Below are 955890 nucleotides of genomic sequence, written 5' to 3' on the forward strand. Positions count from 1 at the left end.
AACGTTTTTTAAGCAGTGCCTGGAAATCTTAAAAACATAAACATAAAAACATTAACTAACATAAAACCTGTAAATTTAAATTTAAGAATGCAAATTTTTAAATAGAAATATTCGGCATTTCGGCAACTATCTCATATCTGCTACTCCCATAAACATAAACTTATCCTTTCCGGTGTTCTGACCTTTTATGATGACGACTATAAACTATAATGCTTTGTACGTGACTATTGAAATATTTGAAAGGTTTGAGAATTGCAATTTTGCGAATTTTAGAACAATAATTTTCTAGATCTAGAAATGCGTTTTCTGTTTACGTTTAGTATTTCGATACGATATTCGGCAGTAGTATTATATCCTTACATTGTTTGGTTGTTTGAATTTTGTGTTATTTGTGTTTTTTTTACGGTTTAGTTGCATCAATTTGGTACTCACTTATTTATCAATTATTGATGACTTGTGTTCTCTCAACAGATAAACGATAATCTCTCAACAGATAAGCGGTAAGATAAGGAAATTATAACACTTACACATGTAATAACGTTCTTATTTTAAATGAGACAGAATGAGTTCTAAGAGGGAATATAAAAGTGGTTCAGAAAAGCGAAAGCTACGTGCTCAAAAATCCGAACAAAAACAAAAATTACCAAAAATTTCTTCATTTTTTGTGACAACTGGTGAATTAAAACAGCAGCCTATTGAAGCTGGTGAAGCATCAATGTATTCAGTTGGTCTTAGTCAGGAAACAATAATTACTAATCCTACTTAAAATGAAAATGACAACCCAGAAGTAGAATTGGACGTCGAGCAGATTAATTACGCTTATTGTAGTTCCAAGTAACGTTTCATTTTTATTTGGGTAGATAAACTAATAATTAAAAAAATGCTTTTAGTTCCCATGAAGTTTATTACTGTTCCGAGAAGGGGTTGTATAATGACAATATTGAAGATTTTGCTATAAAAAAAAACAAATACTAAAGCAGGGGCCATCTAAACCAAAAGACGCCAATAACCGTTCTTTTTCGGAAAACTTTTATTGCTTTAAATCTCCTGCTGGAACTGAATTACCGCATTACTGGTTGTGCTACTCGCAAAAAACCAATGTTGCATATTGCGAGCCTTGCTGGCTTTTTGCCGATAGAACAGCACAGTCATATAATTCCGCATGGAGTGAAGGATTGGCAAGGTCTTTAAAAAAAATAAAGTTTATGAAAAATCTTTAATTCACCTCCACGCCTCGGTTTTTTATGACATGAACAAAAATAACAAATCTTTAGAGTATTGTACGGAGAGTGAATTTAGAAGAAAAAAATCTTTTTGGAGAAACGTTTTAATTAGGATAATAGATATAATTTTAAATTTAGTGCTCATGAATATACCATTCAGAGGACATAGGGAACTAGTTAGTGATGCAAATAGTGCCAATTTTCTAGGAATAAAAACCAAAATATCAAACAAGATATTTAAGTCAAAAAATTCAAAATGAATTGTTAACTTTATTTTTATGAATTATTATCTTATAATTAATATTCAAAAAAGCTTATTTTTTTCTATATTATTAGATACACCACAGGACATTTCTAAAACAGACCAATTATCATAATTAGGTACTTTTCTATTGAAAGAGATCCAATTACTGATGTTCCTAGTAATATAAAAATTAATTAATCATTCTTAGGTTTCTGTGATATACATAGCCAAACTGGAGAAGATATTTCAAATTTAATTTTATCTTTCTTAAAAGAACGTAGTATATCAGTTGCAAAGTGTCGCGGACAGGGTTATGACGGTGCAGCAAATATGAGTGGTCATTACTCCGGAGTACAAAAGAAAATTAAAGCCGTCTAACCGCAAGCTGCATACATCCATTGTGCATCTCATAATTTAAATTTGGTGTTGCAGGACGCAAGTACCAATATATTAGAAGTCCGCGATTATTACGATACCATACAAAGTACTTATAATTTATTCGCAAAAGTATTAAAAGATGGGATCATTTGCTAACAATGCAGAAAAATTTCCAACCAAAATCGCTTACTCGCTACTAATTGTGGCTTGCCCTGTACTTTTAAAATCAAAAGGTTTGATAGAGTTAAGAAGCATTTCGATGAATTATTACCAGATTAATGCATCTCAAACCCTGAAGATATAGAATAGGCGTGTTTTTCGGAAATCTGGATGTAGTCATTAGGAAGCTAGGTTTTTAAGTATGTACAAAGTAAACGACGACTTTAAAGTCTTAGATCCTAGAAGTAGATATCTTAGAATTTTTTGCCGAAACCAGTAAATTAGTTACTGCGTACCCGTCAGATTTAAGTAATGAGTTTTTGGAGCCACTGCAATTTGTTAGAAAATCAATAAGGACACAGTTGAAATCGGCAAACTCTATTTATGATGCAGCCAAAATTATTCTCATAGATTTTCATTGCACTAGTGCTTGCATACCAGAAGTGTGTCATGCGAACATCTTATTTTTAACTTTACCCGTCACGACCGCTAGTTCAGAGAGATCTTTTTCTAAACTTAAATTAATAAAATCATATCTTCGTAGTACAATGTCAGAAGCACGGTTATCTTCTCTAGCGCTTATAAGTATCGAAAATAAGGTTGCCCATCAGATAGATATTAATAAAATTGTAGATATGTTCGCTGATAGTAGTGCACGAAGAAAGTTGTTCATCTCATAGAATAATATTATGTAATAATGTAATCATTTATTAATTTTTGTTCTATTTTATTCTATACTAATAAAGATGAAAAATATTAGTTGTTATAAACAGTGTGTCAATACACTAACACATAATTATAAGTTTTTGTTACACAAGTCGCATTTAGGAATTTTTTAAAGGGGGCCCCATTTATAATTTTGCGGGGAGGTCCTGACGGAGTTTGTTACGCCACTGTTCTTGTCTATCTGTCTTGTATAATTTCTCGTGCCAAAAATAGCAAGTAACCTTAGAATCAATGGGGGATACAAATGGTAAATTATAAGTGTTTAACTCTTTTAAAGATGAAATACGTATAAGAGAATTGTAGAGGCACTATATGTCAAATAAAATCTTAACTGTATTTTCTATATCTTTATTTACTTGTATTTTGAGTATAAGAAAACAGTTCAGGAAAGGTTCTTGCATAGATGAACCTATAGGTCGTGCAATGCAATTTTATGTTCCTAGTAATTTAGATAGTCGTTTCATTCATCGTCTGCTTGATTTAGAAATTGTAAATTTTACAAGGCACAGATTTGGGCAAAAATCTGAATTTTGGTGTCGAATACCTAGAAATCTTCAGATTTCTATTTTTTGTTTTATATACATGTCAACTTGTATCTTTATTTTTAAATACTTTTTAGGTAGCCAAAAGTGGGGAAATTGTATGGCCAAAACATGGAAAATCTAGTAACAGATGGCCATAAGCAGCGAGTTTTGTGGTACAAAACATAAAGCGATATAAAATTTTTTATTATGGATTGAATCTTTATAATGAGTTAATCTCCTAGTAGAACTGATTGATTCGACAGTAAAAATAGCATCAAGCCAAAATATTTTATTGGAATTTTGCAAGTTTCTCGATGGAAAAATAATAAAACAGTTTTTAAAGTGACCATAAGTGGTGCCTCCACCCTATTTTGGACAGACGCGTCAGTATTTACAGATCAATTAAGAAATATGATAATGAGTCTCTGTTTAAAACTATCTATAATGCTTATTAAAGAAAGATTATTTTAAATACCCAATTATACAAATTTTGAGTCTTAATATTTTATTGATCAATAATTAAAGAGATTTGGAAGCCTATATGGTAATATAATTTCCTTCCCCGTTGACCCCTTTAGCTGCCGACCTACGGCAATGCCTTAATCCAAAACATCACACTGTGAACCGTGAATTCTCAATGTCACGGTGGTTATCATAATTTTATCAGTAACAAAATTAATAAGTGATGCTACGCCGAACTTTATCTAGCACGTGCTCGAGTTCTAACACACTATTTTCAAACACAGTGAAAGTGTTCAAAAGAGTTATGTCCAACGATACAGTTCTTCGTGATATTTTTATTAAATCCGTGCAGTCGGTACAACCGCAATATTTGATACAAAATGAGGTGAATGTGCATCAGCGCACTCTAACGGTGAGAGGTGAAAGTTACAACTTAAAGAAACATTGCTATGTGGTAGGATTCGGTAAAGCTGTGTATGGAATGGCTTCTGAATTAGAGCTCATTTTGGGAAGTAATCTACAGAGGGGGATCGTGAATGTGCCAGTAGGAATATTTGAAAAATTTGAAAGGTAGGAAATTTTACATTAAATTTAACAAAATCAAAAAAGTTATTGGTAAGTAGTACAGTTTTAAAACAAAAATGATTTGTTGTGGAAGTGGCATTAAACCCATTCCGCTAGATAAAAAGTGCAATGATATTTGTTAAAACAGCTGATTATCGACTTAGGTATTTTTTTGTCACTGTGGTCGCCGATATTTAACAGTTTTTTCGTCGAATTCACGTGAACGCTCAGCCTAGTATTTATTTTGGATGTTTTAAATTTTAATTTGAGTTTTTCAGTCAAATGATAAATCTATTTGTGACTACTGTTGGTTTATTTTTCTTATGTGTTGGAGTTACAAATCGAGGGCTAAGAACCATAGGGTTCCAGCGACATTTACAAAAATGTCCAGGAAACGAATTTTAAAGTTTGCTGTCAAATAAAACGAGTCTGATAAAATTATACTTTGCCAGATATGTTATATATTATTGCTTGATTGATTTAGTAATACAGTAATTCATAAAACAATGCTGTCGTCGTGGTATAAAATGCAAATTTCATGGTTTTTTTAAAATGTTACACTAGTACTTGGAACCTTATGGCTCTGTAACCGCTTTACTTAGAACTTTGTGTCCCTATAAATAGTAATAAATTTGAAGTTTTTAAAGTATGTCATCATTGTAGACTTTATTGCCTTTGTAGCACTGATAATAATAATAGCCTATACAATGATGGGAGAATTTTTAAAAACATAGGAATAAGAAAATTGACGAAGAGTAGAAAATTGACAAAGTCACACTACTAGACAAAAAGACCAACGTTGGAACGCCATAATACAACATTGGAGACCTGACAAAGGTAGACAATCAAGAAAAATACCACAAATAAGATGAATAGATGACATAAAAAGAATAGCCGAAAGAAATTGGAAGTATGTTGCTCAGGATAGGGACCGATGGAAGTACTTAAGAGAAGGTTGAAGGTTAAGAAGAAGAGGATGTCAGTGGTCAAAACAAGACAATTCATCACACATGCAATTTTTTTTAGTACAATTGATTTAGCAATATCCTATTGGAACTTGGAAGATAAGGCATAGCAACTGGTTCGAGAAATTTTTGGTATGGGAAAAATAGTCATGAGCATTTATGTTTCTTCACTTTTTTACTTTTTACCGCATGTGTAATGAACACTTCTTTGTTTACCATGAGCCAATAGACATATGGAGAAAAAAGAGTCTACGTAATTGTTGTCTTTGCTTTATGGTTCAGTAATTCTAAACTTTGAGTACCATGGATACACTTCCGAAGTCTATTTGTCAATTTTTCAAAACGAAATTAGACTTAATAATAATTTATGATTAATATTTGTTGTGTCCTTCCTTTACTGTTCCTCCCTTATCTCCCAAACACACTGTATAATGAAAATATACAGTATAATGAAATACTTCTAACTACTACTGAAATTGTGAAATACCACTACTATAGATTTTTCCTTAAAAATTATTCATAAATAACGTATGATAACGTACAACAAAATGTAGAAAGCAAAATCTTTACAAACAATTCGACTGGAGCCTCATTAAAATATATTCATTTCAGAGCAAGAGAGTCGAAGATTGAGTATGTTGAGGGTGCCAAGGATAATCTACCTGACGAAATGGCCTTAAAGGGCGCCGAGATGATTAAGGAATTGGCCGAGAAGTTGAACGAAGATGATTTATTGATTGTACTCATATCAGGTGAGTTGGCAGACGTGGAATTATGACGATTCGACCTAGTTTACGGAGTTAGCAACATGATTTATTGGCTTTATTAAAATCGTATTTAGATTTCAATCATTTTTCATTTTCACCTTAAGTATTTATATAGGAGGAACGATTTGATAATGCAGGCGACACGGCTCTTGTTAGACGTTATGGAAAATCTGCTAAGGCTCACAATCCGTAACTGAAGTTATTTTATAAGTAGTAATGCATCTGGTGAGTTGCATTTTTTGTAATATTTTTTTGTACTGTTTATCTGAAATAGTTTGGTAGTTTAACAATTGATTCCATCCTGAAAAAATCCTTTCAATAAATCATTTTTCACTTTTTCCATTAAATTTCGAGTTTGTATCACTTTTACAATCATTCACAATGAACAAATTGTTTTTCTGGAGTAACATAATTGAAATTATTAGTGTTATTATTAGTTATTTACATAAAACGTAAAGACTCAATTGTTGAGCATAAAAAGCATTATTGGTTTTCATGGAAGGGGCTGCACTTGCTGCATAACAAAGCAAAAGGTGATTGAATTCGGTGGCACTTACAGAAATACAGAAATACGAAGTGTTAAAAACCACGTACATTCGATTTCAAAGTCGCTACAGTCAACAAGAGAACATGAATAAAGTTTACCAAGACCATAACATGGGTATAACCAGTCTCTATTAGAATTGATATGTCCCTTGGTATAAGGAGCATACTTTCCGTAAGATATTCTGTACCGAGTAGAATATTCAATTCAAGTTGCCAAAATCAGACACTTGCAAGACATGTGACGAAATTAATATCCAAATAGAGTCAGCTAAATCAGAAAAAAAAAGATTATAGCGAATTAACAACAATACTTAACTTGCACAAGTGTAAGGCTCAGGCAATGCAACAATTACTGAAAAGCGAAACAGCCCGGTCCAAAATTGATGAGAAGACATGTGTTATATTGTTTGACTTGCAGCAAGCGTTACCGATTCCCAAATTAACCACTGGTCCTGCATTTTATTGCAGGAAAATATGAATGCATAATCTAGGAATCCATGATTGTACGGAAGACGCTAGCCATACGTGTGTCTGGACAGAAATCGTTGCAAAAAGAGGAAGTGATGATATTGCATCAGTCCTCATAAAATTTCTGAGCTCAAAGATAGGTGAAGTAGAACATCTCGATTTCTTCATGGATAATTATCCCGGGCAAAATAAAAACTGGCTTTTAATGTCTTTATGGTTCCGGCTAGTGAAGGAACAAAAAATTAAGTCTATTACACACCATTTTTTAGTCAGCGGACACTTTCACCTTAACTCTGATAGAGATTTTGCTCTTATAGACAAACGACAGAAAGTATGCTCCGCTTGTACTCTCCTGAGATATTTCATAAAAGAATCTAATAAAAAGAGGCCCTTCAACTTAACTGTTATGAAGCAGGAAGATTTCCTCAATGTACAACCACTCTTAGAGAACATTAAAAAGAGTACTCACACTGATGACCAGCAATCTTTGAATTTTTCCAATGTTTTGTCCTATTTATTCGAGAACGATAACAGAAAAGCATTTTACGTTAAGCATTCTGTGAATGGTACCTAAAACCCCGTTACTGTTGTCAAGAAGGGACGTCCAAATGTGGTTTCTGTATCTGATTTACAACAGAAGTATATTGAGCCCATTCGGATTGCAAAAAAAACTCAAAAATGTGAGACTATTCTTACCCTACATATCTTCAGTGTATCATCCCTTCTACAATAGTTTACGAGAGGATGTCAGCCCTGATGTTGGTGATGAGGTCATAAGATTTTGGGTATTTATTATTAATGTAATAATGTAACAAGCCGCATTTTTTTAATAAACACTTTTTTTTCTGAAGTTTGAAGTGATTTTATTAATATTGTTGTAACTATAGTTCCATAGGGCATGGTAGGGCATCGAAATATCTAAACTAAAACAACAAAAGTTTTTACTGGATTTTATAATATTATTTTTAACATTCAAAGTCAAAAATCTCACTTTTACCTTTTTGAGGCTTGTCATTGTCACATTAAGCCCTTTAATTATTGCGTGATTAGTAAACTAAAACTATCTAGTTTGCTTATTAACAAAGATTATAAAAAAAATGTTACTCTTTGCTAAAAATTAAACAATAGACAGAAGAACTGTCCGATGTAGTCTATTCAGAGCTTGTTTTAAAGATTAGTTATTAAATACTGACTGAAAAATACATTTTTTGCCATATAACGTTTTAACTTTATATAGTAATCAACGAAACGGCAGAATTCTGCGAAAAAGCTTTTGATCCCTTTTTACACCCAAATGGAACGATTCCTAAAATAAAAATACTGTTTCGATTTAAATCTCATTCGCTTCAATAATTCCATATTTGATTTTAGGTGGCGGTTCTGCTCTTCTGCCTCTTCCTGTTCCTCCAATAACTCTGAAACAAAAACAAAATCTAGTTAAGGACTTGGCGAAAAGAGGTATGATTGAATATTCTCTGCTTTGTATTTTATATTTACATAAGAATATGTTCAAATAAAATATGGGGTGGAAGTGAGTGTCACGAAATAAAATATTTATTTTATTTGAAAGATTCATATTTAGAATAAAGTTGTTTTGCAAAAAGCGAAGTATTCATACTTTTGCTTACATGTATTTTAATGTATTTATAAAAAAGAGAATAAAAGAGTTTTCAGATCGTAAATAGTACAAAATATTAGATGGTACATGATATGTACCAAAAATAAAGGCGACAGAAAAGATTGTAAGAACTACCGAGGGCTTAGTGTAACTAACTCAATCTGTAGAGTCTACGGGAAGATAATTAAAAGCCGAATTGAAGATTGCTGGGAAGAGGCTGAAGATCAGAGTGGCTTTCGTACTGGTCGTTCTTGTATAGACAATGTGTTCTGCCTAAAACAAACAATAGAAAAGCGTTTGGAACATAATATGGAGACACACATGGTATTTATTGATCTTCAAAAAGCGTATGACAGTGTCTAATTAGCCAAGCTATGGCAGGTGCTAGAAGACAAGAATATTCCACCGATTTACATTAATGCTGTAAGGGAGTTGTACGATGATATGACGAGTGTAATAAAGATTGGACAAAAAGTGACAAAAAAGATAAAAGTGACCAAAGGACTTCGCCAAGGCTACTGCATTACACCTACACTCTTTAAGATTTATTTGGAGGGGGTTTTGGATATTTGAAAAAGAAAATGTGAACCTATGGGTGTTAAAATTGGAGACCATACACTGTACAGCTTGCATTTTGCTGATGACCAAGTAATACTTGCAGAAGATCAAGATGATATCCACTACATGTTACGAAAAATAGATAAAGAATATACTAAGTGGGGCTTATCAATTAATCCATCAAAAACAGAGTACGTAATAGTGGGAGGTGAAGGAAAGCACCTAGAACTAGGAAGCAAACAAATTCAAAATACTGATAGCTATAAATATCTCGGTGTAAACATTACAAACAATGGTCGGAATACAAAAGAAATAGCTACTAGAATTGGTCAAGAAAATTCAGCAATACGTCAACTGAATAGTATACTTTGGAATAACCACATCACCCGAAACACAAAAATTAGGATATACAAAAGTATCATAGAAAGCATTGCTACATATGGTTCAGAGCTCTGGGTAATAAATAAAAATGACGCATCCAAAATAAAAGCAATGGAAATGAATTATTGGAGAAGATGTTGCCAACTCACTAGAAGAGATAGAGTAAGGAATACTGAAATCAGAGAGCGTATGGGCATAGACATTGACGTCCTGGAAACTATAGAATGCAAAAGGCTGAAATGGTATGGCCATGTAGAAAGGATGAATGATCAACGATGGTCAAAGAGAATGTTACAGTGGATCTCCACCAACCGCAGGAAAAAGGGAAGACCAAGAAGATCGTGGAGACAAGAAGTAAAAGGTGCAATGGAAGATAGGGGTCTACAAGTAGATGACTGGAACGATCGCAAGCGTTGGAAGCTAGGTTGCGAGAAACGGCGGCAGCTGTAATAAACTCGTTATATATATATATATATATATATATATATATATATATATATATATATATATATATATTTTAATATTCTAATTTCATTTAACCAGCGGCCTCTAAGTTTTACACAAAACATACATGGGTTCATTATAAGGAGTTCATATCATGTATATATATATATATATATATATATATATATATATATATATATATATATATATATATATGAAAGTAAAAGATTGCATTTCATTTCAATCGGAACTCCACCATTGCTCTACACGTGTTTCGAGTTATTCAACTCATCATCAGGAACACTTGTGGAAGTTCAACTGAAATGAAATGCAGTCTAGTATTTGGTCATTATAACCAAAATAACAGCCAGGTACGCTAGCAGCGACATCTATACAAAGTAACAAGAAGTCCAGAGACCTCTCTCTGATAGTAAATTAGGTGAACCGCAAATTCAAAGCCTCTTACTAGAGACTTTTAACGACGCTAGAAGTATCCTTTTACTTCGACATGCATCTACGATTCACCTTTAAAAATTACTATCTTTTTCGCTCTTTACGTAGAGAAAGACGTTTAAATGAAAGTAAAAGATTGCATTTCATTTCAATCGGAACTCCACCATTGCTCTACACGTGTTTCGAGTTATTCAACTCATCATCAGGAACACTTGTGGAAGTTCAACTGAAATGAAATGCAGTCTAGTATTTGGTCATTATAACCAAAATAACAGCCAGGTACGCTAGCAGCGACATCTATACAAAGTAACAAGAAGTCCAGAGACCTCTCTCTGATAGTAAATTAGGTGAACCGCAAATTCAAAGCCTCTTACTAGAGACTTTTAACGACGCTAGAAGTATCCTTTTACTTCGACATGCATCTACGATTCACCTTTAAAAATTACTATCTTTTTCGCTCTTTACGTAGAGAAAGACGTTTAAATGAAAGTAAAAGATTGCATTTCATTTCAATCGGAACTCCACCATTGCTCTACACGCGATTGAAATGAAATGCAATCTTTTACTTTCATTTAAACGTCTTTCTCTACGTAAAGAGCGAAAAAGATAGTAATTTTTAAAGGTGAATCGTAGATGCATGTCGAAGTAAAAGGATACTTCTAGCGTCGTTAAAAGTCTCTAGTAAGAGGCTTTGAATTTGCGGTTCACCTAATTTACTATCAGAGAGAGGTCTCTGGACTTCTTGTTACTTTGTATAGATGTCGCTGCTAGCGTACCTGGCTGTTATTTTGGTTATAATGACCAAATACTAGACTGCATTTCATTTCAGTTGAACTTCCACAAGTGTTCCTGATGATGAGTTGAATAACTCGAAACACGTGTAGAGCAATGGTGGAGTTCCGATTGAAATGAAATGCAATCTTTTACTTTCATTTAAACGTCTTTCTCTACGTAAAGAGCGAAAAAGATAGTAATTTTTAAAGGTGAATCGTAGATGCATGTCGAAGTAAAAGGATACTTCTAGCGTCGTTAAAAGTCTCTAGTAAGAGGCTTTGAATTTGCGGTTCACCTAATTTACTATCAGAGAGAGGTCTCTGGACTTCTTGCTACTTTGTATATATATATATATATATATACATGATATGTACTCCTTATAATGAACCCATGTATGTTTTGTGTAAAACTTAGAGGCCGCTGGTTAAATGAAATTAGAAATCGAAGAAAAAATGCAATATTCTGATAATTAGCTTAGATTATTCGGATAAATAATCTGAATAAATTAGCGAAAATTAGCTGGCATTACTCATTGCTGTTATCCTTACAAAGAAAAGAACTTACCTTTGAAATATTGGTGTATTAATCGTAGCAAGCAGTATAATAGTAGAGTTGTGTCTGGCCGTCGAAAAATGGGACGTTACCAATAAACTGGATGCGTTTCGTTCGCTGTCTGGACATAAAATGTTGTTTCCTTGGTATAAAATAGTCAGAAACTCTCTGGCCACATTTCTAGGTTGTCCGTAGGGTAAGTGCATACCAATAAATCAACTTTATTGTATTGGGATTTTGAATGGCAATAATTTTCACTAAATGGTCACTGAAATATATTTTGTAACGTTTTCCATGGTTTGCAAGGACCTGACCAAAATAACAAAGAGAAGTCAATATCTTTGAACTTAAAAACAGACATGTGCTAGCCAGTTTGACAATGAGATTTTACTGCATATCAGAAAATAATATCTTTTAAAGCAAATAAGTAGTTAAGATCATATTTTAGTACAGTAATAAAAGTATAAAAAAATTTAAATATGAAAATAAATAGTAAATACTTTCCCAAACATTTAGAGTAAAGATCTTTTGCAAAAAGCGAAGTATTCATACTTTTGCTTACATTTATTTTAATGTATTTATAAAAAGGAGAATAAAACAGTTTTCAGATGTTCAGATCATAAATAGTATAAAATATGAGATGATACATGATATGTAGTCCTTATAATGAACCCAGGTACTTTACTTAGGTAAAAGTGGTTTCAGTTAAATTGACTGACACTTTGCGGAATGGTTGCTTAGCTTAGAATAGAATAGAATAGAAATATGCTTTATTTTTACGGCTCGTGTTTAAATTTCTCAGTATAACTTTTTTTCTTTTGATTGAGACTGGCTAAATGGCAACTGTCCAAGCAAAAAAAAAGTTTTTTTCCTGTACATTTAGGTATTTACATTATAAAACAAAAAGAAAGCTTATTTTCTAACATGGATTAATTTCAATATCACTGTCAATGCTTACAAAAAGTCAGAAAATAGCAATAACAATTAAAATTTACTAAAATTACATGAATTGTCATTATCACAAAATAAAACATATCTAATAAAATAAACAATCTATTGCAAAATTTAAATAAATTGCAAATTGCATAATAAAAAAATATAAAAAACAAAATTGAATCTACTGTTTAAATTTTTATAATTCTCGTTTTCAAGAAATTTCATGTAATACAATTATTATTTTTAAAGAAATTATTTAGTGTATATAACTATTAAATTAACTATCAAATGATATATATTTATATTTTATTATAATTCCGTACCTCAGAACAAAACTGTATTAAGTCCAAAATTTGCAGTATATTGAAGTGCAGGTTTAAAGGATTAAGTCCACAACCTTTTAAAATTTGTTACGTCTGGCCCTAACAAGTGAAAAAGTTTAAGTATCTAGGCTGTTGGATACATGAAACCTTAGACCAATAACAAGAGGTTAAATGTAGAATAGAACAGGTAAGAAACCCCTTCTTAAAGATGTGACAGTTACTCATTACCCGTAATCTTGATTTGTCCCTACGATACCGCATGATAAAGTGTTATGTATATAGTGTACTATTACACGGCGTGGAAGCTTGGACGTTAACAGTCAGCTCGTTACGACGTTTAGAGAGCTTTGAGATGTGGGTATTTCGTCGTATGCTGAAAATTCCATGGAACGACCGCGTTAGAAATGAAGAAGTTTTAAGGCGTATCAATAGAGAACGTGAACTCACAGAAATTGTCAAGAAGCGTAAAACGTCTTATCTTGGACACATATTTAGACAGGACAAGTATAACTTTCTTCAGCTTATTATAGAAGGGAAAATAGAAGGCAGACACGGCCTGGGTAGACGACAAATGACCTGGCTGCGCAACATCAAAGATTGGACAGGTTTAGACTTTCAAAGTTTAATAAGGAAAGCCCAAAATAGGGAAGACTTTGAAGAGGTCATCGCCAACCTTCGCTAAGAAGACGGCACCTAAAGAAGAAGAAGAAGTCTGGGCTTGTTGAGGTGTCAGTTACATAGTACAATACATGCGTTTGTTCAGTTCGCTGTTTGCAGTGTATTGAAGCGCATTCTCTCTTCGCTTTTAAACCCGCTGTCAAATTTTTTGTTTAAGTTGTGCATGTTAATTTAAATAAGCTAGCCAAAAATGGAAGATAAAGCCCACAGAGTTCTTTAGCTTCCGCCGAACAGTAAAGACAACGTAAATAATGGATCTGCATGAGCGGAAAATGTTTTTAGTAAACGGAAGTATTTCGAATGGTAAATAATAAGTTTAACTACATTTTTAAGACACCAGTTTTGAATTTGCAAAGACGATCTTTAACATTCGTACGCCATTTAATAAAAAAGTTAAAAGTTTTTAAAATAAAAAAAAAAACATAAATTATTTTGTTCTTGTTATATAAGATACGCAGTCACTTATAACAACTTATATTATTGTTTTAGAAAAGTAAAAGAAATAAATCTCAAAGCTTTTGTCAATATATTTCTCTTTTTCGTCTGTACATTTTTATTTTTATTGTTTTAGACTACCTTGAGAGTTAGAATTCGTACGAGGCTATGGTTGTAAGGACCACATTATCGTCTTTATTAGATATATTTTACAACTTTGTTAACTTGCAGGAGCATACAGCTGAAATGCTGCTGTTGTGTTAGATGTACCTCAAGACATCCCTTCTTTAAGTAGCAACGTGCTTATTAACGAGATTAAGCAACCATCACTGGAGTTCAATCCGTCTACAAGTACCATACACCAAGACGAGGAAGATCCATTTGAATATTCAGAAGTTCATTTGTTCCTAGCATTAACTTGAGTACTGACAATGATTTTGAAATCACAAATGAGAGTAAAGATGAAAATGAAAAAGAGTTCATGGAAGCCGATCATCAAAGCAAAGAAAAAAACGTTTAAGGAACGAAACTACGTGGCAACGAACGAAATAAAAAAGAAGAGGATGCTAGGCCAACAATATAAATCTTCCAAGACTAAAAAGACTATAAATGAAAGGAAGGTGCGAGAACCTTGTAGAAACTGCTATTTAATAAAAACATCTTAGGTTATCAGAAAGTACAAATTCACCGACAATTTTGGAATCATCAGACAACCAGAGATCAAGGAAGACATGTTTTTGTCTTGAAAAAAAGTGTATCAAAAGAAAAAGAGAATGACGAGGTGCTCAAGCTGAAAAACGCCATTGTAACTGGAAATATTTTTTACTATTGAAGAAAAGAGGTTTCAAGTCTGCAGTAAGTTCTTTTTGCGTACTCTAGATATTTATCAATCTTTTGTTTTGTGCACTTGAAAACATGCAAACAAGTGGAGTTGTAGAATGTGACAAAAGAGGAAAGCAACCATCTATAAATAAAGTGAAGAATGAGGTAAAGGATAGGATTAGTGAGCATATAATGACCTATCCATGTGAAGAATCACATTATAGTCGAAGAAGGATGGCGAAAAAATATTTAGGAGTCACTTAAATATTTCTACAATGTTGAGGATGTTTAAGAAGGAAGAATGTGATTTGAAAAAACATTCCTTCGGACAAAGTAGGCAAAGAATTGCTTTACAATCACATTTTTAATACAAAATTTAATTTACCTTTCGCTGTTCCTTCAAAAGACCTTGTGATAAGTGTAATGAATTTCTAATCAATCTAAGACAGCTAAAGTCTGAAGATGAGTGAAAAACATTACAAGTGCAGTATAACGCTCACTTGTTACAGGCCGATAGACGGACAACTTGAAACAGATAGACGGAGGATAGATGAAGGAGATGTCCATCAATAACCCTGAACAAAAAGTTTTAATGAAAGATTTACAAAAAGTCTTCCTTGAATAAAGCTAAGCAATTCTCAAAGTTTTGACAGTCTAAAACTCTTGTGATTTAATTATACAATTTATGATTCAACGGAAAAATAGGCAAACTGTCTAATGTGGGATAAACCAATTGCTGGCCGAGGTAGAAACGAAATCGCCTCATGCTTGGTCAAATACATTCATTCATTACCTCAAAGCACAACTTCGGTTGTTATTTGGTCCGATAATTGCCCATCTCAGAACCGAAACTTACAAATGATTATGTGCTACTTTTTTCTACTTTCGAGATATTTACATATAAAAGAAATCACCCACAAATTCCTTATGCGAAAGGATACGCATATGGAGGTGGACAGTATACACTAAGCTATAGAACGAGAGGCTACAAGATGTCCTAATTTTCAACTTATTACTCCATGGGATTGGTTACAGTTGGCAAGAATTTCCGGAAAAAAACAAAGATTTCAAAGTGGATGAAATAATAACTTTTAATTTTGTGTGTGTGTGAGAGAGAGAGAGAGATGGCATTAGACAAAAAATCTTTTTGCCACAGAAAATTGTTATAAGGATGTTTAAATTTTTATTTTAGAATCATTTATAAACTTGATTAGAATATTATATATAAATTTGTCAGAATAAGATCAGGATGATCTCCGACAGATTTACCATCACAAGGATAGAAAGGAGTTTCATAGATTCCAATCCTATGCAGATGCTCTGGAAAGAGGCCATGGTTAAGTTTTCACCGGGTTATTAACGAAGAATGTACTTTATTATAGTTAAAATTAAAATGGGGAATATTTTTTGGTAAGCATGGATGAATAGAAAAGTAATGGTTTCTTGAAGTCTTCTGAACCTCTTTATATTTTGACATCCATCTTTCCCTGCCAATACTCCTGATAATAGAAAAAAGATCTTTAAAGTAATAAAAATTTGTAATTTCGGATATCTCAGATGTATTTTTTGCCATACCATCCACTAATTTGTTTCCAATTACTCCATTGTGTCCTTTAACCTAGACTTAACTTTCAATTTTAAAGACTTTAATAAACTGTATAATTCTTGTGCTTAACCTTTTCAAAACAAAAAAGAAAGCTGAGAATAATAAAAAAAATTTAATTTCACAAACAGTATGTATGAAATTCAGACAAGAAAATCCTGGGATACTGTACTTTAAAACAGACTTCGATTTTGAATTTCAGAGTGTAGACTTAAACCGAAGAGTTGGTAGAGAAATCATCTATCCTAATCCTAATTAGTATCCCCATTATCCCCATCCTAATTAATATTAGGTCACAGTCAAAATATTATTTTTCAGAGCAAAAAAGAGTCCATTTTTTCCAGAAATCCACATTTATAAGAATTTGTTAAATAAAATTTAATGTATTAAGTGGAAAATGTTACAAAATACTAAAAAGACTTTTATTTTCGCTCTCCTGTAAAATTTATATTTTGTGACTTCTAAGAATCTTGTTCTGGGTCTTCCTCTTCTTCTTTGACCAATAGGTCTATCAAGGAGCGTTTTTCTAGCTGGGTCGGTTTGCTCCATCCGCATTACATGGCCTACCCACCTCAGACGTCCTATCTTAATGTGCTTTACGATATCTGGTTCCTGGTATATTCTATAGAGTTCGAAGTTATATCGTCTTCTCCAGACACCATTTTCATTTACCGCTCCATAGATTCGCCTTAGTAGTTTTCTTTCGAATTCTAAATCCGAAAACCCCAATCCTAACATGTTTTCATTGCTTTTTGTTAAAGTCCAGGTTTCTGAACCATATGTGAGGACTGGGCGTATTATTGTTTTGTAGAGTTTTACTTTTGTATTTCTTGATATAACTGTAGATTTAAAAAGGAGATTAAGCCCAAAATAGCATCTGTTAGCCTTGCAAATTCTGCGGTTTATCTCTGCGATAGTGTCATTTTCAGTATTGACGAGCGTTCCCAGGTATACAAATTCGTTAACTGCTTCGATGACGTCGTTTCCTATAACAAGTGGCCGTAGTATTTGTGGTTGCGTACTTATTTTCATGTATTTTGTTTTATTGGTGTTTATTATTAAACCCATTTTTGTAACCGCTTCCTTTAGTACTACGTATGCCTCTCGTGCTGCGTTTTCCGTTCTCCCAACAATATTGATATCATCAGCATATGCTAGGATTTGCCCAGATTTGTTATATATTGAACCGGTAGTTGTGATTTGTGACGTACGTATTACTTTTTCCAGAGCTAGATTGAATAGTATACAGAAGTGTGGGTCTCCCTGACGTAGCCCGTTATTTGTTTTAAAAGGTTCAGAGAGTTCTCCCTGGATTCGTACTTTGCATTCAACTTTTTCAAGGGTTAGTTTGGTTAGACTTACCAACTGATTTGTTACTCCTAGGTCTATCATTGCTCTAAACAATTCTCTTCTATTTACAGAGTCGTAGGCTGCCTTGTAGTCTATAAATATGTGGTGCGTGTCTACACCGTATTCCAGTGTTTTCTCTAGAATTTGTCTCAGGGTTGAAATCTGATGAATTTTACCACCTCTGAAACCAGCCTGGTATTGTCCTATTATTCGCTCTGCATATGGTGCCATACGATGGCATAGTATATTGGAGAATATTTTATACGCTGCATTTAAGAGCGTAATTCCTCGATGGTTAGAGCATTCAAAGATATCTCCCTTTTTGTGTATGGTGCAAAGTATTCCAATATTCCAATCATTGAGAAGGGACTTCTGTATCCATATTTCTTTTATAAGCTGCTGTAGCGCTATTATGATATCGTGGCCACCTTCTTTACATAATTCCGCTGGGAGATTATCTATTCCGGGTGATTTGTTTCTGGCTAGTTTGTTTACAGCATCTTTAACTTCCAGGATCGTTGGTGGATTCTCCTCCCTTTCGTCTTCCGGGTTTTCTTCTTCCTCTATATTAGGTATCTGGTTAAAATATTTCGTCCATCGGTTTAGTACGTCTGTTCGTGTTGTTAATAGATCGCCATTTAAACTTTTACATTGATTTGTGTTTGCCTTGAATTCTTTTCTGTTGATGTTAACTTTCTTATAGAATGTTCTAAATTCTTTCGCTCTGTTGAAGTTTTCTATATATTGAAGTTCCTTTTTTAAGTGGTTTCGTTTCTTCATTCTGTGTATTTTCTTTTCTTCTCTTCTCTTTGTCTGGTAATTCTCTATACTTGTTCTAGTTCGGCGGGTAAGCATTTTTGCATAGGCTTCATTTTTTTTTCTGTGTTGCGTCTTTGCATTCATCGTCAAACCAGTGATTTTTTCGGGTACAAGTTTCTGTGCTTTTCTGTTTCTCATTTCATCTTGTGCTGCTGACTCAATATCTTCTGCGGTATCCTAAAATTAAGATACCGCAATTAAAATACTAGAAAAGCTGTAGAAAAGTAGTTTGAGAATAAAGAGGTGGTGAAAACAATTTTAAAAATTACAATGAAAGTACAATACAAGTTTAAAAATTATGATTTGAAAAACTGACATTATGTTTCGGACAACCAGTATATTCATGTGTTTAAACAAGAACAAAATCTTTAGGAAAACCGACTATCTACAAAAATACGTTTTTGTTCTTTAATAATGGCAGTTTTTGTCTCTCGCAGGTCGTTGATGACATCAACACAAAAACAACTTCAACGTGGGAGGTTGACAAAAATAAAGGAAAATAAATGTAGTTTTAGGTCAAAGGAAACGTATTTTGTTGTATCTCAACTTCTCGACTAATATTCTTTTACTTTGATCTTATTGAACGTGAAAGAACGAATTGTTGTATACTTGAAGTAGGTATACAGAATAAACGATGTTTGGGTCTCCATGCATCAATTTTTAATTTTAACGGTTTCGGCAAAAGTAAATATAATCATTATAAATTTGAGCGGATAATTTAGTGCACTTTAGAAAGGAATAACAACTTTAAAGTGGTTTTATTGTTTTGTATGGTCAGTGGACTTCCAAATATAAAAAACCGCTAAGTGCTATTAGTCCATTTTTCAGTTTTTTAACTCAAATTCTATTCACTTTTCGTACACATACATATATAAAAAATTGTTCAAAATTCAATTTACTATTAAAATGTTATCTTTTAAAGTAAAAACTAAGTTTTTCTGACAACAATGTATTCAAAAAACGAAGCAAAAGTTACAAAAAACACGAATATTTTTGACCCTCAACTTTTTTCAAAAGCATATCAAAGTAAGATTATTCATTTTCATTACTTTTAATAAATTTCAAATAACGAATACTTTTTTTATAAGCAATATGTTACAACTGAGAAAAATTGGAGAAGAAAAAATTTTTTTCTGCTCGGCTGTGTAGATTTTTTTTTATTTAATAAAACCTCACCAGGAATCTTATGATTATTGCTATCTGATCATTCACTATTATCAATAAGCAAGTTAGTTCTATATACAAAATATTACAAAAAACTTATCTAAGGTTACATTTAGCAATATTTCTTAGGCTCTAATACATTATAGTACTACTAGCTAACATGTACACTTTAGCCGCACTTTGCTCTGCTTTTTCACTTTCACTCACTTATAGCACTAACTCAAACGGCTTCGTTCTCTTAAGTCTTCTTATCTGGTTGGCATTGTCTAAGAGTTTGATGGCCTCCACATTCACGTGGTTGGAGAGCCTTTGTTCATGACTCTCGGCAAACTTATTTATTGTCTGGATAACCGTATCCATCTGGAGGTCTCGATGAAGATCATAGTTTCTGAAGTACCATGGAACGTTAACGATGTTCCTTAATAATTTATTCTGATATCGTTGTATAATTTAGATGTTACTTTCTTTTGTGCAGCCCCATAGCTGTATCCCATATGTCCATATCGATTTAAGGACTTGCTTATACAATAACAATTTGTTATAAACAGACAGAGTGGATTTTTTTCCCATCAACCAGTACATCTTTCTGAACTTAATTTCTAACTCCTCTTTTTTTTTCTTAATATGTGCTTTCCAATGTAGCTGGGAATCTAATGTCATACCCAAAAATTTTGCCGTATTTGCATAAGGTATTTGGTTTCTATTTATACTAACTGGGATATGTTGTTCTCTTTTGTTAGTAAAATTGACATGAACAGATTTTGTTTCATTTCATCCTCGTGGTTTTCTCCGACTGCTAGAATGCATGTGTCATCTGCAAACGTCGCAATTGTGTTAAGTTCTAATGATGGAATATCGCTGGTATAGCGCAGGTATATCACTGGCCTCAGGACACTTCCTTGTGGAACTCAAGCTTTAACTTCTCTTAATTCTGAATATGCTTCCTCATATTTAACTCGAAAGTATCTGTCGGATATATATGATTTTAGTAGTTCAGAATATTGTTTTGGTAAGTGGCATCTCATTTTATGATATAATCCGTCATGCCACACTTTTTCAAAAGCCTGCGCTACATTGAGGAAAATGAAGAAACAGACTTTTCCTTCTTCTACAGCTTTTTCTACTATATCTGTTATTCTATGCACCTGTGTCGTTGAGTGGCTTGCTCCACTTGCTTTGGCTAAATCCAAACTGATGATTAGGAATTAGACTTTTTTCCTCTATAATCGATTTTAGTCTCTTCAAGAGTAATTTTTCGTATAATTTAGATATGACAGGTAACAGTGAAATAGGCCTATATGAAGAAGCTCTTTATGGAGGTTTTCCTGGTTTTGGTGTCATTATAATTTCTGCCACCTTCCATATCTTTGGTACGTACCTCAGCCTAAAGGAAGCGTTTATAAGATATGTTAATTTTATTATAGCTTTCCTTGGAAGTTGCTTTAACACTTCCGCAGTAATAAGACCAAATTCAGAAGCTTTCTTTGGATTTATATTTTCTTTTATTTCCAAATATACTTCTTTGGAGTTACAGGGCTAATCTCGATTTCATCTTCATCAGGGAGCTCCCAGTTAATTATTTTTTGTTCTTTATTTGGCTGAAAAGTACTTTCTAGGTGGTCATCAAACCTGTTAGCCTTTTGTATATTGCTTCTTGCCTAGCTACCATTAGTATTTCTAATTGTGGGATTCTGTAAGATTGGCCTTTTTAATCGTTTGGTAGCCTTCCACAATGAGTAATCAGTAGCGCTATCATTTGATAGTTCACTTAGGTAGATGCTAACCGATTCGTTTTTAATTTTTTGAATTTGTTTTTTAATTTTTGTGTGGCATTATTTACTCTAGTTTTATGAGCTGGTGCTCTAGACTGATGCCACTTGCGTCTCAGTTTTCTTTTTTCGGTTATAATTTCTCTGATTTCTTTCGGGTAGTTATTTCCTTTTATTCTTTCGACACCGTTCGTGCTGTTGTTCCAAGCAGCTTGTACATTTTTATTGAGTAATTATACTTCTGCCTCTAGATGATCAACGGTTATTAATGGAACTGAGAGGTTAATCTTCTCTTCAAGGTATATCTGGAAACTTTTCCAGTCAGTATTTTTGTTAACAAGTCTAGGGGGGCTTTCTTTTTTGATAACGGTGTCACTTAATGTGAGAATAATTGGAGAATGGTCCGAGTTCATATCCAATACCTCTTCTATCTCTATGTAATTTGTTGAAATATTTCTGACTACAAAGAAGTCGATAAGGTCTGGGATTTTATTTGTGTCAGTAGGCCAGTATGTTGGCTTTCCCGTTGATATTGCGTCGCAATTTATATATTTTGGTTGCACTACCTCCTTTGGTTGCATTATCAGGGTGAGTAGTATGATAAGCCTAAATCTAATATATGACTCATTCGTAAAATGGGTTTCAGAAATGAGGCATATGTCTATTATTTCTATATCTAGTAGGTATCGCTTGTAGTTCTTGCTGATATTTCAAGATGCCATTTGCATTCCATTCTACTATTCGTAAACTACCCGCCATTACCAAGTCCTTTAGGTATAGCTCCTTTGGTGCTATATTCTATTCTGGTTATAAGCTCGTCCAGGTTAGTTAATCTCTCTAATATTTTCTGTAATGTTTGTTCTATTGTTAGATCTTTTTGACTACTATAGTTTTCTTCGTTACTTTTACCAGCTGCTACCATGCTATAAGTTCTTGTTTTGTTTTCTTCTTGTTTTGGATTTTCTACAGGTTTTGGATGCATTCTTTGTGGTTTTCTGGGCAAGGTCTGTTTCTTGTTATATTGATCTTTTATTTTTTGTATTTACTTTGTCACGGTACATCCTCTATAGTTAGCCGGAGACCCTTCTCCACAGTGGACACATTTAGGTTTTGCGTCCTTGGGTTTCTCACATTTGGCTATAAGATGTTTTCTGTGCAGCGGACACATCTTGGTTCTTTGTGTGTGTCCATATGCCTGACATCTCTTACATTGAGGTACCAATTTTGATTTTCTTAGCGGAAGTATTTGTACTTTTACGCTCATCATATCTGAGATCTCATAGATTCTATTGATATTTTCGTCATTTCTGAATACCAACATAAACATATTTAGTGGTTGCTTTGTTTTGTATTTTAATTTCGGTATGAGATCTATTATCTTGAATCCTTTATTATTTAAATCGTTCATGATCGAATCTTTACTGGCTAAATGATGTAACTTATTCACCATAACTTTAATGAGTCGGCTTTGCTTATTTTCATACATATGCCATGGATAATTTATTTCACTCAACTTTTTCGTTAATTTTATGAAGTCTTCTTCACTATCGACATTAATTTTAGCGCTCTTGTCTTATGTCTTATATGACTCTTTTAGTGGTGGGGTCAATAATGTATCCATTTTACGTTTTTTAAAGTTTTTGACACGTATCCACTCTGACTCCTCAGCTAATTGCTCCTCGTCAGTATGAAATTCCTCATTCTTAGGTTCTTTGGACAAGTTTTTCTCTAGATCTGCAAATTGTAATTGCAAGCTTTCATTTAATTTTGTAAGTTATCTAACTGGAGTTGAAGCTGATTTACTCTATCCGTAGCGTAAATCTTCTACATTTCCGTCTGTTTCCATGACGTGTACAGCATCTGTTCATTCTGGGACCTTGCTTAATTTTCCTGAAAGAGGGTACTATTTTGTTGTATTAACAGTACCTCGTTAGGTGTGTGCGGACCCGCATTTTGTTGGATCATTTTAGCGAGAACCAATAATCATAGCAGCCACTAGGTGCCCTTCATTATTTCTAACCAAGCACCAGGACTATAAACAATTTAAAAGTAATTTGGATTTATATTACCAGTTTTTGTCACTTATCTATTTTCGACTTAATTATCAAATGATAATTAGCAGACACGGAAACACACAACCTTTATGATACGAGGTTTAATGAATACTCCGGCTTTTTAGAATGAATATGTTTTTTCGATACGTCGTTGATCAAACAATGTAATAATATGTATTCAAGGAATGCTCCTTTACTGGTTTTTGAATTTGACTGTACTACCATTACACAATTTCAGATAAAGGACAGAAACATCACATAACATATGTTATAAAATGTGCAGACAATAATAGTAATAAGTGTATAGAATCTTATATTGCTTTCTCTCTTATAAATTACTGTATATTGGATGTAAGATGATAGATGCTATCGATTTACAGGAGCCGATATCAACGAACTGAACTGCGTCCGCAAAAAAATCTCTATTGTGAAAGGAGGAGGCTTGGCGGAATTGGCCTATCCATGTCGTGTTATTTGTTTCGTGCTATCCGATATTATTGGGGACCCATTAGATTTTATAGCCAGCGGCCCAACAATGCCGAACACGGATCCGTCAGAGATGGCTGCCACCATTCTCAAGAAATACCGGCTAGATGGCGAAATTCCAACGTCGATAAAAAGTGTGATCGAAACAACCGAGAAAAGAGACGAGAAAAGATGTCCGGTAACAAATGGCGAATACGAGCACGTCAGGACGTACGTGATAGGTAAGTGGTGAAAGATTTCGCAGATTATCATCTTTAAATTGTATTAGAAAATTCTGATCCTTAGTATAAAGTTCAATGGACTGGATTATTTTATAATATTTAGTACAGGAACTGTTTTTCAAATACTAAACTTAATATTTGCTAGATTGTCCAATCATAATCTCTCTATATAAATGACTAATAGAATGATATTTATATAAGAATCGATCACGATGGAAGAAATAATAAATTGTCAAGGAGGAGTCTTATCTGTTAAGAGTAAATAGTGGTTAACGATCTTGTAAAAAAGCTTAAAAGAGAAAAGTTTTGTACTCTGGGCTATGTAGATGATCTACTTATAGTGGTTAGAGGTAAACCAATCGCACACAATAAGCCTTAAACCTAGTAACTTTCTGGTGTTCTAAAGAAGGACATTCCGGAAATCCTAATTTAACGACACTTCTTTCATTTTTCGTTAGAAGAATATAAACAATTCAGTCAATGAGCATAAATGCACCAACACTTGACTTTAAGGACGCCAAGACCTTACAGGCGGCAGAGCTCGAGCAGCATGGAATAGAGGGAACGCTGTGAATTCTATGAGCTTTGATGACGTACTGACTGACATGACTTGGGATCAAATTTTCTTTATACACTAAGTTCTGGGCTTCTTTGCGGAGTTTGCGGAATTTTAAGTCAAATACTATAATATTATATTTTTAAATTTTCAAGTGCTCATTGGTTAGCGACTATACTTGCAGTAAAAACAAGTACAGACAGTGTACTCTAAAACATTTTACATCTTGTTGCTGGTGATTTTGTATCTTCACTCCAATTACAACTATGGGTGGGGCAGTTTTTAATCAGTAAGTATGGAAAAAACCGATGGTGTGTGATAAGTTTGAGGGACAGGTCTACCTAAGAAATACCTACGAGCAAAGCGAAGGATTCATCTCATGGCGGCCAATAAATAGAAAGAAAATTTGTATAGGCGACTGTGGAAGATCATATAATCAAATACCACATATACCTCGTGCATCTTTACTTGGGGTACAAGACCAATATGATACAAAACAAATAAGGAAATGGATATGAAGTCCAGTGTCTCAAACAGGTGTTTGAGAATTTGAGGTTTAGAATAGAAAAATAGAAAAAGAAAAGCAGGAAAAAAAGTATCGAGATTTTTTACAGTTTTCTTTAGCCAGGAGTTTCGTCTTCTTCCTATGGACCTTTTTCCTGCTATTTTCCCTTGCATAATTATTCGAAGCAGTTCATATCTTTCGCCTCTTGTAATGTATCCCAAGGGTTGCAGTTTTCGTTTTTTGATCGTAAATATGAGTTCCTTTTCTTTATTCATTCTTCTCAAGACCTCGACATTTGTGACTCTCTCGGTCCATGATATTCTCAGGATTCTGCGATACATCCACAGTTCAAATACCTCTAATTTTTTGGTATCAATCTTTTTCAACGTCCATGACTCCATTCCGTAGAACAGCACAGAAAGTACGTAACATCTCATCAGGCGAAGTTTCATTTCAAGGCTCAAATCTCTTCCGCAGAACACTCTCTTCATTTTAGTGAATATGAATCTGGCTTTTTCTATTCTTATTTTGTTTTCTGCTGAGCTATCGTTGTCTTCATTTATAAAAGTGCCTAAATATTTGTATTTGCTAACTCGATCGATAATTTCATTGTGTAAATATAGATTTTGGACATTTTGTGTTGATTTCGATATTACCATAAATTTAGTTTTCTTTATGTTCAAAGATAGTCCATATTCTTCGCTGCAGTCTGCTATCTTATTCACCAATGTCTGTAGCTCTTCAAATGTTTCTGCGATCAGAACGGTGTCGTCGGCAAATCTCAGATTGTTTAATCTAACACCATTTATTTTAATACCTATGGATTGCTCAGAGAGTGTTCTATTCATTACGTCTTCGGAATAGAGATTAAACAGGGTTGGTGACAGTATACACCCTTGTCTCACACCTCGCTTTATTTCAATTTCTTCAGTGGTATTATTCTCTACTCTCACTACTGCTTTCTGATTGTAGTACATATTTGCTATTAGTCGGATGCCTCGTTTATCTAAATTCTTTTCTGTCAGGAGTCTGATTAAGTGATCATGCCGCACTTTATCAAAGGCCTTGTTGTAATCTATGAAACACATGAATACATCTTGATTTATGTCAAGACATCTTTGAGACATAACGTTCAGTGCAAACAACGCCTCTCTTGTTCCAAGTCCATTTCGGAATCCAAACTGGGTATTATTGATGTCCATTTCCAGTTTTCTGTGTACTCTAGAGTGTATAATTTTCAGGAATATTTTCAGTACATGGCTCATCAGACTGATTGTACGGTAATCACTACATTGTTTGGCATTTATCTTTTTTGGTATAATAATAAAGGTGGATAAAAGCCATTCTTGTGGTATTTTTCCTGATGTATAAATGCTATTGAAAAGTTCAACTAAAATGTGAATCGAGTCTTTTTCTATTAGTTTAAGGATTTCCGTTGGTATTTCATCTAGACCTGGGGCTTTACTCTTTTTCATTCTTTTTAGTGCGTACATTACTTCTTCTTTCGTTATTTCTAGACCTTCGTCTCCTTGTATGTTACTTAGCTCAGATTGTTGTCTATCATCTGCAAAGAGTTCTTCAATATAGTTTTTCTATGTCTTCAACTGTTCTTCTAGTTCTGTTATTATGTTTCCGTTGACATTATACAGGGTATTTGGCTGCTTACGTTTTTGTGTACCTGCAAGTTCTTTCACTTTTTTATGTACATTAAAAATATCATGTTTTGCCTGCAATTGCTCTATTTCTTCACATTTTCTTTTATAAAAATCTTCTTTTGCTATTCTGATTTCTATTTTGATTTCTTTCTGTATTTGTTTATACCTTTGTTCGTTTTTTCCTTTCATTATTCTCTGATTGTCCATGAGAAGAAGGATCTTATCAGTCATCCACCTTTGCTTTATTTTTGGTTTTTCTTTAGTCAGAATTTTCTTCGCAGGACCTGTTATCGCCATTTTTACGTTTTGCCATTTTTTATCTATGTTGTTCGTTGGCTGAGATGTTTCTTTTTCATGAAGTATTTTCAAATTATTATTAATACATTTTTGCAGTTTCTCCTTTACCTCCAGGTTACATAAATGACTGACGTCTATCTGATTTGCTCTTCTTTTCTGCTCTAATCTTTTTAGTTTAATACTCATTTGCGCTATTAGAGGGTTATTGTCTGAAAAGACATCTGCGCCTAGGTCAGATCAATTCCTTGTGTACAGTCGTTTAATAATATTGTTAAAAATTTTGAGAGATGTTATTGCCTTAAAAATTGTAGAAAATGTCACGTTGAAGAAGTGTCCCCAGCAAAAGATGAGGAAAGAAAACATCAGGATACCCAAATTTGTGCAACAATCGAAGTAGATTCAACATGTTCAAGTAGAAGCGTTGCTAGGAAGTTAGATGTTAGCAATGTAACTGTAACGAAAGTGTGGAAAAAGCACGGTTACAAGAATTTTAAATATTCAAAATCGCAGTAGCTTTATCCAGACGACTACTTTCGAAGAATGGAGTTTTGTGAAACTCTAGTAACGGGTTCTAATGATGAACCCAATTTTATTAAAAACATTTTATTTAATGATGAATCTTCTGTTTTGTTAGTAGGGAGATATAATTCTTCCATAACGAGGTATTGGGCGCGGGAAAACCAGCACAAAAGTGTTGTTTACCGAACTTAACATTCCAAAAATAGGTCCATTTTTTATTGAGGGCAACTTGAGTAGTAGAGTATACCTCGAATTGTTACAGAATCATGTTCTTCCCGTTATTCTCAATCCTCCTTATGTAAATCTGTAAAATGTTTGGTTCCATCAAGACGGCTGTTCAGTTCACAATACTCAAATAATAAGGGATTACTTAAACAATACTTTCCCGAATCGAGTTAACAGTGGAAAAGGCGATATTAAGTAGCCTGCGCTATCTCCAGATCTTACACCCATGGACTTCTTTTTTTTGAGGACATTTAAAAAGCATCATCTACGATCATTCTGAGGCTAGAGCCCAAAATTTGGATGCGAAACCGAATAAAAGAAGTTTTTAAAATTCTATTACAGGAGAAATTTTTACATCTCTCCGCAAAAGTTTTTATGACAAACATTTGAATCTTTTTTGAAGGGCACAAAGACTTATTTCTTATTTTATTAGGAATTATTTTTTATTTTAAATAAGAGTATATCTTTTTAAAGAAAGCGCTTTTATTTTTAATTCAACCACAAGAAATTGTTCACATTAAAAACCGACACAAATGCACAGCCTTATAATGGTCAGTGTATTTGTATCAAGTTTATGTTATAAGAAATGAACCGGGTGTACGTAAGCAAAACAAAAATCGACGGACGGAGTTGCATATCTCTTGCGTTGTTATGTCTTACTAAATGGTTTTCTCGTTTTCTGTCTAGGTGTCGGAGCGGAGGAGATCGGAGAATTAAAATTACTTCGTACGAGGCAATGTTGCCGATTTTAGCGCTTTATGTATTTGCAATATCCAATCCAAAACTTAAAGCACTGTATTTGTAAAATGAATAATTGTACATAGACTTAGTTTAGTTAACGGGAAAACAAATTTTACATATGCTAAACATTAAACTACAATAAATCATGATTTTAAAATAATGTAAAAAAAAATGGTAAAAAATTAGACTATCGCCTTTAGTTTCTCTACAATATGGATATTGCACAATTACTAGCAAGATGGTCAGTCCAGCAACATCAGTCGACGCATTCATTTGCAAGGCAAATTTGTTATTTTGAAGCTGTGCAACCGATTATTGTTCTATGTATTCTGCGAGATCTCTAATTTAGTGCGAAACTGTATCGTTTAAAAGTGACAATGTAGAAAGATGGTTTGCAGATTTTTATTCAAGCATACATTGTGTACCATACATCTTTTTATTAACTTTTAAGCGATAATGTGCACTTTTCGTGTAGAGTCCATGTCCCATAAACCATAGTTTTTTTATACCAATCCTCCTGTAAAAAGTGTCTTGAACAATTTGTAATTCTATAAAGCTGATGTATATTTCTCAATTATTAGACAAATAAATATTATAATTACTATTAGATCGAAAAAAAACTTTATGAAAAGAGAGTGACAAAGTGTGTTTGAAAGGGAAATCGAGATTTATCCGACATAAGCTGTCATGGAGGTGGCGAATGGAGAGTAGGAGCACGTCAAGGCCTACGTGATAGGTACGAAGCCATCAGGAGGTTTGATACGGGTTAAAAGGGATTTAAATAAATGGGGTCTCTACGGATGATTTCGGGAACAGCAATAGGGAATTTCCAGTGTTCTCTGTAGATCGAATAAAATATACTGGGTTCAAATGTTGTCAATAACTTATGGTTTTATATTAAAACTTTCAAATATGTATATTTTTAGGTTTGATACGGCATCGATATATATTTATCTATATCTAAATCTCCGTATAATACATTACATTACAACAATTTTATAGCTCAGGTATTAAAGGTATGGTGAGAGTTTTCCGAACAAATGACTACTGCCTACAGAACAGAATATTTTTATTAAAAACGCGTTAATGACTGTGGTACCAATTTTTGTGGTGTATGTTTCCGACGATGATTCTGCCAAAATATTCTTAAGCTGAATAAACCAACCAAATATCTGTTTCTTAAGAAAAAAGTCTTTAATTTTTCTTAATTAAATCTGTATAGCCACGTTTCCGTTTCTAAGTAAGTAAATAATTAATTTTGATTTTAAATATTACCTGAATATTTAAACATTTATTTACCAGCAGTAATTATGTAATTATGAACTAGAGGCCTAAGCGATACAATAAGTCAGCCAACAAAGCACATACAGATACGGAAAAAAGTTATAGTCAGTATTACAAAATTAAGCGATATTCTTTTCTATACAGAATATAACAGATTAAATAAACGAAAATAAAACTCAAATAGACTGTTACATCAGATCGAGTTGCAAGCAGTACTAGACATTGAGAAAATTGATCTTTGTCTCGTTTCTGAAACACATTTCACTAAACAGTCATATATAAAATTTAGAGGGTATAGAGTATATTTTACTGTACACCCAGATAACTCAGCTAAAGGAGGAAGCGCTATCATAATCAAAGATAACATCTTTGAAACAACATTAAAATATGCTACTGAGCACATACAAGCTACAGCAGTATGTGTCAAGACAAAAATACATACCGTAAATATAAGTTCAATATATTATTGTCCTAGACACTCCATTAAAAAAGAACAATATAAAGAGTATATGAACACTTTAGGAAAAAGATGCATCATCGGTGGCGACTCTAATGCAAAGAATACCCAATGGGCTCTAGGCTAACTACAACTAAAGAAAAAGAACTATTGTCAGCTGTTCAAGAAAAAAAGAGTGAAGTAATATTTACTGGTAGATCAACATACTGGCCTATATAGCGATAGAAACCAAATTCCAGAACGATAGATTTCTTTATTTACAAAAATATCTCAGCTAACTATCTGGATATCAATGACGGCTGGAACATGAATTCTGATCACTCACCGATAATTTTAACTATGAGTGATCAAAAAAGCGTTCAATCCAATATTGACTAATAAAAAAACTGACTGAGAAAGCTTCAAAATAAACCTTGAACACAAAATTAATCTTGCTGTTCCATTGAGAAACACGAGGCAACTTGATGCAAATTAGAAGTTTTTATAAAAAATATCCAATACGTAGCTTGGGAAAATACTCCCTTAATAACTTCTAGAACAAAAGGGAACAACTATCAAAAAAAAATCGGAGAACTCATAGTAGAAAAAAAGGAGTTAAGAAAAAAATGGCAGCAATACGAGACAAAACTAGTCTAAATAATGCTACACAAAAACTACAGCAGACACAGAATATAAAGAATTTAACAATTGATTCCTTTTTAAGTAATTTAACGGCTAACCAGAACACAGATTATTCGTTATGGAAGGTAACAAAAATAATGAAGAGACCAATTATTCATTCTACTCCTATCAAGTTAGAAAACGGCAACTGGGCTAGAAGTAACAAACAGAAGGCAGAACGATTTGCAGATCATTTAGAAACCACGTTTAAACCCGACAAACGACAATGATGTTAACGAACTGATATGGAAAGAACCATTCCAAACCGAAGAAATAATAACTTTAACATCATTTAGAGAGGTATCAATAGAGATAAAAGAGTATATAAATCCTAAGAAAGCACCAGGATATGATCTCATAACAGGAGAGCTATTAAAAAATCTACCAAGGAAAGTCATAGTTAAGCTGACACACCTAATAAATGCTGCTTTTAGATTGAGATATATTCCCAGACTCTGGAAAGTAGCCTAAGCCATTATCAAATCAGGTAAACCTCCTAATGAAGTGTCATCCTATCGACCAATATTACTCCTTCCGGTTAAAGTTTATTGACATTTCAATTTCCACTTCGGAAATCGATCTCAAAATACAAACATTAGTAAATTTACTAAACAGAAACGATGTTTCTGCCAAACATCGTTTCCGACGATGATTCTGCCAAAATATTCTCAAGCTGAGTGAACTAAATACATATATTTGCTTCCCAAGAAGAAAGTCATTAGTTTTTCTTAATTAAATCTTTATAGCCACTTTTCCGTTACTAAGTAGGTAAATAATTAATTTTGATTTTAAATATTACCTTAATATTTAAACATTTATTTACCAGCAGTAATTATGAATTAGAGACCTAAGCGATACATCAATTCAGCCAACAAAGAACATACAGATACGGAAAAAAAGTTATATTAGTATTACAAAATTAACCGATATTCTTTTCTATACAGAGAAAATCTTGGTTAAAAAAATATGTCCATGAATTATTAAATTTTAAGGAAGAGGAGTGTATTTCTGAATATTTTCTATTACTAATAAAAAGAGCTTTGTTTATCTTTATTAGACAACACCCTAATATGGGTTTATTATTTCAGCATTTATTTAACCTTGTATCGAGACCTAAAGATGCTTTGCATATTGTAGAAAGCGAAACCGGTCGTCTGGATAGTTAAATTAAATTGATTGTGAGTAAATCTAATTTATTATTTCTTTTACCTTTTGTAAAATATTTGTTTATACTCAAAAGTTTATGATAGGTCTCCCTAAAATCCGCTAATACACATTCTGCCCCCTTTCCAGATCGTCTTCGTCTAAATCGTTTCTTTTGACCTGAATGAAATTAAGGTGCAAAAACTGCCGAAATAGTAGCATCCTCTTGCATCAGGAAAATACCAGCAATGCAAATAATATCGATTTGTTGGGCCATCCCGCGTATAGTCCTGACTTGGCACCGTGTGATTTCTTTGCCTTTTTGAGAATCAAAAACAAACTACGAAGTAAAGATTTTAGACGAAAGATAAGGCGGTCGAAGCATACAAAAATCTTCGACGAAATCAAAAATAAATGCTTCGACGATTGGTTTGTTCGAATCGAAATGCGTACTATGATAACTTTAAAACTCGAATTTTGTAAGTGTTTTTCTTGTATGCTAGAAATAAATAAGTTAATAGAGAAATGTAAGATTTATTCCAGTGTACTTTATATTGATTTTTTGTCTATTTACTGTGAGTCGTTAGATATTTTGATAATATTTTAGTTTAATTTTTTTCAACACCAGTTAAAAACTAACATTTTACCGATTTATTTGTTAAAATTGAATTTCAATTCGAGTTATATACATGACCAAAGGCGCATGAGGAGGAGTTTATATTTGCAAATATACTCACCGCATTTCGATTCGTTTTGATGCCTATACAACTTGACAGGAAAATAAAATGTTAGCAGAAACTGTATATGGTTTATAGGAGAGGAAAAGCGAGTGGAACTTTACAAAACACCAGAACTTTTATACCTGCAAGCTAAAATGTAAAACTTCGGAAGTTGACCCTTGATCTCCATTTATTTCTTTTTTAAAAAGTGGATTTTAGATCCTGTGAGAATTGAGTGCTGTCTTGGATGTTGGGGGAAAATAGCAAGATAAAATTATTTATTATTTATATATAAAATAATTATATAAATAGGTATAGATATATAAAAATTCTCTTTGCATTTTATAGGTTCAGAAGAAGGTGTAACGAGTCCGTCACTTCAATAATTCTTTAATCACTTTTAAATAAAATTTTTTAATCAATATTCCATTAATATTCCTAATTTTTAATTTCTAAGTTGGTATTAAACAGCGACTCCAAGCGGCAATTTTGGAAGACATGCTTATCCGGCTAGCATTTAGCTCTCACTCTGATTTGAATTTTTGGAAAGATTCTACTAAAGAAGTTAAACAGAGTCAAGGATTCCTTATTTTTAAAATCCACAAGGAAAATAATTCCTGTAGCTGGCTGTATACCACGTATAACAAAAGAGGTTAGTCTTTGTATGTGGGTATATTTTATTTTATAAAAACCCTTAAAAGGGCAACATTACAAGCACGAACGTTTTCGGAACAACTGTTCCATCATCAGGTTAAAATACCTAAAATAAGTATAATCCATTTAATTACAGCAAACGTGGTTTAAAATTTTGACTAAGGTTAAAAACAATAAAATGGTTATACTTACAGGTTACCATGCCTGAGCCACCAAAATATTTGGGTAAAAACCCTTTAAAATGAAAAATGTTACCAAAGATTGTACATGATGTTGATAATATTATATGATGTTTAATATTTTAATTAGATTTTACTTCAGGTAACATACACCCATGCTTAAGTGAGTTCCAGTGTCCGGAGAGTAAACCTCTTCAAACGGACTACGGTTGGCAACTGATTGATGAAATACCCATGAATGGTGTCAAAAACAAAATGTCAATGAACCATGAAACAGTGTTAGTTAAACATTAATTTTAGTTAAAAATTAATGTTTAACTAACACTGTTTCATGGTTCATTGACATTTTGTTTTTGACACCATTCATGGGTATTTCATCAATCAGTTGCTAACCGTAGTCCGTTTGAAGAGGTTTACTCTCCGGACACTGGAACTCACTTAAGCATGGGTGTATGTTACCTGAAGTAAAATCTAATTAAAATATTAAACATCATATAATATTATCAACATCATGTACAATCTTTGGTAACATTTTTCATTTTAAAGGGTTTTTACCCAAATATTTTGGTGGCTCAGGCATGGTAACCTGTAAGTATAACCATTTTATTGTTTTTAACCTTAGTCAAAATTTTAAACCACGTTTGCTGTAATTAAATGGATTATACTTATTTTAGGTATTTTAACCTGATGATGGAACAGTTGTTCCGAAAACGTTCGTGCTTGTAATGTTGCCCTTTTAAGGGTTTTTATAAAATAAAATATACCCACATACAAAGACTAACCTCTTTCCTTATTTTTAATTTTTTTTGGTTCATTGGAAGAAAAAAAGAATTAAGTTTTGGATTTTCACCTTTGCCCGTCACACTTAGCTGTTCCTTCGGAGGTCCAGATCTCTTTAATTCTATTCCTGGACAACTTTAGGGAACCAGCTAGAAAGACCTCCCTCATTTAGAGTGTGGAACACTGTTTATTTGTTTTATTTATCAATTTTAATAATCTTTGTATAATATTTTTTTTTTAACTTTAAATCAACTATTTCATCTAGTAATAAAGACCCGTCATTTTTTTCAAATAATACTAAATACCTAACATTTAAGGACTAATTGTCAACTAAAGGTGAGGTTTTAAATCCACCCGTTCAACTCTGTTGTACGGTTTTATGTGAACACATTTATTCAGAGAGTTCGTTATTAATATTTTATTATTGTATATTTAAACCTTGGACATCCATCCCGTCAGGATAGTGTCCTTATTACTTAATTAGGATATTTAATTGAAAGCCGAAGTACAGAGTTACATCTCTAGTAGGCAAGTAAATTACCTTTTTAGGTAAAGTCATTCAATTTGTCTTATATTTTATTATTTGTAAATTCAGATCATCAGGAATCAATTGTGTATAACCAGGGAATTTTTTTTGTATATAAGTAACTAGATTAACTGTACATAAATGGTGGTGGGTAGCTATAAAGAATTAGACTGTATATATTTGGTTAGGTATTAAATTTGTGGTGAAGAATAAATATTTCAATCAGTACCTGTTTTCCTTTTTATTTCAGCAAATAGCTATTCATATATATATATATATATATATATATATATATATATATATATATATATATATAGATATATATATATATATATATATGTATATGTATATATATATATATATATTTATATATATATATATATATATATATATATATATATATATATATATATATATATATATATATATATATATTATTACCTTGTTATTCATTTTCTCATTTTACGGTCTCTGTAAGGCATGCAAATTGGTCGAATTCTCTTTTTTGTGTCAAGTAGTCACTTTGCGACTTCTTCCGCTAGCCAGCCTTAATTTATTTGTTTTTTTTTTGTTACATTGTCGCTCTGTTGTAATTTGTTACATTAACCCAAATACTTTTATTACATTACACATACACATTTTGTTACATTGGCGTCCAACACCCCCATTCATACCTTTTTGTTAGAAAGGTTCTAGAGGCCAGAACGCCTCTAGAATGTTGGTGGCTTTTTTTTACAAATGCAATGATGGAAGTTGTCTATGAAAATACAAACCTCTATATATCTAAGCTAGCCCAATATTAGCAGGCTAAAAGGTGCTAGGCTAAATAGTAAGATTTATGAGACAAAAGCAATGTTGGAATTAAACGGTTTTGGTTGGTTATGTATCAAAACAGATTTCTTTTTTGTGCTTTGTTGTTTGAGATTTAACTGCTTGGAAACTAGGGTAGAGGGACGGCAATTTGACAAATTAGCGCCAATAAGAATGTTATTTGACATGTTTATTAGCAACTGTAAGAAAGCATATACAGTAGGAGTTAATACACCAATTGACGAGAAACTGGAGGCTTTTAGAGGAATATGTGCTTTCAAACAATACATTTCCAGCAAATCAAAAAGTATGGATTAAAAATATTTACATGGGTTGATTTGACAATAACATATGTTTTAAATTTAGAGATATATATTGAAAAACATTTACCAGGTCCATATGAACTACCTAACAATCCATTTAGTGTCGTTGTATGACTGATAGAGCTAATATCAGGAACGAAGAGAAATCTAACATGTTACTATTGGTTTACTAGTATAATCTTGGTGAACACTTTATTTAAAAACCATTAAATTACATAAGGTGGTACCATACAATGAAAATACAAATAGATGCGAAAACCAAAGCTATATCAATCAACAGAGGAGTTCGCCAGGGAGATGTTATATCACCAAAGCTATTCACACTTGGACTGGAAGATGTGTTCAAAGATATTAACTGGGCAGATAAAGGAATAAATGTTAATGGAAGAAAACTGAGTCAATTGAGATACGCTGATGACATTGTAATATTCGCTACAAGTTTCGAAAATCTACAGACCAGGATATGCAACTTTTTTCATGCTTCGGAAAAAGTAGGTCTTAAGATGAACTTAAGACAAGGACACTTAAGGAAAAAACAAAAATAATGACAAAACACCTGGAGCGACGTTTCCTTAAAAAAAATCTGCTACAAAGACGACAGGTGCCAGAAACGCAAACGACTGCAGAAACACCAAAGAGAATAATTGTAGAAATTCTACCTGGAACTAAAAAACGATGTTATTTTTGCAAGCTTGGTATCTACCATGCTTCACTAATACAAAAAACTAATGAAAATTCATTTTTGTTATAATATTTCCTTAAGTTTACAAAGAAATAAGTTTTTGTTTTGTTTGGACGTTTAATACAAGGTCACTCGGAGTGTCTCATAAGTTTTTTTCAACCTCGTGTGAAATCGCAACATTTCTTTTATTTTTTTTTGTAACAATACGAAAAATGTTCGTAAAGGATAAAAAAATATGTAACAAAAGCTAAAACTTACAAAAAGTCAAACAGCCTAAATTAAAAATATATGACAGCAATAAAACATTCTCCTTTAACTTAAATATTTCATACCTGAAGCAATCCAAAAGTGTCAATACTTGTCTAAAATATGAGATTCTTTGCATTTTTAAACGTGGATTTTGCACAAAGAACGGGAATAAGAAATGACCATAGCCGGATGGAGCCTGAATATTCGGGATATTTTATATCGTTGAAAAGGATTTATGAATCGTTTAGGCATCGATATTTACTCATAAAATACAAACTGTGTAACGGGGTAGCAAAAAATTTATTGGAAGGGATTTAATGCCAAAAATATAAGTGTCCTATTCGGGCTTAGTTTTTTATATGCCACAAAATAAATTCTCGTCAAAATTATACATTTCTTATAAAAAAGATGCAAAATAAAATGTATAATATAAAAAATAACAAAGATATGTAAAAGAAAACGAACAAAGTTATTCCACAAGAAGTGAGTCTTCGTGATTTCACATAAATTAATTAACTCTTTGTTGGAAAAAATAATTATACATTGACACAAACATCGGAAAAGTCGTAGAGATGGTTTTTTTAAAGAAATTTCTTCTTTTAAAGAAATAAAGCGGCTTGTAAATGTTACTCATATATGGAGTAATTCCTCTTTGGAGCATGTCCCGTACATGCTCGATAAGATTCAGGTCGGGGGATTATGCTGGCCAAGACAACACATCAATACCTTCGTTGGCAAGTGAGTCTGTCACTAGGCGTGCGACATTTGGACGAGCATTATTATGTATGAGGTGAAAGTTTTGATCAACAGCACCAGTAAACGGATGAAGAAAAGGCTAAAGAGTGTTGTTGGAGTACTGCTGAGCTGTAGGAAAGTAGTTTAGAAAAACGATGTCACCGATGATTACTCACCCCATAAAATTACTCTATCACCTCTATAAGTGTAAACTTCGTGGACATGTCTTAAGCGTTTTACATTTTCAGATTGTCTTCACACTCTTACTCGACGAGAATCTAGATGAAATCCAAATCTAGATGCGATGGAGAATAAAACTGTAGCCCAATCATTTGCATACCAGTTATGATATTGTTGACACCACTCTAATCTTGCAGTGTGATTGCCTCTGGAGATAGATGGTCATCTCAATGGCCTTCAACTGGGGAGATTGGCTTCATAAGACGATTTCTTACAGTATCATGGCCTATGGTTACCAGGTGTGCCTGCTGTAAGTCGCTAACCAATTGAGGTGCTGTAATTATTGGTTGTATTCTGGCGCTTAACACTAAAAATCGGTCTTAAACTACAGTTGTAGCTTCACGTCTTGGATGACGTTCAGCTGGACTTCCAGTGTCACAAAAATGCCGCCACAATCGACTTATGCTACTTTCTATGTGTGTGGGAGACTCCCATGTGCTCAGCTACCTTGAAGTTAGTTTGCCGCATGCTACCTTGAAGGAAGGCTACAGCTCTATTCCTCTTATCCAAAGTTAAATGACGTCTTTCCATGATGAAAAACAATATTTTGAATACACTAACTAAACAAGAACTTTATAATTCGAACAAAATTGAAACTACCAGAATATTAAGTGCAGTAAAAAAACTACATTTTTCCCTCTTTTGGGGATTGACTAAATACAATCATTATTCTTAAGAAAAACCCTGACTTAAGTATAAGAAAATCGGAAGGCGATTCCTTAATGGGATGTCGAAGAAAGTTATTCTAGAAAATGCGTTGATCCAAATCAAAATATGTAGCATCCGTAACTTCTTTCTTAGAAGTGGAAACAATTACGTGTATCACCTGTTGCAATGCTGAGGGTAAATTTCTTTTCCGGATCTGCATATTCAAAGGCAAAAATAAAAAACAAGAATTCGAAGATGGCATGCCCCCAGGGTCAAAGGTTTACATGAATGAAAATTACGCTTACATGAACACAGACATATTTATTGATTGGTTAACACATCACTTTGTTCCTAGAATGCCTTCTGTAAAATTCCTACTAGTTTTCGATGGCCATGTTATTGCAACTCGTTTCAAATGTTAGAGTATACAGACGAAAATGAGATCTACTTTGTTTACCGAGCCACACCACACAGTAATTGCAACCATTAGATCGTTTATTTTTTAAGTCGCTGAAGTCACATTATTACAATGCTTGCAATTCATTTATTAAAATGATTCCTACAAAGAAGATTGCTTGCAGTTCAGTAAGTTATTAAAGAAGGCTTATACAAAACCTGCCTCAGTACAAAATGCCGTATCTAGTTTTCGCTTATGTGGTTTTTATCCCATCGACCGGAATGCAATACCAAAGTACACGTTTTTTGAGAGTTCAATAACACAAATTACTGAAATAGATAAACCTACCATCCTACGTCTAAACCTACCACCTACAAGCAGTTTGACGAAGTCACCATTAAAACTACCATCCACACCTGGTAATAAGCCAACCTATAAAAAATAAATCACTCCTGGAAAAATTTATTTTAGATAATATCTCTCCAGTACTTTCTACATCAGGTATTTCACAAGTAAGGACACGGGGTAGACAATTGGTTGCACTACTTACTAGCCCAGCGAATTTGGCGATACGCAAAGATTTAGATGTTAAAAAGAAAGAAAAGGAATGCAAAAACTAATAAAAGTCCTCTGAAAAACAAAGTTAAGAAACCCAAGAACCACAAGAAGATGTTATGTGATCTTCTGAAGACTCATTTCTGACGATCATATGGAAATTACTACAGACTCTAGTGATGAGAGTGCGAATGGTGAGAAATTGTGAATGTGCTGGCTGGGGGGAAATATATTCAACCAAATCGAAACAAGAAGAATGGGTACAGTGCATTAACGGTGGGTACGGTGCAAAACTGCTTAAATACGTTAATTTATGTGATATATGTGAAAAAGTATTGGCAAAAAACGTACAAAATATAAAGTTTATAATCAAGTAATATCACTTTTATTGTCCAAGTCATCTTATTCTGACCCATCGGGTGAGTTTCACTTTTACAGTTTTTTATATTTTGACGTTTACTGTTTTTGTCTGTGAGTATTTGGCTTAACCAACTCTGTACGCTTTCTTCTAAATAATATTTTAATATAAATATATAGATGTTTCAGAGTGTAGAGTTTTTGTGCTGAGATTCAGACAGTCAAAAAAATGTGAGCAATCTCACCCGGACTTTCTCTCGGACTTTCTCCCGAATAAGGTTTTAGATCGGGAAGATCATGCACTGACGCTATATCCATAATGAGGCAAGTTCAAAAGAAATCACTAAAATCAACAAACCAGCATATTTATTTTTCGTTATTGTACGCAAGAGAGATACATACCGCCAGTGTAACTGCTCAAAAAAAAGGAAAGAGGAGCATTCAATTAAAAATGAAAACCTACTGGCAGATGAGTAAAACTCAGTCATGAGAAACATGAAAAAATCTACGTGGTACTTAGTATTATCTATGAAAAACTTCATATGCATGTAATTTGACTTTATTTTAGAAATTATTATTTTTTTTGACTATTTTCGGTTCCAACATAGTTTACTAATGAATTACTTAAAGAAAACAGCGTTTTTGTCCGTCAAAATTTATTAAAATTAATAAACAATTTTCCCTTGATATATCAATTTTTTAAATTTAATGTAAATTTAAAAACTTTTGTAGCAAGTATTCCCTTATTGCCAACGACGCATGTAATAACTGACTTTCCAACAAATGGAAGTCTCTCGGCAACACATGCTTGAACACATCTCTCGCCTGGATGTCGCCACACTTTAACACGTTTGTCTGAGGTGTGAAAGTGTGGCGAAAATTCAATCTGGCAATTCGGTGTTCACGGGAAAGTGGCGGTCTAGCTACTCTAGTTCGAGAAAATGAACCAGCAGCATGAAGTCCCCTCCTAACTGTCCATGTAAGTACTTACGTTTACATTTCTCACTTCTTGCAGATAATTTCGAAAGAAAACTGTCTTAAACCGTTCGGTTTCTTAAAGCAGTAGAAACGATAAAGCGGCCATCTCTACCTGTTGTGATTTTGCCTCGACCTGAACCATGTCTTCGAGTAAGCAGACCGGTCTCTTCGTACCGTCGCCATATTCGTTGCCGTCGCAACAGAATTTATGTTCAATGAAATACACTAACAGTCATAACGCTACAGAAACAAGTTACAAATAACTTTAAAACCACAGAAACAAAACCTAAGCTGATAATGGTTTTTAGGAATGCTTATCGAAACAGCAACAAAAACAATTTTGTTCAAGCAATCCATTAGTAAACTATGTTATAATCAAAAATAGTGGACGATTTTCACATTTGGTCCCATTGAAGATAGCTACAAAGGAGCTGTGAATTAAATTCACAAAACAAATTTTTGACGTTTGACTGTGTCATGTCTTTATAATGCATATGTTGTAGGCTTCAATTACAAATAGAGAAGCTTTCAAAAATACATTTTTATTATATTATTATATGAATTATGCACTTTTTTTATTTTTTTATATACAACACGAACGCATAAATACTCGTTTCTTCTCATATAAATTGCAGTTAATTATTACAACATTTTTTTGGCATTTGCCTTTGATAATAAGCTAATAGATTTGGCAATCCTCAAACCACTAGTTGCCAGATTGTTACAGATGGTCACCAGATATCTGTGGAAAGTACCTGAATACTATTCTTATTATTTTTTGAAAGAATTTCTTTTTTACTGTTAGTTTGTTAACGTTCTATTGGATTTTTATTAATTATAAATCACATGCTATTTTCCGATTTATTAAACAAACATGGCAACACAGTCAAGAACCAACATTTCGTTCTATGAACTTTATTTGACAGCTCAATTATAGCTATCTTCAATGGGACCAAAAATGTGAAAATCGTCCAAAATAGTTAAAGAAGAATAATGATTTCTAAAATAAATTCAAAGAACAAGGTTAAAGTGACCCTAATTTTATGCTCGGCAGTGTATAATATAAAAATCTTTTAAGCCAAAGTATTCAAACGTGCATATTTTTACTTAATGTATTTTGTCTGTAACCCGTCGATAAAATGTCTTTTTAAGAAAAAAATCATAGTAACAGATTTTGTAGCACTTAATCTTAAGTAGTAAAATTGTTTTTAGTCATTCTCCATAATTTTCTAAGTATAAATAAGTTAAACCTCTTGGAAGGCACGTTCCTTTTTTATTGGTTTAGCGTTTCATCAAATAATATTTCAGGTTTACTCACACAGCCACAAAAAACAATACATTCAGCAGCTATTCGTTAGTATACGACTAAAGTAACAACACGGTCGTACCCAAACTTATTGATTAACCAATAAAAATGTAAGACCGTAAAACTAGTTTTACTGATAAGGCGAGTGAAAAACCTGTCCCAAATTAATTTGACTAATAGAAAGTTTTGGGTGTTGTGTTTGTGCACGAATCACATTGGCAGTTACTTATTTTGGAATAATTTTACTTTAAGTAACAAATTGAAATTTTTTGTCAATTATTTAGAGGGTCAATGTCATATTAAAATAAAACTAAACAACATAATGTTTAAATAATAAATTAGTTGCACGTGTGAGTCCATTTCAAACAAGGTTGTAGAAATAAATAACAGACTTACTCACAATCTATTTATTTAGTTAGCGATGACCAATTTCGACCACTACACTTTTCTCATCATCAGGACACCGGTAAAGTACAATCTTTAAAATGCTGAAAAAGTTACGTATTGTAATCCTGCCAATTTGAACAAACCTTACATGAGGGGATTTTTTTATTTATTTGATAAATTTAAAGGTGAAATTAGTATAAAATAACCTAAGCAGTAGGGTAAGGAACGGTATATTGTTGATAGAAATGAAAAATACTAATAACAGATATACGAATTCGAGAACTATGCAAGAAGTCAGTTTTACTTTATTATTGATTACTATTTAAATGGGAATAAGCCACAATTACTTGTTCTAACGAAAATTCATTCTTGGAGGAAAAACATTTGTTAACATCTGTTTTATTAAAAAATGATTATCCTTTATCGTTTATAAATAAGGAATTTTCAACAAGCGATCGAATAGAACAAAACAACTTAGAACGAGATCCTACAGCATATACAAGGAATAATACGAGGAAAATAACAATACCATACATAAAAGGATTATCGGAAAAGCTTAAAAGGATAGGAAATAAATTCAACATTTCAACAACATTCAAAACAACAAACACGTTGAGATCTATTCTGTCCAAAACCAAACCTAACAATGAACAAGAAAGGACAAAGAATTGCATTTATAAAATACCTTGTGAATGCGATCAGTTTTATTTGGGTGAAACATCAAGACCATTAAAGGTTAGAATAAGTGAACATCAATCCTATATTAAAAATAGAGAATTTGATAAATCTCAAATATGTAAACACGCATGGGATAATGAACATAGGGTTCAATGGAATGATTCAAATATAGTCCTAAAAGAAATGGATGGTAAAAAGAGAAAAATCAAAGAAGCGGCTCTAATTATGCTAAATGAGACCAATTGTGTCGCGAATTCCTCGGCAGAATGTAGTAGGATCTGGTTACCCATATTGAAAGACGAAGTTATTAAAAGGAAAATACCAGTATTGGTAAGTCAGTAACATATAGAGAATACATCATTTATGTTTTTTAAATAACAAACATATAAAATCGGAATTTGGTGTTTATTGAAGGTAAACTAAATGCACGATCAAATACTTACCATGTCGGGATAGTATTATGAGGTTTTTTCCTGGTTTTTCCCTCATAATTTACTATGGAATCACTAACAGGAGAATTTTACTGTCATCATGGCATGTATTTGTCTTTTTAAAGACGAATTACATGTTATGATCTTTCCTGACGGATATTCTCAGGTTAAAGTTGATTTCATGTAATCGAATGAACTATCTTATAAGTAAAGTCGTCCCAGGAACTGGAACATTGGCAATATCATTTTAAAGTCGTCTACTTTAAAATGTATAATGTATGTCTGAATTCTCAATATAGATGAGTCAGATAAAATTAAATTATTAGAAGAATTTTTCACTAAGTAACAAAAAACAAAATTTGTTTAATTTACTAATGTTTGTATTTTGAGAACGATTTCCGAAGTGGAAATTGAAACGTCAATAAACGTATTTTAACCTTTAATTGTGGCTTATTCCCATTTAAATAGTAATTAATTTAAAATGCCACAAGAAAATAGCTTCAGAACAATACTTTATTATGTTACTTATTATTTGTAGTAAATATTTCTTCTTCTTATGGTGCCCTATCGAATTAATGGATGTTATCGATAATTCTGGCATACTCCTCTCGGTCTTGTGTGGCTCTAAAGAGTGCATAGGCATCGAGGTTTGTCCAATCCCTTATGTTTTTAAGCTAAGAATCGCTTGTTCTTGATCTCTCTGGAGGTTTTAAAGCTTTTAGTGTTTTTAAAGTATGACCGACATAGAGTTCAGGATTTAAAGAAAAAGTTTCAGGTGCTGCATAAGTTAAAACTGAAGAAGCAGGAGCTTTGTCAGTTAAATATGAAGACCGTAATGCTTCTTATGAAATAATATCTTCGTTTAAAGGACATATGCCTGTTTTTTAAGCATTTTCAATGTTCATCTTAGTAAAGGCGCTTATGTAAGCTGGATTCAAAATTGAATGAAAGTTGTTACGATTTGGAGCATCAGTAAGGTTATTGCTTATAAAATGATTCATGCTGTCGCGCCAGTCAGTCTAAAGTGGTTTGGATAGTCACACGTCACGTGGTTGCAATAGATGAATGCAATGAGCTGGGAAAGTAAATAAATAAACTTAATTATATTTTGCAACTTTTAAAAGTTCTGCCTCAATGTGTGCAAAATGCACACATGTGACCCCGTAGTCTTGTCTATCAACAAGACCACAGGGCGTTCAAAACATTTAACCATTCCAAAAACAATTCAGAATTGATCCATCTTTTAGGAGATAGTTTTATTAATGCGTTGGTAAGGGCATTATTTTTAAGCATATTGTTGAATCTAACACCTCTAAATATTACCATAGGAGGAATTCTCTAAATACGTACCTTAAAGGAATGTACTTAGGTATATTCAGAGAATCTCTGAACTTATGGTTGTGAACTATTTTTATTTTGTTTCGGTTGAATTTGCAAGTGTGTGCAAATTATTCAGTTTGCCATCCTATTCTTTATTTTTAATCTCAGTTTACTCTTCTGGCCTATTATGGATGAAAGTTGACTTCTAATTATTTTAGCTTTTTTTTTTATTTAGAAAATCGCATCGACCAAATGGCCATTAGCGAAAAATTAGTGGATTACATTAGGTACAATTACTTCAATACAATTTGGTTTATTAAATATTGTGGTACGTATTAATGTCTTTCAAGAAATTCAGAGTATTGTTAAAGTTACAGTCTGCACCTAGAGCTTCTATAAGTGTTCCTGGTATCTTGTTATTGCTTCGTTGTTGATTGTAGATGGGACATTCACATAGTAGGTGCATTATTGTTAGTGTCGTATTACACGTTTCACATCGCGGCGGTTCGCACTTTTTAATTAAGTAATCATGCGTTAACCTAGTATGTCCGAGTCTGAGGCGCGTTACTATTATTTCTTGGCTTCTTGACTTAGGTAACACATTCCATGCCTCTATGCTAGGTTTCACTTGTTTTAATTTAGAATTCGACACATTCCATTTATTTTTCCACGCACTTAAGATTTATTTTTTTATATAAGCTTTTATATACGTTGATACTGATGTGTTTACGATCTCGGAAACGTCACTCACTATCGCGCCTTTCGCACTATGGTTAGCAGTTTCGTTGCCTTTTATTCCTATATGGGATGGGATCCAGATGAAATTTATCTCATTATGATTGATATAAGCCTGAAGAAGGACTGTTTTAATTTTTTTTAAAAGCGGGTTTTTTGGATACAGTTGTCGGATGCTTTGTATGGTACTAAGTGAGTCTGTTAAGATAATACATTTGGAGTTTGTTGTCAGATTGATTAGTTTTATGGCGCGATAGAGAGCATACAGTTCAGCTGTATAGATAGTACTAACATTAGATAGTTTGAATTTAAGGACCTTCTCTGGAGTTACTACAGACGCTCCCACACCTTTGGATGATTTTGAACCATCAGTGTATATCTGGGTATGATTTTTATAACGACTAATGATTTTTCTAAAATGAGAAATAATTAGATCAGGATTAGTGGAGTTTTTATCAAATGACGTAAGTTCAAAGTTATATGATGGTATGTTTTGAATCCAAGGTGGATTATGATCATATGTGTATGGAAGACATTTAGGTATGACAATATCAAACAGATGCAAATGGTCTTTTATTCTTTTATAGAAAGGTTTATTAGAACGGTGATTTGCATTAAGGTTTGGGTAATTATCAGTAAAAGTATTTCTATAGACAGGATTTTTTGCATTATTTTTAATTTTTGTTGCATATGTTAGACTAAGGTATGCTCTTCTATCATTTAACGACAATTCATTTGCTTCGCAAAGTAAACTTTCAATCGGTGTTGTACAAAAGGCTCCCAGGCATATTATGAGTGCTGTGTTATGAATAGTATCGAGCTTTTTAAGTACTGATTTCGATGCTGAGTCGTAAGCTATAGCCGCGTAGTCTAGCTGTGATCGTATAATAGTATATAGTTATTTTAGCTTTCTTGACCGTTTGTTTCACGTGTTCTGTGGAGGTCAGCTTTTTGTCCAACGTTAGGCCTAGATATTTGGCTTAATTTGACTATTCAATTTGCGTATCGAATAGGGATAGAACCTTATTTGGCTCTCCTTTTTTTTGGTACATGACGGCCTATGTTTTGTCAGGGTTGACAGCTATCTTCCACTGTCCACACCAATCTTGTAGTTCGTTAAATGCCCTTTATAGGTGTATTGTTGTTAGATCTGGGTTGATACTGCTAGCAGCTATCGCTGTATCGTCTGCATATAGACTTGGTAACGATTTGGATTCGGATTTGGATTTGGGGTGTCTGCTGTATATATAGTGTATAGATATGGCGACAACACCGCTCCCTGTGGCACACCAGCCTCTATAAAAATATTAAAAAGACTTACTCTAAATTGGTTTGTATTTACTACGGTTATCGTAGTTAAAATAAAAACCAATTGTAACTCTTTTTTATTTTTTCTTTTCACATATGTTAATACAGTTAAATCTATGACACATTTTCGATTACGAATTTATAGAGATACATTCTCACGTAGTAAACTAACAAAGTGGAAAATTCAACTAACTTTTAGACGTATAATAGTTCCCATATCGTACAAATTTATCGTTTTTGTTGAGCAAATTGACGTAAATTTCATTCATCCACTTTCAGGTAATAACAAAATAGCAGCCGAAGCCGCGAAACGTGAAGCAATAAACAAGGGCTTTCAATCAGCCATCATTTCGACACAAATCGAGGGAGATGTGGGGCAAATTAGCAAGATTTATGCCGAATTCGCACGCAACATCGCTTCCGTAATTAGCGATCTCGGTAACAAGGACAATCTCGAAGTTTTTCTACAAACTTTTTCAAAGGGTTTGCGTGCTGAACAAGGATTCATCCAGGAAGTTCTAGATATGGATTATACCAAAGGAGTTTGTTTTGTGTTTGCAGGTATGATTTATAAGCATTTCTATTTCTAGTTTTAGCCAAGAAATTTATTTCGAAAGTTTGTAGTGTACATTAAGAAATATTTTGCTAGAAAGACGGATGTTTATGATGATATCTGTTTATTTATTAATATTTTTAATATTATTTAAGAAAATTCGTAACAAAATGTAGGCTGCATAGAAGAAACTTTCTAGGAATTAAAATAAAATGATATATAGACCTTCTTTTTATTATAATATATGGAGATTTTTCAGTTTTGTAGTATTTCAAAGTATAATGAAACTGATTTTACGATACATTTCACATAAAAAAGCGTACAAGGTTATGTAATTGTATTTTAAAATAGAATTTAGTGATGGAAAACAAAATATAAATCCTTTAAATTTTTTTAAATAATGCAAACTATTTGAAACATTAGTCGTGTGCATTGAATCTGCAGTTACATTATCCAAATTATTATAGCCGTGAACGTGTATGTTTGACACATTTAGACGAGTGATCATACTTTGCAGTCATAGCAATTAATCGAATTTTTCATAAGACTGTATTTACTGTTATCGCAATTGCTTAAAACTTTATATTCACCTACGGAAGATGGACAAAGTAAATAATCAGTTTATGTGTTAATGTTTGCCATAATCAAAAAATGATGAAGAAGATTGACAAATAAATATTATACCATGGTTTTCTTGAACCACGTTAATCACGAACTCACACTTAATTAAAAATGTATAAAATACTGAACTCAATGACTTTAAAAAATTAATTAATTTGACAAACCACCACTCTCAACCGACCTCGCGTACATTCTATATAAAATGTCATCCTATGACACTTCTGGTTTAAGGATGATTCCAAATATCAACAGCTGACACTCGATTATCAGTCGTATCATTGCCCCCGTCCTTTATACTGGCGACCCTACCAGTCCACTGTCTCCTCGAAACGGGGCCAACCGATGTAGCTGTAAGATCTTTGTTCTCGGTCGTTTGTTTCGGTAGACATCATTGATTCAGTCTACCACGAATACGTACCTTCCTTTGACTTCTGTTGCTTTAGACAGTGTCTCTTATAATGTACTGGATTATATCACCACACCAAATCTCCTTCCATAAACTAAGTAGAGTTAGCTCGTCTGTCATATCGAGCTTCCATTCTATCGCTGTCCATTCTCAAATGTTTTTGAACCTTCACATGAACATCGTCAATTCTTTCAGATAAGTTTTGAGTGTAGCTATCGTTATATTTTTCACGGAGCTCAGGAGTTCCAAATAATAGATCAGAAGGAAGCTACAACTCTTGGGGTTGAGGAGAAGTGGAGGAATATCCTGAGTGTCAGATAGGTACCACTACAATAGCGAAGTGTGACCAGTTTGATCTTCGGACGTGTGGATGCCACAGTACAATGGTTCCTAGGGGAAGAGCTGATCACTGTGTGTGTATGCACAAGTTGCCAAAATAAAGTCTGGGTAAACAAGAATTATTTTTCAATTAGTTTCGTCACAAATTTTGTGTCTGAATTTAAATATTTTTGAAAATTGCGAAATTTACCATAAACTTCTTCTCCTCAACAATCCGCCAAGGCATGGTTTATATGGTTAATTAAAATCTAGTAGTCGATGGATAAAAACAATTTTTTTGAGTATAATAATACCATTTTTAAACCCATTATATAGAAACAACTCTATCTTCCGCCACCCTTAATGCCAATGTCATCTGATCCAGGATCTTTCTAGTATTAAATACTTATTCGATATCATTCTTTCTGAATTTTGCAAATAATTTTATTTTGAACGTTTTTTTTTGCTACTTTAAAATTTTTCTCTTTCGGAAACTGCAAATTACTTCTTTGAATTTATTCACTTCCAACTAAGTAACGCTCAAACGCCCGCTTATAGAAAGTGGCACATTATTAACATTTGTGCATGAAAAATCGCCATCAAAGTAAATTCAAATCGGCTTACTACTTCCAAAGTTAACTTCAAGAATTTTCCAATCTTCTTAGGATTTTATATTTGCGAATAGAGAGTTAAAAAGTTCGTCTCGTACCTGCAAGATCAAACAAATCCCACCCCAGTAATCCATATCGGAAACTTCGAGAAAGAAGTCCCGTTTAACACGCAAATTCTTGGAAAAACTTTCGAGAAAAACTTTTAAATTGTTCTTTTTACTAGAATTAATAATTAAGCAAAGTTATATTGCATGCCGATTTACCCAAATCTTGACAGCTTTTATATTTCTTTATGGCCAGTGTTATTTCGGGAAAACTTGGAAATAAGTTAAGGTAAATTGTGTATTTGTTTTATAAAACTTTTATTAAGTTTTATGATGCTCTTTATTTATTTTTTTTTAAGCGAAGAATGACTTTGGCAATAACTTAGAGCATTGCCCAAAAAGAATAATTACTACATAGAGTATTCCAAACCTCTAATAAAAAAACAAACCTGAAATACAAATAGATAATAGAAAAGTATTAGCAAAGCTAAAGAACGACAAGGTAACTGGAGAAGATGGAATCATGCAGAAGGATGTAAATGGGATGATAGTAAATTTACAAAAAACCTTAAGATAATAATTATTTATAAATGCTCCGCAAGTGAAATAACCCCATAGTAGTGCTCTTACGTCAAAAAACGCAAACGCTGGAATCCGATTCTCACGGTTCAGACGTGCAGGTTGTTACATGTCACCCCCACTATCTTCACTGTTAGCAACGAATAGGCCTACTGTCTATTTTCAATGACATTAGTGCACTGTTTTTATACACAAGCAGTTCAGTTTTTCTTTGTTCTGTGCGTAAGTGCTGTGTGTTGACTTATTTTAAAGTCCTGCAGTGTTTTGTGATTTTGTTTGAAATGAAGGAATTATTTTACACCAAATTGGAAGACCTGATGTCCAAAAAGGATGGTCTCACAAGTCTAAATTTTATTATCAAGGAGCCACTCTATGAAAAAATTATCAACGAAGTAAACGAGGCAAAAGAGAATAGGAAAAATGGTCAGTCTTTGATGTCTAAGGATTATCGCCGGTTCAATCGGTTTAATGTCATAAACATTGGCGATAAAGAAATGTTAATTGAAAAACCAACTGAAGAAATGACAGATATAAAATATTTTTATCGCATTGGTCAAATGTTTGACATAATTCATTCAGCTCATTTACTAGTTTTATCGTAAAATTTGAATGGAAATTAGAATTTAATTTTTAAATACTTGATAACTATTGTGTATCTTTATCTAAGAAATGAATTACCATGAGCCGATCTATGTATTTTTATTGTGTTTTAGTTGGATCTAATTGATATGCAATTAGAACCTGACGGCGAATATAAGTTTATCCTTAATATTTTCAAGATCATCTCACCAAGTTTGTTGTTCTGCGTCCTTAAAAACTAAAACTGTTGACGAAGTATCCGACATCCTTTTTGCATATATTTAGCTTATTTGGAGCTTCATATATACTTCATAACCGGGCAAGTGGTAAAAACAAATTACTGTAGAAAAAATTTAAAGATCCACTGACCGTGGCCGGTATATGAAACAGCTCATGAAAATTTCCTGTCTTTTGATTTTCTGAGACCAAGTCACATCGCATTTCGAGCCGCTCCAATATGAGCCTTTTAAAGAGTGCTAAAATTGTTAAAATTTATTATTTTTTGTAATTAAGCAATAGTACGGTTTTCAGGTTATCGAGAACCTATCCAGTAAATTGAGTGCCATAAAACTGGTACATGGAAAACCAAAACACTCGCAGAGCCAAGGGTCTGTCGAACGGGCCAATAAAGACGTTCTAGATAGTCGTGTGGCTTGGATGCCTGATAACAACACCTCAGGATGGGAAAATAGTTTTAGGATCATTCAGAATACTAAGAACAGTAGTTATCTCAGTGGGATCAAGAGAACCCCTTATGAGGTACCTAATGTTTGATTCCCTTTTGACAGCCGACGTCGTAAAAATATAAATACTGAAGAAGAACTAAAAGGAGAGTTCTCTAAGCTTAAAAGAAGTTTTGATGAAAAAGATAACGAAGAAATAAATTCTGTGGATGAAGATATTTCGGAGATTTTGACAAGAGCTGTAGACAACAATAAACACGTAGAAAAAGAAACTATGTTAAGCGATAATTTAACACTCTGTGAGATTGATTATGACAAAGCAAACAGCTGTTTTAAATGTGGTCAGCACATCTCTGATGAAGTTTTAAATAACGAAGACTTAGACTTACCTTAGACCGTATTTGAGATGTGGCTTTATAGAAGAATGCTGAGAATATCATGGACAGCAAGGATCACGAACAAGGAAGTTCTAGAAAAAATGAAGAAGGAACCAGAGATTGTGTTTACGATCAAACGCATAAAATTGCAGTATCTGGGACACGTTATGAGAAATCAGCACCGTTACTCCCTGCTGCAGTCTATATTGCAAGGTAAAGTCAAAGGTTAGTGAGGACCCGGTAGAAGGAGAATATCATGGCTGCGGAATTTAAGAACATGGTTTAAGAAAACCTCAACGGAGCTGTTTCGAGCCGCAGCGAGCAAGGTCATTTGCCAATATGATTTCCAACATCCGAAACGGATAGGAACCAGAAGAAGAAGAACACTTACCTTTGTGTACTCTTTGCTCAAGAAAATCTGCCATAGACACAATACGAGAAACCTGTGTAACTGCATTAAAAAGTCAAGCAGCCAAAATGTTAAAGCTTACTGAAAGAAAATTAACCCCAGTTTCAGTCGCCGATAACGTTTTGGTAAACATTCCTGATGTTGACCGGGGCGGACTAGCTCCAAGAAATGTAATGGCTGTTGTAATAAATAAGAACAATGATTCTTATACCCTTGGTATAAAGCATGAAGTTCTTGACAAACAGTTTTCTAGAAACCAGTTCCAGGTAGCTCCTAATAAATTTATTAATAACATAAATGTACCTGATGAACAGTTCAATCTCCGTATAGAAGCAATAATGTAATCCGGGTCCAAACAAGGTTTCATCAGATATGGATGCAAGAAGAACTATTCGGGAAACTCTTGTAAAAAAAAATGTAAAATCAAACATAAAATACAATTCTAAATGTCATGGTAGCACTTCTTGTGCTAACAAGTACAGTGAAGATTTTTTGAAAAGAACTTTAATAAACATGGAAAGTGGTACACGTAACCATACGTATAATCAACCAATTAAATGTGACACCAAGCTCCGCTTGGTACTTGTCCCCCGTACTATATTATTCCAAAGCGACCTCACTAAATTATAAATATTTTAGTAGCCATTCCATTCTATATAAGCCGATACAAATTTTTATTCGCTCTCTTTTTTCAATCACATCACTACAATCATTCTTCAATGAAACTTTAGTCACACAAATTGGTTAGTGCCTCAGCCGTATACACTGCCACTACAGTGGGGAGCAAGCAATAGTCAACCACACTACCTTGGGAAAACAATCAGCAACCACCCATACTACCTTAAATCCACTGATGCATCTGAATATAATTTGAAACCCATTTACCAACATGGAGACAAAAATGATTGCTATAATCTAGACCAACAATCCCCCTTAGCCTAACCAACACTCACCGACAGCGGCTAACTTCCACAAAGATCGAAACCCTTCCTGGACAACTGAACGACTTCTTCAGAACGAACTAAAGCTGAGTACTTTTTTATACTAATTAAAAATTTATTTTTGGTTTCACATTCATAATAATATGAGTTCTGTTTATTATTATTTAATAAATATAATTATATGCCTTTACTATGACTTCGTTAGTTTTTTTTATTTCCTGTACCTTTCTGGGATTGGTGTGGGGAGAGAATGAACAGGGAACGAACCCAGGGCTGAGCGGTCGGGCAGAGCACCATTCTAATGATATTATAAGAATATCTCCCCTCGTTTCTTCCAGCAGTGTGGTGTTGCTTAACGCTCTGGTCTTAATACGAATAGACGTTACAGTATAAAAATGTTTAATAATTTTGTTTCTATTAGCAATAATAAGATACTTATATTTTACTGTTTAGTTTTTTTTTTTTTAATTAAAATAAATGGAAATTCAAGGAAAATTTATTTTACTTGTTATTATGGAATTAGTATAGGGTATGATTGTGTTTGGAGGCTTTTCGGCGTTTGCGCAAATTACAAAATAGATCGCTAAAAATAGAAAACACGGGTTTTCAGACAAACCATAATACCCATAACCCAACAAGATCGGGTTATGGGTATTATGGTTTTAATCAATCTCCGGCAAACGTGTTTAGTTCGGCAATTGAGTAATTTTGTTTACTCACAACGTGTTCTGGATATTTCGCTTTGGCCAATGTCCGAATAAAATGCTCACTCCGCTACGTAGGTAATTCCCGTTATCTACATCGCGAAGTGTGAAAATTTCGGAGATTGTCCGAATTTGGAGTTTGAGTGTAACATATATACGTACTTATATTTTGTTCATATCACCTGTGGCGACTATATGTAGCGGTAAATTGTCCCGACAAAACCATAATAAAAGAGAGGGAGGCTTCACCAAGAAGATGGACAAACTACTGAAAAGAAGTTATAACATATCTCCACTTTACTTTTTTTGAAATATATATATATATATATATATATATATATATATATATATATATATATATATATATATATATTGAAAAACGACACCATACATCAGACAGTAAATAAAGAATTAAACAAAAATTTAGGAAATATCGACCACAATAGAATTAGCGAGTACGATGACATAAACGTTCTGTGGAAAACTATTAAAGAACAAATGAACAATGTAACGGAAAAACATCTAAAAGTAACACCTAGAAATAACAAACAGGAATGGATGACAGAGGAGATTTTATAATTAATGAACAAACGAAGAGAATCTAAATCTAAAAATGACAAGGACGGAGAATACAAAAGACTAAATAGAATAATTCGAAAAAAAAATAACCGAAGCAAAAGAGAAATGGCTGGAAACAAAATGCGTGGAAATAGAAGAACTACAACAAAGGCACGATTTTTTTAATTTACATAAAAAGGTAAAAGAGTTTACATCGACTACCAAGAGAACGACTTTTCACACCATGCTGAACACGGATGGCAAATTGCTAGAATCAACGGAAGATAAACTGAAAGAATGGGAAAACTATATTAAAATTCTTTTTCACGACATACGAGAAGAACCAAGATTGGAAAATAACAACGAAGGGCCAACAATTCTGAAATCTGAAATCATAAATGCAATTAATCATCTTAAAATAAATAAAAGCCCAGGTCCAGACGGAATATACCCAGAAACGTTAAAATTAATCAGCGAAGAAAATATCGAAATATTTGTCCTTTTATTCAATCGCATTTATGATACAGGTAAAATACCTCAAGATTGGCTGGAGTCATTATTCATCCCACTACCAAAAAAAGCCAAAACCACAACACTGTAATGAGTTCCGTCTGATAAGCCTTATGAGTCATGCAGTAAAAGTCCTACTAAAAATCGTACATAATCGTATCTATAGAAAGTGCGAAAGAATCATCGGAGACGATCAGTTTGGATTCAGAGCCGACATGGGAACGAGAGAGGCCCTGTTCAGTTTACTAGTTCTCGCCCAAAAATGCTACGACCAACAGAAAGATATATTTATATGCTTTATAGACTTCGAAAAAGCATTTGATAGAGTAAGACACGACCTACTATTAGAACGTTTGCAAGAAGTCGGTTTAGATGGAAAAGACATCAAATTCTTAAAAAACTTGTACTGGAACCAAAACGCCAGAGTTAGGATCAAAGGTTCCACATCCGCAGAAGTAGAAATTAGGAAGGGAGTTAGACAGGGATGTGTTCTGTCGCCTCTGCTGTTTAATCTTTACTCCGAGTTTCTATTTAAAAAAGCATTGGAGGATTCCAAGGATGGAGTCAATGTGAATGGCGTAAATATCAACAGTATCAGATACGCCGATGATACAGTGTTAATTGCGGATTCCGACTTAGACCTACAACGACTCATCGACAAGGCCAACTCGACCTGTGAGTAATTTGGTATGAAAATAAACATTAAAAAAACCAAAGTGATGTCAATCCGAAAAAACCAAAAAGTACCTCAACCTTGCACAATAAATGGGCACATTTTAGAACAGGTCAATAGATTTAAGTACCTGCGATGTTGGATCGATGGCAGCCTAAATCCTGATCTAGAAATAAGATCGAGAATAGAACAGGCCAGAAAATCTTTCGAAAAAATAAAAAAACTGCTTTGTGATTCTCGAATAAAACTCGAAATTCGACTACGTTTATCAAAATGCTACGCCTGGTCAACTCTTCTATATGCAGTTGAAACGTGGACCCTTAAAACATCAACCGTAAATAAATTTTAGGCCTTTGAAATGTGGATCTACCGGAGAATACTCAAAATTTCATGGACATCGCATACCTCAAACGAAGAAGTGCTGCATAGAATAGGCAAGGAAAGAGAACTTTTTAACACAGTAAAAGTTAGAAAAACATCATACCTAGGCCACATACTGAGAAATAATAAGTACCAATATGCCCAACTTATAGTGAAAGGAAAAATCGAGGGAAAGAGAGGCCTAGAAAGGAAAAGACTATCGTGGCTCAGAAACATCCGACAATGGACAGGGCTAAATTTTGAACAGCTAATAAGAACAGCTGAAGATAGAGAAGAGTTTAAAATTGTAGTAGCCAACCTCCATTGAGGAGAGGGCACTTTAAGAAGAAGAAGAATATATATATATATATCAGTGGCGCACCGAGGGAGGGGTTTTGGGGGTTAAACCCCCCCCCCCCCAGGACCCTATTCTGACACTGTTACTTACACATTTTAAGGGCTCAAAATGGAGGTAACATTATAAAAAAAATTTTGGTGACCAACCAAAACCCCCCCAGAGGCAAATTCTAGGTGCGCTACTGATATATATATATATATATATATATATATATATATATATATATATATATATGTATATTAGACTACTTAACTCTAATATTGTTTTATTTGGATAAATGCCACCAAATTTTTTAACAAAAGAAGGGTCATGTAGGTAGATGGAAGCAGTCATTTTCTGTATTAATTCTTCCTAACAGATCACCTTTAAAGTAATAATCAGCGTGCTTTTAAAAATTCCAAGCAATCTTACATACACGTTATTTAATTACAACAACAAAAAAACAACTATTTGTAACCATCGACTTTCTAATTCAATTATCTCAACCTATAAAATTTGACAAATTTGACAAATTTGATTAAAAAGCTCTATTCTTATTCAATATTCCATGTTTATATTGTGTTGAAGTCTTTTCAATAGCGCGTATAATATCAAAATTGTTTTTCTTACATATTTTATAAAAGATAAATTTAATATAATTAGAAAAGTCGCGTACCCGATCGTCTTTGCCTTGTATTTCAAAGAAAGTTTTCTCAGAAAATATTTTAAAAATGTATTTTCTGTAGATATAATGCAAAGGATCGGCTCATTTCCTTGTGAATGCGTAAAGACGAAGATAAACCAAAAAATAAGAGAAACCAGTGTCTGGAAAGTCCAGATATGCTATCTGGAATGACCATTATATCCAGTAAACCCCTGGAATAACAGATTTTCCATTTGTAGTCGACTACCGGCAAAATGACATTGTCGTAACGGACAAGGACGGAAATTCAGAAGGGAATAATTAGCCGAGACTGAGACCAAAAATGTTTTTAAGGAAGCTGTCTGTTTTTTTAAGCAATTACATTATTCGTATAAAAAAAAGTAATAAAATGATACGTTTCACTTCTTTTAGTAATGATTTTGTAGTATATTATGAGATGATTTTGATGAGAAAACATATTAAATTTATAATGATGAAATAAATTTTAGACTTACTCACAATCAGTTTATTATACGTTATATGAACAGTTTCTGAAAACATCTAAAAAATAACAAAGCACCAGGCACAGATGGAATAAATGCTGGACATGCGCTATGGAGGCGTATCCATAAACTAATCGACCGCATATGGACACTAGAAGTCATCCCAGAAGATTGGAAAGTAGGAATCATACTTCCTATGTACAAAGGGGGAGACAAACGACTCTGCAAAAATTATAGGGGCATAACAGTTTTAAATGTCATCTACAAGATATTATCAGGAATGATATACAGCCACCTGGAATCGTTTTCGGAGGAGATTATTGGTGAATACCAATGTGGCTTCAGACCAAAGAGGTCAACTATAGACCAAATACATATGTTAAGAGGTATACATGAAAAATGTGTTGAATATAACATACCTATTTACAACTTGTATATCGATTTCAAACAGGCGTTTGATGGAGTAGATCGACAAAAGATGTTAAAGCAACTATCTATGTTAGGGATACCCAATAAGTTGGTTAAGCTTATACGAATGACTCTGGAGGGTTCCAAAGCTATGGTAAGAATAGATGGAGATATGACGCAGGCCTTTGATATTGAAAATGGAGTTAGACAAGGGGATGCCTTATCAACAACACTTTTTAATCTAACTTTAGAAACTGTTGTTAGAAAACTTGATATAAACGGCTGTATTAATACAAGATCTATTCAAATATGCGCATATGCGGATGATGTTGCCATAATAAGCCGCAACAAAAGGGTATTAAGCGAAAAAGTTATAGAACTGAAACGAGAAGCTGCTACGTTTGGTCTATATATAAATGAAAGCAAAACAAAATATATGGAGTGCACAAAATCGAATGAACGTGAGAATCTGAAGGTAGACAACCACACCTACAAATATGCCTCCACTTTTCCCTACCTAGGCTCAATAATAAATGACAACAACAACATCTGTCAAGAAATACAAGCACGGATTCTTAGCGGTAATAAGTACTTTTATGCATACAAAGACTTAATGAAAAGTAAGTTACTGAATCGTGAGTCTAAGCTGAGAATCTACAAAACAGTAATTAGACCAGTGGTCACATATGGATATGAAACGTGGACCCTCTCAACCACTGATGAAAATTAACTGAGAATATTTGAGCGCAAAATACTAAGGAATATATTTGGACCAACCCAATGCAGCGATGGTTCGTGAAAAATTAAAATGAACCACGAGCTGGATGAACTAATGCAGAGCGCAGATATTGTCAGATTTGTAAAGGCACAAAGACTAAACTGGCTTGGTTACCTAGAAAGAATGCCAGATAATTGAGCTGTAAAAGTAGTCCAGAGATGGAAGCCCCAAGGAAACAGAACAAGAGGAATGTCCCGTAAAAGATGGATAGACGACGTAGAGAGGGATCTTAAAACCATTAACATCAGGCAGTGACAAAGGAAAGTATCCGACAGGGCTGAATGGAAGAACATTGTTAAGCAGGCCAAGACTCACAAAGGGTTGTAGCGCCATTAGAAGAAGAAGAAGAAGATATAAACAGTTTCCACCTCTAAACTTTTCTGTTGATATTTAAATCTCCGGAAAGGTTACTAAAATGCTTAAAATACAAATTGCTACTATTAGGATTCTGTCAGGTACACTAAGTTATGACAATATTATATGTATGCATAGTTTTAAAGAGTATATAATTCAAGGAATGTAGTTATACAGAAGCATAATTAAATCTAAATTGTGCTAGGTTGCTGTATAAGAGTCATCAGCTTCATGATTGTTTGTCAAACTGGAAATCACCTGACAACGAAACCGTAAATCAGATAGATCACATCCTAATAGATGCAAGGCATTCTTTCGACCTCATGGATGTCAGAAGCTACCGATGTTCAAACATAGATAGTGACTACTTTCTTGTAATGGCAAAAATCAGAGGAAAAAGTTCAAACCTAAAGAAGGATAAGCATATGAAACAAGACGTTGCGAGAGAGTATAGGAGACAAATTGATGAGGAAAGATGAGAGCTTGGAAGCGGGGAAATGTGGAGGAATTGTGGACAAAATGTAGAAACATAATTGCTGAGAAGGCATCGGAAATATTGATGAAATCCAAACCAGTCAGACAAAACGAACGGTTTGACGAGAAGAGGCCAAGAAGCAACAGATAACAAAAATAGAGCTTACCTAAAGACAAATCAAGCTAGATGCATAAGAAGAGCAAAGTAGGAATAGCGAACCCTAAGAAGGGAAGAAAAAGAAAAGAGATTATATATAAGAAAAAGAAGGCAATTTGAAGAAAAACAGAAAACATAGAAAGGCTAAGAAATCAAAACAAAACTTGAAAGTTCTACAGAAATGTAAACAAAATGAGTAAAGAGTTTATGCCAAGAATAGGGAGCTGTCAGGATGGGGAGGGAAATATCCCAAGTGATATGGCCCCAATCTTGAACCAATAGGTTGAGTTTTTCGACGCAAAATTTAACGGCCAATATATCAAAGAAGCAGACAACACAGATCAGCTCCAGCTCGACAACGATAGAGGTATAACCCTGTTAACAAGTGCTTACAAAATACTAGCAAATATTCTCTACGAAAGGCTACAAGTTAACACAGTTGGCTTAATTGGAAAATACCAGGCTGGACTTACTCCACAAAAATCAACAACTTACCAGATTCATTCAATAAGACAAAAAAACTTATTTTAACGAGAATGACAATGTCTAACTTAAAAACCAGCGTTAAGATACTGCAAAATTCTGGTTTTGCAAATTAATACCAATGAGTCTTGATTGATTATCATAACTTGAATAGTAGCTCTGTTTCTGATGACTTTCTCAGTAAAAATCAAGACTTTAATCACATACTCATGACTTGAGTTCCGCTACATGATCTTTTTGTCGTGTTTAAGTTCTAAATTGACTTTATCATTGACTTTAAACAAATATTCCCAGCATGATTTTTTGATAAACTAACCCTTTTGGTTTTTTTTTCATTATCTTAAAACTCTCACAAACTGCTGCTTGTTTTTTAAAAGTAACCCTTTTGTTGTACAATGCGTCAAATCTTTGCTTTAAAAAAAATCCAGACAAAGTTTTATAAGTGTAAAATAAAGTTATATACAATATTCGTTGATGTTAAACAAGCATACGATACAGTTAATAGGAAAATTTTTTTTGAAGAAATGAGCCAACTGGGTTATTTAAGTAAGTTATTAGAGCTAACAAAGCTGACGTTAAGCAGAAAAAAAATTAAGTTATGTGGAATAAGTTAAGATCAAAGACGTTTAAAGTTGAAAGAAGATCAAGGCAAGCAGACCTACTATCAAGAACTTTGCATTTTTAGCATGTAGCAACAATGCCTAGCTTTTGTAGATGACTTATTGCTCTGGTTAGGACAAAGACACAAATAATCAGATTATGGGGAGCAACTAAGATGAAAGGGAAGAAAATTTGAAGATAAAAACAGAAATAAACCTAATAAAGTTTATGAATTTTATATGATCAATGAGTTCACTTATTTAGGAGTAATTTTAAAAGAGAGCGACTGTAAGAAGATCGAGATAAGAGCAAGAGTCTCATTGACAGAAATCTGTCATTTAAAGTCTATTAAAGTCTAAGTTTTATCTAGGAAAATAAAGCTGAGAATATACCGGCTACTGGTAAGACTATCTACAACATATGAATGTAAGACATGGGTGCTAATAAAGTTGAACAGAAGCAGCTAAAAATAAGGAGAGGTAAAATACTAAGAAGCATTTTCCTCTTCTTGTTCTTTTTCGTCTTTATAAGCAATTCTGCTTGTCCATTGGAGGGATAATATCTTTATGGAAGGTTGTCACTCCATCTTTTGCGCGGTCGTCCGATACTTCTTCTGCCGATTGGTGACTTATCTCTTGCTATTTTAATGACATGGGTCCCCAAAAATTCTGCTTATGTGGTTATTCCATTCTTTTTTTCTATTTTGTGTTCATTCATTTATACACTGTACGTTACATTTTCTTCTAATGTCTTTACTTCTCTTTCGATCTCTCAGCGTATTTCCTGTAATTCTTCTCATTTCTGCAGTTTCCAGTGGCCTTTGCGTTGTGGCTGTGTCGTGTCTTGTTTCTGAGGCATATGTCATTATTCGTCTTACACTGGCTTTATAAATTCTTGATTTCATCTCAGAGTTAATGTGTATGTTTCGCCATATAGTGTTAATAAGGCATATTGCCAGTCTATTTGCTTTTTGTTCTTGATCTCTCACTTCTTTGTCCAGGTCTCCATAGCTAGACAGTGTAATTCAAAGGTATTTTATTTCCATTACTTGTTCAATACTGATGCCATCAATTTCTATGTTACATCTTGTTGGTTCTTTGCTGACAACTATTGTTGTAGTTTTCTGAGATGAGACTGTCATATTACATTTTTTTGTTCTTATATTAAATCTGTGGACCAGTCTTTGCAGACTATCTTCATCTTGGCCTATCAATATTGCGTCGTCTGCGTAACAGAGTATTTTGATTTGTTTGTTTCCCATTCTGTATCCTCTTGTCTTATTCGGCTACCAATTTCTATAGGTTCTCTAAGCTGTCCATCTATTCTGACTTCCATTTTGTTGTTTTGGTAGATGTTTTCGATAATTTTTATAATATTTAGGGGAGCTTCTCTATTATACAGAAGATGGATTATATCTTTGAGTCTTACTCTATCAAACGCTTTCTTTAGGTCAATCAGACACAGAAATGCTGGTCTATTATAATTTAGTGATTTCTCAGTAATTTGCTTTATAACGAATATTGCATCTGTACATTGCATCTGAGAAGCATTTTGGGAGGAATAAATAGTGAAAAAAAAAAGAAGAAGAACCCATCACGAAGTATCTGAGCACTACAAAAAGCCTAAAATTACGACATATTTCAAGGCACACAAAATGAGATGGCTAGGCTATACTCAAACAATGACAGTGAGAAGAATGCCAAAGATAATCCTACGTACGAGGCCCATAGGAAGGACAAAAAAAGCAACAAGGGCAAAATGGATAGAAAAGATTGAAAGTAACTTAAAGGAAATATGACAAACTGGAGAAAAGAATCGGAAGGCAGAAAGAAATGGAAAGTTTTTTTAAGAACTTTAGTAGTAAAAATAACGCCAAGTATTTTAAATGTAACTTTTGGCCCTAGGCCTACAATGCCTTTTGTACACTGTTAACCTTCCAACCGGAAAATCTGCAATAGTGCATATTTTCATAGATTATTTTAGTTTCTAGTTAATCTTTCTATAATAATGACGAATATGAAATTCCCATAAAGATTTCTCCATTGAACTAGACGTCCAAGAGGTCCCCAAGGACGACATAATAGTTTAAGTTAAATAAAACAAAGGATATTTCGTTTTTTTGTTCGAAAAAACAAAGCATTTTTATTGGAACAATATAACAGACGAGGAAAGTACATTATTTGTGATAATAATCGTAGAAACAGTTTTTTATCCTACACTAGAGCAACACAAATGTAGGTCGCAGTTTAGGCAAACACATTGGGTTACCAAATCTTTGCAATATTTACATTTCTTTCTTCCTCCTGATTTACTTAGCCATATTGGAAAATGGGCGTAGTTGTTGTATCTGAAATCGGCGACAGGATGTTTAGATTTCTGACCAACACTACCAATACCAGGTTATCCAGACTGAGAAGATGATCGACCAACAGCACGTCTTTGTTTAAAAACCACAAGATCCGCAGCTACCTGCTCGCGAAATTGAGGTAATTCGTATAATTTATCCTTTGCTTCATCACAATTAGGAAATTTATCAGCATGGACTCGACATTAGATTCCTAATCTTGAGTCTAATGTGATAACGACCGACCCATCAGTTCATCTATCAAGTCTACGCCACCCATGTGAATATTATGTTCTTGTATTATTTGTGGACATCCTACTTCAATAGACTTTTTTTCTTTACGATCATATCATGATATTTTAACTGGTTGAGTCTCTACTGGACGGTATCTAGCAACCGATTCAATCACAACGTATGTTGAGGCTAGTATCATGTTTTTTTTTATTTTTCCTTCCCACCTCAATAAATAAGACTCTTTCTAAGACAGAGCGAGGAAATTTCGAATGTATTTTTATCTTGTATTTTTTTAACACCAACTCTATAGAAACATGTTTTTTCTTTTGACACGTTTTCTCGAATTTCAAACTTACAAACCTCAGGAAGATCTTTAGTCTTAGAATGTGGTATAGGTTTATATTATGCGACTTCTACTTTTACTACTGTGTCTGTTTTTTTAAACTGACTTAAGTTTTGTCTTACTAATACACAATGCATCACATAAACGTATATGTATGGATTTAACTAGTTGCAAGGGACGTCCATTGGCTGTTTCAGCTGTAAAATAAGCATGGAAATTAAATGTTACTTCATTTATATGTAAAAATATCTACTTCCAATTACAAGTACTACTCTTACAAACTTATTAGGGTAGATTTAATTTGCAACCTGTTTGGGAGAATCCAAAATAATCACAAATTCGTGAAATATACTTTAATAATAAAATAAATTTTTAGACCATCAGTGAGAGGTGCTTAAGAGTAAAATAGCCGATTTTTGTTCACAAATAGCTACAAATTTTAAAATATATCAACTCTTATAAAATCTCATTTTAAAAGAAATAATGTTATTTCGATTTTGTTTTAGGAGAACCGACAGTCGTAGTAAAGGGAACGGGAAAAGGAGGAAGAAACCAACAATTAGCCCTGGCCTTCTCGATGGAAGTTAATAAGCTGGATATAAAAGGGGCTGATATTTCATTTCTAAGTTGCGGAACAGATGGTATAGATGGTCCGACAGATGCCGCCGGAGCCATAGCAATTAGTGATTTTATGAAACACACGCAGAATATTAAACCGGAGTTATATTTGGAAAATAATGACGCTTACGGCTTTTACGAGACATATAATGGTGGTCAGAACTTGGTAAAAATAGGCCATACCGGAACTAACGTTATGGATATTCATCTTATGATTATTAAGCCGAAAATATAGGGATTCTAAAAACATACAGAAATATAATAGATTTTTAATAAAGATATATTTTGTATTTTCTTATAACCTAAACATACCCCTAAAAATCATACGAACAAGCTGAATTTCGCATAGAATATTAATTTTGAGACTCCAAATAAGATGCAAAAAAGTTTACCACTTTTACCCCCGGGCTTCCCCCTAAAACCTCCTTACAGGGGAGTAAAAAAGCAAACAAAGAATCTGTATGTTCCGTGGTTAGTGTGAATGCGTATGTTAAACTTCCACGGAAACAAAATAAAAATAATATTGAATAAAACGTGGAAAAAACTGTTAATATATTTATTTTCGTAAAGAGTAATTTATTCTCGAAGGAAAGGTATTTTTTGTATATGTATTACGGAGCGATGCAAATTGTGTCTCCTTGATTACTAAACTCAAACTAAAAACATTCTTTGCTTTTAAAAGCCAGACGATAAACTTTTATTATCGGGCTGGTCTCTTGTGATGTCATTGCTTATTTCGTATTATATTCCGTTTCCCATAAATGAAAAAATGCAACGTACTCAAAATGTATAATTAAAGTGTCCAGCATATCTGTAGTATATTAAATAAACATATTGAGAAGCACATTTCAATTTTTATTTGTCGTTTTATTTATTCGTTTTATTTAATTTTTAAATACAAAACTTTAATTATTCGTAATTAACTTGTCGCTACATGTACGCCGTAGAAAAAAATGTTTCAAATAAAAAATGTAGCTAAGATAATTTTAAACAAAAATGTTTATTAGCACTTTTTGTGTAGGATGAACCGTTCTCTCAGAAACAACGCTTTAACCCTCCTTCCCACGGGTGGGGTCCATCAGGACAGCTATAAATCAAATTGCTTAATTTTTTCAATTTTTTTTTGTATTTTTTTCCTACACTCGGTGTACCTTTTAATGGCAATGAATAGTATTAGCATAATTTGGTGAAACTGTATGAATTCCTTCAATTGCTACCTGTAAAAGTGTCCTGACAGACCCCACCCGTGAGTGGGCGTTTCTTGTTTTTGTGCTATGGCTTGGCTAACATTGCAGCTATAAATGCATTTCTTACATACTAAGATTCAATAATACGAATGCAGAATTTCGGTCTTCTCGTCAATTGTTTCTGAAGTCTTTAGTAATTGCGGTAGTCCAGAAAACAATGAAAATACGAGCACCAAATATGCGTATACCGAGAACAACACGGTTACTTGCTGCAAAATTTTCTGGAATTGAGCAAACGACGAGGGATGACCCAGTCCCAGGAAAACGGGGATGTGTAAGTATTGTAAAAAAAGAAAAACTAGATATTTTTGCCAATTGTGTAAAAACTGGTTTTGTATGGAACATATATCAGCGTGTTGTGCTGATTGTGTAGAAACAAAATTAACATTATTTAACCCCCTCTATTTTCTGTTTCAAATTTTAATTTTGGATATTTAGTTTTTACTTGTATTACTGTAAGTATATAGAGTAATAATGTTGTCTTTTTTTATATTTTTCTTTTGTATTTTGCCGTTCATAATTTTTTTAATAAACTCTTGTAAAAAAATAATGGTGTTAGTTATTTCGCAGTAAACTATACCAATACATATTGATACACATATTATATGTACATTTAGGTAGTACAATGTTATATCAGTAAGTTTTCTTAAAGATATTTAAAAAAAAATTTTTTTTAATGAGAAATAGGATATTTAAAATTTGGTCCTGAAGACCCCACCCGTGGATTTGTGTCACAAGAAAGTCACCCGTGGAAAGGAGGGTTAAGCGTCCGTCGATTTTGAATGTTAGTTACGCGCGCGAAATCAATGTTCAACAATATTTGTATTAGCTCGACGGTAAAAATTCGATATTTTTTTATCCAACTGTCCTATTTACAAAAATCAATGTGCGTTTTAAATATTGAGTGCAGCTTTCGTATGCAGTTTTTGTATTTTGTCACGAATAAACTTAGTTTTTATACAGGTGTAAAATAAATGAACGTGGGGCGATTTTTACCATTTTTTACGATTCTCGTGAGATTCTCGATCCGAACAAAAACCGATTCTGAGCAACGCGGCCTCGTTCATTTTGTGTGCTTCAAACATCTACAACGTTTGTGTTGCTACAGCTAAACCAAAAATAAAGAATAAAGATCTTAATTTTTCTTCTTCTCATGGCGCCGTCTCCTTTCGAAGGTTGGCGATCCAAATGGCAATTGTAGTTTTGGAAACTGCTGCGCGAAAGATTTCTGCGGATGAGCGGTCGATCCATCTCCTTAGGTCTTTCAGCCACGAGTTCTGGCGTCTTTCTACTGATCTTTTGCCCTGTACTTTTCCTTCCAGTATAACTTGAAGTAATTCATATCTTTCGCCTCTCAACACATGACCCAAGTATTGCATTTTCCTCTCTTTGATTATTCTTAGTAATTATTTTTGTTTACACATGCGACGAAGTACCTCAACATTAGTAACTCTTTGTACCCATGGAATTCTCAACATTCGTCTGTATATGTACATCTCAAAGGCATCTATTCTTTTTTCTATTTCAGAGTCCATTCTCCAATTTTCACAGCCATACAGTAAGATCGAATAAAAAACGTAACATGTTTTTAAAAAATGTTTTTATGCTCATAAATGTTTTCCTTGCTTGTTCGATTCTTGATGAGATTTCTTTTTTTTGATTACACTGACTATTGATATTTGGTACCAAATATTTTATGGAATTTACCTGTTCTATTATTTGACCCTTGGCATACACCTGTACGTTTATTGGTGTCTTTGAAAATACTAAAGTTTTAGTTTTGGAAACGTTTAGATGTAAACTGAACATTTCGATGTGGTGAACTACCGCATTTATTATATTTTGTAGTTCTTGTGCGTTGCTTGCTATTAAGACGGTATCATCAGCATATCTGATGTTGTCTATGCTGATTCCGTTAATCTTAATTCCGCCTGAGACCTCGTCTAATGCTTCTCTGAATATAGACTCCGAATACAAATTAAACAGTAGCGGTGATAAGACGCATCCCTGTCTCACTCCTCGTCGGATTCTTAATTAAAAGACGTAATTTTTCGCCAATTTTAATCCTAACTAAGTACATTATTCTGTAAATTATAAGCCTATAATAATATTAAAATTCATTTTACTTACAGAACCTACAAAACGAATTTGATTGGTGGCCTTACCAACCAAACGAATGTGAGACGTGATGATGATGCGACGCTGCCATTTAATATTGTTCTGAAGCTGTTTTCTTGTAGCATCTTAATACAGTTAATATAATACTATTTTTATTGAGAATAAGCCACAATTTAACCATAAAGTTGCTCTCTACATTAACATACCAAGATTTATAGAACTTAAGTTTACTTTTCAGATCTCTCAAAATTTCGTGTCTTAAATGTTTATAAAAAAAATAGTTTAGTGGACAGTACTGTAGACTAGCGCGAAGCTTGATATTAATCAACAAAATTGATTGATTGATTGATTTTTTTCATAATATTATAATATCATTTCATAATATTTTCAATCAAGTTTCTATCCAGCGCAGTTTTTGTAGGTTTATCTTTTTCAAGCTTTTTTATGCTTTTCAAACAGGTTGACTGCCACATAAAAATGTTTAAAAAAGTCCATGGTGCCAAGTTGAAAAAAGTGCATCTGGCAACCAACTGAAATACTTCCGTTACTACTAATATTTCACCAATTTCATTTATTAGTCCAAATTTTTGAAAAAATATGTCAGCGGTCGACTACGACCGCCGGGGCGTAGGTGACATAGTTATTCCCGTGGGGCCAAGCGGTCAGTCGGGCGGCCGTTCTGTTCATGATGAGACTTTCGTCAAGTATTATTCTGCTGATTGTTGTTTTGACCAATATTTTATCAGTAGAGGTTTGATTGTTAGTAAGACAAGTAAGTTGATCGTGCTCGTGTTATTTTTAGAGTTAGATAATAGTAAAAACGATTATTATTTGGGGAGCCAAGTTGACCATACCGGATTTTAATTTATTTACCTTTTATAAAGGATTTTAACAAAAATTTTTTGATTATTATTTCTTGAAATAAAATGGGAAGTCGCGATAAAATGATGGTTGGTATGGTTTTGGAAAGCAAAGAACGTTCAGGTAAAATATAATTTTCATATTTTCATATCATATTTTCAGATAAATAATTGCATAGGATTACTGTTTGAAGTATGTGCCTACACAATAAGCAAGATAATATTCTGAAAAATACACTTTTATTTATAAGTAGAATAGAATAGAAATATTCTTTATTGTCATTGAAAGATATATAAATAATATAGATATCGAAAGATTTATAGGCAAAGTTTACAAAGAATCAGAAAAAAACAATAACTAATAGAATTTACTAAAATTATACAAATCGTCAATATAAATAAAAAATAATGAAGTAAAACAAAACCAATCTATTGCAAAATTTAAATGAATTGCAAATTGTATAATTTTTGTTTTTTTTTTTGACAGTTTCACGGTTACAAAAATGTTTTTTTTTCAGAGGACGAACTTAATGATTTTTCCTTTGATTCTGACCCTCTATTCTTACCGTCCAGCGATGAAGGAATTGCATATAGCTCCCATGGGTCAGAAGCGAAAGAAGAAACACATTTGAAAAATAACGTAGAAAGCTAAACACTCTTGTTGGGAAATTGGTAATGAGCCATGCTATTCTAAGTCACTTTCCAGCCGGGATAACATTCCCAAAGAAATACACTCTTTGGGTGGAAATTCAAAAAATATTGTCCAACTACAGCCTTTGGAATGAACAGTGCTATTTCCTCGGAAAAAATAGATGACTTTTTTCAAGTTACAATCGATCAACAAAACCAACAAAACATATTATCATCTGAGCAAAACGAAGATCACCAAAGCCAGGAAAATTCTGCTGATGGATACGAACAACTCTCATGGAAAAAACCTATTGGCAATCACAAGATTTTCAACTTTTCTGCGAAAGCTGGATTACAGGCAAATTACGCTATTATAAAAAATTTGTTCCCCTATAATTGTTTTCGAATTTTCGTGGGAGATGAAGTTATAGATGAGATGGTTAATCAAACTAACTTGTATGTCACCCAGATTTTGTGCGATACTGATGATATCAGTAACGAATCTAGACTACATCGATGAGTTCCAACTAGCAGAAAAGAATTGATACAATTTATTGGCCTTGTGGGTTATATGGGACTTGTGAGGCTGCCTTCTATTGACAAATACTGGAGCACTGACAATTTCTACAAAAATTGTATGGTTCGGAAAATTATGACTAGAAACCGATTTCAGCTCCTTCTAAGAATGTGGCACTTATCCGATAATACCACGTGTCCAGTTGACCGCCTCAACCTGTTAATACTGTTATTAATATTATTTACATGCTCAACTCGTCCGATACCAGTGTATTTTACACGGAATTTCAATTAAATTTAGAATAAGAATTTTTTAATAGTAATATGTACCTATATATTTTTTTGCTGAATTTAATTGCTGAATCCTATTTAATGATGTGCCACACATGGTCTATTTCCTATTTAAAATTAAGGTTGTAGTATTGGAAGGAAGGGCTTTGACAAATGATAGATCTATATATCGTTAAATGATGACTAATTTGAAATAAAATCGATCTGATTAAGAATTTTAACAACATTCAATTAATATCCAAGGAATTAGAGGTTAATTAGAGTTATGCCAAATCTGAAATATACGGATGGTGTGTAGAAAGAATGCTAGGAAAATTGTTGCCACAACTAATAAGATCGTATAAAGTCTTAAGAATATCCAAGCTTAAATTCAGGACTGTAAAACCAGTGATACTGATTAAAAGATCGATCTGTCAAAACTTTAAACATTTACCAAACATTCAAAGATATTTATTCAAACTCTTTTTTTTGGTACGCCGTGTATGCTCTGTCAGTTTTTTTTAACCCCGTTTATAAATATATTAGAACCTAATTGTGCAACACATTTACCTTTTAAATAAAATTCAAAACCACAAATGGAAATATTAAAATTTTCACAAACATAATTCGGAAAACCGATGCCGGAATTTACTGGTTATTAAATATTTTGCCCAAAACCACAAACTCATCGTGTTATACCAAAATACTAATTGGAAACATTAAAAATTAATTATAACTGGAATATATTAGGGGATATTTTTCGATAATGCTTTATGTCAAAAATGTCTCTAGGGTAAATAAAATAAGCTGAATTAACAGGTACATAAATGGTATTTTAGTGAAAAATCTTATATTTAACTGTTAACCCTTCAGTTAGCGACAGTTTTATAAAATGCAAGGTCGTGCGCGGACTCTAAGTCCGTAGTTATTTATGGCCTTATTTTATTCAAACTAAAAATAATTACCTGAAAAAATATCGTGTTTCTTTTATTTAAAATTATAGAAAATGAGTCAACAACAGAAACGAAACAGGAAAGATATATTTCATATAAAAAAATTAACAAACTTTTAACACACGTAAATTTTAACAAAAAAATTTCTACAAAACAGTAATTTCTACAAAAAATAACTGAAAACAACTTCTTTTCTATAGCTGTCATTGCATAATATAAAATTGGCATGTCCCAATCAAATAAATTTGTTGCATCTTTTACAAAGACTCTTAGTTTCAAAGTTGTTGGTAATGAGATTATTGAAGCCCTTGTGCAAATGATCTTGAAGTAACGCAAAACCTAGATTTCGTAAACATGTCCGTCTTACGATTACATTACGTCTTTCGTCTTTACTTCCGTATTATTTGCATAATTAACAACTTGACTGTTGATTCCAGCAACATTCAGACAAGCATAAAAAATGACCATTGGCCACCTTCTTGTAGTTCTTGCGCAATTATATGTTGCACATAACCTGTCGACAACATAGACGCCGCCATTGGTCTGATTATATGTTATCAATATTTCAGGTTTGTGGGAATCTCCGGTTTCAGCATCTATTGTGTAGTCAAAATGTATAGTTAAAGCCAGAAGCACAACTTTCTTCTTCTTTATACAATGAAAACAAGAGTACAATTTTTTCTAAAAGCAAAATACTTGATTTTTCAGGTCAACTTCTTTGTACAAATAAAGAAGGCAATCCTCTTTTATTCTTACGTAGAGTTACCAAAACGATTAATCTATGATTTTCCAATAGCTTTTCCACTAAGGTTATACTCATGAACTAATTATCTAGCGTAATATCTCTTCCTAAATTTAAAATTGGTTGAATAAGTCGCCCAACAACAGAAGAAGCTGAAGTATCTCATCTACAAAAACAGCCCTTCTGGTTGACGCCCAACGTAAACTTCTAAATTCGCAGTATAAAACATAATGGCAGCGCTCAAAGCAAAAATTTTATTGCCATGTTTGTTTGGCTTGCTCGGTATATATTGTCGAAAAGAACATCCCCCCTAAAGGCTTCTAATTTTTCGTCAATAGTTACGAATTCGGACAGTCTATACTCAGCTTTGCAATTGTCAACAAACGACTCAAAAAAGAGTCGAATTGCTGCTAGTTTATCTAACTTTTTTCTCTGCTCACGGTTATTTTTTTATCAAACCTGATACATCTAAGAAGAAACTTGATCAGTTTTAGAGACATTGTAAGCCGAAATATCTCAGTTCCTCCACCGCTGCTTTTCCACAAGTCTTTCAATTGGTCTTCCAAGAGGCCAATAACAGCTCGAATTTCATCTGTATTAGTAGGTTTAATATCTCTACCGCGAGCATAGTGACTGGCCAAATATTGCATATACATATTTCTGCTTGTCACTATAATATACAGCATATTGTCATTTATAAAAAAACTCCAAATATCGTTAGTACTTTTTAAGTTTTTAGTACATCTTTTTGGCCCAGGCAGCCGTTTGACAAGATTTCCCTTGGTAACTCTCATACTTGTATTTTAGCGGGGAAACTTATTCCACTTCGTACTGTCCCTTCCCATATAAACTAACTCACGTCTATTCTCCAGAGAATTTTCTGCGAATTCCGTTAATCGTTTAGTGGTGTAAGTTGGTTGAAAGTACTGTACAATTCCTGTTAGGTTCTTGTAGATATTTATTAAGAAAAAGATTGGGCGACCGGTTTCGCTATTTACAAGTTATACAGCATCATCATGCCCTAAAGAAACTAAAGACTAAAATATATTATATATGTAAGCCAATATGTATACAACCAAAAAACCAGAAAAGCTTAGCTTGACCGTTGTGCCCGACTTTCCCCTATTTGTTGTGTGCTATATTTGTAATATTTTAACAAATATTTCTATATACAGGGTGGTCCTTAAGTAATTGTAAAAACAGAAACCGTAGGTTCTGCACTTTAAAATATTACGATGTAAGCCAACTTGCTTTAATAAAATGTTGATATTAAGAAAGATACAGGGTGTTAAAGTGGAAATTTAAAATTTTATTTTTCACTATAACTTTTACGTTTGTAAATATTTTTGGACAAAAATTTACAGTTGGATGCTTTTGAGTAGGATAAATTATAATTTTATACTTAATTTAATGTAACTAATAGAGGGCGCCACATATGCCACATGTGTGGCATAAAATTGCACTTAACTTTTTTGCTCTTTAAGTTAGCTCTATTTATGTTAAAAAATATTAAAGATACATTATTTTTACAAAGAAAAGATATACTTGTTAGTAACCTGAAAATTTAACCGTTTTCGAGATAAATGTATTTTATAAGTCAGCTGCACAATAATTATTAGTTTGATATTTGTGCGGTAAAGCACTGAATACCTGTAGATAAGCATTATTCATAGTTTATTCTTATTAAAACAACTCAAAGATGATAATGTAACATCACAAAATGCTTTGTTATGGGTGCTAAATGTCTTAATGAAGAAAAGATATTTGATGTTCTTCTTTAGGTGCCGTGTCCGTATTCAGATGTTCGCCGTCATTATGTTAACAATTTCCCTTTGCTATCGCTTCTTAAGTTTCTATAATGGCGTTGTATTACTTTTTCTCTATTGTAAAATGCTAAAAACTCAAAATATGTGGTTTATGCAAGATGGTACACCACCACATTCTAGAGAGAAGGCAGTTAGAACATACTTAAATACAACTTTTCTGAACGTTGGATTGGTCGTGGTAGTCATATTCCTTGACAATGTGGTAAGATATTGATATAATTCATAAAAAATCCGAAAAGAGTACTTATTGTTCATTACGTAAATTGTTTACCCATTTTTATTAGGACAAATAGAAACTAGAGCACAGGTATTAAATAACACATATATGTCCTATTTCATAATACTTTTGTACAAATCTATCGTGAAAGACTCAGCATTTTTACAAAAACCTCATAGTTGTCCTAATAACCGATATTGTTATAAATATAGTAAACACACAGGCAATTTAGTTCAGCATAATATTAGTTCGCTAGTAAATCATAATATTCCATTTGTTCGAGATGTAATTATAGTTACTCGTAAGCTGTAACGTAATCCTATAAATAAGTAATGTCATCGATAGGTTATTCCGTGTGTATATAAGTAACCAATGAACGAGATACATCACATTTAATACATTATTTAACTTTTGCGACAAATAAGATGTAGTTCCATAATATACCATAAGATTTGGATATGTATCCAAAATAATATATTCATCCATTATACATTATAGCCACCACGTAGCCCCGAATTTAATCCGCTTGATTTTGGTGTATGGGGCGCATTAAAACAACGTGTCTATAAGAATCCCATAAACATTCGCAACCAATTATGGGAAGAAATAAATACTGCAGCAGTTTCTTTAGAACCAATGATGCTATTTAATATGAAACGATCTTTTATGGAATATATTGACAACTGAATTAAAGAAAATGGTGGACATATCGAACACTTACTTTGACAAAAAGTTATGTTATTTAGTTTAACTATTTATTAATTTAGTTTGTAAACAAAATGTTTTTATTATGACTTTAATTTAACATAAAACGTAAAATGTTTGATGTAAAATCCTATTATTCTGTTATTTTATCAAATCCTATTATTAATTATCCTGCTGATATATTTATTTTATTTAATATTTCGTTACCTATTAACTTTAGTTAAAGGTATTTTATACCAAAATTCAGAAGTATTAATGTTTTTGTCTATTGTTTCTTCGTTGCCTGGAGTAATTGCCTTAGATCAGAATTATGCAGCTGATTTTTAAAATGCGAATATCTCGAAAACTGTTGAGTTTTGAAGTTATTAATAAGTATATCTTTTTTTGGTTAAAATAATGTATCTTTAATATTTTTTATCCCAAATACAAGAAACTTCAAGAGCAAAAAGTTAAGTATAAATTTATACCACATATGTGGCATAAGTGGCGCCCTCTATCAGTTACATCAAAGTGTGCATCAAATTATAATTTCTCATATTTAAAAGTACCCAGTTGTAAATTTTTATACATAAATGTTTACAAACATGAAAGTTATAGCGAAAAATAAAATTTTAATTTTGCACTTTAACACCCTGTATCTTTCTTAATATTAACATTTTATTAAAGCAATTTGGCTTAAATCGTAATATTATAAATTGTAGAATCTACTGTTTCTTTTTGTACAATTACTTATGGACCACCCTGTATAGACAATATTTTACAATAATATAATACAGCTTCTATTATTATTAGATATACGCTAGTAGGTTATTATTTCAAATATATATCTATAAAAAATTGAAATAACCACATATTCAATAAGACGTTTTCTATGTAACTTCACTTCTACTGCAGCCAATAAATCTTTTAATGCCTCATAAACCACCAAAATCATGAAATTCCTGGAAATAGAAATTTGCAGGCAGAACGTAGAAAGCCAAACTAGAGAACATTAACATTTTGGACCAAACCACATTGCCGTTATTTGGACAGGTAAAATCTATTAAATATGAATGGACTGAGTTGCATAATTTGATTTACTTAGACATTGCTACATATGCGAGACGACCGGCCCTGAATTTTTAAACAGAGTGAGGTCTGTATTCTTTTACAATTTTTTTTGTATTAAAAGATTCACAAACATTAAAATTTATTTTCAAAAACACTTTGAATGATATAGTTTGTAGAACACTGAACCAAAATAAAACATTTTTTTAGGAATACTCTATAATTAGGAATATTCTTTTTCTAGTTTTAATTTTCAGCTCAAAAATCGTAATTTTTTTATGAAAGTCATCTATTGTAAACCATTTGAAGTAATAAAGTAGTATGAAAGACGTATCTTAAAAATACTAAGATAAAAACAGTGATAGAAAAATGTTAGATTAATATTAAGTATGAAAATAATCTACTGCAATATATAATTGTTTTAAATAGAAAACTAGGGCATACGTATTCGATAAAATGCGTATATTATTTTAAAATAATTTCGCTACACTTCAAGTTTAACCTTATAGATTCAGCAGTTTTATAAACCTGTTTGGCCCAGTAACGAGTTGATTTGTAATATAATTATAATGTTATATAAAGGTAGTGGAAGGCAAGATTGAAGGTAGAAGAGGTTTGGGCAGAAGGAAGAAATCCTAGCTGCGAAACTTGAGAGAATGGATTTAAAAGTAACATAACACATGCGGCACAAAACAGTGAAACCTATCGTTTGATGGTAGCCCACCTTCGGTAGAAGACGGGACATAAAGAAGAAGACATAAAGGTAAACAGAGAGCAATCTTAATAGTCGTAATTAATTTGTAGTCGGTATTTGTAATTTTAGATGTAAACACATAATTAACTAAATAAGTCATAATGTCATCCAGCATAAGTTATCCCATCATTGTGAATAGTAGTGAATAAATACAATGCATTATTTATTACATATTAAGTTATATATATATATATATATATATATATATATATATATATATATATATATATATATATATCGTATGTAAGAAATATGGCCAATTTATTTAGGCATTAAGATATATCCAATACCTTTTATTTATATAATATACAGGCATACAGCAACTGGCTTATTAACAACCTTCGATTCCTTTATAACACCCGACAGGTCTAGTACAGTCTTGCAGTCATTTAAAATATGACTGACAGGTTCAGGTTCTTTGCTACAAAGTCTATAACCAAGTTTTCATAAACAGCACCATTACATGCAGGTGTCCCTTGACTCGCGCATGCCCAGAAAGGAAAGATGTTATACCTGTGAGCTGATTCCTGCTTGTTCTCCGTAGTACTATAAATTTTGCCGTGTGTATGACCGACTATATTTTGCCAGTCAGATTTATGGTGCCTTCGAGTCGCAAGCTTTATTCTGGTCGCTTTTTGGTACTCCCATGGCCGGTTCTGGACAAAAGTATTTAGTAGGTGATGGTCTTCTGACAAGTTAAAGTATTGTGTTGGTGTGCTGATAGAAGTTAACGAATAAGGATTTGGCAAAAATCTTCAACAGTAGAGTGCTGAAGGAGTTTAAGGAAAAAGATACAGTAAATAACTGGTAGTAACACAACAGCGAAGTTGTGGCACGAGTGGGAGAGGAAGTTCTAGGAAAAACAGCTAGTAAAGATCTCCTAGGGACAGAGAAATTTGGTGATGAAGTGCAACAGAAGGATAGGAAGAAGAAAGAGGTATCAGAGGTCTAAAAGAGGGGAAGATAAGGATACCTACAAGGTAGCAAAGAGGAAAGCAAAGCGTGCTGTAGCTACTGCTAAGCAACGATCATCTGAAGAGTGGGAAACCCCCAAGGGGATGAACAGGTTATACAGCATTGCTAAAGAAAGGGACAAGTCATCACCGGACTTGAAACACGAACGAGAAGACGAGAGGAGAGACAGAGAACGACGGACCCCAAATAAGCATGTAATACCGGTAAATGAGGACTATAGAATCTGGCGAGGAAAATTAAATAGTAGTTTTAAATGATAGGACACCAAGGTAGATCATGAGGGAGGATTTACTTTTGTAGGTACTTCTGATAACTCTGTAAAAAATTTGGCTTGCTTTTCAAGGGAACTAGTGCAGATATTGTGGGAATTCTCAGTAGATTTGTAATACTTTTCAGACCATCAGGAAATAATCCCGGAGCTTAAGATGGTGAGGGATCAGGGGCAGGTGCATAATGATGACATTTTACCGTTAATACCTAAACTTAAGTGGACAAAACAAGATAAAAGAAATTTTCAAAATAATATAAAGGAACGAATTCAGGTGCTAGACGTGAACATTCTGAGGCCAGAAAGTTTTGTAAAAGAATTGCAAAGAATCATTAAGGAGATCGCCGAGATAGAAGAAGTAGGCGAACAGAGAGGTAAGAGAGGCGGTAATAGAAAAAGTGGACAAGTAAGGTTTGATCAAGAATGTGGGACTTTGAGAAAGCAGCAGGCTAGAAAGTTTCCTAAAAATATTTGAGGATTATGTGTGGGATATGTATCAGACATGTAAAGGCAAAAAGGGACATATACCATGAGAGTGGAAGAGAATCTAAGTAGGGCACTTGACTCTAAAGAGTTTTGGTCTTTAATGGGAGTTTTTAAAATTAAAGATAGTTCGAGATATGCATCAATTTCGTTAGAGACATTTCGTCTGCACTTTTTAGGTTTTCTAAATCCAGCACTTAACTCGGACCAACAAGTTATGAGAAGCCTTATATTAACGATGAAAGTATGGATGGGAGTTTTGATATGACGGAATTAGATGTAGCGCTCACAAGCCTAAAGAATAATAAAGCACCCGGCATCGATAGGATACCGGCCGAGTTTTATAAAAATCTTTTTGTTACTAGCAAAGCAAAGTTATTGAATATTTTTAACGCAATGTTTATTTGAACATCAGTTCCGGATGACGACAGAGCGGTACCTTAGCGAGGTTCTTAAACCACAGGTTGTCCCATTTGCTAAAAATATTAATCCAGAATTTATCCTTCAGAAAGATAATTCGAGACCATACGTGGCCAGAATAGTGCAAAATTATTTGTCTACCCATAATATTCAATGTCGCCATAACCTACTCAGTTTTCTAAGAGGGTGTATCGGGCAATATATTACCACTCGCAAAGGTGAGGTTTGAGATTTGAATAGAAAAGGCTGTTTGTATAGTACAGTTCATTTTAACATAATAGATGCATGTAGTAGAGTTAAACTAGGATAGATGCTAACGGGCTGAATGTTGTGACAGCAAGATTCCAATATAACTAAAGGATAAATTGTATGAACCTATCATAAGACCAGCTACTATGTACCACATTTTGAACAGTTAAAACCAGTGGCGAATCTAGACATTTGCCTTGGGAGAGAAACTTTCAGGGAGACTTCCAATGAAACACCAACCAAAAGACATAACAAAGATAAACCCCAACTACATAAAAGACATAAATAATGGGTTTTCTTTAATTTTGATCTCAACATCTCAACAACCAACTTGCGCATGTAAAACTGAATGTTTCTTGGGAGAGACAACGCTTGAAACATACTGATAGGCCCAAATATCTTGAAGTAATACTAAATCGGTCACTAACGTATAAATTCCACTGTCAGAGCACAAGACAAAAGGTTTCTACGAGAAACAACCTTCGCCGGAAACTTGTAGGGAGCAAGTGGGGTGCAAACTCCCAGGTCTTGAAAACAACAGCTGAGGCCTTACGTTTCCCAACAGGGGAATATGCTTGTCTCGCCTGGGGTAGATCTAGACACGCACAACAAGTCACCACGGCGTTAAATAAAACATGTAGAATAATTGCCGGTTGTATGAAGCCTACCCCTCTACCCCTACGGTACCGGGTAGCTGGAATCATATCACCAGACGACCGTAGATGCGCCTCACAATATGTGGAGAAGTTCAGACAAACTTTCGATGAAAGGCACCAATTATACGGGTTTGACGAACCGCCAGGAATCAGCCGACTTAAATCAAAGAAAAGGTTTATGAGAAATGTCAGCGTCGAACTACCCGAACTGTTCCCCCTACATCCAGAACGACCTAATAGAATGAACCTGGACTGGATAACCTGGCGGGAACTCAATCGCATACGCACAGGTGGTGCCCCTGTAAAACAGAATCTCATTAAATGGGGCATCAAGACAGACAGCGACGCACTTTGTGAATGTGGGGAAATACAGAACGTGGAGCACGTGAGAGTATGCAGACTTTGTCCATCACAGTGCACCCTCGATGATTTATGGCTCACAAATACAAAGGGTGTAGACGTAGCCCAATATTGGGCAGAAAAACTGTAGTCGGATCCAGACACGAAAAAGTAGAAAGTAAGCTTAATTTTGAATCTTTCATTTTGAAATTTTCTTATTTCTCCCCGTGTGTCCGCCACTGGTTAAAACGAAAGAACGAAATATATCTAGCGTAACAAAAGGATAAAATTAATAATTAATATATTAGGCCATTCAACATCTAAAGTTGTTTTAAAATTCAGATTAAATTCTGACAGAAAATAATAATGATTATTAGAATTTTTGGAAGTCTCTAAACTTAAATCCACAAGTATAGATCAGGATATGTAAATTATCACTATCCCAAACCAATTAAAATCTAATCTAATAATATTCCAATAACACCCCCGAACGCCGCCTTTGGAATCAATATAGACAGAAATCCACATGTTGGAGATCTTGCGCAGACTACACCCGCTACGAGCGAACGCGTGTTGAGTTGCCTATCCGCCGTAGAGCTTGACGCATTGTCTGTGGCTCTCGTTTCGCCGAAATGACGGTTCGAGTTTGATAAATGTCAAAACAATTCAGAAAAACAACGAAAATGTGCCGGAAAATAGTCTTTTTAACGTTTGCGAACTTTTTCGTGCTGTGGATAGGTGTAATGGTGGATTTTACCGACACTCAGCTGGTAATCAATGTCAGGAATCAGGTGAGTGAGTGAAAACATGTGTCCTAACCTAATTTTTTTTGTGGTATTCGGTTTGTTTTTGTTGTTGTATTTGTTATTATTTAGCACTTACGTAAGAACCTAATAACTATCAGTGTCAATAATAGATACATATTTATCTAAATAACACTTTTATATAAAAATAAACAAAATACAAACATTTATCTATACTTTTTCGTTTCTCTATAGCACTTGTTTGTTTTAGTAGTTATTCAAATATTTAGAAACTACTTATATTAATAGTATATAAAGGAATTTGAGCTTTGAATACAGATCTTGACTGGAGTTCTTTTTAAATTTAATATTTATGTACCTTTTGTTACTCGTGGATGAATAAATGTTATTATGGATTTTATCTTATTTCATTTTTATGAAATCGTATTTAGTAGATATCAAAATATTGTGATTTAATATGTCTTTTCTCTAAGGGATCACACGCGAAATATTTTTTACGATGTCTTTATCGTTCATCATTTGTGACTTCTTTTGTGTCTCGTCTTCTTGTTCCTTAACCTTGTGGTCTCCAAATAATATAAATAACTTTCGTTGTTGTCCTGCACGAATCGTTATTATCGTTTTTTTTTTCAGCATAGCATTGATTATTTAATCTGATAACATTCAACAGTCTGCTTTAATTTTTTTTTGTAATATCCTAACTCTGTTGCTCTATTCCATTAAACTGTTTCATACTATTCTTAATGTTCATTTGATTTTCGTTGGTTCTTTAATATTTTAATCTCGGAATACACATTTTCCCATTTCACCAGATTATGTGTCATGTATACTTTTGCAGACTTTTGCCAAAACAATCTGACTCTATTTAAAGATGTATTTAAAGATACAGCTGGAACCGTTGATCTTTATCCGTGAGTCAAGAATTTTTTTATTTACATTTAAGTACTTATTTAACATTCTTAAACCCGAGCGAGGTGCAGTTGAACCCAGATATCAATTTTTGGCGATATTTTCAAAAATATTTTTTGAAGCGAAATTTTTGATTTTTTTATTTCTGTATTGGAGTATTATTTTTTTTCTCTATAGTAAAATGCTGAAGCGAGCGTCACGGAACTAGCACCACAAGATGACTTCGTCACGGGTAGTGTCATAGAATAGCGGTTCTTGACATCAATTCACCACTCGCGATCAATTCGTTTCTAGTTATCGTATATTTACTATAAGCATCATCTGTTTAATTTTTATAATAATTTTCGTATTAAAACAATTTCATACAAATACAATTATTATTTTTAAACATATTTAGTTTATATAATAATTAAATTTACTATCAAATGATATTTGTTTATATTTTATTATTAATATTTGGTCTGAATTTACTTATGACAGATTTATCTGTCAATAAGTAATCAATCAGTAAATTATATTGAAAATCAAACGTCTACGTCTAAAGATGGTACTTAGTGTGTGGGAAAAAGTTCCACTCTCTACGAGGATAAATAGAAGAAAATGTAATTTACAAAATATTACAACAGGTTTGACTAGATGCAGTTCTTAATTTTCCACTATAAAAGAAGCTTTTGAATTATTTTTTTCGCAAGATATTATTAATGTGTCGTATTGCCATATATACATGGCGCTCACCAGCAGATAAACCGAAAAAAGTGAACAGTAAGAAACCAAATCTATTATATAATGATTAAAGAGAAATATCATAACACCATCAAATCAATTAAAACATATCCAGGAGCAGGTGCCACTATCAGACCATAACCCACTAATCGGTAATCTCACGCTTAAGCTTAAACATATTAGAAAACCCCAAAGAACTCCAAAATTAGATGTTAGAAAACTGAAAGAAACTGATATAAAAACAAACTCCAACAGAAAATATACGAAAACTTTGATACATTAGATATTAACACCTACGAGATAAACCAACAATGGGAAACACATTAAAAAACTGCCTCCTCGTTCCTCGCAAGGAGATATTAAAGCACCGATAAGAAAAGAGACAACTAGATGACCGACGAAATACTGGGCAGGATGAACCAAAGACGACAAGCCAAGAACAAAGACAGTCATAATTACAAAATCATTAACAATGAAATTAGAAAAATGATAAGATAGGCAAAACAAACTTACTACGAGGAAAAATGTAAAGAGATAGATATCTTCAGAACAAATACGACCTATTCAATCATAAAAAGGTTAAAGAAATGGCAGGGCTGCAAAAAAGAAACCACAACACAACTCTTTTAGATAACAATGGAAATACTATGACAATGACTGGCGAAAAGCTAAAACGATGGAAAGAATATATTTTTTTTTTTTTTTTTATTAAATTTGTAAATTTACAATCTGCTATTACAAGCTATTAGTAAATGTGAGTATTGCAAATACATGAGAGGAGAAATTATCCACTGATAACACTCCCAATACTAACACTAACAAATAAAATCAGTGTAGGATTATAATTTGAAACTAGAATTGAAATGGAAATTAAAATTAAAGTTAAAATTAGTGAATAAAGTCTGTTGGCCACTGTCTCTTCAATCTTCGTCTGACTTCTGGTTGTAGGTGTAGTTGTCTTGCTTCCTCGTTGGGGTGGGCTGGCAGATGTTCTAAATAATTTCTTGTTAGTCTGCTGATTTCGTCTTCAACGAACGGTATTCCAGAGTCATCATGTAGTGTTTTATTACTAACGTACCACGGCGCATTGAAAATCATTCTGAGTATTTTGGATTGGATCCTCTGAATGATTTTGGTATTAGAAGGCTTTGCACAGCCCCATAGTTGCACCCCATATGTCCATATAGGCTTTATTATGCACTTATACAAGAGAAGTTTATTATCTGTGGATAACTGTGATTTTCGGCCTATTAACCAATTCATTTGACGTATTTTCATGTTGATTTGGATTTTTTTTGCCAAGATGTGTGCTTTCCAAGTGAGCTTTTGATCAAGTGTCATTCCCAGGTATTTGACTTCTGTTTTTACTGGTAGTAATGTGTTGTTCAGTCTAATTCTTGGACATATGATGTTCCTGTTGGTGAATGTAATTTGATTAGACTTAGTATGGTTAACTTTGATTTTCCATCTATTCATCCAGTCTTGTAGTAGGTTCATGTGTATTTGAAGGTTTCCTGATGCTACTTGGGGGTCATCATCGATGGATATTATGGCGGTGTCATCTGCGAACATGGCTACTGTGGTCGTATTTGTTGTTGGAATATCAGCAGTGTATATGAGGTACAGGAGGGGACCCAGGACACTTCCTTGAGGGACACCGGATTTTATGGGATAGTAATGAGAGGTTTCTGTAAGGAATCTGACTTGAAAGTGACGTTCTGTGAGGTATGATTTTAAGAGTAGATAGTGAGGAGTGGGAAAGGATGACTTAAGTTTATACAGGAGACCATCATGCCAAACACGGTCGAAGGCTTGTTCTATATCCAGGAAGGCAGCAGTGCAAATTTTTTTCTCTTCGAGGCTTACATTAATGTTTTTAACAATCCTATGACACTGTTGTAGAGTTGAATGGGCTTCGCGGAAACCAAACTGGTGTGTGGGGATCACTGAATTAATTCCGATGTCTTCTGAGAATCTTTGGAGCAGAAGTCTTTCTAAGATTTTTGACATTATTGGAAGTAAGCTGATTGGTCTATATGAAGTAGTAATATTTGGTGGTTTATTTGGTTTACTAATCATAATTATTTGTGCGAACTTCCAATTAATCGGGTAGTAGGCTAATCTTATGATACTATTATATATCATTGTTAGTAGGACAATTGCTTTTCTCGGTAATTTTTTTAATATTAGCCCAGTGATCATGTCAAAGCCTGGTGCTTTGTAGTTATTGCATCTAGAAATTTGTTCTTTGACATTATTAGGAGTAAAGTATTTGATTGGTAGCATCATTGGGCATGGAGCGTCTAAGAAGTTTTTAACTTGTTCTTCGTTATTATTGTTATTAAGTTCAGGTGCACCAAAAACGTGTGAGAGATGTTCAGCAAATATTGATGCCTTTTCTTGTTCAGTTTTTCCCCAGCTTCCATCGGCTTTCCTTAGAGGTGGTATGTGCTGTATAGGTCTCTTGAATGATTTCGTTGCTTTCCAGATGCTGTGGTCTTCTTTTGACAGGCTGTTGATGAATAGTTCAAATGTATCATTCCTCGCGTCTTGTAGAGCAGTTTTAAGTTGCCGTGTTAATCTATTGTATTCATTTTTATCTATAGGATTGCGACTTCTTTGCCATATGCGCCTGGCTCTTCTTTTTTGTGCAACAAGACGTTTTATATATACGGGTATGTTGGTGTCACTTGGTTCTTTGTCATTCTGAGGGGGTGTAGCTATTTCAGCGGCTGCATGTATAGTTTGGGTGAGAAGAAGCACAGCATTATCGATATCGTCTGGTTGCTTTAATCTTATATTTAAATTTAAATTTTCATTTATGTAAGACTCGAATATATTCCAGTTGGTTTTTGATGTTGTCAACTTAGGGATATTCGGACGTTTTATAATTTGCGTAGATAGTGTCACAATTATGGGAGTATGGTCGGTGGACAGATCCCAGGATGCTTGTATGTCAAAATAATTTAAGGCCATGTTATGGAGGATAAAGAAGTCGAGTAGATCTGGGATTTTGTTTGGATCTGATGGCCAGTAGGTGGGTTGCCCTGTAGATAAGTAAGAGCTGTTTGTGTTAGCTATGGCTTGTCTGAGATTTTTTCCCTTTGTCGTACATAGTCTTGATCCCCAGTCTGTATGCTTGGCATTCCAGTCACCTCCAATTACGAATTTGTTTGATAGATGTTTGAAGAAGTCTTCATATTCTGCTGTGGTGATATTATGCCTTGGAGGGCTGTACATTGCCGCAATGTCAAAAGACCATGATTGAGAACTGATACAGATTATTGCAGCTTGTATTTTTTCCGTCTGATACATTATTTCCTCATAGTGTGGTATAGTGTTACGTACAATAATAGCAGCGCCACCGTGTGCTGTTCCATCAGGATGGTTGGTGTTGTAAATAGAATAATGAGGGATCTTGAACATCGTTCTGTCAGTGAAATGGGTTTCCGATATGAGTAGAACATCAATTTTGTTATGTTTAAGAAAGTTAGTAACTTCTGTGTTATGGTTACCTAGGCCGTTGGCATTCCATTGTGCAATTCGTAGTGACTTAAGTTCCATTACTAATTTTATTTATTACTGTGGAAAGCATGTTTAAGATCACGCTATTTTGATTAATTAGTTGTGAAAACATAGCTTTGAATTCGTTAAGGAAACTCTTCATCATCCCTCCAATGTCACTGTTTGTATTACTTACATGTGTTCCACTTGTTATTTGAGCGTAAGTTGCATGATTCTGGTTGTATGAGTTCGTATTTTTATGGACATTATTTACATTTATTCCACCCGCTGCTTGTGTGTAAGTCGCGTGATTTTGATTGTTTAAGTGCGGATTATACTGTACTGTATTTCTGTTATATTGTAGTTGATTGTTCGCTGGAGTGTGCGATGATACTCCTCTTGCTCTGTTTCTACTGCTAATTAACTCTTTATATACCATGCATCCTTTGTAATTTGCGGTGTGTGCTCCATTGCAGAGAGCACATATGGCGGGTGTGTCTCTAGGTTTTTTACAATCAGCTGACATATGGTTGCCTCCACATTTTACACAGTGATAAGGTCTATTACAGTATGTCTTAGAGTGTCCATACAATTGGCATCTGGTACACTGGACAATGTTATTCTTTTTATACGGTGGCTCAATAACTATTTTCGCATTGTTTATAAATTGAATTTCATATATTTTTTTATTATTTCGATTAGGTTCTATATCGACGTAGAACATCATTAGAGGGTCCTTACTTACTCTGTGTTTTATATTTACAATATTGCGTACTAAATGCCCATGTTTTTCTATTTCGCTTTTTATTATATTAATGGGCACTGTATGATGTAGATTACGAATTACAACTCTGTATGCTCTATCCTCTTTCATTTGGTACGTATGATGCACAATTTTTTTGCTGTTTAAATGTCTTACCAGTTTTCGGTATGTTTCTGAGTCACGGGAATTTATTTTTATTGTGTTGTTCTTTAATGCTGTACAATAGAATGTCTCTGTTTGTGTTACTTCCGATAGGCTATTAACCATTTTATTGTATTCAGTAACACCATATATAAAAATTGGTGGGGGTTTAGAGGTTGCTGGAGTTTCGTTGGTATTTTCTGTACTGTTATTGTTGTCGTTTTCGTTTTCATTTTGTAGAATCTGAAATTTATTGCTAGTTACTACTGTGTCTTCGTTTTCTGTTGGTGTCGGAGGATTAATTTTGCGTTTTTTGTTACTATGTTGTATAGTTTGCCATTCGTGGATGTCCGATGACTCAATGTCGCTGATTTCCCCTGAAGATTCTTCACTTTGTAATGTACGTGTCATCTCAATCGAATCGTAAGCTCCATTTTGAGGTGAAGATAATGTGGGATTTATTTTAGGATTGTATTGACAGTTTGAGGAAGATTGTGATAGTACTTGGTTAGGAACATAATATATTGTTGTTGGTGGGTTATTTAAAATTTGTGCTGAATTTGGTTGTAAATTTTGTGGAAAAAGGACATTTGGGCATTCTGGTTGAATTTGCTGTTGCTGATATTGAGTATTTATTATTTGACCATTAACAGTAGCAGTATAAAAAAGAACACTCACCGATAAATCTGGTGGAGCACTCATTTTAATTGTTAAAACTGTATATTTTAATTTTTAAATAGTTTATAAATAGTATATCCACTTGAACGATAATGACGGTAAAAACGCGGCCGGAGCCCGTTTTTAATCACCACTATAAACTTTCGCCTAATTCGTATCGATGTTTACAGGTCGAGAGTCAAATGAATACTGGAAAGAATATATGGAAGAGCTCTTCGACGACGAAAGAGGAAACCTACAAGACATATCTTTCGAGGACAGAGAAACAAGTATAGAAATTACAAAGGAAGAAATATTGTATGCACTAAAGAACACCAGAAACGGAAAAAGCCTGGGGGTTAGATCAACTGTCTTGCCCTGGGCATTGATATCCTTAAAATAATAGAAAATGAGTACATGGATGTCCTCTTAAAGCTCTTTAATGAAATTTATCAGTCCGTATTCAGATATTGAAGAAACCCAATTTGGATTCCGTAGAGGCGTAGGTACCCGTGAAGCTCTCTTTGCATTCAAGGTACCAATCTACGATGAGTCTAGTTTTTATGTTAAGTTCTACTAGAATTGAGTTATTTATACGATGGGCCGTCCATGGAATGCGCAACATTATACAGTAGATCCACATTTCAAATGCCATTATACGCTTTGAATCGGCGTTGTTTATTGTCCAAGCTTCTGAGGCATAGGTGGCGATAGGAAATATCAATGCTCGAACAAGGCGTAATTTTGTGTTTTTTGTGATGTCAGTGTTCTTCCAAATTTTTGTGAGTTTGGCTGTTGCCGATCTGGCCATTGTGATGCGTCGGCCGATCTCGTCTTCGCATCTTTCACTGTTAGTAATAACGGAGCCTAAGTAATTAAATTGCCTGACCACTTCGTAACCTGCCATGTTTCTTCTATATCTATCATATATAGAAGAACTATACGTGAAATAAAATCTTAACTGTCTTTTAAAAATAAAAATTAATGGGAAAATCCCAGTAGTTGGCTGTATACCATCGTTTAAAAAAACATACAGAAGTTAAAACACTTCACCATTGTATTTAGGTATATAAAAACATATAGTTAAAACTTTTACAAGTGTCGTCAAAATTTATACAGTAGCATAACGTTTTCGATCTAATCAGATCATCTTCAGTGCCTTATGTAGTTGAAGCTAACAATGAATTTGTGGCTATGACATCCACATATGAGTTTACATCTCTCCAAAATTAAATTATATGGTGACTCTAGGTCGATGACATTGGATAAAATTTAATACTTGAGGAGCTACATGTCTCCCTGCTCGGTTTTTAACACGTGGTTCTTGTCAGTTAAAACGACACCGACCAACTTGAGACCAGCTTGATAGTTGGTCTGTGTCAGATCAGTAGGCCGACCGAGAAAAAGATGGAAGGATGATGTTGAAGCCGATTTATCTAGAATTGGGGTACAACAATGGGAAATAGAAGCGCAAGATCGTAGAGGATGGAGGACGATAGTGGATGCGACGAAGACTCACCCCGAGTTGTAAAGCCAGTGAAGAGAAAGAAGAAGAAGAAAAAATTGGTTTGCGTATTATTTTTGGAGCCTGGCACGCTGCTAAAGAGCCAATAAGTGTATTATGGGGCCAAGATCGAACTTAATGTCGTCCTGTAGTATGATCTACCATGTCTCGCAACAGATTATGTGCTTCCTAAGATTCGACAATTTTGAAACAAGAGAAGAAAAAAAAACGCACTGCTAAATTTGCCCTAAGCAAATTTAACTTTTTTTACCTCCTGCATTGTCGTTTGGAAATTTAACAAGTTCACTTTGTAATTCACTTCGAGTTTTATTTATATATCATTGGTTTGCTTACACCTGTAATATGACTTGACTTTTTAACAGCATCGTCAACAGAAACCGAATGATATTCCATTCTTAAGAAATTATAAACTTATTACTTATGATTACTTTCTGCACATTTTTTTAAACTAGTTATAAATTGTGAACAACACTGCATTTTTTATATATAATCACAATTAAATATTTCCTATTATAATAAGTATAACATTTATCAAAATTCTCAAGAAGGAATTAATTCTTACTGATCAAAATACCTTATAATCCTGCACCATTGTTGTTATCCTTGTTCTTACCAATTAACTATACCCTAACATTAGTGATTTCTAAGGAATTAATAATACCTAACAATTATCCTTAGATTATATATACATCGACACATCAACTGACCTAATTAGGGTCATTAGTGACCTTGTTTGAATTAAATGTATAATGTTGACAAAAAACGTTTTATTTATTCATGTTTTGTAGCAACTATTATAAACATTTTGGTCGTCAAAGTTAAACTTTTATCTTCAGGGGTAATGCGTTTCAGACATTTGCTGTTTTGCACCTCATTTAAATAACATTCTGTGTATTCTTTCATATCCTCTTCGGAAACAGTCGCCATAGCTGAATTTACAGAAATGCATAAATCTGAAACAAATACCAAAATTGTATTAGAAAATAAGCGCTAAATTATTATTTTGCTTTTTTTTGGCTTTCTCTCTACGAGGGGTAGGCTTTCCTCATTACTATTCTGTAAGTGTTTATCTTAGGAATGCTATCTTGTAGTGTCCCTGCATTTGATCCAGCACCAATTAGTATAAATAAACACTAAGCACTGAATCTTCATATACCTAATCCTACTTTCACATGAAATTTATCAGTCTCTGTGACAACAAAAGACACTGAAACCAAAAGACTGAATATTTCTTTTCGTACATTCTTTGTACAATATTTTAAACCTTTGTTTAGAGAAACCCACTTGTATCAGTTAATCACGGTAAAGCAGTATGATTTGAAAAATGACAGTTTTTATAAAATGGCCGATAAAATTTTTAATTTCAAAAATAAATTTTTCTGTAGAATAATTAAGAGATATGATTTGGGTATTAGCAGAAAGTACAAATTACCGTCTTGCATCCAGAATATATCAACAGCGTCATCCATATCCAGAATATGTTCTATACGGAGGAAGCCAAACGTAAAAGCTTTTGAAAAATTAATGAATCGTTTTGTTCGCACTGGGTTGGTTTCGTATAAAAAAAAAATGAGAGAACCAAAACTGTTATAAGCGAAGAAAAGGAATATGGCACTACTGAGGATTTCCACGTTAGTACTCGTAAAATTTCACATCAGCATGACGTTGACAGTCGATGATTATCATCGAGGATTAGTTTCTTGTCAACGGCCTCAGAAGTACGTGCATAGCGACTTTTTTCGATTAATATGCTTTTGGAGATGAGTGAAACTACATCTCATAAAAATGAAACAGTGAATCGGCATAATTTTCATAGTATGCAGCATGCAATCCCTGCTTTATTAACAGTCATGTCAATTCGGTCTATTAAGGTTTTGAGTGGTATTGTTGGGGACTGTGTGATTAGCCCCCATTTTTTTGACGGTCGTGTAAATTGTTTTATATATAACAAATAATTACGGACACTGCTTCACCTTCACTCCCATAAGCAGGTAGATAGAAATGTTAAGGACGCCATAATAGGTTTCTCAAAAATTAAATTCACAAAAACTTTTTTTTGAAACTATAATTTCTAGCGGGAGATAGAAGAAAAAAAGTTTGACTTGACTCTCAGGTGGGTAAAACAGGAATTGATGGTGCTCGGATAATCCCAGCACCTGGCGAAGCGCCTTCAAGATCTCAACCGCGAATAATCATATTTTTCACACATCACCGCAATCTTAGCAGTAAACATTCTCCGGGGATAGACTGTTCCAGTTAGCCTTGAATAGCTTAATTGTCGCGCTATATTTTGATTGAAAATTCTATAATTCCTTTTAAAATTACTATGGGTGAAACCGAAAACGAGAAAGACAGTAACTATTTTGGTAGAAGCATCTGGCAATGTAAACAGCAATAATTATTGTGGAATTACAGAGAAAATATTTAAAAAGGAGGATGAGGTAGCTTTTATTCGATGCAATTTAAACTGCACAAACAAACACTCAATGCGTGTTTTTTCGTTTGGAATTCAAATGTTTCTCTTTCGAATATTTATAAGGCCTAAATTAAAACCTTATACAGCATGGTAAAAAAAAACTGCTACAATTCAATGCAAATTCCTTTCATCACTTTTTATCGGTCTCTTTATTAAGCACCCGTGAAAACGAGGTCTAACATGCTGAGCTTTATTGAAAAGGCCCATGACACAAGCAATTTACCGGGTATTCCGATATATACGATAGGATAACTTTTTAATAAACTAATCGATCGATATGAAACAGTAAATTAGAAGCATTAAATAACTTCATAAAGTCGAATTGCGAAACTCTTCACTGTAGTTTTCTAGGTACACAAATAGCTATAAATACCATCTTCTTCGATCCCTAGGGACTTGTTGTCGAAACTTTATTTCACCAGAATAAAACTTTTCGTTCAATTACTATCAACTGTAATAAACGCAACTTAAGTTTTAAGATATATACTTTCGGTCGATCGTTTTTACTACAACTTAAAATAGAAACTTGTGAGTTCGTTGTAAGCTCAAAACCCTCTATTTTTTATATTCAATTTTAAAACTCTCCTAACTTGAAAGTGTTGAAACAAATACGGAAATTTAATCCTTGCTGTCATGACTTGAATATAAAATCACAAGAATACTGTACGGGTTCTATTAAAATAAATACAGGGGTGGGCATAAGTCAGCTGGCGTCCTCGAAAACGACACATGATCGAATTCCACCTTGACTCTTTCTCTCTCTTGACTTCCGTGTGCATTACCTAGCAACCCGACCGGCTGGGTATAAATGATCCTAAATGACCAATGAGAATGTCACGTGGTCGATAAACCCGGCCCATTAGAAAGAAATGCAGGGACTGCTTTGCGTCAGTTTTCACTGTCGCACTGGGGGAATGGGCTGGTATTACAACGATCAGTCTATCTTGTTTTATATGTCTATGGGTGTACTGGTAAAATATATAAAAGATACAAAAATACATCTAAGTACTAGTTACGTTAACTTCAAACAATATAACAGTTATGCTTCTTAATAACGATCACCATTCTGCCGTCCTAACATGAAAGGTCCTATCTGCAAAATTTGGTAAAATGACTTTATTGGCTCATGGCATGCGTAAACATATTATCTATGAATGTACAAAATGAAATTGTCCTATAAGCGTCTTAAGTGCCTTATTATATACCTAAATGGTTTGTCCTAACTGACTAAAAAGCAATGTTTACTAACATAAATTGTCCTATCTCACATATGCTAAGAAAAATTGTCCGTTTTAACTTTAGAAATGCAGTTAGGACTGTTTAAGGTAGCATTTTATACTGAACGGCATCAGTTAGGACAATTTTGCGTAGTACGACAAAAGCATGTTTGTAAAATAACTTGAAATAATTAATTATAAAAGGTATTTGTTATTATCAGACATTGGGTGTACGCTCATGTTTTTTCTATTTTAAGTAAATATATTGTGAGAAGTGGATGAAGGGTAAGTTTAATATTGTTACCTTATGTATAAGCAATAACTGATTGTAATTAGTGTTTGTAGTAGTAGCAAAAAATATAGACGCATATGCGTCTATATTCATTGGTAGTAGCAATGTAGCGTTACTTAGCCGGAACAGCGATAGATGTAAACTTATGGTATTTAGCCAAAATAGAAAATGCTCCAGATTATATACCTGGGCCGTCCAATAAATATCCGATATATTATATAACCAGAAGAAAACGAATTTAACTTCGTTCAGGATTTAATTCGAGATATTCATTTTCCAGCTCACAATAATTATAAACAACACAGTTGATAAAGCTAAGAGTAAACTGTATACAAAAGCTGGGAAAATAAGAAAAAGAAAACAAATTGAGGAGCCATTTGTCGAAAGAAAGAAACAAAAAAGAAAGAGTTACATAAGAGCTTATAAAGTTAAAAAGTCACGTAAATTCAAATTCAATTGCGCTGAAAAAATTTCGTTTACTAGGCAAAAAGACATTAACACACAATACTGGCTATTGGAAAAGAATACCAAAAACAGTTTTTTTTGAGCTGCGTAAAATAAAAATAGAAAAAAAGAAGTACATCTCAGAATCAAACATTGCCAAGAGTGTATTCCTACAAATACTATCTAACATCAAAGAAAGCCAAAGAGGTGTGTATTTGTACAATGAAAAGCGTGAAAAGATATTTCTTTTGGCGACATTTGGCTATGAAAAAGACAATGATAGAATCATTGCTGTAGACAATATAATAATCAAATTTTTTGAGCCAGGTCATACTTTTATGGCAGCAGATTCATTTCATCGCCAAGTTGAGTTTGCCCCCAAAAGAAAAAAAAAGTATACGATTTTGACGATTTTTTCGAAACGGTAAAACAAGCCAATTCATCAAAAGTTAATTTAATAAAAATGCTACTTTTTAACTTCACTGACTGTACCTCCACATATAAGTTACACAAGCTGATTTCTAGCGTTTACTTAAAAGATATATTTTGTCTTCATTTTAAAAGAAGAAATTATTACAAAACAGAATTTGAAAACAATTTTATTGATTTAAAATTTAAAATTATTATAAAATTAAAAGTGTTCAGTTCATTGGAATTTCAGTTTCATTTAGGACAATTTCAGTATGTAATGCAAAAAAACCTACTTCATATACACTAAGTTAAATTGTCCTAAGTGACAATATAATCAAAAATCGACTAACCTGGAAAGAATAAATCAAAATTATGACCAGCAACTAAATTCTATTCTCCGACATAATATACAAAATAAAACATAAAAAGTTTCTTAAATTACCAAGCGTTATACAATGAAAAGAAACAAAAACTGGATTTTCTCAAAACCTAAATTTTGCAGATAGGACCTTTCATGTTAGGACGGCAGCATTTATCTCATCTGATTAAAGCAATATTTACAAAATTATAGCCCAAAAAGACAGACGTGCTTAATTATCAAACTCTTGAAGCAATTGACAGTGTATGTCGTAGATGAGAGAGAAAACGACAATGTACGTATTGTACTCTACGATTCACGGAATCTTAAAGACATACAATGTCATTGTTACTCTCTATAACGTCCAGGACGTGCTCGAAGTAGATTTATGAAACGTACCTTTGAGTTGGTGGTTTATGGCAGGTCGATAAAACCAATCACAGCACAAACTCTTAACATTTCATTGACTTCCGGATGAGAAAATGGAAGATTTCCATTACAATCCTCATAACAATGTCATATAATGATAGAGAAATTGATTATTATGATCTAATCATGTGTCAATAGCTCAACAAGTCACTTACTATTTTACTATGATAGATGCGTGGAACCAATGGTTCTAACAATAGCTTATGGTTAATGAGACAAGTGTATGGTAGGATCTTTGATCCACATCCCATGCATAAGTCTTATGTGACAGTTATAAAATACTTTTGTAGTCATATACGTAACTCCACTACAACTAATGAGACTGTTTTGACTATTTTTGTATTTCGGTAGATCACCCTTTACTTTCAACAGAATTTTTTTAACAGAAAAGGCATAACTCTCAAAGTTAGTACTTTTGGTGTTGTATACAGTGTCTCCTGTCTTGACTTGAATGGGTTTATACATTGGCTAAACCTCAAGAATAATAAAAGATCAAATTGCATCTCATAGAAGTGACTGTGTATGGCATCCAGAACTTTGCACCCTAGCTAACCATATACTGAAAAATATCCATCATATATGCTTTGATGAAGATAAAATATTGAAGAAAAAGACTAACAACAAAAAAAGAAACTTTTGAAAGCCTTTCATTTATCAAGAAGAAAATAACATCAACTGTAAATCAGACAACCCAGTGAAATATTTTCCAACTACTACACTATGAAAAAATGTTAACCCAGATATTACTACCGTCCTTTTAAAAGGCAGTGTAAATTATGCGTAATTTAGGTTAGTACAGCTACCAACTGATAGATGGCTCTAGATGGAGTGTTTTCAAGAGCCAGCATTCGACAAGTTTTGGTTTTGGACTACAAAATGGATGCTTATAATTGGAGGTAAGTCTAGAATTAAAAAAACTGTTATTTCACGGCATTGGCATGTGGATTATTGTATCTTCTTCTTCTTCTTAAGGTGCCATGCATTTCTGCGTAGACGTCCACCGTACATCGTCTTGTCAGGTGAGATGTTAAATATTCTGGATTAAATAATTCTGTTTTTAGCAGCATTGCGAAGCATTTCATAGCTGTGGATTCCTGTCCATTGTCGAATATTGCGCAGCCATGACATTTTTTTACGTCCGAGACCTCTCCTACCCTCTATTTTCCCTTCGAGTATCAGTTGCTGAAAAGTGTATCGTTCTCCTCGTATAATGTGCCCCAAGTATGCAGTCTTCTTACTTTTTACATAATTAAAAAGTTCCCTATCCTGTAAGCCCACTCTTCTGAGTACTTCCTCATTTCTGACCCTGTCCGTCCATGATATTCTGAGCATTCGACGCAGGCACCACATTTCGAACACTTCAAGTTTGTTAATGGAACTGGCCTTTAACGTCCATGCTTCCATTCCGTACAAGAGAACAGGCCACACGTAACACTTAAGCATCTTGTATCGGAGGTTGAAGTCCAATTTGCGATCAGTCAGAAACTTACGAAGCCTCAAAAAAGCATTTCTGGCTTGTTCAACTCTGCTCTTTATTTCATTCTCGGGGTCCCAACCCTCATTCAGCAAACATCCCAAGTATTTGAATTGCCTGACTTGTTCGATTTCTTCTCCAGAGACATATATCTTTGCGTTGGGGTAATCATTTCTACTTATAATCATTGATTTTGTCTTCTTGATATTTATTTTCAAACCCCGAGCTTCACTTGCAAGAGTTAGATCATTCAAAAGGCATTGAAGATCTTCGATGTTATCTGCCACTATGGCTGTATCATCGGCATACCTGATTATTGTATAATAGGGACTTATGTACGTATATTCTTGGCTCGAATAGTTATCACGTTGTTTCAAAGGCTCGCCGCTTGGGATTTCATTTTGTTCTTTTAAAAGGACGGTAGTAATTAGTACTACCAACGTGCGTATTGTTTCAGGAGGCCTCTCAAATTGCATGAGCTATTAGAAGAGCTTGATTCTGATGAAATCCCAGTCCCTCCAGATGGTTTGATCATATTTCCCCCAGAAAATGCCAATGATGATGTCACCGATTGCGACTCCGGCGATGAAGAACTAACTACAATAAATAATTTACCGGATAGTCAGTTGAGAAACGATGTAGAACTTGTTTTTGACAATTACCACAAGATTCTGTGAATTCCAGCCTACCAGAAGAAGATTCGGATGATGACAATATACCATTGGCTTTGTTTCTTTCCAAGGAAAAGCTGCCCCATCAATTAGAGAAGAGAATATCTGCACACTGGATTCAAGGAGACTTGTATCAACACCCTGATTGTACTTACTGGAAAACTCAATTTGGACCGAAAATGACTCAGTCGCCGATGGAAATTTTCAATTTGTTTTTTGATGATGAAGTCATCAATTTGGTTACCGAATACACTAACATCTACGCAGGACAAAGAAATCTTTTGAACGACATTACTCAAAATGAGATTCGATGTTTTATAGGCGTTCTTGTATTGAGTGGTTATGTGGTTGTGCCGAAAAGGTACATGTACTGGGAAAATCGTGACGATTCGCACAACGCAATGGTGGTAGCTGCTATATCTAGGGATAGATTTTCCCACATAATGAAAGTTTTGCATGTCTGCAATAACTTGTCATTAGATAAATTTGATAGATTTGCCAAGATGCGACCCCTGTTCGACGTAATAAACAAAAAATTTATACAATTTTCCCCTTTAGAACAACAACACAGCATAGATGAGGCAATGGTTCCGTATTTTGGTCGCCATCCCACAAAACAATTCATCAGGGGAAAACCAATCCTTTGGGGGTACAAAATGTGGGTAGGAGCCCTTCGTCTGGGATACATAGTTTGGTTTTCTCCTTACCAAGGTAATTCCACTACAATACCTGAACAATATAAAGTCCTTGGATTGGGTGCATCAGTAGTTCTATCTTATGCAGACAGATTGAATGAAGTATGGCCTCAAAGGCGATTCCATCTTATTTTTGATAATTATTTTACTTCTATTCATTTACTGCATGAGATAAAACAAAGAGGCATATTTGGTACAGGCACTGTAAGGGAAAATCGCACCATGAAATGCCCTTTACCCTGTTCATCTATTATGAAAAAAACTGAACGTGGTAAATACGAGTATCGTCTTGATAAAAATACAGGAATAGTGGTTTACCGCTGGCATGATAATAATATCGTTTCTATTGCTTCCAATTTTGTACCAGTAATGCCTTGCTACTCTGTAAAGAGATTTTCACAAGCAGAGAAAAAACATAATATTCAAGTTCCTCAACCAAATATTGTTAGAATATACAATAACTTCATGGGTGGCGTTGATCGCAGTGACCAGAACATCAGTTTATATCGAGTGTCCATAAGAGGAAAGAAATGGTATTTTCCCCTTTTTGCTCATTGCGTTGATATGGCTATTCAAAATGCGTGGCAGATTCACAAAACTCAAGACGGTAAACTGGATCAACTTGAATTTAGAAGATCTATTGCAACTAATATTTTGGAAACTTTTAAAAAAGAAACAAAACGCGGACCTTCTAAGCGGAATTCGAATTCGGTAGCCAATTCAAGATATGACGGTATTAACCACTTGGTTCTTTATCAAGAAAAGCAATCGCGATGTGGATATTGTCACAAAAAAGTCCAGTTTTTGTGTGAAAAGTGCAAAATACCTTTACATCCAAAATTTTGTTTTAAATCCTTTCATTCTTTGTAAATTGATACTAATAAAATATATATGATATCTGGTACCGTATATTACTACCGTCCTTTTAAAAGAACATGTCAAAACTTGACAGGTATCGTCATAAAAAAATATATGATTGTGTTTTTTGGTTCCATATGCTATAATTTCCATGAAAATTCGAAATTAATTCAAAATGTTAACAATAAAAGTTTCAGTAATATCTGGGTTAAACAACCGATATACACAAAATAACTTGATTACATGAAAGGCAATAATATCACGGCGTGTTTAACCTTAGGGGTAATGTAATGAACATTGAGTTAAAAAATTTCTAAAACATCAAACACTGTAAAAAGTGTCATCTATGGATATTCTACAATATATGACTCACACAATATAAATATATATATGTGTGGTTCAATACAACAGTCTGATTAGCTGTAATGGAATTACATATACGATTACAACAGTTTTTAATAACTGTCACATGCATGGGGTGTGCATCAAAGATTCTACCATACACTTGTAATCTCATTAACTATAAGCTCTTGTTAGAACCATTGGTTCCACATATCTATCATAGTAAAGTAGTGAGAGACTTGTTGAGATATTGACATATGACTACATCATGATGATAAATTTCTCTATCTTTATATGACACATTGTTGTGAGGATTGTAATAGCACTCTTCCGTTTTCAAAATAAAAGAAAATTGTACTAGAAGTGAGACATTTTTTTTCATCTGGCAGTCAATGAAATGTTGAGAGTTTGTGCTGTTATTGGTTTTATCGACCTGGCATAACAAACCCACTCAACGTTCCGTTTTAAAAAATCTATTTCAGAAACGTCCTGGACGGAATAGAGATTAGCATTGCTGTTGTATGTCTTTAGGGTTCCGCGAATCGTAGAGTACAATAGATACATTGTCCTTTTTCCTCTCATCTACGACATACACTGTCAATTGCTTCAAGAATGTGACACACTAAAGCTATGGTTTGTTAGAACAGTGAGCAACGCATAACTCACAGTTAGTCGAACGCCGCGCACGTTTGTGAAAATCAAAGGAATGGTTCTGTTCTGTATGATAACGGTTTGTTAGGTCTGCTTAGTTGTGCGCACTTCAGAGCGATAGCAGTGTACGTCGACGGTGTGCGCTGGAATTAATTGCGATTTGATTTGGACGTAAACGTTCAGCTGAGCTCACAGCGTACACATCTATAGCGAAATTATAATTGTATTTTTATATAATGTGATGTCTACCTAATTTTCTCTCGTGAAAGATGAAAACTAGTGAATCTAGTACAAATTGTAAGACAGTTCCAAATAAATCCCTGGAAAGTCTAAAATATTCTCGAAATTTTTCCTCGTTTTGAAACAATCTTTTTTTGACTGTTAATTTAAAAGCACCTTCTGTATTAAAACATAAAAAAATTTCGTTTACATTTTTACTTCTTTTATTTAGATTTGACATTATTAACTCTTCTTCTTCCTCCCGTTCTTGGAGTAATAAAATTATTGCGTTAAGTTTGGAAGAATTCATTTTCTAAATGTACAATCTTTAAGAGAACATACATGAAACTAATTTTTAAAATTGTGTTGAGAGCGACCGAATATATGAATGCGAACTAATCTAACAAACCGACTCATCCAAAACTGTCGAGTACAACAGATTTTGCTGTACCTGTATGCCGTGCGCTGTGCACTGTTCTAACAAACCGAAGCTTAAGCATGTCTGCCTGTTTGGGCTATAGTTTTGTAAATCTTACTTCAATCAGACGAGATAAATGGTGATCATCATTAAGAAGCATAACTCTTATATTGTTTAAAGTTAACATAACTAGTACTTGGATGTATTGTATATGTATGTATATATTTTATTAAGAATGAAAAAGGTACATATGGAAGAAAACCGCAAAGATGCTGAAATTTACGGTTGGCTTTCGCATTTTTTGCCTTTTTTTCATCTTTTTCGCGAGCTACGCCAATACTCTTTTTACCTTAATTTTATAATATTCACCCGCATCAAAAATAATAAAAACTTACTTTTCCATATGGATTCATTTTCATCAAACATATGACTTTCCGTTACAACATCAAATATGTAATCTTTGAATCCAGCTTCTGCTAAATCTTTTTCATATTCACTTTTCGGATCAGCTTTGTAGTAATAAGCCGATGTGTGATCTCCGTACTTTTTCCATTTAAGGTGCACGGCCAATTTGGCGAAAGCCTCATCCACCGGCTTATGGTCGAAACATGATACGAATACTTGACCTCCCGGTTTCAGCATCTTATAGATGTTCTTAAACGCTTGGCTAAAAAAATTATTTAAAAGTTTACACATGTACACAGTTTATTTTGATCGTTTTTTTATTGTTGAACTTGTTCTTTATATTGTAGTTTGATGAATCAATAAATTTGTTGTTTTCTCGAAGAAATATTGTATAGTTTCGTTTTTACTAGAAAATTACTTAATGAGGATCTAATCATCTATAAAATTATTATCACGGAAAAATATTTACAGCATTGTGAAATACCGAAATTTAACATTTATTATATTACCCGTATATAATCAGTTAAGGTTGATCTTCACCCTCGATTAATTTGTTTCTGATCCTAGAGATGGCTCTACTGCGGCATACTGCTGTGGTAATTTTTTTAACTTAATCGTAGATTTCTACATGATGACTCATATAATATTTTCAAACCCTAACATAAATTGCAGTTTTCTATCATTATATCAATTGGCTGAGTTGCCAAGTTGTGTAAACAGTAATTTTATCAAATACCCTATAACTTAATATACTTACTAGTAGACCAAGTAAGCAAAGATATCTTTAAAATCATCTTTATGTATAATACTTTACTGCTCTGCTGTGTCAGTCGGAATATAATAATTATCTAAACAATTTTATCGACAAAGAAATTATTGCTGCTATATCTGTGAATATCATATTACTATTAAATTGGTACATCATATTATATTACATTTTTGTTGATAGTTAAAAATTAAATGATCTGGTATTATGTAATATTTATACTATCTCAGTCTTTATAGATTAATACATTTTACTATGTCTTCCTCTTCATCAAATTAGTTCATAATAGAGATAGCAAGCAATTTTACTTGAATTTTACAATGAATCATTTACTTGAATTTACAGTCCGTAAACAAAAAATCCTTTTTGATTCGCTTTCCGTATCAGTTATTTTTAATGGGACTGATTGTATTTTTATTTTAATTTTGTTTAGGCTTTTTAATACCAAAAACTTCTTGTTTAACGAGATTTTTCATATGTTTAGGAAAAAATATTTAACGTTTTATTGCAAATATTTTCCACTTTTACAGTTTTTTATATTTTATGTTTCTTACCGGTAACTTTATTCTAAGCCGAAACATATTATTTTTTCCTATTGGGACAAAACTGTAAATTCAAAAATTTTCAAAAAATTCATAAGTATTTCTTATAATTATATCTTGATGCTGTAAAAAAATCTATGTTTGGTTTTTCCGCTTTATACTTGGAAAAAATTAGTTTTTTTGAGTTTTTTCAAAAACGAAAACATGAAGTTTGCTTAAAAGTTGTCAAAACACTTCTAGTCATCACATATACCTTCTCAAATTTTTTCAAATTTTTTGAATTTGGAGTTTGTCTTTTGGGGGGTGCAGATCAACCTTAAATTGACATAAACCATGTTAATGCATGTTTCAATACGCGTTTGTTATTTTAAATAATTGTATCAATTAACCATTTTTCAGTTGTCTATTAATTTGCCCTTTGTTACTTAGAATACTTGAAGATACTTACTTAGGATCATGTACGTTATGCATCGCAAAAATTCCAAATATGTGATCGAACCTATTTACAAACTCAGACGGCAATTCCTTATTAGCGATATCTTCAACGACGAATTTTACCCTTGGAATATTAATCTTGGATTGAACAAAATCTATCTTTTGCTTAGAAATATCCAACACCACAAACTCCTTGTAGTCTCCCGGCAAAATCGGCTGCAGACAGTTCGCCGAACACTTTCCGTCTCCAATACTAAACTCCAATATGCACTCACCAACTTTCCATTTTATTAAATCTTTATATTTGTCAAGATGTTTTAGTGTGCTAACGGTCGTCATATCGTTGCTTTCATTATATTGTTCGGGTAAAACCATCGCCATGTTTAAAATGTGTTTTAAACTTTCTGTTCTATATTATCGTCACCTGTTTACTAAACACACGAATAGTACTTATTGGAAGTTTTTTGTGGTTTTCACTTTTATATATAAAACATATTTGATTCACAAGTCGGTACGATAAATGAGTGATTTCCATACAATAAAAATACCATTTGCGATACTGATACAGTGAACAAAAAAATGATCCAATAATTTAGTTTAAATATTGGTTTTATTATTTGGTGTTTTAATAAAATACAGGTTTAGAATTAAATAAATAATTATCTAGATAGTAAGATACATCTTTAAATAAATAACATCGTCAAGAAAAAGAAATAAACAAAGTCAGCTCGTTCTAATAGGAATTTTCTTTTCGTTTTTTTTTAAGTGAAAGAACTATTTTTCCGACAAAAAATTGCATTTACTGAAAATTAAAGTGTATTTTGTAGGACTATGTGGATTTACCGTGGATCATATTTATCTTCAATCTAAACTTTACAAGTGTTAGCTTACCTATAAAAAGCTTTATTACAGTATCAACGGTATTTGACTCAAAAATCTGAAAAAAAGTATAAATCTTTCTTATAATCTTTTTATTTCAAATTTATCAACCATTTTTTTCTTTAACTGGTTACATAGGTCTTGTATTTTCGATTTTCAAAAAATCTATTAGTTTTTTTTGCTGTTAGCTGAGGGTGCTAAAATTTTCCGGAAAAGATCAGGCTACCACAAAGAGCGACAAATGCATATTACTGCATACAATATACTGCATACAAACTCTTATATCGGACCAGAAGATGGTAGAACTGTAGGAAGAGCTGAAAACAATAACATGGGACATCATCGGTCTTAGCGAAATAAGACGAAGGAGAGTAGCCCAAATTACTGTAAAATCAGGACACGTATTTTATTTTAAAAGAGAGGACACTTCAAATGGTAGGATTCATTGTACATAGAAAGCACACACAAAATATAGTTGAAATTATCAGCATAAGCCTAAGGATTGTATAACTCATCTTCAAACTAAATAAAAAATATAACTTTAAGGTAATGCAGACATGTGCTTCAACGACTATTCACTCAGATAAGGAAATTGAAGAGTTTTATAAGGACTTGAAAACAGCCATACATGCTACACCATCATATTACACAATATGGGCTTTAAGCAAGTTTATGCAGAAGAAGCAATAGGTACAATAGGACGATTTACGGACCTTCATGACGATTACGGACTTATAATAGATAAATTACAATCTGGTATTTCTTATAATAGACAAATTACAATCTGGTCACGGAAAAGAGAGGTATTAATCAATAGGCTAAAACAAAGATAAAGTAAAGTCAATTTTTTATTACATACTTAATAATTTTTACCTGACATGTCTTTAACTCCTAGGGAAGCAGGGGTGGCAAGTGAAGGATGGTTGGAGAGTTGTCGGTTCGGTGTGCTGAAGCTAGAGATATGTGGTGAGAAACTGTCTGCTGAACCAGAAATTGTCGAAGTCTTCAAAAAGGCCTTGCACAGCTTACTAGAAAAAGAAGGAATTAGAAAGAACCTGCCGGGATGTGATACAATGAAGGAAGACGATGTTAACAAGTGCTTGAGTGCAGAACGAATTAACAAACGGTGATATATTGAAAAAAACTGCATAATTCAGAAAAAACAATTTTATTAAACTAAAATATTTATTCCTGTTTGTTCATTATAGCAACAAATAATTTCATATCATTCAAATATAGTAATTGTTTTCCATCTTTTTCCATAATCTTAATATCTTTTGCGCCTTCCTTATGGTAATCCTCTAAGTATTCATCCCTCTGTTCTTCAGGTACCCTGTACTGCACGTGATTGAGTGAGGTAAATGCACCTAGAAATCAATAAACAATATTTTTATTGTAATCTTCTCTATGATGAGTGAGTGGTATACCAGTTACTTAAATCAGAGCACATTCCGGTCAGCAATTTTTCAAACATCGGTAAATAAAATACAAAAAATTTTATTTTCTATAATATTACAAAACTTAACTAGATGTAAATGACAAAATTCTATATATTCTCTCATTTATATCATAATTATTAAAAAAAGTAAATTTTTGTGAAGATAAAATATAAAGTTGAAGAGTCGGTGCAACAAGCCTGTCAAATAATTATGATACTGAAAAACAAATTACGTACAGATTATTGTTTTTTGCAATCCCCCAGTTTAAAAAAATATCGAAATAAGTTAATTTTTCACAGAGATATTAATTTATAAGAGCTTCGTAGATTTGAAGGTCCGAACTCAATTTTATTGCGCCTGCGTCAGACTGGTAGAAATTTCCCCTACAACCATGACTTTACCGTCACTGGCGAAAGAGCACAGGAAGTCAACTTTATCATTCATTTTTGATGAAAACAGCAAGTTTTTAAAATAAATATTAAAGATAATAGTTATTTATTGCACAAGATGATAAAATTGTACTTTATCTTCGAGAGCGTTTTTTAGCGTAGAGACGTCAGACAAGACGCTAATTATGCTCGAGAAGATAATGCGATTTTATCGTCGTGTGCAATATAACATTTTTTTCTATAGCAAGACTTCAAGTTCAGGTGAAAAATAGAATTTCAAAGAAAATTGTAATTTTTAGCACAAAAATCGCAATTGTGTTGCTCCGTTGCTAGGGATATGAATTACTCTGTCAACAAATGTCAAACAAATGTTACGTTTTGGTTTTTGCGGAGAATATTGTTGCGTTTTGTGTACAAAGTAAATAAATACGAAATGGACGGAAAAGAATTGACACAAGAAAAGGAAAACCTCCCATCAGATGTAGAAAATGCAGAGTTGGAAGCAGAAAGTTTATTGTTGCCACAAAAATCTAGGATGACATTTCTAAATTCAGCAAGTTAACCACCTTACTAAAAATCCTGAGTGGAGGATACAAAGCTAAAAAGTCCAAAATCCTGGAGTCAGATGACATTATTAAATTTCTGACAGAAGCTCCTGATGACGTCTATTTGTTGATGAAGGCTATTGCTATTTTTGGTGTGCATGGAGCGACTAGGTCCGATGAACTGTACAAGTTAGAAGTGTTTAACATGGACGACAGAAAATCGGTGATAATCGTTTCATTATCTGATACTAAAACCAAGCAGGAAAGGTCGTTTTGTATTACTGACTAGAAAAGTGGCCTGAGTTTCTTGGAAATTGTGAGAAAGTATATTGACTTGCGCCCCAGAAACGTACCTCACAGTAAGTTTTTTGTAAATTACCGACAGCAAATGTGCACTACTCAACCGGTGGGGATTAACACTATATAAATAATATCCCTAAGAAGATTGCAGATTTTTTGAAACTTGCAAATTCAGAAATGTACACGGGGCATTGTTCCAACAGTAGGTTCCAAAAAGCCACTTTTTCTATACATTTACGAAGAAATTGGATAATAATAAACCAATAATAGATTGATTGTCCTTTTACGAGTTCTGAGAACATATAAACATTATTGACCCAGTTCTAGGTAGACACAAAACTTGCTTTTTTCTAATGAATTAGCGCAGCGGTTGGTACTATAAAAAAACATTTATGACCAGTTGTGGTCGTAAAAACGATAACTTTTTGTATTGAGAAGAGGAGAACTGGCGGTAACATAGTATCGAAGTGTGTTTAGATACCAAAAGAGAAAACCTGTTTTAGCAGGCGTCTCAGCGGAAAACGGGCGGACAAAAAACTCGTTTTATTTGAGCTGAGATATATCGAAAATAGATATAATATATTTTCGTGTTCTACTAATAATTGTAGCAAAAATAATGGGAGATTATTGGTAATATGTTAACACTTTACCACCATTGTTTAGCTGTATGTAAATCTTTGTAATCTTACCCCTATTTTTGGGCTAACTTGACCGGGCTGTTGTATCTTCTTCTTCTTCTTTGTATGTCTTATCATTTAAGGACATTGGCGATGATCACGGCCCGTTTTACTCTGTGTGCAGCAGTTCTGAAGAGTTCTATTGTTGTTTTGCCACTCCGCTGCTTTAAATTTTCAACCAGGACGTGTGTCTCCCCGGTCCTCTTTTTCCTTCCACTTTCCCTTGTATAACCAATCGCATCAATTCATATTTTTTATTTCTTATTCTTACCAAAGTAGCTCATTTTTATTTCCTTTATCGTATTAAGTATTTCTTTTTTTTTTTCATCTTTCTTAATATTTCCGTTTGTTACGTGTTGTGTCCATGATATTTTCCACGTTCTTCGATAACATAACCTCAAAGTTGGCAAGTATTTTTTCAGTTTCGTCCGTAATTGTCCAGGCTTCAACTCCATATAAAAGGACAAAGAATACGTGGTTGGCATCTCAACACATTTATCTTATCATTTATCTTATTGAGAGCGCTTCTGGCTATCTCAATGCGTCGTTTTATTTCAAGGCCGCGGTCCCAGTGTTCACTTAGCTCACGTCCCAAGTAATTGTATCTAAGTACTTTCTCTAAACCATGGCTTAATTAGGCAACTAAGATCAGATAACGTCGCAAGAAAAACAAAACGCCAAATATATAAAACCCTAATAAGACCGGAACTCACATACGGCTCAAAAACCTGGACACTCACTAAAAGAGAGAAAACGTTGTTAGCCACATTCGAAAGAAACATCTTGCGACACATATATAAGGGCACAAAAGAAAACGGAATATGGCGAAGAAGATACAACTCTGAACTATACAAAATATACCAGGATCCGGATATTATAAAGTTCATTAAAATAGGACGGCTGCGTTGGATAGGACATGTAGAAAGAATGGAAGAAGGCGAAATACCAAACAAAATATTCAAACAGATGCCAGTAGGAAAAAACACAAGAGGAAGACCGAAGCTGAGATACTTAGAACAAATAGAAAATGATATGGCAACCTTAAAAATAAAAAACTGGAGAAAAAAAGCACGAAACAGATCAGAATGGAGAAGAATCCTGGAACAGGCCAAGACCCCAAAAAGGGTTGTCGAGCCAGTGATGATGATGAATTTCTCTAAAGCTTTTCCTTTGTCATCTTTGTTTCCAAACGTGATATTGTTCTTACTGTCAGTCATGATTTTTGTTTTTTTTTGTATTCAGTACCAATCTATATCTCTTGTAGTACTACGTAGTATGATTAACCAAAATTTGCAGCGTCTTCTTGTATTTGGAAAAGTATATATCTTATTTTGAAAATAAAATTTTCTTCTGAACGTTAGCTTTAAAGGTCTAAATTGTCAAAAATGTAAATCTTAAATGAGATATTTAACAATAAGAAATTTTAAGTGGATTGGTGACTTTATGTGACTGGTTTATGATGTGCTATCAATAATTTTTTAAAGAACTATAGCGGATTTGACTAAAAATATTTACGAGATGAAAATACAATAGAGTAATAAAAAATATACTTAATGCAATGTAAACTATTGTAAAACTTGTTTTATTAGATTGCCGTCCTCGATTTTAATTCATCTTAAAACAAAAATATGTATATTTAAATAATTAGTTTATATTACAGTACAATAACCATCTTATTTAATTTGTTTATTCTTGTTGCAGTTATATCCCATTATATGCATAAGCTTCTTTAAGCCAGGAAGTGTGAATTGCTGTTAAATATTATTTTATTATTTAGAATTATATATAACAGCAACCTTAATATTAGCTGATTTACAAAAAAAAAATATTTACAATAATATAATAATATAATTATACAAACGGGCACACTTATAATTTCTGACAAAATTGCCCCAACCTTTTGATTTTTTTTCGGTTCTTTTTCAAATTTGGCCAGCAGTGAACACAATTTAGCAGAAATACCTAGAGATAGTTTTTAATGGGAAATGTGTTTTAAATTTAAATTTTTCAGATATTTTTTGTGTTTGATACATTATAAATTAGTATTTATTTTAATTAAGTTCTTTTCTTATGATACAGTGTTTGTTATTAGAATGGAACGGATAAAGAGAGCATTGTGTGAGAATGTGTTTCAAACCTCTCCATCTATTACAGTCTGTAGTCATTCTCCTCCACGATCGACTTCCAAGAACATCTCTGGGGTCCTCATCGACATAATCCTCCCATCGCTTTTTCGGTCTTTTGATATGTCATTTCATGTCATTTTAATATGTAATTTTTCATTGTATCCTTGCCAATTTACTATTTTCTATTTAATATTGTAATTATTTTCGATCTTCAAATGGCAAGGAAATATTTTAAAACATATACAGTTGCTAACACAAGATTCATTATTCTAGTTTTTTTTGGCCTTAGCTCTATTTTTCCTTGTCCCCCTTACTCGGAAGGGACCGCCCCTAAATCCATTGGGAATAACCGAATAAAATACTGCAGTAGGTGGTCGCTGCTATGGGAACTTAACATATCTCTAGAGTTTAATACCAATATGAACAACTGGAACTAGCAACCAACAAATACATTCTGAATTCCTGTTTAACTACTTGAAGACAACATCAGAAGCCTTAAGTATCATTTTATATTTTGTAAAGCTATAGGCAAGATTGGCTTTGTTTGATTTTAGTTTAATAATGCAATTTCATTTTTATATTTATTTATTTACAATAAAAATATGATTAGTTAATATTTTGGTTTATTTGTCCCAGCCAAACTCATTTTTCAGATTAACTGCTAAGACAAGATGCTCTTACGCCTGAGAAACTGAGCTAAACGAGACCTTACAATTGGCTCCCAAAGAAAGTTGTGAGTTTTACTGTTTTACATTGGCTCCTAATTTTCGGAGGTAGTTATATAGTTACAATTCAGCTTGGTTAAATCAAAACCATACCAGACAGAAAGTCAGAAAAATATTAACACTATATTAACTGAATTACCTAGCGATGAAGAAAATTCTGAAATATTTTGTAATAAAATCAAAGACATCATTATTTACACTGGTACCCAGTACCTCAATGGAGAAAAACAACATCAAAAAAAAAAGTGGAGAATGGAGAAGGAGATCAAAGCTGCTAAAGAGAAGTAGATAAAAAGTGAAGGTGAAGAACTGTAAGAATTACATAAAAAAATATGACATATTTAACATACAGAAGACGGTTAAAGAAATTAGTGGAATATACAAAAGAATACTTGATGATTGAAGTCGCCGAAGTTCTGACAATTGATGACGAACAACAAGAAATAATTTGAGATAAGGAAAATTAAAAGTGAACTGAACAAAATATATACAAGTTAAATATAAGAAACCGACGGATATATATATATATATATATATATATATATATATATATATATATATATATATATATATATATAATACCCCCAATATTTAAAAACAAGAGTCTTCAACCAATGTATACTTCCTGTTCTCACCTACGGTTCTCAAACTGGACGTTTACAAAGGAAAACATGGAAAAAATAGCAAAGACCCAAAGAGCTATGGAAAGACAAATGCTGAACATCAGGCTATCAGACAAGAAAAGAAATATTTGGATCCGCAACAAAACAAAAGTGACCGATATATTAACGCAGATAGCAAAACTTAAGTGGAAGTTCGCTGGACATACCATAAGACAGAAAGACGACAGATGGAATAAGATGATTATACACTGGAGACCATATAGTTACAAACGAAAAAGAGGAAGGCCACAAATGCGATGGTCAGATGACTTGAAGGAACACGCAGGCCCGAAGTGGATGGATACAAACTGCCTACAATAGAGAGACGTGGAAGAAGGAAGAGGAGGCCTATGTGCAAAATTGAACAGCAAGGGCTGTATAGATAGACAGATATATTTATTTATATATATATATATATATATATATATATATATATATATATATATATATAATGACGGTAACTAGTCTTCAACACTAGATATCATAAGATCTGAAATATTATATCTTCTTCTTCTTCTTTTTCTTCTTGCTTTTACAGCTCGGGTGAGTCTTCGCCGCATCCACTACGGCGTATGGCATCCACTATACATTTTTGTACCCCCATCCTAGATAAATCGGATTCAACATCATCCTTGAATCTCTAAAAAACACTGTCTTTAGCACTCTGTCTTCCTCTGATCTTACCACATGACCTGTTCATTTTATTCTGGTAGCTTTTATGTCTGACAATGTTTTCAGAATCATACAGAGTCACCAATTCAGCACTGCGGTGCCTTTTCCACTCTCCTGTCAATTTATCTATTTGAGATCCATATATTCTTCTAAGATCCTTCCTTTTCACTAATTACTGAGATTCAATTGAGTAGAAGTGATAAATACATAAAAAATTGAATTGAATGACAGAGAAGCAATTCACATTTTAAGTTAGTAAAACGTATCAAGAGGTGCTCGAGTACAAAAATGAAATATGGACAGTTAGCTTTAATGTACAACACAGATTCATATAACGTATGTACTTAACCGATACATCGTTTCTCAATTTTTTTGCAAATAAAATAAGAACGGTTTCACTCTGGCCCAATCTGAAATTATTGAAATCATTCCAATTTGGCACACCCATACGAAGTGTCGTGTTCTAGCGAGTTAAATGTATACTTACTCTTTCTTTCCTCATCGTTTTCAAACCAGATCGGGTAGTCGTTTTCAACATGAAATGAATATGATTCGAACCCAGCAGCATCAATATCTTTTTTATATGATTCTTCAATATTGTCGCTATAATAATGAGCAGACATCATGTATCCGTACCTTGACCATTTCGGATAGTTCCGCAAACGGTGGAAAGCGTTATCCATCGGTCCGCGTTCCAAGAATGATATAAATGCTTGACCGCCTGGCTTAAGCATTTCCTTGACGTTAATGAAACTCTGTCTAAAATAAAAATATACATTAGATTCGCACGTACAATAGAAATATGTCGCGATAATATGTCAAATTATCTAATATATAAAATTTCCCTGTCACGATGTTGTAACGAAATATTTTGCCTACCATAGAAGTATTAATACAAGGGGTAGAAAATTGAGGGAAGAGAACCTATGGGGGTGGAGAAGGGTAAGCAAAATAATCGCTACTTGTGCGAACGGGCACTCAGGCTTTGGTAGGAGAGCTGGGGTCGTGAATAAGTAAAAGACAAGAGGGTTTGGATTGGGGCAACTACAGAAAAATGAAATAAACGGTCATGAATCTCTTGGGACAAACAGAATGAAAATAAACCGAAAACACCTCAAGAAATTTAATATAGGGCGCCACTTGAGGTGCCTAATTATACCTATTACAACCAGCTAGTTGTAACTGGAGATATAATTATCAGAAATACAAAACATTCAAAATCTTTTTCAAATTAAACTCAAAAAAAGGTTAGTAAAAAAATAAACAAAATGTTGAAAAACATAATTTAACATTTATTTTTGTGTCACCACAAACAGTTACAAAATATAGAGAACATCTTCTTCTTAAAGTTCCATCTCCTATCGGAGGTTGGATATCATAACGGCTATGGTCACTTTGTTAGCTGCTGCTCTGAAAAGTTGTAGTGAACTACAGTTAAACCATTCTCTAAGGTTCTTCAGCCAGGAGATGCGTCTTCTTCCTATGCTTCTTCTTCCTTGGATCCTTCCTTGCATAATAATTCTCATCAGCTCATATTTTTCTCCTCTGGTTATGTGACCCAAATATTCTAGTTTTCTTCTTTTTATGCTGTTCATAATTTCTAACTCCTTATTTAGACGTCGTAGTACCTCAGCATTGGTAATCCTTTGAATCCACTGAATTTTTAATATTCTTCTGTAACACCACATTTCGAACGCTTCTATTTTCCTTATGTGTTGTTTCTTCAATGTCCAAGCTTCCATTCCGTATAGTAAGATAGAAAATATGTAACATCTTAGAGCCCTCAATCTGAGATGCAACTGAAGGTCTCTGTTGGTAAGCATTGTCTTCATTTTCACAAATGCTTGCCTTGCAGTTTCAATTCGGACTTTGATTTCTCTGCTTTGGTCATTTTTGTCATCAACCCAGGTTCCCAGATATTTATATGTCTCTACTTTTTCTATTTGGGTTTGCTCTATCATTAATCTTTCATTTCCATGTTGCGTTTTTGAGACAATCATGAATTTAGTTTTTCTCTTATTTATTTTTAGTCCGTATCTAATGCAATAATCGTTAATTCTATTTACCAATTCTTGTAGCGATTCCAGAGTGTCTGCCATTATAACGGTGTCATCAGCGAATCTTATTTTATTTACTATTCTTCCGTTTACGGGGATTCCATCATCCAGATCCGCTATCGCTTCCTGGAATATGGCTTCGCTGTACACGTTAAACAGTAATGGTGACAGAACACAGCCCTGTCTTACTCCTCTCTTTATATCTATATTTTCGGACTTTTGTTCTTCTATCTTTATATTGGCCTTTTGATTCCAATACAGATTGATAATGATTCGTAAGTCTCGTCTGTCTATATCTTTGTTTCTCAGTATTTCTATTAGTTTTTCATGTCGGACCCTGTCGAATGCCTTCTCGAAGTCGATGAAACAGGAATAAATATCTAGGTTCATATCTAAGCACCTTTGAGAGAGGACATTAAAAGCAAACAATGCCTCTCTCGTTCCCAGTCCCTTGCGGAACCCAAACTGAGTATCATCCATATCATCTTCTAGTTTTCTATATAATCTTCCATGAATCACCTTTAGAAATATTTTGAGGGTATGGCTTATTAGTGATATTGTCCTATAGTCTGAACAACCTTTGGCATATACTGTTTTTGGTATTGCTACAAAGGTGGACACCAACCACTCCTGTGGGATTTTTCCAGTTTTATATACTTCATTAAATAGGTCCAGAAGTACAGGTAGAGTTTCATCGTCTAGACATTTCAGTAGTTCCGCAGGTATTTCGTCTGGACCTACAGTTTTTCCATTTTTTGCGTTTCGTATTGCTTGTTCGATTTCCTCTATTATGATCTCTGGCCCCGTTTCGCTGTCGATTTCTTCCGGTTCTCGCCGATTATCCTCAAACATATCTGTTATGTATGTCTTCCATTTTTTTAATTTTTCTTTAATTTCTATAATGATTTTTCCATTTGCGTCTTTCAGAAGGGCATCTTTCTTTTTTCTCAGTGTATTTGTCATTTCCTTTATTTTCTTATGCATGTTAAAGCTATCATACTGTTTAGCATATGCCTCTATTTCACTGCATTGATTAGCAAGCCAAGTGGATTTGGCCTCTTTTATTTTCTTTCCTATCAATCTCTGTAGTTCCTTGTATTTTGCTTTACTCCTGCCTTTATGTTTCCTTCTTTCCTCCATTAGATCTAAGATTTCTGTAGTCATCCATCTCTGTTTTTTTCTTATTTTTGTCTGCAGTAGCTTTTTTCCTGCCTTTATTAAAGTTTCCTGTACCATGTTCCATTTGTCATTAACATCTGTTGTTTTTATCACGTCTTGTTTGATTTTCTTTAAGTTATCATTTATTTCTTGTTTTATTTCTTGTTCTTCATAGAGAACATAAAAACACTATATTAATAGTCACAATTAAAAAAAAATACAGAAAAAACTTACAATTGTTAATGGGCGACAATTTGTAGCAGAAATAAATTATTACAAATCAAATTAAGTGAAACTATGCATAGTGGTTAACCTTCTTTAAAAAACAAAAACAAAATCTCAAATATGATTAGGTATTTACCAAGTGTCAAAAATAGTGCTAACTATCATAGGTTAATACTAAATTTAAAACAAAACTGAACAAATAAAATGACAGCTAAAAGTCAAACCATAAAAATTTACTACTTTAAACATTACAATTTTTTTTGTATGAAAGCAATTATTACGTTTATTTAAAAAAATGTCTGCTTTACTTTTAAAATCTGATCACAAAAAAAAATTACCTGAGTTTCACTGTATAACTTTCAATAACTGGAACAAAAAACTACATCTTCAAACTGTAAAAAAAATATCCCTAAACGGCTGCTTAGGACATTGCGGTTTGAGGTGGAAACTGGCACATTGGACACACCATGTAAACGCTTCTTAAAAACTGGACAATGGAAATGTTGAAATCTTTATAAACACATTACTTGAGTAAAATACCACTTCTCTAACATATTTGTCGGTTTTCTTTTTGACCGACCTCTAAAACGTCTTCATTCTTCCGTTATCTCTGTCAACCTCATCGACTGCACTTAAAACTCAACACTGCTACTATACTGCACATTTTCACTCACACAAGACTTACCTACACAGTTTTCGGCCATCCATGATTATTGTTTATGCATCAAGTGTAGTAGTAACGTTCACAATTATCAATTTTCTATTTCTGTGCAACTCTCATAATAACTATTAATTATTACTATTTTATTCATAATAATAAAATTATTAATTTTAAGTGTATTTGGCACGATTAGATCAGTTAATGAAGTTTTATTTAAACAAGTGATTTACATAACCTTAAAAGTACTCAACACGTGTCACGAGCTCCAACCAACAACGGCTTTTGTGTTGTAAGTATACTTTTTTATATAATTATTTGAATTTTTTACAACTATTGTTTCAAATTTTTTTTCATAAAACTAATATTTTCGCTATAATCCTGGCCGTAATTATAATTATAACGTTTTCCACTATCCATCTCACTAATATATGACGAACAAAGAACCATTTATGACCGCATTTTGCTCGCAGTTTCAGCAGGACAAGGTGGGTTCTTCTTTTTGGATCCACCGGGTGGAACTAGCAAAACATTCCTTATTTCACTAATTCTTGCCGAAATACGATCAAATAATGGCATCGCATTGGCCGTTGCATCATCGGTCATTGCGGCAACTATTTGATGGAGGCAGAACAGCTCATTCAGTATTTAAGCTGCCACTAAATATTTAAAATAACCCTGACGCAGTGTGTAACATTAAAAAACAATCGTCCATGGCTACCGTGCTAAAACAGTGTAAAATTATCATCTGGGATGAATCTACTATGGCACACAAACATTCAATTGAGGCGTTAAACGGGACATTGAAAGATATTAAAAACAACGACAAACTATTTGGCGGCACTCTGTTGGTGCTTTTAGGTGATTTCAGACAAACACTTCCCGTCATTCCACGTTCAACATACGCTGATGAGATCAACGCTTGCTTAAAATCATCTCCATTGTGGCGTAATGTTGAAAAAGTACAGCTGAAAGTAAATATGCGCGTTCAAATGCTTCAAGATCCATCCGCTGAAACATTCTCAAAACAACTCTTAGATATCGGTGATGGAAAAGTTGGTACAGATGAAAATGGATACGTAAAATTACCGACCGATTTCTGTACAATCGCTGATTCGCAAGATACTCTCATTGAACAAATATTTCCTGATGTACACACACAGTACATAAATCATGAGTGGCTTGCGTGAGTGGGATCAGGAATATAAAAATCAACTGGCTCAACTATTAATGTAATTAGATACACGAACGATACAGCAATTCTGTCAAAAAATATTGAAGCTGTCCAAATTCTACTTGATCGTATTCACGAAGTAGGAGAGGAAGTGAGCATTAAAATAAACTCAAACAGAACAAAATTGTTAGTCTTTAGTCGTAATCCACATCTAGATGAAGAGCGTCAGTTAAATTGACGCCAAGTAGAAAAATTTCACAAAATTATACATTTGGGAACTATCATAATGGACCAAGTAAATCCAGACATATAAATAAAACTCAAAGAATGGTTAAGTGCTATATTTGGTCTGTACTTTTGTATGTAACAGAAGTATGGAAGGAGGGTCACCAAAGCTAAAGAATTGCGTAAGACTGATAATCACCTAAAAATGTCCTATCTGGAACATATAGTGAGGAGAAATCGATATAGAATACTACACTTGACCTTTAAAGGTAAAATAGAAGGCCCTAGAGATGTAGAAAGACAACAGGTTTTTTGGTTAAAAAACATTCGTGAATGGACTCAGATATCAAATGCAGGACAGTTATTCTATGTGGCAGAACCGATTACCAGCGTCAGATAATTTTGATATGGCACGTGAAGAAGAAGAACCAGAAGAAGAGAAGGCGTGGAACGAATAATAGTTGAACAACAACTTAGCGGGCAAAAGATACGAAGGAAGATCTCCAGCACGATGGTCGGACCAACAAAATAGCATGACTGGTTTCTCATTCTCCAAAGCAAAATAACATGCACAGAAGAGAGATAATTATATAGACATAGTCAAACAAATCCCATGACGCCACTACATCCGTACGAAGGAGAAAACATAGAGGAGGATATGTAGCATAGACGCACAGGAGATGTGGCACATACAAAGGATAGTTGAAGAGACAAATTGAACAGAATAGACAAAATGGACACCTCTCTCTCTCTCTCTCTCTCTCTCTCTCTCTCTCTCCCTCTCTCTCTCCAATGGCTCTATAGACCTAATCGAGCCTTGGCCTCCTCCAAACTGCCCCTAACAAAGGAGGCATAGGAGTCGAGCAAATTTTGCGCGTCCGCTGCCACTTCATCTTTTCACCTTTTCCGTGACTTTCTTTTTAGTCTGGCGCCCTGAATTTTACTATCTAGTGCTTTTTTGGCAATCTGTCAGTCTCCATTCTCACGACATGAAGTTTCTGAAGTTTAAAGAATTCTGAGATCGGTGCTTCTTTGAACAGTTGGTAAAGTTCATGGTTGTACCTGGATCACCATACTCCATTTTAATTAATAGGTCCAAATATTTTTCTCAGGACTTTTTTTTCAAAAACTTCCAGCTTTTGTTTTGTGCCTTCTGTCATCACCCATGTCTCGCATCCATAACATACTATTGGTCTTATAATAGTTTTGTAGACCCTAATTTTCAATCTCCAGTGTGTGTTTTTGGAGCGGAATACATGGACGAGTGAAAAGTAAGCTTTGTTTGTCTTTACTATTTTTCTTTGAATTTCTCGTTCTTTTGTTCCATCCGTGCTTAATGTAACTCCAATATATGTGAAACTTTTTACAGTTTCAACATCGTCCTCTAATTCAACTCTGTGTCTGTTTCCCCTCGCTCTCGTCTGTGTTAGTTTTTTGTCTTTTGAATATTTACTTCTAGTCCAGTCTCTTCTGCCCTTGTTTTTAATTATGAATATATTTCTGATGCCTCTTCTGTTCTACGAGACATGATGCTAATGTCATCGGCATAGGCGGTAATCTATTAATCCCGATTTTTCAGTCACTAGGGATCTTTTCCTCATTATCTTGTTCATAAGCATATGTATTTGTCTTACTAGGTGTTCGCCACCTAATTTATATAGTTTAGAGGGGACGTTTTCAATCCCTTGGAGCCTTGTTGGACACAAAATGGACACCTGCTGAGAATAAAATGCAGTAGAACAACAAGAAGAGTAGAAGAAACTAATGGTGTCAAGGAAAAAGGCGGAGCGAGAAAGATTCGAAGAAATAAAAGATTCGATTGGGCAGTTAAGATTCGAAGAAATAAAAGAATGTCAGAAAATAAAATTAAAGTGAGAGGCATGGGTAAATAAAACGTAATATAACTTATCAAAATCTGACAACTAAAAGAGTAAAAGAAACGGGGAAAGAAATAAGAAAGCGTTAAACAAAAATTCCAATGCTCAAAAATTGTTAAAAATTGATATCTTTTATATATCCTTTAATTTAAAAAATGCAAAAGAGGGAAACTATTCTTACCTTGGATTCGGCACCATGTGCATTACAAATATACCAAAAATGTGGTCAAACCTGTTTTTCAATTCGTCTTGAAGCCTTACCGTAGCAATATCATGTTGTATGATCTTACTTCTAGGAATATTTAGATTTTTCTTCATATGTTCTACCATATCAGGTGATATATCTGTCAGAACATATTCTTTGTAATCTTTTGGTAAGGCTGGTAGCACCGACTTAACTGAAGTATTTCCATCTGCCGCACCAAACTCGAGAATGTTTTCATTCTTTTTCCATTTTAGTAGATGTCCGTATTTCTGCAATTTTTGTTTCGTTAATATTTGAGTAGCAATATTTCCCTTTATCCATAGATTAGAAGTCATTTTTAAGGTAGAGATAAGTCTAATCAGCGATGCAGAAAGCTGTGAACTGTTGACTCAACCGATGATAAATAGATTTGTAGCTTTTAATTAAAAATACTAAAATTCGTTTATTGTCATTGACGTTGATAATTATCAAGATTTATATAAACCTAATTTATACATAAAGTGCATTTATTATTAACATAAACTTAGATTACTAATAATACTTAAATTTTATTTGCATCAGGAGACGAGATGCAAATTACACTGTTTAACACAAATTCATCTTATTAGTTATGGGTTTAAAAAAATAGTAGGATAGGAAAATTATTTTATTATCTCTATTTTTTTACAATACACTTAGTGCAGTTGTCAGAGATTTGACCCCTAAAAATATCAATTTTGGGACCCCAAAAAAGATGCAAAAAAGTTATCCACTTTTACCCCCGGGTTTCCCTCTAAAACTAACGATTTACCAAGAATCTGTACTCCATAGAAAAAATGTTTCAAATAAAAAATGTAGCCGAGGTAATTTTCAACAAAAATGTTTATTATCACTTTTTGTGTAGAATAAACCGTTTTTCAGAAACAACGCTTGAAGTGACCGTCGATTTTCAATGTCAGTTGCGCGCGCGACATCCATATTAAATAAAATTTGTATCAAATCGACTTTAAAAATTCGATATCTTTTGATCAGAGTGTCTTATCGACAAAAATTCGTTTTAAAGGTGAAGAGTGCTTTTGTATGAAATTTCTGTATTTTGCCACAAATGAAGTCAGTTTCTACAAAATCTGTTCAATTGCTAAATGTTGCGCGATTTTTGCAATTTTTTACGATTCTCGTGGGTGTATAGCACATCCAACAGCTATAGGACTCTTAGAAGCATCTATGTATAAAATTTGGTCAAATCTGTTGTTAGCAATTAATTCTTTAAAGTTTTGCCTTAGAAGTTGTGGATTTGTCTGGTGCTTATCATAATTATTTAACGAGAGATTAAAATCTGCTTTCAATTTATTCCAGGAAGGTTTAGGTGATATTAATATTGCAGAAGTGGCTGAAAAAAACGGAAAAAACGATGTTATTCAGATGTGGTAGAGATACTGTGGCATAGATTGAAGTTTAATAGGAGAAGGAGAGTTCATTACTTACTAATTTATAAGCTGGGTTTTCGGTATTAGCTCAGATTCGAGACGAATATTTTAAAAGGAATATAAGGTTGAATGCTCGAATAAATGAACTTTGATCAAATAAAAGGCATATATCGAGCACAGTTTAATTTAATCTTGCCCAAGTACTTTCGATCACTAGATCATCTTCAGGGGCATTTCGTCAATTGCGGCATATCCGACAAGAACAAAATGTCATAAACATATAATTGTACATCACACTACACTACAAAAGTAGTGTTGAACTAACGGAAAGACAAAATATTGAAAGTGAAGCTAACACTTAAATTTTTAAAAAACCGACGGCAACCAGGCGGCGCAAACAAGTGGATTAAGTAGACTTAAAAATTTGAAAGCCCCTGAAAAACCTGACCCGAACATGGCATTTTTTCAAAGTTTGCTACCCCATTTGAGCAAGTTTAGTGGAGAAGAAATACTTGAGTAACAGATGGCGGTTCTTCAAACCATATCAAATATAAACAACAAAAAAAGGATCACTGGCCATCCTCTACAATCCAATGTAGACACTAACTACTGGCGTTCCCATCCCAGTTACTCTTCCTATTCACAATCATCCTTTCACAACCATTCCTTTTCACAACATCAAGTCCAACAATATTTTCAACCAACAAACACTACACCTCAACCGTATAATCAACACAGAAACTAACATTAATTTTCTCCATTTCCTCCAGTACCATCTAGCACCCTTACAACGAATCAGTCCCTTTTGAACACCCCCTCACAACATGTACCACTCGCTCATTGCTCGACATCCTCTCAGCAACATTCACACACTTCTTTAGCTTCAGATAACGATTATCATGCAAGTTCATAGTGTTTTGGATCTAAAGCTGAAACAACAAGCTCACTGATGTCAACGCCTTCGTCCCCATATAGTGTTGATTTTTCAAAATAAATAAACAAATAATTAGTCTTTCATATATTTTTATATTATAGTTATGTTTTATGTTTATGTTGCATATTATAGTTATGTATTTATTTTCCTTATGGTCATTTCTTTTTTTCATTTATGGTGATTTTTTTGTGCCTTTTATAAGTCCAATAATTTAATAAATAAATAATTAAATAATTTTATTAATTTTCGATATAACTGTTTCATTTTCACATTAAAACCATTGAAACACCACGAATTACAATCAACTTATTCTAAAATATCTAACATTTACCTTTAAGTAACAGCCAACATTTCCACTGGTTGAATACAGTTTCTCATTTTTGTATTTTGACGCTGAATGACTTCTTTCAGTCGACCATGTAGTTCGTCAAATGATGAAATTGACATACGGAAATAATTAAAAAAATTTAATTCATCTTTCTTTAAATCTTCAAATAATGTGACAAATATCCCAACATCGATCTTTTTGCGTTAATAGGATGGATCCAATGAATTTGGTCCATCATTTCTCTTTTTTCGACGATAGAGTAACCACAACGCTATAATTTGATTTCGCTCCATATCTACACTGCACCATTTATTTTACGAAATTATATTTAGTGTTATAAGGTAAACGACTCGGTTAAAACTGAAGTACGGCAGCAGTGACGCCTTGTGTGAAAGCACAATCAATTCTGAACGTGCGTCAAAACTACCGAACGTCAAAACCACCGAACGTTCAAATTCTTAGTGTGTGAAAGGAGCGTGACAGTACCTACTTTTACAATGTCAACTGATTAAATGATAATTGTCATTCCAGGTTAGTATTTTCAGACATTTTACAGTAAAAATTAAATTTTGTATTTATTGTCATAAAAATATTTTAAATATGCCGTATACACCGAGAAAGATATACCGAGATATTACTAAATTATTTTCAATTAGAAAAAGAGGCTGTGACAACTTTATTATCAGTTTTTGCCATTCGTAAAGTAAATTTTAAATTATTCTAAAAAATATTAATAGTATTTTAAAAATACTATACATTTTAGCGTGTTGCCGAGGCGTTAGGAGTTTCGTTACCAACAGTAAGACGATTGGCAAATGAAGGCATTCAAACATATGCTAGCTATTCTGAGGCAATGAGTACTTCAGTATGTGATAATCTAGGACCTTCATTAACCAATAAATATAAACGTGTTAATAGAACTCGTGTATATTAGAACTATTTAAACTATTTCCACTATTTAATGATAAATCTTCACAAAATTAAACTATTGGCTGCCACAGAAACTTATAGCAAACTTACTTATCCGAATATGACCGATTTCAATCAATGCAATTGCCAGTAAAATTTTATATCTCGCAGTCAACACTTAAAAGATTCTAGGAGGAAGCGTTATTTTATATAAACAAACATTCCAATTCCATACATTTCCACTTTCCTTGGAATGTATAGAATAGGATATAATATGACAAAGTGCCGTTCCAATGCGCAATAAAAATTTATATACAGGACGAGACCTCTAATATGTAAATTACAAAAAAATTGAATTGTTAAAGTTTTTATTCTACATTACCTTTTCACATTTAGCCGATTACGATCCTGCAACTGCCAGATTTAACTAAAATGTCATGCAATAATTCTCGATATTCTTAAAATCCTTCAGAATATTCGCTCCGTGCGTGACCATGGTAGGGGTACCTTGAAACGATGCCAGCGTGGGTAGCGGCGAAATATGACAAAATTGGAATCATGGAATCTTTTTACGCAAAAATTTTATCAAAAATGTGTGCAAATACATGTTGCGTATTTAATTGTGCTAATAATAGCAAAAATAGTAAGTGTAGTTTTTATAGGTTCCCAAAGATTGCATATAAATTGGAGAAAAGAAAAAGATGGATCCGTGCTATTAATATGAAAAAGTAAATATCACATATCTCATTTTTATGCAATTGAAATAGGAAATATTTAAATAATTTACCTTAAATGATATTTTATAAGGCTTCAAGCTAACTAAATAGCATAAAATGGAATGAAGTAAAATAAAATAGATTAAAATAAAATTGAATTAAATAAAAAGATTAAAATGGAATAAAATAAAATATAATAAATTCAATCTAAAGTAAATTATATTAAAATTAAATTAAAGTAAATTAAAATAAGTGATGAATTGTTAGATAAAATTAAATAAAATTAGATAAAATAAAATATATTAAATTGCCATAAAAAAGAAAAAGACTAACCAAGAAAGAAATGGATTAAGACTATTCTAAAGATAAATATGGCAGCAAATTCTTGAAGACATGAAGGTAATGGCACAAAAACAAAATAAAATATACACAACATACACATTGGTAAATAAAAAAATAATATAATTTAGCCAAATCTGACACCTAATAGAGCAAAATAAAAGGATACAGAAGAAAGGAAGCGATAGACGAAAATAGCAGTGCTCAAACATTGTTAAAAAGTGATATATCATTTAAGTATCCTTTTTAATTTTGAACATACAAAAAAAGTAAAAGGTCTTACCTGGTATTTGGCACCATGTGCAATACAAATATACCAAAAATGTGGTCAAACTTGTTTTTCAATTCGTCTTGAAGCCTTACGGTAGCAATATCATGCTGTATGATCTTACTTCTAGGTATATTTAGATTCTTTTTCATATGTTCTACCATGTTAGGTGATATATCCGTTATAACATATTCTTTGTAATCTTTTGGTAAGACTGGTAGCACCGAGTTAACTGAAGTATTTCCATCTGCCGCGCCAAACTCGAGAATCGTTTCATTCTTTTTCCATTTCAGTAGATGTCCGTATTTCTGCAATTTTTGTTTCGTTAGTATTTGAGTAGCAATATTTCCCTTTGTCCATAAATCGGGAATCATTTTTGAAGGAGAGCTATGTCTAATTAACCGATGAGTAATATTGTGAATGTTCACTGGTCGGAACGAACTAGCTTTTAAATAAAAATCTTAATATTTGTTAATTTTATTGAAGGTAAATTAATATTAAGATTTATATATTCCTTATAATTTATTATTAACTTATACTTAAATTTTATTTACATTAGGCGACAATATGTAAATAACCGTATTCTACAATTTTTTTAACGTCTCTCTCACTTGGGTTGGAGAAAAAAAATCGAATATGATAGAGAAATTATGTTACCTTTAACCCTACAATGCATACTGTATCATAATTGCCTCAAAACATTCTTCTTCTTTTGGTGCCTATCCTCTGTGGATGTTAGCAATCACGTTGGTCCATACAACTTTGTTGAGAGCTGCTCTAAATAGATGTATGGTAGTCATTCCTACCCACTGTCTGATGTTCTTCAATTACGATATCCTTCTGCACCCTTGAGATCTTTTGCCTTCTATCTTGCCTTATAAAATTAGTTGAATTAGTTGATACTTCTCATTGCGCATCACATGCCCTAAATATGCCGTCTTTCTCATATTCACGATCCGCATAATTTCCAGATCTTTATTCATACGTTGGATCACGGTGTTGTTTGTTACATGATGGATATAGGAAATTCTGAGCATGCGGCGGTAGCACCACATTTCGAAGGCTTCTAATCGTTTGGATGTTGCCTCCGTAAAGGTCCAGGCTTTGACTCCATATAAAAGGGTAGAAAATACATAGCATCTCAAGGCTCGTGTTCTTACATCAATGTTCAGGTGTCCATTACATATAATCTTCCTGAGGCGATTAAAGACAGCTCTCGTCTTTTCTATACGACATCTTATTTCCTGTGAGTGGTCCCATTCCTTATTTAGGCTGCATCCAAGGTATGTAATTTTGTCGATTATTTTCAATGGTTCATTATTAGCTGTGAATCGGTGCTGTATTACGTCGTTTTTACTTACTACAAGAATTTTGGTTTTCTTACAGTTTAATTTCATGCCATATCTGTCACAGGCTTCCACTACACGGTCTATTAATGTTTGCAGATCCTCCGCATTATCAGCAATCAAAACCGTATCGTCCGCATATCTTAAATAGTTTATGATTTCACCATTGATTTTTATACCTTCTCTAAACCATCAATAGCTTCCCTGAACAGCATTTCCGAGTAAGTATTGAACAACGTCGGTGATAAAATACAGCCCTGACGTACTCCCCATTTTATCGTGAATTCTTGTGAGGTTTCGTTGTCTGCTCGTACAGTCGCCCTTTGCTGTAAGTATACATTTTTAATTAGGCGTAAATCTTTGTCATCAATACTAGATTCTTTCAGTATCTGAAATAATTTTTGATGTTGCACCTTGTCAAATGCTTTTTCAAAGTCTATAAAGCATTCGTAGACTTCGCAATTTACGTCTCGAGCCCTTTGTATCAATATTTGTATGGAAAATAGGGTCTCTCGCGTTTCCAGTCCACTTCTAAACCCAAACTGAACACTGCTAATGTTTTCTTCAAGTTTTCTATATATGCGAGAGTGGATAACAGAAAGAAGGATTTTGAGTGCATGGCTCATTAAGCTTATAATTCTGTAATCAGAGCATCTGGTGGTATTTGCCTTTTTGGGGAGAGGGATGAACGTGGAAACTACCCAATCTGTAGGAAGTTCTGCAGTTTCATAGATTTTGTTCACTAGACTCGTTAGGAGTTTGAGTTCGTTGTTTTCAAATAGTTACAATATTTCAGCTCGTATGTTATCAGGTCCAGGTGCTTTGTTGGTTTTTAGTCTTTTTATTGCATATGTTATTTAACTGAGCGTTCTGAACATCCAGAAACACTGACTTCCGTCTCTTGCTCTTCCTTGAATAATTTCTTCCATGTATTGCCTCTATCTCTCAAGTATTCTCTCATTTTCGTAGAGCAGATTGTTGTGCTCGTCTAATATTAAGTTATGACTTCGTGATTTCCTCCTGTTAAGTTTTTGATCTTTTTATGTAGGTTAAAAGTGTCATGCTTCTGTTCTAGGGATTCTATCTTGTAGCCATGATTCTTTTACTTCTTTAATCTTTTACTTAATGATTTTGTTTATTTCTTTTTTTATTTCTGTGTTTTCTTCATTCTTCCATTAGCTCTAATATTTTTTGTCTCATCCATGGCTGTTTCTTTATATTGTTTTCTGGTTTAAGTTTATTATCCACCACTGAATTACAGATATTTTTGATTTTATTCCACATATCATCCACACTTATGTTTTATTGATATATATCTGAGATTACCATGCTGTTTATTTTGTTGTTGATCTCCTCTTTGACTTCTTCTCTTGTGGTTTTATCTTTTAACTTCTGGATGTCCGGACGTTTTTGTGCTTTTCTTTTATGGACTTTTTTCATGTGGAGTTTGAAACGTCCTAGTAAAAGTTTATGATCTGAGGGAACATCTGCTCCCGGATATGTTTTTGCGGATTTTAGGGAATTCTGAAATCGTTTGTTGATGATAATGTAGTCAATCTGGTTTCTAATCATTTTTTTGGACAGTCAGCTGGAGATTTCCAGGTGTAGAGTGTTCGAGGTGGTAATTGGAAAGAGGTGTCCATTATTGCACTATCCGGTTCCTGACAGAATTGTACAAGGCGGTCTCCTGTATCATTTCGCGTTCCTAGTCCAAAGTGTCCCACAGTATTGTCAACAACTCCTTTGCCTACTTTGGCGTTGAAATTTCCTAGCAGGATATTCACTTCTTTTTTTTTGGTATGTTTTAGGGATTCTTTCAATTGTTCATAGAATATCTCTATTTTCTGCTCTGTTCTTTCTGAAGTTGGAGTATATGCTTGAATAATGTTTACGTTAACAGGTTTAGCAATAATTTTGAGTACTGCAACTCTATCTGATATTCCTATAAAACTAAGTACACATTTGTTAACTTCTTTATTTACTATTATAGTCACTCCGTTTTGGTTTCTTGTTGTAGTATCTCCACAGTAGTATATTGTGTGGTTTTCTATTTGGCACTGGCCTAAATTGGGCAATCTAGTTTCACTGCATTCAAGTATGTCAATGTTGAGTCTTCGGATTTTTTAAATTACGTTATTCACTTTTCCGGCCTGGAATAAACTTCGTACATTCCATGTACCAATCTTCTTATCATGCTTAAATCTAAATATTTGTGGCGACCGGGGGATTCTTAGTACCCTCTCCCCACTTAAGGGGTACCTGTGACTAAGGGCCGTTTCTTTATTGACTTGATCCATTGTGATTATACTAAGGAAAGTTAATTGGGGTGGTTTCCTGTTGCCTTCCCCAATGGTTTTTCTTTCGTGTGAGGTTTACTCCTTGAAAATTATTATAAGGTTTGTAATATATCTGAAAATTGCAAATCTCAACGTCATGTCGGAAGTATGCCAGGTAAAAAAAGATTTCCCGCAGAGGAGAAGGATTGGTGACCTTTGTGTGCAGGAAACTCGATAGAAGGATAATAAGTCGAGAGATCTTGGAGATGGATACAGATTAATATATAGTATTTCTAAAAGTCAGAAACATAGGTGAGACAGTAGGTATCTTAAAAGACGTGGGTTATATCCTATATGAAACTTAATGTGTGAGAATCTGTTTCCGCTGTTTAAGCGTAATTCGAACTTACTCCGAAGAAGGTGAAGACTGTCTTATCGGTCGGAAAGGTGATCGCAGTCACTGGGATTCACGAGGTCACATATTCTATTCTATTCTATTATATTCTATACTTTCTTCATCTTCTTTCCAATTGCCTACTAACTATCATTCCTTTCAAAGCAGTAGTTATATATTAACTGCTAGTATACCTCCCAGGATACTAGCTTGTCCAATTCGTTTGTTAATTTTATTTTCATTAGAGCAATTTTTTTAGATTTAGAGATTTAGTAAAAAATTATATGTTTTAATAGTTTAAGAATTATATGATACAACTGTCGAATTAATTGGCCCCTTAGATCGAGGGATTTTGCTCGAATTGATTATTTGATCTGGGAACACCCCTAATTCGTACTTCAAAAATACTAACTCGCTGACCGGCCAATGCTAAATTAGATTTGTATGTTGCATCTGCTTTCAGTACATAATTTCTCGTTGCATTTTAGAAGCCACCTTTCACACTTCACCACACTGTGTAATTTGTTATAAAAAAGTACATAATTCAGAAAAAATAGTTTTAATATATTAAAATATTTATTCCTGTTTGTTCATTATAGCAACAACTAATTTCATATTTAAATATGGTACTTGTTCTCCATATTTTTCCATAATCTTAATATCTTTATCGACTTGGTAATTCTCCAAGTATTCATCCCTCAGTTCTTCAGGTATTCTCGGCAGCACGTCATTGACTGAGGTAAATGCGCCTAGAAAATAAAAACTTAGGTAATAAATTGTAATATTGCAATGTTAATATTATTGGCGAGTGGTATATTCATCACTCGTCGACAGGAAATCGGACTATATTCCGGCCAGCAATCTTTCAAACATCCGTACCTAAATAAAATCCAGAAAATTTTATCTTCTATATTACTAAACACTTAGTTAAGTTATGGATTTGACCGTCACTTGATGGAAATTCATTATATATATACAACAAAAAAACTTCCACAACTTTGTTTTCGAAACTTTCACAAAATTTATTATAAAATCTTATCATTATTTCACAATTTATTTGACTGACCTTTTTGATTTACTCTCTGCGATGTTTCAAGACGGACACTGATTTAGTCTCCGCATTGTGTTCCCGCAAAACTGTCCATTTCTCCAAACACATGAGGCTCTGCTTCCTCCTTTCAAAACTGTTACACAAAATAGCACTCGTTTAGAGTCTCTCCAAAATTAACCTTTTTTTTCGTCTTTATAGAGGGGGGTCTGGAATCTTCAAAATACATCTTAGTCCAGGACGCCTCCTGACTGACCTTAGTGCAGGATTCGTTCTTCGTACTCCCGGCGATAATTCCCGAGGTACTTTAAAATGCCCTCTCGTCTCCAAGTCTACACCGAACGCCTACCTGCTAAACCAGACCCTCCTCTGTCATCCAGCGATCCGGAAGTGGAATGGCCGCTGTAAGGCCGGCATCACTTCCGAAGCAGTACCTTCATTCACTCATTCTTCATTTATTCATACTTCATTCATCAGCAAGGAGGCTCCCTGTCTCGTTCCAGGTAGCGCGTAGAAGACGCACATTCACAGACGGGCATTTACTCCTTTTCTCACAGTCTGACTCACGCATTCTAACTCATACAGTCTGACCCACTTTTCTAGCTTCAACTTTCAGCATCTTTAACTCTTACTTTTGCCATTGGTTCAGCTGTCTTTCTCCCTCTTCTTTTTTTTGATCACTGCATAATTCTCTCAATCATTCCTCTCACTGTAACAAAATTCACACCTGTCTCTCTCTCCATTCTGTTCCTTTCCACTATCCATCTGCTGCAATCTAACATTTTATGTGACACAGTGTCCGTGTGTCCACAGTATAGGCATTCATCTGAGTCAGCCTTTCCGAACCTAGAAAGGTAAGCCCTAAAACACCCGTGTCCTGTGAGTATCCACTCGCCTGTGGCCACAGTCCACTTAATCTCTTATGTTCGGGATCAGCATTTTCGTCCACTGTGCCACATCTTCTGTATTGTCCCATTCTTCTTGCCATCTTTCAATTGACCTTTCGCTTTCCTGTCTTCTCTCGCCCACAGTAAGGTTTTGGTTAATTTATCCAAAATTAACCTACTCGTTTCAAAATAATAATAATGGCACTCTTTCAGCCAAATGGATTTCCCGCTTGGACTGGTTATCTCGTACAAACTTTATATACATTTTCTTTCTTTACTTATAGAGTTAGGAGTCTCTTCGGACACAAGGAGTTTGGGATTCTCGACCTGGTCTCGATTCGCCTTCTGCTATCACCCACTTAACTCACAAACGACAACTTATACTTATTTTTCACACACTGTTCTCAAACTGGACTTCGTTCTGGATGGTAAAAACACAATGATTGAAATCTTCTGGTTCAATTTTCAAATCGACTGTCCTATTCTCCTATCCTCGTTCTTCCTAGCCAATCATACACATAAATTCTTTTTAGCTATCTTCAAAATTTCCTATTTTTAAATTTGAAGAAATCAAGCGTGTTTTACCCACTTAGATTTTTCTCTAAATTAACAGAACATAATACCGACTAACCTTTTTTATGTGTCTACAGGCAAATCCGTATTTGTAAAAAATAACTTTTAATTCATAGCATTACCTTCGAAGGAAAATAATATACAAACCATTGTCTATTAAACATTAAATTGAAATTCTTATCTGATTCAAAACCATGTATAATTATTTATAAGATTTTAAACAATACTCAATACTTTCTAAATAATCCCGAAATGTTTTTCCTATAAAAATTGTTCTTAAAAATGTTTCACTATTGAAGTCCAGTGTTCTTCGAAAAAACTTCGCAATCATAAAATCATAATATATTCAAATAATTTTTAACCTAAACAGGGTCTTGAATATTTATGACCTCATGGTATTTTGCATACAAAAATTTATTTTATTCTTGATCAGTTTTAGAATCATAACAATATATAAATATATATAATATATATATATATATATATATATATATATATATATATATATATATATATATATATATATATATATATATATATAAAGAACTGCCTTTATCAGTAGGTCTGCCTATTTAATGGCAGACCATGTATTTAGGATGGAAAAAACAGGCTTCCAATAAAAGAGAACTATTGGAAGACACACACATGGCTACAGACTGTAACGAATGGAGAGGTTTGCTGATGTAGGCCAGGACTCGAGCCGAGATAAGCTGTAGAGCCATAGGATGGATGGAATGGTAATATTTGAAACCAGAAAATTTCAAATAATTTTGAAATTCTTCGCCACTGGTTTATGTTATTACGTAGGGGATTTGACAAAAAATTTTTACAGTATGAAAATACAAGACAGTAATAAAATGTATATAAAACAATATTAACTTTTATGAGATTTTTTTTATTAGATTCGAATCCTGGATTTGTCCTCACCTAATATTTAGTTTATATTGTAGTATAATAAAACTCTTATATAATTTATTTATTCTTATTGCAGGTATGTTCCATTATATTCATAAGCTCTTTTAAGCCAGAAACTGTGAGTATTCCTGTTAAATATATTTTTTTATTATTTAGAATTGAAGTATCATGTATATAGACCTATTTCTCTAATTTGTGTAATGTGTAAAGTCCTCGAGAAAATCATATCCAACAAACTAATGTGGTTTTTAGAAAATAAAAAATTACTTGCTTGTTTACCTTTGAGGGTATGAATTTTGCATGAAAATTCGTTCTCCTCCCAATAAAAATTGACGTATTTTCTTTCTTAAATTTTGAAGAAACTCTTGGTTCCGAGTTTCTGGGGGGTTCAAATTTTCGTATAATGTATAATGTTCGAAGACTGGTTTTTCACACACTGCATAACTCCTTCGTGTCTTTATGTGTCCTTTTACCGACTCCTTATAGCAGACGTGACACGAACCAGTAGTTTTCTCACTACTGCCACATGGCATGTTTTGGATAACAAAAAAAAAAAAAAAAAAACCTTGGAAGGAGTAAGCTGTACCGAAGATGCTCTCGATAGCAATTAAGTTTGAACAATTTGGAGCCGGGGGGTAAAAGTGGTAAACTTGTTTGCATCTTTTTTGTGGTCCCAAAACTGACATTCTCAGTAGAATTTAGCTTCTTTTTTTTATAAAAAGACGTAATTTTTGTCCATTTTAATCTTAACGGGGTATATTTTCCTGTATATTATTAAGTCCTTAATTCCTCTGTATTAAGTCTAAAGCGATTCTAAAATTAATTTTACTTTTACAGAAACCTACGAAATGGATTCGTTTGGTGGCCCCGCCCACCGATATACTTTACTAATACATGATTGCTCAATTCTTCTTTAATTGAAATAACAACGAAATGATTTAAAGTTGACACAACCATAGAAAGTACGTGTTAAATGAATTCTTCTTCTTCTGGTTCCTATCCGTTTCGGATGTTGGAAATCATATTGGCAATCATGACCTTGCTCGCTGCGGCTCGAAACAGCTCCGTTGAGGTTTTCTTAAACCATGTTCTTAAATTCCGCAGCCATGATATTCTCCTTCTACCGTGTCCTCGCTTACCTTTGACTTTACCTTGCAATATAGACTGCAGCAGGGAGTAACGGTGCTGATTTCTCATAACGTGTCCCAGATATTGCAATTTTATGCGTTTGATCGTAAACACAATCTCTGGTTCCTTCTTCATTTTTTCTAGAACTTCCTAGTTCGTGATCCTTGCTGTCCATGATATTCTCAGCATTCTTCTATAAAGCCACATCTCAAATGCTTCAAGTTTTTTAATAGTGGTGTCTGTAAGCGTCCATGCCTCCGCCCCGTACAACAACACAGAGAAAACATAGCATCTCAAATGTCTCATTTTTGTATCCAGGGATATGTTGTGACTTTTGAAGATGGCGCTCATTTTGTTAAAGACCGTTCTTGCCTTTCCTATGCGGCACTTTATTTCCTGTACATTGCTCCACTGTTCGTTTATAATAGTTCCCAGGTAGCAATACTGTTTTACTCGCTCTATCTGCGTCCCATTAATGTATAGATGAGCCCCATTTATATTCTCCTTGCTGACAATCATTTGTTTGGTTTTGTGGGTATTAATGTTTAGTCCGTACTGTTGACTGTACTCGTTTATTCTGTCCATTAGCCTCTGAAGTCCCTCTAAACTATCTGGTATCACCATGGTGTCGTCGGCATATCTAACATTGTTTACTCTTTCACCATTTAGAAGGATGCCTTCGTCTATTCCGTAAAGAGCCTCGTTAAAAATTTTTTCTGAGTACATATTAAATATCAACGGCGATAGAATACATCCCTGTGTAACTCCGCGTAGTATTTTTATGTGATCTGTTTCTTCTCCGTTAATTTTCATGTATGCGGTCTGATTCCAGTATAGTTCTGAAATTATTCTGAGGTCATTGTCATCCAGGTCTGCTTCTTTTAAAATGTTTATCATCTTTTGATGTTGAACTCTGTCAAATGCCTTTTCATAGTCGATCAAGCACGCGTATACGTCGCAGTTAACGTCCCTGCATCTTTGAATCAGTACCTGTACTCCGAAAAGTGCCTCTCTGGTACCCACTGCGTTAATGAAGCCGAACTGTCTGTCTGATATTTGTTCCTCGCACTTCTTATAAATTCTTCCATGGATGACTCTAAGAAACAGTTTCAACATGTGGCTCATTAGGCTGATTGTTTGATATTCTTCGCACTTTTTAGCCCCCTGTTTTTTAGGTATCGCTATGAATTCTGATTCTAGCCATTTATCAGGGATGATTCCTGTATTGTATATTTTATTGAAGACAGCGGTGATCCAATTTATTCCTTCATCCTCCAAGAGTTTTAAAAATTCAGCTTCGATATTATCAGGCCCTACAGCTTTTCTGCTTTTCATCCGTTTTATTGCTTCTTCTACCTCGGATTTAAGTATGTCCGTTAAATGCATACTTACTCTTTTTATGCTCCTCGTTTTGATACCAAACCGGGTAGTCCTTTTCGACATGAAATGAATAGGATTTAAACCCAGCTGCATCAATATCTTTTTTATACGATTCTTCAATATTATCGCTATAATAATGAGCAGACAGCATTTGTCCGTACCTTGACCATTTCGGATACTCCAGCAAACGGTGATAAGCGTTATCCGGCGGCGAGTGTTCCAAGAACGATACAAATTTCTTGATATTAGTGAAACTTTGCCTAAAATAAAAATATAATTTAGATTCAATCTACAATAAAAATACGTCGCAATATTTAATCGCTGAATTAAAGGGGATGATACACGAAGTAGGTACACAGCTAGAAGTCCATCAACGATCGTGTTATATAATATCGGTAATTTTTATTTTAAGTATACATTTCAACTACAAACCACTAAGTGGACGAGCTTGAGATGAAATATGAACAAAGAAAGGCTCATTTCCAGGGTAACAGATAAGTATATTTTCATGGATATTGAAGACTTTAATAATAAATAAATAAGATTAAAAATAGTGAACATGATGAACAGATACGTAATATTCTCAGCAAAAATGAACTGGCGAAAGAAATCGACGTGGTGGAACATCTCATTGAATTTGGCTTATACAAACCTTATTCTCGCCATCTTTCAACATATTCACCATCAAGCCTATACATCAACCAGATAGATTATACACCAATCAGATATAAACAGTTCTACACAGCTCCAAGAAATTATCGCACCATCTACAAAAACAAAAAGGCGATTCATTGCGATTTACATTTAATTGTGTTAATTTTTGTATTTGGAATGTTTTTATCTGTTTACTTGTTTTGATTTTTGTTTCAACCGGTTCCAAAGAGCACAAAACAAAGGTGCTGTAAATTTGTTAATATCGGTGAGAGGTTAGTATCATTTCTAAGTCGTTGTGTGAACTATTGCTGTTTGTTGCTAACATTTTGCTCTTCTTTTAATAAAATTGCAAATCGAATCGAGAAGTTTAACCTACATCGGCCTCACGAATACGGTACAAAGAGACCGGTAGTCACTCCAGAACATGGTCGACATCGCGTAACAACGCCTGTTCAAGACCGTTTGTTACGATTTCGCGCCTGAGACAACGATTTGTAACTACCAGAAGCTTACAATTCCAACTTGAACATATTCATAATGTTCGAATCAGCTGTAAGGAAGGTAATTTGGTAAATCGTATTACTCGCCAGAGTGCCAGCCTCAACCGTAGATCACCGCAGAGCGCGTTTAGAAATTGCACGAAATCATGTCTATTGGGCGAATCCTGATTGAAATAGAGCACTGTTTATAGATGGGAGTACATTCTCTCTTTATAATTGTGATCTGCGTATTTTCGTGTACCGATTTCATAAGGAACGCTATGCATAATGTAACATGCGAGGCACGATGTTATTCGGTGGAGGGTTGGTTATGGTCTGGGGTGGCGTTTCTTTAACGGGTCTTACAGACTTTGCGGTATTGAATAACGATACCATCAACTCCCACCGATATATCGTTGACGTTCTTTAAGACTATGTTGTGCTATTTGTCCTTGATATTCTTGTTGTTGTGTTGTTCTAATGCACGATAATGTACGACTGCACATTGCAAATATAGCGCAAAATTATCTAGAAGAAGTTGGAATTGACGTTATGGGATGTCCGCTGCAAATGGTGCCGACCCCAATCATAGAGAGAATATTTGGGACTTGCTTGGTAGATATCTGCGGAATTATCCTTATCAACCAAACACTCTGCAGGAACTGAAACAACTTCTTGTCCAAATTTGGAATGAACTGGATGAGAATACTTGAAGACCATTTATTTCAAGTATGAATCGCTGATGCCAAGCTGTCATTCGCTGCAGAGGTGGAAATACATCTTATTGCAAAGTTTTTTTTTTTATGAAACACCTACTGTGTTTATACTATTGGAATCTGGTCAAAGCTGACCATTTATCAATTTTTATCTGTCTTAATTTACTAATGGATGCATTCTAAGAGCTTACCCTATGGTGTCCTCTTATTTTATCTAACAACTATGCACTAATACCTAATATGCAAATTCACAACACAGCACTATGCTCTGCTTTTACACTAATTACACTTTACACTAACTCAAATGGTTTTGTTCCTTTGAGTCTTCTTTCTATCCCAGTATTATCGAGGAGCTGGATGGCCTCGATGATAACGTGTTTATGGAGCCGTTGTTCGTGACTACCTGCCATCTTCTTGATAATTTTATTCTTTCATCTCAAGGTCCTTTGGAGGTCGACATTTCTGTCATGGCTGCGCAACCTGAGAGAGTGGTACGGATGTACATCAAATGAACTTTTCAGAGCAGCCGTCTCAAAAGTCCGAATAGCTATGATGATTGCCGACCTCCGCCGCGGAGATGGCACTTGAAGAAGAAGAAGAATCCAGTCTAGATTTTGTCTTCGTTCGCCGGATGGTCGCGGAAGAGTCTTCAGAAGAGATTGTTTACGATATGCTGAATGCACTTTTAGTTTAGCCCTAGAGTAAGTTTTCAAAGTGGTTCAAATATGGTGTGAGCTGGTATATATCTTCGGAGACATGTAAAGAATTGTACGTTGTCGCTAGAAGGTTCTATGACCGCTGAAAGGTACGTAAATAAGATATTACAATAGTATGTTGTCCCATATGAACCATTTAGTGGAGAAAACTTCACACTGATGCATGACAATGCACGCTCTCATGCAGCACGAATTGTAGATTTAAGTACCTAACGAATTTAATTGTGTTTGATACATTATAAATTAGTATTTATTTAATTTAGTTTTTTTCTTATGATACAGTGTTTGTTATTAGAAATGAACGGATAAAGAGAGCATTCTGTGAGAATGTGTTTCAAACCTCTCCATCTATTACGGTCTGTAGTCATTCTCCTCCACGATTGACTTCCAAGAACATCTCTGGCGTCCTCATCGACATAATCCTCCCATCGCTTTTTCGGTCTTTTGATATGTCATTTCATGTCATTTTAATATGTAATCTTTCATTGTATCCTTGCCAATTTACTATTTTCTGTTTAATATTGTAATTATTTTCAATCTTCAAATGGCAAGGAAATATTTTAAAACATATACAGTTGCTAACACAAGATTCATTATTCTAGTTTTTTTTGGCCTGAGCTCTATTTTTCCTTGTCCCCCTTACTCGGAAGGGACCGCCCCTAAATCCATTGGGAATAACTGAATAAAATACTGCAGTAGGTGGCCGCTGCTATGGGAACTTAACATATCTCTAGAGTTTAATACCATTATGAACAACTGGAACTAGCAACCAACAAATATATGCTGTATTCTTGTTTAACTACTTGAAGACAACATCAGAAGCCTTAAGTATCATTTTATATTTTGTAAAGCTATAGGCAAGATTGGCTCTGTTTAATTTTAGTTTAATAATGCAATTTCATTTTTCTATTTATTTATTTACAATAAAAATATGATTAGTTAATATTTTGGTTTATTTGTCCCAGCCAAACTCATTTTTCAGATTAACTGCTAAGACAAGATGCTCTCACGCCTGAGAAACTGAGCTAAACGAGACCTTACAATTGACTCCCAAAGAAAGTTGTGAGTTTTACTGTTCTACATTGGCTCCTAACTTTCGCAGGTAGTTATATTGTTACAATACAACTTGGTTAAATCAAAACCATACCAGACAGAAAGTCAGAAAGAGATTAACACTATATTAACTGAATTACCTAGCGATGAAGAAAATTCTGAAATATTTTGTAATAAAATCTGCTTCTGCTAAAGAGAAGTAGATAAAAAGAGAAGGTGAAGAACTGTAAGAATTACATAAAAAAATATGACATATTTTACATACGCAAGACGGTTAAAGAAATTAATATAAATAATAATAAATAATTTGAGATAAGGAAAATTAAAAGACAACTGAACAAAATATATACAAGTTAAAGATAAGAAACCGACGGATATATATATATATATATATATATATATATATATATATATATATATATATATATATATATATATATATATATATATATATATATATAATATATATCAGATCCTCTAAATTTTTTTTATAATATATATATATATATATATATATATATATATATATAAATATATATATATATATATATCTACGGCATAAAGTGAACTCCGCCCATGTTAAAATTCAGGTTTAATTGAGCTCCGTGGTCAAGTGGATACCGATATACGGAGCTCACTTGACCATTCCATAATATTGGTTCTGTCGATTCATCAACATGTAGAGTTTCATAATTTATAAAAATTTTTTGGAGCCCGTAAATACCCCTGTATCATAAATGTATATCGTTTAGTTCACGTGTATATATTATAGGGGTCGTTCAGATCTTTTTCATTGTATATTTGAACCATACGTTTATCGGTTTAAGTAAGCTCTGAGAGTTTGGCAACTGTGCGATTATACCGTATATTTTCAACATATACCCTGAACGGTTTATATGGGCTCCTTATTTTTATCTACTATTTGTAGACAGTGTAATGTCATATGCATTACACTGTGTAACAGAGGATATTTTATTACCTGGTATAACTACGTACTAAAAGGTAACTGGTTCTTTAAAAAACAGGTATATAGATACAAAAGGATTTCGGCTTATTATTTAATGAAATGTTCGCTTGCATAGAAAATTTTATTTTTTCTGCATTTTTAGAAATGTTGTTTTTTTTATTTAATATAATTTTATTAGTTCAATGCCGAATTCGTTTTTTTTATTACAGAAATTTCGTAATGTATTTTGTTTACGTGAGTATGTCTTTGTACGTTTTATGTAAGCACCCGATTAATAAAAACTACTTTTATTTCATCTACTCTTCTGCGATATCGTGTATAAAGCTTTTTTATTATTTTAGTTCTGGTCTTATTTGTATACTCATATGATATCTCGATAGAAGGATATCTCAAAATAAATATGGTTAAGTGCTGCAATAGATATTTTTGTGTTTAAATGGGTAGTAGTGTGCACAAAAAGAAAGAATGGTTAATTTGTCTATCAAGGTATATTCGGCAGCAGAAGCATATAGTGCAAGCGTCTATGTTTTAAAGGCGGAAGGACGTACGCTTCGAAAATTGATTCACAGTTTATTTTTATTGTGCAATAATAGGTGTATCGTCTTTATAATATTAGTCCTATTATCTACCGGTATAAGTTGATCGTTTAGATAAATGTTATAAAGTGTAGGTGCTTTTATGCTACCCCAAGCGAGACCGTTTTTCATCTGCTATTCTTAACATTGAGTGATACAAAAAATATTCTCATGTGTAGGCATACGCAAATAATATAAGTGAGTTTGTTATCTAAGGGGATATCATATAGTTTTTCGAGAAATATTTGGTAATTTAAGGTGTCGTAAGCGGCATTTAGATTAAAAAATACCACCCCTGATACCCGATATTTTTCGTACCCGTCTTTGATGTGTTGGGTAAGATTTAGCATTTGTAATCTAAATGATCTTCCCTATCTATAGCCACTTTTGTCTTTTAATTTGAGCTTTTCTTCAAATATCGGTGAAATCATATTAACGATCTTGTGCAAAAGTATTTTAAATAGCTGACAAAATAAAGATATTGGCCGATAGTTTTTGTGGTCGTTGGAGTTTTTGCCAGGTTTAAGCAAGGTAACAACTTTGGCTTGTCTCTAGATTTTGGGTGTTTCCATAATTTGAATACAGTTGTTCATCATCCGGATAAGCCATTGTGGTGTTTTTGGTCCAGATTTCGTAATAGTGCTCAGATCCTCAATGTCGGTAGTTGTATTATTTTTCATTAAATATGTAGATGGTGGATCCAAGCTCAACATCGTTGAAAGGTTCTATGAAAGCTGACTGGTGTTGTCCTTTCTTACTTTGAGTTATTCTTTGCTTTTTTTCCGACAGAGATAGCATGTCTATATCTATAATGTGGTTTTCAGCGATAAGCTTTATACCAAATACCCTACGTTAGGCCCTATATGTGTTTCCTGCACTAGAAATAAGTCAGATTCGTATTTAGCGCATATGTCTGATAAGTTTAAGTAAAGTAAAGTTTCTTGATCTCTAGATATACCCTTAACAGTTATAAACATATGTTATTAGAATAGTTGGTCCTAAAAAGGACCAATTTGACAAAATCATATTGGCCGACTGACGAATTAGCCGATTAATTATTTAATCATTACCCTGGGTATGCCCGATTGTTCTGATCTTCTTAGTACTTAAATTTTCGTAAAGGCTCGTTCTTGAACCCCATAAGTAATGCCTAATATTTTACTTTTTATTGAAAATTTAAATTTTACATGCCCTGTATTACTTTTTGACGATATTTCGAATCAGATTTGTATAGTAATAATTTAAGGTATTAAAGAGCCTGTTTGTGGAAAATAAATAAGTTTGTGATATCGTTCGTAACTCATATATAGATAATAAAAAAATAAACAGTTAAAATAGGTGTAAACAATTTCAACTTCATACATGGCGCCATTGTTCAGGTGATGATGGGTTTATCACAGATATCAAAGGTTACATTTTAATTCAAGGTTCTATTTGCGTATTTTCAATATTAAAAGAGTAGGAAAAGACATGTTTATGCTTTTATTTTTTTTTTAATCTATTCTATTTTCTTTCTAGAGTTCCGTCTTCTTTGAACGACCTGTGGTCTTTTTTCAATTGGGCACTTGTCTAAGGCTATGACAAATACTCTGTCTTCTGCTATTCTACATTAATATGACTGATTCATTTTCTCTTTCTTGCAGCTATTTTATTGTTTATCCTGTCAATCCTGTGTATCTTCTTCTTCTTCTTCTTCTTTTTATATAGACATTACTCTGTCTGTTTTTCAATGTGTCTCCAGTAAGTTGCCGTTCCATGGTTTTCGTGGTCTTCTTGCTGATCGTCTTCCTATTGGGTAACCGTCTCTTGCCGTGTCTACTACTCCATTTGTTGTCATTCGGCTTATATGATCGTTCCATTATACTCTTCTATTTCTTAACCAGTTCTTAATGTTCTTCACCTTGTATCTACATCGTATATCTGTACTTCTAGCTCTGTCACATAGTGTCTTACCATCAATTTTTCTAAGTGTTTTTATCTCTGTTGTTTCTAACATCCTTTTTGTCCTCTCTGTGTCAGGTCTTGTTTCTGCTGCGTATGTCATTATTGGTCTGATAACTGTTTTGTAAATTCTGCCTTTGGTTTCTTTCCCGATATTTTTATTTCTTCATATTGTTTCATTTAGGCAGCCTGCGGCTCTGTTTGCTCTATTCAGTGGATCTTCCACTTAAGTTTCGAGCTTTCCGTAGCTAGATAATGTGATACCTAGATATTTAAACTCCATCACTTGTTCTATTATCTGACCTTCCAGCTCCAATTAACATATTAGTAAACTTGCTGTTGAAACCATGCATTTTGTCTCTTTTGAGGAAATTAACATGTTAAATTTTCTGGCGGTTATATGAAATTGGTGTAGCATACATTGTAAATCATCTTCACTTTGAAAGAATAGTATTGCGTCGTCTGCATAGCAGAATATTTTAATTTGTTTTTCTCTCATTTGGTATCCTCTTTTATTTCTTACTTTTTTATTATTTCATCCATAATCCGGTTGAACAATAGAGGACTCAGGAAATCTCCCTGTCTTATCCCATTACCAGCTTCAATAGGGTCGGTTAGTTCTTCTTCTACTTTTACTTTTATTGTGTTGTTTTGGTATATATTTTCGATTGTTTTGATTATTTAATGAAATTGAGATTAATTTGATAGTTTTCATTTTATTAGTACTGATGGTATATAACTAGCATCTGTTGGTACTATATATCAATTTGAACATGTGGAAGTAAGAGCACTCTCTTGTTAGTAATTTCAGTGTAAATTATGACGAAACCAGAAATAACCCATAATATTATCACACACCTCAAAGGTCTGCCTCGCGGTATCTGGGAGACGCAATAATTCGCTTTTGATAGATAAAAACAAAAACCCACTAAGACGAACACAACATAAATCAAAAAAATCCGTCAACCTGTCAATAGGGACATACAATATTAGATCAATGTCTACGGATGAAAAAGTACATGAATTGGAAGAAGAATTAACAAACATAAAATGAGATATCATAGGCCTATCAGAAACTCGACGAAAAGAAGAAACCCGAATACAGCCTATGTCATACTTAAAATAAGAAGAACATCAATTAAAATTATCCAGGTATATGCCCCCATGACAGCTTATGATGACGAAGATATCGAACTATTTTATGAAGATATATCAAAGGCTATGGAAGAACATAAAAATCGTCTTATACTACTAATTCGAGATTTCAATGCCAAACTGGGTAGAAAACTAAACAAGGAAGAAACTAAAATAAGACATTTCTGATATGGTCAGAGAAATGATAGAGGTGCTACTTTGATGAACTACCTAGAAGAAAAGCATCTATACGCAATGAACTCCTTTTACAAAAAGAAGCCCCAACGAAAGTGGACATGGATCAGCCCTAATGGATCCACAAAAAATGAGATCGACTACATACTGTCCACGGAACGATATATCATTAAAGATGTAACAGTTCTTAACAGATTCACAACAGGTAGCGATCACTGGATGGTCAGAGCAAAAATTAGTGTTGACGGTAACTATGAAATGAAAAGAAAAATAATTAAAACCTGGGATCTAGTAGATAGAAACAAACTAGGGCAATATAAAGAGATATACAAAGACCTATTAAAAGAACAACTTACTTAAAAATTAGACAGTGATGACAAAGATATAGATGAAATAGACAACATACTTACAGCAACGATGATTACATCAGGAAAAGAAATAGCAAAAAAGGATCTAAAAAAGAACAACTATATATCAACAGAAACAAAGAAGCTTATGGATAAAAGAAGGAAGCTATAGAATATGTAAAAATCAATAAAACAATAAGCAGAATGATAAGAGAAAATAAGAGAAAAGAACAAGAAATAAAAATAGAAAAAGTAATACAAAACAACAAAAATATGAAATGCTTAAGACCGAAATTAGGTAAGTGTGAAATAAACAAAATAAAAGATGAAAACGGACTAGAAACAAACATTAAAGATGACATTATAAATATTATCCACCATTTCTACTCAGAACTATATAAAACAAAAAAGGAACCACCAGAAACAATTAAAAACCAACTTAAGGCTAAAGTAAAAAATGTCAACTCAGAGCTACAGCCAGAAATAAGCAAATCAGAAATAAAGAAGGCATTGAAAGAAATGAAAAACAACAAATCGCCTGGAAAAGATGGAATAACTGCAGATGTGCTGAAATATGGTGGAAAAGTGGTAATTAACACTCTACATTCCCTTTTTAACAAGATATTAAAAGAAAAAAGAATCCCAAACAACTGGAAGGAATCCGTAACCATTATCCTACACAAGAAAGGGAATAAAGCAGATATAAAAACTACCGTCCCATAACACTCCTCAATGTAATGTATAAACTCCCAACAAAAATTTTAACCAATAGATTGACGACAAAATTCGATGGAAACCCAACAAGCTGGTTTTAGAAAGGGATTCAGCAAAAGTGACCATTTACTAAGTATGAAAATACTTATAGAACGAGCAAATGAATACCATATTCCTCTATATATAGCGTTCATAGATTTCGAAAAGGCTTTCGACAGTGTCGAACATTGGGCAGTGAAAAGTTCTTTGATTAACAGCAGAATTGACCACAGATATACGGAACTAATAGCCAATATATATAAGGAAGCCAAAACAACAATTAAAGTATATGAATAAACAAAATCAATACAAATAAATAGAGGCGTGAGACAGGGTGACACAATATCACCGAAACTTTTCAATCAGGCTCTGGAAGATATTTTTAAAAGATTAGAATGGGAAGAAAAAGGTATAAAAATTTGTGGACAACGCTTGAACCATCTAATATACGCTGATGACATCGCATTGATAACAGATAAATGAGAAGAATTATTTGAAATGATGAAAGAACTGGACGTAGAAGCTGGAAAGATAGGCCTTATTATGAATTACAGTAAGACCAAAATTATAACAAATACAGATAAGGATCGGACAAGATGAAGTAGAACAAGTTCAGGATTATATATATCTGGGTCAAACTATAAAACGTAACAAAGAAAACCAAACAGCAGAGATAAAAAGACGAGTTAGACTGGCATGGGCGGCATTTGGCAAACTAAGCTACATTCTTAAAAACAAAAGATATCCACAACATCTTAAGACTAAAGTATACAATCAATACGTACTCCCTGTTCTAACTTATGGTTCTCAAACGAGGACATTTACAAAAGCAAACATGGACATAACCATAAAAACCCAAAGAGCAATGGAAAGACAAATGTTGCACATAAGACTAATGGATAAAAAGAGAAACAAGTGGATAAGAGAGAAAACAAAAGTGAGGGATGTTAGACAAGAAGTTGCAAAATTGAATTGGAGATTTGCCGGGCACAATATAAGACAAAAAGAAGACCGATGGAACAAAATTCTTATAAGTTGGAGACCGTGGGAATATAAACGAAGCAGAGGAAGGTCCCAAATGAGATGGGCAGATGATATCAAGAAGCACGTGGGCTCTAGGTGGATAACTATACCGACAGACAGAGAAGAATGAAAAAGGATTGGGAAGGCCTATGTCCAAAGATGGACCGAAAAAGGCTAATTAGATAGAGACAGATTCTCCCCGTGTGATCTTAGTATTTCCGTTGATTGAATAGTATAGGGTATCCAATATTTTAATTAACGGTATGTCAGAGTTTTATAAATTTTATATATATTTGCAAAATGAAGAAGGAAGTTAAGCACAGGCAGTTAAACAGCTGATCTGTCAATTTAGAAATAAGAGCAAGTACCAACTTGCTGAAAAGCATACCATACACAAAAGGGATAATAAAATGTACTACACAAACTATAGCGATATAAGCTATATATAAGCTATATATCTATTAATTATTAGGATATACAATATTTTTTCTAATACACCTGGAACGATTGAGTGAATAATCAATTATTGACTATTAGGCAGTTAATTAGAAATGTTGGGAATACAAAAAAAACATTAAACTAGTTATTTATAGATTTTAAACAAACACTGATATAATCATAAGAATAACACTATGAAATACCATGGCAGAACTAGGCTTACCTAATAAACTAATTAATAAAGTATCTTACTGTCGACTTATTTTCAAATGTACTGCAAAGAGCTTTAAAAAATGTGAACGAATTATTAACAGCTGTTTTGAAAACTAAATATTATGAGACGAATTGGGGATATTATATTACACAAACTAAACCGCTTACCTACAAAAAATATTAGGAAAATATGATACGACGCGAAAGACTAATGACTTTACAGCTAATTGCCACATAAGTATCAATGTAACTATAGCTCGCAAAATGGGTTCAATTACATTCCATTTTTTAAATTTTTCGTGATAAAATGAAGTGATTGATTGTTGTTTTGAAAAGGTAAGTTGTTTTTTATTTTTGTATTCCTATCATCTGATATTGTAATATCAACAACATTTTTCATAATATATTCTGAAATGCGCTTTCTCTTACTGATAACGAACAAAAGTTTTATTAACTTCTCGTTAATATAATTATGTAGGAATTAAGAATTTTATCTTGTTCTTACTATAGTGCTAAAGCACAAATGTAGTCATAGTCTACCGTATTTTTTTCATAGTGGTCATAGTTTTTAATTGTAGTATAGCTTATGTGTTTATAATAACTAGTGCAGAGAAAATAATAAAAAATTTTACCCTGTGCTTTATGTTTATTATCCTTTATTGTATTGGAACATCTAGAAGTATAGCAATACATTTTAATTGTTGAACAAAAGAGAAAATAAAAACACTTTTTGTGGTGTGCCACTTAACCATACACAAAATTGTACACAAATAGTCAAATGGTAGTAAAAGTTTCCGATATAGGCCGCCAGACGGTAGAGGCACCGCCGCGCTCTATGTCTATACTATGAGATGTTTTTCATACAGTTTTCGGATCAGATTTTTTCAAAACATCAAATTACATCTTCTTTTTGCCTTTCTTTATTTAGGCTAACCGCTACTGTTTTTTTCTTCAGCGTTTCTTCTTAATCTACATTAATGTTATTATATTTACAATTCTTTCTGGAACGAGCTATAATTTTTCTCAAATAACCATTTTGTGTGGTTTAGTCGCCTTAAGGTTTAGCATGCTTTGTCAGATGCTCTTTAAAGTCCCTTTTAATATTAATATCGTTTGAGAAATTTTTCCCAGATACTTATATTTCGTTTTGATTTTCAATCTTCTTTTAATGTTAGTTTAAATGGTCCAGTAGTGTGTTCGTACAGTTCAGTTATAAGCAAAATTAGGTGTTGTTGTACACCTAATTCTTTTAGTATCAGTCATAAGTGTATCTATTTGACTCTGTCGAACGCTTTACGATAATCTATAAAACAAATCCATAGTGGGATATTGAATTCCCTAGACTTTTATACTTTTTTTTTTGACTATTATAATAATAACTTTAAAATTAAATGTTTAGTGAAAATCTCTACGCGACTTCAATGCATTAAATATTTTAATTAAAAATCGACATATCTATTGAAATTAGGCAGTAAAAAAGTATGTTATTAAAGATTGATTTATAAATTATTGTAGTTTAAATTCAACTACGCTATAAAACAAACATTGCATGTCATAAACTGCAGTAATCCAAAAATTACAAAGATCTCCCTGTTGTTTGAGTTTTCTTTAATTATATTAATAGGGTAACAAGCATTATAATCCTACCGAAGGGGCTTCTACTTTCATAAACTGTTACACGATTACTCTATCCGATGTACGTACATTTATGAACTAAATGTTTTAGTGATAATGCCTTTTAATAAAAAATACTAATTAATAAAAATGGAAACTTAACTTTTCCACGTTTATAATAGACACTTTGTTATGTTTAAAAATATATAAAACAAGTAATATAAATTACCGCCTTGTTTATTAAAACTAAAAAGTAAAATAAAGTTATGTGTCGGTTAACAATTTATATTTAACTACATTAGCCAAATAATCCTGAAATTCCTCCATGACTAAATTGATGGATATTTAAATAAATTTCAAGTTCCAAAATGTACCAGCTGTAAAATTTGAAAATCTACTACTAATACAATTATTGGCAACATCTCAGGAGATTAGAAGTGTACGCAAAATGGTAAATACGGATCCCACAAATGATTTATCCTGTTGTGGAGTCCACTTAATCCTACATGTTGGTCGGAGTCTAAATAAAGCGCTACTTAGATAATACTATACACGGTGTATATTCTACTGGAGTTAGTATGATACCGTTTTAGAACGGAGCTCAGATTAACCGCTAGATGTATATATATATATATATATATATATATATATATATATATATATTGTCAAACTTTTTCTTTCCCAACCAAAGAAAAATAAATAAAAATATCCATCGGAATAAAATTTTAAAATATCATTATAAACAAAAATGTATATAGTAATTTAAGATAAGATTTAGTGTAGATAAGAATAGAAATTTGTTTGGCAAACGACCTTTTTCCGTTTCAAACAAAATTATCAAAAAACCTTTGTTTAGAATTGGAAGACATTTTACCTGTAAGTTAATCTTTTCATTGTTTGTATAGTCGAGTATTAAATGACCATATTCTAATCTTTTGAAATATGTATAAATGATGTATTGACAAAACCAATTTTAAAATAAGCTATTTCGTATTTCTCTGAAACCGAAATTAGGCTTTTCCAAAATCATGGTAAACACAATTTGAGATTTTGATTGGACGGTCGTTTTTAAAATGGGAATTTGTGAGCCGATGAGGAGACGGGAGAAGTTAGTCATATTTTGGTCATCGAAAGGAAACAGTCATTTTGTCTCAAGATAGGGTGTGGTTCGTGAGTTTGGATACCGGCGTAACGAAAAAAAGTGAATAGTTTGAAGAAGGAGATAACAAGTAGATTAAAAGAGGTCCTTGTATCTGCCGTGGGCATTTTATAAAGTATATGTGAAAGTATTCTTACGGTATCAAGTTGACAAAAGGAGGTCCTGGTGTCATAAATAAGTAGCTGAGTTTGGAGAAGTGAATTAGGGGTTTTTTGTGTAGTCTGCAGGAGGTTTGCAGAGACGAGAAGAAAGAGCCGAGGTGCCAAAGAGGAGAGATCACATCGTTGAGGAGACTGGACTTTTCTGGGTATTTTCCAACATACAACTCAAGAAGAAAATAAGCTGTAAGTGTTTGTACAATTGAATTTTATATCTGTGAAGGATCGTTTCGACATCATGGTCATTAGCATTCAAATTTAAGAACTGAGGTTTTGTTAGGCTAATCAAAAGTATAAAGTTTTGTTGTTTCTTGTTTCAAGTAAGGAAAATTTTAAGTAAAATTGGTTTTTCACGTAATATAAATGTATGTAGTTTTATAATCTTATTATTATAAAAATTTGATTTATTGTCTTGTATGCTGATTGATAAGATAACGACAGAATTTAATAATTGTTTTATTCGTTCATATAAAATAAAGAAACGTAAATCTTTGTAATATAATATATTTGTATTCTTATCCTTTCTTCTCTCCCGATAAAAGACAACTAGAAAATCTTCGTACCATCGTACACAGGTAATATAAGGATTATTTTACTTTTGATAACAAATAAGTTATAATTCTTTTTTATTGGCTCAATAAACTAAGATTAAAGTCAAAATAAACAATCATAACAATATATATATATATATATATATATATATATATATATATATATATATATATATATATATACCCCCAATATTTAAAAACAAGAGTCTTCAACCAATGGTTCTCAAACTGGACGTTTACAAAGGAAAACATGGAAAATTCTGAAATATTTTGTAATAAAATCAAAGACATCATTATTAACACTTGTACCCAGTACCTCAAAAGAAAATGTGAAGAACTGTAAGAATTACATAAAAAATATGACATATTTAACATACACAAGACGGTTAAAGAAATTAGTGACCCAAAAGAATACTTCTGATGATTGAAGTCGACGAAGTTCTGACAATTGATGACGAACAACAAGAAATAATTTGAGATAAGGAAAATTAAAAGTCAACTGAACAAAATATATACAAGTTAAAGATAAGAAACCGACGTATATATATATATATATATATATATATATATATATATATATATATATATATATATATATATTATTATGATTGTTTATTTTGACTTTAATCTTAGTTTATTGAGCCAATAAAAAAGAATTATAACTTATTTGTTATCAAAAGTAAAATAATCTTTATATTACCTGTGTTCCATGGATTCAAAAGATTTTCTAGTTGTCTTTTATCGGGAGGAGAAGAAAGGATAATAATACAAATATATTATATTACAAAGATTTACGTTTCTTTATTTTATATGAACGAATAAAACAATTATTAAATTCTGTCGTTATCTTATCAATCAGCATACAAGAAAATAAATCAAATTTTTATAATAATAAGATTATAAAGCTACATACATTTATATTACGTGAAAACCAATTTTACTTAAAATTTTCTTTACTTGAAACAAGAAACAACAAAACTTTAAACTTTTGATTAGCCTAACAAAACCTTAGTTCTTAAATTTGAATGCTAATGACCATGATGTCAAACCGATCCTTCACAGATATAAAATTCAATTGTACAAACACTTACAGCTTATTTTCTTCTTGAGTTGTATGTTGGAACATACCCAGAAAAGTCCAGTCTCCTCAACGATGTGATCTCTCCTCTTTGGCACCTCGGCTCCTTCTTAACGTCTCTGCAAACCTCCTGCAGACTACACAAAAAATACCTGATTCACTTCTCCAAACTCAGCTACTTATTTATGACACCAGGACCTCCTTTTGTCAACTTGATGCCGTAAGAATACTTTCCCATATAATTTATAAAATGCCCACGGTAGATACAAAGACCTCTTTTAATCCAGTTGTTATCTCCTTCTTCAAACTATTCACTTCTTTTCGTTACGCCGGTATCAAAACTCACGAACCACACCCTATCTTGAGACACACGACTGTTTCTTTTCGATCACCAAAATATAACTAACTTCTCCTCTCTCATGATCGACTCACCAAATTCCCATTTTAAAAACGACCGTCCAATCAAAAAGCTTAAATTGTGTTTATCATGATTTTGGAAAAGCCTAATTTCGGTTTCAGAGAAAACTAAATAGCTTACTTTAAATCTTAAAATTTTATTCCGATGGATATTTTATTTATTTTTCTTTGGTTGGGAAAGAAAAAGTATGACAATATATATATATATATATATATATATATATATATATATATATATATATATATATATATATATATATATATATATAAACTAAGGTACACTCGAAGAGTGGTGGGTTTATCGGTCAAAGTGGAGAAATAAAAGACAAAGAAGGTGGCTACTTCATCTATTTATTGAAGACGTTTCGCTTTCTGCTCAGAAAGCATCATCAGTTCATCTAAAAAGAACAATATAAAACCAAACATCCATAGAGAAGTTACAATAAAAGTGTGTTACCTTACAAAGACATGTAGCAGTCAAAGATGTTAAAAATATGAAAAAGCTTACGAAACTGGACATTTAGAGTAAAGTTGTATAAATCAATTAATTGAAACTTTGTATAGTTTGCAATTTAACAAAATTAGCACAGCAAAAGAACATGTGATAAACATACATGTATATAAAAAAGTTATTATAAAAACTTAAGTAAAGTTTTTTTAAATTTTATTTGCATCAGGAGACGAGATGCAAATTACACTGTTTAACATAAATTCATCTTATTAGTTAAGGGTTTAAAAAAAATGGTAGGATAGGAAAATTATTTTATTAGCTCTATTTTTTTACAATACACTTAGTGCAGTTGTCAGAGATTTGGCCCCTAAAAATATCAATTTGGGACCCCAAAAAGATGCAAAAAAGTTATCCATTTTTACCCCCGGGTTTCCCTCTAAAACTAACGATTTACCAAGAATCTGTACTCCATAGAAAAAATGTTTCAAATAAAAAATGTAGCCGAGGTAATTTTGAACAAAAATGTTTATTAGCTTTTTTTGTGTAGAATAAACCGTTTTTGACATCCATGTTAAAAAAATTTGTATCAAATCGACTTTAAAAATTCGATATCTTTTGATCAGAGTGTCTTATCGACAAAAATTCGTTTTAAAGGTGAAGAGTGCTTTTGTATGCAATTTCTGTATTTTGCCACAAATGAAGTCAGTTTCTACAAAATCTGTTCAATTGTTAAATGTTGTGCGATTTTTGCCATTTTTTACGATTCTCGTGGGTATATCGCACATCCAACAGCTATAGGACTCTTAGAAGCATCTATGTATAAAATTTGGTCAAATCTGTTGTTAGCAATTAATTCTTTAAAGTTTTGCCTTAGAAATTGTGGATTTGTCTGGTGCTTATCATAATTAGTTAACGAGAGACTAAAATCAGCTTTCAATTCATTCCAGGAAGGTTTATGTGATATTAATATTGGAGAAGTGGCTGAAAAAATGATGTCATTCAGATGTGGTAGAGATACTGTGGCATAGATTGAAGTTTAATAGGAGAAGGAAAGTTTAAAAGTTCATTACTTACTAATTTATAAGCTGGGTTTTTGGTATTAGCTGAGATTCGAGGCGAATATTTTAAAAGGAGTTGCCGGCGCCGTAGCCAGAGGGGAAATTCATTAGCTTCTCTGTATAAACTCTCTGCGGGGCTCGACCTGAAGGCTCCATGGCATATTCGGAGTGCAGTCTTAAGTCCTTAAGAGTACAGAATTAAGAACTTTTAAATCTGATGGGCTAGCTGACATATACTTGAAACTGCAGTAGTCTATTTTAGAACGAATAAGACATCTATAAATCTGAAACAAGGAGTCTTCATCTGCACCCCAATGATGATTAGACAGAGTTTTTATTAAGTTAAGATTGGTCATGCACAGATCTTTTAAATGTCATTTCAAAATAAGTTTACTGTCGAATGTGAGTCCTAAAATCCGCATACTCTTTACTGCAGGTAGACAAAAGCAAAAATTCGAATGCCACCTCTCACATCCACCTCAAAACAGATCCGCCCTGGTCTATCTCCCCGATTCAATTTTAATATATGTATAATTTCTTATTCCATTTTTGTTGACACCTTCTAGACTTTATCACACTGTGTAAACTTTTATAGAAAATACATTGGCCAGAAAAAAAAACCCGAAATATTTAACTACTTTATTTATTTTTGTTTGTTCATTATAGCAACAAATAATTTCATATTAAAATATAGTACTTGTTTTCCATCTTTTTCCATAATCTCAAGATCTTTTCCGGCTTCCTTATGGTAATCTTCCAAATATTCATCTTTCAACTCATCAGGTATCCTTGGTAGTACGTGATTAACTGAGGTAAGTGCACCTAGAAAACAATAAAAGTTATTTGTAATATTCTAATGTTTGTTATGCGTAGTGAGTGGTATACTCGTTACTTAAATCAAAAAAGTTATGCATTAAAATAACCGTTGACCTATCCAAAACGGACGCCTATGATGGAGTATTCGCAATTGATGGAGTCGATTTAATTCTGGATGATAAATAATCGTACCAGTTTTTGTTTCTCTAACTAGGAACGTTTTGGTTAGTTTGGTTTTTGGAACTAGTTATTAAAAAAATCTAATTGCAAGGCGCTATCTTCAAAGACCTCTAGCTCCTAGAAGTTATCTTAAAATTATCTGAGGACTCTCCAGTTTTCGTGTGTCAATAGAAAGAAAATATTTAGACATCGACACTCTTTATTAGAGTTAAAATTTTGAAAAGTACTAAAACGTATCAAGAGGTGACCAGAGAACAAATAGAAAATATAATATACAGGGTGTTTTAAAAAAGGTAACCTCGTCTCTAGGGTAGGTAAAAAACTGAAAAATAATTGGGGTTTGCTTAGTAAAAAATTTTTGGCCATCCGTTTTCAAGATACAGGGCGTTGAAGAAAAAAAATTTTACGCATTTTGTACGATTTTGCCGAAACTACTGGCAACATTGTAATGAAATTTTATACGAATATGTTTTGGAAGCTGATACATCCCATGAATTTGTTTTTATATCTGATTCTCATAGAGGGCGCTAGTTACACGGATCCTACTAAGTATTAGTCAATATAACTTTTTTAAGAGTATAATTATTAATCAAAATTTCAAGTAAACTTAAATATCATTCAATTTTACACGAAAAAGGTACTCTTGGTAAAACTCGATACTGTGTACCGTTTTTGGAATATTTTGATTTGAAAATTATGAAGTAATAATTGATGCTGGTAGTAATGATAAAGTTCTAATAGGTATACCTCTATTTTCTCCAAGTGTGCCATGAAAATCTGACATGTATTGATTGTTATGACGATAAATCAACAATAATTAGAGTTTTGAAATCTTATTATTTGTAAAATCGAATCAAAATGTACTAAAATGTTGAATACACTGACATGTTTTTAACCTTAGGCGAATGTTTACGATGTTCTAGTGCAGCTGTGACACGATATGCAGAAAAGTTTTCTAGAAGAAACTTACCAAGTAAAAAAACATTTAGAGCCGTTGAACGACGTTGTCGAGAAACTGGAAATGTGAGACCAAATAAAATAAATTCTGGTAGACCAAGAACAACAAGAACAATTAGTAAAGAAAATAATATTTTAAATTTAGTTGATCAAGATCCAACAGTTAACGTAAGGAATATAGCAAGATAAACAAATACTTCTTCTTCAAGTACTTGGCGAATACTGAAAGAACAGCAATTACATCCTTATCATTACAGACAAGTCTAAGAGCTCTTGCCAGATGATCTACCGGTTAGAGTGGATTTTTGTGAAACATTGCAACAAAGGACAGCCCAGAATCCAAATTTTTGAAGTTATACTTCTATACGCGCGCTCCACGTTGGAAATTTGTATGGGAGTGAATCTGTAAAATCATTACATATGTAAGATAATGAGTAAGAGAGAGACAGAAGATATATTTTCTCTCTCTTCCTCTCTCGAATATAAAAATGTTCCTTTTGTATATATAATTTAATATTATATATATTATATAAAGATATATATACATATAATAAAATATTTATTAATATTATTATTTATGTGATATGTTTTGTATTATTTATTAAATGTTCATAATTATATTATTCTTTTGTATTTTAAAATAATAATCTCAATAAATCACTGTATGATCCAGAACTGTCAATTTTGAAATACACGTGTGTCATGTCCTCGGTAGTGTAGTAGTCAGTATGCCCGCCTGTCACGCGGGAGACCGGGGTTCGATTCACAGTCGGGAGGACTTTTTTATTAATATTATTACATTATTGTCATTTTTAAATGCTTATGGATATTGCATTTTAATTTGTATTGTATTATTATATATGGAATTATGTTGCACTGTATTGTAGTGTACTTTTTTTATGTATATTATTGTCATTTTTAAATACTTATGAATATTGCAGTTTAATTTGTATTGTATTATTATATTAATAACAAAATAAACAATGAATTTTACTCCTTTCATACATATATGAAAATAACAATATACATTATCATTAAAATATTGATTCAATCCTTCATTGTTAGTAAGTTGTTATTAATTCTGTTTCTCTTTCTGCTATGTCGTACCTATAGAATTACATATGTAATGATTGTGCAGATTGACTCCCAAATAAATTTGTAACGGCGAATGCGTGTAGAGAAGTGTAACTTCCACCGGCAGTCCCATTGGACTGCCAAACCCGTTTTTTTTTTAATGCATTCTTTTTACGGACGAGGCCACCTTTACGCGACAAGGTATGTTTAACTCCCATAATGCACACTACTGGTGTGATGAGAATCCACGACTCAAAAGGGTATCACATTTCCAACACTCATTTAAAGTTAATGTTTAGGCAGCAACTTTAGGTAACAAATTAATAGGTTATCATATTCTACCTGGAAATTTAAATGGTGATATGTATCTTGATTTTTTAAACAATTCTTTATTCGAGATATTAGAAGATTTAACGCTAAACAATCTTTATTTTTTATGCACGATGGAGCTCCACCACACTTTGATAGAAGCTGTCGTAATTGGTTGAGTAATCATTTTCCGAATCGATGGATTGGTCGAGGTGCAGAAGCTCCGATTCATTGGCCTCCTCGGTCATGCGATTTGAACCCTTTGGACTACGCAGTTTGGTCGTATATTAAGGAAAAAGTCTATGCTACAGAGGTAAATTCACACCAAGAATTGGAAGAAAGAATTCAATGTCAATTTAATGACATCATAGCTGATCCCCTACCGTTTAGAAGGTTAATGGAATCTTTAGAAAAAATAATAGACTTGTGTATTCGCGAAAACGGAGGGCATTTTGAACACTTACTGGAATTGAATTTTATTTTATGTTCTTAGTCATTAATTTAATTTTCTTCTTGTGAGTTTTGTTTAATAAATAACTATTTTATACCAGCATCAATTATTACTTCATAATTTTCAAATCAAAATATTCCGAAAACGGTACACAGTATCGAGTTTTACTAAGAGTACCTTTTTCGTGTAAAATTGAATGATGTTTAAGTTTACTTGAAATTTTGATTAATAATTATACTCTTAAAAAAGTTATATTGACTAATACCTACTAAGTACGATCCGTGTAATTAGCGCTCTCTATGAGAATCAGATATAAAAACAAATTCATGGGATGTATCAGCTTCCAAAACATACTCGTATAAAATTTCATTACAATGTTGCCAGTAGTTTCGGCATAATCGTAAAAAATGAGTAAACTGTGTACTAGGGTGTTAAATGTATACTTACTTCTTCTTTCTTCATCGGTATCATACCAGATCGGGTAGTTCTCTTCGACATGAAATGAATAGGATTCAAACCCAGCAGCATCAATATCTTTTTTATATGATTCTTCGATATTGTCGCTATAATAATGAGCAGACAGCTGGTGCCCGTACCTTGACCATTTCGGATACTTCAGCAAACGGTGGAAAGCGTTATCCAGCGGTCCGCGCTCCAAGAATGATATAAATGCTTGACCGCCTGGCTTAAGCATTTCCTTGACGTTGGCGAAACTTTGCCTAAATTGAAAAATATAAATTAGATTCATGTACAACAGGAAAATATGTCTTGGGTGTAAAATTATTTTACTATAGCGTTTGATAAATAGCCTGCTATAAGCTTTAATTTGTTTTCAAGAACTATTTGGAAATACTTTCAAAGGAATATTTGTAGTCTTTTTTTTTTAATTTTCTGCGAGCCGTGGGCTTAAAATGTTAACAGAAGGTTATAATACCATCTTTAATTGATACACTATGAAGTTTGGTAAGAGTAGGCAAATTTTTAATTGAGTATCGGTTGCCTTAAAACCGTAATTATGTCATTATTAACGACTTCTTAACGACTCACTAAGGACATGTAAAGAACTAATAAGAAGTACTTCCGAGAATTTGGAAAATTGGAATTTGGAGTCCCTGGATTTCAAACGAGTTCGTAATTTAGTCTCATTATGTTGTCAAGTCTCAACAAGAAAGGTGATACCACGCATATTAGAACTATTTTGTAGAATGGAGATGGTTGTGTAGTACGAGTAAACAGACCAGATTGACACCAGAATCCAAAGGAATAGTTTACAATGTATTTAAATATATATATAAATATTATTACTATCACTATTAAACAAGGTGTGAGCGAAACTACTGGAGTATCTTTACGTACAGTTGAAAGGATCATTTAACAAGCGAATATATTAACAAACGCAGTCACATAATTCACTTGACTTGAGCGAGTATGACAAACAGTTCATTAGAAATACAATTCACCGTTTGTGAACATTTTTAGCAATGTATTTTTTGGAACGCCACTGCTTTGTTAGCTCAGGCTTTACTGTTCCGAGAAATTTTCGCTACTACATTTGAAATATCCTCTATACATTACTCTGCTCATATATATGCATACTTTTTTAGAATATAATGTTAATCAAAATAAAGTGTTTAAAACAAGATAATAATGATAATAAAAAAAATATATAAAATAAAAGTGAAAAAAATCTAAAATTATGTTTAAAATAAAATACAATAAGGCAAAATAATTTAAAATAAGATAATAGAATAAAATAGCATAAAATGGAATGAAGTAAAATAAAAAATTTTGTATGATCGTGTGATAGGTAGGTTTTTAAAATTTAACAAACTGTACTTATGACGTCAATACGTCAGTTTGCTCAAACTAGTTTGATCAAATATTTGACCGTCTGATAAGGACTTAATAGAGTAAAATAAACGGATACAGAAAAAGGAAGCGGTAGACGAAAATAGCAGTGCTCAAACATTGTTAAAAAGTGATATATCATTTAAATATCCTTTTTAATTTTTAACATACAAAAAAAGTAAAAGGTCTTACCTGGGATTTGGCACCATGTGCAATACAAATATACCAAAAATGTGGTCAAACTTGTTTTTCAATTCGTCTTGAAGCCTTACGGTAGCAATATCATGCTGTATGATCTTACTTCTAGGTATATTTAGATTCTTTTTCATATGTTCTACCATGTTAGGTGATATATCCGTTATAACATATTCTTTGTAATCTTTTGGTAAGACTGGTAGCACCGAATTAACTGAAGTATTTCCATCTGCCGCGCCAAACTCGAGAATCGTTTCATTCTTTTTCCATTTCAGTAGATGTCCGTATTTCTGCAATTTTTGTTTCGTTAGTATTTGAGTAACAATATTTCCCTTTGCCCATAAATCGGGAATCATTTTTGAAGGAGAGCTATGTCTAATTAACCGATGAGTAATATTGTGAATGTTCACTGGTCGGAACGAACTAGCTTTTAAATAAAAATCTTAATATTTGTTAATTTAATTTTATTGAAGGTCAATTAATATTAAGATTTATATATACCTTATAATTAATTATTAACATATACTTAAATTTTATTTACATTAGGCTGCAATATATAAATAACCGTGTTCTACAATTTTTTAACGTCTCTCTCACTTGGGTTGGAGAAAAAAAAATCGAATATGATAGAGAAATTATGTTACCTTTAACCCTACAATGCATACTGTATCATAAATGACTCAAAACATTCTTCTTCTTTTGGTGCCTATCCTCTGTGGATGTTAGCAATCACGTTGGTCTATACAACTTTGTTGAGAGCTGCTCTAAATTGATGTATGGTAGTCATTCCTACCCACTGTCTGATGTTCTTTAACCACGATATCCTTCTGCGCCCTTGAGATCTTTTGCCTTCTATCTTGCCTTGTAAAATTAGTTGAATTAGTTAATACTTCTCATTGCGCATCACATGCCCTAAGTATGTCGTCTTTTTCATATTCACGATACGCATAATTTCCAGATCTTTATTCATACGTTGGATCACGGTGTTGTTTGTTACATGATGGATATAGGAAATTCTGAACATGCGGCGGTAGCACCACATTTCGAAGGCTTCTAATCATTTGGATGTTGCCTAAGGCTTTGACTCCATATAAAACGGTAGAAAATACATAGCATCTCAAGGCTCGTGTTCTTACATCGATGTTCAGGTGTCCATTACATATAATCTTTCTGAGGCGATTAAAGACAGCTCTCGTCTTTTCTATACGACATCTTATTTCCTGTGAGTGGTCCCATTCCTTATTTAGGCTGCATCCAAGGTATGTAATTTTGTCGATTATTTTCAATGGTTCATTATTAGCTGTGAATCGGTGCTGTATTACGTCGTTTTTACTTACTACAAAATTTTGGTTTTCTTACAGTTTAATTTCATGCCATATCTGTCACAGGCTTCCACTACACGGTCTATTAATGTTTGCAGATCCTCCGCATTATCAGCAATCAAAACCGTATCGTCCGCATATCTTAAATTGTTTATGATTTCACCATTGATTTTTATACCTTCTCTAAACCATCAATAGCTTCCCTGAACAGCATTTCCGAGTAAGTATTGAACAACGTCGGTGATAAAATACAGCCCTGACGTACTCCCCGTTTTATCGTGAATTCTTGTGAGGTTTCGTTGTCTGCTCGTACAGTCGCCCTTTGCTGTAAGTATACATTTTTAATTAGGCGTAAATCTTTGTCATCAATACTAGATTCTTTCAGTATCTGAAATAATTTTTGATGTTGCACCTTGTCAAATGCTTTTTCAAAGTCTATAAAGCATTCGTAGACTTCGCAATTTACGTCTCGAGCCCTTTGTATCAATATTTGTATGGAAAATAGGGTCTCTCGCGTTTCCAGTCCACTTCTAAACCCAAACTGAACACTGCTAATGTTTTCTTCAAGTTTTCTATATATGCGAGAGTGGATAACAGAAAGAAGGATTTTGAGTGCATGGCTCATTAAGCTTATAATTCTGTAATCAGAGCATCTGGTGGCATTTGCCTTTTTGGGGAGAGGGTTGAACGTGGAAACTAGCCAATCTGTAGGAAGTTCTGCAGTTTCATAGATTTTGTTCACTAGACTCGTTAGGAGTTTGAATTCGTTGTTTTCAGACAGTTACAATATTCCAGCTTGTATGTTATCAGGTCCAGGTACTTTGTTGGTTTTTAGTCTTTTTATTGCATATGTTATTTAACTGAGCGTTATTTCTGGTCCTGAACATCCAGAAACACTGACTTCTGTCTCTTGCTCTTCCTTGAATAATTTCTTCCATGTATTGCCTCCATCTCTCAAGTATTCTCTCATTTTCGTAGAGCAGATTGTTGTGCTCGTCTAGTATTAAGTTATGACTTCGTGATCCGTTTCCTCCTGTTAAGTTTTTGATCTTTTTATGTAGGTTAAAAGTGTCATGGTTCTGTTCTAGGGATTCTATCTTGTAGCCATGATTCTTTTACTTGTTTAATCTTTTACTTAATAATTTTGTTTATTTCTTTGTACCTTTTCTTTTTCTTATTTCTGTGTTTTCTTCATTCTTCCATTAGCTCTAATATTTCTTGTCTCATCCATGGCTGTTTCTTTATATTGTTTTCTGGTTTAAGTTTATTATCTACCACTGAATTACAGATATTTTTGATTTTATTCCAACTATCAACACTTATGTTTTCTTGATATATATCTGAGATTACCATGCCGTTTATTTTATTGTTGATCTCCTCTTTGACTTCTTCTCTTGTGGTATTATCTTTTAACTTCTGGATGTCTGGACGTTTTTGTGCTTTTCTTTTATGGACTTTTTTCATGTGGAGTTTAAAACGTCCTAGTAAAAGTTTATGATCTGAGGGAACATCTGCTCCCGGATATGTTTTTGCGGATTTTAGGGAATTCTGAAATCGTTTGTTGATGATAATGTAGTCAATCTGGTTTCTAATCATTTTTTTTTTGACAGTCAGCTGGAGATTTCCAGGTGTAGAGTGTTCGAGGTGGTAATTGGAAAACGGTGTTCATTATTGCACTATCCGGTTCCTGACAGAATTGTACAAGGCGGTCTCCTGTATCATTTCGCGTTCCTAGTCCAAAGTGTCCCACAGTATTGCCAACAACTCCTTTGCCTACTTTGGCGTTGAAATTTCCTAGCAGGATATTCACTTCTTGTTTTTTGGTATGTTTTAGGGATTCTTTCAATTGTTCATAGAATATCTCTATTTCCTGCTCTGAGCTTTCCGAAGTTGGAGCATATGCTTGAATAATGTTTACGTTAACAGGTTTAGCAATAATTTTGAGTACTGCAACTCTATCTGATATTCCTATAAAACTAAGTACACATTTGTTAACTTCTTTATTTACTATTATAGTCACTCCGTTTTGGTTTCTTGTTGTAGTATCTCCACAGTAGTATATTGTGTGGTTTTCTATTTGGCACTGGCCTAAATTGGGCAATCTAACTTCACTGCATTCAAGTATGTCAATGTTGAGTCTTCGGATTTTTTTAATTACGTTATTCACTTTTCCGGCCTGGAATAAACTTCGTACATTCCATGTACCAATCTTCTTATCATGCTTAAATCTAAATATTTGTGGCAACCGGGGGATTCTTAGAACCCTCTCCCCACTTAAGGGGTACCTGTGACTAAGGGCCGTTTCTATATTGACTTGATCCATTGTGATTATACTAAGGAAAGTTAATTGGGGTGGTTTCCTGTTGCCTTCCCCAATGGTTTTTCTTTCGTGTGAGATTTACTCCTTGAAAATTATTATAAGGTTTGTAATATATCTGACAACTGCAAATCTCAACGTCATGTCGGAAGTATGCCAGGTAAAAAAAGATTTCCCGCAGAGGAGAAGGATTAGTGACCTTTGTGTGCAGGATACTCGATAGAAGGATAATAAGTCGAGAGATCTTGGAGATGGATACAAATTAATATATAGTATTTCTAAAAGTCAAAAACATAGGTGAGACAGTAGGTATCTTAAAAGACGTGGGTTATATCCTATATGAAATTTTATGTGTGAGAATCTGTTTCCGCTGTTTAAGCGTAATTCGAACTTACTCCGAAGAAGGCGAAGACTGTCCTATCGGTCGGAAAGGTGATCGCAGTCACTGGGATTCACGAGGTCACATATTCTATTCTATTCTATTCTATTCTATACTTTCTTCATCTTCTTTTCAATTGCCTACTAACTATCATTCCTTTCAAAGCAGTAGTTACATATTAACTGCTAGTATACCTCCCAGGATACTAGCTTGTCCAATTCGTTTGTTAATTTTATTTTCATTAGAGCAATTTTTTTAGATTTAGAGATTTAGTAAAAAATTATATGTTTTAATAGTTTAAGAATTATATGATAAAACTGTCGAATTAATTGGCCACTTAGATCGAGGGATTTTCCTCGAATTGATTATTTGATCTGGGAACACCCCTAATTCGTACTTCAAAAATACTAACTCGCTTGCCGGCCAATGCTAAATTAGATTTGTATGTTGCATCTGCTTTCAGTCCTACATAATTTCTCGTTGCATTTTAGAAGCCACCTTTCACACTTCACCACACTGTGTAATTTGTTATAAAAAAGTACATAATTCAGAAAAAATAGTTTTAATATATTAAAATATTTATTCCTGTTTGTTCATTATAGCAACAAATAATTTCATATTTAAATATGGTACTTGTTCTCCATATTTTTCCATAATCTTAATATCTTTATCGACTTCTTTATGGTAATCCTCCAAGTATTCATCCCTCAGTTCTTCAGGTATCCTCGGCAGCACGTCATTGACTGAGGTAAATGCGCCTAGAAAATAAAAACTGAGGTAATAAATTGTAATATTCCAATGTTTGATATTATTAGCCAGTGGTAATCTCGTCACTGGTCGACCAGTACCGTCATTGACTGAAGTAAATGCGCCTAGTAAATAAAAACTTAGGTAATAAAGTGTAATATTGCAATGTTAATATTATTGGCGAATGGTATACTCGTCACCCGTCGACAGGAAATCGGACTATATTCCGGCCAGCAATCTTTCAAACATCGTACCTAAATAAAATCCACAACATTTTATCTTCTATATTACTAAAAACTTAGTTAAGTTATGGATTCAACCGTCACTTGATGGAAATTCATTATATACAACAACAAAACTTCGACAACTTTAACTTTCACAAAATTTATTATAAAATCTTATCATTATTTCACAATTTATTTGACTGACCTTTTTGATTTACTCTCTGCGATGTGTCAAGACGGACACTGATTTAGTCTCCGCATTGTGTTCCCGCAAAACTGTCCAATTCTCCAAACACGTGAGGCTCTGCTTCCTCCTTCCAAAACTGTTACACAAAATAGCACTCGTTTAGATTCTCTCCAAAATTAACCTTTTTTTTCGTCTTTATAGAGGGGGGTCTGGAATCTTCAAATTACATCTTAGTTCAGGACGCCTCCTGACTGACCCTAGTGCAGGACTCGTTCTTCGCACTCCCGGCGATAATTCCCGAGGTATTTTAAAATGCCCTCTCGTCTACAAGTCTACACCGAACGCCTACCTGCTAAACCAGACCCTCCTCTGTCATCCAGCGATCCGGAAGTGGAATGGCCGCTGTAAGGCCGGCATCACTTCCGAAGCAGTACCTTCATTCACTCATTCTTCATTTATTCATACTTCATTCATCAGCAAGGAGGCTCCCTGTCTCGTTCCAGGTAGCGCGTAGAAGACGCACATTCCCAGACGGTCATTTCCTCCTTTTCTCACAGTCTGACTCACGCATTCTAACTCATACAGTCTGACCCACTTTTCTAGCTTCAACTTTCAGCATCTTTAACTCTTACTTTTGCCATTGGTGCAGCTGTCTTTCTCCCTCTTCTTTTTTTTTGATCACTGCACGGATATAGTGGTGTATGTTAGTCCAATCTGATTTATTTTCAATAATTCTCTCAATCATTCCTCTCACTGTAACAAAATTCACACCTGTCTCTCTCTCCTTTCTGTTCCTTTCCACTATCCATCTGCTGCAATCTAACATTGTATGTGACACAGTGTCCGAGTGTCCTAGGCATTCATCTGTGTCAGCCTTTCCGAACCTAGAGAGGTAGGCCTTAAAACACCCGTGTCCTGTGAGTACCTGCGTCAGTCCACTCAATCTCTTATGTTCGGGATCAGCATTTTCGTCCACTGTACCACATCTTCTGTATTGTCCCATTCTTCTTGCCATCTTTCAATTGACCTTTCCCTTTCCTGTCTTCTGTCATCCACAGTAAGGTTTTGGTTAATTTATCCAAAATTAACCTACTCGTTTCAAAATAATAATAATAATGGCACTCTTTCAGCCAAATGGATTTCCCGCTTCGACTGGTTATCTCGTACAAACTTTATATACATTTTCTTTCTTAACTTTAGAGTTAGGAGTCTCTTCGGACACAAGGAGTTTGGGATTCTCGACCTGGTCTCGATTCGCCTTCAACTATTCTGCTATCACTATTCTGCTGTTCAATTTTCAAATCGACTGACCTATTCTCCGATCCTCGTTCTTCCTAGCCAATCATACACAATAATTCTTTCTAGCTATCTTCAAAATTTCCTATTTTTAAATTTGAAGAAATCAAGCGTGTTTTACCCACTTTCTAAATAACCCCGAAGTGTTTTTCCTATAAAAATTGTTCTTAAAAATGTTTCACTATTGAAGTCCAGTGTTCTTCGAAAACACTTCCCAATCATAAAATCATTATATTTTCAAATAATTTTTAACCTATACAGGGTCTTGAATATTTATGATCTCATGGTATTTTGCATACAAAAATTTCTTTTATTCTTGATTTATTTTAGAATCATAACTATATATATATATATATATATATATATATATATATATATATATATATATATATATATATATATATATATATACCGATTCGGCAAATTTTCAACTACCGTATACGTTAATCAGTATGTGGAACAAAGATAACACTTAATTGTTTGAATACGAGTGAGACACAATCCACGCACTTGGAGTAGCGATTTTTAAACAGTGTTGCGAAATTTCTGTAACATAACTCCTTCTAAAACATTAGTCGGATACATGAGTGTAACATAATGTTTAAATCCACTACAGTTCATTGCAGAATGAAAACTAATATTGCCCCAACGAACCTTACATGAAGTAATCATGTAAGTATTATTTTTTAAACGATTATATCATTACTTCATTAATTAACAAAGAATACTGAATTGAGAAATTGAGATGCGAAAACAGCGTGAGCTAAATAAATAACGCACTTCAGTAGACAGACAAATAGTATAAACCATTTGCCCTCTCTACGACTTCCCCTCAAAAGAATAGGCGGTCCTTATCTGTACAGCAGGTTTAAGGTCAATAAGGTAAGGTCTATTTCTTTGATTTTTAGCTGTCGTGGTAAAAGGTTGAAAACAAATAATTAACATGCCAAGCGTATACAGTAGAACCTCGATAAATTAAATTCCAAGGGAAAAACCAAATATTTTAAGTTATAGAGGTTTTAAGTTATCAAGGGTCTATGTTGTGATGGATTAATATAGGTCAGAAGTTCATTAAAATATAGGCATTTATTATACACTACATTACTACATACACTACATTCATTTATTATATTCGTTACAAAAAGTTAAAGCAATAATTAAAGGTATAGTCTACTAAAAAAAGTCTGTGATTTTCTTTTGTGTTAAACAATTCATAGATTCTAAATCGATTTGATTTTGTACAACCAAATCAGCTAAATGCAATGAGACTTGCTTTAATTGATAGATTCGGATTTTGTTTAGCTTAAAATGGTGGTTTGTTTGAACATTTAATTGGTTAGAGATTTTTTAAAAATGCCTTTAATTTTAATTATTTAGAATAATTTTTTTGATTGGTTTTTTTCTTATAAAAATAATATTTATATTTAGTTAATGTTTGTTAAGTTAATTATTGCTTTATTTCCTAGCTACCACAGCTAAAAATCTACAAAAATTACATTTAAAACTCGAATACCTATAAGTGTTTGAGTTTTTCTTAAAGATTTACCAACGGAAAGTTGGCGACGAAATAATTTTATGCAAAGAACTGCACCCCATCAATGTCCGATAATTACTGTCGGTCATCGGTCATCGTTGGGCAGGCGTTGCTTAAAATTTTAAACTCTTCAGGGGAACAATGCTTTGTTGCCACACATAAATTACTTAAATCACTGTTCTTTGTTAACTAATAAAGTAATTGATAAAATCGATTAGAAAATAACAATTACGTGGCTACTTTATTTGAATTTTTTTGCGACAATATTAATTTTTATTCTACAATGAACTGTAGTGGATTTAAATATTATTTTAGACTCATGTATCGGACTAAAATTTTAGAAGAAAAGATGTAACAGAAATAATAGCAACACTGTTTAAAAGTCATACCTACTCCATCGAGATGGTGACTGCCTCTCACTTCTATTCAAACAATTAAGTGTTATCTTTGTTCCACATACTGAATAACGTATTCGGTAGTTGAAAATTTGCCGAATCTATATATATATATATATATATATATATATATATATATTTATATATATAAAGAACTACCTTTAACAGTATGTCCGACTATTTAATGGGCAGACCATGTATTTAGGATGGAAAAAAACAGGCTTCCAATAAAAGAGAACTATTGGAAGACACACACATGGCTACAGACTGTAACGAATGGAGAGGTTTGCTGATGTAGGCCAGGACTCGAGCCGAGATAAGCTGTAGAGCCATAGGATGGATGGAATGGTAATATTTGAAACCAGAAAATTTCAAATAATTTTGAAATTCTTCGTCACTGGTTTATGTTATTACGTTGGGGATTTGATAAAAAATTTTTACAGTATGAAAATACAAGACAGTAATAAAATGTATATAAAACAATATTAACTTTTATGAGATTTTTTTATTAGATTCGAGTCCTGGATTTGATTCACCTAATATTTAGTTTATATTGTAGTATGATAAAAATCTTATATAATTTATTTATTCTTATTGAAAGTATGTTCCATTATATTCATAAGCTCTTCTAAGCCAGAAACTGTGAGTATTGCTGTTAAATATATTTTTTTATTATTTAGAATTGAAGTATCATGTATATAGACCTATATCTATATCCAGCAGATTAATGTGGTTTTTAGAAATTAATAAATTACTTGCCCTGTAACCAAGAGGATTCCGGAGAATTCGTTCAACACTGGATAATCTTTGAGATGATAATGTATCTCAGTATTTCAGTATTTTTTGACATAACTGCAGCATACGATACAGTTTTTAAGGTTCATCCCCATCAACACTTAGTTGATGGGGAATAACTGGTAATATAGCACAATTCATAAAAAAATTTCTAGCTCGTCGAACTTTTAATGTACGAGTTAACGGTACTTTATCCAATACAAAAGGATCCAATCCCAGGATCTGATTTAAGTGTCTCCCTATTTCTTATTGCAATAAATAACGTGAAAGGGATTAATGATTTCCAAATTATCGGTTTGAGTCATTCGAAAATTCCCAACATTAACGAAAGTTGAAAAATACCCTTCTCAGGTATCAATGAAAGAAAAGTCGAAGGTATTTTAAATGTAAACATATCCTCTATATACGTCGAGGGTCAGGGGGGCGATTTCTGAATTTTAAGAAACGATTTACGAGCGTAGAGATTTAAGGGGGTGAGTGGACGAGTAAACAAGTTATCGGCGTCCAAAATACGTTGTTGTAATTGTTTAAATAGACTTGTTAAAACGTTCTTTTCGAAACTTTCATTTGTCCCAGTTTTCTCGGTGGTCCTTCAAAGAATTATACAAAGTGAACCTATTTCCCGAAGGACAGAACTTGTTCCTCAAGGGAAACAAAAAGAAAAAAAATGATCTTTAGCACAGTGGCATGTTGATATCATGCCAGGTTGATTCAAGTCTTGTATTGGAGGTCATTAAGAACATTTAATGGGTTAATTTGGTGAAATTTTATGTATTTCTTGTTAGTACTGATACTCAACCAATAAATTAGTTAAATCCAAAATTATCTTCAAAGTTATTATGTAAATTAAAAAAAAAATAGAGTGTCGTGTAGAGAAAAAAATTAACTTTCAAATGATGTGCCACTTGACCACACTTGCTATAAATAAAAAACTGAGGGTTGGTTCCGGGTAGTAGGGGGTTACCTTTGAGGGTATGAAACCTATGAAAATTCGTTCTCCTCCCAATGAAAATTGACGTATTTTCTTTCTTAAATTTTGAAGAAACTCTTGGTTTCGAGTTTCTGGGGGGTTCAAATTTTCGTATAATGTATAATGTTCGAAGACTGGTTTTTCACACACTGCACAACTCCTTCGTGTCTTTATGCGTCCTTTTACCGACTCCTTATAGCAGACGTGACACGAACCAGTAGTTTTCTCACTACTGCCACATGGCATGTTTTGGAAAGCAAAAACCTTGGAAGGGGTAAGCTGTACCGAAAATGCTTTCAATAGCAATTAAGTTTGAACAATTTGGAGCCGGGAGTAAAAGTGGTAAACTTTTTTGCATCTTTTTTGTGGTCCCAAAACTGACATTCTCAGTAGAATTTAGCTTCTTTTTTTTATAAAAAGACGTTATTTTTGTCCATTTTAATCTTAACAGGGTATATTTTCCTGTATATTATTAAGTCCTTAATTGCTGTGTATTAAGTCTAAAGCGATTCTAAAATTAATTTTACTTTCACAGAAACCTACGAAATGGATTCTTTCGGTGGCCCCGCCCACCGATATACTTCACTAATACATGATTGCTCAATTCTTTTTTAATTGAAATAACAACGAAATGATTTAAAGTTGACACAACCATAGAAAGTACGTGTTAAACGCATACTTACTCTTTTTATCCTCCTCGTTTTGATACCAAACCGGGTAGTCCTTTTCGACATAAAATGAATAGGATTCAAACCCAGCTGCATCAATATCTTTTTTATACGATTCTTCAATATTATCGCTATAATAATGAGCAGACAGCATGTGTCCGTACCTTGACCATTTCGGATACTTCAGCAAACGGTGGTAAGCGTTATCCGGCGGTGAGTGTTCCAAGAACGATACAAATGCTTGACCGCCAGGCTTAAGCATTTCCTTGATATTAGTGAAACTTTGCCTAAAATAAAAATATAATTTAGATTCAATCTACAATGAAAATACGTCGCAATATGTCAAATTCATTTTACTATAACCTTTGATAAATACAAATAAAACTAAAAAAATAACTGAGGTATGGTACCTTTAATCTTTTTCCGAGTATTTATAGGTGTAATAATTGAGTGATTTTGCTAAACTTTACTTTGGTTTTAATCACTTAATTTTTGTATGTATACCATCAATAATAGTATCCTTTGACTAAGAGAAACAATGATATCAGAATAATATGCTTCACAGAGATAATCATATGATTGGCAATATATACAACACAGTGGGGTTTAAATATTTTGTTTACCCAAGAAACAAATTAATATTTGTTTTAAAAATTTCCGTAAATTTAGCTGCTGATAGTGGAACTCACGAAAAATACAAGCTGAATACTTTTACTGAATTAAAGGGGATGATACACGAAGTAGGTACACAGCTAGGAGTCCATCAACGATCGTGTTATATAATATCGGTAATTTCTATTTTAAGTATACATTTCAACTACAAACCACTAAGTGGACGAGCTTGAGGTGAAATATGAACAAATAATGGGTCATCTCCAGGATACCAGATAAGTATATTTTTATGGATATTGAAGACTTTAATAATAAATAAATAAGATAAAAAATACTGAAAATGATGAACAGATGCGTAATATTCTCAGCAAAAATGGACTGGCGAAAGAAATCCACGTGGTAGAACATCTCATTGAATTTTGCTTATACAAACCTTATTCTCGCCATCTTTCAACACATACACCATCAAGCCTATACAACAACCAGATAGATTATACACCAATCACATATAAACAGTTTTACACTGCTCCAAGAGATTATCGCACCATCTACAAAAACAAAAAGGCGGTTCATGGCGATTTACATTTAATTGTGTTAATTTTTGTATTTGGAATGTTTTTATCTGGTTACTTGTTTTGATTTTTGTTTCAACCAGTTCCAAAGAACACAAAACAAAGGTGCTGTAAATTTGTTAATATCGGTGAGAGGTTAGTATCATTTCTAAGTCGTTGTGTGAACTATTGCTGTTTGTTGCTAACATTTTGCTCTTCTTTTAATAAAATTGCAAGTCGAATCGAGAAATTTGACATACATCGGCCTCACGAATGATAAACGGTACAGAGAGACCGGTAGTCACTCTAGAACATATCGTGTAACAACGCCTGTTCAAGACCGTTTGTTACGATTTCGCTCCTAAGACAACGATTTGTTACTAGAAGCTTACAATCCCAACTTGAAGATATTAATAATGTTCGAATCAGCTGTGAAATTGTTCGCCAAGGCCTCAAGGAAGGTAATTTGGTAAATCGTATTACTTGCCAGAGTGCCAGTCTTAACCGTAGATCATCGCAGAGCGCGTTTAGAAATTACACAAATCATGTCTATTGGTTGAAGCCTGATTGAAATACAGCGCTGTTTATAGATGAGAGTACATACTTTCTTTATAATTGTGATAGGCGTATTTGCGTGTACCGATTTCATTAGGAACGCTATGCATATGCATGTAACATGCGAGGAACGACGTTATTCGGTGGAGGGTTGGTTATGGTCTGGGGTGGCGTTTCTTTAACGGGTCTTACAGACTTTGCGGTATTGAATAACGCTACCATCAACTCCCACCGATATATCGTTGACGTTCTTTAAGACTATGTTGTGCTATTTGTCCTTGATATTCTTGTTGTTGTGTTGTTCTAATGCACGATAATGCACGACTGCACATTGCAAATATAGCGCAAAATTATCTAGAAGAAGTTGGAATTGACGTTATGGGATGTCCAGCAAATGGTGCCGACCCCAATCATAGAGAGAATATTTGGGACTTGCTTGGTAGATATCTGCGGAATTATCTTTATCAACCAAACACTCTGCAGGAACTGGAACAACTTCTTATCCAAATTTGGAATGAACTGGATGAGAATACTTGAAGACCATTTATTTCAAGTATGAATCGCCGATGCCAAGCTGTCATTCGCTGCAGAGGTGGAAATACATCTTATTGCAAAGTTTTTTTTTTATGAAACACCTACTGTGTTTATACTATTGGAATCTGGTCAAAGCTGACCATTTATCAATTTTTATCTGTCTTAATTTACTAATGGATGCATTCTAAGAGCTTACCCTATGGTGTCCTCTTATTTTATCTAACAACTATGCACTAATACCTAACATGCAAATTCACAACACAGCACTATGCTTTGCTTTTACACTAATTACACTTTACACTAACTCAAATGGTTTTGTTCGTTTGAGTCTTCTTTCTATCCCAGTATTATCGAGGAGCTGGATGGCCTCGATGATAACGTGTTTATGGAGCCGTTGTTCGTGACTACTTGCCGTCTTCTTGATAATTTTATTCTTTCATCTCAAGGTCCTTTGGAGGTCGACATTTCTGATGTACCAAGGAGCCTCAACGATGTTCCTTAGTACTTTATTCTGGAATCTCTGGATGATCTGGATATTACTTTTATTAGCACAGCCCCAGAGTTGGCAACCATACATCCATACTGGTCTCAGTATTTGCTTGTTATTGCAAAGTAATCCGAAATAAAATGCATTTTATTTCAGTTAATATTTTCAAGGTATATGGTAAGCTATGAGGTGCTTTAATTTCTTGAAGCAGTGTAAAAGCATAATAAATTTTATATTTATAAACATGAGTCTTTATTTGATGTTACAATTTTATTACACCAAGATATCACCAAGGGCTGAGTACGAAGAGAAGAATAGGATGGAACGGTCATAAAAGCCGAACGCTAACAAAGAGAGTAGTAAAGACGGCAAGAAACGATTCCCCAATAGGAAGAAGATCAGTAGGAAAACCACGAAAGGGATGGAACGACTGGTGGCAGATTGGAAAGCAGGCAGTCATTTCTACACAACAAGAAGAAGAAGAAAGAGAAGATATTGCAGGATAAAAAATTCATATACTTATATATATATATATATATATATATATATATATATATATATATATATATATATATATATAAACTGTTTTTGTATTTATATAGTGTAACAGGTTATGATATTTGTATACAGGGTGATTCATTAAGAATATCGAATCTCTGAGTTGTAGATTCTAGACCTCAAAATATATTGATTCTACAAATATGGCTAGTTTACGAGATACAGGGCGTTCAGTTGAAAGTTGAAACACGGATTTTAATTTTCGCAATAACTTTGTATGTTTTTACAATTTCTATTTGAAAATTGACAATTTTACGTTTTATGGCACAAGGATTGCTAATTTAGACTCCAATTTAGCATTGCTTTATTGCTTATAGATGGCGCTAGTTACACTTGGTTGTGTTAGTAAGTTAATCTGGTTGGAAAACTTAAAACAGTGTAGTGTAAAAACAGTAATAGAACTCTTCAGAACTGCTGCAGACAGAGTAAAATGAATGGGCCGTGTTGATCGCCAATGTCCTTAAAGGATGAGGCATACGAAGAACAAGAATCGTCATTTAATAATTTTGAAAACGCAATAAAAGGAAACGTTCTTACCTGGGATTTGGCACCATGTGCATCACAAATATACCAAAAATATGGTCAAACTTGTTTTTGAGTTCGTTTTGAAGTCTTACAGTAGCAATATCATGCTGCATGATCTTACTTCTGGGTATACTTAGATTTTTCTTCATATGTTCTACCATATCAGATGATATATCAGTTAAAACATATTCTTTGTAATCCTTTGGTAATGCTGGTAGCACTGAATTGGCAGAAGTATTTCCATCTGCTGCACCAAACTCGAGAATGGTTTCATTTTTTTTCCATTTTAGAAGATGTCTGTATTTCTCCAACTTTTGTTTCGTTAGTATTTGAGTAATGGAATTCCCCTTTATCCATAAATCAGGAATCATTTTTGAATGAGATGTATATCTAATTTACCGATGCGTTGACCGTTAATAATCTGTGGGGACTACTAAATCTTTTGTTTTTTAATCAAAATCCTAATATTTGTTTGCATTAATTAAGGTAGATTATTATTAAGACTTATGTAAACAAACCTTCTAAGTTATTATTAACTTATATACTTAAATACTACTAATAAATGTTATATATATATCATGTGGCGAAACGCAAATTACACTGCTCTACAACTTTTTTAAATGTTTCCTTCACTTTATGAGCAGAATCTCAATTAATTTTCGATTGAGCAAAATGAATATAATAGAGAAATTATTTTACCATTTCTAGTTTTTATTATATATAATAAGTATGACCAAAAATACATAAATTGCATTTTATTAACTGTAATGAGGATTATGTTTCAAAAGTTTCTAAATTAATGAGAGAATGATTTAGAGGTTTTAGAATCAGATTAGTAAAACTATGCCTAACCAATACCAAAGCAAAAGTAAGAATCCAAAATCAACTGTACAATGTATTTAATATTAACGAAGGTCTAACACAAGGAGATGAGCTATTCACAACACTTTTTATTCACTGAAGGAACAAGTTATCAGGAAAACTCGTATAGATAAAGAAGGTGCAATATTTACACATATTAGCACAGTCGTAACTTATACAGATGATCTAGACAAAATTAGATTGACATTAAAAGACCTAGAAAAAATGGTATATAATATATAGTGTATATTATTGATGTGTTCTAAAAATACCTTTAGTTGTTCTTCTCCATATGTCCAGATTATAAAAGTATCATCCACGTATCTAAGCCAAAGTTTGGGTTTGTGTTCGGCTGTTTCTATTGCTCGCTGTTCTATTTTCTGCATAAACAGAAACAAAATAGAAACGATATTTAATCCCGACAGAAAAATCTCAACCATTTTACCATCCGCCAAAACAAAAATATCGTTAGAAAATCAAGTAGTATACGAGGTAAAAGATATCGGCATATCTCGCAACAAAGAAAAAATATATAATAAAATATGTGTATAAGATGGAAGGCAACCGTATATACGTATTTCTGACTACTGGTCGTCTTCAGTACGGTACAGCTAAGTTAGAAAAGGAGCATATTAACTTGTGAAAGAAATGACAGCAAGAATCACGAACAAGGAAGTTCTAGAAAAAATGAAGAAGGAACCAGAGATTGTGTTTACGATCAAACGCATAAAATTGCAATATCTGGGACACGTTATGAGAAATCAGCACCGTTACTCCCTGCTGCAGTCTATATTGCAAGGTAAAGTTAAAGCTAAGCGAGGACCGGTAGAAGGAGAATATCATGGCTGCGGAATTTAAGAACATGGTTTAAGAAAACCTCAACGGAGCTGTTTCGAGCAGCAGCGAGCAAGGTCATGATTGCCAATATGATTTCCAACATCCGAAACGGATAGGAACCAGAAGAAGAAGAACTTGTGAAAGGATTACTACAAGAGCAATGCGATCAATTTGTGGCAATAATGTTAGAATACTCTGAGTTTTCCAGAGCAACAACCAACACCGTCCACGGAGGAAGCTAAGCTCAGAGTCTTCTAACATTATTGCCACAAATTGGTCGCATTGCTCCTGTAGTGATCCTTTCCCTTGTTAACATGCTCCTTTTCTAACTTTGCTGCACCGTACTGAAGACGACCAATAGTCAGTAATACGTATATACGGTTGCCTTCCATCCTATACACATATTTTATTATATTTTTTTTTCTTTGTTGCGAGCTATGCCGATATCTTTTACCTTTATTTTATTATTAACCCGCATTAACATTTTTAGTATACATATATAGAATATTTAATAGACGGGAAAAAAAAAAATAAGAAGTAAACGACTGAGTTGGTTAGGCTACGTAGAAAGAATTAAACGGGAAGAGACCCAGAGGTAGGTCCAGGAAGATATGGATTGATGCTATTAACCAGGATTAAAAAAAAACTAGAAATACGAGAATGGGAAAAACAAGCAAAGAAAAGAAAAAAAGTTCAAATATAGTCAAGGAAGTAAAATCTACATGACACTAAACTGATCTCCTCAAAGAAAACAAATTAGGAAGTAACGATTTTAGATTTTAAACCTTGGACTTTTGGAGGAGTTATCCGTGTGGCTAGCCTCCAAATCATGAAAAATTTTAGAGCCTAGAAACCATAACTGGCCCCCATGGGCTATCATTAGTCACAGATTGTGATGATGATGATGTTTTAGACGTTACTAGAATTGACGAGAATCATGATTGGCTTTGTTTGATCAAGGTCGTTTAGATTGCCTCTTGTACGTAAGTTCCAAAACATCTCTACACACAAACTAGCGGTAATCTGCAAGCATAGCTTCATCCAAAGCTCGTGGAACCTTTTTTCGAATATTGAAATGTCCTGATAAAATCTTTCTCCATTTTTGTCATTCACAACTCAGAACTAGAGTTAAAAGTTGAGGTGACAATGAAGATAGTGTCTTTTAAGAGACATGTTACAACGGACTATTCAAATTTGTGCAGTAATATCTTCAATAAATAAAGGTAGTTTATCATTTCTTTTGTTGCGTAAAAATCTACGAATAACTCTTCTTTTTGTTTACACTTCAAAGTTTGCAAATGCAAATTCCTAGCTTATTTTTATTTATTCTTCAAAGTACTGTCAAATGCTGGAGCAGGACTGTGTTAGAGAAGAATCCATTGCTGTATACATAAAGCCCTATCTTCTCCCGTGACAAGATCTAGAATGAAGTCGGTCAGTTCTGCTTGGCACAAACTGCGATCTATACTTTTTTCCCGCAAGATCAGAGACAATTCAACATTTGGAAGATTTGTTTGGTTCTTCCTATTCCTTCATATTTTCTTCTTTAAGATTATCAAGAATGTGGAATAGCTCGAATAGCTGATGAAATATACGAATATTGAACTACGTTCTTTTTTGCAATGACAACTTTTTCTTTTTTTTTTCTTTATCGCCAAACTTGGGAATAGCAAAAAGCCAAATTGACACACTTATACTGACACAAGAAATGTCATTACAGCATAAACTATGTCAAATCTTACATAAACTTTTCACTTAACGAGCCACATCCTGATACTGAACAGTACACCACGCTGTAAATCGGTCCTGACTAATCTAGCCATTATTACTAATTAAAAGAAATCAAACCATTTTGACGTTTCCATAGTTTGTTAAAAGTTAAAATGTTAATGCATTTAGCAGTTAACAGTAAAACCTATGAGTACATTTATTTTATTGATAACAGCAAAAAACACTGCAATAAAATTACGAATCGAACAAATATAGGAATTTGCAACTAAACTTTTTGTTGCGAAAACATTAGGCCGCCAGAGATGGCTCCGATCATATGCTCCAAGTTATGTGAATAATATAAAGAAAAATGTGTGACGAGGATTCTGCTGCATTTACCTATTATCTACTTACTATATTATACATCGTGTCCAATGATAAGTAAGAATTGTATGATCTATTGAGAGAATTTCTCATTCCATTTTATATGACACCTTCTACGCTTTACCACACTGTGCAAATATTTATAAAAAACGAAATAATTCAGAAAAAAACACAGTTTTAATAAAATAAAATATTTATTCCTGTTTGTTCATTATAGCAACCAACAATTTCATATCTACATATGGTATTTGTTCTCCATTTTTTTCCATAAATTTAATATGACCATCCCGTTCGATTTCCTTATGGTAATCCTTTAAGTACTCATCCCTCAGTTCTTCAGGTATCCTTGGTAGCACATTATTGACTGCGGTAAGTACACCTAGAAAATAATATTTTTTTGTAATAGTGTAATATTTGCTATGCTCAGTTAATTGTGAGTGGTGCACTGAGCACTTAAACCGAACAAGATTTCGGTCAGAAAATTTTAAAATGTCGTGGAGAAAACATATACAAGAAACTAAAGCTAATTGTTTAAGCAGAATTAACATAACTAACTTCCTTGCTTAGAACCACTGCGAGGCTAAAGAGGAAGTAACACTTGGAATCTATCAAGCTCTTATCAGATCCAAACTAAATTATGGTAGCAACTTTATACATCAGCCTGCAACTGTCTCCTTAACTCACTTAGTGCCATACTTCTGTATTTATCGTGATGCCTATCAGTCTATATATAATTATTTGAAACTCATCTGATCATATGGAGACGAAGACTTTTTCTGAACGACTTCTCTAAAGGTTCCGCCAACCCTGCTGCAAATCTTGTGATCAGACACAAACAATTGCTGCCGGCAGATAAACGTAGATTGGTATCTCCAATTGACCGTATATTATAAAAGATAAATGTAGATCTAGATTTTTCAAGTGTGATATCCATTTACATCCCTTATATCCCCTTAAACCCACAAGCTGTCTACCTTTAACACCAGTCTATGTCACTGCGACAAGAAGAAAACAACCTACCCTTTTGCTTAGACAAGAATTGAATACAATGATAAATAGAGAGCAATTTGACACAGTCCTATACATCGATGCCAGTAAGGGTAAAAATGATACAAGTTGCGCAGTTACTTCAATTAAAATTTTATGGAATACATAAAGTTCTGGAATCTATATCTGGAAGCAGCAAACGTATAGACCTACTTCCTGTCATCGATACGCGCATTAAGAATCTTACGCTCACAACAGCGAATAGTTAAAGAAAAACATAATCACTGTCACCAACTAGCGACTACAGGTGCCTCAGTCTCCATCATATGGGTTCTTTTCCACGTAGGTGTCACTAGTAGTGAAATAACGGATCAAGCAGTGAAAAATCTTGTTCTAATCTACCAGTCAAAAGGATACAGTTACGTCAAGACCTAACATAATCTTTAAGTATTCATTATTGGAAAAATAGCAAGATCAATGGAATAGAAGCTCATCTAATTTACGCCTTTAATCTTCTTATATTCCTATAGAATAGCATCATATTCATGAAAGAAGAAAAAAAAACTAAATTGCGTAGGAACGACGAAGAAAAAATAAATGAGAAATATCAAAGGAATTTTTTCCAATACGAAATAGAGTGGAGCTGGAGAAAATTACCGGCGTTTGAGGTGAAATTATGTGTGATTCCACGTGCTTTCAATCTTCAACTAACTTATACCGCCGGTATTCTTTGGGTTTTTAAGTGGACTGTATTATTTTAATTGTATATGGTACGTAAAGAATACTAGTAACTTAGAACTAACTTTTATTTCTTAACGTATTATAGGTAACACAACCTAGTGAGTACTATATGTGACAATATACGTGGTTACACAAAATTATTAGTTTCACAATCGCGGAGACAAATTTTCTTGTTGCTAAACACTTGAGAGAGACACGCTCTGAGAATCAAATCACAAATTTTGTTATTAAAGCACCATGTTTCTTCCGCGAGAGTTTGTAACAGACAGCCAAGGGTTTTTCTTGGATTCTTGGGACCGTCGGTCGCCGATGTCCGGAACAGGTCATTTTTAACGGGGTTTAGTAAGTACTGTTAGAGTTTATTGATGGAATGAACAGGGCGTCTTGGCAGACAGGGTGGAGTACAGTTAGGAACAAAGGGAAATATACTATTTTGAAAATTACAGGGTTGTAAACAAAATCAGTTTGCAACCATACTGCCCCCCAGAGAATGTCTACTATCTTGTAGCTTTACTTGTACTATAAGACGGAAGAAGGGCCAAAAACATGCGTTGAAGTCTCATCTGGCGGTAAGGGGATCAGTCTAGTGATAGGGCGAATGAACGTTCCACTTTTCGTGCGAACTTGAACTGCTCGAACGTTGTGGTCTTTTCCTTCATAAACTTTGGTCACCCGAGCTAGTGGCCACTGTAAGGGAGGGTAGTCAAGGTTTTTAACCAAAACTAAATCGCCGACTTTAATATTAGGAGTTACGTGAATCCATTTGGGTCGGTTTTGGAGCCGATTTAGGTAATCCGAGGTCCAACGCTTCCAAAAGAGTTGCTGAACTCGAGTACACTGCTGCCAGCGCTTCAGTCGATTATCCGGAGTGCATGAAATATCTACCTCTGGATAAGATAACAGGGGAGCACCTATTAAGAAGTGTCCTGGAGTAAGAGGCTGTAGGTCTAATGGATCAGTAGACAATGGGAATAGAGGGCGAGAGTTAAGAATGGCCTCTACTTGAGCAAGAATAGTGCAGAATTGTTCAAAGGTATATACAGAGTTACCGGTGATTTTAATCAAAAGTGACTTAGCACTTTTAATTGAGGTTTCCCATAATCCACCCCAGTGTGGGGATCTGGGAGGAATAAATTATATTTAAATTGCAACTTTGTGACTCGCACTGTAACAAAATCACAAAATATCATGAGAAGAGTGATAGCTTAATTGATAATTTACGGTTCTATATTACTTTTAAATACATAATTATAATAATGCATATGCCAATCTAGTTTACGATGAAATAAATAAAGACATGCAGAATAAAACAACTAATTCGTAGCTTTTATTATTCTCGTAGCATCACCTGAAACATACAAAAAACATTCCAGACCGGCATAGCTTTCTCAAATTTATACAATCTAAATTATGTTCCAAATTACTATATTCACTTCTGAGTAAACAATCTGCTTATAATTATATGTGTTTAATGCTATCACTGCACTTTGTTTATTAAGGAAAGAGTTTACCTCGATACACTAGGCTTTCGGGGAGGCCTATGTCTACTTGCGTCTGCTTCCTGCGGCTGCTGTGCACCTTCCAACTCGATTGGGCTTCAATTGTAAAGAGCTAATCATGGAGAATCATCCATCCGGTTCGAAGATAGACCATGGAGAAAATTACCGGCGTTTGAGGTGAAATTATGTGTGATTCCACGTGCTTTCAATCTTCAACTAACTTATACCGCCGGTATTCTTTGGGTTTTTAAGTGGACTGTATTATTTTAATTGTATATGGTACGTAAAGAATACTAGTAACTTAGAACTAACTTTTATTTCTTAACGTATTATAGGTAACACAACCTAGTGAGTACTATATGTGACAATATACGTGGTTACACAAAATTATTAGTTTCACAATCGCGGAGACAAATTTTCTTGTTGCTAAACACTTGAGAGAGACACGCTCTGAGAATCAAATCACAAATTTTGTTATTAAACCACCATGTTTCTTCCGCGAGAGTTTGTAACAGACAGCCAAGGGTTTTTCTTGGATTCTTGGGACCGTCGGTCGCCGATGTCCGGAACAGGTCATTTTTAACGGGGTTTAGTAAGTACTGTTAGAGTTTATTGATGGAATGAACAGGGCGTCTTGGCAGACAGGGTGGAGTACAGTTAGGAACAAAGGGAAATATACTATTTTGAAAATTACAGGGTTGTAAACAAAATCAGTTTGCAACCAGGAGCACTCCTCTGTATTTGGCTATACTGGTTTTATCCACTTTCCATTCCACCGTTGATATAGATGAGTCTACTGGAGATAAAAATAAACCTAAGGTCGTGACTTTTTATATGACCAAAGTTGGGGTCGACTTGGTTGACCAGCTTTGTCAACACAATCCCACACTCACTCATCCCACTCCCAACACAAAACCTGAATTGGAAGTTGATCAGACCTCAAGTAAAACGAAGGTCTCAAAAACGGTCAAAACTGCTGCTTGGTATTGAGGAAGATGAGCAGCCAGCCGAAGTTAGAACCGACTCTCGAGGAAGATGTTATGTTTGTGGTAACCATTTGAAAGAAATGTGTATAAACTGCCATCAAAATGAGGTTATGTGAATGTATTATCGTTTACTTGAAAATAAAGTTTTGTTGTAATAATTTTTTGGTTTTATCTTGATAAATACATTGTGCTGATTATGTTTCCAAACAAAATAAACTTAAAGTCCAAAAAAATGGCAAATAAAAAATGGGTGACATTTGTCTCCGACGCCACTAAATATGTCATTCTTAGTCACGCGACTAACGAAGGGTTAAATAAAAAAAGTATAATTCAACAATAGACGAAAAATATATTTTAGAAAACATTGAAGTACAGTTACATACCGAGACAAATGATAACAAATGATAATGTTAAGTAACAGTCTACGATAATTATTGATAAAACATAATTTACTTCGTTTAAAATAGAGCCATATCTTTTCTCTAATATGATCAATATTGACTAAATAAGGAACATTTTTGCGAAAAAGAGTACACTTTGCCATTCAGCTGATTTCACGACAAACTGCGCCACCGTTTTTATTTAAATATGGGTATACAGTGATGAGTGTCTTACCACCCGGCTTTTTAACGTAAGAGATAGAAAACACAGTTACCTTGTGAAATAAAAAGAGATGAAACTCGTAGAGGTGGGAAATAATCGGTAGAAACCTATAATTTACATTACCACTATCGATAGTCTCACACCTTTAGACGTTAGCTTCGAGCTAAATCACCTCGGTCATAATTATTATGTGTAACGTATGTGTGACGTATTTCCATTTTTTAATTTCGCATAAAGTAAAAACTGATTGACCACAATAAAGCAAAAATGTGAGTAAAATAATTTAATTAATAGTAATTATTTAATCTAAAGTTTTAAATTATTAACCAAGAATAATTTCTACTATGATTTGAGGAGTTTCATACACTCTTGTCACGGAATAATCACAATCCTTCGTGGATTAGTGGTACGAATTCGACACTTCGACATAGACGTCGCAGACGATTAGAGTTCAAAACACACATGTGGTTTTCTTTTTTTTTTTTAATAATTTGAAATTATGCAGAGATCGTTTTACTTTGAATCGCTAAACAGTTATGTCAGTTGTTACTAGTATTAGAAGTGTTTAAAGTTAAACATAAATATCTTATTGAAAAAAAAGTATCGTCGTACTTTCGAAAATAAAGTAAAAATTCTTCAAACATAAAAGAACGTTCTAAATAAATTTACTTCCAAAAATATTTAAATAGGTAGAAATTCTATAAAAATAAAAAAAAATTATTCTAATGAAATGTATTTACAATAAATGTTCGAATAAGCCTCCATTAGCAGCAGAACAATAACCCAATCTATTATAAAAGTTTCGTCTAACATTAGTTAATGTTTCTGGACTAATACCTCTCATGGAATCAGAGATCTTTTCTCTTAATTCTTGGAGAGAATTAGGCCTATCGTCTTCAATTCCATATAGCTTGGACTTGATATATCCCCACATAAAAAAATCACAAGGTGCAAGATCAGGTGATCTTGCAGGCCAAAAAATATCTCCGTGGCCACTAATCAATCGATTAGGAAAAGTCGCACTGAGATATTCACTGACGATGCTAGAATTATATGCGGGACAACCATCGTGTTGAAACCATATGGAATCGAAAGGTATTGGTAAATTACGAAGGGCTGGGACAATTTGATTTTGCAGAAGTTCCAAGTATTTCCGCCCAGTCAACATACCGTTTATAAAAAATTGACCAATGACATGATTCCCTATTATGCCTCCCCAAACATTTACTTTTCGAGGACGCTGGGTACGAGCGACATAAATCTGACGAGGATTTCCTCGAGACCAATACCGAGCATTCATTGAATTGTGACGGCCCTGCAATGAAAACGTACATTCATCGGTGAACAAAACGTTCTCTAAAAAATGTTAATCTTGATGTGACATTTCCATTGCAGTTCGACAAAATTCTAAACGTCTATATTGATCCCCAGGGAATTGTTCGTTGGATTTATGAAGTTTATAGGGACGGTATCCATGTCTTTTCAAAATTTTACCTACTCTAAATCTTGAAATTCCATATTGTTCTCCGAGACGAGATGTTGATTGGGTAGGATTTTGCTCAATACTTGCACAAATCAAAGTGTCCCTTAGTTCCAAATCTGGATTTACCTTCCTTCGTCTACGAACTCCTCTTGGAGCGAACACGGATCCATAAGTAAAAAAATTAAGTATAATAGACTGAATTGTTGATCGTGCTGGAGCCGGCCTATTTGAAAACATATTTACAAATTGTTGTCTAATCATGTTGTCTGATAATCCATTCACATGGCAGACAACAATTTGCACTTTTTCCTCGACCGTTAAAACCATTTTCACGAATTGTTTTTTTAATAAAAAGTTTCTGTTTACCGCGCAAAAACACTTCTCGGTATGTTATTATTTGATGGCTTGATGATTTGATTAGCTGTAAAGCAGGCAGCTGTTCGCGCGCATCCATTACAATGTTGTTGTTTTGAAAATCATTACCTGTACAGAGGAATTGATATTAACACTGAGAATTTAGTGATGGATTTGGCATTAAACAGCCTTAACCGGATTATTTTGCAATCACAACTGAAGACTGTAAAACTGAAATTGAATTTAAATTATTTTGTATTTCTATTTTTTAACATTGGGATAAGAATAAATTGTAAATAATGAGTTTTTCGAAAATTTTTTACCTAATACGTATCATATTTTCTATTATTTTTTGATTGAGTAAAACAAAAATTTTATTCTTGGTGTGAATTGAACCTCAATCTTCTTGTCACTAGACCACGTCTCTAACTATTACACCAATTCCACATACAATAATTGTTTTCGGATAGAACATACCTACTTTTAGTTTAATCAAATATTTCAGTTAAGTTATTTTTATTATTAAATAAACTTAAAGATTTATAATTTAAAATCGCTAATAATTAATGTTTTTTACTATAATATATCTTAATTTATTCAATCATTTATTCTAACATCAGAAATTATTAAAATAAAATATTTTCGAGGTCTCGTATCATAATAGCTTTATCTCGTACTATCTCACAACTTAATCTGTCTTCTATCCTTTCCGCTATTTTGCCGGGTGGTAAGACACTCATCACTGTATACAGTACAGTTTAATCCTGATAATCAACCACTCTCCGACAAATTGATTCGTCCAATCAATCAATATTGGTACTTTTTAAAGTAAACATGATTCGATGGTAATATATTTTTTGCGTTGTATGTAGAGATCTCTGTAAATACCAAATGTGAAAGTAGACGAACAGGAACTCATAAAAAATTCAGTGTCGTTTAACGCACAATAGAAAGGGTTAGGTTAAAAATCGATGTAGGGTCAAGTCCAAAAGAACGGATGTTTTAAGAATGCTAGGTTAAATAATAAAGTTTAGTGTAAGATTTATACCTGCAAAAGACTTAACGAGTATTTTTTTGTTTAAAATTATCACATCAAGAAATGAAAGGGTGTTATACTCGATTTTGGAATGCACGAACGCCTAATTTTTGTGGTAGATTACAGCGGTTTTTGTACAGGACTGTTTAAAAATAAAAAAAAATTAAATATAGATATTGAGTACGTTTACCAGATCTCACCAGCTGACTTTAAGCGGAAAGCGGCTTTGTAGTTGTAACTAAGGAGAGCTGTAAGAGGAAGTGGAGGGCATCGTTTGTATACCTACTTTTTAGCTTCTAATTTAACTTTCAGTAATCGCAGCTAGAATTTTATGCATTGTTTTTTGATACTTCTATCACCGTATTCTGATGTTCTCATGTCCCACAAAGTGGGACGGTGTTCTACCTCTTCAATCAATTTATCAACATCTATTTCTGGCATTTTCAGACAAAAATATTAAAAGAGAAAACAAAAAAAAATCTAACAACTATTAGCAAACCACTTTCAGAAAACCGAGACGTGTGGCACGAGAGATGCAATAAAACGCAACTATTACTAGGCAGGCTGTTTTGAAAAACTAGCCGTGGAGTCGTCCCAACCATCAACCGACTCGGTTTCAAAACCGCCAGGCAGCGCAGCGCGCACTGCTCGGTCTGTCACTACCCATTCACTCAACATAGGCAAACTCCCGATTCGATTTTACTTTCGGTAAATGCTTAGGTTAAAACCGTCATGTGTGTCATGGCACTTAAACAGCTGATTCGTTAGCATTGGCCTATGCTTATTTACTTTTGGTTATTCTTTATGTTTCGTTTTACTCAAAAGTTATGAGTCTAATGGTTTTCATTTAGTTTTTAAATCTTTTTATAACATCGTTCGATTTCGGGGGTAATTATGAATTATCTGTTAGTTGCTTTGCTTTTAACAGAATACATTTGATAAATAATAAAGTTAAAGAAGATGTCTGACAATTTAAGTTCTAGTGATGATATTTTTGAGAACTTGCTGGAACTTACTGAAGTTCCTAAAAACGGATCTTTTGAAACCATTATACTACAAATTATATTTCCAACATTTTCGAGCTAAAACTCACCCATTTCATAGGGCATAATATCTAAAAATTTTAATATAATGTAAAGAAAATAAAGCAGACTGTAAACAAGACAAATCAGATTATAAAAGCTAGGTTATGCACTAAAGTGAAGGTTATTCTAAATTCGTTCTCGGTCCAAATCAATCCTGAAGGTGTATAACACGATGTGCATCCGGAAAAATTATGTGTGGATTAGTTTGCTTTCTGGTTAAGGATAGAATCTGTATGTCCTAGGTATGTAGGAGATGTTTTATCAAATGGCCTTTTCTTACCAACCTCTGAGCAGTTAACAGTACCAATTATACAACATAGTTCTTATTCTATGGCCCATTTTACTCGGTATGCAGCAGTTCTTACAACTGAGTATTTGAATATGAATGTGACTTCGACCTTATTGTTTCTATCTGTGAATGAGATAGAGTGGGCAAGAACAGAGAATATAATTCCGAGGTGTACCTACAGATCAAATTTTTTCGGACAGGTAGGATGTTAATTAGAAGGACCGTAGTGACCTATAAGAGGATCTTCATGTCGTTGGAAAAGTCTTTAGGAAGAATGCGTTTTTCTTAGAAAATGGATTTGGCCTGCTGGTGATCAACCGAAAATTCTGATCTTTTTGGACATCGGGCTAACATTGCTGGATGTACTAACGTGTTAAATATATACTTACTTCGTCTATTCTCCCCATTTTCAAACCATACAGGATAGTCCTTTTCGACATGGAAGGAATATGATTCGAACTCTGCAGCCTCAATATCTTTTTTATACGCTTCTTCTATATTGTCGCTGTAGTAATGAGGAGATAGCATGTGTCCGTATCTTGACCATTTGGGATACTTCAGCAAATGGTGGAAAGCATGATCCATTGGTGTGCGTTCGAACATTGATACAAATGCTTGACCGCCTGGCTTAAGCATATCCTTGATGTTAATAAAACCTTGCCTAAAATAAAAATATAAATTAGTAACGCTTGTATATTAGAAATATGTCAAATCATCATCATAATCTTTAGTCGTTTTGCGTCCACTGCTGAATATAGGCCTCCTGTAAATAATTCCATTCTATCCGATCTTAATTATTTTAACTGCGTCAGTAACACCAGTATTTCTCTCTCCACCATCACACCCCCCACCAACTCGTGTACAAGAGCTCTGAAGGTCTTAAAAAAGCTGCCCGGAAGAGCTTGGACGACATAGAGGACTGGAAAGCCAAGTTACCATTAATATTAAGGAATTATTATCTACGGGATATATACAATGTTGGCGAAAGAGCGCTTTATTACCGAGCCAAGCCTTACAACATATTTGCATTAAAAAAATGAAACATGTGCAGGGAAGAAGGTTGCAAAACAACGTTTGACTATTCTGCTTTGTTCAAATATGGAAGGTTCGAAATAAGAACCATTAGAAACTGGAACAATTAAAAATCCCCGCTGTTTTAAGGTTAGTTATATTAACAAATTATACTCAGAATCGGTGTTTAACAAAAAGGCTTGGACGGCAATAGAAATTTTGACTAGATGGCTGCATAAATTTGACAAATAAAACAAAATATGTAAAAAAGTGCTTCTTTTCCTGGAGACTGCCACGTCACATTCTAAAGTTCCATTAGAAAATTTTAAAATAGCCTTCCTGTCACCTTACACCATTTGACATTACACTTAGTGTTGCCCAAATGCAATAACGAAACGTGACTTGGACAGTCTTAGTCTTGGTCTTGGTCTTCGTATTGCGCTTCCGGTCTTGGTCTTGGTCTTGCAGCAAGAGTCAGCAAGTCTCGCAGTTACCCATTAGCCTATTGCTATTTATTAAACGTTACTTTAACATCGTAACAGAGTAGGTACATTTTAAGTTTGAATTAACATAGCCGTAATAAAGACCAACCAGTGATTTTATTCACTGAGTGTAGAGTTTTAAATTCTTTATAAAGGTCATTAAATTTGCGTAGGCTTTCTGTTTTAATTTGTTTTCCCCATAATGTCATGTCAAAAGTCTGAGCCTTATGTTTTGGGTCTAAAATTAAAGAGATACAATAAATCCAGTTGCTCTTCTTATAATGTTTAAGCATTTTGTCTAAAGCTGCTTGAAAACCCAGAATGAGCCTTTTATAAACTTTAGATAGATTAGGTTTCTTATCTAATTTTTTTACGATGGATTGAATTTTATTGGGAAATAGATTGAGACAATGACTTAGAGGTAATGTAACATATTTTTCTTTACCAATTTTCGTTGACAAAAGTTTAAAGTTTATTAGAAACTTATGTATTTTTTTGAGTATTCGCCATTCACTAGCTGTGATTTGAAAATCAATCAGTTCGGAGACAGATGTGCGCAATATGTGTCAAGTGTTCTTTTAATAAATATTTTGATTCGCTATGTATGTTTATGGTAATGTTCGTAATGCGCTTAAGTCCAATTTTCCAAATTTTTGTTTTTTGCTTCTCGTATAGTCTCTAAGCATAAATCCGAATTACTATACTCCCTAAAACGAGACTCAGTCCTTACTGCAAGTCGCAAGAGTCTCGCAGTCTTAGTTTTACTCTTTCTCAAATCTTGCACGGTTAATCTTGGTCTTAGTCTTGCTAAAATTAGGCGGTCTTAGTCTTGCGAAAACGCAAGAACAAAACCAAGACTGCAATAGCAAGACCGATTTTGGCAACACTAATTACACCCTTAGATCAAGGAATAATTTAAAATTTTAAATTGATTTACTGAAATCAATCTGAAATGAAATTTTCATTAAAAGACTAGCCTTTATAGACAGTGGATGTGATTTAGAGAATTGCGAAAAATAAATTTATCTAATGCATTTATCTGGATTACAGCTGGTTGGAAAAAGTATCTCCTGCTAAACTTAAGAAATGTTATTGAAGAAGATCTACATTTGGATGAAGGGGACCATATACCCCTGGCCCATCTCTTCCCTACAGTTCGTAACGAAGTTTTAGATTTGGATAAATTTGCTTCCATTGACAATGATAAATCTACAGAGAGCCCCCTAACTTCAGTATTACGGACATCGTTGAAGAACTGTGCGATAACAATGAAAAAGAAAATTCTGACAATAGTGATATGGACGAATGTAAAACTCCAATATCCAATTTATCTAATATGAGCAAAATGTGTACAAAATCGAGGGACATAGAAAATTATTTATTGTAATGATGAAATTGTTATGGATGTGTCTTGAATTTTACCTTAATGTAAAGTAAAAATGTTTTAAAAAAATTCACAGGGAAAATAACATTCCCGTGGTTGGCTGTACACCATCAGTCGCAAAAGTGTTATTTAAAAATCGTTTATAAAAGGTATATAATTAAAATGACCTTTTCGGGCTACATCAGAACTTGCTGGTACTAAAAAGTCCATCATCAGTGCATTTACTAGGTGCACATGAGTCAAGCCAGCCACTAAATATTTGGGTAAAATCTTAAAAAGGTACCTTGGGTACCAATTAAGAGGCAACAACCTGGAGGTACCAACATGTGGGTAATAATGCACCGTTGCTCATTAAATTACTCGGAGGGGTCGTGGGTCTATATCAAGGGCAGTGTGCAGTAAGTAACTCGAGAGGTTTCGGAAATTTGCAAACCAAACAACAACAAAAATGACAAAAAAAATGTTGGGCGCCACCTACCTGCGTAGGAATTTGTTGGTAAGAGCCGAAAAGGTACGATTATCCAAACTATTGTGAAATTAGCTAGGAGTTACTTGAATTACTGGTATTATTTAAATATATAACTATATACGGTATAAAAAAAGACAATCGTAGATCAGGTGATTGAAAAACTTGGAAAAATATTGATAATAATCATTTATTTTTCGCAAAAAAAAAGAAATATATAAAAAATAGGTCAGTTCTAAGTTGAACACTGAATGCGCACTGGAATTCACTGGTAACTATTCACAACGCAACAACGCACAACGTCGTAAACATGGAAATCATATTGACATAAACATAAAATGGATATACAGTCGTGATATAGACAAGGAATCATAAAACATAATCATAAACATAAAATCTTTGGTACTGAGTAGAACCGGCATCATAACATGTCTACTGGTGCATCAGTCGGGAATCCCCGTAGTGCATCTACTTTTTATCCCAAATTACAAAAACTAAAAAAACTTAAACAGAAAGAAAAATGTCGTCAGTACGTAAGTTTTATGTCGTATGCTAAAATAAAATCTTAATATGAATAATAAAGATAATATAATAAAAATAAAGATAATATTTAACAAAAACAAATTTATTATAGATTTATTTCCTGTCATATTAAAACCTGAATGCTGAGCTCAACAGATCTTTAAAATATTTATTTATTATTTATACTTAATTATCTAAAAAAATTCATACAAGAATTATTTTATAGCTACAGAGCTCAGAATATAATAGCTACAGAAAAGTTCCTCAATGACTTGATCTTTGTCGCATGGATAGAAGTAATAAAGAAAGCTTTTACCTTGGAGAGAAGAAAGGCCCTGGAGTACTAACAATTCCTACGACCTATCATCCAGTAAGACAATATACAATCAGAAGTCGCTTGAAGTAAACCCTAGCATGGTTCATAAAAGAAACAGCTGAAATTAGTAACCTTGAACCAACCAAAGGTTTCTGGCTTGAAAATTTCACAATACCAGTTTCCTATTGCATCATACCTACAATTGCAGTTCCCATAGAAATAGCTGAGCTGTGCAGTAAAACTTTACAAACTCAAAGCAGCCGTTAGCTACCGTGGGAATGCCAAATCATTACTTTTAGCGATACTATAAATAGAGGATCATTAGCATTTTAGGACACTCGTCAAAACCTCGTCAAGCTCGATACAACGTAGTTATTGTTATTTCATTTTTGTACCTTGTCAGTTTAACTTATAAAAAATAATTGTAATAAAACTTTTTTAACAGTGTTTTTTAAAAAGTCAAAGAAGAAATAAGTGATATAACATCTCCAATATTATACACACAAACTAACACAACTCGTGAACTATTCGTCATCACTCAATAAATCTTATAACGAATCACCTCTATCATTCGGTACGGCACATTAATGATTTATTTTCCAATAATCGGCACGGATGGCCAAAATAAAGTCGGAATTTCCTATTTTTGTTTCACCGCCATGTTGTGTGCTTCACCAGCTGTTGGAAAAATCATCACTCTTCCGGAAACATGTCATCGTGCTTCTTTCTGTCAACTCAACGTCGTCATCAGGTGGCAAATATACTTATTACTAGGTATGCAACCAGTTTAACAATTTTCACAATGTAATTATTTTCTATCTTAGGTCGGGGCTGAAAATTGCTACAATAGTGTTATTGATTTGGTGTGATGTTAAAGTTTTTAACTGATTCTCTGCATGGCAATGTAACACTTCCAATTTGGGGGCTGATGACCCTGAGACGATGTCTCTGTATGGGCTCTAGATGGCAACTTGGCAATTCAGTTACCAGTTACTACTTAACCGAGTTTCCATCTAGAGCTCATACAGAAACCCCAAAATTGGGAGTCTTACGTTGCCATGCAGGGAATTTGTTACAGACTTTAACATCACACCAAATTATTAACAAAAATGTAATAAACAACAAATTTTGTACCGTTTTAAGGGTTTTTATCAAAATATTGAGTGGCTTGATTCATGTACACCTGGTAAATGCACTGGCGATGGACTTTTTAGTCCAAAAACATTCTGTTGTGATGTAGCCCGAAAGGGTCTTTGTAATTATATATCTTTTATAAAGGATTTTTAAATAAAACTTTAAAAAAGCTTGTTTTATGTTTTGTATTGGTATACTAAAATACTTTAAGTAGTTTTCCGTTTATGTATAGAGTTATATTTGCTTTAATTAATAAAATAAACAAAGTTCCAAATATCTTTTATATATTTGTGAACTGCAAAATCTGACAGTAGTGGCCACCTTTATGTAACGGCCAATATTTCTTTAATTTTAGTGGGAGCTATTGACAGGTTTTACTGTATATCTTTTAATTTTGAACCTGCAAAAAAAATTAAAAGATCTTACCTTGGATTTGGCACCATGTGCATCACAAATATCCCAAAAATATGATCAAACTTGTTTTTGAGTTCGTCTTGAAGTCTTACCGTAGCAATATCGTGTTGTATGATCTTACTTCTGGGTATATTTAGATTTTTTTTCATATGTTCTACCATATTAGGTGATATGTCAGTGATAACATACTCTTTGTAATCCTTTGGTAATTCTGGTAGCACTGAGTTGACTGAAGTATTTCCATCTGCCGCACCAAACTCGAGAATCGTTTCATTCTTTTTCCATTTTAGTAGATGACCGTATTTCTCAAACTTTCGTTTTGTTAATATTTGAGTAACGCAATTTCCCTTTATCCATAAATCTGGAATCATTTTTGTGGGAGAAAAATGTCTAACTAACCGATGTTGAAAGCTGTGAACTATTGGTACACAAGGGAAAACAACTAAATTGCTATCTTTTAAATAAATATATGTTTTTTGTATTGAAGGTAGTTTATTTTTAAGATGTTTAACTTATCTATTAAGGTATACTTAACTTATATTTTTATCAGACATCTAAACGCAAATTACACTGCTCTACAAAAAAATTATTTAAATATTTCTCTTACGTCATGACTCAAATCTTACTAATTTTGGGATCTGATGATAAGTAAATATGACGTATTTTATTTAAACATAAAAACAACAAAAGACAAAGCCAAATATTTTGTATATGCTAAATTAATAGAGGTAATCGCTATAAGAGAGAATTGAGTTCCGCTAGAATGCTGATCTAGTGGAAACGCCACGGGATCTTTGGGTGTTGACTGGAAATCAACCGTCCGTAGTTCCATCAGAGTGTAGATCTGATTGCGAGGGTAAAAAGATTACTTACTTGGGAACGAAAATCACAGAAAATAACGATTATACATACTGCAGAAATAAAAGTCAGAATTGAAAAAGCACGTGCCAACTTCGTGAAAATAAAAAAGATTTTATGCAGCAAAGATCTGAGATTGGCCCTCAGAATAAGGCTAATTAAATGCTATGTACACAGTGTACACTATGCAGCGGAATCATGGACATTAAAATGGAATACAATAAATCGACATAACGCGTTTGAAATGTGGACATTTAGAAGATTGTTAAGGATTCCAAGGGTAGATAGACTCACGAATACAGAAGTGTTAAGGAGAATAGGCAAAGAGAGGGAAATGGAAAATACAATAAAAGAAAGGAAATTGCAATATCTGGGACATGTGATAAGAGGCGAAAGATGCAATATCTTAAGACTCATAATTCAAGGAAAAGTAGAGAGTAGGAGAAGCGTAGGAAGAAGACGAGTTTCCTGGTTGAAGAACCTGAGAGAGTGGTTTGGTTGCAGCTCAAAGCAATTGTTCAGAGCAGCTACCTCGAAGGTCAGAATAGCCATGAAGATTGCCAACCTTCGTCGCGGAGATGACACTTAAAGAAGAACTAGATCTGAAAACAGCTCCACTGGCCATAAGGTATTGACTGAAGGCCAACGGCTTCTGCTAGAGTCTTGATCTAGTATCTTCGATACCCGCTCTAGGACTATTGATCTGAGGCAGACCTATTCTTTTCCGTGGCTAAGTGTTGACTAGTGACTTTCTACTCCTCGCCGAGCATTGATCGATCCGTTCTATCTCTGTTCTTTTGTCCCATTATTCCTTTCTTCTCTGCGTGTGTATTAACATACCGTAATTGTCGTTTCAATTTTACGGTATTAATTAATGGTATTTTATTTTTCGCAGGTAGTTAACAGTGTGTCGCTGAGAAGAGATATCGCCGTAGGATTGGCGTTTGAATACTATTATCTTGAATATAATGTTATTGTGTTATTTATTTGTTCCAAATATATTTTTATTTTAATTAAAGCTGAGTTTTACTGAATCTGCTGTCTAAAAGATGCTTTGTCCAAAAACGACAGACAATATATACTCAGTAGTATAGATACGTACATCGTGGATATTCCGCCTGGACATCGGAAACCGAATCCGAAAAAAAAATATATAAACTGAATGAGACCCGAATAGAACCCGCATATTATCAGATTAGTTAATAATTGCGACAATCGTTTGCCTAATCACAAAAACACTGGTCTGGTGAATAATATAAAACGAATGAGACCAGAATAGACACCAAACCAGACCTGGGAACGGCAGGTCAGATAAGAATTGCGACAGCCGTTTGCCGAATAACGAAAAATACTAGTCTGGCTATGTTAAAAGGGCACACAGAAATTGAAATATTGGCCAAATTGTCTTAAAATTTAAATAAGGCCAATAAAAGAGATGCCGAAAGCTCGGCGTAATATTAACCGTCGCGGTTCAACCCGGAAGACTCTTAAGTTTAATATTAATTAGATTCCCCATGTCTCTATTAACATCTTTATCAACGTCTGTTATACCTTGCATTTATAGAAGGTTCAGATTAAAGCAGAAATCTGAATTGTGTTTCGAAACTATTTTACGGATTTAATATTAGATGTCGCTATTGCGTCCGTTTCGAAGCCATTTTATCGTTGCTTCCCAAAGACAGAAAAGATCTATTTTTCACGTTGAGAACGCCTATGAATAACTGTTCTGATGAGCTTTATTAAAGCGAAATACGTATAAACAGATACATAGACGATTTGTACGTGAAATGGAATCTTTACTGTCTTTTTCATTTAATATTAATTCTTGTAATAGTATTAACCGCGGAAATCTTTCGTAATATATATATATATATATATATATATATATATATATATATATATATATATATATATATATATATACCTATAATTATCTCGATTTTATTATTTCTTAATATTGTTTCTTGTCTCTTTCTGTGTCTATCTGTCATTTTTTCACTTTTTTATGAACATTAAAGGTGTCGCATCTGTCCTGAAGTTGTTCAATTTCTAGACATTTGGTTGACATTTAGTTTTCTTTAGCTTCTTTGCACTTTTCTAATGATTTTATTGACTCGTTTATATTCTATTGGGTTTGTTTTATGTTTTAGTCTTAAGTCCATGAGGTCCATGATCTCTTGCATTATCCATTCTTGTTTTCTGTTTTTGTTTTTGGTGAACCCGATGTCGTCCTCTTGTATCTTTGTTATTTTCATTTTTAGAGCAGTTCATGTTACTTCAACGTGTGTCTGTACCAAGTTCTCTAGCATTCTCTATTTCTTTCTCAACCTTGGTACTTATTTCACTTTTCTTTTCAGGGTTCTTCAGTTGTGAGATGTCTATTTTTCTTGACACATTTTCTCTTTTAACTTAAAGACACCTTTTTAATCTAAAATCCATTATAACTGAATTGTGATCGCTAGTAATGTCAGCTCCAGGATATGTTTTAGTAGATTTTATGTACTTCTTGAAGTTGTTATCGAGCAAAATGAAGTCAGTTTGATTTCTAATAATTTTATCTTTTCTGTCTGCAGGTGATTTCCAAGTGTATAGCCTTCTAGGATGTTATTTGAAGAAGGTGTTTGTTACCAACAGGTTGTTCTCTACGCAGAATTGTACCAGTCTATCTCCCCTATGTTTGAGGTACCAAGATGGTATGCTCCTATATTGTCTCCTTCCGCACGACCAATTTTGGCGTTAAAGTCACTCATAATCATCGTTATCTCGCCTTTTTTTGTCAGTCGCAATATTTCATCTATATTTACCTGAACTGAATAATATTTACGTTTCTATGAGTTGTTCTTAAATTCAACATTGCTACTCTAATTATGGTTTAATCCCTTATAAACATATTTTCCTAAAAGTTGTTCTGAAGCTTAGTAAGTTAACAGGTTGGTTGCCTTTGATGCTTATAAGAGTCACTGTGTATTCTGCTCGGGTGCCTCCGTCGCTTATAAGCGTTAGTATATGTATTTATATATTTATTTACGTTTCTTAGTCGGAACCGCAGTTGTGTTGCATCTTTCTTAGTAGGCACTCAAGGAAGCATATTTATTACTCATAAATACACGTGGTTCAAGTTTTTCAAATATTTTTATTGTTTTATATCATGCAAAATGAGAACGATGAGGCTGCTCCTTCCACACTTAAAAGGAGTCGTTATCAGTTGGAAAATAGTGATGAGTTTAGGGATTTTGAATTGGAGGAGGAATTTGATCGCGAATGGACAGAAACGGACTCGGAGATTGAGAATGAAAGAGGAGAAAATGACAGCTCAGCCTGTACGTTCTCTCAGAAAATTACTATAACGTGCCTTCGACGATGTTTACCAAATTTATCAAAAAGAAATCGCCTGAAACCGGAAAGAATTAACCGAGAATTAACGAGAATAATAAGTTGGACGGCCCTCGGCGTCTCAGCAACAGGGGTAAAAGGATTAGAAATAATTTAATATATTAACTATAAAAAAAATGTTACAGTATCATAAGTATTTTTGCTGATTTTTCGTCATGATTTACGATGGGACCACTAACAGGAGAATTTTACTGTTATCATTGCATGTGGTTATTTTTTTAAAGACAAATCGCATAATTTTTCTGACGGGTATTCTTACGGTGTTCTGACGGTTAAAGTTGATTTCATTTAATCGGATGAACAATCCTCCAATAAAGTGGTTCCAGGAACGCAACTTAAAATTTTTGACAATGGTATACTAATAATATACTAATGTTTCGCAATTTTTGTAATATATCATAATTTGACTTTTGGAGTCTACGATTTCAATCTTTTGGAAATAGTTTGTAAAGAGTTTTGATATAAAATAATTACGTAAGTTGAAACTCAATATTTTGAATTTTTCATTGCCTTTATTTAATATTGTAATTTAATTTTTATCAGTCTTTATCAAGCACACAAACAATTAAATTCACGTTGACATATGGTATTTGTTGTCCGTCCTTTTCCATAAAGAATATATGACCAGTTCTTTCGATTTCCCTATGGTAATCCCTTAAGTATTCATCCCTCTGTTCTTCAGGTATCCTTGGTAGAACGTTATTAACTGCAGTCATTATAGCTGAAAAAACATTGTTTTAAATAAAAATTTTGTATCAAAAGTTGTGTAAGAACATAATGTTATGTAAAATATGTAGGTATGCTACAATGTTTTGTTTTATTGCTTGATTTTATTAAAGGCTATGAATTACAAAAACCAATTGAGATTTGAGCTAATAATTAACAAGCACATGTGAAGGTAACAAAAAGATTCAATAAAAATTAAAAACTGTCTGTTTTATATTCCCATAATTAGCTAAAATGAATTTTCATCTAGCAACAGGTAATTCTAAAGTTTTAACTTAAAACAGGCAATTTATGTTAATCATTTTATTGTAAAATACTTTTTAAAACATACATACATCAATAAATACAAAACATTGCGTTAGGCTTTCACGGCCATCGTCTAACTTATTAAACTGTTTATTCGGGCTGTTGGGCCGTTGTCTTCTGTTGAGATTTGTTCTCGACGTTTCGCCAACACTAGGGGTTGGCATCTTCTGGAGATGTTGATGCTTCGCTTGTAAGCAGAAACTGACGACGCGTTGTACTACGGAGGCAATATTTATAATTCCCACTCGCCTCCCCTCCACTGGTTTCGGCTTGAGGGGGCGTGTCGTTGTTTATAGTAGCTTTTCTATCTCCGTGTTTGGCGGGAAGGGCGTTTGTGGATTTTAATACTGGTATCCATGTTTTGTTAATTTTTAGTCCTTCTTCTATCCTATTGAAATTGTTTGGGTGCTTGTATATTTCCACCGCTTCCCGATATAACCGTGGGTAGTACTGTGAAGTTTTGTCCAGCATCTGTGTTTCTTCAAATAGTATTCGATGTTCTCCGCTTCCCAAAGCGTGTTCGGCAACGGCAGATTTGTCGATATGTCCTAAACGACAATGGCTTTTATGTTCATTTATCCTGGTGTTGGTGTGTCTTTTTGTGGTTCCCACATATACCATTCCACATGTGCATGGTATTCGGTATACTCCGGCCGTTGCTAATGGGTCGCGTTTGTCTTTTACCGATCTTAAACAATCCTTGATCTTCTTTGTAGGTCTGAAGATGGTCTTTATGTTGGCTTTCTTGAGTATTCGCCCAATTCTGTCCGTTACCCCCGATATATAGGGCAAGAACGCTTTCCCTTTACATTCTGTTTCTTCGTCCCTTCTTCTAGATACGTTGTTCATCGCCTTGTGTATTTCTCTTCTGGTGTACCCATTAGAGGTGAGCGCTTTTTCAATATAAAGAAGTTCACTTTGGAGATGTTGTGGTTCACAAATTCTCTTCGCCCTCTCTGCCAAAGTTTTGATGATACCTTGTTTTTGGCTAGGATGATGATTTGAGTTCCTGTTTAGGTATCTGTCTGTGTGTGTAGGTTTTCGATACACTTTATGTCCTAAGTGACCTTCCTTTCGATTTACTAATACATCCAGGAACGCTAGTTGTTGAGCTTTTTCTGTTTCCATCGTAAATTGAATATTTGGATGTAGTGTATTTATATAAGCCAGGAAATCGTTTAGTTTTTCTGCTCCGTGACCCCAAATCACAAAGGTGTCATCAACGTATCTGAACCATACCCTAGGCTTGTATGCTGAGTCCATTATCTTCTTCTCTAAATGCTCCATGAAAAGGTTGGCTACGACCGGGCTTAGTGGGCTTCCCATTGCTACTCCATCCATCTGTTCATAAATTTGGTCTTCCCATGAAAAGTATGTGGTAGTTAGGCAAATACGGTATAAAGACCGTATATATGGGAAGACATATATATATATATGGGAAGACCAAATTTATGAACAGATGGATGGAGTAGCAATGGGAAGCCCACTAAGCCCGGTCGTAGCCAACCTTTTCATGGAGCATTTAGAGAAGAAGATAATGGACTCAGCATACAAGCCTAGGGTATGGTTCAGATACGTTGATGACACCTTTGTGATTTGGGGTCACGGAGCAGAAAAACTAAACGATTTCCTGGCTTATATAAATACACTACATCCAAATATTCAATTTACGATGGAAACAGAAAAAGCTCAACAACTAGCGTTCCTGGATGTATTAGTAAATCGAAAGGAAGGTCACTTAGGACATAAAGTGTATCGAAAACCTACACACACAGACAGATACCTAAACAGGAACTCAAATCATCATCCTAGCCAAAAACAAGGTATCATCAAAACTTTGGCAGAGAGGGCGAAGAGAATTTGTGAACCACAACATCTCCAAAGTGAACTTCTTTATATTGAAAAAGCGCTCACCTCTAATGGGTACACCAGAAGAGAAATACACAAGGCGATGAACAACGTATCTAGAAGAAGGGACGAAGAAACAGAATGTAAAGGGAAAGCGTTCTTGCCCTATATATCGGGGGTAACGGACAGAATTGGGCGAATACTCAAGAAAGCCAACATAAAGACCATCTTCAGACCTACAAAGAAGATCAAGGATTGTTTAAGATCGGTAAAAGACAAACGCGACCCATTAGCAACGGCCGGAGTATACCGAATACCATGCACATGTGGAATGGTATATGTGGGAACCACAAAAAGACACACCAACACCAGGATAAATGAACATAAAAGCCATTGTCGTTTAGGACATATCGACAAATCTGCCGTTGCCGAACACGCTTTGGGAAGCGGAGAACATCGAATACTATTTGAAGAAACACAGATGCTGGACAAAACTTCACAGTACTACCCACGGTTATATCGGGAAGCGGTGGAAATATACAAGCACCCAAACAATTTCAATAGGATAGAAGAAGGACTAAAAATTAACAAAACATGGATACCAGTATTAAAATCCACAAACGCCCTTCCCGCCAAACACGGAGATAGAAAAGCTACTATAAACAACGACACGCCCCCTCAAGCCGAAACCAGTGGAGGGGAGGCGAGTGGGAATTATAAATATTGCCTCCGTAGTACAACGCGTCGTCAGTTTCTGCTTACAAGCGAAGCATCAACATCTCCAGAAGATGCCAACCCCTAGTGTTGGCGAAACGTCGAGAACAAATCTCAACAGAAGACAACGGCCCAACAGCCCGAATAAACAGTTTAATAAATACAAAACAGTAACAAATTTTTGAAAAAGGAATTAACATTTTATAACTTAAAGTAAAAAAACTAGTTATGTCTCTGCATCGTTGCGTTAACACATTTAAATCACAAAGAGTCTCGTGTTCCCAATTCGTTTCGAAATCCGAATTGAGTGTCACTCATCTGGAACTCACACTTCTTGTAAATTCGTGTATGGATAATTCTGAGAAAAGTTTTAAGGCCATGAGACATCAAGCTTAATATTCGATAATCATCGCATTGTGAAGAATTCAGTTTTTTTTTGGTAATGCTATGAATGTTGATTTTAGCCAGTTTGTTGGTATTTTACCATATTTAAATGGACAGTTCCAGTTAATTTGCAGATTGATTTAAAGAGTTGTGATTCGAATTGTCGACCTTGATCCGTTGTTATACGCTTGGAAGTGCCAAAACGAGCTATCCAACCAAAAAAAAAATGTTCTGGCTACTGTATCTGCTTCTTGATTGGGCATTGGGAAAGCTTCCGGCCAACGCGTGAAATGGTCGACACATGTTACACAGTATCTGTTTTCTTCATAAATCGGCATCACTATAATGTTTAAGTGAACATATTCGAATCGGCTGGAAGGTGGTAGGAAACTTCCAGTCGGTGAAACAATGTGGCGCGATATTTTTGATTTTTGGCACTGTAGACACGCTCGAGTACATTTTCTCACATCTGATTTTATTAAAAGCCAAACATATCGCTCTGTGATCATCTTTCCAGAACTGTTGATTTCAGGATGTGCTAGATTATGCATGGTGCTAAAAATTGCCATTCGGAGTGATTTCGGTACTAATTGTCTGGCTGTAGATGTTGCTACGTCACAGTACAAACTAACGTTTTGCTCCGAAAACCGTATTTTCTTTAATTGCAACGCTGTTTTCTCTCTCAAGTACGTTTTTAGTTCTGGATCTGTTTCTTGTGCGAGAGCTAAGTCTATGATATCTTTTTTGATACTATCGACTCGAGATAGTGCCTCTGCTACAATATTTGTTAATCCAGAGATGTGCTGAATGTTGGTGCAAAACTGTCCTATAAAATCTGAATATCGAAATTGTCTAGGACTGCATTTGTCTAGCTTCTGCGTAAAGGCTAAGGTGATTGGTTTGTGATCAGTGTATATGGTTATGTCTTTGCCTTCGATCATATGTCCAAATGTTTTTTGGACATGTTTGAACGTTTTTTGTTGTAATACAGCTCCAGCACAAAAATCTTAAGCATCACAAGTGATGGAGATATCAACATCGTTTACAGGGTGGCTCAGTAAAGTAGCGTTAGCTAAACTACTTTTGCAGTCCTCAAAGTCTTGGATCCACTGTGGTGTCCATTCAACTGCTGCTTTTACTTTGACATTTCCTTTTAGGGCATCATGTAGTGATGTTCAACATACCTAGAAATCTACGCAGGTTTTTCACTGTTTTAGGATGAGTAAAATTTTGTACAGCTGCTACTTTTTCTTGGGAAGGTTTGAGTCCTGCTGCTGATACTGTATATGCCAAAAATGTAGTCTCGTTTTTGCCGAATTGACACTTTGCTGGATTAATCACAACGCCAAATTGCTTAAGCCTTTTGAAAATTTCTTCTAAATGCGATATGCTGCTCTTCTAATTCTGATATAAGAATGTCATCGATGTTGGCGTACGCGAAAAAACGACCACGTAAAATTTCATCTATGAAACGCTGGAAGGTCTCTCCTGCATTTCTTAAAATAAAAGGCACATATAAATATACTTACAGTCCAAATGGTATGGTAAAGGAAGTTTTTAGTATAGGTTTTTGGAGGTGCACCATCCTCTTGAAACCATAAACTTTTATCAAAACCCACAAGGAATCAAAGTTGCTGTAGTTGGCTGTATACCATATATAACAAAAAATTTTATTAAAAATCCTTTATAAAAGGTATATAATTTAAAAAACCCAATCGGCCTGTATCACAAAACGTTTTCAGAATCCATATTCCATCTTCAGTGCACTAGGTGTCACTATCGGAGCAATGCGACCAATTTTGGGCGTTAGATTTAGAAGACCCTGATGGTTTTCAGGACAACAACTAACAATAACCACAATCACCAGGTAGCTGTAGCTTCCTCCGTGGTTATTGTAGTTGTTGCCCTGGAAATTATCAGGGTCTTCTAACTCTAACGCCACAAATTGGTCGCATTGCTCCTGTAGCGATCATTTCCCAAGTTAACATGCTCCTTTTCTGACTTGGCTGCACCGTACTGAAGACGACCAATAGTCAGAAATACGTATATACGGTTGCCTTCCATCGATATACCTTTTTTGGTTTATAAGGATATAAGGGCCTGCGTAGCGCAAGCGGTAGGATGCTTACCTCGCAAGCCGGTGGTCCGGAGTTCGAATCCCACCGCCGGCAAGAACATCTAGACATTTTAAAAATGTCTATAGGCCCCAGGTCGACTCAGCCTGAATAAAAATGAGTACCTTGGGTAAAACCAGGTAATAATAGACTGCTATACTCCCAAAGCCGCGACAGCGGTATAAAACGGTTGACTATTATTATTATTATTATTATATATATATACATATATATATATATATATATATATATATATATATATATATATATATATATATATATATATATATATATTATGTATTTATTATGCATGTATTAGTGTTGTGAATATATACTTACTTCTTCTATTCTCCTCGCTTTCAAACCATATCTGGTAATCCTTTTCGACATTCAAGATATAGGATTTGAACCCTGCAGCCTTAATATCTTGTTTATACGATTCTTCTACGTTGACACTGTAGTAATGAGGGGTTAACATGTGCCCGTACCTTGACCATTTTGGATAATTGAGCAGGTTATGGAAAGCATGATCCATCGGCAAGCGTTCATCGAATAACATAAAAGCTTGACCGCCTGGCTTGAGCATTTTGTTGATGTTAATGAAAGCTTGTCTAAAATAAAAATATGTTAACACAGACGCAGTCCGCTCTGATATTTTGTCAGTTTTGAGAAATTCTGAAACAGATGGATTTAAATAGGAAATATACCATGTGTGGCACAATATTAGAGATTTACTGTAAAGGCATCCATAATTTTTCTTCTAATCGTTTTTTTCAACAATTGATAAAGGTTGTGTAATCAAAAGAGGAAATTGATCGAAGTATGTTAGTACTAATAAACTTTTTTTTTAATTACTATTACCTAAGGTCTGCGTGAAGCATTTGTTGTGCTTCACGCAGATCTTCGGTAATAAGTACTATATCGTCGGCAAAACGCAGATAATTGAGCATTCCCCGTTAATTTTTGTTCCTCTATTTTCTCGCTTTAGCATTTTAGAAGAGACGTAACACTTTTAATAAATTAATACTTTTTTCCAAAATCAGAGTTGATATGCAGAGAAAAATCGCGGATGACTGAATTATAAATCGAGGTTTCAAATGTAGTGGCGAGCAGTTTCATGAAATATTTTATCGCTTAGACGTAGACAATAGAAACAGCCATACAGTGACGTTACAATATTTGAAACGAGCTGTATCTACTAACGAGCCACACATAGTATATACTTAATTTAAAATTAGGCGGTCGTGGATCGTGGTTGTGGAAGATGATTGACAAATAACAGATACTCGTTAGATTGTATAAAAATTCGAATAAAAGTCTTCGTTACTATAGTGTATTTTTATGTATGAGAGAGTAATAAAACAATAAATTATGTATGCAAATCCCTAAACTGTTGATACGGGTGACTCAATGAAAAACAGATATTTGTCAACAAGTTTACAGAAGTATATAGGAAAACAATTTTAAATTGAGTATGACCACCAGGTATAAAGGTTGGAGCAGAATAGAATACAATAGTTGTGAGAATACTAATCCCTAAATAAGGTTGCCAGTGTCGGAGTGATGGAGGTTAACAGGTATTAATGAATTTGCAAGAAATGTAAGATGTTTATTTTATTGGTTATATATAACCAATAAAAGTTTAATAAGTACCTACCTATTTGCAAAATAAAGTTTAATTCTTTAGATAAAATAAAACGTTTTATTTTATCTGAAATGAGTGCATTCCACGAAGTAAGGGTTTCAACAATCAAACATTTAATTCTTTAATTCCAGGAATCTACGACAGTAATTGACTAGATAATTACCTTCTAAACTTATTCCACAGAAAATGTGATAGTGGGTTTTTCCATTTTGTATATAGGAAGGTCCAAGTGGCGTATTCAAAATTCTTAACAGTTCACTAAAAGTAGGTACTTCAGTTGCAAGATGCAGTTTATTGTGTATACTAGTGTTATGGAAAATTTGGAAGTGCCGTGTAAACGCCGAAAAATTGGTCCTCTAACAGTTAATGAAAAAACATTAATATTTAATTGTTTTAAATCATTTACAGACAAACGTTTATGTGAAAGTGTTGATGAGACCGTTGAGTTAGTTAGCAGTACACTTGGTGTTGGGAAATCTACGATTTACAGAGTTATTAAAGAAGAGAAATGTGGTAGTTTTCAAATGCCACGTAATGCTCCAGGGAAACCAAAATTTCAAATAGAATATCATTTTAAAGAAGGACTTCGACGGAAAGTGCATGAATTCTTCTTTAGACAAGAATTTCCAACATTGGATAAAGTTCTTGTCTCAGTTCGAGATGATAAGGATTACCCAGAAATGAGTCGAAGTACGTTATGGAAACTTTTAAAAGAAATAGGCTTCCGCTGGAAAAAGAATCCCAGAAAGTCTATTTTATTAGAAAGAAGCGATATTGTCATATGGAGAAGACATTTTCTAAGAACCATAAAGGAAATGAGAAACCAAAAAAGAAAAATATTTTATCTTGATGAAACATGGATCAACGAGGGTCATACACCAAATAAATTTTGGCAGGATGAAACTGTTACAAGTCAAAGGCACGCTTTTGTAAATAACTTATCTACTGGTTTAAACCCACCATCAGGAAAGGGACGCAGGCTGATAATAGTACACATTGGCAGTTCAGACGGTTTTGTTGAAGGTGGTTTATTAACTTTTGAATCAACTCGTACCGGTGACTACCATGAAGACATGAACGCTGATGTCTTTCAAGAATGGTTCGAACAAATGATAGATCTTCTTCCTAAGAACTGTGTAATAGTAATGGATAATGCAAGTTATCACTCCAGACTTATAGAACGACTGCCCACAACCAAGTGGTTAAAAAAAGACTTGCAGAATTGGCTGAGTTCAAAAAATATTACGTACCATCCCGGATCTGTAAGAAAGGAACTTTATTCGTTGTGTGCCCTTCATAAAGAAAAATTTAAAAAATACGAAATTGATGAAATTGCCAAAAATCGTGGAATGACAGTACTTAGATCCACACCATATCATTGTGAATTAAACCCGATTGAACTGGTATGGGCACAGATAAAGAGTGAAGTTTCAAGAAAAAATACCACTTTTAAAATTCATGATGTTAAACAGTTGTTTTTGGAGGCCGAAAATAATGTAAAACCTGAAAACTGGGAAAAGGCAGTAAATCACACTACTAAAGAAGAGGAAAAAATGTGGAAGCTGGACAATATTACTGATAAAATGATCGAGCCAGTTATTATAAACCTTGGTTCTGAAAGTTCATCTTCTGAATCTGATTTGGATTTGTAACAAGTAGCTGTAAGTTTTATATTAATATTTTTATTCATCTATTTAACATACCTTAGACGATTTTAAAAACTCTTTTTCTCTTTTGTAATTTTTAAAAATTAAAAAAAATGTGAATTTTTTAAAACCCTTTTTAATGTAGGCGTGTCAGTTCTAATATAGTGTGTGATAAAAGAGGTCACTTTTGTTTACATACGCATAACACTTTATAACACTGAAATAATTCATTTATTTTTTACAATTATTCAAAGTAATTTTTCAATTAATCTTGAGCACGCCCATGGAGTGGTCGGAGCTACCAGTTAAAATTATGCTAATTACTCTCTCGTTCATAAAAATAAACTATAAAATAGGTTACAAATTGGTGTAAAAAAAAAATAGAAGTGCTCGAAAATACAAGGAAATTTATATATCTATAATTTTAAAAACACACGATAAACAAAACATCTCACCTGGGATTTGGCATCATGTGCATCACGTGTATACCAAAAATGTGGTCAAACTTGTTTTTGAATTCATCTTGAAGCCGTTCGGTAGCAATATCATGTTGTATGATTTTACTTCTAGGAATCTTTAGATTCTTTTTCATATGGTTTACCATATCAGGTGAGATGTCGCTGAGAACATACTCTTTGTAATCTTTTGGCAACACTGGTAGCACTGATTTGACTGAAGTATTTCCATGTGCCGCACCAAACTCGAAAATAGTTTCATTCTTTTTCCATTTTAGTAGATGTCTGTATTTGTTTAATGTTTCTTTTGTTAACAATTGTGTCACGCAGTTACCTTTTATCCATAATTCAGTAATCATTTTTGAATAAATGTCAAAAACTCGAATTTGCCAAACAAGCTTCGTAATAAACTAAATTAAGTATCAGGCGGCATCTAATTATTTATAAATTTTAAATTAGTTACAAATGACGTTATTTATTTTTTTTACTTGCAATGATACACATAAATAATGCAAGGTTATTGGCGGAATAATAATTTTTTATGAAGTGCACGGAAATAAATGACTTGTTTATAAATTAAGTCGTTGATTGTCTTTAAAAAACGTTCTCTCGATCAAAAACTAGGACAAATATAAACATTTATAAAAACATCCGTGGGGAAGCATATGACACATATGAAATAATATAATGACTTATAACTGCAAGTCATAATTTTTCAAAATTGATTGTCTTTTCCAATTCACCAGTTACGAATTTCTTTTGGTGCATTCCTTTAAAAAAAAACAGCATATTTCAGAAAATCTAGAATTACCTGCTACTAATTCAACATTTTTTCGTGTTTGGCCATTACAACAACAATTAATTTAACATTTACATATGGTCTTTGTTGTCCATCCCTTTCCATAAACAAAATTTGACCATTACTTTCTATCTCTTTGTGGTAATCTCTTAAGTACGCATCCCTTAGTTCTTCGGGTATCCTTGGTAAGACGTTATTGATTGAAGTAAGTAGAGCTGAAAAATAATAAAGATTATTTATTTGTACTAAGGTAAAAAAACTGGGAAATAATTTAACAGTATTTTTTCTCTGTGTGCGGTGTTAAGAGATTAAACTCCTTTGAGATGTGGTGCTACAGGAGAATCCACAGAATATCGTGGACTGAAAAAGTAACTAATATAGAGGTGCTACAAAGAATGAAGAAAGAATGTGAGGTCATAAAAACTGTTAAAATTCTTTCTATTCTAATGATATATATGTTGTCATTTGTCTGTCTTCCCGGTCTAAATGCCGTTTGTTCTTCTCCCAATACCATTTCTACTTCTTGTCTCAGTCTCTTCTCTATTATTTTCGTATATATTTTAAAGCATACCGATGACAGACATATTGCTCTATAGTTGTCGCAGTTTACATGTTCTCCTTTTTTGTATATTGGCACGATGATATTGTTCTGCCAGTCTTTAGGGATTGTTTGTTTTTTCCCACGCCTCTTTATATATTTTCCATAGCCAGTTGATTCCTTCTCCCATGTATTTTACCATTTCCGGTTCAATTTCATCATCTCCACCTGCCGTGCCTATTTTAATATTTGATAATCCTTCCATTACTTCTTCTCTACTTATTTGCTCTAGCTCTGTGTTTTCTTCGCCTTCATTGATTATATTGTCTTCCTTTATCACTTCAGTATCAAATTTTTTCTTATAATATTCTTTTCATACCCTAGCTACTTGTTCTGGGCTTATTTGTATTTGGTTTGAAGTACCTCTTACTGCGTTTATTTCCTTTCGTTTTCCTTGCCTTATGTGTAGTATTGTCATCCAAAAGTTTCTATTATTTGTTATATATTCTTCCTGAAGTTCTTCTCCAAATTATTTTTATGTTTTTGCTTTTGCTCGTGTGACTGTCTTTTTTACCAAGTCTCTGCCTAAGGTATTTTTCTTTATCTTCATCTAATCCCGTTTCGATGTATTTTTTCCATGCTATTTTCTTCTTTTTTATTTCTGTCTTCACTTCTTTATTCCACAAAGATCAAGTACAAAAAGCAAATAGACTGGCAGGATGACTTAATAACACTATATGGCGAAACAGACAGATTAACACTGAGATGAAGTCAAGAATTTATAAAGCCAATAATGGCATATTCTACCGATTATGATGTAGCCTCACTTACATATTCACTCTTAATATCTGCCCACGATTGTCTAAAATTCGCTTTTCTATGCCATAGTGTACCGGCTTGTTTCCTTATGTCCTATAGATTGTCTCAATGTGACTAGTCTGTACAGGATAAATGCACAACATTGATGCCATACTTCTTTGCAAACTTGTATTAAAAAAAACGTCACTTCTTACTACTTAGCCTAATCCGTCTTTTGTGTTGACGGTAGCTTAAGTACTAATGCCCACTAACGACCTTGCCTGACTTCCTTCTCTCAGTGGTTCTCAAACATAAATAAATAATTACTATTTAAATGGGAATAAGCCACAATTAAAGGTTAAAATACGTTTATTGACGTTTCAATTTCCACTTCGGAAATCGTTCTCAAAATACAAATATAAATAGTATTTCCTACAACATACTTGGGTTAAATTGAAATAAAATAGAAATTAAGAAATGCTTTTTATTTATGTCACACAAGCAGTTTGTTTTTAAAGAAGTCATTGTATTTAATTTCGTGTGTAAGTAATCGTAATTGTATACCATTATATTTAGTTCCTTTTTCTGTCAATCGCTGTCACATTTAGTTTCTGCTTCACTATCATCATCATCATTATTATCGTCACTGGCATCACTATCTCCGTTATTTATATTTATAATAATTGGTTCGATACCATCCAACAAATTTTCAATTTCCCTCATTTTTTTTTGTTGCTATTACGTGGTTTACGTAGTTTTTCCATTTCTCTGGCGTAATGACCTGGTACGCTGCTGTAATTAAATTTCGCATTTCAGCTTCTTTAAAATTCGAGTTGGGTTGAGTTCACAGTGGTAGGGTGACAGAAGCCATTCTTGAATATCTATTTTAGTGTTGAACTGTTGGGAATTTGTTCTGACTTTCTGCTGTGATAGGAGGTATTGTCCATTACCACAACAGTTTTTTCTGGCAAATTTAGCATTAAGTTATTTTCGAACCAATCTTCGAAGGTCGGTCCATCCATTTCGTCGTGGTAGTCCTGAGTATTTTTCTTTGCCAAAAAAGTGAGCTCCGCTCCATAAACAAATCCACTGGTAAATCCTGCGTGCAATAAAACGAACCGTGCACCACGAGCTGATGAAGCTTTTAATCCTGTTGTCAGACCACGAACAAAAGCATCGCGATGAGATGTAATTGTTTTATCAACCCATTCTTTTTTCACACTGTGCCCGATATTTACCCATGATTTATCCAAATACACTATGTTGTATCCTTCTGTACTGTATTTACGAATTGCACGTAAATAACGATGATGCGACGAGGTGATTTCTGGTTTTTTAATCAAAATTGAATTTCTACCACGTTTTATAAACACAAAATCCATATCACTCAGCAAGCGATGTAGCGTGGACCGTGAAAAGTTGGGCAAAGTTTCTCCGACATTTACAACAGCTAATATGGTGTTTATTGTTGGTTGTATGTTGTCACGAAAAAATTGATTACTTAACTATTCTACGAATTTGGCCCCTGACACCTTCATCGTACTCGTTGTCACTAGAATTCATAACCTTTCGCTTCTTGGGCCTGCTCTTTGAAGATTGTAATCCAGGTGATGAATATTCCTGTCGTATGCGAAACAGAGTCTTTTCGCAAACACCACTTATTTCTGACACTTTCCTAATTACACTTGATACAGAATCGCGGTTATTCTGTTTAAGATGATGATTAATAATATCTGCTTCTCTAACAGTTTCGGAGCTTTTCCACGTTTCCATTGAACAATTTCCTCCATTTTGCGGTAAAAATTCTGCGTCAAATATAACAATAGCCAATAACAGAAAATATCAATAGTTGCCAACAGAAAATCACAACAACTGTCACCAACAAATAATAACAATTACAAAACAGAAACAGTACATCCAAGATGGTACAAATAATCGTAACTTGAATATGTTTACGCGCTCCGAAAAACAAATAAAGACTAATTAAGGCCCTGGATGTATCAGCATTTAAACATATTCTGTACAAGAATTACTCTAATTGCTTCTTAATTACTGAATAACTTAGAAGAAAGTATTTGCAGTTGATATCAACCAAAATTACAAATTCCTTACACGTTATGGCAGTAATTAGCACCGCACTGGGACGACGATCAGAAATAGGAAAATGAGGATGGAAGCTAGCATTTTAACGCAAACCTGGAAAACTCGTCTCCTTAAAAAACTGAAACAAGTACAACTGAACATAATGGCAACATGTGGGTATCTTCAAAATTGTTGTAAAACGCCATTTTACAAATCTCTTAAATGAGTTACGGCATATAACAAATATATAACAAAGCATATAACAAAGCACAGTGATTACTCGTTCAGAGTTGACACATTACTTTCAGTAAAAATCACCTTTTTCACAAATTTGCTGGTTCCATCCGATTAAATTAAACACGACCGCTTTCAATGGGCCATCTTCCAAACCTCACTGTAACTACACATGAACTTTACACTGCTACACATTTCCCATGAAAAGGGGCAAAAAACTTGGACAAACGCTGGAAGTAGCTGTCCCTGACAACGCCTCAGCGAGAGTGAGCAATTATCTTTTAAATTCATTCGCTTAACTTGGTATAAACAAAACACTTAGACGGGAACGTGAACGCAAAATATTCTAAAAGCGGCTTGGATCAAAGAAAATACCAAAGAATATGCGTCTGTAAAATACAAACAAACTCTAAAATGGTTAAAAGCAACTCTACGACAAAAAGGTTTGAAAATACTTATACGAGGGGATTTCAATATATATCAAGAAATTTTAAAATGTTACAATATGATCTATGGTACTGAATCCACTACTGAAACCAGCTTATTCTCTCGTCTGTGCAGCATCTAATGCATTTGTTACCCCTAACATTAATGAACAATCATCTGCAACTATAAGTAATCACTTTTCCATTTTTTTTTTTTTAAATCTGAATATTTCAGAAAACATAAAATTGCTACCAATTCAACATTTATTTCTCACCATTCCATTCACCACTTTTATAATTCACCAGTTAAGAATTTCCTATGGTACATTTTAATTTCTTTAAATTTTTATTTAAAAGCCTACGTATTTCAGAAAACGTAGAATTACTATAAATTTAACATTTATTCGTGTTTGGCCATTACAACAACAATTAATTTATTATTTACATATGGTCTGTTTTGCCCATCTTTTTCCATAAACAATATTTGACCAGTACTTTCTATTTCCTTGTGGTAATCCCTTAAGTATTCATCCCTAAGTTCTTCGGGAATCCGCGGCAATACGTTATTGACTGAGGTAAATACACCTAGAATAAACGATATTTAGTAAATAAAAGAAACCTGGAAATAACGTTCGATAAAATTAACATTATTTTGTCGACGTGTGGTATTAAGAGAAGAAAATATAAGATAGAAAAGATGTAATATTATAAAAACGTACTACAGCAAATAAAATAAGCAAAAGATTTATAGCATTACAGAATTTTTGGATATCTGGAGAATCTTTTTACGGAACTTGGCATCGTCGTGAAGGGCATACAAGCTTGTAGAAATTTGGCAATTTATGCCATTCAAGTTAGTAAAAAATAACAATTTTTTCGTCATAACTGTATAGACTGGTTTGGCATTGCTATAGCTTTGTGCCCTCCAAATAAAATTTGGCAGGATCCTGGTCTACCTCGCCTTTCGGCATACGACCGTTAGCGCCTCCACTGCCCCTACGAGTCCGAGACCAAAATGAAGGGGCACAACGCATGCGCATACGTACGCATCGTGGGGCTCCACCTCCACCGTAGTACCTGTGTTGTCTCATCCATCCATTATCCCCTTCCACGGGCGGATAGGTGACGGAGGCAGAGGAATTTCCACCTCGCACGTAGACAGGTCGCCGCCGGGGATCTCTCCTCGACCACTCTTAAATCTCCAGGCGGGTACGTGCCGGGACACCGACACCACAATTGGTGATGTAAAGCCAAAAGAGGTGTGTACGGGCCCAGCTCGTTCAACCTCGCCTGGTTCTCTTGGAGTGAGAATAGAGTGGTCCCCGAGAGTCTCGTCTCGGATACTAGGAATGTAGAACGATGACCGTGACACCTAAAGGTCTCGAGTGCGTTTCTACAAATCCGACACCTTAAGCGACGGCTCTCCACCTCTCTATTCCTACTTATTAGTCGCCTCTTACGACAGGCAGGGCCTTCTTGCCTCGGCCGTATTCTTATCTCCGCGAGCCGAACGGAGGACTGGTTTGGCAGTTGAAATGTGTAGTATGCTTGTATGTGATGTCTTTATGGGAGTAAACCACAATTGTTGGTTGTGATTGTGATAAGACAGACTGAGCGGGGAAGTCCTCAACCCCGACACGGCGCGTCCCATATGTCTGATAGGGGACATCCTGTATATTATACAGGATAAGTAAGGCAAGGAGAAACCAATACAGTAAATATTCTCAGGATTATGAAATAGTATGCACTATATAGTATAGTAAACCACACAGAACTCATAGAAACCCTAACACATGGTATAGACCATAACACAATGCCCTTATTAGAAAATAGACAACCGTATGACAGCAGAAATGTCAATAAAAACAGGAGTTCGCCAGGGCTGTGTACTTTCTCCACTATTGCTTAATATATATTCCGAAAAGATCTTCCATAATGCCTTCGAAAATATTGATGAAGGAAGACAAATCAACGGAGAATATGTGAACTTAAGATACGCAGACAACACCGTCATTTTTGCGGACAGTGCTGAGGGTTTGCAACGACTTTTGAATGCCATAACCAGAAAGGGAGATAGCTTGGAGCTGAATATAAACACAAATAAAACAAAAGTAATGGCCGTTACACATGCACCAAATGCCGACATTTAATATTGATATCTACAACAAATAGATAGAACCCGTACAAAAATTCCAGTATCTTGGTAGCTGTATAACAAACGATATTGACTAAGAAGTTGAAATACGTGCTCGTATAGAGCATGCTAGGTCCGCTTTTCAAAGAATTAAAAAAATCCTAATAAACTCTACTTTATCGTTGGATATCCGATACCAATTTGCAAAAACATTAATTTATTCCATATTGCTATACGAAGTGGAAACATGAACGTGTAGAAGCCTTTGAGATGTGGGCTTTTCGAAGGATGGTGAAGATCTCTTGGACAGAGCACGTGACCAACAACGAGGTGCTGAGAAAAATGGGGACTGAGAGAGAACTCCTAAATATTGAAAAAACCAGAAAAACAAGTTATCTAGGACCTATTTACAGAGCAGAAAAATACAACTTCCTACTACTGATAATGGAAGGAAAAGTGGAAGGAAGAAGAGGTCCAGGAAGAAGAAAATGCTCCTGGTTGAAGAATATAAGAGACTGCACAGGCATGGACACACATTCGATACTAAGAACAGCTCAAGATAGAGAGCAATTTGCTGTAGCCAACCTTCATTAATGGAGACGGCACCTTAAAAAGAAGATTGTGATGAAAATCAAATTTTTAATTATCTAATATTTGATGTTTCGATTTCCACTCCGGTAATTGTTCTCAAAAATGTTTTAATCATAAATTATGCTGGTATTACAACGATCAGTACATCTTGTATATGTCTATATGTGCACATAACCAATAACAAAATCTTTGAATAGTTTTATGTAATTTTTGTAACCGTATTCTCCTCTCTACAAAATTCCAGACATAATTTCCCATTCGTCGTTTGTGCCTTAAGTAATAACGAAATCATCTTAATTTGCTGAACCTTTAGAAGACGCCGTATAGTATGTTAGGTATATACTTACTTCTTCTGCTCTCCTCGCTGTCAAACCAGACCTTGTAATCCTTTTCGACATGGAAAATGTATGATTTGAATCCTGCAGCGTCAATATCTTTTTTATAGGATTCTTCTACGTTGTCACTGTAGTAATGAGGTGATAGCATATCTCCATATCTTGACCATTTTGGATACTTAAGCAGGTTGTGGAAAGCAGGATCCATTGGTGTGCGTTCTGCGAATGATACAAGTGCTTGACCTCCTGGCTTGAGCATTTTGTTAATGTTAATGAAGCCTTGTCTGAAATAAAAATATAAATTAGATACGAATGTATATATAGGTTAAGCTGTTGCGATAGAGCATAACGGAGAGAATTTTTGTTTACAACTTTCTTTACTTCGTCATCCAAGAATCGATACTTTTTGACTTGAAGCTAATAAAATAATTTCATCATCATATTCGTTTTTCTCAATCCAAAATTGGTAAGACTCGGCTAAGGAAGTGAAGAAATCATTGTAGTACAACGAAAATTGTGATACAAACAAAAAAAATTGTAGTACAACATGCGGCCACCGTATTTCCTGTGCTTTTCTATATTGTCTGAAGTTTCTATTGTTACTTGAGTGACAAATATGGATTATAAAAAAATTGAACTTAAATATATGGAATATTTATAATATGACAAGAAAAAAAGAATAAATCTTTAATCATTCTTTCTATGAATAAAAACGGTAAAATAAAAAGCTAGATTATTAAAATTGTAACTACCAGGCACTAATTGAAAATGGCACTACCAGGAGAAATATGATATCTTTTGTTGTAAAAATTTAGTAGAAAGAAAAATCTCACCTTGGATTCGGAACCATGTGCATCACAAATAACCCAAAAATGTTATAAAACTTGTTTTTTAATTCATCTTGAAGGTTAACGGTAGCAATATCATGTTGCATAATTTTACTTCTGGGTATGTTTAGATTTTTCTTCATATATTCTACCATATTAGGTGATACATCAGTGAGAATATACTCTTTGTAATCCTTTGGTAAAGCTGGTAGAACTGACACGACTGAAGTTTTTCCATCTGCCGCACCAAACTCAAGGATACTTTCATTATTTTTCCATTTTAGTAGATGTTTATATTTCTCGAATGTATGTTGTGCTATTCTTTGGCTAAAAGAATTTCCCTTTACCCATAACTCAGGAATCATTTTTTTAAGACAACTGAACTGATGTCCCGTGGAAGACTATTAAATTTTTAGCTTAAACAAAACTACTTATATTTGTTTATTGTTTTGCAGCTCTTTTTTATCAAAATTTATGTATATTAGTGACAAAACCTGAACTCTCTGAACCAAATCACTGATAAACTATTTTGAACGCAAAGGTCAGCATTTAATTACTTATAAATATTGAAAGGTGTGTATAACAATTTTTACAGATATGAGAAAAAAATATGAATTCTCTAAATATGAATATTTAATCTTTGACATTTTTTTCTTTTACAAAAACCCGATTTATCCTAATAAGGTTATTAACGTAGCGGTAACAGCTAATTACGCTTTGTCACTCTCTTCCACTAGTACATGTTTTTTGTAAAGGGTGGACTGCACTTATCACAAATTAAGCGTTCTTCCTTCTTAAATAAATGTTCATGAGAAAACTGGGTATGTCCAGGTCGTAAACGGAAAATAATTATTTGCTTTCATCTGGATACCTTTAATGGTGTGGATTTCCATTTATTGTTTCAGATCCCGAACAGGAGCTTTATGAAGCGTGAGGTTTGGTGTATCTTCGATATGTTTTTTTGAAAATATTATACTTATATTTTTTTTATTAGATCAAAAACTAAAACCGGTGCTTAGTGACCAATTTACTAATTTAAGTGTTTTTTTTAATATTGACGCCATAATGATTAGCGTTCTTGCCTTTTATGTAAAGAATCAGCTTATAAACATATAGTTTTCACTAAACAAGTTATGCAATGATTTTTAGTATATCGTTTATTGCTATTAAAAATAGAATAGGTCTGATAATCGATCTTTGTGTGATTCCATTTTGTTGCTCTCTAGGATGGGATATAGCACCATGGGCTCGAACATGAAATGTTTTCTGAGTTAAAAAATTGTTTGTGTAATACAAAATATTTCCTTGATATTTCAACTTTTTTAGAATGCTCAATATACGCTGTTTCCATACTGTATCAAATGCTTTAGTTATGTAAATCGCCGTACATTATTTTTTGATTAATTATTTTTAAAAACTTCGTGAATAGCGTTTTCCAGATTGATAGATTGTAGATCTACCTGGAAATAGTCAGCTTGTTCCATGGTTATTTGGTTTCTAGGTCTTCCATTATTTTTCCATCAGTTTACACGAAGAACTGAGGGATAACAAGGGCATTTTCCAGATTTTTGGAAATCATTTTTGATTTTTGAGACCAAGTAATGTTAAAAATTTAAAGTGGAATCTCTTTAACAACTATGGAAATGCTTTTAATAAATTGTATTTGTATGACGTCAGAACGTGGTGAAGTCTTTTATGCTATTAAGTGTTTCTTGAAACTCAAACTCAAAAACCGATGATATATTTTGTGCTGCTGTTAATGCTAGATATGTATGAAGGTCAGGCGTATGTATAGGAATAAATGGGAATTAAAACCGGACATGGTGATCAAACCCTCAGCGAAGATGTGGTGGACTAAGACACTTCAAACAGTTACACTTGCATGGCTAGGGGGTAACTGGTACCATGCGTACTACTCTTACAGCAGCTATGGAGGTTTGACTAGACCTGCCTCCGTTGGATTTGATAATACAAGGAGAAATAAGATTGAGAGCCTACAGAATAAAACAATCACTAAAACTTTGTAGTGAAGGTACAGGGCATATGACAGGGCACAAGGACAAAAAATGAGAAATGAAAAAAAAAATGATCACATGAGAAAAAATACAATTTTAAGAATTCATAAAGGGTGTCTATTTCAGACAGTAATATATGAAAAAACAAGGAGCAAAATAACCAACAGTGTAAGATCTGGTATACAAATCAATCCAAAATTACAGGGGATGTGGGGGCAGGAATATACTCCAATAATCCCAAGTATACGTGCAAGAAGTACTCCAAGACGATATCATGCCTTTTGCACCATTCATTCGTGATAACTTCAGACTAATGCATGACAATGCACGTTGCCATACAGCAAGATCTACCCGTGAGTACCTGAATAAGGTCGGGATTCAAGTTCTACCCTGGCCAGCCCACAGTCCCGATCTTAACCCAATTGAGCATATCTAGGACAACATCAAAAGATGGGTAAGAGCAAGAGTACCAGCCCCTGCATCATTTGAAGAGCTGAAGACAGCTGCGGTAGAGGAGTGGCACAATATCCCCCAATCTGATATCCAGATTTTCATGAATGGATTGCCAAACCGGCTCCAAGAAGTCCTAAGGGCTAGAGGCGGCAACACCCATTATTGATACGCAATTTTTTTTTCAATTAGACTTTGATTTCCAAAATATTGATGATTTGAATTTTCTTCGAAGATTTTATTCATTGGATTTTTACTGTAACAAATGACTTTTTTTCAAAAAGATTATTTTTTCTCTTCCGCGAAGATAAAAATTGATAAAAACATGGCTAGTTGTTAAAGCACCTAACTTTTCTATTATCCAACATAAGCGAATCAATCAAAAAACAAAATGTTGAGAAAGCATGAGGCTATAGTTATGATTTAATTTCAATATTCTACAAATGCTAGAATATTCCACAGGTTGATGCAAACTTTAGGAAAAAAAACAGTTTGATTCGTACACCCGGAATACAATGAAAATTTACCAGTTTAGCAACAATATTATTATAAAGATATTGTCAAGGAATAAGGCTATAACATATTAAAAAAATTACTTAAATCGGACATCACGTTTAGGAGATATAAGAAATTAAAAATTGCTCATTTTTAAGATGGTCGGTTAATTTTGGACATCACGTCATCAGTTAATAAATCGGACATCACGTTTAGGAGATATAAGAAATCAAAAATTGCCCATTTTTAAGATGGTCGGTTAATTTTGGCCCAGAGTGTATAAATCAATTATTAATAACACATTAATAATTGGACCTGCCTCAAAATAAATCCCACAATGATAAAAACAGCCATTCATAACACTTTTTTATTGACAAATGCCTAACTGTTCATATGCCACTGACCAATGTGACCAATATTTCAAACTCCGAAAACTATTATTTGAGGCTCGCTCGTTAATTACCCCTGAACACACGTTATTTCCATACCGCTATGTGGGTTTCAATTTATTGCCTCTTTCCTGGCTATGTAGGACAAATCGTTGAGGAATATGTTCCTCCACACCGCGAATATTTTGCCCACAAATTCTAAAAGCATAAATCATGCGGTTATAAATCAGCCATATTGTGGAAAGATAAATAGATACCAGGTTTAAAAAAAAAAGATCGATTGTTTACAGAAACTGTAACCTAAAATTGCCGAAATGCTAAAGAAAATTACAATTATCTTTGAAAGTCAACGTATAGCGGACAAACAACGATTTCGCTAAAACTAATCAGAAGTTATTAGAGGTAGATTTGACCTTAAACAGAAGATACAGTTCCAAATTGAAACAACCGAATGATTGACGTTGAGGTCGGTGGTAACTGATTTAATATTAGTATATAATTAAAAACAAACAACCTTAAGAACAAACAGGATTCATACCTGGACGATTCACCATATATAATTTATTTGCTTTGAAAATCGCCGTAGAAAGAATAGTACAGAGAAATAGAGAAACTCATATAACTTTAATATACTTAAAAAATGCATACGGTAGCGTACCGATTTCAGAGTTGTGGAAAAAAATGACGAATTTGAAAGATAATTTCGTTCTTACTACGTATTCTTAAAAATATTATGAGGAGAGCCCTGCAACAACTAAAGGTTCGAGGCAAGGATGTAATTTACCACCTACCATATTTAAGATTTATCTAGACAGCAGATCCCTATAGAAATGGGTGAGGAAATGCCGAAGCATGGGAATGACGGTGGAAGCTTTTTATACTCTTCTTTGCTGATAACCAAATAATGACCGCGGAAGATGAAAATAATCTGAGCAATACGATAAGGAAGTTAAAAAAAGAATATGGAGCGGCACTGGCATAAAAATTAATATGGTAAAATGTGACTATCTAATAGCGAGCAGAGACGAAACACCTGATTGAGATGTAGAAAATGAAAAAATGAAGGATGTAAAAACCTGCCCTTAACTTGGGTAATTTTAAATAAGAAAGGGAATAATGAGAATGAAATCAAAGCGGAAGTAAATAAGAATAAAATAATGATACGAGCATTAAACCCTTTTCTTTGGCAAAAGTCAATCAAAAAAGAAACAAAAACATATTTATAGAAGTATTGTACAAAGTGTTATATTATACGGTTTAGATGTTTGAGATGGTACCAAAGCTAATAAAAACAAACTTATGATGACAGATATGACTGGTTCACTTTTTATTAACATTCCTGTAGACTAAACCCTTAATATTCTGAAAACTCAATAGAGTATTCATCAATACCACTTATCTCTCTTTAAAAGTTGCATATCCAATAAGTATTTCATCTTCCAAAATTAATTCTACAGACAAATAACTGGTGCCCTAATGCCCTATTTCCACCAATTGCCAATATCTTTATGGAAGACTTCGAGAATCGATCACTTTCCACATCAATGCTCAAACCCACATGTTGGTTACGATGTTGAGCTTGAGCCAGTTAATTTGTTGGGTTTTCACGTTAATGAAATGTTGAAAATGAACGTTTAAACAATTGACTTTAACATTCACTGAGATGGATCCACTGTTAATTGTGTTTTGAAGATGCAAGGTATATTTGGTCGTGAAAAGTAGGGCCTAGTACGCTGAATTTAAGTACTCTTACACGTATCAAATAGCAGGTGCGTTCATCATTGTTAAGTTGAATGTCAAAGATATTAGAAAGATATGATTTCAGTAGATATATTTGACTAGGCATGATATTCTTGATTTTAAATAAATTCCCTTGTGCTACTCTTGTCGAATGCCAGGTGTATATCTAAAATATTGCAGCGCACATTTTTTGTTCTCAAAGTCCTCTTTGATAAACTGTCTTCTGGTATAAACCCCATTATAGAGTTTTCTATAAACTTAAAAATTTAAATTTTACTGATATACCTAACGCAATTTGCCATTAAGTACCTTATTTCTTGTAGCCAAACTGTCAAACAATGAGACAAAACCATAAGAGACATAAAAGTCGTTTCAGCGACATCTTAAATCTCTTAAATAGTCCTCCAGCATCCTCATGATTCGATTTAAAGACAGATACGAGATAAGAAAGTCCAAAATGCTTTTATTTCGAAGAAATCTGTCTGCTCAACAAAAGAGCTGTACTACTATACTAACATGAGAGATCGCTAATTTTTTCATTTGTGCATCATCAATTAAAAGGTTCTATACATTATACGGTGTTTTTTTGGTAGTCTTTTGCAACAGCCTTTAAACCAAGTAGGTGCATTACAATGTTATGACTTTGTATTCTACCATAAGTTGGCGACCTTGATGATTATTGAAAACTATCAATTTATTCATCATCACTACCCAATGCTGAAATGCTGCTGATATCTTAAATGGTCACTGTTTAATCCTTTATTTTCTTCAATATGGTTTTCACCCACAATATCATATTCTGGTGGACTGTCATGATCACTGTCTGTAGTTGGGTCACTAATATCGTCATCATCATTGTTTAGAAAAAGGCCTATGCCTGATCACTTGTATATAGTTTTTTATCATTAAAAATAAATCCATGGTCATAAAAAAATATACGTATCTGGTATCGTCGGATCAGAATGGACACCAGACAGTAGAAAAGACTACTTAAACGACAATTTATCGACTGATATTTAACGGCTTGGCGTTTGTGCATGATTTGGAAAAACTTCCAAAAGATGTCGGTATTTGACACTTATGTGACCAAAATACGAAGAGAAAGGGAACTCCCCGTTGAGATAAGCAAAATGCCTTTACTCCCCGAAATACATCGTTTCGTCTTATTTTATAAATAAAAAAAAAATGCCGCTTAATGATGTAGAAAGGTAAAAAGGTTGTGCAAATTCAGTAAAAACCCCCGAATAATGCTTGAAAACCTGTTTTTTCGCATGAACGATGGTTATATTTACTTCTTTAAGGCCTGAAAATATTATTTATTATATATTTTTTGAATATGAATTGGAGACGTATTGAATCAGGTTGCATCGATCTTAAATAATATGTTTAAACCCGCGAAAATCCTTAAAAAGCTTGAAACCCATGGCTTTTGGCGGTTTTAAGTAGTTTCCCCCAATTTTTGAATGTCCTAAAGGACCCAGTTACTTCAGATTATATATAACCTATAAAAAACCTTGATTTGATATATTTTGAACATAGACATACATACAATACAAATAGACTGAGTGCTACAATAAATTCGCACACTGTGACAGAGAAAACTGATTCAAAGCAGTTCCTGCATCTTTCTGTAATTTGCCAGATTTATTGACCACGGACCTGAATAACCAATAAGAAGGGGCGGCTTTGCGTCAGTTTTCTCGGTCGCACAGGGGGAAGGCGAAGAAATCTATAACACATAAACACAGAAAAAACCGTTGTTTGTCATTTTAAAGGTGATATTTTTTGATTAAATACACAAAATAAAAAAAAGGCATGCAGCCAGCCATCTCAGAAAAAAGTTATACGCTTTAAAAAAAAATAGCATTTTTCTACACGTTTTGTAAAAGCCTCAAGTATGCTTGTGACTTTTTTGAAACTTTTAAATTGTGTATTCCTTACCCAGTTGTGCCCAAAATGACGAAGATATCTGATAAGAGTTAATAATATCCACTGGTATGCTTTTGTTATATATTAGATTTTTACATCTTGTGTTAGTAATGGGTCAAACGCTTTGGTTAAATCGATATGGCACGTAAAAATGACGGTTTATTCTATTCCAAGGATTTCTCTTTTACTTGCCTGGTGGTATATGTGAGCTGATAATATATGAAATACACCATCTACACATTGTTAACCTGTAACGCGTTGTGTATTGTTCAGATTAGCCATATCATGAAATGCGGTATCCTTTCTGGTTGATATATCGACAGTATCCAATAATTATAGTGGAACATATTACTTATTTTCCTTAATTTTCAAATTTTGTATGTTTGGAAAGTTTACGTAATCGGTTGTTTGCATTATACTTACAAGTTTATTATGTATTATAAAGTATATTAGTTTTATTAAATTACAACTTTAATTACCACTTAAGTGTAAACTATAAAATTTTATGCGGAAAGCAAACAAAGCAAAAAAAGTTTGTAAGGAAAAAAAATAAGTGTGTTAATTGGTTGCATTTATCTGTTTTATAAGGTAAACAAATAAACATGATAATGAGAGCAGGAAGTTTAAATAATATAATATATCTAACATAAACAAGGTTATTAGAAAATCCTACAAATAAGGATGTATACTGTAAAACGAGGTTACTTTGCCAACCACCGGATAACTTTTAATATGATAGTTGTTGAAATGACATTAGAGGCTTCTCTCATCAACCGTAAGCCGATATGTTTAATCTTCACAACAATCTTAAATTCTCTGAAAAGAACCCCTTATGTGATAACATAATGTAAGTACAATCCTATTCTCATATATCACGACTGTTTTATCTTCGTATAAATTGAAACAAACCAATTTGAGTAAAATTATTGCAAATCGAATTTTTTATGTGTTCATGCACATTTCATGTTGACATGGAGAAACTTTGCACAATGGTAATTATGCAAATTATGATCCATTTAAGTGGTGCAAAGTATCTTGGTAAATATTTTTATCTTATTTAATTGTTTTAAGATGATGCCAAGAGGGTCAAAGGCTCTTGGAGGTATGGCGACTACACGTAAAAAAACTTAAAATCCAGAAAAACTAGAATTGTACAATATAGCGAACCATTATGAACAAATTCAAGAACAAACGCATAAACAAACCAGGTTATCCTGTTATATTTACAGTTGAAGAAGAAAGGACATTTGTTTCTTGCAGTCATCAAATGAGCGAGTTTGGGATCCCATTGACTGAAATGAAACTTTGTCAAATACCTAGGACATATTTAAATAGGAAGATACATTTAACATTTTATTTCTTTTCAGTAGGTAGATGAGTAACCCATTTTAAAGATAATCTTTCTGGTAAAGACTTAATACAGCGCCATATTGAACTAAGATGTTTAACTAACACTAAAAGAAGGAGAGCAGCTCTTAATGAACAACAAATGAAGGTTTATACAGAAAATTGAAAGCAGTCCTTAGAGAAAATTTCACCACATGTAATCTATAGCTACGATGAAACAAATTTGACTAAAAATCCAGTTCAAGAAAAATGTTTAACCAAACGTATCATAAAATATCCCGAAATGATAGTTAATTAATCAGAAACTTGTATTTTTTAAAATGATCGGAAATGCGGCAAGTGAGATTCTACAACTAGATTTTTGGCCACCTTTTGTGGTCTATAAATCTAAACATTAGTGGGACTCGTGGACAGAGAATGGTCCACTAGTATTCGCTACGCCAACACAGCTTCTGAAAGGTTTGTGCCACAAACTTTTTCTGATTCGTTTTCTCAACTTTTGTAGTATAATTGGTCTGTTTTTGTAATAATAAAACTTAAAATCTTAAATTGTGTTAATTATTTGCTTAACAATATCAAAAATAAAAAAAAATTATATTAAAAGAACGACGATTTCCTAAACTTTACAATGCTGTAAGGTTTCTTTGACCCAGAGAAATTTTACTATAAATAAACTAGACTTAAATGAACAGGCGCAAAGTAAACCCATCATATCGTCGGCTGCATGTAACAGTGGACAGTAATGTACGCTAGACGTTACTTGTGTCACTATGACATGTTGTCGGTTAAGATAAATTGTTTCTTGCAGTACTGGCCCTTTTTAGTTGTGCAGTGGAAGTCGAACCCTGTCGATATCAAGTTTCCATGCAATACCGGCAATTTTGAGTTATTATTATTATTATTATATTACAAATAAGGGCAGAGGAGCGAGCTCCTATTATGCCCAAAAATCAAAAATAAAAAACATCCTTATAAAACTAATACCAATTATAAAGTTAAGCAAACATAAACAATTAAGTATATCATACAAAAGTTGAATGGTGAGACAATAAATAAATGAATAAATAATGCTGTCAAAGAAAAAAAATCCTATAAATAAAATAAACCACTATCCAGTTTATTTTTAAAGATGTTAACACTAGTTGCCGATATGGTGTCTTGATCCAAATTATTCCAGATATTAAAGATTCTATTTGGCAAGAAGTTCACCCTGGACTTTGCTGCAGTAGTTTGTTCCCTTTTCAATTTGTATCGATGGCCTCTTAATCTTTCGTCTTGATTCAAAGTGAATATGGTGCTTAGGTTCCCAAAGTTATGTTTTAAAATACGGAAGGACATAATTAGATCACCTCGAAGACGTCGCTGCTCGAATGTCGTAAGATGAGCCATGGATAATCTATCTTCATAGTTAGGTCTTACACGACCGAATGCCAGTCTTGTAGCTTTACGCTGAACATTTTCAAGTAGGATCTTATCGCGAATGAGATCTGGATTCCACACTGGTCCGGCAAACTCAATAATAGGTCTAACGTATATTGAGTAAAGTTTACTAACAGCAGTTAGATATATACGTGTAAAACATTTACGGATCAAAAACAGTTTCGAGTTTGCACGTCTCCGAGATCATTGTGGGAGGTTACCGAGTTTAAGGGATGTCCATTAATAAAGTACGGTAGTGATGGGTTATTTTTGCCGATATGTAAAACAACGCATTTTTCAATGTTAAGCGGAAGTAACCATTCTGAGGACCATTTGAATATTGCGTCAAGATCTTGTTGAAGAACATGTTGGTTAATAGTTGGATTCACATATAATTTCGTGTCATCAGCGTAAATGGAAACCTTACTGGATACGATGAGCGGAAGATCACTAGTGTAGACACAAAATAGTAGCGGTCCAAGTACTGATCCTTGTGGGACTCCACTCTTGACTGGCTTATCTAGTGAGTGGTCTTCCCCAACACGAACCCTGAAGTATCTATCGGATAGAAAATCTTCAATCCAAATGTTCAACTTTTCGCGGATACCATAGTGATCCAATTTAGCTAGTAATCGACGTTTTGGAACACGGTCAAAAGCTTTGGAGAAGTCTAAGTAGACTACATCGACAGGATTCCGATTGTTTAAAGATAATGACCAATCATTTACACAATGAAGTAAGTTTGTGATCGTTGAACGACCTTTGATAAAGCCATGCTGTTGGTGAGGGATGATATTTTCTTGAAGAAGAAACTCAGACATAGCTTCTGAAATAATCGATTCCATGACCTTGCCGACAATAGGAACCAGGCTGATTGGACGATAGTTATTGCAATCGAGTTTATTTCCTTTCTTGAATATAGGAGTAACCGAAGCCAATTTTCAGGACGAGGGGAGAGAACCTTGATTAAAAAGAAGCATTCATTATAAGAGATATAGGGATGGCTACAGATTCTGCACATTGTTTGAGGAAAAAAGAGGTGAGTCCGTCTAATCCAGGTGATGAATTATTTCGTAGTTTCCTTAAATGATGTTTAATTTCATCCGGTGTGAAAGATATATTGTCAAGAGTTTTAGACAAACGTGGGCACATTATTTGAGGAATGGTATCGTTAGGTTCATCTGTAAAAACCTGAGAAAAGAATAACGATAAACATTCCGAAGATTCGTTATTCGAAGAATATAAAGACCCGTCAGCTTTTTGAAGTAACGGTATGGAGACTTTAGAAGATAAAGATGTACGAATGTACCGATAAACTTTTTTACTATTACCACTAGCAATGATAGATTCTTCAAATTCTGTTCTTAACTTTAGCAAAGATTGTTTGACTCGGTTAGAAAAATTACGGTGGGCGAGAAAATCATCAAGGGATCCAGTAAGTTTATATCTTCGCCAAAGCTTTCGCTTATGTCGAATTAAATGGGTAGCTGAGAGGTTAATCCAAGGTTTTAGTCGGTTTCTGTATAGCTGCCGTTCGGTTGTATAATCAGAAATTGTTGTAATAGCAGTATGAAGAAAAGAGTCCCACATTGACGATGGATCAGAGTGATTAAGAAAAATAGATTGCCAGTTTAACTGGGATAAAACTGAATTTACATTAAAGAAATCAGTAGTGGCATACGTTACGAAATTATTTTTGCAAGGCGGTGTTAAACTAAATTGAATGTGAGCAGTAATAAGTGAGTGGTCAGAAAGACCCACAGGAGAGGACACTTCAAGTGTAGAAATTAGTTGATCATCATTTGTGAAAAATAAGTCTAAAATTGAAGGATTATTGTTCGCTCTAAACCTTGTAGGTTCAGTTATCAGTTGTAATAAATTTGAGTTCATGCCAAAGTTTCTAAACAAATTTTGGGAATTGACAGTATCAGTTTTGGAAATAATGGGCCAGCTTATGTCTGGAAAATTGAAATCTCCAACAACAATAAGATTTTCAAGGGATGATAATTCCTCAAGTTTGTTAATAAGCATATTGTCCTGAGTAAGTACTGTATCCGGAGGTCGGTATATGCAAACTATATTAAATATGAAAGAGTTATTTGTAATAAGTAAGTGGATAATTTCTATACCGGGTACGTCTATTGTTTTATTACTAATGGAAAAAGTATTGGTAATTTCATTTGCTAAATAGATGCATACTCCTCCCCCACGACGAGTACCTCTATCTCTACGAAATATAGTGAAATTATCAATGTTTACAAGAGCGTCGGGAATAGAAGAATTAAGCCACGTTTCTGTTAGAAGAATAATGTGAGGTTTTAAAAGTTGAACAGTACTTATAAATTCATTAAATTTGGACATAAGTGAGTTTAGATTTGTATACATAAGAAGCCAATCCGTAAATTTTGGTGCAGAAGAATTATGAACGAAATTTCATTATCTTTGGACAGCCATTCACATATTTAATCGTAAGGTCATTTTCTCCATTATTTTTATGAGTTTCAAGCTCAGTACGAAGTTCCTTTAAACGAAGTTGCTGCATAGGTGTCTTGTCATCAATAACAGAATAAGTTTCAGTAGATTTGTTTTCCAAAAGTTTATTTTTGTTACGAAGAATTTTTCGAGTATGGTGTTCAGAACTCATTATCACTTTTATCATTCGGGGATAACGTTTATTTTGATCTGGTTTACCGACTCTATAAAATGTAACAGGACTTTCTTGACATCCAATGACTTCTAGGGCTAAATTTATTTTATTCTCATCATGATCTTTTTTATTTTGTACGTCCCCTGTAGGTTCAGGGACGCTTCTAACCAAAAAATTTTTGGAACGAGATATGCGGTCAGCTGCTTCATTGACAATGCTGTCGGTAAATTCTGTTGTTGTAATAGAATCAAGTTGATTTAATTTATTGCTCAATTCAGATAATTTAATATCAAAGTTTTCAATTTTCTTCTTAATGTCCGCTTTAAACTCGACTAGTAAACTCTTGATTTCAGTAATATTCCCAATGTTTGTAGTACATGGATTGCAAAGTATACATATACCACGTACTTTTTGCCTCGTAACTCGATCCTCGACCGACAGATCCGTACAAGAAATGTGTATTGGTTTCTTACAGCCATCACACTGGAGCTTTCTATCGGAGGTAGAAGTTAGCTTTGAGCAATTAGCGCAAAACGATGTATTAGGCATAATTAACTTTGCTAGTTTTAGATATGAATTGTAATTATTTGATTGATAATAAACACCAAATTTATCGTTATCACTTACTTAAATGTCTACAAACAAGTAGTTTATAGTTGTGCCACTATAGCAGACAATTTTAGATATAATCAAACTGAATCAGTGAGAATTTTGGAGTTGTGTCACATTAAATAGAAGGAATAAATTTATTGTTTTAAAAATGTCAGATTTAAAGGGTTATCAGAAAAGAATTAATTCTATCTCGAGCAAGAGTATCAGTATTATTTTAATGTATAATTCCAAAGAATCGATTTAGTAGAAAACTTAAGACGATTTTTTGATTACATCTACCGGTTTAAACAAGAAATAAACCCATTTTAGTTCTGATGCGAACCCTCATTACGTGAATGATGATGATGTATCGTCTACATTTACAGAGGTCTCTGCAAAAAATGTGGAAACTGAAGTACCAGAAGTCTTGACTATTAATAAACCTAAAAGTAGGAAAAGGAAGGCTAGTCCGGACTAATGGAAAAGAAATGTCAGAAATTTTCTTAGAAATTCAGGCCAAAAATACACCAATGTTGACAGTAATCTTGTACAGGCTGGCAGTTTAAGTCCATCTTGCAATCCATGTATACTAAAATGTGATGAAAAATTCACGTTACAATAAAGAACACATGTCTATAATTAAACCAACATATCGATATGCAGATAAAGATAACACATCAAGCCATGATTATAATCATGCATTTTATTTGGAAAACCGTGATCAGAAAAAAAAGAGTGTGCGAAAGACTTTTGATATCCACCATTGGAGTTACTAATAGATGTATTCAATCTGTTATTGGGAAGACGGAAAGTGGCTTTATAAGCAACGATCAAGTAAGATCAAAAACGAAACTATGAACAGGGTTCGTAAACACCTTTCTTCAATTCCGACAATAGAGAGTCCACTATTGCACACACTTAACTTTGCACACACCTAACTCCTGGTTGGCTGGTATCAACCGTTGGACTCTAATGTCCTTTTTCAAGCAGAGATCTATATGTTCCTTTCAGTGAAATCCTATAACATCGACCACGTGACACCACATTTATAATCACTGATGATCTTTTAAAATACTTCACTGATGATGGTCCGATTTTACCGAAAACAATATGTAGTAATTTGTAGTTAGAAAAATCTTTCTTAACCTGTTTTATTTTGTTATTTTACTTTTTAATATTATATTTTTTGGTATAAAACTGTGGATTCGGTAGTTAAAAAGGTATAGTCTTACCGGGACTCATCTATTTAATGGTTTGAAAGTTCATTTATTTAGTTTGCTTTGTCGACCTCGTTGTTTTTTTTATAGCATTTTCAATACTCCCTGTATGTAATATTGTTAGCGCCGCAGAGCCAAAGAGTCACGTCTGTAATTTTATCATTCCTCTACTATCACATTTCAACAGACTCCGGCTTGAAACAGCTGCGGTTAAGTTATCACGTACGAATCTAGATATCCAGTTGTTTCTATCAATTAGTAATGTAACAGAACTTGCAAATTCGGAATAATTAATACGCTAGTATAGATCTTGAGACGAATTAAGCGTAATAAGATCTAACATCTAGTTTTTGCTGTAAATGTTTGAGATGCACACGATGAACATTGTTATTTATGCAAGAAGTGATTAAGGTACAGCAAATGGGAAGAAGGAACGTGCTCAAGTGTTCATTATTATAATATATTCCTTATAATGTAACATCAAACAAAACCTTGTTTTTATTTTATATTAACTTATATTGTATGTTTCGGTGAAACGTAAGCTGCATCTGAAGAGTGAAAATTTTGAATTTTCTTTTTATATATTTATATAATTATTATATATTAATTAATATTAACAGTATATTATTATTAATTAACCACAAATTATATTTTAGTTTGACATTTAAAAAAGTGGCTGTCTCTTCCAAATTAATGATTTTGAGTCCATTCTTTCACGGTTTTTGCTTAGAATTTTAAAGAATTGCTTTGAATGACAAGAAATTAAAAATACGCATAGGGAACATGTCAAAAAAAGAAAATTATATATTACTATTTGTGCTTTTGCCCCAGGGGCGAGTGTCACCTCCTCTCAGCGGTGAAAATATTTAACCTTTGAATGACACCCGAAATCTATAAAGAATTCCAGTTATAGCAAAAAATGTGAATAAAGACTTTTCTCGTTTAGTTAATATTTTTCAAACCTCTTACTTATTCGTACCACTATTATACAAAAACCTGCTGTTTTAACTAAACGCGGTATTTTATCTTTCATGGTCCTTCCTTTTTATCTTAAACCAACGATATATTCCATTGATTCATTTGAACTTCTAAATGAAGTACCTGAATGTATGCAAGTATCTTTTCCCATTACTGAATCGCCAAAAAAATTCTGGAAATCTATACTTTTAAAATTTTCGGAATATTCTAGCCAGCAAAAGGAATCGCTTTAAGTTTTAAAGTGATCCTTAAATTTAAAAACGGGTGTGGCAGTCCAGTGGGACTGCCGGTAGAAGTTACACTTCTATACACGCATTCGCAGTTATAAATTTATTTGGGAGTCAATCTGCACAATCATTACATATGTAATGCTATAGGTAACACATAGCAGAAAGAGAAGCAGAATTAATGACAACTTACTAACAATTAATAAACAACATTTGACCTGTAATAGGAGTATAGTAAATGAAGGATTGAATCAATATTTTGATAAAAATGTATATTTTTATTTTCATATATGTATGAAAGGAGTTGAATGCTAAAATTTTTTTACACATACTCTGCAATAAAATTCATTGTTTCTTTTGTTATTAATATAAAAATACAATACAATACACTGCAACATAATTCAATATAATAATACAATACAAATTAAAATGCAATATTCATAAGTATTTAAAAATGACAGTACTATACATAACTTTTCTACTTACGCATATGTTTAATTTATCATGTAATATTATTAATAAAAAAGTCCTCCCCGACTGGGAATCGAAGCCCGGTCTCCCGCGTGACAGGCAAGGATACTGACTACTATACTACCGAGGACATGACACAAACGGATTTGTGTCATGTCACAATCAGCTGGTGAGATTGAAGGAAAAGTTTTGTAGATGCTGATTGTCAGTTCTGACATTCGAGCTTTCAAATACTTTATTTTGCATGATATGATCATAACAGTCAAGATCCCTAGCCTTGCCGTTGTTAATATAACATTTCAAAATTGACAATTACATTTTTTGATAGATTTTAGAATCAATCAATGTTTTCAAAAGTTAAATTAAAAAAATTAATATAAAATTACTTAAATTGGGAATCTTCCGGCGTTCTGTGTTTCTGTGTTTTTGCTGATTTATTTATTAGATTAATTTTTCATGTTTCTTCACAATGATAACATCTTAATGCTACAGATCTCTTAAAGGTAAGATCATTTGCTTAATTGTTTTTCATATTAGATGTATCGCTAATAACACTCTTTTAGATGAACTGATGATGCCCATTGAACAGTGGGCGAAACGTCTTCAATAAATAGATAAAGTAGCACAACTCTTGTCTTTTTTATCTCCAAATTGACCGAAAATATCCCATTCACTTACGAGTGCACTTTTTTTATATTAAATTAAACGGTCATATTCCTTAAAGATATATATATATATATATATATATATATATATATATATATATATATATATATATATATATATATATATCTATATAATATATAATATTAAATATATATACAAAAGGAACATTTTTATATTCGAGAGAGGAAGAGAGAGAAAATATATCTTCTGTTTCTCTCTTACTCATTATCTTACATATGTAATGATTTCACAGATTCACTCCCATACAAATTTCGCGTATAGAAGTATAACTTCAAAAAGATAAACATTTCTGGCAGTCCTTTAACAGTAGAAGAGCTTCAGAATGCCCATGGTTTTATTATAAGATAGGTCGAATCTTATTCTTTTTCCAAAGAAATCAAACTATTACAGGAGGGAAAATCTACCCCTACTAATTGACTTTCTTATTGAAAATTGTGTTTCAAACTCCAACACGAGTTTTGGAGAAAATAGTTTGTGGATTATTTGCACTGTCTGCAGTATAGACCCAAATGGCAACTACCCCAACAAAACTTGGCAATCAATCAGCTAGTTCTCATACAATCTGAAGATAGCCCTCCTTTAAATTGGCCACTATGTAGAATATTGGAATTATTGACTGAAAGGGATGGAAAAGTTCGCGCTGAACGGGTAAAAACAGCAGAAGGTGAATATGTTCGCCCCATATTAAAATTAGCACCTCTTCCAATTTCTGATTAACCCTTTTCTTAACGGTCGTTTCGATCAATTGCTATTTGTATATAAATTTTTGTATATAAATGTATTCTAAATTTTCCCCGCCCTCAGAATGTAGAAAATTAATTATCTTTTCTACAATAGTTTGTTTAATAAATAAACAATAATAATTAAATTATTCTCACTAATATTAAATTAAAGACTATACGATCAGCATGACATGTCTTCTTCCTGTTGTATCGTATCTTCTGCGCCTGTCACTTTTTCTAAATTTGAACTAAACTAAACTAAACTTTCTAAACTATTCAAAGCTAACTACCCTTACCACACGTCGTCTTTGTCTTTTCAAAGAGAAGCACGCAAGTCAAAACTACTTTTTTATGGTCTCAAATAGAAGCAAGTAAATAGTTCATCTCACGCTTCTCAAATAGAAGCAGATTTCAGGTTAATTTTATTTTATTAAACAGTTAACTTAATTAAATTCAGTGTTAGTGCGCCTAGTATGTAAGTACCTGAAATCATTCTTTAATACAGAAGAAAATCGACAGTTTTGGTGCCAATATTTCGTAAATGCTGGTCCGACAAATTACAGGGTTGAAAAATATTTCTATCGGAATTCTTATTTTAATTATTCTAATTTCAATTTTACTATTTACTACACTATTAATAATCCGCAATTTTGCGACCTATTGGTCGCTGTTCCTTCGAGATTTATATTTATTTTTTATCTTTTAAATGTAGGAAGGTGAGAATATAGTTTTAAATATTTGCTTTTAAATCGTCAAACCAGCTACCTCACCCTTTCCCCTACATAAATGGTTCATAAAAATTTGATATTTTGTAGCGTTTTTTGTGCTTTCGAGGCGATTAACAAATAAGTTAAAGAGTCAATTTCTTTTAACTTAAAAACAGATTACCATGCGTTAGACAGTTTGACAGTGAGAATTTACTGAATAGAAAAAAAATTATAATATGTAACCTTTTAAGTAAATAAGTAGTTAAAATATATCGTTAAACATCATATTATAATACAGTAATAAAAATATTAAATGTAAAATATATAAATAAATACTAAATACTTTCCCAAATAGTATCTAAGATAGATATTTGTTTCGATGACTGCAGTATTTTATATTAAACCAGTGTACAATGTTATCTTTTGAACGTAATTGTCCCACCAAGTTTAATTGTCGTAAAAAATTCCTTGCGAAGCAACATTTCTATCACTACCAAACACAAAATACACGATGTAGCCTTTTGATGTTGCAAAATTAGTCGTGAAATTACTTCATGGAAGCACAACCATTTCAAAAGAGCTTGAGAATGTTATTTATGTCCGTCGAATAATCTATTCGATACAAAACGAGAATTCATTCCATAATGCTTAGTCGACCTCGAACAGAATATCGACTATCAACTCAACTCTCGCCGATCCCGATCAATCTCCTTTTTTTTAATTTTTCAAGCATGATTCCAGTGATGAATTAAGGCTCGATGCAGCGAAGCTATAATTAAACACTACGAAATTGAGACTTTCAATTCAACAGAGTGAGACTAAAAAAAAAAAACAATCAACAAGGAATAAATACTTTCCTTTATTTTTTAATTTAAGTTTAATATAAAAAAGTAGATTTGGGTTTTGCATGGAGTATCGCTTTGCAAACTATTCGTATTATAAAATGTATACGGATTTGTATATATAAACAATTTATATTTTACTTATAAGGGGCTACAAGGGGGACCGAACAATTACTGGGCTTGGAGATAGGGTAAGCAAATAAATTAAAACGTTTGCGAACGGCTACTCGTGTTTTGGTTGGAGAGCTGAGTCGTGGATAAGGATTCGTTTATTTGAGGAGGACTGGGAGGACTAACTACGAAAAAGAAATCAAAAAAATACTTACAGAGATGTCCTGGGCAACACCACACAAGAAGATTCCTAAACTATTTAAAATAGGACGCCGTTTAAACACATTCTCTTGCTGGTTAGAAAGGAAAGGTTTTCTCTTCTAAAAAATGTTTATTAAGAATTTAACAAAACTGCTAGCTTCACTGGCTAATTATTTCTTTTGAAATTATTAAAAAAGTTTGTTACCTTAGATTTGAATAAAAAAATTGTCCCACAGAAACTTCAAACGATCTGAATTCGACCCATTGGAGACACGAAATGGAAGCTGGATAAATCTTATGAGAGGTCAAACATTAAACTGGGCTTCAGGTTATCCTGGATGATAACTATATTATTCATCAAAACTAGACTGTTTATTTTAGACTCAAAATCATATAGGCCCAGTTAGCTCTCAGAAAGGCTGTCATCAAAATCCCTTGACACGGAATACAGCAACAAACCGGAGATTATCCCACTTTACGAAGACTGCCACATAGCATTGTAAGCTTAAATCACTTTTTTTATCAATACGTCTGGAATTAAATGAAAATTTGCCATTTTTTTAAAACTCCGAGAACCATGTTTCCTCGTTCAGAACCCTAAGCTGTTCTTTGACTGCTACACTATCGAATTCCCGATGACAAAATTCTTCATGGCTTCAACAATGAAATCGACTGCTTTCGCGGCTGGTCCATCGGGGAGTAACTGCATCCTCAAAAATCGGTATACACATAAACAGAAAGATTTATTTTCTGAGTAAATATCTAATAGGTGGAATCAAGATCAATCGAAAGAGCAATTACGTTTATTGTAAACAGACTCGAAAATGTTTACATTACCAATCTCAGAGATGCAAAAAGATTAAGAATTTTTTTCGGTGTTATTTAATATACGGGGTGAAACGAAAATGTTACATTGGTACAAAATATTATAGTTTATATTTGTCGTTGCTAGCGGTATCTAGACGTGAGTTTTGCAGATAATGTGTAACATAACAGAGAAACGAACTGGTAGAAAGTAAGCTCAGGACATTAATACGCTTTGTGTTTCGAAGGTATTGTTGCTCAGTTATGGTAGATAATACGCGGGGTTGTTTAGGAAAGTAGGGAACACGTGAATACCAAATCTCATACCCCGCTTGTAGCTTTTTTGGATGGATCGAGTAGCTCGACAGAACTATTGCCCTTTGAGTGCTGAAAGCAGCACTCAAAAAGATAAAAGTGCGTAAAACCACGAATATAGATCAGGTAGCAGCAGAAATGATCCTGACAATAGGTGAAGTGGGAGTAGACATAATTTACATGATTTGCCATATCATATATGGTAAACATGTAAGTGGCGAGATGATTGAACCACCTTAGTTTATATAACAATCCACAAAAAAGGATCCAAAGAAATATAAGACCATTCCGCACCATTGCTTTTTTACCACACGCCAGCAGACATGTCATGTTGCAGATTATCTTCCAAAGACTTAGTCCGTGTTTGCTCCCTGAAATATCACAAGAACAAGAAGGATTTAGACCAGGAAGAGGCAGCAAGAGAACGAATTGTGAACTTAAGACATATTATCGAAAAATCAAGGAATTTAATGCAACCTCACACGTGTATTTTATTGATAGTATGATAGTATGATATAGTAAAACATTTGACTGTGTCAGATGGGACAACATGTGGAAATATCTCTGATAAAAATAGGTGCTCCAAAATACCTATTCATATTACTGAAGAACGTGTATGGAGAAAACTCAACAAGAGTGAGGGTACATTGAGAACTGTCAAAATCTATTAGGATTAGTAAGGATATAGGAAACGCTACGTTATAAGCCCCATCTTGTTTAACATCTATGGAGAAACCATTCTGCTCGAAGCAATATCAGAATGGAAAGGGAGGCATCCATTGGCGATAGAAGAATCAACAACTTAAGCTACGCAGATAATACAACGCTTTTCGCCGAATCCTTGAAATAATTGCCGGATATACTAGAGTGAGTAGAAAGAGTGCGATAAAGAGAGAATGTCTACCAATAAATCAAAAACAAAATAAAGAAAACTATGTACTAAACACACATTTCAGTAGAATATAGCAGGTTCTGGTTACCAATACTGAAAGAAGTTTGCAATAAGAATGTACCACATTAGCGAATTAATAGTAGGCCAGAGACACACCATTTATAATTAACTACATGAGCACAGAAAGTGCAGAATATAATTTCAATCCGAGGGTACAACAATGCATCTCATAGCATGTTTAAATAGTAATTTCATGTCTTTCTTCGTCTTGGACCGCGTTTGCCTGCTATGTTTCCTTGCATAGTCTCTCTTACATGTCCGAAGTATTCCAGCTTTCTCTTCTTGATGCTTTTTATTATCTCGGTGGTCTTGCTGGGACATTCTATTATTGTGGAGTTTCTCTACACCCAACTTTTTAGATTCTTCTATAGCATCACATTTCGTTAAGTAACTGATAATTTTTATTTTAAAGGTTTTTTGAAAACGATTTCTGGATTTTACACTCCGAAAATCTAAACGATTAGTTAAAGGTTCCAAATCAAGGCCAAAAATTAAAAAAATCCAAACTTCAAAACACATTGAAAATGCACTGCTCATTACAATAAATTGTGATTTTACATGCTTTGGCTAACGGTTTACCTCAGGGCTATGTTGTAAGCTCTACCTTGTTTTTATTTAGCGTGAATGACTTTCACTCATACGTAGAACCACCAGTCAGGTACTCGATATATGCTGATGATATGATATTATACTGCTACGGCAAAGTCATAGCTACCACCAGCGCTTTGCTAAAAAATACAATATAAAACATCTGGTCTACGCATGCTGGAGTTGTGTTTTCACCTTCTTAATCCAAAGTACGGACGTAAAAAAATGTCATGGCTGCGCAATATTCGACAATGGACAGGAATCCAGAGCTATGAAATGCTTCGCAATGCTGCTAAAAACAGAATTATTTAATCCTGACTATTTAACATCTCACCTGACAAAACGTGCAAGTGTTTTACTTTGAAAAATGGTATAGATACGTTTCAGCTTAAATAAATAACAAAAATGAAATACCCATTTAATTTTTCTACCAAAGTAAAAATTTCAGACGCTATAAGCAAACGGCTTTCGAAAAAATTTCATTATCTGCGTGTAGAAATAACTCGATTCCAATTATCCGAATATAGATTTGGACTGTCATTAGGGGGATGATTCGGAACGTTAATTAACAGAATTCTTTTATATTTCCCCATTAGTTTGCGAATCCTTCATGCTTGATCAGGAGTGGATTTAATCCTGATGAGGGTGACGTAAATCAGACATGTGCTAACGATTTCTAAAACCAACAAAGGGTAGGGGGTAGGAGGTCAGGCCGACTAATTATTCATATTAAACAGATCATAAAGTTATTCTAGATAAAAATATATTTAAATAAATAACAAAATTAAATTAACTTTTATATAATATGTACAATAAAATAAAAATACGAGTCCTAATGAATAAAATCGACGGCCCTGCAGTTTGCTGTTGATACCTACGAAAAATAATTATTAGCGATACTAGGATGGATGAGGCAAAGGACGATATTTTGGTTAATACCTAAAAACCAGGGAAGACTAATCAATAATTGTTCTAGGTTAGAGATGGCTGATCGATCACAACTCAATATGGACAAGAAATGTGGAACGGATGCGATCGATCAATACTCGATCGCGGACAAAAGGACGGTTAACCTTTGGTCAATAATCAAAGTACCAGGGTAGTGTCATCTCATCGGGAAAAAGGCGGCAAATCGGTTGTTTTTACCTCGTATACTCTGCAAACGACTTCAAGCTCGAAGGCGAAGTATAGGGTGCTTAAGTCTATTTCAGCTAGGGCTGTCGATGAGTTGGTGTAGCTAGCCTTAATAAAGACTAGCTATTTCTTAATATCAAAATAAAAACACCAACTGTAGTCGTAGAAAAAGAGTCGCAGAGTGTTAGGGGAGCAGAGCCCCAGCAGGAGGCCACGCAGAGTGTAGGTGGCTCTAGAAAAGCCCGTAAAGGACTGACTTCGTAACCTTAAAATTATCTATGTTTATACATGAGTGTATAGTGATATTTAGGGATTTCTAGGTTAATTAGCCAATAGGAAGAATTTTAAGGACACACTCACCTCGTTGTCGATATAAAAAGGCATTTTATATCTTTTCCGGTGTTCCGTTAAAAACATTCTCGGTTTATTAAACAAAGAATTTGACAAAAAACCATTTTAAATACGGAGACAGTAACTGCAATGGTCACCAAAATCACAAGGTACCACCAAATATTTTATTATAAAACAATATGACCTATTTTTGTTAATGCCATTGTATTTTAAATTAAATTAGAAAAAATGAAATTTTGATTGTGTTGTAAATTCACATATCCTGTCTTTTCCGATTTATACTAACTACGAGATATGTCCACTATGCACTATTTGAATGGCAATTTTGTTCGTATAAGTAATTACCTCGGCAGTCGTTTATTTTTTTCTTCGTTAAACCATTACTGGCACAATTTGATTCTGAACGAAAATTACCTTTACTCAGCAAATCCTACACTCTTTTTTCTTTCTAAAATGCTGCTATTTCACATCTAGTAGTCGATTTGAAAGCAGCAGAATTGGTTGTGCCTAACGGACCTATTAATGACCTATTGTTTAAAAAGAAGTAGACATAATGAAGTGGAACGACGGATAGCTCGCTTCTTTCCAATAAAAAGCTACTTTTCCAGCAAGCAATTTTCAGATGAATAGTTCCATCGCAATAGGGTAACAATATGAAATTTAAGATTATTAGTTTTTCTGAGATCATTCACTTTACGATCGGTAAAAACATGCACTATTATATCGTATATATTTTTATAATATGTACGTATATATAATATATACGAGGCGTGTTTTTTAAGTAAGTACCGTTTTGGAATTAAAAAAAGACGTGCAAAGATATGGCAATAATTTTATTTTTACATGAAAGCCTGTACCTTAATCTACTTTTCTACATAATTTCCGTGAATATTGAGTCATAACGCGGCACCAGTTTTTGAATACCCTCCTGATAAAATTCTACTGCCTGACTTGTTACCCACTGCATCACAAATGTTTTGACTTCGTTATCGTCTTAAAGACGCTGACCGCCCAGGTGTTTCTTCAAGTGCTGGAACAAATGGTAGTCGCTGGGCGCCAGATCAGGGCTGTATGGAGGATGATCTAGAGTTTCCCATTTAAATGATTTGATGAGATCTTTGGTCTGATTAGACACATGTGGACGGGCATTGTCATGCAGCAAAACGATACCCTTACTCAACTTGCCACGTCTTTTGTTCTGGATTGCACGACGCAGATTTTTCAATGTCTCACAATAAGACGCTGCATTGATTTTCTCATTACGAGGCAGAAACTCCACTAGCAATACTCCTTTTCTGTCCCAAAAAACTGTGCACATGATTTTCCGGGCAGAAATTGTTTGCTTAAACTTCACTCTTTTGGGTGATGATGAATATCGCCATTCCATGGATTGCTGTTTCGATTCTGGTGTGACATAGGCACCTACGTTTCGTCACCAGTAACAATTTGGTCTAAAAAATCTTCACCTTCACTGTGGTACCGCTCAAGGAAAGTCAATGCACTGCCTAAACGTTGGGTTTTGTGCAAATCCGTCAACATTTTTGGAACCCAACGTGAACACAATTTCCGGTAATTCAAGTTCTCAGGAATACTGAGGAAAGCAGTCGGACAATGATGAAATTGTAAAGCGTCTGTTTTCTCTTACCTTTTCGTCCACTTTCTGCACCAAATTTTCATTAACGACCGAAGGACGCCCACTCCGTTCTTCATCATGCACATTTGTGCGGCCATCTTTAAATGCTCTCACCCATTTCCTTACCATTCCATCACTCATAATGTTTTTTCCGTAAACTTCAACGATCTCACGATGAATATCGATCGGTTTTACGCTTTTAGCACTAAGAAATCGTATAACAGCCCGTACTTCACAATCAGCGTGACTCACGATTGTTGGAGGCATCTTAAACACTGGAGTAAACAAGTATACAATGAAGAATCAGACTGTAATGGCGTCAGTGCGTAGACAAGAGATGTAGGTAACCAGCGCTCATGCGCGGAACGCCGACCGTAGCGCTGCGGCGGCGGAATCGCAAAACGGTACTTACGTAAAAAACATGCCTCATATATATATATATATATATATATATATATATATATATATATATATATATATATATATATATATATATATATATATATATATCTTATATTCGAAAATGTAGAAGATTGAGAAATACAGAGAAAAGAAAGGATAAGCGTAATTGATAAAAAATTGTTATTTCATTATGTAGATAAGAATAGAGAAGTAAATTATAATTACTGGAAGAATTAACATAATATAAACGATAACGATGCCTATTGTCTTTCACATTGGGGTCTTATAAACTTCTGGAGATTTTGGTAAAAAAACAATTATAGAGGTCCATTGTTATTTTGTTTATCGAACACAAAATTGGAAAGTACAGACAATTTTTTTCAAGTTAGTAAACCCCCGTACGAAAGGTCGGATATAGAAATTTTAGTTTGGGTAGAGACTTATGGTTCCTGGTTAGTAATCCAATTGCATCGGAATATTGCCGTATAATTGAATACTTTTTATGCTTTCTTGAATTTAAACCCAGCCAGTGTTTGGATAAAACTTGTAAGGGTATAGGTACACATTAATTATACAGCCAAGGTACTAAAATTCGGTGGTGTGTAGATTCGAAAGCTACTCGGATGTCATGAGGATTTTCAAGTACTTAAAGTAAGCTAATTTGATTTATTCTATCTGCAAAATTTTGGGTTTGACTTGTAAAAATATTTTTTTAGTTTTTTATTTTTTATCTAGCACCAAAAATTGTTTTAATTTTACTGTGTAATTATTTTCTTCGTTTTTTAAACTTGTTTCTAGAAACTCGTTGCCTTCGTCTGTAAGGTGTCATTTAGAATAAATTATTCTAATGTGTTTTACACAGTCGGCCCCAGAGCTGAGACCCCTTGGTACTATTGCTGTTAATTCTGTCTCGACATTTTTCTCTATAATGACTTTTCTATTCCGCAGATGTGCCCAGATATCCTTTTTCTTCTTCTTCCTTCTTGTATGTAGGCTTTAAAGTCTATTTCTTCTTCAATATTAGCCTCATAAATTGGGAAAATTTATCCCAATATTTGTCATGCAGTTTGATCACTCTCTTCATCTTTTCTCTTCCTTGATGCAGTATTCAAAGAATTCTTGTTGACTTTACGTATTGGTAATCAACTGCATTAAATATACTGTGAATCTTCCTTTTCTAAAGCCATATTGATGTTCTGAGATAATTTGGCTTTCTTGGAATACTTTCTTCAATCTGTCCTTAACAAGATTTTCACTATAGGAGTTATCTTTAGCTTTGGTGACCTTTGATCTATTGACTGCTTATTAAAAATGGGGCACTTCCTTGGACAAATAAGATTTCTCCTACAATAATTACTGCACAGAGAGACTACGAGACGACTTCAGGTCTCAGGAAAACCCTGCTGAGTTCATTAACTTGATTTAAGAACGTTTTTGAATATTGTATCGATAAAAAGAGCAATTGTTATTTGTGGTAGTCCTAGTACCAAACATGGTATATTACTAAACCATTAATTCAAATGTCTAAAAATAAGTAATAAAACACGCCAGCTATCAGAATATTGTACGCAATTTAGTATAAAACGGGATTGGATAAATTTATTTATCCCAAAAGACTTTTCAACTACACTCCATATTAAAAGGTGGTCGAATTAGGACTTTATTTTTACACGTTGAAAAAACATTATTTCATGGAACGGAAAGTTCGAGAAACTTTTTCCATGAACCGAAATTCGTCTGCAACTGAATTCTGAAGACATGATGTTTATGAAACCTATTTTATGCTTCGTTTCGACATGTGCATTGTTGTAAAATGTCAACCCGGCTGAAAGTTGGATTACCTCATTCATAAAGTTAGTATAATTGTTTGATTAGTATTAAAAGTTGACACAACTGAAAAGTTTGCACGACAATTTATCGAATTTTGTGTCTCTAAACTAACTTTATACGAAGTTATATATATATATTTTTTTTCAAGCCAGTGTAATGTATATAAAAAACGTGTAAATATTTCCAAAATATCACAATTTGTCAGTGCAACTTACTAGTCGTTGAGATTATTTAAAATAAACTTTGACACTCAACATTAAAAAGACAAATTTAAAATATAATATTTGACAACACTTTCTAAAATATGGTCAGGATAGTAAAACTTAGTTTATTTCATGACATATTTTGATGGTATGTTTTAACTCTAATACATAGAGAACAGAAAGAAAAAACAATTTGATTAACGTGTAATTAGTTGTTCTTAATATTGTATTTATTTTTTTTTTTTCAAGAAGCAAGAGGCCCACATTTGGGTAGTTTAGATTTTTAAATATTAATTTGTGTTAATGGTATGCAACCAGTTATGCATACATGAATTTTTAGACATTTACAATTATTTTATTTTTGATGATTTTTCAGTAAATAACAATAAATGTTGCTCAATTTATTTATGTCAGACTTTTTAAGTATTTACATTACATACATTACAGCGTCTTGAAAAAGGAATAAAACCATTTCGAAAGCTCGACAAAAAGTTAAAAGAGTGTTTCTCTAACATCTTGGTCAACCTTCTGACTGCAGCCCTAATAAACTTGTGGTTTTGTTTATATATATATATATATATATATATATATATATATATATATATATATATATATATCTATATATATATATATATATATATATATATATATATATATATATTCCATGATACAACCAGTGAAAGTTGACAATGACTTAATGTGACAGTTTGTATTGTGTTAATTTATAGCTGGACTTTACCTTTATTATTAATCAGATGAATTTCTATATCAGAAACAATAGAAAACCATAAGTTTTAGATTTCTACATCTACAAATTAAAATATACATTATTTTGATGTTTTCTTTTTTTATTGAACTCTTTATCTAAAAACAGAATGTGAGTAAATCTCACTTACGAGCGTAGGCGCAAAATTTCGGGCCAATGCTTTTTAAATGCATTCATTTTTTTTCGAATCCTAAAAAAACAGGGGCGAAAAAAAAGAGGCGAAAGAGAAAATTTGGTGTGATTTTTAATTTCAAATATCTCATTCAAAAAAACTTTTTGTTTATTCTAAGGGACTTTCGACCCTCGGTAATAATGTAATCTTTCATTTTGCGTTTAAATGTTTCAAAAATATTTGTTAGTTTTCTCAGGATTCAAAAAAAATGATTCGAAAAATAATTCTCACCCTGTATGTACATTTTGTTGATAATAATAAAGCCCTTTAAAATGAAGAAACGAGGAATTAAATAATTTGCATTTTTACATCAAAATAATATAGGTGGAACGTGTACATTTATAAATACACTCGGAGTAAGGACCACTAATAACCATAACCACTAAAATATATGAGAAACTATAAGTGAAACAAGATAGGTGACAGAAATAAATTGTTTTTGCAGTGTATCTCCCAGCAACATAATATACTTTTCTTCCCGTCTCTTTTACCGCTGACCCGGATGTCCTTATACTCACTCTTTTTTTAATTCCATTAGGTAAGTCTGCACACGGCTCTAACGAAGGACACTGTGTGCTCTGTTCCTCAAAGATAAGAGACTCCCTTTGTCGCACTAATTGATCATTTGCTTTATTATCGCTGTAGAGTTACTTCGGAGGAGTATTTCAACCATTCTTTTAGTTGCACAAAACCAAGATTGTACATTGGGGAAGTAGTTTTGGACTTTGTAGTATTTAAGATATTTAGATATTTTTGTGTATTAAGATATGTAATATATTTTGTAAAATAATCTTCTCTAACAGGAGGATATGAGTGGAATCAATATAAACTCAATGTCTACATTTTTGAAAACAGAATAGATAAGAAAGAAAAGTATAGGTGACAAGTTATAGATTATTATTATTATAATTACTTATTATAGTTTAGAAAAGGCAGGTCTTGGAATCTTAAAACTATTATAGGTAAGCTTTTAAAGGATCTGCTATCCTATAATAACCAGTTTTTTAGATTGACTACTGTTTAGTACTTTATACGTTAATTTTTTTCACACTGATCACTTTTCTGCCACTCTTAGTCTAAAAAAAGTTCGTAGAACCACAATATTGAACAATTCCACGGAATGATTTATAAACGTGTTCTACTACTTACAACTCTAGAGGTGGTCTTATAAAAATCTTGAATTTACAATTTAGACTAATAAGGGTTATTATATTAAAATATAAACAGCAATTTTTGCCTATAACTTTGCATAAAGATTTTAAAATGATACTTATGACTTCACAGGATAACTTGCTGATGACTTCTGATGTTGGCTTCACAGGATAACTTTCTGATGAGTTGCTTTCAGGTTGGTGGAGATGCCAGGATCGAGCCCGTTGTGGTCCTAAGCAGCTATTAAGTTCTGCATATCAGCTATGCTGCTGCAGTTGTTGTCGCTTGTGTGGTGCACCACAAGCCTTTAGGAAGTTCCACCCAACAACGGGAAACAAGAAAAATTGACTTTATGTCAAAAACCCAAGAAAGATTTAACAATATAAATAGATTTTCAATAGAAGCATGTCTTTTGATAGATAAAAAACAATTTCCCTTTCTAGAGAATTGAAGTACAAATGACATGGCAGCAGTTAAGAGTAGCCAACTGACATATACTTTATCGACTGAAGTGTGACATAGAAATTTATATATGTTCTTATTTATAGAATATGACGGAATATGAATAAAGGAAATATAACTGAATTAAATGAACATTGACAATGAAAAATAAAGATTAAATACGATATTTATTTAATCGAAGAGTTGAGCGCCAACTATTTTTATAATAAAAATAGTAAAATGTAAGAGTGAAGTTAATAAATGAATAAAATCGAAAGAAATTATAGTGATTTTATGTGTAATAATTCGTCTGTAAATACTGTATTACAAAAACAATAAAAAGTTTTCCACACTCTTCCAACTTACTGAGACATACAGTATATGATTAATCAATAAATGAACGGGATCTTTTGTTTTTAGTTTTTAAAGAATTTCACAAAAGCCGTCTAAACAACTTTCCACAAATGCTTTACGTTCGCCGACAAGAACAGCAAACATATATCAAAGTACTCGTCGCTAAAATCTTGTAACCTATTCATGGATAGTAGGTTTCAATCACTCACGATGTCAAGTTCGATTTCGACCGAGGAGCGCGACTCCGAGTTGAATAAACACTTCATGTTCCACTATTCCTCTATGTTTTCCATGTTTCAATTTCTCTGCCGGAATAACTTGATTTTGTCTAGGACATACAGCCATGAGATGACGTCAGTAGCTAGTTATTATGTAAGTAAAATATATATGTATAGGTCGTGTTTTCGTTGAAAAGGTAAAAAAACAAAAATAAATTGGATCCTGGAGGATTTGTCAATATTTGTATAAATTTGTATAATGTTTGTGGGTTTTATTTTTGGTTTTATGGCATAAAGAAAAGGCCAGATACATCATAAATAAAAATAAATTAAGAATCATTGATGGGAAAATATTGATTGTATATATTATGAGAATAGGTCAGTAAAAGACGAAAATTTAAAGAAAAAGATAAAACGGCGAAAAATAAAGAAAACTGGTAATACAGGGATAGTTGGATTATACAAACCAATAATAGAAAACACAGAATTGGTATGGGATAAGGGAAAACTGGAAATAACTTGTTGATATAATTTTCGTTACATCAATTACAATTATTTTTAACCGGCTTAAACATAGCACTTACACGTAGAACTTTTAGGCACAAACTATTAGCACTAACTCAAAAGGTTTTAAACAAACTAAAGAAATGTTTAGTTCTTTTGAAACTGAGTCTAACTATGGTTGGTTTACTGTCCTTGGACTGATTCCATAGATAAATGCAACTTGGGCTGTAGAAGAAGTAGGGTTCACTACCATATCTGAAATTATGTCAATTTTTTTGTCATCACTAATTGTTGGTCGACCAGATCATTTGACATCTTGAACACTACCTGTTTGTTTAAAATTCCGAAGAAGCTTCCTTAAATTAATAAGCTTTCGGTGTAGGACGATCGGGGTACCCCTCATTAAAAAGACATTCCATGGAAGCAATGGACGCTGCATGGAAATTTTTTCCACATTCACCAATTATTAACACAGCTGCTACTTTGTCTGCTACAGTACGTACCATTCAGCTTTTGTAAAAATTTAAACGTCTCGTTAAACAATAATTAAACTAAATATTTAGGAAGAACAACTAACTAAAAACAACTTGACTAAACTTGATTTGACTAAACTAAGCAGAAACAGAAACTAAATATTGAGCTATAAACGCTTTTGCAAACTAAAAACAACTAGAGAATTGACAAACGTCAACTTTTTTGAGAAATAACCAAGGCGAACGTTAGAATTTTTATTAATTAAATGCCAAACTAGAATTTTAGTATTTATTTAGTTTATTCGTCAAAATCATCTTAAATCCAAACAAAATTAGTATACGTGAATTTATTGAAATAATTGTAGTTGACTACAATTCGACTGAAAATCGAAGAAAACGGGCGGCCGGCGCCGAGCTTGTATGATGATTGATACCTGAGACGAGACATCTGGCAACCAGATGATATGTTAGGGTTGGATTTCGATTTCGGTCCTACAAATAGTTCTTTCGCGAACTAGTTCACTGAACTAGTTCATTTTTGTGAAATAGTTCTCTTGAACTAGTTCGTCTAAAAGAACTAATAAGCACACCTCTATTTAGTTACCAACTACGTAATAGTGTACTTTATGCCCGCGCGGGCATAAACATCTATTTAATACCCTTGGTACATAAATAACTATTATGTTATTGAAATTCTTCATGTTTATCGAAGTTAATGTATTAAGTATTTGTTTTTAGTTTATATTAGTTTTATCTAAATGTAAACATTCATTTTTAGATTGTCTTGAGAAAGTAACTAAAATTTCCGAAAGCTTGACTAAGCTCAAAGAATTTTACTTTTATTAGCACAAAATAAATTAACTGTATTCCCCAAGAAAAAAAAACAGTTAAATATACTGAAGAAATTTATACATTTACTTTAGAAATCATATTTTTTTAATTTTTATTGCTAAATAAATAGACGATATTTTTAACGTAGTCGCCTTTATACTAAGTACGTAGCTTGTTTATACTTAAACTAATTAGTTTCATAATCTACTTTCCTTGTGTTTTACCTAACAATTTAGTAACTCATGAATTCCGTTTTTGTAGATCCCGCTCGCAATCCACCCTTTGCAATTACCAGAGATTTGTCCTGTTTTTCTTTATTTATTTATGTTTATTTATCCCGAGTAATCCCGTGTATTCCCCAAATAAGGTAAATTTTATACACCCTTCTCTACGGAGGACATAACAGTCCCGACTTAAACCTGGTTTGTTACGGGAGCTTTACGGCGACCTAAACTTTGGGGGTTCCTTTAAAATAAAGCCGGATTCAAGGACGTAGAAAACGAGGTTATTTTTGGAGTAGTAATATGGAAATAAAATTTGAAATAAGGAGGTTTGGATGCCTGTTATTTACGGTGAGTTTTTTTAGTAGAATGAAATATTGGGGAGAATATAAAGTATCGTTTAGGATGAAGGACAAAAAATATCGCTGGAAAAATTCTATTGGGTAAGTATATCAGTTACGATAAAAATAATGAAACGGATAAAACCGATAAAATCAAAATTATGGGGGATAAGTGGTGGATTTTCTTAATATTGTATTGATTAATCCACCAGCGGCTAGTATTACCGTATGGTAAAATGATTAGAAATCTACTTTTATACCAAGGTTCCAGCATTATCTGATTTCGAGTATTGAAATATTTCTGTTCCTTTTCAACATTTCAGCAGTTCTGTTCAACATTTCAGCAGTTATTTTGTTATAAATGATTTTCTTGATCAAATCGTTTCTTTGATTCTTTAAGTTCCTCTTACCTTATGTTATTTTGTGTGTTGTTTTTTTTCATTCATACTAGTGCTATTTGCTATCTAGAGCTCTTTATTTTTATTCCTGATTTTTCTAATTTCACTTTTATAGAATAACAAGTTGAAAAAGTAACCTTTCCATATTATAATTGCTTGCCTCTTCTATGCCGTTTTAATTTTTCTCCAAACTTTTTTCATGTTTTTCCTTCTGCTAGGTATATCATTTCTGTTTCCTTCAGTGTAGCTATTTTTATTTGTTAAGTACCTTTTGCAAACTTTTCACATACTACCAGTCAACAATACCAGTCGAAAGAACAAGCTGGTTTTAGAAAGGGATTCAGCACAAGTGACCATTTACTAAGTATGAAAATACTTATAGAACGAGCAAATGAATACCACATTCCTCTATATATAGCGTTCATAGATTTCGAAAAGGCTTTCGACAGTGTCGAATATTGGGCAGTGAAAAGTTCTTTGATTAACAGCAGAATTGACCACAGATATACGGAACTAATAGCTAATATATATATATATATATATATATATATATATATATATATATATATATATATAAAGGAAGCCAAAACAACAATTAAAGTATATGAAGGAACAAAATCAATACAAATAAATAGAGACGTGAGACAGGGTGACACAATATCACCGAAACTTTACAATCAGGCTCTGGAAGATATTTTTAAAAGATTAGAATGGGAAGAAAAGATATAAAAATTTGTGGACAACGCTTGAACCATCTAAGGTACGCTGATGACATCGCATTGATAACCGATAAAAAATAAGAATTATCTGAAATGATGAAAGGTCAAACTATAAAACTTAACAAAGAAAGCTGGACAGCAGAGATAAAAAGACGAGTTAGACTGGCATGGGCGGCATTTATCAAACTAAGCTACATTTTTAAAAACAAAAGATATCCACAGAATCTTAAGACCAAAGTATACAATCAATACGTACTCCCTGTTCTCACTTATGGTTCCCAAACGTGGACATTTACAAAAGAAAACATGGACAAAACCATAAAAACCCAAAGAGCAATGGAAAGAGAAATGTTGGATATGAGTGGATAAGAGAGAAAACAAAAGTGAGGGATGTTAGACAAGAAGTTGCAAAATTGAAATGAAAATTTGCAAGACACAATATAAGACAAAAAGAAAACCGATGGAACAAAATTCTTATAAGTTGGAGACCGTGGGAATATAAACGAAGCAGAGAAAGGCCCCAAATGAGATGGGCAAATGATATCAAGAAGCACGTGGGCTTTAGGTGGATGACTGTAGCGACAGGCAGAGAAGAATGGAAAAGCATTGGGGAGGCTTATGTCCAAATATGGACCGAAGAAGGCTAATTAGATAGATAGATATCAGTCTAACAAGATCAAGGATTATTTAGGCTTCCTACAGGATTAAGAAAATAGAATAAAACTGAACATCAGCCCATAAAAAAAAGAACTTGGCCAAGAAGTAGAAAAATTTAACATAGATGCACACCAGGCAGCGTGGGTGAACACTAAGCCAATTAAAATAAGGGCAGAAGGTAATAATTAATTACAGAGCAACTGTGAATAAAACCAAGTTAATTCAAATAACTCAAAATATAATCAAAGAAATTAAAAAAAAATTCATGAACCAATAAACAAATTCTTAAGGGAGCTTAACTATGAAAAAATTGGTACAGTAGGTAGTACAGGCTCATACTAGGGATGGCGGTTTTTGATAAAATACCGGTTTTCGGTTATTCCGTTTTTTTTTGCTTACGGTTTAACCTGGCGGTTATAACCGGCCAACAAAACCGGTTTTTCCAAAAACCGGTTTTCTAATCCCATAGGTTACAAAGTTACATTTACAATGCACTTTAGTTTGCGATACTTTTCCAAAATAATACCTAACCTAATCGTAATTACCGTAAAAACCTAATAACCGGTTTTACTTTAAAAATAAAAACCCGGTTATAACTGCGACAAAAAAATAACCGATAAAACCGGTTATTGCGAAGTAAAAAAACCGGTCTTCGGTTAAAACCGCTAGGTTTTTCCCATCTCTACTTCATATTATGTTCTTCTTTTTTTTAAATTTAAATAAATAGTAATTTTATTATTTGTTTATTATTTTTATAGATTTTAGTAAAATTGAAAAAGTTTACATATTGTATAGAGGAGTTGGATTTCGTTTAAGCCACCTTCGAATCGTGTGGCTGGACATTCTTGGGTAATTTGGTGGACTGTTTGTTCAGTAATATTTTATTTTTCACATAATAACCTTCGGCTTTAATAATCTACTGTTTTTTACTATAGGACAGCGTTGTCATGTTTTATTAAACACTTGAACAAGTCCATTATTTTATTACTATTTAACTGTATGTGAATTAATAATATAAAAGTTGATAGGTTATCTATAATCACAACCCAGCAGCAGTGTTGTCGTTATAACTCAATTATCATTTCTCAGAATTTAGTGCCTAGAATTTTGGTATTATATTATAGACGTCTTTAGTTTTACTGTCAATTTTTCTCCGTGTATAAACATGTAAACATAACACACTGTAGGCATACAAATTAATCCGAATTACAGTGTTATAAAGCCGTTTCCGTTCCTCCTAAAACTTCCAGGTCCGTTAAAGTTGACGGTCTACCTGCTTTATAAACGAACCGTGGAAGAAAACGGGAAAATTAATTCTGCTGGACATGATAAATAACTTCTTTTATGACCTGCGCTCGCTCGTCCCAGGTGGTCAAATGGAATCTTAATAGGCTTCCATTAATATTTATGGGTACTTGATAGGGATCGTCCCGTGCCACATGTGCATCCGACCACGATGTCGAGATTGAAACACAGAGGACAAGGGAGATAAGATACCGCATTTAGGTTTACAGCCGTGGAAGGATTGTAGGAAATAAATTAGATTTAACCAATAAGTACATTAGTTAAATAAAAATAAATTTTAAAATACTGGTGTAAACAGTTGTTTAATTTTAATTTCACACTATATATGTAAGTACAAAAAATATCTTACTTTCTAATGGATTACCAGTCATCGCTCTAGTAACCAAATTCTAGTATCTTCCGCCATATTTTCTATCTATTACGTAAAAGGTATTCTTTTATAATAACACAATGTGGTGACATATCTATTATGGTCGTTCATAGAGGAGACCATCGCATCGTATCCTCGCCTAGAGCGTAGCAGTGACAGTGAACACTCGCATTTAAAATAACGAATTTATTTTACTTGGCGGTCGATAATATGGTACGATCCTATGGTCGGAGCAAGGGTGGGCGCCTCGTTGTGAGCGCCCACTCAGACGTTCTATAAGGCGAGTTGTCTCGTATCGAGACACATTTGAGTTTGCAGTATCTAATTATCAGTAAACTGTTTATAAATTTATCGAATAACGTAGTAGAAAACAATTTAAAAACTATTTTCTAAAATCAGTATTTTCATCATGTACCTTTAACGTATGAATTAAATTTACATTTTTCCGATTTCATAATTCTTTACATTATCTATGCAGCCAATTGACAAGCGGAATTTAATTAAAACGTGCAGGATTGCGTGTGGTTTCAATGTAATGCATTGGTGTGACTTTGAGTCAAAACGGAAGAGAGGGGAACACGTAAAGGCGATAATTGGCAGGGATGCTGTAAGATTGTCCGCATTGTAGCTGAACATGCCTAACATTGGGACCTCAAACCAGAGAGGAGGAAAGCTTTTCATTATGTTATGTAATCCATCGTGCTGTGTGCGTTACCAGTCTGGTGGACGGCAGTCCTAATAAAGTCGTACTGAAGGTACCTTACTAGGTCAGATATGAAAACTCCATTAAGAGTGGCATGTGCATACGGAATAGTGTCTGAGAAGCTCTGAAAGTTATCACGGGGTGTCTGTTTTCTTTCGGAGCTGCATATTTTTTTCTCTGCTGCTTAAATCCGCATAAAACATTAAGCTAATTCTGTTCTGACAGGTTTCTGGGCTTTTTTATTGCTGTTTATTTATTGGTGACCTGGAACCGATACCAGTATGACACTTTTATATTCCGCCAGTCTGACGAGTTTTTTTTTCGGCATTCCCACACTAGCTTAGAGTCCACCTAAGGCATTTTAAGATCCTCCAGAGCAACTTTGTTATCTGTTCATGTATTGATTGGCTAGAGTTCGGAAGTCTTCATGTTGATTTCTCTTGCATAGTTCAAGATCTCATAAATGCCTGCCTGGAATACAGTGGTATATTCTCCTATCGTTACGGAGATGTTTACATTTTCTCCACTACTGAATATTTTTACCCCTGGCCCTTTTAGACTCACCTGGGTACAGTACAACCCAGCAACTTTGGTTGTAATTTCCCCTGACCCATTATTCTCGTAACCAGATATTCTATGATGTGGCCATCTATTCTTGATGTTCTTGATATCCTTATTCCACTTTTATGTTGTACTAATATACTAATCTAACTATTTTCGTCTTTTAAAACACTTAATGTTTTAGTTTTTAATACGTTTAAAGGTAGGTTAAGGATATTTGTTCTATTTGGACTGTTACCGTTTAATACCAGTAGACTTCTGCGCTAACTCGCACTCTTGCTCATCATCCATCCCGTTAACGTAGTCAAGCCTTTCGATATAATATGCGTTTTTTTACATTAATGTCTTTGCATTAAAAAATTGAGATATCAAGGAAATATTTTGGCCTACATTAACAATTTTTTAACTCAAAAAACATTACAAGTATAATACGAGCGAATGGAGCTATATCCTATCTTAGAGAATAACAAAACGGAATTCCACAAGAGTCGATTATCAGTCCTACTCTATATTTATTAGCAATAAACGATATAATCAAAATCATTGCGAAACCTGTTCAGCCAAGACTATATGCTGATGACCTAATTATTTACATCAAAGATAAGAACGTTAATCGTGGTCGTGATCGAAAATTGGTCCCTACATACCGGTTTTAGTTTTTGCTCTACAAAATGTATATTTTCAAAAAGACTTATCGAGGATATACCAAATCTAACTCTTAAATACCAAAATCTTTTCTATTTATTACCTCACGTAGAGACATGTCATTACATGTCAAATTAAAATCTAGTCTTCTATAAGCCCTACATATGCTACTAATTTTTAAAATCTAAATAAGCTTGACGTAAATATGTTTCAAATACATACAAAAACATAAATTTGATGAAAAATACTTTTTAGTACATATTATTTTTTAATTTTTTTTTAAATTTTTTAATAATTCACTTAACGTAAATGATATGCTACTGCGTGTTTAGTGAACGTCTAGTTCAGTGATATAAATATCTCCCCTGAGTGATATATCTCGCTTTAACTTGCGGCTTAAATTATCTACTGTCCTTTTCTACTGGTCAGCGTTGTCATGTTTTATGAGATACTTTAACAAGTCCGTGATTCTATGACTATTTGACTATGTGAATTATTTATGTAGAAGTTGATAAATTATCTATAATCACCATGGCAACATTGTTGTCGTTAAAAACTCAATTATCATTTCTCAGAATTTAGTGTCCACATTTTTAATACTTTACTAAAGTGTATAACTATGTAAAAGAAATTTGCAAAACATTCGAATTTTCGGTACTTTGTGTGTACGTGCAAAAAATAGTAAGTCCGATGACAGTTGTCTGGATGGAATTTACTGGTAGATGTCAAATTTGTTGTACAGAACTGATCGACATAACAATTTTCGAATTTCTGTACGCTTTTTAAGCGAAATAAAAATATAATGTTGTATAATGGTCTATAGTAGTCCTGAACTCATTTCTTTTCCTTTTTATGTAGCAATATCGATTAACTGATGATACTATAACATGATAATAATAACGAAACACTCATCTCGCGTGTGTACGATGTTACCGTTGTTCTTTTATTTAATTATCGTATGCATTCATTGTTTATAAAGTAGGGCATCCTTTACAACGTATTATACTTTAGCATTTCTACTCAGAGCTTTATGTATTTAGGTAGAGAACAATTACAATGTTCACATATTTGGTCTTGGGTGGTTACTAAAAGTTCGCGTGCGCAATATCAGCTTATATATTTAACAACGAAAATTGAGCTATGTGTGTGTCTGGTTATTGTAATTTTTTCTCTTTCAGATAATATAATTTGCTCTAATTAAACATAACTGACAAGTATTATATATTATCTTTTAGAAAAGGTAAACAAGTTACAATCTAATTAGACTTCATATAAAGAATAAATGTAAATATAAACTACGGTTTTGAGAAACGAAGAACACTTTTTTTAATTATCAGTTTTTTAACTTGTTCGCTACCAAAAGGATTATGCGCGGCTTAAATATTTATAAATTGCTAGTGGACCAAATTTGATATGGTAAATGTGATCACTAGAAGCATTTTGACAAAATTTTGAGCAAACTTCATGGTTTCGTTTTCGAAAATAGCGGGAAAATCAGACATACAATTGTGTTAATTTGTGTACAGCATAAAGGTATATTCCTAAGAAATACTTAGGAATTTTTTGAAAATTTTTGAATGCACAGTTTTGCCACAATAGGAAATATAATTTGTTCTGGCTTATAATAAAGCTAGTAAGAAACCGGACAAAACTTTAATAACAAGATATATAAAAGTGGAAAATATTTTTAACAAACGTTGAATATTTTTTCCTAAAGATATGAAAAATCTCGTGAAATAAGAATTATATCTTGAACTGCCGCCATCAAATTGTGTTGTAGAGAGGTGGCTCCATCTGAAATATCGGTAATATTTATCATCGATAGATAGCATTACTGTCGGCTTCGAAACGCTTTAAACAAAACTTCATACTAACTGGGTTGGCATATCAATTACTTTGTATAACACTTTGGCAGATTACACCAATAAAGTTGTTATGCACCTTCTTGTTATCTCTAAACCAAACATTTTTTTTTACTCTCACCAAAGCTGTAGCATTTTTAAATTGTTTGGTATATATTGAAATCTCCTCGTATATGTTAAAACACCGAAGAATATTTTCAATGTATTTCTGTTTCCTATCGTACGTATTAAAATACCGAAATATTTTCACGTCAATCAATCAATATCAATCCTTTTTACGTCGACACATGTATATTTGATCGAGTTGATAATAAACACATTTTTAAAGTTTGTTTATATATCACAGATGCATATTTCCTCGGTATTTTTTGATCGTTAAGCCGCCTAATATTGCGCGTTAAATAAATATTCCTGTTTATATGGTTTATAGTCCGAATTTAGCTTCAAATTCGTATTGGGTTTTCGTTTTTCGCCTTTTTTCATGGGAAAATGTGTAGCAGTTTAAAGTTTTATGTGCAGTTATTGAGGTTTGAAAGATTTGTCATTGAGAACAGACACGGTGTGTTTAGTCGTTTAAAGTTTGTGTCCAGTGCCAACTCTCATCCTCAATTTGTTTGTCCTAAGAAGTCATTTCAGAATATTTTTCGCAGTTTGGAGATGAATTTGTTCGTGTGGCAGAGAGTCCAGTTCCTAACCCCAGAAATTTTAGTGAAATGCAGGTAACTTTTGTGTTTGATTTTTAAAGGAAAAATAAATATTTTCTAATAATAATTGCTTTCATAACAATTTAAGAAATTGTAATAATTGAAATTGTAGATCTTAGGATGAATACCATTTTGTTTATTTCCCTTAACTAACTCTTAACTAGCAGGAAGATTCTTCAAAGCGGCGTCCATTTTAAATAGCTCGGGAACCTTCTTGTGTTTTGTTTGTCCAATAGACTTATGTAAGTACCCCTTTGTTTCATTTTTGTAGTTACCCCAATCCAACCCCTTGTCATTCACTTATCCACGACCCAGTTTTCCAAATAAATCCTTAGTGACTGCTCGCCAACGTTTCGATTTGTTTTTCTTGCCCTATCTCCACCCCAGTAATTTCTGCCCCAATCTTTAACTCCCTATAATGATCCCAATGTGGTCGGCAAAATAATCGTTGCAAAGCAATGTGTGTATTTATTGAAAAATGTAGCAGTGAAAAAGAAAATTTAATCATTTGTGGATACACGTACTAACACAAACTATCGAAAAAAGCTACGAACATGATATAGATCTACACATATTTTTCACGGCATTCGACAGCATTACAGACAACAGTTCTTAAAAGAAATGGAAAAAACAAAGTGGATGCTCATAAATAAAAATGAAGAAGACACTCATAGGAAGACTTTTACTAAATCAAATACTAAATCAATGGAACTTGACAAAAGGGATAAAATTCAGAATTGAGAAGGTTGGGTCAAGTATCATCAAAATGGAGCACATATTTACTAACAGGGAGTTTTTATTTTAACTTATAGACTTTTTTATGACTTTGTCTGTTTTTCAATATGCTTTCAGTAAGTTGTCGTTCCATCGTTTTTGATGGTTAAAATGTTAAATACCTATTTCCGGTTTTACTGTATGGGGTAGAAGCATGGACTATGATAGAATATCTAATGAATCAGAAATCTACCTTTAAAAGTAGTCATACTAGAACTATAACAATCGTCTAAGCTAAGCTACATTTTACAGATTTTTCTAATTTAATTTTATTTTTTTTCGAAAAATTAAAGTCGAAAAACTTTTTAAAAGGTCGTGTTTAAAAAAATTAGGATTATATACTTTTTTAATACGACTGCAAAATTTACACACATGTTAGATACGCAGGCTTGCAGTTAATTTATTGCTTTGGAAGCGAAAAGATTTTATATAAAATTATTTCTCGCCGAGATTTTATCGTATGGAGAATTTCATGCATTCTCTTTGTTTCAGGTAAGCCGGTGTTAAAACCAACTGGGATTTTACTGGTTTTAGTTTCCGAAATAAAAGCAAAATATCTATAAATCCCGTAAGTATTCATATATAGTAATTGGATTAGTATTGTATATATATGCTTAATTTCGTATATGTAAAATTTGTTTGTTTGAACACTCTCTCATCTCTTGAGAATAAACCATATATGCATATCTATACAACCATATATATATATATATATATATATATATATATATATATATATATATATATATATATATATATATATATACTACCTGGTTTATTCTGTGTCCTGATTTATGACTGTATCAACTTATTTGAACGAAAACAACTTTCCGGGAAGAAAATGTTTAACTATCGCAACTTAAGATCATCAACATCTGTATCTTTTGCCGCCAATATTACTGGTTGAATAAGGCAATTATGTTTATTGAAGTGTTTATCTATGTCCAGAAAAACGTGATAAATAAGCTCCTTATTGTACATGTGGGTAATGTGATGAGGAGTCCGGTCAAGTTGTCAAAAGGGACTTTACCATTTCCATTGTCTAACAACTAATTTGAAAACACAATTTTAACTTGATCTTGTAGCAAAGCACTTGCATCTTAGTTGTCAATTGTCTTTAATTGAATCCACAAATTGAATGATGTTAAACATGCGTTTAGCTCATCCGTAACAGTTGATAAACGAATAATTGGAAGTTTCTGACGAAAATCACCTGACAATAGAATAATTGCTGCACCAAAAATATTTTGATTGTCACTAATGTCTTTCAAAGTTATGTTCAGTGCAATAACCTCATGTGAACCATTGTACATTCGTTCCTAACGATTATTTTCCATACCCGTAAAATCTTCTCCATTGCGGTATTCAGAGATCACAGTACTTCTATATAGGCAGAAAGGAAATAAATGACCTATTTGTTTATGGTTAAATTTTAATGGTGCGTTCAAAAATTTTCTTAAAAATACATATCAAGATAGATAAAAAAACTATGTCTTTATAATTAAGAAACTATAATAAACAAATAAAAAAAAGAGTAAATGACAGAAGATTCCGAAGATTAGCCAATCCGAGAAAGAACTTCAGTCAAATCCAAATATAGTCATTCTTTCCGCCGATAAAGACAAAGCCACTGTCATCCTAAACACTTCTTCTTACATTAATAAACTCTCAAATCTCATTAATACAACAAAAAGCCATTATCAATAAAACCTCTCTTCCTGTCGACATAAGACAATCTCTAATTCCTCGTAAAAAGTCTTCCAGAACACGTCTAATATATGGCCTACCCAAAATTCACAAACCCGATATTCCTCTAAGTCCCATTGTCAGTGCACACAACTGCTCTACATAACCTACAACCTCTCGCTGAAAATGCTTCATCCTTAGTAAAAAATTCTTTTTATTTTATCGAACTCTCTAAACAATACCCTATCTCACCGTCAGACATTCTAGTAAGTTTGTATATAGGCCAAACAAATCTTAGAATCTAAAATATGGTTTAGGAACATTTCGTTTATGTTCGCAATTCCGATTCAATTGCAGCTCTAGGTCAACACTATCTTAGCAGCAAATAGGTCACAAAGTTTATTTTGAAAACTCCAGACCCATAGCCCCCATCCTCTTCTATAAGCCAAGAATTATCCAAGAAGCCATAGACATTAAAAGAAGGCAAATTTGTTTCTCAATAAAAGAGATGACGGCATCCGGTTACCTTCGACATGGAGATTTCTCATAAAAAAAATATCATCCACTCTACCCTCCAATAAAAATTCTACCGTCAGAAATGTTCGCGTCAATCACCGCGCTAACCCCCACGCCAACCTCCACCCAAACCACGTTATCATCGACAGTATAAGTTAACCGTCCGCTGTTCTCAGTAGCAGTAATGCATTGGTTAGTAATCAAGGTAGTAGTGTCTGGGGGCTCGGGTGACTGAGACCTCAGAAGTCCTGAAGAAGACATCAGAGAGGATGTGATAATCGACGTTGTTCAACTTAAAGCGCTAAAGACAAAAGAATTACAGGCTATGTTAAATATGACTTAAATCTGGAAGACTTGCTCTGGTTACTTATTTTATTTTAATTTAATTGATTGTTTATAAGATTTAAAATAATAAAGAACGAAAAGTTAAAACAAAAAAGTTTTGACAAAATGACTCGAACTCCGGTCATTCGCTTAACACGTAAAAAACTAAATAGGCGTAAAGATGGCCACAGTTTTAGTGACGTCAATCCAAAGGAGTATATATAACTGTATGTATGTGAAAATAGAATTCTAATTTTTACTATTTTCTTAAACTACAAAGATTTTAAACTACGACTTCTACAAAGATTTTAAAATCAAAATTGGTCAAATCGACTCTGTTATTCTCACGTTAATGATAAAAAAAATACAATAACGTTTGTTAAACTGTGTATAAAATGGTGCTTCTGTAGTTTTATTATTTCTAGAGTATATTTCGAACCACATTCGATTTACCTTTAAATATATTACGCTCTTCTCTTCTGAAACTCGCTCGAAGACTATTGGTCAGCATTGAATATTGACTTATATTGTATACGTAGAATGGTCAATCAGTCGCATTATTGTTTTATTGTGACTCAAAATAGAATTCGGTCGCTGAATGGGCTTCCATCCTGAATGCATTATCAAGCCTCTGCACTAAGGAATAATGCAGGTATTCAAATGTGTGAATTATAGCTGATTACTTCCTGGCTATTAAGGTCCAACTGTGGGCACTAGATATCTTTGTAATAAGCTTATACACAAACTATCGATAGTAGTGGGTTGTTGCTGATATAATACTAGACATAATATGTCGACGTAAATAAAATACTTAAATATATACTATTAAAATCTGTTATGTAAATGGTTGAAATGTATCAAAGGGTTGCATAGTTAATAGAAATTAATTTGGAAATAAACTGAAAATAGTATTTTTTAAATAAATATGTATTTTAAAATTTTATTTGATGTACAAGTACCAATATGATTAATTATCTGTTTATCTTAATTACATGGAAAATAATATAGACCGTCTAGAAATTATCCGGAAAAAAGAAGACAGAATTATAATTTTACGATATTTATTTCTATCACTTTAAATATAAAATTTCAACAAATAATTCATTTCATTTACTTATACAATCTTCATTTAAATCTAAACACTTAACTAAACGTCCAAGTACACCCGAAACAAGGTCAAGGACATAATTTTCGGTAATGGTGTTCCAGGCCTGTAAAACTGACCGAATAAAACCTTCTTTCTCTCGTGGCGCTGCTTGTTCCACTTCAATCTTCATTAGTCCCCATATGTTTTCAATGGGGCTAAGATCTGGAGATGCTGCTGGCCACGGAATTTTTGCCAATTCGTGTTCTTGCATCCAAGCTTGAGTATAAGCAAAAGTATGGCATCTTGCATTATCTTGCTGAAAACGCCACTCCTCTGGACATAAAACATGAGCCGTTTTAAGAAGAAAACCATTTAGGATGTCACAATATTTTGCACTATCAACAGTACCATTAACTATATAGAGAGATATAGCAGTACGCTGAGAACCAAACCATTATTTTAGTGGGAAATTTGGAAATTTGAACGGTAACATTTTCTCTTGATAGGACTTTTAGATGATTTGCACGAAGCTGGAAACAACTTTAATCAGATATAGACACTATTAAAATTATCTTCTCGCAAACGTTGATAAAAATCTGTTCTTCGTTGCCTTTGCAGAGGTGTCATTTTAGGGATTCCTTGTTGTTTCAGTGACATGCTGACAGTTTCTGGGCACACTTTTATTCTTCGTTGATTTTCAAATCTGTTCGCTAATTTTCGAAGTCCTAGGCGCGGATTTTGTCGTCCTAAAGCCACTAAAGCATTTAAATTGTTTCCGCGAATCTTACTCGGTCTACCCGAAACTGTCTATGTCTCATATCTATGCAATTTTTATCCTCTTTATTGTCTCATACACTGCACGTTTTCCGAGTTCAGTCAATTGCACAATTTTTTTACGTTTCGGACACCCTTTCTATACAAATATTCCATCACTTTTCTTTTTTCTACTTGCGACATTATTTCACAAATCTTAAGTCTGTTTACAAACAACAATATTTGACAGAAGGTGTTGCCATGCGATTTTGTCCATAACCTTCTATCGGCACAACCTACTTGATGCACTACTTTTTTTCTTAAAATGTTACAGAACGGAAATCTATTAAAATTAGGAAAAATATAAAACTCCGGATACTTTCTAGACGGACTATATAATGACAGTAAAAATTGCGTGTATGATTAGTTGCTTAATTACTAGGAACATATTTTCAAATAATCCGAGTTTTTTTAACTAAATGTATATTTTGATAGAATAAAAAGGAAGGAATTAAAAGAGACCCTTGAGGAACTGGGAATTAGCAGAAAGTTGCGTAACATGATACATCTTACTTTAGAGAATACAGAAAACAGAGTCAAAGTAAACAATCATGTATCGGACAAATTTATAGTAAACGAAGGATTAAGGCAGGGCGATCCTTTGTCATCATTACTCTTCAATTTATGCCTAGAAAAAATAATGCGAGAAGCGAAAATCAATAGAGAAGGACTCCCATATCATAAAAGACACCAAGTTTTGGCATTTGCGGATGATATAGTGTTGCTGGCAAGAGGAAAAAAAGAGCTACAGGAGATAGTACAGAGAATAGTAAAAGCAGCAAAGAAAATGGGACTTTACATAAATGAAACTAAAACAAAATGTATGCAGTGGACAGATGATCAGTTCAGAAGTTTAAAGAAGAAGTAGAAGCAAGATTATCATACGAATTCGAAATGGTAGAAAGATTTACATACCTAGGTACAATAATATCACGCAAACCTAACATTAAAGAAGAAATACAAGCTAGAACAATGGTAGGCAATAGAAGTGTACATGCTCTTAGTGGAATGTTGAAAAGCAAGTTTTTATCAAGAAAGGCAAAAATACAGTTATACAAAACAACTATACAACCAATAGTAATGTACTGCAGTGAGGCATGGACAATGACAAAAAATGAACAAAATTTACTGGAGATATGGGAAAGGAAAATCCTGAGGAAGATATATGGAGGAATAATAAGGGACGGTTTATGGATAAGAAGATCAAATGATGAGTTAAAGAAATTATATAATCAACCTAACATAATAGGAGTCATAAAGGCACAGAGACTAAGATGGCGAGGTCACCTAGAAAGGATGTCGAACACGAGGACTCCAAAAAGGGTACTGAACTACACTATAACTTTAAAAAAGAGAAAAGGAAGGCCAAAAAATAGACGGAATCAGGAGGTAGAAAAAGATATGGAAGAAATTGGACTAGAAGGCCAGAAAAGAAAAATGAATAATAAGAAAGAATGGAGAAAAATCACATATCGAGCCAGAGAAGATCTCAGTACATAAAGGAAAGCGAAAATGAAGAAAGAACAAACTTTTTAAGCCATGGGTCTCTAAGGCCTTTAGTGCTATGGTATATATATATATATATATATATATATATATATATATATATTTTTTTGAAACTGTATTCTGATATTTTATGAAATTTTTACGAAAAATATGTAATATTTATCAATCAAGGATGAGCTCTCTCCACTTCCAATTTGAAAATTTATGGAAGGAGGATTTTTTTATTTTAATGTACTTACTCCTGTGTTCTATCAAGAGTTATTTGACAACAGAAGAGTTATTTGAAAACAGAAGGCCTGCTGATGTATTATGGTTCCGAAAATGTTTAACTTGTAATCCAATTACAAGATGTTTTGTTTTCTGATGAGTGTACTTTTATGCTTAATGGTTATGCTAATCGAGAAAATCCTCACTGGGATAATTATTTAGCACTTATGTCGTATTGTATTGGATAAACTTATATCCTGGTCCAGCAAAGTCTTAAACTGCAGTATCGCCAGAGCGGCCAATCAGAGCGAAGATTGTCACTCTGGTCGACCAATAACAAACGGTTTTATTAACTACGTCATTATTGGCCTATACGGAATCGAATTAACAGCGCACATCTTCCGATCGGGATCAAGTCGGTCTACATCTTGACTCCAGCTAGATTTTGTTGGTCGAGTGCCTTTTCAACTATTTCTGCGTTTATTATTACCTGCGTGAACATATTAACAAGTTCTCACAGACACTTCGTCTAAGGACTAGCAACCTTCAGTGGAGTCTTACGTTGTCATATAATCTATTCTAGTTGTAATTTAAACATCATAGTTTATAAATTTAAAAAATGTAACTCAAAGTTAGTTTAACAACATTTAAAGGGTTTTTACCTATGTATTTAGTGGCTTCAGCTAGCTAGGATGGGCTAGCAACTCATCCCTTGTCAAAAGAAACAAATGCTAAAAATTTCGACCAAAAACCTCGGAATACAAAGGATGGATCAAAACAAAGACGACTAATGCTACGAAAAAGGAAAATGATATTGGCTACATGGAATGTACAAGGACTTAGAAGCGAACAAGCAGAAGTATTCAAAGAATTAGCGGAATTAGCGGAAAGAAAAATAGATGTATGTATTCTCACCCAGACCAAGAAAAAGGGAAAAGGAAATGAAGAGATAGGAGAATATGTATCTACAGTGGAGTGAGTAAAGATAACAGAGCTAAGAGGGGAGTCTCTATTGCCATTCGAATAAATCTTAAAAATAATAGTAAATCGTGGACCGAAGTAAATGAACAAGTGCTAATACTGGAAATGAAAAAGAATGGGCACAAGATCGTAATTGTTGGAGTGTATGCCCCAGATGAAGATGCAGATCCAGAAAGTAAAGATGATTTCTACAACAAGATGAATGAAATATCTCTGAAGTTAAAAAAAAACTGTGAAATCTTTATACTAGGAGATTTAAACGACAGAGTAGGGAGGGAAGAAAATAACAGAGTCGTAGCAAGATATGGGGAACAAATAACCAATGACAACGGAATGCGTCTTAGAGATTTTTGTGAAACAATGTCTCTCAAAATTATGGATGGCTTTTTTCAACATAGAGACATCCACAAATTTACATGGATACAACCGACTAGGAATCTGCGCTCGATTATCGACTATGTAATCCAACGGTCGGATCAGAATGTGGATCCGACCATCATCGTTTACCTATGGCCAATGTGATAGTTAATTATCGCAAAAACAATAACACTCAGGTACAGAATATAGAAAAGGGACAAGAAGTAACATTCCCTGAATATAACCTAGAAATTTTAAAAGAAGATTCAACGAAATTTATTTACAAATTACGACTGGCCACAAAATTACAAAATGTGGATCGAGAAAATATAAGCATCAGCGGAAGAATTCAAAAATACATTCATGAGACTGCAAGTGAAACTTTGGGATATAAAGACAAACTTGAAACAAAAAATTAAGAATGGTGGTCGGAGAATATGCAAACCTTAGTAAACAAAAAGAAAACTGCTTATCAGAAATGGATGTCAACGAGAAAGGAGGAAGATTACAACATAAATATAAAAAATTAAATCGAGATGTAAAAAGAGAAGTAGTGAAAAGTAAAAATAGGGGATCGAAGATGTGCAGAGGTGGATAGGTATATGGGTGGAACAAGAGTTGGGCAAGCGTGGAAGGTGATAAAGTCTCCCCGGAGGGAAGGAAAGGAAAAATCTAACTTACAGTTAATAGATCTAAAACAGTGGAAACACCATTATAAGGTCTTACTGACAGAGGATAGATGTAAATTCCAAGAGATCGAAATGGAAGAAATATCCGAACATACATACACAAATAATTGAGATAACAACCGGAGAGTTAAGCGATGCCCTTAAAAGATCGAAAAACGGTAAAGCAGCAGGACCTGGAGACATCCCAATTGAGTTAGTAAAGTATGGACCAAAAATATTACATGAGATGTTGGTTCAACTATTTAAAAATGTACTGTATATTTTATAATCAAATAGGACACGTTTTATAATCAAATAGAGTAACGGCATTAATAAAATTCAATAATTATGTTTTTTTTAAATAATAGACTAAAAATTTACTTTCAATTTTAATAATCAAAACTTTTTAGTCAAAACGGAAACAGTAAATAACTGTAAATGATTTTTTTGGCACTTTGCCATTATTGATGTAAAGTCCTAAATTATTCTGCTCGTATTTTCATAGTAGCAACACGGTATTACATAAATATATTCATGATAAATTTGATTAAATATGAAATATTACTATGCATTCAATGTTTCGAATATAATTTTTTTTATAAACGCGTTTGCACTTAATTTGTAATTCAAAAATGAACGTAATTCTTCTCTCTATTAGTACGAAATTTTATGCAGTTTGAATAAACATTGATTGTGTAAAAATGTGTTTGTAGATTATATTTTTTTGAAAAATGTGTTTTTAGTATTTACGAACATCGCAATTTACAGTTTGCTAATGAATGCAATTTAAAGCTGCAGATGCACACTAAATGAAATAAAAGCTATTTATGGCACTTTAAAGTTAATTTTTATTTCAGTGCGAAATTTTAAAATGCATACTTAAATAAATTGTAATGAAAGCATTTAATAGAAGCAATTATTCGATGAAAATATACAATGGCCATTGTATTAAAAACAAGAATATAATCCTGGATTAGACCTTCGAGTTGAGTTTTACAAGACTTTGTTCTCTTCATCTAAGTTTTAAAAATAACTAAAAATTTTTGAACAAATTTTCTTTTGGGTCTTAAAAACTTTTATCTGGTTATCTTACACTTCCATTTTACGATTAAAATTAATAAAAATAAAGTTGAAGATAATTTAATTTGATACAGATAATGTCTAATAAAACTTTTTGTCGGGTTGCTAGTTTACACGATACAGCGCGAAAACCCTTAATGTAACATTTCAATGGACTTAAGACCAATAGAGTAACCTGTATTAACTCAACTGCCAATGTCGTATTTTTAAGACAGGTTTTTAATTTTTAATATTTTAATTGTAGCTTTTTTATTAAAAATAGCTGTTAAAATATTGAGAATATATCGCACTAATAATACAATAGTGTCGTAACTCAAAAAGATGATTTTTCTATTACATTTCCTATTGCAGGTAAAAAAAATGAATGCATAATATGCATAAAAAAATAATGCATTCTAATTAACCCTTTAAGTGCTAACGGTAGCTATACCTACCATTTGGCTTTAAAGTTCCAAATTATACGGCACCCAACCGTTTTTTATTTTAGTAGCTTCCATTGACTGTATCGAGTGTCACTGGATCTCATATTAACCAACAAAATAATATTGGCGCGCATGGCAGGCCGGTTTATGTTTGGCCGGTAAATAGTGCGACCAGTGGTACTCGCCGCCTACTTACTTTTTCGTGTGAAGTGAGTAAATACACGTGTTAGCTGATGCTTGGTTGGATTTGAGTTGTTTACAATAAAGAATTGATAAGTTATAGTATACTTATAGTATACTTATATGGGACATTATATAGCAACCAATCGACTCTAGATATAGTTGAATATCAGCAGAGGAAGGTTCAAAATCAGGGTTCCGAAGATATCCCAGAAATCTCCTTGGACGAAATTTACAAGGCTCTAAAAAAGATGAAAAATAACAAAGCTCCGGGGGAGGACGGTGTCGTCACGGAAGCGATAAAGATAGGAGGCTCAGTACTGATAACCAAAATTCAAAAGCTCTTTAATCTATGTCTATGGAATCAAAATATCCCAACAAAGTGGAATAATTCAATAACTGTACTCTTACACAAGAAGGGAGATATAGCAGACCTGGAAAGATACAGACCAATCAGTCTCCTTAACCATCTTTATAAATTATACACCCGAATAATAACGAACAGATTAGAGACAAAGCTGGATTTTTACCAACCTCGGGAACAAGCCGGTTTCCGCCCTAATTACGGCACAAATGATCACCTGCAGTGCCTAAAAACCCTGATAGAAAAAACTAACGAATATAACCGTCCCTTGGCATTGATATTTGTAGACTTTAAAAAGGCGTTTGATACAGTGGAATTACCGTCCATCTTAAGAGCACTACAAGATTGCAGGGTCGACCACAGATATTGTAATATAGTTAAAAATATATATGAAAATGCCACAACAACCATAAGTCTACATTCAGCAACTAATAAGATAAAGATAAAAAGGGGAGTCAGGCAAGGTGATACCATGTCACCAAAGCTGTTCATTACCGTTCTTGAGTATGCATTTAAAAGAATAACATGGCAACAGAAAGGAATATCCATCGATGGAGAAAGATTAAACCATCTACGTTTTGCGGACGATATCGTGCTTCTGTCAGATAATCTGGGAGAGATCAAAGACATGCTCCAAGAACTGAATTACATACTACAAGAAACTGGGCTGGAGATAAATTTCGAGAAAACCAAAATGATGACCAATATGGTTCCCAGCGAAGAGATACAGATCAATAACAACAAGGTAGAATTAATCGATAAATACACATACTTGGGTCATGAAATCAGAAAAACCAGAGACAACCAAACCTGCGAGCTAAATAGACGAATCACGTTGGGATGGGCGGCATATGGAAGGATGACAGACATTTTTAAAACAAATACTCCAATTCACCTGAAAAGGAAGGCATTTAACCAATGCATCCTACCAGTCTTGACCTACGGAGCAGAGACCCTAACTTTAACGAAAGCTACTGCCGAAAAACTGAGGGTAACACAAAGGCGAATGGAGAGATCAATGCTGGGTCTGACCTTGAAAGATCGCGTGAGAAATGAGGAGATACGCCGACGAAATGGCGTTGACGATATTATACTGCGAATCAATAAACAAAAGTGGAGGTGGGCTGGACATGTTGCTAGAATGGAAGACGGAAGATGGACGAAGAGATTATTGGAGTGGAGACCAAGAGCCGACAAGCGAAGTCGAGGCAGACCACCCACCCGACGACCTAAGGAGAATAGAAACAAACTGGATTGCAGCAGCTAGAGATAGAGAGAACTGAAGACGTTTGGAGGAGGCCTATATCCAACAATGGATGTGAAAACGGGGCTGGATGATGATGATGAGTATATTTAATTCACAAGCATTTGAAGTAGTTTTTATATATATTTGTTTCTTGGTAATCATTTCATCATAATATTCATGCCTCTAGATTGTCATTATAACCTGTACATAATTTAGTAATAAATTTATATTTCTTTATGTTAACGAAAATTAAGTAATAATATTTATTATTTATGGAGAGGATACTCGTATCTTTTGATTATTGTTTATATTTTTGTGTTATACGTTTGCGAAAACTTATTATACGTATTTATCCTAATGTCCATGTGCCTATATTGCGACGGTAACCTAGATGGTTTAGTAATACATTCATTTTCCTTTATTCTAAAATCAAAACTAAATAATGTAATTAATTATTTAGATTATTTGTGTAAAAAATACTCCTAACTTTTAACTAAATATATTTTTGTAATATACACATTTGCAAAAACCTATGGACATCATACTTTGGTGCAGGTAATCATGTCTTTAAACGACAAGGGGCCACTAAACCGGAATGATCTAGAAGCTCTTGTAAACCAGGTAGCAATGGAGCTGGAATTAGATGATGCAGAAAATTACTGTCTGTCTGAATTTTAAGGAGACTCAAATTCTGAGGATTTTCTTTCACTATCAAGTTGTCGTAGCAGCGTTTTGTCATCAAATTTGGTTGAAAACATCAATAACAAAACAACAATAATGTTCCATCAAGCAGTCATTTGAATGATTGTCATTCAGATGATGAAATAGTGAGCACGTTCGATGATTCCGATGCACATCCAACATTCGATCCGTGTTTGGTAAATCAACAGAGGAAAATGACTGATAATTGTGTTCCATCTGAGAGTGAAGATGAAGAAGAAGCTGAATCAAGAAATGATACAGAAAATGTTGCTAATCCTTTACTGTTTAATTTTGTTTAGTCAAAAAGGGAACAGTCCCAATTGTTGTATTCAACTTTTGACTTCAGTGAAAGAGTCCGACATTGTAACCTAAACATAAATGTGGACAATGCTACACCTATAATATATTTAAGTATATTTTTTGATAAATTATTTTGCCAAAACTTAGTTGATGAATCCAATTTATATGCCAGTCAGGCAAATATCTCATTAAATATAGTAAAGATGAGCTTAGTGCATTTTTCGGTATTCTTATTATTATGGGATTCCATTCTTTGCCAAGCATTAAATCCTACTTTTTAAATGATATTAATTTTCATGTAGACAGAATTACCAGCGTTTTTACTTTGAAACGATTTTTAAAAATTTTACGTTATTTTCATGTAAATGATAATACAAAAATGCCTGTTCCTGGATCACAAAATTTTTGATAAGCTGTACAAAGTTCGACCAATTTTACAGCACCTGAAAGATAAATTTGTAACAACCTTCTCTCCATCCAGATACATTTCAATAGATGCGAGTATGATTGGCTTCAAAGGCAGAACGACAATGAAGCAGTATATTCCTATGAAGCCTATAAAACGAGGCTTCAACGTATGGGCAGTAGCGTGCGCAGAAACTGGATTACTACTTAGTTTCCAAATTTATCCGGGCAAATATGAAAGGGACTCAAATACTATGCTAGGAGAAAGCGTTGTTTTAAATTTTGCAAGCCATTTTGAAAGCAAGGGCTATTGCTTTTACTTTGACAGCTTCTTCTCAACAATTCCCATTATTTCAAAAATTACTGGATAAAAAGCATTTTGCGTGTGGAACAATACGACAGACAAGAAAACATTTTCCCAAGGAATATTTATGTCTAGATAAAAGACTCAAAATAAATGAATCTGATTTAGTTTGTTCGGCTGATCTTTCTATATGCAAATGGAAGGATAGAGGTGTCAAATGTGTATCAGTTGTTATTAGTAATATGCATAACTTCCAAGAAAATACAGAGGTACTAAGAACTGACAAGAAGGGAGTTCGACAGAAAGTACCTTGTCCTCTATCGATCTCAGACTATAACAAGTATATGGGTGGTGTAGATTTATTTGACCAGTACTGTTTATCTTATTCCGTTTCATGGAAATCTCGCAGATGGTGGATAAAAATTTTCTTTTATTTGGTAGATGCTTCTATTGTAAACAGTTATTTACTATATAAAGAAAACATTTTAAAATTAAAAGACAAAAATAAAAAACCCATGAGCCATCTGCAGTATCGAAGTGTCTTAGCTAATGAACTAATTTCTTCATTTTCATGTAGAAAACGTTTAGGTTCCCCCTCAAAAAAAAGCGAATGTTCACGATAATATAGGGCACCTTCCTATAAAAGGAACATATCGCCGATGTGTCGGTTGTAGTGCACAAAAAATACAAAAAAGGTCAAATATTATCTGCAAAAAATGCAATGTAGCTCTGTGTAAATCTTGTTTTGAACCATATCACAATAAGTAGAGGTGTATTTTGTTGATTTACTGTTCTCATTTAGGTTTACAATTAAGACTTATATGTTGTTCAATTTTACATAAACACAATATTTAATAAATGCTTATGCTATGCTTACCAGTGATTTCTTTTAGTTCATTGTTGCCCGTAAGTATCCCCGGTAGCTATGTTTACCATTACTTTAAGTAATCTACACAAAGCTAGGGGTTAGTTGGATTTTTTTAAGTATTTTTCTTATACTATTTATATTTATTACAATGGGTTTTAACTATGAAATTAAAAAAAACAAAACACAAAAAAATAGTTCCGCTACTTAAAGGGTTAATATTAAAGGAAGTTTCTGTATACTATTAGTTAAATAAAAATACTGACAGTGAAGTTATTTAAAAATTTTAAGTTAACACTGTATTGCTCTAAGCAAAATGTTCGAAATGAAATATTATTTTTAGTTATGACATTATTTATGAAATATTTTTCCCAATGGTAAATATATCTTGACAATTTTCAAAAGACATTTAAAAAATGTCATTAATATGAACCGCTGGTATTTCTTCTAGTCTTTCTTTCCTAGATCTGGCATCATCAAACCTCAAGCAATTCATCAAAACACTTAATGGTCACTTGTCGCTCATAACAGTCCTAAAAATCTCTCTTTCGGTTCCATATGCAGTAAACATGGCGTTAATATCTTCATCATTAGATTTATAGATCGCGGTATATATTAGTGGGCCGATCAAAACTCGTATTTCAGTACTATCCGTATCTTTTAAATCTGTTCGTGTCTCTACAGCAAGCCCTGTTCGAATTTCTGCAATCTTTATATTTGTATACTGCACTATAATATTTATTATAGCTTCACAGATGATGAAGGTTTCATATATCTTATGGAGTGGCTTCATATCCTAGAGTACGAGTAGGACCTTTTAAATCTGCTAGGGTTATGACTATATTATGTTGTGCAGTTCGTACATTCTTTACAGGTTCATTTACCACTCACTTTTTTCGATCTTTACCATAATAGTACTTTTTTCCAATTTCATTCTCATTCTCTTGGTTCTTTATCAATATTTTCATCATTTGAAAAAGATTGTTCATTATCATGACTTTACTTGAAGGTCAATATTCATGTTCTTCTTCTATATCATATCCAAACAGTACTTTCAAAATTATTGTCTAATCGATTAACTTTTTTTGATGTACTAGGAGCCAAATCCATCTAAGGTTTTTACAGGTTTTTCACAAAAACCTTGAATTTTATAACAATTACAAAACTTACATTAACGGTGAGGTGGAGTCACTGAGACTCTGATTTCTAAATTGAGCGTGTTCTCATGTACTATAGTATACACAGTACTATAGCTGAATACCCACTGAATGAAAATAACTACCAATAGTGACTTGAAGGTACATGAGCTCGCGCAAATTCAAGGTCACCGGAAAAAAGTTAAGTGGAAGTCAAATTTTCGAATACGGTTGATTTATCTCCTCTGAAAAAATTCAATTGATCTAGAGCCACAGAGGGTACTACAATCCCCTGGTATTAGTGATAAAATGAAGATAGCATTCAGATATCAAAATTTACCTACCAGAGACAGTGCAAGACACCACGTCAAACATATCGGACATATTTACGACTTATCAAAAAATATGTCATTTAGCGATATAGAAAATTCAGATATATGTTATTGGACTGGCCAAAGAATTGAAAATGGTCCTTCGAGCCGGATTTTGAGGCTCTTCTCTACTTGTAATCTCTTTCTTAGCACTTTGGTTCAAACCCCCACCAAAATATCTTATATTTTTCTCTACCTTTAGTATTTTCATTTGTTTAGTCTCTTTAAAATCATTTTATAGTTTAGGTATTATTTTCTATATATAAATTGGCAATACATGTCAAAGATGGAGTTAACACAAAGTTTTAAAAATAGGCGCTTGGCAAAAACTAAATTGACAAACTTAAATAAACAAAACTATTTTGCATTTAAAAAAGGCGTATGATTTTTACTGCCAAGCCCAAGATGAAATAGAATCCTCTGAAGCTGAAGATGATGAAGATACAAGCATCATCGATAATATTTATTTAAATATGCTCTCCACGCTTGAGGAAAATTTGCTTAAATTTAGAAAATAGCAGTCCTTTTACTTCTTTTTCTCAAAATAATCCCTCTAGTTTACCCACGCAAAGAAGCATAAAACTTCCGCAAATCCAATTGGAATGTTTTTCTGGCGATTTCAACAAATTTCAAACCTTTCTTCAAATATTTACTAGCACAATAGATGCAGATACATCACTTACTAGTATAGAAAAGTTTATTTATTTGCGTTCTCTGTTAAAAGGAGAGCCCTTCCAGCTAATAGAGAACCTCACACTTATAGAGTCTAATTACAACATTGCACTTTCCACGTTAGTTAATAGGTATTCCAATAATCGTATAGTTATCAAACAGTTATTTGCAAAGATTATTGATACAAAAAGGGTTACCTAATAATGCAACCTTTACCCAGATCAGAGAATTTCACACAATCGTCTCCAATGCATATAAATCTCTTCAGGACCTTAATTTATCGCACGAGAAGTTGTTAAATTTAGTTTTTATACATCTTATCAGCCAGAAATTAGACAATGCTACATTTCGGCAGTTAGAATTTTCTCAAGAACATGAACTTGAGCAATCAGATGTTTCCCAATGTATAAGTGCGATAGAAAATCGAGTCCGCCATATCTAAAGTACTAGAAGCTCACCGATTACGTCTTAAAATAGACCACATGCAGTCAAATAGTATTTATATTCAAATGACCTTGTTTATGAATTTTATCACATTCCTAATAAATATCTCCCCTATGTATATAACAGAAGTAAAAAAGCTCACAAACATGTTTTAGATTACTTTATTATCCTCAATTTTTTATTTTAAAGAACGCAAAAAATTGTAAACGAGATTTAGCCATTCAAAAGAAGGAATGCTTATTCGAAGGCATTCTTTAATTACATTTATTTTCTAGATAGCTCTATATTATACTATTCTAACTATCGATTGTAACTGTAAAACCTTAAACTAAACATAAACCTCTTTGTTCTATTATATAGTGTTGAACAATGTCAAATTTTTTTTGCGAGATACTTGAGTAATATCTTTTTTTTATGAAGAAACCACGTTCTCAAATAAGTCGTTCAACGACTAGAGTTTGTGTTTACACTGAAGTGATACAAAGCCTACTGCTAGAATTTATAGCCTTATATCATACAGCTTAGAAATCTGGAACAAACTTTAACTCAGAAAAATTGGAATTCGAGTTCCTGACCGACGCGCATTCGGTATGTGGAGTATAGCTCGATGACGCCGGTCTTTGCGGCGAGAAAAATTGTAACGAGCGTCGAGACGCCACTCGGCGGCGGGACGTCTGCCGCCGCCACCGCCTTCGCCGACATCGTCGGAATGCAAGGCCGCTTGCGATCGAGATGTTACATTTCGCTTTTTGTTATCTTGTTTACTCCGGCGTTTTGTTGCCCGCCGACGAAATTTAATTTAGAATTTTATTGAATTTACATGCTGGCTTATGTTGTACAACAAACATTGTCTACCGCAAAATGAGAGGAATGCCTGATGTGCAAGACAGTTTTTTTTTTAGTTTTGGTTTTGATATTGCGAGTAATACAAATAGAAAGAAACGATGGACTTAATTAGATAATCTGATTTACGAAAATCAAAATATATGATTTCCAAGTATAATATGATTAAAATTAGGATCATGTTAAATATTACAACTAACTAACCCCTCATTCAATAACCCCCTTATATAACCTTGCAGCGTTACTTATGGTCCTTTCTTATCTTTGATTTACTTAAATATATAAATTCATTTCTTTTCGCTTGTGAAAGGTATCCCAACACACGTCCCTTTATATGCGTGCTCATCTATAACTTAGGATTTCCAATATTGTATCGGAAACCAATACTTATAGGCACTGGACTCATATCGAGATTTGACATCTAATCAATTTTAATATGTAACCTTACAATTGTTCCACGTGCTGTCAGGCATTTCAGCCTAAGATCTTGTAAGAAATTAAGGGGAAGAAAATGAGTTATAGACAAGTTATGGTGATATTTTCTTTTTATGTTAAGAAGATCCTTTATTTGAGAGATTGAAGAAGTTATTTTTAGTTATTTTGGGGAAATAAAAACGTATTCATTTTTACCTTATTTCGCCGGCCAACCCATTACTGGAATCAACTTCAATTTAATTTGGAGATACATTTGGGAAGAATTTTTTATTTGTTTTGGTTTATTATTTTTGTTTGGGGATTTCTACCCTGGGAATCAATCTCAATTCCAGACCGGATGCGCATCATATGTCTCTTTACATGACTACGCGGTGATACAGGAGATTGGACTGGACCATTTGGGAGTTCCTCTTTTTTCACCAACCAAACCCGGAATCGAGAGTCCTACAGAAACACATCACAGGTTTGACTATAACATTTCTATAATATTAATAGCTTGTATTTATTTAACTTAATATTTTAAAACATTTTAAGGCCTTTGTTTTTATACTTTATAATTTCATTGGTCCGTTTATTATTAAATAAGTATCATACTAAATATTAAATATCATATTAAATAAGTATGTCATCAAGGTACTGCCAAATTTCACTGATTTGTATCACTGTAAATAGGGTTCATATTGTTATTATTAAATGGGGTTACACATGTAATAATATTTTATTTTAGTAACCTTTTTTAATCTTTAATAGTGTGATAGACTTATTTTCCACGGAAACAAAATAAAAAATAATTATAAAATCTAATAAAACGTAGAAAAAGCTGTTAATAATATTTATTTTCGTAAAACGTAATTGATTCTCGAAGCGAAGGTATTTTGTATGTATCGCGGACCACAGCCGGAGTGTGACGTCACGGCGGCCATATTATTATTACTTTCCAAACAAAAGTTGAAATGCCCAATCTCAAGACTTTTTAATTTCTATAAAATTAACATTTTGCTTCCTCTGCTGCTTTTTCTTTTAAGTATAGTGTTTTTTACGATAATACCATCATAATTCAGTGTTCTATTTCTATGAAATATAGTTTAAAAGTTTAAATTAAAGGAATTCTAACCTTACTTTATTGATACATGCATTTTATTGCTATTTTGTAAAACAACATGCTTTATTATTTACACAACCTTGTGAAATTGTTGTAGTAACTATTAGAATACTTAGAGATTGCAAAAAGCGGAAAGATTCTTTAAACAAAAATGAAAAAATAACGAAAGATACAAATTATCAACACTAAACAAGGTTTATTTGGAAAGTGAAACTGACAGATAAAGTCAGTTAACAGTCAGATAACAGTCAATAAAATCTACGTGATCACTCCGGTAGTCCATTGTGACTTAATGATTACTAAACTAATTTTTTGTGTTTAAAAGCCAGTCGATAAACTCCAATCTTATCGGCATAGTCTCTTGTGATGTCATTGCTTACACTATAATGTTTCTTTTCCCATACATGAAAATGCAACGTCAACATTCAGTTAAAAAATTTTGAATAAAATCCTTAATAAAAAGGTATATAAAAAACCCAGTTGGGCTATGTTGAATTGACAAAACGTTTTCGGAATAAGTATTCCATCATCAGTGTCTAGTTAATACATGGATGTAGCCACTAAATATGTGGGTAAAAACCCTTTAAAAATTATTAAATAAAATTTAGTTTACATTATGTCTAATTTACAGTTGAGATGTTAAAGTTACCGTTGGATTGGTAACATGGCGACATATGACTCTACATTAAGTTGCAAGTCCTGAGACGGTATGTCTACGAGGACATTGTCAAAGCAACTTCAGTTCCAACGGTAACTTTAACATCTCAATTGTAAATTAGACATAATGTAAACTAAATTTTATTTAATAATTTTTAAAGGGTTTTTACCCACATATTTAGTGGCTACATCCATGTATTAACTAGACACTGATGATCGAATACTTATTCCGAAAACGTTTTGTCAATTCAACATAGCCCAACTGGGTTTTTTATATACCTTTTTATTAAGGATTTTATTCAAAATTTTTTAATATATGGTATACAGCCAAATACAGGAACTTTGTTTCCTTGTGGATTCAGTTTAAGTTAATGTTTGGTCAGCAACTTTAGTTAACAAATTAATAGGTTATCATATTCTACCTGGAAATTTAAATATAAGATCTGTTATTTAATTTTTAAATAGGAAAGTTATAATAGTATTCGTAATTAGCTTCTCGCTACAGATATATAACTAACCAATTAAATAAATTGTTTTCTGTCCTCTGGGCTGTCGAAATGCGCAAATATTAGCAGCTTTCAGCAAAAGCTTGCTATTAATTCCGATATATTCCGATGCAGGCGTGAAAAGTTTAACTAATTTGTGCTTCAATACTATTATATATGGCTTTTATTTCATCAGAGCAATAGCGAGCTTCTAATATGTGTCTTTCTGGCTGCCGTATATGTCACGTCTCTTAGAAAAAGTAATGAAATGGACAATAATTGGAGGTAGCTCGACATCTTTAGCACAGTAGAAGCTTTGAGCACTTGAGCACTTTGCGCTAGAAGCTTGAAAGCAGCTGTAGTAGTAACGTTCACACCTAAGGAGCATCGCACAACGAAAGCTCTGCCAGTATAAGCAATCCACCAAAACGTGGACCATGACCAAATCAAATGAAGAAAAGCTCACACGCTTTGAACGAAAAATACTTAAAAAAATTTTCGGACCTCACCATGACATCACCACAAACCAATATAAGATCAGAACCAATATCGAATTAAAATCACTCTACAATGACGCAGATATTGTCCAAGAAATTAAATCACACAGACTGCATAACGAGAGAGTTGTAAAACTCGTACGGGAGGAGATTCCCACAGGCAAAAGACCACTCGGACGTCCCAGAATGCGATGGAAAGATAACATCCAAGCAGATCTCCGAAAAATGAACATTCCATTTGACCCTAGGTTGCTGGAAGACCGAACAAATTCGTAAAAACTGGTACAGTTAGCCAAGACCCACCCAGGGTTGTAGCGCTACGTTATGATGATGACTAGCTCATTGCGTATGTAAAGAAAAGAGATGGGAAGAGAGGGAGGATTGTAATGGTAGAACCTAGAATAAGATGCAGTGGTGGGGCTATGATAATACTTGATACTATGATGCAACAGGGTGATCGAGTAATTGTCGTCGATTTTTTCAGACCATGCAAATCCGATCCCTAGAAAAAGTAGTTAAAATGGCACCTATTTTAACTGGTGCTGGCGGAAAAGGAGCACCAACGAGCACTGTTTCTAACAGATTAGAAACTTCATAACGAAGTTTTAAAGATTCCAAGCAGTGTACTGATTCATAGTTACTTCATAAAGACTTGAGTTTCAAACAAAATGAGACAAAATGAGTTCATGTTATGAGAATCTTATTTTATCAGAGTGCAAATATGTAGGTGTAGTAAAGAATGTTTGAAGAAGAGGGCTAACTTGGTTTCAAAAGATGGTATATATATATATATATATATATATATATATATATATATATATATATATATATTTATATATAGGTACATATATAAGCCTCTTTTGGCGCAAAAAATTGAAAGTTGTATAAAGATTGTTTCAAAATTTACCAGCAATTTATTCCATTTTAAAAGTTTGACCTCTTTTTGACGTTTAGTTATAAATAAAGCACAAAAAAACTGTTACCGCATATGATTTTAAAGATTTTTCAACAAACTGCCGGTTTCTTTTTTCTTTTTCTTTTTAAAATAAATTATAATATTCACATATTGTTCTTTCTCTCTAATTAAAAACAATTACAGTCATAAAAACAGCGTTATTCGAATAATTTTTGCTGGTTACAACCTAAAAGCAAAAATACATTTTTCCAAAACAATTCAGGGAGAAAAAAAACTAAATTCAATTCCGGCCAAACTTCACATACCTTTGTTTATATACCGAAAAATTAAAATCGTTATCTGCTTGTGGGAAATTGAATATTAAAAATCCAATTTTGAGTTTTGCCTGTGTATAGCGTACTATTACAATGATTATACTAACAAATTGTTTGTACGCGTTGTGCCGAAATAAAACTGTCATATCTGATCAGTCTAAAACATTTCCATTAGAAAAAATGGTTTTTTGCTGTTTTTGATGTATGGTCAAATTTTAATACTTTCCGATTAAATTTAATGGAAAAGCTAGTGTTTTTTATTTTCTAATAATTTGTAATACCTTTATAAAAGGTATAATAATATAAAAGAACCCTTCCGGGCTAAATCACATCACAGAACGTTTTCGGAATCACTATTTCATCATCAGTGTTTATCTAGGTTTACATGTTTGTAGCCACTGTGTAAATTATCTGAGTAAAAAGCGTTTAAATATAGTTAAATTAAATTAAATTTTAAGTTACAGTAGATAATATTCTCAGATGTTTAAGTTATAGATGACATTTACTTCATGGCAACGTAGGACTCGATACTGGGGTTGCTGGCCAGCCAGCAAGTGTGTTGTTATAAGGGCGATATCGTCTGCATATCCTAGGTTGTTTAAGTATTCTCCGTTAATGTTGATTCTATATCCCTCCCATTTCATACAAATTTTCGTTTATTTTATTCATTTATTAACTGGTCTCTTTGATTTTACTATTTTTATTTTAAAAATAATTGGCGCTTAATTCTTTGATCTACTAAATATTCTGTTATAATCCAAATTCCAATTTTCATTTTCACTTAATATTCTAATTCCTTTATTCAGACCCCATTATGTTCTATGCTGTGAAACATAAAATTTTTATGCTCACTTCACTCGACAAAGTATATCTGTCAGTTGGCTCTGACTTCGGTCATGTTGGCTGTACCTCAAAATAGAAATAGAAATATTTTTTATAAATATTTTTCATCTTTAAAAAGTCATTTTTCTATTGACAATTTATTTATATCGTTTACTCTTTTCTGGGTTTTTTGGCCCGATTTATATTTTTCCTATCCACCTTGTCTCGAGAGAGACCTCCCTTAAAACCACATGGTCGACCGTAGGGACTAATATACTGCAGTAGGTGACCGCTGCTATGAAAATTCAACATATCCCTGAAGTATAATTTTAACCAGACAATCTGATTGAAGTATCTGGACCTAGTAACCGCACTAGCTACATTCTACAATCCATCCAACAAGGATTTAAAGTCACAACAACTATCAGAATCCTGTCCATCTATTTCAACACAACAATATTTGCCACAAGTATCATTTTAAGCTGTAAGCAAGATGTGCTCTGATTTTTTTAATTTTACAATAAAATTTTAATTAAATGATAGTTTTTACATAAAATAGGGTTGTTGTTGTTATTATTATTTTTATTTACGAATAAAACAAACGACTTAACTCAACAATACATTAAAGCAAGAATTATAACCAAATCAGAGGCAGCAAAACATTTTAACATAAACAGAATCACAGTTTTTCTATTAATAAAAAATGGAGGGTGCAAGAAACTCTCGAAAGAAAGCGAAGGTCTGGAAGACCAAAACCATGCTAAATTTAGGTATGTAAAAATAAAATTAATATTTTGTAATATCTCCATCAGCACTGATAACAGCTTGTAGTCTTCGGTCCATCTGTGTGAAAGGAACTATGAAAGTAGTACGGTATACAAACCTTTTGTATACCGTGCCACAGTTCTTTAGCATTTTGCAGTATAAAGTTACGCGGATACAAACGTTTTATAATAAACCCACGCACATTCTCGATTGGGTTTAAATCTGGACTGTAGCTGGGCCATGGTAAGGTTTCGAAATTGTTATTCTAGAGCCACTGATTTATTATATTTGCAGTGTAAACAGGACTGAATTATCTTATTGGAGAATAAAACTATTTTCTTCATATAACTGTTCTACACTGGGAAACACGATGTTTTCTAGAATATTCAGATAAGTCTGCCCAACAAAACTGCCATCAATACGCCATACAATTCCCATTCAGTTTTATCAGTTTTTGTAGGAACCAGCTGTACAGTAAATCTTCTTCTTCGTCTTCAGCCTTCATTTAAACATTGTTGGACATAGGCCTCCTCCAATTGCTTCCACGCTTTTCTATCTTTTGCAATTATCATCCACTGTTTTCCAGCTACAGCTGTTATATCGTCTATCCAACTCTTTTTGGGTCTTCCCACTCTTCTTTTTGTTTCTCGAGGTCTCCAGAATGTTACTTTATGAGACCATCTGTTGGTGTCTTGTCTTGCTACATGTGCTATCCATTGCCATCACAATGTCGCCATTTTTTCCATAATGTCGGTTACTTTAGTTCTTCGACGTATTTTGGTGTTAGGAATTTTGTCTCTGAGACTTATATTTAACATGGCCCTCTCCATGGCCCGTTGAGTTACTCTTAATTGTGTACAGTAAATATGATTAGTTATTATCTTGGTTTCTTTATTCCAGCCAAACTCATTTTTCAGATTTACTTCTAAGATTAGGCGTTCTCACACCAGAGAGACTGAACTAAACGAGACCTAACAATTGACTTCCAAAGAAAGTTGTGACTTTTATTGTTCTACATTGACTCCCAACTTTCGGAAGTAGTTATATTGTTATAACATAATAAGAAGAATAAGTCTGAAATGACTTAAACTGACAAAGAACGCCGTCCATCAATAAAAGATCGCTCAAAAAAAAATGAAGAGAGCTATTCTTGGAATTCGAACCCGAGATTCTGTAAGAAATACACACATTCGACAAAGAACGAAAGTACAAGACATAATCAACGAGTTACTTCACTAAAATTGAAGTGGGCAAGTCATGTTGTGAGATTCAAAGACGACAGGAGGTCATTAAGAATAATAAATTGTAGACCTCGGCCAGACAAGAGAAGCAGATGCCGACCTCCAACACGTTGGTGTGACGATATAAAAAGTGTAAAGGGACACTGGATTAGAGCAGTAAATTAGCAGATTAGAGAACAGTGGAGCACTTTAATGGAGGCCTGTGAAGCAGTGGACTCAACACTAGGTGGGACATGAATTAAATCTAATCACACCACAAACCTTGCTCGAGCTAAGATAAAAATGTAAATGTAATGATGCGATATAAAAAGAGTGGATCAACACTGGATTAGAGCAGTGAATTAGCAAATTAGAGAACAGTGGGGCAGTTTAATGGAGGTCTGTGTACAGCAGTAGACTCAACACCAGATGGTAGATGAATCAAATCGAATCACACCACAAACTTTGTTCGAGTTAACAGAAAAATGTAAATGTAATGATAGTAAAGCAACAATAAAAACGAAGCTAAAATGCAATATAGATAAATATAGTTCTAGTGACCAATCATATAATTTCAGGAAATTTTAAAAATACTGATATTAGAAGCACACGTGCAATTCAAATCACTGTTCCGATCCAAATCATATTAATGTTCCCTTTGAGACTTACGTTTAATCCCAAAAACGTACCTAAATATTTTAAAAATGATTCCCTTTTAATCACTTCAACGTATTATCAAAGGCTGAAATAAAGTTGGAAAGTAATTATTCACCGCTTCGCACATTTCGATATTTTCCACAATTCCATCCTCCTGCTTTGTCTCAGTTTCATTCAACAAATGAACAACAGAACGGCTTTATTTTATTTCGAGTCCGACACTTATTAGATTATGTAAACTTTGTAAAATATAAACTGAAAAACTGACAGAGAATAATGGGGTGTAGGTCTTCGGTTTAGCATCGTCGGAGAAAAATCTATCTGGCTGTGTAAGTGATGGAAAAGACGGGTCACTACAAAGATCCGGCATAGGGATTCGGATTAAAGGATCTTAAGATTCAAGAACTCATTCAGATCATAATAATTCAGATATTCGATTATATTGTTAGGGCAGTTTCGTGAGATTTGTCCCACATAGAAGAAGTCCCATGAGGAAAAAGAAGAAGTATTTCCTAGAATATTTAAAATGTCATCTTCTTATGGATAGGGTCGGATAGGTACTGTTGTAAGTCGTTTTTATAAATCTATGAAGGCATTTTGACAATCCGGTGTCCATTCAAATTTAATGTTGTTATCGGTTAGTCGTTAAAGAGGCTTAGCAATGCGTTCAAAATCTTTAATGAATTTTTGGTAATGTGAACAGAGTCAAAAAACTTTCTAACTTCTAACTTCTAACATCTATATTTAATAACTGAAATCTTCTCTGGATCAGTTTTAATTCTCTTCAGTGAAACGATATGTCCTAAATATAAAAACTTCCTTAAATTGGCGTGTCTCAATCTGTCAAATAACTCGCTTAAGTTTTTTAGATGTTCATCAAAGGTTTTGGACATAATCAGTATATCATCAAGACGGTACTAGACATGTTTTTCAGGTAAGTACTTCTAAAACCATCTCCATTCGACGTTCAAATGTAGCTGGAGCATTACAAAGACCAACTGGTAAAACCTAGAACCTGTAGAGACCACGGCCAGTTGAAAAAGCTATTTTGTCTCGATCATCAAGATGTACTTCTACTTGTCAGTAGCTGCTTTTTAAATTTAGGGTCGAAAACCATGTAGCACCTGATAAAGTGTTTAGTGTGTCATCTATTTATGGCAATGGATAACTGTCTTTTTGTGTAACCTGGTTGAATCTTCTACAGTCTACCTAAAAGCGAGTAGATCCATCTTTATTAGTTAGTAAGACTACTGGCGAACACCAGGGACCTAAAGCTTCTTCGATGATATCGGCATTTATGATGACTTGTATTATGTTTTCAACTTCTGTTTATCTAGCAATATAGTTATCTTCGTGGGGCTTAAAGAATTGGTCTTTCATCTCCAGTATAAATTCTATGTTAAACTACAGTGGAACTTGGATATTACGGCCTCGGTAGTTACGTCATCTTGGTTGTTAAAAATAAAGTAACCTTCGTCTATAGCGTTATAAAATTTTACAGTAGGTTGTCGTTTTTTATTTTATGAAGAATAAAGTGCAATGCGTTTCCGGCTTTGCGGCATTGTTCCTTCCAAGAACGTGAGAAAGCCCGATTATCCCTTCTGTGTACAGTTATGTGACCTTGACAGTTCTATGATTTCTCATTTATTACTGCCATCCCAACAGTCAAATTTTTGCGTTTTAGAGCAGTCAGCTTAAGGCATTTTCGCTACCGTTAAATTGTGTTCGGCTCGTTTTGTTTTTAGATTTTAATTTAGTAATTAACGTTTTATTTTTTGATATGGCAAGTTGTAGTACTAAAAGGAAGGCTTTGCCTATTAAAGATAAAGTGCTTGTTATAAGAGCATTTGAAAGTGGTCGAAAAATGGCTGATGTATGTCGGCAATTTGGACTTGTTAATTCGACTGTCGGCTAATTAGCAACTAAAAGCTTCAAATGCAACAATAAATGGAGAAGAATCAGAAATGTTTTGATTGTGAAAAGAAAAATGTTCATTCTTTTTGTATCTAGAACCAAGTCCTAGCACCGACTAACTACGTAGAAAAAGGCTTTCAAAAACAACTAAAAATATCTACAGTTTTCATTTTATTAGCAGTATACTATACTTAGAAGATACGTAGGATTTTAATCCTAAAATAACAAGCAGGATCCGTAATCTCCGTGATCCATCGAAAATATAATATTTTAAATCTAACACCTTTTGGTATCTCAATTTGCTTTAAATATGTATTAGAAATAAGTCCATTTTGGGTATATTTCCACAAAATATAAAAAAACCGCATAAAGCAATTCTGACTTTCGAATCAGTAAATTATTTTCAAAATCACTCTCAGATCCAATCGTCCCATCCCTACACTCCACCTATTATCCTTGGACGCTCAGTCGCTGAAAGCTTCATGTCATTTGTTTTCCATCTCGCTTTTTGCTGGCGAATATTTCCATTTTGGCTGCAAATAGTTCGAGAGATAGCGTTATTTTGGCATTCGATAGATGCTAACTGTGATGTATGTCGCTGATAGATTAAATATATTGACGTACATGACTTGTGGGAATGCGAAAATGCGTAAGCTATGAAGGGGTCAAAAGAGCTTCGCAAAATAAAAAAAATAAAATATATATCATCTCTTTAATCTATCGATACCTGAAAGCAATTCATTTTTAAACTAAAACTTTCATAATATGCTTATGTATTTTCATGAAAATTGTAACATACTTATAAACTTTAAGTAAGCTAATAAATTTTTATCCGGCATTTATTGTTTTGTAGATCTTAAGAAGGCATTTGACCGGGTCAAACTAAAAGATGTTATCCACTTACTGTACCCAAAAGATATACTTCTAGGAATAATCAAAACCATCAAAAATATCTATCAAAGCAACACAATAAAAGTAAAAGTAGAAGAAAAATTAACTGACCCAATTGAACCTGGCATTGGGATAAGACAGGGAGATTCCCTGAGTCCCCTATTGTTCAACCTGATTATAGATGATATAATAAAAAAAGTAAGAACTCAAAAAGGATACCAAATGGGAGAAAAACAACTTTAAATAATCTGCTATGCAGACGACCCCGACAACTGAACCTTGTGCCCGTCATAAATTCTAGGGTCGGCTGGGGACGTCTAAGCGACTGACGGAACTAAAGTAACATCGAAATGGTAGCGTCCATCACTGTCATGCCATTACAAACACACTCACACCGAGCTACCTGTGGCAAACTGCCCCTCGGAAGCTAACGAGGCATGGTTGTTAACGCAAACATCCAATAACAGCATGTTAGTGCAATACAACAGTTCTGAAGTTGGATGTAGACGTAAAAACGGCTTACAGGAACAATAGCAACTAGAAACTCGGTCTTTGTCAGATCTAGTTCAAAACACAAACAGTACACTCTGGAAAGAACATCACATCCAGATAAGCCTCCCACCTCTGATTCAACTGGCGATTCCATCTCAACAGCCTCCAAGATGCTCCACTACACACGCTACTACCACAGTGTATTTTTCGGTGCTGTTCTACTTTACCACAACAATATCTAAAGATAAGCTGAAGAGGATCGCAAGATCTTTAACGTGGACACACATATTCATCCTATCGAAATAAAGAATCCTTACCTATTCCTCTAAATGAGCATTGTAGTAGTAGTTGAATAGACAATAGTTAGACAAGTGTTTTTGTAAGTAATACCCATATTATTGTCGCCGATAAATATTAGTGTATTTATAATAATTATTAATGAGATATTTGTTATTTAGTGAGTTTATTGTGTAGTTGAGTGAATTAAATAGAATTAGTTAAATTGCAAACTTCACTTAATTCCTGAACCCACAGAAAAACGTAACAATACAATAAATTTGTAAACAATTAGTGTTAATAAATTCCCGTTTCACTGGTCTATAATTGAAACCTTATAGTAATCGAGTTTTTGTTTTTGTTGTTGGTATTACAAATGTCCAGTATAATCTGGTTCTCATTTTATTATTTAATAATACCTGTATCGATTACAGGTGTTTGTTTACGTTTAAACTGGATCATTTGATAAATAATGTCGACTGGTCCAACGAAGACTGTAGTAACTCAAATTTTCCACTTTTTGAGTTACGAGCGCAAAACAATAAAACATAATAATATCTTCCCCAGGAAAGAATCGTATCTCAGTAAACGTAGTTATGCAACCAATATTACGTGTAAGAGTTTTATAGTATCTCCGATTTATGAAAAACAACCGTAGAAAATCATCGTATCTTGAGTTACAATAGTCTTCGTTGTTATCTGAGGCGATAGCATAGGTATCGTAACATGAGTTACTACGGTATTCTGCGTTAGTTTAAGGTTATGTTCAAAAGTTTAAATTTGTTATAATTGCCATAATGTGTTCCAGAAATGAGTTAATATTGGAATTAGCTGAGAAAGCGTATAAAAACACTGAAACGGATATTTCTTATCGTTCTTTTGAAGGTAAATTTATAATAAACTTTATTTAAAATAATAACAGCAAAGTAAAAACCTACTTATTTTTTAAGGTAAACATATTGCTGAAAGTATTGTAGAAGAAAGCAAATACAAAAAGACGAATGAGGATCCTGGTGACCACGAGACTGATATTAATCCTGAATGTTTTACAGGTTGGTTTAAATTCCGCATGAAAAAATATTACGTAGGCATTTACCTCATTTTTGTTTAATTTTAGTAAGCTTAGAAGAGAATGAAGCCAATAGGAATGAAAATGAAATAATTGAGAAGGAAAGCGATGAGGAACCATTTCATGCAGACTCTGATACTGACCCAGATTACATTCCGACAGAAGACAAAAACATCCCTGAAGTAATAATTGAACCTAATAAGAATATAACTAAAGCAACCACAAATAGAAAGAGAAGAAGCAGAGGCAATATAGAGAGAGTAAGTAGGAAAAGAATTAGAGACGTTAGTAAGTGGACGGATGAAAAATCTAAAACAAGTCTAAACCTGGGACTTGAACATGAAAATCGAAAAGGTATTCAAATTAAAGGAAGACAGATGGGTGCACCATGCGCAAACACATGTAGACTAAAATGTGCTACCAAAATAGCTAAAGAAGATAGAGACCTTTTTTTCAATATATTTTGGAAGTTGAAAGATCATACGAGAAAGTGGGATTTTATTGCTCGTCATGTGAGACAGGTTGCCAAAAAACAAGTAACTATTACTGCAGAACAACGGTCTCGAAGAAATTACTCTCGAGAATATTACTTCTACATTTGCAATGAAAAACAACGTGTTTGCAAAACTATGTTTTTGGAAACCCTTAACGTTTCAGAAACTTGGATCACTACAGCATTAAGGAAACTGAAAGATGGTGGATCATTAGAGGAAGATAAACGTGGAAAGCACACTAACAGACCACATAAACTATCACCAGAACTTATAGACAACGTAAAAAATCACATAAATCAGTTTCCTGTAGTACCTTCCCATTATACCCGTAAGAATACGATGAAGATGTACCTTGAAGAAGGGCTAACTATCCAGAAAATGTACCGATTGTACAACGAGCATTGCGAAAAAAATAACATTACTACAGCTGCCACGTCACGCCAGTATAGAGATATTTTCAATGAACAGTTCAATATTGGGTTCTTTAAACCAAAAAAGGACCAGTGTACTGTTTGTTCTGTTTTTAATATGGTTAGTGATGCTGAAAAAGCAAAATTGCTCGAACAATATGAGTCCCATATGAAAAACAAACAAGTTATCAGAAACTTAAAAGACATAGACAAACAGCTTGCACTAGATGATAAGAGCTTGTGTGTGGCTTGCTTTGACCTTCAAAAGGTTTTAGCTACCCCTTTGTCTAACGTAAGTGATTTTTACTACAAAAGCAAATACTCTACATATAACTTTACAGTTTATGATGTTGGAAATTATCAGGGTTACTGCTATGTATGGCACGAGCAGGTGGCTAAAAGAGGTCCTAATGAAATTGCCAGTTTCCTCTAGAAATTTTTAGATCTCAAGGCACAACAAAGTGTTAAAACGATAATATTCTACTCAGACGTGGGGGACAAAATAGGAATCGTTTTGTGTTTTCGATGTTTGCTTTTGCTGCTGCTCATTTTCATATTGATATTGTTCACAGATTTCTGGAAAAAGGCCACACTCAGAACGAGGGTGACAGTATGCATGCTGTTATCGAAAATGCAAAGAAAAGGCAATCGGTTGTATATGTGCCAGAACAGTGGGTTATATTAATTAGAATGGCTAAAACTACAGGAAGAGTTTATGATGTTACGGAAATGTCCCAAGATAATTTTTTTTAATTTTAAAAAACTGACTGATACCGAGAATTGGAAACTTGACAACAAAAAGAAATCAATAAAAGTTAGCAAAATACGAGAAATAAAATTTTCGCATGAACACCAAAATTCTATAATGTTTAAATACGAATTCGATGATGGTTTTAGAGGTTGTGACATAAAATTAAATCGAAAATGCAGAGGACGGCCTTCCACTACTATCAAATTTCCACCGAAACTGTATGATGCGCCATTACCAATTGAAGAAAAAAAGCTAAAAGGATTACTGTGGCTGTGTAATACCGGCAAAATACCCACAATGTACCCTGGATTTTATAAAAATCTTAATTCAAAGAGTTATGTACCTCCTAAAGTCGAGCTCGAAGTTGATTCAGTTGAGAGCGAAGAAGTGTCGGATGAGGAAAATTGAATTAAAATATAAAACTGCAAATTATATCAGTAGCTTCTTCAAAATGTAGCATTTTATATAAATAAAGTTAAGAAACAAATAATTCTGGTATTTATTACTTTAAAAATATCTCCATCGAAAACTATAATAACTCATTCAAAAGTCACTTGTGACCATTTCTGTCTTAAATCTGTTTTACCCTTGTAAGATCATTATTAAAAGTATCACTTAATGCTATAAAAACATCCATTTAATAGATTAATGAATTTTGGTAACAGTGTAAATACATTTTTATAATTATCTCAATTACATAAAAAATGAGTTACTACAGTCTTCGTTGGACCAGTCGATGTGTCTAAATATTCTAGTTTTTAATAGTCAACTTATTTCTTGTTCCGGTATTAAATATTTCTATTAGTAATCTGGTTCTCGTTTTATTATTTGGTAAATATTAATACCTGTATCTATTACAGGTGTTTGTTTAGGTTTAAACTGGATCTGGTTCTCATTTTATCATTTGGTAAATAATAGTGTGTCTAAATATTCTAGTTTTTAATAGTAGAGTTAATTAAAGTTTTCTGTTAGTAAAATCTGGTTCCCATTTTATTGTTTGGTAAATATTAATACCTGCATCTACTACAGGTGTTTGTTTATGTTTAAATTGGATCTGGTTATTATTTTTTCATTTGGTAAATAATAATGTGTCTAAATATTCTAGTTTTTAATAGCCGAGGTATTTCTGGTTCCGGTATTAAAAATTTAAATTAAATTAAATTACTAAAAAATTAGTAAAATCTTGTTTTTATTTTATTATTTGGTAAATAATAATTTGTCTAAATATTCCAGTTTTTAATGGTCGAGTTATTTCTGGTTTCGGTATTTTTTTCCCAAGTTAATGGCACTGGCAAAGCCAAAAGGCCAGTCATGTGGTTCCGGCATTAAAAAATTCTATTAGTAAAATTAGATTCTCATTTGATTATTTGGTAAAACCAGCAATATTTTCAGTAGGAGCCCCTATTGATGATGCTCTAAGTTTAACAGGTAATGTTGGTTTGTGTATTTTAGATAATGGGTAATACTTTGTTAAAATTCTTTTATATGAATTAAGTTTTTTCTTAGCATTGTCATCAATATGTTTATTACCAAACAATATCCTTACCAACGTATTACTTTGTCTTTATATAGATTGAGTAAGGCCTGATACTAATGTTAGATACGAATCGCTAAAACCAAAAACTGTCATGGTTCTTTGACAGAGACTTCTGGATCTGACAATTAACAGGCTTCTATCACCTTGAGGTATTTGGTATTTAATTCATTGAACATGTGGTTTTAATAGTGACAACTTTATATGTGTATAAATAATTAATTTTTTAAATTGCCACATTTAATATATAGAGACTTTTTTCTACTTTTTGTTGCAACCTCACACAAGTAAGTAATTTATCTTATTTTGTAAATTATAGAATTTTACCATGTTTAGCTTTGGTCTGAAGATGTTAACTAGAAATCTAACGAAATATAACGAAATCGTTGATAAGAGTACACTTTGACTTTTAATATTCAGCTGCTAACCCAATCTAACACAATGAATATATCATCACCATCATCATTCTCAGCATATTCTACCGTTTATGGTGTAGCCTCTTTTACATATTCATTCTTCATATCTGCCCACGATTGTCTAAAATTCGCTTTTCTGTGCCATGTAATGGATATTCCTTTGTTCTGCCAGTTCATTTTGCTGAATATATTTTCTAGAGTTGAAGTGAAGAGCTTTGGTGATATAGCGTCTCCTTGTCGGATGCCTCTGGTAGTGGGAAATTCTGGAGTGTTTTTATAAATTTTTACCTTGAGCTTTATTGAGTCTGTATTTATTTGGTGAAGTTTCTATGTACGGTTTGTCAATGCCTTGGTTGGTCAAAGCTTCTATTACTGCCTTGGGATATATATAATCGAGAACCTTTTCAATATATATGAAGATTAATGCTAGCGGTATTTTATATTCTTTAGCTCTACTCATAAGTTCTCGAAGTGTATGAATAAGATCTATCGTATTGAATCCACTTCTAAAGCCAGCTGGTTTTCTCGGCTGTGCAGCATCTAATGCGTTTGTTAATTTATTGTTGATAATCTTTGTACATATCTTGTATAGGATTGGTAGTAGACTTGATATGTTTGTAGATTTTGATATCATCTTTGCTACCTTTCTTATGAATGAGAATTATGTTGCTGTATTTCAGTGGTCTGGTATGCATCTCGATCTTAGGCAGTTCTTAAATATGCCTGCTGAGATTTTTCTAGGTTTTATTGCCAGCGTATTTAAGCAGTTACATTGTTATACCATCCCTTCCAGCTGCTTTACTGCTTTTTATTTTTGCAATTGTCGATTCTACTTCTTCCGGAAGGACTTCTGGTACGTTTTCCTGGTTACTGATTTACTTCTTCAAGTGTGTCAGGGGCTCAGGGGTTTTGTATAGATCGCTCTAGAATTTAGTTATGAGTTATATTATTTTATTTCTGTCTATAATTCTGGTGTATTAGTTTGTTAGAGCAACGATTGCTTCTTCCCAATGATTGTTTTCTTATAGTTTTTCCTGTTTTCGATTGCATTTTCTACCAGTCTTTCATTGTATTTTCTTATATCTTCCTTAATACTTTTTCTTATTGTCTTACAAAGTTCTGTGTATTGTATTCTTTGTATGTTGCTGCTTACTTTCATTTCCCTTCTTTGTTTTAGCATTATTTTAATTTTATCAGATAGTTTAGTATGTTGATTTTGTTGTTGCGGTCCTCCGATTTCTTTGGCACTATCAAGGATGATTTCCATTAATTGAGAGCTGTCGATTTGGTCATGTATTCTTTCATCCAATTGTTCTTTGGTAGTGATCTGCGTTTTCTTTTAGATTGTTAATATTTATATCGGTTACTCTTCGCTTTGTTACTTTGGTTATTCTGATCTAATAGTTAGTAAAATTTTATAATTAAAATTGATTCATAGAATCTTTATTAATCTCTGTTCCAAATGTTATGAACCTTGGACTGTTGGAAGTTGAATCAATTTTCACCTGTGGCTGGCTATCCAGCCACAACGTAGACTATTTTTATTATATGATATTTTGGATTGACCTCACTTGTTTGTTCATTGTCTCTCTTAACCAATCACTGGGGGAAAAATGGTGATCTTAACCACGTTTTTCTTTCATTCTTTGGTTTTTACTAACAGGTTTGTCACCCAAATTTATCATATTCTTTAAATTTTCCGCTCTATTGCACTAGAGGTTGGTAATTCGTCTTGCTGTTCTGTCATATCTTGACCTCAAGGCCACTGTCTTTTCTCGTTGTTTGGCGTGGGTTCTACTTCTTGCTTCCATTTAACCGGCAGCAGCTAAGTAGCTAAGAGTGGTAACCTCATTATATTTTTATATATTACTATATTTCAATCTTAATCAATTTAATAATGTTACCTAAAGTTAAAATTAAACTTAACTAATAATATACTGTTGGAAGTGCACCTTATGATCTTGTTAGTTCTCTGTAAATTAATGTTTTTTACTTAAGCTTTTTTACATAATTTTTTTATATACATGTACAATTACCACATGGTCTTTTGCTGTGCTAAGTTTGAGTCAATTTGTAAACTGTATTTAGTTTCAATTAATTGTGTATACAACATAATCTTATAATGTCCATTGTCGTAAGCTTCTTTACATATTTAATATCATTGACTGCTACATGTCTTTTTAAGGTAACACACTTATAATAACTTTTCTATGGATGTTTGGTTTTTCATATTGTTCTTTTTAGATGAACTGATGATGATTTCTGATTAGAAAGCGAAACGTCTTCAATAAATAGATGAAGTAGCCACCTTCTTTGTCTTTTTGCCCTCCACCTTTTGACCGAAAAACCCACCACTCTTCGAGTGATCCTTAATTTATATTCTTCATCTTCTCATTGCGCCGTCTCCTTTCGAAGGTTGGCGATCCAAATGGCAATTGTAGTTTTGGAAGCTGCTGCGCGAAAGATCTCTGCGGATGAGCGGTCGAACCATCTCCTCAGGTCTTTCAGCCACGAGTTCTGGCATCTTCCTACTGATCTTTTGCCCTGTACTTTTCCTTCCAGTATAACTTGAAGTAATTCATATCTTTCGCCTCTCAACACATGACCCAAGTATTGCATTTTCCTCTCTTTGATTATTCTTAGTAATTCTTTTTGTTTACACATGCGACGAAGTATCTCAACATTAGTAACTCTTTGTACCCATGGAATCCTCAACATTCGTCTGTATATATATATCTCAAAGGCATCTATTCTTTTTTCTATTTCGGAGTCCGTTAATTTATATATATATATATATATATATATATATATATATATATATATATATATATATATATATATATATATATATATATATATATATATATATATATATATATATATATATATATATATATATATATATATATATATAATAGGTTGTGTGAGAAGCGTTGAAGTATTTCTTACAATTTTTATTCAAATTTTTAGAGATCATAATAATTCATCTCGTACTTTATTGGATAAAATCGAAATAGCTATTTTATTTTAAACTGATTCGCCATAAAAATCTCCCAAAATATCGCTTTTTTTCGAGTCGATCCAATATGTTAAACGATTCATCATCCTTCGTATATACCCCGACACATTTCAAGTGATACGAAAAAAAAAATGAGTATCATTTCCTTTTTTCATTAACAAAGTGTTGTGTTATCATACACATGTTGGTCTTCAATCATTTTTCGTCATATCCCTAACCTTAGTGGACGTCCATTTTGTTACAAATGAAGGACCTGAAATTTTCCAAGGAGCGCTCTCGGTTGGAGTGCATTTATCGTAACGGCTAAAACGACGAAACCCTCGTCCCCAAGAGTGTCTGATTAATTTATTTTTTTATAATATTGCCACATATTTCAGATTACAAGATTATTTAACACGTAGGTCTTGTAACAATGGAAGACAAATCGACTTCTATACATTACTCACTGAGGTCACTATTGCACTTCTTAGTGAATTCAGTGGAAATTATTGTACTAGTAAGATACGTGCATTTTTTAAACAGTATTTAAACCAAGGAAAAAGTATTATGTCGCTTTAATTTGCCAAATCTTTCTTGTCGAATGTAGTGAGAAAATAAAAAATAATTCTAATACGCTGGTATTGTCGATCTCAAAAATTTAGTAATTTTTAGTCAGACTTCTTTAAATGTTCTTGTCATCTAAGGTCTACGCCGAAAGTTTTTCACCTTACCCTTATTCAGGATGCTGCGTATTATTCTGAGTGACAAGAATTAAACGGAAGATGAAATGCTCTGGAAACGATGCCTTGTCTGCTACGTTCTCGGTTTCTTTCAGACATTGATATTTAATAAATATAATCGATTTTGACACAGAACTGGTGACGTTGCAATTTTCACTGTACTGTTTAAAACATTGATTATAAAATGCAAATACGAAGATACATTAGTCAGATATAAATTTGAGAGTACTTTAATAATTAATTACTAATATGAACTATGACGAAACACAGCAAAATTGGCAAATAAGCTTAACAGTCTTCTGTGTGTACAGGGTCCGGCAGAAAGGATGTACAAAAAATCACAAAATCGGTAACTTTTACTCAAAAACAAAGTTATTGACGTATTCGGGTTCACAATGAAAAAGCATTTATCACGATTAAGTGTGAAAAATAATATCAGTTGTGTGGTAATGTGGTGACCGTTTTGTATGATGCATTGCTAATGGTAATTTGTCTTGCTGTTCTGTCATATCTTGACCTCAAGGCCACTGTCTTTTCTCGTTGTTTGGCGTGGGTTTTACCTGTTGCTTCCATTTAACCGGCAGCAGCTAAGAAGCTAAGGGTGGTAACCTTATTATATTTTTAAATATTACTATATTTCAATCTTAATTAATTTAATAATGTTACCTAAAGTTAAAATTAAACTTAACTAATAATATACTGTTGGAAGTGCACCTTATGATCTTGTTAGTTCTCTGTAAATTAATGTTTTTTACTTAAGCTTCTTTTCATAATTTTTTTATATACATGTACAATTACCACATGGTCTTTTGCTGTGCTAAGTTTGAGTCAATTTTTAAACTATATTTAGTTTTAATTAATTGGGTATATAACATAATCTTATAATGTCCATTGTCGTAAGCTTCTTTACATATTTAATATCATTGTCATTGTCATTCTTTGTCTTTTTGCCCTCCACCTTTTGACCGAAAAACCCACCACTCTTCGAGTGATCCTTAATATATATATATATATATATATATATATATATATATATATATATATATATATATATATATATATAATAGGTTGTGTGAGAAGCGTTGAAGTATTTCTTACAATTTTTATTCAAATTTTTAGAGATCATATTAATTCATCTCGTGCTTTATTGGATAAAATCGAAATAGCCATTTTATTTAAACTGATTCGCCATAAAAATCTTCCAAAATATCGCTTTTTTCGAGTCGATCCAATATGTTAAACGATTCATCATCCTTCGTATATACCCCGACACATTTCAAGTGATACGAAAAAAAAAATGAGTATCATTTCCTTTTTTCATTAACAAAGTTTTGTGTTATCATACACATGTTGGTCTTCAATCATTTTTCGTCATATCCCTAACCTTAGTGGACGTCCATTTTGTGACAAATGAAGGACCTGAAATTTTCCAAGGAGCGCTCTCGGTTGGAGTGCATTTATCGTAACGGCTAAAACGACGAAACCCTCGTCCTCAAGAGTGTCTGTGATTAATTTATTTTTTTATAATATTGCCACATATTTCAGATTACAAGATTATTTAACACGTAGGTCTTGTAACAATGGAAGACAAATCGACTTCTATACATTACTCACTGAGGTCACTATTGCACTTCTTAATGAATTCAGTGGAAATTATTGTACTAGTAAGATACGTGCATTTTTTAAACAGTATTTAAACCAAGGAAAAAGTATTATGTCGCTTTAATTTGCCAAATATTTCTTGTCGAATGTATTGAGAAAATAAAAAATAATTCTAATACGCTGGTATTGTCGATCTCAAAAATTTAGTGATTTTTAGTCAGACTTCTTTAAATGTTCTTGTCATCTAAGGTCTACGCCGAAAGTTTTTCGTCTTACCCTTATTCAGGATGCTGCGTATTATTCTGAATGACAAGAATTAAACGGAAGATGAAATGCTCTGGAAACGATGCCTTGTCTGCTACGTTCTCAGTTTCTTTCAGACATTGATATTTAATAAATATAATCGATTTTGACACAAAACTGCTGACGTTGCAATTTTCCAAGCTACCGGTGTTTAATCTCATTTTTACCTACCAATTCTATAACGACTAACTTTTTACTTTTTTATTGGAAAGAGTTTTTCGCGTTTTTATATTATTTAGATTTTTACGACGTTAATTCCATTGTGAGTGAAATCCGAAACCTGGAATTCTTTGAACGTGATCGAAATTTTCTCAATGTAATACCTGTCTCAGTGTTCACCTTAAATTTTGTGCTATAGGGTTCGCTTTAAAGAAGCTTCCAAAAAATATGGATGATCGGTTATTGATCCTGTTGATCGGTTATTAATCCTTTAACGGTACTGTTTAAAATATTGATTATAAAATTCAAATACGAAGATATATTATTCAGATATAAATGTGAGCGTACTTTAATAATTAGTTACTAATATAAACTTAAGACCCTTACTGAGAAAGACAAAAAGAACATAGATGTATTTGAGATATACTGCTGGAGATGAATGCTGAGAATACCATGGGTGGCCCGAAGAACAAATGAATCCATACTGGACCAGCTAAACATAAAGAAAAGACTAAGAACACAAATATCAGAACAAATAATAAGCTACTTTGGACATGTGCTTCGAAGAAATGGTCTTGAAAAACTTACCATCCAGGGAAAAGTAGAAGGCAACAGAAATAGAGGTAGATCTCCCACACGATACACGGACTATATTGTTGCTACCATTGGCGCTCCATTGTCAGAATGTGCTAGAATGGCAGAACATAGAAAAACGTGGAGGAACATTGGGAAATTTATCTAATAGCTTCATGATATCACGATACCTGCATCAGGTTAACGACTAAGAAGAAGAAGAAGATAAACTTTAGACGAAACACAGCAAAATTGGCAAATGAGCTTAACAGTCTTCTGTGTGTACAGGGTCCGGCAGAAAAGATGTACAAAAAATCACAAAATCGGTAACATTCACTCAAAAACAAAGTTATTGATGTATTCGGGTTCACAATGAAATAGCATTTATCACGATTAAGTGTGAAAAATCATATCAGTTTTGTGGTAATGTGGTGACCGTTTTGTATGATGCATTGCTGGAGACGTTCTTGAAAGTTTGCGTAGACTTCCTCCACCATGGTTCTCTCAACTTAAGCGACTTCCACGTGAATTGTGTCCTTCAAATCGCCCAGAGTTCAGTCTGTGCTCATATACATGAGCCTTGAGGTGTCCTCATAGGAAATAATCGCAGATTGATAAATCTGGGCACCGCGGAGGCCAATGAAAATCACCAAATTTGGAAATAAGGTGAACACGAAAAAAAGGGCGATTAACGTTCATCGTTGCTCTGGTTATTTGGGCAGTCTCCCCATTCTGTTCAAACCGCACACGTTTGAATGGAACAAGTCGTCGTAATTCAAGTGAAAAGTAGTTGGTGATCATTTCGAGCGCTCATTCCTATTGCTCCGAGTTCACGGTAGCAACATTACCATAACCGTTTCCGAAGAAGTAAGATCCAATGCTGCAAGTTTGCGATACAGCGCACCAAACTGTCACTTATGGGGTGCATAGCGATCTTTTATGAAACTGTAGCGGATTTTCATTACTCCAATAAAAGTGGGTGGAAGTGGAGTTTCATATGCAAAATACGCCTTACCGAACAATCACTGAGGCGAAGTTCAGCAGCAGATTGAGTCGGACTGCGGAGGAGGGCTTGTCGAACGCGTTCCATATTTTCAGGGGTTTAAACCGTTTGTGGAGCTCCTATTGGTCTTTTGTTAGTCATTCCACCACGTGTGCGAAGTGCTTTTACCCAAAGAAGAATGGTGTTTCCAGAAGGAACAGCTCGATTCCCATGAATATTAAAGTACCGACGAAACTCACGCTATACAGCCGTTATATTATTACGATCAAAACTTTCGTAAGCGAAAAAGAGGTTGTAACGATAATATTTTGCCTACCTTAGGGTAAGATTATGGGGTTGACAGTTGGGGACAGAAACTATGGGGGCGAAGATAGGGCAAGCAAAATAAACGCTACTTTTGCGAACGAGCACTCAGGGGTTAGTTGGAGAGCTGGGGTCGTGGATAAGTAAAAAAATATCAAAGATTGGGGTAACTACAAAAATGAAAACAAAGGGATACTTACATAAATATCCTGGACAAAAACGAAACAAGATATGGCAGACAAGGTTACCTCTAGCTATTTTAATGCGGACGCCGCTTCGAAGAAAACTTCCTGCTGGAAAAAGAAAGAAAATTTCTTCTTCCCTAAAATCAAGAAACACACACAGGGGTTAGGAGATTTTTCTATACGAAAATAAACAAAATGGTTGGAGAAACAAATCAAACGTTTATTTTTGTCTCAAACAAACAGTTACAAAAATATAGATGGCATAAAAAAATATACTATAATTAAAAGTTGCAAAATACAAAATTTCAAAGAAAAAAACTTACAAAAGGTAAAAGAAATAATAAGTTAGACTTACTCACAATCAATTTAATTTAACTAATCGGACGACCGGTTTCGCTTTCTATAATATGCAAAGCATCTTCAGGTCACGATACAAAGTTAAAATGCTGAAAATAATAATCCCATATTAGGGTGTTGTCTAATAAAGATAAAAACATAGGTAGGTGATATAAATTAAATTATATAAATTACAGTAATTATGCCAATATTACATGTCTGTGGTTTTATAAATGAATAAAATGTTTAAGCAGACAAGGTAAGACCCACAAATTGGTAACATAGTCTATTAAACTGTAATGAATTAATAAATAAACCCATAAATAAACATTACTTACATGCCGGTACTCTATTAATTGATGGTTGAAAGAACATGGTTCAAACTATCTTGGATTGTTGATTGGAGAACTCAGGTCAACTATTGTAATTGTTTAACAGTAAACGGGGAAGTTCTTGAGGAGACAGATTTTATCCAATGAAGTAGAGATAGGTGGAATGTATTGTTTGTTTTATGAAAGTAATGTTCTATACCATTAATTTCTTTAAAGTTATTTAAGTTTATTCTGGAGATATATTTATGAAATGTGTGTTATTTATTGAGATTTTATGTTTTGTTTTGGAAGGTGACAGTTGTAAGACAATGAATAGGAATGGATGTACAGATTGTGTGGGTGTGCAATTGTGTAATCTTGTAGTTATCAAAATTTCTTTGATAAAGTTGTTGCAATATCTGGCAAATTATTGTAAAGTCCAAAGATTTTTATGTTAAAATTAAATTAAGACACTTTTACACACACAGAAACACACAGAAAACACTTAAAAAACGGGGGACGAAACAAACATTTAATTTAAAATAATTTAAAAGGAGAGGATTTCCAAAAGAACTACATTTCTTACTAGGAGACAATGAGTTTTTTATGTGCTGTATATCAGATAAACTTACATGTGTTGTCTGTTTACAATGGGACAATGGGATTGCTACAAAAACTGTCAAAATTGTTATTAGATTATTTATCTCTGTGGTCAATTTAGATTATTGTAATTAAAGACATCTTTATAATTGAAAATATTTTAAAGTTTAACCTTTAAGAAATATGACACTTTAAGAGTTAGCTGTCATATGTCAACATTCAATTCGGATGACAAAGAAACAAAAAATTGACAGCAACCACGCCTAGTTTTACAATATAATTTTAATTATTACAGATTCTTAAATTTAAATAAAAGCAATTATTACTTTTAGCAAAAAAATGTCTGTCTAATTTGGAAAAAATTAATATATGGAATGTTACCTTATTTTCACTTATTTCACTTAAAAAAAAACTTACTACATCTCTGGGATTGAAACTAACTGCACAAATTCTCCACAGGAACAAAGGAAACCATTTCCATACTTCAGGAACGACGATCTAAGACGTAAATAGGGCTGGATCAAGCAGGCAAACGACAACAAAGCTGGTGGGACATCCTATATAACCATTTTCCAAAATTTCTTCAGTTCCGGTGTACTGCACAAATCTTATGATGATCTAGTGGTTACTCTATTCTAATCCGCCATATTACGGAGAGTAATTACCACTTTTTACCGGTCTTGAAACTTAAACCATTACACAAAATTACCGGCTTGGTGATTAAAAATATCACACGTCCTTTCAAACTCAATCTCCTTCCCAACCTAAACTTCCCTCGCCGGTGTTCCAAAACTACACCCAAATCACCTCCCTCCACGCTTCTTACACCCCGTATACGCCAAGGAACTCACACCAATTCCTTACGCCTTGCAAACCTTGAAAATTAACCTTGAATCTCTTCCGGAGTTATTGCGTCTCAGAGAGAAAAAACACAAGACTTGCAATATTTTTTGTAGGAACGTTGAACTTAAAACGCCATAAAATATCGATCGTTTTAAAATTCTTTTGCAAACAGAAAAACGAAAATATTCCACCGACAGGGGCGTACTTACAGAATTTATATTATAATATAGATATTAAATATTATATTATTATATAGATAAAAACAAATTTAAAACTCAAGGTGCTCAACCGTTCACGGTTCTATAATGTCGACTGGTTAAAGAAAGAACCGAAAAAAATATCTTATTTTACTGCAAGGCGTTAGAAAACAACTAATATCATTCCATATTATATAATAAAACGTTTCCATATTTTTCAAAATTTCCCGATGAAAAACATTACAGGATATGAGGTGCTGGAAAGTATAAGATATGTTTATCCAACGGTTCAAAATATAATTGAACATACATTGAATAAAATATACTGGCAGAAGTAAAGTCTTTATGTGAATTTAAAACAAAGTTGTAAAAACAAAAAATTTTTACGACTTAAAACAGATGTTTGAATATATAAACGTATTGGATATAAGCTTTGAGCTAAAAACTTTTCCAGTTCATCGATTGCATTCAATACACTCAAAGAGGATTCAATTGTAAAGTACATCGAGATAGGACTGACAGTGAATAATTACTTTTTATGCTTTATTCGGCGATAATACTTTATTTCACGTGGAGCATGAATAGAGGCGTTTACGTGACAAATGAACTACCAGTTTTTTTAATTAATCAGTTTGATCCGTGTTACAACTTTATTATTAAATGTGTGAGTGTGTACATGTATATGTATGAAAATGTAATGATGCACAGTCAGGTTCATTTGCCTCAGAAAGTTGTATACAGAATCTTTATAATTATAATAAGCAAAGGATTTGGAGGTTATGTGATTTTAAATTTTTACACTTACTTCTCTAATGCAATTATTCAACAAGTTTAGAGTGTTCTTAATGGCGGTTAACAAAATGTTAGCAGATGCTTTATCGCGAATAGAAATTATATAGGAAAAACTAAAGCAACCAAACAAAGACATAGAGCAGAATACATTCGTAACAGCAACATCAAAACAAAGAAGTGACAAGGAATAGACAATTCAGTGGACAAAATAACTTATCAACTAGACTTTGTCGAATTTTTAAAATTCTCGAAAATTTCTATCGAAGTTCGATTATTTTTATCGAATTTAATAAAATGAAAATTGATTCTGCTAAAGTACACATAGAAATGTGTTATCATTATATTATTTATTTTGATTTGAGATACTAGATCAATGTCTAGTCAACTACGAGCGTCATTTGAAAATACAACACATGAAGACTCTCGGTCAATGTCTGTTCTACGAGCGTCGTTGAGAGACTTGATATATATTGTTGTGATCTGCTTTATGATGTCTTATTATTGATTAAGACTAATTTAATTAATCCAATTATTTAATTAATTGGTTCACTAATTTATGCAGAGTCATACAATTCAATTACTATTAAAAATTCTCAGGGTGCCTTTTTAATTTTACTTTAATCAGTTTACTTTATATATCTCTTCTAGTGGATTCAGTATCTCCTAGTTGCTCATAATCGGGATAAAACAGGAAACGGAACTACCATTAAAACAACATAAATATGCACACAAATTATTATTTATTTCAATAAGCAATACGGTGAATGTTAATAAATAATTTTTTGTGGGCAATTATCTTTCCCAACAAACTCCTATACTCTAAATTTAATTTTAATTAACAAACTATCTATTGATCTGCTTTATAATAATATCTACTAAAAAATTTACCATATAAAAAATATAATTTATTCACAAAAAAATAACTCTTTAAAACTTGGAATCTTAGTTCGTATGCTTATATTTAATTTTATCTTTAGAATGTCTTAAAGTTTTCTTTCATTCAAATTATTTGACTGACCTTTAATTTTTTACACCAATGATGTCTCCTCTCGATCAAACCACAGTTCCTTCCTTGATTGATTATGTCCGGCTACCATCAAATCTTTCCAGTTCTCAGCATCGCTCCAAAACCGCATACCAGCAAACTACTCCTCCGAAAACACAAGCCCAAGCCTCTTTTGACCGGTACTCTTTATTCACAAATTATCCTTTCTTTCTCAATTAGATCTCGTGGACTATGCAGACTCAAAAGAGGTATTAATCTTCTCGTTTTTGATCTGCTCTCAGCTTCCACCTTTTTCACTAACAAACGAAAAACACTCCTACTCCGATTGACTACACGAAAAAACACGTCTTCTCTTCTGGTCTCCTTCTCCTTCTCAAACTACCTCATCCCCCATCATTCCTTTTTAAGCATTCATTTTTCCCACTAATTTTCGATTTAGAAAATTTCCAACAGAATATTTAAAACAAATAAACTACTTTCAACTCAAATTGCTTTTCAGAAACCATTAACAATTTTGCCTTTTTCAAAAGAAATAAGCTTCCAAATTCTTGTTATCTCATATCTAAATCTAATTCTTATTTACTTTCGAAAAATGTCCACCGCACAATACAATTACAAAGTTTATTCCTTAAATATATAATTACACGAGTTCCATTGTCCTTTCACTATTCACTTAATCTTTCAAGGAAAAACTAGTCCGTCACGGAAACAATGTCTTTTCTTATTCTAACGATTACAAATAAGTACAGGGTTGTATTTTAACTTATATGCCCGCGGTATATTAAAATAATAAAAAAAACTCTTTATTCTATTTCTGATCGATAAACTGATCCATAACAATATGTCCTTACAAAAAAATAAGTACGGAAGTAGTAGTTATAAAAAATAATAAAAATTAACCAATTATTAATAAATTTGGTAAGGATTCTTGAATGTCAAAGGATCGAGATGTAAAAATATGCATAGTATGTACAAGACAAGCAGAATATAGTAGAACACTGAATAATTTTCATATATTAAAGTATAAGAATGTAAAGAAATACTATTTTTGGAATGCGTTACGAAAATATATTGAGGAATTCGTGAAACTATGTGATGATTGCCAAAGGCACAAGCAATCTATTTTAACGAAGGAGCCCTTAACTATTGTGTTAACTGCCAAAGTTACATTCAACACAATATTTACAGACTTACAGGTTCACTAAAGAATGACGACGAAAGGAATAAATATTTATTAATGCTGCAATGCAAATTGTTCAAATTCATAGAAGGTTATATAACAAGAAAATAAAGAAGGTAATACAGTAGCCATATTATTAACAGAAAACTTTATCTTAAGATATGGAGTACCAAGAAGAACAGTTATCGACCACAGTTTAGAGTGTATGGCAAGAAATCTTAAGCTAACATTCTAATTGTTGCAAATAGAGCAACCAAACTAAACATTTTTCCACCGTAAAACCAATAGGTTATTATAAAATACACAACTGGTTTTCTAAAATTAAAATTTCTACACTTCTTATGCATTCTGTTATTTCAAGAGTAACACCTCCACAGGATACCATGGGACGTTGTCTCCCTGAGCTAGTTGTGTTGCCTTCATATTATTGCGTAAACATTTGATACATTTATACGAGTATACTAAATGGAACCATTATTACTTGGCATTCATTCAGTGTTCATTGCACTACTGTACTGAACTGTGTACAAGTAAACTGATCTGGAGGCTCAAGAAGCTGGGATCCCAGAAGCCAGGTGAATTAGATAACTAAGACTTTGGAAATCCTGGTTCCAGTACCTAGGGACGACTTTCACCGTGAGACCAAATACGAAGAAAGAAACTCGAAGAAGAAATACGAAGAAGAATTATGGCTGGTAATCTTTGCTCTATTCTATAATATTCACTAAAATGAAGAGAGTGTTCTGCGGAAGAGATTTGAGCCTTGAAATGAAACTTGGCCTGATGAGATGTTACGTACTTTCTGTGCTGTTCTACGGAATAGCACGGACGTTGAAAAAGATCGATACCAAAAAATTAGAGGCATTTGAACTGTGGATATATCGCAGAATCCTGAGAATATCATGGACCGAGAGAGTCACAAATGTCGAGGTCTTGAGAAGAATGAATAAAGAAAAGGAAGTCATATTTACGATCAAAAAACGAAAACTGCAATACTTGAGACACATTACAAGAGGCGAAAGATATGAACTGCTTCGAATAATTATGCAAGGGAACATAGCAGAAAAAAAGGTCCATAGGAAGAAGACGAAACTCCTGGCTAAAGAATCTACGGGAATGATTTAGCTGTAGCAGCAACGAATTGTTTCAGAACGAAGATGGCACTTGAAGAAGAAGAATCTTTGCTTTAAACAAGTTATTAAGACGTTAAAACATTTCTAGAAGGACTAAGATCAGAATAAATAAAAGAGTGACACAACAATTCAGCCGTACTTCGTAAGCAACCACAATAACTAATTTTTATCAAATTAACATCCACAATTGGAAAAAAAAAAGCAGTAAAGCAGCAAGTAGGAAAGAATTAAAAAGTATAGTAAACCAAACCATGGACCTTCTAAGCCTGGAGTGCTAGTTGAATTTCAGAGGTTTGATCGGTCAATAATTAGCAAATGAAAGTCGTCAACTACTTCATTAATTTAATAGAATACGTTTCGCTTGTATTCTTTCTTTAAAAGCATCATCAGTTCTCTACAAATAGAAATGATCCTAGAATATAAGTAAAAAACGAACAGGGTTCATACTTACAAAAACAATTTGTAGGTTTTTTTATGATGTTATAAAAACTGTACGATACTTTAACATTAAAACGTAACTTTCTAAATGAGAAACAAAAAACAAAAAAACACAAGAAAAACTGTATAAGAGCACTATTGTTCATTTATTTTATTTTTTGGAGATTTTTTAATTTTAACCGATGGCTTCATTTGGATGTTAGTTAGCTTTTTCAAAAGTCAAACCACACTAGTATATTTTCGGTTGTTTTTCAATCCGTTGTAGAATGTCATAATTTCACATATGGCTTGCTTTCTTACACGTGTTTATTTGGAATGAAGTGAGGTACGATTATCGATGGAATTGGTAAAAGAAAAGGGACCGACCTTTTTTTTAAAAAGAATTTATTTTTTCCCCTTTTTTTATTTAATATATTATAATCAATGGAAAATGGACCAATTTGGAGTATTTATTAAAAAAAAGGGAAGAAGAATAGGGATATGAAGTTCTTGTCCTGTATGGGGTTTTTTATTTGTTCTGTATGATGAGAGAGTGATACATCTGGCTTAGGTTGTCAATGTCGGTTCTTTTAGTTAGGGATGCTGGATGTTTTAGAATTTGGTACATTTCAAGGATGGATCGCTTATGATAATTTTGTTGTTTGCATAGTATTTTGGTATTCGTGAAATCGATACTGTGTTTAGTTGAAATGGTCATTTCATAGGGTAATCAACGCTGTTCAACCCGGAAGACTGTTCCGGGATGTTGTGCTAGGGATGTTTCCTCTCTTTTCTTTCGATGACATTTTGATGTTCTTCTCGTCTAACCTGTATTCTTCGATTGGTCTGTCCGATATACGATTTGTCGCAGTTCTCACAAGAGATCTTTTATACTCCTTGATTTTCCAATGCAATGGTATTCAAGCACACAGCGGTCTAGAAATTCTCGAATATTAGCAAGAAGTAGAAACATCAAAGCAATTAAATCTAGCTTTCTATCCGCTTCGATCACTTTATCTTAGCTTGTAGGTATATCTAATGTCAAAATCCCTACTTGTAATTACATTTTATTCTGTAAAATGTGTTTGTTGTGGAATAAATAAATAAATAATCTAACTTAACAATGCCAAAAATGACCTAGCTGAAACGTACTAGGCCTTCTTCTCCAAATTGTACTTCTTCTCATGACCAGCTCATCTTTTTCCATTATTTTTGCTCTGAATCAACTCTCTCTCTGATTATTTAACATCCAATATTTGATTTTGGTATTGCTCATGACTTCAATGTCCAGTAGCAGCAACTTATGTTGAAGTAAGAAGCCAAATAAAACCAAACTAATCACAAAAAATCAAATGAGAAACAATGTTTATTTAAGTCAAAAATAGTAGAAAAACAGAAAAAATCGCATTATAAATTTCCACATTTCAGGAGACCATTTAAGTGCACTTCTGTGCATCTGATTCTCTCGATCTGCCTGGTTTATTTTTAAACTGCTCTCGTTTCTATAGAAATACGCGCGAGTACACTGAAGTAAGGATTTAAATATTATTCATCCGCTATGCGTATTACATAGAAGAGCATAAGGGAATGGAATATTACTATAAATTCCTAATCCAGATTAAATCCACATTTGCATTCTGCTAGTTCCAACAAACTAGACGAAAATTAAATTGAATAAGAACAGATATTTCTGTAATAACTACGGTGTCCAAACTATTTACGTTAGTTAAAATGCAGAATCAAAATTTATGGAAACGTATTCATACCATTAATAAATGAAGACAGAAATCACGAAATGCAACGTTAAACTGAGGAAAATAGGAAATTCTGGTTTTCGTTTTGAATTATTTTCAACCAGTGCCGTACACAGATTAATGGGAATGGCTAAACTACGACTTCTTTTAACGTTATTAATTATATCGTCAGTATTTATCAATTTTTTCTGGACCAAGGCACACGCAGGGATAACAAATAATATCTTGAAGATAAAATTGCCAAAGAAAGCGTACGTATGGAGGAAATAATTTGTGAATTAGCAATAGAAGGACAAATAATAAGGAAATGGTCCAACTTTTGGCAAAATGACGTTTTTAAAAATTAACCACAATATGCCAGACTAGAAACCAAATTGAAGAAAGAGATATGGTACAAGAAATACGATTAGAATCGCAAAAATATAACCAATTCAAGCAAAATAAAGTCACAAATATTATCCAGCCATTTTATGGACAAGGTAATGAAGCACTAAACCTACCAAGTTTTGCACTTGGATGGATCTCAATGAAACTTATTGCATTAGATTCGTAAGAGTGTTAGGAAGTTTTGTGAACAAAAATGATGATTGAAAGAAAATTTAGTTTCACTCAAAGATTGGAAATGAAATGGCAATGAAAGAAAGGAAGATGGATTTCCATCACTTTAGTTCACAAAATTCCCAGATGTACTTACGAATCGAATGCAACAAGGCATTCATTCGATCAGGCAACAACAATCTAGGTATCTGGTTGCCTGATCTAGTACAATACATATACTGAGGACCTAGCAATAATGTATATGTCATCTGCATATCCGACCACTTGTACAGATTTATTAAAGATGGTGCCCTTCGTATTAATATGGCACTCTCGAATTACTTTTTCTAGTGCAAGGTTAAATAAGAGACACAACAGTCCATCTCCCTGTCTCAGTCCATTTTTACAATGGAAGGGTCTTGAAAAGTCGTTTTGGATTCTGTCTACATCCCACCAATACATCAACAATTAATACATATAAATCATAATAATTTAGTTAGCTGGTTAGTTGGTTTTACATATTATGTCAACACAATAACATTTAATTAACTTTATCCATCCATCTTATGTTCATGAACATATAACTTATACCTCTTATATTTCTCAGGTACCAAATGTTGCTTTTTAACATGTAGGGCCTTTTCTACTTAAGTTATAAGTTAAGTAATCTCCCAACAGTACATTACAAAATGTATTCTATTCATTCTCCTCCTCAGTCCTAATCCCTTTTGGGATGTGGTGACACCATCAGCCGTTTACAGTTTTTTCACGATTTCCCTCCATCCTTCCCTGTCCTGGGCTAGTTGTTCGGCTTCATGTAACCTTTGGTTAAATAATATTTTTGTTTGATCTACCCAACGGCTTGGAGATCTTCCCCTAGGTCTCTTTGCTTCAACTCTACTCTCGACTATCAGTATTTCCATCGTACCTGTTTTTATAGCAATGTGTCCAAAATACTGCAAATATCTCTGTTGTATTTGTTTAAGCAATATATCCTTTACTTTAAGTTGTTCTTATATCGATACGTTAGTGTGATGATCAATCCAGGATATTGTTAACATGTGGCGGTATACCCACATTTCAAAAGCGTCTAGTTTATTTTTATCCGCTTTATGCGGATTGTTATGTCTATTGTTATGCAAGAATTTTTCCAAATTGTTACCAGTGTTATCATAGCTGTTCTAGCAATAGTCAATCTTCTACGTATCTCTCTGTCACAACCTCCGTCATTTGTTATTAGGGATCCCAGGTATATGAAATTATTTACTACTTCAAAGCCCCGAATTTCTTTAATGTGTTGAAGATTATTCCGAGCTCTGTCTACTATCATGATCTTTGTCTTACTCCTATTTAGCTTTAGTCCATATGTTTTGCTTTTCTTATCTAGACATTTCATTATGTCTTCCATTTCTTCTTGATTTGTCGCGATTATTTGAAGTGTCATCAGCATATCTCAAGTTACTGATTTTTTGACCTCTTACTGATATTACACCCTTCCATCCGTCTAGTACCTTTTGCATAATGTGTTCGCTGTAGATATTAAACAGAGTTGGCGAGATTATGCATTCCTGCCTGACACCTGCCTCTGTTCTGAAATGATCGGAATGGGTGTTGTTTATTTTTACTGTGCACTTATTATTTTCACATAGACTTCTAATTAGTTGAATTAAGTGGTGGGGTGTTCCCATTTCCGCTAGTATGGACGGTAGCTGCTGCCATTTGACTTTATCGAAGGCCGTTGTGTAATCCACAAAGTACATAAGCATAGGAGTATTGAATTCTCGAGTTTTTTTTGATTAGCTGGATGGCATTAAGGATGTGTTCTCTTGTGCTTTTCCAGGGACAAATCCCGCTTGTTCTTCTGATATCTGACTCAATAGAAAAGTTTTTAGTCTTTCGTGTATTACATGAAGTAGAACCTCGCTTGCATGGGATATTAGGGTTACCGTTCTGTAGTTGCTGCAATCTAGCGGGTTTCCTTTTTTGAATATAGGGATGAAATTGGATGTTGTCCAGTCGTTGGGCCACTCTCCGGTTTCCCAGATCTTGTTGCAGATCATATGCATAACATTTACTCCAACATCTCCAGTTTCTTTTAAAACTTCTGCGGTGATCTGGTCTGCGCGGGGAGATTTTCTATTTTTTTCATACTCCATATCAATAGCACACTCAAATACTTCAATTAACATTTCACTCTTCAATAATAAAATTTAAAAAAAAACCCAACTTCCTACAAATATCTGCTTTCCATATTCCAGGTACCAAATGTTGAAAAAAACATATAGGGCCTCATATAAAATTCTTTAGTTCAACACCACTGAATTCAGATATCTGTATAGTTGGTTGACTACCTGTACTCACAACTTTTACCAAACTTTAATTCACCTATAATAATAGCCAATTTTATAAATTGCCCAACGTATTTTAGGATAAATCATATTTCTAATTACAACATATTGATGGTTGGTTAATACAATTTTAACATATTTAATTTTAAATATTGCTGGCTACTGTCACATTTAGACATATACCTCCGATTACATTGATTGCTTTCAGTTGCTATCAACAATTCCTTGTGTCCCAAAACTAAAAAATGTAACTCAAAAATAATTTAACAACGTTTAAAGGGTTTTTACCCATGTATTTAGTGGCTCAAAACATGTACATCCGGTAAGTATTAACCACACTTTTGTAATAACCTTGTTCAAAATTTTAACTTTCGTGTTTGATTTAATTAAAGTGGTTATACTTTTAGGATAACACTGATGATGGGATAATAATTCCAAAAACGTTCTGTGATGTAGCCCAATAGGGTGTTTTTAATATATACCTTTTATAAACGAATTTTTAAATAATTTTTTTGTGATACATGGTATACAGCCAGCTACAGGTATTTAGTTTTCTTGTGGATTTCTAGTTTTCATTCGCTATTGACGGCACTATACAAAGATATATAAAATTATAAAGAAATAATATTTGTTGTAAAAATATTATAATATTTAAAATTTGTGATTTAATATCAAGGGATGTTGGTAAAGCAACTGAGATACCACAGAAGAACAATTTGGGATCATTAATTTTGTGGCACGTTAGTTTCCTGTCTATTTAAACCACTAGTCCTAAATCTTGTACTTTTTTCTATTATTTATGAATGCATATTTCTCATAGCTTGCACTATAAGAGATTATGCTACATTTTGTCGGTATTACACCACCATCATTCATAAAACGTGCCGTAAAAAGTTTACTCGGTGATATATATCCAGAGGGCAGGTCCCAAATCTCTCCCTAATGAATAAAATTACTCTGCTAAAATCTTTTTAAATATTTGGCGGAGGCGTGCCGGCTAAACGGTAGTAGTACGAATAAATTTCCGTTGCGGGGAGATGACCCTATCATAAATTTCCATCTTTTCGTGATTAGTCTTTGACCCGGATAGGAAGCCGATGCTTGTGTCGAAAACTTAGAATTTGACTTTTAATTTAAGTTTTGCTTATAATTCGGATATTATTTTTTTACTTAGACAAAAGGAACTTGCGTCAACTTCTAGGTGTTTTTAGTGGAGAATATATTTATACAGACAATAAGATATAGTACAACGTAACATGATAAAAAATTTAATTAAAAAATTATACAGCGTTCTGAAATATGGAATTAGGAAATTATATTGAACCAATTTCGTGGATTCTGATCACATAATAATGATCACGAAATTAAGGAAAACTATCCCAAAGGTCAGAGAACAAGGAATGTCGTATAAAAAATATGACGTCGCTAAACTTAGGAACAAAGATACCACTGACAACTTCTAGGCAGACGTAACAGCAAAACTACTTCAGAGCGAAAACCAAGGTGACATTGAAATGGAGTAAGGAAAAGTAGAAGAAGCTATGAAGAAAGCTCAAAAGTGGTTAGGTCAAGTAAATATTATGAGAGATAAAAATTCCGATTGCAAGAAAAGGCTTAACAAACGAAACGAGGCAATACTAAAGTATATTGACAAACCAAAAGACGAAAATAGAAATGAATATAACGCAGAGAAAAGATAATTGAAAAGGTTACAGAAAGAGACATCGATATGAGAAGAACAGTTTGAGTTTATGCCAGGAAGCAGGACAACGAATGCCTTGTTTGCGTTGAGACAGTTGACAGAGAAATACAGCGAGAAGGAAAGAGAGCTCCATTTGGTATTTATAGATTTTGAGAAGGCGTACGACACAGTTCCTAGACAAGAGCTATGGAGATGTATGAGAAAAAAATGGGTTCCTGAGAAGTACGTAAAACTCGTGAAGGATATATATGAGGGAGTTTACACCCAAGGTAAGAACTGCTGTTGGATTGACCGAAAGTTTTCCAGTGACGGTTGGTTTGCATCAAGGCTCTTCACTGAGTCTTTACCTGTTTAATCTTGTTATGGATATACTGACAGAGAAAGTAAGGGAGAAGGCTCCTCGGTCAATGGTCTTTGCTGATGATATCGTGTTAGTATAGGAGAACAAAGAAATGTTGGAGGAGAAGTTGTAGTGTTGAAGAAGGACTATTGAGGGTTCACATTCAGTGTAGTATTGTTTTTGTACAGTTGGTGAAATAACGTTATCTATATACGTCTATTCTGAAACATATGAAGACGCCCTTAAGGTGTATGGTGAAATCTATGATGGTGATATCAATGAATAATGTTGTTATGGTACTGTTACGTTGGATACGTAAGTTTTTACGTAGTTTCTTTTTTATGTGAATGAGACTGTCCTTCTCGATAGTTGCTGCTCTTCTGCATAATTTGTTTTTCTTCATTATTTCTTTATTATTTATTCCTTGTTCCTGGAGTCAACTATCAATTATTACCATTGTCTAATAAGATATTCGTTATGTTGTATTATTAGGACAATTACATATTTGTTATATAAAGTATTTGGACGCTTAAAGAACTACGTGTTTGTTAAACTTTGAGAAAACTCTATATTGTTGTGTCTAGATGCTCACAACAGAACATGATTGGAACGTGGTTTCGCAGGGGTCCAAACAAAAGTGGCTCTATGTTTTATAACTACAAAAAAAGTTTCAATCTTGCTTGCTTTAGTGGGCCATAATTACCGTTTTACGTATTTATGCGTGGGTGCTGCTAGAAGAGAATCAGATGGTGGAATTTTTGGTCGTTCACGTTTTTAATGTCAATTGAAGAAAACGCTTTGAATATGCCAAATAATTCTACCATTGTAGGGGATGGCGATTTTCCTTAAGATATCTGTTAAAGCCCTATTCACGGAGCAGTGCGCTCATATTTGAGAGAAAGATTTTTAATTATCGTCTAAGCCGAGCTGGCCGCATATTGAAAATGCTTTCGGTATTTTGGTATCGAAATTTAGAATATTTTAAAAACCTATTTCGTTGTCTCCGGACAAACTAGATCAAATTGTACTTACGTGTTGTACTTCGCACAACTGGTTGCGTAAGACATCTTATACTACTTATGTTACTTCCACATTAATATATACCTAAAACTATGAAACTGGCAAAATAATACCAGCTACATGGCGAGAAATACCAACACAAGGACTACCCAGCGTAACAAATGTTGAAAGTCACAATCATGCAAGTGACGTAGGCTAGGGATAGATGTGCTCAGTATTTTGTTGAAACAGGAAGGTTTTCATGGCAACATTGTAGAATTTAAGTTGTAATATGCTAGTATTATATAAAAAAACTATAAAGGCAAAACACTTACCAAAGTACTTTGGATTTATACATAGCATCTGTTGATGTTCGCTTTTATAAGACGGTATAACTGATGTTCCAAGGTATACGCATTTGGAATGCTGCGTATTTTGGATTTTGCAGCAAAGTTTTCTCACAGCGTCCGACATAACCTTATCCATTTTACTTAGTGCTGCATCCCTTTGATTCCTAGCTTTATATGACGGAAATTTGTAGTTCCATATGCAAGGATCTTCTTCGTACACCTCTAAAAACTTTTTTATTTCCTCTGTCAACTATTTTCTTGAAGCTTTTGAGCATTTAACTTTTGACATTGTAGAAGAGATTACAAATACAACGCTTTAAAACCGCGAACTGACGCCAATAAATACAACTGCTTTTTATTTTGCTGGGGCATGAATTCTTGGCGCCATTTTAAATAAACATTATTTTCTCACACAGAAATGCAAGTAAGGAATAATCGAATTTAGTTCATTTCTGCATCAAACGGTAGGTTTTGGGTCAATAAATAATTTCACATATTAAAAAAATGGACGAAATAGCACTTAAGTCCTTTCAGAAATAATCGGTTCAATTCTATGTTCAGCATATGAGAAATAGAATATCAACTAAGACAAATAACGCAGAAACATCTACTTACAAGATAATACAATAAAAATGATTAAACAAAAATGAAAAGAAATGAATTCTTTAAATTTTTTCGCCCAACAGTTTTTTTTTTAATATTAATTGTTTAATTATTACACGCTTTTAATAATAAAAATAATATAATTGAGAATATTTACCAGTATTCTCGAGTTAAATTTTATTTAATAAAACACGCAAATTTGATTTTTCTCAGCTACCAAATTCTCAATTTCTCCAATTATCCCACTTATTTCTTTATTTTGTTGTCGTCATTATTGTCTTTAGTCAAGTATTAATTAACTTACTGAGATAATGCCATCACGATCCAATATTTGTCTTCGGAAAATTCTAAACTGAAATGTAAATTTAAGGCGATAAAAACTTTCTTAATTTTAGTTCCCATTCGAGCCCCATTCTCAGCATCGCATCCCCTAAAACGAAGTCTGCTCGCCAAAACAAAATCAAAATACAATTTACATTTTTTTTAACCCGATGATGGAGGGGTGAAGAAAATGTGCAAACTTGAATTGTGAATTTAATGCTACAACGGAAGGCTGTTCGAGAGAGAAGGCAAATCTTAATTATACATTCAGGAAATTAAAAATATTTGCATGGCAAATTTTCGAAGAAATATAGCTCGGGAAAATTAATGTACTTTTTACAACTTGATAAGACATAGAAATAATTTTATTTGTTGTTTGTACTGTACGACAAGCAAGAAGTGGCTTGTGCCACTTAATCAGATTTTATATTAATTTAGTTCTTGTCTGACCGCCAAGCGGAAGTGTTGTCAAGTATTGAAATATTTCTTCGTCATTTTGGAATTAAAATAAAAGGTTCAGTCAATACAAAATTACATTACATTTGATGGTGTGAGCTAAATTTAGTTTAAATGTTAATTAACAAAGGTCGAGAAATAGAAAATGGTGGTTCAACTTATGATGTGTTGTCTTCTCTGTTAAAAAAAAACTAAGAGTATTCAAACTTAAAATGGATCAATTTGGTAAAGGCCTGTTAAATAGGTCTGTTATAAATATGCTTCCGATAGATAAACGATTACATGTAAAGTTTGTAGAAGAAATGGGTTACACTGGAAGCAGAGAAACTCTCCAAAAAGAGATTCATAATGTAGAATTTCGTTGGGAAAACCAAATATAATCATATCTTTTTAATGGGAATGCAAGAAAGATGCTAATTAATACTAGATTGTCTCGGAAAAAAACAATTTCGTAGGGAAAACCGAACGATTGTTTTTAGAGATGAGGTGTACTTGGATTAGGAGTGTCTAATGAAATAGAATTGTAGCGATGATTGCAGTAGCGGTTTTAAGAAGCCAGTTCCGAAAGGATTCTTCTTCTTCTTAAGGTGCCGTGCATTTCTGCGTAGGCGTCCACCGTACATCGTCTTGTCAGGTGAGATGTTAAATAGTCAGGATTAAATAATTCTGTTTTTAGCAGCATTGTGAAGCATTTCATAGCTGTGGATTCCTGTCCATTGTCGAATATTGCGCAGCCATGACATTGTTTTACGTCCCAGACCTCTCCTACCCTCTATCTTCTCTTCGAGTATCAGTTGCTGAAAAGTATATCTTTCTCCTCGTAATATGTGTCCCAAGTATGCAGTCTTCTTACTTTTTACATAACTAAAAAGTTCCCTATCATGTAAGCCCGCTCTTCTGAGTACTTCCTCATTTCTGACCCTGTCCGTTCATGATATTCTAAGCATTCGACGCAGGCACCACATTTCAAACACTTTAAGTTTGTTAACATTGGAGACTCGCAGTTTGGGTTTCGGAATTCTCTTGGGACAAGAGAAGCACTTTTTAGTCTACAGGTACTCATCCAGAGCTGCAGAGATATGAACAAAGACGTGTACATATGCTTTATAGACTACGCAAAAGCATTCGATAACGTAAAGCACGAAAAGATAATTGAAGTTCTCCATAAGATCGGAGTCGACTACAGAGAAATTCGAACAATAGCGAGTCTCTATTGGGGCCAAACAGCTAAAGTGAAAGTAGGATCTACATTGACCAATAAAATTGAGATCAAGAAAGGGGTACGACAGGGCTGTATCTTGTCTCCTATTATCTTTAATATATACTCAGAAGAAGTATTTAAGACAGCGCTGGAGGAAAGCACAGAAGGCATAAAGATAAATGGAGAAATAATTAATAACATAAGGTATGCTGATGACACTGTGATTCTAGCAAGTAGCATGGAGGAACTGAGTTGCCTAATGAGTAAGATACAAAAAACAAGTGCACAATAGGGACTCAGACAATCAAATATCACAAAAACCAAATGGATGTTAGTAAGCAAAACCCAACAACCACCACAGCAACTGATATTAGACAATGAAAGAATTGAACACGTGGATTCGTACATCTACTTGGGAACAACAGTTAACTCAAATTGGGATCAAGCAAAGGAAATACGTATAAGAGTAGAAAAGGCAAGAGCATCGTTCACTAGCATGAAGCAAATTTTCACCTCTAAAAGCCTCACCCTACCTCTCAAAATTCGACTTCTGAAATGTTATGTATTCCCGGTTTTGTTATATGGAATGGAGGCGTGGCCAATGACCGCAACAATGATGAAAAAAGTAGAGGCCTTCGAAATGTGGGCTTACCGACGTATATTACGTATATCCTGGACTGAGCACGTGACCAACGAAGAGGTACTACGCCGGATAGGTAAAGAGAGAGAGGTAGGAATAAGTATAAAGAAAAGAAAGTTGGAATACTTGGGTCACGTTATGAGACATAATAAATATAGAGTACTACAACTGATCATTCAAGGGAAAATAGACAGCAGAAGAGGTCCAGGGAGGAGAAGACACTCGTGGCTCCAAAACTTGCGGCAATGGTTCGGATTGTCATCTGCTGAACTATTCAGATCTGCCGTAAACAAAGTCAGAATAGCCATGTTGATTGCCAACGTTCGGAACGGACAAGGCACATGAAGAAGAAGTAAGTTTGTTAATGGAACTGGCCTTTAACGTCCATGCTTCTATTCCGTACAAGAGAACAGGCCACACGTAACACTTAAGCATCTTGTATCGGAGGTTGAAGTCCAATTTGCGATCAGTCAGAAACTTACGAAGCCTCAAAAAAGCATTTCTGGCTTGTTCAACTCTGCTCTTTATTTCATTCTCGGGGTTCCAACCCTCGTTCAGCAAACAACCTAAGTATTTAAATTGCCTGACCTGTTCGATTTCTTCTCCAGAGACATATATCTTTGCGTTGGGGTAATTATGTCTACTTATAATCATTATTTTTGTCTTCTTGATCTTTTTTTCAAACTTCGAGCTTCACTTGCAAGAGATCATTTAAAAGGCATTGAAGATCTTCGATGTTATCTGCCACTATGGCTGTATCATCGGCATACCTGATGTTATTAATAAATATGTCGTTAACTTTAATACCCTTATTAGAGTCTGCCACTGCTTCTGCGAAGGCTTTTTCTACGTATAAATTGAACAGCATTGGAGACAGTATACAACCTTGCCTTACTCCTTTTTTAATGGAGAAATCTTCTGTTTCGTTGAAATTTTGAAGACGTACTGTTGCTGTCTGGTTCCAATACAGATTGGCGATAATTTTTATATCCTTGTCATCCAATCTCAACTCTTGTAGGTATTTTATCATCAATTCGTGTTTTACATTATCGAATGCTTTTTCATAATCGATGAAACAGACAAAAATATCCAGACAAAAAAGGATATCCGAAAGGATAAAGGTTAATTATTGTTGTTGCTGTGATGAGAAAGTATTCGTAATTGAGGTAGACATAACAATCTATATCCGGTGATTATCACGCCGATATAATTCGAAAATTACCAGTAAGCATGACCACTATGCACCAGGCACCAGAGAAGCTTTGTTTGGATTGAATGTGCTGACATAAAAATGCATGGATATGAATCATTTTTGTAGATTTTGAAAAGGCATTTGATAAGGTACAACATAAAAACTTGTAGAAATATTAAAAATCAAAAATATTGACAGTCGTGATATGAAAATTATATCTAATCTATATTTGAATCAAATTGCCAAGGTGAGAGTTGACAACCAGAACACCCGAAATATCAAAATACAGAGAGGAGTTCACCACCACTACTCATCAATGTTTACAGTGAAGCAGTATTTAAAGAAGCGCTCTTAGATTCATTAGAAGGTATATCTATCAATAGAGAAATTTTGAATAAAGATTCACCCAAACCAATGCGAATTAATTCGTAGCGGATTCATGACGGAAAAATCGCACCGGAATTCATAGTGGAATCGTGAATGACCCCATACCAAAAACGAATATATTCGCATCACATTAGTCACGTCCAATATCGGGAACGTTGAGTGAAAAAACAAATAACATTATATTCTTGATTATCAATTTTAATTGTTAAAAAATGTATTCCTCATCAGATGAAGAAGCACTCGTAATGTTTGCACTAGAAGACGAAAATTTGAGGTAAAGTAGTTACTAGCTTTTTCTGAAAATGCCGACATTGATCATTTTATAATAAGAACTTTACAGGAAGAAAATTGGTTCACGATATCAACCTAGAAAGAATATGGCGAATTTCATGCGTTAATCCCAGAATTACGAACAGATGAAAAAAGATTCTATATTTATTTTAGAATACCAATAAATTGTTTTGATGAACTTTTGCATCTTATAGAAAATGATATACGAAAATCGGACACAAATTATCGAGAGGCGATTTCCCATGAAGAGCGATTGGTCATTACATTGAGGTGAGAACAAGAAACATAATAAACTATTTTAAATATTAAATGTAATTTAATCAACATATGATAATAAAATTCGATTCACCTCAAAACATTGAGTCATAGCATCTGTCTTTGTATTTAGGAAAAAAATGGATTTATTTGTTGTACGGGTTAAATGAGTGGAGGTAGTTTGAAGCAGAGGATGGATCCTGCAAACGCGCTGATTGGTAGCTAACATAATCTTCCTTGATGGTAGAAGCAGAGGACGAATCCTGCAGTGACGGTGATTGGTAGCTTACATATTTTTCCTTGTTGGTGAGGTTAATAAAACCATTTTCTTCATTTACCTAGGTGAAATTTGTTTCAACGGAAGAGACGTTTGGATAAGTATCCTGTACTTGCAGATCTAGATTGATTTGTAGAACATTCCTCTAATTGAAGCAGCTCCTGTTCCATGATGACTTGTTAAATTTTCATTTTTGTTTCTATTTGTTTGCTAGGAGAGAAAGTTTTTATCGCACATGCGTGAGAAAAAAAAAGTTGATCGATTGCATCACAAGTGACTTTTCTGCATTTAAAATAAGTTCTCATTTCTTTCACAGATGTGGATGGTTCAGAATGGCGTTTTCTGTTTGCTTTTGTGGTAATGGGAGTTTTATGCTCAGAAGTAAATCTAAGACCAACACTTGATCTAGGTGTAACTGCTGAGGGTTGAACGTGAATGATATCGGTGTTCGATGTTCCTGAATTGTTTGATTGAGTGCTTTGTGAACTAGATGATTGTGCCAATGTTATTCTCAAAAGACTATATATCTGGCAAGATATATTTAGCAGAAGTATCTCGCAAATTTCTCCATTTCTTCTTTATCTCATCCCCTAAAAAATTGTTTTTAGATATCTGGTAACCAGCGATTCATTCTATACAATTGACCAAGAAATATAAGAAGAACTGTCACACTTTAACCTACAATAGCTTATCAAATTTACCTCTTTAAAATCTATTAGACAATAAAAAAACTAACGTTTTTGCCAGTTCCTCTCCTAACAAGTGATGTAGTACCATTAAGTGCTCCCGTTTTTAAAGTAATGTTTTGTCTTTTTGATTGTGTTCTGTTTGTTTCTAAGTGTCTTTGATTGTCTTTATTTGTTTTATTTTAATATATTTGACATCACAATTTTCTGACAAAATAGAGACGAAGTCAATTTATTGCAATTTGATAATTACAAGTTGGAGTTATTGCACACCCACAAATTATACATCTACCTTCATTTATTGTCATATAGCTATCCTTTTAATAAAAAATTTAATAAATTAACACACATTTCTAAATAATACCTATTGACTAAATGTAAATAACTTTAAACAATATAAAACATCACTTTTTAATATCTCTCTCCTCAAGAACTTCCCATCTAATTGTCAGACAGTTACAATAGAACCGATGATCACCCATCACCAGCAATCAAGGATAGTTTGAACTATGTTTTACAAATCACTAATTAATAATTCTTGTACGGGCATGTATGTAGTATTTTTAGTTATTTACTATTTTATTTCAATTCATTAGATTATCTTATGCCATTTTGTTGGTTTTAGTTTGTCTGCTTTAATCAATTTTTATTCATATTAATAATCACAGACATGTAATATTGGCATAATTGCTGTAACTGTTCTCTTTATAAGACAACACTCTAATGTGGGTTTTTTGTAATTTCAGCATTTAATTTACCAGGTACCGTTAGACCTGAAGATGCATATCAAATTCTAGTATGCGAAACCGGTCGTTGGTGGTATAATTAAATTGATTGCGAGTAAGTCTTATTTTATTTCTTTTTACCTATTTGAAATGGACTCACACAGGCAACACATTCAAGATTCCAATATGTAGAAATTTGCAATTAACACATTTTTCCAAACCAACTACAGAAATATGGAAAAAATCTTATGAAAGCTTTAGAAATATTTGGCAATTTCCAAATTGTATTGATAGCATCGATGGCAAGCATATTACCAGAAAATGCCCAGACAAAACTGGAGCTAACCATTGGTGTTATTTAAAAAAGCTTTCAATAGTATTATTGGCTATTGTTTGTGCAAATTATAAATTTGTTATGGTTGATATTGGTGGTTTTGGTAAAAATAGTGATAGTGGAATTTTCGAAGTTTCCAACATAGGAAGGAGATTTAAAACAAATTCAATGAATGTGCCTGAGCCAAAAAATCTTCCTGGACGAGATGAACCTTGATGATCCTCATGTCATAATCGGAGACGAAGTATTTGCTCTAAAATCATATTTGTTGAAGCCCTTTCCATACAGCCAAAGTAAAACATATTTTTAAGGAAAATTATAATATACGGCTCTGTAGAGCGATAAGAGTTCTAGAAAAAGCTTTCGGTATGTTAGCACAAAAAAGGCGTATATTCTACAGACCAACAGTATCTTACATAATTTCCTACGAACAAAAAAATGTGATGATGGATTTATCGAACTTTTAGAGCCACAGAATCTGAAGTTAGAGTGTTTTTAGATTTTGATAATGACCCAAGGAGAGCTACGAGACTAGCATTCTCAGGCCGAGACAGATTTGCCACTTTTTTTAATTAGGACTATGAATTAAAATCTTTATATTTTACTATATGTAATAAATTCAATATACATACCATTTTCGTCTATTTCTTCTCCTATTTTACTCCAAACCTTATCCTTTTTTCGAATATTCTTGTCATCTTCATGGAAAAGATCATAAATAATGGGATATTGTCGAACTAATTCAATCAATTTCTCTATTTTATAATAAATTACTACAGCACTACGAATCCGGACACAAACGCAGTCGATGGCGAACTAAAATTTAGAACGAATATTTGCGCAGATAAATCGCTCTTACAACGGTAAAATTCGTGCGAGTCTAAACTTGTCAATTTAGTATAGTTGAAATAATTTGATACGAATCGCATGTGGTGCGATTTTCCGCAACAGGTACGAATAATTTGCGTTGGTTTGGGAGAATCTTAACTTGAGTTCTGCAGACGATACAGTAATAATGACGGATAACAACAATGATTTACAGAACGTAGAACGCAGAACGATTTCAGCTTCAGCAGAGGGCAAAGATACTCATTATTTCAGCTTATTATGCAAGGTAAAATTCGAGGAAAGCGAAATGTAGGAAGACGAAGAATATAGTGGCTTAAGAAGAGGAAATGGTTAGAATCCAGTAGTGCAACAGGGTCCGCATAGCCAAAATGATTTCCAACTTTCGATAGAAGATGGAACTTAAAGAAGAAGATAGCCACTATAGCAGACCTATCTTTTACGTGCGAAAATGTGTACGTCAAAGGGAAAATCCGATGGGAGATTGAGAATGAACACGGCAAACGAGTAAATCACCTTTCACTTTTCAGTCATCGATCAATTTTTTTAAATTGCAGCACTGTTATTTATTACAGTGTGTAAGTATGTCGCAAGTGGTTTAAGGATTGTATATTCCTTTTAATACTTTAGTCGTTTATTAATGGGGGGGGGGGGCGTGAGCCTATTCGAAAAAAACATCAACAACATTGACTAGTTTACTAAAATCAAATCAAAACAAAATTCTTACAAAATAAAAAATAAAATACACATGAACACTGATATAATAGATATAATTATAAAGAGCACTGAACACTAAATTATGAACAAGTTTAATAATAAATCAGTAACTTCCTTGAGCTTGTTTTGTAGAGCAAAGTTTATCGAAATGGGGTGTAATATTAGAAATAGACGTTCTCAGTTCTTTTTCTATATTTAGCTGCGATCTATATTTGGTCTTCAAAGCAGCCACCGCAGAAAATCCTGTTTCGCAAAGGTAGGATGTTGGAAACGTAAATAGTATACGGAACGCTCTGGTTTTCAGTGCAGAAAACTCATCATTTACTCCTGCTCAAAATTCAAAGAGGGAGATATTATTAAACTGTTTCTTGATTTCATCATTTGCCGTGAAGTCAATGAATGTTTCTTCTTCGGCAGTAGAGAGCCCTTCCGGTGTAATTTGGAACCGATTCCTAACCCACTCGTAACTACGTATTAATTTGTCGTCGGCAAAAAAATATCTTTTAAAATTTTTAGTCAGCATCGCTAAATGATTTTCAATGGTTACAAAAACAACTTTCACGTGTTGTTCTTCAACCTTGTAAGTTTTAATACATTCATCCACATTTGCAAACATTTCTAGGTTTTTTGCTTTAAATTTCTGCTCCACAATTCCAATTTTTTACAAAAACCATTAACTTTATCACTCGTATCCAATATATGTATTGGCTCCTTGAAGCTGAATGTTCAAAATATTTAGTTTCTCGAATATGTCAACCAAGTAGCTCAATTTCATCACAAATAAACTATCTCGAAACATCTCGGCTTCCGGTCTATTTTCTTCTTCTAGAAAAATAGCGATTTCATGTCTTAATTCAAAAACACGTTGTAAAAATTTTCCACGTAATAACCATCTTCCGTTACAATAAAATAATAATGCTGAATGTAATACACCCATGTCTTTACAAAGTGCAGAAAAGATTCTGGTTTTCAAAGGTCTAATTTTTATGTAAGTAACTATTGTTACAACCGTTTTTAGCACAATATTCAGGCCAGGAGACATTTCTTTAGAAGCCACAGCTTCTCTGTGGATCATAGAGTGTGTCCATATACACATTGGAGACTTTTGTTTCACAAGCGCTTGTAAACTATGAAATTTTCCGGACATTGCACGAGCACCATCTGTGCATATTCCGATGCAATTCTTCCACTCTATTTTTGCTTCATTTATATAATCGTTTAAGATAGCAAATAATGCGAGCGACGTTGCTTTCAGTTTTATTGGTTTGCAAAAAAGTAGTTCTTCTACTAATGATATTCCATCACAAAATCGAACGTAGGCAATAAAATGAGCATCTTTATTGCTATCTATTGCCTCATCAAGCTAAATCGAAAACAGCTTGTCGCGCAACTTCCCGAGTAGCTGATCCTGTACATCTTCAGCTATATCACAAATTCGACGTGCAACAGTATCATTTGATAGAGGTATAGACTCCAATTTTTTGGCAAAATTATCTCCATAGTTTCTACAATTTGAATTGCAGCTGGCAAAATAAGCTCTTCACCAATAGTGTGAGGCTTTTTACATCTAGCTATTTGATGGGAGGTTTTATAAAAGGCAAGTAAAGCTTTTTCATTCACAGTCAAAGTTTTTTTAAAAATGATTTTTGTTTTTCATGTTATTTTAATTTTAACTCGAAGAATTCTCGGAGTTGATTAATGCTCTCACTATGAAGCGTTTCCAAATGTCTTAAGTTTATTTGGTTTCATGTTGTCGGCTGCTAAAATTTTTGAGCAAATGATACATAGAGGCGGTTCTTCTTCATTTACTTTAGTAAACGTAAACCCAAAATTTAAGTAATCTTGAGAATAATTTCTTGATTTTATTTTTGGAACCACTCTCGCCTATACACTTTTTGATGCTTCACTAGTATCGAATGCTCGCTTACGCCCCGTTAAAAATGTATCCATGATTTTGTATAAATTTAAGTATATTTGCCTACTGCTTGGAGTATTTTAATACCGTGAACTGCAATTTATACACGCAAACTACAACATAAACATTTACAATAAATTTAACAAGTGCAGAAGGACTGACTGGACTGACTAAACTGACTCGGACTCAACTAAGGTCTGGGCACAGTATATCGCTTAAAAAGAATAAATCTTTTTCTTTCTCTAAAAGAAAAGAATCTTTTTAAGCAATATACTGTGGTCTGGGTCTGAGTCTGAGGAGGAGAGAGGAGAACTCGGAACTTCTCGCGAAGAGAGACGATCGGTTCTGGATTGGTGTTGCCACATATCAATAAATTTACTTATTGTCGGTAATTTGGTAATTTATGTTTTACTGTAAGTTTAGTGCAAGAGCGGATCCAGAGAGACTGGCAAAAAAATTTGACAAATAAATATACTTTAATAACGATAAGGTTTGATTGTCTTTATGGCACTCAAGTGTGTGAAAAGTGCCTTAAAAAAATTTCGGTACCACCGAAAAAAGTTCATGTACGTCCACCCCCCCCCCTGAAAATCGGTCCTGGATTCATATATTTTTATTGTATGAGGGGGGGCGCGGTGTAAATAGTTATATACAATTGGGTCGCAACTGGTAAAAGGTTAAGAAACGCTGTTTTAGTTGTTTCAGTCTGTTTTTAAAGATATGTCCAGCTGCTTGGTTAAACGGTTTTGTTTGGTGATATGGTATCTCCTCGACTGACTTCTCGGTTTATTTTAGGCGTCTCAGTTTGTTCTGTGAGGTTGATAAATATTTAGCGGACTCTTCCGTTCTATTATTAATAACTTAAGAATTATTATTTTTTTTGTCTCGTTCGTAAAAAGTTCATTTAATTTAGAAAAAAACTAAGCTTAAGTAGTTTAACTGTACTATATCTTTTAAGAAAAAAGTCGATTGAAGTTTCTTCTCGGTTGGTTAATTAGTAATCGCTTTTTAGTCAATAGTTACTTTTGTCAGATGGAAATTAAATAGCCGCAGCGAAATTAAATAGAAGATAAAAAAACAAAAACCGCATTTATTGCAGTCACTAATAAGGAAGAAATTATAGATAACTTTCCTGCGGTTCTGGAGTTAATTATGCAACAGGGCAACTAAGCTAGAAAAATAGTTTGGCTTGAACAAAACGTAGAGTTGAAATTATCAAACAGGACTACTTCTGTAATGTAATTAACAGGCTATGAAATTTTAACAAGCTTCGAAAAAGTTCTGAATTTCTACTGACCTTAATAGTGGTTCGGAATAACTAATCACGCTCAGAATAAAATTTAGAATTATGTTGCAATGTATAATTAATATTTTGAGTTAACTATTCTCTCAGACCTGGTATAGACACTGTAATGATGATTATGTTTATACATTAGTAAGTGCCTACTCTCCATCAATTCCTTTCTAATCATAACATATTTATTCTAAGCAGGTTTTAATTAAAAACTGCATAAAATTATTTAAATAAAATAAAGACACTGTATATGCAGTGAATAAACAAAAAAAAAATTCGCTAATCGAATTCGGTTCGTAACCTATTTTTGAACGGTCAAAATTTAAAAGTCATACATGGCATTAAATTAATAAAAATATTAAATGATATGTTTAAATATTTATGACTTTTATGTTCAATAATCAATAAGAGAACTATACCAACAACGTCTAGACTAAAAATTAATAGAATTTAGATACGGCAACATCGAAGAAATATACGAGCATATAAAGGCGAGTATAAAACAAGCAGCATTCGAAGCCCTTGGAGAAAAAGAACATATAACAAATAAACAGCACTATTATGAAATAAATGAACCAACCAAAAAAAATAAATGAAGAAAAAAGCAACTATACAGAAAATGGCTGACTACAAACAACGAAGAAATTTATAAAGAATATAGAGAAAAAGATAGAGAAATGAAAAAACAAATAACACAACAAAAGAATGAAGAATGGGAAAGAACCTGCTTAAATATTGAAATATACATAGGAGGTACAAGAACTTAGGAGTCATGGAAAGTACTGAGTGGATTGAAACAAAACTCAAAAGAAAAAATTAAATTGGGAAATATACAGGACAAAGAATGGAAGGACTATTACAAGGAACTGTTAACAGAACAAAAACCACAAATCATTGGAAAAGAAAACAGGCGAAGATGAAGCAGATCCCCACAACAAGAAATAGAGATAACAGATAGGGAAATGAGAACGGCCATAAAAGCAATCAAAAGTAAGAAAGCACCGGGACCTGGAGGCATCTCACCTGAGCTTATAAAATACGGATCAAAAAAATTACACCCGATGATACAATGGATATTTCAGAAAGCCAGATAGAAAACGATGCGAAAACTACAGAGGAATAAGCGTAATATCATCAACAGGAAGATTATATGGGAAGATACTGCGAGAAAAGATAGAGCAAGCGATAAAAGGCAAAATCGGGGAGGATCAGGCAGCCTTCACGGCAGGAAGATCATGATGCATAGACCACATATACACACTGGAACAACTGTTGGAAAAGAAAAAAGTAAAAAATAGAGATATACATTTGGCATTTGTGGACTTGAGAAAGGCGTATGACTCTATACCAAGGTCAGAACTATGGGAGGCAATGTACAAATTAGAAATACAGACGGAACTCATAGAAGCTACAAAAGCTCTGTATAAAGAAAATAAAATGTCCATTAAAATGGGAACAAGAATCATAGGAGACTTCACCACAACAAAAGGGCTCCTGCAGGGTTGTTCCACATCTCCAACCCTATTCAAAATATACTTAGAGAAAAACTTGACTACATGGAAAAGAAAATGCGAAGGCATGGGAGTACCGGTACGGAACTAATACCTATATACGTTAAGCTTTGCAGACCATCAAGTAGTGATTGCACAATACCAAGACGACCTCAGCTCCATAATGAAGAAATTACAAGAAGAATATACCAAGGCTGGTCTAGATATTAACCTTACGAAAACAGAGTACCTATCTACAAGTGAAAAAGACATAGAATATCTACAGATTGATGACAACGTAACAATCAAAGGAAAGGATAAATTCAAGTACTTGGGGTTTATAATCACGAAAAAGGCAACAACAGAGGAAGAAATTACACAAAGATTCGGACAGCAATCCGACAACTTAACTCAGTATGGTGGAATAGACACCTAAATATGAAGACAAAAACACAGATTTATAAAACATTAGTGCGAAGTATTATGACATATGGGGCTGAAAATTGGATCATAAACAAGAAAAACAGCAGTAAGATAGTAGCAAAGGAGATGGAATACCTGCGAAGATGCTGCAGAGTAACAAGAATGGATAGGAGAAGTAATGACGAAATAAAGCGAAGAACATCAATAGAAACAGACATACTAACATACATAGAACAAAAAAGAGTAAAGTGGTATGGACATGTAAGAAGAACTAGTGACAGCAGATGGATAAAAAGAATAACCGAATGGAGCCCCATAGGAAGGAGGAAAAGAGGACGACCCCGAAAATCCTGGAGGAACGAAGTAGACGACGCCATGAGTAAGAGAGGTCTGAACAATCCAAAGACATTAAGACACGTATCAAAATAACACGTTCATCATTCGTTAAACTTAAAAAGTTTCTTTGGTGTTGGGATATAAGGTTAGGAATACGCCTAAGGATACTTTAGTGTGACGTATTTACTACTTTTCTTTATGGCTTAGAAGCATAGACATTAAAACAAGTGCATCTGAAAGAAAGCTTGAGTACTTAGGACATATGATCAGAGGGCAAAAATACTCATTATTGAGTACAAGGCACACTCTCATACAAGACAAGATTCTAAGAAAGCGAAGTGTTGGAAGACGCAGAATATCGTGGCTTAAGAACTTGAGAGAATGGTTTGAATGCAGTAGTACATAACTATTTAGAGTTACAGTCAACAGGGTACGCATAGCCATGATGGTTTCTAACCATCGAGAGGAGATGTAACTTGAAGAAGAAGAAGAAGAAGGCCTGTAGGTCGAAGACAAAACCTTTAAGCTATTATTACTCGTCTGCGTATAGGAGTGACATACAGGATATACGCACTTTTACCTGTTGACCTAAGAAAATTCCTCTAAATGTGAAATTTGTGACGAGACAGTCGTAAATAGTGTAGAACATTTTTTAATTGATTCCACTTTTATAAACGCAACAGGTACGATATACAGAACAATATCAATAAACTTTTAGGTGCATACTAAATATCGCAAATGATCGAAAATGTATTATCGGCATGTGTATAAAATTTAAAGTATTTAAATTGAATACCTACACTGTATTCCCGCTAATCACCTCATGGAGGATGCGGCAAATTTTTCAATAACAAAAAATATACTTTGCTTTAAATATGGACGTTAATTTTTTTTATTATACCCTATTATGCTATAATTTCACTATTTGGGAGAGTTATTCATCGTTTAAACGCTGAATATCCTCAAATTTAAATGTACACAGCGGCCCTCGAAAACTATCCGTTTTCTCCATTGCAATTTGCGTTTTCTCATAAGAAATTATACAATATATAAGTAGTATATTTTTATTTGTGCTTCTCTATAGAAAAATTGACCAGGAGTTATCGTACAGTGTAGAAAATTCTTGTTCACAAGTAGTAATTATGGTCATACAAAACCTGTATTCTTCCACAGAGCGATTATTACCGTCATAAAAATACCAAAAAACATGATTTTTTCAATAGTAAAAATTAAGCACAAAATTGTAATGTTCTTTATTTATACGTTACATATTTAAATTTATAAAATAAAAATCGATATTTTAAAACATTATTTTTCAATCGTTTGGTAACTTTGGAATTAGCGACAAAACTCCGTTTCAATTCCGACCCACAGAAAGCCATAAAACTGGCTTTTGCCGAGCAAGTGCCCATCAACAATTGTTCATTTACATTGGCGTTTCTGAGGGTAGTGCATGTGTTGCATTTTGTGAATATATTTTATGCGATAAGTTTGTGTTATTGAGAAAACGTGCTATTGATAATACGAGTGTTATAGTTTGTCGTTTTATAGTAAATTTTTAGTTATATTCTGTGATTATTTGGTTTGAGTTTTATTGGAGATGGACGAAAAACCGAGTTTATCCAAGAGGACAGCAAAATTCTGATGTTGATTCCAAAAATGAAAAGCCGCAACAAAGACGGAAAATGTTAACGTCCGAAGAGAAGGTAATGATACGAAACGTTTATGAAGGAATTGTCGGCAGAAAAATGGCATTAAATGTTAGCCAAGCGGTCGAGATTTGTAGCAGTTTATCAAAAGTATCTGTTAGCTGTATTTATCGTGTACTTAAAAATACATCGGAAAATAAAAAGCAAGAAAAAGGTAAAACTAGAGATAGGAAAAGTATTGTTTTGGACGACGAGACAAGGAATATTATACGTCGAAAAATTCATTCATTTTATTTTCGGAGTGAAATTCCAACACCGAAAAATATTTCTCAAGAGCTCGAAAACGATGACTTCATACCCAAGATATCTCGTAGAGTCTTAATCAGGACCATGCGCGAAATGAATTTTTGATATGTAAAACTCAACAGAAAAAGTATGCTATTAGAAAAAAATAAAATTATTGTGTGGAGAAGAAAATATTTAGAAGAAATACGCAAAATTCGCAGCACTTGACGCAAAATATGTTATTTGGATGAAACCTGGATTAACGAAGGTCATACAGTTGGAAAAATTTGGCAAGATTTAAATGTCAAAAGTAAACGCGAAGCATTTATAGAAGGCTGGTCTACAGGATTAAAAGCTTCATCAGGAAAGGGACGGCGTTTAATCATCACCCATATAGGAAGTGATACAGGGTTCCTCGATACTGGTTTTCTTCAATTTGAGTTGAAAAAAAAAAAGGTGATTATGAAAGAAATTGAAAGGGAGGATTCAAGAATGGCTTACAGAAAAGGGGATTGTATACGAAGAATCAATGCTCAAAATTAAGCTACTTGACATTGCACGCTTAAGGAAAAGTGAATATCTTAAATTTGCTGTAGATGCAACTGCAAAAGATTATGGTATCAAAGTTCTGCGTCTACCACCTTATCATTGAGAACTTAATCCCATTGAACTTATCTGGGCGCAAGTGAAAGGAGAAGTAGCACGCAATAACAAAACGTTCAAATTACACGAAGTTAAGGAACTTTTGATTCAAGCAATCCTCCATGTAACTCCAGAGAAATGGGCTAAATGTATAGGCAACATAATTAAAGAAGGACATCGTATGTGGGAACTTGACACTCATATCGAAGTTTTACTAGAGCCAATTATAATTACACCAAGTGGTGAAGATAATGATAGCGATAGCAGCACTACATCTTCAGATTTAGACAGCTAATAATCTTTTCTAATAGTTTAATAAGAACATCAGAACAAAAAAAAAACCAAAAATAAAAAAAACGAGAAGAACATAGTAAGTGTGTATAGTGTTTGTGTTTAAATAGAATAGTACAATGTTTTGTTACATCAAACATTATTTTTATTTTGTTTTATAGGATTTTATTTTGTTTTGTTTTATACTGTTTAAGTGTTTTGTTCATTTTATTTAATAAGACAATATGGCTCTTGGCGAACACCCATTTAAAAAAAGTAAGGCGCCACAAGACATACCTCTGGGGTGGTGTGGAAACTGTCTTAAAATTTGTTTTAAAAAAATTTCATTGTGTAACTCTTCAAGGACGGGTCACGTCAAAAGATGTTTTAGCGTAACTTCCGCGACAGCCGGGTGGTATCAGTAAGCTTTCTTCAAAATTACTTGTTTTTTATAGCTTTTTGTTTGTGGCATTCTGTATTTTTAGGGGAATGTAGGGAATGAGCCACAAAATATTTATTCATATGTTTATTTACTGACGTTTCGATCTCTATATCCAGAGTCCGTTTTCAATTATACAAATGAGAGTAATATTTATTTTCTATGGCTTTTTCCTTGTCGTTCTGTATTTTTAGAAATATTGTTGGGAATAAGCCACAATATATTTATTCAAATGTTTAATTTACGGACGTTTTGATCTCTATAAAGAGACCCTTTTCAAACATACAAATGACAGATATATTTATTTTTCTATAGCTTTTTGTTTCTGGCATTCTGTATTTTTAGGGAGAAGGTTTGCGGGAGAAGGTTTAGGGAGAAATAAGCCACAATGTATCTATATACATGTTTAATACACTGACGTTTCGATCTCTATTCCGTTTTTAAAGATAGAAAAAAAAAGAAAATAAATAATATAAGATTATAAAAATATATAATAATAAACAAATAAAATAAATATAACTAGCATTTATATCTTTGAAAACGGTCTTTGGATATAGAGATCGAAACGTCAGTAAAAACTTGTAAATAAATATATTGTGGCCTATTTCGAACATTAATATTTGAAAAATAAAATATAATTAACGTTAAAATAAAAGTGAGTGTACGTCACTGGATATTCATACGTCTTTCCGCATTTCTGTGCCTTTAAACGATGAATCACTCTCCCAAATAGTGAAATTATACCATAGATTCCTGAATTAATCATCCTTTCATGTATATTTTTCGTCTTATTTCTTTTTTATCTTACAAACATTCTAGTCTTTCAAGAAACAAGAAAAAAGCACTAGTTTTTAAAAAAACTACACTTTAAGGATGATGTTGGTGTTAATTTGTATTTGGTTTTTAATTTGTGGGTGACAGATTAAACAAAGGAATATTATCTGCGTATAATGTTAATACCGAATTTTTAACTTCAGTCTCTTTCGCTTTAATACAAAATTATCTTTTTGCACGAACAACGCATTCTTTTAATTTTCTCCATCTTTAATCCCTCGCAGACGCCTTAAGCGGTCGAGGTTTTAAAAGCACTTTTTTTTAATATCCGACGCGGAATTTACGTGGGAGGACCTTGAAAAGAACTTCGGGATGGTGGCGGATATTCACTCTTCCCCAGATTGAAGTTTTTTCGGAACGGTAGATATTTGTTTGCAAAATCTGAAACCATAAAACTGCGTGTGGGCGATAACAAATCTACCCTCACGGATAAAATCACATCCAGCAGTTTTTATTGAAAATCTGCTCGACTGCATTGTGTATTGGTTTATGTTATGCGGACTTAAAATCGAACGATAAAATTGAATATATCGAGGGTCCGCCGCCTCGACATGAAATATAATTTTGGTCCATAATTTCGCACTTAAGCGCTCTGGCGGAGGCGTGGGTTTTTTTTTTGGAAATCTGCTTTAACCATTTTATCGGAGTATGGCCAGAATGAATATTACATAGTTACAAGGTACAATGTAATTTGTTCATGATTTAATGAAATTACTAGAGTATAACAGACCAGCATTTCTATGTCTGATTGACCTAACAAAAGCGTTTGACAGAGTAAGACTCATAGATGTAATCTATCTTCTGTATAATAGAGAAGCTCCCTAAACATTATAAAAACTTTGATATAAGGTTGAATGCTCGAATAAATGAACTTTGATAAAATAAAGGCAGATATCGAGCACAGTTTTATTAATTAAATCTTGCCCAAGTACTTTCGCTCACTAGAGCATCCTCAGGGGCATCTGAAATAAGCCAAGAAACGTTTTTTTTAAATAAAAAAAAATATTCTCGATAAAAACTCGAAGTTGATGATAAAAGTTTTTTTGTGATTAACGTTTTAGACTTACTTCGTCAATTTCGGGCTATCCAACAATCCCAGAATGTCATAAATATAAAATTAAACATAAAGTTGAACATAACACTACACTAAACAAGGACAAACAGTTTAAAATTATTTAAAATAGTCGAAGCTATATTTTTGTCGACAACAGGAGAGAGAATGGCTCCCAGTATTAACGGAAGTGTTAAGGTGACATGTGACATATTACAACTTGGATGGGCAGTCACAATCATGTAGATGTGATCTGCACATTTCAAAATTCTATGTAACTAAGCATTGGTCAAAGGTCCAACTGACACTACTATAGGAAATCATATGTCATATTTCATCAGTTGATTTCATCAATCAAATCAATCAATCAAAAAGAGAAATCAAGTACAAAAAGCAAATAGACTGGCAGGATGCCTTAATAACACAATATGGCGAAACAGACACATTAACATTGAGCTAAAGTCAAGAATTTATAAAGCCAGTGAAAGAACAATAATGACATATGGCTCAGAAACAAGACCCAACACAGCCACAATGCAAAGGCTACTGTAAACGGCAGAGATAAGAATTCTGAAAAGAATTACAGGAAAAAGAAAAAAAGAATGAAATAACTACAAGCAGAATAGAGGAGACCCGTGTCGTCAAAATAGCATTGCAATGCTTTGTGCCCTCCAAAATAAATTTTGGCAGGACCCTGGTCTATCTGGCCTTTCGGCTATACGACCGTTAGCGCCTCCACTGCCCCTACGAGTCCGACACCAAAATGAAGGTGCCACGCCACGTACACAAGGCACGTTTCGTGGGGCTTCACCTTCCCCGTAGTACCTGTGTTGCGATTACCTCACCTACCCGTTATCCCCTCCCACAGGCGGATAGGTGACGCAGGCAGAGTAATTTCCACCTCGTACGTAGACAGGTCGCCGCCGAGAATCTCTCCTCTACCACTCTTAAATCTCCTGGCGGGTACGTGCCGGGACACCAACACCACGATTGGCACAAGGCCAAAAGAGGTGTGTATGGAACCAGCTCGTTCAACCTCGCCTGGTTCTCTTGAAATGAGAGTAGTGGTCTCCGAGAGTCTCGTCTCGCATACTAGGAATGTAGACCGATTACGGTGACGCCTAAGCGTCCGTGTGCGTTTCTACAAACCCGACACCTCAAGCGACGGCTCTCCACCTCTCGATTCCTACCCATAAGTCGCCTCTTACGACAGGCAGGGCTTTCTCGCCTCGGCCGTATTCTTATCTCCGCGAGCCGAACGGAGCCTCAAAATAGCAAGAGATAAGTCACAAATCGGCAAAAGAAGTATCGGACAACCGCGCAAAAGATAGAGGAACAACCTTTCATAGAGGTATTAATCCGCCAATGAACAAACAAAATTGTTTATAAAGAAGAAAAATGAGAAAAAGAATGTAATTTGTAGTTTTTCTTCTTCTTCAGTTGCTCTCTTCTAACGAAGATTGGCAATAAATTATGCAAACTATTTCCTGTCTTCAACTATTCGTATTAGTGACTGCAAGTCTAATTTATCCATTCTTTTTATGTTTCTTAGCCACGTCATATGTTGTCTACCAGGACGTTGTCTGTCCTCAATCTTTCTAGGGCTCAAAATTTTTACGCTCTTAATACTATTTTTACATGTGGTAAGTCATAACTGAGTATATTTGGTTTTTAATGCATCTTTCTGAATCTTGTTGGTGTGATTTATGTATTATTTGAATATCATGAATTCATACAGTCTACAAAGTTTTGTCTGGTTATTGGTACTGAGGTATCTTATGGTACTGAGAATAATAATTCCGTAAGGAGAAGAAATAATAAGTGATTACTAGTGAGGCTTCCTATCGGGAATATACCAGATATTTGTCTTGCGCCAAATTTTAGAAAAGAGTTGGGAATACAACAAACGTATCAATGTTAACAGGGATACACTGTGGAAGGTAATGGTAGAAATGGGAGTATCAGAAAGCTAGTAGGATTAGCCTAAATGTGTGTGCAGGATTCATGTGCACGTATCAGAATTGGCAGCAGTACATCAGATGAGTTTCAAATCGAAACGGGTCTAAGAAAATGTGATCCACTTACCTCTTTGTTATTCAACTATACTTTAGAACACGCAGAAGGTCAGTTGGTCGCAAAAGAAAAAGATGGAAAGATGCATTAACGAAGGATCTACGTAAAACGGGAGTGCAACAATGGGAGATTGCTGCACAAGACCTGCTAAAAGAATCAACGCAAAAGACAATTGAAAGAAACATGCTTGGAGTACTACTATGAGATAAGATTAGGAACAAGCGTGTTAGCATTAACTGGATGCAAGCCTCACAAGACAGAGACAGATGGAAAGAGCTGAGTAAGACCTATGTCCAGCAGTGGACGCAGATAGGTTGATGACGATGATGATGATGAGAGAAAAATAAAAGCAAAATTGAAAGAGACGTACGCTCAGGAGTGGATGGAAAATTGTTGACGAAAGAGAGAGAGAGAGGGACAGAGAGAGAGAGAGAGAGAGAGAGAGTTACTGTAGGCATGTATACATCGACAAAACTAGTCGGTCTCTCAAAACCTGAATTCAAGAGCATCAAAGGTGTACTAAAACTTGATTTTCTTTTCATTCTGAAGTGGTATCACGCCGCTAAGGCATTGGGCATCTCGTTTTCTTGCTGCTTAAAAACCAGATGTTTTGTTGATATTACTTATAATATTTTATTCTATATTTTTAAATAGGCGTTCCAGATGACAATAAGCGTTTTTCTTTTATAATAAAGCCAAACAAGCTTAAACTTTAAGCTAATAAAAATGTCTTACTAAATAATTTAACTCAAATTATGTAAATCGTTTTTTAATCTGATTATTTTTGATCTCTGATTTTCTTTTAATTCAGGATTACAAATTTCATTGTATCATATTAAAGTTTCCATACCCGAATAGCACAACACTAGAGAATTTTTTTTTTAATTTGAACCGAAAATTAGATCCACAACTACGCTGAGAAGTTCATGTTAAGAAAAAAAGGGAAGAACTTGGCATAATATAGAAATAATTCAGAAATTCAAAATAAAGTATTGAGAAATATTGTGAATGTTCCTTGGTATGTGAGGAACAGCGACCTGCATAAGGAGCTGGGTATGGAAACTGTGGCTACAGTTATCAAGAAGACGGCTGAAAATCATGAAAAACGACTCCATTGCCATGTGGATGTTGAATCAATCCATCTCCTTGACAACACAGGGCTAACTAGAAGACTGAAGAGGGCAAAGCCCTTCGAATTAGTTTCTTCTTCTTCTTACGATGCCTATCCGTTCCGGATGTTGGCGATCAACATGGCTATCCTAACTTTGCTTGCTGCTATTCTGAATAGTCCGGTTGTCGATATATTAAACCACTTTCTCAGGTTTTGAAGCCAAGATATTCTTCTTCTCCCTGGTCCTCTCTTTCCAAATACCTTGCCCTGAAGAATGAGTTGCAACAAGCCGTATCTCTGTTCATTCCTTATAACATGGCCAAGATATTCTAGTTTGCGCTCTTTGATGGTGTTAATAATCTCGCATTCCTTGCCTATTCTACGTAGGTTCTCAACATTAGTCACACGATCCGCCCATGAAATTCTTAAAATACGTCAGTAACACCAGATCTCGAATGCCTCGAGTTTTCTTAAAGAAGCTTCGGAAAGTGTCCAGGCCTCTACTCCGTATAATAACGTAGAAAATACATAGCATCTAATGAGAGAGATTTTGATAGCAATTGGTAAATCGTGACTTCTGAAAAGAGACTTTATCATTATGAACGCCGATCTCGCTTTTCCTATGCGTTGTTTTATTTCACTGGAGTGATCCCATTGGCTGTTAATGTTGGTACCAAGGTATGTGTACCTGTCCACTCTGTCAATTGGATGTTGGTTAACCAAAAGCTGTGTATTTAATATTTCGCGCTTACTGACTACCATGTACTTTGTTTTCTTCGTATTAAGATCAAGTCCGTGGTCTCTACTTATATCTGATATACGCGACATTGTTCTTTGCAAACCGTCCAGACTATCTGCAAAAACTACTGCGTCGTCGGCATATCTAATGTTGTTTAGACGCATTCCGTTGACTAATACGCCTTCTTGTAGTTCGTCTAGCGCTTGCTCGAAGATATATTCAGAGTATATATTAAATAACACCGGGGACAGAATGCATCCTTGCCTCACTCCTCTATCTATGGAGACTGCCTCTGTCAATTGATCATCCAATTTAATATTGGCTGTTTGGTTGTAATATAAATTATAGATGATTCTTAAGTCCCTATCATCTAACCCCACTTCTTTCAAGATGTTTATAAGTTTATCATGCTTTACTCTATCAAATGCCTTTTTGTAGTCGATAAAACAAATATACACATCACAGTTAACATCCCTGCATCTTTGCATAAGCACTTGGACAGCGAATAGAGCCTCTCGGGTGCCTAAGGAATCGCGGAATCCAAACTGCGTCCATGATACTTGTTCTTCGCATTTTTTATATATTCTGCCGTGTATCACTTTCAAGAACGTTTTAAGTAACGAATTAGTTTAAAGTATGTAAATATAAAGAAATAAAAAAGAAAGGAAATAGACACAGTAGAGTTAATTAACTATACTCATAGTGGACCGATATTCTTCCTATTACATATGGATAAAATTTTCAGCAAGGTCAAAAATTCATTCCTTTAAGTGATTGCCACTTCGAAATAGTGATAAATATCTAGTAATGTATAAGCAGAAATGTGGGTATTAAAGAAAAATCACACAATACGTCGAACTAGATTCAATCAATACATAAATATCCTCACAAAAAGGACACAAAGTAGGGAAACTTGTGCCGCTTTATATGGAAGTAAAGAGATGTCACTTCAACGAATATTGAAAGCAAAATACCATTTTTATAAATTCAACAGCACATTCAGACATTTGCCGAACGTGAAAATGTAATTCCTTATAAATAGATTCTTGTCTATGTCAACCTTCGACGGTCTAAAGGGGGTTTTAAAATGGTTCTGTTCCGTGTATGTTGACAATAAAAAACACACATGCATATATCGTAAGCATTGCTTGGCGTGTGTAAGAAAAATAACTTTTAATTTATGATCAGAGAAACAAGAGCACTTTTAAAAATGGTTGAAATAGCACTTTTGTTTAAGAGGTAGCAAATTTTTAATTACATATATGTATGACTTTGTCCACTTTCGACTAATTGGGACACCGCTTAGAATACAGGTGCGAATTTGCCTAATATGTACACGTATATTATATTAGTCTGACCGATTTGTGATTTGCTTGTGTTTGTGTAGCTATAACGAGAAACTGATACTTACACAATGATTCAGAATTTAAAAGACCATTTAGAGTAGTATTTCCCCAACATTTGTCATCACAGATCACCCACCAATATTTTTGGTTTCCACCGACCCCTATTGCCATATTTTCGAAATTGATTAGATGTTTTAAGTCTATTCAAGAAAAACATACGTATTAACAACCTTAAAATGTAATTTTCTTAGCTGATACATTGTTTCCCAATGTAATGTTTTATTTATTTATGTTTTTTGTTCTAATTTTGGTGCAGCAATAGTTGAAAACCCAAAACTTACAAGTTTAATCGGTGAGATAATCACTTGGTGACAAATTTTTGATAATATAGACAAGGCAGTTATAAACTTAAGTAGGTATTTTGCCCGTCGCTATGTGACGAGGGATCCAATCAATTGCCATCTGCAGTCACTCCACTAAACTTTTGGTGATTTTTTAACCCTTGAATGCCTAAGCAGGGTACCTCAGGAACCCCGGTAATAAATTTTCTGCGATAACAGTAAGTACGGTGTTTGATGCAATACAAAGATTTCGAAAAACAGGACAATACACCAGAAGGCCAGGTCAAAGTAGACGAAGGACCACAAGTTAAGTTGAAAATCGCTTTCTTAGGTTACAAGCGTTACGCGATCGTACATTATCAGTACCAGTATTTGTTCAACGATTAAATCCTTTCGAAAGTTGGCGATCCAAAAGGCAATTGTAATTTTGGAAACTGCTGTGCGAAATAATTCTGCGGATGAGCGGTCGAAATATCTTCTCAGGTCTTTCAACCACGAGTTCTGGCGCCTTCCTACTGATCTTTTGCCCTGTACTTTTCCCTCGAGTATAACTTGAAGTAATTCGTATCTTTCACCTCTCAACACATGACCCAAGTATTGCATTTTCCTCTCTTTGATTATTCTTAGTAATTCGTTTTGTTTACACATGCGACGAAATACCTCAACATTAGTAACTCTGTGTACCCATGGAATTCTCAACATGCGTCTGTATATATACATCTCAAAGGCATCTATTCTTTTTTCTATTTCAGAGTCCATTGTCCAACTTTCACAGCCATACAGTATGACAGAAAAAAAGTAACATCTGATCATTCGGATTCTAAGCTGCAGACTAAGGTCTGATCTTGTAAAATATGTTTTCATGCTCATGAATGCTTTCCTTGCTTGTTCGATTCTTGATAGGATATCTTCTTTTGGATTACACTGACTATTGATATTTGCTCTCAAATATTTTATGGAATTTACCTGTTCTATTATTTGACCCTTGGCATACAATGTACGTTTATTGGTGTTTTTGAAAATACTGAAGTTTTAGTTTTGGAAACGTTTAGATGAAAACCGAACATTTCGCTGTGGTGAACTACCGCATTTATTATATTTTGTAGTTCTTGTGCGTTGCTTGCTATTAAGACGGTATCATCAGAATATCTCATGTTGTCTATGGTGATTCCGTTAATCTTAATTCCGCCTTGGACCTGACGCAGTCCTGTCTCACTCCTCGTCGGATTTGTATATCTTCGGATGTTGTGTGCTCTATTTCAATTGTTGCCGTTTGGTGCTAGTATAGTTCTGAGATAATTCACAATTTTTGTTCGTCAACTCCAGTTGTTCTCAGAATTTCTATCATCTTTTGATGGTTAACGCAGTCAAATGCTTTTCGATAGTCAATAAAACATGCATATACATCTACATTCATTCTCTGCATCGTGGCGTTAACACATTTAAAGCAAAAAGAGCCTCTCGTGTTCCCAATCCGTTTCGAAATCCAAATTGAGTGTCACTCATCTGGAACTCGCACTTCTTTTAAATTCGTGTATGGATAATTCTGAGAAAAGTTTTAAGGACATGAGACATCAAGCTTAATATTCGATCATCATCGCATTGTGAGGAATTCGATTTATTTGGTAATGCTACGAATGTTGATTTTAGCCAGTCTGTTGGTATTTTACCTGTGTCATATATCTTATTGAATAGTGTTGTTATTAAGTCTAGGCTTTTACTTTCGTTATCTGCAATTAGTTTTAGTATTTCGACATTGATATTGTCTGGACCGATGCCTTTTCTATCTTTCTGAGATTTTACTGCATGGATCACTTCTTCTTTGGTTATTTCAGGGCCTTTTTCATTTATTCGATTATCTGTGGATGGTGAAGACACCCTGGAGAATCCGATGTCTTCTTCTTATATCTTTGTTATTTTTGTTTTTAGAGCAGTCCATGTTACTTCAATGTCTGTTTATACCAAGTTTTCGATCGTTTTTATTTCTTCCTCAAGCTTGATACTTATTTCTTTTTTCTGTACTGTGTTCTTCAGTTGTAATATGTGTATTTTTCTTGTCACTGTTTTCTTTTTGACTTTGAGAAATCTTTTTAATCTAAAATCCATTATAACTGGATTGTGATCGCTATGTATATCAGCTCCAGGGTATGTTTTCGTAGATTGTATTCTTAAAGGTGTTACTGAGCAAAATGAAGTCAATTTGATTTTTAACAATTCTGTCTTTTCTGTCTGTAGGTGATTTCCATGTGTATAGCCTTCTAGGATGTTGTTTGAAGAAGGTATTGGCTATTAACAGATTATTTTCTACGCAGAATTGTACAAGGCTATCTTCTCTATTATTCCTGGTACCTAGACCGTATGCTCCTATGTAGTCTCCTTCAGCATTACGACCAATTTTAGCGTTAAAGTCACCCATGATCATCATTATCTCACCTCTTTTTGTCAGTCGCATTATTTCATCTATGTTGTTACAAAATTTTTCGATTTCTTCGTCTGACTTGTCATTTGTTGGAGCATAGACCTGAATAATCTTTAGTTGTCTGTGAGTTGTTTGTAATTTCAACATTTCTACCAATATCATTTAGAGGGATGAAGTCTGTGACTGATTGAGCAATTTTGTTCGACACTAATATAGCAGTTCCATATTGATGTTCTGGCTCCACCTGAATAGTACATGTATCCATGTTTTGCTTTTTGTACTCCTGATCCAGGCCATCTTACTTCACTCATCCCCAAGATGTCGATTTTCAGTCTTACCATCTCGGCTTCAGTGTTTGCCAGTTTCCCGGACATAAATAAGCTGCATACGTTCCAGGTGGCGATGCGTACTATTTGGTCGTATATTTGTATTCTCTATCCATTTTCTTGGGTAGTTGACGGGGGGATTCTTTGCACCCTCTCCCCATTTAAGGGGTTCCCCCGACTGAGGGCTATTTTCTTTTTCTCGTCAGCCATTTAGATTTGTGGAAAATATAATAATATTGATAGAAGATGCCTTAATGAATATGGATTAAGGTCCAGAATACCTGTCACGGGAGCTCTATTAACAGCAGATCATCGGAGGCAACGCTTACACTTCTCTCGCGAACATCTTAATTGGTGTGTTGACGATTGGAGTGCTGTGCTTTTCACGGATGAATCAAGATTTAACAGATACTCATCAGATGGGCGGCTTAGGATATGGAGAAGAGCTGGTGAACTTTATCAGCAATGTTGTTTTACTCCGAGAGCTCAAATTGGTGGAGGTGGTATAATGGTGTGGGCAGGCATTTCCCTAGAGGCTCATAGAGAACTTGTTACAATTTAAGGAGGCAATTTGAACGCTCAACGGTAAATTCAGCAATATTTGGAAGACCATGTATTGCCATTTGCCCCATTTGTTGGAGAACACTTTAGCCTGATGCACAGCGCAAGAATAACACGGGATTACTTGGATGCAGTTGGGATTCGTTTATTACCATGGCCCCCAAGGAATGCAGACTTAAATCCAATAGAGCATACATGGGATATTCTAGGACGACGTACTCGACGTAACCATGGTGAGTTTGAAACCATGAATGATTTGGAGAAATCAGTTCATGACGAATGGGGGTAAATCCCTAAAGCAGACTTTGCTGCCTTAATCCGAAGTATGCCTGACCGAATGAGAGCCGTAATTAGGGCTGGTGGAGGTAATACACTCTAAATATCGTTTTTCATACAAAAATGTTTATATTAAAAAAAAAATAATGTTTCTTTCTTTGCAGATTTTTAAATTTTTGGAATTATTATTTTTTCTGCGTAACATTCTTGAGTTGTATTATATTTGACTTTTACATTTTGTTTATTATTAAATACTCAATTGAGAACATCTTAAACATTTTTAAACTTCTCGGTTAGTTTTGCATCCCAGTTTACGTTTCAAATTTATAATATTTAATTTTTGAGCTTTTTATCCATTTTGTGTTAGAGATTATTTTTATTATTTTATACTGAAGATTCTTATTTTATTTAATCGATTAAGTTTAAACCGCAATTTAAACGTAAGTTTTTAGTGTCATTAGAAAAACATTTTTTTTTCCTGCAATTTGTGTCACCGTGACGTAGTTAGTTGCTCAGTCAAGAAACCGATATCAATGCAGCCAATTCCTCAACAACAAATTTAACTATTCTCATTTAGAGTAAGTCGACATCTTTGTCGTTGCAAGTAAGGTACCGTTTACTTTCGAACAGCAATTATCCCGCTAAATTGAGACAATGCGAACTTTGTGCTCTTGTTTTGATTATGCAGATAAAATATAAAAGAACTTAACTAAGTCAGAACTTTGTTCGAAACGAGTATAATGAGAAAATAAAAGCGCTTTGCTCTTGTTTTTTACAGTTATTTATACAACCCACCGAGAACTTCTCTACATTTATAGTTGGATGCCATTCCTAATAGGATTTCGCCTTTTATTTGAATAGAATAAACATCTAAATAACATTGAACTTTATTATTTATAACAAATACGTTTATAAAATATTTTCACAAATCACAACAATAACAAACCCAGTAATGAAAATATTAAAAAGATGTATCGCTAAATTAAAATACAGCTTAAATGTATAAAAAATATGTCCATGATTAAAATGGATTAATATGAAGAAAATATAAAAGAGGACTTAAAAACGTGCATATAAACGCATTATACAAGAAACCTCTGCGTGGAGCATTGACATTGATACTCACCTCTTCAGGCTTAGCTATTGTTTATTCTGTAGCTGAATTTTGCGCACCAAATGTCCCAAAAGTGCCCACGTTAAAAAACATTATATCCAGCTAAACAACACCATGAGAATGATCGCTGGAGTAATCAAATCCACGCCAATTCATTGTTTACCAGTGCTGAGCGACATTCCACCACCACACCTTCACCGACTCTTCTCATCAAAGAATATAAAAGTAAGATTTCTGCTTAGTTGAGGAGACATGTCGTGGAATGCAAATTTTAGATTCCCCATGTCTCTTTTAACATCTTTATCAACGTCTGGCTATGTCTTGCAATTTTTAGAAGGCTCCAGATTAAGGCAGTTATCTGAATTGTGTTTCGAAACTATTTTACGGATTTAATATCAGATGTCGCTATTGCGTCCGTTTCGAAGCCATTTTATCGTTGCTTCCCAAAGACAGAAAAGATTAATTTTCACGTTGAGAACGCCTATGAATAACTGTTCTGATGAGCTTTATTAAAGCGAAATACGTATCAACAGATACATAGACGATTTGTACGTGAAATGAAATCTTGACTGTCTTTTTAATTTTATTAATATAAAAAGTATATATAGCAGATGCAAACAAACGTTGACTGCGCTTCAGAAAATATACTATAGAAAACACAGCCATTGGGTTTAACATATAATCAAATGAATTCATGAATGGTTGTAAACTCAACTATATATCCTCCTCCTGGATTTGACCCATCACATAAGACCTAATGCACCCTTAACCTTAATTAGAACTCAACATGGTCGATGTGCGTATATGTTGCACAGGTGTAGTAAGTTACTATCCGCGTCATACAGCTACGGCGAGGTTAAATCCATTAAGAACATAGCAGAGGAGTACCACCAGCGGCCCTACGGCCAGGCAGTCCCCAAGATTTCATGTTTGCGATGCCCGATTCGATTAACTACATGAACAATCTCGATGTTTGCCTATAAATTAGATATGATTAAGTTGTTTATTGTAATCTCATAAGTGTGTCGAAATGCTATACGCTAAATACTAAAAGAAGTACATAATTATTACCAGAATGTCTTGAAATTAATTGCCATACATTACATAAACTAATACTAAACATATGGAATAACAATCAACTATCACAGAAATGGAATATAGAGGTGATTATCGCACTACCAGAAAGTGGGTTAGATGGGCCACACACTTCGGAAAACTAGCTCTTCTATGGCAAAGACTGCCCAAGTAAAAAGAGAAGGAGGTCGCCCAGCATAAAACTTAAACAAGATGAGAGTTCAGAGAAAGTCTTGGAAGGGGATGAAGGCCGTACCGCAACTAGGACTCGATGGCACGTTTCGCCGAAGCTCTGAGCTCCCCTTATGAGTTCAAAAAGTCAGGAACCTTCATGTTAAACTAGATTTTAGAAAAAACTGATAAATTTAATATAGACCATTTTTTCATGGGCCTCTCTCTCTTCAGTCTTAACCTCCTGGGAGAATGCAGTGGTCATTGTGCTGTCGTGTATTGTCTGTCTCCAAAGATCTCTGTCTCTGGTCATTTCTTTTAACTCATGCATAGGTCTTTTGCATATTCCTGTAATTTGGTCGATCCATCTTGTAGGAGATCTTCCTCGTGATATTTGGCCTTCTAGCGTTCCTTGGATAATAAGTATTTCTATTTTTAGTGTGTCTGCGCTCATAAGATATCCAAAGTATTTTAATTTTTGAAGATGTACTTTTCTGAGAGCCGTTGGCTGATCTTTAGTTCATTTTAAATTGAATTATCTCTCCTGTGATTGGTCCACGAAATTTGTAACATTTTTCTTCAACAGAACATTTTAGTGGCGTCTATCTTTCTTCTTTCGGCTTGTCATAGGATCCAAGATTCATATCCGTATATCAGTATTGGGAATATTAAGCAGTTGATCAACTTTTCTACGTACGTACGTACGTACATTTGGAAGAGCTAGTGGTGGTATGATCTGTGGTATAAAGCCAGATTTTGAACCTAAATACATTAAGTTAGAGGAACAGGTAATGGTTAGATTGATATCGACGTAGTACATATATAAAGCTAGTCTACAACTGAAAAAAGGATTTTTGAAACAGAAAGGGTTCTTGTCGATATCTGTGAAGTGTTCACACCTATGATTAGAAATGTTAATCTAAATATAGGAGAATAATCTAGTCTTGATATAAGTATAGAAAAAGGGGAATCCTTTGGCCAATTGGAACAAGAACTTCTAAGGATGAAGCATTAACTGCTCATAGAAAGAGGATTATAAGACTTTGTGAAGAAAATGATCTAGTAGTTTTGAATGGTAGTTGTCCAGGAGACCGAGAGGAAGAATTTAGTTTTGTAGATATTTGCGGTTGCTCTGTTATAGATTTAACATGCTTATTACGAGAGACAGTCCAGAAATTGGAGATATTCTCTGTAGATTGTGAATACTTCTCAGATTATCAGCCAATAATTCTGGAACTTAAGACGGTGAGAGATCAATGGTAGGTGCAGAATGGGGATGAGGCTTGTTGCCGTTACTACCTAGACTTAAGTGAATAAAACTAGATAAAAGAAATTTTAGAAAGGACATAAAAGATCGCCGAAGATAAACATTATAAGGCCAGAAAGCTTTGTAGAGGAACTGGAAAGAACCATTATGCATATCGCCGAAAAGAATTCAGTCAGCGAACAAAAAGGAAATACAAGAAGTATAAGAAAAGGCGATAAGTATGGTTTGATAAAGAATGTTGGAATCTGAGAGAACAGATTGGAAGTTTCCTAAATATATGTAGGAAAACTGGTAAAGCGTATATGCAGGATAAATATTTTCAAAGAAAACAACATGTCAGTAGGACACATGATTCTAATGAGTTTTGGTTCTTGCTGGAAGTTTTTAAAATCAAAAATAGATCGAAGTGTGCTTCAACCTGTTTAGAAAATTAGTAGTAGTCATAAGTTTTTAAAAAATCTTTCAAAAATGAATACCAAACGAAATTTATTGATTCCTATATTTAACGTAATGTTTAGTAAGGGATTGTTTCCGTCATCTTACTGGCTTCGATCATTTTTCTATATGTATAAGAACGGTTGGCTAGATGATGCTATAAGCTAAAGACTGTTTTAAGATTTAATCATTTTGAGCAGTGTTTCGATGTTGTAATTCTGGAGCCACTGGTTTATTATATTTGCAGTGTGAACAGGACAATTATCTTGTTGGAGGTTAAAATTATTTTCTGAATACAACTGTTCGACACTGGGAAACATAATGTTTGCTAGAATATTCAGATAAGTCTGCCCAACAAACCTGTCATCAATACCATGGCCATATCATTCCCATTCCTCTAGATAAAATCCATTCCCATACATTGGCGCTAAAATAACCAGCTGCTCGATATCTATCAACACATACAGGATTAAATCTATTAATATCTGGTCTATACACCCCAATTTTGCACTTTTTAGAACATTGAAAAATTTTCTCATCTGTAAATATTACTCTGTCCCAAAAATTTTGATTTTATAGCTGATGCTTTAAAGCAAATATAAGTCTTGATTGAATCTGTTGTGGTGTAACAGCTGGTTTTTTTGCTGCAGTTGGGTACCTAAGACGCCATGCTTTATTTCTGCGCCAAGTTCTTGTCTTTCTTCCCGGAAACTGTGACATGACAGTTTCATGACAGAAGGATTCTCTTCTAATCTCTCCAAAAGCGTACGATCTTCATGAGCGGTGGATATTTTTGGTCTTCCAGAACCTTGCTTTGTTTCGAGAGTTTTTTTTTTCTCTCCATCTTTTATTCATATGAAAAACTGTTGTTCTGGTTACGTTTAAATGGGTAAAATTTTATAGAAAGTGGGTCAACTGTTCAACAATTGTAATTAAAATAAGAAGGGCAAGGGGTTATAAAAGAAGTTAGGCTTGGTTTGTGGACATTCATAAATACGATTTATCGAAAGCTCTCTACTACAAACTTTGATGTATAAGGCTGTACTCTAAAATGCTAAAGATCACCAAATATCTCTTTACAGGAATATGATGTGTACTTTTGTTAGGGAGTGGTACGTTACGGATGTTTAAATGTGGGATGGGGGTTAGGTAAGTCTTCATTGACAATGAGGACTTCAGTAATGAGGATATTACTTTATGATGATCGTTTGGTGGTTTTAGCAAGTAGTCAAAGAGTTTTAAAAATTATGACGAATCAATTACGTAAGTATTGTATTGAATTTTGGTTTTTAGACAAGGAATCAAGTGGATACAGTTCATGTTTTTGCACGTCACCCGTTTGTCGGATGTTCGTCGTAAGACATAAGTTAATATAATTTAAACTACACATATGTATGTTTTTGAAATTTTGTTGCGTCATCGCTGTTTCGGATAATAAAAATCCGCTTTTTTTCGCTTAAAATAAAATTTCTAGTCTATATTCGATAAGTATATCGAAGTTTATATGTTATAGCTAAAGTAAACACTATTCTATATATTGGATTTTCTGAGATATCTCCAAACAGTGTTAGTATTCTAAATAGAGGTTAAAATATGCGGGAGTTGAAGTTGAAATCGATTTTTCCGCGACACGTACTCCACGTTTTACCGATCATTTCTCCAACTTTCCGATACACACGATTTGTTTGTTAACTTTCCCTTTGCTGGTTGAACGTCAGTTTGTTTTCAATTTCATTAAATAGGACAAGAAAAGCTGCTTGTTTGGAGGAATTCAGTATCTAAAGTTTGTAATGCAGAAAACGAATATCCTATAATGTAATTTTAGCCGACATTTTCGTCCTATAGACATGGATGGCGTTTTAATTACATCAATGTGAAATTAAAAATGAGCGAAAATGAGTGTAGAAACTAATTTTTAGTAATAGGTATAAATAGATTTGAATGTTAAAATTATCCAAAATTTATAGTTGAATTAAAACTTTTGATGGTGGTTTGATTCTATCAACCCCCCGCCAATCCCCACGCTAACTTCCACCCAAACCACCTCACCATCGACGTTATAAATAAGCCATCCTCTATTCCCAGTACCAGTAATGCATTGGTTAATGATCCGTGTAGTATTGTCTGGAGGCTCGGGAGACAGATCTCGGAAGCCCTGAAGAAGACATCGAAGAGGATCGAAAGCTCGGGGCAATAATAATCGACGCGGTTCAACCCGGAAGACTATTGAGTTTAATATTAATCCCTGTAATAGTATTAGTCTTAGCTCTAGGTTTAATTACTAGCTACGAATGTACTAACCGCGGAAACACACAGAATATATATATATATATATATATATATATATATATATATATATATATATATATATATATATATATATATATATATATATATATATATATTCGGATAAGTTTCCGCGGTCAGATAAATGAAAATTACTGAGTTCTCGGGGAGAATCGCGTTGAGAATTTAAAACTCGACGTTTCGGAACCCAGTTTGGAGCCATTATCAAGAGTGATACGGTTCGGTTCGAGTTCGGGGTCTTAATCTGCCTACTCCCCTCACTCGAGACGTACCAGTATCGTGTTCTATATTGCAAGAACTGTCTCTCGGCACTGAGGTCTCAATCTGCCTACTCCTCGACCGGTTGTCGAGTGACAACCGGTCTTACCTTGTGTGACTGCTTTTATACTCGCTGTATGCCCGGGAACGGTATGCGCTGACGTGGTCTGAACTGACGTGGCCTGAGCGGTGTGGGTGGGAGGTCGCTGAAGCAGGGGTCGCCATGTTGCCGGCAATCGTTTCGCGTCATCGCGCGTGTTCAAGCTGTTAGGCCGTTTTTCGATTTCGATAGCTTCACGAATGATTCTCGCTTTTAATGAGCGGATGGGAGCGATGGTTTTTGCTTTTTCGAAATCTATTTTGTGGCCTGTCTGAATATGATGTTGCGCTAGGGCTGAAGTGGTATCGGAATGTTTGACTGATAGAGAATGTTCGTAAATACGGTTATGGATTCGTCGGTTTGTCTGTCCTACGTATGTACGTGGGCAACTGGAACAAGGTATCTCGTAGACACCATGGTCTTCATTGGGGATTTGGTCTTTTACGCATCTGACGAGATTGGACAATTTGGAGTGAGTGGAGAAGATGGTTTTGATATTAAGAGGGATAAGAGTTCTACTGATCTTGTCAGTGACACCTTTAATGAAAGGTAGAAAGATTTTGGATTGATCCGGCGGCAAGGTTTCTTTTTTGGATGGAATGGGGTTTAGAAGTTTTTGAATGCTTCTATTGATTTGGGTTTTGTGGTAGCCGTTTTGTAGGAGTGTTTGTCTTATTGAATTGATTTCGGATGACCTGTGATTGTTGTCGCTAAGTCTTATGGAACGGGAAATAAGAGTGTTGATGACTGAATTAAGTTGGGCGGGGTGATGATGTGACTGGGCGTTGAGATAGCGGTTTGTATGAGTGGGTTTCCGGTACACGGAATAGGAAAAACTGTGAGGTGGATTTTTCTGAATAAGAACATCAAGGAATGGCAAAGACGCTTCAGACTCAACTTCCAACTCAATTTCTACTTTTTTCTCTAGAATTGGTTTCTACGTATTTGGGAGCCTTTAGGCATTATCTCTGGTATTTAAATTTTTTTGATGTTTTTCGATCACTATTGCTTCCCTGATTACACGTTTGGCCTTATTTTCGATGTTGACTAGTATCGTCGTTCCATTTAAGTTTATTTTATGTCCTATATTTATGACATGTGCTAGGGATGACATCTCCCCTTTTTTTCTATGGATTTTGATGTTCTTCTTGTCTATCTTATATTCTTTGATTCGTCTGTCCGATGTACGATTTGTCGCAGTCTTTACATGGAATCCTATTTACCCCTTATTTTTCAATGCAACTTTTATTTTCGCTGATGGTAATATGGTTGCGATTTTCCTGTTTGTGTTACATATAGTCTCTCTAAGTGCTAATTTTGTGTGTCGTACCGTTTATATACGCAGGATAATTTTTCCGATTGGTTTTTCTTCTTTTTCTGGATCTTTACTTTTGTTTCGAGATTTCTGTGCCTTTTCAATCTTAGACGTGACAAAGCCATTTTTCTTAAAGCTGTTTTGATTTTGCGCATTTTCTTGTTCTTTTGGTCCTTATCTATTAGTTTTTCAGATCTAGTGATTAAGATTTTTATTACCGAATTTAATTGTGCAGGATGATGGTGTGAATCTGCGTGTAAATACCTGTCAGTGTGGTTTGGCTTTCGCTATACTGTGTATCCTATGCTTTCATCTTCTTTCTTTATAACCAACACATCTAAGAATGGAAGTTGATGTATCTTCTCAATGTATCCAGATGATAAATGTGTCGTCAACATACCTAAGCCACAGTTTGGAATTAGGCTCTGCTGTTTGTATTAATTTTGATGCCATATCTTGCATAAAAAGGTTCGCTATTACGGGTGACAGTGGTGAAAAGTTGAAGGAGCACCGATGGGTTTTTTTCATAACATAATTCATTGCACTTGTGTGCAATAGAAATAAAAAATCCATTTCAGTTGGTGAACGATTTCATAAATTTTATGAAAAATTATAAATTATTATCATAATAATAATCCAACAAGAATTTGACTAATTCAATACACTATAAAGATCTAAAATAAACAAGACAACAACTGAAAGATCGATAATTTTAGCTTTACTATAAATTCATTTAATGGATCCACCCACTGTATACTACTGGTCTAAATAACTGAGTGTAAAAAGACAAATATTTCAAAGAACTGCCTATAAATTTTCTAATTGGTTGCTGTTACCGGTACTGTCGGAGTCTGTGACTCAGCACCAATAATCGTAATAATATGAATAATTTGTAGGATGGGTAACACCTACCACCTTACTTTACCAGTTTTTTTAGAACTGTATACATAAAATATGAATGAAAGTGTTTTGGTTTAAGTAAATAGAATTTAGTAAATTGAAATATACAGATTAGTTTAAAATTATTCACATTAAAGTTACAAAAATGTGAGATTATATTAAGTAAATAGCAACATTGTCCTTCAGAACTTCAAAAGGTTTTGTCATATGTATTAATTAAAGTTTGGCAGTGAGTACTTGCAAATTGTATCAGATATATGTGATGAACCGATCTATTTAAAAAGAAAAGCTTTTAACCAGTGCGTTCTACCAGTCCTCACATACGGAGCAGAAACCTTAACTCTCACAAAAACATCAGCCGAAAAATTGAGAAGGACACAACGAAAGATGGAGAGGTCAATGCTTGGAAAAAGCTTAAGAAATAGAATAAGAAACGAGGAAGTTCGTAGACGAACCGGAGTGGAAGACATCATTGAACATATTACAAGGCAAAAATGGAGATGGGCAGGACATGTTGCAAGAATGAAAGACGACAGTTGGACAAAAAAATTGCTTGAGTGGAGACCACGGGCTGACAAGCGAAGCCGAGGAAGACCCCCAACGCGATGGACCGACGACCTCAAAAGAATCGTGAACAATTGGATAGCAGAGGCGCAGAACAGAAGCAGATGGAAAAGTCTAGAGGAGGCCTATGTTCAACAATGGACAACTCGGGGCTGATTGATGATGATGATATGTGATGAAGTAATAATTAATGTTTGGAGATTTGTAGGGTATAGGAGATAGTGATAAGTTCCAAGAGAAGGTAGGATTACAACAATGATTAATACTAGATTTTAGATCGTAAACGAACTGGTCTGTTAGTCTCGTACACCATTCCACACTAAGACCTTTTAGACAGGTCACGAAGACAGATCTTTCGTGTATGTCTTACATATACATTTCTGGATGTTGCATAGACTTAACTGCTTGCCGTAAAGCCTACTTTGGGCCAAGGTCTTATTTTAAGAGGTATTTTAATTGTTTTCTCGCTGCGCAGCTTGGGTTCGCTCGCTTGACCTTAATTGTTCCGTGCTGACTTCGCGATGTTTGTTTTTTTTTAACTGGTAAATTCTTGACCTACGAAAAGGTAGGGAATTGATGGCCACCCTACGCAAAGTACAGAATACCTGGAGGAGGCAAATGAAACTTAAGTGTGAGCAAGCTTTCTTTAAATGTTACTCGGTCATGTTCACTTCACAATTAGCAGCCATTATCAAGATATACGAATGCATCATTACAATTAATTTCATGCGAAGTATTAAGGAACGTTTTTGGGAATGAATATAAAATGGAACGATTTTTGAAGACAGAGAGAACTGTCCATTTTTGTTTTGTGTTATTTTAATGTGTACTCCGTTTACGGATCTCATAGATAAAATGGATACCTGGAGATAAAAGTCCGGCATGTCTGGAGAAGGCTAATGAAAAGCGTCGCGTCGGCTGGTACCCGAAGTTAAGCTGTGTCTAGATTTTACTCGAGCTTGCTCACCTCACAGAATTTGATCTACGACCAAGCATAAAGAGCTCCTCCAAATATGCTCATGAAGAAAAAGATCTTAAATTTAGTTTAAATTATACAAAATTATAATAATTACTAGGATCCTATGAATATGGAAACATTATGCAGAAATGCAATCAGGGAAGCTTGTACCTCTTACGGATAACGGTAAAGAGAATTATGTTGACATCTGAAGATCAATTTCATCTTAAAATTGTACTTTTTTATATCAAATAGAAGCAAATGTTCTTAAGTTTTGATTTTCAAACATATTCTTTACTAAAATGCAAAAAAGCTCAACTTAAATTTGTAAGCAACAAAGTGAAAATGAGTTAAATTCTGAAACAAACAACTTATAATGAACCCATTTTTTGCCAAAGAAAGTATAGTGACTATTCAAAGGTCTTTCAAAAGGTCAAACTTCGAAAAGGCTTTGAGGGTAAGAAGTTACAATACAAAAACATCAGATTTTTTGTCCGATAAAGCTCTATAAGCTCTCACTGATTGGATGACACGAGATCCACAGCTAGCAAAGTATCCCGGTCCAATATTTCACCGTCAGAGGAAAAAAATTGTAAAAGCCATATATCAGATAACCGATACGAATTTCCGACACCCTATCAGGATCACAGTAACACAGAGTTCAGATGTCTGTCTTCTTCGTAATGAAACAAAATTAATGTCCTTCAACAAATTACTATAACGGTAGACAAAGGCGTAGAAAATTTTTTTCACTAGGGATAATCATGTAGGAAAGCCTAAAAATCTCGATTTATGGTTATTGTTACTGCTTAAAGATATAAAAAAATCTTTCTTTTTAATTCCTTTAATCATGGATATATGTATAGTGTGTCTATGTAAGTTAGCGGCATATAGGAATATGGGAAACAGTTTTAATATGATTGTTACGAAAAAGATTTATTCTTTATAAAAAGTACTACATAGTCTGAAACCTACAATTCAACCATCAGATATCAAATGTTATTAGTGGTATACGAGGTTTATCAAAAAATATGATTTTTGTTTGGGAATAAAGTATGTAGCGAAAAAAATTGCCAAGGAATTTGCTTGGATGCAGATCAGCTATGATATATCATCAAATAAAATTATGTATCCTCCAATTATTGCTAGTTTCTTTTTATTATTATTAGCACAGTGGAAAACAGATAAACACACAACACGAGAACCAGTACAACTGAGAGATTTATCCGTGAATCTGTAACAACAATGAATTTGTCTAAAGACACATCTGCCTATATTGTAGCATTTCTAAAATTCCTTGATATATATATATATATATATATATATATATATATATATATATATATATATATATATATATATATATATATATATATATATTGAAATCACCTCATATTTTCCAAAGCAACGAAGAATATTTTTAATGTATTTCATTTACTATTCGTATAAGTTGAAAACACCGAATTCTTTCAATTCATTTTAGCGTCACCGAGGTCAAAAACTTCAGTGTTTAGTCCGAATTTTTCATAAATGTCTTTTTTTATTGTTTCCTTGTTATAGTCCAGTTACTGTGGCATTTTCCCTTTAAATTTTTTATAACTGCACCGATTTATCTGAAATTTTTACAGTGGGTAGTAAATTACTCAAAAAACATAAGTTATGCTGCCGATGTGTGCTTCTACCCCTAGGGTGGTTGGCACCCCATCTAGTGGGTTGAACATTTTACACTCAAAATAACCCCGGGAATTGATAGAGAGTCAAATTTTAAACAAAAAATGTCATATAAATTTTTTTCGCTAAATCAATACTTTTTGAGTTATACGCACTTGAAAAAGTAAACTTTTCGCAAAAATAAAACATGTTTTCCAATGATTTTGTACGAATAACTCAAAAACAAAGCATTTTATTGAAAAATCTATAATGAACAAAAATAAAGCTTATAAAAAAACAAAGAGATTATTTTATCATTAAGTTTTATAAGTACAATACTAAGCGATTTATAATTGTTTGAAGATGGCTTTTTATTTTTGGGATACTATACTCGATGCATTTAACATCAAATATCAGAAAATGGACATCTTTTTTGATAAAAACTCATACAACACTTTTTAAAGAGCTAGAAAAAACCTGTAAAATGAGCTGTTAAAAGCCATTTCGATTAAAACAAAGCGAAATACTAAGGAAAGAATTTGAATTACTCTAGCATTTAAAAAAAAAACGAGCAGTATAAGTAACACTATTTCGATCAGAATTGAAATTAAACGTATATCTTCTACAATTCATTTTTTTTTAGTGTTATTTATAAGTTTTAAAGGTTTAGTCTGTTTAAAATGCGTATTTTTTTCAAAAATCATGTTTAAATTAAAAAATCTTTTTTTTTTAATTATCTAAAACTTTACTTTATCTTACATTTTTTCAAAATAAATCTAAAATTATAAGAGATACGCGAAAAATGGTTCCATACCAAAATGTAGTTTTTTTCTTAACAAAAATTTTGATATTTTTATTTTTGTTGTAGCTCGAAAAATAATAGAGATATAGCCAATTGAAGTTTGAGATACAGCGGCTGACACACCTGTAATCAGCACTTTGGTCCTTTACTATTTCAAAAGAAAGAATTTTAACATATTTTATTCTACTTAGTCTTGTAGCTTTTGAAATTGCCTTCAAAATATTTTTTTAATGGACACTGTAGCTTAAAAATTAACGGAGTTATTCTAAAAAAAATTTGAAGCATGTTATTTATATTTTGGAACATCAACTTATTTTCTGTATACAAAGCACGTGGTGTTCGTGTGTATTAAGGTATAAAAAAATTGCTTATTACAAGCTTAAATTTTTATTTTAAGAAGATCTTTTCGGAATTAAATCATTCCATCATCAGTTAACTAAAAGAGAGAGTAAAAATACCAATATTAAAAAACACAAGTTAAAATTTAAATATATAGAAATAACACGTTGGTTTTTTACTACTTACATAAAAAGTTGTTAAAAAAACATTGTATGGCCACTTAAAAAAACTTTCGAAGGACATCCGTATTAAAATATAATCCTCATGGTTTTATCAAGGTAAATGCAATAGACTTAACTTATTGATTATTAAAAAACTGAAAATGGGTGCATCTTACATGACCCCCTGTAGCTGGTGAAGTTTTTTCGACTTACATTACCTCTGATCAGTTCTGGAGTCTTGGGCTAACTGATATAAAGATGGTATGAAAAATCAGTTAGTACCCATCAATGTCAAGTGGAATGATGCAGTAGGAGCAAAAGTCATTGTGCTTAAGTTTGTGAATAGGCAGTTTTTAGTGAAGAATTGTGTTTTGTGTGTAGTAAGATCAATAGCAATTTTTGGTATTTTAAAAAGGTGGTAGAATCACAGGTAGAATGTAAAACAATGAGTGACTGTGATGTAAAATAAATTTGGTATACCAGGGTAAGGCAAAATTTAAGTTGGGTAGTTGAAATTAATAAATCATTTTGAAGGCGGTAAAAAGAATGTTATTACCTAATTGTTTCCTTGTATGAAGTAGATATAGATAAAAGTTGGTTTGAAATTTGTGGAAGATGAATCGAGGAAAAAGAAATAAAAGAAAAAGAAAGAAAAGGAAGTAGGAGATGAATGTAAAGATATAAGCTGGGGATACTGAAACTGATTGTGATAAGAGATTGGTAGATGTAGCGTGAGTATTTATAAGAAAACCTGTGTGATTAGTCAGATGGTAGTTATTGGAGAGGATGGGAAATGGGATATTGGAAAAGGGATGTTAGTGTATTAATGGTGACAAGAATAGAGTTAAGTATGGCGGATTATATAAGGTGATATTAAGCTATGGGAAAATAGAAAGAAATGTAGAAGTACTTCTACATTTATACCTTAATACACACGAACACCACGTGCTTTGTATTCAACAGGTATACTAGCCACTCCTGGATATCTCCACTTCATGGTTTGTTCCAGTTTCACTTTTATTTTCTGTATATTTAAATGCTTTCTTCAAGTATATTCGAAAAACTGGTAACAGACACACTAACACTCACACAAATATGTATATAATACATACATACATACATATATATATATATATATATATATATATATATATATATATATATATATATATATATATGTATATAATATATGTTATGTATATAATATATACATATAGAGGCACCTCTAAACTGAACATCTGCTTCAGAGAACTAACGAACACAGAGAAGCGACACTCCTTTGAAGTTGCGTGGGCAAGCCGCCAATGAGTGCCAATGACAGGAGTACTTCAGATCTCGAAGACATTTTAGAAGCTGGGAGATACTGTACAATTTTGCTGTATGGCCTTGCCAAAGACACCCACATGAACAAAATGAATAAGGTCGAAGGTTATTCATCTTTACTTGAACAAATGCGATACGAATCCTTTACTAAAGCCACAACTAAAAATAGTGCAGTTAAATTATCATCTCTTGTACCAACTGTAAGTGCCCTGGATGAGCATATCAAAAGAGTTTATTTACAAACTCAGATACGGCTTGAAAACAAAGAGATTGATATAACGGTTTGGGGATGGTTCAAGAGTGATGATATTTTACAACCAATAAAAATAAAAGACTAGGTCTATTTTGCAATGCTACGTGTGGAACATGCTCTGGCGACAATTGTCAAAACTGTCCTGCAATAGACGAAGAGGTGGAGTTAGAACACGACGAGAATGACGTTTCAGACAATGAATAATTTGATATATATTGTAAATAGTTTTTATTTTTGTAAATATATTTTGTATACTTTCTAATGTATAGTATTTTCATGCATAATTTTTTACAATAAAAACATCATGAGTACACTTAATTTTTTTATTTAGACATTTACCAAAGGGGAATTTGTTTCGTGAGCATAGAGGTGGTTTTTAAGGGTTGAAAATAAGCAACCAATCAAAAAATATTTTATTGATAAGAAAGGAATTTTTGAATATAAATGTACATTAAAAACTTTTGAAGTTGTTTAAAAAGATTTTTTTTATATATTTTGACATAGGGGGTAGTTTTTAAGGGTTGAAGTGTTGCAATCAACCAAAATTATTTTATATAAGCAGAGAATTACATTAAATAGATGATATAAATGCACTACAAAACCGTTTGAACTTGTTAAACGATTTTTTACAATTGTTTTTATTAAAAGGGGTGGTTTTAAAGATTATTTAAGGGTTGAGAATGTACACAATATCCATTATTATAATTGACAATATTTCAATTACCTAATTTAACACGATTTAAATCCATAAAATGCTTTAATATAAAGTTTTTTCATTATTTTCAATAAGGGGTGATTTCACCCCTTAAAAAAAAGCTCACCTAGCGCATATATAACTTTTGAAGAGGGAGGTAAGATAAGCCTAATTCCAAATTTTTAGCAAAATCGATTCAGTTATAAAAAATTTAGAGGTATTGACCTCTTTTCCTTTACAGTGACTGGAGTATTATGGAAATCTAGTGTTTTGTTAAGTGTAGTAGCAGTTTAATGGTTTAGTTACAGTTTTAAGTGAGGTTTTGAAAGATGTTACACTATAGATATATATGTTATATATATATATATATATATATATATATATATATATATATATATATATATTCTATATATCATATCTTGTGATGGTGGAATTTATGTAATATTAATGTCTTTCATGAAACATCCAAATTATTTATAAAGTTTTTATTTCTTAGATTTTAATCAATTTTAAAACAAATGGTCCAGCCATATTGCAGAGTAATAAATCTTATATAATTTGTTTATTTTTTTTTTCAGGTATGTTCTATGATAACCATAACCACTTTTTAACCAGACACTGTAAGTATTGCTCTTAAATATTTGTTTTTCTTATTTAGAATTTCGGCATAAACTATAAAAGATTATTAGATTTTGCTTATTACTTTGAAAATTTTTATAGAATTTGATTGTGTTTGATAAACAACAATTCAGTTTGTTGGGTTGATCTGGTATAATATTTGTTGTTCTTTCGAAGGAATAGAGGGGGCATTATGTGTGAATGTGTGCTGTACGGTGAGTGGACATTTACAGTAGGAACATTTTCGTGTTTTTTGTTTACTTGTTTGTTCTCTTCTGTTCCCTACTGTTTTTATTTTGACATTAACCCTGATTTTTAGTTCAGGTTGCTGTGAGTTTCACATTTTTTGTGATCAATGTTTTGTGATATAATTTGGAGAGATCTTTTATATTGGTCTTATTAGTGATACAATTTTGTTTTTTTTTTATGTAAATCATCTCCAATATACATCTTTTGTTGTAGCTCTGTTCTTGTTCTAAAATCTGTATATTTTTAAAATCAAAACACCTGCTATTTTCTAGAGAAAATATTTTCCGAATTTTTTTGATGATTTGTGTCCATAACTGATGTTAATTTGTGCCAAAATTATCAGCATTTGTTCGGAGAATTCATTAATGTATGGTGTTTATTTATAAATAATGTTACGTGTTTTATTTATAACAAACCAGACAAACCCAGGAATTAAAATAGATTCTATAATTCACGGTCAGGATATAACAAATAAATTATATATATATATATATATATATATATATATATATATATATATATATATATATATATATATATACATATATATACATATATACATATATATATATATATACATATATATATATATATATATATATATTTATATATATATATACATATATATATATATATATATATATATATATATATATATATATATTGTTATGGATCAGTTTATCGATCAGAAATAGAATAAAGAGTTTTTTTTATTATTTTAATATACCGCGGGCATATAAGTTAAAATACAACCCTGTACTTATTTGTAATAGTTAGAATAAGAGAAAACATTGTTCCGTGTTTTTCCGTACCCTGACGAGTTTTTCCGTGAAAGACTGAGTGAATAGTGAAAGGACAATGGAACCCGTATAATTATAGATTTAGGAATAAACTTGTAATTGTATTTTGCGGTGGGCATTTTTCGAAAGTAAATAAGAATTAGATTTAGATATGAGATAACAAGAATTTGGAAACTTATTTCTGTTGAAAAAGGCAAAATTGTTAATGGTTTCTAAAAAGTAATTTGAGTGAAAGTAGTTTATTTGTTTTAAATATCATGTTGGAAATTTTCTAAATCGAAAATAAGTGGGAAAGATGAATGCTTATGATTGGTTAAAAAGGAATGGTGGGAATGAGAGAGTTGAGAAGGTTGTCTGGGAGAGATTGAAAGAATTATTATGTTACCGGCAGACCAGAAGAGAAGACGTGTTTTCGTGTAGTCAATCTGAGTACCAGTGTTTTCGTTTGTTAGTGAAAAAGGTGGAAGCTGAGAGCAGATCAAAATCGAGAAGGTTAATACCTCTTTTGAGTCTGCATAGTCCACGAGATATAATTGAGAAAGAAAGGAGAATTTGTGAATAAAGAGTACCGGTCAAAAGAGGCTTGGGCTTGTGTTTTCGGAGGAGTAGTTTGCTGGTATGCGGTTTGGATCGATGCTGAGAACGGGAAAGATTTGATGGTAGCCGGACATAATCAATCAAGGAAGGAACTGTGGTTTGATCGAGAGGAGAAATCATTGGTGTAAGAAAATAAAGGTCAGTCAAATAATTTAAATGAAAGAAAATTTTAAGATATTCTAAAGATAAAATCAAATATAAGCATACGAACTAAGATTCCAAGTTTCAAAAAGTTATTTTTTTTTTGTGAATAAATTATATTTTTATATGGTCATTTTTTTTTAGTAGATATTATTATAAAACAGATCAATAGATAGTTTGTAATTAAAATTAAATTTAGAGTATAGGAGTTTGTTGGGAAAGATAATTGCCCACAAAAGTTATTTATTAATATTCATCGTATTGCTTATTGAAAATAAATAATAATTTGTGTGCATATTTATGTTGTTTTAATGTTAGTTCCGTTTCCTGTTCTATCTCAATTATGAGCAACTAGGAGATACTGAACCTACTAGAAGATATATATAAAGTAAACTGATTAAAGTAAAATTAAAAAGGCACCCTGAGAATTTTTAATAGTAATTGATTTGTATGACTCTGCATAAATTAGTGAATTAATTAATTAATTAATTGGATTATTTAAATTAGTGATAATAAAACATCATAAAGCAGATCACAACAATATATATATATATATATATATATATATATATATATATATATATATATATATATATATATATTCATGGAATGAGACAACAAATGTTAGAATTAAAAACGTTGAAACAAAATGTAGATATTAAAAGGATACGTGTTGTCTCCATTGTTATTTAACGTCTACAGCGAAGCTATTTTTAAAGAAATACTAAATAAACCTAAAAATCTGGAGCAACATAGGATTGATTCAGAGTTGCCACTATTATTTTAGCTGACACTCTAGAACTATTATACTTATAAATAGAACAAATCAACGCAGTATTCAATACGGAATGAAAATGAACGTGCAGAAAGCTTACTTTATGCATATTACAAAGCTACATATACTAAGGAGGCCTGCGTTGGTGTACGACAGTTAAGTGTGGCCTATAAAGAAGATTCAGGAAAAGAAGATGGAGGTAACTGAAATGAAAATGTTGCCATGGATGTTGGGAAAGACTAGAAGGGACTTGATCAGGAACGACTTAAAGTGAAGAGCCGGGATGATTACAGTTTCCAAAAATATTCAAGAACAAAGACTAGAAACTAAAACTATGTGGGACGAAGGATAGAGCAGTTAAAAGTTGATGGAAACAGAGTTAGAGGAAAACCGAGGAGAAGATGGAGGTCCTGTGTGGCAGAGAACATAAGAAAGAAAGGTTTAGGTGAAGAAGACACGATGGACATAAAGCAGTGGCGAGGAAGAGCAAAAAACAACGACGATTGAAAAAGGAAAAGTTGAGGAAGAAGAAGAAGATAAACATATCAATAAACTCTTCACGTTGATAAACATACGTTGACATTGAGCAGTCACGAGTATTTTGAGATAGAGTACATAAATTAAAGAAATTAATCAAAGTAGAATATTGTTTCACAACCGGTAGTGCGGGTCAGTATGTTACCTATTGTTTTTATTTACATTTCGTTGACATTCGTTACTATACACAAACCAATAAACTAATGTAGTGAAATTAAATACATTTTATTATAAGTTCATTTACCTAAGGAACAAAAAGCACACCAACATAGCACCAACATCATTTATTATTACATGACGATCATTTATTATTACAAACCTCCGATCGCGAAAGGATCCCAAGAACAAGACTGGTTTCATTGGGAAATATGCCAAGAATTTGTATTTTTCTTCTATGTTGTAAATGTTTTTTAGTAATCCCTTCGTTAAGTCTGGTGATTTAAAAAATACAATATTGTATAGATTTTTAATAAAAGAAATATTTCATAATCTTCCTATATTCATATTCCATATACCGCAACAAAAGATTTTATACATGTTGTGGGTTTTGTAAAATATATAATACATTTTAAATAAAGAAGTGTGTGACGTTCGTTACGGAAAAGAGGGTGAAAATATTGTAATAATAATGTATAAAACGTAACGCAGACAGTGAGAATGTTTTGATATGATTGTAATTGTATAAAAAGTCGCTTAAACCACGAATAACGAGACTGACGCCAAAAGCGAAAGGTCTTTAAAGCGCTTTGAAGTTTGTAATACACGTGTACGCTCAGGACTTTTTTGTAATATTTAAATATGTAAAATATAAAATGAGGTATTTTGAAAGAGTTATGTATAATTCTCATCGTGAAATCTTTAACAGTCAGCACGCGACAGTCGACTGTTATAATATGGTTCACGAAAACCAACGAATAATTTTTGAGAACAAACTATTCAGAAATAAATTTACAATCTTCTTTTATTTCATACCAGGAAACTGCTAGTATATTACTTAACTTATAACTTGAGTAAAAAGGCCCTACATGTTAAAATATTACATTTGGTACCTAAAAAATATTGGGTGTCTGAGTTATAAGTTTATGAATTGGAAATGACAAGAGTTGATTAAAAATGTTGTATATATGTGTTGACAAATTATTGAAAATTAACGAAATTAATGGGTATAGGGTGACTCTATTTGGTTAAATTTATGATTTGTAATGTTTTACTGTTGTAATAGAAAAAATTGAATAAATAAGAGACAGATCTCTGAATGTCTCAAACCATAATCTAAGGAAAGCATGTGTTGATGAGGGAATAGAAGAATGCTTTAAAGGAGAATAAGGGGGTGTCGGTGAATTTTTAGTTACACCAGTTATGTTAAAAAAGTCTGGACATTATTACTAAAGGGTTGTAATTGATAAGAGGAGTTTCTGATGAGTGGCTTCACTTTAGACGGACCATGAAATTAGCTGGGTATGTGAATGTAAGAGGATGTATATGAGTGAGGGATTATAATTATTGTATGATTGAGAATGGTTTATAGAGGGGGAATAGAATTGTCTGATCTGAATCTAATTGTGTAGCAATAGTGGATGAAGAACATTAGGCATAAAGGTCATAGGTGAAGTTTAAAAATACTGGAAAGAAGTGGAGAGTGATGGAAAAGTTAGATGCATTAAGAAAGAGTGGTTTGTAGTGGACTGAGGAAGATGAATAAATAACAAAAGGAGAGAGATTAGTGTAAATTTTGATGTAACAGTAGATGTTGGGGATATAGGTCATGAGAATAGTTGGTAGTGGAGAGGTAGGAAGTCTCGATTGAATGAGACATGGCGATTAATACAATTTGGACTTCTCTGGTTTTCTTTGATAATTTCAAGATATTCATATAAGTCAAGTTTTAGGAAGATCTTTTGGGGAATATCGTGAATAAGAGGTACGTCTTCTGGCATATTGAGAATATGATTATGTTCTTTCAGATGTTGAGAGAAAGTGGAATTGTTTTCTCTTTTTGTGTGCTCTAATCAAAGATTCTGTTATAAAAACACAGAAAGAAATTCTACAAAAGAAAACAGAAAGCCGAAAACCTTGGATGACTCAAGAAATACTGGAAATCATGGAACAAAACAGGAAATATAGAAAAAAACCCAAATAAGTACAGAGAAAGACATAAATTAATAAGGAATAAATTAAAAGAGGCTAACGCAGTGGAAGAATTGCAGAAAAAGCATGATCATTATAATTTACATAAAAAAGTGAAAGAATTATCTGGAAAATCACGAACAAATACAGCTAACCGATTAATTGACAAAAACAATAAACCTATTGATAACCAATTGAAATAAAATAAGTATGGGCTAAATAGATTGAAGATATTTTCATGGACACAATTACGTAACCAACACAAATTAATAACGAGGAAGCTCCAATAATATTAAAATCTGAAGTTCAACATCCTATAAACAACACAAAATCTGGCAGAGCACCTGGGCCAGATGAAGTTCATATCGAGCTGATTAAACTTGACGAATAGACGAAGACAATTTTAAGTGCAATAACTATGCTCGTTAACAAAATATATAAATCTGGTGAGATGCCTACAGAATGGCTGCTATCGACCTTTGTTCCGCTACCAAAAACCAAGAACCCCAAACACTGTAATGACTATAGATTAATCAGCCTAAATGTCACACTTATTAAAAACATTTTTAAAGGTTACACATGCAAGAATATTAAGAAAGTGCCAAGCGGATATGAGTAATAGACAGTTTGGCTTTCGTAACGGCCTCGGAACATTAAAAGCTCTGTATAGTTTTACAACTCTTGCCCAAAAATGATAAGTATGAGCTGTTGCAGCTGATTATGAAGGGTAAAATCGAAGGAAAAAGGGGTCCTGGTAGACGACAAATATCCTGGCTGAAAAACATTCGCGACTGGACCGGGTTAAACACACAGACGCTCTTAAAAAAAGCAGAGTATAGAGACGAATTTGCAATGGTTATAGACAACCTTCTTTAGTGGAGATGGCACTAGAAGAAGAAGAAGTGTGGTCTAAGGAGCGTGAAGACAGTGATCTACAAGTTCTTCCTATATATTGTTCTGAAGCTATTTTCTTGTAGCATTTTAAATTAATTACTATTTAAATGGGAATAAGCCACAATTAAAGGTTAAAATACGAATGTTTGTATTTTGAGAACGATTTCCGAAGTGGAAATTGAAACGTCAATAAACGTATTTTAACCTTTAATTGTGGCTTATTCCCATTTAAATAGTAATTAATTCTTCCTATATAGTTGGCATCACAGTCTGAACATTTGGCTACTTTAAAAGAATCGTGCATGTTTTCAACTGAACGTTTTATGAGATTTTGAATATCTCCAGAAAGACTCTCATGATGATATGGAAGTGAAACCTAATTAGGTTTAGTGGTAAGGTTTTAGTTGTTTTTAAGCTTTGAAATTATGGAGTTGAGAAATAAATCAGCTGATACGTCAGAATGGAATATTCGTACTTTTAATATTATTATTTGTTTCATTTATTGCAATCTTGTTTTACATGGAATATAAATATATGTGAAAAATAAGAAAGTTTTGAGAGCATTAAAGGCACGCTGTATGTCTTTATTTATTATGATATTCAACTATTCTAATAAAAATAAGATTGGCAGCAAATACGGCAATGGCCGAAGTTAACACCGTCTTTTCAAAAGACTGCTAAAACCAATTCCACATCTTGAATCTAAAATCAACCTTGTTATATCTTCCCTCGGACAATGTAATATGTATATATTCTATTCGCAGTTTAGGATGCTGTAATCTCATTTCAGATAAGCTATTTAGTTTCGGACCACCACTGACTCAAGATCGGAAACATCTTCGGTAACGAAGTGACCGAGGCGATAGAAAGGAAAGAACCAATCGACGGAAGCTAGAAAAGCAGGAGATAATTGGAGAGAACGGTCGAGAGCGACAGGAAGGCACATCTTCCTGTCGCTATCCCCAAAATTTAACCCGTTTATTATGGAATCAAATATCACGTTCGTTGCCAGAAACACATAAATCAGGAAACTGATACGCTCGCTTTTAATGTTTTAATTAAATGTCGACTTGTCGTGACACAATGACGAGGATCTAATATGGTGGATGGGAAATAATCACTTTCCGGCTTTTAGATTGTTACTTTTGGATTTGGACGAAAGGGACATATTGTTTTTACGAATATTTTTTTTTCAATTTTATGTACATATTTTTATACAATAAATTAGTGGATTTCGCGGATACTAGATAAAGCTTCATTTTGTCGATAGTACTGTTTGTTTTTCTATCTGTTTTACATAGTTATCAAATTATCAGCCGTGCTGAGTATTATTCTATTATCCTGAATCCAATTGTTCTACATGTTGTTACATATTAGATTAGAGAAACTTCTTTGTGTGTCATGCTTGTTTTCAAGCCTTGGCTATCATAATGTGTGTCGTTCTGTAGCTACCTGAAACAGTTCCTCGACTGTTCGATCTATTCAATATCTAATGTTAAGTATCGATGGCTCCATGACCCACTATTGAATACTTAGCGGGAGGTGACTCATCAACACTTAGTCAATCAATACTCTAGCAGAAGTGGTTGACCTTCGGTCAACACCCTAAGTCCAGTGGAGTTGTTCCCAGATCAACACTCTGATAGAACTCGATTTTCTCGTGCGGGGGCTCTTGTTTTATACCGATGCATGTCTTTTACCTCCGATGTTCATCGATGGAAGTAGAACTTTGCGGTGGTAGTGCTTCTGTACAAAGCGGAGATAAACAGATGGCGATGGTATGAGAGTTGTTTTCGTCTGACACCGAGTTCTAAAATTCTACTGGAAGTCCTGTTAAAATTTGTGTTTCTATTATCTGAAGCTGGCGATGTTTGTCTGGAATTTTTAATTTTTCAATTTGAATCTTATGTTCTGGTATAAAATTTATAGGGACAATTTATAGGGATGTGATATTGTGGATTCTTTTTAACTCTATTCCATATGCTCTGGCGTTCATAGGTTGCAACTCTGTTCTGCTGACAATCATGAGTTTTGTCTTAAAAGTATTAAGCTTTAGTTCAGATTCAACACATCTTTCGGTCACCCTGTTTATAAGTTGTTGCAAATCTTTTTCGTTGGATGCAGTCAATTTCATGTCATCTGCTTATCTGAAATTATTGGCATTAATCCCGTTGATTTTAATGACTGCATCTTCATCTCAGACTTCTTTGAAAACAAATTCGGAGTAGATATTAAAAAGTAGAGGCGATGAAATACACCCTTACCTCACTCCACCTCGTATTTCCACTGCTTTCCTCGTATTTTGACCAATTCGTATGTTTGCACATCGATGCCAATACAAATTTTTGATAATACGGTTGTCTTGGTCATCAATTCTCACCTGTTTTAAGACACCTATCAGTGTTTCGTGGATGACCCGGTCAAAGGCCTTTTCGTACTCGATAGCTTCTCTGGTTCCAAGGTTGTTTCTGAAACCAAACTGTTTTGCTTAGTTGTATTTCTCCAGTCTGTTGGTATATGCCCTGTTTCGTATATTTTATTGAAGAGGTTAGATATATAGAGAATGTTTGTCTTTATCGTCGAGGAGTTTGATTATTTTGCTGGGAATATCATCTGGTCCGGTTGTTCTACTATTCTTTGATAGTTTTATAGCTCTTTCGATTTTATCGGAGGTATGTTTGGACCGATTTATTTACGATCTGTGTTTCTGTTCTTTCGTCATAAAACAGTTCCTTTATATTTCCTTCACCTCTCCAGTTTGTCTTGTTCATTGATTATGATATTTCTTCTAAATGTGTTTATTCTATTTTAATACATTTGCTTCTGTACCATTTTTCTTTTGCATTCCGGCTTTTCCTTCTGATTTCTTTACTGATTTTGTTGTATTCTTCAGTGTTTTTATTTTTCTGATCTCGTCTGTTTTCCATTAGTCTCAATATTTTATCAGTCATCCATTGTTGTTTGCGTTTATTAATAGTTTTATACTTTTTGTTTGTTTCTTGCATGATGATTTTGATCTGGTTCCAGTGGTCTTCGATGTTATGTATTTCTTCCGATTTTTCGACAGAAACTTCTTTTCTATCTCGTATATGATTTCTTCGGTACTATCTCGAATACAGTCAGTATTTATTCGGTTAGTCAGTTTTTGCTGTTTTACTTTTTAAAGTTTCAGTTTGATGTCACTGATTAATAAGGTATGAGGGGATATTTGCTCCAGGTAATCTTTTAGTTGAATTTTAATTGAATTTCGGTATCCTTCAGTAATTGTTATATAATCGATCTGATTTCTTATGATCTTCTCTATAGTATCTGCTCATGACTTCCAAGTGTATAGACGACGCTTGGGTAGTTTGAAGAATGTATTTGTCACACATAAATTGTTCTCTACGCAAAATTCTACAAAGCAGTCTCCTCTGTCATTACTTTGTCTAAGTCCGAAATTGCCTACAATGTTTTCTTGTCTTCATTTTCCTACTTTGGCATTGAAGTCTCCCATTATTATAATAATGCCTTTATTTTTCAGATAACTTATTACTATCTTTATATCATCATAAAAATTTTTTTGTCATCTTCACTACTGCTAGATGTGGGCGCATAAATTTGGACCAGATTAAGATCCACTGGCTTTGAGTTTAATTGCATCATGATGACTCTGTCCGAAATATAACTTACACATTTTATACAACTAGAGACTTCTTTATGTACAATGAATGCTACATCATTCCGGTTATTATTGCCTTCTTCTCCGGAGTAGAATACCTCGTAGTCGTCTATGCTACATTTACCAGTCCCCGGCCAGCGCATCCCAAGAACTGGTATATTAAGCCTTATCATTTTACGTATAGCGTTTTGTGTCTTACCGGGGTAGTAGAGACTTCTCACGTTCCATGTGCTCATTATGATACCTGATTTTATTCTTATTTCTTTTCTATTCTCACATGGATTTCGCTCGATAACGGCCTGGGAAGCCCTGTTTGCTTGTCTTCTCATGCCGGATGTTGGTGTCTGAGGACCATAGTCAGTATACCTTTTCTTATATTTCAGTGCCATTATGAATGAACTAAGGAATAATAATGGAGTTGTTTCCCGTTGCCTTCGCCATCGCAGTCTTCTTCTTCGCGTGCCATATCAGAATTATCCGACGTTGGCGATCACCATTGCGAAGGCTTTTCGATCTTCTGCAATATGGAATAATTGTCCTGCATTTGATATGTGAGTCCAGTCACGAATGTTTTTCAACCAAGAATCTTGTTTTCTTCCTACACCTCTACGGCCCTTTATTTTGCCTTTAAGGATCAGTTGAACAGTTCTCTATCTTTGTTGACGCTCCTTAGTACTTCTTCATTAGTTTTCCTTGCTGTCCAAGGTATCTTCAGCATTCATCTATGAACCCACATTTCCAATGCTTCAATTTTGTTCATGATACTTTCGATACTTTTAGCGATACTCGATACTTTTAGCGTCCACACTTCTGCACCATACAAAAGTACGGACCAAACATAGCACTTAACATATACGAAAATGGTTGCGTTTCGATTTAATTTGAGTTTCTTACCACTCCCTGACACGTGTTTCTGGGTCTTCCCGTCATCAGAGAGAGCTTGTAAGAAAACTCAAACTAAACCAAAACGCACCGACTACTCTAGCAATTATAGAAAAAATAATTACCAGAGTATGCTACTAGAAACATCTAGTGATGAAAGATGAAGTTAAATGTGTCGATAGCAATTAAAGTAAACTGTATACTCACGCTTAATCAAGCCATTAAGAGCGATGCTGGGAATATTTATATTCCACTATGCATCAACAATTTACTTATATAAATTACCATCTTTCTTGTACTCATTGCGTCGAGTAAGAACGATAAATATACGCAACCATTTTCGTATATTTATCGTTCTTACTCGACGCAATGAGTACAAGAAAGATGGTAATTTATATGAGTAAATTGTTGATGCATAGTGGAATATAAATATTCCCAGCATCGCTCTTAATGGCTTGATTAAGCGTGAGTATACAGTTTACTTTAATTGCTATCGACACATTTAACTTCATAGCACTTAACCATTCTTTGTCTTAGTTCTATAACTGAGATGATTATTGCAAAGAAATGACTTTATTTTCATAAAAGTAGTTTTAGTCATTGCGATTCTACGTTTTATTTCTATGTCTGGATCTAGTTGGTCCGTTATCACAGTTTCTAAATATGTAATTTGTGAACTTTCTCAACTTGGACTCCGTTTAATTGAAGCTTTCCATCGGGATGTGGGTCACGACTAAACACTAAAAATTTGGTTTTGTTTGAGTTTATTTTAATGCCCATTTCCTTTTCTACCTCGTGAATACGATCAAGTAGATTTTGGAGACTTTCTATATTATCTGACAGAATTACTGTATCGTCTGCATCTCTAATCACATTAAGTAGTTCCCCGTTGATTTTAATTCCATATGGTTGTCTCTCAAGTGCCGTTTTAAGTAACTGGTCCGAGTAAACATTGAACAATGTGGGCGACAAAATGCAACTTTGTCTGACTCCTCGTTGTGTGGAGATTTCTCACAGTACCACAACCATTCGGACTGCTCTAGTTATGCTTGTGGTAGTCTAGTTTCAAGCCGACCACGATCATTTCCTCTGCGCCTTGAGCTGGTACTGATGATCGCTACTGCCTGTATCAGGGAGGGATAGGAAAAAGGATAAAGGGATGGGACATGTTTTCTCTCAGTGCGAAGTTGAAAGTAAAGTATGGTTCGCGAGGGCAAGGTCGCTCCTTTGAAGTAGACCTATTCTCTATAATATTTGTTGGGATGTTACAATTATTATAACCATATTGCACCACAAATTGTGCTGGCATATCTTCGTTTCTTCTATTGTCTCTTCTAGTTTTGCGTGCTATGTTTGTCTTAACACATATATTCATTTCCACTACTCCAATGTTATCAGTTTCTTATCGTTTTTGTTACTTATGTCATAATATATCTTATAAAAGACTTGCATTATTATATATTATGACATAATATAAACAATAAGTACCTAATAAAATTATTGATTACTTGAATAATGGTTACTAGTTATGTATTAATGCCAGCAGCATTTTAATTTCATTTCTGAATAAGTTCTAAATTTGCAATATTTATAACCTAAGTTGTAAATTTTCCAAAATGTCTATACATTTTAAAGCTATTCGCAATCCTTACTTCATATATATTGTGACAATTCACTGACATTGAATCTGCAAATCACATCAATGCATCATCGGAGTTTGTAGAGCTGAAAACGGATGCATTTTCCGCTTTTTAATAAAAATGCCAACACTACAAAATAGATAACAATTTGCTGACACTTTATTCATCTGCGTCACGCCAATTTAATAAAATGCTAGTGTGTAGCTAGCACGTGAATACGCGAGAATTTTCCAGTAAAATTGACACAAATTTTAATCATTTTAACCCGTTCAATTTTGGACGAAATTGCTTCCAACAACCGTTTCTACGGCGGCGTCAAACTATAAATCAGGAAACTGATACGTGTCCCCGTATAATGTTTTAATTAAACGTCGGCCTGTCGTCACGTCATAACAACGTCCCAAAATGGAGGATGTACCACGTTGGTGTTTACACAGCATTAGATAGCTTCCAGAACTAAGATTCCAAACATAAATATACAGTTAGAGCAAAAGAATGATCATAATTTCACGTAGCAGATTCAGTGACACTAGTTAATAAATATTAAATTAATAAATATGTACGACATTGAGAATTCTACTAGAATGCCGAAATAATTTAATAAATTTTTTATAAATCTCGACAAGCAGGCTCTAAGGCCCTCCCAAAAACCACATTCATAGACAGACGGTGTACACAAAACATTTTTCCTTTAGTCTATACCCTAAGAAGATCTTTTGTGTACACGAAAAGAAAGTTGGGTACCAAATACTCCGTTCATTCACCTCCTTGTCTTCTCCCAATCATTTCTTTTCTCCTTCCATTTTTTTTCTATGCCATATCATTGATAAATTTAAAGGCATCATATTTTCTCAATCTTCTAAAAGGGATTCTTGTAATTGATTTTTTAAAGGGGCAGAAACACGACTTCGTATCCTTCGCCCAAGCATTCCCAAATATGTTTGCGTCTGAACTCAATGCTAGCCAATCCATTACAAGAATGTTTACTTTATTTAAAAACTGTTGAGTGAATCTCTCACTGTGAGGCTTGGCATTATCATGCATTAGAACAAAGTCATTTCCAACGAAACCAGGATGAGGTACAACAAAATCGTGGAGAATTTCATTAATGTACCTGGCAGCTGTTATGGAGCCTCTCGGATCGAGATACAATTCTGTACGTGCTTCTAGAGAAATTCCAGCCCACACCATAATTGAGCCCTAGATAACCTACCATAGAACTGAAAGTACGCTCTTCAAAACGATCATGTTTTGAAGAGCGCCATACTATCTCATGGCCATCTGGAGACCGCAAGGTAAACCTCGGTAAATAAAACGTGCCTCCAAATATTTACAGTAAAATAAACATGGTTTTTGGTAAACTGAAGCCGCGCAACTCGATGGCGCATGAGAAGTTGTAGGCCTGTTGCAGATCTGCGACTGCTTAAGCTAGCAGGTAACTTAAATTAGCTTCTTCAAGCCTTCGTCTAATTGTTCGTTGACTTACGTTAATATTCAGGACGTACCTAAGTTGATTTCGAAATTGTACAGCCGTGGCACGACGATCTCGTAGACTTTGTCAGAGGATAAAGCGATTATCACGGGAACTAGTTCTTCGTTGGGGACCGGTTCCAGGTCGTCTAGTGTAAGCTCCGGTTTTCAAGAAACGTGTAAAAAACGATGCACAGTACTATTGGATATTTAATACTTTTGAGCAACATATTGCTCACTTCTTCCATCATGAAGCAACGCAACAACAGCAACCGCTCTTTAGGGATTTACAACCATAATTCTTGAGATTAAATCAACGCGATTCAACTTCAAATTGTGTTGACACTTAATTCGACTTGACAGTTTACTGACATCAACAAGAACCAAATAATAACAATAGAATACCAACAGCTACCTTTGCACTTTTAAAAGTGATAAGAATGGTGCAATCTTTATTTCTGATTTTTTATGCATTTTTTTCGAATAAACACTTAAGTTTTATTAGAAAAGAACAGTTTGTTTCGTTTGTGTTTACGTTATTTTAATAATAAATGAGGCCATTCCCGGAAAAAGGGTCCATATTTGAGAAAAACGCAATTGAAAATTTAACAAGTATTTTAAAAACAAAGATTAAAACTTTGAACTTCATTGAAAACTAAAATAAAAGTATTGTATTTAAACTAAAGTTACAATCAGATGTTTCAAAGATATAGACACATTTTTATGTAAATATAATTTTTTTACATTAGCTTGTCATGGGCCCTTTTTCCACAGATCATTTGCGAAAGTATGAAATAAGTTTAAGAAAATCTTTATTTGGCAAATGACGTAAAAAATAAACATTAAAACAAGTTATTATTATACAAAGAAAGTTATACAGAAACTTTTTCTAGTATCCAGCATATCCATTGTTCATCTTCTTGGGAGAAAAACGAAAATAGATCTCTCACGTCTTTTTTCTTCGCCGGCTTTATTTCAACCACTGGGATAGTTTGAAGAGCAACGTTTGTGTTTATGTTTCTTCCTTTCTAAATTGTTAATGTTATGTAATTTTTCATGTATGTTTGAGAACAGGCAAATGTTCCGTCTTAGAAAGAGTCCTTACAAACTTTCAATTTTTGATTAGCGTTCTGTCCATGACAACATTAAAAGGAGATGGATTTTTCCGACAAATATGGCTTTGCCGTCCCTATGTATTCCTCCTTTTTTAAAGATGACTTTACCAGCCCAAAATTGCGATCGCACTGGTTAAAGGAATGACCACGAACCGGAAATATATCTCGAATATTGACGTTAAACTTGTGTGCTAGCCACATTCCAAATTTTACAATTGAAATGATCTTATTTTGTCCTCCGCACGCATCCAAAAAAAATACGATTTTAGTGACATCGCCATTAATTTTTTTGCACAAGCAGTCATAGACGAATGAAATAACAGAATCGGCGCCTTTTTTTCCTTGTCCTTCCATAAATGTATACATAAAAGACGACTCATCGTTGTGAATATGTATATTAAAGAGATAACACCAAAGTAGACGTTTATAAAACTGCATTGTTACATTGAGTTTCGGAACTGGTAGATTTTGTCCATAGTCAAATTCAATAACAAGGCAACTACTGTCAGTTTTACTTCTTTCTATCAGATTCCTTCTCATTGCTATATGTCGCTTTAGTTGCATATTGTGACGGCGATAGGAAATTGCACAGGCATCGGTAGGATTAATAGATTGTTTTTGTTTACATTCTGTGCAGAAATCACATACGTCTGTTTTGGGATTGTTGAAACTGTATGAACGCGGTGACTTAAAATACTGAAAGTATGTCTTGTATTTCATCTTTAGATTTGTGCATGTCTTTTCTTTATAGTATTGTACAAAAAGCTCATACAGCTTTTTAATATTTAATTCGGGATTCTCAAAATATTTTAGTTTGGATTTGTGTTGGGAATAATGACTTTTCTTAAACGGAATAGTTTCCAAATGCTCTTTAAGCAAGTCATGAATGTTGGGAGCCAATTTGTGGAATCTGTTGGCATGTGTCCCTCGCTTTTCTCTAAATGAATTCCCCTCAATTACCTTCTTTTGTACTACACGAATGCGCTTCACAGATACTTGAAAAAGTTTTTGGATCATGGTCCGACATGTTTATATTCTGTCACCCTTTTGGATTATTCTTGAGTCGTTTACGGTCCACATTAAGTTTTTTCATACACTGAACCAACAAAGAGTCCTGTTGATGCTTTGCTTATAAATAAAAGTGTTTTTGTTTACATTCTGTGCAGAAATCACATACGTCTGTTTTGGGATTGTTGAAACTGTATGAACGCGGTGACTTAAAATACTGAAAGTATGTCTTGTATTTCATCTTTAGATTTGTGCATGTCTTTTCTTTATAGTATTGTACAAAAAGCTCATACAGCTTTTTAATATTTAATTCCGGATTCTCAAAATATTTTAGTTCGGATTTGTGTTGGGAATAATGACTTTTCTTAAACGGAATAGTTTCCAAATGCTCTTTAAGCAAGTCATGAATGTTGGGAGCCAATTTGTGGGATCTGTTGGCATGTGTCCCTCGCTTTTCTCTAAATGAATTCCCCTCAATTACCTTCTTTTGTACTACACGAATGCGCTTCACAGATACTTGAAAAAGTTTTTGGATCATGGTCCGACATGTTTATATTCTGTCACCCTTTTGGATTATTCTTGAGTCGTTTACGGTCCACATTAAGTTTTTTCATACACTGAACCAACAAAGAGTCCTGTTGATGCTTTGCTTATAAATAAAAGTGTTTTTGTTTACATTCTGTGCAGAAATCACATACGTCTGTTTTGGGATTGTTGAAACTGTATGAACGCGGTGACTTAAAATACTGAAAGTATGTCTTGTATTTCATCTTTAGATTTGTGCATGTCTTTTCTTTATAGTATTGTACAAAAAGCTCATACAGCTTTTTAATATTTAATTCGGGATTCTCAAAATATTTTAGTTTGGATTTGTGTTGGGAATAATGACTTTTCTTAAACGGAATAGTTTCCAAATGCTCTTTAAGCAAGTCATGAATGTTGGGAGCCAATTTGTGGGATCTGTTGGCATGTGTCCCTCGCTTTTCTCTAAATGAATTCCCCTCAATTACCTTCTTTTGTACTACACGAATGCGCTTCACAGATACTTGAAAAAGTTTTTGGATCATGGTCCGACATGTTTATATTCTGTCACCCTTTTGGATTATTCTTGAGTCGTTTACGGTCCACATTAAGTTTTTTCATACACTGAACCAACAAAGAGTCCTGTTGATGCTTTGCTTATAAATAAAAGTGTTTTTGTTTACATTCTGTGCAGAAATCACATACGTCTGTTTTGGGATTGTTGAAACTGTATGAACGCGGTGACTTAAAATACTGAAAGTATGTCTTGTATTTCATCTTTAGATTTGTGCATGTCTTTTCTTTATAGTATTGTACAAAAAGCTCATACAGCTTTTTAATATTTAATTCGGGATTCTCAAAATATTTTAGTTTGGATTTGTGTTGGGAATAATGACTTTTCTTAAACGGAATAGTTTCCAAATGCTCTTTAAGCAAGTCATGAATGTTGGGAGCCAATTTGTGGGATCTGTTGGCATGTGTCCCTCGCTTTTCTCTAAATGAATTCCCCTCAATTACCTTCTTTTGTACTACACGAATGCGCTTCACAGATACTTGAAAAAGTTTTTGGATCATGGTCCGACATGTTTATATTCTGTCACCCTTTTGGATTATTCTTGAGTCGTTTACGGTCCACATTAAGTTTTTTCATACACTGAACCAACAAAGAGTCCTGTTGATGCTTTGCTTATAAATAAAAGTGTTGAAATAAATCATCGACACTTAAACGGATAAAACATTTGTCCAGGCAGCATTTTATGATTGACTGAAATGACTCAGCTGCAACAACGCGACCTGCCGAGGTGACGTATATTTTAAATGATTGCCTTTTAACTTTTCTTTTTTCTCGCGTCACATTAATCTTCTTACATCTTGTCAGTTTTTGCCTAACTACCTCTTCGTCAGAATCCATTTTTAAAGCGCAAACGAACACAACTTTGTTAAAATGGTAGTTAAATGTTTTGTTTATCTAATGACACAGGTTTGAGACATTGTTGCCAGACTCGGCCTAAATGAACTTTACATCATGGCGAATCGATTTAAACGATCTGCGGAAAAACGGCCCATAGCTTATGGGCCCTTTTTCCGGGGATAGCCTCAAATGCTTAATGAAAATTAAAATTTAAGTTTTTATTTTAAAAATGCAAGTGCTTCGTTTTTCGTGCTCTTCAATGTATATTGTTCTAAGTTTCCCTGTAACTCTCTTCCAACAAAATAATTCATATTTATATTAGTTTTATCTAAATAATGTTGTATCACACAAATGTTATTTCCTATCATTTATTTATCACATTGACGTATTACTCGTTACATACCCTTTCATGAAAGGTGCCAGTTTGTTTAGATGAATTTTGTTGATTTAGCAATAAAGCGGAAAGCGACGCTTTCGATCGCAAAGGCCCTTTCGGATTAAAAATCACCATTAAATCGGTTATCGTTAATGGAAGGGTCGCAAGCATCGAGCGATTGTGTCACACATTCTCTCCATTTTCACCGTTTCCGGTCGACACAGGTCCCTACTTCGAACTCCTGGCCTACCTACCGGATGTTGTGTATCATATTGGCGAAATATTCCATAAGCCGAAAATTATGGTAACAATTCCCGGAGGGTAATACGAGGCATAGGAAGAGATGTCTCGACTGTTAACATATTGGTAACATAACATATATTGATGATGGGGATCGAAAGTGGTTAATGTTTCGTTGTGCTTGATGTATAGTTCATTAATGATAATCTCGTGTTTACTTTTATATTTTATAGTCACTGCATGGTTTTTAAAATCAGCATCATTTACTACATCTGTTGAGGTTATTTATTTATTTATTTATTGACGAATAAACCATATTCTACATTATTATGTGTAAACATAAAATTTTTAAGGATTTGTATAACAAATTACACACAATAAGTAAAAATGAAAATTACATTTTAGACTAATATTTGACGTTTCAACTTTCACTCCAGAAATTTCAAACAATATTTAAAAATAGCGCAAAAAGTTTAGCCAACAAGTTTTTAACGCGAGGAAAAATGGCATTAAGAAAGACTGCTCAGGTAAATTTTCCAATCTGTCGTTTTATTGATATTTTGAGGAGATGAAGATGAAGAGACAAGATATAGATTATGGTTTTCCAGATTTTGCTCAATGGATATCTTCTTTAAATCTCAGATCCATTTTTTACACACTGTGTCCCAAAAAATTCTTCTGAAAACGCTCTCTATAATCAACGTTTGCAGTATAATGAGGATTTCTTTTGTTCGAAAACATAACTGTCTGTTTTTCCAGTCTGTTGTCATTCCATCGTTTTTATGGTCTACCTATTGATCATCTCTTCTATTTTTACCCAGTCCTTGATGTTCCTTACCTTGCGTCTCCGTCGTACATCTGTACTTCTAGCTCTGTTCCTCAGTGTCTTACCCTCGATTTTTCTAATGATTTTCACCACATTCTTGCATTTAGGTAACCTGCAGCTTTGATGGCTTTATTTACATGCTCTTTCACTTCTGTTTGGAGCTTTCCGTAGCTAGATAGGATGATGCCTAGATATTTAAACTCCATTACTGTTATCTGACCCTCCAGTTCGAATTTACACCTTAGTAGATGTGCTGATTTAAGGAAAGCGCAGCATAGGTAAAAGAAGAACGTCCTGGCTATGAAACCTCAGAGAACGGTTTGTATGCAGCTCAACTGAACTATTTCGGACTGTATTGTCAAAAGTTAGAATAGCAATGATGATTGCCAACCTTCGTCGCGGAGATGGCACGTAAAGAAGAAGATGTGCTGTTATTACCATGCATTTTCTACTTTTTGGGAAAATTAATATGTATATACAATTTTCTGGTGATAATATTAAATTGGTACAGCGTACGTTGTTAATCATCTTCACTTAGAGGTATTAAAAATTTTTATTTCAAATCCTTAGTAAAAGGTATATAATAAAATACCCAAACGGGCTATATCACAAATACATTACAGAACGTTTTCGGAATACAGATAACATATAATTTACGGATACATAATACATTACAGAACGTTTTCGGAATGTAAATTCCATCATCAGTATAACGAAGTATACATGCTATGAGCCACTAAAATATATGGGTGAAAACCCTTTAAATGTTATTAATTTATAGATATGTTACATTATATGGTGTTATAAATTAGGATGTTTAAGTTACCGTTGGAATTGGTAACATGGCAACGTATGGCTACATCGGTTACATGGTCCTGAGACAAAGTGTCTTCGAGGACCTGTTGATAACTTTCGAGGACCTATCAACAGGTCCTCGTAGTATTTTTGATCTTTGGGCGGCAAATCCGTTTGTCAGTTGTGGTTGAGCTTTCCTTACCGCATGTTCCAATGAAAAATTAAATAGCAGGGGGGCGAGAGGATCTCCTTGTCTAAGCCCGGTGTCAATAAGGAATTCCTCTGACCTGGTGCTGCCAATTCTGATCCGTGCGGAAGCGTTCTCTGTGCTCACCTGTGCTAATCGTACCAGCTTTCCAGGGACTTCCATTTCTACCGTGGTCTTCCACAATGCTTCTCTGCTAACAGAATCGTAAGCTTGTTGAAAGTCCACGAAGATTTGGTGTACATCGCGGTTGAATTCCCAGTTTTTTTCCAACACCTGGCGTAGGACGAATATCTGGTCTATGGTCGACCTTCCCGGTTTGAATCCGCTTTGGTAATCGCCTATTATTTTCTCTTTGTATGGAGTTAGCCTTCTAGACAGTATTATGGATATAATTTTGTACGTTGTATTGATTAACGATATTCCTCTATAGTTCCGACATATTTGTTTGTCTCCCTTCTTGTGGATAGATACTATATAGCTTTCATGCCAGTGTTTCGGTATTTTTTCTTTTTCCCAGACTTCTCTCATAAGATGTTATATCTCAAGGTGGAACTTCTCTCCTTTTTTAGTAGTTCCTCCTGTATGCCGTCTGGGCCTGGGGCTTTATGGTTTCTTAGGGACGAAATTGCGGACTTTACTTTAGCTAGTGTGGGCCCTGGTATTTCAGGTTCGGCTAACTGGTACTGTCTTTGTTGCCCTGTCGTTGTTGGTTTATTTGTATTTAAGAGTTGCTCAAAATACTTTCTCAATTGGCGGTTTATCTCCTCGTCGTCTGTGAGCAATTGTTCTGCATCATTTTTTATAAATCTTGGGCTGTTGGTCGTGTTGCCCTTCATTGTTTTTAGGTCCTTATAAAACTGTCTAGACTGACCGGTTCTATGTTCCTCCTCGAATTGCTGTATTCGCGCCTCTAAGTACTGTTTCTTTTTTCTTCTCAAAAGTCTTCTTTGCACAGATGCACACCTGCTTCTCAATTAAAATATTTCTAAATAACAATAAAAATGTTAGATTTTGTGCTCAAACTGAAGAATAACTATTTAAAATCCATAAACTAATACTGTAACCGTGTTTAATATTTTGGCCTACTTAACTTTTATTTACCATGCATTGTTGCGTTGAATGTGTTAAATAGTCAAGTTCCACTGAAGGCTCTAAAATCTACTTAATTTGAAGTAGTCGCGTTAGAAGATGTTATCGACTCATATAAAAACTTATATGAGTCGATAATATCTTCTAACGCGGCATAAATTAGGTTGTAGAACGTTATAAAGTTATTTATAAATATTTGAACAAATAAAGTTACTTTCCAAACATCTCTCGTATTTGACGTGACGCTGTTCATATTAAACAGACTTATTTAATAAGTTAGTCCGTATTTATTTTTCCATTTCCCGATGCTTTACCATAAATATTTTATTGGGTAGTTTTGAGTAACAGCATCATCATTTTTGCATTAACCCATAATATTTTTGTGTGTTTTTCATTACCCGCGGCACAACATTTTTTACCCATTTCGTAAATATTAGATATGCCACCGTACAATTTTAAATTAAGCAATTTACCCCTGAACAACATCAGCTCGAGGCTTTTCCCATATTCTGTTTTGAACAAATTCTGATCGTAATTTTTAGCCAACGCAGCAGTGGATCCGCTGGGAACTCATTAAGTTCTCTATGTGCAATTATACGGGTTTGGGGGGCTTTGCGATAAAAATTTATAGTGTTTGACTTTGGAGTTATTGGAAAATAAGGATGAAAATTATCGAATTTGAAATTTCAATGTTTGGTAATTAGATCACAATTTTCATGTAAAGATTTTCATGTGTATGTTTCTGGAGTGATGTTTTTTGAGGTTAGTATATATTCCTGAAGTTTATAATGTAGAATATGTTCTGTGAATTACTTCATGGAATGGGTTTCGCTTATAATGCACATTTAAACTATTTCTGACAATAATTAGAATTAAAATCTAACAATAAATTGCACTTCCGCATAAAGTGTGGCTGATCAACAAATCTAAAATATATGAGTAGATTTCTACAACTTTTTTTTATACCTGAATAATCGTCAACTGTATTATTTTTAAAGAAATCATCATCATCACCCAGCCTTCTGCGTCAAAAGTTGAACATAGGCTCCTCTTATTTCTTCCAGTTCTTTCTAGCCCTTTGAGATCACCTGTCCATCGTGTCACCCAGTCCAGGAATTGAAATCAGGAGAGGAGTTAGGCTGGGATGTATTATGTTCCCATTACTATTTAATGTATATAGTGAAGCCATTTTTGAAGAAGCATTACTATCTCAAAGTGAAGGAATAATAATAAACGGAAGATCTATTAACAATATAAGATATGCAGATTACACCGTGATTATGGCAAGCTCTGCTGAACAACTTCAATTACTGCTAAACAAAACAAACAGTTTCTGTGAAAAATATGGACTAAAAATGAATATAAAAAAGACCAAATACATGATAATAACAAAGAAATCAAATATACTAACAAACATACATTTGGGCAACGTACCGATAGAAAGGGTTGATAAATACAAATACCTAGGAACCTGGATTTCAGACAACAATGATCAAACAACCGAAATAAGAGCCAGGATAGAAATAGCAAAAAATGCGTTTGTAAAAATGAAAACAATTCTCTGCAACAAAGATCTTAGATTAGAACAGACAGTAAGAGCACTGAGATACTACGTGTTTTCGATTCTGCAATATGGACTTGAAAGCTGGACATTAAAGCAAGAACACATAAATAAGTTACAGGTTACAGTTACTTTGAAATGTGGTGTTACAGGAGGATGCTTAGAATAGCATGGACACAGAAGAAAACTAACACGGAAGTATTGCGAGAAATGGGCAAAGAATGCGAATAATAAACACAATAAAAATAAGAAACAATATCTGGGACACGTAAAAAGGGGACAGCGATATGAACTGCTAAGGCTAATAATACAGGGAAAGATAAGAGGAGGAAGGGGTATATGTCATGGTTGAAGAATTTAAGAGACTGGTTTAAATGCAAGTCTATAGAACTCTTCAGAGCAGCATTAGATAGAGTAAAGACAGTGATGATGATATCCAACCTCCAATCGGGAGACGGAACTTAAAGAAGAAGAAGTCCATCGTGTAGGTGCTCTACCTCTGTTTCTTCTGTCTGATTGTGGTCGATACGTTGTAATTTTTTGAGTCAACCGCCCGGCCATAGTGTTTCATAGAAAGGGGGTTTAGATCTTTTCTTTTGAAGTTATGGTGTATAAAAACGAGAAGCAAAGACATTGCTGCTGACGGAAGTTTCACTATTTGTTGAAACGTTTACAGCATATGCTAGGCTAATATATTAGTTATTATTCTTAATTCCATAGACATTTCTCTTACTAAACATAGTAAGCTAACTGTGGGTGTGGTACAAAAAGTTCCTAAGGTTATTCTTACAGCAGCATTTTGGGTTGTTTTTAACTCTTTTAAAAGTGGTAGACCCATTAACTATTGAGCCACATTCGACTTTAGATCTAATGAGGCTTTTTCTTCTTTAAGTGCCATCTCCGCGACGAAGGTTGGCAATCATCATGGCTATTCTGACCTTCGAGGCAGCTGCTCTGAACAATTGCCTTGAGCTGCAACCAAACCACTCTCTTAGGTTTTTCAACCAGGAAACGCGTCTTCTTCCTACGCTTCTCCTATGTTCTGCTTTTGCTTGAATTATGAGTCTCAAGATGTTGTATCTTTCGCCTCTCACCACATCGTCCGAGATATTGCAATTTCCTTTCTTTTATTGTATTTTCCATTTCCCTATCTCTGCCTATTCTCCTTAACACTTCTGTATTCGTGACTCTATCTACCCATGGAATTCTTAGCAATCTTCTAAATTTCCATTTCAAATGCGTTAAGTCGATTTATTCTATTCCGGTTTAATGTCCATGATTCCGCTCCATAGTAGAGTACACTGTGTACATGGCATTTAATTAGCCTTATTCTGAGGGCCAATGTCAGATCTTTGCTGCATAAAATCTTTTTCATTTTCACGAAGTTGGCACGTGCTTTTTCAATTGTGACTCTTATTTCTGCAGTATAATCGTTATTTTCTGTGATTATCGTAATGAGGCTTTTATATACTGTCAATAGGATATCTTGATCACATCCCCAATTTTTAGTAGATAGGATTTTCATTATGTTCAAATATTGTTGACTTTTTTAAGATGATAAATATGTTTCTTAAAATTTAAATGTTATTGAAAATTAATTCCAAGGAAATTGATACAATCAACATATTCTATTTTTTATTAAAGATTATAAGTTCTGGAATATTAAAATTATGTTTTCTGGTGAAATGGATACATTTGCTTTTGTTGGAACAAAATTTCATTCCCGATTTCATTGACCATTTTTCTAGTGCAAAAATAGTATCTTGCAAAGTTTGTTAAATTAGTTCTGTGTTTCTTTATTTTCAATAGATGATGAGATCATCTACGTATAGCCTTCTGTTTACTGGTGGAGTAAAATTTTACATAATACTGTTATTAGCCATAAGAAACAGAGTAGCACTAATCGATGATCCTTGAGAGGCAACATTTTCCAGTATTGTTCTATTAAAAATGAAATCGTCACTGGTGGAGTATATTATTTTATAATACTTTTTCTGTATTCTTGTATTAGAAATGAAATCGTCTACTTTTACTAGGAAGCTTCGGTTTTTTAAAAATTCACTGACAAAGGTTAGAATATTTCTTTGGATAACTAATTTATGTAGAGTTTTAATTATTTCATGGCGCCAAACTGTATCAAATGCTCTAGTTATATCAAAAAATGCCGCTATGATTATTTGCTAGGGCTTCATGTATTTCAGACTCGAGGTCAATTAAGTTTTCTAGAGTTGATCTATCTTTACGAAATCCACTTTATTAGATAGAACAGATCTTTGCTCGAGTATGCAAATAAGGTGTGGGTTAATTTAAGGCTAAAGTTAACCTTATGATAAATATTTAAATGCTTCAAGGTACTAATATCTTTTTGTGGGAATATTGCTAGCCAAATGGCTATGCTCTAATTGATGGCTTTTGGACTTTTTAAGCATCATATGTGAGCTAGCCCTTATGTCCGGGATTTTCAGTTTACAAGGTGAGTTTGAGCCATTCTCTTTTAGACGTTATTTCTGTTATTCTTCTTCGGCTTCTTCCCCTTTATAAGCAATTCTGCTTGTTCATTGGCGGATTGACACCTCTATGACGGAAGGTTGTCCCTTTATCTTATCAATATTGCATAGTCTGCATAACAGAGTATTTTTCCTTCTTTGCTTCTCATTATCTATCTTCTTCCTTTGCTGACACTTTAAATGGCTTCGTCTATAATTAAATTGAAGACCATAGAGCTTAATTACTCTTCCTATCTTATTCCGTTGCCCGTACATATAGGTTATGTAAGTTGTCCATCTACTCTGACATTTTTTTGGTTGATTTGATATAAGTTTTCAGTAGTTTTATGATATCTAGGGGATCTTTTTATTATACAAAAAATAGATTACATCTTTCAGTCTTACTTTGTCAAATGCTTCCTTCAAGTCAATTATAAACAAAAATTCTTCAATGACTTCTCGGTGATTTGCTTTGCGGTGAATATTGCATCTCTTTACAATCTTGTAGTACGAAAACCTTTTTATTCATCTGCTAAGCTTATCCTCTACTTTTTTAATTATTTAGTATTGAAAAAATATTTCTGTATAAAACTCGTTTCGAAATATGAAATGCGATTTATGTAATGGAAATATAGCAAGGAAATAAAGAAGGAAAAATTAAGGGACAATTAGCCTAGTAAAGAGAAATAATTATTTAAGAAATTATTACATATTCCAAATTGATTAAGAACAAATAAATTCATAGCTAGTAGGTAACATATTTGCGTAAACATTTTACATTAAACAAAGATTGAAAACTCGACCCAGTTTAAATGTATTACACGAGTCTCAAATATCAGGCCACCAAGGTTGTTTAAATCACGTTTCAAAACATAGACCTCCGCCGAAATACAACACGGGGATCAGTCAGCAAAAAAAAACAATAACGCGACCTTGGTACTACGACTGAAAATTGAGAACACGGGACATGGACTGATAAAAAAGGCGAACAAGGGGGCCAGCGGCGTTAGTGGGAAGTGGCCACGCCAGACGCTCCACGCCATAGTGTGGAGATCGGACGATACGCAGACAGTGGTCGCGTTATTTAACTCGACGGGATAGTGTGACGTATAAGTGTCGGCAACTGGAGATTCGAAGGTTCGCAATCTCAAATCCCTGTAGACTGGAGGCGTATTCCCTAGCTAGAGCCTAGATACGCGAAGGTAACTAAGATCTATATACTAACCCAAGGTATATCTAATAATACGGAATTGTCCGACCTGTAATTCCTTGCTTGTCTCTTCTCGTCTCCCTTCGCGCCTGATCGAACATTTTGGTCCTAACTGATATTTTGTAGTGTACAGTATAGTTAATACATCGTAAACTCGAAATTTGTTTTTGTTATTCCTAGCCGTTACAGGTCGAGACTAGAAGAGATACACATTTCGCTTATGCAGTGCTCCGGCTTCTAACGTAAGCCCATAGCCTCTCACTCTTTGCAGGACCTGAGACCGAGAAGTCCTTAATTCCCTTCCTTTCCAGAAAGATTTCTCTACCCTCTTGTAAATCCGCGAGGGCGGAACCAGTCAGTCCAGACTAGTGGAACCAGTAAGCCTTGCCCCGCTCGCAGGGATAAGTATCTCCTAAAAATTGTAGGGGCATTGATAAGGACATTGAGACAGACGTCTTCTACAATGGTGACAGCCTTTATCAGAGTGGAGACAATTCATTAGAGGGATTTAGTCGATTCATCTACAGCTTCAATCCTAAATTATCACGCTTAACCCCCCCAATGTTATTAGATTTATTTTTAGTAATATTTTAATTCCCTTGATTATTTTTAGCCCCAAATTTACTCTAATATGGAGCTGACGTTGAATATAAATAAAAAATTAGTAAGGCAGTTATCCCCACCCGCTGATTTAGTTAGAGCAAAAGCTATATGAATTTGTTCGCTGTATGCGATGTGAAAGCTGTATGAATCGTGTAGCATTAACTGGAAGTCTATCTCTGGTTTAAGTACACGTTGATCAATAACTAGTTTTTACATTGCATTTTTTTACCATAGTTTATGAAGCATTTAATGCAGATTTTTGAACAGTAAACAGAACCGTATAGTTAAAATGTATAATAAAATTCACATATTTCCCTCCATTAGAAAACCTACAAATATCTGGATCATTCGGTATACAAATTTCCCCTTAGTTCAGAGCATAAAGTAGGTCTAGCGAGCATGTCGATTTTTCAAATGCAATTGAACACATGCGCCACGTGCGTTCTTTTTCCTTTGGTGCAGATGATATCAGTAATTGACTTCGTAAAATATTGCTCCTATATAAAAGATTCGAATGGGTTTAAGACGTGACTAATTTTTGAAAACGAAAAACGTTTGGAGTTGTGCAGTAAAGATAGGACACTGCAATGCAATTTATTTAATATTTAGTTGACGGTTAATTGTAATAAAGTTACAAATGTCAATATATTGCGCAGGTATTAGACAGCTCATTTAAAAATAAATTAGGTGGAAAGAGGGAGGAGAAGTAGAGACTCACAAAAAAAGGGAGGGAGTAAGTGGGAAAACTATTCTATTAGTTGGTCTTACATTTATAAGGTATACTGCTAAGACAATCTACTTTGAGCAACATATATTCGTAGTTTTTCTTCCCTTTTATCCACTCAATATTCGGTGTCCTATAAAATAGCCAGTGTTATAGAATTTTTGTTTTAAGTTTCCCTTTCATCTTTAACTCTATTTGTATACATTTGTACTGTTTTCCCGTTACTCTATAATAGCGATATTTTTCCTTTTAAGTTTTGTAAGCAGTAGTGGCCTAAGCAGGTCGTTGGCGAGTGGATTTGGATTAGATGATAGTGTCTTAAATTAGTTTGTACACTGAAAGTTGCTTATTTAACAGTTCCAACATTCAGGTCATGATGAATAAAATCGTTTGGCACATACCATGACGCACTTCACATCACACAGACATCACACGAAGGATTTGTGATCGGAATGTTTGTAGTATTTGCAAGTGTGTATTACTGGCAGTTCTCCAGATTTAAATCCAGACTTATATCCGGACTATATAAACAATATGATTCGTAAAAAAAGAAAACTAAGAAAGAAATGGCAAAATACTCGAACCCTAATAGACAAAACAAATGTAAACAGAACAACACAACAACTCAAAAAAGCACTAAACGAATACAAGGTTGCAGATATTAAACATTTTTTGGAAAACCTTTCTGTATGTGGTAATAAAGACTACCCACTATGGAAACTAACAAGGAAACTGAACTCCCAACAACAAACTAAGAATCCTTTAAGAAAAAACGATGGTAGCTGGACTCGTAGTAATGAAGACAAAGCAAGCACTTTTGAGGAACATCTTATGTCTGTATTTTCACCTCATCAAAAAGAATGTGTGCTTGCTCCAACCATATATTTACTGTACACAGCTGACATCCCTACCACAAATATTATACGATTGCTACGTATGCAGATGATACCGTCATAATGGCCACTCGTGTTACTGCCACTTCACATTAAAAATAGAGAACTTCCCTCAGGTATCTCTAAAGCGAAAATTACTACCTGCTAGGAACGATGTCAAATCTCATATATAATTCAAATGACTGTAACTGAGCGTGCTTTACAAAAATGTACTGGTTTATGAATCGGAAGTCAGGTTTACTTACCCAAAACAAACTTCTTCTCTATAAGACAATACTACGGCCGGCATGGATCTTAAATTTATTACTTTATTTAAATTTGTGTATCATTTACACTAACGTTGTTATTTTCTTTTAATTCTTCAAGTTACATCATCCTATTTCCTCCTAATTTTATATAAAATTTCCCTTTATCTGAAGGCTTCGCTGGAATTTCTTCCATGTCGATCTTTTTAAAAATTTCACTTCCTTCATACAAAATATACACTTTCCTAAATTAAATGTGAAGAAAAAACCTTTAAAATTAATATTTTTTTGGGAGAGCTTCGAAATATCCGCCTTTTGATTTGATGTTTATTTGACAGTCAAAAACAAAGTATTTAACATTTATAAATTACTCCAAAAATATTTTTTTTTCGCAATGATCTCGGTCAATTGTTTAGGTATTCTTGAAATTTTTTAAAAAATCAAAAAAACTTTTAAGATCTACAACCTTTATTTGAAACGTTTTATAGGCAGAAAATGATTTTTTTTTTTATTTTTTATGATTGTTTAAAAATTACAAAGCAAAATTAGTTGTACGTCTTCAAGGATTTCTGATCAACAATATATATATATATATATATATATATATATATATATATATATATATATATATATATATATATATATATATATATATATATATATATATATATATATATATATATATATATATATATATATATATATATATATATATATATATATATATATATATATATATATATATATATATATATATATGGCTTTAAAATAATTAACATTTTTTAATAAAGACTCATAAATTTCAGTTTTAGTACTTGTTTGGCGCTTTTTGTAGCTGTAGAATGTAGTAGCTTGCGTTATCCATGACGATTACACTACTTTCAGGAATATTTTTCAAAAGAGAATTTTGAAACCAATTTTTAAAAAGTTCTGCACTGGTATCTTGATGATAGTCTAAGCTGAAGTCTTTGATATTCTTTGCAGATAAGAACAAACATTTTAGAACCCACATCTCTTTCGAACTGGAGTGAATTATTGTTATGCGTTTTCCTTTATTTAAAGATGCTTTCGTATGACATTTTTTACTAAAATCGACCTTCTTTTACATACTATATCATGAGTATCAAACCATGTTTTATCCAGATATATGATAGATTTGTTTTCTAACCTATAATTTCAGAGAGATACTTAGTTCTTCAAGTGTTTAAAACTTATTTTAGAAAGGACTGTATGGAGAGTGGTATCTTTATTTGTTTCTTCTTCCTATAACTTTAATTTAATTTATCTAACGTAGGAACTATCTGATTTTCGTAAAGAACAACTTATTCTTCTTCTTATAATATCTTATTGAGTACTGTCCAAATAATGAGACTAAAAATTACTACTTTTTTTCGTCCTGTCAATGGTTCTTCGCTTACAATAGCCTTTGTCGACTATATCGACGTTTTTGTAAGTAAATATATTCTTTTCACAACATTTTGTTTGATTAGGTCCCTATCTATTAAAGTATGACACACATTTTTAACTATTTTTTTGCGTCCAATGACAAATGCTTTTGATTATGTTTAGTAGATCTCGAGCGATTATTTTTCCGTGGACGAAACATATTTGTTACGAACAATCTTCACTAATATACTATACACACAGTAGCAAGTAGAGATTTTTAATCACTGATTACATTAGCCGTACCAGATTCAACCCTGAGCGGTCAGGTAGAAATTTAAAACGTATTTGTCTATTAATAATGGCGATAATACCACTAATCCTTTAACGACGGGAAAGTCAAAACGATATATTTTGAGACAAACTATATTTTCGTATTTTAATATTTTCGTCCCGGTTACATCCAGTCTGATTAAAATCGTTTGCCTTGTTTCCTCTTTGTTGGTATAAAAAAATATGTACCATAAATTGCTATAAGCATTTTTTTTTATTTCTACTTTAATACCAGCTACTTGGAATCCTTGTCGTAGTATCCATGTTCACAAACATTAATATAAAATTTTATCTTAGATATATTTCCCCGATGCCAAATTAAATAAAAATAATAGCTGAAAATCAGCTATATCCGAATGGACCTATATCGAATATCACACTATAAAAACCCCCGTTATATGCCATCAATAACGGTTATGGTCACCCTATAAGAAAAATAAAAATGGAGTCTGGAGATCGAAATTTGTTCGCGGAACGTGTCCACTTGAACGTCAGGAACGGGGGATATCGAAAAATGTATAAATCTTGCTTGAAATCCTCGTTGAACGTTTTTCTGCATTTGACCTGAACCGGCTAGGGTTGGACACACTGCTAGTCCAATAAGTGTGAATATGGTGGCACTATTTTAAAATGAATGTTTTAGAAAGATTTCAATAAAAGCTGTTTAGTATATGGAAAATGCAGAAGCTTTGTGCTATAAAATAAAGCTTTCATTTTGGAGATTTAACTTACATGTTTGACACAATTACTTCTAAGATAGAAGTTCTCTAAAAAGGTCGCTATAATATTGGTTTTGTTAAAATAATTGTAATTTAAACAGAAGCTGTTCAGCTGGTACTGGTATGTATGTTTTTATGAAGCGCTCAAGAGATCTACAAATAAAAATAAGTAGGGTACGGTCACCAATATTGGACCGGCTCCTAAATTGGACCTTTGCTGATTTGAGCGAACCGACAAAAATTGAAGCTGTAAACAACGGTTGAGAAAATATTAGTGTTTTCGTGATTATTTAACTTCAGATAAAAAGATACTACTACTTACCGTTCTACTAAGTAAGTAATCACAACACTTATAATCTCTTTATTTCTCAGGATTCATTAAAGAGGCCATAGTTTAGAGAATATTCTCGTGACCTAACGTCCACATTGGTAAAATCCGTTGTGGATGAAATTTGATATTGTTTAGCTTTAGACCAAGGTTTCCTAAATTGGACCAGCAATTGCCTTGTAAATTGGATCTGTCCAATTTAGGCAACCGTATTGTAAATTAAACCAGTCCCATTGAGTTCTTGATAGATTTATTTTTTATTTCAGAATGTCATCACGTAGTAAATACGGCAAGTGGAGCACGTGGATCAAGGAGATTTAAGCAGTGCTATTTCCGCTTTTCGTAATGGTTCTTATAGGCTTAATGAATTGGCAAGGTTGTTTAAAGTACCTAAAGCTACACTAAAAAAACACCTCAAAAAGAAAAACAAACGGTAAAATAATGTAATTTAAAAAATGGTCAGGTTTACTGTATTTAATGAAGAAGTTGAATTGGCTAAGTATATTTTGATTTTCGAAAAGCGAATGTTCGGGATGTGCATACGAGACGTCCGCAAACTGGCATTTGAATTGGCAACAAGAAACAATTTGAAACACAATTTTAACACAAATAGACGTATGCCAGGCAAGAAGTGGTGTTTTCACGTCAAGACATAAAGAAATATCGCTTATGCAGCCGGAGAAAACATCAATGGCAAAGGCTGCAGAATTTAGCAAAGCACGAGTTGATAAATTCTATGAACTTTTACAAATAACTTGTGAAGAGGAAAAATTGACCGCCACACACATATTCAACGTCGATGAGACAGGCTGCTCAATCGTACAACGGCAATGTCAGAAAATATTAGCCAAGGAGAGAAAACATCTAATTGGGAGCGTTTCTAGTGGAGAGAGGGGGTAAATACTACTGTGGTTTGTTGTGCTAGTGCAGCAGGGCAGTTTGTACCACCCATGATAATTTTTAAAGAGGAACTTTTATTAGATGCTTCGCTGGCAGCAATGTCACTATTAGCGATACTGGATATATCAGTAGTGATCTTTTTGTGGCATGTGTGGCATCATATCATTGAAACAGTTAAGCCAAGCCCTGAGGCTTCTGTTTTTTTATCGTTGGAAGGCCACAGCACCCACAGTTAAAACCTAAAAGCGCTACAAATTGCCGGGGATAATGAAATTAGGTTATTGCAGTTACCAAGTCACACCACACACAGACTTCAATCGTTGGATGTCGGATTCTTCATAGCCTTTCAAAATGTTTATGGACATTGCATTTAAAAATAGTTGCGGAATAACGTGGATTGAACTGTATCAATGTTTCAGGTTTCCGGGATAATTGAAAAGGCTTATGGGCTTGCTGCAACAGTGAGAAATGCTTAGAACGCTTTTCGTGTTAGTAGCATTTGGCCTACAGATGAAAATGTTTTTAAAGAAACTGATTCTGCAGCTTCAGTGATGTTTGACAGTGCATCAAACTCTAACCATGAATCTCAACAGGAAGCATCCTCTTCTGAAGAAGATAATATTTTATTTCAGAACGAACAAAGAGAGCAGCATCAACTTCCCTAAATACTATTTCAGTTCAGGATATTTGGCCGTTACCTATAAAAAAATCAAAATCATCAAAAGTTTGCAGCAACCAGGACGCAATTGAATTGACTAGTTCCCCGTACAAAAACGAACTAAAAGCACGACCTGAGATGTCTAAAGTAAAATCGGTTAAACTACTTTAAAATTATCAAAAATGGGTTGTGAAAAAAAGATAGCAAAATTAGGTGTAGCTAAATCTGACAGCTGGTATTGTGAAATATGCGAGTCTGAATCAGTCGAAAAAATGATCCAATGTTTTTTTTATTTTCAGTTAAGGCGCATCAACCTATGTGGTTATTGGCGCCGCTCGGTATTACAACTTTTTTTACATTTTTGGATACTTAATATATACTGATTGAGACATACATAGATTTTTACATACATAAATGTGAGTTAAACTAAGTACGTTGGTTAATAAAAGCATTGACTATTACACATTACATTTATTTGTACACGCACTGATGTTTATGTTTGGTTGTATATTCCTATTTATTTTAGAAAACTTAAAACTGACGAATAGACACAGTTTTCTTCTAGACACTCGCGTAGCGTTGTCGGTAGGTTACACTTTTTCCTCTCATTTGAATATGCAGGACATTCGATTAAGCAATGTTGGACACTTAAACTCTTAAAATACTCACCGCACATTGGATGAACACTTTCAGTAATATTCCAGGAAGCCACTGTTCATTCAACGTCGAGTTAATCCAGTGATGAAAATCTGAAGATTTGGTGGCAGCATCTACTCTTTCATTACCATGTATACCTATATGTGACGCAATCGCAACTATGGATGAGTTGGGTAAATGGTGCCTAAGCTACTCAAGGAACTTAAGGAATCTGTCATTATTAGGCACCTGTCTAAGTTGTTGTTTAGTGCATATTCTAATGCTTTGTAGATTGCGAATAGTTCTCTTGTATATACTGTGCTAAAATTTGAGATTTTGTATGACCCTCAATATCTTTTGTAAAAGTTTGAGCAACGCTCAATGGGTCAGGTGAACTATACGCGTCTTCAAAAAAGTGTATCGTTTCTTAGTAATTAAGAACACTTTTGTTTGTGTCGTCTTCAAAAAATACTTTTGTTGGCTGCATCCATTTCTGTATATCAATCTATTGTTGGAATAGTTCTCTTCTTTTTTGAACGTGTATCGTTAGCAGGCCGTATAAAGCATTTAGGAGTTTCAGGTGGTGTAACTGTTTCGGAGAAAGCTCTTTTTCTCTGTGTTTGCAGTGTAGGTTCTGTGCTAATTGGTGAGGTAATCAATGATTCATTAGTTTCTGATCCTGTTTCATTAACGTTTATATCTTCATTTGTAAGCAGGTTATCGTTTTTCAGCCTTAATTTATTTACATCTACATCTTTATTTTTGTATTGTTTAGATTGAGTGTCTTGTACCAAATAATTTGGTTATGAATGGATTTGTGCTGAGTGTTGTGTTACGTCGGTTATAATGTCTGCTGTAGTCACTGTGTTATTATTTTTTTGAGGACAGTTTGAGGCGATATGGTCAATCTTTTTACAAATATAACAGGACTGTTGGTCTACAGACATAAAAATTCTATAGCTTGAATTGTCATGACAAATTAACAAGGATTCAGGAAGTGTTAGGTACACTAAAGGTGAAATATATACCTGTCTACGGAAACTTAGTACGTGTTGAAATTCGGGACGAGATGTGCCAATTCGAAGGAATGATAAGGAACCCATAAGTTTAAAACCTAGTTTCTGTAATTCTTATTCTAGAGTTCTGGTGATGTGGAATTGTTGGATATACATTGGATAATATTAGTCGTTCACTAGGAGTAATTGATCTTCTTCCTTGTATTATTTGATTGTTTACAATGATTTTTCCTTGATGAACATTGATAAATTTGTCAACTAATTCTTCCTTAGATAAATTAATACAAATGCTGTTGTTAGCTATACGTGAAGAGAACAATATATCTTTTGAAGAAATAACTGATCCTAGTGATACAAGGTAATCTTCTAATTGTACATTTTCTAATGAACTAAATACAATAGCTTGCTTTCTGGATGGAAAATGAAGAGTACTGGTTACTGATGAGTACGATTTTTTAACTATTGGTGGTGAAATAAAGCTCATTTCCTGACTAATTCGGAAATAATATCATCCATTTAAATAAACTTTGAATCTAGTCATTAGATCTAAATGCGGTCCTGTATCAAAACTATAACAAGGCAATTAAGCCGGTGCAACAACAAAAAAGAAATTCTTGTTTGTATTTTTGAAATATTCGGTGGTTCTTCTTATGTTGTCAAATAGATATTTTTGTTTATTACTAATAATTGATGTAATATAAGCTGACTTATAGAGTCTGATGTTACTCCTACTCAGGAACTTCACCAACTCACTCTTGTAATTTTTCAACGAGTATATTTAAAGAGCCGATATTTTCATACTATACTGGTTAACTTCCAGGTCCGGATTCATGATCCAATGTCTTAAATGTAAAATTTGGTTTCATGCAAAATGTGCCAATGTATCGCTAAGAACTAAGATATTTTATTGTTTAAATTGTAAAACTTAAGATTGAGATTTATAATATTACATGACAATATAGATTTTTTACATTTAGGTTAAGTTTATCAGTTATAAAACGTTGAATATTAGGTTGTTATGTTAATATGTATTTTTTAACACGTTCCACATGTTCAAATATAGATTTTAACATCGGTCCAATTTAGGGCGCTAATGGTCCAATGAAAGATGCAAATATCCCAAATTGGACTTTTGTTTATATTTTTTTCATTTGAAAAATAAAATATTGTATCCATGTAAATAAACCATGTATCTATTATTTGTTATTTTTTGGAATATAAACAGTAGGTATTTACTAATATTTATTAACATAATGTGTAGTATAATAGATATTTGAAAAGTGGTCCAAATTAGGAAACCTTAGTAAAGAATCTTTTTTAATACGAATAGTTATTTATTTCTTTATTTTATATTAATGGAAAATTCCTATTTTTACAAAAATTTTAACAAAAATATGATATCCTAACCATAAAAAATACTAAAAACTAAATGTTAAATAATTATTAAATAATGTAAAACAAATTGCTAACGTAAAAAGGGGTGTAGTTGACCGGGGGGTGAATTTGACTGAAAAATGTTTCCTGTATGTTTCTTATAGTTTTCTTCTATATGTGCCCAAGATTATTAAAAAAACTTTTTGAGAAAATGACGCCGTGTGCTGCAGTTAACGCTAGAAAGGGATTTTATGCTTGTGGTATTTGTCCTTTGTTTCAAGATAAACTTTTAGCAAAAATTCCTAGTGAAAAGCAAACCACTCCTCGAAACAGTACTGATGTATCAGAGGTACTATTAGATTATTTGAAAAACAGAGAAATCCCATAAAACGTGAGTCTACAATAAAACGAAAGAAACTGAATGTTATACCTGGAAGATCAGTTGCGTATGTAGACAGTCGAGAGAAAGAAATTGACGACGACATGCCTTCTACAAGTAAGACACGAATTGTGAAAAAAAAAAAGTTTTTGGAAAGCGATGAAGCAAGTTCCGGAACAGAGAGCGTGAGTGTACATTTTGACCAAGAAGACCATGAAGTTGCAGACATTCAAAGTAATATCGCAACCTCAGTGCAAGACTGCAGTAACTCAAAATTTTATGAAAATGAGGTAATCATGAAATTCGATTGTAACATGCATATTTATATCCTGTAAAACTTTAGTAACTTTCAAATGCTTAACCGGCTAAATATTACAACAACAACAGTTTAACTATTTTGCGTTTTTGTACATAAGTTCCGTGCCAAACTGTTGTAATTCGAACATTTTGCACGGAACATTTCAATGGTTTCGATAACAAACAATGAAAGGCACGAAAAAAGTAAGATATTTGTTATTTTAATATCTATATCTATGGTGTTTAATTTTAATATACAGCGTGTCTACGTAATCGCTTAACGGCCAAGACAATAAACAAAGATTTACGAGACCAATCTATTCATGTAAGTTTTATGTCCTTTTTGTGACATTATATTTTCCATAAAATGTGTGCTATGTCGTTTGACCATTTATTTATTAGATTGGATTAAAAACACATAAATTAATACTAATTATTTACAGCAAAAAAGTATTTTTTCTTATGAAAGGAAAAACAGTTATCTTCAAACTTGTGTATTAACAATACTGACAGGTTAAAAATATCTATTCTCAGAAAACTTGTTCTATAAAAACTAAATCCCAAATTGTATTAAATCTTCATGTAACCTTCCGGGGTGATTGTCTTATCATATTGTTCCCCCGTAATTCCCAACTTTTACTAAGGTCGTGAATTTCAATCCTTTTGTTAATCACTGTACTCAAGGTAGCCTGCTTTGCATGTAGTCCTTTTGTTCTTTATTTAAATAAAAATACAAATAAGTTTTCTACCTTGTTATGACATTGTCATTACAAAGCGAAGGAATTGTGGCTATCAGAAACATGTGCAGAGATAGAACTGTAGTGAAATGTAGCAAAAAAAGTGGTTCATCCTATATAGTCCGGGAAATGAAAACAAAGGACTTCATTGATTTTAAACATATTTCCTTTCTGTTGGGAAACAACTATAAAATTGATCAAAGAAAATTTGATGTGGACAGATATAAAAATTCTGCAATGTAGAAAAGATAGTCCGCACACATTTTTCTTTAAGTAAAACTATGATGACGAACTATGGAATTCTTTTAATCTAAAAAAATCATCACGGACTACACATAATATACGAGAAGTGCTACTTAAACGCCTACAAAGAACAGAAATTCAATTGGCCAAAAAGAAAGATTTGGCATACTTGCCATTCGGGTATGATACCAGAAGCTCACCATAGTTTTTATAAAAATATTTTGGCCCAAGATGATATACGAGAAGAGGACAACAACTAACAGAAAATGTGTCTACACTTTTTACAATTTTCTCTGTGCAAAAGTGTTGTAACTTTAAAATTCTAATACCAAATGTGTAGTGATTAACAATTTTCTCCGTGCAAAAGTGTTGTAACTTTGAAATTCCTAATTATTTTAGCATTAATATTATTTTATTTAAACTTCTATTTTTGGTTAATGTAACATAGGCTGAAAGGAATGCAAAATCATAATTAAATGTTAATTTTTCTTAAAACTTGTGTCTTATTTCACCGATATTATCACGAAAATAAACAAAATCGTCTTTATCTCGAAACTTACTTATTCTGACTTACTGCAGTCTTGCACTGAGGGTGCGATATTGCTGAGGAAACCGAATACTTTCACATTAACGATATATCAAACTAAGAAGAATATTAAATATTTTGCAGGACAGATTTCAGCGATTAAAGATGATAAAGCTAATGTTAAGTTCCTAAAACTCCCAAAATTGGGAAAATTTATATGACCTGATATTCTTGATGAAGACAATGTTCCTCCAAGTAACATAAAAAAAGTATTAATTCCGCCAAAAATTTGCCGAAGACGCCAGCTGTGTTTTGTTTTGGACTTCTTTGCATATAATTTTAAATAAGTAACTTTCTTTTTGTAATAAAAAGTTTCTATTAAAATGTTTATTATAATTTAAAATCATTTTAGTGTGTTTATCTTCACCCCAGTAAACTAAAAATCATTTTTATTAAGTAAAACCATAGGCAGTCAACTTAACCCCATTCTGGGTGAAGTTGACCAAACAAGCAATTTATTTTTCTGAGTTCGGTTTTTTAAAATACCGGATGTTTTTTCTACTAAAATTAAAGTTAATACAAGATTATACAAAAATATATGATACATTTTATTTTGTTCTCTAGGAAATATCTTTAGTTGAAGTTGAAAAACGATCAACTACATCCCATTTACTACGGTACTATAATCCGTTCACAAATTGTTGAGAGCACGAAATGTGCCCCAAAGTCATAAAACGGTCAGAAAATTTGTATCATCATAGGCGTTCCTGAGGTGTTTATTCATTAAAATTAATGCATTTTACATTTATTTTCCTTTCCAAAATGTTTATCAATATTAATAATGTTTTAATACTAATATATTTAGCAAAAAACAATTAAAACTTTCACGGCTAATGTTGATTATTATATTATATTAATAAAAATAAGACTTTAACCATTAACAATTTTGTAAATAAGAATACCTTATCTCTTTGGATATTTCAATACTAATCTTCGCGTTTAATCACTTTACTAGAAAACCTGGAATTCATATCCGAAGGTACTATTCAATTTTTTTTTTAGTACGTTTTTGATCGCATGTAATTTATGGCTCGTCGGTGTTTCCGCGTCTACGGCAGTAATTAGCGTCTCGAATATTTCTTTTGCGAATTATATGCAATGCGTGAGTGATTTTTTATTCCATATACCTACGAACATATACGTACCTTTCGCTCGTGCTCGTTTTGTTGGATTGTTTGTGATGGCTTCATCATCAACATCATCAAGTTTTACATCGGTACTGTTGCGTACAGTCAGTAAGTCTATCTATTCACCTACAGAGAAGACTATTCTCCTGAATGTTCACGGTGCTCTGGTTTCTCAGAATCCCACAAACACTGTTCGCAACATAGTCGAAAGTTGTGCCAACATGACTGGCGTAGAGGAGTCAACTATATATAGGTTCCTATCAGAAAGAAAAAAACACGGTATAGCTAACCCAAATACAAACGAACACTTAAAGAGAGGGAAAAGGCCTATTGAAATTGATGAATTTGCCAAAAATGTTATTCGAAGGAAAATTCATGGATTTTTTTTCAAAAAACAAATACCAAACCTAAACAAAATTTTACAAGAAGTTAGAGACGACCCGGATTTGCCTCATATCGGACGAACTAAATTGTGGCAAGTTTTAAAAGATTTAAATTTCCGGTGGGAGAAATCAGACCGAAAATCACTTTTGATTGACCGGGAGGAGATAATATATTGGAGAAGAAATTATCTAAGATCCATACGAAAATTCCGGGCTGAAGGAAGGCCAATCTTCTACCAGGATGAAACATGGGTAAACTCAGGTCCTATTTTAAAAAAAAATATTGGTCAGATAAAAACATATTAAGCTCCAGGCAAGCCTTTATGGAAGGTTGGTCTACTGGTATCCCCCCACCTTCTGGTAAAGGCAGTAGATTAATAATTTCTCACATTGGCAGTGAAAAAGGATTTGTTAAGCATGGTTTGTTGGAATTTCAGTACAAAAGCACAAAAGACTATCACGAGGAGATGACAGCTGGTGTTTTCGAAGAGTATTTTGAGCAGATGATTGAACACATACCACCAAATTCAATTATAGTATTAGATAATGCACCTTATCATTCACGACTAGTAGAAAGACTTCCAACGACTGCGTGGAAGAAACAGGATATTCTTGACTGGCTGCGGAATAAGTATCTGCCTTACGAAGATAAAATGGTAAAAGCAGAATTTTTAAAAATTGCCCGGCACACAAAGCATAAGTTCAAGAAATACGTAGTTGACAAAATGGTGCATAAATGAAAAGTTATGTGGATAGAAAAAATACGTCATATAAAATACAAGCTGTACGTGAATTGTTATACGAGTCTTTACAACATATTACAGAACAAAACTGGAAAGATGCAGTAAGACATGTAATAGAAGAAGAACAAAAAATGTGGGATCTTGATAACATAATTGATGCGACCGTAGAGACAGAACCGCTAATTATTAACCCTCAAGACGACTCGGATTCCGAAGTTGATCCTATTTATTTTGAATTTGAATAGTTTTCTAATCGTAATTATATAAGGTAAGTAATAGTAGTTGTAATCGTAATGTATGTAAAGGGGAAAGGCGCAAAATGTCGCCTGTCAAAATGTTCAATGTGTTTTACATGTATCCATTTTTTTTTCAAATCCTGAGAAAACTAAAAAGCATTTTTGAAAAATTTAAAGGCAGAATGAAATATTTTTTAGAATAAATAAAAAGTTTCTTTTGCATGCAATATTCTCAATTAAAAATTATACTATATTTTCTCTTTTATTTTCACCCCTGTTACATAAAATATTAAAATAAACTTTGTAAAAGTTTTCAGGGACTTTCTGCCCTCAGTCATAATGTAATCTTTCATTCTGCATTTAAATTTTTTAAAAATATTTATTAGTTTTCTCCGGATTCGAAAATAATGGATACATTTAAAACACATTGAAAATTTTGCCAGGCGACATTTTGCGCCTTTCCCCTTAATTAAATAAATGCATCTTTTACAAATGGCAAGAAACTTTTTATTATTGAATAAAATAAAGAAGTTTTATTAAAACAAAAATACAATTTACATAATTACAATTTAAAAAATATATTTATTTAGTTCAAATAAATATTTCAATCACATACTCTACGACACTGGTCGGTCATCTGTAACCAAAATACCTTCGTAATCGGATTATAAGGTTGACTGCTATATTCTATTCCTTCAGATATAAGGTGGGTTAGTCGAAAACATCTTAAACCGTCAGCTTCAGGTTGGTTTATACTATTATATCGTATTACCTATCCTCTGTGTATTTCAGTTCTCTAATTAGGGTTAAACTTGTAGTGAGCTATCGACAAATTGTGAACCGATTATAAACTGCTACTATTTTTTGTAAAATCAAATAAGACAAATTTCTGTAAATTGAAAATTTATGATTTGTTAGGTATGACACCGCTGATAAACTCAAAATTATAATTCTATGAAGCTTTCTCCAATAGCGACTACCTAGAATAGAATATTATCTTTGATCTTTGCTATATATATTATATTTGTCTTTAATTAAAATGTTTTTAAGTGACACCTGCAACTTTCCAAAGTGTTTTATCGATAACAATTTAACTGGTATACACTTTGAGCATGTTCACGCGTCTTCCCTACAATTTTCTAGTTGAATTGGCAAAAGGCCTTTGCAAAATGTTTGCTAAATTATTACCGATTCGAAAAGGGGCTGAATAATTGCTTTTGTGCGCTGTAAGGTAAAAGGCCTTCATTTGCATATTGGCCAAAGTTCGGCGTTTATTGAGAAAAAAAACGTATAAATCAGTCAACCGATTAATTGGAAAAAAAGTAATTTTTACGTTTTCAAATTCAACGAAGTAAAATCAACAAAAAACTTCGATGGTCTTTATATTTGAGCGATATTATATCTTGTTAATATACTCATGGCATATTAACAGAAATTATTATCAGCTTAAAAAAATTCGTACAATACCTGAGAGCAGTACACCAATTTGATACTAAATGACTGAGTTTCACTACGTAGCATTTAAATTATACAGGGTGGTCCATAAGTAATTATATAAAAAGAAACAGTAGATTCTACACTTTAAAATATTACGATTTCAGTCAACTTTCTTTAATAAAATGTTGATATTAAGAAAGATACATGGTGAAATTGAAAATTTAGTTGAAATTAAAATATTATTTTTCGCTAGAACTTTCACGTTTGTGGACATTTATGTATAAACATTTATAACTGGATTGAAAAAAAAAATGACAAAAAATAGATCAGTACACATGGCATTCATAGATTTAAAAAAGGCATATGACATGGTCTCCAGAAAACAACTATTGAACACGGTGAAGGAAATCGGAATAACTCAGAGGTTAATAGAAGCCGTAAAAAACCTTTACAACAACAAGGTAAGAGTTAAAACCGGTAATAAATACTCAAACGAATTTAAGACCACAAAAGGGTTATTGCAGAGATGCTCTACATCTCCGATACTGTTCAAGATATTCCTCGAACAAATATTAAAACCATGGAAAAGGAAATGTGAAGGGATGGGAATACCAATCCGGGACAACTTCTTGTACACATTAAGCTTTGCAGATGACCAAGTGGTAACGGCGCAAGATGAAGAAGATTTGTGCTATATGCTCCGAAAATTAGAAAGGGAATACACAAAAAATGGACTGGAAATAAATCTAGAAAGGACCGAATATTTAACAACAGAGCAAGAACCAGTGAGAAACTTGGAAATGAACGATAATAGGGAAATTAACGGCACTGACAAATTCAAATATTTAGGATTCATACTCTCAAAAAATGGAACCACCAGCAGATTAGCACAGACAAGAACATGTATTAAACAAATGAACGGGGTACTGTGGGATAGAAAGATTACCAGAAATACAAAGAAGAGAATTTATTACACCTTGGTACGCAGTATAATGACCTATGAAGCAGAGAATTGGGTAATAAATAAACGAAATAGGTCCAAAATCACAGCAACTGAAATGGAGTTCATGAGAAGAAGCTGCAGAGTGACAAAAATGGATCGCATCAGAAATGATGAGATAAAACTAAGAATGGCAGTAGAACAAGACATACTCAGCTACATCGAAGAAAAACGTTTAATTTGGTACGGACATGTGAGAAGAACAGATCATACAAGGTGGAATAGGAAGGAGGAAAAGAGGTAGACCCCGAAGATAATGGAGGGATGAAGTGGACGAGGTCATGGAAAGACGAGACCTTAGAGATGGAGAATGGCAGAACAGAAAGGACTGGAGACGTTGGCTGAAAGAAGGAAGGCGGCGACAGCTGTAAAAATCCTTATATACAAGGTGGTCCAGAATTATGTACATTAATTTCTAGAGCTCATAGTACGTCCAAAAATAAGGGTACTTCTTTATGTACACTTTTCTATAAAACTGAATAATAAGGGAGATAGAACCCTTTAAAGGGGTGAATTGAAATTCTTATTTTTTCAAATATCTTCCAAACGGTTTTGAATACGGAGTTCATATTTTGGGAGTGATTATAAGACATTAGTATTTTCATGTCACCACCTACCACATCCTATATTAATACAGGGTAGTTTTGGAGGGTAAGTGGGGGTTATTGCGTCACATGTTTTTTAATTTTTACATATTTTAAAAAAATATTTTAAAAATTGTTTCCTTAGACTTTTCTACGCAAAAAAGGTGCTCCTGTAATATTTCGATAGATATCACCGTTTTCGATTTATTTAAACTCGAAGGTATGCATGTGTTTTATTGTAATCGTTACATTTATTAATATTCATCAAGTATGCTTTGGAATTGACACTTGTGTTAGCAATAATATTACAAATTAATGGAAAACTTAATTAATACTTAAATTTAATTAATGGCGAAAATAATATTTCACAACAATTGTTCAAAATGTCCTCCATTTTGTTGAATACATAATCTAATTCTTTTATTTAGCGAACGCATTAATCCATTTAATGTTACTGGATCGTTTTGTAAATCGGTAAATACTTGTTAAATTTTGTCTCTTAACTCATTTACTGTATTAATTGGAGTGTTATACACTTTTCATTTCAAATAACTCCATACTGTAAAGTCCATTGGATTAAGATCACAACTACGAGCAGGCCAATGAATCGGTGCATCCGCACCCCGGCCTATCCACCTATCAGGGAAATGTTCATGTAACCACCTTCTACAAATTCTTGTGTAATGTGGTGTAGCTCCATCATGCATGAAAAACATGTTTCTTCGTATTTGTAATGGAATATCTTCCAAAATATCATGTAAAATATTGTCTAGAAAATTGTAATACATGTTACCATTTAAATTTCCGGGAAAGATGTGGTATCCTATGAAACTATTTCCTAAAGTAGCTGCCCAAACGTTTATCTTGAACGTGTGTTGGAAGTGAGTTGCCATTGTAGCCCTTGGATTTTCTTCAGCCCAGAAGTGCATATTTCTAGAATTGAACATACCTTGTCTTGTAAATGTGGCCTCGTCTGTAAACAGAATGTTGCTTCAAAAATTTGCTGCAGTTTGAACTTTATTTTGCAATACTTCACAAAAATCAACTCTAAGTGGCATATCGTCAGGTAACAATTCCTGCACTTGTCGATAGTGGTAAGGAAGTAATTGCTCTTCATGCAGAACTCTTAAAACACTTTGATGGGAAATATTCGTTCTTAATCCTAACCTGCGTGTACTTATTGTGGGGTCATTTATTACAGCATCCAATATTTGCTGTTCAACGCGAACATTTCTTGCTTCTCTACGACGACCAGCATCTGTATTCCTTCTTTCAAGACAACCGGTTTCTCTCAGTCGTCGTTCAGTACTTACAAAAGTCCTGGCATTGGGAATATTTCTGTTAGGATACTTTTCTCTGTAGCGTCTTACAGCGGCAGCAGCATTTCCCGAACATTCCCCTAATACTAAAAGTATGTCTGTCATCTCAGAATTTGAATAGTGTGCAATATTGCGGGCAAACAAATTTAAAAATATAGCAAAAGAGACGTGTTAAACAAATTTCACTGTCGAGTACAATAAAAGTGTAGATAAAATAATTTAATTGTTATTAAACGTCACTGACAATTCATAGATTACTTGAGATTAAAGTGTTGTTGCTAACACAAGTGTCAATTCCAAAGCATACTTGATGAATATTAAGAAATGTAACCATTACAATAAAATACATGTATACCTTCGAGTTTAAGTAAATCGAAAACGGTGATATCTATCGAAATATTACAAGAGCACCTTTTTTGCGTAGAAAAGGCTAAGGAAACAATTTTTAAAATATTTTTTTAAAATATTTAAAAATTAAAATACATGTGACGCAATAACCCCCACTTATCCTCCAAAACTACCCTGTATTAATATAGGATGTGGTAGGTGGTGACATGAAATTAATTATCCTAATGTCTTATAATCACTCCCAAAATATGAACTCCGTATTCAAAACCGTTTGGAAGATATTTGAAAAAATAAGAATTTCAATTCACCCCTTTAAAGGGTTGTATCTCCCTTATTATTCAGTTTTATAAAAAAGTGTACATAAAGAAGTACCCTTATTTTTGGACGTACTATGAGCTCTAGAAATTAATGTACATAATTCTGGACCACCTTGTAGATAGAGATATATTTATAACGTTGAGTATGAGGAATTATAATTTGATGCATACGTTGATTTAGCTGAGCAAAGCCATATATTCATGATAGAGGACGTCACATATGCCACATATATGGCATAAATTTGAGTTTAACCTTATTGCTCTTCGAGTTAATGCTATTTGTGTAAAAAAATAGTAAAGATACATACTTTCGAGATAATCGCATGTTACAAATCAGCTGCATAATAATTCTTAATTGTGATATTTCTGTGTTAAAGCACTGGGTACTTGTGGACAAGCATAATTATTAGTTTATTCTTATAAAAACTTCTCCAAAATATTATGTAACATATCACAATACGTTGTTACGACTGTTAAATGTTTACTTAAAACTAATACTAGAGCGATGAGCTCTAGTATTAGCGTTAAGAGCAGCTGTGGCTGTTATCTCCTTATGGACAGCTATTTATGTAGGAGTGCGATAAAAAAGAGTGGTTGCCTCTGGGGTGCCGATATATTCGTCAAGAAGTTTGTTGGTACCACACGTAGGTACTTAATTGGATCCCTGAATTGGAGTTAGTCGCCCCGCAAGCTGTGTGCGGCACCTGCTAACGTTGAGATGTCTAAAGAGTATGAGCTGTATTTTATTAGGATTAGACGTTCCTCTCGATCTCCAGCACGTATCGTCTGCGTAAAATAGTGTGGGTGTGTTAGTGTTTCTAAGATTAAGGAAGTCGCTGTTGTATATTATGTAGGGTAGAGAAGAATTAAAATCAAACTTACCAAATTCTTTAAATGCAAAAACTTTCGATCAAGACGTCTTGCCGGTACTGGCATATGGAACTGAAACGTCTGCTTTTAACAACAACATGGTCCACAAATTCCAAGTGATTCAGAGAGCTATGGAGCGGAGAATGCTCAACATTAAGCTCAACGATCGCAAAACGAATTATTGAATGGCACCAAGAGCAAACATGGGAAGTAGAGGCATACCTCAAACCAGATGCACTGACGACATCAAGCGAATAGCTGAACATGAATGGGTGCAAAAACAACAAACATAAATGGACCTACTCAAGGGAGGCTTATATCCGACGATGGATGGAATAGCTGTTGATAATAATAGGTACCATATATTATATATAAAGGGCTACATTTGTTCATTTTCTGGATATTTGCATTAATTTTTTGAGAAATATAATGCTAAGCCATAGGGTAAGTACTTCCGCAATCAAATCACAGATGGCAGTACAGGAACCGTATCATGATATTGCACAGTGGTGTTTCTGCTGTGAAATATTTTATACAGATTTTATGCAAAAAATGTTTTTTGTTAAAATATGGATGAACTAGATAGCACAAATACCAACAATGATGGACATAGTGATCCACCATTAGATGCTAGTGATCTAGATCCAAATTATGATCCAGATTTAACGGTAAGTTTATTTTTTTAAGCGTGGATTATCATATTCTACCTTTTAAATATTTTAATAACTATTTTACGAAAACATTTTCCCTTTTTATTGTAAAAATAATAAGAATGGTAACATCCATTATTATAATAAGTTATTATGATTTTTTCTTTGTTAACTTTATCGTATAAAATTAAGTGTGGCTTGTCTTTATATAGTATATTGAAAATAATCTTTTTTTTTTCAGGACGATTGTGAAAATGTTTCGAGTGAGAGTATTTCCAAAGGCAATAATGTAGAAAAGGTAATAGGCGAAAATGCAAAAAAAAATCATCCTGTTGGCGAAAACGAAAATCATCTGAATGCAAACGAAACCAAAGAAAAGTAAAACGTAATAAGGGACAGGAATATTATAGTGAAAGTACAAAGTGATGGAAGTCGAGAAATTGGACTACCTTGCCTTTGTTTAAGGTAATGTGCAACAAAACTTAACGAAAATCGAGAAATTATTTTTCCACAATTTTGGAATCATGGGTTCTTTGATATTCAAAATTCATACCTATTTGGATGCATTAAAATTTGTAGTAAAAAACGACATCCGCAAAAAAACTAAGGGCAGTGTCTGAAAGCAAATACAGTGTAGAATACTATGTCACTGTCAATACAGAAATCATCAAAATATGTAAATGCGAATTTATGTTCGTTCATGGTCTTCACCGATCTAGAGGTAGAATAAATAATATTGTATCGCAATTAGCTTCAGGTACACCTGTGCCCAAAATTGATGGTCGTGGAAAACATAATAATAAACCAAACAGAATAAGCGATGAAGCTATTAAGTATGTTAAAGACCATATTAACCTTATTCCTAAGCATCAGAGTCGCTATAGTCGATCTGATAATCTGGGAAAGACTTATTTAAATAGTGATATGTCAGTAACACGTTTATATAAAGAGTTTTATGTTTTATGGTGTGAACGTAAGAGTATACCATCTGTTTCTGCATCAACATATAGGAAAATCTTTTGTACCGATTATAATATAGGTTTTAAGGTGCCAAAATCCGACACCTGCAAGACATGGGATGAAACGCTGATTAAAATAGAAGCAGCAAAAGTTGAGAGTAATGTCGAATTTTGACGACAAATTTAAATGTTTACAAAGCACGGGCAAAAGCAATGCAGGACTTGCTAAAATTGAAAACTGCTGATGCAAAAACCAATGATAAAAAGTAGTTGTAACATTTAATTTACAACAGGCCCTGCCACCACCGAAACTGACTACAGAAGTAGCTTTTTACTGCAGAAAAGTATGGCTTTATATTGTTGGTATACATGACTATGGTTCGGGAAACGGGCGCATGTTAGTATGGACGAAAGACATAGCTAAAAGAGGTAGTGATGAAATTGGAAGTACTGTTTTAAAGTTTTTATCTAATAAGTCAGGCATTGATGAACTGGGGTTGTTCACTGACAACTGTCCGTTACAAAATAAAAACTGGACGTTAATGGTATTGTGGTTGCAAATGGTTAAGGAAAGGAAATTTTAAACAATTTATCCACCACTTTCTGGTTATCAGCCACACGCACTTACCATCAGATTGGGACTTTGCTCTCAAGAGAAAAACACCAGCGGAAATAGGCTTCATTAATATATTCCCCATCAGATTGGTATGATATTATTAAAAAATCGAATAAAAAAAATCCTTTTGAGGTCATAATAATGGAACAAAATTACTTTAAACAGTATATACTACATGCCTTTGACAGAGTAAAACATGACAAATGAATGACTCTGATGCAAGAAATTGGAATTGACAACAAAGATCTTAGAATTATCAGAAACATTTACTACAATCAAACGACCAAAATCAAAATAGAAGACCAGTTAACTGATAAAATTGCAATAGAACGTGGAGTACGACAGGGCTGTATTTTGTCTCCATTGTTGCTCAATATTTATTCTGAATGGGTATTTAAGGAAGCTTTAGACGGTTGTGCGAAAGGAATACTAATAAACGGTGAATGGTTGAATAACATTAGATATGCAGATGACACTATAGTTTTTGCCGATAATCTGAATGACTTACAGATATTAACAAATCGCATAACAGAAGTCAGCAACAGATACGGACTAGCTCTTAACATAAAGAAAACCAAATTTATGACAATTAGTAAAAAACCAATACTAAACGCTTAACTTACAATCAACCAACAGAATATCGAAAGAGTCGAGCAATATACATATCTAGGCACCAATTTAAATAGTCAATGGGACCACTCAACAGAAATTAAACAGCGAATAATAAAAGCAAAAGCAGCATTCGTTAGAATGAGAACCATTTTCAACAGTCGAGACAAATGCCGTCTATTGAACTGCTACATATTCACAGTTGTGCTCTACGGAATGGAAGCGTGGACACTGACTGTTGCATCTATGAATCGGCTCGAAGCTTTCGAAATGTGGTGTTATAGGCGCATCTTACGTATATCCTGGGTTGACAGAGTTACTAATGTGGAGGTCCTGCGTAGAATGGGGAAAGAATGTGAAATTCTCATGACCGTCAAAACTAAAAAGTTGGAATATCTAGGACATGTAATGAGAAATCAAGAACGTTACGGCCTTCTCCAGCTGATTCTCCAAGGGAAGGTAAATGGTAAGAGAGGACCGGGAAGAAGACGCATTTCCTGGCTTCAAAATTTACGAAAGTGGTATAACACGACTACCACTGAACTGTTCCGCGCTGCAATAAACAAAGTAAAGGTAGCCGTGATGATCGCCAACATCCGGAACGGATAGGCACATTAAGAAGAAGATTGCCAAAAGAGCGATCAAAACTGACGACGGTAACAAACTTGATTTCTCAGGGGTGTTTTTATTTATGTTTGACTTTAATACTCCCAATGCTTGTTTTGTTAAGTACACTGTTAATAGTGCATACCAGGAAGGGTCTGTCAAAATTTCGAAAAAAAAGATAGACAATATAAAAACTATATTGCCATATATACCGCCCCTATATCACTATTATTATGAATCCTTTCGTCTTAACGTGTAAAATGAAGATGGTAAAGGTGAATTGCTGAAGTAACATAATTCTAGTTGGGTTATGTATATCAAAAAGTGTTTTTTTTTCTTTTTGTCATAGTATGACAAGCCTTTGTAGTTTGTATTATAGATTATTACACACCTGTTTCAACAAATGTAGAATAAATATCTTTCTGATTTTATAATTTTTATTTAAACTTTAACACTGATTTACTCCCAATCACCATTTTTTGGTTTATCATTTTATAACACTAAGCATGGTACACAGCCAACCACGGACATTTTCCCTTTTATTATTTAATTTTAACAATATTATCCTTCCGATCATATCGTATAAACGTATTAAATTTTAAGTTACGTGTTAATGATTTCAATTCACATTTCCTATAAAAAACTTCATAGAGTTGTTATCGAAGATTTATCGTCCGACTTTTCAACTGCTTGATTATCCAATTACTCTAAGAGTAGTTTCAGATAGTGCTTTACACCCTTCTCCAGAAAAGGCTTCATCAAAGTTATTTAATACGTCTTTAGAGTTGGATGAACTTTTAAAGTACCATTACAAACTAAAGTTTCAGAAAATAATATTGAAAGCTGCAGTTAAAGTTGCTTCTTCTTTCTAGTTATACCTTGAGGGTAGTCTTGTTTAAATTTTCTGTTTTTCTCAGTTTTAAATTAAGTAAATTTCTACGTATAATGCTTTGGGAAGTAGGTCGTTTCTGTAAAAGTAAGAACAACTGTCAAAATATACGATTTGTATCTACCACGACAGAAAATTTAACGACAGCGAAATATTATTTTATGTTATGGGTTATTAAAAAAGCAAAAGGTAATATATATTTTTTATGATAGATAGATGGTTTATTGGTGATAATAATACAAAAATACTTTTACAGGTCAAATTCAAACGTACATATAAATAAAGAAGTTAATTGTCAATGAATATCTTCTTCTTATAGTGCCGTCTCCATACGGAGATTGGCAATCATAATGTCTATTTTTATTTTTGAATTTGCTGCTCTAAACAAATCAATCGATCTGCATTGATACCAATCACGTAGATTCTTCAACCATTAGTTCTGCCTTCGGCCAACAGATCTTCTTTCTTGAATTTTTCTCTATATTATGAGTCTCAAAATTTCATATTTTGGTCCCCTCATCAGAAATTGCCAGGGCCACCTTCATAAAGATGAGGAAATTCTTCTGCAACAGAGATATAAGCATCCCTCGACGATTAAGAATGCTAAGGGGCTACGTATTTAACACGCTATTATACGGTGTAGAGGTCTGGACTCTCAAACAGAACAACATAAAAAATATTGAAAGTTTCGAGATGTGGTGCTACCGTCGAATGCTGAGGATAAGTTGGGTTGAAAGAGTCACAAACTTTGAAGTAATGCGAAGGATAGGAAAAGAAATTTTGTCAACGGTCAAATGAAGAAAACTCGAATATTTGGGTCACCTGATCAGAGGACATAAATACGCATTACTTCAAAATACAATGCAAAAAAAAATAGAAGGAAAACGGAATCCAGACCGTAGAAGACTGTCATGGTTGCATAATTTGAGAGAGTGGTTTGGCTGTACCACTAATGAACTCTTTAGGTCAGCTGTAAACAAGGTTAGGATATCCTTAATGAATTCCAATCTCCGATAGGAGTGGCACAAGAAGAAGAAGAAGAAGGTCCCCTCATCACGTGGCTTAGGTATTCCAGTTTTCTGGTTTGTATAGTGATGATTAGTTCTGTTTCTTCACCAACCTTTTCCAGTACTTCTTTATTTGTAATTCTATCAGTCCATGTTATTTTTATTTCTCTGCGGTATAACCAGAGTTCGAAAGCCTCGATTCTTTTTAAATTGCATTTTTTTAATGTCGCAAGTCTCAGCTGCATATAATAATATCGAAAATATATAACAGCGAATGGTACGTAGTCTGATCTCCAAATTTAGATTTTTGCACATTAGGAGTGGCTTTATTCGTATAAATGCTGATCTGGCAATCTCTATTCGCCTGTTTATTTCTGCAGTATGATAATTGGTTTCATTGATCAAAGTTCCCAAGTACTAATATTTTTCTACTTATTCTATCACGTTACCATTGATTGTCAATAGGTGATGTATGTTTTGTGGTTTTTTTGTAATTAGCATGTACTTCGTTTTTTTAGCGTTTATAGTAATTCCCATCTCAGCACTATTCATACTTAAGCTTTCGATAAGATGTTGTAGATCTTCTATACTCGTTGCTATGATCACAGGGTCGTCTGCATATCGTAAGTTGTTAATTAATTTTCCGTTAACGGTAACTCCCGCTTTGATATTATTGAGCGTGTTCTGGAAAATTTCTTTAGAATATAAGTTAAACAAAAGTGGCGATAAAACACATCCCTGTCTAACTTTCTACAGATCTTTATTTCTTCTGAGTGTTGCTCATCAATTTGAACTATGGCACTTTGGTTCCAATATAATGTTTGCACTATATTTATGATTTTACTGTCAATGCTCTTGTTCTTAAGTATTGATATTAGTTTTTCATGTCTGACTTTATCGAAAGCTTTTTCGTAGTCAACAAAGCACAAGTGTAGATCAACGTTTACATCCCGACATCGCTGAATCAATATGTTGATGGCAAATTACCTTTCTCGAGTACCCATTCCATTTCGAGACCCGAACTGCGTCTTGCTAATATCCTCCTCTAGCCTTTCGTATATTCTTTTATGTACGACTTTAAGCAGTACTTTTAAAGTATGATTCAGGAGGCTCGGTGTTCGATAATCAGAGCACTCTTTTGCTGCTTGTTTTTTAGGGATGGTTATAAATGCTGACTTTACCACTCTTGTGGTATTATTCCCGTATCGTACACCGTGTTGAATAAATCTGCCAATACTTCCAAATTATCCACTTCCACTAGTTTCATCTAATTTCATCTAATCCAGCTGCCTTTTTTGTCTTTAGAGTTTTTGATAGCATATTTGATTTCGTCTAGCGTGATCTTCTGTCTCTCTAAAGGATTTAATTCTTGTATTTTCTGCATTTCACCTCTTTCATCTTGGAAAAGTTTTCTAACGTACTCCTCCCATCATCTTAATTTCTCTGGTAAATCTATTAGTAGTACTCCTTTTTTGTCTTTTATGTGTCATTGCTGTCTATTTCAACCCATTCCAGTCACATCTCTTATTTTTAGTCAATTTTTTTTACGTCAGCAACTAACGGATTGTGGTCTGAGTTAAAATCTGCTCCAGGATAAGTTTTAACTGATGTTATAGAGTTTTAATATCTTGCTATTTACGAGTATAAAACCAAGTATTGGCAATTACCATATTCTTTTCTTGGCAGAATTCTATGAGCCTTTTCTCCTCTCTCGTTTCTAGTTCTTAATCCGAACTGTCCAACTATATTTTCAACTGTACCTACTCCAATTTTTGCATTAAAGTCTCCTAAAATATAAGTAATATCTCTTGATTTTGTTAACTTGATTGTATTGTGCAATTCTGAATAAAAATTTTCGATCTGTTCTCCGGTCTTATCAGCTGTGGGAGCATAGACTTGGATCATATTAATATTACAGTTCCGTACTTGAATTTTTAGCATTAATATTCTTTCTGAGATTTGAATCACACCTAGCACTGATTTTCTAATAGTGTTGCTTATAATGAAAGCTACTCCGTATCAATGATCAGTTTTGTCTCCTCCAGTGTAATAAATATTGTGGTTATTTATTGATATCTCTCCATTTCCTGACCATTGTACATCGCTAACCCCAAGTATATCTATATTTTGCCTCTCTTTCTCTTTAATAACATTATGTAATTTTCCAGGCTGGTTAAGTATTTTTTTTTGGTTTTTTGTGCAAAGGTTTCGCATGTTGACGACCGAGAAGGCCTTACGTTCTGATGGTTGTCCTCCCCTGCCGGATTTTAAATTTGATGTTATGTCCTACAATATTTTCAACTGCAGCAACCGTACTTCTTCTTTTTCTACTTCTTGGAGATCTTTCGATCTGTTTAATTCTGAAGCTTCCTCTGGTTAATTTCCTGGGAGGTAAATTGCCAACTATCCCTCCATCTTTTAGGTGGTCTTCCTGGAGGTCTTAAACTGGGCGAATTGTTCTCTAGGGCAATTTTTGGGAGTCTATTCTCATCCATTCGTCTTACATGACTGTACCACATCCTTTTACGCTGCCTTCCCATCTTACAATATCTTGAATTTTGCACTGCTCTCTAACGTTTGTATTTCTCACCCTGTCTCTTCTTGTTTTGTCCACTATTGTTCTTAGGGTTTTTATCTCGGCAACCCTTAGCATCTGTTTTGTTTTGTTGGTATCTTCGCGCACTTCTATGCCATATGTCATGATCGGTCGTATGCAAGTTTTGTAGATTCTAATTTTACTGTCTGTGTGCTTATACGGATTTGACCAGACTATCTCCCGCAGACATTCCGACAATGCGGATGCTTTGTTAATCTGACTTCTTAGGTCCTTTACTGAGTCGTGTCTGCTTGATATATCTATGCCCAGATATCTGAATGCACACCTGTTCTATGGGGTTGTTCTCAACCACTAACTTACATCTGAGCGGGTCTTTTGCTATTGTCATACATTTAGTTTTGTTGGTAGAAATGGTCATATTTAGTTGGCGGCTTATTTGAAAGAACTGAAAGAGCTGTCTCTGAAGATCATCTTCTGATTCGGCAATAATTGCTGCATCATCTGCGTAACACACCATACCAATTCTTTTGTTGCCCATGCTGTATCCGAGATTGAAAGATGTTACTTTGTTTATAATGTTGCCCATGAATAGGTTAAACAAGAAGGGGCTTAAACTATCGCCTTGTCTAATTCCTCCCAGTGTTAGAATATTTTCAGTGAATTGGTCTCTTGCTCTAACTTTGGTTACATTGTTGTTATTTAGGTTATGGACTATCTTTGTTATATTGGTCGGCGTTTTATTTTCTATTAATATATTTAGAATGTCTCCCAGGCGGACCCTGTCAAACGCCTTCGTCAGATCAATGAATCAAATATACGCTGGCATGCCGAACTCTATAGCTTTTTCGTTTAATTGTTTTATTATGAATACTGCATCTGTAATAAACCGCCCTCTTGTAAAACCTTGTTGTTCTTCAGCAATAGTGATTTGCCTTTCCAATTTGTCCCTAAGAATATTAGTGAAAAGTTTCATCGTTGTATTTAAGAGGGTTATTCCTCTGTAGTTTTGTGGGCAAGTTTTTTGTCCTTACCGTACTGTACGCAAGTTTTTTGTCCATATCCTACGTTTACGTGTCGCTTTTTGTACTTACAAGCAACCGTACTAAAAGGGCGAAACACCCAGAGGTATTCACATCAAATCACGTCTATTCCATAAGTTAGAGTGGACTGTGTCCGTTCCCGTAATATAAGTCCCTTCATTTTATGATCAGTCTAATAAAACATGATATTCTCCTTACGCGGCCTTAACTCAGATAATTTTATTGTTTATAGCCGGCATTATGGAAACAAGACATAAGACGAGACTTTACGCTTCTTGTCGTCAAAAGTATCGTTAAGATATGATACGATATGAAATAGGATTATATTGTGGTCTGAGGCTGCTTTAATTTGCAGAAGGTTCCCAAAGGAAATACACGCATAAGATGCAACGCCGCAGGGAGAAATTTCGGGAAATTGAGGGTAAAATGTTGGTATTACAGAGCTAATAAATAATTTATTACGTTTAGTGAGTTTAGTACAGTACTTTAGTACATGTTTATGGAAAACATGTAACACATAAAACATCTCTTTATTTATGGACACTTTAATTACAATAATTAATGATCTTGATTATTATTCTGTATAGTAGTTTAAATGATTACTTTAAATAAATAATACGAAATATTAGTCAGATTCATTTAATAACAATTATTGTTTGTATGAACCAAAAATTATTTAATAATATAGTAAATAACACTATAACAATCGTAATGTAGTAGCAATCGCAGCGAAATGTTGCGAATTCTGCTACAAAGATTGGACTAGGTATGCGACTGGGTTCATTATAATCCAAGTTGGCATATGCTTCTACTTCTTCTTTACGTGTTGTCTCCTCTGAGAAGTTTGGTAACAATCATACTGACACGAACGAATCTTCGATTACCCTGCTGTAAACAGTTCTATAGAACTGCACTGCAGTTGGAACAAGTTCTTAGATTATTTAACCAGGGAACGGATCTTTTATCTTGGCTTCTTCGTCCTTGTATTTTTGCCTGCATGATGATCTAGAGCAGTTCGTAGCGTTAACCTCTCATAACATTGCCCAAATAGTGCAACGTTCTAATTTTAATAGTGTTTGGGACTTCTTTTTAGTTTTTCAATATTTCCAATACTACTTCTTCTTCTTTTTATATAGACATTACTCTAGTTTTTTTCTGGTTTTTAATGTGTCTTCGGTAAGTTGTCGTTCCAACCTGGTGATCTTCCTACTGATCGTCTTTCTATTGGGGAACCATCTCTAGCTGTCTTTACTAGTCTATTTGTTGTCATTCGGCTTATACGATCATTCCATTCTACTCTTCTACATCTTACCTAGTCCTTGATCTTCTCCACCTTGCATCTACGTCGTATATCTGTACTTCTATCTCTGTCCCATTGTGTTTTATCTTCAATTTTTCACAATGAAAGTTTTTTCATTTCTGCTGTTTGTAACTCTTTCAACACACCTTATTCTAATTATTCTCAATCATAATCTTTAAGTCCATATTTGGAAAGCCTTCAATTTATCAGTGGTCTTTTTCTTTAACGTCCATGGTTCCTCTCCAAACAGTAACGCAGATAACACGTAATACCCCAAAAACAACTTTTACAGTAGCATTGTAAGTCCTGCTAAATCTACCACCACTTCATATCTTTATACAGGGCGAAGCCAGATCAGTGATGCACAGATTAATCCATAGTCAGCGACATATAAGCCAGATGCATGGTGCTGACAACAGAAAGCTAATCGAGGAGCTAACAGCCGATATTGTGATGGGGCAACCTATCGATGCAACAGCTACGAGATATAGCTTTAGCAATAAGTTCACTATTAAGATATCAGGCAGGAAAGACTGGAATGAAGATGTACCCATACAAGCTGCTGCTACCTGGTGCACGGATGGCTCAAAAACATCGGAGGTTGTGGGAGCTGGTATAGTAGGGACAGATCAAGGGATATATTTCCCGGTAAGTCTATCTAAGGATGTGACAGTTTTAGAGGTGGAAATAACGACAATCCATCAATGCGTAGAAGAAATAGAAAGGCAGGAAAGAACGTTACGTTCAGTTGCCATCTTCACAGATAGTCAGGCAGCGCTTAAGGCACTCAATTCGGTAGAGGTCAATTCTAAGCTAGTACAGGATTGTGTGTGTACCCTAAATAAACTAGAAAACCGAGGCACGAGGGTCATAAGGGCAATGAAAAAGCAGATGAAATGGCCAAAAAAGGCTCATCAATGCCATTCATTTGACCAGAACCCTTCTGCGGCGTTGCAAAGACAGTAACAAGAACAGCTACAAGGAAGTGGTTAGCTCACAAATCTCTGGAATGGTGGAGGAATTCACCAGAACAAAGACAGGCGAAACAGTTCATTACAGAACATTTGCCAAAATTTACGCAGACCTAATAAGCAAAGACAGAAAAACAGTCAAAGCCATAGTAGGTCTTCTAACAGGCACCTGAAGCTGATGGGATTATCAGATGATGACCTGTGCAGATTCTGTCACCTCGAAGAAAAAACAGCAGAGCACATTCTTTGTCAGTGTGACAGTCTGGCAAATGTGCGGTTTTTTACATTAGGAGAAGAAAATCCTCCGGCAAAAATCTCTGACTTTTTAAAAAGGGTCAGGGTAGAGAATGTTACTTAGGTCTAGAAAACCACAATAAATCTGATAAGGTCGCAGTGGAACAGGCCAAAAGGCAACCTCTCTAAATCTATCTATCTATCTACCCCAAAAGTCTAACTCTTAAACCGATCGACAAATATCTGTTACACAAAACATTTTTCATTTTGTTAAATACGAATTTTGTTGTGAATATAAGGAAGAGGTATTGTCCAGGGGGGAGGTGTCTTAATATTAACGGGGAATAAGACTGATGGTAGTTCAATTGATAACGAATGTAGGTACTGTCGAATTCTTTAATTAACATTTTCTTGGTATTATTAGAGTCAGTTTGAGTGACTTTCGTCTTATATTTGGATTTAAGAGATTTTTTTGTCGAAAAAATTTAATTGAGAATTTTTTTATTTAGTTGTTCCTTTTTAGAGTTCTCCTCTATATTTGGATTATAATTTAATGCTAGCGGTTCCTTTATGCTAATAAGAGCATTAACATTTTTTAATGCTTTTAGAGACTGAAAAAATATGTCTTAATTGCTGACAGATTCAATTTTACTTTACTTATTTAACTATTTGGCGTTGCATATTTCTTAAAATACAAATATTTAATTATTAATGTTTGTATTTTGAGAACGATTTCCGAAGTGAAAATAAAACGTCAATAAATTTATTTTAAACTTCAATTGTGACTTGAATTAAAATAGTAGTAACTATAAAGATATAGGTCTACAGTTGTCTGGTTTGTCATTTAATTTACCGGGTTTTACAATGGCTATTTTCTTTGCCTTTTTAAATACATTGAAGAGATTACTGTTATGAAATTTTTTTATAACATATTGAAGCATGTTTAAAATTTCTTTAAATTATTCCCCTTAGAAAATTACTTTCACGCCGCCTATGTCTATATATTTTGTTAAAAGCCTTAAAGATAACCCAACAGCAACGAGCGATTTGTTATGCTTTTTTTAACAATGAAATATTTCATCACCAAATGTTCCCTGTTCTTTTTATCTATCCTTTGCTAAATAGAAATCTTTCCTAGTAATAAAGGAATCAGTGCCTATTGTGAAATACCCGGTCTACCTTCTCAGAAAAGCAGAAGAGTTGGTTTTCGGTGAAACTATAATTCCTGTCGGGAGATAGTGGTTAGGTTACAAAAATGACCACACTAGCCTTGCAATTTAAATATCATTTTTGCGTGGCACTTTTCAGCCAATACTTTCACTCCTTTTTTATCTTTAGCTTGCCTAAGATCAGAATTCGAATTCATTTTCGAGTTGGTTCCTGGTGCAAGCGGTTTGTCTCCATCAAACGGCGGTAAGTGTATTTTCAATTTACCCTTATCTATAAAAAATATCTTCACACAGTAAGTCCTATATTAACTATTTTCTCTTTTGTCAAACAAACGTCTTTCAATTCGAAGGAATGAAGTCACTTCTGTTGGCCGATCATTCATCTCTACCTTCATTTGTCTCTGCTGTTCGACGCCTTCATTCGTCTCCACGATCATTCATCTCTACGTTCTTTCGTCTCTTTCTTTATCTCTACTACTTACTACTACCTGTTCCTATCTGGATGTCTCTCTTTTCGTCTGCCTAAATCAATTTGAGAGATTACGGATTGAAGACAGTAATTCGTTACTGTACCTGCCGTCCCAAGTACCTGTTGCGAGGACAACGTGTCAAGTGTCTTTATTGAGAGCGTTCTATAAACGAACGTTACTACCTGTGTCCACCTGTTGCCTAATGTATTGTGAGTACTTATAATTGTTATTGACTAAAGCTCATCTTCGCTACCTAAATCGTAAGAAGTTGATTTACAACATTCAGTTTAGTGACTTTGCTATTTATGGTTAACTTTCACCGAATGAACTATCACGGGTATAAACTTACTATAGTAAGTTATAATATATACGTATAAATTACGAACCATTTATTTTATATTAATGTAGGTTATATTTATGATAAATTTTATGAATAGATTTGAGGTGATCGCGTTCAAAAAAAAATTTAGTAAATGTTTACGTATTCTCAAGGCATCATAATAATTTATTTGACGAATATTGACAATTATAATATTCCTTGTTTTTTTTTTCTATTCTTGAGAATACTACATTATTCAGATTTATTTTTCAAAAAAGATATTTTTTGTTGTATTCGATAATAAATTGTACAATCACTTATCTCGTGCCATTTAACTGTGCAATAAAAATTGTTATGGTGCATTTTTTTGACTACTATACCTCAATATAACTTTGTTGACGAACTATTTGCCTTTTATTTTTTTGTTATGATATAAATTTATATTTTTGAGCATGGTGTATCTCTTTCAGGCATTTTTAATAATTTATATTATTATTTATTTTATCATATAACTAGTGTATATATGCCGAAATATTAAGTGTGTACCGCACAATCATTATACCTTCTCTCTCACGGTTTACTCTATTTCTCGCGTGATTATCTTAACTGTACCTTACCTTTCTTGTTATCTTATTCTATATGTCTTAAGGTTTCCCTGTTCCTCTAAAAATAGGGTGGTGCCCAAATATTTCCCTTCTCTTATCTTCTAACTTCTCTTCTCTTTATCTTCCAACTTCTCGTCCCTGTATCTTCAGTACTTGTCTAACTGATTCTTTATATTTGAGCTGTAATAAGAGCCCCGACCAAGATACCTTTACCAGACTGAAGCCCGAGCCTAGTACCGTTCTTTGTGTAACCTCTAATCTGTCATTAAAGAGGGTACAATATTAATTAAAAATTTGTTACGTAGTCCATCAAATCCGAGGTATTTTACATGTTTTGAAAGGTTTAAAAAATATTTAAAGTCTAAACCAATAAATCAAGAAAACTCACATCTCACAAGTATATCAAATATATGTTCATTAGTTAGTTTTATTAATTTTTGTTAGTTTTAATGTGTTTTTAAGTAATGAACTTCAAACATGAAGCTTATGCACTCCGAATAACTACACAGATGCCATAAAATTATGCAGGGTTTTTCCAAAACTTGTGCTCATATTTATAAAAATATAAAGTTACCGAGGCAAAATAATATTTCCGCTCGAGATATTCTTAAAAGAAAACTCTTGTTCGTCGGAAAATCTCGTATAATCAACAGCCAGCTAACCTGAAAATTCCAAATGAACATAAGGCCTTTCGTTTGTTTTCTTTCCATTAGTGTTGCTTCGCTCACAAAGAAATGACGTGTGGGTGTGAGAATGTCTGGGGAAATGCTAGTGTCATGAGAGACTAACTCTAAATGTGTTGCCATAAGTCTCAAGGAATTTGACGAGGCAAATTTGAAGTGGGTTATGTATACCCTCTCGAAGTACATCAGGAGAAATGGCGTTAGGTGTGGATAAATACGCGAGAGATTATATATTTTATTTATTATTCAAGATCAAGAAGCCATTTTTAAATTAAAGAAGTGGTTATTAAGAAAATAAATGAGTACTAGCAAGTTAAACATAGTAATCTCTATATAATTTCGAGTTTAAAACATCCAACGACGTCCTCCGATGGCTAGATTAGGTTAGGTTCAATATAAGTGGGTTTTTAGCCACCCTTCCACTCGACCTAAGAGTGTAAATCCCTAGTTTAAAGTTGCCCTTTTAGCTAGCCTTCTTAACAAGTTCTATTATGGTCTTAGGTGACACATCTTTAAAGTCGTAGGGCTCGAGTTAATAATACTCAAATGTATTGAGCGTTATCCTATTCAACCCTGTGCAGATACACAGAAAGTGTTCTTCAGCTTGACTTTCTGTCACTCCGATTTTGTTCATGTGCCCCTTAAGGCAACAGTATCCTGTTATTCCATAATTCTAAGATGAAGATTCTAAGATTTATTTACAGCTAGGAAGAAACATATTAGACTTAATTGGGAAATTGAGTGGTAATTCTTTACTAACAGTAGCAAAAATACATATTGCAGTATATATACAACTGTTCCATCTATTCCCCCAAATGAGAGAAGCTCCATGTCTCAGAAAATTTATACCAGGTACGTTAGATGCCTTTTTGGACATACTACAGTGAACGTGTACCTCTATAAAATAAAACTTTCGGAAACATATACATGTGAATGTGATGGAAGTTTTGATGACTTTAACCACTGGATGTTTCAATGTCGGTACCTCCAAGAAGCGATAAGATGTTTGTTTTAATCCATCTCCAAAAAAAAATCATATTGCTGCAGAATGTTGTTTCTCTTCTCTATTTAAGTTGTCGAAATCCAACCATTAGGTCGATTTTATGGGATTTTTTCACACGTACCAAACGAAAAATTGAAACTGCCTTTTCTAAGCAGTGGCGTGTTGTGTCTGTCTTCCGCCTGTAATTCCTTTTATGTCATTTACCTTTAACTGTTGCACTGTTGAAGTGCACCTTAGCGTGAAGCGTGTGTCCCTGTTCAATCCTTGTTTTACAGTCACCAATAGTGTTTTCAATGGGAAGGAATGGAAATCAAGGTTGGGAAATTGTGTGAATGAACGAAATTGGAAATTGTCTGATATCAATATGAAAGAAGTAAAAAAATGAATTGTTTTTACTCATCAAACCAATTATCTGGCTAAATAGGTCTTGAACCTAAGGCCAAAAAATATAATTCTTCTCAGTACTCTTATCTCTGCTGTTTCCAGTAGCCTTTGCATTATGGCTGTGTCCGGTCTTGTTTCTGAGGCATATGTCATTATTAGTCTTACACTGGCTTTATAAATTCTTGATTTTATCTCAGTGTTAATGTGTCTGTTTCGCCATATAGTCTCATTAAGGCATCCTGCCAGTCTATTTGCTTTTTGTACTTGATCTCTCATTGCTTTGTTCAGGTCTCCATAACTGGATAGTGTAATTCCAAGGTATTTTATTTCCATTACTTGTTCAATACTGATGCCATCAATTTCTATTTTACATCTGGTTGGTTCTTTGCTGACTACTATTGTTTTAGTTTTGTGAGATGAGATTGAAATTCTTTTGCTCTTATGTTAAATCTGTGGCCCAGTTTTTGCAGACTTTCTTCATCTTGGACTATCAATATTGCGTCGTCTTCGTAACAGAGTATTTTTACTTTTTAGTTTCTCATTCTGTATCCTCTTCCTTTGTTAACGCTTTTGATGATTTCATTCATGATTAAATTGAAGAGCATATAGGGCTCAATGAATTCCCTTGTCTTAGTCCGCCGCCTATTTCTATGGGTTCTGTAAGTGATCCATCTATTCTTTTGGTAGCATTATCTGTTCTTGCCATATTTGATGAGATTGTTTGCTGTTTCATCTTGTCAAGGAGCCTTTCTATTTTTCAGTTTCATACGAGTCTATTTCTCTTCTGTTTTTTGTGTTAATTCATTTGATGTTGTTTCCAGTATTTCAAGTATTCTGTCAGTTTTCGTTGTTTGGTTTAGTTGTTTGAGGTATGTTATCCTGTTATATTTGTTAATATGGTTCACGTTTATCAGATCTTTTATTTTCGTTGTTTGCCCTTTCATGAATCTCCACATTCATTTTTGCAATCAAATTTTTTCACTGTTCCATTTTCCGTTGTTTTACTAATAAATGCATCTCAATACGAATTATCGTTTACTTTTTATACCCTGACCTGATATGATTTTATTATTAAGTCATCATATAGCTAGTATATGCTGAATTTTTATGGAGTTACATTTCTTTAGGTTAGTTATAGAGGAACTGATCTGCTGCAACAAATACATTTGTTGTAACAAGCTCATTATTTTTTTCTTAAAAACTTGAAACTCGAAATGTAGGAAAAGAATATGGCGAAATTGTTATGGCTAGAATTCAAAAAGTTAAATATAGACTGTACCTGCAAATAAAACTTTTCATTTCATTTCGTCTACAATTTTCTCAATTTTTCTTTTAGAACTGGACTAAAAATACAATAAAAAATATACCTGGCAAGATTTTGTGTTTATTTTGCACATAAGTGTATAAAATCCGGGTTACGCCTATGAAATAAAAACAGCTTTAAAAATAAAAGACAAAGTATCTGAAAATTTGAAACTTTTATCATCACGTTGAGATATGATTAATATGTCTGAACCCGTACAAGCTCACGCTATTCTGTTATACCTTACTTTTCGAAACTTTATGTATTTTATGAACAACAAAATACATAATACCTGAAAATCCAGAAAGCCATTGAATGTACATCTCTCTAAAACATCCAAAATATGCTTTTAGAACGCGAGCAGTGAGCCGCGTCTTAAATTGTGATCAACCTAACTTACTACTCTTAAAATCTTCCATCTAGCTCTCTATAAGTATACGCCGCTTCGCCGAACCCTCGAGGATCTCCCGAATTGTGTTTTAAAGTGCAAGATATGAGAGAACGAACCTCACGACGACCACCTTGGAGCCTACCATTCTCCCATTCTGCGGGGCCGTTAAATATTCCAAGAAGTTTACTTTAGTTTGTGCGGCATTTGTAGAGATATTAAAGTGGATCCCAGAAGAGCAAATTTAAATCTGTTTAAACGGGTAGTTTTCTAAGGAATTGTGTTTGAGTGTGGATGTATGATATTGGATTTGGATTAAAGTATTTTTAAATATTTGTTTTTGAAGTGATGTGAAACTTAATATGAAATAATTGGATAATGTTTACGGGTACAAATATGTATTATCGTAAGGTGAATTTGTATTTAAATCTTGATTATTGTTATAATATTGATCTTATATCAGAAGAGTCGCTCAGAAGCACAGCTAAGTGTAAAATTGATGTTTTGAGATATTAGCAACTAAAGAATTGAACTAACAATAAAACCAGTTTTTTTTTTATTAACTAGTATTATTCTGTTCACTAACACAAATATTCCTGGAACCTAATACATTATGAGTCGATGAGCAAAAGATTAACAAAAAAATTTTTTTTCTTATACAAAAAAAGTCAGTTAGGCCAGCCACTATATCAAATATTAAGCTTGTACGGAAAAACTTCTCTAGTTTTTCAGTACACTTACAGTTTTCAAAGGTCATTTTAAATACCTGAAATTTATTATTCTTTTTGGAACTGGAAATAACTTTCACCCAATCGTCTGGCAAAAAAATGTCTTTAATATATCGTTTTTGCTTTTCGATCACTCCAAAGTCTCTGTCACATGGCAAACAGGAGTGACCAGAAACTGAAACTTGATGTATGACTGTGGGACTGAAAGTATTAGAGATAGCCATGTATGAACAAATAGATGCCAGTTTAATATTTCGGTGCTGACCTCGGCATTGATCGCTGTACAAGATCAAAACCGGTGTGTTAACAGATGTTTTTACGTAGTGTAAAATGCAAGAACCAATTTCTTGTGGGCCACGTGAAGCTATGCCTTCATGCCATACATACATGTGTATCTGATCACAGACGTTAGATTGTAGATGCCAAAACAATACGTCCGCAGCTGTCTATTGTAAGAAGCCACTTCCGTAGAAATATTAGGAGTAGCTAAAGTTTTCATCAAATCAAATATAATTACTGCTGTAGTACCTTTATCCTTGGCTGCATCTTCCTTCATTCCACTTCGAGCTACTTCTGCCTTCTGTGGGTGTAACTCTTTTTCTGTTTCCATTATGCTTTTTTCTACACCTACACAGCTTTATATTTGTACTAACTATTTGAAAAGATGTATCAACTGGCATATGTCGAAATGCAACTACTCAACTTTTCTGAATTGTTAATAAATTATCAAAAGTTAATTTTATTTAAAAGAAACTAAAATATGACAATTAGCTGATATATCAACTTATATTTATTCATAAACTTTTAAATTGACACGAAAGCAAGTCTTATTGTATTAATGAAGAATGTTTATTTAGAAAAATTTAACAAAACTACTTTGCTTTACTGCTAATTATTTCTTTTTAAATTATTAAAAAAGTTTGTAATCTTACATTTGAATACAAAAACACTGTCGCACACAAACTTCAAACGATCTGGATCCGACCTGTGAGAGACACAAAATGGAGGCTGACAAACACCAAAACTGGGCCTCAGATTAACCTGGATGATACCAATATGTATTCTTTAAACTCGACAGCCTATTTTCGACTTAAAACGGCTTACTTAGCCTTCATAACACTATTATCAAATTCCTTGACAAAGAAAACAGCTTCCAACAAACCGGTGATTAACTAACTTACTATACAAAGACTGTCACATAGCATTTTGAGCTTAAATCACATTTATTTAACCAAAAATTATCGAATGAAGTCAAACTGCTGGTTTTCGAATCTCTACGAGAACGATGTTTCCTCGTTCAGACTCAAATTTGTTCTCCTTACGACTCTCGATCTCAATTGCTACACTAACCTCTCGTTGTCAAACTTGCCTCTCCTTGTACCAGTTTTTACTTCGTAGCCAATCTGAATTTATCCCTAACTACGCTTTGGATTCGATAATGATCTTAAAGCGTCGGACCTTCAAATTTTTGTGAAAACTTATTTAAATTATAACGCAATTAGACCAAGTCCAACTCGGTAGCTACGCAGTTAATATTTTTCGCAGATGACTTCTCAAATACACTTAAGTAAACAAACTTCAGATCACTGTTACGTACCAGCCAGTAGCCAATAGCTACAGACCGCTGTTGTGTCACTTTTTCAAACTATACGAGAGACTCATACTCGCCAGAATAGAAAAAAATGTCGACAAGCACCTCATCCCACAACAAGGAGGATTCAGACCCGGCAAATCTTGCACCGGTCAAGTCCTCGCACTAACAGAACACATTGAAGAGGGCTTTGAAGAAAAACTTATAACAGCGGCTGCTTTCGTAGATTTGACAGCAGCCTATGACATAGTAAGGCACAAAACATTGCTCCGCAAATTATACGACACTCTCAATGACCACCATCTGGGTAAGGTCATATACTCCTTACTGCAAGACAGACGTTTTTTCGTTATGCTGGAGGGTAAAGTAAGTAGGTGGAGAGTTCAAAAAAATGTCCTCCCACAGGGAAGTGTTTGAGCACCAATGCTCTTCAATATATACACAAACGACCAACCTACGCCGATCGAAACCAAGCACTTCCTCTATGCTGACGATCTTGTAATATGTGCTCAAGGAAATAGTTTTGAAGAAGTGGAGAAGAAACTCGAAACTGCCTTAGAAATAATGATAGCGTACTACCTACAGAATTCCCTGAGACCCAATCCCTCTAAAACCCAAGTCTGCGCTTTTCACCTTCGCGCAAAGGAAGCCAAGCGAAAACTCCAAATTGCGTGGAATGGTAATACATTAGAACATACAAACCAACCTATATATCTTAGGTTGGAAAGTAACAACTAGGAACAGCATACTCAGAAAGCTAACGGGAAGTAAATGGGGCGCACGTCCTGGCGTTTTAAGAACAACGGCACAGGCACTGTGTTTCTCAACTGCTGAATATGCGTGCCCCGTTTGGGGCAGATCTGCTTACACCAAACAAGTTGATACTACGCTAAATGAGACATGCAGGATAGTAACGGGGTGCATGAAACCAACGCCACTCTTAAATCTATATAAAGCAGTGGGTTTTGCAGAACATTCAACATGCAGAGGAGTTGCAGAGCACATAGAGAAAATTAAACAGATCGCGGACGAGCGGCATGCCCTATACAAAGCTCGAACACCATGAAAGCGACTAAAATCTAGTAAAAACTCCCTTGGAACAGTGCATGATGAACCGCCTGAGTATTTTCCTCTTCCCCATGTTCAATGGACCGGTCAGTCCCTAGACTTTAAAACGTAGAAAAATATGAATAGGATAAGAACGGAGGTCGCTCCAGTAAAATCAAACATGGCAAAATGGGGAAAAATCGATTAAGATTATGTGAACTGTGACTTTGGAGAAACACAGAATATGGAACATCTTCTTACATGCAGAAACTGTCCTCATCGATGTACCTTCGAAGATTTGTTTCTCGCCAACAAAGATGGAACCGACGTAGCCCGATACTGGGCCGAAATTTTATGAATGACATGTCCGGACACGATAAAATAAAGTAAGCAAATATTTAACTGAGGAAAAAGGTCATGCTACAATAATAGTTAAATTATTAGCTTAGTTTAGTATTTTAACAAGGTTTTTTTTTCATGTTCTTATCACCTTTAGAAACGTAGATGGAGCACATGATGTATCATGACTTACGTTCTACTTATTGAATAACAAAACAAAACAAAAACCAACCAAAGAATATTTTAAAGAGAAAACTACAATTTATTCAAGGAAAATATGAGTTTTCATTTGGTATACAAATTGCTTATTTCAGAGAAGAAAAATACGTTTAACCCAGATACTCCTACTGTCCGTTAAAACATACGCATTACAAATTCGTGTATTATTCGACTTTTACTATTATTCACTAGATGTCACAACGTAGCCTGCTTTTTAAATATGCATCAGTAGTTGTTTGCATTTATCTGCAGTCGATGTTTAGCTAAGTAAGGTGTCGAAAATTTGCAATAAATATTAGTGCACGTGGTATATACAAAATGGATAAAAGGAAGTAAGTATTTTGAGGATACTATGGTATTAGTTTTTCAGAAAGTTTTAACATTTACTTTCTTTTTGGATTATATTTTACTATAGTTATTACTGTTATCAATATTTATTCTATTTTCTGTGAAAAATAATGCTCAATAACGACTGTATGTTGTAACATACGGTAGGATAACATGCTACTCAGTCATAACATTTTGTAACTTTTTGGTTATTGGACGAAACTATGGACTCTCAATGAGTTATTAGATGACATTGAACACTTAGATGATCCATCTTCATTACCTGATGGTATTATTGTTTTCCCTCCATCTAATAAATATGATACCGACGAAGATTCCGGGATAAAAACCACATTGACCTAAATATTCTTCCAGGTAGTTAATTAGGAGTACAAGCTGAAGTTGTTTTTGCTAGTGCAAAGTTTAAGAATGAAAGGCAGAATTAAATTATTACTTCGGGTCCAGAAGATACTACAATTGAAGATTCTGATAGTGACGATAACCTCCTGTTGTCTGTGCGTGTGTCTCGCTTTGGTGTAAGTGCTCCACAACCTAAACTGAAGAAAAAAAGAGAGTATTCCTGGAAAAAAAAATATTGATCCTAATTTTTCCGACTGAAAGCCAGTAAGTGAACCAAAAACTTTTCTCAGGCCTTTACGGTTATTTTACCTTTTCATTGATGGTGAAGTTGTGGACCTAATTACAGGTGAAAAGATATTCGCAGGAAGAAAAGAAAAGTATACTCATCCCACAGCTATTTATGATAAAAAAAATATATTGAAAATATGGGAGGAGTAGACCGTGCAGACCAAAACATAAGCTTATACAGAATAGGTATCAGAAGCAAGAAATGGTACTTTAGTTTATTTTCGCATTGTCTTGATATGGCAGAGAACAATGCATTCACCTAGCATTCAGAAGATGCATAGCTTCAGGATTATTGGAAATGTATAAGAAAACAACTAAACGCGGACCGTCAAAAAAAGTCAACTTACACATTTTGAGTCAAGGTATGATAGATTAGACCATATCGTCATTTATCAAGAAAACCAAATAAGGTGTGGTGTATGTTATAAGCAGGCAGCGTTCAGATGTAACAAGTGCGATGTTGCACTTCACCCTAAATCATGTTTTTTTAATTACCGTAATAAAGAATAACTTTAATTTTTATACTTAGTTTCATTTATTGTATAATGAAATCATTGATCCTTAAGTAGCTTGAATTCCTACTGTTGGTTATAACATACTCCTGGTAACTCAAAAACGGCCAACCTAAATGAAAAATTTTATTTGTAAAACTCGTATATAATTAAAGTAGAAAGCCATTCATAGCAGAATTTATTAAAAAATTTGAGATAAAAGGTTTTAGGAGTATCTGGGTTAATATAATTTTAATATTGATAAAAGCATGAAACGCATTTTCACAAAATGATTGCCTTTTAAAAATTGCATTCTCTGCCTCTTAGAACTTTGTAGATCTTCTAATAAAACAACCGTTGAAAAGTAAAGCACACACTAGAACTAACAAAGCAGCAACAAAAAAATTGAATTAAATTCGCCTGGTTGTTATTTGTTTTGTAATTTATTTTCTGATAAATCAAAACCCGAATCCTGGTAGGGAAATTTAAAGTAGAAATTTATCAAAAGCTTTTATTTAGCGAGTCATCTTGTAAATACGTAATTTCCGTGCAGCGCAACTTTTCTAGTTTGGAATGAGAATACGGAAGTCACATTGTACTACTTACTAGTTTATTTGTTATTTTTAAAAGTTAAGTTTGTAGAGGTATATAGGTAGAATAACTAAAATAAACTAAAAGTTTTCCTCATACATACTCGTATCTTATACAGTGTGGAAACTACTTATGGAATAAAATTGTTTGTGTTCTTATTATAGAAAACAATAAAAAACTCTGGGACACGTTAACTTTTAAATTTAAATGTGCTCTTTTTAAACATAAATTTAAATGTACAGAGTGATCCACGCAAGTCTGGCATAGTCCATAATCCTTATTTTTAATGAAACACCCTGTATATTTTTATGTTTTTAAAAGATTCTTAACAACCTGATTTCAACGAAGTATATCATGTAGGGTCCATAATGAATAATACAAGGTGAAATTTTAAAATTAATAATTTATCACGTGTTATGGTATTATTTTAAATTAGCTAAATACAGACAATACACTTCTACTCTAAGTGTCAGTATATAGGGGAAAATTTCTGTTTAGTAATTTTCTGTCATGAATAGGTAAAAACTGTCTAGATAGTCTGTTAATTAAACTAAATCAGTAAATAATGCGGATTGTTATCAATCAGTTGTTGGTGTGTTGACATTTTACAATAAAATAATAAATTCCTAATTAAAAGCTAATTTCTTGCAGAAATGAAAAATGAAATATTTAACTGAGACCCACCGAATTGAGATTTTAATGATGATCGGTTACGGGGAGAATTGTAGAAGTCAAGTTGGAGTAGCAAACTTATTGAATCAGAGGTATCCTCAGTTGTCTAATATTGCACAAAGTACAGTGTCTAAAATTTATGCACAATTCAGAGAACTTGGACATGTCAAACCATTAAAAAGAAAAACGAACTTCATTGAAGATGAGGTGAAAGTGGATATTTTGTTAAGTGTCGCAGAGAATCCAACGTCAAGTTCACGTCAAATTGCACGTCAAAATAATGTGAGTCACACAACTAAGGTGTCCCAATGAAGAAAAATTTCATCCATATAAATTGACTTTTGCGCAGGAGCTAACAGAAGACAATCCAGATCGTAGAATGGATTTTTGCGAAAGAATGATGAATAAAATTAACACAAATGAAATAGCTCTTGGCACAATTCTTTTTTCTGATGAATCAACATTTACATTGAAGGAAGAGGTAAACCGACAAAACTGTAGATATTAGTCAGCGGAGAATCCTCATTGGATGCGTGAGACTCAGTATCCTCAAAAGTTGAATGTTTGGGCAGGTATTATAAGAGATCATATTATTGGTCCTATATTTGTAGATGGTAATTTGACAGCGGAAAAACAGCTAACAGACAATGCTCTTTCTCAGTTGGCTAACTTATATCCAAATCCAATAGATCCAACCCTACTGCATGAAACTGTCTGGTTCCAGCAGGACGGTGCAACCCCCATTATGCTTTAATGGTAAGAAATTACTTGAATGAAATCTTCTTCAATAAATGGATTGGTACAAAATGGTACTATTGAGTGACCAGCTAGGTCGCCAGATCTTACGCCTTTGGATTTTTTTTCTGTGAGGTTATCTCAAGAACAAAGTATATGCAATACAACCAACTAGCATTGAAGACTTCAAAGGGAGGATACTACAGAAATACGGAATATTTCACCTCAAACTTTAAACAAAGTTCGGGACGAGTTTTATAGGAGACTGTGTTATTACAACAACAAGGTGGAGAACATTTTGAGCATTTATTTTAGTGTAATCCAATCAATTACCTCGGGTATTCTATGAATTAATTGTCTTGAAGAAAATTATATTTAATTTCAAAATTTCACCTTGTATTATTCATAATAGACTCTACATAATATAGCTCGTTAAGATCAGGTTGTTAAGGAGCTTTTAAAAACATAAAACTATACAGGGTGTTCCATTTAAAATACAGATTATGGACTATGCCAGACTTGCGTGGATCACCCTGTACATTTAAATTTATGTTTAAAAAGCGCACATTTAAATTTAAAAGTTAAATTTAAAAGTATCTCAACGTTTTTTATTATTTTCTAAAATAAGGACACAAACAATTTTATTCCATAAGTGGTTTCCACACTATATGTAGCTTCCGTCATATTTTTTGGGTCGTTCAACAGATATAGAAAAAGCTTTGACTTAGAATTAAATAAAATATAAAGTACAAATACAAATTAGCCATTCGTCATTAAATTATATTTTATTTTGTACTAGTAGAATCGTATTGTTACGAAAGTTCGTAAAATTTATTTCTCATAAAAAGTATTTCTCTCAAAGTATTGTAAACAAGTTTGAGTTTGAATAAAGGTAATTTAAAGAAGAGTAACAATGTTATTATTTGGTTTATTATGGTTTCTTCTTAGATTATGGATATTTTTTTATATTTTTAGCGTTATCATTTATTTTTTTCATAACCATATGCAATTTGCACAATGGGCATTTCACCAGAAGCACAATTTTAATTCAGTTAAGAACATTCATACGAATTGCAAGTGCTACGGTTGACAAAATACAGTGGAACTTGGTTATAGCGTCATTGAAAGGCCCAGTAAAAAAATGACGCTTTATCAGAGTGACGTTATAAAAGAGGTAGAAACAAATGAAATTTTAACGAGGCAGAATTTGATTACAGCATTATTTATTATTACAGCTGCATTTAGGGTAAAAAATTAAGAAACAAAGCATATCATGTTTATGAAACTTACCTTTTTTAAGAAAATGTTCCTTATTCTAAAAAAAAGTCAGTGATTTTCTTCTGCACAAATGAAATGGAAATCATGAATACGATTAAGATAAGAAAGTTACAATATCTCGGCCACGTTATGAGAGGGGATACATATGTGTTGCTACTAACCATAATGCAGGGGAAAAATACAGGGAAAACGAAGTATTGGAAGAAGACGCATCTCCTGGCTCAACAATCTGAGAAAGTGGTATAATTGCAGTTCCGTCGACTTTTTCAGAGCTGCAATCTCAAAAGTGAAAATAGCTGTGATGATTACCAACCTCCTTAGAGGAGACGGTACCTAAAGACGAAGAAGCACAACCCTTTTCGACAAATAAAGTTTTTCTCTAGTGTGCTTAATAATCTGAGCTGCTTCTTTGGCAGTTGTGGATGCCTCCATAAACTGGTAAAACCAGGATGTGGCCTCAGATGCTCTCATTGCTTTTTGGATTGTAGGACAATCAATCATCGTCTTCTTCTTTTTCATTATCTTCATCAATATCCATTTCCACATTTTGCACTTGTTCCACAATTTCTTTATTACTTAAAACTTGAAATGTTTCTACCTGATCGTCTACTGAAATGTAGGAGTCAAGATCAGTTCCAAACTCTCTCTGGTTTACATTAAATTTTTGGATCCACTCTGACAAAGGTATTTCGTCATCCTCGTAAACATCCTAAACATTGGGAGAAACTACAGTCAATTTAGCTTGACGAAAGCACTTACAAATTGTCACTGACGTAACCGCATTCCACTAATTGTTTAAAAACTGAACTGCATCATGAATGGTAATGTTTACGGGTTCCCCACAAAAAATCATCCTTTTCAAAAGCTGTTTGCGATAATGGCACTTTAAACTTCGTTATAAGTTTTTGGTCCGTAGGCTACAAGATACTCGTGCAGTTGGCTGGTAAGAAAACTAGGTTGATATTGGTCAAATTAAGCTTGGGATGGGTTGCACAGTTGTCAACTACAACTACACGAGAAGAATTTTTCTTTTTTTTTTGTAGATAGTTCCTTGTCCCACTTTCTCAATTTTTCTTCAAAAATAGCAGAAATCATCCACGCTTTTTTGTTGACTGTGTAGTTTACAGGTAGTGTTTTTATGTTTTTGAACAAAAGCCGTAAATCTTTATTTTAAAAGCTTTCCACCTACATATTTTTGATTTTTGAAATTTAAAGTTTTGTCTGGCGTTAATTTGTTAGACACCAGTTTCATCGCCATTGAAGATATCTTCATCCTTGTATGGTTGTCTTAGTTGTGGCCATGTGTTTTGCAACCAATCACCTATTACGTTCTCATCCACATATTTTGCCACTCCAACAATTTTCGCGAAGGAAATTGAGTGCCGGGCTTTAAACCGATCTAGTCAGCCGTTAGAGCATGTGAAATAATAATAAAGGAGTACAATAGAATTAAAAATCAACACTGTTTTCATTACTTCTTTAATTTGAAATGTGTTTTCAACTATATTTTCAAATGTTAATCAAAACTTGTGTCGTTCATTATAAATGTGGTGTAACTCCATTAAATTGAAATTGTAGATATTATGACATTTGCAAATTGATGTACAGGAAAAAAATAAAAGTCGTTATTGAGTTATTTACATTATTTATTGTTCATTATAAGACCAAGTTTCTAATCATAAGTATGAAACAAAAAAACTAAATTGGATTCTGTGATAAAAGACAATTTTTTTGGGAGATATTTCATTGTTATTGTGAGCTAATCATTCGTAATTTCATCGTTATATGAACGTTCACTAGCATTACCGCTGTTTGATCGTGTTGGAATACCGGTAGGGAGATTTTTATAATACGAGTGATAAATCGATGGAATATAGCGTAAGAGGTCTTTCATATCTTTCGTTTTTGCGCTGGTTATGGAATGTTTTGAGCTATGCAGTGGCATTTATAGAATTATGATGTCTATCCATTGATCTACATATACTGTAAATTTGTTGTTGATGACGACTTGGGGTTTCAATGACTCCAAATTCCCCATTATTGGGAAGATACGAATCTCCTGACACTAGAAGTTTATGGTCTATTGTGTTTATACTGAGATTAGGTGCTTATAAAAGCTTTGAAAAAGAAAGAGCCATTTTGATGTTTCTTTTCTTTTAAACCTAAAAATTCTGTTGTTTTGAGGTTGCAGTAATTACGTATGTTATTTTCTTCTTGATATCTTTTCTACAAAATTCCCCTATATCTATTCCGTATAGTGCAACAGGCGATACGTTTCTTATTTATGTACATCTACAGGGAGCTTTTGTCTTATTCCCTTTTTAGTGTCCCTTGAGTGCTACAATGTTACACTGTACAATGTAGCTTTAGTCTAAGTTGTAGCTTTACAAAAGGTATGTAATTTTGCCATAAACATAATTTCTTGCCATGTAGCAAAAAAAGGTGGTAACTAAGCGGTACAGTAGACTAGCTCGAAGCTTCATACTGTTTCTGTATTTTTAAAATTTAGATTCTGTATTTTATTATTTAGTTGTTATTTATATTTTAAACCAATTTTATTATATTATTAATAAAAGCCGTTCCTCCGTATCCCTGTTTTTCTTCGCCTGCATACTATACTGTATCATTTTCCTTTTCGATTTTTCCATGTTCGCCCCATCTGGTGTCCTGAATTCCTGCAATATCTATCTTGTATTGTTTTAACCGTGTCGCTAGTTCTTTCATTTTTCCTGTTTCCAGCAGTGTCCTGCATCGCTAATGTCACGCTTAAGCTTAAACGTATAAGAAAACCACAAAGAACTCCAAAATTAGATGTTAGAAAACTGAAAGAAGTTGATATAAAAATCAAACTTCAACAGAAAATATACGAAAACATTGATAAATTAGATACTAACCTTTACGAGATAAACGAACAATGGGAAACACTAAAAAACTGCCTCCTCGCTCCATGCAAAGAGATATTAAAAGAACCAACACGAAAGAAAGACAATTGGATGACCGACGAGATACTCGGCATGATGGAACAACGAAGACAAGCCAAGAACAAAGACAGTCACAATTACAAAATCATTAACAACGAAATCAGAAAAAAGATAAGAGAGACAAAACAAACTTACTATGAGGAAAAATGTAAAGAGATAGAGGATCTTCAGAACAAATACGACCTATTCAACATACATAAAAAGGTTAAAGAAATGGCAGGACTGCAAAAAAGAAACCACAATACAACTCTTTTAGATAAAAATGGAAATACTATGATAACGACTGACGAAAAACTAAAACGATGGGAAGAGTATATGGAAGAGCTCTTCGACGACGAAAGAGGAAACCCACAAGACTTGTCTTTTGAGGACAGAGAAACAAGTGCAGAAATTACAAAGGAAGAAATAATGTATGCACTAAAGAACACCAGAAACGGAAAAAGCCCGGGGCCAGATCAACTGCCTATTGATATCCTTAAAATAATAGAAAATGAGTACATTGATGTCCTCTTAAAGCTTTTTAATAAAATTTATCAATCGGGTGACATACCCAACGAATGGTTGACCTCAACATTCATTTGTCTCCCAAAAAAGAAAAATGCTAGAGAATGCACTGACCACCGTACCATAAGCCTGATGTCTCACACACTTAAATTGTTTTTAAAGATCATTCATAAACGCAGTTACAAAACACTTGATATGGATATTGAAGAAACTCAATTTGGATTCCGCAATGGCGTAGGTACCCGTGAAGCTCTATTTGCATTCAACGTACTAATCCAGAGATGCTTGGATGTGAACCAAGATATGTACGTCTGTTTCATAGACTACAACAAAGCTTTCGACAAAGTCCGCCACAAAGAGCTAATGGACATCCTCAAAGCAAAACAAAAACACAATGACCTTCGAATTATAACAAATCTATATTATAAACAGCAGGCACACGTACGCATTAATGAACACACATCAGAAGAGTTCGAAGTTAAAAGAGGAGTGCGACAGGGGTGTGTATTGTCACCACTACTATTCAATGCATACTCTGAAGAAATTATGAAAAGAGCTCTTGAGGGAGAAACAGCAGGAATCAAGGTCAATGGAACACCAATTAACAACATTAGATACGCGGACGATACTATCATAATAACAGACAACCTCCGAGACCTCCAAAAGCTAATGAACAAGATAGTTGAGTATGGAGAGGAATATGGATTATCAATAAACACCAAGAAAACCAAATTTATGAGGATATCAAAAACCCAAAATAATGGTGAAAGCCTGACAATTAACGGTAGTGCTTTAGAACAAGTTGAAAACTACCACTATCTTGGCACAATAATTAATCACACAAACGATTACTCCAAAGAAATCAAAGTTCAAATAGAGAAAGCACGTACAAACTTCAATAAAATGAGAAAGGTACTTTGTGCAAGAGAACTAAAATTGGACTTGAGAGTTAGGCTGGCAAGGTGCTATATTTTCTCGACTCTGCTTTATGGGATAGAAGCATGGACACTTAACGCGTCGACTGCTAAAAAGTTGGAAGCATTTGAAATGTGGGTGTATAGAAGAATCCTGAAGATATCATGGACCGAGCATATAACAAACAACGAAGTCATGAGAAGAATCAACAAAAGAATGGAAGTATTGGAAACCATCAAGACACGAAAGCTGCAATACCTGGGGCATGTTATGCGTAATGAGAGATACAACCTACTTCAATTGATTATACAAGGGAAAATCCAGGGCAAGACAAGTGTAGGAAGAAGAAGAATCTCATGGTTGCGTAACTTGAGGGAATGGTACGGATGCACATCAATTGAACTATTCAGAGCAGCAGCATCTAAGATCAGAATAGCCATGATGATTGCCAACCTCCGTCGCGGAGATGGCACGTGAAGAAGAAGCAGTGTCCTCACGTTACATCTTCCAATATTTTTTTTCATTTTCCTAATTCTCTTTCTCTTTTTCGTATATCTTAATATTCTGAATATACTTTGAGTCATTTTCCTCTTCGTTTGTATTGTCTGTTTCCTTTTCTTCCCGTTAATTTAATTATTATATAAACTAATTAATATGTTTAAAAATAAAATTTGAGTATAGTTTGGGAGAAATTTATTAACAACTAACATTAAAAAGTTAATATAACACCAATATAAATAGTAGTGACCCTTTCGTGTCGTGGCGGATCGTGACGACACGAAATAGATCGTGTTGTAACAATTCGCTTTGCCTTTTACTATAGAGAAACATTAATAAAAAGTCATTATAAAAGCTTTATTAAAAAAAAATTGAAGTCATGTAAATATTTTTATCCGATTAAACAAAATTCACTTTTTCAACAAAACTTCTGACCCATACATTAATATTTTCCCCATTTCCGACTTCTAGTTGCACGTATTTCTCTCCTCACATTTTATATTTTTAAAATTTAATTGACGCGGTAAGATTTATTTCCTTTTTACCTTGTTACCGGCTAATGGAAAATGATTTAGGTAATTGAATTTGTGTTGGGCAAGGACCGACCCCAAAAAGTTAACGCTCGATAAAACTTTCTTGTGCGTTTCGTGTTGGAAAATTTATACGGCGAATCGTGTCGGTAATTTTAATGGAGATTGAAACACTCCGTCCTTACAGGTAGGCCCCATTTCATCTCGAATATTCCGGGAACTCTAGTGGGATATTTTATCTTTTACATGCGATATAGTTTATTATGTTGGATAAACTAGGATTAGGAAATATTACAAAAACAATCATTTAAATAACCTGTAAAGTTACAAATGTGTTTATTATCTTCAGATAGTTATGTTGATTCTACTTTCTTTAGTTTTCAAATTTTCAAATTTTCTTATGAGTAAATTTTATTATGTTTTATTTCTATTTTTCAATAATTCTATTGAATTCTCCTTTACTGATGACTGATGATTCTTGTTATCTTGTCAATTGAGCTGATGCAATTTAAGTTGACCTTGATCTGAAAATGTTTAAATTTCTCTGTTTTCGGGAAATTATTTTATTTTCTAAAAATGTTTATTAAAAAATTCTTTATAAAACGTTTATTTATTTAAAAGAACTCTTACAAGAGAATGTTACAGTGGATCCCCACCAACCGCAGGAAAAAGGGAAGACCAAGAAGATCGTGGAGACAAGAAGTAAAAGGTGCAATGGAAGATAGGGGTCTACAAGTAGATGACTGGAACTATCGCAAGCGTTGGAAGCTAGGTTGCGAGAAACGGCGGCAGCTGTAATAAACTCGTTATATATAAGAACTCTTACAAGCTAAATCACAGAACGCTTTTGGAATAAATATTCCACCTTCAGTGCTGCTACTCGGTATACAAAGCCAATAAATATATGGTATTATATTACATGCTTGCTGATAATTATGTAGAACGTTAAAATTTTAAGTAGATTTAGTAAAGCTTCTTGAAATATCAATTCACTGTAGACGTTGAATAAGAGTGGTGAAAGTATGCACCCTTGTCGAACTCCTCTTAGGAGTATACTTACTTCTATATATACTTAACACTAGAACACTAACCTTAATTTACACTTCCGTAGACACTAACCATTCGTAATATTTACGAATTTTTTTCAATTCCAAAAAAGTAAAACAAAAAATTAAAATGACATTTTATTAAATTTTTTAAATGAACAAAGGAACATTCTTATGCCTAAAATATGAAAAAAAAATTCAAAATTCATTTATGTACGTCACAGGTAACGCAACAACGAGCACGGTGTCCTGCGCAAAATGCTCGTTTGCAGTGACTGCAATAAAGAGACGTCATTCTTCTTTTTTCGAAGGGACAGATGTAGGATGTAGTACATGTTGAGGGATATCTCAGATCTCGCTATGTTATTTTTTGAAGATATTCAAGAACTTCTACCGACTAGATACACTGATTATAGTGAAATAATAAGCAATTAAATATCAATTAGGTAAAGATATGGATCCAGTTGAGTGAGTGATGAATAATTGTAATTTTACAGTTAATTTTCTAAATATTTGTATAATTTTCTCGTCCTAATAAAATACGAACAAAAAATGCTTTACAAATGAGAAATTAATTGAATACCCGCCTCTGACGACGACCTACAATATTCAAAAGCCATTCAAAGCTTTGATAGTACAGATGTATATCCGCGAATAGGATTTGCAAATAATAATCGTTAATAACGAAGTCGATAATAAGAAAACGCCAAGTTGGCAGTTATTAAGCTCTCTCTCTATCCTTGAACTTCTTGTCCGTATTGTTTGTTCTTTCGCTTTTCCAAAACAAACCCTTACAAATCGAATAAGATTCGAGTTAGGGGAACACGCACAAAACTGCCCCGCCTTCGACTTCGAATAATAAACGGTTATGATTACTAATTTAATAGGTTAACATTGAAAATATGTTCCCCTTATTTCATGAACTTGAGTCATAATAAAAAAAAAGGAAACGGAGATCGATATTTAGTACATATAAGTTCTTGATGATAAATGTTAATCCCGTAATGTTTTTTTTTATAAAAATAAAGTATATATTAAAATTATAATTATGAACTAAAATATAAGTCATAAGTAAATTCAACAGGATGTAAACAAATGCACCCTGCGCTGGAAACACACGTTTGTTCAGGGCCGGACTAGTAAATTAAAGATACAATATAAAACAGACAAACTTTGGCAGATACAGATTATAGTACACCAATTTTTTAAATATAAAAATAGTTTACAAGATCGAGAGCTATTAACCACAAAATAAAGTATGTATGCAGACGAAAGAAACTTTATGAAATTACCGTATTTGCGTTATTAACTTTCAGAATCTGATGTACTGCTGTTCACATTTCTGGTTCAACCCACACATTTTTGGCTCTACTTCTTCTTTTAAATTTTTGACGCAGTTTTTTCATTTTTCCATGGTTACAGCAGATATAGCTTCATGGACTAAATTTTTCATGTCAACAAATTTAAATGTTGTGTTATTTACAGCAACATAATTCTTGACTTGTGCCCATACAAGCTCTATTGGATTGAGCTCGCAGTGGCACGGTCGCAACCTTAACACTTCTATTTGTGCTTCTTACCAGTTCATCTACTATGTACTTATTATATTCGCCTTTATGTTGTTAACAATTTCTAAAAGTTGTACTTTTAACAGCGTTTCTTCAAAGGGAATGTTTTTTGAGCGAAGCCAATTTTGAATATCTGCATTTTTTTTTAGTAATAAGGGTAATTTTTTCCAATTTTCTGGAATGGTAAGTGTCCATCACAATTATGGCATTTTTTTCCAGTGTTGGTAAAATCTTTTGGAGCCAACTTTCAAACGACTTCCCATCCATCTCCCATGGTAGTCTCAACTTTTGCTAGATTCAAAAACACACAGTGCATCTGGAACAAAACCATTCTCACTTCCGATGTGACAGATTATCAATATTTTAGTGAATTTAACAATTAAAGATGATAATAAAAAAATTCAAAGTTTATTTTAATTTAAATTACCTGAGGGATTTTTTAAGCACATCGACAGCCCATCCAAAAATGCACATCTTGCATAAGTCACAGAAGCATCCACCCAAACTTTTGATTTTGTATGGCCAGCTTTATCCATGTTTCGTCTAAGAAATAAATTTTTCTATTTGCAGCTTTATGTTGTCTTATCTTTTGCAGATAATCTCTGCGCCATCATCATCATCATCATGGCTTATTCACTCCTGGCGGAGTGTTTGCCGCCCTTTTGGGCTCTCTGATTCATTTATTGCGGAGAATCAGTCCGCTGTTGTTTTTTTTTATTATTATAGCAGCGTGTGTGACTTGGCCCTGTCTACAATTTTCCTCCATTCTTTCCGGTCCTTACAGCGCTCCTTCCAATTGTAGATTCTCAGCTTCTTTATGTCTCCTAAGACTTGATCTCTCCATCTTGTTTCGGGTCTTCTCTTTGGTCTCTTTGTTGTTGGTCTTCACGAACTTGATTATGTCTTCACCCTCGATGATTTCTTTAATTTCTTCATTGGTTAATCTTCTAAATTCGCCTACACTTATCCTCACCGGTCCCATTGTTCGTCGAATTATCTTTCTCTCTAAGATTTCCAACCTCATTTCATCTTTTTGTGTTAGGCACATCGTCTCTGCACCATATGTGATCACTGGCCTGATTGCAGTCTTGTAAATTTTTAATTTGGTTTTCTTACTAATGTGCTTTTCTTTCAGGAATTTTTGGTAGTTCCAGTAGGTTTTATTACCCAGTAGGATGCGTTTATTTATTTCATGCGTTCTATCATTTCTGTCATTCACCATCACTCCCAGGTATTTGAAACGGTGTACTCTTTCAAATGTATATACACCAAGCTTAATTTCTTTCTCTATGTTCGTATTCTCTCTTGAACACTTGAGGTATTTCGTTTTGCTTTGGTTTATTACTAGCCCTCTCTTCTTTGCTTCTTTATCTAGTAATAATATTATGTTCTGCTTTTTTCGACGATTTGCGTTACAATGTGTATTGCATCTATTGTTGACTTACCTTCTCTGAATCCATGTTGGTATTCACCTATTTTTGTTCTAGTTTTTTTTTCTATTCTTTGTCTGATCAAATTAGTTAATATTTTGTACATTGTATTTAATAACGTGATTCCCCTGTAGTTAGTGCATTTTGTCTTGTCGCCTTTTTTAGGGATTGGTGTTATCAGACCACAATGTACAAACGAATGAGGTTATAACGATTTTTTTCTTGACTGGTAGGCAACCAAACATACAGATGCGTAGTATAATGAGTACTAGCTATGATGTAGTCAGAATTTTTCGATGAGTGGTGGATATTAGGCGTACTACAAAACTATAAAAGGTTTCGTATGCGGTAGAGGGTTAATAAGAGCAAAAGAAGAGCGAATAATAAAACATATTTTTTTTAGAGTATAACGAATGAATATTTTTTATCAAAATCATATGCTATATTCATTGTTTTTATATCTTTATAATTTTAGTTTATTTGATGGTAAATGTGTTTGGAAATAAATAACCTAAGTTTAATCAAATGTTGTTTTTTCGAATACATATTTACTACTTTATGAGTTTCAGTAGGTTTACATGATATGATGTTTTCGAAAACAATTTAGTCCATTTGTACGTTGTGAAAACATAATCTAAATATAAAACAACAAACGAAACTACGATCAATACGAAACTTGCTTTTTTCTTTTCAACTTCAAATTTCTCGTAATCAAAAATTATATATTTATGAAGTATTGTTTGGCTTGGAAGAACTTTTGATTAAATTTTATTTTTCCTCTTACGCCCCTGCTGCATTTTATAAGGAAACACATTATAACTCTAAGTACTTGTATAACTCGACCTTTCTCATGTAATATTGGTTGCAAAACCCCAATGCGGATACAGCAGGAGTCTGGGCATATATGAAGTTCTGTTTACCAGTCAAGTGTTAACAAGGAAATTTGTTAACTTTTCAGACAAGGACGTAACAAACAATATTTGATATTAAACGTGTATTTACTTTGTTTAATACTATATTATGGTAAGCATTAACTGCTTCTTAAATTGTCGGACAATTTTGATACATTCAGCCATTTTTAAGAGCAGGTCTAAAAGGTTAGCAAGTTTAAAGGTCAACAGGTCTAATCTTGAGAATAGGTTTGTGTTAAGACATGTTAATAATCAATTTCTGAAACTAAACTACGGCAATCTGCTGCGTAGATGTATTACGGATTTTAGACTAAAAAGATTTCTTAAATTTAAAAGGGTAAGTGTCAAGAAAAATAGACATCTCACAACTGAAGAACTCTAAAAAGAAAAGTGAAATAAGTATCAAGGTTGAGAAAGGAACAGAAACGCTAGAGAACTTGGTACAGACAGACGTTGAAGTAATATGGACTGCTCTAAAAACGTAAATAACAAAGATACAAGAAGACGACATCGGGTTCACGAAAAACAACAGAAAACAAGAATGGATAACGCAAGAGATCATGGACCTCATGGTCGTAAGACCAAAACATAAAACAAACCCAATAGAATACAAATGAGTCAATAAAATCATTAGAAAAAAGTGCAGAGAAGCCTAAAGAAAACTGGCTGTTAACCAAATGCCTAGAAATTGAACAACTTCAGGAAAGATACGACACCTTTAATCTTCATAAAAAACTGAAAGAATTTTCCCTTCTCCTCCACCAATTCTCCCAGTCCAAGGCATGCTCCTCGAAACCTCTCGATTCCATGGCTCTTCTAATTCCTTTATTCCATAAACGTCGAGGTCTACCTCTTTTTCTTCTTCCAGAGGGCTTCCATCTGTGAAGTTTTTGGGGCCAACGTTCGTCAGGCATTCTCACTAGGTGTACAAACCATTTTAAACCTCTTCTTTCTATTCTGTCAATGACCGTTTCTGTATCATTTATGTTATTTCTTATAGATTCGTTGGTCTTCCTTTCCAGCCTTGATGTTCTAGTACTTCTTCTTAAATAATCCATTTCAACTGCAAACAATCCTCTCTTCAGGTCTGCATTAATTGTCCATACTTCAGAGCCATAACAAAGAACTGATTCAACCATGGTTTGTCCTATTCATTTTTTGTTCCTTTTGGAAATGTTGCGATTCTACCACAAGGAGTTCATCGGTTTCTCCCAAGCCGTTCTTATCAATTAGTGCACCTAAATATTTAAATTTTTTCACTTGTTTGATTTCCACGTCCTCGTCTATCAACACTTTAAACATTGCATCTGAATTGATACCTAAATATTATGTTTTCTTCATACTGACTTGTTCCCCCATTTTACATATTCTCTGTAAAGACGCTTTATTATAAATTCTAGATCATAAGAATCTTGAGCTAGGACGACTTGGTCATCCGCAAAATTCAGGGAGAACAGTACGTCATTTCCTATGGGGATTCCCATTCCCTGGCAGTGGTTTTTCCAATTTTGGAGGGCTGCCTCAATATATAAATTAAACAGTAAGGGTGAGATAGGGGCAAGAAGATGTATTAGGATAATTATATCTATCCATCTAATCAGTCCCAAACATATATCTTTGTATATAGACCTCTTCTTTCTTCTTTCGTACCTCTCTATCATAATTAGTTCGCATTCCTTTTACGCCAGAGTATTTTTTTCAACCATATTGAATATTATGTTCATTATGGGTGACTTCAATGCTCGTGTTGGCGATGATGTAGTATAGGGAATAAAACAATTATAGGGAGGATGTCAGAAATGAAAACTGTGTTCCTCTGACGGACTTTGCAGTGCAAACGAATTGCGTATTAATACTATTTTTTCCCTCATAAAAATCAACACAATTGTACTTTTAAAAATACCGGAGGACAAAGATCTATTATCGACTATATTATAATTATCGACACTAACAACGGCAGAGATAGGAAGCGATTAAAAACTAATTGTGCAAAATCCGAATGAAAACACATATCTATCATAAAAATAAAATTACAGAATACACCACAAAGATAAGAGTTAAAAATCTGCAGGACGAAACAACAAAATATTTACACTAAAAAAGATTCGGAGAATGTCGGGCAAAAATTAAAACAAACATCTTAGACTTAGCTAGGGAAGCTCTGGTTGAAAGGAAGATAAATGTTAGCAAGTCCCTCCCAAAGCGAAGAACTCCGTAGTTCTGTACAGAGGTGAAAGAAAAATGCACGAAAAATAAAGCTTACAACGTAGATGACAAACGATGACAACGTAACAATCAAAGGAAAGGATAAATTCAAATACCTGGGGTTTATAATCACGAAAAAGGCAACAACAGAGGAAGAAATTACACAAAGATTAGGACAAACAAGAACAGCAATCCGACAACTTAACTCAGTATGGTGGGATAGACACCTAAATATGAAGACAAAAACGCAGATTTATAAAACATTAGTGCGAAGTATTATGACATATGGGGCTGAAAATTGGATCATAAACAAGAAAACCAGCAGTAAGATAGTAGCAACAGAGATGGAATGCCTGCGAAGATGCTGCAGAGTAACAAGAATGGATAGGAGAAGTAATGACGAAATAAAGCAAAGAACATCAATAGAAACAGACATACTAACATATATAGAACAAAAAAGACTAAAGTGGTATGGACATGTAAGAAGAACTAGCGACAGCAGATGGATAAAGAAAATAACCGAATGGAGCCCCATAGGAAGGAGGAAAAGAGGACGACCCCGAAAATCCTGGAGGAACGAAGTAGACGACGCCATGAGTAAGAGAGGACTGAACGATGGAGAATGGAACAACAGAGAGAGATGGAAACGGTTGAGCGAGGGAAGGCAGTGAATACTGTAGAATCTCTAAATATATATATATATATATATATATATATATATATATATATATATATATATATATAAAGCTTACCTGAAGTACATGTCAAACAAGATACAACAAGCGAACGAAGATTACAAGAGAATAAGAAATTAAACACATGCACATGCCTGACATTTAAAAATACAACTGGTTCAGGCTAGTATATAAAATATCTGGCATTTGATATATCAGCGCATTTATGAACAACTAAATTTATTAAGTTGTAATATGTATTAAACAGATCTTTTATATCGGTCTTATTATTGATACAATTCTGATCTTTTTTTTATGTGAATCATCTCCAATATATATATTTTGTTGTAGTTCTGTTCTACTACCTCTAAACAGAAAAATCTACAGCTACATATATTTATAACAGCATTTATAAAAGCGTTGTATTGATGTATTTCTGTCAGATTTTTAAGAAAATATAAAATAAAAAAAAAGAAGATGATGTTATGGTCGTACAAATAAAAGTTATGAACAGTTGGAGTTTTATGACGAAATGTTTTTTATTCGGTGTTATACGTCATGATTTTTCAACCACAAATAGGGGAAACTCTATGAGCCTTAAAATTAACCAGATTTAAAATAACGACCCGTGTTCACCCAAATAACACGCAATATTCATTACGGACCATTAGTTCTTAATTAACCAAAATTATATTGTGATATTCAACTGCTATTGCACGATATATTTCGATTTTTTAGGTGTTACAGTGGGAATTTTAGATAGGGTAGATTTTATATGTTTGCCATTAATGTGAAGGCAAAATTAAAAACTCTTATTCATTCAAAATTATCTTTTAAATATAAATATTGGCATTATATTTATATTATTGTATTGTTTAGTGAATTTAATATTATAATAACGTGAGTTATGATAAAACAATACTCTCAGTAGGAACCGGTTAAAAAATCTTCTGGATTTCTGATAACTGATTGTATCATCTAATTAAGCATATTATTAAATTCTGGATGGCTGCTTGGGAAATGTTATCTCATTCTAACATAACAATATGCTTCAATTCTTGCATAATCGTTGGAGCAGATATATGATGTTGAACTATTTTTTCAGATAATACTGAAATTAGTCAATTGTATTTAAATCTGTCAATGAACTTTGAATATTCATATTATTTACAGTGCGACAACCGAGACGTGGCTACATTTGCGCGTAAATATAAAAGAAAGTTTCATGATCGAGATATAATAAACTTGTTCCGAAAGCGGTGTTGCCATGTCAAAAATTTAGTTGTGATGTGAACATTTCAATAACAATGTATATTAAATATTATTAGTTTAGACACAAAAGTTGTAATTGATTTTAAATGTAAATTTGTAGTGTGTAAAAGGGCCACAAAGTTAAAACCTTAATGCAAATCGAAAAGTTGTTATTGTTGATCGCTACATGACCACATCAGAGCTATATTTGTCTTCATTGAAATCACTATTTGCTGCGTCGCCGCTCAAGTCAATTATAATTTGATCAAAAACTATTTAAGTAAAGGTTCATAACCTTATTTAATTAGAAGTTGACTTTTCTTGCATATGCCTCCATTGATGACATCAAAGAAGAAGAAAGAGATCTGTTCGAAGTAAATCTATAAGAAATACTAGAAAACCTAAATAGTCTCAAAGAAATTATATTAATGGGAAACCTTAATAGTAAGAACTGGAAAAAAAGGATAGTTACAAAATAGTAGGCCCATATGGAGAAAATATCTTGAATGAGAATGGACTTGAATGAGAATGGCACAGGAGTGCTTGACCTACATGACCAGTATTCGTTAAGAATATGTAATGGTTTTTTAAGACATAACGAGATACACAAATATACATATACAAAACCAGCTTTCAATCAAAAATTCATAATAGATTATGTAATTAGTGTATAGTGTATAGTGGAGCCACCTATGAATTAGATCACTATTTGGTGAGATTAAGAATATATATAAAATGAGGATCAAAACAGTCTAATAAAAATAAAATGTAGTAAGGGTGAAACATAAAATCAAAATGGTATCCTACAGATAAACTAAACAAGCCTCTTTTGTTTACTACGAAATATAAGGTTTAAACTGAAGTTAGGCTTTAATTAAAATGTGAACGCTTTGGCTTATTGCAACTCTGTACAACGAATCTCCAAATTATCGTCACGTGCTAAGACATGCTTATGTTTTGACGAAGCTTACCTTGGAAGCGAATACAATATACATAATATAAAATTTCGTCAACGCACAAGCCATTTTTCGCTTGTGCTGTAGGTAATCTAAAACAGGTTTGTTTTTGTGAAATCTGAAATTATTTCCATAAAAATGAATATATTTTTTATAAATACTACATAGTACATAGTATATAACATACTTTGTATTAAGTTTGTCAGATATAATTCTGAATTTACGTACCTCGCATGAATTGGGACTAGGTCTGTGCGTCCATCAAAGCAAATTTCACGTATAAAACGACTCTCTTTGAGAGATGATCTTCTTTGCAAGTCGCAAGTTGATTTCTTAACTGTTTACTTGCATATTTTTAATTCCTGTTGGTACAGCAAGATGTCATTAATTGATTTGAACTTGAAGCATTATTTTTGCTTTGATCACGTTTCCATAAATCTTCTAGCCATTCGACTAATTGATGGATCAGCAACATCTTACTCATTCTGCATACATAATGCCTACTTCTTCGTTTTTCTAGCAACGTTATATATATATATATATATATATATATATATATATATATATATATATATATATATATATAATGGAAAAGGATAATGCGAGTGAATAATAAAAAGTAACTTTTGACTCTTATTAAAACTTTTTTTAACTTGGCTGCACCGTACTGAAGACGACCAATAGTCAGAAATACGTATATACGGTTGCCTTCCATCGATATACCATTTTTGGTTTTCTGTTTTGCGAGACATGCCATTACTTTTTACTTTTATATATATATTTTCTTTTGATTATTGTATAAGTGACGTGTTTGAATCATGTTTGTATTGATCTTAAGAAGTAACATAGGCTAAAAACAAAAAGATATTTACTTAGAATAACTTTCAAACATAGATTTATGCACCAAACTGAAATGATATAAAAAATTTTTTTTAAATCCTTTATAAAAGGTATATAAATTAAAAAACCCAAACGGGCTATTTCATGAAGACAAAACGTTTTCGGAATCCATATTCCATCATCAGTGTCTATGTGTACATGTTTTGAGCCACTAAATATCTGGGTTTAACATCGTAAAATATAAGACTAAATAATGTAAACTAAATTGTAACATATAACTTTTAACGGGTTTTTACCCAGATATTTAGTGGCTCAAAACATGTACACCTAGACACTGATGATGGAATATGGATTCCGAAAATGTTTTGTCTTCATGACATAGCCCGTTTGGGTTTTTTAATTTATATACATTTTATAAAGGATTTTAACAAAAAATTTTTGTGATACATGGTATACAGCCAGCTACAAAAAAAAATGGGAAATGATATAAGTAAGCTAATTAATTGTTGTTTTTCTCGTAGGTATGTTTCGTTTCCTGGAGCTTGTGATATCAAAATAAGCAGATGTACCGTAAGTGAACAATAAAACTATTATTTTTATATATGTATTATTATTTTTTGACCATATTCGATAAAAGGAGAACTGTAATAAACTATTATAGTTAAGGAAATTAAAGTTAATTTATTTTAATACTGAATTTTTTGGTAATTCAGAACTTTTTTTAATCAAAACTAACTTATGGTTATTATAAAAATTTTTTACATAATAACTTAATGCTAAAAAACCCCACCCCCACCCCTAATTCTTCCATTAGACGCTGGATTGCGTTCATTTCTAATCACAATATAGTAAGTCTTATTCTTAGCCTAAGAGGTGTCTGAATATTTTGTTTAAGGGGTGGGTCAGCTCGTTAAATATGTAGTATGCTCTGTCGTCCACCGTTTTGATTAGTTTTTTCTCTTTGGTATATCTATTATACAGGAATATGTCAGCTACGAAATGGTGTACTTCGTCTACTGCTATTTGGTATTCAGTCTTGTGTCGTTTTAATTTTTTTCTGTTTCTTTTATTGTTAAGTGTGAGCCCACATTATTGACACATATATTAGTGTAGATAAAATAATGTTTGTTAGTCTGAGTTTATTAGTAAGAGGGAGGATAAACACCGATGTGTGCCCTGCTCGATATTAGGAATGCATTCAGTACGCAGCAGTGGAACGAGGTAATGAAGACAATGGAGAACAGAGAATGTCCTGGTTACCTGATGAATTTGGTGGCGAAGCATCTGTCCCAGAGAAGGATTATGGTGGAGAAACGCACGATCATCGACGTGACGGCCGGGTACCCCCAGGCACTGTCTTGGGCCCGACGCTATGGAACCTGGCATATGACGAGTTTATAAAACTGTGAATACGAAGAGGGTACAACCCCCTTCGTATTTGTGGATGACCTCTCTGTGCTAGTAGTAGCGCAAGATGAACCAAATCTCAAATACCGGGTACGAAACGTAGGCGGCGTCGTGAAGAAATGGATGACACAGCACTGACAGAAACTGTCGACAGAGAAAACCGAAGCCATTATTCTGAACTACAATGTGCAAGGGCGGTTAGTCTGTGACTAACGCCCAAGAAGCACGTAAAGTACCTGGGAGTGAAGTTGAACCAGAATGGAAAGGAAGAGCACGTGCGGTAGGTGACCCGGAATTCTGCGAATAATGCGTCTGCGTTGGGGAGGTTGATTCCCAACATTGGGGGACCCAAATACAAAAGAAGGAGAGAATAGCGGGATAGAGGTTATTTTAGGATAGAACTGACGATGGAATAGTTATTCCAAAACGTTCTGTAATGTAGTCATATACGATTTCTATATTAATATACCTTTTATAAAGGAATTTTTTTAAATAAAAATTTTACTTTTACAATAGCCAAAAACTGTGAAACAATTTTATATGATTTTGAAACTTTAGAAACACATTTTATATGATCTCGGAAAAAATAAATAGTCATTATCTTATAAGAACAGATAAGTAGGAAATTTATTAAATTTTTTCTAAAAAAAAACAAAAAAAACAATGCGATTTTGAGTTTCTACGTAAAACTCAATTTCTGGAGTCAATATGAATATTTTCACTAACCTGAAGATCCGCGTAACAGATATTTCAAAAAGTTTACGGGCATATCCAGTTCTCTATACATACTCCTGAAAATTCTTATAGAAGAGACAAGCGGCTTATATTCCTCCAAAGGTTCCATAATAATATCCTCTATCTATATAATTTATAGCTCAATCCATAGCCAGTGAGAAATCGAATAACTTAATCCATGCTATGGTCCACAAAAATGAAATTATTTTTAAATGAATCAAAAGTTAATTCTCAGACAATATGGTCGATTGACCGATGTGTAGTGTTCTCGATTTAATCAACTAAAAAAAGTGACCAAAATGAATTACTTCGAGAATTAACCATAGCAACTTTCACACATTCCACAGAAAACTGAAACTCTTCTAGTGACGCAACTTAAAATTATATGTATGTACTTACATTATACATTTATGTACAGTCGGTCCGCCGGATCTTTGCACAAGTATGACATTATTCACGAATTATTTTTTATGTTACGTCTCTTTCCTACTCACAGAAACTAAAACTATTAACTTAAACCGCCTGTCCATACACAACACCATGCATTGAACAAAGACAGCCATAGAACAATGATCGCTGATTGATTCGTCTACTGACAATTGACATGACAATTGGAAATTTTGTTTTGACAGAGTGTAATATTTTTATAAATTATTTTCGTTTGATTTAAATAATCAATCCTTTTTCATACTTTAAATATACATATTTTTAACAAACAGTTGTTATAACGACTAACCCTTACCTTCGTGTTCAATTTATTAAGGTAAGAATTCATGTATTAGCTAATAACGAATAATAAATTTTTTTAACCTCTAAATTGACATTAATTATTTAAATATAGCTAAAACTACGTCAACGGACAATATGAAATATTTTTAAAGGTTTTTATTTTTAGAGTATGCCTGGCAAGCCTTTAACTTCTCAAGCTTAGCAACTTGTGTTGAATGTGTTGGAGTATTTCGAATTAGAAAAAGTAAATGGAAGGCCTTTGGAGCCATTTTCGTCTGTTCAACAGGTAACATATTGAAATGTATGTTCGTTTATGAAAATCATTAAACAATTCTTTATTTAAGAGAGTAGCTGCTGCATTAAAAATATAACGACGAACAGTATGTACAATTATTAAAAGGAAAGAAAATAATCACATTCTTTTAAAGCCAGGCAAAAGTAGACCTCGTCCGAAAAACAAAACAACTGATCTGTCTGAGGGATCAAAAATGGCAGTGCGTAATACAGTATACGACATGTACCAACAAAGTAAGTAGTTAAAAATTTCTTCAATCTGAATTTGATATACCATAAGATAATGGTATCATGTACCATGATAACCAGAAGGTACTTTTTAATCAATACTTTATATAAATGTATGTTGTAAAAAAGATTGTTGAGAGTAGTTTAAGAAAATTTCTGCTGAATACATTAATGGATATTAAGTCAATTTTCTTGTGAGTTTTTTAATTTGAAATAATTTATAGTTTTATAAAATCAAAGTATTACTTCTTTTTCATTGAACTAGTTATAACAGTGTGGTTTATTCTGTACTTATCTGTTCTTTTTTTTTTAGAGAAACATGTTACTCTGCAAAGTATAAGTAATGAATTAAGGGATAAAGAAGTTGCATTTATTTTCAAAACATCTGTTAGCATGAACTACTAAAAGAACACGGCCATGAAGTGTTGAGACTACCTCCTTATCACTGTGAATTCAACGCTATTGAATTAATTTGGGCAAACTGCAAGTCATATTACAATAAGAATCTTGGTAGAGATGGACATTCTGATAATGCTGTTATAAATATGTGGAAAGAGGCACTAAACCAATGTAACACAGAAATTTGGGAAAAATGTGTGAAACATACTCATGAAATTATTACAAAGTGGTATATCCGAGAAAAAAATATGGTTGACACTAACATTAAACCAATCATAATAGACACTGGTAATATGAGTGGCTCAGATTCTGACAGTGAAGAATTCTTAAATTTATGATTGGCTACATGGCTGTATAGTGTATGAGGATTCAATAAATATTTAAATTATATTATTGTTATAATAAATTCTTTTTTACCCAGCTCTAGCAAGTTTTCTATTTTTTAATTTATTATGCATAGATTTCTTTATTTGAAGTTCGTTGTGTTAATTTTTGTATGACCATTTTTTAAAACAAAGTGATTACTTAAGTCTGAAAACCATATTTAACACTGAATAAACAAAATTATCAAGATGATGGAGCACTGGAGTAGATTTATATTCAGTTTTTTAGATCTTCTTGTAGTGTCTACCCGTTTCGGATATTGGCGACTATCATGACAATTTGTACTTTGCACACTGCTGGTCTGAAAATATTTGTTGTGTTGAACCACATACATAGATTCTTCAGCCAGGAAATCCTTCGCCTTCCTGAGCCTCGTTTTCCATCTACTTTTTCCTGTAAAATTAGTTGCAGCAATTCATATATTTCGTTGTTGCTAATGATGTGACCAAGGTATTCTATTTTGGCTGTTTTTATTGTGGTTATCAGCTGTTTTTCTTTTTCCATTCTTAATAAAACGTCCTGATTAGTAACGTGACCGGTATAAGATATCTTCAGGATTCGACGATAAAGCCACATTTCGAAAGCCTCAATGTTCCTGCAGGTAGTGTCTGTGAAAGTCCACGATTCAACTCCGTACAATAGTATACGAAAGATATAACATGGTAGTAACCTGATTTTTATGGGTGTGAATAAATCATGACATTTGAATAGCTTAGCCATTTTTGAAATGTAGATTTGGCTTTCTCTATCCTACATTTAATTTCTAAGGAATGGTCCCAATTTTTACTCTTTCTGTTCATTAACCTGAATGCTTTATGGTAATCAATGAAGCATGCATATGTATTGCAGTTCACATCTCTACATCGTTGAAATAGCCTTTTTATGCTAAAGAGAGCCTCTCTCGTACCCACTGCATTCCGAAAACTAAACTTTGTACTACGGCTGAATTTTTCTTCGCACAGTCTATATATTCTTTGATGTATTATTTTTAGAAATAACTTTAAAAGATGGTTCATTAAGCTGATGGTCGGCAAATCACTGCAGGATACGGATTTTGTTTTCTTTGGTACAGCAATAAACGTCGGCGTGACTTCAGCCATGTTCTTGGTTCATTAAATATTTTTATTAGGAGTTGAGTACCGTTGGTGTTAAATAGTTTTATGATCAGCATGTGCATTGTCAGGTCCAGGAGCTTTGCCATCTTTTGGTTGTAATATTGCCTTTTCCACTTCATTTGATGTGATTTGTAAGTGGTCATTACATATGTGGGATGGAGGTTGTCGGGATCTACTATCATCAGAGTTCTTTGATAAACTTGGTCCATATGCAAATTTCTTGATTTTTATCTGTGATGATGTTTCTCTGTTGATCTCGCAGTTTGTTAGCTGTATTTAATTTCTAAAGACCAGCTGCTTGTTTATGCATTTTAAACGTATCGTGTTTTTCTTTTAATAAATATATTTCTTCACACTGTGATTTTAACCAATTTTCTTGGGCCTTTCGTATTTGTGTTCTTATTTGTCTGTGAATATTGTTGTACATTCTTGTGTTATTCTTTGATTTTTTTCTTTTTTCCATGAGTTGCAGTATCTTGTCATTCATCTGACTGTTCTTTTTCTCTTTTTTCTATTAGATGTTCTTATCTAATCTTTAAAAACGTCTCTTTTGTTTACTCACATTTTAGTCTTCTCATATCACATTTTTGTTACTATTCTTTTTTGTAACCTTCTTAAATCTAAACCGATATTTACCAACAACAGGAACATCATCTGCCGATATGTCAGTACCATATATTTGCTTATATTCAATAAAAATACTTTAATTTCTTATTACTATGGTTTAAATATTTATTTACTGTAGATGTTATTGGACAACCTATAGGTTTCCAAAAATTGAAAAATCACGTTCATAAATGTATACGTATCCAGTTTTCTAAATGCAATAAATGAAATAAAAGAGAAGTATAAAAACGTCAATTGTAATATTAGCCATTTTCTAATTTTTATAATAATTCTTATAGCCGACATACGTTTGACTCACATGTTTTGATTTATTTCCTATAATAAGAATGATGACGATGTGCAAAGATCCGGCGGATCGACTGTATATACCTTCTTAATGGTATACGTTTTTAATGTAACATTATGGCTGATAATAGACTAATCGTTTCATAATAAAATCAAATGGGCTTTATCAAATGGGCTATTTTCGATAATGACATGTATCTTAACATGGTGGTGATTTTTTCTCCTCTTTTTTATCCTTTGGGACTTGGCCTACTTATTGGCGATTACCAATGCGGCTTTAGGCCTGGAAGATCAACAATCGACCAAATATTTACTATCAGACAAATGCTAGAAAAGTATTGGGAATATAATAAAGAAGTACACCAGATCTTCATAGATTTCAAACAAGCATATGATTCCATAGATCGCTTAAAACTGTGGAGTGCAATGATGGAGTTAGGCGTACCAAAGAAGCTGACCATGATTGCGCGAATGTGTGTTAACAATTCCTTTGCACAAATTAGAATAGGAGGCAAAACTTCAAAGGCTTTCGGCATAAGCACCGGACTCAGACAGGGAGACCCGCTGTCCCCATTACTATTTAACCTAGCATTGGAATATGCAATGCGAAAAATCTATACCAGAGTCAAACCAGACATAACTGCCAGAGGAGCAAAGATTATTCTCGCATTTGCAGATGATGTAGATGCAGTAGCACAGAAAACACTGGAAGTTAAGGATATAGTATCGAACTTTGAAGAAGCAACACTAAGCGTAGGCCTGAAAATAAACGAAGAAAAAACTAAATACATGGTCGTATCAAAAAAGGAACGACAGTGAATAAGACAAAACATTACCATAAACGATCATAATTTTGAGGTGGTCAAAGAATTCAAATACCTAGGAGCAATAATTACCAGTGAAAACACAGGAGAACGGGAGGTTGAAATACGAATACTGGCGGGGAATAAATCATTCTTTGCCATTCAACATCTAATGAGGTCAAAGCTTCTCTCAAGGCGTGCCAAAATCCAAATGTACAAAACCATAATATGACCAGCAGTGACATATGGAAGTGAAACATGGACATTGAGAAAGAAAGAAATCAATAAGCTATTAGTATGGGAACGCAAAATCCTGCGAATTATATATGGTCTTTGCAGGGACAGCGTGACAAATGAATGGAGGAGCAGATACAACAATGAAATAGAGACTCTCTTCGGGAAAGGAAACATGGTAAGATACATAAAAGCCAATAGATTAAGATGGGCAGGCCACGTGGTACGGAGTGATGACGACAGACTGATTAGCAATGTGTTTTGGGAAAGAACAGATGGTAGAAGATCGACAGGAAGGCCTAGAAAAAGGTGGAAAGACGCAGTCAGGGAAGACCTGGAGAAGATGGAAGTAAGGCCATGGGAAATAATAGCACAGGATCGGAATCAATGGAAGGCAATAGTAAACGCGGCAAAAACTCACGAAGAGTTGTAAAAGCCAATGATGATGATGATGACTTGGCCTACTTAGCCAGCAACATTTCTTAAAATAAACTTCTAACTAAACCTACCATACACCAAGACTATCACGAACCTAGTTGAACAATCAAGGATAGGGAAGGGAAAAACCTTTTCACAACCAGGGGTCGTTCAGAGTGACTAACCACACACGAAGTAGACCACGGGATAAGGAGTATTATCAGCAGGGAAAAAATGGTGGTGATTAGTGTTAAATATACTACTGCTTTTATTTAGATATGTTTCAGAGATCTATTATTTACTTGGTATGGTTCTGCTGCCTTTCTTATTGATCGATGATGAAATATTTTGTTGGTCTGTTTCTGGTTGTGTATGCTATTTTTGATTGTTATTGGTTATTAGTCAGTTCTTCGTAAGGTTCTTCTAGTTCATATATGAAGTCTTCATCGTCTTGTTGTAATTTAGCATTAACTTGATTCAATATGTCGACCGCACGCCTGTTTCGAGCAGCTCTAAACAAAGTCAAAATTGCCATGATTATCGCCAATATCCGGAAGTTATAGGCACTACAAGAAGAATAGGAAATTTAGTAATAATTATTAAGCTTTTTTTAGAATTCTGGTTTAGTTTTTAAACTTTGAAACTTCTACAATCGAATTATTTTTTCAGTATATTAATATAATTAATTATCCAAATAAATTCCATTTAATAAAACCTAAAACGCCAAATTATATTTCATAAAATTTTAATGCAAACTAATACGATCATTAATTTTGCATGCTTTATCTACCAATATAAACAGAATATATTAACACGGGGTTTTAACTAAATTAATCGCCAATACGAAATTAAAATTAAATGAAATGTTAATTCGATATATTTTCCAAATATTTACTTGTGGCGTTCACAACAAAATTTCCTACGTTATTAACGGGATTAAACTGGAGCACTAAAACGATACAAAAATTGTTGGCTTTTAGTTAATAAAAATCATTTTTTTTTCTATGTATTTTTAAAAAATATCGGCAAATATATTTTATATTTTACGCGTAAAAAATCCTTTTGAATGATCAAAAAAGTGGAATATTATGTAAATTAATCTTATTCTACATCATCATTTTCTCTTATCAAAGAGAGTACATTGAAGGAAAAATGAGATAATATAGAAACATAATTCAGAGAGATAGAGGAATTAAATCAACCCACAGACCTGATAAAAATCTATCAAAATCTTAACCAAAATATTTTTCTTTAAGTGGTATCTTTGCGTCGAGGTCGGAAATCATCGTAGCTATTCGGATTTTAGAGACCACTGCCTTGAAAAAGGCATTTGATGTACAGTCAACCAGTACTATCCGAGGATGGAGCTCCGGAGGCTGAAGTGCCACAGGGAGTAGTCCTGTTACCCCTACTGTACACAATATACACCGCAGATGTTGCAAGAATACCAGGAGAACACTACTCAACCTTTATGTAGCACAGAAACACAGAAACTTAGAAGTAGCGGTCAACAAGAAGTAGCTGTTAGTGCAAGGTAATTCCATCGAATGGAAAAGAGAAGCGAAATACCTAGGAGTCACTATGGACCAAGGCTTAACCTTCACGCAACACGTGGGTACAACCATTGAAAAAGCAGCAACAGCCGGAGCAGCAATAAGAGGACTCATAGGTACAAAAAGCAAACTGCGCATAAAGACGAAAATGATACTGATAAACAGCATCATACTTCCAATAATCACATATGCATCTCTCGCATGGGAACACATAGGCAATTCAAATAAAAAGAAAATACAAGCAGCCCACAATAACATCCTCAGAGAAGCGGCAAATGTACCCAGATACGTCGCTGAACGCTTTCTATTTAGAGAACTGCAACAAGTAAGGGTAATAGATAAAATGACAGAAAAAGCCAGAATTAGAGAATCATCCAAGCCCGATCCTGCGAGAGATAATAAGATAGGATGCGTTCCATCGATGGAAGCACAAAAGACCAAAACAGCAAATCCTGGTAAAGTCATAAAGTCTATATAATTCGTAGCTCTACCAACAGAAGAAGCCCCAGCACGCAGCACTGGAAATTTTATTAATTGATGTTTATTTGTAGGATAACCTTAAAAAAATAATAATAAAAATAAATAAATAAAGGCTTTGGCCACCAAAAAAATCAAAAAATACTAACAAAAAGGCGACAGCCATTCAAAAAAATTAACAAAACGCCAAAACTTAGGCACGAAGGGCCCACATCCTCAGACACCGAGTCGCCGAACTGGGCGCAGCCCGGAGCGGAAACTCGATGCCTGAGCAAGCAATTTCAGTTCGATAGTACGTCACTAGAAAAAGCAGGAAAAGAGCGCGTCACGCTAGCCTGCATTGATCCTGTTAGGATATCGTGTTGGAGTTCTTGTACCTAGGACTTCCACACGAAATTTGGCTAATAGTTGTGCCCCTATCGCGCATCAGAGTGCTATAGGGGGGAAAGGGATGGCCTGGAGCATTGGATCGCGGTGGAGTGACTCCTGTTTTTAATTCGAGTTAATACACCTCGCTCCAATGAATACACCCAAACGTAATTCTTCGGGGTGAACATGTCTCACAGGCTGTATTTACTTAAATTCCTTTCTTGCTTGTGCAGTCGAACCCGCTTATTAGAATACCGGTTATAGGAATATACCGGTTTAAGGAATAGAAATTTGAGGTCCCCAAACCTTTCAATTTACTACTTAATAAATATATCCTTTTATAGGAATAAGTTTTAATAAAATATTACATTATTACTTTTTATGTACAATTTCTTAAAAATTTAAGTCTGTCAGCTAATAAATACTTTATTACTTTGTTTTTCTATTGCTCACTAACTTCCTTGCCTATTAATAATGTAATTTGGTTTATATATATAGTATATTTTTTTATGGTTTATTATTGACATAAAAGACTTATTGACATAAATGACTAAAACTTACGTAGATTTTTGTACAGATTGAAACATACTTGCTGTGTATCAGCATTAAATGCAGTCAAATCTTCTTTTTTTTTTCAGGAATTACATTCACACCGGCACTGGCACTGTCTACAAAATCAGTATTGTTATTGTACGCAATATTTTCAACTATATTGTCGCACAGATGCAACATTACTATAAAAGATAAATAATTTTCAGTAAACAACACCCTACACTCTACTAACGAACTGCTTCTCAAATAAAACGCTTTGTACACTCATCTGGACGGTTGTAAAAAAGAGGGGATCAAACGTCGCCGCATTTAAAGCGTTCTGCAATATATATTATCGCGGCTATACTTCTTTTTCTTTCGTCTGTACCCTTCGCGACTTTTCGTTCCGTTATGTTACACTAGTGTACCTTAGGTAAAAAAAAAAATGTATCATTGCCGCATTTATTTTAATAACGTCGGTTATTATGTTTTATTATCATTTTTACCATTTAGGTATCTGTAAAAGATTTTAAAGATACGGTCGGTAATCTACCAGTATCGTAGAAGATGCTCTCTGGTCCATATTCTTACCGGCCACTGTAGACTCTTTATCCGTTTAAATTGGCGGGTGGTCAACGATGCCGTCTATGTAATGAGAACGAGAAAACCTCTTCACATGTCCTCTGTAAGTGTCCGACACTGGTCTATCAGAGATGGCAGATCGTGGGTTTGGCCTTTACGCAACTGAGCCAAATGAGAGCGTTGTCCTTAAAGAGACTAGTGGCTTTCTATGAGGTCACAAGGTTACTAAAGGATTAGACGCTCGGAACGACAAAAAGAGCTCAGATATTACTCAGATAGAACGGCAAGAAGACTAGGTCCTATCTATGGGCCTAGTCTGTATGATAGGGGTGATACAATGGAGTTGTCTTAGGAAGTCTAACTGTCTGAAGGGCTAATAAATGGGGCCTGCCTCAATCTTCAATAACCATCAACATAACCTACCAGTCTATATTTTTAAGACGAATATATACAAAAAGTTATTCGCAAGGCAATACTTATAATTGCATTTAATATTTATATATTTCGTTCCATGATTTATAAAGAAAATTTACCAATATCAATGAACAAAACACCAGTGGTAATATTATTAATGATAGCAACATAATTATTATTGTGTTTATAGATATCTCAGGTAGCACATCTAAAAAAACACCTATTCAAATAATTATCAGTGAAATTTAATATATACTTGTTTAATAATATCAAACTATGCAACAACGAAACATACATTACCCTTTATTTTGAAACACTTCCAGGGGAAGCTTTGATGGTTTGGATGTTACGATTTACAATCACAAATGTTTCCATTATTTACCACATTATACTAAACAGAGTTAAATCAGCGAGTGACACAGATTGAATTCGGTCCTGGAATAATGGGAGTCGTATATCGTAGTATACCAATATTATTTAAGTAGATATATAGCGCGCACCATGAGCAATGAGGTTTTTCTTTTTTTTTCCCGCAGTTTTGTACATCCAACTTACCATTTCTCTGTCTGTCTGCGTATTTATACCGCGGTCAAGAAAGACATTCAATGTTACAAAAATTCGCAGAGAGCTAAAAATTTGTCCAAATGTTCGGGACAGGATTATAAATGACATGTGAAAAGTTTTCATGAATCCCACATCTACAAAAAAGTTACTTAAGACCAAAGGTCGTAAATATGGTTTTCTTGTCTTTTCGTTCGTGTGAAAACGCGAAAAGAGGTCGCTGGAAACAAACGGAAACAAGTATCCCAAAGTTTAGAAGACAGAAACGGACACAGAATATTAGACATCAATGAACAGTTAAAAGAATGGGAAAACTACATTTTTGAATTATTTGAAGATGAGAGAGTAGAATACTATACACCGATTGCTATATCAGGTCCATCTATAACAGAAAGTGAGGTTACACGTTCATTAAAAACGGCAAAAAATGGAAAAGCACTTGGCCCCGATGAAGTAAGTGCTGAAATACTAAAGTTTTTGGGAGAAAATGGAATTAAAGAGCTGTGTAATCTCTTTAACAGAATTTATGACACTGGGATATTACTAACTGATTGGTTAAAGTCGACAGTTGTCACAATACCTAAGAAACATCGTTCAAAGACATGCGGTGATTATCGGACAATAAGTCTGATGAGTCACGTTTTGAAGATCTTCCTGCGAGTAATGCACAGCAGAATTTACACCCTGTTAGAGGACAGATTTAGCAATACTTAATTTGGGTTTAGGAGTGGCTTGGGTACAAGAGAAGCCTTGTTTAGTACAGAGATGCAGAGATTTAAATCAAAATGTGTACATTTGTGCAATCGATTTTGAAAAGGCTTTTGGCAAAGTCCGACATAACTAAATGCTAGAAATATTGGAAACAGCTGGATTGGACGATAAAGATCTACGAATAATTACAAATCTATACTGGCATCAAGTGACAAGAATAAAGGTTGAACAAGAACTATCGGATGAAATAAATATAAAAAGAGGAGTGAGACAAGGCTGTATATTGTCGCCTTTACTTTTTAACTTATATTCGGAGGAAATATTTAAGGAAGCCTTAATGGAGACAACCGAAGGTATTATTGTGAATGGAGTAACCGTCAACAATATTAGATATGCCGACGATACCTTAGTGCTTGCTAATTGCTGAGAAGACCTTCAAAATTTAATGAACAAAATAAAACAGACTTGTGATCAGTATGGATTAAAACTCAACGTTAAGAAAACTAAATATATGATAGTTAGCAACAAAATTATATACAGGATGACGGTATAAAAGTCGGAGATAAATTAAAAGCCGAATAGAACAAGCCCGAGCTGCCTTTGTAAAAATGAGAAACGTATTTTGTAGTCACGATCTTAGCATTGACCTTAGAGTTCGAATGACATCTTGCTACATCTTTCCTGTCCTTGCTGTATGGAGTAGAAGCGTGGACTCTAACTGAGGCTATCCTTAGACGCTTGACAGCCTTTGAGATGTGGGTATACAGACGACTACTGAAAATAAGCTGGGTCGACAGAGTTAGAAATGAGGAGGTCCTTAGACGGCTGAACCAAACAACACAACTGGTCAATATAATAAAGAAATGCAAGCTGGAATGCTTCGGTCACATTATGAGACACCCTAAAAAATATGATCTTTTACATCTGATCATTCAGGGAAAGATCCAAGGTAATCGTGGTCCTGGTAGAAGAAGAACATCATAGCTGAAAAATCTAAGGCAATGGTATGGAAAATCAACTACATCGTTATTTAGAGCTGCTGTCAATAAAGTCGCGATAGCGAATATGGTAGCCAACATGATATCCAACGATCGATAACGGTCATGGAACTAGAAGAAGAAGAAGAAAACGCGAAGTGTTGTTGCCGAACAAGAAACGATATATTTTCGAAATAGTTTTTGTCGAAGAGTTTCAATCGTGGAAAAATCTTGGCTACATACATATGCATACATTTTTTATATTGTTGTACTTATAGGTTGAATCAAGTAGCTTTCCATTTTTCAGAACTTGCCACTATCTTTTCCCTATTTTCTTGATGTAGATGATCCTCGTATAATGGCATATACAGTTGATTTTGGCACTTTTGTTAAAAACATTTTCTGTAATGGCCTCAAATTGAGTAAGTTCAGAGCACAGTCCTTCATATACATATTTCATTATACCTTTAGCATTAGATTTCATTAGAGAGATATATAATATTTTTTTTGAGTTCCATATAGTCGACCTGTAAATTTTCTAATTGATAAGCGTCTTCTTCTATCGGTCCTTCAACCTCATGCTGGGAATTATTGTTATCCGATGGACGCCACATTTAAAAATATCTACCCACGTAATGTCTTTAATTAAAGAATTCTCACTACAACAAGCACACGCAACTCAATCTACCACAGACTAAGAATCAAATATACCTGCATAACAATATCTCTTTGAACTGTTTGCAGTGATAAGTAGTAATATAAAAACGTGGTATATCTATGACTCACAAACTTCTGTTTCCAATCCAATTCGCTGTTATCGGTAATATGACTCAGGGATTAAAATCTTAAATAACGTCTTCACATTCTGACCGAATTCCGTTTGTACTATACTTTATCTCTTATCGCTCATATATCTTTTAGAACCTTCAAAAACCTGTATAAGATTTTTTTCAGCTTTTTTTCTTTACTGGTCCAGTTTCCTTTTTATATAATTCATTGGCTATTATCTTTTAAATTCAGTTGTTTCCTTTTTTATTTTCTGATATTTTAAGGCAGTCTTTTTTAAACCATTCCTTCCTTGTCTTAAAAAGGTTTTTTTAATTATTCTCTCTTACGCATAATCCTAAATTTGGTCTATTCTAAATGACACATTGCGGGAAATAAATAAATTTTCTTCTAAAGGGTTGAAATTCCAATTATTTGCGCTATCAAACATACAGAAAGCATCAATATTGACTCGACACAATTCAGTTTTAAATCATTCTCGCTAATAGCATCAGCAAGCGATGGGCTATTAATGTAAGCATCTTGCTATCTCCGGGTTACATAATTTGAATGCAATCCCACTGGTTTAGTGTAAATAAGCCATTACAATCCAATGCACTTTGACGAGAATTAAATTTAGCGATGGGCAAAGTCAATAAATATTCATATGGATGACATACTAGACGAACAAGAGCATGTATTATTTAGATGTAATATTTAAAATATTCAGTAAAAATCTTTAAACACTGTATAATAAATCATTAATTTGAAAAAATACGGAAAAACTCCACATATTCACAACTTCTTCACTAATAAAACAAAAAATTTTGTTGTTTGAATTGAAAATCACACTAGAAAAAATATAGATTAAGTTACGGAATACACATACTTTACAAATCACAAAAATACTTTAACCTTTTCGGTGCGGAAAGCGTTCACGTACGTTCTCCGCATATTTTTTGGAAATCCTAAAAACATGCTGAGAACGAACATGTGCGCAAAAAATTCTAATAAAAATATTATTTTAGCTTACAACGTTGTATTTTAGTGCATTTCCTGAAACATTTAACGCTTTTCTTTAAAAGTGCAACTTCACTTAAGTGTACTACTCTCAAAAGGATTGAGTATCTAAAGACAAAGATATTCAATCAGTGTTTAATACCTGTTCACCCAAACACAAACATTTTCCATGGAGAGTATAGAAAACGTAGCAAAAAATGGAAAAACAAATGCTGAATATTAAACGGTCAGATATAAAAAGAAATAGCTCAATAGTTAAACCAATGTTTTAAGAAAAACTTAACTTCAAAGAATGTAGCTGGACGTATCAAGAGAAAGAAGGAACACGCTGGAATTGTATTTTGGGTAAATACTTACAATTCCTATAGGGATTCCTACAGTTCTGAGGTATTTATTAAGGCATAATTCGATTAGCAGTTATAAATCTTAGTAATCACTTTCATTTACGTTTTTTCAGACAGTAGGATTAAGGCTATGGCTCCACGAGCGACAGATTGTCGCTAGCAGTAGCAGTAAAATTACGGCGGCAGTAAAGCAGTAAAGTCATGGCTCCACGAGCGACAGTTTACAGCGCGCATATCGCCGCGTTTTGGTCTTGTAGTGACTCCATGAGCGTTAATATGACGCAGCTACAATCAGTGGTATCTTGTCCGTTTATATAATGTCCGTGTATATAGCAGATAAAATAAATAAATAAGTAAAATAAATTCATACCGATAATATAATAATATAGTATGGATAATCTATCATTTCAACAAAAAGTTGCTTTAATATTGGCATTGTGCCGTCGACGTAGGGTTAAAAAACAACGGAAATGGTGGATTCACCCTGTTCTAGTGCCTAGACAGACAGAGGGAAAATTTTTTCTTTTACACAACAAATTAAAAGAATATCCTGACAAGTTTTTTAAATATTACAGGATGTCAGTGTCTTCTTTTAATTTTTTATTATGTGAAATAGAAGATGTCATACGAAAACAGGATACATCAATGCGTGATAGCCTAAGCCCAGAAGAAAAATTAGCAATTACCTACCTTAAAGTAAGATTTCAAATTACATATTTTATAATCCTATACATGTATCTACCTAAAAATAAAAAAAAAACAAAATATTTAACTATTTAACTTTAATTAGAATAAAAAGGGGCCGCCACCACTTCTTAACTCTGCGTATTCTGTAATTAGCTACTGAATTATCAAGTAGATCGACGGCTCCCATATGTTTATTATATTCATTTATCATATTGGGTTGATGTAATAAATCTTCCTTTTCCAATATCTAACTTGCTTTTTTATGTTTTAATAATTTTAAAAAATTCTGATGCGACATAAAATCTGCTTTGTTGCATTCTTTTATTTATGAATCACGCCAAGCTATCGAAAACGAAACATTAGTACTGAAGGATAATAAAATTTTACTATAAACAATAATTATTAAAATTTTATTTATATGACATGATTAGACAACCACTTAAATAGAAATTAATCACCAGTTCGAAGAAGGAAATCCAAAAAATAGATTTTCGGGAAATCAATAAAAACTGTTTATTCTCTCTATTCAACTTTTTCTTGTTTAATAATGGCATCTATTATAAAGTACAGTTTGATACGGTTAATTGGGATTGAAAAAAAAAACCATCCATTGATTTTTGTTATCTAGAATACCGATAAAGAAAATATTGGATTTATTTCTTTCTTAGAACTTATAATTTTTTGTTATGATTTGAGACACAAAATTGTATGAAAAAACTTTAAAGTAATTTATAAAAACAAAACAAAGAAACAACTTAACAAACACAGAGAAATAAACAAACAATAACAAAAATATCCGATTAAATGGCAATTACCGCTACAAGCGACAAATTACTGCTAGTGGAGCCACAAACGCGCTGCAAATTACTGCTAAAAAATAGGTCCGGATCTATTCGAACGCGACACGACCTTGATGACGCGTCTCGGTCTCGAAACGAAGCGACAATCTACAGCGCGTGGAGCCACTCAGTATCACTGCTGTTGTTTTCATTTATCAAGCTACATTTTACTGCTACTCCTAGCGACAATCTGTCGCTCGTGGAGCCATAGCCTTAGACTGTAAACAAGTCCATTTAATCCTCTAATTTACTACTTTTCAAGAGCATCATATTTCTGTTTTTTTTTTATTTAAATATTTCAAAATATTAAAAACATCACCTATTTTTATTTTAAACATTGTTTTTTTACTTTCGTTTTTTGTTTTGTTTATATCTTTCGCTTATTCCATACGTGCCTAAACGACCCACCCAATGCTTACGACTGAGCAATGGTGCCATCGAGACACTGTGTATCAGTATCCTGAACCTCGAATAAATTTAAATCTAATATTAAGTGCATTTCGGACTGGATTAACTGTGTAAGCTTATGTATTGACAACGAGTTTAATAGGAACTGTTTATTCAATTCAATATGCAGTCTAGACAAATGTAATATGAGTTGCATATACCTTACATCTTTCCTTTTTTAAAATTATTAAGTATACAGGGTGGTCCTTAAGTAATTGTACAAAAAGAAACAGTAGATTTTACACTTTAAAATATTACGATTTAAGCCAAATTGCTTGAATAAAATGTTGATATTAAGAAAGATACAGGGTGTTAAAGTGCAAATTTAAAATTTTATTTTTCGCTATAACTTTCATGTTTGTAAGCATTTATGTATAAAAATTTACAACTGGGTACTTTTAAATATGAGAAATTATACTTTGATGAACACTTTGATGTAACATAAATTTGCACTTAACCTTTTTGCTCTTCAAGTTACCGGTATTTAGGACAAAAAATATTAAAGATACATTATTTTAACAAAAAAAAGGTATAACTGTTAATAACTTCAAAACTCAACAGTTTTCTAGATAATCGCATTTTACAAATCAGCTGCATAATTCTTATTTAAGGCAATTACTCCAGGCAAAGAAGAAAAAATAGACAAAAACATTAATACTTCTGAATTTTGGTAGAAAATACCTTAAACTAAAGTGAATAGTTAACGAAATAATAAATAAAATAAATATATCAGCAGGATAATTAATAATAGGATTTGACAAAATAAGAGAATAATAGGATTTTACATCAAACATTACGTTTTATGTTGAATTAAAGTCATAATCAAAACATTTTGTTTACAAACCAAATTAAGAAATAGTTAAACTAAATAACATAACTTTTTGTCAAAGTAAGTGTTCGATATGTCCACCATTTTCTTTAATTCATTTATCAATATATTCCATAAAAGATCGTCTCATATTAAATAGCATCATTGGTTCTAAAGAAACTGCTGCAGTATTTATTTCTTCTCATAGTTGGTTGCGAATGATTATGGGATTCTTATAGACACGTTGTTTTAATGCTCCCCATACACCAAAATCAAGAGGATTAAATTCTGGGCTACGTGGTGGCTATAATGTATAATGGATGGCAATACACTAAACTACATAAGAAAACATTTTAATACAAAATTATATATTCTAAATTTTAAACTTACCTCTATAGTCGATTCGCTATTCCCAGTCCAAACTGTCTAGTAAATTTAGTAATTATTCTTTTGCGAAGTTAGTTACTTTTTGACAGACTAGAAGTGGCTGGAAATTACTATACAACCAAGCACACGTACTCATAGCCAATATTAATAGTAAACAAACTAAATAGTAAATAAAGTAGAACTTTTATTACCGACAATCAATATTTATTTATTTGCACCATATAATCAATAGTTTATTATTATAACAACTGAAATATATTTTTTAAATATATATTATCCAAAATTTCATGGGTTTAGTATACACTTCCACTACTTACAATAATTCTTCTTTTATTAATGAAAGAAGTCTGTAATAAAAGTTTATTTAGGCTGTTAATACTGTGAGCTAGGAACTTTTGTGTTGTAGGTTTCCAGCTATGAATCTGTCAAATATGCCCGAGTTGAGCGAATGGACCTTAGTTTTAGGGCTTTACTAGTAAAAACGTCCCGCCATTATTTCTTGTTTAAAATAATCTATCTTATATAAAAGCTTATCAGCTTTCTACAGACTATTTATTTGTTTTGGCATGGCAAAACCACAATACACAACAATAATCGTTTTTAAAGCTGTTAATCTAAATTTAATATGTATTTGTAAGTAAAATTATTAATATATATTATATTATGATCAAATTGTGTAAGAAATCAAAACGTAAATAAAATTCTTACTCTAAAAAAGTGGCAACACTTCAAACAATTTTGCCACACGCCCTCTACTGTCAATAAAATTGGAAGTATTCCCGTATCAGTTGCGTACAATAATTGTCTAATCTATTTAATTAAAATTATTTTTTTGTGGAAAATTAGACTTAAAGAGTTATTTCATAAAATTTATAATATTAATAATAACAAATATTTTTGTTTATTTTATCAATATAATTCTAAAATTCCCAATATAAGGATGATTACATTTTTCTGATTATTATATCATGTTGACGCCTATGAAAGATCGAGCAGTTCCGTATGGGTTTCGTGTTATTAGCTGTGTTAGTAAAATTTGAACTCTAAGGTTGACGTTCTGGAAATTTTAAATATAAGTGACGTCACTTCATATAAACTGTGACGTGCAAGTATTTTTATATGAAAAATGCTATAAATGAAATATGAACTTATATAAACAAAAAATATAAATATAATAAGTATAATAAAATTATTGTTTAGTAAACTCTGGGAACTTTTATTCAGAGAGGCTGCACAAAAACTATCAATAATATCAAATAATAGTAGGAATATGTACTGCACAAGTTTTAAAAATATTTTAAATTATAATTCAGTAATTGAGTCCATTCTCTTGAAGTGTTGTTAACAATTTGATTCTTTAACAATGTAGTTAACAAATAAATAAAATCAAAAGAATTTTGAATAAAATAATTATTTGAAGAATAACAAAGATGCGACATTTACCTATAACGTTACAAAATATTGTTATAAGTATTCAAAGCTCAACTTACGTCAGATATATTTTTTTGAAATTCAAAAAATTACACACGTTTACTAAAAAATTGCCTACTAGCTCTTGGTCTCTAAGCTATGGTAGATGTTATAGAGTATTCACTACAGATCTGGTATATATTCAATTCTTGGACTTGCTTATGTGCATGGATCCAAATGTGCATAAATCTAAACATGCAATCACCATAAGTACACTTCCATGACCTTTTCACCACATTAGATAAACTATTTTGACTACTTCACTGTTTCCAATCGATATTTCGGTATTTTAGTTTAGTAATCTTGTAGGTATTAGATGTTTAGAATAACAGACAATAATTGAAGGGGACTTGGGGATAACCAATACTAGTAGAACTTCAATTTCCGCTATTGTCTGACTTAGGTACTTTGAATAATTTATTAGTCTGTATATCGACCGCAACTACTGAAATGACAAGCTGGAATTCTGATATTGGCACGATTTATACCGGGTATATTTAATTTCTGTATTAAATTTAAATTATTTATTTTAACGTATAAGATTATTTGAATGAAAATCATCCATTTTGTAAAAAAATATTAAAGGATATTGCGATGTGGCGAATTCTGAAAAATTATTGCGAATACTACTAAGAAGTGTATAAATAATTGGAATACAATGCGTTAGTTAGTACACACAGATATTTGATCTCTAAAAACGAGACGAACAAGTCGAAATTTGCTGAGAATGTCAATTTTGGGACCACAAAAAAGATGCAAAACCACTCCTACCCCGGACTTCCCTAAACCCCCCCTCGTAGAGAGGGAAAACGGAAAATATCGGTTTACCAAGAATCTGCAGGCCGCGAAGAAAAAATGTTTCAAAAAAGAAATTTAGCTATAACAACAAGAAAAAGATTAATGCAAGCTTATAGTAAAATATAGGTAGCAGGTATCGGCATAGCTCGCAACAGAGGAAAAATATGGAAGGCAATCTGACTATTGGTCGTCTTCAGTTCGGTGCAGCCAAGTTAGAAAACAAGCATGTTAACTTGGTAAAGGATATTGTGGCAATAATTTACGGTCTTCTAACATTATTGCCACAAATTGGTCGCATTACTTCTATAGTGATCCTTTCCCAAGTTAACATGCTCCTTTTCTAACTTGGCTGCACCGTACTGAAGACGACCAATGCTCAGAAATACGTATATACGGTTGCCTTCCTTCTAACTACCGTGGAATCACGCTGCTGAATGCAGCATACAAAATAATGTCAAACGTCATTTATGAAAGACTTAGACCACACGCTGAAAAAATAGTTGGAAAATACTAAAGTGGCTTCTGTAGACAGAAGTCAACAATAGACTAGATATTTGTTCTGCGACAGTACTCGAAAAAACAAGTGAATATAACATCGACACACATCATCTCTTCATAGACTTTGAAAGCGCATATGACAATATAAACCGAGAATTCTTAATAAAAGCCATGAAAGAATTTAATATACCAATACAACTAATAGAACTGATAAAATAATCTCTAAAAGTAAAAAGTAGAATCCGGATACAAAATGAATTAACGGAAACAATAGATGTGAAAAAGGGACTACGCCAGGGAGACGCTCTATCATGCATCTGGTTCAACATCGTACTCGAGAAAATACTGAGGGACATAACAGTCAATCACATAATCGCAAGAGAAAGAAGAGAAATGATAGAGGCATACAACCAAATAGAACGAGCTGCACAAAATAGTGGTCTTAAAATCAATCAGACCAAAACAAAATATATGCAGGTAAGTAAAAACGCAGACATAAGGCAGCCACAAAATATAACAATAGGAGAATACAACATTGAGGAGGTAAAAAACTTTATATACTTGGGATTCCTAGTCACGTCTGATAATTACGTTGCGGAGGAAGTGAAGACTCAAATATTTATTGCAAATAAATGTTACCATGGCTTAATTAGGCAACTAAGATCAGATAACGTCGCAAGAAAAACAATGTCAAATATATAAAACCCTAATGAGACCGGTACTCACATACGGCTCAGAAACCTGGACACTCACTAAAAGAGAGGAAACGTTGTTAGCCACCTTCGAAAGAAAAATCTTGCGACACATATATAAGGGCACAAAAGAAAACGGAATATGGCGAAGAAGATACAACTCTGAACTATAAAAAATATACCAGGATCCGGATATTATAACATTCAATAAAATAGGACGGCTGCGTTGGATAGGACATGTAGAAACAATGGAAGAAGGCGAAATACCAAACAAAATATTCAAACAGATGCCAGTAGGAAAAAGAACAGGAGGAAGACCGAAGCTGAGATACGTAGAACAAATAGAAAATGATATAACAACCTTAAAAATAAAAAACTGGAGAAAAAAAACACGAAACAGATCAGAATGGAGAAGAATCCTGGAACAGGCTAAGACAAAAAAGGGTTGTCGAGCCAGTGATGATTCTTGTTAAACCGATATTTTCCGTTTTCCCTTTCTACGAGGGGGGTTTTAGAAAGGAGTCCAGGACTAGGAATTGCAAATTTTTTGGCATCTTTTTTGAGGTCCCAAAATTGACATTCTCAGCAAAATTCGACTTGTTCGTCTCGTTTTTAGAGATCAAATATCTAACGACAAACATGTAACGATGTGATATACGATCAAATATCTAACGACCATTGGTTAGAGAAGAAGAGAAAGACCCAAGACCCTTGATGAAGACATGAGAAATATGGAAATATATGCTTGGTTGAGAAAGATGATGGATAGGGACGACTGGAGAGAAATTCTTGAGCAGGCTAGGACCTACGCAGGATTGTAACGCCAGAATGATGATGATATCTGACAACTGAACTAAATTTAGAAATTACTATACATAGATACAAGTAGAATGGACCGTTGGCTGTCGAGTGTCCAAGGATGATCCAAAATAGGCGTAAATTCATGAAATACAGTATATTTTCGTGATTTGAATAAAACGTTGTTACAAAATAATTTATATCCCTCTCATAATTTTCTATGAGTTTTTGTATTAATTATTTACTTACTTATTCATAAATATACATTATTCTGTGACAGTTCAAGTCTTTTCATGCTTCCCGTTGTGAATTGCATTTCATTTGTACCGCTCAGAACAAAATAGAATTCGTCCAAATGACACGGCTTCAACCCCAAGCCCCAAGAAATGTTTGTATGCAATGAATTTGACGAAATTGTTCATGCAGCGAACGTCAGTAAAATGAAACTGCATTCAACATCAGTCGAGGTAGATCGAGAGGTTTCAATTGTTAAACTTTGAATGAATTCAAAATGACAAAGAGCTGTAAATAACAAGGGTTTGTTCCATCCAATCCAGTTGAGGGTTTGTAGCGTGTACACTGTAAATATCCTACAATAAAGTTTGTGGTAGCGTTTTATAGCTATTGATTTAGATGTTCAAACAGAACATTCATTTAAATGTACTTTTGTGTTATCAAAGATAAAGGCGGGAGAATATTCAGGAGTAATATATCGTAGCATAAAATACAAATCATCAAAACTATCAAATAAATTAAATATCCCTCAACTGGCGTGGTGAATATTTTGTGCGTAAACGGCGTTCTGACGTCCCGGGGACCGCGTATGTAACAATTAATAGTTATTTATTGTACAAGACGATACAATTGTACTATCTTCGAGAGCGTTTTTTAGCATCGAGACGTCAGTCGAGACGCTAATTATGCTCGAGAAGATAATGCGATTTTATCGTCGTGTGCAATACATTTTTTTCTATAGCAAGAGTTCAAGTTCAGGTGAAAAATAGAATTAAAAAAAAACTGTAATTTTTAGCACAAAAATCACAATTGTGTTGCTACGTTGCTAGGGATATGAATTATCCCTAGCAACAAATGTCAAACAAATGTTCTTCTTCTTAAAGTGCCTATCCGTTCCGGATGTTGGCGATCATCACGGCTATCTTTACTTTATTTATTGCAGCGCGGAACAGTTCAGTGGTAGTCGTGTTATACCACTTTCGTAAATTTTGAAGCCAGGAAATGCGTCTTCTTCCTGGTCCTCTCTTACCATTTACTTTCCCTTGGAGAATCAGCTGGAGAAGGCCGTAACGTTCTTTATTTCTCATTACATGTCCTAGATATTCCAACTTTTTAGTTTTGACGGTCATGAGAATTTCACATTCTTTCCCCATTCTACGCAGGACCTCCACATTAGTAACTCTGTCAACCCAGGATATACGTAAGATGCGCCTATAACACCACATTTCGAAAGCTTCGAGCCGATTCATAGATGCAACAGTCAGTGTCCATGCTTCCATTCCGTAGAGCAGAACTGTGAATACGTAGCAGTTCAATAGACGGCATTTTGTTTTTAATGATATGTCTCGACTGCTGAAAATGGTTCTCATTCTAACGAATGCTGCTTTTGCTTTTATTATTCGCTGTTTAATTTCTGTTGAGTGGTCCCATTGGCTATTTAAATTGGTGCCTAGATATGTATATTGCTCGACTCTTTCGATATTCTGTTGGTTGATTGTAAGATGAGCGTTTAGTATTGGTTTTTTACTAATTGTCATAAATTTGGTTTTCTTTATGTTAAGAGCTAGTCCGTATCTGTTGCTGACTTCTGTTATGCGATTTGTTAATATCTGTAAGTCATTCAGATTATCGGCAAAAACTATAGTGTCATCTGCATATCTGATGTTATTCAACCATTCACCGTTTATTAGTATTCCTTTCGCACAACCGTCTAAAGCTTCCTTAAATACCCATTCAGAATAAATGTTGAACAACAATGGAGACAAAATACAGCCCTGTCGTACTCCACGTTCTATTGCAATTTTATCAGTTAACTGGTCTTCTATTTTGATTTTGGCCGTTTGATTGTAGTAAATGTTTCTGATAATTCTAAGATCTTTGTGGTCAATTCCAATTTCTTGCATTAGAGTCATTAATTTGTCATGTTTTACTCTGTCAAATGCCTTCTGGTAATCTATAAAGCATACGTATATGTCACAATTCACATCCCTGCATCTCTGAAATAGCACCTGTACAGCAAAAAGGGCCTCCCGTGTTCCCAGAGCATCACGAAATCCGAATTGTGTTCTTGTTAGTTGTTCCTCACATTTTGCGTATATTCTTTTGCGAATGACCTTTAGAAATGTTTTAAGTAAATGGCTCATAAGGCTTATAATTCTATAGTCTTCGCACTTTCTCGCATTGGGTTTTTTTGGAAGATTTAAAAGTTGACACTAACCACTCTTGGGGAACCACGCCCGTATCATATATACTGTTAAATATATTTGTCAACCATTTTATGCCATCATAGTCCATAAGTTTTAAGAATTCTGAGTGAAAATTATCAGGGCCTACTGCTTTACCATCTTTGGTGCTTTTGATGGCATATTTTACTTCTTCGACTGTAAATGGTGGTCCAGATTCGCAATTGGTGTTTGTTGTAATACCAGTGTTACTTCGTATATCTTCAAAAGTTGTTTCTACGTATTTAATCCAAATATCTCTTTTATGTTCTATTTCCAGTACTATGTTTCCCTGATTATCTGTCAGGAATCCAGTGTTCTTGTGTTTATATAAGCCTGCCGCTTCTTTAATCTTTTTATGGAGGTTAAATGAATCATGTTTTTGTTGTAATGACTCTATCTCTGTACACTTCGAGCTAAACCAATTTTCTTTTGCTATTTTAATAGCCCTTTTTATTTCGTTATTTATGTTGTTGTAGTAATTCTTATTATCTTTAGCGTTTCTTCTGTCTTCCATCATACATAGAATCTCCTCCGTCATCCATTCCTTTTTATTTGTTCTTTCAGGTTTTAAGTATTTCTCTGTTATTTCTTGACTTACTTTGTGCAAATTTTCTAGTTCTACATCTGTGTTATCTGTTTCTGTACGGGGCCATGGTTTTTCTGTACGAGCCCACGTTTTTTCTTTTAGGCGTTTTTGTACCTTTTCCTTTACTGTTTTATTTTTCAGTTGGTTAATATCGTACTTCATAATTTTTGGTCTTTGAACTTTCTTTAAACTAAGTTTCATTTTGGCGATAAGTGGATTGTGGTCCGAATTTATGTCGGATCCCGGGTACGCTTTAACAGATGTTATAGAGTTTCTAAATCGTTTGTTAATAAGAATATAGTCTATTTGATTTCGTACTGTGTGATCTGGAGTATCCTGGGGAGATTTCCACGTATATAGTCGTCTTGGAGGAAGATCATAGAAGGTGTTTGTCACTACGAGCTGTTCTTCAGTTGCAAATTCAATCAAACGGTCTCCGCGTTCATTACGTTCCCCTAGACCAAAGGATCCCACTAAATTTCCACTTTGTCCTTTGCCAACTTTGGCATTAAAGTCTCCCATTATTAGTATTATTTCGTTTTTCCGAATCCTTTTGACAATATTAGTAAGGTCATTGTAAAATTCTTCTATGATTTCTTCTGGGGCGTCCGCTGTAGGAGCGTATACTTGAATAATGTTTGTTTTTATGGGAGTTGTGTTTAGCTGAACTAAGAGCATCCTTTCTGATACAGGTACAAAGTGACTGACACAGTTGGCGATTTTATTATTCATAATTAGGCCCACTCCATTTATATGTTCGTTCTTAAGATTTCCTGAGTAGAATATTTTGTGATCTTTGATAACTCGGTATCCCGTATTTGTCCAGCGCATTTCGCTTATTCCCATGATATTAATCGAGAGTCTTTCCATTTCTTGAATGGCATTATAGATTTTTCCCGCCTCGTACATTGTTCTAACGTTCCATGTACCTATCTTTATGGCTGTTCGCAATACTCTTAGAGATCCATCATCTAGATTGTAGTTTGGTTCGTGAGGATTTCTCTTGATAACGACCTGGAAGGCCTCACGGTTTGAGCTAGATTTACCTTCCCTGCCGGATCTTGAATTCCGATTTTCATGATCAGTAGTCGGAATCTTAAAGTTTTTTATCACCATGATAATTATACTAGAGATACTTACAAGAAGTCTTTAATGCAGTGGTTTCTCCTTGCCTTCTGCATCCTTATGCCGTTCACTAAAAGTCTTAGTTCCTCCGCCTTCGAAGCCGATTTCTCAAACTCCAGGACAAAAGAGTGCCCTAAGATCGCAGGATCACAGCCGCTTAACTCATAATGTGAGTGTCGCCTGTGAGTATCTGGAATTAAGCCTACATGATTTTTACTTCCCACAGCCTTAATCCAGTAATGACATTACTGCTGCCTAATGTCATATCCTCAGTTGATCCGCGGGTACTTATTTGGCAATGCCTTATTCGTACCTGTCCTGCATATCTGCAGGAACTTTCCCTATCAGCCATATCGAGGCTGCCGTGAGGACGTGCCGTGTCGAGGTTGAGGATATCCCCCGCCCAGAAAAACATATGTTACGTTTTGGTTTTTGCGGAGAATATTATTGCGTTTTGTGTACAAAGTGAATAAATACGAAATGGACGGAAAGAATTGACACAAGAAAAGGAAAACCTGTCATCAGATGTAGAAAATGCAGCGTTGGAAGCAGAAAGTTTATTGTTGCCACAAAAATCTAGGATGATGTATGAGAAAGAATACCAGTCTTTTAAAAAGTTGAAAAGCATTAAGAATATCAATGGCGTGAGTGAAAAAATACTTCTGGCTTATTTTTCTGAAAAGTCGAAGAAAGCGATGCCATCGTCATTATGGTCGTATTATTCGATGCTGAAGCGTACGTTGTTGGTGAACGAAAATTGTGACATATCTAAATTCAGCAAGTTAACCACCTTACTAAAAAACCTGAGTGGGGGATACAAAGCTAAAAAGTCCAAAATACTGGGATCAGATGACATTCTTAAATTTCTGACAGAAGCTCCTGATGACGTCTATTTGTTGATGAAGGTTATTTTGCTATTTTTGGTGTGCATGGTGCGACTAGGTCCGATGAATTGTACAAGTTAGAAGTGTTTAACGTGGACGACAGAAAATCGGTGGCAATACTTATTTCTAGGTTTTTCACTGAGGATGGTCCGGTAGGACTGAAAACCTTCTCAAATTTTATAAATCCATTTTGTATCATTTTTAAATAACTTTTATAACATTTTACTTAAGAAGTTTCTATATATTCCTAGTAAGTTGATAGTAAGAAAATAGTATTTTTTTACTAATATTTTATACAAACATGGCCCCTTTTTATAAGGCACGTGTTATACGGTTGCAGGGTTCACGCAACTAGTCAAAAACCCATTTAAATTCGCAAATTTTGTTTATTACCGCTTTCAGGCACCGACGGAGTCGTCTGATCCTCTGAGAAGAGACACTCTTCCACGAAAATATTGTATCAACACCTCAACGTGACAAATTGTGTTGTAAACCGTTTCTCTTTATTGTCTTCTACCGAGAGTTTAAATTTTAGTCGAAACAAGACATAAGAAACGTTATATCCTTGGGAGGGATTTGTTAGAATTTAGGTCAGAATTCTGGGATCAGAGCGCTTGATATATAAAACGAAAATGTCAGTTTTTCCTGCGGGATTAGGCATTAAGAGAGAAGCGGATTCAAAACTTGGACGGATCGTTTAATTTAGGATAAGGTTATTTACCGAGTGTTTAAAATGATTAAAATACAGGATACGTTTTGTTTGAAAGTTATTTATACAAGGTATTTTTTAATTTGTAAAACATATGTTAAATTATAAGTTAAATAGTAACAAGTCACAAATATTATATGTAAAACTAATAAAAAAATAAATGCTGTCCCACCAGGAATTAAATTATTGATTTCTTTTCACAAAGTGTTACATATTCTGTTTCTAAAATAACATATCATAAAACAGTTATAAATTATTTCATTTATATATGGGAATAATTTAGAGGAATTTCATCTTTCGGTATTTTATGTTTTTTTTCCAAACCTATAATATTTTCAACAATGATTCTACAATTCTACAAAAAATTGTTTTTGATTCTACAAAAACAAGCAATGGCCCTTGTTATTATTATTTCTTTTTCTGTTAACTGAGCCCCTTTTTTAAATGGAGGTATATTTAAATGTATTCATTTCTTTTTCTAAAAGATCTGCTAAATTCTCCTTCTTCAATAAGTTCTAAAGTTCCGAATTCTACTGTTCATTTTCCACTGAAAGAGCCCTATGAATTTTAATGTATGATTTTGCTATTTGTAATAATTCTTTGCAAATATAATGTTTCTATTTGCTCTTTTTGTTTGTTTGGTGGCAATACTGCTGCACAAAGTCTTCTTCTATACCTATCAGTTCTCCCAGAGTCCCTCACTGGGGTGTCCAACTTTCTTTTTGGTAAATTTAATGAAGGTACTACATCTTTGTTAAGGATCCTTCATTGTCCTAGAAAAACAAGACAATGGCAATGCAAGAAATTAGAATATGTATTTTTTAACTTACCCAAACTTGTATCGGTATAACTTTCATCTGACAAGTGCCTGGAACAGATTTTTGTGTGCTTCCTGAGACTTTTTTTAGACCTAATAGCGATCAACCATCGTTTTTGTAAAGCTTTATCCAAGGGGATATGAAACTTAACATTGTCAGTTTTATTTCAATCTGAATTGCATTGTGGCGCACAACAATTGTAAGGCATACTCTAAAGTTTTAGTAAAAGTGTCCAAACAATTAAAATGTCCTAAATAACTTTTTAAAACTTATCACTCACAAAATTGCAAAACAATTATAGTTTATTTTTATGAACGAGAGAGTAATTAGCATAATTTTAACTGGTAGCTCCGACCACTCCATGGGCGTGCTCAAGATTAATTGAAAAATTACTTTGAATAATTGTAAAAATGTGTATGTAAACAAAAGTGACCTCTTTTATCACACACTATATTAGAACTGACTGGCCTACATTAAAAAGGGTTTTAAAAAATTCACATTTTTTTTAATTTTTAAAAATTACAAAAGAGAAAAAGAGTTTTTAAAACCGTCTAAGGTATGTTAAATAGATGAATAAAAATATTAATATAAAACTTACAGCTACTTGTTACAAATCCAAATCAGATTCAGAAGATGAACTTTCAGAACCAAGATTTATAATAACTGGCTCGATCATTTTATCAGTAATATTGTCCAGCTTCCACATTTTTTCCTCTTCTTTAATAGTGTGATTTACTGCCTTTTCCCAGTTTTCAGGTTTTACATTATTTACGGCCTCCAAAAACAACTGTTTAACATCATGAATTTTAAAAGTGGTATTTTTTCTTGAAACTTCACTCTTTATCTGTGCCCATACCAGTTCAATCGGGTTTAATTCACAATGATATGGTGGGGATCTAAGTACTGTCATTCCACGATTTTTGGCAATTTCATCAATTTCGTATTTTTTAAATTTTTCTTTATGAAGGGCACACAACGAATAAAGTTCCTTTCTTATAGATCCGGGATGGTACGTAATATTTTTTGAACTCGGCCAATTCTGCAAGTCTTTTTTTAATCACTTGGTTGTGGGCAGTCCTTCTATAAGTCTGGAGTGATAACTGGCATTATCCATTACTATTACACAGTTCTTAGGAAGAAGATCTATCATTTGTTCGAACCATTCTTGAAAGACATCAGCGTTCATGTCTTCATGGTAGTCACCGGTACGAGTTGATTCAAAAGTTAATAAACCACCTTCAACAAAACCGTCTGAACTGCCAATGTGTACTATTATCAGCCTGCGTCCCTTTCCTGATGGTGGGTTTAAACCAGTAGATAAGTTATTTACAAAAGCGTGCCTTTGACTTGTAACAGTTTCATCCTGCCAAAATTTATTTGGTGTATGACCCTCGTTGATCCATGTTTCATCAAGATAAAATATTTTTCTTTTTTGGTTTCTCATTTCCTTTATGGTTCTTAGAAAATGTCTTCTCCATATGACAATATCGCTTCTTTCTAATAAAATAGACTTTCTGGGATTCTTTTTCCAGCGGAAGCCTATTTCTTTTAAAAGTTTCCATAACGTACTTCGACTCATTTCTGGGTAATCCTTATCATCTCGAACTGAGACAAGAACTTTATCCAATGTTGGAAATTCTTGTCTAAAGAAGAATTCATGCACTTTCCGTCGAAGTCCTTCTTTAAAATGATATTCTATTTGAAAATTTGGTTTCCCTGAAGCATTACGTGGCATTTGAAAACTACCACATTTCTCTTCTTTAATAACTCTGTAAATCGTAGATTTCCCAACACCAAGTGTACTGCTAACTAACTCAACGGTCTCATCAACACTTTCACATAAACGTTTGTCTGTAAATGATTTAAAACAATTAAATATTAATGTTTTTTCATTAACTGTTAGAGGACCAATTTTTCGGCGTTTACACGGCACTTCCAAATTTTCCATAACACTAGTATACACAATAAACTGCAGCTTGCAACTGAAGTACCTACTTTTAGTGAACTGTTAAGAATTTTGAATACGCCACTTGGACCTTCCTATATACAAAATGGAAAAACCCACTATCACATTTTCTGTGGAATAAGTTTAGAAGGTAATTATCTAGTCAATTACTGTCGTAGATTCCTGGAATTAAAGAATTAAATGTTTGATTGTTGAAACCCTTACTTCGTGGAATGCACTCATTTCAGATAAAATAAAACGTTTTATTTTATCTAAAGAATTAAACTTTATTTTGCAAATAGGCAAAGAATTAAACTTTATTTTGCAAATAGATAAAATAAAACGTTTTATTTTATCTAAAGAATTAAACTTTATTTTGGAAATAGGTAGGTACTTATTAAACTTTTATTGGTTATATATAACCAATAAAATAAACATCTTACATTTCTTGCAAATTCATTAGTACCTGTTAACCTCCATCACTCCGACACTGGCAACCTTATTTAGGGATTAGACCCTCACAACTATTGTATTCTATTCTGCTCCAACCTTTATACCTGGTGGTCATACTCAATTTAAAATTGTTTTCCTATATACTTCTGAAAACTTGTTGACAAATATCTGTTTTTCATTGAGTCACCCGTATCAACAGTTTAGGGATTTGCATACATAATTTATTGTTTTATTACTCTCTCATACATAAAAATACACTATAGGAAACGAATGTAAATAAATGGCAGAACAAAATAAGGTTATGTTTTAATACCAAACCCTGACACCAGCGCCACCTCCATTCATGTGATCTATATTACAGGGGTCACCAAATGGCGGACCGCGGTCCACATCCGGACCGTGAGCTTGTTTTTTGAGGACCGCTGTTAAATTCAAAATATAGTAATAAAATTATAATCAAATCTAAATATATACATATCTTTACATTTTTAAAATGCAGAGTACCAATACCATATAGAAATATTCATAATCTAAACTAAGCTTCCATAAAATTGTTGAACACTATAGTCCTGCTCCTCTAAACTCCTCCCTTAACGAGGTGGCCTAGTTGCCTTGTTTCAACTACGTAACCAGGATGATCACCTCTGAGTTACGGAGGGTTAAAACTACTGGAGGGTGCTCCCCCCCAGGGCAAGTCCTCCCCCCAGTTACGCCACTGCCTGGTTTAGTGCTGAGTGCCCGGACCGCGGAACTGTAGTAGGTTTTTGAAACGGACCCTCAGGGAATATAATTGGTGACCCTTGATCTATAAGGTATAAACTGTGGAAGTCAATTCTTTTCCCAGAGCGTAGAATCTCAACAGTCTGTGGAATCATATTTAAATCACAGAACGCCTGGGTCAAACAGGATGTGAGTTAAATACAACTCACGTGGCGTTTAATGTGTTCTAAGGTACCTGTTACATGTTACCTGATAAATACGGAATTACTGTTGTAGTCTGTTTACTTTATTAACCAATTATATACTGGTAACCCATTAATAACAACTAACGGTAAATTATAAAAAAATATATAAAATAAGTGCTATCAGCTGCAGATTTTAATAGATCTTCTGTTTCCCTTACAACATAAACCCTCTTAGGTCCATTTACAATACGTCATAAACCTTTTATACCCGAAGTAAAGCGCCGACAGAAATCGTTTTTCAGGTCAGGCCCACTAACCCTCTCCCATTGTTTCAAATATATTTACTTGAACCCTCGTATATTAATTCACTTCCACGTTCTCCGAAGTCGAACCGCATCTACCGCAGCCCGAAAATGGAATGAAATGTACCCTTAGGGAAAAAGTGTCGGCCCGATAAAAGAACAAAGTGGTAATAGCAATAAGTCACCAGGTTTGCAGCCCGTTGCGGTCCATTGATCTAACACAATGGCCACCAATCTGGATCAGCATCGGCATCGGCTTTGGCGTGGCGTCGGTTCGTATACGTCAGGCGCCCGCTAAGAAATATACGTGGAAACAACTGGCGATCACATCAATGAGAAGAGAAACTTCAAGGGAATTCATGACTTCTGAGATTAGATTTGAAATTGGTAAAAATATAAAAACTGTAGTTCATTTAATACGGGAAACAATTTAAGAAACCATTTATTCGTAAATTGCGAACGGTTTGATTAAAAAACAAACATTTATTACTATACTTGATTTGTAAATGTAGGAGAGCAAAGTTTTGTTATTGCTGAAGATTACAACTGTTAAAATAGTTGTAAATGGAAAATTCTCAGTGGTAGTCTTTATACGATAGTGTAAAAAAAAACCCACAATGAAGTATCAAACTTTTCGTACAGTTGGTATAATAATTTATAAAATTATAACAATATCTACAAGAATTACAAAAATCCACTTACAAAACGGTACAAAAACCTTTAAATTAAAATAAATAAAATTCCATATAAATTAAATTAATTAAATGCATTTTTTTTTTTTTCGAAAAAAAACGTATTTTTTTTTTTAGATGGGTGCAGGTCTAATTTTTTTTCTATTTTGTGTATTTTTTTTTATTACCTCCAATTAAAATTACAATCTATCCAAAAATAAAGAATAATGAGTAATTTATTTGTTTACATAGCGTGTATTAGCCTCCTCCAGTGAAGAGTTCCTTTTCTTTATTTAGCAACTGTGTATTTAATAAGAAACTATATTCTTGATTTTTTCCAGATTTTTTCGCCAGGTGCGCCACATTCAAAAGCCCAAAAAACTGGTGTTTTATGTTTTTCTTTTTTATTTTCCTCATTTAATAGATTTCAAAATATTATTGATCAAATCAATGTTTTTTATAGGTTTATCAATGTGTTATAATGGGCTGAAACATTTTTAAACCTCCCAAAAAACATGTTTTTTCAAGGTTTTTAAGGGTTTTAGCACATTTTGGTGGGTTTAATCATACATTCTGAAATCGATACAACCTGAATCAATTTTTTCATTTTTTACGTTTTATGTGATTATAAAATAAGAACGCAATTTTACCGTGAGTTATTTTAAAGTTTTTTATAGGTTATATATAATTTGAAGTGGCTGACTCCTTTAGAACATTTAAAAATTGGGCATTGCCCTTTTAATAACTGAGTCTTTTATAGAACGTGAAAAAATGAAAAAAAAAATTGATTTTGTTTACTTAACGGAGTGTACCCTCTGTTTTATTTTTATTAAATATTAATAATTGCGAATATAAACAGTAAAATTGCGGACTTCACTAATCTGTAAGTCATCTTTTATTTTTTGATATAATTGGATGTCCCGACAGTTGCATTTAAATACAATTTATTATTGAAGTTATTCACGTTAGTCCAGGTTGGATCTGTTTTAAATTGCACATTTGGCATAGGAGTCTATTTTTTGCCGGAATTACTTTAGGATGTACCTTGTATTAATAAACACGATATGCGCCAGTAGTAAACCTTGTGCTTAATACAGTATTACTGTATATATTACAATAGCAACATAGTACATATTACTGTATTACAGTAGTACTGTTTAAAAATGTAACGAATAATTTTGCGTACCACATAGGGTATTACTACACTATATAGGGGATTGAAAATTGGGGACAAAAGTTACTGGGGGTGGAGATAGGGCAAGCAAAATAAACGAAACTTATCCGAACGGCGCTCAGGGTTTATTTAAAGAACTAGGTCGTGGATAAGTGAATGGCAAGGGGGTTGGATTGGGGCAACTACAAAAATGAAACAAAAAGACGGTACTTACATGAATCTCCTGGACAAATGCACAAACAAAAACACAAGAAGGTCCTCTAGCTATTTAATATAAGGACGCCGCTTTGAGGGAACTTCCTGCTGGATGAAAGAAAAGATTCTTCCTTCCTAAAAAACACAAGAGAGAGCTTAGGAGACTGTTCTAAAATTAATAAACAAAATGGTTTATGGAAAAAAAATTTAACATTTATTACTGTCTCACCACAAACAGTTACAAATATAGACAATAACAAAAATATTATATTTATAGTTACAAAGATAAATATTACAAAACTAACAATTGTTACTAAGCTATAAATTGTAGCAGAAATAAATTATTACAAATGAGAAAATTATCTTGAAGTGAAATTATTCATAGAGGTTAACCTTCTTTAAAAAACCAAAACAAATTAATCAGTTAATTAATAGTCAAAAAATAAAACTAGCTGTCAGATGTCAATGTTGAATTTTAAAACAAATCAAATAATATGACAGTTAGACCTAGACCACACCCTAGCATCTACAATTTTAATTACTATTTTTTAAATTGTTATGAAAGCAAATTATTATTAACAATGTTTATTCTTCCTTTAAAAGTTCAAACAAAAAAAGTTATCTTTATTGCACTAAGTTACGTTAAATTTTCTGGGGTTAGGAACTGGAATTTAAACTCTCTGCCACTCAAACAAATTCATCTCCATACTATGAAAAGTATTTTAAAACGGCTTCTTAATTAGGACAAATACAAAGTTGAGGTTGAAATTGGCGGCACTGGATACAAACTTTAGACTCGGCTTCTTGTCGAGTCGAGGAAAAACAGGAAAATGGAACATGTGGATATCTTTCAAAGTCGTTGTAGGCGACACAAATCTCTTAACTAAACTATTAACTGACACAATGCACTACATATTTTTCATGAAAAGGGACGAAAAACAAGAAAACATTACAAATTTTACGTAAAATGTGTCGAAAAATAAGAAAACGCCGAAGCAACTGCCCCTGAAAACGGCATCAGCGAGAGTGTCGCAATTATCTTTCCGGAAAAACCTTCTAAGCGATCTGAATGGATGTTTATTTGAAACGCAATATCGAGCGGCTTTCGATCAAAGAAAAATACCAAAGAATATGCGTCTGTGATATATTTAAACAAACTGTAAAATGGTTTATTATCGACCTCGGCGACGCAAAAAGGATTAAAATACTTTTTGGGTATTTTAACATGTACGAGGGGATTTCAATATATATACTCGGTTCGCTATTCCCAGTCCGAACTGTCTAGTGAATTTAGTAATTATATTTTTGCGAAGTTAGTTATTTTTTGACAGACTAAAAGTGACTGGAAATTACTATACAACCAAGCACATGTACTCATATCCAATATTAATAGTAAACAAACTTAATAGTAAATAAAATAGAACTTTGCGAATTACCGACAATCAATATTTATTTATCTGCACCATATAATAAATAGTCATGTTAAATTATAACAACTAAAATATATTTTTTAAATATATACTATGCCAAAATTTGATGGGTTTAGTATACACTTCCACTATTTAGAATAATTCTTCTTTTTTTAAAGAATGAAGTCTGCAATAGTAGGATACTTGAGCTATTAATACTGAGAAGTAGGAATTGTTGTGTTGTAGGTTTCCGACAATGAGTCTGTCAAAATATGCCCGAGCTAAGCGAATGGAGTATATCAAGGAATTTACATATGCTACAAAAATAGCACTAATTGAAAAAAAAAATGCAAAAAATGGAATTTTTTCTTTATTTTTTTTTCGACCCCTAACGCCATTTTGTGGCGCTAGTTCCGTAACGATACTCGTGACGACGCTATCTTGTGGCGGTAGTTCCGTGACGCTCGCCTTAGCATTTCACTATAGAAAAAAAAGATGGAGATATAGTCAATGTCGTAAGCTTGTAATTAAATTTACTATTTTTATAAAGATGAAGTTTTTAATAAGTTAAGTGGTAAGAAGTGAATTCTCCCTTTAAAATCTGATATCAGTTGGGTGACCTCTTTATTTGTCTTTGACTTCGGTTCGCTTTAGAGATTCTCTGATTTTAATGAGATTGTGCCTAACGTGTCCTCTGCATTTCCAAGGGTTTCGAGGTCGATATGAAGTGCGTATACACATTATACAGGATAAAATTTAAAATTAAAAGTTACTAGTAATACAGATACATGCCGTATTCAAATTTATGCTTATGCCGCCTGAAACATAGCATCGTTCTCGTTTAATAGCGTGAAGTATCCTTTAGAGTTAAATATAAATGGCGAGATGTTGTAAAGCGTGTATTTGAATATATTAACGAAGGTGCTAGAGTATGTTATGAATAATACATAACAAGATTCCATAACTTACGAGTAAGCTTCTGTCTCTTTGCAAGTATCTGCACACTGTGATATATGTTCGGATTCTGCGAAATCGTAAACAGATATTATTTATGCCGATATCAGGATACGATTTGCATACTGCATTTGTAGCAAAATATTTAACAATGTATTTTATTTTTCATAACGGTAGAAAGTATTTTTTGTAAAATTCACGTAATAATTATTTTTTACCTTGTTTATTTTAACAGGTTGTTGCCTTTTGCGTCAAACCTCGCTGCATCTTTCAAGGAGCTTCCTACACTTATTCTTTTTTTTTTCGATTTGTAATTAAGGATTTGTATTTATTTACTCGATTAGTATTTATTTACTCAATAGAATATTGTCTACAATCTGATGCAGTCAGATCAGTCGCCAACTAGATATACCGTGAGTGGTGTCGCTTTCAAGTTGTCTGGGGTTTGTCACAGCCCACGTGTTGGACCTTTCAAGTTTATTTTTTTCGTTTTTATTTCGTACTTGGACGTAATTTTCAGAGGTAAGCCATCTTATACATATTATTTATATTGAGTTATTTATAATTTCACTCTCGTAGATTTGAAAATAATGAACGACTAAGAAAAAGAGCAGGCTCCGCTTATGCGTATGTGTGTGAAAATGGAGACGACTTTATTGATCAAGATGATTCAGAGAAAGAAGACAATATTGACACTGTAAGTAACAACAGTGATTATCCCGGTATGAAACAAGAACCCTAAGAAGAGAACGGAAATCAACAAGCTGTTGTAGAAAGTATCAGACAATGTTATTATTATTCCGGAAATAATGGAATGAAATGGAGTAAAGAAACCAATAAACGAAATGTTTGAACAAGAGCAGAAAACTTAATTATACATTTACCTGTAGTCAAAAATCACGCAAAGCATGCCAAAACACCAATTGAGTGCTTCCTGCTATTTATTGATTAACAAATGATTGCTGACTTGGTTAACTATACTAACCAACGAATTGCAGAAAAATCTGAAAGTTGGAAGAACTCTCCATATTATGGGAATACATCTGTGATAGAAATCAAGACTGTGTTGGGGCTTCTTTACCTATCTGGTACATTCAAAAATAGCCATAGTCATTTATATGAATTCTGGAATACTGACGAAACAGGAATGGACGTTTTCCGTTGCACAATGAGCCAACCTCGATTCGAATTTTTAATTTTATGTCTAAGATTCGATAACAAACAAAACCATGAAGAAAGAGTTAATTTAGAAAAACGAGCTCATATCAGAGCTTTCTTTGACAGGTTTGTGGAAAATTGCAAATCTGCATATTCTCCCCCTGAAATTTTGACAATTGACGAGAAGCTTAAATCGTTTAGAGGGAGATGTGCTTTCAGGTAATATATTCCAAATAAACCATCGACATATGAAATCAAGGCTCATGCAGTAATTGACGCAAGTACGAACTACCAACTCAATATGGAGGTGTATGTGGGACAACAGCCAGAAGGTCCATTCCGAGTTAGCAATTCCCCGAATGACATTGTAAGAAGATTGGTTGCTCCCTTGTCTGGAACAAACGCAATAAACTGTTTGATAACTGGTACACTAGTCGTGATCTCTTGGTGAAGTTGCGTGAGACTCATAATTTAACTGCAGTAGGTACTATCAGGAAAATAAGCCTGATTTACCTATAGAATTCCTGCAAGTAAAAGAAAAAGAAGTTTTTTCATGTATATTTGGATTTCAGAAGGAAACACTATTCTTTCATATGTACCAAAGAAAGGAAAAGTTGTTTTACTTATACCTTCTCTCCACTGTGATACAACAGTATTAGATACTCACAATAAGCTGCCTGAAATCATTTCCTTTTATAGTCCGACCAAAGGCGAAGTTGACATAGTAGACAAGCTATCTGCAACGTATAATGCAGCACGCAACAGTCGTCGCTAGCCTTAGACAATTTTTTTCTCTCTAATGAGCACTGCAGGAATCAATAGCCAGATCATTCACAGACAAAACAACGATAGTTCTAACATTGCTAGAAGACGTTTTCTGAAGAAACTGGGTTTCCAATTGATCGAAGAACATTAAAGAGAAAGAATGAGTCAGCTTAGATTATCTAGAGAGTTGAGAAGCAGTATCCGAAAGATTTTAGGTGAAAATTCCGAACCACCTGCAAAGAAGAGGAAACCTAATCAGCAGGGACGATGTTCAAAATGTCCCAGAAATAGAGACAGGAAAACTAGATACTTGTGTGATGTAGTGTAGTTCTATTAACTTGAAAATTTCTGCACCAGTTATGTTAGTTGTCAATGGTATGCAAAAAAGTAGATCCTCTTGAAAAAAGTGCTGATACCGCACAAATTCTATTTAAATTACAGACCCAGCAACATCTGTTGACTCATCTATGTGTAGTGAAAACTTGGTAGACTCTATTCGAGAAAGTAAGGTAACTTTCACATCCTCTGCCAAGTCTCCGATGCGGCACGAGATTGTATTATTTGACAAATGTACCGTGCTTACTAGTTTCTTGGTTTTATTGTCCAGGTGCGTATGTCAAACCACTATTTTAATCTATTTTTTTTTTCTAATGTTTAACCGTTTATTATCGCCATATAGTGGAGCACCTGTAGATGCTTCGCGGAGCACAGTTTGGGAAACGCTGATGTAGAGCATACACAAAAGATCATTCGGGACACAATGTGGAAAAATCTATCAAACTAAACGACTTCTTTGTATCTATTACAGAATGAAGATTTAAACTTCTAGTTTATTAACAGTATTTTTATAATAACAGATACTGTTACAAGTTCGATAAAGACAATTAACGCACTTGGACCACATGATATTCTTGGAGAAGTTTAGAGAGTGCTGGTAGAGACAAAACAGATGTTCTTAACGTTCACTTAATCGATTTTTAATTAACAAAATTATCGTTAATGGAATCTGTAGTAGTCGAAGTGTTGCTAGAAAACAAAAGTGTGACAAACAGTCACTGGTGCGCATTTCAGATTGAACAAATCAACTCTAATTTTCCACCACAATAATTAAAATTTTCATTATACCAAGCAAAGTCAATTACATGTAGAATTAGTCCTGGGAAATTTCAATAAAAGAATTCGTATATGCCTACAAAATCGTAGTATATAGAGATCACATGGTTACTTATTTACATTGTAATGTTCTTCACGAACCCATTAGAAATATAAAATTTTGATTGAATAATCTCCAAAATACACTTTCATCAACATTACTTGGGTTATTTTTGGAACAACCTATAAAACTTCCACGAAAACTCTCGTAAATACTGTTGTTTCCCGTATAAATCACGATCGACAACAATCATGTCCCTTCTTGAATTATGGAGAAAGTATTGATTTCAAAATAAATATTTACTTACGAAATTGAATTATCGTGTATATTGAAAATGATCAGCCCGAAAATCGACACAAATATAATTTTCACGTTTAGACAGAAAATAGCTGGAATAGCTGATTAGTTTTTGTCCTTCGGGATCGAGATTGCTCTTATGTATCTATTGGAAGTTATTCCCAGTTATATTGTCACCGCAATGAAATAAATAAGCATATTTTTTATTATATAAGCAGGATTTAGATACTTAGTTGATTCGACAAACTCTAAAAGAATGTTGAAAAAACTAGTAAGTAGGAAGCAGTACAAATTGGCAAACAAATGTAAAACTCTTAGGGTCTGTTCACACGATGGTCGTCTTGTTCTATTTTTCCCCATAAAATACTTGAGTAATAATAGTGCATAGTTTTTATTAAACACCAATGATAGATTGACTATATTATATTCCCATAAGTTCCATAATTTAAGGACCAGTGGTCCAGCAGGACCGGAAAGGGGTTTTGCTACTGACCAGCGATCGATAAATATAAAACACTAATGGTACGACATGACGCCATCAAATGACGCAAGCTGCGGATAAAGATATTCTATTAGGAACATGGAACGTATTTAGTTGGAATCTCCACGAAAACGATAAAACAACTTCTTCTTCTTCTACGGCACTACAGCCCAAATTGAAGCTTGGCCTCCTTTATTTTTTGCCTCCACGCTTGCTTGTCTGTGGCTGATCTTCTCCATACACGGACTTCTAAAAGGGCTTGTGCGTCGCTGTTTACTGTGTCTTTCCAGCGCTTTCTTGGCTTTCTAACCTGTCTCTTTCCCTGCATTCTAGCATTCAGTCCTCTTTTTGGTAGCCTATCCTCTCCCATTCTTATCACATTTCCGGCCCATTGCCATCTTTGTATTCTAATGAAGTCTGACAGTGGTGCTTCCTTGAGTTGATAAAGCTCGTTGTTGTATCAACTTCTGAAGATTCCGTTTTCCCTCACAGGTCCTAGTATTCTCATCAGTACTTTAATTTCGAATGTGTCGAGTTTGCTTTTGGATGTTTCTTTCAGGACCCATGCTTCACTGCCATAGCGTGCTATTGGCCGAATTAAGGTTTTATAAATTCTCATCTTTATATTTCGGTAAACATTTTTAGACCGAAATATTTGGGAGAGGGCAAAATAAGCTCTGTTTGCCTGCGTTATTCTCTGTCGTATTTCTCCATCTTCTGATCCTTCGGCACATGTTTCTACTCCCAAGTATGTAAACTTTCCAACAGTTTCAATATCATCTTCATGTTAATGTTTTGTGGGACTATATTTCTTTTTGTCTGTATATTTGTTTTTGTTTTTTCTGTGTTAATTTCCAGACATAGCCTTTTTGTTTGTGTTTGTAACTCTGCGTATGTTTCCTGTACTACTGTTGATGTTCTACTTATAATATTAATATCATCGGCATAAGCGGCCAGTTAAACCGTTTGGTTGGTCAGTAGGTTTCCTCGTCCAGTTTGCATTTGCCTATCCGCATACTCCAGTGCCAGGTTAAACAAAGTTGGGGCCAGCCCATCTCCCCGCTTTATTCCCTGCGAAATTTTGAAAAAGGCTGTTCGGTGGTTTTGTATTCGTATACATGCCTGAGTTTCATCCATTGTAGCTTTAATGAGTCCAATTAGTTTGTGTTTGTGGAGTTTGTTCCTTGTGACTGAGTCGTATGGCTAAGTCTACAAACACCTTGTGAACATCAAGGTCATGTTCCCATGATTTACTTAAGATGTGTTTGACTGTAAATATTTGATCCAGTGTCGATCTTCCCCGTCGGAAGCCCGTCTGATACTCTTCAATAATATTTTCTGCTAGTGGTTGGAGCCGCTGGTTTATAATATACGTGAGGACTTTATATGCTGTACATAGTAGAGAAATTCCACGGTAGTTTTTGCACTGGAGTTTGTCTCCTTTTTTATAGATCGAGCATACTATACTTTTTTTCTAACCGTCGGGTATTTTCTCTTCTTGCCATAAGTCTGTGATGAGCCCGTGGATGTGACTTACTAGGTGGTCGCCACCTAATACAATTCTGCTGGTATTACGTCAACTCACGGGGCTTTGTTGTTTTTCTAGACCTTAATAGCTTCGAGAACTTTCCCTCTATGGTTGGAGCTTCTACTCCATTCACTACTTCATTCTCTTCTACGTAGTTCATACCCATTTCATCTTCCATGTCTACTTGTGTACCAAGTAGGGTCTGAAAAAAAATCCTTCCAGGTTTCTGTGACTTTCTGCCACTGATTATTTGCCCACTTTCATCTTTACATAGACTTGTTTAAGGTTTATACCCACGTTTTATCTTTGTTAGATATTCGTAAGCCCCTCTAATTTTGTTGTTTTTGAATTTTTTTTTAATTTTGTTTATTTTTCCATTTTCATAGACTCTTTTTTTATTTCTACATATATTGTCTGCTTTCCGTCTTGCGACTTCAAATGATGTTCGTCTTTCCCGTGTTCTTCTTGTTATATCCTTTTTGTGTGCTTCATTTCTTTCCTCTATTGCTTGTCTGCACTCGTCATCGAACCATGCTCCTCTTCTCGCCTTTTTCTTGTTTCCCAGAGTGTGTCCTTAACTCACTTGCGACTTCTTCTTCGAACTTCTCTTTACATTCCTGAATCTTCAGTTTTTCCAGGTCCAGTTTGTTTGTTTTTTATTGTCTTTCATTTCTTTCTTTGTTAACTCTGCATCTAAATTTTTTTTGGTGTAAAAGATGGTCTGGTCCATAGCATGCTCCTCGTCTTGTTCTCACATCTGAGATACTACTGGCCGCTCTTTTGTCTATCAGCACATTGTCGATTTGATTGGTTGTGGTTCCATCTGGTGAAATCCATGTTATTTTGTGTATGTCTTTATGTGGGAAGTATGTGGAACTTATAATCATGTTTTTACTGGTGGTAAAATTTATCAACAACTCCCCATTCTCGCTTGTTTCATTGTGCAATGGGTGTTTTCCTGTTGTGCCATAGAACTGCGGCTCCTTGCCTATTTTAGCATTTATATCACCCAATATAATCTTGATGTCATTTTTGGGCGCATTGTCATATACTATCTCCAGCTGTTGGTAGAAGCTTTCCTTTGTATGTTCTTGTTCTTCTGTTGGACAGTGAATGTTTACCATTGTTAGGTTGAAGAAGTGGGTGCAAATTCCTAACTTGCATATCCTTTCACTGACTGCCTGGAAGTCTATGATTTTTGACTTAAAATCATTATTCACCACAAATGCAACTTCACATTATTTGTTTCCTTGTTCCTTCCCACTATATAGAATTGTGTGCGTTTTAGTGTCGCTTGCACCTTTCCCCAGCCAACACATAAATAAATATACCTTTTATCCTAAGAGAAGTAAAAGAAACAAATTAATAAATAAACAAATAAACATTCTACACTCAAAGCAAGTGACGGCAAAGGCTTCAAAAAATTTGACTTTTGCATCTGTATGGAAATGAAGTGAATTTAGTAAGTGAAGAAATAACCTCCACTTTGGTGGTTATCCACTCTTTTCAACAAAATTCTTAGTAATCTTTTTGACATCGATTTCCGGAGTGGGAATCGAAACATCTAATTATAGTTAGTCAAAAGTATAATTTTAAGTACAATCAAATGTTGTTTAATCTCATATAAACACAATATTTAATCTGTATAGATAGAATAATTTTTAATCATTTTTTGTAACTTATAAGATAAGCTTTTACTCGACTTATAAGCTTCGTGTGACACACTGTATAGAAGATATTGACTAGTGACAAAATATGCGAAACAAATTCTAATTTTCTGCAGCATTACCTAGTCTTCCCATCATAATTTGTTATGGAATATGCGATAGAACAGACTAAGCCTGAATTATTAACAAGGTATCGATCTTTGATAAACTTTGAAACAAGTATTTACTGTGAATGATCAGAATGTTAAATACTAGACAGTCGGGAATACGATCTAAAATAGATCCTGAATTTCAGAGAACCTTTTAAAACTTTAGTAAATGACGTCCTCGCCCTACGATCGTAGAAATAGAAACTGTAACTAAATAGAATTACGAAGGGATGCGAACTGGATTTTAAAAAGAATGAGCAATTGCAAGTTGAATCGCAGTTTGTTGGTAATCTATTTGATTGATTCTTTTTTGCAGCAGAGAAATTTCGTTCACAATAGGAAGTATTTGTCGGTAATAGAGTAGTGTTCTTGTTGAGATTTACAGAACCCACACATATCTTACATGCGTAATATGGGGTGGCGCGTACAAAATACATATAAAATATAAAACATTTGTATAAAATATGAAGGTAGTAAAAGAGTTTAAGTATGATATCGATTTGATATTAGCATCAAAAACTAGCATATCCGGATTGTGTAGATATATTTTACATGTCCTACAACCACTTGCAAAAAGGTGGAATTAATATGATAGCTGTTTTGCGTAGATGATTAAATTTTATTACTCAGAGGGCAGATCATGGAACTAATGTACAGTAAAAGTAAAAAAAACAAAACAAAACGTGGTATTAGGTGGAGGTGCATAAACACAGCTTGTTTTTCTTCCTCTTCTTTCATTTTTAAAAACCATGCGGGGATCCGAAAGTATCCATTTCTTTAACAAAATAAATTAGTCGATCTTGTATTTGCCATTAACAACTACTAAATAATTCTTTGATCCCACCAATGTTACACTTTTGTGAAATCATTTTAATTAAACACTAACTTGTTTACAATACTTTAACAGACTAACAAGTATAAACTTCAAAATTTGTATTAGAACTGTTACAAACTGTCAATAACATCTGTTTTTATATATTTTCTAACGTTCCAGACTTCACTAGACCTTTCAGGATTCTTCGGTAACATCTCGAAAATTCTAGACTCCTTCATGACTTCTTCTTTTTCACCAAGTAGTTTCTCTATCTGAAATAAATCTCAGGGAACTTTCGTAACAATATATTGTCTATTCTAAACATATAACAGTATATAAGTGAGTACTACTAAGTTTTTTATTAAAAAAACTTTAGATGACGTCAATATAACCGTCTCTTTAAACCAAGCAGTTAGTTTATAGTATCCACCTCGTATAATTGTACACTCATTCCGCCTTCCAAAATAATAACATGCTACATCTATTTAAATTTACTTTGGCAAGATTTATGATAAAGCTCTGGTTTCCATAGAAAGCAGCAGCATGAGATATAATAATGTAACGAATTGTTGGAAATAATTGATATAAAATATCGTATTAGTTGGCTGACTAATTTTGAGCAACATAGCCGCATCTATTTGAACATATAAAATTATTTTAGGAAATACACGGTGTACCACGTTCAAAAACTATTTAAGAACAAATAAATAATATCCACAAGGAAACAAAGTTCCTGTAGCTGGATGTATACTATGTATCACAAAAAATTTAAGTAAAAATCCTTTATAAAAGGTATATAAATTAAAAACCCAACCGGGCTATGTCATGAAAACAAAACGTTTTCGGAAACTATGCTCCATCATCAGTGTCCTAAAAAGGTATATAACCACTTTAATTAAAAAGAACATGAAGTTAAAATTTTGACCAAGGTTAATACAAAACGTGGTTAATACTTACTAGGTGTACATGTTTTGAGCCACTAAATATCAGGGTAAAAACCCGTTAAAATTTGTCTGTTACAATTTGGTTTACATTATTTGGTATTATATTTTAAGATGTTACGAGTTACCAGTAGATATGATAACATGGCGACGTATGACTCCACGTGAAGTTGCTGGTGCTGAGACGAAGTGTCTACGAGGACTTGATGATAGCAACTGATTTGAATGACAAAATTGACATGTTAGGTCGGAAGTTCGAACAGAGCAGTCATTGTAAGTTAATGTCTATGTCTAAATATCACAGAAGCCATCAATATTTAAAAATTTGAATAAGTTAAAGTTAAAATAATTTAACAGTAGCAACTATCAATGTTGTAGTATTAAAATTAAATTGTGAATTTGTCTTGAATTTATGTTAAGAACCTGGAGAAAAGTGTTTTATTGATTGATGTATGTGGAATAAATTGTGGTGAAGAATAGTGTGGGTACTGATAGGCAACCAACTATACATAGGTCCAATCTATTGGTGTGAAATTAGGATTCTAATAAAGGGCCCTTTATGTTTTGCAACATTTAGTACCTGGAAAATGCAGAATAGACATATGTGGGAAGTTGGATGCTTGAGATTTTATTGTTGATAGGTGAAATAGGAAAAATATGTTTTGAAAATGATATTCAGTGAATACAATAAAATACTTTTGTAATGTGGTGTTCATGAGGTATATAACTTATATCTTGAGCATAGAAAACCCTATATGTCAAAAGACAACATTTGGTACCTGGTAAATATAAAAGAATTCTCAAGTTCATGAACATAAATAACTGATTGTGTGTTATTGGATAAAGTTGGTTAGTTGTTTTATGTTAACAACTATATGAGACGACTATAAATTGATGGTTGAAACGTGGTTTTATAATAAGTTGATCAGACGTTACTCGGCTTAAGAAGAAGAAGCCCTATCTGTTACAAAGCAACACTAGGTACATAAAAAATATAAAAGGATAAGCTATAAGTTCATGAGCTTAAAGTGGGTAGATCGAGTTAATAAACTGTTGTTGTATATTGACAAGATATGTAAGAACTGCAAAAGTAGAATGTTTGTAGGTGGCTCTGTTAAATTTAAGTGAAAAAAGGGGGAGAATGAGTAATTTTAAAAAGTTGTTGAGAACAGGAAAGACTCTACAGAAGGCTGGGGTCTCCAGAGATCCGAAAACCAAATCCTGAGGGAGCTGTATGGATAAGTAAAATAATATGAGGATAATCTAATAATAAAATAATATGAGTCTACCAGGATAATCATATTATTTCACTTATCCATACAGCTTAATTTTTCCATACAGCTCAAATTTTTAAATATTGATGGCTTCTGTCATATTTAGACACAGACATTAACTTACAATGACTGCTCTGTTCGAACTTCCGACCTAACATGTCAACTTTGTCATTCAAATCAGTTGCTATCATCAAGTCCTCGTAGACACTTCGTCTCAGGACCAGCAACTTCACGTGGAATCATACGTCGCCATGTTATTATATCCACTGGTAACTCTAACATCTTAAAATATAATACCAAATAATGTAAATCAAATTGTAACAGACAAATTTTAACGGGTTTTTACCCTGATATTTAGTGGCTCAAAACATGTACACCTAGTAAGTATTAACCACATTTTGTATTAACCTTGGTCAAAATTTTAACTTCATGTTCTTTTTAATTAAAGTGGTTATATACTTTTTAGGACACTGATGATGGAACATAGTTTCTGAAAACGTTTTGTTTTCATAACATAGCCCGTTTGGGTTTTTAATTTATATACCTTTTATAAAGGATTTTTACTTAAATTTTAAATAAATAATAAAAGAGAATCCAAAAATAGAACCTACATTATTAAATCTTTGTAAGCTAAAAATATAATTACAAGTAAACATATAACAAAAGAAAAATAAAAAATTACTGTGTGGAATATCCGAGTGTGGAAGCGGCATTTAAAAATCTACAAAAGAAAACATTTTCGGACACGAATTATATTATATAAACCTGTAATTTCTAGAATTTATGACGACCACCTCGTAAATATAAATTTTCCTATAACCAACAACGGCGCTAATAGCACACTTACCAACACATCGACCTCGCCGTCATTATTATAATCAACTCTCTCTATACCATGCACGAAAACTGTATACTATATACTCCTACGGTTAATTTCCACACACACTCTAGATTAGAGCAATATCCAATACGACCATTAAGATTTTATTAGGATAAGCAGTGGAATAACCTATTTGCATTACTGATTCTACCCTTTGGCCTACCAAGAACGTTCTCAGTGCCACCGGGATATAAAAATCCACCGAGATTATATATTAGACACCCTTGGATTTAGTTTTTACATAAATAAATTAAACTCGCGACAACATGTCTTACCAAACGTTCAGAGATAGGAATTTTTCCATTGATAAAAGAACCGTTAAAATTTTGCTATTATCAGGCAGAAGTACGGCTAAAAACAAATAAAGGAAGACAACCGTAATCTAAAATTGAAAGAAGTAAATATTATTGTTCTAAGCCTGCCAGGGTAACGTGTTTCACGACAGTTTATTAGATACTGATTTTAGATGTTAGCATCAATTTTAAGATGTTCTTTGGAGCTTTGACATATGCTACGTAAGACATATAAGTACCGACTTCCGAAACGGCACACTAAACTAATAACTTATCTTCAAATTTCTTTTTTCGTTTTAATTTTACTGGTTCAAAACAGTTTTCTATAAAGTTTGTATAGAAACCATCATTTCCTTTTAATTTTGACCCTTTCTCTTCCTTTCTTTCTCTCTCTCTCTTTTCACTTTGTGTATGTATCTCCTTTAGCTCTCTAGAATTGGACGAATGCCTTCTTCGTGATTCTCCATTTGTCTTAATTGAATTGTAAGAGGATGAATCGATCATCACGGGATTTAGCTCTTCGTTGGGGACCCGCTCGTCGGTCGTTTAGTATAAGCTCCGGTTGCCAAAAAACGTGTAAAAATACGGTGCATAGTACTTTTGATTACTAGCATTTGATACTTTTGAGTAACATATCGCGTTACAAATTTGGCGTCCCACGTTGGGCGCCAAAATTGCAAAGAAATATTTTTGCCTACCGCATAGGATATTGCTATAAGGGGTTGAAAATTGGGGACAAAAGTTACTGGGAGTGGAGATAGAGCAAGCAAAACAAACCGAAACGTTGCGAACTGCCACTCAGGGTTTATTTGGAGAACTGGGTCGTGGATAAGTAAATGACAAGGGGACTAAAATGGGGCAACTACAAAAATGAAACAAAGGGGTACTTACATGAATCTCCTGGAACAAATGGACAAACAAAACAACAAGAAAGACCTGTAGCTATTTAAAATAAGGACGCCGCTTTGAGGTGTCAAATTATAAATGATTACAATAACTAGTTGTAACTATTGAAATAATTATTAGAAATGCAAAATATATCTTTTTAAATGAAACTCAAAAAAGAGAATGTAAACTTTTTTTCTAAATAAATAAAAAAAATGGTTTAGAGAAATAAATCAAACATTTATTGTTGTCTTACCACAAACAGTTACAAAAATAAATAGCACAAATTACTAGATTAATAGTTACAAAAATTTATACCAAAAATAACAAAGAAAACTTACATGTCATTATCCGTTTACAAACTCTGTTACAAGTAAGAATTGCTACAAATCTTGCAAAAAAATTGTTATAAATAAAGAAATATGTTTAAAATGATAGAGCAAACTCAAATAGAAAAAGTAGAGACATACAAATATCTGGGAACCTGGGTTGATGACAAAAATGACCAAAGCAGAGAAATCAAAGTCCGAATTGAAACTGCAAGGCAAGCATTTGTGAAAATGAAGACAATGCTTACCAACAGAGACCTTCAGTTGCATCTCAGATTGAGTGCTCTAAGATGTTACATATTTTCTATCTTACTATACGGAATGGAAGCTTGGACATTGAAGAAACAACACATAAGAAAAATAGAAGCGTTCGAAATGTGGTGTTACAGAAGAATATTAAAGATTCAGTGGGTTTAAAGGATTATTAATGCTGAGGTACTACGAAGTCTAAATAAGGAGTTAGAAATTATGAACAGCGTAAAAGAAGAAAACTAGAGTATTTGGGTCACATAACCAGAGGAGAAGTTTAAAATGAAACTATTTATAGAGAGGTTAACCTTCTTTAAAAAACCAAAACAAATTAATGTCAAAAATAATAAAACGAGCTGTTATATGTCAACATTAAATTTAAAACAGAACAATTAAAATGACAGCTAACCACGTCCTAAGACATGTATTTTTAATTATTACAAATTATTTACAAATCCTTATGAAAGCAATTATTATTATTAAAAAAAAAGTCTATCGTTACTTTAATTGAAATTCAAAACAAAAAAGTTACCTTGATTTCACAAAAAAAAAACACTAAAACTTCTGGGGTTAGAACTGGAATTACTAAAATTTCTGGGGGTAGAACTGGGGTTAAACTCTCTGCCATACGAACTAAAGGACTGCTTCTATGATCTGGAATGACGACCAGGGACAAACAGAACGAGGATGGAAACAACGATTCTTCCAAACCTCACTTAAAACTTTAAACTGTAACTATTAACTTCACACTGCTACACATTTTCCCATGAAAAAAAGACGAAAAACGAAGATATTACAAATTTGAAGAAAAATTTGTACTAAACGCTGGAAGCAGTTGTCTCTGACAACGCCTCAGCGAGAGTGAGTACATTTTTAAAAATCCTTCGGTTAACTTAGTATAAACAAAACGCCAAGCGGGAATATTTATTTAAAACGCAGTATCGAGCATCTTAACAATCAAAGAATACCGAGGAAATAACCATTTGTGAATATTCCACCGATTTACATTAATGCTGTAAGGGAGTTGTACGATGATATGACGAGTGTAATAAAGATTGGACAAAAAGTGACAAAAAAGATAAAAGTGACCAAAGGACTTCGCCAAGGCTGCTGCATTGCACCTACACTCTTTAAGATTTATTTGGAGGGGGTTTTGGATATTTGGAAAAGAAAATGTGAACCTATGGGTGTTAAAATTGGAGACCATACACTGTACAGCTTGCATTTTGCTGATGGCCAAGTAATACTTGCAGAAGATCAAGATGATATCCACTACATGTTACGAAAAATAGATGAAGAATATACTAAGTGGGGCTTATCAATTAATCCATCAAAAACAGAGTACGTAGTAGTGGAAGGTGAAGGTAAGAACTAGTAAGCAAACAAATCCAAAATACTGATAGCTATAAATATCTCGGTGTAAACATTACAAACAATGGTCGGAATACAAAAGAAATAGCTACTAGAATTGGTCAAGAAAATTCAGCAATACGTCAACTGAATAGTATACTTTGGAATAACCACATCACCCGAAACACAAAAATTAGGATATACAAAAGTATCATAGAAAGCATTGCTACATATGGTTCAGAGCTTTGGGTAATAAATAAAAATCACGCATCCAAAATAAAAGCAATGGAAATGAATTATTGGAGAAGATGTTGCCAGCTCACTAGAAGAGATAGAGTAAGGAATACTGAAATCAGAGAGCGTATGGGCATAGACATTGACGTCCTGGAAACTATAGAATGCAAAAGGCTGAAATGGTATGGCCATGTAGAAAGGATGAATGATCAACGATGGCCAAAGAGAATGTTACAGTGGATCCCCACCAACCGCAGGAAAAAGGGAAGACCAAGAAGATCGTGGAGACAAGATGTAAAAGATGCAATGGAAGATAGGGGTCTACAAGTAGATGACTAGAACGATCGCAAGCGTTGGAAGCTAGGTTGCGAGAAACGGCGGCAGCTGTAATATATATATATATATATATATATATATATATATATATATATATATATATATATATATATATATATATATATATATATATATATATAACGAGTTTATTACAGCTGCCGCCGTTTCTCGCAACCTATATATATATATATATATATATATATATATATATATATAAACCATCTGTGAAATAATAAACATACTCTAAAATGGTTTATTTTAACACGGTGACGCTAAGTGGAATTGAAAGAATTCGATGTTTTAATACTTACGAATAGGAAATGAAATACACTAAAAATATTCTTCGGTGTTTTAATACGTATACGAGGGGATTTCAATATATATCAAGGAATTTACAAATCCTACAATAATAATAAAAGTTGAAAGAGAATTAAAATTTTAAGTTTTTATTTTAAAAATGCAAGCGTGCATTCGTGCCGGTGAGTGTAGTATTTAACTTAAGGACCTTTACAATTTTTAGGTTTATGTTCTTAAAAAGTTAAACCCACCACTGCCATTATTTTGCCAAACGTTACTCTTATGCATAAAATAATAGTTTTTACTATTTTGAAATACAGAATTATTATCAATGATAAGACAGATTTTCCTCACCCCTATATATAAAGTTTTAAATGATTAGTATCATCTCTCTTGCTTCCAGCTACTACCACGAAAGTTATGTTTACTTGCAACACACAATAAGACATTTAGCACGTCGAGCAAGGCAGTTATGTCCTCAGTAATCATTTCTAATATCTAGTTTCTTAATAACAAATATATCTCTACCAAACTCTCCAACAACGTTAAGGCAAGCTGATAAACTTTAAAACAGTTGCGGACAGAGTTGGGAACAAATCGTTCCTTTTAAAGAGTCGAATCCTTGGAATTAATTTCATACTTTGAATCCATGATTCTAATTCGTTTATCGTTTTTTTCGCCAATTTGGAGACCACACCGTATATGCCACATTAATATTACTTTAAGCTGTCGGTTTTAGCAGTTATGTTTAAACATTTGTTCTAAACAATTCAACGCCACGCTCAAAGCAGGACATTTGAAATTCTTCTGATGTATTTAAGATTAGCTACTAGTTTAGTTTTTCTATTTACAAAGAAGTCGCGGTTTTTACTGACCTACCAATAATGATACCGTAATGGCTACATGTACTGATGATTATAGCAAGTAACTTTCATTTAAAATTATCTAAAACTGACGCACCTCTACACTTGCGTATAGTTAGATAAGGACTAAACTGAAACCCGCGAAAGGATTGTTACGAATTTGAATTTCTGCTAATAAGTTTTCAGACATTTCGGTGCTGGGAAACTTCTCGCATGAAACGATTAAATGAGAAATTATAGCTCGGAGCGGATTATAATAAGTAGGTAAGTTAATCTTTTAGTAAATTTTCGGTTTATTGAATATTTTGCCAAACTTAACACGATATCAACAAACTAACTTTAAATGAAGTTTAAGGTTGAAGTACATGTGAAGTTTAGGACGAAAAACTTCATTTCACTTAATTAAACAAAACTTATAAAAAATATACATACAAGACGTCCCGTGTAATTATATTCGAATTTTGGATATGCCATATATAATAGGATATGTCATCTACAATATATCTATAGGGTCACTTATAACCGTATGTTCTTATGTGTGGTAATGAATAATTTCTCTGACTACTAACCATTATCTTCGTTTTGGTAGTATTATTATAAGGCTTAATGGACCTTCTTTCTGAATTATCTATTTTGAAAGTTGCTAAAAAGTAGCTCATCTGCATACCGTAGGTTTTTATTTGAGACGTAATTTATTTTGATATCGTTGTCTGTATCTTGTAAAGCCTTATCGAAGGTATACCCTGTGTTCAATTTTTCACATGCGAAAAACCATCATGACTCACTCCCCAATCAGTTCAAACAGATTAAAGAAATAACTAAGTACTCGTTTAGTTCTGCAATTGTTCAAGCTCAGACGCAAGAGCTTCAAAAGCTGACTTAAAAAATCACTTCCAATAAGTTCAGTACTTAAGGTGTAATAGACTAGCCTCTCTTAAAAAATGTGGTACCAGAAAAAACAGTCACCTTTCAAACTACTCCAGAACAAAAAGCGATTACTGAAACTGTAATATTTGCATCGCCTGTGCTTCTTAATATGTCACCCCCACAAATATTGCACGAATCCAATACGTTGGTTCTGCCTACACAAAATGTTTGTGTAGGCAGAACTTCACTAGCTAGCTTCAACACCTTGTGAAGAAGGTGGTATACCTGCCGATTTTTTGAAAATTATCTCTCCTCTGAATAAGTCCATACCTCCTCCACTAGTACACGAAAATCAAATACTCCTCTTACAGCCTTGTATTGCCATGGCTGCCATCACAGTGATCTCAAGACACACTGTTCTTACTCACACTATCCCACAATCTAATTCATAAGATTCAGTTGAACCTGCTTTTTCTTCTCTTACCGTTGCCCTACCGTTCGTAAAGAGCCAAGTAACAACAGCACTTGCAGTACCCAACAATATTCCGGCTTTGATGGCTCAGTCTGTCTTGCCGCCTCCTGATATGATAATCGTTAATGTACCGTGCCCTCCTCTGTTGTTTACTGTCCCCCAGGTTCAAACTTATGCTAACCAAACTACGCACTTGGCGGCCTCTCATACTTTAAAAAATTCTGCAAATATTGACAATATTTTGTCAAACGCCAATAATTTGGAAGGGTTGCACATACTTTATTCTCAACTATACTCACTTCTGAACACTCATGGTTTCCAACTCTAAAATATATTCAAGTTCTCGTGCCTTTTCAAATGAATGTAATATGGTCTTCCCTTCAGATGTCAATCTTGACTTAGTTAATAGCTTCTCTAAGGTCCTAGGTATTGACTGGTCACCTTATCAAGACAATTTTTCTTTTAAGTCGCCTGTTTGTGAAGAGGCGCCTTCTCTAACAAAAAGAAAAGTATTGGCATATGTTTCACGAATGTATGACCCATTAGGATTACTGTCACCCATTATAGTACACTCTAAACGTCTCTGGTCATTGCCCTTAGGCTGGGACAGTGAAATACTGGATGACATATAGTTCTCGGATTGGAAATCATTATTAGATACATTCCAATCAATATATATAATTACATGAAAAAGACAGAAAAGATTTGATTTCACGTTCAAAGCGTCTATGTATCTATTGATACGTATTTCGACTTAATAAGTCTCATCAGAATAGTTATTCATAGCCGTTCTTAACGTGAAAAATAATTTTCTCTGTCTTATTAGAAGCAACAATAACATGGCTTCGTTATGGACGCAATAGCGACATCTGATAGAAAAATCGGTAAGATAGTTTCGAAACAAATTCAGATTTCTGCTTTAATCTGGAGCCTTCTAAAAATTGCAAGACATGACCAGACGATGATAAAGATGTTAAAGAAGACATGGGGAATCTAAAATTTGCATTCCACGACATGTCTATTCATCTAGGCAGAAATCCTAACGAATTTGTTTCTCGTACTCATACAGAGTAGATCCGAATAAAATGAAAAAGACAGAAAAGATTTGATTTCACGTTCAAAGCGTCTATGTATCTATTGATACGTATTTCGACTTAATAAGTCTCATCAGAATAGTTATTCATAGCCGTTCTTAACGTGAAAAATAATTTTCTCTGTCTTATTAGAAGTAACAATAACATGGCTTCGTTATGGACGCAATAGCGACATCTGATAGAAAAATCGGTAAGATAGTTTCGAAACAAATTCAGATTTCTGCTTTAATCTGGAGCCTTCTAAAAATTGCAAGACATGACCAGACGATGATAAAGATGTTAAAGAAGACATGGGGAATCTAAAATTTGCATTCCACGACATGTCTATTCATCTAGGCAGAAATCCTAACGAATTTGTTTCTCGTACTCATACAGAGTAGATCCGAATAAAATGAAAAAGACAGAAAAGATTTGATTTCACGTTCAAAGCGTTAAAAACAATATTACAAGCTTTGGTCTTACCTTTGGAAGTGCGTTTCTTATGTTTCAACCATGGTGTTTTATCTTTGCCATAAAATGTTAGATCACCATTATCTTGGCCGCTTTCTTCCATGGCATCTTCAGGATCATTGGGTAGATCTTGTGTGGACTGCTTAGAATCTGTATTGTGGATACCGTGTTCAGAACGAACATCACTTAAGTCCTTATCGAAACTAGTGGTTGTACATCGCCGTCTATCTCTTCAGACCATTTTAGTAACTGGTTTTCCATTTTCTTGTCCATATTTACCTGCAATAAACCAAAATAGCGCTTATAATAACGGATGTTCAACAATCTATAGGTATTTCACTAAAAATTTTACCTTTTATGATAATATTAGAACTTTTCTTAAGTGATCTCTCTAAAAATCAACACTCGCGTAGTTAGATTTTTTCTATCGCTCCGAAGAACGCGATCGCTCGCGTGTTAGATTTGAACTAACAACAACTGCTGTCGGCTATAAGAGAATAGGTACTCCCACCATTATTTAACATAGTCTTATACAAGTCTTCATAGGAGTATTCCTGGTTGCAGAACTCAAAAGAAGCAATATTTCGAAAATCATGGAGCGAGTGATGGAGGGTTAATAATTTCGCATTATGTACACCCTTTTTTATACACCCTGAATATATATTGTGAATAACTTGGCCTTTAAATAATCGTGACGCTTTACATTTAGAAATATAAAAAATGTAAACAATAGTCAGATATTTGTATAACATACATTCATCGATCATCAATCAGCCAATCGCGTCCACTGCTGGACATAGGCCTCCCTCAGTTCTTTCCAGTGTTCTGTACACTGGACCGCTTGTAGCCAGTTTCCCGCTACACGTTTTATTACATCGGTCCATCTAGTGGGTGGTCGTCCTCGGCTTCTTTTATAGATTTTAGGCGTCCATTCCATAATAAGTCTTGTCCACCGTCCATCTTGTGTTCTGGCTAAGTGCCCTGTCCAATGCCCAGTTCCACTTAAGCGTCGTGGTTCTTTCGATGACGTCTTGAACTTCTGATCTTTACCTGATTTGCTCGTTTGTTATGTGGTTTTGAAGGCTCACTTTCAGCTCTCGTTCAGCAACACACATTAATCTGTCTAATATATATAAAAATCTAAATAATCATTCTCATTTTATCAACTATCGGTAAATATTTAATCCTTTTGATTAACTCTTGTTGTAGAAACCAACCGTGAGGGACATATAGAATGTTTTACCAGCCTTGTACAGCAAAGTTTTTCTTTAATTCCGTTTGTAAATTCTTATGGTAATACATGGCACGAACGACGGTTGGTGATAATTACTTTTACATATTTTTAAAACGTATTTAAAAGTCTCGACGAGACAAAACATTAAGAACAAAAAACCGTTACATATTCAAACCAAAATATTTCCGGCCATTACGTTTTGATTTCTGTTCGCCAACATTCCGCATTGTTCTCGAACCTCGCCATTACCCCGGCATGCTTCTTTTAATTCCGGGCGATACTTCTTTTGTGGTTATAAACAATGTTCGTGACAAGAAAAATCCACGAAGTAGAAACAACTGTAGCGTTTAAAATCGGAAATGAACGCATTTGTATGCTACAATGAAAAAGCAATTATGTTAAAAGGAGGATTCCCGATTTATTAATCCTGATGCATGTGGCGTGTAAAAAAGGATGTCGTCGGATAAACTGCATTCACTACATTGCTGTAGTATATAAGGAGGGATTTTAGAACGATCTTTTTATAAAATATGGACATTATCGATTAAAAACTTTGGCGAATTTGAAATTGTACTGTTTTACTTTGCTTTGCTTGTTATTTTAACTTTCTACTTAAAAAATCGTACGATTTTTATTTTTACCAGGTTAAGTACCATGAGAGGCCGACACGGACTCAACCATAAAAGTTATATACGGGCCGCGTGATGCCGACGTGGACTCACGCGCTAGGTCGTCAGAAAATGCTGAGTAGCCTAACAGCGGCTTCTCGAACTTATTTGAAATACACGGGGACATTTTCAACCCGGCCAGATGGTCTCGAAAGCATACTTAGCCTGTGCTTCTGAGATGTCAACGAAGACTCACATGGCTAATAATATTTATAAGTAACAATCACGTAATTATATATATTTTTGATATATATATATATATATATATATATATATATATATATATATTCATAGTAAGAACACATTTTAGACAGAATCAGGTTTATTTTCATAAAACAACACGTAATAACATTTTACCAAAATTATATCTAAAGTACTAATTTAGTTTTTTGTCACGGAATGTATGACAAAAAAACAGCCAACTCAATAGAATTTTTTACAGCCATCACATGTCAATGAGGTGTTGGTTGATTTCCTTTGTGCTACTTGCCTTCCTTCCTCTTCTACCATTTTGGCGTAACACGTTGTACATAGTCTTCTGCTTGCGCGACCAACATCGCTGAGTTTGTGATTATTTTCCATAATGACTGGTGTGACAATAAAATCTCCTAATAGGCCCCGAATTACCTATTCCGTGAATTTGGTAATCGCCATGCTTTCTTTGGCAATGCTTGGATGCGCGACATAAGCATTTATAAGAAGTGTTGCCCAAATGCAAGAACAAGACGAGACTTAGACAGTCTTGGTCTTGCGCCAATACACCTGGTCTTGGTCTTGGTGTTGGTGTTGCACTCCCGGTCTTGGTCTTGGTCTTGCAGCAAGAGTCTTGCAAGTCTTGCAGTTACCCATTAGCCTATTGCTATTTATTAAACGTTACAAGGGGAGTTTGAAGCCACGATCTAAGCGATCCGTGCCTATGCTCTAACCCAGCTATCTACGATGCCCCACGAAAGTCAATCAAACATGGTTAAAATCAAAATGAAAAGAAACCAAATTAATGACATAAACTTGACTGTATTTTAAAGAACATTTTCTGTCTAGAAAGGTATTGATAGACATCCACCACATATGAAACGGAAATCTTAAAAAAGATTGGTACGTGGCAAAAATACACATACAAGTATCAAGGGCACATATTCTTTAGGTGATAAGATATATATATATATATATATATATATATATATATATATATATATATATATATATATATATATATATATATATATATATATATATAATCGAACACCTCTCTACCCTAAGGTGTGAGGTAAATACAAATACATGTTACAGATATACATTACATTACATCTCAAATCAAAAGTTTTAAACTTTTTCACTTTAGCCTTCCAGACTTGCTTAACGGGTCGGTTGTCGCTCATTCGGCACAGATGACCAAACCATTTTATTTGTTGTGTTTCAATAGCGTGTAGTACAGATTCTATGCCCAGTTCTTCTCTAACATCTTCATTTCTTATTTTGTCTCGTCGTGTTATTCCTTTGACTCGTCTTAGATATTTCATATCAATAGCTTGTATCTTGCTTTTTAATTGCTTTGTTAAAACCCAGCTCTCGCTTCCATATATCAAGATTGGTCGGAATACTGTCTTATAAACTGTCATTTTGGTTCTTCTGCTGATTTCAGGTTTACCTATGAATGCTCTACTAAGATTATGGTACACTTTTGAAGCACTACTTATTCTTTCTGTTATTTCATTCTGCATGGTACCTTCTCTGTCTATTGTAACCCCTAGGTATTTGAATGCATCTACTTGTTCTATGAGTTGTTGGTTAATTTCTATGTTAACATTTCGGTTCGTTTTCGCTATTAACATCACCTTGGTTTTCTTAACATTAATCTTCATGTTTCTAATTGCCAGCTCATTATTCCATCTATCTATATTTTTCTGGAGGTCTCTCTCGTTGGAAGCGCATAACATGAGATCATCTGCGAATGCACACTCAGCTATACCAACCGGTCGTAGTTTACTATATCCGATATGTACTTTGTGTATACTTGCTTTTGTTTCCTTAATTATGTCGTCAATAATCAATATGAACAGTATGGGGCTCATAACACCTCCTTGTCTTAGACCCTCGTTTATTGCAAACATCTCTGATTCCAAGTTATCCTTACGCACATAACTCTTGTTATTTTGATACAGACTTTTGATAGCACCTGTTAGTTGATGGTCAATATTTCTATTTTGCAGACTTTTCCAAACTGCTTCCTGGGACACTCTGTCAAATGCTTTCTCAATATCTAGAAATGCCATATATATAGGTGATAAGATAACAAACTATAATTTCCACGTATTAAAGCAACATAAATGTTATTAATAATCTTAGCTCTACTTTTATATAAAATACTAACTTGAAAAAATAAAGAATGGGTAAGACAGCAATGATAATCAAAAAAAGTTATTTTAAATTAAGGAGATATCTACTTAATAAATACATTAATTTACCAAAATAAAGTAGTAGGAACATTTTTTAGGAACCAGAATTTTGGTTTTTCAGGAAGAAATATTTGTAATTCTTTTTTGTGAAAAGATATTAGATGCTTCCTTAAACGTGAAGTGTTTCTGTTTTTCATTTTCATTTTAACCTTTCCATGTAGGATCAATTTAAACAAAGCAATTTAGGATGCATGAATTATTTCGAAAGACTCATCAAATTTGCTTTTAGGTCTTTTAGATCTATAATTCCAACGCTCACTACTCCGACTAAATCTATTTAAATCTTTGTCCCCCATGTCAAATTGTAAACTTGTCAAATGAAGTTTAGTGATGTCAAAAAAGTAACTATAAATGTCCGTTACTTTCACTACCCTAAGTATCTAATAACAAACCGAGAATTATATATCGTTACTTAGTTATTCTAAATATTTCGGTATTTTGTTTACACGGCAAGCGACATTATCTGTTATTAATAAACTTTTGAATATTAGTCGCGCTCTTTCAGCAAATTTGGTTTAACCGAATGATCTCATCGCACACTCAGCAGAAATAATGCTTAGTCTTAGGCCGATAAGATTTGTATATTTAGATTCCTTCTAACTAAATTATAATGGGAAAAAAATTGAATTATTAAGCGGGTGTCCGTAATAATAAGTGTTATATTTTTTATTAGCTAAGGTGACATATTTTTAAAAAATTTCGATACGATATTACTGTCGGCGTAGCAATACAAGATTATTTTATGATTAGAGGGCGGTGATTCTCAAAATCTCGACAATTAATTTCAGAGCAAAGAAGTCGTATGCTGGAAAAGAATGTACAATATATTTTATTTTTACATTGTAATTATGACCTCTGAGCACGTGTCAAATATGTTGTTTTTAATGAATATTTTGATTGATGATTTTGATGTATGTTTATGGTATTGTTCGTAATGCGCATAAGTCCAGTTTTTCAAATTTTTATTACATATTTTTTTGCGTCTCATAGAGTCTTTAAGCATATACCCGAACTACAATACTCGCTAAAACGACACTCCGTCCTAACTGCAAGACGCAAGAGTCTCGCAGGCTTAGTCTTGTTCTTGCGTAAATCTTGCAGGGTCAGTCTTGGTCTTGGTCTTGCAAAAATTAGGCGGTCTTGGTCTTGGTCTTGCGAATACGCAAGAACAAGACCAAGACTGCAAGACCAAGACCGATTTTGGGCAACACTATTTATAAGTGCTGTGCCAGTCAAGAGCTCCATCGATAATTTTCTGTACCATGTTATTTCTTTACGTAATGGCGAATTATAGCTTTTTATTTGATCTGATATATCAATGAAGCTTTTATATTTATTATATTCGAGAACATTCTTTGGCTTTACAACATCACCACATGTCTTCTGCATTGTCACCATTTTGTCAGTGAATTTGGTACTAATCATCAGCATATATCTCGCTTGTCCCTCCACTTCTGAACAACGATGCCCGAATTACTTTGTCGAGCTACATCTTCGCCTACTTTTAATTTTTTGGAAATGATATTTTTTTGGGATTATACTTGCGGTTTGCACATAGCGTACCAATCATGTAAGTTTTTCGATGTAGGAGTTTCGATAAAAATCTTGGTGGTGGCCGCGAAACTCCAACGTGGACTCACATTTTGAAAAATAAAATTTTAACCAATATTCGCATTTTAGAATGTTAGATTTTGATTTGAAAGTTAAAGAAAGTAATAGAAATAAAAAAAAATGAAAATTGCTTGGATTATTTTCAATTCCTAGTCAGTAGTGCCAATCTTTAGAATATGATTAACGTAGAGATATGAAGAATTAAGCAGTCAGGCTTGTTGTAAAATTTATTGCAAATCCTCAAAAATCGCAACGCTTGTTATATTGAAGTAAAGGGACAACATTTTGAGTATCTGCTGTAACTGCCTTTACTTTATATTATTAAAAGTTTTTTAATTGTTTAACGGGTAAATGTCCACCTTATTTAACACGACACAAATATCTAAAGATTTATCTTCACCTGTTGTTGATTTTCTACGACATGATTAAAAAAAATCTGTCAACAATGTAAATAAATGTATGTAGTATAAACACGATATTTTGTAGGAAAATATGTTCCCCAAAATGTTATTACTACTTTTTGAAAAGGCACACTAGAAATAATAGCATTTCCGTTCCAATATGTCGGTTAAAACAATACGTTCAGAATGGACCCTGCTAAAAAATCGTTTATTATGGAATTTCGATAGAGAACAACAATGTACGAGAACAAAGTAATTCATTTTGAAAACGTATTGTTAAACAGACGAAAATAGGGCTTTGCTTTATTAATTTACAATGTTGTTTACAACGAACAATCATTAGCATGGATCCGACGATATAATTTGGAGAACATAGTAATGTTTTCATTATTTTAGATAATTAAAGGGAAAACTCATGTAGCATAAATTGATTTGCCGTATGTGTAGGCGTATATTTGAAATAGATAAACACAAGAGAATTATTAGGTATTCTACTAGATGTTAAAACTGTAAATTAGGTATGGAATTGGCGGTTACGGTTGGTAATTTACGTTCAATAATAAAATATAAAATACAAAACTATAAAAAAAACTGTTAAAAACATAGGTTAGGGCTAATAATTTTTGAGAACAGAAAAATAATCACAGGATGGAACCCTTTGGAAAATGAAGAAAATATAATAAAAATAGAAGGAAAAATAATTGACGGTCGATCTGAGGTCGGGAAATGGAAGGGTGAGTTTTTAAGGGTAAAAAGGGTTTATCAGGATTTCTGGCAACACTACAAGTTCTGTGGAAAAAAGTTATAAAGCAAAATTGTAGGTTATAAAAAGATCTACAACTTTTGTGTTTATATTTTTTTCACATACCTAACCTCAAAATTTAAGCAAACAACTCAAATAACCTAGTTTTCGGTTTTTTATTTTTCTTCCATAAAAGAAATTATTTTTTACGAAATATGGTGAAAACTTATCATTTTATGTCCCAGATAATGATATTTTTATTTAAAATATTTATTTTTTCCCATTCTTTTGATTTATTATTGAAAAAGCATCATAATACTATTGATTATAGGAACTAACAGAAATTAAAACATTAAAGGACTTTTTTATTCTTTTATATGGTCAATGGACACAGAAATATGAATAAATCGCGAAGTGCTACCATTGAAAAGGGTGAGTTTTTGCCAAAAAGGTGAATTAGTCCCTATGCACTAGGGTGCATTTGGGTGGATTATATACACTTTTAATATATAAGCAGAAACACACGAAATTTTTTTTGCCAAATGTCAAATGCGTTCTTAAGATCCACGAAACATAAATATGATTTTTTTGCTGTATTTTAATAATTTCCTTTGCACTTTCCTCATTATAAATATAGCGTCGGTGCATGATTTTCCCGACCTGAAACCTTGTTGTTCTTTTGCTAGTGCTATAATTTCATTCAGTTTATTTATTATCACTTTGGTTGTTTAATTTAGTGTTTGATTATTCCTAGAGGTATCTCTCTTGTGCACAGTGTTGATAACGTGTTTGAATTTGACCCGGTCAAATGCCTTCGTAAGGTCCACGAAACAGATATGCCTGTTTGTTGTATTCTAATGATTTCTCTTGCACTTGACTCATTATAAATATAGCGTCGGTGTATGATCTTTCCGACCTGAAACCTTGTTGGTCTTCTACTAGTGTTATAATTTCATTCAGTTTATTTATTATCACTTTGGTTGTTAATTTTAGTGTTTGATTATTCCTAGAGGTATCTCTCTTGTGCACAGTGTTGATAACGTGTTTGAATTTGACCCGGTCAAATGCCTTCGTAAGGTCCACGAAACATAGATATGCCTGTTTGTTGTATTCTAATGATTTCTCTTGCACTTGCCTCATTATAAATATAACGTCGGTGCATGATATTCCCGACCTAAAACCTTGTTGTTCTTCTGCTAGTGTTATAATTTCATTCGGTTTATTTGTTATCACTTTGGTTATTAATTTTAGTGTTGTGTTTAATAAATAAATTCCTCTGTAATTTTTCGGGTCCAATTGGTCCCTTTTTTGAAGAGAGGTATTAGGATCCTTGATCTCCATTCTTGAGGAATTCTGTTTATTTTTTCTATTATTTTTTGAATTAGTTTTAGTAGATGTTTGGTTAGATCTGGTCTCTGGTCCTCCGTACTTTAAGTATCCTGTCCTCTCCTGGGGGTTTTCTGTTTTTAAATTTTCTTAATGCTTTATTTATTTCTTCCTCCTCAATATTTATTTTTCGTTTGCCGTTGGTGGTTCATTATCGTCCCCTTCAGCAAATAGGATTCGAATGTAGTCTGCCCATGTTTCCTTCTGAATATGTTTCGTTTTTTTTAGTTCATTCATCTCTTCTCTTTGTCATCTGATCATTCTCCATATTTCTTTCTGTATTCCGTAGAAGTCGTGTTCCATCTGTTTTGAGAAGCTCTGTCAGTGTTCTCTTTTTTGTTTGTCTAACTAAAGTATTCGTTTCATTACTGATTCGATTATAGTGGTTGTATGCCTGTTGTGTTTGTTATGTTCTGTATTGTAAAATGGCTTTCTTCTTTTCTTCACCTTTTGTCTTCACTTCCTCTTTATACCATGGAGTTTTCTTTTTTGATATGTTATTGTTCGTTACTTTCCTCTCTCCAAGTTTTTCCCAGCTTTCCTCGAGGTTATCGTTTTCTAATATTTTATTCTTAGTAATCTTCTCTGATATTCTTTATCCCTCTGATATAATTTGGATTATAGAACTGTAAAATTGAAAAAAATGAACAAAGAATAAGAATGAGAAATAATAAGTCGGTATAAAGTATTTAAAAATCAATAATTAAATTTTTTTTGTGTATAGCTTTGATTATTGTAATTTTCTTCGAACTATTTTCCGAATTTTTATATTTTGTGTATTAAAAGTAATAAAAGTAAAATTCTACTGTAATTACAGGTATTTGGTCTTACATAAAAAGTTTTTAGTTAATAATTTCTTATAATTATATTATGTGCAATACATATTTGCTTACAGATATAATAATATCTAATAACCGTAACATTATTATTAAATTAAAAAAAAAAAAAAAAAGAAAAATCAGTAGAATATTCGAACCCCAAGTAGCTACCTCTCGACTTACATGAAAAATTTAAGTCATATTTAAGTTGCTGCCTCACTTGTGTGTATGGTAGTAAGAAGGTTACGTGGTTAATAAACCCCGCCCATTTGAAAGAGATGCACGGACTACTTTTTTTTGTCGCACTGATGGAACGGGTCTATTCTGCAGCGCTCAGTCTAGGTATTATATGTCTAACAAAAAAAAAATCGGTTTTATTTTGTAATTTTAACGCCCCATAACTATTTCTTGAAGTACTTTTTTATATAGGTAAGTTAGGCCAAATCGATTTATTTTTATCCTTTAAATTCATTGTATAATTTATGTCCAATATTTTCGTGATACCCTGTATAATTATTGAAGCTGAACCTGCAATGGTATAAAGGTAAAGAGAATAATATTGACTTTATTTATGGAATGTGTACTTTGGACTGTCCAATAATTGTTGATAATATAGGATATTTTTGATAAGGGATTTATTTTCGCTGTGAATGCTTACTATTTTTTCTTAACTTTCAGTAGACGCAGTTTGTCTAGGAGACCGGTTCAGTGGACCGTGTGCGTCTAGAGAAGTAATAAAATTTTGTGACTTGTAAGTAATTGTTTTATAATAAAAATTTATTTTTCAGATATTATGGATTATGAAAACGAGTAAAAAAGATGGGCGATAAGTATGATGATGAAGAGGAATCGGGAGAAGAAGATTATGTAGAAGAAAACTTGGAGGGAAGCGATACGGAACAGGAAAATGAAGAGTTAGATGATGAGACAGATTTTGCCATTGGTCCATATTTCTTAGGCAAAGATAATAAAACAAATTGGACTAAGCATATTACCCCTTAGGCTTTCACGTCCATCGTCTAAATTGTTAAACTGTTTGTTCTGCGTGTCTTGTACTGCGGAGGCCATATTTATATTTTCTATTCGCCTCCACTCCACTAGTTTCGGCGTGAGTGGGCGTGTCGTCGTTTGTAGCAGCTTTTCTTTCTTCCTGTTTTACGGGAAGGGTTTTTGTGGATTTTAATATTGGTATCCATGGTTTATTGATTTTTAGTCCTTCTTCTATCCGATTAAAATTATTTGGGTGCTTATATATCTCCACAGCTTCCCGATACAACCGTGGGTAGTACTGTGAGGTTTTATCCAGCAGGGATAAAACATCACAGTATCCAGGGATAAAACATCACAGTACTACCCACGGTTGTATCGGGAAGCGGTGGAGATATATAAGCACCCAAATAATTTTAATCGGATAGAAGAAGGACTAAAAATCCACAAAACATGGATACCAATATTAAAATCCACAAAAACCCTTCCCGCAAAACACGAAGAAAGAAAATCTACTACAAACGACGACACGCCCACTCACGCCGAAACCAGTGGAGGGGAGGCGAGTAGAAAATATAAATATGGCCTCCGCATAACAACACGGCGTCAGTTTCAGCTTACAAGCGAAGCAGTAACATCTCCAGAAGATGCCAACCCCTAGTGTTGGCGAAACTTTGAGAACTAATCTTAGAAGACAACGGCCTGACAGTCGTTTACAAGTTTAACAAGAAAACCGATATGTTAGATATCTGGAATCATCTATTTGATATTGATATGTTGCAAATAATTGTTAATGGGACCAATACAAAAATAGAAGCAGAAGTTCAGTTGCGATCGAGATATATACCCAACAAACATTGTGCCCTTTTAGGTCTCTTTTATCTTGCAGGCGTAAGAAAGGCAAGTCACCTTAATACAACAGACTTGTTTAAAACGGACATCACTGGTATAGAGGTTTTCCGACTCACAATGAACATCATGATGATATCAATACAAGGCATCATAGAGTTAGTTTGAATAAATTAGCACCAATAAGAGATCTTACTACCAAGTGGAACGAAAATCAGAAAAAATGTTTCTCTCGTTCGCAATACGTAACCGTGGATGAACAGTTGGAATCTTTTAGAGGACAGTGCTCGTTCCGCCAGTACATACCAAGCAAACCCAATAGATACGGTATAAAAATATTTGCACTGTCTGATGCGAAGTTATTTTATACCAGTAACATGGAAGTATAAGGTTGGCAAAAACAAAGTGGGTTATCCATACTATCTAGACACTATACTCTGTTTTTTAACCAGGAGGAGTAAACTAAAAAGACAGATTCACACCCAAAAAAGTTACTAGAAAAGTTGTCAAATACATCTTCTTTTTTTGTTGATTATCTCGGCCTTGCGGTAATCCAGTAATCAGTATCGGACACCTTCACACGTTGATTCTAACATAACTTTGATTGTTTATGTTTGAATAATAATTATTCGAATTAACTTCCAATATATATTATTTAGTATTTCTAATTACAATAAAAAAATGTTGGACTGTTATGAAGAAGTTGAAGAATTTTTAGTTTATTTATCACATTGTAGAAGAAAATCGTCCGGAACGTATACGAAAGCGATATATTCGTGATAAAATGATATCTAAAATCCAATGGAATTTTACAATATTACTGTTCCAGTCTGTCATACTATTCCAATACAAGTTAAAGTAATGTGCTAATAAAATTAGCACATTACTTTAGTAAGTCTTGATTTTAACAATAACTATTCTGCAAAACTATCCTGTTGCCTGTTTTATTTTTACTACCGTGGCTGTTATTTTCATTCCAGAATTATCAATTTTGATTTGTTTATATATGGTTATAATGCATTGTTTCTCATTTGAAGATAAATAACCCAAATCTACACGGCGTTTTTTAAGTGGAGAGGAATAATTAACACTAATATATCGCTAAATAGTTCTGAAAAGAACTGTTTTTATATAAATACAAACGAAATATCTAAAAATATAAGGAATAACGCAGAAAACACAAAAAATCGTCGATATAAATTTTGAATTTTAAAATTTCACAAATGTCATTAGTGTCAAAATGTCATAATTTAGTGGAGTAAACTTGCCTGCGGTTGGACCAATTACAAACAAGCATTACGGCGCGGAAAATTTGAATTACTCCTCCTGGTTAAAAAACAGACCATAGTACCATAGTAGTGTCGGAACGGGTACATTTGGGTTTGGTTCAAGAGGAACACTATTGTCATATAAACAAAAAAAAACGTTCTGTTATATTTCACTATTCACCATAGGATGACGTTGATCCTGTAACTGGAAAACTGGAAATAATATTAGCATATAACAGCACAAAAAGTGGTGTTAATACCGTAGGCCCATGTTATGATGTGGCACGTTGTAGTAGAAGATGGCCTATGATTGTTTTGTATAGCCTTTTAAATATTACAGCAATAAATTCATTTGTTATTTACAATTGTAACATACCAAATTCCACAACTATCAAGAATCGAAGAAGCAAGGAAAACATTCATGAGCATGAAAACATTTTTTACAAAATCAGACCTTAGTCTACAGCTTAGAATCCGAATGATCAGATGTTACGTTTTTTCTGTCTTACTGTATGGCTGTGAAAGTTGGACAATGGACTCTGAAATAGAAAAAAGAAGAGATGCCTTTGAGATGTATATATACAGACGAATGTTGAGGATTCCATGGGTACAAAGAGTTACTAATGTTGAGGTACTTCGTCGCATGTGTAAACAAAAAGAATTCCTAAGAATAATCAAAGAGAGGAAAATGCAATACTTGGATCATGTGTTGAGAGGCGAAAGATATGAATTACTTCAAGTTATACTGGAAGGAAAAGTACAAGGCAAAAGATCAGTAGGAAGACGCCAGAACTCGTGGCTGAAAGACCTGAGGAGATGGTTCGACCGCTCATCCGCAGAGATCTTCCGCGCAGCAGTATCCAAAACTACAATTGAAATTTGGATCGCCAACCTTCGAAAGGAGACGGCGCAATGAGAAGAAGAAATTGCACAAAGACCCGACAAGAAGTTTTGACAATTTTAGTATTTAGCCTTTATAACCACCAGAAGAATCGAAGCCAAAATGTCTATATAACCCAGACAATAAGGAGTCGACTAAAGGAGATCTGTCATTTGGATGAAGATGTCGTACCAGTTCTAAGAACTCCGGGAGCAATTAGGAGGTGTGGTGACTGTGGTTGGAAAAAGAATCAAAAAACGCAATATTTTTGTCCGATTTGTAAAAAGTATCTTTGTTTGGAACATGCAAATCCAATTTGTAAGAATATTCCGGCTTAATTTTATTATGTTTTTTGTCATCCCTTATATTTTTATGCTAAGTCTTAAATTAATTGTAATTTGTTTAGTAAAGAAGAGAATAAATCAAACTATTACAAAAATTGTGGACTATTTTTTGTGCTACGTAAATAAACATTTTAGATAAACAAAATATGTTAATAATAATAAATAATGTTAAAAAAACTACAAACAATACATTATTTTATTGAAATTTAAAGAAAATACATCCAGAGGACTATTTTTATGACGGTGTAGTAGACCGTGTGCGACACTGATACACAAAATTAAAATGCGTCTACTGAAAACTTATCCAGTAGATAACTAGAAATCATCGAAGAACTTCGGCACATTTATGTACACTAAAGGAGACAAGGAAGAGAGAAAATGGACAGAAAGACTACAATAATTACATTTTAATCTACCAGCGCGGCGTTGACAAAGAATAATAAATTAGTGACATTCGAAAATAAATTTACCACAATTTATTTACATTTGAGAGTTCAGAATTCCCCATCAATATTCTTTTGTCTAATAAATACCTCATGAGACTTCAAAATTGATTAATGACTTCATAAAATTGTAAGCTTTCAGTTATAGAATTGCTTATTAAAATAAATGATTAAACAAATATTGACAGTTCAATAAAAAATATTTGTTTGTGGCGAGAATGAACGCCATGGCAACATTCGAAGTACATATCTGAAATAATTGTAGTTATGTTAGTTTAGGTCTTAATAGACCTTATATAAATACATAAAGTAAATTACAGTTTGTCAATATTGTTGAAAATTTTGTTTATTTTAGAGAATGGAAAAGTATTTAATGTATTTTCGTGCGTGCTAGTTTAATTTAATGTAATAAATAAATATAATAAATGTTCAAAAACAATTAAAATAGTATTTGTTATAGGGGTTTTAAAATTTAAATTACCTACTGTTCAGAATGACCTATATATTTTTTATCTGGATATAGTCTACATGCATCTACATAATTTAGCTAAATGGATGCACAATATAGTAAGGTCTCTTTTTATGCGCATTATTTTTATGCGATTTTAAAGTTGTGCTGTTTATAGTTCATCCAAAAATGTATCCAGAAAAATTTCTATTATTAACTATTATAATTAAATCTATTCACATCCAGATGTCAGTAAAGTGAGCGTTTGCAGTTCGGGGATTCCCTGAGTACATGATGTCCCTATTCCATCACTGCGAGTTTTACATTGAAAGGTATAACCTGTTATTGTTTTAACCCTTAACTGGTTCGGTACTGTAGCAGTAGCGTAACTGGCCCGGCGTATTCTGCGAAACTACTGTTTTCACGAAAGCAAAACAATACCCAAAAATAATTTTTTTATTAAGAAAAATGTTACAAACATACCCTGATACATTTATATAAAAGTGAATGTATTAGATTTGGGCATTATTTGGGTTAGGAAAAAAATATTAAACTAAAACTGACATCCATACAAATATTTGTGAAAAAGTACATAGTTTTGTAAAGTAATTAAAAAAATATATACAAAACACTATGAAAAACAATGTATTCCTAGGATAAATGTCTAAACTGCACTCTAAACAAAAAACTAGGTAAAATAAAAATCGCTCAAAAATGTTTGTTTCCAGCATCAGTCAAACTTTACCAATTTTATATGCAATTTTTACATAGTGGTTTTGTACATCCCAAACAAACAGGCTTTTTACAACGCAAGCACAGGTATTTTGTCATCCTGCGATTTCTACTCGGACACAAACTGCAAATCTTGCGTTTTTCTAAAATAAGAACATTAGTCTGATTGTTTTCTTGTTCTTTTTGAACTCCAAGTATCTGGCTGATTGTAAGACGTAATTGACGTGGAATGTTCGTCATTGTCATTCGTCTTTTCATGTGATCTTGCACTAACTGCATAGCCAACTCCAAAGCAAAAACACTTTTTTCTTTTATTACTGGATTGTTTTTGTAACACTGATGTAGAATACATGAATTTGCTATAGAAATGTCCAATATGTGGAAAAAAATTGTTAAGGGACATCTTCGGGTTCGACGGCTTGAGGTGCTTTTGGAGCATTTCTCATCTAGGGAATCTACACCTCCCTTATTCTCATTATATCAAGAAATCATTTCTGGATTGTCAGTAGATCGATCACTATAAGGTCTACTATGCATTGAAGATATTAGTACTGTAGACTTTCCCACTTTTCCTACATGAGAAATTAAGGTACATTCTTCCCTAAATCCATAAATTGTTGACCCTTTAGGTCTGTTTCTGTTGGGCAGAAAAGATGGAGGTATTTCAGCCTTATTTTATTTCAGTGTGCCCACATAAGTCAAGTTTTTCGTTCGTAAAATATCCACTAATTGAATAGAAGAGTACCAATTATCAGCTGTGATATTTCGGATGCTACCAAAGAGCGATTCAGCTAAGCATAACGCAGCTTGTATAGGCTTTAGGAATTTTTTGTACTCGTCACGGATACCAAATCCATCACCACTGAGTCTTTTCCGCTGTAGATATAAGCATTATACAAATAACCATTACGTGCATCCGTAAGACACTGTATTTTGAGTCCGTATTTAGTCGGTTTGTTAGGCATGTACCTTTTAAACCACCATTTACCTCGAAAACTTACAAGCATTTCATCAATTGTGGCAGATTGACCAAGTCCGTAAACACTTTGATAATTTTCTATGAAGGTATTGGATATAAATGAAATAGCTGCAGTTGGATCATCTCTTTTGCATTCCTCCCTGTCTTCAGGATTGTCGAATCGGATAGCAAGTAAAAGAACAGCAAATCTTTTTTTGCTCATGACTGCTTTGAAGATTTCTCCTCCAGTTTCATCTGTTGCTAATAAACGGTCTATATTTTCGTGACTGCAGTTGAAAATGGCAGTTAAACAAGGAGTCCCAAAAATGCTCTTAACTCAATAACATCCATTTCTCTAAGATGATGGATAGAACTAGCAGAATATTTCCCACGCATTGATCGTAATTTTTTGTTTGTATTCTGCTCAGTATGTTGTAGAACGTTATCACTAAACAACATATTCCAAACAGACAAGGGTATTGTATGGTATTGTATTTTTTTTTGTTTTTAGAATTGGCACTTTTATGACAATGTTGTGTTTACGTGTTCTAGATGACGGGATAACTTCTGACGTCCCCAGCTGTGTCGATTTTTACCATAAACACAGGTTTTGTCACTATCACTTACTGCTAATTCATCACAATCTGCAGGCTCGTCAGAATCAGAAAATTCCGAACATGTATCGTGTTCAGATTCAATGTTATGGTCTTCCGAAATATCTTCTACATCACTATAGCTATCACATTCCTCATTGTACCACTTTAAAAGAGTTGTCTTATAATCGTCATCGCCGAAACGCACTCGTTTTGATGGCCCGGCCATAATTTCTAAAAATGCACGACACACAAAAAAGTCACACCAACAGTCCGGCGTCGTCTGAGGAACTACTCTCGACTTAATTGTTGCGATAACTTTTTAGGAACTAAGAGAAACTTGGCGCAAATACAACCACTTGTCAAGCTCTAATAGTTTAAGGATTAGATAGAAGGACTTGCCTGTAGGCGGTGCCAATTTCCAATAAAATATAATTAAAAATATGGAATCGTCTGTCAGATGATGCCGGACCAGTTAAGGGTTAAAGGCACCGGTCCACTAGCAAGTTAACTTGCGACATTTCTTGCGAGAGAGACGTGTAGACACGTCTTGGAAGTTCATCCACAAGCGCAAGTTACTTACACAGTCGCTCTTAGCAAATAGCTGGTTAATTATGTATATAAACACCTGTACGATAGTGTCTGGATAGTTATTTTAACTTTCGGTACGCATCCGAAATAATTTGCGAGAGTTTTATAAAGTTAAGATGGCGGATAAAAAGTGTTGGTTGAAACAGGAAACTGTGCACTTAATATCGCAATGGGAATTATTTCCGGATCCCTGGACATAAAAAGTAAAGATTACCGCAATGGAACAAAAAAAACAAAGTGCTTTAAAAAGTTTATCAGTGACATTCAAAACCAGTGAAAGTGAAATTTCTCGTAAACTATACAATGTATGAACACAATTTCATCAAGAACTACGAAATTCTGAACTGAAACCTAGTGGTTCTGCCGCGTTTATTTATTTACAGCTATATAATACCTTTATAAAATCTAAGTTTATTTGCGGCAAAATACCAAAAATGCATACGAAAGCTGAACACTTTACCTTTAAAACGCATCTTAATTTTTTTCGAAAGGACATTTGAATCAAAAGATATTTAATTTTTACCGTCGGCCTGATACAAATTTTATTGAACATTGATTTTGCGCGCGTAACTGACGTTTAAAATCGACGGCCGCTTCAATCGTTGTTTCTGGGAGAACGATTCATTCGACAAAAAAATGTTAATTTACATTTTTATTTAAAATTATCTCAGCTCCAATTTCTATTTGAATTTTTTTTTCTGCGGCTTACAGATTCTTGGTAAATCGATGTTTTTTGCATTTTTACCCCCCACGAGGGAGGTTTTAGAGGGAAGCCTGGGGGTAAAAGTGATGAACTTTTTTGCATCTTTTTTGGTGATTCAAAATTAATATTTTCGCCAAAATTCAGCTTGTTCGTATGATTTTTAGAGGTTCAGTAGCATTTTCGTCTCTGGCAAGTGGAGTAATAAGGATATCATAAGTGTGGCAATCGAGAAATAACGGATTCATATGTCAATCAGAAGAAGGTAAATGTGATCATTGGATGCGCATCTACGTTATGCAATGTTTTTAAAAAGAATTTTTTTTTAACATTTTTAAAAGAATTGTCACATCGTTTCGAAGTTATTATCGTTTCTTATAGATAATTTTGACCTTCCGTAAGGATTAAAACATGTATATACCTAGTTGTATCATTGAAGTTATACTTCTATACGCGCGGTCGACGTTGGAAATTTGCACGGAAGTGAATCGGTGTAATCATTACATATGTAAGATATCAGTAAGAGAGGGACAGAAGATATATCTTCTCTCTCTTGCTCTATCGGGAATAAAAATGTTCCTTTTGTTTGTATATTTAATATTGTATGTATTATATATATATATATATATATATATATATATATATATATATATATATATATATATATATATATATATATATATATATATATATATATATGAATATTACTGAGTTCTCGGGAAGAACCGCGTTGAGAATTTAAAACTCGACGTTTCGGCACCCATTTTGGAGCCATTATCAAGAGTGATACGGTTCGGTTCGAGTTCGGGGTCTCAATCTGCCTACTCCCCTCACTCGAGACGTACCAGTATCGTGTTCTATATTGCAAAAACTGTCTCTCGGCACTGAGCTCTCAATCTGCCTACTCCTCAGTGTCGAGTGACAACCGGTCTTACCCTGTGGCTGCTTTTATACTCGCTGTATGCGCGGAAACGGTATGCGCTGACGTGGTCTGAACTGACGTGGCCTGAGCGGTGTGGGCGGGAGGTCGCTGAAGCAGGGGTCGCCATGTTGCCGGCAATCGTTTCGCGTCATCGCGCGTGTTCAAGCTGTTAGGCCATTTTTCGATTTCGATAGCTTCACGAATGATTCTCGCTTTTAATGAGCGGATGGGAGCGATGGTTTTTGCTTTTTCGAAATCTATTTTGTGGCCTCTCTGAATATGATGCTGGGCTAGGGCTGAAGTGGTATCGGAATGTTTGACTGATAGAGAATGTTCGTAAATACGGTTATGGATTCGTCGGTTTGTCTGTCCTACGTATGTACGTGGGCAACTGGAACAAGGTATCTCGTAGACACCATGGTCTTCATTGGGGATTTGGTCTTTTACGGATCTGACGAGATTGGACAATTTGGAGTGAGTGGTGAAGATGGTTTTGATATTAAGAGGGATAAGAGTTCTACTGATCTTGTCAGTGACACCTTTAATGAAAGGTAGAAAGATTTTGGGTTGAATGCTTCTATTGATTTGGGTTTTGTGGTAGCCGTTTTGTAGGAGTGTTTGTCTTATTGAATTGATTTCGGATGACCTGTGATTGTTGTCGCTAAGTCTTACGGAACGGGAAATAAGAGTGTTGATGACTGAATTAAGTTGGGCTGGGTGATGATGTGACTGGGCATTGAGATAGCGGTTGTATGAGTGAGTTTCCGGTACACGGAATAGGAAAAACTGTGAGGTGGATTTTTCTGAATAAGAACATCAAGGAATGGCAAAGACGCTTCAGACTCAACTTCCATCGTGAATTAAATGCTGGGATGTATTCCATTCAGATGAGAGAGGAAGAGATCTAATGTGTCTTTACCATGGGGCCAAATGACAAAGGTGTCATCAACGTACCGTAACCAGCAGGTGGGTTTGAGATTTGACGAGGACAAGGCCACTGTTTCAAAATGTTCCATGTATATATCTGCTATTACAGGAGAGAGGGTCGATCCCATTGGGGCACCTTTGATTTGACGATAGAAATGATTTTGGAACGTGAAATATGTATTAGACATTTCTTACGTGTTTGGTTTATACGCTGGCATATGTGAGTTCGAATCCCAATATGAATTTCCTTTTTTATTTTTGAAATATTTAAAAACCCCACGTTAGTCTTATTAAATATATGTAATATATGCAAAAATACTAAATTTTAAAATAAAATGAAAATTTACAACATAATCCGAGTTGTTGGTTTATTATTTTTATCTTCTACAAACATTTTTTGAAGTTATACTTCTATACGGGCGTTCGACGTTGGAAATTTGTGTGTATTCGTATGTATTGAGTGAATCGGCAAAATCATTACATATGTAAGATATAGGTAAGAGACTGAAGATATATTTTCTCTCTCTTTCTCTCTCGAGAATAAAAATGTTCCTTTTGTAAACATATTTAATATTTATTAATATTATTATTTTTTTATTAATATTATCATGGTAAATTAAATATATGCGTAAGTTATTGTCATTTTTAAATACTTATGAATATTGCATTTTAATTTGTAATATATTATTACATTGAATTATGTTATAGTGTATTGTACTGTATTTTTATATTAATAACAAAATTAACAATGAATTTTACTGCAGAGTATGTGTAAAATTTTTTGCATTCAACTCCTTTTATACATATATGAAAATAAATATATATATTTTCATTAAAATATTTATTCAATCCTTCGTTTACTTACTATACTCCTATTACAGGTCAAATGTTTATATACAGCAAACGATGCACCATATACCTGTATACCTAATTATTTTTCTCTTTCTGCTCTCTCTTACCTATAGCATTACATATGTAATGATTGTGCAGCTTGACTCCCATATAAATTTGTAACGACGAACGCGTGTATAGAAGTATAACTTCTACCGTCAGTCCCACTGGACTGCCACACCCGGTTTTTTTTATCATTCTTGTTTTAACTGGGCTTCGTTGACAATTATTGTATTGTGTACAAGCTTCTAAGGCAACTAGTGTAAAATTTGTAGATTTATTCTCCTATATTTAGTAACGAATTGAGAAAGTGACAGACACTTTTTAAAGCAGTCCTTGGATCTAATAAAACTGCTCGTTTTTCATTTTTAATTAAATAAACCCTGCCTGTTTAATTAGCAGACGCTTGGTAAAAGATATCTAAATGTATCCCAACTTGCACCCATATAAGAGGAACGCAGAACTTTGCAAAGCTGCTACTTGAGGCTTAAATTGGATAAATTACGTTGTGTATGTATTCGAGTTGGTGAAGATTTTTGTTTGAAATCTGAGATAGCAGCGACGAAGTTGGAAGCCGGAAGGTTTCGTATTTTATTTCAATGGGGATCAAAATTTCAGGGCAACAATTTTTGATAAAAGTAAACTTTTGTACTTTACGTGTGGAGATGTGTACAAGTTTATAAAGGAAACAAAAATGTTTGTTTTAGTTGAAAATTGGGAGTTGTTTTGGTAAAAATAACACACTCTACACGAAAATAAAAGCATTCACTTGTGTATAATTTCTACACTGCTCTGCAAAATTAATCGTTTATTTTAAGCACAATTAAAAGGTATTAGAAAAACTTAAATTGCATTTAATTTTTTTATTGTATGTTTGATAACAAACCAACTTCCAAAAATAAATATTTTTTTTTCGCACGTGCACGTAATGTTGATATAACCAGCATGTTGATATTTTGAGCGACTATAATATCAGGTGAGTCATGAGATGATAAATTTACATCTGTTTGGTCCATTAATGTACCAGCGTTTTTATAAGCTTGATCAGTATCAAATCCAGCTGCTCGAAGTTTATATTGCAAATGAATTATAAAACGATTTTTGTTCATTTCATTCGATAATTTTTTTCTTAAGATACTGTGCACGTCGTTGTAAATTAAAATTCAATATCAGGACAAACTTTTCTAACTTGACGATGACGGCTTTTGTCAGAGTTGTACTTTTGTCAAAGTTGTACTTTTGTCATGGTGTTTGGGATAGCCGACAAAAATAATGTAGCTGTTACGTGAATAATGCTTAATTACGAAGTCACCGTAAGTATTTATAATTATATCGTTTGTTTCTGTGTCCAAACTACTTTATTAAGGAGAAATCCTTAATCAATGACTTGCACGCAATTGAAAGCAGAACGAATCTGCGTTAATTCTTGAAAATTGTCGTACAATTTTGGTTTGCCCGATTTTCGAAGCAGACCATCTTTAAAATTGAAAGAGGATATATGTTGCAAGTTTATATTTTAAGTAGTCTTCAAGATCATTTTGCTTATTATGCATGTCTTTGGAAAATTAGTGCTGGATCAATAATAATTTGTTTAACGTTAAACTTTTTGGAGACCGATGCTTGTTTTAATATGTACAACTCTATTTTTCTTTTTAAAACTTAAGTTCAGCTACATTATTGCTCTCATTACCAGCTATTCCAGTAGTAAGTGCTTTAAAAATGAAAAATGAAACTGCAAAATTAAAAAAAAAAAAGATAGTTTCTGCATGAAATAAATAAAAATTTTCAATTAAACTTTATAAATTATTAAAAGATTGTTTAAATAATTACATAGCTGTCAAATGAGAATTTATGTACCTATATTTTGTACAGACACCACTATTAAAAAACTTGAAGCATTTGAGATGTGGCTTTATAGAAGAATGCTGAGAATATCATGGACAGCAAGGATCACGAACAAGGAAGTTCTAGAAAAAATGAAGAAGGAACCAGAGATTGTGTTTACGATCAAACGCATAAAATTGCAATATCTGGGACACGTTATGAGAAATCAGCACCGTTACTCCCTGCTGCAGTCTATATTGCAAGGTAAAGTCAAAGGTAAGCGAGGACATGGTAGAAGGAGAATATCATGGCTGCGGAATTTAAGAACATGGTTTAAGAAAACCTCAACGGAGCTGTTTCGAGCCGCAGCGAGCAAGGTGATGATTGCCAATATGATTTCCAACATCTGAAACGGATAGGAACCAGAAGAAGAAGAAGAATATTTTGTAGACTTTTTTTTTAAAGTCTACAAAATATAAAAAATCTACCTAACGCAGTGGTTCTCAACCCGGGAAGCGCGCCCCCTGGGGAGGTGTGAGGGTAGAAAGAAAAAAAATAAAAATTAAAAAATATATCCACAAGGAAACTAAGTTCCTGTGTTTGGCTGTATACCATATATTAAAAATTTTGAATAAAATCCTTTATAAAAAGGTATATAAAAAACCCAGTTGGGCTATGTTAAATTGGCAAAACGTTTTCGGAATAAGTATTCCATCATCAGTACCAAGTTAATACATGGATGTAGCCACTAAATATGGGGTTACAAACCCTTTAAAAATTGCTAATTGAAATTTAGTTTACATTATGTCTGTTTTACAATTTAGATGGTAAAGTTACCGTTGGATTGGTAACATGGTGACATATGACTCTGCAATAAGTTGCAAGTCCTGAGACGGTATGTCTACGAGGACTTCAATAAAGCAACTCAGTTGCTTTATTGAAGTCCTCGTAGACATACCGTCTCAGGACTTGCAACTTATTGCAGAGTCATATGTCACCATGTTACCAATCCAACGGTAACTTTACCATCTAAATTGTAAAACAGACATAATGTAAACTAAATTTCAATTAGCAATTTTTAAAGGGTTTGTAACCCCATATTTAGTGGCTACATCCATGTATTAACTTGGTACTGATGATGGAATACTTATTCCGAAAACGTTTTGCCAATTTAACATAGCCCAACTGGGTTTTTTATATACCTTTTTATAAAGGATTTTATTCAAAATTTTTAAAAAATATATATTTTGTTAAAAAACAAAATATTTTGTATTTCGTATTTTTATTTTGTTTAGAAATATTTCTTTATTTAAACGTGATTAAAATCGTTTTACTCAAACACGCCTTGAGTTAAACACGACAGTCTTGTGTATGGCAACATCGGAGGCTCCATCTCACGCGTCAGTCTCAGTCGATAGCGTGTGTGTGCTGTTTGTAGCAATCAGTGTAATCGTTATTTAATAACAGAGTGATTGTTAATTATTTAATAGTATTGTGTAACAGCTTTGAAAATGGCTAAGTCACTTCCAAAGAAAAGATTATATTCAGACGATTATATCAAGTATGGTTTTACCTTTATTGAGAAAAACGGCAGTCATTTACCTCAGTGTGTCAACTGCCATGCTGTTCTTAGTAATGATGCAATGCGCCCGGACGTTTAGAACGGCATCTAATCACAAACCATTTTTCTTTGAAAGATAAAGGCCCAGATTTTTTTATTGCCAAAAATAGCAGCCTAAAACGTATGAAACTTGACTCTACTGCAAATTTTCGTGTTGAAAATGAGAAAGCTGTGGAAGCATTATACAAAATAGCACTTTTGATAGTTAAAGACAAGAAACCACATACTATTGGTGAGTCACTAATTAAACCTTGTTTACTTACTGCTTGTAGTACCGTACTTGGTATAGACAGTTGTAAGAAAGTAGAAAAAATTTCTCTCTCAAACGACACAGTAAAACGTAGAATTGATGACATGGCTCTGGATTTGAAAAATCAACTATTGCAAAAATTAAAAGGTTCACCGTTTTTTTTTTTCGAAACAACTGATATTTCAAAGCATGCACAGTTATTGTTTTACTGTCCATTTATTGACAGAAAACGGTTCCTGGAGGAAATATTGTTTTCAATATCTCTTGAAACAACAACTAAAGCCATTGACATATTTTCTGTTCTTAATGATTTTTTAGTAATCAATGAACTTCCATGGGAGAAAGTAATTAGCATATGTACTGATGGGGCCCAATCCATGACAGGATGTCGATCTGGATTTATGGAATTGGCAAAAAAGAAGAACCCTAGAATAATTGATTCTCACTGCATTATTCACAGACAAGCTTTAGCTAGTCAGACTTTACTTGAACCTCTCAGCGTCACATTAAACTTAGCAATTAAAATAGTTAACCACATCAAATTCAGCGCATTAAACACTAGGCTCTTTCAGGCACTATGTCAAGAACTGAATAGTGATCAGGAAACCCTCCTGTTTCACACAGAAGTCCGGTGGTTATCCAAAGGAAATATTCTTGCAAGATTATTCAATTTAAAGTCAGAAGTTGAAATTTTGTTAATGACTTCAAAACAAAAAGATCTTCACAGAAGATTTATAGATGATAAAAATATCTTTTACTTGGCTTATTTGTCTGACTTTTTTGAGATACTTAATGTCCTGAATCTGAAGCTTCAAGGCCGCAAAAACCTCTTAAACACTTATGATGCAATTAAGGGGTTTATAGAAAAAATATCGCTTTGGCAACGCCGCCTTCACAGTTCCAAGCCAAACTTTTCCTCTTTTCCTAAACTGAACGACCTCCTCGATGATATTCAAACCTTTCCACTACATCTAGTTTCGGATTTGAAAGACGTCATATCACGGCATTTAGAAGAACTGAAAAATCAAATTCAAAAGTACTTTCCAGATGTTAGCTCGGAAAACTGGGAATTTAAGTTGACAAGAGATCCTTTTCATATCGAAGTTGACATTCTTCCAGTTAACCTTCAAGAGCAGGCAATTGACCTAAAATGTGATTCACAAGCAAAAGCAGATTTTGCAAACATGGACTTGGAAGAATTTTGATTAACCTACTTTCCTGTTTACCTAGAAGTGGCTTTAGTATCTGCGATGTTATTAGTCCAGTTTTCATCCACATATCTTTGCGAATCTGGTTTTTCTGCATTGGCGTACATAAAATCAAAAAACCGTTCAAGGCTGGACGTTGAAAGTGACTTGAGTAACTCTGACACAGTTTCAACCGAATATCGAAAAACTTGTCAAGCACAGACAATACCAACCCTCTCATTGAAAGTGCAAAAACACTTATCTAAGTCTTTCAACTTTATACGCGTATTTGATTTTTTGATTATTCTTTTTCTCAAATAAATAAACAATGTTAAGTTTAATGAGACATCAAATAAACTTTCGTATTAAATATATCCGGATTTTTATTTTGCGTCCCAGCTTTTGCTAACGTAGAGTTAGCATCGTCAGTTTCACAATTTCACTGTTCTAACTTAAACAAACCAATTATTAAAAAAAATCCACAAGGAAAATAATTCCTGCAGCTGGCTGTATACCACGTATAACAAAAGTGGTTAGTCTTTATATGTGGGTATATTTTATTTTACAAAAACCCTTAAAAGGGCAACATTAAAAGCACGAACGTTTTCGGAACAACTGTTCCATCATCAGGTTAAAATACCTAAAATAAGTATAAACCATTTAATTACAGCAAACGTGGTTTAAAATTTTGACAAAGGTTAAAAAAACAAAATGGTTATACTTACAGGTTACCATGCCTGAGCCACCAAAATATTTGGGTAAAAACCCTTTAAAATGTAATGTGTTATCAAAGATTGTACATGATGTTAATAATATTATATGATGTTTAATATTTTAATTAAATTTTACTTCAGGTAACATACACCCATGCTTAAGTGAGTTCCAGTGTCCGGAGAGTAAACCTCTTCAAGCGGACTTCAGCTGGTAACTGATTGATAAGAAGATACCCATGAATGGTGTCAAAAACAAAATGTCAATGTACCATGAAACAATATTAGTTAAACATAGTATTACTACAGCCAAAAGATTAAAAAAATTTTGATGATGTTAAAATGATAACAGCAATCCAGGTGTTGGGATTTAAAAATTTTTCTATAATTATTTAATATTGGATATAAAAGATGTAAATTACTGGTGTTGTTGAAGGTCATGTTTAAGAGAATGACGTATGCATTAGGCAGCTTATGTTACTCTTTATCGTATGGAGTGTGGTCTAAAAAGTGTAATTTGTGACGAATTAGCTTAAATATATGGAAATGTCCTTTTATGTTGCTTACATCTAGGACAAGGAAAAATAAATAGTATATATTTGTAGCTAATGTAAGACTTCGTATTTAAATGAGATTGTTTAATACTGCTCGTATCGTAAAAAATTTAATATAAGTGAGTCCAATAGATTGAGAAAAGGGATTAAAAATCTTCCGGCTGAAGGAATTAAAGTTATAATATATGTGATTAAATTTAAGAAATTGACCAATTATTGACTGGAGGGGAGGCGTGAGCTATCTTCAGTGTTCAAAGAGGGCGCCAGTGCTAAAAGGTTAAGAACCGCTGACCTAACGTGTACCTTTTAACGCTAAAATCTACCTAAATAGGAAAAAATATGTAGTTTTATTTTGTTATAAATAAATTAATTTATTTGTAACAAAATTAAAGCATCTTTGTGATTTGGTAATATGTTATTTAGGTTCCTCTCTCTTCGAGTTACATCGGATTAAACTAAAGAGGAGAATTGTTTTATTGGATGCCAAAATACATTTTTTTACATAATATATCGATTTTGATCTTTAAAATGAAATTTTCTTAAACCTAGGTGTTTCGGTATTTTTCACGTGCAAAAAGTTTTTACCGAGGAAGAGCTCCGAAGCAGAAAGAGAAAGGTTCATAGATTACCATCCTGTTGTTTATAACTTCGTAACAAATGCCGGTCAACTTTGACCGGTTGTATCTGAGGAACCACTGCTCGTAATTCAACTCTTTTTTTGTTTAAAGAAGCGTCTTTCCGAGTCTTTTCCAACACCGTTTTCTTGATTTAATGTAAACTAATAGTTACCGACGTATTTTATTTGTTTATAAGTAAAAAATTGTTAGGAATTTAAAAAAATTTCTGATGCCGTCCAAATAATTTGATTTTATTTCAATAAAGTGCATTGGGTAGGTGAAATGTTCTTTTAGATGTAAAAAAATTGTAAACTTCGATATTATTTAGTTTTTGTTTAGCAAGATTTTAAAGATTTTTTTCTATTTAAATTTTTTTAAAAGAATTTAAAATTTGAAAGCGATATCTATTGAATCGATTTTAATTTTTTTTCAATATATTATGAAGATTTTCTGGTTAAATTACAAAGGTCCTAAGTTCAATCTAAGTGGTTAAAAAAAATGAATGAAAACAGGCTTGTTTTCCATCCTTTTTTGTATTTATGGCTATTTTGCAGCAAACGTAATTGGTAATAAATTAAAACATTTTTAAAAAGTAGTATCTTACAGAAAATTCGATTATCGCTATTTTACTTTATTACGATTTTGCTCCAACATAAATCATTTTAAAGTTATAAGCAAAGAAGGTAAAAAAACGATATTTTTAATTATTTTTAAATGTTTAAATTTTTTTATTAATATTCCCGATCTATTCGACGTGAAGTAAATTATTATTATTGAAGTTATCACACAACTTTTTCTGCAAAAATCAGAATACCATCTATCGGCTCCAAACTCATTTTTTTACAGACCCGCCCTGGTCTAAATAAACCATGGTAATAAGACAGAAATATACCCTGTTCGTGACTCTCAAAAAGCCAGGATACTGAAAGATTTTTTTGATGTATAATACGTATATAAACATATTTTTTATCCATTTCCTGCCTTAGATTTTTTGATAATTTTTATTTGCAAAGTTTTAAACAAATTAGTGTGATAAAATGTCCTTTTTGGCGTTCTTATTTTATTGTTGAAAAATGTAAGATTTGGAAAGTTTAATTACTATTTATCTGGGAATAAGCCACAATTAAAGGTTAAAATACGTTTATTGACGTTTCAATTTCCACTTCGGAAATCGTTCTCAAAATACAAACATTAAAAATGTTTGTATTTTGAGAACGATTTCCGAAGTGGAAATTGAAACGTCAATAAACGTATTTTAACCTTTAATTGTGGCTTATTCCCAGATAAATAGTAATTAATTTAAAATGCCACAAGAAAATAGCTTCAGAACAATATTGGAAAGTTTATTCGCGTAACAATCTTTTAGAGGATGCAAAAAGCTTAAAAATAACGATTTGCAAAAACTTATATAGAATTTTTCATATAAAAATGATTGCACGTCATTCAAGATTTACGACGTCAGAACACCACAGCGTTGCCAAAACAGAATAGTTAGTAAGTGAGGAATTTTTAAAATGTCAACTATTTGTCAAACTGTTATATTAACAGTAAATACACTTAGTTTTAAGACTAGTGCAACACACTAAAATACATAAGAAAACATTTTAATACAAAATTATATATTCTGAATTTTAAACTTAGCTCTTTTAGGGCATTAATAGTATAAACGTCTGGCCATTATTTCTTGTTCAAAATAATCCATCTTATATGAAAGCTTATCATCTTTCTACAGACTATTTAGTTGTTTTGGCACAATCACAATACACAACTATAATTAGTTTTTAAAGCTATTAATCTAAATTTAATATGTATTTATAAATACAGTTTATTAATAAATAATATATTATTATCAAATTGTGTAAGAAATCAAAACATAAACAAAATTCTTACTCTAAAAAAGCGGCAACACTTTAAACAATTTCGCCATACGCTGAACTGTCAAAAAATTTGAAGTATTCCCATATCAGTTGCGTACGATTGTCTAATCTATTTAATTATTCACTATTAAATTATTGTTTTGTGGAATATTAATCTAAATAGTTATTTCATAAAATTTATATTATTAATAATAACAAATTTTTTTGGTTATTTAATCAATATAATTCTAAAATTCCCAATATAATGATGATGACAATTTTGCTGGTTATTATACCATGTTGACGCCTATGAAAGATCGAGCAGTTCCGTATGGGTTTCGTATTATTAGCTGTGTTAGGAAAATTTTAACTCCAAAGTTGACATTCTGGAAATTTTAAATATAAGTGACGTCACTTTATATAAATTGTGACGTACAACGTTTTTACTTTGAAAAATGGTATACAACTGTTTTGTGTTTAGATAAACATTAATAATAATACACAAAAGACAAACTGCAAAGACCAAATTATACGCGTATGAAGTATAGTAGAATCTGTATCAAAAACATGTCGTGTAATAAATATGAAGATATTTATGAAACTCGAAATTAGTTCCCGAATAAATCAAGAATAATTGCTAGCATATTTCGCCTGTTTATTATCCTCCCCCAGCCCTTTCCAGTAAAATACGTTTCTCAAAACAACAGAAGCGAAAGCAGCATTTCAAATAGTCGACATTAACATGGCAATTTATTATTTTCAGGGTGGAGACGTCGTCCAGGAAAACATATCGGCGAACGTCAGCGACGACACCGTCACGTTGGAATTCCAGAGATCCGACGGCACGCTCGTCACTCAACTAATTGACTTCAGGAATGTGAGTTTATAACGCTTTATATTTTATTTGTATACAGCGTGATATCTTTTCGGGGATGCATTTAAAATATTAATGTATTTTTTTTAACATATTAACAAAAACCTATTTGAACTATTTTATGGATATACCGGGTAATTAATACATTGTAAGATTTTGTATAATGCTCCTCCTCCTAAGCGTCCTCTCGATTAAGTTGGAGATCAATTTGGCAAATTTATTTCTGTCCTGAACTTAATGAATCAGTTGGTCTTATGTTGTATGGGTCCACTCTGTTATATTATGCTTCCATGATTTTTCTCCCTTACCTCTTTTGTATATATATATGACCCATGAATTTTAAAACCTTTATTTTTGTTCTTAGTGGTATACATAATTGTAAAACTTTAGACTTATGCTATTTTTCTACAAAATCGCGGATTTTCTATCCAAATACTTTTGCAGACGATGCTGCAACTTTTCTATCCCCATGTTTGAGAATTCTACCAACAATCCTTTGAGGAATCGATTAGGTAACCTTTTCCTTCACTTCCTCATCGGTACTGAAGCGTAAGCCACCCAAGTGTTCCTTTATTGGGAATAAGTGATAATCACTTGGTGCTAGGTCCGGACTGTAGGGGGTGGAGCATAACAGTTCAGCCAAAATCTCTCAGCAGTTGTTCAGTTTGATGTGAGACATGAGATTGATCTTTGTCATTGGCCCAAAAGCCAATTGCCAAAAGCCAAAAGTTTGAAGAAAATTTTCTTCAAACAATTTAAACAATAATTTCAAACTTGCAACGACGACTGTTTTAACATGTCGTCCTTCATTTTGTTTTTAATTTTTAACGTATTTATTAGTTTTTAAAGTGTCTTTTTAACAGTAACATTTATAAGTTTAGTTGCAATTTCAGTATTATCATGTTATTTAACGTTGTTGTTTATGCCCCGAATCTTAGATTCGGGTAAGTTTTTTATAGTTTTTTATAGCCTTTTTTGCACCATTCAAATTTGTTATAACATAGTAATTTTCTTTGTAGACCTTGATAAAGGTGGCAAAAAACCACCGAAAGCTTGGATTCAGAATAAATAGTACGCCTTAGCAAAGCTCTATTTTTTATTGACTACCACACCCAAATAGAAAAAAGTATTTACATATATATATATATATATATATATATATATATATATATATATATATATATATATATATATATATATATATATATATATATATATATATATATATATTGTTATGATTGTTTATTTTGAGTTCAAACTTAGTTTATTGAGCCAATAAAAAAGAATTATAACTTATTTGTTATCAAAAGTAAAATAATCCTTATATTACCTGTGTTCGTTGGATTCAAAAGATTTTCTAGTTGTCTTTTATCGGGATAGAGAAGAAAGGATAAGAATACAAATATATTATATTACAAAGATTTACGTTTCTTTATTTTATATGAACGAATAAAACAATTATTAAATTCTGTCGTTATCTTATCAATCAGCATACAAGAAAATAAATCAAATTATTATGATAATAAGATTATAAAGCTACATACATTTATATTACGTGAAAAACCAATTTTACTTAAAATTTTCTTTACTTGAAAAAAGAAACCACAAAACTTTTAACTTTTGATTTGCCTAACAAAACCTCAGTTCTTAAATTTGAATGCTAATGACCATGATGTCGAAACGATCCTTCACAGATATAAAATTCAATTGTACAAACACTTACAGTTTATTTTCTTCTTGAGTTGTATGTTGGAACATACCCAGAAAAGTCCAGTCTCCTCAAAGATGTGATCTCCCCTCTTTGGCACCTCGGCTCCTTCTTAACGTCTCTGCAAACCTCCTGCAGACTACACAAAAAACACCAGATTCACTTCTCCAAACTCCGCTACTTATTTATGACACCAGGACCTCCTTTTGTCAACTTGATGCCGTAAGAATACTTTCACATATACTTTATAAAATGCCCACGGTAGATACAAGGACCTCTTTTACTCTACTTGTTATCTCCTTCTTCAAACTATTCACTTCTTTTCGTTACGCCGGTATCCAAACTCACGAACCACACCCTATCTTGAGACAAACGACTGTTTCCTTTCGATGACCAAAATATGACTGACTTCTCCTGTCTCATGATCGACTCCCAAATTCCCATTTAAAAACGACCGTCCAATCAAAAAGCTCAAATTGTGTTTACCATGATTTTGGAAAAGCCTAATTTCGGTTTCAGAGAAAACTAAATAGCTTACTTTAAAATTGGTTTTTTCAATACATCATTTAGACATATTTCAAAAGATTAGAATATGGTCATTTAATACTCGACTATACAAACAATGAAAAGATTAACTTACAGGTAAAATGTCTTCTAATTCTAAACAAAGGTTTTTTTGATAATTTTGTTTGAAACGGAAAAAGGTCGTTTGCCAAACAAATTTCTATTCTTATCTACACTAAATCTTATCTTAAATTACTATATACAATTTGTTTATATTGATATCATGAAATTTTATTTCGATGGATATTTTTATTTATTTTTCTTTGTTTGGGAAAGAAAAAGTATGACAATATATATATATATATATATATATATATATATATATATATATATATAACGCTTATTCTATCAGTACTGACATATGGATCAGAAACATCTCCACAACAGACGCAATTCGTCAGCTTGTCTTGGAAAGAAAGAAACTAAGAAAAATAATTGTCGCAGTCCATGAGAGTGGTATTTGGATAAGCCGATTTAATTTTGAGCTGTACGAAAAGTATTAAGAAGTAGTCATTGGTAGCAAATTTTACGTTAAAATTAATTTTGATAAAGTGGACAACATATCCAGTGGTTAACGGAGAAAAATTCTTATTCATCCAAAATGTGTTTATTAAATTATTAGAAATAGATCAATACCGCTTTAATCTTTGACAGTAAGTAATCTGCTAATGTAATATAATAAAAAGTTCTGAATGGTTTTCCTCTATTTACTAAATTTTGAAACATGAATAACGTGATCTCGAACACATCTTTAAGAATAGTGTGTACATAATAAAACAAGGAGGAAATAACTGGTAATTTTAACTTTATCAGTAAATTCTCGAATATAAGCAATAAATGTATATTTCTGCTGAAAGAGTGCTTCTGCGAGGAGTTTTATTGAAGCCATAACCTCAAATGTCTGACTCGTAAACGTATAGAGTACTATAAAGTTGGTTGTTAAACAATCTTTATAGCAAATTCAAAGTTTGAATTGGTTTGTCGCATTTTATTTGAATAATTTACATTATTACTTGTTCGGTAAGAAAAATGAAACATCATTTAAATGAACGGTAAGTAAATTCCTAAACAACACTTTTTGTTGAGGGAGTATTCTCATCAGAGAGATTGGAGTTCGCTAAAAAAAACATAGCGGGATCTCACTTAATTTACATGAAATAATAATGATTTCTTTAATCTCCATTTATACAATAATTTGTAGTTTACTGTATAAATACAAACTTTTGTTAACAAATCTTTAAGAACAATCATCGAAATATAATTAAAATAATAATAAATTTGGTTATGTTACAGCTTGGGCATTCACAGATACACTCGTAATATTTAACTTATGTATAAGGACACACGGTCACTAGGTACCTACTCTTTAACTTGGTTTTGATTTTACAGTAAGTTTTGAAGTTGATTATATAGTAGTAAACCATAGACAGTAGATGACTTCCTACTTATTTCTAAATCTCGATAGGGTACTACAGACTGTCTTTCTTTCTTGTGTTGTGTGAGTGAATATCACTGTCACATAAAAAAGTTTTTTGATTCTTATTAATTAGTATCAATAATTCCAAAATGTAAATTCCATACACTTTTAATATATTTAAATCTCTAAATAGGTTTTTACAAGACCAGCCATACGAAATACATGCACTACATCTCACAATATGCTTTTGGGCCTTGAAATCGTTCTTTATACTAGGAGAGCCACCCCAGACAGTTATTCCGTAACTCATTGTCGATTGTACTTCAGCAAAATAAAAAAGACGAAGATGGTGCAGATTAAGTATTCTACCCAAATTTCTCAATTGAAAAACATTTAGATTTGAGTCTTTTACACACATTCCAATAATAAGTCTTAAAAGATAAACGAGAGTCGAAAATCACTCTTAAAAACTTCACTACAATTCAAAATACCCTCACCATTGATGGAAATACTTACATCAGGTTTAGTAGAACTTGCAAGGGATGTAAATGATACAAATTTAGTTTTGTGAACATTGAACAGGAACGATTGATTACTGGACCAGTCAGTGAAGGTCTTCAGTGAATTTGTTATTTTATCTTGTAAAAAATTTATGTCTTTATCGCGATATAGCATTGTTGAGTCATCCGCATAAACTGATACAAATGCGTCAGACATTACATATGGTAGTTCATTCATATACAAAATAAATAATATCGGGCCAATATATGCAGCTGTGCTGATCGAACCAGACATTGAAATTTTATTTTAGAAAAGTTATTTTTTATTTTAACTATTTCGTGCAGGCCTTTCAGATAGGAACCAAACCAACTATGAGCAACTCCACCATATCTGTACATTCTATTGAGGAGTAGAATTGAGATTAAAACTTCCTCATAGAAACTATTATTGGCTGTGGAAGTAGAAAATTTATTTCGAAAACCATGTTGATGATTTGTGATAATTTGGATGATATCTAAAAATGATAAAAGTTGTTTTAGCATTGCATATTCAATAATCTTAGATACCACAGATGGGACAGACAATGGTCGAAAATTTGACATTAATTCAGTATCACCTTGTTTTAATACCGGTGAAATTATAGATGTATTGAAAGAAGCATTTATAATGTGAGCAAATGGTGTCAAAATCTAAGACGCAATTTTCGTAATTAATATACCTGATATTTCATCAAAACCACACGATGCTTTGTTTGGAAAGTAATGGAATGGAAATAGATTGGCCATACTTGAAGGAAAGATTAAAACAACACAGCGGGACAAGTATTTGAATATCAAACAGAAGAAAAATAAAGAGAGGAAGACCAGACAACAGTTGGAAAACGAGGGAACATGAAAAAATTTGACTAATATGGGGTGAAGTCAAAAACAAAGCAAGAAATAGAAGACAATGGAAGGAACTAGTACACATATACGAAAATGGTTGCGTTTCGATTTAATTTAAGTCTCTTACCACTCCCTAACACGTGTTTCTGGGTCTACCCGTCATCAGAGAGAGTTTGTAAGAAGACTCAAACCAAATCAAAACGCACCGACTACTCTGGCAATTATAGAAAAAATAATTACCAGAGTATGCTACTAGAGACATCTAGTGAGGAGGATGAAGTTAAATGTGTTGATAGCAATTAAAGTAAATTGTATACTCACGCTTAATTAAGCCATTAAGAGCGATGCTGGGAATATTTATATTCCACTATGCATCAACTATTTACCCATATAAATTATCATCATTCTTTTACTCATTACGTAAGGACGATAAATATACGAAAATGGAAAATTTTTTCTATAATTGCCAGAGTAGTCGGTGCGTTTTGATTTGGTTTGAGTCTTCTTACAAACTCTCTCTGATGACGGGTAGACCAAGAAACACGTGTTAGGGAGTGGTAAGAGACTCAAATTAAATCGAAACGCAACCATTTTCGTATATTTATCGTCCTTACTCGACACAATGAGTACAAGAATGATGGTAATTTGTATGGGTAAATTGTTGATGCATAGTGGAATATAAATATTCCTAGCATCGCTCTTAATGGCTTGATTAAGCGTGAGTATACAATTTACTTTAATTGCTATCGACACATTTAACTTCAACTAGTACACAGTTTATCCAGAGATTGACAAGTAAAAAGATGCGCTGACCTGTCCAGTTTACATACGAGGCAACAACTTGACCTCAACTAGTTTACGTACCATTTAACATTGATTTAATATTAATCTAAATTGCTTCTTTCTAACCTTATATTAACCTACCTGCTAAATTCATAACTTTGCATATTACCCTTATATTTTCTATCCTGCTATTAACGTAGTTTTTCTCAGTGTACATTTACGTCCTACAGAGAACTTGCTACGCGAGGACAATAAATATGAGGATAATTTGGTAAAAATGAGTATTTTATAACTTCCTTCTCTAGAGAATACATATTTAATTTATTGCCTTTTTTGAGAAAAAGGTCTAGCGGCTGTAAGAAAACACGCCTTTCCGTAATTTATTTAGTAAAGTTAAAGTAAGTTTAATTCGATCCCCCACTCACATAAGAAGACACCGTTCTCTTTCCACTCCAACAACTTCTTCAACTCCAAAAGTTGGTTATGGTACTCGAGAGAGACTTTACAACTACTGGGTTAAGAGATTTACCCTTCGACTTATACGCCAACTCTATCGGAATCGAGAGTTTATATTTTATGAAGAGTAAATATCCGAAACTCTCATCCGAGACTTACGTCAAGTTTTACTAGTGCAGCGTTTGTTCGTAGAAATTACTAATTTCACGTCTAATTCGGAGATCTACTTCTTGTAAAATGCATTAAAATAACGAAGAAAACCTTAATGCGAAATATCACATTTTGCAGATCTAAATATTTAGAAAAATAAAAGAAATGAAATTTGTTGCAGCAGATGATATCCCTGGGGAAGTGTGCAGAGCTTTAGGAGGGAAAGGAACAAGCCTACTTACAGGTTTGTTTAATAAAATCATGGCAGTGCAACAAATTTCCAAGGAATTAATAAGCAGTTTAAATAATGTACTTATAAAAAAATTAAAATGTTCAACAACACCATAGACGGTTATTTGAAGAACTCTAAAGATCCGATAATTAATTTGAATGTATGCAAGACAGACCAGGAACAGTTAAAATGACAGTTAATGCAAAAATATAGTAATAAGAAACAAACTCATAATTTCATTGTTTTCTTTGCTTTTATCTCTATGCGAGATAGGCTTCCCCACTAGATTTGTCACATGGATTACAAATCGTCTCCCTCAGATCTTATTTGGACCTCCTCTTCCAGACTTCTTAATAACTAACGAAGATCAGAAATTCTTCGTGTTATGTGATTATCGTCTTAACGTTAATGACGATCGCACGTCACGGGAAATGTTTCCACGAAGCCGAGTTTGTAGCTGAAGTTGTGTAATTTTGAAAACGCACACCACATTTCTGACAATTTGTATGTGTAAACCCCTTACATTTGGGATATTTACACCCTTGTTTGTTATCTTCTATAGTAGGCTAGTGTCCATATTGGTCCATCCTAAATCTTTGGGGGGAATGTACTGAGCTGCTCCTCTCTTTTTCTTGTCTCGGATGTCCAGCTTCCAATGTACTTGGTCTACCTCTTTTTGCTGTGGTTGTGCTCATCTTGCACAGACACTCTGCAAATTCTGTGCGAAAAGCTGCTTTGTGTTAAAAGCTTTGCCTGTGGGTTCTTAGCAACCTTCGCTCTTTTATAGAGTATTCAGGAATTGGCAACTGTTAAATCAAGTAAGTGATAAAATAGCCAGAGGTACCATTTTCTACTTTTTACAGAAATTATATCTTCCAATATGGCTGTCCATGAAATCAACCATATATCGGTTATATTCTTTAATTACAAAGGGGCAGTCTACTTCGATGAATTTTTTCGCAGTCTTATCAAAGCGTTTTATTTTGTATATAGGAGATATACCTGCAAAAGTGGAAAGCAAGACGATATTTTTAATATCTTTCCATATTGTAGATGAGATATCTACGCCGTCAACTGTTGCAGTATATTTGTGCCTGTCACCACGGGAGCAATTCTTCATATCCGTATATGTTGGTAATTTGCAATATGGTATCCGTTGCCTTTGAACTGTTCCCAACGATATTGTTACGAAAGATTTATCCCACCGAATTTCAAAATTATACGAATATCCGGAAATTCCTGCCAGCACAAACAATTTAAATCCCCATTTATGCGGATTTTTGGCAAGTATTGTTTCATATAATGACCCATTTTGATGAAACACATTTGCTCATAAATGCTTACATGTTGTTCAAGTGTTACACTGGAAAAATTTTTGTTAAGTGTAACTAGTGGCCTTATCTTGTGAAGTCTGTCATGACCAGGTTCAGAAAAACGTATGAGGTTGTTGTTATCATTAAAGTGTGTGTATCGCCTAATTTTCTCGAATCTATTTAGAGACATAGTCTTTTTTACTGATTCAAATGTAAGCTTCTCGCTCCAGAAGGAACGTAGGTTAGACATATCGACCAATGACATATATATATATATATATATATATATATATATATATATATATATATATATATATATATATATATATATATAATTATACCAATGAACTGTCTAATGTCAACAGAAGTAAACACTTCGTTTCTTTCTGGTTTGGTTTGTATGGCATAGAAATTTGTTTCATTGGTAATGCGCAACAACAACTCGTCCGTAAATAAGTAAGTAAAAAATAATTGATACGGCATTTTTAATTCCATCACTTGTTGATTCAGAGTTGTGTTTCCATGAAAGTGGAATTGATCATCATTAAGACAAAGTCCTTTCTTCTTTCAAGTGATGTGTTGTGTAGTAGTCTTCTTTTTATTTATTTTAGATTCTTTTTTTATTTGCGCCTTTACAAAACCTTTTCATTTGTGTTTTCCGTTTGTTTTTATCAGTTACTCGTAGATGTCAAGTTTTCATTTTTCTGGATGATTTTATGTTGTGTCTATCGCCTGTGCCATATCTTTAGCCCCATTGCACGCTTCTTCATCAAATTCGTCGCCATTGTTAGGTTCAAATTCAGGGTCTGCAATATCTGTGTCGGAGAAATCACTTTCATCTTCACTACTCAGGCTAGTGAAATTTGGCCAATATTCCTGCAGATCCTTTTCCGACAAATAATTCTGACGACGCATTCTGTAATAAAAAATCAGATGTAAATATTCTGTGTCAGGGATTCTTGAGTGCGCACTGTAGCAAAACGGCAACAAAGCATGTTTTTTATTTTTCTTATGAATGTAATAAATAAAATTAAAAGGTATATACCTTCCCTACTAACTAGGATATTTTTTTAACAATAAATCACTAATATTCTAACTAGATACGACTCACAAACTTCATCAAATAATACCCGACGTTATAGGTTAGCTGTCAAACAATTCAATGGGTGGAAGTGCATGCTTATACCATCTCTGCAAAAAGTGCCAAACTTTTTTATATTTACACCGTGTAGACTAGAGGCAACGCCATGCAGTTTCATTCAATCGTTTACTTATGTTTCCGAACGACAACACGATGCATTTAAGGGTTAAAAACAAAATTGACATATCTCTCAAATTTTTATTTTTATTTACGATAATGAAAATATTAACCGTGGGAAATTTTCAAACTTCAATCTGAATTTTGGGCACCATTGCACAGTGTTTTATAGATTTTCATTAATTTTTTTTAAATATTACCCAGTGGTAGAATACTGATGACATTTCGTTAATTCGTCGATTAATCGTGCCATAAAGTTTCTCAATATTTTTGTCCCGTACGTTATAAATAAAAGGTGGAAGAACTTTACGGTTTTTATTGACGACAAAATGAATACCCGCGGGACAAAAACACAAAACAAGTGAAAAGTCATTATTAAATTTGTACTTTTACCCAACAAACCTTATTTGTGTCTCACCCGAGAGAGAACCTTCCGTAGTCGATTTATCTTCTTTAGGCGGTCGCGCATCGGCGGCAGAGTAAATAGAGGAACTGACTATTCCACCGACTATCGATGTCACTCAGGTGAAACGATTAGACAGCAGACTTACAAAAGATTTAAAATGGAAATGGTGCAAGAGTAAGATTAAAGGATTTGTTTCCTAATGTGGACCGTACATAGAAGGAAAAAATTATGCAGATATTTTCGATATAGTTCAGGAAGTATACAATATTACGTTAGATATTTGTGACTGCTTTCTAGACAATCTCTTTTATAAGAAGCAATAAGTAAAATTGTTACAAATGAATAAAATAGGAAAATAATATGCTCAAATGAATAATTATTATTCTAATTAAATCATAACAAATTCTACACGAATATAGTCTAGTCACAAGGAGGAAAACAGGTCAATACCTCTAAATTTGTTATATATGTGAAGGTGGGTGGTGAGAGTTGGCATGCAAGTAACGATTGGTATGTGTGGGTTTTCGATAAACAGAGTAATGAAAACCTTGGGATTCGTTTTTCTTTATGAAAACATCTAGAAACGGTAGGGATGAATCAGTTTCCATCTCCATCGTGAACTGTATACTGGGATGTATACCATTCAGATGGGTTTGAACAGACACCAAAGCATCCCTGCCATGGGGCCAAATGACGAATGTATCGTCGACATAAGCCAACATGTGGACTTGAGCATTGATGTGGATAGTGCTCGGGTCTCGAAGTCTTCCATAAAGATATTGGCAATCACTGGAAATAGAGGGGAGCCCATTGGAGCATCATTTATTTGTCTGTAGAATTGATTTTGGAAGATGAAATAGGTGTTGGACATACAATGTTTAATGAGAGATAAGTGGTCTTGTTGGATACTGTATTTAGTTTTCAGAATGTTTATAGTTTCATCTATGGGAATGTTTGTAAAAAGTGAGACAATATCGAAACTTACTAGAATGTCTGACGGAGATATAGGGTATTGTTTAAGAAGTTCGATGAAATGAAAAGAGTTTTTGACGAAAGATGAAGTATTTTCGGCGAAAGGTTGTAGAGTTTTGGCTAAATACTTGGCCAATGATTGTGTAGGGCAGTTGTATGCACTGACAATGGGACGTAGAGGAATATCGGGTTTGTGACTTTTGGGAAGGCCATATATTCGAGGTGTTCTTGAAGACTTTTCACGAGTAATTGGAGATTTTTTGATGTCGACAGGAAGAGAGGTTTTATTGATAATGGCTTTTGTTGTTTTCTCCAGATAGGTTGTTGGATTATTAGGAATTGGTTTGTAGTCTGGAGTATTAACGAGATTTGAAAGTTTATTGATGTAAGAAGAAGTGTTTAGGATGACGGTGGGGTTTCCTTTATCGGCGGGAAGAATGACTATATTTGGATTTGACCGAAGTTCTTTCAGGGCTTTTTTCTCGGAGTGGCTAATGTTCTGAGCAGGAGGCTTTGAGTTTCTAAGAACTCTAGAGATGTCTTGTCTGGTTATTTCAGCATCTTCAGAAGATAAACTGGAGATGGCTTCTTCAGTTTGACAGATGATTGTCTTAGTTGAAATGTGACTTGGGGTAACAGAGTAATTGAAACCTTTTGCCAAAGCTTGAGTGGCAATGGCAGAAATAGGGCTATCAGAAAAGTTATGAACCACTGTAGTGGGTTCCAGCGTTGAGGTTTTTGGAATTTGTTCGGAAATAAGATGCAATAATTTGCGCTTCTGAGTTTCACTCTTAGATTAGAAAGTGTTTAGGGCTGATTGTGTATTGATATGGTCGAAACTGTCCCATAATATAGGATGTACATTGAAAGAATGAATAGAAGACCAGATATAGAAAATATTGCTATTTCCACCTCGGAAATCGTTCTCAAAATACAAACATTAATAAATTAAACATTTTTTTTTTGGTACTTGGTGAAAAATTTATGATGATATAACCAGTATTTCGTTGTCCCTACCTCTTCAGTCGTTCCGATTGATAACAATATCTTTCTTATCCTACCGAATTTAGTCAATAACCTGGTTATTTGTTACAAATAATTTATCAAGCAAGACTTTTCATAAATTTTTAAATGCAAATGTGAAATAAACGGTGATGAGCGATAAAAAATTTATTGCCAAATCTTTGGAACGCTCTGGGAAAATGTCTCTTTTGCATTTATGTCAGTTTAATTTCACAGCGACGATATTATAGTACTATAGAGAGAGTTTTAAGTATGGAACGCCCCAATTTTTTCGGAAATGGCTTGCACGATTTATACAAATATTGGCTTTAAGAGTTATGTAATACTGTCGATCTTATGGTATATACTGTTACGTTCTTATCAGATTTTCTATTTTTCTGGAAATATAATGAACTTTATTTCAAATGAATCACCATGTATTCTTTTTTTTTTTGTTTTGAAATACTTAAAAAAGTAGTGTCTATTTTTCGTGTAATATTTTCCACACCTACCTAAATGTCATAATTTCGAAGTTATAGCTAACTTAATAATATTTTTGCCCAAGTTAAAATTTATTATTAAAAAATCAAACCTATGGACTTCTCGTAGTTATAAGATAGTAGATCTAACCATTTGACTTCTTTTTATTGTCCACTTAATCCACGTTCTATCTTGATTTGTCCATACACGATACACAATCTTTATAAAAAACTGAATATAAAAATTTCTCATCCCAATCCGGTTGTTACTGTTCGATCAGTCACTTGCGATAGAAAGAGAAAAAACCAAAAAAAGTCAATCGCAGGCGCCCAGTGGTGTATGAATGTCACGTAGAGGATTCGACGATGTGTTGTTTTATTTGTTTTCGAATAAGTTTTGTATGCAATGGGAAATGAATCGCAGCAAAAAGGGAACGCTGCACGAATTTCGATTCTTCTATTTTCATAAAATTTCAGCAGCATTATTTACTGTCGAATTTACGATAAAAGCTGAAGTTCATATATTAGGTTCTACGTTGTTTTGCATCGCTGCCAGATGATTTGATCGATTTTAACTCTTTTTTATAGATGGTCAACATTTTATACAATGAAACGGGGATTTATTGGAAAGTGAAGATTATAAAATTCAATGTTTTATTCTCAAGAGTCATTATGTCTATATTGACCTCCCCACCGGAGTCGATTTCGAATTGCAGGGGTCAGTGAAAACGAGGAAAGGAATTGAAGTTCTACGAGAGGGAAGAGGGGCCTACATGAAAGGACCAATATAATTCATTTAGTGACATTCACTGAGTATATCTTACACAAATACTATTACTCCAGTCGTCAGAGACGAAAATGCCATTGAACCTCTAAGAATTTTACGAACAAGCTAAATTTTGCCGACAATGTCAATTTTAGGACGCTAAAAAAGATGCAAAAAAAGTTTACCACATTTACGCCCGGGCTTTCCCCTAAAACCCACCACGTAGAGGGTGAAAAAGGGAAAAAAAATCGATATACCAAGAATCTGTACGCCATAAAAAATTGTTTTAAATAAAAAATGTAGCTAAGATAATTTTGAACAAAAACATTTATTAGCATTTTTTTTGTAGAATGAACCCTTCTCTCAGAAACAACGATTAAAGCTATCGGTGATTTTGAATGTCAGTTACGCGCGCGAAATCAATGCAAATTTGTATCAGTTCAACGGTAAAAATTCAATATCTTTTGATCTGAGTATTCTATCGACAAAACTTAGATGAATTTTAAAGGTAATGAGTACAGCTTTCGTATGCATGTTTTGCATTTTGCCGAAAATGAACTCAGTTTATATAAAGATGCTAAATAAATAAACGTGGCGCGATTTTTGCCATTTTTTACGATTCTCATGAGATCAATACAATGTATCCCTTTCATTGACCAGCTACTATGTAGTTTCCAAAACTAGAACCTAATGTTCACAACCTATAGCAGGAAATTTTAGTTTTGAGTTTTTTCAAGAAGTGTGAGGAATTTGAAATATGCTTAAAAAACGCTGAATATAAACTTTTACATTACAAACGTAAAAATCGCGCAAAATTTATTGCACAGCTTTATAGAAACTGACTTCATTTGCGGCAAAATACAAAAATTGCATACCAAAGCTTCACTCTTCACCTTTAAATGCATCTTGATAGGACACTCTATACCCTGAATTCAATAGGATTGTCAGGGCAGACATTTTGTAGTTCGTTAACACTCGGTTGTAAGCGGCTATATATTTATTTCTTTATTAGCACACAAATCCACTTTTCAATTATCATTTTTGTCGGTTACATCTGTTGGAAGTCCGAACTAGAGTAGGTACACTCGCCTTGTTGCGAAATTTATTATTTAGTACTGCTTGCAGCTTATCAGTGCCATTGAGGTATACCCTGAGTGCCAATAGAGAGATAGGCGGACACCGTTATGTCTTTTCGAAAGTAATATTCTTAATGCAATACGGCAACATTGTGAAAACTCAGCCACAAATAACCATTAAAATCTGGTGCCTGGTAGTATTTTAGATTACGTAGAGGATATCAAGATATGCTTATAGAGGACGTCGCGGCATTGTGTGGAATTTAACGAAAGTATTGGCTCGTACGGTTTTTGGAATAATTCAAGGTAACAAACCTATTCAAAATCCAATTCATAAAGGACGTGCAAAAATTGTATTGGGCGATAGGACGAAAAGTATAATCGGAAGAAAAGTTCATGGATTTTATTTTAGGAACGAACTGGCCACGTTAAAGGCTATTCAACGAGAAGTTAGTGCAGATGCAGATGATACTTTAAATAAAATTTCCATGAGAGTATTACAAAGAACTTTACATGAAATGGACTTTCCGTACGTGAAGAAAAATCGGAAAAGTTTTTTGATCGAGAGAGACGAATTAGTGATATGGCGGAGAAAATATTTGCAAAAAATTCGTGATTTTAGACGACTTGGTAAAAAAAATTATTATACGGGCGAAACGGGGTTGAATGAGGGTCATACGAAATCCAAAGTATGGCAAAACTTGAATATTAAAAGGGCGCGACAGGCTTTCATTGAGGGACTTTCAACCAGTTTAAAAGCACTTTCGGGCAAAGGAAGACGGCTCATTATAGCGCACATTGGAAGTGATTCAGGTTTTTTACCAGGTGGTTTAAATGTGTTTACCTCAATCAAAACGGGCGATTATCATGAGGATATGAATTCGGATGTGTTTTAAAAGTGGTTTTCGTCTATACTGACTTTTGTAGATCCTGGTTCGGTAATTATATTGGACAATGCACCTTATCACAGCCGTCGTATGGAAAAAATACGGACTTCTGCATCTCGAAAGGCAGATATATTAGATTGGTTAAGAAGTAAAACTATATTTTCCATGATAGAATCCATGATAAAAAGGTTCAATTACTTGATATAGTGCTCGAACATAAGAGTTCATACATCAGATTTGCAGTAGACGAAATGGCACGTCAGCATGGCATCACCGTGTTAATAACTCCACCGTATCATTGTAAATTGAATCCCATCGAGCTGATATGGGCACAAATAGAAAATCAGGTAGCGCAAAAGAATACAATTTTTAAATTAAAAGATTATTAACAAAAATTATTATTAGACCAAGCCATACAAAATATAACCGCTTCCAACTGACAGTCATGCATTAAACATATACAGAAAGAAGAAGATAAAATGTGGGACGTAGACACGCCTGTTGATGTTCTTATCGAGCCTATTATTATTACTCCAGGAGAAGACAGTAGTGATAGTGAATTAACAACAGGAAGTGATTCAGAATAAAAATATTTCTTTAAAATAATAACTAATAGGTACAATTCTAGTGATTTTTTGTTGCTACATTCGGAGACTACCTGTGAGATTCTTCGTCCTACCTGGTTATAATTTTCCTAAGTAGATATGTACCTAATAACTTTATTATTAATATTATGGCAAGTTTGTTTTCACAATTGAAGTTTACATTAGGTTGCTGGGTCTAGAATTATTATTTTCTGTAAAGCAGTTGGTATTTATATTTGAATATAAATTTTATTTAAAAAAAAAAATAATGTACATTCTACTTGCTAGAAGTCGATAACAAAGCGAGTAAGTTATTTCGAAACTATTAACTATTTACAAATTCATTCCCATTTACGTAGAAATTATATATATAATTGATGTAGAAATTGATTGTAAATAAAAGTTCAAAAACAAGGTTGTTTCGGGAATTGTATTATTTCGATTTTAATCGTATTTAATTGAAAATTCCCAGGTATTATATTTGTGTTCTTGGAAATTGCTCAATTTGAATGCTACGTCGTGTTTAGTTTAAAACGTATATTATGACTAACGAGGGTTTTTCAAAAGGTTAATCTGACAATTCATCTACAGTTTGATGTTTTAATGGTGGAAAATTTTATAAAAAGCAGTGGAAGATATTCTGTTGGGGAAATGCAAGAAGATACAATAGTTATTAGGTATTCTTACGTTTATTACTAAAAGTTTCGTTTATGTTTTTAAGTTATTTTCTTTCTGTTTGTTATGAATTTAAGATATTTATAAATGATAGGTTTTGTTTATTACAAATTATTACGAACCAGAAGTATATTTGTAACATTTCATTATTATAAGGGAAGAAAGTTTTGGATTTAAGATATAATATAATTTAGCACCTCGACACTATAAGATACAAGAGGACGGCTTAAGTAAGTTAGTAAGTAAGTATAATTTAGCATTTTAGATGTTGTAAAATAAACATGTACATAATTTCTTAAACTAAAAATAATATAAAGAATGAAAATATTGTGTGTACATCTGGCTTAGACAATTAATTGTTAACACGTAATATTTTGAATATAATATTTTTACATAACATTTTAACAAAATATATTTAACATAAATTAACAATTTGACCGTTGACGCAAAAATATTTGTGTGCAAGTTCCCTATTATTTCCCTTATTTTAAAAATATACACGCCACCATTGAACTACACGCGTCTCTCATCTCGGACCCCTTGAGGGTCTATCATTTCTAAGCGATAACCTGACTATTCTATTGCATTCCGACTATAGGCACTTTATAGGTATTAGTAAGTACGATTGAAAGTATTTCTTAAGGGGGAAGGTGATTCTCAGAAGTACCTTAGTTTATAGAGTTTTCCTGTATCTGACATCTTTTAGTTTTTAATAGATATAAAAATAACGTACTAAGGCCTGATGATGGGGTAAATATTGTAAGCCTTGAAACCGGTGGTAGCCCAAAATTCACCAACTTTATTAAATAAAAACTACATAACATTTTGGGCCTTGTTTGACTTTTAAACATGATTATTAAAAGTCACGGTGCCCAGGATAAAAATGGTATAATCGTATTGTTAAGACACTGTAACGTTATACAGTCATGATTTAAGGTCAAACAAGGCTAAAATGTTTACTGGGAGGGCCCGCTTTGCTAAACAACCACGTGATTCTTATTTCCATGGTTACTGCATAACCACAAAACTTGTTTTCAATGTTTTGCAAATTTTATTTTAGTTTAGTACATCACTGCTGCCTATTTTCCCATCCTTAGATAAGGAAAGAGAGGGGACGCGTAATCGTATGGAATTGACTGAAGCCAAACCGGCACCAAAAAGGTGGCTAGGTCATATTTTATTTCTTCAGTAGATTAAGAATAATGGATATATATCAATAAATAGATTTTTTTTCAAAAGTAATATATTTAATTGATTTATTGTTTTAATTTTTAAATATTTTTCTAAAAATATAAGCTAAACAGACTTTTACGTTAAAATGTAAGTTTATGAATAGGACTGTCATTAATTATAAAAAACCTATTTATTTTAATATCCTATTTAATATAGGAGATACTTCAGGAAACAATTGGAGGGATGAGTGGATGAAGGGAGTAAGTGACATTTTTTAAGAAAATGAGTTATCAGCATGTATGAAGGTGGTAAGTGCTAAATTAAATTTTCCGCTTATCCCCAGCCTTCTATGATTTAAAATAACTGAGATAGCCAGCGTATGAAGGAGGTAATTGACCATACTACTTTAAATATCTATTGAATGAAGGAGGTAAGTAACAAGATAAAGTACTTACTTACTTCCTTTATCCATACCAAAGAGAATAAAAATTGTGATATACTTCCTTCATGTATTCGTCAGCTGCCATAATAAAACGGCAACATTAGTGATATCATTTTTTTCTGATTCAAATATAGCCAAAGAACATAAAAACCTACGGGAAGACCTAAGGGATGACCTACATTTCTAAAATAGGCCAAGTAAAACCCGCTAAAACCGTTAACTCTGGGATTTTGTGCAATGAAAATTGCCGCTACAAGTGTTTTGTGTATTGCTACAGTCAATAACTGTAGAAGAAAGAGAATCAATATTCTCTTCCTACTACAAACTAGATGTAAATGCAAAAAACTGCCTTCTTTTTAAGAGCATTAAAAAAAGGGAACCAATGACAAAGAAAACTGGAGCCTTAAAGCATAAAACTGCCACCTACCAATACAATGAAACTTGTAGTGGCCGGCAAACTACCGTATGCAAACGGGCTTTCATTTCCTTGTTTGCAATCAGCTTGAAAAAGGTTGACCTGATTCAAACTTCAATAAAATCAGGGAAAAATGCCCCTGAACCGGACAGAAGGGGAAAACACGCAGTCAGACCTAACAAGACCCCTGCTGAAGTTGCTGCTTACGTCATTGAGCATATTTCCAGTTTCCCAGCAGAAGAGTCGCACTACTCCAGGCATTGTAATATTCACAAAAAATATCTTTCACCGCAACTTTCGATCCCTAGAATGCATAAACTTTAAAGAAGAAATGAAAAATTTAAAATAAAAGAGGCTACATACCGATTCATTTTTAATGATGAATTTAATCTGTCTTTTGGTTATCCCAAAAGCGATACATGTAGCACATGCGATTCTGGCAAAAGTAAAGAAGAGCACGCTGAAAATTACAAATCAGCGTTTGAATCTCAAAAAGCAGATCGAGAATTTGCTAGCAAATCAGAGAACACTGTGTATGTAACATTGGATCTACAGCAAACTATGCTCCTACCTAGGCTTAGTACCTCGAAAGCCTTTTATCTTAGACAAATGTGGTTTTACAACTTAGGAATCCACATAATAACCAAAAATGTGGAAAAAACTGTTTTCTGCACATGGACGGAAAATCAAGCTTCCAGAGGTAGCTCGGAAATTTTTAATTGTTTTCTACGAACAATCGAAGTGGATCCAGCCTTCAAAGGAAAAGATCATCTAATTTTGTGGACGGACTCGTGTGCCGGGCAAAATAAAAATTTTTTGATCGTATATCTGTTTCAGTATCTTGTGGGCAAAAGCATCTTTAAAACGATTGAGCACAAGTTTCCAGAGGTAGGACACTCGTACTTAGACTCGGATAGAGCATTTGGACATATTGAGAAACGACTAAAGAAACATCAAAACATTTACATCTCTGATGAATATCGTGATGCGATTGTTTCTTCAACCAAGAAAAATATGGTGATAGACATGCAACATCACTTTAGAGACACGGAAAATATTATGAAAACCATGAAACTAATGAATAGAAAAAAAGATCTTCTTAATGAAAAGGTTAATTTCAAAACTGGAATCAAGTGGATTCGCGTAGATGTCTTTGGATCATACCTTTTCAAGGAGTCTTACGATTACTACACACCTTTCAAAATGGTATGTATTCTCAAGCAGAAAAATTTCCCATCCCTTCTACCTGAACAATTCAACATTCCAAGACATATCCAAAATACTGGATCCTTAAGCAAAGAAAAGGTAGACAACCTAAAAGAACAGCTTTGCTTCATTCCAGAAAGGGATAAGTGGTATTATGAAGTCATCATAGAGCAACAAACATTTTAAGAAGGTGGTACAATATCCTTAGACTGATTAAAAAGCTGCTTAGAAATTCAGTGTTTGTGATTCCTTTGTAAAACCAAAAATATAAGTGTTTACTTGACATCCATGTTATTTTTTTCCTGATTATAACGCTTATTCAAAAGAAAATGCAAATATTTATCCTAGATAAAGTTCACACATACCCCCTTCATTTTGGCATAGACATAATGTCTAACACAAAAAAGTTTTTGGATAAAAGAGGTAAGTACAAATATATATTTTTCAAATAAGTTTTTAAAGATCGGGGAGATTTTTGTTTTTACAATAAAATTTATACATATCCTACCTGTGAGAATAAAAAAAAATCGGTTTAATAAATCGATTAATAAAAAAGTTCCAGCGATAAAACTTTGAAGTTAAATTTCTCAAAAACTCAGTTTTGTTACTTACTCCCTTCATCCACTCACCCCTTCAATTGTAGTGTGCTTAATCAATGTTTTTTGTCCGTTTAAAATTGACTAAGAAAATCACCCTTTGTTTTAATATCTTGTATATAAAATTTATTAGAGGTGAAAACCAATTAAATTAGGATATTATATTATATTAATTTTAAAGTGGCGAAGCACTACAAGTTTATTTGTTAACTTTTTTATTTATAATTGAACACTGACATAATGATCACTTTTTGAACATGATTTTATCATTACATATTTTTTAGTAGATCGATATAGTGTTTCAGTAAATCAGTAAATTGAAGTTGAAATCAGTAGATCTACTAAAAAATCAGTAGACCTGGTAACCCTGCGAGATGTGGTAGTAATATGCAACGTACAGGCACCAAAACATGGCGGTCAGATCGAAACTGGCTTCACTTTTTGAAGGTTTATTAAATGAGTGTTACCTATCCTAAATTCCCATTTATTAAGTGACAGCCGAACTAATTTCTCGCTACCAAAATGACAACTTGTTACTGTAATGTCAACAAAATTCCTAGTTTGCAGATTTTAATTATAATTTTATCTTTAGGTACAGTTAATTTAAAAATTACGACAGTATGGCTAATCAACGTTTACTTTTTTAGAATTAGGGAATTGTTCGAACGCTAATGAAAACTTATTTGCAATCAAATATTTAATTAAAATCAAATACGTCACATTTTTAGGTTATGTTGACTGATTTATTTTCTTCAGTTTTATTAATTTGCGTTTTAATTTAAAATAAACCATAATTAAACTCTTTCTGATGTTAATTTCATGTTTTAATTTACAAATCAATAATAATAATAAGCAATTTTTAATAATTTTGACAGCTGCTGTGACGTTTTTGATTGTAATTAAATATTTAATTACAATCAAGTTTTGATTAGCGTTCGAACAATCGGCCCTTAATCATTTAACAAAGTTATTTTATACACAAGTTCAAAAATTTTTACACAATACCAAATTTTAGGTAGATTACCAAGTTGAATTCTGGTCCAATGACATGGATTCATTTAAGTACAGTTATGAAAAATTTACTATTTTCTTTGGAAATATTAACTATAGTTTATTTTTATGAACGAGAGAGTAATTAGCATAATTTTAACTGGTAGCTCCGACCACTCCATGGGCGTGCTCAAGATTAATTGAAAAATTACTTTGAATAATTGTAAAAAATAAATGAATTATTTCAGTGTTATAAAGTGTTATGTGTATGTAAACAAAAGTGACCTCTTTTATCACACACTATATTAGAACTGACTGGCCTACATTAAAAAGGGTTTTAAAAAATTCACATTTTTTTTAATTTTTAAAAATTACAAAAGAGAAAAAGAGTTTTTAAAACCGTCTAAGGTATGTTAAATAGATGAATAAAAATATTAATATAAAACTTACAGCTACTTGTTACAAATCCAAATCAGATTCAGAAGATGAACTTTCAGAACCAAGATTTATAATAACTGGCTCGATCATTTTATCAGTAATATTGTCCAGCTTCCACATTTTTTCCTCTTCTTTAATAGTGTGATTTACTGCCTTTTCCCAGTTTTCAGGTTTTACATTATTTACGGCCTCCAAAAACAACTGTTTAACATCATGAATTTTAAAAGTGGTATTTTTTCTTGAAACTTCACTCTTTATCTGTGCCCATACCAGTTCAATCGGGTTTAATTCACAATGATATGGTGGGGATCTAAGTACTGTCATTCCACGATTTTTGGCAATTTCATCAATTTCGTATTTTTTAAATTTTTTTTATGAAGGGCACACAACGAATAAAGTTCCTTTCTTATAGATCCGGGATGGTACGTAATATTTTTTGAACTCAGCCAATTCTGCAAGTCTTTTTTTAACCACTTGGTTGTGGGCAGTCCTTCTATAAGTCTGGAGTGATAACTTGCATTATCCATTACTATTACACAGTTCTTAGGAAGAAGATCTATCATTTGTTCGAACCATTCTTGAAAGACATCAGCGTTCATGTCTTCATGGTAGTCACCGGTACGATTTGATTCAAAAGTTAATAAACCACCTTCAACAAAACCGTCTGAACTGCCAATGTGTACTATTATCAGCCTGCGTCCCTTTCCTGATGGTGGGTTTAAACCAGTAGATAAGTTATTTACAAAAGCGTGCCTTTGACTTGTAACAGTTTCATCCTGCCAAAATTTATTTGGTGTATGACCCTCGTTGATCCATGTTTCATCAAGATAAAATATTTTTCTTTTTTGGTTTCTCATTTCCTTTATGGTTCTTAGAAAATGTCTTCTCCATATGACAATATCGCTTCTTTCTAATAAAATAGACTTTCTGGGATTCTTTTTCCAGCGGAAGCCTATTTCTTTTAAAAGTTTCCATAACGTACTTCGACTCATTTCTGGGTAATCCTTATCATCTCGAACTGAGACAAGAACTTTATCCAATGTTGGAAATTCTTGTCTAAAGAAGAATTCATGCACTTTCCGTCGAAGTCCTTCTTTAAAATGATATTCTATTTGAAATTTTGGTTTCCCTGGAGCATTACGTGGCATTTGAAAACTACCACATTTCTCTTCTTTAATAACTCTGTAAATCGTAGATTTCCCAACACCAAGTGTACTGCTAACTAACTCAACGGTCTCATCAACACTTTCACATAAACGTTTGTCTGTAAATGATTTAAAACAATTAAATATTAATGTTTTTTCATTAACTGTTAGAGGACCAATTTTTCGGCGTTTACACGGCACTTCCAAATTTTCCATAACACTAGTATACACAATAAACTGCACCTTGCAACTGAAGTACCTACTTTTAGTGAACTGTTAAGAATTTTGAATACGCCACTTGGACCTTCCTACAAAATGGAAAAACCCACTATCACATTTTCTGTGGAATAAGTTTAGAAGGTAATTATCTAGTCAATTACTGTCGTAGATTCCTGGAATTAAAGAATTAAATGTTTGATTGTTGAAACCCTTACTTCGTGGAATGCACTCATTTCAGATAAAATAAAACGTTTTATTTTATCTAAAGAATTAAACTTTATTTTGCAAATAGGTAGGTACTTATTAAACTTTTATTGGTTATATATAACCAATAAAATAAACATCTTACATTTCTTGCAAATTCATTAGTACCTGTTAACCTCCATCACTCCGACACTGGCAACCTTATTTAGGGATTAGTAACCCTCACAACTATTGTATTCTTTTCTGCTCCAACCTTTATACCTGGTGGTCATACTCAATTTAAAATTGTTTTCCTATATACTTCTGTAAACTTGTTGACAAATATCTGTTTTTCATTGAGTCACCCGTATCAACAGTTTAGGGATTTGCATACATAATTTATTGTTTTATTACTCTCTCATACATAAAAATACACTATAGATATCTTAAAAAAAATTCACGTACATAATCATAAGTTGAAGATTTATTTTGAAATAGTGACGATAACTGTACCTAAAAAGTATATAAATTTTAACATTGTCACATACTACCTCAAGCCACAATGATCTTTTTCCTGAACCTCGTAATTATTAATAAATAATTATTATAAATTAAGTTTAGAATAAATAACAAATAGTAGAAATTATTTAATGGGTCACCGATTTTAATTTTAATATTTAATATAACTCCGTAATATTGGCTTCACGCTAACGTTAAGTCGAGATCAAAAGTTCAAAATTTGCCTCTTTTATACCTTAAAACAAACAACATAAATCCCTCCTATATTTCCCTTTCAAGAATGACTTCATTTTCTTCCAACTTTGCGCTATAAAAAATTTATTGCCGCCAAAATACAGCGAAGTCGTATTTACAATATGAGATCCCCTCCATTATGATCCTCCTCGTAAAATTTTTAATATTGGCTCTAGATTAAAAAAGTTTGCTTCATTTAGGGGATGCGGTTATAGCTTTGTAATTAAATTTATCGGGAAATGGAAAATGACACGGGCTTTTTGGATGTATTATATAGAAATAGTTAAAAATGTAAGGCGTTAAATAACATTATTTGAGTTTCGAAGAATGAAGGCGTTCATGATCCGTCATATGGAGTAATTAATAATTTTATCCATTTTTGCACCCAAACATTTTTTCACACAATTTGATTGATTAAATGGGTGCATTTTTCTACCATATTTAACGGACTTTATTCAGTTATTTATACAACAAAAAAACACTGCACTGTGTAAGGCCCTTATTTGTGTTTAGTAACCATAACTTATCAACCTAGCAAATCGAAATGATTGGAATCCTTTCAACCCAAACGAAAGACCACCTACCTTCGAAAACGTTGCCCAAGCCATTAAAAAGCTTAAAAATAATAAATAACCAGGAATTGATCAAATTTGCAGTGAGCTCTACAAGAATGGTGGCGATGCCCTACTACAGACACTGCATAAGCTTTTACTTCTTGTCTGGCATAATGAGACCATGCCTTGTGAATGGTCTCAAGGCGTGATATGCCCGTTACATAAAAAAGGTGACCAGCTCCAGTGTGACAACTATAGAGGTATAACCCTGTTAACAACTGCTTACAAAATACTAGAAAATATTCTCTACGAAAGGCTGCAAGTTTACACAGTGGGCATAATTGGTAAATATCAAGCTGGATTCACTCCAGAAAAATCAACAATTGACCAGATTCATTCAATAAGACAGATTCTCGAGAAAACATTAGAATTCAATATTGAAACCCATCACCTATTCGTCGACTTCAAGGCCGCATACGACAGTGTCAAGAGAACAGTGCTATACCAATCAATGCATGAGTTTGGTATACCAGAGAAACTTATCCGACTAACGAGAATGACAATGTCTAACTTAGAAGCCACTGTTAGAATACAGGGAGAGAATTCTAGATCCTTTGAGATAAAGAATGGACTCAGACAAGGGGATGCTCTGGCTTGCCTCCTATTTAATATTGCCTTAGAAAAGGCAGTCCGAGATACACGAATTAGGGACGGCGGTACTATTTACAATAGATCGATACAAGTCTTAGCATATGCTGATGACATTGACATAATAGGGCGTAGCAAGCGAGATGTTGAGCAATATCTCCTAGAATTGGAAACAGCAGCGAAACAGGTCGGTCTAGTCATCAACGAAGACAAAACCAAGTACATGTTGGTTACAAAGGATCCGATAGCAAATAAGGAACGAGAAACAGTCTTTGGAAGTCATACCTTTGGACGTGTTGACAACTTCACATACCTTGGGTCGCTATTGACTGCTACCAATAAAACAAGCGAAGAAATCAAAAGACGAATAAATCTTACAAATAGGGCATACTATGGACTCCAAAAGCATTTCCACTCAAGAAACATTCAAAGAAGAACTAAAATTATTATATACAAAACATTGCTGAGGCCGGTCCTCACATATGGAGCAGAAACATGGACTCTAACGCAGAAAGATGAAAGACTTTTGGGAATATTTGAGCGTAAAATACTCCGCAAAATATTTGGAACTATAAGCGACCAAGGGCAGGGGCGCAGAAGATATAATTTTGAATTGTATCAGCTCTTTGATGAGCCAGATGTCATAACGTTCATTAAAACACAGCGACTCAGATCGGCTGGACACATAATACGAATGCCAGAAAATACGATTGCTAAAAAGCTAACCACAGGAACACCTGTAGGAAGAAGAAGCAAAGGCCGACCGCGAATTAGGTGGTTAGATGGAGTTGAAACCGACTTACGGATATTAAAAATCAGAAGATGGCAACATGTTGCCAGAAACCGAACAGAATGGCGACGAATCTTAGAGCAGGCCAAGATCCACAGAGGATTGTCGAGCCAAAGATGATGATGATGAACCATAACTTATCTATCTACAAAAATCATTTCACATTATTGCAGATTTATGACTTCAGAAAACCACAGCGTTGTCAAAACATCAGAATAGTTAATAAGTAAGCAATTTTTAAAATGTCAACTATTTAAAAATACACTTGTCAACTGGATTTTTAAAATGAAGAAAATATTCACATTTTCAAAATTTATTTTTTTACTTGAATAATAAAAAAAGAATCTATGTTTAATCCATAATATTACAAAAGAAAAAATATATATATTGCAAATTGATACACAAATGAAAAAAACATTAACAGAATTCTTACAATAAGATTGTAAATTATCGTCAACGCTGACGGCATTCTGACCACACACCCAAAAGTCATTTGAGTTCAATTATTACCCATATTGCTGACTTACGATTGTTTAATATGTCAAATTAAAATGAATGTTTTTTGAATGGTTACACTTTGTTGCATAAAATTTATACTATTAATAATAAAAAATGTTTGTGTATGCTTAATCAATATAAATCTAAAATTCCCAATGTAATCCCGAATAAATTTTTCTTATTATAATACCATGTTAACGCCTATGAAAGATCGAGCAGCTCCGTATGGGTTGTGGTATATCAAAATTTAAACTTCATGGTTCATGTTATGGAAATTTTAAATAAAAGTGACGCCAGTTTGTAAAAACCGTGACGTGAAATGATTCTACTGTAAAAAATACTATAGTAGCTCTTATAATATATGCTGTTTGGCTCATCGTAGCGTCTTTTTTTTTTAATAATATAAAGGTTTTATAATCGGCTTTTAAAAAACCTTTTTAGTGAAAGGTCCTAAAATAGAATAACAAAAAATGCAGGTATATATAAAAAGGATTCGGTTTTTTTTGTACTGATAACCTAGTTTTAATGACGCTTTATGTTGGCACCTCAGATATTGTGTAAATAATATATACGGAAGAGAATGATTTATGAATTAATGAAAACTGTAAAAGTCATTTAAAAAAACTCGAATTTTTTGTCATAAAGTAAATATATACAGGGCTGGATTATGTTTTATCAATAAAGAAATATATATATACAACCTTATTAATAAATAAATATGTTTTTTCGATAAAAAAAGAATATGTTTGGACCGTATTATGATATGTTACAGGATTCTAACATCATTAAATCAACCAAAACATTCACTCTAGTGTGTCATTCAACATATTGTCATCGATTGATATATTTTTTTTGAGAGAAGCAGTGCATGATGTCAGCTTTTTACCAGGCAGTTGTTGATGACGGCACCAATTGTCGACTATAGTAAGATGTATTGTCCATAAGAATGATAAATTTTGGTTCGAGGTTTAATAAAATATTTGCAAACCAACCTTTAAATTTTTGCGTGTTAAAATAAGTTGATGCGTGTTAAAATAAGTCTATTTACCTTAATGTTTGCAGTAATACAAGTCGTGACATGTTGAGTATCTTCTTCTTAGGGTATCTCATAGCCAGAATGATCGCCAACGTTCCGAACGTTGTGCGATCCGAACGGTGAGGTCATGGCTCTTGAACACGGAGCTCATAGTCAAGAATGCACATTTTGCCTTTCCGATGCGACATTAATTCTCTTTGGTATTGTCCCACGACTCATTGATTATAGTTCCCAAGTAGTTGTACTGTGAGACACGTTTAATTCTCATTTGATACACATACATATTTGCTCCAGTTATGTTTTCCTTGCTAATGATCATTAACCTGGTTTTGCTGGTGCTTATATCCAGTCCAGTCATTAAGAAGAATGATGCGCATACCTTGGGTGGATAGAGTTCGAAACGATGACGTCCTTAAGAGAGCCGGCGTGGAAAGAGAACTCTTTAAATTAATTAAAAAACGCAAGATTGGTTACCTTGGGCACATATTGAGAGGAGCAAAATATGAAATACCACAGTTAATCCTACAAGGGAAGATCGAAGGTAGGAGAGGAGCCGGCCGCAAACAATTATCCTGGTTAAGGAATATTAAAGAATGGACAGGAATACACAATACAGGCGAGCTGTGTCATGCCGCCAAGAACAGGATTCTAGTAATGAGATAGTCGCCTACGCACTTTGGTGTATGGCATGTTAAGAAGAAGAGATATCCAGTCCCTATGTTCTAGTAGTTTGCGTTATTTTGTTCATTAATTTTTGCAGCCCTTCTATGGCATTGGAAAACAGTATTGTGTCATGTGCATGCTGCAGGTTATTGAGCTTGACTCCATTTATTGAGATGCCTTCATCAATATCTTTTAGAACCTCTTCAAAAATGTACTCCGAGTACAGATTGAATATCAGTGGTAAAATTATGCACCCCTATCCCATTCCCCTTAAGATTTTGACTTGATCTGCATATTCTCCATATATTCGGAGCATTGCTGATTGATTCCAATACAGGTTAGCTATTATTTTTAGGTCTCTTTCATTAATTCCTTTCCTTTTTAGTACTTCCATCATTTCTTCATACCTGACTCTATCGAAAGCCTTCTTGTAGTCAATCAGACATGCAAAAACATCACAGCTGACATCTCTTCATTTCTAAAACAATACCTACATGCTAAATAAAGCTTCCCTCATACCAAAGGCGTTCACAAATCCAAACTGATTGGGCACAATTTGTTCCTCGCATTTCTGGTAAATTCTTTTATGGATGAGTTTTAAAAACAGCTTCAACAGATGGCTCATTAGGCTTATGGTCCTATAGTCTTCACAAACTTTTACTCCTGGTTTTTTGGGCAATGGTACGAACTCCGATTTGAGACACTCTACCGGTATTTTTCCTGCCTTATATATTTCAATAAATATGTCAATTAATATTTTTATTTGTTCTGCATCGAAAAGCTTGAGCAGTTTTGCAGGAATTTCATTAAGTTCCAGTGCCTTTCCATCTCTTATTTGTCTCACGGCTGTCGTTATTTCTTCTGTTAGGATTTCGGGACCTGAATTTTCTTCTTTCCCTTCCATATTTATCAGAACACTATAAAAACGTGTTTACCGCTATAGGCTACCTATAGTACTGGTATATATGAGTGTACTTTAGTAGTGGCAATAACAAAGTCGTATCAACAAACTAGTTGTTGTTAAAAAATGAAATAGACGTTCTCAAACAATTAAAAATTGGACTTTATTAGAATTGGAATTTTAGAGAAGCTCTATAAGACATCTAACAGACATCTAATGTACAAAGTTTTGAGTGTTGATAGAAGCAAAGATCTATTAAGTGACATTAAAGTTTCTAATTTTTAAATTTTAATGACAAATATTGTCCGGATAAGCATTTTGAAATAAATTGTATTTCAGCATATTTAAATAAAAGTCAGTAAATTTTTGGAAGACCAAGAATAACGCTGAATTGTCATCACATCACCATTTCTTGGAATATAGTGGCTACAATTTTGAAACTATACTCTAACGCAAGAGAGAATATTGTTACGAATTTCTTGTTTATAAGTTATTTGTTGAAGATATACGCTTATTAATTTTTTTTAGTATTTACGTAACATCTTTTTTTAAAAAGTTTCGTCTTTTTAAAAAAGAACTCCGTATATTTTGTCGGTACTGCATTAGAATGCATCTATCATAATTTCAGATGTGAATACTTCTATTTAGTCTATATGATTGTGTATTTTAGATGCATCCCTGTGTCGGTGAAATGTTCTTTAATAGAAGCTCACCGTATTAAGTCATGTATCAGCAAGTAAGTCTCTCGTGTTCCTAATTAAATAACGTATTGTTTAAAACGTAATGAATTGCTTAAGTGGAAAACGAGTCTTGGGTTATAATGATGTGCAAATTCAGCAAGGTATATTTGCGTTTACGTAATGGTGGTGAAACAGTTTTAGTTGGACTTTAAACCCTAATTTATTAGTATTACATAGTTAAATCCTTCGTGTTATTCAATCGAGTTGGACACCAAATTTAGGATATAGGTTTTAAATGTCTTTGGATATGCCAAAAATTTGTAAGGTCTATATTTCTACGATATTTTGTACGAAAATGTGTCAAAAAGCAACCGAAGCACAAGGCGGAATGTTTTTTGAGAAAATTGGCAATATGTTTAGTAAAAATATTTTCACGATACTTCAAGTTTGAAATGACTTGCCCACAGAGTAGACGCAACAACTTTCTACAAGTGCCCCAAAGAAATAATAGTCATCTTTTAAGGATAATACTCTTAAATACTGAATTTGTAGGTCAGTAGTAGGCACAACGGACTATTATCTAAAATCAAGGAAATTATTCCTAGTTAGTTAAATGTAATCCTGAAATCATATCTCTTCAATAGATTATTTGACAATTCACTCAATAATGATGAACGCAACTACTACCTGATATGTGCAAAAGTACCACAAAGCAGCGCGCTAGGACCATACTTGTGTCAGTAGTCTGGCAAATAATAAATGAAACTATAAATCACAAATCATGCATCGTAAGTGGTTAAAAGTAGCCGAACTCATGTGTCAATCATGCAATCTCGGAAAATTTGAATTCGATCATTGGCGGCGTATATCGTATATTAGATTATAATACAGAGAAAACAAAACATATTTAATAATGCAACAGTGGAACAGAACCCTACAAGCAGAGGAGGAATATAAATAACTACGCAAGGACGAATTAGACCCACAATGCTATACGCTGCCGAGACATGGACTATGAACAAAACCGTACAGAACACATTGGAAGCATAGGAAAGAAAGATACTTCGCAGAATATTTGGGGGAAAAGTAGTAGAGGGAGAATGGAGAAGACGAACTAATGCAGAAGTGTATCATTTGTATGCTAACCCTACAATAACAAAAGTGGTGAAAAAACGTAGACTAGAATGGCTCGGCCATCTAGAAAGAATGCAAGGTAATAAACTAGTCAAGAATATTGCTTGGAGAGTACCTGAGGGCAAAAAAAGAGAGGAAGACCAAGAAAGAAATGGAGAGATGTAGTGATGGAAGTTGTCAGAGAGATGGGGATCAGAGATTGAAAGCTGTTAGCTAAGAATAGAAAACGATGAAAATTATCCATCCAGCAATGGGCCTAAAAGGCCTGTTAACGGGGTACATACATACATACGCAAGGACGAAAAGAAAATCCATCGCAGAAGGAAGAGAGAAACTATGAACAATGAACTTCAAGAAGTACAAGATCCAAGTAAGCCAATAGAGACGAGAAAATTTACCAGAAACTGAACAAAAGCAAAATGGAATTCAAGCAAAAGAATTAAAGCGATAAGCAGGGTAATATATTGGTAGAACAGCAAGAAAAACTGGGAAGATGAGACCGAAATGAGTCCTGAATGAGACCGAAAATGTTTTAGATTCTATTGATATATTAGATGTTCGTTTGTAATACTTCATTTAACGTTTCTTACAAAAATATTGCTTTCAATTATGTGTTTAATATGCCATATGGTAAATAAAAAATAAATTCTCCGCTATTGATACGCTTCTTGGTAAAACTCATAAAGACAGCTAAATTATACGATTACTTACGATATCACGCATACGACTGATTTCATTATTTATTTGCTGGAGTATAATTTAAACAAAACTATATTGAAATCGGTCTGAATCTACGGCATAGAATTTTGGGGATGTGCAATATATTCCAATACGAAAATCTAACAAACGTATTAGTCCAAAAAGCTGAGAATGATGGCAGAGGCTCCATGGTATAGTTTGTTTCACGAAAAATGGTTGAATGCTTAATGGTTACCTGAGTTGATCCTATTGTGTATACAAGAGTCTCTCAATAAACTACCGAAGTACACAGGGTCGCACTTCAGAAAGTTTGTTATTTAATATATTTCATTGGTAGCTGTGTAATACACGATTATAAAAATTTATTAAATTATTTCATATGGTATTTTCAGGTTGTTCAAGTGAATATACTTGATAATTAAACAATTTTTAACATGAAGAAAGTAGTTTTTTTGTTCTACGTGAATAATTGTAGTATATGGATCTAAATTCAGAAAGGTACTTTCCTTCACACTTTTAACAGGCTTAGGAGTGTCAGCAAAAAACTGGCGTGTTTAAAAGTTTTTGCTCTTCCTAATCGGATATCGTTAAAAATGTACAGTAATAATAGTTCTATTTACAGTATATACATACAAACGAATACATAATGTACAAAAAATAGATGAATTGAAAAAAAATATAGAAAAATGTATACAAGTTAATATTTACAAAAAAAAATACCCAAAATAACCAAAATATATTTATGAATTCCTAATTACCTAATTCTGTTTCGCTGTTGCTATCCTCTTCAAGATTAATAACAATTGGTTTAATTATGTGATTCAAAGTAACATATGAATTTTCTACGTTCATTACATGGCGTACTGAATTTTTCCAACTTTCTGGGGAGATATAATCAACACATTTCCTTATTAATTTGACTACACTACCACTTAAAGTCGGAGAAACATTTTGTGACCTAACATTTGACTTTAGTTGGTGCCACATATGCTCTATGGGATTAAATAAACAATAGTAGGGCGGAAGCCGTAACGCCAGTATGTCTCATGTCCTCGGCCAATGCGTCACAAACATATACTTTTTTAATAGAAAATGATTTTAACACTTCTAACAGTTCATTTTTTAAATAACTTTTTTCAAAATATATATCGTTTTCTAACAGGTAGTTTTGAATTTCAATTTTCGTGTTATTTGCACTTGGAGACTTATGTAATTGACGACTGTGGTAACTTGCATTGTTCATTACTATCACACTATTTTGAGGGAGGTTAGGTATAAGACAATTCTTAAACCATTGCTCAAAAATCTCTGCCGTTGTATCCTCATGGTAGTCCACGCAGGAGTCTTTAATGTTCTTTGCAGAAAGCCATAAGGCATTTGGAACCCAACCATTTTCTGATCCTGCATGTAAAATTGTTATTCTTTTCCCTTTGTTTGATGGAGCTTTTGTTTGACACCTGTTGGAAGAATCGGACCATCCTTTGGATGGTGTTTCATGAGTGTCAAACCATGTCTCGTCCAGATAAATTATTGGTCGATCTTCTGTACGGTACTTTCTTATGGAAGTTATATATTTAGTACGCCACTTTTTAAAACGATGGGACTCTATAAGCACTTGCCTTTTGTCAATTGTACGATATCTGAAGCCCATTTTAGACCAAATCCTCCAAAGACTAATGCGGCTACAGTTAATTTGTGTATCATCATTAGTAAGCCGTTGTTTTAAAGCATCTAATGTAGGTATCCGTTGCTCTTCGTAAATTGTGTAAATTTTTCGTCTTATGAAGTCGTTATCACTTTCATCAATACATTTGGTAGAACCGGCATCCTTACGCTTCCTTCTTGACTTAATGGGATTTGATGTAATTCTTTTCACTGTGGTTAGAGGTATTTTTGTTAAATCAGATATTTCACTGCAGCAGTATTAGCAGTAAGTCCTCTTGTAAGTAAATAACTATATATTGTTTTTACGATTTCTCTAGCGTCAGCAGATAAATGCTTTTTCTTTGCTGGAACACTGGAAGAAGCACCATTAATGTTTTTCCACGGACGCCACATAATGCTGTTTTATAGGTATAAATAGGTATAACACTGGTAATACTTGTGACACTTGCAACTAAAATGTATATTTAAAAATTCATTGGTTTTATATACTTTTACAAATTATACAGAATAGAGGGAACCTGTATAATTATTCCAGGAAATACTTAACGATCAACAAATTTATTGTGGTGATTAAAAGATCAACCATTGATAGTGAAACTCACTGTTAAAATGTTTACAACTTTATGAAATAAAATGTATTCTAATCGTTTTTATAATTTTATACGATTTTTTAATCGTTTTTATATTACCAGGAATTTATTATACAAACAAGATAACGACACTCCACAGTAGCTTCAATTTTACCTGAATACTTACCTGCTCAACTAATGTTGACTACGCTGGGGTACTTGCGGTCGGGTTTTATTGCAATCATTAAGCACTCAACCATTTTTCGTGAAATAAACTATATATACCCAATTAAACTCTACATGAAAACTTGAGAATAACGTTCATAACAGAGACTATACATGAACATGCAGTTAAATACAGAAGTAGAAACTTTAACCAGGATAATAAACGAATCAACTCCCTTATCAATACTTTAGCAATAATTAGAAGACTGACAAAATAGTGGCCAAAAGATGTGGTTATATGACCTGCTAAGTAAAAACGTCTTAACTGACATTATTAGATTTTTAAGAAAAAGCAATATTTGTAGTTAATTCCGTGCCGCCCTCATTTTACTGAGCCAAAAAGACCTATCTTTACAATTTGATGCAGAAAAGACGCTTTAACTAAGTAGTCAGCATATAGGATGATTATTCCAGGCTCAACCGCTGTTAGTTGTAGAAACGACAAACAAATGTATGATTTTGTAGGATTTGAGGTGGCAGAAAGGATTTTCTGACTAAGTAATAAGATGATAAACGTCTAATAGTAGTGGAATATAACCTTATCGAGAAAAAACGAAAATTGCAGATCGGACGTTTTTACTAAGGAGGGCAATCGGCAGAGGCCGGCAACACCCACAAGCCATCAACAAATTTATTTATTACTCAGAATAAAACGAGTAGATTGTAAATAAACAGTCCAATGAAAAAAGATCCTAACATGTAATTTTGAGTTTAACGTTATACTCACAAAGTGTATTTTTAATACATCTTTACCTAACTATTCTACGCTATAAAGATTTTTACATATAAATTGAATTCGGGATTGTTAGCCTATGTCTGACATAATTAGCAAAAACTATGCAGTAGTGTAAAACGGTAAAATAACACACCAGCAGGTCCATTCCCAACGAAATGTTCTATATTCGTTACGTTTAATTCCTTCTAATTGACTAGCTTTAGTGCGTTTTCGTGTTTTCAATCAACCGAGTTTGTCCACGGATGTATTCATTAATGGATAATGGAGAAGAGTTGTTTACTGGACGTTGAAAATCAGGATGAAATAATGTAAAATGACGGTATTTATAATATTCTTACTTAACCCTATTTCTACCGCCAAAAATATGGTCATGGAACTATCATGTAAGTGTATCGGTCCCATAATATAAGTTTATAATATTAGTGCTAGTAAACTTTTGTTATATAACTTTTACTTAGAGTTAAGTTGTTTTAAAAATTTATGAAATTTAACCTATATATCTAAAAAAGTCACACTTGTCTACTGCTAAACGTAGGCCTTCTCAAGTTTTTACCACCCGTCTCTATATTGTGATCTTTTTCCAGGATCTATCAATCCATCTACTGGATAACGTTTGTACGTTTGTACGTTTCGTGATTTGAACACCACTCCACTATCTTTATTGTCCATCGCTCATCCGTCATTCCACTAACGTGCCCAGCCCAATACAATTTTAGATGCCTCCTTTACTTCTTTGAATATCATATCTTGTAAGTTTTCAAAAAAAGATTATTATACAAATTTTGGAAAATACATAACCAGGAAAATACATAGCTCTTACTGACACTTGCTCAACTGTTCAATAAATGTCTGTGCGAAGCGATAACACCAACGCAGTGGAACAACGCGGAAATCATCTTACTTCATAAGAAGGAGATATCAGCGACACTAGAAACTACCGCCCCATTAGCTTGTTGGCACAAGTATATAAGCTATTTACAAGAGTTATTACCAACAGGCTAGGAAGTAAGTTGGATTTCTATCAGCCAAGAGAGCAAGCAGGTTTTAGAGCAGGATATGGCACGAATGATCATTTACAAGTAATTAAGAACTTAATAGAAAAGAGTGTTGAATATAACAAGCCATTAGTCATGATATTTGTTGACTACGAAAAAGCTTTCGACACAATAAGTCATCAAAAGATGTTAAAAGCCTTAACAGAGTGCCGTATAGATCATCGCTATATAAACATGATAAAATACATCCATCAAAATGGGACAGCAAGTGTGAAACTGGCAGATAAGAAGACCAACGTATTTAAAATAAAACGGGGAGTGCGACAGGGAGACACAATTTCGCCAAAATTGTTTACAACATTATTAGAGCATATGTTTAAGAACGCAAATTTGAGTAAAAAAGGAATTTATGTCAATGGAGAAATGCTTAGTCATTTGAGGTTTGCTGACGATATTGTTCTTTTTTCTGACAGAATCGATGATGCAGTATCGCAACTGGAGAAACTATACCTAGCCTCCCTACAAGTAGGATTAAAAATCAACCACACAAAAACACAAATCATGACAAATCTTGTGTTAAGCGAAAAGATTTCAGTAAATGGCATGCATATTGAAGAAACCACCTCATATAAGTACTTAGGACATGAGATACGCATAGGAAGAGATAATGAAACGTGCGAACTAAGCCGCCGCATAGGACTCACTTGGGTGGCATTCTGCCACAGAACTGCATATGTGTCTTAAAAGAAAAGTCTTTAATCAGTGCGTGTTGCCAGTACTTACATATGGTGCAGAGACATTAACATTAACCAAGAAAGTAAGAAATAAAATTTGTGTTACCCAAAGAGCCATGGAACAATCGATGTTAGGCATTTCTCGTAGGGATCGGATCACGAACAAGGAAATAAGACGGAGAACAGGAGTAACAGATGTCATAGAAAGAATTATGACCCTTAAGTGGAACTGGGTGGGACACATAGCTAGAATGTCGGATAACAGATGGACACAGCGAATAATACAGTGGAGACCGAGACAAGAAGCACATCGAAGTAGAGGTCGTCCACCAACAAGATGGTCTGATGACATAAAACGGATCGACAAAAATTGGATGCAAACAGCACAAAACAGAAATACATGGAAAAGACTGAGGGAGACCTATGTCCAGCAGTGGATAGATCCTGGTTGAATGATGATGATGATGATGATAACCAAAGATAAATCTGTCTTTCTAAAATGTTTAATTTCTGTTTGTCTCTGCTTTATAAAACATATCAAAATAAGGTAAAGTTTTTATTGAAAAGGACAAACAAGTTTAAATAAGTACAAAAGTTAAAAAAAGCAATAAAAACACTGCTATTGTGGCATATTTTTGGTTCAAATATTCAATGTTTTGAGTTATTTAAAATTTGCTTTTAACATTTACAAAACGCATAATGTCTGAAAATCCGGACTCTGGTTATAAAATGTGCCTGATAATAAGTTTCATTTTAAAGCTCTGGTTTTTAGAATTCTCCTCAAATAATTGCAACAACGTTAAACTAAACGCTTAGAGTCCATCTCGTAAATTGCATACTTCGAGAAATACTTGGGATTTCTACAGTGAAATCCAGACCTGGATACATAGAGAGATAATGGAAATTCCGATCAAGAACATTTCCTCATTAATCGAATATTTGAGGTAGTGCACACACTGTCAAACGATTAAAGAGGTTAAATGTGTAGTTGACTCGGCGCAAAACGAGGTCTTTTTATCTAGCACTTAGATAATTCCCATTTTATTTGCAATTTAATTCTCAATTCTGTTTAAGTAATTAAAAGGGTATAAATAAAATACAGGTAACCATAAAATTATGTTGATCGTTTTTTTTTATATTATTTTAAATGCTTTTTCTAAGTTCTTGTTTACTCCCAGTCTACAATATTTACGATAAATGCATAGTAAAAATAATGATTCATTTATATACGTATATGCAGAGTTTTTTATTTAATAAACACCAATTAGATACTTATGAACATTACAATCAGTATTGTTAATGAGAATTTTCTTTCTAACCTAAATTATTTCTAAAAACTTAAGACTACGAGCAAACTGTGCGACACAAATATTAACGTTAATAAATCCGATTTGTCAAAAAACACGATGGCCTGAAGCCATGTCTTAATGATGAAGTCATTGTTCTTGAGTCTAGGCAAATTCCGCAAAAGTTTTATTTTTTAGTTGCCTATGGAAAACTTTTTGTTTAACTTCCTTCCGAATTTCTTAAAAGGTTAACATACGAGGGTGTTGCTACTGTTACTGGGAAAAAACCGTATAGTAATTAATCTGAGGTTCACTACACCAATAAAATAAAGGACTGTGTATGTAAAATTCAAAAATGTATTTATTTATTATTCAGTATTTATTTATCCATTTATTTATTATATATTCATTAATTTATTTAATAATTTATTTAAAAAATCACTATTTTATGCAATTTCAAAATTAATCATCAAAAGTGTTAAATCTGTAAGTTGAATCCCAATTACAGTTTTAGTTCTGTTAAATCAAAAAATGATAACTTTGACTTAAATTACTACTGTTAATTCTCTTATTGAGTGCAGTTGGATGTTTAAGTATACAACACATTTCCAAAAACTGTCTCTTATTGCAATTCCTTTAATTATAGAATTTTAGTCTCTTCGAAATTAACTTTATGTTTTGATTAAATAGCATGTTGTGCTTAGGTGCACGAATTTCACTACAATGTTACGTTAATCTACCCCTGAGTGATCGCCTAGTTTGTCCTATATAACATGAGTTACATTCAGCACAAGAAATGTGGTAAACAACATTTATTTGTTCCAGAGGAGAGAAGAGTCTTAATTTTTGGAGAAAAAGATCACTACTAGCTCTTCTCGAGTGCTATTTTCTCCAGAATGAGTTTTCTAGTTTATTCGGGTAATGATTGCATGTAGTTCTATGGATCAGTTCAGGTGAGTTGTTCCATGTAGCTTGATGAATTTGTTTAACAGATGATTTTGTTTCTTCGTCAAGTTTGTCTTTATATTTTATAATGAGAAGGACCACTTCATTGTATCTTCCAAGTAAAGCTGTAACTTCGTCAATATGTAATTCCCTGAGGCGGCTGGTTTAAAATAATATCCCTCTTGGTGGTAATATCCTAAAGGTATACAAAAAAAAACATAATTACACTTTATCAAGGGAAAATATGATGTGCTGATATATGTGATGTGATGTGCGTCAAAAACAAGATGGTACAATCACGTAGAAAACAATCTGCAGCAACTACATCTAAGAGAATGCTGGTGCCGAAACCAGGATCGGGACGATTAGAAGATCATTTTTCTTTCTATACGGAATAATGCTGATATTAGGGTTTGGGCAATTATTGTTTTATCAAAATCTTTCTGTTTCTTCTACTATCTCACTGTTACTGCAACTATTCCATAAATTATTTTTTAATTTGTTAAAATTTAACTTGCTACTGAAGAAACCTCAGTGGCGTGTATCTTGTTCAATAACACTTAGTACTTGGAGATTATCCTAGTTGGTTAATTTGTTTTCCAAGTAATTTATTTGGATTTGCTGCACTGCTACCAAAGAAATGGTCTATATTATTGTTTAACTTTTAAACAGCGAATACGGTTCAACTCTGTTGGTCTTCCGTCTACTATTTAGTAATTTCCAGTGCCATATTTCACCGCCAACAGATCACGCAAGGTTAAAAAGTCTTTATTTATTTGCATATAATTCTATGGTCAACTTTTGTGATTTATTGGAAGATTCTAATGAAATCGTGACCACCTACCAATAAAAGTCAAATGAATAAAACAGAGCAGTACACTAAGTCGTAAAAAAGTCATTTGTCTTGTTTAATGTTTCGTTTTCTATGCGGGAGTTTTCACAAATTACTATTATCAGCGTTTGGAGTCGACGTTTATACATTTCAGATTTTATACGTTTGCCATTAAAGTTACCATATTGTAATAATATTTTCCTATTTTTTAGGTCATTTTTCTATATACTCATGGACAAAACAAAATACAGATACTTTATTTCTTTTGTAATTACATTCAAAAATATAACTGTCTTATTATTGCAGAAAAAGCTTTAAAAGGTAAAACTTTGATATATTTAGTAACAAAAATTAGAACTTTATTGTAAAATATATAAAAACAGAAAAAAAGTCAACAGCATAATATAGCAGTAACCCTCAACTGGCGTCCTGGTTTATTCTGCTCTTAACTGCTTTTTTGAGTTTTTTGTGAAATTAATAAAGGCATAATTCATTATTTCGTTATAATTTATAATCACTTAAGCTGGAATAAAACCCTGTAGCCCATTTTATATTTATTTTTCATTAATACTGACAAATGCTTATTTTCAAGGTTTTCTGGCAGCAAAACATAATTTCTTACAACAGAAATATAAAAAATAAAATCAATATTTCTTTCTTGATTTTATCGTCTTATATAAAGAACCAGAAACTAAAATATACAATCTCTCTAATTAAAATATATTATTATCAACAAAACTGCGAACTATTTTCAAGTAACATTTTTCCAAATGCAATTCCTGCAAACATATGCCCTGCAGTCGCCGCGCATGGGTCGAGAACATTTGCTGCACGATAATGTTGTTTTTTTTTGTCATCCTTTCGATCACAGATACAACATCTCTTTCGTTTCTCCCCTCTGTGCTTCAGGTAAAGCTTTGTTTAGTATTCTACCGATACCCATGCGAAGCTTACTAGGTAATCGAAAATTGTGCAGTCTTATATTGAGATATGGTTCTGCAAGTTGCCTTGCAAGAATTTTGTAAAAGGCTTTTCTCTCTATGGATTGGTTGTTATTATAACATCCATGTAAAATGTGTGCATTGGCACTTGCAATATTCAATATTGTAAAAAAATAGTCATTGGCCATCGCCTAATTCGCCGGTTAGTAGAATATGTGGTACATTTTTGATCTAGTGCATCCACACCTCCTTTTGTTTGATTATAGAAGCAAATGATTTCGGAGTTACCAGATTCTATGTCCTCACATTCGGTATGGTGCAATAATGATATTTATAAAATTTCCTTCTCTTTTTTTTTAACGTAGGAAATTATGGTGTAGTCATTTGTAAAACCATAAATGGAAGATCCCTCAGCTTTGCTCCGACTTGGAAGGATCTGCATAAGTATTTCCTTTTTGTTTCACTTGAGCGTACCAACATAGGTCAGTCCTCGTTTTTTTAATGCATCCATAACTTCTATGGACGAAAAACAATTGTTTGCTATGACATTTCGGTGTGAATTAGCAATTGGATGACATAGTCTCAACACCGCTTTTGTTGGATTCATGAAACATCTCTCCTCATTTGTTTAAGAAAAACCATCACTATCCCAATCACAGTAAATATAGCCATTATAGAAATAGTGGGTACTTGCGTCTGTTAGGGCTATAATTTATAGTCCATATTTCTGAGGTTATCCTATATGAAATCCTATCATCATTTCGTCAATACAACACAATTCTCCCATAGAATAACAGTCTTGGCAATTTTTTACAAAACGCTCAAATAACCAAGACACTTTTGCAGTTCGATCATTAGTTTTACGTTCTTTTCATGCGTTTCTCTCGACATGCGAGCAACACATATACTCTTTTTAAAGTCATAATGGATCTGAATATATCTCATCCCGTTTCAACTATTACAAATATTTCTTGCACGTCTTCATCATTTGACTTCAAAACTACAGAATAATACAAGATAGCGAGAAACGCTCTAAATTTTTCCTTTGTTTATTCTCTTAGTTCTGTTCTATCAAAACAGCTAAATTTATCTTGAAATAACAATATCGTTTCATTTATTTGTAGAATTATTTAGTTTTATATATCCTCTGTGAAAAGAAGGCTCGATATTCGAAGGGATCCAAGACATCACCACATTTTGCAGGTGCTTTCAATCTCGGAAGAACTTTTACCAAATTGTGTTTTCTTGTTCTAAAATTCAAATCCGGATTGGCCGGAACAGCAGACCACTTTTATCGATTCTTACCAAAATAAAACTTTTCATTTGTTATTGCTGGCCTCCCTTCTTCTTCGCCTATAGCCTGACTTTTTTGTGTTTTAGCAATGCCTCCCTGATCTTCCATCTCAGAATCAGAGTTATGGTCACTCTCTAAAGAAATATCTTTGTCGTTGTAGTCCTCATAATAAACTCGCTTTCTAATTCATTATACTACCGCCTTACACTTTTATCATCATTAGGCTATCCGAAATACAGTCTTTTGGAAGAACCTGCCATTTCAGAAAAAAAAACACCATTAGCTTCGTGGTTCCAGACAGACCCCAAATGAACTTTACCGCTGGCTATTTAGGGCAATACTGAATCACAGCTGACATGCGTTTCAGAGTGGCTTACAAGTGCACCAATTTAAAGGTAGATGGCGCAGTCAGGCGTACATGCTAAATTTGCAAGTTTTACATGGATTTAAAAAGTACTGGGGGTCCGTCTGACCTAACAACGCCAGATGAGGGTTAATCTTCCTATAGACAAGAACATCCCAAAAAGGTTTTTATTTTGAAGCCTAGAATTCAAGCCTTGATTTTTATTGTATAAAGTAACGATAGCGTGTAATCCGCGGATTGCCTAACAAAAATCTTTTTAGTAGTGGATGTAATCAAGAGTATAGAGAGGGCCTTACATATAGTTTAATCAAAATCTAGCAAAAATAAAATTGAGACTTGTGAATAATTTTTACCTAAAGTTTTAAACTGCGATTTCCTTTGTCTATATTCCAACTGGCAAACTTCCGTATGAAAGTTCAGATGTAAAAATTCTACTTCGAGTGGGTACATATGGTTCCCGGTTCCAAATACATCGACATTTTGCCTTATAATTTAATACTTTTAAGTATTTTATTATCAATGTAAACCGAACTACTGTTTGGTTTTGCGATTAGTTATGCAAGTACTCCAAAACTTCACTGAAAATGGACTGACTAGTCAGAAAACGTTCTGAACTTTATTTTTAGTGTTTTAAACTTTCAAAACTGTATCAGAAGATCCTCGATAGTTTATTGCAAATACTTTTGTAATTCTCGTAGAAAAGCTAACGTTTATATGAATTTCCTCTACTTTACTTACGTATTCCTTGTAAGTACCGAAATAATTAATACTGTAAAATTGTTCAGAGATATTTTTGAATAAAACTTTATAATCAAATATGTTTATAGGTTTCCCGTCGACATTTTAAACGATTTAGTAATAAATTCCAAGCGCAAACTGCATTTGTTTAGCAAAACCAAAAATAAATAAATCCTACGGACTGCGCCAACTAACACTGTTTTCCACTTAGCGATTCAAAAAGTTGGCGTTCAATTCCAAAACTTTTTATCGCTACTTCGACCAAGTTTAAGGACGAAACATTTTTCGGATCGCACAGGGCAATTAACCTTTTACTGGGTTTCGGGATTAGGGTCCCAATGGCGCGACGATTTTTATTCCCATTTGTACCGGTTGTAGTATGGCGGATTACACATTTTATTTCATATTTTCGCTAAATGCAGTTTCTAGGTTTAGGTGTAGCAATACTTTATAGACGTTATTTAAAAGTTTAAAACGTTAAAGCATTAAGCTGTTATTTATGAAGCAATAAAAATTGTTTCGTGGTATTTTTCTGCAATGTAATAAAAATTCTTTTATGGTAGTTTCGTATAATTTTTAAAAACGTTATACAGGAGCAAAAACAGGTGCCATTAGGAAAAGACAGGAAGACAAATAAGTTTGCACATAAATCATTGTATTGTAGTTGGGGCAAAAACACGCAGTTTCGTTATGTCTCGTCGTCTTTAGAAATTATAATAGTTTAGAACTTTTTCAATGTTATTACAGGAGGGCTTACATATTATTTTTCCATTTTAAGTATCAACAGTAGTTCTATAAGTTCACTAATAAATGAAAAAAAAGCTTTTAAAAAATCTCTGCGTACTCTTGCCCCTACAAATGGGGCAGTAGTAGGTAAGTGCGTATTTTTGCTCCAAAATTAAAATGTATAAAACCCCAAATAAAAGAGATGGTAGGCGTTTAAAAGAAACCAATCTTTACTGAAAAAAACCAAACATAAAATACACAACGTTAATCTAAAAGAACTGTATTTGGCGAGGTCAGAGAATCGTGCTGAATTTGAAAATCTGAAGGAGCTGGTTTTTATCGGATTTGAAAGCTTTAATATAATATCGTCCTTTCGAAAAAAGACATCTTCTGTTGTCTCACGAAAACGAAATGTTGTGGGCAGTCGCTTAAAAAATACGCCGTAATAACCATCATAATTTACTTGGCAGACTTTGGCGAGAAATAATCTGTATGATTTTTTTCCAAAAACTTTCACTACTACAAAGTCATCAGGTAAAATATTTGGTACAACAGCAATGTCTTGCTCTTCATCGTTATCGGAAAAATTAATGTCACACGAATCAATACTTTTTTGATAGGAGAGTGCTACTGATTCATCAGATGATGTTTCGTCGAAAACTGTCCTTTTGGCAGCACGAAGTTTAAAATTTGATCTTTTGATTCTTCAGTAATGACTTCCACTTATTCTCTTTTTCTGCTTCCTTCTTTTCTTCTTGTTCTTCTAAAAGTCGCTCCTTATTAGGTGTCGATGTTAGTAGGGTTGACTTAAAACTTTTCCTGGTTCGTTTCCTTTTTATCTTAATTTTTGGAGAGGGAATAATGTCTGAAGGTGAAATTACTAACAGTTCTGATTTTGATGACTCTTTTGTGCCAGTAAAAGTTTCTTTTTCAATATTTGAAGAACCAGATACAGAAATTCTGACCGATTTTGATGACGGCTGGGACTCTATTTCATCAGTAACAAGTTTTTCTTCTTCTTGATAAAACTGGATAAAAACATGACCTGCATCGTCTAAATCTTCGCCTAAATCTTGCTCTGTTACTTCCGCTGGCATAAAATCTACGTCCGAAAAAATATTTTTATCTAGTAGGTAAATTCCTGTAGACCGAAAGCCCTCTCTTGCTATATCTACAGTATCTGTTTTATAGTGAATATCTAGTCAATAGTAGAACGGCCTGGTCTAAATCTGCATTGATAATTCCTAATGACTTCTGCTGTATACGTTTTGGTTCTTTATAGCAAAATGTTTGCAAAGACTTTGTAAGTAGTATTTAGGTCATTTCTTTTTGTTTCCTTTTTTGTGAATCGGTACAATAACACCTTTTTTCTATTCACCTGGAATTGTTTCTTCTTAAGAAATGCCTTAAATTAGCTTGTAGATAGATCTGTGCAGTGTTTCGTCTTCGTGTTTTAGACACTCTGAGGATATACCATCTGATTAAGTAGAAAGTATTGAAATTAGCTGTTTAATTAATTAAAATAGCAAAACGATAAAATAAAAGATATATATAATTGAAAATAAACAAATTAGATTAGCATGACTTATAAATTGTTCTTAATTCGTAAAAAACTCACTTACCTTCTGAATAATATATGTGACAGGAAGATGAAAAGCAGCGTCTGTCAAAGTTTCTGCGTCGAGCTGCTGTAGCCAGACGATGGCCGTTGTAAATGCGCTAAATGAAGATATTTATGGCGCGAAAGCTTATGTGGTTCTGTCATCGCGTGACGAACTCTTGCTTGAGTGTGTTTTGTCCGTACGGAAGGTATTCATATTTACGAAGCGAAATCATATAGGCTGAATTTTTTTTGTATTAAGAACCTCTACGCACAGTAATAAATTAGGCTATCCGTACTTTAAACTGTCATCTTAAACTTTCTGCACAAAAGTGCGTACACATTTCCTCAGAACTTTGATATTTTAAAAGCCTTCAATCTGAAGTGTTCTGGGATAAAATTAATAGTTCCTCGAAATCATGTAGTATTTAGATGAGTGACTCTTCGATTCAACGAACACATAACCATGCCAATTTTATATAACAATTTAAAGATATGGAATAAGCTTTTTAAATAAATTCATAGGTATGTTAAATAGTAAGAATAATACAACAAAATATTTAAGTAAATACTAAATACTTTTTCAAACACCATCGCTGCCGGGTGCCTTATTATTTAAAGTTTTTGAATTGCCCGGGTTACTTCTTCTTACGTCGAATGTTGATCTCCTATTTCAGCTTTATAAACCTCTATGTTTGATGTATTTCCACTAGATTTGTTGTTTGGCAGTTTAAAGAAGTATTCCTTCTAGGTTTTTAGGATTTTCTTGGCATTACTATTGTCTTCCATTAAGTCAAGGAAAGTACGTACTTGTAGCAAGTACGCAACCAATAGCTGCTCATTGTGCTGTATTTTGCAACAGTCATATCTGTTATCATCCGAATATCCTCACTGCTTTAATTTTGACTTGCATCGTGTTGTGCTGGTTCTGACACTATCAAAGGATATCCATACGATGTAGGATAATTGGTAACCCGTAGCCAATTCTTCTTTATTATATAGGTTATAAAGGGACAAAGTTTTCTTCCAAAGCTGAAGGTAACGCTATTTAGTAGTGGTTTTAATTAAAGTCTTAAACTTATAACAGTTTATTGAGCTTCCCTTCCCTTTTTAAAGTTTCTCCATTTAGTAGCTAAATCTTATTTTTGTTACGTCCTGTTGTGAAGTTGTAGAGTCATTGCTGACATATTTTTAACAGTTTGAACACCATTTGATATGTTTAGTTCTTTCAGAAAGTTGCTCCACCTTTTGGTCCTGAAATTAGATATCGCTTTCTTAAGTTCTTTGCCAAGCTAAATTGTTTCATTGGAGAATGAGTCCCTATCTTACGTTTCCCAATATTGCTAGAGCAAGTCCATAGAGTTTTAACAGCAAAGTTTAACTGAGTAAGGTGTTAAAGGTTTCTAAAAAGTAATAAAATTGAATAACCCTTTGAAAATCGATTAATTCAAAATTCGCCCACATATCACTTTTTGGATTTTTAATCTTTAACAAATTTATTTCTTTCGTTAGAGATTTTTTCCTAATTTTTTTCCATTTTCCCTTTCTATTTCATTCTGACAACGTGGCAATAAAATACGTCATGTAACCTATCGAAGGTTCAAACGTAAGATATGTGTAATAAGGCGACAGTGCTCGATTATTTAGATTACAGAGATTATTGCCGTAACCTAAACCACCGCAACTGATGCAATGGGAGCTTCCAATCGCGAATTATGAGTCACGTTACCACTCCATTACTCACGTTATCGTCCGACAATGTTACTCTTACAATGGGTTACGTTGTGACCATTTCTGAATCATGTTCTTTCTCGCAACGTGCAACGATAGTAACCAATTTTAAAACTACTCTACATTTCTAATATAAGTTCATAAATAAACATGCATTACTAAAACCATAACCAAGTAACAAATACCAAAAAAATAATAGATAAATACACAATTAATGTAGTTAACGATGGACTAAAATAATTGTAAAACATTGACACAGGCAAAAGAAACTCAAAACAACCGTCTACCAGATGCGCTTATCAGACAAAAAATAATTGGGAAACTGTGTAAGCCCTAGGACTAATATTAGAAATGAGTGTCTAAAGTAATGAAGATAAATGTTCTTGCCTTATTTGTTTCGAACGATAAATTTTCTTATAATAAATCTATTTAGCTGGTGGTCACTACCGTTTCGTTATATGTGTCGCTTTCTATCACCGATGTTTCGACTGATTTATTTGTTGTGTTACTGGTTACTTTTTACTTTTAGAAAGGTTTTTTGGTTTTAAGGACAAAAAAGTAGGACTGAACGTTAAAAAAATGTCGTTGTATATTTTTTGCACTAACCCGCAGCACTATAGATATTTGTACACGTTGAGGCACTTTTAATGAAAATTTATTTCTCTTAATCCGGGATCGAAACGGGACGGATTTTGAATAATTGAAAAAGGCGATTGATTATTTTTTTTTGACCGTAAATGAGATTCTGTGAACGGTATACTTCAAAAGACCGATTCACTTTGGGGCTGAAGCTATGGAAAAATGAGGGTAGGGAATACAGGTCGATTAAAAACGAAACAGAAATAATTTAAAGCCTTGTAGGAACATAAATATAAAACGTAACATAGCTATTGCCTTTCGTTTACAGCATGTTGTTTTGTTATTTGTCCTATTTTTTTTAGACTAACTTTAGTTTACAATTTAAATAATCAGAAATATATATCTGAATACGTTAATCAAGATCATTCAATTTATAAGTAATTAATGATAAATAGGTTGCACATGTCAGTCCATTTCAACAATTTTAAAGTATATATATATGACTTAAAATCAATTTATTGTACCTAGGACGACTGGTATCGAACACTAAACTTTGCTGTTTGTCTTGCTGTCTGGTCTTCGAAAAAGTTACTTAAACACTAAAATTATAGATTGTAACTATTATGGTTCGATCAGATATATTATAAATAATGCCATTACTATGTATAGATACATGGTTTAAAACAGTATATAAACTGTACTTATATGCCGATACAAGGCACGTTGTTATATAGGTGCATAATAAAATGCTCAATTATGCTACGCTATTTTCTGTAGGGTCATCTTATCAGCTTTTTCGTTGTGCAATAATTTTGAAGTTATACTTCTATACGCGCGCTCCAAGTGGGAAATTTGTATGGGAGTGAATCTGTGAAACCATTACATATGTAAGATAATGAGTAAGAGAGAGACAGAAGATATATTTTCTCTCACTTCCTCTCTCGAATATAAAAATGTTCCTTTTGTATATATAATTTAATAATATATATTATATAAAGATATATATACATATAATATTATACATATAATAAAATATTTATTAATATTATTATTTATGTGATATGTTTTGTATTATTTATTAAATGTTCATAATTATATTAGTCTTTTGTATTTCAAAATAATAATCTCAATAAATCACTGTATGATCCAGAACTGTCAATTTTGAAATACTTCTGTGTTGTGTCCTCGGTAGTATAGTAGTCAATATCCCTGCCTGTCATGCGGGAGACCGGGGTTTGATTCCCAGTCGGGGAGGACTTTTTTATTAATATTATTACATTATTGTCATTTTTAAATACTTATGGATATTGCATTTTAATTTGTATTGTATTATTATATGGAACTATGTTGCACTGTATTGTAGTGTATTTTTTTATGTATAATATTGTCATTGTTAAATACCTATAAATATTCCAGTTTAATTTCTATTGTATTATTATATTAATAACAAAATAAACAATGAATTTTACTGCAGAGTATGTGTAAAAAAATTTTTGCATTCAACTCCTTTCATATATACATATATACCCGGTATTTAGGCGGCACACGCCCTTCCGGTAGGGATCTATGGAGGAGTATCACCAAGCCGCAAGCCCTTATCTCTTGCCGTACTGCTCCACCATAGAACTCCTTTCATACATATATGAAAATAAAAATATACATTTTCATCAAAATATTGATTCAATCCTTCATTGTTAGTAAGTTGTTATTAATTCTGTTTCTCTTTCTGCTATGTCTTACCTATAGAATTACATATGTAATGATTGTGCAGATTGACTCCCAAATAAATTTGTAACATGCGTGTATAGAAGTGTAACTTCCACCGGCAGTCCCACTGGACTGCCACACCTGTTTTTTTAATTAAAATTTTGTTTTATTTCCGTTAAATAAATGGTAAGTTAAGTAATGACGTCAGTTTTTTTATTATTAATTTGTTATGTGCTTATTTTTATTGAGCACGAAATAACACGAGCTCGAGTCCTAAAATTTTAACAATTCACTGGAATATAACTGAAAAAAAAAGAACGTTATAAATTGAGTTCTGCGATTTAAATTCTCCTGTATCAGATTTTCGTTTTCTTCGTTATTTAAACTTGTCTCGTAAGTGGAACTCATATGTAATTCTAATTCACATTTTTACCTCTTGGATGCGACGTGACATCTCCGACGACGCGGGCGTCTATTTTGTGAGGCTCTATATCGTTTCCATCGGCTCAACTTTACGATTGAGTTGCTTAAGAGACCTCCTGCCTTCATTTCTACATTTTCGAGTATATTTTATTAAAGCTGAGGAATTCTTTAGAGACCTAGGAAGCCATGTAAAGTGCGTGACGTTCTATGTAATATCTCTTCTCGTATTTAGACCAGTATATATATATATATATATATATATATATATATATATATATAGAAATTGAAATTATTATTAACTATGGAGTGTTTTTGTGTCTATTTTTAAGTGTAAACAGTTTAAGTAAAAAAATTGAACGAAAAAAGAGAAAAAGAGTAATTATAAAGACTGTGTCTATCTAAACTGTGTCTACGAGGACTTTATGGAAGCAACTGGAAGTTGCTTCCATAAAGTCCTCGTAGACACACCGTCTCAGGACTTGCAACTTCAACGTGGAGTCATATGTCGCCATGTTACCTAATCCAACGGTAACTTTAACATCCTAATTATTTATAAGATATAATGTCAAACAAATGTAACTAATTATTTGTTAACGGGTTTTTACCCATATATTTAGTGGCTACATTCATGTACTCCTAGACACCGATGATGGAATGATGAATTCCGAAAACGTTTTGTTTAACACAGCCCGTTTGGGTTTTTAAATATATACCTTTTACAAAGGATTTTAATTAATTTTTTAATATATGGTATACAGCCAAATACAGGAACGTAGATTCCTTGTGGATTATAATAAACATGTAATTTTTCTCTTTAAACTAGAAGTTTAGAAAACTATTTCTCTTTTTATTCAGTTCGACCCTGTAATTGGATACTATGTACATCCTTAACATTGATATGAAATCAAAACAAAATATTCCTGAACGGACTTTATTAGAAATCTCCTGTTTTTTATCCCAAACCTTTTTTATTTGTTTTGTTTGATTTGATGTTTACAACGCTAAAGCCAAGACGCAAATCGAACGGTGGATAAAAAATTCCTTTATAAAACATCAATTGCCTGGTCTAACTCTTTACCTCGTTCAATCCCTTTTGAACGTCTCAGAGTTAGGCTTTGAAGGCAGATATTTTAAAATTCTGAATCGATTTCCATTTACAACATTTGGGATTATAATATGGGGGAGTTTTTTGAAGTTGACTTCTGAGGCTGAAATCAATCAAAAAGGGAATACTTTATTAGTCCTTTTGGAGAATTCTGAAGTAATTTGTTCTTAGTAATGAACACGGCAAATAAAGATCTCAAGTTCCTTTTATGTATTGATATCTCGTAATAAATTTGGCTTTTTAGGAATAATGTAACAAAAAACGATTTTTGAAGTAAAATCGAAGTTTTAGTGAGAAACTTATAAAATAATAACTCGTCTGGTAAAAATAATATTCGTAAACCAATAATTTTTGATACTGACATGCGAATTATTGCACGGAACTGAATATAGAGCACTAAAGTAGTCAGTCTTCGAACGTGGTTATGTTTAGTTGGTTTGTTCGGTCGGCTTACTCAATTGTTTTGGAGTATAGTGGATACGTCTTAACTCAGGGGCGGACTAAGGCCTAGGCACGTGCCTAGGGCCAGTAATTTTTGAGGCCCGAAAATTAGGTTTTTAATTTTTTTAAATAATTATGCTGAATCGTTGTTTGGTAAAGTCTACAAGTGTTGACAAGCGTTCCCGTGCTTATACATCCACACTTGCAAGTGTTGATGTCGATATGTGTCAGTACGATAGAGTCTCGCTCCTATCGAGTTTAAAAAGTCAAACGTAGCTATTTAAATTAGTCTCCTGGACCTTACGTAGTGTATCTTGTGTGAGTTTTGAATGAAAATTGTACAATTAATACTTCTAGACTTCGACGTCGGCTCTTATCTTCACGCTATCAAGAAATATATCGCCGCAAATTACAAATTAGATGCGGAAAAAGTTGCACCGTTCATCAAAAAAGATTTAAAAGCTGCAGTTGCTACTGGATCGTTGGTGTAAACAAAGGGAAAAGAAGCGTCAGGATCTTCAAGTTAGGGTATATCTCATCGTGTTCTAGATCTACAAAGCCTAGTTCAGGAGAAAAGAACGGAAGAAAAGAAAAAAAACCGAAACAAACTGCCACCGCCGTCAAAAGTTCTGCTATCAGCGAAAAGGCAAAATCTGTAAAGAAAGTGACTAAGGCTAAAGAAACAGCATCAAAGACAAAGAAAAAGCCGGCCAACGCGAAGAATGTTGAACAGAAGTTAGCTCCTAAAACTGCGTCATCTTCATCCCCAGTTCCGACTTTTGCAGAGACCAAAGTAAAAACACCAACCAAAGCAAAGAAATCAAATAAAAGCAGTCTTACGAAAAAATCAAAGGCACCTAAACCCAAAAACCGCCAAGGCTACCACAAGTTCACCAAAAGGCTAGAAAAGTTGCTGCTCTAAAGAAAAAGTAATTGGACTAATTAATATCTTCGTATTATTAAAACAAATGTAAGTTTTTATAAAAGTATTACATTATTTAATTAAAATAATATATATTATAAAATACCACAAATTGTGATTTTGATATTGTGATATGTTGTAAGTAAAATAAATATTATTGAAGATCATTTTCTTCTTTTTTTTTAGTACGTAGTCTTTAAAATGAGTTTCTATAAAAATTTAAGTGGGTATGAAAAAATAAAACGAAAAGCAGATCAAGATAAAGTGGTAAAACAAATGGAAAGAACGTTGGAAAATTTTTTAACTGTTTTTTTAACTGAAATTTTCGCAAATTTCACCTGTTTAACTCCAGAAACATTATTTGTGTCCGAACCTATTCTGCGAACCTATCATCATCATCAGTTCAGCCCTTCGTGAGCCTTGGCCTGCTTCAAAACATTCTTCCATCCTTCTTTATCGAGTGTCTGTCTTCTCCAGCCCCTCACTTCAATCGCCCTCAGATCTTCCTGTACATCGTCCAGATATCTGAGTTTAGGTCACCCCCTTCTTCTTCTTCCGACCATTTAGCATAGTTATTTTAGTGGGATCACTCTCATCCATCCGCATAACGTGGCGCACCCACCTTAGGCGGTTTATTTTGATGGTCTTCACAATATCTGCATCACCAATAAGTCTATAGAGTTCAAAGTTATATCGCCTTCTCCACGGACCCCGTTCGTTTACTCCGCCATATTATGGTCCTCAATACTTTTCTTTCAAAGACTCGCAGTAACTCTTCATCTCGGGTCGTCATTGCCCATGTTTCCGATCCGTATGTGAGTACTGGGCGTATTATTGTTTTATAAAGTTTGCACTTTGTTGCTATTGACATCCTTCTCGCTCTTAGTTGAGGGCCCAGGCCAAAATAACAGCGGTTAGCCACGCATATTCTTTTTGCGAATTTCTGCGAACCTATTCTAACCTAAAAAAAAAGACTAGCGAAAAAATCAAGCAATTCCTAAGAAATAAAAGAAGAAAATATAAATTTAAAATCATCTAAAGTAATGATGAAACTAAGAGTTTTGTAAACGACATTACATTATGGCCAGATACCTAGAGATGCTATGCGATATCTTCTATTCTATGTAATGAAGGGTCAAAACAAATCACAAGAAAATTAACTATTGCCTCCTTCTTCTGAGCAATGAATGGCGGGGAAAATGTTACATGAGATTGGTTGGATTATACCGAAGTCAACAACTCACTGTACTATTAGGTCTGTAAATTATTTTCCAAGCAAACAACGCTAATTACAAAACGAACGAATGATTGGAAAAATGTACATAAAAAATTGTCAGAACGTGGAATCTTCACTGACCACATTATCTGCTGTGATTAACATTAAATTTAAAACAATTTTCATGATAGTGATTTTATTGACTCTTCAATAGAGGAATAAAAATATTGTGAACAAGATTTAAACCCAGCAGAACTGAAAAATTAAGTATTACAATTTAAGACTTTTATAAGTAAAGAAAATTAGTCCGGTAAAATAAAGATGCAACCTCGGAATGAAAGATAATAAGCTGAAAATTTGCATACGTCTTTATTTTGATGGTATAAAACTTACCTCAAAAGTCTCATATAATCACGTGTCCGCGACTTAAGATATTAAAGGTCAAAGGTCACGAAAATGAGTTTTATGCAAATATCTCATTTCCCTTACACTTTATGACATTTAAGGTGGTAAGAAAAATTGTAGAACGGAAAATTCTCTTCACATTTTGTCTCAAGTACTTTTATGTACCTTCAACCCTTCTTAAGATAGAGCGCAAAGAGTGGGGGACCGCTTACCTGTGTATACGGTAACGCGAAGTCAGCCAGTAGGATTCAATAAATAATAAGTTATATAGTTAATTATTCACTTAAAATACTATTATTATCATTAAATTTTTTTTTATTTATTATTTCATAAACTATATTTATAGATATTAATTATAAAATATATATTTTTTATATAATATTTCTTTTATTTTTAACAAACATACAATATTAAATGAAATATTTCAAATGAACTTTAATGATATTTTTAACAGCTGTATATACGATTAATTAAGATTAAGTGCATAATTCAACAATAATCATTTTTATATTTAATTAAATACTGAAAAAATCAATTTTTTTAGTTTTTTAAATTATATATTTATTTATTAATCCAATAATCGATTTATTAAAGTTACAAATATAATATATATTCTTTTATTATGTATGGTTTATATTTTTGTATTAATTTTCTTCTTCATCGTCTTCTTCTTGTTCTTCTTCTTCCTCTGACTGCTCAATATCGGATTCATCATCATCATTCTCGTTTATTAAAGTATCAGAATAAAAATATTCAAGAATATCATGTGCATATTCACTTTCTTCATTGAAATCATCTGAAGTTGATGAAGCGTTTAGACATGATTGCCCACAAATTAACGTACATTGCAATCCTGATTTCCTGCATCCGCAATTAGAACCACAACCTTTCTTGCAATTGCAAAATATTGTATTCAGCAGTTCTTCTAGTGCTGGCGGTAATAATGTTGTTATTGGTTCCAGAAATTCATTTTGCATTACCCAGCCGAATTTTTGGGGTTCTAAATCATTTATCAACCAAATTTGGGTCTGATAATAGACACGAATGATATGCAGAGATTTGTATTTCGAGATATAATATTCGTAGTAATATGGACGAAAAGTATTTTATTTAATATTGTATGTTTTTTAAAAATAAAATAAATATTATATAAAAAATATATATTTTATAATTAATATCTATAAATATAGTTTATTAAATAATAAATAATAAAAATTTAATGATAATAATAGTATTTTTAGTGAATAAATAACTGTATAACTTATTATTTATTGAATCCTACTGGCTGACTTCGCGTTACCGTGTACACAGGTAAGCGGTCCCCCACTCTTTGCGCTCTATCTTAAGAAGGGTTGAAGGTACATAAAAGTACTTGAGACAAAATTTGAAGAGAATTTTCTATTCTACAATTTTTCTTACCATCTTAAATGTCATAAAGTGTAAGGGAAACGAGATATTTGCAGAAAACTCATTTTCGTGACCTTTGACCTTTAATATCTTAAGTCGCGGACACGTGATTATATGAGACTTTTGAGGTAAGTTTTATACCATTAAAATAAAGACGTATGCAAATTTTCAGCTTATTATCTTTTATTCCGAGGTTTGCCCCCTTTTTTGCCTTATTTTACTGGATTAAATATTCCTTCGCCTGTGTACCTAAATGTGATCATTTATTAAGAAAACTAATAATACCAAAATTTAAACACAATTCTGAGAATTTATTTAACCATTCCAATTTTTTTCTGTCCGATAATTAAATAGAACTACATACTATATGCTATGAAGCCAAACTACCAAACGCAAAATATGTGTCATGACTAAAAAATAGGCTCGGACTTACAGTGTTGCCTAGGGCCTGATTTAGCCTTAGTCCGCCACTGTCTTAACTGGTTGTAAGTTTATACCAGATTTGTTTTATCCCTTCTTTTTTTTTTTGTTTTCTATCATCGACCCAGCTAAATATTGTAAATTTACCCTTCGATCATGACCTACAAATGAGAAAACTGCTTTATAGAATTTGCCGAATGCGACAAATATAGGCCTTAAAAATAATAAAAGATTTAAGAGATTAAAGATAAGATTTTTATGTGACTTGCCAAGTTTAAGATACTTAAATGAAAAAATATCCAATTTATCAAAAAATCAAATACCTTTAGAGAATTTTGAAGCCATAATTCAAGTAACTAAAAAACTTGTTGATAATTTGCCTCTCTTCATTGAGACATACGATTCGTTAACAAAAAATGATGGTTAGCTGGGGTATCTTACACAAAAAATTGACGAGAGGCAAAACAAATAATCTACTGAATCCTGAAAATATTTTGAAATTTTCATTGACAATAAAGATTATTTTTAAAGAAAAAATGGAAACATTTAAAGAGAATGTGTCAAGTGCATGGAGTCGAGGGTGAAATATTTTTATTTCTAACCTTAAGCTCATCAAAAGTGACATTTTTCCATCGCAACTTACTAAGAGAGTAATGCACAACTTGTACTGTAACAGAGTGTATAATATACTGCTGTAAATATACGTCTTAAAAATATTCTTAAATTTCAAACAGTCTGAAAGATCTACTTTGTCATAATTTGGTTCCAGACAAATTAATTGGTTACTTAAGATGTGTTAATATGGTACACAAAATGTGGATGTGGATGCGAATTTAATCTTTCAAAGCAGTGTAAAGAAATGCCAAAAAGTGTGCAGGCTTAATAAAAGGGACTTTATAACAGATAAGTTTGAAGAAACTTATCGGGAAATCGTAAAATCGGGAAATATAATATAAATAAGAATTTAAGAAATTTCTACCTAGAGGTAAACCGGAACATTGAACTGCGTCAAAAAGTACACACACATTATAGGAGCAAAGAGAGACAATTTATAGAAAAAAGTTAGGAAAATATATGTAGATGACAGAAGCATGTTAAAAAACTGCTTAACGATGAATACGAAGTATTTAGAAGCTAATAACCAACTGGTATAAGCCATTTCTAGTCATAAAAGTAATAAATTATATCATACAAAGTATGAAGAACAATAAAATGCAGGAGCCCCAAAGGAGTAATTAAGTATAGAGTAGAAGTACTTAGAAACCGTAGAATATAGTCTTTTGATTAAAATCTAGCAACAAGAAGAAATTCCGGAGGTATGTAGAGAGACAATAATATGCTCATTCCATAAAAATAGGGTGTGAGAATTATAAGGACATTACTCTACTAGATGTAAACTATAAACTACTCACCAGAACCATAAGAAACAGGTTAGACAAATTAATTAATGAACAGGTTGATAAATACCAAGAAGGATTCAAAAAAGGCAGATCGAACATCGACCAAATTTTTGTCTTAAAAATGATGCAGAATATCACGTTCTCACAACAATTAAATTAAAATTCCCAATTATCGACTTCAAATAAGCTTCAAATAAGCAAAGAATTCCAAAAAAAAGTAGTCCGTATGATATTCATAAAGATCAACACAGCACAAAAACGACGTGAACTAAATTGTGAATTGTACAAAATGCACAGACGCAATGAAATAATAATTTTGCTACAAATCATAATAATTTTTATACCGAGACCAACTTAATCTACACTTCTACCAAAGTAATAAAAGTATCAAGACAAATAAAATGTTACATAAAAAGTAGTTTTAATCAGTTAGTTTGAATTTAGAATTTATCTTGTACTACTGCATAAGGCTTCGTCTTGTCTTCTTTCTTCTTCTAATGGCGCTACAACCCTTTGTGAGTCTTGGCCTGCTTAACAATGTTCTTCCATTCTGCCCTGTCGGATACTTTCCTTCGCCACTGACTGATGTTCATGGTTTTAAGATCCCTCTCTACGTCGTCTATCCATCTTTTACGGGGCCTTCCTCTTGTTCTGTTTCCTTGGGGCTTCCATCTCTGAACTACTTTTACAGCTCGATTATCTGGCATTCTTTCTAGGTGACCAAGCCTCGTCTTGTACTATTGCATAATTTCGCCTTCAAATATGATATAACATACATGAAAATTCTGTAAAAGTGAATATAAGAACAACTACAGCATTGGATTTCCGTGACAAATTAAATCCAGTTCCTTTGATGTTTTTCAATCTCACGTTAAATACCGTCTACAGCATGACTCTTCAAAGTTACGACAAAAAGATGTTTTGCTTTAAAATAACCTTGCCATACCCCCTTTCATAAATGAGCAAAAAACATTTATTTGTACGTCGAGAAATCTTCTGCACCTTTTCATTGCTTGTGCTACGCTCTAATACGAGGGCTGCGCCTTAAATTATGAGTAAAGTGTCCTCAAGGAAACCACAATTTATCATCAAAAAACAACTGCAAGTCAGACGAACATACAATGAATTAATCGCGAATAAATTTATTTTTACCTGCAGAATAATGCAGTTGTCCAGTTTGTGGATCTTAAGTACCTAATTTGTCGATATCAGACGTATAGTTGGACCATTATATCTGTGCGGTAGAGTTTTTTCAGAATCCCTAAATCCAAAGAAGATGGTTAGTCAAAGCTTCTTAGATGCTATTCGGCACAAATCAGCAGAGGGAGCTGGTTGAACTTTTATGTAATACAGTGTTTTTACAATATGTAATCTGTTCCTTTCTTATTCATGTGATTTAAATGCCCTATTGAGAAGAAGAGACAACAGTTAGACTGTTAAAAAGTATGGAGAGGCTATTTTAAACTAAAAGGGCGTCACACTTATTGACTCGTGAGAGCTTATCGTTAAAAGTGACACAATAGATTCTACGCTTATAAAAACATGCACATATATACATGAACACAACAAACAAGAGGGCCAAGGTCAGTTATTGATTATGTCATCATGCTTCAACAATTAAATCTAAAAGTTTTAGACGTAAGGGTGTATCGCCTTAACCATGGCAAAGGTGTTTGTACAAACTCAAATTGACTATAAAACTACAAAATATTAGAAAAAATAAACAATACAGTTTGCAGCTTAGAATCCGAATGATCAGATGTTACGTTTTTTCTGTCTTACTGTATCGCTGTGAAAGTTGGACAATGGACTCTAAAATAGAAAAAAGAATAGATGCCTTTGATATGTATACATACAGACGAATGCTGAGAATTCCATGGGTACAAAGAGTTACTAATGTTGAGGTACTTATGTTGAGGTACTTCGTCGCATGTGTAAACAAAAAGAATTACTAAGAACAATCAAAGAGAGGAAAATGCAATACTTGGGTCATGTGTTGAGAGGCGAAAGATACGAATTACTTCAAGTTATACTGGAAGGAAAAGTACAGGGCAAAAGATCAGTATAAAGACGCCAGAACTCGTGGCTGAAAGACCTGAGGAGATGGTTCGACCGCTCATCCGCAGAAATCTTTCGCGCAGCAGTTTCCAAAACTACAATTGCCATTTGGATCGCCAACCTTCGAAAGGAGACGGCGCCATGTGAAGAAGAAGAAATAATACAGTGGAAGAACAATACCGCCAAAACAAGACTGTAGACATAATGAAGTACAAGAGGCTATAGGGTATAAGGAAAATGTGCGAAACCAAGATCCAGAGTGGTGCTCACAAGAAATATGAGAATTGTGAAGAAAGATGGGTGGAACTCAAGTATGGAAGTATATCGGAAACCTCAGGAAAATTTTACAATATTGACAAAAGCGAGACTACATTGCGAAATAAATTATAGAGATTTTAGAAGAGATCCAACAGACGAAGACAAAGTACAACCAATCAGTGTGCACGAGATAAGAGTGTAATAAGTGTTTTTTTTTCGTCTTTATAGAGGGGGGGTCTGGAATCTTCAAAAGACATCTCAGTCCAGGACGCCGCCTGACTAACTTTAGTGCAGGATTCGTTCTTCGTACTCCTGGCGATAGTTCCCGAGGTACTTTAAAATGCCCTCTCGTCGCCGAGTCTACGCCGAACGCCTACCTGCTAAACCAGACCCTCCTCTGTCATCCAGCGATCCGGAAGCGGAATGGCCGCTGTAAGGCCGGCATCACTTCCGAATCAGTACCTTTATTCATTCATTCTCCATTCATACACATCCACACTCTATTCATCGGCAAGGAGGTTCCCTGTCTCATTCCAGGTAGCGCGTAGAAGACACTCATCGCTCCTAGTTCGGCATTATTTCCAGATGGGCATTTGCTCCTTCCCCACAGTCTGACTCACGCATTCCAACTCATACAGTGTGACCCACTTTTCTAGCTTCACCTTTCAGCATCATTCACTCTTACCTTTAGCTTTGGTTTAGCAGTCTTTCTTTCTCTTCCTTTTTCTTGATCACTGCACGGATATAGCTGTGTATGTTAGTCCAAACTAATTTATTTTCAATCATTCTCTCAATCATTTCTCTCACTGTAACAAAATTCACACCTGTCTCTCTCTCCATTCTGTTCCTTTCCACTATCCATCTGCTGCAATCTAACATCGTATGTGTCACAGTGTCCGAGTATCCACAGTATAGGCATTCATCTGTATTAGCCTTTCCGATCCTATAGAGGTAGGCCCTAAAACACCCGTGTCCTGTGAGCACCTGCGTCAGGAAATAGTCCAGTCGCCTGTGGCCACAGTCCACCCAATCTCTTATGTTCGGGATCAGCATTTTCGTCCACTGTGCCACATCTTCCGTGTTGTTCCATTCTCCTTGCCATCTTTCAACTGACCTTTTCCTTTCCTGTCTTTTCTTGGCCACAGTAAGGTTTGGACCTCTTCTCTCATACAGCTCTTTTCTTTCCACCGCCAAAACATACAACGGAACACATCCAATGATGGTCCATAAGGCTGCCGCAGACACAGTCCTGTAGGCGCATGCCACTCGCAACAGACTTGTTCTGTCTACTCGTGTCATGAGACTCCTATAGGCAGTTATCTTTACCGCCAGGCTCCAGACTGGTGCCGCGTAGAGGACGATCGACTGTACAACACCGTGTAAGACCCTCCTCCTTTCGGATTTGGGTCCTCCAATGTTCGGCATCACCCTCCCCATCGCAGCCGTACTATTCGCAGCCTTCCGGACCACCTCCCGCACGTGCTCTCCCCATTTTCCATTCTGGTGCAATGTCACTCCTAGATACTTTACTTGTTTCTTAGGTGTTAGACATGCTCCCGCACATTTTAATTCAATATTTTGCCTGTTCCTTGTCCCCTTCAGAATGATGGCTTCGGTTTTCTCTGTCGCAAGTTTCAGTCCGTGCTGCGTCATCCATTTCTTTACGACGCCGCCAGCGTTAGAATTTTGAAATTTCATTTCAAACCTGAAATGAAATGGAAACCGGGAAAGCCACAGGACCTGGAAACATCTCTATTTCGGACCGTCAGTACTAATAAAATTGTTGGCAAATATCTTTAATAAATGTCTGATCAGAAAAGTTAATGTTCCAGAAGATTGTAACTTGGCGTATATAAGCTTTATCTATAAAAAAAAAGAGGCAAAAAGAAAGTTGTCCCATGACAATTTTGTATTACAAGCGTATATTTTAATTTTAACAAAAATGATTTGTTTTGGGATCTACACAAAAATATGAAAATAACTCTGGTTAGAAATTTTGTTAAAAGATCACTGGTATTATTCGCTTTAGCCTTGTTATAGTTTTCAAGTCGCAGAGCATTTTGAGGAGCAATTGCGATCTCTTCTTTAACAGTCTTGACTTAAAGGTCATGCGTAATGAACTGATTAGGTACATACCTTGGTCCATTTGTAATGAGGCGTAGGACTTTTGATTTAAACTTCTCCAAGATATCTACATAGACCTGGACACTGACCCCTCACAGCTGGATCGCAAAACTCCATACTAGATTTATGACTGATTTATAAACTAATATCTTGTTATGCAGAGATAGTAATGAATTTTTACCAAGTAACCAGTAAAGTCTGCTAAGTTTAAGGCCCAGTTGTTTTCTTTTCATGAATATTATGATTCTTCCATGTTAACCGCTTGTCGAGGTGCGTACCCAGGTATTTGACATAATCTTGTTGTTATAACTCTTGATTATTTGAAGACACTGGTGAGCATGTGTTTTTTCTATTTGTGAATGTTATATGGATTGACTTGCTCTTATTTAATTGTATTCTCCCCTGTCTCAGCCAAATTTGTATTTTGTTAAGATTGGCCTGTAGTAGCTGGGAAGCAATGTTGGGGTTTGGGTGTGAAGCTAAAATTGCTTTGTTCTCTAAGTACGTTACTGTGATGATATCGTTGATCATAGGTAAATCGGCTGTAAATATCAGATAGAGAACAGATCACAGAACCCTACCCTGTTAAACCCCTGCTTTGATTGGATTTAGACTTGTGTACTGATTGTAACACCTTGATACGAAATGGCAATCACTGAGGTAGAAATAAGAAAATAATCTAAGCGTAGGACTACTCTAAGTTTGTAGAGTAGATCTGTGTGCCACACTCTATCAAAGGCTTGAGAAATATCCAAAAGGCTGCTGAACAGTATTTTCTTTTTTCTAAAGCTTCATGAATAAAATGATGTATTTGCCTCTATGTCTTTGCTCAGTGGTGGCATGTTGTCTGAATCTAAACTGGTGGTTAGGTATTGGTTAGCGTTTTGATAGAATTGGTTCTAACCTACCCAACAGTAGTTTTTTAAAAACGTTTGAGATCATTGGCAATAGGCTAATAGGTTTATATGATTTCATATCTTCTGTAGGTTTGCCTAGCTTAGTAATAACAAAATTTGTGCCAATTTCAATGAAATGAGGTGATATCCCGTTCTTAGGATTGCATTAAATATCTGTATCAAGTACAGAATTCCTTTTTTAGAGAGTTCTTTAAGGGTTGTGGCGGTAATCAAGTCGTACCCAGGAGACTTTTTAGGAATCAAGTCTGATTGTATCTTTTGGTAAACTTGTTTGGTAGTAAATTTTTTCAAGGGTCATCATCATCATTCTCTTTGCCTCTATCCATATGCGGGGTCGGCGTTCCTAATTATATTTCTCCAAAAGTGTCTATCTTGGGTCATATCAATATTATTACCCCTTACCGACATGTCCTGCCTACGCGTCTCCTCCCAGGTCTTTTTTGGTCTTCCTCTCCTGCTACTTCCGGGAAACCGCAGATTAGTAATTCTTCTTATTGGGTGATTAACATTTCTACGTTGAACATGTCCAAACCATCTTAACCTATGCTCTTCCAGCTCTCATAATTTTTTCAATGGTAGTTCCAGTTAATACGGTGATTCTAAAAACTCTTGGATCTTGTTTGTTATGTAAAGATTGTCTGGAGAGCTTGGCTGGAACACATTCACCAGATGATCGACAAATTCTTCGGCTTTTTCTTTGTTGCTTCTAGCTTATCTCCCAATACCTATTTGATGGGTGGATAATTTAGGTCGATTTAATTTTTTCATTACTTTCCAAATTGAGTACTCGTTGATTTCCAATATATAACCTAATATTAAAATTTTTTCAGAAAATCCCTCGTAGCAACAACTTTTACTGGAGACGAGTCATATATTTTTCTTTGGGTTTAATATTCGTAATGGCGTCTCCACGCTCAAATTCATGTGCACAACTTCTGGGGATTAAAATATAAAGATCGTCGAGTTTCTGTTGAATAATTTATGTAACTTGAAGAACGAAATACAAAATGCAAGTGGATTTCCGCTATTACATAAAGTTAGGACGCTGCGAGACGAAATATGTGTCGTATTTCATTCGTTTTATAGCTCGCAATGTGCCCTACTCCGTCGAGATCGTAAGTGTGTGAGAAACTCATTTTTGTAAAATGACTGCTTCTTATTATACAAATGATGCATAAAATTCCATATTTCAAACATTGCGCTACAAAGAAACGAATACATTTTTGTGGAAAACTTTAACCTGGCAAAGTTGCGAACAGGTGAACAACAAAATATTATACGTGGTACAAGTTTTCAAAACCTATGCCAGTCGGGAAAAGTTTAATTGGGAATGATGAGGTCTTGAGGAACGCTGATAAAATTGCGTCTAAATCGGAGGAAGGGTGAGTTAATTTCATCATTAATTATTAGTAGTTTTTTGACTATTTCAGAAACAATGGATAAACTATAACCAAATGTATAAAGACCTATAACTAGTGGGGCCTCAAACATTGGCTTTAATATAATTCTTAATAATTCTTAATAATTCTTAATAATTCGTAATAATTGTTAATAATTCTTAATAATTCCTAATAATTCTTAATAATTCTTAATAATTCTTAATAATTCTTAATAATTCTTAATAATTCTTCATAGTTCTTAATAATTCTTAATAATTCTTAATAATTCTTAATAATTCTTAATAATTCTTAATAATTCTTAATAATTCTTAATAATTCTTAATAATTCTTAATAATTCTTAATAATTCTTAATAATTCTTAATAATTCTTAATAATTCTTAATAATTCTTAATAATTCTTAATAGTTCTTAATAATTCTTAATAGTTCTTAATAATTCTTAATAATTCTTAATAATTCTTAATAGTTCTTAATAATTCTTAATAATTCTTAATAATTGTTAATAATTCTTAATAATTCCTAATAATTCTTAATAATTCTTAATAATTCTTAATATTTCTTAATAATTCTTAATAATTCTTAATAATTCTTAATAATTCTTAATAATTCTTAATAATTCTTAATAATTCTTAATAGTTCTTAATAATTCTTAATAATTCTTAATAATTCTTAATAATTCTTAATAATTCTTAATAATTCTTAATAATTCTTAATAATTCTTAATAATTCTTAATAGTTCTTAATAATTCTTAATAATTCTTAATAATTGTTAATAATTCTTAATAATTCCTAATAATTCTTAATAATTCTTAATAATTCTTAATATTTCTTAATAAATCTTAATAATTCTTAATAATTCTTAATAATTCTTAATAATTCTTAATAATTCTTAATAATTCTTAATAATTCTTAATAATTCTTAATAGTTCTTAATAATTCTTAATAATTCTTAATAATTCTTAATAATTCTTAATAATTCTTAATAATTCTTAATAATTCTTAATAATTCTTAATAGTTCTTAATAATTCTTAATAATTCTTAATAATTCTTAATAATTCTTAATAATTCTTAATAATTCTTAATAATTCTTAATAATTCTTAATAATTCTTAATAATTCTTAATAGTTCTTAATAATTCTTAATAGTTCTTAATAATTCTTAATAATTCTTAATAATTCTTAATAGTTCTTAATAATTCTTAATAATTCTTAATAATTGTTAATAATTCTTAATAATTCCTAATAATTCTTAATAATTCTTAATAATTCTTAATATTTCTTAATAATTCTTAATAATTCTTAATAATTCTTAATAATTCTTAATAATTCTTAATAATTCTTAATAGTTCTTAATAATTCTTAATAATTCTTAATAATTCTTAATAATTCTTAATAATTCTTAATAATTCTTAATAATTCTTAATAATTCTTAATAGTTCTTAATAATTCTTAATAATTCTTAATAATTGTTAATAATTCTTAATAATTCCTAATAATTCTTAATAATTCTTAATAATTCTTAATATTTCTTAATAAATCTTAATAATTCTTAATAATTCTTAATAGTTCTTAATAGTTCTTAATAATTCTTAATAGTTCTTAATAATTCTTAATAATTCTTAATAATTCTTAATAATTCTTAATAATTCTTAATAATTCTTAATAATTCTTAATAAATCTTAATTATTCTTAATAATTCTTAATAATTCTTAATAAATCTTAATAATTCTTAATAATTCTTAATAATTCTTAATAATTCTTAATAATTCTTAATAATTCTTAATAGTTCTTAATAATTCTTAATAATTCTTAATAATTCTTAATAATTCTTAATAATTCTTAATAATTCTTAATAATTCTTAATAATTCTTAATAGTTCTTAATAATTCTTAATAATTGTTAATAATTCTTAATAATTCTTAATATTTCTTAATAATTCTTAATAATTCTTAATATTTCTTAATAATTCTTAATAATTCTTAATAATTCTTAATAGTTCTTAATAATTGTTAATAATTCTTAATAATTGTTAATAATTCTTAATAATTCCTAATAATTCTTAATAATTCTTAATAATTCTTAATAATTCTTAATAATTCTTAATAATTCTTAATAATTCTTAATAATTCTTAATAATTCTTAATAGTTCTTAATAATTCTTAATAATTCTTAATAATTCTTAAATAATTATAAATAATTTATTGCACACAATAAAATGTATTAATGAAATTTTAAATATAGTAATCATTCTGTTTACTATACTATACTATGGTAATTGAAAAGTTACATTTTTGAGAAGACGCAATTTTATTTTTTGATGTGTGGGGGTGGTTAGTATAAGCTTAAGTTCAAGATTGTGTGGTCGCCATCCTTGTCCCAGTCGCCATTTTAGAAAAAGGAGGGCAAAGGGTTTTCGAGCTGTATCTCGTAAATTAGCAACCCTACATAAAATTTTATACAACATAATTTGTAGGAAATTAAATTCTCTACAACTATAGTTGTATTACTTTATTCGTAAAATTGAAAATAAAAATGTTATAAACAAAAATAACTAAAAATTTTTGAAAAAATTTTCTTTCGGGCCTTATAACTTGATTATTTGACAATAAACTGGCTTCAGAGGAATATTATAGAGGACTTTTTATAGGGTAATTTTTACTACAAATTTGTTAAATTTTATGAATTTCTCTGGATTTTACAGCGCTCCGAAGTTTACTGGGTTCTTGAATACACGCCATCTTGGAATAAGGGGTTCTAAGGATTTTCACGCTGTATTTCGTAAACTAAGTATCTACAGAAAATTGTATTTTACATTATTTGTAGCAAATTAAATTGTCTACAACTTTATTTTTAATATTTTTTATCGTAAAATGTAAAATAAAAAGTTATTAACAAAAATAATTAAAAATTGTTAAACAAATTTTCTTTTGGACCGTATGATTTTTTTCTGGTCATTTTACAATAAAGAGACGTCAAAGCAATGTTATAAAAGGTTTTCAACGAATAATTTTAAACTACAAATGTGTTCAATTTCATTAATTTCTGTGGGTTTTACAGCACTCCCAAAGTTGACCGGGTTCTTGAATACTCATAAGAATACGATGAAAACAAACTATTAGGCTTAGTTTTTATTACCTCTGTTTTTATTCATATAATGTATTATTGTGTTAACATTCCTATGGTATTATATGTTTATTATTGACCTTTTTCACAACCACCTATGAGGTAGAGTTTGGAGGCGCGTTTTTTAAGTGGTATTCCTATTAGGCCTAATTCACTGACAATATCCAGGCGAGATAATTTTGAGCATAATTATATATTTAAAAAGTTGTTTTGCAGCAATTCTTTTTTCATTTTCTTTGATGGTCCAGGCTGAGGTTCAGGATCTAATTCAGTATCGAAGGTGAATTTTTGCGAAAGAATTGAAGTTAGAATTGGCGCCATTGGGGGTAACATTTTCGAATTCTTCAAATTTGTTGATTAATTTTAATATTTCCATAATGTCACTGCAGGTTTCACCAGAACAATTGAGGTACACTGTAGAGCATTTGAGGTCTACTTGTCTGCAACCACACATACTTTCACAGTTTCACTTTCATCTACAGAATCTACAGATTAATTTCAGAAGTTTCTGGTAGGTAGAGCTACTTAATCCACCCCGCAATCACTGCAGACAGTGTTAGAAAAAAGACAAAATGCATGTTCACAACAGCAAATTTGCTAAGATGTAAATTGGAGATGTAAATTGAAGGTGAGATAATAGAACAAGTGATGGAGTTTAAATATCTAGGCATCATATTATCTATCTACGGAAAGCTCGAAACTGAAGTAGAAGATCAAGAGAATAGAGCCAACAGAGCCGCATGCTGCCTGAATGAAATAATATGAAGAAATAAAAATATCGGAAAAGAAATGAAAGGCAGAAATTACAAAACAGTCATCAGCCCAATAATAACATACGCGGCAGAAACACGACTTGACACAGAGAAGACAAAAAGGATGTTAGAAAAAGCAAAGATGAAAACAGCAGAGAAAAATTGATGGTAAGACACTATGGGACAGAGCTAGAAGTACAGATATATGACGTGGATGCAAGGTGGAGAACATCAAGAACTGGGTAAGAAATAGAAGAGTAAAATGTAATGATCATATGTCGAATGACAACAAATAGAGTAGTAAAGACGGCAAGAGACGGTTCCCCAATAGGAAGACGATCAGTAGAAAGACCACGAAAACGATGGAACGACAACTTACTGGAGTCATGTCTACATAAAAAGAAGAAGAAGAAAAAGAAGATTACGGAGCGAAATAAATCACTTCTCTTTTTCTAGACTAGAGAACGTCTAGCCATCTAATAAAATTCAATATATATCCGAAAACATGTTAGTTACAAGAGAAACATATTCTGGAGCTTTGTATTTTCCAAGAACTTTGTAACAACTTTCTTAAATAAATATCATGCTTCCTTATCTTTGAAAGTCATTATGGATTGAAAGTTATATCATATTAACAAGGAATTCTGTAGAAAGTGTCGTCGCTAAACTCTCCAATAAGTACTTTGAACGTATTTCGCGTACCTTCCCGTTAAGCTACTAAATTTATTTAAAACTTGAACTTTTTCGCGCAGAGGAATTGTTCGGATCGTTAATAAAACGTAGAAACTTACTATTAAATATATTGACTGCTACAGTCTTAGTGACTGCGCCACTTGAATTTCGACACGCACTATTTTTTTTTAATATTTATTTACTAAAAGTTCATTCTTATCATTTCAAATACAAACTGAAGACTAATTAAATAATCTGAAATATAAAATTCTCAAAGTATCCCCATTTGACCTAGACTATGAAACATATATTTTGCAAAAACAGCATTTTCAAATGAGAGATCTGCATGGGACAGTGGCGTGGACTATGTTGACTGTTGTACTTCTCATATATATATATATATATATATATATATATATATATATATATATATATATATAATGCACTAATTTTATACTCGGTACCAACACCGAGTTTGCCTCTCAAAATCTGACACCGAATCCGGCAGCAGTAGCGAGTGGCGAACAACCGCAGTAATAAATTATATGAACGTAGGTAGGTATTTTAGATAGATATAAATAAGGTAATTTACAACGTAACATTAAAAACTTGACAATGAAAAATAATAATCCGACCTCGGCGGCGCATAACTCACAATCCTGTCCAGTTTTCGTCTGCAGCTCCGCACACTAGTTTGCTAAATATGGCCAATTATTCTCCCGTCGGCCAAAACGCACACTCACACTATTTCAACTGAGTTATAGCTTTCGTACGCTAATTAATTACGAGTAATATCTCTGTTGTTGTGTTAAACCGTTTTGAATGGGAAAAGAGATTAATACGACCTAATACAGAGCGACTGAACAAGCCCAAACGCTTCAAACCACTGCTAAATAGGGCTTTGTTCTCTGTGAAAAGTATATTTTACCGATCAGTTTTTATGCCAAAATTACATTTTTCTTTATTTAGGCTTATCCTCTCTTATATGTTCGTCAAGACCCGAATATTTTTCAGGTCGTTCCTTTAATAATATATTTGTTATTATTTTCTAATAACACTGCATAATCTACACAGTCATAATATGCTTTAAATACGTCTAAGCAGATACCCATAGGAATTTTCACCTTTTCAAATGCTAGTCCTCTTTCTCTTTATGTTCAAAAATTGTTGCGCATACTGATTTCCCTTTTTGATAACTCAAAAATGACTATAAAAATTTATTGGTCAGAAATTTTTAAGTTATATAGATAATACTGGCACAGGCAAAAGAAAACTTGGAATATATCGCAAGAAAATTACGAGGGGAATATCAAAAGGCAAGTCTAACAATAAATCTGAATAAAACAAAATATCTTAATATAGGTAAAGAGTCAACAGACCCAATTTTAGGCAAAACGAAAACGGCAGCATAAGAAGATGTCGTAACTATAGTTAATTTGGAGCAAAAATTAGTAAATAATGAACTGACAAGGAGGAAATTAAAGAAAGAATAAACTAACGAAGAAGACCTCTGAATAAATAATATATGGTGGCACAAGAATATCAGCAAAGGAAGGAAAATAAATATCTACAATACGATTATTAATACTAACACATACTCTGATGTAGAAACATGGAGATAGAGATGGCAAAAACTATTGACAGCTATTAAAATGTATGCATAACGTAGATCATGCATAATATCACGAGATATAAATAGAAACGACAAAGAAAAGATACCATTGGTGCCAAAAAGAAAATCTTGGAAGATGTTGAACATTAACAATTAAGATGGTTATTTATAAAGAAAATATAGAATAAGCTGGTTAATTGATTAAAGCTGTAAAAATGGAATGTATATGTTAGTAAACATACGAGCTATCAATTAGTATAACTGAACTCAATTATCAGCACAAATAATTTATTTAAATAACCACTTACTCTTTATTGTTGCAATTGTCGTTGTAGGAACACAATGAATGGCTTTTTGCTGTACCCGTAGTGAAGAACTTGATTTTTCACGTACACTTCGTGGAGATTATTAAAATTTTGGTCTCTCAGTATGGCCACCGTCTTATTTATGGAACGAGTGTTTGCCTCCCTTACGAAGGTTCTAAGCCAAAAGAACGCTTGGTAAATGGACAAAATGTTTTTTTCGCAACAATATCGAAGTAGTAAAAAATCAAATCCACTTGCGAATTTATTGATAAGTTAAAATATATGATTCGGGGTTAAAGTTAATTGTGTTTCCCACGCACAGGTTTAAGGGTATCTTCTAATTTATTGTAGTGACTATAAAACCTTGCATGCTGTTATAAAATATGTAGAAGTTGCCAATCTTAATGTGGGAAATTTAAAGAAGATAATGAATAAAATATGTAATTAAATAATGTTTTATGTCAAAAAAATAAAATATTTAAGAAAGCTCGAAATACCTTTCCAAATAATGATATAGACATGTAATCCGAATGCATGAGTCGCGACTTACGAAACCAGCATGGAATTGGAAACTAGCCGAAAGAATGGAACGTGGATAATCAAAATAAGTCTAGAGAACGGAAAGCGACTTTATGACACCATTTGATTTGTATAACATTTCTCAAACGGAAAATGCAAATGTTAAAGTAAGTATTTTGCAAGATCTAGAAGGACCACATAGAGTTGATTTCGTAGAAAAAGTTGATTATAATAACAATATTTGATAGATAAATGGTGATTTAGTTTCCCATAAGAATCTGTTTCCTCAAGAGGCGTACGCAGCTTTAAATGTCGTACTCCTAGGGAAATTTTTAAGTTGTACATTGACAATGGTTTTATGTCACTACTAGTAACGGAACCTACAAGGCATTCCTGCAAACAGTTTATAAAAATCAAGCCTATAAGATTTAAATACAATATTTGGAGTTTGAGAACTAAAAGTGGTTATCTAATAAATTTTATACCTTATCAAGTTACTGAGTTATACCTTATTATGTTAGAGACGATTATAAAAAGTGTTTGGTAAATGTGACGCGTCATTAGTAACAATGATAAGCGAATTAAAAGACGGTAATAACGATTTTAGGAGTCCGTGTATGGAGAAGATCAACCACAGACAAGCAAGGGTGGAGTCAAAAAATAAAGGAGTCCAAGGCTCAATTTGGGCTCTAGTGCAGTAGAAGAAGAAGAATAATAAGGAAAATTTGATATCCTTTCTTCTTCCATGAAAGCAAACATTACAACAGTAACCCAGAGAAGAATATGTAACAACAGTGAATATAACTTATGGAGCAATATTGATTGGATGAAAATGATAACAATATTGTTACACTACTTGCACCTACTAGGTATGATGTTAATACGGTAAATCATGTAAAAGTTTTCGAAAACTCAAAAAAGAAACACCCTGATACAGAAACTGTTGCTATTGCCTTACGGATATTGTGGAAGAAATTACAAAAATTAAATGGCGCCGGGCAGGTCACGTAGCCCGATATAATGACAACAGATGGACACGGAGAATTCTAGAATGGAGACCAACGACGACAACAAGAAGCATGGGAAGACCGCAAAAAAGATGGGTAGATAACAAAAGAGCAGTGGCAGGCAAACAGTGGATTAGATTGGCGCAAGATACAGAAAGATGGAAGCAACTGGGAGAGACCTACATTCAGGAGTGGGTGGAAAATGGTTGACAAAGGCAGAGCATACAAAAAACATGAATTTTGTGTAAACGTGAAGGTAACAGAGTAACTTTATTGCCGTTTAGGAGAGAAAAAGTTACTGAACTATATATTAATTTATTCCACGTCAAGGAGGTCATTGTTTAACAACTGTGTTGTGATTTGTCTCCTTTCTACAACACAAGTAGCGAGCCAAACATTGGAACTGATCAATTCTGTAGACTTGGTTTAAATAATCCTTCAGCGAAACAATTTTTTAAGTCGAAATGGTAATAATAATGCTTGATGAAGTAAAGAAGGTACGTAGAGCGCATGTAGTCGCGAAGTAAATTGAAATTTTACTGTCCAGCACAGGAATCGAAAGAATGGGCTGGTGCCGCTGGGATGACTATCCCGCGTGAGAACCGAGAGAGGAATCTTAAAAGGCCGGTACTGTCTGGCACGAGAACCAAAAGAGGAGTCTTTGAGAGGCCGGTATGTACCTACAGTCTGTCACGGGAACCGAAAGAGGAGTCTGTGAATGCTGCTGGGATGACCATCCCGCGTGAGAACCAAGAGAGGAGTCTGTGAATGCCACTTAATTTTTATATAATAGACGCTTATACAGCAGAGGTGTACGACAAGGGTGCATACTATCTCCAGACCTGTTCAATTTATATGGAGAATACATAATGAGGAACGCACTCGATGGATGGAGAGGCGGCATCTCCATTGCAGGAAAAAAGATCTCAAACTTAAGATTCGCAGACGATACAACACTGATAGCAACATCTGAAGAGGAGATGTCGAGACTGATAAAGAGAGTAGAAACCGAAAGCAACAAGTGTGGGCTCAAGATTAATAATCAGAAAACAAAAATCATGATTGTGGACCACGCGAATATCCTCCAAACAACAGGCGCCCTAAATCAATTCGAGAAAGTAGACGAGTTCACGTATCTAGGATCTTCCTTAAGCAATGCAGCCTCCTCCCATACGGAAATTCGCAGAAGAATAGGGATGGCCAAGAACGCGATGAGTCGACTGTCAAAAATATGGAAGGACCGCTCTTTATCCAAAAAACTCAAAATGAGACTGGTACGGACACTCATTTTTTCAATCTTCAGTTACGGTGCCGAAACATGGACAATAAAATCAGAGGATAGGAAAAGGTTTGACGCATTCGAAATGTGGTGCTGGAGACGAATGCTACGCGTCTCGTGGACGGAGCACAGATCCAATCAGTCGATTCTCGAAGAGCTAAACATTCAGACCAGACTCTCCTCTCAGTGTCTTGCAAATGTTTTAAAGTTTTTTGGCCACATTGCGAGAAGAGACAATGACAACTTAGAAAGACTAATTGTGTGCGGAAACGTAGAAGGACGTAGAGGCAGAGGACGCTCACCTATCCGATGGTCAGATCAAGTACAGAAAGCCACTGGAGAGACGTTTTCCGAGTCCATGAGAGCAGCCCAAAATCGCAAGAGATGGAGAGAATTGACAGCCCGCATTGTAGGAAATCACGATCCTCAGCAATGAGGAAACGACAAGAGAGAGAGAGACGCTTATAATAAGCTACTTTTTCTATATATTTATGAAGAAACTGCATAATAAAACAATAAAACTAAAAGATTTATTACCCCTTTTCGAGTTCCCAAAAAAAATAAACATTACTGACTTAATTCTTGGTAGACAAAAAACTTGTTTTTTGCCATGAATTAGCTAAACGGTTGGTACTAGGAAAAAACATTCATGGCCAGTTGTGGTAGTAAAAATAATAACTTTCATATGGAGAAGCGTGTTTAGATACCAAAAGAAACAACCTGCTCTAGCAGGCGTCTCAACGTAAAAGGGACAAGACAAAAAACTCGCTTAATTTGAGCTGAGATATATCGAAGATAAATAGAATATATTTTCGGGTTTTATTAGTAATTGGAACAAAAATAATGAGGGATTATTGGTGATATATTAAGACTATAACAAAGAGCATGAAGTTGTTCCTCATCAACAGTTAGTGAGGACATTGTTTATGATAATGCAGGTTTAATTTTAGACCCTATAGCAAATAATAAACGATGGCGATGTGTTGGAGACTTATACAAAAAAATATTCTACAGAACAAAAATAGAAAAGAATAAACCGAAATTCAAATGCCTCAAAACTCAAAACTCAAAACAAATAAGAGTCTAGGTCTAGATGGAATATGGCCAGAAACGTTAAAGAAAAATGCCTTAAGACTGAGTAGAATCAATATTCATCCCCCTATCAAAAAAGACAACACTGCAGCGAGTTCTGTCTCATAAGTCTTATGAATAATGCAGTAAGTCCTATTAAAAGTCGTATATAACCGAATCTATAAAAAGTGAGAAACAATAATCGGAGATGATTAGTTTGGTTCCAGAGCCAGCATGGCAACGAGAGAAGCACTGTTCAGTTTACTAGTTCTGGCTAGTTCAAAACATGCTTCGACCAACAGCAAGACTAGCAATCTCTATACACTTCGAAAAAGCATTTAATGGAGTAGACCTACTATTAGAATGTTTGCAAGTGAGTTGAGGGTAGAAGGAAATCAAACTAAGGGCTAAAAAACTTTTACTGGATCGAAAGTTCATCTTTAGAAGTAGAAATTAAAAAAAAAAGAGTTACACAGGGATGTGTTTTGTAACCCCTGTTATTTAATCTTTTTTCCGAATTTCTATTTAAAGAAGCACTGGAAGATTCCAAGGACGATGATATGTTGTTGATTGCGGATTTCGACTTGGATCTATAACGACCCATCGACAGGACTAACTCGGTCTGTGAGCAATTTGGTATAAAAATAAATATTAAGAAAACCAAAGTGATTGGTTGGAAAGCCAACCTTGCACAATAGACGTCCATATTTTAGAACAGGTCAACAGATTCAAGTACCTGTGATGGTAAATCGATATTGGTCTAAATTCTCATTTAGAAATAAGATTGAGAGCTGTAAGTGCACAGTAAATTTTAGACATTTTGGTTAGTTTAGTTTATTGTGATAGTCCTAAGGACTGGTGTTGCATTTTTGCAACACGTTAGTTCTTGTAAAATAAAAGGAAACTATAATTTTTACTTAAGAATTCTTAATTCTTATGTAGAATAGATTCCGTGTGATTCTTGAAAAACCAACTTCGTCCTTAATGAGTTAAGATTCTTAACAACATTTAACCGCAATTTGTACTTTAATGTAAATTCTACAACCTACTTTAAATGTGGCCTTTTTCGATGACTTAGTATAACTGACAAAACAGTCAAACAAAGATAATTATGTCACATTTTGATTAAAATCCCCAGATACATTTAACGTAATAAAACAACCGAGAAAAATTCTATATAGATTCTAAACATACTTTTATACTTTTATGACTTGTAGTAACCATTATTTCTGCTTTATAAAATTTGATATACGTGCTTTATATATACTTGATGGAATTATTTAGTAACTTAATAAAGTTGTGCTATGTTATAGTTCTTATACCAGGAAATTTAGCGCACAGAACGGATAAAATAGACAATAGCGTATATTAAATGCCGAACACACAATATTTTGGTAATACTGATCCACTGATATATTCCCCGTGGTGTAATAAAAATTAGGATATGGCGCTATTCCATTGCTGCAATGTTATTTTTTAATCTAACTTCCCAAAGGGCCATCCGAAAATGGAAAAATACTTTCCCGCGTATACTAACCAGGAAATTCAATTTCGGATTCGATTCTCTCTTTTGAATTAAATGTGAAATCTCCACTTCAATAAGTCGGAGAATTCCATCAAAAAAGAGAGAAATGGAAAGAAATTCGATATTCGATGACGTGTTCCAAAAATAGAGCTTCACTTCGGCTAAAAAGACATATCTTAACGCTAATCTTCACAATTGTTAGATTATTGCGGCAATCGTTTTGGAAAAATTGACTAAGTGTCAGATAAGTTGAGAAACTCGAACGCTATATCGGAATTGGGTAGAAAATTAATAAGTCAGTTCCTATGTGTTATATCATACGATACTTGGTATTTATGCAATCATCATCATCAACTAGCCTCTAACGTCCACTGCTGAACATAGGCCTCTCGTATGCTTTTCCACTTAGTCCGATTTTGCGCCATCTGAATCCAATTTGTAGTCACTCTTTTTATGTCATCTGTCCATCTCGTTCGGGGTCGACCTCTATTTCTGTTAGCTTGTATTCGGGGTCTCCATTCCAAAATTCTTTTTGTCCACCGGCCATCAACTGATCTTGCTATATGACCTGTCCAGTTCCACTTTAGTGTAGTGTACTGCTCCAATAACGTCTGCTACTTCTGATCTTTTGCGTATAGTAGCATTGGGTATTCTATCACGTAGAGAAATCCCTAACATTATTCTCTCCATTGCCCTTTCCGCAATTTGTAGTTTACTCACTGTTGTTCTTGTGAGTGTTATTGATTCTGCGCAGTAGGTCATCACTGGCAAAATACACTGATTAAATACTTTTCTTTTCAGACACATTGGAATCTTAGACCTAAAAATATCCTTCATCTTTCCAAATGCAGCCCAAGCGAGGTTTATTCTTCTTTTCAGCTCGATTGTTTGGTTGTCTCGACTTATTCTAATCTCATGGCCCAAGTATTTATAGGAGTCAACTGGCTCAATATCTTTGTCTTCTACTGAGATGTTTTGTTGTGGACTAAATTTGTCATAAATTGTGTTTTTGAAAAATTTATTTCAAGACCAACTCTTTTTGTGGCAGTATGGAGTTCTTGGAGCATTATATGTGCCTGATCAAAGCTGTCTGCAATAAGAACAATATCATCTGCTAATTTAAGGTTATTTAAAAATTTTCCACCTACATTGATGCCCTTTTCGTTCTAATCTATTGTTTTACAAGCGTATTCTAGCAAAGTTGTAAATAATTTAGGAGACATGTTGTCTCCTTGGCGAACGCTTCTTTCAATACGAAAGGTACCAGTATCCTCATTAAGTCTTAAACAGGCTGTAGCATGCTGATAGATGTATCTGATGAGGGATATGTATCGGTGATCTATTCTACATTGTGTTAGAGCTTGGAGCATTTCACTTTGATTGACCGTATCAAATGCTTTTTCAAAGTCGACAAAGACAAGTATCAGGGGTCTATTATATTCAATGGTTTTTTCAATCAACGACTTAATGGTTGGCAAATGATCATTTGTTCCGTATCCAGCTATAAATTCTGCTTGCTCGCAAGGTTGATAGAAGTCTAGTTCTGATGTCAACCTATTAGTTATTATCTTCATAAACAACTTATAAACGTGAGATAACAAGCTAATAGATCTATAGTTCTTTAGCTCTGTTATATCTCCCTTTTTGTGCATGACTACTATAACAGCTTTATTCCACTGAGATGGTTGTTGTTCCACTGGAAGTTATATAATTGTGTCAATACTTTCAATACTGTCTTTCCTCCTTCTTTAACTTCCTCAATAACGATTTGGTAATCACCAGCTGCTATTGTTTATTATTTATGCAATCAGATATGATGAATTTGATGAAAAAGTTAATGACGAAATTACAAGAATTGGAAAAGCAAGAGAATTGGTAATTATGGAAGACTTGAATAGCGGAGTATGGCGGAGAGTAAACAATAACGTGGTAGAACCTTCTTCTTCCTTCTTCTTGTACGTAGTATTTAAATGTGTTTTTTCTTCAATATTAGCCCCATAAATTGTTTAAATTATCGCACCATATTTTTCTTGGTCTGCCAATACTTCTTCGTCCATTTGGTGACTTATCTCGTGCTATTCGTACTATCCTATCCTCTACCATCCTACTAATATGTTTGTTCCACTCCTGTTTCCGTTTTGCCAGCCATCCATTTATGTCTTCTATACTGCATGCTCTTCTTACGTTTTCGCTTCTCTCCCTATCCAACAGACTTTTCCCTGATATTCGTCGGAGTATTTTCATCTCTGTTGTTTCTAGTAGTCGTCCCGTTTTAGATGTGTCGTAGTGGGTATTTAGATGTTGCCATACATTTGGTTTTTTCTGCTGATATTATCATATTGTGTTTCTTGACTGTTGTATTGAAGATGTGTGTTAATCTTTGGAGCTCGTCTTCTGTCTCGGCGATTAATATACCTGGACACAAGTTGACGTAGAAATTTAAAGTCAATTATATATTACGTCATAATATTGCAAGTACAAGATACATGAGCATAGAGAGGAATAACATGCGCTTCAGATTATTATACTGTAATTTCAAAGGTAGATTTTCCATTCATTCATAAGACCAAAATATTATTAGTATTATATTACGTATTACGTACCAAAATCAGTAGACAGTTTTTATGGCCCGAACTTCGTATTAGAACACAGTATTTTCAGCAACCTCTGTAATAAATTGTGTCTGGGTTAGAGTATTTATATTTTCCCATAAACACTAGCACATTCCCTTCTTAAACTACTCCACTTGAGAGCGATTTTACATAATTCCTCCCAAGATTTAATTATTTCTTGCGTAATTAAGATAAAAATTAGGGCTTTCTAATAAGAATAAACTGATATCACGAATACAGCTGGTAATTTCTTCCCTCAAGAACTAATAAATACGTTTGTAGCGTCACTTCAAAATCCTAATTAGACTAAAAACACTTATAAAAGCAGGTATTACGACTTATTTCGTTTAGCTTAGTTCTTGGTTTGCCTATGGGGTGGCTAGTAATTTTCAACGGCTAGTCAATTTACAGTTATTTAGTAATGATGAAACCCGTCATTTTTTATTTTTAATTTATTCTATAAAAAGAAGTATTTTTCTTTACTAGGGTTTTTTTTCTAATGCGGATAATGTCGTCAACCTTTTTTGCTATTTGTTTTATTAACAAGTGCAATATACCGGTATTTAACCAGAAACAGTGATAGTGCCACCTGTTCCATTTACATCAGGTAACCACCTGTTTTTGGCTGTATCAGATTTCTTGTTTCTTCAATTTAAGTCGCGTTGTCTTATGTACTGCGCCAACTGCGTGATGTAAACTGCATGTCTCAGCCTGTGTTTGAACATAGGTTCTTAAAATAGCAACCTGTTTATTCACTTGCTCACCTATGTTCATAAGGTTCTTTCCCCTAGATACCGCGGTAATGTTGTTCTCTCTAATGCACTGCGTGGATGATGTCGTTGTGCCTTTGTGAGAAGTCTCCAGCTTTCCTCTCGAGGCTTTCTATATCCGTTTTTGACCACTTTATAATACCAAATGAGTAGCTAAGACCGAAACAAGCCTACGTATTGTATTTAATGCCTTAAACAAATTTTTACTATTAAGATTTGGCCGATTTAGCTATCTTATTCTTCGCACAAACTCAGAACTTACTTTGGTTTTTATTAATTTATGGCCAATTTTTCGCGCCTGCTGTACTGAGATATCGGTACATATCATTTTCACCAATTGCCTCGATTTTTTGGCCATCATGCATATCGAAACCTCTGGGCTGAACCTTTACTCTGACTACATTTAGTATACGGCACTTGTCTACTCCAAAGTGCATATTGATATTTGAGAAAGTTTCTACAGTTTTTAGCACCTGATCTAGGTGGTTTCAAGTGAAAGCTATTAATTTCAAATCATCCATATACAACAGATGATTAAGCTTTGCCACAACAGTATTGTTATTTTTGATGCTAAAACCTAAGTCAGTGAAGTTCAGTAGTTGAGATAGTGGGTTCATCGCTAGACAGAATCAAAGTAAATTCAACGAGTCCCCTTGAAAAACGCCGCGGTTAATTGGGATATCTTCAGTGTCGAGTTCGAGTTAGTTTTCACCAGGTGAATTTTGTCTTCCACTCCGTCATTATATGCTTTTTAAAAGGTCACTATATTATCACCGACTTTATATGTTTCTAATATATCTATAAGCCATTCATGTGGCACTGAATCAAACACTTTCTTGTAGTCAATGAAAGTAGTAAAAAAGTTCCTTTTTTTGATGTATGCCTAGTTAGAAATGACTGAGCCGATCGTAAGTTATTCTTTGCAACTTATGGAGCCCTTAGCGCATCCTTTCTGTTGAGGCTCTATGATATTGTTTAGAGCACAGTATTGGTAGATACTCCGAGTCATACAGGATGTGACCAATTTGTACAAAGTGGGAAGACAAGCAATTGGGTGGTACTTGGTTGGATCTTAGGTGTTATTTTGATCTTTCGGTATTAGATTTCTAAAAAATGATGGTATTTCCTGCGGATTAGAGATAATATAATTGATCAACATTGACAATCATTAACACTCCAAAACTTATTTAGCCAGAAGTTTTTAACTCCGCCTGGTCCAGGAGATTTCCAGTTATGAAGCTATTTGATAGTATTTGAGACTTCTTCAGCGGTCAAAGGTTTGTAAGGAATATCATTGTAATGTTGACAGTTGTTCGTTTTGTCTTTAATCCATTCAGCATTGGTGTTATGAGTAGCTGGCATTGAAAGTTGATTTCCTCAAAACTCATGAATTTCTTTTTGGCTTGGCCATGATTTATTTTTATTTTCCACAGTGGAATTTACTTTCCCATAAAACGCCTTTTCTGCGTACTGAAAAAGTATATTGTCGCATTTTCGGTTGTTGCTAACTTTGTATCACCTTAGACGACCTGACTAAACGGAGAGTTTTTATTTTAATGTGTCCAGGCATTGTTGGCGTGTGTTGTTTTCTGAATCATGTTGTGAGCTTATTAAATTGTTCAGCAATATTTCTTCAGCTCTTTGGATAATTTTTTTACTGCTTATTCTTCAGGTGTATTCCCTTATTTGTCCAATTATTAATATTGTTAGTGCCTTTTCTAGTTTTAGTTCTTGCAACTAATAGTATTTGCGGTAGTTCTTACACATTGTATTTGGTTCGCGCACAACAAAACGTTCGCTAGTCCTTGTCGTGACATAAATATCACAAAAATAAATACAGGTAAGGCTGATGTTGCGTGGAGGTCAATCTTCTGATAAGCTGCTGATTAAAAAAGAAGAATGATGCGACAAGCAATCAATCTTCTTTAAAGAAAGCTAAACAATGACTACTTATATATACTTCTGTATACTGGGTAATAAAATGTATAGTACGTGAGTATAAATGACTCGTCTTAAAATGGATTGAGTACAATTTGCTTGTTTTATCCGTAGAAGAGAATAATGAAAGTTTGGCCTTTAACTTTAACGATGTAAGATAAATTGCAACTGCACAATTTCATCATTCTTTTACAGTAACTTATTCTAATACTCCGAAAAGGCACATATTACAAGCCGACCCAGTTCTGCAAATTCTTTTGTAAAATTTCTATAGCCCTTCGGCATCGTACGTCGTTTTGAGAATAAAATTTAATTCGGTGTTTTGTTTGATAAACTGAAACAGCTCCAAAGAGAATTTATAAAGAATAAATTGAAAAATTCCGTTGCTGAAATATTTATTTTAACAAGCTTAAAATTAAAATTTCACCCTGACGCCCGTTTTCGCCTAATTCAGCCGCGTATCAAAAAAGGGTTGAAGTACACATCGTTAAGGAATAGCGTACATTGATTATGCCAAATTTTAACTGGAAAACGTGAGCAAGAAAATGAGTAATTAGGCGTTGGATCACGGGAAGAAACGGAAACTGTAAAGGAAAGTACTTGGACGGTATCCAGAGGGTTTTTCACCATTAAATTACAAATTTTCAAAGGAAATCTGGGTTTTATCATATATATAAAATACTGAGAAACGGATAGATATAAATAAATTTGAAGGTAACAGTATTCAACAGTTTCATCGTGAAAGTTATAATCTATGGAAACTTATAGGAAAGGAAAATATGGGTGAGAGTAGTTGATAGACAGATAGGTGAAGAAACTGAAATATCCGAAAATCAGTTTGAATTTATGCAAGGCAGATCAAAAACAGATGCAATTTTTATTGTAAGGTATTGATAAAACAGTCATATCGTATTCATTAAAGGTAAAGATAAAGCATATAATAGTTCCTTGGGGCATACTGGTATTTGGTGGACTGTGGTAAATACCAGACCTCTGTAACAAAGTAACAAGAACTGGAACAGTGGAGACAAGCTTTTGAAGAAAAAGGAAAAACAGAGCATCTAGTATGTTAAAAGAAAAGACGTAAAAGAAAAGGACAGTTAAAAAGAAAGAGAAACAACAAATGTATATGACAACTTAGAGAGATGAATGGCGTGATAACATATAATACAATTAAGAATTTATATATTAGGAGAAATCTGAGGGTAGCACCAATTGGTCCTATAATGAGAGATTATAGGTTAACATGGTTATAACATCTCCAAGGTGGAGATAAGAACACCAAATAAGATCTGGTGGGAAATGTATGTACAGGACATATCTGTGTAGGCCGGCTTTGTAGTATGGCAGATGGGTAAGAGAAAGGAATAAACTAGAGAAAGTGTTTGAGTTGGTTACAGACATGGTAGAGAAGATGGTGACAGATGGTGGAACACAATCTACAACTATGTGAGAAAGGTGCTGTCGATAAAAAGGAAGGAGCGAGTATCGAAGAAGTGGAACATATGGGTAGGAAGAATGGCGGCAGGCATGAGAGATCGATAGGGCAAGTGTAATGAGGTGAGTGTCGACTGAGGCGCAGATGAACAACGACAAAAAGCACACGGGATAGCTTATCGTAGTTCTGCCTTCCGCTTGGAGGGAGGGCTGCGATGAGACTAAAACAAAACGACAGTCAAGAGTTATGTATGCGTAGGCAGGAAAGCGAAGGAGAAAACCTGGGGGTGTGGTGGTCGCATGAGTGAGAGACACGAAAGCTGATGTGTGAAGGCAAGCGACAGAGAATCAGAAGAGGAAGAACACCGGGGCGAAGTTATGTCCTAACTAATAGTTTTACCTTAATGCCTTAGTAAGAGAAGGGTGGGGTTTAGCTGGTCTTGGCTAAATTGGAGTTATGGATGGTAGGAAGTTAGGACTCAAGGCCAAGCTGATTGACGTAACTCTGAAGAGGTTTTCTTTTAGTTTAGGAACCCAGACTGTCGAAAATATTTACCTCTGGCGCCTGTTTACAGATTCCCCACCTAGTGATAAAAAAAGGCTAATATGAACCAAGATAGAAACGTAAAGAGAAGGATTTATTATGACCTGTGGAATGAAAAAAATTATAATTACTCTGTTATTAGCTAATATATTAAGGATAAAACAGAATGTTATGGAATGAGCTGTGTAGTAAATTTTCTAAAACAACTTGTATCGAATAATGATATCTGAAAGAGAACGATGGTGGAATTTGTATGCAACTGAAAGTGCACGTATCACAGAAGAGAGAAGACAAAAGAATGAGAGTTGGCTATAAATATTCTTTATTTGACACCGGAAAACATAAAATTAAGATCACATAAATAGTGGTTGCATGAAACTAAAGCGAGATCAAGAGAGAAACAGGCTGATAAAGGAAGAAAAAAAGAAACTGACGGAAAAGCAACCAAGTTTAATATTGACGCGAGGAGAATACGAGTACCTTGCGAGCATTTTATCAGTTTAGAAAATACTTTATATTTACTCTATATTCTGTCGAATAAAGAGTTACACCCCTCTCAAATTTTGGATGTAATTCATCCCAGAATGGGAAACTAACAAATAAAAATACGCGGTTACACAGATTTAACATAAGAGCAAACGAATTTAATATCACAATCTCATCTCAGAACACTAAAACAATAGTTGTCAGCAAAGGACCACCCAGATGTAAAGTAGAAATTGATAGCATCAGTATTGAATAAGTAATGGAAATAAAATACCTTTGAATTACACTGTCCAGCTATGGAGATCTGGACAAAGAAGTGAGAGATCAAGTATAAAAAGCAAATAGACTGGTAGGATTCTTTAATAACACTATATGGCGAAACAGACACATGAACACTGAGATACAGTCACGAATTTATAAAGCCAGTGTAAGACCAATAATGACAGATGCCTCAGAAACAAGACCTAACACAGCCACAACGCAAAGGCTACTGGAAACGGCAGAGATGAGAGTACTGAGAAGAATTACAGGTAATACGCTGAGAGATCGAAAGAGAAGTGAAGACATTAAGAGAAGAGAAGTGAAGACAAAAAGAATGGAATAACCACATAAGCAAAATGGAGGAGACCCGTTTCGTCAAAATAGCAAGAGATCAGCCACCAATGTCACCAATCGGCAAAAGAAGTATCGGACGACCGCGCAAAAGACGAGCGACAACCTTCCCTAGGGGTATTTATCCGCCAATGAACAAACAGAAATGCTTATAAAGGGGAAGAAGAAGAAAAAAAATACTTTTATGCATGAAAATATTCTTAGTCTTATCAATAAATAACTAGTTAAAACATATAAAACATTTCTTAACGCCACTGATATTTTTGAGTAGAATGTTTTTATTTTAGGCAAACAATCTTTCTTACTGCTTTTTTTAAGAACACGAAATTGCTGTAAGATAAACACATCATTTTATCTGCCTGCTTTAAAATATATTTAAAGGCAGATGTAATTAGGTGGGTAACAAGAATATCCTCAAGGAGTCTGTTGTATTTTTTTTCCAGCAATTTAAACGCCTACATACAGACTCATTACAGCTTTGGGCATTCTGTTGTGTACTGTTTTGATGAGGAACCAGTAGCGTAACTTATATCAGGCACATATTAAGAATATATAACAAAGACATTTAAAAAGAACCGGAATATCTGAACTAAATGTTTTTACGGAAATAAGACCAACTTCTCGTAAAATTGTATTCACCATTAATCATTTGAATATTTATAAACCAATTAATGTCCATCGTTTTCGTAACAGTTGACATAGCCTGCTATGGCGCCATCTTTTGGAAAATGACATGACTTATTCGGACAGTCAAAGTTCAGATTTATTTCACAATATTTTCCTATTAGTCCGGTAAAATAAGGATGCAACCTCGGAATGAAAGATAATAAGCTGAAAATTTGCATACGTCTTTATTTTGATGGTATAAAACTTACCTCAAAAGTCTCATATAATCACGTGTCCGCGACTTAAGATATTTAAAGTCAAAGGTCACGAAAATGAGTTTTCTGCAAATATCTCGTTTCCCTTACACTTTATGACATTTAAGGTGGTAAGAAAAATTGTAGAATGGAAAATTCTCTTCAATTTTTGTCTCAAGTACTTTTATGTACCTTCAACCCTTCTTAAGATAGAGCGCAAAGAGTGGGGGACCGCTTACCTGTGTATACGGTAACGCGAAGTCAGCCAGTAGGATTCAATAAATAAGTTATATAGTTAATTATTCACTTAAAATACTATTATTATCATTAAATTTTTATTATTTATTATTTAATAAACTATATTTATAGATATTAATTATAAAACATATATTTTTTATATAATATTTATTTTATTTTTAACAAACATACAATATTAAATGAAATATTTCAAATGACCTTTAATGATATTTTTAACAGCTGTATATATGATAAATTAAGATCAAGTGCAGAATTCAACAATAATCATTTTTATATTTAATTAAATACTGAAAAAATCATATTTATTATTTTTTTAAATTATATATATTTATTTATTAATCCAATAATTGATTTATTAAAGTTACAAATATACCTAATATATATTCTTTTATTATGTATGGTTAATATTTTTGTATTAATTTTCTTCTTCATCGTCTTCTTCTTCTTCTTCTTCTTCTTTCTCTGACTGCCCAATATCGGATTCATCATCATCATTCTCGTTTATTAAAGTATCAGAATAAAAATATTCAAGAATATCAGGTGCATATTCACGTTCTTCATTGAAATCATCTGAAGTTGATGAAGCGTTTAGACATGATTGTCCATTACACTGCCCACAAATTAAAGTACATTGCAATCCTGATTTCCTGCATCCGCAATTAGAACCACTACCTTTCTTGCAATTGCAAAATATTGTATTCAGCAGTTCTTCTGGTGCTGGCGGTAATAATGTTGTTATTGGTTCCAGAAATTCATTTTGCATTACCCAGCCGAATTCTTGGGGTTCTAAATCATTTCCCAACCAAATTTGGGTCTGATAATAGACACGAATGATATGCTGACGAGCTGCTGCACTTGAAGGTGGAAGACTTGATAACTGCACTGGTTTGTTAAGTCTTGTTGATTTGATGAACTGGGTGTATCGAAAAGAGTCTATATCGTCTTCTGATGTTGGAGCATTATACGCTGCTAAGAAAATACGTACTCCATTTTCAAATAATTCTTGTACTGAGCAGTTTTTTTGTTGAAATAGTTGAGGTTACCTCTTCTATAAATCGCAGAAGTCGTATCACATCCACTAAACGCGTGTAAAAATAAGATGTGTTTCTTAGAATGAGGGTATTTATCAAACCTTTTCGATGAATATAATTTTGTCTCCGCATTACCCTTACCAATTTTTTTAAAAAAAATTTCTTGTTGATGTTATTGAGCTCGTCCTATTAAGATAACTAGCAAATCAATATGTTCTCCTACAATGACGGAAGTTTTTCTTACATGTTCAGACTCTGCAATAGCTGTTTCTACAATGAGAACATCAGCATCATCTCTGGCTTGTTTTGTAGTGATATTAACAGCTTTTAATTTGTCGATAAGCATGTCTATAAAGATTTTTTTATTAGATGTGTTCAATAAAAATTGTTCTTGGCTGATAGGCACATTCATTGTTTCATCAAAACGCAGTTCGTAAGATTTTGAAATATCGGCAGTTCTTCTTAGTTGTTCCATTGCTTTAATGTTCTTAGTGTAGTCTGAGTAAAAATAAAATAAATATTATATAAAAAATATATATTTTATAATTAATATCTATAAATATAGTTTATTAAATAATAAATAATAAAAATTTAATGATAATAATAGTATTTTAAGTAAATAATTAACTATATAACTTATTATTTATTGAGATATTTATTTTATATCTTAAGAAGGGTTGAAGGTACATAAAAGTACTTGAGACAAAAATTGAAGAGAATTTTCCATTCTACAATTTTTCTTACCACCTTAAATGTCATAAAGTGTAAGGGAAACGAGATATTTGCAGAAAACTCATTTTCGTGACCTTTGACCTTTAATATCTTAAGTCGCGTACACGTGATTATATAAGACTTTTAAGGTAAGTTTTATACCATCAAAATAAAGACGTATGCAAATTTTCAGCTTATTATCTTTCATTCCGAGGTTTGCCCCTTTTTTTGGCTTATTTTACTGTATTACTATGTATGTTTTATTGAGAATTGGTCACAAAACTTAGGTTTCTATTAACAGATGCCATATTGAAAGTTGTAGGTTAATTATGACTTCCGTGATCACATGTTTTTAGTTAGTAGTAAGTCGTTTGTGTGTAAATTAACTGGATAAAAATTTGGTTTGTGTTAATAACGTATTGTTAAATCATTGAAAAAAATATATCTATCCAGTAAGTGCTATTATTTTACCTGTGCCTTCTGTACACTAGCCCAATTACCAGTTTTTCGTTTTCGCAACACTGGGCACAAGGCATATAATTAGTACATAAAATCTTTTTTGTTCTAGAAGATGTCAAATCAACTTGGCCCGACCAGTTTCGGTACTAGTAATAATATTCGTCCTAAAAAAAATGTCCACATAAGTCACATAAAATTATGTCCACACTAAATGAATCGAGACTTATGAAGTCGGCTTCCAGTGCAGATGTTTTCCTAGCTCCTCCTGACCCCACTGAGTTGACTGATGAAGATAGTGGAGATGAAGACTGTGGGGGAACATTAAGTAACCTAAACAAAATATATTGGATATGGAATCAGAAGCTGTAATTCATCAAGAAGAAGAAAGAAGGATCGACGAAGAAAATATAAATCTATATGAAAAAGAGGCAGATCTTCAAAGTGTGTCACAAGTTTAGTAAGAAGAAGATACGGAAGAGATTGAGATGGAAACAGAAATAGAGACACAAAATGAAGAAATTCAAAATATTCAAGTGGCATCTACTGAGATTCGTGCAAAAAGTGTAACTCTCCTACCACGGAAATGGATTCAGGGAGATTTACCAGAGATAAAAATTCCTTTTATTTGGATATTGAACATAAAAAACCCAATGAAACATACACTCCTTCATTTTATTCACGACCACTCACTCATTTACAGATCTTTGATTTTATTTTTCAATGAAGAGCCTTTGCAACAAATATTGCAAAGGAGACAGTTTGTTATGCTCTTTAAAAAGGTACTACTTTAAAATTTAGAGTAGACAAGTTAAAACCCTTTATAGAAATTTTACTAGTTAGTGGGTACAGCACGAATCCAAGAAGACGCATTTACTGGGAAGAATTTGATGACGCGAAAATATACTGATTTCAAGTAACATGCGTCGTAACCGATTTGAAACCATTATAAGATTGCCCCATTTTAACGATAACCTAAACATAGACCATTCAGACAAAAAATACAATTTCTTCGTACCTTGAAAATCTCCGCAAATCATTTACTGAATACACTGTATGGGAAACCGAATCTAGCGTGGATGAGGCCATAATACCATATTATGGGTGTCATGGTATGAAACAATATATAAAAGGCAAGCCCATACGCTTTGGGTATAAATCGTGGTGTTGGAATCAGAAATCTGGTTACCTCATAGATTTCAATATTTATCAAGGAGCCAAGGGAAAATCCAATGAATACAAAAAGAATTTGGCCTTGGAGGTGAAATATTATTGCAGTTTGCCCAACTTATTCCTAAAATTCAATGCAATAGGATTATGCCACATTGCTTATATGCTGATAAATATTTTCCCTCCATAAAACTACTTGATTTTTTAACATGGAAGGGAATAGGTTAAGTAGGAACCATAAGATCAATAGAACAGAAATAGAACAAGAAAGTTGTCCATTCAGTGAAACGTTTAAAAAATTCATAGGTGGAATAAGGTGCTTTTATGTAGGTGGAATAACAATAGCATAGTTACTTTATCATCTACCATAACACAACGCCATTTAATCAAGCGTACAGATACTCCTTTGCCAAAGCAAAAAAATAAAAAAAAACACAATCAGATCTTATTCGGGCTTATAACGAAAATATGGGAGGAACTGATCAGATGGATCAAAATGTTGCCTATTACAGAACAAATATAAGATCCAAGAAATGGTATTGGCCTCTGTTTATCTGGGGTCTTGATTCCATACAAAAAGCTTGGTTCATTTACCGTAGAATGAGACACATTATCCCTGAAAAACCCGAAATGAATTTGCTGCAGTTTCGTCGAAATATAGCCAAAGCCTTGTTGGCGATGTTCGGAACTCCTCCAAGAAGACCTGGTCCATCTCAATCTTCCATAAACAACCTTACACAAGATGTTCGGTTCGACAACATCGGCCATCTTATTTATACCCAAGAAAAACGAACACGATGCGTCCTTTGTCACTCAGCAATCAATAAAAAATGTATTAAATGTAAGGTTGCCTTACATTGAAAAATGTCTGTTTGTTTAAAACTCTTTTATATGATTTAATAAAACATTCCAAACAAAGTATAATACAAGTATAATAAACAAGTACAATAAAACATTCCAAAGTATTTAAAAATTTTTTTACATAACCTAACTGTTTAGTGTTGCGTTTTCGCAACAGCCAATTATCAAAAAAATGTTTTTTATTTTTTAAATATATATTTTTGTTAATTTTGTTACTTTTAGAGCATACATTTTTCATAAATTAAAAAAATAAGCATAAGTAGTTCTGGGCATGAATGGTTTAAGAATAGTAAATTAACAGTGATGTAGATTTTGTAGATTGTTTAATAAATAAACATACATTTCTCCTTCGTCTTTTTCATTTACAGTTTGTCCATTTTTCTACTTAGACAAGGTGAAAAGCTCGGGTTCGTTCAGAAAAATATTCCCATCAGATTTTTTTTGGATATTCACTTTCATGAGGTACCCCAAAATAAGGTTCAAGAGGTCCCAAGGCGAAAAATTGTTCAATTTTTTTTAAGCAATTTTTTTAAAACAATTTGTAACAATGAATTTTTCGAACCGGACAATTTTTTTTAATTTTTTGGGTTATTCTGAACAAAATAGGGTTCTTGTAATTTTTCTGTAAACTTGATCGTTTTCGAGTTAAAAACTATTTAAAACTGAAAAAAAATGCAAAATTACGATTTTCAAGGCTCAAAAACACAAGTAAAAAATATTATTTTTTAATTCACCAAGCACCTAAATTCAATCACATCAGTTTTCTTTTAAATCCGACTTTTTTTGCTTTCAAAGTGTTAAGACTTGGTATGTACATAATCGGTTTGGTCTAAACAACGTAAATATTTATTTATTTTTACTTTACCATTAGAAAAATATAGTTTTATCGAATTCTGGTAGACTTCAATAACTATTTTCTATTTATATAGATATTGATAGAAGTAAATTTTTCTGAGTAATATATGCCAAACTTGAATCAAGGAAGTATCTTATATTATGAATTTCTCATTTTCAACTTTACCCACAACACCGTACGGTTAACATTCAGACAGAATAACGTATCGAATTCTCGTAACAATATCAAGACGCTAATAATTCAAAACAAACAGTGCAACGTCCAACATTTCAACTTGGAACAGTTGTGATGTATGCCTGAGAATGAAATTTGTACATATAACCGATGCACAAATTGTTGTGTTATGTCATAAAGTTTTACAAACACGGAACGTGAGGAATGTGTTGGTGTTGCATCTTGTTCTTTACGTGCCATCTAAGTTCTGAAGTTTGACTTATAGCTTCTCAACTTTTAAACACAGATGCACGAAGTAATTGATTATGGATTATAATATATGACATATAGGTTTAGAAAAAAAGCTGGCATGCGTATTTAATAAAATAATGAAATGTTATTAATACTTTAAAAGGTCGAATATTACTGTAGAAAGCCATAAAATATCGTAATTAGAGCAGGCCTTGAAAAATTTCTGAATTACCACTATTTTTAGAGTTATCTTCTTCATCTAAATCATCTGATTGAAACTCCAAAGCATCTTCTTACAACTCACTTTAGTCACTTCCACTATCTTGAAGAGGAAGGTTCCTGCTCACTATCATCACCATTCATTATACGCTGTATTTCATCGTTTATTTCATTTGCCGCTAAAGGTTTTCTTGATAACATAGTGCTACAAGTAATTAAAATAATCTTTACTACAAATATAAAAGAGAATTAGATAATGACTTACCAAAAACGTCATCGGTGTCCAAATAAACTTGAGAGAAAAAACTAATGTAGAAAGTGGACTTTCGTAAAATTGACGACGTGTCCTCAAAAAATCTATAATCCGACAATTTTCAATTAAAGGTGACTAATCTACAAATTGAACGAAGTGCTAACGGCGACCATGTAAAATCTCAGAAGTAAATTCTTACCGGGGTCATTTTTATTGTGTATGCTTCGCCCATGTAAATAAGTGAAAAATTAAGATATTTCCATAAAAATTTGCCCCCGTAACAATACAAATTGGTGCGATTCACGCGCCTATAGTTCGACAAGCTTATTAAATAGTTTGAAGCATCGGTAAACTTATCAACATTTCTTTGGTCTATATATATTTACGTTCTTAGAAAGAATGGGAATGAGAGAAATGCGATATTTTAGTTTATTCGTTCCACATTCTATATGTGCATAGGCGTAGTATGTTTTATTTCTTGGGAAAATATTTATTAAATATACTTTATTATTCACTTTAAAATAGTTTTGAGGTAAGTAAAGTAAATTTGAGGCAAGTTTATTCTTTTTATAGTATTAACCCATTAACGGACGATACAATAAATAAAGAGAAGTTTGACAATTAATTTACTACATTGGATTAAAAACACACAAATTAAGACTAATTTACAACCAAAAAGATTTTTTTCTCATTTTCAAGGAAAAACAGTACAATTTTTAATAATGGAACATATTAAATATTATTTTTTTATAATACCTAATTACAGTAGTAATAAAACACACCCACTACCTGTTAAATTAAACTAAAGAAACATGAAACAGATACTAATGAGCATGATACTATGACTAACAAGATAAGATATTGCGCATACTGAAAAGAGGGAAGATTGAAGTCGTGACGTAATTGGAGAGTTGCAAGTTCGTAATGTCCGTTTTTCCTTGATTGGTTTGCGAGTGTTAGCTAAGTTTATTTTATATTTTGTCCATGTAAAAGTGAGATTTACCTTACTAAAAAGTTAAAAATGAGCTGTGCTGTTTTCAATTGTAATAACTATAATCAAAATAAAGGTTTTGCTGGTGAAATGAGATTTTTTCGATTTCCCAAAAATAATGTTTTATGTAAGAAATGGATTTATTTTTTGTCGCCGGTCTGACAAATTCAATGCCAGCAAGTGTAGAAAAACTTTCAAAAAGTATTCAGTACCTTCCCTTTTAAGAAACAGATTTGAGGAACCCTGTAACCATAACTTGTTATCATTGTGTTGGATTTTGTGCTTCTTATATTTTTCTGAATATTTTTAGTGGAAATGAAGAAGGTGAAATTTCCAACTAGTAATTTGTAATCCTAATGCTATTATTGATAATGATGATGGGTAGGTATTTGGGATGCTTTTCTTAGCTTCTATTTACTGTTTATAACTTTTAATAATATTTTTAGAGGAACACTAGAAGGTGAAACGTCGAGAAATAATTCCCTGTTAGTAATTTCTAATACGAATGGTAGTATTAATAATAGTGCTGGGTAGGTGCTTGGGATGTTTTTCGTAGCTTCTAGATAATGAAATGAAATATGTAGGTGCCACTATAATATGTGGTCTAACATCCTGTTTCTGCTATAGCTTGCGGTCTATGGAGGGATGCGGTGTATAACCTGTATTATAGTGCCGGCAATAAAATTTTTACAAACTGAATAAAACGCATAAATTAGAAGAATTATTATTTTAATTGTACAAATTAACACTTTGTCATATCAACTTACTATTTTATTTTACTGGGAATAAGCAACAAAATTGGCTTATTCTACACACTATAATAAATATGCTCAGGTAGACCTCATCCTCGGGGTAGATCGCATACTATACGAGCACCAATATGTATTATACATAATTCCGTTGTTTTTAGAATTTTCAGAAATGTTATGAGGAATGAGGAATTGGAAAGTCCCAAAAATAAATTTCATGAAGTTGAACGAAAGAACAGGTTACTTGAACAGCAAAATAAAGCAATAAAAAATATTTTTAGTAATAAGAAAATTACTAAACTAATGGAACCAAAAAAAAAAGAATTTCTTGGTCTGTAGAAGAGATATCAAAGGGGATCGTAATTCATTAAGCTGGACCAAGAGCGTAGAGACTGTTATTGAAGAAATAATATCCCTTTTCGGCAGTATCAACGGTAAAAAACTGGGTTAAAAAAATTGACTTGAATCCAGAGATTTTAAAAAATATCTTTAACGTTATAAAAAAATTGTTATGCCATGTTTGAAGTTTGAAGTTTAAATTCTTTCGTTTAACGCAATGGAATTGAGAAGAGGTATTTCCTATGATAGACGTAATATTGAAACATTGAAAGCCTTTAATTATGTACAGGTAGTAATAATATGTGGTTTATCTGGAAACCGGAAACAACCAACTTTTTATAATTATGATTGCCGTCTGACCAAAGAATTCTTCTTCTTCATGTGCCTTGTCCGTTCCGAACGTTGGCAATCAACATGGCTATTCTGACTTTGTTTACGGCAGATCTGAATAGTTCAGCAGATGACAATCCGAACCATTGCCGCAAGTTTTGGAGCCACGAGTGTCTTCTCCTCCCTGGACCCCTTCTGCTGTCTATTTTCCCTTGAACGATCAGTTGTAGTACTCTATATTTATTATGTCTCATAACGTGACCCAAGTATTCCAACTTTCTTTTCTTTATACTTATTCCTACCTCTCTCTCTTTACCTATCCGGCGTAGTACCTCTTCGTTGGTCACGTGCTCATTCCAGGATATACGTAATATACGTCGGTAAGCCCACATTTCGAAGGCCTCTACTTTGTTCATCAATGTTGCGGTCATTGTCCACGCCTCCATTCCATATAACAAAACCGGGAATACATAACATTTCAGAAGTCGAATTTTGAGAGGTAGGGTGAGGCTTTTAGAGGTGAAAATTTGCTTCATGCTAGTGAACGATGCTCTTGCCTTTTCTACTCTTATACGTATTTCCTTCGCTTGATCCCAATTTAAGTTAACTGTTGTTCCCAAGTAGATGTACGAATCCACGTGTTCAATTCTTTCATTGTCTAATATCAGTTGCTGTGGTGGTTGTTGGGTTTTGCTTACTAACATCCATTTGGTTTTTGTGATATTTAGTCTGAGTCCGTATTGTGCACTTGTTTTTTGTATCTTACTCATTAGGCAACTCAGTTCCTCCATGCTACTTGCTAGAATCACAGTGTCATCAGCATACCTTATGTTATTAATTATTTCTCCATTTATCTTTATGCCTTCTGTGCTTTCCTCCTGACCAAAGAATTATTGAAAAAAAATAGATTATTAAATTTGCTGAATCATCCGGATTTCCAATTGTTGGTATAGTTTAATTGATATCCGAGGAAACAAACGCTTGCATACAGAACTTATTGCCTATTTAGAAAAACCATAGTTTGAAAACCCTTCGAACGGACAAAAGGTATATGTATTTGCTGATATACCTCATTTATTAAAATTAATCCGAAACAAGTTTATGGACTTTGGATTTAATATTAATGGAAGAGAGATTACAAAATAGATCGTTGAAGAAGTTTTAAAACGAACAAAGAGTTCTGATTTGTCGATAACACACAAAATGACGAAAAGTTTGATGAATGTTCAGGAAATTCAACGATAAAAGATGAAATATGCAATTGATATATGAAATTACCTATTATATTATTTTATTATCTGTAATAAAATAAATTTATTATAACACTAAAATGTTTTCAAATACATTTAAGTTTAATTTGTATATTGCACATATTCGAAAATGTTTATTTTTTGTATGTATCAATCAAAATAATCTTTAATAAATAGTTTTGAGATATCCTTATGTGTACGATCATTGTAATTATTAAAAATTTTAAACTTATTTTCATCTAGTTCCTTTTTACAGTTTTTTTTAATATTATATTTTTCTTGTCTTTTATAAACAAATAACAGACAGAATGCATACAAATCCCATTTAACTTCAACAAGAGTTCAAATTCTACTCTCCAATTACGTCATGCGCGAACACGACCGATTTTGCGCTACAGGAAGATCCTATCTTGTCATTTATAGTATCATTGGTTGCGTTCACCAGACTCATTGGCTTAGAAGATGCTTGCAAGCGGCTTATAATCTATTCTGGTGAACGATGTGCTGATCATGCGCTAACTCCAAGCGGCTGATAAGCGGTCGCCATTTTATTCCGCCTTAAATTTGTTGTGCTTAATCATCGCTGAATAGCTTATTCTAATATAATTAGAATTATAGTTGAATTCCGCCAACATATAAATTTATCAAATAAAAAATGGCAAATTTAATCGAAATAAAATATAAATATAATAACACTATTTATAAAATATAATATATAAATAAATATAATAAATAAATAGGGTAAATGCACCAGTTGTTGGCCATGTGCTACTTATTGGCCTACTAATATGTTTTGATTAGAATTAGGAAAATGTTGGTATTTTGTTAATTCTAACTACTTTTTTTAAGTTTGGCAACATGTCTCCTAGAGTATGACACATCTAGTTTCAAGGTAACCATTAAATTTTAGTCAGTATTCGATGTTAAATGAGACACTGTAATGTGCCGCTAGTTTGCAACCGAAATTTTGTTATTTACCTATAGAAACTTGTGTTGGTCGATAAGTACTATATACTGCAATTTACTTTCTACTTTATATTTTATGTTTTTGTGAGAATATAGTGTATGTCCTGTTCCAAACTGCATAACGAATATAGCGCTATTTATACAAATAACGTAAATTTTAAGGTGGCCAACTACTAATGCATGAAATTTTTAATGTATCAGTTATTGGCCTAGATGGCCAATAACTGAAACATTAGATTTTGTAAGAATCTAGTGATTGACATATGTTAATAACTAGTGTTTTATATGTGGCCAATAACTAATTATTATAAATTGTTTTAGAAAATATGCCAAAACGATCTAAAACTGAAAACAATTATTAAAAAAATTATTCCGAAGACGATGTTAAAAAAGCGTTAGAGTTAATTAAAAATGGTATGAGTGGGCGAGAAGCCTTAAGAATTTTTAATATTCCCAGAGCCACTATAAGTTATCGAAAAAGTGAAAAATTTCATTACAAAATAACCCATGGACCAGATCCATTTCTTTCGAAGGATGAAGAGGAACAACTGAAACTCTGGATTTTTCATAGTCAAAATAGAGGATTTCCTGTTCGTGTTGACGACATTAAGGACTCCGTTAAATCATTTTTAGAGAGTAACCCTAGAGTTAATCCATTTGTTGAAAATAGACCAGGTAGAACATGGCTATCAGCATTTCTAAAGCGCAATCCCAACATTTCGCTAAGGACTTCAGAGGGAGTGACATCAGCAATTTCAAACATTAACCAAAGGGATATTACCAAATAGTTTGACAACATCAAATCTTATCTAAATAAAAAAGGACTTTCAGACGTTCTTCAAGACAAAACAAGAATCTTCAATGGTGACGAGACATGTTTTTATCTACGTCCCAAAAATAAAAAGGTTTTGGCTATGAAGGGTCCCAGAAACGTCTATGAAATTGAACATAACCCAAAGGTTAACTTAACAGTTATGTTCACATTTTCTGCAATAGGCAATATTTTACCTCCTATGATAATTTATCCCCATAAAAGATTGCCAAATGATATACTAAGTGCTGTGCCGAATTCGTGGGGTATTGGTTTAACTGAAAATGGTTGGATGGACAACAAAAACTTTTATGAATATATTGGAAATATATTTAACCCTTATTTAGATCGAAATATTATTACACGTCCGGTGATACTTTTTGTTGATGGGCATAAAACCCATTTAACTGTACAGACAAGTCAACTTTGTACAGATTTAAAAATTATTTTAGTAGCTTTATATCCTAATGCCACGAGATTATTGCAACCAGCGGATGTGGCTGCATTTAAGCCTCTAAAAACTTTTTGTAACAAAGCTGTGCTTCAGTTTAGGAGCGACAACCCCCAAAAAGTGTTAACGAAAGTACAGTTTGCCCCTGTTTTAAAATCTGCTATAGATAGGTTAAATCCAGATGTTATCAGAAGTGGGTTTAGGGCATGCGGTATATTTCCTTTGAATTCTTCTGCTCTTGACTATTCAAAATGTCTTGGAAAAGAATTTGAAACTGAAGATAATCTGGATGAGCACAATGATTTACCAACACTTATTGATCCAAATACAACAATTTCTTATAAAAAAATTTGTGAAATAGTTGGCAATGACAAAATTAAAGAGCTACGTCGAAATAATTGCAAAACTCAATCTGATGATTACCAAATATTGAAACAAATCTTTTCAGCATTTACAGAAAAATCCTCGGTAGAAATTTCTACAAACGACGAACACGAAAATATTTTAGACGAAGAAGTAAAATTTTTAGACACAAGTGAATTAATTTTCGATATAAATGATATACCTATAATAATAGATGATACTGAAATTGTAAACATTCCTGAAATCAAGAACGAAACCTTGCTGGTACCTGAGAATGAAATTTTCAACATGCAAAGAATACAAGAATATACAAATCAAGCTGAATCAAGTTTGACGAAAACGGTTAAAGAAGGTCAAAAAACCCGAGAAATCCCTAAACATTTCTGAAAATATGTCTGTAAATGCTACAAATAAATCTATTGCCACTTACTTAATATGGCCAGATACTCCAGCACGAAAAGGAAAGAAGGAAACTCAAAAGCTTCAATTTTTTTCTAACTTCATCAGATAGAAGAAAAATAGAAAAAGAAAAAATGGAAAAAAAATTAGAAGAAACTTGAAAGAAAAGAAAAACAGTGTATTAAGGAAAATCAAAAGAAAATAAAAAGCTCGAATATTAAAAATCCCAAAAAATTAGCTAAAACTTTTGAGTCCGAAAAGAAAAGTAGACAACCCATAGAAATGACCTCAACAAAATTAAAAAAAGGTGTAAAAGTTCACATTCCTATTGAAAAATATCAAAAAAAGATAAAAAAAGCATTGAAAGTGTTTTCTCCTCTAAACCAGGAAAGTAGAAGTAACAATATTGAGGTTTTTGAGCCACCACTACCTGAATTTGTCAGTTCCTATACCAGAATCTCATTCTCACACAAAATCATCAAGCTCTGTAAATAACCAAGATAATATTGACATTTTCAAGCATTCACCTACACCAGAAGTGAATTTGAGATTATCTCCGCAAATATTTCTCGCCCACACTAAAAGCCCTGAGAAAAAAATTGTACCCAAACGGAAATTATTTGATGATAATACAGATCAGTCCTCAACAAAAATTACAATTCTATCTGATAATTTATTATCAAATATTCCTTTACACTTTGAAAATCGAAACTTGGTATCAAACGTTCTTTCGCGTTTTAAAAATAAAAACTTGGTATCAAACATTCCATCACATTTTAAAAACCAAAAAGTTACTAAACGTGCGTGTTATCTATGTGTACTAAATATTACAGAGTGTAAAGAAGGCATTAGATGCCAAAAGTGTCTTAGAACATATCATGTAACTTGCATAACAAGATTCTATGGGGACACAGATCAAGTATATGTTTGCGAATCTTGCCAAAATAAAAAATAAAAGTTTACTTTGACATGTGTTTTTTTTTGTGTCCACACTCATCACAAAATCCTTGCTTACCCAAACACCTATTTATCTATCTATTTTAACTTACGAATTATTTGGTAAAATATCTCTTTAAAAAATGATGGCCAATCACTAACACATATGGTGTCAATAACTGGAACAGGGTGGCCAATAACTGGTTCATTTGCACGTTTACAAAAGAACACATATAAAATATTTTCACACATGAAATATTAACGTAATAAAATTTTGCAATATGTAGAAATAATAATAAAATTCCATGGTGTTAAAAATAGTTACAATAGGCCACAGTGACAAAACATTTCGTAGATATATCGACGTGCTCTCCTTAAGAGGCCAATAACTGGTGCTCTTACCCTATAATATAATATAAAATATCGTCCCCAAACAAAAATGCTTCAAGAATATTATCCATTTTAGTTGGGTTAATAAAAACAAAAACAAAGCAACACTCACAACTGTCAAACGTCAGTCGTTCACCAAACTTAATTCTTTAGTTCAGCATTAAGCACTGTGCAATCGGATTGAAAGCGGATTAATCTGGCGAACGCAACCAATTTAAGGAGTGTATGGGCATAGGTTACGCGATTGCACCCGAACTGCGACGAAAACCGAGGAGCGGCGTCAAATTTACGATCGTCCACCTTTCTAGGGTTAATTGATTTATTTAAATATTAAGTTTGGTTAACATTTACAATTTGTTGTTTTTTTTCCATGTTATCGTTATCGAATGTATCTCAACTCTCCATGTTTTACATATTTCGAGCAAGGCATTATTGTTTCAAAATTAACTCAACGAAAGTAATTTATCGCAGCTTTAGTTTGTTTAATTATTTAGTTTTCAACATTGAAAAATACACTGATTTATAGCATGCATTCAAATAAATAATTTGTTCAAACATCAGCTTATTTATTAAAACTCAACAGGCTATATAGAATGAAATTGATTTTTTTTATTAAATTAAAAAGATGAAAGGCCTTTTGAAACCCGGTGTTTTACGGCTGATCGATAAAAAGCTGACATAAAAGGCCGTGAAAACATCATGTTTGATTTCAGGCGATCACGCAGACATTTGGTCATTTGAGAAGGATTTCGTCATAAAAGTTTAAAGGATTTTTAGCTTTACTTAGATATCGATTATATTAATACATATTTAACCGGTAACTCTAAGTTTAGCTCTAAATTGAATAAGAAAAATATTTTCAAAAACGGGCTTTTGTGAAATTGAAACAAAAATTTTTTTTACCACCACACTCGAGTGGTGTTTTTTTGGCATCATTCCAAATCGATGCATTAGTATATTCAATTGTCCCTTTTGTCCACTGTACCTGTCGTCGCGAACTCTTTCAGCACTAACATTAATAAAACCCTTGATATTATTTTGTTGTTGTTTAAATATCACAGTAACGCAAGGTGTCAGTATCGGCTTAACCTGAAATTTATATAATTTTTTCGCCTGTCTATTATCATCAACCTTTATGCATCCACTACTGTACATAGGTCTCTCTCAGCTCTTTTCATCTGTCTCTGTCTTATGCGGCTTGCATCCACTTATTGCGGACACGCTTCATGTCGTCAGTTCGTCTTCTTGCTTCTTTTCTTCCATTGCTTCTTGTCTTGGTCTCCACTCGACAATACCTTTTGTCTGATAATTTGGCGACTTGTCCTGTCCAATTCTATTTTAGCGACGCAATTTTTTCGATGACGGCTGTTGTTTTTGTTCTACAACGTATTTGTTCGTTTGTCGACATTTGTTCGAGTCACGCGAATCTTAGTCACTACCTTTTTTGTCAGTGTTAATGCTTTCACTCCATAACTGAGTGCAGGCAACACACATTAGTCAAAGATTTTTCTTTTGAGGCATATGGGTAGGTCCTATTTAAACACATAGTTTAATTTACCAAACGCTGTCCAGGCTTATCCTATGCAACGTGGGAGCTCCCATGTCTGGTTATCTCTGCCCAACTGAATTTCATGTCCTACGTACTTATACGAAGCAGTCTGCACAATATCCCTTTCATCAACAGCAATATTTCGATTTAGCACCAGATTAGTCATTACTTGAGTTTTGTTCATGTTAATCTTTAGTCCGATCTCCAAGAAAGGGTGATAATTTTTCAAACATTATTATTGCATCATCCATACGATCGGCTATAAGGACGATGTCATCTCTGAAAATCTCAAATGACTGAACTTCTCTCCATTTATGTTGATACCATGCTCGTTCAGATCTGCCTTCTTACAAGTATGTTCTAAAAGACGTCGTGAATAGCTTTGGAGAGACGGTGTCTTCTTGCCATACTCCATGCTATCTACAGAATTTATTTGTTTCTTGTTCTGGTAGTCTTACGCTAGCTGTGGCATTTTGGTAGATATATTTGATTATGTACCGATGGTCTATTCGGCATTACGTTAATGCTTTTAACATTTTCTGATGGCTTATGATATCGATTACTTTCTCGTAGTCCATAAATATCAGTGCCAATGGTATGTTATATTCTGCAGACTTTTCTATCAAGTTCTTTATCACTAGTAAGTGGTCGGTTGTGCTGTATCCCGATCTAAATCCAGCTTGTTCTCTAGGCTGGTAGAAGTCTAACTTGGCGTCTTTTTTTTTATAATTTTAGTGAAAATTTTATATATGTGTGAAAGAAAACTAATAGAACGGTAGATTTTAGATCTGTTATGTCTCCTTGCTTATATAATAAAATAAAGACTCCATTGTTTCATTCAGAAAGAATTTTTTCTTGATAGATGCATTCGGTGAAAAGCTTGGCCAAAGCCTGAATAATTTTATTTCTACCTAGTTGGATCGCTTCGATCACTACTCCATGATCGCCAGGGGATTTGTTATTTTTGGTTTGTGATTTTAAGCAGGGGCTGATCTTGCCTTTCGTCGGTGCTCTCATACATTTCGCGATGAAATGATTCGGCATTCTTAAGCATTTTGGTTCTATTAGCTCTTTGGTATTTTGACTTAGTTTTTCGTTATTGGTCAGAACAGTCGGGAAGCACTCCTTTTCCGTTTCTTTTAGAGCCTTCGTTATGCCATCATTTGCTTGATCTACATATTCTATTTCGTCTTGCATATGTCTGCACAAGTCTTGTATCTTGTGTGGTTGTGTATCTTCATATAGGTCGTTATTTTCTGGGGGAATCGCTTTCTTTTTTCTTGTTTTTAGGATCATCTTTGTTCTTTCCAATTTGACATTATTTACTAGTGTCTTAGCTTGGATTAATCTGTGCTCGCTTCCTATTGAAAATTTGTTAAGTACTGCGATGTCTTTGATTATATCTTTTCTGTTTGTTATATTATATTCTATTTTATTTTTGACACTGCCACTGTTATTGATCCACCTGCTATTGGTCATTTATGCTTTATTTCATTTATAGAGATGCTTCTCTTCAAAAATTGTCTCAGCCAATAAGTAACATAAATAAAAGACTTTTATTAAGACAGCATGTGGAGAGGGGTAAAACTAATTTGTTTGCTAGAGAGGATAATTTGGAATGGGCCATCACGTACTAAAATTTTGAAATGTGGACCTACGAAATGTAATCGATATATTCTTACACATTGCTTGGAAAGAAAATGGAAATATATGAAATTTGAAATAATTAAAAAATGAAATATTATATTCAAAAACAAGGCTAAACTCTGACGTTTATAATGTTACAATATATTTAGGAATAACCACCATCTCCAATTTGCTTCAATAGGGTGGTAAGTCAAACAACATTACTGTCCTAAAACAAACATATTTAAATGAGCAAAAAGACAAAGGACTTGTTTACATCAGACGTATTACTAAATTTTATTTAAAGAAAATAAACGGATCAATGTTCAATTTGCGAGAAAATCCACAACCGTAATTATATTTATGGAAATATAAACCCTTTAAACTTTATTTCTCGTTTATGTTCATTAATAGGTTATTCCAGATTTAAATTATTACTCCCCTTTTCTTTTCTAATTCAAATTCGTTAAAATTTTCATCAGGTAGAGTGTAGGCGAACAAGAGAACCAATATAATCGTGGAAAAGTTCGTTCTGTTTATCGCTCATTAAGATCGACTGAGGCCCCTTTCTAATGAAATTGGATTCTTAAGAAATTAAAAAAAAGCTGTAAAAGTTTTTGATATCATGCAGTAAGGTAAAGAATAAATCGTGAAGTGACACTCGTGTATGAGGTAAATATCGCAAAAGAAGTTTATTGTATGATCAAATGGGTATGTCAAGCGAATTAAAAGTTTAATGAATGTGTCTAAAAATTCATATTCGGTGTAACTTTTTTGTGAATATATGTTGCCATAAATCAAACCAGCGTCGTTGCGCGCTGTTACTTTATCTTTGATACCTTGCGTTTTTAACAGCTGCTAACCCTAATTTGCAACCATTTTTCTCGGGCAACTTTAGATCATCGTATTAAAAAAATATATAAAAAACATGCATATACGTCTTAAACTGCTTAGGTATATTATTTCACAAATAAATGAACGAATTTATTTTTCTAAAATTAATTAGCATTAATTAAATTAAAAATATTTGCTGCCACTTTTTGGTTGACAACGTGTTATCAATGTATTCTTCTATTCTTAGATATATTAAAAATGTGAGTTTGATTAACTACACTATAAACGTAGTAATTTTGCAATAGGATCTCGTACTATATATACTGCTAAGAAATGATCAATTTATATTTCTGCCTTATCTTAACTATCTTATTTTTTAATTCTTACTATTTCAGTTTAGTTATATTGCGATATTTAACAATATAAAATAAATAATTTACATACCTTTTTTGTTTTAGGTAAGTAATTCCATCTCTAGTTTTCGTAGTATCATCTGGTAAGTACTTACTTACAATACTCTATAATACCAGTAAAGATTGTAAGACTTTTTGTTTAAGACGATTCAATATTTGAAAATAATTACTAATCGAATGTCATAGCATACTTGTTGAAAAAAAAATATATAAAGCTACGATATTGGGTGGTATGAATAAAAACGGAGTATAAACTCCGAGTATGTTCTCGTGAGTATGAGCAAAGTATAAGTTTGTACTCGATGTACATATCTGCTTCAAATAATAATGACATTATTGTTGACAGTAAAAACGGGAAATTTACGTTGATATGTAATATTTAAATATTTTGCTAAACTGTTGCATAATAAAACATGTTAGTTGTAAGAAAAAATGTTAACGATACAAATTATAAATGTTTTGTTTTGTATTTCGACTTTTACTTACATCATCTTCATCTTTTACTGGACACGGATCCAGAATACCTTGTATTGGGGGCTTTACTGAGTTCATCATTTAAATATTTAGCTACATTGTGTAATATAAAACAACATATAACAAGTTTTGGAACATTTTCTATCTACACCCGAACTTTATATTGAAGCATCGGAAATCGTTGTTTTAGTTGTTCAAAAGATCTTTCAATTATTACACGCTTCTTTGTCAATAATGGTATAAGCAACTTTGCTGAATGTTCTGTGATACTATCTTTAGTCTACCTCTGCTCTGCATCCTTCGAGAGATTTCTTTTACACCCCTTTGCCAATGTCTGTCTTTTCTTGTATATTTGTAATTCCGAAGAAAGGTTCCAGGTTAGGTAGTAAAGTGTATCTTTGCTACTTCTTTTCGTTGCCAACGACTTCCAACTCGAATAAGTCCATTCAAATTCAAATAGTCCCACACAAATTTTGATTGAACCTGTAGTTTACTGAGTGCCTGAAGAGTACCTTGTATGTCTGGAAAGATCACAGTTGTATTACTACCGACGAAAATTTAAGTATAGAAGAACACTGGACGAAATGCAAGAAAGCTATCTATACAGCGGCTAAAGGCTTTTTAAAACCTAACCAGGCTAAAATAAACGAAGATTGGTTTGACGAAGAATGTAGATCCATTAACCAACAGAAAAATGAAGCATAGAAGAGACTTCAGCAGCACAGAACGAGATCAAACCTGGAAGACTGTGAAAATCTTAGACGAGAAGAAAAAAGGACGTTTAGAAATAAAAAGAAAGAGCCATACGAAAACGCTCTAAACGAGATTGTTAATCACCACACTAGAAAAGACTCGCGAAAATTCTACCAGAAGATAAACAGCTGCAGAAAAGAATTCAAAACCAGAATAACAGTATGTAAAGACAGAGATGGTTCCATAATTAGTGACAAAGGACAGATACTAAACAGATGGGCGAATCATTTTGAAGAACTGCTTAGCGACTGTCGTGAAGAAGACCAAATAGAAATTACTTTGGCTGAAGTGGATCAAAACGCTCAAGAGCCGCCCCTCACCCAAGAAGAAATTTGAGAAGACATTTCAAAATTAAAAATAACAAAGCCACCGGTTTGGAAAATCTTTGTGTCGAACTCTTTAAAAATGGTGTGACACCCTTTTTAAACACATTTATAAATTAGTAACCGAAATCTGGCAATGGAAGGAAACGCCCGCGGACTGGAAATAAGGTGTAATGCACCCTCTTCACAAAAAGGGAGATATGATGGTGTCTAATAATTATAGAGGCATCACCCTACTTAACGTGGGATATAAAGTATTGTCCAACGTATTGTACAGAAGATTAATCCCCTATGACCCAATAAATCAACAGCAGATCAAATCTTCACAGTCAGGCAGATTCTTGAGAAAATGCTTGAGTTCGGAGTCGACACCCACCATTACTTCGTGGATTTCAAAGCCGCATACGACTCAGTCAACACACAAAAACTTCTACGGGCTATGGTGGAATTTCAAATGCTGCTTGATCTTGTTCAACTAACGGAACTTACACTCACAGGCGTAGAGAGTGTAGTCAGAATCCAAAACAACTTTTCAAGGCCCTTCCATTGTAAAAATGGATTGAGATAGCAAGCCTTTGAATACATCTAAGCAATCAAACTGCTCCTGACTTTGTTTTGTTCCACCAAACCCTGAACCATAGGTTATTATGGGCCTCATTACACTTCTGTATAACCATAATTTCGTTTAGCATTAAGCATTTCCTCACAATTGTGGCATACAACGTTAGGAGCCCATTTTTTATCCTGATCACCCAGTGAAATTTTAAAATAGTCTTAATGTGCACGTCAAACAAAGGGTGTAATATTTCGCATTCGATAAATATGCGCCTAGCAGCCACATATGTAACAAAATATATAAGGACTATTTAAACATCTAAATCTACTTAATAAAGCAATTTACATTAACGCAACCAACGTCTATCTACCCTTTTAATAATAATACAAGCACTTTAATATATAATATAATATTACAGTTAATATATATATATATATATATATATATATATATATATATATATATATATATATATATAAAATAAAGTTTTATTTTGGGGTTGCAGTCATTAATAGGGCAGGAAAGTGAAACTCTTTGTTCTTTATCAAGCTTTCGCAAAATTTATTTGCTTCTTCAGGATATGATAAAATATGGTATCAGTAAATACAATGAAATTAAAATTAAATAGCATTGTATAAAACTAGTATAAAAACTTACAACATGAGGTTAATCCATTAAATTTTCAAATTTACAAAACATTAAAACTTAACTTATTAAAATTATCTAGTTATGTAAGTACAATATTTTAATTTTATTTAATTTTGTACAAATTCATTATGACATTGATTATGTTGATGTCTGATTTATGTCAGAAAGACACTCGTTTTTGTTTATTATATTTTTTGTTGTTGATAAATAGCTCTTGATTGTTATTATGGTTACGTACAAAGTGGCGCCAAATATGAATATTTAAATTTTTTGAAACTATAGTATTTATAGTCAGAAAATCTAATATTTGAAAATTATAGTATTAATTTTCGTAAGACAGAATGTAATTATAGATATTGCTTAGTTTATCAATATCAGTTTTTTTTATTAACGCATTGATATTTATTTATGCATACCATTTCTAAGAATTCTCTTTTATTTAATTGGTTTTCACGTCTAATATATTAGTTTCATTGAAATTAAATGAATGATTTTTATTAATTGCATGATCTATTAATTCACACGTATTTTTATTATTTCTAAGGTCACTTTTATGTGATGTTAGTCTGCCTATTAGATTTCTAGATGTGTGTCGGATAATCGCCGAATTAGGATTTGGAGGAACCCAAATCGACAGGATAGACTTAACCAAGCTGTCCAAAGAGTCCCATATCAAGGTGGCTCCATAACGTTTTGGGGCGGCATCATGCTAAATAATAAAACTCCTTTAATTCCCATTGTTGGTAACATGAATGGACAAATTTATATTGATACTATTCTTAGGCCTGTTGTACGCTTGTGGCGAGGAGCTGTTGGTCCATAATTTATTTTTATGGACGACAATGCGCCTTCCCATCGTACGAGACATGTTTCAGATTTTTTAGAGGCAGAAGATATCGTCAGATTACAATGGCCACCTTGCTCACCTGACCTCAATCCCATTGAGCACGGATGGGATATGCTCAAAAGAAAAGTTCAATCCCGGCAGCCACCCCCAAGGACACTACAAGACTTTAGAATAGCAGCGATTGAAGAATGGAGCACCATGGACCAGAACTACATTAATACACTTATAAGAAGCATGGGACATCGCATTTAGTCTTGCATTGATGCAAGAGGTGGAAATACGGCATATTAAGTATTAGTTCCTATATCTGTACAAATAAAAAAAATATATTTATAATACATATTATGAATAATAATAATAAATTGTTAATCCTTTAAATTTTGTTTATTGTTTTTTTCAAAACATACAATTTTATATATATATAATAAAGTATTTTGTTAAAAAAAAATAGATTTCACTAGAGTTGGTGGATAATTTTTAAAATATTACATTATGCAAAACATTTTTGAGTGTGTATATTGTACTTACATAACTAGATAATTTTAATAAGTTAAGTTTTAATGTTTTGTAAATTTGAAAATTGAATGGATTAACCTCATGTTGTAAGTTTTTATACTAGTTTTATACAATGCTTTTTAATTTTAATTTCATTGTATTTACTGATACCATATTTTAGCATATCCTGAAGAAGCAAATAAATTTTGCGAAAGCTTGATAAAGAACAAAGAGTTTCACTTTCCTACCCTATTAATGACTGCAACCCCAAAATAAAACTTTATTTTACATAACGTGTCAGTCAATAATACCTAACTACCTATATATATATATATATATATATATATATATATATATATATATATATATATATATATATATTGTGACGATTAGGGTTTATAGAAAATAATTTATAAGTTATATACTACATAATATTAGATATTTGGTTGTTTTAAATAAGTTATATACTAGAGAATTTTATAAAAAATATTTATGTGAGGGCATTTTAAGAAATTAGCATATAATAATTGTAAAAAGTTGTATTTTAGTAGTTATGATTTTGTAGATATTTTTAAGTGAGCCATGTGACTAGGCAACACACTATACCCTCCATTCCTAAGTGTCATTTTAAGAATTTTACGAATATAAGTGGGGTTATATTGTTTGAAATGTGTATTTTATTAAATTAGAGTGTTAGTTACTAATTTGAATGTTTATTCTGATCTGAAAAGCCTAAATGTAAACAAAATTATTAATAGAAAAGAATGGAATTCTCTGGATCAGCGGAGATGACCATTGTTTACAGTCGAACATTCTCGATATAATGATTATGGCGGTGGATCGAACAGATATTTTTTCGAGAACATCTATATAGAAGTTAATAGAACGATTGGAACATGATCTCTTACCAGATGGTTCTGGAATAGAAAAAAGGATATAAATACCCGTGATTTGGATTCAAGATGGCAGTTTTAGAAGTTTTTAGTCTGAAGTCAAGCAGTCAGGCAGTTTTTGGCAGTTTTTGTGATTACCGGAGACCTTACTTAAATTTAACAAATGAGACTGGGATTAAATTCTCTGGTAATATAAAAAATTTGCATCCTAGAGTATACATAAATAGTTTAAAACATAAATTAAGATTTGTGAATAATATTAATGATATTAAAGATTATATTAGAATGACATTAAATGACAATGCAGCAACTTGGTTTGCTAGTATTGAGAATGATTTAGATAATTTTCAAACATTTGAAAATAAATTTTTAAATTATTATTGGGGTGAATTAGAGCAAGCCAAGTTTAGAGAAATTCTATATTTTGGAAAGTATAATCACAATTTAAAATCAAATATGGTAGATTATGCATTAAAACTGATAACAGTTGCAAAATATTTAGAACCACCACTTAGAGAGGATGAAACAGTCTTAAATGTATCTAGACATTTTGATGCTGATGTTGTCCAAACAGTAACTGTACAAAATATTCAAACAATAGATAGTTTTATTAATTTTATTCAAAGAATACAAAGAGGCAATATGACAAGTAATAATAACAACAGAAAAAACAATAATAACTTTCAATATAATAAAAATGATAATCAACAATATAGACAATCATATAATAGATATGGTGATAGTTTACAAAATTTTAATAATACTAACAGTAATCCAAATAGACAGAACTTTAATAATAATACTAGTTATAATTTACAAAATTTTAATAATAATAACAGTAATTATAATAGACAACATTTTAATAACAGTACTAATAATAATAGACAAGATTTTAACAATAGAAGAAATACAGAGCGACCTAACTATAACAGACAGGTAAATTGTGTTCGAAGGAATAGGAGCTGCGAAGACAGGGAACGAAATCGTACAAGGCAAGAAAATGTGAGTAGAAGTCATAGTAGGGAAAGACATAGTACATCAGATCCAAGTGGTCAGATACAATCTGACAATTCTAATAATCAAAATTTTGTGCAGTAAACTTTCTGAATTACAAGTTAGGCCATTGCTATTATGAAAAACCTTCTGAATTTATTTCTTTAGATGAAGATAAAATTATTGAATCTATTAATTTAATTTATATAAATGCTTTGGCCAAAAATAAAACGATTAAAATTATGATAGATACTGGTTCAGAAAGTACTTTAGTCTCGGAGAATTTTATTTTTAATACATTAAAACTATCAGATATAATAAAGATTCCAAAAATTAAAATTATTGGTGCAAATAATAAGAAGTTGGGTGAAATTGATAAACTAGCCAATTTTAAAATTAATATTCTTAATAAAGAAATTAATATGCAAGGATTTATTGTCAAGGATTTATGTGTTGATATATTAATGGGAAATGATGAATTGGAAAAGAAGAAAGTAAAGATAGATTTTGAAGAAAAAATGGTAACTTTGGAAGGGCAAATAATTAAATTTATGCAGAAAGATGAGGTGGAAGAAGGAATAAGAGTTGATAGGATATTATTAAAAGAAAATAATGATGTTTATGAAGAAGAAATGTATTTTGATGATAGGGAAATGTCCCAAAAGAATGTAAAGAATAATTATTGTAGTGAATATTTAAGGAATGGAAATTTTAAGCAGATGGATGCCTACGAGGCGGAGTGCGTAAAATTGGAAGCAAGGAATAATGAGTACATAATGAAGAATAATGTTATTTGTAAAGAAGAAGATATGATGAAAGTTTTAAATTGCCCTGAAGAATATAAATCAATAGTCATTTCCATATTGCAGCAACACAAGGGACTTGTCAATAAAGAAAATAGAATTGCACAGAATTATATCCATAGTATAAGAGTTAAGGAGGAAAAATATTTTAAAACAAAATCATACCCAATACCATATAAATACAGAGAAGAAGTAAACAAAACAATTAATAATATGTTAGAAGATGGGATCATTGAGAAGGCAGACACACGTTTTATTAACCCCATAGTAGTAGTACGAAAAAGATCAGGTGATATCAGGTTATGTTTGGATGCAAGGAATATTAACAAGATTACTGAAAAGCAATTTGAAGCACCAATGAGTATAGATGGAATATTAGGAAGAATTACAGGAATGTCATTTTTCACTAAAATCGATTTACAGCATAGTTTCTGGTTAATACCTCTAGAAAGAAAAAGTAGACAGTATACAGGATTTCAGATAGATGGAGTAGTATATCAATTCAAAGTAGTACCATTTGGACTTCAATCATCTTGCAGTGCTCTATGTAGATGTCTTCATGATATTTTGGATCAATATGAACATTTTGTAATTCACTACATTGATGATATATTAATTTTTTCTAAAACGGCTGAAGATCATGAGAATCACCTAAAAATTATAATAAATAGATTAGACAAAGTTGGACTAAAAATAAATCAAGAAAAATGTACATTTTTTCAAAAAGAAGTCATATATCTAGGTTATAAACTTAACACTAAGGGAATCGAAATGGATCCAGAACGGACACAAGTCATTCAGGAATATAAAACACCACACAATTTAAGAACTTTAAGAGGATTCATTGGAATAATTAATTATTATAAAAGGATGATACCAGATCTAAGTATAAAAGAAATTCCATTACTTGAACTACTGAGAAAAGGTGTAAAATGGAGATGGGATCAGAGAAGAGAACTAGCATTCCAAGAAATTAAAAACATTTTTCTGTCAAATTTGAAAATATACTATCCTGACTACACACAGCCATTCATATTAAGAACAGATGCATCAATAGAGAGATTATCAGGGGTATTATTGCAAATACATGATGGGGTCGAATACCCAATACAATTCATTTCAAGAATCACAAAGCCACATGAAAAGGGTTACTCAGTTTCAGAATTAGAACTAGCAAGTATAATACACTGTGTCACAAAATTAAGATTTTATTTGTTGGGTAATGAATTTGCAATAGAAACAGATCACCAAGCTTTAACGTCTATATTAAATAACAAATATGGAAACAGTAGAATACATCGGTGGAGTCTAATACTTAGTGAATACTGCTTTGAAATCAAATACATTTCTGGAAAATCCAATATAGTGGCAGATGCTTTATCAAGGTTAGAAAATACATCACAAAAAGGGCAGCGAACAATAAAAATTGGATTAAATCAATTAGTAGAAAGTACAGGATTATATTCTAAAGAAGAAATTATAAGAGATCAGATCAATTTGAGTGAAAAACAAAAAGTCCTTAGGAAAGATGGGGTATATTATAAAATAATAAATGGCATAGAAGTATATGTAATAACTAGAACTTTAGCAAAGAAAATATTGAAAAATTTACATAACAATTATATGCATATTGGTTCAAGAAAGCTATGGATGCTATTTAGGGACAATTATTTTGCAAAGAATGACATAAGTATAGCAAAGGAAATTACTACCCAATGCCCAATATGTCAACTAAACAAAGAAAAGAATTTCAAAAACCAGAACACATATAAATCTAATGTTGTATATGAAAAACTAAATACAGTTTCCATGGATTTTATTTCAAATTTAGTTCTCAGTCCAACAGGAAAAAAGCATATACTAGTGATAGTTGATTTATATACAAAATTTATTAAACTATATCCCTGCTCTAGAACAAATGTTAAAACATTAAAATTATATATTAATCAATTTTTCGAAGAAATAGGACCATTTAGAAATTGCATAATAGATAATGCTACATATTTTAACAACCAAAAATTTCGGACATTTTGTGAGAAAAAGGGAATCAACATTCATTTTACAAGTATCAGACATCCTCAGGCAAATCCTGCAGAAAGATATATTAAAGAAGTTATAAAATATTTAAGGATACTGTGCCAAAATCAACACGAAACTTGGCAGCAACATATACCACAAGTAGAGTATTTTTTAAATAATACACATAATTTGAATACAGAGGAAGTACCAGAATATTTAATGTTTGGCCATATAGGAAACAGAAAGTGGATTAGTGAATATAATCAGGATATGTTAGAACAAGTAATGCAGAAAGTGAATAACCGAATTAGGAGGAAAGCTGAAAAATATATCAGAAGACAAAATCGAAATATAAAAAAACCAATCACATTTAAAAAAGGAGACCTAGTGTTAATTCGTTCACTTAGAAAAAGTAATGTTAAAGAAAACCGTTGTAAGAAATTACAACCAATGTTTGAAGGTCCATATACAATTGAAAATCAGAATGGACTAAATAGTTATGTGTTAATAGATGCAGAGAACAGACTAAGAGGCATATTTCATATCAACGACATTTTTCAATATCATGAAGAGATTGAATAATGATTTCTATACCTTTAACACAAATATAATAACACTAATAACTTACTGATATATCCATTTTATTCAATAGACTTGATTTGTTAAATGGTAGATGGTAGATTTCATTATTTTGAATCAATTTGACATCATACTTGTTGAATTTTGTATATATGGAAATTAATTTATACCCTAAAAATCATAATTTGGGGTTAGACACAAAATTGATACTATAATTGCTATAAAAATGTCTTTCTAATATAATAAAGTGAAAAAACTTACCAATTTATATTGATGAAAGTTATTTTGAATGGAAATAATTCCTAGATTTTGTCTATAAATAAACAGAACATAATATCCATTATATTTTTAATTAAGGTTATATTTTATTCTCTCCATTTGATATGACAGTTTGACCATGACCATAGAATAGCCGAACTGTGATCCGTTGTTCTCTGCTTTAATATAGACAGCGAACAGGGATGTATTTAACACATTTAAAAAAAAAAAGTGAATTATTAATTTATTAAATTTAATAAGGTATGAGAAAATTAATATTTAAAAAAATAATAAGTAAATTATTTATTTTAAATATTATTTTTGGGGTATTGTGACGATTAGGGTTTATAGAAAATAATTTATAAGTTATATACTACATAATATTAGATATTTGGTTGTTTTAAATAAGTTATATACTAGAGAATTTTATAAAAAATATTTATGTGAGGGCATTTTAAGAAATTAGCATATAATAATTGTAAAAAGTTGTATTTTAGTAGTTATGATTTTGTAGATATTTTTAAGTGAGCCATGTGACTAGGCAACACACTATACCCTCCATTCCTAAGTGTCATTTTAAGAATTTTACGAATATAAGTGGGGTTATATTGTTTGAAATGTGTATTTTATTAAATTAGAGTGTTAGTTACTAATTTGAATGTTTATTCTGATCTGAAAAGCCTAAATGTAAACAAAATTATTAATAGAAAAGAATGGAATTCTCTGGATCAGCGGAGATGACCATTGTTTACAGTCGAACATTCTCGATATAATGATTATGGCGGTGGATCGAACAGATATTTTTTCGAGAACATCTATATAGAAGTTAATAGAACGATTGGAACATGATCTTTTACCAGATGGTTCTGGAATAGAAAAAAGGATATAAATACCCGTGATTTGGATTCAAGATGGCAGTTTTAGAAGTTTTTAGTCTAAAGTCAAGCAGTCAGGCAGTTTTTGGCAGTTTTTAGTCAGAAGTCAGGCCAGTTCATTATGAAAGTTAATAGACACATTTAGTTAGTGAATAGTGAAGTAAATTGTTGAGAATTTTCAAGAAGTCAGTCAGAAAAGTTTAGTAAGAAATATGAAAGTTAGTTGGAGTCAGTGAATCAGGTACAAATAGTCAAATTGTTTAATATAATGAGTTAAATGAAGATTAAAAATTATGCATATGATTTAATGCACATTTATAATTATACACAAATAATTATTGAAGATTAAAAAAAGTATATTGGAAGAAATTAAATTATATTATGGTTGGAGATTAGTATAAATCAACTTATAATAATTGGATATTGGTATATTGAAAAGAAGAATAAATATAAATGGTGTTTGGTGGTGGTGTATAAATGCTGGTGAAGAAAACTATATCTTAAATTGGTAGAAGCTGATAATTGGAAAAAGTAATTTCACAAAAACAAGGATAACCGAAGTACGAAGACATTCAGTGGTGATTAGAATCTATATAATGGAAAACAGTTCATTTAGGCATTCAGTGAAAGAAAGGTACAAAATTTTGTTAATATAATTTAGTTAGTGTCATAACAATTTCAATTTTGAAGATAGTTTGTTTAAATTTTAGATTGTCTATAGAATTTAATTAGTTTTATAAGAATATCAGTTTAAAGATAGTTTATTTTAAATTTACATTGACTAGGTTAGATATATATGTGTGTTTCATAATAGTTATAATAAAGATAATTTAAAAAAGTACTTACAAGCTAATTCTTTGAGAACCGCGATAAAAACCCTATATATTATATTATTAAAAATACTCATTGCTCATCATTCAAACAAAAAACACATCATAACAATATATATATATATATATATATATATATATATATATATATATATATATATATATATATATATATATATATATATATATATATATATATATATATATATATATATATATATAAACAAGAATTAGTCACTTGTCTTAACAGTGACATGGGATGGTAGTTACTGTCGTTCATAATGTTAACTGTAACAATTTATAACATACCATCAGAATGGCCAGTGTAAACTATTAAGATGCCACTTCGACCAAAAATTTACGTTACTCTATTACGAAATTTAAAAAAAAAACTACAGCCTTTAGAAAAAAACAGATTTTCAATTTGCATTCAATGACTACGAAATACCCCAAATTAGTTACAAAATTTCATGCGACATAGTTTTTTTGTTTTCCATTTTAATCAATAGTTGATTCCATATTAACGTTTTTCTTATTTGTTAATTTTTTTCCACTTTCTTTTTTTTGTCTGCCTTGACCGTAAATAAAATGCAGTATTTTGTTTTTAATTATGACTATACTAATAACCATTAGGCGTAATAAATTTTTGGCATTCAGAACAATAATAAAAAATGTTTTTAGCATAGTCCACACTAGACTCTATTGTGTTTTTTATTAAAAGAGGAATATGCATTTTAAAATAAACATTGGGTCTTCTCTCATGCAGCGTATGCTAAATTTTATGGATGTACGTTAATCCGTTGATGCAACTTTTGCATGAAATCCAAAAACGTCTAAAAATAGTAATCGATTTCTATTGTGTACATGCCAAGAATGAAGCTATTAATCAAACGGCTGCCATAAATCATAAACCAGAAAGGTAGAAGTTCAGAGTTTTTCTAAAACTTGGCTTATATAAAACGGAGTAGGTAGAAATATATATATATATATATATATATATATATATATATATATATATATATATATATATATATATATATATATATATATATATATTACACTTGAATTATCCGCGGGAGCTTTCTGTGGTGTTTTGCGGGTTTGAATCCGCGTTGAATAATTTTGGTTTTGAGAAAAACCATTATTTTGACGACGTTTCGGTAAGGTCGCACTTGCCATTATCAAGTTATGTAGTAAAACTGCTTGCTGGTACTTGAAGTAAACTGACCCTCCTGGTCGATGCGGTTACTTATATAGCCGATCGAGACGCGCTTCTCGCGAACGATTCTTGGATGGTTGCACACCCTCTCTCTTCTTATGAGCTCCTTTCAATTGCTCAAAACTCAATATGTCTCAATGTCTCTGCTGTAAAACTCAATACTTGGCCTGCATATAACATCACCGCTCTAACGTAGGCTTGTTATAACTGAATCTTCTTGGCTTGCAATATAGGACTGGTCCTGAATATGTAGGGTTGTATCAATATATTCTTAACCAATTCCTTTTCTTTGATTTCTTGAGTATTTCTTGTAAAATTAAGTTTTCTATCGAAGTAGACTCATAGATCTTTGACGATTTCTTCTCTATGGGGCCTGTTTCCTCCCGTTCTTATTTCTTCTCCGTCTGGTCCGTATTGCTGTGTGAAAATAACGAATTAAATCTTCTCCGTGTGGATTTTAATCAGATGGTTTTCTAACTTTTTGATGATTCTTCTGTTGTCTTTGGCTGGTATGTGGATCGCTGTGTCGTGTGCATAGAGGGCTGTGCTTCTTCTGGCATCAGTAGATGGATCTGAAACAAAAATTTTGTTTATAAACGCTAATAGAATGCTGCCTTGAGGCCTCCCTTCTTGAAATACTTACATCCTAGATATAATTTAGTCACTAGAAACCTGAACAATTCCCAAATATGTGTCACATATATTGACTAAGTTCTGAAGGTAGTCTAACTGTTTCCATTTTGTAGATCAGGTCTTTCTTTCTAACCGTAATTTATGCTTTTTCTAAATCTAATATGGCCATTCCTGTTGAAATCAATTTTTGATTCTCTGATTACTGTTGCTAAATTTCGTTTTCAATTTACGCTCCTTTTCTAAATACATATTGATCTTTCTGGATAACTCTTCTACTTTTAATATTTATAGAATCGTTTGTAGATTTTTCTTTCCAAAATGTTTCCTGCTGGATTTATTTCTACAGGTATTTTCTTATGTTATAAATCTAAATATTTAAAATATTATATTTAATACTAATAGCAGTCTAATCATTTCGTCTATATAAAAATATATAGAAATTATAGTATAAATAAATAATGTAACTTGCAAGCTAATCTCTTATTTATTACTAATAATTCTGATATATGGAAATTTCCAATATTATAGTATTAATATTATTTTCATATTTAAAGCAAACAAGTTTAATCCTTATTATTATTTGTTAAGAACCTTTCATCTCGTGATGTACACGGATTTAGATTTCAATACGTTCAGTGGGACAAATTAAGACCCGAGGTGATTTCAGTTAGAATCCGATCATTGCATTGATTAGCTTTCATGCTTCAATTAATTAATCCACCTTTTGTTATTCTCTTGCCGCAAGACGAAAGTAAATACACTACTAAAGTTAATCCCAACTTGCGGTACTAAATACGAATTTAATAATGCTTTGTGTTGGGTCTTTTATATTGCTTTAACAAAACCGTTCATTCTAATATGTACGCTTTGCTTCTTTATCGATATTTAAAGTCTAAATATGGCTCTGAAGCTTTTCTTTGTGGTATTTTCCGTTTTATTAATTACGTTTTTAGAAATAATTGATATTTTACTTTAAATAATTATTTAATTCCAATTTCTGTTGATTTTATTTCTTTGTTAACTTTTTGTTTTATTTTACTATTTTTATTCTAAAAATAGTTGGCGCTTAACCTTTTGTCTATTAAAAATATTATGTCTAAATTCCAATTTTAATTATACTTATTTTGATTCTATACTACATACTACTACTACTCTATACTACTTTTTACTATGCCATAGACATATATAAAATATTTATGGTCTGAAGTCGTTACAAACTTTATTTGTTAGTTGGCAACTCTTGACTTCTGTCACATCAGTTTTAGTTTAGTGCAGAATAGGGAATCTGTTTTTATGTATCTTTCATCTATAAAAGACATGTTTCGGTCCAAAGGTCTAAAAGTCATGTATATATTTAAATTTGTTCTGTGGAGTGAGTATACATACATATATTGTTATGGTTTAAATTTATTAAAATCTAATAAAAGTTAAATTCACTGACCGATAAAGTCGTTTCACCCTATAAATAGGAATATTGTAACGAAGATATTTTGCCTACCACATAGGGTATTTCTATAAGGGGTTGAAAATTGGGAGAGAAGTTACTGGGGGTGGAGATAGGGCAAGCAAAATAAACGATACTTATGTTGAACGGCACTAGGGGTTACCTGGATTGCACTAAATTTCTTTTCTTAACATTTCTGAGGTTGGAAACTGGACCTATTAAAATTGGGGGTAGAACTGGGACGACGACCAGGGATAAGAAAATGAGGGTGGAAGCTAGCACTGGAACACAAACCTTGGAAAACTCGTCTCCTTAAAAGACTGGAACAGGTACAACTAACACAATGGCAACATGTGGTTATCTTCAAAATTGTTGTAAAACGCCATTTACAAAACTCTCATATGAGGTACGGCATATAACAAAAAAAAAAACATTACTCGTTCGGAGTTGACACATTACTTTGAGTAAAAATCACTTTTTTTTCGACAAATTTGCCGGCTTCTGCAAACTACATAACTACGTCTATCCACTCTCGTTACCCTTTTCAATCTAAAACTTGAATTCTCCTCACCTCGATGTTGTATACCGGATTACCGGCTCCTACCGTTTTCCTTCCCCGCTGACCCAAAATTCTCGTCAGACCCTTCAAACAATATCGCAAAATAACCTTGAATCAAACTACTTTAAATTTGTAGAAATTACACGTACAAATCAATAAACCTATATTTAAAGTCGCAGTTACAAAATGGATTTTGGAAAATTTTGCTTTCATCACAAATGTAAATCGAGAATTGGGAAAATATTCATACTCGGGCCAGGGGCGTCTTAGAAAATTTTATACTAAGAAATTTATTATGCTACAATATTAGATTCGTAAGATTCAAATATTTGAATAAGTAATGGTTTTTCCAATTTAGTAGAAAGTAGGTAGATAGGAGAATAGATATGTGTACGGTAATATATGATAACAATAGAGGAATTCTCATAAACGATTAATGTTAAGAGCCCAAAGATAGCAATTTTAGAATATAACAAATTTAAGTCTTTTATTTACAAAGAAATTGAACAAAGAATCGGAAAGTTTTGTGGTCAGCGATAAGTACACAATAACCAAAGTAGTATTAGCTGTATTTTCTCTAGAAACTTGGAAACAAAGAAAAGATCTTATTTATGTAAAATTTGGAAATACCAAGGTTATGTGATATCAGAATAGGGATGGCGTGGTATGTAAGATGTGTGTGACTAATTGCTGAAAAAGAGAAGGAGGGATTGAAGTGAAGGAAGTTAGGTTTTGCTCGGGAAAAGGAAGATTACTGTGATTTGATCGTCGGTAGAAGCAAGTTGTTTTTTGTATATTTCATATTTGTAGTTAATTATTTTTTATATATGTATTTTTATAATTTCTTCTTTTTGACTTGTTTTTGTACACCACCATGCACGTGTTTCTGTTAACTTAATTTAACTACTTAATTTAATAATTAGCGGTAATAAGTGCTTTTATGCATACAAAGACTTAATGAAAAGTAAGTTACTGAATCATGAGTCTAAGCTGAGAATCTACAAAACAGTAATTAGACCAGTGGTCACATATGGATGTGAAACGTGGACCCTCTCAACCACTGATGAAAATCAACTGAGAATATTTGAGCGCAAAATACTAAGGAAGATATTTGGACCAACCCAATGCAGCGATAGTTCGTGGAGAATTAAAATGAACCACGAGCTGGATGAACTAATGCAGAGTGCAGATATTGTCAGATTTGTAAAATCACAAAGACTAAACTGGCTTGGTCACCTAGAAAGAATGCCAGATAATCGAGCTGTAAAAGTAGTTCAGAGATGGAAGCCCCAAGGAAACAGAACAAGAGGAAGGCCCCGTAAAAGATGGATAGACGACGTAGAGAGGGATCTTAAAACCATGAACATCAGGCAGTGGCGAAGGAAAGTATCCGACAGGGCAGAATGGAAGAACATTGTTAAGCAGGCCAAGACTCACAAAGGGTTGTAGCGCCATTAGAAGAAGAAGAAGAATTTAATAATTATTATATTCATTTAATCTTTGCCATTTGCTATTTCCCATTTGACATTTTCTTAGAATTGTAATTACTTGTAATCGTGGTAAAACATGACAAGAAAAAGTTATGATATTTCTAACACAAGTTTTATTATTTTACCCTTCCTAAACACATCGGTGGAACTTCTTGAGCCTCGTGGTACCACACAGGGACTTATGGTCGACCATGGTATAAAAGCTGCTATGTAAAATTCAACAGCTACCTGAAAATACATACATGCATCTCATCATCATCATCCAGCCTCAAGAGTCCACTGCTGAACATAGGCCTCTTCCTCATGTTTCCAACCCCGTCTATCTTGCGCCGCTCTTATCCAGTTTTTATTGAGTCTTCTTAAATCGTCAGTCCATCTTGTAGGTGGTCGACCGACGCTTCTCTTGACTTCCCTTTGCCTCCATTCCAATAACCTCTTTGTCCATCGCCCATCTGTCATTCTGGCTATGTGTCCTGCCCATCTCCAGATTAACTGGCTATCTTCTCGATGATGTCAGTCACTCCGGTTCTTCTCCTGATATCTTCGTTGGTTATTCTGTCTCGCAGAGTTATTCCTAACATGGACCGCTCTGCGTGACTCTTAGTATGGTAGCTGCTGCTTTTGTTAAGGTATGCATCTAGATTCAGCTATATCCAAGCCATTATCTGAAGCCAGCAACTACACCAACCACGTTCAACAAGTGATCAAACTGCAAGAAGCCATAAGTATCATTTTTAAACTTTTGTACGACTCTAGGCAGGATTTGCTTTGTTTTTTCTTAGTCAAGTGGGTATGTTTACGCCGCAGTTAAAATAAGTGGCATTCAAATAAACTAACGTTTAACAATTAGAGTAAATGGCAGCACGTGCATCATATTTTAATATTTTGATTTTTCCGAAATTTAATTCTCTGAACAGCGACATTGTTGCCAATGAGGCCAAGTACTGGAACTTAAAATATAATATACGATCGGCAGAATCGGTACAATTCGCTCTCAGTCGGCAGTCTTCTTCAATGTAAGTTGAAATTAGCTATTGAAGTTTCACAAATTCTAATTTTTGGATTGGATCATTCGATATAATTTTATAATTTTTGTATCGTGTTGTGTTTTTTTTTTAGTTTTATAAACATTTTAATTGACGCGTATTAGTCTTGTTTCCTAATTAAATTTAAAAATTAAATTTCAAGTACAAAAAAATCACTTATAATAAAAATATATACACCTGTAAACCTCATAATTTATTAACCCTGCAGCGGACGCTAAGGGCTGATCAGTTCTTTGTAATCTTACATTTTTCTTGGCAACAAGGCTATTTAATTTATATTTATTTTCAGCTGGTAAACGAAAACCTTCCGTTGCTAAAACAATTTTTTGTTCATTTTAAACTTCACTCTTTAAAAAGCTCATTAGCCCACTTAATCTTGTTTCTAAAGTTGTATCTTCTGCAGTTTCTCCGATATTTTACATGGACACGAAAACATAAGATGCCATAGTCGAATCAGATCTTCTGGCAAACATGACTCAATAAGAGGATACAATATCGCCGCAAACTTGTCAGCAGTTGTGTCTAAGGTCTTGAGTGAACGAAGTTGACTCTCAATCATATCATAGAGAGCAGAAATAGTACAAGGACTACTAGAAACTCGACTCAAAATTAACTTTAAAAGCTCTCCAGTGTAAACTTCAATCTAGAGATCCTCTCTGCCAAACCTAGACTGCAATCTCTGAATAATTTTTAAACTCGATTGGAGGTAATTTATATTTGCGTTTAACTTTACACTTGATGACTTTGAACCTACTGAACCTGTTCTGTCATCATATTTGTACTTAAGTTTAAAGTACCTTGCACTGTATTTACCCTTTGCCTCCATCTCACTGATTAACACTTCTTCGGAAGCTTCTTCGAATATACTTTTAAGTACCGCACTCTCCTCTTCACAAAACTCATTGTACTTTACTTGTAAGGGCTCCCAGATTCCCACTGTATGCTAATTTTTTGCCAGGGTCGCTTGTCTACCGGTTTGGCTAACAAACTGTCCAAAACAATAACAATTTTCGTAAATGCACTACGAACTACCGTTCTGCGTTTTCGGAGAAATAATACGTTCTTCGTTTTCTGAGTTCGAAATAATACAAAATTAAATTTTAAGTACAAAAAACTTACTCTTTTATTAAATTACACAAGTGTGGTTTTATTTTAATATAGTTTGCTTTGGTGGTACAAATTCGACTAACTGTATATATGCAATTCTAATTAATATTAATATGAAAGATGATACTACATTCCCAGAAAAAGTCGTAAAATTTAATTGTCTTACACCAGCACTCAGCTGGATGTGCTGATTAGGGAATTTTTTTAGTAAACATATTAAGTAGTTACATGACATTTATCTCACTATACACAAAACGTTCATTTATTTGGAAATATTTTATAACTTACATTTCAGGCGACAATTTTAAAATTATTTACCTGCCCAAAAATATTGATTCCAAACTGATAAAGAAATTTGGAATTGTTTGAAAACAGGTAAATAATGATCAAAAAAGGAATGATAGTAATTGGACTATTTATGTATAAGAACAGTTTTTATAAGAAATCTAAAATACGTTAGTTAATTGAAAAACAGTGTCACTACAATAACAATTTTTTAATATCGAATGTCAACAGGGGAAGTTTTTTCCTGAGGAAATTTCAGATTTTCATCTCATTTCTAATTATGACTCAAGTAAATTTCAATAATCTTTTTCACTTACGGAAATAATTAATCGACAAAATTTAATCGATAGAGAATCATAAATTGAAGATTTGTTTGAAATAGTGACGATAACTGTACCTAAAAAGTAAATTTTAACATTGAGACATACCACCTTAATATTAATTAGTTAATATCCTATTTTATTTGTCCCAGCAAATTTTTCAAATTTGCATTTAAAATAAGACGTTGTGAGAGACTGAGAGACACCTGAGAGACTGAGTTAGACGACGCCTTACACAATTGACTCCCACAGAAAGTTAGTTTTATTGTTACACATTGTCTCCCAACTGTTTGAGGGTAGTTATAAAATATTCACCAATATACAGACATGGATCTGGCATTTAACGTACATGCTTCAATTCTAAGAGAACAGGCCAAACAGTAACATCTTGTATCTCAGGTTGAAATCCAACTTGCAATCAGTTAGAAGTTTACGAAGTTTCAAAAAAGCATAATAGAATGTTTTTAATTATGCTTTACTTAGCTTAAATCAACACTAATAGTGTTACCGAAAAGTAGTGCTAGTAGTAGAAAAGAAGTACCAATTTTGTTTTTGACAACTGAAGACCATGGCTTCTACAAGCAGGCGTTGTTGTGTGAATAACCCAGAGTTTTTTTGCTACATATGTGGCGAGTACATTGTCAAGGAAAGTAGAAAACCAGTTTGTGATTTTATAAAAAGGGCACATCAAGCCTATTTTGGTGTTCACTTAGGGGATCAAGATAAATCTTGGGCTCCACAGGTAGTGTGCAAAACTTGTCTTGTACTCTTGCGACAGTGGACGAAAGGACAACCAAAAAGTGTAAAATTTGGTATTCCAATAGTATGGAGGGAACCAAAAAATTATTTTGACGATTGGTATTTCTGTCTTGTAAATATAAAGGGCGTTAATCGTTACAATCGACATACGTGAAAATATCCTAACATGGATTCAGCAATAAGACCAATTCCACATCAGCTTGAACATACCCCATTCCAATATTTAGCAGTCTACCTACGTTACCAGAGAATAATGTCGAAACGTTATCTGACGAATTACACACTAATAGACTTGAGAAAGACCACAGTGATTTTGAAGGGGATTTAACACGTCCTGAGCGCTTTACTTAGGAAGAGCTAAGCGATCTTATCAGAGATTTCAACCTTCCAAAGGATTTTTCCGAGTTGCTTGCCTCCTAATAATTATTAATAAGTATAATACTCACAGATACCTTCTGAATCTTAGTCTCATGCATTCAATCGCGCAAAGCTTCAGCTAAATATATCTATTTTTAAAACTATGCCACAAGCACGATATTTCTATTTTAGTCCAAGTATTTTATCAACAAATAAAGCTTTCACATTTTAACAACTCCATCTGTTACCCGTAACAGACGATAGTAATGAAAATCGACTAAGCAGAAAAGCTCACAATCCTTTAATATTAGTTTATTCGTAACGAACCGAGCAAAGTTTTAATCGTTACTTTTTAAAAACTCGATAATTCTAACGACCAACAAGAACAGTATGAGTAGAGTTAATCTCCAAAATAACGATAGTTTAATCTCTCGGATTTCCCGGCTGCATTTAAATTTAAAAGCACCTACATTAAGGTACACTTGCATCTGGAACAACTCGAATAAAAATCCATGGTAATCTCCGATATTTAATGTAGAGAGAATCTCTCTTGTTACAGCTGCCTGGATGTTTTGTGCAAATATATAAAAATATAGTGCTAGCTATATGCACTTTAAATATATGAGTATAATACTAATCCGTCCCTCTCCAGATAACTCAGTTTACCATAACGCTCATAATCCGAATTCGAATTTATACGTAGTCGGTCCGATAAGTACTTAGCCTCACCGGCCGATGGCACCACTGTCTCAAGAGAAATCTACTGTCGTGTAATATATTCTCGAAGATGACTAATGTCAAAAATTCAATCGAATCGTACTCGTAGTTTTGTTTCGACCTGGTCTGAAAGCAGGCGTGATAGTAAGAAGCCTTACTAGTTGAACACTACAAAAGATTTTTCAAAATAAGTCGAAGAAAGTCCTACAAACTCTCCTAAAATGCAACCGGTGAACTATAATAACCTGAGAAAACTTAGGTTACCTTCTAACACCTACTCTGTAACCTATATTGGAAAAACAACTAATGTTTACTTTTTTTCTGAGTAGATGGCGAAATATGTAGCAGGGTCTTGCGTATTACATAAAATACTGCGAGTATTAATGGGTTAACATCACATCTGTACATTTTATCATACCTATATGCCCCAGCCTCTGAAAGCATTACAACCATTTTATTCACCGGTATAAAAAAACATCTTTGGACAGATTTGATGTAAATATCAGGATAGAATTGTTTTCTAATGCCCCTTTGTCCGGCTGTTCTGGTAATACAATAAAATGGTGGAAGTGTGAAGTAAAAGTTATAGTTTCATTAACAGCTACTAATACTTACACTCAAGTTGTTGGTTAGGTAACTATTTATAATAGACTGCGCTCAAATGAGCTCAAATATCCAATTTATAATTTCACAAATAATGTGTACCTCAGCAAAGAGGTTAAGCTTCTATCATACCAACAAAATTTGAACTATTAGCTTACAATACAATTTAATCTAGGCCGTAATTGCAACACTTAGGAAGTTCAATTGGAAAATATATTATTCCTCAATTTATTAAGTCTGCAGGTTTTGCAGGTGGTGAATGGACTCTAATTATTTAAATATTACTCGATATGTTTCACAATGTCTCAAATATACACGGTGAAACTATAAAAGGTTAAGAATTTAAGAATAATGTGAGGTTAAGGTTAAGAATTTAAACATCTTTAAATTAATAACTTGTATAAATCTACTTATAGCTAAATTCTTAATTTTTCCAATCCATTGAAGACAACTAAATAAGGTTTCTTGCAAAAATTTTCATGTAAAATTCTAATCATCAAATTGGCTATATACCTGCCGCGTACTAATGTCTTTTCATTCACGATAATGTACAAGAAATCAATGTACTCTCCTCCCGTAAGCATTTAATAAAAGGTTTAGTGATATTAGTGTAAATTAAAAATAACTAGAATAGACAAAATTGTCAATTTACCTTTAATCCGAGCTTTAGTTATTACACTCATTATGCATTACCCCGTAGAAATAAACCTGTATGTGGGATCACATTATTACTCTTTATTTGGAAACTAAAATTTTTATGTTTTAATCAAAAATAATAACCACTTTATGCCTGAAAACGAACTATATTTTTTCAATTCTGATCTATTTTCCCGCTCAAAGAGAGCTTTTAGTCTAGAGCTTCTGTCACACCATCTTGTCCATTAAGGTTATTACATATTTAATTTTCTTGAGAGTGTGTTGGCAGTGAAAACGTTTCAAAGCTTTTTTGCACTTTACGATATTATTATTTATGTAATAAGTAATAGATATTAGTTTTTTACTTTAGAGTCAATGTTTTCTCCGGTTTATTGGAACATATGCGTTAAACTAAATAAATAATTACTGTAAATTATTTTATAAAACAGTTTTTTTTTTCAATTTTTACTTTACACTTTGAAACTTCTATACATTTTGATTGTTTTGAGCTTTGAGTACTTTATACTCTGTTCTACTTGGTTTCTTCTCCTTCAAGAGCATTGGCAAAGATTTGTATGGTCATACACTCCACTATTTCTGCATCTACCCTAATCCCTGGTATAGTTAAATTTTGACTGGTCCGGCGTCGTCTGACAGACGATTCAATATTTTTAATTCTGTGGCAATTGGAAATTGGCATTGCCCACAGGCAAGTCGTTCTATCTAATTCTTTAGCTATTGGAACTTGACTATTTGAGACAAGTTTCTCTCAGTTTCTAAAAAGTTGTGGCAACAGTTAGTTCGAGAGTAGTTGCTCAGACGACACCGGACTATTTGTATTACTTTTTTGTGTGTCTTGCATTTTTAGAAATTATGGCCGGGCCATCAAAACGGGTGCGTTTCGGCGATGACGATCATGAGAAAACACTTTTGAAGTAGTACAATGAGGAATGTGATAGTGACAGTGATGTAAACGATATTTCGGAAGACCATAACATTGAATCTGAACACGATACATGTTCGGAATTTTCTGGATCTGACGAGCCTGCAGATTGTGATGAATTAGCAGTTTGTTATAGTAACAAAAACTATTTTTATAATAAAAATCGACACAGGTGGTGTACATCAGAAGTTATCCCTTCATCTAAAACACGTAAATACAATATTGTAATAAAAGTACCCATTCTAAAAACAAAAGCAAAAATACTGGGCGGGTAATAACGTTCTATGTTATGTTGAGCATTTTTGGACTTGCTTGCACTGCCATTTTCAATTCCAGTCATAAAAGTATATACCGTTTATTTACAGCAGATGGAACTGAAAGAGAAATCTTCAAAGCAGTCACAAGAAAACAAAGATTTGTTACTTGTGACTGAACTTCTTGCCTTTATTTCTTCTCTAATTTCAGATTGGCTCCTGCCCCAAATTTACTCTTCCTGCTTTATGTTTGGGAAGACAAACCTTCTTTTTAGTTTTAGCTAGAGTTTGTCAAATTATTCCTGTAAGATAAGAGTTTTGTGTTAATATTGTCAAATGTGGGCAGGACATCTGGCAAGATCACAGCAGAACAACCCTCCTAGAAGAATCCTTATGTCACAACCTGTGGGAAGTAGAAGTAGGGGTAGACCAAAACTCAGATGGAGGGATGGTGTAGATGAGGATGGTAGACAAATAGACGCAGCAAACTGGCAACAGTTGGCAATGGATAGAACTGACTGGCGTAATAGACTTGGGAAGGTCGAGGCTCTTTTATAGGGCTGTAGCACCAATGATGATGATGATGATTGTCAAATGTCTTTCGACAAAGTCAAAGAAATTTTAAAATGATACATTAGAATAAAATATTTGTACCTTCTGCAATTTTCTCCACTTCAATATTAACCGGTTGGCATAGTTCAACTGGATCAAAACTGTAATCAAAATAAACAGTTAGTCTTTATCCTTCTACAAATAATTTTTGGTAGTGCATACTTTGGTTGGAACTCTCCAACAAAACTTACCCTCTACTTTGTAAATGCATTATAGATTGTAGTGAGAAATAGCATGTATTTAAAAAAAAACATATAAAGTAACTCAGCTTTATAATAAAACAATCTCTTACCAATTGGGTAGCTATTGATGAAGATGGCCCTTGTATTGGGCAATCAAATGCATTTTTTAATTATTTTAAAAAATAGAGACAATGTAGCTTGATCGGAGCGATTGCTTATTAAACAAAGTGAGTACCATGAGTACCATCAATACACATCTCATCAGACCAATATTTATTCAACACTTCAGCCCGGTTGATATAATGCAACGTAAACGCTAGTGACATTTTTCCTTATTGGATTAAACCAAGTTTTTGAAATTAACATTTTTTTTAATTTGGTACTTTTATGAATCTGTCCATTTTATACCTATTATACACGACTGTATGTCTCAATTTAATTTATTGTTTTCTAATCATGCAGAATCTAACCGGCGACCTACTATTTCTATAACTCAAGAAAATACAATTATTTTTCATATTTTTTTCTAAACAATCTGTAAACAATTTAAACATAACTTCAGTAGGTCACGTGACAAAATCGTCGAATGAAAAGATGGAACATGCCGATTATCTAACCTCAATAACTGGTGTCAAAAATGTCATCCAGTCGTCAAATAAGAAGATGGAATGCAAGTTGGCAATTAGCCTCTCGTCAATGGAGGTACTAGGCGTGTGAACACCGTTTTCGTGAGAGTTTTAACTATTTGACCGATCGACTTAAAATTTTGATCGTATTTGAAGCACCACAAGATCCAACATTGTAATATAATATATTGTAATATAAAGGTCATAAATTTATTTTTAAAAAAGTTATTGTAAAATACCGAAATTTTTGACTCATTGTGCAATTTTCTTAGCAACAAATAAGGATGGGAACATTTAAAAACCGCCATTTTGAAGGTTTTTATATATCTTATAAGTTTCTTACTTTTAAATTGGTTTCAAATGCTTCACTTTTTGCTCATAGACGAAAAAAGCAAAAATTTACCATTTCTTGACCTTAATTGGTTAATAAATAATTAAGTCCAAAAAATCGACTGCAGAAAACACATAGGTTCTTGTTATAGAGGTCCATACTACTCAAAACAACTGTCGTTTTCCTGGCCGGACTAGTTTCACGGAAAAAAACTTTCCCTGGTCTAATATTTCAATAAATTGCTTACACCAATGTAGTTCATGTTTTATGCAAAAGAAGTATGAATGACAAAATGTCTGAAAATTGAAAATTACTAATAAGAAGACATATCTTCTTTTTCTTCTTTCTAATGGCGCTACAACCCTTTGTGGGTCTTTGCCTGCTTAACATTGTTCTTCAATTTTGCCCTGTGGGATACTTTCCTTCGACAATACCTGATGTTCATGGTTTTAAGATCTTTCTCTACATCGTCTATCCACCTTTTATGGGGTCTGTCTCTTGAGGTTTCCATCTCTAAATATCTTTTACAGTTCGATTATCGGGCATTCTTTCTATCAGAAAGAAAGTCATTAAAAAAATAGCAATAGAGGAATTGCATAATAGTAATTGTATTGTTTCATCCATATATCCGCGTATAAACTTGGCTGTACGTATATTGCTTAAATCTTGAAAAAAACCACTTAATCTTAAATCCCGTTAACGGAATCAAGACAGGTATTATCCGTTGATTTACTTTTTATCCGATATCAAGTTTAATCGCCGAAGTTGATCCTTTAACCCGAATTAACTTAACCATTATTAATTTATATCTGCTACGAACGTACGATAATCCCTTAATTGAAGTCTGTCCTTCTGAGCTTTTCAGAACCATTCGTTACAACTTCACGTCTTTCCTCTACATTAAATCTGAACCTTAACAAAACACCGTCGTGCTCACGCTAGTTGTTCACACTTTTATCAAGTGATGGAGTAGACTGATATTCAAAAAAGGTTTACAATTAGTGCAATATGAATTTTCACAGAATATATACTCAGTGACATTAGAAGTGTTACACCCAGAAGGAATAATTTCTTGAACTTAATTTTTTGGCAACATGGTAGATTTACATCAAGAATGAAACGATAACGTTGTCAAGAATTTTTATTAACAAGTAATCAAAAAAAAATTAATAATGTGTTTGGCGACCCCGTAGCTGAATACACTCCTGTATACGTCTAGGCATGGACAAAATGAGATGTTCAATGTCTGCTTGTGGCACCTCGTTTCAAGTAACTTAAACTTCATGTATTAACTGCGCCAGAGTCTGTGCAGGATGGTGCAAAGTGGACAGTCTCCTTCCCATCATATCCCATACATGTTCGATAGGATTTAAATCCGGAACACGGGGCGTCCATGGCAACACATTAACGCCAGCTTCTTGGAAAAGTCCATAGTTTGATGAGCAATATGGGGACGCACGTTGTGTTGCTGAAAAAGGACGTCTCGACGGCCGTCGAGATAAGGCAGTAAACTGGTTTGTAAGATGTCTTCAACATAACGCGCAGCTGTGATATTGCCTCGAATAAACACAAATGGTGATCGGTTACTATAGGCAATAGCCCCCCAAACCATTACTCCAACTGTCCTGTATACATGCCTCTCAACAGCAAACCCGATATCTCGTCATTCTCCACTACGGCGTCTTACCATCCTACGACTAATATGCATTCCTAAACAGAATCGTGATTCATCGCTGAATGCTACATTACGCCATTCTGCTACCCAATGCTGCCGTTCTCTGCACCAATTGAAACGTTGATGACCGTGGTCCTCAGTCTAAGGAAACACTAGTCATGGGCGGAATGAAATCCGTCCAAAGGCTCGAATACGACGGTATAGTGTACGCATACTAACAGGTCTACCTACTACTTCAAACAATTGGTCAGCAATTTGACGCGCAGTAGCAAAACGGTCTCGCAGAGCCGGTAATCTAAAGCGCCTATCTTGATGCTCTGTGGTATGCCTTGGTTGACCAGTTGGTCTCCTTCGTGTTCCTCTACCTTAGTTTGTCCACACACGACAGACACGCATAGCCGTCATTGCCGTACAATTAACACGACGGCCAATTTCGCGATACGACAAACCCATATCTTTATACGCAATAATTCTACCCCTGTCAAAATCGCTAAAATGGTGGTAATTATGGTTTATTCGAACTCGATGCATTTGCTTAAACTGAATACAATTAGACTGAGGAACAATAACTAAAAATTTCTATACGAACCGGTTTTCACAAGTCGGTCTCTCACAAAAAAATTTAGAAGATAAAACTTTATTTTTACAAAAAGTAGAAGCGATAAACCATTGGTATTGTTATCATAGCATGTTTTAGATATAGTCATTCTGTTGCCAAAAAATTAAGTTCAAGAAATTACTCCTTCTGGGTGTAACAGTTCTAATGTCACTGAGTATATTTACTAATTTGACAACTAGTTCGGTTGCAATACTTTTATTTATATGCCTTTTAGCGACGTTCACCGACGCGTTGCCTTTATTTTTTCCTGTCTTACCAGTGTTTCTAACATTTATAGCGTAAATCATGCCATGTTTCTAATTGGTCTTTGGTCTCCTTTTTTTTTCCAATGTACTTTCGGTTGTCAGTTCATTATTTGCTTAGGGTGTCTTGTTTTTGACATCGTTCTATGTGTTCATATCATATAAACTATTAATGTAATGCTTTGATAAGTGATCAGTGTAGTAGTGTCTGGGAACTCGGGAGACTGAGACCTCGGAAACCCTGAAGAAGACATCGAAGAGGATGTCGAAAGCTCGGCGCAATGATAATCAATGTGGTTCAACCCGGAAGACTAGTGAGGTTAATTCCTGTAATACTATTAATCCTAGCTCTAGGTTTAACTGTACTAACCGCGGAAACCTTTCGGAACATTATATATATATATATATATATATATAAAAAATGTGCACTCGTAAGTGAATGGGATGTTAAAGCAACTTAAGCCAAATTTACCATGCACTAATACTACAAAATTGATTCTTCCGTATTCTACTTTTAATTATTTTTTTCTTCTTCAACTTCTTTTATTATATCATAACATTTATTTTGACATCTATAAAACTTTTCCTTCAATCTCACCAGCTGATTGTCATTTCTGACAGTCGAGCTTTCAAATACTTCAGTTTCATGATATGATCATAACAGTCAAGAACCCTAGCCGTGCCGTTGTTTATATAACAATTCAAAATTGACAATTATATTTTTTAATAGATTTAATCAATCAATGTTTTCAAAAGTGAAATTTAAAACAAATTAGTTAAATTGGGAATCTTCCAGCGTTCTGTGTTTCTATATTTTTTGCTGTTATATTTATTATATTAATTTTTTGATGTTTCTTTGCAATAACAACATTGTAATGCTACAGATCTTTTAAAGGTAAGATCATTTACTTAATTGTTTTTTTCATATTAGATGTATCGCTAATAACACTCTTTTAGATGAACTGATGATGCTTATTGAACAATAGGCGAAACGTCTTCAATAAATAGATAAAGTAGCACAACTCTTGTCTTTTTTATCTCCAGACCGATAACATCCCATTCACTTACGAGTGCACATTTTTTATATTAAATTAAACGGTCATATACCTTAAAGATATATATATATATATATATATATATATATATATATATATATATATATATATATATATATATATATATATATATATATATATATATTGTTATGATATGTAAAATCGAGAAAAATATTGGGTTGATTAAAATATTTCAAAGTTCAAAAACATTAAAATAATTCAGATAAGTAGGATAATAACCAACAAACATTTCGAAGAAGGAAATTTATTAAATTCTTGGATTACCTGTACTAAACAAAATGTAAGCTATACATGAATTATTTCTTTGTTATACTTGAGTGACCCGCATAAGTTTAAGTGAAATCCAAAGACAATTGAACAGGGTTTTTCAAAATACATTAATGCAGTGATTAAAGACAATAGAAGGGATTATAGAAAGAGGTTTTTGTTAGTTTTTAAGAATTATAGAAAAATATTATTTGTAAATAAGTTTTAGGAAATTTATAATTATAGGTAAAAATTTGTTTGTTATCGAAATGAAAAAATGGGGGAATTGTGACGAGTTTTGATTGGCGGAGATTGAAAAAGGTGGGTTAGGTATGTAAAAATGAAAGTTTAGCTAGATTTAGGAGAGAGAAAAGATAATCAGTTGGTTTCCAAGTCTGTAAGACGAACAGTGATTGTTCTCTGGCTGTTCCCGAGATGTAGCAAGCAGTAGTGTTGAATGTTAGTGAGTTTTTGTGGAGTTAGTGTATCTGACAGAAGCTGAAGCAGCAAAATATTGTAAGTCATATTTTTCTACTTATATTCCAAGAGTCACTGTTCAGGCCAACGAGAGATTCAGTTTATCGTAAAGAGAAGATATTCCAAGAGTCATTTTTCACTCGGGCCAACGAGAGATTCAGTTTATCGAGAGGAGAAAGGCTATCATAATTTGGATGATTTGTGCTTTTGAAGGAGATCATTAAGGACGATATACTTGCAACAATCTGTTGTAAGATTGCTGATTACATAGGGAGCGGTTGAGAGGAGATAATACAGTCTACAAGGAACAAGGATTTGGACCACTCATCATCAGAGAGAGATATTTTTGTTTTCTGCAGTTTTTTTCTTTTATTGATAACACAATTTTTACACGTAATTTAGAAAGGATATAAATATTTTGATTAGGAGAGTTAGAATAGTTTGGGATTTTGAGTTTTCAATTAATATTGTTTGTACCATTAATTTTGATTGTTCACGTACGGAGAACAAAATTTTGAGAATCCTTATATGAGATTTGTTTATTGAAAACTTTTGAGTGTGAATTATTTCATTATTTTTATTTCAATATATAGTGTTAGATCATATGTGTTTTTTATTATTCCGGTATTCTCTGGACCTTACCTTTCAAATGTAATAGCATAGATATTGAAGCACGAATTTAACCCTGAGATAAAAGAATTAAAAATTGTGATAGAGTCATAATCATATCATTTAAATAATTTTAATTAATCAAAAAAATTAATTAGCTAATTATTGCTTGGCGCACCAAGACTTTAAATATCACAATAACTGGCTTCCAAAACGTGGGGCTTGAAAATATCGCAGCTTTACATTTGAAGGAAGGGAAAGAGATCTGGAATAAGTACAGGTGATCCAGAGATAAAAACATATAACATTGAGGGAATTTGAATTTGAAAGTATTTTGACAATTTTTCCAGGGAATATAAATTTGATTTATTGTTTGATCGTAGTTAGTGGATATTTACTGCTATTGAATTATTTGATTTTATTTTCTTTACCAATCGTACATTTGATATTTATTTTGAATTATTTGAATTTTACTGATTGCATATTTGATATTTGTCGTAAAAATTTAATACATTTGGGGAGAAATATTGTCGTGTTCTGAAACATATAGAGTGTTGTAAAATTTCACATTTGGCGGGGACAAAAACAGTAACGAAAAGAAACAACATGTCGACCACAAGGAGTCAAAGTAAAACGCAAGAAAGGAAAGAGGATAAGATAGAAGAGGAAACAATTATTGATGAAGGATCGGATAATGAAGGAAATGCCGCAATAATGGAGGAAAGAAAAGAAACAGGGATGCTGGAAAAATTATTAGCAATGATGCAAATACAGACACAAACAATAGAGAGAAACCAACAAGAAACATCACTAAAAATGGATAGAAATCAACAAGAAACAAAACAAACAATAGAACTAAATAACAGAAATATAGAGCAGCGTTTGGAAAACTATGAACAAAAATTAGAAGAAAATGATAGAAAAATGGAAAAGCGTTTGGACAAATATGAAAATGAGGTAAAAGTCTGTTTAGAAAAAATCAGAGAAGAAACAGAGAGGAAACTAGAGATGCAGAGAGAAGAAATAGAAACTAAAATGAAAGATATTAAGACTGTACAGAAAAAGGAATTAGAACAGTTAGAAACAAAATTTGAAATGGCTTTACAAGAAGACAAGAAAGAAATAGAAAAACAAATTGAGGATATCAGAAAACAACGAGATATGGGAGACAGGAGAGAAGTACTCATCCAAAGTCCGGGTGACATAAAAATACAGTTTGGCGGGGATATTCGGAAAACACACCCAGTACCGTTTGTTAAAAATTTGAAAACCAAATTACAACATATTAGATATTTTGACGATTGCAAAGAAACAATTAGAAACCATTTGAAAGAAGGAGCAGCGTTATGGTATGAAAGCAAGGAAGATGAGTTTGAAAATTGGACAGATTTTGAAAATAAATTTCTCAACTATTTCTGGGGGAAAAATAAACAGAGAGAAATCAACCAAGAGCTACAGAATGGAAAATATCACGAAAAAATGGGAATATCTGAAGAAAGATATGCTTTGCAGATATATAACAATTCAAAATATCTAGAATACAAATATTCTACCGAACAGCTGGTAGAAATGATCAGCAGACATTTTGAGGAAACGTTGGAAGATCACGTGATTTTGAGAAACTATCAAGATATTGATAGTTTGTGCCAATTCCTTCAATTAAAAGAAGCGAAAAGAAAAGAAATGAGAAATAGAAGACAACATGACCAATATAATGGACCCGAAAGAAGGTATTCATCAAATTATGACCAGAGAAACCGACATCCCAGATCAACAAACGAATATAGGCCGAGAAATTACAATAATTACAATAGACAACAAAATTACGATAACAGGAATGACACACAACATAGAACATATGAAAATCACAACAGGAATAGAGATGCACAAAATCCTCCGAATAGGAATACTAACGAACAAAGGGACGATAGAAATAACCAGAGCTTCCAACAACAAAATAGAAGGGAGTTGAATCATGTAGCAATAGGAAACGAAAGACAAATTTCTAATTCTAATCTAATATTTTTAGATGCATTTATAAAACATAAAGCGATTAAAATTGTGATTGATTCTGGATCGGAGATATCGCTAATCAATAAAAAACTAGTAAAAGAATTAAATTTGGACAGATTTGTGTATAAGATTCCTAGGGTTGATTTAGTGGGTGCAAACAATAAAAATTTGACGACAGTAAACGAAGGCTTGGGAGTACAGATAAGAGTGGGAAACAAATTCCATATTATGAAATGTGTGGTGATTGAAGATTTAAATCATGATATGATAGCGGGAATTGATGAATTGAGGAAAAAAGATATCACCATAAATTTTTCGGAAAATAAACTGGAAATCAGAGCAGAACCAGACAACACAGGAGAAGAAAAGCAAACAGATAGGAAAACAAATTCTGGAAGGATCAATGCACAGGAAAAACGCAAAGAAATCGATATGACTGTAGAGGATAAACCGAAAGTACAAGAACAAGATCTAACAGAAAAGAAAAAGAGAAGGAAGAAAAAGAAGAAGAGTTCGAAAAGAAAGCAGGAAAAGAAGATGGAGACCAGAGAAAAACAGGAAATAGAAGGTACAGAAGAAGTGTTGGCAACCGACGATAAAACAGAATGGAAGCAGGAAGAAAAAGAAGGTATCATCACAGAAATGAAAGGAATAGAAACATGGTGCTCGGAATACCAAAGGGAATTAGAGGATAAAAAGAAAACAGAAGAAAAAATGGCACTGATGGACGAGAATCCAGAATTTTGTGAAGAAGTATTATGGACAGTGAACACATGTGAACAAAAGGAGGATGAAAGAAAAATAAATTGTGGAGAAAACATGGGAAAGAAAATAGAGAAGATTTTAGGAAACCATGGAGATCTTGTTAATGAAGTAAACCGAGTGGCTAAAAATTATGAACTTTCTTTTAAGGGAAAATACTTGGAAAAATTTAAAACGAAAATATATCCAATCCCGTATAAAGACAGGCAATATACGGGGTATTTTAACATTCACGACATTTATCAGTATCATAAGTAGATTTTAATAACATAGTAAAATAATTTGATCCTAGAAAACTTTTGTCATTTTTAAAATTTAACAAAGAGTTTTCGGCAGATCAAATGGCGGGGATTTGTTATGATATGTAAAATCGAGAAAAATATTGGGTTGATTAAAATATTTCAAAGTTCAAAAACATTAAAATAATTCAGATAAGTAGGATAATAACCAACAAACATTTCGAAGAAGGAAATTTATTAAATTCTTGGATTACCTGTACTAAACAAAATGTAAGCTATACATGAATTATTTCTTTGTTATACTTGAGTGACCCGCATAAGTTTAAGTGAAAGCCAAAGACAATTGAACAGGGTTTTTCAAAATACATTAATGCAGTGATTAAAGACAATAGAAGGGATTATAGAAAGAGGTTTTTGTTAGTTTTTAAGAATTATAGAAAAATATTATTTGTAAATAAGTTTTAGGAAATTTATAATTATAGGTAAAAATTTGTTTGTTATCGAAATGAAAAAATGGGGGAATTGTGACGAGTTTTGATTGGCGGAGATTGAAAAAGGTGGGTTAGGTATGTAAAAATGAAAGTTTAGCTAGATTTAGGAGAGAGAAAAGATAATCAGTTGGTTTCCAAGTCTGTAAGACGAACAGTGATTGTTCTCTGGCTGTTCCCGAGATGTAGCAAGCAGTAGTGTTGAATGTTAGTGAGTTTTTGTGGAGTTAGTGTATCTGACAGAAGCTGAAGCAGCAAAATATTGTAAGTCATATTTTTCTACTTATATTCCAAGAGTCACTGTTCAGGCCAACGAGAGATTCAGTTTATCGTAAAGAGAAGATATTCCAAGAGTCATTTTTCACTCGGGCCAACGAGAGATTCAGTTTATCGAGAGGAGAAAGGCTATCATAATTTGGATGATTTGTGCTTTTGAAGGAGATCATTAAGGACGATATACTTGCAACAATCTGCTGTAAGATTGCTGATTACATAGGGAGCGGTTGAGAGGAGATAATACAGTCTACAAGGAACAAGGATTTGGACCACTCATCATCAGAGAGAGATATTTTTGTTTTCTGCAGTTTTTTTCTTTTATTGATAACACAATTTTTACACGTAATTTAGAAAGGATATAAATATTTTGATTAGGAGAGTTAGAATAGTTTGGGATTTTGAGTGTTCAATTAATATTGTTTGTACCATTAATTTTGATTGTTCACGTACGGAGAACAAAATTTTGAGAATCCTTATATGAGATTTGTTTATTGAAAACTTTTGAGTGTGAATTATTTCATTATTTTTATTTCAATATATAGTGTTAGATCATATGTGTTTTTTATTATTCCGGTATTCTCTGGACCTTACCTTTCAAATGTAATAGCATAGATATTGAAGCACGAATTTAACCCTGAGATAAAAGAATTAAAAATTGTGATAGAGTCATAATCATATCATTTAAATAATTTTAATTAATCAAAAAAATTAATTAGCTAATTATTGCTTGGCGCACCAAGACTTTAAATATCACAATAACTGGCTTCCAAAACGTGGGGCTTGAAAATATCGCAGCTTTACATTTGAAGGAAGGGAAAGAGATCTGGAATAAGTACAGGTGATCCAGAGATAAAAACATATAACATTGAGGGAATTTGAATTTGAAAGTATTTTGACAATTTTTCCAGGGAATATAAATTTGATTTATTGTTTGATCGTAGTTAGTGGATATTTACTGCTATTGAATTATTTGATTTTATTTTCTTTACCAATCGTACATTTGATATTTATTTTGAATTATTTGAATTTTACTGATTGCATATTTGATATTTGTCGTAAAAATTTAATACATTTGGGGAGAAATATTGTCGTGTTCTGAAACATATAGAGTGTTGTAAAATTTCACATTTGGCGGGGACAAAAACAGTAACGAAAAGAAACAACATGTCGACCACAAGGAGTCAAAGTAAAACGCAAGAAAGGAAAGAGGATAAGATAGAAGAGGAAACAATTATTGATGAAGGATCGGATAATGAAGGAAATGCCACAATAATGGAGGAAAGAAAAGAAACAGGGATGCTGGAAAAATTATTAGCAATGATGCAAATACATACACAAACAATAGAGAGAAACCAACAAGAAACATCACTAAAAATGGATAGAAATCAACAAGAAACAAAACAAACAATAGAACTAAATAACAGAAATATAGAGCAGCGTTTGGAAAACTATGAACAAAAATTAGAAGAAAATGATAGAAAAATGGAAAAGCGTTTGGACAAATATGAAAATGAGGTAAAAGTCTTTTTAGAAAAAATCAGAGAAGAAACAGAGAGGAAACTAGAGATGCAGAGAGAAGAAATAGAAACTAAAATGAAAGATATTAAGACTGTACAGAAAAAGGAATTAGAACAGTTAGAAACAAAATTTGAAATGGCTTTACAAGAAGACAAGAAAGAAATAGAAAAACAAATTGAGGATATCAGAAAACAACGAGATATGGGAGACAGGAGAGAAGTACTCATCCAAAGTCCGGGTGACATAAAAATACAGTTTGGCGGGGATATTCGGAAAACACACCCAGTACCGTTTGTTAAAAATTTGAAAACCAAATTACAACATATTAGATATTTTGACGATTGCAAAGAAACAATTAGAAACCATTTGAAAGAAGGAGCAGCGTATGTAAAAATGAAAGTTTAGCTAGATTTAGGAGAGAGAAAAGATAATCAGTTGGTTTCCAAGTCTGTAAGACGAACAGTGATTGTTCTCTGGCTGTTCCCGAGATGTAGCAAGCAGTAGTGTTGAATGTTAGTGAGTTTTTGTGGAGTTAGTGTATCTGACAGAAGCTGAAGCAGCAAAATATTGTAAGTCATATTTTTCTACTTATATTCCAAGAGTCACTGTTCAGGCCAACGAGAGATTCAGTTTATCGTAAAGAGAAGATATTCCAAGAGTCATTTTTCACTCGGGCCAACGAGAGATTCAGTTTATCGAGAGGAGAAAGGCTATCATAATTTGGATGATTTGTGCTTTTGAAGGAGATCATTAAGGACGATATACTTGCAACAATCTGTTGTAAGATTGCTGATTACATAGGGAGCGGTTGAGAGGAGATAATACAGTCTACAAGGAACAAGGATTTGGACCACTCATCATCAGAGAGAGATATTTTTGTTTTCTGCAGTTTTTTTCTTTTATTGATAACACAATTTTTACACGTAATTTAGAAAGGATATAAATATTTTGATTAGGAGAGTTGGAATAGTTTGGGATTTTGAGTTTTCAATTAATATTGTTTGTACCATTAATTTTGATTGTTCACGTACGGAGAACAAAATTTTGAGAATCCTTATATGAGATTTGTTTATTGAAAACTTTTGAGTGTGAATTATTTCATTATTTTTATTTCAATATATAGTGTTAGATCATATGTGTTTTTTATTATTCCGGTATTCTCTGGACCTTACCTTTCAAATGTAATAGCATAGATATTGAAGCACGAATTTAACCCTGAGATAAAAGAATTAAAAATTGTGATAGAGTCATAATCATATCATTTAAATAATTTTAATTAATCAAAAAAATTAATTAGCTAATTATTGCTTGGCGCACCAAGACTTTAAATATCACAATAATATATATATATATATATATATATATATATATATACACATATACATAAATATATATATACATATATATATATATATATATATATATATATATATATATATATATATATATATATATATATATACGAATATGTTCGACATTTGTCGATGAATTAATGCTATGTCGAAATGTACGGACGAAATGTGGAAGGACAACAATCGTGCTCTCACCTGCATGTTAATGAAATCAGCTCTTCTTGTCAATTTGTTGGACAGGGAACCCATAGTGGACTACATGAGGTGGTCGCTGCGATCACTTATAAAACGTGGGACTTTGTCTTCCTGCATTGGATCAAAAAGGTTTTTGCTTCGGTTCTCGCCAATTTCTCTAGGAAAATATACTAGTATGTTTTGACCCTTGAAAGAGCTTTAACTTACATCCAAATAAAGATATCGGTCAAAATAAAAAAATTACCAAAAAATAAAATAAATGAATAGTGCTCTTATACAGTTTTTGTTGTTTTTTTTGTATTTTTTATGCGAGCGGGTTTTCCAAATGGACTTGTACAGTGAATAAGACAATAGAATAGAATATTTAGAAATTATATTTCTCCGTTAGTTCTTAAGAATTTGTAGAAACCGATTAGCATGTTAATAGTTTTTAGGAAATTTATAATTGTAGGTAAAATTGTTGTTTGTTATCTAAATGAAGAGATGGGGATACGTATGAGGGGTTTTGATTGTAGGAGATTGAAAAAAGTGGGATTGGTATGTAGGAATGAGAGTTTAGCTAGATTTTTGAGGAAAAAAAGATAATGAGTTGTTTTCCAAGGGTGCAAGGCGAACAGTCGTTGTTCTCTGGTGGTTCCCAAGTGATAGTAAGCATTAGAAGTGAATGTTTGTGAGTTTTCTTGGAGTAAGTGTATCTGACGGAAGCTGATCCAGTAAAATATTGTAAGTTATACTTTTCTACTTATATATTCCAAGAGTCTCTGTTCAGGCCGGAACGAGAGATTCAGTTTATCGAGAGGAGAAGAGGCTAGCATCTTTTGAACGATACGTGCATTTGAAGGAGATCATTAAAGACGAGAGGCTCGCAATAATTTGTTGTAAGATTGCTGATTACCTAGGGAACTGCTAAGAATAGATAGTGTAGGCTACAAGGAACAAGGATTTGGACAACTCATGATCAGAGAGATAGTTTTTTTTCCATTCGTCAGTTTTTCTTTATTGACAAAGTTTTTTTTTAATTGCTTTAGAAAAGATAGAAATAGTTTGATCAGGAGATTTAGAACAACAATTTGGATTTGAAATTTTAATTTATATTGTATATAACATTAATTTTTGAAGGTTCACGTACATAGAACAAAATTTTGATAATCATTATATGAGATATGTTTAGTTGAAGATATTTGAATTTTATTTCAATATATAATGTTGTATCATATATGTTTTTATTATTCCGGTATTCTTTTGGACCTTACCTATCATATGTAAAGCATAGATATTGAAGCACGAATATAACCCTGAGATAATAGAGTTAAATAGTGTGATCAAATCATAATTGCATCATTTAAATAAGGTTAATTAATTAATTAATTAGCTAATTAATTGCTTGGCGCACCTCTGACTTATAATATCACATTAATATATATATATATATATATATATATATATATATATATATATATATATATATATATATATATATATCCAATATATATATCCAATTTCACGTATAAAATTTTTACAGGAGGAATAACGCAATAAAAAAACACTGTTCCTTGTGTGCTAATGCACTTTCTGCGATTATATTATATCGCACTGTATTTTAGAGCTTCTCTAAAAATATCAACTTTTATCCGATATACCACCAGACATTTTCCAAACGACGTCATAATGGGCCGAAGTTATGGCGTCACTTCAGAGTTGCCACAGGACTGTTTATAAACTAGTCGTCCATGTCAAGTGTCTGAATTTTGAGGACAACGAGGGAGTCTGTTGAGAAAGTTTTAACGACTCTCCCGACGTCACGTCACAGCCAACTCCAACTGTTATGGTTGGCGTATAAGTGATAAATTATGGATATGTCTAAATTATAAAATAAGCCGCAGCCATTAGGAATTATATCGCTAAACTTTTTGAGCCTTTTTTTTATGTTGTACTATAATTTTATTAAAATAATAAAAAAAAATAATATAGTAATGACAGAATTTAAATTTATACTTAGCAAAATATACAATAAATTGTAAAAAAAAAATTTAATTTTTGTTAAAAAATAATCGGCGTACAAAATGGTTTCTTAAAGCGATGCTTTATCGTGCTGGATTATTGTCAATATAGTAATACGTGATCTTCACCAATAGCAAATTAAGATAAAAAAAATTAGGTAAATAGCTTAACACGTTCGCTGCTGACATTTTTCGAGAAGTGTTACCCAGGAGCGGCAATAACATTTTTTTTAAATTTTATTGTAATTGATATTAGAATATATAATAATATTAAATTAATTAAATAAAGTGTATATTTATTTATAAATTGCGATTTAAATTTTTGACTCCGATGGGAGTCATGCACACCTGGCTAAGAATTTCTATTGTATCGCTGACTGACTCCGATCGGCACAACGCAAATTAGAACGTTTTTCTAGAAAAATAATTATATAACGGAATTTTAGAAAAAATATGTTTATTTATTATGTAAAATACAGAAAGATTCACACATTGATTTAATTTTGATTCACATTCAGCCATTTCAAAGCATTCAACACAAAATCGGGGTTGATCAGGACATTTTTCGCATTGATATACTGTCTGCTTTCTAATTTTTCCGCCATTTTGAATCACGAATTTACCACAGCAAAGAACTGGTAAAATTTGTTGACACTTTAAGTCCTCACTCACACCCTGACAAACATTAACTAACGTCGGCGTCATACTTAAATATACCGTCTTAAAAATCAACGGGTTGCTGTCCCCGAACGGAGTCATGCGCATCTAGCAAAGGACCACTTTAACTCCGATCGGAGTCATGCGCAGCGAATGTGTTAATCTATAGTATAGAAGATTTTCATGTTAATGAACAGTCTTCCTTTTTTTTTGTAGGACAGGATCCTGTTTATTTTATCTTCCCAGCTCTTGTGTTGTTGATGTCCAGCTGTCATACCAGCTTTTTGGGGATTTTTGCTTTATGTGTTTTTCTCTTCTCACGATTCCTTTTGGGTCCATTCTGTCGACATAATCTCTCTATTTGCAGCATCGTTTTTATGTCCATCCTCTAGTTCTCATCAGTCTTTTTATAAGCGACGGTTTAGCTCTTGTTTTTACTGCGGCTGTTAGTACTGGCCTTATACATGCTTTATATGTCTAGATTTTGCTCTGTATTCTCATATGTTTGTTCCCTCATACGGTATCCTTTATGTATTATGATATTCTGGCGGTTTTGTTGACTCGTTTTTTACTTCCTCTGCAATATATGTATAAAAAAGGAATTTTTATAAAGAACTCAAAATCTGCTTATCGGAGCACTTTAGTTCTCTGGTAATAGAATAAACATTTTAATTTTGAAAGAGAAGGCCTACTCCTAGGTATTTATTTATTCTTCTTATGGTGCCTGTCCGATCCGAACGTTGGCGATCATTCTGGCTATGATGACTTTGTTGGTTGCTATACGGAATAGGTGTGTTGAGGTCTTTCTATACTATGCTATTAAGGATATTCTTCTTCATCCTGCGACCTTTTTTGCTTCAATTTTACCTTGCAAAATGCATTGGAGGGGCTCATATCTACCTTGATTTCTCCATTATTTCATTTCATTATATCTCCCAATTACTGCAGCTTACGGCCCTTCACGGTATTGACCGCGGTTGTGTTCATCTTCTTGGTGACTTTGTCTGTCTATGGTATCTTCTGTATAGCCATAGCTCAAAAGCATGAAGTTTTGATAGAGTTTCCACCTTCAATGTCCACGTTTCTACTCCGTACTGAGTAGACGTAACATTTAAGGAGCCTTATTTTTGTTTTTCGCGTGTGGTCATGGCTCTTGAATACAGAACTCATAGTCAAGAATGCACTTTTTCCCCTTTCCGATGCAACATTTAATCTCTTGTGTATTGTCCCACGACTCATTAATTATAGTTCCCAAGTAGTTGTACTATGAGACACGTTCAATTCTCATTTGGTTCACATACAAATTTGCTCCAGTTATGTTTTTCTTGCTGCTGATCATTACCTTGCTTTTATTTGTGTTTATATCCAGTCCACATCTTCTACTTGCTTCCGTTATTTTGTTAATTAAGTTTTGTAGCCCTTCTTTGGTATTGGAAAACACTATTGTATCATCTGCATACTGCAGGTTATTGAGCTTGACTCCATTTATTGAGATGCCTTCATCAATATCAAAAATGTGTACAGATTGAATATCAGTGGTGAAATTATGCACCCCTGTCTCACTCCCCTTAAGATTTTGACCTGATCTGTATATTCTCCATCTATTCGGAGTACCGCTGATTGATTCCAATACAGGTTAGCTATTATTTTTAAGTCTCTTCCGTCAATCCCTGTCCTCTTCAGCACTTCCATCGTTTGGTCATGCCTGACTCTATCTAAAGTCTTCTTGTAGCCAATCAGGCATGCAAAAACATTACAGCAGACATCTCTACATTTCTAAAACAATACCTGCACGCTAAATAAAGCTTCCCTCGTATCAAAGGCGTTCACAAATCCAAATTGATTGGGCGCAATGTGTTCCTCGCAAAGCAAAGATATCCACAATTTAATATTCAAAATACAATAGATGTCCCTCTTCATGTTAAATAAATAACAAATAGCTAACTTCCTTCGGGGCGATAAACAGTGCAATTATGGAAAACGAAACAGTGTTCAAGTAATCTTTAAATTAAATATTAATATAAATGAGAAGAAGAAGTAACTGTGAAAATCAAGGCTTCAGGAAATGCCCAGTTTTTTACAGAAATTTGTAAATTTAAAGTCGGACAAAGTTTTGCACATATTAAACGACTTTTTAAAGTCCAATTTAGAACCAAACCAAAAAAACGTAAGAGCCCGGCATCAGTGAACTTCCAAATTAGTTGCAAGCAAATAAATTATGGAAAACAGTTTGAAAGTGGTTCTAATTCCGTAGTTCGAAGTCACTTAATCCCATCCCGGGTGGCGAGTGAGTGTTTCCTCTCAAAGAGATAAAGTTGCCAGATAAAGTTACTAACTTCACTTCGCAAAACTGTTTATAACTAATCGCCCCGTTGCCGTCGGTGTTGCCATTGTTTCGTAAGTTGTTGAAAAATGGCCGGCATGTGTTCGTGGCTGATTCGGACGAGTCGTTGGGGGCAATGGATTGGCGCTAATGGATGTTGGGCTTTTCGAAGCTAATTTACATTTAAAATGGGAGTGTAGAGGGATTAAGAATTGAGTGGAAGTTTTCATGGGAAGAGCATGCAGTAATTTGGAAAATTTGTAGAGGCCATTAATGTGTAGTTAGCGTAATATGTATTTAAGTACTCAACAGTGTAAGCATCTGTGATTTTATTTTGCTTGTGCGGTTTTAATTTTTAAATTAAATGATTAATTCCATATTTGAATAAAAGGGGAATGGAATATTTATATACTGAATTACTATACTATCGTGCTATATATAATACTGTACTAAAATTAATTTCCTGTGGTATATTAACTAGATTTGCTACCTAAGATCCGTATAAAGACGACGTACCACAGCTAGCAACCCCAATTGGGAATTTTATATTGCCATGAAGTAAATATGTTTAAAACTTTAACATCCTATAAAATTATCAGCAATTATGTAATATAAAACATGCAAACAGACTTAAGTCACACAAAAATCAAAGTTGAGTTAGATGTGCTAATGAATTGTTTTGTTGTAGCCAAAGTGGTTTATTTTATCTGATTCATGCAAAAAAATTATTACCAATGGTAAAAATATTGTTCTGAAGCTATTTTCTTGTGGCATTTTAAATTAATTACTATTTAAATGGGAATAAGTCACAATTAAAGGTTAAAATACGTTTATTGACGTTTCAATTTCCACTTCGGAAATCGTTCTCAAAATACAAACATTAGTAAATTAAACCAATTTTTTTTTTCTAATTAATTTGACAAAAACAAAAAAGATGGTTAAAATAGTCAAAATGTAGAGCAAAAAAAGCAAAAGATATCAATCAGATTAGAGGTATTACAGACGAAAATAATAGAAGACTAGTTCACGAAAAGGATATCAAAAAGCGATGAAAAAAGTACATTTACAGTTCACTAAAGGAAGAATTTAGCAGAAATTCAATCGTGCTAACGAAGATAGCTATAGCAATGGCCACCAAAATAATAAATGCTGTACGCTACTTACAACGTTTAAGTAATTAAAACATGAAATGGGGTGCTAATTCTTAAGTGTTGTAAGAATCGTTAATAAACATTCGTATAGTAAAGAAGAGATAAAGAAAATATAGTAAACTAAAACCTCCAGAAATGAATGTACTCTCATTTTAGTTCCTATTTGAATATTTTTTTTTATTAGTTCAATAATAATTATTGGGATCAGGAAAGAAAACATGGAAATACCGGAAATGAAAAGAAAATGTGGCGTAAAAGAAATAATTATGGAAATGAAGTATTCATATCTATATACAAAAAACTCTAGACTCCAAGTCTAACAAATATATTTGATAATTATAAGAGTTATCAATTCTCCAAAAATGTTTATAGTATTATTTTTTATGCCGAAATAAGGTACATGTAAATTTATCAATTAAATTCAATATTATGTATGTATGCAAATCAAATGACGGTACCTGTGATGATGAATTTATGCTTCTTCTTCTTCCAGTGCACTGCATTGGTTGGGCAGCATCTGTTTACACTGTGGGTGAATGTTTTATACAAAACTGGAGTATCCCGCACAGTGGTTATACTAATACTGAATGTAAGTACGCAAAAAATAATGACCATTAAGTATGCTAGGGGGCGGAAGAGAGATACTTCTACGAATAATCAAAAGATTCAAAATATCTACCAAAACAACACAATAAAAGTAAAACTATAACCAGAACTAACTGACCCAATTAAAGCTGGCAATGAGAAAAGACAGGAAGATCCCTAAGTCCCCTATTGTTCAACCTGATCATGGATGAAATAGTAAAAAAAGTAAGAACCAACAAAGAATTTCAAATGGGAAACAGACATGGCAAAAAGAATGTTAGCACCAGCACTAAGGGACAGACCTAGAACTACAGATATATGACGTAGATGCAAGGTCGAAAACATTAAGGACTGGTTTATAAATAGAACAGTAGAATGGAACGATCATGTAAGCCGAATGACAACAAATAGAGTAGTAAAGACGGCGAAAGGCGATTCGCGAATAGGAACACGATCAGTAGGAACACCATGAAAACAATGGAATGATAACTTACTGGAGGCACATTGAAAAACAGACAGAGTCATGTCTACACAAAAAGAAGAAAAAAAAAGAAGAGGAATAAGAGCTACAGAACAAACATACATTTTGATATGTATATTCTAATATAAATTCAATGCACACATAATTCGCTTATCTCCATTGCTCTCAACTATAAGGACGTTACTCAAAACGACCTTTAAGCTGTCCCAACAGGCCTTAACATACCAATAGCTTTCTGATTCGCTTGAAGGTATTTGAGAAATGCACACACCGGGAAATAATTCCCTAGACATAACAATTAACCAATACCGCCCTAACATCAAAGAGGTAAACTACAATATGGTATTAGGTATTGACGAAACAAAATGGGTTGATGCTTAATTGCTGGTTAAACGAACGAACGGACCGAGTATTAACGTTTACATTATAATAAAAATTTAAACAACTGTCAAATGTGCAAGGGTGTATTAACACGTTGCGTACGGCTGTACAAAAAAATATATACCCCTAGCCGGCGTTTTTTTTATGTATCTAGATTCATTTTTATCTAATTAACATGCCACAGTAATTTTTCTTGTTTGATTTTCGATATATCATTTTAATATAAAGTTTTTTTAGAATATACTTTGTGGAACAACGTTTGTTTCACGCCGGCCAAGGATTAATTTGTTTATTCCAGCCGGCGTGGTTTGTTACGCGTACCACACGCTATATTTCGCGCCAAATGCATATTCATGGTTCTTGGAACAGTAGTGGGGTGACTGAATTTGCAGATCGTTTGTATTCTGTGTCTAGTTAGAAGTAGTCTTAGTTGTTATTAGTTGTTGTTGACGGAGTGTTGTTATCGTGGCATTTATTGCAATATGGGAGATTATGAAAAATAACAGAGCCATCTGCAAGCCATTTGGGATGAGATTATATCTGATGAGGACAATGAAAGCGAATTTGCCGATGTTTATCTGTCAGAAGAATATGAACCTGAATCTTACAATGAGTATTCTTCTGATGGTTGCGAGGAGCCAGTTCCCAAAAAGCGTGTCAAGAAAAATGATGAAAAATCTGGCGAAGGTGCTTCTAATGTGGTTTCTGCAACCGTAAGTTATTGAACTTTATTTTTATTTTGTCAACATTAAACAGGTAAACTTTTTGTAGATGGATTTGGAATCTGGTTCACATGAAACTATTTCAATCCAAGGAACAAGGACTGTTGAACAACAAACAAATATTATTGATGTAACTATACAAGAAGTAATTGATATGGCCACAATTACTGAAGAAGTGTGTCATAGCGAGCAATTTCAGTGGAGGGAAGTTGAAGGAACATCGCTGAAAACATTTGATTACAGTGTAGAAAACGACGGAATAAAATCTTCGTATTACGAGAATTATATAGATCAAGAACCATATGATTGTTTCAAGATCTTCCTTACTGACGACATAATAAATTATATAGTTGAACAAACCAACTTATATGCACAGCAGGTTTTACAAAATTATACTACACCGTCAAATAAGAGGAAACACAAAAAGAAGTGGGTTCTCACAAATACTTCTGAAATGAAAAAATTTTTTGGCAATATTATGTGGATGGGATTAGTCAAATATCCTCGAATAAAAGTATACTGGAGTAACGACATTTTGTATACAAATTCGATAAAAAGTATAATGTCTCGAGATCGTTTTGAAGACCTATTAAAGATGTGGCACTTTAGCGACAATAATGACCGATCTGTAGTAAATGATCAGCTAAAAAAAATTACTCCACTTCTCGAGACGCTAATTGAACAGTTTCAAGCAGTAATGGTGCCATGTGAAGAAGTATGCATAGATGAGACACTTGTGCTGTTTAGAGAACGCCTAAAATGTAGGCAATATATAAAGAACAAACGGCACAAGTTTGGCCTAAAACTGTACAAATTATGTACTATAGGTGGGTACACATACAATTTCAAAGTGTACTCTGGTAATGATGAGACTGATGATGGTAGTGCTTCCGCAGGAGTTGTGTTGCATTTGATGGATAATCTACTTGACTGTGGGCGTACTTTATATACCGACAACTATTACACAAGTATGAGTCTTGCAACCAAGTTATTAGAAAGAAATACACACCTAGTTGGCACTGTAAGAGCTAATCGTAAACTCAATTCTCCCAAAGTGGTTAATACTAAATTAAAAAAAAAACTGAAATTGTTGCTGAAGAAAGTTCTACTGGTATAGTAATGCTAAAGTGGAAAGACAAACGTGACGTGATGATGCTTACGACAAAACATCAAGCAGACACCACTAAAATAAAGTACAGACGCGGTGAAATAAAGAAACCAACTGCTGTCGTTAGTTACAACAGGTGCAAGAGCTACATTGATTTATCAGATCAACTCAAGTCTTACTCGCATTGCCTTAGACGAGGTAATAAGTGGTACTGAAAATTAGCAGTTGAACTGATTTTTGGCTGTGCATTAGTAAATTCCTTTTTAATATATAAGGAGGTAACACAGAAAACAATTCAAATAACGGAATACAGAGAGCTGTTAGCTGCAAGGGTATTATTCGGTAAACATCGAGTGGAGAACATGGAGAACGAAAAAGCAGATAAAATAGAACAACTAGAACACGTTTTGGTACACCATAAACGAAACCGTTGTGTTTTGTGTTATAAGGCCTTAAAAGAATCAAATGACAGAAACACGGCAGCGAATACTTGTTCCCGATCAGTTTGGCAATGCAATGGGTGTAAAAAGAATTATTGTATTCCTTGTTTTTTTCAGGAACATAACATGAACAAGAAAGAATATTTTTTTCGTAATTTTACATGTTTTGTTATAATTTACTAATATTCCGATGTTTCATATGCTTATTATAGCTTTCCACTAAAACAGAATTTTTACTATTTACATTTTTTTATTCACCTTACAAAAAATAGGTTCATAAAATCAAAACAAACGGCCGGCGCATATCAGACTCTCGCTAGGACGGCTCTTTTTGTATTCCTGCTTAAATATCACAGTCGCATGAACCGTTTTGTGATACACGCCGTCTAGGTGAAAGTATACCATGTGGTACACCATTTGTGCCACGCCGTCCAAGGATCAAATCGAGTGTGAGACACGTATTGTCTTACGCCGTACGCAACGTGTTAAAAGACAAAAAAGAACAACGTATCTTTTATCAAAGATCTATAACACAGAAAAAAAGTCTATTATGTTGATCAATAATAAATTCAAAACAATTTTTTTCCTATTGTAATTTGGTGGTTTTATCACTGCCACTGACTTGTGGTATATACAGGGTGATTACCTAGAAGTTTTAATAAGATATTTTAGAGAAATTTCATGATCATCATCTTTGACTCGACAAATCTCTGTGGCCTGCTCTTAGTCGCCATTCTGTTCGGATTTTGGCAACGTGTTTCCATCTTCTGATCTCGTATCCCTAGTATCCCTAAGTCCTCCATCCACCTTTGCCAAAAATTGTTTTAATTTTCATTCTTATCTTATGTTGGATTTCCTTGGTTGGTTTTGATATATTTTGTACTGTTTGCGTTGCTCCATTAGATCAAGTATTTCTTCCGTCATCAACTTTGTGATTTATTTTTATTTTAGTTGCGATTGCTTCGACTACCTTGGCTTTAGCCATCCTTATTTTTTCACAGGATTCCTCTATGCAATTTCCTTGTTCTATATTCCTAAAGTTATCGTTGATTTGCTTACTGTATGTTTATGTATTTATTGTTAACTGGTTTTTAATCATTGCCAATCGAAGCCTTACATTCGCGATTAGGGGTTTGTAGTCACAAGAAATTTCTGCACCAGATAAGTAAGCGGCCCTTCTTTTTATATAGTTTCAAAATATTTTATTTGACAAGCTTCTCTGATGTTCATCATGTATACAATCGTCTTGGCGAGAGCTGAAACTACGTATTGAATAAGACATTTTCATCACAAAATTTAATCAGTAACTCTCCTCGCTCTTTTTTATTACTCAGACTGAATAGGCATATATAAAGATATAACTTATAGGAGTTCATTTAAGTGACTTCACTTAGCTGGAAGTAATAAAATAACCACCCATTACACCGACATATATAAATAAATCAGTGTTCGCACTTTTGCGATTTTAAGTGAAAAATAAATGGTATATGCAGGAAATGAGCTGTATCCTAATACATTCACGAAAAGCGGCTTTTCTGTGGCTTGATTAATTTCCTTTTCAACCATCTAAAATTATCCCAGTGGAAAGAGGGAAAATAAGATAAAAAAGTTCTCCATCATCTTCACAGTCAGGGAGGGCTATAAGAAATGTTGAAAAGGAAAACTATAAATTAGCATTTTTTGTGTTTTATGCTTTTGCGTGGGCTAGTGTTACACTTAAATTTATAAATTTTCAAAGTTCAAAATTATTTATATTTAGGAGCAACGAAAGGAATTAATCAGCAGAAATCGACCAAAATGTCTAAAGTCTATAACAGTGCGGAATCTTTACACAGTTTGCTGTTATCAAACAATAATCAAGTTAATATAGATAGTTAAAAGTAATAATATCTTAAATAGAATAATTTCCGGAAGTTGGCTATATACTGTATAAGTTAAAAAAAACTTGTAAACATCGAACATCGAAGTAAAACTTCTGTTGTAAGTGGTATATTTAATTAAAAAATTAAATTAAAAAATCTCCAAATGGATTATAGTAAATTTTAGAACGTTTTCAGACGTAATATGCCGCAATATGCCGATGTAATTGAATTACTATCAAAGAACCATAAGTCCCTACTCGAAGTAAAATTTCTACATCCGAACTTGCATATGAGAGTTTGCTAACTTGGGAGTTGTACCTTTTAAAAGTAGCCAGCTCTAATATCGGCTATTTTCAGAATGCCTAAAACCAATTAATGGAAATACCTGTAGTCTTGACCTTCTTGATCTTCTTACTAACGGTACAATTTACATTTATTCTTAATTTATTTACCACTTAACTGTGCATCTGTTTAAATTATCATGCTGATGTCTCTCAATAGAAGATGTTGAACACTTATAAAAAAATAAATCCGAATGAAGGATACTGTTGACGAATTTTCTAATCCAGAGCAGAAAAGAACATTTCTTAAAACTGAAGACTTGCCGATTGAAGTAGTTTTCAATAGGTTCAATAAAGCTAGGAATAAAAATATTCCTATATTTTAACTCCTAATTAAAGAAACAGCTTTGAAGCGGCCGAAAACTTAAAATAACGATTTGTAATAAGTGAGCTAAATATAATCTAAACAGGTATAAGTGTCCGGGTAAAAAAACTCCAAAACAAAAATCTATAATTTTATTTTGTGCAAATATGAAGGAGCATAAGAAAAACCCTTAACCATTAAAAAAAGTAAAACTATCGATGCTTTAAAGGATCTAATTTCAACAAGTGCTTTTGGAATGAAGATCTAATCGGGCATGGATTACAACTATAATATATATAACGCCATGCCTTGAAGAAATTTGGAGAAAAAATGAGAAAGTCAAACAGAAAAGTCACATTACAAATTGTAACTGAAAAATGTAAAAATTGTCTAAAATAACTTCACTTTTCCAGCCATTAGGTCAAGGTATATAACTTTAAAATGTTCTGTAGAAAATTTGTCGTAATAAGACTCTTATAGTTTAGTAACAATGATTTATTTTGAAGATGAAGGAAAAAGCATTAATTTAACCAGCATTTTACTATTATGCAATACAAGCTTGAGACAATGTTTTACCAGCTACAATATCCAAGTGTTTTGAAAAAGCAAGGTTTTTGAAAAATCTCTAAGAAAATTCAAATTTCGATGAGGAAATCGAAATTTCACTACAAAAAATAATATGAGCAACGAAATGAAGAGAAGCATTTGCTAACTAAAACAACTAAAAGGAATATCTTAAAAGTTACGGAAAGGAATTGACTCGAAAAGATACGAGTCTACTGGGAACTTTTGATTGAAAGAAAAGTCGTAAGAATAACACATGGAGTCAAAAATAGGAATAGATTATGGAGGAAAGAAAGTGAGACCTCGTTTATGCTCTTTTTTATTGTTTGTCTAAATGTTTCCTTCATTTTTTTAACTTGTGTACCTAATTTACGATTTTATTATTTATTACTCAAAGCTTTTCCGTATCTTTTAGTTACGTACTTCATCTATATGGCTTACACAATGGATTTAAAAAAAGTCACATAATTAGTTTTCTCCACTGTTTTTTTTTTCATTTAAGCCATCTGTTTTAAGCAGGTCATACTGCAGCCAGTTGGCTTGTTATACATCTTCTATATTCAGTTATAATATTCACTTTTAGTTAATGGTTCATTACCTCAGCTTGCGTTATTTATGATGAAAATATTACTATTTGTATCTCTTAAGTGATTTTTACGCCTTAATGACTCACGTTACTAATTTTATCTCGTACAATTTACTCTTGTTAATCTTGAACTTTAGAATTTATGGCTTTACCATGATCAGTCCGATTGCAAGCCTTGCAACCAGGTTGAAATCGTGGAAGGGGCTGTGTAACTGTCGTCTCCGGGAGAAAAGATTTCTAACAACATATCTCTGTCTCGTACGCTCTGCAAAGGGCTTCGTGTATAGATGAGCGAAGTAACCCTTGCTTCTGTTTATTGTAGATAGGACTATGATGCGTATTCTATTAGCTAGCCTTGATATAGGCAGCTTAATTTCTTACATAATAAAAATAAAATACCATTTGAAGTAAAATAGAAACAGCCGCAGAGTCGTAGGTTGTAGAGTGGGGCAGAGCCCGACAGGAGGGCCCTGACTTTTGGCCTGAAATTCAATAATATTTTAAGAATTCTTAGGTCGATTGGCCAATAGGAACGCATTTCAAGGTGGGTCGATGCGCATCAACGAGCTCATTGGTCCATAGACTGAGGCACTTGATGACATCCCCCTCCTTTGGAGACGCTGTGACTGAAAACAGTTTATTTTAAAAATTAATTTCGAATACACGTGGAAAAATACGATACGAGTAGAAATAATATAAGTAGAAATTAATATAAGTCCAAAATTGTTTGAATACACAGTACACACAACACTGTGCTGCAATTCCACGGGAGCTCTCTCAGCAGGTTCGTCTCATTCTCGTTTATTAGGCTCTCTCATGGGTATATCCGGACAGTCGTATCTTGCTTCCTATGTGGCGTTCAGTTACCAGGAAAGCAATGCATGTTACTCCGGGGACTTCCATTAGCTTCCGGGACTATAAACTTTAAAGAATCCTGGCTCGTCAAAGACATCTGGTACACTGGAATGTTAGATTATTACATACTAACATCCGTGGCTCTTCTCGCTGTCATCTTGGATCCAACATACGTTGGATGCGGGGAGATGTGCATTAACGTGCTCATTGGTCCATAGACTGAGGCACTTGATGACATAACGTTCAAAGGAAAAACGAATTTAATCGAATTGAATCTCATTGAATCGAATCGTTTTCCCGGCAATAACCTTTAATTCCCGCGCCAAAAATAAAACACCCTCTTGGCTGGTAGTACTCGTCAATCGTCGCAAGTTATATCAATATGATCGATCGAGCATGCACCAACGACCCGAAAGACAACGACAATTTCCTAAAATCTAGACTCGTTTGTTAGTAATCTAAAGATTAATACTCACTGTAATGGTCAATGGTTTCGACCATTTTTGTTTCTTCGTTTGACGTGACGTGTATAGTAAGCCGTAAGTTTTCTTGCCACGTGGACAACTTCTCCAGTGGCTTACAATTTCGGTTTAGGGGTGGATACTGAAACACCATACTGGTGTGGCCCCCCAAAGGTTTAAATTTTTAACACTACTCAATATTCCTGTAACCGACATTTCTGTAGTTTAAGACCTGAGTGTGTCCAAACCAGGTAAAACCCAGCAGTCTGGGCGAGTTTTGACTTTGCTTTATCCCTCTCTACTCGTTGTTACATCGACTAGTAGTTTTTATCTTCACACATTTTTTTTGTATCTTTCATATAAATTACAATATATTGCAATTTATTAATTCTAAAGATTTTCCAATATGTTTGCATGTTATGCAATAATAAAAATATTCTTTTTAGCTTATATATGTATTAAAGCACCTGTTGCTCTAAGTATAAAATACGAGTATTTCCCTTGAGAAAATTACACAGACGTCTATGCGAGGTCTTTTACCCCAACCCTAGCGATTCTTATTCACGTCAAGTTTTCATAAATTGTCGTCCTTACTTAAACTTATTCCAGACAATCATTTATTTTATACGGAAAAGTTAAGCGAGACGATGATAATACAGATTAAACCTAAAATATTAATATCGCGGTTCTTGCTAAAATTCATATTTATTCTAATCAGTACGAATAAAAAAGAAAAATACAGGCCAAGATTATGATGTTACTTTTACGGGATTCTCAGATTCGTTAACAATCTTTTGTATTAAAAACGCCGTTAATGTACATCGTAGATTCCATTAAAATTGTATTAAACTTCTCCTCAACTTATTTAACCCAAAGTTATTATTGTTATTATTGTTGTTATTATTGTTATTATTACACCCCATCCGGTTGCGACATATACTCATTTTACAAAATTTTTAAATTCAAATTAACACGTGGTTTGATTGTTCCCAACACAACATGGTAAATTCGTTCAGACTGGCAGTATTAATTAAATAGAATTTTGTTAATACTAATAATTAGCAAATCTACATTTTCTAATAGAAATATTATATTTTAACTATAAACTGTTTTAAATTTAAAATTGTTAAAGTGTCACAGAAATTATTGTACAAACTCACCAATGTTCGTGTCGGTGTGAGGATACCTCTTCATGGTATTGGAAAATTGAAATAAGAATAATTTTACTTTACACCGGTTTAAATAGTGAACCTTTTACCTGTTGGTATAACCAATTTCCGGTCCCAACTGTCAGATATAAAAATTACCAACTAACCTTTGAATACTTAATTTTCAGTCAATTTCTTTAATTTTCTTTAATTTATAAATAATTTTATCAACAATGGTTTATTTGCTTATTATTTTCAGTTCCATATTAACATATCAGAATTTGAATAAATATTTAAAATACTTATACACACCATGACAGATGACTCACACCAACAATTATTTTCAAAGAAAGTTTGTAATTTAGTTATACATTATACATTTTCAATACAAATGTACATATTTTAATTTAATTAACAAATAATCACTTAAGTTTGTTCTGTAACTTTGACTTAGCTGAGTTAGTTATCATAGCATAAGTATTACAATTATTTATATTGTTACATTGAAATCAATTATTTAAAGTTTGTTAAAGTATGCCAATATTAACACATCAAATAACTTTGATATCTAAAATTAAAATAATTTAGATTTTATTAATATCAGCTTGTTTCATAAACTGGATAACTTAACTTACAGCATTTAAAATAGAAGAAGAACTGTCACACTTTAACCTACATTTGTCAAGTTTACCTCTAAAATCTGATAAACAGCACATAAAAAACTCATTGTCTCCTAATAAGAAATGTAGTTCTTTGGAAATCCTCTCCTTTTATTTTTAATTAAATTTTTGTTTCGTCCCCCGTTTTTAAAGTGTTTTCTGTGTGTTTCTGTGTGTGTAAAAGTGTCTTAATTTAATTTTAACTTAAAAGCTTTCGACTTTACAATAATTTGCCAGTTATTGCAACAAATTTATCAAAGAAATTTTGATAACTTCAAGTTTATACAATTGCACACCCACACAATCTATACATCCATTCCTATTCATTGTCTTACAACTGTCACCTTACAGAACAAAACATAAAATCTCAATAAATAACACATATTTCATAAATATATCTCCATAATAAACTTAAATAACTTTAAATAAATTAATGGTATAGAACATTACTTTCATAAAACAAACAATACATTCCACTTATCTCTACTTCATTGGATAAAATCTGTCTCCTCAAGAACTTCCCAGTTTACTGTTAAACAATTACAATAGTTAACCTGAGTTCTCCAATCAACAATCCAAGATAGTTTGAACCATGTTCTTTCAACCATCAATTAATAGAGTACCGGCATGTAAGTAATGTTTATTTAGTTGTTCATTTATTTATTGATTCATTACAGTTTAATAGACGATGTTACCAATTTGTGGGTCTTACCTTGTCTGCTTAAACATTTTATTATTATTATTTTATTCATTTATAAAACCACAGACATGTAATATTGGCATAATTACTGTAATTTATATAATTTGTATCACCTACCTATGTTTTTATCTTTATTAGACAACACCCTAATATGGGATTATTGTTTTCAGCATTTTAACTTTGTATCGTGACCTGAAGATGCTTTGCATATTGTAGAAAGCGAAACCGGTCGTCCGATTAGTTAAATTAAATTGATTGTGAGTAAGTCTAACTTATTATTTCTTTCACCTTTTGTATTAAACTTATTCATCCTTCGTAATGCTTGTTTAAATAATGTGGTATGCAAGTGATGTATAGAGTTCCAAAGTAGTCGTTGAAGATGGTCCTTGCTCTGGACCTCCAAAACGTCTTGCTTACGCTATAGGTATCTTAACTGAGATGTTACATATTTTAAACGTTGAACTATGGTTAACAAAATTATTGACAATGTAAGTATTGCATTCTTTACCTTTGGAACAAAAATTATTTCTAAAAGACTCTATTACAGTATCAAATTAGACTGAAGCAGTTCGTTCAGCTCATTTAGCGGGGGTTGAAATAGTTTAGGAAGTTAATTGTATAGCTTTTTTGTAATACCAATATTAAATAATTTTTTTGGAATAATAATCGATTTTAAGGAGCGGATAGAAGCGATGGTTTTTGCTTTTTCGAAATCTATTTTATGATCTGTCTGAATATGATGTTGGGCTAGGGCTGAAGTAGTATCGGAATGTTTTGCAGATATATAATGTTCATAAATACGGTTGTGAATTCGTCAATTTGTCTGTCCCATGTATGTTCGTGGGCAACTGGAACAAGGTATCACATAGACATTCTGGTCTTCATTGGGGATTTGGTCTTTACGGGTCGAACGAAATTGGACAATTTGGAGTGAGTAGTGAAGATGGTTTTGATGGTTAGATGGTTAAGAGTTCTACTGATCTTGTTACCTTTGATAAAAGGTAGAAAGATTTTGGGTTGATCAGGCGGCAAGATTTCTTTTTTGAATGGAATGAGGTTTAGATGTTTTTGAATGCTCATATTGATTTAGATTTCGTGGTAGCCATTTTGTAAGTGTTTGCCTTATTGAATTCATTTCGGATGATCCGTGATTGTCGTTGATAGGAGTTGGCCGGGGTGATGATGTGACATTGCATTGAGATAACGGTTTGTATGGATCGTTTCCGGTACACGGAATAAGAAAAACTGTGAGGTAGGTGTTTCTAAATAAGAACATCAAGGAATAGCAAGGACGCTTCAGACTCAACTTTCATCGACAATTGAATATTGGGATGTCTAATGAAAAGAAGGATGATGAGAAGAAGATATCTAATGTGTCTTTACTATGAGGCCAAATGACAAAGGTATCATCAATGCACCGTAACTAGTAGGTGGGTTTGAGATTTAATAGGACAAGGCTGTTGTTTCGAAATGTTCCATATAGATATCAGCTATTACAGGAGAGAGAGAGAGAGAGAGGTCTCATTGGAGCACCTTTGAATTGACAATAGAAATGATTTTAGAATGAAAAGTTTGTATAAGACATTCAGTCTTTTATAAGAACAATGTGTCTTGGGAGCTTTGATGTTTTATGTGAGTCCAAGATGAAAAGGGTTTCATCCATAGGAATGTTAATGATAAAAAAACAATGTCAATACTAACTAGTATATCTAAGGGTGAAATAGAAGTGTTTTTCGGAAGATCAATGAAATGGAACAAATTTCTGACACATAACGAGGCGTTTTCAGCTAATGGTTGTAAGGATAAGGCGAGATGTTTTGCCAATTTCTGAGTGGAGCAGTTGTATGCACTGATGATGGGTCTTGGGGGGACATAAGGCTTATGGATTTTTAGCAGGCTGTATATTCTTGGAATTCGGTATGAATTTTTCTGGGTATAAGAGATTTTTTGATGTCTCGAGGTATAGTGGACTTATTTATGAGGGATTTGGTCATTTTTGGACGCTTTTGTATTTTGTAGAATTGAGAAGTTCGAACATTTTGTCGAAATAATTAGAAAAGTTGCGAATGACGGTGGCATTACCTTTGTCGGCCGGAAGCATGACAATGTCAGGGTTGTTATCAAATTCTTTGAGGGCACGTCTTTTTGAAGTACTCATATTTGATGGTGGGGGTTTGGAAGTACCTACGGATAATTCTGGCGACATCTTCGAGTCTGGTAACTTCGGCTTGGTCGCAGGGAAGATAAGCAATAGCTTCTTTAGTTTGACAAATAATTTTCTCAGTTAGAATGAAAAGAGAAGTGACAGAAAAATTGAAGCCTTTTGGCAGAGCTTTGGTAGCTGAATCGGATATATGAATATCTGAGAAATTTCGTATAACAGTAGAAGGTTTTTGATTCGAAATGGGCTGTGGATTTTGCTGACAGATAAGTTGGTCCAGTTTGCGTTTTTGGGTTTGAGTTTTGTTGTTTGTGGATCAGAAATGTGTTGCCTTTTTGGTGAGAAAGACGATCGAAAGTGTCCCATAATAATAGATGAATATTATGAGAGTGGATGTCATTGTAGGTTTTAAAAAGTTGGCAAATACAGGGCCACCCATATTGACAGGGTAGAACAAATCTGTTTTAATGGTTAACGGAGCATCCTATATTATATTTTTACATTACTGGACTTTTCTCGATGTTCTCGTCTTTGCAATATATTCAAACGATTTTTACTATAGCCTACCATTGTCCAAAATTATTAACATACCTATCGAAATATTTCTGTTTTGGTATACATATGATTGATCGAAACTTGGAATGAGTATTTTCTAAGATTTCTTAAATTGCACACCCTGTATTTTAGTATTGTAATGAAACTAAATATATGAATTTAGAAGCCTCGTTCAAAAGGTACGAAGTGTTTCAGACTGATGCAATCTATTAATATTTGTAAAAAAAATTTAAAAAACAAAGTATAATAATTTTTCGATACTAAATATATTTTTTTCTGAATTTCAAATTATTTTCTTGTTTTTAAATTAAATTAAATTGAAAATAACACAAGAAACCGGAAGGTATTTACACAAATAATGATCTTGATGATATGTTTGTCAAGAACGTTGCTGGTTAATTAAATAAGGGATCGCTTCAGGATAATCTGATTGAAACTCGGCGGAATCAAAGGGATAACTATTGAGCCAACAATTCATTGAAATTATAGAGAGAGAGGAAGCAGCGAATCGTGGCAGAAGGGGCAAACTTAGTCGGTCGGTCTGAAGTTTTCTTAGTTAGTTTCTCCAATAACTAGGTCTCTACAAGTTCACAATCAGTTTAGCATCGCTCAGCTGGAAACACAACAGATGTGTATCTGTGTAGCACCTAATTGGGGTCTGGTCTCAAAGGAGAATGAATACAGAGTGGTAATATGAATGATGAACTCAAATTGATTATATATTTTGTTTCGCTTCGGGAGTGCCTCTTCCGGTAGGAATTTCATTTAGCGAGTGTCACAAATGGAATTCTCATGATTTATTTTACTAATATGTATTTTTTTTCATGTACCTTCCTCTCAATATGTATTTACAATTATGATGTAGTAGCCTTCACTAAATTTTGCTTATTAATGTTGGCGCATATTAAATCATTTCTTTTTTTAATTTGACAGATCATAATGTGGCCATTCGCTTTATGTCATCTTGTGTGTTTTGGGTGTTGTTGTATATGTGTGCTCTATTTAGGCAAACTTCTTGCGTCTGCATGAAAGCGTCCAAGAAACAAGCACGGATGACATGGATAAAAATTGGAAGAGATGAAAATATCAATGAATACAAAAGGAAGAAACAGGAAGCAGCAAAACTATATAAAAAGAAAAAATTAGAATGGATTAAAGAGCAAATGGAAGCAATAGGAGGAAATAACAAAGACAACAAAAAACTGTATGAACTGTTAAAAAACAATGTAACAAAAAAACACTAGTAAAACCTAAAATAAGTAAAGGAAACTAGGGAAAGCATTTCTGTAACTTGTACAAAATCAAGCAATGCAGGAACATTGGAGAAGTAGAGATAAGGGATGAAAAAGATGAAGAACAAATCACTTCCATATATAAGGAAATTATTAGAAGAGTGAAAAAGTTGAAATCAGGAAAAACAACAGGACCGAATGAAGTTAACTCATTCAACGTCCACGCCCGCCGACAGTGTGTCAGCACACGGGTTCCATCACGGGTGTCGACGGTGGTATTTTGTTATTAAATGAAATATTACGAGCTTGGCCCTTGGACACTTTAGTTAAGGTCTATTTACAGTAGAGGCATGTTGCATACGTTCTGTTTTAGAAGTTGTAATAGTATCAAAAAGGCGAATAATTTTAGTCTGGGATAATCTAAGTCACAGAGGCCAAGAATTTAAAATTTTAAGAACCTAACTCAGGAGAAAATGCTTCAATTAGCATTCTGTTCAAAGTCAGTTAATGAACCACTTGAAGATTCTGGTAATGAGTGGAGTGGTGCTGGAAATTTGGCGGAAGGATTTGCAGAAGACATCCCTGAACCAGAAATCGAACCTATGATTCCTGAAGAACCGCAAGTACTGCAGACAACTTTGCAATGGGCGGAGAATCCACCTAATCTTCAAAGGATCCAGTTCACTGGACAACCAAGATTGAACGTAGGCGCACCCCATGAAGGTAAACCGATAGACTACTTTTATCTTCTAGCTACTATATATTGGACATTATTTAAATAATAATATTGATATTGAAAAAAATCAAAATAAATTGCGGTAGTATTAGTAGGAAATATTACTGAACTTCAACTATGTGGTGGGATCAAAATCACGCATAAGTCCAAAGAACGCGTAACCACTCATTCAAATCTTATTTATATACAGAAATTTATAGGACAATACAAGGTCTGGTATATTATGGGAAGGTACTGGTGGCGCTAGAAGAATCTGGCGATGTTTCCACTATTTTAATAAGCGCTAATGAACGGCGTTGGTGATTTTCACCCCACAACACAGTTGCCGGGTTTGAGTAGAAACCTATAAATACAAGACCTACAGGCAGACCAAAGTGCAGATGGAAAAATCAGGTCAGAGAAGATATCAAGAGAATAAAAATATCTAACTAGAGAACAAAAATAGAAAATATAAAGGAATGGAACTTAATCACTAGTGGACCAAAATCACACAACAACCTGTGAATAAAGACGATAGAGAACAAGAAAACAAAAAAAACCCCTGAGAGAAACGGATCAGAAAAGCTCATATTAATTATCAAACATCAGCAGGAGGTTTTCATCTACCTTGTCAATGTCAGCACTTTTCGATCCATATGTCAGCACTTTTACATCTTCATCTCTCTGGACAATACACGTCCCAGACATGACAGCCTCTGACTTTTTACAAATCATACAATACCGTGCACTTCATTTCATTTAATAATCTCGTAGTTTCTTCTGATTCTCCAACTACCGTCCTTTTCTTGCACCACACCATATACTTTTCTCATTACCTTTTTCAGTGAAAGCCGACAGGAAAACTAAAGAAAGGAAGACCCAGAACGAGATGGTTAGATGAAGTAAAAGACGATCTGAAAATTATGAACGTAAGACAACGGAGGAGAAGGGCACAAGAGAAGTCTTAATGGAACGACATATTCAGACAGACGGGACCCATCCAGGGTTATAATACCAAAAGAAGAAGAAGAAGAATATGGCGATGCCAGTCAAGTTTCTTCTTTTGATGTGTTTACTTGCCTAAAATAAATATTTTTAAGGCATTTGATAAAGTGGTATACATTTCTTCTAAATGAGTATTGTACGAGCGATTAGGTCTAGATCATCCGGGCGGGCATGTGTGATAATTTATTAAAGATATTTCCTCTGTCTGCATATTTTGGCGCCTCTTATTGCCTGTTCCAGAACTATGTTAAAAGGAAGATACAGCGCATCTCCTTGTCGCAGTTCGATATGTTTCGCGTAACAACGCCTGTGTTTATTCGTCCTGTACTTCTACTTTGCAAAAAACTTTAAGCACTGCAGTATTGCAGTCTTATTATTTTTTCGGAGATATAAAATTCGTCCATGGCTTTGTATCGATATTCAACCCGTTGGTTTATTTCCAATACTTACCTTAGCATAAAAATCAGGCCAGTTATTGGTCGAACAGAACCTAAAATTACTTTTATATTCGCCAAGAAACTTCTCTCAAAAAGTTGTTTTTCAAAACAATCTTTTTTCAAAACGATTTCCGGAGTGGAAATAGAAACGTCAATCAGCTGTTATAAAATGTAATTTTCATTACAATTTATTGTGCCTTAATCCCACATAAACAATATATTAATTTGACATGTGACAAACTTGACATGCCACGAGAAAACAGTTTCAAACCCTTTTTAAGTCGTTCTGTAATGCAAATCTCTATAATTTGTACTCTTCGAATGAATAAAATATTCTATTTATAGAAATCAAATAGATTAAAAGATTTGTTGTATATTTATATCGAACCAGATATAATATCTGAGAAAAAAAACTGAAATTAAAAAAAAAAGTGTGACAGCGGTGGGATTCGAACCCACGCCCTTTCGGACTGGTGCCTAAAACCAGCGCCTTAGACCGCTCGGCCACGCTGCCGTTGCGATTTATTGCTTAAAACACGCTTTTAAAATTATGTTAATAATTATAAAATAAAAATAAAATAATTCTTTTTATATTATATCTACACAAAAGTTTGTCTTAGATATTATTTTATGTCAGATTAAACTACAATTACTGCTTTGAATGAGAATTACATTGTACATTTTTTCCGATTTCCTATCGGGAAATCGTTTTCAAAAAATTTTGAATGATCGTAACTGTAAAGTGTGTCTTCATGTAAACAACCAGTAATATTTTTTTCGTATTGATGTGGCATTAATAAAATAAAATTTGTAAATATTAAATTTGGAATTTGTATTGTAGTTTGTAATTTGTTTTCTATTAATTATTCTATTCTTATTGATATAGCAATTTTTTTGAACCTACACCATTGGTCATAAAGCAAGTTGTATGTGAAATTATCATCTGCTTCTACAGAAAATATCACATTCATTCTTAATTCTCTACTCTAATCTAACGACGAAAGAAAACGAAATTGATAGATGAACAAAACAGTCTCAAGTCCCCGCAGTGTTATATCCAGTTGATTTCTTTTTTTTACTAGTAAGTAAGTCATTTACAGCACTAAATCCAAATTCAGCTAGATATGAAGATAGAAACAGTATCTTGCACATTTGGTTGAATTTGGGTATTTAATTTCTGTTTCCTCACAGTTAAGTACAATAAAGTTTTAACTGAGTTATCATTTTGCAATTCTGTGAGTTCTTTTTGCTACTGCTTATTTGATAATATCAAACAACTCTACTAACATTGGCTGCATCATCCATGTTGAAAAATCATTAGATCTGCAATGAAGACAAAGACATATGGAAAGAGCTGAGGGAGACCTATGTCCAGAAGTGGACGCATACAAGTTAATGATGATGGACTCTTCATTATCTCCTTTACTATCAGATATATTTATGGAAAAACCTGTTCCTCCCAACCATATATACTCCGTTTTCAAACTGGTAACCTTACGTAATCCCTCTTCAATATCCCTTCTATAACTCTCCAACTTCTCTTCCAACATTTCTTTGCTCTCCTCCACTAATAAGATATCAGCAAGGAGCACTGACCAAGGAGCCCCCAACCTTACCACGCTGTTAGTACATCCATAACAAGATTAAACAGGTAAGGACTCAGTGAAGAGCCTTGACGCAAACCAACGTTCACTGGATAACTTTCGGTCAATCCAAGACAAGTGCTTACTTTGGTGTATATGCGCTCCCTTATACATATCCTTGGGTAGCGGGTAAGTACTCCTCCACAATCCCAGTGGAGGATAGACTTACTTCAGGGATGCGACCCTGCCCTACGCGAGCCTTGATTGTCTCTCAACTCCTATGGAGAGAAATCATGTCCTAAACCCATTCCTACCCAATACCTACTATCCTACCAATTTCCCAAACCAACTCACCAACCCGCCTGGCAAGCGTGGTGTTTAAATGCCAAAACCCCTCAGCATGAATAGACATTCAAGAAAAGGGCCCTCAGTCCCCGGCAGCTCGCTAGTTCCCAACCAAGGTAGCGGTAGGATTCACGGAAAGCGGGCAGAGGGTGCAAAGAATCTCCGGGATGTAAGAGGCTACCAAGAACGACGAACGCTGCACATAATTACGTATAATGTAAGAACCTTATCCAAAGATGAAAAACTGACGGAACTGGAGGAAGAACTCAGACATGTGAAATGGGATATTATAGGAATTAGCGAAGTCAAAAGAAGAGGTGAAGATCAGGTCAAACTAAAATCAGGCAACATATTCCACTATAATGGGGAAACAGAATCGACAACTGGAGGAGTAGGTTTATTAGTACACAAAAAATTACAGAAAATGATACAGAGCATTGGCTGCATTTCCCCAAGAGTTATGTATATAAATCTAAGACTAAATAAGAGATACAATCTGAAAATAATCCAGGTATACGCCCCCACCAGCGATTACGAAGATGAGATTGTTGAAGCCTTCTATGAGGAAATCGAAAGAGCAAAAAAGCAGGAACCGGCCCATTACAATCTGATAATGGGAGATTTTAACGGGAAACTCGGAAGGAAAAAGGACGAACAAGAAGTAGCAATCGGAGATTTTGGAATCGGAGTAAGAAACGAAAGAGGCGAAATACTTACCAACTTTCTACTGCAACACAAACTGTATGCAATGAACACCTTTTTTAAGAAGAAACAGAGTAGAAAATGGACGTGGGTTAGTCCAGATGGAAGAACTAAGAGCGAATATGATTATATAATAACAGACAAAAAGCAAATTATTCAAGATGTCACTGTACTTAATAAACTATCAGTAGGAAGCGACCACAGACCAGTAAGAGCTAGAATAACGATAAACCTACAAAAAGAAAGAGCAAAGATGATAAACAGTGGCAAACGCATAGTTTGGAATTCACCAAATCAGCCAGAAGCGTACATAAAAAATATAGCAGAAACTTTACAGAGTAATAATCCCAAACCTCTAAGTATCGACGATCATAATAAATTAATTACAGACTCGGTTAGAAACGCACAACTCAAATTTTGCAAGAAAAATTACACCAAAAGTGAAAATATTAGCAAAGACACAAAAGCTCTCATGGAAATACGACGAAACCTAAGCGAGAAAGAAAAGGGAAACAAAGAAGAATATAGAAAACTAAATAAAAGAATTTCAGCGGATATTAGAAGAGATATAAGAAGATATAATACTAATGTAATTACTCAAACAGTAGAAAAGAACAAAGGTTTAAAGATAATGAAAAGAGAACTCACACAAAGTAAAAAAGAAATATACAAGCTAGAAGATAAAGACGGAAAGGCAACAACAGATAAACAAAACATTCTGAAAATAACTAGAGAGTTTTATAAAGACCTCTATACCAGCCAAAGACCACAAGAAAATTTACCGACACGAGTAAAGACTCTCATAAATCAGGGATCGGAAATACTTTTACCCATTACTGTGTCAGAAGTAAGATCAGCTTTAAAGGAAATGAAGAACCATCGATCGCCTGGTGACGATGGACTCGTTATTGAGGCAATAAAAGCAGGAGGAGAAATTCTATTAAAATCAGTAAGCGAACTGTTTAATAAATGCTTACATGCGGGTACGATTCCTAAAGACTGGAACAATGCAGTGATAGTCTTGTTACACAAAAAAGGTGATATTACTAAATTAGAAAATTATAGACCCATCAGCCTCTTGACACATATGTATAAACTCTTTATGAAAATCTTAACAAAGAGACTAACACCTAAACTTGATTTCTATCAGCCCAAAGAACAGGCAGGCTTTAGGAGAGGATATGGCACAAATGACCATTTGCACACCATAAAGATCTTAATTGAAAAATGCATCGAGTACAACATACCACTGGTTCTTGCATTTGTCGATTACGAGAAGGCTTTTGATACTGTAGAGTTTGAAACCGTACTGGAAGCCCTAAATCAAAGCCGAATAGATTACAGTTACACGTCACTAATCAAAAACATCTACGAGAACGCTACATCAAGTATACGACTACACGAAGACACAGAAAAATTCAGCTTGGGTCGAGGAGTAAGACAAGGAGACAATATTTCACCAAAATTGTTCACGGCAGCTCTAGAGCCAATATTTAAGAACACCCAATGGCAAGATATGGGCATCAATATAGATGGAGAAAGATTAAATCATTTGAGCTTTGCAGATGATGTCGTATTAATCGCAGATAACTTACAGGATACAGTTTCTATGCTACATTCGCTTAAAAGTCTGTCTGAAAGAGCAGGATTAAAGATAAACTTTGAGAAAACTAAACTTATGACAAATCTCGTAATGAGTGGAAATATAACTATCGACAATAATACCATACAACAAACAGACACTTACAAATATCTGGGACACGAGATCAAAATAAACAGAGACAATCAAACAAATGAAATACAGAGGCGAATAGGCCTGACATGGGCAGCATTTGGCAAACTAAGCCATATTCTAAAAAGTTCAATTCCCATGTGTCTCAAGCGAAAAGTTTATAACCAATGTGTTTTGCCTGTACAAACTTATGGAGCAGAGACTTTAACACTCACGCAGAAATCTGCGAATAAACTAAGAGTTACACAACGAGCCATGGAACGTGCAATGCTGAATGTGAGCCTCCGAGACCACATAACAAACCGACAAATCAGGCAAAGATCAGGAGTTCAAGACGTCATCGAAAGAACCACGAGACTTAAGTGGAACTGGGCAGGACACTTAGCCAGAACACAAGATGGACGATGGACAAGACGAATTATGGAATGGAGGCCCAGAAATTATAAAAGAAGCCGAGGACGACCACCGACTAGATGGACCGACGACATAAAAAGAGTAGCGGGAAACTGGCTACAAGCGGCCCAGTGTAGAGAACACTGGAAAGAACTGAGGGAGGCCTATGTCCAGCAGTGGACGGGATTGGCTGATTGATGATACATATCCTTCACTAGCCTTATGTTTGTCAGAAACCCATTGCTCCCTCATACAACTCCGTAGCTCTTGTTTAGGAACTGTATCGTACACCTTCTCAAGATCTATTAATACCAAATATAGCTCTCTTTTCTTCTCGACATATTTCTCTATTACCTGTCTCAAAGTATTCTACTAAGTACCTAATACATATATATAAAACTATTGATCATCAAAAGTTCTAAACCTATATCTAAAATATATTTTTAACTTATTTAAAGCACTCTCGATTGTCATTAACCCTAAACTATATATTTAATTAGCTTGTAATTTGCTTATATTTAATTACCTTGAGTTAATTAGTTTAGTCTAATAAAATTTTAATGGATCCTTATACACCATATCAACCACAATTTCATTAGTTTCGATGCCTATCACAGAAGTTTAACTTAATAATATCGAATAAATGAAACCGACGTAATCGCTCACGTTTGTATATTTCTCCGCTGTCACCAACATACATGAAAACAGTATTTGCTAATCCCCGCAAATCCCCAAACGAGCGAAATAAAGTAAAATGGGAGAATTGGAAGTACCAAATAAAACACAAGTTAAAGCCATGTTTAAGCCCCAACTCAGACAAAGGAAAATGCGGAGCCTATTAACTACAGATAACACTGATAAAAATATTTGAGAATAGAACGCTATCGAACGATATTTGAAGTTTAAATCGTTTCCTATAGCAATAAAATCACTACCAATTCTTTCAAATGTGAATCTCAGTTCATAGTTCGATTCGTGTAACCACAAACTAATATTTTGTAAGTTTTCTTTTATTTTCACAATGCCCGATCAACCATGAAGGGTTATTAGCTGCTGTTCAAAGATACAATACAATAAAAATATATGTGTCGATAAAATTACAAATTTATAACCTAAAAAATTATTACATTTTATAAAATAATTTATTCAGGGCAAAAATAGTAGAAAAATGTGTTGAAACAGGAAAGAAAATCCTGGTACAAGCTTGGTTATTATACGAGTATATTTATTATACGAATGATAGGTATTATGTTGAATTTTTTTAACAGAGTTAAGTAAATATCATGAAATCCATACCTAAATGCTGTCAGTGGTTAGCGTCTACAGGACTGTGTCTACGGCAGCCTTGTGGACCATCACTGGATGTGTTCCGTTGCATGTTTTGGCGGTGGAAAGAAAAGAGCTCTATGAGAGAAGAGGCCCAAACCTTACTATGGCCGAGAGGAGACAGGAAAGGGAAAGGTCAATTTAAAGATGGCAAGAAGAATGGAACAACACGGAGGATGTGGCACAGTGGACGAAACTGCTGATCCCGAACATAAGAGATTCGGTGGACGTTGGCCACAGGCGACTTGATTATTTACACAGGACACGAGTGTTTTAGAGTCTACCTCTCTAGGTTCGGAAAGGATGGATAGTAGAAAGAAACAGAATGGAAAGAGAGACAGGTGTGAATTTTGTTACAGTGAGAGAAATGATTGAGAGAATGATTAAAAATGAAGCAGGTTGGACTAGCGTACACTATATCTATATCCGTGCAGTGATCAAGAAAAAAGAAGAGGAAGAAAGACAGCTGGACCAACGGCAAAGGTAAGACGGGAAGATGCTGGAAGTTGAAGCTAGAAAAGTGGGATATGGATGAATGGAGAATGAATGAATGAAGGTAGTGCTTCGGAAGTGATGCCGGAATTACAGCGTCCATTTCGCTTCCGGATTGCTGGATGAAAGAGGATTGTCTGCTTAAGCAGGTGGACGTTGGGCATAGACTAGGTTGAGAGGGCATTTTAAAGTACCTCGGGAACTATCGCTGGGAGTACGAAGCACGAATCCGGCACTAAGGTCAGTCAGGCGGCGTCCTACAAAGCGTCTATGTATCTGTTGATACGTATTTCGACTTAATAAGTCTCATCAGAACAGTTATTCATAGGCGTTCTCAACTCATAGAAATACGTATCAACAGATACATAGACGCTTTGTACGTGAAATCAAATATTTGCTGTCTTTTTCATTTTATTCGGATCTACTCTGTATGAGTACAAGAAACAAATTCGTTAAGGATTTCTGCTTATGTAGTTGATAGACATGTCGTGGAATGCAAATTTTAGATTCCCCATGTCTCTATTAACATCTTTATCAACGTCTGTTATACCTTGCATTTTTAGAAGGTTCAGATTAAAGCAGAAATCTGAATTTGTTTCGAAACTGTCTTACCGATTTTTGATTTTTAAGTTTATATATAAAATTTGCCTATTTCTATCAGTATCTGATGCGGAAGATATGCTAATGCTTCGTTGTGAAACTTCCATGCGCACAATAATGGTATACTGTGTCACGATGTACATGGAGCAAATGAAAATCGTATCTCCTAATTTGGACCAACAAGACCACGAGATTTATATATATACATATATATACATATATATATATATATATATATATATATATATATATATATATATATATATATATATATATATATATATATAAAACAAATGAAAAAGGATCCTTTCCCAAGTTAATATGCTCCTTTTCTAACTTGGCTGCACCGTACTGAAGACGACCAATAGTCAGAAATATATCCGGTGGCCTTCCATCGATATACCATTTTTGGTTTTCTGTTTTGCGAGACATGCCATTACTTTTTACTTATATATATATACATATATATATATATATATATATATATATATATATATATATATATAAGTAAAAAGTAATGGCATGTCTCGCAAAACAGAAAACCAAAAATGGTATATCGATGGAAGGCCACCGGATATATTTCTGACTATTGGTCGTCTTCAGTACGGTGCAGCCAAGTTAGAAAAGGAGCATATTAACTTGGGAAAGGATCCTTTTTCATTTGTTTTATATATATATATATATATATATATATATATATATATATATATATATTTATATATATATATATTTAAATATATATATATATATATTTAAATATATATATATATATATATATATATATATATATATATATATATATATATATATATTATTAAAGATACTAGTGTTGACAGACTTGGAAAAACTTTAGGAAAGAAGTTTGAAAATAAAGGGACCTTTATTAAGGGACCTTTTCATGCCTTAGGTGTAGATACATAGTTTGGATGCTATTGTTCTTCATCTGGAAGGGACCTTTTTCATGCCTTAGGTGTAGATACATAGTTTAGATACCATTGTTCATCATCAGGAGAAGACACTCAAACGTTTTAGGATTCAAATGTTTTAGGTTCAAACTGTTTGATTTCCTCTGTAGATAGGAAACCGTAGATAGGATAGTACCACCGTCTTTTATATTGAGTTTATCTTTGCTTTTCTTTCCAGGTACTTTACTATTTTTAAAAAGTTGAAAGGCCACTTGGGTCGTTCAGACCTTTGAAAAAAAATTGAATGCTTGAATTAAGCTTTCTAGTAAGCTGCTCTTGAAATTTGTTTGAATTGGATATCTTGAACTGTCATCTACCATTTGCCATTCAATAGGTCTAGTAATTGTTCATTTTTGAACGGTTTACTTTTCATCAATTAGAAAATAAAACATATTGTAAAGCACAGAATCCAAATAGATTTATACTAAAGTCATGTATAATAATAAAATTCGTCGTAAAACATGATTGACAACAATTTTGTGATTATTTTGGAAAATATTTTTTTTTAATTACAATATTTCAAGACTAAATACATATACTGTAGATTTATTACAATAATGTTACCTGTAATGGAAGTCGTGGGTGTAAATTTGAATGATTTGTCAACTAATGGGTATAATGGGCCGGAGGCGGTTTTCCTAGTTAAAGAATATCTGTCAACAGTATGGAGTCAGTACGACATTTTTTTATAATACATAAATGCTTCCCAAAGCGAAGAACTCCATGGTTTTGTACAGAAGTGAAGGAAAAATATAAAGAAAAGAAAAAAGCTTACCTGAAATACATGTCAACCAAAACAAAAGAGGTATACAATAATTATTACAAGACAATTAGAAACGAAACACATGCTTTTGCAAGAAAAATAAAAAATTATCACTGGGAACGTTTTTCGAAAGAAATGGAACATGATTTTTACGGTCTGCAAAAGGAAATATGCCGTTTCATAAGAGGTCAAAGAACGAAGGTAAAGGAACTAATAGAACCAAAACACATAGAAAATGATACGTGGATTGACTACCTAAAAAAGCTCTATGCAGAGGAAGAACAAACGACGCTAGAACCGGAAACACCAGAAATTACCACAAATGAAGAACTTAATATAAATGTACAGAAAGTTCGGAAAATACTTGAAAACCTAAAGAACAGAAAAGCAGCAGGTAAAGGCGGGATATGAAACGAATTACTGAAATATTGTGGACCAGCAATGACAAAACAATTAACAACATTAATTAATAGAATTATAAAACACAATAAAATACCGGGAGAATGGAGAACGAGCGAACTAATTCTACTATTCAAAAAAGGAGATAAAAAACATCCAGAAAACTACAAGCGATAAACTTGTTAAATACTAACCTAAAATTTACAACTTAAATTTTACTAAAGTGCTAATAATCACAGAATAAGTTTAGCAGATGAACAACATGGTTTTCGTAGTGGAAGATAGTGTACAGATGCAATATTTGTTATAAAACAAATTACTAAGAAATCACTAGAGTATAATAGACCAGCATTTCTGTGTCTGATTGACCCAAAGAAAGTGTTTGACAGAGCAAGATTCAAAGACGTAATCCATCTTCTGTATAATAGAGAAGTTCTCCTAAATATGATAAGAACTATAAAAAACATGTACTAAAACAACAAGCTGGAAGTCAGAATAGATGGACAACGTACAGAACCTATAGAAATAAGCAGCTCAATAAAGGGATTTATTGAGCGCCATGCTCTTTAATTTAATCATGGATGAAACCATCAAAAGCGTTAACAAAGGAAGAGGATACAGAATGGAAAACAAAGAAATAAAAATACTCTGTTAAGCTGACGACGTAATATTGATAGTCTAAGATGAAGATAGTCTGCAAAGACTGGTCTACAAATTTAACATAGGAGCAAAAGAATTCAATATGACAATCTCATCTCAGATGATATAACAATCTCATCTCAGAAAACTAAAACAATAGTAGTCAGCAAAGAACCAACCAGATGTAAAATAGAAATTGACGGCATTAATATTGAACAAGTAATGGAAATAAAATACCTGGAAATTACACTGTCTAGCTATGGAAACCTGGACAAAGAAGTGAGAGATCAAGTACAAAAAGCAAATAGACTGGCAGGATGTCTTAATAACACTATATGGTGAAACAGCCACATTAACACTGAGATGAAGTCAACAATTTATAAAACCAGTGTAAGATCAATAATGACATATGTCTCAGAGACAAGACCCGATACAGCCACAACGCAAAGGCTACTAGAAACAGCAGAGATGAGAGTACTGAGAAGAATTACAGGAAATACGCTGAGAGATCGAAAGAGAAGTGAAGACATTAGAAGAAAATGTAACGTAGAGTGTATAAATGAATTGACACAAAATAGAAAAAAAGAATGGAATAACCACATAAGCAGAATGGAGGAGACCTGTGTCATCAAAATAGCAAGAGATAAGTCACCAATCGGCAGAAGTATCGGACGACTGCGCAAAAGATGGAGTGAGAACCTTCCATAGAGGTATTAATCCACCAATGAACAAGCAGAATTGCTTATAAAGAGGAAGAAGAAGAAGAAGACATATACGCTTATATGGATTAATTTAGCAAGTCTCTTCGGAAAACTTGCCACCCGATGCAGATGATTACATACTTTCATGCTTATTAAATATTTCTAATCCTTTTTCTTTATGATTTACCGAAATGAAGTATGATTTACCGAAAACATGTTTTTTGAGTGTAGAAAATCACGCTGCCGATTGATGAAACGTAATTCACCAACAACAGTTCAGCGAAAGCTTTCGGCGGGATTACGCCACCAAATGATGGCTAACTTTTTTTATTTATTTGTTGATTGAATTCATTCGTTTGATCTGAGAAGGGCTTTTTTCCTATTTAACGTTAAGAGAAGAATCGATCACTTTGTTAACCGTTGTCGGAAGTTCGTTTTGTAGGTGATTCGTCGACCGTCTATTTATTTTGTTAATTATTTTGTTAATACGAACATTATGATATATGAATCATAGGGATAAGATTGGAAGTTCTTAAGTATATTATTAATTTACAATCAGAATCGACAGTAGAAGAAATCAACAGAAGAATCCAAGAACAAATTGGGGAGGGCCAAGGAGATATGGATGCAAGACAAATGTACAGTGCACAGATTCTAAACATGCCGGTGGGAGATGGCTTCTATGCGTTATATTATAGTTGGTGTATGAGAGAAAAAGTTTTCCAAGTAATGAAATAACAAATTTTATATTATTATTTGTTATTTCATTATTTTGAAAACTTTCTCTCATACATAGACTATAATACAGCGCATAGAAGCCATCTCCCACCGGCACATTTAGAATCTGTGCACTGTAAATTAATCTAGAAGCTCCAAATGAAACAACCACCGAAAGATTCGAGAAGCCACTGGTCTATACAAGAGGAGACCGAAAACCGTCCTCGGCCATCCCGGACAAACACGGAAACCTGGCAACGACAGTTGAGTAGAAAATGGCCACCTGAAAAATGTACATCGAACAACTTTTCCGGACTATCGAGGCATCCCTTCTGAAATGGGAATTAAAACAGTCTAAGAATAACAAATTTTATAAACTGATCACAAAGGGGTTAAGTGAACTGTTCAACGCCTGTTGGCTGTTGTCAACATTGCCACTGCCAAGGACACTATCTGCGAAAACGTGCTAGGAATTCCAGATCATCAGGCTTATAAGTCATGCACTTAAGATTTTTCTCAAAAACATACAGTTTGGATTTTGAAATTCCATGGGTACACGAAAAGTACACTATTCTACGCTAAACGGGTACACTATTCTCAACATCTGGTCAAAGTTTTCTCCAAATTTTTATCAAACGTTGAAGAGGGCATTTCCTGAAATGCCGTAGCTGACATATAGATAACGTCCTTGATATTGATCTTTTTGATGACTTCTTTGAGATCTTTTTTTTTTTCACTCTCCGAATGTTTCAGAATTTCAGAAATAAGTTCGTTTTCGTTTTTTAACTTACTAGATAAGGCAAAACGCGTGCGTCGTTCGCTCATGAGGCGGCGAGTGTCACGGTATTCTTAAGCCAAAGGCACGGAGTGACGTTTCGTTGCGTTGTGCTGTTCGTCGGTTCCATGGTTCCGATAAGGTTGCCTCTCGAATACCCAGCTAGCGTTCATGTGCTTCGTTTTCAGCGTCAACTTACCTCCAGCCTGATTCGATTCGTGGACACTGCCAGGCGGGGAGTTTGACTGGGACGGTACATCTGTCAAAGAATAACGCAGGTGTCCCAATACCGCTCATCGAGGACAGAAACCTCGCGTAGAGTAAAAGAGCAAAAGCTGGCTTGATCCTGATGTTCAGTATGTATAGGGACTGCGAAAGCATGGCCTATCGATCCTTTTAGTTTAAAGAGTTTTCAGCAAGAGGTGTCACAAACGTTACCACAGAGATAACTGGCTTGTGGCGCCCAAGCGTTCATAGCGACGTCGCTTTTTGATCCTTCCATGTCGGCTGTCCTATGATTGCGAAGCAGAATTCGCCAAGCGTTGGAATGTTCACCCATAGACAGGTGTGCGAGACAGATTAATTTTACCCTACTGGTGACTCGTCATTGGGATAGTAATCCTGCTCAATACTAGAGGAACCGCAGGTTCGGACATTTTGTTGACGCATTTACTCGAGCGGGTAATGGTGCGAAGCTATGATCCGTGAGATTATGCCTGAATGCCTTTTCTAGTCAAACGTGGCAACGATATCTCTTGGAGTTCCGGGAGTCGAAAGACTCAAAAAATGTGACTGTATTAGGCAATCGTAGCCTAATTGTCGCACGAGCACTTATTTACGATGAGATTATCGGTTTATGGTGGTATAGATCCTTGCCAGTAGACTAGATCTTTAGACGGACGAACATGGGTATTATAATATTTTCGATGTTAGAACTCGGAATTGTCTGTAGACGACTTACGTACCTGGCAGGGTGTTGTACCTGTTAGAGTAGTTTTCACGTTGCAATCTATTGAGACTTAGCCTTCAGCTTGAGGATTCGTCTTTTCATAAGCTTTTTAAGCGTTAGATCATACCTTGGTCCATCAGCTGCACTAATTTCGGGACGTTCGGAAAAAGAAAAACTAATTTAATGTCACCTACATCGTAGTTATGAAGATGTGTTGGAGCATTATGCAACACTATAACAGCTGTGATTGGCAAATTGACACTTTTTAATTTTTCATTTAACTTTTGAAACAAATTCTAAATTAAGTCACTCTAGAAACTAGTCTGAATTCAAATACGCTGATTTTTGTGACATATAAGAGATCAGAAGTGTGTATAAGTGATCTATATATGAATAGATCGCTCGCGTCCACAGAAAGTAAAGATAACTATCTGAAGAAATACAAATCGATGAAATGAAAATGCTTCTATAGATGAGTTTAATAAGAAAATGTCGAAATAAACTATCTCTTAGTTGAAATATTCACCTATAAAAACTGATATTGAGGACGGCAAAAATCAATTTCAATATCAAAATCAACATATTTGTTATTTCATATTTCATATTTTTTATTTTAAATTATATACCGAATTATATATCACGTGAGAATTTCAAACTGTTTATATTAAAAATATATATTGTTCTGAAGCTATTTTCTTGTGGCATTTTAAAGTAATAATTACTATTTTGATGGCAATAAGCCACAATTGAAGGTTAAAGTAAGTTTATTGACCTTTCAATTTCCGCTTCGGAAATCGTTCTCAAAATACAAACATTAATAAATTAAACAAATTTTGTGTTTCGTTACTTAGTGAAAAATTCTTCTAAAAATATGTAATTGAAATAAATTTTGTTTTAAACAATTGAAATGTGCTGATATAAATTTTCTTACTGTAGGAATAACATATTGTTGGAAAATAAAATTGTTTCTTTAAACAGTTTTACCATCAGTATGGTCTCTTGTTTTCTTTTATATACAATAAATTTTATTATATGGTTAACAAGAATATTATAGAATTAACAAGAACGATTATTATTTTTATTTAAGTATGACTAGGTATTAAAATGTTTAAACGAGTTACTTTTTATAGCATAATTAAAAAAATTTTCGTAACGGCAGCGTGGCCGAGCGGTCTAAGGCGCTGGTTTTAGGCACCAGTCCGAAAGGGCGTGGGTTCGAATCCCACCGCTGTCACACTTTTTTAATTTTAAAAATTTCATTTTTTTTTGTGATAAGATCTGTTGTGTATTATAAATAAATATTGTCATCCACTTTAAAAGTTCTGTTCTCTCGATTTGTGCTTTTTAGGAATAAAAAACTACACTTGTATGAAAAAAACAATCGAAAATTTCAACTTTACATATTTTAAAGATTCAATATGCCATGCAAATAAGTCCGATAAAATTCTTTTTAGGTTTTTCAATATAATTTACGAAATTTTATGAAATTTAATTACGTTTCTACCCTCAAAATGCTCAAAAACTGCCCCTTTATGTCCGAAAACATAGGAAAAAAGATTTTAGTCGCTTAAAATAAATTTTGGTGCATTCATATTATATTTTAATATTCATTAGGTGACTTAACACTCATTAAAAAGTTGCAACACTTAAAAACCACATCTTATAATAAAATAGAGACAAAACTTCTATTAAAGGCTTAAGATATTTTACTGGTATACATGTGAGGAATAGTAACTTTTTAATCACCCGAAATACCCTTATGGAACACCAACTCTTTATAAAAAATCCTACCCCTAATATAAAAACAGCGTAAAAATTATTTGTATGGAAAAATGGTGAACGAGTAAGACTTATATGTTACATTTTTGAGATATTTGCAAAAAATTGCCCAAAAACCTGCATTTTTCCCTCTATCGAGAGCTAACGTTATATTCCACCAGTCCGAAAGGGCGTGGGTTCGAATCCCACCGCTGTCAAGACTTTTTATTAAATACTTGCTTTATAAACCTGTTTAAAAATTATAAAACATCTTATATATTATATATTATCGGCACATGGTTCTATATAATGGTTCTTCAAAAACTCAATAAGTCGAGATCACATATGTCTAGCGGTTATATATATATATATATATATATATATATATATATATATATATATATATATATATATATATATATATATATATATATATATATACATATATATATATATATATATATATATATATATATATTGTTATGGATCAGTTTATCGATCAGAAATAGAATAAAGAGTATTTTTATTATTTTAATATACCGCGGGCATATAAGTTAAAATACAACCCTGTACTTATTTGTAATAGTTAGAATAAGAGAAAACATTGTTCCGTGACGGGACCCTGACCCTGAGTTTTTCCGTGAAAGACTGAGTGAATAGTGAAAGGACAATGGAACCCGTATAATTATAGATTTAGGAATAAACTTGTAATTGTATTTTGCGGTGGGCATTTTTCGAAAGTAAATAAGAATTAGATTTAGATATGAGATAACAAGAATTTGGAAACTTATTTCTGTTGAAAAAGGCAAAATTGTTAATGGTTTCTGAAAAGTAATTTGGGTGAAAGTAGTTTATTTGTTTTAAATATCATGTTGGAAATTTTCTAAATCGAAAATAAGTGGGAAAGATGAATGCTTATGATTGGTTAAAAAGGAATGGTGGGAATGAGAGAGTTGAGAAGGTTGTCTGGGAGAGATTGAAAGAATTATTATGTTACCGGCAGACCAGAAGAGAAGACGTGTTTTCGTGTAGTCAATCTGAGTACCAGTGTTTTCGTTTGTTAGTGAAAAAGGTGGAAGCTGAGAGCAGATCAAAATCGAGAAGATTAATACCTCTTTTGAGTCTGCATAGTCCACGAGATATAATTGAGAAAGAAAGGAGAATTTGTGAATAAAGAGTACCGGTCAAAAGAGGCTTGGGCTTGTGTTTTCGGAGGAGTAGTTTGCTGGTATGCGGTTTGGATCGATGCTGAGAACGGGAAAGATTTGATGGTAGCCGGACATAATCAATCAAGGAAGGAACTGTGGTTTGATCGAGAGGAGACATCATTGGTGTAAAAAAATAAAGGTCAGTCAAATAATTTGAATGAAAGAAAATTTTAAGATATTCTAAAGATAAAATCAAATATAAGCATACGAACTAAGATTCCAAGTTTCAAAGAGTTATTTTTTTTGTGAATAAATTATTTTTTATATGGTCATTTTTTTTAGTAGATATTATTATAAAACAGATCAATAGATAGTTTGTAATTAAAATTAAATTTAAAGTATAGGAGTTTGTTGTGAAAGATAATTGCCCACAAAAGTTATTTATTAATATTCATCGTATTGCTTATTGAAAATAAATAATAATTTGTGTGCATATTTATGTTGTTTTAATGTTGGTTCCGTTTCCTGTTCTATCCCGATTATGAGCAACTAGGAGATACTGAACCCACTAGAAGAGATATATAAAGTAAACTGATTAAAGTAAAATTAAAAAGGCACCCTGAGAATTTTTAATAGTAATTGATTTGTATGACTCTGCATAAATTAGTAAATTAATTAATTAAATAATTGGATTAATTAAATTAGTGTTAATTAATAATAAAACATCATAAAGCAGATCACAACAATATATATATATATATATATATATATATATATATATATATATATATATATATATAGATATATATATATATATCTATATATATCTATATATATATATATATATATATATATATATATATATATATATATATAGATATATATATATATATATATATATATATATATATATATATAGATATATATATATATATATATATATATATATATATATATATATATATATATATATATATGTATATTTTGTCCTGGTGAATTCCTCCACCATTCCAGATATTTGGGAGCTACCCACTTCCTTATAGCAGTTATTGTTACTGACTTTGCAATGCCGCAGAAGGGTTCCGGTCCAATGAATGGCATTGATGAGCCTTGTTTGGCCATTGCATCTGCTTTTTCATTGCCCTTATGACCCTCGTGCCCCGGTACCCAGGCTACCGTAACCTTGCCACGGTCTCGTAGTTTATTTAGGGCACACACGCAATCCCATACTAGCTTAGAATTGACCTCTACAGAATTGAGTGCCTTAAGCGCTACCTGACTATCTGTGATGATGGCAACTGAACAGAACGTTCTTTCCTGCCTTTCTGGGAACTTTATATGTTACATTAAGTAAATTAATTGCTTGATAGTTTTTGCATATTCCATGGTCTCCTTGTTTTGGGATTGTCACTATAATACCCTTCTTCCATTCTTTGCTTCATATACTCTGTATTAGTTTGTAAATCTTTCTGTATAGTCCCCCCCACTGTATTTTATAAATTCTGCACATATTCCATCTTCTCCCGCTGTTTTCCCATTTTTAAGTTTCCATATTTTCTCCTTTACTTCTTTATAGGTCAATTCTTCTTCTTCGTCATCTTGTTCCGTGATCGATATTGTTTCTCTCTCTTCTTCTCTATCCGTTTCTTGATATATTTCTTCGAAACACCTCTGCCATTTTTCTACATACTTCTATAGGTATATTAGCTGTCCGTTTTCGGTTACCTAGTTTTAAATATTGGTACAATGGTTTTAAGTTGTGTCTTTTATTTTCTGTTTTTATCTCGTTCATAATTTCTTCTACTTTTTGATTTTTTTTTTTCGATTTAAATAATTTCTTTGTCTTTTGCCTTCGATCTTTGTATTTTTCTCGTTAGTCTTGTTTGATTATGCTTAACCATTTTAATCTCGTTTTATTCTTTTCTTTCACTGTTAATTTGCACTCATCGTCAAACCAATTATTTCACCTTTTATTTTGTATTTTGCCAACCACTTTTTCGGCTGCATTGTTTATTCCTTGTTTGATTTTTTTCCACTGTTCCTGCATTTGTTGTTCTTTGGTCTGCATCTCTGTATTTACTTCTTGAACAAATATTCTTCTTACTTCATTCTGTTTCAATTTATTTACGTCCCATTTTTTCTGTACTTTTCGCTTTTCATTATTCGTTGTTTTTATTTTACATTTTGTAATCACTAGCATATGGTTCGAATCAATATTGGCCCCTCTGTGAGATCTAACGTCAAAATTGTTATAGAACATTTTTTGCTTATAATTTGTCTCTTTATAAAGTGCTTAAGTTTTTTTTTATATATAAAAAATCCAATCCCCAGAAAGTGTGGCATCCACGTCTAGCATAAAAGCAAACATTGGCACTATATTTTTAAGCTGGGACTTTTGTACTTTTAGCTTCAGTTCAAATATCACACCAATCCATTTCATCTTATAAAAGTGGTAGCCAATCGCTTAAGTGACTGTACTATAAGGATTTATTTTATTTTAACGGCAGCGTGGCCGAGCGGTCTAAGGCGCTGGTTTTAGGCACCAGTCCGAAAGGGCGTGGGTTCGAATCCCACCGCTGTCAAGATTTTTTATTAAAATACTTGCTTTATAAAAGTGTTTAAAAATGTTACTATTAAACATCTTATTCCGTCATATGATCCTATGTAATGGTCCTTCAAAAACGCGATAAATTGAGATCACTTATGTCTAGCGGTTATAGATTACATTATTCAAATAAACTCATGTGGTAATACCATATACAAACCTTGTTTATTACTTGTTTAAATATTTTCAACTATAATAAGAAATATTTTATTACATTTTAGAGGCATCCTGGGCAGAACACACACACACACAAAGAGTTTGTGAAATTTTTTTAAATAATTGCTGATTCTAGTGACATGAGAAAGAACTAATAGATGGAAAAGTAATAATCCAGAATATCATGGTAAATAATATAGTCTGTTCTCCATGTTCACTATATAAAATCTAGGTTATTCCCCTCCATTTTCCGGTACCTTGCTTTTTCTCTCAAATCTCTCATGCTTCCTTCTGACAAGTCCTGCTTTACTGCTTCCAATTATTTTTTCTTTGGACTTAATCTTCTTCCCCATTTCTCCCTCATTCCGTATTGTTTTAACATTTCGGTTCTCTGGCGTCTGTATTCCTCCGAAGATTTTTCTGAGCACCTTTCTTTCCCAGATCATTACTTTCTTTTCTTCCTTTGGTTGACTCACATGTTAACTGTTCGTTAAACATTTTTTGCTTTCAGTATTGAATTTAGTGACCCTACTGCTCTGCCCCCCTTCATTAATCATTTGTCTATCTCTTTTCCTTTTTTCCGTGTTCATTCCCGATATATCATATCCAACTATAAACAGCTTGTGCTCATTTCATCTTGATATATTTACTATCATTTGTTATGTCTCCTCTCATTTCCATATATTGCGTTATTTTGTTTTATTAATAGTTTGTATATGTTCGCTTCTTCTAGTATCATCACATCATCCGCGTACGATATGCAATGTTCCTTGCTAGTGAAAATAGTCTTCTTTGTGCTCATATTTGATCTTCCTACGATTTGCTCTAATACAAGGTTAAATAAATTTGTTGATAGCTGATCCCCTTGCTAACGTTTATTCAATGTGAGCTGCCTTGAAAAGATTACTTCCATTATTACCCTATTTCTCGTGTTCCTAGGCGTCATTCTTACTAGTCATACAAGGTTTTCTGGTATTTCTAATGTTCTCATGGCCTCATATGGCATCCTTCGGTTTATGGAGTCGTATATCTGTTTAAAATCGATAAATAATCATGTTATATTATGCTATATTATTATGTTTTTTTTTAATTTTGAAATATTTATGGAATCATCATAATTATAACGGCAGCGTGGCCGAGCGGTCTAAGGCGCTGGTTTTAGGCACCAGTCCGAAAGGGCGTGGGTTCGAATCCCACCGCTGTCAATATTTTTTATTAAATATTTGCCTTATAAAAACTATAAAAATTTACTCCCGGTGTACGTCCAATACAATATGGTATAGATCAGTATATGTGGAAGGACATACAATAGTTTAATTCATAATTTTCAGGGTATGCCACACGTCAACCTCAACATATTGATGTTTGCTACTGTTGTAAGGAACAATAAATTAGAAATTTTAAAATTTCTCAACATATTCATTTAACACATTGTTTGGCTGGTGTCACATTAAGACACTTACTACAAGTTACATTGACTGCTTTGTTCATGCATCCTTTTAAAAACTGTCATTTTAACTAGTTGCCATCTAGAGCCCATTCAGACAAGGTCTGAAGGTCAGCAACCACCCCTATTGGGAGTTTTACGTACTTACGTTGCCATGCAGGGTATTTGTTAAATACTTTAACATGACAACATATTTTTAACAATAACACACAACAACTTTTGTAACTTTTTAAGGGGTTTTACACCCAGATATTTAGTGGAGTGACTTGAGTATACCTGGTAAGTTTGTCACCACATTGCTTTTTCAACCTTAGTCAAAGTTTAACCTTTATGTTTGCTTTCACTAAAGTGGTAATACTTATTCCAGGTAATATGACATTGATAATGGACTCTTTAGTCCGAAAACGTTGTGTTATGTAGCCCAAAAGGGTATTTTTAAATATATTCCTTTTGTAGAGGATTTTTACATAAAACTTCTGTTACTTTATTTTTAATATTTGGATCCCAAACTGCATAAGCAACTTTATTTTTTTTTTTTTTTAGAGGCATCAATATATAATTGATATCTGTTAAGTACTATATCATTAATATCTGATACAAATGATGATTCCGAATAAGTTGAGAAAATTGGGAATAGTCCCTAAGGAAAATTGGTTTAAGGTTAATTGAATTCGGTATTGAATTTAGTTCAAATTATGGCAATATATCGTTAGTATGTTTTAAGACTGATATATTGGTTATAGGCGTCTACTATTAACAACAGAGTTTTTTTACTTTTCCATATTTAGCCATACGGCTCACACTCCTTCTAAGGGGAAAATTCACTCATCGCAGATACCTACGGTATCAAAAGGATTGAACTCTGGTGGGACTCCTTCCGTGTTACCGTGATATCTCCCAAAAATGTTCGTAAACATCTGGACGTTGACAGTAGTACAGCTTTCTACATCGTCTTGTAGAGATGTTCATTCAGACCTAGCTTTTTTATGTTTTCTAGGAGTTTCTTTGGAATGACTCCAGTAGTAGAGAGAATAATAGGTATTGTCTGGATACTTTCCATTCTCCACTGTTTTCGTATTTGAATTTCCAGATCCCTGCGCTTGGCGATTTTTTCGTTCTATTTATCATGAAGATTATTGTTGTTGGGTATCACCACATCAAGTAATGTTATTTGTCTCTTTAGTTTATTAACTAGTATGAGATCTGGTCTATTATGTGCCACTGTTTGGTCTGTGAGCGCAGTGCGGTCCCAGTATAGCTTGTAGTTTTCATTCTCAAGTATACTCTCAGGAACGTATTGATAATATGGAAGATGGTTTGTTTGAAGAATTCCCAGTTTGATAGCTATCTCTTGATAAAGGATATTTCCTACTGAGTCGTGCTATTCAGTTACAGTAAATGCCTGACATCCGTATCGGCATTTGTCATTTTGGATCTGAGGGTGTTTGCCTTTCTTTCAGGGAACATCTTTTCTGATGTCAGTCAATAGTTCGACGCTATATTGTCGACATGGTCTTGACTGACCCCATTGGGATGTCACATGTGCAGAAGTTTACCCATCCAGGAGCGCATTTTTTCGTCCTTAGTAAGATGGTTTATGCGCATTTCTGGTTCCCTCAGTTTGATCGGTGTTGTGTGGCGTACAAAACCGAATCTATATAAAAAAAATTACAAATTGTACCAAATATAAATCAGACGTACACCCGGAAAGAAAAGTACTATACGGTGACAGTCTGGGAATGGCTCGCGGCTAGACAAAACAGTGGAGATGGTCGTGCGGTCCACAAAACAAAAAAATCCGAAGTTATATCAGGGGCGCCAGGTAAATTGGCCCACAGCCTTCCCTACGTTGCTATTCAATAAACCACCAACTTACCAATAGGTTTACTACTAAAATACTAAGTAACAGTATACAACCTGAATAAATAAAAAAATAAATGAAATTGTCAGATTAGAATTTAGTCAATTTTAATAAATAGATTCCCAAGATAGTTGAAAATAAATACATACATATTACATATTACAATATTATTTAACTTTACCATAGGCTTAATAAAAAAATAATATAAAAATGCGGCTTCTGCTTGCCTAACAAAAATTCATAAGTTATTTCTACTTAACAGAACAAAATGAAAGGTAAGACGTGTCAAAAGTACCGGACGCTAAGGGGTGTGCGGTTCAATACCAACCAAAAAAAAATAATTAACGCAAATAGGACACCACGTGAGCTCAAGTGCGTGCGCAGAAAATAATATAAAAAAAATAAATCTCAAATATATAACCCCCCCTTAGACGCAGTTTACAAAATTAAAATAGGTATGTGTAAATATTGAATTAATAAAATAAACCGCAAATTATCTTTAAAAAAAATCTGTAAAGTATTTGTAAATATGAAAATAAAAACTAACAGCAAATAATCTTTAAAAAAAAACTATTGTATTCCGCAAACCAAATTAGACGGTGCTTAAATCTTCCGTTGAAAATTAATTATCGATCCATACCTCGAATATTCATATACTTCACCGCGTGGAATTCCAGTTATAGTTCAGCGTGTCTTCAATCCAAAATCCCATACGATTGCCGATGTACATAGACTTGTGTGACAATGTTGAAAAGTTGAAAATTACAGCCAGATGGAAAAATACGAAGAAGAAGAAGCAGAAAAAAACAAACAAACCAACCAACCAACCCTGAAGCAAGAAAACATTAATTACCATCTGTGTCTAAAATAATTATTTGGAAATAAATATATTGATTTTAACACTTTGTTTATCTGCCTTTTGGCGATAATGGAGCAATACAAAAAAAAACTTGTCTCCGAACTTGAATGTATGAAAACTGATAAAAATGTGAATAGCTTTTTAGAGATGGGATAAAAAAATAACTACAACTTTTTAATTAATTAAAAACGAAATGTTCTAACACTCACCCTTCTTAGCCAGATTAGGGGTTTGAAATATCCCAAATTGGACCGAAGCGTAGCCGGCTATTTGGACTCGTGATTAAGGCTAATTTCTTGATCTAAATACGACTCCCGGTATTCACGTGTACTGTAGATCCGCTTTTTTTAGCGAAATTGTGGATATTCCAAAAAAAACCCTTCCACGAAGGCAGCAAATCCCCTTGAATATCCACACGGTTCGGACTAGTCCAGATCCCACATGGAACAGCAGCAAAAGCAAAAAAACAAAAATGCCGTTTTTAATCTAGCCCAACCTTTCAGTAACACTCTCAAACCTGGAATCACTTTCTTTCCGTCGTCTTTCCGAACACTTGACAACTTGACACACGGAGGTCACCGAATAGTACCGAGATTCAAAAATTTCAATTTTATGATCCCAATTCTTCCAAGATAACTCTAGAAAGAACGATCTAAATTAGTTTCTTCACAAAAAAGAGGACGTGTTCCCTTAACTTCAGCACAATTTGCCAGACATTACCCCTATTTGAAAATTACTAATTTTATTTTCGCCACCTTGCTTATAATATATTATAGGCAACCGCTCTTACACGTCCTGAATTATTTAAATTTTGATAAAATAGAGGTGGGACTTTCTACTTTAAATTTGGAACGTAACAACACCTCCCTTTCCCAGAGGAAAATTTACGAGGAAAAACTAGACGAAGAAAATTTTCCCTCGCGCTAGCGACACACTACCTAAACTCTGAGCGAAGTCCACACAATCCACACAATCATCATCCACACCGTCTTCACCATGCGCAAGTACTTGGACAACGAAAGACATACCAACCTCAAACCACACGCACAAAGCAACAACTTACTTACAACACTTACTCCACTTCCACACAACAGTCATCTCTCATCGTATGAGATCAAGTAGAATAGTTTCAAATTCCAACGTCAATCTGACAACACTGATTTGGTCGGTTACTGGATGTTGCCCTTATTCGCGACCTCCCAGCTCTGGGGCATCGCTAGTACTTCACTATACCTCGCATAACATGAGTCCATAAGAAACTCTCCACCATTCCACTCTTACTGATACTGCGAGAAACATCTACCGAAACAGTAGTGTAATTCCAATTGTTCATTAAAATAAAAATGAGATAGGTCTTCCAGAATTTAAATCCGTATACAACGAAATTTAGTGAATCATCCAAAACTAAGCTATTATCCAACAAGATTCACCAAAACATAATTATGTGGCTTCGAAAAAATCCCAATTAAATAGAATGGCTTACTAACATCAAAACAAATCCCAACGCCATATCATCGAAGACAACATATTTCTGACCAAACCTAAGTGACATTCAATTCCATAAATCAAAAGAAATTAAGGCTACCGCAACCCTACGACTTCGTATTGGCTACCTAACACAAAAAAAAAACGAATCGGTTGACCATCCAAATACATCCTAAGAACCGATCATAGCCAACACTCAGTCATCCTTCACGGACACAACAAAAAAAAATAAATACAACCAATTTCAGAAGAATTTACTTAGACTAGACAAAACTTTGCTAGTCCGTTCTACTCCGACCTAAATCCTATCGGGATCACCAGTCGGGTTACTAATCCTTAAATCCTTAATATTCCAAATACCTTGATCCTTGCCATTTTCATCCTCTAAACTATATGTCCAGGGGGAAACTTTCTTCTTCACGAAGTAGGGTCTTATCCATCTAGGAGCTAACTTTTTCGTGAAATATTTAGCGGCATCTGACAACACAAAATTTCTCCGCCATACTGACTGATGGGGCTGAAATTCCTCTGGACGTCTCCGTAGATTATAGGTCTTCTCACACTTAGCCGAAGCTTTATCTAAACGTTTTCTAACATCAACAAATAATTCCTGGAGTCCACGCGATCGATTATATCCCATTTTAGCTACTTCGTCCTCCGGGTCTCCGAGTTTGTCCTTTCGGGAAAAATCTCGTCCATCCACTACCATCTTCCGACCGAAATTTATGAAGTAGGGATCTTGACCAGTCGACTCGTGGTATGCAGTGCGCGTAGCACATGCTAGTTTGGCCAAATTTTCATCCCACTTCTTATGGTTGTCAGCTATATAAGTTGCCATCATTGTTTTAAGGGTTCGGTTATAGCGTTCAGATGGATTGCACTGTGGATGATACAACGCATTATAACGAACTGAGACACCATAGGTTTCCATCATTTTCTTGAAAATACCCGAAGTATACTGGACACCATTATCACATAGTAACAGACGTGGAACTCCAAATACGAGGAAAACTTCTTCTTCTATTTTCTTAACGACATGCACGGCTTTTGAGGATCGCAACGGAAATACCAAAGAAAATTTACTAAACACATCCATTACCACTAAGATAAACTTATAGCCTTGAGTTGATCTTGGGAAAGGTCCCATAAGATCGGTTGCTACTATCTCCCATGGTTGAGTAGCTTTAGGTTGAGGAGTCATAAAGCCTTTGGGCTTACCTTGTTCCACCTTATGCATGGCACACAGTGAGCAACGTCCAACGTAACGAGACACATCACTCCGCAGTTTCGGCCAAAAATACTTCTCGTTAATACGCTTATAAGTTTTCAGGATCCCCATATGACCTGCTAAAGGACTATCATGACACAACTTCAGCACTTCCAATCGTTGACCCTTAGGAACGACTTCCTTCCAATTGTCCGCTTCCTCGACCAAAAATCCATAACTGGGACGGATGTATTTATAAAGTTTGCCACCAGACATTCTCCACTGAGGATACTTCAAGGGATTAGACTCGATTTTTCTACAAAGTTTATCATACCAACTATCACCACTAGGAAGCGGTACAACCTCTTCAACCATATCAAGCACGGGAACTGACCGAGATAACAAATCGGGGACAACATGTTCTTTTCCTTTCCGATGCACAATCTTAAAGTCATATTGTTGCAATCTTACCGCCCATCGAGCTAATCTTCCAGTAGGATCCTTCAAATTTTGAAGCCATACGAGGGATGCGTGATCAGTCACGACCGTAAACGGAACACCCTCCAAATAAGGACGCAGTTTTTCGACTGCCCATAACACAGCTAAACATTCCCGTTCCGTCGTGGAAAAATTCCTTTCTTGACGCGTTAGTGATCTGCTCAGGAAACTAATTACTTCGTCACCATCCGGGCCTGGCTGCAATAACACGGCGCCCACTCCATATCCTGAGGCATCACATTGGACAACAAAAGGCAAATTGTAGTCAGGACAATTAAGTATCGGAGCAGAAACTAGACATTCTTTTATTTTCTGAAAAGATTCTTCACAACTCGGGGTCCAATTGAATTTTCTTCCTTTCTTCAATATCGCTGTAATTGGAGCTAGTAGTGTCGCAAAGGAAGGAATAAATCTTCGATACCAGGAAAATGTGCCTATGATGCTACGAACTTCCTTGACGGATGTGGGTGTTGGGATACGTAGCATAGCCTTGACCTTATCACCATCAACATGTAGTCCATTCCTATCAACCACATGACCCAAATACTTTAGTTCCGGTCTACAAAATTGACATTTATCCCAGCTAACGGTTAACTTAGCTTCTCTCAAGCGTCTAAAGACTTCCTCTAAGATCCTTACATGTTCTTCAATAGACTTTGTCACGATGACCACGTCATCCAAGTAAGTAAAAACATAGGGTTCCAACTCCGGACCGAGGACACGATCTATCAACCTCTGCCATGTAGCCGGGGCATTATGTAATCCAAAAGGCATTCTGCAAAACTGAAAAAGACCTCGACCAGGAACCGTAAAAGCAGTATAAGGCCTGGAAGCCTTAGCAACAGGTACCTGCCAATACGCCGACTTAATGTCTATGGTGGAAAGATAATGCGCGTTCTTTAATTTATTTAAAATATTAGAGATGTACGGTAATGGGTAGCCATCCCTCTCTGTTACGGCATTAAGCTTTCGATAGTCTACGCAGAACCTCCATTTTGGTTCTTCACCTTCTGGAACTTTTTTCTTCACCAAGAGAATCGGGGACGACCAAGCACTATTCGATCGCTCCACTACTCCTTTCGCCAACATATCTTCTAGCTCTTTATCAATATGGCTTTGGATTACTGGGGATACAGGATAGTAACGTTGTTTTATGGGTGCAGATTTACAAACAATCACATGCTCAGTGACATCAGTACAACCAAGAGAAGTGCCCATTAGTTCACGACTTCTATTAATAACTTCCTCCAATTGCGACTTCTCTGCATCGGTCAAAATAGTTTGACCTCGGAGATGATCCACTGAACCTACCATTGCTGGAGCGTCCGAAAAATACCATTCGTTATGCCTCAAATCTGGAACGATACCCATAACACGCCAAAAATCAGATCCTAAAATCAGAATGTGCGGTACGTCCAAAATAACTAATACTGGCAAGACACGCAAGCGATCCCTAACCATGAAAGGTACTAAACATTCCCCCAACGATTCACACATCTGACCATTCGCCACTCTACAAACGGTCTTCTTCGAAGTATCCAACTCTAAACCCAAGTTTTGTAAAAATTTCCAACCAGTTCTTCCTACAATGGTCTTTGAAGCACCAGAATCCAATAATCCCAAAATTTCCTTTCCTAAGACTTTAACTTTCAAATATGGACGTTCATCTCCTTCGGAATGATGTAAAATAAAGTCTAAAATAGGACGTAGGTTGGTCGAGTCAACGTCGGCAACACCTCTTCGACCAGTTAGGTGCGCTTCCTTCCGTTTCCCGAATTACACGAAGGACAAGTTCTGACTGTAAACCCTTCTTTCTTACACTTAAAACAGTGAACAGCCTCCTTCTTCATTAAACACCCTACTGCCTTATGGCCTGACTGATTACAACGATAACAGACTAAAGTCCTAAACTTTCCTCTAGCGGACTCCGATTCGGATGAAGCAACAGGACCCTCACCAACACTACTACAACTTTCAGCATCCACACTGATATAAGCTAGGTCCTTTTCCAAAGTATTCATTTTCCTACTATTCGGTTCAACATAGTTCCTAATACAATCACGTCTTTCCTCCATACTGCGACATAGAACACGAAGTTCCTCCAAGGTAGCTGGCAAAGGATCACGTAATCTATCTTGATAGAACGGATGCAAATTCCTAATAACTATAGACAATTTAACTTCCTCTGGAACATGACAACGCAAGCGATTAAAGTAACTATTCATTATTGCCAAGTAAACTCCAATAGTCTCAGACGAATGCTGAGTTCTCCTCCGAAGCTCTTCAAAAAGCGCTTCCCCATGGTGAGCTGACAGGTACTCCCTACGAAACTCTTCAACTAATTCAGCCCAACTCCCTACACGTAGACGAACATCTTTATAAAACTGATAGGCTTTATCCGAAAATAAATCTATACCTGATTCCAAAAGTATACTATCTGGTACATGACGAGCGAGACTCAATTCATTCACCATCTCAAAAAATGCAGAAATAGACATACCCCTAGCAGAACCTGAAAACTTTTCTATTCCCCATTTATGAGGAAGTATCATCCCAGAAGAAAAACTAGAGACAGACCCTGAAAAAACATTATTACCAGCTTGTGACATCGCTCCAGGAGAAGAAGCATGAACTTGTCCTACCCCTGCCTGAAAAGACTGATTTAAAACCGAAATCACATCGAGCGCTACTGGTACCGAACCAGATCCGATTGGATGCTGCTTATCATGTAAATCCTGTGACAACTTCAAAATCTCAGCAAGAAAGTCTGACTTAACAACCTGGGCTGCGTCTGCATCATCACCTGTTGGCAATACCATAAGATCAATTCTCCCCAAGACATGGTTAATCTGTGTCCGCAATCTCAAGGACTCAGCACAAGTAGGAGTTCCGGCAAACTTTCCAACAGCCGTATTCAGCTCCGCAAGTTTAGTCTCGATTGCAGTTTTATCCTGTGAAAAGGTGAATGGGTGCTCAGGATATCTAAAGCTTTCATTTGCTGCCTCACGACTAAGTGCATCAGACAGACTAGACCTCATAGACTCAACAGTGCCAGTAGACACTCCACGAATTTTGAGTTCATATTCCAGTTCCTCTTTCCTTAAGTAGTTGGGTACAAGTTTTCGCACCATCTTGCCAAAGTTCAAAATTTAAAAAAAAATGTATCAACCGAAAGGAGCAAATATTCAAACAAAATCGAGATATAAGTAAAAATATTAACACACAGGTACAGTTTATTTTATTAATGGGAGCAAACCAAAAGCAAAATAAAAGTAATAGTCGCTTTATTCAATCTATAAAATTTCACAAAAGATTTTCAAAATTTCATTGTTTCAGAACAAATTACAAGTCCCAACATAATCTCAAAAAAAGATTTTACATTCCCTAACATAAGTAAGTTAAACCACAATGTAGAATTTCGAAGTCCAACTTCTCAAAAAAAATAAATTTGAACTCCAACTGAAATAGAAATATTTCAAAGTCCTAATATATCCATAATTCTTCTAAGTTCCACAACACCACTTCAAAGTATCTTCTTTAAAGTTCCATTTTTGGCTTCTTCCAACTTCACGTCACACAAAAAAAAACTAGTAAGCACTTCTTGGCATACACTTCCACTAAACACGAAGTTCTAAGACTACTACTAAGTGCAAAACCAGTGGTAAAGTAAATAAATCAAAGTTAGTCAATTAAAGCCCTAACACGTTAGGTTAACTAATTAAAAGGAATCTACACAAGGGGTTGACAAAAAAAGGTTAATTAATTAAGGGCCCCACGTTGGGCGCCAAAATATGTGGCGTACAAAACCGAATCTATATAAAAAAAATTACAAATTGTACCAAATATAAATCAGACGTACACCCGGAAAGAAAAGTACTATACGGTGACAGTCTGGGAATGGCTCGCGGCTAGACAAAACAGTGGAGATGGTCGTGCGGTCCACAAAACAAAAAAATCCGAAGTTATATCAGGGGCGCCAGGTAAATTGGCCCACAGCCTTCCCTACGTTGCTATTCAATAAACCACCAACTTACCAATAGGTTTACTACTAAAATACTAAGTAACAGTATACAACCTGAATAAATAAAAAAATAAATGAAATTGTCAGATTAGAATTTAGTCAATTTTAATAAATAGATTCCCAAGATAGTTGAAAATAAATACATACATATTACATATTACAATATTATTTAACTTTACCATAGGCTTAATAAAAAAATAATATAAAAATGCGGCTTCTGCTTGCCTAACAAAAATTCATAAGTTATTTCTACTTAACAGAACAAAATGAAAGGTAAGACGTGTCAAAAGTACCGGACGCTAAGGGGTGTGCGGTTCAATACCAACCAAAAAAAAATAATTAACGCAAATAGGACACCACGTGAGCTCAAGTGCGTGCGCAGAAAATAATATAAAAAAAATAAATCTCAAATATATAACCCCCCCTTAGACGCAGTTTACAAAATTAAAATAGGTATGTGTAAATATTGAATTAATAAAATAAACCGCAAATTATCTTTAAAAAAAATCTGTAAAGTATTTGTAAATATGAAAATAAAAACTAACAGCAAATAATCTTTAAAAAAAAACTATTGTATTCCGCAAACCAAATTAGACGGTGCTTAAATCTTCCGTTGAAAATTAATTATCGATCCATACCTCGAATATTCATATACTTCACCGCGTGGAATTCCAGTTATAGTTCAGCGTGTCTTCAATCCAAAATCCCATACGATTGCCGATGTACATAGACTTGTGTGACAATGTTGAAAAGTTGAAAATTACAGCCAGATGGAAAAATACGAAGAAGAAGAAGCAGAAAAAAACAAACAAACCAACCAACCAACCCTGAAGCAAGAAAACATTAATTACCATCTGTGTCTAAAATAATTATTTGGAAATAAATATATTGATTTTAACACTTTGTTTATCTGCCTTTTGGCGATAATGGAGCAATACAAAAAAAAACTTGTCTCCGAACTTGAATGTATGAAAACTGATAAAAATGTGAATAGCTTTTTAGAGATGGGATAAAAAAATAACTACAACTTTTTAATTAATTAAAAACGAAATGTTCTAACACTCACCCTTCTTAGCCAGATTAGGGGTTTGAAATATCCCAAATTGGACCGAAGCGTAGCCGGCTATTTGGACTCGTGATTAAGGCTAATTTCTTGATCTAAATACGACTCCCGGTATTCACGTGTACTGTAGATCCGCTTTTTTTAGCGAAATTGTGGATATTCCAAAAAAAACCCTTCCACGAAGGCAGCAAATCCCCTTGAATATCCACACGGTTCGGACTAGTCCAGATCCCACATGGAACAGCAGCAAAAGCAAAAAAACAAAAATGCCGTTTTTAATCTAGCCCAACCTTTCAGTAACACTCTCAAACCTGGAATCACTTTCTTTCCGTCGTCTTTCCGAACACTTGACAACTTGACACACGGAGGTCACCGAATAGTACCGAGATTCAAAAATTTCAATTTTATGATCCCAATTCTTCCAAGATAACTCTAGAAAGAACGATCTAAATTAGTTTCTTCACAAAAAAGAGGACGTGTTCCCTTAACTTCAGCACAATTTGCCAGACATTACCCCTATTTGAAAATTACTAATTTTATTTTCGCCACCTTGCTTATAATATATTATAGGCAACCGCTCTTACACGTCCTGAATTATTTAAATTTTGATAAAATAGAGGTGGGACTTTCTACTTTAAATTTGGAACGTAACAGTTGTATCATTTACTGCACAAATCTCGCGATGTAGATGTCTCAGCCTACACCTGAAAATAAGTTCTTAAATTAGTAATCTGTTCTTCTAGTTTCTCATTTATATCCATAAGTCATCGTCTTCCTAAATACCGCAGTAATGTCGTTCTTTCTACTGCACTTCAAGGATGGTATTTTTATTCCTTTGTGAGGTGTGTTCGTACTTTTCGCTGAAGACTTTCTATATCCGTTTTTATCCACTTAATAAGACCAAATGATTAGCTAAGCGCGGAACATGCGTAGGTGTTTAGTGCCTTAAACAAATTTATACTGTTATGGTGAGAACGAAGCAGCTGTTTTACCCTTCGCATAAACTCAGTAGTTATCTCAGTTTTCATTTGCTTATGGTCAATCTTCCGCGCTTGCTTTATTCCGAGGCCCTTCTTCTTTGAGTGCCTCTCCTATCGGAAATTGGATATCATTAGGGCGATTCTAATTTTATTTACTGCTGTTTTGAATAATTCGTTAGTGGTACAGCCAAACCACGTTCTTAAATTTCTCTGCCTGGACATTCTTCTATGTCCTGGATTTCTGCGTCCTTGGATTTTTGCTTGCATTATATTTGGTAGGAATGTTTACTTTTGTCCTCTCATCAGGTGGCTAAAGTATTCAAGTTTTGTCTTTTTTATATTCAGTACAACTTCTGGATCGTTATTTATTCTGCGTATCACCTCTCCATTTGTAATTTTATCCACCCAACTTATTTTTAGTATACGGCGGTAGCACCACATCTCAAAGCTTTCAATATTTTTAACATTCTTCTGTTTAAGAGTCCATGCCTCAACACCGTAAAGCAAAGTACTGAATACATAGCATTTTAACATTCTAGTTCGTAGCTGAATACTAATATCACCATTACAAAATAATTTTTTCATTTTAATAAAGTTAGACCTGGCAATTTCAATACGTCTTTTTATCTCGTGATTTTAGTCACCTGTTTCATTGATGAGGGTTCCCAAGTATTTGTATTCGTTTATTTTTTCGAGTTGGGTACCGTTTATTGCGATACTAGCGTCATGTATTGGATTCTTACTGAAGGTCATATATTTGGTTTTTTTGACGTTCATCCTTATGCCGTAGTTATTACATATCTCATTCATACTTTCAATTAGATGTTGTAGATCTTCCGCTGTTCTTGCCATTATCACAGTATCGTCAGCATATCGAATGTTATTGATAATTTCACCCAGCGCAGCGCCTCGATATTCTGGCCATTTTGCATATCGAATCCGCCGGGCTGAACCTTTCCTTTGATTATATTTAAGACACGGCACTTGTCAAGACCGAAGTGCATACTAAATCATTAGAGAAATTTTCTCTTTTTTACTTTTCCATTATTATTATTATTTATCGCAGAGATTTACAGTTTTTTGAAAACCAGTTAATTATATCATTGTTAAATGCATATTATTGTACTTTCACAAAGAAAATGATTGACGCAATGAAATTCACTCTAAAGCTAAAACTGATAGGATTTTAATTAATTTCGACCTATTAGCTGGGCTAATTGAAATACACGTGAGAGTAGTTCAAAGGCCGCTACTTTTAAAATTGATCGTATCACGCACATCAGTGTTATCATGCTATAACGCCATTTGAGTAATGGCTTAAATTGAATTAAATGTGTATAGAAGATAAAGGGTCGAGAAGACTGTTGAATAATTAAATGTAGAGAACAATTATCGTTTTTATAGGTACTCGCAGTTTTTAATAGAAATAAATTTACTTGCACTTAGTTCAATTGATATAGTATTATTGCTATGAAGAATGTCGTTACTCTAATTAGAAAAAACAATAACTAGTTTTTTAAGTAAATTTGCAGTAACATTATTATCTGTGTAGAAAGTAAATATTTTAATAAAATAATATATGGTTGAATGTTCGAATATATGAACTTTACTCAAATAGAAGGTGAGCACAATTTTTTATTAAATGTTGCTTAACTACTTTATCTCTCAGACCATCTTCAGGGGCATCTGAAATAAGCCAAGAATCTTTTTTTTTTTTAGTTAAAATTAGTTAAGTTCGAAAAAAACTCGAAGTTGATGGTTGATAAAAAATGTGGATATACCGTTTTAGATTTACTTCGTCAAAAAAGTTGGCTATCCAGCACGTTAGTGAATGTTATATACATTAAATTTATGTAAATAGTTTAATGTAAATTTTTCTCAGTCTCCTGAGCCCCCAGACGCTACTACACTGTTCACTAGTCACTGCACTACTGCTACTGGAGACTGTGGACGGATCATTTATACCGTCGATGATCACGTGATTTGGGTGGAGGTTGGCGTAAAGATTTATAAAGACGGGATTTTGATTGTAAGGTGAAGCGGACGATATTTTCTTGGCCTTTTTTCAATCTCTATGGCTTCTCAGTGGTGCCTAATGTGTTATATTAAGTGAGAAAACGAATTTCAAATTGTATTTATTTTTATTAATGAGTTTTTAGTGTACGGAAGAACTGATGTCATTTTTAATTTCTTGTTATATATAATACATGCTATATAAAACAAAAACAAAGTTGTTAAATATATTCCACACGCATTTCGTGAATTGGACAAAGCCGTCTTTCTACTTGAATTTCTCCTACTTGACGTTCTTCCACTTGATCTTCTCTTACTTGAACTTCTTCCACGTGTTTTTCAATTTTAGGCTTGGTGTAATCGTGCTCAATTTTTATTTTGGGTTTCTGATTGATTCGCCTTTTACATTCTGCTATAAGATGTTTCCTGTCGTCTGTACCATTCAGTTTATTAGCTATTTGTCTGGTAATGCGTTTAGGAAGATACCATGTACCTGTTAGGCAGAAATAAGAATGGATAACAATTGTGTAAATAAACTACGTACACCATAAGTACAAATAAATTAAAGTAGATAATATATTTTATAAGTATGATTGGGATAGTTGTTAGTTATGCCTATGGATGGCGCTGCTAAAAGTAAAATGTGTTGGCAGCTTACATGCTTCTTCTACAAGTACATATTATTATCAGTGTTGTCTATTCCATCAAAGAATTTGTATTAGACACACGTTAAAAGAAAATTAATTCTAGTTTTTGACAAACTTAAGGACTATTTTTCATCATAAAATCATAAATATATCATATCATAAAATTCTGTGTTTTGGATAATCTTCCACAAACATTAATTCAAAGTTGATGAAAGAATTGTAGATTCGTTATCAACAATAAAAACAATCGTAATAATTTGATAGGAGACCAGCAAATCGAAAGAGTTAAGAAGTCCACGTATATGAATATAAGTTATAAGGAGGAATATACCCTGTATAAAAACATTCTAAAAATCTAATAGATGTCACGAACTTTAAAGTCTTAATAATTTACAGAAAAAAAAAACTAAAATGACAATAAAAGAAAATTGCACTATCTTGGACATATAAACATGGTCCAAAAAGAAAGTACAAAGTTATACACGTATAATTTTATACTTTATATTGCTTGATAGTATCAATACGGTTCCGGGGCTATACATTTTTACGATTGGTAGGTTGCTACTCTTGCCAATGACCCTCCACATTTTCTTCGGCCTTGGGACCGGCTGTGGTAACCGCAGAGCTACTCAATCCATCCCGCAATCACGCTAGGCAGTGTTTTATACAGAAAAAGAATATCAGAGAAGATCGCTGGGAATGAAATATTAGATCACAAATATTACAACACAGAACACAACAGACACAACAGGCATATAACCACTATAAACGAATCAGAAATGAAACGAATACTTTAGTTAGACAAATAAAAAGGGAACACTGGCAATTCTTCACAAAACAGATGGAACACGACTTCTAGGGAACACAAAAAGAAATATGGAGAATGATCAGAGGACAAAAAAAAAGATGAACGAACTAATAAAAACGAAACACATTCAGAAGAAAACAGGGGCAGACTACTTTCGATCCTTATTTGCTAAAGGTGACGATAATGAACCACCAACACCAGAGGTGACGACAAATGAAGAAATAAATATTGAGGAGGAAGAGGTAAAGGAAGCATTATGGAAATTAAAGAATAGAAAATCACCACGAGAGGATAGAATACCGAACGAACTCCTAACAGGGTTTCAGGTCGGAAAGATCATGCACCGACGCTATATTTATAATGAAGCAAGTGCAAGAGAAATCATTAGAATACAACAAACAAAATGATCCAAAATATTTACCAAAACAACACAATAAAAGTAAAAGTGGAAGAAGAACTAATCGACCCTTTTGAAGCTGGCAATGGGATAAGACAGGGAGATTCCCTGAGTCCTCTATTCTTCAACCTGATTATGGATGAAATAATAAAAAAGTAAGAACTAAAAAAGAATACCAAATAGGAGAAAAAAAAACTTAAAATAATCTGCTTTGCAGACGACGCAATACTACTCTCTCAAAGTGAAGACGATTTACAACGTATACTGCACCCATTTAATATAACCGGCAGAAAATTTAACATGTTAATTTCCCCAAAAAGACAAAATGCATGGTTACAACAGCAAATTTACTAAGATGTAAATTGGAGCTGAAAGATCACATAATAGAACAAGTAATGGAGTTTAAATATCTAGGCATCACATTATGTGGCTACGGAAAGATCGAAACTGAATTGGAAGATCAAGTAAATAGAGGAAATATAGCCGCAAGCTGCCCGAATGAAACAATATAAGAAAAAATATCAGGAAAGAAATGAAATGCAGAATTTACAAAACAGTCATCAGACCAATAATAACATACGCGGTAGAAACACGACCTGACAAAGAATGGACAAAAAGGATGTTAGAAACAGCACAGATGAAAACACTTGGAAAAATTGATGGCAAGACACTATGGGACAGAGCTAGACGTACAGAGATACGACATAGATGCAAGGTGGAGAATATCAAGAACTGGGTAAAAAATAGAAGAGTAGAATGGAACGATCATATAAGCCGAATGACAACAAATAGAGTAGTTAAGACGGCAAGAGACGGTTTTCCAATAGGAAGACGATCAGTAGGAAGACAACGAAAACGATGGAACGACAACTTACTGGAGGCACATTGAAAAACAGACAGAGTCATGTCTACATAAAAAGAAGAAGGTATTGGTGAAGAGTACATGTAAATGCAAATGCACCACCCGTGAAAAGCAGATGCACCTCCCTGAAAATAATGTGTATTATCCATAGAGGGCAGAAGGAGTGAGGGACTAAGAGGAGCATATGAGCATTGTTTTGGTCTGTTGGTTGGTAAAAGGTATTTGCCTACACTATATGTTGCCTATATTTAAAAAATTTTCACTACACAGACGCTTTTTGTTTTCCAAAGTATTCAAGACCTGAAAAAATGACGTTGAGTGAGTACGTCAGTACATTGTAAAAGTAAACACCGAGTTCGTGGTATGCCAAAAGAGTTCGAACCATTTTTGCAAACTTAAAAAAGTTAAAGTTAAAGAAATTATTAATAGTGCTTTAATCTTTGACAGATTATTAGAAAAAATGTTATGAATTTATTACCAACTCAACTACATTTATATCTAAAAACAAACCTAGCATTGAAATTTTTTGATAAACAAATAACAGAGAATTTAGTTTAATATTTTATGCAGATTTAATATATGAAACTAATATTATTGTTATTGTGCGACAGTAAGTTTATAGAACTCGTATAATATGAACTGGTATTTGTTTGTTATTTTAATAAATATTGTTTTTTATGCAAATGTATATATAATGTATATACAGGGTGGTCCTTAAGTAATTGTACAAAAAGAAACCGTAGATTCTACACTTTAAAATATTACGATTTAAGCCAAATTGCTTTAATAAAATGTTGATATTAAGAAAGATACAGGGTGTTAAAGTGCAAAATTAAAATTTTATTTTTTACTATAACTTTCATGTTTGTAAACATTTATGTATAAAAATTTACAGCTGGGTACTTTTAAATATGAGAAATTATAATTTAATGCACACTTTGATGTAACTGATAGAGGGCGCCACTTATGCCACATATGTGGTATAAATTTGCACTTAACTTTTTTGCTCTTTAAGTTACCTGTATTTGGGATAAAGAATATTAAAGATACATTATTTTAACAAGAAAAAGGTATACTTGTTAATAACTTCAAAACTCAATAGTTTTCGAGATAATCGCATTTTAAAAATCAGCTGCATAATTCTAATCTAAGGTAAATTCCTCCAGGCAACGAAGAAAAAATAGACAAAAACATTAATACTTCTGAATTTTGGTATAAAATACCTTTAACTAAAGTTAATGGTTAACGAAATATTAAATAAAATAAATAAATCAGCAGGATAATTAATTATAGGATTTGACAAAATAACAGAATACTAGGATTTTACATCAAACATTTTACGTTTTATCTTAAATTAAAGTCATAATCAAAACATTTTGTTTACAAATCAAAATAAGAAATAGTTAAACTAAATAACATAACTGTTTGTCAAAGTAAGTGTTCGATATGTCCACCATTTTCTTTAATTCATTTGTTAATATATTCCATAAAAGATCGTCTCATATTAAATAGCATCATTGGTTCTAAAGAAACTGCTGCAGTATATATTTCGTCCCATAGTTCGTTGTGAATGTTTATGGGATTCTTATAGACACGTTGTTTTAATGCGCCCCATACACCAAAATCAAGCGGATTAAATTCGGGGCTACGTGGTGGCTATAATGTATAACGGATGAATATATTATTTTGGATACATATCCAAATCTTATGGTATATTATGGAACTACATCTTATTTGTCGCAGAAGTTAAATAATGTATTAAACTGTGATGTATTTCGTTCATGGGTTACTTATATACACACGCAATAACCTATCGATGACATTACTTATTTGTGTGATTACGTTACAGCTTACGAGTAACTATAATTACATCTCGAACAAATGGACTATTATGATTTACTAACAAACTAATATTATGCTAAACTAAATTGCCCGTGTGTTTACTATATTTATAACAATATCGGTTATTAGGACAACGATGATGTTTTTGTAAAAATGCTGAGTCTTTCAGGTTAGATTTGTAGCAAAAGTATTATGAAACAGGACACATATGTGTTATTCAATACCTCTGCTCTAGTTTCTATTTGTCCTAATAAAAATGGGTAAACAATTTACGTAATGAACAATAAGTATTCTTTTCGGATTTTTTATGAATTAAATAATGATATCAATATCTCACCACATTGCCAAGAAATATGACTACCACGACCAATCCAACGTTCAGAAAAGTTGTATTTAAGTATGTTCTAACTGCCTTCTCTCTAGAATGTGGTGGTGTGCCATCTTGCAAAAACCACATATTTTGGGTTTTTAGTATTTTACAATAGAGAAAAAGTAATAAAATACCATTATAGAAACTTAAGAAGCAATAGCAAAGGGAAATTGTAAACATGGTGACGGCCAACGTCTGAATACGGACACGGCACCTAAAGATTAAGATAAAATATCTTTTCTCCAATAAGACATTTAGCACCCATACTAAAGCATTTTGTGATGTTACATTATCATCTTTGAGTTGTTTTAATAAGAATAAACTATGAATTATGCTTATCTACAGGTATTCAGTGCTTTACCGCAAAAATATCAAACTAAGAAATATTGTGCAGCTGACTTATAAAATGCATTTATCTGAAAAACGGTTGAATTTTCAGGTTACTAACAAGTATACCTTTTCTGTGTAAAAATAATGTATCTTTAATATTTTTTAACAAAAATAGAGCTAACTTAAAGAGCAAAAATGTTAAGCGCAAATTTATGCCACACATGTGGCATATGTGGCGCCCTCTAATAATTACATTAAAATAATGTCATCTACTCAAAAGCATCCAACTGTAAATTTTTGTCCAAAAATATTTACAAACGTAAAAATTATAGCGAAAAATAAAATTTGAAATTTCCACTTTAACACCCTGTATCTTTCTTAATATCAACATTTTATTAAAGCGAGTTGGCTTAAATCGTAATATTTTAAAGTGCAGAATCTACAGTTTCTGTTTGTACAATTACTTAAGGACCACCCTGTATAAAAATTATTATAACTATTTTTGTATAATTTAGTTATTTAATTTGTTTCCTTTGTATTAGTATATTAATATATCATTTATTATTTCAATTATATTCAATTCTAAGTGCCAAAATTAAAACTTACCAGAAATCAAAGAAAACTTAAGAACCAAAAAAATAATACAAATATTTAATTATTTATGGCAATTCTGCTTTATTAACAAGTACGGGAATAACGTATATCAAATTTTTGGTGTTTAATACACAGACATAATTCACAATAAATAAAGAAAAGATGGATATGATCAAAGTCCACCGAAATAATATATGACATACATGATTAAAAATCTAAAATAGACGTGAGAAATGCTCTATTTTTCTGGTTAATAAATTCTAGCATGACGTGAAGGTCTTTTTTTACTTTCGTTTATTTGCCGAACACCACAAAACGCTAAGAACCCTGTCGACTTTAACTTTTGGACAGTCACAACTTTTTTCAATACACGGCCATCCCATTCCATTAAGTCACCGAAATTTTTCTTGTACAATACTGTTCCAGGTTCTTCTTTCGTCACACGTAACCACGATGCTTGAGTAATGCCAAGTTTAGATGTCTCTATACATGGTGATGATATTTTATCAAAATCAAAAAAAGTACATTCTCCCATATCTTACAGTCTGTAAAGGCCGGTTTTCACGCTACGTTTTCTTGTACCTTTTGTGGGTCATATAAAACGTACGACAAAATGTACGTTTTGTCCAGTTTATACACACTACATTTTCCCTTCCGTTTTCATTCTCATTTCTAATTCAGATTCTTGAGTTGTGTGAAGTTTGTTTAGTGATTTTTTTATTATGGAGGAAACACGGCTGCTTTCTTTTATTTTTTCAACCATAACGATACTACGACTAAGGAAAAAGGTAATGAAGAGGGAAAAGACAAGATGGTCAGGAGGGTGAGCTTCTAAGAAGAAGCCAGTATTCCCACGTTTCGTTACTAAAAGAACTGAGAGGCGAACCAGATGACTGGCGCAATTATTTGCGAATGGACACCTCAGCCCATTATCAATTGCTAGATTTGGTAACATCATACATATTGAAACAAGAAACCTGCAGGAGAAAAGCCATTACACCCCATGAAAGACACACAGCAACTCTCAGATATCTTGCAACAGGACGCAGCCTCAAGGACTTGGAGTTCACAACCATAATATCCAAACCAGCGTTAAGCCAAATAATTCCTGAAACCTGTAATGCAATCTACTTGGTTTTAAAACAGAACTACTTAAAAACTTTTATACAATTCAATAAATTCCCCGAGAAAATCGTGGACGCATTGCGGCAAATCTGACATTATTAGGCTTTTTTTGGGAAAAATGAAGCGAACTTCAGTGGAGCTAGTCGTCAACTGAGTCAAGATCGAACGACTTGTCTGAACATGTATTTTCACGTAACGTTTTATCATGTCAGTTCTCGCAAAACTATGCTTCTCCCATCATTTCCGCGATCTGACCGTGGATTTCATTTCGATTCGACAAGATGTACGTTTTGCTGTTTACATGCCAATTTTAATGTATAGGATTTGTCCTATCCACCAAACCTTTAATAAGATGTTGCATGAAAACTGGCCTTAAGGTCTGGAAGGTCTAGCAGCAGCAATTAATGTTTTTATATAGCTTGGAACGTTCTGCTCGTTTCTCGATAAAAGCAAAATCTCTATCTGAAGATGAAAAGCTATGAACGTAAACAAAAAGTTTATGGTCGATGGTATCAAAATGTTCATTGGCTACTAAGAAAATGTATAAGAAAATAAACATTTTGTTTTTCAATTGCCCTGCACAGCTGTCGTTCCATATACATAGTTTTCGCTTATAAATTTTTCAGCTGTCCTGTATTAAAGACTTGTAGAAGACATGGTGCCATTTGGTTCCCACCACGACCTGATTGCCCTTCATGTCAGATGCACATTATCCCATCTGACGTATCTTGCACGTGTATTCCAAAATTGTAGCATGACAATTGGCGGCTGTAATACATACTACTATGTGTCAATTTGGGAAGTGAAAATACTTTTTGTAGATCCATAGTAATATTACAGTTGTCGCTACCTGGAAGAGTACTGCTCGTAATGTTTACTTGAAAAACCTTAAAAGCTTAACCTGTTTTTCTATGATGTAATTCCAAGTCAGTTTTAGCTTTTCTAGATACACTAAGGCTTTTGTCCTTGCTTTAAAAAAAAAATAAATCACAAGTCTTGCAGGTATCAACTCTAGGTCTGCTAAAAACAGACTCGGAAAATCCTTCATAAAAACTCTTCTATAGAATTTGTGTGTTGTGGTGCAGTCAGGATGGTTAATTTTAAAAGCATTGAATAGCTAATTAACATTGAGGTCCGGACTGAGATAATTTTTTTCACTTTTTGATCGACTGTAGTCGCTCTCGTCCCTCGGGAAGCTATTAATGTGATCTTTTACCATCTGTCTATCACGAAGAGTGTACTTAAATTTTTTAACACCTTCTCGTTTATCCTTGTATGCGTTGTATGCCCCTCCTTTTTACGCCTAACAAGCGTAGTAATATTTTGCGGACTTTAGCAAAATAGCAAAAATTTCCAAAAACGTTTTTTTATAAACTCTTTTCACGTTACCCTACCCATCTGGAACAGCAAAAGCTGCGATACACTGTCGTTTAATTTCTGATGAATCATCATAACTACCATGGCGTTGAGTTAAAGGCCATGATACAAGTCAAAAATCTTTATTTTCGTATCAACCACGTCCATACAGCCGAATTTACATTTGCATGTGATCTCAAATAAAAAAATTTCATGATACTATCCTATCAAAAAAGATAAAGTAACAATAAAAAAAGTTTTAGGCTGTAATATCGGATAGCACTGATAGCTATTCATAAATTAGACTAACGTGCGGCCTAAAAGTTCAAGCGAAATATCTGTTAAAAATCTCGTACTTACCTTATTTTTTGGAACGTGTTTTCCAGGTTTTTGCAGTTTACATTTTTGTGTAACAAAGAGTTTTCAAATACTGGAGTGAAGTTGGCACGTAGACCTCATAAGGGGACATTGGCATAGGAACATAGATCATATTGATTGAAAAAAAAAACAAAATTTATATTTTGGCACATAGATCACTTAGCTCGGCCACTCTTTAACTATATTTCAAAAACGCGCGGGTGAAGCAGTACTAAGAACATTATCTTACTCAGTATAACAACGCAAAGCGGGTCGCCTCAACTTCCACACGTCTGTTTTAAGTAAGTTTTGAAAAGAGAAAATTTTATTTTTTAATTTTTGTTCAATATACAGGGTGTTTCAAAAAGGTATGTCATAAATTAAATCACGCATTCCGGGGACAAAAATAAATTGATTGAATCCAACTTACCTTAGTACAAAAGTGTACACCAAAAAAGTTACAGCCCTTTGAAGTTACAAAATAAAAATTGTTTTTTTGCATTACCTCCTAAACTACTTTTTTTTCCTAGTTGGCCATAAAATTACAATTAGTTTCTACGGATACAATAATTACAAACAATTCCATCAATAATAGTCAATAATTTGAAGCTATCTTTTATCGTGTGAATAAGATTAATATTAAAAATTTTGATATTACAATGGCCTCCACATTTCAGGAAATGGCAGATATGCATTTAACTGTGGGTAAGTTGGATCAGATTAAATTATGATTTCAATAAACTATCGGGAATATTGTAGGTGAATGTCAAGGAAATAGTGCAGCAGCCGCAAGGCGTTATGCAGTAAAATACCCCAATCGAAATACACCCGATAGACAATTATTTCTGACCATTGATCGTCGTTTACGGGAAACGGGTACATTCCAACCGCAAGTTGCTGGCAATAGGGTCGTCCAATAATGGATGCAACTGATGAAAACGTCCTAGAAATCATTGAAGAAGTTCCTGGAACAAGTACAAGGGTAATAGCTGCTCAACTAAATGTTTCTCACGTAAGGGTTTGAGGCGTTTGAAGGATCAGCTGCTTAAAACCTATCACTTAACAACGGTTCAAGAGTTATTGGTTGAAGATTATCCTAAACGGATTGGATTTTGCGATTGGTTGTTAGTGGAAAACACTCGAAATGTTAATTTTATTAGAAATATTTTGTTTACCGACGAGGCTACCTTCAGTAGAAATGGAATAACAAACCATCATAACGAGCACATTTGGGCCGACGAAAATCCTCACGCCAAAAAAACGACTTATCACCAAAGGACTTTCAAAGTTAATGTTTGGGCAGGAATTGTGGATAGATAACATTCTAATAGGCCCAGTATTTCTTCTCAACAATTTAAATGGTGATAATTATTTGCAGTTCTTGGCAAACGATTTACAAGAGTATTTGGAAGAAGTGAATATTGCAGTAAGGCAAAATATGTAGTTTCTACAAGATGGCGCTCCACCGCATTACAGTAATGAAATCCGGGAATACCTTTGCAGGCAGTATCCTGGTCGGTGTATTGGAAGGGTTCGTGACGCACCTATTTCTTGGTCACCCAGAAGTCCAGGTCTTAACCCCATGGACTTTTGCTTTTGGGGGTTTATAAGTGTATTCTGTAACAATAGAGGACGAACAACAATTGAGGGTTAGAATAATTGAAGCTGCAAATCAATTTCGTCAGAAAAATATGATTTTTCAGCGCATTCGGTTTTCCTTATTAAAACGATACCGAATGTATATTTAAGAAAATGGGGGTCATTTTGAACATTTATTGTAATATCATATTTATAGAGGTTATAAACATTTTTTGTACTTGTTAATTCATTTAAGCTATTTATTTAGTTGCACGTAATTTTTTAAAGGTTAATGAAAAGAGCCGTAACTCAATAAAAACTATTTTTTGAAAAAAGTGATGAGGCAAAAAAATTTTAAAAATAATGTGTTAAACTAATGATGCCACAAAATGCATTTGATTTGAACGTACTCAAAAGTTTGGAGGGATTTGGGGCTGCACACCCTCCTTAAAATTTTTCTGTGCTCTTGGATTTTGTTGTTTCTTTTTTATGAAAAATGCTTTCAGAACAAGAAAGTAACGTGTCCATTTTAATTACAAAATGTCAAGTAGTTTAGGAGATATTGCAAAAAAACAATTTTTATTTTGTAACTTCAAAGGCTGTAATTTTTATTGTGTACACTTTTGTACTAAGGTAAGTTGGATTCAATCAATTTATTTTTGTCCGCGGAATGCGTGATTTAATTTGTGACATACCTTTTTGAAACACCCTGTATAGTAGTATTTTGTTCAAGTATAGATACTTCCTTGGTTGCTGTCTTGTCTTTTGTGACTCCACTAAAAAGTGAACAAATTTTCGATCTAGTGTGATTCCCCTGCCTTTTTCTTTGTTTCTCTAACGACAAATATCGATATTTTTGGTTGTTCTAGTTTTTAAGTAGTTTTCAGTTTTATCTCGCCAGCGGTGTACGTTCCATCTTGCAAAATTCATTGACCCATTTCGTCGCCATGGTGGTCATCCATGTGTTCCATACGGTATTTCCTATATTCTGGCAGCCGATAGCAAAAAAATTTTTACAAGTAATCTTTAATTATTGATCATAAACTTTTCATTCATTCTCAATCAAATTTTTCAAAAATATTGTTTAAATTCCCTTAATTTTTTAAAACTCATGTTTTACCTATTCTCTTTTGTTATCAATGATTTGATCTCAAATTTAGTTAGATTTATTTTCGGCAATTGCCCAAGAGTAATTTTATTCAATTTCTCTGAGTACTTCGTATGGATTTTGCAGAAAATATACCTCTTTGCCGTCTCGAACTAATAATTCATCGAGACTTCCGTTTAAAAATTCAAATTCCACGTCCGAATCCTCATAATTTACAAGCTAAACTTTTTAACATGGAACAGAACCATTTGTCATGAATAAGGAATGACATACATTATCTTTTTCTTTCCTCAACTTCCACACGTCTGTTTTAAATAAATTTCGAAAAGAGAAAACGACAATATATATCATTTTCTATTTCCCATATATTTTCACAAAAGTGGGATCCGCGTATCTACATTTTGACTCGGTATGAAGAACGATGTCTCGTACGTGATAGATGACATCCATTATCAAATTTTGATACAGGTATAAAAACAGGCTTTCGCAGAAAGGTATCTTAAACTTTTTTTAGAAACGATGGCTTTTTGAAAGGAAAATATATTTCGTATAGCTAAAAGGTTTTTCAATCAAAACAATATTTTATTAAATACCAGCATGATTCAATATTTTATTTTCTACTATACCTACAATCACAGTACCAATAACATTTTCTACAATACTTTAAAAATCATGGCTAATTATCTGTTTAATATTATCTTCTGTAGTTGGCCACTAATCGGTATATATATTTTTTATTTTTAATTAGTTTAAATAGTTATTTTTTCCTGGCTTTTATCTCGTGATTTACAATGTAATTACTAAGGAGAGAATTGTACTGTCGTGATTAGGTGTGTTTTTCTTTTTTTCTTTGACGAATTTTTAAGTTACAGAATAAATTATCTCCCAATAAAATCGTCCCAGAAACGCACCTTCTAACAACCAATATTTAAAATGTATAATATATTATATCTGAATTGTCAATATAAATGAGTCAGACAAAATTAAATTATTAGAAGATTTTTTTTTATTACCAGATAACACAAATTTCAAGAAAACACAAAATAGATCCAAAAATCCAAAATAGACAACAGAATCAATTGGATTAAAACATCTGAAGATCAAATAAACCAATGCCAGCAATATGTAGACATAACTTTAAACACAATCGCAGAAATAAACAAAGTTGTTCAAAGAACGGTAACATTGCTGCAACCAAATATCTGACACGCTTCTTTAATTGCGTGTATCAAACTGGTAGTCTATCTCACGACTGGCTCACAACTACGTATATACCACTACCCGAGAAGCATAAGGGAAAAAATGTGAAGACTATAGAACAATATATTTGATGAGTCACGCAGCAAAAATTTTTATGGAGGTTATCTTTAACCTTATTCACAAATAATGCGATAAATCTAAGCCGCTCACACAATGGTTTTAGAAAAGGTATAGGAGCAAGACATCTAAGTAATCCTGGGACTAACGTTAATCGCTGAGAGATATTTAATAGTGAAAAGAAACCTCTACAATTGCTTTATTGATTATAAAAAAGCTTTTGATCGGATCAAACATCAAAAATTAATGCACCAACAGGTGTGGTTGAACAGACGTGATATCACTATCGTTTGTAATATCTATTGAAATTATAGAGGTTGCATTTGAAGAAACAGTCTCTAACACTAAACTGGTAAATAATGAACGAGGAGTACGTCAAGAGTGTGGTCTGTCCCAATTATTTTTAATGTATATGCTAAATGTATAAACCGATCTTTATTAGAAGAACGTCCGGAGCGAGCAAGAATAAATGAAAATGAAGAACAGCTCCAGATACTAATGAATACACTCACAGAAGATAGCAGCAGGATGGGTTGGATTTTTTTTGTTTTGTTTTGGCTTTAGGGTTAGCCCATGCAGCCAAAAGCGAAGTAGGTATTAAGTCTAGCTTTTTTGTTTTTCATTTTTAGTGTAAGGTTGTCTCAGCCTGATCGACCAATTTCTTATGATTATAGCAAACATTTCCTTCAACGTAATTTGTTTTGGGGAGATTAATCATATTAAGCATTTTGGGATTAGGACAAGGGTCATACTTTTCACACCCATGGATCGTTGTGAACATTTTTTTAAAGCAAATACTGGGTAGACCACAGTAAGGTAGGTATATAAACAAAAGGAAAGACATTTAAGGTTACAAGCCTAATCTAGTTGTTCTACAACTTGATTTTAAACGGAAATATGAAAAATAAAATAAAATCTAAAACACGTTTATCATTTAGTGCCAAAACATTGATAACATTGTAGGGGTTGTAAACATTTAAACTTGTTAGATTTTTCTCAAACAAGGATGTTTGACTGATGTGTGTACTTGCTACAATTAAAAATATATGATCTAAATCTGCCGGTTCGTTGCAAATATCACTAAGATTATTGTCAATTAAATTAATTGGGTACAAATGGGCCGGATAGCAGGCATGTCCAAACTTCATTCGGGATATAGTTGCTATGGAACTTCTCGGATAGTTGTAATTTGCAAACCAGTAGTTTTTTCGAATGTCGGCTTCTAGCAATGTGTATCTTGTGCATTTTGTCAAACAGAAGTATCTGTACTGTTTAGACCATTTTGATAAATTATTCTTGGCTATATTTATTCTCAGATCCAATGTTAATAAGGGCGTAACATCTTCTCCCAACTGTAGGCTTTCTTTAACTGTTTTGTCAACTGGTTTATTGTATGTGATGCCTGAATGCGATTTTAGCCCAAAAACGCCGTTTTTAGTTTCTTGCATTTGAAAGACCAACGTTTTTATTTTGTCTATGTAAAGATGGATATATGGGGAGTTGATTTACAAATGTGATTGTCGACTATTTAAAACTGAACGGGAATCTGAAGAAATTATGGAGTACCTACGTAGTATTACCCTATTATAAATTCTATAGCTTTCTGTAATGGCGAAAACTTCTGCTGTAAAAATGGATGGCTTTTACTCAATTTAATTGTGCGTTGTACTTGCAGTGAAACAATAAAAGCCGCATTTTTAATATAAGAAGCTTTTGATACATCTGTGTAAAAAGCAGTATACATTTGGTCGTTGTTTAATATCTGATTTACTTTGTTTACTTTTGTTTAGATATTGCTGCAGGTTTTGTTAGGCTTGTGGAATCTTTATTTATAGTTAGTATTGCTACGTCGTCAGCAAAGGAAGCGGTTGTAGTATTATTAGTCTTTGTATATCGGCTATGTAGATAGAGTGAGAAAAGCAGCGACCCTAGAACACTGCCCTGCGTGACTGCGGATTTGATAGGCCGGAGGTTGGATTGATGGTCATTGAATTTTACAGAGAAATATATATTTGATATGTAGGATTTGAGTAGAAGGAAATAGTTACTGGATAGTGCTATTTTTACTTTGTAAAGCAGACCTCTGTGCCAGACTTTGTCAAATACTTGTGAGATGTCTAAAAATATAGCATTGCAGTGTTTCTTTTCTTCAAGACTTTTTGATATTTCAATTATCATTCGATGGACTTGTTGGGTAGTGGAGTGATTTTCCTGAAAACCAAACTGATGTTTTGGTGGTAAGGTTAGGAATTTATGATCTGCGTATATCCTTTGTAGCAACACTCTTTTAAAAACTTTGCTTACGGTAGGGAGTAGACTGATGGGTCAATAAGGTGTTTTTTCATTGGCTCTTTTCCTGGCTTCAGGATCATAATTATTTCAGAAAATTTCAATATGTTTGGAAAGTATAAGCTTAGCATTCGGTTAAATGTAACTGTAAGCAAAGTAATGGTTTTGCGAGGAAGTTGTTGTAGTACTTGTGTCGAGATTAAATCATAATCTAGGGCCTTTCGTGAGTTGAGTTCGTTTATTTCTGTCTTGACCTCTATAGGAGTAAAACTTTTAGTCGACAGGGATATTTGACATGCTGCGCTAATTAGTTCTTTCACTTCTTCATCAGGGTATGCTTGCTCTATTTGAAATACGTTCGTAAGATGTTTAGCAAAGACGTCCGCTTTTTCTTTGTTGGAACAGTCCCATCCTCCATTTGGTTTACGGATGGAAGGGATAGTTGTGTATGGTTTCTTAGGCTTCGCAGTCGCCTTCCATAACGTCTGGTTATTCGCTGTAAGGTTTGTAATGTAATGTTCAAAGGTTTAGTTGTTTACGGCTTCGATGACTACTCCAAGTTACCTGCGTAGTCTGTTGAATATATGTAGATCTATGTTGTTTCTAGATCTTTGCCAAGTTCTCCTCGCACGACGTTTTTCAGTAACGAGTTGGTGAATGTGCAGGGGAATATTTATTTGGGTTCAGTTCGTGGTGTAGATTGCCATGCTGCTTTTTGCATAAGTGTAATGAAGTATTGAGCTATTGTATCTATGTCATGTGTAGATTTGATCCGCAGATTAAGATTAGTGATGTCTTCTAGGTATGATTGAAAAGCTGCCCAGATGGTGTTATTGACGTGAGTCTTGGTATGGGGGGTTGTTTACAACTGTGGTACTCAGGCTCATAATAACCGGTGTATGATCCAATGAGAGATAATAGCTGGATTCTAATAGACGGTTGTTCCTGGACACTCCTTTGCTTATGTATTAGTCCAGCAGATCTAGAAATTTTCTGGAGCAACTCTGCAAGTACGTAGTGATTCAGTTGGTGTGACAATCATAGTTGTTGTCGGTCATTGCTTTTAAAAGATTACGACCTTCTGTTGTTGTGAGTCTTTTTAAATTTATTATAAAGTGCCTACCTATCCTATTATAGATTTGTCAAATCTTAAATGATAAATAGTAATTGTTAGACTTACCCTTTGAATTACTGAATTAAACATTTGTCTCATATTTGATCATATTTGTCTTGAGAAAGAACAGTTTTTGATCAATTTGAGTAAGCGACAGGAAAACGGGAAAATTTGCATAAATGAGTTGAAGTTAACACTGTCAAGTCAAAAAAAAACGAATGATCAAATTTTCAAATTGATATTTTTAAGTTGCTTAGTACACTGTCTTTCGCATGGAAGTGGTGACTGAACCAAATTTCGTCTACCGCGCTGTAGGTAGGAGTGGTTACACTAGCAACATAGGAGGAAATGAGATATTATAAATGAGGGAAAAGCATGTCAAAGTTAGCTTTACATGGAAAACCGAGACAGAAAAAAGGCAAACCGCAAAGATAAAATAATAATGTAGAAGATTTTAAAAAACAGTCGTAGAAGAATCGAAGAGTGGTGCACAGCATAATAAATAGTCAAAAGAGGTTGTCAAGAAATACTTGGTATTTAAGTAGGGAAACATTTAAGTGTAATAAGTTCTGATTGTATACAAACAACTTGAGACTCATGTCTCCAAGTTTTGTTGAGCTAAATAAATATATAAAAATAATGCGTAAGATTTATACAATATTTGCCAATAATATTCTGATAAAACTTGCAAAAGAACTTACACAATTTTAATAAACATTTTTCAGTATATTCTTTATTTCATATTTTACTCTCGTCTGAGGTCATGAGTGTACCTACCCAAAAAGGTTCTTTAAGTTATTTTCCTGGATGTATTTTATAATTGGGGTAATTAAATTAATTAGTAGACTATTCAACTATTATGGTGCTTGACAATATGCTGGCTAAAACCTTCTGTCACGTGCCTACTCCGCTGCTTTCAGCAGGTCACGCATATCGCGCACATGTAAGAGCTGTATTGTAAGGGTAATCGACTTCACACGAACGCTTGTTTTGCTGTTGATTCTGTTATTGAACCATACGTTGACATACTATTAAACAATGGCGTTTGCACTATTCATTATTATACAAACGAAGACATATGTTTCATGTAGTACAATCATTTTTGTATCGTGCCGACAAACTATTTTCTTAAGTTTAGTTAAAACGAAACAAAAAAATAACATACCTAAATAACATCCCCAGGGAGTTGGTGGAGGTCTAGGAACTCCCGGCAATATATGGCCCCTTTTATTAGCAATAATCTGCGTTTTTCCCAATCGTGTTGTTGGAATTTCACAGTGGTACCTAGGAATTTCCCAGTTTCGTAATACTGTAGGCATATATGCCATATCGTACTGGGAGGCTCGATATAACTTCGACATATTGATTATTATAAAAAATATTTAACAAAATTTACAGTTAAAGTTCTTCAAATATTTGACAAGTTGTATAATATCAACTAATGATTTATTCTTCTTTTTATTTTGTATTAATTACAAACTAAAACGAGTGTATTATACCGGGCATACAGGGCTGTCATCAATGTCAATCTTATTCTGTCGAATATTAATTGACCAATGAATATTTTTTACCTTTTAATACATTGTGTCTTGTATATCTTAGTTAGTGGGTGTTGTATTTATTATAAGGTATAACTGAGTGTACTTATATTTTCCAAGAATATGTTTACAAAAGAAAATAAACGCTCCTAAGAATATAATAAAATTAGGAAATACTCTAACAGAAGAATTCCTACTAACCAAAGAGTTGCGGTAAGGATGTTGTCCCTCTTCGCTGTTGTTTTAACTAAATAAAGTTTTGAGAAAGTACCTTTAAAAATGATAAGTATAGTTTTCTGTAGTTGATCGTTGAAGGAAACATCGAAGGAAGATGAGATCAAAGAATACCTGATGGAAAATGTTCAAACAAGACGTGTATCCGAAAGTGATTCATATTGATATGACCAAGGATCATCATCATAAGTGACTCGACAATCCGTTGTGGGTCTTGGTCTGCTCACAAATACGTCGCCACTCCTGTTAATTCCTGGCAACTTCCCTATATCTGATCCTGAGAATCTGTAGGTCTTCTTCCACATCATCAATCCATCTCCTTCGTGGTCGTCCTCTGCTTCTTGTGCCCTCTGGTTTTAAAAATCTTAATATCTTCGTGTATTCGTGATCTGACATCCTAGCAATGTGTCCAGCCCATCTAAGTCTCTGCACTTTAACGAATTTCACAATATCTGGATCGGTGTATAACTGATATAGTTCAAATTTGTATCTTCAACGTCATAGCTCATTTTCATTTACGGCCCCAAAAATCTTTCTAAGAATTTTTCTCTCAAAAATACCAAGAAGTCTTTCATCATTTTGAGATAAGGTACACGTTTCAGATCTCCTTCTCTCTTCTAAGACGTCTATACTCTTCTTTTTTTCTCCGTGTACAACCTGCGTCGATGGTCGATATTCTCTCTTCCGACTTTGGCATTCAAGTCTTCTGCTATTATTTTGATGTCATTTTTTGGGCATTCATCGTACTTTGAAATCGATTACAGTGTGTTTGACCTTGCTGCTTACAATAAATCCGGTACCATATTCGTGTCGGGTAGGATATCCACTATAGTAAATATTGCAGTCATTTTTTTCCAGGTTGCCTGAGTTAGTCCCCCTCATTTCCTGTAAAGCAATGATATCTGCTTTGGTTTTATTCATTTCTTGTATGAGCATAGCCGTGGCTCCAGGTTGATAAAAGTTCCACGTGCAAATTTTTAAATCATTATTCTTATTTCGTTTGTGAGTTTGTCGTAGGTTAGACAGTCCGGTTTCTTTCTTTGTAGCTCTCGTAACAAAAGGTTTTTCACAGGGTTGGGTAAACACCAAACCCCCTTTTCGGAGGGGGTTCCTGACCCAACTTTCCAGCCGGGTTGGATACCGGATCTCAAGTTGGGTTGCTCGATTTACAGGGGACACCAGCGTGAAGGTGAGAGTCGGATTTGAATAGAAGAGGCTAATTGAAGTAAACTGGAATCAACTTTTCGCATTCTACCCGTTTATCCCCCAAGGATATGTATACCCCACAAGTATGACCAAAAATACAAACATATAAATATTCTACTTAACTTAAAAGTAGGAATTGGCTAATGAGTTACTTTCACGTAAGATTAGTTATTAGTAATAAAATACTATGTAAGGCCTAGATATTGCAAAACTGTTAATACTAAAATTGAATTACCTATAAACTGGTATCTCATAAATTCTAAAATTAATTGCGGAAAAAGAGAAAAGCATCGTTAATGAATATTGCTCGAGTAATTAGGCAGTCCGCAATGAATTTTTTGCCAATAAATTTCTAGTTTAATATTCACGGAACTTTGCGGTCCTAGTTTAATTAACGTCCTGCTAGACGCGCCGTTCCGACACTATAGAATATCAAAGAAGGCTTGAGAATGCTCCAACGAAAAATAGTCCGCACGATAATTACACAGAAAACTGTTTTTTATCTTTTTTGGACAACTAAAGTGTAGCGCTGCAGTGGCTAGCCACCATCTCAGACCACGTACAATACTTTATTATAAACGCTTCTGTGTTCTTTGCTGTTGCACACTTTTATTTTGGTTCGTCAAGGGGTAAAAATTACTTTCATAACAAGTATGGCTTTGAAAGTGTTGTTTTTTTAATAACTTTGAAATGAAGTGGTCTCTGCTTCGTTAAAATGGTAAATTGGAGGAAAAATCGAATTCGAGTATTTTCAGTAAAACTGCTTTACATGTAATATTTCGTTTGGTAGTTTCTACTTAAAGATAAGTTTTTTTAAGCATCAAATAGGGCAAAATAAAATAAACAAATCTCGGTGAAAAATTATTCCACATTAATAGAGAAATATTTTTATTAAAATATTTCTCGAATTATGTGCAATAATTTCATATCATAATGCAATAATCATAGATAACAGACTTGTCTGAAAAACTTAAATATTACGCTATAAAGTAACTTTATTGATTATCGTATACAGTGTGTCCGTAAAATATGGAATCAATTCGATATTTCCTAAATGAAAAGCCTTTTAAAAAAAATCTAAAACACGTCGATTTTTTAAATTTAATGTTCTACATTTTACAATAAAATTTCATTATACAAGGTGATACACATTACATTGATGACGTCATCGGCTCTTTTTTTTATATGTAACACCGTGTATTTTAGGACATTTTTAGATTGATAAAAATGAGCTGATTTCAAAAAAGTATAATACTCGGGTCTAATGGATATAATTTGAAAGATATGTGCTTAGAAAATAAATTATTTATTATCAATAGCAAAAAAGTAGCCTACTTCTAGTTTTTGGTAAACTGTAATTATTTTTAGTAACGTTCAATAATAATTAACCCTTTCGCTGCGGACGACGCACATGTGCGGCGTAGCGAAGTTGAGCCATATGCGGACGACGCACATGTGCGGCGTCGGTACACTTAAATTATAATCATATTTTCTGAAAGTAGCATAGCATATAAGTTTATAGAATTTTATCAGCATATTGCTAAATATTCAGCCTATTATTAGGCAACTTTCGTTTTTAGTTATGATTTTTATTTTACACTCTAGATGGCGTCCCGTTTTAGGTATGTAAGAATTGAGAATTTAACGGTTTTTGTACATTATAACTTTATTTTTTTCGATAGAAAAACGTGTTATATACTCTGGTGCGTAAACATTATATTGAAATGGCAGATTTAAGTAAACCTGGACCTTTTAGTACAAAAAAACGAAAGATTGTACAAGTGAGAAATCCTAATAAGTTAACAGTGGAAGAAATGATGGAGTTTTTATATAAGTCAGATCAAGAAAGTTTGTTAGATGACAATGATAGCGATTATGAACGTAAGTTAGCAAAATAATAAATATATAAGATTTTAATTTGTATCTATTATTTTATTTCTAGATCAAATACAGAGCGAAAATGAAAGTGACAATTCTACAGTTGTTTCTAAAATAAATAATCAAGACATTTTAAAGTGGGAATGTGAAATTGACAATATGACTCAAATTCCCTTTGTTAAAGAAAACAAATTATTGGTTGAATCACCGGGTGAGCATCCTTACGATTGGTTTAGAATGTTGGTTGATGACGAACTTTTAGAAATGATAGTACGAGAAACCAATATGTATGCCGTGGAGGACCTCTGTACTAGTAGTGGTAAAGAAAAGTCGAGAATTTCAGCTTGGAAAGAAATAACTGTTTCAGAACTACTAATTTTTTTGGGACTTACCCTACATACAGGAACAATAAAACTTAATAATCTACAGGACTACTGGAAACAGCATCGGTTGTTTTCTCTTTGTTTTGGAAATTATATGAGTCGAGACTGATATCTACTTATTATGAGATGCTTACATTTTCATGAAAATATAAATGATCCACAGATAAGAACAGATCGACTTTATAAAATAAGACCACTATTAGATTATTTCACACAAAAAATGAAAAGCATCTACTATCCAGGCCAGAATTTATCATTAGATGAATCGATGGTTTTATTTAAGGGCAGACTTCTATTCAAACAGTACCTTCCTCAAAAGCGACATAAATATGGAATCAAAGTTTATATGTTAACCGAAAGTGATGGGACCGTTTTAGATTTAGCAGTTTATACAGGATATAATGATGTACTAGGTGGTAAAGATCATTCACAGAAAGTAGTATTGCATCTTATGCGCAACTACTTGCATTCTGGTCACTCTCTTTACATGGATAACTATTACAATAGCTATCATCTAGCTAAAACTTTAATCGATAAAGGTACTTTTTCCACAGGTACACTACGAAAAAACAGAAAAGGTTCTCCAGAGGATGTTTTAAAGTTAAAGTTAAAAACAGGTGAAACGAAAGCCAAATATTTAAATACCGTCATGATTGGAAAATGGTGTGATAAGAGAGAGGTAACATATATTTCAACTGAATTTAAAAACGACATGGTAACAGTGAAAACTAGGCGAGGACTAGAAAAAGAAAAGCCTTTGCCTATTGTTAATTATAATAAGCATATGGGTGGAATAGATAGAAGAGATCAGCTTATGGCGTACTATCCGGCAGAGAGGAAAACATTACGTTGGTATAAAAAAATAAGTTTGCATATCATTAAGTTATTACTTATTAATTCTCATATCCTATATAATAAATTTTATGGCGAAAAGAAAACACTGAGCAAGTTTAGACATGAGATCTTAGAAAAGTTGTTACCAGAAGTTCCATCTCCAGGAAAAGGCAGGATACAAAATGTTGAATACACACCTTCAAAAATTGATGTCACCAATGAATGCGGTAAAACTTTAAGAAAAAGATGCCGAATGTATTCTACCAAAAAGATACGAAAAGATAGTATTTACCATTGTTTAGAATGTGAAGGAAAACCAGGACTTTGCCTAGGAGTTTGTTTTCAGGAATACCATAGAAAATAATAGACTTCATATTTTGTGAAATTTATTTTTGTTATTTTTATTTTTAAGTTGCAAATAGGACATTAAACTTTTCCCTAAAAAAATGGTTTTCAATCATTTCGTGAAGGCTCATATGTGCGGCTTTCGCATATTTCAATGAAATTATTCATATATGTGGAGGCCGCGCATGTGCGTCTTCTGCATATTGCAATGAAATCATTAATATATGCGGATGCCGCGCATGTGCGTCTAGAAAAAAATTTTATACAAACCTACAAATATGGCTTTATAGAGTCTTAATAAGATAAAATTAAACTTGTATATATATATATATATATATATATATATATATATATATATATATATATGAGCCGCACACACGGTACCTACTAGTAATTTCTGCCGCAGCGAAAGGATTAAGTAGTACAATAATTGTATTAATTCGTGAATGTTCTGTATTATCGCTTAGAATAATTTTAAGTAGAAATGAATTTGAGTGTATAGCAAACAATTGAAATACTCATGATGATTGGGTATGGAGACAAATCGCGAACTCAGATGGAAGTGTGTAATTTATTTAATGATAAATATCTAGAAATACCCATCACGCAGTCAACAGTAAGTAAGATTGAAAAGAAATTTCGAGAAACTGATACGGTTGAAAATGCACGCAAATCAGGTCGTCCCTCTGTAAATTATGTTACAACATTAGATGTTCTACTTGCTTTTGAAGAAGATACGCACACTTCTGTTTGTAAGGTTAGTAGTGATCTCGATGTTTGCAAAAGAATGGTACACACAGTACGTAAAAGTAAGTAAAGTAAGTAAAATGCACAGTTGTACAGGAATAAAACGAGGATGATCCAGATAAAAGAATACAATTTTGCGAAATAATGATGGATAACATCCACCGAAACCCTCTCTTGGTTCAAAATATTATTTTTTCTGATGAGGCTACATTCAAATTAAATGGCGAGGTCAACCGTCAGAATTGTAGATACTGGGCAAAAGAAAACTCCAACTGGATGCGGGAACATCATACACAATACCCGCAAAAGGTAAACGTATGGGCTGGCATTGTAAGAACATTAGAACATTAAATTTAAAAATCGACTTGTTTTAGATTTTTATAAAAAGGCTTTTCATTTAGGAATCGAATTTATTCCATACTTTACGGACACACTGTGTAATTCTTCTGCTTAAAGTGCCCTCTCCTCAATGGAGGTTGGCTACTACAATTTTAAACTCTTCTCTATCTTCAGCTGTTCTTATTAGCTGTTCAAAATTTAGCCCTGTCCATTGTCGGATGTTTCTGAGCCACGATAGTCTTTTCCTTCCTAGGCCTCTCTTTCCCTCGATTTTTCCTTTCACTATAAGTTGGGCATATTGGTACTTATTATTTCTCAGTATGTGGCCTAGGTATGATGTTTTTCTAACTTTTACTGTGTTAAAAAGTTCTCTTTCCTTGCCTATTCTATGCAGCACTTCTTCGTTTGAGGTATGCGATGTCCATGAAATTTTGAGTATTCTCCGGTAGATCCACATTTCAAAGGCCTCCAATTTATTTACGGGTAATTAGAAGAGTCGACCAGACGTAGCATTTTGATAAACGTAGTCGAATTTCGAGTTTTATTCGAGAATCACAAAGCAGTTATTTTATTTTTTCGAAAGATTTTCTGGCCTGTTCTATTCTCGATCTTATTTCTAGATCAGGATTTAGGCTGCTATTGATCCAACACCCCAGGTACTTAAATTTATTGACCTGTTATAAAATGTGCCCATTTATTGTGCAAGGTTGAGGTACGTTTTGGTTTTTTCGGATTGACATCACTTTGGTTTTTTTAATGTTTATTTTCATACCAAATTGCTCACAGGTCGAGTTGGTCTTGTCGATGAGTCGTTGTAGACCTAAGTCGGAATCCGCAATTAACACTGTATCATCGGCGTATCTGATACTGTTGATATTTACGCCATTCACATTGACTCCATCCTTGGAATCCTCCAATGCTTCTTTAAATAGAAACTCGGAGTAAAGATTAAACAGCAGAGGCGACAGAACACATCCTTGTCTAATTCCCCTCCTAACTTCTACTTCTGCGGATGTGGAACCTTCGATCCTAACTCTGGCGTTTTGGTTCCAGTACAAGTTTTTTAAGAATTTGATGTCTTTTCCATCTAAACCGACTTCTTGCAAACGTTCTAATAAAATGCACACTGTGTAATATCATAAGAAAAAAAATTTGCTGGCAATATTTTGGCAATTTTCAATATTTAAATTTTGACAGTTAAATCACGAGACATCAGTCGAGTGATTTTGTCAAAATTTCATAAGTGAAAATTGCCAAAAGGCAACAACCTTGAATAAAACCAGAAGAAAATTTTTCCGGTAAATAATTTTCTCTCGAATAATATTCGACAACACTATTTTACGAGACTATTAATGCACCATAAGCTATAATAGTTTGCACATTCTTTTCTACTAAAGCATGATTTTGGGTATTATTGGTCTGTAGCATTTGGAAACTCGAAGGTCCAGCTTAAGCTATGGTTTGTTAGAACAGTAAGCGACGCATAACTCACAGTCAGTCGAACGCCGCGCACGTTCGTCAAAATCCACTCAGTTAGGCGACTCATCGCATTTTTTGCCATACCAATACGTCTCCGAACTTCTGCTTCACAATTACCATCGTTAGCTATACTAGAGCCGAGATAGACAAAACTGTCCACTATCTGGTATTCCTGTAACATGTTAGTCAGTTGAATAGTGTGAAATCTGTCGACCACCATTATTTTTGTCTTATATATTTGATTTTCAGACCAAATACTTTATTGCTTTCATACTCAACTCTTCTTGCTTATTTGCTGCTATAAGTGTAGTGTCGTCAGCAAATCCTAAGAGTATATTTTCCTAGCAGCCACTGTTACTCCACCGACCCATCCATCTAAAGTTATGCTCATGACATGTTCAACATAAACGTTGAATAAGTCAGGTGACACCAGGAATCCTTGTCTAACACCTCTCTCGGTCTTGAATTGTTTTGAGAACTTCTGATCTAGTCGTACTGTTGCTATATTGGACTGGTACAGATTTTTAATAAGTGTCACCAGGTGCATTGGTGTGCCCATTTCTAATAAAAATGGACCGCAGATTCATCTAGCTTACACAATCAAATGCCTTCTGGTAGTCAACGAAGCATATTAATCATAGGTACTTGAAATTCTCTAGACTTTTCAATGAGTTGTCTCTGGTTCAGGATTTGTTCCCGTGTACATTTACCCTTTACAAACCTCTCTTGATCCTGAGATATTTGGTAATGTAGATAGGTTTTTAATCTGTTTTTGATGATATGCAACAATATTTCACTAGCATGTGTTATAAGTGACAGTGTGCGGTAGTTTTCACATCTGGTAGTAGTTTTTTTTGTGTAGCGGGATATAAATTGAGGTACACCAATCAGATGGCTATTTTCCTGAATTCCAAACAGCGACACAGATAGATGGATAATATGTAATCCTTTGTTACCTAGTGACTGCAGTATTTCACCTGGAGAACCAGTAGGTTCTCTAGGGTAGTCAGAGGGCCACTGATTTGCTGCTGATACCTCGTTATTTTTATATAGCTCGTTCTGATTTCTTTCGATAACGCTCTGTATTCATCGTTTGTTCCGTATCTAGTTTTATGTTCTTTTCTGCATTGAATCACAGTCCACGTATTATTGGATATCCACGGCTTACGGCCCGTTGCCTCACAGTCTTGCCTCGCAGCCTCGATTACCTTATCTTTGAGATAGATCCAAGTGATCTCATCATCATCAGTAGCTCGACAACTCTTTCTGGGTCCTGGCTTGTTCTAGGATTTTCCGCCATTCTGTTGGTTCATTTGGTTTTTCTTATGATGTTGTTAGATCTTAGATGTTTAATTAGTCCATTATATTTTTTATTAGCGATATGTATTCTTCTCTTAACTTCATTACTGACATTGTTATCTGCGGTAACTAGTGAACCTAGATATGTAAAAATTTTCACGTTTTCGAGGTTATAGTCTCCTATTGTCAGATTCCAGGGTCACTATCTACTTGGTCTAAAAAAACTTCTAAGCTTTGTTGGAAGTCATTGATTTTTGATGGATTTAGAGACATGGTTTTTTACGTGGAATCTGGTTTTCAATTATTGAAAGCTCTTTTGTGCTTTGCCATCCGTTTGTTAAAAATTTTACCAGTTTGTCCAATGTAAGTTTTTAGGCAGTCGCTACATTTAAGTTTGTATTCACCACTGTGTAAGTGCTTTTTCTTCTGGCTCTTGTTGTTCTTAATATATTTGCCCAAGTGGTTATTTGTTTTGAAGGCTGGTGTTATTGGTCTGGTCTTTTCTTTTTTATGTGTTTGGCTATTTCTGTTGATATCTTGCCTGTATATGTAATCGAGCAGAGGGTACTGGGTTTTTTCTCTAGTGGTGGAAACACTAATTTCAGAGCTTTCTTATGTAGTTTTTGATTTAAATTTTTATTTATGTTTGTTCGTTGTACCCATTGTTTATTGCTATTTGCTTGATAATATCCAATTCTATCTCGAAGTTTGTTTTTTACATGGAAATTTCTATTAATTTATGTAACATTCTATGGTTGGGTGCCAATTTATGTTGTGTAGATAAAAATATTGAAATGTAATAAAGGAAACCGACCACGTCATAGAGATAAAGACACAATAAATAAAGATAATATTATTATTCCCACAGCAATATGTTTAAAAAATAATTCTAGGCAAATGTGATATTATTTCATTAATCTCGTTTATTTTAACTAATATCTACTCATGTTGTTGAATATTTAAAAATTCAATTTCAAAATTCAAACATCAAGATCGAAATTTGCCAACACAAAAATAAATATTAAAAGGGGAAATCACCCAGGGCAATATTTATTAATCTGCGGTTTAATTTTCCACTAATAATTTATTTACAAATGGTTAAAATATTCATGAAAACTTTGTTCACTTTCGGATATATAACCCAAAAACAAAACAATTCTAGCGCGTGTAGTTAGGCAGGTCGTGTTTGCGTAAAATTAAATCCAGCTTTTAATATAGATAGATCATTTTGTAAACATTTAGACTGGATTTGGTTATTTTCCTGTTTGCTAATGTTGGGTAAATGTAAGTTAATTGCTAACGTTTAGAAAGCTTCGTATGTTTAACCAAAGTTTAAAAAGTTTATGATTTAACTGGAAAACTTACTGAACTGCAAAAGATCGACTCGACGAAACCTTGCAGCAATTCAGCTGGAAACATTTATAGAAATTTTTAAGATTAATAGTTAACATCAATTACTATAGTTTGTTGATACTTCTTCTTTTTTTCTCTCTTCCTCTTATAATTCTGCTTGTTAATTGGCGAATTGATATCTCGACGGAAGGTTATCATTGCATCTTTTGCGCGGTCGTCCGATACTTGTTAATACACTGTCCGTTACAGTTTGTTTACTGCTCTTACAATCTCTCAGCGTATTTCCTGTAATTCTTCTCAATACTCTCACCTCCAGTGGTTTTTGTGTTATAGCGGTATCTGGTCTTATTTTGGATCATACCTTCATATTGAACTTACATTCGCTTAATAAATTTTTGACTTTATCTTTGTTAATATGTTGGTTTCGCTATTTTTATCGCGATTTTTTGTACTTGATCTCTCACTTATCTTTACAGGTCTCCATAGCTAGACAGTGTAATTTCAAAATATTTTGAATGAAAAAGACAGTCAAGATTTGATTTCACGTACAAAGCGTCTATGTATCTGTTTATACGTATTTCGATTTAATAAAGCTCATCAGAACAGCTATTCATAGGCGTTCTCAACGTGAAAAATAAATCTTTCCTGTCTTTAAGAAGCAACAATAAAATGGCTTCGAAACGGACGCAATAGCGACATCGATTAAATCCGTAAAATTGTTTCGAAACACAATTCAGATTTCTGCCTTAATCTGAGCCTTCTAAAAATTGCAAGGCATAGCCTTGTATAATCAAGTACTCTCATAATCAAGTACAACAGTCAATGAACTACAAGTTACGGAATGAGCAATGGAGAGAATAATCTTAGGAGTTTTTCTACCTGATAGAATACCTAATGGACACACAAAATATCAGGAGTAGCAGACATTGAAAAAATAAAAACCCTAAAATGGAACTAGTCAGGTTATGTAGCAAGTGCAGTTGATGATTGGCGGATAAAAAGAATTTTGGAATGGAGACCTTAGACCCCGAATACAAGCTAATAGAAAAAAAGGTCTACGAGAGGACGTCTTTCTTCGTCTTGTAGTGCCTATCCATTTCGGATGCTGGTGACCATCATGGCAATCTGTATTTTGCAAACTGCTGCTCTGAAAAGATTTGTGGTTGTTGCGTTAAACCACGTACGTAGATTTTTCAGTCAGGAAATAACTTTAAAACGTGCATTAAGCTGGTGGTCCGGAAATCATTGCAGGATACGGATTTTGTTTTCTTTGTTAGAGCAATAAACGTTGACTTCAGACATGATCTTAGTATTACTGCATATATGCGATTGAAAATTTTTGTTAGTCGTTGAGTATCATCGGTATTAAATAGCTTTATGTATATAGCTATATATTATAAATAGCTATTTCTTCACACCGTGTTTTTAACGAATTTTCTTTGGCCTTCCGTATTTTTGTTTTTATTTGTCTTTGAATATTTTTGTACATTCTTTTGTTATTCTTTGATTTTCTTCTTTCTTCCATGAGTTGCAGTATATTCTTATTCATCCAACTTTTCATCTTCTCTTTATTTTCTATTAGATGTTCTTCTTATTAAACGTTTCACGTATATTCTGTACCATACCAGTATTCATACCAGTAAGAGACGAATACCTATACACCTTAAGTTTTGCCGACGATCAAGTAGTCATCGCACAAGATGAAGATCTCAGCTTTATGCTCAGAAAACGAGAAGAAGAATATAAAAACAACGGAATGGAAATAAACTTAGAGAAAACCGAATACCTAACAACAGAAAACAAGGATATGAGAAACCTAGAGATAGACGAGGGAAGACAAATAAATGGAACAGATAAATTCAAGTATTTAGGAACCATAATATCGAACCAGAGAACAACAGAAGAAGATATAAACAACAGACTGAGACAAACAAGAAACTGTATAAGACAACTAAACTCAGTGTTGTGGGATAAGAACATTACGATAAAGACAAAAAAGAGAATATATAACACCCTGACAAGAAGTATCCTGACATATGGGTCCGAAAACTGGACAATAAACAAGAGAAATAGAGGTAGAATAAGAGCAGTAGAAATGGAGTTCCTGAGGAGAAGCTGTAGACTTACAAAAAGAGACAGAATTGAAAACGCAGAGATTAAGCGGAGAATGGGAGTGCAATCAGACATAATCGACTATATAGAGGAGAAGAGACTATCCTGGTACGGCCACGTCAGAAGAGCGGACAGAGGACGCTGGATAAACAAAATCACAGAATGGAGCCCGATTGGAAGAAGAAAGAGAGGAAGACCCCGAAGGTCATTCAGAGATGAAATCGACGAGGCTATGGAGAAAAGAACCCTGCGAGATGGAGACTGGAATGACAGGGAAAATTGGAGAAAACGGTTGAGTGAAGGAAGACAGTGAAAACTGTGGAAATCCTTAGTAGTAGTAGTACGTATATTCTGGAGTAATTCTTGTATGTTACTCAGCTTTTCTGAAGGAATCCGTGCGACTGTCTCCTTTTTTTCCTTATCTTTTAGTCTTCTCATATCATATTTTTTGTTACTATTCTTTTTTGTAGCCTTTTTTTTAAATCTAAACGTAAATTTACCGATAACAGGAATATGATCTATCAATACGTCAGCACCGGGGTAATTTTAAACTGATAGGTATCCATTACCGAATCTCTTTTAAAATTTGATTCCTTATTATGTTTCCTGGTCGATCTTGCTGAGAGACAAAAGTATACAAACGTCTTGGTGGTAGTTTTAAGAACGTATTTATTATTTCGAGGATATTTAGTAAATTGCCAGAGCGCCAGATGGCGCTAAATCAGACTAAGTGGAAAAGCATGCGAGAGGTTTATGTCCAGCATTGAACGTTAGAGGCTAGATAATGATGACAATAGTATTTGTTGTAGTTTTCTAAATACTAAATTTAATTTTCTATAAATGTGTCGAATTTCAATTTTTCAATCGTAATTGATTATGATAGATATATTTCCTGTTTTGGTTTATATTCCGAATAGGTTTTTTTGTTTTGTTAATTAACTAAAAATATTAATCACATTAGTATTTCATAAACAATTCTGACACATTATATGAAAGATAAATATCGATATCAAATTAATAAATTATAACCTAGAATAATATTATATGCGCGTATAAATATTATGAAACTAATTTGAATGAAACCAATCATTTTTAACTGATTGTGATCATTTATTGGATATAACACACGTTTAATAAAGTAACAACATAATGTACCAAATAGATGTAATAAAATATAATATTTATTCAGCGCATACAGTGTTATTACTAGACTTCGGCAAATATGCAAATAAAAATGTAGAAAATATGCGCATAAATATGCACGTGTTTACCCGAAAATATGCAAATATTTTACAAAATATGCATACAAATAAATAAAAAAATCGTAAAATAGTAACAATTTTATTTAAAAAAAAAGTGTACATAACTAAATATTTCCTACTATTCATTAAGATTTACATTTATTTTAAGTAACTACATCATTTTTAAGTATGAATAAACTTATTTAGAATTATGGTAACAATAAATGACCAAGTGGTGTTCAAAATTTTCTAACAAAAACTTGTGGCTTCTGTCTGAGTACATATATTTATATATGGAAAAACTTCGTTCAACATCAACTGATGTAACGGGAGCATTTTTCAAACTAACCAAAACATTTGGTTCTAAATTAATTGTTTCCGAAATATTTCCAGCTAGAACACTGACTACTTCAGAAAGAATATGGTAACCTTTATTTTTTTCCATAGTAGCTTCAAATTTTTTTAAAATATCTTTTCCAATATTACCTCTAACGTTCCGACAACATGACGCAAATTCTTTTATTAATGCTGTACTTTCGAACAATGACAGTTTTGGTGATTCTAACTGAGTAATTGTTTTTTGAACAAAACTAAAATTTTTAAATCTGGGAAAAATATTTTTAAATTTTGTCCTGCTTTCACCATATAAGGAGCAGCATCCGATAAAATAAGCCGTAATTTATTAGAAGGAATAGTTATCGGAAGAAAAAAAGTTGCTAATGTTTCTTGTATAAAACGCGAAATTGTTAAAGCATTAGTTTTCTCAAGTTGCTGGCATGAAATAAGATGAGATTTTGGTAAGGTATCTTCTTTAAGAACACCAATCAATAAATGAGCAATATACTTTCCTGAGGAATCAGTGGTTTCGTCTACAGATATGTAAAAATAATTATCTGCAATTTCTTCCTTAATATTAATTAACACCGACGAGTATAGCCCGTTCACATTATTTCTTCTTAGAGACCGATCACTTGGAACATTAAGTTTGCAATATTTTTTTAGAAACGAACTAAAATTTACATTTGCTAATTTTGAAAGCGGTATGTTTGCAGACACTAATGCGCGACACAAGTCTTCATTAAAAGTTTCTTGCTCATCTAATTTTTTTGAAGTAGATTGGAAACATTTATCCATTGAAGTTTGATGTTTTCCTCCTATTTTTCCTTTTTTTGCAATGTGTGAAGCAGTTCTCACATGTTGGTCTATCTGAAATTTCTTCTCACATGCTATCTATAAATAAAAATAAAAACCTTTATTTTAACCCAACCTTTAAAATATAAAAATATACAAGGTGTTTTTGGTTAATCAAATAACTGGTTTGGAAAAAAAACACTCGCTAAGTGTTTTAAATGCAGTTTTTTTTTGTTAATTCAATTACAATAAAAATAATTGTGTTTTAGAATAGCTGACTTCATAAAAAAAAGTAAAGGTGAAAAATTTTTCTAAATACACACCATTGTATTGTACCATGGACAATTTTTTCTCACTAAAGGAAGCTATTTTTCATTTAAAAACAACCTACGAGTACTAAATTTCAAGTAAATACGTTTATTGGTTTTAAAGTTATTGTTGTTATTAACTAAAAGAATTTAATTTTTTTTAATTTTAACACCCTGTATCTCGAAAAGTAAATAAGTTTGACCCCTCATTAACTATATCGTTTTGTTCAATTTTTCGAGAAGTATCTACAGTCAAACGTTGTAAGTGTCATTTGGAAACACCCTGTATGTATGAAATATTAGATATTTAATAGAAAATATTAGATACTTACAATTTTGCCACAGACTGAACAGTAGATTTTTCCCATATCCATAGACAGCTCTTTATAAGGTTTAATCCAAGTTGAAGCACTGGTTGTTTTAGGCATTATAAAATCACAATCTTCCTTTTTGTTACGCACAACGAGTGTTTACGCTTTGAATATCAAAACAAAAATGATTTACAAATCTGAGCATCAAATTAGAAATGTTTAGGTACCTAATTCAATAAACTGGGAGATTTTGGAAAATCCCTAAATTAGGAACAAAACTATTAGCCGTTTACCTGCTGTTAAGATACAATAAATTGTAGATAGATTTGGGGATTAGATCATAAAATGCAAATGAGCGAACCCTTAGCGATTATCCAATAACTGAATGCCTCAGTGACCGAGACTTTCTAAGAATGTTGAGGGCTACTTAAATTGATCTTCTTTGAAATTGTAAATGTTTTGTACCTGTAGAGATTACGTACTTAGATCATTTCTTGATTAAAATGACTACAAAATTTTATACAAGAATTGAAATAAATTGGTATGTTTAAAAATTTTCAAATACAGTATAAAAATCTGAACTTTTATGCACTTTATGCAAACTTTTATACAAATATGCCAAAATATGAAATATTTGCATAAAATATGCACAATATGCAAAATATGCAATATGCATATTTGCCGAAGTCTAGTTATTACTAGTTAATAAAAATAATTAAAGTGCTAGTTTATTGGCTACCGATCATAAAAGAATTTATTATTTGTTTAAAAATTACTTCCATGTATTGATGGTGTAAACTGGAAAAACTCCAGTTCCTCTCCTACCAAGTAATGTAGTGCCAATAAGCCCCCTTTTTTAAAGTTTAATGTCTGTTTTGTCCTTTTTATTGTGTTCTGTTTGTCAATAATTGTATTTTAGTTTTATAATTTTAACATTTAACATTACAATTCTTTGCCTAACAGAAATTAAATGCTTTTTATCCAAAGTTGGTAATTACAAGTCAAAAGAAATTGCACACCCACAAAATAGCACAACTACTTTCATTCATTGTCATATAACTGTCCTCTTTCTGTAAAAATTTCAATAATTTAACACACATTTCAAAAAAATATCTCTAATAAATATAAATAACTTTAATAATTTAAATAATATAAAACATCACTCTTTCATTTAACAAACAATCACATATACCTTACTCTTATATCATCTGTTAACAGTCTCCCCTGAAGAAACTTCCTCGTTAATTATCAGACAGTTACAACATTGACCGAAGATCACCCATTATCAGCAATACAGGATAGTTTGAACTATGTTTCACGAATCATTAACTAATAATTCTTGTAACGGCATCATTTAATTTACTTTGTACCGCTTGATCTGAAGATGCTTTGCAAATTTTAGAAAGCGAAACCGGTCGTTTTGGGTAGTAAAATTAAATTAATTGTGAGTAAAGTCTAATTTATTTCTTTTACCTAATTAAAATAACAGTTGAATCTAAAGTTTAAAGGGAATTCCAAGTTTTTGACCTAAACGTTTACTTTGTAATATGAAAAACTAACCTGTGATATTTTAAAATCCTTAGAACAGCAGTTTTGGGTATGTTTAATTCTATAGAGATTTGCCGACTACTTATATGTGGATTCTGTTGAATTAAAGCAAGAACATGGATTGAATTATCTTCGGTCATACCTCTACTACGTCGGTTAAAACAAGGATGATGAAAACTACCAGTTTCTCTTAATCTTCTTGCCTTTCTTTCAAATACTTCTTTGCCATAATGTCTCCTGACATTCGAAATAAACTCCAATCATATCATATAATTCTGCATTTGATATATTCATCACGAATTAGTAGTACTGATAATTAATTACTAATATTACCAATAATAATATCTATTGAAAAAAGTGCAATCTTCAATTCGAATTATAATATAACACTTCTTAACAATGTTTTGACTGCTGTCAATAAATAAACAATATGAACTCCCCGTCAAATTCATTGTCGTAGCCTACTTAGTTTCGAAAAAACTATTTTTAATCATATGAAATAACAATGGTCAAAATAGGTATCAACATTAAGATTCTTCTGTTATAAAAAAATTTGAAAGTACCTCCTGACTTTTTTCTGATTTTGACTGATTTTTTAATTTAATTTATAATACAGGGTGAGTCAATACTATACTTACTTATGTTTATGCGTTTTTATTTATATCTCGAGTTCGACAAAAATTATTTACATGAGGTTTACGCTATTTTGTTACGAATTTAATCCAGTTACATTATAATTTATAATAAATAGGTGTTTCCATTAAACAATTTGAAGAAAAACAAATTTTAATTTTTTCTATTCGAAAGTACCCTCTACCTATGACAATTAAAACTAAATGCAATTATTTAATAGTAGATGTAAATTAACTCATCCACACTCTTTCTAAGGACACTAATTTCGTTAAAATCGGTTAATCCATACCAAAGTTATAGGTGTTTATCCATAAATACTTTCTCACTTTTCCCCACCATTTATTTGAAAAAATAAAAAAAAAGTACTTGAACAACTTTGTGCAGAATTTAGGCCTCTTTCTAGTTCTAGTTTACTTAACACTTGGTATAATTGGGCGTATTTCCCAAAAAACTGGTCTTCAAAATTTTCGTCACGGGTTACATCGTCTAGCGGTTAATCCACTTTTACTAAGGAATTTTGTCTCCTAAAGTTATAACATAAATAGTTTCTGATATATTATATAGCCGAGAGATCGGCTTATTGGACCACCCGGTACAGCCAAACGCTTTGAATTTTACGCCCTATATAAGCAATTTTCTTTAAGTTTATCTGCTTAACAGGCCGTTTTTTATTTTCAGGAAGTCCAAGTACTCAAATCGCTCATTCTAGGCGAAGAAGAACGTGGCCAAAGCCAGTACCAAGTGATGTGTTTTATATTCTACTTCCCAAAGGACTCTTTTATCTCCTCGGACGCGATGGCAAAATTACGACAAAAGAACCCGAGTGCCATTCGGTTGCCGGAGGAAGACCTCGGCAGGACGAATCATTCGATGGATTACGTAGTGCTGCTGAAACACGCAGGAATCATATCGCCACACATCAGCGATATGTGTTCTGAAGCTGGGTTAGCGACGTATACGCTACATGAAGATGTGGTTAAATGGGCAACTGCGCAAGGTAAGTGTAATTTAGCTAATTTAAATATACTAAATGATCTACATAAGATGAACTGGGACAAATACAAACCAGAATTTGTAATGTTTTTTAACCTAATATACACTCGCGATCATAAAATCCGGGTCACCTTGAAAATTTCATGTTACTTGAATATTTTTGCATCTGGTGCAATAATAACCTTTTTTTAGGCTAATGTATTTTTTATTTGTCATCAATTTTTGTTTTGAAAGAAAAAAAACGGTTTTTTTTATTGTTTTTATTGAAAAAGCAGAAAACAAACCAAATTGTTGATAAAACAGACATACGAAAAAAAATGAAAAATACAGAACGTGGTAAAACAGTGGAATTTCAATGACTAATATCGTGTATTGCCTCCCCTTGCTTTAATAACCTCTTGCAGACGACGGGGCATACTCTCAATTTTTCTCCGGATTACATGTTGTGGTATGTTATTCCACTCTCTCACTAACAGATCCTTAAGCTCCTGTGCGTTGTTAGGACGTGGTGATGTTCGATGGGATTCAGGTCCGGAGACCTAGCTGGCCAGGGTAACCTCGTAATTCCAACCTCGTCCAAGTATTGCATACTGATCCTGGCAACGTGCAGTCGCGCGTTGTCCTGCATAAAAACGGCGTCTTCTCCAAGCCCTGCCATGGTAGGCATAACATGTTCTTCCAGAATCTCCGTAATGTACCTTCGTGCAGTTAAGGGCCCATTTTCGATGAAGGGTAATTCTGTGCGGAAGTCGGAAGATACACCTCTCCAAGCTATGACCGAGCCTCCACCAAATGGCATTCTTGGAGCAATGCAAGCTTGTGAAAATCGTTCACCGGTTCTCCTCCAAACTCTTACACGTCCATCGGATCCAGTTAGGCAGAAACGGGATTCATTTGAGAATAACACTTTGCTCCAATCATTAATTCCCCAATGCGCGTATTGTCGAGCAAAAGCTAGTCGTGCAACTCGATGCGCCCGGCGAAGTGGCGGTCCTGTAGCCATTACCCGAGAAGAAAGTCCAGAAGAACGAAGTCTTCTCCTGACTGTTGCAACGCTAACATTGCAATTTCGTACTTCCTGTAGACGATTTCGATGCATAACCGCAGTTGAGGTCCGGTTTCGTAAAGCCTGAAACATAAGGAAACGGTCATCTTGTGCCGTGGTCGTTCTTCTTCGTCCAGAGTCAGGTCGTCTGGTTAGCAAACCCGTCTCCTGAAAGCGTTGAAGCACTCGTTGAACCGTAGAAAGGCTTACGCCAACAGTTCTTGCGACTTGCCGTTGAGTATGACCGTCTTCCACAAGCGCAACAATGCGTGCCGTTTCAACAACAGTCAAAGGCATTTTTGGCAAAAATAAACAATAATAAACACTAATATTGGCACTAATAAACACTAATGGTGGCAATAATAAACGTTTGTTTGTTGCGTTTGAACAGAAAGTCGAAGCACAAATGAGACATTTAAAACAAGCGGCAGTTACAGGTACCGTTCATTTTGGGAAATGTATACTTTTCCGCGAAATCGGCATTATTGGAATTCTTTGTTACAAAGGAAACCGCTAAGCCGACAACAATTCTCAGAAACATGCATTAGTTTGTATTTGTTATTATTATTTACGATAAAGCTCGTTAAAAACGAAATAACGGTGATTTTCAAAGTGACCCGGATTTTATGATCGCGAGTGTATTTTATTTATTTATTTATTTTAATTAAAACCTAATAATCTTGTATTACAATTTAGCAGATTATTTTTTTAATTAGGAGTATAAATATTCTCTGACACTTCTCTTTGGCGTGATAAAATATGTGAGCTCTTTTCTAAGAGTTTTTACTGAAACTCTCAGAATCAGGCTTAAAAATCAACGGTAATTATTAATAATCCTATGCTTATGATTATGATGTGATTCTAGCCAAATACTCTACGTAAACACATACAACTCTCAGAAGTTTTGGAAAATCGATTCAGCAGATATACTTGGTGACACTCCTTAACCAACAAACATAATGACACAAACAAAATACAAATTATGTATTTTGTAAATATATAATGCTTACCTCACACCTTAGGGTAGAGAGGTGTTCGATTATATATATATATATATATATATATATATATATATATATATATATATATATATATATATAATGTAAACGTGGGGGGTATCATATGTTCATTTTCACGAGTAACTAGACGGACAGAACGATAAAATAGAACATGGAATTTAGCCACCAAAGAAAGAAGAAACAAATATGATAATCAAGACACTAAATTACAAGGAGATACTGGAAGAAAATTTTCTTAAAATGTTTAAAAAAAAATGAGGGGAAAGTTTACAGCACAGACTATGGATTCTGTACTAGATTCTTGTGCTGGATACATGTTTTAAAATATTATCCCGAACCATAAGAGCTTTATTAAATACATACACACTGATAATAATTTGATTGTAGATCAAGCCAGTTTCATGAAGAATAAAGGACTTGTACAAATCTAATAAATCAAAAGTATGACTTGCTAAGTCAAATATTTATTACTGGTTTTTATATTTTACTAATTGAGTCTCACGGAAATACGTACCGCCTTAAAATTAAGTTCCTCTTTCGAGTTAAGTAACAGAAATCTCTGGGAAATAAAATGAATCCAGTCGAGGTGTCAATAGCGACTACCATTTCCAATATCTAACAACTACTTTAAAAACACAATTGCACTTTAATCTTGCAAAAACTGTTGCAAAATCACTCGCAGCATTTTATTTGTCAATTGGAGCATCTCTACATGGCGCCACAAATTGGATAATGTTAGGAATGGGTTTACACAAACGATTACTCCAAAGAAATCAAAGTTCGAATAGAGAAAGCACGTACAAACTTCAATAAAATGAGAAAGGTACTTTGTGCAAGAGAACTAAAATTGAACTTGAGAGTTAGGCTGGCAAGGTGTTATATTTTCTCGACTCTGCTTTATGGGATAGAAGCATGGACACTTAACGCGTCGACTGCTAAAAAGTTGGAAGCATTTGAAATGTGGGTGTATAGAAGAATCCTGAAGATATCATGGACCGAGCATGTAACAAACAACGAAGTCATGAGAAGAATCAACAAAAGAATGGAAGTATTGGAAACCATCAAGACACGAAAGCTGCAATACCTGGGGCATGTTATGCGTAATGAGAGATACAACCTACTTCAATTGATTATACAAAGGAAAATCCAGGGCAAGAGAAGTGTAGGAAGAAGAAGAATCTCATGGTTGCGTAACTTGAGGGAATGGTACGGATGCACATCAATCGAACTATTCAGAGCAGCAGCATCTAAGATCAGAATAGCCATGATGATTGCCAACCTCCGTCGCGGAGATAGCACGTGAAGAAAAAGGAATGGGTTTAGTTGTACATGCATCCAAACGATTAATTTACATCCCTCTAAAATCTTCGCCATTGCTCTATTTTTGACGAGGTTGTAATCTGGTGTTACATTCATTTGTATGTTTAATGGTTATTTTAAGTCAAAATTTGCAATATCTCTGCCTTCCAATAAAGTTGGAAATATTCTAGATGAAGCTACCGCAAAGGCTATTTCGATCTGATCCTTGCCAATAACAATAAAATTAGTAACGTTTTTCTGTCCATTCCGAGCATCAAGGAAGTAAATTCCGCAGGATCCAATGTTCACAGCTTATTTCAAAATGTCGTACGCAATCCTTTGTTATTGATTCAATTGTAGAAAATTTTTATGAACTATTTCGACAAATGCTTCAGTGTTGAGCTTTAGTGTTCTCTATGTCACTGTTGTTCTCGTTCATAAAGTTACACAGAAAATGAATAACATTTATTTACTGTCAAATATTCAAGGTGTGTCATAATTTTTTTTAAAGATATTTTAAGCTACATCTGATGCCTTGATAATAAACTAAAATAAAAAAATAAAAGACAGACAAAATGACAGACCAAGCAATTCAATTAGCATACATTAATTAAAAGCGTAAAATGTTAAATTTAATTCAATTGGTATTTAAAGAACATTATAGTTCATAATACTTATCTTACAATATGGAATAACTATTAGGTATAGCTAGTTTAGCTGGCGCATGTGAAGTGAAGCTAGACGTTTTTTTCACACATAATTTGACAGATAACGTCAAAATAAGGGACCTTTAAATAAAAATTCTCTTTCTCTATTTAATTTCTGTATTTAATTTAAATACAGATACAGACGGCGTTTATTTTATGAAAGCACAGCAATAAAGGCCACACAACTGAGCATAGGTGTATGTCAAAATAAGGGTGCTTATTTATTTTGTTAATCATAGATTCCTCTGTTAGTCATAGTATGGCGCCATCTATTAGTTATATTGCGATATAAAATTACAGAAAAACTTTTTTAAGGTCTTTTCGTACAATTGTTTAAAAATTATCTTTTACACAAACCTTCTGACACAAAAAAAAGAATTATCTAATTTGGTCCAGTCGTTCTGAAGTGATGCCCTCACAAGCATTTCGGCGATTCATTTTTATTAATATAGATGACGAAATAAAGTTAAAATGAAAATTTATTAATTATGTGAATAATGTGTGTATGTAAAATTTTATGTTAGGTACGCTACTTTTGATTTAGTCTGCTTCTTTTCTCTCTTCATCACGCTGGGCTGTGAAATATCGTGTTGAACCACGTCGAATTCCATTGGGGTGGATGGATATATAAAATTGAAGTGCTACTCTCACGGTAGTTAAACGCATACTGAATCATGTAAGTACAGGCCAAATAAACTTCGTATCTCTTAAGTATATTAGGGCGTTGTCCCTAATACACTTACAAGAAGAATACACTTACTAATTATGGATTACGCACAGGGAACCATTTCGAGTCGACGGGAGTTTCAATTTTTATAAACTCGATATTTGGCTAGAGACAGCATAGCAGTATGTAACGTGAATAGGTTTAGGAAATATGTAATTCTTAAATTGACAAAAGGCAAATAATTCATTAAATCAGTTTTGAAAGATGAACGCCTTAACGACTATGAAAATATTTCCAAGCTCAGTGAATCTATTATACGTCTAAAGTTTCTGCCGTTATTACGGTGTAAACATTTGTTTATCTATTTTTTTCTTTTGCTTCTTTTCTTTCTTTAGACTATTGTCATCTGTTTTGGGTCTTAATATGATTGTATAATGTGCTTCTGATATTTTTTTGCTGTATCTGTTTTTTATTTTCTGCTATTTTGTTTCTATATAATTTTGATTTATTTGTATGTCCTTCGCCTATCTTCTTCTTCTTTAAGTGCCATCTCCGCGACGAAGTTTGGTAATTATGGCTATTCTGACCTTCGAGGCAGCTGCTCTGAACAATTGCCTTGAGCTGCAACCAAACCACTCTCTCAGGTTCTTCAACCAGGAAACGCGTCTTCTTCCTACGCTTCTCCTACCCTCTACTTTTCCTTGAATTATGAGTCTCAAGATGTTGTATCTTTCGCCTCTCATCACATGTCCGAGATATTGCAATTTCCTTTCTTTTATTGTATTTTCCATTTCCTTCTTTCTGCCTATTCTCCTTAACACTTCTGTATTCGTGACTCTATCTACCCATGGAATCCTTAACAATCTTCTAAATGTCCACATTTCAAACGCGTTAAGTCGATTTATTGTATTCCTGTTTAATGTCCATGATTCAGCTCCATAGTAGAGTACACTGTGTACATAGCATTTAATTAGCCTTATTCTCAGGGCCAATGTCAGATCTTTGCTGCATAAAATCTTTTTCATTTTCACGAAGTTGGCACGTGCTTTTTCAATTCTGACTCTTATTTCTGCAGTATAATCGTTATTTTCTCTGATTATGTTTTGAATTTGGTTTTTTTTATGTTAAAAGAGAGTCCGTATTCGCCACTATATCTTAATATTTTGTTTATTATTCTTTCTAAGTCTTCCAAGTTGTCGGCTATTATGACTGTATCGTCGGCATACCTAATGTTGTTAATTCAACTTCCGTACACTTTTAATGCCGACTGTCTGGTTTACCAAAGCTTCTTGTATGATTTCTTCAGAATAAGCATTAAACAATAACGGCGACAGTATGCAACCTTGCGTACCCCTCTCCTTATCTCCACTTCTTCTGACACTTCTCTTCCAATTTTCACATTTGATCGTTGGCTGTAGTATAAATTTGATATCAATCAGATTCTTGTTTTTGAGTACTTCTATAAGTCGGTCATGTTTTATCGAATGCCTTGTTGTAGTCTATAAAGCATACATAAAGATCTCGATTAACATCCAAACATCTTTGGGTCAGCACGTTAAAAGCAAATAGTGCCTCTCTTGTGCCCACTCCATTCCGAAATCCAAATTGGGAATCACTAATATCAATCCATCTCCAGCTTAGCGTGTATTCTATTATGGATGATTTTTAGCAGGGTTTTTAAGGTATGTGACATTAGACTGATCGTTCCATAATCACTACGTTCTTTGGCATTTACTTTCTTTGCTAGACAAATAAATGGAGATGTCAGCATTTCACGTGGAATGATTCCTGTGGAATAGATTGTGTTCAGTAATTGGACTAAAAGATCTATGTTTTTTTCATTGACCAGTTTTAGCAATTCACTTGGTATTTCATCTGCACCAGCAGCTTTATTATTTTTCATGGACTTTACTGCATGCATAACTTCTGACTTTGTTATTTCAGGTCCCTCGTCTTTACTCTGATTCACTTTCATATTCACATATATATTTTCCTGTCTCTGGTCATGGAATAATTCCTCTATATATTTTTTCCATCTTCCTAATTTTTGTTCTGTCTCCACTAAAATGTTTCCTTGTTTGTCCAATAGTATGCTTGAGGTTTTTTGTTTTGCTACCCCAGCTAATTCTTTAACTTTCTTATGGAGATTGAAGTTATCATATTTGTTTTATAAGTCGTCTATTTCTTGGCATTTTCCAGCGAAATAAGTCTCTTTAGCTTCTCTTATTTTCCTTCTTATTTGATTATGCAGCTGTTGATACTGAGTTATGTTGATATTCTTTTGCCTTCTTCTGTGCTCCATCATTTCCAAGATTTCTTCTGTCATCCAATCTCCTTTCTTGCATCTGGTTGTTGTAAGTTCTCTGCGACTTGGTTCGATAATTGCATTTTTAAAGAATTGCCACTGTTGTTCTACATCACCATCAATTGATTTCGGTATGGATTCTAGGTTTTTCTTTGACGTCTTCTGATTCTAATTTTTGTATGTTCAGTTTAACACGTGTGTGGCTTTTTTGTATCTTTTTTAAGTGAAGTTGGAATTTTGCTACAAGAGGATTGTGGTCCGACGCCACGTCTGCACCTGGGTACGCTTTCACCGATTGTATTGCGTTTCGGTATCTGTGGTTTATTAAAATATAGTCAATTTGGTTTCTAACGATTTTATCGACCTTGTCAGCTGGCGATTTCCAAGTGTAAAGGCGTCGTTTAGTCAGTTTAAAGAAAGTATTCATTACCGCAAGATTAAGTTCTAGGCAGAATTCTATAAGGCGTTCTCCTCTCTCATTTCGAACACCGAGTCCATATGGTCCTACAGTAGACTCACATCTTCCTTCTCCAACTTTGGCGTTAAAATCACCCATGACTACTGTTATATTTCTAGATATTGTATTTTGTAGTGTGTTTTGAAGGTCATCGAAAATTTCTCAATTTCTTCCTCTGTTTTATCGGCGGTTGGCGCATAGATCTGAATAAGGTTTAATTTCCCATGTGTTGTCATCATTTGTATTAGAATAATTCGTTCAGATATTGGTATAAAGCCTACAACTGATTTTGCAACTTTTTTACTGACACTAATTCCTACTCCATACCGATGTTGACTGTCGGTACTACTAGAGTAGAAAAATCGACCATTGGTTGTACTTAGTTCGCCGGAGTCGAGCCATCTTGTGTCACTTATTCCCAATATGTCGATCTTAAGTCGCATCATTTCTTGTTCTATGTTCCTTAGTTTATCAGGCTCATACATGCTTCTAACATTCCATGTCGCTATTTTAAAAGTTGAATTTTGTATTTTTAGTACATCTATACAAGATTTATTTGACTTATTGTGTTAGTGCCAGTATCCGATCGTATGTGTGTGTGTGTGTGTGTGTGTGTGTGTGTGTGTGTGTGTGTGTGTGTGTGTGTGTGTATGTGCGTGTGCGGGTGTGTGTATGTGCAGCAGTCGACAGTAAATATTTCTGGTTATATCAGTGCAAGAATAAAGCTCAAACAAATAACTCGTGATTTTATTTCTCTGTGTGACTTGCATTCAAATTATTTTACACTCAATTTAAATGTTCTATTCTAACCACCATCACTTTTATTAACATATCTAATTCAAGTAACTACAACTTTATAAATTTCCAATGTGCTACGATCAATAGGTGAAATTAAGAGTTGAATGTTTATTTTACCAAAGACCAGATGGGGTTATTATTCCTAATACTAGCATGTACACTCGAGAGAATCAATTTATTTTTAATAATTACTCCCAGTGCACCCAAAAATTCAAATCCACTTTACCTTCCATTTTTCATGTCGCAAGTAATATCGTAATCAACGTCAAAAATATAAAACAGTAATTTATGTGGAGGTCGTGTTGCTGGCAAACCTTATTAGATTCTCCTTTTAAAAAAAGTTCGTCGACCCCACCAAATTAATTCGCTTATTGATAATTACTAATTTTCTTCTTCGTTAGCTAAAATTACTTTGAGGCTCTAACCGTCGGTGTTCCGTTCCCAATTTTCATTTTGGTAATTTAGGTCAACATTTTATATAAGCTTATTACAGAACAGAATTGAATAACGTGGAAATTTAGTTGGTTTTCATTATTACATTAATAGCAAATACTAGTACAACGGAAGTAACTTTAAGAGGTCCAATAAACGCTTAAATCTGTAAATACAACAAAATAAGTAAGAGTCGCGGCTGACAACCGAATTCAAAGAGGATACAGTGGGTGTAAGGGCAAATATTGGGTTTTAACTATTCTTTGTATGTTGGCTGAGTACATTGTCACTTTGTGTGGTAACAAGGCCACGACTACTCCATATCGCAGCTCTACGGTAACGTGAGGTTGTAGATGCCTGAAAAGGGCCTTCTTCTAGAAAATGAAGACTTAGACAGGCTCTTTTCACTGGGTCTGTCAATACAGTTATAAGAAGATCTTATATACTATCTTGACTGTTCTTTGATTCAGTACCCTTCTTCTTCTTCTCGTAGTACTACAACTCGGGGTGGGTTTTGGCTGACTGCACAACTTGCTTCCATCTTGAACGGTCGTCCATAATAGTTGGGTCAGTGGGTAGCCCCATTGTTCTTAGATCTGACCATATATTGTCTCTCCATGGCATTCGTGGACGTCCTAAGGGCGTTCTTCCTGTGGGGGCTTCCTCCCATATTTGCTTGGCAAGACGGTTATTAGGGAGTCCATGGACATGGCCCATCTTAGACGTTGGGATTTAATCTCTTGGACTATATCGCTCGCTCTATACATCTGCTTGACCTCAGCATTTGTTCTCATTCGGTATTGGTTGCTATTAATGTCGTGATAAGGCCCAAAGACTCTTCTGAGAATTTTCCTCTCAAAACATCTAAGTTTTTTTTCAGTTTCTTTGGTCAGGGTCCACGTATCACACCCATACATGAGCACCGATCTAATCACCGTTTTATATATTCTAATTTTTGATGTTCGTGTTAGGCTTTTTTTGGACACACATTCCATACTAAGAACAGCTCAAGATAGAGAGCAATTTGCTGTAGTTCTAGCCAACCTTCAGTAATGGAGAAGGCACCTTAAGAAGAAGTTAGGCTTTTAGATTTAACAGTATTGTGGAGGCTGTACATACATCTGTTTGCTGCCTGAATTCTTCCTTTAATCTCTTCCGCGATGTCGTTATCTGCAATGATTGTTGCTCCGAGATATTTAAAACTCTCCACTCTTTCAAAGTTATATGGGTCTATTGTAACATTTTGCCCTATTCTATCTCGTCCCTTTTGTCTGTTGATACAGATGTATTTGGTTGTCTCTTCGTTTACCCTTAGACCAGTTTTCTTTGCCTCTACCTCCAATTTATTAAAAGTCTCCTTTACATTGGTGACTGTGTTTCCCACAATATCAATGTCATCTGCGTATGCTAGTAGTAATTTTGGTCCATTTACTGTCAGTAATTCTGTTTAAGTTGTGCTGCCCTTACTACTTTCTTGAGAATGATATTAAAGAGGAGAGGTGACAGCGCATCTCCTTGTTTCAGGCCACTGCTTATTTCGAAAGGTTGTGAGTTTGTTACCTATCCGTATTCTGGATCTACAGCTATTCACACATAACTTAACAAGCTGTATAAGTTTTTTTAGAACTGAAAGTTCTGCCATTGCATTCCACATCTGATCCTTTTTAATTCTGTCGTACGCTTGCCGGAAATCTATGAAGAGATTATGGATAGTTCTATTGAATTCCCATCCTTTTTCAATCAGCTGTCTTAGAGTAAAGATCTGATCTATGGTCGATCTATTGTTTTCTGAAGCCGGCTTGGTATTCCCCCATGAAATTTTCCACAAACGGTGTCAGCCTACTTAATAGGATGTTCGCTAAGATTTTATATGCCGTATTATCCCATAAAAACGGAGACAAAACCAAGTGCTCTAATTATAGAGTCATCTACCTACTTAATACGGCATACCCCTTAAACGGAATCTGCATTCAGGTAATTCGTTATGTTGTAAAATACCGGTACTCATCGGAGATACCTTCTTCTTGAAGGTAGCCCTCAGCATTTTTTAGGAAGGACCCTCGGTGTCGAAACTAGGGGACTGCGGAGGTGATGGTTTCCACTTTGGTGGGCTTGGGATGCACGCAGCTGCATTTGCAAACGCATTTACTATCGATTGTCATCAGCACCATCGTCAGATCAGGCTGATTACTGGGTGCTACATCTTTTCTGAGAACCGCATCTGTTACTCCCATATGTTGGAAGTGGACCTTTGTTGTTGGTTATACGCGATGTCGTCCAAAGGCCTGGTAACAAATTTCGGATGGCGAGATCTTGCATTAGTCGTTCTTTTTGTTGTGTTGTCTCACCACTTAGAACTCTGTGTGTAGAAGTTGGGAATGGTAAGAAGTGGAAACTGGATATTGTAGATAGACGTGAGGTAAAAGTTCATCACTTTAACTACCCGAGGAATACCTATCGGTAAAGCCTGATGTTGATTTCATTATTGCCAGTAGGTAGAAAAATACTTAGGTTCATGACTGCGTAATATTTCAGAATCCCTAACCACAGATATATATTTTATAAGTGTTGATGATCAAGAATTCGAGCCACCACTAGGTAGAAAATACCTCTCAACTAAGAAGTGAAGTTAAGATCCACTGTCACGTATACATGAGTTCAGAATGGGAACAAGAGTAAGGAACCAACAAACTCCTTCCCGGGTTCTGCTTATAAAAACAAAACTCTCGACAAACTCCTTTCGATTTTGTCTTCACTCGCTTCCAGTTCCACAGCAGATCATCCTTCTTGCTTTTTCAATCTCATTCCCGTTTGTCTATCCCTTTCATAATTTTTTGTAACCAATCAAAACATTCTTTCTTTGCATTCAACCAAATTCCAAAACTCTCCAAATTCTTAAAACTAAACTAATTTTAAATTCCCGTAACTGTGTACAAATCATACAAGACAATAACCTTTTACTTTCTCCTTCATCGTTAGTGAGCGCTTTTGAGATAACAGAAATGAATCCCTAAAAACGACAGGTAGATATCATATTTCAATGCAACCTATTATTTACAAACTATTCTTAAATCTATTAATTTCCATAATTTACTAAGTCCCAGTGACAAAGTCTCTATTTTAGCACTTCACTACTACTACTACTAAGGATTTTCACAGTTTTCACTGTCTTCCTTCACTCAACCGTTTTCTCCAATTTTCCCTGTCATTCCAGTCTCCATCTCGCAGGGTTCTTTTCTCCATAGCCTCGTCGATTTCATCTCTGAATGACCTTCGGGGTCTTCCTCTCTTTCTTCTTCCAATCGGGCTCCATTCTGTGATTGTGTTTATCCAGCGTCCTCTGTCCGCTCTTCTGACGTGGCCGTACCAGGATAGTCTCTTCTCCTCTATATAGTCGATTATGTCTGATTGCACTCCCATTCTCCGCTTAATCTCTGCGTTTTCAATTCTGTCTCTTTTTGTAAGTCTACAGCTTCTCCTCAGGAACTCCATTTCTACTGCTCTTATTCTACCTCTATTTCTCTTGTTTATTGTCCAGTTTTCGGACCCATATATCAGGATACTTCTTGTCAGGGTATTATATATTCTCTTTTTTGTCTTTATCGTAATGTTCTTATCCCACAACACTGAGTTTAGTTGTCTTATACAGTTTCTTGTTTGTCTCAGTCTGTTGTTTATATCTTCTTCTGTTGTTCCCTGGTTCGATATTATGGTTCCTAAATACTGGAATTTATCTGTTCCATTTATTTGTCTTCCCTCGTCTATCTCTAGGTTTCTCATATCCTTGTTTTCTGTTGTTAGGTATTCGGTTTTCTCTAAGTTTATTTCCATTCCGTTGTTTTTATATTCTTCTTCTAGTTTTCTGAGCATAAAGCTGAGATCTTCTTCATCTTGTGCGATGACTACTTGATCGTCGGCAAAACTTAAGGTGTATAGGTATTCGTCTCTTACTGGTATGCCCATTCCTTCGCACTTTCTCCTCCATGGTTTGAGTGTCTTTTCCAAGAATATTTTAAACAGAGTAGGGGACGTAGCACAGCCTTGGGATTGTAGCACTTCACTAACACTATAAAATTTAAACTGTATATCTAGAACTATAATATAATTTTACAAATTGTTTGTCTTCCTCTTCTTTTTCTCTATACATTATATATTATGTATTTATTCCAACTGTGTACTTCCGTGACGCTCGCCCTGGCATTTAAGTATATAAAAAAGTAATATAACGCCAGTGTAGAAGTTTCACTTCAAAAATAATTATAATAATTTCGCTTTAATATTAAACTCCTAAAAAATAGTTTATATTTTTCTTCGTGTTAAACTAGCAAGACTGTACACTTCTTAATTTTATTTTATTTTATTAGAAAAAGCCCTAAAACCTAATAAAAGCTTAATTGTTCCAAGACTTGGTCTATTTTTATCGAGCAAACTTTTACACAGTTCCGACTTCCTGAATAATTTAATATATGCGGAAATTTCATTTCCCGGAGCAAAGCATGTCATAGTTTTAAAATTTCCTTCATTAAGGAAATCCGCAAAACTTTAAATTTACAAAAGCACCTCCCGAATTTACTATTGGGTGACATGTGTACCTACTACGCAGTGAGTTTTCATAAATAAACTACTCTAGAAATAATAGTATATATTAGCAAAAATAATTACCGCCTTGCAGAGCATCCAACTAGATGAGAAAGACATCAAACTTATTGCCAAACTTTACTGGAACCAAACAGCCATTATTAATACCAACAACAGAGAATCAAAGCCAATCAGTATTGAACGAGGCGTAAGACAAGGCTATATACTATCTCCCACCCTCTTTAACGTGTATTCTGAGAATCTATTTAGGGAAGCTTTAAAAGATCAAAAAGGAATTATCATAGGAGGAGAAATAATTAACAATATACGGTACGCCGACGATACTGTGATTCTAGCTGAAAACATCGACGATCTGCAGGAGCTAATCAATAGAGTTGACATGGAATGCACAAATTGGGGACTGTCAATAAATATCGATAAAACTAAATACAAGGTGACCAGTAAAGTGGATATCGGCGCAACCCAACTGATATTAAACCAACAACCGCTGCAGAGAGTTCAGAGATTCAAATACCTTGGATGTTGGATTACCCAAAATCTAGATCCATCCTTCGAAATTCGATGTAGAATTGAACAGGCAAGAAACTTATTTCAAAAATTCAAGCCACTATTATCCAATAACTCATTAAATTTGGAAATCCGTGAAAAGTTTACAAGATGTTACGTGTGGTCTGTACTTTTGTATGGATGTGAAACTTGGACTTTAGACGCCGATATCATGAATAAAATCGAGGCGTTTGAGATGTAGTTGTATCGAAGGATACTAAAAATTCCATGGACTAGCAGAACTAGAAACGAAGAAGTTCTTCGAAGAATGGGACATCAACGAACTCTATTAAATATTATTAAGAGGCGTAAACTAGAATATCTTGGACATATAATCAGAGGACCAAGATATGAGTTCCTTCGGCTAATTCTCAACGGTAAAATCGAAGGAAAGAAATGGATAGGACGGAAGAAACTCTCTTGGTTGAGGAATTTGCGGCAGTGGATAGGTTTGACAGCGGACCAATTGCTACACGTAGCGCAAGACCGAGATCAGTATAAAAATATTATAAGCATGGTAGTCGGCGACGTTCCGTACGGATATGGCACTCTAAGAAGAAGAAGAAGAAGCAAAAATAGCTTGTATAGTCCATTCGCTCAGCTGGAGAATATTTTGACAGGTTTATCGTCGGAAACCCACAACACAACAATTCCTACCTAGAAAGAAGAATTGTATTCTTCTTTCTTTACTGAAAGAAGTCTGCATTTCACATATTGTAAATAGTAGGAGTGTCTATTTAATATTAAACCCATAAAACTTTCCATATATTTTTAAAAAATATATTTCAACGGTATTTGTATTATTCGCGCTGTTTATTTTATTTAATATAGTTCGATTAAAATATCTCTATCTCTCCCCTGACCCCTCCTGGAGGGAGTCGTGTATTGTCCGTCTCCAATGAGTGGATATGAGTCTACTCACATAATATGTCTGCTTCTTGCAGTACCGTCTCCTATCGGAGGTTGGCTACCATCACAGCAATCTTTACTTTGTTGGCTGCAGCTCTGAACAACTGTATTGAACTGCACCCATACCACTCCCTTAAATTTCGCAACCAGGAAATCCTCCTACGTCCCAGATTTCTCTTTCCCGAGATTTTTCCTTGGATTATGAGTCTAAGCAGAGAGTACTTTTCTCCTCTCATTATGTGTCCCAGATATTCCAGTTTTTTCGTTTGTATGGTTTTGATGACTTCGCATTCCTTCCCCATCTTCAGCAGAACATATTGATTTGTTACTCTTTCTGTCCATGGTATTTTCCACATTCTCCTGTAACACCACATCTCGAATGCCTCAATGTTTTTGATGTTTATCTTTTTCAGTGTCCAGGCTTCCATGCCGTACAGCAGAACGGAGAAAACATAGCACCTTAACATTCTCGTTCTTAAGTTTATATTTATGTCCCGGCTGCATAGGAACTTTGTCATTTTGACAAACGATTGTCTCGCTATCTCTATTCGCCTCTTGATTTCTCTTGTCTGGTCATTAGTATCAGTGAAGCAAACCCTTAAATATTTGTAGGACGTAACTCTTTCAATTGGCTGATTATTTATGGTTAAATTCACATTGGTGTTTAGCTTCTTTGTTACAATCATGAATTTAGTCTTTTTGATGTTCAGTTTTAGACCATACTTATTGGTATGGGTGTTTATGTTTTCCATCAAAAACTGTAAATTTGCTATGTTATCTGTTACTATTAGCGTGTCATCAGCGTATTGTATATTGTTAATTAACTCTCCGTTAAAGTTCATACCAATGTTTTGCTCTAGGAGCGCTTCCTGACATATTGTTTCGCTATATATATTGAATAATAGTGGAGAAAGCACACAACCCTGGCGCACACCTCGACGAATCTCAATTTCTTCGGTTAACTCATTATCAACTTTGATTTTTGCTGTTTGTCCCCAGTACAACCTGGGGACAAACCCCCTGTACTGGGGATAATATGTCTAAAGTATTTTAGTTGTTGGAGATGGATTTTGCTTGGTATCCGTTTGATGACTTAAGCTCATTTAAAATTAAATTGTTTGTCCTGTGGTCGGTCCACGGAATTCATAACAGGCTTCTCCAACGGAAAAGTTCAGTGGCGTATACCTTTCTTCTTTCCGCTTGTCGTAGGGTCCAAGAGTTACATCTCTATGTCAGTATTGGGAAGATTAAGCAGTCGATCAATCTCATTTTTCAAGGAAGTTGAAGAAATTTATGAGTCCTTCCATATTTTGGCCATCTTTCCTACGGCAACTTTTGCCAGATCACATCTACGTTTAATTTTTTTCTGTAGTGACCCTGTGTTTGTGATCAGTGATCCAGATATAAATATGAGCTCACAACCTTAAACTGGTCAATCGTGGATATGTGTGGATGATTGTTATGTCATTAATTAACTCTTCTTGACTATTTGTTGTTTTCTTTTCCGTGATTTATTGAGTTATTAAAATATAAAAAATTTAAATTAATTTTAAACTTGTTTATACTTACATATGTAAGTTTTTAACATGGCCCAATTTTATGGAGCAAAAAGTACTAATGGACACGAATCGGCCTATCATAACGGCGTCAATTGTTGGAACATTACTACTATGTTTTTTTCTAAGCCTTTTTTCATAGGGAATTTTACTTATTATGTAAGATAAAAAAATCCAAAGTTTATGTTGGTTATATATTACAAAAATGTTAACAACAATGAGGTATATCGCGTTGTCTAAATAGTTATCGGTACATAATATAAGGTGTTAAGAAATAAATATTGATTGGTGTTAAAGTTTTATTTTATTTATTATTTTTTTACTATATTTACCCCAAAAAAATGGTGATGGCACAAAAACTATTTTGTAAATAAACTTTCTATTTGTATGTGAACATTTGACAGTTACCATGATTGTATCCAGACACATATTTAGCAATTTTTTTTATTTAGTTTATTGTGTCACAACTACAGGGTTATTGAAACTAGGTAAATTTTGTTACTATACGTTTTACATTACATTAGGTATAATTTATTATAAAGAGAATATGTGAAAAAGAATGTAATAAAAAAGAATACACCAAATTTTATAATACAAGTTCGTTTCTCGAAGGAAATCTAGTACATTCTGAACAAGTTCACGACACTTTCACAAACAGTTGATTTCTCCAAAGCCATCAGGTGTCAATGTGTCAACCGTGTGTGACCAATTCTTAGCCTGTGAACGATTAATTTGTCTCTTCTACTTAAAGTTAGGTAACAGGTTTCGATGATAGGTTGTATTTTATGTAATTTCGAGGTTGAATTCTTAAATTGTTTTTGTCAGAACTTTTTGATTTGGAACCTGGAAAGTGGTTTTAGATCTGATGCTAGTTGAACAGACTTCATGTCTGATTTGCTTGTAATTGCTTCTTTTGCAGCAGTATCAGCAGTCTCATTACCTAAAATGCCAACGTGTGAATGAATCCGGATTAATGTTATGTTTGTTCCAGAAGAAGTGAGACAGTCTGTTGCTTCATGTATGGCATGAACTAATGGATGTTCGGAGTATATATTTTTAATCGAGTCGATGGAGGACATCGAATATGTACATTTTGTAGTGATCTTGGCTTTAGTTTGGTTACATAAGCCTTTTATTGCTTGTAGGATGACGTACAGCTCTCCTGTATGGATAGAGGTGGATTATGGAAGGCAAAACTTCTGAATAATACTATTTGAACGTGTTACAGAATATCCGATACCTGTCTTAGTTTTAGATGCATCTGTGTAGAGAATCTCGTCATATAAGTTTGTGTTGACCAGCTCTAGGAATGATTGCCTCAGAATTTGGCTGCTGGTTACATTTTTGTGATAATTATTAAGCGAAAGGTTATGTCATTAATCCAAGGAGGAGCTGATGACAGTATATGAGTACCTGTTATTAAAAAATCAACAGGTCGTGAAAGTAATATCTGGTATTTATTGTTAGGATTACAATAATAGGGTTTGTATACTAGCTTATATATAGGATTGTTTTGATTGAAAGACACTCTAGCACAGTATGTCAGAAAAAGTTGTTGCCTGCAAAGCGAAAGGGGAAGTTCATCTGTTTCACAGCGAAGACTTTCGGCGAGACTGGATCTTAAAGCTCCGAGATATACTCGTAATGCAATATTCTGAATAATGTCAAGAGTCCTTAAATAAGTCTTTGATGCTGACATGTATACAAAGCATCCATATTCCAGTCAAGAGAGGATGAGAGATCTGTATACCTTAATTAGGAGATCTTCATCAGCTCAGCCCAGTGATGGTTTGCTAGAGATTTTAATAGATTTAATCTAGTTAAGCAATTAGTTTGAAGTTTTTAATATGTGGTTTCCATGTTAGTCGACTATCAAAAATTAAACCTAGTATCTTGTGTTCATTAGCTACTGTGAGGGGAGTACCATTAAATGTAATTTGAGGTAACAACACACTACGTGTTCTTCTACTGAATTTAAGTATTTTTGATTTTTCAGCAGAAAAAGTAATACCAAAGCATAGGCCAAGAAGTTAGTCCATTTACTGCTTTTTGGATTAAGTTTGTAGTTGTGAATGTATTTTTACCGCGGCAATATAAAATCAGCTCGACATCATTTAAGTTGTAGTTTACTGGGTTGTGAATATTCTTGCAAATATAATTAATAATTATTATAAATAAAGTGGAACTTAGAACTGATCCTTGGAGTATCCCATTTTCCTGGACATAGGTTGAGGAAGCTTGTCCTTTAACTAATACTTTGAAACGGCGATTAGAAAGAAACTGTTTCATAAAAGATAATGTATTTATTGTAATATTGTATTCTTTTAATTTGGTCAATACAGTAGTACGTAATAAAGTGTCGAAGGCGCTCTCGGTGTCAAATGATGTTGCTATTAAACCTTGCTTATTTTGAAAGGCGGTTGTGATGTCTGTTTGTAGCATTACTAAGTTGTCAGTCATTCTTCGGGATGGACGGAATCCGGATTGAGCTGAATATAAAATTTTGTGTTTTTCTAAACACCATATAAGTCTTTTGTTTATTTGTTTTTCTAGCAGCTTACACAAGGTGCATGTCAGTTAAATAGGACTGTAGGAATTTAGATTATACGGGCATCTGTCCTGTTTCTTGATTGGTATAACGATAGATTTCCTCCATAATATTGGAAATTTCTGATTTTTCCATACTATGTTATGCAGTATAATTTTTTTACGGCAGATATGAGAAGATTTTTGAGGAATATGAAGTGGATTATATCAGGACCTGCAGCTAAATTTTTGCAAGTTGAAAGAATATTTAAAGAGTTCCTACAGTATAAAAGTTGAGTGCAAAGTCAAGGTACAAAACCGAGTGTCAAGGTCTTGCAAACACATACTGAATTACGCTAGGGAGACAGTCTATCGTGCCTATTGTTTAACATCGCGCTAGAAAGAGCCATAGAGAAATCGGGCATAACAACCAGAGGCATTGACATAGTAACACGGAAATAAAGAGACCTGATACAGGCTTTTGAAACATTAGAAAGAGCCGCAAGACAATGGGACTGCAGGTCAACGTATCCAAAACAAAATACATGAAGGTCACAAACAGCACACAAATAGCGGCACCACAAGATCTATTGACAGAAACACACACATTCGAAGGGGTGTCGTAGTTTATATATCTTGGAACACAACTAAATAACGGCAACCTAGTAAGCGTAGAAATTAAGAGAAGAATATACCTGGCGAACAGAGCTTACTTTGGACTAAAGCAGCTCTTAACATCACACATAATTAGCAGAAAAACCAACATACTAATCGATGAAACTCTTATTAAACCTGTCCTGACATACGCGTCAGAGACATGGACTATGGTAGAAAGCGACGAAGAACTGTTAGGCTGCTTTGAAAGAAAAATACTTAGACACATATACGGAGGAGTACAAGAAAGTTGTATCAATGCTATGAAAAATGCAACATCGTCCGGTCTATTAAAATGAATTGACTAAGGTGGCTAGGACACCTTGAAAAAATGGACAAAGACATATATTATATCAAGAGCCAGTAGGAACCAGGAAGAGAGGCAGGCCAAGATCCAGATTTAAAACTCAAGTCGAAGATGACTTAAGGAATCTAGGGGTCAGAAATTGGAAAGCCCGGGCGAAAGATAGGGGGGAATGAAGACTAATTCTTGAACAGGCCAAGACCCACACAGGGTTGTAGAGCCAAAGATGATGATGATGATGATGCCAGTATAAATGGAGTGTTTAAGACAGTAGATATTTAGTAATTAAAGTGGTAATTTATTGAAATTGGGATTAAAAAGCAAAGTTTATCACCTTTGTAGTAAGTACATATTAAAATGGACTTTATTTTTCGTATTCAATAGATTCTTTAATACCCAATACTATGACTTAGCTTTATATGTCTATCAGAGAGTATTTTGGCACCATTAGCACCTTTGCAATCATATCAAACAATCTTTATAGGCTATGATAGCAAAGTGGAGGCAGGTACCTATAAACCAAATTAATTTTTTATTATTTGTAACAGGAGGACGACCGGTTTTGGGATTTACAATATATAATCTATCATCAGGTCCAATAATTAAAACTTTTTTAAAGGCTAAAATGATACATATACCAAAGATTGTGTAAAAATGTTGTCAAAAAAAAAGAAAAATTCAAAATTATAGCATTACAAATATATCTTTGTATAGTTGAATGATTTTAATAAGTAATTTGGTGCGACTTAAAGTTCATTATGCCCATTTGTTGTCTATTTGTTCCTATTTGTATTCAAATATCCATCAACTGAAGTCTAAAATTAAATAGAACGTCTGTGACTCCGCTATTATTGCAAACACGAAACTCACCCACTACAAAATAGTTCGAATTCCTGTTGGAATTCTGCTTGAGGCGACGGGAATGTACAGTTTAGAAAATATTCCTAATTAACCGTACTACGAAATTACATTATCCAGAAATAGGATCTTTTGCACAGAATAAAATAGTTTGAATGTACACTAGGGAAAATTCCTAATAGGGTAAAATGAAGCAGATATGCAGCTTGGACTTGAAATTGCTCTATACGTAAAATTCCTATATACTGCAAATAAATATCGACGTATACCGGATAAAATAAAGGAGAAAATGCATTTTCAAACGAATAAATCACGTGGAGGTAGTCAACTTCCAACTGAAATACAAGCTTTTTTAATAAAAACATCAAAGATATTGATAAAATTAATCATAAAAAAATGCAGGGAATCATAAAAACATATTTTTACGAAAATAAAAACCAGAATAGGCCGTGTCAGATACATAAGTGTTTTTACCAGGAATAAAATCTGTAAATTAAACCTGAAACCAGCTTGGACTTATAGACTAGAATTATGGGGAGGCTCCGCACATTCCTATATTGAACAACACAAAGATTTCAATCCAAAATATTAAGAACAATGGACACTTCGAAGTACAACTTCAATAGTTTTATAAATGATAGTACTAAACAGCTATACCAACGACGACTGGATGAAAAACTACGAGAAATAGAGAGACAAACATTTTCAGATATTTACGAGAATATTATTGCTAGTTTACACCAGGCCTCTAAGGAGACACTCGGGACACAGCAAAACAAAATTAGTAACAAAATATGGTGGAACGAAGAAATCGAATATATGGTAAAACAGAAAAAAGAACAGCATCTAAAATGGCTAAATACAAAAAATACTAAAGACCATCAAGCTTACAAAGAAACCGATAGACAACTACGAAAAATGATAAAACAAGAAAAGAATAAAACATGGGATCAGAAATGTCAAGAAATCAATACATACATCGGAGGGAAGCAATGTACAGAGGTATGGAATTTTATACAATCAGTAAAAAAATACAGGAAAAGACAAAGCACACATACACACCATAAAACCAAGACAATGGAAAGATCACTATGAAAGCTTGCTGACAGAGACAAGACAAGAATACCTAGCGAACTCCCCAACACAGTCAGTACATATACAAGGAGAGGAAGCGAGGGTAGACATCGAAACAGTAAGGAAGGCTGTAATGACCCTAAAGAATGGTAAATCCGCTGCACCTGAGGGAATCTATGCTGAAACGCTTAAGAATGGAACTCATAAACTATTTGAAAAATTAACGTATGTGATCAATCAGTGCCTAAATGGACACCCAGTACCAGAACAATGGAGAACGGCATACATGTCCTCAATACACAAAAAGGGGGACAAAAGGAATTGTAATAATTATATAGGCATATCGGTAACCAGCACCCTGAGCAGACTGTATGGACGAATTTTGAGAAATATGATCGAGGAAGAATATAAGCACAATGAAGAGGAACAACAAAGCGGGTTCCGTGCAGGAAGATCGTGCATCGATAACGTATTTTGTCTTAAACAAATAATAGAAAAAAGATCGGCTAAGAATCTAGAAACTCATATTACTTTTGTAGACCTGCAAAAAGCATATGACAACATCCCCTTAACAAAATTGTGGACAACGTTGAAAAGATCTAACATCAACCACACATTGATAAATGCTGTACAAGAACTATATAGAGACTCAAAGGCACAGATAAAAACAGGAAAATATCTAACGGAAGAATTCCTGGTTACAAAAGGCTTGCGACAGGGATGCTGTATCTCACCAACCTTATTCAAGATATATGTTGCAGCAGCATTGGAAACATGGAAAAGAAAGGTGCATAGGTTGGGTATAGAGCTTAGCAATGAATGTATATATACACTTCAGTTTGCTGATGACCAGGTAGTACTAGCGACCGACAGGGAAGACATGTAGTACATGCTTAGAAAACTGATAGAAGAATATAACGACTCGGGAATGAATGTCAATACAATAAAAACCAAATATCTTTGTATTGGAAACGAGTCAGATAACATAGACCTCGAAAACGGACAACATATTTGTCTAGCTCTATTTGCCTGCTGTCAGAGCTATGATTACTTGGGTGTTACCTTTGACAAAACAGGAACTGATACACGGGAAATAAAAAAACGAATCACTCAAGCAAAGAAAGTCTTAGGAAGTCTCAATGGTATACTGTGGAGTAAAGAGATAACGAAAGGAAGAAAATTTAATATATATGAGACCATGATTAAAACTACTCTTTCAGAGACGTGCAAAAAATGTGATGTCTTAGATAACAAACTCAAAAATGTGACCCTCGACGAAAATTAACGAAAAGTTTTAGCAGCGGAAAAGAAGTTGCATGAAATTAAGGCCGATTTAAGGAGCTGAAGGAGAAAACCACATTATGCAAACATCGCGACGAAGTGGAGGTTCTGACCTTTGACTTCCAACAAAACCTTCCACTTCCAAAAATTCCTACTGGGAAGCTTTCTACAAACGCCAGTTCTGGACATACAACTTCTGCGTTCATTCTGGTAAGACAAATCAAGCACACGTTTATATGTATAATGAAACTACGGCTCGAAAGTCACCAAACGAGGTAGTGTCATTTTTGTACCACTATATAAATAATATACTCCCTAAAAATGTTAAAGTTTTATACCTTTTCCCCGATAAGGCTAGTGCAAAACAAAAACGTAGTAATAATTCAGTTTCTTTATTTGCTGGTGAGAACTAGGTCTATTTACAAGGTAGAGCACCGCTTTCCTGAGCCAGGACATAGCTTTCTTCCCTGTGATCGCTGCTTTGGAGTTATCGAGAAGTTTTTAAGGAAGAACAATACGCTGATTTTGTTAAGCAATCATCCAAACAGTTTATTTTCATTATGGTAAAACAAAATATGATTCTGAACTTTAGTGGTTACTATGAAGGACATTTTAAAAAAGTTATCTCAGATGCAGAAAAGCAAAGTTTTCAGAATTCCAAATGCCGAATTTTGCAGTACAGCAATGAAAATTTAGATGGTATTAAAGTCAGTAACTGGCCTTCCGAGTTTTCACTTATTTCAAATCTTGAGAAACCTTGACAGCAACCTCTCAGTTTCTTCTGATATTCCTGTCTATTGCAATCCTATACCTGTCAAAAAAGACAAATATGCAGATGAAATGCAGTTGGCAACACGATTCGTTCCTATGGACCAAATGGCTTTTTACACCCGTCCACAAGTGACGCAGCCATGGCAGAGAACCAGAAAACCGAATCATCTGGAACGGATGATGACGACCAGGTAGATGAATAAAGGATGTGTTTGCACGTGTGTTTAATGTTTTATTTTTTTTTCTGAATGTTATTTTTTGACACCAACCTGTTTCTTTTTACAGATTTTTTCGTATTTGTGTAGTCGTTTGATTGTTGTAACCAAATAAAAGAGTTTTTGTTGGAAATTTGTTTTTTTTTTCAAAGTGATGATAAAGAAGCATTATTTCACGTGTTTAGTGCAAGAAAGATGCAAATCCAACTTTTTTCAATTTTTTTTCTTATTTTTTCAAAAATTATCTACTTGAAAATAATCGCATGAAAAGTATTGATTAAAACTGTTTGTCATCGATTGATATTATGTCTTTCGGGTTAAAATAAAAACTTTTATTAAAAAACAGTTTTTTTCAGTTTCCCAACAATTACCAAATATGGATCTGCATCATTCTTACAGCAAACTCCCCTATTACTTATTGTGTATTATGTACGTAAACATTTAGGTGAAGAATGTATAGATATGTTGTAATAAAAGTGGGGTAAATAAATAAAAATTTGCAAGAAAACGTAAAAAATTTAACATGACTTTTCGGAAAACGTACTAAACATTATTAGGAAACATTTTCCCTCTACTGTTTCAATATCGCATTTCTCATACAAGTAAGGAAATTCCTTTCCTCTTGATGCTGCTTATTTTGATACAAAATGTTAGTGCAACGTCGACATAATGCACAAGAAGCAAGAGAATCCATAATTAACTAAATCGTAAGTCGTCTCACAAAGATTACCTGAGAAGGAAATGAGTTGAGTCTCTACTACAGACCTACTTTAAGTTAACGAATGCAGTGGAGAATTCAGTTGACGTTTCATAAACATAAACTACTTGTTTTGTTTATATAGTATATATACTCTGTTAGAAATTACTTAGACACCTAGGAAGTTTAAAATATGTTAATCCAAAGTTAGCTACTATGAACATAAGCATCTCTATGTATGAGATCTAATTTGATATAGTAAAGCTATAGTGTGTTCTTAAAGTGTGGAAAACTTCTCTTATCTGAGAGTTTATTTACTATTAGAATTAAGGCTAGGACATGTGGAATATTTACGTCAGTTTTCTCCTTCTTTCGTCTTACAAGACATGATATAATATATATATATATATATATATATATATATATATATATATATATATATATATATATTTCAATCGGAACTCCACCATTGCTCTACACGTTTTTCGAGTGATTCAACTCATCATCAGGAGCACTTGTGAAAGTTCAACTGAAATGAAATGCAGTCTAGTATTTGGTTATTATAACCAACATAACAGCCAGGTACGCTAGCAGCGACATCTATACGAAGTAACAAGAAGTCCAGAGCCCTGATGATGAGTTGAATAACTCGAAACACGTGTAGAGCAATGGTGCAGTTCCGATTGAAATGAAATGCAATCTTTTACTTTCATTTAAACGTCTTTCTCTACGTAAAGAGCGAAAAAGATAGTAATTTTCAAAGGTGAATCGTAGATGCATGTTGAAGTAAAAAGATACTTCTAGCGTCGTTAAAAGTCTCTAGTAAGAGGCTTTGAATTTGAGGTTCACCTAATTTACTATCAGAGAGAGATCTCTGGACTTCTTGTTACTTCGTATAGATGTCGCTGCTAGCGTACCTGGCTGTTATTTTGGTTATAATAACCAAATACTAGACTGCATTTCATTTCAGTTGAACTTCCACAAGTGCTCCTGATGATGAGTTGAATAACTCGAAACACGTGTAGAGCAATGGTGGAGTTCCGATTGAAATGAAATGCAATCTTTTACTTTCATTTAAACGTCTTTCTCTACGTAAAGAGCGAAAAAGATAGTAATTTTCAAAGGTGAATCGTAGATGCATGTTGAAGTAAAAAGATACTTCTAGCGTCGTTAAAAGTCTCTAGTAAGAGGCTTTGAATTTGCGGTTCACCTAATTTACTATCAGAGAGAGATCTCTGGACTTCTTGTTACTTCGTATATATATATATATATATATATATATATATATATATTACTAAGTTCTCGGTGGAACCGCGTTGAGAATTTAATACTCGACATTTCGGCACCCATTTTGGAGCCTTTTTCAAGAGGGATAAGGTTTTGTTCGAGTTCGGGGTCTCAATCTGCCTACTCCCCTCACTCGTGACGTACCAGTATCCACGATTAGCGTACCGTCTCCAACAGCATGAAATACAAACGATTTTCCAAGACAGTGATCAAAATTACAATTACAACTTATCATCGCTACCGCTTGTTATCCGAAACAAGTTCACTGTAGTTGACGAGGATCTAATAGCACAGCCAACACCTTCTTCACTTCTGTATGCATCTGTGTAAAGTGTGAGGGGCTAAGAGTAATGGTAGTATCTCCTAGAAGGGGAATTTACTTGTGTGGAATATATCGACAACATATTCTTAGCCGTGTGAGCTGTAAAAAAGTTAAAAAAAGAGCATTAGCTATTTTTAAAAACTTACTTTAGCTTATTTTAGAGGAGAGCTATTTAAAAAAATTTCCACAATATTTTATTTTTTTACTTCGGTAGTTTTAATATTATTTGTAGTTTTCTTAATACATATTTTATAACTTTCCCTCAGCTTTTCACTTTCACGTACCGTATTGTTGTTAAAATTACAGGCCCTGATTTGGATGGAGTTACAATACCAAGTTTTTCAAGAATTTTAGGTGAAGATCATTGTAAGTGGTTTATACAATGATATTTCAACAAAGTATGTTTATTTGATTAGGTGCATATAAATGGTAACTAATAAGTATATATCAAAATAAAGAGATTATTATTAGTTTTTTAATGATTTTACCTTAACGTGATTTTTTTTAATCGAACAAGTATCTAAGAATTCACATCATACATACTAACAAGAAGTAAATAAAATAATATCTGTGAAATTTATTTATTACAAAATGAGCATTTACAAATAATAAAAGAGTTTATATATAATATTTATAATAAGATCCAATATCAAAGATAGTAAAATTATATATACACTTTTTTTTTGCTTAGACTTATCGTCATACAGCCAGACACAAAAGGACTAAGACAGTCATCATTATAAAATTATACACTTTAAACTTCATTTTATAATACAACAATGATACCTCTGATTGGGGTGTAGTTAATATTTTTTGCAAATCAAAGCGTGCAATTACAACTCTTAGAAATCTGTTAATCACGATTTTTGGCTTCACGTGCAACACATTTGTTTGCAATATCTCTCTCTCTCTCCCTCTCTCTCTCTCTCTCTCTTCAATCCTGACCCCCCCTGGACGGAGAGTGGTCATCGTGATATGTATTGTCATTCTCTAAAGATCTCTGTCTCTCTGGTCATTTCTTTTAGCTCATGCATGTCTTTTGCATATGCCTGTAATTTGATCGATTCATCTTGTTGAAGATCTTCCTCGTAGCCTTCTACCTTTCCTTGGATAATAAGTCTTTCCATATTTTCTGTGTCTGCTCTCATAACATGTCCAAAGTATTTTAATTGTTGGAGATGTTTGTATACCTCTTAAAATTTTATAAATTTGATTATTGATTTCTATGCAATGCAGAAATTTTTATGAAGAATAGTTTTTTTCATGAAATTAATAATAAAGAAATTTCCCATTTGTTGCCAACTTTTTCAGACATACTTTATACCTTACTAACAATTGAAAAACTTCTTCCCTTACATGGAATATAAAATATAATCATATTCAGCTATATGTATATACCCACATTAATTCATTTTAATTTTCACTTCACTATTTTATTATTTCACTTTCACGCGATTTGTTTAACATAACAAAAATTGTTTACTACTTTCAAAATTTGGATATATTTAATAAAGAATCGACACAGAAAAATATAATAATTAATTAATTCTAATACTCCATCAGTTTATGTATTTTTTCCCTTAATTATCTAGATATTTATTTAAATTAAATATGTAATGCAAATGCCAAATACAGTAGAACTCCAATTATCCGGATTAATTGGGACCGGGCCCGATCCAGATAATCAAAAATCCGGATAATTGGATTATCCTCAAAAAATACCTTTTCCGGAAAGAAACATAATTACAGCAAAATACAATGGAGAACATATACGGTATTTATTATGAAAAACAATACAGTATACACAACAATATGTAAATGACAAAGATTACATTACGTAATATTGACACACAATACTGAATCACAGTAAAATGAATTATTTTTTTAACATATCAGGCAGAGTCAGTTGTTTTGCTGACTTGAATCGTCTCCGCGCCGCCAAGTCTTGCATTCTTTTGACGGTGAGGAGTTGCAGGTAGTCGCACTCTGGTTGCCGCTCCATCCATTTAAGCGCGGTGTCTAGCCCTACCGATGCCTCACTCGCAGTCGGCCCCTCGTCTAGCTCGGTAGCGAAGTCCTCGTCTTCCGGTTCCGAATCATCACTTCCAGCTGTCACAACACTTTGGACGAGTTCATTATCATCTAGAATCTGGAATCCGTAGAATCACTTAACAACCACTCCTTTACATATTCTGCACTGCACTCGGAACATCCGGGAATGTTTACTATGATGTCTCTGATTTCTACAACCATTACCTCGTCATTTTCCTCCTCTCTCTCTCTTCCTCTTCTTTTTGGCGCTGCTTCTCTTCCTTCTCTTTCTGTAGCTCCTCCTTTGTTGAAATTCCTTTCAACTTATTCCAAGTCCTTCTCAATGTTGCTGCCGTAACCATACTCCACGCTTCCGCTACCATATACGAGCAATCTTTTAAATTGATTTTTTTTTTGTGATGAGCAACAATGCCTTCTTCATTTTCATTTTCAATCCACAGTTTCCTAATCAATTGCCTCCTGTAATGAAGCTTCATTTTTTCTATAACCAACTGATCCATCGGCTGCAACAAACTCGTTAGGTTTAGTGACAAAAACATTGCTCGAAATCTTCCATCTTCTCTTTTTTGCAGGTTTTCAGGGGGCGGGTGGGTGCATTATGAAGAAGTAACAGCACCTTGCTGCCTTCTTTTCCCAATGTTTTTTGACTTCAGGTATGAACACTTTATCAAACCACTCTGTAAATAAAGTAGCAGTCATCCAAGCCTTTTTTTTGTTTTTATAGACCACGGGAAGTTTTTTTAGATTCTTGAATGCTCTGGGATTTTTGGATTTTCCTATCATGAGTAGGGGTAATCTATGATTTCCGGTTGCGTTAGCACAATTCAGGGTAGTCACGCGGTCTTTGCTTACTTTGTGACCAGGAGCACTTGATTCTCTTTTGGAAGCCACTGTAGTTTTTGGCAAGGCTTTTTAGTTTAGGCTCGTTTCATCAGCATTGTATACAAACTCAGGGTCATAAGAATCTGATTCAACTTTAGTTTCAATGAAGTCTTCAGCAGCTTTATTGTCAGCTGAAAGCTTCTCTCCACTTAAGTCCAACTCCCGGATTCCGTACTTGGCTTTAAAATTTCGTAGTCACCCATTACTTGCCTTAAATGAACCCACACTATCCATTTTTTCGGCAAAAAGCATAGCTTTTTCACAAATAATAGGGCCTGAAAGAGGGTTCCCCAATAGTCGCTGCTGAAAGAACCACTTAAACACCACTTCTTCCAGTTCTTTATTTTCAGCTGTTTTCATACTCTTTCTCGATGAACTTCCGTCTTCATTCTCGAGGACGGATACAAATTTTACAATAGAGAATTTATTTTTTTTTTAATGTCATATACTGTTGACGTTCCCACTTTGTACACCTCAGCTAAATGTTTACCCGTCACACCTTTATCCAACTGTTCGATAGTTTTAATTTTATCGGCCAACGATAATACCACACGTTTCCTCTTAGAACTCATCGTAGTTCACTAAATACATTAATTAAAACACTAAAAAACACGGACAAGTCAACACATCAATTAACTCTACTTCAGTTTGAAGAAGCACTAAACGACTGACTATGTAGCAGCATAGTATAAAAAAGAAACTGTGATTAAACTGTGGTAGCAGCTGCCACGAGCCGGCGAGCGTGGGTCATCGCTCCCTCTCCCTATAGCCCGTTGCTATCGCTACACTACAGTGTGTTCGCAGTTAGAAGGGTCAACTACTGCACGCAGTTCCTGCATACATATTTATTTCACTCAGGACGTGGCGCCTATACAAACTTGATTTTTTCTTTTTCTCAATCTGATCCTGATAATTGGCGATCCAGATGATTGGAGTCTACTGTAAAATATAAAATTCGTTAAGCCGGCCCTTTTTACTATTTACCTGAAGAGGCAAATCCCTTTATGGCTTCGACTTTATCAGCGGGATAAAAATCAGCGGGCCAGTTCTTATAATTGTGAATGAACTTTAAGCAAAGTTAGCAAAGCAAAGCAATGTTATTAATATCAGGTGTCGATATATTTCTTAGCTGTATGAGCTGTAAAAGAGCTCAAAAAACAGCATTCATTAATTTCTTTCAGTTGTTTTCCGTATAATATTTTGTTGCTGTTTACTGGTATGTGTTGACTAATAACGCTGTTTAAATAACAATCGATTTTTTCTCGAAGTTTTCTCAAGTACTGTCTAAAAAAGAGATTAAATAGTAGGAAAGTACATAATATCGTACTTCATTAATTGTCATTAATTTTTTAAATTATGCATATGCTGCAGAAACTTAATCTCGCGGTGTTGCATGTTTTAAACAGCTGCAAACAATCTTAAAAGATTATGCAAAACTTCGTAATTACGCTAAGGCAAACAATGCAGTCGGTACTATCGCCTTCCGGCAAAGTAACCACAAAATACTATAAATTAAAACCCTATGAATATTCTCTAGCTTAATTTTTCGGCGCTCCATTCTCTCGTTTCCGGGCTGTTTAATAAATATTTAACAAAGGTGCGCCCCACTATTTCATCTCATCTATTTTCAACACGACGAAGTTAACACCCTCTCTCCAAATAATACAGTTAATTTAACGCTAGAGCAAATATTAGCTAGAACCGCAGCATCCCATTTGAAAATGGATTCTGCGGAAAACCGATCCAATTTAAACACATGTGCTTGTTGTTAAACCGCGACACTGTAATATTTACCTACTGTCTTTCCCTCCACCAACGTCGTAATAGCGCCACGTAACGATGCATAATTGTCTCCAAATTTCTATCTACAAAACATTACTTTTTTTTTACTTGCTTCCTTATCTGATCTTACATGCTATTCCACTAGTTTTATGAAAATGGATAAAAGTGAGAATATACTATTAAAGGGGTAAAAAGCAAGTAATGTGAAAGCTTCTTTTTGTAGATTGTAATGTTAGGGTTTGAGGTGTTTAAAAAAACAATTACTGACGAGAATTTAGCGATTTAGTGGCTTAGTCTAGGCGGGACCTGTTTTTTAAATTCTACATTTTCTATAGGAGTCTATTTTTTTTGCTGGAATCACTTCAGGATGTACTATGCAAACACAAACTACGATATGCACTACTATATTAACTACAAACACAAATATTTGGGAATGCAGCGAAAGACAGGACAAAGAAGTACTCGTTTTAGTTTACCAAGCTTTCGCAAATCTTTATTTGCGTCATCAGGGTGCTACAATAATTAAAATTAGTGCAAATTACAGAATAAAAATTATTTTGTATCTTACACTAATTGAGGATAATTGTCATGGTGTTTAGAAAATGGAATAAAAGAAACTTTATTACAAATAAATGAATGGATATTGTGAAGCACGATTGTATCACTCAGCCTGAAATAAACTAAGGGTATGAGATGCAATGGTGCTTCTCGTGGCGTCAGAAAATTCAATGTATGAGATGCACACCTGCTTCTCGTGGTGTTTAACGTGTTAAAATGACAGAACGTTGAATCTTATTATGATAACACATGTGTTATCACATGATACCTTTTCCAATTTTTTTATAAAAAATCTCTCGGCCTACCTTGTAACTTACTGTGAGTTGATTCCAAATGCCGTTTTAGTTTGTTAGGAAGCTTACTCTTAGGTTCCAACACTTTGTGACAAATAGAGGAAGTTCTACAATCCCTTTAGTAATGCAGGTAAATCCGAAATTCTAATATTGGTGGTCATATTTCCTATATTTTTCCGTTTACCTACATAAAGTGACATTACTACTCTCGCCTGACTCTTCACTTCGATTTCTATTTTTGTGAATAATTTAAAACAAAAACTTTACTGAACGGCATGAACACAGATGATCAGTATTGAATCCAGGCTGGAGGGAGAGGTCGAATAATGTACAACGACCCAAGGCGCCTCAGACTAGAAAACAAACATTTAAATTACAGATTATTATACAAGTTTTTTTTATAACTGTCACAGTATCTATTGTTGCAAGCCTAAAAACGTAAAAATAATTTCGTGTACTTACCTTTTCCGATTTTTGTACAAACAGATTCTTCATCATTTTTGTTTTCTTTTTATTTGTACGCTTAAAAGGGAAGTACATTTAAAAACAGTTGTTAGAGTCATGTCTACATAAAAAGAAGAAGAGGAATAAAATTTTTACACCCAAGTACAAAATACTAAACTAAACTAAGCCCTCGATACTTGCGAATTGCACGACCACAATTTGACGCGCCAACTGTGTTGGGGCGAAGAGTGGCACTTCACGCTCCGTTCGATCCTGGCTTAAGACTTCTCATGCAAGGAAAGATCAAAGGTAAGATAAATGTTGGTCAAAGGAGAATTTCCTGGGTGAGAAACCTTCAAGAATTGTATAATTGCAGCTCAGTGGATCTCTTCACTGCAGCTGCAAATAAAGTATGGATAGCTATAATGATAATCAACCTCCGATAGGAGAAAAAAAAGGAAGAACCGATGAGAGCGTAATGATAATGGTAAATTGAGGACTGAATAATTTTAGATATGTAGACGACACCATACGGTACCCGTACGGTTTGAGTTCCAATAGCTTTATATATAAAAGCTTGTAGCAGGCCATTTCAGGCCCATAGCTTAGTAATTCTCTTCCATCTCCTTCTGTCTCTAGCTTCTTTCCTCCAATTTTTTATCTTCTTTTCTTGTAGATCTTCCGCAACTGCTTCCCTCAATCTTCTCCTCTGTCTGCCTCTTTTCCTCTTATCTTCCGGTGTTCTCCATGCTATGTTCTTTACCTCTCTACTTTTCTTCATTCTAACAAGATGAACTATCCACTGCAATCTTCTAGCTTTGACAAGATCGCTTATTTTCCCTTCGCCGAACATTTCATAAATTTCAGCATTTGTTCTTTTTTCTGTCAACTTTCCTCCAAAAATTCTTCTTAATATTCTTCGTTTCTATATTTTAATTTTCTGTTGTAGTTTCTTTGTTAACACCCATGTCTCGAACCCATACGTTAGAGTAAGTCGCAAGATAGTTTTATACAGCTTTATTTTTGTATTTCTCGATACTTCTTTCGATTTTATTATTCTTTGCAAACTACTTGCATACCTATTTCCTTTTGCTATTCGTAGATCTATTTTGTTTTTTTCTTCGCATTTATTTGTCACAAGAACTCCCAGATACATGTAATCCTCCACCTCTCCAATTTCCAGAGTTTCTCTCCTTAATGCAATTTACATATTTAGTTTTCTGTTTTTCTTTTGCTTATTCTTTAGCCCCATGTATTTTGTTTTAGTTATATTTATCTGTACTCCCATATTTCCTCCGGCTTCTAGAAGATTCTTAGCTATTTTTTCTAATTCTTTTCTACTCTTAGCCAAAAGTACATCATCAGCATAGGCTAGATACTAAATATTGTCTCAAAGTGACTAGTCTGTACAGGGTAAATGCACAACATCGATGCCATACTTCTTTGCAAACTTGTATTAAAATAAACGTCACTTCTTACTACTTAGCCTAAACCATCTTTTGTATTGAGGGTAGCTTAAGTACTAATGCCCACTAACAATCCTGCCTGGCTTCATTTTGTCAGTGGTTCTCAAACATAAATAATATTTGCTACAACATACTTGGGTTAAATTAAAATAAAATAGAAATTAAGAAATGCCTTTTATTTATATCACACAAGCAGTTTGTGTGATATAAATTTAAAGTTTTGTTTTATAGGTTTAAATAAAATCGAATAAAATAAAACTAAAATATAAAGAAACATTTTATTTATGTATTGTTCCGTTCAAAAGTTAAGGGGGAAAGGGCTTTTAAAAACCGCACTCTATATGTTGACAGTAACAAAACCTAGAAATATCCGAAAATGAAACTAATAAATAAGTTGAAAATAAAAGAAGTCATTGTATTTAATTTCGTGTGTAAGTAATCGTAATTGTACACCATTATATTCAGTTCCTTTTTTTGTCCATCGCTGTTACATTTAGTTTCTGTTTCACTATCATCATCATCATTATTATCGTCACTGTCATCACTATATCCGTTATTCATATTTATAATAATTGGTTTGATATCATTCAACAAATTGTCAATTTCCCACATTTTTTTTCTGTTGCTATTACGTGGTTTACATAGTTTTTCCATTTATCTGGCGTAATGACCTGGTACGCTGCTGTAATTAAATTTCGCATTTCAGCTTCTTTAAAATTCGCGTTGCGTCCAGCTATATACCGTTTCACTTCACTTTAAACCATTTCGATGGAATTGAGTACACAGTGATAGGGTGGGAGTCTCAGAATCTTCACATTGTGCTTTTTGGCAATATCTTCTATTATGTACCTGTCATATTTTGCTTTGAAGGCCTTGACTACATCAAGCAACTCGCATTTTAGGTAGTCTTCTTCAAAAAATAGGTCCTTTGACAGAAGCCGTTCTTGAATATCTTTTTTTAGTGTTGAACTGTTGGAAATTTATTCTGACTTTCTGCTGTGATAGGAGGCATTGTCCATTACCACAACAGTTTTTTCTGGCAAATTTAGCATTAAGTTATTTTCGAACCAATCTTCGAAGGTCTGTCCATCCATTTCGTCTTGGTAGTCCTGAGTATTTTTCTTTGCCAAAAACGTGAGCTCTGCTCCATCAACAAATCCACTGGTAGATCCTGCGTGCAATAAAACGAACCGTGCACCACGAGCTGTTGGAGCTTTTAATCCTGTTGTCAGACCACGAACAAAAGCATCGCGATGAGATGTAATTGTTTTATCAACCCATTCTTTTTTCACACTGTGCCCGATATTTGCCCATGATTCATCCAAATACACTATGTTGTATCCTCCTGCACGGTATCTGCATTTGTAGAGTAGGGCGGGCGAGTTAAGTTTCACAGCACTTAGGCCACAATTGACCCATTGTGCATCCTCCCAGGGAGCTGTCACTCTTAGCTCATTGTGTATCCTGCCATTTCTAGGAAGGTGGACAAGTCACCAGGAGACATCTCTCTTTATCCTGCACGGTATTTACGAATTGCGCGTAAATAACGATGACGCCACGAGATGATTTCTGGTTTTCATCACTCAGCAAGCGATGTAGTGTGGCCCGTGAAAAGTTGGACAAAGTTTCTTCGACATTTACAACAGCTAATATGGTATTTATTGTTGGTGGTATGTTGTCACAAAAAAATTGATGAACTATTCTACGAATTTGGCCCCTGACACCTTCATCGTACTTGTTGTCACGAGAATTACCAACCTTTCGCTTGTTGGACCTGCTCTTTGGAGATTGTAATACAGCAGGTGATGAATATTCCTGTCGTATGCGAAACAGAGTCTTTTCGCAAACACCACTCATTTCTGAAACTTTCCTAATTACACTTGATACAGAATCGCGTTCCTGATTAAGATGATAATTAATAATATTCATTAGTATCTGCTTCAACAATAACAAATATAACAATAACCAACAACAGAAAATAACAATAATTGTCAACAGCAAATCACAACAACAGCCACCAACAAATAATAACAGTAACAAAACAATAACAGTACTTCCAAGATGGTACAAATAATCGTAACTCGAATATGTTTACGCGCTCCGAAGAACAAATAAAGACTAATTAAGGCCCTGGATGTATCAAGCTTTTAAACATATTCTGTACAAGAATTACTCTAATCGCTTCTTAATTACTGAATAACTTAGAAGAAAGTATTTGCAGTGAATATCAAAATTACAAATTCCTTACACATTATGGCAGTAATTAGCATCGCAGGGACATAAATAACATTTTAAATTTGGCAGTTAGTAAAAATTAAGGGAATTATTTTAAACTTTGAAACGAATGTTTATTTAATGCACATTTTATTATACCACTGTCACTAATAAAAGATAAAAGTTGATAAGTTACTATTAGAAACAAATAATGTATAGTATTATGTAAAATTATTAGCAAACGATATTTGTAAATTACATAAAATTGTACGTGAGGACTTGTTGAGAACTCCTGGTTCATTCCGTTTATTTCGAAAGATAGACAATAGAGAACGCCATCGCTCACTGCATAAAACTGGCAACGTCTTGGCGAAATTCCCATAAGGTTAGCATTGCATATCTTCCCTGTACAGACTAGTCACTTTGAGACTAAGTATAGTGACTCTTATTAAATATTGTTCCCGTCTATGCATATTGCTATCTCTTATTATCTTTTCAAGAGGACCCCCTTGTCTTACACCTTTCTGAACTCTAAATCCAATAGCTTTAATAACTATAAATATATTGTGTATTATATATAACTACACAATGATTCCTTTAAAAAACGGCAAAAAAATAATACTTCTTCGGGAAAAATTTGAAACAGCATACTAACTTTGATGTTTGAAGCTTTTCGTATTAAAAATTTTGCATGAACTCGTTTAAGTAATGAGCCAATCCTAATTTTTAAATTAAAACACGACGAAAATAACTTACTTTAGTAAAAATTGTAACGGTATTCAGTATTTTTAATTTTAAAGAACGGGACACTGGTTTAATTAAAAATTCGAAAAGAGTCGTTATGTAATGTAATTACATTATGCACACTTGTTATATCGTTAGCTTAATTCCTTTGCCGTACTGCATAAAGCTTGTTTATATAAAATAGTTTAAATTCTTGCTGAGTATCTACCTCTACAGGAGAAGTGATAATACACGAGTTGAGATGATGTCCTTAATTAACTAAATTCTCTAACTACGTGTATTACATATACTTAGGAAATAAGATTCTGTCTAGTGTGTACCTTTAATTATTCAAAGAGATTCTCTAGATGACGTTTTTGTTTGCGTAGGTGCTTGTTATTTTAGACTTGTGGTGCGAATTGTATATACATAAGTCCATAATTAAATGGATTAAAGGAACACGCACTTACAAGCTATAAAACGATTTTCGTTGCATTTGTAATTAAATGATTACAATTTACCACATACTAAATGACGGTAAAGTCCAAATTCTTTTTATACCTGGAAAAAGTGAGTTCTTATTACTATAATCATATATTTATAGTCAGAATGTTACTATATGGTCGTTCATACTTATATGATCGTTCCATTCTACTCTTCTATTTCTTAACCAGTTATTGATGTTCTCCACCTTGCATCTACGTCGTATATCTGTATTTCTATCTGTCCTATAGTACCTTACCATAAATTTTTCTAAATGTTTTTATCTCTGCTGTTTCTAACATCCTTTTTGTCCTCTCTGTGACAGGTGTATCCGCGTATGTCAGTATTGGTCTGATGACCTTTTTGTAAATTCTGCCTTTCATTTCTTTCCCGATATTTTTATTTCTCCATATTGTTTCATTCAGGCAACCTGCGGCTATATTTGCTCTATTCAGTTGATCTTCCACTTTAGTAGATTATGTGATGCTTAGATATTTAAACTTCATTACTTGTTCTATTATCCGACCTTCCACGTCCGATTTACATCTTAGTAAATTTTTTGATGGTTTTGCTGGCATGTACATTCTAAATTTACGTCGACCACTGAAAGCCACCACATCAATACACATAGAGGATCCAAGAGTGAAGAGTTCTTGAGAATTTTCAACAAGCCTTTGAAACATATCCGATACAGCAGCTGCTGCATTTTCAGTTTTTCGTTCATCTCGATCATCGGAGTTATCAAATCTCAAACAAGATAAGAGAAAAAGATAACGCTTCTATGACATTGTGGCTCTAAATACATCTCGCCTTGTACCAGCTGTAGCAAAGAGACTCTCGGTACTTTCACTATTTGATTTAAAAATTTGAGTGTATATCAAAAATTCCAGAAAAGCGCGAATATCTAAAGTAGTGGTTTCTTAAAGGTAGCTTGCTAAAGTTTTATTAGTATAATTTCTTTTTGCGTAGTCTATTTTGACGTTGGTGCATTGGACGATTTCTTCAATCATGTTCTCGGTAAATAGCAGTTCCCATACATCTACTACGTCCGGATTGTCACCAAGTATTTTTGCTTTCTAACGTAAACCAGGTAATTGCAAAATAATGTTATGCTCCTTCCGCGGACGTTTTTAGGTGGTTGGTTCTTGCACCATCCAAATCCATTTTTTCCAACAAATGTTCCAGATGCAGATATATTGTCTTCATTACCTATATCATTATCGGATTCGTCATTATCTGCTGATTGTTCAGAGTCACTAAAATGTTCACTCTCACTCACGTGGTCTAAATCTTTATCACTATCATATACCTCCAGCCATTGCTCTGCAACCAATTCAAAATTCGAATTATCAAAACGTATGCGTTTTCTTGACGGTCTTAATTCCATTATTCAGCAGATACTGTAAAAACAAACAGTTTACATATACAAATGTTTTTCATTATAAAATAAAATATTTACCTTGCATAAAAAATATGTAAAATCACTTTTTTGAAACAGTAACTTAAATGATATACTCCGTCTGCGCGACGGCTTCGACAGATTTGTAAGTTTACAGAAAAAACTGACGGGTTAGTATTATTATTTTATTTTTAGAATCTCGAAGAGTCCATTATAGAAAGGTAGGGAAAACGGTAAGAGGAGTAGACAACCGATAAGTAAATTATGATGTATTTTAAATTTAAACCCGCCTGTCAGTATTCACCTAATTTTGATAGTCCTTTTCCTTTCTTTTTTGTTTCCTGTAGAGCAGAAATGTCTATTTCTTTCTCTTTCAGCACTTGGGTTATTTCTTGTTCCCTTGAGTTGAGCGAGCTGATATTCCAAGTATTAATTCTCATCTGGATATTTTTCGCTTGTCCTTATTTCTTGCCGTGGTCGTCTTCATAGTATCAATCCATTTCCGAGGCTGTACATTGTTTCTTTGAGCAGCATTCGTTTTTACGATTGGTAGGTCGCTAACCTTGCCAATCACCCTTCACATTTTATCCGGGCTTAAAGGAGAAAATCTGAATGTTCCTGATGGAACTATATGTTTCTGATATGTAAACTTTACCCAAATAGTATGTTTTATTTGCCATATCAATTTTGCAATGAAATAGAATCTAGGATATATAGAGTTATAAATATTCCTACAGTTCATCCCAAACCCTTCTTTCAGTGCGTCATAGTTGATCGAATTCTCTCTAACGCATTAAGCTAGAAGTGACAGAAAAAAACGTAAGTCTGTGATTATTATACATAGAACATAGAACATTTTATTAAAATATAAGATATAATTGATGCCAGCCACATATCCCCTGTAATCATTGATTTTAATGAATCAGGTTCTGAATGGGATTGTGGATTGTTTGAAATATAATATTCATTTTTGTTATTCATAAAAAAAGAAGGTAAACTTACATTCGGTATCTTGTTTTTAACTAAACTCCATTAACACTATTTCATCTGCATACCGAAACTGGTAGATTAACTCAAAAATCAACTGCTTTACTATTTAAACTGTCCATTGTTTTTTTACCTAAACTTCATAACACTCTTTCATTTGCACACCCAATCTAGAAGAATAACTCACTATTTAAACTATTTTCACGATTTTATGATAAATCTACACAAAATTAAACTAATGGCTGCCACAGAAACTTTCCGAAAATTACTTATCCGAATATGACTGATTTCAATCGATGCTATTTTATCACAGGAATGTTTGCTTTGATGCCTTGCAATTGCCAGTAAATTTTTTTATCTCGCAGTCAACTCTTAAAAGATTCTATAGGAGGAAGCGTTATTTTAAATAAACAAACATTCCAATTCCATAGTGTTTATAATAAATAATAATAAATCCATAAATAAATCTTAGCTAATGTATAGAATAGCAATTATGACAAAATGCCGTTCCAATATAAGGCGCAATAAAATTTTTTATACAGGACGGGACCTCTAATATGTAAAGTAAAAAAAAATTTGAATTCTTAAAGTTTTTACTTCACATTTTAAAAAAATAATCTTTTCACATTTAGCCGATTACAATCCTGCAACTGTCAGATTTAACTAAAATGTCATGCAATAATTCTCGACATTCTTAAAATCCTATATGACGTCAAAATTAGTGACGCACTGAAAGAAGGGTTTGGGACAGACTGTATATTTTTATTGTTATAAATGACGTCAAACCTCTAAGTTTATCTAATCTTTAATGACGCATTCAACTAATTTAAGTCTTTGGACTGGTCTATGAAGCGGCACAGGCCAGCATTTGTCAATATCATGTCGAGAGCTCCAATATATTTGTTTCGGATGAGTTCGGTTCCAAAGGGACTCAGAGAGTGCTTAAATTGTCGTACGGCAAAGTTTCAAACTCGCAATGATTTATGTAATTAACATCAGGCACACTAATAAACTTCGTATTACCTCGAGTCATCGATATTAAACTTACATGATGAGTAAAATTGAGTTCTCCTAATAATTATAACTGAGAATTACGCAAATGAATTAGAAATGGGAGTCCAATAAGGTTTTGTAAAGATTGAAAAATCAACTGTTTATGTAAGATCAAAATTTAAAACAAAAGAGTAAGTCTAATATAGTCGGTTTAAATCCCGTTTTTTTTTAATTTCCCGTGTTTTGTAGTGATTCCAGAAATATCACAATTTCTAAATACTTACCAAAAGAGCTGAAAACTACACTGATAGCATAGACAAAGAAAAGAATAAAATGAAAATCTATCACATCAAATAAAAATCTTAAATAAAAAAATGAAAAGAAGCAAGATTGGATGGCAGATAAAATGACGAACGAGCAGGGAAAAATAAAATAAAGAAACATCAATGAATACTCCAAAATATACAAATAAAAGTAAAAAAAAGAAGCAGGAGTCATAACTGACGGAGAAATTTGTAGAAATTGAAAATCTATAATAAAAACATAATGAATTTTATAAGCATAAAAAATTAAAAAGATGCAGAACATTGGCACACAATGCAATATTTTATAATTGTATACAAAGAAGACGGAATGCAAGAACACTTCGAAGATACAGCAAGAACACGAACCGAAATAAACAATTTTTATGGCCCAGAAATAAGAAGCAGATGCTGTTGCCAGAAAATTGCCAGAACCAGAAATTGTCTTTCATGGAAAAATTTTGAAGCTTTTAAAGCACTTGCAAATTACAGGACTTCACTGGCTGCTATCAATATTCATCAAAATTGCCACAAAAAGCCACAGTTAGAATGCAGTGCAGGTAAGATAGGCAATGTATTTCTTACGGGAGCACGGCCTACCACGTTGCCGGTTTGCCCCGAGCGGCGCATCAGGACCGGATTTAAGAATCACAGCACTGGAATATACGTGCACACAACAATTGCCTACGGTTGTATAAAAGACTATCATTATTGTTTCAACTAAAGCATAAATTCAATCAGTGATGTATAAATAAGAGAGTTTATGTTGTTAAACTAAACAATGACATCAAGAAAAATATTAAAAAAAAAAATAAAATATATCAAAAACTCATTGTCGATAGCTTATCTGTATTTATCAATTTTCAATAGGAAATAAAGATTATTATCAAAACATACCACCACGTCGACAACATAATGAACAGAGTGAAGGATGATGAGGACCTATCAGCTTTTTCAAAAACCACATTTCGTAGGCTACTAAATGACCTGGGTTTTGAATATGGTAAAAGAGGTCAAGATTCAGTAATCATGGAAAGAAAAGATATCATATCCTGAAGACACAACTACCTCAGACAAATAAAAACATTGAGGAAGAAGGATAATGTAAACCTTGTTTCTACCAATGAATCTTGGATTAAGGTCGGTGCTTCAGTTAAAAAGGAATGGAGGGACACAACGATCAAAATTTCATGAGATGCCTTCATAAAAGGGCTTTCTACTGAACTGAAAGCTCCAACCCAAAGAGGTCCACGGTTTATCTTTCTTTATGCTGGAAGCGAAACTGGACGGGGATCTATATGAAGAATGGTTTGAGAAGAGGTTAATTCCAAAATTGCCGAAAGACAAAGAAAAATGTTGTCGTTTTGGATAACGCGGTATTCCACTCCCGCAAATTTGATTTCCCAAAAAAAATTGTGGAACAAAAGCCAAATCAAGGATTGGCTAATCAAAAAGAACATTTTCTTCAAGGAAGATTACCTAAAAAGTGAATTACTGGACACTGTTGACGCATTTAGAGACGAATACAACAAGAACAAAATTGAACCAATTGCGGAAAAATATGGCGTTAAGATTTTGAGACTGTCGCCTTACCACTGCGAGCTGAACCCGATTGAGATGGTATGGAGTCAAATGTAAAAGTATGCAGCTTCAACCAGCGTCGATTTTAAAGAAAAATGGTAGAACGGTTGATAAAACAAGCTTACCAACGCGTACCTAAAGAGCAATGATATAATTATGTGAACCACGTCAAGAAAGTAGAAGAAAAAATGTTTGTGATGGACAATTTGCAGGATGATATTGAACTGGTGATAATTAATATAGAAGATGATTCAGAGGATGAGGACGATTTAGATATGTATTACGATTAGTATTAATTAACGAGACTTGTCTTAGATTTAATGCTCATTGTTTTTTAGTACTGTACGTACAGTACATTTTAGTTATGATCTTCTTGTGTAATATATATATATATATATATATATATATATATATATATATATATTTATCATGTCGTATGTAAACTACTTGCATTTTTCATTTTTTTTTATATATGTATATAAGTATTTACGAGGTATTAGATATTTTATGTCTACAGGGGCATTTTGTATAAAATTAATTTTTTTTGTGTATATTCTCTTATTTAACTCAGTTACATGAATGAGTAAAGATTTTTGAAACGAAGCGCGTACGGTCCTGATTTCTCAGCCTATCGCCAAACTATCACACACCTACCACTGTGCCGACATGAGCGGCACCGCTGCGCGCCGTAATACCAACACTGCATTTTAACTGTGGCTAGATACAAAATGTAATGACTACAAATTAATGATAAAAACTTTTATTTAAAAATCCCTTATAAAATACATATACAGTGGTGTTAAAAAGTCATGCATCACCTTACCAAATACATGAAAATAGAAGTTTAAGGCATTTACCTTAAATATTTTTTAACCATTGAGTTACTTAAACCACCAACCACAAACCACCAGTTACACCAACCAGCACTTAAACCCAATATTATAAAATGGAAACACAGCAAAAATTTTAAATAATAAAAAAATGTAGTTCGGAAAATTGTTTTATTCATATTACAAAAATTAGGCTACTTACATCAAGACGATATTGTACATCACATTGAAGTAATTTAAACTAATTTTAATATTTAATTGGCCAGCCCTTGTTTTTAACTAGTTCACATCTTTTGGACATGGCATTTATTAATTTTTGCAGTTCCTCCATGGAAATACAGTGATGCCAAGCGTGGATTAGGGATTCGATTAATTTCGTTTTATTTGTGGGTTTGCTTTTGGAAATGATGTTTGATATCCTTTGCCACAAATTCTCGATGGGATTGAGGTCCGGGGATTGCGCTGGCCAGTGCATCCTATCAATTTCATTACTCTACATCCAAGCTTTAATAAATTTTGCTCTATGGCAAGGAGTATTATCATCCTGAAAAATAAATTTTTTTTTTGTAGTACCTTAATGTATTTGTAGCATTCATGATACTAGAGACAACGTGTAGGCGACCAACTCTTTGAGCGGACATGCGGGAAGAACATTGTGGGAAGAACACATTTTGGAGAAAATTCTTTACCAGAAAATCTTCTGACGTAGGCATTTTCCAGCATGATTATTAATATTGAAAGTAGATTCGTCACTAAACAGTTCACTGTGCCACTGTTCTGTTGTCCAGATTCGATGTTCCTTGGCTCATTTCAAACGGTGCCATCTTTGCTTTTCTGAAAGCAGTGGTTTCTTCCGTGCCTTACATCCTCTAAGTCCAAAACTAAGTAGTCTTTTTTTCACAGTGGAAGTGCACACGCTTACACCTGTAGATTCAGACCACAGCTTCGTCAATTGGGTGAAATTAAGGCTTCTGTCTGCCAGACTTGTTCTTCTTAACGCAGCGTCATCCCGAACAGAATAGAACAGAAGTTTAATGACTCTAATTACTGTAGATTGATTACAGTTTACTGCGGATGCTATTTCGCGACTATAATTTGTCGTTTTTATGGTGAGAAATAATTTCAAATGGCTTTTCGTCCGATAATTTAGTTTGTTTGCTCTAGGATGACATTTTGAACTTTGAAAATAAATAAATATTTGAAAATAAAAAATAATTTTGGGTTTAAAAAATTTTAATTTAAATACCGATTCTGAAAGCCGAAATATCATATATAGAATATAAGTATTTTTTGTTCTGTTTTAATCCCAACAAAATATTTGGAACGAATTCAGAAGTTTTATAAGAAGCCTTATGTGAAAAGCTTCCTCAAATAAACAAAATCTTCAAAATTCGACTATGTGGTTTATATTTTGTCAAGAAAGGTAAAATATCTCCTGGACTACCAGGTCTGATTTCCAAATATTGACCTTTAGTGCCAAAGTGGCGTTTCGCAACAATAATTCAAGCGTCGGAAAGAACGGGAGGAACTCCTCGTGGCATTTCCTCGGATTAATTTGGTCTCCCAAGGATTACGGAATGCAAATTCAACAAATGGGAGTGCGGAGGTTTAATTTAGGTTCCGATACCTTGACGATTAAATGCAGACAATACGAGTTGTGGCTGTTCGGGGAAACCTGGCGGAGATTTAAGTCGAAACTTTACTCGGTGAATTGGTAATTAAAATCTGAAAAGTCTCTATACCGAGTGAGAGATTTAGTCTTTGTGTCATTATAAATTGATGCTGAAATTAATTTGACAGAGTGAGATGTTTTACGAATCGTTTAGAACTATTTAATTAATTAATTTTAGATTAAATTCGTAGACAAAGTTTTACACAGTTTTAAGTAGTTTTATTTTAAAGGGTTTTTAAGTGGCGCGGTCTGTTCTTACTCTATGATTTATTTTATATTGTTCTGTTTTATAAAGTTTTGTCTTAAATGATGGTGTAATTTATGATGTACATAAATCTTATATATGTTTACGCTCCAGCAGCAGACAAAAACAAAGAAGAAAAATTCAATGATAAAGTGGGACTACATTGAAATCTTCGCGAAGAATAGGAGAGAATGGAGACTTATCCTTGAGCAGGCCAAGACCCACCATGGGTTGTGGAGCCAATGATGATGATGACATTGAAATCTCCACTTATGTGGTCTAATAAAAAATCTCCTTCGCCGATTATAGGGCAGCGATTTCAAAAATAAACATTAGTTCTAGAAAGTCTAATATTTTTTATGGTTACTTGTTAAATTTTAGCGCGATGCATCCATTAGTATATTTTTGACAGCTGCATAAATTTGACGTGTTTTGGAAAATGACGCATATTTAGAAAAACGATAGGGGAGACTGACCCAAAACGGCATATTTGGGTAAAATGGCACATTACCAGTTTTTAACGAACCGCGCAAAACTTGTGATGGGTAGCTCTTTCGGGGCGACAGACTTAGTAAAACACAGGTTGAAATAAAAAAATAAATCTAATAATTTAGCATATATACAATAAATAAAATAAAATGAATTCTACGCCGTACATACAGTAAATAAAAATGAAGTGAATTCTACGTCCCTGTCTGGGTTCCGCGATGAATGAACTCCCCGGCGAACGTCTATAAAAGAAAAGAAACTAATTATTACTAATAAAGAAATGAAATAGCAGACCCACGGAAATGTTCAATACACAATACCGAAGCTACAAGACTGTCTAATTCCGCTATTCACACGCCTTAAATAGCCGTTCCGAATCCCACTTCGCCATCCCGTTGTAGAAGTGGATGCGCAAATATTGACACTCCCACGGTTCGAACTGTTAAACGATCAGAACATCGTTAAGGTGGGTACACATATGCGAGCAGAACTGTTCGCGAACCGTTTGTGAACGCTATATTCGTCTATTTGTACGACGGGACGAACCGCTTGCGAGCTGTTCGTTCGTTGCTCGTCAGGAACCACGGCCTGTCGGTTTTTGGGATGAACACAAAGAATGTTCGCAGTTAAATTTGGACGGTGTTCGAGACTATAAATTATTCCTGCTAAGTGTGCGATGAGATCATTCGGTTAAACAAAATTGCTGAACGAGCGTGGCTTATTCAAAAGTAACGAGAGAAATAATAACAGATAATGTAAACAAAATACCGAAATATTTAGAATAACGAAGTAAATTAATTCTCGGTTTGTTATTAGATAATAAGGGGATTTGAAAGTCGAACATAAACATATTTTCAACGAACTGTTCGCGAACAGCTCACGAGCAGTTCGCGAACAGTTCGGCTCGCATGTACCCATCTTTACAAACTGGAGTTGCATTAGAACTCAGAACGCTAAATGGTAGTACTGTCGACAACCTTTATGAAACTGCGTATCTCAGTTATACATTCTGATATAACAGTATGTTTATAATTAGTTCAGTAAATAGTTTTCGATCACTTTTTAATTACGAGCTAATTGTTCTGTGGATGTGACTTTTTCTGAAATTTCAAAGGTTATATATATACAACAGCATATGTTCCATACTTTGTTTCAAGTTAAGAAAATAACATTGCGCTTATGGAGATCAGTGTTGCCCAAATACTCTCAGGCATGTTCTGCTATTAGATTGTCGATATATGATTCATTGTAATAAGAGCCGTATTCAGCACTTTGTGGTTGTAGTTAATTAATTTCACTAATAAAAGGATATGTATAGTTAAATACAAAATATTGCATTATAAATACTTGTTTCTTTAATTGACAGATATAGGTACGTAATTATTATAGGTCTAATAAAAATAGTAAAATTTTAATATTGTTTAACATTACATATTTATTAACGCTTTAGATAAGATGTAACTAAAAAAAACAAGTGCAGCTTTAATTTATTTATTTTCTTTATTGATTTATTTTTATTTAATTTATTTTCATGTAAGTAATAACAACAATTACATATATAAAAAATTTTCCTTGTATACAGGGTGAATCAGCACTAACGGGACGGAAGATTACAGCGAAAGAGTAAAAAAATTTAAATTATTAGTTTGTAAGCTGATAAAAGCTACATTTTAAAATTATTTTGAAATATACAAGGTGTCTCAGTAAATTTCGGCGTATCAAAGCTATATTTTATCTTCTTATTCTTCTTCCTCTTTATAAGCAATTCATTGGCGATTTATTAATGTTCATTGGCGGGTTGATACCTCAATGGAAGTCCATCTCCACTCCATCTGTTGCGTGGTCGGCCGATACAGTTTTCCACTGTTACTACACCAAATGCATTTCGTATTAATTGTTTCATAGCGGCGGTCTTAAACTCTGTGTTATATGAGGCAATATGTCTTTTGACTTGACTCCATACCATTTCAGTTGGATTGAACTCACAAGGGTATGGAGGTTGTCTTAGAATGGCAACATTTTTCTCTTTGCACATCTCGTCGATTTAATATTTTATGTTTTTTTCTTTGTATGTGTTTACGACTTTTATGAGCTTTGATTTTAAATAATCTTCTTCAAAAAAGATATCTTTCTTCAGCAACCATGTCTTCTTTATTGAAGGCTTGTGTCGGAATCACTTCTTCTCTCCTCGATTGGTACGAAGCGTCGTCCATCACTACAACAGTTTTCTCTGGAAGATTAGGAAGCAGCTTTTCCTTAAATCATTGTTCAAATATAGGACCATCCATCTCATCAGAATGGTCCGCTGAGTTTTTCTTAGCTAAAAACCAAAAAGCAGCACCTTCTACAAAGCCCAATTCGCTACCCGCATGCACTATAATAAATCGGGGGCCTCGTTATGTCGGCTGTTTTAGGCTTGTTGACAACACCTTAACAAATGCATCCCAGGTTGAAGTCACCGAGAGGTCCTTCTATTCTTTGGAAAGACTATGTCCAACATTCACCCAAGTTTCATCCTGTGTATCCTTGAGAACGAAATTTTTTTATCTCACGCAAATACTGATGCCTCCATTTTAGAATATCGGACCGTTCAATCATGCTTGACTTTACTCCTAGTTTGCAAAAAACAAAGTTTATTTCATGGAGTATTCTTCACATTGCTGTGCGTGACAAATTTGCTAAATCTTTGGCACATAGCCGCGTATGAACTACTGCATCGTAATTGAACTTTCTGCTGTTCACTCTACTTTTAATACGCTTTCTTGTTTGTTTTATAGGCCTTAGTCCTCATTTGCAGCTTCTTTGCGTATTTTAGAAATAGTACTAAAGTTTACTCCCGTCATAACACTTGCTTTATCGGTTAAACTTCTAACACTTTCACCACTTCTTAAATTTAGATGATAATTAAATACATTTAAAACAATTTGTTTTGCACGGATGTCCAAGATATTATCTTGGCTTAATTTTTGAATTTCCATTTTCAAGTAACATTTAACTGTAAATTCAAAATAACTACTAAAGAACCACAAAGCCTTATTATCATTATGTAGTCAGAGAACGACATAAAATCGCTGATATACGCACATCTTTTTATTATATCTACAATTATTTGCAGCGACTATCGGAATAAATAAATATAAAAAGCCTTGCCAATATATATTTCAGAAAGTCTATTTTTAAAATAATTTATTTTATATTTATTTTAATAATGCATTCTATGACTTCCATGTTTATACTCGTAGTAATTTGCATGTTGACAAACACGCTACTAGAACTTTTGCGAAAATTACTTTTCACGCAAACATTATTAATCGATTAAAAGTTTGCAATAAATTCTAACATGAAAAAACTTCCACATCCCACGGTCCTAATTGGAAATGTGTTTGATTATTATAAAATGTTAATTTTCAAGATAAAGTTTTAAAAATAGAACTTTTTAAATATGGTGTTCGCTGATTATAAAATGTGATATTACACCAGGGCGGATCTGCGAAAAAAAACGACTACATTTAGATGTGAGAGGTGGAATTCTGATTGTCTTGCAGAAAAGGTTGTGTGATAACTCCTCCCTTTCAAATAGGCCTAGAATATTAATAAAAAAAAACTTTAAAAACTATTAAGACTATCGTTTTTTTCTACTTTCCTTGCTTATAATATTAAAACGATTTATTTTAGAGCAAAGTCCTAATGAAATAAAATAGCGATAATTTAATTTCCGATGAGATACGCCCGGTTAAAAATGTTTTTTTTTTCCATAGCTAATGTTAAAGTGTAGCTATAACAACTGTTTTGAGTAGATAAAGTATCACTTTAACTGCAAGGGTAGATAAAGTGACACTTTAACAACAAGAGTAGATAAAATGTTTTAACTTTTTTTTATTCAATAAAATTTACAAATTCAAACACATTAAGGATTAAAAACAACTGAAATTTTACAATTAACATTATTAGAATTATCTATTTTTGGAGCATCACAACTTGTACTCGTTTGCTAAAACACTTGATTCGAGGTACTGGATTGATTTTATATTGGATACAGAGCAACACAATTGCGATTTTTGTGCTAAAAATTACAAGTTTCTTTGAAATTTTATTTTTCACCTGAACTTGAAGTCTTGCTATAGAAAAAAATGTTGTATTGCCCACGACGATAAAATCGCATTATCTTCTCGAACATAATTAGAAACGCTCTAAACGCACTAAAAATCGCTCTCGAAGATAAAGTACAATTTTATCGACTTGTACAATAAATAACTATTAATTAATTATTCTTGCTGCAAAATATCAATAAATATAAAAATGGGCAAAAACAAGCATTTTTAATTAACGTTTTTTAACCACATACATTACACTTAGGACTTTCGTAATTGACCTAGGAAATCTTTATAATATAATAAAATAGTCCAGCAAATATGATTAAAATCGAATCGATAGATTTTGCACAATAATTTTGCAATCGAATATTAAAAAAAAAATTGAAATTCTTTAAAATCTTGCACAACAAACACTAAACAATTTAGACCAACGCATTTATTCATCACCTATCGTTTATAGAATTGAAATCGGATTATTTGGGAGTCATCAGGATTTTTTCTGAATTTTAAATAATAATTTTTTAGCTTTTAGACAAATCAGATATCTCGGTATTTATTAGTATAAATTAAATGGCGCTGCAAAAGACTCAGCCAGAAGCTTCTTAAAAGACGTTGGTTTCAGAGATACGAAAGGTCAAAGTTGACCTGCATTTGAGACCAAGTTATAAACAATAGGATGGTTGTCAATCACAAATTAGTCCATTAATTTGTCATCTCACATTAATCTTAATTTCCTGAATTTGTATAGTTTCACCGTGTTTAATTGTGAAACATATCGATTAGTAGCTTAAAGAGAGTTTGTTCAACTTCCTCAATAATATCTCTCCAGTCGTCTCTATCCATCGCCTTTCTCAGCCAAGCACGTATTCCCATATTTCTCATGTCTTCATCGATGTTATCAAGAAACCTTGTTCTGGGTCTTCCTCTTCTTCACTGACCAATAAGTCTTTTCTAGTTTTTCAGCTGGGTCCGCTGACATCCGCATTACATGCCTTATGCACCTCAGGCGTCCTATCTTATTATGTTTTACGACATATGGATAACGTCGTTTTCTACAATAAGTGGCCGTAGGATCTGTGGTTGCGTGCTTATTTTCATATACTTCATTTTGTTGGTGTTTATTATTAAACCCATTTTTGTAATGTACAGTGTTTTCCGTTCTCCCAATAATATTGGCATCATCAGCATATGCACGGATTTGCACTGATTTATTGTATATTAAACCAATGCTTGTAATTTGTGACATACATATTAGTTTTTCTTGAAACAAACTGAACGGTATACAGGAGAGAAGGTCTCCCTGGCGCAGCCCGTTATTTGTTTTAAAAGGCTCAGACAGTTCCCCCTGAATTCGTACTCTACATTTAACTTTTTTAAGAGTTAGTTTTGTCAAATTTACCAACTGATTTGGTATTCCTGCTCTTTCATTGCTTTGAACATTTCTCTTCTATTCACAGAGTCGTAGGCTGCTTTGTAGTCTATAAATATGTAATGAGTATCATTATCATAGTGCACAGTTTTTTCCATAATTTGTTTCAGGGTTGCAATCTGATGAATTGTCTATTTACCACCTCTGAAACCAGCCTGGTATTTCCCTACTATCCGTTCAGCATATGGTGCCATACGATGATATAGTACTATGGAAAATATTTTATTCGCTGCATTTAGAAGCGCCATCCCTGTGTGGTTAAAGAATTCAAAGATATCTCCTTTTTTGTGAATGGTGCAAAGTATTCCAATATTATAAGCTGCTGTAATGCCATTATAGTATCATTCTTTATATAGTTCAGCTGGGAGATTATCTATTCCGGGTGATTTGTTTCTGGCTAGTTTTTTAACTGCATCTTTAACTTCAATAATCGTTTATGGTTCCTTTTTCCTGTCGTCTTTTCTTCTTACCTCTTTTCTTTCAGCCTCCAGGTTTTCTTCTTCTTCCTCTTTCTTCTTCCTCACATCGAGATATCTTTTAAATGAATAAAAAATTTCGATGACATTTTTCTTCTTCGCATGCCATATCAGAATTATCCGACGTTGGCGATCACCATTGCGAAGGCTTCTTGATCTTCTGCAATATGGAATAATTGTCCTGCATAAGACATTTTTCGATGTTTGACAGTCTTTAGCAGTTCTCTATCTTTGTTGACGCTCCTTCCTTCCTTGTTGACTTCGATCATATACATACACTTTTGAATTTAAATTTAAAGATAGGAAGGGCTTAGTTAAAGACCCTATATACATATGTCTCTTTTGTCTAAAATGTCTAAAATTTCTATATTATACAGGTAAGGCATGTTTTTTAGACGACTCCAATTTGTCCGTCATAAATTTATAAAAAAAAGTGTCGACATGTTCCAACTAAATATAGAGTTGAGCTTCCATTAAAACTCAAAGTAGTTAATAAACTTGGAGTTTTGAGCATTTTAGAAGCTCTTTATGAAACGATTTTCGTTAATATTGTATTAGTTTATGTAGCTGATATTCATAAATTATTCAGACAGCACTTTAACTCTGCTGAAGTTTCACATTAATCAATTTGTCATGTAGCCTGAGCTCCTTTAGTGCTTTGTTATTATTCTAATTAATCAGCGTCCTTTGTCAATATCAATTAGGGAATTCGGACTCGACAACGTCATATGTCATAGACAACGATGTACCTCAGTATTAGTTTCGAAACATTTGGGGATTTACTTATAAAACAATAGCCTATATATTTGATGTCATTTAAAATTAGAACACAATTTAGAGAGATTATTAATAGATTAAAAATATTTGTTTTAATTTGACAATAAAGCCAATAGTGTAAGGCTTTTCTTTTTATTAGCAATGTAATATATTTATTTGAAATTTAAATATTGTGTTTACATATGTATATAGAATTCAACGAATTAGAAGTTTTTATGGAAGCTTGGGAAAATACTCTCACAATAACTTCTAGAACAAAAGGGAACAACTATTTAAAAGAAATCAGAGAAATCGTAGTAGAAAAAAGGAAGTTAAGAAAAAAAAATGGCGGGAATACAGACCTCCACGAGACAAAATAGTTTAAATAACGCTACACAAAAACTAAAAAAGGAGATACAGAATATAAAAAAATCAACAATTAATTCTTTTTTAAGTAATTTAACAGCGGACCATAACACAGATTATTCGTTATGGAAGGCAACAAAACGAATGAAAAGACCAATTATTCATTCTCCTCCTATCAGGTTGGAAAACGGCAACTGGGCTAGTAACAGTAGGGCAAAGTAACAAACAGAAAGGAAAATGATTTGCATATCATTTAAAAAGTACGTTCAAACTCAGCCAATGATGGTGAAGAACTGAGATGGGAAAAACCATCCCAAACAGAAAAAAGAATAACGTTGACATTACTTAGAGAAGAATCAACAGAGATAAAAGAGAATATAAATCCTAAGAAAGCTCCAGGATGTGATCTCATAACAGGAGAACTATAAAAAATTTACCAAGAAAGTCCATAGTTAAGCTGACACACATGACAAATGATGCTTTTAGATTGAGATACGTTTCCAGACTCTGGAAAGTAGCCGAAGTCATGATCGCCAAACCAGGCAAACCTCCCAATAAAGTGACAATGTCTATCGACCAATATCACTCCTTCCGGTGCTGTCAAAACTATTTAAAAAAACGTGTATTGAAAAGATTAAAACCAATAATAGAAAGAAAAAGTCTTAACCAAATCATCAATTTGGTTTCAGAAATAAGCATTCCATCATAGATCAAGTTCACAGCATAACGAATATAATAGAAAAAACATTAGAAGAAAAGACAGTCTGCTTTACAATCTTCTTGGACGTAGCACATGGGTTGGTAAAGGCTGGCATGAGGGTTTAAACTAAACTATAAACTAAGAACGTTCATGCCTAAACAGTATTCAGAAATCTTAGAATCATACATTGCGAATAGATATTTCAGAGTAAAACAAGAAGAAGTGTACACCGACGTTTTGTACAACAAAACACTATTGCCACCTTCGCGGATGATAGAGGCATACTAGCGATAGGAGACACTAGTTAAGAAGCGACGAATAAGTTGCAACTATCAATAAATAAATACATACCTAGACCAGAAAATGGCGAATAAAATTAAGTGAGACTAAATCTGCATAAAGCTTTACAAATAAAAAAATAAAAAATTTCCCAGTTAGAATAAATGATACCTAAGCAACGTCAGTAAAATACTTGGGCATCACTCTAGACGCGAGGATGCGTCCATTTTAAAAATAAAAGTGGGGAGCTTGATTATAGATATAAGAAATTGTATTGGCTGATTAAAAAAAATTCAATATTATCCATTCATAATAAATTATCCATTTACAAGCAAGTACTGAGGCCAGTATGGGTATATGGGTGCCAACTTTGAAACTGTACCAATGCTAGTAATCTACATCCAGAGATTTCAAAACAAAGTACTGAGGAAGATTGTTAATGCTCCTTAACAGCAACCTCCACCAGGACCTGGATATGGAAACTGTGATTGAAGTAATCAAGAGAACAGCAGCAAGTCGCGAGCAGTGGCTGCATAGTCATGTGAATATCGAGGCAATCCAGGTTCTTGACAACACTGAACTAAAGAGAAGACTCATAAGTACAAAACCATTTGAGTTAGTGTAAATGTGTAACAGTTTAGTGTAAAAAGTAGAGTATAGTGCTGTGAAGTTATTGTATGTTAGTTGTAGTGCATTAGTTGATAGATAAACTAAGAGTAAGCCATAGGGTAAGCTCTTAGATTTAAGTATTTGCTGTTTATTAAGTTAGGTCAGAAAATAATTGATAATTGGTCATTTTTGACCAGATAGCAGTATACGAACACCGTGCAGGTGTTATACAAAAAAAATATGGATTTAAGCCACAATTTATTGTAATGAAAATTACATTTTTAACTAGCTAATATTTGACAAGTTGTTGCTAGTATATTATATTTTTCAAAATTGATGGTTGACTGACTTGTCCTTGGTCTTGTAGGCAACAGCATGCTTATGACTTTTTCTTACAAATGAACCTTATACCAAACTAAAAAGTACCCAACCAAATAACTGGAAAATAAAATATGTAAAACACTGCACAAATTGAAGGTATACCTGACCTGACAGACTCACAAAGAAGAAAACTAACACCACACCACAGCAGAACACCACACCTATACGGAGATGCAAAAATTCACAAAAAAAATGTACTTCTCAGATTAATTTGCAGTAGCATGGGTTCTCCTTGCAGCAGATTGTCAAAGTTTTTCCTAGACATCATACAACCCTTAGCACACAGCACAACATCCTTTATCAAAAACTGTCTTTATTTATAACAAATTGTCTTTATTAAAACTCATCAAGTAATGACAAATCGAAGACAGTCTCGAAGAGACATTAACAGAAAATAGACACCAATTTGTGTGAACTACATAGGGGCCAACTCTCTGAACCAACGCTTTTTTCTCCTACGCCAAGCAGGTCCTGGGCACTATGGGATCGGTGAGTACAATTGTAACAGGAACCTCACCATATAAGAAGCCAGTAGTGGTAGCCAGTCAGTTAATCTGTGGATGTTTATTTGGATATTTCTTATTGATACCTGTCCTATATCCATAGAACACTGTATAGAAGATGACAACTTTCCTAACCAGTCTGTTCTGCTCAGAGCATTGGAGAACTCCTGCTTAGTTCAGGCTGATAAGTCATCAGAGACACACACCGGCTTATGATGGATGTTTCTTGTCGCTTTGAAGCCCGGTAACAGTTAGTTGGAAAGTTAGTCACTTCTGGATTAAGGGAGAAAGATCCAAAGGTTCAAAACCAAGGTTTTTTAGCAACGACGATGGTGGCCGGGTAGCCCTTGTGGCCCTGATTGCCACCTTTCTGCAGTTTGAGAAATCCTTTTAAACCAAAATCACTTATTCCATATCCTAAGATCAAGATAAGTAGTTTTCCAAGTGCACTTTTCTTATGCACAAATGCAATTTTTCATTTCTTCATGATCGCATTAGTTCACAAAACTTCTGACGCTCTACGCTCTCACGAATCGAATGCCCCAAAGTGCATCTCAACCCATCTTACTGCGCCGATTTTCGAAGGTTTATTTCTTCATTTCTACGACTAACAGGTTCTTTTAGTTTGCTTTAAATTGCTTTTAATATAAATACGTTCCTACTGTATTTATTTATTAAGCTATACTACTATTAATTAGTATTTTTAAGTGTTGTTTTTAGCGCCTTTTTTATTATTTTGCATAAATATCTTTAATTTTTAAATGCCTTAGATACAATAAATAATACTTAAACCATTTCAGTTCGATATATCAAAAGTGAATGTTTTATAGCCATACAGAATGTTCTTGCGGTTAATCTGCCGTATGCGTGTCGTTATATACTGCAATTTTTGTATAATTCCAACCATTCGCTGGTAGAACCCATAAATCACCACAGTTTTAAATGTATCCGTTGTTAATACAAAATATTCATGAGAAACGTTGAATTCCAACCTCACCTGAGGTCGACAGTATATTTCATCTGCGATTAGAAAGCATTTAGCCTGAATACGAAATAGTTCTATTCAAACATTGTTGGTTGCAAAGCAAGCCACTTTAGCAGATATTGAAATTGGGTATCTTATCAGTAGGGTAATATTTTACCCAACGCGAAACTCTAACAGGTGAGTTATTGCCGGCGTTACAAAAGTGTGGGGTGTAAACGGTAAAACGAAATCATGATGAATTTGTGTATTTAGGCTGTTGTACTGATTTTTTTTCTTTTTTTTTTTGTAGAAATGCACGTAGATGATATATTGCGAAGAATTGTTTGATTGAATTTTGTTTAGATATGTAAAGCGTTTATAAAGGTACATAGTATAAATTATTCGTCAAAAATTAAAAATATTTCCAGTATTCAAACAAAATATTAGTCATATATTTTTCGCTAATTCTGTTCATATTTTAGAGGATTCATACACAAAAGAAATATAAGATTAATACATCAAATAGATTAAATATTTTTCTAAAATGTCTCAAAATGGTACAATAACATGTACCTTACATAATCTCGAGTTTATAGATTTATTTACCTGTTATCCAAGAGAAGTTAAGTTTAGTAGAGACAAAACAATACAAAGCAGTTACCTACTAATTATTTTTATTGGTTTATTAAAAACTCGGTATGGTACCTATGGTATAATTTCACTATTTGAGAGAGTGAGTCATCGTTTAAAGGCCCAGAAATGCGGAAAGCTGTTTGGAAATCCAGTGACGTACACTTACTTTTATTTTAACGTTAATTTTATTTTATTTTTCAAATATTAATGTTCGAAATAGACCACAATATATTTATTTACAAGTTTTTACTGACGTTTCGATCTCTATATCCAAAGACCGCTTTCAAAGATATAAATGATAGTTATATTTATTTTATTTGTTTATTATTATATATTTTTATAATCTTATATTGTTTATTTTTTTTTCTATCTTTAAAAACGGAATAGAGATCGAAACGTCAATGTATTAAACATGTAAATAGATATATTGTGGCTTATGTCCAACCTTCTCCCTAAAAATACAGAATGCCACAAACAAGCAGCTATAGAAAAATAAATATATCTGTCATTTGTATGTTTGAAAACGGTCTCTTTATAGAGATCGAAACGTCCGTAAATTAAACATTTGAATAAATATATTGTGGCTTATTCCCAACATCATTTCTAAAAATACAGAACGACAAGCGAAAAGCCATAGAAAATAAATAGTACTATCATTTGTATAATTGAAAACGGTCTCTGGATATAGAGATCGAAACGTCAATAAATAAACATATGAATAAATATTTTGTGGCTCATTCCCTACATTCCCCTAAAAATACATAATGCCACAAACAAAAAGCTATAAAAAAGAAGTAATTTTGCAGAAAGTTTACTGATACCAACCGGCTGTCGCGGAAGTTACGCTAAAACGTCTTTTGACGTGACCCGTCCTTAAAGAGTTACACAATGAAATTTTTTTAAAACAAATTTTAAGACAGGTTCCACACCACCCCAGAGGTATGTCTTGTGGCGCGATACTTTTTTTAAATGGGTGTTCGCCAAGAGGCATATTGTCTTATTAAATAAAATGAACAAAACACTTAAACAGTATAAAACAAAACAAAATAAAATCCTATAAAACAAAATAAAATTCTATAAAAACAAAATAAAAATAATGTTTGATGTGTTTAAACACAAACACTATACACACTTACTATGTTCTATTTTTTTTTTTTTTTTGTTTTTGGTTTTTTTATGCTGATGTTCTTATTAAACTATTAGAAAATATTATTCGCTGTCTAAACCTGAAGATGCAGTGCTGCTATCGCTGTCATTATCTTCACCACCTGGTGTAATTATAATTGGCTCTAGTAAAACTTTTATATAAGTGTCAAGTTCCCACATACGATGTTCTTCTTTAATTATGTGGCCTATACATTTAGCCCATTTCTCTGGAGTTACATGGAGGATTGCTTGAATCAAAAGTTTCTTAATTTCGTTTAATTTGAACGTTTTGTTATTGCGTGCTACTTCTCCTTTCACTTGCTCCCAGATAAGTTCAATGGGATTAAGTTCGCAATGATAAGGTGGTAGACGCAGAACTTTGCCTTAACAGTGCAATGTCAAGGAGCTAAATTTTGAGCATTGATTCTTCGTATGCAATCCCCTTTTCTGTAAGCCATTGTTGAATCCTCCCTTTCAATTTCTTTAATAATCACCTATTTTTTTCGACTCAAATTGAAGAAAACCATCATCAAGAAACCCTGTATCACTTCCTATATGGGTGACGATTAAACGCCGTCCCTTTCCTGATGGAGCTTTTAATCCTGTATATCAGCCTTATATAAATGCTTCGCGTTTACTTTTGACATTTAAATCTTGCCAAACTTTTCCAACTGTATGACCGTTTCCAACCTTGGTTAATCCAGGTTTCATCCAAATAACATATTTTGTGTCCAGTGCTGCGAATTTTGCGTATTTCTTCTAAATATTTTCTTCTCCGCACAATAATTTTATTTTTTTCTAATAGCATACTTTTTCTGTTGAGTTTTACATATCGAAAGTTCATTTCACGCATGGTCCTGGTTAAGACTCTACGAGATATCTTGGGTAAGGAGTCATCGTTTTCGAGCTCTTGAGAAATATTTTTCAGTGTTGGAATTTCACTCCGAAAATAAAATGAATGAATTTTTCGACGTATAATATTCCTTGTCTCGTCCTCCAAAACAATGCTTTTCCTACCTCTAGTTTTATCTTTTTCTTGCTTTTTATTTTCCGATGTATTTTTAAGTACACGATAAATACAGCTAACGGATACTTTTGTTAAACTGCTACAAATGTCGACCGCTTGGCTAACATTTAATTCCATTTTTCTGCCGACAATTCCTTCATAAACGTTTCGTATTATTACCTTCTCTTCGGACGTTAACATTTTCCGTCTCTTTTGCGGCATTTCATTTTTGGAATCAACATCAGAATTTTGCAGTCTTCTCTTGGAACAACTCGGTTTTTCGTTCAACTCCAATAAAACTCAAACCAAATAATCACAGAATATAACTAAAAATTTACTATAAAACGACAAACTATAACACTCGTATTATCAATAACACGTTTTATCAATAACATAAACTTATCGCATAAAATACCCTACCCTCAGAAACGCCAATGTAAATAACCTATTGTTGATGGGCACTCGCTCGACAAAAACTAGTCTTACGGCTTTCTGTGGATCAGAATTGAAACGGAATTCCGTCGCTAATTCCAAAGTTGCCAAACGATTGAAAAATATTGTTTTAAAATATCGATTTTTATTTTATAAATTTAAATATGTAACGAAACGGAACATATAAATAAAATTTATTTCATTACAATTTTGTGCTTAATTTTTACTATTGAAAAAATCAGGTTTTTTTGTATTTTTATGACGGTAATAATCGCTGCATGGAAGAATACAGGTTTTGTATGACCATAATTACTACTTGTGAACAAGAATTGGTTACATTGTACGACAACTTCTGGTCAAGTCTACTATAGAGAAGCACAAATAAATATACTACTTTATATATTCTGTAATTTTTTATGAGAAAACGCAAATTGCAATCGAGAAAACAGGCAGTTTTCGAGGGCCGCTGTGTACATTTAAATTTGAGGATATTCCGCGTTTAAACTATGATATCACTCTTTGAGGGTTGAGAAATTGAGGGTTTCTACTTTAGTTGTCACTACATCAAGAAAGGCTGCTGTTGTATATTTCTTTTCATTGAACCCTTTCGTGACATATTCGGTTAGTCTTAGAACCTGAAGTTCACATGAGTGTTCGGATCTAAATCCAAACTGTGCTTCTGGTATTGTTCCGATTGCTTCTGATTCTTTTTTCAGTCTAGTTAGTATGATCCGCTCTACGATTTTGCTTATAGCTGATTATAAGCTTAGCGGTCGATAATTTTGTAGAAATGTGCCATTTTTGCCTGGTTTTTGGATCATTATTACGTGAGCTTTCTTCCATCTGTCAGGAAAGTATCTTAGTTTTAAAATTTTGATGATTATATTTACTATGTATACTATTACCTTTGCTGGCAGATTTTTCAGAGCTCTCTTCGTAATGTTGACTATTTCTGGAGCTTTTTTGGCGTTGGTACATTTGATCAGTTGTCTGACTTCTTCAGGGGAGGTGTGAGTAATACATTTGTTACCCTTCCTTCTTTTTATATTCCTATATCTTCTTTGTACTTCTTCTGTGAAGCCTAAATCTTCATCAGGATGATAGTACTTCAAAAATTCCTTTTTCTAGCGTGTTTTTCATTACTTTCACTTTGTCTGTTTCTGTATACACCATTTCATTTTCTCCATGTAGGGGTGGAATAGGTTTTTTCTCTTTTCCTAGTATTTTTGATAGCTTCCAGAACGCGGATTTGTTTGAATCTAAGTGCTGGATACAATTGTCTCACTTTTCGTTCCTGTGTGGTTCTAATTGTTTTTTGAGTTCTTTTACCTTCTTAGTTTCTTGTTTTTTGGCTCTTCTTCTTTTCCAATCTCAAAAACTTTCACTAATAGATGTTACTTTAAATTAATAAAAAAATGAAAATTAATAACACAAATTCGGAATTTACCTTAGTAATATTCATTATTATCTTTATAAAAATTTACATGCATTTATTTTTACATTACTAGGCATACAAAAAGAATGAATAATATCAAAAATTTCCCAGGTTACAATGATATATATCTCTTAAAACACTTCACTGATCATTTTTTATTTTAAAGTTTTCACCTCTTGCAATTTAAAATAAAACCTTACTATGAATTTTAGGTTTATTTAACTATACCCATTGACAGCAATCTATGCGGATCGCTCTAATAAGGAATAACTGAATGAACTGCATCCAAAGTAGGAATCCATGGAATTGATAAACACCACAACAAGAAAACCAAAACTGATTTTTCAATATTAAAACACCAAAACTGCCTACACCTATATTGACAAAGCGGTGTTCTTTCAGGAGACGATCTCACTGGGAAACCTTCACTATTTTTTACAACCATAGCATCTAACGGTGTACCCAAGCATCGTAACGGGATCGTTAGTAGCGGCGACGCTTGTACTGGCGTCGCTTGTACCGTGACAAAATTCCAGTACCACTTTACTGACTGGCAGTGATGTCAAACTTTGACTTCACTCCCTGATGGTGTAAACGGTACTCTTTATTACCGGAACAATATCCCAGCAATACTTGACTGGCAAAATGCTAGACCAAGACTCCATTCCTTATTCTCACGCATCCTCTATCTTTCGCGGGTAAAAAGATTTTGACACACAGGTTAAAAGTGTTTCATAGGAACTTTACTAGGAGATTTGCAGAGAAATAAGAATTAAAAAGAAACACAACGATTGTTGTGTAAATAAACATTAAAAGTATGCTTTCTTCTTCGAAATTCAGGTGATTTCTTTTGAATATTTTTTTGTAAGATACAAATTTAAATTGTATACAGAGTGGAAGAACAAATACTACAAGGCCTTTATACAATTCCAAAGGTATTTATACAGGACACAAAGCAGAAAAATTGTAAATATTAATTTTGTTTCAAGTTCTTACAAGAATTTTAAACATACTGTGACTACCCTGTCACAAATAGAATAAAATGTAACATAAAATTAAAAATTCTTGGTAAATAAATGCAATGAAGTTCTTGGTAAAAGATATATAAATAAAAATAAATCATTCCCAAGGCGAAAAACTCCATGGTTTTGTACAGAAGTGAATAAAAAATGTAACGAAAAGAAAAAAGCTTCCCTTAAATACATATCAACCAAAACACAAGAGGCATACCATAATTACAACACAATTAGAAACGAAATACACTCGTGTGAAAAATAAAATATGATCACTGGGAACGCTTTTCCAACATGATTTTTATAGTCTGCAAAAGGAAATATGGCGCTTTATAGGAGATTAAAGAACGGAGGTAAAGGAACTAATAGAAAATAGAATCATTCTTCAATTCCTTCTAAGAACCGATGCTGTTTTGTAAATACAAAACGAAACGTTTCCGCTAATATTTCTTTTCTCCTCTTATCCCACTGAGATCCTCAAGATTTGCAGTCTGAAAGGGATTCCATCCCTTTCCATTGTTTTTCACTGCTATATATAGATATATATATATATATATATATATATATATATATATATATATATATATATATATATATATATATATATATATATATATATATATATATATATATATATATATATATATATTGTTATGATTGTTTATTTTGAGTTCAAACTTACTTTATTGAGCCAATAAAAAAATTATAACTTATCTGTTATCAAAAGTAAAATAATCCTTATATTACCTGTGTTCGATGGATTCAAAAGATTTTCTAGTTGTCTTTTATCGGGATAGAGAAGAAAGGATAATAATACAAATATATTATATTACAAAGATTTACGTTTCTTTATTTTATATGAACGAATAAAACAATTATTAAATTCTGTCGTTATCTTATCAATCAGCATACAAGAAAATAAATCCAATTATTATGATAATAAGATTATAAAGCTACATACATTTATATTACGTGAAAAACCAATTTTACTTAAAATTTTCTTTACTTGAAAAAAAAAGAAACCACAAAACTTTAAACTTTTGATTAGCCTAACAAAACCTCAGTTCTTAAATTTGAATGCTAATGACCATGATGTCGAAACGATCCTTCACAGATATAAAATTCAATTGTACAAACACTTACAGTTTATTTTCTTCTTGAGTTGTATGTTGGAACATACTCAGAAAAGTCCAGTCTCCTCAAAGATGTGATCTCCCCTTTTTGGCACCTCGGCTCCTTCTTTACGTCTCTGCAAAACCTCCTGCAGACTACACAAAAAACACCTGATTCACTTCTCCAAACTCAGCTACTTATTTATGACACCAGGACCTCCTTTTGTCAACTTGATGCCGTAAGAATACTTTCACATATACTTTATAAAATGCCCACGGTAGATACAAGGAACCTTTTTTAATCTACTTGTTATCTCCTTCAAACTATTCACTTCTTTTCGTTACGCCGGTATCCAAACTCACGAACCACACCTTATCTTGGGACACACGACTGTTTCCTTTCGATGACCAAAATATGACTAACTTCTCCTCTCTCATGATCGACTCACCAAATTCCCATTTAAAAACGACCGTCCAATCAAAAAGCTTAAATTGTGTTTACTATGATACTGGAAAAGCCTAATTTCGGTTTCAGAGAAAACTAAATAGCTTACTTTAAAATTGGTTTTTTTCAATACATCATTTATACATATTTCAAAAGATTAGAATATGGTCATTTAATACTCGACTCTACAAACAATGAAGAGATTAACCTTCAGGTAAAATGTCTTCGAATTCTAAACAAAGGATTTTTGATAATTTTGTTTGAAACGGAAAAGGTCGTTTGTTAAACAAATTTCTACTCTTATCTACACTAAATCTTATCTTAAATTACTATATACAATTTGTTTATATTGATATCTTGAAATTTTATTTCGATGGATTTTTTTATTTATTTTTCTTTGGTTGGGAAAAAGAAGAGAAGAAACATAACAATATATATATATATATATATATATATATATATATATATATATATATATATATATATATATATATATATATGTATATATATAATGGTGGTAAACAACGTGAATTTTTAATGTCAGTAGGATAGTTTGGGATCACTCAGCACATTGTTTCTTTTTAAGCAATAAACAATTTTATATATTAAACATTAAACAAAACTTGAATTATTTATGTTATATTGATTATATTGTAAGCCTTTTTGCGTTTTAATACTTAGGGGTTTAATAACCTTACTACAAACAGCTTCAATGAGTTTTAGTTTCTCCCGAATATCTTTTTGCTTAAGCTCAGATTTGTCACATGCTACGTGTACTCTGTTTTGTTGTATGGAGTAGAGGCTACAATCATTGATAGAAAAGATATAGGTAACAAAAACATTGCCGAAAGAATGGAATGAAACTATAATTATCCCAATCCATAAAATGGTGACAGATTAATGTGCAAGAACTAAAGAGATATCTTCTTCTTCTTTCTTCTTGTAAGTAGGTTTTAAGGCCTGTTTCTTCTTTGGTATTAGCCTCCTAAATTGGTTAAATTATCGCACCATCTTTTTCTTATTCTGCCAATACTTCTTCGTACATTTGGTGACTTATCTCTTGCTATTCGTACTATCCTATCCCCTGCTATTCTCCTAATGTGTTCGTTCCACTCCTGTCACCCATCCATTTATCCATTTATGTCTTCTATATTGCATTGTCTTCTTATGTTTTCGATTCTCCCCTATCCAACAGACTTTTCCCTGATATTCGTCGGAGTATTTTCATCTCTGTTGTTTCTAGTAGTCGTCTCGTTTTATGTGTCAGGTCTTGTCTCCGCCGTCTATGATAATATAGGTCTAATTGCTGCTTTATAGATTCTTGTTTTTGTGTCTTGTCTTATGTGTTTGTTCTTCCAAATTGTGTCATTAAGAGATCCCGCCGCTTTACTTGCTTTTAAGCTTGGTTGTCGTACTTCTTCTTCATCATCTCCGTAACTATCTATATCTACTCCCAGATGTCTAAACCTTGCTTCCTGCTTTATTATTTTCCCAATAATTTCGATATTACATCGTAGTGGGTATTTAGATGTCATACATTTAATTTTTCTGCTGATATTCTCATATTGTATTTCTTGGCTGTTATATTGAAAATGTGTGTTAATCTTTAGAGCTCGTCTTCTGTCTTATTTGCACAACATAATATTTGGATTTCTTTGTTCCCCATTCTGTAACCAAGACCTTTACGTACTGCTTGTATTGTTTCGGCCATTATTATATTAAAGAGAAGTGGTCTTATCAAGTCACCCTGTCTGACTCCGCTTTGTGCTCGTATACACTGTGTTAGTTTTCACAAGTAGATGTTTTCGATGGTTTGTATAATATTGATTGGTATGTTTCTTTTATACAGTACGTGTAAGACGTCTTCGACTTGGATGCGATCGAAAGCCTTTTTCCGGTCTGGAAAACATAGATATGCTGGTTTATTGTAGTCGATGGCCTTTTCTATGATTTGTCTTAGTACAAATACGGCGTCTACGCAGGATCTTCCGGATCTGAATCCTTGTTGTTCATCTGATAAAGTTGTTAGTTTATTGATTTTGTTGGTTAGGAATTTTGTGGTAAGCTTAAGTGCGGTATTCTGTAGTAAAGATATAAGGCTACTAAATATAATATACAAGGCACTATAAAATATATTGGCAAGTAGAATAATTCTATTTGCAGAAGAGATCCTCGGCAACTCCCAGGGCTGCTTTCGATCGGAAAGATCAACATAGATTACATTTTTACTATTAGGCAACCGCTGGAAAAGAATTGGGAATTTAATAAAGAAGTAAACGAGTTTTTTATATATTTTAGACAAGCGTATGATAGTTTCGCAGGGGATAGTGTATGGATGGTCATGGAGAATAAAGAAGTATCCAGTCAGAATTTAATTTATCAAAAAATGATATCAAGAATTCAAAAGCTAAGGTCAGAATAGGAAAACATAACAAGGACACTTGTCTATCACCACTGGCTTTACTAGGTGATGAACTATCGCTGGTATTGTTCAGCGTAGTCTTAAATATGACCATCGCAGAAGGTAACACATACAGCCGCAGACGTGCTCTGACCAGGGAACTCAAATGATTTTGGCGTTTACCGACTGCCGCTGGGTTTTCAATAAGATTATTTTTCTTGATGTATACATGTACGACTTGTTTCAATATTTAATTATTTGTAATGTTTTGATGTATATAAAGACTAATTTCCCCAGTTACAACTAAAAGCTTTCATTCATTCAATTCGAGTTAAAAGAAACATTTAATTATTTGAGTATTTAATTAATATTTCTTGTCATAATAAAGCCCTCTCCAAAAACATAATCATGAATCAATTATTCCCATCGCTTTTATTTAATTTGAAGCTCAACTACAATCCCCCATTCCGAATTTGGAATGAAAATTTCATTTCATTTTCAGGCCATATTTTATCGCAAACTGCCTTCAAAAAGGCTTGAAATGTCACTGACAAAATTTATTTACCGGATATAAACAAACATATTTCAATAATTTATTAATCTGCACGGTTGTTCGATGGAAACGTTTTGGATCCCTATAGCGACGAATGGTAACGGTCCATTTTGTTAGGCGAACCATTTTTTTATTCCAAATTCAGCCTAGACGCTTTTTCAGGGCTTTGTCCAATTAAAACTGTTACACAAATACCAACTTATTATTATTATAACAACGTGATTCGATTGTTTTTTGGTTGTCTGTCTTGAGAGTGCTTTGAAATCAAATTGTAAAAAAATGTTTTTAAGTTGTTATAGAATACTGGAGCATTTTTATTCGTTCAGGAAATATAAATATAACTACAGACGTCAGAGACGAAAGTGCCACTGAGCCTCTAAAAATCATACGAATCCGAATTTTGCTGAGAATATCAATTTTGGGCACAAAAAACGATTAAAAAAAAGTTTTCTACGTCTGAAAAAATATTTCAAACAAGAAATGCAGCTGATATAATTTTGAACAAAAATGTTTATTAGGATTTTTTTAGAATGAACAGTCTCCCAGAAACAACGCCTTAAGCAACCGGCGATTTTGGCGATTTTGAATGTCAGTTTCGCTCGCGAAATCAATTTTTTCAATTAATAGAGAGACGAAGAATATGTTTGCGCAACCTGAGAGAATGGTCGGATCACAGCACACTCCCACAGTTTAATTAATTTGTGGGTTGGATGTATAGCATGACACTTAAGAAGAAACGACGAAAAGAAAAAATTTCTCTGAGACTAAAAAGATTCGTTCTTTATTCCCTTAGAAGCTGGATTTTCATTCACGGTTCCATCAGTATCAAGTATCAGGTTTTCGCAGTATTTTCTCCAAACTTAAGCAACATTTTTATCATCTGTGATTTCTTTGTGGTTTGAATTTTTGCCTTTCTTGCTTGCCTTTAGTATTTCTGTGTATTAATAGTATTTTCCTATCTTTTTCAAATATTTTTTGAGAGCATTTGCGGTCTTTCAGTGTGTATTAGTTCAATCTTTCTTTTCATGATCCACACTTTCTTTTTGATTGTTATTAGTTTATTTAGGATATGGCAGATATGTAGGTGTACTATTATTACTACTTTCAGGAAAACCAAAGTAATTTCTAATGCAAAGACTACAACATGGCAACAGCGTAAATATCACATGCCTTGTTTTTTAGTTTTCAAAATACAATATTGTAAAAAAGGATTTAATTCTACTAATGATATCCAAACAACGTATATCATACCTGATTATATTTACACATCTCACAAAATACACTAATTATGAGGTCATGCGGAAAAAGGCCAATCATTTTAATTAATGTTACTTGTTCCGATAAAATGGCATCAACAAATATGCGAACAAATCAATTATTCAATGCGTGTGTGTTTAATTTCCATCAAACTAGAATTTCACGTTCGGTATTCGACAATTAGTATCAAAATACATTTAATTTTCCAATCATTTGGCAAATGCTTTGGGAAAATGATGATAAAATATTCATTGATGTACAACGTATTCAATAAAACGATGGTTTTTAAGTGGCATGCAAAATAAATTAATAAAAAACCAAAACCACCCATGAGGTTATTATCGGGAATCCAGTAATGTTAAGTGAAATCTTAGGACTGACGATGTCCAATTGCTTGTTTGGTCAATATTCATTAATAACCAGCTGATTTTTTTACCAGTTTTCAAACGGTGACAGATGCTTTTATTATTTGATCAAATATATTTACCAGTTTTTTAGTTTGACGCTTGAACAAAATTATAAATTAATAATTTTTTTTGCAATACTATTTTTAATATGCCTTTTTATGTAGCCTTATCTTCTTTAGATGCCGTCTTCTTAGCGAAGGTTGGCGATGACCTCTGCAAAGTCTTCCCTATTTTGGGCTTTCCTTATTAAACTTTGAAAGTCTAATCCTGTCCAATCTTTGATGTTTGCGCAGCCAGGTCATTTGTCGTCTACCCGGGTCGCGGCTGCCTTCTATTTTCCCTTCTATAATAAGCTGAAGGAAGTTATACCTGTCGTGTCTAAATATGTGTCCAAGATAAGATGTTTTACGCTTCGTGACAATTTCTGGGAGTTCATTTCTATTCATACGACTTAAAACTTCCTCATTTCTAACGCGGTCGGTCCATATAATTTTCAGCATACGACGAAATACCCACATCTCAAAGCTCTCTAAACGTCGTAACGAGCTGACTGTTAACGTCCAAGCTTCCACGCCGTGGAAGTCCCCTTGTTTCTCCAGTGTCTTCAAGGGAATTTTATGCTAACCACTCCACATTAATTCTCGAAAAACAATATAAATTATGATATTCCTCATCCCGACACTCACTTCGTTGAGAATAATATTTTCGACGTCTGATGTTCATAAATTGAGCCATTTTTAAACGTGTTCGATTGAAGTTCTATACAATACTAATTTTTAAGTTGCTCATTACCTGGCTTGAAAAATTCAAAGTTGTTAAATCATGAATGTGTTGCTTGTGTGAGTCCATTTCAAAAGGTAAAAGAAATAATAAATTAGACTTACTCACAATCAATTTAATTTAACTATCAGACGACCGGTTTCGCTTTCTACAATATGCAAAGCATCTTCAGGTCACGATACAAAGTTAAATAAATGCTGAAAATAATAAACTCATATTAGGGTGTTGTCTAATAAAGGTAAAACAAAGATAGGTGATATAAATTATATAAATTACAGTAATTATGCCAATATTACATGTCTGTGGTTTTTAAAAATGAATAAAATGTTTAAGCAGACAAGGTAAGACCCACAAATTGGTAAAATAGGCTATTAAACTGTAATGAATTAATAAATAAACAAATAAATAAAACATTACTTACATGCCGGTACTCTATTAATTGATGGTTGAAAGAACATGGTTCAAACTATCTTGTATTGTAGAGAGATAGGTAAGATAGAGATAGATAGATAGGGAAGTAGAGATAGGTAAATGTAATTGTTTGTTTGATGAAAGTAATGTTCTATACCATTAAGTTCTTTAAAGTTATTTAATTTTATTTTAATTTAAATAACTTTAAAGAACCTAATGGTATAGAACATTACTTTCATCAAACAAACAATTACATTTACCTATCTCTACTTCCCTATCTATCTATCTCTATCTTACCTATCTCTCTACAATAGTTGACTTGAGTTCTCCAATCAACAATACAAGATAGTTTGAACCATGTTCTTTCAACCATCAATTAATAGAGTACCGGCATGTAAGTAATGTTTTATTTATTTGTTTATTTATTAATTCATTACAGTTTAATAGACTATTTTACCAATTTGTGGGTCTTACCTTGTCTGCTTAAACATTTTATTTATTTTTAAAAACCACAGACATGTAATATTGGCTTAATTACTGTAATTTATATAATTTATATCACCTATCTTTGTTTTACCTTTATTAGACAACATTCTAATATGGGTTTATTATTTTCAGCATTTATTTAACTTTGTATCGTGACCTGAAGATGCTTTGCATATTGTAGAAAGCGAAACCGGTCGTCTGATAGTTAAATTAAATTTATTGTGAGTAAGTCTAATTTATTATTTCTTTTATCTTTTCAAAGTTGTTAGTTTAAAATTTCAGTAAATGCTGTATTTTATTCACATCTAAATAAGCTTTTACTACAAAAAGACAGAACATACTTAAAGCAAACAGAATAAACTTATAAGTTTAAGCTACGACTTAATATTATTAACAAAAATGTTAGCTTTTGCTACGAAAAAGGTACTTTAAGTGTATACTACAATTTTATTCACACTGCCCATTGTCTTTTGGTTTTGTTACGGCTGAAATGACTTTCATATATTAAGAGACTTCCAGACTTTCCAGAGACCTTGAGACTTTCATATATATAAGCGAATATGGCTACGAGCTCGTTCTTTAACATCTGGTACCTTATTCTTCGGAATAGGCTTTCCTCGCATATCAGCTGATGCGAAAACCGCCTACTTCTGATTTTTTTTAGAGCATTTTTTACAACGGTCTCAGATATACCTAAGGAGAGAAAACCTATGCGTGGAGAAAAATATATAATTTACAAACCTCTACAATTTTACCATTCACCTCAAAATTATAATGAATCGTTTGTTTCCTCTGGTTACTTCTTCTACCATCTACTGACCTTTTGCGTTTTTATTTGGTACATTATTTACCCTCGATAGTACAATTAGTCATTTGAAATCCCAAGTTCAAATCGAATCACGATAAATTATTTATGGAGCATATGTTAAATAGATGCAGATTATTAATCGAAAATTTGTAGATTTAATTAATTTAGTAAATTTTGTCTATTTTCAAAATGTATTTTAAACATGTCTATCAAACAATTTTTATTTTAACATAATATTTTTTAATGCAATATTTGATATTTATTTATTTGTATCCTAATATACAGTCCATTTTATTCATAATATGAAAAAGATTAATGCAATTTTTTTTCTCAATTTTAAAACCTTTTTTATACTTTTATTATTCTTTTTATTACAATTATTTAGAATATTTTCTATTATAAAGTATAATGCACTACACTATTATATATACTTATATATGAAATTATTCACTGCACTATAGCTTGTTGAGGTATTAAGGAGTCTATTCAACATTTTAAGAACTCAAACTGTGAAAACAAGTACGGCTTGATTTCATATATTTTATAGAAATGTTCTATATGGTCAACTTTTTTAATCAGTAGTAATTCCTACGAGCCCAAGTTTCTCTATTCCAATTAAGAGTAAATAATGCCTTTAGCACTCCTCATGTTGTTTCCTTTCCTACTAACTGTTTATTTTCACAGCAGTATCGATTTAATCAATCTAGAGGCAATAGTTGATTGGTAGCAGAATCGGTCGGTTCAAAGAATGCCGAATACATTTCATCATTAGCCTATTTTAGATATCGTGTCACTGTAAACTGATTGTTATCAGATAATTTGCTCTAAATAGGAACGTTAACGGTTTTTAGTACGTACTTGACGAAGACTGGTAGCGATAGGTCCAAGATGGTAACACCTTTAAAGGTGAAAGAATAAATATATATATATATATATATATATATATATATATATATATATATATATATATATATATATATATATATATATAGAGAGAGAGAGAGAGAGAGAATGGATCAGACAGAAAACCCAGTTCACTGAAATAATCCACATAATCAAATTCTTAAAATGGCAGTGGGCTAGACATTCAGCGAGAAGAACTGACAATCCTTGGTATATTATATTATCGTTGTAGCTGCAATTTAAAGCTACTACTGAAATTTGTCTTACAATTCTAAAATGAAAATTAGATAAAATAGATTAAATTATAATAATATGCACACCTACTACACTTTCAAGACATTTACAAGGTTAGATTTATAGTTAATATAAACTTTTTACTGAAATAATAAAAATAATATATAGTCAGTGTCCGATCTTATACCTACGTATGGGGCAATATCGAATAGGAGGTCAAAATTGTACAGAACACCCGTTTATCCCAATACGAGGATAGATTGATATTACACTAGCCTTTGATAAATGGCGCTACTTGATACCGAATTGGTTTCGGTGTTGACATTTGCCATTCATGACATGATGTCTGTCAAAATTTTAAGTTTTAAAAACAATTAGTTTGGTTTTTACAGCCGACAAAAGCAAGCAAATTTTGTGTTTTCGGAGAAATGGAAAAAGTCGAGTATCGTTCGGTGATTAAGTTCCTCACAAAAATGGTAAAACGAATGTGCAAATCAAAGCCGACCTGGACGAAGTTTATGGTGAGGTTGCACCTTCGTTAGCAACAGTAAAATTTTGGAAAGCTGAATTTGTGTGTGGTCGTACGAGTGTTTTTGATATGAGCGTCCCGGGAGGCCAAATGAAGTCACCACGCCGGAAATGATCAACAAAGTCCATGACATGATTATGACAGATCGTCCAATTAAGCTCCGCGTACACAACATCATTCGCCATCATTTGGACATAGAAAAGCTATCCGCGCGATGGGTGCCGCGTTTGCTGACAATCGATCAAATGCAAAAACCTGTGACCACTTCGGAGACGCTTTTGACGATGATACGGCGCGATCCGAAGGATTTTTTTTTTGCCGATTTATCACCGTTGATGAAAACTGGGTGCATTATTACACACCGGAAACCAAAGAACAGTCGAAACAGTGGCGCAAACGCGGTGACGGGCCGCCGAAGAAGGCAAAGAGTGCACATTCGGCCGGCAAAGTGATTTCGTTTTCAGGGATGCAAAGGGCATCATCCACATCTACTACTTGGAAAAAGAAAAAACAATCAATGGTGAGTACTACGCAGCATTATTGGATCGATTGGATCGAAAACGCCCCGGTTTGGAACGCAAAAAAGTTCTCTTTCACAAATTGGGCTATAAATTGGTTGAACACCCACCGTATTCCCCAAATGTAAATGATGTAAAGGTAAATGATGAAGTCGTCGCTCAAACTTCGGCCTATTTTGAAGAGCTCGAGCAAAAGTACTATTCGGATGGGATAAAATAAATTGGAACATCGTCTTACTAAGTGTATCGAGCTAAAAGGGGACTATGTTGAGAAATAAATCGATTTAATTCCAAAAAACTTGTTTTTTCTATCAAATTTTTATAAAATTTGATAGATTAAATTTTTATATCAATCCACCCTCGTACGGTATAAGTTCGAATTCCGTTCTTTTCCCGTGAGAAAATAAAGAATTTGTGCAAACGATAGCAGTGATTTAGTATTTTTATTTAAGTAAGTAAATAACATAAAATAACGTAATGCTTATTAACAAAACTGGGCATAGAGGAAAGTCCCATTAATATATGCTTTAATAACTACAAAATGAAATTTAATCTCTGGTGAAACTTAAAAAAACACAACATTAATATTTTTAGGACAAGTTTATGCCAGAACCTCGACGATCCTCCTCAGGTTCTCTTAAAATCATTACAATTGTGTCTTTCGTAACAGTATCTTCGTCGTGTTGTTCGAGCCAAAAAACTGAGCACTGAATACTTATGTTTTAAGTATTTTACCAGGTATTCATCATTCAATGTCTTTTCTATCACCTGTCCTACATAGTATTTAAAAAACCTTTTTTTGGACAGTATTTCAGCAAAACCCAAGAATTAACTTCAATAGAAAAATTGCTTGTATTCTCCTCCTCCAATAGACTGTGTTGATCCAGAAAATCTGTTACCTTTTGAGTCTTGACAAATTTCTTTTATTTCATAATCGTCTCCTTTACTTTCGCTACTGCTTACTCTATTATTCGTTTTATTTTTTGTCTTGGAATCTTTTTGCTTCTTAATTGACTCTGCTTTTGCAATTTTTTCCTTGGTCTCTTGGAAAGTTATTACTTTTGCCCCCGCTGTAATCCGTCTTTTTTTGGACTACTGCTTGTATGCTGCTTAACTCTGTCAAGTCAAAGATCCTGGTAGTAAGCTTCATTCTGCTCGACTTCTAAAAAGCGTCGCTTAATCCAGCTTCTAAATTGTCAGCATTATCGTTTTTACCTACATTCTTGCTTCCAGGAATTGCAACAGTGTGATTAACAGCATTTTTTGCCGTTTCCAGGTATCAGAGTGAAATTTTTCTTGTGGAACGACTTCCCCATTGTAAGGATATATTCCCGCTTTTTTAAAACCACTTTAAAATAAGTCCTTACATATATCTCGTACCATCTCTAAAAACTTTTTAAACATTTTTAATGCAGTATTTTGTCTCTGTCAAGCCACGTATTTTGCAGCCAATTAGTTTTAACTTTTATTTAGCGTATGGACTTTCTCAGTACGATAAATATACAAATACAATAATATTTACATATATATTAAATATATTATTTAAACACTAAAGATGACAGAATGAATGACACTAAATATTAATGTCCAATTTACATAGCCATTCAATTGCTTCTGGGGAACATTCCGCAAAGTCCTGGAGGTTTCCACGGTAGACACGATTCAAGCAGTCTGAAACACAATGGCTTATGGTCTGTCTAGATTTTCCGCAATCGCACTGTGGACTTTCTGCACGACCCCACCTGAACAGCGAATCAGCACATTTACCATATCCGGTACGTATACGATTAAGCCTTGCCCAAGTGGACCGGGGCAGATTTGATCCGATGAAACCCTGAGTTGGGGTGGATATCTTAATATAGTCCGATTCTACTGTTGGCATCCATCTTGTTGTCCATTGCCTATGTATATCATAGGAATTACCAATTTTTCGGGCAGATCGTATTGGAGGATTTCTAGATCTCAGTCGCTGGTGCTCTTTTGAGATGTCTGGGATATCTTGATGTATTGGTAATTGTACGTTGGCTATAATTTTCTGGTACTCTCTCACTAATGCTGCTGTACGGCGTAGATCTGGTGGAGCAATATTGCTCAGAGTAGGCAGCCATCTCACTGGCGTTGGTTTTATTGTTCCAGTGATTATTCTCATGGTTTGGTTAAGTTGGACATCGATTTTGCTTGTATGTGCACTATTTAGCCATACTGGTGCACAATATTCTGCCACTGAAAAAACCAAAGCTAGAGCAGAGGTCCGAAGAGTATCTGCAGAAGCACCCCAAGTTGTTCCGGCAAGTTTTGATATTAAGTTATTTCTTGTTTTTAGTTTACCGGCTGTGTTTGTAAGATGACTTTTGAAGGTGAGTGTTCTATCAAGTGTGACGCCTAGATATTTGGGGTTGTTGTTATGTTTGATAGCTGTATCATTCAGAGTTACATTGAGAGTATCGCCCGCAAGTTGATTCGACAGGTGAAAGAGACAGATTTCAGTTTTGCTTGTGTTAGGACGTAAGCGCCAGTTCTTAAAATAGTTACTTAGTGTAGTTAAGTCCTCGTTTAGAGCTCGTTCTCCTGCTTCTTTACTATTATCTTGGAAGCCAATGGCCAGGTCGTCAGCATAAGCAAATTTTCTTGATTTTGTTTCAGGTATATCTGCTGTATAAAGGTTAAATAATAAAGGAGCTAGCACTGAGCCTTGAGGTAAGCCGTTGTTAAGTTTTCTAACGTTACTCTGTGCATCATTCATATATAGCTGAAACAGTCTGTTAGTCAGTAGATTGTTTATCAGCTGACAAGTTTTGAGGCAAGGTATGATTTTCATCAGCTTATAAATAAGGCCCTCTCTCCACACAGTGTCATACGCAGCCGTGAGATCTATAAATGTTATGGCAGATTTTTCGCGTCTTTCAAAGCCAGCTTCAATAAATGTAGTTAAGGACAGCACTTGGTCACAGCAACTTCGTCCTCTTCTAAATCCAGCTTCTTCAATTGGTATCGCATCCTCAATGGTGTCACATATTCGGTTATATAAAAGTCGTTCTAGTAATTTATAACAGCAACTGAGTAAGGCAATAGGCCGGTAACTTTCAGGCAGCTTGTTGTCTTTGCCAGGCTTCTGGATTGCGATAATTTTTATTCTTTTGAATTCTGGGGGTAGCACAGCTGTATTCACAATGTCGCTAAAGAATTTTTTGAGCCACTGTCGTGTTTTTGTACCAGTGTGGACTATAAACTCAGGATACATTCCATCGAAGCCTGCTGCTTTTCCTGTTTTAGTTTGATTAAGCGCTTCGTTTATTTCATCCAATGAGAAGGCACGTGAGTATTCTGATGTTGCGGGAGTATTTGCTTTAAGTTGTTTAAGAGCTCTTTTTACGGTAGATGTTTGAGTTTTCTCAGATGGAGCTCGGGAGTTCTCAATTATTCTATTGGCTATTTTATTTGGCTCAATTGTTGATTTGTTTAAGTGTTGCGCTCTGCTTGCTTCGCCCAGTTTGCGGATCAGTCCCCATGCCTTTCGACTGGAACGTGAGAAATCAATATGTTCTACGGTAGACTTCCATTTATTAAGTCTTGTTGAGTCCAGTGACTTCAGTAAATTGTCACCAATTTCGGGATCTTCTGATTTCAAAAATTCGTCATATAGTTTTTGGCTTTCTTCCGTCCAGCCTGGGATGTACTCCTTTCGGAAACCTCGGGGTATATGTTTTTTGGCGATAGAGATAACCATTCCTAAAAAACGGTGATAATTGTTGGCCTTTGGGTCAATGAAGCGAATGCAGGTGTCCAGCTCTTTGGTGAATTCGGGCCAATTTCCTTTATTAAAATTCCAACGGGGTCTCGGCGTGGATTCAACGATAGGAATTTGTATGCCTAGTTCGATTATGACAGGTCGATGTTGGCTGTGAGGGAAACTGGGAAGTACAGTTCGAGAGCTTGGAAGTGGTTGCATCTGTGAGTTAGTGGAAACCCAGCATAGATCAGGGTTGTAGCCTTTGCGCCATCTTCTAGAAAAGAAGGTAGTTTTATCTTTTAGACTATGGATAAGGTGAATATTATTTTCTTCGGCCCACTCCAGTAGTTTCTCCCCATTTTCATCATTGTTTTCATATCCCCATTTGTTGTGGTGACTGTTAAAGTCCCCAATGTAAACTGTAGGTTGGTTGTCTACAGCTTTTATTACATCTCCTGGCCATTTAGTTAATGGTGGTTTGTAGATGTTTTTTATGATTACGCCATTCACTTCTGTAGAGACTATGGACACATTATTTTCGCAGCTGCAGTCCGTCATCTTAGCATTTTGTATAATGTTATGCACGTAAGTTGCAGTGCCATAAACATTGCTGTAAGTGGCTCCAATGATGCTATATCCCAAAATTTTACCCCTCTTAAGAAGCTCGGTTTCCGATGGTGCGTGAGTTTCTTGAATGGTTATGACGTCAACGTTATTTTCGATTAGTAGTTTTGAAAGAAATTCGGATTTTGATCTACTAATTCCTTCTATGTTTATTTGACATATGCGGAGGGTAGGCCCGATACGTCTCGTCAAATGGTGTTGATAAACACCTTTGTATTTTTCCATATTTCTATATGGAGATTCCTGTTCTTATTTTTCTTTATCGTACTGGTTGCCAGGAGAGCTCAGCGGCTAGTTTGGCGTCCAAAAATTGATAGACCATTTAGCGTTACCCAGGGTGCACCACGTGGAGGCGATCTATCATTACACCCCCACAGTTTTAACTGATTTGAATACAGCCAAGTCAAGTGGCTGGAGAAGGTGTGAGATGTACGCGGGTAGCTTGAGTATTGTAATGTTATTCTTTATAGCCACTCTGGGATCCACATGTGTGCTATGACTATCATACACAAGTAGTACAGGTCTCTCAGGAACTATAGTAGGAATGAAAGTCTTTAATATATAATTAAGAAATATATGTCTGCTTTAATTCATCCGCTAGTGCTGCTGCATAACCGATTTTCAAGCCGTCATCTTTACTTGCCATCCATTGATACCAGACGTATTTTCCTTTAAAAATTATGAGCGGCGTAACTTTTACTCTTGCTGTTGATAGAATTGTCACATTCTCTTTTCCTGGACCACTTGTTACGCGTGAAAACACTGCACCTTTTCCTCCAACTACTTTTGTCTTTGAGAGATCCATCGAAAGCCTGGTCTAATCCAAACTCCATATCTGGGTAGGTTTTTCGTTAAATTGCAAGTCGTGTAAGATTGCCATAATTTGAAATAATCCCCAATAACCAATGGATTTGTAATTTTTTTACGAGTAAACTCCACGGCATTTGGGGTTTTTATTGATAAATTATGACGTACTTTGAAGGCTATGAACCAGTCAGACCCCGGGATATTATTTTTAAACGGGGTTTTTAATTTATTTTGGATAACAAACTGAGGCACTAGAAGAATCACTTCTTTCCACAAAAGGCCAAATCTAATCGTTCATCTGTTTGGAGTCCATCCACTAACATTGCGTCTTGGGCAAGTGAAATGGCCAGGTTTCTACCTAATGATTGACTTTTATTTAATACCAGTTTTTCCAGCTATATATTCATGCAAAGTACTCTTAGGTGCTCCTTATTTTCGTGAAGAACCATGAATAGTTAACATGCCTCTATTTACTTCATCGATGGTAGTACCATTTACATCGTCTTTAGTATACTGCTTAGCTCTTTCTTATTTTCTGACATATATACCAATCATTATGAGTGCTGTAAAAAATATATATTATCTATCTTGTTTGAACTTCCCCTTAATGGGGCAAAATCGGATTTTTATGGATATCGACGAATATTATAAGGTTATGTTTTGTAGGCACATGAGCCAATGGCTGAGTAATAAAATAGTCAGCATTAAATGCCGACTAAGCCGAATGCGGATTTATTTCCTGTTGGGCAAGAACGAATAGCTAAATTTAGTTAAAAAATGGACTAAATCTAAGAATATTTACTTCCTATGTAATTTCAAACGTTCCAACTTCGGTACTATCCAACTGATCCGAATCTGTATAGCAAGCGAAAGCACTTCCGGCGACGTGATTTCACGAAGTAATCCAAGTTCCAGCGACAGTAGTCGGTCTTCCCTCAGATTCGATCTTACCCCGAAGCACCACATACATAAATGAGAATAATAAAAGTAATTATTATTCATATATTATTATTAACTCGTATTTTATTTCAAAACAATGCTAAATTTGTATATTTCGTTTTTTCTACATCACGTTCAAAACATTCATCAATATTCTATTGTTGTCTATTGTGTAAAATTCAAAATGACAAATTCGTAATTTTGTTTTGTATAGGCTAAGCCAGGTAATTCATACATTTGATAAATGTCATAAAAACGACAATAATCATTAATTATTAAAGTAGAATATAGAATAGTTTTTTCCATTTAACATGGGCAGTCAAATGCATTTGAATTTTTTATTTATGAATATATTAATATACAGTGAACGGCTAAATTATGGAATATTATCATTATTTCGAGAACCGTCGAGTTTTGAGGGAAATCCCAAAGCAGGTCGATTTTTGTTATAAAATACCCATCTTATAACGTACATGGAGTAAGGATGACGTCATCGGTGTGTGTGTGTAGTGACATAACCCTTAATTTTTTTAAATAGAAATTTATATAATGCGATACCTCATTTGAAGGAGAATTTAATTCTCTTTTAACGACATTACATTTTTTTTAACTAAAATATTTTTTTAAGGGTACAAAAACAATTTTTTTACTTTAAATTTAACTAAATTACAACTAATGATTTTATTCATAATGTAGTTTAAAGTAACCAAATTATGCATAACAATTATTTTAAATTAAATGTTCGAAATGTCATCCATCGGTTCCTGCCATGACTTTCTGAAGTAAATACTTAAAAAACGCAAAAATAATAATGGACACAAAAAGTTTTCTCATAAACACTGAAACTTTTTGTCAAATGTTAATTCAAGCAAGTGATAGTGGCAAAGTTACTGTAATATTTATTGACGTAAATGTTTTGATTTTGTGAATTGTCATCAGTTGTCATTTGTAATTTTTACTTTTGAATACTAAATTATGGCTCACCTAGATGAAAAACAACGCATAGAAATATTAATTCTTAGCGGATGCGGAGATAAAAAAGAGCACAGAACGAGGTATGCAATTTATTCAACGAAAAATATCCAGACAGACCCATCAGCCAATCGACAGTAAGTAAAATAGTCCGAAAATTTGAAGAAACTGGGCACGTTAAACATATTCCAAATGCTGGGCGTCCTAAAATTGAAGACAATGTGAAACTTGATATTTTATTAAATGTACATGAAAATCCTCACAGTAGTTCAACACAAATGGGTGAATATGCTGGAGTTTCCAACGATCGGTATTACGTATTAAAAAAAAAAGAAAAATAGGGGAGAGTGTTGTACCTTGGGTCAATTTTTAGTTTTTATTTTTTTCTAAATCCTAAAATTATATATTTGCAAAGTTTATCCAAGGTATTAGTTACTTTGTCTATTTGGCTACATGCTTTCTTTTTATTGACACATTTTAAGCTTAGTAGTTAATTAAAAAATATATTTTAGCAGGCCCTTGCATGTTGACCCAAGGTACAAACTGGTAATGTACCTTGGACCAGCATATATTGTACCTTGGACCAGCATTATATTGTACCTTGGGTCAGTTATAAAAAAAATAGAACAAATCTTGAAATGTTTTATTGAATATCTCAAAATAATCAGAACATTATGATTAACTAATGATTAATTTAGTAAATAAAAACTTATTTGACATTATATCCGCTAAATTTAACATTAAATTTCAGGTGCGCATCGTGACGTGCAGTTCCGCTTATTTTGTGCGGTTGTGGAAGTTTACGTACAATATCATTGCGTAAAAAATCATAAGTCTCGGTTGAGTCGTTTATAAACTTATTGGAATCTAGAATTCTATGTAAATATCTAAGTTCATTATTAATTCCACTGTTCAGTATCTCGGCAACATAATAAACAAAAGATTTCTTCCCTGCCACTTTCACTAAAACAAAGTCTCCTTTTTTAATCTCGTTATTTTCAGATAAGTCATATATTTTTTTGTCATTTAATAATTCTTCTTCTCTAGTTACCAAGTCCTCAAATGTACCTCCATCACTTGAACTTGATTCACTATCATACTTAGCAGCTCTCTTTGGCACATTTTGTATATCTTCTGTCGCTATTTGCTTTGTAACTGCCTGCACTTTCTCAAATAATACCGTCTTTCCCTTTTTAAGCGTAGCTATTTCATCTTTCTCTGGAGTATCGGTAAGTATTCGTGACTTTCCTCTTGCTCTTCCTAACTTCTTTTTGCGAACAGGTGCCTTTGGATAGGGTCGCAACATTTCAGGTGTAATAGAACTTCCTGAAGTTCCTGCTTGACGAATATTTGAGGTAGAAGGAGTAGAGACTTCCATTTCATTAACTGTAGTTTTAGTTTTTTCCCCGTCCTGTTCAACATTGACTTGCTAGCGACTGTCAGTAAGCTGGTTTAAAGGACGATCAGTTACATACGAAGACAGAAACTCATTATCTTCAAAAATGTTTTCATTGACGGGATAGAGACCGCTCACCTCAAATCCCTTCTGGATATTAGATGTAGTAAATGCTTTTGGAAATGCCTTACCTGCAAGTTCGGCTATATCGTAAATCGTAATAGGTTGTCCAGGGTGCATAATCATCCACTCACTACAGGCGGTATTATAGTAAGTTTTCATCGGTCCAAAAACTGTTCGATCGAGCGGTTGCATTTTGTGGCTGGTGTGGGGATGAAACGTTATCGGTAGAATTCCATTCTTCTTACAGAAATTAATGACACTTACATTCACGTGGCTATCGTGATTATCCAAAAGTAATATAACTGGATTTTCAACTGTTGGTTTCACATGATTTTTAAAGTGTTGTAGGTATTCCAAAAACAATATTTCGTTTGACCAGCCGGACGAATTTGCACCTCCTATAGTTCCAACTGGACAACCTTTTAGCATGTGAGGCTTAAAATTAACCCTCGGAAATATCATCATTGGCGGAATATGATTTCCGATTGCATTTATTGAGGCTATCAAGGTTACATTTTGACCTCGCTCTCCACTTGTCATTTGACCTAATTGTTTTATTCCCTTAGGTCCTACAATTTTTGGTGGTACATGGACAGTCGTTAACCCTGTCTCGTCACAATTCCAAATTTTTTCTGGGGAAAAATCTCCACGAGACAAAGCTTCTTTGTAGTTCTTAAAAAAGGAAGATATTTTTGTTTTATTGAAGGATGTTGATCTGGCCAAACTTGTAGGTTCTGGTTTACGAAGTGATAAATCTTCATGTCTTCTAAGAAACTGCCTCAGCCATTCCTTGCCAGCTATCTTTTTTTGGTCCCAAGAAGGCGGATAAGACTTGTTATTTGCAGTTGCATACTGGTATACTAAAGTACGAACTTCCATTTTCGTCAAACCATAGTGGAGGCGTGCAGCAGTGAGAAGATATATTTTTAACTCAGCTTCCTCTTCTTTATTAAAAACTTGTTTTACATTATTGGCAGCAACATAAGAAAATTCTGAAGCCCCCGACTGCCTGAAGGATTTTACGTGCCTGATCAGCGTGGTTTTTGATATGTTATAGCACTTTGCTGCTTCCCTAATTGATAATTCACCACTTATGCATTTATTTGCGGCTGCAGTTAAATCCTGGGCATTTAAATGTGGTCTTTTGATACCCACTTTACTTCTCGGCATTTTAAAATGACTATCTGAAACAATAATAAAAGGTTTTTTTGGTAACAGACACACCAATTAATTTAAATAAAAGTCAAAATAATGTTAATTCGCAATAAGATTGTACCTTGGTCCGGTCCAAGGTACACGACCTACCGGTGACCCAAGGTACACAACGTAACAATTTCAGCTGTTTTTTGTTTTCTAATATTAGGTTATGCGTTTAGACAAAAAATACATTCATGATTATCAAGCGTAAATATATATTGTCCATTACAGATAATAATAAAATATATATATTTACATTTGAAGCGGATTTTAACAGATAACAAATAGGTAAATAATTTACTTACGATCAAACAAAACACAAAACGCTCTGCAAGTCACCACGCTGCAATTTTTTGATAAGTGTATTTAGATGCCATCTACCGCTGATATTATTAAACCACTAATTCAACCAAATCGAAGAGAAATCTGCAGTGGGTAAGAAAGAAAGTCAACTGACCCGAGGTACAACCCGGTCCGAGGTACAACACTCTCCCCTACCTTCCCTACAAAATTCAACTACATCAGGAATTAAACGATGACGATCCCGATCGCCGGCTTCAATTTTCTGAAATTATGCAGGATTTTTGTATCCGCAATCCACATTTCATCAAACAAATCCTTTTTTCATGATTTTTTTTTATGAAGCCACATTTTTTTTGTACATGGTACCGTGAATCGTCAATATTGCAGGTATTGGAGTCAAGAAAACCCACATTGCATGACTGAGTCACACACGCAATATCCTTAGAAAGTAAATGTATGGGCAGGGATCATTAATGTTAGAATCATTGGCCCTTTTTTCTTTGAAGAAAATCTAACAGGAGAACGTTATTTAACTTTTTTGAGAAATCAACTTTTACCTGTACTTGCTAACATGTATCCAAATGCAAATAATCCAAATTTACCTAGTGAAAATATCTGGTTTCAACAAGATGGAGCCCCTTCGCATTACGCACGTGAAGTACGTCAATTCTTAATAAATCATTACTTTTCCAAGAGGTGGATCGGAAGACGAGGTTTTATAGAGTGGCCAGCCAGGTCGCCATATCTAACACCTCTAGACTTTTTCCTGTGGGGTTACATAAAATCAAAAGTTTATGTCAATAAACCCCAAAACTTACAGGACTTGAAAGATAGAATTAGGCATGAAATGAGTCTAATTACTCCAGACGTCATCCGCAATTTACTTGATGAATGTATCCGTAGATTCGCATATTGTCAAGAAACCGATGGATGGCATTTCGAACATTTAATTTAAAATAATTATTATGCATAATTTGGTTACTTTAAAGTACATTATTAATTAAATCATTAGTTGTAATTTAGTTGAATTTAAATTAAAAAAAAATTGTTTTTGTACCCTTAAAAAACTATTTTAGTTAAAAACGTAATGTCGTTAAATAGAGAATTAAATTCTCGTTTAAATGAGGTGTCGCATTATACCGATTTCTATTAAAAAAAAAATTAACGATTACGTCACTACACCTACACCGGTGCCATCATCTCTACTACATGTACGTTATAACATGGGTATTTTATAACAAAAATCGACCTATTTCGGGATTTCCCTCGAAACTCGACGGTTCTCGAAATAATGATAATATTCCATAATTTAGCCGTTCACTGTACATATATAACTGGTAACCGGTATAAATATTCACAATCTAAAAGAAAACCCAGATCACTACCAAAAGACAATTGATGAAAGAATACATGATCAAATCGATAGCTCTCTGTCTGATAAAACTAAAATAATGATAAAACAAAGAAAGGAAATGAAAGTAAGCAGCAACATACAGAGAATAAAACACACAGAACTTTGTAAGACAATAAGGAGAAGGAAGACATAAGAAAATACAATGAAAGACTGGTAGAAAATGCAATCGAAAATAGAAAAAACTATAAGAAAACAAGAAAAGCATGAATCGTTGGGAAGAAACAAATCGTTGCTGTAACAAACGAAAACACCAGAATTATAGACAGAAATGAAATAATACAACTTGTAACTAAATTCTACAGTGAACTATACAAAACCCCTGACATACTTGAAGAAGTAATCAGTAACAAGATGTACCAGAAGTCCTTCCGGTAGAAGTATAATCGACAATAGTTGTTTACAATTGTGAGTCGACAATTAAGGTCGTGGCATATTATCGTGCACGTTGCGTTTCCAGCACATAGCGTTTAGTTTCCGAAAAATATAATTTAAATGGTTTTAAATATGAACAACGCACACTGTCCGGAACATAGCGTTTCAGACACTTAACGTTTCCGTTCAGTATATTTGAAAACAATATTTTACTGATGCCGACGGCTACGTAACGAGTCGTAACCGGTTGGTAAGGATAATGTGAATATGATGTCCCTCGGTTCCCCCCTGTTGTTTATTTAGGTATTTGTTTGATTTTGATACAGAGTATTTAAAAAAATAATTGTCGAGGCTATTTTGTCATTTATGCATGTGTTTTTATTGCTTTGTGACAATTAATCACGGATGTGGTAAACAATTAGGAGTTTTGTACGGAAGTGATACCTCTACTTTTTAAAAATACTTTTTGGTTTGATATGTATGGCTTGGTTAAATGTAGTATTTTGTTTTTTAACTGAAGGTGAAATTAAATTTAAAACATATTTAAACTGAATCCTATTCATTCTAAAATATTCATAATATTTTTCATCGTCATCAATTAATTCTCTGTATAAAGTCCAGTATTCACATTCCTTCTTCCTTTCTCTTAGCATTGGATGTACTTCAAACCTTCTTTTTAACACAGTTTTTCATTCTTCATCGTTAAGTAGAAGAGCAATTGCACATAATTTTTGTCGAGAAAAGCGAGATCATATCTTCACCGAACCAAACTGAAACGTTCTATGTATGAAAATGTGAACGCGCAGCCCAATTGCTGGAGTGGAAACGCTACGTGCCGGAAACTATACGTGCACGATAATATGCCGCGACCTTTATTGCAAAAATGAAAAGCTGTAAAGCAGCTGGAATAGTTTGTATAACAGTGGAACTGCTTAAATACGCTGGCAATAAAACCTGGAAAATCTTAGCAGGCATATTCACGAACTGCCTAAGATCGAGATGCATACCAGACCAGTCGAATACAGCAAACATATTATTTATAAGAAAGGTAGCAAAGAGGATATCAAAAACTACAGACCTATAAGTCTACTACCAATCGTATACAAGATATTTACAAAGATCAACAACAAATTAACAAAGGCATTAAATTCTGCATGGGCCTGCGTAGCGCAAGCGGTAGGATGCTTGCCTCGCAAGCCGGTGGTCCGGAGTTCGAATCCTACCGCCGGCAAGAACATCTAGACATTTTAAAAATGTCTATAGGCCCCAGGTCGACTCAGCCTGAATAAAAATGAGTATCTTGGGTAAAACCAGGGGTAATAATAGACGGTTGAAGCGTAGCACTGGCCATGTTACCTTCCTTGTATACCGTAAGCCCTAGATATAGCAGACTACCCTGCTATACTCCCAAAGCCGCGACAGCGGTATAAAACGGGAGACTATTATTATTATATTAAATTCTGCACAGCCGAAAGAATAAGCTGGCTTCAGAAGTGGATTTAGTACCATATATCAAGAACTTATAAGCGACCTAAATACAGCTAGCAATGAAGTTGGTCTAAAAATGAACTTGATAAAAACAAAAACCTTGTACAACGAGTTAGTGGATGTCCAAGATGTATTAATAAACAACACTGCACTTGAGACAGTAGACGAGTATGTATACCTGGGACAATTAATACATAAATCTGGCTCCTTACTTCCAGAAATCAACAGAAAAATGAAACTGGCTTGGCCATTTTTTTGGTAGAAATGCAGTTATATTTAAATCGAAGATGCCAATCTACCTGAAGAAAAAAGCATTCGATCAGTGTATACATACAATCAATCATGACATACGGCTGCGAAACTTGGACACTAAAGAAAGAGATAATATTGAAACTCAAAGTCACTCAAGGGTCAATGGGGCGATGTATGCTAGGTATAACAAAGAGAGATCGAAAAAGAATAGAATGGATCATACAGAAAATCATGAATATTGAAGTAGTCCATAGAATTAAATCTTTAAAATGGCAGTGGGCGGGACATTTAGCGAGAACTGACAATAGCTGGTCCACTAGAATTACACTGTGGTATCCAAGAGTCGTCAAGAGACCAAGAAGACGTCCTTTAAGATGGGAGTATGACTCAAGAAAACAAGCCGGTACAACATGGCATAGAAAAGTGAATTTTAGACAATCGTGGGCAGATATGAAGAATGAATATGTAAGGAAGGCTACACCATAATTGGTAGAACATGCTAAGAATAATGATGATGATGATGATAATAGATTAAACTTTAAGCTGAGGTTAATACTATTGTAAAAATTAATATTAAACTCAACAGGCTTCCGGTTTGAACAGCGTCGATTATCACTGCGCCGAGCTTTCGACATCCTCTCTGTCTTCTTCAGAGCTTTACATATCCCTCGTGAACTGAATACTAGGATTTATACCATTCATGTGGGCTTGAAAAGAAACCAAAGCATCTCTGCTTTGGGGCCGAATGACGAATTTATCGTCAACATATCGTAGCCAACATGTGGGTTTGAGCATTGATGTGGATAGTGCTCGGGTCTCAAAGTCAAATAAAAATATTGGCAAGTACTGGAGATACTGAGTAGCCCATAGGGGCACCATTTATTTGTCTGTAGAATTGATTTTTGATGAATTGGTCTTGCTGGATACCGTATTTCGTTTTCAGAAAGTTTAGAGCTTCGTCTACAGGAATGTTTGTGAAGAGTGAAACGATATCGAAACTTGCTAGAATGTCTGACGGTGAGATAGGGTATTGTTTAAGAAGTTCGATAAAATAAAAAGAATTTTTGACGAAGGATGAAGCGTTTTCGGCGAGAGGTGATAGAGTTTTGGCCAAGTACTTGGCCAATGGTTGTGTACGGCACTTGTATGCACTGACAATGCGACGTAGAGGAATATCGGGTTTGTAAATTTTGGGTAGACCATATATACGAGGTATTCTAAAGGACTTTTCACGAGGAATTAAAGATTGTTTTATGTCAACAGGAAAAGGGGTTTTATTGATGATAGCTTTTGTTGTTTTCTCTAGATAGGTTATTGGATTCTTTGGAATTGATCTGTAGTCTGAAGTATTAATAAGATTTGACAGTTTATTAATATAAGAAGAAGTGTTTAGGATGACGGTGGCATTTCCTGAATCCTGATTTGGATTTGACTGAAGTTCTTTCAGGGCTTTTTTCTTGGATTGGCGAAATGATCAAATGAGAACCAGATCCAGTTTAAACATAAATAAACACCTATTATAGATACAGGTATTAATATTTACCTAATAGTAAAATGAGCACCTGATTATACTAATAGAAAATTTGAATACCGAAACCAAAAATAACTCGACTAATAAAAACTAGAGTATTTAGATACATTATTATTTACCAGCTGATACAATGAGAACCAGATCCTGTTTAAACATAAATAAACACCTGTAATAGATACAAGTATTAATATTTACCAAATAATAAAATGACAACCTGATTTTACTAATAGAAATTTTTAATACTGGAACCAAAAATAGCTCGACTATTAAAAACTGGAATATTTAGACACATTATTATAGTAGGAGGCTTTCAGTTTCTAAAAACTGTAGCGATGTCTTGTCTAGTAGTTATTTCAGGATCTTCAGAAAGTAAACTGAAGATAGTGTCTTCAGTTTGACAGATGATTGTCTCAATTGGAATGTGACTTGGGATAATAGAGTAATTGAAACTTTTTGCTAAAATTTGGGTGGCAATGGTCGAAATAGATGTATCAGAAAAGTGGTCTTTCCATTCTTGTCTTTTATATTCGGCATCATGTGTTCTTTCTTTTGTCTGAGCTGTTTTAATGCGGCAGAAAAGAGTTTTTGATTTTTCTATAATTATTTGTCATTTTTAGTCGAAACTTTTTTCTTTATATGCCTTCTAATCTTCAGGGCGTTTTGTACTTAGATATCTCTTCCATTTTTCTTTTTTGTTCTTTACTTTAATTCGTATTTCGTCCGTCCACCATTCAGTTCTCCTCATGCTATTATTTGCTATTTTTGTCTTCCCGCAAGTTTCCTCAGCAGCTAGGATTAAGTTGGTCTTGAGATTTTCTCACTTTTCTTCTATACTTGCAGTTTTTGCCCTACCTTTCAAAATATTGTCTAATTTTTCTTGGAATATCTTCTTAACTCCCGGCGGGCTTTAAAGAATGTTAAATCACAAAGAAGACGATTCCCAGGTAGCAGCAGATTGCTATATTTTGCAGTAAGCTGTTAAAACTCCTCCCCGTAGAGGCGAATAAAATGTTCTGAAATATTTCCGCGATTAGTACAATTAAACCTAAAGCTAAGATTATTACTATTATAAGAATTAATATTAAACTCAACAATTATCACTGTGCCGAACTCTTGATATCCGCCTTTTATGATTTCTTCATGGCTTCCAAGGTCTCACCTCGGATTGCTCGGTTTCGACATGGTCGCACTTGCCGTTGTTAAGTCAGCTAGTAACACTTCTTGCTGGTGCTTGAAGTAAACAGTTTACTCCTCGAGTCATTTCTATTTATCGCCTTTCTCCGCCAAGAACGTATTCCTATATTTTGCGCTGCATTGCTTCGGGGTGTCCAAAATCAAGAGAGATGATACTATTGTTAGGTACTAAAGAAAATGGTTGCGTTTCGATTTAATTTGAGTCTCTTACCACTCCCTAACACGTGTTTCTGGGTCTACCCGTCATCAGAGAGAGTTTGTAAGAAGACTCAAACCAAATCAAAACGCACCGACTACTCTGACAATTATAAAAAAAATAATTACCAGAGTATGCTACTAGAGACATCTAGTGAGGAAAGATGAAGTTAAATGTGTCGATAGCAATTAAAGTAAATTGTATACTCACCCTTAATCCTTACTTACAAATCTTACAAGACCCAGAAACACGTGTTAGGGAGTGGTAAGAGACCGAAATTAAATCGAAACGCAACCATTTTCGTATATTTATCGTCCTTACTCGACGCAATGAGTACAAGAATGATGGTAATTTATATGGGTAAATTGTTGATCCATAGTGGAATATAAATATTCCCAGCATCGCTCTTAATGGCTTGATTAAGCGTGAGTATACAATTTACTTTAATTGCTATCGACACATTTAACTTTATTGTTACTAACCTTTACTAATTTTACACTTACTTCAATTTACACTGCCCAGCGTTCTTTGGCTTTCGCTGCTTGTTTATATTAACTTCTTTGTTTGTGTTAATTTCTATTGTTTTAATTATAACTTTATTTCGCGGTCGTCTGTATAAACTTACTTATATATTTCTAATAATGTACGAAAATCAAATATGCATAGATCACCTGCTCATCCACGATGCCTCACCAAAACCATATTATGTTGTATATAACTTTAAGCAAATAAAGCTATATCCCCTTTCAAATATCCGATATCGAACACAATACCTTATCCCTATTTCAGTGCTTAATATTTCAGGCTAAAAAGAAACTACTTTTATATTCGTGAGGAGATCAGATCCCCTTTCGTACGTGGAGAAGTGTATTCCGATACGGATCTCGGTATCTAAAGCCCATGGATGTTGTTCGTACAAAACGTCGCTATCGGCTGAATGGTCTTTTTCGATTTTTTTAGTCGAGGAGCCTAAAGAAGTAATGCCATCTAATATTTGTCATAGCATAACGGGTTCTACAAATAGGAGAAATAAGTATTTTTAAATAGAAATATATGTATTTATTTGTAAGATTAAGACAGGTCGATTTTGACGTTAAAGTGCACTGGGTTTAATTTTTGTTCATTAATTTTCAACAGGGTGCAGGGATGAAATATGTTGATTTGACGATTCTCAAAAATTTATTACTAAAGAAATTTTTTCGCGTTTATTCTCAAGAGACTTATCTGCATTAGTACATTTACAAAAAGGGAGATAGAACTGAATGAGCAAACTATGGAGGAATAACCTTGTTAACAGGAATATATAAAATAGTCGCTATACTAATAAAAAAACGATTAGAAAAATATATGTAGAGAAGAATCTAGGAGAATACCAGGGAGGATTTCGCAAGGGAAGATCAACAATGGATCAAATTTTTGTGCTAAAACAAATCCTGATCAATTGCTATGAATACAACATTTTAGCACAAGTATTTTTCATTGATTACAAAGCCGCCTACGATACAATAGACAGAAACAAATTAACAGAAACGCTAAAAGAATTCCAAGTGCCAGAAAAAATATGTAGTAAGATTGGTAAAAATGACAATTAGATAAACCATTTGTGCTCTAAAACTGTGCTCAGAAGAATTCGAAGTGAAAAAAGGTGTTTGTCAAGAAGACCCGTTGTCTACTTTGCTATTCAATACAGTTCTAGAAAGAATTGTAAGGGTTAGCGGGGTAAATAGGTCCGGCACTATTTTATACAAAGAGCACCAATGCTTAGCATACTGCTAAGACTGCTTCGAGAAAGCTCTAAACTGGAACTGAAAATTAATAATAATAAGTCCAAGTACATGAAAATCTCGAGCAAAAAGGAATAAACACCAGGGGCTCCTTTAAATTGGAGGTTGATGATAGATCAGTTGTAGAATTCGAGAAGGTGGATGAATATATGTACTTAGGTACCTACTCTTATTGATTAGACATGTAAGGAAGAAACTTAAATCCACCTGAGATTGACCAAAAACAGCAGATGTGCTGGAGCCATGAGTAAAGTAATTAAGGCCAAAGATACATCTCGTAATACAAAAATATAATTAGACCCACAATGCTATACGCTGCCGAGACATGGACTATGAACAAAACCATACAGAACAGATTGGTAGCATGGGAAAGAAATATACTTCGCAGAATGTTTGGTGGAAAAGTAGTAGAGGGAGAATGGAGGAGATGAACTAATGCAGAAGTGTACCAATTGTATGCTAACTCTACAATAACAAAAGTGGTGAAAAAACGTAGACTACAATGGCCTACACATCTAGACTAGTCAAGAATTATTAGTTGGAGAGTACCTGAGGGCAAAAAAAAAGAGAGTAAGACCAAGAAAGAAATGGAAAGATATAGTGATGGAAGATGTCAGAGAGAGGGGAATGAGAAATTTGAAGCTGATAGCTAAGAACAGAAAATGATGAAAATAACGCTATACATACATACATCTTGAGAATTAACAAAAAAGTACCCAGTTAGTAATAAATTTTTGAGAATTATCAAATCAACATATTATATCACTGCTACCCCTATTAGCTACCTACCACAATTTTTTTGGGCGTCTACCCAAAGGAAATTTTTGGACGTCTCATCATAACGAAGACGATAAGACGTCATGCTTAGACGCTTAGACGTATTCTAGCAGAATGTCATGCTGAATTACCTTGTTCGGGACATAATATGGCGCGTTGACTATGGTGCAAAGCACCTTATGTTAAAATCTCTCTAAGATGTTTATATTGGAGACACTTAAAATATCCCATAACTTGATCCCGTAGGTCCAAATAGGCTTAAGTCCATACTTATGAGCTTATAACCCAAAGATAATATTTTCAAGCTAGCAACCTTCTGTAAATAAAGCTAAATTAGTTCTTCTTCTTCTTCCTTCTTGTATGTAGGCTTTAACATCGGGGTATTTTCATCTCTGTTGTTTCTAGTAGTCGTCTCGTTTTAGATGTGTCAGGTCTTGTCTCCTTTATGTAAATATATGTCTATTTGCTGCTTTATAGATTCTTGTTTTTGAGTCTTGTCTTTGTTCTTGTTGAGGTGTTTGTTTTTCCAGATTGTATAATTAAGAGATCCCGCCGCTTTATTTGCTTTTAAGCTTTGTTGTCGTACTTTTTCTTCAACTTCTCCGTAACTAGTTATATGTATTCCCAGATATCCAAACCTTGCTTCCTGCTTTATTATTTTCCCATCAATTTCGATTTTACATCATAGTGGATATTTAGATGTTGTCTAGATATTATCATATTGTATTTCTTGGCTGTTGTATTGAAGATCTGTGTTAATCTTTGGAGCTCGTCTTCTGTCTCGGCGATTAATGCGGCGTCGTCTGAATAACATAATATTTGGATTTCTTTGTTCTCCATTCTGTAACCATGACCTTTACGTACTGCTTGTATTAATTTGTCTATTATTATATTAAGGAGAAGTGGGCTTAACGAGTCATTCTATCCGACTCCTCTTTCTACTGGTATACACTGTGTTAGTTTTCCATTTATCTTTGCCTGTATTCGATTATGAAAGTAGATGTTTGCAATGGTTTGTATATTATTGGTTGATATTTTTCTTTTATATAGTAGGTGTATGACGTCTTCAACTTGGATGCGATCGAATGCCTTTGTCAAGTCTATAAAACATAGATATGCTAGTTTATTGTACTTGATGGCCTTTTCTGTGATTTGACTTAGTACAAATACGGCGTCTACGCAGGATCTTCCGGATCTAAATAATTGTTGTTCATCTGATAAAGTTGTTAGTTTATTAATTTTGTTGGTTAGGATTTTTGTGGTAAGCTTAAGTGCGGTGTTCAGTAGATTTGTACCTCTATAATTGTTGGGGTCTTCTTTATTTCTTTTCTTGAACATTGGTATCATTATGCTGTTTCTCCATGCTTCTGGTATCTTGCACTGCAATATTAGTTTTTGCTAAATTTGTATAAATGCAGATTTTTTATTCTTTTCCTCAAGACCATATGGATCATCAAGTTACAGATGTATAATAAATTCAAATTATCTCCCTTAATTTTAATAACCCTCAGTATATCATAATGTAAACCGGTTAAGGACGAGTTGTCTACGATGTTGAGCGTTGACAGTTGAGTATGGCAACACGCTGTAGATATATTCGACAGAAAAATAATTGTATATCATAAGTGTGACATTAAAAAAAAAAGTTGAGTTTTACCACTCGCAATGTATGCTTAATTAGTAATTTTTTACTAAAGTCAACTCTTATTTACTCACACGAATTACCAGCACCTAGCCTAGCACTGGAACATAAAACTTTGTTGCTTTACTGCCTTTTTACGGTTTTAGAACATCAAGGGGTCCAAGAGCCATTAAACCCTCACTACATTCACTCGACCTCTTCCTTTTCTCATTACAACGCCATAAACAGGACCGATGTGGGAATATAGAGTATGACCCAAAAGTAGAAACGGGCTTAGGCGTTTTAAGGGTCTCGGCCGTTACTTTTCAGTAATGCCCTTAATCCTAGTTAATTACCGTTATTTTGGGGTGTATGCTTTAGTAAAATAACGCACGGAAAACAAAACACGGTAAGGTAATTACCGTGTAATCTCAAAACTCACAAAACAATGACTATTATTTTTAAAGCACTGAAAACTATTTTTAGTGCTTAAAGATGGAATGATTTCAAATCTTACTGTCCAGATTTGTCATAAAAATGTACACATATAAATAAATAAATTATTTGTATGTTTATATTTTTATGACAAACTCCGTTTCCCGTTGTGATTCTTCTCAATCTCTCATTTATTTCTTCCTCTATTTTTTTGTTACGTTTTTATCTTGGAATATATCGGTATGTTATCCTTTTCTTGGTTGTTTGGGAATCTTTTGCTTAAGTTTGACTATCCTTACTATGTAGGTAGCTTATACAATCAGTCTCGGATCTATTGTGTTTTTTTTTAATGAGAATTTCTCTAATTAATTTCTCGTTTTCCCATCAGGAGAGATTTAGGTTATTTTATGCACACGTTTATGATTAAATTGTCTACTTGCTATCTTAAAATTAGGTTCGATTGATAATTCTACTAGTTTTTTCCATTGAACTACTACAACATTACAAGAAACTAATGAACTTTCTTTATGCAGATCTTTACCAACCTATATTCATATAAATATCTTATCTTCCTACTTTCACATTCATATCTCCCACGATTAGTTTTATATCATATTTTGGTACTTTTCAATTAGCTCACTGAGTTGTTCATAGAACTTATTTTTATTTCCAAGTCATTCTCTTCTGTAGTAGCATGTGCGTTCATTATGCTGATTTTTCTATATTTGTCGCTTAATCTTAAATAGTCAGAGTTAGATACTCAAGTTAGGGTTGAATGTCAGTTACTAAAGCTTATTCTCTCTGACACCTTAAAGCTTTTCCCCAGCCCGCCGCTTTTAAAAAGAGTACTTATTTCCAACTTTTACTATCTAACTTCCCAGCTGCTTGGTTTTTTATAAGACCATTATTTCAGTTATATATTTCTCATGTATTTCATTTAAATTTCTTAATGCTCCTTCCTGGTAGGTTCCACCTTACCGTCCACGTTCACGTATTTCTCTAAATTTGTTTGCTTCCTTTCTTGCTATCTTTTTTTTCCTTCCACCAAAATCATTGTCTTTATCGTAGCCATGTCATTACCATGTTTCGTTTGTTGCTTTCTATTTGGCCTTTGTGCTAGGAAAATAACAATACCATACATAAAAGGATTATCAGAAAAACTTAAAAGGATAGGAAATAAATTCAACATTTCAACAACATTCAAAACAACAAACACATTGACATCTATTTTGTCTAAAACCAAACCTAACAATGAACAAGAAAGGACACAGAATTGCATTTATAAAATACCTTGTGAATGCGATCAGTTTTATTTAAGTGAAACATCAAGACCACTAAATTTTAGAATAAGTGAATATCAATCTTATATTAAAAATAGAGAATTTGATAGATCTCAAATATGTAAACACGCATGGAATAATGAATATAGGGTGCAATGGAATGATTTAAATATAGTCCTAAAAGAAACGGATGGCAAAAAGAGAAAAATCAAAGAAGCGGCTCTAATTATACTAAATGAGACCAATTGTGTCGCAAATTCCTCGGCAGAATGTAGTAGAATCTGGTTAACCTATATTAAAAGAGAAAGTTATTAAAATGAAAATACCAGTATTAGTTAGTCGGTAACATATAGATGATACATCATTTATGTTTTTTAAATAACAAACATATAAAATCAGAATTTGGTGTTTATTGAAAGTAAACTAAATGCTCGACCAAATACTTACCATGTCGGGATAGTATGATGAGGTTTTTTTCCTGGTTTTTCCCTCATAATTTACTATGGAATCACTAACAGGAGATTTTTACTGTCATCATGGCATGTGTTTGTCTTTTTAAAGACGAATTACATGCTATGATTTTTTCTGACGGATATTCTCAAGTTAAAGTTGATTTCATGTAATCGAATGAACTATCTTATAAGTCAAGTCGTCCCAGGAACGCAACTCAACAATATTGGCAATATCATTTTAAGTCGTCTACTTTAAAATGTATAATGTATATCTGGATATAAATGAGTCAGATAAAATTAAATTATTAGAAGAATTTTTCACCAAGTAACAAAAAAACAAAATTTGATTAATTTACTAATGTTTGTATTTTGAGAACGATTTCCGAAGTGGAAATTGAAACGTCAATAAAATTAATTTAACCCTTAATTGTGGCTTATTCCCATTTAAATAGTAATTACTTTAACATGCCTCAAGAAAATAGCTTCAGAACAAATTTCATCTGAAATTAAAGTACTTGTTTGTAATTAAAAGTTTTTGAGTTTCCCACAAAAAAAGGACATTCATGTAAGCTATTCGGAATGAATTTAACAAGCAAATATTGCTAATGACCACAGATATTGTTAGAAATTTAATAATGAATCCGAAGCGGAACTCAAAAAAGAGAAAATTTTGAATGAGAAATTGAATTGGTAGGCGAGAAAATCTTGGAGCATGTTTTTTTTTTGGCCTTTATCTCCTTTATAATAATACTTTCACCAATTTCCTGTTAAATTTTTGTGTAAGCATTGTCATGGGCTATTTTATTTTTATATAGAGATGATTTAGAACTCAAAAGACACTCCAATTCTCTATATATAGCAATAAATATGATGGTTTTTTCATCACCCCAACGAAACATTTTTTAAATTAAGTTTAAAATAAAACGATTAATTTTTATCACCAACCAACACAACAAATCTTACAATTCTCTGCTAGCTACTGGCATGTGTTCATTGTACCATGGGCTTGCCCCTAGCGGTAGCGCGCGTTCAGACATGCCAGTAGCACTATCCACACATGCGCCTTGCATCTCACAGCATGCTAGTGATTAGCTAGCATGCCAGTTAACTAACGTACACACTTGCCAGTTTGGGACAGTAGCTAAAGCGTTCCACGTTAAGAAAATAACATTGCGGAGATAGGGACATGTATTTCTTATGGACGATAGAAGCGCAGCGATGCCATGATGAACCCAAGCACGATTCAGGGTTGTATAATTTGTATTTTCGTTTTCACAGACATGAATTAAATAATTGTTTTTTAACGTAATTGATCAAAAGTATCCATTCGAAACAAGAGCTAAAAAGTAGGGAAAATGATTTTAATTAAATAAATAGTATTTACAGAAGATAATTTTATTTTATCTTATTTTAATTATAGTAACGACAGTTTATTTGTTTTTCGGTAAGAATACCATATACCATGAATCATAGAAATCAGTAGAAAATATTGTTTAGTTAAATCATGCACTTTGCCGGCTATTAAAGATTTAAAAGCAAATAAACGGACCGCTTGGAATGCGTATATCTAATTACTAATTGCAACTTAAAATAATATGGTGTGCGTATCTCAGCGATTTTATGTCGTTATCTGAGACTACATAATGATAATAAGGCTTTGTGGTTCTTCAGTTGTTATTCTGACTTTACAGTTAAATGGTAATTGAAAATGGAAATTCGAAAAATATATCGACAATCTAGTAAACCGCATGCCTGAGAGTTTTGGCAACACTGATCTCCATAAGCCTAATGTTATTTTTTTAACGTGAAACGCTCTATAGGTACTGATATGCCATTGCGCTAGTAACAGGCATGTGTCAGGCATGTGTATCTCAAGCTTTACTCTCAAATTTGTTTGAAATGCTTCACTTTTTGCTGGTAGACGAAAAAAGCAAAAATTTACCGTTATTTGATCTTAATTTATTAATAACTAATAAGACCTTGACTTTTTATCTGTGATAAAAATTTTATTTACAATGCTTTTGTGCCACTGTTAGTAATTTTAAAGATGTTTTTAATAACTAGATTATAATGATAATGCAACGATCTTACTTTTTCAGGTTGCTCGCTTCTTTCACTATTTACCAAAACTCACTTTATTTACACGCTATAATAATTTAGCGATTTATCTGCTCGTAATTCCCCAATAGTTCGAAGTTTATTACGGAGCGGATTTAAATCGATCTCGCTGTGTGTCTGCCTGGACCGAGTTGAAATAATTAATTTAGGATGCAAAATTTTATTAAACTAGATTATAAAATAGTTCTTTTGTAAGTTTGAAGGTCTTTTTAATTCTATGTTTGTCTTTTATATGTGTTTAAATGGTGTGTTTTATTGCAGGAATACCAGTGACTTCATATAAACCAGCTCTGAAACGATTCCCCACATCGCCAGATCGTTTCCTAACGAAAGAAATCGGCGCTGAAGATTTCTTACCAAGCTGCACCGACATGAAGAACATGTGGACGCCGTGCGAATGTCACTTGGAGCTCTGCATCGGTTGGTATCCGTGCGGTTTGAAATACTGCAAAGGTAAAGGCCACACTAAAAACTCTGTTATGAGCTATCGGTGTGGCATTAAAACCTGTAAAGTGTGCCATCTTTTTAATTATTACGTGTCCCAGAAGCAGCAATGTCTTTGGGACGAATGACCTTAGTAGACTTGTTTTGTACAAATTTGTATTTTGCCTTAAATTCGCTTAAAAATGGACCAACATGCCTTAGTGCTGTATAGATATTGTATGATAATATCAGCTGTTTAATAATAAAAGGTAATTCATTATTTCATAATTATGGTACATGGTAAAACTTCCTTCTTTTCATTTGCGTTAACTGTATACCTCGATATTTTAATCGAAGTTTGACATAACCTAGTGAATTCAGGTAAACGAGATGTAGCTCTAATTGCTTTTGACATTTGAAGCGTATAAATGCAAAACCAGACATTTGAACTATAAGTTGTTTTGAGTAAAATACAAAAAACCTACCAAAATCGTAATTTGACACCAATGAACATCACGTTTTAACCAAAATTTTCTTACTTTGATAGAGATAGTTACTACTAAACAAAACATAACTTACACTTGTTATTAAAAAGATATTTTGCTTTAAAAATTAGACATGTCCTGTTTTGCACGTGAGCATTGCAGATGTCTGCTTATGCATCTAAATGAACCTCAACTGATTTTGTATTTCTTATAACATTGATAGCCTCGTGTGATACTAACAAAAAAGGGTCGTAATAAAATAAAAATAAATTTGAAAAATAATGCTTCTAATGGATATATAAACAAAGCCTAAATTATCAACTTAATATCTTCAGTATCAGATGTCGTAATCATAATTTCGTCTTCTGCACCTTCAGGCTGATCTTCCATATCCTCAGGATAAATTTCCGCCTGGTTAGTGTTTTCCATGTAGTTAAAAGCGTTTCTAAAGAAGACGTTCATCAGCCGCTCATTGCATTCCATAGTGTTTTCTTAACAAAGTTGATATGCTTTTTATTTTATTTTGTTTTAAATGTCTCCCTACACTCAGTGGTTGTAACTGGATTTGAGTAATATTTTTTTCTTTCTTGCAGATGCTCTTAGGCTTAGAAAGTACATTTTTATAATTTTTATAAAATGGTTCACCTGTGACACAAACCCATCCTTTCTTGTTTTTTGAAAATAATAATCGTTTAAATGGTTGTAAACGAAAATGCCAGGATCCAGGACTTTAAAGAATTTTTGCACTTCACCTTTCCAGTCAAAAACTATGTAATTTTCTCCCATCTTCAGCACTGTAGAATAATCTTTAATAAAATTACTATACTGGATTATTGGACATTAGTTTCTGGATCAATTATGGTGGTACACTTTTCTTTCTATTTGAGCAAATACTCGATCAGGGGGAAGGAAAGGATGACCGACTACGAGATATATGAGCTCTATACACTTTATATGAAGTGGAGCACAGCATTGTAGCCAGTATTGAACCATTTCAACTATTGTGATATTCTTATTCTTACACCCACAACCATCATCCACTAAACGCACTTTCTCTACCCCTAGATTAAAATTAAAATTTGTCAATGTGTAATAAACAGTGGAAACAATCTCATTTCAACTTCTCTGGCGATCATTTTCTGTCCACATAAACAATTTTACTGATTCAAGATTAAGTGGGGCCTTTGAATGTCCAGTTACCACAGTTAAATTGTACAGATTTAACGTATGGTCCTAAAGTTTTGGGAAAAATTTCAAAAGCATATAACTCTGACCACAATAATCTTATATTTTTATTAAATTATTCAACAATTTAACTTAACTATCCTTATTATAAATCAAATTTCAAATGACAGACAAGGAACCATTATTTTCGATTTGCCTAATAATTCCCAAATCGCCAGCTACGACAAAGAACAGGAGTGGCTGATGGAGTAGAGAGAGTAGCAAGGAACTGGGCAGGTCACGTGGCTCGAATGACAGATAATAGATGGACAAAGCGGATACTGGAATGGAGACCAAGAGATGATGCCTACCGAAGCAGAGGTCGTCCACCAACACGTTGGACTGACAATTTACAACGTTGTCATAGGAATTGGATGCAAGAGGCACAAGATCGAAATAGATGGAAAATTATGAGGGAGATCTATGTCCAGCAGTGGATAAGCGAAGATTGAATGATGAATAATTCCCCTGACATGTTGCATCATCCTTTGGACGACCTCGGCGTCAATTTCTCTAATTTTTGTATATATGCGGCGTCTTAACTGTTTTTGTGCTTCCCATCCGTTATTATAGACTTTCCAACTTAATATTGCCCAGAAATCTTCAATTGAACGAACCTGAGGTAGGTTGGGGGGATTGTCTGCTTTCGGTACAAAGGTAATGTTGTTAGTTTCGTACCAGTCCCTTGTAATCCTCGCGTAATGACATGAAGCAAGATCTGGCCAAAAGACTATTGGATCATTTGCGTGATGTGTGTTCACAAACTGAAGCAATTTAGAGAGACATCTTTGAATATAAATATTTGCGTTTAAGGCTTCGCCTCGTACAACACCAATGTAGGGCTGTGAGATAAAGCCAGCCTCAAAAATTGCACACCATACCAAAATTTTGTCCTCAAATTTTTTCTTACTTTTGAATTTTATTTCATCAGGTACATTTTCGTAATCGTTCGTGTAAAACCCATCGTTACCCTTCATCTCAGAGTTGGACAAAGTAAAGTATTTTTCATCGTCCATCACGATCAACTTGTTGACGAAACGCACTCGCCTTAACGCGCGGCAACATCTCGGAATTCTCTCTAATTGATCCTCTATGTATTTTGGAGCTTTTCTTCTTTCCCGGTAGATAATATTGTTACTCGATAGGGTCCTGTATACTGTAGTCTTTCCAACATGAAATCTTCTGGCCAGTTTTCGCTGTGAGACCCCAATTTTGTTCTTAGCTGCTTCAATCAGTCTTGCCTCTCTTATAATATGGTTCAAAATCCGCGGTCGGCCACTTTTACGCAAGTTAACACATGGTATCCCTTCTTCACATTCTCTGATTGTGCGATAAATTGTCGATTTGCTTATGTTTTGATCTCGATAAATATTAACAATATCTCGTTTCGACATTCGCCCAACCATATTATAAACACCTCGACGAATATCAATTTTATAAGACATTTTGCAGAGCATAAACCAAAATATTCTGCTTTGTTTATTAAATGTCAATAACTGATGACATTTCAATTCCATGGGCTTTTTTGTTAAATGCATTTTGCTTCTCAATCAGACCAGGTGAAATTTTTTCCAAAACTTTAGGACCATACGTTATTTGCATACTAAAGTAGCAGGCCTGGTTTGGAATCTTTGGCAGTAGTAGATTGTTTTGGCAATCAAAGGAAAATATTGCTAGTGTGCGATTGTCTTCTCTTAATAACTCATACTTTACGCTTTACTACTCAGTTTGTGTACGCACGGTTCTGTCTTTAACCTTTATTTTTTCTTGTGGATTTGTGATTTTTTTCTTTTTTATTTTTTCTGAAAATTGGAGACACTGTGAGCATTGTGAACAGTGTAATGTTGTCGTACAAAAATATTTCTAAAGAAGCGCTGTCTTACTTTTAGACGTTCCTCCGCTGTAGAATTATACATATTTAACAGTTTCGATTTATTTAGTTCATAAGACAAGTATCGTCTAACAACTGTTTTATTCCTGGCATAATGAGTTTGGCAGCGAGTAATATAGTCAATAAAATTTGTTTTACAAGTAAATGTTTGTGAAGTTCTATCACCTCCTCTTCTAATTGTAACAACTAGGAACAGCATACTCAGAAAGTTAACGGAAAGTAAATGGGGTGCACGTCCTGGCGTTTTAAGAACAACGGCACAGACACTGTGTTTCTCAACTGCTGAATATGCGTGCCCCGTTTGAAGCAGATCTGCCCACACCAAACAAGTTGATACCACGCTAAATGAGAATGCAGGATAGTAACGGGGTGCATGAAACCAACGCCACTCTCAAATCTATATAAAGCAACGGGTTTTACAGAACCCTCAATACGCAGAGGCGTTGCAGAGCACATAGAGAAAATTAAACAGATCACGGACGAGCGATATGCCCTATACAAAGCTCGAACACGACTAAAATCCAGGAAAAGATTTCTTGGAACAGTGCAGGATGAACCGCCTGAGTATTTTTCTCTTCCACAGGTTCAATGGACCGGCCAGTCCCTAGACTTTAAAACGAGGAAAACTGTGAATAGGATAAGAACGGGGGTCGCTCCAGTAAAATCGAACATGGCAAAATGGGAAAAAATAGACCAAGATGATGTGACTGTGGAGACTGTGGGACTGTGACTGTGGAGACTGTGGGACCGACGTACTGGGTCGACTTTATTTTATGAATTACATGTCCGGACACGATAAAGTAAAGTAGAGTACCTCCTCTTCTTTCTGCTGGTTAAACTCCTGTTTTATTATACTCCTTTAATATCCTTTCAATTCGCTTTTTTCCAATACTTAGCATCGCTACGAATGTTTTTTCACAAATAGGAGTTGATCTTCTTGAAGTGTTGATGGTGTACTTCACGCTGACTGTTTTTGGTTTATTTAGAACGTTTTCTTTAATTTTGGTACCCGATCTTTTTGGATTATTTGTCACGCAGTGCTTCAATACAAACATGTCTTCATAGGATTTCTATGGATTGCTATAAAAGCTTTCGCTGAATTTTCTGATATCGGTCATTTTCAACGAGGAACATTGATGTACAAAATAAAATGATATAATCCAATTAGTTGTTAAACGAAAACTTCAATGTGAACATACCTTTGTTTTTTGCTATTTCTCGTTTTCACTAATCCTTATTTACCAATGTTTTTCGCTCTTTACCTACTGGACTTGGTTCAATAATAGTGTTATCCATGGTTAATTGACAATGTTTAATTGTTTATTGTCATGGGCAATAATACATAACCTACGTTTGCCACGTTTGGTCGTAATGTGAGTACGAAGTAAGAACGAAATACAAGCCCAAAAACAAACAATGCAAACACAACAGCACGTGACTAAGAAGTCGCACCCGGATTGGTTTAAAGGCAAATGTCTGCATTTGCACGTAACAAGTATACACAAATGTCTGTTTTTGCATTTAAAGCTAAGTTTAAACTTAAATATTGCCATTCAAATGTCTATTTATGAATATAAGTGTCAGAAAATCTGATATGCAAGTACAATGACACATAACGCATCTGACGCTATTCTTTTCAGTACCACCTACTTCCAGTTTCACCGGAAATACACTAAAATTATTTAATGTAAATGGGTTATAATATGAGTTATACCTTGGATATTTTTGCAGATTTTAAACAAACTTGTTATTCCTAATTCATACATACTAAGTCTAGTAGAAAAATTTGTTGAAACGAGAATTAATATAAAGAATGGGTAAATTTATTTACCAAGACCAATGGGAATAATAATTTTTAAAAAATGTTTAAAATGCTCGTAAAAGTTCACATTCTTACAATTTGTAAGCCTCTATTAACTACTATAGTCACCCTGTATATTGCATATATTTGCTCAGTTTAGCCATACCGTAATAGAACAAATTTATGTTGAAAGAAATAAATGAAAAGATCATTAATATAAACAGCTGATAATCCTGTAAACTAATTTGATTTTATTGATATTATTAGTCTTTCAAAAGTAATTCTATTTACTTTACTCTGATTTGTACTCCATTACGTTTTTAAACTCCACTGCAGCAAGAAATGATTAATAAACATATTTAATATTTATCTAGACGAGTAAATTAATAGATATTATCTCGGGACTCTGCAGTTTGTGCAGAAAACAAAAAGATTGCAAGAAAGAGTTGTTATTTATGTATTACTTGTTTGTTTTGGACGTTAATTAGGAAAGCAGCTGATTTATGACAAGATAAAACGTTTTTGTGCCCTTTTTATATAAATATTCTGAAAATGTTGTCCGTTTTTTACATTAAAAAGGATTTTTAATTAGGTTTATATTTTGAATTCAATGCTTATACGAAGCTTTTTTTTTATTTTAGTTTTTAGAATTTTAGTTTTGTATCTTTAGGTTTTTCTCTATACAAGTTTCGTTGTTACTTCGGTACTTCCCTTTACTTCCCACCAATACTTCTCACGTATAAACCTTTGTTGATGTCAAAGCAAGCCACTGATAATAATTTTCATATTCTTTATGTCTAAATCGATTTTCATCGATTTTATGTATCGACTTTATAAAGTTTAAGTTTGAGTTTTTTCTTTGTCGTACTTACTTATTATCCACGTCCGGAACACTAACAACTTGTACTATATTTTCAGTGGTTGGCCAAGTAGATTACCCTGTGATTTGCTAAAATAATGTCTTTATCTCTACAAATCTCTCTCATGTTTGTGCGTGTTAGTAGTAAGTGACTACTCTGAAGCGAACCACATACGAGGTATCGGTATTTTGGTATCCCCATCTTCCCAGGTTACTAGCAAAACGTAAGACGTCCGTTCTTAGTCTGTTTAGCGCTTTCCATTCCAGATAAGGTAATTTGTATCCAGGAATCATTTTTTTTTTGAAGAGGCAAAATGTGTTGTGGTAGATGACGCTTGCCATATGTTTATTCAGCACATTTCAGGTGTTTGGGGGACGGATCTTGATTTTTCAGAAAACTTTTCCGAGGCCTTAGTCGGCTTGGCTGAGTTTGGTGGTCCCACTAGGGGTGTCTTCGATCCGTTTCTTGCTTCTTTCGCTCGACCTCTGACGTGACCTGTCTTCTGATGAGCGGTAGAGCGATTCCAACTCGCTCTATTTAAGAGGTATATCTATTCGATGGGTGTCGGTTTCAGGAAAACCGAATTATAAGAACTTTCATTGAGAGCCACGTTGAAGTTGTCAGCGTGAGCAGATTTCCGCGGCGCGTCGGCGACGCTCACCTTATTCTTCCTTGATATCGACCAGCCGTTTGTCAGGAGATGATGTGCTTGATATCTGATCGGGTAATACTTCTATCAGGTTGTGTACCGAGGCGGCGGGATCGTTGCTAAGAATCGCGCATCTGCTGTTTTGTTTCATGTTCAGACTCATCACTAACTTGCACTACCTGTCCGTTCTGTTGGCGGATATTGCATATAGCATATGCTCCCCAGCCTGTATTTTTGCTTCGGAAAAACAGTGTCGCTCATGTAGCGTCTCATATCTCATAAATAGGGGTTCAAATACTTCATTGGGCCGCGCTATGTATTCAATTCGGCTTCAACCTCAACATCATATGATTAAGGGCATGGTTCCAGGTGAGAAACTTCTTGATCCAAGACTTCAAAAACATTTTCTTATTTTGCTTTTTTGAATTTGAACCTTCTCTTGAAAGGAACAGTTTCGTATCTGATTGCCGCGTAGAAAAGGCAAAATATGGGTCTGTATTGTATTTTTGGGAGGGGGCTTCTAACGATTTTTGTCACCTGATATCCAATCTTGTCGCTGACAAACATATTGTCTGGGTTGTAACCTCTGCGACATCTTTTTCTATTAAAGGACGCTTTGGATCACAAGTAAGTTTTAGGTTCCTGCTTTCCGCCCATTTTTTTTGACTTTTTTATAGTAAATAGTATAGTAAAAAATTCTTTATTAACTTTATTAAGAACATCCTCGTCTCGTACTTTATTCATCTACATAAAACTGATTTAATTTTAAAGAATGTGTTCTTACTCTAATGAGTGTAAAGAACAGAAAATTGGCTTAGATCGGCCACATTGTGCGTAATAATAAATACCGACTTCTACGCAGACGTATATCTTGGCTGGACAACCTTAAAAAATGAACTGGTCTAAGGTCCTAACAGTTATTCCATGCTGTTCCAGCAGTTTAAAGAACCTTCTGTTATCTATTAATTTGTTTTAAACTTCTCCGGGATCTTTTATGTTTTATAGTTAATAACTAAATTCTTATTTAATTTTATTTTTTATTTCTATATTATCAAAGTTAGGATTTTTTGTTTTTGCTGCTGATCTTTTTTAGGTGTAATTTAATATCTGCACAAGAGGTTAATAATATCTAGTATTAGCTCCTCTAAATGTGGTCACTCTTCTGGCCAGCATTCCTGACACGTTCATCTACAAGTATGTAATCTATTTCATTGTTTTAGGATTCAGGATTACTGGTCTGCCAAGTGTATAGGCGGCGTTTAGGTCATTTATACTGGGTGTTTTTAATGATCATCCCAATATCTTTACAGAATGCAATTAATAAACTATATCTACCCAAAACAATAATGTTTTCTCCTTACATCATTCACAGGTATGATTTGGACTGCGATTGAGCAGTGTCATTTTTGATGAACTAGTTTTTATATTGAATTTGTTCTTGATATTAAAATATCTCTACAATGTATCTAAATATTCACTAGTTAGAGCATAAAATTGGGTAATGTTGACGTCGAACAGTTTGTCGATTACATAATGAGAACTAATTGAATTGATATTTAAGTATCTTCGTTAGGTATGATATATAGTGGAAAATTTTCAAGCATTTACCTGAGTCAGGCCACCATACTTCACTAACTTTTGATAATACATTAACTATAATTTTGTGGATTTACTTTTGAAAGACCCCGTTTTCATATTGTAAAATATTTACATAGGAAATCGTTGGTGACAAAAGGCAATAAGCTTTGACAATTCAATATTGCGTTATTAGTAATGGGGTACTTGTAAAATTCATTGTGAAATGTAAATATGTAGTATAAACTACTGATTAGTGCCAAAAATATATTGATGTAGAAAAGTTTTTGTTTATATATATCTCAAAGGCATTTGACAAATACGAGGAAACGGTAATATAGAAATTGTACTAAATTATAAATTATTTTAATCAGAATTTTGTTTCAAGTAGAGAATTTTTATTTGTAAAACGAAAATATTAAAGATACACAAACGTTGTACATTTGGAAAATGTGTAATATATACATATAATATTGTATATAATTTTCTTTGGTTTATCGGTTTAAGAATATAAAATACTTTAAAGTTCAAACTTTTCGGTAATTTTTCATTTACAGTAAAAACTTTATTTTTATTATTTTATATTTTACACCAAATATAACATTATTGAGAGTTAAAACTAAGATGGTACTTCTGTACCATCTTAGTTGGTGGCTGGTTGATGGCTTTTGTGCATTTTAACCCAGATATTCCGTACACCATTGTCGCAGAACAGGTAAAATTTATAATAATATTATAGTTATAGTATATATATATATATATATATATATATATATATATATATATATAGTATCATTTAGTTAAGTATCATTTGAACATCGTATACTCGTTTTGTCAAATTTCCTTTCAGTTGATGCTAGAAGTTGTAAAATATAATAAAGAATTAATTAAGATATTTACTTTACAGTCATCTATGTAACATATAATGTGTAATAATGTATGTAATTTGTATAGGAATTTTTTAAGTCACTCCTGTGCCTTTATACCGTTTATGTGGTGTAATCAAAAGGAATTGTTTTGCAATTCTTAAAGAAAATTATTCAGAAAGGAACTCTTATTCAAAATATTAAGTTAGTTTTTATTAAATATACAATAACAGTTTGGTTTAAGTAGAAACTGTTATAAATCGGTTAATATACAAAGACTTGCTGCTGATAGCCTTGACTTTGTATTGAACTTACATACGTAAAAATTACTGCAAAAAATTTCAAGTTTCGTATAATATTTAGGAGAACGCAACAGATCAGTCAAATAGTGACTATAACTGGACTTAACTTATAGATAAAAGGTATAAAAGAACTATAATATATTAAAAATTTTTTACAAAAGAATAGTGTTCGTAGAATCGAATCATTTTTATTATTTAAACTCAGTAATGAAAGTTTATTTATTTAGCGTATGGTACAATACAGTCTATAAAAAACTAACGGCCGGTTTCCGAAACGTTATTCAAATCTCCAATCATGTAATCAAGTATCAAATTTGATCAATTGTTAACAAGCAACAGGTTTCCGAAACGAAAATTATGGTAAAATTACGTGATCACCGATTATAGATTATTTGACATACGATTTTACATGGAAACAGTAGAATCGATTGCAATCGTTTATTATTTCTATACGAATTGTTCTTTATCTTGCTCTAAATTAAGAAAGTAATGTTGCTGTTTCACTTTACCATCATTCCTGTTTATGTGTAATCTGCATTCTGAAAATCAACAAACAAACATAACCTAACTAACTAATAATTTTGTGTCGTTCGTTAATGTTTACCAATTTGTCATTTATCATCTTTAATTCTTAAAATGAACCTTTGTAACAATATTTTTGGGTTCTTTCTAAACAACAGCTTTTTATAAAACACCTTAGGTTTATGTATCTTACAACGTAACCAAAGATTTTATTTTATTTACTTACAACCATTGGTACATAACCAAAGATTATAAGATTAATCGTCCAAAAATCTCAGATTACCTGACAAGCTAGTATGACAAAAGTTTGACATAGATAAAACGATAATTAGCGTTTCGGAAACCCAAAATACTTCTGACAGGCTGTTAATCATCGATTATTTGCTTGTTAGATTAGTTAATGTGTGTTAGGTGATTGAAGTTTGATCGATGTTTCTGCAACTCAAAATGCATTTAATCGACTGTTAACAGTAGATTACCTAATTTTGATAATGATCAGCCTTTCGGAAACCGGCTGTAAGTCTATATAAAACTGGTCAACAAAAATCAACTTTTTTGTGACATGGATAGAATATGGTGTACAGTATGTACAGTATGATCAGAAAGTCGAAAATAAATTTAAATTTATCACTCAAACTTGCCTTAAAATATTATGGCAGATGTTTTACGGCGATACTTCTTCGCAGGAGCATCATAGATTAATGTCCAGCCGTAATCTGATAGCAGACTAGGACTGAAGCACCCAGAAGGTGAATTTTTAAAAATATGTTACATTCTATTTCTCTGTAGGCAGTAAGTAATTCTTCATTCACCGTGGTAACGCTTTTTTATGTCTAGAACTTCTTGGTGGAACCGTGCTCTATGTTCATCACTTAAGCACCTACATTTTCTGAAAAGAAATTTAGATTAGCACCTAGAAGGTGAATTTTTAGAGACATGTTACATCCTATTTCTCTGTAGGTAGTAAATAAGACAGGGTAACAGGGTCTTTGTAATTGCCACCCTTGACATTGCGAATAAAATTAAACACAACTATTTTAAAAGATCTCTCTTAAATCATTAAATTCAGCCTGTACAATTAGATGAGGTTTTGAGGAACATTATGATTCTTAAAATAGTGGATCATTGTGTATTTCCTCTCCTAATTGTACTTGTACTCTCCTAATTTACTTGTTTCATAATGAATATTGCATCTATCGACCTATTCTTTCTCAAAACTTGTTGTTCTTTTCTGATCTCTATTTAGGATTCCAACTTGTCCCTGAATAGGCTTGTAAATAACTACATTATCGAATTTAAGAGAGTTATTCCTATGTAGTTATCCAGTCATGTTCTTTGACGTCTCTTAAAAATCTCAATTGTAATTCTGGTAGTCCTTTGAAACCTTCGTTTTGTCTTAAATTATGTTTAACAATATTGGGAGGTATTTTGCGAGTTACTGTACTCCATATTTTAACAGTTCGGTAATTAGTCAGTTTCTGGTGATGGCCTGTTCTTTAAAGTCTTCATTCTCACTATTACTTATGTTTCTGTAGCGATATTAATAAACAAAATAGCTTGCAAATCCAAAAATATTAAACAAGATCTTTGTACAAAGCCATAACCTTGCCTACTGATGTTAGCATATAACAGATCGCGTGCCACTTAAACTTCAAAGTGAAGTTATCGATCAATGTATCACTCTTTGTCAAAAATCATAAAGTGGTGATGAACCTACAATCGTCGAATTTGGCGACTAGAAATTTCAGCTTACTTCTTCTGTATTACCACGTTTAAGTTTAGAATAACACATCTTGACCGTTGTTTCCAATGAAGTAGAAGCCGAATAACACCTGTTAAGCCATTTCTTTGCTTGGGCAGTATTTTTTCTCATTAGGAATTTCTTCTAAATTTGTCTTGTTTTTATTAGTTCGTTCATCTCTTTTTTTTTGTCCTCTTATTACTCCCCATATTTCTCTTTGTGTTTCGCAGAAGTCGTCGATTGTAACTTGTTAACCAATGGTCTAATTGAGTTCAAATTTTACCAGGTAACGTTTGAGATATTGTACTTTAAGTCATATAATATTTTTGATGAGATTCTGTTAGTGATGTCAACTAAATGTTGGAAGCTTGACATATTAATTGAAAATATGTATAATGTGCAAGAAATACAGGGTATTTCAAAAAAAGGTAACCCCGTATCTAGGTTAGTTTAAAAACTGAAAAATAATTGGGGTTTGCTTAGTAAAAAATTTTTGTAACGCCATCCGTTTTCAAGATACAGGGCGTCGAAGAAAAAAAAAATTTACGCATTTTTTACGATTTTGCCGAAACTACTGGCAACATTGTAATGAAATTTTATACGAATATGTTTTGGAAGCTGATACATCCCATGAATTTGTTTTTATATCTGATTCTCATAGAGGGCGCTAGTTACACGGATCGTACTAAGTATTAGTCAATATAACTTTTTTAAGAGTATAATTATTAATCAAAATTTCAAGTAAACTTAAACATCATTCAATTTTACACGAAAAAGGTACTCTTGGTAAAACTTGATACTGTGTACCGTTTTTATATATTTTGATTTGAAAATTATGAAGTAATAATTGATGCTGGTATAAAATAGTTAGTAATTAAACAAAACTCACAAGAAGAAAATTAAATTAATGACTAAGAACATAAAATAAAATTCAATTACAGTAAGTGTTTAAAATGCCCTCCGTTTTCGCGAATACACAAGTCTATTCTTTTTTCTAAAGATTCCATTAACCTTCTAAACGGTAGGGGATCAGCTATGATGTCATTAAATTGACGTTGAATTCTTTCTTCCAATTCTTGGCGTGAATTTACCTCTGTAGCATAGACTTTTTCATTAATATACGACCAAACTGCGTAGTCCAAAGGGTTAAAATCGCATGACCGAGGAGGCCAATGAATTGGAGCTTCTGCACCTCTACCAATCCATCGATTCGGAAAATGATTACTCAACCAATTACGACACCTTCTATCAAAGTGTGGTGGAGCTCCATCGTGCATAAAAAATAAAGATCTTCGCTCGTTTAGCGTTAAATCTTCTAATATCTCGAATAAGGAATTGTTTAAAAAATCAAGATACATATCACCATTTAAATTTCCAGGTAGAATATGATAACCTATTAATTTGTTACCTAAAGTTGCTGCCCAAACATTAACTTTAAATGAGTGTTGGTAATGTGATACCCTTTTGACTCGTGGATTCTCATCACACCAGTAGTGTGCATTATGGGAGTTAAACATACTTGGTCGCGTAAAGGTGGCCTCGTCCGTAAAAAGAATTCATTTTAAAAAATTTGAATTGTGGGCTGTCCTTTGTTGCAATGTTTCACAAAAATCCACTCTAACCGGTAGATCATCTGGCAAGAGCTCTTGGTCTGTAATGATGAGGATGTAATTGCTGTTCTTTTAGTATTCGCTACGTACTTGAAGAAGAAGTATTTGTTTGTCTTGCTATATTCCTTACGCTAACTGTTGGATCTTAATCAAGTGAATTTAAAATATTATTTTCTTTATTAATTGTTCTTGTTATTCTTGGTCTACCAGAATTTATTTTATTTGGTCTCACATTCCCAGTTTCTCGACAACGTCATTCAACGGCTCTAAATGTTTTTTTACTTGGTAAGTTTCTTCTAGGAAACTTTTCTGCATAACGTTTCACAGCTGCACTAGAACATCCTAAACATTCGCCTAAGGTTAATAACATGTCAGTGTATTCAACATTTGAGTACATTTTGATTTGATTTTACAAATAACAAGGTTTCAAAACTCTAATTATTGTTGATTTATCGTCATAACAATCAATAAATGTCAGATTTCCATGGCACACTTGAAGAAAATAGAGGTATACCTATTAAAACTTTATCATTACTAACAGCATCAATTATTACTTCATAATTTTCAAATCAAAATATTCCGAAAACGGTACACAGTATCGAGTTTTACCAAGAGTACCTTTTTCGTGTAAAATTGAATGATGTTTAAGTTTACTTGAAATTTTGATTAATAATTATACTCTTAAAAAAGTTATGTTGACTAATACTTAGTACGATCCGTGTAACTAGCGCCCTCTATGAGAATCAGATATAAAAACAAATTCATGGGATGTATCAGCTTCCAAAACATATTCGTATAAAATTTCATTACAATGTTGCCAGTAGTTTCGGCAAAATCGTAAAAAATGCGTAAAATTTTTTTTTCTTCGACGCGCTGTATCTTGAAAACGGATGGCGTTACAAACATTTTTTACTAAGCAAACCCCAATTATTTTTCAGTTTTTTACCTACCCTAGAGACGAAGTTACCTTTTTTTGAAACACCCTGTATAAATACCTACACGTTTTATTCCTATTCGTTCAGTAATGCCCAAAAGATAAGAATTTAAAATGCATTTGTAGAACTTTAATTGAACTGGTTATTTATGTTATTCTTTGTCTTATGGTAAATTGTTATTGCCTTTTGATTGCACCTAATGTACATATTACATGGCATTACCTATAAACGTGGTATATTTTTTTGCTTCGACAATCCATAATAAACCTTATGTATATGCCGTATTGTGAAGTAAAATTAGATTCAGAATATTCAGTAAAAAGTCAAAATAGTTTCATTACAAAATATTCTTTGTAGTGTATATTTATAATTGTGCAGTTCAGAGATAAAGACTAAGTAGAATTTTTAAAAGATGAAAACTTCAGTAATTAGACAAATATCTCTAAGACGTTGACATACTAATACATAAATTTAGTATTTGTTGATTAAAGCAAAGCACATGAAGTACTACTGTTTTCTTTCTATATCCGTTGTAAGTCCAATATATAGATACGCATAAATATTTATCCCGTCCATTCATGTGTGAACTGTCAGCGCTTTGGCTATTAGCATCCTAACTAACATACACTTGCATTCAGCGCCACCAGATGGTCAAATTTAGAGTTGAATCTGAGTGCTTTTTTCTGAAAATCGAATTTGCCTCATTGTCTGCAACTTTTCCAAGGTAAAATTTTTCGTTTTCACAATTTGCCATTGTGCCTTTTTTTAAGGGTCCTAATGTGACAACTAACAAACTTTCAAGTGGCATGAAAGAGAAAATCACGGATATTGACCTATTAAAATTACATGTTTAGGTCATAATTAACACCCTTAGGGCACCAGTAACCCTTATGTCAAAATTTTTAAAAATAGAGTCGATAGTCCTCTATCGATTCGTAAAATGGTATAAGGAAGAAATTTTTTTTGCAAAAGAAGATTTACTTTACAAAAGAAAATTCAATTTTCACGCAAATTTCCCCGGTAAACCCCACAATTTTCACATATTTATTATTCTTGATTTTGTTTCAGTACTCTTAAAGACACAAGGGATAAAATCGTAGTTAAACTTCGTCGGAAATCCGACGATCTATAATCCTTAAAATTTAGTGCAAAAAGTCTTTCAACTTCTGTGTATTTGTACCATATCTAATTTTGATGCGTCAAGACAAATCCAGTTTTTATTTAACCTTCCTACTCTCCCCAAATAAATGTTACATTCTTTGTCTATGGGTACGGGTGGACCCAGTGGATAAAACTCATACCTGTTGTGAATTAAATTTCAACGTTGTTTTTATTAATAATTCGTAGAAGCTTTTGTAGTTTCATGTTATCGATGTATCAAAACTAAAAACATTTTTTTTAATAAAAAATATAATAAAACTTTATATTCAATTAAAATTATATATTTATTCAATGCAACTTTTACAAAAGATATTTGAATGATCAGGACAAATAAACCTCTTATATGCTTGACATCTTGTACGAGATTTTCTGTCTTTTTCCCATCCGCAGTCTTTACACCTTCCACGTTTTGGACTTTTATTTGCATTTCCACTTGTTCCAGCTACTGCATGTAAATTTATTTGGATTTTTTGTGGAACGTTTGTTGTCATTTGGGTAGTTCGGCATTTTTCTGTTAAATGATATGCCAATTCTTTTATAAAAAGTCTTCTTTTATATAGTTTTTTCCTATTATATTGATGATTTACATGCATATGTATAACATAAGTGCGTTAATTACCGCCAAATCTAAAATATTATAAAATAAGCAAAGTGGCCACCTTCTAGTTCCTCTTTTGCGGGTATAAGCTGACGCTAATTTATTTGTTGTATCTACACCTACTTTGGTTCTATTGTATTCTAAAATAATGTCTGGTTTCTTATGTTCTTGCAATGACACCTGGTCAACTAAATGCATCGAGGACAAAAGAATAACAGATTTACCCTTTTTAGGACTATATGAAAAATTGATGATGGGGCTTCTTTACTTTTATTTGGTAGAAATTCAACTCTAATAAAAGTTTTGTTCTTTCGTAATGTTCCAATTAGTGTTAGTTTACGTTTTAATAATTCAGTCGCTAAATGGTACTCAGTAAAAAAATTATCCGTGGTTGTGTTTCGCCAAGAATTCTGAACATCTTTTATAAGTAGTAAAACCACATTTCTGTCCTGATGTACGTCACGGGGCTGATTTTCTGCTTTTCCTGTATACACTTCTGTACAATACACTGAAGCAACACTTATTTCTAAATGGTACAAGTTGTTCGTCGACAGTGAGGCTTTCATATGGAACAAACATTTTGGGAAGTTGTGCTACAAATAAATCCAAAAAACTTCTAATTGTAACTAACTTGTCGTGCCTCCATCGAATAGGTCTATCCTCTTTATTATCAAATCGCAAAAAGCGGCTGATGTTACAAAATCGTTTCAGAGACATAGTAGCTCTAAAAAGGGCCTACCATCAGAATTGCTCCAAAGTTCCTGCAGAGATTCTCCGGCACCTTTATGAAAACCAGCCAGAAGAAGTAAACCTTGGAAACACTTCTGGGTACGAATTTTACTACTGGGTCCAGGCGTACCCAGAGACAATACAAAGGTTAATCTAAAGGTAGGTACTAGATAAGAGAGACCGATTGTGGCCTCTTCATGTCTGCTTTTATTACTATTATATTTAGGGGGATCTGCAGCCCGAGGCAGAGACAAGCGATAAACGACTGTCGCCTATCTGTGTATTATCAGTCTCCTTCAAGAGCAGTAGTACTGAAGTCTCTTTTAGCACTGTTTTCTACAAAGTTTCTTATTAAAAATAATTACCTCCGCATTAAAATTTAATGGCGAAGAAGACTTAGACTTAGTGGCTAAAAATCCATCACTATTTAGAATATAGAATTTTTACACCTCTGTTTTTTCATCGAAACATGTAATACGAGAAATATATCGTCATTTTCTTCTTCTAGTATTCTTCATCTGATATACTAAAGTATAGACGCACGTACGCACGTTTTACGCTTGTCTCGACCGCGTATTCATTTTAAGAAGCGACAGTACACTTGGTGTCTCGGTCTCGCCTATCTGTCATTTATCTCGGTCGCTTGTTGTAGATTGCTACCTGAAAGTTGTTCTTGAAATTTTAGTAGGATATGTAATTTTTCTGTTGGAATAGTCGGTGTTTCTTACTAAAGTTTTATTTTTACACTTTTCGTTGGTATATCTTTGATTTTTTCCTATGCTTCAGTTGTTATTTCGATACAATTGTTATGATAAATATAGTGTCAGATATAGCTATTTAATTTCCATAAAATTGTCATGTAATGCCGATAGAAAACGTCAAAAACAGTACATATCGTCTACAAATAAACTCATTGTTCAGCTTAATCACGAGCATTGCAAATTATCTATAAACTGGTCATAACACGACTGCTACAAAACGGCGATTGAGTTATACCGTATTCCGCATCAATTGTACTATCTCTATATTTATTGGCAAATAAATGAATATAAACGTTTATTATTGCTAAATATAATTTCTCCCTTAATTAAAAATCATATTTATACAGTTTATTAAAATTAAGTAAATCTAGCAGAAACATATTTTTAAATAGAGTAGTACACAACATTAAAACTTTTTTGTCCAGCTATATAATCATCATCATCATTTGGCTCTACAACTCAATGTGATTCTTGGCCACGTTTACTATTTTCCTCCATTGTTGTCGATCCTGAGTAGCTATTTCCCATTGCTGTATTCCCATTTTGCGTAGATCACTGGCTACTGCGTCCTTCCATCTCTTTCTTGGGCGACCAACTGACCTTCTGCCATCGGGCCTTTCCCAGAATATAGCGTTCAGGAGTGTTTCGTCACTCGATCTTAGTACGTGGCCCGCCCATCTTATTCGGTTTGCTTTAATGTAGCGTACTATGTTTTCATCTCCATCTACTGTCTGGAGTTCATCATTGTATCTTCTTCTTCTCCATTCTCCTGTTGTCTCTTCTCTGCAAGGCCCATAGATAGTCTGCAGTATCTTTCTTTCCAGTACCAGTAACTTTGTCGTTTTCGGCTGGTTCAGAGTCTATGTCCCGCTTTCATACGTTATTGTGGGACGAATTAATGTTTTGTACACTCTTATTTTTGCTGGTATTGAGTATTTTTGATTCTAAGTACGGTCATTAATGAGTAATATACCCTGTTTCCTACAATAATCCTGGCTGCCACGTAATTTTCATATCTATTTTCAGATCTTATGATCGCTTCCAGGTACATCAATTCTTTGACGACTTCAAATTGTATTCATTGATTGTTACGTTTTGGCTCCGTTTTCGAATAGAGCGAAAACTTCTTTTGCATCTCTGGTGGATTGTGCAATTGTATCTACGTCATCGGCAAACGCCAATAGTATTTTTGATCCTTGGGCGACAAATCCGTTTGTCAGTTGTGGTTGAGCTTTCCTTACCGCATGTTCCAGTGCAAAATTTAATGGCAGGGGGCGAGAGGATCTCCTTGTTTAAGGCCGGTGTCAATGAGGAATTCCTCCGGCGTGGTGCTTCTAATTCTGATCCGTGCGGAAGCGTTCTCTGTGCTTACCTGTGCTAATCGTACCAGCTTTCCAGGTACTCCCATTTCTACCATGGTCTCTCACAATGCTTCTCTGCTAACAGAATCGTAAGCTTGTTTAAAGTCCACGAAGATTTGGTGTACATCGCGGTTGAATTTTCAGTTTTTTTCCAACACCTGGCGTAGGACGAATATCTGGTCTATGGTCGACCTTTCCAGTCTGAATCCGCTTTGGTAGTCGCCTATTATTACCTCTGCGTATGAAGTTAGTCTTCTAGACAGTATTATGGATATAATTTTGTACGTTGTATTGATTAACGATATTCCTCTATAGTTACGACATATTTGTTTGTCTCCCTTTTTGTGGATAGGTACTATATGGCTTTCGTGCCAGTTTTTCGGTATTTCTTCTCTTTCCCAGACTTCTGTTATAAGATGATATATCTTAAGGTGGAGCTTTTCTCCTCTTTTTTTTTTAGTAATTCCGCCTATAAGCAGTCTCGGCCTGGGGCTTTACTGTTTTTTAGGGACGAAATTGCGGACTTTACTTCAGCTAGTGTGGGCCTTGTTATTTCAGGTTCGGCTAACTGGTACTGTCTTTGTTGCCCTGTCGTTGTGGGTTTTTCTGTATTAGGAGTTTCTCAAAATACTTTCTCCGTTGGCGGCCTTTCTCCTCGTCGTCTGTGAGCAATTTCGTTGTGGTGTGTGATGATTCTGCATCGTCTTTTATAAATCTTGGGCTGTTGGTCGTGTTGCCCTTCATTATTTTTAGGTCCTTATAAAACTGTCTTGACTTACCGGTTCTATGTTCCTCCTCCAGTTGCTGTATTCCCGCTTCTAGGTACTGTTTCTTTTTTTTTTTTCTTAAAAGTCTTCTCGTTTAAGTCCTTACTCTGTTGTAGTCTTCCCTGTTCTCTTGATTACTTTCTAATGCAAGCTTTGTTCGCACTCCTTGTCAAACCACTGGTTTTTCTTCTTGTTATTCCTTTCTTTTCCTATAGTTTGTCGCTGCGGCACTTTCTATGGCGTTCGTTATATTTTGCCATTTCTGGTCTGTAGTCAATTCTGGCCAGCTACATAATGAAGAGAATAAAATAACATAGAACTTAAGAGACATGGATATAACCTCAGATATAATCGATTATATAAAGAAAAAAAACTATATCTGGTGCGGACGTATAAGAGGAGCTGACTCAGGATGTGGGATAAAGAATAGGATAGAAATAAGAAACAAAAGAAGAACAAAATCGTTTAGAGATTAAGTAGATAAGGCAATGAAAAGATGTAGATTGGCGGGACAAAAAGAGCTGGACAGAACGGTTGAGAGAAGAAATAATAATATTAGTGAGCTTTATTTTGTTTTAAGAAAATTCTTACGTAAATAAATGGAAGATTTTTTACAGACTTAGTATTTTAACGAAATAAATTTATAACATCCATATCTCTAGTGTTAAATCACAGGCACTAATGATGCTCAGTGAGTACCTAAACTGAGGTAAACTAGTATTCCCTAAAAACTATCTATTATAAAAAATGTTTATCTTATATGAATCATTGTTGGAACACAACGTCGGGTCGTACTTCTCATATAACGGAAGTTAGGCGTGATCTATTTTACCTGTTTCATTCTTCCATCAAGCATATCCCACAATTAATCAATGATATTTAGGTCGAAACTCAGTTATATCCATTCTACAACTTTAATTTGACTTCTTGTAGACATGCACCGACTAATGTGAGCAATATATGCCCTTGAGTTATCATGACAAAACAGAATAAGGGCCAATACCGTACACAAGAGGCATCACGCGGTTAATAATGATGTCGATATAATTTTGAGCCTTACGTTACACTTGATCAGAACAAGCCTGTTGAGCTGTTTAAACTGATTCTAGTCCAAACTAACACAGGTACACAACCAAATTGGTCGAGTTCCTGAATGACAACGTAGAAGTATCTACATCATATAAAAACTCATATGGAAGGAAAACTGAAAACCTTCGTTTCAATAAGTAGTGGTACCAAATAGGGAGAGGCCCTATTCCCACTCTTCTTTAACATCACTTTGGTGAGCATCGTACGAAAAACAAACAGAAAACTCTTCTCTTTAGAAATAAAGGTCTGCGCATTATACTAGCTTTCGCCGATGATTTGGATATAGTGGTTAATATTGTTCAAATGATGAAATCCAAAAATGTTTCCCACATTACGAAAATAATAATTTACCATTCAGTCACAATACTTATAACGTATGGATGTGAAACCTGGAAGATGACAAAATAAAATGAGAACCGATTAAGAGACACAGAAAGAAGACTTCTTAGAGAAATATATGGACTAAACAAGGATTATACCACCGAGAATTGGAAAAATTCTTCAACCAGAAAAATATAACCAGCCAGATATAGTAAAAATAATGCGCGAGAGATAATATTGCGGCAGATTACACATTCTAAATATTGAACAAGAACACGATGGACCATTGCAAGTAAAGCCATATTATTAGATCAACGAAGACTCACCGCTTTTGATTGTAGTACTAGAAAGAAGAAGAATCGTCGTCCTAATATATGAATACTATCGCCGAGAGTTAAACTCGTTTGTGAAAACTAAGGTTCTCCTCACACTGATAAATGAAAGAGAAGAGTAATAATACAGTTATTACGTATTTCATAGGTTTCCTATCTTTGACGTCAGGTATACGTTCCATTAGAGGTTTTTGTTCTCCTACTTATACTGTGTACCTAAGGATTTCAAGGCTCAGGTTCTCAATTGACGTGTTTTCTTGCAAATTGCAAATGCATTCTTTTGTGACCATCCGGTAGATGAAGGTTTCGTACAGATCTTCTAGATCTTTAGTTACACTATCTTAATCTTCTACAGACCATCTTGTCATTAACCACCACTTCATGTGTCATTCTCAGATCATGTAACAAAATGGCAATGGTTTTTGGCAACAAAATGCAAAACTTTCAATATTGTGTTTTTTTAATCTCGATAATATGCAGCATTTAGCTTAATCAAACAATATCTTAACCTTTATAATCATTCTGACGTTTACAGTTTATATTTTTCTAGCTAAAGTATATGTCTAATTGATTAAAGTTATTTCCCAAATTGCATGTTTCCCAAAAAAGTATGACTTTTTGGAGAACATTCTATGCAAATAAATTCAAATAATTTTAACAAAGAAAATAAGAAAAACTGAATGATACTATTTTGCTTAGTTCCACAGATGTAGCTCAAATTGTTAAAACCCTCCTAAACAAAAACTTACCATACACTTATTTAGCCCCATAGTATAGGAATGTAGTTGTCTAGATGTATTTGATATGTTTTTATAAGGGCCGTATGATGCCTCGGAATGACAATAGGGACACCAACCATTTCCTTAAATATAGTTATAAGTGAAATGTTATAATGTAAAGAAACTCTTAATAAACATTTTGATACAATTCTGTAGTTTAATATATTAACCGGTACTGTATTATGTTGTTGATTGAATCGATGCTTTGGGAGAGTTATTTTTAGCTGTTGTAAAAGAAACTACTGTTTTTAACTTGAACAGCAACTTATTGAGATGCACTGTGTAGACACAACAAAAAAATCACTATACTGTGTAACGGCTTTATTTGAATGATATTTACTCAGCGATATCTACACCTTTATTGACGAATAAAGGTACACAATTTATTTTGTGATCGTACCTTACTATGTAGTTGCTCTTATGACATGCGCTGTCTAGCTCACAGTAGCATCTCCTTCTTAATTAGAACTTGAAAAATTAAATAAATTTTACATGATCTATCTATATAAAAGGCTATGATGACAAATCACACCGTTTGTTCAGTAAGGTAACGACGCAATCTAGAAACCTAGAAATCTGAACTACCAACATTTGACATTTCAATCATATTTTGTTCTTGAAATGTCATAAGGTAAGATAAACATACACTTACTATAAAAATAAAATGATATTTAACAAAACGTCAACACTTTACCAAAATAAAATAAAATTAAAACTAAATAAGATTAAATAAAGTTAAAGAGAATCAAATAAAATTAAATCAAGTTAAACAGAATTACGTAGAATTAAATACCAATTAAATAAAATTAAGTAAAAATAAATAAAATTAAGTAAAAGCTATACCTGTAAAAACTCTGATATACCGTTTCCGCTTCATTACCCGTGTAAAATCAGATAATAAAATGCTAAGATTTATTCTACTCATTTTTTAGCGTTTTGTGGTGAGGGTAGAATAATTCGTCGGATCGTGATGTATAATACATCTTTGGAATGGAGAGGGGGTAGCGAATATGTTGAGACAGAAAAAATAAACATTGCGGCATTGCTAAGAGGGCATTACCTCGTATTTCCTTTGTTATTGGTTCGATTGGAGCGTGTGATACGTTAAATGAAAGGGGAGGAAATAACGAATATACTAAGTAAGAAAAAACAAACAATGTGACTACCAGACTACCTATAAATACAAATATATTTTTTATTATAAGACAAATTTTGATTTATTGACTTAAAGAAGGCCTCTGGCTGAATACAAAATAAACAACTGATCGAATCCTAACATGCGACATAGCAAATGAAAGGGGAGGATACAACGGATATATTTAGATAGAAAAAATGAAGAGACTACCAATATCGTCTTCGTTATTTATGAATCTATAGCAACATACGTCATATCACATGAAACTATATATGATAAGGGACATATTTTCTTCATATATATAGCATAAGGTAAATTTTCTTTATTGACCGAAAAAAGGTATCTGACTGATTACAAAATAAACGACTAGCCTAATACTACTTATATATAATATATATATATATATATATATATATATATATATATATATATATATATATATTAAACTTAGAGCTAAGATTAATATTATTATAAAAATTAATATTAAACTCACCAGTCTTCCGGGTTGAACCGCGTCGATATCCATTTTGCCGAGCTTTCGACATCCTCTCTGATGTCTTCTTCAGGGCTTCCGAGGTCTCAGTCTCCCGAGCCCCCAGACACTACTACACTCACTAGTCACTTCTAGTTCACTTACTAGTTCACTACTGTGACTAATTATTAATGTAAATTTTTATTTAATTTTTGTTTAATAAAATTTAATTTCATTTTTAATTTGTATAAAATCTAAATAAAATTTTCACACATTCATTGTATAAATGCATTATAATTTTACTAATACAGAGTTTTTTTTTTATTTTGTTATCACTTTTAGTGCTGTATTGATGTTGTGTACGAGTTTATTTTTCTTGTCCTACATTTCTATTATTTACTCAGTTGTGGCACAACAGCGAATAAAGTTTTTATGTTTTTTCTAATAAATTTTTAAGATAGTCTAGGGTCTTGTAGAAGCTCTCTTTGAAGATCCCACGACATATTTTAAAACACGTATTCGAATCTTCGGGGGACAACAGCCATTTTGAGTATTTCGAAACGTCGACGACATATGTTTTCATCACTTGAACATCTCTAGATTTCCCGAGAAACGTGACCTGAAAAGTCAATGTGTTATATATACATGGACTAAAATTACACGGACATCAACTTTGAGAGTTTCTCCTTTATTACGAACTTCTTGAAGTTCTAGTCGTGTTTTCGAAATATTAAATTGAATATTTCAATGGGTGGGATTATCATTTGTTAGTGGAAAGGTTGGATCGACCAGTTTGTTGTAAATGGGAAAATGGAGTTTTGAATATTATTTGATGAAATGGAAAGAACTATGGTATATGAAGATAAATTTTTTACAAAAGTAGTTATTTTTGATTATAAAATATTTGATTTTCATAGAGTAAATAATTAAGACTCTAATAACAACGATGTATTTCAATAATAATATGGTTCGGCTTTATTTCCCAACAAATATTTTACAAATGCTGAGATCTTTAAAGAAAACGTTTTCAAACTCTATCAAAACACTTACTTAGTATTATTTGATTTTATGGCAACATAAAAAAAACTTACTTACTTAAATTGTAACAATATAACTACCTCCGAAAGTTGAAAGCCAATGTAGAACAATAAAACTCACAACTTTCTTTGGGAGCCAATTGTTAGGCCTCGTTTAGTTCAGTCTCTCAGGTGTGTTATCGTCTTATCTTAGAAGTAAATCTGACCAATGAATTTGGCTAGGACAAATAAACAAAAGTTATTACCTAATCATATTTAGTGTGAAAAAAAAATATAAAATAAATTTTAATAAGATGTTAAAAATCAAAGCAAATATTGGCTATAAACTTTACAAATATAAAATATGATACTTATGGCATCACTTAATAACCTGTTATTGGCTTCCAAGGATTGTAGAATGGAGATGAACTTGCTGGAGATGCCGGGATCGAGCCCGTTTTATTTCTGAGCAGCTATTATTCTACGCAGCTATTAGGTTCTGCATATCTGCTGCAATTATCATCTTATGTGTGTGGTGCACCACAAGACTTTTATAAAGTTCCACCCAACAAGAGGGAACAGTAAAAATTAATTAGTCCAAAAAGACTAAAATAATAAATCTTGAGTTAGTGACTGCATAGATTTTAAAATATTTTCTTGCCGTATGATGATTGAAAATAATTACAATATTAAATAGAAAATAGCAAATTGGCAAGGCTAAAATGAATATAATTATTATTAAACAAATTAGTTAAATTATAATAATGACACTAACTGTATATTGGACATATGCATAGTTCAAAAGAAGCACGTGCGGAGGAGGTTATGTACGAATGTATAAAAAATAAAATAAAATTTAAAATCAAAAAAACACACTGGATATTGGCTAAATATACATACATTTCATTATGGTAAACAGTAATGATTCCCCCATGTCAGTAGGTTCAAGTTCAACTTAATTCTCTCAGGCAATCTCTTATTAACACAGCATATAAAGTTCTATCAACTATATTGCTTAAGAGACTCACTCCTTATTCAGAAAATATTCTAGGCGACTACCAATACAGCTTTCGTGCTTGACGGTCAACAATAGATCATATATTTATAGTCTGACAAATATCACAAAAAACAGGAAATTCAACCGAGATGTACACCAAATTTTCATAGATTTCCTGCAAGCATATGATTCGATAAAAAGAAGGAGACTATGGCTAGCTATGCTAAAAATGGGAATATAAAGAAAATTAGTGGAGCTAACTCAAATGTGAGTGACAGAATCATGTTCACATGTAAAGATAGGAAACAGAACAACGATGCCATTTAATATAACATCAGGCCTTAGTTAAGGAGACCCCTTATCACCGTTGCTATTTAATTTGGCCTTGGAATATTCAATAAGTAAAATATCGTCTGAGCTTACTAGGGATTTGTGAATCGAGGATTAAAACTATTGTTGGCCTTTACTAATGATCTAGATGCAGTCGCTTATTCTAGAAGAGACGTGAGAGAGGTGTTTTCACAACTCGAGGAGGAAATAGGTAATCTGAATCTTTAAATAAATGAAGAAAAGACGAAATACAAGCTAGTCACCAAAAATTTAAGACCAAGAGTTAGGCAGAACATAACTATTAATGACCACAACTTAGAAATAGTAGAAGAGTTTAAATACTTGAGAACGGTAATCACAAATGACAACCACATAGAAAAAGAGGTCTCAGCAAGGATAGCTGCATTGAATAGAGCAATACACTGTACGTGTCAATTATTATTCTCTCAGTTGTTACATATGGATACGAAACAAGGACTCTATATCACCAGGAAATAAATAAGGAATTAACAGAAAAGTGGAGAAGGCGCCGCAATGATAAATTGGTGACCCTATATGGCACTGAAAACATTGCAGACATACAAAAGCTAACCTAATAAGATGTGCAGGGCATGTAGTAAGATCAGAGGAAGACAGAGTGCTAAAGACAGTATTTATGAGAAACCAGACGGCAGAAGATCAATAGGCCGCCCCAGAAAAAGATGTAAGGATGATGTTAAAGCTCATTTATAATGGATTTGGATACAATAATGGGAAATAAAAGCGCAAGATCGTAGAAGATGGAGGACTATAGTGGATACGGCGAAGACTCATACCAGACCCTACTACAGTCCCACAGATGAATCTGCAGCGCAGTAAAGAAGTTTCGGCAGAAGTTATTGTAGTGAAGGTTTGATTTAGCTTTAATACAAAAGCTCTGGGTATACCAGAGCCAAATAAAAGTTCTATGGGGCTTTGACGCAGAGCTTGCATATGGCGATCTGCCAAAGTCTTAAGGGTTTCTATAATAGTAAAGGACGATGTAGAATAAGCTAATTGGCGCAGTACAACCGGTATAAAAGAGACGGCGTCCAAAGAAGAAAAAAAGGATACGTGGCATTTTTATATTTCAGAATATTGAAAGGAATTGATTTAAATTCTTATTTTTCGGTCATACATAAACTCTTGAATAAACTTTTGTTAACACACAGTAACTAGTTCAACGTTTTCAAATAGTTTATAAGAAGGATTCAAAGTTAACTTCAATTATATTGGTCGGTGCACAATAAGTGTACTGTATTCTATTTTTTATTGCAACTAGTGGGAAAAAATCTGTGTATAACATATATTTACTAGTCACGTATGAAGTCATCAAAAAGTCTTTTTTAAAATGCATAAAGACCTTGTTTTAAAATATTTGCAGAAAAACGAAATTTTCATTCATCATTTCTCTATCGAGAAAAATTAATTAAAAAATATTTTTAAAATTTGAACCAAAGCACAGTCAATTGATTTTACAGCATTTTTCTATAACCAGTTATCCGATCAATATAACTTCCGATAGAATATAGTGTTTTATAGCCTACTAAATAATCTGACCGACTAATCATTTTAGGTGTCTCTGCTCTCGGAACTGATAATGTAATAATTTATAGGATGGAGGATGGGAGGCAGCCCCAAAAGCCCTACAGACGACGACATGGTCAAGTTTCAGTTCCCGAATTGATATCGTTATTGGTGACGTAAATAACCTATCTGACAGGATAGGGGCGCGGTTGCTCTCGAACTGACCTTAGGTGGATTGTGATTTATTGGCTATTATATCAACGTGGATATATTTATGTTACTTGGACAAGTCCCTGTAAATTCCATGGCCTGGCAGGCGATAACGTCAGCGGTTATCAATCGTACGACAAGAAATATCAAAATGTGTTTATTTGCGCACAAACAGCAACACAAAATTATATAAACATAATCACAAAAAATTTAAAAGCGAAATTCCCAGTAGTTGGCTGTATATCATAATTTTAAAAAACTTACTATGAAGTAAAAACTTATTAAGTAAAATGGTATAGAATTTAATAAAAATTTTAAAAATTATCCAAAATGGATTTATAAATTTTCAAAAAGTTTTCAATCCTTTCGGATCATCATCAGTGAAAAACCTAAAAATAAGTACTACCACTTAAAATGAGAACCAAAGGGTCAAATTTTTACTGTTGAGTTAAACATGTAGTTAATATTAGTCTATAAAGTTAATGGTCAAAGAGTATGGTCTAACAATGAATGTCAAGAAGACGAAATTTATGAGAATATCGAAAACTCAAAGAAATAACGAGAATCTTCTAATAAACGAAACCAACGTCGAACAAGTGGACAAATATGCATACCTGGGAACAATGATTAACTCCACAAATGATTACAATCAGGAGATAAAAATAAGAATAGAAAAGGCTAGAGCAAATTTCAACAAAATGAGAAGAGTTCTATGTACCAGGGATTTAAAACTGGAACTAAGAGTTAGGTTGGCGAGGTGCTATGTTTTTTCGACTTTATTTTATGGAATGGAATCTTGGACCTTGAATGCGACATCAATGAAAAAACTGGAATCATTTCAGCTGTGGGTGTACAGAAGAATTCTGAAAATATCATGGACAGAACACATCACAAACAAAGAGGTTCTGGGAAGGATGAACAAAGAAATGGAAAATTTAAATTCAATAAAAACAAGAAAATTAGAATATCTCGGACATATTACACGTGGAGAGAAATACACCTTGCTCCAACTGATTATACAGGGAAAGATCCAAGGAAAGAGAAGCATAGGGAGGCGTAGAATGTCATGGCTGCGCAACCTGAGAGAGTGGGACGGATGTACATCAAATGAACTTTTCAGAGCAGCCGTCTCAAAAGTCCGAATAGCTATGATGATTGCCGACCTCCGCCGCGGAGATAGCACTTGAAAAAGATAAAGTTAAGGCTGTTTTATCGGTGCACCAAAACCTAGGGACAGTGTTTTCTCTGTTATTTACCGACAAAATGTCTCGAAATTTGGACACGTTATTCGAAATTATGTTGCCTTTAAACTGATGGTTTTACTTTTTTTATTTTTTTGAAACTTCTGTTGAAAAATTGGAATATAATGTTTAACGTTCTATTATAACCAAACTTTTTACGCCCATCACTCGAAAGAGTTTTTTTTTTCTGTAATCGTTGATTTTTGTTTCACCTTTCTGTGTCCAGTAATAATCGAGAAAAGCGTGTTCCAACTTTAAAGAAAATTGCTAAAAAATACTGAAATCTAATAGTGAAACGTGTTACTCATCATCGGCGCTTAGTTTCATCGTTATCGCCTTCGTGACGTCAAATCTCATGAACGTACGGTCAATTAGTTCGTGTTAAATTTAATTTGAATGGAGAATAATGTATTTGTTGTCATTAAACTACCCGTCGGCCGGCGGCACTGAGTAAAGATGGTCTCGCGTAAGCAGTGTAGAAAAGTAAGTGATACGCCCATTTCAAATCGCAGTGTACTTGAACTGCTAAAACAGCCTTAATGGAACTAGCCACATAATGACATTAAATGACCCTTAAATTACATAATTTATGTAATAAACATTGTAATTATTAGGAGAATAGGTTGATGATAAGTGATTACATTTTTAATGGAGACGTACAAATTCCCAACAACTACAAGGACTTGATCCAAAGGGTGGTAACAACCAACTGATGACAGCAGGAAGTACAAATTACTTGCAAGTGACAATAGGTTCAAGATAAGTGATAGGTAGTTTTTAATGTAGGATAAGTGTGTTTTTTAGAATCAAATTTTTTTAAAAATTGTATTATTGTTTTAAATGATATTGGATTGTATGTATATTAATGTTTATTGAGTTAAATTAACTTTAAGTGTATAATACAATTCTGTTGTGGAAAAATAGTGGCTTGTGAATAATTAAAAAGTAAAATAAATATTTGCCTGATTTTAGAATAAATAACATTAATAATAGTTTGTTTTTGGATAATATACTTTTAAAAATATGAGAGTTGTATCGAATTGACAGAAAAAGAGGGTTCTAATAGAATTTAATGGAGAGTTGTGTTGCTTTCTGAACATACGATGACCTCTATATAACAATAATTAAGACCATCAGAAAGGGAGGAGAAAGTCTACGTTCAATTGTCTTTCTTTACAAATTAAAATATGGGGGATAAAGCTATAAACAAAGTTGTTATTCATAACCCAAAATGCTTTACAAAATGTGAACGAATTGAGCGAACGTGTGCGAACGTTTTCGTAAACTAAATATTATGAGACGAATTGTGAATATCCATATCAGACAAACTAAACCGCTTGTCTACAAAAGAAATCAGGAGTATGCTAAAATATGATACGACAAGAAAAATCAGTCGCAGTGACTTCACAACTGATTGTCACATAAATATCTATGTAATGCAATAGGATGATTTTGTCTATAAGACAAGTAATATTATATTATAAACTATATACAGGTACAAACGGTAAAACAAAACTACAATTATTATACAATAGAGTAAATACGTGTTTAAATGAACGTAAAATGTTCTGATCAAGTTAAATCAGTAGTAGTTGACGCAACGTGTGGGCGAGAATTACCAAAGCGATCGACAATTTTAAGGAAATCCATTAATTTTTCTGTGCTTCTTTGTTAGCTACAATGTATAAATGAACAGTCTTTTGTTTGCAACAATGTATTCGTAACCGTTTATTGTTCGATAACTTCTGTGTTTCTGTAAGCGGAATTTTGGCCAACTATTCGGGGATAATCAAAACTAACAAAAAGTCTTTTAATATTTTAACAATGTTTATATACAGTTGCCAAACTGCAACACGTTGATGGTTGCCTGTGTGCGTGAAAAATAATTAAAGATTGTAAAGATTAATAAAGTATACTAAAGTTAATGTACGTTTCTGTATAAATATATGTTCATATGTATAGACTACCTGTGGAGTTTCAAAAATAGAAAAAGTATCTGAATATTGAGGGAAAAAGTAGTTAATGAAAGTGAAATTCAAAGAGCAGCCTGAGATGATAAATGAGTATGGGAAAAGAAGCGGCAGTGTCTGTATGGAATGGTTGAAAATAGGGGTAGAAGATATTGTGTTTTAAAGCAAAAATGTGAAAGTAATGTGACGTAATCGCAAAAGGATGTATTACATGAAAAGGTGAGGAACATATTCACTAGTACCAAGAGTGTTGGTTAAATATAAATTGTAAAGGCGTTTATTTTGAATGTAAAAAATTTGGAATTGGTCATTAAAAAAATGATTATGGTCTAGAAGGTAAAATGCGTACATAGAATCTGTTTTGGTAGTATTGGTAACCGTTTTGTGTTCTGCTATACGTTTTTGAAAAGTTCTACCAGTTTGACCGATATAAGTGTTTGGGTAGTCGCCACATTTAAGTTTATATATACCACTGTGTAAATCTAATCAACCAGCATCTAGTGCATCGCTCAATGGTGGAAAATGTCTCTCCAGATATTCGCAACTGACGTCAAGAAGTGGCTGGAACTATAAGTGAACTTCCAAGGGGTAATCCCAAAAATTTAAATATTAAGAAACAATGTAGTTTTTACTTTAAAAACTAAAAATTTATTTGTTTAACACATTCCAAATTTCAGTTCAATGATTGTATATTGCACTCACAAAATGTTTAAAGTGCAATTTATAGGATGAAGTTTCACAAATAAACCTTATATTTTAATGTTTTGTACACTTAAGGGAACTTTCTAAATTTTCAAAAAAATCGATTCTTATTATTTTACGTAAAAACATTCCTCAGTACCTATCATAGAATAGTGTCATAAAATTTTAATAGAAAATTCGAAATAAAAGGTATGCACTTAAGCTAAAACTCGTTTTTATACAACACCGCTCACCCAAAATGTTTTATAGTATTGAAATTTATCGAAAATTAATGTTGTTTTGAAAATCGGAAAAAACGCCCGGATCTGGTGGTCATTTAAAAGTCAGTCGAAATAAGGAGACGCATTGAGTTACTCAATTTCTCGGCAAAATTGGAAAAAAAATAAAAATTTGAGAAATAGCAACGAGTTGGTCGGAAAATATTGATAAAGTTAATGCTCAAGCAAATAGAAAGATCAGCGGGACGTCAAAAGAGGGTAAAGTTATGAAAAAAAAAGCTTTCACTGACCATTTACAGCTTTTACTGAACAGTGAGCTCATTCAATATGCACCAGAAATCGCTGTTTAAATTCTTAATGCATCGTAAATACTGTGTTAATCTGCTAGAAACTACTTGTAAACTAAAAAGTTCCAAATTTGTATTTTCGTTATATGTGTGAATAAAATATGTTTAAAAGAATCGTCTAAGTGCTACCAACATTTCTATACTCGTATATTGTAGTGGATTTTTATTAAAAGTTCTATAAATATGATTATGCTTCCCAATGATGCTTTCAATTCTGAATTTTGTCTTTTGGATTCTTCCTTTGGACTAAAATCTCCCTTTATACGAATTGTTCTATTCATTTTGTAGAGCAGTATATCATATTCGGTTGTACATCTTTTCAAAAAATTAAAATATATCAGTAACTTCAAAGAAATGTCATATACATTTACTGAAAGTGGCAACCTGTATAACGTAGGCATACTAAAACACCGCTTTGATTTCCTCTCTCTTAGATTTATAAATGAAACGAGTCATCGTCTTTTGTTTTGGTGTAAAAAGCATCTTTCAAAGACAGCTGGAAATGTCTTCGAGGAAAATAACGAAGGTTTCATTTTTCAAAGGAGACTCTTTAAAGCGAAGGACGATTACAAACTTTATGTAAAAGGAAAGTAGGTTACGATTTGGAAAAATAGTATATTAATGCGATGTACATTAAAAGAAAAATCATTGGAGCATGCAGGGTAGATCGGGCTCAATGGAACCAATCTTGTAAACACGAATATCGGTATTAAAATTTATTTTAAAAAGTATAATAAATAGTATTTACAGTGTGTAACGTTATAAAAGCCAGATGTTTGTTAATTCTCTTCAAATAGTTCTTTTAATCCAATTTCTTTTAATTTTATTTATTTATTAACTTTCTGTTTTGTTTTGCTATTTTTATTCTAAAAATAGTTGGCACTCAATTTTTTTTTTAACTACATATTTTCTATAATCGTTATTCTTCAATTTAATATTCATTTGTTATTGGTTTTTTGTTATTTAAACAAAGAAATAATATGCCTACTTCATGTGACGATAGTGTACATGAACATTTACCCTTAAAAAAGAGAAAACCCAATCCATATAACTACAGAAGGAATGTTGTACGTAATGCCAAAGTTAAAGGTTTACAATACACTAACTATAAAGGAAATATTGTACCTTGGCTAGAGCTCTATCTATAATCTGTGCAGCCCTTGCTGTCCAATTTTGGACATAGGCCTCCTCTTCCTTCTTCCACGACTCTCTATTGTAGGCAGTTTTTATCCACTTGGGGCCTCTGTATGTTATATGGTCTCCAGTGTATAATCATCTTATTCCATCTGTTGTCTCTGTATCTTATGGTATGTCCAGCGAACTCTCACTTAAGTTTTGCTATCTGAGTTAATACATCGGTCACTTTTGTTTTGTTGCGGATCCAAGTATTTTTTTTCTTGTCTGATAGCCTGATGTTCAGCATTTGCCTTTCCATGGCTCTTTGGGTCTTTGCTAGAGCTACAGGACCTAAATGCAAGTAAGTAATAATTTATATTATTATGTAGGTTTACAAAGGTTTGTTTATTACTGTTTGTATCAGCAATAGGCAAATTTTTATAGTTTTCATAACATAGTTTAATATTTCATTAATAAAACCATATTTTTTTCCGCAATAAATAAACAAACTACAGTAATGTAATATTGTAGTTAAGGTTCTTGTTTTGCAAATTTTAAAAATATAAACTTAGTGTCAGTTCAATTAACACTTGTTCCAAAGATAAAAATCGGCGTTTTTTGTAATATTAATAAAAGGTTTAATATCACTATACAGGAATTTATTAGCTACAAACTTATTTTACGTTCTAGTTTGCTAGAAATTTTACCATTCCTTAAAAATCTCTTTTCTTTTTAGATGCAGAGTAAAATGTTTCCAAAAATTTTCTGAAGAAGAATTGGCTTTTTGTGTTGACACGCTAAACAACTTTTCCACCAAAAATAAGCAAGATATATTCTTGCAGCAAAATATCGAAAAGGTGCCTGTTCAGACACCGTGCCCGAAAAGAAGGAGCAGTGTTGAAATAATTTATATTCGCCTATCATGTTCGAAATCGAAAGAAAAACGAAATGGTCTGTAAAAAGGCTTTTACTTCGATTTATGGGATATCAGAAGGTCGTGTAAAAAGAATTTGCAGCTTGCTTCTTAAGTCTTTGATCCCCCGTGATAGGCGAGGACAACACCCGAAATGGAATACCAAATCCAATGAAGTTCATAAGCTCATTTATGATCATATTTTGTCATTTCCCAGAAAACAGACACACTATACAAGTAAAAAACTGGAATACCTTGATGCACGCCTAGATGTCAAAACCATGCATAGTCTTTTTAAAGAAAAACAGTTTTCTTTGCGTTTTGGTAGACCCCAAGTTGATACCTGTATTAAGTGCGAAGAATTGGTTACAAAAATCAACAGGCAGTCCCTAGGAGCACATGCCAAACGTACCGCAGAAGCTGAACTAGCGGTTCATAAGAGAAGGTCCAAGAAATTTCACAAGATAAATTTTGTGAGATATTTGTGAAAATCGAGAGGACGCAGTTGTTCTCACGTTCGATTTTATGCAAAATCTTCCTCTGCCCTGTATACCGATACAAGAGATATTTTATTTGCGTTAACTATGGGTGAACTGCTTCGGTATAAAAAATTTTAAAACCAAGGAATCTGTGTTTTACGTTTATCATGAAGGCCAAGCCAATAAAAGCGCTAATGAAGTTTGTTCCATGTTCTCATTATTTTGAAACTTTTTTACCCGATAACGTAGAAGAAATGTTTTTGTTCAGCGACAACTGTCCTGGAAAAAATATGAACCATACGATGATCCGGTTTTTGCTCTCATTGACGGATACAGGCAGATTTTCCAAAATAATCCATTACTTTCCAATCAGAGGACATTCATTTTTGCCGAATGATCGAGATTTTGGGGTGCTGAAATCAAAAATTAAGAAGCATGACAGAATTTATGTGCCAGACCAATATGGAATTACTGGATACCGTTTCTGATATTGACCTCAGTGACAAGGATGAGGAGGAAGATATTCCAGAAATCGTCTTAAGTCAAATAAAAGTTCGTGTATGTGTCGATAAATTGGGACCTACCCTTGATGAGTTATCTGAGTTATACTGGAATGAGAAGAAAGATAAAGCTGACATTTTAGAGCCCTCGTCAGGCAAGAATAAAGAAGTTCATGTAGGGGCTGATCACACAGTGCCCACAAAGATTCAAATCCCCGAGTCACACGAGGATGACGAGAATTAATCTGGGTCACACGAGACTGATGAGAACAATTTACCATTTGATGGACCATCTACTTTAAAAGAATTCAATTGTAGTTTTGTAACAACCAAAAAATGTGTAAAATTGCGTAAGAAAGATTTTGAACCTCCAGATTTGGTTTGGAATAAGGAACAACAACCTACCCCTACAATGCTCCCAAGTGAAGAGCCTCATGATTCTTTATATATATTTTTTCTATAGACGAACAGCAGTTTGAGTAGATGACCAGTTTTACCAGTATGCTTTTCATAACGAAAAAACTTAGTTTAAAAATACATATGCAGATGAAATTACAAGTGTATGTGGTCTACACATTATTTCCGGTTGCCTAAAATTTCCAGCAGTTTATTTAGATTGGCACAAAAATTTGCATATCAATATATTTAGTGAAACAATAGCAAGAGACCGATTTTTTCAACATCGATCAAATTTACATTATGTAAATACTTTGACAATCCCCAATACCTGTATATAACTGTATAGCGTACGTCCTTTGTATGATGGTATCAGGAAACCAAGTTTGAGTTAAAGTTAGAAGACCTATGTATTGATGGTACCATTTAGGGGCCATTTGTCTGTAGTTCAATACTCAAAGGGTAAACCTACACCCTGGAGGGTAAAAATTTTTTTCCTATGTGGAAAGTCTGGCATCGCTTATGATTTTGTTTTATATTAATGCGCTTCTACTGGCTTAGATGCCCAGCTGCTAAAACGGTTTAGATTTGATGCTACAATAATTCTTCATCTTACAGAGCACAAGTTTTAACTTCTTTAAATCTTAAAATCAAAAAAATTATTAGCAGCTGAAACAATTCGAGGCAATAGGTTCAACAATCCTCCTTTAAAAACTGATAAAGAAATGTCGAAAAATGTTAGAGGAACTACAGAACAAGTAACAAGTAAAGATGACGATGTAGTTTTAGCCAAATGGATGGATAATCGGAGTGTGCTTCTGGCTTCTAACTTTGTTGGAATTGGAAATATTGATGTAGTTAAGCGGTGGGACAAGAAAGAAAAAAATATATGGATGTAGAAAGACCTAAGATGGTAAAGCTTTATAACGATTCGATGATTGGCATTGATCTATTAGATCAAATGATCAGTGTATACAGAATTTATAATCGTTCAAAAAATTTACCCTTTCAATGATTTTTCATGCCGTATCGACAAGAGGCCGACAAGAATATGACACACTAAAAATTCCAAAAAAAAAGACCGATTAACCCTTCTGGATTTCAAAATGGGGTTTGCTGAAAGTCTGATCAAGGCAAACAAACCAATTTCTTGCATCAAAAGGGGCAGGTCAAGTACTTCAACACCAACCATAGCGCGAAAAAATTAAAATATAACCTTAGAAATTTAATTTAACTTAACTTAAAAGAAACTAGACCAGTTCGTGAAGTTCAATAAGATTCCGTTGACCATATGTCCCAACTGGATGGAAACAAAGAAGGAAAAAGTTGTAAGCATGATAACTTTAAAAAAACATACCAGCCTCAGTCAGGAGCTTGCTCAGGTCAATAGCACTTTGAAAACCTTCTACTACAACCGGAGGTGGTGGTTTTGGTTTTTTGATTGGTTTTTCAATTTGTGTTTCTGTACTTGATTTTTGCGGAGAGGGAGGAGATAATGCTGTGCAGAGTATAGTGCTATGAAGTTATTGCATGTTAGTTGTAGTGCATTAGTTGATAGATAAAATAAGAGTAAACCATAGGGTAAGCCCTTAGATTTAAGTATTTGCTGTTTATTAAGTTAGGTCAGAAAATAAATGATAATTGGTCATTTGAAAAACCGCACAGGTGTTTGTATACTGTAAAAAAAACTTTTTTGTGATAGATGCAATGTAGATACTGCTTTTCTTTTTTTCACAGAAAATGATTTTTTGCTATTTTGAGTCTTTATTATGTTTTGAAATACATTTTAGTTTTAAATTTTTTTACTACTAACTAGTTATTGTGTTTGAACTTAATTTCTTTATCAAAAGTTTTAGTATATCTTACCAATTTTTTGCTGTCTATTGATATAATTTATTTATGTTAGGACATGTGCATAATAATGCATAGATTTTTTTTTTCAAACTAAATGAAAATGACTTTTATGACCACTGCCTACTATAAATTGTAGAAACAAAATTTTTTTCCTATAAAAAGAAATCAGGTCTGAAGGGGTTAATAAAGGTGTATGTAGATAGAATCTTTTTGGTTATTTACTAAGAGTGGTGCAGAATAGAGAATATTTTGATGTAATGATCGCAAACCTTCAGTAATGGTGTGCACAAGAAAAAGAAGATTCACTCACCAGATTTAGATATGTACCATTTAGGTTTAGAGGACCGAATCCATCTAAATTTCTTCTTTTGGCAAATTTCATGATTTTGGACTGTTAATGGCTTATGTTCTGAAGTCCATTTTGTAACTCCAGCCAGAACCTGACATATATGTGTGATGATAAATATTGTCATTATCCAGAAAGGTGCACAGAGAACATCATTGCTAACAATCTTAGCAATCGATACAATTAATTGAATCAATGTGATCACAAAGATTCGAAGCACTAAAAGAAGAATACATCGGTTGTAAAAATTCAACGTTTAAAACAGTTTTTTCACAATAAGATTTTAAAAAGGAAAAGACAGTTAAGATTTGATTTCACGTACAGGGCGCTTGCGCATCCGCTTATACGTATTTCGGCCCAATAGGCCTCATTAGAACGGCTTTCGCAATCGCTCTGAACGTGAAATAAATCTTTTCTGTCTTAGGAAGCAACTCTAACATGGCTTCGTATAGACGCAATGTAGCGACATATGATAATAAAAAAAATAACCGGAATTCTTGAATTTGGTTTCGAAAATTAGTCTACGATTTTAATAACGATTTTATTACCTTCAAATAGATTCTACATTGAGTTATTATTACTAGAACACACTGGAGTTTATATAAAAATATCAAAGAAAACAATAAATTATAAAAAAATGTTGTTTTGGTTTCGTTCTTTATCCTGTATATATTATTAGCAATAAATTCCAAACAATATATGAAAGTCACGGTAGCAAATATCCGACCGAAAGTGTTATTTACGCCCTGGCATAAAATATAAAGTCGATGAAGAGGGAAGGTACAATAAATTGGCCAAAACTGTAAAGTTTATAGCAAAAGCCCATGCATCTAAAGGCAGTCGGTCGTTGTACCTTGTCCAGTATAATTGTGTTTTATACGTCCCCATCCCAAGATTGTAGCCGCATACTTCGCAAAGCGGACATTAAATGATATAATACACCGTAAAGGATTATTTAGAGAGGGATATCCTAAGGGAATGGAGGCCGCAGAAGTGATTTATAGTACACTTGGTGACATTCCGCCGTCCGGTTGTATTTATCTTCTGTTTAATTTTCTATATTGTTATGGCTAAATCTCTTAACGTTTGCATGCACGAGAAGAAAGTTGAGATATTGAAATAGTTTTCATTTCTCAGATTGTTCATTTAGGAATTCTACATTTTCCCGCTGATGTTTAATATATACAGGCAATATATATTAGACAGGAATATGTAAATATGTGAATATTTTAAGTCTAGTTAAATTAGAAAGATCTTCTGGAAATTAATGACAACTTAACGTGTCACTAAATATTTCACCGACCAATTACGTTCATAATAATCTTAGATAGATAATAAAAATTTTACAATACGATAACTACATTGTTTTAACTCCAAGAATTCGCAGGCATCAAGGTAGTAAAGCTTAATGTAACACATTGCAGGATGTATACAGCGACTTCTAAAAGAAGTGCACTTTTATATATATGTATATATATATATATATATATATATATATATATATATATATATATATATATATATATATCGGGTGTTGTCCTTGCCTATCCCTTATCACCAAGATTTAAGAAGCAAGCTGCAAATTCTTCTTACACGACCTCCTGATATCTCATAAATCGAAGTAAAAGCCTTTTTACAGAGCTTTTCGTTCTTCTTTCGATTTGGAACATGATAGGTGAATTGAAATTATTTCAACACTGCTTCTTCTTTTCCGGCACGGTGTCTCTAAATAGGCACCTTTTCGATATTTTGCTGCAAGAATATATCTTGCTCATTTTTGGTGGAAAAGTTGTTTAGTGTGTCAACACAAAAAGCCAATTCTTCTTCAGAAAATTTTTGCAAACATGTTGGCAGAGCCAAATATGTTCCTTTTAGATGAATGTCATGCAAATATGATTATTGTTCTAAAAAAATTAATATAATTTAATTAATATATTAAAAGCAACTCAACTAACTTATTGTGGAACAAGTGGAACTCAACTAACTTATTTATTGACCTTCGTATGACTGCGGACTGACATATGACAAGTATATATATAATCTAAGAGGTCTTTACAATCGTTACAGTTTAACCAGCTTCAACTAAGGGTACCTTCATAACAATACATAACAAGTGTTCTAATAACAAGACAGATGATTGCAAGTCGGTTGTTAAATTTTTTGTTTACATAAAGAAATACACCATCAACAGTTACAGGCATTATTCCATCAGAGAGTATATTCAAAGTTGAGCCTAGAACCTGATTTCCACTTCGGAAATCGTTCTCAAAATACAAACATTAGTGTTTGTATCTTTTCTGACGGATATTCTCAAGTTAAAGTTGATTTCATGTAATCGAATGAACTATCTTATAAGTAAAGTCGTCCCAGGAACGCAACTCAACAATATTGGCAATATTATTTTAAAGTCGTCTACTTTAAAATGTATAATGTATGTCTGAATTGTCAATATAGATGAGTCAGATCAAATTAATTTATTAGAAGAATTTTTCACTAAGTAACAAAAAAATAAAATTTGTTTAATTTACTAATGTTTGTATTATGACAACTCTTTTTTATAATCTTTAACATGAATAACACTTTTATATGCTTCGGAATCTACTTCAAAATTTAAAAGCTTACCTTCTATATATAACATGACTTAACATGGTTTCTCATGCTCTTGTTTTACTTTACCAATAAAACCTAACTCTATAGAATTTTCCTCACTATCACTACAATCACATTGCACTGTATTCACTAATTTTCTTTTCCTGCACGCACGACTGGTATGGCCTCTCTTGTGGCAATGGTAACACTACCAGTTCTTTGCAGGACAGCTTTCTGGATGATGATTCCTTTTATATTCCTGCCGATAACATGGTTTCACCGGCACTTGTTCGGATGACGCTTGTTTTGGTAAACTTTTGCTGCTTGTTGCACCCAACTTTGATACAATTGTATCAGACTCTAACACTTTGAATTGATCTTCTACCGCCGCCATACTTTGGGCTTCTTGAAGAGCTCTTTCGAATGTTAAATTACTTTCCGTTAGTAATTTTCTTCTTGTTGTATCTGATTTCAATCCACAAACGAACTTATCTCGTAAGGCTTCATTTAAGAAGTTACCAAATTGACAATGTTTGGAAAGGTTTTTTAACTTTTAATATAGGTATAAAATCAAAAATGTTATTTTTTACCGCCTAGAACAAAACAGGATATATAAATAATAGTCTAAACACTGTGTGTCACGAACTAACTGTTTATTTAATAATGAGCCATTAAATTTTCTCTACAAATCATAAGTTCACCCATACATCATCACTTTATCACCGTTAGAAACTAGTATGCATTAAATTTCCAGATAATTAATAATTACGACGACGTTATTCGGAAATTCTGGTTAAATATGGGAGAAACGCCACTGATGCTAAATTATAATGAGATTATATTTACAGGGTAGTTCCGCAATAGGAAACATGGAGTTATTTCATTAATATGATATTATACTATTGTTTTAGTAGCTCAGTTTTATTTATTAAGGAAAAAAGTCTTAGTTTACTTATTAATATAATTAAAATACATTTTTCTGGCTTTGTGATTCAATGATGCAGCTAGTAGCAAGTATTATGTCTAGCTTTATTATTTTATTATTTTTATCAGATGACACGTTTTTTAAGCCTGACAGACTAAATAACCTATTAAGGACACAGTTTTTTTAACAAGAAACATAAAGAAGTTGTTTGTATTAATTGACTTGATAAGTATTAAGAAGGAGGAATTTGTTAAATAAAAATTTAAGTATCTTTTTATTTTATCAGAAACAACGTGTTCCAAAAACACAAAGAAAGTTCCTATAGAGCGTTCCACGTTAAGAAAATAACATTTCGGAGATAGGGCCATGTATTTATTATGGACGATAGCCCACGACAAACACAAGCACGATTCAGGGTTGTATTATTTGTATTTTCGTTTCCACAGACATGAATTAAAATTAATGTTTTTTAACGTAATTGACCAAAAGTGCCCATTAGAAACAAGAGATAAAATATAGGGAAAATGATTTTAATTAAATAAATTTAATTTAAAAAAAATTAAATAAAAGTATTTACAAAAGATAATTTTATTTTATCTTATTTTAATTTTAGTAACGACAGTTTATTTGTTTTTCGGTGAGAATACCATATGCCATGAATCATAGAAATCAGTAGAAAATATTGCTTAGCTAAATCATGCATTTTGCCGGCTATTAAAGATAAGCAATTAAACGGACCGCTTGGAATGCATATATCTAATAACTAATTGCAACTTAAAATAATAAGGTGTGCGTATGTCAGCGATTTTATGTCGTTCTCTGACTACATAATGATAATAAGGCTTTGTGGTTCTTTAGTAGTTATTCTGACTTTACAGTTAAATGTTAATTAAAAATGGAAATTCAAAAATTAAGCCAAGGGAATATCTTGGACATACCCAAAACGTACCAAAAGTAGAGTGAACAGCAGAAAGTTAACTTACGATGCAGCAGTTCATACGCGGCTACGTGCCATCGTGCATAGTTTTTACTGTTTTTCCTTACTGTGTTTACAAAGAATGGAAGGACCTTTCAGTGACTTCAACTAGGGATGCGTTTGTTAAGGGGTTGTCAACAGGCCTAAAACAGCCGACACAACGAGGCCCCCGATTTGTTATAGTGCATGCAGGTAGCGAATTGGGCTTTGTAGAAGGTGCTGCTTTTTGGTTTTTAGCTAAAAAAAACTTAGCGGACTATCATGATCAGATGGATGGTCCTATATTTGAACAATAGTTTAAGGAAAAGCTGCTTCCTAATTTTCCAGGATTCCATCACAAGCCTTCAATAAAGATCAAATTAAGACGTGGTTGCTGGAGAAATATATCTTTTTTGAAAAAGATTTTTTAAAATCAGAGCTCAAGTCGTAAACACATACAAAGAAAAATACATAAAATATAAAATCGACGAGATGTGCAAAGTGAAAAATGTTGCCATTCTAAGACTACCTCCATCCCATTTTGTGAGTTAAATACAATTGAAATGGTTTGGAATCAAGTCAAAAGACATATTGCCTCACACAACACGGAGTTTAAGACAGCCGCTATGAAACAATTAATAAGAAATGCATTTGGGCAGTAACAGTAAAAAACTATTGTAAATTTGCTATTACTTACATGAAAATAAAATTAAATCTGCACTTGTTTTTTTTAGTTACATCTTATCTAAAGCTTTAATAAATATGTAATGTTAAATAATAATAAAATTCACCTATTTTTATTAGACCTATAGTAATTACATACCTATATCTGTCAATTACAGAAACAAGTATTTATAATGCATTATTTTGTATTCAACTATACATATCCTTTTATTAGTGAAATTAATTAACTACACAGTTCTGAATACGGCTGATTAGAATGAATCATATACCGACAATGTAATAGCAAAACCGGTCTGAGAGTTTTGGCAACACTGATCTCCATGAGTTAACTTGAAACAAAGTTATAGGAGTACCACGATATACTTAACCAACCAAAATGTCTAAAATCTTCTGTGAAAGTCAAAATTGCATTTTGTACACATTTCAACTTTGCACTTTATACAATATGTCGGTGTAATAGATGTATGTACACATGTTTTCGGTACCTCGCCATCATTTGTCATCTGCAATAAGCCGTAGACATACATGTGATATTCGGCGAATCACAACTGTTCTCTCCTTTCAATCTGTCTCATCAATTCCATAACGTAACCAGTTGTGCGCAGAGTCCAATTTTAATTGTGATAGTCATCGTAGGAAATTTTAGAATTTTTCTCTGGAGTCTTCGGTTTTCGAAAAAAAAATTTATTGCCTTTATCTACAATATACTATATATAGATATAAATATTCTTTATTATGTTATTAACAAAAGACAGCAACACACGGTAGTATGTACCTACTCCAATCTCTCGAAAGATATTTTCCATCATGTTCCAAATAGTTAGCGCTATATATACTCGTGGCTTGCCGCTTCGGTAGAGGATCTCTTGGTCATTATATACAACAAAGATTCATTATCGTCTTCTAAACGAAACAATCATTTACCAAATCTAGGTTGATGATTTTTCATCTTGTCCCAGAAACGATATTGATGTCTTTGGTGGTGAAAATAAAGATGGTTGAATACCCGTAGAAAACATAAATTTGCAAAATTACAACAGCAACAAAATCGACGAAAACAGGTAAAAGAATAAAACTGTATCAAATTTCTATATATTTATTTAATATTGTCAATATTTCAGTCTAGTAGAATCACCCTAAATAACCACAAACGCATATTCATATAGGACACGATAGAGCAAAGTGCAAACGGCAGGAACACGTACTACAAGAACTATCCTGATTAACTGGGTTATGCGATTATAATTAACTGTGAATTTACATATATACAACATATACGCATGAGATATGCATGAAGAGATGCTATTATTATAAGATATATTACAAAATTAGTATTATATACATACCAATAAATGTAACGTTTTAATGCATCTTACAACACAATTCTTGTTTAGATTGTAAGTGTACGTTCATAGGTTTTCTAACTTCAAAAAACTGTAAAATGTCTTCTCCAATTAATTAGACATTTATGTAGCTACAAGCGTAAACTTTTTAAAATACGATATGTCGGAGTTGGGTTAATTGTTTTTTTAATCAGCACCAATAAGATACTTACGAACATTACAATCTGATCAATCAATATGAACAAGGAACAATTTTTCCTAGCCCAAATTAACATTCAAACTTCAGACTAATGACAAATTCACATCGCTGACACTATACTTTGCTTTTTACATCACTCGATTACGCTTCTTCCTCGAGTTTTCTAACCAGATCCGCTTTGTCAAGGAAATGGATTGCCTCAGCAGTGACCTGTTGAAGAACTCGTTATTTGAGACCCTTTTTTTAATGGTCTGGTTAACAGTATCTATTAAGCTTTTCTCTTTTCTGTTTAACACAGCTCCTTCAGTCTAGATGAACACGCTTCTTCCTCGTAAGTTTTGTAAATAGATCCGCTTTGTTAAAGAGTTGGATTGCCTTAACATTGACGTGTTTAAGAACTCATTATTCGTGACTCTTTTTTTAAATGATCTAGTTAACAACGAGCTTTCTCTTTACTATTTAACAGGGATCCTTCAGTATAACTAGCGCCTACTGTAAAACCCAAATATTTTGTAGTATCGGCATATTTACACTTACATGACTGTATTGATTTTTCTTGTTTATAAAATTAATATGCATCGACTTAGTTTCTTAAGATTCTTAACAGAAGTTTGCTTCTTATTGCAATCGACGATGATGAAATCGACTTTATCATCTGGACACAAAACACATAGTTAAATATGTTAAAGGCAGACTAATTTTTAGTCGCAAGCGATCATAGAATGGTCCAAGCAACTGTATAACTCAATATTAAGCAAAAACGACTGAAATAACTTTGAAAAATAAATCAGCAGTACAGTAAGGTCTTTTTTTATGCGGATTATTTTTATGCGATTATAAAGTTGTATCAAGAATCAACTGTAAGTGCAATTAAATAGGATGAAGTTGCTATAAGAAAATCTATAATTTCTGGTACAAAATTAAGCGCCAAATTTTCATCTTACTCAAGGGATGTATTATTAGAAAGACCAGAAATAGCCATCTCAATTTGGATTGAGGAACTAATTTAAAGAAGAATTCCTGTAAGTGGTTATTTAATCCTGGAAAAAGCTCTTCAGTTTTATGAGTTAATGAAACAGTCAGAGCCACCAACTTCTACTTCCCAAGCTGGTAAGAAATTTTCAGCTATGAAATAATATGAACCAGTTTTTTTAAAAGCTTTTGTGTGAATTTCTTTCAGATATTCGAAGAAATTTATCATGCAGCCTTCTTCTTCTTCTTCTAATGGCGCTACAACCCTTTGTGAGTCTTGGCCTGCTTAACAATGTTTTTCCATTCTGCCCTGTCGGATACTTTCCTTCGTAACTGTCTGATGTTCATGGTTTTAAGATCCCTCTCTACGTCGTCTATTCATCTTTTACGGGGCCTTCTTCTTCTTCTGTTTCCTTGGGGCTCCCATCGCTGGACTACTTTTACAGCTCGATTATCTGGCATTCTTTCTAGGTGACCAAGCCAGTTTAGTCTTTGTGACTTTACAAATCTGACAATATCTGCGCTCTGCATTAGTTCATCCAGCTCGTGGTTCATTTTAATTCTCCACGAACCATCGCTGCATTGGGTTGGTTCAAATATCTTTCTTAGTATTTTGCGCTCAAATATTCTCAGTTAATTTTCATTAGTGGTTGAGAGGGTCCACGTTTCACATCCATATGTGACCACTGGTATAATTACTGTTTTGTAGATTCTAAGCTTAGACTCACGATTCAGTAACTTACTTTTCATTAAGTCTTTGTATGCATAAAAGCACTTATTACCGCTAAGAATCCGTGCTTGTATTTCTTGACTGATGTTGTTGTTGTTGTCATTTATTATTGAGCCTAGGTAGGGAAAAGTGGAGGCATATTTGTAGGTATGGTTGTCTACCTTCAGATTCTCATGTTTATTCGATTTTGTGCACTTCATATATTTTTTTTTGCTTTTATTTATATTTAGACCAAATGTAGCGGCTTCTCGTTTCAGTTCTATAACTTTTTCGCTTAATACCCTTTTGTTGCGGCTTATTATGGTAACATCATCCGCATATGCGCATATTTGCACTGATCTTGTATTAATACAGCCGTTTATATCAAGTTTTCTGACAACAGCTTCTAAAGTTAGATTAAAAAGTGTTGTTGATAAGGCATCACCTTGTCTAACTCCATTTTCAATATCAAAGGCCTGCGTCATATCTCCATCTATTCTCACCATAGCTTTGGAACCCTCCAGAGTCATTCGTATAAGTTTAACCAACTTATTGGGTATCCCTAACATAGATAGTTGCTTTAACATCTTTTGTCGATGTACTCCATCAAACGCCTGTTTGAAATCGATATACAAGTTGCAAATAGGTATGTTATATTCAACACATTTTTCATGTATACCTCTTAACATATGTATTTGGTCTATAGTTGACCTCTTTGGTCTGAAGCCACATTGGTATTCACCAATAATCTCCTTCGAAAACGATTCCAGGCGGCTGTATATAATTCCTGATAATATCTTGTAGAAGACATTTAAAACTGTTATGCCCCCATAAGTTTTACAGAGTCGTTTCATGCAGCCTATTTCTTTTAATTTCTGGAAACTTTTTTGTTTTTTTCTTGGTTTTATGTAATTTTAGGAAGCTACCGGACGTATCTTTACTTTTTCAAGACAAGTAATGTTTTTTTTATGCAATTTTTTTATATGCGCTTTTCTGTGGAATATAACCATCGCATAAAACGAGATCTTACTGTACTTTAATCATAAACACAACAAGAAATGTACTTGTAAACAACGTAACCGAAGAAATAGTAGATACAATAACACAAACCCAAGAAAAATTGTGTCCCAAACATGAAAAAAAATAGAAATAATTAGTAAAGAAACGAATTATAAAATGGAAGATCGTAAAATACTCAAAAGTCAGGGAAATGTTAACCCTCGAATACAGAAATCTCTAAAGCTATAAGTCCAGACATTAGGAAATATAAGAACAAGGAAATTATAAAAACTATAAAAGAAAACAAATTCATGAAAGCTTTGAAGAGAAAAATCAAAAATAGCAACCAGGAAATCTTCCAATTTAAAGCCAAAAATAGAAATATAGTCTCAGATAGACCAGGCATATTACATAAAAATTGTTAAGTCCAGAGCTATTGAAGTTATTCCAGAGCTCATCGAATAGTCAACAGGAAAGGTACAAAATGAAGAATTGGACGATATAGCAGAAATTGGAAGAAAATTAAACGTGATCTAAAAAATATAAAATATACTAGAGCTCCGGAGAAAGATAATGTAGTCATTCAGGCAATTAAACTAGGAGATCTATATCTGATGTCAAGAATCCAAACACGTTTTAATCTATGTCTGCATAACGAAAACATCCCAAATAAATGGAAAAAATTGGTTACGTTAGACTCATTAACTTAATCATCTATGCAAGCTCTCTACTCGAATACCAGCCAACATATTATAATTAAAACTGGGTTTCTAACAGTCAGAAGAACAAGCAAGGTTTAAATCAGGTTACGAAACAAATGCCCTTCTAAAGTTCCTTAAAACCAGTCATTTAAAAGATTAGAGTGGGACTCAAAGGGTACTAATATCGATGAACAGAAAATTAAATCATCTCCGATATGCCTATAGCGTTGTTCTCTCTTAGAAGAAGTTAGAGTTATGCTACAATTACAGCAAATAACACAAAGGGTCGGTTTAAAGATAAACTAAAGTCGCCCATAGAAGTTGTGAAAAGACATGTATTTAGGCTACGAAATATGATTAATGCGAAACAACCAGACATGTCAGCTACTTTAGAAGAGTAAGTTTAGGTTAGACTGCATACGGAAAACTGAGATGTATTTAAATCAAATGTCCTAATCCATTTAAAAAAAAGCTTTCAATCAGTGTGTTCTAACAGTCCTCACATACGGAGCAGAAAACTTAACCCTGACAAAACATCAGCGGAAAAATTGAGAGGAACAGAAATGGAGAGGTCAGTGCTTATAATAACCTTGAAAAAAACGCTTGTAGAAATAAAAAAGTATAGACGAGCAGAATTGGAGGACATGTTCGAACGTATTATGAGGCAAAAATGGAGATGAGCGGGACATGTTGCAAAAATAAAAGACGACAGGATGACAGAAAGATTACTTGAATGGAGACCACATGCAGAAGTGAAGCCGCAGAAGATTTCCAAAACGATAGACCGACGACTGCTGGTAGGTGCTCTATTCATTATTACAATATGGTATAAAGCATTTCCGGTGACAACAACAGATCATATAGGCAAATTTGGGATTATCTGTTCTTTTAACACATACAACATACATGTATAGAGTACCACATACACTACTATTTCAATGCTCGGACTCAGTTGGTCTGGACATGTACGATTTTAGTTTCTTTACTTTCTACGTTAAACTTTCTTCGATATTAACAGTTGTTGCAGTGATATAAACTCCTAAAAAATACCGCTAAGATCAAGAATAACTTTTTTTCGTAAACTTTTACGATATTTTAATATTTTTGGCATTTCTTTAATCGGGGTTAAGATGACGCAAAAAAACCAAATAACATTAAAATCGGTCCAGTCATTCTGGTGTTATAAATGGTATAACTAAGACGATTTACGACTGCACCCATATATCAAATGTATAGAATTTGTATCATGGTCAATAAAATAAAACATAAAGAATTTTCATGAATTTACGTTAATTTTATACAAACACCCGGATTTAAAGAGTAAACCCGTGGCACAAACAAATTGAAAATGTCGCTACAAATTTACGATTGCAGAATAATCCCGAGGACATCCCCGTTAATTATAAACTAAAGTTAAAACAATCGCCTACAGTTAAATACAGATGAACAATATCCCGGTTAATTTGACAAAGTACTAAAATGCTAACTACAAATACGACATGAAAGCATCGAGTTGTGCAATATGCGAAAATTGACGGATCAATAGAAGGAACATTCATAAATGACTAACGAAGTATACTATGAATTGTGCTCGTCGATTGAATTAAAGTGGATATGTACAACATTTTATTTGCGATTTTGTCATACACAAAAATGTTTCTGTAAATTTTTAAGTAATGATTTTTGGTTTATAATTTAGGTTGTAGGCGAGATAGGACCCTTAAAATTCTTAGACCATCTAGAGCGGGTTTATTGTATCAAACCATAATATCCGGAGTGCTCCTAATGATAGCCCAATCTCCAATGCATTAGGACGACCAAGCTTTACTGAGCTTCCTGGTTTGTTTTTCTACGGTTAGCGTTGCTAATTACAATATATAATATCTATGCTAAGACTAAGACTAACAAGAGAAGACGTAAATAACCTAAACGAAGAAATAGTAGATACATTAACACAAGCTCAGGAAAAATTTGGCCCTAAACATGGAAAAGAACAAAAAATTAGTAAAGAAACGAAACAAAAAATGGAAGATCGTAGAATGCTGAGAAGTCAAGGAAATGTTGACTCACAAGATATAAACAGCATCAATAAAGAAATCTCTAAAGCCATCAGACGGGATATTAGAAAATACAACAACGAGAAAATTATAAAAACTATAGAAGACAACAAAAGCATGAAAGCATTGAGGAGAAAAATGGAAAATGGCAAAAAAGAAATCTTCCAACTTAAAGACAAAAATGGAAATATTATCTCAGATAGACCAAGCATATTACATATAGGGGAAAGTTTCTATGAAATATTATATAAAAGTCAAGTTATTCCAGAGCTCATCGAACAACCAATACAAAAGGTACATGTCATTGAGACAATTAAACTAGGAGGTCCACTTTTGATGTCCCGAATCCAAACACTTTTTAATCTATGTCTGCATAGTGAAAACATTCCAAGTAAATGGAAGAATTCGGTTACAATCCTCCTCCACAAAAAAGGGGATAAATCAGATCTCGAAAACTATAGGCCAATTAGTTTGCTTAACCACCTATACAAGCTCTTTGCTCGAATACTGACAAACAGATTAGAAGCAAAACTCGATTTCTATCAATCAGAAGAACATGCAGGATTTCGAGCGGGACACGGAACAAACGACCATTTGCAATGCCTCAAAAGTCTAGTTGAAAAGTCTATCGAATATAACATACCCCTTGCTCTTATCTTTGTCGACTTCCCCAAAGCATTTGACACAGTCAAAACAGTTGCTATCTTAAAAGCACTATCAGAATGCAGAATAGATCACAGGTATGCAAATATTATTTGAAATATACACGAAAATGCGACAACAATCGTTAACCTCTATTGCATGACTGAGAAGATAAAAATTGGCAGAGGGGTGCGGCAGGGAGATACCTTGTCGCCAAAACTATTTATAACAGTTATGGAGTACGCATTTAAACGGCTAGAGTGGGAATCAAAGGGTATTAGCATCGATGGAAAGATATTCAATCATCTCAGATATGCCGATGATATTGTTCTCATAACAGACAACTTAGGAGAAGCCAGAGTTATGCTACAACAACTACAGCAAGTAACCCAGAAAGTCGGTTTAAAAATAAACTATGGAAAAACAAAAATGATGACCAATCTCGTCCCCAATGAGCTAATAGAAATCGAAAAGTCGCCCATAGAACTTGTGGAAAAATATGTGTATTTGGGTCACGAAATAAGGTTAACGCGAGATAACCAAACATGCGAGCTACTCAGAAGAATAAGTTTGGGTTGGGCTGCATTCGGAAAAATGAGAGACGTATTTAAAACAAATATACCGATCCATTTAAAAAGAAAAGCTTTTAACCAGTGCGTTCTACCAGTCCTCACATACGGAGCAGAAACCTTAACTCTCACAAAAACATCAGCCGAAAAATTGAGAAGGACACAACGAAAGATGGAGAGATCAATGCTTGGAATAAGCTTAAGAAATAGAATAAGAAACGAGGAAGTTCGTAGACGAACCGGAGTGGAAGACATTATCGAACATATTACAAGGCAAAAATGGAGATGGGCAGGACATGTTGCAAGAATGAAAGACGACAGTTGGACAAAAAAATTGCTTGAGTGGAGACCACGGGCTGACAAGCGAAGCCGAGGAAGACCCCCAACGCGATGGACCGACGACCTCAAAAGAATCGTGACCAATTGGATAGCAGAGGCGCAGAACAGAAGCAGACGGAAAAGTCTAGAGGAGGCCTATGTTCAACAATGGACAACTCAGGGCTGATTGATGATGATGATGAGGATGCTAAGACTAAGACTGCATCAATGCTCTCAGAACTTAATCACTTAACAGACTTGTTTCTCACCCACAGAACTCCATAAGATTTCTCAAAGGGTCAACTTGATCGAGGAGGCAAATGTGTCACAAAAGCTTTAAAAACTCTTTATAATGCTTGCCTCTTTGAAGGAATTACACCAGAATAGTGGAATACTGCCATTATGATATTATTGCATAAAAAAGGAGATGTAACAGAAATTGGAAACTACAGACCTATCAGTTTTTCATTTATATAAGCTCTTTATGAAAATAATTACTAACATACTGGGACTTAAGCTAAATTTTTACCGACCACTAAAGCAAGCCGGATTTAGGAGCGGCTTTGGTACGAGTGACCACCTACAAGTAGTAAAATCCTTGATAGAGAAAGTTATAATATACAACAAGCCATTGATATTATTATTTGTAGACTTAGTTCAAGGTGTTGACTCAATCCAGCACAGCTCGATGGAGTGCAATATTGATCATAGGCACACAACTCTTGTTTTAAAGAAGATATATCAAAAATGAGATTCAAACATATTTATTAGATTGGAGTTACGACTACGGAGAATGGTGTTGTAAATTCAGCAAAAGGCACACGATGTTTTTGAAAACCTTGAAATCGATTTTCAAACTTCAAGTTTAAGGCGGATTTGAACGGAGCGTATTTACCCGCGGCCATTTTTGTGACGTCTGGCTGTAACGACAATTTAGGAAAGTGGGTGAAGATTTTTGTCCTTACCTGTTGTTCCCACCGTAAAAGTTTTATTTGAAATGCGGAAATAAGATCATACATGTAATTAGTTAGTAGATCTTTCCCTTGTAGACTAGTACTAACCACATCTGGATCGATAACCATATCGACGAGAAATTTAAAGCCGCTAACTAATTAACTCACTCCTTGTTTTCCAAATCTGGAATACTTTTTGAGTTGCTTGCAAAGAATTATTGTATTTCTTTCTTCAAATTAAACACCCTTTTCAACAAACTTTTTTGACACGGTTTAGCCATCTTACTTTTGTATAAAATGTAACGTCACTATACTGTAAATCGAAATACTTAAGAAACTCTTGGAATTAAAGGTGAATCAACTCTTTTGACTTAATAAAGTTATACTGGTTTGATGACCACCTTCATGACATGATCCGTTTTAAACGACTTTACACTTAAATTCTCCTGATGAATAATACAACGCAAATTAAGCATAGAAGTATTACTAACTTTGCAGGCATCATTTTCAATCAATTTTCAAATCTCTTCAGTATGTAGTGTCCTTAAGCAGATACAGTGTCGCTAATTCTTCTGTTATATTAAAATGGGCATTAAAACGTCTGATGAAAATCGCCACTTGGATTCATCCAATGCTAGAGCATAAATATGAACTTGGATGCCCAGCCGTCAACAGCATAATGAATAGAGTGGAGGATGATGAGGACCTACCAGTTTTTTAAAAAACCACATTTTTAGGCTACTAAATGACATAGGTTTTAAATATGGTAAAAAAGGCCGAGATTCGATAATGATGGAAAGAAAAGTTATCATATCCTAGGGACACAAGTACCTCAGACAAATAAAAACATTGAAAAAGAAGGATAATTCTTTAGTCTTCAGTCAAAAAGAAATGGAGGTACACAACGAATCCGAATCCACGAGATGCCTTCATAAAAGGGCTCTCTACACTGACTGAAAGCTCCAATCCAAAGAGGCCCTCGGTTTGTTTTTCTTCATGCTGGAATCGAAACTTTTGTGGCAGGGGCCGAATTAACTTTCTGGGCCAAGAACCGCTGATTACCACGACGAAAAGGACGGGGATCTATATAAAGAATGGTTTAAGAAGACGTTAATTCCAAACTTGCCGAAAGACAAAGAAAATGTTGTCGTTTTGGATAACACGTCATAACACTCCTGCAAATTTGATTTCCCGCAAAAATTGTGGAACAAAAGGCAAATCAAGGATTGGCTAATAGAAAAACACATTTTCTTCGAGGAAGATTACGTAAAAAGTAAATTACTGAAGTTTTCGAATTACGAAGATTACGTAAAAAGTAAATTACGACAAGTACAAAATTGAAACAATTGCGTAAAAATATGGCGTTGAGATTTTGAGACTGCCGCCTTACCATTGTGAGCTGAACCCGATTGAAATGGTGTAGAGTTGTAGAGTTAAGTGAAAAGATATGTGGCTTCAAAAAACGTCAATTTTAAACAAAAAACGGCGGAATGGTTGATAAAAGAAGTTTACCAAGGCATATCTAAAGAGTGGCATAATTATGTGTACCACGTCAAGAAAGTAGAAGAAAAAATGTTAGCAGGTGTTTGCAGTAGACAATTTGCAGGAAGATATTGAACCGGTGATAATTAATATAGATGATTCAGAGGATGAGGACGATTTAGATATGAATTGCGATTAGTACTAATTACCGAGAAATATCTCAGATTTAATGCTCATTTGTTTTTTAGTACTGTACGTACAGTACATTTCAGTAGGGTAAACTACTTGTTTTTTTTTTGTATATATGTATATAAGTATTTACGAGGTATTAGATATTTTGTGTGTACAGCCATTTTATAGAATTAGTTTATTTTTTTTTGTTTATTCTCTTATTTAACCCACTTAAATTGATTTCTCAGTATATCGCCAAACTACCACACACCTACCACTGTGCCGACATGAGGGGCATCGCTGCGCGTCGTAAGACCAACACTGCATTCTAATTGTGGCTTCTACTATAGTGTCTTGTACTTTGAATTTAGATTTTTGGCTTATTATGATGTAGTCTTGTATGTACTTCTGTTCCTTCGTATCTTGGTTCCATGTATATTTATGCATCTCTTTATGTGGGAAGAAATCGTTTAAAATTGTGACGATAATATATTTTATCGTCTAGAGTACGCCTATGTGTTAAACAAAACATGTTTTTGTTCCGTCTTGAATAGTATAAAAGTCGAAACTGAAAGACAGCTAACTATTCTCGACGCGTTGAGTTGAGAATATCTGACCTTGGGGACAGGTGAGTTGAACGTGTCCCAAATCCTTCCGATTTTCCGAACCCAGTCGATCTGGCGCGTTGGGCGAGATTGACAATCCTTCCTCTGGCCGCGTCAATCTGGTTCGTTGAACGATATTGGGGTATTCTTTCTATCTGGTGCGTTGAACTAGATAGACATCCTTATCCCTGGCCAAGTACTCGTTCTACGTTGAGGTACGAGTACGACCTCAATTCCTCGATCGGCGTATCTTAGTTTACCATATCGAATATCGTCACACCCATCTATCGAAATAAATAAACAGTAGGTCTTTGTATTCAAACATTGTATTCAGTACACACTTAACGATAATTACTTTTTTATTTGTATATGTAAATCCGAAATAAATGCCTATACGAACGAATCCTGTTTTCTCTGGCTGAATTATACTATCCGACCTCACAAAATTTTCTAAAAAGCCTTTTCAAAATTTTTAATATTCTTTTACTCTCATTAGACATAACTTGGCCATAGTTTTCTATTGTTGAATCATTTTGACTTCTTCCTGTTCTTGCGTTTAAGTCGCCCAATATCAATTTTTAATATTGTGACTATGAATACATAATATGCATGCACGAACAAAAAATTTAAATAATTAGACCATGATATACAGTGCTACAATTATATTTACAATTTTTAAATGTGATATTGATAAAAACAGACAAAGACGATAACACGTTAAAGCAAAAAAGGAGTCTTGAAGTGTCTGTCGCTCAAAATTGGAGATCAAAAATTATGGACGCTATATTTTTCTGTCTCTCTAAATACGTACTTTATTACGTGATCTCATTGTTGTTTATATAAAAAATTTAATAAAAAATTTAACCACAATGGAAGATGTGAAAACATAGTGAAAACTAATTAATCTCCTATTCAACTAGACAATTAGCTGTGATTGTTTTAACTAAGTCATACAATTCGTAAATCACGTTAACTACTAAGACTTCGCACACAAATCTAATTAAAGTAACAACAAATCCCAAGGGGAACTAAGATTCTCTACAATACCTACAGAACCGTACTAGGGATTGTAAATGAAAACTAGCGAATGGCCAAGAATGAATTTGAATAGCAGCTTTAATTAATTTAAAATAAATATACTCGTATTATCTTGAAAAGGCTGAGTATGTGATAGATATGAGTGTACGCTAATGTTCTTGTAAAGGAAGATATTGGACGTACTTGGGCAATAAAATATAGATCATACGTATTTGAAAGCAGTATTTAAGGTTTATATGGAATCTAAGAGATGTGTTAATATAAGAAAGATTATCTTAAGTCTGTTTAACCCTTTTGAGTCGGATTTTTTTATTCAAAGAGAGACTTTCTTTAATCAACTTTAGTTGAATATTTTTATATAGCATCAGACTCTCTTCGCTGATAATTTAATTTGTGTATGATTTCATTATATTGTATTTGTAAAGGTATTTATCAATCATAATACTGTTTATTTTTTATATGTATACCACCATTTATTAATTGATGGTGTATTTTTATTGCTTGAGTGTACATTCAACCGCCTACATGATCATATTGTAGAATATATTGTTTTTGTTTTATGTATGAATTTTATTTGTCGACTCCTAACAAGTTTCCTGATAACATAGTAACTCTGAATATTTGCTTATTATATTAAATTATTATTATACCTTCGACCAGAAGAAAGATCAGGTTGATTAAGTTTCGTAGGTAAATAGGTGGACGGAGTGCACCTAATATATTTATTATTTGTTTATATAGTGTGTTGACCAAATTTATTTAATAATTAACTGTTGGTATCTTTCCTTCTTCAGATCTAAGATCAGAATAGCCAAGATGATTGCCAACCTCCGTCGCGGAGATGGCACGTGAAGAAGAAGAAGATCTTTCCTTGGATTTGGTCTCAGAACCAAAATATTTTTCCTTATCTTTTTTCTTTTCTAAGGTTGCTTAATTTTCTCCTTAAACCCCAAAAAATTAAGTGGCGCCCTGTTCCTATCTTATCTTATCTTTGGTAATTTTACCCATCTATCTTTTTGTTTATTTCGGTATCTTTTCTAATACGTCTTATCCTGTCATATCTTTACTTATTTCGTCCGTTGGACCCATTCCCGGTTCCAAAACCCACGACTTGCTCTCCACCAACCATCTGGCTGCCGTCCGCAGTGTCTCCATTGGTGACCTTTCTAGCACCATCCAAAAAAGGTTTCCGAGGTTACAAGCTGTGGAATTTTCATTGTTAACGCCTAATCTTCAAAACTTATAACATAAAATTTCGATTTTGATTTTTTGCAACAAATATGAGACATTTGAAACATAAATTTAAACATAAATAAAAATCAGGTATCAAGCACAGTTTTTTAATAAATCTTGCCCAAATACTTTCGCTCTGAGAGCAAACGTTTTGACTTCTTCGTTAAAAAATTTTGGCTTTCGAGCACATCAACATTTAAATACACTTACTCGTATACAAATAACGAATACTAGACAAAAGGACAAATAGTTTTAAAAATTCCTTTTATCTATTGTTCTTTATGTGTTGTTCTCTTATATGTTCTCTTATGTGTTGTCTTTATATAAGACCTTCCGTTCAAATGCGATTTTTTGTACGTAGACAAATATGACTTGTAAGTTGCAGTTTTTATTTGGTTATATATATATATATATATATATATATATATATATATATATAATAAGATGTCGATACTGTCTAGACGACTGATGATATTGTAATATTCTCCTTTCGGGTTATATCTCGATATACCGACAATAAGATTTTAATTACAGTTTCACGAGGATATGGATCTCTGTTAATGGTTTGTTTAAGTGGACGCAAATGTCGTGAATTTTGGTTTTGCATTCATTATCCCGCAGCTATTTAGGTTTATATTAGACTATTATAGTCCTGTAAACAAGGCAAAAGCAATCTGACACAAATGTACATGGAGTTTGTAAACAATAATTTTGAAACTTGAGAAGTTGCTTCCGACTTTGTTATGTGCTAATATAGTGCAGCAAGTACAAATTGGTAAAGTTATCTGAGCCATTAATGTATGTACTTATCTTTTTATGCACTCGAGACGCTGGTGATAAGTGGGTATTTATCACTAAGGAGAAAGGAATAAGAGGACAGGTGTATTCTATATGACAGAACTATTTTTTTACGGAATAACTCAATTATTAGTTTACAATTTATATCAATATGTTATGAGCTACAAAAGATATATTACCAATTATCAAAACTAATAAAAAAATTATAGTTTTTTAAAAACTTTATTTCTAAAAGGGTTGCAGTTTAAAGGGCTTGAACGAGTCACTAAGCTCGACTGTATGCAAAATTTGAATAGCAATATTTTAACTAATATTTGTCTTACAGAAAAGTGTTCAGAAAAGCAAGACCTATATTTTTTTACTCTTCAAGATTTTTTGTATCGCTTGTAACGTCACTGTCTCAAAACCTAACAATCGGACGCAGACGCCGCGTCGCCAGAAACTGACCGAAATATCAAGAAAAAGAACCGGTGTTCAGAGGGTTTCGATGAAGTTCAAGCAGAACTATACCGTTACGTGGAGATATCGGCAGAAAATTCCAAAGAAGTTAGATTCTTAAGTCTAGTCAAGTGTTTTCTATTCTTTACATCAAACGACGTGTTTATTAACCACTATTAAAAACAAGTTAATATAGACATCATGCTCAATAACATGCTAAAGTTAACGACGAAATTACGAAAATTGGAAATAGAAGAGAATTATGGGAGACCTGAACAGTAGAGTAGGTCGTAAAGTAGATAACAAGGTGTTAGGTCCCTACGGAGAAATAAACCAGAATTATAATGGTGCGAGGCTAATTGAAATATGTGAAAACCATCAATTAAAAATAACCAATGGATTTTTTAAACATAGAGATAGCATATAGAGGAATAACATGTGGTTCAGATCATTGTATCGTAAAATCAAAAGTAACCTGTCCATTTAGATATAAAATAACACATAATCAAACAAATTGTCAACCCCAACAAGAAGAAACTTTGGAAAAAAGAAGTTATAATTTGGATAGTTTGACCCAAGAGAGTACAAGAATACTATACCAACAAAGACTGGATGGCAAACTAATGAATATAACTGAAACATCAACAGTAGAGGAGGTATATAAAAACGTAGTCGTTAGCGTTAAAAAAGCTGCAGAAGAAGCACTCGGCTCTAACACTCAAAGACAAAGTGAAAAACTATGGTGGAACAAAGAAATAGAAGAACTCGTAGAAGAGAAAAGGCAAGCGTATATTAGATGGCTGAGCAGTAAACAACAAAAAGATAGAGATGAATACCTGGAACTCAGAAGAATAACAAGAAGAACAACAGTAAAAGCAAAAAGAGAAATGTGGGATAAGAAGTGCCAGGAAATTAGTACCTACCTGGGAGGCAGAAAATGTACAGAAACATGGAAGTTCCTCAGTAAAATAAGAACTAACGAAAGGAAGAGCACAAACATTTAATTAATATGCACACAAAAATGGGAAAAGTACTATGGGGAACTGCTGACAGAAAATAGGGACGAATACTTAACTCAATCACCAACAGAGGTTAATATTGAAGGAGAAGACATAACAATACAAGTGACAGAAATTAGAAAAGCTATAAAAGAACTGAAAAACGGTAGGTCTCCAGGACCAGGGGATATCCCAGCCGAACTAATAAAATGTGGATCACAAAAATTGTTTGAAACCGTAACTTGGTCCATAAATCAATTTATAAATGGTTCTCCCGTACCCGACAAGTGGAAAATTGCTTATATTTCGTCGATCCATAAGAAAGGAGATAAGCTTAAATGTGAAAACTATAGAGGGATATCAGTCACTAGTACATTCAGCCGTTTATATGGACGAATAATTAGAGACCGCATTGAGAGGGAATACAAAGACCAAGAGGAAGAAGAACAATCCGATTTTCGAACAGGAAGAAGCTGTACTGATAATATCTTTTGCCTCAAACAACTAATAGAAAAATAATTAAGCACAAATCAAGAAACTCACCTCATGTTTATTGACTTGCAGAAGGCGTACGATACAGTTCCTGTAAACAAACTCTGAAACGTGTTACGACAGACGAATATTAGTGTCACCTTAATAAAAGCCTTAAGAAATTTGTATGAAGGGTCAACCACAAATAAAAAATGGAAACAGACTATCTCAAAGCTTCCTGGTTAATAAAGGTCTACGTCAGGGGTGTTGTGTATCACCGACCTTGTTTAAAATATATGTTGCAAAGGCATTGAAAGAGTGGAAACGAAAATGCAGAGGCAAGGGCGTAGACCTTGGAGAGATTTGCTTGTATACATTGCAGTTTGCTGATGACCAGTTTGTTATAGCAAACGATAAAGATGATCTGGAGTACATGGCAAGAAAATTACAAGAAGAATATAGAAAGTGGGGACTAGAAATTAATACAGAGAAAACAAAATACCTACCAATAGGTACCAAACTATCGAACATCACATTAGAAAATAACGAAATCATCATGCGCTACGACCATTACACATACCTAGGAATCGTTTTCGACACAACGGTGAAAGATGATATAGAAATAAAGAGAAGAATAACACAATCCAGAAAAACAATAGGTTGTCTAAACAGCGTACTGTAAAGTCATGAAATAGGAAAAAGAACAAAACACAATATCTACGAATCTCTTATTAAAAGCAGTCTATTGTACGGAGCGGAAACTTGGCGAATAACCGAAAACAACAGAAGAAAACTGGAGGCAGTAGAAATGGACGCTTTTAGAAGATCAGTAGGAGTATCACGCAAAGAGAGAATACGTAATGACAAGATAAGACAGCGAATGTGGGTTGACGGCTCTCTAACAACAGGCATAGAAAGAAAACAACTGATATGGTACGGACACGTCCAGAGGATGGATAACTCAAGACTCCCAAAAATAATTATGCAATGGATACTACCAAACCGCAGAAAGAGAGGAAGACCCAAGAAATCTTGGAGAGAGGGAGTAACGAAGGCGATGAGCGCAAGAGATCTTAGAGAGGGCCAATGGGATGATAGAGAGTCATGGAAATTAGGCATCGGACAACGTCGCAAGACGTTTTAAAACCAATTGATATATATATATATATATATATATATATATATATATATATATATATATATATATATATATATATATATATATATATATATATATATATATATATATATATTGTCATACTTTTTCTTTTCCAACCAAAGAAAAATAAATAAAAATATCCATCGGAATAAAATTTTAAGAAATCATTATAAACAAAAATGTATATAGTAATTTAAGATAAGATTTAGTGTAGATAAGAATAGAAATTTGTTTGGTCATCGACCTTTTTCCGTTTCAAACAAAATTATAAAAAAACCTTTGTTTAGAATTAGAAGACATTTTACCTGTAAGTTAATCTTTTCATTGTTTGTATAGTCGAGTATTAAATGACCATATTTTAATCTTTTGAAATATGTATAAATGATGTATTGACAAAACCAATTTTAAAGTAAGCTATTTAGTTTTTCTCTGAAACCGAAATTAGGCTTTTCCAAAATCATAGTAAACTCAATTTGAGCTTTTGATTGGACGGTCGTTTTTAAATGGGAATTTTGTGAGCCGATCATGAGACGGGAGAAGTTAGTGATATTTTGGTCATCGAAAGGAAACAGTCGTTTGTCTCAAGATAGGGTGTGGTTCATGAGTTTGGATACCGACGTAACGAAAAGAAGTAAATAGTTTGCAGAAGGAGATAACAAGTAGATTAAAAGAGGTCCTTGTATCTACCGTGGGCATTTTATAAAGTATATGTGAAAGTATTCTTACGGCATCAAGTTGACAAAAGGAGGTCCTGGTGTCATAAATAAGTAGCTGAGTTTGGAGAAGTGAATCAGGTGTTTTTTGTGTAGTCTGCAGAAAATGCAGAGACGTTAAGAAGGAGCCGAGATGTCAAAGAGGAGAGATCACATCGTTGAGGAGACTGGACTTTTCTGGGTATGTTCCAACATACAACTCAAGAAGAAAATAAGCTGTAAGTGTTTGTACAATTGAATTTTATATCTGTGAAGGATCGGTTTGACATCATGGTCATTAGCATTCAAATTTAAGAACTGAGGTTTTGTTAGGCTAATCAAAAGTTTAAAGTTTTGTTGTTTCTTTTTTCAAGTAAAGAAAATTTTAAGTAAAATTGGTTTTCACGTAATATAAATGTATGTAGCTTTATAATCTTATTATTATAAAAATTTGATTTATTTTCTTGTATGCTGATTGATAAGATAACGACAGAATTTAATAATTGTTTTATTCGTTCATATAAAATAAAGAAACGTAAATCTTTGTAATATAAATATACTTGTATTCTTATCCTTTCTTCTCTATCCCGATAAAAGACAACTAGAAAATCTTTTGAATCCATTGAACACAGGTAATATAAGGATTATTTTACTTTTGATAACAAATAAGTTATAATTCTTTTTTATTGGCTCAATAAACTAAGATTAAAGTCAAAATAAACAATCATAACAATATATATATATATATATATATATATATATATATATAAATATATATATATATAATATAGACATCGCTTTGTGGTAATATAATTTTCAATCTATTAATAAATATTTTTTCAGAATTACAGAATATTCCTTTGATTTTGCACCATCTATGTGTTAAAGAACGTAATTATCGAAGTATCCTCGTGTAGTATCTATTGGTTTTTACGAAATTATTCGCTCGTCCAAGTTTCCGAAAATTTGTCAGTTTATCACTTTTTACTTTACGACTTAAGCGAATGAAACTTAAATTTCTCGCTCTCGGTAACTTTAATTATTCCACGTAAAATGTTTCTACAGCTGAAGGTGTCAAGCATCTTGGAAGTTTTGTTGAGGCAGAAGGGAGAATTGCCGAAAATCCATCATATTGAACATTTCGAGTTAAAACTTATGCGTGTAGCTTCTCAAACTAATTCGTAAGTTGTCTTTCAACCGAGAGGTGTAGAAGGAAAGTGGATGACTTATGGGAAAACTTTTCGAATATAATCTCAATTAACGTTGTCTTCATTCAAGAAATTGCAAGCGTTATTATTCAAATAAGTTTTGGAAAAATGATGTTTGAGTATAACCATCGTTCAAAACTATAAAACTACTACAAGCTTTCAAAAATTTATTATTAAAGGAAGATCAATGTCAAATCTGAACAAATTTCTAATGCGGTCCAATACGATGTACAGTATACAAGTGAGAAGTGACTTGACCACATTTTATAAAATTAAATAATTCATTTCTTCCCTGACCATCAAGCAAAAGAGATCGAGTTCCTAGCGTTAAATTTACTGCAGTGTTGTCAACCATTTAACTATTTAAGTATTTAAAGCGAAATGAGTACATTTTGGAATTAAAATGGAAAGTTTAGTGAAAAATATAGGTTTTGGGATCTCAAGAACTGGAAATTATTTTTAATTTGTTCAAATATACTGCAGAAAAGCTAATTCATATAGAGTTTTAGTAGATTTAAAAAAAGTACAAGAGCGTGTGGTTAATCTAAAAGTTAATTTAACATTTAAAGTGCTTCCCTTTTATGTCTAGGCGTAAAAATAACATTTTTATATTGTCAATCACGTCAAAAAAATTAATAGTTTTATGACGTTTAAAAAAAATTGTATTTTCTAACTTCTGTTAATCAAAAATTACATATTATTTGCATGCGTGACATCAAAATTAGTTCAAAGGATGATTAAGGAAGGCCGAGAAATAGAAAATGGTGGCTCAATTAAAAATAATATACAAAAAAAAACGGAGAAAATGCAAAGTATCTTCTCCGTCTAGGAAGAATATCCAAAGTAAAAATAGATCTATTTAACAAAGGCTTGTTACATCAGTCTATTATGAATTTTCATCTTGAAGGAAAATGCGTCAGACACTTAAACGATTACATACAAAGTTGGTAGAAGAAATATGTTACACTGGAAGCAGAAACTTTCCGAAAGAAGATTCATAACATAGGATTTCGTTGGGAAAAAAACAAAAATAATAGACATATTTTAATGGAAGTCTGGAATGGAAACTCAATTACGATCAACATATGTATGGGGTTGAAAATGGGCCAAATAGAGGTATTTGTATTGTTGACAACCATATGGTATACCATTCGGGAAATGATGACGGTCAACATATGTATGAGGTTGGAGTAATCGTATCTCCTCAATTAAGTCAATATGTTACAAATATTATACCTGTTTTTGAATTATTAATAATAATCCAACTGAATACTTCTTCTTCTTCAAGTGCCCTCTCCGCTACGGAGTTTGGCAATCATCATTGCTATTCGTATCTTTGAAGCTGTTGCTCTAAATAATTGGTTAGATGTGCACTGGAACCAGTGTCTTAAATTGCGCAGCAACGATATACGTTGTCTCCCCACGCTTCGTTTGCCCTGAATCTTTCCTTGGATAATTAACTGGAGCAATCGGTACTTTTTCGCTCTCATCACATGACTAAAATATTCCAACTTTCTTCTCTTGATGGTGATCAACAGCTCCCGTTCTTTGTTCATTCTTTGAAAAACTTCACTACTTGTTACTTTGTCTGTCCAAGGTATTTTCAAAATTCTTCTGTATATCCACATTTCGAAGGCCTCTAGTTTATCAATATTGCTCTTGTTTAAAGTCCAAGTCTCTACTCCGTACAGCAGTATCGAGAAGATGTAGCAACTGAATACTACTCCGGTCAAATTAAATGTTTGCGCCAACCAGCGATAAACCAGAAGGAGAGGTAGAGCAATTCTATGAGTTGTTGATAAATTCACTTAAACGAATAAAAAAAGAAGATATATAACTATTATTATGGGTGACTTGCAAGAAAGACAAAATGCCAAATATATAAAACCCTAATAAGACCGGTACTCACATATGGCTCAGAAACGTGGACACTTACTAAAAGAGAGGAAAAGTTGTTAGCCACCTTCGAAAGAAAAATCTTGCGACACATATATAAGGGCACAAAAGAAAACGGAATATGGCGAAGACGATACAACTCTGAACTATACAAAATATTCCAGGATCCGGATATTATAACATTCATCAAAATAGGACGGCTGCGTTGGATAGGACATGTAGAAAGAATGGAAGAAGGCGAAATACCAAACAAAATATTCAAACAGATGCCAGTAGGAAAAAGAACAAGAGGAAGACCGAAACTGAGATACTTAGAACAAATAGAAAATGATATAACAACCTTAAAAATAAAAAACTGGAGAAAAAAAGCACGAAACAGATCGGAATGGAGAAGAATCCTAGAACAGGCCAAGACCCAAAAAGGATTGTCGAGCGAGTGATGATGATGATGATGATGATAATGATGATGATGATGATGATGGGTGACTTGGATGTGAAAGTTGGTAAAGGAAAAAGCGGTGAATTAATTGGTGATTTTGGTCTAGGGAAGAGAAATGAAAGGGAAGAAAGAATAAAACTGTTTGTAGGAGAAGAAGAATTTGCAATACTAAATACGTTTTTCAAACTACCACCAAGACAAGTATACTTGGGTCTCCCAGCAAGATCAACCAGGAAACATAATAAGGAATCAAATTGATTACATAATGATGAACAAAAGATTCCGTAATGGATGCCTATCAGTTATAAGTTACCCCGGTGCTGACTTATCGTCAGATCATATTCCTGTTATTGGTAAATTTAGGTTTAGGTTTAATTTAAAAAGGTTACAAAAAAAATAGTAACAAAAAATGTAATGTGAAAGGACTAAAAGATGAGGAAGCAAAGGAGACAGCCGCAAGGATTTTTTCAAAATAGCTAAGTAATATGGAGCAGACATATGATCCAGAAGAATCATTCCAGAATATATGTGAAAGCTGATGGAGATATTAAGGAGATATTATTACAGAAGCAGGAGAATCCGATGATATCAAAATTAAACGTGGAGTCCGACAGAAATGTATACTATCACCTTTATTGTTCAACATATATTTTGAGAAAATCTTTCAAAAGCAGTAGAAGATGTCGAAGCCGGAATTCGAATTAACGGAGAATGTATCAATAACATCAGATACGCGGATGACACGGTGGTATTCACTGAGAGTTATGAAGCCCTCTAGGAGTTAATGAATAGAATCACAGAAGTGAGTCTTCCGAAACGGATGTTAAAGACTATCATGGCAATCGCACTACAAGAAGAAGATTGCGTGTGTTTGTCTTTATCAAGAAAAATCACATGCTATGATTTTTCTGATAAGTATTCTTAAGTTAAAGTTGATTTCGTGTAATCGAATGAACTATCTTCCAATAAATTGTCCCAGTAACGCAACTCAAAAATATTACAATATCATTTTAAAGTTATTGACTTTAAAATGTCTAATATATGTATGAATTGTCAATATGAATGAGTCAGTTAAAATTAAATTATTATATAAAAAAAGTTCCATTTAACAAAAACAAACGTTGTTTAATTTAGTAATGTTTTGTATTTCAAAGTAAAATTTTGGCTTATTTCCAATAAAAATAATAAATTGCATAAAGATGCCACAATAGAATAGCTTCAATAATATATTATTTCGCTGGATGTTTTTCTTCTACCTGAACCGGTTGATTTTCATTTTTTTTTCTTTGATTATTAGTTGCAATAGTTTTTTTTATTCCTCGTAACTGTCAAAATATTCTAATTTTTTATTGTTGATAAAGTTAATAACTTCAGTTTGTTTATTCATTTCGCTTAATATACACTCACTGGATAGTGAAACTCAGTCGCTAGACTAGACTATTTAATACCAACTTTTTGGGAACTAATCTATTTTTTGAACTTTTTAAAATAAAATATATTAATATCTACACTGCCATCTAGCGATAGTTGGCTATACTTCATTTCGTCCGTTGGTAGAGGACTCCATGCATAATCGATCGAAAAGCAGATTAAACCCATTTCTAACAGAACAAAATGTTGACATTAACAATGAACAAATTCATACACTTCTATTTTTCCCGCTTTTTAGAAACTGTTAATCTTTTTTATCAAAGTTTTCTACTTTGACTAATAATGTGTTATTTTCATATATCCAGAAAACTCATTTATAACAGTAAATATCAGTACTAATAAAATAAAAGCTGTATATGAATATAAAAAACATAGTTTTATAAATATTGAACTATCAGTTACTCATATTTATTTAAAAAAAATTTTGGCCTTGGTAGCTGTGAGCATTTAGCCAGAAACATTCTTAAAATTAACGCCTAACTAAACTAATACATCAGGACTATTATGAACCTATCGAACAATCAAGTATAGGGAAGAAAAAAAAACAGGGGAAAATTAAATCCTTTATAACATGTTGTTTCTATTTTATGGATGAATGGTTTCCAACTAAGTTTTTTGTCCACCGTTATGCCAAGACAAGTTGCCAACAGAAGTTAAGGGTGGTACATATTATATTGTGCCTTATATAAAAAACATTATATTTGATTTTTACGGTAATAATGGAAAATCAATTGAATTCAATTTAGAAATAAGAGAATTTATATTTAATTTTAGGTTTATTGTACATTTTAAAAAGTTTTATCAGTGTTATATATGACAAAATCGTCAGAATATTGTATGATATGGTAAACCCACTGAAACTAGGCGGGGACTTATTATAGAGTTATTGACAGATCATATATATACATAATTCTCTAGACATTAACATTTGGTATATAATATTAAAAATTCTGGGTGGAAATCTATCTTAAGTAATTTTTTTCTTAATATCAGTGCATCTATACAATCGTAAGCTCCTTTAATGTGAAGGAATCCAGCACGTAAGTACTGATTTTTTGAATAACACAGCTGAATATCTAAAACAAAGTGCGATATTGCATCTATATTGCCGAAACCGTTTTTAAAACTTAATTGTCAGGTAGAAAAAAATTTTAATAAAGGTGAAATTTAAGCATGTGTTTATTAGTTCGCTAAAATGTTTTAAAAATGCACCAAGAAGAGAAATAGAGCGGTAGGAGTGTGCATAATAAGAATTTTTTTTGTGGTTTTGGCATAGGAATTGATATTGTTTCCATTTCTCTGTGTTGCTATTTTGTAACTTTCCTTCATTGAATATTTCAAGTAAAAACAATTTTACTCTGCGAGGTAAGTTTCAGATCATATCATATATATCAAAAAGGTTCCTGTCAATTGAAACTTTTACATTTATTACCAGATACTGGTTTACCAGATACCAGATTGTTGTCAAAGATCATTTGTTGTCATTAAAAAATTGGAAAAAATGTACAAATATACTCCTAAAAGCTTGAAGCTTTAAAGTGATGAAGTGAAGGCCATGCACGACATGCATGCTACAGGTAAAACTTTCTAAAGAAGACCCAGTATGGTTATACAATCATATACGTCATAAATAGACGAATTACATCAGGTAATGGAAAGAGTTTATTCAGTTAGTGAGGAATACGGCCTGAGCCTTAACTTCAAGAAGACAAAGTGGATGCTGATAAGCAGGAAGCAACAGCCTGCTCGACAGTTACGGATAAGTAACATACTAATTGACCATGTAGAATCTTATGTGTACCTTGGCACCAACGTAAATGCAAAATGGGAACAGGCCACAGAAATTAAGGCGAGAATAGAACGAGCTAGAGCAGCATTTAGCAATATGAAAAAGCTCCTCATAAGCAGGGATTTGTCTCTTCCCCTAAAACTACGTCTAGTTAAATGCTACATTTTTCCGATCTTACTGTATGGTGTGCAGGCCTGGACGCTGACGGAGGCGCTCACGAGAAAACTAGAAGCATTCGAAATGTGGGTGTACCGACGCATTGTTCGTATATCCTGGACCGAACATGTCACCAACATAGAGGTAATCCAAAGAATCGGAACAATAGACAGTAAGCGAGGGCCAGGCAGGAGAAGATACTCGTGGCTCCAAAATCTGAGGAAGTGGTTCGGGCTCACATCGGTCGAACTATTCAGAAGCGCCGCAAACAAGATCAGAATTGCCATGTTAATAGCCAACGTTCGCAACGGACAGGGCACTTGAAGAAGAAGATACGTAATAAAGGACTTTGTCCAAAACTTCACCAAAGCTGGGAATGCCCGTACACCGTCCTGCAGAAATTAAACGAAGTAATCTACTGCATCCAGATTTCATCTAGAAGTAAACCTAACGTAGTTCATATCGAGAGACTAGCTCCATACCATGGAACTGATCCACCCTGCTGACTTCAATCGATTCCTAAAAGTCCAGTTATTCGAGACGAATAACTATAAAGGAGGAAGCAGTGTTACGAAAGTTCCATAATATTTTCCCACATAGAAGAAGTCCATTGACGAAAAAGAAGTATTAAAACTAAAAGACACTTTTTGCATGGAGCTGTTGATTCCAAAAGCTTATGATCAAAGAAAATGTGAATTCCTTTGCTTCATTAGTTTCGTTCGCGGTACGAGTAATGGACGCGTTCAGGATCAGTTCACAATCCTCTTAGTAATCGGGTTATACGTAAGCTCGATTCTTAATCAGTTCAGGATTGATTTACACCGCGAACGAATTTCGAAGAACCTTCAATTCAATCTTTAGTGCCTGGTTTGTTTTATTTTACAGCCTAGCCCGATTTGTCGAAGAGCTTTTTTGTAGAAATGGTCAGACATCTTGTATCCAATAACAAAGTTTATTCTGTTAAAAAGATAACCAAATAACAAATAATTCACAACTTACCCACGAAATTAAACGATGTAAAAAAGATTTAAAAAATAAATTAAATAATAAATTAAAAAAAAACTTCTAAACTTAAACACTATCACAAAGAACGAAAAGTAAGCAATTATAGGCGCCAACGCTAACGAATTAGCTGTTTATCTGTTTAAAGCTCAGAGCACAGAATATATATACAAATGTTTGTATTTAGAAAATTCTATTGCGCATGTACGAATTCTTCAAATTCCAAGGATAGTTAACCAATTTTTTGGACATTGTAGCAATTTACCGCGTTTTTTCCTTAGTTAAAGCATTTTAGTGTCTTAAAAAGTACCTGTCGTGTTTAGCTGCTGTTTAGTTATTATATTGTATAGTAGTTTATTTGTAGAACTTGTAGTTTACTTGTTTTTAGTGCCTTGGGTAGCAATGAAGCAAAAACCAAGTATATGAAATGCACAAATAAGCAATTCGTTTGGGGGCAGTACGTAACAATGATAACAGCAAAGGTATCACAATATAAATTCGAAGAAGTCACAAGAAAACCTAACTATGAAGAAGAAATACAGAAAAGAATTATGTCTGGAAACCGCGCTGTATATGCTCTCAATGGGTTGTTAAGAAGCACAAATATATATCTCGAAAAGCAAAACTAAGGACACACAAAACCGTAATAAGGCCAATAGTGACATATGCTTCTGACAAATGGGTCACAACAAAAAAACACCAAGAGTTTTTATTAGTTTGGGAGCTCAAAATCTGGTTGGAAAAACCTTAATGGACAATGTATAAGAACAAATGTCGAGCTAACGGAACTCTATCAAGAACCCAACATATTTGCTGTAATTAAGGTTCAAAGACTTAAATAGTTGGACCATGTGTAGAGAATGATTCCATTTAGAATTCCCAGATTGTTACTACCTAGTGCATTGGCAGGCAAAAGACGAAGAGGAAGACCGAGGTCAAGATGGAGCAACGAAGTTAAAGACGATATGAGAAGACTTAACGTAACGAACTGGGAAAGAAAAGGGGGTATTTAAAACATTCATGCAATATTGTATGACCTCGCTACACTCATATTCGATGGCCAGCTGGCTCATCTGATCTAAATAAAGTTGACTTTATCAGTATTTGTACCTAAATATTGTGTACCTAAATTACAAAGTAAGTTTTTTCTTCACTGTCATATTTTGACAGATTCATAGCTGGAAACCTACAACACAAAAGTTCCTAGCTCTCAGTATTAACAGCTTAAATAAACTTTAATTACAGATTTCTTTCATTGAAAAAAGAAGAATTATTATAAAAAGTGGAAGTGTATACTAAACCCATAAAATTTTGGGTAGTATATATGTAAAAGATATATTTTAGTTGTTATAAATTAACATAACTATTTATTATATGGTGCAAATAAATAAATATTGATTGTCGGTAATTCGCAAAGTTCTATTTTATACACTATTTAGTTTGTTTACTATTAATATTGGCTATAAGTACGTGTGCTTGGTTGTATAATAATTTCCAGCCATTTCTAGTCTATCAAAAAGTAACTAACTTCGAAAAAAAATAATTACTAAATTCAGTAGACAGTTCGGACTGGGAATAGCGAACCGACTATACCTTGTGTTCATTGTACCATGGGTTGAACTGGTTCTGAACTACGGACTAAGTTACCGCGAACAACAAGATTCCGGACTAGCAGTCCCTTTCAGTACAGAACTTGATCACCGCGAACGCTCATTTTTACACTGTGCATGTGAAGTACTCCTGAACGCATCCAAGATTCGTACCGCGAACGAAACTAATGATTATCAAAAAGCATTTGACAATTTAAGGAATGCGCAACTGATATATAGGTTGAACGAAATTGCTTATATGTGAGCGCCTATATAGCGTATAGCACCAAAAGGATATGTTTAAGGGATATCATAGTGTAATGGGGAAAAAAACGACATTTTGTCTGACATGATAATATAATAAGAATGAATATAAATAAATTGGTATAAGCAGTACTTTAAAACAAGCCCACTAGCCATCGATTATTAGGAATAAATCCCAAAAGGTGGATCCGAAGGAGATATTTACATCGCAGAAAAGCATGCTTCGAAGAATGACCAAGTCATAGGTCTAAATAAAGAAGAAAAATAGAGGAAAAAAGAAGTTTGGTATCTTAAAAATAGCCAGTGTCATTTTTAGAGAACAAAATAATAAACTGGACTTGTATAATTAAAGGGTATTTAAAGAAAATCGTTAAAATGAAATAAAAAACACTTCCATTTATAATAATTACTTTTAATGAAGTGTACTATAATCACCCACGTCAATAGGCTTTTTGAAATCTACCGTACACTAATGATACCTAAAATATAATACCCCTTTGTGAACATTTTGAACCTTTAGAAATTTGGCTTTCGTTCTTTTTTATTTGGAAACTGAAATGTTATACAAAGCTTTACAGACAATACTACTGTCATTACTATAATTTCATGAAATGTATATGTCGACTAAATAGAGCAATTACATTTATATATCTGTGTTTCTAGTTCCATTGTTATAAAGATTATTTTAAGGCTACTAGTTTTGTACTGTCTTGTCGTTAGGTATATATAGACATTTTTGATGAAAATTCTACAGTAATATCTGTAAAGTAGATGTTGCACTCATATACTAAAATGTCATAATTTAAAACAGTTTTGGAAAAAGCATCCAAGTTCTAAAAAATTTGTTTTAAAATTAATAAAGTTATCAATAGTTCAATCTATCATATTTAAAAGATGGAATGAAGAAAAACTAAAACTAATATATAGTCGGTTCGCTATATTTATGCGGGTTTCGGATTAAAAATTTTATTGTAAGTACCCAGTTTTAATTATAGTACATCCACTAATAATTTTCCAACATAAACATGTCTTATTCTGGTATCAAAGAGACCGCCTTTCAAATCAAGGTTGTCAGACATATTTCCTAAAATTCCTAAGGTTATATTTAAAAAATATTCTCTATTCTCTATTCGTTATTATTCAATTGCTAGTCAACGAACGACACTCTTAAAAAATAATATGAACTTATTCTCAAAAATATATATATAAATTAATTAACTAGGTACTAATATTTACATGGACTCTTCACTAATGAATTAAAGCAACCGTGAACTTTGTATATATTACTTATATTCTAAGTAATTTTCGAATATTGGCAACATTGTAGTCTGGAGAGAATTTGAACGTTCGACGTTGCCCTGTTGGTGAATTTAGCGGTAATACTTTTATAGATATAATGATCGACTTTTAAGAAATCAGACAACTTTTAAGAATCCAAGTTCTCAAAAACGGTTTCAAGAATTGTATTATTTTTTTCCAAATTTCATTGATTTTATACCTTACCTGGAAACATGAAAAATTGCAGATATATTAATAATGGTATTAAGGTTATATTCACTAATTTTAAACTCATGCATTATGGCAACAGCGCGAAGCGCAAAGCCATAAATTCTAATGAACACCTGTTGTCTGGCTATGCGATACACGAAAATATTTCCTATTGCAGAGGCGGAGGCTTATAAGGTATAGGTAATATAAGTTATAAGTAATATTATATTTTTCTAGGATGGCATTTTTTAAGATGCATCAACTTCTGTGTTATCAATAAATAATGACAATTATGTTAATGACAGCTCTGAATTAAAAAATAAAGATTTGCACGTACAATCCCAAAGAATAGTTTTAAATATGTATGAGTGTTTGAAAAAAGAAAATATTGGGATGGCTGATAATGCAATTGTTTCGAGAATTCATGTATTAAAAAAATCGGGTATAAGACGATATATACAATTATTAAATTAGGCACAGTTACAGATCATTCCTTAAAACGAAAGCGACCAAATAAAAAATTGGGTAGGATTGACACTGCTGCAAAAGACGTTATTCAGCGAACAGTTTACAATTTTACAGGCACACTGACGATTCTTTTCAGTCCTTCTAATTAATTTCTTTACAGCTATCGCGATGCATCTTGAACAGTAGTATTCATTATTATACAGTGTGTCGCATTTAAGATGAAGACAACTCTATATATCAGCTACTAAAATAAACTCCTGGACAAAATTAACGCACCACTTTAATTAATCTAAATATTTAATATGAACACAAAATAAAACTAAGTTACATTGAAATAATAATAAACACCTAAAAATAAGTCCAACATGACTTTATCATGACCTTAATTTGCCTTATTGTTTCTTTAAAAATTTGTTTTTGCCGGAAATGCGTAGATAAGCTAGCATAACTCCAAATTCCAAAAAGAAAAAAATCAGTAAAGTAACATCAACAATAAAATGCATCTGGGTCAACACTAATACCGTGTAGGCCCTCCTCTACTTCTTATGACTGCATTTATGCGTCGAAGCATGCTTGATATCAAATGCTCAACAAAAGCTGGCGGAATATTCTCCCATTCTTAAATAACGGCCTCAATGAGTTGGTTGTGATTGGCAATAGGGAGTCTACGACTTCGAATCGTTTTTTTTTAGGTAGTCCCATAGATGCTCTATAGGATTCATGTCCGGACTGTTAGGCTGGCCACTCTAATAATGGAATATCAACATCATTTAGGTAGCCAATAACCCTGTCGACCACATGAGGACGAGCGTTGTCTTGCATGAATAAAAAATTAGGCCAAAGAAACGGAGCAAAAGGCATTACATGTTTGGCAATAATGTGGTTTAAGTAATAATAGGCATTCATAGACCTCGTACGTATGGGGACCAACTCCGTACGAGCTTCAAAACAAATTCCCCCCCAAAACATTTTAGAGCCACCACCAAAAGGTACTTTTGGAGAGATATTGCAGCTGACAAACCTTTATTCTCGCCTTCGCCAGACACGCTCACGACCATCTGGAGCTTTTAGGCTTACTCTAGTTTCTTCGGAGAAAAGAACTCGTTTCCAATCATCGATGGTTCAATTTTGATGCAATCTTGCAAAATTCAATCTCCGAACCCTGTGTTCCCTGGTAAGCAGGGGTTTTTTGGCCGATTTCCTGTTACTCAATTCTGCTTCATGTAAACGTTTTCTAACTGTTCGAGACGATATTGCGACATCTCGAACATCTGCTAGTTCATTTTTTAGCAAATTCCTGGTGACTCTCCTATCTCTGAGAGCACGTTGTCTCAAAAAACGATCATCAATTTGATTAGTGCAACGTTTTCCCCCTTGCTCTGGTCTTCGATGGTACGACCCTGTTTCATTATATCGCCTCACCTTGCGAGTGATGCTGGAATAATGTGTTCCTAAAAAATCTGCAACGTATCGCGTTGAATATCCTTCATCTAGGAGAGTCGATGCTCGCACTGCCTCCTCCATTGACAAATTTCTTTGGCGGTTCATTTTTTTATTTGATTTGTATGCAAATCAACTTCCAAACACGTATATGATGGAAAATATCACAATAAAAAGCTTGTTTCTCACGAGTACTTTGCTTTAATCGGCACTTTTTATGAAAAGTTTAACTCATTTTTAGTCTAAAACGAAGTTTATTACAAATTATTGTTAAAACAGGACTATTATTAGCTTACATAACAACTGTCACTGTCAAACAAGGTTCATAGGCAACTTGTCGTACAATAAATTATTAATAAAAACAAGGTTCATAGGCAACTTGTCGTACAGTAAATTATTAATAAATAAAGATTATTGAGAAACATATGAGTGGTGCGTTAATTTTGTCCAGGAGTTTACATACAGATTTGACATTTTGCACAGTCATACATGTTGTTAGTGCACATTTTTTTAAGATAGTCATCTGAAATTTAAATTTTAAACGCGGCTTACTGCGAATCCACAAACAGGGTAAATTTTCGATATTTTGCTTCGCGTTAGAGAAATCGGAAAAACTTATTTGGAAAAGTTGTTCCACTTATTGTAAACGCACATACCAAATTTCATGACAAAATTCGCAATTTTAGTTTTTCAGTATTATTTGTAATCTCGATCCTAAATCTACAATTGGCTGTCTAAAGATGCATCTCGGGACAGCCAACTGTCCGTTTTAGAATCCTGACTACAATTGAAGAGCTTATTTCCAAAGTGTCTTACATCCATATAATGAAATCCATGAAATTACAGATTTTCATACAAATTTAACATACAAATTATACAATTTTACAATTTTCATATGCACTTTTAAATGGTAAATAAGAAGTTGTTTTGATACATATAACTTTATTCTAGACTTGAAGAAATCTATAAAGTTTAAAAAAAGAAAATTTAAAAAATCGAAATTTTGGATTTAAGACACTGGAAATAAGCTCTTCAATTAATGAAAAAAGTAAAAGTGCGAATTTTGACATAAAACTTTGTTATGTGGGGTTAAAATAATATTTGGAACATCTTTTCCAAATAACTTTTTCAGATATCTCTAACTCGAAGCAAAATATTGAAGATTCACCCTGTTTGTGCATTAACAGTAGGCCGTGTTTAAAAATTAAATTTCAGTTGACTATCTTAATTGCTGGATAGACAATGTTTTAAAATTTTCTGACAGAATGAGCCATTATTTACAGATAATTGTAAAAAAATATTATGGTTTATGTAAAAACTAAATAATAAGTCCAATATTCTTATAAATCACTAAAATTAACAAGCTTTAATTTGAAAGAATTAATTTGTTATTTATTCGGTGTTGTGAGCCCGCTCCCATTTGAAAAAAAAAACTGATTCTGTCCTTTGAAGAGTCCTATTCAAAAATGCCCCGTTTAAACAAATCGAAGGTTGAAGGGTGCCGGACATTTTTGCCGGAAACAATTCAAATTCAAAAGATCACCTTTTTCTGCTACGGAAAATATTGCTCCGATTTCTCACCAAAATCAATGTTGATACTTTAGTTTAGATACTCTTGAATCTCAAAAATACTCATTTACATATTTTTCAAGCCTCGAAAATGCATATTAGGTATCGCATTTTTCGGATTTTAAATCGCTTATATCTCCAAAACTATTAACTTTTGAGAAAAATGACATAGATCTTATTTAGAGTCACCCAAAAACCTAAAAAATATTTTTTGGAGCACAAAAGGTGATATTTTGAATTTGTTTAAAAAATTGTTTAAACAATTTCTGCCCAAAAATTGAGAAATTTTCCTGAATATAATTATGTAAAAATTAATAAAAATTATATGATTTTTCTTGAAATATGCGTTTGATAACTGATCCCTTTTCTTAATTTCCACGCCAATGGTCGGCATCGACATCAAAGAACCTCAAAAGCCGACGCTTGGCAAATTGACAATGGAAAATTATACCTGCTCTTTGGGGAAATATCAACTGGTCAAATGAAATGAAAAATAATCCATAACTTTTTTAATTAAATAATAATGGAAAATCTTTTATATAATTGACAGTATAATAAGGAGAATTACTTCATTAATGGAGTCTAATGTGGCTAATATAAACCTAATAATAATTTTATATTACACTTCACACAGAAAATATGGTCTATGTGTATTTGTTCCATGGAGATAATTTCTAATGAATAATAAATTTAACTTGCCAACAAAAATGAAAATCAGTCATTATCATCAAAAATATAATCGTCATCATCATTGTCATCACCATTAATTGTTATTATGATTGGACTTATTTCGTTTATTTTTTTTCACGAGTCCACCAATCTTCTATTAGTTTCTCGCACTTGAATATACAGTTGCACCACACTTCTGGAGTTACAATTGAAAGTGCCTTTCGCCAAGTTTCCCGAACTGCGTCGTCGCTATAACCGTTAGGCCCAATATGGTTGTCATAATATTGTTTTGCTATTCCCCATATATATTCGATGGGATTAAACTGGCAATGATACGGTGGCAGACATAAAACTTGATGACCGTATCTTTCAATAATCTGATCCACAACAAAGGTTTTTGGTTTTGCGTGATATTTGCCAAGCGTAATAATTCTGATTTTAAAATATGTTGTGTAAATGGTATATGTTCCTTTGTCAACCATTCTTTAATTTTATTAACAGTCCAAGAATTCGTTGGACTTTTGATTAATACTTCAGAATGGTAAGGTGCATTGTCTAAAATAATTACGCTGGGCTCACTTAAACCTGGGAGAAGTTTTTCATGTAACCATTTTACAAATATTTCTGTGTTCATATTATCGTGATAGTCACTTGATTTTGATTTAGATGAAAATATTAAATCAGCACCTTCTATAAAACCCGTTTTCGCTCATGCATGTAAAATTATGTGTCGCTTCCCTTCTCCATCAGTATGTTTGATAGACTTTATGTTATCATCTTGCCATATTCTCTTGGTTGCACCCCTAAAAAATATCCATGTTTCGTCTAAATATATAAAATTTGTCCTTTCTTCTTTTAATTTAGAATATTTTTTTAGAAAGGTAATTCTTTTATGCACAACAGAACTTCTTTTACAAAGGGCTTTTCTGTTATCCTCCTTTCAAAATTTGAAACCCAAATTATGTATCACTTGCCATAGACTTGTTCTGCCAATTTCGTCAAATTTTCTATATTTTAATTCCGAGAGAATTGTATTTAAGGTCACATGTTCCTTGTTGCAGAAGAATAGGGATGGCCAAGAACGCGATGAGTCGACTGTCAAAAATATGGAAGGACCGCTCTTTATCCAAAAAACTCAAAATGAGACTGGTACGGACACTCATTTTTTCAATCTTCAGTTACGGTGCAAACATGGACAATAAAATCAGAGGATAGGAAAAGGATTGACGCATTCGAAATGTGGTGCTGGAGACGAATGCTACGCGTCTCGTGGACGGAGCACAGATCCAATCAGTCGATTCTCGAAGAGCTAAACATTCAGACCAGACTCTCCTCTCAGTGTCTTGCAAATATTTTAAAGTTTTTTGGCCACATTGCGAGAAGAGACAATGACAACTTAGAAAGATTAATTGTATGCGGAAACGTAGAAGGACGTAGAGGCAGAGGACGCTCACCTATCCGATGGTCAGATCAAGTACAGAAAGCCACTGGAGAGACGTTTTCCGAGTCCATGAGAGCAGCCCAAAATCGCAAGAGATGGAGAGAATTGACAGCCCGCATTGTAGGAAATCACGATCCTCAGCAATGAGGAAACGACAAGAGAGAGAGTTCCTTGTTGGCTCGCATTCGATAAATGGTATCACGAATTTCAAATTTTTTTCCATCTGGAATATCTTTCGTTTTCAATGATAGGCGAGTTTTTCGGTGATCTTCTTTTGGTCGTTCATTATTGCGATTTTGTAATACTCCTCTTAGTTTGGTTTCACTAATACCTAGTGCATCACATACGCGTTGTTGAACAGACATTACCGATTTTAAAGGACCGCCATTTTCTTTTTCATCCGTAAAATACTTATGTTCACTACAAATTAGACTATCTACATCTAACACACGTCTAGGCATTTTTAAATATTTCCACCAAACATACAATGTCAACACTGGCAAAGAATCAATTCAACTGCAATATTGTAACAAATTTATACCTACCCTAATGTTATTTTAATGTATATTAAAATATGACCATTAATGCAGTTTTTACCTAATTTTCTGGGAAGTCGTTTACTGCAACTGGTTATCAATGAGTCATTAGCATAATTTTGTTAATCCGAAACCCGCGTAAATATAGCGAACCGACTTTAGTAATTTAATATGCAGACAATATATCTGGTTGATCTCAAAGTAACCTTCTTCGGCGACTATGGCGCTGCGATGTTAAAAAAACATTGATTCTAGAAAGTCTAACCTCTTTTAGGCAGACATATCAAAGTTTAGGACGATGCAGCCATATACATTAATACAAGATAGACTGACAGCTGTGAGGTATGGCCACTGAAAGAAAGAACACTGTCAAAGCTGAAAGCGACGGAAATGGATTTTTGGAGATCTAGAAGAGAAAGGATTACCAACGAACGCATTAGAGAAATAATGGGAATCAAACGAACAATCACAGATGACCTAACAACAAAACAACTTATCTGGTTCGGACACATACAAAGAATGGACGAACAACGAGTGCCAAAAGAAATACTAAAGTGGCAGCCAGAAGGAAAGAGAAAACGAGGTAGTCCGACAAAAAGTTGGAGTGAAGGAATAAATAAAGAACTGAGAGAGAGGGCCATAGAAGAAGATCTATGGAACAACCGGTCTAAGTGGCGATTGGAAGTCGGAAAACGGCGGAGAACGTTATAAACCGACAAGTAGTAGTAGTAGTAGTAGTAGTAGTAGTAGACTGACTGCTTCAATATTTTCGCCTTTTCTCAGTGCGACAGAGAAAAGTGAGGCAAAGTTGTCCTCTTTCTAATGGACTGAGTTTATCGACCACGTGACCTTCTCATTGGTTATTTAGGTCACGCGGTCAATACATCTGGTAAATTAGAAAGAGATGCAGGGACTGCTTTGCGTCAGTTTTCTCTTTCGCACTGGAGGGAAACGGGCTGGTATTGCTACCTATCTGCTGGCTAACTATCTTGTATTATATGTCTATGGATGCAGCCATTAGTTTTTTTGTTTGAGAGCTGCATAAATTTCACGTGGTTTTAGAAATGACGCATACCAAAAAATTGATTTTCGATCTATAATTAAACATTATTTTTTGAGAAATAAGACGGCAAAGAAAACAAAAGAAATGCAAAGTCAAATTTTGGTTCCGTAAATTTCGTAGTGGTCATATATCTTCATTGGATGACACACATTTTAAAGTAATTTTTGAATATGACAAAATTATTCCTGTAGATGAATGCCGCGTTTGCCTACCACTGACCAAAAACATGATCATGTGACCACTTCTCAGCAGTATTTGGAGTTAATGAAGCGCAATCCGTCGGAATTTTGACGTCAATTGATAACCGTGGATAAAACCTGGATCCACCATTATACACCAAAGAACAGAATGAACGCTGAATGAAATCAAAATATTCCAGCTGAACTGTATAAAGAAGGGCCATGATGCTATAATGCTATTACAGCAGCTAATAAAAGAAATATGGACACAGAACTCGCTCCCCAAGGATTGGAATATTTTAATACTTTGCACCATACACAAAAAAGAGATATCTTTAGTAACTATAATCACAGAGGAGTTACGTCTCTAAGTGCAGCGTATAAAATATTGTCCACAGTACTATGTCACCGTATGGCACCACGTGCAAAACGGATAGTAGGAAAATACCAGTCTGGTTTCAGAGGTGTTAAATCGACAATTTATCAAATTGCAACCCTGAAACAAATTTGGAAAAAAACGCTGGAATATGGCATTGATACTCATCACATATTTATATACTACAAAGTAGCCTACAACTCTGTGAATAGAAGAGAAATGTTCAAGGCAATAAAAAAGCTAGAAATACTAAATCAGTTGGCAAATTTAATAAAACTAACTTTTGAAAAAGTTTAATGTAGAGTACGAATTCCCGGAGAAATGTCTGAACCTTTTAAAACAAATAACGAGTTGCGCCCGGGAGACCCTCTTTTTAGTATACTGTTTAAATTGGCTCTGGAAAAAGTAATACGTATGTCACAAATCACAACCACTGGTTCAATATATCATTGCCAATCCTGGCCTATTCTAATGATACCAATATTGTTGGGAGAACAGAAAACGCTGAACGAGAGGCGTATGTAGCATTAAAAGAATCAGCTACAAAAATGGGTTTAAAAATAAACACCAATAAAACGAAGTGTATGAAAATAAGCACGCAACCACAAATCCTACAACCACTTGTTTTAGAAAACGAAGTCATCGAAGCAGTGAACGAATTTGTATACCTGGGAGCGCGTCTTAACACTGAAAATAATACTACCGCAGAGAAACTGCAGAATTTGCACGGCCAACAGATGCTATTTTGGGCTCAATCTCCCCCTTAAATCCACAATTTTTGAGCGTCCTCACAGTGTCGACCGTTATAATAATTCTGAAAGTTAAATACATACGCACAAGTAACACCGGTGATCCTAATGGCGCAATTGTAATCTGTTAGTTAGGATCGCCGGTGATCCTTGTAGCAGCCAATGTGTTAAAAGTCCTCATTTTAAAGGATTTTTGTATGCTTTTTCAGTAAAATTGGTTCTTTTACCGAAACTTTTTCATATATACTTTACCGGTGTTCACCTTTGGTATTTAAAATCAAACAGCGACCTTACACTGTTTATATATTGTTTATAAGTAAAAAATGACGTTAAATATTTTGCATATTTGTTTATTACATATTGATATTACCAAATTGATCAAAAGCAGTTGTAAGATACCTGTATCAATGAGTGTCATGAAAAAATAGTTCCTTGTTCTATCTTAAAATGTATAGGGAACAGATCAACAGAACAGAATCAAGTTACATTTATGCGCCACCTTCCTCAATTTCTTGTCGTACTATGTACTATAGTTTTTCGTTCTCAGCACTCTTCTCTGATAATAGTTGTTAATACAGATATTTTCTTAGTATATTATTCTTTATTTTCTTAATAAACTAAGAAGAATTTCTGACGTAAGATTCAATTTGCCAATGGGTAAATAAAGACGTGTGAAATGTATAACTCAACTTATTTTTACATACCATTTTTGTATCGTCCCTATATTTCAACATCAAAGTTTCTGTTTCAAGACTAAAATTCCCTTTAGTTACGTTGAAAACGTACACTGTAATTATAAGAATCATTATTGTAAGTCTTTTGTACTTTAGACAGAAAAAAATCGGTATTACTTGTAATAAACGATATAACTTTAATATCGTCTTTGTGTCGTAACATGAGGGCTGACGTTACAGTTCTTACTGTTTTATTAAATTTTATTATTCCTGCACAATGCGTGATTTCCAATTTGGAAACAATTTCAAAACAAAGTAATTCCAGTATGCTTTTAGATTTTCTAAATCCTTATTCAACAATAATCATCTCAAGTCAATCAAACATAGATCATGATATTGTTTTTTCGAAAAATCCAAAAAGAATAATTACCAACTTCACTAACAATAGTTTTTTACACAAAGATGAAGATATTATATTTGTTGAAAGAAATATTGACGATTTTCAACGAACCCTTAATATATTTAACAGATCAAGTAAATGGCATAGCAAATCTAAATTTCTTGTTATATTAGAAGAACTGAACAAAGACACCGATATAATTACGCTATTTCAAAGTCTATGGCGTGTAAATATCTACAACGCTGTGGTAGATCTAGGATCAAATAAATTCTTTACCTGGTATCCGTATGCAAAAGAAAATAAATGTGGTACAAAATTTAACATAAAAATAGTAGGAGAAGAAGACCCGTTTGTTGGGAAGATTCCCAGAAACCTCCACAATTGTAATTTTAATATCATCTCGCCAATATCAGAGTTTAACCTTTACTTTGACGATAAAAACAAAAAGGGTTTCATTCCCTCGTACCTCAATACTGTAGGGCAAAAATTAGGTCTAAAAGTAAATTTTAAGACTATAAACAATTATTTTAATCACCAGTCAAAATATGGAAACCACGAATTATTAATGTACGATTTGGAAACTTTTAACATAGAAGCAGCAATCTACGGGGCTCACTTTGATATACGTCTACCTGACTATCAATGTGAATACTCAATTATGATGTACCAAACATTCATGTACCTCATTTGTCCCCCTCGACGGCCGATTATTCCCAATTTACTAGTTCTGTTCTCGCTAAAAATATACTTTCTGTACATTCTGTCTATTTTGGTAATTGCTGTTGTATGGAAACTATCCTGTAGGCTACAATTCGGGGTAGCTATGATGGACACTTACCGCTTGTTTGTAGCATTGCAGACAAACGTGAAACAGATCTTAAACCCCAAAACAAGTTTATTTTTGATGTTGGTAATGTGGTATAGTATTCACATGAGTTTATTTTACCAAACTGAGTTAAGTAGCAAATTAACGTCCCCTACGTTAACTCCAAAAATTAAAAACATCGAAGACTTTTTACATTCTGATCTAAAATTCTACAGTAATCCTTCGATGAATGCAATGATGCTGCCGAGAGGTCTAGATACATATAATAGATTGATGAAAAAAACTGTAAATGTAGTCAATCTCCTGAAAGCTTTTAATTTATTTCTGGAAAAGCCAAACCATGCATATATTCTACTCAGTAATTTGCTGTATCAACTAAAAAATATCAATGATTTTGAAGTTATTTACGATGATCCAGTAAGTAGTCATTACACAGGTATACAAAAAAAAAACGGGTGTGGCAGTCCAGTGGGACTGCCGGTAGAAGTTATACTTCTATACACGCGTTCGCCGTTAAAAATTTATATAGGAGTCAATCTGCACAATCATTACATATGTAATGCTATAGGTAAGAGAGAGCAGAAAGAGAAAAAGAATTAGTTATATAGGTATATGGTGCATCGTTTGCTGTATATAAACATTTGACCTGTAATAGGAGTATAGTAAATGAAGGATTGTATCAATATTTTAATGAAAATATATATTTTTATTTTTATATATGTATAAAAGGAGTTGAATGCAAAAAAAATTTTACACATACTCTGCAGTAAAATTCATTGTTTATTTTGTTATTAATATAAAAATTACAATACAATAAATACACTGCAACATAATTCAATATAATGATACAATATAAATTAAAATGTAATATTCATAAGTATTTAAAACTGCCAATATACATAACTTACTTTAAGAAGATAAAAATAAAAAACCAACAACTCGGATTATGTTGTAAATTTTCATTTTATTTTAAAATTTATGTTATATATTTAATAAGATTAACGTGAGGTTTTTAAATATTTCAAAAATAAAAAAAGAAACTCATAATTGGGATTCGAAGTCACAACCACCAGCGTATGAATCAAACACGTAAAGGATTTGCCAATTAGACATGACACTAACGGATTTCAAAATTGACAGTTCTCGGTAAAACAGTGATTATTTTGAAATACAAAAGCCTAAAATATTATAAACGTTTAATTTTAAATAATACAAAACATATCACATAAATAATAATATTAATATATATTATATTATATATAATATTATATATATTTATATATATATACAATATATATATATATATATATATATATATATATATATATAAATATATATATATATAATATATATATATATATATATAATATTAAATATATATACAAAAGGAACATTTTTATTCTCGAGAGAGGAAGAGAGAGAAAATATATCTTCTGTCTCTCTCTTACTCATTATCTTACATATGTAATATGTAATGGTTTCACAGATTCACTCTCATGCAAATTTCCAACGCCGACCGTGCGTATAGAAGTATAACTTCAAAAAAACTTTTTGAAAGATGATTTTAATTTGACAAGTGATTCTATATAATTTTGGTGCGCTGATTCCAAATCTGCAAACCAATTTTTTCTATCATGTAAGATATTTTAGCAAATTAAAAAATAAAAAAAACACTAAATGTGCTTATAAATATATTTATTAATATATTTTAAAAATAAGAGAAATGCTCAATTTTTCTATAAATTTTGTCCGGATTATCACGTTGTAGCATCCAACAGTAGTCTGCCATCATGGATACGCTCCATTTACCCTGATAACGCCTTTCCATCTGCTTAATGTCTTGGTGGAAACGTTCTCCTTGCTCTTCGCTAACAGCTCCAAGATTTCCTGGAAGTTGGTCTAGATGAGCGAATAAAAAATGTACTTTTAAACTCATATTGCATTGTAGAATACGAAAATGTTGTAGCATTTGTGTGACAATGTTCTCATAGTCTGGAACTTTTTTATTTCCCAAGATATTTTCGATAACTTCTTTAAATGAAGTCCGCGCTTTCTTTTTGATAAGCGTTATAGAATTTTGAAAGTTTCGTCTCTGCATAAAAATCTAATATCGGGACCAACAAAAACTCCTTCTTTTAATTTTGCATCGGACAACTTGGGAAATTTTAAACAAATAGATTTAAAACATTCCCCGTTTTTGTCAATAGCTTTAACAAACTATTTCATCAAACCTAATTTTATATGCAGAGGGGGCAATAAAATTATTTTACGATCAACTAAGGCATTGTGTTTTATGTTTTTACATCCTGGCGTAAGGTTTTCTCTTGTAGGTCATTCATTTTGGGTCCAATGTTTATCTCGTGCTCGGCTGTCTCATTCACAAACGAAGCAAGAATATTTAGTATAACCTGACTGTTGCCCAAGTAGCATAATCAGAACTTTTAGATCTCCACAAAGCATCTAGTTATGGTCTCGGTATTTAATTTTTTATAAGAGAAGCTCCAAGTTTTCGTATGTTTCTTTAAGGTGAACAGAATGAGCGACCGGAACAGAAGCCAGTGTATTACCATTGTGCAGTAAAACACCTTTTAGACTACTTTTGCTAGAGTCAATAAATAGTCGCTATTCTTCCTTTTCATAAGAGGCAGCTCCTAGCTTAATAACTAAGTCGGAGATATTGTTACAATATACTAAAGAATCTTCTTGAGTAAAATATGCACTCAGGTCCTTTTCTCGATTTCTGTAGAAACTGGTTGATGTACCTGGAGCCAGCAAATTTTTATCACGAAGTCTAGAGGCTAGAAGTTCTGAGGCATCTTTGGAAAGATTTAAGTCTCTTTTAAATCGTTTAATTTCATTTGATTAAATAGTTGTGGTCCTTCTTCTGCTTCAAAAGTAACGTCGGGATCTGTGGACTCAAATGCATACTGTTCCGAATCAGATGATAACTCATTCTCTAACTCCTTTGGTGGAATAGGTATGGGTACATCAGGGCCACGAGAAATAGGCCTAATAGCAGATTTTAGGTTCAGGTATAAAATACTTTTCTTATTGTTACAATTAAATCCCTTTAAATCGCAGGAGCAAAAATAGCAATCATCAGAATGGTTTTGTGGCTCACGCCACACTATGGGAACTCCAAAACTCAATGACTTTTTTCTTCCTTTTGTCTAACTTCTTAAAGCTTCTACACAAACTTTACATACAATATGTGATGCCCAAGATTTGTCTTGTTCTCCTATTTTCACTCCAAAATAGGCATGATACGCATTACGAACAAATAAGGTTATGTTATGTCTTTGTTTTGCGACCACAAAACTGCCACAAATGTAACAAAAGGAGTCTGCATTATTAACACAATATCTTTTTTCCATAGCTCGAAAAAAGAATAGAATAACAAATAAATAGCACTAATTCGAAACGCAGCGATAAACCTCCTCGAACTGCTAAAAACAAACAACTGATGTTGATGCGTTTATTTACGACTGGGAGAGGTGCAGCCGCGGTATTGCACTAGCTCACTAATTTTACAGTGTTGCCACAATTCAGAATTTTATTAAAATATTTTTGGACAACTGTTTGTGCCATATATACTTACACTAAAAACCGTTTTTCTAATTTTATATGTAAACTTTTCGTATAATCAAGGAAGTTTTATAAGATCTAGATTTGCGAAAAATTGGAAAGTGATATAAAAACAACTAATGTCACTTTCGGATTCAGGAGGTCAAAATTATCTAACAAAGGATATTTATTTTAAAACATCAAATTCATTATTGGCATGTGTTATGATCGGTATATCTATTTCATGATTTATGTTAAAATTTTTGGTTTACTCTAAGTAGCATGCTTGTAAGTACTCTAGTTTTCTATTGCTTTTTATAATCTCAGTAGTCTTGCTGAGACGTTCTAGTATTGTGAAGTTTCGAATCTTCTCCACTCAAGAAACAGATATACTTATGGCTCATGTGAGCATGGTCGCATTACTAAAGCAGATCTATCTTCTACCGGAAACGTTAAATAGTATCTACTTGCTACCCATAGCAAATAGCAAAAACCAGCAAACATAAAAGGCACCTTAAGCAAGATGGCAACAAGTCATAAATCATACATACACAATGGGACAAATCGTACATACATAACATAGATATAATTGTAAGACTTACACAAACACAATCTGACAACTGCTTTTACAGCAATAAAATACTAGAATATGCTAAATGATATATTATGTTTACTTGTATATTTGAATCTTTTATACTAGTTTGTAAATAATATTCACGTTTTATTTTCAGTTAATATCAGTCAACGTTAACTTAGTACTCAAACGAAATCACCCCCTTATATACAGATTTAATTATTGGATCCAAGCAGTTCAAGAAGCAGGTTTGCCTTCAAAATGGTTATACAGTAACTCCGTGAATCTGAAAAAATTGGAAGCTCATTATGAGCTAAAACCAAGTACGCAATTTAAAAAACTAACCATGAAAAACTTGCAAAGTTGTTTTTTGTTTCTAGTAGCTGGAAATATTCTTTCAGTTATTACATTTTTAGTAGAATTAGTAAAGAAAAGGGAGATTGTCCAATACTAATGAAGAATTAGATCGTAATTCTCTTTAATCATAAATTAACTAGATTATAATGTTCTTGATTGAATTTCAACATTAAAGAGTTTTATATTAAAGTAATTATAAGTACCTCAGCTGAGAATATTGCACTGCAAAAAATTTAATAAAATCCTCTTTCCTTTTGCTCAAAACATTTTTTAGTTAAAGACACCAACTAGTACAGGGAAATAAGCATTCGGGACCGTGACAAATCCAGATATCTGACAATTTTTTTAGTTATTATAGGCTTATATTAAAGAAACCTATATTTTTTCTGCAGAGAGTTTGGCGTCTTTTTTAATTATTAACAATTTAGTCTTGATCCTCAACAAACCCTCAAAATTTCAAATCGTTCCATTAATTAGTTTTAAAAATTATTCTATTTGTTTATCCCAGACACCTTTTTTTGCGATAATATTAGTCAGATAATAATGAAGATACTGTAATTTCTACTCTAAAATTTAAGAGTTTAACTATCAATATGTATCACAAAAAGTAAAAATAAATAATTTTTTACAATGTAAAACTCTTTCACAAAATTACGGTTTTTTTTATTTATAAATATTTAAAATAACTTTTAAACTATTGCTCGTAGATAAAACATTTTTCATATTCGAAAAGCTGACATTTTTACACGAATTTCAAAAAAAAGTCGTTCTACAATAATTTGGGGCAAAGTTAACTTTTTTTAAATGTAAGATCAATAATGACATATGCCTCAGAAACAAGACCCGACACAGTCACAACGCAGGGGCTACTGGAAACTGTAGAGATGACAGTGCTGTCATCTTTATGTTCCATGCTACATTGATCAGTCAACTTTCTACACTGTCGCGGTAAACCTGCGTTTATAATGGCCATATCCTACCCGCCGCTCGGAGTCAAACAGTCTGAGGTAGAAAATCTAAATCTGACTACGAGCTTTTACCAGTGTTCATCTTCATTATCAGATCAACACTCTGATAAAACTCGATTCTCTCGTGTGGCAGCTGTTGTTTGATACGGTTGTCAACCTTCTATCTCCTGCCGGCCTCTAGCTCGCATCTATGGAAGTGGAACTTAGCGATGGGAGTGTGTGTTACATAGTTTAAAAGTAACTGAATTTATTTATCCCAAATAATCTTTTCGTTATAACAAGTCAGAAAAAAATAAACTTACAATAATGTTACGGATAGCATAAGCAAGAGAGAGAGAAAGTTATTGTATCAAAGAAATTTAATGAAAGTGGAAAAACTGTTTCCAATATTGCAAAACTTAATCACAATAACATTGCAATCCCACGACAATAAGGGACGAAGTTAGTTATTTTGTTTAATTCAAAGTTTGTCTATAACAATTACAAGATACTTAATTAGCTATATTTGAAAGATCAAGAACTGTAGTAACTGTACAAAGTTTTATAAGGATCGTCAATATGGAGCTCTAATTCGGCGTGCTTGGATCGTTTATAAAATGGAAAAACTAACAAGACGCACAAAAATAATTCTATTTAAAACAGTCATAAGACCAATCATAATGTACGGTAGAGAGACGTGGACGTTAACAAAGACATACAAAGAGTGACTACGTATTTGGGAAAAAAATCCTAAGGAAGATATTTGGGTAGGCACTTGATGGGACAACAGAACAATACAGGATAAGAACTAACAAAGGACCAACAAAAGAGAATTGTGGGCTAAAAACCCACGCAGGGTTGTAACGCCATGGAGTAACTAAGTAAATAAAAAAGTAAGTAGAGCATTTTTTGTTTGCCAATTAAACATATTTTTCTTTTTTCTGAGAGCAGTAAAATATACACTCATGGACAAAAATATCGAATATTTTGGAATTTTCAAATTTTTGTTTCTTCAAATTAAATTCTGGTCGAGCAAATCGTTTATTGTAAAATAGAGCTTATTTTAACAATGTTTAATGAGCAATTTTAAGTTTTTATGCAGAGAAAACTGTGAAAAAAATAAATGTTTAATATTAGGTTAATAGGGTTATTTTAGTCTAAACTTAAATGATAATTTAAATTGCTTAAACAACTGGTTTAAACTGAAAGAAGTGAATGATCAGTAACGAGTATTCCCCCTATAGCTCTTATTACTGCTTGCATCTTTCTTAGCATGCTTGCAAGTAAATTTTGGATATATCCTTGGGAAATTGCATTCCATTCATCCCGTGCAACAAGCCGAAGCTGCTCATTCGTATTTGGAATGGGATTTCTTTGTCGTATGCTGCGTTTTAGGTGATCTCACATGTGCTCTATTGGATTTAAATCAGGGCTAGACGGTAGCGAATCCAATCTTTGAATTTGGACCTCATTAAGATAATTACTCACTATGGCAGCGGCATGTAGTCAAGCATTATCGTGCATTAACGTGAATCTTTTATATCCAATGTAACCAACATATGATAAAACATGACCAATCACTTCCACAAGTACGGTACGTACCTCACAACTAATACCTTTCCAAAGAATTATGCTATAAACTCCAAAACTAACGGTCTGGGCGAGTCTACAGCTAGCGAATCGTTATCCAACTCTTCTATAGACGTATTTCTGACCATCTGACTTCCATAATAGGATTCTAGTCTCATCAATGACAAGAACGTTTTTCCAGTTGTCGATATTCCACTAAATATGTGTTTTCTCAAATTCCAAACGACGAGCTTTATGATTTTGGAGAAGACGTGGAACTTTTGCGGGGCGTTTAAGCTTTAAGTTTGCTTCTTTTGATCTTCGTCTAACTGTTCGTGAACTCATATTAACTTGTCTAACATTTAATAGCTCATTTCTGAGGTACATCGATGTCAATGAACGATTTCGTGTAGAATTAAGAACCAAAAAACGGTCATCAATTGCGGTTGTGCACCTTGAGCGTCCTTGACCAGGCCTTCGCACAAAATTTCCTGTTTCGCGATACCTTTTTAGAGTATTTGAAACTATAGATTCAGTTCTGCTGAGACGTCGTGGGATACCTTTTTGTGCATATCCTTCCTCGTACAAACTTACAATATGTGCCTCTTGGACTTCATCGCAGTGCCGAATTGGTGGGATACTTGTTTTAAACTTAGTTAAATCAAAACAATATTTAATTAAACTTAATAAATTAAACTAAAAATAACCGAATTAGTATGATTTTTGCTTTACGTGAAGAA

General features: G+C 33.5%; 9 protein-coding genes, 1 long non-coding RNA gene and 4 other non-coding genes across 15 annotated transcripts; 6 read left to right on the forward strand and 8 right to left on the reverse strand.

The window, feature by feature from the left end:
• The first annotated feature begins 3888 nt into the window (after nt 1-3888).
• Nucleotides 3889-64979, forward strand: LOC140434288 (glycerate kinase). The gene is made up of 6 exons (XM_072522439.1): nt 3889-4286; nt 5858-5997; nt 8398-8484; nt 24140-24466; nt 47785-48066; nt 64596-64979. The coding sequence occupies exons 1-6, from the start codon at nt 3940-3942 to the stop codon at nt 64940-64942; spliced, it is 1530 nt and encodes a 509-aa protein (XP_072378540.1). The 5' UTR covers nt 3889-3939; the 3' UTR covers nt 64943-64979.
• Nucleotides 64980-80574: 15595 nt separating this feature from the next.
• On the forward strand, nt 80575-868715 carry oaf (BRICHOS-like domain-containing protein out at first). Its single transcript, XM_072522442.1, has 4 exons — nt 80575-80773; nt 532259-532372; nt 766111-766429; nt 864480-868715. The coding sequence occupies exons 1-4, from the start codon at nt 80636-80638 to the stop codon at nt 864788-864790; spliced, it is 882 nt and encodes a 293-aa protein (XP_072378543.1). The 5' UTR covers nt 80575-80635; the 3' UTR covers nt 864791-868715.
• LOC140434289 (juvenile hormone acid O-methyltransferase-like) lies at nt 104103-123402 on the reverse strand. Of its 2 annotated transcripts, none has more exons than XM_072522440.1 (3): nt 122980-123402; nt 110973-111244; nt 104103-104317 (listed from the first exon to the last, which is right to left on the reverse strand). In XM_072522440.1, the coding sequence occupies exons 1-3, from the start codon at nt 123336-123338 to the stop codon at nt 104136-104138; spliced, it is 813 nt and encodes a 270-aa protein (XP_072378541.1). In that variant the 5' UTR covers nt 123339-123402; the 3' UTR covers nt 104103-104135. The 2 variants fall into 2 exon arrangements, with proteins under 2 accessions (XP_072378541.1, XP_072378542.1); XM_072522441.1 differs by lacking the exon at nt 122980-123402 and adding an exon at nt 118041-118463.
• LOC140433219 (juvenile hormone acid O-methyltransferase-like) lies at nt 151229-156852 on the reverse strand. The gene is made up of 3 exons (XM_072521259.1): nt 156429-156852; nt 154836-155107; nt 151229-151423 (listed from the first exon to the last, which is right to left on the reverse strand). The coding sequence occupies exons 1-3, from the start codon at nt 156785-156787 to the stop codon at nt 151245-151247; spliced, it is 810 nt and encodes a 269-aa protein (XP_072377360.1). The 5' UTR covers nt 156788-156852; the 3' UTR covers nt 151229-151244.
• Nucleotides 160996-171513, reverse strand: LOC140433220 (juvenile hormone acid O-methyltransferase-like). The gene is made up of 3 exons (XM_072521260.1): nt 171100-171513; nt 167281-167552; nt 160996-161207 (listed from the first exon to the last, which is right to left on the reverse strand). Exons 1-3 carry the CDS (start codon nt 171456-171458, stop codon nt 161029-161031), a joined length of 810 nt encoding a protein of 269 aa, XP_072377361.1. The 5' UTR covers nt 171459-171513; the 3' UTR covers nt 160996-161028.
• LOC140433221 (juvenile hormone acid O-methyltransferase-like) lies at nt 175061-190143 on the reverse strand. Its single transcript, XM_072521261.1, has 3 exons — nt 189684-190143; nt 184332-184603; nt 175061-175258 (listed from the first exon to the last, which is right to left on the reverse strand). Exons 1-3 carry the CDS (start codon nt 190040-190042, stop codon nt 175074-175076), a joined length of 816 nt encoding a protein of 271 aa, XP_072377362.1. The 5' UTR covers nt 190043-190143; the 3' UTR covers nt 175061-175073.
• On the reverse strand, nt 194436-204563 carry LOC140433222 (juvenile hormone acid O-methyltransferase-like). The gene is made up of 3 exons (XM_072521262.1): nt 203761-204563; nt 200354-200625; nt 194436-194643 (listed from the first exon to the last, which is right to left on the reverse strand). The coding sequence occupies exons 1-3, from the start codon at nt 204117-204119 to the stop codon at nt 194462-194464; spliced, it is 813 nt and encodes a 270-aa protein (XP_072377363.1). The 5' UTR covers nt 204120-204563; the 3' UTR covers nt 194436-194461.
• LOC140433223 (juvenile hormone acid O-methyltransferase-like) lies at nt 208880-212938 on the reverse strand. The gene is made up of 3 exons (XM_072521263.1): nt 212530-212938; nt 211709-211980; nt 208880-209221 (listed from the first exon to the last, which is right to left on the reverse strand). The coding sequence occupies exons 1-3, from the start codon at nt 212886-212888 to the stop codon at nt 209037-209039; spliced, it is 816 nt and encodes a 271-aa protein (XP_072377364.1). The 5' UTR covers nt 212889-212938; the 3' UTR covers nt 208880-209036.
• On the forward strand, nt 447801-449393 carry LOC140433224 (uncharacterized). The gene is made up of 3 exons (XR_011949889.1): nt 447801-448384; nt 448443-448626; nt 448934-449393. It is a non-coding gene; the product is annotated as an uncharacterized lncRNA (long non-coding RNA).
• On the reverse strand, nt 696672-696751 carry TRNAL-UAG (transfer RNA leucine (anticodon UAG)). The gene has a single exon. It is a non-coding gene; the product is annotated as a tRNA-Leu (tRNA).
• TRNAL-UAG (transfer RNA leucine (anticodon UAG)) lies at nt 710473-710552 on the forward strand. Its single transcript has one exon. It is a non-coding gene; the product is annotated as a tRNA-Leu (tRNA).
• TRNAL-UAG (transfer RNA leucine (anticodon UAG)) lies at nt 714727-714806 on the forward strand. The gene has a single exon. It is a non-coding gene; the product is annotated as a tRNA-Leu (tRNA).
• On the forward strand, nt 716111-716190 carry TRNAL-UAG (transfer RNA leucine (anticodon UAG)). The gene has a single exon. It is a non-coding gene; the product is annotated as a tRNA-Leu (tRNA).
• LOC140433225 (uncharacterized) lies at nt 730538-748011 on the reverse strand. Its single transcript, XM_072521264.1, has 2 exons — nt 747679-748011; nt 730538-730912 (listed from the first exon to the last, which is right to left on the reverse strand). Exons 1-2 carry the CDS (start codon nt 747872-747874, stop codon nt 730641-730643), a joined length of 468 nt encoding a protein of 155 aa, XP_072377365.1. The 5' UTR covers nt 747875-748011; the 3' UTR covers nt 730538-730640.
• Nucleotides 868716-955890: the final 87175 nt, after the last annotated feature.

The sequence above is a fragment of the Diabrotica undecimpunctata genome, chromosome 2 (genome assembly GCF_040954645.1).
Source record: "Diabrotica undecimpunctata isolate CICGRU chromosome 2, icDiaUnde3, whole genome shotgun sequence".
In the NCBI taxonomy this organism is placed as follows: domain Eukaryota; kingdom Metazoa; phylum Arthropoda; class Insecta; order Coleoptera; family Chrysomelidae; genus Diabrotica; species Diabrotica undecimpunctata.

What these genes read in the sequence shown, in the direction of transcription:
- LOC140434288 (XM_072522439.1), top strand. Translation starts at nt 3,940, where the DNA reads ATGCTACGCCGAACTTTATCTAGCACGTGCTCGAGTTCTAACACACTA. An exon ending in TAAGGACTTGGCGAAAAGAG is followed by an intron (nt 8,485 to 24,139) that starts GTATGATTGAAT and finishes ATCGATTTACAG; the next exon opens with GAGCCGATATCAACGAACTG. An exon ending in CGTCAGGACGTACGTGATAG is followed by an intron (nt 24,467 to 47,784) that starts GTAAGTGGTGAA and finishes ATCCACTTTCAG; the next exon opens with GTAATAACAAAATAGCAGCC.
- oaf (XM_072522442.1), top strand. Translation starts at nt 80,636, where the DNA reads ATGTCAAAACAATTCAGAAAAACAACGAAAATGTGCCGGAAAATAGTC. An exon ending in TAATCAATGTCAGGAATCAG is followed by an intron (nt 80,774 to 532,258) that starts GTGAGTGAGTGA and finishes TATTATTTTCAG; the next exon opens with GGTGGAGACGTCGTCCAGGA. An exon ending in AACTAATTGACTTCAGGAAT is followed by an intron (nt 532,373 to 766,110) that starts GTGAGTTTATAA and finishes TTTTATTTTCAG; the next exon opens with GAAGTCCAAGTACTCAAATC.
- LOC140434289 (XM_072522440.1), bottom strand. Translation starts at nt 123,338, where the DNA reads ATGATTCCCGATTTATGGACAAAGGGAAATATTGCTACTCAAATACTA. An exon ending in CACATGGTGCCAAATACCAG is followed by an intron (nt 111,245 to 122,979) that starts GTAAGACCTTTT and finishes TTTTTATTTTAG; the next exon opens with ACAGAGTTTCATTAACGTCA. An exon ending in AAACGATGAGGAAAGAAAGA is followed by an intron (nt 104,318 to 110,972) that starts GTAAGTATACAT and finishes ATTGATTTCTAG; the next exon opens with GTGCATTTACCTCACTCAAT.
- LOC140433219 (XM_072521259.1), bottom strand. Translation starts at nt 156,787, where the DNA reads ATGATTCCCGATTTATGGGCAAAGGGAAATATTGTTACTCAAATACTA. An exon ending in CACATGGTGCCAAATCCCAG is followed by an intron (nt 155,108 to 156,428) that starts GTAAGACCTTTT and finishes TTTTCAATTTAG; the next exon opens with GCAAAGTTTCGCCAACGTCA. An exon ending in TACCGATGAAGAAAGAAGAA is followed by an intron (nt 151,424 to 154,835) that starts GTAAGTATACAT and finishes ATTGTTTTCTAG; the next exon opens with GTGCACTTACCTCAGTTAAT.
- LOC140433220 (XM_072521260.1), bottom strand. Translation starts at nt 171,458, where the DNA reads ATGATTCCTGATTTATGGATAAAGGGGAATTCCATTACTCAAATACTA. An exon ending in CACATGGTGCCAAATCCCAG is followed by an intron (nt 167,553 to 171,099) that starts GTAAGAACGTTT and finishes TTTTTATTTTAG; the next exon opens with GCAAAGTTTCACTAATATCA. An exon ending in AAACGAGGAGGATAAAAAGA is followed by an intron (nt 161,208 to 167,280) that starts GTAAGTATGCGT and finishes TTTATTTTCTAG; the next exon opens with GCGCATTTACCTCAGTCAAT.
- LOC140433221 (XM_072521261.1), bottom strand. Translation starts at nt 190,042, where the DNA reads ATGATTCCAGATTTATGGATAAAGGGAAATTGCGTTACTCAAATATTA. An exon ending in CACATGGTGCCAAATCCAAG is followed by an intron (nt 184,604 to 189,683) that starts GTAAGATCTTTT and finishes TTTTTATTTTAG; the next exon opens with GCAAGGTTTTATTAACATCA. An exon ending in AAATGGGGAGAATAGACGAA is followed by an intron (nt 175,259 to 184,331) that starts GTAAGTATATAT and finishes ATTATTTTCTAG; the next exon opens with GTGTACTTACCGCAGTCAAT.
- LOC140433222 (XM_072521262.1), bottom strand. Translation starts at nt 204,119, where the DNA reads ATGATTACTGAATTATGGATAAAAGGTAACTGCGTGACACAATTGTTA. An exon ending in CACATGATGCCAAATCCCAG is followed by an intron (nt 200,626 to 203,760) that starts GTGAGATGTTTT and finishes TTTTTATTTTAG; the next exon opens with ACAAGCTTTCATTAACATCA. An exon ending in AAGCGAGGAGAATAGAAGAA is followed by an intron (nt 194,644 to 200,353) that starts GTAAGTATATAT and finishes ATGTTTTTTCAG; the next exon opens with CTATAATGACTGCAGTTAAT.
- LOC140433223 (XM_072521263.1), bottom strand. Translation starts at nt 212,888, where the DNA reads ATGATTCCTGAGTTATGGGTAAAGGGAAATTCTTTTAGCCAAAGAATA. An exon ending in CACATGGTTCCGAATCCAAG is followed by an intron (nt 211,981 to 212,529) that starts GTGAGATTTTTC and finishes TTTTTATTTCAG; the next exon opens with ACAAGGCTTCATTAACATTA. An exon ending in CAGCGAGGAGAGCAGAAGAA is followed by an intron (nt 209,222 to 211,708) that starts GTAAGTATATAC and finishes CGTTTATTCTAG; the next exon opens with GTGTATTTACCTCAGTCAAT.
- LOC140433225 (XM_072521264.1), bottom strand. Translation starts at nt 747,874, where the DNA reads ATGTCGAAGTTATATCGAGCCTCCCAGTACGATATGGCATATATGCCT. An exon ending in TCCCTGGGGATGTTATTTAG is followed by an intron (nt 730,913 to 747,678) that starts GTATGTTATTTT and finishes TCTGCCTAACAG; the next exon opens with GTACATGGTATCTTCCTAAA.